The sequence below is a fragment of the Notamacropus eugenii genome, chromosome 1 (assembly GCF_028372415.1).
Source record: "Notamacropus eugenii isolate mMacEug1 chromosome 1, mMacEug1.pri_v2, whole genome shotgun sequence".
In the NCBI taxonomy this organism is placed as follows: Eukaryota; Metazoa; Chordata; class Mammalia; order Diprotodontia; family Macropodidae; genus Notamacropus; species Notamacropus eugenii.
Window position 1 is genome coordinate 505,711,077 of NC_092872.1, and position 1,084,122 is coordinate 506,795,198.

A 1,084,122-nucleotide genomic window follows, 5' to 3' on the forward strand; every position below is an offset into this window, starting at 1 on the left:
TAAGACACTAAGATTTAATTCATACCAAAATTCATAGTAAACCTCTCAAATTAAATGACTAATACTTAAAACAGCATCAAACTCCATTTATTTTTATATTCTTCATGATACTGGAGGATCTAAAAAGTCTTTTCTGCTGTATGAAGAGGGCACTGATTTAAGCTTTGGATACTGGCAAAAATATAACCCTCTAATTGAAATTGTTTGAACCATGATATGACAAAAACAGAATCATAAAGTCATATGATATTATTCCCCTACTCCCCCAAAATCTCATTGCATAAAATTGCCCTAATTAGCTTTTAAATGTCAGTGTTCTTAAAGAAGAACTGCAAAATCAAGGATTTGTAAAGCTCTCAACAGAAAAGGCACCAGCCACAGAAGCAGAGTATGGTAGTATTATCTGATCATAAGTGAGCATTGGTCATTTGTGCAACATTTTAAAATGGTCATTATTTCATAATGTCATATGTGTTTGGAGAATATTTACAACTCCCACTAAAATGGCTAGCTATCATAGACAAATTTGAGGGTTTTTGCATAAGTCTGAACTAAATTATCCAGAATTGGCTTATATTCCCTAATGAAGGAGTATGTTGTAGCAGAAACAGAGCTTGATTTGGAGTCAGACGACCTGGGTTTGAATCCCTGCTCTGTCACTTAGTATGTAACCCTAGACAAGTCATTTAATGTTTCTAGACCCCAGTTTCCTCATCTGTAAAATGAAGAGGCTCAAATAATCCCAGATGATCTCTAAGGTTCCTTTCCAGCTCTAAATTCATGATGACCATTTTATATGACTCAATTATCCAAAAACCCTATCTCTAAACACATTTACACTAAGTATAGTGTACCTTATATTCCTCACCTCTAAGGAGACCCTCACTGACTGAGGAAGGTGGTCCATCCACATTTTATAGACTTCTTTGATACTTATAAACAGTCACGGAGCCCCTTCTAGGGAACAAAGGATTCTGAGAAAACTCTAATGAGAAAGGAAAGAGGGGATATAAAGAAAGTCTTAATGTAGCAGGGAGTTAAGGTACAGAGAATATTTACAAGTTCTATTCAGAAACAATAACTTTTAGGACTACTTTTGCTGAAGCAAAGTTGCCTTTAGTTCACATTAATATCACCCAGAGTCATACAGTGGAAGGTAGCAAGCCTTTTGCCATAACTTGGACTCCAGCATCCAATGTCTAATCTTAAATTGCATCATGGGAGAAATTCAGTTTTTTGCCAACTCAGTGGCATTTGTTTCTAGGCATTTCTAGTCCTTGTGTGCTTTTATAATATAATCCTTCTGTTTTCTAGAGTCTTTACAATTCTATAACTAAGCGGTCTTCATCATCACTACTGGTGTCACTATATTCTATTCGAGTTTGCTTCCTCATTCCTTCTAGGCTCCTCTTCTTGACAGTTTTAGAAGATGCTCCAGAGATATTTGAGGACTCTCCAGGACTAGCAGCAATGATGCTTTCTTTAACTGTGACCATTCTAGTTACTTGGTTTTTCCCACTATCACTTTCACCTATACAAGTTCCATGCTTTTCCCCACAACCATAATAACTACTGGTAGAAAAGTATGTCCGAGGTCTCACTGTCACCTGATGTAAACTACTTGTGCTAAGTCCTGAAGGTGATGTCTCCAGTTGAGTCTTCCCAGTCATGCCTACTGAAGCTGAGCATGAAATTCTTGATCCAGATGAGGGTTTTTCTGGTAAAGGGGAACATGACTTACTTACTACTATAGGTTCTCTATTTGGGATGTTTTGTGACAGAGGGTCTGCTATTGCTGAACCTTGGGCCCGAGACTCATCACTGTGAATTCTCAGGGTTTTGTGATTTGATTTGGCCCCTAGAGAAATAGAAATGGCAGATCCAGATGTTACAGCATCAGGAAGATGAAACATTCCCTTGGCATCCAAACAAGAGGGCCCCAAAGGATCTAAGTAACTTTTTGAGGTTGAGGCTATTGAAATGTGTTTCAATGTTTCTTGGGGAGGAGTCAACAGCAATCCAGTATTGAGGCTATTGTCAAAAGCAAAGGGCTTATCCTTAGCTGTGGTCAAGCCACAATGTGTTTGCAGAGGTAATCCTGAAGTGGTGGTAGTGTTCTGAAGAGAAAGATCACCACACTCACTAGCAGATGGAGGCAGATCCTGAAATAAACGAAGGAAAATAGGAAACTTTTAAATGTCAATTGGTGTGGAGAGTTTTGGTCAAAGACAATTAGTTTTTTAAAAAAGTAACAATCTGTACACCACTGAGTGCAATTCAGTGCACCCAGAAAGCACTGGAAAATTAGTAATTAACTGAGACATTATTAATAAAATAGTAACATTTGCATGGTGTTTTAATGTTTGCAAAGAACAAAGTCAACTAATTGATGCAATAAAAGAAGTTGTTGACATCATTTTATATCTTCCATCTGTATCATAAATTAAAATACTCAAATATTCAATATACTCTCTCCTTCCAATTTTGAAGTTATTCTTTTTCATGGTACTAAGGCACTATCAATGACTCATTTTACTATAGACTTATTTTTATCTATATCAGTTGTTCTTAAAGGACTCGCTGGGACCATTGATGTCCTCCAGAGAAACTTATGAGGTGATATGTCAGTGATATCTCATAACATGTTTGTTATATGATCATCAATAGCTACCTATTTTCTGATATGAATGTAAAATGGGATAATCAAATGGGCCCATATATCAAATCATTTGCTCTTGTCAAAAGCAGTCCCATTCTTCTCGTTAATTTTTGTGAAATTTTATGACTGGAAGTAAAAGTAGGTGGAATAAGTGGTTTGTAGAGGTGCTCCTCCACAAAAATTATGCTGATGAGGTTTCAGAACCACTGATGGATGTGCAACCCTTGGGCAAGCTCACGCTGAACTACTTACTTCCACATGCAGCTTGTCTGTTTCCTGAAAGCTTCTTGAACTTATACTGTGAGAAAAGTTTCCTGAGTTATTTTTACTGTTATCTTCACTCTTCGATTCATCCTCGCAGCAAAGTAACAGTTGTGAGGTTGTGCCAGATGACGTCACTTGTAAACTTGGACCTGAAAAAGAACAGATTTGTAGAGACATCTGAAACTAGTGCAAAAGTCAAATACCAGTTTCTATTCTATTTATTAATTCATGAAGATAACTTATATTACTCACTATTTTGTACAACTACAACAATTCATACTAAGTCAATTCCAGATTATCTATCCCAAAAAGTTTGAAGTAATCACAAAATCGTTTTTATTTAGTTTTAGAATATAAGATTGTTAGGGTAGTTTTTTCTCCAACATGCTTACTTTTCTAACTGTGTTTTCTTAGGTTGATAAGAGGATACAGAGAATTCATGGAGAGAGTTGCCCTAGGACAATCTTTTGAGAATATTTTTCCCTACAGAAGATGGACATGGCCATTGACAGTTTTTTAAGAGAACAAATGCAGCTCCTCATTGGGTTCCAGTAACCAGGGCTTCCCCCAGGGTGACTGGTTGGGTGAGACTCTGGAGAAAAAGGATTCTCATCAGAAGAGCCATTCTACTTTGTTAGCCTATGAAACAGAATGGGCAGGTCATTCTTGGTTTTTTTCCCCTCTTTCTTTATTAAGAGAACAGAGCAGGGTGTACCACAGCAGAGCTTTGCTCTTGGGTAGGTGGGAGCAAGCCTGAGTATGTTCAAAGTCTCATCTCCCCAGGAAATATTAACTGGGATCATGGAGCAAAAGCAAATGGGAGCTACATGGGCTTGTCTGCAGCTTTCTCACTCACATTACCACAGAAGAGAGTGCATGATAGTAGACTTCCCCAGATGAAGAGATGGCCACAATTAGGACAAGAGTTTCTGTAGAAGCCCAAGGAAGATGCTTGCCTGAGTAGCCTAGAAGGGGAATTCATGGGCAGTGTTCCTGAACCCTGGGCTCCAATGTAGATAAGGGGAATTCCCTAGGCACCAAGATCTTAAAATCTAGCAAACAAAGGGAATCTCTTGGGCAGCATCAGCTTTGGTGATTGTCTCAAAGTAATCCCAAAATTGAGTCTGAGGACCAGAAATGATTATGATTTTGACATGTGAGTTCATGGATTAGACCTCCTAGAAAGAGAAAAAGGTTTCCAGATTAGTGAACCTCTTAGAAAATGAAGAGAATTGCCCCTGTAGCCCCATGGCAGAGGAGTAGTGATGGTTAAAGCCACAACAAAGAGAAACAAGGGATCTGCATCTCTCACAGTAAGTATGCAAATAGCAGTGGTTCAATGGTGCTGTTCATCTAATAGCTTTAAAGCATGATGATCTTCCATAGAGAACTCATATTATAAGAGTACTACAGATATTAGGTAAAAATTGTACAGATGCCCTTGGGAAAGCGGAGGTTTAACTGAAACATCTGGGTATTATCTTTTTGGTAACTCTTGAGTTCATTCACACCCTAGAGGAACTCCTATGAGGGCCTTTTGCTTTATGGATCTGTTTATGGCCTCCTGTGTGTTGTTTATGAATGCTGTATTGTGTGTGGAGTGAAAAAAAAATCTCCTCTAGTCATTTGTCATTTGTTACACGGAATGCTTATATGGAAACCTAGGATTCAATTACCCACATTTGTGAAAATCTAGACACAAGTACATTTGAAGATGTCCCTGTAGTAAACTCTTGGGTTGAGATATGAGAAAACAAATGAGAAAATTCTTCTCGAGTCAGCCCCCAAGAGCAAACCTTTAAGGGATCCTAGATTACATCTGTATCAGTGTCATTTCCTGACTCCTCACTCACTGGGGCAGAAGAAAAACTCAGAAGCTTGCAAGAGACAGCATGGGATTAAAATATCACTGTAAATTATTATGGGGGAGGCATAAACTAGGCAATTTTTCTGGAAAAGACTTGGGGGTTTTCGTGGACCACAAGCTCAGTACGTGTCAGCAGCATGATGTGGCAACTTAAAAAGTTAATGCAAGGCTGGAATACATTAGAAAGGCATAGTTTCCAGAAATAGAGGTGAGAGTCCTGACATTCTCTGTCCTTGTAAAACCTCATATGTACTGATATATTCAGTTCTGTGTACCACTATTTAGGAAGGACATTAATAAAGAATGTCTAGAGGAGAACAACTGGGATGATGGTGGGCCTTAAGTCAATGTCATATAAGGAGTAATCAAAGGAGCTTGGCATGCTCAGAAGAGAAGAGAGAAAATGAAGGAAAGAAGGAAGGAAGGAAAGAAGGAAGGAAGAAATGATGAGGGGGAGGGAGGGAAGGAATGAGGGAAGAAGAAGGGTGAGAGGGAGGAAGGGAAAGAGTGAGGGAGGCATGGAGGAGGGCTCTAAGGAGTTAGAGTTGTCTTGCGTGGCCACAGAGGGAAAAACCAGGAGCAAAGGGTGAAAGTTGCATAAAGGGCAAAATTTAGGTTTGATATTAGGGAAAAAAATTAATAATTAATTAGAACTGACCCCAAATGGAATGGGTTCCCTGGAAAGGAGGTAGTTTCTACCTCCTCTGAAGTCTTCAAATAGAGGCTGGATAATGACCACTTGTTAGCTATGTTACAGTGGACATTCCTTTCCTGACTAAATGGATGCTGAGGTCCCTTCCTCTAACTCTCAAATCCCATGATTTTCTGAATCCTTACATACATGGAGAGTACAGAATTCCCTATGTATTGAGTTATTTTAGCACTTAGCACAGTGCCTGGTACATAGGTACTTAATGTTTATTGACTGTTTCATTATACCTCAGATAGTATATACCGCATACAATCAAACATATGCCATTATAAATTTAAGAAGTCAAAATGAATTGAAATTTAGTATATTTGACAAAGCTAGGGAAATGGTATGCCAACAACGCTACCAATTCTCAATTCCTGTTAATTAAAGCAGGACAATCTTATTTTCCAAGATTTCTAGATAGTAGAACTACCTATTCTAATCTAGATATTAGAACTATCCCCTGCTAGTTTCAAGACTATTTTACCTTTTTCATTCAGAAACATTCCTGCTTGGAGTCACTTTGGAGAGGAAAGCTGAGGTAGGAAGACTGCTCTATAAAAGGGTTTACTACCCTGAATTTTTCACAGGAACATGGAATTAGAGCTGGGCTTGACTTTAGAGATTACCTAGCCCAACTCATTCATTTTAAAAACAAGGAAAAGTAAATCCCAATGGGGTCAGATGACATGCCCAAGGTTACATATTCATTAAATAAGAAAGCCAAATGAAAGGCAGAAAGAGTTTCCACAATTCTTTAGAATTTGAAACAGTTTAAACAGCAGGTTTGGGAACTGAAAATATTTGCTTTTTAACATTAAAAAACTTGCGATTCAACTGAGATTACTGAAAAAAGTTTCTCATCTTTCCTTAAACTTAAAGAAGAGGAAAAGAAGAAAATATGCTGTTTCTACGATCCATAGCAATATTATTTAACTGACAACTTTAGGGAAATAAGCTATATTTTTCTCTGAATTCTGACAGGGGAAAAATAGGGGTCCAGGGATAGATGACTATAAACTAAATTCAACCATGGATATGGGGGGCCTCAGACATTTACTATCTGTATGACCCTGGGCAAAGTCCCTTAGTCTCTCTGCCTCAGTTTCCTCATCTGTAAACTGGGGATAATAGAAGTCTTCCTCCCACAGTTTTTGTGAGGAGCAAATGAGTTAACCTGTGTAAAGCTCTTTGCAAATCTTTTAGTGCTATATGGATGCTAGTTATTACTGTTGTTATTACAAAGATCACCAAATGATTGGCCACATAATGATGACCAATGACCAATGACCAATACTCACAGACAGACTGTTATTCCTGACAGTGGAAGTAGTATTCACACTGACAAAATCATAAATTCTTAAAGTATTAAATAATCAAGGAATTTAATCACTTCTCAATCTTAAGATTTTTACTTACAAAAATAAATATCTCTGTATTGCAATCTTGGAGCAGTATTATTTAAGAAGCTTTAAAAAATAATTTATAATGTTTCTTTGAGAGAAAGTAATAAGATAGTGAGAGTCATCAATTTCAATTAGAGCAAAGAAGGGTGGGGTGAGAAATGCTTCCTATTTAGCCCAAGTTTAGTCTTTCACATCACCTCAGGACAACATCTAAAACTTCCTAAGGGAAATATGCTTTAAAATATGACAATAATGAGGCCAAATTAGATAAATAAAAAAGTGAAAACTGATCCCCCCCCATCAAAAAAGTATAGATATAGAATTACCCAGGAAAGTTTATCTTTTTGATTTATAAAAAAGACGAGTGATTTGACTTAAAATTAATATAAAAAGTCTATTCCTCAAAACTTGCTAAAGTATTTGACATCTTTCCTCCAGATTTCCAAATACAACCACAAAAGAGAGGATATTACTCTATTTTTGCAGTGCTTTAATAATATTTCTTAATTAACAGGTTTGAGGAAAGAATTATGTTTCCTGATGAATTCTGACATGGAAACAAAAAAGAAGGATGTGGGTGGAAAATAGAATACTGTGATAAATTTGCTTCCATTTTCTGCTCTGTATGACTTCAAGAAAATCATCAACAGGGGAGCGAGAGGAAGGACAGTATGGGAATGTGAGTACTAAGTATTAAGTACTAGCTCAGGAGACCACATATGACAACTGAGAAAAATTAAGACACTCAGAAAAGGGGGGAAGGGGGTGCAGAGTTGGAGGGAAGAGAAAGAAACAAACTAATCAAAAAAGATCAAAAGACTAAAAATCATAGAGAATTTATCTTTAAGAAATATTGAGAAAGACTACCCTTTATAAGTAATTCAATAAAGTTTTTACTTCAGATATCATCTTTTTGGGCAGTTCATTTTTCTTTTCTATGCTGTTAGCTGAAAAAGAGTCAGTTTAAGATACTTTTCCTCTGCAAAAAATATTTTCTAAACCATGTCCAGTGTTACTCTATTAATATTTTTTCAATAATTTACCAGGTTAGTTATGGATAAAAATGACAATATTAATATAGAACAGAGAGAAAAAAAGTGAGCAAATTATGAAATTAAAATATGAAAACTGTTCCCCCCAAATGCCCACATAAGCACAACACAATTATTTAGGAATATTTATTTTCTGGACTTCTTAAAATTAAAAGATAACTAACATTTAACTAAAACTGAGGGCAACTCTGTCAAATCCATCCCATGAAATATACTAACAAATGTAAGAAAACTCTCCATCCTTCTTCATTTATTTCTACCAAAAAAGAAGAGTAGAGAAATTATTTTAATTTTTCTATTTCTTTAAACCTATAATAACATGACTTTTAGGTTATAATGGGCTTTCAGAAAATAATACACATTGTGAGAGAAAAGAATGGGAGAGGACCACTTATTCCTATCAGAGTGAAAAGGATTGGGACGGTGATTTTCAGGAAGCTGGCATGAAAACATTTTGAAGAAGTCAAAGGGGAGGAAGAAAATGGGGAACCCTGAGGGAGATGCCAACTCTCCAGCACTAAAATCAGATAAATGAATACTAAGTGTGAAAGAAACAGAGAAAAAAATGAGTTAAGAATAATCTCAAGGCAAACTTCAGGAAAACCTAGAAAAACTTACATGAACTGATGCTAAGTGAGGTAAAGCAGAACCGGGAGAACACTGTAAACAGTAACAGCAACACTGTATAAAGACTAACTTTGAAAGACTTACCTCTTCTTAGCAACGCAATGATTGAAGACAATTCCAAAAGACTCATGATGGAAAATGTTATCCATATCCAGAGATAGAACTTTGGAATCTGAACGCAGATTAAAGTGTACTATTTGCTTTCTTTTTTTTTATTTGTTTCTTCTTTCTTGTGGTTCCTCTCATTGGTTTTAATTCTTCTTTACAACATAACTGATGTGAAAATATGTTTAATATGAATGTATATGAAGAGCCTATATCAGATGGCATGCTGTCTTGGGATGGGGGGAAGGGAGGAGGAGAAAATTTGGAACTCAAAATCTTGTGGAAGTAAGTGCTGAAAACTTAAATTATTTTTTTTAAAAAAAGAAAAATCTCACCAAATTCCAAAGAATACAGTCTCTACCTATTTTTAGCAATTAGTGTTAGTGAGGTTTTTTGTTTGATTTTTTTAATTCAGGAAACTGCCTTTTTTGCTTTTGTGCTTTCTTAGATGAAAGGCAATCAGTCTACAAAGTTCTAGTTGTGACACTTCATAAGGTATTTGCCAACTGATCTTGGGTAGGTTATTTCATGTCAATGGGCCCTTGGCTCTTGGCCTGTGAAATAAGGGAACTGAACTAGACAATCCCTAAAATGCCTAAACGCTAAATAAATAAATAAATTTTTAAATTTTATTTTAAATTTTTCCCTTGGAAATTTTCTCCAAGCCATATAGTAGCTACATTGCCTAAAATACTTTAGTAACAAGGGTTTTCTTTTTCAGATGTGACTGCTAAAAGGATAAAAGATATCAACAAAATGTATATTTCAATAGATTTCATTGATATCTTTTGTTTTTACACCACCTAGATTTCCCTCTGTATTTTTCCTTACAAGTCTTCCCTTATGACAAAGAATTTTTTAAAAAAGAGGAAAAGAGAAAAAATTCAGCAAAGTGAATCAGTACATTCTAAAAATCTGACTTTATATACAATATTCCATACCTGTGGACTACCCCCCTTTCAAAGAAGTGGGGAAGGTCTTTGGGGTCACTTTTTTCTTTAAAAGTTCATAACATAAATTTTCAGGTGGTTTAAAGTTGTTGTTCTTTCTATTTACACTGTTGGAATTGCCATGTTTTCCTGGCTCCACTTCTTCACTTTGCATCAGTTCATCTAAATCTTGTCATGCTTCTTTGTATCATGTTCAATATTTTTTACAGCACAGTGATATCCCATTACATCCATGTGCTGTATTTTGTTTAACCAGTCCTCAACCGATGGACTTTACTTTGATTCCAATTTTTCCCATAATTGCTACCACAAAAATGTGTTGCCATAAATATTTTGGGACTTTTGATTTTGTCAGTGACATTTTGGGGATATGTGACTAGCAATAGAATCACCAGGAAAAATGAAAGGATATCTTTAAATGCTTTGGCAATTTTAAAACTTGTTATGAACAGAAGGCAAAAATATATATTGAATCATTAAAATGTAAGTAAAAGAAGATGGGATAAAGGGGAAAAATAAATTAAAACTGATCATTTTCATGCCAAAATATATTCAGAAAATCAACTTCATAGATTTTGAAAGTATATTATTACTAAATTCTTCATAAAAAAAGCAAAGAAATAAAACTAGAACATGATACAGTAGATGGAAAGAACACTAAACTTGGAGTTACATGAGAACTTGGTTGAAATACCATCTTGAACACTGCCTGTGTGATGATAAGTTGCTCACAAACTCTCTGCACCTGTTTCCTCACCAGTAAATGGGATAATGATAATACTTGTGGTGCCTAGCTCACAGAGAGGCTATAAGAATCAAACGAAATAATGAATAAAATGCTCTTTGAAAATCTTAAAGCCTTTTAAATGTTAGCTATCATTATTATAATGATTAAGGAAAGCTACTTAAGAAATTGGAGGTGAAATTTATGTTTTTCTGTAAATTCCAAGATAATAAGGTAGAAGTGAGCTCACAGATCTAGGACTGGAAGGGACCTTAGAAATGACCTATTCCAACTCCTCATCTTGCAAATGAGAAAACTGATGCCTAGAGAAGACAAGAGACTTTCCCAAGGTCACAGAGATAGCCAATGGCAGGTCTGGGATTTGAACTATGGTCTGGAAATGTTCTACTGCACCACAATTTCCATCAAAGGCTGGAATCACTAAGAGATCGTCTTGACTGATTATCTTCCTCAGGAAGCTCATGAAAACATTATATAGTGCTTCTGTGTGAAAAGAATGTAAATGTACCTAGTGGAAAAATAAAAGTCCAATAAAAGCAAAAAAGAAAATTTAAGAAATTCACATCCTGCCACGAAAAAAAATTAGTCATATTCACTGGAAGGAATTTCATTAAAGCAAATAATCTGTCAGGGATAGAACATCATAGTCAACTTTTAAATAAATATGAGGGGAAAGAGGATAAAAATACATAAAATAGCATGAGATAGATAATAAAACAGTAGGTCTTAGTGAAGAAAGGTCCTCTATTATTCTTCATAGATGCCCTTCACTCCTAAACTTTCTTGGAGTATATTCTATGTGAACTCTTTCTATCTTTGACATCTTTTTCCACCTAATACTTTCAAGGAAAGAAAATAATATTAAAAATAACTTTTCTACATAATTTTCAGTTTTAAAAAAAATCCTGCAAAATGAGTCTTTTCTTGATGGTATGATTAGTGACTACAGAACAATGCTAGGAAAACCCAAGAGGTTTCTTTTCCTGAAACTTTCTTTCTCATCTACATTGAGTAATCTTAAAATGATGAAATGAATATCAGTTAAATGAAGAGGCATCAATACCAATAGCACAGTTATGTCAATTCCAGCTCCTCAAAGTGGAATTCCCCTGTGAGTTATGGCAGAAGCTGTCCTTGCTTAGACAGGCATATTTAAGGGTGGTGGTTGTTTTTTTTAAGTTAGAGAGTTTGATTATTATACCAATGGTTGGTTGAGGAAGGAACAAGAAACACATTTGACTCTTTTGGAAGGGCTTCAGTTCTTTGCTAGGATAAAAATAATCTGTTCCAACATAACTAGTCAAAAGAGTAAATTTGAATATGGGAATCTGAATAATTTAGGAATAGAAAATTATTAGGAAATAAACATTCTCATAGAGAAAATTGGCATAAAAGTTCAGAAAGTTGATTCTGCCATGTTATCTCAGGCAACCACCTCATGAAACATGGTTGTATAAGAAGCAGTGACAGTAGCAGGGCATAAAAATATAATGGATTCTGAAAAAACTCAGGAGATATTTCATGAAATATAGATAGAGGATAAAGATGACAGTCTACCAGAAAAGAATAGGCATAGTATGTTCAATCTATCATTTGAAGACAATTTAAGTGTCAGTCTGCTAAAGAAACCTTCAAAAATTATATCTTGAAAAACTATATTAGTGTATTTCAGCTGTCTACATATTATATTTCACTCACATTGTGGAAAATGACTACCAGTTTCCTTTAACTTATATTCTCCAGAAAAGACTATGCAGCACGCAAATATAGAGGGAACTGCTACAAATATATAATATCGGGAGCCATTCCTCAATAAATGAATCAATCAAAATTATTTTACTTAAAGTATCAATCAATCAACAAGCAACTATTAACTCCATTATCCATGAGGCACGATACTGGGCACTAAGAATACAAAGATAAAAATAAAACAGTCCTTGCCCTCAAGGAGTTTACATCCTATCATGGGAGACAGCATGTACAAATACAAGTATATGCAGAATAATTGCAAAATAAATACAGAGCTGTTTGGTAGAATCAGGAAAGGCTTCACAAAGAAGGTGATTCAAGAGGTGAGTCTAGAAAGAAGTGAGGGATTCTTTGCTTTGGAGCCAAGAAAAGAGTGCATTTTAGGCATTTGGGAATAATCTGTATAAAGGCAAAGAAATGGGAAAAGATGGTCTGTTTTATCTGAAGAAGAGAAAAAAGAGAATGGTTAAAAAAGGAGATTACAGGAATCTGAGTAGCAAAGCTATAAAAATATAGGTTTCATAAGGCTTTAAAAGCCGAACAGAAGAGTGTGTCTTTTGTCCAAGTAACAACAGGGAGACACTGCAGTTTATTGAATAAGGGAGTTACATGGTCAGACCTGAACTTTAGGAAAATCATTTTGGCAGGCATGTATAGCTGTGGTGTCAAACTCAAATAGAAACAAATAGGGTCACTAAACCATACATAAGGATCCCTACAGCCACATATTGACTCAGAAAGCCATACATCATCTGTGTATTTTTGTATTTTATTTATTTAAATATTTCCCAATTACTTTTTAATCTGGTTCCACAGCCCTTGGAGTGTTGCAGTCTGTAGGACATATATCTGACATTTCTGTTATAGAGGATGAATTAGTGGCAAGAGCTTTGAAGCAAGAAAACCAATTAGGAGTCCAGGCAAAAGATGATGGGATCCTCAACTAAGGTGATGGCTATGTGAGTAGTGGACAGATGCAAAAGATGTTACAGAGGTAGAAAGGGCAAGATACAACTGATTGGATATATTGGATAAAGGAAACTGAGGAATCAAGGCTAACAATGACATTATGAACCTGAGAGATGGGAAGAATTGTGGCGCCCTCAATAGAAGCACAGAAGTTTAGAAGAGGAGAGGTTTTAAGGGAAAGATAATAAGTTTTATTTTGGGAATATGCAATGTGAAATGTCTATAGGATCTGAAAAGTTTTCAAAAGAAGAGTTACAAACTATATACATAAAAAGAAGCTTCAAAAAGAAGCTTGCCAAATTAATGGCAAAAGAAATGCACATTAAAACAGCTATGAGCTATTACTTCATCCCATGTTAATTGACTGAGGTGCAGTGCAGTTAATTGCACTGAGGGCTCATGGAGACAAGATGCAATTAATACCAAAACCTTCTATTTATCCACTATGTATATATCTGGTTTGGATATAGTTATTTGCATATAGTCTCCCCCATTAGATTGTGAGTTCCTTGGGGCAAGGAGCTTTTATAGGGGGGAGGGAGGCTTTCTTTGTATTCCCAATGCTAATATGCATAGTACCTTGCATACAATATATGTTTAACAAATGTTTCTTCACTTGAGTAGCTACAATATTTAATCTGTAGAAGCAGAGGATAAAGTGCCATCTTTAGAGTCAGGAAGAACTGGGTTTGAATTCCACCATAGACTCATCACCTGGGGAAGTCATTAGCCATTTTCACCCTCAGTTTCTCCATCTGCTAAATGGAGGAAATAATAGCACCTACTTCACATGGGATGTTGTGAGAAACAAATTAAATAATGTGAATAAAAAGCTTTGAAAGCCTCAAGGAACTATGCAAATATGATCTGTGATGATGGTGCTGATCAGCAAAAGAAATTTAGTGAGTCTTGGTAATTCCCCTGGGCCATAATGTGACATAAACTGAAGCAGCTGGGCCATCTTCAGGTGTCCTGATCTATATCTGGCCACTGGACCCAATGGCTCTGAAGGAGAAAGTGAGCCTCACACATTCAATTCACTTACTAGTCATGGCAACATCTTCTGATATCATGGTCCTCTTTGACGATGAAGGACAAACCATATAACCTGTGACAGCTCCCAAGACCAAGGCAGTTTGAAGAATTTTTCCAAACTTCAAACATATGCAAAGATGCTGGGGAAAGCTTGGCCACAGGCTCTGTTAAGATCTTTAGGTTTGTGAGTAGCTTCGATAGTCTTGGAGGAAGAATCTGCTCACAAGGTAGCCTGATAATATCCTCAGGTCCCTATCATTTCTATAACCTAGAGTGACCAGGTAGTATGCCAGACTTAACTGTACTGAGGTATGCTTCTTGTGTGTGCAGGGAGACCATCCATGAATCAATGAATCATGGACTGAAGATGTTGACCTGCGGGTAAACTTTGGCAAAGAAGTTGGCAAAGCTCATGACATTTTCAAGAAAGAGGATGTGGTCACTGTAAAACTGAATTGGCATCAGGGTGTAGGCTTTACCAGCACTAAGCGTATGCTGTCAGTTCTATAGAAGGGCCCTTGGATCACTTCATAATAAGACGAAATGAAAGGGGAAGGGGAAAGGAGAAAAGGACAGGACAGGAGATTTATCTAAAATGTGTTGGCCATTGTGCTAAATTATATACATACGTACATATATATTCATATGTGTGTGTATGTGTGTATCATTTGATCCTCACAATAACCCTGGGAGACAGGCATTATTGACTCCATTTTATAGCTGAGGAAATTGAGGCAGGAAATGGTTTAAGTGACTTGCCCAGGATCACACAGCTACTAAGTGTCTCAGGCTAAATTTGAAAGGTCTTCTCTCAGCAGAAGGGCTTAAGTCAGAAAATTAGAACATAATATGGATATTAGTTGTTATTGTTTAGTTGTTTTTCAGTTGTGTCTGACTCTTAGTATTGGCAATCACACTAGCACACAGGGTGCGCTGCTAGCACAGATTCTTTGATCTGCTTTTCTAAAGGAAAGCTTCAAAGGGGTCAACAATCTTACTTTACAGACAAGCAGAAAGAAGTGAGTATAGAAAATTCAAGCAGAGAAATCAGCATAGAGTTTCAACAGACAAGGCTCTAAATATCTGAACAAAGTAATACAACCACCTACATATACCACCAGATAGGGAGAGAACCAACATCTGAGTAGTTAGGGGGCTCTTAAAAAACGGTTACCAGAGTCTGATCCAGGGAATCAAAAGGTCCTTCTCATGGCAAAATGTTAACTGCCCATAATATATAACAAATACTTGGCCCCTGATTGACTCAGAGCCAAAAGGCATGAAACTTACATGACTCAACACAGCTGTGAATTATCAGGGTTCAATGGAGATCAATCCTTTAGATGTTCACAATTTAGCCTGAGCCTGGGAAACAGAACTCTCAAAAGAAAACAACAAAAAACCCACCTTGCTTACACTCTTCTTGACCCCTTTTTGGGGGCTTTCTTGGCAAACATAATAGAGTGCTTTGTCATTTCTTTCTCTAGCTTGTTTTACAAAAGAGCGAACTGAGGCAAACATGCCCAGGATCACACAGCTATTAAGTGTCTGGGGTTGGATTTGAACTCAGAAAGAAGAGTCTTCCTGACTTCAGGCTCAGCACTCTATCCACTGCCCCACTTAGTAACTTAATAATTAGAGTTAAATGGGAAGAGTACTAGACTGGGGTAAGTGGATATGCTAGAGTTGAAGGGCACAGAATCATGAGTATAAAGTAGCATAGTGAGGTAAAAACACCATGGACCTGGATTCAAATCATGGCCCTGCCATTTGTTGCTCTATACCTTCCCTGTTGTGCATTTTACCTTCTTTGTCAATTTAAATCTTTATAAAATGAAGAGATTGGAGTAGATGTCTCCAGATCCTATGATTCTATGAGTTCATTCTTGTGTATGTACAGTTTGGCAGGACAGGTTATGATAGGCAATCTTCACTAAAATTATATTGTGAGGAAAAGATTAAGAAGCTGAAAATCCATCTTATTTATATGTCAGCATTTATCTGTTCAGGCTATAACTTAACTAGCAATCTCCAGTAGAGAAGGGAAGCCTTATTTCTTATCTTTACCTCCCCAGAACCTACCTAGCACATTGCCTTGCATCTAGTTGTTGTTGTTTATCCTTTCTTCTCTAAGAGGACAAATGACATCTGGAAAGTGATGTCATGACTTGCAAGTGAATTGGGTTTAAGTGAGAAAGGGCAGTGCAAAGTCACTAGCCTCACTCTCTCCTTCAGAGCCATTAGGGTCCAGTGGCATCTAGTAAAATGTTTCATAAATATCTACTGAATTGAAGGAATAACTTCAATATTAAATTCTACTCATTTAAAATAAATGCCATTCAATGTGAAATTATATTTGTAGAGGGAGTTTTAAATAAGAGAATCTTTATGCAAATTAAATAGGAATTTTTAAGTTGGTACATTCTAGACATGAAGGCAAGAAAAGAAAAAACACAGATCTACATTTTTTAGTTCTGTTCCAAAAATGAACTATAATTATATTGATAAATTTATTGAAAACCTTGCAATTTGACAACTAAATATAACATGGTATGAGATTGTTCAAGGTTATACCTTTTTAATGTTTCATCTTATATTTTCAATTCTTTATAACAACAGATTTTAAAGTTGTATCAATTTACACAAACTGCTAAAAAAAACAATTCAACCCTGTATCAATGTGAGGAAATCTGTACAAAATTTTTCCCAAGGTGCACTCCAGTCTCCCTATGTCCCCATGGTGGGGTCCCTTTATCTGCACCTCTTCCTCCATTCTTCTCTCTTTTTTCAACCTTTTATGTCTTATCTTCCCTTATTAGAATATAAGCCCCTTGAGGGTAAGGACTATCTTTCTTTCTGCTTGTATTTTGTATTCACAATGCTTAGCTTAGTGCCTAACCCTTGGTAAATGCTTAATAAATGCTTGTTTTTTTTAAAGTATACGTACTTCTAGCTTTTTGTTCTCTATATTTAATAATGAAGGATTTTTAGTAGCATTAGTAGTAGCAAAGACATTGTAGTTACTCATTTAATGAAAGACATGAGGCAATGAATGGTAGTTGAAAGGAAAACACTGAGAATGAAAAAGTGGATATAGCTACACTAAAGGGGATAATTTGGATACACTCAGAGAGTTTATTGTGAACAAAGGGGAATTGCTGTCGAAATAATTTAATGACATAATATATAAAGCACTTTGCAAACCTTAAAGTACCATAGAAATATCATTCTTGAGTAATGTAAGGGAAAGAATTTAGAGTAGAAATTAATATACTCAAGCTTGAAGCCAATATTTTACACCACTGTTAAAGGAAACATTTAATGATGTTTTGGTTTTTTGTGCAAATTAATTTTTTCATTTTAATGTTATTTTGAAATGATCGAGCAAAAGTGAATTTTTTCTGTCATGGCTGACCCTTAGAGACCCCATCGACTGCAGCACACCACTGCTGTCCAACACCACTGCTATCCATGGGTTTTCTTGGCAAGAGGTGTGGGAATGGTTCACCATTTCCTTCTCCAGTGAACTAGTGACTTACACACTATTGGTTAAAAAGTAGTCATTGCCATAAATGTTAATTGAGATTTTATGTTTTTAATTCTAACTATAAACACTTCACCTGAGTCTATGATCTTGAATTTGCACATTTAATTCAGCAAGCATTTATTAAGTGCCTTCTGCATACAAGGCACGGTGGTAGACGGTGGAATCATGAAGACAAAAATAAAGCAGTCCCTGACCTCTCTTTATATTCTATTGGAACTTACGGTGTGTTGTACATAACAGTAACAGTTTTTGTCGTTGTTCTTGGAGTGGGAAGAAGAAGAAGAGAGAAGCTAACTTCTAGTTTATGATTCTACATTATCATGAAAAGGTATTTTGGAATTTGAGTCATATAAGAATAGGAGATAGGATAACCATGTGAATAAATATAAATTTAAATAATTATCTCAGAGAAGCAAGGAACTAGCAAAAGTTTCCTGCAAACTTATTTAATATGCCTGACTATATTCCTAAAGGTTAGATCAGGCCTGCAAAACATACAGCCTGTGGGCTGCTTGTGACCCACCAAAGGATTTTGGGCAGCCTGCAAAAAAATGGAAAGGATATAAAAGAAATAAAGATGTAACAAGAGCTTAGTCCATGCCGCACTTAACGCACCTTCCGCTACGCACAGTTGTGCCCTACATGTAACTTGGCAAGTGGGTTGCCACTGTGCACGCTCTCCTGTTTATCACATGACCCACAGCAACCAACTATCCTGTCTTTCTCTTGTCTGAGAGAAGAAAATTATATCTTTTCCGCTGTGTTTTTGGTGTTTACTGGCATTGAACAGGGACAAAGGGAGGGCAGCCATGTGCCAAAGCAGCTGACGCCTGGTACGTGGTGAACAGCAATAAGGTGAGTGAGGGCTTCTTCCCCTCCCTCACTGTGCAGCTGCCCTCCACGTGACATGAGTGTCTAGCTGTCTCCACAATCAGACACTCAGCACGGTATTTTTATGTATGAAAGCAGTTGCTGTGGAGATTTTTTGGTTCTAACATTGAAGGTTTGGGGGTAACTTTATAAAGTAGATGATAAAAAAATAGAAGATCAAATCAGAACAGTGTTTAATCCATAGTGGACAAATAGATATTTGTTTACTTACACAGGAGACAAAATATCGTGCCTTGTTTGCTGAGAAGTAATAACCATTTCAAAGGAATATAATTTTCATCACCATTTTAAATCAAAACATCCTGATTTAAGCAAACTGGACACCAATGAAAAACAAATTAAGAGCGTTCAAATCGTTGAAAATCTCAGTGGGGACCAATGGTTTTTCAAGAAAGTAAACTAAGAAAATGAGGCAGCTACTAAGATTAATTTTCAGATTTCTAAAGAAATTGATTTCAAAGAGGATTCCAGAGTATGATAAACTGATTGCTGACAAGAACTGTAATACATCCCTTTAACTAAATGTAAACAGTAAGAAAACCTGAAAAATGTTATTAAAACTTCTACCGCTTAGCTAAGTAACTTTTTAAACATTAATGTGATTTTATGATAAATAAAAATCTTAAGTAATGAGTATAATTAATTGATATTAATTGAAATTTCCCTTTTTAAAATAAGATTTGTTTGCAAATAGTTTAATCATTAATTATACCTTTACATGGAAAGTAAGCCACTAAAATCTTTAAAGAAGTTTTGCCTATTTTATTGTAGGAACCTACCTACTGTCAAACTGTGCAGGTCTGGGCTGGATAAGAAACTGCGATTCCAGAGTTTACTTCTTCTTGGGTAGAGGGGAGATAAGAGATAAGGAAAGGCAAGAATAATCATGTGTCATCTCTTTGATAAAAATTAAAAACTTCAGGTCTTTAAGAGCTCTCCAGAAAATATATCTGAGATGGGAAAGGAGAAATTAGCTTTATGCAAAACTTCCCATAGGAGCTTCACTAAAAACTCCCAACCCCTAGTCTTCAGGGCCCGACCAGAGAGAGAACAGCTTCATGATAATCTCTAGAACAAAACTTCAGGATAAGGAAGAAAAGATAAAAAGAGGAAAAAAATTGGTGGCAAAGAAGTAAATAGCTTCATGCAAAACATATCGAGGACACAGCTTCAAGAAGAAAAAGGAAGAAGCAATGAAAAAGGCATCAATTTTGGTGGAAAAAGAATTTCACACAGAATTTCTTAAATTACCTTCATGCCACCTAAGACAACCAACCCTGGTCTTTAAGGTTAGACTATAAGAGAAGTGATTGTGTCTTCCTGCAGTAGCTATCAAAGAAAAAAGGTTTGTTGAACTAAGTTGAATGATTTAGTTATCTAAAAATGACTCAGAGTTATCTAAAAAAATGAATGACTTAAAGTTATCTAAAATGACTGACTGAATGACTTAGGAGTTATCTAAAAAAAATTAAAAATCCAGTCCTAGTATTTAAGGCTGGATAAGAAGATGAGAAACTAGTTTCACAACAAATCTTTTCAACCTTAGAAGGATAAAATAAAAGGAAAATATTTTTGGTATAAAAAGAGGGAGTAATGTTATTCAAAACTCTTCCATAATTCAACACTGAGATCTACTATGTGATGTAAGGCCCAGACTAGCAACAAAAAACAGCTTCACAAGAAATCTCAGAGACATAGCTACTAGTCTTCAAGACCAAGGAAGACAGGAAAAAGATATTTTGGTGGGAAATGAGACAGCAACTTCATGTAAACTGCCTCAAATGATCCTGAACTGCCTAAGAATTGGTACACGGTATAGATCAAATCCTATCTGCCATTTACTATGTGTGTGACTTTAGACAATCAGAAGGTCACAGCAACTCAAAGGTCATCTAATCCAACTCTCACCGTTTAACACATGAGGAAATTGAGATGAAGTGACTTGCCCAAAGTCACATGGGTAGTAAGCATCACAGGTAAGAATCACAACAAGGTCCATTAGTCTTTCCACTGTACCAGGTGCAACTTTTCCGGGCCACAGTTACCTGTAAATCAAGGGTGTTGACCAAGAACAGCTCTAAGGTCCCTTCAGCTTTTATAATACTATAAAAACTGGTGTGAGGCTATAGCAGAGGGGCAAGTAGCTTTAAATAAAATCTCATATAATATGGAGGCATCTAAGGTCAGCTCCTGGTCTTTAAAACTCCCACTATGGTAGAAGAGAATAAAACTTTATTTGCAGTCTCTTTTATGACTAAAACTAAGAATCATTCCTAGTCTACAAAATCAGAAGGATGTGCAAACTCCTGTGGGATCTGGAGGCAGCTGTTGGTCAGTGGAGAGTTATGGCTGGATTACAATCATGGGTGTGCAGGTGGGTAAAAAAAAAAAAAATGTATACACACACATTTTTAAGTTTAATCTGCATTACAAATTTATTCTTAGATCTAGACAACCAACAAAACAATAAACCAAGTCTGACTGTAGCATTTGCCAATTCCCAAAGCATAAAGTGCTGATACTGAAAACTTAAAAAATGGCTCCAGAATATCTCAGAGTTATGTGATGCACAAGCATTTCAGATCTGCTTCTGGTCTTTAGGGCTGAGCTGTAGTAAAGAAAAAAGTAGCTTTATGCTAAACTTCCTACATGATCAGAGCTAAGATCTACTTCTGGTCTGGGGTAGGATAAAATAAAAAAGCATGCCATGCAATCTCAAGAAAACAACTTCAAATCTTTAAGGCCAGGGGTTACAAGTAATAAATGTAGGAAAAATATGGTTAGTTAGAAAAGAGAGAATAGCTCCACACAATATCTCAGGAATGATCTAGAGCTACTCTGGAAGGCTAACAGATATTGTGCTTCATGGGAGATCTCCTGAATAATTCTGAGCCTTACAGAATATCCTCTCTTAAATTTAAAGCTAAGCACCTAAAGAGAGAAACAAGAAGATTATTTGGAAAAAGGTAAGTAACCTTAAGCCACTCATCCCCTTGGCTCACCAGTTGATTACTTTTCTCAGCACTTCAAGTAAAATATCAAGAGCACAAAAGGGGTGGAAGTATCTTTCACAATTATTGTTGGTGGAAGAATTATTAACCAAACAAGGAAAAGATCACAAAAAGATAAAATAGGTAATTTTGGATGCATGAAATAGTAAGGCTTTTGGCACAAACAAAACCAAGGCATGTGGAATTAGAAGAGAAACTGTTAATGGGAGGAAATAATCTTTGTACCAGAAATCTCTGCTAACATTCTCATATTGAAGGGGTGTATAGTAAATTAACACAATTATTTGTGCTAAATACCAAGAACTATTCCTCAACAGAAACAAGTAGTTCTCAAAAATGAATTGCAAAGAATTAACAAACACAAGAAAGAACATTTTAAAAAACTAAAAATAAGAAAAATGAGGTTTCCCCTCACACCCAAAATGGCAAAAGTAACAACATATAGAAGTAATTCATGTTGGACAGAGGAACTGCTGAAAAACAAGCACACTAATATACTATTGGTAAAGTTGGGAATTGATCTAACCACTCTGGAAAGCAATTTGGAAATAAGCTTTTTTAAAAAGTAACTAAAATGACCAGACCCTTTAAGAGAGTTTACTGTTAGGTATATATTTTCAAGGAGGTCAAAGATAGAAAAGGGCCCATATATGCCAAAATATTCATCAAAGCATTTTTTTTTTTGCGGTGGCAAAGAGCTCAAAAGAAAGCAGGTACCTATCTAATGGGGAATGGCTAAACAAATTATGATATGTTAATATAATGATTTATTACTATTTTATAAGAAAACAATAGGGAAAATTTAGAGGAAAGAAGTATATTAACTTATATTAACTGATACACAGCAAAAAAAAAAAACACAAACAAACATGTCTACAATGATGTAAATGCAGTAAGGCAAGAAAGAATGATGTATTTGGAAATAAATGTGACTTCTTAATACAGTATCTAACACCAAGAACCAACATTATATGTAAGGGAGAAAGGATGGCGACCTTTCTAACAAGAACAAAGGCAAAGATAGGGTATCCATTACTACCACTATTATTTGACATACCACTAGAAATACATGATAGCTATAATAACAAGACATGAAAAAGAAATAGAGGGAATAAGAATGTAACATTCTATCTAGAGAATCCAAAAGAGTCAAATAAAAATTAATTGAAATAACTAACAACTTCATCAAAGTTGCAATATAATGCACAGAAATCATCACCATTTCTGGATATTACTAACAAGATCCAGCAAGAAGAGATAGAAAGAAAAATTCCATTCAAAATAACTATGGAATGTATAAAATATTTTCAAATATATCTACTAAGACATATACAGGAACTCTATGACTACAACAATAAAATACTTTTCATAGAAATAAAGATAGACCTAAATAACTGGAGAAATATTAGTTATTTATGGGGAGGCCATGCCAATATAATATAAATAGCAATACTGTTTAAAGTAATGTACTTACTTAGTGTATCCAATCAAGCAACCAAAGGGTTAAAAGCTAGAAAAAATAGCAAAATTCATCAGAAGAACAAAAAAGCCAAAAATCTCATAGGAAGTAATGAAAACAAAAAGGGAAATGAAGGGGTCTAACAGATCTCAAACAAGGGTTATATAACCTAGCCCTAATCATCAAAACTATTTGGTATTAGTTAAAAAACAGAGAGATTGATCAGCACAACAACATATAGAAATGTAAAAACAGGCAATGATGAAACTAAATAAAGTACCTTAAAAATAAGATAGATCCAATTCTTTAAAAAAAAATTTCATTCAACAATTTGGGCTGGAGGTTGATCAGCTATCAAGACCTACAGTACAACACATATAAACAGAAACCATTTTTTTAAGTACTAGGAAAAGATCAAAATTGAAAAAGTTTCACAGGCTCAAAGATTTAATAGAGTCTCTCAAAATATTACATAGGGTGATAACAAAGGTCTAAGTTGAAGAGCTCAAAATGCAGGAAATTACATGTAAATTATGTAATTACACAAGACTTCAGGATGGTTCCTAGTACCTCTTCTGCTTTATCTATAGCTCCAGCTAGTTACAAAGCCCTGAGGCCTGGCATTGGTATTATAGTCCTAATAGCATAAGAAAAAAATAAATAGGATAATTTTATAGTGAACCTGTATATAAGAGACAAATCTTGACTTTTATGAAGGAAGTGGGGCTTTTTGCACTTCAACTCCAATAAAAATTGGTTAATAATTTTAACCTTTTTTCTTCTAACTAAAATAATACATACCTACAATTTTAGATCTGTAAAGTTATTTTTCATTCATTTCAGTCATAGCTGACTCTTTGTGATTCCTTTTTGGGTTTTCTTGGCAAAGATACTGGAATGGTTTGACATTTTCTTCTCCAGCTCATTTTACAGATGTGAAAACTGAGGAAAACAGGATTAGATTACTTGCCCAGGGTCATACAGTAAGTTTCTGAGGTTGGATTTAAACTCAAGAAGATAAGTATTCTTATACCCAAGCTGGGCACTCTCTCTACTGAGCCAACTAGCTGCTAACAAAAATAATTATGACCATATTTCAAACACCTAAAATCAATTTCCATTGTATATTCATCTAAAGACTTAGAAAAAAGTCAATACCAATTATATTTAATTATTGGGCATTTATTTTTGGTTTTTCAGTGGTTGTACAGTGCCTGAGGTTTTGGTATTGAGTCTCACATAATTTTGTTTTCTCTAATTACTATACTCCTTTTTTAAATTGTAAGGACTTGTTGAAGTTTTATAAGACAGGCAGTAAAATACCTCTATACTTAATCTGTCCTTTTAGGGACAAAAAGCAGAAACAGCTCCCCCAAAGGAAGCAGAGCACTACGGTGGAGCTGAGAACATTGCAGCAATAATGGAGAAGCAGGAAAGGAGCTAAGTGCTCTAAGAGTGCTGGTAGCCCACCACCATCCCCTACAAATCTAAATCCTATCATCCTACTGCCAACAGGAAGAGAAAAGCTCTTCAAATGCATTAGGAGATGGGTTGGATCAGAAAATGAAATTCAGTTGACTATCCATATGACTTCTCCACTTCTAACTGCTCTCCTTCATTCCACAAACTTCTTTTGAACATTGAAATGTTCATTTTAAAAATAAAAAAAACTAAGGTTTTTAATGATAATAATAGGGGTTTGGGGGAAATGGAAAGATAGATAGATGGATGGATGGATGGATAGATGGATGGATGGATGGATGGATGCACTGATGGTTCACAGAAATTTTAACTGTTTAGGGCATTAACTCAAGTCAGGGGAACTTGAATCAAATCTGCCCCTGATGCTTACTGTGGGCACAACCTTTAGCACTGGACTCAGTTTCCTCAACAGGAGGTTTGGACTAGATGGCTTCGTAGCTTCCTTCCAGCTTCACGTTCTATGATCACCTCATTTTGTTTGCAACCTAATGGAGTTATTGTACTCCCAATGAAAAGTACCTGACAGTTCTGAATTCTAACTTCTGCTTGTGCTAACCATGTGTCCCCTCAATTGTCCTTCAATGACATATTTGTCACTTAGCTTTCTTTTTGTCTTCTCTCCCTCTTTCATCTCCCTGTATATCCCTTTTTCTTTTATTTTTCCTCTTTTCTTTTCAATGTAGATTTTGCTTCCTCTTCTTAGGCAATTAATTTTAATCTTTGCTTCTGGAGTGCATTTATGTAATGATAATAAAACTTCATATACAATTAGTCTGTCCACTAAACATAGTGATGAGAGTCACTCCCTTTTTCAAAATGCCAATATTTTTTATAACAGAATGATAATTTGATATTTACTTCCACGAATCTGTGATCTAATCCAAATGAGATGAGTATGAAAGTGGTATTAAACCCATCGACTCCTTCTTGTCCTGTGCAATTTGTGTCCATGTTCTCCCATAAAAGGCCTTCCTCTAAGACTTTGGACATTTCACAGACACCAGTGGAGGATTCTGACTTTCCACAAGCTATCTCCCTGATGCTCACTACATCACTGGCCCATTTTCTATCCCAATCCCATCTTTTCTTGAAGATGCCTTTTACAATGTTTCATGTGCAAATCATGGTTGAAAATATGCCACAGATTACCATGAGTACTTTCAATGTCTATTGGGGTATCTACCAGTCTGATTCTACAGAGATGAGAGCGCTCCATGTTTTACAGATATATAGCATCACTGGAAGAATTTTCATGTTCAGAAATGATGGCTTTTTGTGTCAGGAAGCAGCTTGGGAGTACTGAAAGGGCAGCACAATTTTCCAAATGCAATCCAGCCCACTCTCCTCCCATTCAATTCTGGGTCCAGTTCATAGTCCATCTGGGGGCCCAGAACTAAACAGTTGGAAGAGAACATATTCTGGCTTATTTGGAATAAATATCTATAGAAAACGCTAAAACTTCAACATAGATCAGGGATGGGGAACCTGTGGCCTTGAGGTCACATGTGGTCTTCTAGGTCCTTGGGTACAGCCTTTTGACTGAGTCCAACTTTTACAGAATAAATTCTTTTATTAAGGGAATTTGTTCTGTGAAGTTTGGATTCAGTCAAAAGGTTCCACATGTGGCCTCAAGGCTGCAGGTTCCCTACCCCTAACGTAGATGGTAAGAAGAAAAGCAACCACTTATTTATTGGTGACTTTTTATAAGAATGCATTGATATATATGTAGCATGCCCATGTAGAGAAGCAATTGTCCCAAAAAACAGGCTCATTTAAAGGGGTTAACTTTAGAGAAAGAAAGACCAAAAGGGTGAGTCAGTTCAACATGAACATAGTTACCAAAACCTGCAACATTTGAAGGAGAGGAAGTCTTAAATATTTTTAAATGATATAACACATTTAAATAATAAGAATGCGTGTTTAGTTTAGGGCATGTACCAGGGATTGGCACATTATCACAGGAAGGCCAAATGATGTTTACATTAAAGCTGTCTTTAGCTGCTGGAAGCACAAAAACAGGAGGAGGGCCATACACAAACAGGGAGTGGTCTATCTGGGCCTCTGGCTGTAGTTTGCCAACCCTTGGCAAATACACGCTAGTGTTATTCCTCCTAACACAGCTGGTTGTTCCACAGGCACCAATTGTCTGTTACGTCTCTGGTACCTATCTTCAGAGGATAGAGTTGGAAGGGACCTGACCCCATATGCCATCCAGTCCACTACCTTTCCCTCCTTCCCCAATTCCCCATTTTGCAGAGGAGGAAATCCAGGCTGAGAGAAGTTAAGTGATTTGCCTATGATAAGGGCACTGGAACTCAACTCCTCTCTTGCATTTTTGGTTTTATTCAGACCACGTCCTGGCTAGTGGCATGTTAAACATTTCATGATTACATATTTCTTTAGGGAACACAGACTCTTCGAGTTAGAGGGGACCTCAAAAGTCACTTAATACCCACGCATAAAAGAACATATACTCCTCAGCAATGAAAGATAAAACTAAAAATTAGGAGTTAATGAGAATAAGAGCTTTGCCAGAAGAGGAGGGGGGAGGAGGGAGAAAGAAGGCAGAAAGAAAATAGAAGCAGTTAAAGAGGAAGAGGCGTGAAGCATTAATCATGATTCAGACTACCACACTGAGCTCATTTTGCAACTGCCTGTAGCTGGAAAAATAAAGGAAATTGGAAGAAATTGGGAAGTAAGATTATTGTGGAGTGATCTGAACACAGAGGAGACTTAATAAACATTTTATGACCATTTAAAACTTAAAAGATTGTAATGAAGAATCTTTTATAAGTTCCCAGCACTTAGACTCTACTGGGAGGGTAAGAGCTGACTTCCATGAAAACTTAAAATAATCATTAGAAGCAATGCTGGTAGGAATGTTAGAGTTATTCTTTAAGTCTAGGACCCAGGGAAATGAAAAAGATGAAATTCGGAGTTCCAGCAAAGTCCTGAGTTAGACTTGGAATTCTATGCTCCCCAAGTTTATGATCACGATGTGTGACCTTTGGAAGCCTCAATTTTTCCAGTTATTAAATAGGATTGGTTATAATTTATACCTCCCTACATTAGAGGAAAAAAAAATTTTAGGGATATTAAACAGAGACGGAAGAATTGATTTCCCTAGGCTCAAAAGATCGAGATTGTTTCTGGACCCATTTTCAACATCAGATTTGGGGTTGAAAGTTTAAAAAGATTACTTTTAATTTTTTTAATTATAAGACTGTTTCTCCCCTCCAATCTCACTAAACAAAGCCTTTTATTATCCCAAGCCATTTTGCATTTTGCCTTGTAAGAATTAAGAATACACTGCTAAATGTCAAATTGGACCTTATAAGTGATTACTATGGGAAAAGTCAAGCATTTAGAGAAGTATTTAGTGCTGGAAGCCTCAATATCCAGCAATTTTGTGTTGTGCAGCAAAAGTTCTTTAGGAATACAAGAGAAAAAAATAGAAGCTAAAGTCTGAAAATCAAGAGAACCAACACTAAGCTGATCTTATGTAAAGGGAAAAGAGAATAAAGGAGGGAGTACAGAAGGAAATTCCTTTATAAGACTCCAAGGAAACTTTCCCCTCTTTTCTTATATGTAAAATAAGGGAGTTAAAAGTAAATGACATCTAGTCTCTTCTCTGCAACTCTTAACTTTCTCTGGTCTGTTTTAAGGTCCTGTGATTCTTTTTTTCAAGCTCAGCCATTCTAAGATCCAATGTTCAACTCCTATCCCACATTCTGACCTCTGAATTACTACAACTTTCATTATCTCTAAATTGATCGTCCAGGGACAAAATTTATGGAACGCAGTGAGTGGCTAAAGAAAGTAGGCTTGGATCAAGGAAGACCCAAGTTTGAATCTTACTTTAAAATCTCATAACCTCTTTAAGCCTCAGTTTCCTCATCTATAAAATGAGCGTAATAACAGCATCCACTGAGCTCACAGCTTTGTTATGTTAGGAAGATCAAAAGAGATAACTTAAGCAAAGTGCTTTGCAAACATTAAAGTGCTAAATAAGTACCACTTGTTATCATTATTATTAAATCCCATACTGTATCCCCAGTGCCTAGCACAGTACCTGGCACACAGTAGCTGAATAAATATTTGTTGGCTTAACTTGTCTTGACTGATGGGTTATTTAGCTGTATGACAGTATGCCTGATTTACCCATTTCAGATGTAAGCTCCACAAAGGAAGCACCTGGGTTTTCTGCATGTATCTCCCATTATACCTTGAAAAGGGTTCACATGTGTCAGGTATTCAAGAAATATTTGTTGAATGAATGAACGTGTGCATGAATGAATGAGTGCTCAAAAATACTTATTGATTTAAATTCTAAAAAGGAAATGGAGCCCTGTCAGAACTATTTGCCGGAGGCACCGATTTATAGTACTATTTACCACAGGTGAAAATAAGGAGAGGCTTTTTTAGAAGCAATACATTTAAAAAAAAAAAAAAAAGCAAATCTTCTGGTTAGGTCAATCATTACCTTCAACCTGAACAAATACAATTACAATCACATTAATTGCCTTTAGCTATGAGCCTACTCATTTCATCTTTGATTCCCAGGAACATGGATATTGGCACTAGAAGTCAGATGAAATTGGGTAGAAATGAGAAATTTACTTCCCTGGCCTCTGCTTATAATAAGGGATAAATCCATCTTTCTGGACTCTGCTTACACCAAGGGATGAAAGATAAACAAGACCTCTGCTTAGAGACCCCCTAAGCTCCAGGCAAAGGCAATTTTTCTAACATGGAGGAGTACCAGTGTCACACTACAGGTCTGGCATACACAATAAGCAAACTGATGAGCTTCTTGTGCAAAATGTTAATTAAATCTAATGAACTGGTTAGCAAGAGAAAAAAAACCCACTATGTCCTTTATGATAACCAGTATTTTGCAAAGCCTCCTAAAATTCTGACACAAATAAGATACAAATCTACTAATAACTGAAGTGATGTAGCAAACACACCTCTGTTTTAGATAGTGGTCGAGCCAGAACATAGAAGCTAGGTTTTCTAATTCTTCATTCTTTCCAACATACTATCTGTAGACAAGACCTTACATAAGATGTTTAGTACCTAATGGTTCCAGAGTATGGAACTTGCAGCTTGAAGGCCACATGTGGCCCTCTAGGTCCTCAAGTGCAGCCCTTTGACAGAATCCAAACTTCACAGAACTAATGCCCTTAATAAAACAAAAAGAATTTGTTCTGTAAAAGTTAGATTCGGTCAAAAGGCCACCCCCAAGTTTCTATAAGGCCACATGTGGCCTCAAGGCTGCAAGTTCCCCACCCCTGGTAACATTTCCTAGCCTGGGCATATTCTTTCTGCACTTGTATACAGTAAGAGGTGGAAATACTATAGGTACTTAAAAAATAAACTTGCAGCATTTATTTCCAAAAAAAACTTCTGAGCTCTCTGTAAAGATGGGAAAGTACTATTGTGATCCCGTAGCTATGTCACACACAGCTTCTTTACATTTTCTATTATCTGCCAAATCACTCACCTTTGGTGCTATCTCTCTCCAAAAGCCAATGCTGTGAATGAAGTGTGAGAGTGAAGTCACCTACCATCACCCCTGAGAAAGGGGTGAGACATAGAGGGCAAGAGCAGCAATCAACTGAGTCAGTGTGGTTTATGCTATTTAAAGAGCACTAAAAGAAAAACTTGAATTCCAGTTCATTTCTATTAACATGCTGTATGACTTTGGACAAGTGACTTTTCCTCCCTGAGTTTCAACTACTTCATCTATAAAATGAGAAGGTTGTTGCAGATCCTAAGGTTCCCTTAGCTATAATAATCTGTGAACCTAATTATGTTGTTTGGCATATTAGTAGTCCAAACTAAGCACATATTTATAGTCTTTATTGCTGGTTGATACTAAAGATACCACCCAGAAACTGAACTCCAGGAAACTCTACTCCATTTATCCATGAAGAAGTTTGGTCCGCTAGTCCACAATCTCAGCGTCAGAGTCTGTTTGTCATCGTGGGCCTCATTAACAGAGATTTGAGGGCAAATTACAACATATTAAATATAGGGAAATAATCACCCTTAATGAAATAGCTGATTCTCTTATTCTTGGTCCACACCCCACAGCTCTAGAACAGTACACTACACACAGTAGGTATTTAATAAACGTTTGTTGGATTGAACTGGATTGTCTACTGAATATTCAAGGGAAACTAAAGATAGACAAGAGTTTTTCTGCTACTCTAATAAGGAAGGAAAGTGTGGACCCAGAGGGAATTACTTAAGTGACCCAAATACTAAGCCTATATCTTTGGCATATATGTACCTTCCGTCCTCTTCTAAGATCCTTTGAGTCTGGCCTGATTGAAATCCTATTCCCAAATGTGTCCAAAGAAAACTTCTAGCTTTCCATTTGCTCCAGCTAGTCTCTTGGACAGAACTGATGATAGGATTTAGATTTTAAGAAAAAGACTCTTCTTTCTCAGAACAGCCTCAAAGTCTTCTCTCAACCCAAAGTCTGAGTAAATATGGTCTTTATCCTCCATAACTCCTCTGTCCTTATGACTGCAGATGACTTCACTGTCAAACCATCTGTTAATTCAAATTATTATTACCAACCATCTGAGTGGTTTGGAGGACAGAGAAGGATATTTTCCCACAAATCTCTCTTTTTCCTGATAAATAAATAAGAAGATATTTCAAAGGTAGTGATGGGGCCATTTTGCCCATTGTTCAGGGTAGTTCCTGGATGTATATTTGCAGAAGACTTTCTAAGTCTAAGTTTATTACATGGATTTAAACAGAAGAGTTGGGGGAAGGCAACAAGGGGATGAGGTGGGGGGAGGCATGTTACTGTTTTTAAGGCTAACAGATCATGACAGAAAACCTTTCCCAATGTCTAGCCTAAATTTTCCTTGGCTAAACATCATCCTGTTCCTCCTATTTGTGGTCCCTCAGACCACCCAAAACACAGACTATCCCCCCCACCCCACCCCTTCCCATCAGCCTTCTGTCATAGTTATCGTGTCCTCTGTCAGTCACTGTTTAGGAAGGCTCAGTGGCTGGGTCAATAACTGTTCTCATCCACTGAGGACTACTGGGTCAAAGGCTTCTAAAGAAAGTTGTTTGTAAATGTTGGGGGGAACCAAAGCTCATCTTTAAAGCTACTTTGAAGTTATAGTACTTTGTCTTCAAACACACAACTCTCTCCCAGGGCCTGTCACACAGCTGTGAAATATTGATGTTGGCTACTACTATGTAAGAGAAATAAAAGTCCTCTTTCCCCTTTGATTTTCCTTCTGTATTTATCTTAATGTAATCTTTCACCTTCTGCCAGGGCTGTTTCCATTATGGCCTGTAACTTCTGACCTGCTGACTCTCCAGTGTGTCTCTCAGCACCGCCCTGCTCACCCCCACCCCACAAGAATCCTTTACCCCCAGCAATTTTCCCTGTCCCTGCCCTGACACATCAGGATGAAATAACCTATGATTAATACTTACTGGGCCAATGCTTAAAGCAGATCAAGCAGTTTTGCACCTGCCCTTCGGTAGAAACTCTGCAGGCTCTTCCTTATTGCTAAGGAGGGGAAGGGTAGAAACCAGGGAGCCATACCTCTGAGTCAACTTTGAAGAATCACTAGAATAACAAACATGAAAGCCCAAGGACTACCTAGGTGGGGGAACTTGTTTCTAACACTTAGCACAGGGCCTGATTCATTAATGTCTGTTGACTGACTGACTGTTCAATTGATATATTCCTGGGCGGCAGAGATACTGAAACACATCCCAAACTTACAATATGAACACAATCGAACTCGTTCCATATTCAATGCAAATAATTCTAGTTATACCCTATTCTTTTATGTGATAGGATTACATCCTATGGAAGTCTTAGTTTTCCTTTTGACTTTGACTTATACATCAGTTTAGCCACACTAAAGAAGAGAATGATAAGGTTGAAAACAAGAGGATATAGAATCCCATATTTCTCCTTCCCTCTGAATGGGGTGTAAGATATCCCTTACTAGCTCACACCAGTGGGTGGGAAACTTCTTGGAATGAAAAATGTCTATAACATTTATAGTTTCTGCTCCTCATTTAGCATTTTAGCATATATTGACTTCTTTCCTTTTTATCTTATCAGGTTTATTATGCCTTACTTCCTCAACAAGATATTAAGAAACACTCAATTCAACAAACATTAAATGCCTACTAACTGCAAGGCACTGTGCTAGATTCTGGGGTAAGGAAGATGAAAATAGTCCCTCCCCTCAATCAGCTTTCATTTTACTAGCATTATCTCTTGTTTATTTCATGCAATCATTTGCATAGAGTGGATAGGTGTTCAGTAATATCTACTCACAGTTTGATCATTCCTTCCTTAATTTGTCATTCGCAACAAAATCAATGGACTTCTACACTGATGATATAAAATTCTAGAATGCTAGAACTGAAAGTTACCTATAAAGGTCATATGACCAAACTCCTTCAATTTACAGAGAAACCGAGTTTCTCCTCCACCTCTACCACCTGCAAAAAAGGAAATTACTTGCTTAACATCACAGAACAAATTAATGTTGGAGCTTAAAGTGGAATATGTATTTCCTGGATTTCCAGTACAAAATGAGCATTTATATGGAAGGAGAAAGTAGTGGGAGAAGCATTAGAATTGGAATCCAAGAACCTAACTAAAAATCCTCATTCTGCTGCCATCTCTCTACCTCTGTGACCTTGGGCAAGTCACTTCCCTCCTTTAGACTTCATCCATAAAAGAGGGGTGTGAATTGGATTATTTCTAAAGTCCCTTATTCTTCTAAATCTTGGGACCTCTGCTGTGGGATACCCACAACATCAGGTATTTCCTAAGAGGGGAGAGGCACAAAAGAAAACCCACAAGGACCTGTTTGCTGAGGGTAGGAAAACTCCATCCGCCTATGGCTATTAAACCCTCAGGCTCCACTCCATCCCACAATAGTTCAGAAGAGGCCAGGAGGAAAGTACTGAGCCTTGATTTGATCTCAAGTTGGGACAAGAGGGAAAGTTCTTCCTTAAGATTCCATGGTTTAGAACTGGAGAGGGCCACAGAAACCATCTAATCTTCTAGCCCAATCCTCTATTTGAGATATAAAGAAATAGGTAGTAAGATCATGCAGGTAGTAAGTAGTAGGGCTAGATTTGAACCTGGGAATGAATCCACTGCTTTTTCCTCCCACTTGGGATTTGCATATGACAGGATTCTGTATTCCTTGGCACTTTCTGCTGACAGAGAGGAGAAAGCGTCTGGAAGAACACAGCTGTCTGGGAGAACATCAAAGCTCTCCCCCAAAGGCTGAGGAAAAGCCAAAGAAGGGAACATTTTGCTGCCCTCTGCCTGTCAGCAAGAGGGGGGACATGTGTTTTATCATGCTTGAGTCTCAGACTACATCTTTGGCCAAAGGATGAACTCTGTATCAATCAGACACATACTAATGGTCAGCTCAACTGGTAAGGTTTAATGAGGACACAGACTAAGGGGAAAGCCTGGTGGTCAGAGGGGTCCAGAAACGGAGGTCCTAAATTCTATATCATTTTGATGAGAAGTTGGAGGACCACTTCTTGAGGATGTTGAATAGGGAATTCCTGCTCAGGCATGGATTGTTTCCATTAGGATGTTTCCATTAGGATGTCTCAATTCTTAAATTCAATTATTCAAAGAAGAAGGAGATAACTTTGTTTACTAATCAAAGACATAGACATGAGAGGCAATATTATAGATAGATGGATAGATAGTATCTATCCATCTATCTATCTATCTAGATCTAGATCTAGATCTAGTTCTAGATATATGAGAGACACATGGGGTGGGATGTCTATAGTCATAAGAAGACACAGACACAGACACAGACACAGACACACACACACACACAGACACACACACACACACACACACACACACACACACACCTGTCTGGTTGCTGATATATGAAAATCCTCTCACCAGGACAAAGTCTTTCATACCAAAGTGGAAGAAGAGGTTTCCTATGCAAATTCTCCTAGGACTGCCATTCACATTCAGATGTGACTAATATGTTAGATATCAGAGCCTACACTAAGAGCAAGCATTGTTAGTGGGAGATGGATAGAGTACAGAGGTTACTAAGTACCCAAAAGGGGTGGGGAGGGAGAAAAGGAGAGAGGGAAAACTGAAGATCTGTTTATTCACAAAATAAATAGCTAAGACTGAATAGAGTTTCTACATCTCTCGAGTATAATTCAATCCAGTTCAATTCAGTAAAAAACAAAACAAAACTATCAAGTGGCTATTGTGTTCAAAACATATATTATTATCACTGGGATTTCTTTGGTCCTTGACTTACAAAATGTTTTAGCATCTGCTAACAAATCAATTCAACAAATATTTATTTAGCAGATACCATATGGAAGGCCCTATGTTAGTGTCTGGAACACCAAGACAAAATAAGACATACTATCTGATTTCAGCTTCCCCAAACCCACAAAAAGCACTATTATTCTGATTTTACATATTGGAAAACTGAGGACCATAGTAGCTTAAACCTACTGCCACTGGTGGATTGAAGGCAAGGACTCTGGTCTCAACTCCTACTCCAATACTGCTGCTACTGGATCATATTCCTTCAAGAAGCCTATTACCTGCTTGGTCTAGTAAGGGAGGGTGACATGTCTTGCCCTCTTCATGGCCATCCTGCGTAGGAGAAAACTGCTGCTTTCTCAGAGTCCAGCGTTGTTTCCGAAATCGACTTGCTTTCAGAAGAACACATCCCTGTAGATGACCTCGTCTATACCTGTGGGGAAGAGAAGGCATTCTCATTTAGAATCCATGTAATTTACCAGCTTTGGGAATGGGTATCCATGCCCTGCTTTAATCAAATAAAATACACAAATATGAGCTTACAAAACTCAAAAAATTAAGGGATGAAGATTACATTACATTATTCTAGAGTCCTTTGAAAGAGCAAGTCACTCTGGTACATTTAATTCTTTAGTTTGGTAACTACTTTGACATAGTGTAAGCAACAGGCTCTTAGAGAAATTAGAATCACGGAATATCAGAGATTGAAGGGATCCTCAGAGACCATCAAATCTAATCCCTTATTTTGCAAACAAGGAAACCAAGGTCCAGAGAAAAATTATTTGCCCACGATCACATATCAGGTTAGAGATGGATCCCAGACTAAAACCAGGTCTCTTCTCCCGGTCAAAACTTTTTTGTACTTTGCCAGACTATATTAAGGCCACAATCAAAAGAAAATCAATCCATTAAAATGATGAAGCATCTCTGAAATTATAGTACAAGTCAATGGGAAAAGAGAATTTAGTTTATTTAAAAAAACTCTTTATTTGTAACCTTTCAGGAACACAGTATCAATCTAGTAGTGAGGTCTTCCTTTTGACAAATTGAACTATTAAGCAAAAATCAAGTCATGTACTCAATCACTCAACATGTCTGTAGTACTTTAAATATAATTCTAATCGTCCATAATTTTCTCCAGTTCAAATTTTAGAAGCCTGAAAAGACAGGAAGTGAGGAATACCAAGTGGACTCAGTGATCTCCAAGTTCCCGCCAGACCTAAGCTCTATAACTTTTCGTCACTCTTTGCAGCATGCAAGTTTGCCAGTGGCTCCCATCACACTGCAGTCATTGATGCAATTAAGCTGCTTGACAACTGTGATTCTCCGTGGTGGGGCCTAGGCAGCCTTTTGAAGTGATAGCCCCTGCTCCCTAAGTCCACAGGTTTCTGAGAGAGCCTGCTAAGGTCTGGGTGTGGAGAAGCAAGGCCACTTCATGTGTGCCTGCTGGCTCACTAATCATAAACCACTGAGGAAGTCCAGGCTCCTGCTGGGACCCAGACAGCAAAGCAATTTCAAAGTACAGAGAGTGGCCTAATCAGGAAGGTGTGTCTACAAGGAAAGAATTCTCTTTGTGTGTGCTTTGGGTCACCTTTGCTCCCATTCCAAGAAGGTACAAAGACCTTGCAGAGGCTAAGACCCCCCTACAGCTGGAAGTAGTGGCATTGTTTTACTTGATTGCTTTAAAAGTTTCCTTTACCAATTATCCCTCATTTAATAAAGATAAGTGATCAAAAAAACCCTACTATGATTAAATCTATATTGATTCTAACCCCAGTGATTTGGAATCTGTGATCATTCATCCTAGGGCTGGACCACAGTTTGCCTTCGATTTATCTACAAAGGAAAGATTTAGTCATTTACAGTAACAATGTAAATAAGATGGCAAGGAAAACATGTCCATTACTTAAGAAATGAGTTGTCTGTAAGCACTAAGGACACAAATAATGAATGTGGTAATCACAAATAAATACTATTTATTCATTAAAATAGATTCCCAAAGGACCTCTACTAGGCAACTTGATTCTAAACTCCTCAAAAAAGTCCACATTTTTATAGCACTTTACATCAATACTGCAAAGTGAGAGATAATTATCTCTGTTTTGCAGATGAGGAAACTGAGGCTTGGAGAAGTTAAGAGATTTGCCCAAGGTTACACAGTTATTAAGTATGAAAGCCTGGATTCAAACCATGTCTTCCTAGAGCCAAATTCAGCACTCTTTTCCACCATACAACACTACCTATCCACCACCACAGCACCTAGCAGTACCACATAATGTGTTTAATAGATATTTACTGATTGATCATGTGAAATTAGAATGGCAGTAGATCCTTGGTTTAAATTTGGGGTCTATCTGCAAAAGAAAAACTAAATTCCAAAATTCTCCCCTTCCCTTTTGTTATTAATAAAATAGCCACTGTAGCAGAATGAGACCACCACATTAAATCTTTCTCCACTATATTGCAAGAGGTAGTTGATAAGTATATATCTATGGGCAGGACCATCAAATCTGATCTTTATGTATTATTAACTTGAGATAACAGTAAAATTCAGAGCCACTCTGACCACTTGTGGTCCTTCCTACCTCTCTCCTTCTCATTGTGAACCACAAAGCAAGAAGAATAAGAATAGAGAGTAGAAATCGCAGAACTCTAAGTGTCCAAAATCCTAGTCTTTTGGCTGGCCAGGGGTCCCAGAGAGCACCCAGTATAGCCCCGTCATCTTAAAGAAGAGGAGACTGAGGCACAGTGGTGTGGCATGGCTAATGTACACTACAGCACAGTGCTGCAGAATCATCACAATCATCCCACCCAAGCATCACGGTATGATGGTGATGTCTACTGGAACAATATTTACTGTGCCCCTTTTGCGGGTTTGTATCTGAATGCTGGTACTCATCCCCAAGGTTGTGCTGTTATTCCTGAAGGCATTTCCACTGCAGGAATAAAGGACATGAACAATTGGAGTGAACAGTCACACACTTCCAACACATAATTGAGTTTTACACAAATCCCACTGTCTATTAATAAAATCACATCTATTTTGCACAGGACCATAATAACGAAGAGCTAATATTTTCATGGCACTTAAAATTTGCAAATTACCTTAAATATGTCATTTTACTTGACTCGTAAAACAATCCTGTGAGGTAGGTGTCATTATTACCCCTATTTTACAGGTAAGGAAACTGTGGCTGAGAGGTTTAATGACTTAAATAGGGTCCCATGGCTAGTAAGTGTCTGAGGTAGGATTTGAACTCAGGTCTTTCTAACTCCAAGTCAAGTACTCTGTGCACCATGTCACCTAGCTACCAAAAGTTTCTTCTTTTATTTTCTCCCTCAGTGAGTAATGAAGGTTTTATTTATTTACAAAATGCTTTTCTAATTTCAGCTGAACTTGGGATTTCAAAAGTCATTATTCTAATTGTCAAAAGACCTCAGAATAAGTCTTGTGTTCCTTTCTTTAATTATGTGCACACTTAAAAATTTATTATTTACATGACTCAGTATTTCTTTTGAGATGAAAGACTTGTTTGGTAACCATTCAAAATAGAAGTGCTTTAATAATAAATCACATTTCCAGAGTGCTTTAAGGTTTACAAAGCACTTTCCTCACAACAATCCTGTGATGTAGATAGTGCAAGTATTATAATTTCCATTTTTCACTTGAAGAAAATACCTCAGAGAAGTAAAATCAATTTGCCAATCACATTAAAGCTAGTCAGTATTAGAGTCAGGACTTGAACCCAAGTCTCCTGAATTTGTCTAATGTTCTTTCCACTCCACCATGCTGCTGGAAAGAGATATATGCATTACTATATTTACTGGCCTTGGTGATTTAAAAAATCCTATAATTCTGTTCAAGTAGACACATACATTAGAGGAAGGACACCATGGCCATCTTCATGACAGCCAGTGACTAAACTTCTGAGGATAAGCCTTGCCAAATCTAACCACAGACATATGGGTCATCCCTAGGACCCTATTGAAAAGCCTTCCCAGCTTCATAAGACATTGCAAAGCTCATCTGGCATAGCCTTCAAGAACCCAGTAGCAGCTCTATACCAAGATGGCACTCTGGAGGAGGGCTTTAGTTAAGGTTTGTGTTTTTACTTTCTTTATTATGTCTTTCCCCACAAAGAGTTCTAACAAACAAGCCCTAAAATCTTAATTTCATTCACATGCAAGAGTTTACCAGATTATGTGGGCTTGAGTCAGTGCAAGGAAACCCTGAATTGAGATTACACTTCCTATAAAATACTAAAGTACCTGATAAACCAGAATTTTTAAAAAAAGGGTACATGAGTCAGAAAATAATGCTAACAAAAGTGTTCCAATATCCCTTGCATTAATATATATGTAATATGAGTGTATACCTATATGTGCAGTTATATCCAATATAGCTTACAAAATAAGCTTCTATAAAGTATATTTGATTTTCTTACTGGCTACAACAATGAAAATGAATTTATATTCCAGACTTTAATAACTGTCACTGAGAACTTTTGCAAAGAAAGGGATTAAAATAGGCCCATGGCATATTGGTACTATGAAGTTCTTTATAGCTAATTCTAGGACTCAGTTCTATTTTTTGTAGTTTTTACAGTGGCTTAAAGAATTAGGGTTAAAATCAAACTTCTCTAAGTAGTTTTAACACTTAACAAATGATAAATCCACTTTATTGCCTCAATACTCATGGTCTCACAGAGAGTGCCCAAGATTAATAAGAATAGCCTAGATTTCTCATTTTCCATAGACTCTACACCTTGATTTGTGCTTTAAAAATTCTGTCTCACATTTCCCAATAGACAAATGGCAAAAGTATATGAACAATTTTCAAATGAAGAAATACAAATTATCAACAGCATCAGAAAAATCAATCAAAATTGTTAATAGTAAGCAATTTTTAAATTAAGGCAACTCTAAGGCATTACTCTCATACTCATCAAATTGGCAAAGATGAGAAAAGCAAATTGTCAGTGGTAGTGGGGCTGTGAGAAGACAGGCATTGCAACTCAATCAGCATTTGTTAAGCACCTGCTGTTGGCCAAATATAGGGCTTAAGTGCTAAGAGACAAAATCGAAAAACAAAATAATTCTTGCACTCAAGAAGCTTATATTCTATTGGAGAGAAATATAAGGCACACAACAAAGAAAATACAAGATAATATACAAAATAATTTCAGAGGGGAGTGAACTAGTAATTAGGAAACCCTAAAAGGCTTCCTGTAGGAGGTGTCAGTTCAGCTGAGTCTTAAGGAGGCCTTGGTGTCCTTGCCTTCCAAGAGGCAGAGGTGAAAAGGGAGAGCAAATCAGGCACAGGAACTCACTGATGGATGCTCTGTGATTGAACCCCATCATTCTGGAAACCAACTTGCAATTATGTAAGAAATATTACTACCCTTTATCTAGTAAGCCTTCAGCTGGGTTTATACACCCAAGGAAATACATGACAGATAAGAAGGGATCTATATGTACTAAAATATTCATAGCAGCATTATTCTGAATAGAAAAAAGGTAGAAACAAACTGTGTGCTCACCAATTATAGAACTATGGTGTATAAATGCAACAGAATTAATGTGCCATGAGAAAAGGAGGTTAATTTTTCGGAGAAACAAGGGAAGACCTATATGAAGAGTGAAGAAAGCAGAACCCCAAGTACAATGTACACAATACTGCAACGTAAATGAAGAAAACACTAAAAAAGTAAAAGAACGTAAATAAAAAAAATGAATGTCTGATTCAATTTATTAAACTTAAGGTACAAATCTGTTATATAAACACAGAACACTATAAATATAAAAGCAATTTGTACTATCATTCAAATGGTAGTTTTGCTTACCTGTTGTGTTTTTTTAATAGAAAGTTATGGAGGGAGTGTTTTGCTAGAAAGTGACTGGTGGGGAAAAATAAAGTATATCAAAATCGAATAAAATGTTGTGAAGTACAATTTATAGGCAGCATGGTTGATAGCTAGACAGTTGGCCTCAAATCCAAGGAGACTACCATTTAAATACCACCACTGTCATGTAAGGGTTCCATGACACAAATAGTTTAATTAACCCCTCACTATCCTAGGAAACTATCTAAGACTTTAAGTTGCAGAGTGGATGACAATTTCATTGGCAGAGGAAATTACTTTATCAGGGAGTTCCCTATACTACTGAAATCCCAGGTCCAGTCCCTTATCCTTATCCCTACAAAGTATATAATTTAATAAAAGATGAAACTCAGGCTCAAGAACCCATACCCCACTAAAACCCCCTCTAAGGTTCCCTCTGTATGAATCTAATAGGTACCTATTTATTTATATGTTATCTCACCCCATTAGAATGTAAGCTCCTATTACCTTCTGAACTGTTTTTGCTTCTCTTTATATCTCTACCATTTAGTACACTACCTACTACATAGTAAGCACTTAAATTGTTGATTGGTTAAAAAAAAAAGTTCTAGCTCTTAATTTTCCTTTGCTAATCATTCATTCAACATATATATGAGCATCTACTTACTATATGTAAAGCCAGAGATGGGCTGGAGCCAGCGTCTACCAGCTCAGGAGAGCCTACTGTTAAACTTTTGGTGCGAGCATTTATATGCCAGATATCACAAGCTACAAACCAGGGCTTGATTTACTGTTTTGTTTGCTGATTGCCAAGATTTATGAAAATGATAGGGAAAAAAAATGTTCATAATGAAGATTAAACTTAAAATTGCTTCCTGAATTTTCAGAAAGCTGATTGTTAAATATTTGCCAGCACACGCTTGTGCTAAGTACTATGGAGAATTCGAAGAGTTAATTAAGTATGACTATGGTTGATTATTTACTCATACTTTTTGCTGTACCTGTAATTCTCAACCCTAACTCTCTGTTGAATTTTTATCCGATCTTGAAAGTCCAATTCAAGCACCTCCTCCTCTAGAAAGCCTTTACTAACTGCATCCCAATTTTCCAGGAATGATCTTTTCACCTCTGACCTCACTTAGAATTTTGAATTTTGCTTTCAGCAATCTAACAAACTTAGCCTGTATTACTTTGTGCAGCAGCTCTTTGTTTAGGCTTTATCTCCACTATTTAGACTCTGTTCTGAGCAGGGACTATCTTCTCTAAACCTCAAATCTAACCCTAGTTCATTGTTTTCCACACTGTAGGTGATTATTATATATTCATTGAATGGCATAAAGCAATGTCTCTGATTTCCAGAAATCTAAAATTACTTAGGGGAAAAATGTGAGACCCAAAACAGTCATATAGCCAAAATGTAGTGAATACAATAGAGGAGGCTGGGCTGATTAGAGAACATTTCATGGAAAAGATGGGATTTGAGCTAGGCTTTGAAGAATAGGTAGGAGAAAGGGGAAAAGAAGAACATTCCAATGTAAAAGGACAGCATGAGTAAAAGTAACCAAAAGCTGTTCTGACAAGGAAGGCAAGCAGATCATTTTGACTAGAGTGGAAGATTCATGCAGGGAAATAGTGGAAGACAGCACCCAAAAGGTATGCTGGAATCAGACTGTGGAAGGCTTTGAATAATAGGTTAAGGTGTCTGAACTTTATCCTCTGGGCAATTGAGAGCTATGAATGACTTTTCAGCAGGAATGTGATATAAATAGTATTAAACTGAGTCTGGTCTCTTCTGTGTGTTCATCCTTCATTGCCGAAGACCATGCCATCAAAGAAATGATGACATGACTTGCACTTGACTTTGTTTTGAGTGAGGGAGGGCTGTGCAGGTCACCAGCCTCACTTCTCCTCCAGAGCCGTCTGAATCTAGTGACCAGATATTCATCAGGATGACTGGAGATGACCCAGGATGAGGCAATTGGGGTTAAGTGACTTGCCCAAGGTCACACAGCTAGTGAGTGTCAAGTGTGTGAGGTGAGATTTGAACTCAGGTCCTCCTGACTCCTGCACTGGTGCTCTAAGCACTGCACCTCCTAGCTGCCCCTATGGTCTCTTCTGAACTTAAATGGAATGATATACACTCTCAATTTAATTACTATCTATTGACTATTAGCTGAGTTGGGGGCCTTCACACTATGTGGGAAAAAAAAAATCTAGGCCTAGGGTCCTACTAGGGAGGAAAAAAGAAGCTGGCTTTAGAGGCAAATTCGGAGTCTTTATTTAGCATGAAAAGATAAGGCTCTCAAGAAATAACTGCTTTCTTTGCAGTGTAAATAACTTTTTAAAATTGCAGCTGCTGCTAGTTGTGGGTGTCTGAAGAGCTCTAGAGCTCATCCAAGCTGCAGTTTGTTTTCTGGAAATGTGGACACAGGAGGTGATTAGGAAGGACTCAAAACCATATTTCTTACCTTTTGGGGTTGATCTTTCTCTTCTGTTTGTTGCTCACACCAGGAGGATTTGTAGGCGCCTTCCCCCTCCTACAGGGCACTCCTTTCTTCTTCTCTGGCTCTGAAACCTTTTCACCAGACACTCTCCCTGCACCTATTGCCCGGGACAGCTGAAAATACCAGTTGTATGGTCATCACAGGGCTCAAAGCCTTGGAGAACTCCTGAGCCAAGTGATAAAAGCTTAATCAGAAGCTTAAGTCAAGGTGCTCTCCACAGCCCCAATCCCATGTCTTTTCCCTTCAGTTGATAAATGGGCTGAAACTCATTTTACAACTAGATAAACTCTTTTACTCATTTTACAACTAGATAGACTCTAGTTGGTATATAATTCCTGTGGACCAGGAGTATCTAACTCTCACAGCCTATAAAATTCTGAATAAAGCCTGACCCAGATTCAAATGTAGTTGGGAAATGTTTATATACATACATACATATACATACATATATATATATATACATATATTTGTATCTAGATAAATAGATATAATACAATCTAGATGATGTTACTTTGTGGTTTTCGAAAGCAATATGCAGCCATCAGAGATCTGTTTCTATCTGAGTTTGAACCACTGACCTAGACCACTATTGTAAACTAGGTTCTTTGGAGTGGAAATTTAACCTCTGATAAAAGACCAGAGACATAACGAAACTAGGCCAGGCCCTTTCTCAAACTTTTGGCAACCTAGTCCTACTCCTCTCTCTCTAATCCTTCACTGACTACCTAGTCAAAATGCAAAAGAGTAAGTTATGTGTATAATAGTCAGGGGAGGAGGGACAGAGAAATTCTGGAGTCTCATATCCTAGAGCAGGGGTGGGAAACCTGTGCCCTCAAGGTTACATGTAGCCTTTTAGGTCCTCAAGTACAGCCCTTTGACTGAATCCAAACTTCAAAAAACAAATCCCCTTAATAAAAGAATTTGTTTTGTAAAACTTGGGGTCAGTCAAAAGGTCGCACCCAAGGACCTAAAAGGTCACATGTGGCCTTGGGGCCACAGCTTCCCTACCCCTGTCCTAGACCTAGCTTAACCTTTCCCAAACCACATGACGGCAGTTATAAGAAACAGTGCTAAACCTGGAGACTGAGGCCTGTGTAAAAAAAAAAGAAAAAGCTGACTTGTGGAGATTCTTTATACAAGGCCTACTGCCCATGTAAAAAAGTCCTTCTACAATGCTAATACAGAACCCAAACTGGCTTGAAACACCAAGAAAATATGAGCGTTCTGTGTCTCCTCTCTCCATTCTGCTACACCCTCCCAAAATGGAAATGTGACTCTCATTTTCATAATCTTTGAGCTGGAAGGACCTCTTCACTATTCCTGCCTCTAATTTGTAAATATAAAAGATCATGCTAAGTATGCCCTTGGTCTGAGAGGTGATGTGATTTTAAGGACAGCAAATGAAGCAGCATGGTTTAGTGAATGTGGAGTCCAATGATCTGGGTTTGAATCTTCTGCTAATTTTGTGTGATCCTGAGCAAGCTGACTGCTCTATGCCTCAGTTTCCTCATCTGTAAAATGAGGGGTTTAGATGGTTTAGAAGGTCCTTTTGAGATCTAAATCTAAAAACCTATAAATCTCTCCTAAGGACTCAGCACATTATAATTTGTATTGTGGTTATCTGTGTACTTATCCCTCCCCCTTTTAAACAACCAGCTCCTTAAGGGCAAGGAATGGGTATGGGGGAAAGGGTTGTCATCTTTTTTCTACCCAGCAACCAACACAGAACACCATACACATGTCAATTCTTCAGTAGATCCAGAATTTCATTGATGGGGGTACTCTCCCTACTAGGCAGCCAGGTGGTAACAGTGGATAAAATACTGGATTCTATTATAGCCTCAGATACTTACTAGCTGTGCGACCCTGGGCAAGTCACTTAGTCTCTGCTTCAATCTCCTCAACTGTAAAATAGAGGGGAATAATAATGGCATATCTCTGATAGGGTTGTTGCGAAGATCCAGTGACTTATGCTTGACATATGTTATATGCTTAATAAATGTGTGTTCCCTCCCTTCCCTTTTCTTCCCTTGATGGAGACTGCAACTCCTCTGCAGCTTAGTAAGAATTGCTTTGTGACCAAATTCTTCTTGTGAAGAAGTGCTGTGACCAAAAAACTTCATCCTTTGTTACCAGCCAGGCCTGTCTTTAGAGACAGACACAAAGACAGCTAGCCAGCTTGGCAAGGCCTTCCAGGACTCCCACTTGGCTGACATGGCCTTCAAGAACCCAAGGCCACCTCCAGCCCATGATGAGGCATTGGAGAAGAGCTTCTGGGGAGAATTCTGTACAAGGTGGGCCCTTCATAAATGTTTTCTCAATTTAATTATGCAACTAGGTGTCTAGAGACCTGGGTTTCTCATCTCTTCTTCACCACCAACACACTTTTTGCCTCTGAACAAATCACTTCCCCAATCTCAGGCCTGGTTTTCCTATTTATAAGATAAGAGGATTGGGCTAGATGCCGTCTGATATTCTATAACTGGGGCAAGGGCCAGATAGGTTACCTTTTGTTTCTGCTGCCCCCATGACAGCGAAGATACCAGTGTCTTCAGGCTTCCACTTGTCAATCCGTAGGTGACTGCCTGGGTCATATTTTTCACATCAAGAAAGGAAAAGTCCCTCCTGGAACTTGCACACTCTTCCCCAGAGTTATTGTCACAGATGTGCAAGGAAGAGTACACTGAATGAGCCTTCTCCTTCTGTTCTGCTGGCAGAGGAAGGCTCCTGCTGAGGCAACACCATGTAAGGCGTGGCTCGGCACTTAGGGAGGGGAAGGAGCCCCTGGCCCCTGAGCTCCAAGGGTACCCTGAGTGGGAAGTCAGGTTGATTTGGGGCCAGGCTTGGGAGTCTTGGTGTTGAGCAGGGAGAGCATGGCAGTAAAAGCTTTCAAATGAGTGGCATATGCTGGTATTCTCCAGTGATCTGGGAGAGTCCTCCAAGCCCTTTGGAGGATGCTCCTGGCCCTGTGAGGAAGCCTCACACAGCTCCCAGCCATGAAGGAGCTGTTCAGAAGATACTCTTCTTCCAGATGTGGATGTCACCAACAAAGTAGTACCCCCTGAATGCAGGTGTCGGAAGAGCTGACCCTCACTTTTAATGTCAGTCGCTATGAGAAAACTACTTGTGTACACAGAGGCAAAAGAAACCTTTTTCTCAGGGACCTGTCTGGAGCAGCACGTGGCTCTGCTGGGTGTCTCCTCAGCTGCCTGTGCTTGACCAACTTTTGTGTCTCCAGTCTCTGTTCCCACATCTTCTGACCTCATGTGTCTGGGACTCTCACTGCCACTGGCTAACTCAGTAAGGATGTTGATGGAGTGAGCGGGTCCAGGAGATAAGCAAGTTGTCAAAGCCATAGTGGATGTTACTCTGTTAAGCTGCAACCCCACCCCACCTGCTGGACATTCTGTCTGGGAGAGAGAGAAAGGCCCAACTAGAGATTCAACCTCATTTGCCTTTTTGCTGCCTCTGAGGGACACATTTTCCTGCTCCTTGCCCATGGTAACTGATATTTCTGCTCGAGTCTCTTCTTGAGGTAACTGAAGGATATACTTTGGAAAAAATGTCTTGTTTTTCTGAGGAATGGTCAGCCCAGAAGTTGCACTTACAGCTGTAATCAAAGAAGGGAAACTACTTCCTTCTGGAGGCTCAGGACCTCTTCTGGTTCCCACAGCTGCAGAGTCGCTAAAAGAAGAATGTTGGGAGTATTTTCTGTTTGTCAATCCAAGACCCAGAATAGCAGAAAATGATGTCAATGACACATTCTCTGCAACTGAGACAGAAGGCATGGCCTCTCCTGACCCACAGCCCTCACTGCTCTCCTCTCTCTCTGAGATACCTTCAATACTCCTGCTGCATTGGCTTGGTCTGGAGTCTAAGCCACTCTCTCCCTCCTGGGCTTTATCTTTCCTAGATTCTGAGGACGTAGCAGGGGAGGCAGAATCTAGCACTTTACTTTTCTCTCCGCCTGATTCCAAAAACACCCAATTCTTTTTACTACTCAGTTCCTCCACCTTCAGTTTTTTTCTCTCAGACGGGAGTTTTTCTGACTCTGGCAAGGTTTTTCCAGGGCTACAGCTGTGCAGCCTCAGAACCATTCGGGCCCACTGACACCTTTCCTTGTCTTCCCCATCACTGAGGGGAACAGTTTCTTGATCTAGGATAGAGGTGGAAGAGTCTTGTGAAATGGGACTGAAAGATTTCCTATCATCAGCCCTAAGGGTGAGAGTATGGGGGCATGGAGCACGGGCTTCCCTTAGCATCTGGTGCACCACTGCCTGCCTGTCATCTGGAGCTGGCAAAGGGTTCTGGCTGTCTATGTGATTCACCTTACTGGAGGGGATACTACAGCTAAGGGTAGGGGATAACTCAGCTCTATTCACTCTATGATGGGCACTGCCTCCTATCAGCCGAGATGTTTCCTTTTGTTTTGCTAAACTACTCAGATTCTCAGACAATGAAACTGCCTGGGCTTGCTGATGCCCCATAGGGTCAGGCCCTACTGGAGACATGACCCGGGGGCTCAAAATGACACCCCCACATGTAGAGGCCCTGGTACTCCCCGGGCCTGCCAGGCCCTTTCCCCCCTCAGCCTCTTTCGTGTCAGGGCCCAGGTTTTTCTTGTCACACAGCCTGGTCTCCCTTGGCTTCTTGATACTTTGACTGGTTTTCATCTTCTGGTATATTTTCTTAAAGGTTTCATCCCCATACATTTGCCATTTCTCTTGGGAGAACATCTTCAGTTTTTTTTGACTAAATTTCTTTCCTGCCACTTTGCATCTCACAGAGGTCCCTTCCCCACTCAGTTTTTTCCCCCCATTGTGATCTTCTATTGGTGTCTGGTTATCAGTGGGATGACTCAGGGGAAGATCCTCCACTGCAACTTGTCTGACCAGGGCCCGAGGGTGACTGCTGGGACAATCCATAGACCTAGGTACAGAACCAGAACTATCACCAGGCAGATGATGGGAGGTGCCAGGACTCGGGGGCTGCTTGGAGAGGCAAGATGCCCAAGGGTTCTCTGCCCTCTCCTGGAAGGTTCCGGTGCCTTCAACAAAGGGCAAGGAATTGCTCCTTGTGACAGGGACACAATCCACAGTGGTGGAAAATTGAGTAGGGACTGAGTGGAAGAAGAGAGGCTTGGATTTCTCAAGCGGAGTGTAGGTGGATTTGACGGAGCATAATGTAATATTCTTCTTCCGGGTGGTATTGAGGGATCTGATGTCAAAATGGAAGGAATCCTTGTAAGTATAAGGCATAGGGAGATCGATGCTTCCCTGTTTTGAGAGGATGGTCTTTCTGGGCCTGACATTGTCCAATTGGGTGTCATCTACCACAGCCTTGTTGTGCGAGATGAGTTTGGAAATGTGTTCCTCCAGCTTCTTTTTCTCCAGCATCAGGGCAGTTGCTCTTTCCCCAAGAGGGACTTTGGCACCAGCTGATGCCATTCCTTTTGGAAGCCCAGGAGGGTCATTCTCTGACTCCACACTGTGTTCAGACAGGCTGTGCAGAGGACTTGCAGATAGCACCTGCTGCTCTACGCTGTCAGACCGTGAGAGGTAGCCTGAGTCAGTGCTCTCACATTTCTTCAGCTTGCCTTCAGATCCCTTCAAGTCCCAGTGCTTCTCAGAGTAGGTTGCTTGCTGTCTTTGCAGCTGGTTGTGCTTACTGGCTGTTGGAGATCGCTGATCCTGCGTCTTCCATCTCTGCGGCATGCCTGATGGCAAAAGCCCTGGGGAAGCCCTGTGTGGAGGCTCCAACGGGGCCTCCTTGTCTGAGTCCCCAAGAGATCCATGACCTGGAGAAATCTCGAGTTTCATATCCAGACTCTTGAATGAAAAAGAATTCAAAGCCGAGGGCCCTGTCTGCCCAGTTCTCAGAGTATTGGGAGAGGTAGTGATTTCCAAAGTCCTATCTTCCTCTCCCACATCTTCTTTTTCCTCGCCACTCTGCTCTGTTTTGGAGGGCTGTGGGAGGGTTTCTCCCAGTCTATCACCATCCTCCAGGAGGCTGCTGCTGTCAGACTCTGATGACAGTCGAGTGTTGTTGATGTGTGTCTGAGTTCTTCTATGCTTGTACAGATTGCTCTGGGTCTTGAAGGCAATGCCACAAGTGGTACAAGGGAAAGGTCTCTCTCCTGTGTGGGAACGGATATGCTTCTCCAGCACACTGGGCTTTAGGCAGTCCCGCCCACAGTGCTGGCACAGATACTTCCCTGCATTCCGGGACTTCCCTGGGCTTCCCAAAGTTGTGCTTGAACAGGAGGCAGCAGGGGACAAGACAGGTAGAGCACCCACGATGTTCACAGTCAATGTTTGGTTCTGGGACTTCCTTGGCTGGGATGCTTCTGTCCTCTCTGAGTGTAGCAATGGGCTCAAAATGAAGGGAAGGTTGCTGCTCTCCAGGCTGAAGCTGCCACCACTGGCTACCAGTGAGTGACTTGGTTGGAAGCCTCCAGACTGAACTGGGTGATACAGAGGGATGGTAAGGGCCTTTAGATACACTGTTGGAGGCAGACTTTGTTCGGGTTGCAAGATGACAGGGCTGGTGAGATGTGGTGATGTCTGCTTGCTATGGGAAGCCTGGAGGCACAGGGTCTGTACTGGCTGATTTGTGGCTGGTGTGGTTGAACAGCTGGCTGGGGGCACCTCCATCTCACATCCTCTGGAGCATCCCAGGAATTGGAATGATCTGCAGGCAACAATTACAGACACCTGAGTTTACAGTGAAATATAAAATCATTGAATTTCAATGCTGAAATATACCTCAAAAATGAACCAATTCACAGAATCTGCTGCATGTCAGAGGGGAAAAGGACCTTAGAAATCAGCTAGTCCAACCCCCTCATTTTATAACTGAGCAAACTAAAGCCCCACTTAAGACAAATCTATAACTTGAACCCAAATTTCCAGACTGCCAACCCAGTGCTTTTTCCACTATGTTATTATCTTCCCAGCTCATATATAGCACAGCTAGAACAAGAATCCTGGGATCTAAATTCCTCATTCGGGGCTCCTACCCCAACAAACTAAGCCCGTTCTCATCTCTACACTTCTACTCATGCTGTTCCCTTTGCATAGTAGGTCCTTCCCATCTTGACTTCTCCAAATCCTACCCATCCTTCAAGGTCCACGTCAAGTCCAACTTCCAGCAAAAAAGCCTCAACACATTGATGAAAACTTTCCAATGAACTCGAAAACCAACTCACTGTCTTTCCATCCATTTAGAATTTGATAATCACCCCTTCTACATCATTCAATAAGTGTTTGTGGAGCACTGACTGTGTACCCAGTACTGTGCTATGGGTATACAAAGATGAGCCAGATAGTAGGACTCCTTCTCTTAGGGAACACAGTTTATTTGGGAAAACACACATACACACACACACACACACACACTCCTTAAGATTAACGTACAATATCTCAGTTTTTACAATGTCCACCTGTGTGACCCTGTAGGAGACATTTCCCAAGTTAGACCTTGCTCTAATAGTCTATGCTCTAATTTCTAAAAACCTTTACAATCCTAACACTCAGTGTTCTAATCTTCCCAGCTGTTAACATTTTAAGTTCAAAGAGTCCCTTTCAGCACTTACGTGCTGTGTTTTCTATGGTCCCTCTTCATTCTGACAGACCCACATACTCTTTTCATAAAGTCCACAACTGGAACTGCTTGATAAATGCTGAAACTGAAGGAAAAAATGCTTGACAAATGTTTGTTGAATGAATGGATGAACTTGGCTGTTCCTTCCAACAAATGGGAGTGTGAAACACTTAAAGCTTGGATCACATTGCACCCTCGGAATTTCCCTTCCTTGAAAACTGAGTTTGAGTAAGTTGTTTTATTTTAAAAGGTGGAGGGGTGGGGGGGAGAATAAATTTAGAGATAAAACAGGAGCAGTTCCAGAATTGACATGAATTGATAGGAAATAAAGATGAAGATTTTTCTAAAAACATCATCACTGGAAGCTTCAAGAACCAACTGGTGTACTCTGCCCCATCTACCCCACACCCATTTTAGGAACCTGGGATCCGGAGAAGCTAAGAAACTTGCCTAAACTAACACAAATTGCCAGAGGTGGGACTAAAGGCAGATCCTCTACTTTCAAGACCAATATTCTTTCTACTATACCATGCTGCCTCCTGTGGGGTTGGGGGGGAGGGGGGTATGAACCTGCATGGGGCTCATGGACTGATTTTCAAGGGTCTACACACTTGGACTGCGAATTTTTTTCTTTATTTTCACTAACTTCTAACTGAAACTTCGTATTTCCTTCAATTGTGAATTTTAAAATATATACATGTGTATATATACATATATGTATGTATTATATATACACATATACACACATATACATATGTATATATATATATATACATATATGTATTTTCCTAGGATGGGTCAATGATATACACAAAAAGGTTAAGAACTCCTAGCCCACAGAATTTTTCTGAAGAACACAAAATATTTTTAATCCAGTAGCCTATGACTGTGAACCAGGCTTACTCTTTATATTTTTCAGGCTGTCTGGGGAATTATAAAATGCTTAAGATCACATGGTTTACTGATAAAATATGTGAGATCAGATCCAAGCTGGCTGACCCCCACCCATCTCTCAAGTGATTTTATTCTTAATGCTGCTAGAGGTTCAGAGATCTTCTGTTGGGGTCCTTTGCAAATGATTTTTAATTTGCAATGAACTTGGTAAATCTTAAAGCACTATGGAAATTCTAGCTATTATCATCCTCATTGTCACTGTATTTTTGTAAGAGGCTCTGAATGCTCCATCTTGGTGCTTGAGTTCTGATAAAGGAAAAGAGGTTAAAGGTTAGCATAAATTGGGGCAGGGGACTAAATTGCCATATATTCTGGAAGAAATCATCACAGAAAGAAAGAGCTATTTTCTTGATCATCTTGGTTGGAAAGGAAAAAAAATCCCTGAATGGAGTAAGGATTCAGTTTGACAAGGACTTATATGTTTCAGGTAAGTGCTAGACCATAGGAATACCAGGACAAAAAAAAAAAAGGCAAAAAACCAAAGAGCCCCTATCCTAGGAACGTTACATTCTCTTTGGGGCAAAATGGGGGAGAGGAGAGGATAAAATGTACACAGAGCAATAAATTGAAAAGAAATACAAAGTAATTTCCAGAGAGAGAAGGCACTAGTGACTGGAGCAGGGGTGGGGAACCTGCAGCCTTGACACCACATGTGGTCCTCTCAGTCCTCCAGTGCAGCCCTTTGACTGAGTCCAAACTTCACAAAACAATTTCCCTGGACTGGAGGATTCAAGATGGAGAGATGGTGGTGAGTGGTAAGGGAGGAGATGGGTGATGTCATGAGACATCATGAAGGTGAACCAATAAAGATGATAGGACACTAAGGGGAATGAGCGTTACCAAATCTCCAGAGGTAGCATAAATTTCAGAAGTCATTTAGTCCAACTCATATTTGAGAAGGAACTGCTCTACTCCCTGACAAGGATCAACTGAGCCCAGACTGACCACCTCAAGTGATAAGAACACTCCACCACCTGAAATAATTCATTCCGAGCAAGAAATAGCTGTAACTCTTATGTCATTCAGTAGGAATCTGCCCCTCTGCACTTCCATCAGTTACTCCTAGTTCAGCCTTGAAGGCAGCTAGATGATGCAGAGGACAGAATGCTAGGCCTGGCGTCAGGAAGACACAAGTTCAAACCCAGCCTAAGACACTAACTGTGTGACCCTGAGCAAGTCACTTAACTTGTTCACCCCAATTTCCTCATCTGTAAAATGAGGATAATAATAGCACCTATCTCCTAAGGTTGTTGTAAGGACTAAATAAGATAATAATTGTAAGGTGCTAAGCACAGTGCTTGATACATAATAAGCACAATATAATTGTCAGCTATCATCACCATCACCATCATCATCATCATATTATATTACTCCTGGTTCTAGCACGGAAGGAGCTAGGTGGAACAGAAGATAGGATGCGGGGGGCGGAGCCAAGATGGCGGAGTAGAAAGACGCACATACACATAGCTCCGAACCCACAACCCACAGAAGGGTTACAGGGGAGTAACTCACGGAGAATTCTGCACCCAGAGGTCACGGAATATTGGAGCGAGGGAGATTTCTGTTCCTGAGGGACCTGCAAACCTCTCGCGGGGGGTCCTTTGCACTGCGGACTGGGCGCCAGGACTGGGAGCTGAGGGCAGCCCTGCTGCGCCCGCGGCACTGGGAGGAAAAGATCCAAGCGGGCTTCGGGGAAGGGATCTCCAGCGGCCACGCGGGTCCCTCCACCCACAGAGGGACCTGCAAACCTCTTGCAAAAGGTCCGTCGCGCTGCAGACGCGGAGCCCAGCCCAGCCCAGACCTGCTGCGGCCACGGCACCAAGAGAAACAGACCCGAGCAGGCTTCAGGGACGGGATCTCCAGCGGCCGCACAAGTCCCTCTGCCCACAGGTGATAGGGGTCGGTGAGAAAGTCTCTTTCGCGGGTCGAGAGCGGAGTGGGGTGCCCCCATGATTCGGGTCCCCCCGGGAGGTAGAAGCTGAGAGGCGGCTGCAGACAGGGGCTCCCCAAGGGGGCAGGAGCCTGGATCCATTGTGGAAGGTCTGTGCATAAACCCCCTGAGGGAACTGAGCCTGAGAGGCAGCCCTGCCCTGACCTGACCACCTGAACATAATCTCATACTGAATAGCAGCCCTGCCCCTGCTAAAAGCCCTAAGGCTGGAAGCAGCATTTGAATCTCAGTCCCCAAACGCTGGCTGGGAGGATCAGGAGGCGAGGTGGGTGTGAGGAGAATATTCAGAGGTCAAGTCACTGGCTGGGAAAATGCCCAGAAAAGGGAAAAGAAATAAGACTATTGAAGGCTACTTTCTTGGAGAACAGGCATTTCCTCCCTTCCTTTCTGATGAGGAAGAACAATGCTTACCATCAGGCAAAGACACAGAAATCAAGGCTTCTGTGTCCCAGCCCACCCAATGGGCTCAGGCCATGGAAGAGCTCAAAAAGAATTTTGAAAATCAAGTTAGAGAGGTGGAGGAAAAACTGGGAAGAGAAATGAGAGAGATGAAAGAAAAGCATGAAAAGCAGATCAGCTCCCTGCTAAAGGAGACCCAAAAAAATGTTGAAGAAATTAACACCTTGAAAACTAGCCTAACTCAATTGGCAAAAGAGGTTCAAAAAGCCAATGAGGAGAAGAATGCTTTCAAAAGCAGAATTAGCCAAATGGAAAAGGAGATTCAAAAGCTCACTGAAGAAAATAGTTCTTTCAAAACTAGAATGGCACAGATGGAGGCTAAGGACTTTGTGAGAAAGCATGATATCACAGAACAAAGAGAGAAGAATGGAAAAATGGAAGATAATGTGAAATATCTCATTGGAAAAACAACTGACCTGGAAAATAGATTCAGGAGAGATAATTTAAAAATTTTGGGACTACCTGAAAGCCATGATCAAAAAAAGAGCCTAGACATCATCTTCCATGAAATTATCAAGGAAAACTGCCCTGAGATTCTAGAACCAGAGGGCAAAATAAATATTCAAGGAATCCACAGAACACTGCATGAAAGAGATCCAAAAAGAGAAACTCCTAGGAACATTGTGGCCAAATTCCAGAGTTCCCAGGTCAAGGAGAAAATATTGCAAGCAGCTAGAAAGAAACAATTCAAGTACTGTGGAAACACAATCAGGATAACACAAGATCTAGCAGCCTCTACATTAAGGGATCGAAGGGCATGGAATAGGATATTTCAGAAGTCAAAGGAACTAGGACTAAAACCAAGAATCACCCACCCAGCAAAACTGAGTATAATACTTCAGGGGAAAAAATGGTCTTTCAATGAAATAGAGGATTTTCAAGCATTCTTGATGAAAAGACCAGAGCTGAAAAGAAAATTTGACTTTCAAACACAAGAATGAAGAGAAGCATGAAAAGGTGAACAGCAAAGAGAAGTCATAAGGGACTTACTAAAGTTGAACTGTTTACATTCCTACATGGAAAGACAATATTTGTAACTCTTGAAACATTTCAGTATCTGGGTACTGGGTGGGAGTACACACACACACATGCACACACGCACACATACATAAAGGCAGAGTGCACAGAGTGAACTGAAGAGGATGGGATCATATCTTAAAAAAAAAAATGAAATCAAGCAGTGAGAGAGAAATATATTGGGAGGAGAAAGGGAGAAATTGAATGGGGCAAATTATCTCTCATAAAAGAGGCAAGCAAAAGACTCATTAGTGGAGGGATAAAGAGGGGAGGTGAGAGAAAAACATGAAGTCTACTCTCATCACATTCCACTAAAGGAAAGAATAAAATGCACACTCATTTTGGTAGGAAAACCTATCTCACAATACAGGAAAGTGGGGGACAAGGGGACAAGCAGGGTGGGGGGGATGACAGAAGGGAGGGCATGGGGAGGAGAATGCAATTTGAGGTCGACACTCATGGGGAGGGATAGGATCAAAAGAGAATAGAAGTAATGGGGGACAGGATAGGATGGAGGGAAATATAGTTAGTCCTATACAACACAACTATTATGGAAGTCATTTGCAAAACTACACAGATTTGGCTTATATTGAATTGCTTGCCTTCCAAAGGGAAGGGGTGGGGAGGGAGGGAGATAAAGAAGTTGGAACTCAAAGTGTTAGGATCAACTGTAATGTTCTTACCACTAGGAAATAAGAAATACAGGTAAAGGGGTATAGAAAGCTATCTGGCCCTACAGGACAAAAGAGAAGACGGAGACAAGGGCAGAGAGGGATGATAGAAGAGAGAGTAGATTGGTCACAGGGGCAATTAGAATGTTTGGTGTTTGGGGGGGAGGGGATAAAAGGGGAGAAAATTTGTAACCCAAAATTTTGTGAAAATGAATGTTAAAAGTTAAATAAAAAATAAAAAATAAAAAAAAAAGAAGATAGGATGCTAGATCTGGAGTTAGGAAGACCTGAGTTCAAATCCAGCCTCAGACGCTTAAAAAGCTGAGTTTCCCTGGGGACATCACTCAATTTTTGTTTTACTCAGTTTCCTAGATTTTAAAATGGGGTTAATAACAGCCCTACTTCACAAGATTATTGTAAAGATCAAATGAGATAATAATTGCAAAGTGCTTAGCACAATGGTTGGCACATAGTAGGCATTTAATAAATGCTTTTTTCCTTCCTTCCTTTGGAGGCCAACCAGAACAATCTCTAAGTCCCGTGACAACTGGCCAGATACTTGAATTCTTCAGCCAGGCCCCTTCCCCAAGCCAAAACCAAAACTTTTTTTCCAAGCCCACACACATTCCCACACTTACACGTAAACAGTAAAAATAGAGGAATGTTTAGGTGGCCATTGGCAGTATGGTACACAACTGGTAAGTATCTGAGTCTGGATTTGAAATCAGATCTTCCTGACTTCAAGGCCCAGGTCTCTAGCTACTGCACCACCAAGCTGCTGCCTAGGCAAAATTAGCAATAATTGATGGAAGGTGCAGAGAGAAAAAGTACTAGACTTGAGATTCAGGGAGTCCTGGATTCAAATTCCATCAGAGATTATGGATGCTGTGACCAAGGACAGTCACTAAATCTCTCTAAGCTTCAGTTTTCTCATTTGTAAAGTGGGGACAAAAATTGTACCTACCTCACAAGGCTGCTGTGTAGCCCAAATGAAAAGCACACTGAAAACTCTGAAGTAGTATACACATGCCAATCATTGATTAGCTTCTGTAAGCCTGTTTCCTCTTCTGTGCAGTGAAGGACTTGGACTAGACCATTTCTAAAGCCTCTCCTGGCTCTAAATTCTATAATCCATTAACTAAGTCCTCTGTTTAAAAAAAAAAGTCATTATACACCACAGAAGAATTATAAACAAAAACTCTAAGCATCACAAAGAACAGGCTACCGCACGGTCCCCTAATTTTCATATCCAAACTACCTGGTTCTACTTGGGAAATAAACTTCCTCCCTTCAGCAGCCTGACATAGTCACTGAGGTCACCAGGCCTTTTACCCTTCTCGGACTAGCAATTTGAGGAACTTACCCAGACCTGTAAGATACAACTCAGGACCGGATGTAAGACTTCCCCTGAATAGAGAGGTACAACAGAAGATTCCTTCTCGAACATCTGTTCAAGTGCCACATAAGGCCAGAGCACCAAATGGTAAAAACAGCAGTAATCACTAACAGGAATAGAATGCTCACTGTGTGCCTGGCCCTGTGCTAAGCACTTTACAATTATCTCTTCTCATTTGATCTTCACAACAATCCTAGGAGGTCGGTGTTATCATTATTTACATATTTATATTATATTATTATTATATTTATTTATTATTATCTCATATATATTATATTTTGTATATGTAATATACAAAATATAAATAAATTATATTTATATATAAATCTCCCATTTAAGAGATGAGGAAACAGACAGAGATTAAGTGACTTGCCAGGGTCACAGAGCTAGGAAATATTTGGGGCTGGATTTGAACTCAGATTTTCCTCCCTCCAGGCCCAGTGTTCTATCCTTTCCTTCTTAACGTAAATTTTAGAGAGCTCAAGCTTTATTATTATTTTCATTCAACTTGTGATTTCAGCCTTGTAAAGCACTTTCCATGTGGAAACTTTCCCCATTAATGAAGATCAACAGCTCATCTATAATTTAATAGTCTTACAAAAGACCCTGGGGCATGGAGAAGAAATGGAACACAGTCAATCAAGCAAGCAAGCATCTATTAAATGCCTACTGTATACTATGCTCCCAAAGAGCTTCTGTTTCCTCAGCCTTAAACCCAGGTTTTCCTGACTCCAAAGCCAGCTTTCCATAAATGAAGCTCTGATGCATAGAGATACCAGCGGGATACAATGGAACTTAAAGCCAAACACTTGGATCAAGAACTCTGCCATTTACTGTCTCTGTCACCTTGGTCAAGTCACTTGTCTATTTTGTAAAATGAAGATAACAGTACCTGAACCAATTGCCTCACAAGATTATTGTGGGTATCAAATGAGACAATCTATGTTAAAGTGCTTTAGAACCACAAAAGCATCATGTGAATATTTGTGTATTTTATAGACTGGAGTTCTTTAAGAGCTATAACTGAAAATTCACTTGGTAGCCAAGCCCCTTTCCATGAAACTTTCCACCCTTAGCTAACTTGGCTCTTTGGTAAGATACAAATGCTCCACCTGTAAGCCCAAACTTAAAGCCTTGCCAGCTTCACAGGACCCAAATGAGCTCATGTTCTCCAGGAACTAGCAAAGACAACTAGGACTGTGCCCTAGGTGCTTACATCCCGGGGGGCATGCCTCTAGCACCCTGACTCCTTCCACTATCTGCTGTCACACCAGCTACTTTTTCACCGGGCCCCATAAGACCAGGCTCCAACAGATGCCACTCCCTTCTCCTCAGGCACCTTCCCACCTGAGCAATGTGAACTACACTCTACATCCTCGGTGAGTCACCAGGTCTGGGGACTATGGGGCAGGGAACTCTGCTACTGTGGCAACTGGAAGAAATCATCATGAAAAGGAGCTACATTTGGAATCTCTTTGGGGGATAAACCCTGGATAAGATAGAGATTGGATGGAACGAACATTTATGAAGTGCTTAGGCTCGAGGGATACAAAGATAAAAACAAGAGTCTCTGTGCTCAAGGATCTTATATTTGGGGGGGGAGGTATGGGGAAGTGAGGGAGAGGGGAGAACATGTACACAGACCAGTAAATACAAGGTAGATACAAAGTAATTTCCAGGATTAGTGTGGGATCAGCTGGGGATGGAGGAAGGGAAAAAGAGCAGAAAGGAAGGAGGCAGGAGGGAAGAGGAAGAAAAGAGGGAGGGAAGAAAGGAAACATTTATTAAGTATTTACTCTGTGTAAGACATAGCCCTAACAATAGTTAGTACTAACAATAAACACAAATAAAAACAAAAGCAGTTCCTACTGAGGGGACGTACAAGGAGCTTACATTCTAACGGAATACAACACACAGCAAGGAACTAAGAAGTACCCAGAGCTAGGGCATGGCTTTGAAACGTGCAGAGTGAAGATGGGAGCAGGGAGGGTGACCAAGGCTGGCTGGACTGGGCTCATGAACAAAGTGGAGACCCCAAGAGGGATCCACCAAAGGGAGAAGAATGCCAGGTGTATGTGTGTGTGTGTGTGTGTGTGCGTGTGTGTGTGTGTGTGTGTGTGTGTTGGGGGGTCGGGGGGTGAGGGGACATCCCAGAGTAAGAAGGCCATAAAGATAGTTGAATGTTCTAGGGCCAAGAGGCCCCAGATACTGAGGGAAGTTCAAGGATGAGACACAGATGCATGGACAGGACAAGAGCCAGGAGAGGAATGATGGGGAGAATCTGTAGTGAATTACACCTACCATGACTGCTATATGCCCCGCTTAGTAACCTCAGTGCTAGCCCTCCCCACCCCACCTTGCATACTGTCTTCTCCCTTTATATTCATCCTCTGATCCACTCTCTGTGAGGCTGATGAAAGGTTGCTAAGACTTTGAGTTCAAATCTTGGTTCTGCCACTTGTTGTGTCTAACTTTTTATAATTCACTTCACACTTTCCAGGCCTCAATTTCCTCATCTGTAAAATGAGAAGTTTGGACTAGATTATCACCAAGGTCCATCCTAGGTCTATGTCTATGATCTAGACTCCTTTTTCTCACATCCCTTTCATTTTTAGATCTCTCTGAAACTTAGCTTTTTCTTGAAGACAGCACTCATGTACCCTGTCCCAGACTGCTTGCTCCTTCTCTCACACTTCCTGTTAGAAGAGGACCGGCATTTTCCTTGCTCCTGTTAAGACTCCCCCCCCCCCCTCACCCCCTTTGCCACCACTCCTCAGCAACTACCCCTTTCACTTTTGAGTTCACTCATCCTATGTAGATCATTGCTGCAGCCTCCTTGGCACTGCTAGGTCTTCCACTCTCTTTCTTCCTCAGTGAGTTTGGTGTATTACGCCCCTATGGGGTCATGGCCACAACTGGACTTGACTATTCAAAGGCTGAAGTGCTCAGGCGCAGCTATCTACCACTCTTAGAATTCCAGGGTTTTAGTCCCAGCACTCAAGAACCTCCCCTTCCCCCTCTCCTCACAATGTGCTTCCTACTCACTATCAGTCATATTGATGAGCTTTTGGGTAGAGATATTATACTAAAATGGAATAGTAAGATCAGCAGTTACAAAAGAATTCCTCCCTGTTTCCTGCAGCTTCCATCATTTCCTCCTAGTTCTGCCTTTTGGGGTCAAGCAGAGCAAATCTAATCTTTAAATCCCATGAAAAGTCTGTGGCAGTCATGTTCCTTCCCCATGAATAAATAAAATCTCCTTTTCTCTGAGGGAAACATCTCTACACTTGGATATAAAAATGAAAATAGTGGAATATTTAGGTGGTCACTAGCTCTATCTGTCCCTTTTCTGGAGCCCTGCATATCTGGTCTTCCATGCCCCGAAAGTCTGGAACATGTTATCCCAGAGATAGGATAGGAAAGTCTGGAACACGTTATCCCCACAGTAGGTCCCACAGGACCTACACAAAGAGTGGGCACAAACTCAAAAGTACAAAGTTAGGGAGGCACATCATGGAAGCCTTTTCCTTTTTTGAGGAATCCTCATGAAGTTCCCTTCAGGTTGCAGCTCCCTGATGGGCTCTGAGGGTCCAGGACTCTGCTCTTATCCACAAGGAGTCATGCTCACTGACCCCTCTGGTGACTACTGATCCCAGCTGGATTTTTTTTGTTTCTAACTGATTCAGTCTCTCTGATCCCATCCGGATTCACTGTGTTATATTGACCCAATCTCTCCTCTGCCATGGTATAATATTAATGAGAGTTAAAGATCTTCCTCATGCATTAATGGGCCTGCCCATTAAGGGAAGTTTGATTAGGGGAGGCACATACATTTTGTTAATTTTCTAATGAGGTACTGACTCTCAAGGGTTGTGACGCCCTCTGGTTCTGAAAAAATGTATAAATACTCTGAGGTGAGATTTTACTTTGGGGCTTACTCATTAGAAGTATTTGTTTGGCCAGATAAGATTCTGGGCAGCCACTAAGGAGCACCCCGGCTTTGAAAACCCAGATGTGGGTGCTTCTCTCTCTGGTAACTATGTATGTATGTATGTATGTATGTATGTATGTATGTATGCATGTATGTAATGGTCAGACAGCTGGATCTGTTTGTTGATCTGCAATGTATGTATTGTTTACAGTCAGACAGCTGGAAGGCCTGTCTATTGATTATTATTTCTTTGTATTTTCTCTGAAGTTCAGGGTACTTTTTCCCCTGAACTAAGTGAATGATATATGTGCTTGATTAAAGTGATTATTGACCCCTCAAAAGTTTCTTTCCTTTTAGAAAAGCAGATCTAAGAATAGCAGGCCCTCCTGTGTATGCCAGGGTCCTTGATGTTACACATAGTCAATGGGGAGGGGAAGACAGGGAGAGAGAAAAACTCTATGCTCCCCCTTCCCCAAGAGTGATTCCCTATCAAGGGCTTAGATCCAACTCTGGAACAGGAATCATCTGAACAGGAATTCTAATACTAAACAAGTTCAGAGCCTCACTTAATTCACCACTGGACTGATGGCTACTTTTTAAAAAAATAATTTTTTACTTTAAAAAATATTATATTATATATATTTATTTATGCATATTGAGTGCCAAGTTGTCTGCCTCCCTCTCTTTCAACTCCACATTAGAGAAGGCCCACAATTGATATAAATACATATATGGAACCAGAGAATACATACTTCCGTATATCAGTTCTTTCGCTGAGGGTGGACAGCATTCTCTTTCAAAAGTCCTTTGTGGTTGATTTGTATATTCGTATTACTCAGGATAGCTTAGTCATTCAGAGTTACTCTTCAAATAATATTGCTGTTACTGTATACAACATTCTCTTCATTTCACTCTGCAGTATTTCATGTAAGTCTTTCCATTTATTTTCTGAAATTAACTTGCTCATCATTTCTCACAGCACAGAAGTATTCCAACACAATCTTATATGACTTATTCAGTCATTCTTCAGCTGATGAGCATTCCCTCAGCTTTTAGTTCCTTGCTGCCACAAGGAAGAGCTGCTATAAATATTTTAGAATATATGCTTTTTTTTCCTTTTTCCCTCATCACTTTGGGAAACAGATCTAATAGTGAGTGATACTGCTGAGTTATAAGGTATATAGAGTATTATAACTCTTTGGGAATAATTACAGACTGCTCTCCAAAATGATTGGATCAGTTCACAGTTCCACCAACAATGCATTAGTATCCCAATTTTTCCACATCACCTCAAACATTTGTCATTTTCCCCTTCTATCATTTTAGCCAATTTGATAGGTATAAGATGGTACCTCAAAATATTTTTTAATTTGCATTTCTCTAATTAATAGTGACAGGGAATTTTTCAAATGTCTATATATAGCACTGATTTCTTCTTCCAAAAACTGCCTGTTCATATTCTTTGACCATTTATCCTTTGGGGAATGACTCATATTTCTTCTAAATTTGATTCAATTCTCTATATATTTGTGGTATGAGGCCTTTATCTGAGAAACCATAAAATTTTCTTCCCATTTTCTGCTTTCTTTCTTGGGTTACTTTGGTTTTATTTGTACAAAACCTTTTTAATTTAATGTAATCAAAATTATCCATTTTATATCCTACAATGCCCATTATCTCATTTATTCATAAATTCTTCTCCAATATATAAATATGATAGGTAATATGTTCCATGCACTTCTAATTTACTTATATCTCCATTTATGTCTAGATCATGTATCCATTTTGACCTTATCTTGGTAAATGATATAAGATACTGTCTATATTTAGTTTCTGCCAGGCTGCTTTCCAGTTTTCCCAGCATTTTTTTTTTTTAACAAATAGTGAGTTCTTATCCCAGAAGCTTAGATTTTACGTTTATCAATACAAGGTTACTATAATAATTTACTACTATGTATGATATACCTACTCTATTCTACTGATCCACTCTTCTATTTCTTAGCCAGTACCAGACAGCTTTGATAATTACCACTGTACCAAACAGTTTAAGATCTATTACTGCTTGACCGCCTTCCTTCCTATTTTTTTCCACTGATTCCTCTGATATCCTTGACTTTTTGTCTTCCAAATGAATTTCGTTACTATTTTTTTCTAGGTCAATAATTTTTTGGTAGTTTAATTAAAATGGCACTGAATATTAGTTTAGGTATACCATTTTTATTATATTGGCTCAGCCCATTCATGAACAATTCATATTTCTTCAATTATTTAAATCTGACTTTATTTGTATAAAAAAGTGTTTTATAGTTATGTTCATAGAATTCCAGGATTCATCTTGGCACGTATATTTCCAGGTATTTTATATTGTGCATGTTAATTTTTGAGGAAATATCTCTTCTTGCAGGGCCTTGTTGGTGATATATAGACATGCTAATGATTTATGTGGGTTATTTTATGTCCTGCTAGTTTGCTAAAATTATTGTTTCAACTAATTTTTTATGGTAACATCTGCAAAAAGAGGTAGTTTTATTTTCTCATTGCCCATTCTGATTTCTTAAATTTCTTTTTCTTCTCCTGTTGCTAGGATTTCTAATACAATACTGAATGACATAAGTAATAATGGGCATCCTTGTTTCACTTCCAATCTTATTGGAAAGGTTTCTAGCTTATACTCATTACGGATAATGCTTGATGATGATTTTAGGTAAATGGTTCTTATCATTTTAAAGAAAAATCCAATTATACCCATGCTTTCAAGTGTTTTTAATAGGAATGAGAGCTATATTTTGTCAAAAAGCTTTTTCTGCATCTACTGATATAATTATATAATTTTTCTTGCTTTTATTATTGATATAATCAATTATGTTACTAGTTTTCCTCATATTAAACCAGCCCTACATTCTTGGAATAAATCCTACTTTGTCACAATGTCTAATCTTTGTGATATATTGCTTTAGTCTCCCAGCTAATATTTTATTTAGGATTTTTGCCTTAATATTCATGAGTGAAATTGTTCAATGCTTTTCTTTCTATTTTTTCTCTTCATGGTTTAGATATCAGCACCATGTTTGTTTCATGAAAGGAGTTTGGTACTACTCCTTCTTTGCAATTACTCCAAATTATTTAATATTGAAATTAGTGAATTTTGAGTGTTGTAACTCACTTGTAAATCCATTTGGTCCTGTAGTTTTTTTTTTTAGCAAGTTCATTTAGCCTATTTAATTTCTTTTTCTAAAATTGGTTTATTTAGATGTTCTGTTTCCTCTTCCATTAATCTAGGCAGTTTATTTTTTTGTAAATATTCTTCCATTTCACTTAACCTGTTATTGGCATATAACTGGACAAAATAACTCCTAATAATTGCTTTAATTTCATCTTTATTAGTGATATTTTCACCCTCTTCATTTTTGATAGTGGTGATTTGGTTTTCTTCTCTCTTTTTAAAAAATCATATTAACCAGTGGTTTATCTGCTATATTGATTTTTTCACAAAACCAACTCCAAGTTTTATTTATTACTTCAAAGGTTTTCTTATATTCAATTTTAATTATCTCACTTTTTAATTTCAGGATTTCTAATCTGGTGTTTAATTGGGGATTTTTAATTTGTTGTTTTTCATTTTTTAAAAAATTGCATACCCAATTCATTGATCTGCTCTTTTTATGTTTTATTAATGTAAGCATTTAGAGATACACATTTCCTCTGATTACTGTTTTTGCTGCATCCCATAAGTTTTGTTATATTGTCTCATTATCATTCTGTTTAATACAATTATTTATTGTTTCTATGACATGTTCTTTGACCCTCCCAGGTTATTTATTCTCCAGTTAGTTCTTAATCTGTGTTTCTATGATCTTTTATTAAATGTAGTCTTACTGCATTAGTATCTATAAGTGATGCATTTAATATTTCTGCTTATCTGCATTTGATTATAAGGTTTTTATGCCCTAATATATAGTCAACTTTTGTAAAGGTGCCACATATTTCTGAGAAAAAGGGACATTCTTTTCTGCTCTCATTCAGTTCTTTCCAGATGTCTGTCATATCTAGCTTCTATCCATCTCCTTGACTTCTTTCTTATTTTTTGGACAGAATTATCTCTTTCTGAGAGAGGAAGGTTGAAGTCCTCCATTATTACAGTTTTGCTATTTCTACCTATAACTTCTTTACCTTTTCATTTGTAAATTTGAATGCTATAGCATTTGGTACATATGTTTAGTGCTGATATTACTTCATTGTCTATAGTATCTTTTAACAAAAGGTAGTTTCCCTGTTTATGTCTTTAAATGAAATCTATTTTAGCGTTAACTTTGAGATCATGGTTGCTACTCCTGCTTTTTTTTGCATTAGCTAAAGCATAACAAATTCTACTAGATCCCTTTATTTTTGCTCTGTGTGTTTCTAATTTTTGAATGTGTTTTTGTAAACAATATATTGTCATGTTCTGTTCATTTCCATTTTATGGGTGAATTCATCCCATTACATTCAAAATTATAATTTTTACTTGCGTATTTCCCTCCATCCTATTTTCCCCCATCATTTATCCTTCTCTCTCCTTTTTTCCTATCCCTTCTTAAAAGTCTAATTTATTTCTGACTACTGCCTTCCGAATCTACACACCCTTCTAAGAATCCCTCCCTTCTCCTATCTCCTTGTCCTCCTACTTCTCTATAAGTTAAGACTTTTATACCCAACTAGATGTACTCTATCTTTAGACCAGTTCCAAGGAGAATAAGGTTCCTGGGCTGCCCATCCTCCACCCCATTCTCCCTTCCATTGTAAAAGTTCTTCTATCCACACCTCTTTTGTATGAGATAATTCACTCCATTTTACCTCTTCCTATCCAATTTTTTTAGGATCACCTCAACTCAACCCCAAGTCCTCTTATGCTCTAACATACTAACAACATTCTTAAGAGTTACAAATATCATTTCCCAATAAGTAGTGTGACAATTAAGTCCCTTATGATAAGTATTTTATGTTTACTTTCTTATATTTCTCCTGATTTTTGTAAGTCAAATTTTCTGTTTGGTTCTGGTCTTTTCCTCAAGAATGCCTTAGAGTCCTTTAACTCATTAAAAATTCATTTTTCCCTTGCAGGATTACACTCCACTTTGCTGAGTAGGGTATTCTTGGTTACAAACCTAGCTCCTCTGTTCTTAGGAATATTATACTCCATGCCCTTCGATCTTAATGCAGAAGCTGCTAAATTTTATGTTATCCTGAGTTGTAGCTCCACAATATTTGAACTGTTTCTTTCTAGTTCCTTATGTGTTTTGTTTGTTTATTTGTTTTGGGGAGGGGGTTAAGTGACTTGCAGAGGGTCACATGGCTAGTAAGTGTCTGAGGCTGGATTTGAACTCAGGGCCTTCTGACTCCAGGGATGGAGTCACTACTTAGCTTCCCCTTTTTAGTTGCCTGTAATATTTTCTCCTTGACCTGGGAGCTTTGAAACTTATATACAATGTCCCTGTGAGTTTTCATTTTTGGATCTCTTCCAGGTGATAACGGATCTTTATCAATTTTTATTTTACCCTCCAGTTCTAAAACTTCAAGACAATTAGCCTTCAAAATTTAAGTATAGCCTCTAGACTCTTTTTTTATCATAACTTCTAGGTAGTTCAATAATTCTTATATTATCTCTCCTCAATATGTTTTCCAGGTCAGTTGTTTTTCCAATCAGATATTTCATGTTCTTGTCTATTTTTTTCAATCTCTTGGTTTTGTTTTATTATTTCTTGATGTCTTATTAAGTCATTAGCATCCCCTTACTCAATTCTAATTTTTAAGGAGTTATTTTCTTCAGGAAGTTTTTGGATCTCTTTTTCCAATTGGTTGACTTTCTTTTTATAATTTTCTTGAATTACTCATTTCTTTTCCCAAATTTTTCCTCTACCTCTCTTTTTGATTTTTAAAGTCCTTTTTTAGCTCTTCTAAGCATTCTTTTAAGGCTTGTGAACATCTTTCACTTTTATTTGAAGCTTTACAAGTAGTTGTTTTGATTTTTCTTCTGAGTTTGAACCCTAACTTCTCTATTACCACAGTAACTATGGTCAGGTTCTTTTTCTATTGTTTACTAATTCTGAAAAATTCCTATGCCTTGGCTGTTAGGATCAGGCTCTGCTCCCAGGGTGTGGAGGATAATGTCTCAAGTTTCAGCTTTTTTGAACTGTTGTTTTCAGAGTTCTAATTTGAAGTCTTTGACTTTTTGCTTCTGCCAAGTGCTATGATCCAATGCCAAGTATGGTCACTGCTCTTCTGCTTTATGTCTTAGTTTATGAATGACTTTGTCTACTTATTCCACTCTGCCCCTTCACCTCCAAACCAGGGCCCCCAGTGCAGTGGCCAACAGGTCTTCCACAGCCACAAATGTCAGTTTGCCTCTGTGCCTTAGAACCAAAATCAGGGACTCCACTGACCTGTGAGTAACTACAACTAGGAGGGCCTGCTATTCTGTGATGGCACTCATTTACATGTGCTCAATCCTCCTCACCAGCAGCCTCATTCTGGGACCAATCTGGTCAATGAACCTGGACCCTATGTCTAGTGGCAGCAGACAGCCCTGCAATCTTCTAATCAACTGTCTGACCCCCATAACCTCTGTGGGACAAAAGTTCCTGAAGACTCAGTTGTCAATACAGCTGCCTCCAGGGTTTGCTGCTTATTGACCTGCTGATATCTCTACTTCTACTCTCTGCCAGATCACTATTCCATAGGTCAGACCTTTCCTAATGTCCTCCAAAGTTGTCTTAGGCTGGACAACTGCTTTACCCTGACTTTTAATTATTTCTGCAGCTCTAAAATTCACTTTGTGTAATTGTTTTAAGTTATTGCGGGGAGGGAAAAAAGAGGGAAGATTTGAGAAAGTCAGGTAATTTTCTGCCTTATTCTGACACCTTTCCACAACTTTCTCTGCCTGACAGCTAGAAACATACCCAAATCTTTCAGCAAATAACAACATGTTTCCTGTGTGGCATCATCTACCTCCATCTAAAATTCATTCAAAGAACTACAATCCTTTCAAACTGATTATGAACTTATTCAAATCAAGGTTACACTTGATTAATTGGTTGACAAATTCAATTTAGGTGGCTGAGCTTTCTATGATTTCATTAACTGAGGTGGGGATGGACTCTCCTGACCTTACATCAGTATCTGGTTCCCAGTCTTCTCAATCCCAATATCTGCCTCCTTTGAACTACCTGACCTCCCAGTTGCTCCAGCTCCTGAAATATATCTCTGTTACCTCAATCATAGAGAAGAATGGTCATATCTATTGTATGTTAAATGCTGCCCCCAACACATACATCAAATTAAAAATTAAAATTAAATGACTAAAATTATTAGGTACAGCTGCTTGCTCAGCTAGCATAGCCTTTGAGAACTAAGGGTCACTTTCACACCATGATGAAGCATCAGCAGAAGACTCTAGTGGAGGGACAGGAAAGCAACCTTTACCACAACAGACCACTTCTTTCAGGTCTTTCACTTTCCCTCCTTTAAGATAGGATAAATTCTGGAAGTTCAATGATACCTTAAACTGGACTGACAAAAAAAATGAATGAAATGGCTAAGTAGCTGTCTGAGAGAATAAAGACGGGTAAAGCAGAACTACTAGAGGGAAGTAACAATGGAGACATTTAAAGAAGAACTCTGACTTCTTGTACACAAAGGAAAGACAGACTGAGTAACCACCATTTGGCTGTGTTAGGTTATAATACTATAACTAAACCACTGTGATCGTCCAAAAAATCTTTGTGCAGGGGGACCTCTTTGAAATCCAGAAGGCCATATGAAACAGGCTGTGTATCTACATCTGCCCCCTCTTCTTTCTAGCTGTTACTCCTGCCTTACTTAACTGCTGGAACCGCTTTTTATCTGAATTTTTCCAGTCTGGAAACTTTCATGTGATGGAGACTGGACAATGAATGGGAGGAGTTTGTGCAGTGTTCTCACCTGTCACATATCAACATGAAATCTGCTTCTAAAAAAATTCTCCCACTAATAGAGAAGGCCTGCATTCAACTGAGAGAAAGTTCAGATGCTTCAGATGTTTGGAAGAATGAGCCCAGAGTTGTTTATGTGCTACATTTAGGTCCCTAATTCATGCATCTTGGTTTCCTATCTATAACATTAGAGGTGAGAAAACAACAGACGGACCTTCTAATGACCTCATCCCTCACTATAAAATACATAGTACTCATCTGCATTTCTAATCTGCCTTCATGTAGGCAATGATCTACCTGCCACGTGAATCAACCAGTCTCTTCCTCCTGCCATGGGCAGTAAAGTCAACTCAAGCAAGACATGGATCTCTCCAATGAGTCATGAATGTATCTTGCCACTCTGCAGAGTAAGCTGTATCTTTGTCTCTTTAATGACTGTAATCAGATGCATCTCTGTCTTCTCTTCTTTCTATTCCCCTCAATGTGACATTCGTCTTTATGTTTCCCTTCTGCGAATTAGAACTTGTGGAATAAAAGCCTACTGCTTTTAGCTGGGGCTGTTAGGAGACAGTGGAGAGAGTGCTGAGCTTGGAGTCAGGAGACTCATCTTCTTGCATTCAAATCTGACCTCCGACACTTATTACCCTGGGCAGGTCATTTTTAACCCTGTTTGCTTCAGTTTCCTCAGCTATAAAATGAGCTGGAGAAGGAAATGGCAAACTGCTCCACTATCTTTACCAAGAAAACCTCAAATAGGGTCATGAAATGTTGAACACAACTGAAAAACTACTGAACAACAGCCGTTTTTTAGCATTACTAGCTAGTTTGCCTCTTCTTTGGAAACCTCTATGTACCCAAAGCAACAGAAATGGACTAGGACAACCACTGTTAGAATCATTAGAATGAGATGTTCTATCCCATCTGTCCATTGTTGATACAAGATAACTGCAGAACTGAGCTGGAAGTCTAGAGACCTGTGACTAGTACCATCTCTGCCACTAGCAAGCCGCAGGATCTTGGTTGGGCAAGTCAATTACTGTCTCTCAACCTTAGTTTTCCCATCAGTAAAATAAGGAAAGTGGACTAGAATACTTTAGATCCCTTCCAGCTCAAATAATTTATGAATACATTCAATTCTGATTTAACCACAAAGAAATGGCACAAAATAACAAGGCACTCAGCAGTACTGAAGTGGAATACTAATACTGGAGAGATAGTGTGTAATTGAGGGGAGGGTTAGAGAGGGAAGAGAGAGGTTAGTGGAAATTACATATTTGGAATCAGAAGGTATGGGTTCAAATTCTGACTTTGCCACTTACTATTCTGCCACTATACTATGACCATAGGTAAGTCTCAGACTCAACTTTCTCATCTTTAAAATAAGTGTAGGTCAGATGCATCTATGGCCCCTTTTGGTTCTAAAATCCTCTAAGTTCTGATAGCCTTTATGGGTCTAAATCTAACAACACACAACTGTCCCAAAGAAAAGAGCTACTAAAGTTATGCCCATGCAATTTCCAAATGAAAGCACAGGGGAAATATTTATCCTCTTTGTTATCCTATTTAAGGAATAACCTAACACTTTAATAGTAACTCAAACTATCTTAAAGCACCTTTCATTCCTCACAATTTTCCAATGCTCTAGTGTTTCAAAACTAGTTGTGTGCAGCTGTCTAATTGGCAACTTCAAAGCCCTTCACATAAAGATAGAGTTTAGGCATTCTATCAATATTAGGTGAATATTCCCTTAAAAATTACTTGATATTCTTGGGCTTTAAATATCTCCATCTGTTTGTTGGATGGGGTGATTGAGTAAATCAATTAAGTCCCCCCATCCTACTTAAAATAAGTGATACAATGCCTGACCATTCATACCTTAATGAAATAAAAACAAGTCTCATTCAATGTCATAGATTTTATTTTCAATCAATTAATCATTCACTCTTTGGAACTGGAGTGATGTTACACAAGAATTAGTTTGAATTGGAAACTTGGTTGTATCCTAGGTCATTTTCAAGGTCATTGAAATGATTCCCAAACGCAACCTTCCAATAAAAAAGGAGAAAGATGTGTAAAATCAGTAACAAAAGAAAAATCATTCCGAAATGACTCCATGTTTTAACCTTGCTTGATTTTGGAGAGAGAGGTTCAGAAGAAGATAGCAGTCCTCAAATTCTAATGCAATCTCTTTAGCACTAATCCTATTTCCTCACAATTCAAACTGGAAGCTTTCAATTTTTTGCCATGGCACTGGAAGACTTTCCAACTTTCACAGACACACAACAATAAGATTAACATAAAGGTTCTGCAGACCTTTGGTTTAGTAGGCAGCCTAATACTTCTTTTCCATTCTTTCTTTTGGTGCCTCCTATACTGAGCTAGTTCTGGCAATCTGTGTGTCATCCTCATCCTCTATGTGTTGTTGTTCAGTCATTTCAATTATATCTGACTTTATAGGACCCCATTTGGGGTTTTCTTGGCAAAGATACTGGAGAGGTTTGCCACTTCCATCTCCAGGTCATTTTACAGATGAGGAAACTGAGGCAAACAGGGTTAAGTGACTTGCTCAGGTCACACAGCTAGTAGATGTCTGAGGCTGCATTTGAAGTCAGGTTTTCCTGACTCCAGGCCTGGAGCTCTATTCACTGCACCACCTAGCTATCTTTTCATTTCTGTGTACATCCCTGAAAAGTATACTCCCAAGGTAAGTGAACTTATCCACAGCATTCAAAATTTCTCCATTTGCTGTGACCAATGGCTCAACATACGGATGGTACAGGGCTGACTGGTGGAGATATTGTTTTCTTAATGTTATCAGGCCAAAATTAGCACAAGCAGCAGAACAATCAGTACCATATTGCATTTCAGCCTCAGAGGCTGCCTTGAGTACACAATTGTCTGGGAACAAAAAGTCATGCACCAGCTCTCCCTTCCACTTTACTCTTGGCTTGTAGCCTCTTCAAGTAAAATAATTTACCATCAGGGCAGGTAGCCTATCTTGAGGCCATTTTTGTTCTCCTTGATGGCATCTGACAATATCAAAGAAGCCATTAAAAGGCATGGGAGCAAGCACACAACCCTGCTCTATTTCATTGGCTATTGGGAATGTACAAGAGCATCATCCATTATCCAGAACCCATGCAAGCATGCTGTTAAGGAACTGGCATCTGATACTGATGAACTTCTCTAGGCAATCAGATTTCAACATCATTATATAGGCAGTAAGAGGCAGAAATGACATGTCCTTGGTTACACAGCCAGCTGATAGAGTGTTGGAGATAGAATTTAAGTCTAGGTCTTTCTACTCCAGGTCTTGAACATATCTATCTATTCTGTCATACTCCTTCTATATCATTGATATTATTATTATCATTCTAACAGGAAAAAATGGCCTTGGTTACACCAACAGTTGTTACCAAAGCTAAAAATAGTACAAATTATATTGTCTTCTAGATAATTTCACATTCTTACCACCATTTTTCCTACATAACATGAACCATTTGAAGGAGATCTGCACCAGCTTCATTCCATAAGACCAAACTAATCAATATATGACCCATATAGATCAAGTAACTTCATGCTTCCTTGGGGCTAAAAAATTTATAAAATAAAATAGTATGTTACATTGGTAGACTACATATTGACTTGTTTATGGCATGAAATTATGTAATTTTGAATACTGTATGTACAGTAGTTTACTGTTTTATATATGACAATAATTAGCCAAGAAAAAAAATGAACACATATGCACAATGCTGAGTTGGAAGAATGAGTTAGAATGAGAATTCCAAATGCTATATTCTATATATGATATAAAGCTTCCAAAAGTTGCCTCCCTACATTTCAAATAGCACATGCAAACATACACACATATACACACTGAATATACAAGTATAAAATTCAACAATTTTTTTATTTAACAAGTATCTATAAAGTTTGTATGTGAGGTCCTATGCAGAATTTCTTCACAAAAACTCTGTATGTTAGGTACTACAAGCAAAATTATTCCTCTTTTTCATATGTGGAAGCAAAAGCATAGAAAGCATGACTTTTTGTTCCCAGACGATTGTGTACTCAAGAAATTTTCTGGCTAGTAAATACTGAAACCTTGATTCAAACCCATCTAAGTACAGTGGGTATGACCAGGAAGAGTTAGCCAAATTAACAAGGTAAAAAAATGAGGCCTTTCATAGACCTTGAGTGATGATTGATCTGACCCTGAAGATATCTCCCTATATAAAGTATGGACAGATATCTATTAACATCACCTTTGGGATGACTGGGATATCTGGCAAGTTATGTAAAATATACCTGTCCTGGGTACTTGTTGGCCTATTGATACCACAGTAGGAATAACTGGTTTAGTCATGGCTGTTGAATATCTGAGCTTACCCTTGGATTTGGCCTTTAAAGGAAACCACTGAAACCTGACAGAGACCAGAAAATAGGAACTGGATGACTTGAGAAAATTGAGTGCAGACAAAGAAAAGAGCTGAGAAAGGGGCCATACATAAAATACAGACCAGAGTATCTGAGGAGAAAGGAGGGCAGTTTATCTACAGTAGCCCTCCCTAGGAAGCTGCTGTGCCTCAGAAGTGGAAGCCATAGACAAACAGCTATGTAATCTCTATGGCCCCAGAGATGGCAGCTATGGAGGGGCAATGACGAAGCAGTGAAACAGGTGTTAGAATAGAGGAACCAACCCCTCAGCAGAGGAGTTCCTGAACCTCACTTCCTGAAGAGAATAATCTATTCAGGTTCCTAAATCAAGACCCTACATGAGTATAGGAGCAACCAGGTGACCCTGAAATTGGGAGAACAGCAAAGGACATAGCTGAGAGAAATTATTTTTAATAACCAATAATTTTGGGAGATCTAGAGTTCTCCCCTTCTAAAGACCTGATTTTAAACATTCAGTCTCTTTGAAGGATGTTGCTGAGAATGAGAGTGGATGAAGACCCCACTCTGATAGGGTAGCTATTGTGTTCTACTCAGGGTTGGGTGGGGTGTACATTCCTTGAACAGACTGCCCAAGGCTGGGGGTGGTCTAGGTCTAGAGATAGTTTCTTGCAGGGTGACATGATGTCACTCTCAGTCCCTCATTTTACTATAGCCCACCTCCTACTGTGTTAACCAATCAGAGTTTACTGCCACTCTCTTCCAAAAGAACATATAAACTCTGAGCACACCGCCATGATTGTCTTAGGTCTAAGAGAGATGGCCAAATGATCATCCTTTCATTAATAACATGCTGGCCTTGTTAATAAAATTATTAAATTACCCAGAAATTATGTCTTTTGAACCTTTTCAATCTTCACATAGCCATAACGTGGAGAAACAAGTCTAGACCACGGCTTCTATCACTACTATGAGGTGTATGAACCGTGAAATTTAAGAAAAAAAGCCATTAACTCTCTAGCAAGCTTGTTTTCCTTCTAGGGGAACCTCAAACACAAGAGTTGCTATGCCTTGCTATAAAACTTGAGAGCTACATAGGTCCCTGGGGAAAGTGAAGCAGACTGAAGAGGGAGGTAAAATAGCACTGACAGTTTAGAGGATTAGATGCCTGTTGTGGAGGATGTCATAAAGGCTTTCCTATATTCATATGGGTATAATGATAATAACTGACATTTATACAGCACTTTAAGGTTTGTAAAGTGCTTTACAAATATCTCATTTTATCTTTATAACAACTCTGGGAGACAGTTGCTTTTATTATCTTCCTTTTACAGAAGAAGGAACTGAGGCAAACAGAAATTAAGCAATGTACTTAGAACCATACATTTAGTAAATTATGAGAATGGATTTGAATTAAGGTCTTCTTGATGTCAGGTCAAGAGTTCTGTTCACTGTACCACCTAGCTACCTATGTGTAATAAATAGAGAACTAGTTTCAAAGCCAAGAAGACTTGGATTCAAGTTCCTTCTCTGGGGTCTTTTACCTTTTATGTTGAAATCTAGAAATGAGCCAGATTCTTAAGTTCCCAGAAGTCCCTCCAAGATTGAACCTGGTCTATGTAAAATTGGAGCCTATGTTTTGGAATACAAGTTATGTGAGTCCCGTGAATTTTCAACTCTACCACCTATCTTTGTAAGATAAATAAGATATAATCCCTGCCCTTAAGAAACTTGTAATCCAAAATATACTATGTGTACCATTTCAGGATGAATCAAGTAAGATCCAAGAGGATTAACTTTCACTTGATGATAAATAGGAGACAAGAGACATCAATTTTAGTACTTTCTCTAATGCTACTGATCAATAATATCACAATTATTAATACTGTTATGGTTGATGATGTTATTATTGTCATTGTCAAAATGTTTTAGTACGGTGGTGGTCATCCAAAACCTGGTATATAACCTAAATTCTTTGATGATGAATGAGAAAATAATTTATGTATTACCTTAAGAAAAAATAAGATCCCCAAAAATCTAAGTATTTTAATGACCTTCTACTAAGTTCTATTTCAATGACATACTAAGCAGGTAACTGACCCCAGATTCTTAAAGGCTTGGTCAAGCAGAGTACTAGCTCTGGCATGTCCTACCAACTTGGAAAGGTCTGAGGAGCAGCTTAGCTAAGTGTAGAAAGGTTCATCACCAGAAGATTGGCAAAAAAGGATGCGGTTTTTGGCCACAGCAACTTATAGAGGCCGTTTACAGTCATATCTCATTTTATGATATTTTACAGATACCACATTTTTCTTTCACATATTGAAAGTTTGTGGCAACCCTGTCTATCAGTGTCATTTTTTCCTACTGCATGTGCTCATATCATGTCTCTGTCACATTTTGGTAATGCTTGCAGTATTTCAAACTTTATCATTATTACTGTATCTGTTGTGGTGACCTGTGATCAATGATCTTTGATACCACTATTATAATTGTTTTTGGGGTGCCACAAGCCATGCCCATGTAAGACAGAAAACTTAATCGATAAATGTGGTGTGTGTTCTGACTGTTCCACCCACCAGCCATTTCCTGTCTTTCTCCCTCTCCTCATGCCTACCTAGTCCATGAGACACAATAATACTGAAGAATATTACATTAACTTAGTTGATAAAGTAGTGACAGGATTTGAGAGGATTGACTCAAAAGTTCTACTGTGGGTAAAACAACATCACATGCTACAGAAAAATATTTTGTGAAAAGAAGAGTCAATGGATGCAGCAAACTTCATTGTCATCTTATTTTAAGAAATTAACCACCACCACCCTAACTTTTAGCAACCACTACCCTGATCAATCAGCAGCCATCAACACTGAGGCAAGACCCTCTGTCAGCAAAAAGATTACAACTGACTGAAAGTTCAACTGATGGTTAGCACTTTTTAGCAACAAAGTTTTTTAAATTAAGGTGTGTACATTATGGGTTATTTTAAACATGCTACTATTACACACTTAATAGACTACAGTATAGTATAAATATAACTTTTTATATGCCAAAAAATTCATGTGATTAGCTTTATTGCAATGGTCTGGGACTAAACCTATAATATCTCTGAGATATTCATGTAAGAAGGTATGAAAGATTGTAGTTCTTGTTAATGAGAAAAATACCTCCTCAGTTATATAAACAGAAACTAAAAGCACTGATCTGACATATGTACATGACGTGACTTACGGAGATGTGAGTGTGAATTTGGCTACTCTTCAGTGCCAGTGTATGGCTTTTGTGATGTGAATTTGGGTTGTCATTTAAATCCCTCTTTACTGCTCTCTCTTAGAATTATACAATCATACTTTATATTCATAACTAATATTAAATTGTTTGCCTTCCCAAGGAGAGGGGAGTGATGGAAGGAAGAGGATCTGTAACTCAAAATTTTTTTAAGTGATTGTTAAATTTTTTTTACTTGTTATTGGGAAATATTTAACAAAATAAACTTAATTTTTAAAAAGAATCATACAGTCATAGATTTAAAGCTGTAAAAGACCTGAAAGTCCATCTAGTCTAAATTCCTCATGCTACATATAAGAATACTAAGACTCTCAGAGAGGGTAGGTGACTTATTGCCCATGAAAAAAGCATCAGAGGTAGAATTTGAACCTAGGTTCTCTGACTACAATCAGGGCTCTGTTTTTCTTTAACATTTTTACTTAAAAGTTTTGAGTTCTAAATTCTATCCATCCTTCCTTCCCTCTTCTATCCCCGCTCCCTGAGATGGTAAGCAATCAAGATATAGGTTATACACGTACAATTACGTAAAGCATTTCCATATTAGTTATTTTGCACAAGAAGACTCAAATAAAAGAAAAAAGAAATAAGAGAAAGAAAGCAGAAAAATAGCCTGCTTCAGGGCTCTTTCTATGATACCACATTCCCTTTTAAAATCAGCTCAAGGGCCACCTTCTACATCAGATCTTTGCAGATTCTCCCTAGCAGTGTTTCCCTCTAACCCGCAAATAACCTTGTATTTATGTTGGATGCATTTATATTTGTACATGTTGTCTCTTATGATAGAATGTAAGTTTTTTGAGAACAGGAATTGTTTCAGTTTTTATCTTTATATCTGAGACCTGTAGTAGGTGTTGAAAAAATACTTTAAGTGATTGGATTGATTCATTTTAAACTCTCTGGTTCTGAATTACATGACAATACCTATGAGCTATAATCTTACTAGCTAAAAGGCAAAGGGTTAAACAAATGATCTCTTCAGAGTTCTTCTAGCTTTAAAATCAGTAATTCTATTCAATTATCATAGCATATACAGGATGTACTCTGCAATTTTATCACCTTGGTGTGGTTCTGAGAAAAAAAGTTTTAATTCTGATATCTCGAAGTATATTACTTTATAGTTCCTGAATGTTGACCTTCCAATATAATTGACAAAGATCATGTGAACCTAGTATTTTTTCCTCTCTTTTAGTTTTCCTTGAAAACGGGATTTGGAACATTCCTCCATGTGGTTAGCTCCATCTATGTCCACCTAAAATGATGCTGACATTGGGCCAAACTCCCCTTCCTTCTGTCATTTTCCCTTCATATCTTTACCCCAGAAATGCATCAGTGTCTGTATGCTGCTTTCTTGGTGCATGTAATCCCCAAGGACCATGTCTTACCCTCTAAGGTTTCTGCTTCTGATCTAATACCCTGACTGTCTAACCAATCCTTCATCTGAGTGCTAGGATGCTTCCTAAAAACTACATGGTGCCATCATAATTCAAACATTTGTTTAAATTAGTCTTTGATAATTTTTAATATTAATGACTTTTAGCTAAGGCAATAAAGTTATTGTTAAAAATGGATAGTTCTTCTAATTGGCTGTGACATTTATTTGGTTTACTTCATTAAGCTGATGTTATCACTTTTCTAAGTAGCATCCTGTCTTGCATTTTAATTTGGCGGATAAAAATCTCTCATTTCATTCTTGCATAAAGACTTCTTACAAAAAGAAAACCCCTATTATCTCTTTGAGCATGGACCTCTCACAACTGTCTTAAATCAACTCAAGATCCTAATGGATCTTAAATACTAAAGAAGCAAAATATGTGTGTAAATATATGTCCCATTAACCTTTAGGTGACAACCATAGGGTGGTTATGTGATACAGCTGATATCGTTGACCCTTTAATAAAATATTTTATTTAAAAATTTGATTTTAGGATCCCTGTGATAGAAATTGGGCTAGTGTAACTGATATCACTAACCCAAAGTATGCTTGTGCTTTAATGAGGTCAGTAAAAAAAACCAAACAAACAGATGTATAAAGCTATATTCTTCCTTTAGAGGTAACATAGTAGAATTGCTAGTGGGCTGTCTTTGGAGACAAGGAAACTCCAGTTCAAATTTTGCCTACCAAACCTTTTGCTGAGCCCAGGCAGCTCAATAAGACTATAACTTACAGAACAATTGCCAGGCAGAATTAGTAGAGGGAGTCACACACACACACACACACACACACACACACACACACACACACACACACACTTCTTAGGGATGAATGTATGAATCCTTTTTTTTGGAAAAATTTGTGCATTGTTTCTGATGGGCAAATTATACCAAAACATTTTGCTAAAAGTAGTAAGAATTAAAAGGGAAAGCTAGGCGGCACAGTGGATAGAGTGCCAGTGTTGGAGTCAGGGAGACCTGGGTTCAAATGTGACCTCAGATACTTACTAGCTGTGTGACTGTGGGCAAGTCCCTCAACCCTATCTGCCTCAGTTTCTTCATCTGTAAAATGAGCCAGAGAAGGAGATGGCAAACCACTCCAGTAGCTTTGCCAAAAATACCCCAAATGAAGTCACATAGAATCAGGCACAACTGAAATGACTCAACAGAAGCAAAAGTAATAATTCGCATGAATATCAACAACAGTAATAATGTGTTAATCACTTAAGAACTGCCCTTCTGAGTCAAATCTACAGCTTCTTAATATTTTATTTTTCCCAACTGCTAAGCAGATATAAAGTGAAGACAAGTCTCCTATCACTCATTAAAACAGATTTTAAAATAATATGCTCCAAAATATCTTGGAGTTTTTTACATACCTTTCTGATGAGCAGGGCAATCTTCAGCTATGGCTATTGGATTACAAACGTCAATAGCCTGACTTGAACCAAAGGTGCAATCCATCGGCATAGAAAGATCAGTTTCTCTTGCCAGATAAAAGGAGATAAAAAGCTTTGAGGATCTTCCTTAGATTCCGTGTGTTGTTAGCTGCCTATTGTCACACAGAGACTTCTACTGGTTCTTATTCTCCCATATTGCAGCGTGTGGGAAGAATTTCTACATCTACTGTAGCAAATAAAATACAGGAGTGACAGGAGCTTTTTGCCCATCATTTGAACTCAGTATTTCACTGAGAGAAGTACCATTTCTGGCCATACTGAGGAAGAGAGAAAGCCAAGCCAAGAGAAACTTAGGCCAGTTCAGAAATAGGAAGTAAATAGTTTCAATACAATAGTTAGAGTTACAGTGACAACCTTTAGAAAACAGGAAGAGGTAAAAACAGAAAAAATGAAGTAGCTTTTTGAGACCTTTTCTACCATTGTGATTATTCATCTAACAACCCATAAACAGAAGCAGCTGCTTGGAAATGTAGGTGTTTGACATATTGCAAGGGAGATAATCTTGTTCAGTAAAAACTCAATATCATGGTGAGAATTATCTAGCCCAGTTCCCAAAGGCCCTCCTGCAAAATTTGGAGTAAATGAGCAAGGAAGCAGAAATGCCTCGACTGTCATTATAATCCCTTATGGGTAGGGGACTGTCTAAATTTTCACCAAGAACCTCTCAGACTTTGGAAGGAAAGAGTAAAGAGGAGGCTGGAGTTACCCTCTAATGTTACTTAAAAAATAAAAAAATCAACTACTATATAAGGCTGGAGGTGGGTGAGGAAAAATCTCTAAATTATAATACTTGCTGGAGGCTCATCTACTGAACTGGATGGTCCTCACTCTGTGCTTATATAAGCAAGTTCCCAGGAAAGAACTGTTCTATCAAGTACTTTCCATTCATGAGAATCAGAGGTCCAAGGCTTGTAGTCCTGCTCTAAAACTTCCTTTTTCTGTTATCTACCATATGTGTGTCAAACTTCAGGCTAGTCCCTACCCTATAATGAGCTTCTTGCTTTTCCTTGTGTTGACCTCATCCTAGTGTTTACCCTCTATTGGGTATATCACTTAAAGCGCTAAGCTAGTCCTAACCCTATGCTAGCCTTACTCTTCACAAGGACTACTACCTATCCTGTGCTTAAACAAGCAAGTTCCCTTTAAAGAATTATTTTTCCATGAAAAAGACTATACACTCATGAAAACACGCGGTCCAAAGTTTATGGCCCTTCTTCTGACACCTCAGTCCAAATTGAGAGAAAGTAGTGAAAAGACTAGCCACAAGTGATGCTTTTCAAAAGGGAGAGAGGAAAAGTTTGGGGAGGCGTTCAAAAATAAATATTATCCTCTCTCATTTTTATAAATACAATGCAGATCACAAGTCTTGCAAAGCGTGTAATGTATAACTGATGAGCTAAGTATGTGGGTCTAGTCAGGGAAACTCTGTTGAAAAGAACAATGATTTGCAAAGAATTATCTCTTTGTGTAAGTTTGGGTCAAGGGAAGACAAATCCCACAGATGCTGATATCCTGCATCCAAAAAATGCAAATTTTAAAGGCAAAAATGATATTATCTTGGCAAACAAAGGTATCCATAAAATGAATTTTAAAATGAAGCTATCTCATGCAGTTAAAAAAAAAAAAAAGCGAGTGAAACCAGAACACCACCTCCATCTGCGCCAGGGATGAATCACCCTTCTGGCTCACAGAGTCTCTCTCCACAGATGGGTAATAATAACTCCCAGACAATGCTGCATCTTGTTTCAACACCATTAGGCACACATTCCTGACCAAGTCCAGGCCCAGCCTGGGCAGATGGACATAAACCCCAGGAAGGCAGGTCAAGGGAATGGGCAGTGGGAAGTTCCAAAGTTCCAACCCAGAAGAGCTTCAAGAAGAGAACAGTCAATCTGCCTGGAATGGCTTAGATGCCCACCTCAAATTCAGGCATACAAAGCTGGAAGAAGAAGGGCAAGTGGCACGGCTCTTGAGCCTCCTTTCTGCAACCCAGAGCCACAAAGGGACCTGCGGTGTCTAGATGAGTAGGCCCTCAGAGTCAAGGACAGATAGATATGCACAAGACTTGGCTCCCTGCCTCCTACAGATGCTCAAGAAATGCTCTTTGATGCTGATGATGAGTCAAACTATGATTAACAGAAAAACAACGTTCCCTGTCTCCTTTGTAGAGAATGCTGTGCCTCTCGCCACATCCTGCTGATTACATTTTATTCTCCCACTTTTAGCCCAGAAGCGTGACTCTCCCCCCACACCTTCCAAGGTAGAGGTCCCAGATAGAATCACTGGTGCTAGAGCCAACACAATCAGACTGCCCCCAAGAGACGGTGGAAAAAACTCTGGCCCTTACTTTTAGATCCACCAATCAGGAGCATGGGTTACTTCTGGAATCACAGAACCATGGAATTGGAAGAAGCTTCAGACCAGGTGGTTGTCTAAACCAGTGGTGACAAACTCAAATAGAAATTTTTTTTTTCTAAATTGCTCATAAGGATCCCTGCAGGCTGCAAATCGACCAATTTTTCTTGTAACTACAGTGCTAGAGAACCCTCTCCAGTTGTTGATTCTAATGTTTCACCTCTAAAAAGTACCCTTTATGACTTTGGGGTGGGAGGGAAATCCTGCGTAGGCCTCAGTTTCTTCATCTGTAAAATGAAGAGGTCATACTAGATCACCTGTAAGCTCTATTCCAGATCTAGATTATGATCCACTAACAAATATTCATGGGCAGAGCCCCTCCTGTGCTATGGTTCTAGCACTGTACTAGGCACTGAGAGAGATAAAGTCTTAGATCATTATCCTTTTGAGATAAGACTAACACAGAGATAAGATGCGTATCACTGAGGCATGATAAAATTCTTTAAGATGATCTACAGGAACCTCTCTTGCTGTAATTGAAATTAATTTCCTCTCAATTAACAAACCAATCAAAATGCATTTATTAAGACAAGGATTAAGGATGCAAAGACAAAAGCAAAAACAATCCTTACCTTCAAAGAAACTGATATTCTAATGACAGAAATATATATGTGGGGGTTATACTATGCGTGTTCTCCTTCCTTGCTGAAGAAGACCATGCCATCAGAGAAGTCGTGACATGACTAGCACTTGACTTTGTTTTGAGTGAGGGAGGGCTGTGCAGGTCACCAGCTTCACTTCTCTCCCAGAGCCATCTGAATCCAATAATCAGATATTCATCAGGATGACTGGAGATGACCCAGGATGGGACAGTTGGGGTTAAGTAACTTGTCCAAGGTCACACAGCTAGTAAGTGTCAAGTGTCTGTACATACATTCTATCTATACATGTATGTGCATATATGCAAGATACATACAAAGTAGATACAAGTAGAAGGTACTAACAGCTGGAGGAGTAAATAGGAAAGGCCTTCTTTAAAAGGTGACCTATGAGCTCAGTTTTGAAGGAACTCAGAGATCACTTCTCATGAACTTTCTCCCCTTTCCTGGTCCCTTCACCCTATGGTCAGAAGAACAGGCCTCATGTAAGCACACATAATTATACCTGTTAAATCACATCACAATAAATAAAGTATACCAACACATGGTATCATTGTGATTATTTTTATATTATCTCTTTACATAGAAGAAACTATATAAAACCCTATAATTTTATGGCCCAAGGATAATTGGGTGCTCTTCCTCAGCCTTTGACATAACTCACTTTTGTGACATTTTCAGTTCTTAGCTCAGTGTTTGACACATCAGTAGCATTTAATATATATGCTCCTTGTACAACAAAGCACAGATGGACTTGGTGAATACAGCAGTGAGACTGTTGATGGTAGTGGTCCCAACCAACGCGTTTCATTCATACCTAAGACTTCAGGACTATGGTCTGCTCTAAGACACAAAAAAACCTCACAGTTCTTTTTCCATTATAGCACAACTTTTCTTTTTATTTATTTATTTATTTATTTATTTATTTATTTTTTTTAATGTTTAACAATCATTGCCATACAATTGCGATTTTATCCCTCCCCACCCACCCCCCACTACCTCCCTCCCTCCCCACGACTGCATACAATTCTGTATAGATTCTACATATACTTTCCTATTGAGTATATTTTCACTATAGTCATGCTATGTAGTCAGACTAAGATAAATGAAAGAATCCATATAACAAATCAGAACATGATACACAAACAGATACACATACACAAACATGATCTGCTACATTATGTGAGTGACTTCCATATTTCTCTCTCTGAGTGTGGAAGGCATTTTGCCTTGAGGTCCACCATTGGGATTTTTTTTTTTTCAGAAGTTCTTGTGTTATTACAAAAATCTAAGTCTACCAGAAAAAACTCTCACACACTGTGGTTGTTGCTGTGCATAAAGTTCTCCTGGTTCTGCTCCTTTCACTCAGCATCAGGTCATATAAGTCCTTCCAGGCCTCTCTGAAGTCTTCTTGTTCATCATTTCTTATGGCACAATAGTACTCCATTACATTCATATACCATAATTTATTCAGCCATTCCCCAATTGATGGACATCCCCCTGACTTCCAGTTTTTGGCAACTACATAGAGTGCTGCTATAAATATTTTTGTACATGTGGGACCCTTTCCCATTTTTATGATCTCTTGGGGATACAGTCCTAGTAGCGATATTGCTGGGTCAAAGGGTATGCACATTTTTGTAGCCCTTTGGGCATAGTTCCAAATTGCTCTCCAGAATGGTTGGATGCGCTCACAGCTCCACCAACAATGAATTAGTGTTCCAACTCTCCCACATCCTCTCCAGCATTTATCATTTTCTTGTTCTGTCATGTTTGCCAATCTTATAGGTGTGATGTGGTACCTCAGAGTTGTTTTGATTTGCATCTCTCTAACCAATAGTGATTTAGAGCATTTTTTCATATGATTATAGATAGCTTTAATTTCTTCCTCTGAAAATTGCCTGTTCATATCCTTTGACCATTTATCAATTGGGGAATGACTTGTATGATTATACATTTGGGTCAGTTCTCTATATATTCTAGAAATGAGGCCTTTATCCCCGAGCTTAGCTGTAAAAATTTTTTCCCAATTTACTACATCCCTCCGGATTTTGGTTGCATTGGGTTTGGTTGTATAGCACAACTTTTCACAGGTGGTTGCCCTGATAAAAACATTTCACAGAATCCAAAAACATATGCATCAAAGAAGAGCAGAGCATTCTTTTCCTCAGGACTGCATCTTTACATGAAGAGTTGAAAGTAGTCACTGGGAATATGGCCACAGAATCATAAATTTACAACTTGAAGGGGCTTTTAGAGATCACTGAGTTTAGCCATTTAGTCATTTAGTCATTTTTTAGATGAGAAAACCTAGGCCCAAGAGATTAAATCAGCCAGTCAGTATGTGCCAGGTACTGTGCTAAGTACTGGGGATATAAAGAAGGCAAAAGACAGTCTCTGCCCTCAAGGAACTCACTATCTAATAGGCATGGAAAATTCTCAGAGTTGGGATACAGAATGTCCTGTTTCAAGAACAAGTGATCACTGAATCATTGAGTTCATGGTGGGGGTGGTGGAGAGGCTGACAGAGGGAGGTGACGGGGATAGAGGTTGGGGATTCCACATAGGTGGTAAGTAGTAAAGCTGGAAATGAAGTCCAGGTCCTCTCACTCCAAAGACAGAGCTCTTTCCACTGGGCTGCACATGATTTTTGTTCATGAGGAGGCAGGATTAGTGTAATAGGAAGAATACTGATTTTAGAGTTAGAAAATCTGAGTTCTATTCCTCCTTGGTACTTACTATCTATAATACTTTAGGCAAGTCATTTCATTCTTCTGGGCCTCAGTTTACTCATCTATAAAATTAGAAAATTGGACTAGATGATCTCAAAGGCTCCAGAATCCTAAATAAAACCATTTTGGGGGTGGAAAACTTTTCCCCAAAATACCACTGTTTTTGTAGAAAATGTTTTCTTTTAAGCACAAAAAGCCCTATGTCAACTGAATCAAGAAAGGATCCCTGTTCTCACCCTACCTCCCAGCTAGAGCAAAGTTCCTTATGTAAAAACTAGTTCTATTTTGCTCAAAGGAAGACTTCCTTTGTCCTATAAAGAGATCTCAATGGTAGGATCTATGTATCCATGCTAAAAAAAAACTGTACCACACCCAGACTACCATGTAAGAGATCTGCTAAATTTATTCTTCTGAGTTTTAAGAGAATGTAGCTTTATTTACAAAAACAAAATATTTAAATATTTCAATAAACAGATTATGAAACAGATTTCTATGATAGCCTCTGCCAGCTGCTTCTGCAAGCCAGGAACTCTTCTGTCCTTGTGAAATGAAAAGGATATATTCTCCTTTAAGTCCAAACCACTAAGTCAAGGGTAATCACCTTTCACAAGAGTCTTACCAAGGCCAACCCATTCCAATCCAGAAACCCATCTCACTTCACAAAAGGACCTTCCCTATGCATGGTAATAACTGTTTAGTCAGCTTTGCTCAGCTCAGCCACAAAGGAATGTTTCCCAAGTATCACCCATGCTGCATGATTCATTGGAAAGAATGTTGGAGTTGGGGTCAGAGGTAGCACTTCTGCCACTTACTATCTTTGTGACTTTGGGTAAGTCATTAAACTTCTCAGGACTTTAGGTCCTCATTGGTATGCAAAAGTGATGTCACCTGAGTCAACAAATGACCCCACCCCTATCTGAAGTAACTAAGAAGATTCTCAAGCCTTGATAACTTTATCAGATGAAGTCATCTATAATGAATCAAACAATTAAAGGCATTAAACTAATGTATGCCCAGTTCTATCATGTGGTTCTGCTATAAAGTCTCAAGTTAGTTGGCTACCCTACAGTATTTGAGTTTTCTGAAGTTTAGAGAAAAATTCTAGCCATGCTCCTGAGAATCACTTAGAGGGAGGAGGAATAGAACCTCTGTCTCTTCCCTTGTCCCTTTAACCAAAGGAAAAACTCATGAAATTTTAAGCATCAGAATTTGAATTTCTTACTAATGTCCTAGTGGTGTCCCCTGAACAGCAGTGACTAGTGGTAGTGTCTATCTTGGGAACTGAGGAGAAGTTAGATATGTTACTCAAAGAAAGCTTCAGGACTGGACAAGGAACCCAGAAGAACACTGTCCCATGCTTAAGGGAAACTTCATGAGTAGTTCACGAGGGGAGAAAAAGACTTCCAGCAGCCATGAACTTTGAGCTACCCCTTTGCCACATATGCTAAGTTTGTGTTCACTCTGTACTTATGGGAGAGGTCACAAACTTTTAGGGGGAATGTTTTATAAAAACTGTTCTTATCCTACTACTCTAGTAAATACCCCTAATTAACTCTGGATAACTAGTTGATATCAACTGATAATGGGGGGGCAGTAAATGGGTTGGAGGGCAAGTACACCAGCTGGGGCTTGTGATCTAGAACATTAGAAAGACATAACCAGCTGCTAAAGGTTCTAGAGGAGAAAAGTAGCAACCACTTTTTGGGAACCCAACATGCCAGGGCAAATGAGAATTTGGAAAAGTAGCCCACATTCTTTAATGAGAATATCAGCTAAAAATCATCAGCTTCTCTTGGTGAGAATGTAGCTTGATCATGAGACTCAGCAGCCTCAAGTCATCTGGTCAGGAGAAACCATTTCTATCCAGACCTCTCTGGCTAGTTTTCTCCTTCATGAGCTGAGTCACCCTAAAACTCTAATGGAGGGGATCAAGGACAAGGAGACATGTCCTTCATGAGGGGAGAAAAAGACTTCCAGCAGCCATGAACTTTGAGCTACCCCTTTGCCACATATGCTAAGTTTGTGCTCACTCTGTACTTATGGGAGAGGTCACAAACTTGTATGTTACATGTAAAATGAAGGGGTTGGACCAGATGGCCACTAAGGTCCCTTTCCAGCTCTAAGTCAATGACTCCATGAGCTATCATTAAATAATCTCTGTTACAGCTTGGAGCCTACCCACACCTATGCTTAGCACCATGTAGCACAATGTCTTTCACATATCCTTCATCATCATAGAGATTTGACTTATGGTTTCATTACTATAGAGAATTCCCAGGAGGAAACTCCCTCTACCAATGTAGGCTGTTACATCCTTTGCAATTTACAGCCTTAGATAACTCCAAAGAGCTATGAGAGGTTAAGGATTTCCAAGGATCACCCAACTGTTATGTGTCAGAAGACTTGAACCCAGGTCTTCCTGGTTTTGGGTCTATTTCTAGATACAATGCCATGCTATCTCTCAACAACAACAATAATAATATGTAGTTTATTAATAATAATACCCACTTGCATTCTGTAAGCTTTCTTCACAATAACCCTATGAGCTAGACTATACAATTATTATTACCTCCATTTTCCTGATGCAGAAACTGAAGCTTAGAGAGATTAAGTAATTTTACAATGGCTGCACAACTCTTAAATGTTAAATGTTAAAGCCGAGATTCAAACTGAATTTCCTACTTCCAGGCACAGTATTTGTACTACTGTGCTATGCAAGTGTCTTCTAACTTGCTCAGTGAATCCAAATTCACATATCATGCAGCAAATAAGCTCCATCTAGACCAGAAAACCACTGGTCTTAACTTAGGGTTCTAAATTACTTTGTACTAGAAAGTTTCCTTTTCTGTGACGTAAGACGGTTGGATAAGATGATCTCCAAAGTTTCTTTGAGCTCCAATGTTCCACAAGAAGTCAGACTCTCACTGGACTCAAGAGTTGAAAAGGAACTTAGAGATAATAAAATCTATCTCCCCCCCCTTTTTTTTAACACATATACAGATGTGCCATGGTTTTATAGATTATGCATAGAGCATGGCATAGTAGATAAAATGCTGAGCTTGGAGTCAGGATGATCTGTATTAAAATTCTACCTCTGACACTTAATTGTTAGGTGTCCCTGGACAAGTCTCAACCTCTAAATAACTCCTATATGCCACACCAGGAATTTCCTGTGCTAACAAAGTTGCAAATCTTTCACACTTTCACACATATACCATGTGTAGGCATATCCTTCTCCAGATCCTACATCTTTCCTCACAGTGGCATAACTGAGTTCTTGAAGACTATGCAGCAAGGTGGCACAGCAAATAGAGCACTGAACATGGAAGACTGAAGTACTAAGTTCAAATCCAGCCTCAGACACTCCCAACTCTGAGACTCTTGGCAAGTCAGTTAAACACTGTCTGCCTTAGTTTCAACTCTCACGTGGGGATAGTAATGGAACCTAACTCCCAGGAGCATTGTGAGAATCAAATGAACCAATATTTATAGAGTGTTTAGCACCATGCCTTACATAGAGCAGGTACTTAACAACTGTTCATTCCCTTCTCTTTCCATATTCCAGTAGATCATAAGTTCTGATAAGATATACCTTGTTGGAAAGACTTCAAGTACAGTCCTGATTGAAGACTGAGTCTTCACTTCAAGGACCAACCTAGAGAACTATAGGCTGGACACAAGGTAGTAAATTCTCTGGCCTTGGTATTTCATGAAACAAATACAAAATCATAATGGCCTTCAATTCTGAGTAGTCCCCTTTGACTTTTATAGTAATGATGGTATAATAATGGGAAAGGAGGTAAAGGGCATTAAAAATTGCAGGGCTTTTAGACCATTTAAAAACTTTAACTGCAAACAGCTTTGTTCAATAACCAATTAATTGACATTCTATTGGAAGATTTGAACTGCGTGATATGCTTATAATATGAGAGGCAGAGTGACCACATGACTAGAGAGCTAGCTTCTCAACCAGCGTGACCTTGATTCAAATCTCTCTCAGACACATGCTAGCTGTGAGATCCTGTACAAGTCATTTACCTTCTCACTACTCATAGGTAACCTTCTAAAGGACCATAAATTACAGAGAAAGTGCCAACCTACATTTAGGTAGAAGGAGTTTCCTCACTCAGGACTTCTCTAACCAATGAAGCCTCAGGTCCAGCCCCTATATTCCCAATCCTTCTGATAAATAAAACTGGAAGAAAAAAAGTTAAAAACTAAAAAGACGAGTGGATTACAGGTTCTCCTTGAAGAAGCATACGAAAGAACTGGCTGAGTTACTTTCATGGTTGCACCCAAAGACAAGAAGAAACATCATCTCATGAGATACCTGGTCATCCTGTCTTGAAGTGCTCCTGATAAGCACATAAAACAAAACCTCAAAGATAAATCATATCCAGTGTCCATTGGAAAGAACAAATGTGTAGAGAAATTCTGTGAAGAGTTTGGCAAGATCCTTTAAATTATTTGATCCTCAAAGACTTCAATACGAAAATTGCACAGATCTGAGTAGTGAAAGAAGCTTCAAAAGTTACTACTTACAACTTCAGATCAACCAAAACTGTTCTCTCCAAAGTTACCCATCATTTCTTAATCATCACCAATGGCCTTGTCTCAATCCTCATCCTTCTTGACTTCCCTGAAGTACTAGACATTGTGGATCAGCCCATCCTCCTAGAGATTCTCTCCTCTCTGGGTATTCATGAAACCTCTCTCTCCTGGTTTGCTCATCTGACCACTCCTCTCAGCTTCCTTTGAAGTTAATCATCATCCATGACCTACCCCCTAACAATGGACGTTCCTCAAGGCTCTATCTTAAGCGATATTCTTTTCTCTCAGTTGATCTCTTTAGCTTCCATGAGTTCAATTATCATCTCTATTCAGACACAACCAGCTCTAGTCTCTCTCAAGAGCTCCAGTTCCAAATTACCAACTGCCTACTTGACATTTCCAACTAGCCCATAGTGACCTTAAACTCAAAATGTCCAACACAGAAATTATCTTTCCCTACAAATCCCCTCCACAGATCTTAACTTTTATATTTGTTCTGGTCATCTTTCTAGTCATTCTGGATTATAATCAGAGTCATCATCAACTTTTCACTCTCTCTCCCCCCATATCTTTTCAATTAGCTGCCAAGTCTTGTTAATACCACCTCCATAACATCTCTGACATCCAATCCCTTCTCTCCACTCACATAACCACTATCCATTCTCTGTTTCCTCTTCCTTGAATAAATGCAATAGCCTTCTAATAGTTCTCTCTATCTCAGGTAGCTCCTCTCTCTTTTCTATCTTCCACACAAGTTTACAAAGCAATTTTCCTAAAACATAGGTCAGATCATGTCAATCCCCTATACAAAAACCTCCAGTTATTGCCCATAACTTCTTGCTCCTAAGGATAAAATACAAACTCTTCTGTTTGTCATTAAAAGCCCTTTGCAATCTAGGCATTGGCCTAACTTTTCAGCCTAAGTCAAATTATTCCCTTTTGTCAACTCTAGTAACCAGCCAAACCATTCTATCTCATATATACCATTCCAGATCATTTATCACATATCACATATCACATCGTGCGTTTGCACAGGCTGTTCCCCATTCCTGAAATGCAATTGTCTTTACCACTGCCTCGTGGAATCCCTAACTCCCTTCAAAGATCAACTTACATACTACCTATTGTAAGTCAATCAATCAACCAAGAAGCAGCCTATTACATGCCAACACAATGGATCCAAAGCAAGGCAAATATCATCTCTGATTACAAGGAACTCCCAATTTAATGGGAGAGACATTGAGAACAATTAATATTATACTATTATATTAACAACTAATTATTAATTTGTGATCCATCCTTTTCCTCCTATTTTTAAGACCTCACTCCACAAAAGGTCAGTTTCTGAAGGGTATAGCTGAGTAAGGTAATCTTCTCCCAGCCCCAAGGCATCTACCTGGGCAAGGACCCTTCTTTTTTATTTACTTTAAACAAAAGTCTCAGCTAGATATTTTCCCCAGGACATGTCTTCTTATCCTTGATCCCCTCCATTAGGGTTTTAGGGTGACCCAGCTCATGAAGGAGAAAACTAGCCAGAGAGGTCTGGATGGAAATGGTTTCTCCTGACCAGATGACTTGAGGCTGCTGAGTCTCATGATCAAGCTACATTCTCACCAAGAGAAACTGAAGATTTTTAGCTGATATTCTCATTAAATGTCTGCCAATCAAGAATGAGCTTCACTTGTCAGAGGAGTTCCCTATCAGAAAGTACACACCTGATTTAAGGTGTTTCAGAGTCTTCCTTGGGGTCTTTGGTTACTGAAACCACTAACCATCAACTTATTGATTATTGGCTAGCCTAATTCGTTATTAATTACCTGAAAACTATCTTTCAGAGGCTTTATTTGCAACAACACTATGAAATGACTATGTATAAACAAGGTGTATACAGGATAACTGGACATCATCTCAAGGGAAAGGCACCAGTATTAAAGCGAATCAGGAAAGGCTTTTTTGCAGAACATGGGATTTGCACTGAGATTTTAAGGAAGGCAGGGAAGCCAGGAGGCAGGAATGAGTAGTGGGAGAACTTCAGGCATTGAAGACAGTCAGTGAAAATGCATAGTAGGGAGATGGAGTGTCCTGTGTGAGAAACAGCAAAGAAACCAGTGTCAGTGTATCCAGAGCATGTGAAGGAGACTAACATGGGAGAAGATTAAAAGTTAGAAAGAGACCAGGCTATGAAGGGCTTTAAAAGCCAAATAGGACTTACATTTGATCCTAGAGGTAATAAAGAACTAGCAGAGTTTATTAAATAGGGGGGTGACATGGCAAGACCTATGCTAATTTAGGAAGATCATTTGATGGTCAAGTGGAGGACAGACTGGAATGGAGAGAGACTTGAGGCAGGGAGATCAAACAGAAGACTATTGCCATACTCCAGACAAGATGTGATAAGAGCTTGTGCTACTAGTGTGTCAGGGAACACATGTGAAGGAGAAATCAACACTGGAGAACGTAGGAAGGTATAAGGCCAGGCAAAGTAGAATCTTTTGCTGTTTTTGTTTTACTAAAAGTGCCTCTGAATAATGTGATTAAGGAGGATCTTTCCCACCCATTGTCTGGTTCTCAAGAGAAGTGATGCCCTCTGGCTCTAAAAAGTGTATAAAGACTCTGAGGTGCAGTTTTATTTTGGGGCTTACTGACTGGAAGTGTTTGTTTGGCCAGATGAGGACTCTGGGAAACTGCTAAGTAGCCCTTGATTTTGAAAACCCAGATGTTGGTGCTTCCCTCTCTGGTAACTATGGTCAGACAGTTGGACCTGTCTGTTGAATTATGATCTACATATTGATTATGGTCAGGCAGAGGAAACCATGTCTGTTGATCTTTGATTTCTCTGTATTTTCTTTGAAGTTCAGGGTGCTGACTCCCCTGAACTAGGTGAATGATATATGTACTTAGTTAAGATAATGATACATGTGGTTGATTGAAGTGATTGTTAATCCCTCAAAAGTTGCTTTCCCTTTTATGAATGTAGATCTAAGAACTTGTGACAGCAGCCCCCCCCCCCATGTATGTTGAGGTGCTTATTGATACAGAAGGAGTACAATGTCTTTGGGTAAGATTGAGGTTTCCATGAGCACAGGAAGGTGTAAAGAGTATAACTAGATTTGGAGAGGAAATAAAATTTATTAACAATTGAGCAGGAATTTCAGAGGGCACACAGAAAAGGAGGGCAGGAATGGGAATGGCAGGATTTAAGATGGATGAGAACAAGAGCATGTGACAAGACAGCAGTGGAAAGAAGCTTTGGATCCAGGACAAAAGATCCCTAAATCCCTGGGATTTGCTAACCAGTCTACTAATGATAAGGGTTACTCTAGCCATCTTCATGCCATTCAGATTCATGGCAGTTCACAATATGTAGGCACCCCAAGCCCACTATGACCTGAAGCAACCTTCATGGGATGTCTTTAGGCACATCAACTTTGTCTTCTACTTTATAACTCTTGCCCTGGGAACACTAATCAAATCAACACTATTCTATATCATGCTCATCACCCACTTTCTCTGCTTGTACTATTAAGTGGCTCAAAGCTGCTGAAGGAATCACATCATCTGGGTCTATTTCAAACTCATGTTGCGTGGAGAGAAAAACTGTCCTAGACTCCATCCCCGTGCCTTCACACCAAATCCTCACTACATAGCCACTACCTCTCTATAGGTGTTATCTTTCTCTATTGTAATGTAAATTTACTGTGCATGAGAACTGTCTTGTTTTTCTGTATTTGTATCTCCAATGCTTAGTATACTAACTGGAAATAAATGGGTGCTTAATAAATACTTTTTCATTCATTTATTCATTCATTCAGTGGTTGCAGATTCTATCTTCCCCAGTCCTCTGATGATGGGGAGCATGGCATTGGTGAGGTGTTCCCTCTCTCAACACCAAGAAACTAAAGGAGAAGGAATCAGAAATTTTAAACAAGAGGTCTAGGTCCTCAGGGATGGGACTAACCTCATGTACACCACTTATGTAGCTATATCAAAAAATGGAGAACAATGAGAAGCTATCCTACACAGAGTGAACACACTACTGGTCAGAGCAATAGGCACCATATTCTATAGTGTATAGTTCAACTATATACTATTGTCCACCTTTGACTCCCTTGTCCCTTTGTCATACCTTTCATACTATTCATGCCCTATCAATATGTCTCTTTTTAATCTCCATCATCTACCTTCTCTGTACATTAGAGCCACTAAATACTACTGAAGGAAGTTATACATATCATCCTGACAAATTAATGTTATCTAATCTCAACTGATCTGACACACCCACATTTTTATTCTTCTTTGATTGACTGCCTATCCTTTTCCCCCCATAGGCAGTTTTTTTTTTCTAAGAGAGGTTCCAAACTTCTAAGTTCATAGTTTCTGTCTCACCAAATAGTCTCACATCCTACTTTGCTAAGAAAATCAAGGCCATTTCATAAGGAAAGCCTTCTTCTCTTCCACTATATACCTCAAATCTACCAACTCATTTTGTTCTCTTATTCCTATCTCTTAGGAGGAGATAACCCTTCTCTGCTTGCCAAGGCCAAACCCTCTCTATGTGTCTGGAACCCCATCCTGTGTCTTCTGGAAATTTCTTATCAATTATTCCATCTTTATTTCTCGTTCTCTCTCTCTCTGTCTCTCTCTGTCTCTCTTTCTCTCTCTCTCTCTCTATCCCCCCCTGCTTCCTTGCTACCTATAAAAATGCTCAGATCCATCCCAACCTTTAAATACCTTCTTTTGACCCAATCATTCCCTGATGCTATTGTTTTCTCTCTCTCCTCCCTTCCATCACCAAACTTCTAAAATTAGACTAGGACCTCTATTTCATGTTCTGCTAATTTGAGCATTTTATAGTTTTGTAAAAAATTCTCAGTTGTTTTACTGGCATATAAATGTACATAGGAGGTACCAATAATTTTTTTTATTTTCTTTTTATTGTGATTGCACAGTGTTCATTTTTTTTCATTTTGGTAATCTGATTTTGTTTTCTTTAAACGAGTTAGCTAAAGTTTTATCAATTCTTTAATCTTTTCAAAGAACCACCTTTCCATCTTATTTATCAGTTCTATAGTCTTTTTTATTTCTAATTAATTTGTTTCTCCCCTAGTTTTCTTCTTCTTTTGTGCTTATTCTGGGTGCATTTGTCAATTTTCTACTTTTAATTGCATATTCAGTTCATTAATCCTCTCTTTTTCTATTTTGTGAATATAAACTTTGAGAAATATTATTTTTCCTCTGAAAATAGTTTTAACTTCATCCCAGAAAATCTGGTATGTAGTCAACCAAATAAGTTATTGTTTTTAGAATTTTTTCTTTGATGTCCATTCATAATATCATAACTATATGATTACTATACTTTCCATTTACATCTTATCTTTTGCTTATGTTCCTAATATTATTATTTTTGTAATATCATTACTATATATTACTATACTTTCCATTTACATCTTATTTTTTGCTTATGTTCCTTATATTATTATTTTTGTTGCATTATTATCTGAAAAAGATACTGTCAAACTTCTAGAAAGAATATCTACTTTGTTGCCTCACTTCCTCATCACCCATTCATTTCTCAGTGTCTTGCAATGAGTCTTCAGATGTCACTACTGGAATGAAAATGTTTGTTCCAAGGTTTGCCAAAGATATTTTAACTGCTTTCTCAGGCTTAATCCTCTTTGATATCTTTGTAGCTTTGGACACTATTAACTACTCTACTCTTCCTGATCACTCATGAAGTTCCTCTCTCCTACTTTTCCTCCTTTTGACTACTCTTTTTCAATCTCCTTTGCTAAATTATCTTTCATTTTTTGCCCCCTTAGCATGGTGTTCCCCAGGTCTCTTTCCTGTGACCTCTTATTTTCTTTCTCTACACATTTCCTCTTAGATCCCATACATTCAAATACCATCTCTATGAAAGTGTCTTCCAGATCTTTATGGCAACCCAAATCTCTGCTGAATCTATTTGCACATTGTCAACTGCTTACTAGAAACTAAAACAGTGCATCCAGCATAGAAATCATTATCTTCCCTTTCAAACTTTCTTATTTCTGTTAAGGGCACCATGATTTTCTAGGTCAAGCAGTTTTTTGACCTCAGAGGCATGTTTGCCACTTTTCTCTCTCTCTCACTCCCTGTAGCCAAACAGTTTCTACATTTTTCCAACATATCTTCTATCCATTCACCTCTCTTCACTTGGAGACCCACCTTCCTTGTTCAAGCCTCCTTATTTCTCTCCTACGGTAGTAAAAGAGCTTCCTAGCTAGTCTCTCTGTTTCCCACCTTCTGTAATCCATCATCCTCTACACAAGGGCCAAAATAATTGTCTTAAGGCAGACATCTCACAAAGTCAGTTTCCTACCCAAAAACCTTCAGTGGCTTCTCATGGTCTAAAGGATAAGATACAAACTGCTTCAGGGCCTCCACAATCTTACTTGTACCTACTTTCCCAGCCTTATTCCATACTAGTCGCTTTCACCTATGTGTCAGCCCATGTGAACAACTAGTTGTTCTCAAAGTCAAACCCTCTTATCTCCTGCCTATATACATCTTCACTAGCCATCTCTCATGGATTGAATGCACTCTGTTTCAATTCAAAAGCAACCCCCTCTGTAACATCTTCACTGATCTCCCAAGTTGTTAGTAGCTTCACTATCTTCAATTTTCCTCGTACTATATTTATTTGTTAATATGCTCTGTTCCTCGCCCCTTCCCCCAGAAGATTGTAAATTCCTTGGGAGCAAAAACTTTTGGGGTAGGGCTTGGTATTTCCAATGCCTAGCACAGAGCTTTCAAATAGTAGATATTTGACAAATTTTTGTTGAATGGCCCTCTAGTTTCCTCTAACCCAAATAGAAGTATGTCCTATATTAACAAAGCACAAAAGTGGGAGAGGGATGCTGGCCAAAGGTGCTAGCTACTCTTGGAGCAGCTCCTTTACTAGGTCTAAATGTAAGAAATTCCCTATAGATGAAGTGGTCCTTCAGATGTTGCTGTTTGAAAAGGATATGGTACTGATTGCATTTATTTATTTATTTATTTTTGCGTGTTACCTCATTTAACCTCACAATAGCCCCATATAGTTGCACTCCAGGCATTATTTTCTTCATTTTACAGATGAACACAATGAATCTCAGACAAGTTAAATGATTTGCTTAGGGTCACCCAACTAGTAATTACCAGGAACAAGATTCATACCCATAGTTAGCCTGACTCTGAGTGTATTCTGCTTCCCACTATATCACAAAGCCTTTCAATCAAACCTCAGAACATTGCAAAGCCTCCTTAATGTTATCTACTATTTCTCAAAAGAGATCAACTTAACAATCTATAAAAATAAAAATAATTGCCCCAAAATGCTTGTTGTCTACCCTGTCACATTCAGTTGGTTGGTCAGTCCACTGCGCTAGTACCTCAGTACAAATATCTGGGACATCCTCTGCAGTTGGACAACAAGCTGGGCCCAAGACTACAAGGAAGGGAATAAGCTGAATTGCATTTAGGAAATTAAGAATTACAGGTGATCCAAAAGGAAATGAAGAATGTATTATGCATACAAGTAGGCCACAGCACATTTATACTGATCAAGAAATGGCATAGGGACATCCATGAAAGAGTGACTGATTAGAAAAAGAGGTTGACCAGTAAGGAAGCAAGAGTGAGGAATAACAGGTGAAAACAGGTTCCCTGGCCTGTGGCAAGAGCAAGGAATAACATGGGTGTAGTTAAGGTCTGGCAATGGTTCATGAAATTTTAAAAGATCTAAAGGGAAGCTTCTATTGGATAAATCTTCTTGTAAAGGAGCTTTAGGAAAACACGGACAAAAATAGCACAAAATGTGAAGGCACTGATGGGGTGAGATCCACCCTGATTCAGGAAGTAGCCACATCAGTGAGATCACAGATTCGCTAAAGAAGCAGAGGCAGATATGCTCGTATAGATGATTTGTGTTCTGGTTACAACTTCCCCAGATGGGAAGAACAATCAGTCACACTTACCTGCAGGGATGCTGTGCAATAAATGGCATCCCCTGAAAGTGTTTTCAAGGCACTTTCCCAACTTCTTTGCAGAGGAGAGAGACCTAGGGATTTGGGACACTACATCAGACTTGTTCCATGTTTTGGTTACTTTTGTTAAACTTTTCTTCATGTTTAAAACCTTTATTATGAGGAATAGCAGGGGAGGATGACATACATTAGGAAGCGTAAATGATGGGAAAAGTAAAATACACAAATAAGCATTAATCAAGTCAGTAAAATAAATGTAATTGCATATTTTTAAAAAGAAAAGTGCTTTCAGCTTCATTGAGAAATGGGTTATAAAATCAGGTCAAATCTAATGGACATTATTACTTCCAAATTATAAAATTAAAGCACTTAGCCATCTTTTCTATTAACAAACCATAAATGGAAAGTAACAAAATATCAGTTCAAAATCACTTTTTTAGAACATTTTGCTTAATTGTTTTTGTGGGAAGAAGGTGTTATGGGGAAGAGTCTTATTTGGGAAGTTTAGTGATATGTCAAAAAAATTTAAGGAAAAAAGAGGTTATAGAAATACAAAATAGTGGCTTAAGCTATGTCTGGTTTGCTTTCAGGTTCTTTCCGGTCCTCATGGGCAGATTTCTCTCTCTCTCTCTCTCTCTCTCTCTCTCTCTCTCTCTCTCTCTCTCTCTCTCTCTCTCTCTCTCTCTGTCTCTCTCTCTCTCTGTCTCTCTGTCTCTCTCTGTCTCTCTCTGTCTCTCTGTCTCTCTCTCTCTCTCTCTCTCTCTCTCTCTCTCTCTCTCTCTCCCCTTTCCTCGCTCAGAGCAGACATTTAAGCAGCTCTGGGCTGAGGAAATGTAGGATACTGTGATTCTCTTGGCTGATGACTCACCTTCTGCAAATTCTGCTCTGGAGCTCACTGTTATAATTTATCACACTTGTTCAGCCTTCCCATCTAATCCTGACAGCCCTTTGGCAGCCTGGACAATATCCAGACCAATTAGTTACTTCACCACACAAACCTCTGACCATGCTCTACTCCATGAAACAATCCCATTCTCCCCTACCAAATTTTCCTCTCTCCCAGGAATGATCAACAATGAAACTGAGTACATCTCCCCTGGCCAGGATCGAACAGAAATTATGTGATATGTTTAAAGAAAATTAAGCCCTGGACTTTAAAGAAACTATATATCTTGTCTGCTCTTTTCAATTCCTTTCTTTCTTTCTTTATTTTGGTTGGGGGAAAGTTCTTGGAAGTCTGCACTGTTGAAAAGTGCTCAGAATGTATCAACTGGTAGCAAATGTTTATGTTACCTAAAGCCAGGAAGATAAGGAAGGCTGGCAGGTGGAGATGGTGTTCTCTGAGGTTAAGAAAATGGGCAAAATATCAATCATTCAATCAACTACTCTGTCAACAAGTACTGACTGTGTACCTACCTTGTGCCAGGTACTGTACTATGGGTATAAGACAAAAATGAAGCAGTTCTTGCTCTCTAGGCTAAAATATTCAATCACATATTTCTCATAGAGTTGCACATACCCCCATGAATATCTCTTACCCCACACTCACAAACATGCACATGACCTCCATGAACAGACAGAACCACATACTCTCATATATCCTCCCTTGTATTCTCTATACTCAAATGACCCCATTTTCCTCCCTGCCCCCATATACTTATAACCATACAGTTCTGCCAAGGGAAAATAAAGTTTATCTGATAAAAAAAAAAACAAATAACAGCCAAATGATTAATCACTGAGTGCACTGGAAGCCTGGTACTGGATATGCTATATAAAATTGCCAGGTACACTCTTATTTGAGATGTTCACCCAACAAATACAAGATTTATGAGCAGAACATTTTGTCACTGTTCTGAGCTAGCTTAGCCTTTACCCTCTAGGAGCTCACCAGTCAGGCAGGGCAACAGGACACATACACAAATTACTATAATGCAACACAACCCAAGTGTTAAGTTATGTCTGAAAGATTTTTATAGAGGGGTGGAGGAGGAAATGAAGGGAAACTTCCTAAAGAAGACCACTTTTGCACTGTTCTTTGAAGGATGAATAGGAATTCAACAGACAAAGAAGAGGAAGGATGGCATACTAGGCATCAGGAACACTGTGAGCAAAAGCCTGGGGTTAGAAAAATGTAGGGTGTTAGGGAAGAGGAGAACACAGAGAACAGTCCAATTTGTCTGAAGCTGGGAGAGTGTGAATGGGAGTCGGACATTTGGTCATGAATTTTTCTGGAGTGTTTGCCTTAATTTCTCTTGCATAGTTAAAGTCTCTAAAAGCATACCCAAGCCTGGTGAATGTAACACCTACCATGTTATTGGAGTATAGTCACCATTTACCATTTAATATTCATCAACTGCCTCCCCCTGAGAAGCAAGAATCACTATTCCCTGTGGTCTCTATGGCTCTAGAAGCAAAAAAAAATCAGATTGGGTCCTAGCTCCCACGGATTAATCATTCACTTTTACAAGGATTATCCTCACAAGTAACTGCAGCCCCTACTCTAATCCTACGTTAAATTGCCCTGTCCTAAATTTACCTCTAGACCTTAGGGCCCTATGGAATCCCCAAATGAATTGTGGCCTGAGGCTTTGGCTTGGCTGCAGTCTGTGTTTTCTAATCTGTTTAAAATCTGTTCCTCTTTTGTTCGAAGTAAGCCAAGCACTTATCACAGCAAACGTGAGGTTGCACTTCCTGTGGTAAGGAGCATGTGTGTTGATGTAAACACTGGTGGCGTTTCCAAGGCTTCTTTCAGGATGTAAAAGCTGAAAAGGGCAAGAAAAAACTGTAATTCCAGGCAGTCTGAGGCCAGATGAGAGGAGATAATGTCTGTCCTCAAACAGGACCTATGAGGGAAATGATTGAAGGTCAGAGAAGTGGAGTACTGGGGACAGGAGGGGAGTTTAACCAACAAATAATTGAACATAATCCTTCTTCAGCCTTTGTGACCTTGTGCCCAAGCATATAGACTGCTTTGGGTAATACTGGAGCCCTTCACAGAGTTTCCTCAATGACTAGCAGTTTACTACATAGCTACCTGGCAGCAGGAAAGCGGGCAGTTGCCAGAAGCTGGTCCTGAGGTGGTCTCTTTGTGGACACATCTGTGAAATCTGTGGGCTGTTATGGCATTACTGACTGCTTAATCATTTAAAGCAAGACATGTACAAAGCCACTTTGGCTCGTGTGTACAGCCCAGGAAGGAAGAGGCTACAGTTGGTTTTGAAAATAAAAAATGGTTTTTAATTCACTTACAAATAATACACGTTCCTCAGGCTTAAATGTAGCAGGCTTTGTAGGGAAAGGAACCACAGCTACTTGCTTTGGCCTGGGATGGACAAGTGTTCCTAGATGCACAGATGAATCTCAGAAGTAGAAGGAACTTCTTATATCATCTAATTCAGCCTTTACCTGGAAGAAGCCTTTAGAAAACCTGGATTCCAATTTCACTTCAGGCTCTTATCAGCTGTGTGACCCTGAGTGAATCACTTTACTTCCAGGGGCCTCCATTTTCTCATCTGTAAAATGAGGAAGTTGGACTAGACAGTATCTGAGGTTCCTTCCAGCTTTACTTCTATGTTCTTATGAACTAGAAGGTCCAGGGTGGACCAGAGGGTGGAATACTGGACTTGGAGTCAGGAGGAACTGAGTTTAACCTCTCTAGGACACTTACCTTTGTGATTGTCAGCAAATCACTTCACCTCAGTTTCTTCAACTGTAAAATGAAGGGCTTGGCTTCAGTAGACTCTCTGGACCTTTCTAGCCCTCATATATACACCTATATATGATCCCATGATCTCCTATGACAGTTTATCCAGCCTTCCCTTGAAGGTTGCTCTCCTTGATGGGGAAAATCCCCACCAGGAGAGAGCCTAAGGAAGCAGAACTCATTTCCCTCTGTATCCCCAGTGCCTACCACAGGGCAAAATATATATTAGGTACTGAATAAATACTTGCTGATTGATTGACTATCTGAGATAACCTATTCCATTGCTAGACAGCTCTAATTATGCAGTTTTGACTCACATTGAGCCAAATTCTGTCTTCCTATAACTTCCACTCATTATGCCTAGTTCTGCCCTCTGTGGCCCAGTAAAACCAATGTAATGGCTCTCCCAAAGAAAATTTCTTCAGTTCAATACATTCAAAGTTCAATTCATTTTAACAAACATTCTTTCAAATACTTGACAAGCAGTCATCTTTCTCCAAAGTTTGTTCTTTTCCAAGTGAAACATCCCTAGTTCCCTCCCAGTTGTCTAAAAGGGAATGTGGTGTAGTGAGTAACTGGCTGAATTTGCAGTCATTAGACCTAGATTAAATCCAGGATCTCAAACTGATTAGTTTTACAAGTGTGGGCAAGTCATTTAACCTATATGAGACTCAGTTTCCTGATCTGCAATAACTGTAGTATCTACCCCTACCCCTGGCAGCTGGCATACACCACTGGCTGGGGACTATAGAGATGGCAAAGGAGGTAGCTGGAAAACTGGAGACTTCCTATTATAATAAATTATTCTTGCTTAACTGCAGGCTAAATTTAAGGATCTTTATGCTGCCAAAGGAATATAAATTCTGTCAGTGCCTTTTAAATTTCAGTGCCCAGGAGCAAAGCCCAGCCACTCTGCCCTAATTACTTCTCTGATCCTACATGCCACAGCATACTGGCAAAATCTAACTAAAGTTATGTTCATATTTTGCAGAAATTCAAATCCCAGGAAAAAATTACAAACCAGAGGGAATCACTCACTCTTTCTACCGAGACCTGCTGAGTTCTACCATATTACAGGCACTGACTAGGCATAGGACCTGCCCTTAATATACTAGTTTAAGGACGATCCACATACCCACAGTCAAACAATAATGTTAAAGCTGACACAAGTCAAGTCCTAAATGAACAGCACAGGCAACAAATGCGGCGAGTCAGTGTGGCCCTCAGTGGTCAAGGGAAGCTTTCTGGAAGAAGACCAAGACTGGTGAGATACAACCACACCCACACCAAAGCATAATGGAATCAGAATAAAATGACTCTCTCGGACACAACAGAAGAGAAGCTATTGGGATTCTGTTGGAAAGGGAAGAGATTTTGTCCGTGGAAGGGGTTGGGGGAGGGGGAAGGATTACAGGCTTAGGTATAAACCTAGTCCTACCTTGGCTCCTGCAAGTCAGAGCTGCCTTCCCCCTACCCCATTTCCCACACCCTCAGGTGACCTCCTCCAGTCAGCAGAGTATGGTGACACAAAGGTCCCCAAAACACAGTGTCTGAGGTAATCACCTTATTTGACAAACTGGTTTATTTCCCTGAGCCTCGGCTTAGTTACATATAAAGCAAAGATAAAAGTACATGTACTACCTCGCTTAGTGTCTTGAGGAACGTGTTTGTAAACCCAAAAGTCCTAAAGTTTACCTCAGAGAGGGCTCTGACCTGGAGGTTCAAGCTCATCAGAAAACACTGATATTGGCATAATTTAGACCTGCACTTTGACTACTCAAGTGGGCAATTGGATCTTTCCCTAAGAACTTTGGAAAAAGCTATTTTCTTGCCATGGTTCTACTGATAACCATGGAACTTATTTTGCTCACTTGTGAAATGTGGGGATTGGACTAGATGGTCTCAAGTTCTTTTCCACCCTTGACACTCTGTGATTCTGTGGCCCTGGAAACTGCCTCCCAGCATGGCATCATGGAGAATGTTCCAGTCCACTATGGAAAATACCACTGGATTTAATTTAAGAAATTAAAGACTAGCTAAACAATGATCAGCATTGGGTAGTGAGCAGCACAATGACAATAGCCATACTAACAGCTGACATTTATAGTTCGCTTCATTAAAGTATTTACATCTTATCTCCTTTGAGCCTCAAAACGATCCTGTGATGTAGGCAGCACAGTGTGTAGAGTCCTGGACCTGGAGTAAGGAAGACCAGAGTTCAAATTCAGCCTCAGATAATTAGTAGCTACGTGGCCTTAGGTAAATCACTTAACCTCTGTTTGCCTCAGTTTCTCCATCTGAAAAAGGGGTATAATAATAGTAGCTCCTATAACAACCCAAGGTTGTTATGAAGATCAAAAAAGATAACATTTGTTAAGCACTTTGCAAATCTTCCAAGTTGAAGAAACAGGCAGGTAAACGTGAAGGGATTTTCCAGAGTCAAACAGCTAGTCAGAAGAGTCAGAAGTAAAACTGAACCCAGGTCTTCCTGATTCTTTGTCTAGCCCTTTATACACTACAGAATATGTGAAGCATTTTTCAAAGTATAAGAGGGCTAGGGATTTCTAGAGGCCTATTCTAATCTGTAAATATGGTGTTACTGTATTTTTCTATTGCCGTGGAACATGTAACAGATTTTCTACAAAACAACTATTCTAACATTTGAGCACTTTGTCCTACATTACTTATTATTGCCCTCCTACTTGAACTAGCTGTCATCTCCTATTATCACCTCTGAACAAAAGGCTCTACACATACAATAACTCCCCTTCTGAAATCGCTGCTGAGATTTACAGTGTCTGCAGCTCTGAAATATGGACAACAGCTTTCTGGACTAATTATGCACAGTTTCAGCCAGGACACCAGTTCAATCCCAGAAACAGAATCTGTTCCTTCTCAAAGATCACACTTTATCTAAACTCCCCTGGAACCTGTTCCATGATTATGAAATCAATTGTATAAAACATAAGTCCAGTCTGGAGGTCAGGAAGCCCTACTTCTCTTTCCTGCAATACAGTAGCTGGCCAAAAAGCCATGATTTCCCATTCCAATTATCTTTTATGATTTCAAAACTGGCAGTTTTTCCTTCTGAAGAAACAAACAAACCAACATAGTCAAGTACAAGTCTCTGGCTACGGGTCAAAGACCCCAGTTGGGTTTGGGGTAAAAGATCCATGGTGGACCCTGAAGAACAGAAAGCCAACACTAGCAAACCAGCTTGGGTCTGATCACATTCTGGACAAGTAGAGATTTCAGATACCTGAAGTTCTGATCGACACTTCCTACTGAACACGTGAATGCAAACAAGTCTGTGGCACCAATTAAGGCCCGACAAAATGTGGCAGCAGATCTTTCAAACTCTAAAAATAGAAGCATGCCAACTGATTCATCCTATGACAGCACAGAATTTAGAGATTTTTATCCGATTGTTTCCTCGTTAATCTCTTTCTTCCTCATTTAAAGGGCTGAATCTTCCCAGGGACCTGCCTATAACCTGGTATCCTAAAAGCTATAGACATATTTATGCAAAGGTAATGAAACTATTTGTTTCTCTAGTCGCAGAGGTTGCTAACCATATAGGTTGCTCATTAATTTTTCTCCTCATATGTCTCTGCCTGTTGAATCAGACACAGAATTCTATAGCTTGGTTTCCACTTCTGATATGTCTATTTTAAACTTTGTTGATTCCTGCTGCAGAAGAAACCTCCTTAATGTATAATGCAATGGGTGTCCATATCTGGCTGTTTATTGTTGCCAAACCCTAGGGTTACTAGGGAAAGATATTTTTCAGATGGAGAAAGTTCTCCTTTGGTCCCCAAAGAATGCAGCTTAGTATAAGAGAAAAGGGTTAACCTCTTAGCCAACAACCTGTAATCAACAGGTTGAGCTAAGAGCTGAATTATACCTTAATCCAACATTTAAAGTTAAGCAGACAATACTAAGAAGAAGAAAGCAGGAAAGTACACACACACACACACACACACACACACACACACACACACACACACACACACACACACACACACACACACACACCCCAAACAAACAAACAAACAAACAAACACCCCACTGGTTAAAAGGAACTCAAGCTACCTAAGTGGGGGATTGTGTTCTAGGTGCTGTGTGTTTGGGAGGAAACCTTCCATCATGCTTGTTTGATATAATCACTCTGTAGGAATCAGACATAATGATTAAGATCCCTTGCTTCAAGGATGGATGGCATTTCCTCAGCCCTGCACAGCCCAAAGAAATCACAAAGTCTTCTCTCACCTTTAAGTGGTCAGTCCCCAGGCAGGGTGGGGGATCCAGTGTTCTCCTGAAGCCGGGTAAATCTGTAGTAACAGCATCCTCATTGCTCTTCCTAGAGCTGGCTTGGCTGCTCCTGCTGCCTTCCCTTCTTTAGAGCAGTCTAATTACTGACATTTAAGGGAGGAATTTGGAAAGGGGGTGACTGGTCCTGGTGGAGGTGGGGAGGGGACTCAGGAGGGTGAGATATCCAGCCTGCACTAGTCTGGGAAGAGGTTTCATGGTCGGGGCTGGTAATATGGTTTGCTGTGAGATTGTCTGCACCACTGCAGCTCTGTGTGTGTGGGCGTAAGCAACGACACGGCTGGGTTTCAAACCATTCCACTGAACATTTGCAAACAGATAAAAAAACAAAACCATCAGGTACAAATGGAAACATCTTTTTTCCTTCTATTGTTTCCCTTTGTATCCTTTGAATTGTAATTAAGGGGGTATTATTCCCCGCCAAGGACCCAGCCAAACTCTAGCCCTTTCCCCTCTATAACTTCTCCAAAGGCCTGTATAATGGGTGACAGATCAAATGAACAATGTCTTCCCAAGGAAAGCTTTGCTAGTATTTTTTAGAGCACGTGATGAGATTTTGGGATGATTCTGTGGGTCAAGCAATGGCCTTCCTCTCCTGAAATACCTGGAGCACCTTCTGGGCAGACTAATAAATGGTCCAAAATCTTTCACTTGAGGACCACCAAACCAAGGAGCAGTTTGGCCTTGCTAGGGCCAGATACTTGCCTCCATTCCTAGTCCTAACATTAGGGCTGGACCTAGGACTTTGCTTGGCTATCAGAATAACTGGAGCTGGGGCATACCACTGTAACTTGGGAAAGGCCACAAGTCAGCTTTTATTACCCCATTTTTAGGCATGGCAGAAGCAATTCAAGAACATGATAACTTGCCTAAAACAACATATATAGAAGCCCAGCAAGTCTAAGAAGAAATTGAAACTAAGAATAAAACTCATGTGAACAAGAAGGAAGGAAAGAAGGAGAAGGAAGAAAAAAAAGGAAGGTCCCATATACACCAAAACATTCACATCAGGAATTGGAAACATCCAGTCATCATCCAGTGATTAAGTGATAAATAAATTGTGGTACATGAATATGATTGAAGCTATATGGAATAACGAATATGAAGAATTCAGAAAAGAATGGTAGGACATAGGGACTAATGAAAATGAAATAAACAACCAGGAAAACAATATAGTCAGTGACTACATCAAAGTAAATAGAAATCCTCTCACCCTCCAAAAAAAGAAATTGAACAGTGTGTGATGACAATGACCAAGCTTGGCCCTGAAGAAAACATGAGAAAATGCACCTCTCTCCTTTTTTTGCAGAGGTAGAGGACTATTTGGTTGGTTTAATGGAACTGCTTTTGTTCTCTTTCCTTTTTCATTTGTTTTACAAGAAATGGCTCAGGAGGCTGATGTATTTAGAAATGAAGGCAATGTAAAAAGAAGTTATCAACAAAAAAAATTTATATGCAAAAAAAAACCCAGCCTCTGAAATTCTGCACTCTCATCAGGAACATCAAAATCCTTAACTATGGCACTGGATTTAGAGTCAGAAGACTTGGCTTCAAATCTAGATCTGCTATTTCCTGTCTAGGAGACCTTGAAATAAGCATTTAACTTTCCTGGGTCTAAGTTTCCTCTCCAGAAGATGAAATGATTGTACTATAGGGAATCTAAGTTTCCTTCTAGCTCTAAATCTATGAGCCTCCTTCCTGAAGGTTATTTAATTTGTTACCTAGCAAACCCAATAACAAAATTACATCCAATAATTAATTTATCAGTTTTTTGGGGTGTTTTTTTTAGTGAAGGCGAAGTTCAGTTACATGCAAAGATTAAGTCATAAGATCTGGGTTCAAATCCTTACTTTGCAGTTTTTAACATAGAAAAAGCACTGACTTCAGAGTCAGAGGAACAGTATCCAAATCCTGCCCCTCTGGCATTTATTGTCTCTGTGACCAGGGCAAGTTACTCAAACTCAGTTTAAGTTTAAGAAAACTGACTTTCAGTTTTCTTATCTTATAAAATGAGAAGGCTGGAGTAGATAACAGGTGAGGCTCCTTCTTACTCTAGATTTTTGAGCCCACAAATACAATGCAGAGAAAAAATACAAAGTGCAGTAAAATATCACTGGTTCAGAAGAAAAATGAGGAGTAAACCATGTATGAATTAGGAAAAATCCCAAATTAAGAATTTTATTAAAAAGAGAAACACAGTTCTATTATTTAAGTACATGCTAAAACAAATTCTCAACAATCGACAGTAGAAGAGTTTTAGAAAATCTAATAGAAGCTTCAATGAGGAATTGTTTATAATTAGAACATTGTCTGCAAGCTGCGAAGATAGCTTTAAAAGTTCTTGTTAATGATTTCTTTGCACATATTTATAAGTAAGAGCTAGTCTGGATCATACCACTCATTTGCTTCTTTGGGTCCTATCCCAAAAACAGGATGAAGTGCTGAGGAGGTGGAGATGGGGAGAAGAATATTACAGATGAGGTCACAAGCAGCTACAGAACCTAGAGAATGGTATATGATGTAAAGGAAGGAAGGAAGGAATTTGGCTCTTTTCTCTTCATTGCTGGTGGCCCATCTGAGCCCTCTCTAGAAAGGATTGGTTCTTCAAGATTGAAGTCCTGGGACTTTCATATCTCTAGGAAAGCAGGGCTATTGATAAGGGAGAGGAAAGGTGAAGAAAAACATGTGGAGGCAATGCAAAAACAAAAGGCAGCAATACAAATTAAAGATTTCTTTCAGCTGCAGAAAATTAATCAAACCACCAAATTCTCATCAAGAGCTTGGACTGGCTGGTGTGGTCCCTAACATTTATGGAAAACTTGAGTCCTAAAAATAAGAAAAAATTCTGCAGAAGGAAGCAGAGAGGATCCACATGGACTACCACACATAGCCTTTCCAGGTGCTTGGGTGTGGCATTTTGTTTCAGCCCAAATTTTAGAGAACAAATCCTTTTATTAAGGGAATTTGTTCTGTGAAGTGTGGATTCAGTCAAAGGGCCACACTTGAGGACCTAGAGGGCCACAGTTGAGGACCTAGAAGGCCACATGTGGCCTCGAGGCCCACAGGTTCCCCACCTTTGAGCTAGGGTTTTGTAAGCCTAATCAACTTAATAACAGTCAGCTAGGGGAAAGAGGGGGAATGAGCAATTATTAAGCACTTACTACATGCCAGGTGCTTTACAGATATCTCATTTGATCTCACAACAAATCTGTGAAGTAGGTGCATTATGACTCCATTTTATAGTTGAGAAAACCTTGAGGTTAAGTGACTTGCCCAAGGTCATAAGGTTCAGAAGTGTCAGAGGTTGAACTTAAAGTCTAGTCTTCCTGAGCCCAGTATTTCATTGCCTGTATCACCCAGCTGCCTCCAACAGCAAACAAATGGGAAGAATTGAGAAACAATGGGCCAGTCTCTGAGCTACAGTAGCTTCTTTGAACCCTCCAAACAGCAAGGGCTTTGTGTTTGCTGTGTACTTGGTGAAATGAAATGGCCCATCCTGTTTGGCCCAAACTTATCTTAAGACTATTGGACCATAAAAATTTAGGGTTGGACTGGACCCTAGAAAGTTTATTGTCCAAGCCCTTCATTTTACAGCTTTTTCTCAGGTTTGTCCAATCTAAAGTAAATAATGTCATAGTTATTCAACATTCAACAAGTATCCACCAAGAGCACAGGCTATCATCCAAAGCATTGTTCCACGCACTAGAAGAGATATGGAGAAAACAACCCCACCTCTCAAGGGAACTTGTTATCAGCCTTTCTCTGCTTAGCACCTTCCAAGTTAAAAAGTATGGGATGTACTTGGCCTTATTTGATCCTCATGACAGCCATGGGGGATAGTTAGTGAAAGGATCTGAATTTTGTTTTGTTTATCCAGACCTTGGATATCACTGGTGTAGGCAACACCTGGTGGGGGAACTCCCTCTGAAGGCTTATTAACACCTACTCTGCAATTTTTAATCCTAGAGAATTGAGTCAGGATAGCAAAGGATACTATAATAATCATAAAAATCCACCTAACATAAGTTCTACAGAGGTACTTTACAAATAATATCTCAATCCTCACAACAACCCTGTAACATAGGTGCTATTATTATCCTCGTCTGTAATGTAATGCAATATATAATAATATATTACAATTAATATATTAGTATGTATACACTGCCATTCCCCAAAATATAAGTGGTCAAAGGATATGAACAAAAAGTTCTCAAGGAAAAAAAACAAACTATTTATTACATATGAAAGCGAAATAGAAATCAAAACAATCCTAAGGTTTTGCCTCACACCCAGCAAACTGGCAAAGATTACAAGAGATGAGAATAGTCAATCTTGGAAGGGCTGAGGGAAGATAAGCATACCAGTGAATTGTTGGTGGAGTTGTGAATCAGTACAATTTTGGAAAGCCATTTGGACTTATATAAATCAAGTGACTAAAACATCCATACCCTTTTGAACCAGAAATTTCATTACTATGTATATACCCAAGGAAATAACTGATAAAAAAGCTCCCATGTACACCAAAATATTTATAATTGCACTTCTTTTATGGTGTGACAGCAAAAGAAACAAAGTAGATATCCACTAATTTGGAAACAGCTAAACCAATTGTGGTATTTGAACGTAACAGAATACTACTATGCTGTAAGAAACAACAAATATGACTGATACAGAGAAGAATAGAAAGACTTGCATGATAATGCAGAGTGGAGTAAGCAGGGCCAAGAAAATGATGTTCACAATGCCTGCAACAATGTAAATGGAAAGGACAAAAACCACAAAACAAGTGAGAGGGAATGTTGTAGAATTACAGAATAAGCATGGCCCTAAAGAAGATATGTGAAAAGAGGGCCCTCTCCTACTCCTTTACAGAAGTGAGAGGTCCAGAGGTATAGAATAGAGCATATATTTTCAGACTTTTTTCAATGTAGTAACTGTTGATATTTTTCTTCCTCATTTTCTTTAATATATATAATATAATATATATGTATATATATATATATATATATTTTGTTATATGAGATGGCTGTCTGGGAGGGGTGAAAGGGAGGACTATTAGAAAAAAAATAAGTGATATAAAAAAAATTTTTTTAAATACCAACTTGAAAGTTCATAGGATATAATCACTTCAGCTGGGGTTGGGGAAATTTTCATAGAGAAAGTCGAATTTGAATACTATTAGCCAATTCCCTAAAGAGATGGAGGATTAAACTGGGATCGGAAGGGATGGGAGGGGTGGGAGAGGAGAGCTTAAGGATGTATTGAGATTGAAGATACAGCAGGTGCTTTTGGCATTAGGAACAACCTTAGACCTGTATGATCTGTAGACAAAGTCTGCACACCAAGTGTAATACAGACAACACTAGAGAGACTCTGGACACATAATAAATACCAAATGATCCAATAAAAATAGCCAAATCTCTAAATTGTAACTCCCAATTCTAGCAGGCAAAGTGAAGTCAATAATTATCTAATGAGGTAGCTGAATTGTACCTAATTTCCACAAATGCTTTTGTTGAACAAACATGGAAATTCTAGAAAGCAGTTTTCAATCATTTAATTAAGATCAGAAAATGGCCTCAAGTCAATGTTAATCACAGTTTTATAGTTTTAAAGCAATATATTTAACATCTCCTTAAGTACAACACTATGCACTGAAGTTAATCCTGTAATTAAGTGTTGAACAACTGATAAGAATTTAACATCGGGTTCTCAAGGAATAAGAGTAATGTATTTCTCAGAACAGTTAACTGTTGAGAACCCACACTTGAGAACCGACAACAGCTCTTAGCTGTTTTCTTTAAAAAGACAAAACAAAAGGGGGGGGGTGGTTACAGAAGGTGGAGAAAAGGTAGAACAAGTACCAGAAACTATGAAATGGTAGATAAGGAATGGCAAGAAGTAACCAGTTTCCAGGGATACAAATTTTCATTCTTTTATGTAACATAAGCTAATAATGTTACATTGACATAGTTTGAAGTTTACAAAAGGCTTTCTTACAACAGCACTGAGAGGTAGGTAGTACCTACATTATTTATAGATGAGAAAACTGAGGCACAGAAAAATAAATTCCCAGTGACTACAAATATATTAAGTATTGCCATGAGGTCACCTGAGTTCAAGTCCAGTACTATTTTCCCTGCAGGCCTCCAACTCTTGGATTTTTCAACTGTGTTCTCAAAAACAGCAGTCCTGCCTTTAAAGTATTCAGAAGGATGAACGTACTATTTGATAAGCCTCTTCCTCTTCTTTCTCATCCCACCTTACCCTAATACCTCCCCTCATCACTTCCTTCCTGGACACTGAACTGAGCATTGAGATTTCTTTTGAGGTCAACTGTTTCATAGACAACACACAGGAGGCACTGGAGTTTTTGGACTCCAGCCCCCAACAAGTTCATTCTTGATCTGGTGAGACAGGCAGACAGCTTTGGAGGGGTTAAATCTAAGTTTGTTCTAGTCTAGTCCTCTCAAAGGGAATTGCTGATAATGGGAGCACCAACTCCTACAGCATTTCCTAATAACTCTTCTTGCAGAGGCATTCGAGAAGATGGGGCAACCATCTCTTATGTCTCAATGGGGTCAATTGAGACAGGCAAAGCATTCCAGCTTGTGCTCTCTCCTAAATTCCCTCAAGCTTCAATGGGGGCCATTTAAGACAGGTACATGCATTCCTCTATGTATTACCCAAATCCCAAACGGGTTCCCCCGTGGGTTCCCTGTGGTTTCCCTACTCACTGACCAATATCCACTTGCTTTATAAGGAAAATGACAAAGAATGTGTTTTTCCAGTAATGGCCTCACAGGTTAATTTCAGCAATATCACCATTTGGCGCAAGCATAGTAAATATTACTTACATCATCCCTAGATCTCACTGTGCGGTCTCAGTAGGACTGTCTATCACTGTGATTCTAGGAATTATTATCCAGAATTCTTAGAACTATTCTGGGAGTTATTACCTCACGCCTGGAAACTAGACATTGCCACGGCCATGGATCCTGAGAAACTAAATTCTACAAAGAATAACAAAATCCTCCTTACTTACAGCAACAAAAGCATGTCCTGAATGCCGTGGGGGCACAATCTCCCCTGTGCTGCTTTGGTATCTAGGGAGAGTAAGTTCACTTCAGCTCAGTTTCTACAGAGCATCATTCTCTCCAAGTTTCTACATCATCAGAAAACCACACAGGGGTCTGCGGAATGTGCAGAAGGCACTTCTGTTGGTGTTCCCCCCGTGGAGACACTTAGGAACCTGCTTTTTGTGTCTGGAAGAAGCCTGATAATGTGAAATAGAAGTATTTTGGATAGACTGCATAGCATGTATGGACACTCTGGAACAGGTTCTAGTGAGCTAAACACTAAAGGGAGAAAAGGCTCTTTCACTGACTATGGAGGCCTGTCAACTTCCCAAGTCCTGACACCTTCAGCTCTTGCCTTTTTGCTTCTGTGCTCCAGGGAGCTTGGTGACTCCTTTGATCACATCTGCTACTGAAGGAATAATTGAATTTGAAAGGTTTGGAAGGTACTTCCACATCCTGGCACTCCAAAGTTTGGGTTTGCAGTCAGAGTAGCATTAATGCTACTAATTAAAGAGTGGCCTTCAGGAGTAACCTTTGAGACCTCAGCCTGGTGAGCTGAAACAAGAACTCATCCTGTCTTCTTTGGATATGAACTTGGTAAGAACAATGCTATGTAGAAACTGAGCTAAATTGAACTTACTCCTAGACACCAAAGTAGTATGGGGAGATTATGCCCCCAAGGCATTCAGGAAATGCTTGTACATTTGTTCTTGATATATTTTTCAAGTAAATATCCCTTTATAAAAGCTACCTGATGTTCAATGTTTCAACAGAATTAGCACACAGTGATTGGTCCTTAAAAAAGGGGAGAAATACTGTTCGAAGGAGTTCAAGCAAAGGCAGTAGAAAGAGCAGAGAATCCCTCAGGCTCTCAAGAGTACCCTAGAGCCCTGGCCAGCAGATGAGCAACCTTGGCTCTGAAAGAGAAGGCCAGACCTTAACTTGCTACACGACAGATTTCCTGCACCTTTGAAGCTCAGTTTCCAAAATCTCTACCACAGGCTTTTTCACATGCTAGAGAAAGTTGAGACAGGGCTGCCAAGGGTAAGAGAGCTATTCAATTCAATTCAATGAAACAAAAATTTATTAAGCACCTATTATTATTAAGCACCTACTATTTGCACCTATAGTGCAAAGGTGCTGGTCTGGGAATCATGATGTAAGGACAAAAACAAAAAACAATCCCTGCCCTCAAGCAGGGATTCCATTTTATTGTTTTACCATCAAACAGATTGACAATTTTTTCCTTGTATCGAATGTGCAACTTTTGGGTGTCAAGACAGCAGAGTGAAGAAGCACTCAGCTGAGCTCTCCCAACACTCCCCTTCAAACAACTTTAAAATATCCTTTATACAACTTCTGGAGTGAAAGAGCCAATAAAAATATGAAGGACATTCCTGCAGCCCAAGACAACTTTGAAGGTAGAGAAGAAAGATCTTTGACAGGTGGTTTGAAGGGGGCTGGGAGCTCATTTGGATAAGACACTAGTGGTGGTGACAGAGGCAGCAGCTTCAGGATTTCTCAAGCCAGAGATGGTAAGGCAACCTGACAAAGTGGTCAGAAAGAGACTACAGAGGAACCCTGTGCTAGCACTGGATGCAGGAATAGATGTTGTCTGGCAACTTCATTGTGTATACCCACTTCTAGGTCATAGTTCAAGGGTGAATGGAGCTCTCAGTCCAGAGGGAGTGGAAGCCCTGAGGGGCAGTATCACTTCTGGCCCCGAAGAATCAGGGACCCTGAGGAACAGTATTGTTTCAGGTTCCATGGGAGGAGGGGCCCTGAGGAGCAGTATCCATTGCAATCTCAAGAGATCAGGGGCCCTTCCTGGGTAAGGACTAGAGTACAGACCAATAGAACAGTGACTATACATCTCCCCAGATCACACCACCTTATAAGCACCCCAAACTTCCAAATCCCCAGAACTAGCTTTGAAAACAACAGTGTGGGAAAAAGCCTTAAGCTTGAGACAGTGCCCCTCCATGTCCCACACTGGGAATAGAGCCCAACTTTAACATAAAGTTCCAAATCAAGAAATAGGGTAGGAAATGAGAAAACAACAAAAAAGACCCCAATCATAAAAAGCTGCTATGGTGACAGGGAAGATCAAGACATATAAACTCAGAAGACAATGTCAAAATAGCTAAAAGCAAAGCCTCAAATTAAAAATGTGAATTGGACACATGCACAACAAGAATTTCTAGAAGAACTAAAAAATTATTTCCAAAATCAAATAAGAATGGTAAAGAAAAAACTAAGTAAAGAAATGAAGCAATGGAAGAAAATTAAGACAATTAATAGGTTGGTAAAAGAGGAACAAAAAATACTGAAGAAAATAACACATAAAAACCAGAATTAGCCAAATAAAAAAAATACAAAAGCTCACTGAAGAAAATAATTCCTTAAAAATCAGAATTGGGCAAGTGGGAGTTAATGATTCCATGAGACATCTAGAAACAATAAGACAAAGTCAGAAGAATGAAAAAGTAAAAGAAATTGTGAAATACCTTACTAGAAAAACAACTGACTGAAAAATAGATCAAAGTTATCAAAGATAACTTAAGGGGTTATTAGATTACCTTTGAAAGCCATGACCCAAGAGAGAGACTAGACATCACATTTCAAGAAATTATTGAGGAAAATTTCCCTGATATCCTAGAATCAGAGGATAGAATAGAAACTGAAAAAACCCATTGATCATATAAAAGAGATCTCAAAATGAAAATCCCCAGGAATTATGTTATAAGACAATCTCAAAGTTCCCAGATCAAAGAGAAACTACTTTAAACAGCCAAAAAAACCCCCACACATTTAAATACCAAGGAACCACAGTCAGGATGACACAAGAGTTAGCAGCTACCAAATTAAATAAGGTGAGACCTTGGAATAAAATATTCCAGAAGGCAAAAAAGCTGGAATTACAACCAAGATTAATCTACCCAGCAAAAGTGAATATCATGCTTTAAGGGGGAAAATGGATATTTAATGAAATAGAGAAATTTCAAGCATTCCTAGTGAAAAGACCAGAGATGAGTAGAAAATTTCACTTTCAAATACTAGCCTCAAGAGAAGCACAAAAAGGTAAAAACAAAATAGAAATCATAAAGGACTCAAAAAGGTTAAACAGTTACCTTTCTATATGGGAAGATAATGTACCTTCTAAGAATTTTACATAGAAAGAAGGTACAGGAGTAAGCTGATTATGTCAGGATTGTGAGAAAAAAATGGAAAAGGGAAAGATGATGCCCTGGGAAAAGGAGGAAGGGAGAGGAAGAATGGGGAAAATTATCACACAAATGAGGCATGCAAGGAAGTGTGGGAGAGGGGAACATAGTGGGCAACCCTTGAATCTCACATCTAAATTAGTTCAAAGAGAGAATGTATATATGTATGTATAAATATTACATATACATTTTACTACGTGTGTGTGTGTATGTAGAAATCTGTCTTACCCAATCAGGAAGTGGGAGAGGAAAGGGATAAAAGAATGAGGGAGATGTGAATATAAAAGGGAGGGCAGATAAAAAGAAGGCGGTGGTCAAAAACAAAACAGACTTTAGAGGAGGGTCAGGATGAAAAGAGAGAGGATAAACAAAAGAAAATAGGATGGAGGGAAATGCATAGTTAGTAATCATAACTATGAATGTGAATGGGATGAACTCATCCATAAAACAGAAGCAAATAGCAGAATGGATTAGAAACTAGAATCCAACAATATGTTGCTTACAAAAAACACCCTTGAAACAGAGAGGCATACACAAAGTTAAAATAAGTGGCTGGATCAAAATCTATTATGCTTCAGCTGACGTGAAAAAGGTAGGGGTAGTAATCATGATCTCAGACATAGCAAAAGAAAAACAAAAATATTTAAAAGGGAAAGCAGTGAAACTACATCTTGCAGAAAGAAACCGTAGACTATGAAGTAATGTCAATACTGAACATATATGCACCAAAGGGTATAGCATCCAAATTCTTAAAGAAAATGTTAAATGAATAATAAGAAGATGTAGACAATAAAACCCTACTTGTGAGGGACTTCAACTTTCTCCTCTCAGAGCTACATAAATCTAACCATATTAAGTAAGAGAGAAGTCAAGGAGATGAAAAGAATCTTTAAAAAGTTTAATATGATAGACCTCTGGAGAAAACTGAATTGGAATGGAAAAGAATACTCAGCTGTACATGGCACCTTCACCAAAAATGACCAGAAGTAGGGCATAAAAACCTCACAATCAAATGCAGAAAAGAAAAAATATTAAATGTTCCATTTTCAGGCCATAAAACAATAAAAATTATACTTAATAAAGAGCAGTAGAAGTATGTTTAAAAGTTAACTGGAAACTAAACAATATACCCCCAAAGAATGAGGGGGTCAATGAATAAATCATAAAAACAATATATAATTTCATAAGAGTATAACAATGAGACATTCCAAAATTTGTGGGATGTAACCAAAGCAGTACTTAGGGAAGATTTTTTTATCTCTAAAAGCACATATGAATAAAAGAGAGAAAGAGCAGATCAAGGATTTGGGCATGCAACTAAATATACTTTAAAAAGAACAATTTAAAATTCTCAATTAAACACCAAAATGGACATCCTGAAAAATTCAAAGGAGAGATTAATAAAACTGAAAGTAAAAAACCACTGAACTAACAAATATAACTAGGAGCTGGTTTTATGAGGGCAAAAAATAAAATAGATAAATCATTGGTTAACTTGATTTAAAAAAATAAGAAAACTAAATTACTAGTATCAAAAATGAAAAGGATGAATGTACCACCAGTGAAGATGAAATTAAACAAATTATTAGGAGTTATTTTGTCTAATCGTATGCAGTAAAACTGACAGTTTAAGTGAAATGGATGAATACTTACAAAAATATAAACTGCCCAACTTAACATAAGAGGAAATAAATTATTTAAATAACCCTATCTTAGGAAAAGAAATTGAATAAGCCATCAATGAACTTCCTAAGAAAAAATCCCCAGGATCAGACAGATTCACAAGTGAATTCTACCAAGCAAGTAAGGAACAATTAATCCCAACACTATAGAAGCTATCTGAAAAAACAGGTAAAGAAGGAGTCCTACCAAACTCATTTTATAACACAAATGTGGTTTTGATACCTAAACTAGGGAAAGCAAAAACAGAGAAAGAAAACTATAGACCAATTTCCTTCATAAATAGCAATGTAAAATTTTTTAAATAAAATACTGGCAAGGAGATTATAGCAAGATATTACAAATGTCATACATTATGACCAGATGAAATTCACACCAGGAATACAAGGCTGATTTAATATTAGGAAAGTTAGCAACACAATTGACCATATCAATAACAGTAACAACACAAATCATGTGATTATATCAAGATTCAGAAAAAGTCTTTGAGAAAATAGAGCACCCATTCCTAATAAAAACACTAGAAAGCATCAGACTCCATGGAACCTTTCTTAATATAACAAGTAGTATCTTTTTAGATACTTTTTAAGAAAAGGATTTGTTCTGTAAAATTTGGATTCAGTCAAAAGGCTTCACTTAAGGATCTAGAAGGCCACATGTGGCCTCAAGGTCTCAGGTTCTTCACTCTGATCTAAAACCAAGAGCAAGCCTTATTTGTAATGAGCATAAATTTGAAGCCTTCCCAATAAGAACAAGATTGAAGCAAGTATATCCATTTTTACCACTATTACTCACTATTATACTAGAAATGGAGAGAAGGAGAGAATCTGGAACTCAAAAAATTTTTAACTGATTATTAAAAATATTTTACATATAATTGGGAAATATTAATGAAAAATAAAAATTTTAAAATTAAAACAAAACAAGTAGAAAAATTGTACAACTTCCAACCATTGCTTCTAATTCTGCTCTCTGGTGACCAGCAAAACAAATCGTCCTTCTTCCATCCTTCAAATACTTGAAGACAACTATCGAGTCCCCTTAAAGTCTTCCCTTCTCCCACCTAAATATCACCAGTTCCTTCAACTGATACCCATATTCTTCAGTCCTGTTACTACTCTAGTCAGCCTCTTCTAAATATGTTCCAGCCTATATATGTGTTTCCTAAATTGTATGCCCAAAACTGATACTGTCTGATGAGGGCAGAGGATAACAGAGCTCCCTTTGTTGTGGGCTTTACACTTCTCTCGAAGCATCTCAGAATAGCAATTTCTTTGGAGAATTCCATGTTATATTAATGAATCATATTAATCCTCAAGGCTACAAAAACTCCCAGAGCATTTGTACACAGACTGTTATCTATCATATCTTCCCCATTCTAGATTTATAGGGTTTGTTATTTGTTTTTCAAACCCAGGGCAGAACTTTATTTTAGCTCTGGCAAATATCATTTTATTTGAGGCTGTTCACCATTCCAGCCTGCTAAAATCTTTTGGGTTCTAGTTCTGTTATCCAGCAGATTGTCTATCTCTCACATCTTTGTATCATCTCAAAATCAAATAAGCATGCCAGCAATGCCTTCTTCCATGCTACTGATTAAAAATGTTGAATTGCATAGGCCTGCTCTATTGGAGACTACCATCTAGGAAGATCTTAAGTCATTAGCAAGTCTTTGAGTCAGGTATTTTATCATTTTCAAGTCTATAATTACAATCTCTACCATTTTTTCTATAAGACTATTAAGACTGAGTTTATCAAATGCTTAGATTGCTTGGAAGACAGAGATGAAACAGACTCCATTATATACAGCAGACAAATAACAGTATATAAACACAAGATACTTTTATCTTTGATTAAATTATTCAGTCACTCTTTCAACAAGTGCTTTTTGAACATATACTATGTACTTGGCCCTGAAATAGAGGGTGAAATGGAGGTGAAAGGTCCTGAAACAGAAAATACCTGTTAGATCATAAAACAAGTAGAAATCACTTTAGTGTCTAGAAAAGGTAGGCTCAATTTAGCACTGCATAGGATAGGTCCTACCAAGTTCATATCCAAAAGCAGGATTGAATCTTTCTCTCAGTTCACTAGACTGGGGCCCCCAGGGTCACTTTTGAAGGTCACTACTTGCTCCTTGGAGTGCTGATGCTCCACTGACTGTGAATTCAAACTCTAGAATGCTAGGGTGCTGAGGTGCCCTTCATAGTAAGATCATTCAACCTTGGGAAGATAAAACAAGTACAAGAATAACTGTAGTAAAAAGAAGTACATTGAAAGAAATAATAGTTTGTACTTCAGAGTATCACAAATATGGAGCTTGAAGGGACTCAAAATCCATCAAGTCTAAAAATCTGCATTTTACAGTGAAGGAAACTGAAGCCAAGGTCATAAAAATCATAAATGGCAAAACAGAGATTTTATCCAAGTTTCTCTGAATCCAAATCTAGCATTCTTTTCATGGTCACACTACATATCACAAAGCATTTTTTTTCTCATTACCCTGTGAGGTAGGTAGTATAAATTCAGTGACTTGTCCAAGGTCATACAGTTACTAAGTGTTGGAGCAAATACTCAAACCCAGATCTTTTGACTCTGAGTCTAAGGTTCTTCTTATTATACCATATTACCTCAAAAAGGAAAATACAGGATGTTTTCAAGTTGTGCCAAGTAGGTCAGTTTGGAGGAATGATTATTTGTTTAATAATTGACAAAAATAATAATTAACAACATGTTTTCAAGGGATAATTTAGGATAGAATAAGTAGTTTTCTTATTTCTCCCTTTAACGCATACTATCCACTCAACAAGTCAGCTTTAGGGTGTGGGCCAAACTCTCATTTCTTTTTGGCTTCTATGGTGTGATCCTGAGGGCTACATACAATGTCCAAGAGAAAACATTGGTTGCCTAAAATCATGAGAAGTCACTTCTAACCATATGTAATAGCCACAGCTATTTCCAGCTGAATAATAATAATAATTAAGCCCCAAATTCAATTCTGTTATTCTCAGTTGCAATTTTTGTTATTATCCACTGACCATCAAATTCCAGTGGTCTTTGCTGCCTTAGCATCAATTACAAATTCCACTATTTGGCATTTAAAGCTCTCACAGCCTTGTTCTTTCCTGCCTCTCAAGTCTTCTTACACATTCCTTCCCTCCCTGCAATCTGTAACAGTCATACTTGCCTATTGTTTTTTTCATGCTTAACACTTCATCTCCCATCTTCATGCTTTTGCACTGCCTTTTTCCCACACTTGGAATATTTCCTCCTCACCTTCATCCCCTGGAATCCATGATTTCTTTCAAGATTCAAACTCAATTACAACCTTCTGTAGGAACATTTTCCTGATCCCCCAGCTGCTTTTACATTTCCTCCAAAAATTACCTTTTTAATTCATTTTGCATGTATTACATATATACTATTTATGTAGCAGACTGTAGGGTCTGGTGTCTGACCACTCTCTCGTAGGTCATCCAACCATAGCCTGACATCCCTATAGCAGTCTAGGTGTGTGTTAGATGATTTATCAGTGATAAATTTTTAATGCCTTCTTATTAATTTATTAGCTCAAAGTCCCACATTAATTCAACCAATATTAATTATTCAAATGAACTAGAGAAACATCCTTTCCTAGTAGTAATTACTCTTCTTTATCTATGTTAAAATATATATTATAATTATTGTGAATATATAATTTTAAAAATTGATAAAATATATATGGAACTATTTACAATATTTTTGCAATTAACAGTGTCACAAGCTGTCACCTCAAGCCTGCTACATATCAGTGTCATGGTCCTTTTCGAGAACAAAGGACAAACACAACAATACATCAGTAGTTTATAACAAAGCATTCAACTCATTCTAGATGAAATTTAAAACATTTTCAAATTTCTTTCCAGAATTAACCCTTTTCTCTTTGTTCCCGCTTCAATGACTGTAGGAAAAAATGTTTCCAAAATACACCCTACCACTGTCCGACTCTCCATGACCCCATTCAGGGTTTTCCTGGCATAGATACTGGAGTAGTTTGCCATTTCCTTCTCCAGGTCACTTTACATATGAGGAAACTGAGGCAAACAAGGGTTAAGTGACTTGTCCAGGGTTACACAATTAGTACATGTCTGAAGTCGAACTTGAACACAGGGAGGTAAGTCTCCCTGGCTCCAGGCCCAGAGCTCTATCCACTGTATCACCTAGCTCCCCACTGCCTACTAGCTCCTCACGAATTCTTTACAAAATGGCTTCATAATACCATAGTTAAAATAGTTACAATAGGAAGAAGTTTCTCCTCACCTTCATCCTGGCTTCTCCACAGACTCTATATAGATCCACACGGATCACAGATAAAAGACACGGCTTCTGTTTCAGTCCATGGAAGAGGTCAGTGAAGTCACTTCTCAGCAGCTACTTCCAATTGTCAACACTCTTTTATCAACAATCCATCTGAGCTCTTAAAGCTACAATAACAAGATCAGTAGTTTCTGTCACATAGATATTCACAAGGTTAACATATATATGCACATGTATATATATGTATGTATGTATATATGTGCATGTGTATATGTGTGTATGTGGGTGTTGGGGGGGGTATAAGTGTGGGTATGTATGCCTGTACCATCTCCCATTAAAAACCTAAGTTCTTTGAGTATAGGAACTCTTTCATTTTGTCTTTCTCTTCTCAGTATTTATCATAGTCCCTGACACAGAGTAACCACTTAAATGCTTGTTGACTGGCTGAATGACCAGAGTAATTAGGTGTTTTCATTATCTCTTGTAGAAACTGATCATGATATATGAAGTCTAAAAAAGAAGGTAAGTCTAAAAATATCAAGCAATTAAATGACCCAAAAGAATGTGCTATTAGTAGAAAAAAGGACTGGACTAGTGTGGGCTTAGCAAGCCCTTTCCCTTACTGACCCTCAGTTTCCTTCTATGTAAAATGAAGTAGTTAAATCCCCTAGACCCTTCTAGCTCTAAAATTCTATTATTCTAAGTCATATCTAAAGTTGACTTTGAGCTACAAGAGGATATGTGGTTCTTCTCTGCTGTAAACAGGCACAGCTGGGAGTTAGATACTTGAGTTCTATTCTCAGCTCTACCATTAACCAACTGGGGGCAGCTAGGCGGTGCAGTGGATAGAGCACCAGTGCAGGAGTGACCTGAGTTCAAATTTCACCTCAGACACTTGACACTCACTAGCTTTGTGACCTTGGGCAAGTCACTTAACCCCAACTGCCTCATCCTGGGTCATCTCCAGTCATCCTGAGGAATATCTGGTCACTGGATTCAGATGGCTCTGGAGAAGAAGTGACGCTGGTGATCTGCACAGCCCTCCCTCATTCAAAGTCAAGTGCAAGCCATGTCATCATTTCTCTGACGGCATGGTCTTCTTCAGCAGTGAAGGATGAACACACACACACACACACACACACACACACACACACCATTAACCAGCTATGTCACCTTGAAAAAGTTACTTAATCTCTTCAAAGGACTCAATTTCCCAATCTTTAAAATAAGATGGTTGGTTTACCCTCAATGATGTCTGAAAGATTTTCTGGGCTCTTTGGCAGAGGGAGAGAGTATAGGGGGAAATGCGGATGATATAGAAATAAAAGATATCAATAAAATATAATTAAAAAATTAAAAAATGTTCCTGTTCTTAATATCTAAAAATCTAATGTCCAGTTTGTAGCAAGACATTCATATCTAGAGACTGAAAAAACCTATAGAACAAGCAGGAATTAAATTTCAAATAGAACTCATTTCCTTTTCCCTAAAATCCACTCTTTTTCCTTACTTCCCTATTTCAGTGAGGTACATCACTATCTTTCTAGTAACACTAGACTTGGTTATCTTTGTCCTGTCAGAAGATTAATCTGGAAACTGTGTGGAGGATAGACTGGAGAGGGGAGATCAGTTAGGAGGATATTACCCTAGTTACTATGTGAGAGGTAGTTGCTATATGTATGAATAATGAAGAGAGGGGGATGGATGTGGGAGATGTTATAGAAATGGAATTCCCCAAACTAGGAGACTGAGTGATATGGAATGAGGGAATGTGAAAAACTGAGGATGATTCTAAGGTTACAAAATAGTGTTACTAAAAAGACAGTGATGTACCTCACTGAAATAGGGATGTAAGGAAAAAAGGGGTTATTCTGAGTGCTACTGTTATTCTCTTAAATATGTATTATCTTTCATGTATAGGAATAGAATACCTATCTAATGCCTGATTTATAATGCACATTAAGTATCTTTTATTGCCCCCCTTTTGAGGAAACCCCAGACTTGAACTATAAGTAAAATCTTTCCTGGGGTCCTGGTCTGCCAGGCCTAGAGGCCTGTGTGGGCTACCCGAGTCTTCTTACCTCACCTCCGAGGTCTTCGGTTGGCCAAAACCGGATGCTCATATGAGAGAAAGGACGTTCCAGAGTCGAACAAGGGTTGAGCTTTATTTCAGGGTCTAGTTACAAGTGCAGGGGGGTCTTCCTTAGGAGGAAGAGGGGGAGATTTCCTAAGGAGGCTAGGATCTTAAGGGATTAGAAGTAGAAGTACAAGCGGGGGGAGAGGGGGAGAGGAGAGAGGAAAGAAGAGAAGCGGAGCCTACTGTCCTCTTGGCTCTGGTCAGATACTTAACAAGGTGAAGAGTGTAAAAACAGGGAGCCTAATTCCTCTCATTAGAGGCCATCCACCCCAGGACTGAACCTATTCTGGACCACTTGTCAAGTGCTAGAAATGAGAGACTTTGCTTGAGGAAAGAGAGTAGGGGCAAGTGCTCCAGTGCCTTGGGCCCCGCAAAGGTTTCTTTTTTTAAAAAAAGTGGTTTCTTTTTAAGTTTCAACATTTACTTCCATAAGATTTTGAGTTTTGAATTTTCTTCCCTTTCCCTCTCCTCTCCCCCTCCAAGATGACATGCAACCTGATATATGTTCTACATATACATTCATATTAAACATATTTTCATATTAGTCATGTTGTAAAGAAGAATTAGAATCAATGGGAGAAACCACGGGAAAAAACAAAAAAAGAGAGTGAGAGTAAATAGTATGCTTCCATAGTTCTTCTTCTGGATGTGGACAGCATTTTCCATGAGTGTTCTGGAGTTGTCTTCAATCTCTGCATCACTCAGAAGTGCTAAGTACGTTAAAGTTAGTCATTGCACAATGTTGCTGTTACGTCGTACAATGTTCTCCTGGTTCTGCTCACTTCACTCAGCATAAGTTCATGGAAGTCTTTCCAGGTTTTTTTGAAGTCTGTCATCATTTCCTATGGAATAATAGTATTCCATTACATTCATATACCACAATTTGTTCATCCATTCCCCAACTGATGGGCATCCCCTCAATTTCCAATTCTTGGCCACCACAAAAAGACCAGCAAAGGTTTCTTAAGGTTAAACTTGGATGTTTTATGTTGTTTCCCACAACAGAATGTAAGCACCTTGAGAGTAGAACCTGCTTCAATTTTGTCTTTGCATGATCATCACCTAGCATAGTGCTTGTGAACACTAGACATTTAGTAATTCTTGCTGAATGAATGAATAAATTCTACATTTACTGAGCACATGCTATGTGAAAGAGGCCTTGTGGTAAGTGCCACCTGAGAGACCACAATGAAAAGTCAAAAACCAAAAAGTTCTATGTCACACGCTCTGTGACCCAGCCCAGCTGCCCTCTTTGCTGTTCATTTCACAAGGCACCCCATATCTACTCTTCATACCTTGACTGGGGGTTCCTTTGGTTTTTGCATTTATTCATTAAATTTAAAATAATAATAATAACTCACTCATGATATATTTTTAAAGTCCTATCTTTCAATTTCATATTTTAATTCAGTTTTATTTTATTTTCACTTTTGAATTATCTCTCTCCTTCTTTCCCTTCCTCCATATATCAGGAAGACAAGAAGAACAAAAACCATTGCAAATATGTATAATCATCAAAAATAAATTCCACTTTATACCTTTGTACTAAGCTGCCCTCCATGCCTGCAATGTATATTTTCCTAACTTCTGTCATACTAAATCTTTCCCTTCCTTCAAGATACAAGTCAAGAACTACCTTCTACATGAAACTTTTCTTGATTTCCCCCAACTGCTAGTGCCCTGCCTACCCTACTTCCTTGTATCTTGCCATTTTGTGTTTATTTGTATTTATTTATTTTCTTATATACCTACTGGTCTTATGGGACTCTAAACTCCTTGAGAGCAGGAATTATTGGAGGGGATGGAATAAAAGCTGGGACTTGCTTGAGTTCTTCCCCAAACCCCTTCAAAAACCTGTAAAAAATAACTCCAAACAAATTCTAGAATTGCAGGACTTACAAAATGAAGGAGAGTAACAAGTTTCTAGCCCAAGACAGCCTGGAAGGTCGACATAAAGGGCCTATCACACTGGGCTGGGAGCAGAGCAGAGCACAGTTCAATGTGGACTGCAATTGCATAGACAGGGCTGAACCAGACCTCAGGAGACTGAATCACCGGCAGCTGTGGCAGTTTCCAAACTTTTCAACCCACAAACCCCAAAGACAGCATGGAAAGTCAGTGGGAAAACTCTTGTCAGACCTGGTTGAGAGAAGATCATGGTCTGGCCCCAGGCCCAGGGAAGCGGAGGTAGTGGCAGCAGCAGCAACACCAACAGCAAGCAGCAGTTGCAGCAGCTGCTTCTGGAGCTTCCAGACAGTGTGGGGATTAAGGAGCTGATCAGAGGAAAATTGCAGGGATCTCTTTGCTGGTGCTGAAGCAGGATTCTCTTGCTTTGCCCTGCTTGGATCTGGGTCACAGTCCTAGAGTGAGAAAAAATGCTGATGTGGTAGACCTTATGGTACAGTAGAGAGAGAATCCTCCTCACAGTTCCAAGGCAGAAAAGACTGCTTGTGGTCACTCACAGACCAGAGCATAGGCCAGGAAAGGAGTAAACACCTCTCTTTTGATCATACCACCTTGAAAGAACTGAAAATTTACAAGTCCCTAGAAGTATCTCTGAAAATAGTTACACAAAACCCCTTTAGTTTGGGATAGTATACTGCCTCTCCCCCACTGGAAGCAGAGTCCTACATTGACAAAGAGTTAGAGAGTCAAGTATTTGGCTGGGAAAATGAGCAGACAATATAAAAAAAACCTCAGACTGCAGAATCTTACTTTGGTGACAAAGAAGATCAAAACATACAACCAGAAGAAGCCAATAAAGTCAAAGCTCCTACATCAAAAGCCTCCAAGAAAAATATGAATTGGTCACAGGCCATGGGAGAGCTCGAAAAGAATTTTGAAAATCAAGTAAGAGAAGTAAAGGAGAGTAGGAATTGTTTCGTTGTCCATGTATCTGTATTCTCAGAACCTAGCACTGTACCTGGCATATAGCTGGTTCTTAAATGTTTTTTGATTGATAATCCCTGGTTTCCAAGTAATAAGTCCTTTGAAAGAGGAAGGATATAAGCTAAGGGTGGAGTTGGGACTAGAGGAAGGTAAATTTAGGCAGCTATTGAGGGTATGCAAAACATAGAGTGTGCAAGGAGGGATTCTTTAATGTACTTTTATTAAATGCATATATGTTTAATGCCAGAAAATTCCTCTTTCCATGGCACATAGGGATTTTTCTGATGAGCTATATCACATGTGAAGCCTCTAGAAATACAATCTTCAAACTTTACCTTTTCTAATTCAGCTACCTTGTGCCTTTCATTTTCTCTATAACATTTCAATTTGAGTACACATGGTGCTGAAATGAGCATTTTTCCTTTTGTACAAAGAGCCCAAGGTTGAGTATAGATCAGGGGTGGGGAATCTATGTCCTTGAGGCCACATGTAGCTGCACATAAGGTTCTAGAAGACCACATGTGGCCTCAAAGCCACCAGTTCCCCACCCCTGGTATAGATACTTCAAACATGAAACTTCTAATACTATGAAATTGAAAAACAAAGAGGGAACAGAAGGTAAGAAACTACGAGGCAAATGAGAGAGTTAGAAGGGGGAATAGGATGAACAGATGTGAACCCCAGGTAGGAGGCAATCAGTTCAAATACTTAATCAATTTTGCAGTTCATATTTTATCAAATTCTGTTAGTTAGTTAGTTTTTGTTCAGTCATTTTTCAGTTATGTTTGACTCTTTGTGACTCCATTTTGGGTTTTCTTGACAAAGATGCTAAAATGGATTGCCATTTCCTTCTCCAGCTCATTTTACAAATGAAGAAACTGAGGCAAATAGGTTTAAGGAACTTTGCCCAGGGTCACACAGTTATTAAATGTTTGAGGCCAGATCTCAACTCATGAAGATGAGTCTTCCTGACTGCAGGTTTGGCACTCTGTGCACTACGGCACCACCTAGCTGTCCCTCATTTAGGTAGAAGGGACCATAAACTCCCTTCCATCCCTAATTAACCTTGGAAAATATTTAAAATAAGGAAATGTTTAAATAATTAAAGAGGAAGAGAAGCAAAGAGTTTAAGTCTACTTCCTTGAATAGAGTTACCTAGAAAATTAGACATGGGATGCCAGAAGCAAATCAGAAGTAACACTGTCGCCTAAATTCCCAACATTGCAGTGTCCTGATCAGTAATTAAAGGAAGTTGTGGTATAATTTCTTTAATCATAAGTCAGAGAGTAAAAAGGATCTTAGAGGTTGTCTAGTCGAGTGCTTTGTGACCCACAGTTCAAGAAGTGCTAAAGGGGTTGATTGTGGAAAAAGTTTATGGAACCCTGGAGTCCAAACCTCCCTATTTTAAAACTGGAGAAACTGAGGTCCAATCAAGGTAAATTAATTCAAGTTTACATAGTAAGCCAATGGCAGAGTTGAGTTTAAAACCTAGGTTCTCTAATTTCAAATACACATATCTTCCCATTTTGTTTGTTGTCTCCTGCCATGCCATGCTACCTCTTACTGGACTTAAAAGTCAGAAGACCTGGGTTCAAGTCCTGATTCTACTACTTTAGCTGTATGTCCTTGAACAGGTCATTTACCTTCTCTTGGTCTCAATTTCCTTCTCTGTAAAAAAAGGAAAATCACACTCAAGCTATGTTATAATGTGAAGAAAGCTCTTTATAAATTGTAAAAATGGTATAGAAATGAGCTGTCTAGGGAAAAAAACTCTAATGTTGTAGGTTCATCTATACTCACAGTTAACAAATGAATGGTATTATAAGAATTCAGCAAAGTATAGTATTACTCACATCTCCACTAAAATCCAGGTCAACTTGTTCCCTGTGGACTCTGATATCACCGTCAATCAAGTTCAGTAAGAACAGGCATCAGTGAGATCAGAAAAATTTTCCTTGAACACATATCAAATCAGGTGGGTCTTAATGGTCCAGAGGCAGAACAAGGGAAACACCCCAAACCTATTTTTCTGGCAAATCTCATAACAATGTCTTGAATTTTAAAGGCAGGTACCAAAAAACTATCTGATTGCTGAAGATGTAGATTCTAGGAAGTTCGGAATATCATGTCATCTTGGGGAGGAGGGAGGAGAGAGAGGAGAAGAAAATTCACAACTCAAAATCTTATGGAAGTGAATGCTGAAAACTAAAATAAATTAATTATTTTAAAAACCATTCAGAATGAAATGGAAACAAAAGTAAATATTCCATACCCAACAGGGCTGACACATCTTCCAAATTCTGAGATTATTTGAGCTGTAAGAGAGAAAGAGGAAGGGAGAGAATAGGAGGGATATTGACTTGAGACATGTGACTTCCTGGAAGTTTTCTTTGCCTTCCCTGTATTTTGAATGCCTTTCACACTGAGCAATGTTACCGTACCCACTTTGTTTTTGCTTTTATATGGTTAGAGAATACCTCTTTTGTCATCCCCCTCCTCTCAGTAATCTTCATATCTCTCCCTATTTACTGTTTCTTCCATGTGGTCTAAAACATGCTTGTGTCTCCTCATCCTTAAAAAAAAAAAACCAACCAAAAAAAAACCCCTTCACTTAATCCCAACATCCCTGAGAGCTATCATCCTGTATCTCTTTTCCTAGTCTTCTTTATAGTGTCTTCCTTCTGAGATCCCTATATATACTGTATTTACATAATTATTTGCTTTTAAGTGTGGAGAGGTTGATTATCAAAGGTTGACCTCTAAAGGATGAAGTGATTTGGTCACTGTAACTCATGAAGATGGTCCACTAAGGTGTGGAGAGATTTTAATTTGCATTAGTTGAAAGAATGCCCATATCAATGAAGTCAGTTTTGGAATATTCAGGCATATTCTAAATCCTGCATTTTCCCAATTTTCCTGTTTAAGGAGGAAATGTAGTACAGTGGATAAAGTGTTAGATTTGGAACCATGAAGATGCAGGTTCAAATATTGCCTGAAACTTACTAGCCATGTGACCTTAAGCAATTAAGCTTCTCTATTAGCCTCAGTTAAGGATAATAATAAATGGAATACATTCAAATAAACCCAAACTGACATAGTTAGGAAGGAGATCATTCTAAATTAACAATAAAATTAACTGATGTCAATATAGAACTTTAAAGTTTGGGAAGAGCTTTATATACTTTATCTCATTTTAACTTAATGGCTGTTTACAACTTGTTCCCTTACAATTCTTTCCCTAAGACAGGTAAGAAATGATGAACAGGTGGAGTTCAGAAAAACCTGTAAACCAACATGAACTGATGCTGAGTGAAATGGGCAGAACAAGGACAGCATTGTACATAGCAACAGTCACATTTTTCAATGACTGACTTGGTATCTCTTTTCAGAAATTCAAGGATCTAAGACAACTCCAAATGACTCATGATGGAAAATGCTATCCACATCCAGAGAATGAACTCTGGAGTCTGAATACAGATGGAAGCATACTATTTACTCTTTTTTTCTTATTGTTTTATTTCTTCTTTTTTTTTTTTGGTTCCTCCCATTAGTTCTAATTCTTTCTTACATCATGACTAATGTGAAAATATGTATTAATACGAATGTATCAGATTGCACACCATCTTAGGGAGCAGAGAGGAGACAAGGGGGAGAAAATTTAAAACTCAAAATTTTATGGAAGTGAATGCTGAAAATGAAAAATAAATAAATTTTTTAAAAATTGTTCTCTCCTTGTTTGTATTCTAGAAAACCTTGGCTTTATTCATAGTTCAGGGGTAAGTTTCAGCCTTACTTTAGAGAGGCAACACAGAGTAGTAGAAAACCCACTAGCTTTGGATTCAGAAGACCTAGTTTGACTCCTGTCTGTAACTTAATATTTGGGCAAGCCATCTTCTCTCTTTAGCTTCAGTTTCCTCCTCCTGAAAATGAGGAACTTTGACTAGACAACCTTTAAGATCCTTCCCAACCTTAAATCTCATGATCCCTGTCTGTTATCACAAGTTCCAAAACAGAGGAATCTTAAACTGAACTTGCCTGAACTTGCAGCTTTCCAGAAAATCAGTCTTTCACTACCCAATGCCATTTCCAAATGTGAATTAATAAGAAGTTGGTTGATAATATAGGAACTACCAGATAAATCTCTGACACTTTATGAGAGATTTTCTCAGATTTTTTCTTCTCCTAAGCTAGTCATTAACCAAGCAGTTCCTCAGTTACTAAGAAGGATACCTCAAACTGGAGCAGGATGAACTCTGAGAAATCATGTAGTTAATTCTAAGCTGGGTAGTTCAGTGGAGCAGGTAAGAATGGAGTACAAGTACAAAAACAGAGTCCTCCTCACTTGACTTCTGTATCATCAGTTCTTCTGAAATGTGTCAGGGAGGTGGCATAATGTAGAGTATTGGACTTGGATTTAGGAAGTCATGAGTTTGAATCTTGTTTCAGACACTAAGTGTGTGACCCTGGGCAAATCACTTGACCTTTCTCAGTCTCAGTTTCCTCATCTGTAATGAATATCATAATAGCAATAACTAATTGGGTTGTTGTGAGGATTAAATGACATAATAATATGTTTAAAATGCTTTGCAAACTTTAAAGGGATCTGTAAATGTTGGCTCTTATACTAGACTGCCCAAATACAAAGTGAATTGGGAGAAGATGAGGTTAATGGGACGTCTATTACTTCACTGTCACTTGTGTTAATCCAAAAGTTTCCTTAGGAGAGTGCATAAATCTGTATAGCCTTGTGCATAAGAAAGTAGGAGTTCCTCTTAAAAATGGTGCTGGAGGCTAAATTCTCTTGGAGCTGGGATGGAAGTTACTGAAACAGATGGTGAGGCAGGGACAGAGAAAGAGCCTTCTGTAGAATTTGCAGGGAGTGCCAAGGTACAAAATAAGCTATGATTTCATTCAAAAGTATAGTGTGCCCCCAAGTGCACTTTCTAGCCAGCTCTATACAATCTCTGAAGCCAATCAAGTATCCGTTTTTAGTGGCTAGAGTGATGGATAAAGAATCAAAAAGACCTGGATTCAAATTCCATCTCTCATCTTTATACTCTGTGTGATGCTGGACAGAGAAGAGGTAGCGGATAGGGAACTGGATTTAGTGTCTGCAAGATCTGAGTACAAATCTTCTATGTGACCCTATACATATCACTTAACCTCTCTGAGTTTCATTTTCCTCATCTGTAAAATGAGGAGGTGGGCCTCAAAGGTCCCTTCTGGCTCTAGATCTAAAATCCTTTGTTTTATAGATAGCCCTAGGAAACAAACAGCTCAAAGGACATCTGCATTGAACGTTTTAGTTTCCTTTAGTCAACCTTTCAGAGAAAAGCCTATCTTTCCCAACCAGTTCCTTGAGGTCGTCATTAAAATAGACTACTCAATTAATTGTTCTGCCTGGGGACACTATATTCTGAAGGCTACAGGTCTCCTCGTAAACTGGAACCAGTGTCACTGACCTACAGCACTGGCACCTCTCCTTGATAAAAAGCTAGATTTCTTTTGTTTCTGACTTTTATGTCCTAACTAAATCATTAGAAGTCAATGGTTCAGCACCCTTAAAACTGGTCCCACTTAAAATACTTCCCAAAGCCTCTTAATACATGCAAGGAACTCTCCAGATACAAAAATATGGCTTTCATATAAGTCTCTGTACCCTAACTCTCTCTACAGAATGGAGCCTCCATCTGTCCCTCTGCTACATATAAAAGCAGGTTTCATGCCCACAAGCTATTTGTTAGGGTAACTCCATCAACCTCCCAGTAATTAGTGGTAACTCATTGCTACTGACTATACTTATCTTGCTGGTGATTCATTCACCACTCCCTTTATTCTGCCTCATTTTTGGTGTTTTTTGAATTGGGAGTTGTTTATGGCAGAAAGCTCAGCCCTTCTTTAAACCTTTGCCAAGTACCAAGTCCACCCTTTCTGACCCATAGCAAGAGCATCACACAAGCCCTGCAGATTTTCAGTGAGGTATACACTACATGCCATTTAGTGGGATTCTCAGCCCCACAAAGATACATTGTTGGAATGAGATGGCTCATAAGCAGGCACAGAGTTTACAATGCCAAAGTGGTTTAAAAAAAGCCTTCTGTAAAAAGTTCCTAATTGATACCTCTGATAGAAGTCTGATGTCTAACATATACTATGTAGGAAAATAACATAAATTAACAAGACCAAGATCCATTCCTCTAATACATAAGTGGTCAAAAGATATGAACAGTTTTTATAAAAAGAATTATAAGCTATCAAAAACCATATTCATATTACTAATAAAATAAATGAAAATTAAAACAACTCTGAGGAGTTTTTTTTATTTGTTTCACTCAGAATACTGGCAAAAAATGGCAAAAGAGTCATAGATCTAGAGCTGGAAAAGACCTCACAAGCCATCTAGTCTGCTGACCATGTTTGACAATAAGGATATTAAGGCCCCAGGGAGGTTGAATAATTTGCCTAAGACTACACAAGAAGCACCAGAGGTGGATTCTGAACCCTGGTCAACCAGGTGATACAGTGTTCCTGGAGTCAGGAAAATCTGAGTTCAAGTCCAGCCTCAGACTCTTACTAGCTGTGTGATCCTGGGAAAGTCACCTAACCCCTATTTACCTCAGTTCTTCATCTGTAAAATGGGACACACTATAGAAGTACCTTTGCCAAGAAAACCCAACAGACAAAGGGTATGGGGTCGCACAGAGTCGGACATGACTGAATGACAGAACAACATTTACTCTTCTTAATATGTTAAATGAGCAGTTGGAAGACAATGCAGGAATGTAGTGTTGGTATGCTTCTAAGTAGGTAAAAGAGAAATAAAGGACCCAACTACACCAAAACATACGTAGTAACACTTTTTGTGGTAGCAAAAAGCCAAAGTGAATGTCTGTGAATTGCCCACAAAGGCCTCCACTTCACTTCTAGGCTACCATCTCCAAACCATGCTGCCATACCTCCTCTGGTCTTTCCTAGCTCCCTTTTTAAGGTAGTCTTCCTCTACTAGAATGTAAGTTCCTAAGTGCAGAGACATGTTAGCTTTTCTTATTGGTGCTTAGTCCAGTGTCTGGCACATAGTAAATGCTTAATAAATGGTAACTGAAGATATGGATGTAATAGAATACTGTTGCATTTTAAGTAACAATAAATATTAGGAATTAAGAAAAATGTAGGAAGACTTATAAGAACTGATACAAAATGAGGTAAGCCAGATCAGAATCACAACATACAGAATGACTAAAATAATGTAAACCAACAGAAGTTAAAAATTTAATCATTGTAATGACAAATCTTGGTCCTGAAGAAAAGATGAGGATGCCTCTTCTACTAGAAAGGTGGAGAAATACAAGCACAGACTACATAGCAAACACCGTCAGATGTGATTTTGTTGTTCAGAGGAGTCCAATTCTTTGTGACTCCATTTGGGGTTGTCTTGACAAAGATACTAGAGTGGGTTTGCCATTTTCTTCTCTAGTTCATTTTACAGATGAGGAAACTGAAGCAAACAGGGTTAAGTGACTTGCCCAGGGTCACCTAGTAAATATCTGAAGACTATTGGCAACTTAAATAAGTTAAATAACTTTTCTGTAAAATACCTCATGTGAAGATCAAATGACAATGAAAATGATAAGCTTATATTTTGTAGTGCATTAAGGGTACAAACAACTTGATAAACACCTTCAGTCAATCAACAAAAATTTGTTAAAATGCCTATGTGTTAGGACAAAAAAAGAAACAATTCTTGTCATCAAGAAGCTTATATTCCAGCAGGGGAGATGACATGTACACATATAAGTAAATACAAAACACATACAAAGGAGATACAAAATACTTTCATGGGAGTGGAAGTCCTAGTAGTTTGGGGCATGAGGAATGGTCTTCCATAGAAAGGAGTTAACAATCCTAAGAGGTGGATATGAGAAGGAAGCATATGCTAGGCATAAGAGAGACAGCCACTAGAAAGGATAGAATACTATGTGTAAGCAACAGCAAGTAAGCCATTTAGATGTACAATAGAGTACTTATAGGGGAAGGCTGTGTAACAATAAGCCTAGAAAGTTACATTAGGATCCTATCATAAAGGGTTTAAAATTATTAATAGGAGCATTAGTATTTTATCCTAGAGGCTTCTGAGTGGGACAGAGAATGGACAGACTTGTGTTTTAGGACTGTTGCTTTACGGTAGATGGATTGCAGAGAGGAGAGACTGGAGGCAAGGAGACTAAATAGAAGGCTATTGCAATAATTCTGGTGAGAAGTGATGAGGGTGCCCACTAGGATGGTAGCAGTGGGAACAGAGAGATGGGGATGGAATTTAGAGATGCAAAGAGAGGTAAAATCACCAAGACTTAGCAACTGATTAGATATGGGGGTGAGAGATAATGAAGAATTAAGGATGATTTTGAGATTGCAAACCTACGTGACTGAAATAATAATGGTACCCTGGACCGACATAAGGAAGTGGGGAACAGGTGTGGGCTTGCAGGAGTAACTCAGGATTCAAGCCTGGAGCATTTTGCAAAAGACTCTCCTAACTGGAGAGGAGAATGATGAAAATGGGGTGGGCAAGAATCCAGGGATAGCTATCCATTCCCCCTCATAAGCCACATTTATGAACATACGTAATGGGGAGCACACATTCTTATGTAGAGAAAAACAACTTATGTCACTTATAAATGTCCATTAGGCAGGTGGAGTTCCTAAGACTGGAGAGACAGAGATGATAGGGAGATAGAGATGATATATTTATAGATGATATATAGAGAAATATTCATATGCATATGTCCAAATGCCTATGAAGATAGTTATATACATATGTATATCTATGTCTGTGTGTGTATGATTCAACTACATAGAGATGACAATTGAATCTATGGGTCCTGATGAGATCACCAAAGGGGAGGACGCAAAGATAAAAAAGAAGAGATCCTAGGACAGAGCAATGAGGCATCCCTACAGTTAGGGGATGGGACATAGCTCATGATGCAGGAAAAGGAACTAAGAAGGAGAAGCTAGATGTGTGGAAGAGAAATAGCAAGGTCATTAAAAACCTGGTAGGCAAGGCTAACCAGGAGAGTGTGAACAAGTGTTTAATATTGCTGAGGGAGTCAAGAAGGATGAAGTTTGAGAAAGTCATTGGATTTGTCCATCCAAAGATCATTGGCTACTTGGGAGAGACAGTGATGAGGTTGTAGACCCAAGTTTAAGGGGATATGAAGTGGATGAGAGGAAAGCAGGAGGTATGGACATATATAGCTAGGAGTTTGGCTGGAAAAGAGATAGAGTATGATAACTTGAAGGAATGATAGAGCCAAATAGAGAGTTTTTTAAAGGATGGAGAAGAACCATATTCAATTCCATTTAATAAACATTTAGAAGAAACATGTGGTCAGCATCATCAGATAAGACATAAAATTAGTCATGATCTCATAGATGCAAAGTATAAGGTGTATAAAGTATAAACTCTAACAAAGGAAACTATTCTTCCCTTATGTGTATTCTAAGTTGATAAATGCAGTAAGGTTTCCCCAACTCTATGTCAGTCCTTCACAAATACTATTTATGATGATGAATAACAAAAACATTTTGGTACATAGGAAAGAGTCTTGGACTGAGAGTTCAGAAACCTGTGTTTTTATCCAAACTTTACCGCTAATCAGATGCAAGCTTGCAACTCACTTTCCTTATTCAGGCCTCAGTGTTCCCATCTGTAAAACAGAGACCAAGATTATCTCTAAGGATTCTTCCAGCTCTGACTTTCTGTAGTTCTACAGGTGAGACTTGGATGATATGATGATATGAAGTAGCTCTGAAAGTTCTTGAAAGAAAAACATAATAAGCATCTTCTAATGATTATTCTCAGTTGCATTATTATCACATTATATGGGAAGCTTTCCGTCATAAGAAGTAGCCTGTGTGGAGTGATAATAGCTCTCAGTCCACACAATAGCAGGCTCTGGTCTCCAGATGACTTCAGGGGCAAGTTGATTTTTGAGGGATTTAAAAAAAGCCCAACAATCTTTTCCCCCTCATTTTTTTCTTTTGCTTTAACAGATTTTTAGACTAGTTGTCAAGGCAACACTGGGTTTCTCCCCTTGCACTTTAATGTCTAGATGGGTGTATCCATAGCAACAAGATTACCTTACTATGTGAAAGTAACTGACCTACCAGAGCATCACAGGACTTGTGGGAGTAAATTATGTTTAAACAACTTTTTACCACACCCACCAATTCTGTACTTAACATGCCCAGCTCTAAGGAGAGCTCCCTAAGCCTCTCTTACAAGACCTAGGCATTCTCAGATTCAAGTTTAGTCTGATCTGAAGGGCTGATCTTCAGCATGATCAAAGTCAGTCAGTCAAAAAGCATTTATTAAGTACTTACTACATCAGGTACAATGCTTCAAAGACACACAAAAAAAGGCAAAAACCTGGTACCTGTCCTCAAGTAGCTCATATTACAACGGGGAAAGCAGCATATGAACAATTGTATACATACATACTGTGTACATACATATGCATACTGTGTACGTACACAGTGTATATACATAGCAAAAAAGAGGTAGTCTCAGAGTGAAGGCATTAGCCATGGATAGGACCAGAAAAGGCCTCCTGCAGAAAGTAGAATTTGAGCTGAATCATACAGGAAGCTAAGGAAACCAAGTGGTAAAGGTGAGAAAAAGAATATTCTAGGCAGAGAGAGTAGTCAGTGCAAACTCATGAAGTCAGAAGGTGGAATGCAATGTGCAAGGGACAACAAGAAAGCCAGTGACTGGACTGTAAAGTATACAGAGGGAGTAAAATGTAATTTTACTTGAAAAGTAGGAAAAGTGTCAGGTTGTGAATGACTTTAACAGTCAAACAGAAGATTTGATATTTGATCTTAAGAGGTAAGATGGCACTGGGCACTGGGCATGACATGATCAGACCTGCACTTTAGGAAAATTACTTTGGCAGGTGAGTGGAAGATGGACTAGAGGGAGGAGAAACTCCAGGTAGGGAAACCAACCAGAAGACTATATTAAAAAGTCTGCACCAGATTGATGACAGTGTCAGAGAAGAGGAGAGGGCACATATAGGAGTGGAAGCCTCCACCGAAAAGTACTGTTCCTCTACTGAAAGGTCCATAAGATCCATGTTACATGTAAAGTTTATATCTCCTCTCCTATCTAATGGAGTATTCTGCCCATGATTGATGCTTAATCAATGTGTATGGATCCAAATGTTTAAAATATTATTACAGGTTCATTTCAGTGGGTGAGATACAAGTGTTCCAGGGAAGACTATCATATATCATGCTATTATCAGTAACTCTCTAGCATAGTCTCATTTATTAGAAGCTGTTCTTTGAGAATGGATTTTGAAAGGAGATCTGAGAGAGATAAGGCCCTCCTCCCTAGGGCAGGCAGATGTGAGTTTAGAGCCCTGAGGCTTGGATTGTTGTTTCTGCTCTTTAGTTGTGTGTTTTTGTCTATTTGTGTCCAACTTTTCAAGACCCCTTTTGGGGTTTACTTGGGGTGGTTTGCAATTTCCTTCTCCAGCTTATTTTATAGATGAGGAAACTGAAGCAAACAGGGTTAAATGCCCAGGTAACAGCTAATAACTGTCCGAGTCTAGATTTGAACTCAGGAAGAAGAAGCTTCCTGACTCCAGATTGGACCCTCTATCTACTGCTCCACCTAGATGCTTCTAATGTCTCTGCTATTCTAAAATTCAATGACTATACCCACAAACATAAATATGAAATTCTGTCTTCTATTTTTTGAATATTGGATGAGAATCCAGAGACCACTGTGGTTTTTGAGGAGTGACAACTATCAATGACTGATTTATGCATGTTTATAAGCCCACTAATCTTGTGCCAGGAGTTATTATTTAAGGCCATTATGTCTATTTGGTGAGTGGGCTCTTTGAAGTAGGTAGGGACCCTGTGCAGATTATAACTTGCATTGCAGATGCTAGATAAATGGTTCTGATGACCATGATGATTTCCTTTGTACAGTAGAACCACAGAGTAAATGAAACATGTTGCACATCAACTCATATCCTCTGGAAATATAATAATGCCAAAGAATTCAGCTAGAGTGTAGTGGAAAGAGAAGGAAGGAAAGAGAGAGGAAAAGGGTGAGAGGGGAGAAAGGCGAAGGGTGGTGGAAGAGGGAGAAGGAAAGAGTGCTGGTTTGTTTGTTCTCAGGGCCCTCACAGGTTAAGTGACTTGCCCATGATAACATAATTATAATGTGTGTATCAGAAGCAAGACCTGAAATCACTTCTCCCCTTCTTGGGGGGGAGGGGGAATTAGAGAAGTACAAAGGAAGGAGCTGCAAAGAGACAAAGAACATTATGGATAGAAAAATGGCATTGAAAACTTAGCTTCAAGTCCTACTTTTGACAGATACTTGTGTTACTCTGGACAAGGCCTTTAACTTTTAAGACTATTAGTTGTGAAGAAAGGGGCTGTCCTGTATTGGTCTTTATCAGGGAATTTTTCAATACCAATAAAATTACCCTATCCTTATCTTTCATGAAATAGGTGGCATTTGAGTTCAATTTTAAAGAATGGATAGAAATTAAATAAGCAACAAAAGGGGGGAAGGCATTCCAGACACAGGAAAATGTTTGAGAAAAAGCATGAAAATAGGAAAGCTCAGGACAGGTTCAGATGATAGAAAGTAAATATAATTTGAGGGAAATGGCAGCTGTAACAAAGCCCTGTCAAAGTAGGAAGACAGGAGGTAGGACTAAAGGATTTATGAAGACCTTTTCAATTCTGAAGTCTATAATAACTCCATCTATTATATCAGTCTAGAAGGAAGCTAGCACTAGCCTCAATCAAATTATTCCCAGATCCCTTCTGAGAGACATGGAAAGTATGTACCAGGGCTGTATGAGCTCCATACTTATTGGCCTTATCCTACTCACCTATATTCTCTTTCAGTACATTCTGTGAATCTTGTTGGGGATGGAGGATGAGAGAGGGAGATGGGGAGTTATTCTCCACTCATCATTTAGCCTTGGAAAAGCTCTGAGTCTAAGAACTAGCTGTGATAGTCATTTCAAAGGCTGACATCTCTAACAGCCATTGCTACCTCTCACCTTCCCTCTGGTGATTCATATACTTTAAAACTCTGTCTTTGCTCCCGTGCTTTCAGAAGCCCTATGTCACCACGGAAATCAGTTCCCTAATCCCCATTTTGAAAATTACTTGCTCTTCTTAGCAATGCAAGAATCTAAGATAACTCCAAAAGAGACATGATGGAAAATGCTGTCCATATCCAGAAAAAGAACTGAGGAGTCTGAATGCAGATCAAAGAACATTATTTGCCTTTTCTTTTTTTGTTTCTTCTTTCCTGTAGTTTCTCCCATTGGTTCTAATTCTTCTTTGCATATTACATGCCATCTTGGACTGGGGGAGGGGAAAGATGGGAAGAAAATTTGAATCTCATAATTTTATGGAGGTGAACGTTGAAAACTAAAAATAAATTAATTTTTTAAAAAGAAAATTACTTGTTAAAAAATGGCCATTTCACATGAAAGAGATGCTATTCCTAAGAACATCAGTTACACATCATGAAAATATAGAGTAACAACTTCTCTTTCTTAGTTCAACTTACAAAAAAATGCTGCCGTCCTAAAAGAATAACTTGGGACATGGAATCTGTGGATCTTACATGTATATGAATCAGCTCTTGAAAATGGTCACCCAAGTTAACCCAGCAGGACTCCTTTCTCATCCAAAATTTAAAGAGAGTCTGTAGCCATTGCTGGGATAGTTGCTTCTTCTCTTTTATTTTCCATCTGAGTATCTTGAGAAAAGAAAGAGTGCTCACCATAAGATGAACATGTACAGTTATGAGTGAGTCTTGTAGATGGGAGGATTGGAAAAGGCAGAGAAATTGGGGACAGGATGAGGAAGAGAAAAGATAAGAATTCTGGAAATTTTTGTCCTCATCTTGAATTGGAATGATGATATTCATCAAAGATTGATTTACCCTGCCCTGAGAAAATGGTAGATTAGGTAGTTCAACTGTAGCACCACGAGAAGTGTGAGAGAAAAATAGACAGAGAGAGAAAGAGAGAAGATAACACCTAAGTTGTGAGCCCGAGGGTCTGGGGGGATAGTGTTGTTTTCCAATATGGAAGTTAGGAGGGGGGAAGGTTTTAGGGGGTTCAATTTTGGACAAGTTGAGTCTAAGATGTCAGTAGATAAAGTGCAGGTCATGGAGTCAGGAAGGCCATCTTCCTGAGTTCAAATAGAGCCTCAGACACTTAATAGCTGTGACCCTGGTCAAGTAATATAACCTGCTTGCCTTAGTTTCCTCATCTGTAAAATGAACTGGACAAGGAAATGGCAAACCACTCTAATATCTTTGCCAAGAAAATCCCAAATGGGATCATGAAGTATGGGACACAACTGAAATGAATGAACAACAACTAAACATCCAGTTTGAGAATGCTAATAGGCCTCTGGAAGTGTGAGTCTACAAGTAAGGAGAGAGGTTGGGCCCGGCTAACTAGATCTGAGAATCATTAGCATGAACACGATCAGTGAATCCATGGGAGCCAATGAGATTACCAAGTGAAAAACTATAGAGGGAGAAAAGAGTTAAAAAAGACAAAGTACTGCGAGACACCCACAAAAATTCAGTGAACAACCAAACAACAATCCTCATACTTGGGAGCAGAAAGTAGGTCTCAGTAAACTGGAAGAAGAAGTTATGTTCTTTCATAATTCCTTTTTAAAAACATTACACTTTGACTTACATGGTGCAAGTTTTACTGGACAGGTGAGGTGTGCCTTACTTTTTCTAATAGTGATGGCCCCAAGAAATTTTTTTATAAACTGAATTGTAACTTAAATGGATTTAAGGATCATACTACTTAATACTTCATGCTTCCTTTTCTAAAGTGAAAAATTATTTTGTAAATGTGAATAATCAAACACTATTTTTAAAATTTTTACTTTAGTAATTCATATTTCATTTAAAGGGTATGTCTTTTACTATATTTTGCCTCTCATCATTGTCACTTTTTTTGTCAACCGCTATCTTTCATCTTGTTCAGAGAGCAGACTACAGAATGGTCAAAATACCAAAAAAGGAAATGTAATAGTGTAAGAAAAGTATAGTGGCGAGAGTTCTGAGCCAGAGCCAAAAGACCTGGGTTCAAATCTTGGGTCTGCCACTTACTAGCTACATATATTTGATCACTTATCTTTCCAAGCCTCAATTTCCTCATCCTCAAAATGACAAACTGGGGTTGGGCTAAGCATGACCCATGCACAGAAACCCTGCTACTGGGAAGGCTGAGGTTAGTGGATTATTGAATTACAGGAGCTCTGAGCTATAAAAGGACCAAAGTAGATTGGATATTTGCACCAAGTCAAACACCAATATGATGACCCCCCCCAGAAGCAAAGAACCACCAGGTTACTTAAGGAGGGACAAACTAGCCCCCAAAAAAGAATAGGTCAAAGCTTCCTTGCTGATCAGTACTGGCACTGTCTATGAGGACCTCCAGCCTGGGCAAGAGAAGGAGACCCAGACTGAAAAATAAATAAATAAATTAGAGTTTGGACTAAATGATCTCTAAGATGCCATCCTTTAAAAAGAATAGTTATTCCTATTTTCTTTTTGTGTCATTATGCAGTTTCTCCCCGTAAATATAGTTTACCACAGAGTTTAAAATTTAACATCAAAAAGATACAACCTTACTGTGCTGCCAAACAGAACAGAAACTCCCTTACCAACCTCCTGAAGTTGTCTCAAGTACTCTATAAATACATATTTCATCTGGACATCAAATGAGAAAGTTTGATGCCATATTTAGTTATCATATCCTCTAAGGTAACCAAACCAACAAGAACAACCATCTTCTTGGTAGAATGTAATAATTAAACCACTACATGACTTCAAAAGTATTACTGCTGATGTTTTTATCTGCAGGCAAAATAATGTTTTTCTCACATGTAGAAGGATGAGTTTGGAACATATTATTTTTGTTGGAAGCAATGAATCTTGATTTTTTTTATACTTTTTTCATTCATACTGAGGGGAAGGAACAAGGAAAAAGTTCTTACTTATTCATCCCAACACAAGGAGTTGTAAATATCTTTCTCAGAGCAACTGTAAATCTCTTCAGATCTCATTCTTCTATTCCTCAGTCATTAGCAGAAGTAAAAGGTCCAGACATTACTTGATTTGAAGCTCTGTGGTAGAGAGCAGAGATCACCCTCTGAGCAGTGGTATTGGGGCCCTTTTGGCGACCGCTCTACCATGTTAAACAATTTATCTGGTAGAGGGGAAGCCTAGCAATTTCCTTTCTCAAGGCAAAGCTTTTGTGCTTCATCTGCTTCAGGTGAGTCACTCAAGTCCCCTTCAACTTCTTCCCAATAACTTAATTAGAGAGACTGAAGATACACCATTTCGCTGTCTCATAATGCTGTTGGTTTTTTTTCTGTTGCCAGGGAAACACCAGTGAGTTTTTTCCTGGCTCTTTAATGCCTAGATTTATGTTTCCATAGTGACAAGAAATCCCCAGTTCTTAGAGGGAACATAAACTGGCCTCCATTGTCTTTTGAGTTAAATGTTTGACACCATCCTCAGGCACTAAGGCCATAGCCACCAAAGACACATCTGTCTGCTGTTACATGTTTCTAAGACCTTTGGGTTTCTATTCACTCTCCAAGGCTGAACTTCCTCTGGGCCTAACATCAGCACCTTTGTTTACCACCTGCCTCAACCCCCACTACTTTTCCAGGAAGCTTCAGAGTAAGAAATGTAAAGAGTGGCACACTTAAAGGTGATAAAGAAAAGTTTTTACCCCTACACACAGGCTGGCAGGGCAGTGTAAGAGAGTAGTATATATGTGTGTCCACATGTAGGTTGAAGCCAAAGGCTGGCCACTCTGCTTTCCTAAGAAAAAGTTTCCCGGATTAGACCAGTGATTAATTTTTTAAAAAATTTAATTTGTATGATGTACGACACTTCTCATTTTTACATTATATTACATTCACTTCCAAATAGATCCCTCCCTCCTTCCCTACCTAGAAAGGCAGTCACTGCAACAAAAATTAAAAGGTGGTAGAATGGAAAACAATTCAGCAAAACTGACCAACAAATCCCTGATGACTAAAAGCAAAGCAATATTTCACACCCACAGTCTTCAACCTGGCAATGAAGGGGGAATGTTGGATTTTCCCAATTGTTCTCCAGGGAGGGCCAAGCTTCTTGGTCATTATGATTACCTAGCATTTAATATCATTTTATTGCTACACTGTTTCATTTATTGTTACACGATCATTGTACATATCACTTTCATGATTTTTTTATTTCATTTTTCATCTGTTCATACAAGCTTTTCATTCTTCTCTAAATTTTTCATATTCATAATTTCTCATGGTATAATAATACTCCATTACATCCATGCTCCATAATTTTTTTGGTCATTTTCAAATCATTGGACACCTACAGTTGTTTCTATTTCTTTGCTACCACAAAAATGTGATATTTTGAATATTTTGGTATATATGGGACTTTTCTATGTTTGATATCCTTGGAGCATATGTCCAGCAGTGGGAGTAAAAGGATATGAACTTTTTTAGTCACTTTTAAGTATAATTCTAAATATGCCTTCCAGAATGGCTTAATTCAGATTTCACCTATATTAGTGTGCTTATTTTCTTAGAGCCATTCCAATACTCTTTCCAATTACTGTCATCTTTGCCAGTTTGCTGGGTGAAAGGTAAAAACCTCAGAGTTGTTTTGATGTGCATTTCCCTTGTTATCAATGACTTGGGCAAGACTGCAGTTTTTTAAAGAATTATATGTAAAGGCTGCTGCTGCTCTATGTTGGGTTAATTCCCTGTATATCTTGCATAATAAACCTTTATATATCTGTTGCAAATATTTTTTTTCTGATCAAATTTCTCTTCTTATCTTAGCTGCACTCATTTTGCTTGGGTAAATGCTTTATATTTTTTTTATGGAATCAAATGTACTAGCCTCTATCTCTTCTTTAATAATTTTCTCCTTAAATATAGTCATAAAAGATTCCTAATCTTGTTCTCTTCTACTTTTTTTAATTGTGACCTATTTTCAGGTTATATTTTCACTCTGGACTTGAGATTTATGATGTAAGATGTTGATTTAAATCTAATTTCTGCCAAATTACATTCTAGTTTTTTTCAGGAATTCTTGTCAGAAAGAGTCTTTCTTCCAGTGATTATTTTCTAGGATCAATCAAACCCTGGACTACTGCTATTTATTGATTGCATCTGTTTGTGGCATATATGATCTGTTTCATTGATGCATTTTTTTCAATAAAGTCCCAAATAATTTTGATGCCTACTGTCTTATAATTTGAGGCTCAGAAGTGCTATCATCTTCTTCATTCAATACTTTTTCATTATTCCCCTTGGTATTCTAGTCTATTTGTGTTGAACAAACAGAAGTAGGGGCCACTAATCTATCCATAAAGATCCCAATACTCAGGCCACACAGTGACAGTTTTAAAATGTGATATCTATGCTTCATTTTTGTATTTTGTTAAATATTTCCCAATTACATTCTAATATAGGTCAGACTGCACTGGGAAGACTTATTGGCTGCCCACACATTTCACATATCTGTTCTAGTACTTTTTTCTGGATCTGGGGTTTCACTGATGTAGAGAATTGCAGTAACAACTCAATAACTTTATAGTGATGGAGAGTTAAGTGATTTGCCCATAAGCTAGAAGGTATCAGGAGCAGGATTTAAATCCAAGTCTACTGAGTCTGAGGCCAGTTCTCTATCTACTGTGCCTTGTCTCTCTTTTTGTTATTCAGTCATTTTTCAGCCACGTCCAACATTTCTTTGCAAAGTTACTAGAATGGTTTGCCATTTCCTTCTCCAGATCATTTTATAGATTACAAAACTGAGGCAAACAAGGTTAAGGGACCTGACCAGGGTCATCCAGCTAGTGAGTGTCAGAGGTTGGATTTGAACTCAGGAAAATGAGTCTTTCAAACTCTAGGCCCATCACTGTATCTACTGCACCATCTGGCTGACCTAAATACTTTTTCCCCCATATAAAGTCACCCAGCTGCCCTTACTTTTTGTTAGCAATGGACAAATTGCTTTTGGAAAATGTATTCTGTAGGAAGATTTGGTTAGCAGCATTTTTGTAAACAAAATGTTTCAAGTTTTTTTTTTTGTTTCTGTTTTTCTATTTTTTAATTTTAAAAAAAGTACAACATGGTACAATTAGAAGGGCCACAATATCCCTGGGTCTTAATCCTAGCTCAGCTGCTTACTAGTTGTTTGACCTTGGACAAATCATTTCCCCTTTCTAGGTCTCATTTTCCTCATCTGTGAAATGAAGGCTTCAGCTTAGAAGATCCACAAATTTCCAGGTCCATTCGTAAAACCATAAATTCCTTCCATGTGAGGTGAACAAGATTAGCTCAAGCATCCCTTCCAGCCCTAAAATTCAGTAGTTCAAAGTTTTAGTGATCGTTACCAATGGAAACATTGGCTATTCTGTAATTTTTCATTTTATTCCCAGTTCCTCCTTAGTACTGATTTGAAAAGGAGGATAGGAAATAGTATCTAACCAAGTTTAGTAGATACTACAGCTTGATTTTTTTTCTTTTCATACAGATAGATTTAAAGAATATTAGATCTAGATGGAATTTTAGTGATATAGTGAAGTCCAAACTGTCCTGTTTTAACAGATCAGGAAAGTGAGGCCCATAGAAGGGTATATGACTTGCCTAAGGGTCGTGGGATAGAAATCAGTTCTCTGGGACTTTCCGTCTTCTATTATGTATACAACAAAAAACCCCAAATGAACTACTTACATCAGTGTCCAATAATTACATGGAACAACACAACCAATTTCTATGCCTCATTCTGGAGTGTCTTTGTCCTACAAGTCCTGTAATGTAAATGAATTTGGATAGGAACACAGATTTAGAGCTAGAAGGGATCTTAGGGGTAGTCCAACCCTCCTCAATTTACAGATGAACAAACCAAGGCCCAAAGAAATTAAGAGACTTGCCCAGGAACACATGGGTAGAAAGTGGCAGAGCCAAGGTTCCAACCTATATCCTCTCACTATCCAGAATACTTTCTACTGTACCATGCTTTCATGTGTGACCCTGGGTAATGAACAACAAGCACGAGAAAGAAAGAGCAAAAACTAGATCTTTGGGCAGAGCACGAACTTGAAGGAAGGCCAAGCTTTGCCAAAGACACCAACCTAGGAGGCAGGGCTTGATTTCCTATCCTAGGGGTGGGGATTTGTTCCGTGAAGTTTGGATTCAGTCGAAGGGCTGAACTTGAGGACCTAGAGGGCCACATGTGGTCTCACCCCTGCCCTATATCTTTCCCACTACTGAGTCGTTCTTTCACCTTATCTTGGTCCATCCTGTTCCTATGCCCCCAATCCCCAAAAGGTCTTGTGATTATCAGGTCTTCTCCCAGGGTCTGACTTGCCAGGGCAAAGTGCTCCAGAGGCTGAAGCTAGATTAGCTAATAGAAGCAGTGATGAGAAAAATCACTTTATCAGCCTCATCATAAATTCATGCTTAGACCTCTCAAATCTCTGTCCTCTTCTGTCTGCCCTCTTTTCACTTTAAAAAAAATAAGTTCTTATTGATATGTTTTGTTTCACATCACTTACATTTCCCAGTGTATCACTCCCTTTTACTACTCCCAGAGAACCACCCCTTATAACAAACATAGCAAGGTCCCAAATAGGGCAAGTCCCATGAAGTTGTGAGGGCTGATTTCCCCCAACAACCCCCCCATTTAGCCTTGTTGGGGGAAAAGGTGTCATTGTATGCCTCAAAGGAAGACAGAAGAGACATCTCTAGCCTCTTCTCCCCTCACCCTCCCCCTTCTCCAAGGGAGATTTTAATTCTTACCAGGAAGGGAAGCAGAAAGTTGGGGCCAGCATTCACCACTCTGTTCTCTTATGTACTGTTGGTTTAGGAGAGGTGATAAGCTTTAATCTAACTTCTGATTATTGATAATTACTGGAGAGAAGGAGAAACTCAAGCTCTATATTCAAGGCTTGACCCCTTTCTCACCAAATATCAGTTCTACAGTGAACACATACATAGCAAAGAAACCTATATATCCAAATCAAAGCAAAACACATACACCAGACAATACAGAATGAAAGAACTTTCCCACTGGGAGTGAGGTAACTCAACTCAACCAAGAAAAAACACTTATATCTCACCCAAGGGAAACTCCAGAGTCTCAAGTGTAACAGGTTGGAGTCAGAGACATGGTACACAGACTTCTAGCTCCTCTCATGTCTTTCCAGAGTCTTTTTCCTTCAGTAACCTGAAGTTGGGTTGTCTTCTCCCACCTTCCCTCTTAAAGCTGGAAGCCAGAAGCAACCAAAGTGATTCAAAGCTTGAAGGGAAATCGAAGAAGGCTGGAGTTCTTCCACTCTGTTGACAACTCTGCTCTATACAGGATATTTATCTCTATGAAAGAGGAGAGAATTCCCTAACAATGGACTTTGGGACTGGGGTTACACAAAGAATATAGAAAAAAATACAGTAAAACTAACCAACACTTTGAAAATGTCTGATGTCATCAGTAGTGTTCCACACCTATAAACCCCTAGCTCTACAAAGAGTAGGGGGAACTGCCTTCTCACAGCTCTTTTTTGAGGTCAAGGGCGATCACTGTAATTTCATAGCATTTATTTTCAATTACTTTACTACTGTTAGTCACTGTTTTCCTGCTTTTGCTCACTTCACTTTGCAAGAGTTCACTTAAGACTGCCAATATAATTTTCCTAAAGAGTAGATCTGATCGTGTGGTAGCTTTACTTGAATTCCTGAATTCTCTTGAAGATACCATATCTCTTGGCATTCTCTCCCAAACTGGCTGCTACTTTTTTTCAAATCCTTAATATACAAGTCCAGGAGAAGAAGCGGGCATACTCCTTACTGATACTTTCAAACCCTTCCTCTACCACTGACACTCAGCCACCATTTCTCCTGCTTTACAGGTTAAAGCTCACTCTATAATGTGAAATCCTTCTTGCTTTCTGCTAGAACATGGACCTCCACATCACTCTTCCTCCCTAATAAGTTCAGTATCTGGCTCAGTCTTCTTCAAACCAACCCCTGCCCTATTTGAGTACCTTGTATAACCTTCCAAATTCTCAACCTCCAGTGGCTTGCCCCCAGTCTACCTCAAGCAAAGAAGTGATTACGTTTCTGATGCAGAATGCCCAACCTTTCACTAGACTTGCCTTGGGTATGGATATTCCAGCTCTGAGTTTGGGTCTTTGCTATTATAAAGTGAATTTATGACAGACATTTGTTGTTTGATCATTTCAGTCATGTACAACTCTTTGTGAGGCTTGGGGTTTTCTTAGCATAAATAGTGGAGTGGTTTGCTATTTCCTTCTCCAGCACATTACAGATGAGGAAACAGGGGCAATCAGGGTTAAGTGACTTGCCCAGGTAGTTAAATGGCAGAGGCTACATTTGAACTGAGCTCTTCCTGACTCCAGGCCTGGCAGTCTATCCACCAAGCCACCTAGCTATCCCTTATGGTGGACATAAGGTGAAGAATAAGATATATTTTGGATGTGGCCAATAATGGCATTTGTTTTCCTTGACTATACATATTTGCTACATGAGTTTTGTTTTTTGTTTTTTCCATTTCAGGAGGTAGAGGTTAGGAGGCTGAGAGGAGAAAAATAAATTGGTGTTCGTTGAAAATATTAAATTTATAAAAAGTGAACTTTCAAAGGCATTAGAGTGAAAGAAGCAGAAAAATTTATACAATGACATGGTATTATAAAGACAAAGCTCTTAAAGATTTTAAAATTCTGATCAATGCAATGAACAAGCATAATTACAAAGGGCCAATAATATAACCTGCTACAGAAAGGTAAGGGATACAAGATACAGAAAAACACATACATTTTCAGACATGGCCAAAGTAGGAATTTCCTTTGCTTCACTATATTTGTTTTTAAAAGGGTTTCCCTTTTTCTGTTGTTTGTATTTGTTTTCCCAACTAAGGAGGGATAAGAGGAAGAGGAAGCCTAGCAATCAAACTGCTAAAAGATAAAGGAAAACAGGGTCATTGAAGCATTTTTAAAACTGCACTGAAGGGAACAAGAGAAGGCAGGAAGGAAACAGACATGCAGAGCTGTTTTGAAAGTTGCATGCTGAATTTATTACATACTTAAAAGGAAAAATAAACTATATTAAAGATTCATAATTTCATGTGCAATTGTCACTGTTCTATTGTTATTTTGTATTTGTTAAATTCACAAAAAAAACAATTTAAAAAAATAAAAGCAAATAGTAATTGAATGACTGAAAGACATTTCACTGACACTAAATGTCAGTTCTGGTTTGTTTAAAACAATACATGGTGCTATTTGGCTGCTTATAGAGTCTGAAATAAAATAGAATTCTAGATAGTTTTCCCCCAAATGGTGGGGAGTATCTGATGGATTACTGACTTCAGACAACTTGAAACATTTGTAAGAGAGTTTGTCAGAGGCTCCCTTGAGAGCATTTCAAAACAATATCTAGTAACTCAAAAGCCTAGCTTCAGTTCTAAAAATGATTAGTTTAATTTGAGAATGTATCTTAGATTTAAAAAGTAATCTGCTACAATGTAAAAAGGGATTAGCAAATGCAACAAATTTCTTTGCTCTTTTTCATCATGACCTGCGCAGTGATAACAAGGCTGGGTTATCTTTGCAAACAGAGTTGTGGGGAAGCAGAAGGTTGGGATAGATAACATTTCATTCATTCAGCCAACGTGGACATGCAATTCTGGGAGAAGGTATCTTTAGGAAATTCAGACATCTATGTTTTTGCCACTTGTTATGTTTGTAAAAGGCCATAAATATTTCTCCTTTAAGAAACTGCCAGTCCTGTACCAGGAAAATCAGAGTAATAATCTAAATTATTATAGACTTAGAGCTGGAATATGAACATTCAGGGTGATCTAATTCAATTCCTTCACATTACAGGAAAGAAAACACAGAAAGATTAAATAAGCTTGTGTCTGACAATACATAAACAGAGATTTATTTTCCTATGCAAACCCCTGTTCTACTCTGAATATGGAAGTACAGCTCTGTAGTAAGGATGTTATTATAGAATAGGATTAAAACCTCCTATCTGACTTCAAATCCAGGGTTCTTTCATTATATTATACTATCTCTGAATCCACTTTCCAGGTAAAGTTCATCACACGGCTTCTAATGTGCCTTCAAAAAAAAATGCCATTTGGTTTATATGACAACTCATATTAATTGAATACTTTTTATCACAACAATCCATAGAGGTAAGTAGTGCAAACATTATTATGCTCATTTTATAAAGAAACTAAAGTTCAGATATGCAAAATAATGTTTAACAGCATATAGCTATTAAGTGGCAACACCAAGACTTGAACACATTTCTTCTGATTCCCAGGAGAACACTGAACTTTCCCTCTTCCATGTTTCCCAACTTTCCAGGCCTCTCCCTAGTAGCAATTTAATAACAACTCTGGGAGTAGGAACCCATTGATTATCAAGTGAACTGAGTTCTAGGGCAAGCACTGCCTCACCTCACTCTGTGACTCTGGTCATCGGTTCTCCATCTGTAAATTTAGGGGAGTAGGACTCAACATCCAACATTAATATTACTCTGTCGTTGAACCCTCTAAGCTTCATACCCAAAGAGGGTTCTGTGTAGGTATGTACCTGCCTATCAGAAAAATGAAACTTCTCCAAAGTTGGGAGAAAGTTTTTAAACTGTAAATATGTTTGACAGTGTCCAGATGTCCCCGCTTTTGTCATCAGGGAAACTTCCCCCTGCTGAACTAGACCAGAAGAGGAGAAAAAAATGACTAGAGAAACTCCAGAAAACAGCACCAAGTATTCAGATTGGTGGAAAGAAAAAACCCTATTATGTTGCAACTGCCCCAAGCTGGAGTAGGGAGAGAGGAGTAAGGGAAGAGCAATGAACCTCGCTAGATCTGTGGAAACCTCTCTAAAAGGCTGCTAAGATATATGTCCATGATTATAGCTGTTTAACACTATGCCAACGATCTCTGACCGAATGTCCAAAAAGTATTTTAACTCAACATATCCAAACTTGAACTCATTTTCTTTACCCTTAAACCCTCCTTCCCCAGCCCCTAACTTCCTTATCCCAATAGAGGGCAATACCATCCTTCCAGCCCCTCAGACTCTCAGCTCCTCACCCATGCCCAAACGGTGCAAAGGCCTGTTGATTTTGTCTCTGCAGCCTCTTTCCATCATGCCCCCTTCTCTCCTCTGACACTGCCACCACCCTAGGGAAGGCCCTCCTCCCCACAGGCCCGGACCACTGCAACAGCCTGGTGGTCTTCTGCCCACTCCAAGCCACCCTCCTCCACTGAGTTACCAAGGTGACTTTCTTAAAGGAAGGTCTGAGGACATCCCTGCCTGCCCCGCCCCCCGCCCAACCCCAGGGGTTCCCTGTCATTCGAAGCCCTTCAAGCCTCCCTCTGCCAGTCTGGTTTTCTTACACTTCACATTCCTCCCACAGTGACACTGGGCTCCTGGCTTTTCCAGAAACGTAACACTCCCATGTGTTTCTGGCTGTCCCTCGTGGACGGTCCATCCTCCCTCCTCATCTCTGCCTCCTGACCGCCCTGGCTCCCTTCACGTCTCGCCTTCCACAGGAAGCCCTCCACCCCGCTCTGAATTCCAGCGCCTCGCCTTCGTAGATTATTTCCTATTTATCTCGTACCTGTGTTTGCTCTCTGTCTTCCCCGCGGGATCGTAAGCTCCTTGAGGGGAAGGAATGTCTTTTTAACTCCTTTTGTATCCCCAGAGATTAGCATAACGTCTGGCACACAGTAGGTGCTTCATAAATGATCCTGACTGACTCACTTAACACCATCTGCGTGGAGTCAGGAAGTCAGCCTTCGGCAAGTTCTTGTGGGGCGTTTGCTCCCTACTATCCTCCCAGCTCCGCATACCCCGAGGAGTAGCACCTCGCGAACCTCGCGCCCGAGCTTCTTAGCAAGAGCACGGATGGCGACGCACGTGGCGCAGGATACAAAGCACGCGAAGGCGCCTGCGCGTCCACCCCGGGGGAGGGGGGGGGGGGGAAGCCCAAGGGGCGGGGCAGAGAGAGAGAGGCGCGAGGGGCGGGGCAGAGAGACAGGCGCGAGGGGCGGGGCAGAGAGACAGGCGCGAGGGGCGGGGCAGAGAGAGAGAGGCGCGAGGGGCGGGGCAGAGAGACAGGCACGAGGGGCGGGGCAGAGAGAAAGAGGAGCGAGGGGCGGGGCAGAGAGGCGCGAGGACCGCGCGGGAAAGCCAACGGTCGCCAGGGCGTCGTTGTCGTCGCACAGGACATGGAGCCGCTGTCCACCGGTCGAGCCCTGGTGGTGGTGCATTGTGTGTGTCTGTTCTGGTCGGTCTTCGCGGTCACCCAGAATGTGGGGCTGACCAGCGCCGCCTACCTGGAGATGAAAAAAACCTTCGGAAGCCCCTGGAAGTACCTGACTTTTCTCAACCAGGTTTGGGGCGTCCGAGGCCCGTCTTGACCCTTTCCGCCGCAGCCATTTTTCCCCTTTCCCAGCCGGAGTCGCCGAGACAGTGTTTAACGCAGCCCCCCTGCGTAACTGGGCAAGCGTCGATTGAGTGGCTCCCACTTGCGAGGCTCCAGGGCTTCAAACAAAAAAAAAAAAACAGGAAAAAACTCTTCCCTCCCCCCCCCCCTCCCCGAAGGATTGGAGTAGGGACCTTACATTGGGCCAGGAAAAAATACGGCACTTAAGGGAAAGCAGGGTGGTTTAGTGGGGAGCGCTATCTTGGAGTCGGGAGACTTAGTCTCGGGTTCCACCTCCGATCTTTACTACCTGTGTGACCTAGAGGAAGTTATTAACCCCCCACTGGACCTCAGCTTCTCCTCCTGTAAAATAAAGAGGGTTGGACTATCTCTGGGGTGGGGACCCTGAGGCCTCCAGGCCACATGGGGCCCTCTAGGCCCTCAAGTGTGGCCCTTTGACCAAAGCCAAACTTCACAAAACAAATCTCCTTAGGAAAAGCATTTGTTCTGTAACACTTGGACTCAGTCAAAAGGCTGCACCAGAGGACCTAGAAGAGGCCTCAGGTTCCCCACCCCTGGACTAGATTAAGTCTTTGAGATTCCAGCTGCTAGCTCTCTGATGCTATCATTCCGATAAGTAAATGCAGAGTAACTGGAGAAGGGAGAGGGTACCAGCCTCCGGAAGATGAGGAATGAATTCATAGGGAATGATACTTAGCCTTTAGAAACTTGTCATCCCGTCCTGTTTTCCCAGGATTGTCTTCTGGGTTTCCTCAGCTTGGAAACTTTGGAGTTATGGCTGGGTGAGCCTTCTCATTTGCACTCTCAGACGACCTGCTACTACTCATTCACAGGTTGTGTTTGTCCATTGTCTTCTGGAAGAGGACCATGACTTCAAGATGATGACAAGACTTGCAGTTGATTTTGTTCCCTCCCCTCTTCTCCCTCCCCCTCTCCTCCTGCTCGTTTGGTAGGGCGACAAAGTACAGGAAGGGGAATAACAAATAAAATGGTAGAAAAATGTAGAAAGAGACAAGGTTTTGAAATGCTTTACTTGCCAAGCAAAGGACTTTATATTTAAATGCTTTCAGTACTGGAGTTTGAGTAGAGAATACTATAGTTAGATTTGTGCTTTAAGAAAATCACATTAGCAATTGTGTGGAGGAAGGATTGGAGTAGGAAGAGACTTGCAACCTGGAGAACAATTGAGATTATTACAGTAGTCCAGATGAGTCAGGGAGGGTCTGAACTAGAATGGTAGCTTGTAAATAGAAAATAAAGAATGGATATAAATGTTGTAGAGATTGAGTTGATAAGATTTGACAACTGATTGTATATATGTGGTAAGGAACAATGAAAAATTAAGGGTGACCCTGAAGTTGTAGACTTGGGTCCCTAGAAGGATGGCGATGCCCTTTAAAGAAATAAGGAAGTTCAGAAAAGTGGTGGGTTTTAGGGAAAAGGGTTTTGTGTTTGGTTTTGGACATTTTGTATTTGAGATGCCTACTGTATATCCAGTTTAAAGTATCCAGTAGGTAATTGGGAGTGTGTGGCCAAGTTCAGGAGAGATAATAGGGTCACATATATAGAGGTCTGAGAGTGATCTGAAGAGAAATGAGAATTGATCTTTTTTAGAGCTGTTGAAGGAAGAGAAAATGAAAGGTTATCCTTGACTTTTCTAGGCTAGGACAGAACTTCAGTCAAGATATCAGAGAAGGGAGATCTGACTGGGAGGAGAACCAAGTAGAAGAAAAAAGACCAGAGTTGTGAAAACACAGAAAAGAATATCTAGGAGGAGTGAGTGGTCAACAGTGTCAAATACTATAGAGAGGTCAAGAAAGATGATGATTGAGAAAAGGCCATCAAATTTGGCAATTAAGGTATCACCCATAACTTTGGAAAGAAAAGTTTTACTTGAATGAAGGCAGAGGACAGATTGCAAAATGTTGAGAATGAAATGAGAGAGGAAATGGTTATACACTAGATAGATTGGGTTTGGAGGCTCACAACCTACAAATCATCCTGGATTCTTGACTCTCTCTCACCCCCCATAACCATTCTGTTGCCAACGCCTGTTGATTTCACCTTTGCAACATCTCTCCAGGTTTTGTGGAACTCTCATGTTTTCTATGGTCTTTCAGATATGTTCAACAGTGATTTAACAGCCACAACTCCCATTTCTTTCAGTATTCAGGGATGTAGTTCATATGAACCTAGTGAATTCATCAAAGGCAGATGAGTGCTCAGCCAGATGGTACAACAGATAGAACTCTAGATTTGGAGTCAGGAAGATCTGTGTGACCCCGAGCAAGTCATTTACCCCCATCTGTCTCAGTTTTCTCATCTGTGAAATATGGCTAATAATAGCAACTACCTCCCAGGGTTGTCGTAAGGATCAAATGAGATAGCATTTGTAAAGTGCTCAGCACAGTGCTTGGCACATTGTAGGTACTTAATTTCTTTCTTACCATCTCTTGTCTTTGTGCCTTTGTACAGGCTGTTGCTCGTGTTTTGAGGGTTCTGCCTTCTTACCTCCACTTCTTAGAACCTATAGTTCGTTTTAAGATTTAGCTCAAGGGCTGCCACCTTCAAGAGCCTCCTTCTTATTCCTCCAGTAGTTATTACACTCCCTCCAATTTCTTTGTATTTACTTTCTGTATAGGTAGTAACTTACTTCTGAAAACACCTCATTTACAGTGTATCTTATATGTTTATAGTTGTTTGCATGTTGTCTCCATCATTAGAATGGAAGCTCCTAGAATATCTTCTGGGCCATATAATTGGTAAGATGGAGGACTAACTAGATCTTTTCTCTAATACCACAACCTCTCAAACCTTTCCAAAACAGAAAATATGCACCAAAGATAAAGCAACTTGAGCTATTTTCATGGTCTAGGTCAATACCTGGAACCCAAAAGAATCTTAAAAAAAAAACCACATGAACTAATACCTACCTTGAGCTCACTCAGCAGCCCTTTGTCCACCGACTATTATGTTACTAGCAGGAAGGCTGTTCTAGCCAACCCAAGGATTTGACCAGTGGATTGGCAACAACATCCAATTCTGTAACCTGATTCACCCTCTCTCTCTCTGGTGCTGTAGAGATCCAGGTTCCAGGCTGAGGAAGTTTTCTAGGTTCACAGTAGCCAGCCAGCACTGCAGCAGCATTCTATACTGCAAAAGATCTCCGCAGGAGAGTAGAGGAACAGAAGGGGAAAAAGAACCCTATATGTCTAGATTTGATGTAATGCTCAACGTGGAACCCTTATATCCCTGCCATTGAAACCTCCTTCTCCTAGAGCCTCAGAGGCTCAAAATATAGAAATCAACCCTGCAGTACCAGTATGGCAGCTCTCTGAATTGCCATGTACATCCAAATAACTCAGGAACAGAGGGAGATGGCACCATGGGGGAGAGAGTGACTGTGTTGGCACTCTGCTAAGCCTGAATGGAAACCCACCATTCAGTTGGGGCCAGATCTATTCCTCCTAAAATCACTTGGAGCAAAACCACGAATTGCCCAAGGTGAGAAGAGGCTGAGACACTTTAAGATCCAGTCCCCAGGGAAACCATCAGAGGGGGAGAGAGTCAGAAAGTGAGCAGTAGTGGAAAATAAAGGGAAGAAAGACTAGAATTAACCAAGATCTCTGGAAAAAAGACTCAAAGATCTCAACCATAAGCAAATAAATCAGAAGGAAAAACCTTACTTCAAAAGAAGAAATGGCTTTCAGAACCTGCAAATGATTTTGGGCATCTATGAATAAAAACTCCAAAATGAAGGAAAATGATTATCTCTTGGTAGATAATCTTGCATATACCTAGTTATATGTTGTCTTCTATTAGAATGTGAAGTTCTTGAAAAGATTCATTTTACTTTCTCTATATCCCCAGTGCTTAAATACAGTGCCTAGCATGTAGTAAGCACTTTAAAAAATTCTTCTTGACTGATTAATCCAGAGCATATAAATTGAAGAATATAAGTAGTACTATAGGGCAAAAATAGGGTTGGAAGACACCAAGGTATTGAGGAAAGAGTATCATAAGGGATAGATATAGAAAAATTAGTTCCTCACTTTTTCATTAAGTAACAGCATTTATACTTAGTAAAATCATTGACTTTCATTTTTAGAAAAAAATTGAAGCCACTTTCTAAAGTATATGTGTGGTTTTTTTTTAGATTCTTCAAATTGTGTTATTTGTAATCTGTGTCATTCATGATATAATTTATATATGCAACCCTACTAGAAGGAAGGGACTACCTGTCCGCTTAGTGAATGTTCGAGATTGGATGTTCTCAGTGCTGGTATTTCCCATTGGCACTGTAAGTATATTCATCTGAAATATTTTTAATCCTTTCAGTTGCTTTCTGAAGGATTGCTCAGTTATGAAAATAAGATAGTGTAGAACTTTATAACTTATAAAACACTTTGACATATTAACTTGTTTTACGTTTATGTAGTACTTGAATGTATACAAAACAATTTCATCACAACCTTCTGAAATAGATTAGGTAATATTATCATCCCTGTTTTGAAACTAAAAAAAAAACTTCGGCCCAGAGGTTAAATGATTTGCCCAAAGTCACCTTGTAGAAATAATATGGTGTATTGGAAAGAATGTTAGGTTTGAAATCAGACAGTCTGGCCTCAAATCCTGACTCTGCCACTTATTACCTCTTTAATTTCAGATAAATCACTTAACCTCTCTGAGCCTCATTTTCCTCTTATATAAAATGTAATCTATAAAATGAGGGAGTTGAACTAAAATCAGAGGTGGAAACCTGCAGCCTCAAGGCCACGTGTGGCCCTCTAGATCTTCAGGTGCAATCCTTTGACTGAATCCAAATTTTGCAGAACCAATCCATGTTATAAAAGAATTTGTTCTGTAAAATCTGGACTCAGTCAGAAGGCACAACTGAGGACCTAGAAGGCCATATGTGGCCTAGAGGCTGCAGGTTCCCTACCCCTGAACTAGGGAGGGCCTCTTTCAGTTTTGCAGCTATATAATGTTATGATTTACATCCCAAAGGTAAGGGACATCAGTGGTGATTATATGCAAAATTACTTTTCATGTGTATTATGAGCATTCTTTTCCAGTATTTTGTTAGAAAATACACAAAAGAACAATCATAGTTCTATTTCCTTCCCCTTAGTGGATTTGGGTCCTTGGGAGGGATATATTGTAAATTTGCATGGAAGAATTATTACATTTTTATAAGCAAATTTTTGTTTCAGTTTGTAGTTTTTATCTTCTGGATTCTCTATGCCTTTGACCGAAAATTTATATTTAACCAAGAGTTAGATGGAATCTCTCCAAGTTGGGTCAGCCATTTCATAGTAAGTAGTATTTTCTTATCAGTTTGGGATGGTACTCTATTTTCATTTGATACTTTATCATCTAAAACAAAGGTTCTTAATCTGGTATTGCTGGGCTTTTTTTCAACCTTTTGATAACTCTGTTTCATCAAAATTGCTTTTCTTTGTATTTCTGTGTATTTCATGCATTTAAAAAATGTTTTCAAAAGGAGTCCATAGGCTTTAACAGACTATAAAACAGATCCACGAGACAAAAAAAAAAAAGATTGATTTCCCTCCATCTAAAGAATATGCAATTTGTTCTTAGCTTCATTCATTTTTATGAAAAAAATTACAGGCTAGTTTACATGACTGCTTTTGTTAATTTTTTTGTTTTGTTTTAAGTAATGTATTATATGTTGTAAGCACTAGAAAATGTCATACATGGTGAAATTAGAAAAAGTATTTCTCTTATATGTTTTGTCTATTAGTCAATAAATATTTATTAAGAGTCTACTACATTCCAGGCACTGTGCTAGAAATCTTTTTTTTTTTTTTGGTATCAAAATAAAAACAAATCCAATGTTGAAAAGTAATAAGGCAGTACTCTTAAAGAAGTTCTAACAGTAAATACAAGTGGATACTTGAAATAACCCTCTTTTGAAGCATTGAGGTATTTATATTAATGTATTACGTAGGCCTATTTTTCTGTCCATGTGTCTTAGCTAAAAATCAAACACAAACTAAGATCTGCTATATCCAGTCAAATCCTGGATGTAGAACTTGGGGTCTTCCTTCCTCCCCAAAATGACAAAGTGACTATAAGTTAGCTTGAACCTGACCATATACCCTTGACTGAAACACTATTTAAAGGATCAAATAGATAACCTTCTAGCCCAGTATCTCTTCTCTCTGAAGAGAGCAGAGTGGTGGACTGTGTTCCTAATCTCCTGCTTCCTCTTCTGGCAAAAATGAAAACCTAGCTTGGAAAAAGGTAGAGAGAGGAGGCAAGAGATAATTTCTCTTCCCTTAAGTCACACACAATAGCAGGCTTCTTTACCACAGCTAAAAGAAACTTACCACACATTTTTGGGTACCACTTACCTCCCCACCTCTTACTGATATTTGAAAAACTACTTAGTAATGACCAAAGAATCCATAAATTATTTTTTGTTTACTTATTTTATTTTGAATCAGCTACTTTACTGAGTCTTGAAATTTGGAATTATATTTGAGGTGAATATGGCAAATTATTTATATATCTTATCTGATGAGTCTGTAGCAAAACAAAAGAAATCATTCTTTTCTATTTATATATCATGAATTTTTGTTTTTCTAAGCAAATTGCCTCAATGCTGTTTCAGATATATGTATGTATATACATATATACATAAATGTATGTTTATTTTGTACCTGTTTTTCAGAGTTTGTCTTTTTTATAATCCTAAAGAATTTTTTAGGTCTGTAAGCATTTCTAGTTAATGAATGCATAACTAATTAATCTTTGTTTTATTTGTTATTTGGAAGGACAGTGTATGAAGTCAAGTAATGATTTTGTGGTTTGTATTTTATTTCTATTAATTCTTTAATATAAATAAGCAAGGGCATTATTTTTGAAAATGATTTGTTCTGCTATATTTTAATTTTTAAGAAATTTTGAAGAATGAGCCTACAATACAAAAATTATTTATAAAATTTTCCCAATGTTTATTTTTTACTTCATATTTTGTTACATAATGCTGGTTTTAAAAGAGGGTTTTTCTTTATAAAGAAATTTAAGAATATACATTCACACATATATCCTTTCCTCTCAGCACAAATACTTATAATTGGGAGAAATAACCTAATCAAAAATAATAGCATTTCCTTATCAGGTCAGTCTTCTCTTCCCTACCCACCAAACCTTTTTACAAAGTACCCAAAGAGACATGTAAGACAATACACAGCCACTGAACTTTTAGAACAAGATTTCTTAAGTTTTTGTGTGTCATAGACTCCTTTGGTAGTCTGGTGAAATTTATGGACCCCTTCTAAAAACAGTATTTTTCAACACATATGATATAATATATAGGTTTACAAAGAAAACTAATTATAATGAAACAAAGTATCAAAATGTTTTAAAAACAAGTTCATGAACTGCAATTAAGAGCCTAAGATTTAGAAACTATGATTCTTAGAGTTGCCTTTTTACTAACTAAATTTTTGCAGAGAAAAAATTTAGAAAGTAGTAAGATTTTAAAGCAGATATGATTAGTGTTTTTAGGTTCATCTTTCTGTACTTATGTACTTAATTTTTATTTTCAGCATGCAACTATATTGCCGTTACTTCTCATAGAGTTGATCATATGTCCTCATAAGTATCCTAGTAGAAAGAAAGGAGTGCTGGGACTTACCATCTTTGCATCCATATACGTTATATGGTAGGAATTACTTTGTTTTCAGAAATAATCTGGACTGATAACAGTATTCTGAGATAAACCTAATGTGGAAGTCAAATTATGTGCAATGTCAGTATTTGCCTTCGTACCATATTTAACTAGATTTGTTCCTAGGCCAGAAAGCTATTACATAAAAGAGAGAAGTGACTAAGAGCTAAACAGATGCTAGATATATTTCTTGAAAAGTATTTTAAGGCTAAACATTGATTATTAGGTTATTCCACTTGTTAAACCATTGTTAAAAACAAAAATTTTTCACTACTTTATTTTAAAAAATTTTAGAAGATGAATCTATTGAAGCAATGCTTCATGTTAAAGAATAACATGAATTCACAGTTTTATAAATTCTGAAACAAGGATTTGCTTTGTTTTATTATGTGAATGCTTTGAAAGATCCATGATTTTACATCACATGTAGCTCTTCCTACCTACAAATTGCAAAACTCTCCCCCTTATCTTAGCATACAATTTCATAAATTACTATGGCCAAAAAAATGCATCACAAAGAGAAATCAATATGGAAATATATATTGGAGCTATATTGTGAAGGGATTTAAATGCCAACTGAAGGAGTTTGTATTTTATCCAAGAGCAATAGGGAGCAACTGTAGTTTTTTTTTCCTTTTAATCAAGAAAGTGACATAGTCAAACCTATGATTTAGCAATATCGCCTTAAGCACCAATTGTGGTGGATGAATTGGAGAAGGGATAGACTGGGAGAAGGTGATTGGAAAGGGGCAAGGAAACCAGTTGTGAGGCTATTGCAACTGTTCTGGAAAGATGTGATGAGAGCATAAACTAGATTGGTTGTGATCTGTGTAGAGAGGAGCCAGATATGAGAGATGTTGTGAAAGCAAATTTGGCAAGACATGATACAATGAGAGAGAATGGACATTTGAGAATGACTCCAGGGATATAAATCTGCAGTGAAAAAAAATAGATAAGTTAGGAAGAAGTTTAGAAGGAACAGTAATAAGTTCCATTCATAATCTACTTGCTTAGAACCTGTGATGGTTTTATCTGAGATACCTATATTACCTGTCTAGTCACCTTCTTGGTAATTAAATTAGTGTTTTACTTGAGAAAAAAATAAGATAGCAAATTAATGTCTTATCCAGATTGATATCAGAGAAGTAATTGTTCATTTAAACAAATGCCAAACTCTAAAGCGATTATTATATATGTAATACCTCACTGTTTAGTCACATGTTGTAAAGATGGCTGTAAAGTGGCAAACTGAATTTTTTATATTACAGCTCATTATTTCAAATCTGCAATTTCTATACATAATAATTCAAATAATTACTATTAGATTTGTTCTATAGATCTGTCAGAGTATCTTTAAGTGTGATGTGTTTATATTTTGTATTTATATACCATACCTTTAATAGTAATTGTAAGTAGTAATAGAAAAAAAGAAAATCGTTACATTTTATTTCATAGTGATTACAATGATTACTTTTTTACAATATTAATAAGATTATTCATATTTTAAGCATCTTAAATGTATTTAGCTTAAAAGATTGGAATATTTATATATAATATATAGATTTATTATCTTATATTGCTATAATTTCCTTATTCCTCCAAGTAACTGTACTGAATGCATTAATAATAACTAGAATTTAGGATTTAGGATTGGCAAAGCACATTGCATTTATTATCTCAATAATACCCACAACAACCCTGTGAAGCAGGTGTTGTTATTATTCCTATTTTATAGATAAGGAAACTGACACACAGAGAGGTAAAATGACTTGCACAAAGTCACACAGCTAATAAATGAGGCAGGATTAGACAGGTCTTCCTGACTGCACTTCCAGCATTCTATCCAGTATACCACCCAACTGTCAAGATAATAATAGTTATATTTACAGTGTTTTAAGATTCACAAAGCACCTTACAAATATTATCTTTCTTTTATCTTCATAACAGCTCTTGGAGAGTGATGCTATTGATATCCCCATCTATATAGATAAATTGATTCAGAAGTGATATTCTATATAATTCTAATTGGACTAATATCTCAATATTATTTTAATATTTCAGAGATGTTGGGAACCACATTATAATGGTGCCATTGGAAAGACCAGGCCATACTTTACATAAATTCAGTATATCAATGCATGTTGTGCCTTATGGAACGTAATTTAGAGTCATATTTTAAAGCCATCAAAGTACCTTAGATGTCATGTAGTCCAGTTCCTCTCCTCCTTATTTTAGAGGAGAAAGCAGAGAATCAGTGAGGTTAGATAACTTGTCCAAGGTCACAAAACAAATTGATAATAGTGTCAGAACTGACATTAACAGTAGAAATCTTCTGTCTTCCTAGGCACATATCTAGGACAATGACTGAGACCTCTCAGGACTTCTCAACCCTGATGACTTCTGGTGATTCATCTGGGCACAAATAATGATATTTTGAGAAGGAGTCTAGAAGGCTAAGGATTATGAAATCCTGGGCAAAAAAGTGAAGACTTTAGGGACAGAGGTAGTGTTATAGGCAAGGAATCCTGAAGAGAAAGATGAATTTGGGAAAGGAACTGTTTGTTGACCTGATAACAGTATAAAAGCAGGAAAGAGATGCAAGTATATAAGACATACAAGAGAATTTCCCAAGACTACTACCTATTTGTGGGTGGATTTATGTAGGCATTGTTGGGACAATCAGAAGGAATCTAGAGCACCATCAAAGTTTATAAAGTCTTGAGCAAAAAAAACCTGAATACTTTAAGAGTATTTTGAAGGTAAAATACAAAAACAAGAAAAGCTGATTCAGGAAGTTAACAGCTAAATAAGAGATAGATCTGAGAATGAGCTTTGGATTTCTGCACAAGCTCTTGGCCAGGGAGAGAGAGAATCCAGCAAAGATAGTCAAGAATGTTTTTCATCGGGTATCTTGCAGATCTTTAAACTTAAAAGTATAGAAGAGGGAAAAAATTGCCTAGGAAATTCACTAGGCAAGATGTAGAAGTTAGGTGGTATAGTAGTAAATAACATAGTTCAAATCCTGCCTCAAACATTTACTAACTGTGTAACCCTGAGCAAGTCACTTTACTTCACCCAGTGTCAGTTTTCTTGTCTGTAAATGGGGTTAATAATAGCACTTACCTCCCAGGGTTGATGTGAAGTGCATAAGTTAATGTATATAAAGTGCCCTACAAATCTTTAAGTATCATATAAATGCTTTGTTGGTGTCTTTTGTAATCAAACAGGACCAAAATGACATCATTATGTCCGGTTTATTGTACATTATGTTTGACTGACTGATCAAATCAATATGAGCTCAAAACACTCTACCACAGGTCAGGCTCAAATAGCCCATAGGAACATTTGGAATGGAGATGTCTCCAAACTTGTGAATATCACATTTCTTTTGAGTTATTGTAGTTCTTCTTTTGCTCATAAAGCACATTGCCTTCTTTGATGCTGGCACACCATTCTGGGTAGTCCTGTGCCAGTGTCTTCCATATCTTACAATCGATTCCAAAGTTCTTCAGAAAGACCTTGAGAGTGTCCTTGTATCACTTCTTTTGACTTCTTTGTGAGCACTTGCCTTATGTGAATTCTCTGTAAAATTATCTTTTAGGCAAACGTGTTTGGCATTTGAACAATGTGACAAGCCCATCAGAGCTGCAGTCTCTGTAGTAGGGTTTGAATATTTGACAGTTCAGCTCCAGAAAGGACCTCAGTATCTGTTACCTTATCTTGCCAGGTGATCTTTAGACTATTCCTAAGACAATTCAAATGGAAGCAGTTCAATTTCATGGTACTGGTATACTGTCCAGGTTTCTAATGCATACAACAATGAGGTCAGCACAACAGCTCTGTAGACCTTCCATTTGGTAGGCAGCTTAATACCTCTTCTTTCCCACACTTTTGTTCAGAGCCTCTCAGATACTGAGTAGCTCTGGCAATGCATGTGTCAACCTCATCATCTATGTGTACATCCCTGGAAAAAGTATAATGCCAAGGTAAGTGAATTTATCCACAATGTTCAAAATTTCTCCATTTGCTGTACCTAATAGTTCCACATATGGATGATGCAGTGCTGGCTGGTGGAGAACCTCTGCTTTCTTAGTGTTAATTGTCAGGCCAAAATTAGTACAAGCAGCAGAGAATCAATCCACATTCTATTGCACTTAAGCCTCAGAGGTTTTATTGAGTGTACAGTAATCGACGAACAGAAAGTTGCACACCAACTCTCTCTCCACTTTAATCTTATTTTATAACCTTTTCAAGTTAAATATTTTATCATCAGTGCAGTAGCTGATCTTGATGCTACTTTCATCCTCATTGGAGGTACCTGACAACATCCCTGAAAGCATCATGCTAAAAAGCATGGAAGCAAGTACAAAGCCTTGCTTCACTTCACTGGTGACTGGGAAAGCATGGGAACATTTTCTTTTATCCAGAACATATGCAAACATGCCATCTTAGAACTTGCATATGATACTGATGATCTCTGGGCAACCAAATTTTGCCATGATCTTCGACAAGCCCTCACAACTGACAGTATCTAAAAGGCAGATAGTCAAATATTGTATAAAGATCTCTTCTGCTTCTGGCATTATTCCTGGAGTTGTTAGGCAGCAAACATGATATCAACCATTCCTTGACCCTTTTTGAAGTCACACTGGCTCTTGGGTAAGATGACCATCTTCCAGGCAAAATATCAGCTGATTAAGAAGGACTCTGGCAGGAATGCAGTGCCAGCAATGACTAAGAGAGAATCATACACCCTCCCCCGCCATCATGATTGTCACAGACCAATCTATTTCCTTTTCTTTTATAAAGACAATGGAGGCATCCTTGAACCCCTGGGAGATAACCTTGTCTTGCCATATAACCCAGAAAATTTCAGTTAGCTTTTGTATGAATGGTGAATCCCCTTCCTTGTAAATATCACCTGGAATAGAATCAGCACCAGATGCTTTACCACAGGAAAGGAACCTAATGGCATTCAGAACCCCTTCTTCAGTTGGAAGTTTGGTTGATGATGGTCTGTTGAGAATATTATGGATGTATTCAGCCTGTCTCTTCAGGATCATGTCCTTATCACTAATTAATGTGTTTCCATCAGCACTGAGTTCTTGAGATGTACTATATAGGATTTTAACCCATAAATAGCCTTTAGGGCATCATAAAAGTGCTTTGTTTTGCTACTATCAGTATAAAACTGTATTTTATCTGTCTTCTTACTGAACCAAGAAACCTGCATCTCTCTAAGCTTTGCTTGTACTTTACTTTTGATGAAGTTAAACACCGCCTTTTTCGAGATGAACAAACTACCCTGCTGGTAGACCCTGTAGAGTTCTTGTTTTTCATTTAGTAGCTTCTGAATTTCCATATCATTTTCATCAGTCCTGATATTTGTGAGTGTTCTGGCCCAAATGAGTTAAGTGCAGTGCTGTATACCAAATCTACCTGCTCCTTCTCTGCTCCACTGTTGCCAGCTATATGTTGGTTCAGCTTTCCCTCCAAGTTAGCAACAAACTGTTCACAGATGGAACAGCGCTCTAATCTGTTGACATCAAGTCTTCTGGGTAGTCATCTTGTCTTGGGGCCCCCGCTTTTGTTAATGCAGATGTTTAGCTCGAACAGAGTAAGTCTGATTTATCATGTAATCAGTGCTACACAGTCTTTGTCACTCACATTCTGTCTCTTCTCCTCACAAAGATGTAGTCTTTTAAATGCCTATGTTTGCTGCAAAGGTGAATCTAAGAAGTTTTATTGGGTTTAAATAAATGGAAGACAATCTTGATGATGAGGTCATGAGATTCACAAGTCTGCAGTAGTAAGTTACTATTGCTATTGCTGTTCCCAGCTCTGTTCCTCCCAAGGACTCCCAGCCATGTCTGATAGTTCAAGCCTGCTCTGGCATTAAAGTCACACAGGATTGCAAGCTTGTCCTTTTTTGACACATTGGTGATGAGGATCTCCAGGTCTTTCTCTTTAACCTCATTAGGATTCTACATGGTGGGAACATATGTGATGATAGTGGTGGCATGGCACTTTCCTGCAAGTAGCCTTGTCATGAGCCTGTCATTCATTTCTTTTGGGAGGCACACAAGGTTGTTAACTAGATTAGTTTTTATTGTAAAACCTATACCAGTTTCAGAGCACACCCCATCACTGCAGCCACTCCAGAAAAACATGTATCCAACTCTGACTTCAGTAAACTGGCCTTCATTTACTACCCTTGTTTTAGTCAGGACTGCAATTTGAATGTGAAACCTAATGAGTTCTCTCACAAAGAGCTGTTCATCTTTCAAGTCTACTGGATGTCATGTTATACATAAGTACGTACACATTCCTTGTACCAGTGGTGAATGAACTCATTTTTGCAAAACATAAATGCAAAAGATGGAAGCCAGAGCAGGTAGCCAAGGAGAAAGACAAGCATAGCATAATGTCAGCAATGTCAAACTTGAGAGTGAGGTGAGGCTGGTGAGAAAACCAAAGGACAAGAACAAGGAGTTTTTGTGCAATATTAGGGAGCTGGCATGGCACTGAAAAGTCAAAGAGGCCTTAGTTGACCACAGAAGACACAGTTGTTATATTCTTGTTTTTGCTTCTGTTGCCATTGCCAAGGCCAGTGACCTTTGAACTAGAAAGGACAGAACAAAAATAGCTAACAGGGAGCTGATAAACAAAATAAGGAAACAGTAGAAAAGCACCTTACTGCCCATTATGAATTCAAGTCTTTTTTTGATCATGACTTTCAGGTAGTCCATTGTTTTTTAAATTATCTCTCCTGGATCTATTTTCCAGATCAGTTGTCTTCCAATAAGATATTTCACATTTTCTCCTATTGTTTTCATTCTTTTGATTTTGTTTTATTGTTTCTTGATGTCTTGTGGGGTTTCACTTGCTTTCACTTTGCCCAGTTCTAATTTTAAAGAATTATTTTCTTCAGTGAGCTCTGTGCCTTCTTTTCCATTTGGCCAATTCTTTTTAAGAAGTTCTTTCCTTTAGTAAATTTTCGTACCTCTTTTCAGTGAATTTTTGTATATCTTTTTCCATTTGACCAGTTCTGCTTTTGAAAGCCTTCTTTTCTTTATTGGATTTTTGTGCTTCTTTTATCATTTGACCAGTCTGTTTTTTAAGGTCTTATTTTCTTCAGTATTTCTTTTCTTCTAACTTTACCAAGCTGTTGTTCTCTTCCTAGTTTTTCCTCTACCTCTTACTTGACTTTTAAAATTCTTTTTGAGCTATTCCATGGCTTGAGACCAATTAGTATTTTTCTTTGAGGCTTTGGATGTAGCAGTTTTGACTTTGTCTTCTTCTGAGTTTGTGTTTTAATCTTCCCTGTCACCATAGTAACTTTCTGTAGTCAGGATTTTTTTCTGCTCTTTGCTCATTTTCCCAGCCTATTTCTTGACCTTTAAGTCTGTGTGAAAGTAGGGCTCTGCTTCTGGAGCAGAGGGGGCATTGTCCCAAGTTTCAGGTTTTCTGTACAGCTGTTTTCAGAGATAATTCTGGGGACCCATAAGTTTTTAGTTCTTCCAAGATGATATGATCTAGGAACAGGTGTATTTAGCACAAATTATTATAGCACTTTTTTCTGCCAAGAAATTGTGACCAGGATTCCAGCTTCCCTGTAGCTATAAGCTGTGGTGCGCTAGTGCTCCTCCTCATTCCTGGGAATGAGGCCAAGGACTGTTACCCTGATCTAAGTGTTAGCAATGCAACAGAGTCCTGTCCCAGGTGGCTGTAAAGAGATCTCTGTAATCTTCTTCTGACAAGTTGTCTCATCCTCTTACCCTCTGTGAACTGAGAGGTCCAAAAACCACCACTGTCACCATTGATTCAGTTAATCTCCCCCTAACCTCCAAAGCTTACTGCTGGTTTGCTGGGGTACAAACTGCATTGGACTGTGTATGCCACTCTCACCCTAGTGCAACAGACCTTTCCTGCTGACCTTTTAAGTTGTCTTGGGCTGGAAAATTGGTTTACCCTGTCCTTTTTGTAGGTTCTGCAACTCTAGAATTTGTTTTGACACACTATTTAAAGTTTTTTGTTAGAGTTTTGAGGAGAGCTTAGATGAGGCCCTGCCTTTTCTTCACCATCTTAACTCTGCTCCTATCAGTGAAATTCTTAAGGTTGTAGAGAACAAGGGAAGTAGGGCAGACTTGAAGAAAAAATTGATATACAGATATTTTTTTCAAGAGAATAGAACCTGTAAACTACAGATCAGTGATTCCTGATAAAATGCTAAAAGCATTTTATTAAAGCTATATTGAACATTTAGAAAAAGAAGCAGTGATTACAAAAGACCAGGTTGGCATCATTAAATAGGTCTTAAGATAGAGCTTAAGGATCCTCTCTGTCTGTTGAATAGCCAAGCTGGAAGACACCACATAATTACTATTTTTCTCTTTTATTATGTTGGTTGATGATTGGGGCAGCAGTGTTGTGGGATAGCCTTAATAAACCCACTAACTTCCACTTTTCTCTTCATGTTAGTTTCTCTGAATAAATTCACATGTATGCCTAGATACTTCTGCCGCTATCTTACGGGTGAACAAAGTGGTGTCCATCTTGTTTTATGCGATACTTCTTGTTTATCTCCATGGCATCCAAGCTAACAATATGGACTTAAAGGAATGTGCTGGAAAACTCACTAAATTCTCTCATCATCAGGCTGAACCAGGCAGACAAAGAACAAATTCTCTAAGCAGATGGTGGATATTAAGGAAAACTACCTGAACACCCTGTCAAAAACCCATCCCCTCTTCAGAACCCAGACTAGGGAGAGCCCTTGAAATCAGACTTTCAGCCAATTGGTTGCAATTGAAATAGTGTTGTTACACCATCAAAGAAGCTATAAATCTCTCTGGGCCCTACTATCTGTACCTTATGGGTAATCCAGTGGTGACGAATAGAAATATCCTGTGAAAAAGGCAGACCGAGCAAAATAGTCACCATGGGGAGTTTCATGTAACAGAGTTTGTGAGTGAGATAAGTCATCTGCCATCAACATTCTGAGACACTAGGTAAATGTGCCAAGGAATATCAAAACTGGCAACTCTCCTGTCAAATAATATTTTTATGAAAACAAATGTAAATGAACCAGATCTGTTAAAAACAGCTGCAGACAAACACAAATTCTCAGTGCAAAGATCACAAGCCTATGACTTAAAATGACAAATGTAAATTGTAGATGGATAAGGATATATTTGTATTTGTCTTGACAAAAAAAGGCAACACTTGGCATCTTATGCAACAAATTATTACATCAAATTATATGATATGCATGTAATATATAAAATGTTTAGTAATCCTTATGTATATTTTATGTACTGTGAATTAATTTTATTAAACTTCAGTGAATCTACAGTATATTTTTTTCTCTTCAATAAAATTCTGCCTCCCTTCAGGACTCTTCCATCTTATCAAACTGTATTTTGAGTTCTTGCTTTCAGTAGCCACTCTGTAAAATCTGTGTACATCAGAATTCTACATTCAGTATTCTCAGTGTTATGGCTATCATTTTAGTAGATGTATTAAAATCAAATTATTGCAGAGCTGTGTATTGGCACACTTATGCCCTTCTTTGTCAATGCCATGGCTATCATTTTAGTAAATGTATTAAAATCAAACTATCTCAGAGTGCATATAGGGCACACTTATGCCCTTTCTTATGTAATCAGAACTGTTATGGTTTTACCACACTTTGCTCTGCCTACTTTCAACTCCAGGCAAAACAAGATGCCCCTCCCAGGATAAGCTCATCACTTCCAAAGTCACCACTATGCTACTAACTCATCAAACCTTGAATGACACTATCTCCCTCACCTTCCTCTCTTATTGGAGGGCAGAGCACCAGACTTCTCCCATTGCCTTAGCAACTGCCCTCAGACCACTCTGCTTTGCATCTGCTATAATTCCTGGTTTCAGCTTCACAGTACCAGTCAGTGTCTCTCTCCTTATCCTGCCCTTCATTTCCCTGCCTCCTTTCGTGTGTTTCTTCCCCATTTCATCTTTCTTTTCATTGTATCCCCACCACTTAGCTCAGTGCTTGGCACAAAGTAGGCACTTAATAAATATTTATTGGATTAGATTGGATTGGATTGAGTCTCCACTTACACTGTACATCTTCCAAAGAAAGACTTTTGTCCTCACCATTAACTTTGCTGTCAAGGTCACATTTTCATATGTGCGTGTATTATACCTCTTTTGTCTGATTGAATTATAGTCTTCTTCCATGTTATGGTCCTGGAACCACAATGACTGAACTTCAGAGTTTGGGAAGTTTCTTTCTAACACAGTTGTTGTTTGGGGTTCTTTGTTGTTGGTTGTTTTGTTTTGTAACCAGTCTCAATGCTTCTTGTTTCCATTTAGAGTGTGTGTGGGGGGAGACTAAATTTTTTAACAGAAAAAAAAGAACAAATCATGCCAAATTAACTGTATTTTCATTTTTAACAGTTACTAAACTAGTAGATTGGGAATTGATGTAGCTGTTATTTTCCTAGATTTTAACAAAATATTAAAGTATCACATACTGTTCTTATGAAAAAGATGAGTCAGTATAACCCACAGAGAGGAAACGAATATTTTAAAAATATTTTAATATCTAAATATTTACAGCAACACTTTTTTGTGGTAACAAAGAACTGGAAGCAAAGTGGATATCCATCAGTTGGTTAATAGGTGGGCAAATTATGGTATATATATTTAATGAAAAAGAGTATATAAGAAATGACTGGGAGAATTCAGTTACTTGGGAAGACTTGCATAAGCTGATGGCAGAGTGAAATATAAATATATATATATAATGACAGAAACAAGGTAAATGCAGAGAATAGCTATAACACAAGAAACTAAAAGATGTATAATTATAAGGAATGAGGTTGACTGAAGAAGAAATAAGAAAATTCCCTTTCCTCCTTTCATTGGAGAGGTAGAACTATCAGTGTGGAGAAAAAAACATTTAATGTACTGTCAGACTCAACTCCTGTATTGGTTACTTTTGCTGAACTGTTTTTCTCTCTTTGCAACAAGAGATGGACATCTGGGCAGGAAATAGGGAGAGCTATCTTTGGAAATGAAGGTGATATAAAGACAGCAATAACTTTAAAAGATCAAAAACATCTAGAAATAAATAAGTAGTAATCAAAAAGAAGCAAGCATGGCTACATCTAAAACAGGTCATGCCAAACCATATTTCCTTTTTTTAAAGGTTATTAAATGGATAGATTAGGAAATACAGATTTTGGTGATGATAGTCATGATAGTCTTGTGGGAAAAAATGGCTAAGCATATTCAGAGCAGCTTGGGAAGACTTGTATAAACTAACAAAGAGTGAAAGAAGTATAACTAGGAGAATAATTTATAAATTGACCACAGTGATGTGAAGGAAAACAACACTGAAAGACATTAGAACTTCAGACTTCTTGACTTCAGAGAACTGACAGTGAAACATACTTTCCACCTCTCAGTACAGACATGGTGGACAGTAGACAGTGGATGAAACATATGTTGTCAAATATGGCCAATTTGTAGAACTGTTTTGCTTACATGTACTTCCTTGTTACAAGGGCAGATTGTATTGGGGAAGAATCATTGGAAAGTAACAGTAGTTTTTTAAGTATTAGTTTTCAAAAAAGGAGGGAGAAAAAGATCAAGATATCTTTTGGACTTGTTTATAGTACAACAAGATGCATTTGGAACTGGTTGAGTGACCAGATCTAAAGGATGATGATGATTTGACATTACTGTGGAAGGCACCACCTCATTCCTATCAGAAATAACAAATGCTGGAGGGGATGTGGGAGAACTGGTACACTAATGAACTGTTGGTAGAATTGTGAACTGGTGCAACCATTCTCGAAAAAAATTTGGAACGTTGCTCAAAGAACTATAAAACTTTGCATACCCTGTGACCCAGGATTACTGTTACTAGGTCTGTATCCCAAAGAGAAGGGCAGCTATGTGGTGCAATGGATAGAGTGCCAGGCCTGAAATCAGGAAAACTCATCTTCCTGAGTTCAGATCTGACTTCAGACACTAGCAGTGTGACCCTGGACAAGTTACATAACCCTGTTTGCTTTAGTTTCCTCATCTGTAAAATGAGCTGGTTAAAGAAATGACTAGTATCTTTGCCCAAAAAACCCCAAATGGGAATCACAAAGAGTTGGATACAACTGAATGACTGACCAACAACAAATCCCTAAGAGATCAGAGAAAAAGGAAAAGAACTTATATGTACAAAAATGTTGACAGCAGCTCTTTGTGGTGGCAAAGAATTGAAAATCAAGAAAACAGTCATCAATTGGGGAATGGCTGAACAAATAGTGGTATATGATTGTGTTGGAATACTGGTGCTATAAGAAATAATGGGGAATAATTTCAGAAAAACCTGGGGACATCTATATAAACTGATGCAAAGTGAAGTGAGCAGAACCATCAGATTATTGTACAAAATAACAGCAATACTGTAATGATGATCAGTTGTGAAGAAATTAGCTATTCTGATCAATACAGTGATCCAAGTTGATTTCAAAGGACACGTGGTGAAAATTGCTATCCACTTCCAGAGACAGAACTGATGAACTCAGTGCAAATTAAAGAAAAATTTTCTCACTTTATTTTTCTTTCTTTTATTGTACCATGGCTAATATGGAAATGTTTTTCATGATTTCATATGTATAAAGGGTATTGTATTGCTTGCCTTCTCTAGGTGGAGGAGGGGCTGAAAGGAGGAAAAGAATTTGGAACTCAAAATATAAAAAATTAATAATACATTTAAAAAGGAAAGATCTAGTAGGTAGGGAGACATTGAAGAGTAGAGAAAAAGGAGAATGTTTGAAGGATCGGTCTGCCAGACAGTGCAGAGGAGCATGATGTCTAAGGTACATACAGTGAGTTTGGACTTAACAGAAAGAAAGACCACTGCATCATCAAAGAGTGGAGAAAAGGAGGAGAGAAGGGGAAAATATATCAAAGGATTTTGAAACAAGAATAGTGTCTGTTTTCTCAGCAAAGACAAGAAACCCTCTGAAAAAAGTAGGTGGAGAGGATAAGTTTAAGGAGAAAAGAGAAGATGTGAAATAACTTCTGCAGATAGTGATATAGGAATTAAACTTGGGAGGAAGAAAAGGGCATGCTTCAGTAAGGGCTTGATTGAAATTGGATAATATGAATTTGTAATGTACCTAGGCTAGTCATATTGGCAAATATAAATGATGGAATTCATCAGTACTGAAGGACAGGAAGAGAATAAATACTGAGCACCTGTAATGTGCTAAGCATTATGGTAAATGCTTTGTAAGTATTTTGCTTGATCCCTACAACAACCCTGAAAGATAGGAATTATTTAATCCCTATTTTTAAGGAAACTGAGGCGAACAGAAATTAAATGACATTCCAAGGGTCATCCAGCTAGTAAATGACAGAATGGGTTAGTTAGAACTGTCTTCCTCAGCTGTGCCACTTAGCTGCCTCTGGGAGACTGAAAAGATAAGCACACTAACATAGCATTGTTGGAACTATAAATTGGTCTAACTATTGTGGGAAAAGAATTTGAAATTTTGGGAGAAATGTAATGAAACTGTTGATAAGCTTTTACATAGTGGTGCGACTAATTGGCATATACAGCATATACCCCAAGGAGAACTATGACAATAAGCAATGTTCCTTATATATCTTAACATTTATAGCACTTTTGTGGTAGCTAAAAAATGGAAAACAGAAAGAGTGCCCAATGATCTCATAGTAACTGTACAAACTAGAGTATGTGAATATGATAGAATATTTTGTCATAAGAAATTATGAATAGGAAGAATTCATAGAAGTATGGAAGTACTTCTAAGAATTGACACTGAGTAGAATAAGGCACCTAGGTGGTGCAGTAGATAGAGCACCAGTGCAGGAGTCAGGAGGACCTGAGTTCAAATCTCACCTCAGACACTTGACACTCACTAGCTGTGTAACCTTGGGCAAGTCACTTAACCCTAATTGCCTCATCCTGGATCATCTCCAGTCATCCTGATGAATTCACTGGATTCAGATGACTCTGGAGAAGTGAGGCTGGTGACCTGCACAGCCCTCCCTCACTCAGAACAAAGTGCAAGTCATGTTATTATTTCTCTGATGGCGTGGTCTTCTTCTGCAATGAAGGACGAACACACTGAGTAGAATAATATAAGCGATGATCGCAATAACACGTAAATGAATGCAATGTTAAAAAGCAGCCAAAACTAGATAAATTGCACTATTCGGTCTTGACCCCAGAAAGTAAACAAACACATTTCCCTCTTCTTGCCAGAGGTGGGAGACTTAGTTAGGGCTGTTGTATACCCTATCAGGTATGATTACCTTTTAACCTTTTTATTTGTCATGAGGAAGCACTGGATGATTGTGTAGTATATCAGGAAGTGAACGTGGTGTAAAAGTGTAAATAATTTGTAAGGAAAATGGGAAATACATGGAAACTAAAGGAACATGAACTCAAAACAAAACTACAATAAATCACTGTTTACGTATTCTTCTGAATGGATTACACAGATAAATTTTCAGGGGAGGCTAACTACAAGACAGTCTTTTTAAAAACTACCATTTTTTGAAGCATATGAAGAAATGATACAACTGCTTCTTACACAAAAAGTCATATTTTGGTATCTGAAGGCTTTCTGAAGACCACCATACATCATATTAGCTTACCTGTTTGAGGGTTTTTTTTTTCCATTTTCAATATTGAGTACTTACTCTGTGTTCTTTATAGTAATAATAATAGCTAACATAATGCTTTCAGCAAACCAGAATATATGTGCTATCCCAAAACATCCCTGTGAGGTAGGTTTTATTATTGTCCACATTTTCCAGATGAGGAAACTGGGATTTAAAGAGGTTCAGATGCTGAAAGAAATCCAGTGATTTGCCCAGGGTCACATCATACAACTATTAAGTGTTTTGAGACAGATTTCAGACTCAGGTCTTCCTGATGGTCCACTGTACCAATTAGTTGTCTCTGTTTTTCAGAGGATTGAGGAAGTAAAATTTTTCTTCTGTAATCTTAAATCTTAAACAAAATTGTGTCTGAGAACAAGATTTTGATTTCTGAAACACAAGTTTAATAATAAAAGGCCCTTAGCCAAGATATGAATGCATTCAACAGGGGCTAGTACAAGTACATTTGGTCAGTCTAGCAAATCCAATTGACTTACATAAGAATTACTTATAAAAATTGATGAGTTCTGTTACTGCTAACCAAATAAATGAGGTTTCATGCAACTTGGTAGTCTTATGTGATAATTAAACACAAAATATAGGAAGGACAACATATAAGCATTTGGTAAAACTATGTATGTGTTTTTGTTATTTCTAGGATACTATGGATAAATTACACATCAGAAATTTGGGCATACCCACTTCTAGAAAACCTTAACAGAAGTGGATTGGTGCTGTTTTTTACATCTTGTTACTTTGGAATAGTAGGCTTCTATTTTTTAGGAGCATGGCTGACAAAGCTGGTATGGGGTAAGTAATATAGCAAGCTGTAAAAATTAGGTAAATTTAGCAGTAGGCAAAGTTGTACGTGGTGAATTTAGGACCATCTACAAAGCTAATCCATATAAATCCTGGAAAAGTAAAATAATATGACTCATTGCAGAGACAGGGAGATCTGGATTGTTGGTCTACATACAATGAATGTAAATGACCACGTATTATAGTACTTTAAAATACCAAAATAAAAAAAAATTATTCCAGACATAGCCCATCTGATGTGCAAAAAAGAAAGAATTATTCTTTATGTTTTTCACTACATTAAATGTATTGGTCTACAAAGGAGACTATGCAAGTTGCATAAAAGAGGTATAGAAAGTGCTATAGAAAGTCAGAAGAAAGAGAGATCACTTCTCAGGGGGTAGGGGTGATCAGGGGAAAGCATTATAGAATAGGTGGCATCTGAATTGGTCTTTGAAAGGGATTATATATATGGATCCTAAAACATAAAATGTACATGACTTTTTCATTTCAACTATGGTGATCTAAGCATTCCTTAATTCACAAATAATTGCAATGATGTTTTATATACTCAGAAACTTTCCTAAATTGTGTTATAGTAAATATTACTTTTAATTCACAAAGAAAATTTATTATTTCTACTGTAAAAACATTATCACTTCTAATATGTGCCTGGTTACTTAGAACATGTAATTTAGTACATAAAAACCATTTTAGAAAATTTAATTAAACTTTTAAAAAATATTTTTGAAGAGTTGATAAATACCTGAATTCATTCTGATGCTATGTAAGTAGTTGAGTCCAAATTTTTCCTTGAACCAGTTACTGTTAATATCAATAGCATGTTTTAAAAATTTGTGAGATTTTTAAAATATTCAGTTTAATTCAAAGAAAATTTTTGCCCCACTTTCCATATATAGTCTGCACTTTGGAAGCTGCTGAAGTAAATACAGGAAAAAGTAAAACATAGCCTCAAACTCCAGGGACTTATAATGAAGTAGGAGAGATCAAACATACACAGATAAATGTAATACAAACTGGATTGTGATAGTTACATAAGCGATTCAGTGTCACAGGAGATCACAAGAGGAAGACAGATCACTTCCAGTCGGGGATGAGCAGAGGAAGTTTTATTGAGGATATAGTTTTTGAACTGGTCTTTGAAAGGTACAGTTTCTATAGGTGAGCACTATATTCCAATTTTGGGGAGTGTAAGCAAAGCAAAGAGAGAGTAAGATTTTCAGAAAACACTGACAGTACTTTCTAAATGATTGGACGATTAATGAAGTGGGGGCCACAGATGAGAAAGAGAAGTCAAATTTCTGAGCCTGGGTGACTAGACTGGAAGAATGCTGTTGTCATTTTTAAAAAATAGCAAAGTTAAGAAGTAAAAAGGTTTGGGAATGAAGACAGTGAGTTTAGTTTTGTGCCTCTTGAGATATTGATGAGACATCCAGATTAAGTTATCTTACTGGAACAATTATAAATATGGGACTTGAGCTCAGGAGAAATATTGGAGCTGAACTTGGGAGTCATTTTTATCAGGGTGATATTTGAAGCCATGGGAATAGTTTAGATTATTAAGGAAAAGAATTTTGAGAGAGCAAGACCAAAGACCAAGGACAGAGCTGTGGTTTTGAGAAAAAAATCTCACTAATGCATAAAAAAAATGTACCAAGAATGCATGCATTGTGTAAAAAAAAAAAACAAAAAATGCTAATTTGACACTACTGAAGAATAGATTCAAACCTCTTTGGAAACCATTAGAGAAAATAACGGAATAATTCTCATTTCTGTTTGTTGTACTATATACTCTTCTCTCCTATCACTACTTCTTCCCGTAATGCCTCAAAACATAATCAATTTGGTGATAATGAGGCTTATTACAAAGTGCCAAGTTATATAGTGAGTTAATGAGCCTTTTATTTTTGGAAGGTTGAACTGAAGTTAAGAAAATTTCAAGACTTTCATGGAAATATGCACTTGACATAAATTTAGAAAGAGGTTATTATTGGGAAAGGTTTTGTATTTAGAAGTGAGTTATACTTTTAGTTTCTTTTAAAGGTAGCGTTGACATTTCTTCCAAAAATATCAAGAAAGAAAAGGCTTAAATATTATTTTCATGTTTTACAGATTCAGAAAATCAGAGTAAGACAACTGAAAGAAGTAGGAAAGTAGAAGAATACAAAAAGTTAAAGTGCAATTATGAGTGTGTTGTACTTATTAATTGACATAAACTCATTTCCCTTGATTGTTTATTTTTAGATAGGCTTGGTTCAGTAGTACCTCAACTTTCTCTTATTATGTACAATGGTTTGAATAGTTCATTAAATTTTAAATATTTAACTATCAAAAACATTTTAATTTTAGAACACTTTGGAATCAACACACAAAAATAAACATTTAATTTTGATTTTGAAGATATACATTAATCAGTGAGATTGTGTGTATAATAGATTGAGATGCAATGTTGAATATATAAGTAACAAGATGAGACTATAATGGTATGTGATTGCATAAACTACATATGAAAATCAACTTAATCATGTTATAAAAATAGAACCTAAAATCATAGCAGAATATAGTATCTTTAGCATGACTTAACAGTTTAAAATAATAGTTGTAAAATTCAAGGAATGGTCACAAATGATCTTTAAATTTTCAAAGCTTTCTAGGTTTCATAAATTTTAAATATTTGAGTGAGTAATTTATTTACTTTTGTGATTCTGTTACAAATTGGAAACACTGTATATATCTCTGGACAATTAGTTGAGTCCTGCGAATTTGACTCGAAAGATCTTTAGATGTTTCTTGATTTAGGGTTTTTTAAAAATCTCTCTTAAAATTCTCCTGGATTTTTTTCAGGACTTTTATTTATTTTACTCAATCCTGGCTGTCTGTCAAGCTATTGACCTATTTCTCTTCTTTCTTCATTGCCCAATTTTTTTTCAGGGGTCTTTACCTGCTCGGTTTGCTTACCATTTATTCACTCTTCCATAAGATTTGTTTTCTGCCCACCCTTCGATTAATTACATTCAGAGATTACCAATGCATCAAATCCACTATCTTTTGTCAGTCCTGAATCTCCTTTACCCTTCTGTAGCATAGACATCTTTGTATCATTTGATATTTATGGTGGATTGCCAACCTTTTCTTCCCTATTTTTTGAAATTTTCTTCTCCTTTGGATTTTGTAATACTACTACCATGTTTCACCAATTACTCTAACCACTAGTTATCTGTATTCTTGGTTCCTCTCTCTTTTCTCATCCCCAAATATAACTTAGTTCTTTGGCTTTGGGCTCTTTAACTTTTCTGAAATCCCTTCCTAAGAGATCTTAACTACTCTCATTATTCCAGGTATCCCTTTTATATAGGTGACCTTTAAGTCTTTATCTTCAGCCTGGATCTCTCATCTTTACTAAAATCTAGTTGCTGACACATGCACGTAATAATTCACAATAAAGTACTAATTTTATTTTGACAGATAAATGCTTTATTTAGGGAAATGAATCTTTTCTTAAATGTAATAGATATCTAGAGCTGTAGTTGAAAAAATGTAAATGCCTTTGCCTGGTAAGGAAATCACATATGAAATAATTGTATCTTTCTTTAATTGTAGACATGAGCATCTGTGTGTACCTAAAAATTCATGCATTACAATCACTTAACAAATATTTATTAATAACTGAAAAAGTGCTAGGACAAATAGTATGTTGCACCCCACAGGGTCATCTGTAGAGAGTATTATATGTCTATAACTTCTCTTGAAGTGAACTTTTCTGCCCAATCTCACGCAAAACTGGAAGAAATCATTAGATCTTTGTAACATTCTTTTGCCTGAAGAAATGCAAAACTTAAAATACAGAGGAAAATATTTCAGTCAAATGAACTTATCAACAAGGGTTAATGTGATAAAATACCTGTTGCCAAAGCAGTAGAAAAAAATCAAATATCTATTTAGACAAATAAAAGTGCTGTTTCAGTCAATTCCAGTAAATTTCTGTTCAGTTACTCACTTGGTTGTAAAGTGGCATATAATTATTTAGCCTTCTTTGTAGAGTAGCAAAAATACAATGTTTGCATCTGTGATGTAAATTGGTATTTGGTGATGATTATTAAAAAGTTATGATTTGATGTTTTGCTTTTCATAAATAGTTTTGTCAACAAGTGAAAGAAATGTAGAAAAATCTCCGGAAGGCATAGTCTGATTAGTAGTAATATTAGGAGAAAAGTAAACAAAGAACTTGTTGAACAGCTGTACCCAAACCATATTCATTCTAATGATGAGCACCTGGAGGATGTTTTCCTAGAAGTTTGTCATAGGGCCTGCTGGGGATTCACATTTCTGTAGCAGTTTACAAGTTGGCAGTGTTATTTCTTGTTCATCCTTTTTGTTAAGGACTTGGATAAAGATGCTGACTGCATGTTTACTAAGTTTAAAGTCTACACAAAGTTGCAAGCATTAGGTAACACATTTGGATGATAGAATAAAGGTCCAGAGATATCAACTGGCTGAAAATATGGGCGAATTTAATTATGAAATTTAATAGAGGCAAATGTAAAATTCTCCACTTGGGTTCAAAAACTACACCAAGACAGGATAGGGAAGAAAGTCATGACTTGACAGTTGATGTGAAAAAGGTTTAGGGAATGGAACTGACCACAAGATCAAGACAAGTCAACAGTGTAATATGACCATCAAAAAAGCAACAAATGAATGCAGTATTACACTGCATTAATAGACGTATGTATGAGCCAGCATAAGGGAACTGATTGTCCAACTGTATTCCTCTCTGAGTAGATCACATTGTACATGGTTCAAGGCACATTTTAAGAAAGATATTAACAAATTGCAATGACTAGGCTAGTGAGGAAGGCTAAAAACAGTGCCATGTGAGGAATAAAGGAACTGAAGGTATATATTCTAGGGAAAGAACAACTGAAGGAGAACATGTTTGTTGTTCAATTATTTTCAGTAGTGTTAGACTCTTCGTGCTCCCACTTGAGGTTTTCTTGGTAAAGATAGTGGAATGGCTTGCTGTTTTCTTCTTTAGCTCATTTTACAGATAAGGAAACTGAGGCCAAATGGGGTTGAGTAACTTGCCTAGGGTCACACAAGGTAGTATGTGTCTGAGGCCAGATTTGAACTCAGTAAGATGAGCATTTCCTGACTCCAGGTCTGCCACTCTATCCACTGTGCCACCTAATAGCACAAGGTAGAGTATGGTAGCTGTTTTTAAAAAAAAATATGTGAACGCTGTCATGTGAATGAGAGATAAGATTTATTCAGTGTAGCTTCAGAAAGTGAAAGTTGGAAAAAGTTGGAAAAGTTGTTAAAATTACAGGGAAGCAGAGTTTTGGCTTGGTATAAGGAAAACTTTGTGTAATTAGAGCTATCTGAAAATGGAATGGATTGCCTTCTGAGGTACTAAGTTCTGTCACTGGAAGTGTTAAAACAGAAGTATAAAGACCACTTGTCAAGGATATTATAGGTAGAGGGTTAGACTAACTTCCCCATAAGGTTTGATGACCAAGTGCTTTGGGGTGAAGAATTAATTAATTTTCTAAATTAGAGGCAAATAAAATTGTGAAATGTTTTTATCAGCACTTTATGGTGAGATGTGTATAAAAACAATAAAAATGTATATTCAAATTAATTTATTTAAAGATACATATGATTTACTTGCATGATACTGAACTGTATAACTGGCTTGTGTAAGTACATATATGAATAGGTCATATAAGTGATATTACATTATGATTTTATATTGATCATTTAAAAGATTCTCATATAGGATTGGTAGTTATTTGTTATAGCTATAATCAAAACTGCTGCGCCTGTTGGGAAAAATTTGTTTTTGTGGAAAATTGCTTTGAAACAGTGTTGCCAATATTATGAGTCATATAGCTTGTACACTTTATTTCAACAAGTGCTGTGAGTCATTTTAAAAGTGAAGTTATTATTCATAGGCAGAAAATCTTTTAAAAACAATTGCGCCTATCTATAACATTTCAGTTTTCTAAAGAAAAAATATGGATATATAATATATGTGTATTACATATGTATAATATTTGCGTAATATATACACATATATAATTTGTAGTTTAGTACCTGTTTTTCAAGGAATTCACTTAATATGTTGTAAATAAAGTATATCCTACAGGCTTTTTAAGAGAAAGCCAGAATTAAATACTAATATTTTGAACGTAGCATAAGTGTTCATTATAGAAACTGCTCTGCATTTCTTGTTAATTTTAAGGAGTTCTGACAAATTTTCTCATCTAAGAAAAAAAGGAGATAAGAAAAAGACTGGGTCTAATATGTGACTTCTCTGGCATACACTGACTGTGTGACCATGGCCAGGGTCCCCCGTTGCATTCTGGGCCATCTGCAGTCATCCTGATGAATATCAAGCCACTGGACCAAGATGGCTCAGGAGAAGAAAGTGAGGCTGGTGACCTTGCACAGCCCTCCCTCACTCGAATCAAAGTCAGCTGCAAGTCATGTCCTCATCCTGATGTCATGGTGCTCTGAGAACGAAGGACAAACACAACAACAACTTAACCTCTCATTGCTCTAGGCAATTCTCTAAGACTGTAAATTGAAGAGAAGATGCTGACTTGAACTGGTCCAGAAGGGAGTTTCTTCATCTAGCAGTTCCCTTAACAGTAGAACTACAGGCCTAATTGCTCTCTCTCTCCTAACATCATGGCACAAAGGAGTTGAGACTAAACTATACCAAAAAAAATGCATTTTTGGCATAAAGTTCAGGATGAATTCTCTTTGTTGTATCTTGAAGCAAAATTTATATTGAACTGTCTCAGAGACCTTCTGGTATAAGAGTATCCTGAAAGTAGCTTAATATACAAACCAGATTGCTTAAGAGTTCCCAGAGCTAAATATCTATCCTTTCCTGATGTGGTAAATGATAGCTGTGTCAGAAATGATCTCAATTATTTCTCATTTGTTGCTTACTTATACTAAGACCCAGTCCTTCAAATAGATAAAGCATAACTTTAATTTGATGTCAATATTATTTTGTATTCAGTAGCTAAGCATATGTCTTGAATGTATATTTTCAATTAAATCTGTTATATATATAAGTTGCTTGTATTTAATACTTAACATGTTTTATCACTTTTCTATACATTCTAGAATCTTCCATGCTTCCTTTTATTTCATAGTTTATGATATCATTAGGGTTATTGATTCCTTTTCATGTTAGTTCCCATGTCTATTCCAACTTAAACTGTTGTTTAGGTGATTTATTTCCTGTTTTTTTGCATTTACTAACTCAGCTTCCACCCCCAAACAAGAAAAATGTACTAGGAATGTTGAATACAATATTTTATAATATACTCTGATGCTTAGTAGTTGGTGGATATGCCAAATGCAATTTAAAGCCTATTTTTCTTTTATATGCTAATATAAAGAAATCATTTAAAGAACTAAAATTTAAAATGATCTAGTTATAAGAAAAATCTGAATATTTACCAAAAACCTATTTGGAAGAGGCTACTAAATAACATCAGAAAAATACAGAAACAAAACATACTCTTGAAAACTTTGTAAAATTAGAATCCAGTTTTTAATGATAAATTATATTTTGGAATGTCACTAGTGATTAATGTTTGATCTTGTGAATTTTATGATGATTCTCATCTGAAGAGAAGTACCTTATACACAGCAATTGTATGATAAATAATCCTTTGATGTATATTTATCAGTAATTAAATATGTATGTACATGCATGTATACATATATGTGCACATATATGTGCATATATACATATGTGTGTGGACACTTTTCATCTTTTTAGGGTTATCTTGGTCAATATGAAACTTGATGTGTCCAAAACAAAATTCATTTTCTTATTTTCTCCCTCTCCCCAGTTAGTTTCACCTTATCAATTCAGCAAATACTTATTGTTCAATTCACAGTTGATAAATCCTAAATGAAATGTAAAGATGTAATTATCTTTATACCAAGACACAATCCTTAATTTTCAGCAAATACTCCTTACTGCCTTCTATATGTCCTTTTCATTCCTGTGACTCAGCTTAATGTTAAAATATCTCCATATTGGGTGATTCTCTATCCACATTTCTCACCTTGAGCCCAGCTGAAATTCTACCTCATCTATATAAGCTTTCCAGACTTAACTGACCCCTAGTGATCTCTTTTTCCTCTTAATTTCCATTATTAATGGTATACAGTTTAAAGTTTCATTACAGTATTCTTTAATGATTTCATTTTTGTTATTCTTGTCTCTTCAATTGGATTATAAAGTCCTTAAAAGCAAGGACCACATTTCAGAGCATTTTGTATATTACACAGTATCAACTGCAAGGTTAGACATGTAGTTGGAACACAGGAAATATTTCCTGATGTTCTGATGACGTAGTTATGTCATTTTCTGCAACACAGTTTTGTAGTACTGAAGGAATGCATAATTAAAATTAGATTATATTTTAAATGTACAAGTGACATGTGCCATTGAATAGAATATTATAATCTTTTTTGTAAAGCAGATAATCACCCCCATTGATCTGTTTTACGAATCCAAATATTCATATTAGATTTGTTTAAAGCAGCATTTGAATTGTAGCATACTTTTGCAGCTTGTTTAGAATTGTTTTCAAGCTAGAAATTACTGATAAAAGGTCAGATGTGGAGAATTCATAAATTATCCTCAATTATTCATTTTCATAAAACTTTGTATTTAGTACTTTTCACTAGGTAAGTAATTTTTACCGGAAAAGAAGTCATGTGTTTATCTGCTTTATAAGTTCAGTATTCATTAATCCTTTGCATTGGATTTCTGTATGGGAAGATACATTAATTCAAGAAGCTACTTAGGGAACATAGGGGGAACAAGACTCTAATTCATTTCTGTTGTATGCCAGGGAAACAGTTTGTAGAGAGTCAGCATCCTAGACTTCCAGCAAGAATGACAACATTTACCTTGAAGGTGGAATCAGTAAACGCGTCTGAAAACTCAAAAACTTGAAAAGCTGAAGAAAATAATGTAGCCAATTGCAAACCAAATAAATAAACATACTTTTACAACTAAAAAGTTCACTATGTTTCCACATTAGATAGCAGAAAATGTTTGTGTGAATGTACATATTATTTTCTCATCAGATGATGCTTCAACAAAGCATGGCCTCTGAAATGGCCAAGTTACTGAAATTATTAAATGTTCATCAGAAATCGCTTAACGAAAATTGTTATTGTTATTCAAGTTTCTATGATTTGAATAACTAAAGAAAACAGTAAATGAAGAAATTGCTTCATTTCTGAGATGGTCATGGTGAGTGAAATATTTTCTTCCCAACTTTTTGAGGTTTGAATCCATCATAGCATTTTTTATTTGTCCCAGAGGTATCAAGTTGAACACTCTTCTTTCTCCTTCTAACTCCTTTCCTTACAAATCTGTGCTCGGAGTTGGTATCATAGTGGAAAGAATTTTTTTATAGTCAGTGAACCTGAGTTTGACTAGTGGATATGCTACTTATAATGTGTGTGGGCAGCTCAATTTCTCTAGGTCTCATTTTTCTCATCTGAAAAATGAGGGCATTCACCTAAATTATTTCTAAGATTCCTTTTAATGTTAAACTGCATGGTATCTATAATCCAACACTTCAAGAATCTGTAGTTTCTTTAGTGTGGTTACTCCCTTCGTTGACACTATAATTTGATAGATGGCCTTCATGAGTTTCTTTGACTAAAAAATTCACCCTGAAGTCTACCTCTCCAAGCTTAGCTAGGGTAGTAAGGCCTGCCAAAGCTTGTACTCCATTGGCACAGCATTCAGGAATCTGAATCACCTTCACATGGCAATGTCATGTTAGTATAAGACTTTGATGGAGGTGTGATAGCTTAATGAAAGTTTAGTTGAATCTAAAGGCCCTAGGATTAAGGTGGCAAAAAGAGGAATATGTCCTTTAGAAACCATTTTTGCTTCCTTTTCTCCTCTCTTCAAGATGTAAAATTTGGTTGGTTCCAAACGCCACATGGTGCTAAGCACGTAATAACTGGTCAGTAAAGATATACTAATTATTTTACTGAATGTCAGTTTTCGCCTGGGTATTTAAGATCTTAGAGTATTTATTTTAACAGTGGTACTTCAATAAAAATTATGTAAGCCAGAAATTTGAAAACAAATTCATATTTTGGGGACTGCAAGTATTTTTTTACTGTTTTATTTATAGCGGATGCTACTGATTAGTTAGGGAGGTCAAGAGGATTCCAAAATAATATTTTCAAGTAATTGAAAAAGAGACTAGATCAAACAGTATTATGTCATGTTGTTTTGTTTTGTTTAAATAAAAAAAATAATGGGTAGTCCTTCTGGAACAGTTTAAAACTCAAATAAAAATATTTCTTAAAGTACTTCTGATTCACGTTTTGTACTTTTGAAGTTAAGTAACATTTTTAATCTGTTGCTTTAGTGGGGATAGGACATTTAATTTGTTGTATATTATATTCTGAGCCCAAACTGATGTCTTTGACAGACTAAATTAGCCTTTAATTTTCCTTGTGTTGTCCAGACATACAGAATTAATTTCCTAATGAGGTGTTGGTTGACACAAAAGCAAAGCTGCATGTAAGATGGTTTCTTTCTTTTTTTTTTTAACTATTCTAAACATAATTCTTTGCCTTATCGAGATAATACAAATTTTCATGTTACTTTGGAGATTCTGTTTCCTTTATAATAGCCATCTGTTTATAATAACTTTGCTTCAGTATCCTTTTAGAAGAAAAGGGGATGATGTATTACACAACAATATTTATACACTAATGTATATTATTGGTTTATTCATAATATTTCTTCAGAATTCCTATGCCTGTTCCTATATTCCTAGACTCTCATAAAATAAATTTGATAGTTATTTTTGTTAAACTTGTAAGTTACTTGTAACTTATTGGTGCAGTTACATTCTTTGTTATTCCTTGATATACCCCTAATTATTTAAAAAAAAATTTTGGCTTGAAATCTTGTATCTCCACTTTATTTCCCTTTTATGGGTCACATCATCTGCATTCCTTTTATATATTATTACTGCCACTGTGTGCATTTGCACAATTCTTTTTCTCTTATGATTAACTTTATCCTCAGCTTTCTTGAAGTAATATATAAAGAAACAGACATAAATAGCTAATGAAGTTCTCTTATTGCTCATTATACAGTTAAATGAAGAGGCAGCATGGCATAATGGACCTAGTGCTAGATTTGGAGTCAGGAAGATGTGGGTTCAGATCTTGCCTCTGACACTTTCTAGCTGTATATCCCTAGGCAAGTCCCTTCCCTGAACCTCTTTTCTTATCTATGACTAAGGATTAAATACTAAGCTCCTTTTCACTTCTGAATTTATGATTTGTGATTCTATGAAACTATTCAGTTTGTAGTACATGGATGAAGTAAAATATGTATACTTTTAACTTTTAATCATCAGTGTTTCAGATTGATAAAATAGACATAAGCTAAAATGAATTAGGAAGATTGAGTGTGTTATATATATTCACCATAGGGACCACTAGACTTGATTCTTTATCTCAAGTTTTATGAAAACCACTAGAAAGACGTTCCCAAGAGGATTTGAAACAAATTATATATTTCATTCTTTTTACTATTTGTTTTATTAAGACCATATATCTTATTTTGAAAGAGCATGTTCAACTTTGGATAAAAATAATAAATTTGAAAAGTATTCCATTTAAGACTTACATTTTTAAACTATTGACTTTGGTGCTTCTATGTAGTATAAAAACTTCTTTTCATTTTTTACATTTTTCTTGATTGAAGAGTCTAGGGTCTGTTTTTAGACTTATCTAAACAATAGTGAATCATGAAAACAAAATAGTAATCTTTCCTTTCATCATTAGGGCTTGGACTAGATAGATGATTTTTAAGGTCCATTCCTGCTCTAACACTCTGGGATTCTAAATGAATCTGTTTTATTGTTGAAAGTTGAAAAAAAAAGGTTAAGAATTTAAAATTACAAATAAAATTACAAATAATTACAAATAAGCTATTTAACATTTATTAAATAATAGTGTATTAACTGGAAAAGTTTGAAATACAAAGTTCAGTCTTTGGTATTATTATTCAAATACTGCTGTGATTATATAGTTTATAGTCTCATTCATCATAATTATTAGTGCCTAATTTTCTATGCATTCATACACACAAACATGAAAGACTTATCCAAATGAAAACCATAGTGCAAAGTCCCAAGCTCTGGGTTTACATGAATTAGAGTAAATCTTGGAAAACTTCCATAAATCATTCTTTAATTCATGCCCCCACTAAGTTTCTTTGTACAAGAACAAGTCCAATGACACAGGAATTCAAATCAAAGACATTTAATCAAAATAGAATGGCACAGTAGTAACAAGGAACTTGATCAATTATTAAAGACTCCTGAAACCTTTTCATTCCCAACTACTACCTCAACTGTTTCCTGAGTTTTATCTGTTAACTTGTCTCCACAGCATATCAATTAATTCATGAAAGAGTGCTAAATTAGTGCCTGTGGCTTTGGAGGATGTTGGCATGGCACAGTGCTGGGCAGTGCTGAAGTCTGGGGAACCCAAGAGGAAGCCTCTTACTACATCTAGCCCTGCTGCCACCATGGCTGTTCTATTTACTTTTTAGTTGTTCCTACCCTTTTCAACCCACGTATCACCAACCTCTTGAGATTCCTATCTTTTTAAACTATCTGCTCAGGATTGCACCTGTCAACCTAAGGTATGATTGGAATTGCGTTGTCCCGTATACAGGGAAATTCACTCCAAAAGAAAAAGGATTGGAGTATCTGACTCTAAATACCTTTAGCTTTAATGATTATTTTTAAAACAAGTATTGATCTTTGGTAGTATTCAAATACTATTAGGAGTATATATTTTTATACAATCAGTAGTTTCCTTGGTTGGATTAAATCTAGGTAAGGTTGAACTAAGCATATATAACATAAAAGATTACCGATATTTTAGCACTCATCAATATAGGTTATTCTAGTCCAGATATGTTATATAATTATAAGCCACAGTTTTATTTTGGGGGGAGTTGGGAGGTTAAATCTGACAGCTTTAGGAATGAATGTTTTAAAAAATTGATGAGTAAAGCATGGCACCTAATAATATAGGAAGTTACACTGTTTTCACTGAAAACTCATCAGAATACATACATCTTTTGCCATACAGCCGCTGTGAGGAATGAATTAGTTCAATGGATAAAAGTAAGTATCTCCTTCACTCTTTTCTGGTAATTGAATTATTATTAAATATAAAATGGTAAGTATAATCAACTCTTTTAAAATGATTCTGGGTGTATCATAGTACTTTTTATTGTATTTTGGTTTTTAACATTATGCTACATTTTTGTTACAAAGTGCAACTCATTTTTATCATATTACATCATAGAATAGAACTTTCCCTTATAAATTTTTTTTCTCTACAGCATCATTTTGATGGAGTTTCAAGATGGGTTTTGTTGTTCAGTCATTTTTTTAAATCATATCCAAGTCTCTGTGATCCGTTTGGGATTTTCTTGGCAAAGATACCAGAGTGGTTTGTCATTTCCCTCTCCAGCTCATTTTACAGATGAGGAAATTGAGGCAAACTGTGTAAAGTGACTTGCCCAGGGTCACAGTAAATGTCTGAGGCCAAATTTGAACTTGAGAAGAGGAGTCTTCCTGACTCTAGGCCCAGCATGCCATTCACTTCGACACCTAGCAGTCCAACATAGGTAAGACTAGTAATTAATTCCCATCATTCCTAATCTTACAACTACAGTGCTTGATTCCTTTTCCTTTTTCTTTCTCTGCCATGTTTTCCCCTGGATCTCTTTTGTTTGAGTCACCAGCATCAAACTGCAAACATTAAACACCCAGACAAATATACAAAACAACCTAAACAGATTATCTCTGTGTTCAACAGCCTATATTCATAAAGTTGCCAAATACTCAAAAAAACTCTGTGGCTAACTACCAGCTCAGAAATATATGAATAATAAAATTATCTAAAAGTTTCCATATTTGTAATTTCTGTGTTATTGTACTGTTAAACGTATAACTAAGGGGGAAGATTACGACCTTGAATTCGATTGTATCATTTAAGTATATTAAATAGTTTTAAGGTCACATTTCCATTTATTCTTCCTGCCTTGCACTATTTCTGTCTATCCTCCAGGACAAAAAAAGTGCATAAATATAGAAGCTATGCTTATTATTATTACAGTTATATATCTTCTTATGTAAGGCCATATAATTCCCAAGTATGTTTTGCTCTCATTTGGACCATTCTAGGTTTCTTCTTTTTTAAATCATCATCATTATTAATAAAACAAATTATTATTAGTAGCAGTAATAATAACCATTATTACTACTGCTACTACTACTAATAATTACTGGCATTTAGATGATTAAAGTTTGTAAAACATTTTAGATACATTGTCTTATTTGATCCTTACAAAAACTCTGTGAGGTAGGTACTACAAGTATTCTTCCAGTTTTAAAGATAAGAAAGTTAAGACTTAAAGAAGTGAAGTGATACAAATGACTTGCTCACAGTCATACACCTTGTGTCAGAAGTAGAATTTGAACCCAGGTCTTCCTAACTCCAAGTCCAATCTTCTTTTCACCACACCAAATGTTCTTAACCTTTTTGTGTGTGTTCTGGGCCCGTTAGGCATTCTGGTAGTCCTATGAACCACTTCTCAAAATAATATTTTAAATGCATTAAATAAAATACATAGGATTATAAAGGAAACCAATTCCAGTGAAAATAAAGATGCCATTTTTTCCCCATCAAAGTTCAAGGACCCCAGGTTAAGAACTCCTTCCATGCTGTCTCTTCAAATACCTACCCCTCCCCCCAAAAAAAACCCTCAAGTAGTTTTTCTTTAATATTAAAGATTTACCCTAGCAAAGTTGCCCAGACAAGATGGTTTTATAGACCTTACTAACACACATAAGACTATTATCACTACTTGCCTCCTAAATAATATTCTTTTAATCCCAGTATTTTCCTTGTGATTTCCTTTCTCTATCATAAGACCCACCACAATTATTTTTCCTATATAGGGTCAGTTTTTCTCTCTCTTTGGCATTTTTAAATGAAATTTTGCTGTGTTCTCTTGTATTTTTTTTTTAAAGGAAATTGATAGAGTTTCATGGTATCCAAGGTAGGATTCAAACCAGTGTTCCTGACAAAAATGTAAAACTTTTTATAACCAATTTTGAAATCCATACCTATAAAAATAATGCTCAACTGAATAATAACAAAACAAATTAGGAGTGGCAAGACACAAAAATCCTATACAGAGAACATGAGTCGTATCTTTAGTATATGAGTAATATTTGCAGCATTAGTGCCCCCCCTACTGACCAAAGTTCAAAAGAGGCTGTTTTGAAAATCAATGCAACAAAACTGATTGAGCTCATTTTTGTGTATTTCTTATGCCTGTAAGGCCTTCCAAAAAATCTCACATGGAATATGTTTATTATTATTATGTAAATATCCTTGACTTTCATGTAACTACTGACTCCTTAATTAGACTGTGGGTTTGAGATCAAGTACCATTTTATATTCTTTTTCTATATGGTAGAGAAGCAGTATGAATAAAGAACTGGCCCCAGAACCAGGAAGTTCTGAGTCCAAGTCCTATCACTGATATGTCACTTGCATCATGTGACTGTGGGCAAGCCCCTTAACTTATCGGTTCTCTGGGTAACTCTCTACAACTCTTAATTGCAGAGAAAGTACCATCCCCACTGGTAGAAAGAGGGTCCTCATCTGCAAAATCCCATATGTCGATGAAATCACAGATGGTATCCTTTGTATACAGCACTATATTCATGAGTGCTATGCTTGCTTAGTACCAAAAAAAAAAAATAATCTTTGAAAGTATTTCTGACATAATAGCTCCACTTCTATTAGTCCAACGCTCCCAACAAGCAGACTACCTGAAGATCTCATTGGAGTTGAGTTTATTCTCCTAGGCTTATCTCAATAAAGACCATTGTTAGGACCCTAATATTTCTTTATTCCCTATGTACTAGTATTTTGCATAATTAACCTTTAATATTCTGTAACTCAAATCCTATTGGCTAGATAAAGTGAGAATCAGGTTACTCTTAGTTGTTTAGGAGTATTATAAAGTCCTTAACAGCACAATTAGTAAGTAACAAAACTATTTTAATAATCTGTCTAGTACAGAAATTTTTCAAATCAGCCATGAGACGTAACTACACTTATCAAATTACAGAATGACCCATCTTTGCTATTAGCATTAAATTTTAAGTGACTCACTATGTTCTCTAATCCTGGAGTGTCTTATGTACTCGGTAGGGGCTGGAATATCTGCAAGATATGATATTGGCTATAAAATATCCAACAATGAAACAGTGTAGTGGATAGAAAACTGGCCACAGAAAAGACCTAGCTTCATCTCTGGCCTGTGACATAGAAGGCTTTGTGAATCTGGGCAAGTCACTTAATTTCTCAGGCAATTATCTATGAGTACAAACTGCAGGTCAAATACAAGTCTACCTTGGTAGAGGAAATTTCATTACCAAGTGTACCCAATAACAATGAAATTACGTATTTAGTCCAAAAGAAAATATGGATATAGAATAGAAAATCCTTTTCCTATAGGGCTTAAGTTTATCACTGAAAAAATATTGTCATTCAGAAGTCCTGTCTTATATTGACATGATTTTACATTGCTGTGAAGATATCCTCCCTACAACTACCACTTTCTTATAAATAAAAATGGGGCAAAATTATCCATAATGTATTACAGTATAGTGGAATGGACTTGTTTGTCATTACATAGGAAGAGTTTACTATGTCTGAAACTTCTGTGAATCTAATTCACTAAGTGCTTCTATTATGTGCCCAGAATGTTACATCTGACCTGCCATTATCTGAAATGAATAACATTAACAAGCTGGATTATTGCAGACAAAAGTGTTGTACTGGTTTTGATATCCAAACTTTAAAGTGCAAAGGAAACATATTACGCATTTTTCTGATGTTTCGTATTCTAGTGGAAAGAATGTGAAAATCAAGATACTCAGTTCTGATTAAGTCACTGCCATCTCTGTGCCTCAAATTTATGATTATAAAATAAGAATGATGATTCCCATTGCCTGTCCTACAAGATGTCACCTGATTAAGAGAATATTGGGAAGGATACTCTTTGGTATTTAATTGAATAAGCCAGAATATTTTTGATGAGGACTGGAAATGATAGATAGAAGAACCCCAAGACTGGAACTTCCTGCATGGGCTATCTGGAAAAGAATTCGAGGACTCAAGCATTCTTGAGGTCAAGGTAGTAAGTGGGCAACTAGGGAACCTGAAATCTTAGAGGGCTACAAGTAAAGTTTATATAGGGTATTCTATAGTATAACATGTGCCAAGTGTGATTACTAGGTGATTCAGGGCAGAATTAGGAAGTAGTTATGGAGTGGTTAGTTCTTAAAGGAACATGCACTTTATCTATTGTGCTGGTATTTTACCCGGAGTTCATGGAGAAAAAAGCCCAAGGTGGGGCCACATGGAAGTATGGTTTTATCTAAATTATCTAATGGTCAGGACTAAAGAATACCAGGCTGCTCTCATCAATGTCTTGTTAGATATATCTATCTATATATAGGTACATATATATGTCTTGGTCTAAGATACAAATGAGTAGTCAGTGAGTAGTAAATGCTGTTATGACCCAGTACACAGCCAGTTCAGCCAGTACACAACTGGTTCAGACTAATAAATTCTATAAGTACAGCTGGCTACTGTATCAGGAAGGGAGATCTAGGGCAGGCTGTCCTTGGGCCAAGGAGAAACTGCCTGGGATAGTGTTTTGAGGTTAGGGAGAAATGTGATTTTAGGGAGAAACATGATTTTAGAGAGAAATGTGATTTCAGAATTGGGGTCCAAGCACAGGCACCCAAGCACCCATCATTTTGACTGAACAAGGTAACCCACAGTAGTAAGCCCAGAAAGTTTCTATTGCACTTTGTCCCTGATGAGCTGTACTTTAAAAGTTACATTCTATCTGTAAGTACCGGAGGGATTAACCAAAAAAGTTAACTCTATCCACAGCATAAAACTAAAAACATTTGCAATGTAGCAGATGAAACTACCTGAAATGTGGTATTTCACATACTGCCTCGCACATTGTGCTTAGTAAATGCTTATTGGATGTATTCCATATCATCACACTATATCCCTATGTAAACCTGACCAACAACTGTTTAATGCATGTTATGGATATCAAATTTGAGATTCACTAATACAAGCATCCTGGAACGGAAAAAAGGTTCACTCATTTCCTCTTTACCCATCACAGTCTGACTTATTCCTGTCAGGGCTCACTCGAATCAAATTGTGTAGAGTGATTGGGAAAAACCTCAGCTATTTTTTTCTACCCTGTTAAAGTATACATATCCCTAGAAATGATTTTTATCAATTGTTTACATGTTATATGAATATATTTTATCTAACCTCTCCTTAGCAGCATTTTTGTAAAATTGGGAAAGAGAATGAGGATACTAGCTAAGAATAAAAAGGGAGGAATGAAGAGGAAGCCTTAACACCAGATTTGTTTAGTGTTGGCCTTATTACTGTCATTCTGTGTCTCCTACTTCCCTGTAATCTCCAAACTTCCACCTAGGCTTTGTATTCCACCTCCTCTAAGGCCTTGTTCCTATAGTTAGGCCCTATTTACCTGAATCTTTGATGTTACTAACTCCAGTGGAGTTCTTCAACATTCAAACCTGCTCAATCTTCATGACTAATCACTACTTTCATTTCTAGCTATCATGTAGTTTCTCTCATTGCCACACTGTTGGCAAGGCAGTCCACATCTAGCATCTACCTATAGCATCAAGCACTCTGACATACACAGCAGGGTCTGCTGTACAGGTTCTTAGATGTGCTTTTGTAAAAGGAAAGCAACTTTTGAGAGGTCAACAATCTACTTTAATTACATTCACCAACGGAGAAAATACAAGTAGAGAAATAAAGACCAACAGACAGGGCTTCCAACTGACCATAAGCAATACATACATCACAGATCAACAGACAAATCCAACTGTCTGACCACTACATAAATACATAATTACCAGAGAGAGAAGCAAAAATATCTGGGTTTTCAAAGGGGGAGCGGGACGGCTACCCAGTGTCTCATATGGCACATGAACCTTATTCTAAGCCCCCAAAGCAAAACCTCACCTCAGAGTAAATATATGCTTTTCAAAGGGGGGAGGGGTGGCCCCAACCCTCATGACCCAGTGCCTTATTAACAAAAGGTGTGGGCATTCCAACAAAACCTCCCCTAATCAAGCTCCCCTTAATGGAGTCCAGGGGAAGCCTATTAATGGGCAAGGGAAATCTTTAATTCCCTCATACCTAAATTACAACTTTCTAAATGGTGTCCCAAATATTTTCTAATTCTCAACTTTCTTGATATTTCTGATATATTTGGTATTGTAGAGCCCCTCCTTTTTCTGGATACTCTTCTCCCTATGTTTTTGACATTGCTTTGCTATGACATTCTTATTACCTAGCTTTGCAAGTTCATCATCCATTTCCCACTGTGACTGGGCATACCCCAAGGCTCTGTCCTGGGTCCTCTCTTCTTTCTCTACACTCTGTCTCTTGGTAATTTCTTTGACTCCAGAGAATTCAAGTGTCTTATCTCAGTAGGTGACTCCCAAATCTGTATCTATATAGAATCTATCTATACATGTGTGTATATACATATACATATATACACACATATATCCAGCCCTCATCTCTTTCCTGAATTCCAGTCCTGAATCTCCAACTGCCTGTTTGACCTCTCAGACTCAACATGTCCAAAACATATCTCATTTACTTTACCCTAAAGCCACTGCTTCTCCTGTTTCTGTCAAGGGTCCCATGATACTTCCAATCACCAATCACTACAAATCAGATCTGTAACCTAGAAGTTGTAATATTTCTCCCGTCTATTCCTTTCTCTCTAGTCACAAAGTGACTACCTTAATTTTTACTCTTATTACCTTTATCCTGGACTATGGCAATGTCCTCCTGGTGAGTCTTCCTGCCTCAACATTATAACCATCCTCCACCACTAAGCTGCCAAAGTAATTTTCCTAAAGCACAGATCTGACCATATCACCATTCCCCTATTCAATAAACTCCAGTGACTCCCTATAATATAAATTTTATATATATCATATATATATATATGTATAAAATCCTCTGGCATTTGAAGCCCTTCACAACCTGGACTCTAATTACCTTTCTAGCCTTATTATAAATTGCTTCCTCTCACTAACTTTATGGATAGTCAGACTTCACTGTGCCTCACACATGGCATACTCCCATCTTCTGCTTTCTTTGCATAAGCTGTCCTCCATGCTTGGCATGGCCCTCACCACAAGAATCCCTTGTTCCTCCAAAATTCAGCTTAATACCTTTAAATGGAGCCCTCTTAGCCGTCTTCCCCCAAATTACTATATTGTGTATATTTGCATAGATACATGTCTCCCTCAGTAGATTGTGGCTTCATTTTTGTCATTGTATCTCCAGACCCAGCACAGTGTTAAATATCATGAATAACAGTGAATAATAATAATAACAGTGAATGCCTGCATTGTCTAGATTTTTCACTCTCCCTCAACCAACTCATCCAATTAGTTTCCATGTCTTATCCATTCTTTCTCCTGAACATCTCATATCTTTGTGTTTTACTCACCCCAAAATTACTCTAGTCCAGACCCTTATGACCTGTTTTCTGGTTTATTGCAGTTGCCTCCTAATCAGTCTTCCTAAACCCTGTCTGTCCCCATTACAATCCATCTTCCACTGCCCCCAAAAAAAGCTGATCTTCAACTTCAGTGACTGGCCAGAGCCTTTAGAATAAAGTACAAACCCTTCTTTTTGACATCTAAATCCTTCACAGACTGGCTCCAATTTATCTTTCTAGGACAGTTATACATTATGCTACATCACACACTATTCTTTAGCAAAACTAGCCCACTTGTAGTTCTCTGTGCATAACATTCCATCCTCTGCTTTGGCACCTCTGCTTTTTGGAATCCCTAGCTCTCTTGAAGGTTCAGTTCAAGCTAAATCCTTCTAGAGTCCTTTGGAGATTCCCTCAGGGTTACTAGCAACCATAAATCACTATTTTTTTACATATCTTGTATTTACCTGTGTGTGAATATGTTATATTATCCTAACAGAATCATAAGCTCCTTGATGGTAAGGGATGTCCCATTTATGTATCCATAATGCCTAGTACAAAGTAGATACTTAATAGTTTTTTTTGTTCTCATAATCTATACTATGAGATTAATCTTCCCCCATACTACACTGCTTTCATTATACCATTCTCCTTTTGAGGAACTCATATCGTCTTACCCCAGTAAGCCCAAAATGATAGGTTTCATGCCTCTCTCTATCCTTTCCCTTCCCCAGTTCCACCCAAAGAGTTTGGCTCCTTCCAGTTGATCCAAGCTTAATTTCTCATGACTTCTACAACACATATCTGAGACTCCAACCAGAAAGGTCTCTCCTCAGTGTTTTCAGTAATGGCCAACATTTATTTAAAATTTACATTTCACTTAACCCTCATAACCTTCCATGAGGTAGGCATGACAAGTAGTTATCCCCATTTCACAGATAAAAGATGTTCATGGTCACACACCTAAGAATAACCAAGATTCTTAGTTGGGGCTCTCCTGATTCCAGGGCTTTTTACTTTGTGTGTGTTCATCCTTCATTACTGAAGAAGACCATGCCATCAGAGAAATGATGACATGACTTGCACTTGACTTTGTTTTGAGTGAGGGAGGGCTGTGCAGGTCACCAGCCTCACTTCTCCTCCAGAGCCATCTGAATGCAGTGACCAGATATTCATCAGGATGACTGGAGATGACCCAGGATGAGGCAATTGGGGTTAAGTGACTTGCCCAAGATCACACAGCTAGTGAGTGTCAAGTGTCTGAGGTGAGATTTGAACTCAGGTCCTCCTGACTCCTGCACTGGTGCTCTATCCACTGTACCACCTAGCTGCCCCAGCAGCTTTTTACTTTAGAGACAGCTAGATGGCACAGTGAATAGATATTTGGACCCTGGAGTCAAGAAGACCTGAATTCAAATTCAGTTTCAGATACTTACATCATAGGATTTGCTGTAAAAATTCAAATGAGATGTTTATATAAAGTGCTTAGCACCGTTCCTGGCACACAGTAGTCAATACTTGTTCCCTTCTTTTACCACACTATAACACATATTGCTCTTCGTTGTCTATCCCATGTGTGGGGAACCTTTGAGCTCAGGGCCACATGTGGCCCTCCAATGTAGCTCCTTGATGGAATACAAACTTCACAAAAACAAATCCCCTTGATAAAAGGATTTGTTCTGTAAAACTCTATCCCCTCCTTGCCCTCAATACAAATCCTGTCCTTCAAACCTCAGTTCAAATTCCACCTTATCCATGTAACTTTCTCAGATTACTTCAACCCAAAAAATCTCACCCTTCTCTGAATCACCTGTTGCAATAATAGCCAGTGCCATGGAGGTAGGCAATTAATTCTTTTGTAATTGCTCTTGCACTAGTTTTATCACTCAAGAAGACTGTAAGCAATTTTTAATTTAAGGCATGGTGCCTAGCAGAATTACTCAGTATTTGTTGATTAGGTGGTGTTTGTTAGAAACAATCTGAACTGTGCACTCATTCAGTTTAGTCAGTATAATAACCAGCTAATGGTTTCATTTGTTTTTGTAAGTGGAGTCAGTGATCCACTGTGGAAGTATTTAAAATCTCTAGTTTGGGTGGGGGAGTGCCCATCTATTTACCTTATTTCCTGGAAACACAGATATGGTAAACAGGTTATCAACTTCCCACTCCAGTCTGTACCTTCTAATCTCCTAGACAGGAGGTAAAGGTCTTATTTTTAGAGACTGAAATGATTATACTGTTATTCAACAAACATTAAGTGGCCACTGTGTGTAGACTATCAGAAATATAGAGTTTAGCTAAAAAAATTCCAGTCCTTATTGAACTTAAGAACCTAATAATATGAATGTTTCCCCCTGGGCCTGATTGTTTTAATTCAGCTGTCTTCCCCTTCTATCTCATTTAGGATGGCAAGATGGCAGCTTCTTCTAGTTGAAAAAGGCTTTTAAAAAGTCTACAGTGGGTGCCTCCACTTTCTCTTCTTACTCTCTTAACTCCTTACAATTGGCTTCCAACCTTATCTTATACCAAAATTGCTGTATAGGTTTTTGGGACATCATTCTCACCTGATTGTCCTACCCATCTAATTACTCCTCAGTCTCCCTTGCTGTATCCTCATTCAGATGAAACTATAGGTGTCTCCGAAGGTCCTACCCTGTGATATGCTAATGATTCTCAGATCTACCTATCCTGCCCCAAATTCTGTTGACCTCCAATCTCGAATCTCCAACTGCCTTTTAGACATTCAAACTGGATGTCCAATAGATGACCTAATTTCAGTGTTAAAAACCAAACTCATTATTTTTTTCCCCAAAATTTCTCCCCCAACCACATTTCCTACCATCCTTTGGTTCATCAGTTTCATAATCTAAGAGTCATCCTGGATTTCTCACTATCACTACCTTCCACATCCAATCTGTTGACAAGGTCTGTCAACTTCACCTTTCCAACATTTTTCTAACATTCCTCCATTTTTCTGACACTGCTACCACTCTAGTACAGACCCTTATCATCTCACATCTGGACTACTCCAATAGCTTATTGGTGGGTGTGCCTGACTCAAGTCTCTCCATACTCCAATCCATTTTCCAGTCCCCAGAGTGATTTTCCTAAATTGCAGATCCATTCATGTCACACACCCTCCCCTGCTTTCCCCAATAATTGGTAGCCTATTGCCTCCAGATCAAACACAAAATCCTACGTTTGGCATTCAAAACCCTTCATAATATAACCCCTGCCTACCTTTCCACTATCATCCCCTCTCTCCCAGTTTAATGGTTCTTTCTCTAATGTTTACCAGCATGGCCATGTCTCCTTGCCCTTCCCCATCCTTAAAAAAACAAAAAACTACCCTTATATGTCTCTTTTCCCCCTCTTGACTTAAAACTCCCTGAGAAAGCCATCTACTCTTATTATCTCCAGTTTTCTTTGCACTCTTTTCTAAACCCTCTGCAACAGGCTTCCTACTTCAGTATTCAACTCAAACTTCTCTCCAAAGTCTCTTGCCAAAATTAATGGCCAATCTTCATCCTTCTTGATCTCTCTGAAGCATGTCACTGTTGATCATTTTCTCCTGCATCCTCTTTCCTCTTTAAAAAGGTTCCTGATACAACCCTCACTTGATCCTCCCAATCTTTTCCCTCTTCCCAATTACTGTTGAAGGTAGCACCATCCTCCTAGTCATCCAGGTTCTCAACTTTTATAGAAGCTCTCAACTCCTTACCCTAAATATCCTATCTATTACAATTTTTTTCCTACCTTCATATGTCATTCTCCACTAAAAAAAAGCTTTCTCTCCCCCTCTCCCCCAGTAGAGGCCCTAATCACCTCTTGCCTGGACTATTGCCACAACCTCCTCAGTGGTCTCCGTTTCACCTCTCTCTCCAATCCGTGTTCTACTTAGTTGCCAAAATGATTTTTCTAAAGTGTTGGTTCAACTATGTTACTTTTCTGTTCAGTGAGCTCCAGTGACTCCCTTTTACTTCCATGATCAAATATAAAGGCTTTGTTTAGATATTTAAAACTCTTCATAACTTGGTCCTTTTTTCTACCTTTCTGTTCTCCCTATACTTAATTCCCCTCCATACACTTTTTGATCCAGCAACACTGGCCTACTTGCTGTTCCTTGCATATGAGCCTCTATACTCCATCTCCATGCTTCTGTATTGGCTGTCTCTTATGCCTGGAATGCCCTCCCTACTCACCTTGTTCTCTTAGCTTTTCTGGCTTTCTTCAAGACTAAATGGCATTTGCCATGTTCTGCAGAAGGCCTTTCTTACCCCCTCCTCCCCATTAGCTAGTAATGCATTACCCATTCATGTGACATTCCATCTGTTCTGTATGTATGTAATTTATTTACATGTTGTCACTAGTTATTTACATGTTGTCCACCTCATTAGAAAGCTTCTTGAGGACAGGGATAGTTTTTGTCTTTCTTTGTATCCTCAGTGATTAACACAGTATCCTAGGACATAGTGAGGACTTAATAAATGGTTATTGATTGACTAAACCTAGGCATGCTGCCTTCTCCAATTCCCTATAAGAAAAAATAGAAATCTTGACCTGAGTGGTAGAATAACATTTTCTAAAATAAATAGGCTAGGACTGCAAGATCGAATGACTGGAGGCATTTCAACAATGTTCCAGGAATAGTAGGGACAACTGTTTTGAGCCCATGGTTCTTGAACAAGTGTTTTCTGTCTTGGTGGTTATAAACTGAACTTTTAAAAAAAGATATTAAGGATCTCTCAAAATTCCTCCAGGCACTGTCTTACTAAGAATTTATGATAAATTGTATAAATTAAGCAAGTAAACATATCAGAAATAAAAAAACAAGCCACAGAATACAGCACTTCGAAGGTTTGAAAAGTGCATTACATATTTGATCTCTTGATTCATATAGTATTTTAAAAACGACGTCAGCTATTATTAATAGAGATCACAAACTACTGTAATGATCTATATACCATCCAATCATTAGTTATTATAAATAGTACATTTTTTAAACTTTCTGTCTGATAGTTTTCATATTTCTATAGGAAATGCATTGTCTACTTTACAATTTTATCTTTCCTTTTGGAATAACTTGTTTTAAAACTTACATTTGATAAATTAAGTTACAAACAAAAATACAACAAAGATTAAGCCCCTGTTCTGTTTTAGGTCCTGGGGGGAAAGTTTAAATAAGACTTATTCCATGCCCTCTATGTTTTTACCATATTCTAGACAAACTTATACATTTCTAAGTATACAGAATTTTAAAGACACAAGTAGCAAGTAGTAAAATGTATAAACATGAGATTAAAATACCAACATATATATTTGTACATCTAAAAAAATAACCATAAAAATCTTTTTTTACATATACCATTCCTGCTATCACAAGTCATTTTTTTAATAGTACATTAGGAATAAAGTACATAAAGGGAAATTACCTGAAATGTCAACCCATAAAGTTTGTCCACACTGTACCATAAAGTGGAGTTTAAGTCATGCTATTTCCCCTACTTTGTTAACCTTTGACAGATTGCCTTTGTTCTTCCAATGGCTACCCAACACTTTGCAAATTGTAGGTGCTCAATAAATGAGTTTAATTGAGATGCTTTCTCCCCGCCTCTTCCTACTATCATGTGTTATCCTTTCGGCTCAAGGCCTAAAATTCCTTACGTTTCCAGTTATATTATCCCATTTGGCTCTCACTATGAAACCTTGTAGAGATGATCATTTCATATTAATCCTGAATTGTATTTTCTTACATTGTTATTTAACGTTTATTTATGTTTTGCCTTCTTGAATAGGGCGGTTTCTTTGGCTGGTAACAATTCTTGGATTTCTTTATCCACGATATCCAGCATGACACTCTCTGAAATGCTAAAAAGTGACGCTAATGGTTACAGTTTTTCAAACGCAAATACCATCACTCCGCGTCCTATTCAGCCGAGTAGTCCCGGGCCCCATAAAATTGGCTTCTTTAACAAAGACGGTGCTTTAAGTAAAATGCTTTGCTGCGTGGACAAGAGAAGTAAAAGACGCTTCATCCCACCTAACCAACCGGTAATCAATGCTCCAAAGCGTCAGAACAGGTTTTTCCTGTTCAGATACCAGCGGCGCTGGGCGGTTGGCTCGAAACCCCTTCCCTCCGGAACAGCGATCCCCGAGACCCCACGCAGCGGCTGCATTGCCATCACCCAGCAGGAAGCCCGCGGCCCTGGCCGGCCACTCACTCCGGTCATTTGGGCCCTACCTTACTGATCCGGGGGTAATTGCCTCCAGAGAGGAATCCCCGTCTGCCCTCCGCACCAGTTGGGTAAAAGCCAAATGCTAACATACGTCATAGGTTTCGTTTACGCAATGCCAGGAAGAGGACAGTGAGCCAACTGACGCCAGTTGCGCCAGCGCAGTACGCCTTCTCGAGCTGTGTGCGGCCCTCAACGCGCCTGCGCATTGGTGTCTAACCTGGCTCGGCACGAAGGGCAGAGGAACTACGTCAGGGGCGTCGCTCTACGTGTGCCCTTTCGGCGCCTGCGCGTTCTGTTGCCGGCAAGTGGAAGAGGGGTGGTGTAACCTCTTTTCCCCTAGTGTACCTTAGCGCCGCCCGGACATCGTGCTGGTCGCTGGCACCATGAAGATTTGGACGTCAGAGCACGTTTTCGAGTAAGTTTGGGGCTGTAGTATAGTGGTCAGAGAAGCGGGAAGTGGCGGACGCAGGGGGGAAATCTAGGGGGATGAGGGAGTGCCAAGAAGCGAACCGGCCTCCTCGGGAACCCTGCAGGGGTCGGAAGCTCGGGCGCGCCCCCGAGAGGGGACGGGAGCACGAGCCTAGGCCCACGCGCCGCGGAGGGGATGCGAGCCCGGAACGACCGGCGAGGGGCGAGCGGGGAGCTGTCAAGGTCATTGCCGGGGATGGGCTTTCGGCTTAGCCTTCTGCTCACGAAAAGCCCCCTCCATCCTCTCGCCTGGAGAGAGACCCTCTGCCCCAGGCGCCCTGGCTTGGGTTTCTGCCCTAGAGAGGGTTGGGAGTGGGGACAGCCCGGTCCTCTCGCCCTGGACATTGTGTTCCGGAAAGTTTCTGCTTGTCCCTGGGCTGCGCCGGCTTCTGCCTCCGTCAGTAAAGCATCTCTGCACCCTGCCCTTCGAGGCTTCCGCAGGGACGGTTGGCCTCGGCGCGGAGCGTGTGCGGCTGGAGCCGGGACGGAGCTCGTCGCTGCAGCGCGGGAGCTGGCAGAACTTGTGAGTGAGTTCCCTAGGCAGTTCCTCCACACCCACGAAAGCCGCCTCGTTGCTGAAAACAAGGCTTGGGTTTGGTGTGGCATTAGCAGAGGTGACGAGGAGGGAAAAAATTTAGCCTTCCTGTTGACTTAACTCCACCTAATGGAAAGCAAGAGCTTTCATCATTGACATTTTGGACGAGGCAGCGTAGTCTTACCACCTCTCATCACCCCGAAAACTACAGGTTGTCATTCATTTTTTTCTTTTCCACCACCTTCATCAGAAGTCTAGCGGAATATCCCTTCTTTTTTCTGCAAAAGTGGGAGAATATGTATTTAACTGTTAAACTTGATTGATGTGTTGTTTGATTTTGCTGAATAGCATTTTTTCCCTCTTTTTTAAGTTCTTTGTCACAAGAGGTTCCCTTTGTTTGGGAGAGACAAGGGATAGTTTTGGAAATGAAGATAATGTAAAAATAAAAGATTAAAAATGTAAATGTGATTTAAATATTTCATATGTGTCAACTGTTAAAAAATTCTATCTTGACCTGTTTGCATTTCTGAAGGTGAAAGTTAGCAAGAGTCCCTTTTTTGGAACTTTGTGTTTTCTGATGTTTTTTGGTAAGGCAGGCAGAAATGCCCTTACAGTTAAATTGATTAGTGCCACTTGGTTAATTGTATGGGATTCTTGGTGGAGAAAATAAGCTTCAGATCAAGTAGATCTTTAGTAAATATGCAATAACCACTACCAAAATTGTAAAAAGATGTCTTTTTTTTTTCTTAGAACTCTTGAGTGATAGTCTGTAAGTGCTTCTTTCTTCTCTAAACATGACAAGCATTGTAAGTGAGAATTTCAGAGAAGAAAACTTTTCATTTTGATGGCCTTGATCTTGAGGCAATAAATGAACCAATCTTGTCTTGTTTGTGGAGAATTTTAAGTATGGGCTATGTAGTAGGTAATCTTGAGAGGATTGCACCAGTTCCACTGGTAAAATCACAACTACTCTTCACCTCATTATCTTGTTCTATAGCTAATCTTACATCAGTTGTTAATTGGTAGATTTAAAAAAAAAACCTCAGAAGTTTTGAAGGGGTCCTAGAATACCTGTGTGTGAGACCTTCCTCTTTGTTTTTTTTCCAGTAATAAAAATAGCTATGCAAACATTATTTCACTTTACTCACAACAAGCCTGGGGAGTAGCTACTATTACCATCCCCATTTTACAGATGAGGAAACTGGGGCAGACAAGTTAAGTGACTTACCTAGAGTTACAAAGCTAATTAGTACCTGAGGCTGAATTTGAACTCAAGACTTCCTGACTCCAGGCAGGTCCATCATTCTATCACTGTGTCATGAGTGTCTCATCAGTATCCATAGTGTACTGCTCTGATTATCCATCTGATATCTTTTATACTACTACTTCTTGCTACACTTATTAGAGTTAGTAACATGCTTTAGCATTTTTATACCTCCTTAATCTTTTTCCATTGCTCATTGACTCATTTATAACTTTTATTCTTCTGAGATCATAGTGTAATAAATGTTGGAATATGAATAAGTGGTAATTTTTTTTTTCAAAGAAAAAAACTCAAAGTACAGTCAGATTTTTGGAACAGCATATCCAGAGAACACGAGACCTTTTCATTTAAGTTCCTTGAAGGCAGAGATCTTATTCCTCACACAATATATTCAGGAAAGAGGAAAGTATCCATATGTATAAAAATATTCATAGCAAAACTTTTTTGTTGTAGCAAAGAGCTGGTTGGTTGGTTGTTGACATTCTTTCTTAAGGGAGGATCAAAATGACATCACTATGTTAGAGTCAAGTTACAGTGTGTCCAACTGTGGCTGATCAGGCCAATAGAATCTCAAAATGCTCGACAGCAGGTCAGGTACAAGTAGTCCGACATGTGAACATCTCCAAATTTTCGAGTCTTGAGTTTCTTTTGAGCTACTTCAGTTCTACTTTGCTCATGGAGCACTGCACCTTCTTTGATAAGGGCATGCCATGCTGGGCAAGCCTGTGCCAGTGTCTCCCATGTCACATGATCAGTTCCAAAGTTCTTGAGAGTGTCCTTGTGTTGCTTCTACTGACCACCATATGAACGCTTGCCCTGTGTGAGTTCTCTGTGAAATAGTCTTTTAGGCAAGGGTACATTTGGCATTCGAACAGTGTGGCCAGCCCATGGAAGTTGTGCTCTGTGCAATAGAGTTTGAATGCTTGTCAGTTTAGAGAAAGAATCTTGGTGTCCAGTACCTTATGCTGCCAGGTGATCTTCAGAATCTTCCTAAGAAAACTATAATTCTTTCTGGCAAAAGAGACATAGCAGTCACATAGAAAGGTGACCCTGACAGCAAAGCTAATGGTGAAGACAGACATTTTTCTTTGATAGTTTACATTGTTCTTTGTTCTCACTGTTCTTTGAAAGACAGTGTAAGTGGAGATCAGTCCAGTCCAATAAACATTTATTAGTGCCTACTATGCACCAGGCACTGTGCTGAGTGCAGGGGATATAATTAGTAAAAAGAAAGATAGAACTTGCCCTCTAGGAGAGATGTGTTCTTCCTTCATTGCTGAAGAAGACCATGCCATCAGAGAAGTAATGACATGACTTGCACTTGACTTTGTTTTTGACTGAGAGAGGGCTGTGAAGGTCACCAGCCTCACTTCTCCTCCAGATCCATCTGAATCCAGTGACCAGATATTCATCAGGATGACTGGAATGACCCAGAATGAGGCAATTGGGGTTAAGTGATTTGCCCAAGGTCACACAGCTAGTGAGTGTCAAGTGTCTGAGGTGAGATTTGAACTCAGGTCCTCCTGACTCCTGCACTAGTGCTCTATCCACTGCACCACCTAGCTGCCCCTGTCCTCTAGGAGCTTTAAATATAAAAGGGGAGGCAACATACAAAAAGAGAGAGGAAATGGTGGGGGTGGCGGGGAGTGGCACAGAGACTAAGGCTGATCGGAAGAGGTAGAAATAGATTTGAGATCCAAACCTGAGCAAACGACCACCAGAAGGAAAGGAGGTAGAAAGTGAATGATGGGGGAATATGAGGAAAAAAGATTGAAATTCCTCAAGATCTCAGGTGAAAGAAAATTCAGTTATTGACCTTGAATACAAGATAAACTAACAGGGAAAATAAAAATAACAGAAAGGACTATATCTTTTAGATTATCTAAACATCTTAATAAATATTTCAACCCAAAGGAAAATGATTCAGATATGATATGAGGCAGAGAATCCTGTGGATTCCAAACAGAAGAACACATTCCCAAATGGCATAAAAGAGAAATAAGAATTATGAAAACATAATTTCTGAACTGCAGAATAGAAATAATATGAAAATTAGAAAAATTTAAATTGATGGTAGCCAGCCTCACCAAAAATAAAATGAAAGTTAACTGGTTGCAAAAGCAAGTTCACAGAAGTGAAAGACAATCTGATAGAAGTATTAACGTTAAAAGAAAACATAATCTTCATACAAATGAAACATATTCATCTTGAAGACAAGAAAACTGCCCAGGACTTCATTTGAAAGAATCCATAGATCATGTCTAAGAGAAAGAAAAATAAAATTATTCTGCAAACCCAAGACACATGGTTAAATTGAATGATTCTGATGACAACTAATGTTGCAAATGGCCAGGAGGAAAACTTTGAAATATAAATGAAAGGAAGTTCAAGTAACACAAACAAGTAACACCAAAACTTGAAAGGGGGATTGGCATAATTTGTTACAAAGGAGTTCAAGGTGCAACCCAAAATAACATCCCACAAACTGATGACCATACTCATAAGTGTAAAGCAGTGGAGTTCAATAAAAGTAAAGCTTTTAAACCATCCTACAAAGAAAATCAGATGTGAGCAGATTATTTTACTTTGCAAGTGCCCCAGACAACAGAAATACAAAAGAAGAAAGAAGTGGAAGGAGGCATTGATTATAGATGTCCTCAAGGAGTTTAACTATGAGAGGATATATAAGAGATAATAGGTAGTAGGAATGTATGGATCATCAAATGAGGATTTTTTGAGGATGCTGGAGATAGGACCATATTTGTAGCAATGGGGAAGCAGCCAAAAGTCATGAGAATAGGGGTGATGGAGAAGGCAGTCAGCTGGAGAGAACGCAAAGTCAATCTACTAACAGTTTTATAAAAAACATTTAGTATGTTTTACATAGGTCAAGATAGTAAAAATTAATTTTCATATTTTTAAAAACATTTTTACAGAAACATTTGTCCGTTATTATAGTAAAGTTCCAGAAAGAGAAATTCTTGCTTTTCTTGAACTCCTGCAGAACCTGGGGTTGAATATTTTCTGTTCCAATAATTTAATTAGGCTGTATGACCCATATTTACTTGTAGAGGTTCTAAAGGCAATATGATGTGATTATTGTATTCTTAAATCTAAGAGATTTTTAGTATTCAGTTATTTTGGGGTCCAGATTTGTAATTTTATTGATTCATAAAATTATTTAAATGCTTAGTGTATGTGTGAGGTTCTTGGGGGAGAGGGGAAGGATGAAGGTGTGTGAAATTGAACAAATTCACTAATAGGATCAAAATTGAAGTTGAAAAACATCTTGAAGCCATCTAGTCCAATCCCCCTGCCTCTCACATAGACACACACGGGGTACCTTACAAAGAGGAGTAAATAAAGCCCAGAGAGGTTTTGACTTGCACAGATAGTAACTAGCAGAGCTAAGATTCAGATCTCAGTTCTCTTACTTCAAATTCAGTGTACTTTCAAGTGTGCTATGCTGCCTCAATAATTAAATTGTATGTAATAGGTGAATCGGGCAAATGTGATCATTGATATTGTTATGCCTTAAAGAAAAAATTAAAGTTGGTATTGCATTATCAGACTCAGAAAATATCCCCTTTCCCCCAATAAATTCATGCATCTTGAACTCTAAATGATGATGTTTTTAAATTTTAAATATTCCAGAATGTTCATGCACACCTCATAAATGTTTTGATTTGGGGGGTTTTTTTTGACAGCCACCCATGGGAAACAGTTACAACAGCTGCTATGCAGAAATATCCAAATCCTATGAATCCAAGTGTGGTTGGAGTTGATGTGTTAGACAGACATATAGATCCTACTGGGAAATTACATAGCCATAGACTTCTCAGCACAGAGTGGGGAATGCCTTCTATTGTAAAATCAGTAAGTACATCTCCCGCCCCATACTGCCCCTGACTCCTGACCCTGTCCCATCCCCCCTGCTTTCACCTTGTCACTCAGAAAATCAAATGGCAGATCTAAAGGTACAAAATCCGAGTGAAAGGTGTTGAGTTTTTCCCACACAAACTTGGTATTACTATATTGATGATGAATCATCTTTTTTCCTCTTACCTGTTTGATAAACTAGAATTAGAATTTCTCCCTTACATCCAAGAGAAAGTACTGGTGCCACCTGACAAATTCTGAAAATCTGAGACAATTCTTTTTTCTCCAACAGTTTTCATTTATGAATTCTCGAAATAGAGCTCTGGAAAAAGCAGGCTTTGAAAAAGTCTCTTGTAATTCAGATGGAGCTTATGGACCATACCTTTTAACCCTGATCACTCTGACTTTCTTTGATTGGGCACTAATAGGTCCTGACCCAAACTTCTCTTGCTCATAGTTTGGGTTTTGATGGCTCTGAGTGTAAATAGCAATTGTTTTCTGTTCTGGCCAGAAATTCTGAAGATCTTCCCCTCCCACATTGATTCTTTTGTGATAATAAACTGGGGCATCTTTTGTCTCAGTTCTTACCTAGCCCTAATCACTGAATGGGCTTTGCCTCAGACTGACATACCTGGGAAAGATCATAGCTTAAAAGGCTAAGTCTCCCACTGCATTCTGGACCATCACCAGTCTTCTTGACTTAATGTCTTGCTACTAGACTGATGACTGGAGAAGAGAGTGAGGCTGATGTTTTCATAGCTCTGCCTCACTTAAATCCAGTTCACTCTCAAGACATCACCATCATGATGTCATTGGTCCTCTTTGAGAACAAGGACAAACAATAACAACAAACCTCCTTACATTTTGATTTCTATCATTCACCTGATTTTTAATTACTTCTGGGAAAATTTCCCGAATCTAAGGATGTCATGTATGGTGCTAATTCCTCTTAACCTCACAGAATCATTTCCCTTCCAACCTGTTTCACTTTGTTTTTAAGATCAAAGAGACGTTGAAGTTTTTGTTTTAAAATGAGCTGCATATTCATTTTCAAAATAATATACAGAAGATAATCTCAGAAGAGTGTGGCATAGTATCAGACTCTGGGTTCCAGTTCCAGCTCTGACACCAGCAAGTCACCCTGTCTCTTGAGTCTTAGCTTTCTTCTCTGTAAGATGGGGATAATTGCACTTGCACTGTCTACCTCAGAAAAATGTTGTGAGAAAAGCATTTTGTAAACCTTTAAGTGCTTTGTGAACGTGAACTTTTATTATTCTTATGTAATAATTGCTGGTTAACAATATAATAATCACTAATTCTTAACATTTCTCTTAGCTTATTGGTGCAGCAAGAACTAAAACATATGTGCAGGAACATTCTGTAGTTGATCCCATAGAAAAAACAATGGAGCTTAAATCCACTAATGTAAGTAATTTTTTTTCTTACTCTTTTATTTTCAATATTGTAATGGTATTTATTTCGGTTTCACTTATGCATGTGGGGATAGTCTTTGTGGGACAGGTAGACAACACAATGGATAGAGAACCAGGCCTGGAGTTGGGAAGACTTGAGTTGAAACCCAGCTTCAGACACTGTGGCTGTGTGGCCCTGGTCTGCCTAAGTTTTCTATAATAGCACTTCCCTCCCAGAGTTGTTGTGAGGATCAAATGAGATAATAATTATAAAGCACTTAGCACAGTATCTGGCATGTAGCAAACAGTACATAATGATAGCTATTATGGTGATCTAAAAAGTGAACGCACTTCTGTCATTGTTTCTGCATGTTTTCTTCTCTGTCCTGGCTAGTGCTATTTTAATAATCTTGAATATTTCTAAGTTGCAGGAGACTTAAGAAAAATATGCTTATTTTGTATTTCTAAGTTGGTGGCCTCAATAAAAGAGAACAAGAAATTTATGACAGACAGAAGATAAATTAACACTGTGGTACTTGGAAAATGACATTTGAATTTATTTCAATTTTAATAACTTACCAATTGATAATTTGGGAATTTTGTTTTATAGATTTCATTTACAAATATGGTTTCAGTAGACGAGAGACTTATATATAAACCACATCCTCAGGAACCAGGAAAGTAAGTAAAACCTTTTTTTAGGAAATCTAATGCTTTACTGGATTTTTAAATTATTCTAGACATTTCTAATAGTGAGGGAAATTGGCATACTTAAACTGTTTAAATGTATTTTTGCTTCAGGACCATTTTGACTCAAGAAGCCATAATCACTGTGAAAGGAGTGAGTCTTAGCAGTTATCTAGAAGGACTGATGGAAAGCACGATATCATCTAATGCTAATAAAGTAAGTTATACTGTTATTTCCATTCACTGACTTTTATATTCTTTGGAGTTTTTCTGGTTTTTTTCTAAAATACCTCTGTGCTTTTATTAATTTACGTTTTAAAACTATTCCTACAACAATGTAATAGGCAAAAGGTTGAGAAAGGGAAACATAATGTATTTTGTAACTCTTTACAGTTTATTCTATCTGGAGTAAATTTATTTATTTTTTTACTAATGTGTGTTAAATATAAAAATATATTTATTTACTAAGTGCAAACCACTGTGCCAATTTGGTGCTGGGGCCACAAATGTAAAAAATATGTTCCCTTGAGCTTTCCTTCCTCTACAGAGGCATCAACACAAGTAAATATAAATGAAAGTACCACAGGAACAAAGAAGAGCAGTCATACACTGCCATTCCACCTTGAGCATGTTATTAATAATAAAAGGTGCCACTGTGATGTCATTATTGATTTTTTTGTTGATTGTTTTAGGCATACAGAATGGAAATTGATTGATAACTAAATTATATCCAAGTTAATTGTTTATTATTAGAGGTAGTAATAGCTAATGGTTATATAGTACTTTACATATATTATTATACTTTTTGATTATCACAACAAATCTGTGAGATAGGTACTCTGTAATTATTCTCATGTTGCACAGGTGAGGAACCTGAGGCTGGGGGGTTAAATGACTTGCCTGGGGTCATACAACTAGTCTGTAATGAGATTGGAATTCAGGTCTTGCTGACACCAAACCCAACATGCTTTCCTCAAAAACCTTATAATCACTGAATCATTTTTAAGAGAAATTTAATCAGTCAACAAGCATTTCTTAATCACTTACTATATGCCAGGTATTGTGCTGAGTATTGGGGTTTCAGAGAAAGGAAGTGAAATTGAGAGGGTGAGTAGGCACTGACAGCTGAGAGGACATCTGCAGAAGTGGGAATTTGAACTTGCTCTTAAAGCCAGGGAAACCAGGAGGTGGATGGGAACCCAGCCTTCTGGGCATGAGGTACAGCCTTATGCAGAGGGAGCTGAAATGTCAAGTTTGAGAAAGTGCAGTTAGGCCTGTGAAGCTGGATCTTAGAGGGTATGGAGGGGGAAGTAAAGTGTAGGACAACTAGAAGAATAAGAAGGGGTCAGGTAATGAAGGGCTTTAAATGCCTATCAGAAGACTTTATTTTTGATCGTGGAGGTAATAAGCCGCTGGGGCTCGTTGAGCAGGGCAGTGATATGGTCAGACCTACATTTTAGAAAATTCATTTATCGCAGCTGCTGAGTGAAAAAATCAATTGGTGTAGGGAGAGGTTTGAGACCAGTTAGAAGGCATGTTGCAATAGTCTGATGAGATGGAATGATGGTTCCCTTTGTTATTACTCAGTGATGATGCATGTGTGTTGTGAATTTTTTTAAGGGTCGTGAAGCAATGGAATGGGTAATTAACAAATTAAATGCAGAGATTGAAGAGCTAACTGCTTCAGCAAGAGGAAGCATGAGGACACCCATGGCCGCAGCAGCGTTTGTAGAGAAATGATAATGACTTCTTACATGAAACATTAATAGGTCCACCAGGGTCTCTCCAGGCTGGTAACATATTTATTCATAATTTGGTATTTAAGAGGCATATCTGTATATTAGATAGGTATTCAGTTAGCTTGGAGAAAGACTGCAACTTTTGACGGAAAAAGAGGAGAAGATGCAAGGCTTCCCAGCATATGAGATCAACTGGAATTAACGTTATCTGAAAATACCGTGCAATATCAAGTTGCCAATATTTGAAGATTTAAGGATATTTCAGACAGATATTTTGACCAGAAATTGGCATGTTGAATCTCCATAAGGTTGAATTTTATAACATTTAATTCATGAGACTCTACCTGGTTTTGGACCAACTCCAAAATGAAGCAGAGCTACTTTTTCTAGCATGATTGCCCAAGCAGTTTTCATGTTGTAATAACTTTCTTTGAAAAACAGGAATCCAAATCCAAGCCTTTTATTTGTACAAAAGTAACTGGCTTTGAATAAGTATGGCATTCTGAATTGGTACTTAAGTGATAGTTTTGTAGTGGATATTATTAAAGTGATATAACTGCCAGTGTAAACCTGATTGCATTATATTACACAGTACTGTATTGATTTGCCAAAATTTTGTGATATAATACAAACATGATCTATCTTGATTTTGCATTTGCAGAAGTATGTATGATTTAGGATGCTGAATGGTGGGCATGTGATGTTCACTTTGAAATTTGAAGAGGACCCAAAATAAAAAAATAAAGTTATTAAGAGCATCATAAAATTTAAACTAACAACTTTTTGCATCTTTTAAGTATTTCCCATAATGCTTAATTAGCTTATGCAAAAATTGCCATGTGACTGAATCATGCGTCAATAATTGCTGTAGCATGATATGTCAAATTATTTAACTGTTAAATGGTTAATTGCATCTTTTTATTGTAGTAATAGACCACACAAGTCTTTTTTTTTTTTACAATGCATATCCATGGATCATTTGATTTAATTTCTAGTCTGATTTGAAATATAAATCCTAGGTATCTAGCTCTCTTTATAATCCTATGGTGCCACTGCCAAGAGAAGGTACGTAACCACAGCTAACCACTAAAGGAAATTGCACTGAAGCTTTTATTTGTGGGAAGTCCATACTTTTGGTACTGGAGGGCCAACTGGAATACCAAAGAGCTATTCCAGAAAATGTTATATTTTAATATTTCAAAGCAGATAATTGTTAACTGCTAAACAGTATTTTCTGATTCTTGTAATTATTTCTATGATACTAAAGTTGCATATGGAATATTTTAAAAGGCAGTTAGATCTTGCTTTTAACTATGCTTAACATAAGTTGGAACTTGTGTAAAGGTTTCCTACATTGTAAAGGTTTCCTATAGAAAAAAACTAGTGTGTATGTACATAAGCCACAGAAATATAAGTTTACCAAACTATTTAAAAATGAGTATTTTTTCTATTTAAAATATTGTTTAGCTTGACACTTTGTTGGTACATTTGTAAAAACAACTCTCAGATCCATTAAGGTTTGTGATTATTTTTTGTAACAGGAGATTGTTTTTACAACTGAGATGATTATTTCAGCTAAACAAAACATAGTAAATGTTAATACTTGATAAAAAGTTGGCTGTGTATAATTTCTGTAAGTTGTATTTGTTCAGAAAAAGGTGTAATGCTCTAAGGATAAAATATTTCTAAACAAGGTTTTCTGTGTTTTTTTCTGATCAATTATCAAATTGTCTTTTATCTGCTGTAGTTCAGTAGTTGCCAAAAATGTGTTCTTCCTCTAGGGAACTGAAGCAGAATTAATTAATTCAATTTAGAATCTAGGATTTAACTTTAAAGAATAGGATTTGCTGTCATCCAAAAAAGCCCTTTCATTATGATTTCCAATTTTCTATTGACTATCAGATTAATGTTTCTATTAAAATATCCCTAAAACAATGTTTTTGAATTATGCAAATAAAGATCAAAAATCAAAATTCATAAAAATCACCACCTGGTGGCTCTAGCCTCTTATAATGTGTTACTGAATATTTTGGAGGGGGGAGAGAAACATTCCTACCAACTGTATTTGGGGAGTAGAGAAAGTTTTCCAGCTTAGAAAATGAATTTTAACTATACAGTCTTATTAGTGTTTGCTACTTGAGCTTTATATTTTATCTCTGGTTTATTACTCATGACAGTTTGGCCTAATTTTAGCTCCCCAATAAGATTCTCCTTTGATGTAGTATGCTTGAAGTAGGTTTTTTCCCCTTATGTTCCCAGCACCTTGTATCTTGGTTACTTTATTTCTTTATTTTACTACATGGAATGGAGAATACAACCAGTTTACTGAGAATAAGGGTATTAGTTGTGGATTAACCATGGCAGTGCAGCAACAATCAAATGCTTGATTTAGTTTTGCAATAACTAGTTCTGTAAAGTTGATATTTCTCCCGACTGAATTTATCTTCTTTTTTGAGACTGAGTTCCTTATCTCACCCAGTCTTGAAGTGCAGCTGGCCTCCCATAGGCCTGCTCCTCCGTCTGATCACAGCATGAGAGCTGGCCGGATTCATTTCTGATTTGAGGGCCCCCCTTCAGGCACCCTAGCTGGGCCCCCAGGGGCACACCATAGCATCGCCATGTTTAGTGCAGACACTGGACTTTGGGCTTAGCCTGCTGAAACTCAGAACTCCAGAACTCAAGTCATCCACCAGCCTCAGCCTCCCCAGTAGAAGGGATAAGAACGTATCACTGTCTCCGAGTACCTTATATGAAAATAATTGCTGCTGACACCAGAGCAGATTTCTCATAAGAAACCTTAACAATGGACAAGTGAAATTTTATTGCCTAGTTAGGATTTTTTCTGTGCATATTTGTCTCTTCTTGGCAGCACCATGGATGTACTTAAAGGATCTTTGGTTTTTGCCACTGATACTTCCTTCACTAACAGACCACAATCTGTTGATGTCCAAAACTGAACTCATTTCCCAGCCTTCTTCAGAACTTAACATATTTCTGACCATTGCACGCCCAATTTTCCAAGCTCCTGGTTTGCAGCTTTAGTTTTGTCCTTGACATGCTCTCTTTGGCCTGTATGATCGGTCACCAAGTCTTGTCCCTTCTAACTTCCCAATATCTTTCTCCTTCGTCTTCAGTCCATCGGACACACCGCTACCAAAACGATTTCCCTTAAGTGCAGATGGATCCGTCCCTCCCTTACTCTGGAAACTCCAGTGGCTCCCTAGTGCCTCTGGAATTAAATGGAAGTTCCTTTATGTAACCTTAGAGCCGTTTCCGTCCTGCATTATAAATTTCTCCACGCTCGGTTGAAGTTGGCCTTGTCAAAGCCCGCTGACATTTTATCTTCGTGCTTTGCACAAGCACTATCCCTTGTCAAAGTCGCACTTCCTCCTCAGCGTCACAGCCCCACTGAAAGGCCTCTCCTGGTGACGCTGCAGTTAGTAACAACCACCTCACGTACACAACACATATACCGCATTTGTATGTATGTGTGTGTAAGTGTGTGCGCAGCCTCGGGACCCCCCATCCCAGCTGGCGCCTTCCGCTCCGTTATCCTCAGCTTCCTCCTCGGTGAGAGGAGCTGGAGAAGGCAATGGCAGTGTCTCCGCCGAGAAAACCCCCGGCGGGGTCACCAATGAAGCGCGCGCGCAAGGCCTTCCGTGGGAGGCGGCTCCCGAGCCGGGCTCCGGGGATCTAGCAGCCCCAAAGCGGCAGACGGGGCGGGGAGCAGGCGGCCCGTGCACCTGTAGTGTGAACAATCCCGTGCAGCGCTAGCGGTTAGAGTCTGCTTACACGAAGCGATGGGTTTGGTTTTAATCTACTTAATCCACACTACCCTACGTCCAGAGCGAGGAAAACACATTTAAGGTAGGAGGAAAGTAGCAGCGGTGACAAAAATGCCCAGCCCAACCATACGTGAGCGGGCGTCCCTGCGCGGGGCTTGCGGAACGGGAATCGGGAACTCTGATTGGACGCCGCCTAGCCAGCTTATCAGAGACTCTCTGCTATTGGTTACTAGGGAAGCTAGCGCGGGTGATGAGAGCGCCGGCAGGATTGGCAGGCTGGCGGAGGTCCCGCCTCTTCCCCTTCCGGTTCGTGACCTTCCTGAGCCGGTTGACTTCTTCCTCCCTCGTTCGCTCGGTCACCTGCCTTCGCCGCAGCCATGGTGGCGTATTGGAGACAGGCTGGACTCAGGTAGGCCCAGGGGTGGTTTGGGAGGCTGGCCTGAGGCTCTGGAGGACAGGTCGAAATCCGGGTCTCTTCAGATTTCCTCGGCTGGCTCGGGCGGCCGGGGTCTTGCCTGAGAGACCGCCGAGCCCTGCCTGGTGCCCGGTGCCCGGCGCCCGGGCCTGGGTCGTGGCCCGGCTCGCAGTTGCAGCTGCCCCCGCTCTCCCAGAGCCTTCCCTCCGTTTCCCGCCCCTGCTTTCCCCGATCCCCTGTTGTCCTCCTGAGCCCCCGCGGGAAGTAACACCCCCCGGGACAGCGTCCACCACGGCTTGGTGCTTTGTGATTCATTTCGATTCAGTATTTGTTAAATGCTTATGGAATTGAATTTGTGATCCCAGCAGGGGTCACTGTTAGTGCTGCCACCACATTACGCGATCGACTCAAAAAGCAACAGAAGGCGCAGGCAGGTGGCAAGGTGAATAGAGCAGCGGCCCTGGAAGCTGGAGGACCTGAGCTCAAGTGCAGTCCCAGATCCTTGGCACGAGCTGTGTGACCTTGGACAAGTCACTGAACCCTGACTGCCTTGCCTTCCCCCCTCCAAAAAAACAAACCTCAAACTGACTCCCACTCCTTTCTCTGACCTTTCAGTAAAGATAATAATAGCATTTTAGATCTATAAAGCACTTTGCAAATATTTCACCTTTTTCTCACCAGGACTGTTAGAGGTAGGTGCTGTTATCATCTCCATTTTACAGATAAAAAAACTGAGGTTGAAAGATTAAATGACCTGCCCAAGGTCACACGGCTGATGTCAGAGGTCTGGTTTGAACCCGGACCTTCTTGAATACAGGTCCACAGTGCAATCCATTGTAGCACTTAGCTGATTCACTTTGCCAATGGTCTCTTAAAATGACCCTTTCTCAGTCCTTGGCTTTCTGGACACTTGCTCCTATTGGTCATTATCTTCTCCAGGTTCTGTCTAATTTCTTCACAGCATCTCCTCTGACACTGCCACCACCCTCATGCCTGGACTATTGTGGTATCCTGCTGGTTAGTCTCCCTGCCTGAGTCCATTCCCCTCTGCAATCCATCCTGTATTCAGCCACCAAAGTGATTATCCTAAAACACAGGTCTGACTAACCCTCCACTCAGAAAATCTCCAGTGGCTCCCTATCACCTCCAGGATCAAATACACAGTCCTCTCTTTGGCATTCAAAGCCCCTCATGGCTCAGTCCTACCTTTCCAGTCTTCTTATACCTTACTGTGCTACTCCTCCATCTGCTTTCCAGTCACTTTGGCCTTTTTGCTGTTCCTTGCTCAGGACACCCCATCTCCAGATACCAGGTACTTTCACTGGCTGTCCACCACGCCTAAAATTCTCACCCTCTTCATCCCTACCTCCTGGCTTCCTTCATATCTCAGCTAATATCTTGCCTTCTGCAGGAAGCTTTTAATGTTCCCCTTTAATGCTAGTTCTTCCCTCTGTTGATTATTTCTTATTTATCGTGTGTATATCTTGTTTGTACAGTTTTTTGCGTCTCATATTCCCTGTTAGGTTGAGCTTTCTAGAACAGAGACTGTCCTTTGCGTTTCTTTGTATCCCCAGTTCTCAGTAGAGTTCCTGGCACATCGTGTTTGCTTACTTGACCTTACTCCCCTGGACCCTGGTCCAGCAGAACTAACCACTTTGCAATGCTTCGTACCTGACTTTCCATTGCCTTTGCCAAGACTGCCCCTTATGCCTGAGGTCAGTCAACAAGCTTTTGTTGTTGATGACCACAGTCTACAAAGCGTTGTGTTAGGTATTGAAGATGCCCAGACAAAAAGGGAAGAAGTCAAAGCCCTCAAGTTTACAACTCTGATCTTCACTTTGGCCTTGTAAAATGCCTAGTTTCCTTTAAAACTCAATTCCACACCACCTTCTCCTTGAACCTTTTCTTGGTTCCTTCCAAATAGTAGTTCCCCATCTTCACCCCCACCCAAATTATCTTGTATATATTTTATGTATGTTCATATTCAGATATATTGTGTGGATGGTGGAAATGGTGGCACCTTAGATGGAACCTGGGAATTTTGGAGAGCAGGTGATTGAGTTATGAAAAAATAAATGCTTCTTGTTTGACTGTGTTCAGTTTGAGAACCCTACAGGACACATAGGAGGAAATGCCCAACAAGCAGTTGATTTTGGAATTGAGTTTGAGAGATTTGGTCTAGATATTTAAATATAGAACTTATATGCATATTGATAATGGAATCTATAAGCATAGGTGAACTCATTGACTTTTATTTTGTATATGTGTATGTGTTGGCTGCCCTGACAGAATGTATTCTTTGAGAGCTTCTTTCATATCTGCCTTTGTATCTCCAAGGCCTAGCTTAGTGTGTCTGGTACATAGTAGAACCTTAATAAAAAACATTTGTTGTGGTTTTTTTCCAACTCCTCCCATCCCCAAAACGAGTTTTCCTAAACCTCTCTTCAACTCTCAACACTTCTCTGTCCCTCTCTTTTCAGCTCGATGACCCCTTCTTCCTTTCCTGAGAAAATTGAGGCGATCCTCCTAGGAGGTCCCTCCTTTCCCTACTCTACACTTCAAAAGATCTATGAAAAAGGATTCTTTTTTCACCAAGGACTTAGCTGTTGCTCTAGATTCAGTTCCCTTCCTTATCCTACTCATCATTCTCTCTTTCATCTTCACACTCACCCTATCTACTGGCTCTTTCTCTACTACCTGTGAGCATGCCCAGTTCTACCCTAACTTTAAAAAACCTTCACTTGACTGGGTGATGCCCCTAATCTATGCTTTCTTCCCCTGCTGCCTATAAACTTGTTCAGGTCTAGCCTATTTTTAAAAAAACTTAGACTGTACAATGGCCTTAGTCTATGTTCTCCTTCCCTTTACTGCCAGACTCCTAGAAAGAGTGGTCTGTGTTTGCAGCCTCACCTTCCCTTGCCATTTACTTCTCAGTACTTTTTGATAGGATTATTAATTGCATTATTCCACTCAAACTGCTCTCCAGAGTTTCTGACTTTTTTTTTAAGCAGCTGCCACTTAACTGTTAAATCCCACTCCTCTTCTAGGCCATCATTCTCCTTAGCTCTTGGCAGGTTTTGACACTGGTAACCATCTCCTACTCAACACTCCCTTGTCTCTCATGACATTGCCCTTTGCTGGTTCTCCAAACTGTCTTTTCATTCCATTTCTTTTGCTGCTTTATGTTCCATCTCTTGAACTTATACTGTGGGTGTTGTATAGGATTGTGTCTTTATCTTCCTTCTATTGTCCTTTGGTAATCTCATCTGCTCTCATGGATTCCATTATCTATATGTGTCTGTCTTCCTTATTTAAATATGTAGCCCCAATTTTTCTTGAACTCCAGTTTAACATTAACTACTTACTAAGCTTTTCCTCCTACATGTCCTAGAGGGGTTTCAAATTCAGCACATTCAAATAGGAGCTGATTTTTCTGTATCTAAATCAACCCTTTTCCAATCTTCCCAGTCTCTGAGTTATCACCTTCTCTACTAATCACCATGTCATTCACCAGTCACCCTTGATGTATGATAATCCATCTCCTTCTCTCCATCCAGACACCACTTAAGTGCTCGCCCTGCTTCTAGTCTGTCCCCACTGCAGTCTCAGTTGCTAGAATACTCTTTGTAACGTATAGGTCTGACTTTGCCAAAACCATGCGTTGAAAACTTGATGCCTCCTCCTTGCTTCTAGGATAAAATATGTTATCTACAATATAGCTCTTACCCTGCTTTTTCAGTCTTGTTTCATATCATTCCTCTTTGAACAAACTTTGTTACAGGAAAAGTAGACCACTGTTAGCTTTTCCATGAACTCTAAACTTAATGTATTTGCATACATAGCATGCACACGCTTCTCATCTCTTGCCTTTTAGAAGCCTGTTCTTCAAGACAAAGCTCAGATGACTCCTTTGAAGTCTTATCTGAGTCCTTCACTTCTCTTCAGTTTACCTTGAATTATATTTATTTGTGCATATACTCAAACTCCCAGAATTTTAACTTGAGATCAGAGACTTTTTGGTTTTGCTCACTAAAAACTTTTCATTTTAATGTAGGATTCAAAGCAAGTTTTAATATGACAGTTGGGTGGGGGTAGGGAAGCCCTGTTAGAAATGTCTAATGAAGTCATTGGGACAGCTTGTTAGAAGGGATATTTCCAGTTGGAAGCATTTAAAAAACATTCATATTCTGTATTCAAAAGGCAATTTGAAATAAACATAGCTTCTTTATCTTGCCAACTTGGCCCAGTCGGTAATTCATAACTTGGCGTTATTCCCACTTTCCTTTTTTTCCAGCTATATCCGATATTCCCAGATCTGTGCAAAAGCGGTAAGAGATGCCCTGAAGACTGAATTCAAAGCAAGTGCTGAAAAAGCCTCTGGCAGCAATGTAAAAGTAGTGAAAGTTAAAAAGGAGTAAAGTGTAAGTAACTGATTTTTAAGGAGGCGTTACAATTTTCATAGCATGCTTTGAAAATCTAAGTTTAATTTTTTCAGATTTTCAAATTTCTGTCATGTTGGATTGGGTTGAAGTACATTTAGAAACTTAATGCCATGATAGCTTCAAGTATGTGAAATAAAGCATAACGAAAGTACCCTTAACCAGAACTGAGAGATAATGGAATCCTGTGCAGGTTGAGCCTTAGGGAAGATGGGGGCACCCACTGTCCTCACAGATACCCAGCTTCCCAGCCTTGGCACTCTCCTCAGTTGTGCCTTCACTTTATGCACCCAGACAGTTGCCTAGTCCTACTAATTCTTCTTTCACTGTCACCACATTTCTCAGTTCCCTTCAGTCCACCCATATTGCTACAATTTTAATTCGGGCCCTCACCCCCTCTCTCCAGGAATATAACAATAACCTCCTAATTTGGCTTTTTTCTCCTTCCCCCTACCCTTAATCCAGATGCTACTCTCCTCAGTAATCTGCAATGGCTCCCTATTGCTCCTGTGAACTCTTCTGTTTGACATTTAAAGCCTATAGCCTAGTTCCAGTCCACCTTTCCAGGCATTGTATACATTACTCCCTTCATATACTTTCTGCTTCTGCCAAACTGATCTTCTTGTTGTTCCCTGTATATGATTCAACATCTCCTTTTCATTTCTAGAATACACTCTTTTCTCACCTCCATATGATTTGTTTCAAAGTTTAGCTTAAATCCTATCTCCTATGAGTCCCTTCTGTGTCTCTCAGTGACTTCTACTTCCCTCCCAAATTATCTTGAATTTATTTTATAAATACATATATTGGCAGCCGGGTGGCTCAATAGATAAAGCATTAGGCCTGAAGTCAGGAAGACCTACTTTTAATTCAGCTGCAAACACTAGCTGTGTGACCCTGGACAAGTCACATAACCTGTTTGCCTCAGTTACCTAATCTGTAAAATGGGGATAATAATAGCATCTACCCCTCCAGGATTGTGGTGAGGAACAAATGAGATAATAATTGGAAAGCACTTAACAAAGTATATAGTACATAGTAATTGCTACAAAAATGTCCTTTGTGTGTGTTGGGAGGAGGAGGGAGAATAAAGGGGGACATAGTGTCTGCTCCTGTCAAATGTTAAGTTCCCTGAGGCAGGGGCAGTTTCATTTTTGTTCATATCCCTGCTGCCCTGCATGGTCCCTGGCACACAGTAGACACTTGCTTGTTAATCAGCATCTTGACCTAACTTACCTCAAAATATGGGAAATCTAACAAAATGATCTTAAGCTTTAAAATTCCATAATGATTCTGGAATTTTTAAAATAAAGACAGGCTTTCCTAGAACACTTTAAATTTTGCAAAATCTTGCTCTGAAGTTTTCAAGATGTTTTACATTCACTTCTAAGATTTGTTGTCTACAGTAACTCTGTGACACAAGGGACCGCTACAGTTTTCCCCATTTTATAGTGAAGAAAATAGAGCTCAACGTTATGGAACTTGCCCATGGTCCCAGAAAGTCAAAGAAAAGTGTTAGAATATTGATTTAGCTATCTGTTTGGTACTGAATGACTATAGGACTTTGAAATCTTGTTTATAGGACTTTAATACTTTATTTTGCTTGTATGCAAACTTAAGTAATTCAGAGGCTAAAGTCTATATAGTTTCATTTTCAGCCTTTAAAGCTTCATATCAGCAGAAGCTAATCCAGTGTAACTGATGTTAATCCTTTAATGGCCTATGTTTATGAGTCCAGAGGTATAGTGCCTAAGTTTAGATAGATAATGTTACAAATTAGCCTGTCTTTAAAAATCACTAGCCCCGGGAAGCAGAGAGGCAATCAGTAGAGCCAAACATGGAACACAGCTCACTGCTCTGCCTACATCCTTTCCATTGGATGGTGGTGTTATTGTTTTCACTGTTTTTCATTTTAAAGCAGTAACTCATCTACATGAGAGGCAGTGGAGAGAGTTTGCCTTGGAATCAGGAGGGCCTGGGTTCAAATCCCATATCCAACTTTTAGGCTTATGATGTTAACACAGCGAAGGCATTGAACCTCTTGTTCCAGGCAACTTTCATACTGTTATGGAGCAGAGCTAGAGCTAACTGAAGGTTTCCTCATCAGGAATTCCCTATACTGATAAAATCAAAGGTCTAGTTTAAAAAAACAGCAGCAATCTCAAAGCTCTCATTTCTGTTCTAAGTTATGTGAGTCAAGACCGCAGTTTAAGATTTATGCCTTTTAAGAACAAAAAATGAACATTTAGCTCAACAGTGCCATCCTGTGGCCAAAGAAATGAATGACTAGTGCAATTTTTAAGGAAAAAATAATTTGCAACTCTTTCTTTCTTTTTCTTCTCTAGAACCCCACAAATTCTACATTGTCAAGGTGAAGCTTTTCAGTTATATGGCAGATTGGAAACTGTCTCACTTCTTGTTTTGCTTTTGAGAGGAAAACACCTGTCTGCGTAGATGGACATGCCAATAAACTAAAGCCTGATTCAGTGTGACTGGTCATTTTTGGTTTATAGTCTACTACTTGGTTTTTAGTATTTCTACAGCATTATGATTACAGGCATAGAATAAAAGTAGCATCTGTAAAAACTAGTGAAGTAGGCCAAAAAACAGCATAACTGGGAAATGTCTCAGAATGTGAAGTTGAGAAACTGTCTGTTGTCACTATAATTGGCACTTATCTTTTGGTTGCAGAGGGTATATCACAACTAGAAATTTTGCCATATCATTTCTCCTTCTCTTCCTTTTAGATAGGGAAGCAGTACGACTGAGCAGACTTTCTCAAATGAGTGACTGAAGCAGTCCAGTACATACGTTTTCAGTGCCCTTAATGTGCTGGGCAGTGAGCAGACAGATAGAAAGAATATAACAAGTCCTGTTCGCGGTGAACTCATGTTCTAATGGAGAGACAAACACATTAAAAATACACACAGCATAAACATAAAATATGTGCAATCACAGAATAGTTAAATAAAATGTAACTTTGAAGACCTGGCTTTAGCAGTTAGGGGCTACAGAAACGGCATCATGTCAAAGATGGTACCATCAAGGAAGAGAGGGGCTATGATACAGAGGTGAAAAGAACTTGTATTCAAGGTAGGGTGGGAACAGACATTCAAAGATATGGAGACAGGAGAGAGAATATGGGAGTGAAGTGCACTAGGCCAGTTTGGCTGGATTCTAGAGTGTAGAGGGGAGGCTAGTAGTACTTTTGAGGCTAGAAAGTTTGCTTGGGGCCAGGTTGTGTGTGACTCTTAAAGCTTAAACAATTTATATGTTATTCTAGATGAATAAAATAATTTTGGAAGCCTCCAGAATTGCCTGAATAGGACTCACATGATCAGATCTGTATTTAAAGAAAATTACTTGGGTGATACCTAGAATAGATTGGAGAGGTGACACATTTAAGGCCAACACCTGTTAGGGGATTGTTGCTATAATCTAGATGAGGTGATGAGGGCTTGAGTGGAAAGAAGGGATCAGATACGAGAGATTTGAGGGGAAAAATGGCAGGATTTGGCAGTTGATTAGATATGAGGAGACAAGAATAATGCCAAGATTATGAACCTGGGATGCTGAAAGGATAGTGGAGTTTTCAGTAGAGATAGGGAAATTTGAAAGAGGGAATGGTGTAAGTAGAAAGATAATGAGTTCAGGTTTAAATATGTTCCCTGGACATGTAGTTTTTAATGTCTTATAAATACTTGTGGGAGAGACAGGTTAAATGTGTAGATCAGGGAGTCAACTGCATAGAAGGTGATAGTTAAAACCCTGGATGCTAATGAAGTGACCAAGAAAAGGTATAAAGGAAGAGAGGCAGGGACCCAGAACAGAACTTTGGGTAATAACCGCAGGAAGGAAGAGTGATGTGGATGATGAGATAGCAGGGAAGATTCGAGGGTTCAGAAAGGAGAGAAAATCTAGTGGGGATGTGGTGATCATCAGGGCCAAATGTACCAGATAGTTGGAGAAGAGATTATGGAGATTGTGTGGTCAGGTGTAACAAAAAGGAAAGTTTGAGAAAAACCTGAGAAGACTTACTTGATCTGACGCAAATGCAGAAGTGAAATAAGCAGAACTAGCAGCATAGTTCACACTATATCAACATTGTAAAAACAACTGAAAAATACAAGAATTCTGATTAACACAATGACCAACCATGATTCCTAAGGACCAAGAATAAAGAATGCCACTCTTGGCCAAAGAGTCATGAATAGAAGAACCACAATCCTGCTAATGTAGGAATTTTATTTACCAAACTATGTTTACAAGAGTTTGTTATGCAGTGGAAGAGACGATAAATGCTTGTCAGTTCACAAAAATTTTTAAAAGAGGTCACTGATCACTGGAGAACGAGCAGTCTCAATGCAGTGAAACCAAAAGCTAGAATTCGAGAAGTTAAGGATTGAGGAGATGAAGGCAATAAATATAGATAATTTTTTCATGTTTGAGAGAGAAGAGATATGGCATGATGGCTTGAAGGGATGGTAGGATCTTGTTACGGTTTTTTAAGAATGGAGAAGGATGTGTTTGAAGTCAGAAGGAAACAGTTGATTTGAAAGGGGGACTGATTGGGTATTTAATCTCTTAGAATGGGATCAGTTGCAGAGGTAGAGAGATTGACCTTGACAAAGAGATGGGCTACCTCTGTCTGAGTCTGGGGAAGGGAAGAAATAGTGGAAATAAAGATAATTTTGTCTTAAATTTACATGGACATTTATGATATTTTTAGACTTTTTAAAACTGAAATCAATTCTTTCAACCTTATGATAACATAGATGGTATTTGATATAAACTGCAGCAAATATCTTTAGTGATGCATGAGGACTCAGCTAAGCTGAAACCAAACCTCAGGATTCCTGGCCACCGTTTCTAGGTTCTGACGGTTCAACAGTATTGTGGTGTTTTGATACTGATGAATAAATGGGGCACAAGTACTCATTTTCTTTGTAATAAGGAAACATGATGGAATAAAACACTTGACTTTTAAATGCTGTTTTGAGATGGATAAACAAATTTCCTGGTCAATAACCAGCATTTAGTGTATACTCCATGCTAGGCATATTGCTAAGCACTTGAGATAAGCAATAATCAATCCCTGTGCTCAAGGATTTTACAATCTAATGAAAAAACATGCTAACAACTATACAAAAAAAGGGGAGGATTGTGTGTATGTATGTATATATACACACACACACACACACACACACACACATATACATAGAATAAGTAACTTGGATAATCTCTGAGTGGCACTAAGGAGACTAGAAAAGGCTTCTTGAAGAAGCTGGAATTATAGCTGAGATTTGAAGGCAGTCAAGAGCAGAAATAAAGAACTACAGGTATTGGGGATAGTCAGTGAAAATGCAATCCAGATATGAAATATGCAAGGAACAGAGGAGGCCGATGGAACTGGATTATAGAGTGAACAGAAAGGGGAGTGTTGAAGACTGGAAATGTAGGAAGAATGCAGATTGTGGAAGGCTTTAAAAGTCAAACAGCATTCTCCATGTCATCCTGGAACTAAGCAGGAACCGCTAGTCTATTAAGTAGGAGGGTGACAGTCACATCTGCATTTTAGCACTACTTACTCCACTTAGTTGTTTTGAGGACCAAATGAGGCAATGATCACACGAGATCTAACTCATAGGCTTTGGAGGCCTGTTTACCTAGAGGGATTTTCTTACATCTTTGCTCATAGCCCCTATCCAGGAAACTTGGGGAAATCCAATCAGGAATCCCCAGCATATTGAGGTTTCCTTCCCCACTTAAAATCTGACAGTTCACAGTAATTTGAGTATTTAGCTTCTCCCACCAAACATCTGGAATGCTGCTCTCAGTTCTCCCCTGCTCTCCTCCCCACTCCGTGGCTCCTTTCCTTTTTCTTCTAGCGGATGTGGTTCTCAACAGAAAAAGACCGAGTCTATGCTTTCAGTACCAGAATTGTGACTCTGGAGGAACTTCAACCCCAAGCCCTACTTACAAGTAAGTAGAGCTTACTTGTGGGGTAAGGAGGGGGATGGCAAACACTGGAAATGGGAGGCTGCCTACAGCTTCCTGTTATTTAAAGCAAAGGGTCCTCTCAGTACCTCACATGTGAGTTTGGCAGGGCAAGGCCCAAATACTCTTCTTTGGTTATCTACGTACAGAGAACTTGCCTCAAAAATTGTGGCTTGTTTACTCTCTGCTCCATCTATTCATTTATTCTGATCTCCTTTTATAAATGAGGCCATTGAAGTTTGATTGACCGTCCCAAAGTCATACTGCACATTAGTGACAGAGCAGGTAGTAGAAGCCCATGTCTCTGGACTTCTTGCCTGTTGTTTTTTCTAATTTATTGTGCTACTTCCTAAAGAGGAGGATGGCATATCTTGAAACTTTTTTAGAAAAAGATGTAATCCATGTCAGCCTCATCCCATTAGACGTATTTCCTCCCCAAGAAATGACTGTATTTTCTGTTTATGTATATATGTTCATGTTTTTCCTAAAAAGAATAATAACACCAGGCACTGTTTTAAGTGCTTTACAAATATCTCCTTTGATCCTCACAATCCTAGGAGGTAGGTGCTATTATTGTCTACATTTTACAGATGGGGAAACTGGGACAAACAGAGGGCTATACAGCTATGAAGTATCTGAAACTGAATTTGAACTCAAATCTTGCAGACTCCAAGCCTAGGGGATCTATCCATAAATCAGCAAGCTGCAATAGGCTTCTCGAAGAAGGAACCATCTCACTTTGTCTTTTATATTCCCATTGTCTGGCATCTGTTAAGTGCTTAATAAATGTTTTTTGGGCTAAATCCTTAGGAGTGCTGTCAAAAGAGTCTTTTGGTTAAGATCCCAAGTGTGTTGTTGTATCAGTCCACAAGTGTTTATGAAGAGCCAAGGGATGCCAAGCAGCACCTGGAACTTCAAATACAAATAAAAACAACCCTGCCCTCAAGGAACTTAAATTCCATCTTGTTTTGGTTTTCTTTGGTGGGGGGGGGGGGGGGGGGGGGGGGGGGGAGTGGGAGTCTAGTGCTAAGATTTACATGTAAATAGACACAAAGAAAAAAGAGTATTGGGCCAGGGAAGCCCTAGTACTTGGGATTGGAAAAGGCCACATGTAGAAGTTGGCCTCTCACCTGAGCCAGAAGCTGGGGGCTCTAAGAGGTGGAGGTGAGCAGGAAGGAGGTGAATCCAAGGCTTGTGACCAACCAGTGCACAGGCACAAAATCAACAGATGGAATATTGTGTAAGTGGGATGGCAGTAAGCCAATGTGGCTGACCTGGAGAGTGCCAGAGGGGGAGTAATGTATAATTAGGCTGGAGCTATGTTGTGAAGGCCTTTCAGGTCAGAGTTGATATAGAGCAGCAGTTCTTAGTCAACGGCTGTGAACTTAAAAAAAACCCCAACAAATTTTGATTGACAGCCTTTATTTTTATATCAACTAAATTTCTCCCCATATCCCTCCCTTTGCCTGGTAACCATCATATAACAAATTATATTTTTAAAGGAAAAAAAAGAGAAAGAGAAGGACAAAATAAATCAGTGTACCAAAAAAATCTGAAAATATGTGCAACATTCCATACCCATGCACCTCCCACCTCTGTAAAGGGGAGTTATTTTCTCATATCTCTTTTTTGGGGTCATACTTTGTAATTCAGAATTTACTTGTTTTATGGTCATTGTTTTTTTAATTTGCATTTTTGGTATATATGCTATATTTGTTTCCATGGCTCTACTTGCTTCATGGTACATCAGTCCATGTAAATTTTTCTCTATTTCCCTGTATTCTTGATACTTCTCATTTCTTACAGTATGATAATATTCCATTACATTCATGTACTATAGTTTGTTCTTGTTAATAGTTTGTAATTCTTCCTTTGAGAGCTGTTTATTCATATCTTTTGACCACTTATCTATTGGGGAATTGCTTTTGGTATAGTCACATATATATGAGCAAGCTAGCTAGATGTTTCCCTCTATATCTTGGATGCCAACCTTTGTTTGAGAAATTTAATATAGATTTTTTTCTTGTTTGATAGCTTCCCTTACTTTAGCTGCATTAATTTTGTTCAAAGCACAAGCTTTGAATTTTAAAAATATTTTATAACTATTTCAGTGTAATTGGTTTCCATGGTAATCCTATGTATTTTGTTTTATGCATTTAAAAAAGGTATTCTGAGGTGTCCATAAGTTTCATCAGACTGCTACACAGATCCATGAAACAAAAAAGGTTGAGAACGCTTAGTCTAGGGCAACTAGGTGGGTAGAACACTAGCCCTGGAGTCAAAAGGGCCAGATTTCAAATCCAGCGTCAGGCACTAGCTGTGTGACCCTGGGCTTGTCACTTAACCCTGATTGCCCTAAAAAAAAAAAAATCAAGAGGAATAAAAAAGAACCCCTGATCTAGAAGCAAAAAACAAAACAAAACAAAAACTGCTGAAGTTTTTTTAGATTAACATGATGTTTATCTTTTGGGGTTGGTATTAGAAATTCCAGTACTGGTTTTGCCATGTACTAGCTGAGCGAACTAAGGCAGATTTCCAGTCTTTCTGAGTATATTTCTTCCTCTGTAAAATAAAGCATTGAATTAGATGATCTCCAAGTTTCTTTTTAGCTCAAATTCTGCAATCCTATGTCATGGACTGTTAGAGCATCTTAGAAATATTGTAGAAGGAACAATTTTCCAAACTAAGAAGAAAAATATTCAGTTCAAAATTTTTCTTTTTTAATCTGTTGCTATAGAATAAACTAGGAAAGTGATTTATTGTGGAGTATTTTCAAGTAAACCAAGAATCAGTTTGAACGAAAGGGTTTTAAAAAAAAATTAGTTGTATGTAATTCAAAGAAAAAATGAACTTAAATCATTTAAATTTTTTATCTCCTTTGACTTTTATTCTTGTTCACAGACATAAATGTAAGAACTGTAAGTCAACAGAAATATTTAATATATTCATATAGCTATATGTTGATAATAACTGACTTTGTATAGCATTTTAAAGTTTCAAATAATTATACATACTTCATTAGTTGATACAACAACTTACAGGTACCATAGGTATTTTCTTTACCGGTGAAGTCACATAGCTGTTAAAGTCTAGAAGGGCATTTGAAGCCAGATCTCTCCAGGCTTGAAATGCAACATTCTACTAACATGTACCTACTTGCTTCTTCATAAAAATTCTCAAGCATGTGTATAATTTTTCGATAAATGTAAGCTTATCTTTAGAGTCTGAAGAATTAGCCCATCCTAACAGCTACATGTTAACAGGTTCTCACTAAATTCAGCCATTGTTTTCTCTTGACATTCCTGTTGCTGTTAATAACACTATTTTCTCAGTCATCCATGCTTAGTCATCTTTAACCCCTTTCCCATCTAATCCATTGTAATTACTATTAATTCTACAGAATTCATGCTTTATATCTAATCCAGTCTTCCACACATGCCATCTTCTTGTATCCTGCCAACTGGAACACCCTCTGACCTTTTCAAGGGTACTTAATCCACTGAACTTTGTAACTCCTACCCTACAGCTCATACATCCTGATGGATGAACAAGAGCAAACTCACATAGTCTACCATGTGTATCCAATCCCACACCAACCTTACCATACTCACATCCCACCCAGATGTTCACTCCAATCATCTTGCCACCCATGGCAAGTTGTAGGAACCATAATTAAATAAATATCATTGCTTGTGGAAAGGGTATGTTAATGGACTCCCTTGTGGCTTCATTCAACATCTCTCTGAATTCCCAGGCCAAAGTACCCTTCCCTGAACAAATCTTGCCTGAAAATTTTGTCTTCCTTTATTGTAAATAAGCTCTGTGAAAGCAGGGACTGCCTCACTCCTGTACGGTAGTTGTATTCCCAGCATATTGCACAGTGCTTGGCACACAGTAAATGTTAAATCATTGCTTTTCATTCCAGTTTGCCCATTTTTATCCTTTCAGTCTGGAATAACAGCCTCATTTGTGCCCACTGCACCCCTTTTACCTCTTATTTGGACTATGATATAATTTCCTAACCTAGAGGCTTACTGCCTCTAGGCTCTTTCACCTAGCTCCATCTAGCTGTTGTTGCCATATTATTCCTTATTGAACACCCTCTGATCCCATCACTCTTCCAAGGCTAAAGAGCCTCAGCAGCTCCCATTATATACCACATCGATGAACTCCTTAACCTGCTATTCAGAGTGCCTTAAAATGTAGCTTCAACTGCTCTTTCCATCCTTATCTCAGTACTTTACTTCATCAGTTATGATCCAACCAAACTTAACAATTTGAACATATTCTGAGGGGTCTTTTGGGGTCTCTGTTTTTGTGGTTCCCTGTGCCTATGCCTTGCCTTTCCTCTCATCTTAGTATCTACCTGTTGAAATCCTACTTATTCTTCAATGTCCAGATCAAATTCTACTTTCTCCATAAAGCTTTTCCTGGCCCTTGACAAAACATGTCACCTTTTTCTTCCCTGAACTCCCTGAGGACTTTGCACATCTCTTAGACATTTTTAATAGTCTATTTTACACTAGTTACTTGTATACGCTTGATATTCACTCTGGGATAGTGAGATTTGGAGTGTAGGGGGTTTGTCCCTTAATGCCTAATTGTACTCTGTACAGTAAATCCTTTAATTTACATTGGGTCTATAATGTTTCCTCTCCAAGTAGAAAAGGTTTAAAGTCACTAGATTTGATATTTGTAAATATTGAAAGTATGAGTAATGCAGATGGTCAATCTTATTTGTTTGGCAAACTTTTTCATGACTTCCTTTGCCTTAGTGTTACTATGGTGCCTCATTAAAAAAAGGGATCTTCTCATCAGATTGCACCACTCCCTCACCCTTCCACTTTTTGCTGTTCCTATATTTCTTCTAGCCAATTATAAAAGTAAATAAGAGGAATGGAAACTCCATTGCTTAAAAATGCATTTTCAGTGTAAGGAAGATTAGAGAGTCTTTTTTTTTTTTAATCAGCTGTCCATGGATCAAATAACATAGGTGATAATGTTGAAAAACTTATATTCTTTATAGTATAGAAAAGGGGTGGCAGTTGTAGTTATCTTTAGTAGAGACAGGTAAAATGTAATTAAGAGGTTATAAATTATCTGATTTTGCTCTAGTGGATTTAGTCCTATTAAAATAGGAACAGTTTAAATTGTATTATAGTTTTAGGAGTATGTCAGAATACTGTCACTTGTGGCAACCTCTGCAACTAAATATAAATGTTCCCTAATGAGAGACTATGTTTTCAGTTCCTAAGAAGCATATTATAGTAGACAATTGCTTAATTCCTAAATATCAGTAGTTGCTACATCTGTGGGTATCTGTAGATTCATTTCCTTTTTCTAAAGTCAAACTGATTGCAAAACATTTTTTGAATATAACTAAAAGCAGATCAAGAATTTTAAAAAACACAAAATATTCTTATGGATCTAATCTATAATGACCAAAATAAATATTTAAAAATTAAAAAACTAGTAACCTAAGGCTATTTAAATGCCTTGTGGGGGGCTACCTGTGCTTTAGAGGTAATCTTGTTTTTTCAATTTTTTTCTAGCCAGCACACAATGATTTTTGAAAATTAGACTATTAATAGTGTCCATTTAAATGCATGTTGAATATATATTTACTTAATTATAATGAAACATAATAATTAGACTGTCTTATTTCCTTTGAGGTTTCAGGTAACCATCAGAAAGGTAAAAGATAAAGTTGGATTAGCTGGAGGTTCAAAGTAGACTATTTCAGAGGTGTTCAGCAAGAATCCCAAAACACCCCCTGTAGATCAGAATTTATATCTGATTATATATATATATAATTTTGGGGATTCAAATTTCCATGACTTCCTGTCAGACCAGAGAGGTAGCCTCCCCCCACCTTGCTGCCTAACACAGCTCTTTATATGTAGCAGGGATTTGGTAAATATTAAAAGAAGGATTATAATGTTTATCAACAAATTTACCATATTAAACAGATTGACATGCAGTTTACAGTTGAACTATAAGCTCCTAAGTGCTAGTGGTAGGAATTCAATATTTTAATCTGTTTGTTTCCTATCTTCATGCCCCACCCCACGCCAAACCTCCATCAAAGAAAAAAATAATTGATATCCATTCTTCACTGCATTTGGAACATAAAGTCAAAAGGGTTTAAAAAAAACACCAAAAACTATGCTAAGCAAAATTCTTGATTATATCTTTGATAAAGTGGTTACTTCACATTTAAGCATTATTTTTTTCCTCTTATTCCACTGTTTACTGTTCTTTTTCTTCTGGTTTTGCCTCAGCTTCCTCTGCCTCCTCATGCTTCTCCAAGATTTCTCTAGCATCTTGGTATTGCTGATACTCTGATACCAAGTCATGGATGTTACCCTCTGCTTCTCCAAATTCAGTTATGTCCATCCCTTCCCCAGTGTACCAGTGGACAAAGGCCTTCCTTTTGAACATAGCTGAGAACTGCTCGGAAACCCTGATAAACAGCTCTTGAATCGCAGTGTTATTCCCTATAAAGGTGGCAGCCATGTTCAGCCCCCGTGGTGGGATGTCACACACAGCGACTTTCACATTGTTGGGAATCCAGTCCACAAAATACCCACTATTTCTGGTCTGTATCATGAGCAGCTGCTCATCCACTTCTTTGGTGGACATCTTGCCTCGAAAAATACAGGCTACGGTTAAGTAACGGCCATGGCGAGGATCACAGGCAGCCATCATGTTGCGGGCATCAAACATCTGCTGGGTGAGCTCAGAGACTGAGAGAGCTCTGTACTGCTGACTGCCACGGGCTGTCAATGGGGCAAAGCCAGGCATAAAGAAGTGGAGCCGGGGGAAGGGAACCATGTTCACCGCCAGTTTTCTCAGGTCAGCATTGAGTTGACCAGGAAAACGGAGAGAGGTGGTGATCCCACTCATTGTCAAGGACACCAAGTGGTTGAGATCACCATAGGTGGGAGTGGTCAACTTTAAGGTTCTGAAGCATATATCATAGAGGGCTTCATTATCGATACAGAAGCATGCATCGGTGTTCTCAATGAGCTGGTGGATGGAAAGTACTGCATTGTATGGCTCTACAACTGTGTCAGACACTTTAGGGGAAGGCATGATGCTAAAGGAATTCATAATCCGGTCTGGATATTCTTCTCTGATCTTATTCATAAGGAGAGTACCCATACCGGATCCAGTCCCTCCCCCCAGTGAGTGGACTATCTGGAAACCCTGGAGGCAGTCACAGCTCTCACTCTCATTCCTGACCACGTCCATCACGTTTTCAATCAGTTCAGCTCCCTCCGTATAATGGCCCTTGGCCCAGTTGTTGCCAGCTCCCGAATTTCCTGTGGCAAGAGAAGTCTTCAGGGTTACTACACCCAGGATAGGAATAAGAAAAGTCAAGTGGAGAGAAAATAGCGGTATTATTATACATTTGTGGGACGTTTGCATTTTTTTGGCGACACCTACCGTGAACAAAACTGTCTGGTTGAAAGAGGGTTCCTAATCTGCTAGACCGGATGCTATCCATGGTACCAGGTTCCAGATCCACTAAGACAGCTCGAGGAACATACTTCTTAGCTGGTGTGGAATTAGAAAAACATTGCTAAAGGTTACTGTTGTTGCTAACATAGATCCATTGGATGTTTATGTAGATAATCAACAAACATTTATTAAGCCCCTACTTTGTGCCATGAATGATGCTAAACGCTGAGGATATGGGGGAAGAGGGGAGGGACAAAACAACAAAAAAAGCCCTCAAGGAGTTTATAGTCTACTGGGGCAGACTGCTGGGATCAAAGGACTCTGGAAGAAAATAGGAAGAGACTTCAGAGTCATCCTTCATAATCTTTCCTATTTTACAAAATTGCTTAACATCTCTAAAATTATGTCATTTCATCAGTGTGGGAACTCCCTCATTAAGGCAGGTCCCAACCAGACTATATAACTTAATAAGTCTCATCTTAGTTGCTTAAAAATCAGAGAAGACTGGCCCATGACCCTATAGCTAGTAAAGAAAGCTTCAGAAGTACCCTTTTAATTCAAGTAAAGACCTTTGGACTCCAAATCCAGTAGTCTATTTTACATACCACACTGCCTCTCTACCAAAAATTATCATCTTCTAATGATTTCTTCTTCTATTCTCTAGCATTTGCAGTTCAGGGGATATGATTCCCTCTCTATGGAAGACTTTTTAATTTAACCAATTCATAACAAAGTGACTATGCTCAAATACTCTAAGCATACTTTTGGACTTTGTACCCAATTCAATAGACACTTATTAAGTGCCTGCTGTATGTAAAGTAGCTTCAGATGCCTCTTTCTCAGTCTTTGGGTTTGGGGTTTGTTTTGTTGATTGTTTTGGAAATCTGCCTGCCTGCCTTGGTAAGTGCTTGTCAATTGATTGACTTGTCACTTAGGCATCTTCTGTGTTTTTACATCTACAGGGCATTTGCTTTTCCCTTTGACTGTCTTTGCCTGACTCTTGAATGGAATTTAGTGGAAATGCATGCTAGTAATATACCATAGGCTTCATTGTAGTAAACATTGATTCTCTCAAGCTGCAGAGCTGAGTCTCCATGGTAGCTCCCAGTGGCATCAATCCCATGCTCATCCCCAATCACTTCCCAGAACTGAAAGAAGAAAGAGGATAGATGGACTCATGACTCCAAACTATTTCACATCATACCCCGATCCTGACCCCATTCACTCCAGGTTCATCCAGTTGGCCTACTTGCATTTCCCAGCACACGACATTCCATCTCCATCCTCTGTACCTTTGCATAGGCTTTCCCCTGTCCTGAAATATCCTTCTTTCCTGATCTTTACATTTTGAAACACTTTCTCTCTTATCTTATAGAGTATTAAGGTTCAAAGGGACTTTAAAGATCATCTAGCCCAATGCCCCCCCCCCCTTTTCTTAGTAGGTGAAGAAACTAAAGCCCAAGGAGGTTGAATCATTTACTCAAGGTCACATAGGTACTAAGTGGTAGAACAAAATTCAGATTTTCTGATTCCAAATCTAGTGTTCCTTCCAAAATAGCAATAATTCTAATGATAAAGTTGTATTTGTTCTGAGACAAGTTGTAGTACTGATCCTTGGAGAGGGTTAAAAAGGAGTATGAATTGTATAAGTACCACAAAATAAACATGCATTTACCTTTTTTATAGACTCAAAATAATACCCATTCTTTAATGCACTGACCACTAGACCACATTGCTGCTCTAGAAAAAGAAACAAGGCCATATCTAGCACTTCCATTCATTTGTGGTCCTCTATCCTCTTATCTTTGAACCTCAGAACTGTGAGGTTAAGGCAGCCCCACCCTCTTGTGTCTATATTTTAGTTTTAAATGCCCTTTGACTCTGCCCTATAATTCTGACTTTTATTAGCAGGAATATTTTTTGTTCCATTTTTAAAGTGCACCTGCCTCAAAAAGTCACAGAAATAAAAGGCAAATGTTAAAACATGCCATGCTTAAATCACTTAAGTAAAAAAAATTAAATAAATCATCAGCTGGTACTCATTAGAATCAGTCATCTTAAAATTTTAACATTTGACACCTTGAGCCTGTTTTTTATCGCTGAATATTAGTAAACTAAATAGGAGAAATTTTGGTGAAATTTATTTGAAGAAAAATGAGTGAAAATTGCCTTCCAAAATCTACTATAATAAAACAATAATTTAGGTATTGTTCAGCAAAATTTGTATTTCCAATTGACATACTTTCCTACACCAACTTTCAAAAATTCGTTTTGAAATACGTTAGTTTTCTTCAAATGTGATGAAAAATGCCATGCTATATGTAATAGCCTGTGTGATTATATAAGAATTACATATAGATGACATAATATAATGTAACAATATAACAGTATATAATAAAGGTAATATATATTTATATATCATATAAGTATAATATAAAGTTTTATATAAATTGTATTGTCATGTATGTGCATATTATACAAATTTAGTCACAAATTATATTAACCTAATTGTCATTTTTACCTTTGTTTCAAATACTAGATATATTCCTAACTGGCCCAATCAATAAATATTATGCACTAGTGCTAGACTCATGATCTTTGGATACTATTCATCAATCATGGAAACACAGTATTAGTAATCAAATTCAGCTTACCTTGGATCCAATCTGATTCCCACACTGGCCAATCTGAATATGTACAATTTCACGCATGTTTGGGTTTTTTTGCCTTGTACCAAAGTTATGAGATTCTAATGAAATCCACAAATTCCAGGAGAACCACTCTTCCCAAACTCATCAGTTAAAAGCAACAACAGTCATTTCCAATGAGTGTTTCAGAATGACCAAACTGTCCTTCAAAAATGAGCACCAAGGGCGTGACCAGTTCCAAATCCCCCTCAACCCCCCTCCTTTTCTGCCTATCTTTCTTTGAGAAGGGGTTATTTTTTCCTTTTTGGCTACTTACTGTTACACTCAATATTGTCCAGTCATTTCCCAGTCTAAAGCAAAATGCTTAGATGTATACCATTGCTTGGGTAAATACTGGTGCAGTGGCAGTGGAGAGGCCATGGTTGTCTTGAAGCATTGGTGTTGGGTTTTATCTCCCAGACTATAATTTGAAGGATGGTATGATATTATCTTAGATGAACAAGATTTATCTTCAGATTTCATTTATCTTACCATTGAATCTGGATAGAAACCAGTTTTGAAAGGGTGGGGTGGGTTAGGACGAAGTATTTTTCCCTATTTTTTTTGGATAAGTGATTTTAATCAAAAAAAAAAAACTTCTGTCCAATCTAACCTCTGTCACTCTATCTGCTGTCTCTACTAAATAAATTGACAAAAGGTCAGATCGATTATAAATAAGTTTCAGTTCCTTGCTGAAGTGCAATTTTTATTGGAGTTTCTCATGTTTTGTTTTATTGCCATTAGTGAAGATGGAACCTGGGCTGCTTTCTGTAGTCAGAAAAGTAGATTAAGGAAATTGTGGAGGGAAGGCAAAAGAGGCTTAGGTTGGGGTAAGGAAATGTTTTTGAAAGTGGGATAACTCAAATTCTAGGGAAAACCATAATTCACGTGTGCTATGATGCTAAAGGATAAAAGATGAGTGAACAAGAAGATATTGCCTAAGATTTCCCAGTGTTCAGAGTCAGTGGAAAGAGTACAGGGTTTGAAGTCAAAGAACCTGAGTGCAAAGCCCAGCTGTGCTACTTAGGACTATGGGAAAGTGACCTTCCGGATTGCTTCTTCATATGTGACATGATGGGCAAATTCAGTGATGCAATAGAATCACTACCAGCATTTCCATTTCTTCATTAACTATAAACAAGTTGAATGTATTCATGAACAGACTTTACAGCTTTTGTAACAAACTGCAGATGTCTTTTGTTCCCTAGTCCTGGAATGATCCTTTCTCCCCATTCTCTATCTCAAAACCTTATCAAGCCTTCAAGGTCTAGCCCTCTATGAAGCTTTCTCTGATCCCCCCCAGCCAGAAGTAATGACTCCTTCCTATAAACTCATACTACACATTATTTACATGTTTCTTCTGATACTGACCACACTGTGTCTCTTTTTATAGCTATTTGTGCCCATATCTCATTTCTACTGCCACATTGTAAGCTTTTTTTAAAAAAAAAAGCTATCTTTTATTTTTATATTTGTAATATTTTATATATTACACTAATATTAATATTCATTTCTGTATCCTAGAGGTGGCACAGTGGATAGAGCACTGAGCCTAGAGTCAGCATGACCTGAGTTCAAGTTCAGCCTCAGTCACTTCACAGCTGTGTGACCCTGAGTAAGTTACAACCTCTGTTTGCCTCAGGTTCCTCAACTATAAAATGAGGGTAATAATAGCCCCTACCTCTCAGGATTGTTGTGATGATCAAATGAGAATATTTGTAAAGTACCTAGCAGAGAGCCTCCTGTTTAAGGGAAGGACCTTCTACATTCCATTAATGTCTCAATCTGTTCTTAATGGAGGCAGTGAATCCTAGTTCCAATCATTTCCAATGGGTGGGGAGGCACACGAGGCCAGAGTTAAAATTGATTCTCAGGTTGTCAAGAAACAGTTTTTACATTATTACTACTATATGTCTTAGTTACTTAGTCCAACTCTTCATGACCCCATTTAGGATTTTCTTAGCAGATACTAGGGTGGTTTGCCATTTCCTTCTCCAGGTCATTTTACAGATGAGGAAACTGAGGCAAACAGGGTTAAGGGACTTACTCAGGGTCACACAGTTAGTAAGTATCTGAGGCCGGATTTGAACTCAGGAAGACGAGCTTTTCTGACTCCAGGTCCAGCATTCTATCCACTGTACCACCTAGCTGCCTAAATCTATGGGTTAGGTTCTGTGCTAAGCCTTGGGAATACAATGAAAAAATACAGCCCCAGCCCCCAAGGAGCTCATTATGTAATGAGGGACACAGTAAGCAAACAACTATGTCCAAACAAACTGTATACAGCATGAAAGGGAAACAACAGAGGGAAGGTACTGGAATTAAGAGGAATTAAGAAAGCCTTCTTGGGGGAGGTGGGATCTGAGTTGAGACTAAAAGTCGGGGAAGCCAGAAGCCAGGAAACAGAGACGATTAGGGAGGGGATACTAGGCATGGGGGACAGGCAGTGAAAATGCCCAGAGTCTGGAGTATTCCAGAAAGTGTAAGGTATAACAAGACTGGAGGGATGAGGGGTAGGGTGGGTAGGTTGGCTACAATAGGTACCTCCACTTTCTCTCCTCATTCTCATGTTAACCCCTTACAATGTGGCTTATTGTTTCACCACAACTACTCTCTTCAAAGTTACTAATGATTAATAAGCTGCCAAATCCAATAACCTTTTCTCAGTCCTCACCCTCCTTGTCCTCTCTTCAGTCTTTGATTTCTATCATCACTCTCCTTGATACTTTCTTTTCTCTAGGTTTTTAGGACACCACTCTCTTGGTTTGCCTCCTGCCTGTCTGACCACTCCTCAGTCTCCTTTGCTGGATCCTCACCGAGATCATGCCCTCTAACCAGAGCTATCCTCGGGGTTCTGTCCTGGGCCCTCTTCTCTTCTCCCTCTATACCGCTTCACTTGGTGATCTCATCATCTCTGGGCTAATGATTCTCAAATCTTCTTTCAGCTGATCTCCAATCTCTCATCTCCAGTTGCCTTTCAGACATCTCCAACTGGATGTCCAATGAACATCTTAAACTCAATATGTCCAAAACAAGGCTCGTTTATTTTTCCCCCTAACACTTTCCCCCTTTCTACTTTCTCTATTAACCTTAGATGGCAATCCTCCCAGTCCCTCAGGCTCACAACCTGGGAGTCATCCTGAATTCCCCACTATCTCTCACCCCCAACCTCATGTCCAATTTGTTGCCAAGACCTATGAATTTCACTTTTGCTGCATCTCTCAAATATGGCCCCTTCTCTCCTCTGACACTACAGGCCTTCATCACTTCATGCGTGGACTATTGCAATAGTCTGGAGGGTCTGCCTGCCTCAAGTTTCTCCTCACTCCAATCCACCCTCTATTCAGCCACTAAAGTGATTCTCCTAAAGTGTAGGTCCAATCAACACAACCCCACCCCCAATAAACTCCAATAGCTTCCTATTGTGCTCAGAAGAAAATACCAAATGCTCTGTTAGGTATCCATAGCCCTTCAGTACCTAGCCCCCTTCTACCTTTCTGGTCTTATTTCTTGACTTTCACTCTTCACCTCAGTGGCACTAGCCTTCTGATTGTGCCATGAGTAATACACGCCGTTTCTCAGCTCTGAGCATTATTTCTGGCTTTCCCATATATATATATATATATATATATATATATATATATATATATATATATATATATATATATATGGAGCACTCTTCCTCCCCTGCTCCAACTATTGACCTCCCTGGTTTCCTTTAAGTCCCAAATAAAATTCAACTTCTACAGGCAGTCTTCCCCAGCTCCTCTTGATTCCAGTGCCTTCCCTCAGTTCATTATTTCTCAATTCTCCTATATCTAGCTTGCTTTGTACATATTTCTTTGCATGTTTGTTCTTCATTAGATTGTAGGACAGGCGCTGTCTTTTGTCTCTTTTTGTATCCCTAGCACTTAGTAGGCTCTTGATTAATGTTTATTGAATGACTGATTGATTAAATCTGATCATCCCCCTGTCCAGCAGCCCTGTCAAAAAAAAAAAAGATGACCTTTTTTGATGAAACTATCTTGGTTCTTTGATCTTTTTTTTTTTGAGAGGCAATTGGGGTTAAATGACTTGCCTAGGGTCACACAGCTAGTAAATATCTGAGGCCAAATTTGAATTCAAATCCTCTACCCTGAAACTATTCTGGATCTTCTTAGTGACTTGGTTTTCCGATTTTACTAACCATCCATTTTATAGTCCCTTCTACAATTTTGTTAGGAATTTAAAATTAAGCCACTTCTGTGGCCTATAGTTTGCAGACTAAGTAAGGTCTATTCTTTTCTTTATTTTGCAAATAAGGATATTTATCCTTCTCTGTTCCTTGGACAGCTAAGTGGCACAGTGGATAAAGTACTAGCCCTGGAATCAGGAAGACTCCTATTCCTGAGTTCAAATATGGCCTCAAAGACTTACTAGCTGTGTTACCCTGGACAAGTCATTTAACCCTGTTTGCCTCAGTTTCCTCACCTGTAAAGTGAACTGGAGAAGGAAATGGCAAACTACTCCGATATCTTTGCCAAAAAAAAAAAAATGGGGTCACAAAGAGTCAGACACAACTGAAAAATGACTGAACTGAAAGTCCTGTGCCACTTCTATTCTCCATAATCTTTCAAAGATCAGTGACAATAGCTCAGGAATCATATCCATCTATTTTGTGCTCTGGAATGTGGTTCATCTGAGCTTGATGACTTGAATATATCAACAGGTGCCCAGTTCTCTCTTTTGCTTACTTTTCTTTTTCTGTTTCACTTTTGATTCAATTTTGTTCTGTCAATTCCACTTCAAAGATCATTCGCTTTAGAGAGACATTTTGCTGGATCTACGAACTCATTAAAAAATGTGGATTTTAAACAACTCTATTTAAAAATAAGACATTTAAAAATGACTCTATCAGTGCTGATTACAAATCATCCATGCCTTTGGTGGGATTCTAAAACTTTATATTCCTCCATTCTCTGTAAAGGACCCACCAAATATCCTAGTTGTACCTCTAGATCACATTTTATAGGAATCAGGCCATGCATTCAGGCTACCCTTCTCTTACTCTTGTGTGTGTGTGTGTGTGTGTGTGTGTGTGTGTGTGTGTGTGTGTGTTCATCCTTCATTGCCAAAGAAGACCATGCCATCAGAAAAATGATGACATGACTTGCATTTGACTTTGCTTTGAGTGAGGGAGGGCTGTGCAGGTCACCAGCCTCACTTCTCCAGAGCCATCTGAATCCAGTGACCAGATATTCATCAAGATGACTGGAAATGACCCAGGATAAGGTAACTGGAGTTAAGTGATTTGCCCAAGGTCACACAGCTAGTGAGTGTCAAGTGTCTGAAGTGAGATTTGAACTCAGGTCTCCTGACTCCTGCTCTGGTGCTCTATCCATTGCACCACCTAGCTGCCCCTTTCTTACTCTTAACACATAAGTGTCCCATCTCTTTTTCTAATTCTGTGTTTGCTTTCTGATCTCCCCTGTGATACTCCTAGAATGGAGGTCATCATTGGAACTATGATACAGAGAAAACAAGCAAAATAAGAATGAAATTGTTTTGTCTTTTCTCCATTTTCCATGATCATTGTCCCATTATTCACCCTGAGTACCAGTCCTATCCCTCCTATGAACTTCCTTTTTTTCCCAATATAACTGAGAAGATCCCAGTATTCCTTGCCAGCTTCATCTTATTCTGAGTTGTAGCACTCCTGACATTATTCTTATAGGACCATGCCATTCATCCTCTATTTGTTTCATCCTCTGCACATGTCTTTTAAATACCAAAGTTAGTTGATAGGCTTCACATAAGTCCCTTTAGGAAACTCTCTCTTTCCCATTTCATCAGTAATATCTCTTTGTGACTTCAGAATTTCATTCTTGAAAACTTTCCATCCCTCCTAGAATGATTTCTTCCATAGGATTTTGGCTATGAAATCTCACCTATTATTTCTCTGAACCCTTTGAAATCAGCTGTCCCAAGATTTAGCGTACAATTAAAGGTTGTGCTGTTTTCCTCTCCTTTGTTACGCTTAGAGCCGTTTGTAATTCTTCCCTTCTCCCTTTACGCATGTCCAATTGCTGGCTAAGTCTTGTCAGTTCTATACCCACAATATCTCCCATACATCCCCTTCTCTCTAAATAGAAGCTGCCGCCCAATTGCAGTCTCTCATCCCTTCTCACTTCAACTTTAGCAACAGCCTCCTAATTAGATTTCCAGTTGCTCCCCTTGCCCAGCTAAGAAGGCTTAGCTGCCAAGATGATCATCCGAAAGCAGAAGTCTAACCATGTCACTCCCCTAGCACTTCTAGGATAAAATACTACCTCCTCAGGTCGGCATTGAAGACATTTCACAGTCTGGTCCAGCTTCCCTTTTCAGCTCTATTTCACGTTACTTTCTTTTCTTCATACACTCTGTATTCTGGCTCTAATAACCCACTTGCTCTTCCCTTTTTATGACTTTCCATCTTCCATGCACCTTAGCACACAGACTGTTCCCTGTAGCTGGCAATGCCCTTTCTCCTTTCTTCTGTCTCTTTAACTCTTTAGCTTCCTTCAAGGCCTGGCTCATGTACCATCTCCTCTGGGAAACCTTCTCTGGTTAGCATTCAGTGTCTTCCCCTACAGTCATCACATGTCTGCTCATCTGTTTACATGCTGTATACTCCCAAAAGAGAGTGACTCTCTGAGGACAGGGCTTGTTATTCATTTTGTCTTGTCTCCAGTGCCTACATTGGACGGTATCTTGTGCATAGTAAGTCTTTAGTAAGTGCTCAGTGGTTTGAATTCTAAAATAAAATAGTCACTTCCCCTCTAAGGTTCCTGTTTTTTCTACTTCAATAATCAGTTCTTTCTTGTTGGGCAGAGTCAAGTATGGTAATTCCTCTCATCACTTAATCCCTTTTCAAGTAGGAAATTATCATTAAGGCAAGCCAAGAATTTGTTAACAACTTTGCTCTTGTCAGGGAAAAGATTCCAGAAGATGCTTGTACCCCTGGAGTTTTCCTTCACCACTACTGGGTCAGGCTTACCATCTATTTCTTGAACTCTTTCTCTTCTCCTCTTGAGTTAGTATTATTAATAGTTATTAATAATAAAGTAAAACTAGCATTATATGACACTTTAAGATTTGCAAAATACTTTACAAATATGGTCTCTTTTTGTCCCCATAACAACTATGGAAGCAGATGCTATTATTAACCCCATTTTACAGATGAGAAAACAGAGGCAGGCAAAGGTTAAGCGATTTGCCCATGGTCATATAGCTAAGTAAGTGTCCTAAGAGTCAGGTCTTCCTGATTCCATGCCACCTGGCCTCATTTAAGACCCAGCTCATGGGCCCCCTCCTCCTTGAAACTTTCCTTCACTGTCCCCTCAACTGAAGGGGAATCCACCTTCTTCAAATTTCATCTGGGAACCCTTTGAACCTCTTCTTTCCCCTGATACTCATTTTTTGCAGGTGTCATATCCCCCACATTAGACTGTAATCTCACTGAGAACAGGAACTTTGGTTACTCATCCTCATCATCTAGTACCTTGTACAACATCTTGCCCATGATGGGCACTTATTAAATTTCTGTTGCATCTGAGATCCTGCTCTACACTTACTTACACTCTCTAAGATGGCTCTGAGCCTATATCCCCATCTGGAAAATGGGGATAATGATGCCACCATTCCTCCCTCTATCTCAGGGTTGAAATTTAGGATGAAATGAGATAAAGTAGCTGAGAACATTTTGTGAAGTCCAAAATGGTATACTGACAGGAGGGCAGCCCTAAGCTTTGCTACTGGAAGGTAAGTCTTTTCCCATAATTTGTTTCTTGTTGCCCCTCTTATAGCAAAGGGCATGTCTAGTGACTGGACATTGTCTTTGACACTCTAGGGGGTGCTGCTGCATCAGAGCTCTAGGATAGCACCATTCCCCAAGGTCATTTCTCCATTCCCTTAGAAATACAGCTAGGTCTCAACCCCTCACCCAATCCCCCACCTCCCAGTTCTTCCTGCCTAAAAACCTTTAAGATTTTATTAATACTGATGATAACCCATCTATCTACATCCCTTTGCTTTACAAATCATTTTTCCTTCCAATACCAATATGATAATTATTATGCCCATTTTACAAATAGGAAAACTGAGACTCAGAGAGGTGAGGTGACTTGCCCAGAGCCACACATGTGGTAACTGCTAGAACTGAGGATAAAAGCCAGTCCAACTTCAATGTGCTCTGTCTCCTTTCACTTCCTCAGTTTTGCTCAAACTGCTCAGCTGGTTAGCTACGGAGGAGTGTGGGAGAAGATAGTGCAAATGCTTTTAGTCTGCATCATTTATTTAGCTCTTCCTGCATAGAGAGCCCTAGCTGGTGTTTCCCACATGCCGAAAAGGAGTCTAGAGGTTCACAGAATCAAAGAAAAAGTATGAATACCGTACTCTGCATTTTAGTCTCAAGTCTGCTGAAACAATTTTTTAAAATTTTCTCGACATTATTCCAAATCTACACGTTTCTTATTTAGAGAGAAAAGTGTCCAAACTCACATAGTTCCCCCATGCCCTGGGATGTTTCTCTGACACAAGACTTTTATGGAAATCTTAAACAAGGAAAAAGTTACAATACTTTAAAATATAGTTTGGAATTAACATTCTGCTCCACCTTGAAGAGATCCAGTTACTAAATCTAAAACCATTTCCTATATGACCACTTCTCTCAGTTCAAAGGGGCTTCCTTCAGAAAGGAGGAGAAGGTTGTTTTATGATCCTCTTCATGTCAGGGAACGGGAAAGGCAATAATCTTAAGTACCCAAGAGGTATTTCTTGTTCTAAATTTGGTTAATTCTAAATTCTATTTCCCCAGTGCCTTAGCATTTCTCCTTCATTATTTATATGCTTTGCTAAAAGGAAAGTTCTGGAAAGAAAGTTAGACTATGGATTTATTTTTACATTAAAAAAGATTTTTTATGTTACATTTAAGTTCAAAGTTGTTTCCCTCTCTCCATCCCTCCAATCTCAAATATTTGACACAGATGTGTACATTTGTGAATATATATGTATGTGTGTGTGTGTGTGTATGTGTATGTGAAACTATATGATACATAGCTCCATAGATCAGTTCTTTTTCTGGAGGTAGATACCATCTTCCTTCATATATATCCTTGGTAGTTGATTTGAATATTCATATAACTCAGAATAGCTTAGTCATTTATATTTACTCTTCAAACAATTTTGCTGTTACTGTATATAGTGTTGCCTTGGTTCTTCTATTTCACTCTGCATTATTCCATGCAAGTCTTTCCTTATTTTCTTAAAATCAACCAGTTCATCATTTCTTATGGCCCAGTGGTATTCCATCACAACCATATACCACAGTTTATTCAGTCATTCCACAATCGATGGGCATCCCCTCAATTTTCAGTTCCTTGCCACCACAAGGAAAGCTGCTATCAATATTTTAGAATATATAGGTTCCTTTTTCCCTGATCACCTTGGAAAATGGACCTAATAGTGGTATTTTTGGGTCAGAGTGTATACACAGTTTTCTAACTCTTTGGGTGTAATCCCAGCTTGCTTTCCAAGATAGTTGGACCAGTTCAAAGTTCCACCAACAGTATATTAGTGTCCCAATTTTTCCACACCCTCTCCAACATTTGCCATTTCTACTCTTCTAACATTTTAACCAATCTTGTTGCCTCCAGTGCCTACATCGGACAGTATCTTGTGCATAGTAGGTCTTTAGTAAGTGCTCAGTGGTTTGAATTCTAAAATAAAATAGTCACTTCCCCTCTAAGGTTCTTGTTATTTCTACTTCAATAATCAGTTCTTTCTTGTTGGGCAGAGTCAAGTATGGTAATTCCTCTCATCACTTTACCCCTTTTCAAGTAGGAAATTGTTATTAACGCAAGCCAAGAGTTTATTAACAACTTTGCTCTTGTCAGGGAAAAGATTCCAGAAGATGTCTATATCACTGGAGTTTTCCTTCACCACTACTGGGCCAGGCTTACCATCTATTTCTGGAAGTCTTTTCTCTTCCTCTTGAGCTAGCATCATAAATAATTAAGAACAGTAAAGTAAAGCTAGCATTATATAGCTCTTTAAGATTTGCTACACATTTTACACATATGGTCTCTTTTTGTCCTCACAATAACTACGGAAGTAGATGCTATTATTAACCCCATTTTACAGTTGAGAAAACAGAGGCAGGCAAAGGTTAAGTGATTTGCTCATGGTCACATTGCTAAATAAGGGTCTGAGGCTAAATTTACACTTGGGTCTTCCTGATTCCAGGTCTAGCATTCTATCCACTATGCCACCTGGCTGCATTTAAGACCCAGCTCATGGGCCCCCTTCTCCTTGAAACTTTCCTTCACTGTCCCTTCAGCTGACAGGGAAGCCACCCTCCTCAAATATCATCTGGGAACCCTTTGTCTGCATCTCTCCTTTCTCCTCATACTCATTTTTTGCAGGTGTCATATCCCCCACCTTAGACTGTGATCTCACTGAGAACAGGAACTGGTTACTCATCCTCATCATCTAGGACCTTGTACAGGGTCTTGCCCTATAAGTGGGAAATGGTACCTCAAAGTTGTTTTAAATTTCATTTCCCTAATCAACAGTGATTTAGAGCAATTTTTTCATATGTCTACATATATCTTTGTTCTTCCTCAAAAAGACTGCCTGTTCATATCCTTTAGCCTTTGATGAATTAAGAAATGATTCATATTCTTATAAATCTTGACAACGTTGAGATATGAGGCCTTAATCTGAGAAATTGTTTATAAATTAGCCCCCCAAATTTTCTGTTTTTCTTCTAATCTTGGTTACATTGGCTTTACTTGTACAAAACAAATTTAATTTGATGTAATCAAAATTACCCATTTTATATCTCATAGTGTTTGCTCTCTCTTGTTTATTCATAAATTCTCCTATCCATAAATCTGATAGATAACATACCATATTCTTTTAATTTACTTATGATATCTCCCTTTATGTCTGTCATGTATCCATTTTGACCTTATCTTGGTAGATGGCATAAGATATTGGTCTATAGAAATATTTATTTCTTAATATTTTCAGTTGAACTAAAAAGGAAATATTTTAAATGCTTCTATGATAATATATTCAAGGACATGATATTTCATAATATCTGTTTAGAGCAAGGGTTCTTAACCTGGGGGCCTAGGAACTTGCTTTTCATAACTTTTTCAATAGAATTAGTTTCCTTTACTTTATTATATGTAATTACATACAATGTTATATTATTCTTATATTATCTTTTCATTTTATGCCTTTAAAAATATTATTCTAAGAAAGGATCCATAGAAAAAAAGTGAAAAGCCTCGGTGTAGAGAATAGTGTTAGGAATTAAGCAAATGTAAAAAACAAATTCCATCTTCTACTAGGAGGGACAGGGAGGAAAGGAAATAAGCTCACTTGCATCCAAAAAAGAACTGCATTCTTTTTCCCCCTTCCCCCTCTCCCCATATACATATGTGTGCCTCACACATGTTTAACAAATAAATTTAATAAGTATTTATTGAACAAAGAAAATAGAGGAAATATACAGTTTTTTTCTTAGACCAACAGAAAAACTTTTTCACAAGAAAATCTCTTCAGCCAGAGAAATCAGCAGTTACCCAAATCTCACCGCAATCACAGTGGTAAAGGTGACTCCATAGTACTGAGCTGTAGCAAATGATTAAAAAAAGGGCCCCATGGAATGAATGATGTCACCCAAGTATAAGCAGAAGGGCAGTTTAAGCACTAACCAGTCATGGGTGCAGAGCTTGGCCAAACATTGTGCAAGAGAGCACTTCAAAGAGCATTTCCTGTTCAGCTCCTCCATTTCAGGAAGGTTATTCATTATGTAACCCCTCTCGATTCACAAGCAGAATAATGCAGTCTTGTAGTCTAATGCAATTTTCAATCTCCTCCCGGCTGACATTTTTGAGAAAAGGGGATTTAAAAAAGAAAAAAACCCACAAAAACCCCCAACCAACTCATTATAGACACTCCCTTAACATCCTTCCATAGCTATTACACTTGAGTCCTTGTCCAACTGATAAAGAGATTGGAAGGGAACCCAGCTTGGGATGTTCATTGATTTTATTTGCTCCTGGTTTACTTTTGAGAGCATTAAAGTTCCTGGATTTGGGAAGATTGTTGCTTGTGGCTTAAAGGCTGAAGCCCCCAAATGTCTCAGCAGACTCTAGTGAAGGAGCTGTTGAGCCTGAGTCAGCTGAGCAGAGTCCCATTAACAGCTGGGTTGGTTTCTACCTTATTGCACTGTATCAGTTAGGTTATATAATCACAAAATCATAGAGCTGGAAGGGACCAACCCTTTCATTTTACAGATGAAGCAACTGCCCAATCCCTCTTAACTCGTGCCTTCCCTCTATTAATTTTTTTTCTATTTGTCCTGTACATAGCTTGTTTGTACAGATTTGTTTGTTGTCTCCCTTCTTAGATTGTGAGCTCATTCATGCCATTTGTCATTTTTTATATTCCCAGGACTTAGCACGATGCCTGCCACATGGTTGTTGTTTTTTAATCATTTATCCTGTCCAACTCTTCATGACCTCATTTGGGGTTTTCTTGGCAAAGATACTGGAGTGGTTTGCCATTTCCTTCTCCAGTTCATTTTACAGATAAGGAAACTGTGGCAAACAGGGTTAAGTGACTTGCCCAGGGTCACATAGCTAGTAAATATTTGAGGCCATATTCAAACTCAGGAAAATGAGTCTTCCTGACTCTAGGCCTGGTATTTTACCCACTGTGCCACCTAGCTGCCTAGAGAAATTAAGTAACTTGCCAAAGGTCTTATAACAATTTAGTGACAGAACCAGAATTAGGAGATCTGGAAGAAATCTTAGAGATCATCTAGGCTTCATTTTGTAGATTAGGAAATTGAGGTCCAGTGAAGTTGTGTGAGTAGCCCACAGTCACTCAGGTAATTAGTATCAAAGCCAGGATTCAAACCAAATTCTCTAGGTCAAATCTAGGGTTCTTTCCATTGTACTACCCTACGGTTTACTGTCACCCAGTCTAACAACCTTGGCTATAAGGAATTATCTTAAAGTATAGTCTTGCTTGTTTATTTTGGAAGGATAAATAAGTACAAGATGAAAGATATGCTCAATCAGAAAATATTTATTAATCATTTACTATGTGCCAGCTACAGTGCTAAGGCCTGGGGATACACAGAAAGGTAAAAACCAGTGCCTGCCTTCAAGAAGCTCACAATCTACTGGGGGAGACAATATAAAATGTATGCGAAGCAAGCTATGTACAGGATGATAGGAAATAATTAACAGAGTGAAGGCACCAGAGTCAAGAAGGGAAAGGCTTACCACAGAGGATGGAATTTTGATTGAAACAAAAGCAGTCAGGGAAACCAATTGGCAGAGATAAAGAGGCATGGGGGACAGCCAGAGAGAATGCCCAGAGCTCTTGTGGGTAAAACGGCCAGGAGGTCATTATCACTGGATTGAAGAGGACATGGTAGGGAGAGGGAGGTGTAGGTATAAGAAGACTGGAAAAGCAGGAGGAGGTTAAATTGTGAAGGGCTTTAAATGCCAAACAGAGGACTTTGTATTTGATTCTGGGATTTAAATAGGCAGCCACTGGAGTTTACGGAGCAGGGGAGTGACAAGATTGGATCTGTACTTTAGGAAAATCACTTTAGTGGAGCATGGACTGGAGTGAAGAGAGATGTGAGGAAGGCAGACTCACCAACAGGCTACTGAAATAATCAGGCTTGAGGTGATGAGAGTCTGCACTATAGTGGGAGCAGTGTCAGAGGAGAGAAGGGAATTATTCAAGAGATGGTGCATAGAAGAAATCAACTACAGATAACAGACTGGCAACAGATTGGATATAAGGATGAGAGAGAGTAAGGAGGCAAGGATGACCCCAAGGTTATGAACCTGAGGACTGGGAAGATGATGTTGCCCTCTACAATAATAGGGAAAGTAGGAGAGGGAGAAAGGGTTGTAGAGGAGTGAGAGTGAGTTTGTTTTTGGACTAGCTGCTGTCATCTTTTGAAGACTTCAATTAGGAAAAAAACAAGTACTAATGGAGAGAATGATCCAAAAGCTTTTTACATTTGGCTTGGGAATTGCATTGTATTGCTTTTGGCAAGATATTTACCATCCTAATTATATTTTGTTCAGGCTGCGTCTGGGAATACATACTGCCTGGATCGGGTGAAGAGAGGACTCTCTTTCCTAACTTACCTTGCCCTCCAGTTTCTATGATAAATGCAGAGCAAATGCTTTCCATTTGGATAATGGAGAGCTATCAGGGAACTTGTAGAGAAAGACTCCAGACAAGAGGCAGCTTTTGTTTTTACTTTTTGACAGCTGTGTGCCATCTTTCTCCCCACTGTTCTTCATGAAGGCTACATTGCTGCCCTGGAAAACCTTCGACTGGAGCCCTCCTCTTTCCTTTGGGAACTTCCTTCCTGGAAAAAACCATTTTTAATCCTCCAGTCATGCTTCATCTCCTTCTCTGGGGACTCTCTCCAGGCACCATCTTCTCTCTAATACCTCCCCCTTTCAGGAACCTCTTTAGACCTTGTCATCTTCCATTAGAATATAAGCACCTGGAGGGCAGACACTGTCTGGTTGACTTATCTTTATAAACTTAGCACTTAGCACTGGACTGTCACATAGTATCTATGCATTCAATAAATGCTTTATCTTTTTGTCTGTCTATCTATTCTACTTGATTGGGTATGGGCCCTGGAAGCCCTTCCCTCCACCCCCCCTCCACCCCAGTTTTCCAATGTGGCCAAGTCTTTGGCGTTATTCTGAAGCATTGACTCATCCCAGTAATCCTTTCAAATGGTCTTTCATTGTGGTCCCACGCCCAAGCCTCCAATTCTCTGTTACCTCTAGCCTAGTCCAGCCTTTCATGGTCTGTTACCTCTGGATCTGCCTCCCCACCCCACCCCCAAGCCACTTCCCACCTTTGATTCCATCTAGACCCACTCCTTGACACTTACGTAAGTGTTCATTTTGTGTTCATTAAATCACTCAGATTCAATGGGCCCACCTGTCAGATTTGACAAATGTCACAAATGCTCAGATTCTTAAAATCTGGTCAATAGTGAGAATTCTTAAAATCTTGCCTACCCCAACCTGTCTTTTAATAACCCTATCTCAGACAGAAAGAAGGCTTGCATTGAATTCTTTCAAGGCAGGATCCGCATCATTTGCCTTTGAATTTAGGAATTCCCGTACCTCTAGACCTCAACACATGCAATGAACATAAGGTAACAAATGACCCCTGGATATTGTTAGAAAGTTGCGTTTTCTTACACAATTAGGCACCCGTTCTCAGAAACTGCGTCAAATGTGCATGCTTAGATTCATAGAATTAGATCTAGCAGTGACCTTAGAAGTCCTTAAGTCCAGTGTTCTCATTTTATAAATGAGGAAACAGACTCAAGCACTTGAAGTCACATGTCACACTTCTGATGAGGGCGAAGCTGGATCTTGAACCACAGGTCTTCTGATTCACCCAGACAATTGAAATAGTCTTCTGCTTGGTCTCCCTGCCTGTGGTCTCTCCTAACCCACCTCCTACTCAACTGTCAAACTGACATTTCTTAATCTCACATCTCACCATTTAAAATATCCTACTGCAATAAACACTAGTGACTCCTTATTACATCCAAGATCAAATATAAAAATCTATCTAACTTTAGGAGCCTTTCACAACCAGGCTGCTTCCTATCTTTCCAGTCTTCTCACACCTCAATCCCCTCCACACTTTCTGTGGTAAAGGGACCCTAACCTCCTTGCTATTGCTTCCCCCTCCCCCAAAGACATCTCCCAATTCTTCAAATTTTAACTAGTTGTCTGCAGTGCCTGGAATTCTTTCTCTTCTCATCTCTTCCTCCTGGCTTAGTTTAAGAGCAAGGACTCTGGCATACACAAGATGGCCTGCTGTACAGGTTCTTAGATCTTCTTTTCTTTTTTTAAAAAAAAAATATTTAACTTGATTCTTTAAAAATTATTTTGTTTTCAGTGTTCTGCAATCACTTCCATATATCTTAGATATTTTCCCCTCTCTTACCCTCTTCCTCCCTCCTTCCCCACCCCCTCCCCAAAATGGCATGCAATTTTATATGGGTTGTACACATACATTCCTGTTACATATATTTTCACCTTAGTCATGTTGCATAGAAGAATTAAAATGAATGGGAGAAACCATAATACAAAACAAAACAAAATATGATACAGGAGAAAATAGTCTGCTTCTTTCTGTGATACAGTTCCACAGTTCTTTCTCTGGATGTGGAAAGCATTTTGCCTCAAGAATCCACTGGGTATTTTTTAGGTCCTTGCATTGCTATGAAGGATGAAGTCTTCTAGAAAAATTCCTTGCATACTGTGGTTATTGCTGTGTACAAAGTTCTCCTGGTTCTGCTCCTTTCACTCAGCATTAGTTCATATAAATCCTTCCAGCCCTCTCTGAAGTCTTCCTTTTCATCATTTCTTATGGCACAATAGTATTCCATTACATTCATATACCACAATTTGTTCAGTCATTCCCCAATTGATGGGCATCCCCTTGATTTCCAGTTTTTGACCATCACAAAGAGAGCTGCTATAAATATTTTTGTACATGTGGAACCCTTTCCCATTTTTATGATCTCTTGGGGATAAAGTCCTAGAAGTGGTATTGCTGGGTCAAAGGGTATGCACATTTTCATAGCTCTTTGGGCATAGTTCCAAATTGCTCTCCAGAATGATTGGATCAGCTCACAGCTCCACCACCAATGAATTAGTGTTCCACCTCTCCCACATCTTCTCCTACATTTATCATCTTCCTGTTTTGTCATGTTAGCCAATTTGATAGGTGTGATGTGGTACCTCAGAGTTGTTTTGATTTGCATCTCTCTAATCAATAGTGATTTAGAGCCTTTTTTCATGTGACTATAGATAACTTTAATTTGTTCCTCTGAAAACTGCCTGTTCATATCCTTTGACCATTTATCAATTGAGGAATGACATATTCTTGTAAATTTGAGTCAGTTCTCTATATATTTTAGAAATGAGGCCTTTATCACACACACTAGTTGCAAAAATTCTTTCCCAGTTTTCTGTTTCCCTCCTAATCTTGGTTGCATTGAGTTTGTTTGTTCAAAAACTTTTCAGTTTAAGGTAATCAAAATTATCCACTTTGCACTTCATAATGTTCTCTATATCTTGTTTGGTCTCCATAAATCTGACAAATACACTATTCTTTGCTCCCCTAATTTGTTCATAGTATTAATCTTTACACCTAGATCATGTGTGTATCCATTTGGTACATTTGTGTATGGTGTCAGGGATTGGTCTATGCCCAGTTTCTGCCACATTGTTACCTAGTTTTCCCAGAAATTTTTGTCAGACACTGAGTTCTTATCCCAGAAGCTGGGGTCCTTGGGTTTATCAAACAGTAAATTGCTATATTCATTGACTACTGTGTGTTGAGTACCTAACATATTCTACTGGTCTACCCCTCTGTTTCTTAGCCAGTACCAAGTGGTTTTGATGATTGCTGCTTTATAATACAATTTGAGATCTGCTAGGACTAGGCCACATTCCCTAGCATTTCTTTTCATTAGTTCCCTTGATATTCTGGACCTTTTGTTCTTCCAGATGAATTTTGATATTATTCTTTCTAGATCTAAAAGATAATTATCTGGTAGTATGATTGGTATGGCACTGAATAAGTAAATTAATTTAGGTAGGTAGAACTGCCATTTTTATTATATTGCCTCAGCCTACCCATGAGCAGTTGATGTTTGTCCATTTATTTAGATCTGACTTTATTTGTGAGAAAAGTGTTTGGTAATTGTGTTCATACATTCCCTGGGTTTGTTTTGGCAGGTAGACTCCCGGATATTTTATAGTGTCTACCCTAGCTTTAAATGGGATTTCTCTTTCTATCTCTTGTTGTTGGGCTTTGTTTGCAATATATAAAATTGCAGATGATTTATCTGGGTTTATTTTGTTACTTGCAACTTTGCCAAAGTTATTTATTATTTCAAGTAGTTTTTTTACTTGATTTGCTGGGATTCTCTAAGTATATCATCATATCATCTGCAAGGAGTGATAACTTAGTTTCTTCTTTGCCTAATTTTTTCCTTCAATTTCTTTTCCTTCTCTTATTGCTAAAGCTAACATTTTTAGTACCATATTGAATAACAGTGGTGATAATGGACATCCTTGTTTCACCCCTGATCTTATTGGAAGTACATCTAGCTTATCCCCACAGCATATAATGCTTGTTGATGGTTTTAGGTAGATACTGCTTATTATTTTATGGAAAGTTCCATTTATTCCTATGCTCTCCAATTTTTTCAGTAGGAATGAGTGTTGTATTTTGTCAAAAGCTTTTTCTGCATCTATTGAGATAATCTTGTCGTTTCTGTTAGTTTTGTTGTTGATGTGATCAATAATGCTAATAGTTTTCATAATATTGAATGAATATTGCATTCCTGGTATAAATCCTACCTGATCATTATGTATTATTCTCATGATAAGTTGCTGTATTCTTTTTGCTAATTTCTTATTTAAAATTTTGACATCTATATTCATTAAAGAAATTGGTCTATAATTTTCTTTCTCTGTTTTGGTGCTTCCTGGTTTAGGTATCAGAACCATATTTGTATCATAAAAAAATTTGGTAGGAGTCCTTCTTCACCAATTTTCCCAAATAGTCTATATAGTATTGGAATTAACTGCTCTTTAAATGTTTGATAGAATTCACTTGTAAATCCATCTGGCCCTGGAGATATTTTCCCAGGGAGCTCACTAATGGCTTGTTCAATTTCTTTTTCTGAGATGGGGTTATTTAAGTATTCAACTTCCTCTTCTGTTAATCTGGGCAATTTATATTTTTTAAAATATTCATCCATCTCATTTATTTATTTTTTATTTAACTTTTAATATTCATTTTCACAAAATTTTGGGTTCCAAATTTTCTCCCCTTTTGTCCCCTCCCCCACCCCAAAACACCAAGCATTCTACTTGCACCTATCACCAATCTGCTTTCTCTTCTATCATCCCTCTCTGCCCTTGTCTCCATCTTCTCTTTTGTCCTGTAGGGCCAAATAACTTTCTATACCCCTTTACCTGTATTTCTTATTTCCTAGTAGCAAGAACAGTACTCGAAAGTTGTTCCTAAAACTTTGAGTTCCAAGTTCTCTTCCTCCCTCCCACCCCACCCCTTCCCTTTGGAAGGCAAGCAATTCAATATAGGCCATATCTGTGTAGTTTTGCAAATGACTTCCATAACAGTCATGTTGTATAAGACTAATTATATTTCCCTCCATCCTATCCTGTCCCCCATTACTTCTATTCTCTCTTTTGATCCTGTCCCTCCCCATGAATGTTGACCTCAAATTCCTCCCTCCTCCCCATGCCCTCCCTTCCATCATCCCCCCCACCCTGCTTATCCCCTTCTCCCCCACTTTCCTGTATTGTAAGATAGGTTTTCATACCAAAATGAGCGTTCATTTTATTCCTTCCTTTAGTGGAATGTGATGAGAGTAAACTTCATGTTTTTCTCTCACCTCCCCTCTTTTTCCCTTCACTAATAAGTCTTTTGCTTGCCTCTTTTATGAGAGATAATTTGCCCCATTCCATTTCTCCCTTTTTCCTCCCAATATATTTCTCTCTCACTGCTTGATTTCATTTTTTTAAGATATGATCCCATCCTATTCCATTCACTCTGTGCACTCTGTCTCTATGTGTGTGTGCGTGTGCGTGTGCATGTGTATGTGTGTAATCCCACCCAGTATCCAGATACTAAATAGTTTCAAGAGTTACAAATATTGTCTTTCCATGTAGGAATGTAAACAGTTTAACTTTAGTAAGTCCCTTATGACTTCTCTTTGCTGTTCACCTTTTCATGCTTCTCTTCATTCTTGTGTTTGAAAGTCAAATTTTCTTTTCAGCTCTGGTCTTTTCATCAAGAATGCTTGAAAGTCCTCTATTTCATTGAAAGACCAATTTTTCCCCTGAAGTATTATACTCAGTTTGCTGGGTAGGTGATTCTTGGTTTTAGTCCTAGTTCCTTTGACTTCTGGAATATCCTATTCCACGCCCTTTGATCCCTTAATGTAGAAGCTGCTAGATCTTGTGTTATCCTGATTGTATTTCCACAATACTTGAATTGTTTCTTTCTAGCTGCTTGCAATATTTTCTCCTTGACCTGGAAACTCTGGAATTTGGCCACAATGTTCCTAGGAGTTTCTCTTTTTGGATCTCTTTCATGCGGTGTTCTGTGGATTCCTTGAATACTTATTTTGCCCTCTGGTTCTAGAATCTCAGGGCAGTTTTCCTTGATAATTTCATGAAAGATGATGTCTAGACTCTTTTTTTGATCATGGCTTTCAGGTAGTCCCATAATTTTTAAATTGTCTCTCCTGGATCTATTTTTCCAGGTCAGTTGTTTTTCCAATGAGATATTTCACATTATCTTCCATTTTTTCATTCTTTTGGTTTTGTTTTGTGATTTCTTGGTTTCTCATAAAGTCATTGGTCTCCATCTGTTCCATTCTAATTTTTAAAGAACTGTTTTCTTCAGTGAGCTTTTTAATGTCCTTTTCCATTTGGCTAATTCTGCTTTTGAAAGCATTCTTCTCCTCATTGGCTTTTTGAACCTCTTTTGCCAATTGAGTTAGCCTATTTTTCAAGGTGTTATTTTCCTCAGCATTTTTTTGGGTCTCCTTTAGCAAGGTGTTGACCTGCTTTTTATACTTTACTTGCATGTCTCTCATTTCTCTTCCCAGTTTTTCCTCCACCTTTCTAACTTGATTTTCAAAATCCTTTTTGAGCTCTTCCATGGCCTGAGCCCATTGGATATGGGCTGGGATACAGAAGCCCTTGACTTCTGTGTCTTTCCCTGATGGTAAGCATTGTTCTTCCTCATCAGAAAGGAAGGGAGGAAATACCTGTTCACCAAGAAAGTAACCTTCTATAGTCTTATTTTTTTTCCCTTTTCTGGGCATTTTCCCAGCCAGTGACTTGACTTCTGAATATTCTCTTCACACCCACTTCGCCTCCAGATCCACCCAGCCAGCGCTTGGGGTCTGAGATTCAAATGATGCTTCCCAGCCTCAGGGCTTTTGGTGGGGGCAGGGCTGCTATTCAGTGTGAGATTAAGTTCAGGTGCTCAGGTAGGGGCAGGGTCACCACACTCGGCTCAGTTCCCTCAGGGGGTTTATGCAGAGACCTTCAACAATGGATCCAGGCTCCTGCCTGCTTGGGGAGCCCTTGTCTGCTCCCACCTCTGCTGCTGCCTCCTGAGGGAGCCTGAGTTATGGGGGCACCCCACTCCCTTCTCGGCAAGCTGAGAAGACCCTCTCACCAACTTTTGGGGCCCGTGGGTGGAGGGACCCACGTGGCTGCTGGAGATTCTGTCCCTGAAGCCTGCTCGGATCAGCTCCTCTGGGTGCCACATGGCTAAGGCAGGGCTGGGCTCAGCTCCAGGTCCGCAGTGCGACGGACCTTTTGCGAGAGGTTTTCAGGGCTCTCTGAAACAGAAATCTCCTTCGCTCCACTGTTCTGTGGCCTCTGCTGCTCCAGAATTTGTTGGGAGTTCTTTTTTACAGATATTTTATGGGCTATGGGTTCGGAGCTAGCGTATGTGTGTCTTTCTACTCTGCCATCTTGGCTCCGCCTCCATCCATCTCATTTAGATTGTTGAATTTATGGGCATATAGTTGGGATAAGTAATTTCTAATTATTGTTTTAATTTCCTCCTTATTGGAGGTTAGTTCACCCTTTTCATTTTTGATATTGGTAATTTGGTTTTCTTCTTTTTAATCAAGTTGACCAAAAGTTTATCAATTTTATTGTGTTTTTCATAAAACCAGCTCTTATTTATTTTATTTATTAGTTTATTTAATTTTTTTATTTATTAGTTCAATAGTTTTGTTAATTTCAATTTTATTAATCTCTCCTTTGGTTTTCAGTATTTCTAATTTAGTATTTACTTGGGGATTTTCAATTTGTTCTTTTTCTAGCTTTTTCAGCTGCATGCCCAGTTCATTGATCTCCACTTTCTCTATTTTATTCATGTAGGCATTCAAGGATATAAAACTTCCCCTAAGAACTGCTTTTGCAGTATTCCATGATTATTGTCATTCTGTTGAATGAGGTTGTTGATTGTTTCTATGATTTACTGTTTAACCCACTCATTCTTTAGGATTAGATTGTTTAGTTTCTAATTAATTTTTGGTTTATCTTTACATTGCCTTTGATTACATATAATTTTTATTGAGTTATGATCTGAAAAGGATACATTGACTACCTCTGCCATTCTGTACTGGATGGTGAGGTTTTTATGCCCTAGTACACTATTTCTGTCTATGGGATCACCATTCAACCAGTCTCCCATGTTAATGTTACTTCTACCTCCCCTCTCCTCTCTCTCCTCTAATTTGTCCTTCATTAGGCATCCAGAAAAATATTCCATGCTGATAGATCTGACCATATTATTCCTATGCTCAGAAATTTTTCATAGGTTTCTTCTGTGTATGGACTAAAGGTCAAATTTTTCTGCCTAGCATTTAAGGCCTTCCACAGTTCACCAACTTTTCTGGCCTTTCATATTACTTCCCTCTATATATTTTATGCTCTAGTAGATTAGCCTACTTCTGCACACAGAACATAGACTGCCCTTTCCTGAGTCTCTCATGTTGTTTACTAAACCTACAAACACCCCCTCCTTCCTCCTTTTACCTATTAAATTCCTATATATTCTTTAAAGCCCAGTTCAAATGCCACTTTTCTCACCTTTCCTCTTACTCCCCACCCCACATAACACTTGATTTTGTTGTTTTTATAATATGTTATTGTGTGTTATAGTCATTTGTCAATACACCAAGGTGCCTTTTCTCTCAGTAGACTGACTGTAAAACTCCGAAGGACAGGAAGTGATATCTTCCAATCACCCCCTCTTGGATGCTTAGGATAGTGGCCCACACTGTAGGAGACGCTTAATGTATTTATTACATGAATGAACGATTGAATGAACCTTAGAGTCAGGAAGATCTGAATTGGAATTCTGCTCCATATACTTACTGGTTTCCTTATCCTGGGCCAGTCATTTGCCCTCTCCCAGCTTCAGTTTCTTCATCTATAAAATGGGGATGAGAATAACAAATAAGGTGGTGCTTTACAAACCTTCGGCTATTTAAATATTATCTATTAGCATTTTAGATGACCTATCTTCCCAACTGAGTAACACGTACATAAAACCAATTTAGTAACGTCATGATTCTAGATTGACAAACTTATACAGGCTTCATAAAGGTCAAAACACTAGCCATTTGCTTTTCTGAAGAAAAACAGCCCTAGGTTCAGATTACAGTTTCCTCTGGAGACTCATGCCAAAGTCCTAAAGGAAGCATTTTTCTTTATTACCCTCGATCAGTCACAAGGACAGCACAGTGAGTCACTCTGGGCTCCCTCTTCCTCGGTTTTCCTTAGACCTCAGCGTCTGGGTAATTTGATGCTTCCTTCAATGTAAATAGATACGATTCTAACCATTTTGCAGCCTTGGCTCTGTAAGGCCTTAGCACTCCTTCTAAAGGAGCCACTCCCAAGTATCCTCTCTCTGGTTAAGTTTATAAAATTAGTGACTCCAAGACCTAGAATTTTCCAGGTAAGGCAACCTTCCCCCAAAACAAAAGTGACCTCTTCCCTGGTTATTGTTTGGTTGTTGTTTGCTCTTCCTTGTCAAAGCAGAACCATGACATCAGGAAGGTGATGCCATGACTTGAAAGTGAATTGGATTTAAGTGAGGCAGGGCTGTGCAAAGTCACCAGCCTCGCCTTCTCCTCTGGAGCCATCTGGGTCCAGTGGCCAGACGTAGATCAGGACCACTGGAGATGGTCACCTGACCATCTTTAGCTTCTGGGAAATGGTTAAGATTTTCCCAAACTGCTCCTTTGATGTATAATCAGCAACTGATTTATACTATCTCTTCCACTTTTAACCTTCTACAACTCTATGACAAACTTAGAAGCCTGTTTCTTGAATGACATCTATTAAGTTATCTCAAGATCAAATCAGGGAAATTTTTTGTCTTACTTAACTCCTCCTTGTGGGGAGGTAACCCTGAGTTCTGTTAGGAGTCTTGTGCTGGCACACCAGAGTACACACCCTGACAAGTTGCAACCAGGTAGGAAGACTGATCAACTGTCTTTTATCTCACAATTAGCCCAAGGCTACAGGATGATGGATTGTTTTAACCTGAGCAACCTTTAGTTGGGTGAGTACCCACAACATCAAAGTTAAAGATCTTTGAAATATTGAAATAAAGGAAATAAGAAGGGTTGTGAATCTTACTGATCCCATGACTCTCCTCTGGGTATAAGACTTACTTGTAAAATCTGTTAACTAGACTAACCTTGGTGAGGGATGGGGTAGAGGAAGGAAGATGAGTAATTCAGCAGACAGATATTGAATTACCTTTCAATCCCATAGCTAACCAATTCAACTCTATACTGCCCTACCCTTAATGTCCTTGCTTCTAGTTTTGTCACTGTTTATACCTTGCGAAAACCCCAATCCTAGGTATGGTGTGGTGTGCTAGACTTATTTAAGTAAGAAGACATGGGTTCAAATGCTGATTGTGCCTAGGTGACCTACTGAATGTCTGAAGCCCTCTTTTCTCATCTGTGAAATGAGGCAGTTAGATTAGAAGTCCCCTAAGGTCCCTCGGGGCTCCAGTTCTATGGTCTTCTATTCCCACCCTTTGCTATTTTTCCTTCTTTGGGAGTGCCAGGAATGTATAGTTTGCTTTATCTGGCAAATAGATTCTTATCCTTTTTGGGGTCATAGGAGCCTCAGGCGGTCTGGTGAAGCCTACTTATAGAATACTTGGAATAATGTTTTTAAATGCATTAAAGACAACATGTAAGATTACAAAGGAAACCAATAATATTGAAACATACTTATCAAAATGCTTGTTAAACTATGACATATTCACAAATTTAGCAATGAATATAATATAGTAATTTCAAAGTAATTTAAGATAGCTGCAACAACTCTGATATGAAATTATCTGTAATTTCTATTAGTGAGAAGGTCACCGGGACTGGCAATACTACTGCGATTTGTTGTCTATATTCATAACTGAAGGAAAAGCTAATATTCAGTAAAAGTTTACTAAAAAGAGATGTAATTTTTTTCCCCATCCAAATTCATAAACCCTCTGAAATCCATCCCTGGAGTCCAGGGTAGGATACCTTGAGCTTTGTTATGTAAATCCAACTAGACCCTTCCTGCAGCAACCAATTCTTTTATTTTTTCCTGATTGGGTCTTTGTCATGAGTCCCTCTATTCCTTCCTGACTCTCTCACCCTGACTGTAGAGGCTGTCTGCCTGACTTCCCTCTTTTTCCTTCTTCATACCTCAGAGAACCCTTTTGCATCGCATTTTTTTTCTTTTCTTCTCCTTTACTGAAATCTCTGAAGAAGAGATGACTCTCCTCCTGGACAACACCAAGATCTCTACTTATGCCCTGGATCCAGCCTCTCCCTTCTCTTCAGGAAGCTTGCCTTTGACTCACTCCTTCCTATCTTGCCTTCCTCTCCGATACTTCCTTATCCATTGACTTCTTCTGTTCTTTTCTTGTTGCCTACAAGGATGCCCAGATCTCCCTCACGTTTAAAAAAACTTTACTTGCCCCTGGGCTATGCCCAAGATACCATCTCATACCTCTCTTTCACAAACTTCTAAAAAAAAGTCACCTGCACTTTTTACCACCAATTCCTCACCACCCACTCGCTTCTTAACCCCTTAACCTTCTGACCCCACCCTCTACTGGAATTGTTCTTTCCCAGGCTACCAAAGGTCTCATCTGATCATCTGATTTTTGTGGCCTCTCAATTCTCATCCCCTTTGATCTATTTGAAACTTTTGATGGTGTTGATTACCCCTCTTTTTGGATTGTCCCTTCTCCCTGATCTGGTTCTCTTCTGACCTATCTGACCTTTCCTTAATTTCCTTTGATAGATCATTATCCATTTCCAGTGCTCTGCATTTAGGTGTTCCCAAAGTCTCTGTTTGGGGCCTCTTCTTGGTGACTTCATATACACCCGTGGGTTTGAGTATCTTTTCTGTACAGGGAATATCCAAAGCTGACCATTTAACCCAATCCTTCTCCTTAACTTCAGGCTCTCATCACCCACTATTTCCAGGTGGATTCCCACTAGCTCCTCAAACTTAACTAGCTCAAGACAAAATTCATTATCTTCTTCCTCACCCCCTGAGAGGGATAAAAACAATCTACCCTTTAAACTTACCTATTTCTAGAAAGGGCACCATTTTCCTTCCAGTCACCCCAGTTTGAATCCTCCAACCATCCTTGACTCTTTTCTTTCCACCCCCAAATTCATTGAGTTGTTGATTCCTGTCCATTCAGCTTCCGTAATTCTCCACTTTCTCTTTTACCCTTCACATATCATTATTACCCTAGATCTGGTCCCTCACCTCTTTGGATTTTTCACAGAGCCCCTGTTGAGAAGTTCTCTTAAATTTCTTGGGAGGGACATGTCCATCAGGAAGTGTCCAGTGACTGTGGGTCAAAGATAGGAGACCATGCTGAAAGTAAAGATTTGTTGCCATACTAAGGAATCTGCTTTTACTAATAGCTAATTTTGATTTCTGGAGTACAAATTTGATTTTCATACGCTTTCATGTCTTCTGACAATATACTGTCAATCTCTGTATTTTGTGGCAACCTGGGATAAAAAAAATAAAGCATTTCATAGGAGAGAAAGGAGTAGAGAAAGAGAGTAATCAACCAGGGGAGAAATGAGGAGTATTTGGAATGCAAATGGTGGGATTTATCATCAGAATAAGAAAGCATTCTCTGTTCAAGGACAGGAGACAAGGGGAGGAGACTGAATGCTTAAAAGACAAAATTGTAGGGTCTCTTATCCAAGGATAGCTAGTAGTTGTTGCAATAGCAGATGAGACCATCTGCTTTCCTAGGTCCTTGTGTAGAGCTTATGAACTTTTTAGTATTAGCCTACCCAGTGGTTGGGGGATTTCTGCACTGAGTCCATCAATTTATCACAAAATATTTTGGTATCTATTTTTCCCCTAGACTTTCATGTTTTTAAAAATTCAATTTTATTTTATATTCAGGTTCCCATTCTCTCCCTCTCACCAGCTATTCCTCTAACCTCCCCCCAACCACACTGAGAAAACAAGAAAAACAAAATCTGTTACAAACATGTATAATCAAGCAAAACAAATTCTGACACCGCCCCCCCATAGATAGATGTATGTATAGATACATATGACATTTATCTATTTGTATCTATATATGTATGTGTGTACATGAGCATATTTTCATCTTGAGTTCTCTGAAGTTGTGGTTGTGATGAGGTTAATGGTGAGGGGAACCCCAAAATACCGACGGTCCGGGCCATGCTCGAATGAATTCGACTTCTTAAAGCCAAAGAAAACAAAGTTTATTAAGGATTCGCCTAATTGGGTTGCCTCTTAAGGAGCCTAAGCACTTGTGACGCTGGTATTCACAAGCGGGCCAGACACAATCCCAGCTAGACAGAGTCTGAGCTGGATTGGATCTGAGCGCCTTCATGGAGGCAAGGTGGGACTTAAATACAGAAAAGAGTATAGGAGGGATCTGGGGGGGGGGTGGTGGTGGACTGGTAGTCCAGGGTGATGGGAGGGGGGGTTTAGGAAGGGTCTTGAGGAGAAGTCCAAGGCTGGAAACACCTGGAGGCTATCAGGAGATAGCAGAATGGAGGGTTTTGGGTGGGAAGCAGGTAGGGCAATCAAGGGATAACGGACAATGATCACAGATTTGTGTATGAAAGGTCAGATTCTGTGAGGAGAAACAGAGAGCACAATTTGAGTATGAAAAGCCAGGTTAAGTGAGGAAATTCCAGGGGAGCTCAAGGAGGCTCCCAGAGTCTGAACCTCATCAGTTGGTTGTTACATTGATTAGAGTTCTGAATTTTTCAGTCTTTACAATATTGTTTTGTAAAAATTGTTCTCATTCTGCTTACCTCATGCCACATTAGTTCATACAAATCTTCCCGGGTTTCTCTAAAACTGTCCCCTAATTGATGAGCATGTTGTCAGTTTCCAATTCTTTACTATCACAAAAATTGCTTATAAATATTTTTGTACAAATGGTTCCTTTCCCTCTTTCTTTCATCTATTTGAGGTATAGAAAATAGGCATTTAATCACATGCCAGCACTTGATTAACTGCTTTACAAATATCTCATTTGTTTCTCATAACAACTTTGAAAAGTAGGTGCTGTAATTATTTTCATTTTACAGTCAAGGAAACTGAGGCAAACAGAAGTTTAGTGACTTGTCTGGAGTCACATAGTGTCTGAGGCAGATCCACCATTGGTTTAGCTCAGTCTTTGGTACATACTACCTGCTTAAAAGGTTCTTCCTTCCTCTTTCTCTTTCTCTCTCTCTTTCTTTCCCCTCTCCCCGCAAAAACACCCAGAGAGGTCACCTATTTCAACTTACATTATCTTAAGGCTGGACAGGGTTGGTCCTAAAGAATGCCTAGTCCAAATTCCTCATTTAACAGATGACATAGAGGGCAGTTTGCCTTAGGGCCCAGTCACCTGAGTGACCTTTCTGCTCTTTGGCGTAACAGATGGATTGCTCCAACAGTGGTCCATAAGACATTCTTTGTGGACCCCAGGAGAAATCCCCCTTATGGAAAAAGGCTTCCCCCCACTACTCAAAAAGGTGATGCAATACTTAGCCCCAAACCCACTTTAGTCACAAGGGACCCAACTCTCATATTGTCATCCCTGGACTCAGCATTAGGCTCATATATTTCTGGAGCCCCTAATGTGTGTCCACAATGTCCTGGCCTTCTTTGTCTCCTTGAAGGCCTGTCCTGTGCTACCTTTATTTTTCAAATTTAATTTCTGTTGAAACATTATTCTTTTATATTACCACCATTTCTGAATATATCTTTCCCATTCTCCTCTCCTCTTGTTTCCTCAGAGGGGGAGGAAAAGCAGCTTATTGAAACCAACCCAACCCCTTAAGATGTCTACACACATCTGAACTTCCCCTTCCACCCCTAGGGCTTTCCCTGTGTGTGCATTAGTGAAACTTGTTACTCCTCCAAACTGATAGAAGTTCTTATTACGTTCTGTTTTTTAGATTTTCAGATGCAAGAACTGGGGGGCTGATGGGGGGAGCAAACACAATGGAGAGGATCTGGGAAGATCCCTACAGAGACAAAGAGGGAGAGAGAGAGAGAGAGAGGAAAGAGAGAGAGAGAAAGAGAGACTGTATACAGTTGTAGGAAAGTCTTATCTCTAATTTGTACCCAAACTGAATTACGACAAACTCCAAGAACACCCCTGCTCTAACTTCCTTTCTCTAGATTTAATATCAGATGGTATTATCTCATTTCCTAATGCTTAACTTATTTTGATACTAAAACTAGCTGACTGCTAGAGAAGATTAAACAAAAGAAGAACTAACTTATAAAACATTCCCGACTTTTTTTTCCTGTATATAAGTTCATTGCGGGGCAGGGCAACTTCCAAGCTAAGGAAAGAGTGCAAGCACCCTGGCTCAATTTGACTGCCTTGAAACTGATTTTCTGTAGGATTTTCAAGTTACTTCTCTTGAATGAGTGGTTGGTCATTGTATTAATCAGAATTCCGAAGTTTGCTTTCCTTTGAAATTAACTTTTACATTCATATTCTGGGAAGTGTAGTATGTTAAACATAGACCATGGGGGTGGGGTGGGGATGGGGGTTATCAGGCAAATCAATCAAATCAACCCATTCCACCTAAAGTAACTCATAAGATGCTCATAGCATACTCATAAGATGCTACACCATGATATATTTATAAGGTAAAAAAATCTCAATTGTATGCTGGTTGTAAACAACACCCAGACAATTCTCTAGTGTCAAGTCTATTTTCTGAAAGATTTGATTTCCAAACCAGTTAGAATCAAAGGTTCAAGTGCCTGGCAGTATAGAGAATAACCAATGGCATTTATTAAGTACCTACTATGTGCCCAGCATTGTGCTAAGGCTTTTGCAAATACTATCTCAGTTGATCCTTAAAACAGCCCTCAGGGTCAGGTACTATTATTGTCCCCATTTTACAGCTCAGGAAACTGAGGCAAACAGAAATTATTTGCTCAAGGTCACACAGTCAGTGTCTGAGGCCAGATTTGAGTCTTTCTGATTCTAGGCCCAGAGCTCTATCCACTTTGCTACCTAGCTTCACCTACCAGTGTAGAGGAGAAAGTGTTCCAGCTAAACCCCTGTTTGGGCTGGGGGGTTGGGGGGAGAGGGGAGTGCCTTGGTCATCTCACTTCCACATGGCCCAAGATGGACCTGGAGAACTTTGGATGATTGGAAGATTTTGGTCTTCCCATATTCCTCTAGGCATCCTAACAGCGTCTCCAAAATAACTAGCTGATGGCAATGCCTGCGTTGGGACCTAAGAACAGACTGAATGAGACGAGGAAAACACATTGCAGGCTCTCCAAAAAGCTCAGAAGAAAAGCTACACAATATCTAAGGGGACTATCTTAAGGACTCCAATAAAAGGATTTCCAGGAGCTGCCAACTGCATTTTTGTCCCCGGTGCTCTCCAAGCTTGGGGCCACTTCCCCCTAGATTCTACATGGCTTTGAGGGATCAAAATGTAGCTCAGGTCCTGCATAACACTGGTCTTATAAAGGTCATGTTTAGATTTAATGCGACTGCTGGAGAAGTCAGCATGGTTACCCAGGGCCAGAACCCTAAGGTCACTCAAGAAGCTCCTCTGGGCACCAATGTTGTATGGGTTACAAAGCCCAGATTCTAGAATGCTTGGATACTGGAACACTCTCCCAACTTTTTTTAATTTTTGGAATAAAACAAGCATTTCCCTAACATAGTACAATAAAAGAGAGGATTGCACTTGAAATTGCAAATCTTCTATGCACATTTTGTATTCCTTTCATACATACAACAGGATTATCACATAAATTTCATTTTTTTCTTCCTTCCCATCCAAAGATGGCTACCATCAGATACAAATATATATATAATACATTATACATATATTATACATATAAAATTATTCTATACATATTTCTACTTATCCATTCTTTCTCTGGATGCAGATAGCATCTTTTTCATATGTCCATTATAGATAACTTGAGTATTTATAATAGCCAAAATGACTTACTCCCTCCAAGTCATTCTTAAAACAATATTGCTGCTACTGTATACAGTGTTTTCTTCGTTCTGCTCATTTCCTCTTCATTATTTCATGCAAATCTTTCCATGTTTTTCTAAGATCATTGAGCTCATCATTTCTTAGAACACACAACTTGTTCAGTCATTCCCAATTAATTCACAAGACCAGAGGCTTCATTCCCTTTACTTAAAATGGAAAAGGACAAAATCAGAGACCAAGGACCCAGATCCTTTCACAAAAAACTCAGAAGGGAGAAAGCCCCAAGTCTTCTCTCCTCTTCCAGTGTTGCCGTGAGCAGTGGGCAAGGAGATACTCAGGAGTGCCAAGGCAAAGAGAGCAGGCTAAACCTGAGTCAGGTCTTTTGAAAGGTACCCCCAGATCTGGCTACACAGTTAATCAAAAAGGTCTTCTTCTAACCAAGTGGTTAGAAGATTGGAACTAGTCACAGCACTTCCACACATTCCACGGTGTCTCCAGGAAGCAGGTTCTTCAGTTATTACCAATGTGTATGTCCCTTGAAAGAACACTAAGGTAAGTGAACTTATACACAGCATTCAAAACTTCTCCATTTGCTGTAAATGATGGTTCCACGTATGGATGGTGAGCACCTGTTTTTTTCTTGGTGTTAATTGTTAGGCCAAAATTAGCACAAGCAGCAGAGAATAGACCTATACTTTGTTGTATCTCGGCTTCAGAGGCTGCATTGAGTGCACAATCATCTGCAAACAGAAAATCATGCACCAACACTCCCTTCACTTTGGTCTTGGCTTGTAGCCTTTTCAAGCTGAAGAATTTACCATCAGTGCGGGAGCTGACCTGGAGTTTATGTTCATACTTAATACATTATATTATTAAAAATAAGTAAAATATTTGAGCCTGCCATTTTTTTCCCAGATGGGAATGGGTAGAAAATAAGATATGTCTTGAATGTGTCTGGCTAAAAGTATTATTGATATTCCCTATAAGTGAACTGAGAGCAGATGGGATGAAGATTGTTGCTCAAGAGAAGAGGAATGGAATCCACCACTCTCATTTTAACTTCTGTTTTCAGTTCCTCACTTCAGTTTAAGAATTGCTTTCTTTCTTTTTTAAAATATTCACATGTAAGACAAATAATTTTTTCTTACAGCATTATTTCAGAGCACTTGGGTTCAAATTTGGTTTTTACCTCTTATTTGCAGATCCTTGGAAAGGTGGCTCCCTTTTTGGGCCTCAGTTTCCTCATATGTAAAATGAGGGGGTTAGACTAGTTGACCTTTGAGTTCCATTCGAGTTCTACATCTATAATCTGATGAACTCCTTCACTTTTTGTAAAGCCACCTTTCCTTGGAGAGAAACATGAACTTCTAGGATTATGTTTCTTAAACTATTCCTTAGAACCATTTCATGAAGCAGTCCAAGAGAATCCTGGAAATAAGTAAGTCTTAATAAGCAGACCCTGCAAACCTATCTACTCTGTTGTCTTTGTTGTCCCTTGATCACTTATGACATAAGTTCATCCAAGGAGGGAAATGGGGGAGATTGCCTGAAGCCTAACATATGAATTTTGGGCCATCACTTATAAAAATTGTGAAAGTGCGTAGGGTGGTTTAAAGATATTGCTTCAACATATTAATATAAGTCAGCTATCAGGCATAAACCAGAATGTGTTGTTTTAATTCATAAGTAAAGGATAAATGAAATGTTAACTGTTAGGGAAACGTAAGTAAAGATATTCAAGTCCTAAGTGGTGGTTAGTGAATTTTGCTATTTGAGGTAAAAATTCTTGGGACCATAATTTATTATTGTTTTGAGTTTGATTACAGGGATGGTTGTTTGAATTGTCATGAAGCCAATAGTAGAAAATGGCATTTGCTGCAGTCTGGAACTGCTAAAGATAGATGTCTGGGCCTGGGAAAAGTTTTAGAGACCATTGAGCACGGCCTAAGGTCCGATCTTCTTGACTCTATTTCCCCATTGTGCTATTTCCTTTCTGAACAGGAGAATTCTTTGAGCGCTGCGCTTTGCTCACCTAAAAGGCAGTTGGAGGTGTAGGTTTAGCGATCAGAAGAGAGGCTGATATTAGAGAGAACGTTTGAGAATCGGGCTCAGAGGCGGGAAGGAAGCCAAGGGCATGGATGAAATGAGGCATCTGGGCATCCTTCTAGTTCTTGGGTTTAACCTAGTCAAGAGCGTTTTCTTCCTCGCGGGCTGCTTTCCGCCGAAAGGACTCTGTGAAGACGTGCAGAGGTTAGATTTACCTCCACGACAAGGTCAAAATCACGATCACGGTGAAGATCTGGATGAAATTCAGGAGGGTCCGACCCAGCGGCCGCCGGCCGGGGCTGCTCCAGGAGCCACTTGCGATGTTGGGGCTTCGCAGACCAGGGCCGAGGGTGGAGGGAGTGTAGCCGGCGGGGCTCGCTGGGGCTGACGCGCGGCCCCGGGCCCCGGGCTGGGCGGCGGGGTGTCTCCCTGGGGCGCTCAGCTTCAGACTTAGGGGCGGAGCGGGGCTAGGAGCTCCACAGGCACCGGCCTGGGGCGAGGGAGGAGGGGAAGGAGCGGAGGACCGCCCCGGGGGTGGGTCCGAGTGCACGCCGCTATAAAGAGGCCCCCCGAGCGTTGCGGAGCCCCATCGCTCCGTACCCAGGAAAGGCGGGGAGGCGAGGTTCGGACGCCCGGAGGAGACGCGGGATGGCTGCGCCCCGGGGACTGCTGCTGCTGCAGCTGCCGCTGCTTCTCCTGGTGCTCTGGGACAGCTGGAGCCCCACCTCCGCGGGCATCTACTACCGGGAGGGCCAGAGTTGCTACCGACCGCTGCGGGGGGACGCACCCCAGGGGCGCAGGTGGGCAGGGGCCTCTTCACCCTGGGAGCGCGGTGCCTGGGGCGCGCGCTTCCTCCTCTGCTCCATCCGCGAGTGGCACCGAGGGTAGAGGGAGGGCCAGAGCCCTAGCTGAGAGCAGGGGCCCGAGTGTCCTGGGAAGTTTTAGGGTGACCCCTCCCCCCTGCAAAGGACAACGGTCCGGCCCGGGCGAGGCTGCTGAGGCGGCTCCCCTGCGGGCTCAGCCTGGGACTTGGCACACGCCTGGCCCTGGGTGGGGGTGGGGAGAAGGTGCGTGTGCGTGTGCGTCTGTATGTGCACGCGCGCGAGCACACATATGTGAATTTGTGTACGGTACGGAAAGACGAGTGGGGGTTAAGGAAGGCAGGGGGCCTCCCGCCTGGCACGGGTCCCCTCAGCCTGGCACGGCTCCCCGAGGTGATTCCTGCTCCCTCCCCATTAGGACCTATCCCAGGCCCCACGAGTACTTGTCTCCCTCTGAGCTGCCCAAAGCCTGGGACTGGCGCAACGTGAACGGGGTCAACTATGCCAGCATCACCCGGAATCAGCACATCCCTCAGTACTGCGGCTCCTGCTGGGCCCACGGCAGCACCAGCGCCCTGGCAGGTGGGTCACAGGGCAGGGCAGGGCACGGATCGGATTTGCGCCAGATTGGAAGGAAAGACGCCTCTTCTGTTCGTGCCAGTGTTGTGGGGAGTTTGGGGTTCTCTGCACTTGATCCTAGAACTTTCCCAAGGCAGAGAAAAGCGGCTGATCCACTTCCCCCTTGATGACTGGGCATCTGCGCGTCCGCCCGTCCGAGATTCTTCGAGTTCACAACATTTCAAAACTGGCCTGTTGGGTGACTCAGACCCACCCGACCTCGCGTGTTCCCTTCTGCTCTCTCTTCCTGATTCGGCTAAGAGAAACCTAATTTTACTAACTTGGTTATTGAACATCCCTCCCCCCCCAACAAAACAAAAGGCTCGTGGCGCTGGTAAAAAGTTCCCTGGGAAAAAACCAAACACAAAACTCGTGTCACTTAGAAAGTCTTTGTTCTTGAGAAGTAAACCATTCACCTTTAACTAGAGGCTTGAAACTCTTCCCTGCATCAGATCAATGCCCTTTCCTGGGCTAAGACCTGTGGGTATTTTGGGGGGGGCGAGGGGAGCGGGAAGAGAAGAGGGCTGCAGCCAGGAATAGGCGAGCCATTGGCCCGATAATCGCGAAAATACTTTGGACCCGGAACCTCAGAAGCAAAAGGAGGAATTTTGACTAGTTGTTAAAATATAGAATTTCCTCAAAGTGTTTTCCCTCCCGGTCTTTACCCCTCAGCTCTTCTTTCTGGCTGTTACGTAACTTAGTGTATCGGTGGAGTACTTCTGAAGTAGGAGATGGGGGTGAAAAGGTCCAAAGGCTGGAAGGCTGACCTTGCTTAGATTTCTCTTCTGCCGATGAAATACATGCTCAGCCTTTAGGGGACAGGGGGAGGGCGAGCTCCTCGTGAAGTCAGCAGGACCCAAAAGTTTTGGTTTCAGTGGGAATCACTGTTCACCATGGCATGACTCCGTTTTCCTTCCTGTTTCTCTAGCTATACTGGGAAGGAACAGGATGAAAGTTCCATTAGTCTCTCTAAGAGAAGTGTTGGGGAGGAAGCTTTCTGGGTTTGTCTTGGAAGGAAAAGACAAGTCAGCAGGAATTTCATTCGTCAGGCTGAGGCCCCCTAGGAAAACAGGCTTAATCACATGAGGACTGCTTTTGCTTGACAAAGAGAGGCAATGTGGTAATTAATAGAAAGCAGAATTCTAAGGTAGGAAGACCAGGGGGTCAAGTCCTGTCCCTCACATGCTGTGTGTGCTGTAAGCGACTCTTAAAGATTATATTACTACAAGCAGGTGCCAGTCTGCATGGTTGAAGGGCTTTCCTCATCCCGGAGTTCTCAGTCATTATCCCTAGTAATTTCCAAATTTCTTCCACTATCCAGAGGACCACTTCCACAAAGATTTTAAAATATGAGGGGAAGATAGTTTATCAAAATAAAAAAAAAATCAAGGTTTTTCTGATAGTATATGTGATATTTATTTCATTTTTCCCATAATCCCCCTACCTCTGCAAAGGAGAAACGTGCATTATTTTTTTCCAAATTTCTCCAGGACCAAACTTGGTCATTCTAATTTCACAAGATTCAGATTCGTTGTACTTGTTCCTCCTCTTTACATTGTTCTAGTTTTATGTGTCAGATTTAATCGTAGTTTATTTAAGAGTTTCTGGGCCACTTTTCCCCACCATTAATGTTGTATTAAGTCAAACATGACATTTGCATTTTGAAGCCAAATAGAAATGATCCTTGAATTTTTTTTCACAATGGTTCCCCTTCAAAGTGGTATAGATGACTGAGCTTTGATTGTAATTTAAAAATCAGTGAGCAGCCCCATTCGGTTCCTGCTAGTTCCTAGCACTAGCACTGTCCCTCTTTTGTTAGAGGTGGGGAAGAGGGACAAAGTACCAGTACACAGTCATATACTGGAATCTTGTTGTAATGGGATCCTTGTTTGAAATCAGCTCCCCTAAGGAGGTCCATTTGTGTCTTAATTAAATCCTTTGGTGTAAGCCAAGGTGTCATTCGGATACTAGATGCTACTCTGTATTGAAGTTAGTCATATTTGTAACCATTGTTTCTACTTCGGGCTTCCTTTTATGTTCATTTTATTCTATCTGGGGAAAAGACAATTGAAAAAAACATTAAAAGCTACCATTGAACATCAGTGCAAAAAACCCGAAATTTGCCTGGTAATTAAAAAAGAAACTTTGTGGCACAGTTAATAGTGCCTGACTTAGGCTTGTATTCTGACACTTGCGAGCTGTGCGACCCTTGGCAAGTCAGCCTCTCCAAAAGCCTCAATAGGAATGTTAATAGTATCTCTACACAGGGATGTCTTCTAACTAGTTCTAAACTGCTTGAGTGGACTTAAATTTTCAGTGTGCATTTATACCTCAGAAACTGGCAATCAGCTAAAAATCCGGGCTTGATTTATTATAATAGCTAACATTTATATAGCATTTACTATGTACCTGGTATTATTCTAAGCAGTTTACAATTATTACCTCATTTGATCCTTACAACAACTCTGGGAGATAAGGGCTATTATTATCATCCCCCTTTTACAGGTAAGGAAACTGAGGCAAAAAGGGCACAGTGACTTGCCCAGGGTCATATAGCTAATGCATGTCTGAGGCTGGATTTGAACTGGGGTCTTCCTGACCCTAGGACTAGCATTCTACCCAGTGCATCACCTAGCTTCCTATTGTTGATTATACAGACTTGAGGAAAAATTAAACTGATAATATATATATATATATACATTATCTCCCTCTCCCTTACCCGTTATTAAGCCTTTATTAGCATACCTCTATGTTGGTTCATAAACACTGCTTTAGCTCCACAGGTGTGTGGAAATTGAAATCATAATCTAATTGATAATAACAATAGTAAATAACTGATATTTACATGGTGCTTTAAGGTTTGCAAAGTGTTTTACCTCCATTGTCTTATTTGAGCCTCAAAACCTGCCTAATCTCCCTTACAGGCTTGTTGAGGATCAAATGAGATAATGTATATAAAATATTTTACTGTACTATGTAAAGTTAGCTACTATGATATAAATTTTTGTTTAAAAAAGAAAACTTTTAATAAACTTAAATTTGGCAACCCCTCTTCCCCACCCCCTCATATTTGGAAATAACTCTGACTCAGAAGTAGTTGATTGTCTAACAATGTGGTTAGATTTTTAAACATGTATGAGGTACTTTCCTTGCTGTTTACAAAGACAGACCTCATACTGGTCAAAAAAAAATACAAGGGAACTTTTTTTTTTAAAAAAAGCTTTTAGTAGGAAAAGAATTGTTCTGAGAGAACTGTATCCATATTGCCCATTTCTCCATGAAACCAGTTTGGTCTGCAGCTGTAGAATGCAGCAAATCCAAGTGACCCAGATTGTTCATAATTATTTGTCAACTTCATTTGCTACTAACTTTGATTGGAAAACATCTTTTTTTCTGGTGTAGTATTGAGGGCTTTCTGAAAGTTCCTGAAAGGTAAAATGCTGGGACTTTTTGTTACAGATCGAATCAACATTAAGAGGAAGGGAGCCTGGCCATCTGCACTCCTGTCTGTGCAACATGTGATTGACTGTGGCAATGCTGGGTCCTGTGAAGGGGGGAATGACCTGCCTGTGTGGGAATATGCTAACAAGCATGGCATTCCTGATGAGACCTGCAACAACTACCAGGCCAAAGACCAGGGTAGGCAAGCAGTTTTCAAAGTCATCATAAATGTATAATTAGCCTAAGTAGGCTGCTTTGTAACAATCCACTTCAAAAAGCTAATGATTATTTATTGGCATTTTGATTTACTAAACATGAGGCAGTATTTCTATGTGAGGGACACAGGAAGTGCCCCTCACTTCCTATCCTCATCTCATTTTGTCTCATTCCTTTTCTTACCACCTTCCTCCTCCTTCACCTTTTTATTCTTTCTACGCCCTACTTGGGGCAAGATACTAGTCAGTCTAGGAAATGGGTTCTTTGATTACTTTTCTATCATGTGGAAGGTGGCTACTTTTCACTGACTGCCAGGAATAAGAAAAAGCCCAAAAAATTTTGTTATGTCATAGCACTCTAAGGAGCTTGCCCTTAGTGATCCCATTAAAAAAGTAGATGTTCTGACGAGCTTATTTCTCTCCTTTATCAACCTTTAAATGACTATTTTCTTTTGTAAGTGGGAAAAGCAAGTTCTTGCTTTAAAAGTTTTTGCCTTATTTAGAACTTCTTAGAATGTTGATTCTCATCTCAAGGTTTATCTAATTTTGCCTGCAGAATGTGACAAGTTTAACGAATGTGGCACATGCAATGAATTCCAACATTGCTATTTTATCAAGAACTATACCCTCTGGAAAGTTGGGGACTATGGTACCCTATCCGGGAGAGAAAAGATGATGGCAGAAATATATGCAAATGGTCCTATCAGGTAAAAAAAAAAAGGAGTCTGCCTTTCTTTCCTGTTTTTTTTTGTTTCTGGGGTTTGTGATAGGAGTTGGAAAAGCCCAGGATTTGGGGACATGAGCAACTGTTGTTAGAATGTCAAAAACATGTACAGTTTAGCAAGGGAGACCTTTGAACTGAATGACCTAGATGATGTGAAGTTTCGTTTAACTTGAATTTAGCTGATACTTTGGGGGAAAATCAGCCTAAGTATTATATGCTTTTTTCCTTTCCTTTTAGTTGTGGCATAATGGCAACAGAAAGCATGGATAACTATACTGGTGGAATCTATTTTGAATACAATCCTAGACCCATGATAAACCATATCATTTCTGTGGCTGGGTGGGGTGTTAGTGATGATGGAACAGAATACTGGATTGTCCGGAATTCATGGGGTGAACCCTGGGTAAGTTCATTTCCCAAGTGAAACATCATAAAGGGATTTGATGTTTTAGATCACTCAGCCTTTATTTTAGGGTAGTGTAAGATAACAGATCAGGCTACAAATGATGTTGAGTCTTGTAGAATGTGTCATGGAGTGAGACCTACTATAATCCCCTTCCTTGTAATTCTGCAAGTTAATATTTAAGTGTTATTTGCTTCCTTTTTAAGTTGAATCCATTTTTGTCCTTTTTCAAGAAATTAATATTGTAATGAGATGTAACCAGGAAATATAGGATAGAGTTTATAGTAAAGGTCAGATAAGGACAAATGAATAGGCCCAAGTTTCTCACGTCTATGAATCTTCCCAGTTTAAATATCAATCTTCCTTCTGGGAGTAGATACTTGTAATATAGAGGAACTGGCACATACATGGGGTAATAATACTCTTAATACCCTTTTTTTCCCTAACAGGGTGAAAAAGGTTGGATGAGGATAGTAACCAGCACATTTAAAGATGGGCAAGGCAGTAAATACAATCTTGCTGTTGAAGAGTCCTGTTCATTTGGGGATCCCATAGTTTAAGTTTTATTAAGTATGACTAGCTGTTTCTAATCATCTTACCTCACAATGCAGCCCCGTGGATCACATCTTTAAGTATTTAGTTAAACATACTTCCAAAGGTGGAAGTATACAAAATCACTGTTTTTGTCTTGTCCTCAGAAAACTGATCTATAATGTTTACCAAAATCTATACAGGGTTATTTGTTATAATAAATTACTTTAGAAAAAGTGGAAAGCTATTCTTTTAAAATTTATGCGTTTTGTCACCTTTATGTCAATATGGTATCCTGAATAAGAAAGAAACATGCTGGGAACACTATGAGGGCAGTTCAATTATTTATTGATATGTGAGGTACTGCCACATTTTGAGATGTTTTTAACAATGCAATGTAGTAGACTGCTAAGCTATCCAATACATTAGGCTGAACAATCAAATCCTTCCAAATTTTATTTGATAACTTTTTAGATGGATTTTCCACACATTTAAAATAACCCATAGGGTCAGTAAAAAGTCTTTTCACAGCACCATGGTCGTGGTCCTTTTGAAACTGTTCACAACTTCTTGAAGGGGTGATTCCATCTGGAAACCCAGCAGACTCTTGATTCAATTTACCATAATAAAGTTAGACTTGCAGTGGGCTTAAATAAAGAAAAATTATAGAATGGGTTAAAAATGACACCCTATTTTAAAAGACCATAAACCAGAAGAGTTGTTTTACGTCTTACCTATGAACTCTGTCACAGGGTCATGTTCTCCTTCTGTTTTAATGGTACCTGCAATGCTGTCATTCTCTAGAATGGGAAGAAAGAGCTGCACAAAGTCTGAAGTATAAGGAGGTGCGATCACATCCAAGACCTGGAAAGAGAGAAGCCTGAGCATTGCTCCTGACCCCTTAGCCTCCCTCTTCTCACTTCCACATCGAATTCCTAAACACTGCATTCAGAATTTAGCTACAAAGTGACCCAATACAAAGTAAGCAGACTACTGCTTCATTATTGTTACCAAAAGGGAACATTTCTGACCTCAGTAACAAAATAGCGAATGAGGGAGATGTCGGTGTCCAACTTTTCCAAACACTTTCGGATGTAACTGACAACAGGCAGTACATAACCCCGACTCAGCAGATGAACCATCCTATCTAGCAGTGTTTTCTTCAGTTCAAGCTTGGGGGGAAAAAGGTGGAGGTTAAAGAAAAACAAAGCTATTTTAAAACAGGACTACACTCAAAATTCCTATTTTAAATTTTTTGAAAGGCCCCCTTACCTGTTCCATTACATCTAGTTGGGAATGCTCTGTCTCGAACAGTTTAACCAATAATTGCAAGACTTGGGGATGGAGGAGCTGGTGACAGGTGCTAATCTATGGCCAAAAGAACTCATTTCACAATTGTGCTTATTTTAAAACATTTACTCTAAGTGTAAGAAAGTAACTATCACTTAATCAGACCAAGAATACTTGTTTTTTAGGTCTAAGCGCTGAATTTTGTCACACTAATAGCCGTAATGAACATTATTTGATGACTGATGTCCAGTGAATCCTTAGGATGTATGTATAAGGACAACCCAACACACACAAACATAACCCTGTTCAACACTCCTGCTTGTTCAACCTTACTTCATCTAGTAAGGCCAAATGTACTGGTGTATGATCAGTCTGGAGTTGGAAATAGCGTGGTTCTGACACTGTCCAATCCACCCACTTGAGTACACCCATTGCCACCACTGGAAACCTGCAAAATAAATAAACCACTTTCAAAGACCCATCCATATGCTAATCAAAATTCCTAAGGCTTATGAGGCTAATTTTATTCAGAAAATGAAAATGGCAAAAAACTATGACTCTTGCATGTCTGGCATAAGTTTTTAGAAGTAAAACTCTTAAGTTCTTCCTTTAGTCCACTTAGATGGCAACATCCTAGTTAGATGGCTTCCTACTAATGTGAATTTGTGGAAGTTATCTGCAGACAATGGGAAAACTTAGCTTTTGCTTACCTGATACACTGATAAAGTGTACTCAACTCAGCCACTAATTCAGAGGCACCTTTGTTCTCATTGCAACATAAATTGTGAACAGTTTCAACAGCTTTAGAAGTTGACTTCAGCTCATCTTTATTGATGCTCACTCTCTTGTTCTGAAAATGAAACAGTTTGAATGACTTATTTTTGAATATGGCATAATAGTTTTCAGAAATAAACTTTACACCAAGTGAATAAGCATTTATATGCCAGGCATTGAGTTATCAAAATAATCTTATCAAATAAGAGATAATCTTGGACGGAAGGCATCAGAGGGAGTGGGAAGAAGATGGTGTTCAGCAAAAGCCTCTTTTTGAAAATAGGATTTGAGTTGAGGCTTGAAGGAAGCCAAGAGGCAGAGAGAAGTAAGAACATTTCAAACATGGGGGATACCCAATAAAAAGACAGGGAGATGGCATGTCAAGTGGGAGGAACAGTAAGCAGACCAGTGTCTGGATGGTAGAGTATGCAAAGGGTAGTAAAGTATAAGAAATATGGAAGGGCCAGGTTTTAAAGAGGATTTTATTAAGTTGTTAACTACCTAAGCAATTTGTACAAAAGAGAGGCCTGGGCTCACCAGATCAGAAGATCACCAACGATTACGTTACAGTCTCAAAATCCCAAGGTTACCTTTTTCCAGGTCTCTACCACACTAGCTGCATAGGCCAGTATGTGGATGTACTTGTGTTTATGGTCTTGATTGATTTTGGCACCTGGTTTAAAAAGTGACTGCATAAATAGGTCCAGGAAAGCTGGTACTCGTATCTAAAAGGCAAACATCAAACAATGCTATTAATATCCAAGGCTTAGCACTGTGTCCTGCAGAGAAGAGGTTTGATAGTGATGACTAAATAAATCACATTTATATTCATTCTTACAACGAGTTATTAGTAAATACTTAGCCATAAAGCTGAAGAAATTGTTTTTACTTAATTCACTCTCCATATAAGCAAAAGGGGAAAGTTTATGTTATTATTCTTCATAATGCAAAAGTGGAACAGAAACTCACCAGTTCAACAGGAGGTGGGTCCATGCTTGTAAACATCTTAAACAGGACTGTGATATCAGCGGGATTCAGAGCTCCTTTTGATAACATGGCACCAAGGGCCTGACAAGCCCTGGGGTACGAAGCAGCTGTGCCTAATGCAAGTGTGATCTGACTTGCGTCATGGCCTCTTGATTTAGAAAAAGAAAGAAAGTCCCCCAAGCCCACTGTCAAGAATGATATCTGCAATTGAGGTGCACTAATGTTTGCATTTTTGATACTGGAAGGTTAGTTTGCTAACAGTATCTGATTTAGAGACAGAAGAGTGTAGCAAACAGAGGGGCAGTCATGGTAGCTAACTGCAACTGGGCCTTCATGACACTGAGGCAATCCTTTCACTACTCCCTTGTATTCCTTATCTACAGAAGCTACTCTAAACTTCTCAAGTCTCCTACACTTTCCTTTCCCCATATTCTCTCAGCTGAGTACATCACCATTTTAGGAGGAAATGAAAGTCATTAGCCACAAGCTTGCCTCACTACCTTCTCTTTTACTCCAGCATCTGATGAGATGGTCCTCCTTCTCAAGGCCAATGCTCCTGCATCTCCTTCAGCAGACTGCCCCTTCAATCATCCTAACCCTCTCAATTTCCAGTCTCTCCCTATCTACTAGTTCCTTTCCTACTGTGCCCTCAAACAAGGCAAAAGTGTCCTGCATCCTTAAAAAACCTTCATTAAACCCAATCATTCCCTCAAGCTATATCATTTTGCTCTTTCAAATCCAAATTCCTAGAAAAAGCAAACTCTTCCACATCCTCTTACTTGCTCCTTAATAGCACTTTGTAATAAGGTTTTCAAACTCCACTGAAAGTGCTCTCTACAAAACTGCCAAACCTGACCTGATAGTTTCTGTTCAGTCCTCACCCTCACTGCAGCATATGACATTGCTGCCCACTCTCTCCTTTTGGTTTTCATAATATCCTCCTGGTTTCCTACCTGATCACTGCTCAGGCTCTGTTGATGATTAATCATCCATATCCTGATCCCCAACAGTGGATGAATATTCCCCAAGGCCCATCTTCTCCCTCTACGTTCTCTCAATAACGTAATTATCTCCTATGAGTTTATTATCTTAATGCAAATGACCCTAACCCCAAACATCTTAAACTCATGTGTCCAAAACTGAACTCATCTTTCTCCTCAATCCTTCTCCCCTTTTCCAAACTTCTCTATTTGTGTTGAAGATGCAACTGTTTCACCAGGATTCTAGATTTGTAACCTGAGCACTATCTTTAAGTACTCATTCACTCTCACCTTACATATCCAATCAACCGCCAAATCTATCTGTTCCTACCTTCACAACATATCTTTCATCTAGAGGTGGATTGAGGATTGTTCTTTCTAGGAGAACTCTAAAGGAAGTTAAGGATTTAGTTATAGAAAAAAAGGTTTTGTGTGCTAATTCAAAATTATGAAAAGATCTTATGAGGGAGAATTTTGGTAATGGGACAGGATCAGTAAACATGAAAGATATAGTTGATCTTACTTCTCATGAGCAAATCGTTGAACTTCTTGAGCAATTCTACGCACAGCAGATCCTCCTTGTTCTTCTTGGGCCAATATAGACATCATTGACTGGGCAAAGAGATACGTATGCTCTCCATGGCACAGCATTTTCTGAAATATTCCAAGTGGAAAAGATAAAAAATAAAATAAAAAAAACAACAACTGAGTTCTCATTCTGAAAGGATGACTTAATAATAGTTGCTAGCTAGGTAAAATGACCATACCCTTTAACCCATATATTCCACTACTGTCACATATGCACCAAAATATTCATAGCAGCACTTTATGTAACAGCAAAGAGTTAGTAACAAAGTTTGTGTCCACTGATTGGGAAATGGCTAAATAAACTGTGGTACATAAATAAAGAGGAAAATCAAGATGCTACAAGTGACAAGAATTTATATGGGAAGATTTATATGAACTGATGCAGAATGAAGTAAGCTGTACTAGGAAAAAATATATACATAAATAAATAACACTACAGAATATACAGAAAATAACAAAACAGAAAAAAGACAGAAACTGAATGCCGTGTAATTATCATCATCAAGCTAAGCTTTAGGGATGACAGCAGTACATCTGCTCAGAGTGATTTTGCTGAACTTAAAAATCTCTGCTACAAGGGAAGACTTACTGTGGAGGGGAGACAGTCAGGGGAAGGATATATTGAGACATGAAGGTGATGTAAGAACAATGCACCAAAATGAGACAATTTAGTCCTAAGTCAGTCAGTCAATAAACACCTATTAAGCGCCAGGCACTGGGTTAAGCACTTGGGGATACAAAAAAGGGAAAAAGTCCCTGCTCTCAAGGAGCTCACATCTAATGGATAGTGTGTGAATTTGTTTTGCTTAACGATATCTATTTGTTACAAGGGAGGGCTTTTATTTTGGGGGGGGCGGGGTGAGGAAGCTGGGAGAGGAGATCTGGGAGGGAGGTAGTGATGATGATACAAAAAACTAAGAAAGAAGCATCAATTAAACTTTTTTTAAAATTACACTGGAAAGAACAGAAGAGGACACAGGCAAGCACGCCAGATTGGTACTATCAGGTAAAATTTAGTACATATGTTAAAACAACAAATTACTTATTATTTAAGAGTTCTTGTTTTTTTTTAATTCTTTGTATAAAGAAATGTTCATAATAAGAATATTTTTAAGATGCCAATAATACAAACAGAAAAGGTGAAATAGGGAAATAAAAGTATTGAGCATCTATTCTGGCTATGCTAATAGCAATATCTGCCACAATTTTTTTGACCTATAGTTATGTAATCGGTTATTTTGAAAGTTTTAAGATACATGAGCCGTAACATTTCAATTCTTTCCCCCATCTTGAGCCAGAACTTACAGCAAACTCAGGGAGATTTTTTTCAAGGTTTTCTTCTCCTCCATCTAAAATTGTGGCCAGTGAAGTACGGAGCACTCGAGAAAAGACTTCTAGTTGCTGGCAAGCTGTGGATACACTAGTTATCTCTCCTTGATATCCTGCATCAGAGATAAGCTACAATGCAAAAATGAATAAAGGTCAAAATTTTCACCACATTGCAGTTAATTCATAGAAAATTGGCTCTTGGGAAATGTGGTGCAACAGAAAAAGTACACCAGAGTGACAAAACCTGAGTTCTAATCCTGGTTCTTGGTACTGTGGCCCCAGTCAAGTGAGACTAACACTCTAGACCTCAGCTTCCTCTATAAAATGCCTGACTGACTAGATGACCTCTAAGGCTACATCTACTTCTACAATTCTGATTCATTATAGGACTGAATGAGTAATCATAAGATTAAAGAGGATGTTAAAAATCGCTGACAGTGTTCCTGTACTCAAGGAGCTCAGTCTAGCCTAGGTAGGACATAAACACACAAAAAATTAAATAGTTCAATAAAACAACAAAAGGAATGCTACAAGGTGAGAGACTTATAGAATTTTAGAACTAATATGGTTCTTAGAAATTAGGGGACCCTTGGTCAATATAATTAATTTCCTAATGTATTAAAAAAAAATGGATTAAAAAAAACCTAAGCGTATCCTTAACAAGATACTTATAGCATTTTATAATCTTCAAAGTCCTTTTACTCATCTCACTTTATAATTATGGAAACCCCAGAGGACTTGCAGGTGGGTGGTATTACTGCTATTTCTGCAGATGAGGTTTGAATATCCCTGAAAACATGGATTTAAAAAAATGCCCAAAGAACCAAAAAACGTCATGAATATAATAACTATACTTCATCCCTCCCATCTCAGAGTTTAGTCTGTGTAAAACATCAAATACGAACACTGGCTGGAAATTTAATATGAATAAAAACATTTCTAAGTAGGGAAAATATTCACATTCTCTCATGTTTTTATTCCCATGTTTCTTTAGAACACTAGAGGCAACTGGTAGAGTAGTAGATGAAGCAATGAATCTGGAGTTAGGAAGATCTGAATTTAGATCTGGCTTCAGACACTTACTGTCCATGTGACCCAGGCAGTTCACTTAAATTCTATTTGCCTCAGTTTCCTCAACTGTAAAATGGGGATAATAATACCACTTACCTTGAAATGCTGTTGTGAGGATCAAATGAGATAATAATTGTAAAGAATAGCTTAGCATAGTACCTCACACATAGTAGGTAGTATAAAAATGCTTATTCTCCCTGCCCTTCACCCACCCACCCATTTAATTCCCCCTCAACTTACCTTAACAGTAAAATTAAGCATAAGACAATCTGGATGTGCTTCAGCTAATTTGTAAAACAGATCCCTCCAGGTAGTATGTGCAATCATTTGTTCTAGCCATGCTGGGGTCTGCCAAAAAAAAAAAAAAGGTAAAATAAGGATGTCAATCACATATCACGTACTGAGTACTGTATGTACTTCCAAAGACCAGTACAAATCCCTCATTTTATAGATGAGAAAACTAATGCCCAGAAACTAATATTTAAGATGAGGGCTGGGACTAAAACCCAGTTTCTCACTCTTTTTATTTTACCACACTATGGAATCTACACTGTGGATTCAACAGAATCAGAACATGACAAGTTTTACAGGAAGGGACGTGGGAATTACATATGTGATCAGAGCTTGTGTGTGCATGCATTCAAAAAAAAAAGATCAGGCAAAGCAATATGAGAATTTCCAGGGCAGAAGAGATCTTTCTTACCTCCCCTTCTTCAGTAAAGATAGAATCTGCTTTTCGAGGGTCAAAGTGTTTGATCAATAAACTCTTCAAATGATTTTCCACAGTTTCCTGAACCTGAACTGGCTCAACACCTTAAAAAAATTAGAAGATTATTAAACAGAAAATAGTAACCTCATGCCTACCTACAGACTAATGCATAAAAAAATTTTCATTTCAACTAATGAAGCATTTAGGTACAGTATATATAGTGTTGGATCTGGGAGTCAAGATACTTGGTTTTAAGCAAGTCACAACTTCTCAAAGCCTGTTTTCTCATGTGTAAAAAGGGATGATAACACTTGCACTAACCTACCTCACTTTTTAAACACCCAAAGTACTTTCTTAGCCTTAAAGAGCAATACAAGTATTAGTATAATTATTAATATTTAGTTAAGAATGGAATTTGATTTGCACACAAAATAGGAAGCACAAAAGAATGTAGGGTCCCTGTTCTGTTCTGTAAGTTGAAAGGACAGTTTGAAGGCTAACTCTGAAGAGGTTTCACTGCCATCTCTGGCTTCGTTATCCAGGAGCCAGGATGTTAAGGTAGTATGGCAGAGTGTATTTCAAGGGTGACTTAAAGTCAGCATAAAAGAAAAGGCTCAGTGCATCCAAACAACTGAGGGAAGAGCATGTATGGAAAGAAGGCGTGGGACTTTGCTTCTGGACACACACACAGACACACAGACACAGACACACACACACACATGTATCAGGAGCTGATCGCCTACACCATATTTCTTTGGTTTATGCTTCACCCCTCTTGGAATACAGTTGCAAGATGGGCCTCAAGCATGAGTCCAACCCAGCCCTCAGATACCTTATTTTTTCTACTCTATGTACATCTCAGAATTTTAAGACACCCTGGGCTGACAGGAGTCAGAGGCAATGAGGTACACACTGACCCTGAACTCAGTCCTGACCCCTATCAATTAGTCATTTATCAGGTAGTATGATGGGCAAGTCCCCAGTTTCTGCTCATTTTATCCCTGTTATTAGAGGTAATAAAAAAACTGCTGAGGCAAAATTATTCTTCCCCTGTGAACTCTCATGACCCAGTCATCTCTAGCTATCTCAGCTCTGTCCCTCCAGAGTACATGTCCTCCTCTACTCTATGTGTTCCACTAAGGGGTGACAATCCCTACTCTGATTAACTAATTTATCTTAGGTTATTTCATATCCAAAGAAACCTGGCTCTCCCCAGAACTGACTATCATCTCTCATATTGGCTGCTCTTTACCTTATGCCTACCCCTACCAGCCAAGGAGCAAGTAAACACGCCTTGCTCCCCATTCCCACCTCCAAATTTGCCTTTTGCTTTCACTACTCAGCAACTTCTCCTTTGAAGATTCATTTCATCCATTTTTATCACTTGGTCCAAATCCTTATCACAGTCATTTACTAGTCATCCTCCTTTCTCAAGGGGTGACTCAGTCATTTCTCTGTCCCAAACAAGGTCCACACTGATCTTCAATGATGTACTGATGCTCCCTTCAAAGATCCTGGCCTTCTCAGTCCATTAGTCTCTTTATCTCCCATGACTTCCATCTTCACTTGATCTTAGCCACACACAAGGATAGCCTTGATCATAGTATAACTATTCTTTCTTCATGATCCAAAACTACGAATTTCTTCTTTCTGGCCACAAACTCCTATTTGTCAATGCTCTTCCTTTGCCTTACATCTCCCAAACCCATTCTCCATTCTCAATATGATCTACCCTCACCTACTTTTCCATGCTCATCACCCCTGCCCTGGTCTCACTTCCTCCTGTCTCAGTCTTGACCCTCTGGTTGGCTCCCTTTGAATCTCTTGCCCTTCTTTTTCCTGCTCAGTGCCTGTCACACCTTGCCAAACTCCAACCCTAGATAACTTCCAACGCTGCCCTTTTCAGTCCCTAATTAGGGGCTGCCGGACCTTGTGGAAGGTCATACAACCATGCTCTATGGGTTTAGTAGAAATTAATGTTATCACCCATTAACTGCGTCTGGCCAAACCTGTTTGTCTCCACAAAACAACTCTGCTGTTGCCCTCTCCTACCACTCTGTGGGGACCTTTCTTTTTACTTTACTGATAAAAGAGTCTGTCATGGGCTTCTGCTTCTTCCCTAATCCAACCCTTAAAACTCCTCTTCATCCGCCACATTCACAGGTCACTTGCTCTTGTCTCAGAAAAACACCCCACCTGCTCCCTAAGGCCACACCCATTTGTTCTCTTGAATCTCTCTTCACTCTCTCTTCCGAGAGCTTCACCCCAAGGTCATTCTCCCACTCTCACTCTCTTATTATCCACTGCTCAGAATGCTTAGGAAATGGCTGTTGAATTGAACTGCTAACTGGTAGTATCTGATCATATCCAAATTGAGGCAAAACTCTCAGTAAAGAAATTCCAAGTGCCAGACAGCACGACTGGGCCTGTGATTTCTGAGTGACTCTGTTCCCTCTTCAGTTATGTGAGAAAGTCAGAGAGATTAAAGAATAATTTGGCTATGAATCCACTGGAAGTGTAGGGGATTGTATCCTGTGGGTACATGGGTTTTGAGAATAGCTTTAATATTTTAGTATTTCTTGTTATTTATCCTGCCTTTTTTTTTTAAAATAAAACATGCACTATATAGTCTCCATAACTCTACTACATGGCAAAATTCAATGATAATCTGGTTTACAGGCTACCAGGAAACCTCAGCTATTAGATCAAAGATAAATATCAAGTTGAAAGAGATAAGAAATCCAGTTCTTACTTATACAAACCGAAAACCCCCCCAAATTAAAAGGGGGTATATTTCCTTCAGTAATTATCAGCAATATATCAACCCACAATTCTGTTTTCTAAAGAAAAATCAACAAACAAGCCTAGTCAGTTTAGACCCACCCTTCCGTTCCCCTAGGTACCTGTCTGAATAAGCCACTCAGCCAAAAGGTTTACAGTCTGGGCCACAGCAGTGTAGTTCTCTGATAAAAGCTGGATTACATTCTCTGGAGAACCTCCTGCCTGAAAATACCTGGAAAGGTTGAAAAACAGTCATTTACATTGCAAGTAATGCTGAAAAGCTAACCAGTTAGGAAGAAGATGAAGTAAGACAACCAGGCTATCTTAATGACCTAGAGCAACTCCTTCTACCTCTTTGGGCCTCAATATCTTCACCTATGGGCAGCTAAGTGGCGCCACAGCGCATAGAGTGCCAGATCTGGAGTCTGGAAGACCCCTCTTCCTGGGTTCAAATCTGGCCTCAGACATATACTAGTTGTGTGACCCTGGGCAAGTTACTTAACCCTGTTTGCCTCAGTTTCCTCATCTGTAAAGTGACAAACCATTACAGTATCTTTGTCAAGAAAAATGCCAAATGAGGGATACAACTGAAAAATGACAACAATTCCTCATCTATGCGATGAAGGGATTGGGGTAGATAGCCCTCTAAAGTCCTGTTTGCCTCCTAAATCCTGCGATCCCATGATTCAAAATGATTGTATTTCTAAGATACTCCCCTCTCTGATTCCCAACACAAATCATAATCTTTTCCTTTTACCTTTTGAGTGTGTTGAATATGGAAGGTTCCATTATATAATCCCGGGTGGAAAATTTGTGCAAACATTCTTGTTGGACTTCTGCATCATCTTCTCCTTCTCCATAATCATCATCCTGCTATTATTAAATCCATAGTCAGACAGCATGTAAACTTTTTAGATTGTAAATATCTCTTTTTCTACTACTGAAAACATTTAATAAATCAGACTTGTCATCTAGCTCTTTCCAAAAAGATGGGCATATAAAGACTTAAAAATTGAAAAAGAAACTCTACAAACTTTAAAGGCCAATCAAACACAAATTCTTCACTAATTGCTCGAAATGTACCCAGAATTCTGCTGGGTGTTGTGCTTGGTTTAAGAAAAGGATATTCCTTCCATAGGTTTATAATTTAGTTGAAGAGGCAAACTGTTCATGTTTGCAAATCTTATTATATGCTGTTTTCTATTGTTACCTTAGTGTGGCAAAAGTCATGTTCCTGACTGCAAAATTCTGAGAAGTGTGATTTTAATAAGAAAAGTAATAGTTAGGGGAGGCCTCAAGGATGGACCTTGAAATAACATGGGTTGAATAATTAATTACGCAGTAAATATTTATTGAGCATCCACTACATACACAAGGCACTGTGCTAGACTATAAAAATACAGATGTAATAAATAACAATCCCAGGTCTCCAGAAGCTTATAATCTAGGATAATAAGACAAATATAGAAATGACACAATTTTAAGCATGAAAATGATTAGTTGCATAGAAGAGGTGCAGGGTTAGGGTGAAGAAATTTACGAAGAAAGCAATCTCTTTGGGTAAGGAATAAGAAGTCTAAGCAGAAGTCATGAATGATATGGTCCTTTATACATATACATATATATATAAAAACTGGTATTTCAATAGATAAAAATCAAAAACAGAAACGATAGGGCTCTGGTAAGAGGCGCAAGCCTCACCTCATTCCAGGATTTCAGGGATAGTTTTTCTCTCCATCAAACTATCTGTCCTTATGTCTGAGGGACTTCAATACACATGCTGATATACACCCTTGGCCTAGTAATTCTTCACCCTCCTAAGCTCTATGAACTACATACCTTCTCTCCCCCCCTCAGCTACAAACAGGGATGGTTATACTCTTGATCTCATTATTATATGTAACTATTATTTGTAACATATAAAAAGTTCAAGAGATGTAGTTTCTGGGTCATTAATCATTTTACTAATTATGCTAGCATATAATTAATAAAAGGGGTGAATTGGCATTCTTAAATGAGAATCTTGCTTAGAGGTGGTATGCAAGCCAAGTGCATTGATGAGATGAGGCATCTGGGCAACCTACTCAATGCTTACAAGCCCTTAGAAGAATGAGTGCTCCTGAAAGTGGCAATCAGCTCTGACTGGTTACCAATTAATGAGAAGAATATTATAATGAGAGGCTGGGGAATGTAACTCTGATCATTCTTGGTCCCCAGCCTCAGACAATCTAGACAAAAGGTCTCACAAGACTGAGTAGAACACCATTTGGATGGGATCTGAACAAGACGGAGGAGACAGGAAGGGAGAAAATCCTGGATCTCCCCAATAACCGGCTATTTAATAATCATTTCTCTCATATCTATATTTCTGTGACCAAGAATTCTTAAATTATCTTATTTGATTAAAACCTCTTACCCCTTCTAACTCTGTGCTTCACTCCTTTAAAACTGATTGTTCATCTTGTGACCTCCAATCCCCCTATCCCTTGGAATTCTCCCAGGCCATCATACCTGTTCTGGCTTTACTCTCCACCTTTCCCAAGTATGACCCCATAGCTATTAATGGATTCAACAATACAATGTCCTCTTCCTGGAACCTCTTACTTTCATGGCCCTTTAGCACTCATACATAATTTGCCAAACCTCAGACCTGGATTATCCTTACTGTTCAATTTCTCTTTTCTAAAGAGTGTTGAAGGAAGTCATATGACTATGCTGATCACATTTGTTATTTAACTTAATTTGGGCCCTCACTGTATCCATTTACTCTTCCCTAAGTGAATCTTTATCTTTCCACAGTTGATGTCAAATATCTTTTCTCCTAAAACTTCTGCAAAAACTCTCCCTTGCTTGGTACTTTATTGAGAGAATGGAGCTCATCTGTCATGAGTTCTACATGTTGAAATCTTTTGATAGTCCCCAACCTTTCCTCCTTTTCTCTAGTATCTGATAAAGAGGTGGCAGGTGACAGTTCTCCTTGCCAAGGTCAATCCCTCTACTATCCTATTCCTCTGGCAGCCTACCACAGTAATCATGCTCCAATTAATTTCCAATCTCTCTATCTATTGGTTCCTTTTTTACTCCCTACAAGCATGCTTGCTCATGTCTCTGTCATCTTTTTTTTTTACTTTAAATTTTTTATTATTCTAAACTTTAACAAATAGCAGTAAGTATTTTTACATACTGAACAGAAAAAGAGGACTGCAAGGAAACAGTGAATCTCCATTATGTACAGCTTTTAAAAAAAAATCATATAACAAATCTGGCACATCAGTTCCAAAGCTGTTTCACTTGCCTGTTTTTTTCTGAACTGCCTTTTGTTTTATTCTGTGCATTAAAAAATACTTCATCAATGCCTTTTTCTTTCCTGTGCTACTCCTTTCACTATTGCCTATTCCCCCACACTGAACAAATAAGCATAGTCAAGCAATACAAACCCTATGTCAGCTATGTTCAAAAATGTGTCTCATTTTGTGACTGGAGACTATTATCTTTTTTGTCAAGAGGTGGGAAGCATGCCTGGGACCTCTTGTGTGGTAACTGCACTGATCAAAGTCAAGTCTAAGTTGTTTTTCTTTTCAGTGCTGCAGTCACTGAATAAAATATTCTTGTGCCCCTTTCCTCCCTCTGCACCCCTCTTTCTTGGGAGGACAGGACCACTCCATTTTTATCTCTGTATCTTTAAACAGTGCTTTCATTAATAAACGCTTGTTGAGTGAATTAAAACACTGAAAGAAGGCCTTAAGTGCAAACAATTTATAAATGTTCTCTATCTAATCTATTGTTAGTGACGTTGTGAAATGATTCAGCTACTCTGGAAAGCAATTTGGAACTATTACCAAAAAATTACTAACCTGTTTTAATATTCTTTGACACAGCCATACCCATGACTATACCTATACCCCAAAGCGATTAAAAAAGAAGAAAAGGATACATTTTTTGCAGCTTTATTCATCATAGTCAAAGACTGAAGGGGGGTGGTGGTACCCACCAGCAGTTGCGAATGGTTAAACAAATTATGGTTAATGATTATACTGGAATATTATTGTGTTATAAAAAAAGACAAAATGGATAACTTTGGGAATACCTCTAATAAAAGATACAGAATGAAGTAAGCAGAATTAGAAAAATTAATACAATGACAATACAATTGATTAAGAAAATGAACTTTGACAGACTTTAGAACTCTGATCGATGCAATGATAAATGAGGACTAAAGAAGAAACATGTCACCCACCTCCTTCTAGGGCATTGCTTCTTAAACTGTGAGTTGAGCGGACACACAATTTAATTTAAGAAGTGCTGAGCAGATTTTGAGTGGAAAAAAATTTAAGAAGCCCTGTCCTAGAGAAGTGATACACTTAAAATGAAGAATGAAAAATCCAGTTTTGGATGTGATCAATTTGGGAATTTGTTTTACTGAGCTATACAGATTTGTTATGAGGATTAAAACAAAAAATTCCAGAGATGGGAGATAAATCCTTGTAATATATATGTATACACAAAATAAATATATTACAAAATAAAGTTTTAAACTAAAAAAGACTTGAGGAGTAGACACTGTCTAAACTCATAGGAAATAAAATCCAACAAAAGAAGCTAAAGTTCAAACAACAAGCAAGATGAATTAGAGGGTCCTGATAGAAAAACACAATTTTAACTCCACAGATATCACTAAAACTTGGGAGGATGAGGCTCTGGAATGGAATACTTTTATTTTTAAAAGGAAAAAAATAGGATATGTAAAAGTAGGTTAAATGGGGAATATACTTGGGAGTCAGAAAGATTTGAGTTTGAATATTGCCTCAGACACTTGTTTTCTGTATGACTATGGGCAAGTCATTAACCTTAGTTCCTCATTTGTAAAATGGGAATAATTGCAACTACCTCACTGGGTTATTGTAAGGATTAATGGAGGATACATATCTATCTATCTATCTATCTATCTATCTATCTATCTATCTATCTATCTATCTATCTATCCCTTTGTAAATCTTAAAGCAATATTCTCCCTGTCCTTCTCCTCCTCCAATGAACCAAAAATCAAAGGATGGAGATGTGGTGGAGAGCAGTTAGGTTAAGGCAAAGGGAGAAGCAATTTTTTAATTGGAAGTATATGACACACCACCTAAATAGAAAGAAGAAAAAGTTTCAGGGTTAGGAAAATAGAACCAAAATGGTTAATAGGGAGCTGATAATCAAAATAATGAAAGGAAAAAGATAGTAAGAGAGTACTTGACTGCCTTTGCTGAATTCAAGTCATCTGGCCCAAATGAACTACACCTTTAGGTAATGAAAGGGATCACAGACAGGAGTGCTAAACTATGGTCAGTGATATATCAAAAATCATGGACAACAGGGAATGTACTATGAGACTGGAGAAGGGTGCCCAAAAAATGTCCCATTTTTTTCTAAAGCAAAGAGAACGTAATCTGCAAAACATTGATCAGCGACCCTTATTTCAATTCTTGTCCAAATTCTAGACTGAATTACTAACAATATGGTCATTGAATACCTACATAAGGGTTATGAACAGAAAACCAACATGGTTTCATCAAGAACAACCACATGAGACAAATCCTATTTCCTTTTTTTGAAAGGGTTACTGAGATAGGTCAGACAATGTCAGGCAAAGTTTGCTTAGATTTTAGCTAAGCACTAGAAAGTATCTCCAGCAGTTACAGAGTAATTGAATGGATTTGGAACTAGCTCAATAGACACATTCAAAGAATTAAATCCTAATGATTCCATGACAAAATAGAAGTGGCTCTCCAATAGAGTACCTCAGGGACTGTGCATGACCCTGTACCAGGACTTAAATAGAGACAAAGATGATGAATTTATTAGATCTGAGGATGATATAATACTAGGAGGATAGTTTTATATTGATGACAGTCAGGAAACAAAAGAATCGAAACAGGCTACAACACTGAGTCAATTCTAACATGATGAAATTTAATAGGAATATATGTAAAGTCTTACCCTGGAATTTAAGACATTGATCATTTAAATACAGGACAGGGGGAAAAGTTGGACTGTACTTCATCTCAAAAAGATCTATGGGTTTTAGAGAAGGCTCTGGAGGAGAAGTGAGGCTGACGACCTGCACAGCCCTCCTTCATTCAAAACAAAGTCAAGTGCAAGTCATGTCATCATTTAGCATGGTCTTCTTTGGCAATGAAGGATGAACACAATGGGTTTTGGAGAATTCCAAACTCAAAAGAAGAAAACATTATGATAAAGTAGGCAAAAATATATATATATATATATATATATATATATATATATAGCATTGGGATATGTTAAGAGAGGCAGTTTTTCATCATAGTCCTGCTGTTTACTGTCCTAGTCAGACAACACTGAAGTGTGTTTTTAGTTCTAGACCCACAATTTAAGAAGAACATTGATAAGTTGGAAATTATCAAAGACAATGAAGGGCTTTCAATATGCGACATATGGGGACCAATTAAAGAAATCCAGATGTTTAGCCTGGAGAATGAAAGACTATTGTAAATATTTGAAAGGCTGTCCTGTAGAAGAAGGATTGGACTCATTCTGCTTGTCTAAGAGGACAGAACTAGGAGCAATAGGTGAAGCTGCAAAGAAGTAAATTTAGGCTTCATATAAGGAAACAGAAGAATCAAATTGCTTTGACAAATAGTGGGATACCCTCAGTCTTCAATCAAAGGTGAGATGACTACTACATCGTAGTTAGCATCATCCCCCACCAGTCTGGGCTACAATGATGTTCCTTCAGACTCTAAAATGCCATACTTCCATCTACACATAAAGTATTAATGCATGCCTAGAAAAGCTGTGCAGAGAAGGCACGTCATTTTGCTGGAATCTATTTTTTTTGCCAGATAATCCATTTTACTGAAGTATTGCATGTGGAGAAAAATGTGAAATAAGGCAAAAATGATATGTTGAAAGCAGATTATAAAGGACCCTGAGTGCCAGACTAATGATGCTGCATTTTATTTGGTAGACCATCATAGTCTCTGGGTGGAGATGTAATGTAATCAGACCCATGCACTAGGAAAATTGTTCTGGAAGTAGTGTGAAGGATGAACAAAATTATGGAAGAAAGTGAAGACTAATAAATTACTTAGGAGGCTATAGAAACAGCCTAAGTCATAGATGATAAAGTCTTGAATTAGGGTGGTGGGCACTAGGAATGGGAAGGAGGGAGCAAATGTGAAAGATTTTCTGAAGGGGAATCTGTAGTAGTTGGCAACCACTGTTAACAGAAACTGAGAACTAAGGAGGAAGGGCATGTTTTAGAGAAATGCATGTTTAAATGTTTTAGAGAAAAGTGTGGTCTGGGGTTCCTTGGAAGTCTCCAATACCCTTTTCCAGGGGAATTCACAAGGTCAAAACTATTTTCATAATAACTTTAAGAAATTTTAATTTCTAATACAGTGAATTAAAAAAAAATATAACCCATATAAGCAAAAGCTATTTGGAGTTCCTCAATTGTTTTCAGGGTAAAGGGGTCCCTGAGAACAAAAATTTTGAGAACTGCTGTTTTAGAGCAGGGCTTCTTAAACCTTTTCTACTCTCAACCCCATTTTGCAGGAGAAATTTTTATGTGACCCTGGGTATATAGGTATATGAAATAGATACACAAATCAAACATTTACTGATAAAATATCATAAAGTAATTTATTTTTAAAATAATTCTTTGGTATACAGATAATTTTACCATTTATTAAACATGAAAGCAAATTTGCATACTAATGAGATGCATGTGCTTATTTTTGCATAAAGAATCAAATCTTGTCAGAATATTTGATACTGCAGGATGTAGAGAATCTTCAACATTTCTTCAGAGTTGAGCAAAATTTTGATTTTATAATCATCAATGCTGAGAACACCGCTTCGCATAAATACGTAGTACAACATGGCAGAAGTATATTTAGGGCCATTTCAGAAATAGTTGGAAATTCAGTCCTAATCTCAAATCGAAACTCATTTAATGATTTTGTACACAGAGAAAAAATGCTGCAATTTATTACATAAAATAGTCTCAAATCTGAGCTGATGTGTTTCTGGCTTTCCAAAGTGCTCATGTTATGTGTTCAGAACCAAGGCTACAATGAAGCTGTGCAATGCAACACAGGAGAGTGCTGCCAGAAACACCTGGGATTTATTATGCGTTTGATTCTGAATTACTTTTTGGTTGCTGCATGTTCAGAAACCTTCTACTGTTGCTATATTTTTCACCACCCCTCACATTCAGTTATGAAACCCCATGGGGGTGGAGACCCACAGTTTAAGATGCATTGTTTTAGAGGAAAGATGCTAGACATTGCTCCTGTGCTTTGGGTTGGCAGGTAGAAGTAAGAATGTACCTTCTGAATAAACAAAGAAAAAACAAAGTCTAAAGCAATCTAGAGTGAGTAGCAATCTAAAACAGCACATCAAAAATTACTTGAATACAAGATTTAATTACTGGTCTTAATCCTTAGTATAACTAAGTGATTAATTTCCTTTCTAAAATCTTCTCTGGAAGTTACTTTTTTTTTTTTAAAAGAAACATTCTCAGGATATGGAAAGGTTGCACACTAACATCCCTGACAAGAACATGTTTAGGTTTACCTTGGTACTGTGGAAAAAGGATTTACTGCCAAATGACTGGAAAAAATAACAACTTCCTGCCATACTTCCTATAAGTAAGTCTACTTCAAAAGATCTGTGATTTTTATCAGTGTAGGTACTTCCTCCTTAGCAGCATCTCTATGCTCTTCTGGAGCTGCTGTAGTCAAGAAATTCATCAACCCATGGCTAACCTTCCAGGGAGGAATCTCTTTAAATTGACGAATTACCCATCACCTGCCCATCATGCTAGGTCCAGCCAAGGTTTCACACATTCCTTGCACAGTCTTCAAGAACGACATCAGAAGAGGCACTGGAGTAGAACTTTAGTGAAAGACAGGATACAACTGGTGTGCAAATTATGAATCAGTCCAAGGTTTAATAAAGGTTGTTTGAATGAGTAAGTCAATGAAAGGCTAGACTATTAAATCTGAAAACACCTCTTCCCTCTCCCCTTTATTGTTTTCAAATCAAACACTGATTACTACATGTAAGACTCTATGTGAATACGCTACCGTCTTCCTTAAATATAACATCAAATCAAAATCGTCTTTAATCCACTCTTTTCACCTGGAAGTAGTGTGAGGAATGGATTGTACGGGGAAGAGACCTGTCCTAAACTCGAAGAGGTGTTTCAACAAACAGCAGAATGCAGGCTCCTTGTGTACAAGAGCTGCTTCATTTTTATGCCTGTAACCCCAGTCTAATACAATGCCCGACGATAGAGGTACTTAGTAAATATTGTTGAACTGAACTGAAATCTTCAGCACCCACTACGCAGAGTACGGAGGGGACCGCAAAGTTTCAGAAGAGACAGTTCCTGTCCTTATGGGGCTTAGTTTCGTGGGGAGGTCAATCACACACACGATTCTGCGTGAGGGAGTCCTTCGTTGTTCAGCCTCGTCCGACTCTTCACGCCCCCTGGATCCACGGGCTCTTCTGGGCAGGGATGCTGGAGTGGTCTGTCAGTTCCTTCTCCAGCAGATGAAGGCAAACAGAGGTTACGCGCCTCGCCCAGGGTCACCCAGCTCCCGGGTGGCTGAGGCTGGACCTGTCCTCGGCTCTCCCGCCTCCGCGCCCTGCACTGCACACACAGCGGTTCGGTCTCGCCGCCTCCTAAGCGCACCACAGAGGTAAACAAAGGCTCCTCGGGGAAGACAAAGGCCACTGCAGGGCTGAGGGGAGGATCCGCGGAGAAGCGGCACCTGGATCGGGCTGTAAAGGTGGGCCAGCACATCCCCCAGAGCCACAGAAGGACACTGCAAGCCCGCGACAGGCCGTCCGGCAAAGAGGCGGAAAAACGGCAGGCAACGTGCAGGGCGAACGCTGCTATCTGGCTGGGGAAGGCAGTGCTGGGGAGGAAGACGGGAGGGCCTAGCGGACGGCGGAGGGCTTTGCGGTTAAGGGGCTGCAATCACCCGGGGTCGGGAGGCGAAGCCAACAGAAGACGATTTTAAGTGGGGCAGTTTTCGCCATTACAAGATTGCAATCAAGGGTTGGTAAACAACATGTGAAGCGTGCACACCCACAGAGACTGGGGCCACTGGGCTCTCCGCGGGGGTCTCCAGGCCCCATCCCGAGCGGGGCCGCCCTCTGGGGCCTCGGCCGCGGCCCAGGGCTCGGTACCGGAGGAGAGTGGAGACCTGACCATGGCGAGCCATCAATGGCCGCGCCTCGGCGTCCTCTTACCTGGGCGCCGTCGGCGTCTTCTCCCCACTCAGCAGCGCTCCCGAAGTAGTCTTCATCCATAGCCGAGGAGACACCCGCTCGAGAGTGCGCCACCGCTCGCCCAAGCGCCACCGTCAGCGCCACGCCAGCCGAGCTAGCCGGGGGTAGCGGACGAGCGGGCTTCGCTATACTCACTCCCGTTTGCGCCTGCGCCGTCGACGGCGCCTGCGCGCTGGTTCCCAGCTTGAGTAGTTTCTCAGTTGAGGTTCGCCCCCTGCTGGACGGCAACCGCGCACTAAAGCGGCGTTGAATAGCGGAGCGCTCCCAGCAAATGTCTCCAGCAGGCTTCCGTACGCTTTCCTCTTCAGTACCCGTGTTCTAAATTTGAATAGTTCCCGAGGCGCCACCTGAATCTTTCGCGGTCGGTAACTCGAGGGTGTCGGCTCTGTTCGGGTCTGTTCTCTCCGGGTTTCTCGCGGTGAGAATCCTGCGGCGGGCCGCGGTACAGAGGCCATGGCCTCCGAGGCACCCCGGACACCTCCAGCCTCGCGCTCGCGCATTCGCCTCGTCCCCCCACCCTCCCACTGGGGAATGGGGCGTGTTTTTCACGTTTATTGGTAAAGAAGCGGGCATTTCCCCGACATATTACAATTAGCCTTTCCAACAGGTTTCTTTGCCTAGATAAACCGTCACGTCCTACTTAGGGGAAGCCCTCCGCGCAGCCCCCCTGCTGTGCAGCCCCCCTGCTGTGCAGCCCCCCTGCTGTGCAGCCCCCCTCCGCGCAGCCCCCCTCCGCGCAGCCCCCCTCCTGTGCAGCCCCTCTCCGCGCAGCCCCCCTGCTGTGCAGCCCCCCTGCTGTGCAGCCCCCCTCCTGTGCAGCCCCCCTCCGCGCAGCCCCCATCCTGTGCAGCCCCCCTCCTGTGCAGCGCGGCCACTCCCCACCCTCTCATTAAAACCACGGAACAGAACACGTGTAGCCCGCAGACTGGACCTGCGGCGGAGAAGCACTTTACAAATCTAACCCGGAAAGCTTGAAACCCGTACGATACCTGGTTCTGGTAGGCATGTTTACTGTCATTCCTTCGGAAACATTTCTGGCTTTTCCATTACTGAACGGTTCGGTTTCATCTGAATAAATCTGCTCCTTTGCGCCCCTGGGATCTTGCGTTCTTGGTTCTGCTTATTCTGTTCTACACCATGAAAATCGTATGTTTCTGGTACCTTTTTTGCGCTTTGATTCACAATAATAGTCCACATTTACCTGCCGTAGGTTCCACCCCTTCCAGTCAATGGTCACCTTCTCTTTTCAGGTTTTTTCTTCCACAAAGAATGGGGTTATGAACACTTTAATATGCCAGGTGTCCCAGAAGTCTGGAGTCATTCAGAATTTAACTACATTGCACGAAGACTTTGGGGACACGCTCCTCTGTTTCTGTCTTTTAACTCCTTTGCAGAATGTAAACCACAGCAGGATTGTTAGGTTGGAGCGTACGCCTGCTCTGTTTATGTGCCACAGGGCAATCTCCAGATTTTCCCTTGCTTTCTATACCCCTTGTAAACAAAGGTCCCCAGGGGGCCTTCCTTTCCCTTGTCCATCTCCTGTTTTCTTTTGGCTGTTGTGAACAGCGCTTAAGCCAAAATCCATGACTACCTAGGTATGCTAGGTAAATCTAGTTATAACTAATTTGCTAAAGAATGGTTTGACTTAGATATTTTGCCATGAATAACAGATCCCTAGTCTTTTAAAACTGAATTTCAGGGGTTCGGCAAGTTTAGGATTTCATCCTGTACAATTCAACCAATAAAAATGGATCTGTTTGTGCTAGGATACAATTACAAATGAAAACTAGTACCTGTCCTCAAAGGGCTTCTATTTTGCTGAGAGGATGCAATATGTAAACAGATAAGTAAACACAAGATAATTTGGAAGAGGATGAGAGCACGAACATTTAGAGATGAGGAAAGATGAGCTAAGCCTTGAATGAAGCTAAGACGCCCTGGTGGGTTGGAGAATGCCTGTAGAAAGGGGAACAACCTTTGCAAAGGAAAGCAGGTGGGGGATAATTCCAAGTTTGGGAAATTGCTAAAATGTAGATTAGGTGAAGAGTACTGTGAAAACAAGCCTGGAAAGATAAACTGGAGTCAGACTGTATAAACCTTTAAAAAAAATTTTTATTGCTTTTTTTTTTTTTTTTACAGAACTTGTTTCCTCCCTATGTCTTACACACAATGAAAACCTGTTAATGCCAAGGTAAGCATTTTGTATTTTATATGAGATGCAACAGGTAACCATTGAAAATTCTTGAGCAGGGGAGTGATGTCAGATATGTGCTTTAGGAATATTATTTTGGCAGCTATGTGGATGGTACATTGGATAGGGGAGAGATTGGAAGCTGTGGATTCATTTAGGTGGCTGCTGAATAGATGAAGGAAGAGATGAATGAGAGTCTGAAGTAGGGTGTTGACCACATGTGTGGAGAAGAGAATATATGAAGGATATGGGTTGGATATAGAAATGGCCAAACTTGACAAATGATTACATATGGAAGATGAGGGAAAAGGAAGAGTTAAGGATGATTGAATTTGTGAACTTTGTTGACTGGAAGAATACCTCCAATAGAAATATGAAATTTTTGAGGAGGGTAAAGGGAAGAACATAGTAAGTTCTAATGTGAACATTTTGATTTTGAGATGCATAAGGATATCCAGGTAGAGATTTTTGGCAGGCATTTGGTGATACAGGTCTGGAGCTCAGAGGACTGGGTAGGGTTAGGAGTCATGTTAATAAAGGTGATAATCTTGAACTCCTGGGACCTGATAAGAGCATTGAGAAGTTGTAGTGAGGGGAGGGCCCAGGACAAAACCTTGGAAATAGCCACGCCATGCATGGGGATGGATAGAAAACTGGTGATAAGCCTGCAAAGGAACCCGAAGTGTGGTCAGACAGGTCAGGAGAGAATCAAAAGAGATGAGTGTCAAGAGCTGAAGAGTATCCAGAGTGATCAATGTTAAGAAAGATGAGCACTAAGAAAGACCTTTAAATTTAGTAGCTAAGAGGATGTCTTTCTTAGCTGTTAATAGAAGGCAGTTTCAGTGGAGTAATAAGGAGGGAAGCCAAGTTTGCAAGAGGTTGGGAAGCAAGAGTGAGAAGCAAAAACAGTAGAGAGTTTTTTTCTAGCAGTTTTGGCCATGAAAGGAAGTCAAGATATAGGATGATAAGTTGAGTGCATAAAGTTAAAAGATTTTTAAGGGTGAGGGGAAGAAGACTTAAGTAGGTTTGTAGAAACTGGAGAAGGAACCAGTAGATAGAAGAGATTTAAGATCATAGAAAGGGGATGACTGAAGGGACAGTCTCCTGGAGAATGAGTGGGATGATATCAAAAGAAGACAGGGCAAGGCTGGACTTGACAAAGACCACCTCCTAATTAGAGACAAAAGTAAATGAGAAAATAGAGATGAAATTGAGGGGTATTGTACTTTAGAGGGGAATCCAGGGAAGTGATGAAGGATGGCCTTGATTTTCTCTAAAGAAGAAGGTGAGGTTCTTTGAGATAAAATATGAGGAGGTGTGATAGTAGGCTTAACGAGAGGGTTTGGGACAGTTGCTGTGGGTATTGTGATAGAAAATTATACATATCTTGAGATCTGTAAATTTTTGTATTGAGAATTACATAGTGTGCCTAAATAAACTTGTATAATTTATAATGTATAACAAATTTTTAAAAGTTTCTTCTATAAGAAAAATCTTAACTGATCCGGAATGTCCATCAAAATAACTTTTCAGTTATTACTCCAAAACTTCAAACACTGTGATCTTTTTATCTTACTCCTTCCAATGATGCAGATTACAAAAAAACCCTGAAACACAGAAGTCATATTTATGCCGATCATACTTGTATATCATCTCTCCAGAGCAATCACTGCTGACAGAATAAACAATTTTTAGACTTACCAGACACATAATTCAACCTTTCAACAGATACCAAGAGCTTTGTTGAAATTGTTGTCTATCTAAAAATGTGATGGCAGAACATCAGCAGTTCTACCTTCCAGTACCTCATCAAAGCTGAAATTCTACTAGTACTTTAAGGGATTCTGGGGTATACGTTGGTAGCCAAAATAAGACATACAATATTTTAAACTGAAACATGAAATTCAAATTCTTCTGGCTGGTTGCCTACAGACCATTTTCTTTAATTCTTTTCTTTTTTTAATAGGAGAAAAATTTAATAAAAGCAATTTAAGGTCACAAAATCTAACTAGATCTGCCTCATTGTGCAAATGATTTGTCTCCACATAATATTTTGTACACTGTAAATAATAAATGGTGAGTGGATGCTTTCTACGGAAAAACTTTAAAAAGGTATTTGGGCACAATTGCTTTGATGAATCTAGAAAGTGTTAAGAATCTTTTGAAGTGAAAGCTTTTCTAACTGGCACTTTGTGTGACAGAACTAATACTGGATGGAAGTTGCAGTCAAATTTAGGTTTGATGTAAAGAAGAACTTCCTTACAACTAAAACCAAGCAGAAGAGAAATAAGCTGCCCTACAAGGTAGTGCTTCTCCACTCTCCTCCCCAGTCTCCTTCCCCCAACTTGTTGTGTCTCTAAACAAACACTGAATGACCACCAGTCTTTGGATTTGTTATATCCAAATCTTTCCAAGAATAGGTTGAATTAGGTAGTATCTGAGGCTCCTTCTCCTAGATTTTTGTGACACTTTTAAGAATATTTGGTAACCTGTTTTCACACCAGATTTTGGGATGATACTCATGCTGATTTTTAGCTTTGTATCTGACTCAGACCTTTCATTTTAAGGATTATTTTTGGATATGATAGATATCTTTTAGGGGTCACGACAGCAAAGAATTTAATGTCTATAGTGAACTATAGTCATATTACTTATTTAGCATTGACCACACAGGTAAAGTAGCAGGCCTATTAGCATGAAGCAATAAAAGAGAAGGCAGTATCCCAAACAAAATTTCACAAAGATTCAGGTCAAGAAAAGAATCAAGATTTTAAAAGCCCCCCAGAGGATCCTATTCTTTGTGAATGATCCAGACTAATTCACAATAATGTCAACATCCTACTTAAACATACTGATTTTTTCAACTCTTTAATCTTGAAATTCATTCAAGTCAATCTAATGTATTTGGTAAATCCTTACATAATGATACATACAAATACAGAAAGCCTACTTAAATTATTTTTCCATTCTGCTGTTTTGTTTAACTTTAGTAGCTCAGGAATATATTAAAAATAATATAACTGTTCTAATTATGTGTTAATTTAATCCTGCTCAACATCTAAACCAAACTTTTAAGACATTAGAAGAGGTATGAGATCTGGCTCTGAAATACATAAAATATGATTATTTTCATATTTTTCTCTTTAACCAAGGATACTAACAGACATAAAATTAACCTACATGCAATGTTATTTTGAAATGTTTCTTATCTGTCAAAGTGAAAAAAACAATTCATTCATAGTTTTACAGGGTAAACTAAACATGTGAGAAAATCAAGTCCAGCATGATATATATACATTACCAAGATGCTGAATCAACCAAAACAAAACCCATCAATCAATGAAAGGTAAAAATAAACGCATTTAAATGTCTCAATTTGAGAAGTACACTTAAAAAAATCATGGTTCAGATAAATGAAAAATCATCTGAGTAATTTTTTTTCACCTCCTCTGCCCAAACTAATTGATCTGTGTATCAGGAAAACTCTTAAGTTTGATTTAGCCTTGTATATGAGAGTGAACAAAAGAACTCTAAACTTGAGACTATTTCAGATTCAAAAACTATTACCTTGTAATTTTGCACATATTAGTTTCTTTATTCCAATTGTTATGTCATCATAAAATACTTTTGCTTTCTTATAGATGAAATGAGCAACACTAAAAACCTTTATTTCATAAATGATTTCCTGGAAGAAAGCTGGGAAAAGGGGTTTCATGACATAGTCTAACCTCAGCTGAATGGATTTTCATCTTTACACCAAAAAGGCAATTCATAAGGTTTTCTAGACATCAGTGTTTTTTTAAAAATGTTTTAAGGCAAAGGTTAAAATAACAATGCAGCTTTATTGCTCAAACTGGTATAAAAGTATGTGAACCTATCATCAAAAGGTAATTTCTAATGAAAATGTTTACTATTTCAAACTGTAGAATACAGAACTATAAATAATTCCCCAATAAGATTCTATGACCCATCATTTGATGGTTTAAAAGTAAAATACTTTCCTGTTAGAATGTAGGTATTAATGGTGCTTGTCAGAATTTAAGCTATATTCTCTGATTTTTAAGCTTCTAACAACTATTCTTCTTTTTTGGGGAGGTTTCAATAGTTTTTCATATGAAATATGTTGCATATGACAAATAGGAATTTCTAAATATTCCTATTGAAAATAATTTTCTCATCTGAGAAGGAAAGGCTGTTCTATTATTTCCTCAAAATTTACTCTTCCTTTTGGTCCAATTTTCCATTTTCATTTCATTAGTTTGATTTAGATCAAAACTATTTCCTTGATCACTTAAAAGCAATCTGGCCCTGAAAAATTTAATCTGCAGTAACAAAAAAAATAGCCATAATGTAGTATAATGAGATCTCGTTGTAGATTCCCAAACCTCTAGAACATAACTTTTTGACCTTGATAACTGTGACAAAAACAGAATTTTGTGATTTTGGACTCTGTAGTGCAGATACTACTAATTGGGAAGTAAAGACAAAATAAAGGGAAAGGTTTGAATAGCTACTGATTACAAAACTTAATGTTATTTTAATGGCTCTTCAAAATGTTTGCTAAACACTATTAAATTATATTTGTAAACAGAAGGACACTAAAGAACATAACTTACAATGCTTTCACTGAGAGATTACTCTAATTTCCAGTAGCATCATTAGGGAAACTCCTTTTCCCTAATGATATGTAAAACATTATGGTATCAAATGATCAGAGAATAAGTGAAAGATGAAATAACACAAAAGGATACGCAACCTTTCCTGCAGTGTTTTCTAACTTCAACACAGTGTACAGTTTTTATAGTAACACTATAGAAATTCAACTTTTAATGCATTGTCCCCATTTTCTTTGGGTATTTTCCTTAGTGATACAAAATGGGGACAACTAACCTTGGGGAGAGTCTCCCCTTTTCCTCCTATCTTCATTAATTATTTCCTCTTATTCAGGAAAAGAGTACAATCATTTAATATGCAGCTTTCAGTTTTCCTTTGTTTTTCCACAGATCTTCTTGTCCTGAACACTTGGGTCTATTGTTTCTTTACTACAGATCACTGGACAAAAATAGGAAAGTAGGCAAGGAACATAAAATTACCTCCATCAATTCTCTAATAATATTGGAACATGTTGGCAAATGTAGCACTAATCAAGTTAGAAAAACTTGTTCCCACAATGAATCCCCAATTTCTCAAAGACTGTTACTAGGTTAGAACAGCTAAAGCTAAGAATTCTAGACTTGCATCCTGACCTTCCTGGAAGACTATGCATAGATTTATCAAGGATATCGTTAGAGCCTCCCCCTTTAAATTGATTCCTGTGGACCCCTAGAGTGAGAACAGTTTGTATTTTTATAACATTCTGAAAATCCCATACTAAAATGATAAATTTTCATTTATACCATTTTTCCCCCTTAAAGGAAAATCAAAAACACCTTTATCAGCATGTCTTCTATGAATGCTTAATAACTTTTAACCTTAAATCAGGGATTCTTAAACTAGTGTCTATAAATCTATTTAAAAAAAATATTTTCATACCTGTATTTCAATGGAATTGATTTTTTAAATCTATGTATTTTATTTTAGGCTTTAAAAACATTATTGTGAGGAGTCCACAGGCTTCACCAGACTGCCAAAGGGGTTCGTGATGCAAAAAAAGTTAAGAACCACTGCATTAGATTTGGTACAAAATCCATTATAGAAATCTAAACATTTCAAATAAAATAATTCAAGAAAAATGGAGGTGATAAAATGACCTTAAGAATTAGTTCAGACAAATTTGGCTCTTCAGTGTCTATAGCATAAACCCCACAGATCCCCAACATAGCATATTTATTATAACACTTATATTAATCAGCAAATATGGAGGCAGTTCTCAAGTGGAAAAAATTTTTAAAAATTGAGGTTAGAATTCCCACCGAAACTATGCAGGATATACCATATAAATGATCTTAAGGCTGTATCATAGATCCATAACATTAAAAAAAAATTAAAGCCCAAGTGTCCTGTAAAACCACTTACGTCTTTTTTTGCTTTTTCCTCCATTCCTCAAATAATTACAATATGTTACTTTCCAAATGAAGGAAAATGGAATGCAGTCTAGGATTCACTAAGTGGAATTCCAGTCTACTGCTTCTCTTAATAGTATACCAATTCTATAATTCACCCATAAAGATTAACAGTCATAAAAATATTTCCTTAATGTTGTCCAGAAAGTTTTTGAAAGTATTACATCTTACAGTATATTTTTCTGACCTTATCAGCACTGAGTTGTTTTATTAAGAATGTATTGAATCTGATGACACCATCAAGGTGGAAAGTCCAGTACCAAATCTTTTAAACCATTATTTAATGGGCTATATATCATACTTAGTTTTTATATGGAATATGTCGAAAGAGTCAATTTTTTCTCTGAAATATTGTCTCAGACCCTTACAGTTTAATAGTCCCACTCAAAATACTGACACTGGTCTATTAATCTGTGACTGTACAACTTGAGATTTGCTTTGTGATTTGAATAAAAACTGTTATATTTAATATCATAAACCTCAAATTATTATGAAATGATTTTTTGTGAACTGTAAAGTCCTACAGAAACATGAATTATTTTGATGATCAAATTAAGAGTACAGCAGAATGTTCATGATCTTAAATCTTCAAACTGCATACCCACATAAGCAATTTCACTTGTCAGCCAAACATCATGAAATTATAAAATGCAAATGCTATGTATGTAATCCAAACTCATTTTCTAGTGATTTTACTATATGAGTCTATATTTTCTAAATGTGAACATAAAAGGTGTTCAACCTCATCACTCAAAAAATTTTTTTTATCTTAATTATCATTCCACTATGATGAAAAGAAGGGCATATAGCTGAGTAATTCATTTTGTCTTAGTGAACAAACTTGAGGTTTCTAATTTTTATTCTGGGCAGAGCACATCAGCTATAAGTTTCTTACCAATATATTTCCAAAAATATATGCAATTTTAATTGTTTAAATAACATTAGCAGTAATTTCTGTTTTGTCAAGTTGAGAGAGCCAATGACTACATTTTGGCAAGTTGAGCTCCCTGGGTCAACAATAGAAGTGCTTCTTCTTAGGCCATGAATTTTTTCTTTTTCTTAATGAAAGTAAGAAGAGACAACCATTTGTCTGACATAGCACTATGATTTCTAACACACATCTAAAATCATATTGTAAAAGACCCTCAGAAATTTTGGCTGAAATAAGTTACTGCAAATGACAGTAGCTGATTTTGAAACCACAACATCTCTACCATTTATTATTATTTCACAAAAAATACCCAAAAGTGATCAGATCATATTTATAGGTAATTGTTTGCCAAGTGTCATTTTTTCCCCCTAAAAACAAAACCGTTTTTGAGTTATACAAGTGTCAAAAAGCAACTTGGAACCAGTAATTAATATTATTATTATTATTATGGTTATTATTTTTTTAAACCAACCCCTAAACAAAACAGTTGTATAACTTAAAACCGAACCAACAGTTTTGGTTGAAAATTGGTATTCATTCCCTATTCCAAAATACAAAACAAAAACAAATGACTCCTGAGCCAAGGTTTTGTACTAACTAAATTTTGGCTTGGGGAAAAATATTAAGTGCCAAGATATAGACAGACCACCTAAGGATTTATCATGGAAATGCTGACAACCTTGAACTATAGCAATGCAAATGTGTCCCTCTAAACACTGTATTTTTTATTATTATTAAAAGTGGTAGTGTTTACATTTGCAGGTATCTTACGCTTCAGCATCATGAACACTGAATAGAATGAGTAAACTCTTATGGAAGGTCAAAGATTCCCACATGGGTGACTGAGACAGAAAGGTAAAGGTCCTTGATTATGAAAATAAGAAATTAGAAATAAATAAATAGAAAAGAAAACAACAAGGCTAGAACTAAGAAAATATGGGGAAGTGTTAGATTGGAATGGTTCAAATGTGGTATTAGCAAATCAATGGTCACAAAATTTGTGACAGAAACCCCCCACCAACTTGCTAAAGGAAAAGCTTTAAAGATTCACCTCTTTTGGGGGGGAGGGGCAATAAAAAAGAAAGAAGAGTTACTTTTAAAAAGGCTTGTGTTACTAGGCCAACAAACTGCATGACTGATTTAAAAAAAAAACAAAACCTAACAGTATACAATCATACAATCCATACCTTTTGTTTGGAAAATATGTCTTTCTTCACACAAAAAAGAAGGGTGTGGGGAAAATATTTTATAAATAAACATCATTTAGCATTAAGATTTGCCTACAAAGGTTTCTTTTTTTAAAATCTCAAATGTTGTGGGCATTTCCCTATGACAGGTACTCTCAACCATTTGGAAAACGATGATTCATAAAGTCTTTCAATTTGTCTTTCCTCATATTTCATGATTAACCATAGACATGATTAACTTTGTTGCCTGTTCAGAAGTTTGAATAGACCCATAACACTTTGTATACCCTTAACACTTAAATAAAGTTTTAAAAAGTTTGGCACTATGATTCAAAGTTTTTGGCTGTGGTAACAAAAATTAAGGCTTATTTTTTTTATTTTCCTCTAAGGTCCCACTTCTGCCTATTAAGTTTCCCTAATTCTTAAAAACTACAGGCACTGGATACATTCTTTAGTGCACAGCAATACTGTACATCAAGATCTTCTATCACTTTAGAGGTTCATGCAGCAGCTTTTCCTTGAACTTATAAACTACACAAACAAAATTTTCAGAGCACATCAGCTATCACAACGCATAGAATGGGGGCAATTTTCCAAAGTATTTATCTTTGCCCTGAAGATTTCCAAGATTCATTTCTTGGGTAAAAGGAGTCAAGACAAACACTATCAAATCCAGAATCTCTACAATTATGGAACTGGACTGGGACAGAAGTTTAGAAACAAAAGCAAAGAAAGCCATACCACTTTAAATGGTAACAATTCTTAAGCAACAGGCTTCTGAAAACCAGTATTTGGCACCTGTTGCAAATCTATAAACATTGATTGCAGCCAAATTTTCATGTAACCTGAATTTCCTCCCCAAAGCAACTATTGGTGAAAAAGCTAATGTCACTAAAGAGGCAAGTTTTAAATTCACTTCATTAAAATCCGGATTGGTTTGGGTTTGTTGGGGCTTTTAAAGTAATATAGGCTAACACTGTTCTAAATCTGATATTTCAGCTGTAATTCTTGACTGTACAGATTGTACACGAAGGTTTAGACACATGAAAAAGTAACACTCACAGAGACATAAAACACCTAGGTATAAAATATAAAGCAGTGTAGTAGTTACTAAAATTACATGCTTTCTTATTGCTACAGTGATTTTTGCTCTTTTTTCTTTTTACTGTACCACATGTTGTTCTAAGCATATAATTTGCATAAATTATTCAAGTTTAAGAAAAATCCACACATCTTTTCACTTTTAAGCTACTTATATAGTTAATATAAAAACAAACATTTCTAAGGTATCTCTTTATTAAAAGAGAAATAAAAATGTCATTTGCAACTGGAATTCAGTGGCCAAATACAAGGGCTGTGTACACCTTGTCATTTTTTATAGTTTTTTGCCCACTCGGTCTAGTGGAGGTTGGTGGGGATTCTGCCCAGTCTACAGAGGGTCACCATACCTGCACAATGCCTATGTGTTTCTTTTTTTCTTTTTTTCTTATTTTTGCAAAAAGGACTATGAATGACCAAAGACTAACATTTATAATTTGTAGCAAAATTTGGTTTATGTAGAAACAAGCCATGTTTTGCATTTGGATAGAGATTTAAATGAGTTAAAGCTAAAATTAAAAAGCATGATGCTGCGACATCTGGTCACTTGTTGAAGACCTCACTTTTAAAGTGGTTAAGTTTGCACAATTTGTACTTTTTTTAAACTAAACAGTATTTTTCCTTCTTTTATAAACCAGAAAAACTAAACTACAGATAAATTTCCCTACCATGAGCTAATGCTGCAGATAGGGTTGACAAAGCTGTACAGCGCAATCAAACATACTTACATCTTAGCTCATTTTACAGGTACAGCCATAATCAAGGCACAAAGATCTTCTACAAGTTATTTTTTTTTCAGTAAAGTTGTACAAAATAATACATTTTACAGTCTGTACAAGAATAATAATCCAGCAGTAAAATTAAAAAAAAATGAGGGTAGGGGAGGAAAGGAGGAGAAAGAAGAAGGGGAGAAAAAAAACCTGTGAGGACAACTGTCCAGTTAATGATTTTTATATATAGCAGACAGGATCATCAGTGGACAAACCAAAAACAGTGTGTGGGGAGCTCTCCGCAATCACAGGCTGTATGCAGTTCAAATAATCATGTCCGAGGTTGTCCTAAGACCACCAAAGCTGGATTTAAAAATACCCTTTTGAAAGGTAGCAGTAAGTTTTTGCACTAGGTCTGCTGTAGAATTGTCAGGATTTCCGTTCAAAGCCACATTATAGTCAAAGAGAACCAAACTTGGGTGTCTTTCTTCAAACTTGGTCTGTAACTTGGCACCTTCTCTCATCTGATGCAGTGAATGGATAAAAAGTTGAAATCATGGGTAATATAAGTTTGCCCATAATGGTGTTACATTACCAAATATTTCTCTCTTCATATGTGTGTGCACATATGTATGTATGTATGTGTATGTGTTTTAACTTTTATTATTCCCCAATCCTTTATGGTGCTTCACACATTCAGGGCTTTATTTATTATTTGATTCTGTTGCCGGTAATAATGTTAGGGAACCCAGGTGGAAATAGCCTATTTGGCTGGCCATTTAAAAACTGTCCAAGGGAGACAGAAGCAAGCTAAAAGTCTGCTATTGTCCAGCAAGGAAAAAAAGGCAAGGGTGCAGATTGGAGGGTGACTGCATCAATTCTCTTCTACCCTATGTGGGCAAATATTTGTTTTGTGTTTTGTTTTGTTTTTAACATGAGCATTAAGGAGTCCAAAACACAGGGAAAAGTGCTCTCCATCACAATAACTCGTATTGACGAAGGTGCATCCGCTGAATAATGTCCCGACAGTCATTGAAAACCCTTCTGATGTTTTCTGTGTCCACTGCGCATGTGAAGTGGGGGTAGCAGTAGTGCCTTCCATCTCCACTTGCTGTGCTGATTCTCTGGAGGAGGAAACAAGATTATATTAGGGTAAGCAAATACAGTAAAATCCCGTGACTTTATGCAGTAATGAAAATGTCTGAGCAATAAAAACTTTGGTATTTCTGAAAGCTTCCATTGGGGAAGCACAAAAAACAGACAGTGAATTCGAATCTCTAAGAATAAATCAAGAAAAAAAATCAATGCATGATATTACATGATATTGTAGAATATATAGAGTCAACTTTCATATACAGCCAACTTTTGGTGTCTGTCTCTCTACACACACACACACGCACACACACACACACACACACACACACACATACACACAGACAATTTCTTAGCTAGCCTATCAGTTAACTGCCTTCGGGCTTGAACTCCTAAGTTCAGTCAATACACAAACAGGAAATACAAACTAACTCTCATAATAGCCTACAAGAAATTAAATGAAGTAGGCAAATCTGCTGGAGGTTGAAGGGAGTGGGAATCACACGATATATTTATGGAAGAGCACAGACAAGAATTGCACAGGATGAGAAGTCATGGAGGAAGAGTCCAAATAAATGAGATCACCCATACTTTGAAGTATAGAAATAAGTTTAGCATATTCTTAAAGCAGGCAGATGTAAGTTCCAGGGCAGTCCTTGTTTTCAAATATCTTTGACAATTTCTCCCCTTGGTGATTACTGATAATTGAGAATGGGTTTTACTTTTTATGTTCCCATTGCCCCTTTAGATGGTGACTTCCATCTAAGGACCTTAATAAAACTTTTTATGTCAGATGGTATTTCTAGAAATGTAAATCATGCCACTCAAAAAATTTGTTATGGTAACTGTAAAAACTGTAAAAACCATGAAGAAATTTCACTAGAAATTTGCATTGCATTCTTTGTGAACAGAACCCTCAACCCCAAATAAACCTATTCACAATCAATAGTAGTTTATTAGATACATAACTGCCCTAAGAAACAACAATCTAATTAAATAATCTATGCGGCTAATATTTTCTTTACTAGAAGTATTAATAATTATTAATTATCATGTCCATTTAGCCATATATAATTTATTCAGCTGCTAACTACTAAGACCATATTATATATTAATAAAATAAAGCTAAAGACTAGGGGTAGTGATTTCTCAAAGACAAAATTTTATTATGAAATTTAAATTACATAAGTAAAATAATACCATACTTACAAGAAATTCATCCCTAATAAAATACTTGGCCCTTGTAACTCTGGGATCCTCACCAGGCTCAGGTGTTGCTAAGAAAAGGGAGGAAAAAAAATCTTGTCAAATCATATCATAATAAGGCAAGAATTTCAATGGATTTATGGCATTAACGTCCATAAATCTATCACAGAGCACAAATTATATACATAATTTCTTCCAAAATGAAGAGAAAATTCATAGAAAAAATGTTTAGGCATGGCCACAAGGTAATTTTCCTAAAATGTAATATGGTCAAGTTACTATTACCTTTTTATTTATAATGGGAGCTACCTATTTATTTTCTTAACATTTTAATTATTTCATCTGCAATAAAAATGTGACAGATACCCCAGGTCTGTGACTGGTTAGAGAGACAGCACGGTACAGTAGATAGAGAGCCATCCTTGGAGATAGGAAGACCGGGGTTCAAGTTTTACATCTTATGCATGTGTGTGACCATGAATAAATCACTTAACGTACAGATAACCCAGCAAAATTTATGACTCTAAATTACAGTCTTAATATCTGTATTGGCAAAGGGAAATTACATACTGAGTTTTCTATACTGAAGAAATCACAAGTCTATACTCCCTCTCTCCCCTGCTAGCTGTGATCAGTTGATTGATGTTACCACTTCAAGAATTATAGGAGCCTTCAGAAGTCCAACAAAATGTGGCAGTGATCTGTACACTGCATCAGTCAGGCGGTAACACAATATATTCTTTTTATCTAACTGAATAGTGTTTTGTGACATTTCACAAATATAACAAATACTCTTGGTAAGAATTTAATTAAGATTTCCAATATGATTACTTAAAGATCAGACTCACAACAAAAACCACATAATTTTAGGATGCACATGACTGACCAAACTGAAAGCCTTCTAATAGCTATTATCAACTTCAGGAAGAAAACCTTACCATCATCTGGTGTAGTGTAGCGAGCAAATTCTGGAAAGTAGTCCTCAATTTTAGATTTCCCTGCCAAAACTTTCTCTGCTAATAAATCCTGTTTATTCAGGAAAAGAATTACTGAAATGGTCCGTAGCCACCTACCAAAAATTGAAGCCCAAAAAACTGTTAGATAGCTGGCAGGTATTAATAAAATAAAAAAAATATTTATTCAAATCATACACTCATTTGAACAGAGTTGAAATATTTTATAGTATGTTACATCTCCTCAAACTCTCATTGCAAAGGACATTTTCTTCATGTTTTTTTAAAGACATTTCAATTTTGTCAGATTTAAAATCCATTATCTTGCAGGTCAGGGTTTTAAAAATATTTCAATATTGTATTTCAATATGCAGTATTTAATATATAATTTCATTGTAATTGGTTTCCTTTGTAATACTTCACATTTTGTTTTATTTATTTAAAAATATTCTTCTGGAAAGGGATCCATAGGTATCACCAGATTGCAAAAGGGATCCATGACACATACACAAAAGATTGAACACTCCTGCTCTGGGATATTCGATATTTATATGAAATGACTACTACTACAAAGTGAGGGTTAAGCAAACTATTCCAAAACCAGAAATACCACACTTTACAAAATTTAGTTATCTAAATGTTGCAGTGAGACTTTGAGTAATATGAGTGTAGTTCAGTTCATGGACCTGTTGTTCCAGATACTCTTGAAGAGGTTTAGTGCTTCTTGAAGCCGATTGGTCTGATTGTCCTCTCGTATAACCATGTTGTAGCTACTGCTGGCCACCACAAATATTATAGCAGTCACATCTAGATAAGGAAAAACATAGGAATTGTTATTACTCCAATACTCAAACTCTCAGGAAAGTTTAAATATTGAATGCAAATCAAGAGGGAGATGGGCTGAGTTGGAAAACACTTCATGGTCACTTAAGGATAAGAATCAAAAGAGAATTTTTAAAAACCCATGAAAACAGAAATTGATGGAAGGAACAGAAAAGAAAAGAAAGCTGGAATAAGTAGCTGAAAGCTAGCAAGAAAAAAAGAATATAAAGAAAAAACAACAACAAAAAAAGAGTTTTCCAAAGGAGAAAAAGCAAATGGAACAAAATCACTATTTAAAATCACTACTCAGAACAAGAAACTTTGGGGAACAGAGCCATGTGGTGTTTTGTGTTGGATGCATTGAAGGGTAGTGAATGTGAAGGGCAATACCAGTGACTGTTCAGAGACACATTTATGACCACAAAGGCTGCATTCTACAGAATAATCCCTAGAATGCTTTTTTCAGTGATAATACATAGGTTTACACAAAGAATATCATAAAACAAGACAAATGGAGAAAAATAATGAGAGGGTAAATGCATTCATTATTAAACATGACTAATACAGGAGTAATCTTTAGCTACTCCTACTCATCAAATAATTCAAGTCTCCAGGCTCTAGATAAATAATATCCTGTAACAGTGGTGTCAAATTCAAATAGAAAACAGGGGTCACTAAAGTGTACATAAGGATCCTTGACCTGAATGTTGACTAAGAAAACCATATATTAATATCTATATTTTATCGTATTTTTATTTTATTAAATATTTTCTAATCACATTTTATTCTGGTTCAGGCTGCAATTGGGAGTGTTATGGGATACTTATGGCCTGTGGGCTGCATGTTTGTGACCTCTGTCCTAAAGTACTAAAATAATTTGCTGATAATTTGGCTGACCTGCTATTGGTAATCCTTAAAAAGTCGTGAAGAAGAGGAGATGTGCTATATGAGGGGAGATAGACAAACATGACCCTAATTTTTAAAAAGTAGAAGGTGGATTCTTCAAATTATAGACAAGTGACCATAGCTTCAATTCCTGGCAAAAGTCTAGAGTTCAGCATTATTAATGAGTTGGCTTATAGGTATTTAAAGGAAATGGTGATCATTGACAGCTCGCATGGATTCCTCAAGAACAGGATATGCTCAGACTGACTTAATTCCATGTTGTAACCAGGTTAAGTTGGGTAAATTAGGGAGATGCTGTAGACATGGTGTAAACCTAATTTTATCAAGGCATTTGACACAGGGTCTTGTGATATCCTTGGGTACCAGTCAGATAATATTATAGTTAGGTAGATTCAGAAATCTTTGAATGACAGGACACAGGGAGCAGTGATTTAGTTCAGTTATTAATGATGGGCCTGGAAGTGTACCAGGAATTTGTCTGTGGACCTGTACTGTTCAAGATTTTTGTCAGTGACTCAGTTTAAGGCACAAATGGCATGCTTATCAGATTTGTAGATGACAAGAAGAATGGTGGAACAGTTCACACACTGTATGACAGAGTGAATCAGATTTTTTTTTTTTTGGGTTAAGCTAGAAAGAATAATGATCTATATCTCATAAGGACAAATATAAATTTCTACATTTAGGTACAAAAAACAAAAACAACTCTATGGATACAGAGATAGGATACAGATATATAGCTTGACAACATTTAGCATGGAAACAGGTCTGGAAATTCTAGTGGAATGCAAACTCAATCTAAGTTTACAGTGTGATTTGTATGTTGTTGTTGAATTGTGTCCAACTCTTTGTAAAGCCATATATATATATATTTTTTTTTGGCAAAGATACTGGAGTGGTTTACCATTTTCTTCTCTGGCTCATTTTACAGATGATAAAACTGAGGCAAACAGTGTTGAGTGACTTGCCCAGGGTCACACAGTTAGTAATTTGTCTGAGGCTGGATTTGAACTCAGGTCTTCTTGACTCCAGTCCTGGCACTCTACTCAATGTGATAAGGGCAGCCAAAGATGTCAATGTGGTCTTAGGCTGCATTAATATATACATAGCATTCATAATGAGGGAGGATAGAATCCTACCCATCTACTGTGCCTTAGTCAGTAATATGGAATCCTAAATTTTCAGTTCCTAAAATTTTAGTAAGGACATTGATAAGCTATGACGAATTTCAAAGAAAGCAAATAGGATCGTAAAGACCTTGAAACTATGTTATATGAGAACTAACCGAAGGCTTTAAGGGAATAGGATAATGGTCTTTAAACATTCAAATGTCCATATAATGTGGAATTCAATTCATACATTCATTATGCATTTACCATGTGTAAGGCATGGTGCTAAATGCTGGAGGACGCATTTGTTTTGCTTGGAGCTGGGGGGCAGAACTAGGAAAAATGGGTAGAAATTACAGAAAAATTTGTCCTTGAACCAAAAGCCACTTAATTAAGATTGTTCCAAAGTGGAATGTGGTTCCCAGAGAAGTAATGAGTACCCAAGCACTGGAGGTCTTTATGAAGAGGCTGAATATTCTGTTGGGTATATATGAGTATGTATGGGTATGTATGTATATATGTACGTATGTATGTATGTATGTATGTGTATGTATGTATGAGAAGATTCTTGTTCAATTAAAGGTTGTACTAGATAACCTCTGAGGTTTCTTCCACTCTTCTCAGCATGCCTGAATGATTAAAAAAAAGTTATCTTTATTACCTCAACTGACCACTTTGCCATTAGTTTAAAAAACAAACTTCAGAGTCCTAGGAATAGTTGCCTTTCTGGAACATTAAATCAGTATAGTAATATCTCTGTAAATGACTCTTCTGGGAAAAAAAAAAAGTCAACTTCAACTCCACAATACCCAATGCTGTTGTCATTAGAACTCAGCTCCTTGAACGCTCACCTTTGTCACTAGGTATATGAGATCATTAAATACAGATGAATCTAACCCTTTTTTTCAAAGTGTACCTGGACAAATGCTGAAGTAATCTAACATGGCTAGAATATTGGGTAGGAGGGAATGTAATAATAGTAATGTTGCCATTTTGTCCCCTAAAACAGTGTTAAGTCAGATAAGCCTTCCAAATTGCATAAGAGCAACAGTCTATATTTAAAAAAATATAAAAACAATAAAATAAAACTATAAGAAAGCAATTTGCATTTTGTTTTGTTTGTTGCTTTTAGGGAGAGCCAAACTGCCCTCAGACAAATGACCTCAAGAGTTTTTACATTTAATATGTTTTTAAACTAAAGTAGCAACTGAATTGATAATATTTATTACACATGATTCTATATGTAAGATCTAATCAACTACCATATACATTTTCCCTTTACCAAAAATTAGATCTTCATCAATAAGACATTAAAAGAATAACAGACTGCATGACAAGGGAAAAATAAATAAAGAAGTTTATTATAAGGTTTAGTAAAGTAAAAGCTTATTTCTTTGGTCATTTGGAATTAAAATAAATCTTAATTATTCTTAAGAGAATCAATTTCAAACCATACCATTAAAACACTGGATCCATTTTCTACGTTCATCTCGCTGTCCTCCAACATCAAACATGCTGGTGAAGAGAAATATCTAGTCACTTACAAAGGCTAAAATATGAAGTCACTAAAGCAACAAGAGAGGTGAAGCTTATATACCTGATTCAAAGTGTTTAGAAAAACAATATTTTTAATCTTTTTTATTAAATTATTTTATTTTTTTCAGTGTTCTACAATCACTTCCATGTATCTTAGATTCCCCCCCTTCATTCTTCCCCCTCCCTCCTCCCTCCTTCCCTAAGACAGTATACAGTCTTATATAGATTCTACACATACATTCCTATTAAATACAAAAAATAATATTTTTTAAAGTAAGTACGAGCTTGTTACTCCCTTGTTTCTTGTTTCTCTCTTCTTTCTTTTCCTCCCCAAAGTTAAAGAAATTTTAGTTCTTGAATAAGCTAGTATAATTTGGAACAACCCTGATCATAAAGTTACAGAAACAAATAAATAATAGACTTCTTCATATTAAGCAATGGCTCATCTACTTGTTGTTGAAAAAAATTTCCAATCACATCATATTATATTCTTATTTGTCTTAAAACCAAGGAGACAATTCAAATAATTATTTCTAATATAGAAATTAGTGTGTGTATGTGAAAGTTTCTAATGTAATTATTTCCTATAAAAGCTCATCAATTACAATTTATGTAAATCAAGATGAATACTGTCAATAACTGATCAGCATTCTTCTCAGTGTAAGTTAGAAGTAAGATAAATGTACTAGTAGCAGAATTCCAAGAGAATATAAGTGCCCTAAGGACAAGGACTATTTCTTTTTTATCTTTGCATCACTAGCGTAGTGCCTGGTACATATTAAGTGCTTAATAGAAGCTTATTCACTGATTGATTGATTGACTAAAAGAAACTGAGTCAAATTTCATTTACCTAAGCAAAGATGGAGAGATTTTGAATATATTAATTATCAAAATAATTTTCATTTTTGCTGCAGTGGAAGCAATTTGAAGCAAAGTGGTTGAGTAGAAAGAGCCCTGATACTTATGTGATCTTGGGCAAGTCATATAACCTCCTTGGGCATCTGTTTCCCCATTTGTAAAATGAGTTTGGATGAGATGGCCTCTGAGGTTTCTTCCAACACTAGGTCTATGATCCTATGCATAGAATTTTCACAGCAGGATTGCTAAGGTTATGACAAACAGAGTCATTTTTACAAATGAAAAGGGAAACAATCAGATTTGGAGTTTTAGATATCTTCTGGGCAAAGGTAATATATAAGTATATCTTTTGACAGAGTTAAAAGTGAAAGGAGGTAATTAGTATAAAGCAATTTAATTCATAAGCAATTCTTAAAGGAATACCTACTATGTGCCAGCAATAGGACTGGGTTCTGGGAATGCAAAGGCAAATATGAAAATGGTCACTGCCCTCAAGTAGTTTTCATGCTCCTGACAATTTAGTGAAATTTTGGTTCTCACAAGAAAACTAAGATAAGTCAGGGTGACATGATTACTTTTTAAAGGGGTAGGATTATTTAATAAATATTTGTTGAATTAATGAATTTGTTGAACAAAGGCAATATTAAAAATTACTTTTGAAGTAGGACATCTCGAAGTATATGACTGATTAAATTTATGTTTTTATATAGTTTTGACCTTTTCACAAAAAAGTGAGAAAAAGAAACCTTAAATGCCATGATATTGCCAATGTGATCACAATGCCTTAATGAGCATATTTTTCTTTTCTGTTTGGTAGCACTGATCAAAGAAAAATCACACATTTTAGCTTAGGCAGAAACACATTTTTATATGCTATAAGCAGTCCTTTTTCAATTATGTGCCAAAAGGAAAAATTTTTGCTATTACTAATATTGATAAATCACATTTACATAGTTCTTCAAGGTATACAAAATATTTTCCTACAGGAACTCTGTGAAGCAGGTTGATGGCAAAAAAACAAAAAGGCAACTTCCATAACTTTCTTTTACCAGAAATCTTTTGGAAGCTTCATATTTCAGTCTTTGTAAGTAAAACATTGGAAAGGCAGGAAAGCATAAAGGGAGAAAACAAATTATGACTCCTTCACACTTACTGAAAATTTACTTTATCCACTTGAAATTTGGTTTCGAAAATTCCTGATGTCAATACTCTGCATCTGAGGAGATCCTAAAAACAAAAAGTAAAGTCAATAAGTCAGAACAATAAATACCAATGATTACTTCATATCTGATTACAAAGGAAAAATATTATTCATACTAAAGAATAAGCATCTTATTTTTACGTATGCAATAAAATGACTAAATCAGAAAAAAAGTATTAAATTGTGGCAGAGGAACCATAATGATCAACACTGATGAAACATAGCAAAACTAAGCCCCTACTATAATAATGTACTAGAAGAATAAGGGAGGAATTTGGGAAGACTGGTTAACAAATATACCCAATTAAGCTGCTTCAACTATCCCTTAATAGTTGGATCTAAATTACTAAATTACTACTTCTAATGAAGATAGAAATGCTGGAAATTACTTCATAGTTTGTGACATGAAAATGACTAATTTTAGGATAAAAACAATAATGTTCAATTTAAGATTATTAATAAAGATTTCCCTTCTGTTATGCCCAATAGATGGGTAAATAAACATTATTTTTGTCTTCTCTTCAAGGTCAAAAACATTGTTACTCTTTCATAAAAGAAAGAAAAAATAAATCATATAGTAACTTATTAAAAAGAAATAAAACTGTGCATATAATGTTAGCATCTTAGAAATTAGAAGTCATGTTTTCTATCTCTTTCAGGTAGCTATGTATGACATTTACATAGATACTTGCTACAAGTTTTATTTTCATGTGAATCATAATAATAAACTGACATTTTTGTGTTTGGTGACTTTATTGATGCAGCAGACTCCAAGGAAGGAAATTCTCTCAATCAGTGAAGATTGGCAAATGTTCTCGAGTTTAGTCTCAAAGAGTTGCATGGGGTACTAAGAAGTTAGATGACTTAGTGTCACACAGCCAAAATATGTTAGAAGCAGCCTTGAACTTAGGCCTTCCTGATTCCAGAACCAGCTCTCTATCCACTTCCAAACCTTTAATTAATGTTTAAAATAAATGTGTGGAGACTACTTTTAAAGCAAGATGTAATTTACATTTCATAATTTTTTAAAAAAGTGCTTTCTAAATAAGAACTTTCAACACATAATGATAACATTAAATGGGTTATATGAAAATGGAATTATCAAAATGAAGTTGTAAAATTAAATGTTTAAAATCTAAAATGCTGATATTGATATAAAGGAAAGGATTAGAAAGATAAAAATTATATCTATAGATCAAGATTTTCCTCTGTTATGTGAGGTTATGAAAAAAGTGATCTTCAACTTCTAATGAAGTTTTCATAATAACAATGTGGGAAAGAATGACTCCTCAAGGACACCTGATTATCAATAGCAAATGCATAAACCCAAAAAGGTTTCTTCTTATCACCTAGCAGATTTCACTTTCACAAATATTCAGGAAATAAACAAGTAATTTTAATACTGGACTAAGGAAAACAAGAAAAATCTAAACATCAGCATACATACATATACATGTTGCTAAAATAACTTAATATGCTTTAAAAGTAAACAAATAATTTTTGGATTATACATTATTTAGACTCAGTTATGCCACTGCTTTTGTCCACTGGCTTGGATAGTTGCTATTTGGATTTATTTAAAATGAACTTTCAAGTTGTTTTTTTTTTGAGATTTTTGTCCCAGTCCTGTTCAGACTATCTAATATTGTAATTAGCAAACAGTATAAAACTAATTATCTTAAGTGGATAAAATTGCTTCAAATTGACTGGAATAAACAAAAATAAAAATAGCTATCCTTAATAAAACTTTCTAACAGTGCTTTACAGGTTACATAAAGCTCTCATATACATTATCTCATTTGATCCTTATAGTAAAGCTTTTTAGGTTAGGAAGAAGGAAGTGAGAAAAGAAGAAAGGGAGAAATGGAGGAGGGAATGAAGGAAGAAGGTAGGGAAAGGAAGAAAGAAAGGAAGGAAGAAAAGAAGGAAGTAAGGAAGACTGATGGATGCAATGACTTGCTCAAGGTCTCACAATTTATAAACTCACAGAATGCTAGAGCTGGAATGGATTTCAGAGAACGCTTGCCAAACTCCCTCATTTTGCAGATGTAGAAAATGAGACCCTGAAAGTTATGTGGACCATGGCAAAACTAGAACTAGGACACTGCTCTTTCCATTACACCATGTTACATTTTATTGCTTGGTACTGAGCTGCTTGGGACCAAGATATTCTTGGGGAGATGACCAACTTGTATATGGTGTCTTCTATTTCCCCAAATGCTTAATCCATCAGGATTATACAATCAGTAAGTCAATCAAGTATTTGTTAGAAACCTATAGTGCATTTTAAATAAACATTGTCTTGATGCAGCCTAAAAAGACTAGGTTCAGAAAATAAACTTCAGAACTGAGTGGAAAATCTTTCAGAATAGAGTAATATAGATTTTCACATGCATAAAAAACAATAAAATACCTGCAAATTTTTTTTCAAATGCTTTATACTTGATGGATTTTTCACCTAATCAGTTAACTATACACTTAAATGCATACCAGAGATAGGCTATCAGGTCTTTCATCATCACCCTTCCAAATAAATAAGTTACTTGAATAAAGAATAACTGTATTGTATAATATCAGTTCATCAAAGGCAAACAGAATTGACCAAAAACAACCCCCATAAAGCCTATGATATTGCCCAATGTTTCTTATATGACAAGATCAAATAACAAAAAGATATTTGATACCTATTATATTTCATTAAATCAATATCAGTTCAACAAGTATTTTATATTTGCCTCCTACTAGATCCTGTGGATACAAAGGCAAAAGTGAAAACAATCCTTATTCTCATCAGATCACAATATTTCCACATAATGTTCACACTCTTTCCAAAATATTTTTATAACATTATTTTTACTTCAGAGGAAAGATATTTATAATAGTTAAGTCAACTTCAAATAGCTTTTTTCAAGTATTTTTTAAAGCACTCTGATTTTAAAAAGAGTTTCACTCACTTGGTCAGATGGTGTATATTCATTTTGTTTGACTACATCAATCTTGTCTAGAAAGCTGAAAGAAAAAAATCATTCAAATGATGTATGTCTGTAAACTGTATGCCATTACAAAATTATGCCTTTTATCAGAATGATTATCACATACATTTATATTATACTGTCAATAGAAGTTTTGTTTGATTAAATTTATAACTCAATTCATATACTTTTAAAATGATAAACAAATAGAATCCTTCAAAATTAAAAACCCTAGAAATTCATTTGGTAATCCATGGGTAGAGACTGAAATTAATATTCTGAAATGAAAAAAAGAAAGTGGAACTCTGAAATCTACATATGTTTCATAAACTAAAAAAACTGCTACAAAGTATTCCACGAAATTTTAGAGCATCACGGCTATAACTGCTGTATGGTACAGTGGTGGGTTTTTTTGTTTGTTTGTTTTTAGTGAGGGTTCTGTGTCTTGTAATCTAACTTTAAAAATACAAAATAGATTTTGCCATTATTGTCCAGCAGAGGGCCAAAAACACAACCTTCCAATGTTATTTTTGTTATAGGAACATTTTCAGGGGACAAAACGAAATATGAGTTTTAAATTATCTATCTGTGGAGGCATCCCTATGCCTTCCTGTCAACTATATATATACATATATATGTGTATATGTATATATATATATATATATATATCTGTCAACTATAATCAATAATTCTTATTTACTGAATTTGCCCTATATATCTAATATGAGTAAGTATGGAAGAAATATAAGACATGTTTTATATCCATAAAGGGACTTGTATCCTACTTTTGGACATAACACCATTAATCAATTAGTGAATAATATATCCTTGTGTAAGAAAATTATATACTGATATAATGTGCTAAATTACATAATAGATAATTTGAAAATAGAATAATGGTACATAGTAAGGGTGTAGTGAGGCTATGGATAACAATTGAAAGAGTTAGAGAAGATTAATATAGGTTGGAATTATCAGAAAACACTTTCCATAGGATCTAAAACTTTATTTTGACATTAGAAAGCAATATCTAAACTAAGGGTGGGAAACATGGCACTCCTGATCTAAACTTTAATTATTACTTTGCTTTTAGCCAAAATACTTGAAAAATTATTTTGTAAAAAGTCCCTTATATTGACCTAACATAGTAACATCAGTTTTTATTGATGAGATCACTACATCACCAAGAATGTAAATATGCTAGGAAAGCCTAGCTCTGTATTTCCTTATGCTCTACAAGTGACAACTTGAGATAATCTACATATTCTGAGAATATTGCATAGGTGTTGGGATTTCAGAAACTGCTTGAAGGACTAAAGAAGAAAATGGGGTAGATTGTGGTTAGGGATGGGTAGGAGAGAAATTTGGAAGGTCCAATGTAGGAGAATGTTTATATGTTTATTAGGATGATCAATTAGATGATTTTCCCCTGTATCACTTAAGAAGCAAAAGACTAGGGACTTTTCTGCTATAATACTGCTTCAAATAGAAAAGCAATCTTTCAAGTAGTCTGTACAGATTGATAAGTAAGTCATCTAAGTCCAACAAAATATCTGCAAATCTAATTTTCCAAGTTTTAACAACTGCTATCAAATGACAAGTAGAAAACTTCTTATGATAATCTTCTATTGGTTGTAATTCTATATCAATAGTCATTTCATACTCCAAAAGTCTTTCTGACAACTTTTATTTCTAATGAAAATGAAATCCAACATTTCTACAATTAGACATGCCTTTTGCCACTCAAAAGAAGTAACTATTAAGTTGAATTAATAAGACAACCTTAGTTGCTACTTAGTCTTAGATGCTACTGCCCTGACAGAGGGTAGTCACCTTTTAGACCAATAGTCTCCAAAGTGGGGGTGGTGGCTGCCCCCCTTCAGAGTGGTGATGTGACCTCAAGGAGGCAAAGGTATGACCCTAAATGGTGAGTGATCAACCAGCTGGAGGGTGATTAGATGGGTTACTACATTCAAAGAATTATGTTGGAGCCAGCTCAAACTGCCTCCCAAGAGTTGCTGTTAAATTTTCAATGTTAGCAATCATTTTTGGAAATTGGAAATTAGGGCTTGATTTATTCTTTTACTGTTATGTTGTTTTACGTGATTTTCCAGACTTAGGAAAATGAAGAAGAAAATGTTAGGAATGCTGATTAAACTTGAAAGTATCAAGTGTACATTTTTCCCCCTCTGGAGAGCTGGTTGTTAAACATTTACCAAGCATACTTCTGGTTGCATTTCACACTAGCCACAATAGACTATTTTGGGGCTTATGTCTAACCTAACCACACCTACCCACTCATTATTACCCAGTACTCAAACTCTCTTTACCTTCAGAAGATATGCAAGCTCCCAAGTTCCCTACTTTAGTAGTACATTAGTTTGTTCCCTAACCATGACTAGAGCACCCACCACAGTAGTTTGTACAGTTACCATTGGGATAATTCATATTCCTTCATATTCCTCAGTACACCCTAGACCATCTTGCAGAAGTGAGGTCCTCTGGAGCAGTGACACACACCCTCTCTCATTTTCTTCTTCAGTGGGACATAGTGCCACACAGGATAAGCAGGCATAGACAGCTAGGTTCTTATCTCACTATATTTTCTTTACCCTCCCTCCCCTCCTGAAACTTCCTCATCTTTATTAAGGCACCACTATCTTTCCAAGCTCTAAGGTTTGCAACTTTAGTGTCATCTTTCCTTACTTTCATTCATCCCACACATCCATGAAGTTGCCAAATCTTAGTCACTTCTACCCCCAAAACATCTCTGACAGACTCCTCTTATCTCTCTTCTCATAATCTCTAGGTCAGTCCATTTTATGACCTTTAACCTGGACTATTCCAATGGCTTCTGTATTAGTCTCTCCACTTCAAGTTTTTCTTGTCTCCTAATCCATCCTCCAAATAGTAGTCAACATTATTTTCTTAAAGCATAGTTCCAAATTGCTCTTCAGAATGGCTGGATCAGTTCACAACTTCAACATTGCATTAGTGTTCCAATTTTCCCAAATCCCCTCCAACATTTATTATTTTTCTTTTCTGTCATATCAAGCCAATCTGATAGGTATGAGGCAATACACCCAATTCTTAGCAGAGTGCCTTGAACACAGTAAGCACTTAATGGATGTGTATTGACTGAGGAAAAGATGATAGTTGAATCCCAGGAAATTGATCAGATCAATAATGTAAACAGTATAGATGGGAAAGAAAAGAGGGCCCAAGACAGAGTTTTGGGGGTCACTCAGAATTAGCAGGCATGACCTGGATGAAGCAAAAGAAACTCAGATTGAACAGTCAGGTAGGAGGAGAACCTAGATGGAGTAGTGTCACAAAAACCTAGAGAAAGACACTATAAAAATGAGAGGCTGACCAATAATGTTAAATGTTTCAGAGAGGTCAAGAAGGATGAGGATGGAGAAAAGGCCATTAGATTTGTCAATTAAAAGATCATTACTTTGGAAAGAGCAGTTTCAGTTGATTGATATTGTTGTAGCCAGACTACAGATAGTTAAAAAGAGCCTGAAAAAAAAAAGAAGTGGAGCCTTTTGTTGTAGACAGTTCTCTCAAGAATTTTAGCTACAAAAAGGAAAGAAATTAAAAAATGATAGCTGGTGGGAATTGATGGGTCAAGTGAAGATTTTTTTTTTTTGATGTGGAAACATGGGCATATTTGTAAGTAGGAGGGAAGCATCCACTTGACACAGAGAGATTGAAAATAAATGAGAATGGGGAAGATAGAGGGGGCCATATGTTGGAGAGAGACTGGATAGAACAGGATGACTTGTGCAAAGAAGGGCCACTTCTTCACATGAGACTGCAGTGGAAGAGATACTGGCATCTGAGTGATGTGAAATGAGGAGAGGAGGGAGCTCTTAGTAAATTGCCTAAACACTTTTAGTGAAATATGAGGTAAGGTTTTCAGTTAAAAGTGTGGGAAGAGAAGGAGTCATAGGAGATTTGAGGAAGAATGAATAATTTTGGAAAAATTGTTGTGAATGAAATAGTGAGTCAATTTGAGAAGTGTACATGTACTGCCTTGCTTCAGTGAGGGTCCATTTGAGATTATGTGACACCAATTTGTTTTGGATATAGTCAGCACAGTTTTATAATTTTCTCCAGCTTCATTCAAAAGCACATGAATATGAATGAGACAAACAGATGGCGGGACTAATCTCCCCAGGGGAAGATTGTAGATGATAAAGGAGCAAGGGACTGGAGAGAAGAGATAATGTGGAGTTAAACTGGCTCACCTTGATGATGAGTAAGAGAGGAGAATGTAGTCAATGCATGGGTGATGGCTTGAGTGGGGAGAGGGGAGAACTAATGAGTGAAAGGATTGGAGGTCATGGAGAGGGAAAAGAACAAAATTTAAAGTTGAAAAGCAGAGGGAGAGATGGAATGACAAGAGACTATAATCAAATAAGTGAATTTCCGAGTTCATGAACATAAAAGTGCTACCTTTGTATGTGATGACAAGATCGAGGGTATGACAGTCTCTCTTTATAGTGCGCGCGCTCTCTCTTTCTTTCTCCCCCCCTCCCCCTTTGCTCATATTCCCTCCCCTTGCTCCCACTGGCCATGCTATAGGAGAAACTGGACCAGCAGGAGCAAGGATTTCCATCCAGAACCAGAGAAAAAGATACAAGAACAAAAAGAAAGTAGCTGAGAAAAGGAGATGTTATCTTTTTATTCTTCTACTTCTTAACTGGTATGTGGTGATAGAAAACAGTATCATTATCAGTAGTAGTAATAACAACAGCAGCAGCAATAGCAGTTAGCATTTATATATTGCTTACACTTGGCAAAGTATTTTACAAATATTTCAATTTATCTTCACAATAATCTTGGTGATAGGTGTTATTTTTATTCCCATTTTACAGATGAGTAAATGAAGGCAGAGAGAGGTTAAATGACTTGCCTAGGGTCACACAACCAGTAAATGTCTGAGGCCAGTTTGGAACTCAGGTCTTCCTGATTCCAGATCCAGTACTCTAATCACAAGTCTCAGGACTGATGCCATGAAGAAGCTGAAGGGAAAGGGCAGCTTCCCTGCCTTCCACCTAGCCACCACACGTATAATTACATGGCAATTGCTGTTTCTCTTATGTTTATTCTTTCCTTATCTTAGGCAAATCAGTATTCCAAGATGGGAGTGTTCAGGTAATCTGGTGAGTTTGGGGAGCCCAAGGGTCTCATCAGAGATTTCACTGTCACCTAAGAGCAGTGACAGAGAATAAGACCTTCATCACAAAGAAGTACTGACCATGGATTTAACAGAGGTTCTGGTCTTTGGGGCCCAACAGAGAGCCAAACACCTAACTGGAAACTCAAGAAGACTTTAAGAAGGGAGAAAAGGACTTATAAGCAGGAGCAGCAGGGCACCCCTTTGTCACAAGTGATCTCTACACACGTCTCTCCATCACTGCACTTCAAATTGTAGCCCAAATTAGGGACCTTGTCTGCACAGGAGGAGAGCACATTCCTAGTTCTATTCCAACTGTTTTTACTATGCCCACTTAGTAAATAACTTTTCCACAAGCTAATTAATCCAGGTTGATTGATATGAAAGGAAACACACAGTGAGAGCTTGTGAGCAACAGTACTAGAAACCTATCTCTCTTAGGATTACCATTGAGTAGTAGTCAACCAACCCTACTTATGAGAACGACTGTAGCTTAGGGGAATGACCCCAAAGGTGACACAAGCATTCAAGTCACCTCAAGAGCAGTACCTACTGCATAATCTTTAAGTAATTTTCTTCATCATATTTAACTGTGGCTAAGTTAAGTATTTGGGCAAAGCACTTAGAAAATGCTTTAAGTTTTCATGAATTCCATTATATTTCACCTGAGATTTCAAGTGTTATGCAAACTCCACTATTTCTTAGAGAATAAATATGCAGTTTACTTCTAGAGTTAATAAGGTAAAAGAGGTTGTAGAGTAAACTAATCAACAAATGTTTGTTAAGTGCCTACTATTTGCCAGGCACTGTGCTAAGCATTGAGGATACAAAAAGAGACAAAAGACAGTCTCTGCTTTCAAGGAGCTCACAGTATAATGGGGGAAAAACATGCAAAGAAATATATACAAGGCAAGCGATATATATACAGGATAAGAGGAAATAATTAACGAGGGAAGGCACTAGAATTAAGACAGGTTCTGAAAGGTTTCCTGTAGAAGGTGAGATTTTTAGTTGGGACTTAAAAGAAGTCACGGAGGTCAATAGTCAGATAAGAGAAGGGAGAGTATTCCAGAAATAGAGAACCTCCTGAGAAAATGCTTAGAGTCAAGAGATGAAGTGTTTTTGTTCATGAACAGTCAAAAGATCAGGGTCATTTGAATGAAGAGTAAATGTTGGGGAGTAAAATGTAAGAAGAATGGAGGGGGCTAGGTTATGAAGTTATGCCAAATAGCATTTTGTATTTGCTCCTATTCCTATTGCTGGCAATAGGAAATCACTGGAGTTTACTGATTAGGGCTTTAGGAGAATCACTTTAGTGCATGAATAATAGATGGATTGAAGTGGGGAGAGATTTGAGGCAGGCAAACCCACCAGCAGACAGACAGACTATTGCAATAATCTAGATGTGAGGTGATGAGGACCTTCATTAGAGTGGTAAAAAAAAAAAAAAAGTTAGAATGCAGGGACCTAAAGATTTTTTCTGGGATATTTTTTTCTAAATATATATATATTTCATAGGCTGACAGATTCTTTAAGGGAGCTAAGTGGCATAGTAGATAGTATTAAACTTGCAGCTGGCCACCTGAATTCAAATCCTGTCTCAGATACTTTCCAGCTGGATGATTCTGGACAGAATCACTTCTATCAACCTGTTTCCTCAGCCATGAAACAGGGATAATAATAGCAACTACATCAGAGGGTTGTGGAACAAATCAATTGAGATAACATATGTAAAGTGCTTTGCAAACCTTAAAGGAAGCACTATAAAAATGCTACTTATTATATTATGAGGTATGTTAGTCATATATTAACTTGCTGATATTCCAGATATAGAACACTAAATTGATTCATTTATCTGTAATATTATATAGTATTATTTCCTCAAACGCTAATTGCATCTTAATAAACTCAGTGGGCTTTGGAAACTCTGAGAAGTACAAACTAACAAGAGATTTCTAAAACCGCGAACTGAAAGTACAGCCCTCTTAGTGTTTATACAGGCTATTTTTAGGTCCATGATTTCCTTAAAAAACAGCAACGATACACACCATAGGAGGAACAGTACTGTACCAAAATATTCCAATGGCAAAACCCTACTCAGATAAAACAAGTCTAAATGTATTAAATGTTTTCACTATCTTCCAAAAGATGGTCTCTGCATATCTAAAAGCTCACATTCTTAATACAATAACAATTACCAGAAAAACCAAGTGGTATCCCTTAGTTATTCTAAGAAAGGGAAGTAGCTGGATCTTAAAACACCGAGTTCTTATTCTCATAGCTCTCTTTAATACATCAGTTCTAGGAATATATAAAAAATAAATTTGCAAAAAATTTCCACTTATTAAAATTCAATTTTTGAGGTACATTTTTCATTTTAAAATGAGAATCTAACTCACTATGACGCTGTTATCTGCTTGACTACTTTTCAATGTGATTTTTCTAAAGTTAAAAGTAGTTGCTACAAAAGAAAGGGAGCCAAGTAGACCTGCAGGTATTTCTTAGGTCCTTGCCTCTTCTCTGGAAAAATGCTTTTCAGGAACACAGGGCTCCATAAAATAATTTACTTTATATTCTCTTTTAATCAATTTGCTATTTTTCATCTCAAATTCACTTGCTTTGGAAAATTAATAGCATGATATTCTTGAAAGGGTCTGATCAATACCAATGGTAGCTAGCATAAGATCGTATCAGGCTTCATGGATATTATACTGCCATTGACATATAAACATAATTTACTCTTTCAGAACAATATTGTATTGTTGATTTGCATTCAGACAATTCATTAGGACTGTTCTATCACTTTGTCATAGTTGTGCCTTTCCTATTTACCCTATTTGTCTTTTATATTGTGCCCTTTCTATTTAAGTATCAGTATGGCATATGCTCTGAGGTATTTTGGGTTTCTTTTTTCCCTTTTAGTAGTAGAGATAAATTCCTATTTATTAATTCATTCCCTTGCCTGGTAACCAAGGTGATACACTTGCAAAACAAAGTCTTTCACTAACAATAAAGTAAAGATCAATGTCCTATCTGGGTTTGAATGAACCCTAGATGACCTTTGTTTTAAAAGCATAATGCTTCAACTTCTTACTTATATACTTAAACCTAGAGAAATCAATTTTGATAGAGAACTATATCTTTGTATTCAAAATACTGTATTATTTATCTTTCTAAATTATTAGTATGCTGTCAAGTAATAGTATTTAGATAATTTTCACTTAAATACAAATGATACAAAGTAACTTTGTCTTCTTTTTTAGTACAGCAAGAAAAAAGTCTGCCTTAAGTTTATAAGTTGTTTAATTAGTAATTTTTATTTATATTTACGTATTCTCATCTGTAATATATTATCCCAGTATCACTGGCTCAAAATTAAAATAATTTACCATATTGTCTTTAAATACACACACACAGCGCATACAGAGGAGTTTTAGAATAATAACTACCAAGTTCTAGAAACTTTGGAAAATTTAGAATTTAAAAATAGTAACTGGTTTAGAGGGGATGTGTGTGTGTGTGTGTGTGCGTGTGTGTGCGTGTGTGTGAGTGAGTGATAGACCCCTTTGGCAGACCTCTCAATTCTTTTAATTAAGACAGCATCATATAGTAGAAAAAGTCTCTGGATTTGTTAACAGTTGTATGAATTTCAGCAAATCACTTCACTGAACTCTTAGTTTCCTCATCTGCAAGATGGAGATAAATAATTCTTTTTTTTTTTTCCAGAGGGGAGAAGGCAAGGCAATTGAGGTTAAATGACTTGCCCAAGGTCACACAGCTAGTAACTATCTGAACTCAGGTCCTCTTAACTCTAGGGCCGGTGCTCTATTCACTGCGCCATTTAGCTGCCCCGAGATAAATAATTCTTGTACTACTTATCTCACAGGGCCATTGAGAGGAAAGAAGGCTCTGGACCCCTTCTCAGAAAAAAAAAATTAAATGCATAAAATACACAGAATTACAAAGGAAATGAACCATATTAAAATATAATTATTAACATATTTTAAAAAGAAAAGCAAATTTTGAACTCAAATTAAGAGCCTAGGTCCATAGTTATGCAAAAAACAGAGATTAACATACAGCATTTTTGCTCATCTTAGTGACCAGTGCAAACAACCAACAGATCAATTCAAATATAATCATCACTTTTAATTAAGAAGCAACACTATACAGTAAAAAGCCCCTGGATCTGTTAATAATTGTATAAATTTGAACAAATCACTTCACCCAATTCTCAAGTCTCCTCATCTGAAATGGAGATAAATTATTCTCGCTCTATTTATTTCACAGATATATGGTGAAGAAAGTACTTTTTAATTTAAAAACAATATTATATAGGTGACTATAATTGTGAAATGATGTTTTGTGATGTGATACATTTCGTGACATACTCCAGTTCAGCAATCCTGGATTTAACTCCCAGTTCTACCACTTTCTGTGACTTTGGGCAAGTCACTTGACTTCTGAGTGCCTCATTTTCTTCCTCTGTACATCAAGAATAATCTCTAACATTCCTTGTATGATAGGCTTGGTTATATGAATAAATAGGGTTATGTGTATAACTGAAAAGAAAATTTTTAAACAGGTAACATATTCCAGATAAAAGCAATGTTTACACTGTTGCCCCCTATGGTTGCTTATTCTTTGGAACACATTATAAAAAATTAAATAATTTCATTGTTTTAACATCTGTACTGAAATTTAGCTCAACACTGTGAAGAATGGGCTTGTTAGGAAAGTTAACAAATTAACAATTAATGAGAAGGGGGGTTATGAGGGAAAACTGTGGTAAAGGTTGAGTATTAAATCTGTTTAGGAGAATATAGTTTTAAGAACATATACATGTATATGTGTACAAAAATAAGCAAATGCTTCCTGATAATAACAAACCAGATACCTATAGTAAAACAAGTACAGATAAATTTCTTATTTTTAAAAGCTAGCAATTAATTGTATGGCTGTATGTGCTCCAAAATAACAAATTAATTTTTTAAGAAAAGTTTCACAATTCACATTCACTATTTTAAGTGGGTGTTTAAAAAAATTGGTCTGTACTGATTTGAGGGATAAATGACACACAGAAAGATTTATTTTTCAAGGGAATGATGAAAACTTGAACCAGCAAAATGTGGGCTGTTTAATTAGCCACAAGGAGTCGTTGTCATTTACTTCTACTTTTTAAGAATTTCATTTAATAAACAAAAGATTTTGGCAGAAAGGGTCCTTCCTTGCAATGGTTATATTTAACAGGAAACAAACACAAATTTTCTATTCATTCAACATTAAGTACATGAAATAAAGCAGTCTAAATATTAAACTTTTAATAACAGGTATAAATTAATTTTCAAAGAGTAAATTAATGGCATTTTCATTCCCTCATCAATGGTACTGGTGTTTAACAGTTAAAGAACTGATTAATCTTTTCTAGAATGTTATCTTGCATAACATTTGGAAAGACAAACCTATATTCAATCAGTGATGCATTAAAGAAACATATTTTATCTTAAAGTAGATCAAGCCATGTCTTTTGGCAAAAAAAGAGAAAGAAAAAGAAAAAAAGAAAGGTAAGAAGAGAGAAGATTCATAAGGGAAGGAAAGAGAAGATCCTGAGGAAAAGAAAACATGACCAAAACCAAATAAACCACTTTCTGAAATTACAGCCTTCTGAAGGAAAGTAGAATAGAAGCTCTTTTTCTCAGATGCCTTCTTGACTCTAAGTATAACCTGATAATCTTTGGAGATTCTAGTTTTGTTATTAGATAAAATAATTTACAAATCAGGTGGGATAAGAATTTAAAAGGGTATTTTTATTCATCTAAGTAGACAATATACTTCTAGTGATAATTTAATTCTTTTAAACAACTATTTTCTATGAAGATACACATTGGAGTGTGATTTTAAAGCATAACAAATATATATCTATAAAAATCCCCAAGTCAACTACTTCAGTGATCTCATTGGTCAATGATGAAACAGAAATTACAAAATAATTAGCCCTCAAAATAACTTAGTATATATATTAATTTGAAACTTCGCTGTCAGTATGTGTGTATGTATGTACATATATGTTTCAATTAACTATAACCACTATACGAAGTAAAATATCTACAACAAAATTCATAGACAAAGGAAGTTCAATTTGGAGAGATATTACCTTTATAGGTTATAAAAAAAAAGGGAATTTTTAATCCAGTACTTACAAATAATCCTTGTTTTAATCAAGAACAGTGAAAAAATACTCAATAATTACTACTTAAAATATTAAACCTAAAATAGCTGAAAACAACTAAATTGAAGCAACAATTTTAACACTTCTTAATTGAAAAGCAGTGTCAATTTTTTTCTCCCGAGAGCATCAAATCCTCATAAAAGGTCCTGATTTTTCTTATTTTTGTAGATGAATATAAATATTACCACAATAAATTTAATATTCATAATTTTTGAGTAAATAATAATTTTTTACTTGAAGGAAAATATTTGTAATCATAATTTTCTAGCATTTTTTTCACTGAATGACCAAACTGAATATACTAAAGTTCTAAATTTTTAATTGTCCATACTAACAATGTACTATTTCAATTTATTATAATGCAATTTTGCCTATAAATGTTGACACACAAAATTATATGTATACTTTAACATTTATAAAAAGGGAAAGGAAATGGTGTTCCAGACCTGACCACTCTGATTATAACGGATAAAACATCAGCTTTTTAAGAGATTTAAATATTTGCCAATCTGGGGCATTGGATAAGTAGTACTACTATCTGAGTACATAGTACTATTTACTATCACAGATAACATTTAGGCCCCCTTTTTTCTCTCTCATTCTACTCAACTACTATTTTTAAAAGTAGGCAGGAATTCTTGACTTGCTTAAATAACTGTCAAATACGAAATACATTGATTAATAGGAAAAGAAAATGTGGTGCTAGAAAAATATAAATGTAAACAAAATCAGGTTGAAATTCATTGCCAGTCTCAGGATTTTTTGAGGAAAATGCCTTGTGTCCCTTAAGATGCTATACAAATACGAATTACTATTGTTACCTTCAGCCCAATAACAGAGGTATACCTCGTTTTAAAAGAAAACCATACTTTTCAAAATTACAAAAAAATCAGAATACTGATAACAAATTAGAGTTCATTTTCATATTATCAAAAATCTTTTCACTTTGCCTAAGAATTTTCCATCATGTCCTTTAAGAAGGAATCTCTTCTACTTTGTGTAATATGTGATATATACAATTTACATATAAATCAACTTAATTTGTAATGTAACATAACTGTTTCTTATCCCTAGGAGGATATATTATTGTATATGACATGGCAAAGATGCTATGAATATTTGCTTCAATTTACAAAAGCTGTTCAAAGAGAACACAATTTTTAATTTTGCTTTCATGCCATTTTCATTTTGTAGAATTTAATTTGACTAAAATAAAGTTTTTAAAGAAAAAAAGCAAAAGATCACATGCTAAATATACCAGAAATAAAAGTTACTTACTTTTTAAAAAATCCATAGAAGTATTTTATGTTGGAAACAAAAAAATAGAGAAATCTATCTAAAGGAAAAGAACAATACTATTTTGGGATAATAATTATTAAAAAATGCACCTGAAAATTCAACTTACTAGATTATCTTTAAGTGATCATTTTGAAATACAATTTAGGATTGGAAGTTGTACAATAAAGGAAATATGTATAACCAAGCATTACGCAGAAATTTATAATAGAAATCCTGGCAATGTTCTGATCATTATGGTTTAAATAACAATTCAAAAAGAAACCAAAGATTATTTTATCTTAATAAGGTAAAGGAGTCTCTTACTAAGAAGCATTTTTGCTTTCAACCTGCTTAATCATTATGCTAAAAATATACAAGTCATTCAGAACAAGAATGTAAAGGAATTTTTAAAAGTTACTGTATAAAATGGCCTTCATGAAGGGACTACATTTTATTTCAATTAGAAAATAACCTTAGAAAAAACAGTCTTACCACTTGGAGGCAGAGGGGCACCACTAGGCAATTTTTTAACCAAATAATGTGAAAGTTGAAAAATATGACTTTACAGATGTGGAATCAACTTGTTACCACAAGGTTACAATTCCTTTTATGGAAGGGCTAACAGGACACCTAGAAGCCTAAAATATTAAAATTACAGGTCATAAAGGACTTCTATTACTATATATAAAATGTTTTTCCCCTGTCAATCCATAATAAGAATCATATTTTTCTCAAATGAAAAACATCCTGCTTATAGCAGTTGCTTATCTAACCCCACATTTGGAAACATAATATTTAAGAGATTGGAATAACAATCCACTTACGCAGTATGGAAAACTTTAATGTGAAATAAATAACTTTTTAAAAAATGGAATGATCCAAAAAGAACAAATATCAAGAGGAAAGAAAAAAAGTCTTTTGAAAGAAATTCTATAAATCTTTTTTTCCCTTCCTTTTACTCCTCTAAAGTTAGTCGGCTTTAGAGGATATACAAACTTGCCCAATCAGTTTTACATTACAGCACCAGTCCAGAAATAGCTCCCAGCCGCCTTGGCCTCTAGCACGGTTGTCATGACAATGAAACCACAGTTCTATAAATAGACCATCAGCACCAAATCTTGTGAGAGAGACATCTGGAATCCGGCCAGTCAAACCTCAGCTTGACAAATAAAAATAGGCACAGGCAGATTTAGAAATGGGAAAGGTATAATGTATCTCTACTCTAATACAAAGAGTAACAAAATTATACAGAAACAAGCTGGTTGCATTTTAATGAAAGGTTGATTTAATGAAACAACTGAGGAAACATTTTAAAAGCTACATTATTAACAAAAAATGCCCCAAGGGTTTTGGAAAGGGGTTTGGGGTTACTTTTCACAAGCTATGCAAATGTTAACATCTTAAAATGAAATAAAAATGCTGCTGAAATAATACAAAGCTGCTGCTTTTCTATTTTTAAGTGGTAGAGAAACATAACTTCTAATACTCACAAAAGCATAGTTTGAAAGCAGAAATGGTTCAGGACACAAGACTAACATCCTGAAAGCTGGATTGCCAATGTGCTTTAAAAATGAGTTGCCTGCTTCAGCAAGAAATGATCTTATCTCAAAAGTAAACCAACTTATTTAATAAGCCCTATCAAAAGTCTTATGGAAAAGTCATCTGAGAAGACAAAAATTAACCTCACTCATGATTCAAGCCATATCTGAACCTATTTTCATAGGTAAAATGAAACTCTATTAAGTCATTACATAACCTTGCTTCCCTGCCTCCATCACTGGACTACTTTTAACAATACCTTTCTTTCACTTTAGTGGGTGAGAGAATGTTTTATTCTTAGACTATGCCTTTGATTGACTCATTCAATTACCACCACAATTATCTGTGTAGGCAAGGAAGTTATGTCAAAAATGTTATTCACTACATTTATCAATATTATTCAACAGCAGACATTTTCTTAATAAAACATGATTCTTTAATACTTTTATTGCCAATATGCAGTAACCACTTGAAACATTCAGATTACTAAAGTCAGCCTTATTGTAAGCTGCCTGATATCAGATAATAAAATTAAAAATTAAAAAATTCTGTCCATTACAAAGCTCTTAAGGAAACTTACAATTCCTTCATAATTTAAAACACATTTTAGACCAAAATCATACGATCCTTCCTTCTAAGTTTACAATTCTCCTTCAAATGAGATAAAGAGATCATTTGAAAGGATATGAAATTTGAAGTTCCTGTTACAGATTGCGTAATTGTGGGAAGTGAAAGTGTACAGAAATAAAGTGACTGGTAAAGGTCCAAGGAGGATTGTACATATAACCATGTACAGCTATAAAAATGATTTTAAAATAGTTAATTATTGCCTAAGGTGTATAGCCATTAAAATAAGACTTTAAAGGAAAACAGTACTCTATCAATCTACAGGATGCCTTTAGGCACTAACATACTGGCATTTAAATTCCTTAATTTATATATATATATATATGATTTTATTTAGTCTAAAAAGGGATTTTTATAAAACTAGGAAAATGCATTTAGTATTTTGAGCATTGCAAGTAATTAATATTTTCTTGCTTCTGAAACTAAAAAAAGACCTCAAATATTTGAAATTATGGTTAGTATCTAAAAAGTCTCAATCAATTACAGAACTCACTTGTGTAACTGGAGTATAATTTAGGTTATCTCCACTTAACTATATGCTTACTTTTGTTTTTTGGCACCAAGAATGTTGCATTTTGTGATATTTTCATTTTACACAGTTTAATAAGTTATCACCTTGAACCATGCAGGGCTGAAGTATTTTCCTTAATTATACTTTATATAATTATGTCTTTTAAATATTTATACATAATTATACATGAGTTATGTATATAATTTATATAAAAATATAGTGAGAGATTTTAAACATCTTTGAACTTAAGCATTGTATGACAGAAACTCATTCTTCAGGGTGAGTGTGTACATTTCAGTTAAATATTCAAATCCACATTTATAGACATTAGAACTTAACTCAGAGGTAAATAAAGGTAAATTTTTTAAAAACGCAGATTATCTGTCAAAATTTTATTCTAGAGCAAAATAAGACTAAGGGTTATATAAAGAACAGTGGGCATTATTCAACTGAATTCTCCTGAGAGTTAGTTGTAAGAGAAGAAAATCAGTAAGAAATATATAAAGAGAAGAAAAAGATATACCTTAAAAGGTAATATCTTTATTAAATGGACATATTTATTCAACAGTTTATTATCTCATTAGATTGATTAAAAGTTGAAAAATATAGTAAAAGTTTATCCTTTATTACTGTAGCCTTCTCTCTGCAGGGATTTTTTTCCCCCTAAAATTATCACATCTTCCCACCCCTTTCTATTGTAAATTTCTTGAGACCATCAGAAACTTTATTTCTGTCCTTGTAAACACTGAATACCTAGCATTATACAATACAAAGGTTTTGTAAATAATTGCTGAACTAAACTAAAATACTCCTTTTAAAAAATGGAAATCAGGGAATTTTCTTAGGTTTATTTTCAGTATCTCTAGTTATATGCCTCTAATCAAATGAATTAAGATATGATGAATAAAGTAATACTCTATTTAAAATCCTTACAGGTTGAGAATATTAAGGCAAATGAAGACGAAACAAGAAAGTTATAGAGTATTAAATCACATATGTAATATATACCTATCATATATGGAGAGAATACTATTACTTTCTTTGTAAAATTAATATTGTTGAACTTGAATATAAAGGGGTCATTAAGTATAATGAATTTAAACATATCTTCAAAAACTTTTGGTTCCGTCAGCCATTCAACAAGTATTTATTAAACAATTTGGTGCCAGGTGCTGTAGCTAAGTGCTTGGGATACAAAGAAAGGCAAATACAACATCTTCACATTCTAGTGGGGAACACAACATATAAACAAAAAACTACTTACATATAAGATATGAACAGAGTAAGTGGAAAGTAATCTCATATACTGAAACAGGAATAAAATACTGCACACTTCATAATGTGTACAAGTATTATATTTTAAGTATAAGAATAAGGGTATACAACACCTATTTAAATGGTAAATTGTGCTGAGAAAAAGAAAATTCACCTCAACTGATTCCCCCTCTAATATCTACATTTAAAGGTTGATGACATTTAGCTGTTTGATTAATATTCAAAAATACTTTTATGACATCTAAATTTAGTTAAAATTGACAATGAGCAACTGTCAAGTAATAGATACTTATTTCTCATGTTGTTTGAAGCTATAAAATAAAGGATAGAAGAGAAGATACTTAGTATCAAGGAGTTATAAAATTTCAAGAAGATTACAAATTTGAGGAAATTATAAAAGCAAACTGAAATCAGTGACATATTAAGAGGTATGAAATAAACTAAAAATGCATAAAATGTTTGTAATTTGATTGGCATGGGAGAATAGTAGACAGCAAATAAATCCTATTCTTAAAAAACCCCACAACTGTGACATAGTACTTAAGTAACTTGCCTATAGTCAAACTGCTAATAAGTAGTAAGTGAGATGCTAAACAATCTTCCTGGCTCCAAGCCCAGCACTCTATCTATGAGTTCATGGTGACTCCACAGTCTACTGCATAAATACCTTAAAAGAATATACAGATTAAAGGGGTGATCGCATTGGACAACATTAATTGGAGAAGACAATTCCTACCTTCATAATATATGTTACTACTCTGATAAATCTCTGATAGAGTACTAAAATACGAACGGACTAATGTTTCATTTATCATTTTTTAAAAAAGAATTACATATTCCAAGAATGACAACTGATATTCTTAGGTTTGGCAATTATAAATAGTAATTTGGACTAGAGATTTCTTCTTTATTCTTCTATATTCTCTGTTATTTAAAGATTGTGTATTACCAGTTCTTGTGATACTCCACAGAACAATACAAAATATCAGAAAAAACTACTGCTTTAGATAGAATTGGCTAAATGAGAAAATATATAATAAGTCAAATGAGAATTTATACTATGGTATACTTTTAATTTATTGAAATTTCCCTATCCATGTTCCATTTTTTTCATGAAAATTACAAGATGTAAATGTAATGAGAGATAATTTCATTATGTTCGTTAAAGTTTCTTTGCATCCAGTTCTTCTGGTATTCAAAAACAACCAGGGACTTTACAATTAATTCTAGTTACTTTCTGTGGGATAATTATTTATTTCTTTGCCCTCAAATTAGTTATTTTTTCATGGATCTAAGATTTCATCAGTGGAAGGAGCTTCCTGTGCCTTTTGCCAAAGAGTCTTAAGGAGATGACTGAGATACTAAAATGTTAAGTGACTTGCCAGGGTTACACAGCCAGTATGTGTCAGGGACAAGACTTAGGCCCAGCTCTTCCTAACTTCAGGGATACTTCTCTATCCACTAAGTCACTAATATGCTGTATAAAAATGCAAGCTTAGAACACAAGGTGTACTAACATCAACTTAACTTTTGTATCATTTTAAAGTTTACAAAGAGCTTAAACATGCATTGTTTAGTGCTCCCTGTGATGCAGTAGTAGTAGAGTTATTTTACCCATTTTATAGATTAGGAAACTGAAGATCAGATAGTTTAGGTGGCATGCACAACTAGTAAGTAGGAGAGCAGAGACTGAAATCTGTCTTTTGGTTACAATTTCAGGGATTCATTTCACCATACAATATTGGCTCATATAATCCAGGAAATAAACACTGCCTTTTTAGGGAAGAAAGGCAGACTGGGTCTCCTATTTTGCCTATGCTAGAAGTGGAGCTGCAGAGGGTCTGATTACACTGCTGAATGACATGGAACTTTCTGACCTGCTCAGTTTCTGACTGGGGCTGGTTCACCCCTCCACAGGGAGCCTAGTGGTCCCCTACTCCCAGGCATCGCCATATTACTACTGGATTTATTTTGGACACCTGATTGGTTTAGCCCTACTACAGTTCAGAACTCCAGAGCACAAACAATACACCAACCTCAGCTACTTCCATAGCAAGGATTACAGGTGTGTACCACCACGCCCAACATTTAATTTAGTATAATTTAAAATAATCAGGTTTTGCATATTTTAAAATGAAGATGTATAATAACTGCAAAATAAAATATGAATCCCACTTATTCTAAAATATATGTGGAATTTTTATGAAGTTGCATTTATACATGCTATGGTAGATAGTAAATCAAGGCACGTACTTAATTCAGGGCAAAGAAGGTTTAAATGTTCAAATAATTATAGAAAGTGGGCACCACTATAGGATGGTAAAAAACAAATACAGATCCAATCTAACTGATGGGAAGATGAGGGAAAGGAAAAAAGAATTTATTAAGTACCTACTGTGTGTAAGGTACTGTGCTAAATATTTATAAATATTTTCTCAGTTGATCTTATTTGATTGTCACAGCAACTCTGTGAGGTAGGTCCTGTTATGATCCCCATTTTTGAGGAAACCAAAGTAGACAAAAAGTTAAGTGATTTCCCAAGTCCATACAGGTAGTAAGTCTCTGAGGTCAGATTTGAACTTAGGTTTTCCTGCCTCCAAATCCAGTGCTCTACACAATATAAAGAATATGCCTGTGTTTAACGGCATTAAAGTTCTGTGTATTTTCATAACACAAGATCTAGCGATAGAGGATCCTTCCCCCTCATCCAAACAAAAATAACAACCAAATATGGAGTAAGCAAAGATAGGAAAAAGAGTGCTGGCTCTGGGCCCATATTCAAATTCTGGCTCCAACACTTATAACCTGTATGACCCTGGTCAAGTCATTTAACTTTTCTCAGCCTTAGTTTCTTTATCTACAATATGAGGGTTAGACTTCTAGCCAAGATGGCTTTTTGAAAACAGGCAGGCAAGGCAACCCCTATTCCAACACCCTTAACTCAGGCAAAAACCTAAGTTTTGCACTAGATTGAATAATATTAAAGAAATCTAATGAGTTAACTACACTAAGTTTCTTTCACCTAAAAACTTTACCCAAATCGGCCATAAGACTATGAGCAACAGGAAAGAGAGGACTAGAACAGTTTGTCCATGCTCCTTAGCAGAGCTCAGAACTGGACATCCCAGGCCCATGAGCCTGGTCCTTAGCATTTTATATCCTGTGACACAAAGAGAGGGCTCTGAAAATCCAGGTCTCTGAACCTCAAAGATCAGGGCTGGGAAGCGAGGAAGAGGCAGAAATCAGTACGGGAATTCAGGTAACATAGATGGAGATAAATCTAGGGCAATAGAATAGGGCATAAAAGCATAGCAGAGTGCTATAGGAGCACAGTTTGACTAGGGCACAAAGTTATAATCCAAGAACTAAGGCTAGAGAGAGATGTAAACCAAAGAAGTTATAGATCATTATAAAGAATTATGTAGTAGACCAAGAGATATCCAAAAGTCCAACCTAAAAAGTGAAAGCAGCTCCCTAATAATGCAACCAGAGACTCAAAAGAAAAATGTATTTTCAACAATGGCTATGTTAACTACCTAGAAGAAATGAAAACAATGAAATAAAAACTCTAGATTTGGGAGGAGAATAAATAGCTTAGATAGAAAGCAGTAAACCTTACTCAAGTCATGGACTTCCTAAAAATTAGACTACAACAAACACAAATCAATGATGTGATGAATTAGCAAGAAATATTTGGTCAAAATCAAAATATTGAAAAACAAAAAACAATTAATTCATCTCATAAAAATACTGATCTGAAAAACAGGTCAAAGAGAAATCATTTAAAAATTATAAGAATCTCTGAAAACCATGATTTAAAAATGCCTGAATACTGTACTCCAAGCATTTGCAAATAAAACCACCCAGAACTATTACAATCAGAGGACAATGAAAATATGAAGAATCATTTATTTATTTTCCTTTTTAAAAAAAATTATATAATTTATTTTTCAGTTCTTAACATTCACTTCCACAAGAATCTGAATTTAAAATTTTCTCCCCATCTCTCCCCACCCCCCACCCTGGGGACAGCATGCACCCTATTCACCTCTTCCTCCATTCTACCCTCCCTTCTACTACCCATTCTTCTTTCATTCCCCTTCCCCTCTATTTTTCTGTAGGGCAAAATAGATTTCTATACTCCATTGCCTGATCAGCTCAATTTCCACCTGCGTGCTAAAACAATTTTTAATATTCGTTCTTAAAGTTTTGAGTTCCATATTCTCTCCTTTCCTCCCTCCCTACCCTAATTGAGAAAACATTCAATATAGGTCATACAAGTGTAAGAATGCAAAGCACTTCCATAATATTTATGTTGTAATAGACTAACCACATTTCCCTCTGTCCTGTCCTGCCCTTCATTTATTCAGTTCTCTCCCTTGACCTATCCTCCCACAATAGTGTTTGCTTCTGATTATCCCTTTTCCCAATTGGCTGTCCCTTCTATTATCTTCCCTTTTCTATACCCTTCCCCCGTGCCTTTCTGCAGGGTAAAATGTATTTCCACATCCAATTGAGTGTGTGTTATTCCCTCCTTAAGTCAAATTCCGTGAGAGTAAGGGTCAATTATTTCCCTTCATCTCCCCCCTCTTCCCCTCCATTGTAGAAGCTCTTTCTTCCCTCTTGTATGTGAGATGATTTGCTACATTCTACCTCTCCCTTTCTCTTACTCCTAGTACATTCCACTCAATAGTAAATTTTATTTTTTTTAGGTATTCTTCCTTCATATTCAGCTCACCATGTGCCCTCTATGTGTGTGTGTATGTATGTATATGTATAGATATATATATACACATACACACATATATACATATATACATACACATATACATACCTACAGATATATAATATACACACACATACATACCCATATTCACCTAAATACATATATATTCCCTCTAACTATCCTAATACTGAAAAAGGTCTCATGAGTTACAAATAACATCTTTCCATGTAGGAATGTAAATAGTTCAACTTTATTGAGTTCCTTAAGGCTTCTCTTTCCAGTTTACCTTTTCATGTTTTTCTTGATTCTTGTATTTGAAGTCAAATTTTCTAGTCACCTCTGTCCTTTTCATCAAGAATTCTTGGAAGTCCTGTATTTCATTAAAATTCCATTTTTTCCCCCTGAACTATTATACTTAGTTTTGCTGGGTAGGTGATTATTGGTTTTAATCCTATTTCCTTTGACGTCTGGAATATCATATTCCAAGCCCTTCAATCCCTTAGTGTCAAAGCTGCTAAATCCTGTGTTATCCTGATTGTACTTCCACAACACTTGAATTGTTTCTTTCTGGCTGCTTGCAATATTTTCTCCTTGACCTGAGAACTCCGGAATTTGGCTACAATATTCCTGGGAGTTTTCCTTTTGGGGTATCTTTCAGGAGGTGATCAGTGAATTCTTTCCATTTCTATTTTACCCTCTGGTTCTAGAATATCAAGCCCATTTCCCTTGATAATTTCTTGGAAGATGAGGTCTAAGCTCTTTTTTTGATCATGGTTTTCAGGTAGACCAATAATTTTAAAATTGTCTCTCCTGGATCTGTTTTCCAGGTCAGTTGTTTTTCCAATGAGATATTTCACATTGTCTTCAATTTTTTCATTCTTTTGGTTTTGTTTTATTATTTCTTAGTTTCTCATAAAGTCATTAGCTTCCATCTGCTCCACTCTAATTTTTAAAGAACTATTTTCTTCAGTGAGCTTTTGAACCTCCTTTTCCATTTGGTTAATTCTGTTTTTAAAAGCATTCTTCTCCTCATTGGCTTTTTGGACCTCTTTTGCCATTTGGGTTAGTCTATTTTTAGAGGTGTTATTTTCTTCAGCTTTTTTTGGGGTCTCCTTTAGCAAGCTGTTGACTTGCTTTTCATGATTTTATGGCAATGCTCTCATTTCTCTTTCCAATTTTTCCTCTACCTCTTACTTGATTTTCAAAATCCTTTTTGAGCTCTTCCATGGTCTGAGACCATTTCATATTTTTTTGGAGGTTTTGGATGTAGAAGCCTTGACTTTTATATTTTCCTCTGTTGGTAAGCATTGTTCTTCCTCATCCAAAAGGATGGAAGAAAATACCTTTTCACCAAAAAAATAACCTTCTATAGTCTTATTTTTTTCCCTTTTTGGGCATTTTCCCAGCCAGTTACTTGGTTTTTGAGTCCTTTGTCAAGTGGAGGGTATATTCTAGGGACCTGTAAATTCTCAGTTCCTCTAAGGTGGCATATTCAAGGGAGAGGAGTTTACTTCTCTCTTGGCCTGTGCTCTGCTCTGGGAGGAACCACAAGCTTTTCTGCCCAGGATCTGTGAGTAGGATTCTCTCTCTATAGTCACCACCAGTTCCACTATGCCAGCACTCTTCCTCACCCCAGGACCACCACTCAGGACTGAGACTCAGATCAGTCACTCAATTCCCCCAGGGTCTTTAGACAGAGGGCTCCAAAAATGGACGCTGCTTCTACAGTGGCTGCTGCCACCCTGGGACCAGAGCTGGGGCCAGACCTGCTTCCTTCTCACCCAGATGAAAGAACTTTCTCACTGACCTTTGAAGCTGTCTTTGGCATTTGTGGGTTGAGAAATCTGGGAACTGCAGCCGCTATCTGTGATTCTGTGCCCTGAAGCCTGCTCCAGTCCTGTCTGTGCTGTGCCATGTGGCCAAGGCTGGGCTGCACTCTGCTTTGAGCCTGGTGTGATAGACCTTTCCTGTCTCCCTTTCAGGCTGTCTTGGGCTGGAAATCTCTTTCATTCTGTTATTTTGTGGCTTCTGCTGCTCTAGAATTTGTTTAGAGTTATTTTTTACAGGTATTTTATGGGCTATGGGGGGAGAGCTAGAGCACGTCAGTCTTTCTCCTCTGCCATCTTGGCTCTGCCCCACCTTGAAGAATCCTTTAGTAATCATCTGAAAGAAACCTCAAAAAGAAAATGAGCCCCAAAATGTAACAGCCCAAATCCAGGGCTTCTATGTCAAAAAAAATGTTGTAAGCATCTAGAAAGAAAGACTTCAAGCACCAAGAAAGAAGTCATGAACACACAAGACCTACCAGCATGTATTATAAATAAAAGGAGATCTTAGAAAACAGTATTTCAAAAGGCAAAAGAGCTAGTTTTACCACCCAAGAAGGATTTACCTTTGTTAAGATGAATATAGTCCTACAGAGCATGGGAAGTAGAAAGGACCCTTACTGTTATATAGAGAACTTTCACACAGTCCTGATGAAAGGACCAGAGTTGAGTAGAACTTTGAAAGAGAAACCTAAGAGTTTTAATAAATCTAGATATATATGATATATTAAATTAGGGCAGCTAGGTGGTGCAGTGGATAGAGCACCAGTGCAGGAGCCAGGAGGACCTGAGTTCAAATCTCACCTCAGACACTTGACACTCACTAGCTGTGTGACCTTGGGCAAGTCACTTAACCCCAGTTGCCTCATCCTGGGTCATCTCTAGTCATCCTGATGAATATCTGGTCACTGGATTCAGATGGCTCTGGAGAAGTGAAGCTGCTGACCTGCATAGTCCTCCCTCACTCAAAACAAAGTCAAGTGCAAGTCAAGTCTTTATTTCTCTGATGGCATGATCTTCTTTGGCAATGAAGGATAAACATACAATATTAAATTACACATAAAATTAAATGCAATTATATATTATATTAAATTAATAAATACTTAATATATTTTATTAATTAAAATTAATCAAATAATTTAATTAATAATTAATATTAATATATAAATTAAATAAAATTATATGTTTAATAAACCTAGAAAGGTTAATTTGTTTGAGCAATTGAAAAGGGTTATATGATTATAAAATGCTACTAAGGGGAGAAAATTCAAGAGTCTCCTCAGAATGTTAATGTCCTCAAAAGGCATGGAGAGACTTAAGAGGGGGTGAATTGGTTCTTTTTTAAGAGGGAAAAAAAGGAAGGTATAAGGAATATACAAATGTAGAAAGGAATAATGGAAAAGTGTAAAGGAACTTTAACTATTTTATTAGAAGGAAGCAGAACTTTTTAAGAACATTCTTAACAAAGTAAGGTTGAAAACAAACACATATAAACACAGAGTTAGGTGCAGAAATTGATTAAATTCAATAGGAAGACTGGTAGAGACTGAGATCAAAGTGGGATTAAGATGGAGGATAATACTAAGAAGGGAATAGTTACAAGCTAAACAAACTGCTTGATCCCAAAGGGCAGATTAAAAGGAAAAAAGAAAAGATCTGGAAACAAAGGAAATGCTCATCCATGGCAAATGGCTGAAAAGACTGTGAAATATGAGTGAAATGAAATACTGTGCTATAAGAAATTATGAAAGAGATACTTTCAGACACCCCTTAGAACTGCAAAATAAGCAGAATCAGGAGAACAACCCATATGATGACAATAACATTGTGAAGAAAAACAATTTTGAAAGAATTAAGAACTCTGATCAAAGCAATGATGAAATATGTCTCTAGAGGACCTACGATAAAGCATATTATTTACCTCCTGACTGCAAGGAGAGAAACATAACATTTTTTGAAATGGATAAAGCCTGGATTTTTTTTAACCTCAGTATGCTGTTACAAAAGTCCTCCCCCCACCTTCTGTTTTTAATTGGGGGAGACAGCGATTAAGAGGGTAATAATGATAATGCCAAATAAAAAAGGGAAAAAGGAGATCTATTGAACAGAGGAGAAAGGAAGGAATTTCAGAAGGAAGCACAGACAAACAGGACAGTTTGGGAAGCTACACAATTATTAAATAATAAGAAGAAAAGTGGTGTGGAAGAAATTGAAGTTTTCAAATACTATCCTCTTTTTGTGATCTCTTTTGTATATAGAAAAGCTCTTTTTGGAGAGTGGGCTGTTTAAGTTCAGAAGACAAAAATTAAAAAGAAAAAAGAAAAAACTCCCAACGTGTTGCAGGCTTATTTTAGACCCGAGTGCTGTTCATATGCACTCAAAAGGAGTGCACTATTCCAGTGAATAATACTGTAGGAATAACTTCCCCCTGGGATCTGTATGATTAAATGAATCTCTGGAGAAAAAATAAATAAAATGAAGGGTTTGGACTTGATGGACTCTAAAATCTCTTCCAACTCTAGGTTTATAATTCCATAATTAGTACTTAGAGTTGGCAGAGAAAAGAAGAACATCTTACAGTAGACTGAGAAAGAGTATTACATAGTAGATAGAAGATAGACCTTGGAATCAGGAAACTTGGGTTCAGGTTTGCCTCTGATACATACTGGCTGTGTGACCCTAGACAAGTGTCTTAATCCCTTAAATAAGACCCCCCCCCTTTCTAAACCCTTATAGCTCTAAATAAATGTTAGTACTTGTTCCTAGTCCTTGTACAAATCCTTTTTCTCCTCCTTATCACTATTATCTCTATTATTGTTATTATTATGCAACTCTCCAAAAATATAAATTGCAGAAAAGCTGCAAATCTCCATGTATAGAGGGAGTTTCCTTCCTTGGAGTTCCCGACATTAATGAAACAAGAGGTCTGGATGAAAAAAAAGTATGTATCATAATCAATAAAGGAGAATTTATACTACAAATAGGGTAAGCAAAATATAAATAAAAAACTTTTCATCAGAGACAGTTAGGACAAGATGGGCATAAGTAGAGACTCTCTTAGACATGGAAACAGAAATTTCCAATTGTATTTTTCTACAAAGATGCCAAATTAAAACACTTTTATTGTTATGATATTTATTGTTCCTTTAAAGAATGTTTTCTTTATATGAGTTTTGATGAATATCAGTCATAATACCCACTTCACTTTAATGAGATTGGTACCATAGATTGTCATCAAACAAGTGAAAGAGTAGTAGAGTGCAATGGAGAGGTGCATAGTGGACATAGGTAGATTGCAACATATAACCAATGTAGAATTTTTAAAAAAGAGTAAAAGATGTGATCGGGGAAATGTATGATAAGAAGAGACATATCAGTCACATGGTGAATGTAAGGATAACAGGTAGGCAATCTGAGTGCCTCACTGGTAGCCTCATGATGTTATAAGAAAGTGAAAAAGGCTTCTGATGTGTTGGATGGACCTTCTATGGACAACAGAAACACAGGAAAAATAGACAAGAGTTATGTGGAATTGATAGGGATGAATAGGCTGCAAACTGCATTATTAGAGGGAACATCCAAATGGATAAAATCAGAAATCCATTTGCTTATCTCTAAACCTAGTAGATAGCTCATATTAATACTGCTTTTCTGATGTATTCTACAATTTTAAGAGGTAATGAGGTATAGTTGAAAGAGTGCTGGACTTAAGAGTCAGAAAACTTAGATTCAAATGCCAGTCTGGCCATTAATTGGTATTATGACTTTATGTAGGTCACTTAACCTCTCTGAATCTATCTTTCTTACAGAAAAGTGGAGATGATAATAACCAATATTATTTACCTCACAAGATTAGTTATGGGAAAAGCTCTTTGTAAGCACCTTAAAATCCCTATATATAAATATAAACTATCGTTATAAAACAAACTGAATGAAAATTTTCCTATGACAGTCGCTTAGAAATACTTTAAATAATGTCAACATTTTGGTCAAGTATTTAATGAATAATGTTTCTATTTTAAGATGTTCTTTACAGTGTATTAGTGATTTCCTAAAGTATTTTACATCAGTGTGGATTTTAAAATATTTACTTGTTAGGATTTGGGGGGGAAGATGACCTCTCTTACTACATATGTGACATTGGTTAAGTCATTTGATTGTTTTACACCTCTTTTTTCATCCTTAAAACAGAGGTCACACGACCTCTGGGATCCCTTCTTCTACTCTAACTCTATGATTCTGTGATCAGTATTTTCAATAAGATAATTCCTAAAATCAAGAAAATAGACATCATCATTTATGCTGAAAGTTTATAGAAAAGGCAAATCACTTTACAAAGACAGGCTAGAGGAAGCTTTACTTCTCCAAAGAATTCATTTCATTTCTTCATGGACATGGCAACAGAGGTAAGGAAGTGAAATAAATTACCTATAATAAATGTAAAAATGCAAATAGAATACAAATTAACTGATTGTTATTACTATGTTTCAGTCATACCTTTTATAACTTCAGCCCTAAATTATTTTAACATAATTTCTGTATTTTATAGATTTTTTTTTAACCATGGAAGTAGATTTTTGTAGGTTAGCTACTAAAGCTCAAATTTAAGGGCACCAATTGAAATGAAAAATAATGTTCCTATTCCTATTATTATTGTTCCTATTCCTATTATTAAGTTAGATTTATAAAGGACCCTTTTTTAAAGAGTGATCCAAGGCTGGGAATCCCAAATTGTGATAATAAGCAAATTAGGATAGACAGAAACCAGCAGTCTCCAATTGCAATAAAAAGTATAGCAAAAAACTTAAATGCAAGCTGAAAAACGACAGAAGATAAACATTGAAATTTTCATAGTGAGTTGATCTCATAACAATCAGACCTGGGTTTAAGTGTCGCCACTCACACATACTTACCCAAGTCATTTACGCTTTCTTTGTTCTATACAATCTCTCAAGACTAAGTTGTAGAAAAGCTTCTGATCTGTATTGACAGTGGAAATTTCCTCATCTGGGAGTCCCCTGTACAAATGAAATCACAAGTCCCTATCCCAACCCTGATTCTGATACTCTGATTAAATCACAATTGGTTTAATTTACTAGTTGGTTGACATTATAACGGGAGGATCAAGTACTAAAAGCAAACTGAACTGCTTATTTATCTTAAGGAAACTTTAAAATCTAAAGCGAGATACAGTAATGAAAGAAAAGTACATCTATGTTAAAAACATAAATCTTGGTATGAATCACACACTTAGAATTTCTTGATCTAAAAATAAGTATGTTGTTAAAAATGATAATTACATCACAACTAGCATGAAAGTTCTGAGCCCCAAATCTTTCAAAGTGGAATACTTAAAGTTTGTTAATCTTGTACCTGTACTTCTGACTATGATCCAGAATACCAAATACAAACAATTCCAGGATTTCCATTTGTTTTGAAATACTATAATTAGTACTTCCAGCTTTTTGTAGGGACATTGGCAAAGTATTTGGGGGTTAGAAGAACTAGCTGAGGTGCACAGTTGTTCTATTGGTCTCTAAAAACAGGTAAAAATGACCTTTTTTTTGGGTTCAGGCACATGATTTCATTGGTGTAGAGAACTCCTAGTGAGGAAACTGTCCCTATCAATTTTAAAACATAAAATACGTGTATTCTATAATGAAATAATATTTAGAGAGGCAGCATGGCATAGTCAATAGAGAGCTTTAGGCTTTAGAGTCAAGAAGAATTAGATTCAAATTCCTTTTCTAAAATACTCTATGATCCCAGGTAAGTCATTTCAAATTTCAATTTCAATATCCTTCTCTTAAATCATAAGATGCTGAACTGCTTTGGTAAGAGGGAGTTTCCTCACTAGGAGTTCCCTAAACAAGTCCAGGGAAGGAGACGGGGAAGGATATGGGGCAACACCAAAGCAGAATTTATTTTATCTTGTATGTCTTTACATATCTACTACCTAAAACAGTCCTTATACATTCTGTAGTCTACACAAATTGTCTTTTGTTTGACTGTGTCTCTATTCTGTTTCTGCCTCCTTCAACTAATCTGAAAAGATAATTCCTTCTCCTACTCATGTAGTACCTTAAGGTTTTCAAAGCTTACTCCACATCAATCTTACATGAATAGTCAGAGGATTACTGATTTCATATTAACAGATAACCAAACAGATCTAAGAGACATAAAATGATTTTTGCCTAACGTCACAGAGCTAGAATTTAAAGCCAAGTCTCCAAATTCTATACTCCAAATTCAGTATTCTTCCCACTCCACCACGTTGTTCTTTAGACATACATGGGAAAGGAATTTTCTCACAGTTCACTTAATATTATCATCTAGGAAATTAACTGAAACCCAATGTATAACCTCACTTTCTCTCTAACACTTTTGGTTTAGGGTTGAAATTTGTACCATGCCACCAACTGTGTAGACTAAATTCTAAATTTTTAAAATTAAATTTGGTAAAATGGAACTAAATAAGGATGAATGGGAAAAGTAATAATAGAGGAAATAAAAAAAACTGTGAGGAGAAAAATCTACAAACATAGATGCTTTTGCCTACTTTCTAATATTTATAAAGTTTTCATAAGAATGAACCATACATGTATCAAGAATATACTTAATGGAAAAAAGAGGGGGAATAGGCAGGTTTTCAGAAAATATTCTCCTCAGTAGACTAAATCTATAAAATCAAAAGTATAGAGTGACATCAAAAGTATAGAGAATATGAGATTCTATTATTGCAAATAATTATTTAACACCTTAGAGCAAAACGTGACCTTTGTGGCTGTCCTTATACATGTACTCTCTCAAGCATATTAAGGACATAGAAAATTTCCTGCTGAATACAACAGCCATAGAGATAATAGTTTAGTGCCCTCTTTAGAGGTAAAGAAGGCATAAAATAGGAAGATATGCGGTCACCAAAGCTGCTCAGCACTATCATGGAATGCGTACTGTACAAGATCTAAATAGAAGAGATTTGAAAAAATAAGGTTCTCCAAATACATCTGTTTGAGGATGACAGTTGCTGACTGCATCAAAACCCAGAACACTACAAAGCTCCTTCAATGGAAATAATGATTACTCAAAAGAGATTCACCTAATAGTAAAACTCCATACAAATGTGAGATTTTATTATTTCCTCCTTCTAAACATCCCATCTGATTGACATATATTCTTTCTTTTAAAATGTGTCCTTGAATACCACATGAAGAAAAATACATTTCGGATGTTACCAGGAAAGTAACACATTGTAGTAGGGGAGTCAGAATCAAATGAAATATGAAAAATGTTAATAATATAAATACCCATAAATTTCTAACATGAGGCAGTTAGCAACATATCAAAAGTGACTAAGAATATCAAATGCTTTTAAAAGTACATCTCACACTAATAACTGACATTTATATGGTATTTTAACACTTAAAGTGTTTTTATGCTGCTCATTTCACATCATCCCATAAAAACCATTGTTTCATGACTCTGAACTTACAAAGATGACTCTGCCATAAGACTATTCCCATTATCTTATTTACATCAAAATTTACAAATAAATTACAAAAAATAGATAAAGTTTGGGGCATTACATATTTTCTTAACTATTCAAAAAATAGTACAGTAAATAAGGCAATTGTGCATGTCTAAGTGACTCTTCCCTCTTTATCAAGGACAATTTTAACACTGGGTAGCACCTATTTTTGTAAATAATTAGTATAGACACTTATATGAGATCTCAGAACAATTGCTTAGAGTCATAGAATCCTAAGATTTAGAGAAAGAAAGGACCCAAGTGGCTACCTAATCCAAAACCTTTAGTTTATATACTATCTAGATTATTTGACCCTCATTAGAGTTATTCATAATTTATATGGTAGAGTATATTTGCTTTTCTTTTGAGGCCTTTGCTTAGACAACTGGATGTTAAAGATTCAGAGTCCTTTATCCTATGGACCCAATACGTTATTTTCTCTCCAGTAAGTCTTGGAAATTATAATATATCATGCTTTTGTTTCAGGATACACTGAGTCCTTTCAGGAGTTTTTTTTAATCTAACATAAATGCTACAGAGAATGGACCAGCAAAGATTAATTCTCTAAGTCCTTAACAACTAGAAAAAAAATGGAATACGCAAGTAATGTTTTTTAACTGCATTAGGACAACATTCTGACCTATGCTGTGTCTGGTTAGCAAAAAGTAAGAAAAATACCTTTTCTTTGGACTTTATAAAGCAGCTATCAATGTCAGATTTTTCTCAGTTAACTTTGCAAAGTGATCAGGAAGATGACTCTGCTAAACATATAGATATGTAGTGCACATACATGTGTACCAGAGGTAACTTTGATACCTGTCAAGTCCATTTGAACTAGACAATTTCCATCCATTCTACACTATACACGCTCCAGCATTTAATGTCTCATATTTTCATTAGACTTTGAAGTTTACAAAGCATTTCCCCACAATAACTCTGTGAGGTAGGTAATGTTTGGCTTAGGACCACTGATGTTTACATAGTCCCTTTGCTATATTACTTAATTTCTTTGGGTTTAATTTCATCATCTGTGAAATGAAGAGTTTAGGATGATCTTTAAGGTTCATTCCAACTCTTCATCCAGGATCCTATGACTGGTAGGAGAAAAGAAGAGTGTTGTTGCTGAGTCTTTTCCAGTTGTGTTCAACTCTTTGTGATCCCCTTCAGGGTTTTGTTGGCAAAGACACTAGAGTGATTTGCCAGTTCCTTCTCCAGTTTATTTTACAGATGAGGAAACTGAGGCAAATAGGGTTAAGGGACTTGCCCAGGGTCACACAGCTAGTATGTGTCTGAGGTCAGATTTGAACTCAGGAAGATAAATCTTTCTGACTTCAGGCCCAGTACTCCGTACATTGTAACACACATCTGCCAAAAGAAGAGCAGCCGGAGTCAAGAAAACCATGAAAGTCAAGAAGGACAAAGTATCAAGGATGAAATGGTCAACCAAAGTTAAAAGGAAGTCAAGGAAAGATTCAGAGAAGATGCTAGATAAGGCAATTAGATCATCATTGGTTGACCTTTGAGAAAAGAGTGTTCAAGAGTGATGACTGCACAAGTTATAGCACAAGTGTTTGAGAAGTGAGTGAGGGGCAATAAAGAAGGGAAGCATCAAGCTGATATAATTTTCAACAATTTGGGTAGAAAAAGAGACAAAAATACAACCAATAACTTATGCAGAGAACAAGGTCAAAAGATGGTTTACTTCTTAAATCCTTCTACAAAGACCTGAACACCATCTAAAAGTTTCAGATAACTTTATTAAATTTATATTATAATAATATGATTCAGGGCAAAATGGAACAAATTGTACTTCTAGAGACTGCTTCTGAGAAGAAAATGTTTTCCCCAAATAACTATACTTCAGACTAAAAGTAATTCCTCTCAGTGAAACAGAAGCTGAATTGCACAGTTTTAGGAAGTGAGGTTTTATTAAGAAGCATATCACCTAAACATGTAGCTTTTAAAACAACATATGATTTACAACAATAACAAAAAAAAACCCTACTGGTGTTTACATCTTTAGTAGACTGATATTTTAAAAATATTTAGAAACAAAAATACTGCATGCTAATATTTACTTCACAAATTTATATATTACAATGGATCTGATTTTATCTCATATTCTTAGAACATTTTTGTATTAAATTAAATTTAAAAGGATTTATTTCTATCAACTTGCTCCATCACTCAGAACTGTAGACAGCTGAGTTATCTGCCCCCTCTATTAAATGGTCTACATTCAACACTGGTACTCAGTATTAATTACAGCTTTCCTTCATAATTAGCAAACACATCTCAGGTAGTAAACAATTTAAATTCAACATATTTATTAACCATCTATTACATGCAAAGAAATATACTAGGGAAGACGCACATTTTAGATAATTACAACAATAACTGCTTCAAGTCTGTCCCCTCTCCAAAAGCAAAGGAAATGGGAGAGATAGGATGGTAGTCACACAGCAGCAGAAGTATCAAGGGACTTTTTTTTCTTTCTTTTAGGTTTAGGAACAACTAATTGTGTATTTATTAAAACAGACAGAAGGGAAGAAGTCAATGGACAGATACTGAAAATGCATGATGTATATGGGATGACAGGTAGCAAGCGGAATTAGTTTTATGGCTGCCTCTTCCTTTGAGACAGGAGAGCAAGACACATGATACACCAGGTTAGCTTTCCATCAAAAATGATTATGTAAAAAGCTACTGCTTAAATAACATGCACTAAGGAAAGAAAACATCATCGTTGGTGTTAGATTTTGAAAACAGAATAACAGCTGACAAACTGAATATCCAAAACAAATGAGCAGCCTCAAGAACTAAACATGGTTTTTCTGTTTGTTTTTAAAGCTAACAGAAACCTTGGCAACCATACTTCTCTAGAAACTATAAAGAATATTTAAAAGCTTTTCACAGAATTTCTAGTGTCCCAGAACACCCATAATTATAGATTAATTTATTGTGAACTGGAGCAGCAGCAGCAGCAAGAAGAAGATGATAATATAATAGCCAGCATTTATGTAACACTTAACTCTGTTAAGCACAAACACTGCACTAAGCACTTTACAAATGATATCTCATTTGATCCTCACAACAATCCCAAGAGGCAGATACTATTATTATACCCATTTTACAGGAAACCAGGGTAAAGAGGTTAACTGACTTGTCCAGGGTCACATAGCTACTAAGTGTCTGTAAGTGTGTTAAATTTGAACTCAGATTTTGACTCCAGGTCCACTGTTCTATTCACTGCATCACCTAGCTACCTCTGAGTCTTAATATTTAAATTGAAAGTACACCATAATATCCTAATTCTAAAGTACATTTTGATGTTAAAGATAGGTAATACATTTTAAAAGTCTCTAATGTTCTGAAATACTTTCTCCTAACCTGTTTCCTACTTCATATTAGTTTTGCTAACTATTATTCCTCAAAAAAAATCTCCAAGTCATGCTAAATATAAACTCAAAATAATTGCAAATGTTATTTGTCCTGGGAAAATTTTCTTTCTTTCTTTTTTTTTTAGAATTCAGTTTAATTCAACCTAACAAACATTTTATTAAGTGCTGATTGGCTATGTGATAGGTACTGGAATGAAAAACACAAAACCAAAAAGGAAACAGTTCCTGTTCTCTCAAGGAACTAACATCCTGCTGGCATGTCATCAGTTTGATAATAATGTTCTACTATCTTAAAATATAATTGAGTCAAGTGAAATGTCAGTAAATTCATCTAATATTTTTATTCATTTCATACTATTTTCCCATCCTGACTTCTTACCATGACAGGCCTTAATTTAAGTTGTACCTAACAATTAATTAAAAAATATTAACCAATTAACCTTTTTTTCCTTCTTCAACTTGGTTTCTTTATACTTAAACATTAAATTTAAAGTACATCCCCAAAACAGACAAGCTCATAAATTATCATAAATTTGATACTGCCTTAACCATTAACCCAATTTATAAAAAAGTGAATCTCAACCAAAATATTCTCTTTGTGATTACAAATAAATTTGTCTTGTTTATTGATCAAAAATCCTGACTTCACAAGAAAATTGACTATAATTCTCTTAGGTTAATAAGATTTCTGGAATACAAAGCAAACTTCCGGTAAAAAGTGCTTCCCTTATCCTCTGCCCACGATTCCTTCACCAAAATGAAAAATTAAGTCTGAAATTTTTACTAACCTAAATGAACTTTAAAATTACTTGAAAACATGAAATACCAAATACAATCAGCACTTGTTAGTACAATCTGCAAGGCAAAAATTATCACATACTTGGTTTAACAAAGATGGAAATCTGTACTAGAAAGACATAATAAGGCAAAGTTTGAAAATAGTTTTATTTTGGTTTTCCTAATAAAAATCAAAGTTTTGGAGAGGCAATGTGGGGTGGTAGATAGACAGCCAGTCTAAAAGTCAGGAAGACCTGGGTTTAAAACACATACAAGTTGTGTGAACCTGAGTAAGTCACTTAACCTCTCAGTGCCAGAGGTGTCAAATTCATCTCTCATGTGGTCAGCAAAACTACAGAGTATAGCCTGAACCTGATTAAACTGCAATTAGAAAATATTTAACAAAATAAATCAAAATACAATCCCATGTAGATAATGTTAATTTGTGATTTTCTCAGTCAATATGTGCAGCAGGAATTCACTTCTATTTATTTGACACTACTGCTCTAGGCTACTTTCTACAACTAAAAGGTACAGAGAGGTAATAACCTACGTTGTTGTTGTTGTTGTTCAATCTTGTCAGACTCTTCATGACCCCCCATGCCATATCCTTCTCCAGTGGATTAAGGCAAATAGAGAGAAAGTAACTTGCTCAGGGTCAAACAACTAGTAAGTGTCTGAGGCTGGATTTGAACTCAGGTCTTCCTGACTCCAGGCTCAGTACTCTAGCCACTGAGCCCTCTAGCTGTCTCCAGTGACCTTCATTAGTCCCAGGGAATTTTCTCAGCAGTTTCCTATTCCATTGAAAATACAGGTTCAGTTATTCTTCTCTGTATTTGATTTTCCTAATCCCAGAGTACTTTTAATGGAAAAATATTTCTGGAATTAACATGTTACTTTTCTATTTAAAATGGAAATGCAGTTTCGTTTATACAATGCAATTCAATTTAGCCTTTCAAAAATTGCCTATGTCCTAGTTTTAATATTTCTATCAAGTGACAATGAAATCTACCATTTTGTAATAACTTATTCATTAACTATCATTTAATTCATAGCTCTTATTAGATCACAGTTCTAATAATTTACTTTCAAATAAAACTTTAAAAGAACGTAGTGGCACAGCGAGGAAGATTTTTCTAAGGTAATAACTTCATTTCATTATGTACAGTTTTAGACTTCTATTTGTAAAAATTTCTGATGCTACTTTTCTGTATATAAGTGCTGTCACTGAGTTCCTTCAAATTATATGAATGACGAAAGTTAGGTACTTTTTTAAAATAGCAAAGTGTCACCAGTGAAATTTAACAAAAGGGCAAACTGAGATAATGCTTTGAGCAAGATAACATCTATTAGCAGGGGCATGCTGCCTATCAATAAATGGGTTAATGACTTGCCTCCATTTATGCTAAAGACACTGAGTAAAAGGACAGTTCCCCTTTTATAGGTTTTGGGGAGTACAGAACAAAGAACACAATAGGGTAGATAGCATCATGACACTGAGGGGAACAGGGGCTATCAGTGACTCCCTTCTTAATAAGTGCTCATTATTGGAGTCCAGGTGCAAGGTCAAAAGATAACAGACCAGCCCCTTTTGGAGAGCAAACTAGACATCCTTGAAGGATGGCTAATTAGACCTGACTCCCTTGTGTTCATATGCAACCTGTCTACTCCCACCCCCACGCCTCAGCTAAATTCCTTGAGGCAAGAATAGATCCATGATTAGCAGGAGAGCTAGATTTCTAAAATCAACCTAATACAAGACAGCTGAATTCTAAACTAAGTGTCAAGAAATTAATTTTCACAAAATATTTAATCATTTCACTTTCCTTTTCATAAAACATACAGTTAACTTGTTTTCAGTATAGAGCCCAACTATTTTACTTTTTTTTTGTTTTCAACATTCACTTCCATAAGCTTTTGAGTCTTCAATTTTCTATGCCCCCCCTTACCTCCTCCATGCCCAAGACAGCACACAATCTGAAATAGGCTCTAGGTATACATATATGTTAAACATATTTTCACATTAGCCCAACTATTTTAGACTAGCTCATAGGATTACAGATTTAGAGCTCTCTATAATCTTGCCACATTCTACCCATCTTAATTTATTTTCAGTTAGGCTGGTTTAACTACATTGGTCATTTTCATTTCTGTTCCTTTGTTTATGGTGTCTTCCCTGTAGGAAATGCCAACCTTCTTTTTCCATCTACATAAATACTTCTTATCCTTCAAGAAAAGTCCTACTACCTCCAAATCATATTAAGTTGTCTCCCCTTCTGAGACCTCTTAATATATTATCTGTACTACTCTCTTTTTATGGTACATAATCATAAACTGCCTTGTACTGCTGCTTAACTTTCTCACTGTTTAGGCCTCATCTTTTTGTCTGGATTGTAAGTTGGAAGACTTTCTATAATGGTGAAACTATGTTTTGTACACCTCATAGTACTCTAAGTATATAGCAGATATTAAAAAAAAATATTCAAGTAGAACTGAATTGACCAGACTCTGTTTTTTCTTTATATCTTTATCAATAGTGCTTTATTACACAGAACACATTCTAAAAGATCAATGATTCATGGCTTAAGGTCCTCTGCTTAACTGCAGGAAAAAAATGAGAACTGGAATTAGCCTGTGCATATCAATAACACAAAAATGATAACAATAAAAATCTGTTTACTGGTGATTTTTGTAAATGTTGCATTTATGGTAATGTTCATTTTAAAAAAATACAACAAACTCACCAAACATGCTTTGTTAACACTGCCTTTTCTTCATTACTTGGCCAACAACACTATATGCTCAAATCAACAATAACAAAGCACCTGCAAAAACCTTCTGTAATATTCTTTTAAAAAATAGATATTTTGTTTTGACACAAGACACTTTTTGGCAAGAACCCAAAGAACCTTTCTTAAAAAGTACATTCCCTGAAAAAAGTTACTTTACTAATAGAAAGGTAGATTATGTCTAGTAATCTATACAAATAAATTTAAGACTACAAACAAGTTTACTTTGGTATACTACCCAACCTCATATGTGGTAGATAATCATGTATTCAAATCATTATCACATTCTCTAAAGAGCATTAATGAAATTAACTTTCCTGTTTATTACTCCATATTAGAATTAAATATCTGCTTTTGCACAGGTATGAGTTACTACTAAATAAAGACTCAACTAAAAAGTGACATTATTGTTCTAGAACTGCATTCAAAAGGAAATGTTTTATACAATTCAGGTTTTAAAATCCACTGACTAGTTCTAAGTAATGTTGGCAAAGCTCATCAAAATGTCAACCTTTCATTTTCCTTAAGTGATCACATGTTAGTGGACAAATAAAGGTTTGAAATATAGTTCTAAAACCAATTAAATACAAACATCAACTTCCTTTCTTATTTGTAGTTCCAAACAGACCAAGAATTAAAAATAAGATGCTATTCTAATAGACTATTCAACTCATTTAATGTAGAATGCTTAGGTATAAATATTTTCATGCTAAAAACAACCCGATATTCCACTACAGATAGCATGACCGTATAATCTTCTATTACAAAGATCAAGCAGGTCTTTCTACACAAAAATCAATATCAAAGAATCAGGTCTGACTACATAAAAATTACAGATTTGTTTTTAACACAGCTAGGTGATAGTTATCCGATGAGATCAGATAACCTGAAACATTGCCACACACCTGAAATACTATACTCATGGCACATAACAGATGGCAAAAAAGAAAGCAATTGAAATTATGAAGAGAAAATATGCTTTAAAAAAACTAATCTTGTTAGTGAATTTACTATAACAGAAACAAATGCATATTTTAAATGAGACTCAAAGGTCACTTTTCCCCTTAAATATGTCAAGGCATTCAATTAAATCTCTTAATTATTAATAATGCACTTTATTCCCAAGTGGTTGTAATTATAAAATTCAAAATTTCACTCTGCGCTCATATACAAATACTTTAACAAAAAAGGGGTTCTGGAGATCTCTCTTGGTAAAAACAAGTATCTATTTTAGCATTAGAAATCAGTTGGAAAACTAAGCATGGAAAAATTGATCACAATTAAAAAATTACTTACTACTGAGCACAATCAATCAACTGATATTCATTAGATCTCTCATAGCAGGCTTTCACACCTTCATCTTGCCAAAGTGTTTTAGTATGTTCATAAAATTCCTAAAAGTAAACAAAAGAAAAATATTAAATAAATAATAAAGACATTAGATAGGATAACAATGCTACCATTTCCACAAATCTGTCCCAAATATCAAACTATTACATTTTTCATTTAGAAAAACTTGCTTTCATTGATTAGCACTTTGATTCAGCACCTACCCTGTGTACCAAAGTGTATTAGGTATTGTGGGAAGAAAAAAGTAGTCTGCATAATGAGACTGTAATTTAGATATAACACATAAAAATAAAGTGATAAAATAAATTGCAATAATGTTAATAATAAATGTCAAATGAGTTGCATAGGTGCTTAATAAATGCTCATGAATAATTGCCAGTTTTTATTGCAGGGAGCCCATGATTTATTTCTTGTAAATCCTTTACAGACGAAAATTCAACCTAGGAATATCCTCCTTCTTACTGCTATGCTTAGGATTTCATTCTCATGAACTAATAAAATTTTAGAGAGCTGGAAGTGACCTTAGAGACTCTCTCCTCTAATCACCTCATTGTATAGATGAGGAAACTGAAGCTCAGAGAGATGAGGTCTCAAGCTCCAACATCCTCATCTCCTAGCTCAGTGTTCTTTCCATTACATCAAGTGAACTTCCTCTCTCTTTTTCCTCTGCTTTGATGCTATACTCATAGTCTGCCAAGGACAAGCTCCCTTCTCACTTCATTTCAGTCCTATGTTTAGTGGCAAGATAAGCAGTAAGTGGCCAGGGAAGAAGAAGAAATTGTAAAATATGAAGGAAACACTCCCCCAATACAACGATTTCTTGCTGATAGTGGCCTCCATCCCGTCTCATCTTCCCTTCTGCCCTACCCAGCCTTATCTTTACTCCAGAGTCTGAGCCTAATTCTACTGATAAAATGTCTAGAGGATAACACAAGAAAAGAATTTTCCTATGAAATGCTGAATAGTCTGACTAGTCCAAAAATCCAATATTAAAATTTTGAGAGTTGGTTTTTTACCATAGAGTCTAATAATTAGTGGGATCCAGCAGGAGAAAAAGGGGAAAAGGGACCTAGAATTACTTATTAAAGGGAAGGAAAATCAGGGGCATTAGCCTCAGGCTTAAATGTGGTAAAGAGAAGCTGGATAGATCTTTCAAGAACAAAGGTGAACTTCCATCCACTGTGACCTCCCTTCTTTTCCCAGCTCTACAATTTCAACCATCTATTCCAATATCCACTTTTTGAATAGACAGCACTTTTCCATTGCCCTCCCTCTAGTTACCTTTCCAACTGAGATTACCTTCCAATTATAGTTTCTCTTTCTCTCTCTGTCTCTGTCTCTCTGTCTCTGTCTCTCTCTCTCTCTCACACACACACACACACACACACACACACACACACACACACGATGCTTCCAAAACTAGGTTATTTTCAATCTCAAACTTCATTTCCTGCTTCTCTGCATTTGTTCAGTCTGCCAGTGTGCCTGGAATGTATTGTTTCTTCAACCATATCTGTTAAAATCATTCTCTTCTTCATGGCTTAGCTCAAATATGACCTCTTCCACAATTTCCCAAAGTTTACTGTCCTTTGCACATTCTACCTTGAATTAGGCTTATTTGTATGTGTGTAATATTTTCTAGCTCTGTCATTTTCCATCTTTGTATCTTCATGCATTCATTGAATGGAAGTTAGGAGTGGCGAGAGGAGTTCATACTTGAGTCTCACTCTCATATGAATTATAAGGAAGTATACACAGAATTGGGTAGAGAAATACATTTCACTCAAAGAGAAATAGGAGAGAAAGGGGAGAAGGGGATAGGGGAATTGGAGAGAGGATAGACTAAGGGAGGAATTAGTCCTAAGTAAAACAAATTCTAAGGATAAAAAATGCTTTGTCTGAGGTGGCAATGAATGGGAATCTGAGAGGGTACCCACAAACTGGGGCATGGATAAACAAGGCATAGTATATAAATATAATGGAATATTGTTATGCTGAATTCTTATCAGCATAATGATCAATCAGAATTTCAGTGAACTAATGATGAAACATGCTACTCTCCTAAGAGAAGTGAAGGACTCAGTGTAAAATGGGACAATATTTTTTTGGACATGGACAACGTAGGAATTTGTTTTGATCAAGTATACTTGCTTGTGATGTTTTTTTAATAAAATGTTCTCAATTGCAGGTAGGGATTTAGGTAGGACGGGAAGTAGGCAGATCTTGAATGATTAGAACAAAATATTTTTAAAAAATAATTGAGGGTTAAGGTTTAAAAAAAGAAGTGGTGCCTGAGCTGAACCTTGAAGGACGCTAGCAATTCTAAGCGGTGGAAGCAAGGAGGGGATACGTTCCAGGCATGGGTGACCATTTGTGGAAAAACTTAGAGCGGAGTTAGCATCAGTTCCTTGGCAATAGGAAAGCTCTAGTTGCTTTGAAGAGGTATGTGTGTGAGGGTGGGAGCAGAGGTGAAGTATCTGACATAGGGAGTCCTAGAGCTCTCTGCTGTGTCTGGCACTGAAAAATGGAACTTTGAATACATCCCCATGCTGTTCCCTATAGAAAAACTATTATAAATTATATTATAATTATATAACTACATTAGATGGCTATATTTAACCATTATAATTATATAGTCTTATCATTAATTCTACTGTTCAGATACACAAAAATTAAATAGGTTTCTATGCTCTGGCCTGGGAACCTAACTATTCCATATTGTTTCTAAGAGAAAAAGTATTCTGTGTCAGAAAACAGTTCTATCATAAGTTAGGAGCTGTTTGCAGTTTCACTTAGCAAAAACTTCACTTAACTTTACCATAGTGAGGATTATCTAAACAAATAACTTGATTTTCAATTCCTGAAAATAAAGAGTAGCAAAACTTCACTAGATTGTTAGCTTCATTCCATTTGCTTACCACATGGGTCCATTTTAGCAACAAGTAATGTATACCTCAGCTTCTCCAGCTTTAAAAGAGGGATAATAATATTCTGTCTTACAAAGGTTCCATTGGAATTAATGAATCAATATTAAAGCACTGTGAAATCTATGTATAAGACATGCTATAAATGCAAAGTATTATTATGTAAAAAGTTAACTTATAAGCAACTTACATTCTCTGAAAGTAGTGATTAAAGCATACCCACACTCTTTGGTTTCAGCTTTCCACACAAGATTATGAAGCTAGCATGCTAAAAATAATTCAGTACCCTCAGGAGAAGTTATAGGCCACATAAATCAAAGAGTGTAGAGCTGAGCATTAGAGCCTTTAATTTCTAGTTTCTTTTCAACTAAAGCAAAGTCAGACTATAGAAACTAAATCTCAATGTACACAGCAAGTACACAGCAAGCAGTCTAGAGTCTAGTAAGTTCAAAGATTCTTTAAAAAGAACAGTCTGACTTCATGCTAGAATAATGTAAATGTAATGATAGATAAGTACTGAAGGAAAGTATCTGTATGTAAATGTACTGGATGAAAGTCAGGAGATTTGATTTATAATTCTAGTTCTACCACTATGTTACTCTGGGCAAGTCATTTACTTCATCTGGCTTTCTTTGTTTCTGTTATGTGAGGTAGGAAAGTAAAGGCAAGAATATTTTACCTCTGCTGTATAAGACTCACTTCTGTGATTTAAAAAGTGCTCCAATTATACTACTTTCTTTACTTTTTCTATTTTGGGCATCACCATTACATTAAGAGTTGGATATGACCGAAAAACAACTGAACAACATTACTAGTTTTCCTTTCTCTTCAACCCTAATTAGTACAGTACCTCCAATGTTAAAAACAAAACAAAAACCCTTCCTCGTTACAAATGCACATAGTTAATCAAAATTAATCTACATACTAGTCATGTTCCCAAAAGGGGTGATTTGTTAATTTGCCTAATTATTCAGGAAAGACTTAAAAATTTCTATTTCCCAGTAGTTAAGTATAGTTCCTTCTAAATATCCACCACTCTTAACCCAGAAATGTCTGCATTTTTTGTCATGGAAAATTTAGTTTTTCTTACTTTTGAGAGAAAGCAATAATAATTACCCAAACTGACAAAAGGTTTGGGATATTTGGGGATTCAATAATCCAAATAATTTGTAATATAGACCTTATTGACTTTAAAATCAATGAACTAAACCACAAAAATAACCAATACACTATTTCAATACAGGAATTTTAAGTACAAGAAAAGACCAATAAAATAGATATTTACTAATACAAGACATAGATTATCATGAATAATAAAGATCTTCCACAGAAACAGACTTAGTGTTCTGCCAATTTTGCCCTGGGAGCAGATTTCTGAGAAAGTAGGTTTTTAGAAATAATAAAACTAAATTTTGGCCCAGTGAAAACTTTGGCACCATCTCAAGTTCTCGAATATTGCCAAGTAGAGTAGCACTTTATATCCAAAACTTTTTAGTATAGTTTCTGACTCAGCTTTAATGTATTACCAAAGCATACGTATAATCTTTGTACAACAGCTCATCTTCCTATGAATTTTGGAAATTTCCTTAAAACTTCATAAAATAACATGGCTCATTTGTGTGCCCATGTTTTAGAATTTCTAAAAAAGCAAATCAAAACAAACAAAAAAAATTTTCAGTGTGAGTGACTAATCCTTCCAAAAGAGTTTTCCTGAATAAACTACCATGAAAACATATTCCCTTTTGAAATCCACCTAACTGAAACATTAACTCAAATACTTTACTTGTAGACTTAGGGAAAATAAAAAGTTGAATACTAATAACCAGAAAGCCTCTAACATCTTAGAATAACAATTTTTTTCAACTCTGAAAGGAAGAATCAATGCCTCATATTAGAGAATGGGTACTTTTACTGAACTAATTCCAGTACCATTTCAACTGTGTTTTAAATTATTATGGCCATGAATAATTAATTCCTTTTAAAAAACCATAGTAAATTACGTTTTAATTGTTTTCATTATATCATTTTCAGGGATTTCCTATTACAACACAAAGACTAAAACTGTTTGCATGAAATTGAAAACCTTCAGCAATCTGCAATTTTATCTGCTTCCCCTTGTCAAAAATCATTTGCACCAGCCAAATTAGTCTACTCTCTGCTCCCAAAGAATCCATATATAATTGTCTCCAACCCTTTTATCATGCCTTCTATCTTCTTGACACATTAACTAAATTCTGCCAGTCACTGAATATCTACTTTCTGTTCATCCATTAATTTTTTAACATCTTGCAGTATGGCTTCTATCTTTTCCAGTAAGACTTCTCTGGGGTTACTGGTAACTCTTCTTGTTGAAAATAAATTTTTAAAAAGTTAAGTTACCTTTGCTTACAGTTTAAAGCAGAAAACTAGAGAATCGATTTTCTAGTTTCAATGTACTATGGAAATCTTGCACATAAGAAGTAGAAGTTAAATACATTAGATCTCATATTAAAGGAAAAGTTTTTTTCTAGGTGATTTAGACTTCTGACCAGAAGAATCAGTTCATTTATTCAATGTTTACTGAGTACTTACTACATGCAGTGTACTTTACTAGATGTAATGGGAATAACAAACAAATAAGATATGGTCCTTGCTTCCAAAGAGTTTATAATCCAAGAGAGAAGATAATGCCCTTATTACAAGATAGGGGCGAAAAGGAAAATATAGTTTCACATTTGTTGGAATTTGTTAGCCAGTGGTAATAATAGTAAATCAGGAATTATCTTAGTTGAACAATCATGACTGAGCTCATTACATCTGTTAATATTGAGAACTCTGATAGGTGATAATGGATAGCTGTGGCTCCAGAGATTTTATGGTTTTTAAACCATTTTAAATAGAATGATACAAGAATGAACCTTATAATAAGTTTTTAAATATTTCAAAAAATATCACACTCAAAAAAGTAAAATTGGCTGGTGATTACTTATATGATGGTACATCGTATGGGATAATATGTTTGTATGTGCTTTCACCACTGACTAGTTACAGCAGGCCCACACAACCTGCAGCCTGACAAAGAATTTCCTCTATATACAAAAGATGTATTATTCTATATTTTTTGTGGGTTGCCTTAATCTTTTGGTGTGTCCCTGAAGGTCACAGGTTGTGCAGGCCTGAATAATAGCAAAGGTTAAAATCAATACCAAACAAGTAAAAATGGGAAATTTATTCTGTGTGAAATTACAACAGATCCAAATTTACCTTTTAAAACACATTACTGATGCTCCAAATGGGCAAGACAATGAGGAAAAGATGCCTACCTACAGCCTTCTTATCGAAAGTTAATTGGTAAAGCAACTGTCACAACGGGAGTGTCAAAAAGTCCCAGAAACTGCCTCAACAGCAAAATATCCAATTAACATCCAAAAGGACACTTTTATTTTCTAAAACCAACCTATCTGCAAAATATTATGGAGAACGGTGGTGTATAATTCACCTCAAAAAAACCCAAAGATCAATGCATATGAAAAAATATGCAGAAAACTTGGCATTTTAGTCAACTAAGCCAGCATATCCTAAAACTATTTACACATAAAATTGAGAGAACAAATAGATGAAAATGGAACAAATCTATTGTTTCTATAACTATTTTCATTGTGACAACGAAGTCACCCATTTGGATGCTAACATTTGTCCCTAATGTGCTGTATAAAAGAAATGGAAATGGCACTTAGAAAAAAAGGTTAGGAAAAGTGGTGGAAACTAATAAAAATATACACAAAAAAAATGTTCAAGAGCCAATACAAATTTGAAAGCATTTAGGAATTGGTTGTCAATAAATTGAAAAGAAGAGATGATAAAAAGTGGGAAGAAAAACTAGTAGTATTATCAGTAACTACCAGTAAAAAGTACAGATAGTACTATTATCAGTCACTATTGACTACTTTTGCAAGTCTATAAAGACTTTGAGAAGTATAGAAGTTATTAACTGTCTATTATGTGTAAGGTCCTATTGTAGATGCTGGAGATACAAACACAAAATGAAAAAGTTACTACCTTTAAGAAGTTTACATATTACTGGAGAGAAGAAAAGAGGGAGATAAAATATACAGAGAGAAGTTGATACAAATTATTTAAGACACTGAAGCCACAAAGAGGGAATCATGAAAATTCTCTTGTAGGAGGTAATACTTCAATTAACAATTAAATGAAATTTAAGAATTTAGGAAGTTTGCTAAATATAGCAAACTTTTTAAGCTATGTATTTAACAAATTTCTTCAAAAATATGCTCAGAAAAAGCTACCTGCCCTTGTTTTCTTCCTAAATTTCACTCTATCCTAGTTTAATAGGCATAAAATCAATGAGAAATTTAAAAAGTGAAGAAATGGCAGAATCAACTTCTTTATAAAACAGGATGATAGATTTCTATTGGAAGGAAAAAATCAGCAGCTTATTAAGACTACAAAAGAACAATAGTCTACTGTTGGAGCTGGTATCTGAACTTTATGTTCCAACAGACTTTTATCCTCCTCCCCCTCCTTATTTTTTTCATTCTATTTCTCTTCATTTCTCCCACAAACTTTTCTGTCTCATGTTGATTCACTTCCTTGAAACAAGTAATAGAACCCAAATCAAGAAACCTGATCCTGACAAAGAATCATACAATACTATTAGCAGAGAAATATTGAGATGAGGAAGTAAAGAAGTTAATGTTTCTTTAAGGTTATTAGTTTCTATATGATATGTATACTTGAATAAGTGCATATATTTAACAGAACCAGAGCTGGAAAGAATCTTAGTAATCTAGTATCTACCCCATATTCAGATGAGAAAACTAGAGTCAAGGAAGTTTATGTGAATTGCACAAGGTCATGTGGTTATTTAGTGGTAGAGTCATCACTAGAACACTCCACTCATTTTATAGATGAGGAAACAAGAGTGGAAAAGTTAAATGACTTGTCCATAGTCACATGAATAGTAAGTGGCAGAGACAGAATTTGAACCCATTATGCTGCAATGCTTCATTCATCCCTTAAATAAATCTAATGGAACAGATTTTCAAAATTTAATTTCCCCTATTAAAGTTTCTCCAAAGTCTACCTGGAAAATTTCCTCTCCTCTGCTATACAACAATTCATCCTCCAGGTATGACAAAGTGATTTTCCTAAAGCACAGGTCTATCTCATTCCTCTCCTTAATAAAATCCAGTGGCTCTCAATTATCTCCAGGATTTAAAGCCCTTCACAAAGCTGGCTGCATGTCACTTTTCCAGTTTTACTACAAATGACTTCTCTTCATCAACATTACAATGTAGTCAAAGTGGCCTTCTTATTGTTTCAGAACAATCCATCTTGTATTACTGGGCCTTGATGCTGGCTGTCCCCTATACCTGGAATATATTTTCTATTCACTTCTATCTCTTGGCTTCTTTCGAGGCTCAGATGAAATACCAGCTTCAACATGAAGCCTTTTCCTGATATCCTTTAGTGCAGGGTTGGGGGACCTCTCTTAAAAAATTGTGGCCCTCTAGGTTCTCAAGTGCAGTCCTTTGACTGAATCCGAACTTGTATATGTAGACACATACAATTATTTTATATACCTAGTTATGTAACACGGTGTTTTTCCTCTCTTGAGCAGGGGTTGGAAATTTTTTTCTGTAAAGGACCAGATATTAAACATTGTAGATTTTTCAAGCCAAGAGGCAAATTTCAGGACATTATGTAGGTGCTTATATAATGAGAGAAAATAAATTTTGACAAATTTTTTTATTCATGAAATTGACATTATTTAGTACAATTTCTTATAATATAAATTTACTAATGAGAAGAATGGAATTCTTTTTCTGAGGGGGATAAGTTTTGTTTAGTTGAGGTTCAAAGTTTGTGTTATCTAGCAAAATCAGTTGCAAACGTTCATCTGCCAATGTTGATCTGTATGAGATTTTATGTATTTTATCCTTTCACAAAGACAGGTACTGTCAAATACTGACATCAAGCTATATAATCTCAATTGTTCTTTACACAAAAGTTCTTCACATAGGAGACATTTACAGAATTTTCAGATTTCTTCTATTGGTATCTGCCTTTTACCATGGCATTATATCACATCAGAGAAAGTGCTTGCTCTATGAGTAAAGCAGAATTGAAACAGCTCAAAGGAAACACAGGATGTGCAAATTTAGAGCATCCACCCCAAAAGTTCACATGGACTATTTGTAACCAATCTGTGGTAGAGCATTCTGAGCTTGTATTGATCTGATCAGCCACAGTCAGACACATTGAAACTTGACTTTATCATAATGATGTCATTTTGGTCCTCTTCGAGAATGAAGGACAACTAACATTACAATTGCTTCCAATGGAACATAAAGTAAGGTTTCTTAACTGCACAGCTCAATGGATTTTGGACTATGGAAATATCATTTTGCACTTTAATGCAGCCCCCAAAAAACTACTAAAACTGTACTTCAATCTCTGAAAATATATCCACTGCAAATTTATACAGGAATCAAGATCTTGCTACTGGTCTTAATTTTTTACAGCAAGGGAAATATATAAAGCAGATTGACATTATTTGTGATTTAAGCAACATTAGTTATTGTGGGACTGACTTTACCATAGTAAAGCTTTGCCTATAAATACTGCTTTGCCTTGTATTTTAGGTTTAATTCATTAAGAATGTTACCAAGTTGATAGGAAGAACTAATTTCCAAAGCCATTCAGTATTCTACAATAGTGTAGGAGGTTCTTCTTCAGAAACATCTCAGCCCTGAACTTAAAAAACACAATGAAACTTTTTCCCTCTTTTTTCTTTTTGTTTTGAAGTGATGGGTATGCCCAAGTAAAAAAAATCACAATATGCATGGGACTTGAAATGCTGTCTAGTTATAACTGTTACTGGAATTTGTAGTGTGTTGAGCAGTAGTGTGAAGTGATGAGAGCACCAAATATGGTCCCTGATGCAACCAATCAACTCTGCCATTGTAGCACAAAAGCAGCCATAGAAAGACAATCCATTAATGTACAAGTGTGTCTGTGTTCCAAAACAATTTTATTAATAGTTGCCAAAAGTTAAATTTTGTATAATTTTTACATCACAAAATATTATTCTTCTTTCAATTTTTCCAACCATTCAAAAATATAAAAAACTGTGCCTAGCTCATGAGCCACATAAAAATGGTCAGTGGGCTGGATTTGGTCCAGAGACCATAATTTGCAAACCTTTCCTATTTTCCCAGTGCCTAGCACAGTGCCTGGCACATAGGAGCTACTTAATAAATGTTTATTGATTGATGAAGTGTTTGCTGAACCCTCATCCGAGAACATAAATTTTCCAAATTATTTTTTAAACCTTAAATTTCTTTTTTTTCCCTGAGGTAAATATTTATTTTATTTTAATTAATTATTTTATTTGTTTTCAGTGTTCTATAATCACCTCCATATATCTTAGAATTTTTTTCCCTCCTTTCCCCTATTTACCCTCTCTCTCCCTACTCCCTCCCAGAAATGGTGTGCAATCTTATATAGGTTCTATACATACATTCCTATTAAATACAATTTCACCATAGTCATGTTGAATAGAAGAATTAAAATGAATGGGAGAAACCAAAACACAAAACTAAACATAATACAACACAAAAGAAAATGGTCTGCTTCAATCTGTGATCCAATTTCACAGCTCTTTCTCTGCATGTGGAAAGTGTTTTGCCTCAAAAGCCCATTGCGAATTTTTTAGGTCCTTGCATTGCTATGAAGGACTAAGTCTTCCAGAAAAATTCCTTGCACGCTGTGGTTGTTGCTGTGTACAACGTTCTCCTGGTTCTGCTTCATTCACTCAGTATCAGTTCATATAAGTCTTTCCAGGCCTCTCTGATGTCTTCCTGTTCATCATTTCTTATAGCACAACAGTATTCCATACATTCATATACCACAACTTGTTCAGTCATTCCCCAATTGATGGACATCCCTTTGATTTCCAGTTTTTGGTCACCACAAAGAGAGCTGCTATAAATATTTTTGTACATGTGGGACCCTTTCCCATTCTTATGATCTCTTGGGGATACAGTCCTAGAAGTGGTATTGCTGGGTCAAAGGGTATGCACATTTTTGTAGCCCTTTGGACATAGTTCTAAATTGCTCTCCAGAATGGTTGGATCAGCTCACGGCTCCACCATAAATGGATTAGTTTTCCAACTCTCCCACATCTTCTCCAACATTTATCATCTTGCTGTTTGGTCATGTTAGCCAATCTGATAGATGTGATGTGGTACCTCAGAGTTGTTTTGATTTGCATCTTTCTAATCAATAGTGATTTAGAGTATTTTTTCATATGACTATAGAAAGCTTTAATTTCTTCCTCTGAAAACCACCTATTCATATCCTTTGGCCATTTATCAACTGGGGAATGACTTGTATTCTTGTGCATTTGACTCAGTTCTCTAGACAGATATGTGGAGTGTGGAGTGTGTATGTGTGTGTGTGTGTATGTGTGTTTGTCCTTCATTGCTGAAGAAGACCATGCCATCAGAGAAATAATGACATGACTTGCACTTGACTTTGTTTTGAGTGAGGGAGGGCTGTGCAGGTCACCAGCCTCACTTCTCCTCCAGAGCCATCTGAATCCAATGACAAGATATGCATCAGAATGACTGGAGATGACCTAGGATGAGGCAGTTGGGGTTAAGTGACTTGACCAAGGTCACACAGCTAGTGAGTGTCAAGTATCTGAGGTGAGATTTGAACTCAGGTCCTCCTGACTCCTGCACTGGTGCTCTATCCTTTGCACCACCTAGCTGCCCTGACTCAGTTACTCAGTTCTCTATATATTTTAGAAATGAGGCCTTTATCACAGACACTTGTTGCAAAAATTCTTTCCCAGTTTTCTGCTTCCCTCCTCATCTTGACTGCATTGGGATTGTTTGTGCAAAAATTTTTCAATTTAATGCAATCAAAATTATGCATTTTGCACTTCATAATGTTTTCTATCTCTTGTTTAGTCAAGAATTTCTCCATTCTCCATACGTCTGACAAATACACTATTTTTTGCTCCCCTAATTTGTTCAGAGTATTAATCTTTATACCAAGATCACGTATCCATTTGGACTTTATTCTTGTGTATGGTATCATGCCCAATTTCTGCCACAGTGTTAAACAGTTTTCCCCAGCAATTTTTGTCAAACAGTGAGTTTTTATCCCAGAATCTGGGGTCCTTGGGTTTATCAAACAGTAGATTGCTACATTCATTTATTACTTTGCCTTGAGTACCTAACCTATTCCACTGCTCTATCCCTCTGTTTCTTAGCCAGTACCAAGTGGTTTTGATAATTGCTGCTTTATAATACAATTTGAGATCTGGTAGGGCTAGGCCATTTTCCCTAGCATTTCTTTTCATTAGTTCCCTTGATATTCTGGACCTTTTGTTCTCCAGAATAATTCTGATATTTTTTTCTAGCTCTAGAAAATAATTATCTGATAGTTTGATTGGTATGGCACTGAATAAGTAAATTTAGGTAAAATTATCATTTTTATTACATTAGCTCGGCATACCCACGAGCAACTGATGTTTTTCTACTTACTTAGATCTGGCTTTATTTGTGTGAAAAGTGTTTTGTAATTGTGTTCATACAGTCCCTGGGTTTGTTTTGGCAGGTATTTTATAGTGTCCACCTTAGCTTTAATAAACCTTTATTTTTTCAATTAATAAGCATTTATCTTTTTCCAGTCTCTGTTTTCCAACACCCACCCCAGCACAAGGTAAAACATAACCTTTCTAACAAATAATGCATAGCCAGCAAAACAAATGGGTAGTGTACTTTACCACCAGTCCTTTAGAATCATAGTTGGTCACTGCATTGTTAAGAATTAAGTCTTTCAGAGTTGTCTTTACAATATTTGTTAGTATATAATTGGGTAAAATTGCTTCTGATGATTTTCTTTATTTCCTCTTCAACTGATATAGAGTCTCCTCTTAAATTTTTTATAAAATTTTATTTTCTTCTCTTAAAAAGAAAAGCAGAATAACTGTTTAATTCATTAGGTCCTTCCAAAAAGTTTGTAGCTCTATTTACAACTCATTCATTTTCTTTTTCTGAGATCGAGCTTGTTTAAATTTTGCTCTCATTTTGTTAATATGAGTACTTTATGTTTTGTAATTATTCACTCATTTCATTGAAGTTGTCAGTTTTATTGATGTACATAGTGGGACAAAATGTTGTTTACTTGCTTTGTGATCCTATTTAGGGTTTTCTTTACAAAGATATTGGAATGGTTTGCCATTTCCTTCTCCAGCTCATTTTACAGATGAGGAAACTGAGGCAAACACAGGTAAGTGACTTTTCAGGTCATAGAACTAGTAACTGTCTAAGGACAGATTCAAACACAGGAAGATGAGTCTTCCTGATAGCAGGCCTGGAACTCTATCCACTGCAATATCTAGCTGCCCCTGTGGAACAAAATAGTTTCTAATAATTTCCTTTATTTTTCTTCATTTTTTGATGAATTCTTTTTTAAAAAAATGATATGAGTAATCTGGCTTTACTTTTTCCTTTTAACAACTTTAGCTAATGATTTATTCTATTTATTGGTTTCCCTCCCATCATAAAATCTCTAGTCTTATTTAAAACTCATTGTTTTGCTTTCAATTTTATTAATCTCTTCTTTGACCTTCTGTACTTTGATATTTAATTTTTAAACATTTGTTTTTTAAAGGATTTTTTTAGTTGGATGCTAAATTGTTTGATTTGCTATTTCTCTTTTTTGTTGATCAAAGCACTTAAAGATATATTATATCACTTAAAATCTACTTTGGTTATATCCCAGTAGTATGTTGCCTCCTTCACAGTCATTTTTTGGTGAAGTTATCTATTGTTTTTACGAATCATTATTCAACCCACCAATTCTTTAGAATTAAATTATTTAGTCTCCAATTACTTTTTAATCCTTTCTTGCTGTTTCTTGATTCAAAATGCATACCTCTCAATCTCCTTTCCCAATCCATGTCTTTTCTCTCTGTCAAAATTTATTTACTCTAGTGAGATTTTTCTAATGAAATTCCACAAGACTGTGATCACTGTTTTAACTGAACAGACGTAAGAGCTGACAGACTCATTTCCATGCATGTATTTACACATTCTAATCTTTAAGTATACACTCCCAAAGGTAGTGTTAATATTTTTAATTTTCTTTGTACCTGTCCATGGAATCAGTATTGCCAAATTAACAGAATGAAAAGCCTTATACAAAAATGTATATGCTGATAGTATTATCAGCATTCCCTGGTACAAAAAAATAAAAGTGTTTTCAGGATCCCTCATCATACATAAATATAACAGAAACCAGAGAAAGTTTATATTGTTACCAGGTAACCAAGGTTATACTCATTTCTCGTTGGCAGAAACCACACCTTTCACTTGCTGGACTTATATTAGAGAACATTTTCTCCACAGAAGCAACAATAACCCCCATACAATTGACTAAAAGGGTTTTAAGTTAAGAATTAATATTGTAAAATGATGTCTGTAGTAGTGTAATGAATTAGAAGTTATTTTCTGTTTATTTCTTCCAAAGAAAAAACCTACCCCCTCTACAAAAGCAGCAACATGGAAAAAAAAAACTGCCAGAAATAACCAGTCATACTATTTTTTAGTGGTATTCAAGTTTTCCTGGAAGGAACTAGACAGACACAGTCCTTGCATGTCTCACAAATGAAGTTTCATGTTTCCATTACACTGATTCATTTATTGGCACATACTAAAACACACTAATATAGATTTCTCCTATACAAATCTTTCCTGGGAGAATCAAAATTACCCATCAGTCTAACATCCATGCTTCAAAAAGTATTTCAATGATCAAAACATAAATTCTCAAAATGTACAGAGGAAAAAAAAGCATAAGAAACAAACTAGAAACATTAGGTTTTTTGATTAACTCAAAAATCAGTTTAAAAAATTATAAAATTTCTAACACATCCTACTAAGTCCATTAGTAATAGTAAAAGGCTTGTGTCTATGGGTTCTACTTGGCTGCAAAAGATTCCTGGTTGTTTCCATTTCCTTTCTTCATCAACCAAATACCAACTCCTTAACTTTCTTCCCAGAACCTATTTTAATTCACTTAAAAAAAACTATTTGAATTTTGTGTAGTTTTTTCATATCATTTTACTGTAATGACTAAAACTGTAATTGAAATGAATAAAGCTTAGTGTGACTGAAAGATTGTTCCCAAGTTCTTTCCTTTCACATTCTGGTTATGATATTTTAATATTAGGAAAATCACAACTAAGTAAACTTCACTTGTATCTAGCAGGCAAAAAAAAAAAGAGTACAATAAAATATTAGAAAGAATCTAGATGAGGAGAAAAGGGACACTGTGAAATTTGTTAAGGTATACACAAAGAAACATTTTGATAGACATCTTCATATAAATTGAATACTTAATAATTTGAACGCTATATGTAAGGATTTATGATTTTGTTAATGTGGATACCCTTTTCAATGTCAAAGATGACGACTACTCTATAACTTAGTAGGTAGACTTTGAGGGCTGTTGTGGTTAAAAAAATTACCCTGCTTCACTTTAAGGTTTTCATGATAATAGCTACTGATAACCACAGACTTGCAGTTCATCACCAGACCCATACTCAGAGCTTTTTCAATTTGGTGGTACCTAATTGAGCTTACGCTCCATGAGCATACATCCTTTGAGAACCTCAGGTCACTTCCATGTCATGATGAGGCATGAGAGGAGGATTTTTTGAAGGAAAAATACTGAACACATAATGAAATCTAAATTTATATTACAATGGATCAGTGATCTCACTGATGCCAATATCCTCTATTTTACTGCATTTTATGACCCATATATGCATTCTTATTCTGTGTAAATCTTGTCTGTATTCTTCCAAAGGCACAACACAAAGAATCTAACTAATGTGCTGGTAGCATTCCTCTAGAGCTCTTATATTTCATGTACATAATGGAATATAAAGATACTTGAGGTAGGGAGGCCAACCTGAAGTTTATTGCAGTGGTCATGGTGTGAGGTGACAAAGGCCTGTACAAGATAGTAGCAGAAATGTAGAGTATATGAAAAAGAAAAACATGAAATGAAATTGGGAAAGGTAGGCAGAAGTCAGATTGTAGAAGGATTTAAATGGTATGCTGAGAAATTTGTATTTTATCTAAGGAGCTACTATAGATTTATGAATAAAGGAATTACACTGTCATAGCCATGTCCTAGGGGGATTATTTTGTAAGAAAGACGGATTGGAGAGGGAAGTCAATGAAGTAGGCAGATAATTAAGAATTCATAGTCTAAGAGTGAGAGGTGATACCTTCCCTCAGAGACTTTTATCTACTCTGAATATATCTTGTACGGTTGCTTGCATGTTATCTCTCCTATTAGAATATAAACTCCTTCAGTGAATGCTTTTGAGTGTTTTTGCCTTTCTTTGTATCCGTGGTGCTTATCATAGTGCCTGGGACAAAAAAAGGTGCTTACTAAATGGTGACTGACTTGAATTATTCACCTGCAGATCCAAGATTACTAATTTTTAACTCTACAACTGATAGGCATCTAAAACTCTCAACATGTTCAGAACATTATCTTTTCCCCTAAACTTTCTCCTCTTCTAAATTTCCCTGTTACCATAAAGGGGATCACTATTCTTCCAACAATCCAGGTTCACAACTTTGTAGTCACACTCAACTGTTCATCCTCACTCACCTCACAGAGTGAAAAGGTTTTATATATGTGTGTGTGTGTGTGTGTGTGTGTGTGTGTGTGTGTGTGTGTGTGTGTATTTTCTGTTCACTCATTCAGTCACAACTCTAGCTCAGGCCATCACTTTTCACGTACTGAAAAAGTTTCCTATTTAGTCTTCTTTACTCAAGTTCCTCCCTACAACCCATTCTTGAAACAGTCACTAAACTGTACATCTGGGACTAATATAACATCCCCACTCCAGGACCTGTCTACTCAGCAAACTCTAGTGGCTTCCTATCATTTCTCTTATCAAATATAAAGCCCTTTACTTGGCATTTAAAGCTTTTTTTTTTTTAAAAAATAATCTTGCATTCCCTTTGTTCCCTTTAATGCAATCCACAATCCAGTCACACTAGTCTACTTGATGCTCCTTGTGCATAGTCTTCTTTACCTGTATCCATATCTTTGTGCTGGTTGAATCCATACCTGGAATGCTCTCCCTTCTCACTTCCACTTATTAGAAGCACTAGTTTCCTTCCAACTTCAGTTCAAGTGTAATTCTTTGGTTCTCTCTCTCTCCAAACTATTTTATATTCATTTCATGTATCATCTGAATATATTTACATATGCACATGTTGTTTCCCCCATTAGAATGTATGCCCCTTGAGATCAGGGAATAGTTCATTTTTGTCTGCATATTCCTAGGGCTTAGCAGAATGATTGGCACATAGTAGGCCTTTGATAAATGCTTATTGATCAATAATCTCCAAATATGTCCAAGGAACTCAAGACTTAAAATATAAATAAGTCTAGGAGAGTTAAATTCATTAACACTAAGACATAATTTTCCAATATCAGATTATTTCTTGTTTATATAGATAAAATGGGCTAGAGACTAGGACACTAGAACTGAAAATAAGAAATGGGAAAGAGGAGAAGTAATGACACTTAAAGGAAGAAGAAAGGGGTCCAGAAAAGGAAAACTAGAAGTTCCACAGACAAACTCTTTTCTAGCCTACATTTTCCCCTAAATTTTTCATTTACTATTTGTAAGTAAATAAGAAACAAGCAAGAAAATGACTATTTATAAGCTATGTAGGAATGTACTTTTATGTTCTTCATGGCTGTACATTAGTGTAGTTTAAAGGATCATTAGCTACAATAGTCATCTTTTTTCAGATAAAATTTTTTATCACACCATTCTTCAGTTCAAATGTGACCTCAGACACATACTAGCTGTGTGACCCTGGACAAGTCACTTAACAATATTTGCCACAGTTCCTCATCTGTAAAATGAAATGGCAAACTAGGCCAGTGTTTTTGCCAAAAAAAAAAAAAAAATCCCAAATAGGGTCATGAAGAGTTAGACACAACTGAAAAATGACTAAATAACAACACATACATACATAGGTGTGCATATATATATATGGGGAAGAGCTGAACAAACAAGATATAGTAATGTAACAGAATGATACTGAACAGTAATATAAAATATGAGCCTGGGGCAGGGAGTAGGATGCTCATCAAGTTGTCCTGATAAGTTTGATGAGTTTCCCAACCTATCTGATGAGATTCCAGGACATGAGACTTTTCTTAGAGCCATCTGAGGGTTACCTACCCAAGGAGATGGACATGCCAGCCCTTGCCCCACCAAGAGGAAAGAGAAAATGCTGAATCCAAAATGTTGGGTTGCTTGATACTCATTAGAACAGATTCTTGTTTGAAGGCCCATCCGAGCTTTAGTATCTTTGTGAGACCATATTAAAATCTTTTCTTTGCTTGGATGTCCTCTGTTCAGAAGTAGCCTATAGACTTCACACTCAGTGAATATTTACTTCCAAAGAGTTTTTTTTTAAAAGGGAAAAGTCTCATGTATAACAAAATGTTTATTGCAGTGTTCTTTATGGTAGCTAAAAAAAACTAGGGGGAAAGAAGGGATATCATCACTTAGGGATACAAATCATAGTATATTAACTTAATATAATTTTAATGTGTAATGAGAAATAATGAAAATGAGAAATTCAGAGAAACATGGGAAGTCACTGAATTAGAGATTTATACGGAGTGATTCACAGCAAAGAAACAATAATTAAGAGAATATACAAAATGACTTCAGTAATATATGTGAAAATAATAATAAAAGACTGTTGGACATAGATTAATTGTGATAAACAATCTTCCTTCCACACAAGAGAGGGTTCTCCCAGGGCCCTCCTGTTCCACCATCTCTCATGCCTATCTCCTTTTCTCCACTCATAGGGTTATCTCTGTAGTCTAGACTCTCATCACTTCTTGCTGCTTCCACTCCAACAATATATGTTATATCCAAAATGACCCATAATGCTGTTCTTCATTCTCTTTCCCATCCCCATCCCTTTGCATAGGCTATCCCTCATGTCTGGAATGTACTGCCTCTTCTTCTCAACATTTTAGAACACTGGATTTTCTTCAGGACTTAGCTCAAATATTTATTGTGTAGCTGTGTTGTTTTCCCCAGTAGAAATAAGTTTCTTGGACCAGAATTTAAGAACACTTTGAAGGAATAAGCTATATCAGGTGCCACAGTACATTCTTTTTTATCTATAAAGCAAAGAAAGATAAGAGAATGAAATTTTTTATTTCAATGTAAATGACAATATCTGCTTGTAATTATTTACATCTAAAGTACATATGTACAGATAGGAAAAATTATAGTAAAATTATAAAAAACGTTCGCATCTACTGACATGCCTGGTTTTTCTAGTGTTAGAAGTAGGGACTATCTCAATTTTGCCTTTATACTCCCAGCATGTAACACACTGCTTTGTACATAGGAGGCAGTGAAGAAGCGCTTTAGAAATAAATGAACATCTCTTTTTTCCAAAATAGCGTGGAAGACTACAGGTATAGAACATTATATAAACTATATATGATATAACTGCTTTGCCAAGTGACTTTCCTTAACCCCTTCCCCTTCTCCCCCTTTTCTAAAGAAAAGATTTAATGGGGGAGAGGGCAGGGATGTGCTGGAGTCAGCTTTTACTGCCTCCTGACAGTGCTTCTTAAATATTCAGTGTGATCATTTATGCCTCAAAAATCAGCTAACATTACAACTTAAAATTTAATCTATACTCTTGTTGATTGTTTAGATATGTAATGAGAAAATGATTAAACTTGAAAGTATGTCATGTTCATTTTGGGGGGAAAACCAGTTGCTAAACATATGCCATCATACTCTTGAAGAAGGATATAAGGAACTGGGAAGAAGATTAAGGAATGACTATGACATTTTTTTAAAAAGCATCAATGAAAAAAATTAAAATAAAAAATGAAAATACTTTTTAAAGTGAAGTACTATAAAATATATGGCCTAATACTATGAATAATTCATACCCTATAACATGTGGCTATTATTAAAAGGTTAATAATGGAGGTAAGATAAATCAGAATATTTAAAATTACAACTGAAAGGGAACTTAGCTAAACTCCCTAATTTTATAGATGAATAGTCAGTTGCTAATTCTGAAGAAATTAGATCTGTAAGATAAGATTTCTCAATGAAAATTAAAGATTTCTAGGAAAATAAAATGTGAGAAAAAAGGTCATTTTAGTAAGAAAAAAATTGTTACTTAGATCAGCGACTTACAATATACATGAAAAAGATAGCATGCAAGTTGACCACTTCTGCTATGCCTGTATGTCAGAGTCAATGCTAGTCAGAGTAGTTGGACCATCTTTCCTATGAGGAATTGGATATTAAGCCAATTCTGGCTTCACTGAAGGAAAGGGGTCTTAAAGTTAACAACCATACGATATTTAAAAGGTTCCAAGTGTTTAAAAAAAGATAAAAACCAGTTTTTAAGTGGAAGGAAGGAAACAAGTATTTATCAAGGGCTTACTTATATGCTAAGTATTTTGTCAAGTCCTGGGGATACAAATACAAGCAAAAAGACAGTCCCTGTGCATGAGGAACTCGTTTTATAATTAAGGAGGACACACATTAAAGGGATCTGCAAAGCTGGACACCTGGCCCCATGAGGGAGGACTTAGCTTTGAAATCTGGGACTCAGAGGCAGAGTTGAAAAGGGAATCAAGGCTGGTGGGCTTGAGCTCACTGGCCTGGGTGTAGTGGACCCATTCTATTTTGGAGGCACAGAATGGAGGCCCCAGGAGGAACCTGGAATGAGACAAGGGGGTAGGCTTTGACAAAACACATTCTGAGACAAGAAGGATGCAGAGTTGTTTGGAGATTCCTGGATGAGAAGGCCCCAGGGGCAGAATGAAGTTTCAGATAAGACAGCAAAGGAGACTTGGTTTTGGAAGGAAGGGGCAGGGATAGAAGACAAATAGAAAGGGAGGTACATTATTTGGTTTGAAAAGGCAGGTAAAATTCTTCCTATAGTGAAAGCAACTGTCCTAAATATATGAATGTTATAATATTAACTTTATCATCAGCTTAACCTTGCTTGCCTCAGTTTCCCCATCTATAAAATGAACTGAAGAAAGAAATGGCAAACCACTCCAGTATCTTTGCTAAGAAAAACTGAAATAGGGGTCACAAAGAATTAGACATGACTGAAATGACTGAAAAACGATAACTTATCCTTTATCTCACAAGTTACTGAAATAATGATAGAGTTGCAGAACTCAAATTTTGGTTACAAATGCTAGAATATAATAACAAAGAATGTATCTTATTAATTTCCATTGTGTTGTGCTGCTAATAGATCAAGTACAGTAGGAAGGTAAAGCTATTATTGAATTAGCACAGGTATTTTGGGCAAGGATAGCTGGATGGTGCAGTGGATAGAGTATGGAGCCTGAAATCAGGAAGACTCCTCTTTCCGAGTTCAAATCTGGCCCCAGATACTTACTAGCAGAGTGGCCATGGGCAAGTCTGTTTGCCTCAATTTCCTCATCTATAAAATGACTTGGAGAAGGAAATGACAAACCACTCTAGTATCTTCACCAAGAAAACCCCAAATGGGGTCATGAAGAGTTGGACACAACTGAAACTAAACAAACAAACAAAAAAAACTGGCAATGTGTTCATGAATGAAATGAACAGACATATCATATTTTCTAAATTACCATGTCTCAAAAAAGCTGTGTTTCAGGGAAGTTAATCATCTGGACAAAAATTGGGTGGGGGAAACATGGGAAGGAAGAAGCATGGGTTTGTCCTTTTCAAGATTTTATCAATCACTTCAACAGGCAATGGTTAAAATCAAACCATGCCACAAGAAACTAACCTATGGACCAAACTTTGAGAAATACAGGTTTATATGTTTTTGAAGGGGGAGTAAGGATTTGTAAGTTTCTTATTTGATGCAAACACTCAAAATCATCAGTCAAGGATGTGAGAAATGGATAATGTATATTGGGAAATTAACCTCCCCCTTCAACTGTACGATTCTACACCCTTAAGTTCACTTATACACACACATATACACACGGTGTTCACTGCTATGTAAAGCATTAGAAGGAATCTCAGATTAGAAAAAAAAAAACAACCCAGGATCCCTAGTGATAAAATGACATTATCTTGAAAAGACACTGTTGAGTAAGTACAAGACAAAAAGAAAAGAAAAAAATACAGAACACAATTGTGTATAAAATAGCATAAAATCAAAAAAGTATTCTACCATTTTCTATTTCAGTCATGTGAATTTAATTCAGTTTCTTACAGGAAGTCTTTCCTAATGTCTCTTCTTGTTAATTTTTTCTCCCTCTTCTAATTATTTTGTATTTATTTATCTGAGTACATGCTGTATTTTCCCAATAAAGCTGTAAGCTTCCTGAGAAGCAGGGCCTGCTTTTCATTTAGTCTTTGTGTCTCCAGCACCTAGCACAGCGCTTTGCACAAAGGAAGGGCACTCAATAAATGTGGGTTGAATTGAATTTTTATATAAGGCATAAAACAGAATTAACATCTTCTAGTTGGTGCGATGGTAGATGGATATTAGATGTACAAAGTCAGGATAAGAAACTAATCCCATCAAAGCAAACATAAATTGATAGAAATATGAGGTAGGTGTTATCATCAAGCTGCTTTTTCATCCATGTCATGTCTACTGACCATAGATATTCCCCAAGGTTCTGTTCTGGGTCCCCTTTTCTTTTCCTTCTATATTATCTCAGCTGGTGATCTCACAATTTCTTTGAGTTCAGTAATCATTTCTATGCAAATGATTCCCAGATTTAACTATGACAATAGTCTTTATGCAGAACTACAGTCACCATAAGAATTCTAATCACTTCTTGGACATCTCAATCATGATGTAGCAAAGCATCTCAAACTCCACATTTTCAGCAGAACTCCCCAACCCTCCTCACTTCTAAACTTCATTATTTATACTGAGGACAGTATCATTCTTCCAGTTGCTCTGACCTGCAATTTCATTGTCACTTTTGACTCTTCATTGACTCACCCCACACATCCAACCCACTGCAAAATTGTATTGCTTCTACCTTCATCATATCACTAGCATGTGTCCACAAGTCTTAATTTGGGCATCTCTTCCTGCACTTTATATTCCAACTATACTGGCAGTTTCTTGAACACAATATTCTGTCTCCTGTCTTTGTGCCTTTGCACAGACTGTGCCCCAGGCCAGGAATGCTCTGCCTCATCAACTCCAATTCATTTTTCCATAACTTCCTTCAAATCCACCTTTTCTAAGAAAACTTCTTCGGTCTCCCTCGCTGCTTGCCTTCTCCTCTGAGATTATTTTTTACCTCTATTGTATATATCTTGTATGTACTTACTTACATCTTGTCTCCTTCATTAGAATATACACTCCTTGAGAAAATGACTTGTTTTGCCTTTCTTTGTAACATCAGCTCTTAGAACAGTGTCTGGCACATTGTAAGCACTTATTAAGAGCTTGCTGACCACCCTACCTGATAGTGTTGTTGTGAGGATCAAATGAAATAATTTATACCAAGTGCTTTGTAAACCCTGAAGCATTATGTATTAGATATTAGTAATACTATGTTCTTCTTATCACACAGTTCATTGATGACATCCTTTACTTGTATTCTTTGAATTGCTTGTTATATTTTGCAGTACATTTAGGTTGACCCATAGTATCTCTTCACTGAACTCTGTGTGATACTCACCTTCAGTTCTTTGGAGGTAGTGGAATTTCAAGTTTCAATGTGTATAGCAACTCTGTAAAATGCTAATATTGAAAAAATGAGCCACTTGGTGTCATGGGAATTTGAGTCAGTCAAAAAGTTCTGGAATTTCCTGAAAGCAATGCAGTATACTTTTCCTTCATTTCAACTTTAGGCCTAACTCATGTTCCATCTGAACTATCACAGATATAAAATATATATATATATATATATATATATATATATATATATATATATATATATATATATATATATATATATATATATATATATATATATATATATATATATACACACATTCTGTTGCTTTACAGGGTCTTCATTTGGATGCAGGTTGAAATCTGAGCAATAGACATTCTTCATTCATTTTGTCTTCCTTGCGTGGAAGGACAGGTCAAACTCTTTGTATGCAAACAAAAGCATTTGAAGGTCCTCATCATCTACAGGGAAATCCTCCCAGATGTGCACCCGAAGTATCACAATGGGGAATACTTTTGGTGCACATCTTAGTTAGCCCTTTATCCAATTAGTTGCCCAGTCTTATTTATCTTATCTCTAAAATATTACTAACATCTTGTATATACCCTCCTCTCACATGTCTACCAACCAAGTTCAAGCTCTCACCTCTTCTCCCCTAGATTATTCCCACACTTTTCTAGTTGGTTTCTCTTCCTCTAGTCTCTCCCTTCCTAATCCATCTTTCATTAAGCCAATTAAGTGATATTATTAATGCAAGGTCTGACCATTTAATGCCTCCTGCTCAATAAACTTAAGTGGCTGCCTGATAACTCTAAGATAAAATACAAACTCCTGTTGGGCATTTAAGCCCATTACAATCTGACTGTTGCTAACGTTTCCAGGTTCATTTCACTTTCTGCACCTCATGCACTCTATGTTCCAGAGAAACAGGTCTACTTGCTGTCCCTTGTACATGATCTTCTCTATTTCCTACCTTACTTCCTATCCCCTTCATACCTTGGATTCTCTTCCATCTCCTTTGCCTCTTGGAATTGCTGGGTCCATTCAGATGCCACTTCCTAAACAGGAATTCACTAATCCTTCTAGTTTTTAGTATTTTGCTCTCTCCTGCAGAAAAATTGCTTTCCATGAGTACGTGTTGCATGTTCTCAAAAGAATATAAACTCCTTGGGGGCTAGAATTATTTCAATTTTTTCTTTCTAGACTCAGTGCCTAGCAAGTCCGACACATAACAGGTGCTTAATAATTCCCTGCTAATTTGAATTTTTATATTGCGGTCATTTCCCAGTATCCCTATTTTGTAACAAATATGGCAAAACAAATTGATTACATTGAATAATGTAGGTCACAATTTGCTTACCACCTTTCCATTAAGATGAGAGTTGCATATCTCATCATAGTCCTTTGTGGTCAAGAATATGCATTGTATTGATCTGAATCATGGTGGTTTTTAGTGTTGTTTTCTCCTTTCTAATACTGTAGTCATTATGAATACTGTTTTGATTATTTTACTGTGACAGTTCAAACAAATCTGGTCTTTCTGAGTTCTTTCTGTCAATTTTTTTGCATCTTAATATGTCATTATGAAGGGAATATAAATAAGACATGTTACAAAGAACTGACAGGTTTTGGCAAAAGTTTTGATGTGGGTGAGAGATAACAGAAAAGTAGAAAATTTCAAAGAAACAATGCTTAAGTAGTAAAGTAGGTCAGAAAGGATGGAAAAATGCAGACAAAAGAACAAAAAATTGTAATTTTTTCAATGGAAAAATTGGATGACAACTTCAGATCTCTGCAAACCAAAGCAACAAAGTAAGAAGTAGAGCCCACTAAAATAATCTGAGAATATTCTCCCTCTAAAAATACAAGGAAATTATATCCCAGGAAATCATATGGAAAAATATCTATGAATATTGGGAAAAGGGAATTGTATACAAATCAGTAAAATCTATGAGATGCAAAGAGAGAACACCTAAGTTTAATTCACCCAAAAATGAATTCAACAAATTTCAGAGTTCATTATAAAAATGGATTCTTGCAAGCAGACAAGAAAAAGCCATTCACAAATAATGAAGCACCAATGAAAAATACTGAAGACTACTTAATTACGACAAGAAATTAAAGAAGAGGCTGTGACACAATAAACTAAAAGCACCGAAAATTGGTCAGCACCCTCCTATTATACAAAATAGAAGGCCTGAGGAGGCAAGAAAATGGTGTTTAATATTAAGAAATCTAGTTCTGCAAAGCTACCAATAAGCAGAAAAGTAATAAGGTAACCAAATACAAGCAAGATGTGAAAGATGAGTAGTCTGTGAGGAAAAGGCTTGACCAATCAATGATCTGTGACCACACTTTGAACACAACCTGTCAGTTATATCTTGGGTTATCATATTTTAGGAAATGACCTACCTATACCCCTCCCTCAGGAAGTAGTATAGTGGAATAATAAAAAGAGCAGTGCTCTTATCATAAGAAAATCTGGATTTAAATCCCAACTCTGACATAAAATCTAAACATACTATCATTGAGATTATGGAAAAGTCACTTTCCCATTCCGGTTTCCAGATTAAGCCAGTAATATGGAGCACCAGGTAGGGAATAAGCTCTAGTGGTCATATCAAGAGACTGGGCTTCAGCGTCCTTTAGTGCAAGGATCATAGCATCACAGATTTAACATGGTAAGGGAATTCAGATAATCAACTAGCCCAATTTTATCATGTTTAAAATGAGGAAGCTGAAGCCCTGGTAATTGGCTCATCTGACTCCAAATTCAGCATTCTTTCCACTGTATCACAGTGCCGTCAGGCCATGCTATGGGCAAATGAAGAAAATTTTCAAGTCAATTCAAATAACAAACTTCAACTGTGTGTGACACACTTTGCTAGATACTGTGGATACAAAGATAACAAAAACTGTTCTAGCCCTTGAAGAGCTTAGTCACTTTAACAAAATGTGAACAAAAGATACAGATCTAAATGAAAACTTAAAAAAAAATTTAAAAAATAATGAAGAGGCCCAAAGACCAAATCATAGAAATGAAATAATAAAAATATATTATTATTTGAATAAGATAATATACCAACATATAGAGGATATAACTAAACCAGTCCTAATAGAAAATTTTATATCTCTGGATATAATTACTAATAAAAAATAAAACTAAAGAACTGAATACAAAGTTTAAAAAATGAAACTAAGAAACAACAATTCTAAAATAAAAAAGATATATTAAAAATTAGAGAGAAAACAGAATCAAAATTAAAAATATTAAATGACAAGTTTTTAAAAGACTAAAATAGTAACATTATCTAATTTGATTAAAAAAGAGACAACAAAAACCAAATATAAAAAAGCAGAAATTGAAAGGGGAATTTAAAACAAATGGAAAGAACATTAAAAAAATTCTAAGAGGCTGAAGAATATAGCAACAAAAATAAATGAAATAGATCTGTAAAAATGCAAAATACCAAAAATTAACAAAATAGAAGTTAGATTTTCTAAATAATCCAATCTCAGAAAATGAAGTTAGACAAATCATAAACTATAGAACTATAGTTCTATAGAACTCCCCTCACCCAGAGCTAAATTATGTTAAAGAGTCAAAGAATCAGTAATTCTATACAAATTGTTATTTTTTCTTAAAGAAAGGAATAAGCACTCTACACCAAATTCATTCTATAAGATCAACATAGTTCCAGTTCCTAAAACCAAAGGGAATAAAGCAGAGGACTATAGACTAACATTAGCAATAAGTATTGATGCAATCATATTAAATTACATACTGACAACAAGATTATGTTACTATAACCCCCAAAATATTCATCATTAGCAAGTTGAATTTATACTAGGAATTCAGGTTCAACATTAGGAAATTAATTATGATAAATAACAGGATCAAAAACAACAAAACCCACATGATTATATAAAGGGATGCAAAAGAATCTTAGAAAAAATGAGTACTCATTTATGATACAAACAACAAAAATTATAGGAATGATGTAACCTTTCAAAAATATGATCAAAAACACTCTAAAATCAACAGAAAACATTACTTCAAGGGACAAACATGTAAGTTTTCCCATTAAGATCATAAGCAAAGCCAAGATCACCATTATTATTTAACAAAAACCAGTAAGGTGATCAAATGAGAAATAACATTTCAAATAACAACAAAGTGAATTGAGAGATAACTAGTAAGACACAGAGTGAACTATAGCAGTACAATCATGAGCCAAATTTCATGGAAATACAAACTGAAATAAGTCAAACAATATGCAACATTCTTATTTAGGCTGAGTCAATGGAGTAAAAAATGACAATACCCCCCAAATTAATCTATAGGTTTAATGCTATGCCAATCAAATTTCCATAGTAATACTTCATAAAATTGGAAAATATACAGAAGAATAAAAGGTAAAATTGTCTAGGGAAATAGTGACAAAAAGTAGCAACTAAGGAGATTTGTCATTACAAGGGCTCAAATTATATTATCATGCAATAATTATCAAAAGTATACAGTACTGGATAAAATAAAATTGATCAGTCAATAGATTAGGTAGGCAAGACTTAGACAGTAGTCTAGGCTCAAGAACAAAATGTACTGGAGAAACATCTCCAAAGAGATTAATGAAAGTAAGAAAAGGTCTGTGAGAAAATATTCACAGAATATTTGAAATAGCAGTTTGAAATAGCAAACTATTTGAATATAGCAAAAAACTGGAAATGGATTCTGAAATATTGGAGAATGACTGATCAAACTGTGGCAAAATAATGTGATTAAATATTACTGCGATATCACAAGACAAATATGCAGAATTTTAAAAATGGAAAGGCTATCAAGTGATAGAGAGTGAACAGAGCATAACCATGACTATATATGTGTGTACACATTATACAACTATGTAAGTGAGACATTAAATGATAATAGAATTTAGGTAAAAAGCATGTGGTAATATTGATACTAATTAAGAAAGTACATTCCTCAGATATTCTTTTACATCACCTTTAGATATGAAAGTGGTAAGAAAAAGCAGCTATGCACAAATGAAAACTACTTAAATGAAAGGGTGCATATATTATTGGCTGCAATCACTTCTTCATGATGTTGTTGTTTTTACTAAACTATTTTAGGGACTGTCCATGGTTGTGAACAAAAATACTTTGGAAACCATAAAGAGCTATATAAGTGTGTGTCATTATTAATCTCACATACTCCTAGGTTACTGTTGTTTTAGCAAAAGGGAAAATTTTTTTCCTCTATTATGACTGCCTCAATTCAAATAGATCTTGCCATTCCTAGACAGTTAATTTTGAGAAAAGGGGGAAAAAAGGAAACAAACCAGAAAGAGATGAATGCTGAGAGGAAGAAGGAAGGTATGCACAGAAAACGCAGAAGATATATGAAAATAGTTCCTTATTCTAATAAGCTACTAAAATGAACCTTTCACAGAATGAAAAAATATTAGTTTTGGAAGGAACCTCAGAGTGCATCTAGTCCCATACATACATGAAAAGGTACCCATATTATAATATTTTCTATATTAAATATCCAGCCTCTGCTTGAAAACCTTCAGTGAGGGAAGAACTCAGCACCTTATGAGGCTGTCTGTTCCACTTTGGGAAGATTCTAAATGTTAGGAAGCTTTTCCTGACATCAAATCTAAGTTTGCATTTACATCTTCCACCCAATTGTGCCTGCTTCCAGGAGCCGAGGAAATAGAATCCAACATCCCTCTCCCCCCTCCACATGCCAACCCTTCAAATACCTGAAGATAGCTATCATGTCCCCTCCTAGTCTTCTCTTCCCCAGACTAAAAATATATTCAGTTTTTTCATCATAAGGCATGAATTCAAAGCCCTTTCACCTCTCTGGCTGCTTTCCTCTGGAACTTGACTAGCTTATGGCTGTTCTTCTTAAACCATGATGTCTCAGACTGAATACAAAACTTCAGATGTAGCCTAACCAGAGAAGAGCTTAAGAGCTTAAGTGGGTTTCTGGGAATAATGTTCAACATAATTTTCACAGTCATTTCAGTCAGATATTTCTTCAGTTAATAATGTCAAAGCAGGTGGACATTCAGGTGAAAATATGAAAAAGACAGATGGAAACAAACTGAGAACTCTACAGAGAAGTTGTTAGAGGGTTAAGGGATAAATTAGTTAAAGGTTAGAGGGTTAAAGGGTACATTTAGAAATTCTCTGCTTTGAAGTGATCATTAAAGTCAGTGACTGAATGGGCTCATTAAGGAAGAGTATAAGGAGCGAAGAGTAGGCTGAAGGCAGAATTTTGAGGTATATTTATGAAGAGCCAGAAAAGAAAAAGAATCTCAGAGATACACTGTCACAGAAACTAAGGAAAGACAAAATAGCAAAGAAAGATATTTCAGGCCTTCTAACAGAAATTCCCAGATACCCTACTATAATTCCTTAAAACTTATAAGCATTGTAACCTACTTTCCCTTCCGATCACAGAGAGAAAACTGCTTCCATTCCTTGTTAATATGGCAATTCACTTTAATCTATCTGGGCCTCAGTTTCCTCAATTGCAAAATGATTAAGTATATCAGATGATCTTTACAATTCCTTTCAGATCAATGTCCTTTAATGCTTGTTAAAGATAATCCCTTCACTTGTCACCCTTGAATATATACCTTTATTGTCTCCTTGAGGACCCTGTTCCAACAAGCGTTCCCTCTCTTCCATGAAATTGTAATTTTTCCTTCTCTACTGGTGCCTTACTCTATACCAATGGTTCTCAAAATGTGGTCTGGGGACCGCTGGAGGTGCCTGAGAAAATGTTAGAGGGTCTACAAGTTCAAAATTATTTCCATAATAAGAAGATGTTTTAATTTCTAATACAGTAAATATCAATAACTACAACTCACATAAACAAAACTTCTTTGAGGAGCCCTCAATAATTTTTGAGAGTGTATGGGATCTTGACACCAAAGCAAATTGATAACTGCTAATCTACAGAAACATGCTCATCTGTCCAATTGTATATAAAAAAAGCCTCTTCCTGGCTCCCCCATTCCCCTTCTAGCTACTCTCTCAACATTCTTCTTTGCATAATTGTCAGATTTTTGGAAAATAACTTTATTCTTGTTCCTTTACTTTCTCACCATCCATTCCCTTCAACCTGTTTTAATCTAATTTCTGTCCCCACTAATCTATCAAAACTTCTCTTTCAAAAGTCACCAGATAACCTCCAGAAACAAATCAATTAACTCTTTTTTTTTAGTTTTCTTTCTCCATGATTTTTATGCTCCATTTGACATTATTTCCATCACCTCTTAGATAGTAACTCCTGCTTTGGATTCTGAGACATCATGTTTCCTGGTTCTTCTCTTACTTCTCTAACTCTTCCTTTCTTGGATTCTCATCCCTTTCCTCACACCCTAAATTGGTTATTCCCCTAGGATCTATACTGCATCATTTCTTCTCTCTATATTCTCAGCTGATTCCAGTGATTCCCACAATCTCAATTGATTCCACAGCTTCGGTTATCATCATGTACAAATAACTTCCAAATTCACATTTCCAGTCCTTAAACTCCAGATCCACATCTGGAAAAAAGATGATTTAGGGGGAAAAAATGTGATAGCAATCTTCAAGCATTTAAAGAGCTATTACCAAGAAGAGGGATTAGAGACTGTAGTCCTTGGTCCCTTAGGGCAGAATTAGGAAGAATGAAAAGAAGTTGCAAAGAAGAAAATTTACTTAACCAGTTGATAGGTATTTATTAAGCACTTTGGTTCCTTCTTACTTTAGGTCTTTAAACAAAAGCTGGAAGACTCCTAGTTGTACGTGCTGTGTGTATAAAAAAAGTATGTGTGTATGTATGTGTGTGGGGGGGTGAGGTTGTTCAAGTATAGTTTGTACTTGATTTTTCTGAGATCCCTTAGATCTCTGAGCTTCTGGGATTTCAAAAAAGAGGATATTTCCATCTGACTATAGCAATAAAAAGTTCTGGTTACTAGTGTGCTAATTTAATCATACCAGATTAAGTTAAAATCCAGGTTTCCTAAACATACAAATTCTTATTTTTCTTTACAAAATAATTTATAACACAATTTCTTTAAAAATCAAGCTCTGTTCAGAGAATTTAAATCAGTTTCAAGAACAGATTTACTGTGGTGCATCTATACATGGAAACTGAAGGGTATAATCTAAACCTAGTAAGATTATTTGGAAGAAATATAACCAAAGAATAACAAAAGAAGCAAGAAACAATACAAACTAACATGAACTGAGCAAGACAGCTATTTGCTGATTTCTTTTCTTTTGCAAAAGTCACAAACCAACAATTCTCTGCCACAGCTACAAAGTCATGTCAGTCATGTACGTTTATACCAGATTAGGAGCATACAGTTTACTTTTTAAGAGGTTCATGAAACCCAAATTTCTCCACACATTTACTTTATCTTATTACTGACCTATAATTTTGTTTTCAAAAGTAAAATGCTGGTTTTAGAATAACTTAGAGATTTTTAGCTGTGTTAAAATCTAAATAAATTTCTTTTGTATTCCATTAAATATCTAATTGGTATTTATTAATATTCTAAAATAGTGGAATCTTAACATGTTTTGCTAACTGGAAAACTAATATTTCTATGTCATATTTAAAATGTAAAGATTAACATAAAAGGTGATCTTCAAAATATAATTAGAAACATGACTTTCAAATCTTTTACTCTTGGTGGAAGAGTAAGATTCCCATATGTTGAAATGACTGATTTTATATAAAGCTTGAGTTTACTGGAAATACAATGTTTAATATACCATGAAAAGATTAATTTATTGATGAGGAAGCCTTGGCTGTTATGAAAATATGTCCCTTTTGAGAAAATTAAAATACAATAACTACTTACATAAAAAATTTCCTAGATATTCTCATTTTTCCACTTTAGATATAGAAATCAATATCTTTTATACTAATTTACTAGGAAGATTATTTAATAAGAAAAATAATAAACACTATTTATAAAAAGGTCCCTGAATAAAACACAAAACCATAAATATCAAAATAGAAAAGAATAAAAACACATTGTTGATTGTTCACATAAATGAGCTTACAAATTGTACATATTTGTATGATAAAGGAGGAAAAAGACTTTTTCCCCTTCACATAGATAAAACATCTGTTCATTTGTTCTGCTACCTAGATAAAGGAATAAGGGGGAATAGTAAACATGGACCATGGAAAACATTAAACCTTTTTTTTCTAGATTCTATTCTGTGACTATCTACACTCCAAATGAAGGGGTTTATTTATTAAAGCAAAGGGAGTGTATGCATAGGGTAGAGTTTACTGTCAGATAGTACCACAGCTTCATGGGTGGTCACACATGTATTTTCTTTTGCTAGAAGTCATGATGAAAGAGATCATCTTTTCATACATATATGGGGAATTCTAAATCGGAGTTACATGGTAGCCACTGTGGGGGGGGGGGGAGAAGAAATATTTTTCTCCTTACGATGACTTTTAGTCTAGATCACTAGATTTAAGAAACTATTTAATAAGTAATAAATCCAGTATCTAAATGCAGAGCAAGCTTCCCTTAACTCATTGTAAGCATTTCCTATTTGGGTAATAGTTAAACAGTTTAAAAAAGAATGACTACAATTCAGCAAAAAAAAGTATTTTACTTTTTTTGCTAAAGAAATCTTAGTTCTATGAAAATGATTCCTAATTTTTATCAAATATGTTTGATTTAGATTTAGAAGTTAAAGCACTTTGGGAATCTGCAAGTATTTTAGCTTCAAAATTCACACTTAAGCACTGAGTTATCTTTTAAAGTATCAAATTCATGTTAATGTATACAGATGAACAGTGATCTGGAATGCAATTAAACAGTATTTATTAAGGAGTCACATGTATAGGTATCATAACACTAAGGAAGCCAGGGAAGATGAAATATGAAGGTGGCAAGCAGCACTTGGGAGCAATATTCCTCAGTACTGCATCTGACTGTTCTACTCTATGAGCTGCCTGTCCAGAGCACTTTAAGCAGCAGCTACAAGCAGAGAAAGGTAGAATTTCTTGGATAGCATTTATAGACTGTCTCATTTTAGTCCTGGAAAGGGTAGGAATAGGAATGGAAAGAGACAAAAAATCACAGATCTCATAGAAATAGTAGAAATTTGAGAATATTTAGATTATCCAAAGCAGAGAGAAGAAAATAACCTGGCTTTATGTAATGATTCAGAGAAATTACAATTAGGTCTAAGTAAATTTCCTTTATTCTTTATAGAATTTTCTAAGATTCCATGGTTTCAGTTACTCAGAGAGAAACGGTTTAAAAAAAGCTACAATGAAAAAATGAGATACTGAGGCTTTAACCAAGTAAGTAGTATCCACATCACAGCAAACAGCACATATTCCTGAATGGAAACCTGGGCTTCCAAAAGAATATGTACCAAATCAAGTTGTACCTAGAAACTCTGCCACTTGGGTAATGAATCTGGGGGATGGGGGAACCCTTGATGAAGGTTCAAAGCACAACAGGTCTAGAGATAGAAGGGACCCCAGAACCTATCCAGTCTAACCCTCATTTTTACAAATGAAGCAAATAGGATGCTCAATGACTTCATTGAGTCATATAGGCAATAAGTTTCAGGGAGACAATTTGAAACCAGATCCACTGGCACTGCTCTTACCCAGTATACTATTTAGGGGATGTGAAGGTATGGCCAGCCTAAAGAGGATGTCAAGAATGTGAAAGCTTCAAGAGAAAGCTTAGGCTTCTATAAGAAGAAATATAGGTGAAGGAACATTAAATAATGGTGGTGGGTTCCAGAGAACACTGTGGAGGAAGGGTAGAGGAGGGTAAGGATTAGGGATTATTAGCTACAGGTTTGTACAGGTTTGTACAGGTGGGTACAGCTTGTACACTACTTTTGCTATTGATCCATCCCACCCAGTCCTCCTCCACCCAGGTCCGTAGGCCAGGTAGCAGCATAAGGAAAGCCACACCAGTGAGTAGACATGATGCAGGACTGGCGGTGCTTTGGTCATGGGATCCCGGAGGTGGCAGCAACTGCTAGGCAAGTAAAAGGGGAAGAGGAAGGAATGGTGCTTTCCCAGGTGTTAGTGCTAGGTTACAGGTGCTGCTACTTCTGGCAACTGTACTTTGGTCTAAGAAAATAAATGAAGTCCCCTTAAGATTGGAGGCTACAATTCACAAAAAGATTAAGGTCCCATACTGAGAAAACTGAGTTCTCTTGATAAACTAAAATTCCAATTTACTAAAATGAAAGTAGCTTCATACTTTATCTGAAAAATAGTGACTGACTCATGCTAAGTTCTGAAACCACTTTGGGATACAAATTAGAATGAAACTAAATTACTGTGACTTACTTCCCTTCTTTAGAATTCATTCAAAATTTGCATCCCAAAATAGAAATGTTAAAGGTTCTCAAAGGCCTAAATTACAAGTGTTAGTAATTATCTGAGTATTTGGGTATATATTGCTAAAATCAAGTTCCTATTTAAAAGCAAGGCTTACAAAATGAAATTTACTGGAAGGGAATGTATTTTAAGAAAGGTAACTTGATTGTGTAAAAGAACTTAAGAACAGCTTTCTTTAAAGACATCAGAGAAAGGAGAAGTAGTCTCAACACTGTACTATTAACCAAATGGGCAAAAATTAGTATCTGAGTACACAATATCATTTTAGTGTCATGACTTTTTAATTTTATCTTCACTCAGCACTTTTTACCTTCCAGGAATTTCACAACTAGGCTGCAAGCAGTCAGTTAATAATACTATGTTTAGGTAGAGAAATTTTTTCAATTTATTTATTAATTTATAATTAAGGTTAAAATGTAATGACAGAAATGATCAACCATGATTCCAGAGAATTGATGAAGAAGTTATCCACACCTCGTGACAAAAAATGGATTAATATGCAGAATGAGACACATTGTTGGACATAACCAATGTGGGCATTCATTTTGCTTTTTATCAAGGTCCTAATTTTTGTTTTTGTTTTCAGTATGGGGCAAAGTAGAAGGGAAGAAAAATAAATGCTTGATAGTAGAAAAAATAAAATTTAATAAAAATTACAATTCCTACTCAAAATATCAATGATCCTAATTTTTATTCAGCCATGAAATTATAAACATTTCTATATTTAAATTGAGATTTAAATCATACCATAACCTAAATAATCAAAAGATCTTTGAGTGATTTTTAATGAGATTACAATTTACAAAAATACAAATATGTGTACTCAACATATTTCAATGAACACATATGCAGCACAATTCCTTTATCACTGAGTCACTATATTTTAAATGAAACTATAAATGGTTCCAAAATGGTTAGGGAAAAGAAGTCCTGTTTAGACTACATTCTAAAAGGAAATAAGGGAAAATACATAAAAATGGTGAAAATAGTTCAGAATATACTTCAGCTCAACTAGAAACTGAAATAGTTTTGTCAATTGAGACATCTAGGCCCCATTTCTCAACGAGAAAGATTTAGAGGGGTAGAAACTAAGCAACTAAATAAGGGAAAACCCTCCAAAAATACATTTTTCAGACATAGACTATTTCTCAAGACAAAGTACAAAAAAAGTACCAAAAATAACTGTAAATACATTTTAGAATTCTAAATGTACAGAATATATCAAGATTCTTTTGATGTTCCCATATTTACCTCTAACTGGGTATCTTTAATAATAGCTTTTTACCTTTTTTTCTGTGTGGGCCCAGTGACAAATATGTTTATCAATGGAGGATCAGACTAGCTAAGTTTGAAGAGGTTCATCACCAATTTGGCTGTGTAGTAGTGAATTTTTTTTTGACATAGAAATCCTCAAAAACCTATTAAGGCCTAGATAAATTATGATCTCCATCAGTATCCACTGACAATACCAATTGCCAATTGACACCGATGGCAGATGAGTCAGTCTAGCTAAAAGCACAAGATGTCTGTTCCAAGGGACAAATAAGATATAGTACATGCCAGGTGAACCAAAACACTACCATGATTTTGACTATCACCTTCCCTTTAATGCTTCTATTAAGGCAGCCTATGACTTTGTGCTCAAAAGCCCAAGGAATAGCAGTGTCCCCAAGTCCTACTTTCAGTGAGCCCCTGAGAACTGATCTGGCAACTCTTTCTGCAGGTGCTGCAGCCTATGATTTTACTACTTAAGACTCAGAAACTTTTTGCCACTAAAGTCCTTGGCACTATCAATTTTTTTAAACCATCTATCAATGAAAATAATAAGATGAATTATCTGCCCTACCACCATCCTAAGGACCACTGAGTCTTTCCAGTTGTCTTTTAGTTCAACTCCGTGTTATCTCTCCCATTAGAATGTGAGCTCTTAGAGAACAAGGACTGACTTTTCTATCTATAACCCCAATATCACAGTGATTGACTTAATAATTTTTTTCATTCAATCATTCAAGTTATGAACTGTCTACATTATTGACATCACAGGTAATTAAAGTTAAGTTCATATTTCATAAACGTCTAATAAGGATTCGTTAGCTGTCAATAAATTGTTTTATATTCTCCAGACATACTTGCTATAGGTATGATAGTGGATACCGAACTAAGGAAAAATGACTTTGAAAAATCAACTCATCCTAAAAACTACATCATATATAGCATTTATAATAAGAATTGTATTTAGTAAGTGGTCACACCTGACTACTTATAATACAAACTATATATGAAAAGGAGTGCTAATAATTAATTTAAACAGATCTTTTCATCACTTAATAGTTTAAACTATAAAATGTACTTCTTATTCTTTTGCTAAAAACAAAATACATAGATATGTATATAAATGATTTTGTGGGAAAATATTTTAATAAAGCTCATTTTTTTGTTCCTCCTGATTTGTGGAATATTGTAGAATTTGTGAAATCTAAAAATCTTTTCATATTCAAAGTCAGCCTGCATGCCCCACCCTAATAAAAGTCTTGCCCTAGAATCTCACAGGAACAAGGAGGACCTAAAGGCAAATTAACCAGTGAATTAAATTGGTCTCCTAACATTTAGATCAGAGAAGAATCTGTTGCCACCTTTTTCTTGAGAAATTAATCTGAAATTTTTCTTATGAGCCTTTCTCAATTAGAAGAATTTTCCAATGATGATAATCTTGATGCCTCCATTAAAGTTCTATTCTGTCTTATTGTGATATGAGGTGATCCTGGGATTCTGATAGCAATGGCAGTAGCGAACAAGCACTGAATATTGTTATTTTGTCTCTGATCTAAGGACAAGTCTAGCAATCTCCTAAGAGACAATGGTCACAGGGTGAGTAATTTCTTGATGACAACCAGTGGTATGCTGATAAATGCTCAGCAAATACCTCTCAAAAATCAATGCATAACATACTTTAAAGTTTAATCTGAATTATTAAGATTTTTTTCTATCACTTTTTTAAGTCTAGACAAACAACAAAACAATAAATCAAGGTCTGGTTTGTAGCATTTTCTGATATCTAAGGTATAAACGATCACACTAAAATTTAACAATTGGCTCTGGAAAACGGGCACAAGTTGGCTCCAGCACACCCCTGACAACTCTCTAAGACTATCATGGTATTAAGGAGTTACAATTTATGTCAGTGGAGGAAATGTTGACTATTGAAATCATAGGTTCCTGTGATAGCTTTGATGAGTAGTCTCAATGTAAAGGCTGACACTACTTCAATAGATTTATGATTTTAGATGTGGACATTCTTTCCAATGGAGCAGAATATAATCCAGTATCCATTTCATTTCTTGCAACTCTTATTCATATCATTCCATAAATCTTTAGGGGGGGGGGAGATGGGAGGAAGGGCTCCCAATATTCAGCTTTTAGCTGAAGCTGGTATTTTCAATTTTTATTAAAATTCTTATATTCTGGCCTCTTAATGTGTAGTATAAATTTTGAGTTGATCAAAAATATTAATTTGTTTTGCTTGTTTATAAAACCAGAAGTGGTAATGGAGCCCTATAAATAGTTATGTGGTACATAAAGATGCCAGCTCTGCCTTGCTACCAATGTCACTGGTTGGCTGAGATATCAATTAACATCAAAGGTGGGGAACTAAAGGAAAATGAGTAGGTTGTTCTCCTCTCTACTCAGCTGATTCAATATAAAAAGAGGGTCCTGGATATTGTTTCAGGAATATGAAAGGTACATAGCTATCCCAGAAACACTAGAACAATAATCAACGTTAGCAATCTTCAAATGGGTGCTTAGCATTACCCTTCAGACATTGTGATAGAGTAAACTGTTCTCTAGATGAGTCCTGGGCATCCCCAAATGAGACAGTGCCTCCAGTGTGATTACGAGCAGTGAATTTTACCTATATGAAAACTCTTTTAAAAATTACTATCCCAAGTGCTTTCTACACAGTAGGACCTTAATGTCTGCTGAATTGAAGTCAAAATACTACCATTTTGAAGCTAGGATTTGGTACAACTAAAGAGTTACACCAGATGACAAAAAGGTGGAAAGAGATCAAGGGCCTCTGTGTTTAATATGAGGCTAATTAAGAGAGTAAAACTAACCACTACTAATGATAAAGCTATGGATCAGCAGAATTATGATTACACCATATAAACTATACCTATGACTCAGTAATTTACACATATGATTATGAGAGCATGGGAGCTGAAAATGACTCAGACCACATACAAGCAATATCGTACAGTATAGCATGGCTAGCTTTAGAGTTGGAAGACCTTGGAGATCATCTAATCTGACTCCCTCATTTTACAAATGAGGTCAATGAGACCTAAGGAGGGTAAATGTCTTGCTCAAGGTAGTAGTAAATAAGAGAGTTGGGATTCAATCTCATTATTCCAAATTCAAAGCTTTTTTTTTTTTTTTACTGCCTAGTCATTAAAATGAACCCCTTCTTAGTTAAATCATTACACACATTCTAAAAAATTAGAAAAAATTCTCCTAAGGGTTATTTGACATTCATTTGAAGAGTTTAGATCTCATTAATTTGAGAGTATACAAAAAGAAACAAGGAGGCAAAGTGACTAGAAAGCTGGCCTCAGAACCAGGAAGATCTACGTTCAAGCTGAGCCTAGGAGACATACTGGCTATGTCATACTGGGCAAATTACCTAGGAGATGGTACGTTTCAGGGAAGGTGCCAATTTGTATTGGTAGAGGGAATTTCCTTTATTGGGAGTTCCCTGTATCAATAAAATCATAGGTCCAGTACCTAACACAATGTGTTATATAACCACACAATTAAAAAATCTTCAAGTATTGTAACCAGTGGAAGTTCTGGCATAGATTAAATAAAAGCTTTACTTACTGGTGGGAAGTCAAAGTCTATCTGGTTAGCTAAGTTTAAAATGTAGTCAATTCGAAACTGATTCTCTGGATTGGCTAGTTCAACTGGAGGTGCCAAATTTCCCATTGCTGTCACTATTGTCTGAAAACAGGTAAAACAAAGATTTCAGTAAACAATCAATTAAATAGCATTCTTTAAATAAAAAAGAAAAGATTGTGTACTTACCTCTATAGCTTCTTTAATATTATTTTTAATATCTTGAATTTTCATCTTTTTCTCCCTATAATAAAAATAATTGCAATACTTTGGTTTAGTAGGTTTCTTTGTGGAACAGGAAAAAGTACCACAATTAAAATTATCTCATTTTGTCTTTACCAATAAATATCTGCATGTTTGACTGAGATCTTAAAATAAAATTATCTTGACCTGTAGCACCAAACCATTCCAGTTTTGATGGTGTTCTTTAACAATGTATGAACTAAAATGATCATCTAAAAATTACTCGTCTTGAATGAGAAATTTATGGTATGGTAACATCAAATATTATTATTTAAAGAGATGTTGTTTTCTTTGTGTGCAAAAGACTAACACCTGATGGTTATATTTATAAAGTGCAAATAAGTAGAGAGGAAAAGTACACAAATTTTCATGATGGAAAATACTAAAGGGAGGGACAATTTTGAGGAAAAAAAATCAAAGATTAATGATGAAATAAAATGTTAATAAAAATGAACTGAAAAGAAAAAAGAGTAGAGAGGATAAGTCTAATGTACAACAATGTGACTCCCCATATACTGATTTATACAAAAATGGCTACTATAAATGAGATTTTGATGTAACTTTACTAATTTTTCCTAAGAACAGGAAGAACCAGGACAAATTACTAAAGAGACAATAAGATAAAAAATCAAGGCTATAACACCACACGTTGGACTTTGTTCACCTTTTCTTATAAGTACGGCTTTGTTTATTAAACATTATACTTTATATCATAAAAATTCCTATTAACATTTCTGAATTAATACTGAGACCTAGGGTGAAGATTTTTTTGGTATTTAAAAAGTCTATTGAATTTGGCTTCTCAAAACTTCAGAAAAAACTAGTGTGCTTAAGTTAAGAGCCAACTATTTTATAAGTTAGAAGACAGAAATAATATCATGTGGGAAATTATTCATATAATATTACAAACTAATAAGGAATATGGCACAAAATTAAATCTTCATTTTAGCTTATTTAAACCTTACATGTTTACATAAAGTAGTTTTCAAATGCTCTAAGATGAGGGACTTGGACTTTAATTAATAATTAATAAGTCTGACAGGTAACTTTCTTTTCTTGGGGGCAGCTAGGCGGTATGGTGAGTAGAGTCCTGGCTCTGGAGTCAGGAGGACATGAGTTCAAATTTGACTTCAGCACTTGACACACTTAGTAGCTGTGTGACTTTGGGCAAATCACCCAACCCCAACTGCCTTGCCTTCTCCTCTCCATAAAAAATTTTTTTAAAAAAAGTTTTCTTTTATTCAGTCTTAATTACTTTCAGAAAACATTTAGAGAATCATAAAAACACAGGTAAAACTTTAAGTGAAATAGAATAGAAATAGAATAGAAAACAAAATATATGAACTTAACTTAATATTAATAACAATGATCTTTAAAGTGAAATTCTGTGGCTATATAGGATAAAGAAATGTGTGTTCGTCCTTCATTGCCAAAGAACAACATGCCGTCAGAGAAATGATGACATGACTTGCACTTGACTTTGTTTTGAGTGAGGGAGGGCTGTGCAGGTCACCAGCCTCACTTCTCCTCCAGAGCCATCTGAATCCAGTGACCAGATATTCATCAGAATGGCTGGAGATGACCCTGGATGAGGCAATTGGGGTTAAGTGACTTGCCCAAGGTCACACAGCTAGTGAGTGTCAAGTGTCTGAGGTGAGATTTGAACTCAGGTCCTCCTGACTCCTCCACTGGTGCTCTATCCACTGCACCACCCAGTTGCCCCCAGGATAAAGAAATAAGTCATTCTTTGAAGCTACATATGAATCTCATTAAAAATGCATTCATTTTTCTACTTGAAATCTTTTTTCTTGGGCTATGAAAGTATCTCAAAGGTAAATGATACTATTTGAATAACCACTAAATATAATGTAATATACTTATAATATAAATTAATTGTTTAATAATTTAATTGTTTCACATTATTCACACAAATGTAAGCAGATGATAAAACCAGAGGTTTGGGCTTTGTACTCCCATTCTATGACTAAGAAAGAGAGATAAGGTATCCCTTTAAGAATAAGAAATTGATTTTTCCCTAGTCATTCTCAAATTTTTACTTTCATTCATGCCTTCTTTTAACAAATATTTATGGCGCACCTGTCATATGCATAATGCTGTAGGGAATGAATTCTTTCAACAAACAGTTATCTCCCTTTTCCTGGGTCTTTCATTAGCCTATATGAAAGGTACTATCTCAGGACTATAAAACAAAGATTAGTAAGATATGGTGGTTGTTCTTCATGAACAGAAGGTTTTAGCTATTAAGGTTACAAGGCCTGACCGTATATAGAATTTTGCAGTGCTAAAAATTCCCAGAGTATACCTAACTCTACTTAAACACTAACAACATTCAAGAACAGTTATGTAAGCTCCCATTTATCTTAACTTGCTGAACCTCATGGGCACTAAAAATTAATGTAAAGGAACATACATTTTAGAAAACCATATAGTTTAATGAAAATATAGTTCATTCAGTAGCCAATATGACTCTTGATGTTTTAACTTTAAAGTTCAAGAGAAAAAAATAACTAATTTAATTAATGTAATAAGAACTAAGAGAAAAAAGGAAAAAACTATTATATTAATTCATCATATCTCTTCTATTTTTGATATTTTCACTCTACACAGGAAAAGAAAAGAATTCAAGTAATCACCTAGACTCTGGTCTACCCTGACCTTTCCCCTCTTTCATTAATCTTTGCCATTTTCTCTCTTCTTCACTGAATAACTGTGACACAATGTTGTAGAGAAATAAAAGACTACAGAATGATCCTGCTTCAGACACATGCTTTGCTATGTGGTCCCATGTAAGTCACTTAACCTGTTGGTCTTGATTTCCCCATCTGTAAAATGGGGATAATATTAGCACTTACTTTACAAATCACTGTGAGGATCAAATAAGATGATATCTATGAAATACATTAAAGAACTTCAAGAAATATTTTATTATTAAAGTCATTTAATCCAATTCCCCCTTTTAAAAGATGAGGAATCTGAGGTCCAGGAAATTTAAGTATACAAGTCATTGTCCTAACAGACATAACTAGAAACAAGAATCTAGTTCTCCTGACACCCAATTCAGTGCTCTTTCCACTGGTTGTTGCGTTCGTCCTTTGTTGCCAAAGAAGACCATGCCATCAGAGAAATGATGACGTGACTTGCACTTGACTTTGTTTTGAGGGAGGGAGGACTGTGCAGGTCACCAGCCTCACTTCTCCTCCAGAGCCATCTGAATAGTGACCAGATATTCCTCAGGATGACTGGAGATGACTCAATTTTTGTACTAGGAGACCTAGGCCTCTCCACTACACTAAAAGTTAAATGTAATTTAGAATATTAATGAAGGTATCAGTACCAGGGTGCTGGTAAGAAACAAAGAGAGGAAAGAAGATGGAACCACCAGTAAAAGTGTTGTTTACATTTAGGATTCCCTATCTCTCCAAATACAGGTTTGAATCTCTGGTAATCCCATTTCATTGCCTTGAAGGTTTCTTCACCAGTGCACACAGTGCACAAAACCTGCCAAGCTTGCTCACTAATACTCAACAGTTTACTGTACCAAATGCCCTATATCATCATTGAAGGAAGATGAAAGAAAGGCAGAAAAAAGAGAAAAAGGATAAAAGCTCAAACTTAAAAACTTAAATATTCCACCTATCACAGGCCCAAAGTGCACAACTAAGAATTATGAACAAACAAGAATATATTTACAATCTATTCTGATTCATGGATGATGGCTCCAAAATATATATATAAGTCAATGTGTTTTTCTTTTAAACTCTGAAGATGTATTACCACAAAAACAGCAATTAGATTTTTTAGACTAGCACACAAAAGCATGTTAAACACAAATATGTCATCTATATTATATATGAAATGAAAAATAGTAATAGTAATTCTGCGAGGGAGAAAAGTTAGTAATAAATAAGAGAAAAATAATCTTAGCACTGCAATTGGAGGAGGACAGAAAAAGCAAGACAAGTAAGGAGTGTTTGGCTAGGGTATTTAATTAAGGAGAAGGAAAGATCATATGAATCTACCCTGAGAGATTATCTGAGGTAGATGAACGAAGCTGTAAGTAGGTGCAGAAATGAAAAAGAATTTAGTGTCTTATATAGACTGACAGGCAAGACTAAGTCAGATAGTTCCCCATGATGACCACCAGGTGGTACCACTAGCCCAGGGCAGCTTGGCTGCTGTATTTCCAGCAGGAAAATAACTTTTCATTCATTCATTCATTCATTCATTCATTCATTCATTCATTCGTTCATTCACTCATTCATTTATTTGTTCACTGGGCAGCTAGGTGGTGCACTGGATAGAGCACCAAGTACAGGAATCAGGAGGATGTGAGTTCAAATCTCACTTCAGACACGTGACACTCACTAGCTGTGTGACCTTGGGCAAGTCACTTAACCCCAAATGCCTCATCCTGGGTCATCTCTAGTAATCTCCAGTCATCACTGGATTCAGATGGCTCTGGAGGAGCAGTGAGGCTGGTGACCTGCACAGCCCTCCCTCACTCAAAAAACAAAATGAAGTGCAAGTCACATCATTTCTCTGATGCCATGGTCTTCTTTGGCAATGAAGGACAAACACCCACACACACACACATTCATTTATTTATTCCATCATTTTTTCCCAGTATGTCCATCCATCCATCCATCTATCTCTCTGTTTGTCTATCTATGAGAAAGGGGATGGGGATGAAGAACTATAAAGTAGCTTTGGAATAAATGAATGGAAGTAGGAAAGAGAAGCACTATGTAAGCCACCAAACCTTTTAAAATTACACCAATTTGTATCTATCAGGCAGCAAGGTGGCACAGTGAATAGAATGTAAGCCTTGGAATCAGAGAAAACTTGTTCCCGAGTTCACATCTGGCCTCAGACACTTAGTAGCTATGTTACCCTAGGCAAGTCATTGAATGGGGTTTCTTCATCTATAAAATGAGCTGGAGAAGGAAATGGCAAACCACTCCAGTATCTTTGCCAAGAAAACGCCAAAGGGGTTCATAAAGAATTGGGAAAAACTAAAAATGAACACAACAACACAACACAATTTGTATCTCTCTTAAAACTAAAACCAAATAGTAAAGTCATGCTATTCTAAATTGCCTTGTGCTACCAAATCAGTTCAGCTGTAATTGGTAATTCTTTTAACAATGTTCAAACGTTAATACTCCAGCTTTAATTTTAACACTGTATAGTAAAACTACTTACAGAGTTTTAGGTGACAAATTGATGTTATATACTAACATCATATAGAACCCCATGTTATGACAAATTCCTCAATTATGTGAGAAACCTTTAATTAACAAATCACTTAGTAATTATCACCATTTTTATGATAAAAATAAACCTTGTCCCTAATCCTAGTCTCACTGCCACTTTGTTCTCACATGACATGATGTTGTGAATATATCAATAAATTTTGTAGTCTTGCACAAGACAAAACTTTACAGTAATACTAAAGTATCTAATGGTTTGTTTGCTATCTTGATATTCACTTCAGTTTTAAAAATAAGAAAAAATATCATAAATATCTTCTTAGCATAAACACCTTCTTTCTAGTCTCCTCTTCCTCCTTTTATTAGTTTCATTTTTCCATACTTCACACAGAATCATAAAATTTTAGAATTTAAAGGAACCTCAATGACCATCCAGAGCAACTCGTGGAAAAAATCACCACTACAACACACTCAGTAAGATATCGTTCAACATCAGCCTGAATAATACTTCAATGAGAACAAACCTAATAACTCCCAAATTTTAAGTTTTTCTTTTCTTTTCCTCAAATTTGCCTTTGTGCATCTTTTTATTCAGAGCTGAACACAATACTCCATATGTGATTTAATCAAAGTAGAGTAAAGCAAAACTATCACCTTCTTATTCCCTGAAGTTATGCTTTCCTTCATTCAGCCCACAAATACATCAGATTTTTTAGGCCGATATTATCACTCCTGTGAGGAAGCACTGTAGCACACTAGACAAGAGTTCGAGACTTGGAGCGAGGAAGACTTGAGCTTGAATCCTGCCTAAGGCACTGATTAACTGTGTGACCCTAGGAAATTCATTCAACTTCTCCACACCTTGGTTTCTTGATCTACAAAATGAAATGAATACTAGTAAGCAAAATATTAGTGTTTATGTGATTTAATAGAATTTCATTTTTAAAAAAAGATCTAATAGAATGCAAGCTCAAAAGGTGTCAGTAATGTTACATGATATTCAAAAAGGCTAATGCAGACTTAGGGTGTATCAATAAACAAGTACTTATTAGTGCCTACTATGTGCCAAGCAGTGTGCTAGAAGTCTAAGACATAATAGAGGGAAAAAGAAATGGTCTCTGTTCTCAAGGACCTTACATTCTAACAGAGGAGACATGAACATGCATGGATACATAAAAAGCACATACAAAACAGTTAAAAGATAAACTTAAAAGGAAGGGAAATAAGGCACGAGCAGTTGAGAGATTAAAAAAAAGTCTCATGAATAAGATGACTTGAGCTGAGTCTTGAAAGAAACTAGGTATTCCAAGAGATTGCAAGTAAGTAAAGATAGCATTCAAGATATGAGGATAAGGCAAAGGCATGGAAGATGAGAGATGTAGTGTCATGTATGTAAAATAACAAGAAGGATAGTATAGATGGACCTTAGGGTGTGGAGTGGGGAGTGATATGTAAGAAGACTGGAAAAGCAGGATGTGGTCAGGTTGGGTAGAACTTTAAATGTCAAAATGGAGGAGAGGATATTTGATTTTGAAAGTAAGGAATAGTAACTGCAGTTTATCGACGAAGAGGCAACATAATCAATCCTGTGCCACAGAAAAATCACTCTGGTAGTAATGCAGCAGATGGATTGGAATGGGGAGATACTTGAGGCAGGGAGACCAATTAGGAAGTTATTGCAATAGTCTAGCCCAGAGGTGATGTGGGCTTGAAGTTGGGTGTGGGCTGTGCTAGTGTAGAGGAGATAAATATTATGGAGGTATTAATGATTTGACAATTGACAGAGTATGGGTGGATCTAGGATGAGACTAGAATGGTGAACCTCTTTTGATCATATTTAGTTTGAGATTCCTATGTGATACCCAGTTCGAAATATACACTTAAGAAGTGCAAAGTATCCAGAACTCAGGAACTGATAATTCTGTCTTCTACCCTGGTCACACCAGAACTATGTTCAGTTCTAGGGACCACATTATAGGAAAGGCAGTGATATGCTGGACAGCAATCACAAAAGGACCATTAGTAAGATGAAGAGCCTAGAGATCATGCCATGAGGTTCAGATAAAGGAAATGAGAATGGTTTAGCCTGGATAAGAGAGTTGGGAGGGATAAAACAAATATTTGAAAGGCTGTCTGTCAAATGAAAAAATGAATTAAACTTGTTTTGTTTTATTTAGTAGAACTAGGAGCAATGGGTAGAAGCTGAAGAGAGAGATATATTTTGCATTGTTAGAGTGGAAAAATACTTCCTAACAATCAGAGCTATCAATAAGACTGTGCCAAGTGCTGGAAATACAAAGAAAAGTAAAACATCCCTGCTCTCAAGGAGTTCATATTCAATCAGGGATATAACACATGAAACTATGTACAGACAATATAAATAGGAAATAATCCATGGAGAGAAGAAAAAGGTTTCCTGTAGACAGTGAGATTTTAACTATTACTTGAATGAAGACAGGAAAGCCAAGAAGCCGAGATGAAGAAAGAGTTCATGCAAGGCATGAGGGGCATCTGGTGAAAATGCTTGGAGGAAAAAGATGCAGTGTCTTTTCTGAAGGAATATCAAGTAGTTTCATATCCCTTCTTGTCAATCATTGGAATCATCAGCTTAACTACTTCATATTTCTCCTCATTCTCTTCTTCCTAGAGCTCTGACAGCAGTACCATCTCTGTCTCCCTCCCCCCCCCTTTCCTTCATCATCCTCCTACCCTTCCAGCTCTCCTAACATAGCAAAGACAAGATTAATATTCACTGCTTCCTGCTGACAGTAAGTTCTGCAATAGTGATCTTCAAGTAAAGTTTGGGTACATTAAAGAGCTGATCTTTATTCATGTACAGGTTGATTCTATGAATTCATTTAGATTCACAAAGAAAAAGAAATTTGATGTGTGGCTGTTGTAAATTCAAAAAGAACAACGTATCTTATTCAGTGGAGAACAATAAAATTAAAGTATATAAAAGACTCCTATCATCAGAGGAATTTTATTAAGACATCAATAGTGTATTCAGTTAAAAACAAATTTGATTTTCTTTTTATTATCCTTAATTTTTGGTCTGACAAAGTCCCTCCTCTAAGTGGTTTATATTCTGAGTCAAAACAACCAGTAAATACTGTAACGCATCCTTTGAATCTCAGGACTTCCTTACCTACATGGAATATAAAAGGGAGATCAGTTAGGAAACCTTTTCAGTAAAGTGATGAAATAAATCCCTGAACTAAGGTTTCAGTGGCAACAGAAAGGAAGGGAGAGATATAAGAGATAACTTAAAGAAAGAATCACAAGGACTAATGATGGTCATATTGATGTGGGGGATAAGCGTGAGAAATGATCAAAGCTGACTAAGCTTTCAAGGCTAGGTTATATCACTGTTGAAACGAAGGATAGTACCATTACTAGAAATAGAAATGTCAGTAAGGAGGCACTGTAGGAAAGTGAGCTATTCAATTTTAAATATATTGAGTTTGAAGCAATGGAAGAACATTCAACTGAAAATGTTAAGTTCAGGAAAGTCCTTAGGATTTGGCAATCCATCTCCAAAGAAATTCCCAAAATATAAGTTAAGGGAGGAAGCCTAAATCTGATTTCATTTAGATCGCAGGAGAATTAAGGAGAATCAATAAGAAACAGTTATTAGTAGTAAGAGAAATGGAAGAACAAATATAGTATAATTATCACAGTCAAAACAGTTAAAAATGTTTTTATTCTTATCACCAAGTAAAATGAGCATTTTCTGATATGCGGAAAAAGAGAATGGTATCCCAAATTGCAAACCTCTATTACAACTTCCTTTTCTTTTCTTTTTATTTATTTATTTATTTGACATTCATTTTAACAAAATTTTGGGTTCCAAATTTTCTCCCCTTTTCTCCCCTCCCCCCCAAACACCAAGCATTCTAATTGCCCCTATGACCAATCTGCTCTCTCTTCTATCATCCCTCTCTGCCCTTGTCTCCATCTTCTCTTTTGTCCTGTAAGGCCAGATAACTTGCTATACCCCTTTACCTGTATTTCTTATTTCCTAGTGGCAAGAACATTACTCGACAGTTGTTCCTAACACTTTGAGTTCCAACTTCTTTACCTCCCTCCCTCCCCACCCCTTCCCTTTGGAAGGCAAGCAATTCAATATAGGTCAAATCTGTGTAGTTTTGCAAATGACTTCCATAATAGTTGTGTTGTATAAGACTAACTATATTTCCCTCCATCCTATCCTGTCCCCCATTACTTCTATCCTCTTTTGATCCTGTCCCTCCCCATGAGTGTCGACCTCAGATTGCTCCCTCCTCCCCATGCCCTCCCTTCCATCATCCCCCCCACCCTGCTTATCCCCTTATCCCCCACTTTCCTGTATTGTAAGATAGGTTTTCATACCAAAATGAGTGTGCATTTTATTCTTTCCTTTAGTGGAATGTGATGAGAGTAAACTTCATGTTTTTCTCTCACCTCCCCTCTTTATCCCTCCACTAATAAGTCTTTTGCTTGCCTCTTTTATGAGAGATAATTTGCCCCATTCCATTTCTCCCTTTCTTCTCCCAATATATTTCTCTCTCACTGCTTGATTTCATTTTTTTAAGATATGATCCCATCCTCTTCAATTCACTCTGTGCACTCTGTCTCTATGTATGTGTGCGTGTGTGTGTGTGTGTGTGTGTGTGTGTGTGTGTGTATAATCCCACCCAGTACCCAGATACTGAAAAGTTTCAAGAGTTACAAATATTGTCTTTCCATGTAGGAATGTAAACAGTTCAACTTTAGTAAGTCCCTTATGACTTCTCTTTGCTGTTCACCTTTTCGTGCTTCTCTTCATTCTTGTGTTTGAAAGTCAAATTTTCTTTTCAGCTCTGGTCTTTTCATCAAGAATGCTTGAAAGTCCTCTATTTCATTGAAAGACCAATTTTTCCCCTGAAGTATTATACTCAGTTTTGCTGGGTAGGTGTTTCTTGGTTTTAGTCCTAGTTCCTTTGACTTCTGGAATATCCTATTCCACGCCCTTCGATCCCTTAATGTAGAAGCTGCTAGATCTTGTGTTATCCTGATTGTATTTCCACAATACTTGAATTGTTTCTTTCTAGCTGCTTGCAATATTTTCTCCTTGACCTGGGAACTCTGGAATTTGGCCACAATGTTCCTAGGAGTTTCTCTTTTTGGATCTCTTTCAGGAAGTGGGTGGTGGATTCTTTCAGTGTTTATTTTACCCCCTGGTTCTAGAATATTAGGACAGTTTTCCTTGATAATTTCATGAAAGATGATGTCTAGGCTCTTTTTTTGGTCATGGCTTTCAGGTAGTCCCATAATTTTTTAATTGTCTCTCCTGGATCTATTTTCCAGGTCAGTTGTTTTTCCAATGGGATATTTCACATTATCTTCCATTTTTTCATTCTTTTGGTTTTGTTTTGTGATTTCTTGGTTTCTCATAAAGTCATTAGCCTCCATCTGTTCCATTCTAATTTTGAAAGAACTATTTTCTTCAGTGAGCTTTTGAATCTCCTTTTCCATTTGGCTAATTCTGCTCTTGAAAGCATTCTTCTCCTCATTGGCTTTTTGCACCTCTTTTGCCAATTGAGTTAGCCTATTTTTCAAGGTGTTATTTTCTTCAGCATTTTTTTGGGTCTCCTTTAGCAGGGTGCTGACCTGCTGTTCATACTTTGACTGCATGTCTTTCATTTCTCTTCCCAGCTTTTCCTCCACCTCTCTAACTTGATTTTCAAAATTCTTTTTGAGCTCTTCCATGGCCTGATCCCATTGAGTGGGCTGGGATACAGAAGCCTTGACTTCTGTGTCTTTCCCTGATGGTAAGCATTGTTCTTCCTCATCAGAAATGAAGGGAGGAAATGCCTGTTCACCAAGAAAGTAACCTTCTATAGTCTTATTTCTTTTCCCTTTTCTGGGCATTTTCCTACCCAGTGACTTGACTTCTGAATATTCTCTTCACACCCACTTCGCCTCCTGATCCTCCCAGCCAGCACTTGGGGGTCTGAGATTCAAATGCTGCTTCCCAACCTCAGGGCTTTTTGCGGGGGCGGGGCTGCTATTCAGTGTGAGATTAAGTTCAGGTGCTCAGGTGGGGGCAGGGCCGCCTCTCAGGCTCAGTTCCCTCAGGGGGTTTATGCACAGACCTTCAACAATGGATCCAGGCTCCTGCCTGCTTGGGGAGCCCTCGTCTTCCGCTGCCTCAGCTGCTGCCTCCCGAGGGGGCCTGAGTTATGGGGGCACCCCACTCCCCTCTCGACCCGCCAAAGAGACCCTCTCACCGACCCCTATCACCTGTGGGTGGAGGGACCCGTGCGGCTGCTGGAGATCCCGTCCCTGAAGCCTGCTCGGATCTTCTCCTCTTGGTGCTGCAGGCACGGCAGGGCTGTGCTTGGCTTCCAGTCCCGGCGCCCAGTCTGCAGCGCAAAGGACCTTTTGTGAGAAGTTTGCAGGTCCCTCTGGAACCGAAATCTCCTTCGCTCCACTGTTCTGTGGCCTCTCGTGCTCCAGAATTCGCCGTGAGTTCCTTTTTACAGATGTTCTACGGGTTGTGGGTTTGGAGCTATGTGTATGTGTGTCTTTCTACTCCGCCATCTTGGCTCCGCCCCCAACTTCTTTTTCTTTTAAAAAAAAATATATTATAAATTTTGTTCTACTTGACTGTGTTCCCCTCTGAACTTTCTTCTGTTCTTTTCTGTGCATTTAAAAAAATGTTCCAGTTTCCCTCTTTCCCACCCATCTTTCCATTTTTTGGCTACTATGGCTCTACTTCCCACCTACAACCTTAAAAAAAGGGACAAAATCCTTGTAATAACTACGTCCACACTTCTTATATTATTAATATAATAAAGCAAAGTCCACACTGGCCATATTAAAAAAAGTCTTATTTTGCATCTAAGCCAAAAATGTTAAAGAAAAAGGGTCAAATGTGGCAATAGTTATCAAAAGAAGGCAACTCAAGGAAAGTTGACAAAAATTGGCAATTATTTCTCATTCTATTAGCTAGCTCACAACTGATCTTTCCCCTTAGCATTTTTCATGTATAAATCATATGATGTTCATGGAAAAATTACCACACTAATTCTGACTCTCTTCATGCTGTTTCCTGGTTATTTCAAATTCACAGATATTTGCAAAAGAAAAAAGATTTGACATGCATCATAGAACTTAAGAGTCAAAGCTGGAAAGGATCTTAGAGGTCACCTACTCCAAATTCTTCATTTTACAAATGAGGAAACTGAGTCCAAAGAGATTAAGTGACTTGTCCAAAGACACACAGAAAGTAACAGAGCTGGGCCTCAAACTCAGGTCCTATGATTCCAGTTTCAGAAATCTTTCCACAGCACCACAAAAATGTTAAAGTAGGGTGCACACCAACATATCTACAAAGAACCTAACCATAAAAACATAATCATAAGGGGAAAAAATTCTATCAAAACTTAATCAATAAAGTCTTATTATTTCTTTATATGTCTTTTTGCTAGTCTCATCCAAAAAAACTACATGTCCTTCAGGTCTACAAATGAATTTTAGAATTAGCTTTCCAGTGAACTATATACTAAAAGTAAAAGGCCTCAAGGCATAGTGTATACAGTGCTACTAGCTATGAGACTCCAGGCAAGTCATGTAACCTGCCAGCTCTAAATAACTTTCTAATAATACTGCAAGTTGCACAGAAAGTGCTGCATTCAGAGAGGCAGTTTTCTCATCTGTGGATTCCCTATATCAACAATATCACAGAGGTTCCTACCTCTATCTTACACTAAAAGCAACACCCCATTAAATTTCCCAGCCATATTAAACCAATGAAAAAATATTATATCCAAAAAAGGTTGTTTTGTAAAGATTAGTAACAACCAAAAAACCTAAAATCTTTTGCTTTCAAAATTCAATTTCTTTTTTAAAAGTAACACTGAGAGAGTACAAAAGTAAAAACCACATCAAACAGCAACACATTAATAATAAATTCAACTTTAAACTATTTTTTGATATTCCTTGGACTAGGCCCTATTTCATCGGGATTACAGAATGCTAAATGAACAAATGTCTTGAGAGCAGTACTTTCTTTGGCATCAAACAAAGGACAGAGCAAACTGCAAGAAGACAGTGGAAAAAAACTTTAATATATAATACCTCTGATCTGAAACCAAATTCTCCCCATTTTTTCTTTATTTTCCCAGGATTCCAGGTCTCAGTTCTATTATTAAATGTGATATACTCAAGGTATCTAATGATTGGCAAGGTAAGGGGCAATCTATTGGCAAAACCATATTTACTCATCTTGTAAAAGGAAAATTTTAAGGTAACATGCTATTTTGATAATTCTTTTGTTACAATAGACTATTTCATAATATCAAAACTGAGAGAAGTATAATATTTGAATTGATACAATTTTAATTAACACAAACCCTCCCAAATAAGCCTTTATAACAAAATACAAGTCAAGTACACTAATAATATACTAAGAATTTTTATGGATTAAAGTTTTTTAAGGATTAAATTTAAAAATCAGTAAGAAGTTTTAGATTTATATAGATTTATAATTTAAGAATAAAACTTTATAAGAATTAATTATGATGACCTAGGATCTAAGAATGAATAGTACATAAAGATTCTCCTTACATAACATAAATATACTTAAATTTAATATGGTAGATAGGAAATAATGAAAATAGATATTTGTCCTCAGAGCATAGTTGGAGAAGAATTTCCCATTTAATAATACTAGAAAAACTGCAGAGCAAATGAGCAGAAAATAAGGTGTAACTAGCATGTGATACCAGAGAGCACAAAACTTTGCAAGTGGATAGCTGATCTACCCAATCCTACTGCTGACTGGCACAGAAGTTTTAACATTTTTCTACTTTTGCCCTTGGCCAGTTAGCCTCTCCTTAGGCAGCTTGGTGGTTCCCTGCTCTCAGGAGCTCACCAAACTGGTACTGGATTTAGTTTGGACCCTTAACTGTCTTAAGCACACTGTAGCTTAGAATTCCACAATTCAAGTAAACTACTAGCTTCACTCTCTCCTAGTACCATGTCCAGTGAAGGGAGAGAATTCTTTTTTTTTTTTTGACTTTTTAAAAAAATTTGTTTTAATTTTTTCTTATTCTGAACTTGATAAACATATAGATATAAACATTTCAATCTGACAAACAGAAAAAGAGGGCTGTGTATGAAGTTGTAGGTTTGTTTTTCCTTTCCTTTTTTTTTTAAATTTTACTTTTCATTTTTAACAGTTTATAACAGATAAAACAATTCAAACTTTTGGTCAGGTGATACTTCTTTTTAAAGCATTTACCATATGGACCACAAAAGAATTTTTTTTTTGAATATTACCCAACTGAGACACAAATAACATTTATGTTGCTAACTTCACAAGCTCTTGACCTAATTGTCTTCACAGTATTACTAAGAATTAAAGGACCCTAACTTATTGTTATTGGTCTAAAGTCCTATGCTTAATTTTAGACTTAACCTCGGATGTTCCCCTACCAATAATCTATAATTTAATCAATCTGGTATTAGGCTTTTGACTATAGGAAATTGCCATCAAGAGTAGGGACATTGCAGGGATATGATATCTTGAGGGGGAGAATTCTTAACTAAAGGCTGACATTATAAAAGAGAAATAATCTATTTTAACTACATAAAATTTAAAAGGTTTCTACAAACAAAATCAATGCAGCTAAATAGGGAAAACTGTCAATTGAGAGACTAATAATCTTTTCATAAAATATGTGATAAAATTTGGAAGTCCATGATATTTAGATGACTAGAGACTATGTTAAAGTAAAAATTATTTCCAAAGTATAGTGAAAGCACAGGAACAGTTTTCAAAAGAACTGCAAACTATTAGAGATCATATGAAAACATGATCCAAATCACTAACAATTTGGAGAAATATGAACTAAAATAACTCTAAGGCTTACTTTCATATCTAGCAAATTGACAAAGATGACAAAAACATAAATAACCAAACTTGGGATATAGTGAGAGGACAAACGTAACAATCTAGTATTAGGACACCTATAAATTGGTCTAAGCATTCTGAAAAACAATTTGGAATTACTCAAGAAAAGTCATTTGCATATTCATATCTAATGAATTTAAGGAGATAAAATGCAAACATCTCAAAATATAGCAAACTATGCATAGAAGCACTTTCTGTGGTAGCAAAAAACTAGAAACAAAATGGATACACACTGGGGAATGGCTTGAACAAATTGAGGCATATAAATGTAACGGAATATTATTGCACCATAAGCATTCAGAGATACACAGGAGTTCTATGAACTGATACAAAGTGAAGTAAATAGAATCAGAAAAATAATATAACACAATGACTACTATAATGGAAATGAAAATAGCTCTAAAACAAAGCTGAAGGCTATGTAACTGTAAAGAATAACTTTGGTTTAAGAGATGAGAAAATTCACCTCTCTCCTTCTGCAGAGAGGATAGATGACTGTGAATATTGAATATGTTATCAGAACAGTTGCTGTTGGATTGCTTTAACTTATTTTTTTTTAGCTTGGGGAGATAGGGAGAACTGGGGATGAAGTTTACTCAGAAATTACTGATGTAAAAACAAAAGATAATTTGATTAAAAATAATTTGATTTAAAAAACTTTTTAAAAAATGATGTTTGTGTTTCAGCAGCACTGAAGTTGAGGTTGATATTAATCTCCTCAGTTCCTGGTTAAACCTCTCAATGCATTTAGCCACCTCTTTCCTTCCCTTCAAAGAGGAAAAGATGGTCCTTCTTTCTTGCCCAGCCTAACCTTTCCACCTGAACCCTTGATACAATTCCCCTGCATGTTCTACTGAAGCTTTACCATGACTCTCTTATGCATCTTCAGTCTCTCCCTTAATTCTGGTTCTTTTCTCCACAAGCAAACTTAGTTGCTCTCCTCTATCCTTTAAAAAAATACTTCCCTTGATTCTGCCATCTCATCATATTTTGGTTCTATCATCTTCCCATGACTAATCAAATCTCTAACAAAAAGTATGCTACATTTGTTGAATCTATTTTCTTACCATTGAAACATCCTCAACCCCTTCTATTCTAGTTTCTGTGATCACTACTGCTCTGAAACAACTATTTCCAAGGTTATGCTGTATTGCTAAATTCAGTGGCTCAATTTCTATTCTAATCTTTCATGACTTACCACCATATTTGACACTAGTAATCACTCTCTCTTCTTGATAGCATCATCCCTCTTACCTTCAGGATACTACAATCTCATATACCTCCTATATCTCTGATATCTCTTTGGGTAGTTATTCATCTTCCTTTCTACCCTTTAAATATAGGTCCAAATTATTTACAACTACAAGAGAGCTTAATACCATCTAATCCAAATTGCTCATTTTAGGAGAAGCTAAGGCCCAGAAAGGTCAAACGACCTGGTCAAGGTTACTGACCCCAAATCCAATCCTCTTTTCACTATGTCACACTGCCTTTCATAGTGACTGCAAGGTTTTTCCTTGACACATCTTTCTCTACACTCTTCTTGGTGATCTATCTACTTCCAAGGCTTAAATTATCAACTCTACATAAATAAATTCCAAATCTTTTTATCTCCTACTCAAACTTTTCCCCAGAGCACCAGGATCACAGCATCAGTTACCTACTGGATAAGTAATCTTGGATGTCTTAGGCACTTTGAACTCAATATGTCCCAAACTGAAATCTTCCCCTACTACACACACCTTCAACTTCTCTACTTCTGATGATATTCCCACTATCTTCCCAGTCATCTCCTCTCTCTATTAGCTGCCACCTACATTCAATTATTGGCCATGAGTTAATTCTCTCGCTACCATTATTTAAATCTATGCCCTCCTTTTCACTGCTGCTGCTGCTGTTCCCCAATTTACCCCTTCACATCAAAGCCCAAGTAACCATCCTATATATAATTGTGATCTCCTCATTCTTCTACTAAAAAATTTTCACTGCCCTCCACCATTGCTTACCAAATAGAGTTCATATGCTAATATAACTGTTACAATAATAAAGCTAATTGAGTTGTGGAAGAAGAAAAACAACAGCTGTTGACAGAATGGTACAGTGGCAAAAGAGTTAAGTTTGGATTTGGCTTCAAATCCTGACTACCACAAAAATTTTGGCAAATCACAGTCTCTCCAAGAGAAGAAGAACATTGGACTAAGTGACCCATAAAGTCTCTTTTGCTCTAAATACTGCTTTATGGTGAAGAATCTAAGGCTTAGAGAGGTTAAGTAATTTGGTCACAGTTACACAACTAATAAATGACTCCCTTCAAAGTCACAGTTGAATAAAGTCGGACTCAGTCTTCTGACTCTAAAACCAGTACAGTTTTAAACAATGTGGTAAAGTGGGAATAGCACTGGGTGTGAAGTCAGAAGAAACTTAGCTTTCAAATCCCAATTCTAACCCTAGATATATGACCATGGACAAGTCATTTAATTTTTCTCAATTTCTTTATCTGTACAATGCAGATAGTATTTTTGCCTTGGCAGGTATTGCCCTCATCATCATGACTGTTGGGAAGTCTTCAAGGAAAGGTACCATGACCATTTTCCAGGTATATTGTAGAGGAAATTCCTGTTCATGTACAGGTTGGACTAGATAACCTCTGAGGACTTAACTTCAAAATTCTATGATTCTGTGATCAGAGCACTAACAAAAGTATGAGCTCTTCCTTTCAAATGCTACATGTAGGCAGAATATAAAAAACTAGAGCTTAGGTCTCTAGACTGATGTGCTTAAATTGAAGCTTATACTGGGATTAAAGAGTTGACTGTGCTGGAAAGATGGAGAGTAAAGCACAAAAGATTTCAAAATGTCAGAGCAATAGATGGATTTCTAGGGAATCTGCTTATCTGGGTAGTTTTCCCTATATATTTGTGTTTGTACTTCCCTGTGCTTTGTGTGTTTCTAGGGAAAGTCTTATGCACTGGGCTAGGTGGTACAGTATTTGGATCTTAGGCAAAGAGCACATAAAGTGGGAAGGGAATGTCAACTATATTACAATTACATATTATAACTGTATTTTCAGTTTAATTTAATGAGCATTTATTGGGGCAGCTAGGTGGTACAGTGGGTAGAGGGCTGGCCCTGGAGTCACGAAGATCTGAGATAAAATTCAGTCTCAGACACTTACTAGCTCTTTGACCCTGGGCAATCACTTAACCTCTGGTTGCCTCGGAGGTAGTTAGGTGGCTCAGTGTGGTGTAATGGAAACAGTGTTTTACTTGGAATCAGGAGAATCCATGTCCAAACTTCAGCTCTGACCCATATTACTAAGTATCCACAGGTCAGTGATATTGCCATTATCCTAACAAAAAGAACTGATATCATGTAGTGCTTTAAAGTTTGCAAAAAGTTTGCAAAGCACTTAAGATATATTCTCTTATTTGACCCTCACAATAACCTATAAGTTGTCCAAGTATTATTTCCATTTATAGATAAAGATCCTGATGCTCATAAAGGAGAAAATTCTCGTTCATGGTCACTCAGTGAGAGAGTCAGAGTTTTTCTGGTTCCATGTCCAGCGCTCCATCCATTATGTAACATGAACACTCTATAACTTTGTTTCCTCCTCTGTAAATTGGGGCCAATAATACCCTCACTACCTACCTTACATCATGATTGTGAGTGTTAACCTTAAGACTTAATACAGATGAGTTATTTTTATAAAGAAATGCAATCTTGCACCTTTAAAAGTTTTATATTTTTTGCAATAATTCTTCAAGAAAAGAAAGTTGAATAAATTAAAAACTGTTGTAACAAAGATGTGGTCCAATCATAGGCATAGCATTTGGGCACTTTAAGAAGTAAGTCAGAAGGGGGTAGAGCCAAGATGGTGGAGTAGAAAGACGGACCTGCTCTGGCTCTCCCCCCATAACCCACAAAATACCTGTAAAAAATGACTCTAAACAAATTCTAGAGCAGCAGAAGCCACAAAATGACAGAGTGAAAGAGATTTCCAGCCCAAGACATCCTGGAAGTCTGACAGGAAAGGTCTATCACACTGGGCTAGGAGTGGAGTGCAGTCCAGCCTGGGCCATGAGGCAAGGACAGGACTAGAGCAGGCTTCAGGGCACAGAATCACAGGTAGCAGCTATGGCTCCCAGATTTCTCAACCCACAAATAGCAAAGAGAGCTTCAAAGGTCAGAGAGAAACCTATTTCACCTGGGTGAGAGGGGGAGAGTTGTCTGGCCCCAGCAGCCACTTTTGGATCCCTCTGCCTAAAGACTCTGGGATAATCAAGAGGCTGATCTGGGTCTCAGTCTTGAATGGCGGTCTTGGGCTGAGGAGGAGCACTGGCATGGTGGAACTGGTAGAGGCTCTGGAGAGGGAATCCTAGTCACTGATTCTGGGCAGAAAAGTTTGTGGTTGCTCCCAGACCAGAGCATAGGCCAGGAGAGGAGTTTCCTCTCCCTTGATTGTGCCACTTAGAGGAACTGAGAACTTACAGGTCCCTAGAGTATACCCTCCACTTGATAAAGGACTCAAAAGTCAAATAACTGTCTGGGAAAATGCCCAAAAAAGGGAAAAAATAAATATAGGTTACTTTCTTGGTGAAAAGGTATTTTCTTCCATCCTTTTGGATGAGGAAGAACAAGATATACCATCAGAGGAAGACATAAAATTCAGGGCTTCTACATCCCAAATATCCAAACTAAATATTCAATGGTATCAGGCCATGGAAGAGCTCAAAAAGGATTTTGAAAATCAAATAAGAGAGGCAGAGGAAGAATTGGGAAGAGAAATGAGAGCAATACAAGAAAATCATAAAAAGCAAGTCAACAGTTTACTAAAGGAGACTCTAAAAAATACTGAAGAAAATAACACCTTTAAAAACAGACTAACCCAAATAGCAAAAGAGGTCCAAAAAGTCAATGAGAAGAATGCTTTAAAAAGCATTATTCGCCAAATGGAAAAGGAGGTTCAAAAAGTCACTAAAGAAAATAGTTCTTTAAAAATTAGAATGGAGGGAGGAACCAAGATGGCGGAGTAGAAAGATACACATATGCTAGCTCCTAACCCACAGACCATAAAATACCTGTAAAGAAGAACTCCCAACAAATTCTGGAGCAGCAGAAGCCACAGAATAAAAGAGTGGAGATTTCTGTTCCAGAGAGACCTGAAAAACTGACACAAAAGGTCCATCGAGCACCAGACCCGGAGCAGAGCCCAGCCCTGCCTTGGCCACATGGCACTGAGGGAAGCAGAGCTGAGCAGGCTTCAGGGACAGAATCTCCAGTGGCAGCGCAGGTCCCTCCACCCACAGGTGCCAAAGGTCAGTGAGAGGGTCCTTTCAGCTTGCCAAGAGGGGAGCGGGGTGCCCCCATAACTCAGGCCCCCTCGGGAAGCAGCAGTGGATGTAGCAGTGGATGCAGCAGTGGACAGGGGCTTCCAAAGCAGGCAGGAGCTTGGATCCATGGTTGAAGGTCTCTGCATAAACCCCCTGAGGGAACCAAGTCCCACATGGTGGCCCTGCCCCCACCCATGCACCTGAACTTAATCTCACACTGAATAGCAGCCCCACCCCTGCCGAAAGCCCTGAGGCTGGGAAGCAGCATTTGAATCTCAGCCCCTAAGCCCTAGCTGGGCGGATCTGGAGGGGAGGTGAGTGTGGAGAGGAAACTCAGAAGTCAAGTAACTGGCTCGGAAAATGCCCAGAAAAGGGAAAAAAAATAAGATCATAGAAGGTTACTTTCTTGGTGAACAGATATCTCCTCCCATCCTTTCAGATGAGGAAGAACAATGCTTACCATCAGGGAAAGACACAGAAGTCAAGGCTTCTGTATCCCAAACATCCAAAATAAATATTCAATGGGCTCAGGCCATGGAAGAGCTCAAAAAGGATTTTGAAAATCAAGTTAGAGAGGTGGAGGAAAAACTGGGAAGAGAAATGGGAGAGATGCAAGAAAAGCATGAAAAGCAGGTCAACACCTTGCTAAAGGAGACCCAAAAAAATGCTGAAGAAAATAACACCTTGAAAAATAGGCTAACTCAATTGGCAAAAGAGGTGCAAAAAGCCAATGAGGAGAAGAATGCTTTCAAAAGCAGAATTAGCCAAATGGAAAAGGAGGTTCAAAAGCTCACTGAAGAAAATAGTTCTTTCAAAATTAGAATGGCACAGATGGAGGCTAATGACTTTATGAGAAACCAAGAAATCACAAAACAAAACCAAAAGAATGAAAAAATGGAAGATAATGTGAAATATCCCATTGGAAAAACAACTGACCTGGAAAATAGATCCAGGAGAGACAATTTAAAAATTATGGGACTACCTGAAAGCCATGATCAAAAAAAGAGCCTAGACATCATCTTTCATGAAATTATCAAGGAAAACTGCCCTGAGATTCTAGAACCAGAGGGCAAAATAAGTATTCAAGGAATCCACTGATCACCACCTGAAAGAGATCCAAAAAGAGAAACTCCTAGGAACACTGTAGCCAAATTCCAGAGTTCCCAGGTCAAGGAGAAAATATTGCAAGCAGCTAGAAAGAAACAATTCAAGTATTGTGGAAATACAATCAGGGTAACACAAGATCTAGCAGCTTCTACATTAAGGGATTGAAGGGAGTGGAATATGATATTCCAGAAGTCAAAGGAACTAGGACTAAAACCAAGAATCACCTACCCAGCAAAACTAAGTATAATACTTCAGGGGGAAAAATGGTCTTTCAATGAAATAAGAGGATTTTCAAGCATTCTTGATGAAAAGACCAGAGCTGAAAAGAAAATTTGACTTTCAAACACAAGAATGAAGAGAAGCATGAAAAGGTAAACAGCAAAGAGAAGTCATAAGGGACTTACTAAAGTTGAACTGCTTACATTCCTACATGGAAAGACAATATTTGTAACTCTTGAAACTTTTCAGTATCTGGGTACTGGGTGGGATTACACACACACACACACACACACACACACACACACAGAGCACAGAGTGAATTGAAGAGGATGGGATCATATCTTAAAAAAATGAATTTAAGTGGTGAGAGAGAAATATATTAGGAAGAGAAAGGGAGAAATGGAATGGGGCACATTTTCTCTCATAAGAGGCAGGCAAAAGACTTTTTAGTGGAGGGAAAAAGAGGGGAGATGAGAGAAAAACATGAAGTTTACTCTCATCACATTTGACTAAAGGAAGGAATAAAATGCACACTCATTTTGGTATGAAAACCTATCTTACAATACAGGAAAGTGGGGGAGAAGGGGATAAGCAGGGTGGGGGGGGATGATGGTAGGGAGGGCAATGGGAGGAGGGAGCAATTTGAAGTCAACACTCTTGGGGAGGGACAGGATCAAAAGAGAGAATAGAAGCAATGGGGGGCAGGATAGGATGGAGGGAAATATAGTTAGTCTTACACAACGTGACTATTAGGGAAGTCATTTGCAAAAGTACAGAGATATGGCCTATACTAAATTGCTTGCCTTCCCAAAGGGAATGGGTGGGGAGGGAGGGATGAAGAGAAGTTGGAACTCAAAGTTTTAGGAACAACTGTCGAGTACTATTCTTGCTACTAGGAAATAAGAAATACAGATAATGGGATACAGAAAGTTACCTGGCCCTACAGGACAAAAGAGAAGATGGGGACAAGGGAAGGGAGGGATGATAGAAGAGAGGGCAGATTGGCGATAGGGGCAACTAGAATGCTCGGTGTTTTGGGGTTGGAGAGGGGACAAATGGTGAGAAAATTTGGAACCCAAAATTTTGTGAAAATGAATGTTAAAAGTTAAATAAATAAATTTAAAAAATTAGAATGGAGCAGATAGAAGCTAATGACTTTATGAGAAACCAAAAAATTATAAAACAAAACCAAAAGAATGAAAAAATAGAAGATAATAATAATAGAAGAAAATAGATCCAGGAGAGATAATTTTAAAATTATTGGTCTACCTGAAAACCATGATCAAAAAAAGAGCCTAGACATCATCTTCCAAGAAATTTTCAAGGAAAACTGCACTGATATTCTAGAACCAGAGGGTAAAATAGAAATGGAAGGAATTCACTGATCACCTCCTGAAAGAGATCCCCAAAGGAAAACTCTCAGGAATATTGTAGACAAACTCCAGAGTTCCCAGGTAAAGGAGAAAATATTACAAGCAGTCAGAAGGAAACAATTCAAGTACTGTGGAAATGCAATTAGGATAACACAGGATCTAGCAGCTTCTACACTAAGGGATTGAAGGGCCTGGAATATGATATTCCAGAGGTCAAAGGAGATAGGGAATCACCTACCCGGCAAAACTGAGTATAATACTTCAGGGGGAAAAATGGAATTTCAATGAAAAAGAGGACTTCCAAGCATTCTTTTTGAAAAGATCAGAGCTGAATAGAAAATCTGACTTTCAAATACAAGAATCAAAAGAAACATGAAAAGGTAAACAGGAAAGAGAAGCATTAAGGAACTTATTAAAGTTGAACTGTTTACATTCCTACATGGAAAGATGTTATTTGTAACTCGTGAGACCTTTCTCAGTATTAGGGTAGAGAACTGAAAATGAAGGGAGAATACCTATAAAAATAAAATTTACTGTTGAATGGAATGTACTAGGAGTAAGAGAAAGGGAAAGGGAGAATGTAGCAAATCATCTCACATGCAAGAGGGAAGAAAGAGCTTCTGCAATGGAGGGGAAGGGGGGGAGATGAAAGGAAATAACTGACCCTTACTCTCTTTCTCATGGGATTTGGGTTAAGGAAGGAATAACACATACTCAAATGGATATGGAAATATATTTTACCCTGCAAGAAGGCAAGGGGGAAGGGGATAGGAGAGGAAAGATAATAGGAGGGACAGCAAATTGGGGAAAGGGATAATCAGAAGCAAACACTATTGTGGGAGGACAAGGCAAGAGAGAGAATGGAATAAATGAAGGGCAGGATAGGACAGAGGGAAATGTGGTTAGTGTTTTATAACATAAATATGGAAGTGGTTTGCATTGTTACACATGTATGACCTATATTGAATTGCTTGTTTTCTCAACGGGGGTGGGGGAGGGAGGGAGAGAACATGGAACTCAAAGCTTTAAGATTGAATGTTAAAAATTGTTTAGCATGCAATTGGAAATTAAGCTACACAGATAATGGAGTATAGAAATCTATTTTGCCCTACAGGAAAATAGAGAGGAAGGGGGGTAGAAGAAGGGTGGGTAGTAAAAGGGAGGACAGACTGGAGGAAGTGGAAGATGGGGTGCATGCTCTCCTGGAGTGGGGAGAGTTGGGGAGAAAATTTTAAATTCAAATTCTTGTGGAAGTGAATGTTGAGAACTGAAAAATAAATTATATATATATGTGTAACAATGCAAAACACTTCCATATTTATGTTATAAAAGACTAACCACATTTCCCTCTGTCCTATCCTGCCCTTCATTTATTCCATTCTCTCCCTTGCCCTGTCCTCCCACAATAGTGTTTGCTTCTGATTATCCCTTTCCCCAATTTTCTGTCCCTCCTATTATCTTCCCTCTCATACATATATATATAAATATCTATATCTATATAAGAAGTATGTTAGCAAAAGCCAAGCAATCTTATAAAATTTCTCTAACTTTTGTTATTTCTTTAAGAGATAACATTAATAAATTAATATATTATACCTTATTATAAAAGTTATATGAACAACTTCCACTGTAACATATGTTCAGCAGAAAAAGAAACTATATCACATTTAACAGGACCACATAAAATAGTACCCACTACTTTATTATCTTTTTGTTAGAATAAAATTTTTATTTGTGGCAGGATAAAGTTCATATTATTCATTTAATTGAAAACTCTTCTATGAATAAATATTAACTTTAATACAATAGTTTAAAATATTTATTTACATGGTTACTTCCCATTTTTCTCCTTTTAGCTTATGCCTCTCTTTTCCCAAGAAATGTGGTATTTTTTTCTCCCTTTGCTTATTGTTCATGGAGAAAGTACATGCAATACAACCAGATAATACTAAGAATAGAAGGTAGGATTAGTGCATGAGTGACCAAAATATAAATGTGAAAATTATGCGTTATTCTACTATTAGTAGCATCCCAATTATATGCAAATATAGTAAAGAACAACCTAAATGCACACAGAAATACCTCTAAGAAGAAGGAAAATTTGGCAAAGAATGAAACTGCATCACTATATTCAAAATATTCCAACAAATCATTGAGAAAAGAAAATCCATTTGCCTATTTAAAAATCTATCTACTGACAATAAAAATACATTTGAGTTGGGAAATATTAACAAAAATGTCAAAGTAAACAATGTTATCTAGAATTTTACCGAAAGGAATATTAACCAGAATTTCTATACTTTTAAGTCCCATTGTTAATCTTCACCTCTTTCAAATCCATCTATTTTCTCTCCACTCACACAGGTATAGCTACTTCAAGCCCCTCATCACCTCTTATTTGGATTATATCAGACTTCAAATTGGAATCCTAGCTTGCAATTTCAACCACTTCCAATCTATGCTCCACAGATCTATTACACAGAAAGAGCACAAATCTGACCACTCCATTTACCTACTCAAGAAACTTATTCTACCATCTCTTGATTCCCTAAAGTGTTAGCTCTCTTTCCCCTTGCCAATAACCATATATTTACTTGCCCACCTAAAAAAAAAGATGTCCCTCCATTAGAATGTAAGCTCATTGAAAGGTGGTGTTCATTTTTTCCCTTATATTTGTATTACAAGTACTTTGCACCATGCTTTACAATCGAAGGCACTTAATGTATGCTTACTGAATTGCTATATCAGTACAAAAACAATTAAAGCTCAAAAAAGTGACCCTGACATTCTATAAAATCATGAAGTACCTTCTGAGACAAAAGTACAGCTTTATTTATACTTATTTTATATTTTAATTTAGCATCAGATTTAGGGTCACACGAATTTTATTGTATTATCTTACAAGTTGGGGGATTATATGATCCTTGTACAGGAAATTTTATTTCCTGTCTTGGCACCTTTGCACAAGCTGTACCACATAGTACAGAGGAAGAATGGTCTCCCTCTACCTCTCCTTCTTGGAATCCTTTATTCTCTTTCTGTCAACTCACATGCCACTTTCTTTGCATTTCCTCATCTCCTCACCTCCAATTACTACTTCTGCCTCAAATCACTATACTTATTTCGTATGTATCTGTATCCATGAACATCTTGACACCAGAGTCTATGGTACTTTTGTATCCCTAGTGCCTAATACAGTGTGTGCATGGCAGAGTAGGTGCTTAATAAATGCTCAATTAATTTATTAAAATACAGACTAGCATATTTGTCAGTCTAGTATGTTAATATCCTTCCTAAAATATAGTGCCCAGAATTGATCACAATGCTGTAAATATGGGCTGATCACAGAAGAATACTAATAGTACTCTTCTTCTGGTTACTCTGTTCTTATCAATGAAGCTTAAGATTGCATTTTATTGCACTCATTATGATATGTAGATGAGAAGCAGCATGACACATTACACAATCTTGGAATTTTATAATGGGAAGAGAATTCAGCAACTATTTATTTCAACCCACTTTCAAAAAAGAATTTCCACTAAAATATAGCTGACACTTAAGTAGTCACTCAATAAATGTCCGAAGACTGCTAGAAAGTGGGAACCTACTATCTTTGGATAAAGTTCACTTCACTTGTGCATGGCTCTTATTATTGGAAAGTCCTTCCTTACAACAAGCCTGAATTCACTTCTTTGTAGCTGCTGCCCTTTGCTCCTAGTTTTGTCCTCTGGGGCCAGAGAACAAATCTAATCCATGTCCATATACCAGCCTTTCAAATGCTTGACTATAGTATCACATAGAGGACTGATGGGTCAAACCTTGAACTTAGTAATACTGGGGTTCAAGTTCGGCCCTGGCACATTCTGGCTTATGACACTATGACACTAATCTCAGTGGACAGAATGCTGATTTTGAAGTTAGAAGAGCTAAGTTAAAACCCCAACTTTACAAGTACTTGTATGATGTTGGGAAAAGTCACTGAACTTCCCTGGGTCTGTCTCCTCATCAGTAAAATTATGAGTTTGGGCTAGATCAATAGAAAGGTATTGATCAAAAAGAAAGGTATCCCCAAATGCTGCATACTGAATAGAAAACTATTAATTAGCATTAGCTATGTTGTGCTGTATTTTTATTTATTTTGTCAAACATTTCCCAATTATATTTTAATCTGAGTCTGGCCAATTATGAATTTAACACCTCTGGACCGTTTTCCTTTTTGGGGGGGAGTCAATTGGGGTTGCATGATTTGCTCAGGGTCACACCGTTAGTAAGTGTCTGAGACCAGATTTGAACTTAGGTCCTCCTGATTCCAGGGCCCATGCTCTATCCACTGTGCCACTTAACTGCCCCCATACCTCTTAACTTCAAGGAAGTTTTTTTTAAAACCACCACAAATATTCTCTTCAATTAATACAAATGTTTTAATGTGATAACTTTATATGTAGTCAAATTTACATTCTTTTCATTCTTAAGTCAAAAAGAGGGAGTTCAATGTAAAAATTATGTTGTGTGCCAGCATATCAAATTCAAGTCCATAAGTGGCATGAAAAATTTTTTTTAGAAACTACATTTTTTTTCCAATTCAGTTTACTATTTTTAGTCTAAGTAGTACTAGAACATTTGGAAAAGTTTCAGATTAAGTATGAATATTTTGAGCACATGTTCTTCATTTATCTTCACATGTGAATAGGTGTGGGAGTGTATCAAGTGTAGAATAGCTAAAACAAAAATCCAAAATCTAATTCGAGTGTAGTACCAAAAATATAAAATTCTTCTTCCGAAGCAATTATCATGTAAATGTAGGTAATCTAGAAGCTTAGCAGGTTGTCAGATTTCTTCCATCATTTTTACTGTGGTTTGAACAATAAAAAAATTAAGTTGTGAAACTAAGAGGAAAATTGTTTAATTCTATTTGAGTTATTTTATAAAACCTCAAAGGACAAAGAGCTTTGATTTTGATTTGCACACTGTTAAATCAATAATTACACAGTATTAGTGATTTATAACTTTCTACTAATCCAAATGTTTCCCCTATTAGAATGTAAGCTCCTGTAGGGTCAGGATTTTTTCACTTTTTCTGCATTTCCAACACTTAGTAGGTATTTTGGTTAAAAGAAAAGCAATTAAAAATATTTTCTATTGAAAAAGTTAACGTTTATTATACCCTGAATTGGATGTTTAAGAAAGAGTTACTGTTTCAAATATTTTTATAGCATCGTTAAATATAATCACACACACACACACACACACACACACACACACACACACACACACACACACACACACACACCTGGAAACTGCCTAAATACCTAATGGCTAAACAAATTCTGGTACTTTCATGTGATAAAATACTATATTGCACTTAAAACTAAAAATTACTGGGAAAAAAAACAATCTGGAGAGAACTTTATGAAATAATGGAAAGAAAAGAGAACTGGAAGAATGTAATATATGCTAACCAGGGCAATATAAGAAGGAAAGTGAATAAAAATGACCAAAGAATAGTATTGAGGACTTATCAGTATTGACTTAAAAAACCGTCCTGATACTTCATGTGTTAACATTAAATTAAATAAATACTATGCAAATTTAGTTTGATCGTTCTGTTTTATGTCAAGCTTCTAATAAAACATTTAAATTATATTTTCCTTATGAATAAATTCTAATCTTATAATCTATTCATAACAATTATATACTTTTCAAATTATGTTGTATGTCTATTAAAATGTTTTGTAGAGCAGAGCAACTTATTATGCAGCTGTTAATATCAGAGGTCAAATAAATGTCCCTTGAAATACACAATTAAAATGAAATCTGGGGTATTTGAGAACCTCTATCTCTACCATCCTACAGAAATCTCAAAGTCTCTATGTCTACCTCTGTCATAACTAGGGGTTCACTAGCCTCCTAATTACAATTAGTGTCTGTGAACCTAGGGCTACCCTTACTCAAAAGGCAATATAAAAATAACCATTGTCTTAGCATTGGAACTCACCTTAGTTTTCCAGTTTGCTAGTGGAACAGACTCTGTAGACCCTTTCCTACATAGATTCTACTTCACTCTTCTTCCTGCTTTAGCTGATTTCTCTTTAAATATCCTTTGTCTGATTAAATCTCTCCAGATAGGTTCCAATCCGTCTTGTTCTGTAATTATTTAATGTTATAAAATGCTAAAAGCCTAATATTATACAATATTATACTTAACAGGGATCCCAGGTGGAGTCAAGGTGGCAAAGTAAAAGCAGGGACTTACTTGAGCTCTCTCCAAACCCCTCCAATTACCTGTAAAAAATTACTCTAAACAACTCTAAACTCTAAACAAATTCCACTCTAAACAAGCAGTAGAACCCACAAAAAAGACAGTGAAACAACTTTCCAGCCCAAGACAGCCTGAATGGTGGATGAGAAAGGTCTGTTGCACTGGGCTGAGAGAGGAGTACAATTTACAATGTACAAGCATAGGCCACACTGGCACAGACTGGGCCACAGCAAACCTGAAGCAGGCCTCAGTAGATTGAATCACTGGCAGCTGAGGCAGTATCCAGACTTTTCAACACACAAATACCAAAGACAACTTAGGAGGTCAGTGGGAAAGATCTGTCAGACTTGAGCCCCTGGCCCTCGTGCAACTGCTCCCAGAACTCTCAGTCCACAGATGGTAAGGGGAATCAAACAACTGATCAGAATGAGATTACAGAGGTCTCTTTGCTGGCACTGAGGCAGGACTCTTGCTTTGCCTGTACTTGGATCTGGGTTACAGTCCTGAGTGGCAGTCTTGAGGCAAGGGGAACACTGGCATAGCAGAGCTTGTGGCAGCAATAGAGAGGAAACCCTCCTCACAGTTCCAGGGCAGAAAAGAGTGCTTGTGGTCACTCAAAGACCAGAGCACAGGCCAGGAGAGGAGTAAAAACCTCTCCTTTGATCATAATACCTTGGAAGAACTGAAAACTTACAGGTCCCTAGAAGTATCTCTGAAAATAGCTGCACAAACCCCCTGAAGCTTGGGAGAGTATGTCTTCTACACCGGAAGCAGAGTCCCACCTTAACAAAGAGTTAAAAAGTCAAGTGAATGACTGAGAAAATAAGCAAAATGTGGGGAAAAAAAACTAAGACTATAGAATCTTACTTTGGTGACAAGGAAGATCAAAACATACACTCAGAAGAAGACAACAAAGTGAAAACTCCCACATCTAAAGCCTCCAAGAAAAATATGAATTGGCCTCAGACCATGGAAGAACTCAAAAAGGATTTTGAAAATCAAATAAGAGAAGTAGAGGAAAAATTGAGAAGAGAAATGAGTGATGCAAGAAAAATCACAAAAAAATGAGTCAACAGCTTGGTAAAGGAAACCCCCAAAATACTGAAGAAAATAATACCTTAAAAATAGACTAGACTGGGGGCGGAGCCAAGATGGTGGAGTAGAAAGACGCACATACACATAGCTCCGAACCCACAACACATAGAACGGCTACAGGGAAGTAACTCACGGCGAATTCTGCACCCAGAGGCCACGGAACATTGGAGCGAGGGAGATTTCTGTTCTGGAGAGACCTGCAAACCTCGCGCGGGGGGTCCTTCGCGCTGCGGACTGGGCGCCGGGACGGGGAGCTGAGTGCAGCCCTGCCTCGGCCACAGCACTGAGAGAAAAAGTTCCGAGCGGGCTTCAGGGACAGGATCTCCAGCGGCCACGCAGGTCCCTCCACCCACAGAGGGACCTGCAAACCTCTCGCAAAAGGTCCGTAGCGCTGCAGACGCGGAGCCCAGTCCAGATCGGCCGCGGCCGCGGCACCGAGAGATACAGATCCGAGCAGGCTTCAGGGACGGGATCTCCAGCGGCCGCACAAGTCCCTCCACCCACAGGTGACGGGGGTCGGTGAGAGAGTCTCTTTGGCGGCTTGAGAGGGGAGTGGGGTGCCCCCATAACTCAGGCCCCCCCCCCACCCTGGAGAGGTAGAAGCTGAGAGGCGGCTGCAGACCAGGGTTCCCCAAGGGGGCAGGAGCCTGGATCCATTGTGGAAGGTCTGTGCATAAACCCCCTGAGGGAACTGAGCCTGAGAGGCGGCCCTGCCCCCACCTGAGCACCTGAACTTAATCTCACACTGAATAGCAGCCCTGCCCCCGCAAAAAGCCCTAAGGCTGGAAGCAGCATTTGAATCTCAGACCCCCAAGTGCTGGCTGGGAGGATCAGGAGGCGAGGTGGGTGTGAGGAGAATATTCAGAGGTCAAGTCACTGGCTGGGAAAATGCCCAGAAAAGGGAAAAGAAATAAGACTATAGAAGGTTACTTTCTTGGTGAACAGGCATTTCCTCCCTTCGTTTCTGATGAGGAAGAACAATGCTTACCATCAGGCAAAGACACAGAAATCAAGGCTTCTGTGTCCCAGCCCACCCAATGGGCTCAGGCCATGGAAGAGCTCAAAAAGAATTTTGAAAATCAAGTTAGAGAGGTAGAGGAAAAGCTGGGAAGAGAAATGAGAGACATGAAGTGAAAGCATGAACAGCAGATCAGCTGCCTGCTAAAGGAGACCCAAAAAAATGTTGAAGAAATTAACACCTTGAAAACTAGCCTAACTCAATTGGCAAAAGAGGTTCAAAAAGCCAATGAGGAGAAGAATGCTTTCAAAAGCAGAATTAGCCAAATGGAAAAGGAGATTCAAAAGATCACTGAAGAAAATAGTTCTTTCAAAATTAGAATGGCACAGATGGAGGCTAATGACTTTATGCAAAACCAAGAAATCACAGAACAAAGAGAGAAGAATAGAAAAATGGAAGATAATGTGAAATATCTCATTGGAAAAACAACAGACCTGGAAAATAGATCCAGGAGAGACAATTTAAAAATTATGGAACTACCTGAAAGCCATGATCAAAAGAAGAGCCTAGACATCATCTTTCATGAAATTATCAAGGAAAACTGCCCTGAGATTCTAGAACTAGAGGGCAAAATAAATATTCAAGGAATCCACAGAACACCGCCTGAAAGAGATCCAAAAAGAGAAACTCCTAGGAACATTGTGGCCAAATTCCAGAGTTCCCAGGTCAAGGAGAAAATATTGCAAGCAGCTAGAAAGAAACAATTCAAGTATTGTGGAAACACAATCAGGATAACACAAGATCTAGCAGCCTCTAAATTAAGGGATCGAAGGGCATGGAATAGGATATTCCAGAAGTCAAAGGAACTAGGACTAAAACCAAGAATCACCTACCCAGCAAAACTGAGTATAATACTTCAGGGGAAAAATTGGTCTTTCAATGAAATAGAGGATTTTCAAGTATTCTTGATGAAAAGACCAGAGCTGAAAAGAAAATCTGACTTTCAAACACAAGAATGAAGAGAACCAAGAAAAGGTGAACAGCAAAGAGAAGTCATAAGGGACTTACCAAAGCTGAACTGTTTACATTCCTACATGGAAAGACAATATTTGTAACTCTTGAAACATTTCAGTATCTGGGTACTGGGTGGGATTACACACACACACATGCACACACGCACACATACATAGAGACAGAGTGCAGAGAGTGAATCGAAGAGGATGGGATCATATCTTAAAAAAAAATGAAATCAAGCAGTGAGAGAGAAATATATTGGGAGGAGAAAGGGAGAAATTGAATGGGGCAAATTATCTCTCATAAAAGAGGCAAGCAAAAGACTCATTAGTGGAGGGATAAAGAGGGGAGGTGAGAGAAAAACATGAAGTCTACTCTCATCACACTCCACTAAAGGAAAGAATAAAATGCACACTCATTTTGGTAGGAAAACCTATCTCACAATACAGGAAAGTGGGGGACAAGGGGACAAGCAGGGTGGGGGGGATAACAGAAGGGAGGGCATGGGGAGGAGAATGCAATTTGAGGTCGACACTCATGGGGAGGGATAGGATCAAAAGAGAATAGAAGTAATGGGGGAGAGGATAGGATGGAGGGAAATATAGTTAGTCCTATACAACACAACTATTATGGAAGTCATTTGCAAAAGTACACAGATTTGGCCTATATTGAATTGCTTGCCTTCCAAAGGGAAGGGGTGGAGAGGGAGGGAGGTAAAGAAGTTGGAACTCAAAGTGTTAGGATCAACTGTCGAGTAATGTTCTTGCCACTAGGAAATAAGAAATACAGGTAACGGGGTATAGAAAGCTATCTTGCCCTACAGGACAAAAGAGAAGACAGAGACAAGGGCAGAGAGGGATGATAGAAGAGAGAGCAGATTGGTCATAGGGGCAATTAGAATGCTTGGTGTTTGGGGGGGGAGGGGATAAAAGGGGAGAAAATTTGTAACCCAAAATTTTGTGAAAATGAATGTTAAAAGTTAAATAAAAAAACAAATAGACTAGACCAAATGGCAAATGAGGTCCAAAAGGTCAATGAGGAAAAGAATGCCTTAAAAAAGCAGGATCAGCCACATGGAAAAGAAGGTCCAAAGTTTTACTGAAGAAAATAACTCCTTAAAAATTAGAAATGAAATGGAAGCAAATTAAAAATCAAGAAATTAAAAAAACAAAACCAAAAGAATGAAAAAATAGAAGATAATGTAAAATATCTCATTGGAAAAGCAACTGACCTGGAAAATAGATCCAGGAGAGAGAATTTAAAAAAATTATTGGACTACCTGAAAATCATGATTAAAAAAAAGAGCCTAGACATCATCTTTCAAGAAATTATCAAGGAAAACTGCCTTGATATTCTAGAACCAGAGGGCAAAATAGAAACTGAAAGAATTCACCAATCACTTCCTGAAAGGGATCCTAAAAGGAAAGCTACCAGGAATATTATAGTCAAATTCTAGAGTGCCTATTGCAAGCAACCAAAAAGAAAACAATTCAAGTATTGTAGAAACACAATCAGGATAACACGAGATTTAGCAGCTTCTAGATTAAGGGGTCTTGGAGAACTTGGAATATTATATTCTGGAAGTCAAAGGAACTAGGATTAAAACCAAGAATCACCTACCCAGAAAAACTGAATGTAATTGATGAGAGGGAAATTTGACATTCAGTGATGTAGAGGAATTTAATGCATTTTTGAGAAGCCAAAACTAAACAGAAAAATTGACTGTCAAATACAAGACTCAAGAGAAGTATGAAAAGGTAAACAGGAAAGAGAAATCAGAAGAAACTTATTGGAGTTAAACTGTTTACATTCCTATATGGAAAGATGATATTTGTAATTCATGAGACCTTTCTAATTATTAGTGTAGTTGAAGAAAATATACAAATAGACAGAGGACACAGGGTGAGTACAATATAAAGGGATGATATCTAAAAATAAAATTAGAGGGTGAGACAGAGGAATGTACTGGGTGAAGGAGAAAGTAAGAAGTAGAAAGGATTAAATTATCTCTCATAAAAGAGGCAAGAGAAAGCTTTTACAGTGAAGGGAAGGGGGGGAGTTGAGAGGGAATGAATGAAACTTACTCTCATTGGATCTAGTTTAAGGAGAGAATAATGTACACACCCAATTGGTATGGAAATTTATCTTACCCTACAGGAAAGTGGTGGGGAAAGGGGATAAGGGGAGAGGTGGGGGGTCGGGGGGGAGAAGAAGGAATAGTAGGGAGGCCAGATTGAGGTAGGGGATAATCAAAAGTAAACTCTTTTGAGGAAGGACAAGGGTCAAAGGAGAGAACAGAATAAAGGGGGGGCGGAATAGGATGAAGGGAAATATAGTTAAGTCTTTCACAATAGGACTGTTATGGAGGTGTTTTGCATGACTACACACAACCCACATCAAATTACTTGCCCTCTCAATGGAGATGGATGGGTGGGGAGGGAGGAAGGGAGAGAATGTGGAACTCAAAGTTTTAAAAAATGAAAGTTAAAAATTGCTTTTATGTGCAACTGGGAAATAAGATACACAGGCAATGGGGTATAGAAATCTAGCTTACCTTAAAGGAAAATAGAAAGGCAAAGGGATAAGAGAAGGGGGAGAGGGGTGATAAAAGGGAGGGCAGATTGGGGAAAGGGTAATCAGAATGCATGCCTTCATGGGGTGGGGGGAGGGGAATGATGGGGAGAAAGTTTGGAACCCAAATCTTGTGGAAGTAAATACTGAAAACTAAATAAATATTTTTTGGGGGGAGGGAAGATCCTATGAAATTTCTCTAAGCATATGTTTTCCTAAATATATACTTTATAGCATAGTTGAAGCATATGTTGTATAGTTCCATGCAATATGTAAACTATCCATCAACAAAATTTATCTATGCATTGATTTATGTCTATACTAGACAAAGTGAACTCATTTAACTTAAAGAAACAATTAGTTGCTAACAGATTGACAAAATTAAATACAACAAAGCATCAATGTGTGGATTTCAATGAAACCTAACTTAGAAATGATAAAAATATGTGAAAATTTAATCCAAGTATTTTTGAAGTACTATCTCTACTCCAGCTTTTCACCATGTTGAATTATTTCATATTTGATTCAAATCAAAATTTTGCTTTAGATATTTAAATTTCAATTTTAGACTACTTGACAATTAAGAACATTATGCTTATAAAATTATTACTTGAAGAAATTATTTTTAAATATATATTGTAGTTAAGTATCTTCAACCTCTAACTACTACTATTTTCCTGATTTTCATGCTCTCTTAAAAGATTTATGAACAGTTATTGCTCTAGGAGAATATTCTAGAACAACAATTCTCAAAGGCACTTTGTAGAAAACAAAGTATTTTTACTAGAAGGAATTATGACACAGCGAACACTGAAGTTGGCAACACTATGGGAGAAGAGAGTCATGGCTGTAGTTTCCCTTCAATAAGAGGAGCCACTGTTCAATTCTTTGTAAGTTCAAGGTTTGATTTGTTTTGAAGTTAGTCTTTAGGGTAACAGACAAATTTTGTTTAATTTTCAAATACCCTAATTGCCATAACATACTAGGTAAGTAAGTTTCATATTTCACACACACATACATACACAAATCTATAATAGCACAACTTAAAATTTCAAAGCATACGGAGCAGAACTACTACTTGCAGTCACAGAAGGTAAAGTCTCGGGAAATAATGGTGCTATGGTCCTAATATACATATATAGCATTAATTACAGCCAAATCCATAAGAAAAGACAATACTCTGAAGAAAGAAAAAAATTCATGAAATATTAGAGATTTTAAATATTTAACCAACCAATAAGCATTTATTAAACATCTACTCAGTGCCAGGCACTGGTACTAAGCACAGGGCATACAAAAAAGAGGCAAAAGACAGTCTCTGTCCTTTAGGAATTTATAATCTAATGGGAGAGACAATACGCAAACAAATACAAAATAAGCTTTATTCAGGATAAATAGGAAATACTTAACAGAGGGAAAGCAGTACAGTTAAGAGGCCTTAGGAAAGATTTCCAGAAGATCTGATTTTAGCAGGGACTTAAAGGAAGGTAGGGGGGTCAGTGGTAGGAATGGAGGAGGGAGTGTGTTACAGTAATTGTGTTTGTCCTTCATTGTTGCAGAGGACCATGACATTAGGGAATGATGACATGACTTGCAGTTGACTTGGAGTTAAGGGAGGGAGGGCTGGGTAAGGTTACCAGTCTCACTTTCTCCTCCAGAGTCATCTGGGTCCAGTGGTCTGATATTCATCAAGATGACTGGAGATGGCCCAGGATGTGATGGGAGACTCTGGCTGTTTTTGATCTTTGAGACAGAAATCTAGCCAGTAAACCCCAAGTTAATGAGGTAGCATTCAGTCAACAAAATGTACCTTCTTTTGGGCAGAGCACCCTCGGGTGAAGAGAGGGAGAGAGAAAGGGAATTTGGAGCACTGAAATACTGATATGTAAGAAAATTAGGCACAAGAGAAGCATAAAGTAACAATGTTAAAAGAACACATCAATTTTATACTATCCAAAGTGACTGACCTTGAGAATAGGATGTGTAGAGATAATTTAGTGACCAAAAGTCTCTCAAAAAAGCATAACAAATGAAAAACATGAATGTTATTGCAGGAGGAAAAATACAAGAAAATTCTACAGACTATTGCATGTAGACAATAAAGCACTGCTTGAATGAATCTATGGGATTATTGCTAGAAAAAAATCTCAAATCTCATACTCCAAGGCATTCAGTAAGTAAATAGAGCAGTTTCAATGGAAAAACTAAAAATTTTGCAAGCAGTCAGTAGAAAGACCTTAAAATATGAAAGGAAATATAATTTAAATAACACAGGATTACTCTATACTCACTAAGAATTATAAGAAATGGAATAGCACATTCCAAAAAAGTAAAAGAACTCAAGCTACTTCGCAAAATAATATGTCCTATAAACCTGACCCTAATCATCAAATTTTAAAAAGATGGATATTTAACAAAATAGAGGCATTTAAGGCATTCCTATAAAAGATAGGGAAGGGAGAGGGAGAAGGAGAGGTTGTGTAAAATATCTGACTTGCAAACACTCCAAACAACAGAAACACAAACATTGAAAATAAGGACAATGATCAAGGAAAAATTAAGGAATGAAAGCAATTCTCATGTTTATAGGTTTTGCTTTGTTTTTTAAGATTTGGTTGGGGGAGGTGCAGCGGGAAAAGGGAATGGAGCAACAAAGACATCAATCATGCAACAAAATGGTATTAAGGGGGAGCCAAGATGGAGGAGTAGAAGGACGAACCTATAGAAACTCTCTTCCCATAGCCCATAAAATATCTGTAGAAAATGAATCTAAACAAATTCTAGAGCAGCAGAAGCCACAAAATGACAGAGTGAAAGAGATTTCCAGTCCAAGGCAGCTTGGAAGGCCAACAGGAGACAGGAAAGGTCTATTACACTGGACTCAAAGTGGAGCACAACCCAGCCTTGGCTGTGTAGCAGGCACAGACAGGACTGGAGCAGACTTCAGGGCATGGAATCACATGTAGCAGCTGTAGTTTCCAGATTTCTCAATGCGCAAACACCAAAGACAGCTTCAAAGATAAGTAAGAAAGCTCTTTCACCTGGGTGAGAAGGTAGCAGGGTCCAACTCTAGCACTGGCTCCAGGGCAGTGGAAGTCACTGCAGCAGCTTTCCCTTTTGGAGTCTTCTGCCTGAAGACCCTGGGGGAATCCAACAGCAGATCTGGGTCTCAGCCCTGAGTGGCAGTCCTGTGGTGAGGAGGAGCACTGGCATGGTGGAGTTGGTTGGAGGCTCTGGAGAGGGAATTCTAGTCACAGATTCTGGGCAGAAAAGCTTATAGTTGCTCCCAGACCAGGTAGGCCACGAGAGGAGTTTACTCCTCTCCCTTGATTGTGCCACTGTGGAGGAACTGAGAACTTACAGGTCTCTAGAGTATACCCTCCACTTGACAAAGGACTCAAAAGTCAAGTAACTGGCTGGGAAAATGCCCAAAAAAGGGAAAAAATAAGACTATAGAAGGTTACTTTCTTGGTGAACAGGTATATATATTCCTTCATCCTTTCGGATGAAGAATAAAGAGGAACATTAGAAGAAGCCATAAAAATCAAGGCTTTTACATCCAAAACCTCCAAAATAAATATGCAATGGTCTCAGGTCATGAAAGAGCTCAAAAAAGATCTTGAAAGTCAAGTAAGAAATGTGGAGGAAAAACTGGGAAGAGAAATGGGAGAGATGGAAGAAAAGCATGAAAAGAAAGTCAACAGTTTGCTAAAGGGAACCCCCCAAGAAAGCTGAAGAAAATAACACCTCTAAAAATAGACTAACCCAAATGGCAAAAGAGCCAATGAAGAGAAGAATGCTTTAAAAAGCAGAATTAGCCAAATGGAAAAAGAGGTTCAAAAGCTCACTGAAGAAAATAGTTCTTTAAAAATTAGAATGGAGCAGATGGAAGCTAATGAATTTATGAGAAACCAAGAAATTACAAAACAAAACCAAAAGAATGAAAAATAGAAGACAATGTGGAAATATCTCATTGAAAAAACAACTGACCTGGAAAACAGATCCAGGAAAGACAATTTAAAAATTATGGGACTACCTGAAAGCCATGATGAAAAAAAAGAGCCTAGATATCATCTTTCATGAAACTATCAAGGAAAACTGCCCTGATATTCTAGAACCAGAGGGTAAAATAAATATTGAAAGAATCCACCAATCACTTCCTGAAAGAGATCCCCAAAGAAAAACTCCTAGAAATATTGTAGCCAAATTCCAGAGTTCTCAGATCAAGAAGAAAATATTGCAAGCATCCAGAGAAAAACAATTTGAGTATTGTGAAAATACAATCAGGATAACACAAGATCTAGCAGCTTCTACATTAAGAAATAGAAGAGCTTAGAATATAATATTCCAGAAGTCAAAGGAACTAGGATTAAAACCAAGAATCACCTACGCAGCAAAACTGGGTATAATACTTCAGGGGAAAAAAATGGTCATTCAATGAAATACAGGACTTTCAAGCATTTTTGATGAAAAGACCAGAGTTGATTAGAAAATTTGACTTTCAAACACAATAATCAAGAGAAGCATGAAAAGGTAAACAGGAAAGAGAAGTCATAAGGGACTTACTAAAGTTGAACTGTTTACATTCCTACTTGGAAATATAATATTTGTAACTCTTGAGACTTTTCTCAGTATTTGGGTAGTTAGAGGGATTATATACATACAGACAGAGGGCACAAGGTGAGTTGAATAGGAAGGGATGATATCTAAAAAAATAAAATTAAGGGGTGAGAGAGGAATATCTTGGGAGGAGAAAGGGAGAAATGGAATGGGGCAAATTATCTCTCATAAAAGGGGCCAGAAAAAGCTTTTTCAATGGAGGGGAAAAGGGAGGGGGTGAGAGGCAAAAAGTGAAGCTTACTCACATCACATTTGGCTTAAGGAGGGAATAACATGCACACTCAATTTGGTATGAAAATCTATCTTACACTATAGGAAAGTAGGGGAGAAGGGGATAAGTGAGGTGTGGGGGGATGACAGAAGGGAGGGCAAATGGGAAGAGGGAGTAATTACAGGTAAACACTTTTGGGGAGGGACAAGGTCAAAAGAGAGAATAGAATAAATGGGGGGCAAGATAGGATGGAGGGAAATATAGTTAGTCTTTCACAACATGACTTTTATGGAAGTCTTTTGCACAACTACACATGTATAACCTATATTGAATTGCTTGCCTTCTCAGTTGGAATGGGTGGGGAGGGAGGAAGGGAGAGAAGTTGGAACTCAAAGTATTAGGAATGAATGTTGAGAATTGTTTGAAAAGTTGAGAAAGAAGAATTAAACTTGTACTGTTCAACTCTAGATGGGGAAACTAAGAGAAGTAGGAGGAAATTACAAGTAAGTCTTATCAAGGCTTAATATAAGGAAAACACTTTCTAACATTTGGAGCTGTACAGAAGGTTTAAAAGTAGTGTTTCCCTTCATTGGTAATATTCAAGCAAAGACTAGATGTTCACTTATTTATAGGCAGCATTTTTGCTTAGTGATTGGATTACATTGCCACTGGGCTCCTTTTGAGATTCTATGTGACTCTGTAGGAATCCAAGAGCTGCTCCTCATTAAAGCAAGCAATTTTTCCTATTTGGAAATGATTTTGGGCTGTTAAATCAATTTTATAAAGGTTAAATATAATTCCATTTTTCTTTTGGCCAAATGATTATCCTTACAATTTTGATCAACACTGATAAAAACCAAGTATTTTCAAAATATATCATCTCTTTAAAAATTTTAAATCATTGCTGTGTCTCAAACTATAAATTCTATCAATCCTTTATCTCAGTATTATTCTCCTAGAAACCAATCTTTAATAATTAAACTGCTCTCAACTCTGGAATAATCTGTTAATTACTTCTGTTGTCAAACCCTAATTTCAGGTAGTTTAAAAAATATATCTGCAAGAGGAAAGTCCAACACAAAGAGGATATAAGTAAAAAATAATATGCCTCTTATTCCTTAGGGCTTAAATAAAATGGGGGAAAAAAGAAGGAAGGAAGGAAAAATTGAGAAGATTAAAAGAAGAGAAAGAAAAGGTAAAATCTGAACAATCTAAGATTGGCCTGCATGAAGGGAAGTCAGATATAGATATCTCCAATTACAGATTCATCCCTTTCCCTTTCTGTTCCTTTATCTTTGTAGAGATTACGCTAAGTGGAAATTTGAGGAAATATCATAAAAGGATATTATGAAGGGAAAAACACAGCTAAAAACCATAATCATGAATGTGGCTAAACTCCTTGAGAAGGCCATCTACAACAGGTGCCCCCACTTCCTCTCCTCTCATTCTCTTCTTAATTCTCTCAGGCTAGTTTCTGACCTAATCATTCAACCAATGCTACTGTCTCTAAAATTACTAATGATCTCTTAATTGCCAAATGTAATGGCATTTTCTAAATCTTCATCCTTTTTTCTTAACCCTCTTTGCATCCTTTGACACTGCTGATCACCCTCATTTCCTTGAAATTCTCTTCTCTTTTGATTTTCTGAGCACTACTCTTTCCTGGTTCTCTTTGTATCTATCTAACCATTTCTTCTCAACCTCCTTTGCTGGATCGTTATTTAAGTCATGCCCACTAACCCTGGGTATCTCACAGGTTTCTGTCTTGAACGCTGTTCTCTTCTTCCTCAATACTACTTCACTTGGTAGCAATATCAGCTCCCATAGATTTATTATATCTAAGCTGATGGTCCTCTACTTATCAAGTCCTAACCTTTCTGCTGACTTCCAACCTCTTATCTCCAACTACTTATTAAACATCTTGAAAAGGATATCCTGTAGACATCATCAACTCAACATGCTCAAAACTGACTTATCTTCCTCCTTAAATTCCCCTTTCTTTCAAACTTCTCTATTACTGTCAAGATTACCATAGTTCTCCCAGTCTCCTAGGCTCACAACCTAGGTGTCATTCTCAGCTCCCATCTCTCATCCCATGCATATCCAATCTTCAATTCAACTTACTTCAATAAACATTTGTTAAATACCTACTATTTATCAGGCACTACGCTAAGCACTGGGGATACAAAAAAAGAAAAAGAAAGTCTCTTCTCTAAAGAAGCTTATGATTTAATGGCAGAAAAAAAAAATACACACAAAAGGAAGCTGGAAAGCTGGGTGGGGAGACAGAGAGACAACAGTGATATCCAGTGCAGTGGCATCATGTTCCATGGAGTTCAAACCAAGCAGAGTTACAGATGAAAAGTGGAGGGCATCTTTTGCCAAGGTCTGTCAATTTCACCTTTTCAACACTTCTCAAATATTCCCCCTTCTCTCCTCTGATGCTGCCACCACCCCAGTACAGGTCCTTATTTCCTTACATATAAATTATTGCAACAGCCTGCTGGTTAGTCTCCCTATTACAAATCTCTCCCCATTTGAATACATCCTCCATTCAGCCACTAAAGTGATTTTCCTAAAGCCTATATCCAATCATGTTACTCTCTTTTTCAATAAACTTCAGTGGCTCCCTATCCCTCCAAGATCAAATACAAAGTCTTCTGGCATTTAAAGCCCTTCATAGCCTTTTGCCTTGCCCCACCCCACACTTTTCCAGTAGTCTTATACCTTATTCCCTGTCACTTTCTCTTAGATCTAGTGATACAGGCCTCTCTGCTATTCCTGAGAAAGACACTCCACCTCAGTTCCAGGCATTTTCAGTGTCTCTTCCCCCTACCTGGAATGCTCTTCCTCCTGGCTTCCTTGACTTCTTTTCAGTATCAACTAAAATTATGCTTTCTATAGCTTTTCCCAATCCCCCTTAATTCTGATGCCTTCCCTTTGTTATTTCCTAATTACAGAGATGTTTGTACATAGTTTGTACATACACTGTCTCCCCCATTAGAGTGTGAGCTTCTCAAGGCCAAGAACTGTCTTTTGCCCTTGTACCCCTAGCACTTGGCACAGTGTCAGGCAAAATAAGAAGTACTTAATAAATGCTTATTGACTATGAACAGGATGAACTCACCCATAAAAATGGAATAGGGTAGCAACATGGATTAGAAAGCAGAATCCAACTATATGTTGTTTATAAGAAACACATTTGAAAACTAAAATCATACAGAGTTAAAATGTGGGATTGGAATAGAATCTCTGGTTCTTTTGGTGAATAAAAAAAGCAAGAGTGGTAATCATGATTTCAAACAGAGTAAAAATAGAAATGAAACTACATTATAATTAAAGGCCCAAAAGATAATGAAGTAATATCAATATAAAAAAGAGTACTTAATAGCATAACATTTCAAAATTTATAGCAAAGCTAAATGAAATAGAGGGAGAAATAAACAGCAAAATAATCACTGCTAGGGATTTCAGTGTGGTCTTTCCAGATCTAGAAAAATCTAATAAAATGAGAAACAAGAAAGAAATTAAAGATCTGAAATAGTTTTCTAAAGTTAAATATAACAGGCCCCTACCAATTACTGAATGGTAATAGGAAGCAAACCATATATTTCTCAGCTTGACACAGCATATTTACAAAAATCAACAATAAACTTAGAAGATAAATACGTCAGAAAAATGCAAACAAATCAAATATATCTGTATTGGCCACCTTGCAAAAAAAAAACCTAATCAGTAGCATTTGAAAGATTAAATTAAATTTTGAAAGAGATTAAATGATAGAATAATAAAAAGTTGAATGGCTCAAAGAACAAGACTTAAAAATAATACACAAATATTTCTTAAAATGTCAATAAGATACTTTCATTAATTAATAGGAGAAAAAAGAGATGAAAGAAATGGACATACAATTAAAAAAATCAGAAAAACATCAAACTCAAACTCCTTGAATATAAAAATAGACATTCTGAAAATAGAAACAAAACTGATTTTTAAAAATCCTGAAATGTTAAATAAATAAAACATAGGAACTGTTTTTTAAAAAATAAACAACCATTATTTGATTCCCCCAAAACAGAGAAAAAAATCCATAATCAAAAATAAAAAAGGAAAATTAAAAACAGATGAAGAAAAAAAGGAAGCACAAAATTGACAACTTAGATGAAATGAATATTCAAAAATACACAATACACAATTTAACAGAATGAGAAATTAGGTGATTAAACAATCTGATGTCAAAAAAAGAAATTGAATGAACTGTAAAAACCAAACAGAACTCCCAAAGAAACCCTTCCCATAATTAGACAGATTTATAAATGAATGCTAGCAAATATTTGGCAAAGATTCAATATTACATAAACTCCTTGCACAAATACAGAAAGTATCCTACCAAACTCTAATGAGACAAATATGGTTCTCAAGAATAAACTGGGGATAGTAAGGGTGGAAGGAGAGATAAAGCAGAAAAAAAACAACAGACCAATATTTTAAAATGAATATTGACATAAAAGTATTGAATAAAATATTTGCAAAGAGGCCATAACATAACGGAAAGATTATTCACTGTGAACAGGATAAAGTCATACCAGTAACTCAGGATTGGTTCAACATTAGAAAAAACAAAAGCATAATAAAACACATCAAGGAGAAACAGTCCCTATCTGTACATCATATAATGATTTTTCTTAGAGAACTCGAGATTCTCCTAAAAAAAGTAATTGAAAATAAATAATTTCACCAAAATAGGACATAAAACAATCCCATAAAAAAGTCTTTCTACATATAGCTAATAAAAAAAAAATATAAAAACGAAAAAAGTAAATTCCATTCAAAACAACAAGCTACATAAAAGAGCTGAGCATTGTTACCAGGACACACTCAGGACTTTTATAATTATAATAACAACAACAAAAAAACCCCACACCACTCTACAGAGAAATAAAAGAAAGCTTAAATCATCGGAGAGAAATTAATTTTTTAAGGTTGGGTCATGCCAACATAGTTAAAATGGCCACCCTATCTAAATTAATTTACGTATCAAAGAAAATACAAAGAGGGGTTACTTTTAAAGTAAAGAAGAATGAGACAAAATAAGAATATAATTCAAGTAGAAGAAACAAAAGGTTAAGAATTTCAAAGGAAATAATTTTTTTTTTTTAAAAAAAGGATAAGGGTAGTGCAATGGATAGTGGTAGATTTGGAATAAGGGAGACTTGAATTCAAATTCTGCCTTAGATATAAATTAGCTGCATGACCCTGACTGGGTAAGACACCTAACCTCTCTCAGGCTCAATTTCCTCATCTGTAAAATGGGAACAATAATAATAATAGCATTCACCTCCCAGCACTGTTATGATGATAAAACGAAATATTTATAAATTGCTTCTCAAACTTCACAGTGCTCCATAAATACTATTATTTGATGACAACTAACATAATAATATCATTATCATTTCAAGCTATACTATAAGCAGTAATAATCAAAACAATTTGGAACTAGTTAAAAAATAAATATTTGATCAATGGAATACACTAAGAATATAAGATCCACAAGCACAGTAACATCATGTTCAAGAAATCTAAGGACATCAACTACCATGATAAGAACTTCTTAGTGAAGAAACAACTGCTGAGAAAAACAGAAAGCAGTTCAGCAGAAATTAGGTTTAAACCAACATTTTATATATTAAAAAAATGACAATAAGTTATAAATGGATACATGAGCTAAATATAAGTGGTCATATCAAAATCAAATAAGAGGCAACGAAGGAAAGGAAGATGTTTGTTACAACTATTGCTAGAGGGAGAATTTTTAATTTAAAAATGGATAGACAATGATCAAAGAAGATAAATAGGCAATTTCAAATAAAAAAATGAAAAGCTTTTTGTACAAGCAAAATCAATGCAGTTAAAATTAAAAAGGGAAAAATTTTGCATAAAATTCCTTTGACAAAACGTATGAAATCTATGATACATAGAAAATTGATACACACACACACACACACACACACACATATACACATAAGACTATAAGCCATTCTCCAAAAGGCTCCAATTAACTAATAAAGGAAAGAATGCAAATTAAAACAATTTGGAAATTTTACCTCATTCCCATCAGACTTGCAAAGATAACAAAAAAAGAAAACAATAATTGCAGGAATCCCTTAGGAGGACAGGTACATTGATGTACCACTAGGTAGTATTATGAATTAAACTAAGCATTCTGGAAAGTAATTTACAGCTATATCCCCAAACTCACTAAGCTGTGTATATCCTTTGACCCAGTGACAGTGCTTAGATTAGACATATACTGCCCAAAACTCAAAGGTAAATGACCCAAAGAAAAATATTTATAGTAGTATGTTTTGTTGAAGCAAAGAACTGGAAACAAAGTGGATGCCCATCACGGAGTACAACTGAACAAATTATGTTATGTAACAGTAATGCACTAATATCAGAAGAAATCAGGAATATAACAAATTCAGAGAAACCCTGGAAAACTTATATAAATTGGTTCAAAGTTAGTTGAGTGGTAGAAGGTGAAGAATTTACACAATGACCACAATAATGTAAAGAAAAATAGCTTTGGAATACTACAGAACTATAATCAACAGTTACCAATAGTGACTTTGGAAAGCTGAGGATTAAGCATGGCACCCACTTGTTGCCAGAGAGATTATGGACTAGAAGTGCAAAATGAGAAATACATTTTTATATGGCCAATATGTTGAATTATTTTGTCTGATGATACTTATTTGTCACAAGGAATAGAATCTAGTTGTGGAGCTTGGGAAAAAGGAGTACATTACAGAAGTTCATAGTTTTATATACATCCTTTTTTCATGTTTACTGATAGTTAAATTCACATTGAAAAATGAAAATTTAAAAATTAAAGGTGGAAAACAAGATATCACAGGTCAGTGACCTTAGGTTCCTCTGAACACAAAAAGGCTTAACCAGGATATTAAGCAATTTTGCATAATTGGAAAAGAAATATAAAAATTATAGGAGAGTATCCAATCATGCAACATCAAAGTTTATCCAAGTTATAGAATTTAAAACAAAATTCCCTATGAAATATTTTAGGAGTTGGTTTCTTTTTTTAGAAAGAGATGAACCATTATATTTGTACTTTCTATTTTTAATTTAAGAACCAATAATGTACTAAATACTTTTTATCTGAAATTTTGCCAGCAGAGAAATTGACTAGATAGTATGACAAGAAATTTTAGGTCCTTTATTTAAAAACAATTGTCAGTAAAAATAAGCAACAACTCTTTCAATAAAAAAAATCTGAGGAGTTTAATAACTGATAAAAATGTTTATATTTGATTTAATCTACTTACATGTTAAAAGCTAGAGCACACAGTTACAAAACTATCTGCAAATCCTGACATAAAAATTTGAATAAACTAGAGTTCAGAATAATTACTATTTATATCAACTGAGAACACAAAAGAATGTAAAGAAAAGATAGTATCAAGGGACAAAGTACGAAAAGTAGGGAAGCCTACTTTTCAAATTTGTTATTGATATCTTTTGGCTTTACATCATCTTTATTTCCAAAGGTGTTTCTCTCTGCTACTGTACCTGACAAGCCATCTCTCATAATAAAGCATCACACACACAAAAAAAGGGAAATCAAGAAAATTAACTAATACATCAACTGAGTTGACATTAGAGGTAATTTTCTACAACTATAATCCCACATCTCTGTACAAAATGAAAGCAGAGGCATTTTTCATATCTTCTTGGGACCAACTTCATTATAATTATATAAATAGGTCAACTATTGACAAATAACAAAGACTACATCAGAGACCAAAGAGATAACTGGAGTCATAGAATTACAGATCTTTTATTTTGGCTTAGTTGCAATTATACACATTTATATTTTTCAGTTTTTGCTCTAGTGCTTTCATTCAGTAAATTATTTTGGAAAGTATTCTCTTGTGAGGAATAATATATAAACATAAAATAATTGTAGAAACAAGCTAAATATAAGTTGTTAGGTTTTTAAGGACAAATATTGTTAGAAATGTGAAACAACAGTGTTCTGATTAGGTGTGCACTACCTAGATTCCCTGAAGACCCAGGTTTAAGTCCTTGCAAAAATGATTCATAGTTCTTTATCTGATGTAGAATTCCAGGACAGTTAATAGCTGAAGGTCTTTTAAAGAGAGACTTTGTAGGGAAAAGGAGGAGGAGAAACACTAATAATATATGAGCAACAAAGATGTATATTTTAAAGGCTCCTCAACAATTTTTATTTCCTTGTACTTTAAGATTTCATTTTTGTCACTTTCCAAATATCTATTCTTTCTGACAGTGAAGAATTTTCAAAATATAATTCACATGACAATTGTCCTACTGAGTAAGCAGACAAATGCAGTTAAACACTGTAAGCAACAACTTTCTTCCCTCACCTACACACTACTATTGGTTTAAGGTGAGAACACAGCATAGTGGAGCAGTAGAGCCAGCGGGATGGGGTAGAGGATTGAGGGAAGAGAATAAGAATTTATAAAGCACTACAATGTGCCATAAACTGTGCTAAGTGCTTTATAAATAATATCTCCTTCAAAACAAAACATTGCCCAGAATGTATTTATGTTTATTGAATATACTGGGAAATTATTTTGATCTGTTGTTTGACATAACCCTCAAGCAAATCAACCCCTTTCATTAAACTGAGAGTCTCACAGAATGCAATAACTGAAATAGACCCTAGAAATCATCTAGTCATCACCAGGAGAGGAAAACTGAGACCCCAACAGAAAGTGAATTATGGAAGGTCACACTTCTTTCTTTTTTTCTCTTCCTACCTTCCTTCCTTCCTTCCTTCCGTCTGTCCTTCCTTCCTTCCTCTCTCTTTCCTATATGCTTGCCAAGATGACATACTAAGTTGTCTCTGTGACAAAATGGGGTAAGATACCCCAATCTCGTTTCTGGAAAATTAGGATAAGGAGAAACGGTATCATTTTTCACTGTCAAACACAGAGCAAGGAGATTTTTTCCTTCAAAGACTGTGACTCTGGGTCCTAGTCTTTCCCTGAATTCTCTTTTTTTCCAACAGCCTTCCTGTCTCTTCACATAGTGCAGTGCATTTCAATACATACAATGAGTTCAAGTACACAATTAAACTTTGCCACAGGACAGGAGGACAAAGCTAGAGGTCATGGGAGGAGGCTAGATATAAGCCAGGGCACTATATTATCATTCTTGGACAGTTCCATAGCCACTAGATTTTATTCCAAAGGCCCACAGTCTAGGTTTTGACACTTCTTCACAGGTGGGCTTTTAGGCTAATAATGCTACTATCCAATTCTTAATTTACCTATTGCCTTTAGTTTGTCTTTGGCTGCTGGTGGATTGTGGTACTTTTTATTATCTAGGCCCCAAGTACATACCCATTTTGTCTTCAGGTTGACTGCTATCTAAGGAACAATCTCCTCCACTGATTTGGCAGATATTCCACAGGCACTTCCCTCTAGTATTATTTTCTGCTCATCTTCTCTTTTAACTGGTATACTTAAAGAGTTTGCTCTAAGGCTATTCCTACGCCTTCTATCATCTCAAATAATACATCCTTTCCATTATGTATCTAGATCTCTCTGGATCCTCTTGGCCTATGCCTAGCCACTAATAATCCTGTTTCACTCTTTAAAATTTCTCTCAATAACCTCATTATCCCTACATAAGCAAAGAATTCTCAGGTTGTCATCATACCTTCATTGTTATTTATGTTCCCTTTTACAATAATACCATTCTGAGATTCCACAAAGCACTAATTCAGATGTCTTTTTGTGATAAAGAGTGTAAGCTTTGGCAGGTTTCACTATGCTACAAGTGTTTTGCACGAAGCCCCTGCATTCTGAGGACCACCCAAGCTAAGCAAAGAAAGACTCATTACCAGTAGGATGGCAACTTTATGAATTCTATGGCTATGGCATCCCATGAAACAAAGAAAAATTCAAAATTCCCCCAATCCTCTAAGACCCCTTTTTACTTTAGTGATAGTGACAGAGTTCTAGAAACAAGGATAGAGAACAGAAAGAATGACAAAATACTTCATCTGTAAGTTTTAAAATGGCTATTGATACTGTAAATATGAGATTTTTTGTCCAAAGATCAGCAAGTAAACATATTACTGGAGGAAATGATTTATATCCATTTTGACATTCTCACTATAAATGAAATCAGAATAAAGAAGCAAGTTGTAGCCAAGCCAAAGACTGGCTTACATGTACTCTTTAGAGAGGCAAATAAAGAAATTGTTGGAGTTGATTTTATCCTCCACCTAAATGCAACAAGAAACATCATTTCAAGAAATATTTATTCAAGAAATATTCCTATTGCAGGGCTTCTGATAAGTAATTACAAAAAGACCACCACAATATAATTATAGTTTTTACACCAACAATGGAGAGGATAAGGATGTAAAGAATTCTAGGAAATATTTCATAAGACCTTTTAGAAGAAATTAACATAAATTTTGATACGCAGGGACTTCAATTCAAAGGTGAAAGCAAAGATGATGAAAACTATTTTGGATAACATGGGTCAGAAACAAGGAATGAGAGAGGCTAAAGATGATTAGACTATTAAGAAGCCTCATATTTCTAAATCAATAATTTTTTTAAAGAAAAGAATTTGTATACACTGGATATGCCGAGCATATTCCCCCTTCAAAAAACATCCAAAGAAATTAAATTGATTTTGCTATCAGGAAACAAGTTGTTACTGGTGTGGGAGTCATTTCTGAATCAACTGCCTTGGTAAAGTCACACACTGACTTACTTAGTAAAGCAAAATTCAAAATTAGTACAAAGAATAAAATGGAAAATCATATGGCACATAACTGAAACAACTCAATCCTGACCTGGTCAAACAAGTTATTGACAAATAAAAAATGATAATGGAAGGAACAAAGAACACTTTATATTGATAATTTCATAAAACGTTTAAGTGATGTAAATAAGTATAAATATGTAAATAATTAAGTGACACTATAACTAAAAGACAAAAAGATCCTAAAAACTTCTTTAGTCGACAAATACTTGGCTTAATTGCCAAGCAGAGAAAAGATTGTAGCCAAAAGCAACATCTAGTTAAATTTTATACTTTTTTTTTTAAAAAAGGATGATGGCAGAGTAAGAGTAAGATCACCTCATAAAGCAGAGAGAAGCGGTGGAAGGTACAACCAAATAAGTCAAACTTATCAAGAAATTGTACTAAGTAAAGTCCTCAAGTTATTTGATAACAAGAATTGGAAGACGATATGAATAAGAAAAATTTTAAAAGCCTGCTGAGATTTTCGTAATTTTTTACCATGAAGGACAGTGGAAAGACCACACTTGAACTTTTAATATCACAGTTTTAGGTGCACATTCGAAGGAAATCAATGGGGCATTAAAGAGAGAAAAGATAGGAATTGTCAGATTAGATCAAGTGGAAGAACTCTGTGCTGGAGGCACCCAAACTCTAAAAGTATTGATTTACAAAGTATTAGAAGGAGGTGTCAAATATTATTCCTGTCAAGACCACAATCATGTTTCCAGTCATCCAAGGTCCAAACCATTGTTATCCTTGATTCCTCACACTCAAAGTCTCATCCTTTTCAAATGAAAGGATGAGGAAGAATCTTAGACCTTATTAACACACAAAAAATCAACCAAGAGATCAAAAAGTAGAGACTTTATATCAATATAAATTTAAATGAGAATCACCTACACATTCATCGAGGGTATCCTAGATGAGAATATTAGAAGGAAATAGTAAAGCTTCTGCAAGCAACATTTCCTAGTAGAATTTACCTTTACTACCACAATTGAACGAAGGATTTAGGGAATATAACATCCAAATGTATTTGTTACATATGGATTATAAAAAAGCATCTAATTTGGCAGAGCAAAATGCCATCTTTTTCACAAGATATTTCCCATCACCATCTCAAGATCATCCAAGATTCATTAAGAAGTATAATAACAGAGATAATCTAGTTCAAAGAACCACTAATCACAAAATTTAAGCCAGGAATAAAACAGGGAGAGGTATGCTGGCCAAAGACATCTACTGGTGTGATGAAAGAGTTCCAGTAAGAAACCTAAATTGAAAAGAATTCTCCTTATTATTCCCTTCCTCTCCTCCCCCCCCCCATAGTGAGGTCCTCCATATGGTATTATTTTCAGATGATATCATGTTGGTTGCATCAAGTCTTGGAATAGATTTGGAACTAATCAAATGGGTTTGGCCTAAACATCTAGTCAGCGCATTAGTCAACATTTATTACACAAGTGCTATGTTCCAGGCACTGTGCTGTGTACTGGGGATACAAAGAAAAGCAAAAACAGTCTCTGCTCTTAAAGGAGATTTGGGACCGGGGGTGGGGTGGGGTGGACGGGTGGTGAGTTTGAGTTGTCGATGGAACCCACAGTTGGATATGTCCAAAAGGCAGTGATGTGAGACTATAAATTCAGAGAGACTAGTGTTAGTTATATACAGACTGGAATCATCTTTCTAGATAAGTAAACCTACTGCAAAATAATGTGAGTACCATGTGAGATTGTGTAGAGGGAAACGAGAATAAATGAATGACAAATGCCTATCAATCAGACTAGGGGTTGTAGTTGCATGGATACCCTAGAGAGTTTGTCCATCAGCTTTAGACAGTACAAATGGACAAAAAGTTGGACCCCAAATTAGGGGCCCAAAAGAACAGGCAGGATTATCTTCAGAAAACTGCAAACCTCCTTTAATGATCTCAAACTTCTCCCAGAAATAAAGGTCTAACTTTTTAATACCAATATTCTATTAGTTATTATATGGCCATGAGACATGCAGCCCATCACCACAAGCAACAGTTTCATTTCCTGGGGACAAGGCTGTGCAGTAGAATACAGTTTCATATTCAGTCCCACTCCTCCCCTACTTTCACATACTTTTTTAGAAATAGAATCCTTGGAAATACGACTATATGTCTTGGTCATAATATTCAAAGGAGGTCACTGATCCCTTTCTTTTCTTAAAAGGCAGTGAATGAGGGGCCTACCCATTGACAAATTGCTTTACCCTATATTCATGACACCATGCTGATTTGTACAAGTATAGCTGAAGGGTTTTTCTTAAGGTATGACCAGCATTTGTCCACAATCCCAGGTATGCTGTAAGAATAATTCGGGGAGAAGGGAATAAGTGGGGAATTATTCGTCCTGGACAAGTAGAGTAGCAGTGCTCTCCTACTCAACTCCAATCATGCCCAGGATTTTTAGAGATAACAAGTAGGCAACAATGCTCCAATTGTATCACTGCAATGTCAGGAGAAAGTGTGGAATGGCCCCAGCATTCTATTAGCAAACTTGTGGGAGGACATGGTGAAGAGCTGTTTAGGATGGGCAGACACAGAGGGGTTTGCCGTCTACATCATTGGAAGCAGCATGCAAATCTATGCAATCACAGATCCACTTAAGTATGCTAAAACACAAGTTATTCAAAGAAGAGAAGTAGTCAGTTGGGAAAAAATTATCTTGCACCAATTATTTCTAAGAGTGTGACATCCATTTTCCCTGAACCCTTCCTTCTTCCCAACTTCCTAACTACTGTCAAGATCATAACCATCTTCCTAGATACCCAGGACCCAGAACATTGTTATCCTCAATTCTTCATCCTTATTTACCCCATATATCTGATGGCATGGTCTTCTGTGGCAACGAAGGACAAACACGATATATCCAACCTGTTAAGTCTCATCTTTTCTACTTCCACAACATCTCATCCATATTCCTTTCTCTCCATGAATACAACTCTAATTCAGATCCTCATCATCTCTCACCTGAACTACTGAAAAAGTGTTTTTGTTGATCTCTCAGCCTCAAATTTCTTCTTACTCAAATCCATCCTCCACTCAGCTGTCAATGTGACTTTTATAAAGCATATCTGATCACATCATCCTCCCTTATCAGTGAGCTCTAATGGCTCCTTACTACATGAAGGATCAAATATAAACTTCTCTTTTTGGCATTTAAAGTTCTTCATAATGTGGCCTTGTCTTTTCCAGTCTTCTTATACTTTATCCCCTGCACATATCCTATAGTCCAACTACATCAGTCTACTTGTAGTTTCTCACACACAGCATTCCATTTCTTTTCTCTTTCTCTTTTCACTGGCTATACCCCACACCTGGAATGCTCTGCTTCTTCACCTTCACCTCTTTCAAAACTTAGTTCAAGTCCCACCTTCTGCAAGAGGAAGTCTTGGTCTCTCCAAGCTGTTAGTTCCTAATGGAAGTGATGAATCAAGATGAATTAAGTTTCCAAAAGAAGAAAGGCAGACTGTTAACAATTGATTCTCATGCTCAAAATCTCCAGAATGCTCCAAATCACTAATAATAAAGGAAATGTAAATCAGAACAATTCTGAGACTTCACTTAACTAATGCAGTCCCTCTTATGACTACCTTCAGGTAAGTAATATGGAGAGGTCTACAGATCACGTTAGGAAGTTGTTACAAATAAGGAAATTCTAATATCCAGCTCAGGGCAGGCAGAAGTCTCTAGCTTGCTTACATCTAGCAAATTGACAAAGATGCCAAATAATGTAGTCAGTATTGGAAGGGCTGTGGAAAGAAAGGTACAACAAAATAGTATTGTTGAAGTAATGAATTAAGTGACCAAAATGTCTGTATCCTTTAACTGACATCTGCTATTAGGTATCTAATTCAAAAAGAGAAAATCCCATACGTACAAAAATATTTATATCGGCTTTTTTTTTTTGGTAATCACAAAGTGCTAGAAACAGATACTCATAGACTGGAGAATGGTAAAAACAAATTTGGCACATGAATATAATTCAATATTACTGCATTATAAGAAGTAATGAATCTAAAGAACGCAAAGATGCATAAACTGATGCAAAGTGAAGTAACAGAATCAGGAAAACAACATAGTCAATGACTAGATCAATGTAAATGAAAAGAACAATAACAAAATAAAAACTAAATGTTATGAAATAAAAATGATCAAGCTTAGCTCCAAAGGAAGAAATATGAGAATTCACCTTCCTCTTTTTTGGGATTAAGGAAAACTATGGATATGAAATCATATAATGTTGGAACTGATTGATGTAATGGTCAGTTTTGCTGAATTGTTTCTTCTTTTTTCATTTTCATTGTAAGACTTAGTCCCTGAATGAGATATATTAGAAAATGAAGGTGATGTGAAAACAAAGAGAACAGTGTGGCATAAAAAATGGAGAGTCTGTCTTGGAACCTGGAGTAACCTGGAACCATGTGCTTTAAGGCTTGCAAAGCACTTTACATATGTTATCATATTTGATCTTCATAATAACCCTTTGAGATAGGTGGTATCATTATCTCCATCTTAAAGATAAGGAAACTGAGACTGAGAAAGGTTAAGTAACTTGCCCAGGGTTGTACAGTTAGTTAGTGTATGAGAAAAGATTCAAACTCAGATCTTCTTGACTCCAAGTCTGGGGATCTATTAAGAAGATACTACTTTAAGTCTCACTCATACGCATATTCTGGCTGTGCTACCCTTGAACTCTAGGTGCTCTAGACAACCCTCTAAAGACTAGTTTTCTCATTCAGTAGCTCCCAATACTAATGAAAGCACAGGTCTGGTCCCTATCCCTCACTCTACAAAAACAAAATAAAAATTAATTTAAATTATTAAATATAAAATTCTAAAAATTAATAAAAATAAAATGACCAACTTATGTGGAATGTCAAAAGCTGCCTTAAACTTTTTGGGGGGAGGGGAAAGGGAAGACGCATTTATTAAGCCCTGACTATGTGCCAGTCACAGTGTTAAGCACTTTACAAATACTATCTCATTTTGGGGACACTGTAGGGCCTAGTGGATCACTGAAATAAAATCTGTCCTTCTATTTTTCAATCATTCAGCTCTGGACCCAGTTCACTTTCCATGTGTAGTACTTTTCCAAAGTATAAATGCCGATAGATTAACTCACTGAGCTATCCTTTTAAATCTAGATAAACAAGAGGAAAACATGGAAGAATTAATTTGGACAAGGTTAGGTGCTCCCCTGTTATCCTTGCAATGTCAAGAGATCTAAAGGAAGGTCCCCCTTTATGCAGAATGTAGGATGAATGCCCTATAGTGAATTTAAAGAAGGACAGGTATGAGAGAAGCAGGGTGAAAGTACTAAGAATCTGCATCACTGAAAGAAGTTATCAATGAGAAAAGGAGAATAATGTAGAAGAGGTTTGAGGTGGGGCTAAAAGAGAAGAGGGACGTTCACAGTGAATAACCTTTATTTTTTTCAGGAATCCTTCATTCTTCCTTCTTTTTTTGAAAAAACTTCATTGCTTAACACAGAGTTTGGAACACTATATGTACTTAATAAGTGCTCATTGATTAACACAGGAGGGGCTGGAACTCTATTACCATTTGCAGATGATATGATGGTATACTTAGAGAACGCTAGAGAATCAACTAAAAAACTAGTCAAAACAATTAACAACTTCAGCAAAGTTTCAGGATATAAAATAAACCCATAAAAATCATCAACAAAACCCAGTTTGGGAAAATAGAAAGAGAAATTCCATTTAAAATAACTGCAGACAATATAAAATGCTTGGGAGTATACCTGTCAAGACAAACCCAGGGATTATATGAACACAATTACAAAACATTTTTCACACAAATAAAGTCAGATCTAAACAACTGGAGAAATATTAATTGTTTGTGGGTAGGCTGAACCAATAACATAAAAATGGCAATTCTACCCAAGTTAATTTACTTATCCAAGTGCCATATCAATCAAAATTCCAAAGAATTATTCTACAGAGCTAGAAAAAAATAATAATGAAATTCATCTGGAAGAACAAAAGGTCAAGGATATCAAGGGTTTGAATGAAAAAAAATGTTAAGGAAGGTGGCCGAGCAATTCCAGATTTCAAACTATATTACAAAGTAGCAATCATCTAAACAATCTGGTACTGACTAAGAAATAGATATGTAGATAGGTGGAATAGATTAGGTACACAATACACAGTTGTAAATTTCCACAGTAATCTAGTGTTTTAATCTAGAGATCTAAGCTTTTGGGGTAAAATTCAACATTCAACAAAAATTGCTGGGAAAATGGAAAGCAGTTTGGCAGAAAATAGACATAAATCAACATCTTCCACCTTATATGAAGGTAAGGTCAAAATGGATAAATGATTTAGACATAAAGGATGCTATCATAAGTAAATTAGGGGAAGCATGGAAAAAACGTACCTGTCAGATTTATGGGCAAGGGAATAGGTGAGGACCAAACAAAAGATGGAGGAGATTACAGGAGTCAAAATAGATCATTTTGATTACATGAAACTAAAAAGCTTTTGCACAAATAAAAATAATGCAGCCAAAATGAGAAGGAAAGCAGGAAATGGGGTGGGGGTTGTAAGAAGTTTTTCTGACAAAGGTCTCATTTTTAAAATATGTAGGGAACTGAGCCAAATTTATAAAAATAAGAACCATACCCCAGTTGATAAATGGTCATAGGATATGACCCAGGCAGTTTTCAGAAGAAGAAACCAAAACTATTAAGAGTTACATGAAAAACTTCCACAAATTACTACTAATTAGAGAAATGCAAATTAAAACAACTCTGAGATACCAACTCACACCTGTCAGATTGGCTAACATGACAGAAAACAAAAATAACTAATATTGGAGGGGATATTGAAAAACTGAGATACTAATGCACTATTGGTGGAGGTGTAAACTGAGCCAGCCATTTTGGAGAACAATTTGGAACTATACCCCAAACTGTGCATATCTTTTGACCCAGCAATACCACTACTAGGTTTGTATCCCAAAGAGATCAAAGGAAAAGGACTTATATGTACAAAAACATTTACTGCAGTTCTTTTTTGTGGTGGCAAAGAATTGGAAATTGAAGGGATGCATATCTGGGGAATGGCTAAACAAGCTGAGGTATATGATTGTGAGGGAATACTATTGTGCTATAAGAAATGATGAGCAACATGGTGTTAGGAAAACCTGGGAAGATGTACATGAACTGATGCAAACAGAAATGAGCAGAACCAGGAGAACACTGTACACAGTAATAGTAATACTGTAAGAATGATGAACCGTGAAAAATTTAGCTTCTCTGATCAAGACAGTTACAAAGGAACCCATAATAAAAATGCTATCCACCTCCAGAGAAGGAACTGATGAACTCTGAATACAGATTGAAACATACTTTTAAAACTTTCCTTATTTTTCTTCTTTTATTTTGTTTGTGTTTTCTTTTCTAACATGGCTAACATGGAAATATGTTTGGCATGATGTCACATGTATAATCTAAATTAAAGTGCTTGCCTTCTCAAAAAGGGGGGTAGTGGTAGGAGGGAAGGAGAGAATTTGTAATTCAAAATAAAAAAAATAACTAATGAATATACATACTCGATCATCCAGCAATAACACTACTAGATCTATAACTGCCATTATACACATATGTATACACACATATATACAGTCATATGTACACATGTATATACATATATGTATACACATATGAGTATATATATGTATATATACATACACACACACTATTGCTAGGCTGCCTTCCTTAACATTTTTTCCTAGCTCTGTAGAATAATTCTTTGATAATTTGATTGATATGGCACTGAATTAATATATATGTGTGTGCATATATGCATGTGTGTATGTATATATACATATATATATACTATAACTAACTACTAGGTCTATAAGAAGTAAAAAAAAAGGAGGGGAAGAACCTATTTGTATAAAAATATTTATAAACAACTCTTTTTGTAGTGGCTAATAATTAGAAACTGAGGAGATGCCCATCAATTGGGGGATGGCTGAACACATTTTGATATATGATTGTGATGGAATATTATTGTGTTGTAAGAAACGACAAGCAGGATCATAAAAAAAAAACCTGGAAAGATTTACATGAACTGATGGACAGTGAAGTAAGCAGAACCAGGAGAACATTATAGACAGTCATAGCAATATTGTATGATGAACAATGTGAATGACTTAGCTATTCTCAGGAATACAATGATGTAAGACAATTCCAAAGGATTCATGATGAAAAATGCTATCTCCCTCCAGGGAAAGAACTGATGGCATCTGAGTACAGACCAGAGCTTGCTTGCTTGCTTCCTTCCTTCCTCCCTTCCGAGGTTTCCCCCCACAAAATGACTAATATGGAAATGTTTTACAGCAATATCAGATTGCTTACTGTCTCAGGGAAGGGTAGGGAAGGGAGGCAAGAATAGAATTTGGAATGTAAAACTTAATGAATGTTAAAAATTGCTTTTAAATGTAATTGGAAAAAATGAAATATTAAAAATTTTAAGATAAAAAATAAACATCCATTGGGGTGAAGACTGTTAAAATAATTTTCTATGTCACTGGAAAATATTTAATGAAATAAAAAAATTATAAAAATAAATAAAAACCTGTGAACCTATGAAATAAAGAAGGCAAAGAATTTTAGGCTTCTCAGAAGCCTCATGACTATATATGAATAGTTGAAGAAAAAAATCATTACAAGCCTGACATGGAAAGCATTAAGCATCACAAAAAATGAAAATTACTCTTTTTTAATAAGCAGGAAACTGGTTTGAGATGTTAGAGGGATTTTAGAATTAGCTATGTGCAATCAGAACAATGATTAGTTAGAACAAAGGTCAAAACCCAATGCCAAAGTAGAAGGATAAGGGATAAAAAGATGCATGCAATTAGAACAGCAATTACTGCTCCCCCCATGTGATGGTATGACAAGTTGACCTGCTACAAAACAAAACAAAAACTATCCATGGTGGAAAATAGGAAATGGATAAAAGAAAAAGGCACTGGTTATATTATACCTCCCACAGAACTTTTAACAGATATTAAGTAATCACCACAACAAGGAATCTAAAAAGCCCAGAAATCACTGTAAGACAGCAGACCAAAGAAACACGGCAATTAAGGATAACACAAATTTGTACGTAAAGTGACATAGACTATGATAAATGATCATGAGCAATATTAACTCACACAACAGCAAAAAGTGACAGATGAAAATGAATCTACAGAAAGTGAAGTATGATACACAGTTAATTCCAAAGAACACAGAAAGTTGAAAGCAGAAGGGCAACAAAACAGTAGAATATTGAATAATTCTAATACAAAAGGAGAATATGCTCACTAATATTTTAAGTATTTTTAACGACTGATGATACTAGAGGTATTAACATCTCAAGACTTGATAAAAACAGGTAGATAAGTGGCACAGAGGATAGAGCACTGGGCCTGGAGTCAGGAAGACCCAAGTACAGTCTGATCTCGGACTCTTACTAGTTGTATGATCCTGGGAAAGTCACTCAACTTTATTTTCTCAGTTTCCCCATCTGTAAAATGAGCTAGAAAAGGAAATGGCAAACCACTCCAGTATCCTTCCAAGAAAATTCCAAATGGAGTCAGGAAGAGTCTGAAAGTACTGAACAACACCACACTGGAGTTCTCACCAGACTATCAGAGACTATACATAGGGGGTGTTAATCCACTCAGTTTACTTCCTGCCCTGAGGCTGAAGTGTCCTGATTGGTGAGTAAGTAAAAACAAAACAAAACATATATAGTCCAAATATATCTAGCTGGTACCCAGACTAGGCCACAACTCCACATTCCATCCAGTCATCCTTCCTGAAGCAATGTGATTACTCCATCCATTTCCCTTTTGATTTCTTGTTTAGGGAATAATAATCAAATCAATATTGCCATTGCTTCTGGAAAGGACATGCCAATCAATTGCCCTCTGGCTCCACTCTGCATCCTAGTGACTCCCCAAGGGAAAACAACCTTGCTAGACCACAACAATATAAGGGAATCCCTACCTCTAGGGTAGGAATTGTTTCACTTTTGTATTTATAACACCAGCACTCAGCACAGTGCCTAATCAGTGATTTTCACTGATTCATTATAAAGTCTTTATGATAATTTTCTTAATCCATCAGTAATACTCTTAACCTCACTTTCATGGCCAGGTCATTTGTGATTACAAAATTTTCCATAAAATGGTTCCAGAACCACAAAGCCAGATGGTGCAGTCGGTAGCACAAGGAAGGTATGCATACTGAGTCCAAATCCAGGTTCAGACACTTTGTGTGACCCTAGAAAGGTCCCACAGCTTCAGTTTCATCAACTGTAAAGTTAGGATAATATTATTATCTCCCTTCCAGAGTTGTTGTAAGGATCAAATGATTTAATATTTGTAAAGCATTTAGCATAGAGCCTAGCACATAATAGGTGCTTCATAAATTCTTGTTCTCTCTCCATTCCCGCTTATGAATGGGCCATCCATTTTTCTCTGTTTGCCACTGGTCTTTACTCCCCTCAAAATCACCTATTTGGAAAGCACATGCTACTAAATGGAGGAGAAAATGAGCAGAGTTTTATTCTGCCTCCAAATAGTTCCTAGAATTCTAAAACTAAGGCAGACTCCAAAGGACAATTAAACGGCACAATAGGCATAAGTGGGTTGCAGCATATTATTACCAACAATTCACATGAGAAATTACATTAAGTATATCATCTTGGAACTATAGGATAAGAAAAAAAGGCAGGCTAGTCATGTAACAAGGGGCAAAGGCGGAGTCACAAAAAAATGATCTAGAGGAAGGCCTCTAGAGAGATCCTTTATAAAAATTATGAGAAAACATGAACCATAATCATAGAAGATGAAAAGGTATGAATGAATTGCAAACTTCACTATCTGAGGAAGTAACAATGTCAATGAGATCACAGATCCACTGTGTTATTTAAGTATAAGTAGTTGGGAATGATCCTTGAAAGCCCAGAAACTGATTGCAGAAACAGTGCCAACAATAAGGAGTCCAATTAAGTATAACAGACACAGACAAGCCAAGTGATCGCTCCCTGAGGGCTGAATTAGTTCCAATGAGACAAATCTGACAGGGTGATAGGCCACAGCTCAGTATGATCCTTTAAAAGTCAATTCACTAAGTGCAAGAGACAAACTCCAAGAGGAATCCAGCTCCTAATAGGGTGAATAGAAGACTCAGGGAGCAGAAAAAAAGTAAAGCTATGATAATCCAAATGGAGTTGAAGAGCATTTGAGCAAGTAGACGTTAACTGGTGCAAAGAGGTCAGGTCATCAGAAGGGAAGTTGGTTGGGACAATTAACTGGGCATAAGGAAATTGGGCAGGTACTCCACTGATAAAATCCTCAAAACCCAAACCATAGACTTCAAGGAAATAACTCTATATCTCTCCTACTCAAGGACCCTCTCACAGAAGACTGAACCTTTTTCTTTTAAATAACGGAAAAGTCTATTCACCTCTACTTGTTTTATACATTTATTTTGTCTTTATAAACAGTATTAACCTCATGTCTTTGCTAATCTAAGTGAACTTACTGGAAATGAAGTTGAGAGGAGGTAACTCCGGGAACTATCCTTAGAGAAAAGACAGATATAGAGATTAAAATAAGGTATTTTTGCCAAAAGTGCTTTCTTTGTCTTGAGGTTTGAGGAGTGGGGGAAAAAAAGACAAAGAATTACAGAACTCTTGATACCCATCTTGGTGATAAGTAGGTAGTATGAAGAGCAAATAGGAGTGGTTGAAAAACACTGATCTCCACATACTCTACCACTGCTACACAAGTATAAAAAAATTAAGCCAATTACTTAGTATAGTCACACCAGAAAGTATAGGGAATCTGATTAACAAGTGATTAATGTTAGCACCAATTCACAATGTCCTAAATTAAAATAAAATTATATAGCAGATATAATTATTTTTAAAGCAACAGAAAAACATATTTTTCCATGAAAGTTACAAAAACGTTTTTGTTTTTCAAGATGACAGAAGAATCATTTTTACTTTTTAAGACAATAGTTATTCCTTTCACACCTTGACTTTTCCCATATATTGTGGGTTGGCATAAGAAATTAAATGGGAATTTTGGGAATTTTTTTGTGTGTGTGTTCGTCCTTCATTGCCAAAGAAGACCATGCCATCAGAGAAATGATGACATGATTTGCACTGGACTTTGTTTTTTGAGTGAGGAAGCACTGTGCAGGTCACCAGCTTCACTTCTTCTCCAGAGCCATCTGAATCCAGTGACCAGATATTCATCAGGATGACTGGAGATGACCCAAGATGAGGCAATTGGGGTTAAGTGACTTGCCCAAAGTTACACAGCTAGTGAGTGTCAAGTATCTGAGGTGAGATCTGAACTCAGGTCCTCCTGACTCCTGCACTGATGCTCTATCCACTGCACTACTTAGTTACCCCTTTGGGAGTTTTACAGAAGCCACAGATGACACAAAAATGCCAGTAGATGACACAGAAAAAGTTTAGAAACTCAGAAATGCATAAACTATATGTATGGTATTATATAATATCAACATATTTTATCTTTGAATGCCATAATAATTCAGACCTTCTCTGGCATTAAGAGAAGGCCAAAAAATTTTACACAGATTTTCCAGACCATGGGAGTGCCATGCCTACAACCCCCATGATGTGGAAGGGATAACTACTTTTTTATTTCATTCTCCAGAGTCCTAGAATTTCTTAAAAGGAAGAACTAAGTGGTATGTTTACATGAAGAAACGTATTTTCAAAAAGGCCTACAAATTTAAAGCTAGAGCTATGTATAAGTGACTACAATCAACTAACTTTTAACAGATAGATTTTAATACAAATAACCAATTCAAAATCAGAACTAATACAAAAAAAAAAGAAACCACATGTAAACTGTGACTATTCTCATAATCCTAAACTGATATTTCTAGTCCTGGAATCTAAAACTCACTTTTCTTCCTGCAGCTGTAACTAATTACAGATCAAGTATAACCAAAAAAAATCACACTTTGGACACTTAATTTGCTCTGGAAATTTTCCTAAAAAATTGTTTACATTTTGCATTGTTAAAAAAGCACACAATACTTCCAATCTTCTTTACTGTTCCTATTGTTGGGCTGCTTCAATGACTTGTCCTTTTTAAAGGATTGGCCTCCAAAAAATTTATTGACCCAACATTTAAGGGAGACAAAAGTTATTCAAAACATCATGATTAAGCATTTTCTACCAAATATTTTAAGTATGCATTTTGATCTTGTAACCAATGTAGTCAAATTCAGTACTACATAATAAAATTTATTTATTAATATACAATTAACATTTACTAAACACTTACTTGCACATGAAATTATAGAGACACTAAGGTAGAAAAATGAAGATTAGAAAACCTAATCTTTATACACAAGGAGCTTACACTATCATTAGGCATAATAAACACAAGTAAGTTTTGTTCATGGCATGATGAGATACAGAAGAGCCATCTAAAGTCTTCTAGAAAAATCTGAGGAAGAGAACACTGCCCTGTGGGGGGACCCAGAAGTACCACCTGAGCTGAGCTTTGACAGAAAAGAATTTCAGTAAGTTAGAGTTGAATCAATAAGCATTAATTAATTACTTACTTACTATGTGCCAGGAACTATGCTAAGCACAGTAAGTGACAGATATAGCGATAAGGAGGAAAGAATGTTCCAGTCATAATGAAAGGGGCTATACATATATGCAAAGAGTGGGAGAAGTCAGATGATGTAGGGAAATGATAAAAGGTACAGTTTGGCTGAAACAGGGCACACATAGAAGTGATGTAAAATAAAGTAGGCTGGAGAAAGAAGGCACTTCTATTCCATCCTATTCTAGGGAGCAACTCAATGTTTTTGAGGAGGGGAATGACACAATCAGATCTGCACATTAGTAAGATTATTTTGGCAGCTATATAGAAGATGGACGGTTGAGAAGAGTCATGGAGAAGACTAGTTCTAAGGCTGTTCCAATCATCAAAGAAGGATATGAGGAGGGCTAGAAATAGGGTGATGGCAGTGTGTAAAGACGACAGATGGGAAAGATAGAATGGAAGAATTATATACAGGATTCTACAACCACCTAGATACAAGAGAAGAAAAAGAAAGAGTCAAAGATGACTGAGATTTTGACTTTGGCTAACTGGGGGAAATGATATTTTCACCAATAGTAACAGAGAGGTTGTGAAAAGAGGAAGGTTGGAAAAATGAGAACAGTTTTGGATATACTCAGTTTGAAGCACTGACAAGACATTAAAAGTACCAATATTGGAAGTGCTGTTGGAATATGCCAGGCCAGAATTCAATTAATAATAATTGCTAACTTTTATATAGAGGCTAATATGTGAAAGGCACTGGGTTAAGCATTTTGCATATATTATCTCATTTGATCTTCACAATTACTCTGGCAGGTAAGTGCTGTTATTATTCTCATTAAACAGATGAAGAAATTGAGACAAAAGGAAGTTAAGAGACTTGCCCAGAGTCACATGGTTCTAATAAAGTATTTGACTCCACATTTGAACTCAGGTGTTCCTGAATCCAGGCCCATAATTCCATTCACTGACCTACTTAGCTATCTTGACATGGTCAGGCTTAATATTTAGATTTGGTAGCTATCTGAGTACACACACACACACACACACACACACACACACACAGACGCACACACATACACACACCCACAGATACACATACACAGACACACACAAAGACACAGACACACATAGACACAGACACAGACACAGACACAGACAGACAGACAGACAGACCCAGATACACACACACAGAGACACACACACAGACACACACATCTTGGCACTAAATCTTGGCACTAAATCTTGGGGAACATTCAAGCCTCTCACTCAGATTTAGAAAAAATAAGGAGAAAGACGAATAAGCACAGAAGAGAAGAAGGACTATTTAGACAGTAAAAGAGCCAGGAGAAAACAGCATTCTAGAACCTAAGAAGGATTCTTCAAGCCTCAATTCAAGGGCTGTTTACTCCATGAAGCCTTTCTAGCCACTAATACTCTCTCTCTTCTCAAATTTCATAGAGTACTATAGTGATAGTTATTTCTGTATATATTGGTTTGTCTAACTCCCTCACAACCAAGTATAATAAGATCTTCTTTGAACAGGGAGTATTTTTTATCTTTGTATCCAGAGTGCCTGACACAATGCTCTGCACATAGTAAGCTCTTTAGCAAATGTTTGTTGAATTGATGTTACTCCTCTAATAAAAAACTTTCAATGACTCCCTGTTGCCTAACAAATAAAAGTCAAATTATTCAGGCTTATCATTCAAGGCTTTCCACAATCTTGCACCACTGTACCTTTCCAACTTAATCTCACACTGCTACGTTCCACATCCACTACTGTTCTGTTTAAAGAGGCTTACCTGATGCCCCCTGTACTTATCCCATGTTATCTTGCCTTTCTGTCTTATGTCATGCTACTCCCTATGGCTGGAATACACTTTTCTGAACTGAAATTCCATCAAAATTCTACCTATCCATTAAGCCCCAGGTAATATGCCATTACCATGAAGCCCTTCTGAATCTGTAACATTTCCTTTGCCCCTCAGGTATTCCAAAGCAGGCATACATTATAGGATCAGAGATTTAGCAATGAAAGGGACATTGAAGATGATCTTGCTCCACTCTCTTAACTTACAGTAACAGAAAGTGAGGCCCAGAGATATTAAGTGACATGCCAGAGATCACAAAGATATTAAGTGACAGCACTAGAATTTGAACCCAGCAGTCTTTTCACTGTACCATGCTTACTCTAAATTTATCTTAGTTGAGTATGTCATATTCTCTTCCCCACTAGACTGTAAATTCTATAAAGATTTACTTAATTTTTGTATTTTATCTCACACAGACCTCTACAAATAGTAAACTCCCAAGAAATGTTTGTTGATGAACTACCCAAGATCATGAATCATAGTGTAAGAGGATTTGAATCTAAAGAATTTCTCATTTGAAATTCTATATTCAAATAAAATCATCAGTTTAGTGATAGATTTAATAAATTCCCCTTTTAAAAATATCATATAAATGAATTTCAATAATTAACAGATTGGCTCTTGCAGTTAGGGAAGTTACTAAGTTCAAGTTTTTTCCACAATAACTACTTAGCAAACATTAACCAAAATAAATACCCACAGAATAATTAAACTTCCTCTTGCAAATACAAGGATTGCATTATAACAAATAAATCACCAACCTCTCCATATGAATATGAAAACACATAGCTTTGTTGCATGAAATAATGAAAAGTGAAATGAGTAGAACCAAGAGAGTGTTGTATACAGTAACAGCAAAATTTTTCAAAGAGTGACTATGTTATTTTTATATTATAAATATTCAAATCAACTACAAGGGACCTATGAAGAAAGATGCCATCCACCTCCAGAGAAATAATTTATAAATAGAATTATGTTTAGTATGGTTTTACATGCACAGATACACATATCTGTATCTAATGTAGGACTTTTCTAGGGCAGGGTGGGGAGGGAGGGAGAAAAAATATATAAAAATGCACAGCAGAGAACAAAAGAAAACTCAGAAGGAAGCAAAGCAGCGTGGCTTTGAAAATGATGTGTAGTATTTATTACATACTTTTTTTTTAAAAAAAGTAAAAAGCATGAAATGGAGATTTATGGTTTCATACTGAATCTTTTTTTGTGCTGTGCTGTAAACATGGAATTTTTTTGTCATTTTGTATTTAAGCTTAAAAAGAAAATGCATAGCTGTATTGATTTAACATAAAATGCTTTTTAAAGGGTATTTTAGAAATTATTTAAGTATAAAGGTATTCATTTCTTCAATAGAAGTTATATCTTTAAGAGAAATTCTCATTTTTTGGTTAAAGAAACTACTGCGAATCTCAAATGAATTGGTCTATAATGAATTAGTTCCTCTGAACTCAATATAAAAATAAGGAATGAATAGAAATATGTTAGGAAGAGGGGTTTTGGAGTTTAGGATACAATCCTAGAATTGAGCTAACTGTTTACTGTCACACAATTCAATCCAAATACCATAAAACTAAATAACAGTTTAAGTTTTCAGATCAAGCTGAGGGAAAAATCAAATTTATTTGTCCTATTAGACGAATTTTCAGAATTTAAATATTTATATTCATAATGCATTGAACAGTTAATATATTCTTTGATTACTTTACTTTCTCAAGAGAAATATACCATAGCAAATAGTCATAATAAAACTGACAGAAGACTATCTTAAAGGGTAGAAATTCTTACATACAAATTGTATGTAACCATATATACAAGAGTGCTACTTTTAGAACCAAAAATAGCTTACTATTTTTAAGTACTTTGTCACTATTTCTTCCCAAAATAACTACCCTCATTTACATTCACAAAATTTGTATCATTTAGTCCTTTGCATTTTCCTGGTCCTACCCAATTACATCTTCTTTCAGATTGATCAATCTTTTATTGTCTTTTAAATACTATTGAAGATGTGCTGATTCTGAAAACTACAATTTAATAAACTTCTCAACTAATCTTTGCCTAGAAACATGCTCTAAATATGTCACGAGCTTCTTAAGTATGAATTTCTATGTTACATTCCATATCAGGGGTGGGTAACCTGCAGCCTCAAGGCCACATGTGGCTGCAGGTTCCCCACCCCTGTAATATTCATAAAATATATAAAACTTAGTTACATGTGAATATAAATGCATATGTATACATATCTGTAACACAGAAACAAAGGACCCGTAATTTCATCAGCATGAGGAGCTCTATGATATAGCAAAGAGGTTATTAATCAGGTTATTAATTAAATAAAAAAAAGATTTTGATAATTGTATTTCAATACAACTGCTTTCCTCTGAAAGTTTATGCATTTACATATGTTATTTTAAGAAAGTACCTATAGGCTTCAACAAATTACCAAAGATGTCTATTGTAAAAACAAAAAAAGTTAAGAGTTCTTAATTTAGGAACCCCTCCTACAAATATAGCTAGACTAGACTATGACTTAGTAGATAAATACTAGGGAGTTGCCTGAGGTACAAAAGTTTAGTATTTTGCCCAGAGTCACACAACTAAAGTCAAAGGCTGAAGTTGAGGTGAGGTCTTCCTAGTTCCTATCTCTTCCCATTACACCATGCTTTTTCCAACATAAAACATATAAGAGTAATGAAATAGGTCAGTTATACACCCATACATGTATAACTTAACTTCTACATTTCCCAAATGGTTAAAAGAAAAAAAAAACAGTAATTCATGTACCTAAAGGGACAATCACACAGCTAGTTCTGAGGTCAAATTAGAATGGCTATGGCTAAATTGGAATATCTATTGAGATCTGTAGTTGGAGGGAAGAATTCCAGATCGCTGCTTAAACAATTAGCTCACTGCTCTCTGGAGTCAAGAGAGGTACAGCAGGGACAGATAATTGTTTTCTGGTGCCTAAACTAAATGAACATCAGTAGGTATATTCTATGGTGATTTATTTCACAATCCCATTGAGAATATGGTAAAGAAACAGGTGGCTAATCCCACCAGATAACTATCTTTGTAACACACAAAAGGGAAAAACCAAGATGAGTTCTGCCCACAATTTCCTGGTACAATTATGTTTTCTCCCTTTATGACTATCAGAAAAGTACTTGTAACAACATTTTTTAATAAACAAGTTCAGCATAAGTAGTCTTCAATTTAAAAGTACCTGGAGAGAAAGTCAAAAGGTCACAAATAACTAATAGAAACATTTATGTGCCTTTTTCATTTGCAGAGCAAAACTGTAATTAAAACATTTTTAAACTCTAGTTCTTCAACAAACTTATCATTAAATATAAACTTCTGCCATTTTAGATCTGGTTTGAGAAAAATGGAATTATAAAGTAAAAATACAAGGTTAATATTTATCTTAATATAGATTTCAACAAGAAAATAGCAAATAGCATGTAAGACAAAATAATATATCATTCCTATTTAGATATCATTCTCCAAATGAGGAAAATGATGACAAATACTGGTTGAAGTTTATAGCAAAATTAGTACCAAAAATTGCTCCTGACTCCTAGATTAGAAACTTTTCAAGTTCAGAGTACTATATCTTCTACTTCCTTTTAAACTGTGTAATTTAAGATACTACATCTATCTATTAGAACACAATCTGAGAAGTTTTGCAAAGGACCACAATTTAATCAATAGATATTCGAAAGTCTCAAAAAACCTAAAACCAAGCTAACAGAATTATCATGAAAAATCAATACATATGACATCTCAGTGGAACTCAAACTTACTAAATGTACTAAAGAAGATAAATAGGCTAATTTTTAGGGATGTACTGGCCAACTGGTAACATAATAGTATTTGAGAGTCACTTTCAGCTGCTCCCTCCCTCATGAGAATAATCACCAAATACTCCTCAGAATGAGTATACTCTCATCTGACCTCTTACAAAATTAGCACACAAATTCTATGTTACAAGTATATACCAGGAAGTAAGGGGTTGGTGTTAGCACTGCAAAGGTGATGGCAAAATTGAGCCACCAAAGTACGAAAACAGTGCAACTATTCCAAGATTACAGCATACAACAGGCAGTTAGTGTATTTAAAGGGAAAAGACATTGTTGATGTATGTAAGACTGCCCTCGTAATTCTATGGATAAGATGCATAGCACCACAATATGTGTACCCTTTCAGTGTCTTATGCCTGTGGTCAATTCTGACCCTTTGCCAGTACTGTTTAGGGGCAACATGTGACGACTCTGTGCCTTCAGATTCAACAGAAGTTGTATACTTGTTAGAATTCTCTAACACTACTCCTACAGTTAGGTTATGCCCAGTAGGGAATAAGAGTCTGACGACTAGAACCTGGCACACCACACTTTTTATAGGTTGTCAATGCCTGCCAAAGATGATATCTGAAGCAGTTTAGAACAGTACTAAGGAAAAATGACAATGAAGAAAAGTATCACTTTGAGGGGAGAGAGGCAAGGAGGGAGAGAGAGAGGAAACAAGAAAGAAAGGTAGGGGAAAATGTATAGTAAGAATTTTAAGTAGCCTAGTATTGTAACACAATTCTAGGACCTTAAAAGTTAACTACTTTGTTTTAATGTCTAAAAGAGTGTAGCATTGAAATAATTTTTATCAAAGAGTGTGACATCACTGGTTCTTGCTGAGGGAAAACCAAGAGAAGTAAAATTCAATCAAAAGTGTTTAGGATGAACATTGATATATCCTACTCTCCTCAACAAAAGAAGTAAGTCAATCTTTTCCTGCTTAGGTCTGAATAAATTATATGTGTATGATAAAACAAGGGATGGAAGTTAGACTTGTAATTTCATCGGTCTAAGGAACTCCCAGATGAGGAAACTCCCTCTATGAATACAGATCAACACCTTTTCCAATGTGTGGTGTTAGATTGTTGCTTAGAGCAGTGGTTTCAAAATCAAATAGAAATGGAGGAAACTAAACCATAGATAAGGATTATTGCAGGCCATATACTGAAATTTTTTAGTGGAATATTTTCTGTTTTAGTGTATGTTGATTTATTTTTGTTAAATATTTTGATAAAATATTTTTGCTAAATACTTCCCAATTGCCTTATAATCTGGTTCTGCAATCAGAAGAGCTATGGACTACATAAGGCTCCCAGACGGCATTTTGATACTTCTGGCTTAGTGCACTGAGAAGTTAAGTAACTTGTCAAAATTCACATTGTGCAGTATGTATCAGAAGCAGAATCTGAACTCAGGTTATTCTGGCTTTAAGTTGAATCCACTATGCCATGATGTCTTCTGCATGCCAAAGGTATAAAATGAAAAAGTTTCCATAGTATCACATACATACTGCAAAGATGAGGAAGAAATAATAATAAATGACACCTGACAATTAGAAGATGCTTTAAAATTTTCAAGGCATTTTATGTACATTACATCATTTAAATTTTACAATTGCTCTGTGAGCTAGGAACATTATCCACATTTTACAGATAAGGAAATTGAAATTTAGAGGGATGAATGATTGTCTGTGGCCACACAGCTATTAAAAACAGTTTATTTACCCAGGTCTTCCTGATGTCAGGTTTAATACTCAGTTAAAAAAAAAAGTGTCCCTAAAGAAAACTTAGGATATTAACAATTTAAATTATGTCTGTCTTTAAGTTAAATATGTAACAATCTTCCTTAGCTCCAAATATTATATCAACAATCAGAAATTTTAAGTTCCCAAGAAAAAGAATATATGCTGAGGTGCCAGAAACAATCTTTAAAATATGTTAAAGTTGACCAGGTGTTAATTTTTCAGACGGGATGAAAACAGCCTTCTTATAACTAACACAAGATCTTTATTCGAAAAAAACACAGGTATTATTTCAGACTAGTGACAAATTATGAAAGACAAATAAGAGTAAAATCATAGGATCATATGATTCAGAACAGGAAGAGAAATTTTCTAGTTAAATCCTTTCATTTTACTGATGAGGAAAGTGAGAGGCAGAGGTGTTATTACTTATCCAAAGTCACAAAGATAGAAGGTAGTAGAGCTGGAACACAAATCTAGAACCTTTGACTCTAAATCCAGGCCTTTCTCCACTGTACCACACTACTTTGGCCATATTTACAATATAATAATCATGTTAACAAAACATTATTTAGGAAAAGAAATCATTCCTGTGGTTTTTTCTAAATTATGATTTTCTTTAGTAATTTAATCAAAGTTAATATATTTTCCTGCAACCAAAACATAAGAAATAAATCTTCATGTTTAGCTTTCAGGTAAAAAACAAACTTCCTCTTTGATGAAAGTTAAATTATTTCACAGTACTTCAAAAATATGTTAGGTAACTTGTTTATCAGTTTGTTTAATGTAAACTAATAGTTCCACTCAGCTCCAGACAAAATCCAAATTTACCAAGTAAATGAATTATCGTATTTGCCTATAAACATTCCCAAGAAGGTTATCATTTGGAGAACTGAAATGGAGTTTACCAGCTTTGTCCCTTACTACATCGGTGACCCTGGGCAAGTCATTCAACCTTTCAAAGTCACAGTTTCTTCATCTGTGAAATGAATGACTTGATCTAGACACTCTCTAAGGTCCCTTCTAGATCTAAGACTATGAATATTTCCTTTTGAGTTCAAGAACCATTATTTCTGATATCACTGTAGTAAGAAAAAAGAAAAGACAGAGTTGGAAGAGATAAAAATAAGAAACACTCTGAACAACATGTAGAATTCCCCTGTATGTCATTCAAAGGCTAAATATAACAATCTCTGAGATTACCTATGGCTTCTTCCACAAAGGAACCAGTCTGGGGATTTCATTTCCTCTTTTTAAAAATAGAAGAAAAGAGAAGTTGTGGTTTAAATGTCTTATCTGTACCACAGAAGAGCTCATCTATATAGACTTTCTAAAAATTAAAAATTAATACATTTTTATTTTAAAAACTCCAAACAAATTTTTTTAAATTGCATGTGTAAAATAAATGTATAATTAGTAAATAAAATAAATGTGTAGTTACCTACCAAACTAAGATTTAAAAACACTTTAGTAAGCAATGGCTGCATCCTTTAAAAATGGCAGGCAGTGCTGTTTTAATCAAAATATTTACCCAATGGGTACACTGCAGATTATTATTGCTTAACTAACCTTGTGAAAAGACATTGCCCTGTCAAGTGTTGGGGCAAAAGTTAAAACAGAAATGAACTTTCCTTAATGGCTAAAGCATCCAAAGTCCATTTCAGTACTTTTCTCTTTTTATTGCATATTACTATAACAGATACTATAAATTAGGAAACTGAAGTGAAACTTGCAGAATCTTATGAAATGCAAAATCTCTGAGTTTTCAAAAAATATTAGTAGTGGTGGTGGTATTTCTGGGGAATATTTGGTTTGTCTCATAAAGTTTATAATCATTGACCTACATTTAAAATTGTCTCAAAAAAGAAAAAACACAGACCCAACTACTTTATGCAGTGACCAAAACCAACTATTTTCAGTTCTCTGAAGATAGATTCTGCTACTTAGTTCTATTTCTGGCAAAATAACAACAACAAATTGACAAAATATTCTGACAGGCACTTGTTAAGATAGTACTTTAGTTCCTGCATTCTGTACAATTCTCCCTATTCTGTCTTCATTCTTTTATGTCTTAATAATAAGCAAGGAGCAAGAATTGAACAGTCTACAAAAATAAAATAATTTTGAAAGTTCACAAATATATAATTTGGTAAAGGTTATATTTTTGTCAATAATATTCTGGTTAATGTACTTCAGAACTCAAACAAGTGAGTCTTTTTTAGTTGTCATGTTCACATGATAACTATCCTCTTTTATACTCTAAAGGCTAAAGTCCAAAGTATATATTTTTTGCAACTTCTAGAAATTGTAATGAAAATGAGCCAACTTCAAAGGTTAATCCCTCCCATATAGTGGCCCTTCAAATATATGTATAGACTATAAAAACCAAATTGAAACCATAAAGTATTTTAAAATAAATAACACTATAGGATGTTTTACTTGTTGACCAATAATAACATCTGTAAAATTTTCATAAATGTGTCAGGAATTAAGTATTTTAGTATCAATTTGTGACAAGTGTAGGTAACTTATTAACAACATATGTGCACAGTCAACTCATAAATGTATGTATTTATGACTCATTCCAAGTCATTCATAAAATAGAAAAAGACCAACCAACTCATGTAGACTAATATCCCTGATTTTAAGACTAAAGATCTAAACAGTTGGAAGTTATCTAACATATATTATTTAAAGAATGGGGAGAAAACTCATGGCTTTTAATTTGCTTTGATTTATATGTGAATTTATTTAATAAGTTCTAGAATTTCAATAAATGATTCTGTCATGAGAATGTAGTATTATTTTTAAACTTTGAAATTTAATAAAATTTACTGACTTTACAATGAATTGTTATATTCACTCTAAGTAAGGACCTTAAAATAACTACAATGCTGAATCACGTTTGAAATCATCCGAAAGCAATACACATGATACTTTTAAATGCAATATGCTCTTTACAAGCAATATTAGAAGTTTCAAGTCCATGACTTAGGATCATAGGATTCAGAGCTAGAGAAGAACTAATATAAAACTTAAATTAGTCTGCAGTTGCTGTGTAGTTAACAAAGCTTCAATCTGAGTTTTCATTACTAACTTATACTACCTACTTATAACACCTACTTTCTCACCTTTATGAGTCAAATAATCAGTCACATCAAAAATGCAAAGACAAATCTACTATTTTAAACTCAAAAGGGTATTTTCTATTGTGAAGAATTTAGCAAGTTTAATGACAGTTTTGAAAGCACCTTAAACAGACTATTAGATATATTATGATTTTTGACATGCATTGTAACTTCAAATATAAAATTAGATGTATTTAGGAGAGTATTGGATGGTCAATTTAATTACCTGATACATTGGGTTGTTAAAAATATATACATGATTTACAGAATCTTGAGTCTTAAATACATTAAAGTGACTGAGTAAAATATTAAAAATTGTATAGAGATATACGCAAATAACTCATATGTACATAGCACTTGTAAATCTACACTTTACTATCCTCATAGTAACTCTAGAAGTAGTCAATGGAAGTATTATAATCCTCATTTTACATATGAAGAAATTGAGGTTCATTTGCATATCTATTCTCCAAGTGAGATGTCAGAATCAGGACACAAACCCAAGTCTCCTGACTCCAAGTGCAGAACTTCTTTCATTACACAACACTGCCTTCCTATGAAAAGACATTTAAGAAAGAATCACAGGATCATAGATTTAAAAGTTGGAAGGGACCTTGGAGATCACCTAATCCAAAAAAACTCCTTCATTTTACAGACGAGAAAGCTGAGGCCCATGGATTCTTTAAGGTTATTTTAAAACAAAATAGCATACAACATATGTACTTAAAAATTCTAATATGAAACTATCATAGGGGTAACCCATCAATAAAGGACATCAAAGTGTTTATAAAAGACACAAAAATAATTGTGATTTAAGCCACAAAAATAATATCTGGCAAATAGAATACTTTTGCTGGATTTCTTCTATTTCATCAGTAGAAACACCATGATTTGTGTATAGAAGTTCAATATAGTCATATTTGGTGGGCTACGGAGTGATTCCAGAAACTGCCAAAACTACTCTGCTCACCACATACTACACACATGCTCACCCCGCAAAGTCACCCAACCACTGCTAAAATGTGTCCTTTTTGTTTTTTTAACCAACATTTTTGCATGCATTTATAAAACTATTTTGTTAATCTCCAATATTTATAAAATCATCAAAACAAACTACTAATGTGTAAAAACAAAACACTAATGTAATCATAAGGTCTAAACTATGTCTAGTTAAAAATGTCACTTTGTTTTTCTTAGACATTTTAAAATTCTATGCTTTAGTCTAATTGTTTTTTAAGGACAGATAAATTATGCCTTGGTTTAAAGAACGAACAAGGTAGTCTAATGAGTCAGCAGATTACTCCTTATCTTGACAATGACACTGATTTTCTGTATGACTTGGGTAAGTTATTTAACCTTCAACTGTAAATAACTCTCTCCTACATTTAAAAATGGTGGAAAGTCATCCTCTGTTTCTAATATATTTTGTGATAATAGAATGATATATATGAAAATGTTTTGAATTTTTGGGAGGAAGGTAATGTATAGATTACATTACTATAATCCCACCCTTTTATTTGTCTTGGCAAGATGAATAACAAAATCAGATAATACCTTACACATTTTCCTTGATACCACATATTATGCTCAGTTTGTATTTCCATTATAGCCAAAGAAAACTAAATAAACTCCTACAGGTATGTAAGGACTATCTCATTTTAATCATTACAAATGTTTTGAATGCTTTTGGTACTAGTTTTATAAAGGAAATGCTATCTCTCAAGTAAAAGCATCAACTCTCCTTATAAATACAAATTAAAATGTATTATGATAGATTTCTGAGAAAATCATGAATTCGTCTTCCTCAAGATCAGAATAGCTTGAGATAAATTCATATTTTGAAAAAAAGCTACTTAATTACAAAGTTCATCAAACCTCCCAGCATAACCATTCTATACTAAGAACATAGTAGTAGCTTCTCACATATGTTCCAAACAGTAAGATCTAAAAAAACAGACATCCTAAACATTTTTCTAACAAAGTATTATCACACAATTAAATGAGATCCATCGACCATCAAAGGATTGAGAAAGAAGTAACATGAGCAAAAGTTTTTGAAAAATGACAATTATTTAAAATCACATTAGCATTTTAATGTTTATCTCAATACTTTAAAATATTTTCAGAGTATTAAGATACTGCATAATAGACACTGAGTGCAAATAGTAAAGACTTTCCCTAGTGTTTTGAAAGATGAAGCTTTTATGCAAAGAGTTTTTTTTCTGACCCAAGTTAAATATTCCAGTCCTTTACTAAACTAATATCAATGGAGGACAAGTAAAGGGCAAGACTCATAATGCAACCATGATAATATAGGATCTAAAGATTCTATAAATAGATTAACTGACAATAAGAACTGATTTTCAGGCTTAATGTTTTCAAATTTATCAACACAAGTACGAAAATATTCAATCAAATAGCTTTAGCCACAAAATGAAAAATATTTAACAAGGCCGCCCATAACATATAAACAGAAAGGTTTTATATATAAAACTGATATTGAAACAAAGTTTCCTTATTAACATTTTAAAAACTACTGTTTTATACATTGAAATCTGCCAGAAAACAATGTTGGCAACTTGAGGAATCAATGTGACATAGAAAAGGTAAATTATTGTCAGTTATGTTGTGAAAGAAACTGCAACAAAAACTTTTGCTCAAGTTTGTTACACAGAACCTTGATGTGACCAAGGTTATCATGAGGCCAAATGTTTTTAGAGTCAACTATCCTCCAACTAAATTCTATTTAACCTGAAAAGATTTCTACAAAGTCACTGGTGGTTTTGCTTTTGTTTTCGGAAGAAAGGAGGGAGAGAAGGAAGGAAGGAAGGAAGAAAGGAAGGAAGGAAGGAAGGAAGGAAGGAAGGAAGGAAGGAAGGAAGGAAGGAAGGAAGGAAGGAAGGAAGGAAGGAAGGAAGAAAGGAAGGAAGGAAGGAAGAAACAAAGAAACAAAGAGAAGCAGGAAAAAAGATGACTAATTCTTTAATGTAGGCTGGTAAATTTAATTCTATCTGGCTACTCAATCTCATAAACATTTTTGTACATCCTGTAAAAGTACAAAATATCTAACTGTTACTAAATATATTATAGGACTAAGGAATAAAGGCACTTACTCAGCATTAAATCCATTGACGTGCAAGATCCTCATCTGTTTTACAATTGTGCTTTTACCAGATTCACCAGCACCTAGAAAATGAAAGTAAATCAGTTTATGCAGGAAGCTCGAAAAGACACTCAGGACACATTGGGCTGTTTTTTCCATACACATGATTAAAAAATAATAATGGAGACAGTGACAGTAATCCTCCCTGAAACTCCAGTTGCGATGTAAATTAAAACAAGTGCATAGTTGAAGTAATTATTAGCTCTGGGTCCTCTTCAAGTATTTCACCATCAATTTGTCATAGGGTAAAAAAACAACAACAAAAAAACCCCCAAGGTTTTGTTTTGTTTTTTTTTAATTGAGATAAAGAAGTGGCATAGAAAAAGAATAGGATGATTTTGTCATTTAAGGAAAACTCAAAGTTAATTTCTGAAACTACTTCCTAGTACATCACCATTAAACAGAAATATATGTGTGTATATAAGTATGAATTTATATAAAAACTCATACACATGCATATATGGGAAAAGATATATAACAGTTAAAATATCCAGTTGTTCTTCCAATAACTTCAGTTCTCTCAACACACAGTTCAAATGATCCATTTTAACCATTAATATCTCAGAAAACAGTCTCTCACTGTACTTCTTTCTCTACCTCTGGGCTACAATAGGAATTTACCTCTAACAGGTCAACATCCACCCACTTACCCACTGTTTTAACAGTCTCCCAAAAAACAAAACAACTATGGCTTCAGGTCTTTCTGGACAAGAAAGACATCAATGTTTCAGTTAGAAGTGAAAGATTTGCTTTCTTATTTCCTTCATTTATTGTCATCCTGCCCAAAGTTCCCTTCCTAGTACCAAATGAAAAACGTCACAAGAATGACATTAATGTTAGGTTGGAGTATCCATGCTGGGGAAGGGGAGAATATATTCTGAACTTTCATAAGAAGGAAAATACTCCTGGAAACCATTGCATTTCAAGGACTCTAGACCCTGAAGATGCCTCCATTTTGAAAATCTCTCAATTTATAACGTGCAATTTTGTTGAAGAAATACTCTCTACTAATCTAGATGAGCTTTTTCAAATTTTACTTTTTGTAGTATACACATGCCAACCAAAAAGTTCCTGCATTGACAGTTCTTTGCCCTTCCACACAAACCTGTTCAAACTTCAACTACCCTGACCCCAAGGCCTCTTGCTCTTCTACCCTTTTTACCAACCCACTGATCAATATTTGTAAGAGTTAAAAATAGTCTCTATGAATAAGTTTTCCAAGCAGACAATGTACCTTAAGGACTTCTTGTCAACATGTCAAAATATAAAAAAAAAATTGATGAAACAGCACTAGAAAGGAGGAATTACTAGGAATGTGTATGGTCATAAGTTAGAACAGTAACATAAATACATCATATGGATTATTTAAGATCAAACTAGAGAATGCTATTTCTTAAAATTTCTAAGCTGTTATTCTAAGACTGAATAAAGAGAATGAGGGGCATTTTAATTTGCTATTTTTTTAACTATTTGGTAAAACCAAATAAAAATATACGGTACTAGCTAGAATGAATGAAATTTTGAACCATATACTATGTCAAATCACAATATAGCCATGGAATAGAATACCTTCAAAATGTTTACTTAAGGGACAACTTACTGCCCATAGTGATAGAAGATGTATTTGGATTCCAAAACAAATTAAGTGGGCATACAAAGTATCTCTACAATTAAAACAAATTACTCTTCACATTAACTTTCCTAAGTCAATGATAGATCCTAGTAATTTTAAGGTTTATTCTTTGAATATATGCTGCTAATATACATATTAACACATATGGTAAAGTCCTACCATTATGGAAAATGTGGAAAATTTTAAAAACTGCACATAAATAACAACAAAAACTTTTTTCACGTAAGTTACGAATTTTTGGTTTTCACAAACATCTGGACTTGAATAGCAAAAAAGATAGGCCATGAAAATGAGCAGATTTTTTTTTTAAGTGTTACTACACCAATCTGATTTTTTAAAATATTAATTACCTTGGGAAGCAGGGAAGGAAAAGGCATTTCAGTTCTTAACTGAGTAGATATTTAAATGTATTTTTTAAAAAACTGTTATCAAATAGGAAACTTCCATCCTAATAAACACTTGTGTAACGCTCCTTGTCATGTCTACAATTTGTTTTAGGCCTCTTACTCTCTTCAAAAAAAGAAATTAAAATAGTAACAGTAATAATATTCTCCTAAGAGTTAACAAGAACTAACCCCTTTCACCAAAGGGAAATAATCACCAAGATAAATCAAGTATTTGAAATATACAATTTTTTCTTCTGAGTTACAAATAATACTGGGGGTGGGGAACCCACCAACGTTTTTAAACACAAATTTTCAGCCTCCAATTTTACTCAATTTTGTTTTTTGCTAAGTCCGTTATAAATGACTCAAAATACAGAAAAACTGCGTTTTAAAGAACCGACTTGTGGGACGGGGGGAGGCCTTCACCTGTTCCTAAAATTAATGCTGGCATTTGGTTTTATATTACTGCATATTTTGAGGCGGGAAATATGGTTGTAAAGAAAATTGTGATTTTGTCATCATTAACCCTACACCTTCCTAGAAATCACAATTATACGTGTACACGTACATATTTTAGTTAGTTTCCCATATATACATGCACGTACATACATGAACCTATCACCCTCAGGACACATAAGGCGCTCTACAGTAAAATGCACCAAGTTGCTATAAACACCTTTTTCCAGCCCAGAGCACCCTGTTCACCCCTCGACCAGGAAAACCCCAAACCTTATCATCCCAAATCTCTCTCTGGGCCCTTGTGTCACAGTCTTTCCGCCTTTACTCTCCTCCCCCCCCACTCCCATTCACAAACAGCCATTTCCCTTGTCAAATCCTCTTCTTCCTAGCCCCCCTCATTTCCACGGCGCCCCCAAGTGACTCCCCTTTCCCTAGCCAATCACCTCTCTCCGATGGCGGGTTCCCCCTCACACCCTCACGCCTTGACACCCCGTTTCCTGTTCCCCAAGCCCCGTCGCACTCTTACACACCTCTCCTCTCTACTTCCCACCCCCCACAACAAAAAAAAAACTGCGGTTTTTTTAAGTCACAACGCCAGCTTCCCCCCCCCCCCCCCCCGCTCCCCATCTAGGCCGCTAAAACAGTCCAGAAGGTGGGGGCCCGGAGGGCGTCCCTTTCCTTCCATCCTTCCACCTTCCTTTCGTCTTCCCCCCTTCCCCAATTTTGCTTTCCTAGGCCCCTCCTTCAGCGTCCAGCCCCTCCCCAAGGTCTTTGCCTCCCCTTACCCCGAATCGAACATCACCCAACTCCCCCCCACCCCGGAAGATAACCGCGCCCCCCCCCCGCCCCCCCAGCAGCCGGCGGCCCGGGCCCTTCCCTCGGAGATAGGGGAGGGGAGGTCGGGAGAAGAGTCTTCGCCCCGCGCTGGCCCCGGCCCGGCCGGGCCGGACGGGCGAGGTGCCCCCTTGCCTCCGCCCTCCTTACCCAGCAGCAGGAGGCGGTGGGTGGCCCGGTAGACCTGCTTGTCCTTCTGCAGCTGCTTCTCGATCTTCTTGTTGGCCTCTCGCTGCGCCTTCTCCTCGTTCCGCTGATCTTCCGTCTTGCTGTTCCCCAGGCACCCCATGGCGGCGGCGGCAGCGGCGGCCCCCCCACCCCCACCCCACCCCCACCCCGCGGCCTCGGTCCGTCAGACCCGCCCGGCCCGGCCTGGCCGCCCCCACCCCGAAGAAAGTAAAAAAAAAAATGTAACACGGGGTGGGGGGTGGGGGTGAACTAGGAGCAGGGGGGCAAGGAGACGGGGGGGGGGGGAGGTAAAAATAAAAATTACCTCACAAAATCAACCTCCCCTACCCAAAAATATCAGTGTGTGAATGTGAGTGTGTGTGCGAGTGTGAGTGCGCGCGTCTGCGTGTGGGTGAGGGTGCGTGTGTGTATCGTCTCCCAGGCGCGGGGGAGCGGGGGCCGCCGCCTCCCCGCCCCCCGTCTCTGTGGAAGCCCTGTCGAGCCGAGGGGGCTGATGGCGCCGCGGCGGCGGCTGCTGCCGCTGCTGCTTCTGCCGCTGCCGCTGCCGCTGGGGCCGCCGCCGCCGCCGCCGCCGCCGCTCCCTCCGCTTCCCGGCTCCGCGGAGGGCCCCGCCGCCGCCCTGAGCGCTCTCGCTAAACCCTCCTTCCCTCCGCGCCGCGGCGAGGGCGAGGGCGAGAGCGATCCCCGGGGCCGCCCGAGGGGGAGTCGCTCTCCCTCCCGTGGCCGCGGCGGCGGCGGCGAGAGCGGAAAAAAAACCTACCCCCCCCCGGAAAAAAAATCCACAACTGGGGGAGGGTGTCTGTCTTTCCACTCGCGACGACCCCTTTCCTGGGTAAGACGCGGCCCACAGACCACCCCCCCACTCGCCCCTGGTCCGCAGACCTTCCCCCCCACCCTCCGCGGGTCTTCGCGGGGGTCTGGGTGGGGGTTGGGTGGGCGGAAAAAAAATTTTTTAAAATCAATCTCTTTTTGCCCCCAGAGTCATCCACACATCCAACTCCGGGCCGCCGCTTCCTCTTCGGTGGCAATTTCTCTTCCTTTCCTTTTTGCTCGGGGCGGGGAGAGGAACAGATTCCCAACCCCCCGGAAAAAAATGTATATGTATATGTGTCTATATATATGTATATACACACGCATATATATTATCTATATATTACATATACACACACACACACATATATAGATGACACCAATCTTTCAGAAGCAAAATGCAGCTATCCTCCAAATAACTCTCAAGCAAATCCACCCTGGGTATGGAGCAAACACGGCCACCAGAGGTGGGGGTAGGGGTAAATAGGGGGAAAAAACCCTTCGCAGGCCAGGTTTCTAGCTGCCCAGTTCTCTCGGGTCAGCCCCCCCACCCCCCTCCCGCTCCCGTTCTGGGCTCAGTGGGGTCTCCTCCTTCTCCGTGTGTGTGTGTGTGTGTGTGTGTGTGTGTGTGTGTGTGTGTATGAATTTTTCCTTCCCTGTCTCTGGTTTCTTCTTCCTCCTTCTAATGGTGGTTTTTCCAATCCAAGGCCTCTCTCCGTCCGCCCCCCCCACCTTCCTCTTTTTTTTTTCCACATTACATTTCTAGGCTCTTGATCCTTCCTAGGGCTTCTGCACACACTTCACAGTGATCCACATCCAGTCCCTGGGAGGGTCTCCCGAAGCAGACCTCTCCCCCTCGCCCCGCCCACCCCACCCCACCCCCCAACCTCCAGCCCCCAGCCCCAGTGCCGGTTTCCCTAGGATTTTTTTGTAGGGGCTTTAGGTCAGTTTCCCTAATTACTTTATTATCCTCATGCTCAGTTCAATTATCTTGCGGACATATTGTCTGTATATGGTTATGTATATATATGTGTGTGTGTATATACATGTATATGTACACACACATATATTAATGCACTGAGGTCTACAGAGTAGGAGAGACACAGAGAAATGGGTGGGGCAAGAGCACACACTGAACCATGGGAACTGAGTATTCACATGATAGCCAAACGTCAGGACTGCTAGGCGCCCTCTTCAAACCAACCCGGGGGCCGACATAGGGCGACGCATACTTACACACACGCGCACGTTCACACACACATGCAGATGGTGCAAAGGGAGTGAGGCACGGTCCTAAAGGCCTGAATCAAAGCTAGGACATTCCACCTGCCAGCTTGTAAGACTGTTGGTGACTGTTGGTGTCCCACTCCTAACTAACCATGGCCGCTGACCTACCAGCCTCTTCTGAAGGAATGGGGCATTGCAACCCCTTAGGACGGAAAGGGAAGGGAGAAAAATAGAACTAAAGAGGAAGCTTGCAAAGGAAGTGAGGTTCACCCAGGACGCATATATATAGTATATTTATTTTGCTAGGGTTTTGTGATTCAGCAATTTACAGCCTAGGTAATTTAGCGGCGAGACAAGTTGTTGGGGACTAAGAAGTCAGTACTGTGAGACTCTTCTGACTCTGAAATGTTGACTTGAACGTTAGCCTAAGGCAAGAAAGTGGCTCAATCTCTCCTCCAAGTCCGTCTTCCCCATGTCCCCCTTAATAAAATGGTTATAATTACACTCACTGAAAGACTGTGAACTTTAATTAATTACTTTACTTGTAAAATGTTTCTGATCTCTGTTAAAAGGTGCTACATGAGTACAAACTAAAAGAACGACGGTAGTAAATTAGGTGGCAAATGGAAGAATTATTGCAAACACAGAAAGTCCTGAGACAATTGGCAGAATTCAGCTAATAGTGTGTTTATGCTATAAAAACCCCATCTTGCTACCACATCATAAAAAAGACTCATTAAAAATGAATTTTACACAACTGTAAACAGTAACTTTCTAAAATTGTGTCTACAGATTAAACCAGGTTGAAATAATTCATATTTATATTAAACCTAATTTTAGGTATACCTTCCATTCCAACCTGTGACTGAGTATTGTTTGAACTTTACCAAGCACGTAGTAGCTATGATAAGCACATTAATATTCTGCTATCCATGAAAATATCAAACAGTTAGTCATCTATCTCCCACTATGTAAAAACTGAAGTCTGCCTTAATTCACAATTCACTCAATATAAGTAACTTCATTTAAAATACTTCAGAAAGTCTGTGGAATCAACTTTATGGATATATCCTTTCTTTACCTTAGAAGGCAATTTCAGGAGTTGCTATAACAACAACATCAAAATCAGCACCTGCTGCTCAAACTTCTAGTTGATCAGACTGAATTCGGCTGGATCAGCCCCAGAATATAGTACTTTGGTGGGTAGTTCTGGAAACCTTTACAACTTGAGGGAAGCTGCCAGAGCTTGGACTCTATTGACAGGCTTGAGAACCCAGGGTTTCCACCCCCAAATCCAGGCATTAAAGAAGAACTTTATAGTTCTCTGTTCAAATTAGTTCCTCAAAATGAGTTCATGTTATTTTACTCAATCCTTTAATAGTACCTTTAATTCCCTGGCTTTCTTCAAGTCTCAACTAAAGCTTACCTTTTGCAAGAAACCTTTTCCAGGACTCCTTATCCATATTGCCTTTCTTTTGTGACTACTTACAATATATCCTGTCTATATTATATTTATACATAGTTATTTGCATACTGTCTCCCCCATTAGACTATGAGCTCCTTGAAAGTAGGAACTGGTTTTATTTTTATTTATTTTTTATTTTTTGGCCTTAGTATCTTCATTTCCTGGCACATAGTAGTACATCATCACCATCCGCAGCAACAGCATAGCTAATATTTATATAATTCTTTAAGGCTTGCAAAATGTTTCACAAATATTATCTCATTTGATACTCACAACAAATAGCTGAGATAAGTGCTTTCATCCCCATTTTACAGATAAGCAAACTGAGGCACAGAGAAGTTAAAGGTCTTGCCTAAGGTCAGTGCTACTAAGTGCTTGAACAGGAAGCAAATTCAGATCTTCCTGACTTCAAGTTCATCACTTTCTGCTGTGTGCCGCCAAACAGCTTGAATGCTAATTGAACGGCACTTAAAGCTAGTTGACTGACAAAAGTTTCACAGCATCAGTACATCTTTTATTCCTTACATGAGAAACTACAACATACAGGTAGTTCAGAATCACTAATAATAACTCATTTGTATAGTACTTTAGGGACTGCAAAGTGATTTGCTCACAAAAGTAGGGACTTGAAGTACTATTATCCCCATTTTACAAATGAGAAAACTGAAATTCTGAGACAGTAAATGACTTGCCCATAATCACTAGCAAATATCTGAGACACAATTCAAACCTATTTCTCCTTATTCCAAGTTTACCACTCTGTCCTTTATGCCATGCTGCCTCTCACCAAGAAAGTTAGTGCTAAAACTTCAAAATAAAAAATAGAAGATGGGACAGGAAGGGAATAAGTATTTATATAGTTCCATTATATTCCAGGCACTGTGCCCAGCACTTTTTACAAATATTATCTCATTTGATCCTCACAATAACCTTTGAAGTCAATGATGTTATTATCCCCATTTCCCAGTTGAGAAAACTGAGGTTAAGTGACTTGCCTAGAGTCAGACAACTAGTAAGTGTCTGAGGTTGTCTTTGAATGCTGGTATTCCTGACTCCGAGCCAAGGGCTCGATTCACTGTACCACCAGTTGCCAATAGGATACCTCTGTCCTTTTATTGAGCAAATTCAGATCAACAGATATTAATCATAAGGCAAAAATATCAACCCCTACCTACATCTATTAAAGTAGCTGAATATAAAGAAACTCTTTTGCTTTACATAAAATGTAATCATTTCTGTATTATCTTTACTCTCACCCCTGGCAGAGAAAAATATAGTAAGTAAAGGATTGAACTTTCTGTCTAAAGGTAGTTGACTACTAAATCTATAAAAGGCTAGAAATAGCATATATATCCTACTTAAGCAGTTCACCTCCACAAGCATATCACACACACATACACACACACACATACACACACACACACACACACACACACACACACACACACACCACTTCCACTACCATGGGCTCCCTTCCCAAACTGGATCTAGTGTCTCAGAATTCTTACAAGATAGTAAATTGATCTATAGTTAATCAATCAACCAAGTATTTGTTTGTGTCTACTAACTTCCAAGCAAACTGTCTCAGTTCTTTTGGAGCTTGCATTCTGTTGGGGAAAATGTGTGCACACAAGTACAAAATAAGTACAATACTTTGAGAAATGCAAAGTGAAGTAAACTGGGGAACAATATAGACAGTAAAGGCCAACAATTTTAAAAGACTTAAGAGCTCTGATCAAAGAAATGAGCAACCAGGAATCTCTAGAAGCCATGATGAAGCATGCAACCTGTCTCCTGAAAGAGAAGGGATATATCTAAGAAGCAAAATGAGACCTACATTCTTGCTAACATGGAATTAGTTTTAATTGACTAGGAATATTTATGAGAAAGGTTTTCCTTTTTTTTTCTTCAATTGGAAGATGAGGAAGAAGGAAAGAAAATAATTGTTTGTTAATTGAAAAAAATTAAAACAAAGTACTATGGGAAAGCACTGACAGCTGTAATGATCAGTAACTTCTTCATGTAGAAGATGGTACATGAGTTGTTTTAAAGGAAACTAGGAATTCTTATAGGTAATGGTGAAAAGGGAGTGTATTCCAGGCATGGGAGACAGTCTGCACAAAGATATAGTAGCAGAAGACAGCATGTCCTATACAGGAGAGTTTGCATAGTGAGAGGAATGGTGGTACCCTTAGCAGAAACAGGCAAAGATAATGAGTTGTATTTTGAAAATATTGAATTTGAGATATTTAGAGGATATCCTGGGGGAAATTTTTAAAAGTTAATTGACAATATGAGATTGGAGCTCACAAGAAAGACTAGAGCTGGATATATGGACCTGTTATAAATTATAACAGAAGCTGTTCAGATTATTAAGATAATGATTGTAGAGCAAAAAGAAGTTTCAGGACAGATACACCCACAGTTAGAGACGAGATCTGGATGATTATTTTATATACAAAAAGATGGGGAAAAATGCAGCTAGCTAAGTAGAATTAGGAGAAAGTAATATATTATACAAACCCAGAGAGGAAAGTGGTCAATAATGTCTTGAAAGAAATCAAGAAGGATGAGAGTTGAGAAAAGGCTATTAAGTTTAGCAGTTAAGACATCATTGGTATCTTTAAAGGGAATAGTTTCAAATGAGTTATAGAGTCAAAAGGGAGGATACAAGGGACTGAGAAGTGGGTAAGAGGAAAAGAAGTAGAGGCAGCCAATGAAAATAGCCTTTTTCCTACTAGGAATTTGAGAAATAGAGGAGAGGCATAAGAAGATAGATTGAAAGTATGGCAGGATCAAGTGAAAAAAATTTTTTTTAAATGGAGACCTGGGCAAATTTGTAGGCTGCAGAGGAATAGCCAGTAGTCATAAAGAGATTGAAAATACTTTCTACTAGTTGAAAATAGGTATTACACTCCCTGTTCTTCTCTTATCTAGTTATTTCCATTGATCCTTCAATAGAATGTTCTGAAGGTTTCACCTAGTTACCTCCTTCTCCAATTTGATGTTCCTTGAGTGAGTCACTCTATTTCCTTATCTTGTCTTCCTATTGCCTAATTCCAGATGTCTCTCAGAGCTTCTGCCTTAGCCCTCTTGCTCTTCTCTCAATAGATTCCTTTAGTGAATTCATTTGTTGACTCTCATGATGTCAACTGTTACTTTTATGCAGCTGACTTAGATCTACATCTCTAGTACTGACCTCTCACATACATTTAACTGGTTACTACTCCACTAAAGCACACTCCCATTATTTTAAAAAACACACAATTTAAAATCTCTTCTTCTTTCCTCTTCTCCCTCTCTGTCTCCTCTTGGTCACTACCTCATTCTGTTAATAGTACTACTAATTTGCCTTTTGCTTATCACCCAAACTAGAAATGTTAAAATGTTAAAATTTCTTTCAATTCAATCTACCAATCAATGAATCACTTATTATCTATTATGTACCTGGCACTATGCTAGGCTGAGAATATAAAAAGCAAAAATATAGCTCCTTAAGGAATTTTATATTGTATTTAGAAAATAGCAAGCACATATATGTTCCTAAATTTAAATATTTATGAAATGTGTGTAAAGTAATTTGGAGGAAGCCTAATAGCTGGGGTATGGTTGTGGAATTTGTCAGTCAATAAACATTTATTAATTACCTACTATGTGCCAGGCACTGTGCTAAGTATTGGGAATACAAATAGGAAAAGAAAGTTCCTACCCTGCAGGAGCTTATAATCTAAGGAGAGAAGACAACATATAGAAGAAAGCAAAAAAGGGGGTGGGGAGAAATAACCAATGAATCGGCATGGTGAAATCAAAGAAGTCCAAAGTGAATGCAAAAGCCAAGTGGGATATGAGGAAATGTCTGAGGAGATGACAGTCCTGTCCTTTCTCCTTAAATGGAGGAATTTGTGACTCTACCCTCCAATCAGAGGGGCAGAAGGTACTGAAGAGGTGTGAGTAAAAAGACTGATTGTACCCTGCAAGATGATGATATTTCCCAAAGACGAAATTATTGGGGACATGATGGAGAAGTCAAAGTCCAAAATTAATACTGTCAGAGAAGTCAAAAAAGTTCAAAATGAGTGCTGCTAGGTAGGAAATAAGGAGATGCCTGAGGAATCAGGAAACAACCTCATATAACAGAAGTAAAGCTTCAAAAGAATCTAGGAATTTCAAGATGTGGATCTGAGAAAGAAGCACATTCCTGGCATGGGAGAAGGCCTGTGCAAAGGGAGAGTTAGAAGATGGAATGCCATGTATGAGGAACAGCAGCAAGGCCAGTTTGACTGGAACATAAAAGGACACAAAGAGGAGTAATATACGTATGTTGAAACCCTGAAAAGTTAAGTTAGAGCCAGGTAGTGAAAACCTTAAAATGTCAAAGAGGAGTTTGTATTTATGGTTGATCCTAGAAGTAATAAGGAGACTTCAGAGTTTACAGAACACAGAGTGACATGGTTGAACCTGCCCATTAAGAATGCTATTTTGGCAGTTGGGTAGAAGGTATATTGGAAATGCGTGAGACTTGAGTCAGGAAGATTCATTAGGAGGTTATTTCAATAGTCCAGGCAAGAGAAAATAAAGGCCTGAATGTGATGATCATTTGAGTGAAGAAAGCAAATATTTAATGAACATCTATTATGGAAAAGTTACTATGTTTCATGCTGAGAATATAAAGATAATATAACACAGATCCTGATCTCAAAGGATTTATATTCTCAAAATTTCTTGCAATCCCTATATACAAACTGACACAAAGTCTAGTCATTTCATTTACCCAAATTTCTCTTGGATTTTTCCCATCTCCTTCATTCCCATAGCCACAATGCTAGTTTAGGCCCTCATGACACAATGCCTCAGTTACTCCTGGAAGAGGATCTGAGGTAGGAATCTCCCTTTCTTGATATTACTTTGTATACTGCAGCCAGACTAATGGTCCTAAAAAACATTAGTTTAATCAGAGCCATAATTAGGATCTTTTCTGCCTAGGGATTTTTTTTTTAAACCACGCCACAGAAACAAGCATAAAGCTCAGTTGAGAGAGATATTAGAAGATTCTCTTCAGCTTGTCATTGGTAGTTTCCTATTTTACCTAATTATTCTTCATTACCAAATACTAAACTCTATTATTTCAGTGCTGCTGGAAGACTGCAAGCACTACCTAATGGTCTCTAAATTTAGCACTTGGGGGCAAAGACATGGTCACCCCTGCTCAAGAAGCTATAATAGCTCCCTATTACCTAAATAATTAAGTATAAACTCCTCAGGGGAACTTTGAAGGCCCTCTATAGTCTAATCCCTTTCTATATAGCTAGCCTTATTTCCCACTACTCTGTAATACACACTTCATTTAAGTCAGTCCAATTTCCAAACCATCCTAATTTACATGCAAATCCAAGAGTTTTCATGATGCTTTCCCATCATCAATATGTATTTTCTCCACCTATTTAAAGTCTTCCTTCAAGATTCAATTTCTTTATGAAGTCTTCCTGAGCTACCCCAGTTCTGATGGCTCTCTTCTTTCTCTGAACCCTTACTGCCTTTAGTCAGTAGCACAATTTAACATCTCATAGTCTTATCAAACTGGAAGATCATCCAGGCCAACCTCCTCATTTAATAAGTGGGGAAACTGAGGCCCAGAAAGGTTAAGTGACTTGCCTAGTCAATCTCCCATATGTAATAACAGAACAGGATGAGAACAGGTATCCTCTAAATCCAAATCCATTATCCAAGATCCAATTTATTGCTGTTTTCACACTGCTTTTGGACAAATTTGGGTTGTAGACGGAAGAGAGCCCTCAAGAGCAAGTCTCAATCATCTTAATTAAAACAGATGAGATCATTTACTTTGAATTTGAAGATGAAAAAGAGAATGAGAATTGGGAAGAGTGAAAAGATTTGGATTGTTATTATTGTTACTACTGAAAACAAAACAGAATCACTTAGAGTAACCTCAAAGGAATGAAAATTAGCATTTGAGATCCCATCTTACATAATGTAGCATGATTTTATAGTGACTGATATAAGATCAATTTTGAGACTTCCTGATAACTCTCAGCAGCCTTGGAAATAATGGTACATAAGTCAAATAGATAGAAGTACCCAGAGTTGGGGACTAGCTGGGTAAGTGCAATGGGTCAAGGGGCAACAAAATTTAAGGAACTGGCTAGAGAATTATTAAAGTAGATGACCATGAAATTTAATTATTCTTTAAATGAATTTTGTTTGCCTAACTAAACTAAGTTTTTTGAGCATAGGCACCATATCTTGCATTTCTGAATCCCCCAAAGTGTCTAAAATAATGGTAAGCACAGTCTAAGCTCAATAATGATATGGTGGTTGACTGGCATTTGAAAAGACTGATACAAAGAATTCAAAGTTATCATTACAGAGGAGTGTATCAGATACTTTGTTTCTATACTTTTAAGCTTATCCTCAAACAACCTCTTCTCTGTCTTTGCAGAAGTTACAAGATACAAATACAATGCATTTAGATCCAAATGACAAATAGTAACTAAAAAAATTATATGTTACATCAGGCCAAAACCCAAGTCAGAATACACATACTAATTGTACACTTACGTATAATTCAGTATAAGGGTCATAGATCATCTGGATGGGATCTCTAGGACCATTTAGTCCAACCCTATAATTTTACATATGAAGCAACTGAGATCCTGAGAAATCAATTTACTTGCCCCAAGACAATCAGAATTTGAACTCAAGTTCTGTGACTTCAGATTCAGCACTCTAACTACCAAGCTAGATTTTCACAGAATTAGGAAATTTCAGTGTCTGACAGTATCTCAAAAGCTATCCAGTTCAACCTGTACCAAAAGAGGAATCCTTGTAATATTCCCAATAAATGGTCATTTAGCCTTTATCTGAAACCTCTAGTGAAGGGGAATCCATGACTCCCACAAGGCAGTTTATTCCTATTCTCGAAAACTCTTGATCATCAGGGAAAGTTCCTCCCTCCATTCTCCCTCCCCCACATACACTTCACCTTATTCTCTGCAAACAGTGTTGGAGGATATGCTGCAATTATTTTCACAGTGATCTTTTTGCGAACATTTATTATAAACACTGAAATATGAAATGACCAAACGTTCACTAAAATGATGTATGTTAATGCCCTTGGACAATAAAAGCAATTCTGCTAACTCTTTTATTCATCTCTCCAAGGAGAACTTGTGTGCCAGCCTTGCAACTTTGTTTTGTCTTCTGGTTTCATTTATAGCAAGAATGTCAAAATTGATACAACAGTGTTTCTCTGTACCAAGAGTCTAGGAACCACCTTTGCTAGTAAATGCTTGATCTTCTTTTCAAGCAGAAAGGTATATGTTAACTCCTGTTTAGATGTCTAATCATTGGTCATTGAAGGATTTCACATTTAGAATGCACTAGTTAAATTAATGTTTGTAGATGGTCTAAAAACTGTATTACCATTAACACTCTCTGCCCCTAATCTACCACTCTGCCATTCTCACTGAAAAAGTGAATTAGAATGAGAGAACAGAAATTCATCTTGTATTTTTCTTTGTTGCATGGGTTTCTATGGCTAAATAATCCCTCACCAAGCCCACCTATTAGTGACAATCTGCAACTCAGATCTTCCTCAGAAAGTCAACATCTGTCTGTTACTGGAATAATTTTTGAAACTTTCTCATATGATAGAAACTATCAGCTCTTGTGCTCTACCAATTATCCTTTCCAAGTAGCTCAGGTTTTTTATGGAAGAAAATAATCCAGAGATGAGAACCAAATAAAGTAAACATGGTGAGCACCAACTAACATCATAAAAAAGAAATTGATTTTATTTTCTTAAGTAGGAAATTACTCATTACCAAGTTAGCTGACTATGAACAAATAGACTACCACCTTGTTAGAGTAAATATTGAAATTAATATAAAACTAGGAGAAAAAAGAAAAATGTGAAAAAGGATAGGGCATACAATTAAGACAAGTCCAACTTGTTTAATTTATTTTAACAATTTAAATTATTTAAACATGTAGTTGATGCTGAAAATGGGAAACAGATGAAGGAAAAGACATTGACAGTGATTTCATACAGAACTAAATAACCAGTGTAAAACAAGGGCCAATAACTGAATAACCAATGTAAAACAAAGAGGAAATCGAAAAAGCCTAGTAACACCTCTACTAGCTAATACTTGATCTTCTTACCAAGTGGAAAGATATGCCTACCAAGAGCAATGCTAACTTAGGATACAAATTCATTGGTAAAGTCTTATTGAGAAGGATAGTTGAAGAATATGAACTACATTTCCTCATAAATCAGTGAGTAGCACTAGAGTGGAAAAGAAATTTAAAGAAAACTTAAAAGCCAACTAAGCAAAGTTAAATGAAACTAGAAGGGGTTAGTACAAAAGTTTTTATAACAAACTCTTTTCAACATCAGGGACACAGGAGCCACCATGTATTAAAACCAATATTACAGCCTAGTACGTGCTGTTATGGAAATGGAAATAATACAGAAGAAAACAATGGTGGAAAGAGTAGCTGAACCAAACCGAGTATAGACAGAGGAGAGCTGTGCTAGAAGTGACACGATTTTGAGGGCATGGAGAGGTCAATTTCAAGATAGAAGAAAGAGGGTTGCAAACAAGCAAGGACGTTTTGTTATTATGATGTTATGATGTTAATTAATACTTTAAAAACACTTTATGTAACAAGTTCATCGTTTCACATGTAATCTTTTTTTCTGTTGTTTTTATATTGAAGTTTTTTTGTTTGTTGGTGGTAGAGAAAATTTTTTCAGACTTCACTTGAAAGTAATAAAGATCCATCAAATAAAGTTAATTTAAAGTTATAATCTTTGGAGGTATTGTGCATGCTTTTGACACATTCATGTGAGATACCTTGTTTTATAAATCTTCTGATTGCTAATATCAAGTGACAAATAATACAGACAGGCGTAAGCTCACAAAAGTTGTTCATCATTGTCATGGTGGAAGTCCAGAAAACAGATTTCAAGTCAAAGATAGATCTTTCATCTATACATTGCAGATATTCAAATGAGATGTATGCTTATTCTAAAGAGCAGGACTTAAATATCTACATAGGAAAGGCAAAGTGAAAGATCATCTATCTTTCTTAAAAATGTATATGAACATCATGTAGTGTTAATGCATTTTTTCTTAATTTGAAGATCTTTCCCATCCATTAATAGTGACCATGTGACCTGCTTAAATCACATGGAAACCTAAGTCACATGTGGTAGGAGGAGCTTGCTGAACAGGTAGAACAGGAAGGGTGGAGAAGAACTGGGAGGAAGTGAGTGAAAGCAGTTAGAGATTTGTGAGAACTTGGTTGTTTGAAGGAGTGGGGAAAGGTCTGGGAATGGCAGTGTCCCCTGCTGTGATAATGTGTATTTACTTCTTTGTTGCTATAATGGATTCATTTTTCTGGTGTTGGGATTTGGCTTTCTACTGTCTGAATGTTTTTCTTCTGCCTTCTGTATGGAGAGTTTGTTATATTTTGTGACTCAGAACTATGCCAGCATATTCATAAGTCACTATCGTGCTGCAAATATTGCCTTGGTGATACATACCATAGTAACAAAACTTTCTTGCTTGTCTGAATCCCTTCCGAACTTTCTTCTGCTCACTTCTGTGTATTTTTAAATGTTTTATTGATTCACTTGTCTTCCTTTTCTTGCATCATTATAATTTTCTACCAGCTCCCCATTCTCTTATTCCCAAAGTCTCAGAATTATAGTCAAGAGAATAGTTTAACACATTGGCCATGTAAGAAAATATACATCTCATTTTGCACTTCTAGTCCATCACTTCTCAGCCAAGAGGTGTGAAGTATATTTTACTATCAGTTTTCCAAAGTTATGATTAGTCACTGCATTATCAAGAGTTAAAAAGTCTTTCAAAATTGTTTTCCTCTGCATAATTGCCATAATCGAATAAATTGTTCTAGTTCTGATCACTTCAGTGGTTCATACAAGTCTTCACCAGTTTTGCTGAATCTATCATATTCATCATTTGTGGTAGAATAATATTCCATTAATTCATATGCCACAATTTGTCCAGTCACTTTACAATTTTTGGTCACTTACTTGGTCTCTAGTTCTTCATAAACTGCTGCTAATCGTAGAGTATTAACAGTTTAATGACTTTTGAGGGGTATAGTTCCAAAATGCTTTCTGAAATGGCTAGAACAATTTATAGTTTCCCAATATTATTAGTGCATTAGTATGCTTACTCTTATACAGCCCCTCTAATAACTGTCATTTTCCCCTTTTACCATATTTGCCAATCTGACAGGTATGAGGTTGAAAGTCAGAGTTGTTTCAATGTTTATTTCTCTATGTTGTTAGTGATTTTGAGCATTTTATATGGTGGTTGAGAGCCTAAATGTCTTCATTTGAAAAAATGTGCATTCATAGCCTACTCAGGGGTGGCTTTTGTTTTTATACATTTGAAGCAATTCCCTATGTATTTTGGATATTAGACCTTTATCAGAGAAATTTGTGGCAAATGTTTTTCCCAATTAACTGATTTTCCTTCTGATTCTAGCTGCATTGATTTTACTTTTGTAAAGGCTTTCCAATTTTCCATAATCAAAACTGCCTATTTGATCTCCTATGATCATTTATCCCTTATGTAAGAATTCTCTACTAGTCATACTTATGAAAAGTATCTCCTTTCTCTTCTTGAATTTCTATATGACATAATCTTTTATAATTAGATCACATATTCATTTGTTGCTTACTGTGGTGTATGTATGTGAGATGTTGTTCTATAACTAACTTCTGCAAAACTACTTTCCAATTTTCCTAGCAATTATTGTTCAATAGGGAGATCTCATTCCAGTAGTAGGTGTCCTAAAATTACATAGCTCTCTTAATGACCTCCAAGCTTCAACCTGAAGCAAAGGCCCATTTTTTTTAACATCAGTGTCCTTCCAGTAATATTGCATATCTTTGATTTATGGAATCTTACACTTTTCAAAGGATTAATTACCACCCAAATGAGAGTGGAGAGGGGCATGATACATAAGAACAGGTTGTAAAAATTGTAACAAGTGAGGAGATGTATGGTAGAAATAGTATGAAAAAATCTCATTGGAAAAATGTATGCCTGGAAATGATAACAGGTGAGAGCAATAATAGACAAAAATAATAGAGAGAGCAAAGGAAAAAACTGATGGACAGGTCATATGCTCCACTAGATTTTGAACAATGTTATAAGGACATAAAGAATGTTCTCAGAATTTAGGGTGTATTTTTGCCACCATCAACACCGCTTGCCAATCAACTTGCTACCAATAAGTAGCTAAACTCATGAGCCCTGGAAACAGTAGCACCCCACTAGATTTGCTTCCGGTCTACCCCCAAAGCCATCATCATCATTTATGTGGCTTTAAGATTTTGACACGTATTCTTTAATTCTTCATCAAGTTAATAAGCATTTATTAAGTGCCTATTTTATACTAACTTCTGGAAATACAAAGAAGAGCAAAAAGAGTCCCTGTTCTCATGGAGTTTACAATCTAATGGGGAAGTTGCAAACTACTATATAAAATGCATTCAGAATAAAATGAAGAGAATCTCTCTGAGGGTAGGCACTAGCATTAAGTGGAGCCACTTCTTGCAAAAAGTGGGATTTTAACAGAGGCAAGAGAGAAATAAGGTAGGCTGGAAGGTGGTGACAGGAAATGAAAGAAGTCAAGTTATGGGGGATGGCCAGTGAAAATGTACAGAATTGGGGAGATGCAGTATCTTATCTTGTGAACACCTGCTAGGAAGCCACTGACCCTGGATCACAGAGTAAGTGAAGGGGAATAAGGTGTAAAAACACTGGAAAGGTAATTTAGAGGGTGGTGGTAGAGAGGACTTTAAAAGCCAAACAGAGGATTTTATATTTGATCCTGGAGATAATAAGGAACTACTGATACACTATAATGATGGTGATTGAAGAGGGGAGGGTGACATGGTCAAACCTGTGATCAGTTTGACAACTGAAATAGAGGATGAATTGGAGTGGAGAGAGACTTGAGGCAGGTAGACCAATAGTGCTATCAGAATGGTCCAGGTTTGAAGTGATAAGTACAGTGGTGGCAGTGTCAGACAAGAGAGGGAGACATGTAAGAGAGAGGTTAAAGAGGTATTATTGCCAAAACTCAAAAACATAGTGGACATGAGGAGTAAGAGAGAGTGAGGTGTCAAGTGTGACACCCAGGTTGCAAGTTTCACCATGAAGCCATACTTTTATCACACTGAGTATTAAGTATATTTTTGATAAATATTCCACTTTCCTAAATTTAGCTTTGATTACAGACCTTACACTTGCAATTAGGTTTAAATAAAGTGAGTTTCCAGGTCATTGAAGCATTTTTATCTTCATCTCTTGGGTAAATTTCTTAATCTTTGGTGACATGAGACATGCTCCAATGTTGTATTATAACTTTCCATCTCTATTTGGGAATTTTGATAATTCTGGAAAAGTTCTGCTTCTCAATATGGCAATATATTTATAAATATATTATTCCCTCCATGAGGACAAAAATCTAGACCCAGAAGAAAAGGAATCCCCCAAACATTTTTTGAGTAGATGTTTTACAGTCATGAAGATGTCCATTTCTTATAGGCCACACCTGAACTTCTGACAATGGTCTTGGTATACCTTTGAATGAAAAAGACAGTTTCCTCAGTAAAAGCTACCTTTTCCCAATCTTTAGTACTCCAGTTTTCGTGCCAAGACACATATTCTCCTCCTCCTCCCTTTAATAGCAATGGTTAGCAAATGTTTTAACTAGCTTTTTGCACTCTTCCAACTTTTAGTTCCTTCTCAAAGTCTTTGCTTATTTTCTGAAAATTAATCAGGCTGTTTTGAAGGAATAATTTATAATTTTCTGGTATTTTGTTGTTGTTTTCATTTTCAACCCTACTTTCCTTTTCACTGCAATGTGACTATTCTGATCTCATCATGGGCTTAGATTATCCTTGAAATGTTTGACTTGCCTACAGCAACAGTCGCTCTGATCCTGCCAACAGTTACTGAGGTGCAGATCTTGAGGAGTCAGTCAGTCAGTCAACAAGCATTTATTAAACTCTTACTATGTGCCAAATACTTTTCTAAATGTCAGAGACATGCAAAACATGGTCTTTGCCCTTAAAAATCTCACAATTCTAATGGAAGAGGCAATACGCAAAACATTGTACACACAATTTATATACAGTGTAAACAACTTTTGCATGCTTCTTTGGAATAATATCCATTCTTAAAAGTCACAGAATCAAAAACACAACAAAAGAGATCAATTAAATACTGTGTATGGCACAAAATTCCAGCACTCAGCTGATAGAGAACTGACCAACGATGGGGAAATCAAGTCAATCTGGTTTCATTTAGTCAGGGTCAGGTCAGACATTCTTAGCCTAGTGTCAGTAGAAGAACACATGTATGAGTATTACCATTACAAAATGAAACCATATCAAAATTTCGTCTTAAATAATTCTCATACCACTATAAGGTATAAAGAAGATGCTGTGTTGAGAATGTGAACAGCAAGGTCAATGTGTTCATTATTTCTGCTCCTAAATAAGCAGACTACTTTGATATAATATTTTAAAGTGTTGGTTTCACCAAAATTTTATTATGACTAACCACTGATTAACAAATAAAGTATTTACTTTGTAAATATATGACAACAGGTGGAACTGAGAGTTTACTGGTAAGCAAATGATGCCAACACTTCAGAAACACAAGCTGGTTTGTGGTCTGTTTAACTTTCTGTTTTCACCTGACACAAAATGAAAGAAGAGATTTACTTGATTGTTGTAGTAAATGGACACTGGCTAAAGTTTTAGGCCTAGCATTTGGCCTGCCTACTTTCTGAAAGTTAAAACTTTAAGAGGGCTTTTTTTTTTGGTGGGGGGAGTTAGCTGCTACATGTTTTGCATTAAAAATTAATCAATTTACTTATTTTGATGTAACTATTTTTGTGGGACCTGAGAGAATGTAGACATATGCTTTTGCATAGGATAGAACAGCAAACTAACATAATTATCCTAATAGTATGTGTGAAACAGTATATAAGCCCAGGAAGAAATAAGCCTTCTTTCTGTTGGAGGTCATAAGCCAAACTGAGCAGAATTGTAGCTCCAATTGCAAAATGGTGGAAAATGAAAATTAATCATGTTAATAGATTCATAAAATTCCACAGTTGGAAGGAACTTCAGAGATCATCTAGTTTAACTCTTAACCAAAGCATAAACTCATCTATGACATCCCTAACAGTCACCCAATTTTAGCTTGAAGATCTATGCCAGAGAGTTAAAAAAATTTATTTGAAAGATTTAGAATAGGGCTTCTTAGTGTGGGGACTATGAATTCATTTTTGAAAAATGGTTTTATAATTCTATTTCAATACAACTGGCTTCCTTGGTAATCATATGTATTTTATTTTATATCATTCATCTAAAAACATCATTCAGATCCATGAGTTTTACCAGATGGACATAGGGGTCTACAACACACACAAAACTTAAGAACTCCTTTTTAGAGTGAAAATTGTACATAACAAATAGTAGATGAAAGTACACAAATAAAAATTACCCGTTTTCAGTATCAATCCCATGTTTTCAGCACAACTAACAATCTTTTTATCATCACACTTTTCTACTATAATTCATGAAAGTGATGCTTGGGAACAAATTAATATTCTTTATTCAAGGAAAAGTTTTCATTTTGAATTAGAAAATGAAATTCAACTGTCAACAAAATTCTCTGTACACATCTTTTTTTAAAAAAGAAAACCCAATTAAAATATGCGTTTTGATCAACATCTTACACCATATACCAAAATTAAGTCAAAATGGATACATGATTTACATGTAAAGATTGGTACGATAAGCAAACTAGAAGAGCAAGGAATAGTCTACCTGTCAGATTTATGAAGAATGGAAAAATTTATGACAAACAAGAAATAGAGAACATTATGAAATGCAAAATGGATAATTTTGATTATATTAAATTGAAAAGTTTTTGCACAAACAAAGCCAATATAACCAAAATTAGGAGGGAAGGAGAAAACTGGGAAAGAATTTTTACAACCAGTGTCCCTGATAAAGTCCTCATTTCCAAAATAGAGAACTGAGTCAAATTTATAAGAATACAAGTCATTCCTCAATTTATAAATGGTCAAAGGATATGAAGAGGCAGTTTTCAGAGGAAGAATTAAAACTATCTATAGTCATATGAAAAAATGCTCTTCATCACTATTGATTAGAGAAATGCAAATCAAAATGACTCTGAGGAACCAGATAGACTAATATGACAAAACAGGAAAATTAAAAATACTAATGAAGATGTGGGAAAATTGGAACCACAAATAGATTACTGGTGAAGTTGTGAAGTGATCTAACCATTCTGGAGAGAAATTTGGAACTATGCCCAAAGGGCAACCAAAAGGGTTCATACTTTTGGCAAATCCAGCAATATTGCTACTAGGTCTATATACCAAAGAGATTACAAAAAAGGGGAAAGGACTTACATGTGCAAATATATTACCACCATTTCATAGTGAAAAATATTGGAAGTTGAGGGGATGCCCAACAATTGGGGGAATGACTGAACAAGCTGTGGTATATGAATGTAATAGAATACTACGGTGCTATAAGAAATGATGAGCAGGCAGACTTCAGAAAAATCTGGAAAAACTTGAACGAACTGATGCTGAGTGAAGTGAGCAGAACCAGGAGAACACTGTACACAGTAACAGCCATGATGTACGATGGCTAAATTTGATAGACTTATCTCTTCTTGGCAATGCAAGGACCCAGGACAACTCCAAAGGACTCATGATGGAAAATGCTGTTCACATCCAGAAAAAGAACTATGGATTCTAAACGTAGATTGAAGAATATTATTTGCTCTCTCTCTTTTTTCCTTTTCTGTTTAATTCTTCTTTCTCATGGTTTCTCCCATTGTTTCTAATTCTTCTTTACAATATGATTAATGTGAAAATAGGTTCAATATGAATGTATATGTAGACCTCATATCAAGTTGCACATTATCCTGGAGTGGGGAGAGGGGAGAGATAGGGAGAAAATTTGGAACTCAAAATCTTATGGAAGTTAATGTTGAAAACTAAAAGTAAATAAATAAAATTAAAAAATGAGAAACAAACAAATAGAACTGATGCACCCTGAATGCAGATCTCCCCCCTAAAAGAAATATATGCTTTGCTAGTAACCAATTATAATAATTCAACAAAATTGATTTTCTGAAAATGCTGGTTCTAGCTATGACCTTAAATGCTCCTTCTTTTATTAACCTTACTGAAGCAAAGCCTACAAATCACAAAATGGAGCATGATATACAGAATAATGCGCTATCTCAAATATACAAAAGATGATACCAATAGCTCATCAACCACTGCTTTGTTTTGTCTTTTTTTTCCAGTAGAACTTAGCATTTTCAATAATATATTTAGACATTTGCACTATTTTCCAGTATTTTCATGATTACTGGTTCTGATCACAAGTCCATCATGAAACACAGCAAAGCTAATAGGTATGCCTATCTTTGTATATTGGTTTGCACATAAGGACTGTCAAAGATTTTTTTTCTTAACAAATGATCTACTTAAAACATTATTCTTTTAGAAGATGTCAGAATTTTCTTAAGGTCAGACTATTTCCACCTTTTGAGAGAAGAACCTTATAGTCCATCCTTTGAATAAATACATTTCAAAAAATAAGTAGAGCAGAATGTTCATTCCTTCCCCCCACCCCCACCATTCTTTCATTTTTATCAGTTTTGCTACAATTAACTCACTTTCTGACAGTAAGAAAGAAAATCTTGGATCCTCAATTAATTTAGAAAGGTAGCAAAACAGTATTTATTGTTTCAAATTTTAAAATGTCCCTAAAAAACATGATATAGTAAAGCTAAAAAGTCAAAAAACAGCTAAGATAGCACAGAAAAAAAGAAATTCATATTTCAACAATATAACTTGAATTAAAGAACATTTTACAAGTAGAAGAGATACATATTTTTCTTTTTTCCTGCAGATAATGAGTGTGTGTGTGTGTGTGTGTGTGTGTGTGTGTGTGTGTGTGTGTGTGTGTAACTTCTGGGCATTAAGAGGTATGCAAAACTCCACATTTTGGGAGTAAAACTATCTATTTATCCATGCATATTTGTCAAAATTTCCTAAGAATTCTGAACCAAGGGCAGAGATTAGGATTCTTATCCTAGCAAAATAACTGAGAAAGATTGATGGAGAGAGATATGCCACAGTCAAGGTAGGCAGTTCTCTTCATCTGAACTCCTCTTGGACATAATGACCAAAGGAAATTATTCTGAAATACCTGTATGACATGTTAGGGCAACTGCCACTTACACTGACTTCCAATACTTAACTTATAAGTAGTTAGTACTTTTCATTTCACATTTGATGTGGGAAAGAATACAGTAGGAAGAAAGGATATTGTCAGTATTTAAATTAAAGTCTGTCAATCCAATGAAAATTTTTAAAAAAGACTTCAGAAACTACCCACATAATGTTGTTGAAACAATCAATGAACATATGAATAATTGAATTTGGAAAGTTCAATTCTGAAAGGGCTTTTGAAACTGGAGTGTAATGAGCCTGTGATCCCAATGAGATGGAAAGACATTAATTTAGGAAACTGTACTCTGAAACAAACAAACAAAAAACCCTAAGGCCATTCAAGTTTGGGCTTTTTGTGTGCTTTTGGAGATCTTACTGTTGAATACTATTTCTTAGTGCCCTTGGGGTGCTTCTACATTTGATTAAAAAAAACCTTCATCAGTGACATTGAGCAATAATGACTCCAACTACAATAGCTAGACATAATGCTTTAAACAGGATGTATGACTTTCACTGTGCTCCATCTTTGAGTCATAGGATCATGGATTTAGAGTTGATGGGGTCCTTACAGGTCACTGAGTTTTACTCTCTCAATTTAAAAATGAGAAAACTTAAGCACAGAGAGTTTAGGTGAGTTTCCTATGGTTAACAGTGACAGTTGGAGCCTCTTCTGCCCCGAATTCCAGTGCTCTTTTCACAACATTTAGATTAAAGAATAGCTTCCCAAAACTTAAAATGCATGTATTTGTGTAAAAAAAAAAGTTCACAAATTTACTAGAAATTCTATTTGCCAAAAAGTCCCACAGAATTCAAGCTAGTTTCCCTGGAATTCTAGTGTTTAAAAGAAAAGTTATCCATCATTATAACAACATAAGAAACCACCATTATTCTTTTTAGTCAAACTGAACAAAAGACCCTTATATCTTAGAGAGATACAAACATGATGAAGGCTAAATTCTCTATTTCGTTATTGAACAGCCTTAGGAAACACTTAAGAGTAGGGTGGGCATTTTCCAAGTGTCATAGAAATGGGGCTGAAGGAGAGAGGCTGAGTATGAAACAATTTCAGAGGAAAGCAAATAGTTTCTTTTCCTAGCCCTAAAAGTAAAAGAACTCACTTCCCTTGACTTTACTCATCTTCTCATTATTTTTCTATTCTTAGTCTATATTCTCCTAAAAGAAGTAGCCCACATTTGGCCAACTCTATTTCCTCACTACTTACTAATTCCACCGTCTCCACCAAATTACTGAAAGTTTCTCTTTCTCCAAAGTCACCAAATGACCCCCTAATTACTAAATCCAATGGCATTTCTTTAGTCTGAATACTCCTTGAACTTTCTGAAGCAGTCGATGCTACTGATTACTTTTTTCTCCAGCCACTCTCCTCTTTTGGCTTCTGTGGTGGCATGCGCACTACCCACCTCACAAGGGTGTGGGTATGATACTTGCACTTCTACTTCTCAGGGTTGTGATGTGTTTTGCAAATCTTTAAAAGCACTATATAAATATAAGTTATTATTATTAATAGTTTTCTTCTTTGAATCTTTTTCAATGGAGTTCAGATAGAAATAGCTCTTAAATACATCATTATCAGGCTATTATTCTTTTATTTTATAGAATGGTGGGGATCATACTACCATCATTAATTCTTCTTATCATTTAGATAAGAAACCCTAACCCTAACCCAAAATGCACACATTGGAGCTTCAACATTTTAATCATTTTCTCCCAGGAGGTGGAAAACCCCAGAATCATTTTTTCCACTTTCCCCTCATTCCTCAATTCTCACCAAATTATCAATTGCAAAGAACAGTTGATCCTATCTTGACAATATTTCCCATCTATCTTTTCTTTTCTGTTCCAATGCCACCACCCTTGTTTGGTTTACTGTAATCACTTCCTAGTTAGATTCCATTTCTCTACTTTGTTCTATATTGCTTCACACCACTGCCCAAGTAATCTTTGGAATGCACAAGTCTGGCCATATCATTCACTCTCCTCTCAAAAACTCTGATAGGCCACTCATGAACTACAAAATAACATGAGAATTTTTTAAGCAGGCCAATGAGGTCCTCTACAATCTAGCCATAACTTTTTTTTTTTCAGTATTAAATTTTTTATTGATGCTTCTACCTTCTTTCACATCACTGTGATTTTCCAATGACTCCCTCTTTAAGGAACTCTCCATTGTTGACAAATAAATTCAGTGAAGCAAAACAAAATAGAACATTGTCTAAGACTGAACTTTTCTACCACACAGTACACCACGTAATATACCATGTCTCTATTGAGAGGTGGAAGGCATACTTCATAATCAGTCCTTTCAAGTCATAGATGGCCAGTATTGATCAGAATCCTGAAACCTTTCAATCTAACCTACCTCTCCTACCTTATTTCATTATACTTCCTTCAACATGCTCCATCCACAATCCAAACTGGAATTCTAATTTTATCCTACCTTTTCTCACCTCTTTCTGTGCCTATGCATTCACTGTTTCTTATGCCTGGAATGGTCTGTTCTCCTAATTCTAGTTATTGCTATACTTCTCCTCTTTTAAAGTCAATCTCATACACTACCTCCTTCAAGAAATTTTTCCTGTTTTCTACAGAAAAAATAAATTCTTCCCTTGTTGATTTTCTAAAGAGATTCTATTTAGCCTCTCCAAATCATTTAATCACATTTTTGTTTTTATACTTAGAACTGTGTGATTTTAAAAATATTTGTATCATGATGCCTAGCAAGTTGCACTGCATCTAGGAGGCACTTTTTATAAGTTTGTTAAATTGAACTGAATGCTACAAAACCTCTTGTAGCTTCACATATAGCACTTTGTCCCTTACCTAGACATATAATATTGTGTAGTACAGTCATCAGTATTTGACCTTATCTTACTTCTAAATTGCAAGCACCATGAGATGAGACTATGTCTTATCTAATCTTCTTATCTCCCCTAGAAGCTAACACAGTGGGTACATTTAGCTCATATACAAAGTGGTGAGAAGAACATAAGACGTAGAATCAGCAGACACAGGTCTGAATGGCTGTGGAGGCCATGGACAAGTTAACTTCTCTGAATCTCAGTTTCCTCATCTATAAAGTAGGGATAAGACCTATAGTGACTCCTCATAGGGTTGTTGTAAGGGTCAAATAAGACAATGTGCACAAAACATTTTACGAATTTCAAATGCAGTTATTATTAACAAATATTCATTGGATAAAATGAATACTTTGCCTCTTATCCTAGAAACAACTTGGCATAATATTTCTTGAGTATGGATAGAGTTTTGGGAACTGCACAGAATTTTGGTATTGTGAAAGGAAAGCACTGGATTTGGAGTCAGAAGACCTTGACTTGAATGTCAGCTCTGCCAATTACATGACCTTCAGCAAGTCACTTCCCATCTTGAGGTCACAGTGTCCCCATCATTTGTAAAAGGAAGGAATAGAACTAGGTCATCACTAAGATTCCTTCAAAGTCTAGCAAGGTTTTACTTTTGGCTTCATTATAGTTTACAACATTCACCCTTTCCTCTTTTTACAGGGAGATATTCTAAAATTCCTTTCAACTTTAAAATCTTATCATCCTAACTTTACTCTACCAGATGTTGAATTACTAAAGAAATAACACAGAAAGCCATTGAAATTGTTCATTTCTATTTAACAGGCTCTACGTGGTTCTGCAGTTTGACAACAGAAGTTTCACCAGAGCATAAGGAAGGACTGCGAAGGCATAGGCCAATTTTTTTTCAGGTGGTGAGGATTACTATGATATCCCTTTAATCAGTCCAGGGCAAGGATATCAACTGAGAAAACTGTCAATTATATATTTTTGGAAAAAAAAAACTTTCAAAACACTTAGGATGACATCATGTCTTTGCTCATTCATGTCAGTGATTATATATACATACAGTGAATAGAGTGCTACCCTGGGAGTCAGGAAAACTTGACTTTGAATCTGGCCTCAGGCATTTGCTAGCTAGGTAGTGCTGGTCAAGTCACTTAACCTGTGTCTTCCTGTTTCCTCATCGATAAAATGGAGATACAACAGCACCTACCTCCCAGGATGGTCATGAGGATGAAATGAGATAAAGTTTGTTAAGTGCTTTGCAACTATATAAATGCTGGCTACACACACACACACACACACACACACACACACACACACACACACACACATATACATAGCCTGGAAACTTCAGTGCACTCCTAAAAAGGAAAATCCTAACTAGTGGGCTCCCTTTTTAAGAATTTTTTTTCTTAAAAAGCTTCAGCAACATTTAAAATGTCTCAGGTTGCTTAGCTCAGTGTAACATCTCATTTGGAAGCTGGAAATTCAAATTAGAACACCTCTAACGTAAAATGAAATCTTAGGAATTGTTTATTAAGAGATTGAGAATTTCAGTAGTAAAGAAACAGAGCCTAGACTGGGAGTTATTAACTTTTTTGTGTCATGATGTCCTTTGCAGTTTGGTGAAACCTATGAACCCCTTTTCAGAATTAAAAAAAATTCATAATTGAAAAAAATGCTACATTCTAGTTAGAGGTTAATGAAAATAAAGATGTAATTTTGCCATGTAAAATTCATAGAACCTCTAAAATTTGGCATAGACCCTGGATCAGGAGGGACAGAAAGGGGGATGATCTTTTGTCCCACATTGATAATTCCTGATATTGGCAGTGGAGTCATAACAGGAAAGAAATCTATACCATTTGAAAACTGAAGAGAAAAAAAAAACCACCCTAAAAAGTACTCTAGGATTTTGTTGTTGTTGTTGGAAAGGACCTTGGATATCCTCTAACCTTATTCTATCATTTCAGAGATGAGGAAAGATTTTCAGTGATTTACCTTAGAGTCACTGAGGAGGTGAGTAGCAGAGTCAATCCTCAAACCTAGTTCTGCTGACAGCAAATCAGGTTCGCTTACCATTATACCAAGCTGTGTTTCATAGACAAAGATTATTTAATTCACTCTTAATTGTTAATTCACCCTCCTTCAAGTAATCATTCCTATATCACAGACTAACCTTTTGCTAGGTATCTACCTTGTTCAGCATTCCAAACAATTTAAAAGAGCTTACATCAAATCTAGATAATAAGCCTGTAAACACTGGACCTAAGGAGAAGTAATAACCAAGACTAATAATGCCTTTTTCAGAGGGCAGGTCTAAAGTACACAATACAAAGGGTAACATTAAAAAAAAGAAGTAAACTTACTTTAGTCCCATGTAAGTACACAGAGACTAACAGGAGCTAATCTTTGCAAAGTATTTTCTCCAAAACAGTACTATGAGGTGAATAGTGCACACAACCCAATCCCCATTTTACAGATAAAAAACAGTTGAGTGTCTTGACTAAGGGGAGAGTTAATAGGTTTTAAAGCTATGACTCAAAAGTATACATTCTGACTCCAAGTCTAATGAATTAGACAACCAACTTGTCTCTTACTTCCAACAAAAATTTCCACTGCAAAGCTTTTGTTTTTGTTGTTGTTTAGTCAGTTTTCAGTTGTGTTAGACTGTGACCCTCATTTGTGATTTCCTTGGCAAAGATGCTGGAGTGGTTTCCCATTTCCTTCTCTAGTTCATTTTATAGATGAGCAAACTGAGGCAAACAGGGTTAAGTGACTTGCACAGGATCACACAGTTAGTAAATATCTGAGGTCAGATTTAAACTCAGGAAGATGAACTCTTCCTGACTCCAGACTGGGCACTGTGACTACTGAGTCACCTAGCTGTCCCTAATGTAAAGCTTACAAAGGTAAATATTTTGCATTTAAAGATTCTGTTTAGTTTTTTATCTAGATTTTAAGAAATTCAGAATTAAGATATTTTTAAATGATAATTTTTCTATTTATGCCTTTATCTAATTATTATTTTTCCTTCATTTTTGAAGAGGACCAGTGACATCAGGATGGATGATGTCTTGACTTGAGTGTGAATTAAATTTAAGTGAGGCAGAGTTGTACAAAGTTGTCAGGCTCATTCTGTCTTTCAGAGTCACTGAAGTTCAGTGACAGAACAGTCTAGATTGCTGACTATGGCCTGGGATGCAGTGGATAGCCTTGGCATCTTAGATATCTGACCAAAATGTAAGTGCTCCACAGTGCCTGCTTCAGCCACATTCAAAGCCACTGGAGCAAGTTGTTCTACAGATTTTGTGAAAGCCAGTCATTACACTATGAATGTATTGAAGATCTCAGTGGAAGAAAAACTAACTGACCTTATGTAATAGTCACATTAAAGTCCAATAAAAACGATATAGCTCCATCAGACTAACAGACTGTTACCTCTTCAAGTTGAGAAGAGAAATAGGCAGCCATATTTCTTTTCAAAGGTTCATGTTTTAAAATATGAAAGACATTACGATGTAGTGGAGGGAAAACTGACTGTGAAGCCATGAGGAGCTTGGTTTGATTCTAGTGCATACTGACTAAGGGAGTATGGGGAAACCATAGAACCTCTCAGTGGTCCAGGCCATTATAAAATAGCATCTCTTAATTTTTTGTGCCATAGACCCCTTTGACAATCCACTAAAGCCCTTCTCAGAATGTTTTTAAATGACTAAAATAAAATACATAGAACTACAAAGGAAGCTAATTACATTGGAACATAGTTATAAGTTTTCTTTTAGTTTCACAGACTTCAGGTTAAGAACCTCTGTTCTAAGACTAGGCTAAAGTCTTGCAGAGAAGACTAAAGTTGCAGAGATGGTCTTGACTTACATTGGTAGAGGTAGTTTCTTCACCTCAGAGTTGCCTTTTCAGCTTTTTTCCCCTTTTAAATATTAAAATGGTACAGATTTCTTTCCCATTATGGTTCCAATGCCAAGACTATGGGTATTTAATCTGAGACAACAATCCCCCACCCTGCCATTGTGTGTAACTAGATTTCAGGGATTCTGCGAATTTGGATAGGAAAAATTATATCTTTAATGTCATAGTCAAGCATTTCTTTCAGTTATGAATTTTTTAAAATTCTGAGAAGGGGTTCATGGGTTTCACCAGACTCCAAAGGAGATACCAATAAAATCACAGGTCCATTCCCTATCCTTATATTTTATAATGAAGTTGCATGTATACTTAAGTTTACATGTCTTTTTAAATAGTAGAAAGAGGGAAAGATTAAACTTTTTTCAAATTTTATATTTCAATAGTATATTTTGTTTCTATATTATACTCATTTCCTGGCAGAACCCCCTTCTTATTGAACCTTCCTATGTAATATAAAAGGAAAAAGACAATTAAAGAAAACAAAGCAATGTAAGTGATTGCTTGTTACTTTTTGCACCCATAATCTCCCACCTCTTTACCAAGAGGACTAATGCATATTCTATCAAACATTCTTCAGGGTCAAGATTGGTTATTACAAAGATTCAGAATGTGGCTGTCTTCTAGTCTTATTTTAATTTATAATATTCTAATCATTGTGTATGTTATTCTTAACTTCTGCTTATCTCACTGAGTCAGAACATATAGTTCTTCTCATACTTCTCTAAAGTCTTTATATACATTCTTTCTCACGGTACAATAATATTCTATTACATTCTTATCCCACAATTGGTCTGGTCACTCTACTTAAGCTTTATTTCAAAGAGCCACTGATATGTTAGGCTCCTTATTCGCTGAATCTTAATTACCAACAGTGGCAAGTGATCAGAATTTGGATTCAGGAAGCCTGGATCCCAAAATTTACTCTTCCCTATTAGCTGTGTGCCTTTCAGCAAGGCATTTTATTGCTCTGGTCCTCAGTTTTTAAGATCTACAGGTTGATCTATATGTTTTCTAAAGTTCTTTCCAGCTTCAACATTCTGTGATTTTCTGATATTTATTTCAGGATAAGAAAGTCCTGCTTGCTTTGAAGTGGGAAAACTTAGACTATTAGGAAACCTAATTCTGTAATATAGTTTGTGAACAAGAACTTTATCCTTTCCCTTTCATTAGATGAGATAACTGCAAATTATTTTTCTGAAGATCTCAGAGAAAATGTCATTTTAATAACATTTTAACAGTCTAGCAAACAATGAATACTTTTCCACTAAAACAAACTCTAGCTGTTGAGGCTGTAAGAATAGCACATGGCACTTCTAAAGTGCTGCCTTTGAAGCACTTCCTATAATTTAACAGGAGAATGACATTAGTACTGTGGAGAAAAGTTAGTTCAACTTAAAGCTAATTCCACAAAGATGATCATTCAGATCATTTCAGAATTGGACGAGACCATCTTGTCCAACCCATAGCTGAGAAAGAATTCCCTACAACATATCCAACAAGTGGTCCTCCAACCTTTGTGTGAAGACCTTCAATGAGAAGGAACCTATTATCTTTGGAGACAGTGGATGCCAATTTAAGGGAGCCAATTTAATTGTTAGGCAATTAGCAAACCAAGTTTGCCTCTTTGTAACTTCCACCCCTTGCTCCTATTTCTGATTTCTGAGGCTAATCAGAACAAGTTTAATGGCCTTTCTTCCTTTCATTTTTTCAGATATTTGAAAAAGAGTTATTACATAATCCTGAGTCTTCCTTTATCAAGGCTAAACATCCCCAGTTCCTTCTATAGATGATGAAAGTTGTCTTCACAGGAGATATATGTATATATTTAAATAATAGTGAATCCTTGGGGAAAAAATGTGAAGGAAGGTAGCCTAGAAGTACCAGATCTCAAGCTATTACAAAGCAGTAATCATCAAAACAATCTAGTACTGGTTAAGAAGTAGAGTGGTGGATATGGGGAAGAGATTAGGTATATAATACACAGAAGTAAATGATCACAGTAATGTAGTGTTTGCTAAATCCAAAGATCCATGCTTTCGGGACAAGAGTTCACTATCTGACAAAAATTGCTGAGAAAACTGAAAAGTAGTTTGGCAGAAACTAGGTATAGACCAACATCTCACACTATATCCCAAGATAGGGTCAAAATGGGTAAACAATTTAGTGTTTTAAGTAAATTAGGGGAGAATGAAAAAATTTAACTGTCAGATTTATGGAGAAGGAAAGAACTTATGACTAAACAATATATAGAGAATATCACAGTATATAAATTGTAAAATTTTGATTACATCCAATATAAAAGTTTTTGTTCAAACTAAATCAATGAAGCCAACATTAGAAGGAAAGCAGAAAACAAGGGAAATTTTATAACAAGTTTCTCTGATAAAGGACTCATTTCTCAAATATATATGGAGTCAAATTTATAAGAATACAAGTCATTCCTTAATTGGAAAATGATTATGGGACATGAACAGGCAGTTTTCAGAAGAAGTAATCAAAACTCTCTATGGTCAGCTTAAAAAATGCTCTAAATCACTATTGACTAGAGGGGTGCATATTAAACTATAAAACAATTCTGAGGTACCACTTCACACCTCACGCTCAGATTGGCTAACATGACAGAAAAGGAAAATGACAAATGCCGGAGAGGATATGGAAAAATTGGGACATTAATACACTGTTGCTGGAGTTGTGAACTGACAATTCTAAGGACTTACAATGGAAAAAGCTATCTACCTCTAGAGAAAGACCTGATGGAGTCTAAACCCAGATCAAAGCATAGTGTTTTTCTTTCTTTATTTTTCTTGTTTTTTTCTTTTGCAACATGGCTAATATGGAAATATGTTTGACATGACCTCACATGTATAAGTGAAAGTAAAGTGCTTGCCTTCTCAAAGAAGGGGGAGTAGTAGGAGAGATCAAGAAAATTTGAAGCTCAAAAATTTTTAACAATGAGCATTAAAATTTTTTACTTGTAATTGAGAAACAGTTAATGAAATAGATAAAAATATGTTGGGGAAAATAATCCCTATTGAATTTGTGTTTTGTATCTATATGAGATTTATGAAATAAAAAAACAATTTTTTCTCTTTAAAAAGAATCTTTGACAAAGATTATTTTACATACTGCCTTACTAACTATATCAGGTTATAGTCTTTTTTTTTTTCCCTGTTCAATTTGTCATGATTTCCTGAATCATTCAGAAATACTCTGATTCCTCTAGGAGGTTTGAAGTAATGCCAAATACTTGGGCTATGTCTACACTATTTAGGCTGTCTAGACAGATGTGGTCATCTAATAATTATCCTATTAGTCTTATCCACATTGACAACTAAAAATTAAAATTTAGGCCCAAATAAATCAGCACACAATCAGAATGCATTGTAGGTACTGAAAGAAGTCCAAATCAAGAGCTCATGATTATCAATCAATTGATTTTAAAAAATTAATTCAGATGTAATGTGCTATAGAGGTTAGACTCCTGGACTTTGAATCAGAAAATGAGTTCAAATTCAGCCTTTGATATTTACTAGCTGTGTGACCCTAGACAAGTCACTGAACTTCTCTGAGTCATCAGGCTAAGATCTGGATGTGAGGGAATTCCCACACTGACAAATTCACAAATCCTTGACTAAGTAATAATTCACTCAGTATTTATTGAATTTACCACAAATATCTGAGAAATTACTTTTAAAAATCATTCAGGACATACATCACCAGGAAAGGAGCTGGTCATGTAGTAAGAGAGATAATAAAAATAACAACAAAAATAATAAATGTACAATCTAAGTGTTACACTGCTACCCACAAAATATTAAAGGATTCAGCATCTGATCTCCAGTGCATTTGGTGAATCCTTTATGGAGTGTAAGGATTTGGGTTAATTTAATCAATCAATTTTCTGACCTTTCCCCCCTTAGAATAACTAACACAATGCTCTACACCAGAGAGGTCAAATTTGCTATACCAAGCAGCCTGCAAAACTCTCCTGGGCCCTAAACAAATTAAAATGTAATTGGGAAATGTTTAGCAAAATAAATAAAAACACAATACAGCACAGATACCGTTAATTTGCAGTTTTCTAAGTTAATATGCAGCCCCAGGGGTTTGTTTCCATATAAGTTTGACAATGCTTCTCCATCCCGATACCTTTATCAGGTGAAAATATAATGAGTCAGTCATTCAAAGGTATCAAAACTAGATGCAAAAAAGTCATTAATTAATTTGAAAGGAGCAAAATACTGCAAGTCATTGAATGAAATGAAATTATGACATATAGGAAGTGCGCTAAGATTGGTTAAAGAGTTAGTCATTTAATGGGCTTGGATAAAAACAGCAAGATAGTTCAGAATCAGGCATGGGGGGAGGAGAGGGAAGGGTTGGAGTGAGGAGTGCAGGACAGCCTAGAGAGAGCAGCTTCAGTTAAACCCTTGCCCCTGAGAAGAAATTGCTTGGAAAGGTAGGCAGGGAAGAAAAAGTATCTGTCTCCTCCCTATTTCTTTAGCCTGAGGAGAACCCTGAAAACTATGAAAGGTCAGAAGATTTTGGGTTTCTTGTGCGTTCCAACAGCAGTACTTGTGTTGAGAGCTGAGGACAAACTAGACAGAATGAAGAAAGGCAACCTTAGGACTTTATAAGAAACTCAGCAGAAAGTTAAACTAATAACATACTAAGGAGAGCTTCATGAGGGCTGTATGAATTAACAAAAGGAATTCCAGCATTGAGAAGCTGTGGATTACTGCTTTGCCACATGTGGTTTAAGCTAGACCTCACTCTGCCCTAGAAATATGCTTGTGGGAGAGTCTGCTGCTTCATTGTGTGGGATGTTTTATACTACCTGTTCTAACTATACCACCTTAGTATTTACTAAGATGTTTTTAGAAGCTAATTAAGTCTAGATGTCTATTTATTATCAACAGATACTATTGATATGGTAGTGCACATCTGTGAACCATGGTACTAGAAATCTAAACCTCATTTGCTCCTCAGGGTTACTCTTAGGACCCTAAGGAGAGAAGTAGTCAGTTGGCCTCTGGGGACCATTTTGTGCAAGTGGGATTTCAAGAGTGGGCCCAGAGTCTGCACTACTGGAGGATTTATGGAAAGAGATAAAAAGGAACTGCACAGAATGAGAAGGCATGGGAAGGTTGAGATTTCTACTAATGGGGAGTATGCTCCCCAAAATGAAATCACTGATCCATCAACTTTTGAAGGAAATATATACTTAGTAAAGCAGCAGACATGTAAAGCACACATTGCAAAGCATGATACCTGCTTCAAGGAATTTACAATTCATTGGAAGGTCCAACATAAACATTCGTGAAATAATTAGAGAATAATGCAAGGGGGGGGGGTATATCTTTTCTGTAATACTTTTGGAGTTAGTACTCCATCTCTTCCCCTTTGTGGTTATCAACTTTCAAAACTCCAGAAATACCTTCTCATTAACCACACATGGTAGAGATCTCAAGTGATTTATAGAAGAAACAAGCCTTTCCCACTAAGTCTTATGGATGCTGATAAATGTTTGCCACAGTCCTAGAATAGTACTCAGACAACAGCCTATAAATATTGCTAGATAATTCTAGATCTTTTCTCTAACTGAAAATGATCCTCAAAAGGCTGATATGAACTGATGCAAAGTGAAGTAAGCAGAATGAGAATATTTTACACAGCAACAGCAATATTGTACAAAGACAACTGTGAATGACAACTCTTCTCAGCAATAGAATGATCTAAGACAATTCCGAAGGACTCATGATGAAAAATTCTATGCATATCCAGAGAAAAAACTTATGGAATCGACACACAGATCAAAGCATACCGTTTTTCACTTTTTTCCCTTTGCATCTGTGTCATCTTTCACAAAATGACTAACATGGAAATGTTTTGCATGATTGTGCATGTATAACATGTCAAATTGCATACCATCTCAAGGGAGACAAGAGGAGGAAGAAAATTTGGAACTCAAAATCTTTTTAAATGAATGTTAAAAATTGTCTTTATATGGAATTGGGGAAAATAAAATATTTTAAATTTTTAAAAAATTATCCTTTCATAAAAATGGGGAAGGGTCCCACATGTACAAAAATATTTATAGCAGCACTCTTTGTAGTTGCCAAAAACTGGAAGTCAAGGGGATGCCCATCCATTGGGGAATGGCTGAATAAATTATGTTATATGAATGTAATGGAGTACTATTGTGCCATAAGAAATGATGAACAAGAAGACTTCAGAGAGGCCTGGAAGGACTTATATGACCTGATGCTGAGCGAAAGGAGCAGAACCAGGAGAACTTTGTGCACAGCAATGACCACAGTGTGCGAGAGTTTTTTCTGGTAGACTTGGAATTTCGTAATAACGCAAGAACTTATTTAAAAAAAAATCCCAATGGTGGTTTTCTAAGGCAAGATGCCTTCCACACTCAGAGAAAGAACATGGAATTCATTTGCAGAAGGTAGCAGATCATGTTTGTGTGTGTGTGTGTATTTGTGTATTATGTTCTGATTTGTTATACTATTTCTTCCATTTATTTTAGTCCGACTACATAGCATGACTATAGTGAAAACGTACTCAAAAGGAAAGTATATGTAGAACCTATGCAGAATTGTATGCTGTCATGGGGAGGGAGAGGGGCAATGGGGGGTAGGTGTGAGGGAGATAAAATCTTAATTTTATGGCAGTGTTTGTAAAACATTAAAAATAATAATAATAAAATTAAATTTAAAAAAATTATCCTCAATTTGAAATTATGTCATGGAAAATATCATTTTTGGTAATATACTTGCATACTCATGAGGGAAGTGTAAAGTTATTAAGGTAACTTTAAATAAAATTCTCTGATTGCCTATTTTCAATCTTTTTTGTTCTGTCATTTTCAGATGTGTCTCACTCATTGTGACCATATTTGGGATTTTCTTAGCAAAGATACTGGAGTGTTTTGCCATTTCCTTCTCCAACTCATTTTACAGCTGTGGAAACTAAGGCAAATAGGGTTAAATGACTTGCCCAGAGTCATCCAACTAGTAATCTTCTCAGGCCAGATTTGAACTGAGAAAATAAGTCTTTATGACTCCAGGCCTAGCACTTTATCCACTGTACCACCTAGCTGCCCCAACCTTAGTGTCTATTAACACTTTGGTTGCAATACACTGTCTAAATTCGTTTAAAATACAATACGAATGATATCATGGGAGTAGGTTTAATCCTTTTGCATTATTAGCATAATTGAGAGGTAGGCCAACTGATCTGAAGGGCATAAAGGCAGCAACTGTTCCTCATAACCTTGAGAAGACCAGCCATTTGCTACTCTGAGGCTGCCTGGACCCAGCTTCTAAAAGCAGAGTTAACTCCACTACATTTAGACTAATATTTCCTAAAACAGTCCTTATACTGCAGAGTTGAGGGTTCTGATAGCAAGGAAGGCAACAGCCGGGTGGGTGAGATCTTTTTCTGATGTCTCCTTGCATTGCGTATGTTTCTAGGGAGAGTCTAATGGGCTGTATTGGAGGTATTAAGATGGCATAATCTAAAGACTTGAATTGTGAGGATGTTGTGTCTGTATATTTAGGTGTGGCTGTATCTGAGGTTGTTGGAACCCTGCAATCAGAGATCACAGGACTCTGACATGTAGGGTTCTTTGCTTAGTTCCACAGCCATAGACTATCCAGGAGTGGGCAACCTGTGGTCTCAAGGCCACATGTGACCCTCTAAGTCCTCAAGTGCCATCCTTTTACTGAATCAGGACCTAGAGGTCAGATGTGTCCTTGAGGCTGCCCACCTCTGGATACTTTCTCTAATACATCCCTTGAACATCAGCTACTCTTTAAATAAATGACCTCCCAAGAAGAAGAGGATGAATGATTGTGCCAACCTTCTTCATTACTTTAAAAAAAATCTCCTAAACTCACAAAATGCATATTGATCAGTAATGTTATCTTCATAATTTCTCTGGGCCTTTGTTTTTTTACGTGAAATGGTGGGAGGCAGCTGGACTAATTTCTAAGGTTCCTTTCCAGGATTAAATCTCTGATACTACATGTGGAAAATCACCCTTATTCTGTAGTCCTCATTAATGCACTCTCCCTTTTTTATGCCTGTGTTCATGCCATTGTCTGAGGCTGTAGCCTATTCTTCTGACATTCAGAAGTAGCAAATCTTCATCTTTTGTATATGTGTATTGTTAATGTATTTTTGCATAATGGGAAGATCTTTCCCATCCATTAAGAGGACCTGCCTGAGTCACATGATCCTGTGGTGGGGAGGAGCTTGCCAAATGGTTGGAGCAGGAAAGGGTGGAACAAGAAGGGTGGGGCAGAGCTGAGAGGAAGTTGGACATGGCAATTAGAACTGAGGGAGAGAGAGAAACCAGGCAGTGAGCTGTGAGTGTTCATTTGTGGTAAGGCCCTAGAAGGGTGAAGGCTTGGGGATGGCAGTGCCCCCCCCCCCCTGCACTGTTATTGTGTATAGATTTCTTTTTTGCTATGATGGATTTGGCTTTCTGGTGTTGGGATTTGGCATTTTGGTGTTTAAATAAATGTTTTGGTTCTGTCTTCCAGATAGGGAGTCTGATATATTTTGTGATTCAGTATTATGCTGGCATACTCATAGCTGCTGTAGACACTGTGAACATCACATTGGCACTACAGTGTGATACAGTGGATACATCACTGGGTCTGGAGTTAGGAAGACCTAAGTTAAAATCCAGTCTTAGACATTTATTAAGTGTGCATGCTATGCAAAATAACTAATTTTCCTCCTCCAGGGACAGAAATGCCCATATCTTTTTAAATTTCATTTAAAAAGGATTGCATGAAAACTGGATTATTTTATATCTGTGGTTCACGGTGACCTTAGAGAAGGAATCAACTATTTTTACGAGGAGTCTAAGTTTCTGTGATGTTCAAATATGTTAAAAAGACTATTCCAAAGACTTCTCCCCTTATACGCAGTTTTGCCAGGAAATGCACAGATTAAAGGTACTTCTAATTATAACTCTTTCTCCTCATTCCAATTCTTCCAATCAGGAATCACACCAAAATGGGAACACATAGATGCATACTCTACACCAATATGTAATTAAATACTTCTCATGCTGTTGCTATTGCTGTTGTTTTAAACAGAACAACAAATCCTTTATTTATCTCCTGGACATTTCTCATTAACCATACATGTGCCTGAGTCAGTGGTCACCCCGATCCCTCCCAAAACTAAATTTTCCAAATGATTTATCTCTTTCTTGATGCACTGGGATAATTCAAGCAAAGGGTCTTTTTTGCATTTGTGGAATGTTATTTAAAGTCATTACAAGTTCTCTAGCCATAACCCTATGAGAATTATTAGAAAGAATCTGGGTGAGGCCTGGGATTTTCCCCCACCTTGTCATGTCCTTTTTTTTTTTTTTTTTTTTTTTTTTTTAGTAATTATATTGATTCTAAATTGATCCTTCATTCTCAGAGTCCCCAAGTCCATGTAAGAAACTAAATGCCAGCAAACTTCATTTTTATTCATTTCAAAAGAGATGTTCTCCTGTTTTGAAATAAACTCATTCTTTCCTGCATACCAAGTAATCCACTTTGGGAAATGACCCTCAGAGTCCCCCATCACATTCTTCCGACTCTCAGTCGTGGCAAATCCTTTGTGGGTGGATTTGATTTTTGGAAACAGTCAAATGTAATTTGCAGCCAAACCTGCTGATTAAGGTGAATGAAGTTGGAGGATGTAGTTCATAGTAAAAACCAAGGAAGCAGCATGGCATAAGGAAAAGAGTTCTGAATTGGTATCAGGAAGATCTTTGTTCAAATCCCATCTCTAACAGTTAACTGATTGTATCACCCTGGGCAAGTCACTTAATCTCTCTAGGTCTAACTTTCCTCATCTGTACTATCATACCATACCTCACTGGGTTGTTGTGGGACTCAAATGGGATGATGTACATCAAGTACTTTCTAAATCTGAAAAATCCTGTACAATGGCTAATGGAACCCCACCCTCAAAACTTATTCTTGGAATATCTATATACTCTGATTTGACGGGACCTGCCAGAGTTTAAGCACTTCTGGCGTTGCCTTCGTAAACCTAAGGCCATCTCTATGCTCCAAGGAAGCCTAAGTTAAAAAAAGTGAAATGCCTTACCCTGTAAGATTTATTAGAAAAAATCAGTGTGGTATCTGGGGCTTTCTTTATGTTATCTGTTTATTAGTTATCTGAGATATAATGTTTTTAGTTTGTTATTTACCTGTTTATTAGTTATACTACTTATTCACATTTCTGCATACTAAAAATGATTCCCTTTCTACTTGTATAGATTGTCTTTTCACTGTATCAACAGGTACTATTTAGGCACCAGACTATTTTTTCCTGCCAATAAGCTGACCATATACCTATACATCATATATATAAGATACAAAAAAAATGTAAAATACTTTGCTTGTTTTATTTTCAGGAAAAAAACACAGATATCTCTTATGAGGATAAGTATATAGTTATACCTTCCACATTGTTACTTTCCCCATCATTATTTTGATATATCACATGCCAATATAAGAAATTAAATGGAAATTTTGGAGGAGTTTTGCAGAAGCTGTAGATGACATGTGAAGACCGGTGGATGACATATAAAAAGTTTAGAAACTCAGAAATGCACAAAATATATGTGTAGTACTGTGCACAACCCATAAAAGCAAAAGAAAAAAAAATCAGGCTTCTTCGCTGGTATGAACAGAGAAGAAAACATTGTATGTGGCTAAACATGCCATTCCCTCTTCCCTCCCCCCATGACAGAGTAGGGACAACTGTATACTCAAAGACCAAAATCTGAAAAAAAATGAGACCAATAACTGAAAAAAATGAAAAATTCATTTAGTCCAAGATGACTAATAAACAGATAAGCAGAAAACAGATAAAGTATTGAGTTTCAAGGCCATGGCGGGGAGGGCTGGTGAAAAAAATGGATTTAATCTCCTTTTAGATAGCATAGATTGAAGTGGTGATATGGACAATGAATTTGGATAATTCAAGCCAAATGATCCATTTGAAGCCTGAATTACTCAAACTAGCTATTTATATTGTAAAACCTCCAATCCAATTTATATTCTGTAGACATAGTAATACTGTGTGTTTGTGTTTTATTTTTAGAGTGAGAAAAAGTGGTATTTTTTTTTAGGAGATTGGTTAGTTCTTAAAACTGGAAATGCATGTCATCACAGAGTGGTACATAACTCTTTAAAAAGGATCATTTTAAATAGAATTTTTTAGAATAAAGAAGCATACAGTTCTGTAATGGAGTATTCAATACTGTAGCAAGTCCAAATTTTGACCTAGAAAAAAAATAATTTTACATCACTGGACCTAACTCTGGATCCCATTGCATTTCTGGTCTAACTTCATGTGAAATATGCCAGCTATATACTGCGGTAGTTTTCTGAAGATGAAACCTCCTTTGTCATCTGAGAAAGTTCCCAACTTCTCTTATCTCTAGGCAAGGGAAGGTAACAAGCACTTAAAAAGCATTTACTACGTGCCAAGCTCTGTCCTAGGCCCTGGGGATGTAGATAGAAGCAATTCCCTGTATATCTTTATGTGGTAAAACAGTTTGAAAAGACAGAAAAAATGGTGGCTGAACAATACAGTAAATTCTAGAAAAGCAGACAACCAAGGATTGCAAAGTATTTGTAATAGGCTTTTTCACGTCCCCAGAAATAAATCTTTATTCTGTTGTTTACATTGATCCCCAAACATCATCCCAAAGCCAACATTATGAAGGACTCCCTTCCTTACTATAATAATCACCCAAGACCACATAGGAACCAATTGAATGAAGACTGAAAGGGCAACTTCCAAGCAAAAACTCCCTTAAAGATCTTCTAGATGACAGTTCAAACTTAAGGCATTACATTTTACAAACCCTGTTACTGTTAAACTCCAGGCATGTTCAATGACAATCTAGATTCATTCTTCTAAGTGTCAACATTAGGTACAGGAAAATCTTTATTAATTGGAACCGAACTCAAAAAATTCATAATTTATTGATTTGTTTTAAAAATATTTTTTCACACATAAAAACAAATTTTAGCATTTTAAAATAATGTTCAGTTCCAAATTCTCTCCCTTCCAAACCTCTCTATGGCAGCAAGCAATTTGATTTAAGTTCTACATGTGCTTATTGATTTCTATCCCACACCGTCATTGGGAGAAATAAAACATAAATAAAATTAACATTTTATTTAAAAACAACAATTTCCAATTATGTGCCAAATATGCATATTTGCTCCATTCACTTAACATCAACAACAAAGGGAACTGATGTTCAGAATGGAGATTCAGAATACTTAGAAGATCCAGTTCAAACTTTTATAAATTGGTTAGCAACAGAAATGAGAATACTAGCAATGTCTACTGAATGACTCTCAGGACTCTTTGTGCTACATCACCCAAACTGTCATTAAAGAAAGAATCCATTATATTCACTGTGCTCATAGAAAGGACCTCCAAGATCATCTAGTCCAATATGCAACAGCACTTCCGGCAAACAATCATCCAGACTGCTTGAAAACCAGACTATCTCCTTAGCTCAGTTCCATTTTTGGACAGTGTATTGGGAATTTTGTCTTTATATTAAGTCTGATTTTGTTCATGGGAGCCCCAAACTGGAAAAGAAGGAGATGTCCTATTGGGAAATAATTTAACAAATTGTGGTATATGAATGCAATGGAATATCATTATTCCATAAGAAACTGTTAATCAGAACATTTCAGAGAAAATTAGGAAGACTTCTAAACCGATGTGAAGCATACAAAACTAGGAGAACAATTCATACAATTACATCAACATTATAGAGAAAAAGCAACTTCAGAATTCTGTTCAATGTAATGACAAACTGGGAGCCCAAAAGAAAGATGATGAAACATGTCACTCACCTCCTGACAGAGAGACAGGATAGAAAGAGGAATTGTCAAGACATTGCTAATGTGATAATTTATTTTTGCCATTAGACTAGTAGTTCAGGGTGGTTTAATTTGTTCAATTGGGGAAGGAGAATTGGGAGGAAGAGATGAATACTACTTCTACTACTAATAATAGCTAACATTTATATAACACTTCGAGGTTTGCAAAGCACTTTATAAATATGGTTTCATTTTATCTCTACAACAACCCTGGGAGGTAGGTACTATTTTTATCCTTCTTTTAAAGATAAGGAAACTAAGACTGAGAGAGGTTAAGTCACTTGCCCAAGATCATAGAGCTATCAAATGTTTGACGTCAAATTTGAACTCAAGCCTTCCTGACTCCAACTCCAGTTGTCTATACTCTGTACCACTGAACAGTTTTTTTAAGCCTAATTCTACTTCTCTGCAGTTTCCACCCACTGATTCTAATTCTTGAAACTGAGCTGCAAGCAAGCAAAACAAATTTAATTGCTCTTCCAGATCATACTCTATATTAAATACTTAAAAGCTGCTATTGAGTTCCTTTCCCCTTAAACCCACCACTCCTCTTAATTTTTCTATTTAGGTTGAGAGCATTCCCATTGTTCCAATCACCCAAGTTCACAATCTTGAAGTTATCATCAACTCTTTACTCTCTCTTTATTCTATTTAAAACTGATCTTCTCCAGGATAAACATCCACAGGCCTTTTCAACTAATCCTTCAGCCTCTAACCATTTCGACAGTCCTTTTCTAGACTTTCTAACTCATCTATTCCTTCTCAAAACTCTGTTTCCAGAAATGAACACAGTACTAGATACAGTCTGACAAAGTCACAGTACCAAAAAACTGTTGAGTTGGTAACACACTAAATCTCTAGATCTTTTTTGTAAGAACTGTTGTCTAGTCACACCATTTTCTTCCCTTTCTTTCCCCTCCCCTCATTTACTAAGGTAAGGAGGATCAAAGTAAAAACTTTTTTTGTTAGCGTTTAGTTACCCTTTATTACCCGATCATTCCGGGTAATTGTATTTTATTAGATTTTTTAAATATTCAATTATTATTTAGCTATTTAATATTGAATTAATTCAGTTCAACAAACATTTATTAAGTGCTTTCTATGTACAAAACCTTGCACTAGGGATACAAAATCAAAATGAAGAGCAATCCCTTTCCTCAAGAAGTCTACATTCCACGCTATGAAAAATCCCCTTTTTCTTCCCTATTTGTTTTAACTTGTGAATGAATTTAAGTAAATTCTGCAGTCATTTTTAAAATGTCTACTGTCCACCAAACACACACACAGGCACAGACATGTGTGCGCACACACGTTTCTCAAGGAGCTTAGGTTAGAGGAAGGAAATAGCATGTTCACAGATAAGTAAATACAAAATAATTTCAAGAATTGGGAGGAGAGAATTAACAACTGGAGGATCAGGAAAAACTAGGACCTAAACTCTTTTGAAGGAAGCTAAGCATTCTGAGGCAGAAGAAAGCTTCTAGGAATTGTGTATAGTCTGTACAAAAGCATGGGCTTTATAGATGGTATGTCTAATATATAAAGATGGAACAGAAAGTCAATCAATTTTGGTGAAAGATAAAATTTAGGAAAGAATAAGCCTGGAAAGGGAGAGTGGAGCCAGATGAGAAAGGGTCTTATATATTTAGGAGGACTTTATATTTTATCTCAACAGGCAACCACTGAAACTTCTTAGATATTGATACAGTCAGATTTGTGTTTTATGACTATCAACTTTGCACTTGCATAGAGAATGGACTAGGGAAGGGAGAGACCAATTAGGAAGCTATTGTAATAGTCCACGTTGAAAGCCTGAAATGAACCCAGTAAGAGGGCATTATCTAAGAAAGCATAGACAACAAATCAGAATGCAAAAGCAACTACTTTTCACTGTGATCTGATGCCCTTTTTAAATTTAAGTATTTCTGGAGATAATGGCTTATTTGTGAACAAGTCCATGAGTACCCTTCATGTTTCAGGATGGCTATTTTTACAAAACAATGGAGAGAAAGAAATAAGTTCAAGGGATTCTGTGCAGAGAGAATCGACAGGACTTGGAAATTGACTAGACGTAGGGTGGGAGAGGGTGAAGGAGAGTGAGAGTTGATGAGTAGAAGACTGTTGACTTGGGTAACTGGAAATATGGGAGTGCCCTCAACATAAATACCAAAGTTAGGAGGAGTGACAGGTTTAGGGGAAATGATGATTTCTATTTTGGACATGTTGAGCTAGAGGTGCTTATGGGACATCAAGGTGGGGATATGTTCTGCTCTGGCAACTGGTGATGTTGAGAGTGAGGAAGCCTAGATATATGAATTTGCAAATAATATGTTTTAAGATTATAATTTAATCCATGGGAGTTGATGAGATTGCTAAGAGAGAAGAAAATGGGAACTCAAAACTGTGTTTTGGGATACACCCATAAGAAGGGGGAGGGCACGATCCAGAAAACAAAATCGAAAAGGAATTGTGTGGGAAGAAGAGGAACCAGGAGAGAATAAACCCATGAAAACCCAAGGAGGATCCAGGATTCAGGAGAAGACAGCAGTCAAGTGTCAACAGTTGTAGAAGGTCAAGAAAGAGGATGGCGAAAAGGTCATTGGATTTAGTAACTAACAGATAGTTAAATAAAAAATTACAGAGAAGTATGTTTTTTTTGTAAATTACTTTTTAGTATTTTGGTAAGTTATTTTCCAGGAAACTAGTAACAGAATTTTCAAAATGAACTTAGATGACCTGGATTGTAAAGATGATATTTGAAGTTCACTTAACTAGACCCCTAACAAACAACAAAAAATGGGAACAAATTTATTAGATAAAAAAAAATCCTAATGTGTGAATCTGTGGACATTTCAAAGATTTATGCCCCCTGGAAAACACAATAAATTACTTCCCTAGATGCAAGGAGGATTATGCAAGGAAGTAGTTTCTTGGTGCCAGTTATTTCCATTTATTTACCTATTACCTATCTGAACAAAGTAATGTACCTGAGCAACAAACTGTAACAGAGAAGCACATCTGGTTCTATTGGCCAATATATTCATGCAAGCATTCTTGAGCCAGTAACTCCCCAAACTGCTTGAGTGCATTTTTAAGACTATGGCACACAACATTAATCTCTGACATTTTCATCTCGGTGGAAGATTTTAGATTACGTAGCCTGTACTCTAAAAGACTTGCTGTTCTTGGATACCAGTTGAAAAAGTTAAATGCAAAAAAGGAAAGCTCATCTCCAGAGAGCAGGCAGAGGCATGAATAGTTAATTACAATAGATTCCAGACAACTAAAAATAAAGTTCAGGGAGAGGTCTGGGTAAGCCCCGTTACTCAGGAGGAGGCTGGCAGTTGGGAGAGATAGGCAAATGGAATCACAAATAGGAGATCTAACTTTAGATTAAAAAGAGAAAAGAGTTTGAACACTCTGTGACAGGAGTGTGTGTGAGTGTGTGTGTGTGTGTGTGTGTGTGTGTGTGCGTGCACATGCGCGCGTGTGCTTTTTATTACCTCCAAGATCATATGAAAAATCCCCTCTTTGTCATTTAAAGCCCTTTGTAGCCTTGCCCCTTCATACCTTTCCAGGTTTCTTATACTTTACTGCCTTCTATGCACTCTATGTCCCAGCATCCTATTTGTTCCTTAATTCCTGACTCTCTGTCTTTTAATTAACTGTCCTTTATGCCTGGGATACTCTCCTTATTTCTACCTCCTGGCTTCTCAGGGTTCTTTTGAGATTCAGTTCAATCCTACCCTCTGCAGATCTTTACTGGCTTCCATCCCACCTCTTCTCACCCAACTCCACTACCAGTGACTTCCCTCTGAGATTACTTTTCATTCACACTGTATATACCTTAAAAGTACAAATTTTTACATACTGTTTCCTCAATTAGAATGTAAGCTTCTGTGTGTGTGTTGCTTTTGTTTATACTCTCAGTGTTTAGCATAGTGCCTGATACATATTGGTCACTTAATAAATGTTTTTGACTGATTATGCAAAGAACCAAGTAGGAGGTCATCATCTAAGAAAGCATAGGTGGTAAATCAGAATGCAAAAGCAATTACTTTCCACTTTGATCTGATGTCCTTTTTTGATTTAAGTATTTCTGGAGATTATGGCTTATTTATGAACAAGTCCATGAGTACCCCTCATGTTTTGGGATGGCTATTTTTATAAAACAATGAAGTTTTCCAAATAAGGGCCAAGAGATGCAGTTTGTCTGTGTTTATATAAAAAAGAGACTAAGGGGAGGTCATTCTTATCATAGAAACATATGGGTAGCCCTGAGGGCAGAAAGGGAAATTATATTACAACTCATCTCTGAAGTAACCCATCAGGTACATCTACACACACAAAGAACTGAGATGATATAGGTAATTGAAACAAAAAGCTGACCCACTTACTTCAATTACTTAACTAAAGCATAGTTTTAAATTGAGGTTTAAATTATCCAGATCATTTCTTTAGCTCTCAAATTCCCATTAGTAGATATAAGAGCATAAATCATGCTTAAATAGACTTTTGGGAAATTTTTTCAAAAAGGAAAACTGCATATATTAGATGCTTGGTAAGTATTTCCTAAGTGAAAAAGAAAGAAAAAGGGAGGAGAAAGAAAAGGGACAATATAGGATAAAATACTGTAAAAATTCAACATCAAGGGATTTAATAATACTCTCAGACAATAACTCATCCATGTTGAGGAATAATTTGAGCTGGGCAAATACTAAAAAAATGCTGATATCTCATTTTACTTCCTCTTGACACTCTTGTTGGGAGGGCTGGTTAGAAAAAGCAGAAGGAGCTGTTAAATTTTTGCTCTCATTATAAGGGTTTTTAATTCTCATCTTTATTATAATTTTACTTAAAGGACTAGATCCTTTCCCAGTCCACTCCAATTCTATCCAAGGCCACATATTCTATTCATTCTTTCTGCGACCACCCAAAATGGAAAACGCCCAATCTTAGAACAAAACAACAGCAGCAAACTGCAACCCAACCAGTTCTGAGATTCTGGAAGATCCAGCCTCACTTAAGTCCCGCCGATTTACATTGTGGGAAAATGGCATTTTGATCAAATGCTTTATTAAACAAACAAACAGAAAAGAGTGAGTTGGCACAACTGTGGGTTATGTGCTGACAGAATCAAGGATTACCAAAGTCTTAATAAAATTTCTCTAGCCAGAAGGCCCTTTAGTTTCTTATTTTCAAAAATGGTTTCTCTTTGTTAGTCAACATTTCAAATTTAACATCTAAAATCAGATTTTCAAGAGTAATACTCTTAAATTAATCATACCATGAGTTTCCTTTAACTAAACAGTTCTCTGTACATTTTGATACACAAACACACACATAGACACACACCACAGTGACCACCTACCACTACCAACAACAGCAGCTGTTTTTTGTTTGGGAGTTTGAGATTACTGTTCGGGAGTACAGTGGTGCATTAGAACAAGCTGTGGACTTAAAAATCAGCAGCCCTGAATTCAAATTCCAAATCTGCCTCTTAATACTTATGTCCTCTTAGTCAATCACTTGCCCTCTCTGGGCCTCAGTAGTCTTAGCTATAAAATGAGGGGATTGGATTAAGAAAGTGCTACGGTCCATTTAAGCTTTAAACCTATGCTCCTATAATCAATTTAAAACAACCTTGAAAATGCCATGCCTCCTACTTTGGGACAACTGGGAATTTATGCCAGGCACATAGAAAACAATGCTGACTTCACTTGCTTTCCTGGATGTACAAGGGCACTGTTGACTCTCCTGTCTCATTACTGTATAAGCTGCTGGTAAACCCTGAATTAAGCAATTAATGTGATATAATTAGTCACACGTTTAATTCATCTAGAAACTCAGGTACATTTTTGAATCTGCCCACACATGTTTAACCTGAAAAAGAGAAATGTGTAATTACATTGTAGCTCCATCCATTTCCTTGGGTTGTTTTTTATTTTTTTATTTTTGGGTGAGTGGGGGTTGTTGTTGGGAGCTAACAAACATAGACTTAAATGTACAACCCCCAGGTGAGAAATGTTGTGCCTTCCTCCAGGGGTCATTCTGCATCATATCTCCCCCAGGCCCACAGGCACCTCTGAAATCATGTTTTGTTTTGTTTTGCCGTCAACTATGCACATCCTTTTCAAAGTTCTGAGCAAGGTGATCTCTGCTTGTTCAGTCTTGCTTTGGTCAGAATCCAGTATCCACTGGAGAACTCCTAGGTCTGAGCAGTGAGTGCTCTATCTGGCCTTCTGCAAATCTAGGAGACTCAGTTAAGTAATGTAATAGTTGTGAAGTACTTAGCACAGTGCCTAGCACACAGTAGGTGCTATATAAATGCTTATTCCCTTCCTTTTCTCTTCCTTTCCTTTCCACTAACTAAGTAGGCTTCCAACTCAACCCAGTAAAAGTCCAAAAGGCAGTATACTTTCCCAAATATTTGGAGATCTTGAAAAGGGCCCAAAATGTAGCACTTGCAGTATTTAAAACCATGAAGCACACCAGATAGTCAAGAATTTTCTTTTAACCAGGAAAAGCACTATCTAACCAAAACCACATTCCAGATGCTTCTGACAGTGACTTGCTGCATGAGAAGCTGTCTTCTCCTACTTTCTTGTAAATTCCTTCAGTTATTCTAGGCTCTACTACCTTCTCAGATTACAATTTCTTTTTTGCTAATTACACAGAAAAAAAAAATTGAAAGAATGTCGCTGACTATTCAAAGAACCCAAAGCCAACTTACTTAAAAAAAAAAAAAGCAACTAAAAATAGCTTGTTTTGTTCAAAAGGCAGACTATTCTGCTTTGATACTTTTTCCTACAACAGGGATTAATTGTAGAGGGTCATTTCATTTATTAAGACTTAGGTGGCAGAAATGGCTGGACTAAGAGTTAAAATAGTCTATACTTTCAGAGGCCATTTACATAAAATGTGAAGATCTGCATTTTCAGCCTCAGCTCATACTGTAAACATGACTTGTCAATGATCAGTTACTTTGGCTACCTTGGAGAAAATTGAAAATTGCTGGATATGTGGCCTCTGAGTACCAACAACTTCTTCTGGGGAATCTGGAAGCTGCATTACAAGGGTGCATATTGTGTGCTTGGGGGTTGGTGAGGGCTGGGGAGTCTATGAAAGTGTGTTTGAACTAATCACTAACATTACAGACCTTCTCGAAGCCCCTTGGGTTAATAGTTGAAACAGTGGAAGCTAGGGAGGATTTCTTTGCATATAAAAGTGAAGGAACAGTAAATACTGATTGGCTCATGCTAAAATAATGCTGCATCTGTGATACATACACAGCTTACACCCACCCAAGGCCAAATCTTAGACAACTGCTCCTATAACAGGTGCACCCTGGAGGATGCCTGGGAGCCTGCTGGGCTGTGCCTAACTTGAATCTCTGTCAGATGAACTGGCTGAAGGGTGATGGCTGAAGTGAAAAGTGCCTTCCTCTTGGGCCGAAAGTACTCTCCCAGGGCTTGAAAGAACAAGTCTAAGTTCTGGCTATGATACACATTTCCTGTTCCCACACCTAGGGGAAAAGGGGGGAGGAGGGACAATTTCATAAAAACTAGATGGGACTTTAAAACACCAAACATTAGAGCTGGAAGAGACTTTAGAACATAGAAAGTTAGATCTGGGAGAGATCTTAACATATAGAAGAGAACGTCAGAACTGGAAGGGACCTTGAGCTAAGACCACAGTTAAGTTTGTATATGCACGCTGATTCCTCCATGGCCTAGGGAGGTAAGTAGGTTTTTTTGTTTTGTTTTGTTTTGTTTTTTTTTAATTTACACAGTTAGTGGTAGAATAGGGACCAGAATCCAGGCTTTTTGGCTTCCTGGGCAGTGTTCTTTTCCCTATATCTTCCCAATGTAGCATTGCCTCCTCTTGTTGCCAAAAGAATTCTTTAGCCTCTGGCAAGGAATGTCAAAATGGAATCACCCTTAAGAAGGAAGAAATGTCACATTGCTCCAGGTCATCTGACAGGATCAAGTGGTCTTGTATTTTTCTAAATATGTGTTTCTTTCTATATTACAAGTCTTCGTTCAAATCTCTGATGGGGAGAAGTTCTCCCAGGGAAGCTTTTTCTGAAAAGAAATACAAGGGTTTCTGTGAGAACAAACAACAGCAAAAGGCATGTGAAGTACTGGTTTTGATAAGAAGAGAGGGGAAATGAATGATTGTTAAAGGTAAGAAAAGCTGTAGCTAGAATAAATCCTTTTGTGTCAGTACAAGAAAATGAAAATGATTTTGTTTGGAATCCTCAACTCAGCCAAGAAAAAGAAACCAAATCGCCCAGGGTTCTCCCCCTCTTGCTTTCATGACTTCATTATTTCACATTCTCCAAATCACTCAGAGAGCCTTTTAAAAATGATCATTTTTAGGAGAAAGGCTGCAATAAAACCAGGTGTTCTACACAGGATCTCCTACTCACTATGAAGATGTACTCATAAAACCAAAACGAAAAGAAAAGAAAAGATATAGAACATAAACCATCAAATTTTGGAGCAGGAAGGGAGCTTAAAACATACTTCATAAATGGGTCATTTGGAATCTCAGAATGCTGGCACAAGAAGGGATGTTAGAAGGTCAGGGCTAGAAGCAGTATTAGGGAACATATAAATCTAATCTTCATCCATCCTTTTACTATAAATATTTCTGCACATGTAGGTCCTTTTCCCTTTTTTTTTTTTTATCTCTTTGGAATACAGAACCTACTAGTGGTATTGCTGGATCAAAGGGTATGCATAATGTGATTGCCCTTTGGGCATAGTTTTAAATTGCTCTCAAGAATAGTTGGATCAGTTCACAACTCCACCAACAACCCAAGTCTGTCTTTTTGAAAATGAGGAAAAACTGAGGCCCATAGGAGGAAATGTCTTGCTCAAGGTCATAGTTAGTGTAATTTATAATATAGCTAATAAACACCTACTAAAATGTGCCAGGTTCTCTGGGGATACGAAATATAAGCTTTATTTTATAAGGGTGCTTTACTGTACTGAGGTAGGAAAGAAGAGGAATAAGAAGCCACAGTATTATTACACTCATAAATCATCATAGATCTAAAGCTAGAAAGGAGCTTGGAGAATCTTTAACATTATAATCATTTTACAGATGTGGAAACCTTAATCTCACACAAGTCACAGAAGGAAGCATATTCCATCAAGAACAGTTTTCCCAGCTATCCTAATTTGCTTCCACTTGCTTTTGCCTTCTCAGGGTTTCTTATCCTTTGAACATTCCTTTTTCTTTAACTTTTTTCAAAAAGAAAGAAAGCAGAAGGGAAGGGAACAAGCCCTAATATATGCCTACTATGTGCCAGGCACCGTGCTAAGTACTTTACAAATATCTCATCTGAAAATAGTCCTTCTCCCACCTTTTCTATCTAGAGGCTATCAAAGTACCTTAATGTGCATGGGCTAGAGTATTTGTTATTATTCTATGTGGTGGGGAAAACATTCAAAATTATTTGAAAACTCATAAAAATGGAGGAACCAAGCCTTGAAATGATCCCCAGTGGCACCATTTGTAAGTAATGTTGAACCCATTTGGCAAATTAGGGAAACAGATGCAGTGAGAATAGAGGAGCTACTTCCGGTTCCCTTAGAACTCAGAAGGACTATGTCTAAGCCTTGGCCTTAATCTAGATAATAACCTTGTATGCCCAAAAAACCAAAACCAAAACCAAAAAAAACCCCCCCAAAATCTTGATTTACACTCTCAATGTATTCCCAAGGACTAGGTGCATAGTAGGTGCATACTTGTTGACAATGAGTCTCAGTCCCATACAGAAAGAGAAAGGAGGGGCTGGACTCCACATGGCATTTGCTGACTGTGCATTCCCCCAAGTCATCCCATATCTATAGTTCACTCTCCGCTCACTGTCACTTTTCAGTTTCTTTTCTTCTTTCAAGTCTCTGCTACTTTCTCTGTGTAGCCTTCCCTGATCCCCCTGTCACTGTTCTCTCTTTCCTCAAGTATACTTAGAGCACTTTGTGTGATCTATTCTCTGTCCTCCTCTCAAGGGTCAGAAGTGGGGGAGGGTAGACACTGAGTCCAGTTTTAACACCCTGAAATAGAAAGGACCAAGATCACTGCCAGATGAAGTTAGACCTAACACACAAAGGGAAAGATGGAAGATTTGGCTGGGGAAGAAATCAGATCCCAAATTTTTCTGGTTTAACCCCTTACCCCTTAGAGAGGGAATTACAAAGCATGAGAATGTGAAGGGCATGAATGAGTCATTAAGTCCCTGAGGTCCAGGCTTAGGGGGTGAAAGGCCCAATGAATTACCCAAGGAAGTAACTGCCTGCCCTCTGAAGGAGAACTGGATAGAAGCCATAAAGTGGGGGTGGAAAGATCCAATGATGTTGGGAACTGGGTAGTCTCTGGGGTTTTATTGCCATTCAAACTTTTTGGAGTTCATCTCAGCTCCCAAGGTCAAAGTTTGCCTATCAATAACCATAAACACATCATTGTCGACAGGACTCTGTTGGTAGTATTCTTGTCTCAGGGCCAGGTGGTTAGAGATTCAAATCTCAATCTAGACTGTGGGCTCAGGCCCAATGCTGAGGCAGCAGAGTGAGACTGGGGAGCCAGGCTGGCCAAAGGGGGAGGGGGTGCTGATCTGCTACACTAATCACTTCTGGCCTTCCTCCTAACTGCTTTTTTAAAATATTCTGGCACCAGGCAGCAGGTTACTTTCACTTTTCAGCTGCAGGAGGAGAAGCAGACTGGCCCCATAAAGCACTTTACTTCTTCAAGGTTACATACCCTGGACCCTTTTCCTACAAGTCTTCTCAAAACATTCACATTATTGAACTAAGGGTTTCAGCTGAATTGCAGTTTTGAATTTTGATTCTACTTGAGAGGGAGAGACTTGATTTTTTTAAAACTGGAATTAGAGGCCTTTTTTTAAAACCTAACAACTGCAAAATTATATAACAGTTTGATACACCTGGAGGGAGATTATATCAGCACCAAAGGTTCATAATATTATAAGCTCACATTTCTATAGCACTTTACAATTTTCAAAGCACTTTCCTCACAACAACACTGTGAGGTAAATGGTATCCTCATTTCATAGAGTATTTAAAAGAGAACTGAAATGACTTACCCAGAGTCACCTAGCTTAGTGAGTGACACCTAGGGTTAGAGCTGAAGTCTTCTGACTACAAGCCATAAAGTCACATTATTTCAAAAAGAACCCAGGAGGCCATCAAATTTAACTCATATCTGAAAATGAGTCCCCTTTATTAAATAAATATTCAGCTTTTTTTTTTAAAATTTCCATTAAGAATTACCTCCAGAGAAAATGCATTTAGTAGAAATGTATGTGTAGAGCCCATACAGGATTGCATGCCATCTTGGGGAGGGAGGGGGAGAAAATCTGGAACTTAAGGAAATGATTGTTGAAAAAAGGAAAAGAAATTAATTTGGGGAAAAAATTAAAAAGAATTACCTCCAGAATCCCATCCTCCTTCAATAGAGTCTTCATTCTTAGGGGGTCTTTTTGGTTTTTTTTGTTTTTGTTTTTTATATCAAGGATACATTTGCCTCATTGTAAATTTCAGCTATAGCTCCCAGTTTTGCTTTCTGGGGCCAAGCAGAAGAAGTCTAATTTTTCTTCCATGTAACAACTCTTCAAATGCTTCAAGACAGCTATAATGTTTCCCCATTAGTCTTCTCCAGACTAAAATGCTCCAATCCTTTCAACCATTGTTTCCATGGAACAAAATCAATGACTTGTACCTTTCTGGTTGCTTTCCTCTGGGCATACACCAGTTCAGTGCTCTTCTTACTACACAGAGCTCTGGAAGTTCAATTTTGTGAGTGGTACCCTGTGGAGATTCACTGTTCTTATAGACAAAAATCTTTTTGTCTCCTGCTGTGTATATGAAAATGCTCAATTTTTTGTGTTTAAGTTCAAAATAAAAGAACTAAATTAAAATAAGAAGGATTGGTGAGAACCCAAACTTTTTTAATTAGATGAAAGTATCACATTTACATGGTAACAAGAATAAATGCCCAAGCTACTTAAAATTGGCAATTTGATAGTTGATATAAACCTAATAAATAATACAAATCAAACTTTGTCCATAGAGCTTGATTTTCTTGTGAAAAGATCAACAGTATATAATTGATTCTTTTTTCATAACTTTGTGATAGACACAAAATGATTTAAACTGAAGTTCTCAGAATAGCCATCATTCTTTTCATCATTCTTTTGTTAATCATCGATTCCTTTCATCTACTAGATCTCAAAAGCCTAGACAAACAGTCATCACTCTCAGGTAGCCCTATTCCAAATACAAATTATAAAATACTCTGAGCCTAAAGGAAATCAGGCAGGGTCTAAAAAAGTTACATATACAGCCTAGAAAAAAGAAGAAATTCTACCTCTCATTTCTGTTACTTATAACTTTTTGATAAGTAACTCTTTGCTTTCAAAATACCTTGGAAAGTCAACATCTTCTTAAAATGCTAAAATTTCCTTTAAGTAATTACAGTATTGCACTACAAGAGGTTGAAGTGGGTGAAACATGGCATTCTAGAATGTGACAACATGGTGCTGGGCTCTGGAAGTACCTGAAACATTTCCAGATATGGAGTTAGGAAAGATGAGACTCACCAGTGTGTGCAACATGAGGAAAATGCATGGGAAGGCAATTTTCCTTGGAATGGTTCTTACTCAAGGAAAGACCAAGATGACCCAAACGATGACCCAAACAAAATCCTATTCATGTCTCTGGCAATACTCAAGGTAAGGGGTTTCTAAACTTCACACATGAGAGAAAAGTTTGGGGGCTCTTGCTCAGGATTTCTCTAATGAGAAACTCTAGGCACCTTTTGAAATACAGGAGCTGTACACAAAGCCAAGCATTCAGGACCAGAAAACTGGATTGTTTAGTTATGCTGAGACAGTACCTTTAGCAATCCATTCTCTAGCCTCATTGAGAAGCGGAAACTACAATAAATCTAGTTTTCTTCAGTGACAGTAAAGAATTCAACCCACTCTCTCAATCCTATTTTCAGACCACTTAACAAGTAGAGATAGAGAATTGGCTGAATTTTATAGCATTCTGATATTAAGCTAAAGGGCAAGGGGAGAGCATTGAAAGCAATGGTGCTGTCCAACCTTTTACATGGATACAAGTCTAGCTACAATTCTGCAATTTAGCACATGGACCCACTTCCTCATACATACAGAGAGTTCTAGGTGGAAAAATGAAGGAACTGGGATGGTTGGGAAAAACTGTCTCTTCATTATTCCCCATCACAACCATTCACTTTCTCTCTAACACACTCATCAAGAAAAGAAAGGAGAGAAAAGAGGAAAAAGGAGCAAGAGAATTCTTGCTTGGGAAGGAGAGATACAGAAAATGGGTAAAAACACCATTCTAATTTTATGGTTAATAGAAACAAAATTTGGCTGAATAGGCTCAGGTTCTCAAAATAAGATGACAGGAAGTCATCCTAACTACCTCTCGTTTCTAACTCAAGTGGCAATTCAGGATATCCCATGAAGGCTCTAGGATATAGTACTATCAAATCAATTCAACAGATATTCATTAAGTACCTCCCAGGACCTGAAGTACCCTTTGCTAGTTACCGGGAGTACAAATGTGAAAAATGACATATGCGATGTTCTCTCTGACTGTATAAAATATCAAGAGGATAAGACACTTAGCCTTATACAAGTTATAAAATGAAAAAGTACAAAGAAGAGGTCAAACAAATGTTCAACATATAGGATAAGTGATCAAGAATATGGCATCTAAGATGAGCCTTGATGGAAGGAAAGGTACAGGGAAACCATCCCACTATCTCCAAAACAATAATATCTGCAATTCAAATTCTATGGGTACCACAGTAGTGAATATCAAACCTACTAAAATGAACAACATGGACATCATCTGGAAGAAGCAGAGCAGGAGAAGAAAAGAAATTTGCATATTCCTGTTGCTATATTCTTACTATATTTGCAATAAGTTAGTTCCTAGCAACTTTATTCCTACAAAATGTTGGACTGAGAAAACTGAGGCTATCTGAATGGTGATAACTGCTATTCTCACTAACTGCCTACTATACAAAGTGGGTAGCATTGTTGGCCAGATTTGATAACCTTGTTGTTGTTGTTCACCAAAAGAATCAGAGAATCCTGATTTAGCCTGGACCTCTTTTGCCAGGAAGGACTAAATGAAGCCTCTAACAGTAACTCACTCCTTCTCTAGTTCTTTAAGGCTTATCAAGAAATTCACAGATATTTACTGTACATCAGTTTTGCAGGATCCTTGGGCTAGACCAAAGTGGGCGGGAGAAGGGAAAATAAAGAAATTAATAGAACATGATCCCCATCCTACAATGTAGTTGGGAAGATGAGTTTAAACACATGAAATGATGATGGAGGCAGCATATGACCAAGTATTAAATAGTGTTGTATGTGGAGAGCACTGTAGAAGACATGGAAAAGAGAAGGAGGTGGAATCAGAGAAGAGACCCACTCTAGCACAGGGCAAAGAGCCTTGGTCTTAGAATGGGAAGACCTAGGTTCAAGTCTTGCTTGTAATACTTCCTAGTGTTTGTTACCATGGGCAAGTCCTTTAAAGTCTCTAGGCCTGGGTATCCTCATCTGCAAAATGAGGTTAAACTATTTGCATAGGAATCATAGAGACACTTATGATCACCTAGTCCAACACTCTCATTCCATAGATGAGATAACTGAGACCTAGAGAAGTTAAGGAACTTGTTCAAAATCACATACTACCAAAAACACAGGGTTGGTCTTGTAAACTTTTCAAAATCCCTGTGAAATAAATTGTTATAGCCAGTAGATGCTGCAGTTAGTGGGAGGGACAGATCAACATGAACTGAAGAGAAAACTGTCAAATTCAAGGTCGTATGGATTTGATGAGTGTCAAAATTCTCTCTGGTACACATTTATTATTTTTTAAAGGTCCATGAGCTTAAAGAAGTGGTCTTTCTAATGAACTGTGAAATAAATTGAGGAAATCTTACTAGTAACATCTTACTAATAAATCCCTGCAAGAGATGCTTTCCTTTATGTTGGCTAAATAACATGGCACAGATCAGAATGCTGTGCTCTGTTGGAGCCATTCTCCCAGTGCATTGAAGTCCAAGTGCACCACCAGGAACATCAGCATTTTTTCTAGTTAAGGATTTTGAGAATTAATTCCTCTTAACGTTTTCTCCATAGCATTTTTTTTAAGTTTAGAAAAGAATGCCCAAACACTGAATGGAGTAATGTAGAGGTCAGTAAAAGTTAAAGTCACATCTTAGCACCTAAACAAGCACCTCACTTGGATTCCCTCCACATCTGAAGCCCAGTTGGTTTTGTAAAGAGGGATGTCAAGGTCTCCATTCAACAAAGGGCAGAAAGTGATTTATTAGTGATTTGCATTAAACAAAGTATTCTAAATCTCTGATACTCAGCTCTTTAAGGTAGCACACACACGTGTATGCACACACACACGTACACACACACACACACTCACACACAGTGGGGGGGAAGGAGGGAAGGAAGGGGAGATAGGAAGAGAGAGAGGGAGGGAGGAAGGGAGGAAGGGAAGAAGAGAGAAAAAGATAGAGAGATAGAATACTCTTGATTACCACATAAAAAGAAGAGAATAAAACATGAGGCTCAAATATTATAAACACTCAATCTAAGAAGCACTTACTAAAAGCTACTATGAGTGAGGTGAGATATAGGAGCTGGAAATACAAAGACCAGAACAAAATAGTCCCTACAGTTATAAAGCTTATATTCTACCATGGAAATATGACCTACATGCACTTAAGTAAATACAACAAAATTTGAGGAGGCAGAGTGCACTAACAGCTGGGGAGTTTAGGAAAGGCTTTAGGAGGTGGCATCTGAGGAAGTTTTGGGGGAGGGAATATATTTCAGGCATGGGTATGGCACAAGGGTGGGAAATAGAATTATATATTCAGGGAATAGATGGTAGATTAATTTGGCAGAAACATTTGTTTAAGGCTGTTTGGATTAAATAGGAGTAACATAAAATGTTTGAAAAGATATATTAAAGCCAGATTGTGGAGGGATTTAAATGGCAGGCTAGGAGTTTCTATTCTATCGAAGAGGTAATAATAGGGAGTCAATACAGATTTTTGAGCAATGGAGTGACATGGTCAGAAGTGACTTAGGAAGGCTATATTTGGCAGGTTTATGCATATTGGTTTGGAGTAAAGAGACCCTAGAATTAAGGAAACCATTTTTAGAGGTTGTTGCCCACGTGAGGGGAGATGAATGCTGTAGAGCATAGAATAGGGCCTGAATTAGGGTAGTGAGTGTGTGAGTACATTGATACAGGCACATGTGAGAATTATTTTGGAGGTAGAATTGACAAGACTTGGCAATTGCATAGCTATGGCAGGATGAGAAAGAAGAGAATGGGAAGGGAAAGAGAAAAAACAATTATGTAGTATTTACTTCACACCTTCCCTTCCCTCCTGAAATTTAGGAAAGGAATTTTGGCTGAATATGTGCACACACGCGTGCACACACACACACACACACACACACACACAATCATTGGCATGGAGATGTCAATTAAACTCATAGGAACAGACGAGGTCATCAAGAGAACTAGGGTAGAAAGAAAAGGAAGATGGTCCAGGACAAAGCCTATTGTGAGTAACCATGCTAATATAACACTGATGATTAATAATTAAGGAGCTCACAAGTAATTAGCATTACAAAAAGTACCTTCTTCATTAACAAGTACAAGTATTATTATGTCCATTTTAAAGATGAGGGAGGTGAATCTTTGACTGGCGGTTAAACCAAGGTCACACAGCTGTTGACCTTGAACTCAGTTCTTCTGATTTCAAGTTCAAGCTTGAACATGAAACATGAAACAAAAGGCAATTTTCTACTATGTCACATTTTCCTATTCATTAATTTAAATGAGTTCTTTTCTTCCTGGTCAATTCCACAGCCCACCTCTTACATCCCAACCCTCTTCACTGCTCAGCTTAAGTTCCATTTTCAGCGTAAAGCTCTTCCTAAATATTCTAGACCACAATGATTTCTCTTCTCTCAATGCCTAAGACACCCAAAGTCTATTCAATAATTCTAGCATCTGAACATACTTGCTTTCATGATGTTCTCTAATTATTTTGGGGGGCTTATATTTTGTCTCCCTAACAAAGTTATGTTTTTCTAGGATATGGAAACTAGTTTCTAATTCTCTTACATTCCTGGGAGCTTTAGCACAGACTTGGGCCCACAGTTAGCACTCCCTCAGTCTTTGGAATGAACTGAATTTGCACACTTTCCCTTATGTACATCATAGTGATGTCTTCCAGGGTGGTAGAGGAAAACTGGTATGCATGTTAGGAAGCTTTTCCATTAGAATCAAGACTGGCAAAATCTATTCTCTGTCTCAGTAACTCAGTCAACCAACAACAGAACTTTCTACTCTAGGTGGACTTGAGTCTCTGCTTTTTGTTTCTTGTCTCTTCCTCTCCTGCCATCATTCTGGGACTGAGAATTTGTCACTAGAACTTTGTCTTGGCTAGGGAAATAACAACAGTAGGAGAAATTATGACAAACTAGTTAAGGAGAAAGATCAGTCCTTTTGAGTTTCATAAAGGAAACAAGGCTGTGTACAGTTAACTGTTGAAGAATTTTAGTGAGAAGTAAGACCAGAATTCTAGGAAATGTGTCACCAAAATTGGTATTATTAAAAGGAGAGTGTCACCAAGCTAAAAGATTCACTGACTCTGATCTCTAACATACTAATTATCACTATTTTTATCTCAGGGTTACAATGACCTAACACCAAAAGATAAAAAGTCTAGGGGGGAAAAAAAGCTCAAACCTTGGAGCTATGAAATATCCTTCAGAAAGATTTACCAGAGTCCCTCTGATAGATCTAAGGTATCAGCTATCAGCCCCAGTCACATCTGAAACATGTGAGGTGGTACTGCAGGCACTAGTTTTCAATATGATTTGGTAGACTGGAGAAAGAGCAACTGGGTTTACAAAGTAAAGGTTAAAAGAATGAAATACTTTGGGTCTCCAAAGCCCCCCCAGCTCAAGGTTTTCTAAATGCTTCAAGACTTTTGAGATGTTGCAATGTAACATGGTAGAAAGAACACTGGACAGAGCTGGCTTACAATACTGTCTCTACAGCAATAAAAGATACAACACAATTTCAATTACATATGAAATTGAAAGGCTTTTACATGAACAAAATTAATGTAATTTGGATAAGAAGTGAAGCAGTTGATAAAAAAATGTTTGTATCAAAATATCTCTGAAAAAAGTCTTATGTCCAAGATATAAAAGCAAGGGATGGAATTGTTGTTCAGGCATTTCAGACTCTTTGTGATCCCATTTGGGGTTTTCTTGGCAAAGACATTGGAGCAATTTGTCATTTCCTCCTTCAGCTCATTTTATAGATGAGAAAAATGAGGTAAACAGGAGTAAGTGACTTGCCTGGGGTACCATCACTAGTAAGTGTCTGAGGGTCAGATTTGAACTCAAGAAAATGAATCTTCCTGCCTTCAGGCCTGGCATTCTAACCACTCCACTTCCTAACTGCCCCTAGTGATGGATTTATATGACCAAAAGTAATTCCCCAATAGGTAAGTGGTCAGAATAAATGAACAAAAACTTCTCAAAAGAATTGTAAACTACAAATACTCATATGAAACAATGTTCCATATCACTATTAACAAAAGAAATGAAAATCAAAACAACTCTGAGGTTTCACTTTACATGCAACAAATTGGAAAAAAATGATGAATGATGAAAATAGGTAATATTGGGGAGAGTTGTGGAAAGACAGGAACACTGATGTATTCTTGATGCAGCAGGAATTGGTCCAATTCTTCCAGAAAATAATTAGGAATTATATCAAGGAAATGATTGAGATGTATACAAACTTTGACCCAGAGACCATTTATTCCATGTAGATCAGTGATAAAAAGCAAAGTTCCACATACATAAAAACATTTGTACCAACAATTTTTATGATAACAATTAGAAACAAAGTATATGTCACTTATAAAGGAATGACTAAAAAATGTGGCATATGAATGTAATGGATTATTATTGTGTAAAGATGTAAGAAACAATGAATATGATATGGAGTAGAATGAGAATATTTGAGTTTATATAAAGTGAAGTTAGCAGAATCAGAAAAAAACAATTAACAGAATAACTACACCAAAGTAAAAAAGGAGAATAATAATAAAATTAAAAATTGAAAGTTGAGAAATAATAATGACCAAGCTTACCCAGAAAGAAGCAGCATGAGAAAAGACTTCCCATTACTGCTTACAAAGGTGAGGGAGTATAGGTGTGGAACACTGTCAGATTTTTTTCAGCTCTTTTTTTTAGTTTTTGATAAACTGATTTTTTTCTTTTCTTTTTTTTAACACTTTAAAAAATTGATGGGGAGGCAGAGCCAAGATGGCAGAGTAGAAAGACATAGATATGGAGGCTCTCCCCACACAGCCCATAAAATACCTGTAGAGAGGGACTCTCAACAAATTGTGAAGCAGCAGAAGTGGAGAACAACAGAGTGGAGGAGATTTCCAGCCCAGGGTGACCTGAGAGGCCCGCTGAAACGTCTGTTGCACTGGTCGCAGAGCAGAGCCCAGACCAGCCTTGGCCATGTGGCCTGGCTCGTGAACAACCCTTGGGGGAGGAATCTCCAGTTGCGGAATCCCCAGTCCCAGTAGCAGCATTTTCCAGATCCCTCAACCCACAGGCGCCAAAGGTCAGTGACGGGGGTTTTTTCAGCTGGCCAGGAAGGGAGAAGGGCCTTCCCATAGCTCCAGCAGCAGGCAGCGGCCACAGAGGCTGCGCAGCAGCCCATATATACAGCTCCATTGTTGGAGCGTAAAAACCCCTGGGGGCACTGAAGAGCTGAGTCTTACCTCAGCCCTGAGTAGAGGCCCTGAGGCAGCTGGTCTTTGTCTTACACTGAATGGTGGCCCTGCCCATCCAGCTTATCAGAAAATTAGGCCCCAGTGTTGACTTGGCGGAACTGGAGGCCAGATGGTCTTGGAGAGGAAACTCTGCTAAGATTCTGGGCACAAAAATTCCTCTCTGCACCCAGACCAGTACACGCTTGATTGTGCCACCTTGGAGGAACTGAGATCTTACAGATTCCCAGAGTATACCCTACTCTTGACAAAGGACCCAAAAGTCAAGTAACTGGTTGGGAAAATGCCCAAAAAAGGGAAAAAAAGAAGACTATAGAAGGTTACTTTCTTGGTGAACAGATATCTTCTCCCATCCTTTCAGATGAGGAAGAACAATGCTTACCATCAGGGAAAGACACAAAAGTCAAGGCTTCTGTATCCCAAACACCCAAAATAAATATTCCATGGGCTCAGGCCATGGAAGAGCTCAAAAAGGATTTTGAAAATCAAGTAAGAGAGATGGAGGAAAAATTGGGAAGAGAAATGAGAGAGATGCAAGAAAAGCATGAAAAGTGGGTCAACACCTTGCTAAAGGAGACCAAAAGAATGCTGAAGAAAATAACACCTTTAAAAATAGACTAACTCAATTGGCAAAAGAGGTTCAAAAAGCCAATGAGGGGAAGAAGGCTTTAAAAAGCAGAATTAGCCAAATGGAAAAGGAGGTTCAAAAGCTCACTGAAGAAAATAGTTCTTTAAAAATTAGAGTGGAACAGATGGAGGCTAATGACTTTATGAGAAACCAAAAAAATCACAAAACAAAACCAAAAGAATGAAAAAAATGGAAGATAATGTGAAATATCTCATTGGAAAAACAACTGACCTAGAAAATAGATCCAGGAGAGACAATTTTAAAATTATGGGACTGCCTGAAAGCCATGATCAAAAAAAGAGCCTAGACATCATTTTTCATGAAATTATCAAGGATAACTGCCCTAATATTCTAGAACCAGGGGGTAAAATAAATATTGAAAGAATCCACCACCCACCTCCTGAAAGAGATCCAAAAAGAGAAACTCCTAGCAACATTGTGGCCAAATTCCAGAGTTCCCCGGTCAAGGAGAAAATATTGCAAGCAGCTAGAAAGAAACAATTCAAGTATTGTGGAAATAAAATCAGGATGACACAAGATCTAGCAGCTTCTACATTAAGGGATCAAAGGGCATGGAATAGGATATTCCAGAAGTCAAAGGAACTAGGACTAAAACCAAGAATCACCTACCCAGCAAACTGAGTATAATACTTCAGGGGAAAAATTGGTCTTTCAATGAAATAGAGGACTTTCAAGCATTCTTGATGAAAAGATCAGAGCTGAAAAGAAAATTTGATTTTCAAACACAAGAATGAAGAGAAGCATGAAAAGGTAAACAGCAAAGAGAAGTCATAAGGGACTTGCTAAAGTTGAACTATTTACATTCCTATAGGGAAAGACAATATTTCTAACTCTTGAAACTTTTTTCAGTATCTGGGTAGTTGGTGGGATCACACACACACACACACACACACACACACAGAGCACAAAGTGAATTAAATAGGATGGGATCATATCTTTAAATAATGAAATTAAGCAGTGGCAGAGAAATATATTGGGAGGAGAAAGGGAGAAATGGAATGGGGCAAATTATCTCTCATAAAACAGGCAAGTAAAAGACTTTTCAGTGGAGCGAAAAAGAGGGGAGGTGAGAGAGAAAAAAACATGAAGTTTATTCTCATCACATTCAACTAAAGGAAGGAATGAAATGCACACTCATTTTGGAATGAAAATCTATCTTACTGTACAGGATAGTGGGGGAGAAAGGGATAAGCAGGGTGGGAGGGAACAATGAAAGGGAGGGCAGTGTGGGAGGAGGGAGCACTCTTGGGGAGGGATAGGATCAAAAGAGAGAATAGAAGCAATGGGGGGCAGGAAAGGGTGGAGGGAAATATAATTAGTCTTATACAACATGACTATTATGGAAGTCATTTGCAAAATTACACAGATATGGCCTATATTGAATTGCTTGCCTTCCCAAAGGGAATGGGTGAGGAGGGAGGGATGAAGAGAAGTTGGAACTCAAAAGTTTTAGGAACAACTGTTGAGTATTGTTCTTGTAACTAGGAAATAAAAAATACAGGTAATGGGGTATAGAAATTTATCTTGCCCTACAAGACAAAAGAGAAGATAGGGATAAGGGAAGGGAGGGATGTTAGAAGGGAGGACAGATTGGTGATAGGGGTAATTAGAATGCTCGGCATTTCAGGGTGGGGGAGGGGAGATATGGGGAGAAAATTTGGAATCCAAAATTTTGTGGAAATGAATGTTGAAAACTTAAATAAATAAACTTAAATAAAAAAAACTGATGGCCCTTTGAGGGGAGAAGGGGGAAAGGAGACAGGAAAAGGATATATTAGGAAAGATAGGTAATATTAAAACAAAAACAATTAGCAGCAATTTATCTTGAAAAGGAATATTAATTACATCCAACAAATACTCACTGAGAAACCATGGACAAGTTAAAAAAAACTCTCTGAGTCTCAGTTTCTTCATGTGTAAAATGAGAATAAGACCACTAATACATTTTTGAACAATTTTTTAAAACAGTTGTTTTTATATTAGATAGGGTGATATGTGTAAAGCAATTTGTAAATCTTAAAACACTATTGAAAAAATCTAAGTGTTATATATAAACATTAGCTATTATTGCTCTTATTTGGAGCCCAGAGATTTGGGTTCAAATTCCAACTCTGGCCCTTATTACAAGTCACTTAACTTCTTACTCATCTGTGAAATTAGGAAGTTAGACAAGATTGATCTCCAAACTCCCTTCTAGCTCTAAACCTATGATTTAATTTATGAAAAGTAGATACAAAGTCTCAGATAATGGGGTTCCATGAGGACCCACACAATCAATTATGTTGGGAGAGTTTCAACTCCCCTAAGCAATTATAACTTCTGACACGACTCTTGCAATTTGGAGAAAGATTTTATAATCCAAGTCCCTGATTCTACAAATCAGACAATCGAGGTTCATTGAAGTTAAATGACTTGCCCAGGGTCATATAAGCTAGTGAGTAGCAAAGCTGGGCCTAAACTCCAAGGTTCCTGGTTCCTAGTTCAGGATTCTTTATGTTAAATCACTCAAGGAGTCAGGATTCTGGAGAGAGAGGCCTGAAGTATCTACCTATATCACTTTATAAATTCTTCTGACCAGTAACCAGTGGTTGTGGCCTTTATTTTTTGTCTGAGAATTGTGATTTTATAGATGTGGGGAACTCCCAGTATCAAAACTCCCATCACCAATACAGATTAGCAACAAGTCTATAAATTATAGTTTAGACTAGATTTGCCTGGGGGCATGGTAAGATTAATAAACTTGTGCACTATCATAAAGTATGTGTCACAGCCAAGACTTGAAAATGAGGGGGTTAAGACTATGTAGCCTCTAAATATCCTTCCTGTTCCAGACTATGATTTTTCCCAGATTAAATCTTGCCTGGACTTAATATTATGCCATTTATAAAATAACTACCTATAGGAATGGATTTGTCCCCTTCAACCCTATTTTAAAAATATGAATATTTTCTGTTAACATTTTTATTAAAATTCAGCGTTTTCTATTTTTAAAAAGTTCTCTATACAGCAACTTTTATTTTGCCGGGTCATATGTATATAGTTTTTTAGTCAGCTCAAAAGGTCCTATAGATGTGCATTGTTATATAAAGAATGGGACCCTGTGGGATAAATGGAAGTGTTGGAAGTGTAAGATGAGGAAGTCAAGATGAAGGAGCTTAAAGTTGCTGCTGGCACCAAAAAATCCCAAAAAGTCTGGTCTTCTTGGAGAGCCACATAATGCCTGCTTTTCAACAAGCTCATTACAAAAATAGGTTCCCGTTCTGCTCATGCTAGCGCTTCTACAGCTTGGCAACTTCACCAACTTTGCATCAAAGGGCTGTTTTCACTGCAGCCCCAAATCAATGGATAAACATGGGGATAGCCACTAACAGCACCACAAGGTACTTGGGAACACTTGTTGGCTTAGAAGTAGCAGAGATGGTTTGCAGGCCAATGACAGCAAACCAAGTGTTTGAAAAGTTTAAGAAAAGCAACTACTGTAGGACTTAATTAACTTTATTTTATGGGTTTAGATAGCCAGATCAGACAAATCTTTTGTGTTTTCAAAGGGCTATTATTTTCTTTCCCATGGGGGAGGGGGAGAGACTTTAAAAGGCTATGAGCTGGCACTATGCTGGTTTCCTCCACTCACCTCTCCCAATACACCTTGGGTCAGTCCTGTGACGACCTAGGTTGGGTTCACAGACAAAGTGGATCATTTCCCAGTTTATCAGGTCTGTCTTTTCTACTTTCTTTGAGGCCTAAATAAGAATGAAAGTGATAATAATGATGATGATGTAATTACTATTATAGCTGATATTTACATAGCATTTTTATGACTTGCAAAGTACTTCACATACACTATCTCATTTGATCCTCACAATGATCCGGAATGGTAAATTGTGATTCTTTAGTTTTCTCAGTCATGTCTGACTCTCCATGACCCCATTTGGGTTTTCTGGGCAAAGACACTGGAGTGGATTCCTATCTCCTTCTGCAGCTCATTTTACAGATGAGGAGACTGAGGTAAACAGGGTTAAGTGATGCACCCAGGGTTGCACAGCTAGTAAGTATCCGAGGTAGAATTTGAACACAAGTTTTTCTGACACCAGGACTGATACTCTGTGCCACCCAGCTACCCTGAGAAATAAATATTACACCTATAATTAGCTTCACAGATGAAGAAACTAAGGCTCATCTACCATCTCACGGCTCAATATCAGATATAGGATTTGAATTAGGTCTCTTCTGATTCTAAGTCTCATTCCAACCACTGCACCATGCTGCTCTGGATATCTATATGGGTCAAATGATTTTCCTCTTCTCTTCTCCAATTTTGAATTATGTAGATATGAATGAGCATACATCATATTATGACACAATATAACATGCCTTCATGGGCAGTGGCAATCATAATAGTTAAATTATTTATGACATATTCCTCTTAGTTGTTAAGATAGTGGAAACAACTGACTCAGCCATTCCCAATTTGTGTAGAGATGCTATGTTCATAAGACCGATCAGGATTTAGAGTTAAAATATATACAAATTACCTAGTCAACTATCTTAATTTTACAGATGAAGAAACTGAGGCCTAGGGAGCTTAAATGACTTGCCCAAGTAACACAGATGCTAAGCAGCAGAGCTAGAAGGTAAACTCAGGTCTTCCACCTCCAAATCAAAGTGTGCCTCTCCCTACATGTGGATATCAGATAGATGAAAAGTGGTCAAGGAGGACTTTCCTTCTTAAGCTCAATGCATAAGGGTCACCTTTCAAGCTGGAATTAAAGACTTCTGGTGAAGCAGCTTCCCGTAGAAGAGGATGATTGATAAGAGGGCTCTTTGCCATCCTGACAATGAACCACTTACAGAATAATTGTCAGCATTCATCATTCCCATTGGTTTTGCTGCCTGTCATTGACTAACCAGCTGCCATTCTTGGAAGGTTGGAGTGAGTTAGACAAAGCTTAGGAACCATTCACAGGCAGTGCTGGATTAGAGATGAAGTGAAGAATCCCTTCCTTTAAGCTACACAATGCTTAATGGATTCAGATTTGGTAAACATTGATTGGATTTTTATCTTCAATATTTCTAAGGATCTATGGTTCCATTCCTGTAAGTTCTCTCCCCATTGCCATAGTCCATCATCTTCTGATGTCCAATTTCATGAGTGGACATGGCTGAAAAAAATCATTACCTACCGGCTGATCTTTCCGGTGATCTACCTCTCCAAACTCAGGCTCACAAGTGAAATCTACCAACCCATTAAAACCTGCCAGAGCTTGCATTTTATTGGCACATCTTTGGGAAACTGAGGCTGCAATGACTGTGGAAGGAGAATGACCAGTAGAGCAGGCACTGACCTGCCATTTGTTCTTAACAGGTGACAAGTAGCTCTGAGTAGAATTTTGCTTTTGTGGTTGCAACTAATACCAATTTTAAATAAGATCTTTTTTTTCATGCTCAGACTGCTTCATAAACAATTAATAATTCATTTTCATAAACCACTCTGCCCTAAGAGCTACATAGGACTTTTAGTCCTTCTTTGCAAATAACAGCAGAAAAGTGAACTGGACACAACCCATCACAACCAAGCTTCACCTTAACTTTCCAGTCTTTCTACACTCTATTTCCTTTTATGAGTTCTGCAATCCAGCTTCACCGGTATATATTGCTTTTCCTCACACATGTTACCTTATTTCCCAACTCTGGGCCCTTTCACTGGATGTCCCCTGTGCCTGGGATGTTTTTCCTTATCTCCACCTCCTTGTTCCCTTGGCCTCCTTCAAGACTCAACTCAAATTCCACCTGCAAGAGACCCTCAAGTCATTGCTAGTGCTTACCCTCTGACATTACCTCTCATTTGCCCAACCCCCATATCCACACATATGTAGACAGTTGTTTGTCTCCTTCATTAGAATGTGAGCTTCCTGTATGGCAAAAATGTGTTTTTTGCCTTTCTTTATATCCTCAAAACTTAGCACGGTGCCTAACGCATAGTAAGAGCTTAAATGATTGTTGACTGGCTTGTGAGCAAAAACTCTCAGAGCCAGGATTTAGGCCAAACATCTTTTAGGGACTTCTAGGCCTGTGTATCCTACACAGTAAACTGGACACTGGGTAAAAGTCAGAAATGTCTTGACTGTGTAGGTTTGGGCAGCGTCTATTGGGCAATAGGAAGATTACAATTGTCTTTAAGCAATAGGGGTTTATCTGTGATGTAGAATATATGACAAAAAATTTCTAGAACTTTATCCACCTTGGACAGGTCCTTCAGCTCAGATCTCCGTGTCCTTTGGATTCTCTGTGCTCCAGTAACGATCAAGTTCTTAGAGGCCTCACTTAACACAATCATACTAAGGAGGCAAGAGCCAGTTGTATGAGTCTTTGTCTGCTGATTTCAAGGGGCATTTATGGTGCACAAAGCATTCTTCTTTCCATATCCAGGACCATGTGACAAGGCATTAGGGTGATTAAATGGATACATAGCAGAAATAATGCTGATTGAGTTTAGCCAGAGATGCTGGGAAAGAACTCAGGCTTGCCATGGCTGGTCTGAGCTTAAGTGAAGCTAAGCATTGGCTGGTGTTCAGGATAGCAGGTGGGATAGGAGAGATGCTGGGGTCCAAAAATATAGTACTGCTAAAGGGCTCCAGAAAATTCTGCATCCTCTCTGCTACTGATCCTAAGAACACTCATTCTAAGGTTGTCTTGAACAGCATGATGGTTAGAGGTATTACTGCAGTGATGGACTATAGTGTTCCAGGTTTTTCTTTTTTTCTTCTAACTTGGACAGGATAATGTCTACCTTGGAGACACTAGGATTTATTGTAACTGATTTCCCCTGGAGTTGCTTGAAGAGCACAGCTGTTAAAAATAACCCAGAGGAAATCAGCATAAATCCTAACTGGGACCCAAAGGAGCCCAATTCCCAAGTTAAGAGTGGCATAGAGCTGGTAACTATCTCCCAGGGCCAAAACACTAGTAAAACCTTCTTGATCCCAGGTTTATATCATGCTGTTATCTAACATGTGCTTTAAATAGAGCCTCACAGCAGGGTAATTTAAGGACATTCTTTCAGGCTTAAAGCCAGCAAGGGAAGGCAGTATAGTATAAGTGTAAAGAACTCCAAACATGGAGCTAAGGGACCTGGGTTTGAATCCTGGAACCATTATTTACTAATGCTGTGACTTTGGGCAAGTTATTTCCCCTCTCCAGGTGTTGGTTTATTATCTCTAAAATCATGGAGATGATCTCCAAGGTATCTTACAGCTCTTAATTTTATAGTCTGTGTCTCATTGCCATGATGTTTCTTGTGTGGCTATTTAATCGGTGATGGGTTTGCAATGAGCCACCCAAAAGTATTCTTCACCCTCCCTTTTTGAAGGATGAAAGCATTACTTGAGGAAAACCCTTATATTTTCCTCTGTGTTCTGTTTCCCTGCTCTCTAATCCCATGTTCTTGAAAATTTCCACACATCTTTTTCCATATAATTGATTTTATTTGTCTCCCTATGTACTTCATCTTATATGTCTAAAACCATTTTTTTCAGAAGTGGTCCATAGATGACACCAGACTGCTAAAGGATCTATGACAGAAAATTGATTAAGAACCCTTAATTAAATTATCTGCAATAACAATAGAATGTTGTTTTTTCTTTTAAAAAGAATTGGATATGACCTTTTACTGATGAGAGGTCGATGATTTTCCTGTAGAAACCATCCCTACATATAGTTTCCTTCTCAAAGAAATAATCTCCCATTATGGGAGGTTTAACAAAACATAATAAATTTTCCATTATCTGAACAAAACATTTTCGAATTTGAAAAAATTATAGATGCTTCACTAACTTGCAGTTACTATCATGCTATTTATCAGTAAAAATACAAAAATATAAAACTCCAAACTATTTCAAAAATATAGCTAGTCCTAATTAAATAAAATTTAGTGATTTTCATACTTTAAATTTTGGTAGGGGAGGAGATTTCCACCATAAAGTAAAAACAGATTATTTCATTTAATCTTTTAAATTCTTGAATCTGTTCAAACTTATTCATGTGCAAATGTTTTTAATCAGGATGATGAGATTTCAATTTGGATAATCAATTAGATTTTTATTTGGAGAGGAGGAGAGATTTTTTGTAAAAATACACTTTAACAAAGTTTCAAGAACCAAATCTTAAATTTTTTTTCTAGACTGTGTGTTTATGATAAGGGTTTTATTTTTCATTTTATTTATTCTTTTGGACAATGGGGAAAGTAGGAGGGACTAATTATAAATACATATAAAGATAAGTAAATTGGTTTTTCAAAGGTACAATGTCTGAATTAAAATGGAAACTATTTCATTACCATGTAAGAAGTCATTAAAAAATAGACACACAAGGTAGTGGTATCTTTTGAATGAGAAAATTTATACAAGTTTTGGTGGTTTTTTTTTTTTTTAAAGAAATATAACAGGGAAGAAAACTCTTTCAAAAACCATTGAATTCATGTTGGATTGATCTTCTGGTGAATTTTCTCAACTAACTCACCCTTGATTTTACTCTGAAGTGGTAGGTAGGAATGTTTGTGTGACCTTTGGAATATGGGGTGAGAGTACTGCCAGGATAAGAGAATAAGCTTTAAGAAAATGATTGGTTAAAAAATAAAAAAAAGATTTGCATAATATTTACCTTGTTGACATGTTACCAAAACATTTGACCAGTTCAGCCAATTTTATCACACTGATTGTATGTAGATCTTGATGATTGTGACCCTGGACAATTCTTTTGCCTCTCTGGATTTAGGTTTTTTCTACTTCAAGATGAGAGGATTGTGCTAGCTAACACTTTTCAGTATGATACTCCTTTTTGAGGTAAAAAACAACAACAATGTTAAGGACCCCTCTGCTACACACACACGCACACACACACACACACACACACACACACACACACCCCTAATTCAATTTAAAAATGCTAAGTGCCAGGGATAGAAATACAAAAATGAAACAGAAATATTACAACTATTAAGTTGTACTATTAATATCTGTTGATTTGAAAAAAAAACACGATAAAGAAAACCAAATTACTGACATCAAAAATGAAACGGCCAAATTCACTACCAACGAAGAGGAAATTAGGACATTTGTTAGGAGCTATTTTGCCCAATTATATGCCAATAAATTTCAAACTCTAAATGAAATGGATGAATATCTACAAAAAAATATAAATTCTCCAGATTAACAAAAAAAGAGGTAAAGTACTTAACCGAATCTTAGAAAAAGAAACTTAACAAGCCATCAATAAACTTCCTAAGAAAAAATCCCCAGGACCAGATGGATTCTCGAATGAATTCTACCAAACATTTAAAGAACAATTAATCTCAACTATTTGAAAAAAAAAAAAAAAGGTGAAGAAGGAGTCCTACCAGATTCATTTTATGACACAAATATGGTGTTGATACCCAAACCAGGAAGAACCAAAACAGAGAAAGAAAATTATAGATCAATTTTTCTAATGAATATTGAGGCAAAAATCTTAAATAAAACATTATCAAAGAGATTACAGCAAAATATCACAAGGATCATACACTATGGCTAGGTGGGATTTACACCAGGAATGCAGGGCTGGTTCAATATTAGGAAAACCATCAGCCTACCTGATCATATCAATATCAAAACCAACAAAAATCATATGACTATGTCAATAGATGCAGGAAAAGCCTTTCAAAAAATATAGCACCCATTATTATAAAAATACTAAAGAGGATAGGAATAACTAGAGCTTACCTTAAAATGATAAGTAATATTTATCTAAAACCATCAGCAAGCATTATATATAATAGGGATAAGCTAGAAGCCCTCCCAACAATCAGGGGTGAAACAAGGATGCCCATCATCACCTCTACTATTTAATAATGTACTAGAAATGTTAGTTATAGCAATAAGAGAAGAAAAAGAAATAAAAGGAATTAGACTAGGCAGTGAGGAAACAAAACTACCACTCTGCAGATGATATGATGTTATGTTTTGAAAATCCTACAGAATCAACTAAAAAACTACTTGAAATTATTAACAACTTTAGCAAAGTTGCAGGATACAAGTTAAACCCATATAAATCACCAGCATTTCTATATATTGCAACAAAATCCAGCCCCAAGAGATAGAAAGAAAAATTTCATTTAAAATAACTGTAGAAAATAAAAAATACTTGGGAGCCTACTTGTCAAGATAACCTAGGAACAATATGAACATAACTATAACACTTATCACATAAATAAAGTCAGACCTAACAATTGGAAAAATATTAATTGCTCATGGGCAGGCCAAGCCAATATAATAAAAATGACAATTCTACCTAAATGAATGTGTTTATTCAGTGCCATACCAATTATTTTATAGAGCTAGAAAAAATAATAAGAAACTCACCCCATATACCAAGATAAGGTCAAAATGGGTACGTGATTTACACATACAGGGTGATACCATAAGCAAACTATCAGGGAAGAATTTCAGACCAAAGAAGACATAGAGATGCTTACAAAATATAAAATAGACAATTTTGATTATGTAAAACTGAAAAGTTTTTGCACTAACAAAACTAATGCAACCAAAATTATAAGAAAGTAGAAAATGGGGGAAATGTTGCAACAAATATTTCTGATAAAGCCCTCATTTCTCAAATATATAGAGAACTGAGTTAAATTTATAAAAATACAAGTCATTTCCCAATTGATAAATTGATTTTTAAAAAGGATAGGAACAGGTAGTTTTCAGACAAAGAAATCAAAATTATCTACAGTCATATGAAAAAATACTCCAAATCACTACTGATCAGAGAAATGCAAATTAAAACAACTCTGAAGTACTGCCTCACACCAATCAGAGTGGCTAATATGGTCCAAAAAGAAAATGTTGGATGTTGGAGGGGATATGGGAAAACTAGGACACTAATGCACTGTTGGTGGCGTTGTGAATTGATCCAACCACTGTGAAGAACAATTTGGAACTATGCCCAAAATGGTCATAAAATTGTGCATACCATTTGATCCAGCAATACCACTGCTAAGTATAGATCCCAAAGACATCCAAAAAAGGGAAAAGGACCTATTTGCATAAAAATATTTATAGCTGCTCTTTTTGTGATGACTAAGAATTCGATTGAGGAATAACTAAACAAGCTGTGGTATATGATTGTAATGGACAATATTGTGTTTTATGAAGTCTTTTCCAGAAAAACCTGGACTCACATGAACTCATGCATAGTGAAGAGAACAGGACCAGTATCAGTAATACTATTTGATGAAGAACTGTGAATGACTTGGCTATTCTCAGTAATACAAAGATCCAAGACAATTCCAAAGGACTAATGATGAAGCGTACTATCCGTCTCCAGAGAAAGAACTGATATTGATTGAATACGGACTGAAGCATGGTATTTTCCACTTTCTTTTTTTTCATTTTTTTCTTTTGAGTCTTCTTGTACAAAATGACTAATATGGAAATGTTACATAATTGCGCAAGTATAACCTATATCTGATTGCTTATTGTCTGAGGGAGGGAGGAGGGGAAGAAGGGATAGAATTGGGAACTCAGAACTTTAAATAAAAATGTTTAAAAATGGAAAAAAGAAGAAAAAAGCTGATGAGAAAAGGCTACTTTTAATTCAATACTCATTTTAAAATTAATTTACATTCGGTTAATCATGTCAGTACTTTTATGCTTTTGAAAAATAATAATAGCTAGCATTTCCATAGTGTTTCAAGGTTTTGGAATGTTTTTACATATTTTATACAGTACTCACAGCAACCTTGAAAAGTAGATGTTTTTATTACACTGAGGCTAGAGAAGATTAAGTGATTTACCCAGGATCACATGACATAGTAAATGTCAGAGGTATGGTTTCAGCATAGGTCTTCCTGAATCTAAGTCCAGCCCTCTATCTACAATGTTTCCTAGCCACTTCTAGTCATGTATATGTGTGCTGGGCATGTTATTTTAAGTTTGTCTACAGAAAACATGTTTGCTTAATTTTAATATTGATTCACACAGAGCAACTTGATGAAGCTAAAATGATAACTTCGTTGTTGTCCGGTTGTGTCCAACTCTTCATGACCCCATTTGAGGTTTTCTTGGCAGAGATACTGGAGTGGTTTGCCATTTCCTTCTCTAACTCATTTTACAGGTAAGGAAATGGCAGCAAACAGGGTTAAGAGACTTGCCCAGGGTCACACAGCTAATAAGGGTCTGAAGTCAGATTTCAGCTGAGGAAGACTCATCTTCCTTACTCCAGACCTGGCAGTCTATCCACTGTATCATCCGGCTGCCTCCAAAATGATGATGCTCAGTGACTATATAGACCCATGGCCCTAAAAAGAAATAATTCCCTGCATAGCCTAAGAGCCACTGGACTAGATGATATCAGAGGCTCCTTTCAAGCTTGGATATTCTATGATCTATTCAATGAGATTAATGTCAAGGGAACAAAGCATAAATCAAAAAGTTAAAGAAGAAGGGGAAATTTAGGAGAGAGAAAAATATTTCAATGTTACTTGGCATAGCTGATCTTCACAGAAGCAGTGTGGCATAGTGGGTAAAGTGTTCAACTTGGAGTCAATGGAAAGTAGGCTCAAATACCACTTCTGATACCCACCAGCTCTCTGAACCTCAGTTTCCTCATCTGTAAAATTGGCATAATGCCATTTATTGTACCTGTCTCACAGGACTGTAATGAGGCTCAAATTAGAAGAGAAATAAAATTGACTTTTCAAACTTCAAGGCAGTATGTATATAAATGATAATTTATATAGATAAAATATTTTATATAGATATACAAATATTTATTTATACAAATAATGTGATCCGGGATAAGTCCATTAACCTCCTTGGGCCTCAGTTTCCTCATCTGAAAAATGAGGGGATTGAACAAGATGGCCTCTGAGGTCCTTCCAGTACTAGGTTTATGAGTTTAAGTTCCTGCATAGCACTTGACCATTTACAAAGGGTTTCCCTCCTAACAACTGTCTGGATTCCTCCACCTCTGACGTGAACGAGCCCTAAAAAAGAGAGTGAAGGGCTGCCAGAGTGGTAAAAGGCTGCCAGAAAAGAAACTTCTGATGACCTTGTGGCATGGATTTATGACAAGTAAGTCCCTTTGGTTTTCTCTATTACCAAGATATTGGGCAACAGCAGCATATCCTGGCACACAAAAGCCATCAGGGACACACAGCACGGGGGGAAATGCAAGGGAAGGCCACGGCAGGACACCTGACCTCTCTCCAGAGGCACCTATCTCCTCTTCCCTCCCTCGTCTGTGCACTATCACTTCCTGTACAGGAAGTTAAGATTACTGCTAGCCTTCAGGCACCAACTGTGAAAACCCCCTTTCTCCCTACGTTTTTGATTGCTGTCGACGGTCTTGTAAGAGCAACCCGTCCTCCCCAGAACTGCCTAATGAAGCGACTACCTTTGTGCCCTGACAGCTCAGCTCTGCTCCCATTCTGGATGTTCTAACAACCCTGGGACATAGGTCATGTGAGTTTTTCCATCCTCATTTTACAGATGAGCAAACTGACTCTCGGAAAAGTCAAGGGGGAATGTTTTTTTTTTTCTTGCCAAACCCCAATAGGAGACAAATTCAAGATAATAATTGCTTCATTTTTGCATTTGAATCTTCAGTATTTATAAGTCACAGAGAAGCTGTCAGTCTATATCAGCAAAGAGAGTTACCACACCAAGAGTTCCCTATACCAGTGAAATCACAAATCCAAGTCAAAAAATAAAAATAAATTGTTAAAAAAAAACCCAGTTCAACAACAGTAAATAAAATAAATATCAATTTATTGATTATAAATATGAAATACTATATAATACATATATAATTATTTATTATATAATATTTAAATTATTAATTTATATCAATAAATCTTTATTGATCTGAATTAAAATCATACAGCTAATTAACATGGAATCCAGACTCATGTCCCCTAACCTGGCCTAGGTAGTTTCTTCCCTTATCTTCTCCTGACTCTTTTACCACTGATAGAAAACATTACAATATCTCTGGTAATGAATGAAAATTTCAGGTTATGCTAAATGGCTCCAAACTTAACTGAGTAATGCAGCAAGAGATATGACCTTTTTTTAGTTTATGTTTTTTTTCCTATTTATTTGGTTTCATTACTGCCCATGAAAGGCTCTGAGCACTCATTTTTAGCACACTTTAAAATGAAAATGGTCTAAATTAAGAAGCAATACAATCTTGTCCAACATTGTTTCTGGCATGAAAGATGAGAACAGATTTTCAGAAAAGAATATGATCATTACTGGATGACACTGGACGTTCACTTCACTGCTGGTAAGTCTCTCAAAGAACTTAAAATTTTCCACTTCCAAAGTGCTGTTTCCCAAGGAAAAAAAATACTCACTTTCATTATTCTGACATAAGAAAAATGCACGATATTCTAAGTCACTCTCAATTTGGACAAAGCTACTCTGTAATCAGATTTAAATTGTGTGGTGGGCTACCCTCCCTCCCCACAACTGAAATTTGAAAATATTCAAACGATTAGTGTCATAGGTCGTGATTCAGCCTCCATATTGCTCTCCTGAAAGACTGAACTGCATAGTTCTTACAAGCTTTTCTAATTAGAAAAGAAGTGAGGGGAGGGAGAAAGGGAAAATGTTTAAAATATGTTTCCAGCATTCTTTTTAATCTTTCTACTACTGTTCTTCATCCATGTAACAGGCAGAATTATTATTTATAGGGATAAAAATGAAATTGCATCCAAACTTGGCCCTGAGAAGAGCATTTAATTTGTTTTCTATTCTGATGTCTTAGAGAGAAAAGATATTTCAACTCCTATTTCCCTTCTCTAATTTTGTTTCCAAATGTACACAAATTTAAAATAACTTCCTTCAAAAAAGTTGTTTTGACCAAAGTATAAATGCAAAAAAACTTTGTAGATTATGTTATATTTTGCTTGCCATTCATTCAAAAAGGTGAAACAGCAGCTCTAACTTTCTTTGGAGATCAAGTGGTTTTGTTTATCAAATTAGCTGGGGTTACCTAACACATAGTCTCATGGCCTAGCCCTCACGTATCACAACCTGTTAATGGTAGCAAAAATAAAATGAACCTATTTGACTGATATCATTATATAGGGGAAAGGAGAAAACCTGGAAGAGATGTTAGGTTTTCTAGGGTGTAGTTTGATAGCAATTCTGACTAGAGTATATATTTGAACTCTTAAAAATTGGACGGCACAGAGCATCTAATATGAGGAGATCCCATTGTCAAGCTATACAAAAGCACTACAAGTGAAGAGATTTAAATAATTTGTATTTAATCTGGCCAAAGAGGGAATCTGATCAAATTCATTCCATTTTGGATACACTCTGAGTTTGCATTTATGGCATGGGGTCTGACCAGCCCTCTAATGGAAGAGATCAGAAAAAGGGTGAGAGGGTTAACTGAAACAGCAATGTTGTTTCAGTGTTTTCTGACAGTGAAAATGCACTTTGTTCACTTAGTCAAGGCAGTCTAGGTCATAAGTACCAAGAGACCATCCTGACCGCACACTTTCTCATTCGATCTGATAAAAACTTGGGCTGATATGTAAGGTATAATTTGGTGGCATTTCTAAGATGCCTCTAGCATGTGTGCATGTTAGCATGAATGTGGCACACACACACGCACCTGTCCCTTAGCTCACTGTGCTCCAGTACAGAGAAACCTGTCCCATAGTCCATGGTGTACATTTACAAATCACTGAAGCATGTCTCCCAGGTCACAGGACACGAATAGGTACACACCCAGAAATAGCGATGAAACCTTCCTGCTGCCTCTCTTCCCCTCCCTGCCAAAGCACACACAAACCTTTTGTGAGTTGCCCTGAAAAAAATAAATGAGGACTATGGCTCTGCAAAGGCATCTTCCATGAAACTATACATGTAGTTGGGGATGGAGGGCGCAGGGAAGAGAACTCTGCTGGTGATTATGGAGGAAGCTTTCTAGTTATTTATCCATTCTTTTAAATGGGTGCTAATGATGGAATCATTCCCATTCAATTATTGAATATGCAAAAATGCATTTATCTTACTTATAAATCATATCCATTTCTTAGGCCTGCAGTTGATTAACACATCCAAAGGCTCACTACTTTTCTTTTATTTATTCTACCATGGAAAAGTCTGAAATACCAAAGCTTGTAACTGCATTGTTGGGGAAAAGGAAGCAAAAATGGGTCAAGGGTATATGTGTGTATGTGGGGGGGAACTGTAGGTGTGTAGATGCTCTATCCTTGCACACATGTAGGCATATGGACATGTGGACTTGTTTATGTATAGAAAGCACAAGGAGACATAATGAGAATCAGGCACTAGGGCTTTTCTCATGATAGACTTGGGACTCTTTATCATCAAAGGGAGGTTTCTTAGGTATACTTGTGGGCTGGCAATGGGGCAAGAGGGGGCGGGGCGGGAGATAGTGGTACAGATGACCTGGTAAAAACAGTTCCTACAAAACTTTCACTTTTGGGAGGATGGGAAACATTGGTCCTACTTCCTAAGGAATAATGCAAGACTCAAAGAATCTTCAGAGTTTAGAAAGGTTAGAATAGAACTTGTCAATTGTCCCCTTTATTGTGGCCCATCAATTCTTCCTCTTTGCCCTTGCCCTCAAGCTTGGCCCAGTACTTTGCGAGCTTTAAAGTGTTATATCCATGTCAGTTCTTATTATCTTGTGACCTTTTTTGATGGAGTTCAAACAGGAATGGTCCTGAGACAATCGCTATCCTGATACCATTTTATATTTAATGTTCTTCATGCAATTGCATGGGAAGATAAATGTCTTCTTTTTGGTAATTTAAGTATTGGGGTGTAAGCTTATCTGTAAGCTCACCGAACACTTCTTCACAACTTCTCTAGGACAATAAGGGTGTTGTTCTTTCTTTGACCCCTCCCCAGTGTAGTTCTGACTCTTTAGACCTGGAGAGGAAAGGAAATTAGGTATGGTAACCTAAAGGCATATAACCCAAACAAGGGGTGAGGAGATAAAGGAGAGCCCTTTCCCTTTCCCTGGCAACCCCCTACTATTCGTGTTCCTCCCAATACACACAGACACACAGACACACAGACACACACATACACACCCAGAGGTTTGAGAAAAGAGTAAGGACAGGCAACTTGTAATGAAATGGGGGAGAGGGAGGAGGGAGTCCTAATGGCCTCTTCTCTGGCTATTTTTAAATCGGTTGCTGCTATTTTTAAAAATGTCACTGCTTTTCATTTGCTGAACTTTATTCTCCAGGCTACCCCCTCCCACCTGTTTGTACATTTCTTTCTTTCTCATAAGCGCACACAATCTCCTTGCATGAAAATGTACAGGCTGTTTCATATTCAAGCAATATTCACTGTCTCTTCCACTTTGGTCCTGCTTCCTGTCCACATTTTCTTTTTCTCCTCCATCTTTCTCTTCCTATATTCCCTCCCATTAGCCTATCTTTTTCTCTCCCACCAGTAATGTCCACCACCACCACTCATTTATATAGACCCCAGCACCACTGAAAACACAAGCCTTCTGTTCCAAACTCGCATTTCCTCCTTTATCTCCTCTCAGGATGCCTTTGCAAAGCTTTTCTCTGGTTGTCTTAAACACATTTCCTCCTCATACTTTAAGGAGAAAGTTTCTTTTTCTCTGGCCTGTCCATAACCATAATCACACAGGTTACCCTCCCTATTCCTTCCCAAAGGCTGGTCCCAAATTTTCTTTGCCCATCCCCAAGACTAGCTTAGGATGGAAACCTTCCAGTAAAGAGGCAATCTGATTCTCTCTCTCTTTCCTTCTTCTATTTCCCTCTGCTCTCCAACTGTTCTAAGCATCCCAAGAAGTAAAACAGGTCTTCAAACATTTAAGTCATTTAAAACAATGGTCTGCAGCTATGCTCTCCTTACTCTCTCCTCCCTTCCTTTACTTTCCCCTCCCTTCTCCGAAACTCCACAGTGCAGAGTGCAAAGTGCAAACCAGTTAGTCCCCTCCTGGGTGAAATCCATCCCGCTCTGTGCACATTCCTGCAGAGGGAAAGCTAGAAGGCAAACAAACGCCCCTGTTGCTAAGTTTTGCACTTTATACCCTTTTATATTTACAATCCACCCCGGGCTAAAAATAGCAACACCAGAGCCATTTATAACTGGCCGGAGGTGCCCTGGAGCTGCAACGGGGCCCTGGTTGCTGGGAGCCTTTGCATACTTTCTACCTGAGCTCATCCTTCACTAAAAGAAACCCCTTCTTCCTCCCCTCCCCTCTCTGCAGTCCCATCTTCCCGTGCATTTCACTTTAAAGGTGGCCACCCAACACCAGGAGAGGAGACAAAACACACACCCCAGCAAAAGGAGCTCCCCGGAAAGAATCTACTCTGTTAAAAAAATATTCTAAACTTAACCAACACCAAGTAAAATGAACATTTCCACAAGCAAAGTAGAACAGAGAAACATAATTGTACGTGAAACTGTGAAGTTCATTTATGTTATGTAGTGTTTGAAAAGATCCATTCTGGATGAGAGGTAGGGAGAGTTCCAGGAAACCAGTAACACTATTATTAGCCTTGGATCAAGAATCACAGGACCCCAGAATGTTGAAGCTGGAAGGGGAGGTCCTTAGAAATAATCTGCTTCGATACCTTCATATTATTGTGGAGGAAAGTGAGGCAGTGACATCACAGTATAGTGGAAAAAAATACTCAATTTGGTGCTTAAATTATGACTTCACCACTTCCTACTGGTATGACCTTGTCACAATCTTTCTGTGCCTCAGTTTCCTTATCTGAAAAATGAAGGGATCAGATTAGATGATCTTTAAGGGACTTTCAGGTCCTGATTTGTGACCTTCTGAGCTCAAAAATGGAGTAAGATGCCCAAGGTCACAGAGCTAATCCACTCAAGCATAAACTTTAATCTGTGCATTAGTGTCCTACATCGACATGTGCTCATTCATATGTGAACACACAGATACCCATATAAGCACATATACACATGTGTGTACATGTAAATATGTTCTATTACTTAGATATTTGAGTATAAAATTTCTAGGGCAAAATGCAAATGGTACTTTGAGTAGGGCTAATCAGAAGTTATTTTTGAACCCATGGAAAGAGTGTGTCCTTGTCTCACTTGCCTACAATGTCCACTTAAGTCAATATAACCCCTCTGACTGGCATTCAGGCTCTCTACAATCAAGCAACCTACTTTTTTGGCCTTGTTTTATATTAGTCCGTTCTACGTACAAGCCAACCTGGACTATGCACCATCCCTGTGCATGCTTGGAACTTGTTTACTCCTAAGTCTGCTCAGGCTGTAACTCAAATGCTGCCTTCTCAGGAATCCTTCCCTGATCATGCTAGTCAGCAGACCATTCCCCATTCATACTTCACATAGCAATTGATTTGTACAGCTCCAAAGCCCTTAGCTTGTAATATTTTGCATTATAGTTATTTGGGCTTGGTGTCGTAATGCTCTCCTCCACCATGACTTCAGGCACTATATTTAAATGATCCTAGATGTCATAGATAAGAGCGTTCCTTGTATTTTTTATCTTTGTATCCTCTGCTGCCTACAACAGTTCCTGGCACATTGTAGGAGCTTAATAAATTCTCCTTGATTGATTGGTACAAATCACAACTCACTTGTGTCTTATCTGAGCCATATATTTTCTCCCAAGTCTAGCACAGTGCTCTGCACTTCAAAAGTACTTAACAAATGTTTCTGGAATTGAATTAACACCAATCTCAAGAGAAATCAACCCCATGAAAAGCCAAACCCCATTCCCTCAAACCTGTGTCCCAACAAAAGCACTAATCATATGATGAACGCTGAACTAGGAATCAACAGACTTGGGTTCTAGTCCTGGTTTGGTCTCAAACATGCTATGTAAGTCCATAGAAACTTGGAAATTTTATGATCAATAATAATAAAAATATGTCAATAAGTACCAACTGTATCAGGCACTGTGATGGGGGCAGAGGAGACAAATGTACGTAAAAGTAATAATCCTTCATATTTTATAAAGTGTTTCGTAGTTTTCCAAGTCTTTTAACAAACATTCTCACAGCCGAATTTCAGGAATAATTATTTCCAGTTTAGAAATTAAGGAAAATGAGCTCAGAGAGAGTACCACAACATGATTTACCCCAGATCACGTGACAAGTAAGAGTTGGGAGCAGGAGAGTGAAAGGCAGAAAAACTTTGTAGGTGAGGGTACAAATATGGTGCTTTACTCATATAGGGCTCTTTCTTCTTTATCACATTATCTTTGCATTTCATTGTGAATATATATCTTATTTCTCTTCAACATGACAGATTTCTCATCCACCAGAGTGGCCTCTAGGTGCAAGCATTCTGTCACCTGGAGCAAACTTATTTGGGGTGTGGGATAGGAAAGGGAAGAAAAAGACAGGGGAGACCCAAGAACATTCAAAAGCCAGCATTTGTCAAAACTGCCACTGATTCTGGGTACCCAGTGTGGAAAAGGTCCCTAGACCATGTGGCATGCAATCTGCCCTAACTGGGCACAATAATGTCTGTACTGTCATGGGATAGGGTGGGGGTGGGGGCCTTCTTGGCCCAACAAGCGATAGAACCTTAGAAGAAGGACAGCCCAAGGCTTGAGTTCCTCTACAGAGTGTACCTGCATCCTTTCCTACTGCCATCCACTTCCCCTCTTCTTGTAGTGCTCCATATGCCACAGGTAGTGACTGCCTCAGCGAGGAAGCATACCTTCTATGTCAGCACCTGGGGCAAATTCCTGGTGGCCCTGTGCTCCTTACAGTTTCTGTCTGGGACACTACAGGTTCTAGTCACATATTTAGCAAAGATCATTCCACCACCATGGAAGTAGCCATGATTGAAGTAGAAAATGGCTCCCCAGTTTAAAAAGAACAACTTTAAGGTCAATACTCAAAGAGTTAGCTTATAAACTTTCCCCTCTGCCCAAGCTTGGGAAAGTCCCTCTTGCCTCTCATCCTCCTCTCTGTTACCAAGTTAACAACTGTCCTTCGGGGACTTTGCCTCCCCCACTCCCCCAAAAAGCTGTCTTGGATGTTCACTGTGGCCTGATCTAGCCCTGGCAGGGGTGGGGCCCACAGAGAAATTTGCCCCTGGCTGCCCTGCTTTAGAGACAACCCAGCCCTGCCATCTCTCTCTTTTCCAACACAGCTGCAGCTCTTGGCTCTGAAGTTCCCCGGATTATTTCTCTTAAGTTGAAATGGAGTTAGTTTCCAGGAAGACACCCATTATCATCAGGCTGTACCCAGTATGCCTTACCATAGCATCGCACAATCTTAGAGCTGAAGGGGCTTATTCCAGCCAAATCCATACCTGCAAAGGGATTGCTTCTATGAAATTCTCAACAAATGGTCATCTAACCTCTGCTTGAAGAACTCCAATGATGAGAAACTTGTTCTCTTCTAAGACTGCTTCTTTCATTTTTAGACATTTCTAGGAAATTTTAATTTACATAATGTGTAAATAAAAACATATTGTGCCCTTCTGCAAGTGTTACACATTGTTCCTAGTCTGGTATTCTGGGGCCAAGAAGAATATGTAATTCCTTTTCTACATGACAGTCCTTCAAATACTTAAGAGATAGTGATAATTTTCAAGCTGCTAGATATTCCCTCCTCCCCGCAAACCCTACCAAGTCTCCTTTTCTTCAGGATATGCATTTCCACCTTCTTTGACCAGTACTCAAAAAATATTACTTCAGTCCTTTTACTATCCTTACTATTTTCCTCTGGTCATGCTACAGCTTATTTATAATCTTTATTATAACTAATATCATTATTATATATCTTATTATTTATTATTACTCAGTAGTATATCTTTTATTATTAAGATATGGATATCTTTATTAAATTGTGGCACCCAATTGGACATGATACTCCAAATGTGGTCTGACTAGTTAAGAGAACAACAGATCTATCACCTCCTCTGTTTTCATCAGCATTTGTTGTTACTTAGTTTGCATACAAATTTTTAGTTATAACATATGACCCAGAACCAAAGCTCTGGATTTACATGGGCTGGATTCAATCTTGAAAGCTTTTTACAAATTACCCCTCTTGGATCTTACTCTGAGAACATAAGAATACAGCTTATATCTATCTCTCTAGAAAAGGTAAAAGGGCCCTTGGCAACTTGCAAGAAATTAGGCTGTGAAAATACATGAAATATAAGACTGATTGTGTTTACTATCCTACACACACACACACACACACACACACACACACACACACACACACACACACGCTAAAACAAAACAAAAACAAACAGACTCATACTGGAGTTCATAAATATCAAGACAACTTTCCTTCCCTCCCAGGTGGCTGTTCACTTATCACAGAGTGCCTGTAGAATTAAGGTCTTCCTATTCTTCTTCCCTACGGGAAGAAAACATTTGAGTTCATTAAATGGGTTCTGTCATTGGTGAGTCCCACCTTCCCCAGGAATGATAATAATATATAATATGTAATATTATCTATAACAATATAATATTATATAATAATCCTCAGACTTGCAGTACTAGCCAGGTAAGCCCTCTTTCTCCCATAGGAAACTATTTAGAACCATCACCTACTTCCGCTGAACCCAACCCTCCCAGGGGCCTAGACCAGATGTGGGGAACATGTGGCCCTCTGGGCCCTCAAATGCAGCCCTTTGATTGAATCCAAACTTCACAGAACAAATCCCAATAAAAGGATTTTTAAAAAAGGAAAATGATCCCTTTCCCCTTAGACCAATACATAGTAACAAAGAAGGCAACATCCAAATTTGTCCCTCCACACATTTTTCTTTTTCCAGTGTCCCTCACTTGGTCCAGGAACTCGGCATTGTTCAGAAATTCCTGCTTAGTGTTCAGGATACCTTGAACAGAAACTCCCCCATGTTCCACTGGTGCCTCTGGTTGATACCAAGCCTGGGAGCTCATGGTTCACTGAAAGAGTCTCCCAGATGCTTTGTCTTCCCCTCCAGGGAACCAAGTGTGGGTCCTTGTATAATTCCCCTTTTTCTTCTGCCCTTTGCGCTCTTGTACACTCCATTTCCCTCTCTAATTCTGTTCTCTCTTTTAAAGTCTACGGGTGTGGCTCAGATATATAGCTAGCTATAGCTCAATCAATCATTCTCAAATGTGGTGTTAATGACAGTTCATACATTATATAAAGAGATACCTTCAAAGCCAGAGCAAAGGCCTAACTCTTGGATGACCATGAGGACTTTTATATTGTGTATATATATATATATATATATATATATATATATATATATATATATATATATATATATATATGTGTGTATATATATATATATATATATATATATATATATATATATATATATATATATATATATATATAAGGAGGTATCGAAAATGCTCAAATAAAATTCTCATCAGTGGGTGGCAATGAGTACTCAAGATACCTTAGTCCCTACCCTATGCAAAACATTACATTGTTATTATCTTAGCGTCCTACACATAGTTATTAGCTTAGCTTCCTAACTAGAATGTAAATGCCATAAGATAAAGGACCATGTGTCATTTCTCTGTGTACCTCCAAGATCCTAATACAGAGCTAGCCACATAATTAGTATTCAATGGATATTTGATGATTGATTAGGCATCCTGTGATGGCCAGGCTGGGAAAGGCAGCTCAAAATGTTAATGTCCAATGCCTGGATATAGAGAATATGATCAGGGATATGAGATAGCTAGATTTTCTAGGATGGGTTTTGTAGAGTAGGCAAGATAAAGAGGAGGGACTCTCGGAACAAAACCAACTCCCCATCTCTATTCCCCAAGGCTCTGTCCTGGGTTCTCTTTTCTCTCTGTGCTCTCCCTTACTCTGTGATCTCATCAGCTCCCATGGGTTCAATTATCTCTATGCAGATAATTCCCAGATCTATATAAACAGCCCTAGTTTCCTCCTGCAACAGGAATAGCTGACATTTATATAGTGCTTCATTGCCATTACAATTTATTGCCAACTGTTTCCACATCCATTATCTTGATTTGATCCTCACAACTATCCTGTGAGGTAAGTAATATGGGTATTATTATCCCCAGTTTCCATATAAGGAAATTGAGGTTTAGAACAGCAAAATGAATTACTCAAGGTTACATGATCACTCATGACCAATTCTCCCTTCATAGCTCCTAACTCTGCCTGCTCATGATTACCACTACCATTGTTCTAATCCAATTGTCTCTGCATTTCATTGTCTTATTTTCTCCTCCAAATCTTGGGAATTATTTCTCACCCTCTTTGAGGAAGAATATAAGATCATTAGAACATCCTCATATAAGCAGAAAAACTTCATTCAGAGGGTAAACCTTACAATTTGGTGCCTTCGTAGTCTCCTTTCTTCACCTACATCATGACGCTGATCTATGAGTATCCCCAAAGGCTCTACCATGGGGTTTCTTCTATTTTCACCATAATCTACTTCTCTTAGTAAACTCATTAGCTCTCATGGGTTTAATTTTTTTGTATGCAGATAATTCCCAGATATAATTTAACCAACTCACACCTTTTGGATGTACCACTGACACCTCAAACTCAATATATCCAAAACTGAACTCACTAAAGACCCTCTCTCTTTCACTTTTCTTCATTACTGTTGAAGATACTACCATCCTCTCAGTCACTCTGGCTTGAAAGCTTTGTATCGTTCTCAATGCCTCACTCACATCCTCTCCCCTCCCCGTCTTCCTCATTGCTAATTCTTGTGTCTTCCATCTTCACAGCTTTTATATATGTGCTCTTTTCTCAATTCATTCAATCAACACCATATTTCAAGGTTTTATCACTTCTCATCTGGACTCTTTTACTGCCATTCTTGCCTCAAGTATTTCCCCACTTCACTCAACTGTTAAGGTGATTTTCCTAAAGTATGGGTCTGATTATGTCATGTCCCTCCACATCTCCTCTGCTCAGTGAGTTACAGTAACTGACTCTCAAGGATCAAATAGAATCTCCTCAGTTTGTCATTTAAAACAACCTGTGCCCTTACTATCTTTCTGAACTTCTTTGCTGCCCTCCATGCCCAGGTTCATAAAGCAATTATTACTGATGTATTTGAAAGAGCAGAGGACTAAAGTCACAGGCCTTGGCTATACCATTTACTAGCTCTGTAATCTTTTGCAAGCCAATTCAACACTGTGGGGTTCTATTTCCTCATCTGTAATATAGAGATAACTCCTGTACTACTTGACTCACATAGTTATTCAGAAGATCGTATGGATAATACACATAAAAGTGATTTGGAAACTGCATAATGTTATATAAGTACAAGGTACCATTATTATTATTTTAAGAGTCCAGAAAAATCTTTCTAATTTTCAACAAAATGTGAGCTCTCATCCTTGTCATTGTTATCAACAATAAAAGATTATTATCTTGCTACCAAATCCTCCTTGGAAGCCTCTTTGTGACTGAAGGTGATCCCAAGTTCCGAATGATTATGCCAGCAAAGCACAAGATCTGGCAGGTCCCACCAAGGTGGAAAGGCTTCAGTAATGGCCTTGGCAATGAGATGTATATTTTCTGTCCAAGGACCAACTTGGCCAAGTTGGGAAAGAATCCTCCTCAAATGGTTAGCTGCTAGGTAATGAATTGTTTCAGCCACAGAAACTTATGAAGACTCTATTAAGGCATTTATATGTGGGAGGAGTAGTATAATAATTCTTACTACCACTAAATATAAACCATTGAGAAATATCTGCTATGTGCCCATAGAATCATGATATATGCTATAAAAATAGAAGTCAGTTCTTACCCAAAAGGACCTTGTAGCTTAGTAGGGGAGACAAGAGTAATAGAACAATACAACCGTTTTTATATAGTCAAGTTCAAAACTATATTGTACAAACTAATTTTGCTATACAAATTCTGAGGACAGAAAAATCATTAGAACATAAGGTTAATTCATGGAGGAGGTATATGGAAATGGGTCATGAAGAAAGTGTGGCAATTTTGCAGGAGGAGAGGAGAGACTGTAGGTCATCTCTTTCAACCATTCTGGATAAAAGCTTAGAACACCAACTCCTAAATGATCACATTGGAGTTGACTGAAACTTCCTCAAGTATTAAGGCTCAAATTGAATCTAAGCACTTGAATTGATTAGCCTATGCAATTATTATTTTTGTGAGGAGGCAAAGTAAGTGGGCAAACTTTGTTGGGAGAAAAATTTTCCATTCTCAGTTCCACAGATTGATTTTCCAATAACAGATTTAGGGAGCAGGGTAGTTCATTGAAACATCTAGGACAAGGAAATGGGGTGGGGAGGACATTGGCTGTTCTCAGATTAGGAGAAGCTAGGAATGGAATAGTTGGTATACCTGTTGTGTTTCCCTTCCCCCTATTCCATACACATCTTCCTATCCCTCAGAAGGTCTGAGAATTGAAACAGCTGTTTCAAACTTCCTCCTATATGGAAAAAGTGGGAACATCAGTTTGCCTGAAAGTGAAGCTATAACTGATGAAGAATGAGAAATGGGGGACATTTAAGACAAAGAGAAGAGAAAAAAAAACACAAAGTACTCCATGGAGATGATGCTTTTGTAATTGGGAAGAGTTCTTATTTATGAAGGTTAATTGCAAGGAAGGGAGCAATAATTATTTTCTTTTGCTTTGCCTAAGCCCAAGGTTCTCTACACACTAAAGAACTCCAAATATCTTGTATTTTCATCATATGTTGCCAGTATAAAAATGATTCCAAACTCATTCTAGTGGCAAAAAAACTGGAAGCAAAGCAGGTGCTCATCAATTAAGAGAGGGCTGAAGCTGGTGCTTAATTCATACAACTATGTTGCCTGGGTCCACTACACAATCCATTTTCATCCTTCCTTTTCTACCTCTTAAATTCATTGGCATCATTCCCTCACTGCCTGGTTTCTCCTCTTGTACTCTAGTTTCTGACAAGGAAGTTGCTTTTCTTCTCACTAACGCTTGATCTCACTTGGTCCTATCTCCTACATATTGCTCCTTCAGTCATCCTTTCTCAGCCTAATCTTTAAACTTTTCCTTTCTGTTGGCTCCTTCCCTTAGGCCTACAAAAATGTCAGGTACACTCTAGCCTTAAAAAAAACCTTGACCCTACCTTCTCTTCCCACAGTCAAACTCTTAAAAAAAGTTATTTACTCTTCTTGCTTTTCCCTCAACTTTAAACACTTTATAATCTGGGTTTTCACCTTACAATTCAACTGAAAATGCTCTCTTTAACATACTAATGATCTCATAATTGCCTCTTTTCAGTCTTTTTCCTTCTTGACCTCTCTGTATCATTTGACCCTGTTGACCATCCTGTCCCCTTGGATGCTTTCTTCTTTCTGGGTTTTTGTGATATTGTTCAGTCTCTCAAGGTTCTCCCACTCCTCAGTCTTTTTAGCCTGATCATCATCCATATCCTGTCCCCTAACTGAGCGGTTAAGCTCTATCCTGGACTCTCTTCTCTTCTTTCTTTTAGTTTCCATGAGTTCAATGATCATTTCTACACTGATCACTCACAGATCTATATTTCCAGTCATGGTTTCTCTTGAGTTCCAGTATTACATCATCAACTGCCTTCTGTTGATTTCAAGCTGAATGTCCCATAGGCATCTCAAATAAACATATACAAAATAGAACTTACTCTATTTTTTCCTCCAAAATCCATTCCTCTTCCAAACTTCCCTATTTCTGTTGAAGGAATCACTGTCCTTCCTATTTCCCAGGTTCACACACTTGGTATCATCCTTCATGTCTCACTCTTCTTCACTCTATATATCTAACCAGTTGCTTAGTCTTGCTTATTTTCACATCTGTCCTTTATATGCATAAAGCCACAACTTTAATTCAAATCCTCACCACCTCTTGTTGCAAATATTGCAATAGACTCCTAATTGGTCTGCAGTGTCTGCTCTAATCCATCCTCCAAATTGATACTACTGAAGCACTGACAATTTAATTCCCCAACTTGGTACATTCCAGTGGCTTCCTATTTCCGATAGAATTAAGCTCAAATTTTGTTTGAAATTTGAAGGCCTACCTAACCTGATTCCAATTTACCTTTCTAGACATATTCTACACTATTTTCCTTCACCCAATCTTTAGTCCAACTAAACTGACCTTGCTGTTTATTCCTCACACACAGCATTTCATTTCCAGTCCCTGTGTCCTTTATAAACTGTCCCTGTAGCTTAAAAACATTCCCTTCGTACCTCTGCCTAGTTTCCTTCAAAGCAACTTCTACAGGATGCCTTTCCTAATACCCCCACATGTTAGTGCCTTTCCCCCAATATACAGTATTTATTTTGTACATCTGGTATTTTTCAATATTTATGGATGTGTTGTCTCCCTGCTCTTGTAGAATGTAAACTCCCTGAAGACAGGACTCTCATTTTTATCTTTCTATTTCCTTCATAAACTATAGTGCCTGACACATAGTAATAGCTTAATAAATCTTTGTTAACTAATTGATCAGTATAAAAACATAATAGATTATTATTGTGCCATTAGAAATTACAAATATGAGTTCACTGAAATGATATGCAGCAAAGAAAGCAGAACTAGGAACATAATTACTACTATAATACAATAACTTTAACAATGTAAAAGAAAACAACACCAAAAGGAAATGACTCCATTAATTGCAATGGCCAATTTTGAGCCCAGACCACAGAGGACGAAACAAAGTTTCCTCCTCTCAGCAGAGTGATGAGGGACTATGGATATGAAATATTGCATGTGGTGTTGAAGCCACTGCCTTATTGGTTTGTTTTGGTTTTCTGTTTTCCTTTGTTAAAAGGGAAGGGTTGAGAGCAAAAAGGGCATATAGGCATATTGACCAAAAAAAAAAGTATCAGTGAGACTTTAAGAAAAATGAAGATTAAGAATTTTTTAAAAAGCATCAAGTCATGCCAACCATCTAATGCTGGCTCTTCCTTTTTTCCTCTTCATCTCACATCAGTCTATTCCTGAAACATGTCTGGTGTATGAAAGTTTTATCCTTTAGTGAGAGTTTATATTAGAATCCTAACTTTGGGAAAATCATGTTTTCTACATTCCAAATAAATCCACTGACTGACTCTATGGTGCTGCTTCATTTGATTTCTTTTTTCTTTTTCTTTTTCTTATTAAGTCCCAACAATAATGTCTTCATCATTTCCATTATGTTTGGGTTGAATCGATAGATTAGTTGCTATTTAACAACATAACTCTTTATTCCTTGGTTCCAGTTACTGGGTTAAGCCTTCAACCACAGTTTCCTGATATTAAACAGTCATATTTGACACCAACCACCATTTACAAGAATGAGTGATGTACTCAGGAGGGGAGGAGTCTGGGAAAGTACAGAAAACAATTTAGTCCTTTTTGGAGATGCAGTTTCTAAAGATGTATCTATGGGAGAATGGAGTAAATTTAGAGATGACTTAAAGGTTTTTGTTCAGCAGTGGATTTATGAAGACAAAATTCAATAGGCTTTTCTACTCAAAGGGGAAGCATAACTTTTAATTTAATGTTTTCAATGAACAGATTTTGTTTGTTACAAATAGAGCTATAACTCGTGCACATAATAAAATAGCCTATTCAAAGCCCGTGTCCTTACAGAGCAGTGTCTGAGAACATTTGTGTCTGGTCACAGGGCCTGCCCAGTGCAGGGCTGTTTCTGTGTTATCAGTTACTGAGGCACAAGTCTTATTTGCTAAAAATATCACTATAGTCCTTCAAATTAACTGTGATATATCTTTTTTTAAAAAAAAAATCAACCTATAACATTGCTGTAACACAACAAAACAAATCAAAAGGAGCCTGGAATTTCCTTTTCCTAAATTCCACGTATTTTGTGATAGTCCCTTTAATTCAATTCAGTTCTTAAATGATTTATTAATCTGCTTACTGTGTGCAAGACACTGGGAGCTTAAAGTTTCAGGCTACCATTAATGAGTAGGATTGATAGGTTATACGAGGGTACAACACCCTCTACATTTCAAGATGGTGTCCAGCTTTCCTCATTTGATTAATTAGCTATTAATTTGCCATAGGTTGGCTCAGAGATAAAGTATGAAACTTGTCCAAATATAAACATATTCCTAAGACTGTAACCTTAAGACAATTAGGAGCATGTTTATGTAACATGCCAACAATCGGTAGCTTTCGCAGGCCTCTACCACTTCCATTTGAATTGTCTTAGGGAGACTCTGAACATTACCTGGCAAGAGAAGGTATCAGACGTTAAGGTCCTCTCTCAAGCTGAACTGCCAAGCATTCAAACTCTACTGCAGAGAATGCAGCTCCCCTGGGCTGGCCACATAGTCTGAATGCCAAATATATATTTACCTAAAAGACTATTTCACAGAGAACTCACACAAGACATGTGCTCAATATGGTGGTCAGAAGAAGCAATACGGGACATGCTCAAGATCTTTCTGAAGAACTTCAGTCCTGATTGGGAGACATAGGAGACACTGGTACAGGACCACTAAAATGTTGTACCCTTACCAAAGAAGGTGCTATGATCTATGAGAAAAGCAGAACCACAGTAGCACAAAGGAAATATGAGATGCACAAATCTAGAGACATCTCCATTCCCTATATTCAAATGGACTATTTGTGCCTGTCCTGTGGTAGAGCCTTCTGAGCTCATATTGGACTGATAAGCCACAGTTGAACACACTGTACCTTGACTCCAATACTGTGATATCATTTGGTCCTCTTAGAGCATGAAGGATGAACAACAACCCCTCTTTTCTTTTTTTTCTTTTAAAGCAAGCAAGGCAATCTTTACAGGTCCTAAACCTTTTACACTTCCTGACTATTCTGTGTGCTATGGTGATAGGCATCACAGAAACATACAGAGAGAGAGGTTATAATTATTGATCTGAGTGAGGGTGAGTCATGTTCCCCAGTATGGTTGTGGTCTGACTCTGCCACTCACGTGAAAGTGGCCAGATGCCAAGGACTGAGCCCCAGTAAGGCTCCCAGGTGGAGAGCACACTGAATAAAAACAACCTGAGAATTCAGTGTCCTCAAGCTGGATTGCTGAACAAAAGCAAAACCCAGCCCATTGGTTTTGAATAACTGAGAACCAACCACTGACTGGCTTTAGGAGTAGCTTCCTATTCTGTGTCATCTGAGATTGAAAAATGCCCCAAATTATCTCTCCCCAACACTATTCCACAGCTACAACTGGATATATTCATTTTTATACTAAAGGTTTTTAAGTCTTCCATAACTCTTCTATCAACATGAAAATAACCCCTGGAAGGGGGAGAGGGGATGTACGTAACATCTTAAATTCTTACCAACTAATGGGACACCTATTCATAGAAGAAGCACTGGATTTGGAGAAAGTCTTACTTCAAGTCACATATCTGCCACTTGATATGTCTAAAACTATACAACTCAATTACACATAGTTTGTTTTCTCTTCTTTAAAAGAGCTTGGGTTCATATGTCATAATTTGTTCAGAATTTTAAAAAACAAAAATTTAAAAATAGAAACAATGAAAGGATCAACTACATCAGGAATTCTCAAAGTTTATCAGGACCCCTTTACACTCTTAAAAATTACTGAGGACTCCCCACAGAGCTTGTGTTTATATGTTTTATATCCATTGATATTTGCCATGTTAGAAATTAAACCATCTTAGTATTATTAAGAAAATAGTTTTGATCTTGTGGATCCCCTGAATTGTCCTGGAGAACCCTCTTGGACCACATATTAAGAATCACCAAATTAGATGATCTTTAATGACCCTTACAACTTTTAAGTTTCTGATCTTGTGGTCTAGTCCAACACTAATTTTTATATAGCACCCCTTCTGGACTTACTCTCCCAACTTGCACATCCACTGGCAGTCCACCAAGAGCAAGGACTACTACTCTTTCTCAGAATCATAGGGACAAACCTGAGGGTCACTGGGATTTCCAGTACTGATGCCCATGAACCCCACCAGTGTGCTTCCTTCCGCTTAATTACTAGTCCAACTTCATTAGCTTTTAGAAAGGGTATTTACTAAGCAGCGAGGTGACATAGAGCCCCAGTCCTGGAGTGAGGAAGAGTCATCTTAATGAGTTCAAATCTGGGTTTAGACACCTACTAGTGGTGTGACTCTGGGCAAGTCCACTTAACCCTGTTTGCCTCAGTTTCCTCATCTGTAAAATGAACTGAAGAAGGAAATGGCAAACCACTCTAGTATCTTTCCCAAGAAAACCCCAAATGGGGCCATAAAGAGTGGGACAAGATTGAATAAGAACAGCAAATTTACTAAGCAGGTATACAATAAAAATCCATGCATACCCCCTAGCCCAAAAAACCTTGCATATACAAGGTTCCTAGAAAAGTGAGCTCAAATTTATAGTAAAATTATACTAAGGTATACATGTAGAGAACACATGTTTAAGAGTTTGTAATTCAGCCTTGGAAGAGGCCTCTTGGAGTTTCCCTTAGGTATAGCTATCTTCTGGGCTCTACGAATCAATGTGAAGTAAATACTCAGCATTTCTCTCTGCCACAAAGGTCATACTTCCTGAAGTTTTCCTTGATGTGTCTGTTAGTGCATCTCTTAGCTCCCAGTGCAGACCCTGTCATCCATCACTGCTGCTTCAGGGAAACTGCTACCCTATAGGAAGTTAAGATCTTCTGACTTTTCAAAGTTCACAATGTCATCACTTCTTCCCATACCCTTCCCTACAAGGGTAGCTTCCTCTCAGGAGTCCTTCACCTCTGGATTCAACCACCATTCAACCAACTGGCTCCAAACTAACTTGTTTTTATACATAGTCCAAAGGTGTGTCAGATTTGTTTGACCAGTCAGAAGATATTTCCTACATGGTGTCATTTGTTTTGATTCAGTGATCAAGACATTACATTTCTCTCAAATTGATTACAGACTGTTTGAATCTAGTTTACACTTTTGATTGATTCGGTTGAGCTGTCTAGGCCTCCTCTGATGAACTGGGATTGAATGGAATTCCTCCCTTACATATAAATAAGGGAACTGAAGGTCAGTGAAGGGAAGTGACCCATTCAAAGTTACATATCATGAGTTAATGAGGGAGGCAAGACTAGAACTATTATTATTTTATTATCATCAGTCAAAGGCTCTTTCTTCTAGAGGTAAAGTAAGTGAGAATATGTCAAAGTAAAACTTTACCAACTTAATAACTCTGCCTAGGGCTAGCCCCTGCCAAAGTGTGGTATAGTAAAAAAGAAAATAGGACTTAGATTCAAATACCCTGAGTTTGAATTCCAGCTCTGTCACTTACTTACACGCTATGTGAATTTGGGCAAGTCACTTTCCCTCTGTGGGCCTCAGTATTTCTCTTCTGTAAAACAAAGGGGTTGTATTAAATGATCTCTAAGATTCCATCCAGTTCTAACAACTCTAATTCAGGTTTCCTTCTTTTCACTTTCTTTATTTTTCAGTGGTTGTACTCTGCAATTCTCTTAAACTGAGGGGATGAGGGAGGGAACTTCCAGGGCGTCAAGATTTCCGACAGGAGAAATGAAATGTGTTGTGATGAAGCAATCAGTAATACATCTGCACTGTGACAAAGAAGCCAGGAAAGCAGGCTGAAGTAATTTACAAAGACAGAGGCTACGATTACCTTTTCAAAGCCAATTGGACAACATCCCACTTTTCCAGGTATTCAAATAAGACATAAAGTTTTGATGGACTAGGGCTAGTGAATGAGCAAGGGCTGATGCTAAGAGAGGTCCTTGACAATGACTGTACATGCCAATGCCCTAGGCTAGCCCATTCCCCATCTGACCCATTCAAGTTGGTACTATACAGATAAAAGAACTTTGACAGAAAAAGGGAGTGGGTACATAATATGATTTTTTTTTAAAAAAAGCAATGCTACAGGGGGAAGAACATGGAATTTGTAACCAAAGAACCTGAGGCAGAATCCTGGCTCTCCCACTTACTAGTGGCGACCTTGGACAATCATATCCCCTCAGCTGGATGTCCTTTTGCAATGAGGGGTTTAAATGACGATTTCTAAAGTCTCTTCCAACTGGAAACTTTTTTCCCCTGGGATTCCCAACACTATTCTCTACGGTCATCTCTATTAAAATAAATAAATAAATAAAAGCATAAGCAATCCTTATTTCAGTTCAATAGGCCCCTTGGGGGCTAACCTAGTCTGATCTCACCATATACCAAAGATACTGGAAACCTTATAAGGAGCCTGTGAAACCTTGGAAAAAGAACCATTATTTTGCTAAGAAAGGTTCACATCGCTCAGAGAAATAAAATTTGTCTTTACTAGAAAGGGGGAGGGTTGTGAAATTCAGTTTCAGAAATTATGTTAAATCTTAAATATAATCAGAGTTCATGAAATAAGGAAGGATGTGATAACAAAGATGAAGGAATTCACAATAGATAAGAACCTTAACTTTGTTGTATCATTCCTATTCCCATCTGTTTTTACCAAAAGGTATGGAGCTTTGGTTTTCATATTTATATACATTTCTGAGTTCTGTGCATGTCAGAACCCAGAGAAACTTGAACTCATTCCATTAACTATCCAAGCAACCCCGGAATCATAAGTCCATGTCTCTAGACAAACATGGGTAACAGTTAGCTGGATGGCTTTCAGTCATCCAATTTGCAAAAAAACAATCTGACTTTATGTCTGACCTCAAAATTTATTCATTCATGCATTCATTAAACATTCACTCTTCCTTAGTCTCTCAGAAAATGTTGTTTGTACTCATAATATTCTAATTCTTCTATTATAGTTATACAATTCAATATTCAATTCAATTTAATAAACAAGCCTTTATGAACTGCCTACTGTGTGTCAGGAACTGTGATAGGTGCTACAAAGGAAGATGACAAATGACACACAGTCTTTCTAGTTCCTAATACTTCCTTGAGGGTAGGCACTATGCTTCATTCATTTTTATACACCCAGTCTCTTGCACATAATTAAGTGCTTCATAAATATCTGATGAGTGAACATATGAATGAATGAATGATGAGGTACCATATCAGGTGCTAAGTACTTTTATGGAGATACAAAGGTGAACAAAATATGCTCCTTGTCCTCAAGGAGTTTATAAACTAGTAGATCTCAGAATAATGAGCAGATGATATACTAATACAATGAAAGGCCCATTCCTCATCCATTAAGGACCTGTAAGTTCTGACTTTAAAATACAGATTGTGGCCTTGTGCACAATAAGGGATGGAGAGAAAGAGAGTGGTAGGGTCAGAAGCTATAATGGCTGACTCAAGGCAAAGTTCCAGGCATCTGGACATCTCACATTCAAATGTTCACACCTTCCCAATCCCTAGATATCCAACCTTAATTTTCAGTTACTTGAGAGATGAAAGTTTTATGGCTTTCATAGTCACCAATGGAGAATTACCTTTCCTAAGACATTTACATTTCATTACAATTATTTCATTTACAATTCATTACAATTACATTTCCTAAGACACTCAAGGGGCATTTTGGAAAGCACAGAAAGAAAATAAGAGAATCCAGTTGGCAAGTAGTAATTATCACCTCCTCAAGCACGAAGTAAAGGCTTACAATGATCTTGCCGGACAGAGCTGCCTGCTTAGTTTTCGCTAGAAGCAACTGAAGCCCACAACTCATGTCAAAAAGCCTTGTTTGATACTGAAACTGGCAAGTTTTCAAGAATGAGGCCTATCCTGTGACTGAAGGAAACTCAATCATTACTTTTCACCATATACATTTTCAGCCTCAGGCTGGCACTGAAAATCTGCAAGCAGCCAAACTGTTTCGCCAGTCGAATGTCTAGACAATGCTGTTTGTTTTGTCCCAGGTAGATACTTCTCGTTTCTCTGCAGTTTAATTATCAGTCCTCACAATAATTTTATGCAAGCACTGATTTATTTTGCTTCTTTTTCAGCTGGTGTAGCAAACCTTAGAGTGCTGATGAAATTTTCTCCTGCAGGGAAAAAAAAAGTGCCCTTCCATTCTTTGGATAACTAGCATTTACATAACACCTTAACGTTTACAAAGCACTTTGCAAAGTTATGGATATTATCTCATTTTATCTTCAGGACAACCCTGGGAGGTAGGTACTGCTACTATTCCCATTTTACAGATGATGAAACAAAAGTCACGAGAAATTAAATGACTTGCCCACATTCACACAGCTAGCAAGTATCTGAGGCTGGATTTAAACTTGGGTTTTTCCCGCTGCTGGCCAAACTCTCTATCTATTGAGTCATTTAACTACTCACTATCATGATACTCTCTCTTTCTACTAAATACCACCACCCCATCTGACATTATTAGTTATGATTAGCTATAGTATATGGTTATCATATGTTGACTCAGAAAAATTAGTGGAGGTTTTTTTCAAAAATTAGCTCTGTGACCCTAACCAAGTCATTTCCTGTCAACTGTCATACTTTACAAAAAATGCTTCCTATGGAACAATGCTGAGCAAAAGTCGGTGAGCCAGAGTAAATAATTTAACCTCTGTGAAAAGTAGCTTCCTCATGTGCAAAATAGCAGCTACCTCCCAAGGCCTTTGTGAAGATATAACCCTAAAATGAATATTAGCTATGATTACTGATCAGAATCAGGATTTGAACCCAGGTTTCTCTGACTCGAAGTCAAATAGTCTTTCTATGACATCATATTGACTTTCTGAAAAAGGAAGAACTTCCATCTCTGCCATTCTATGATTCCGTTACTCTAGGAGTCTAGTGGACCTCCTTTTGCCTTCTGTACTGTAAGCCCCTTAGTGGGGTCTCTGCCACTGTCAGACTAGAGCTATTTAGCTTTGGCTCAACTATCTATCAGCATAGTCCCTGGCTACAGATAGAAAATTTAATATCCTTTTATTCTGCAAATGGGCATGACATGACAGGAGTAAATTATTCACATTTTTGCCACACTTGCAAGTGTTAAATCTTTGACAGGTTGTGAATGATGAAATTTCTGGAAGTCAAAAGGTGATGATGAGGGGGGAAAATCTGTTCTTACTCATAAGGCTATACTTCGCCTTCAGGTAAACTCAAAGTAGAGAGCTATTACATAAAAGCTGGAAGATTAAGGAAAGAACTTGTCGTTGGGAGAGGGAGGGAGGAAAGAGGTATTGTGTCTTCTCTATTTGATTTAGTTTCTTATGCCTAGGTAATATAGAGCACAAAGTAGTAGACTTGCAGTTAGGGAGAGCAGTTCAAATCCTGCCTCAGTGGGGCAAGCCGCTTAATCTCTCTCAGCCTCAGTTTCCTCATTTGTAAAAATGAGGACAATAAAACAGCAGCTGCCTTACAGGATTTTTGTGAAGATCAAATGAGATAATGTATGTAAAGTTCTTCCCAAACCTCAAAGTGCTTTATCAATGTTAGCCATTATTATTATCCCTGGTAACTGTTCAGTTCTCCATTTCATTTTGTTCATATGGGCATAGTCTACCGAGATAAATCAAAAGTTAAGACAATAAGATTTTAGAATATTATAGGATGTAGAGACAGAGATCTTAAAGATCATAGAATCTAATCCTGCTCATATCACAGATGAAGAAACAGACTGAGAAAGACTGAAAAAGATTGGCAACATGTTTTTCTCTGAATTTTGTGGTCAGGATGGACTGGTTACTTTCCTGAATTTGTCACGAAGTCTTACAAGGAAAATCATTTCACCCTCCACACACTAGAATGATTTCTCAGCAACACAAAACATTTTTTCTCCCAAACAAACAAACAAAAGTCCCTTAAATATCACAAAAGGCCCTTCTTACAAACCTATTTATGGCAAACGCCTTCTCCTGGCTGTTAGAACAGCAATTATGTTATCACACTCCCCTAATTTGTCATTTCACTGAAGCTCAAAGCAATACAAATTTACCTCAAGTCAATTAGCCACATATTTCTAACTCACAGCCCTTTGCAGAAGCAGGAACTTTTGGATAAGAGGCCAAGCGTGAGGAATGAATTAAACCCAGTCACCTTATGAAGATATCTCCTTATCATCAGTATAAATGGATGTTGCTAAGAATAAAACCATAGTCTACAGACAAGATATACTGGGAAAAGACTTATTTTTCACTTGGGTGGATGAATAAAGTACAGCAAGGCATTGGGGTGTAATAGAAAGAAAGCTGGAATTAGAATCAAGGAGACCTGCTTTTGAGTCATTTAGGGGCTAAATGATTCTGCCTCTCTGAGCCGTAGTTTCCAGATCTGCCAAACAATGCTAATACTAGTTGCCTTTCATGAGATTGTCATAATGAAGGGGCTTTGTTAACCTGTCATAATGAAGGGGCTTTGTTAGCCTGAAAGCCCTTCAGAAATGTGACTAGTCATTGTTTCTGTTAATTGAAAGAAAACTAGAGGAATGTCAGACCCACAAATGCCAGCCATGTGCAAAAGGCTTTGTGTCATTATGATCTGTAGCAAACTGAAATAGCAAGGAAGTTAGTGTCACATTCAGATCAAATCTTTCATGTGGCAAAAACTCCTTATTCTCTCTACAGACTCGTGCTCACTTATAATCTCCCTGGACACTTTCCTCCAGGGCTGAGACTTTGAACACCTACTACCACTATAATCGTCTGAACACTCCCAAAAGCTTGACATAAATATATTCTTGGGAAGGAAAGTTTGTTTTGAAAAATTTGCATAACAGCATGACAAACTCTCAAGGAATCAATTCACAGAGTTCCAAGGAATCCTTAAGCTACTTAGACTCAGATTGATTGTGTATGTCTTATCTCACAAAAGGACACAGTGTCATTGAGGACAGAACATTGGGCTTGAAATATGAAGACCTACAATCAGAAACCTAAACCAGATATGGGATAATAATCCTACTATCTACTTCACAGGACTGTTATGGTGCTCAAATGACATAATGTACGCAAAGCACTTGGCAAACCTGATAATTCCCCTTCTTCCTTAGACTTTAAGCACCTCAAGGGCAAGTATTAGATACGTCATTTTCAATTTTGTATACACAACATCCAGCATAGCATCTGGCATATAGTAAGTGCATAATAAATGTTTATTGAACTTAATTAAAATTTAGTTTATTTTTTGGTACTCTGAGACCCAAAATGAGGTTACTTATTTTTTTTTACTTTTTTTTTTTAATTTTAGTATAAGTCTGCAAATGTAAAGTTTAGGTTATTTTATTTAAAAAAGAAAGAAATCCAATGACATTCTGTTCTATTCAACAATCACTAGTTACCTACTGCAGAGAAAACATTGTGCTGGGTATCAGAAAAGACTTGTTCTATGTCTCTTCATGATCCCATTTGGGGTTCTCTTGGCAGACTGAAATGATTTGCTATTTCCTTCTCCAGCTCATTTTAGAGATGAAGAAACTGAGGCAAACAGGTTTAAGTTACTTTGTCCAGAGTCACACAGCTTTGAGGCCGAATTTGAACCCAGATGAATCTTCCTGCCTCCAGGTATGGCACTCTATTCATTGTGACCCCTAGCAGCCCCATCAGAAGAGATAAAAAGTTTCTCTAAGACACAATTTCTGCTCCCTCTAAGCTTTCAGTCTAGAGAAGAGAAATGGCATCTTTTATATTACAGTCTTTTAAATATTTTATAACATTTTATATTTTATGTGTATTTTGTATTACAGCTATAATACAAAATAATATATAAGGTCATAAAATGGGTGTCAGTGAAGTGTGAGGTGACATCACTTCACTTGGACACATGAAGGGTATCAAGGAAAGTTTCCTGGGAGAGGTGAAACATAAAGCAGACTTTGAAACTTGAGTAGGAATTCAACAGGCAGAGAGGGTCAGATGAGGGGGCACTCATAGCGAGATCATGGGATTTAGAGCTCCAAGAGAGTTTAATCCTTGCAAAGGGTAGCTTTTTAAAAAGACATGAAGATTAAAAAAAAGTTTGGGGCATGTAGGGAGACACTGAGTAATCCAGTTTTGCTGAAGTGCAGAGCAGATGGAAAAGAGTATTGTAAGATCAGTCTAGAAAGGTAAGGTAGTATCATATTATGGAGAGCCTTGAATACCTTTTACCCTATTACCCATGATATAGTGACAATATATTCAATAATATATTCACAAGATCTTTGAAAATTACAAAGTGCCTCAAAACGTACAAGATTATTATACTTTGATGAAATAAAAATCTACCAGACTGAATACCTACTAGCTAAATCACCTCAGAAGAGAATCCTTCAGAGCAATTTTGAGGTACATAGTCTAGGGGAAAGAATAATGCTGAGTTCCTTGTCTATTGAAGACTTCAATTCCTTCTGTAAAATGAGAGAATTAGGTTTGATCTGCTAGCTCTGACATGATTTGATTATATTATTCTAAGAGAAATAAATACATAGAGAATTTGAGGTTACAAGGTTGGTGCATGGTTCACATTATGGAGATCTCTGTCTTTGGTGACTAACAGAGGCTTTCTCTCTTGGGTTGCTACTCATAGATCCTCTGGGAGCTAAGCAGTAGCCCGGGGTAGAAAGAATTATCTAACAGGCAGAAGGCTGGTACAATAACTAATTGATGCTTAGAAAGCACTTTGGAAATGCAAAGTGCCACATAAATGAACACAACAATTAGACTGATAACAGGGTTGAGCAATTAAAATGAGGAGGAAATGGTTAAGGGAGCTGGTTTTATCCTCTAGTGGGTCTATATGGGCCCTTGAAAACCACTTAATAAGCTTTTAAGATGAAAAAGAATACAGACCTCCATTTCCTCCCCCTTCAATAGCCTGGATTCAAGTTAAAGGGTTAAAAAAGAGTGAGGCAGGTTCTAAAGAGGAATGAAAGGAATAGGTCCGAGAAGAGCCCAGATAAGAGCTCTGTGTTCAAAGAGTGATAAGCATCTCTAGTCCAAGTTTTATGGGCAGCTACAGAAGCAACCAGTTTCCCAGCAAGAAGAGTTCAATGTTTTTTAACTCCATATGTAGGGTGAAAGAATGGATAGCATGCTTATCAAACCTGCAGAAGAGAAAAATAGGAGGGATAGCTAAGACATTAGCCAACAGAGTCAGGATCTAAAAATATGTGAACAAATTAAAATGATCGTGATGAAATTTAACTGGGATAAGTATAAAGTCCTACAATGGGGTTCAAAAAAATCAACTTCACAAGTACAGGATGAAGCAAGTGGGGCTAGACAACATCTCATGTGAAAAAGATCTGTGGGTTTTGGGAGATTACACACTCCATATGAGCCAGCAGTATAACATGGCAGCTCTATAAGCCAATGGGATCGAGAGTTGCATTAATAGCAAAATAATATATGAAAGAAGGGATGTGATGGTACTGATAAAATCTACTGCTTTCAGATCACATTTGGAGGACAGTATTCAGCTTTGGAGTACTGTTTTTAGTTCTGGTGGCAAAGTGGATAGATGCCAGGCCCAGAGTCAGGAAGATCCATCTTCCTGGGTTCAAACTGGGTCACAGATACTTACTGTGTGACCCTGGACAAGTGCCTTAACCCTGTTTGCCTCAGTTTCTACACCTATAAAATGAACTGGAGAAGGAAATGGCAAATCATACCAGTATCTCTGCCAATAAAACCCCAAATGGGGTCATGATGAATTGGACTAGACTGAAAAACAATTTTAAAAATTTAACTCTAGGCATCATGTTTTTAGTAAAGATATTAACAATAAACTGTCATGACCAGAATGATGAGAAGATTAGAGGCTATGTCATATGTGGGTCAGCTAAAAGTACTAAGGATATTTACCTAGAGAAGAAATTTAAGGGGGACATGACTGTTTTCAAGTACTTGAAGAATTTCCCAATGGTTCAGGGATTAGAGCTATTCTGCTTAATGCCAAAGGGAATAACCAGAATAAGCAGGTGGAAGGAGAGAGAGATTTAGTCACGATGTAAGGGGGGAAAAAGCTTCCTAACAATAAGAATTAACTAAATATGGCATGAGGTTTTTTTTTAGAAGGCAATTAATTCAATATTATTGTTGGGCCTCAAGTAGAAGTGGAATGACTATTTGTTGAGCGTATTGGATGGGGCACTCATGCTCAGAAAGAGGCAGAACCGGATGATCTCTGAGAGTTTTTCCAACTCAGATTCAATGATTCCGGCTGGGTCTAAATCTCTAAAACAAAAAAGGTTCAGAGAGACAGACAACTCAAAGGGAACATTCTAAAACAGATCCGAAAGGGGTCAGGTCCAGAATGAAACCTAACTTTTAATTGCCTTTGGAGTGGGAGTAAGGGGAGGAACTCCAAAACTTGCTTTACATTCAGCTTTCCAGCATTTCAAGGAGAGAATTCGAAGGCATCTATTTCCTGTATGGGACTTGGCTTTGGTGAGCTACATGCTGCCCTCTTGTGGAGAAAGAGCACCACTAACCTTTGAAAAGTGCTGACAACTCAGGCCAATGCTGTATTTCATGCCTTTAACATATATCCTGGAAGCAGCAGAGTAAGACAAATTCTGGATTGTTGTGCTGTGTTAACATAGTTTCTGCCAACATTTAGAGCTATAAATAGGGAGATGTGGAGAGAAAAATAGTCAGAGCCTCTGTAAAATCCCCTGAAGTTTACTGGCTGGCAGATTTCTGGCAGAGCAAAGAAAATGGTCAATGTCTAAAAAAAATACAAAGAGTAGAGATTGTTTCTTCTCAAAGCAAGCACTTTTATGTGCAGTTTACATGGTTTCACATTCAATCCCTCAGTGTTTCTGAAAAGAAAAGGCCAGGGGGAGGAGGGAAGTGTGTAGGGTGAATGTATTTATTTAAATAGAATTAATCATAAGACTTTGTTCACAGATCTCCTAGCCTTTCCTCAAAAACAATCTCTCAAATACTGCAGTGGATTTATGGGAGGAAAATGAGGCACAAGAGGCGAGAGCCGCACCAGGGATGACCTATTTTGTCTGAAGGCAACCTTCAATGATTCCTTTCCCTCTCTCCTCCTCTGCCCCCAACTAGATTACAGGATTTTAGTCAATCATCACTCATGATATGTTTAGCAAGTACCAGTCACTGGGGATACAAAAAAAAAAAAGCAAAAACAATTTCCTTCCCTCAAGAAGCATACATTCTTTTTTTTTTTTTTTTAAATTATTTATTTATTTTCAGTTTCCTACAAGCACTTCCATATATCTTAGATGTTTTCCCCCCTCTCTTCCCCCCTTTTCCTCTCTCCCCCCTCCCTCCCTGAGACAGCATGTAATCTTATATAGGTTCTACACATACATTCTTTTTAAATATATTTTTACCTCAGTCATGTTGCATAGAAGAATTAAAATGAATGGAAGAAACCATGAAAACAAAACAAAACACAAGAGAAAATGCTTTGCTTCATTCTGCGATCCAATTCCATAGTTCTTTCTCTGGATGTGGAAGGCATTTTGCCTCAAGATTCCATTGGGAATTTTTTAGGTCCTTGCATTGCTGTGAAAGGCTAAGTCTACCAGAAAAATTTCTCGTGTACTGTGGTTGTTGCTGGGCACAAAGCTCTCCGGGTTCTGCAAGGAGCATACATTCTTATAGAGGATACAACCTGAGAACTTTATACACAGAAGATATATAAATGGAAGGAAATCTCTGAGGGAATGCATTGGCAGTGGGGAGAGGGGAAGGGGACAAGGAAAGGCCTCTTACAGAAGGTGGATTTGAACTGAGTCTTGAAGGAGTCTAGGGAAGCGGAAGGCTACAGTGAGAAGGGAGAATATTTCAGGTGTGGAACGCAATCATTGGAAAAGCAGAGAACAGAGATGGAGTACTGTGGGAGTACTGTGGCAGTAATTAGAACAGGCAGCTGGATCACAGAGTGTGTGAAGGGAAGGAAAGTGCCAGAACACCAGAAAAGTAAGAAGAGACCAGTTTGTAAAGGGCTTTAAATGCTAAAAGAGTATTTTATATTTGATCCTCTAGGTAATAAGGAACTCCTGGATTTTTTGAGTAAGGGATTGATTTAGAGTTGTAAGAGATCTCAGACGTGTGATGCAGTCCAACCACTTCATTTTACAGATGAGGAAATTGAGGACCAGAGAGGGAAGGGGACTTGTACAAATAGTAAACAGAGGATTCAGACATGATCCAAGAGCAGTGTGCTTTCTACTATGTAACACTTCCTCCTTAAAATCAGAGATCTCCAAAAGGGAAATGAAATGTTCCATAAGGTAATGAGCTCCCCATCACCAAGAGAGCTTCAAGTGGAAGTTGAATGATTACTTGAAGATATTATAAAGGAGAGTTCTAGTCAAATACAAGTAATATTAGCTGACTTCTGAGGTCCCTTCCAACTCTTAATTTTGCCTCTGTATTAGCTTTAATAAGGGCCCTTATTCACAGAGCATCAAAGTGATGAGTTAAGAAGGAAGGAAAGCTACTGGGAAAATTCTTTTTTCAATTTTTTAACATTTTTATTTAAGGTTCTGAGTTTCAAATTCTATCTTTCCCTTCCTCCCTCCCTCTTCTCTCCCCTCCCTGAGATGGTAAGGAATCAGATAGAGGTTGTACAAGTGTAATTATGTAAAACATTTCCATATTAGTCATTTTGTACAAGAAGACTCAAATAAAAGAAAAAAATGAAAGAGTGAAAAATAGCATGCTTCAGTCTGTATTCAAACAATATCAGTTCTTTCTCTGGAGGCACACAGTATGCTTCATCATTAATCCTTTGGGATTGTCTTGGGAATTCATTGAATAATATTGCTGTTACTGTGTAACTGGTTCTGCTCATTTCACCTTGTATCAGTTCATGTAAGTCTTTCCATGTTTTTCTGAAATCATTGTGCTTGTCATTTCTTACATCACAATAACATTCCATTACAATCATATACCACGAGTTGTTTAGCCAGTCCCCAAATGATGGGCATCCCTTTGATTTCCAATTCTTAGCCACCAGAAAAAGAGCTGCTCTAAATATTTTTGTACAAGGTCTTGTAAGGCAGCTAGGTGTTGCAATGGATAGAATGCTGAGCCTGGAGTCAGAAAGGCTCATCTTCCTGGATTCAAATCTGGCATTAGCTTTGTGACCCTGGGTAAGTCACTTAACCTCTGCCTGCCTCAGTTTCTTATCTGTAAAATGAGCTGGAGAAGGAAATAACAGATCACTCCAGTATCTTTGATAAGAAAACCACAATAGGGTCTTGAACAGTTGGACACAACTGAAATGATGGAACAGCAATAAAAGGTCTTGTGAGTCCTAATTCTTTTTTAAAAACAATGCTGACTGATTTGCCCAAATAAACTAAGCACTTTTCCACCATACCTAGGCATAGTGAAGACATAGAATGTCCAAACTTGAGTCATTTTTCTTTCTCAGCTCTGAGCAGTAATTCTAGTGGAAGAAGCTCTGGAATCAGGAATCCTGGGCTCCAGTCTCAATTTAGTCAATCAGACTTCAGGTCATTTTGCTTTCCCCATGCCTCATTTTTCCCATCTGTAGAACAGAAAGTCATACTTGCTGTCCCTTAATACTCAGAGTTGCTGTCAGGATAAATAAGATGCTGTCAAAGAATCATTGAACCATTTGTAGAAAAAACATATATCTAGACATACACAAGGCCTCATTATTACTCTGGGTAAGGAACATTAATTTTTCTTTCTAGGTTGCTGACTTCCCTAAAGGATCAGCTGTACTTCACCCATCTTTCCACACTTTCTACCTATATAACCCTATAAAATCCTATGCTATTGTCATTTCAGTCATGTCCGACATTTTGTGATTTCATTTGGGGTTTCTTGGCAAAGTACTGGAAGGTCTTGCCATTTCCTTCTCCAACTCGTTTAACATATGAGAAAGCTGAGGCAAGCAGGGTTAAGTGACTTATCCAGGATCACTCAGCTAGTAAGTATCTGAGGTTAAATTTGAACTCAGGTCTTTCTGACTGCATGCCTGGTGCTCTATCCACTCACTGTGCTACCTACAACCCAACTTCCTCTTTAGGCATTCTACAATCCAGCTAAATTAGATTACCGAATTTATCCTGTCCTTTCCTATATCTGTGCATTTGTGTCCATTGTGCCCCATGCCTATCTCATCTTTGACCATCTAAAGATTTCTTTTCCTTCAAGGCCCTGTTCAACTGTTACTTTGTCCATGAAGCCTTCCCTGATTCTTCCAGCTAGAAGTGCTTTTTCCTCCAGTCTCACATTTTTCTCTGTTAAATCTCTTTTATGTGCTTGCTGTATTCTGACTTGTGTTATAATCTATACACATAATTTGTCTACTTGTACTTTTCATTTTTGTATCCCCAATGACTAGCAAAGTGTCTTCAAAAATGGTTCTTCTTATTATGAATCTGACAAAAAATAATAAACATGAATGTTTCCATACAAAAAGAACAGAAAAAAACTTTGAATGTGAAAACATGAATCTATTATGTTGAGCTTTTTTTTTATAGTAGATAAATCCAACATGCTGTTTTCCAAGCTGTCCTAGTTATCTGTGTTGCTCTCTGAACTTCTGTTCTCTTCTGTACATTAAAAAAAATTCAATGATGTTCCTTTCTCCTCTTTTTTGTCATCACTATTACTAACCTCTTCTACCTCCCCTCAAAATGGCCCTTTAATAAAAACGCATAGTCAAGAAAAAAATTTCTTGTATTGATCATATCTGAAAATATATGCCTCATTTGGTATGTCTACTCCTTCACTTCTCTGTCAAAAGGCTGGAAGCATGCTTCATTATTGGTCTGCTAGAGCTGTGGTTGGTCTTTGCAATGTTTTTCCAAAGTTGTGAGTGGGTTTTCCCCCACGATGTTATGGTCACTGTATAAGGTGTTCTCCTGGCTCTGTACACTTCACTCTTCAACATTTCATATAAGTCTTCCCAGGTTTCTCTGAATCCATCCCTTTTATCATTTCTTATGGTGCAATAATATTCCATTTCATTCATACGCCATAATTTATTCAGTCATTTCCCAACTGATGAGTACCTCCTGAGTTTCCTTTTTTTAAAACTACAACAAAAAGGGCTGCTTTGAATATTTTTGTATATATGAGTCCTTTATCTCTTTCTCTGCCCTCTTTGGGGTTATTTAGTATAGTATTTTGGAAACAGAAGATGCTTAATAAGCGTTGAATTGAACTGAGGAGGTAGAAAGCTGAATTGAAATCTCTACCTCTGAAAGTCTCTATATACATAAAAATATTTATAGCAGCAATTTCTATGATAGGAAAGAACTAGAAACAAAACAGATGCCCATCAATTGGGGAATGGCTAACAGGTTGTACATGAATGTAACGGAATATTTTGGTGTTTTGTTCAGTTATTCAGTTGCATCCAACTCTTGGTGACCATGTGGACCAGAGCATACATGGCCCTTTGATCCTCCACTATCTCTAAAAGTCTGTCCAAGTTCATGTCCATTGTTTCCATGATGATCTCTAACCATCTTATCCTCTGCCATCCTCTTTTCTTTTTGCCTTCAATCTTTCCCAACATCAGGATCTTTTCCAGTGAGTCCTGTCTTCTCTTTATGTGGCCAACATATTTAAGCTTCACTGTTAGTATTTGATCTTCTAGAGAACAAATAGCCTCAATTAATTTTTTTTAAGTCAGGCTTGCATGGCCTGTGGGCCATTTATGGCTTATGGATGTTTTCCTCTACATTTTTAATGGGCCACCTGAAATCCTTTGGTGGGCCACAGGTTGTGCAGGCCTGTGTTGACTGATTTGATCTCCTTACTGTTCAAGGGACTCTCAAAAGTCTTCTCTAGCATCACAATTTGAAGGCGTCAATTTTGTAGAGCTCAGCTTTCTTTATAGTCCAACTCTCTTAGCCATATATTGCTAGTGGAAAAACCATAGCTTTGACTAGATACAGATGTTTGCTGGCAAGGTGATGGTTCCACCGTTTAGAATGCTGTCCAGATTTGCCATAGCATTCCTTCCAAAGAGCAAATGTCTTTTAATTTCATGGCTGCAGTCACTGTTTGCAATGAACTTTGAGCCCAAAAATATAAAATCTAACACTGCTTCCATTTCTTCTCCCTCTATTTGCCAGGAAGTGATGGAACTAGTCAGTCAGGATCTTAGATTTTTTATGTTAAGCTTCAAATCATTTTCCTCTTTCACCCTCATCAAGAGGCTTCTTAAATCCTCTTCACTTTCTGCCATCAGTGGCATCATCTGCATATCTGAGATTGTTGATGTTTCTCCCAGCAACCTTAATTCCAGCTTTTGAGTCATCCAGATTGGCACTTTACATGATGTACTCTGCATATAAGTTAAATAAATAAGGTGACAATATACACCCTTATCATATTCCTTTTCCAATCTTAAATCAATCAGATGTTCCATCTTGTTCCATAAATATTACTGTGCTGCAATAAATGATGTATGTGATGAATACAGAGAAGCATGGAAAGATCTGCATGATCTGATGCAGAATGATTTAAGCAGAGCCAAGAAAACAATACACATGATAATTAAAGCAATGCAAATGGAAAGAACAATATACAAAATCTCTAAAACTGAATTAACAGAATTACAAAGATCAAGCATGATTCAAATGAAGAAATAGGAGAAGACATCTCCAACCTACCGCTTCATGAAGGTGGAAGGTCTGTGTCATATTCCACATGTGTTTTTCGACTTTTTCAATGTACTGATTGGCATAGTCATTCCCCCTCCTTATTTTTTTATTTTTTCCTTTTTATTTTTCCTTTATTTTAAGGAATGGAAATAATTTTTTAAATTTATTTTTGTGTCTGAAAAGACCTAAGTTCCACAGAAGACATCTTGGTTACTATAAAGTTCACCTTCTCTTGAGTATGCTATTTCACCCAGGATGTCTGTGTCCAGATGGGAAATCTAGTATTCTTCATCCAATTTAAGACCAATTTTTTCACTCCCCTGGCTAGAAAAATCCACAGTAGAAGGTTTAAGATACTCACCATATTGGGGGTTTTATATCTAATCAAAATCAGATTTCCATTAGTTATTTTGCCTTTAAAAATTCTGTTTGTTATATAAGATGGCTAGCTGGGTGGGGAAGGGGGAGGGATACTAGGGATAACCATAATGACATAAAAAGAGAAGACAGAAAAAATTTTTTTTAAAAAAAATTCTATCTCCTTTGTAGATTATAAACGCACAGAGGGCAAGGGCTATGTGGTTTGTCTTAGGTATGTAAGGCATGCAGGCTAGAGGCTAGAACAGTAGACACTTAACAATACTTGGCTGAATTAACTGACTTGAACACATATGGTTCTCCTTCCTCTCTCATATTCCACAACTGTCCCTTTTTTGCTCACCAAGCATTGTGATTTGGTTCTCTCTGGAACATTTGAAAAAAAAACATTGAATCAAACTTGCTCGACTTTTCAGAGGGCAAATTCTGATGTTCTTGAAAGTCAAGGCCCTGAGGCCAGAGAGAGGACAAGCAAAATCTAGAAAGAAAAAGCCTTCAGCTCATTGGTGTAAAAGACTTTGGAGTCACTGGAGGGACCTTTTTGGTGGGATAAAATGGAGTAAAAGTCCTATGTTCACCATTAGTCCTTCCTACTTTCTACTTAGTTTTTCTCTGAAGAGATGGTGACTAATTTTCATAACGGAAAAGAAAGTAAGCCCTCATATTTATATAGCACATCACAGAGCACAAAGCCCTGTCTTCCTCTCAACGGTTCAAGGACACAGTGTGTTAAAGAACAAATAGATTTGGCTTTGGAGTCAGAAATGGTGAATTCAGGTTCTAGTTCTGCCATTTTCTAGCCATGCCATTCTGAACAAGTCATTAACCTCCTTTGAGCCTCAGTTTACTCTATAAAAACACTAACTACAGTTCTCCCTTTCACATCAAGGGGGATTAGGGATGTGGTACCCTACAATCTAGAAAATCTACATAAAATATTTTGGCCCTCCCTTTGTATCAGAGAAGTCTGAATTATTATGGTATTAAAAGATAAAATATGTTATTTTGATATTATATTGTTATTATATATAATATATAATATTATACAATACTATGCATATGTTTTATGCATTTCTGAGTTTCTAAACCTTTTCTGGGTTGTCTGCTGACCTTTGTGTGTCATCTGCAGCTTCCATAAAACTCCCCCCAAATTCCCATTTAATTTCTTATGCCAACTCACGATATATTGAAACCCCAATGGGGAAAGTCACGATGTTGGAAGGAGTAACTGTAGATGATTTATATAAAAAGACTAGATGATTTCTAAGGTCCCTTTATACACTAACAGCCTCTGTCTCTATGCCTTTACATAGGCTCTCCCTCATACTTGGAATGTTCTTTTGCCTCACCACCCTGTCTTTGGAATCCCTTTGTTTCTGTTCAGTTGTGTCCAACTATTCATGACCACATTTAGTGTTTTCTCAGCAAAGCTACTGGAGTGGTTTGTCATCTCCTTCTCCAGTTCATTTTATAGATGAGGAAAACGAGGCAAACAGGGTTAAGTGGCTTGCCTAGGGTCACACAGCTAGGAAGTGTCTGAAGCCAGATTTGAACTCAGGAAAATGAATCTCTCTGACTCCCGATCTGGAGCTCAATCCACTGCACCACCTAGCTGCCCTTGGAATCCCTAGTTATCTTTGTGTTCATCCTTTGTTGACAAAGAAGACCATGCCATCAGAGAAATGATGACATGACTTGCACTGGACTTTGTTTTAGGTGAGGGAGGGCTGTGCAGGTCACCAGCCTCACTTCTCCTCCAGAGCCATCTGAATCCAGTGACCAGATATTCATCAGGTTGACTGGAGATGACCCAGGATGCACTGGGAGACCTTGAGGCCTTTAGGCCAAGGTCTTTGCAGGCACTCACTTAGGGTGAGGTAACGCACTTTCATTGAATAGGCCTGTTTAAGAAGTAGCCAGGACATGGCCCCTTTTAATGAGGTCAAGAAAAAGAAAGACATCAGGCTGGGTGGGAACCAGCAACAGTTACTACTGATAATCACTCCAAAGCTAGGAGGGTCCAGAGGCGCCCTTAGGAGGGGTCCCAACTGGAGTCCCAGTTTCAGTTACCTTTGCTAGCTGCTAAAGCCTCCTCCACCCCCCCAAATTATCTTACAGTTATTCTTTATTTACTTATATGACTACATCTCCCTCTTTAGAAGATAAGCTCCTAGAATTCAAGGAGTGGTTTTTTATATCTCCACAGCCTGATATAATTCTTATCACACAGCAGGCACTTAATACATGTTAAAATTGATTATTATCTATTTTAATTAAAGATCTTCTATTGATATTACCTTTTTTACAGAGGAAGAAACTGAGGCTCGAAGAGGTTGAATGCCTTTTCCATAACCACATACAACTAGGAAAAGTCAGAGCCAGGAATAAAGGCATGTCTTCTGACTCCACACCCAGGGCCCTCTCTTTCCAATTTTCCTGGTTACCTCTGCTCTTCCCTCTCTCAGACAGCACTTTTAACTAAAAGCCCCCTTCCTGGCTTCAGAACAACCCTAGACCTTTCCCAACGCCACTGAAGTCCAGCCTAACAGGGTCACTGGAGGTCACCTGTGTTTCTGGGACATTTTTTTTGCACCAACACACTAAGTAAGTGCCCTGCATTACTTCGTATTATTATTGGCTCAGCCCTAACGATAAAAACCATTTTCACAGATGTTTCTGGCTAAGCTTTCAGCAGGGTGGAGTGACCTCAATGCAAGTCCAGAAAATTCATACAACTACAGAATTTTAGAGCTTGAAGGGACCTTGGAGACCATGTATTCCAAAGTTTCTTAACTCTTTTTTTCTTTGTTTGTTTCACGGACCCTATTTGGAATCTGGTGAAACCTCTGGACCCCTGCTAGGAATCAAGTTTTTAAATAGTTGAAGAAAGTATTCAATTTCAGAAGATGGTGAAAATAAAGAAGTAAATTTTTCCATCCAAGTTAATGCCTTTATGCCCTGAAATATATCTGTAGATCTCCACAATTGCCTATCACTTTTATTTTCTTATATTTTCTGTACATTCAATAGAGTGAAGTTAAAATGTGGTTAAAATAGACATAATCTTATTGTTAAAGACTAATTGAACCTGTACTCCCACTTCACAAATGAGGAAACAGACACAGAAAGAATAAGTGATTTGTCCAAGCTCATACAGAGCTGACTAGGGGCAGACTCAAGCCTCCTGATCTCTAGGTCCAGCACCTTACCCACTATCCTATAATTTTAGTGCAGTAGGCAAATATCAAGGAGACACAGCTACTGCTTTCTTCCCACTAAAAATATTTTTTAAAATGGGAAAAAAATCCCACAGATTCCTCTTTTTAGAATTCTGGGCAAACACTCCATTTACCTCTTCCATTTCCATAGTATTTTAAGGTTTTCTCATTGCTTTTTTCACAGCAATCCTTTTAGCTAGATTTTATAAATATTTACGATCCCCATTTTACAGGTGGAGAATCTGAGAGTTAGAAGTAAAGTGACTGACTTGTCTTAGCTCACCTAGCCAATACATAGCAGGAGCTGGGACTCTGTACATAGGTCCTCTTACTTTAATCATGGTTTTCTTCCACCAATCCAAGCTGCTGCCCATAGCAATGAAGACAACAGAGTTACTGTAATTTTAGGACACAAAGTGACCCAAGATAATCCTTCAGAAAGAGATGTCTGGATATTTAATTGTGACTGGATGGTGCAGTGGATAGAGTCATGAAGTCATGCAAATCTGAGTTCAAATTCTGCCTAGCTGTGTGACCCTAAGCAAGTTACTTCACCTTGATCTGTCTCAGTTTCCTCCAGTGTAAAATAAGGATAATAACAGCACCTACCTCTTGGGGTTGTTGTAAGGATCCCATGGAATAATGTTTATAAAATGCTTAGCATAGTACCTAGCACATAGTAGACATCTAATAAATACTTATTTCCTCCTTTCACTTCTTCCCTGGTAGTGTATATTCCTGAGGTCCCTGTTTTTTAAAATGGGGTCACTTTCATGTCTGTCCATCTTTAAACTGACCCTGCCCATTTGGTTTGCAAGATGAAAATCGCCGACATATTCACTTTTTAGCAGCAGAAAATAAAGACATAAAACCACATAAATATCATGTAAAGTGATCTTTTTTCCTAAGTGTATGTTTATTGTGCATAAAAAAAGTGGATTTAATTACAAATGGCTGGAAGTTTCCGAACAGTCCAGTATTTTTATTTTTTTTTTCTTTTCAAAACTAAGGTCTGGCCTCAGCTTTTGGGTTGCACTGTGAGTCTTCTAAGCATTTCCTTGGAAAGATGTTGCACTTGGTCCCAGGCAAAAAGTCAAAATCAACATTCCAAAAACATGGCCTGTATCATTTCCAGGACTCTGCAGCATCGAGGTATACTTAGGGGGAGCTCAGTAAAACTGACTCCTGTGCTATTTGACTTACTACATGAAACTGGTCTTCAGAGGAGGAAGTTTATATTTCAAATGGTGTTTTTAACTACGTGTGGTCAAAAGCATAACTTATTAGACTACCATACTATTCCTTACCCCACCCCCAACTCCTCTCCATGAGTAATTCTAATGCTTTTACACTTAGATACATGTGAGTGCCTCTTTCAGGAAAAATACTTGAAAATGGAATTTTTAAAGAATTAAATCCCAGATGTAGCTATAAACTGAAAGAATGAAGAATAGGGGAAAGAAAATAAGCTATAATTAATTTTGAAAAAATAAATTCTTCTTCTTGACTTAAGCTTCTAGAAGTTTCTCTAGCATTTACTAAAAGCAAACACTTCGTAGAGTCTGGCTCATTTACTATCTTTAGCTATCTGGGGTCACAAAGTGGTTGATAATATGCATCTTTGCAAGCTATAGGAGCTGGTCTCTCTGTTATCCAAGGAAAACCAGCTAAAGCCAGGGATAAAGGTCTGAACCAGATGCCAGGAAAGCACAGTGTTAAGAATGTACTTGGCCAAAGAGACATGCAACTGTCCTAAGCAGGGACATCCACCCACCATCTTTGTGGTATGAGAAAGTGTGGATATGAAAAAAAAATCTTGGCCATGTTTTCTGGTGCAACTGCTTTTGTTGCAGCTGTCCTGTTTTCCAAATGCTTCATTTACTTTTCTGAGGAGCTGTGCAGGGGCATTCAGAGATCTGCCTCAAGTGTGTCTCCTTGCATTGAAATGTGAATTTCTAAAGGGCATATGGGTTTGTTTTAAGCAGCTGCAGGCACACCAAGGGCACAGAATCAATGCAAAATAACAACCAGTTCCAAAGCCCGAATAGAATATGGTTGCTTGTGTGTGGACATGTCTTATTTTGTGCAGACATGCACAATTAGCAATGTTACTGAAGAATGATTCTGCGCTACTGGAAGTATTGTACAGAACATATGAAAAATAGGGCAGGGTATGTAAGCAGGGTCCACAAATGGGTTGTTTGCAGAATTTTGTTCTTCACAGTTTTTCAGGTTTCCAGGGAGATGAGTTAATTTAGCATAGAAGACAGAAGGAAAGAATATGATTCTACACAAAGCAGCTTAAGTAGTAGTGATTTTAGGAGTAAAACCTAGATGTAATGGAAAGATCACTGGACTAGGAACCAGGGTTTTTGAACTGAGATCCAATCCCAATTCTGCCAGTAACTGGACAAGCCACTCCCCTCCCTGGAAATCATTTTCCTCATCCACAAAATGTAGGGAGTTTGGCATAAAGCAAAAGGACCCAGGAGTCAGAGGGTCTGGTTTCAAATCAGCTTTTGGCTTTTACTACTTCTATGACCCTGGGAAAGTCAATTCACTGATCTATGCCATCATCCTCATGCTCTTTATTTCCCTCCCACCAGAACCTTGGACTCTGCCCCTGGAAACACCCTGGGCTCCAATGGGCAATTGCTTTCACCCTATATTGCCCTGATCTGTGGTTCCACAGTCACTTCTCAGTCATGCTCCAAAATGAGCATACCAATCACCTCTCTTCTTAACTCTCTTTATTACATTATCTTTCCTTCTCAGAGTAGAAGCTCCTAAATGGTAAGAATTTCTTTGTTCTCTTGTATTTGTATCCTCTGTGCTTAGCACAGTGCTGCTGGCACATACTAAGTGCTCCATAAATACTTTTTCATTCTGCTTCCTCATTGTAAAATAAAGGGGGTTGATCTGGACAGGATCTGAGATTCTTTTTAGCTCTATATCTATGATTTAGGGGGGGTACAGGGAACAAGACCTCTAAAATCTCTTCTAACCCTGGCAAACCAGGAATTTAAACACATTTGAACTCTGATTTCACTTAATTCATTGATGAGCTATGAGACTGACTTGGTTAATTTCAATCCAAGATTAGCTCATTATTTTTCTACTCTGAAATAAGAATTACTCTTCAGAGTCACTTTGGGATACTTCATGTTTTCTTATCTCAATAGAGATTTCTCCAACAAGTCTTTGGGACAGAGATATAATACAATTTAAGTGAATGGGAGCACTTTCATTTGGATGCTGCCAATAAAACGCTATACAGATAGTCTTTCTTCTAGAGAAAAAAATTTTTTTAAATAAAAAGCAAATAAAAAATAATAAGTGACCTTCATCCAACCTAATCAGGATTCGATATCTATACCTTCTAACTACAATCCTATAGACATAAATGCTGATTAGTTTTGTTCTTATTAATTCAAAATTTGTGATAATAGGCACTGTGGAGAAGGGGCAGATGTTTACCTCACTTAACTCATTACCTAGGAAGAAAGGCCTCGCTAAATAAATCAATAGTAAGTAAAATCATATGGAAGTAATTTAACTTATATGACCAAATTACTTTCAAAGATTTACTTGGCTAACAGTAATGGGTTGGTTACAAATGAGACTTGTCTATTCACTAATGCAGTGCTCTAATAACAATTTGTTGGCAGCCAGTTGGAGGACATACATTACTATATGTCCTTGAAGAATTTCAAAAACACATTTTTTAAAAGAGACATTCTACAATTCAGGCAAGCCTACCCCTTAATTGGTCTGAATGGGTGCATTTTGTTCCACCATATTTTCAAAATGTGGATCGACCTACCAATCTGAGTAAAATTAACTCTTCACCTGCTTGCTTTTCCTTTGTTGAATTGTTTAGAGTTTAAATCAGCTTCTTTTGAATGTTGATGGATCTCAATGTGGAAGCACTGTAGCATTTCAGGGCTTGCTGTAATCAGCATGGTATCATCTGCAAACAGGTTCACCTGGAGAACCTCACCATCTACCTGGAATCCCTTTTTCATTGGGATCTTACATAAAACATCCAACAGGGCATTGACAAGCACTTAGGTGGAACACAACTCCCCATTGGGTAAGAGGAAGGACTAGAACTGTGATTTTACTGGCATAAAGAACTCTTGGGTAAAGAAACTCCCTCTGCCAATTCAGTTCTCTGCAACTGAAGTCTTACAGCATTGCCTAGGGCACTGAGAAGTTAAGTGACTTGCTCAGGATCACACTGCCAGCATGTGCCAGAGGTGAGATTTCAACTCAAGTTTCCCCGGCTAGGTTCTGAGTCCATTCAAATGCTTTATTTAATTTTGGTACTCAGAAGACTGTTAAAATATAGTTATCCCTTCCACATCATGACTTTCCCCATTGTACTTTCAATATATCACAGGTCAACATAAAAAATTAAATAGGAATTTTGGGGGAGTTTTACGGAAGCTGTAGATGACACTTGAAGGTCAAGAGATGACCCAGAAAAATTCTTAACTCAGATTTTACAATAAGGTACTGTAAACATCCCATAAAAGAAAAAGAACAAATTCAGACTTCTTCTCTGGTAAAGGCAGGGCCAAAAATTTTATGTAGATTTTCCAGATCTCAAGGGCACTGCACTCCCACAATGTGGAAGGGATAACTGGAGTGAAAGAATCAGAAAAAGGCCCCTAAAGTGACAGATTTTAGACCAGCTAAAGGGACAGGTGGATCTTCCATGTAAGATTTATGAAAGAACATGGATAGGCTGTGATCTTTGCTGGTGGAGAGAGCACTCAGATTGATGTGATCCAAAGTATAAATGTTGAGCAGCATGTCAGATCTAAGGCAGTAATCCTCTGAGATATACTAGATGTATAACCCTGAAGGGGGGTGGGGAGGCTCCTAAATTCCAAACTTTCATCTTGGAGGGTAACAGGCATTGAGTGAGAACTAGGCTCCAGGTTTGGCTGTTGTAGTTTTCTTCTAAGCATCTGCATCTAAGGAAAGACAGACTACTTTAAGAATGAGAACTGACTCAAAAATTTTGAGTGGGTACTATATGCACTCAGAAACATAGAAAAGTCAGCTCACTTGAGGACAAGTCAAGGGGAGTCTAAAGGACAGGAAGACAGATGAAACATCCCTCTTTCCATCTCTCTTGATGGAACCCCAGGTCAAGTCTATATTCCTGTGGTTCCTTATGTTGCAATAACTTATTGGATTTTTTTTTATTAAAAATCAAAAGTATCAATTAAAAAACTTGAATTTAACCCACTCCCCTTCTAAGTTCAACCCACATATCATCTTATTTTCGAGAATCAGAGGCGTGTTATTTTGCTTCAACTGTGTTCTAAGTCTGATGACAATTTACTAGCTAAAGAAGAAATGAAACTGAAAATAAAGATGCTGAAAAATGAGGCATCCTTGACTGAATGGAACCAGAAAGAACAATGCAGACCTGAAGCTGGTAAAACTGAGATTTTAGTCGGGCTAGAAATGTGTGACTTTAGATTATAAATTCATTCAAGGATTTAATTTGTCATATAAACAAAGCACACATTAGTCTGACATGATGTGACTAATGGCTGAGAATAAAGCACGAATCAGACAATCTCCTCCAATCTCCTCAAATATCACTACAATCATAATAGGATTTAGAGCTAAAAAAGGATCTTAGGCAGTCATTTATGAATTATTAGAACTGCAGGGAAATTAAAATCATTTCTAGCACAGTCCTCCTATCTTGCAGATGAAGAAACTGAAGTCTAGAGAGGGAAAGTCACTTGCCTTCCATAGGATCACTCTGTGTGTGCGTGCATGCGTGCATGCATGCATGCATGCATGTGTGCATGTGTGTGTGCATGTGTGTGTGCATGTGTAGGTGAGAGAGAAAGAGAGAATGAGAGAGAGGAGAACTGAAGGAAGGAGTGAGGGAGAAGGAAGAGAGAGAATTCTAAACTATGATCACAATAGCATGCATTTTTATAGCATAAATTTTTTGTGGTGTAGGCAACATGAGCAGCATTAAACCCATTTTATAGTTGAGGAACTGAGGCTAAGAGAAATGAAATGAATTAACCAAGGTCATACATCTAGTAAGTATCAGAGTTAGGATTCCAACTCAAGTCTCTCAACTGCAAGAGCAGTGCTGTACTTTCATGAAACATAGTTGGAACACTTAGTAATCAGATATGTTGATATTGGAGTGTTTTGTTTTTTTCTGTTGATAGATGACAGAACTACTGTATACAGAATATAATAAAAAAAAGGAAAGATATGGGTCAATAAAGATCTTAGAGTTTCTGAAAAATAAAAATTTCTTGAATGTATAACAAGTACGATGTACTTGAGTTATTAAGGACAACTTTCAATTGCAGGGACACACACTTATTTTAAGCACCTACTATATTTCAGGTACTATGGTAAGTGCTAGATATTCAAATACAAAAAAATGAAATGATTTCTGCTCTCAAGGTGCATCCTAGTATATTGGTGACCTTGGATTTTCTCAGACTAAGGCAGAAAAGTATACGCTCTAGTAGTTCCTACCAGGCCAGAAGAGCTTCAGGTGCGAACCTGGTAATGGAGAGAAATAATGTCTACTAAAGTTTGGAAGGTCTATGATCTTCCCTGAGGGAGGGTTTATCCACATGGCTGAAACCACAGATCTTTAAAGCAATGCCTCGGTGATGCTAGGGCAGAAAACACTGTTCCATCATTAGGTTAAGACATAGTGTATATTAAGTACAGGGGCTATTATTTTTATCATACCCTGGGTGATATTCTGTGGTTCAAATATCCTGCAACTCAATAGACCACAGGAAACATTTATATCAGATTTTATGATGAAAAATAATTAATGCATGGATCAGCTGGCTACTTTGCCATGCTGTCAGGCTCTCTTAGTATATGCTCCCTTCTTTCCTGGTAGGCTTACACCATCTACATTCGGATATTTCAGTGGTTGTTGATTTCTTGGAACTCCCTGGGACAACGTGGCCTTTTACTGGACATCTTCATCCCTTCCCTTCTCCATCCCTTCTCAATGCTCTGGGAGGTATTAAGCTGCTGAGCTCTGAACTCCTCGTGCTTCTTCACACCAGCCATATTGCTTTGGGAAATATCATTAAATCAACACTTTTACTGTCCCTGTAAAGGTTATATCAATTGACTATTCCATTCAACGTTCCAGTGACTTCTTAGAACAAAACACATTTCCTTGGGCACCGTTCTCCTATGTCTTATCTCCCCCATTGGAATGTGAGCTCCTTGAATTCAGGGACTATCTCAGTTTTGTATTTGTATCCCCAATGCTTAGCATGGTATCTGAAACAGAAAAGACACTTAGGAAATGGATTTTTATTCATTCATTCATCTATTCCTTGTACATATGTAAAACCCATAGAAAAATTCCCAGCCTGGTCATATAGCTTAGTCAAGGTTGTGTGGTACTGACTTAAAAAATCTAGGAAATGAAAGGGATGAATGAGGATTAAAGGAATGGAACCCAGAGGCAGCACACAATATGTGGCACCTCTAAGACAAAGAAAGAAAGTTTGTATAAATCTCATCATTTCTCTCTAGCATGCTATATATACACCATGAATGCAACTTCATTAATAGAATCCCTTGCTAACAAGAAATTGCTAACAATATTCTTTTTTCCCATGAAGATGTCTCTTCTCTACTGCTCTGACTCATCTAAGTTAACCAGATATGAAAAGAAAATTATTTTTACAAATGGAATATTATCACATTGTAAAAATTGGTAAACATGAACAATACAAAGAAATGTGGTAAGACACAGGAAGTGATGCAGGGTAAAGAAAGCAAAAAGTGCACATGATACACTGTATAAAAAGGAATTAACAGCAAAATTAAATGAAGCTACAGGTGAAGAAAAAGATTGGATAAGGGATACAGATACAAAATAATAGTCATACTTTATTTTTATCCAACTGCAAATAATTTAGAGCTGCTAGTTTTATTTATGATTTCATTTCTTGGGGGAGTGCTTATTTTTCTTCTGGCTGGGGATGGATCTTAACGTTGTAATAAAAATTACTTTAAAAAACTGCACCTATAGGTCATAAAATAAAAGTTGGAAAGGACCTCAGAAGCAATACAGTCCAACCCTTTCATTTTGCTAATGAAGAAACTGAGGTCCAAGTGACAAAGGTAGTAAACTTACGAGGTGAGATTTGAATCCTGGTTCTTTGACCCCTTAGCCTATGCTTTTCCCACTGTGAGCTTTCTTGTTTATCTGTAATTTTGCATCTGCTATCTCAGATTAGAGGGGCTATTCATTAGAAACTCTTCAAAGGTGGCATGCATGTTTTAACTTGACAAAACAAAATGAAATCAAATTTACATCAACAAGTAAGAAAGGTAACTGCAAGACAGATTTTCCTTGTGAGGAGGACTGTGTAGATGAGAACGTATCCTTTACAGATCACTGTGCTAAATATATTTCATAAAGCCTTCTATCCTTCTATAATGTGTCTTTTCAATTCCTCTATCATGTCAATTTGAGAGACATGGCCAGTGCCTCATAATAGAAATGAACCAATCCAAGACTGGCTTAGTGATGAAGGACAGGCTACAGGTGGCTGAAAATGATCAGTCAGAATCCCATTAACACTCTGCATCTAGTGCTTCCTAGAAATGGCCAAGCCCAGAGAGGAAAGATAAAATGAAATTCTGTTTGTTTCATGCACTGCTGGGAACATGTAAATTTCCAGGCCCAGTAAGAGCTCATCTCCATTTCCTAAGTGTGAACTTGTCATAAGAAATGTGCTTTTGAAACTACTTAAGAAAATTATTGAAAAATTACCCCCAGAAGACTTATGTGTAATGACAAAGAAAGAAGTAATCAAAACCAGACAAACTACATACCCAATGACTCCACCAATGGGAAAGGAAAAACAATAACAAAATTGAAAGTGAATGCTTTGTGATTATAATGCCTGAGCTTAGCCCCAGAGAAGAGATGAACCTGCCTCCCTCTTAGATAGAAAGAGAGGTAGGGAGCTATGGCTGTGAAACTCTGCGACTGCTGTCAGAGTAGGCTGGTGTATTCATTAGCTTGCTAAAGAGCGCTTTGTACCCCTCTTTTATTCCTAGTCTCCCTGGCTTCTGCAAGACTCAGCTCAAATCCAACCTTCTGGAAAATATTTTTTCCCAGTCCTCTTAGCAGCTGGTGCCTTTTCTTCTGAGATTAAGTTCCATCTACTCTGTATATTTACATGTTGCTCCCTCCATTAGAATATGAGCTGCTGGGGGGTAGAGTATCTTGTTCTTTCTTTCTACCCCCAGTTCTTGAAACAGGACCTGGTAGTGTGGCTGTTGTTGTTAAGTCATTTTTCAGTCTTGTGACAGTCTCTTTGTGACCCCATTTGGGGTTTTCTTGGCTAAGATATTGGAGTGGTATGCCATTTCCTTCTTTAGCTCATTTTACAGACAAGGAAATTGAGGCAAACAGGGTTACACAGCTAATAGGTGTCTGAGCCCAGACTGGAACTCAGGAAAATGAGTTTTCCTGACTCCAGGTCCAGTACTCTTTACTATGCCACCTAGCTGCCCTGGTACATAGCAAGCATTTAATAAATGATTGTTGACTGACTGACTATAAGAAATGGCTCACTGGATAAGGGCAGGGAGATATATTCAGAAATGAAAGTGCTATACAAAATAAATAAATAGATTTAAAAAAAAATAAAAGTAAAATTAACCCCCCAAAGAAAAGCAACCAATTTTCTAGAGCCTTGAGGGGAAAACAAAGTTGAGGACAGAATGATGCTCCTTTTAGTTGATCCTTCTAAAATCCCTCACCAACTTTACACTTTACTCTTGAGAAAGGACTAGCCTCCACGCAATTGGCATTTTCAGATATATGGCCTCATGCCATTCTTCTTAGATATCCTTCCAGTCTGACTTCCCATTTTCCTGAAGGTTCCATTTCAGTTATTGACTTCTCATATGGAGCCACAAAATAATGAATTCTCTAGGACTGTTAAGTGCTCTTTTCAATTTTCCTTGGAAAGAAACATGATCATCTATCTAAGTAAGGCCTGAGATAGAAGACAATATGACATGGGGTTGGATCTGAACACAATGATTATGTTTGTTTAACTCCAAGAAACATAGCAATATATCAACTGACATTTGTGCAGTGCTTTTAAATTCTCAAAACACTTGATACACCTTATCTTATTTGAATCTCACAACAATCATATGGTTGATAGGGCAGAAATTATTATCCCCATATTATCAATGAGAAAAAAAGTTTGGAGATGTGATGAGGCTTATTAATGGCTACATAGAGTTCTTCCTAAATCCAAAGTGAGCATCTGATAGTTGGAATGCTTAAAATTGCTGTTTTCTCATTCAGGCCATATGGACAGGATGTGGTGAAGAAGACCAACCAAATCTTTCAGTCAGGTCTGATTCAACCAATTAAACAACAAACATTTACTAAATACCTACTTTGTTAGACACTGTATTTATTAGGCAGTCCCTGCCCTCAAGGATTTTACATTTTATTAGGAGGAAACAACCTAAGAATAGATAGGCATTTAAAGGGAAAATATTTGCCAATTAACTTCCAATAGATAGGCATTTAAAGGGAAAATATTTGCCAATTAACTTCCAAAGAAGAGAGAGAGAGACTTGCAAGTATGGGGGTCAGGACAACTATCCCACATCTTGAAGAAAGCCAAAGATTCTCTCAGGCACAGGTGACAGTATAGTACATTCCAGTGATTTAAGAATGTCAAATTATTATTGTGTAAAGGATGAATCCATGGAGGCAGGGAGTCCAATAAAGAGGCTATTATAACAGTCCAGATAAGAGATAATGAGACTTCATCTAGGTTGGTAGCCATGTAAATAGAGAAGCGAATGGACACAAGATGTAATGTGGAGGTAGAATCAATAAAAAGTATGAAAATTCATGAGACTATGGAAGTAGCCTCAACAAAATGGAGAAGTTAAGAAGACAGGAGGCCTAGGGGAGAAAATACTAAGTACTGTTCTGGACATGTTCTGTTTGAGATGCTTTCATGATACCTAGTTGCAGCTGTCTTACAGGTATTTGACCATATGATCCTAGAGTATGGGTAGAAGACTAAAGCTGGACTGGAGAGTCATATGCATAGAGGTAATAACAGCTAAACCCATGGAAGCCTGTGAGATCACCAACATTGAGAGTTGTGTTGATCTGATCTGATCTGTGATGTTGGAATTCAAACAAGGAAATAAACAAATGGTATGTTAATTTCACGATTCATTAGGAACGTAGGAAGAGAGGAAGCTGAAAAAGGATGGATGTAGTGAGGAGAATACACATGTTTACCAAAGGTAAAAGAGAGAAAGAGTGTGGAAGTAAATTTCCCTTACCACTTTTATACTTAGGACCATGTTAGAGTTCAAAGGTAACTTAAAGGTGATCTAGGTGACTTCTCAATTTTTAAAGGCAAGGAAATTGAGGTCCAAAAAGGGGAAATCATTTGCTTGCCAAGTTCACACATCAAGTTTATGTCATGGTTATGACTTGAAAACTGGATTCCTGACTCAAATCTAGTGCTCTTGTCATTAGAAATAATGAAATAGAATACAAAATAGTATAATTTGAAGAATACAAATTTGATGAGATCTTAATAACCTGCTTAAGGGAAGGAAATCAGGTCTTTTTCATCTCTGTGGCCCCTTCATAGTCTTTATTCGAAAAGCATAGACTTAGAGCTAGAAGAGGTTACAGACACATAGTACAACATCCTCATTTTATAGATAAGGATACAGTTTGCACAACTTAAATGCCTTGTCCAGGTTCACACAGATAGTACATAGTAGAACCAGTATGCAACTGTCATCCTGTGATCCCAAAGCTAGTTCAGTTTCTTCTTCACTGCTTCCTTATGACTGGCACTTAATGTTTGTAGAACTGAACTGAGGGCAATGCTTTGAAAAGCCCCAAATTAACCATTTATCATCTGGCCAGTTTCTCTTCTCCTCTTTAGAACTTTGCTTATCTTAATGTCACCCCAAATGATTAAGATGTATTTGTGCTTTTTTCAACATCAGGAGGCAGCAGAGTACTGAGGTAATAGACTAGTTCTTATAAAGTCTCTGACTCTTATTAACTGTGTAATCTTGGGTAAATTATCTCATCTCTCTGGGAAAAAAAAAACAAAACCCGTGAATCTGCAAAGTCAGTACAAACTGACTAGATGAAGAAGGACTGACATTTATACAGCATTGTATACTGTACAAAGAATTTTCCTCACAACATCCCTGTGAAGTAGCCAGGATCCATATGATTTTCCCCTTACTACAGAAAATGAAACCAAGGCTCAAAAAATTGTGACATGTCCAGGGTCAGTCAGTGAGTCATTCAGCAAGCATTTATTAAGTACTCATTATGTGCTAGGCTCTGTGCTAAGTGGAGGGGATAAAAAAAAAAGAAAAAAAAAGTCCTTGCTCCCAAGGAGCTCACTGTCTAATGGGGAAGATGACATGCAGACAATTACAGATAAACAAGAAATATACAAGATAAATTGGAGATAATCACCACCAAGCAAGAAATGCTCCCAGGATTTAATCACAAGTCTTCTGATGCCAATCAGATCTTCCTTTCATTGCATTTGCCTATATCCCAAGTGAAGACTCTTCACTGTCTTGGCAGCAGGAATCTATGAATGACTTTTTGTTGTTGTTGATGAAAATTGAGCCTTGAAGGTAAAACATTAAAATTTAAATGCAGCAATTTAGTTCTTTCTCTTTTCTCTCTGACCAATTAAGCAGTCACTAATGATCCAGGTCTAGTGCTTACTTAAGTTGTAAGTGTACTGGGAATTTAAAAATGTCCTCTGATGATGTATTAGCACAAAAGGTATTACCATTTTGAATGGCATACTCTATAACTTGATGCTGGCAGTGGCACTGTTGGCTAATTGGATATGCAAAATGTTCATCAGCTAAATGCAAGTGTTTTGAAGCCTCCTCAGTGTGATGAGAGGTAAGTAGGTGGTGCAGTGGATAGAGTGCTAGGTCTGGGGTTAGGAAGACCTGAATTCAAATCTAGCCTCAGACACATAGTACCCAAGCAAGTTGTTGGGGGGGAATCTAATGAAATAATATTTGTACAGAACCAGAAGAACTTTGTACACAGCAACCACAGTGTGCGAGGAGTTTTTCTGGTAGACTTAGCCCTTCACAGCAATGTAAGGACCTAAAAAATTCCCAATGGACTCTGGAGGCAAAATGCCATCCATATCCAGAGAAAGAACTATGGAATTGGATTGCAGAATGAAGCAGACTATTTTCTCTTGTATTTTGTTTTTTCTAATGTTTTCTCCCATTTATTTTAATTCTTACATGCAACATGACTAAGGTGAAAATGTATTTAGGAAGAATGTATGTGTAGAGGAGGGAAGAGGGAGGGAGGGAGGGAGAAGGGTAAGGGAGAGAGGAGGGAGGAGGAGAAAATCTAAGATTTATGGAAGTACTTGTGGAAAACTGAAACAAATTAATTAATAAAAAATAAAATTTAAAAAATATTTGTAACTCACTTAGCATAGTACTTAGTACATAGTATTTGTTTAAATACACACATGTTGGTCTATCTTAATATAATGTATTTTAACTGAAAGGGTAACAATTTATGATGTTCTTAGGAGCATTTTTTAAACAGCAAATTTTTTAATACTTATTTGTACTATTTTTTTTAATGTCAAGCAAAATCAGTATATAGCATGGTAAAGGAGAAAGAATCCTTGGAGGACCTAAGTCTGAATCCTAGTTCCATCACTTAACAGTTTTGTGAATTTGGACAAATTCTTTAGCCTCTCTGGGCCACAGTTTCCTCATTTGTAAAGTGAGGTTCTAATTACATGACATCTAAGTTTCCTTCTAAATCTGTGGTGCTATCTCTGGATTTCAACACATTCAGCTTCTCACAATAACCTTGTGAACTGGATGATAATACAGGTAGATTCAGAGCCATTTGAATGGCTTGACCCAGAGAATAATATTTAATGGACTGAAGAGAACTTGAAGGACAGTTTCTTTTTTTTAACTTTGAAATCAGATAAATTTATGCACTTTTAAAAAATGTGATTGAGTTATTGAGCTTTCCCTAGTATCCCTCCCCATCTCTTCAGAGAGACATCCCATCTAACAAATAGCAATTTTAAGACAAAAAAAAGAAGGAAAAAATCAGCACAATCAATCAACACATTGAAAAAATTGGAAAGTATGTGCAATGTGTAACATCAATAGACCTCCCTTATCCTAGAAGAGGCTGGATTGAAGGACAGTTTCTCGAGGGAAGAGTCATAGGTATCTCTCTTTGGCCTCATTCCATTCTATCAGTGACTTAAATGAAGACAGATGAGAACTGTCTTCCAGTATCTGAAGGAGTGATACATGTAAGAGAGATTCAATGGTATGCTTAGCTGGGGGAGATAGCTAATATTTTGGCAACAGAAATGGGATCCATAAATATTAACAGGCTACAAAAAAGTAGATGAGATCCAATAAGATGAAATTTTCTAGGAATAAATAAAAAGTCTGATGCTTGGATTAAAATAACAATTACAATTATACAATTAGAGGATGAAGAGATGTGGCCAGACACCAAACAAATGAAAAAAACCTGGAGATTCTAGGGAACTGAGAGCTCAATATGAGATGATAATATACCATGATATATTATGATCTCATATCGCATTAATAGAAGCATAGTATCCACAATCAGACAAGTGACAGCTGTACTTTTATGTGATTCCAATTTCGTTCTGTCAAAAGGGAATGGAAGAAGTATGGGGGAGGGGGATAACACATTATTCCATATATTAACTTTTTTTTAAAATGGCTGGTCAAGGCCTAGTCACCCCAATCAGCAATTTGGGAAGGAAATGCAACCAGTATAGCAAAGCCTTATCCAAAGAATGTGATAAGCAAGAGAAATAATTTCAAGCTGAAAATCTCAGGTTCAATCTAAAGATGGGAGAATGTTGTTACAGAACTATAGCGCTGTGAGGCTTTCTCTGGTATCTTCAATAGCATGGGCTCTATGGTAGAGGACATCAGATATGTGGATATCAGGCAGTTGGTTGTGGTATGATCACCCATAGAGTACTGTGTTCAATTCTATGAAACAATTAACAAGCTCAAGAATATTCAAAAGAGGGTGACAGGGAAGGAAACAGTAAATCATTTCATCAGAATATCAGCTGAAAGAACTGGGGTATTTAGTTTGGAAATGAGGACTGAAGGGAGAGACTGATAATTGTCTTCATGTATTGAAGGGCTGTCATGTGAAAGAGGGATCTGAATTGTTTTGCTCAACTAGAGAGAGAAGATCTGAGAGCACCGGGTGCAAGTTGAAGAAAGGTGGACTTTGGCTCAATAATAAAGATAAATTTACTGAAAATTAGAATCACTAAAATGGAGAATGAGTTGACATTGGGGTGGGGGAGAATGCTGAATTCCCTATTGCTGGAGGTTTTCAACAGGCTGACTAGTAGTTACTTGGTAGCAATGTTAGAAATGATTCTTTCTATGGTTTGTATTGAGGTAAATGAGTTCTAAATGCTCTTCCAATCTCAGATTTGTGGACTTCATGGACAAATAAGTAAACTGAGAAAATCTGAAGACACAAGAAAGTCAAAAGTTGATCACAAAGGCTTCTTAATAACCAAGACTGTGGTAATGAAATAAATATTCACATAGTTATAACTATCAAAACCCCCAAATGGAAAAAAATACAGATGTGAAAAAAGCTATTTCCAACTTACATTGACTTCTGGTATACAACGTATATCAGTATTACCAAATTTAAATACTTAATTTCATGTCTTGCAAAGATATTTCCAAATAAAACAGTAATTTTTAAAACATTCCCTAATCTTTATGAGAAAAACTTGATCAATTTAAAGAACTCCCCAAAAAATTTCTTATAAAGGGGGAAAGTGAAAATTGTTCTGTCTTACATTAGTATATCCAGTATTTAGCATAGTGCCTGGCACATAATATGTGCTTAACGAATGTTTATTAATTGACTATTGATTGATTGATATCCAGTACTGCTCCTAATTTTAAGTTATAGCAAATAATCACATCCTTTTTACTAAGTTATCTGTAATTCTGTTAGATTAAAAATAAAATGTATCTAAAATACAAAAGCATTTTGTATTTTATGGTCCCACTAATGGTTTTCTTGTCCTTCACAATACACAAGATTGTACCACCTTTCTCAGTGTCTTTGCAAGGCTAGAATGGACTTCTTCCTCATCTCAGTCTCCTAGAATTCCTAGCTTCTTTCAAAGCTCAATTCATCGGGCCTTTCCTGATCCTTCTAGCTCAGGGTTCTCAGAACCCCAAGGGTCAATGAACTTGGATAGGGAAAAACTACATCTTTATTTTCACTATCTTTTAACTGAAATTTAGCATTTCCTTCTATTATGAATTTTTAAAAAATTATTCTGAGAAGAGGACCAGGTGTTTCACTAGACTACCAAAAAAGGTTAACAATCCTTGCTCTAGCTGCTAGTGTCTCTCCTGTTCTTTGAAATTACCTGGAATTTACTTTGTATATATATATTTGTAAATGTGTGTGTGTGTGTGTGTGTGTGTGTGTGTGTGTGTGTGTGTGTGTAGTTTCTACACACAGAATGTAAGATCCTCAAGGAGAAGGACTGTTTCATTTTTGTCTTTCTAGCTCCTGGATCTAGCATAGAGCCCGGCATATAAGAGATGCTTTAAAAAAATCTGTGTATTGACTTGGTACCACTTTTACTTTTTTTCTTCTGTCTGTACCAGTAATTCCATAGAAAACAACCAGTGTGGGAAGTCCTTTCACTGATGCCAATTAGCAACTGTAAATTATAGTTTTAGAGAGCTTCCATTTTCACTAAGAAGTTAAGAATAGCTAGCATTTATGCAGCATTTAAGGTTGGCAAGGCATTTTCCAAATGTCATTTGATCCTCACAACAGCCTTAGGAGGTAGGTGCTATTATTATCCTCATTTAACCAGTGAAGAAACTGAGTAAACCAAAGTTAAGTGACTTGCCCAGGATCACCCAGCTAGTAAGTATCTGAGGCCAGATTTGAACTCAGGTCTCCTGAAGCCAGGTCCAGTGCTTTGTCTACTCTGCCCCTTAAGCTGTGTCAATAATTTAAGTAACTTGCCAATGGTCATGCAGGTAGTATGCAGCAGAGATAGGTCTTGAATTCAGATTTATCCAAGGCTAGCACTCTATCTACTCCATTATGTTGTCAACTACTGTTATTACTGACTATTTAATAAGATGATTTACAAAGACTTAACTACAAAGATTTTCCTGAAGGTTTGTCTAAAAGGAAAGAATTTCACTGCACGTATTGTCAGGCTCAGCTGATGTATTGGTTAGTTTTGCTGAACTGCTGCTCTTCTGTCCTCATCTTGCTTTTTTATTCTTTGTTACATAGAATAGCTCTTTTGGTAGGGAAGAAGGGAGAGATATATTTAGAAGTAAAGATGATATAAAAATGAAACATCAATAAAAATTTTGAAAATGAAGCAAAAGTTTCCACAGGGACACCCCAGACTATAATGACCCAATATTTTCATTAGCCCATATTAATAACAGAACTAGCACCCATACTCTAATGAAAATTTACACAAAATTTTCAACATTAGGTTAATTTCTTTTTACAAGGGAAGGGGGGGAGGTCAGTTTCAGAGGGCTTTATCTTAGCCTCATTTTGTATGTCAAAAAGTGATGTCAAACTCAAAGAGAAATGGATCCCTGAGGGATGTATATTGACTTGGAAAGCCACAAATTAGCATTATCTGTTTCATATTGTCATTTTATGTATTTTGCTAAATATTTCTCAATTACATTTTAATCAGGTTCAGACTGCATTTCTGAGTGTGGTAGGCCACATGCCCTCAGAGCCATGTCTGACACCTCTGGTGTAAAACTCTGGTTTGGGTGACATGACTTTTCTTTCCCTAGGTTACAGAATTGTCATAGAACCACAGAGTTGGAAAGGACTTGAAAAGATAGAATAAAAGCACTGGAAAAATACTTTAAACCACAGAGACAGAATATCCCAATTAGAAAGAAGCTTAGAGAGCCAATCTAACCCTGTCACTCTCTAGATGAAGAAAATAAGGCCCAGACAAGTTACATAGCTAGTTAGTAGAAGAATCAGGATTAGAGACTCAGTTTCCTCCCTCAGTTCAGAGTGTTCACATTACACCCTTCTGCTGCCTCCTTGAACTCTGCTCTGAATATTGAAATTCCATGCACATGAAAACAGCTGCTGTTTGAAAAATGGTGATTAGGATGGTATCATTTTTCAGGGTCTGTTAGTTCAGTACAGTTTCAGATCTACTTCATTCCCATATGAAAGTATATTTCCTAACATACCACGATATATTAGTATTGCCCTTTATAATAAATAATGCTTTCACAACTTGATATGTTGTGATCCACAGCATAGCCAAAATATCATTACAGTATGTAGCATATTGTTGATAATGTTATCAAGAAGAGCCATAATATAATAGAAAGTTAATGTAGGTGATGCCATGGATAAAAAGTACTAAGCTTGAAGTCAGGAAGACCAGAATTCAAATGTAGCCTCAGACACTTACTGGTTGTATGACCCTGGGCAAGTCACTTAATCCTGTTTTGACTCAGTTTCCTCATCTGTAAAATGAGCTGGAGAAGAAAATGGCAAACCACTCTAGGATCTTTGCCAAGAAAACCCCTAATGCGGTTATAACACCAACAATTAACAACAACAATCACAACAAAGTGTGGTGTAGTGGAGAGAATGATGGTTGGAATTAGGAAAGCAAACCCTTGGGAGTTCTTACAGAATAAGGAATATATCACCAGGAACTGAGATGGCATTGCTTCACTTCAGAAATTTTCATTTCAGAATTCCTTATTGCTGAAGTAAAAGCTGTTATAACGGAGCCATAAATCTAGATGGTTAGATTAAAAAAAGAACCAGAATTAAGGGAGATAGGGAAGAAAGGTAGCCCTTCTAGCCTGAGACCTCACTTAAAGGGAAAATGTCATTCATTATGTCCGATTCTGAGGGCCTCCAATTCATAATGACTAGGAGGCTCCTTTTCATTGAAGGTTTTACCTTAGCTATCCTTTGTCTTTTCCCCAAACCACTTGGAAAATACACCTCGTGCTGTAATTCATATGTTTTACATGTTCCCCACGTCACATACATTATCACACTACTGAGATTGGTCCAGGGACAAGATCCAATTTCACTTGATTTCATTTAATTACTCCCTCAATCCCCCTATCATTACATTTTACTCTAAAAATGAAAACCACCACCACCACCCCAGGGGAAAAAAAGCAAACAGAATGGCTGAGAACATGTACAATAATTTTTATCAAATGTATGTGGAAAAATACAGTCTATCCACTCTCATTCCTGGTCACCAGACCACCTATCCTTTAGCTGTATATACATAGCAGACTTAGGCTATCCAGTATTTTAAAAGCATTAACAGATGTAGGGCCACTCCCACCTATTTAGAATCACAGAATCACAAGGAATCTAGTTCTGTGGCTTCTACTGAAATACCATAAGTAGTGGTGGAGCTATTTAGCGCCTGATATAACAGCCTGGCACAGCAACCTCCTCCTACACCCCCCTTCCCAACCCACCCACTTAAATTAGGCTGCAGAGTTGGGAGTCTAGAGAATTTGCTGCCGTCTGGTCTTTCATCTGACTCAGAACCATGGTAAACATTTAAACCAAGGAACCAAGCTACCTGAGCATTTGCAAGATGGGAATGATGGTGAGGCAAAGGAACAAAGAAGAAACGGAAGACAGAGGAAAAGGAGTATGTTGCTAGGAAAACTGTCTTAATTTTCTATCCACTAAGCAGGCTCTTTATGCAAGCCTTGGCATCCCGGATGAGAAGTCCTGACACTTTATACCCCTTGATTTTAAAGATCTCAGCCGCGGTGCGCGTGGGATTCAGTGCAAAGAATATAAAGTGGAGACTGAAAGTTTTGCAGGGGATAGAAAAATGATTGAAAGTCTGCTTCTAGTAAGCAAACACTCAACCTGAACAACCCGAGGCCCCGTTTCCTTAGCTGGGTGATTTAGTTGGTATGTGGGTGGTTCTCCCTGTACCCTCAGCTCCGGGCCCACATCAGTCTGGGGCTCCATGGGTGCAAGAAAGGACTCTGAAGGTTTTCCACCACCACTGGACTTCAAGTAGGCGGCCGGTTTTCATTCACAGATGCTACCTCAAACCTCCACCCTTCCAACACCGCTCCTCAGGGGCTAGCCCAGCAGCTGCCCTTAACATCCCCCCTCCCAGCCCCCAAACATCCACACATCCTTCTCCAAACCTCCCCCTCCCCCCTTTCCGGGCTCAGCCCATCTCGACTGGCTATTTCCAACACTGGGGCTCATTGTAGCGCTCTGCCCCAGCTGGGGCCGAAAGATCTCCGCCCTATCCCCCGCCCCCACCCATCTCTTTCTACCACCGCTACCACCACCACTACTACCACCACCACTACCATCACCAACCATCCCTCGCCCCACCCCCTCCTTGGATACAGCTCGGAGCGCGGGCTGCCTCAACCCAGTCTCCATCAGGATCCCTCCCCACGACGGCACTTGGGGTAAGGGTTCCCTCTCACTCTTACCCCAATAACCAGACAAGCCAGCCTTCCTCTTTCCCCCGCCACCTCACCCCACAGGCCACATTATTCCCTCCTCCTCACTCTTCTTGGGGCTGGGCTTGGGGACCCAGAAACACCTCGTCTCCGAGCTGTCAGGGGCCTGGACTGGCACTTGCGGCCCCCAGCACTGGGCATGCTCTCCCCTCCACCCCATCCCCAGCTCGACCGGCGAGCGCCAGGCAGTCCAAACCGCTCCCCCTTAAACAAGCGCCCCTGGCAGTCCCCCGCACCCCCGGCCCCCGGGACAAAGCCAGTCGCCTCACCCAGCAGCAGCAGCCGGTGGGTCTGCCTGTACTCGCGCTTCTCCGCCTTCAGGCTCTTGTCGATGCCTTTGCTTCGCTTCCTCTCCGCCTTCAGCCGGGCCAGCTCCAGCTCCCGCAGCCGGCTCCGCGACTGAGGGTCGCCAGAGTCCGGCTGCTGTCCCCCGGGGAGGTCGCCAGTTTCCAGAGCGACCGCGGGGCCCCGGCCGCTGTAGGAGATGGAGGGGTGATGGGCGCCCAGGATCCGGGCTCGGAGGCTGTAGCACATCCCCATGGCTCTGGGAGAGGGACGCGCGGCTCTCCCGCGAGCGAGCGAGTGAGCGCACACTCCCCGGGAGGACACACACACCGCGCGCGCACACACACACCACACACACACTCTCTCCCTGGCCCTGTCGTTCCCTGGCTCGCTAGCACACGCCCGGGCAAGGAGAGCAGGCTGCGGGCTTAGCTCCCCGCCCCTCCCCTTCCCCTCTCGCCCGGCCCCCCGGCCCCCCTCCCGCCCCCTCCGGTCACTCTGGCCAGACGAGTCCATGCGCTCAGCTCCGGGTGCTGCCTGCTCCGCCTGGGTTACTCCGTCTGGCCCGGCTTCGTGGTCGGCGGGGAGCCGGCGGGACCCGAGGACGTTCCGCCCCTTCCCTGGCGGAGAGTGCAGACTGCAGAGGAGAGGGGGGACTAGGGCGGGGGTGGCCGTCGTAGGGGGTTCTGACGCCTCTCTTTCCGGATTGATCGCCTCTCTCTCCACCAGCCCGCGAGCCAGAAAGCGACCGCCACTTCACACCCCACGTGATCAGGACATGTTTACCGTATTTCTTCCGAGCGGGTGGGGAAGTGGCGGCGGCTGCAGCTCTGGCCGGGCCTGCAGCCTCCCAAACCTCCTCCTCTTGGTCCAGCCCAGCCCTGCTCCCCCCGCCCCCCAGGCTTCGGCTCCGAGGATCCAAGCCACTGCCTGAGGCGGCCACCGGAGGAGCGGGCTGCATCCTCCAGCCCGAGACCCACAGGTGGCCTCGCCCTCCCCTCGGGTCCGTTAGCTCTCCTGAGAAAAGACATTTGACTGGAATTTTTAAGCATCTCATGTTATTCACACTCATGAGTGGCCAGTGGCCGTCCCTGCTCCTCCGCTGTGACTAGAGAAAAGACAGAGGCATCAGTGCCCTCAGACTAGGCCACTGCCTGGCCGTAACGAAATCTCTGCATTTAACTGAGGAGCGAAGGGCCACTATGCCTGTCAGGGCGGGGGTTTGGGGTAACTGTCATTTATGGGGCCACATCCAAAGCAGTCCGGTCAGGTCAGGGGACGATGTCTCCCTGGGGAAGAACCCCGAGTCTTGGAGAGCTCCTTTCTTGTGCCTCCCCACTCCGTGGGGATTTTTAACCAATCAATGCGGTCCTTTTCTCCACATCTCCCCCTCCCCCAAAGGACAGGGAGGGTCGGGTGGGTTCCTTCTGATTTCTCTCTTAAAGAAATTGAGTCATACAGAAGTTGAGTAGGTGAAGTCTACCCTCATGAAAGAAAGGCAACATGGTGTAGAGGCTGGAGAGCCACTTTGAGTTAGCAAGCCCTGGATTCCAGTCCTACATACTGGCTTTGTGACTCTGAGCAAGTCATTTAACCTCTCGTCGCAACTTTCTCAGACAGAAGTCATAGAGTACGTGCCAGTCTGCATAGAAAGAGAGAATTTCCTGTTCCTATGCCAATAAAATCACGGACACAGTTCCTCTTTCTCACCAAAATATTGATGGCACTACACTAGGTGCTGGGGATACAACGAAAAACTAAACAGCCCTTGCCTTCATATTCTAATTGAGTGGTACAACATGTATACAGAGAAGGAGGGACAGGAAATTTGAGGAAGGAGAGGAAGTAGTACTCATGCTAACCCTTGAATAAAAACAGAAGTGGAGGGAGGAAGCAATGCATTCTAGACTTGGGAGATAGCCCATGTGGAGGCATGAAGAAAGGAGATGATATATTGATCTAACCTTGAGAAAATACTACTGGACTCCCAGGGACTTGAATACAGCACTCTGCCAGTTCTCTGCCCACGCACATGTTTTGGAGTAGTTTCAGTGCTGGAGAACCGGGCTTCCAATGAAAGTAGGGTTAGACTCCCTGTTCTCACACTTTGATTACTTAAACTCTCATCCAAGCACCCTGGGAATGATTTTATTTATTGCTATGGCTCATGTCTAAGATTTCCCCAAAAAGAGAAAGGAAAAAGATGGTCAATGTGAATCAACAGAGAAGCAGGTAATTTTTCTTCCCATTCACATAAGAAATGCTAAACATAAAAATGGATGCATTAACAGAATGACTAACTAGGATTTAGCAACAACTTTTAACTACTGTTAAATTTTGCTGGGTGATTAATATTTAGACCTTCTTCAAAACATGAGTCACGTTACAGGACTGCTCATTAGACATTTTACATTTCACCTTGGCTCTTTACTTTCCAAATAACTGGCGGTACACATCTTCTGGAAAACAGCCAGGCCATCCTCTCATTGGTTGCTGTCTTCTTCAAGAGTGCTAAGTAGTTAATAGGGATTCCTCTTCTGCTTCCATTCAGCTCAGACCTGATGGAACCTCTGGATGTCTTGAATTCACTTATCTCAGTAGAAGTACTCATTCACTTAAGATCAGGAAAATACAAATACAAAAAGGCAGCCCAATCTCAGGCTCAAGCTTTCTTAGGCAGTACCTATCCTTCAGATGCTATGTGTTCGTGGCCAAATGGAGTCCAGGGAGGGGAGAAAGGGACAATTTGTCCCTATTTACACTCTCTTGTCAGGAAGCAGCTGGAAATAATACTGATGGGATCCAAAGACAAAAAGGAAGAGAGAGGTTGAGGGGGTAGGTTGCCCCTTTGTATACATCCACTGAGTCATCAGCTCCTCTGTATCTAGAGCCAAGAAGGGGACTCTTTGTCATGTTGAAGTGCAAGCCCTTCAGTCGTAAGTCACACATAGTTGGAAGTAGGTCCTAAAGTTCCCACATGATAGACCAGAACCATGAATTGCAACTCTGAACATGCTGCATGGGACAGCCCCTATAGGCCAATTCAATCTTGCTACACTGAGTGGGAGGGGATCCAGATTTCCTAATTCTTTGTTCAATTTGCTTTCTCCTATACACTATATAAAAGTATTGCACTTTTATTTATTATATTATGTATATATAATTATATGTATATATTATACAAGTGTATACTATACATTACATAAAAGTTATTAAAATAGTATAATATAGTACAGCATATAGTATAATATAGTACAGTATAATATACATAGTATAGTGTTTTATACAATAATATAGGATATAAAGAAAAAATAAACAAGTAGAGATAAATATCCTAATTGGGAAATATCCTCATCTGTAAAATGAGCTGGAGAAGGAAATGGCAAACCATACCAGTATCTTAGCCAAGAAAACTCCAGATAGGGTCATAAAAAGTTGGACGTGACTGGAAATAACTGACCAACAGCAACAAACTACTATAGTATAGGGTTTAGTTTGTTAGTATAGACTCCTACATAGAGATTATAAACTCTCTCAGCAGTTATATGGCCTATGGCTCAAAGGTGGCTGAGTCAGAAGGAGCTATGCTGAACTGGAAAATGGCCACTCAGACACTTTATAGTAAGCTACTGTAATAAGGATGGACTTTATACTCAGAACTGGGGAATCAAGTTGAGTAGGAAGAGGAAAGCAGAAGAGCCAGAAAGAATGACAAGATTATTCCTTTACTAATCCATACTTTTAAAAAAATTGGATTATTATTCCCACTTTATTGATGAAGAAATTGATCACCATGAGGCAACTTGTCCATTAATAATAATATAATAATTTACCCATTAATAATAATAATAAGCTAGTAAGTGTCCAAGGTCAGATTTGAACATAGGTCTTCCCACTTTCAAGTCCCATGTTATCCACTCTCCACCCTTGAACTGTAGCATGTTGACTAAGCTGCAAAGGAGAGAACCATGAGTAAAACTTCCTATTAGGAGTCTTGATACTAAATGGGCAGAAGTCTTAGAGTCATACAAAATTCTGAAAAAATTTTTCTTTTGAAGTTAAGAGAAGCAGGGTAAAATACAAGCAGAATTGTCTGAGGCATGCAACATTAGAGATTGATATAATAATAGTTAACTTTTATATAGCACTTACCATGTGTTAGGCATGTGCTAAACACTTTATAATTAATATTATCTCATTTGATGTCACAACAACCCTGGGAAATAGGTGCTGTTATTATCATCCCCATTTTACAGATGAGCAAACTGAGGCAAACAGAAGTTAAGTGCCTTGCCCAGGGTCATATAGCTAGTAAGTATCATAAGCCAAATTTGAACTAAAATCTTCCTGACTCTAGGCGTGGCTGTAGCCACTGTGTCACCTAGCTACCCTGTAATTGCTATATGTATCAATTACTGAATCATAAAATTCTTCAGTTGGGAAGGATCTTAATGGCCATTTAATGCAGCCTGTATCCCAAAAGAAATTCCCATTATAAGATTTACCGGTGGTTATGAGACAGATTGCACTTAGAGCTTAGTGAGAAAGGTACCAAACTGTACTTAGGCTACTTTATGTGTAGGTTTTTTTTTAATCAAGCAAGCAAACAACACATATTTATTATGTTCATGTTATGTATCAGGAACAATAGTGTTGGCTTAATTCATAGGTATAAGTGATAGGCAAGCAAAGGAATATGACCGCATGTCATATTTGGAATTACTTTTTCATATGCTATAGGTCATAGAGCTGGCCCACCAGTACATACTTTGTGAGCAGATGCTGCACATACTTACTGAGTTGGGACCTAGTCTCAAATAGGTAGATTAACTTTGGAGAATTAAATAGTAACCTTTGAAATAATGTCCCTTTAAATTTATTTTTTCTAATTACGTGTAAAAACAATTTTAATATTCATTTTCCTTCAATTTTGAGTTCCAAATGCTCCCCTTCCCTTCCTCATTGAGAAGGCAGGCAATTTGATATTGGTTATACATGTGCAGTCATGCATACATATTTCCATATTAGCCTTGTTGCAAAAGAAAACAAAAAACACCACCACCGCCAAGAAAAATAAAATTAAAAAAAAAATTCTACTCCTGGAAGAAGCCTTTCCTGATTCACCTTAATGCTAATACCTTTTAACAAGGTTGATCTCCAAGTTATTCTGTATCTCTCATGTTTGTACATAGTGTTTACATGTTGTCTATTTTTTTCCCCTTTCCTTTGCATTCTCAGCACTTGCTGGCACATAATAGATGCTATTTAAAGGTACTTGTTGACCTGCCTTGAAATCATGTTAATCTTTCCCTGTCTCAATAAACCACAACTACTAGGAGTCAAATTGATTGTCATGACGTCATAACCAAAGCCCTGTGGCCCATACAGTGTCAACATACCATAAAAACAGATAAAGGAAAATAGGCTGTGGAAACAATCATCCTCTTGAGTGCTGAACTTGTAAGTTTAACCCATAAAGAGATAGTAACATCACAAAAATGGGTTGGATCAGCTCCTAGGTACAAAGGAGGAGGGGCTAAGGGGTAGCTCTCCAAACCAAGTGTATTCAAATAAGATCTGACCATAATAAATTTCCAATGAGACCTACCTTCCCTACATGGAAGAACTAACTGTAATCAGTAATTTCTCATTTTAGTACTTGGTTATTTTTCATTCTTTGCGATAGAATTTTAGGTCCTAATTCTAAGTTTTTCAAAAGCATAGAATTCTTGAAATGCCTCTGCTGTTAAGAAAGAAACATTAGGCAAGGATGAGTTACAAGGCCTAGAGAATTATAAAGGAGCAGGAGTAGTGCAGTAGAAAGCAACCAGGTGAATTGGGGAGAACCTTTTTGGCTGTAAATCTCCCTATGACCTGAGGCTTCAGGAGGGATTACTAGAACAAGAAGGAAGCTATATTTAGAATAGGGCCTTTCCTGGAGTTCACAGTGTACTGTTGGCTGTCACTCTGTTGCCTCCAAGGGGGTAAAAGGGACCTTTTACTACTCATGAGAAAAAGGAAAAGGCAGGAAGAAAACAACAGAGGCTAACATTCAGCTCTTTCTCTTCTTGACCTCGAAGTGACACGTTTTCTGGTTGGAGCAGCAAGGAGACTTTGAAGCTGTCCTAATTATCCTTCATTAAGACATCTTAGCCCTACCCTCTTAACTTCAGTTCTCCCTCAGCATTGTTAGAAAGCAGCAGCTGAAGTCTTTAGGCAAAGGCTCTAATACCTTGTAGTTTAAACTCAAAAGTTATCCAAATGCAAAAATGCAATCCAATGGTTTTCTGATTGTAGGGATACAAAGTCCTGCTTAAGAAAAATGCAGAACTGTTCACTGGTGCTTTTCTCACCACCACCACCATCACCATCACCACCACCACCACTACTACTACCACTACCACCACTACTGCTACTACTACCACTACCACCACCACCACTACTACAACCACTACTACTATCACTACTACTACTACTACTACAAATAGCCAAATAGCCAACATTTATATAGTGGTTTCATGTTTGTTATCTGATTTATGTTATGGATTTCACAACGGCTCTGAAGTAAATGCTCTCTATGTATTTTACATATGAGAAAACAAGTGGTTCAGTTTCAGTATGGTGAAATTTGAGGTGGAAGAGGGTCACATTAGAAGAATAGCTTGATTGTCTTGTGGAATTACTTGGTTAGAGATTGAGACTGGCAGGACCTAAGTTCTGACCCAAACTAGGGCTGGGGAAGCAACCCTAGAAAGCTATACTCCTCAATGTCAATGGCAGCGTCTCAAGGGCTACCTTAAAACATTTACCTGGGGAGAGGGGTGAGAATCCCTTCCTGAACTCATGATCAGCTTTCAGAAATTGGGACCTGAAGTAAGCTGGAACCATCTAAGCTTGTCTACTCAGATTTTAGATTTTAAAAAAATATTTTAAAAATGTTTAATTTATAGGAAAAGAAGCATATCCATAACATAGTATAATAAAAAAAATCTATTGTCCATGAAACAGCAATGTATTATGTACAATTTGCGATTCCTTTTAAATACGTAATAAAGTTATCATGTGAATTTCCTTTTTCCCCCCTTTTTTTCTTTCCTTCCCCCTATCCTAGAGATGGTTACCAATGTACACACATACATACATACACACGAAATTATTCTATACATGCTTCTATTTATCTTTTATTTATCTTTCTCTGGATAGAGATAGCATCTTTCTTCACATATGTCCTTTATAGTTAATTTAGATATTTATAATAGTCAAAATGACCAGGGCATCTAGGTGGTGCAGTGGTTAGAGCACTAGTCCTGGAGTCAGGATGACCTGAGTTCAAAACCACCCTCTGATGCTTGATGCTTACTAGTTGTGTGACCCTGGGCAAGTCACTTAACCCCAAGTGCCTTGCAAAAACAAAATGACTTATTTGCTAAAATTCATTCTTAAAATAAAATTGCTATTGCTGTATACAATGTTTTGCTTTTCATTATTTTGGGCAAATATTTCCATATTTTTCTAAGATCATTAAGCTCATCATTTCTTATAGCACAATAGTATTCATCACAATCATATACCACAACTTGTTCTGCTGTACCCCAGTTGATGGAAACCTCTGCAGTTTCCAGTTCTTTGCTACCACAGAAAGCTGCTATAAGCATTCCATTCACATTCAAGGTTATAATTACTATTTGTCAATTTCCTTCCATCTTATTTTTACTCACTATTTTCATTTTCAGCCTCTCTTTTTACCCTATCCCTGTTACTTCCTCTCCCACAACTTTCTCAAGGTCTGGTAATGTTGGAAACTTACTCTCATTTAGGTTTGAGATTAGAATGAAATGAAATGCTTAGATTCCATTCTAAGTTAATAAAAGAAGATTTACTTAGCCATTTCAGGGGAAGGATATTGAAGAAGGATGTTGCATTGATTCAGTTAAGCATAGCTTCTCTGTACTGTTAGTCATCCTGCTGGTCAGTGGGTTAAAAGCTTTGAGGAAGTGCTGGACCTTCACATGCCCTAGTCTTTTATACTTATGGGACAAGGAAGCCATGGAAATGGTCTGTGGCTTTAGTCCCTTGAGACAATTAAGGGGAAAAAAACTCAGCCTAGCCTACATGATGGGGCTATCCTATGGTAGGTTGTAGTGGTTAACACTCCAATCTCCCACCAACTCCCAGGAACCAAATTTCTTGGATATCAAAAGTCAGGACAACTGATCTTAGTACCTAGTTAGCAATAATAATTAGTTTAAAAAGGAAGCTACTAAATGGCTAATTTCTTCTGGAAAGTCTCCCCAACAGTGTTATGGTACTCAGAAGTGAACAAAATGCTTTGGAATGATCTGACAGGGGCAGATTACAGTGGAACTATCACCTTTCTATTCCTGGAAGCTATGCCCCTTTTAATTCAGCCCAAGATCTCATTCATTTTTTTTTTTTTGGCTCCTATAACACATTGCTGACTTACATTGAGTTGGTAGTCCACTAAATCCCCCAAATCTTTTTTTGGAACAACTGCTATCTAACCATGGCTCACCCATCTTTTATCTATGAAGTTAATTTGCACATCTATGTAACTTTCCATTAATCGGTATTGAATTTCATGTTATTTGATTTAGCTTATTGTAATCTAGTTGATAAAAATGTTAAACTGTACAGGGCCAAGCATAGATTCTTGGGATACTACAATGGAAACCTCCTGCCATGTTGAAATTGAAGCATTAACAACTGTTCTTTCAGTCTGTCCAATGATAAATCTGTCTGATTGCATTGTTGTGTAATCCATCTTTCCATTTTCTTCATGAGAATAGAGATTTATGAGAATGAGAGATTTCTCTTCAAAAGTCCTTTTATATTCTAGGTAAATTATATCCATAGCATTCCCTTCATCAATGAGTAATCCTGTCCCAAAAGGAAATGAGGTTAGCCTGGCATGACCTCATTTTGATGAAACCATGCTGGCTTTTTGGAATCACTGCTTCCTTATGTAGGTGTCTTTAATGATCTATATCTTTAATGATCTGTTCTAGAACTTTCCCAGGAATAAAAAGACAAGCTCACTGGCCTATAGTGTGCAGACTCTGTTCTCTTCCCTTTTTTGAAAATCAGGCATCTCCTCTTCTTTCATCTTTTGGTACCTCTCCCGTTTTCCATGATCTTTCAGACATCACTGATGTGGTTCAGCAATAACATTTGTGAGTTCTTTCGGTATCCAAGGATGTGGTTCATCTGGCTCAGGTGACTTGAATTCATCAAGGGCAGATAGGTACTCTCTTGCTATCACCTTAATTATCTTGGATATTAACTCTCTGTTAGTCATTTCCATCAAAAAGTTGTTATTTGCAGAGAAAATAGAAACGAAATAGTAATTGAGTAGTTCTGCCTTCTCTCTGTTTTCAGTTATTATCATCCATCCACCTCAAGCAAAAGTCTTATTCCTTCTTTGAGCCTCCTTTTTCTCTATTGTAGTTTACAAAACCAAACCTTTTTGTTATCCCTTAGTTCTCTTGCCAGCCTTAGCATATCTGAGCTTTAGCATTTCTGCCACTGTTTGTTGGAGTGTGCCACACTCATATTTATCTTATGTTATGTGACTGCTATGATATACGGTGCATTAAAAAAAAATAAATTGGCTGATGAGTTTCCTGTACTTCCACATCATTCTCCTCATACAAATATCATTTTTCCTGTTTACTATAGTTGTTTCCATTTGTGCCTTTCTTAAGCATCTGCATTCTTAAGCATCTCCTATTCTTCCTAGTATGACTTACTCTATAGCATTTTACTTCATGGGATCCAACTATCTCCAAATCTTTGAAATGTTTTCCCCAGATCTTGGGTGCATTCCACATTGTGTCCAAATTGCTCCTCACCTGTCACAAAGTTAGACTGGAATGTTCATTTCACCCAAGAATTTTCCAACTTCCATTGCAACAACCATCTCTCCATTAGTGAGAATCAGATTGAAAATAGAATTTCCCCCTTGTTGGCTCCTCCACTTTTTGGAGGCTGAAATTATCACTGCAGCAAGTCAAGAAGATAATAGTTGCTATGCTTTTGGTAGAAAGAGAGATTTCCAGCAGATGTCTGGATAACTGAAATCCCTTATTACAACTACATCTTAACAGAGTGCCAGGCTTTTGATCTGTTACCCAGATTCCTCATCTATCGCTTCTTTCTGTCCAATAACAAAATCATTTTTATTTCACTCCTTTGGCTTTCATAGAAATCCTCCTCATGCTCTCTTTCCCTGGTTTCTGGATTTCCTTGCATAAATATTCTTTTTTAATAAAGAATGCTACCCCACCCCTGGGCAAATTATTTAACCTTGTTTGCCTTAGCTTCTTCATTTGTCAAATGAGCTGAAGAAGGAAATACCAAACCACTCCAGGATTTATGCCAACAAAACCCTCCAAAAAGGGGTCATGAAGAGAAAAACCACCACCACCACCACCACCACTACCTTTGAACTACCTTGTTTCTTTTGAAAGAGGTATAGTCATTCAGAGTCATGATCAAGTCATGGGTTTCATTCCACCAAGTCTCAGTGATATCCATAAGGTCAAATTTGCTCCCTTGTTTGGGACTGCTAGTTCCCCTTCTTTGTTGCCTAAACTTTAGGCATTTGTGTATAGGCATTTGAAACCATGGGTCTTATTACTGTCCTTTTTTTTTTTTTTTTTTTTGGCTTTCATTTCATGTGAATTTCCAGGTGTCTCAGCTGCTGTTCTTCTATCCTTTTTAGTGGCTACTTTATTATAGTAACTTGAAGGATATACATAGGCAATTTTCTTCCTCTTCCATTATTTTTAGTTTAAAGTCTTTTGATTCAAATTACAAAACAGTTGGACAGCCTCTGTTAGGTATACTCCATCTCTAGCCAAAAACTTGTCATCCCTATATTGTAAGTTCTGGTCCAGAAATCCAAATCAAATTCCTAAGCAGCTGTTCACTTCCCAAGTTAATTTTCACTTCGGCATCCCTTGCCTTCAATGGGCAACATCAAGGAAAACACAACCTGTGCTTTTATGATCTTCAGTTTTTTTGCCCTAGACTTCATAATCATTGGCAATAGTTTATTTAATGTTCCTTTTGAAAGTGTTATTTGTGCCCAGTGAATCACCAGAAGTGGGTAGTTATCATCTGTTCCGATAAGCTTTGAGAAGTTCTCTATTGTGTCTTGGATATGTGCCCCTGGAACACAGCAGATCTCATCACAGACTGTTAACAGATAGCTACCTCAGTATCCTTGAACAGAGAATCATCAACCACACCTTCCCTGCCCCCGCTGCATGGTCCCTTCATCTGAAAGCTTCTGTGGCACTGCTATATCATTCTTTGGAGCACAAGTAGCTTCTCCCTTCTTAAATTACCCAGCTCCCTCCTATTTAGGAAGAACCTCACATCTGTTTTGAAACTCTAATTGTACAGGCTGTTCTTTTCCTTCCCTTTCCCCACTATTCTGTACCCTCCATCCATCATCCTAACAGTCTTGCCTTCATCTTAGATCCATCCCTTGCTTCTGTTTCCTTTAGGAACAATTAATTCTCCTTTAGAATCTGGGGGGATGGAGAGGTGCTCTTTGAGTCCCTTCAACCTTCTCCTCCAGGAGGTAGGTGAGCCTCCCCTTGGAGGACAGATAGCAGCCACTCAGCTGAGGGGCATCGAATACTCAGTCCAAGTCCCTACTAAGCTTCCTCTGCTTTCCATTGTGGTTGAAATTTTCAGCCTTGTTTCTGTGAATTACTTATGAATATAAAATCCTAAGCAGTTGCTTAAAACTTTTATAGCCAATTATCACCTCCTAATGCCTTGATATCCCCAGAGCCACCCAGATAAGTCAATATAAGATAATTTCAGGAAGGAGAGAACACCAGCCAGGACAGAGGAAAGGCTTCCTACAGGAAGTAACGTCTGTGCTGACCCTACCTTCTCAAATTACCTCTTATTTATGTTGTCTTTTCATGTATGTGAAGAGTTGTTTGCATGTTTTCTTTACTCAGATTGAGTTTCTTTAGAGTAGGAACTGTTTTCACCTTTATCTTCTGAGTTCAGAAGATGACAGTAGTTTAGAAAGGCAAAAATTTAGAATGCTCCCACATTATGGGGGATAATATAAAATAAAGTAGCTTGGAGTCAAGTTGTTAGGTTTTCAATGATAAGCTGAGTAACTGGTATTTTATCCTAGAAGCACTAGGGAGTCATTGAAAATTCTTGAACTGGTGAGTGACTTAGTTAGGCTTGTGTTTTTTTTAATGTATTTGAATATATTTGGAAGATTATTTCTGCAGAGGATGAATTAGAGCAAGGGTACTTATCTTTTCTTATGTGTCATAGGTCTATTTGGCAATCTGATGAAAGCCTATGGATCACTTCTCAAAATTACACTTTTAAATGAATAAATCCTAATAAATAATTAAATAATAAAAATAATAAATCCTAAGGTTAATGAAAGTAATCCAAGTAGACAGACCCTTTGAAATCCATCCATAGATGCCTGAATATAGACTCCAAGTTAAGAAACTTTGGGTTCAAGAGAGGGAGCTATTAGAGGCAGAGAGACTAGGAAGCTTTTGTAGTAGTTCAGATGAAAAGTGATGAAGGGAGATGGAAGGAGAGAAGGGAAGGAATAAGCACTTATTAAATGTAGGTGTTTATATGTGCCTGTTTCTGTGCAAAGTACTTTACAAATATTATTTCATTGGTTATTTTCAACAACTCTTTTAGGTAGGTGCTATATTATAACCATTTTACAGTTGAGCAAACGAAGATTAAGTGACTTGCTCAAAGTTACACAGATAGTAAATATCTGAAGCAGGATTTGAACTCAGGTCTTCTTTACTCCAGGTCAGCACTCTATCTACTGCTTCACCTAGTCAGGGGTGGGGAACCTGCAGCCTTGAGGCCACATGTGGCCCTCCAGGTCCTCAAGTAAGACCCTTTGACTGAATCTAGTTGGTTTGGATTCAAAGAGCCACACTTGAGGACCGAGAGGGTCATGTGTGGTCTCAAGACTACTAGTTCCTGGACTAGAGTGGGGTGGGAAGACCAGCCAGAAAGATATTGCAATAATTCAGACTAGAGGGATTGAGAGTCTGCACCAAAATGGTAGCTGTGTGAGTGGAGAGAATGGGATATATACCAAAGATGGTAGAAATGAAAAATCTTGGCAACAATTTAAATATGTTAACTGAGTGTGAGTAAGTAGTTGAGGATAATAGCAAGATTAGGAACCAGGGAGATGGAGGATGGTGGTACCCTCAAAAGAAATAGGGAAATTTGGAAGAGAGGAGGGCTTGGGGTTGGGAAGTAAAATTCTTTCTCTTTTGAATGGGTTGAATTTTAAAAATCTACAGTACTTCCTTGGAATGCCTAAATAGTCTAGGTGCATAATAAATGCTCAAAAAATATGTATTGAATGGAGAAAAAGCTTGAAATAAGAAAAACTCCAGAGAACTGCAAAAATTGCTGAAGAAACAGAGTTTCACTTTGTCCTTTCAATTCCATGACTCTGGAGTCCCACTTGCAATCACCATTTGCCCAAAAAAGCCCTATGATCATTTCTGTATTTATAAGTACAGAGTGTAGCACATTTACCATGAAATTCTTCTGTCTATACAAAGATGCTTCAAGGAGCATTCAAGGATTCAAGAAAAAAGAAGGAAAATGGTGATATGATACATATCACCACATACACACACATATTTATATTGTGTGTTTATGTTCATTATATATATTACATATTATATATATATCTATTTTATCTATAATTATATACAAAACAATATATTCAATTACATATACACATATATACTTGTGTATATAATAAAAATCCTGTTCTGTTCTGTTTGGGAATATTTCTCACCTTGGAGAACAATCAGTCAGGAGGCAGAATCATCAAGTAAACAAAACTTGTGAGAGGTTTGATTTTTTTTTTGTTTGTCATTGTTTTACAAACAAAGAACATTTCTCTTCTTGATTGTTCAGGAAAATTGTAACATTTAAAGACTGATGGAATATCTATAATGTTAGTTCAAGTTCCAGGAAGTCTAGAGGCTCCAGGACAACATGTGACCTGAAAAGAAAAAGAATATATACGGAGACAGAAAGTACTTCCTTTTTCAAAATAAAGTTCTTTATGTCAGGATAGCCACAGGCCTAGAACAGGTTGACAAGTAAGTGAAGACCTAGGTGGTGTGGTGTGGTGTGGTGTGGTGTGGTGTGGTGTGGTGTGGTGTGGTGTGGTAGATGGATTGCTGAGCCTCAAGTCAGAAAGACTCAACCTCCTGAGTTCAAATTTGGCCTCAGACACTTAGTAGCTGTGAAAACCTGGGCAAGTCATTTAGCACCTTTTGCCTCAGTTTTCTCATCTGTAAAATTTGCTGGAGAAAGAAATGACACACTATTCCAGTATCTTTGCCAAGAAAACCCCAAATGGGAAAATGAGCAGTCAGATATGACTAAAAGTAACAGACCCACAACACCAAAGATTGCCTGTATTATTAAAAGCTTGCATTGTATAATCTGTGGGCTATATTTTTCACTGGAGAGAACTTGGAGTCAAGAAAGACCTGGGGCCAAGTACCACCTTTGCCACTTATTGGGACTGTGACCATGAGCAGGCCACTTAACCTCTCAAAGCCTCACTATTTTCATCTATAAAATGGAGATATTAATACCCATAGTGCTTCCCTCAGGGTCACTGTGAGGATCAATGAGATAATATGTGTAGAATACCCTAAGTATGAGATATATAAATACCAGCTTTACTCTTTACTTGCTCTGTGACTTTGATAAGTCACAACTTTGCTGAACCTTGGTTTTCTCATCAGTAAAATAGGGATTAAGATCTATGTCCTGTTTGCGTTACAAAGCAATATGGTAAGGATAGAATTCAATTTGAAAAATATTTCTGTTTCTGACACTTATTACCTATGTGGCCTCAGGCAAGTCATAATTTCTCTGGTGCTTAGAGAGGTCCAGTTAATTAACTGTAAAATGAAGGGGTTGCATTATGGGTAACTGTGGAAAAAGCCAGAAGACTTGACATAGGTTCTCAAACTCCATCATCAGTTTGAAATCTAGCATCCTAGGTGCTGGAAGAGATGCAAAGTTTAGATAAGACACAGTTCTTTCTCTTGAGAGCTTATACTCCAGTAAATCATGACTGTATTAGCAACGCCTGAGTCTAGATTAACTGCCAAGAGATTGTCATCACTAAGAACAAGACCTTAGAGCAGTGACAAGATCATAGATTTGAAGCTAGAAAAGACCTTTGAGATCTCATCCAAACTTTTCATTTGATAGATGAAGAAACTGAGGACCAAAATGAGGTAATGTCATTTGTTAATAGTTACACAGGTAGTGAGTAGGACAGATGTGAAATCATCTTGCTATAAAAAAAAGGTGGGCTAGTACTGTTAGGGATGATACATAATTTTCAACAAACATTTTAAATAAAAAACACCATGGTTTTGAATCCTAGTTACTATACAATTGTAACTGTATCCATGCACATTCTCTATAAACTGTTGGTGTATTAGTAGTATTAAAATACTATTCATCCTTATATCCGTACAAAGGGAGTTTTATCAGAAAATGTTCTTTAAAACACATTATACAAAGAACTGGACATTGCAGATATGACTGTCAATTGGGGAATGGTTGAATAAGTTGTGGTATTATGATCGTGATGGAATACTACTGTGCTATAATAAATGATGAGCTCAATGATCTTAGAAAAACGTGGGTAGATTTGCATCAAATAATGAAGAGTGAAATAAGCAGAACCAAGAGAACATGGTATACAATAAATATTGTTTTAAGAATGACATTGAGCAAATAAGTTATTTTGACTACTGTAAATATCCAAATTAACTATAAAGGACATATAAAGAAAGATGCTATCTGCATCTAGTGAAAGAACTGATAAGTAAAAGTTTGTATAGAATAATTTTACATCTATACATATATATATATATATATATATATATATATATATATATATATATTTGTGTCTAATGGTAGCCATTTCTAGGATGGGGGTGGGGGAGGGAAGGAAAAAAAGGAAAAAAAAGTAATTTACATGATAACTTTATCATATATTTAAGAGGAATAGCAAGTTGTACATAATAGATTTGCAATTTCATGTATAATCATATTTTTATTATACCATGTTATAAAAAGGCTTGTTTTATTCCATAAATTAAAAATAAAATAAAGAAATGTGAAAAAACACATTATATACATTGACTATAGACGTTATAAAAACTGTAAAAGTATTTGTTTTAATGTGGTGACTTTTTTTTTTAACAGATTGTTATTTCTTGAAAATACAAAGAGGTCTTTGGGTCATGTGGTAGGGATTATATATACCTTATGGGACATTGCCAAAGGGAAGTTCTAATCTAGTTGAGCAGGAAAGGATAGTTCCACTTACATTACTATACCACCCATTAAGTTTCAATTTGGATAAATGGGAAAGTAAGCAGGTTGATGTGAGGCAAAGAGCTGGGTGGTCAAGTAAGTATACACAGAATCTCAGTGTTGGAAGGGATTTCAGAAGATACCTAGCCAGAAGATATCTAAGACCCTCTAAAATAATCTCTTGACTTTGGGTAACTAGCACTTCTATTTTGAAGAAGCTGGAAAGAGATGACAACAGTTTGCTGACAAGGAGGAATGTTGGTGTAGCAGTTTGAAGATATGGATAAACAGGTGTGATTTGACTGGACTGGCAGTTTCAGTTACAAGACATGGATAAACAGGTGGGGTTTGGTCAGCCTGGCAAACTCTCTTTTTTACAAATCTTCAATGGAGACTGTGAGTTGGGAATTGAGTCTGTGGGCTTCTGTTAATAATAATATATCACAGGTCTTCAAAGTGCTTTCTTCACAGGAGCCCTGTGAGTTGGGTAGTACAAATATGTCAATTTTATAGATAAGGAAAGGTACAGAGAGTTTTAGGGACTTACTAGGCTTACAGAGCTAGTAAATGTCAGCGTTTATATTACACTGAGGTCTTTTGACTTCAAGACCCCTATGCTTTCCATTACACCATAATGAGCCTCTCCTATGACTCATTCAATGGGTGAAAGGCATTAGTGTAGTTCGTCTATGGAATCTTAACTACATAGTCATGGGGTTTAGAGTTGAGAGACCAGCTAGATCCCACAAGCAGTAAATGATAAATCCTGGAATTGAACCCAGGCATACTGACTCCACATTCTGTGCACCTTCTACCACGATACATTGCTTGTCATTGCATTTTTTTTTGTCTTTTTCCTCTCCTACAGCCATCTCAGAATCTGAAAATTGAGTTATTTGGTGATCTTTGAGCAAATATTCGACTGTATCTAGGGTACTGTACTAAGACCTAGAGGGAGAAAAAAAGGTATGAAGGGCATATGAAAGAAAAGGAAAGAGTCACTGCTTTCAAGAATGCACTCAAATACAAAATGCATGGAAAGTCATTACCATGCAATATATGAAAAAGTGAGAAATAGTTTTATTCAAATGTATACAGAAAGTCATAGTGGAAAGAAAGGATCAGAATCACACATGGAGTTAATCTGCAAAGACTTCAAGGATAAGCTGAGTCTGGAGCAGAGAATGAACATGGTAGAGTGAAAAGATCCCTGGGTTTATGCAACCAGAAAATCTCAGCTCCCAGGGACAGGGAACACAGCAAATTGTTTTGTAGAGACTCGAAAGCACTTGCAGCAATGCTTTTCATATAATGGGTGCTTATTAAATACTATGCAACTAAAGCTGAAAATTGTACTAAGGTTTTTGCAACACCCTGTATGTGTGGCCTTCATTTGATTGGAAAGAGTTAACGCACTTTCTTAGGCATGACTTTGGACATGGCTTCACCTTTTACAAACAAAACTGTTTGCAACAAAGAACAATTAAATTATTGTTCCTGTATGAGGATAGTATCAAGTTATAAGGCTTCTTCAATCTGAAAGGATGAGGGAGGAAAGGAACAAACATTTATTTACAATTATTATCTAATTTGATCTTCCAAACAACTGTGTGAAACAAGTGCTATTATGATTTCCATTTTACCGATGAGAAAACTGACGCAGACGTTAAAATGTGACTTGTACAAGATTACATATTAGTGTCTGAGGGAGAATTTGAGCTCAGGTCTTCCTGACTCCAGGCCTAGTACCCTATCCACTGTACCACCAAGCTGCCCAGATGAAAAATGAGGATGGATATAATCAACCTTTATAAACTCATGAAGCCTACAAGCAAGTGTGTATAGCTAGAAGACTTAAGCTGGAGTCCCAGCTCCACCACTTGTTCACTGCATCCCCCTGCAGGTCAGTTTTACTTCTCTGAACATCAGTTTCCTCATCTGTAGAATGGGAATAATAATACTTAATACTGCCTGCCTCAAAGGGTTGTTGTGAGGCTCAGAAGAGATAATGAATCATAGAGCACTCTGCCATCTGTAAAGTACGTTAATGAAATGTTAAGTTATGGAGCACAATCTTTATTTCTGATCACATTTTATTTGTTAAACCCACTGAAGTGTTCTGCTTGAGATTTGTGACCTGCATTTTCATGAGGACTACGAACATACTCAGATTTCACAAAGTGAAAGATACTTGAGGCAAAGGATGTGCTCTGTTCTTTCCCGTTGAGTGTAGCTCCAGTTGGAAACATGCTCTTAAGTAAGATCTGGGGTCATTCATTGGTAAAGGCTATTTTTAGAGAGGGAACATGTTTGTCTATTCAACTTTCCTTCTGATAGAGATGGATTCAGTGAGGTAGATAGGACATTCCATGTCTTTCATTATCCCCCACCCAAGTCCCTCCCTCCCTCCCAATGACATTGGTAGGATTTCAGAATAAGGAGTGCTGTGAGCTCTGGAGGATGCAGTGTAATGGACCCAACTTTCTTCTTTATATGTATATATATATATGTATGTATGTGTGTGTGTATATGTATTTGTATATACACACACATATGTATGTGTGTATATATGTATATATGTGTATGTTTATGTATATGTGTGTCTATATGTATGTATATATTTGTGTATGTGTACGTATATGTGTATATGTATGTGTGCATGTGTGTGTACATATGCATATATGTGAGTATGCACACATATATGCTTGTTATCCAGACTGTACTGACATCTGTTGGTCCTTTCCAAAAAAAAGTGGTGAAAATTAGAGCTGTGGCTTTTGTATTTTGAGGAAGTGTCACAGACAGTGAAAAGCAAACAGATAAAGAAGTCATCTTTTCACATGACTGCACTTTATCCAGGAAATTGTCAGGCTTGCAAGACTGGATTTCTGTAGGAGTTTGGAGGGTGGGGTAGGATCATAAATGATCAGGGTTTCCTGCATAATGATGGTACCAGGATTTGTTCACATTGGAAGCTGTCTTTCTACCAAAAGCTGTCCCCTCACTCCCCACCCCAGCGAGGTGATCTCCTGCTTGAGGGCTGCTTCCTGACTGATCCGAAAGAGTATAAAAGTTCCCTGATTGAGATAAAGAAATGGTTTAGACTCAGTAGAATTGGTGATGATCAAGAGACCACAGATTTAGAACTGAAAGAGCTTTAGAAGTCATCTGGTCAAAAGTCCTTATTTCACAGATAAGGAAACCAAGCCAAGAAGGATCAGCCCAAGATCACACAGAGCCAGAATTGACCGTCTTTATTGATGATGGTACCACCCGACATTTCTGAAAGCACTGTAAGGTTTGCAAAATGAATGGTAATATATGTATATATAACACATATACACACATGTGTATACATATATATACCCACAGACATTTATTTATATGTGCATTTACTTATATTCACTATACATATACAAGTATATGCAATGCATATAAATACACGTGTGTATATACATATGTACGTGTATAATGCATGTATGTGTATAATACATGTATGTGTATGCACACACACAGCTTGATTGCTTATGTTCTCTTGTTTGATCTGCCTTTCTCCTGTAGCTCCTGGTTCCTGATTCTTTTCCTTGACTTTTGATGATTTCCATTGCTCCACCCTCCTATATTCATGTTCTCTTGGTTTCTGTCCACCTGCTTGGCCTCTTACCTACTGCTTACCCTGATCCTTACTTTTTTGTATATGGCCCAATATTCACTTACTTACCTTGTTCTGAATCATAGCCTAGCCTTGAGAATTTATCTAGACTAGACATACCCTCAGTCTTGACTGCTTACCTTATTCCAGAATCTCAACTATGTCTTGAATAGTAAAAGAAGACAATGTAAGTTAGATCCTGGATATAACTGCAATATGGGATTAGCTAAATGTGCAATATTAGTGCCATGGCTATTGTCAATTGTCAGGAATTCCTTGCACAGTTTTAAATGTGTAATATAATCCTTTACTAGTGATGATTGAGTTGATACAGTGGTAGAAACGAACTCTTACCATAAAGTGAGTGTGATAATCGTAGTGTCAATGAGAAGAGAGAAAATGTAGTATGGTTGTAAATCAGTGTAGGGTGTGTGAGAAAGAATGATTCTGTGTATGGGAGAGAAAGAGGAGGGCAGATATACTTAATAGGTATATGACCCAGGCAAATCACTTAATCTCTTCCATCCTCAGTTTTCTCATCTATAAAATGAGGGGATTATATTTGATGGCCCTTAAATTTCCTTCTCTAGCTCTAAACCTATGATTTCCATGAAAAAGAATCTAAAAGTTGAGGACTTAGTGACTTGAGCATGAGCTTTGATTTGAGAGAGGACAGGAAAAATGTATAGTAGGTTGAGTCTGTAGACTGGCAGAGCTTGCCTATACTTTGAGACTGAAGAGACAATGTGTGGATGCTTGGCCCTCATACCCTTCCACACTCTCTGGGATGTGGTGAATCTGAATGGTATATTTCTGACTATCCTGTCTTCATACGGGAAAAGAACTGAAGTGTGAGGGTGTGAATGAAATCAGGAGTAATTGTGTGAGTGGGTGGGTCTGTGATGACACTATTTTCTGGACACGGTCACTACTCTGATCTTTTTTGATGCTTATTCTGGGTCCTAAACTATTTGATTCTAATTATTTGCTTTACAACCTTAACTTCGTGCTCTTCTGGCCCCGGTATCAGTAGAGACTGGTTGTTTTCATTTTGTCAAGTCTGAGTTTGAGTTTCTTCCTCAGAACAGGGACAAAGCCAGCCAGCAATGGGCATGAGTTAAAATACCCTAAACCTTGTGGATTCTTAATTGTAAGAGAGCTGACAAATACTTTGTACGTATGATCAGAAGTCCTTTACTGTTTGCCTTACTTTTTTTCTGTTTTATTCTTTTTTTTAATTCATGAGAAAAAACAAGCATTTCCATGACATAGCATAATAAAAAAGATGATTGCCTGTGAAACTGAAAATCAATTATATACCACTTGCTCTTTCTTTTAAATATATAATCAAATTGTCAGGTAAATTTCTTTCCCCACCCTTTTTTTTCTTCCCTCCCCCCTTGCTCACCTAGTTACTTTCACTCTCCATTTCTTTAGAATAGTCTTGTTTTTCATATGGAGTGACAGAAATCAAGAGAACATATCCATGACTATTGATATGTGTCACGAGAGAAGGGAAACACTTAGCATTTAGAGTGAATTAAGCAATTTGGGCTGTGTAATCAGTTTATCCAGATAGCAAAAATCAAAAATAAGTCCATCGTATCCTGTGTATACCTATCTTTAGTCAGCAATGTTTCAAAAATAATTTTCTTTTGTCATTTTAAGGTGATTTCAGGTATAAATGAGATATGATAGAATCTCATTATTGGAGGGGATGGGTTTCTGTACAAGTACTCTATACATCAACTATTTACATGGAGGAACTGACCAGACTTTCAGCATAAATCTGTGGAATATCTGGGAGGACTGAGGAACTGGATTTGTGACCTGGGTTTAAATTCTACTTTAGACTCTAGCTTTGGGACCCTGAATCAGTTACTTAACCTCTATTACCTCATTTTACTCATTTACTCCATACCCTTCTAACTCCCAGCACTAAATCTATGATCCTATGTCTACTTTAGAACAGGATTTGGCTATGATTTGGCTCCTCATTAGTGCCTACAGTACCTCCCACCTGAGGCTTCTCTGATCAAGGTTTTGATATAATATTGTTAATAAATCACACATAAATTCTAAAGTCACTAGCCTCAACTATAATGTCATTTAACTGACTGTGTTATTCATAACATTTTTCCCATGGGGAAAACAGCTTAAGCTTATGGAAGGAGCACTAGAACAAGAATTCATAGCCCTGAATTCAAGTGTCAACTCTAATACAGTCACTCTGCAACCTTGAAAATTGCCCTTCCTCCTTTGAAAGGTTGGGACTGGATCATTTCTAAGGTCTCTTGAAGCTGTAACAATCTAATAATTAACTTCCCTTCTAAGAATCGTTTTGTTTTTAAGGACCCTATCCACAATATTATGGGTTACATATGCATCTTATAAGATAATGCTGGGTGGTGTACTGTATTTGGAATCAGAGTATCTGGGCTTAATTCCTGACTCAACTATCTCTGTGGCCTCTGGCATCCAAAATCCAAACAGAATTATATGGTTGGAATAGACAATCTTTAAGATTCTTCTGGAGAAGCAGAAGGCCAAGTCTCATCACAATTTAAAAGGGAAAGAAACAGAGACAAAAACAGGGATAGCAAGATGGAGGCAGAGAGAGCTAGAGGTTAGAGATAAGGACAGACAGAAATTGATAAGGACAAACAGAAAGAGACAAAGGAAAAAAAGAAACAGAGAAAGCGATAGAGATAAAGAAACAAGCAAAGAAAGAAGGAAAAAGGAATAAAGAAAGAGACAGAGAGAGGTAGAGATAGCGAGAGAAAAGAGAGACAGAGAAAGAGGTAAAGGGAGACAGAGACAGAACGGAGGGAGGGAGCAATCCAAAGCTGAAACACCCCTGTCTTGTTCTGGGTAAAGGCAACCTGAGGTTTGGATGGTTTTCTTTGGAGGAAAATACTGGGGCTGAGATTCTACGAAAGGACTAGTCATACCTAACATGCCTTTTTGTCACTGGACAAGAAAATGCTCCCAAGGACAGCTTATCTGGCAACATTTACACTGCTGGTGTTCAGAGAATACAAAAAGAGAAGAAAAAGGAGTAGAAGGAAGTTAGTTAAAATTCTGAGGCATGTGGGGAAATTCCAACCCCTTGTACAGAAATAGCCTTTTTGTATGTTTTTTAAAATATCAATTAGTCAACAAGAATTTTTGGAGTGTCTAGAATGTTTTGTGCTAAGTACTCTGTGGCTTATATAAGAATAAGACATAATCTCTGCCTTTTAGAGTTTTCAGAGTAGTTAGAAGACAAGACAAATATGCATGAAACAGGGATCAATCCAGAAGAACACATGATTGAATACTGGTTTATGTGGTTCAATGAGTGCCACAGAAGGTCAGAGGAGGGAGATCAATGAGCATTGGAGGGAGGAAAGTCTTCAAGGCCAAGGTGGGCTTTAGGCTGGGCCTTGAGAATAAGTATGATTTAGCAGTGGGAGTAGTCCTTGTGCAGTTGGGGCATCCAGAAATAAGAGAATTCCAGGCTGTTAGCACGGTGTCTGACACGTTTGTCTGACATTTCATAAATGCTTGCTGATTAATTGGTTGACAGGACCATGGGTTAGACAGGAATAGATATTAAGGCATAAGCCAGGTTAAAGCAAAACAAGTGAGGGGTCAGAACTGCTAACATGATGAAGTGAAAGACCAGAATCAGTCAGGAATACACAAAGCTCGTAAGAATTCAGGGTCATCAGGCCACTCTGTACTTTCCTTCTCTTGGGCAAGTGGGTCTTGCAAGTTATATGCTTGGTAAAACTCAGAACACTAGGTTTGGAATAAGGAGGAGCCTGCATTTGAAGCCTGCCTCTGAAACTCACCAGCTATATGACCAGGGGTAAATCACTTATCCTTTTTGAATTAATTCATTTTTAAAATGGGGATAATAATACCTATGGTACCTTCCTCATAGGATCATTGTGACGATTCAGTAAGATGAGGCATTTAAAGCACCTTGTAAACCTTAATAGATAAAAGTTAACTGTTATGATCACATCTTGAAAGGGCTAACTTATTGAAATTGTTAAAGAACTGGATACCGTACTTTTAATGTAGATGTTTAGTATCCAGGATGAGAGGTCATGGTATCTAAAGATTTTTATTAGGATATCTCCTTGGGGGGAGGAAGGAATTGCTTAAAAATACTATCCTTCTCCATTGCATCCAGAGGCACAGAACCTCTCCTGCAACCAGCTTGCCATATGACCAAGATAGAGAAATATATTGTGCTAAATATACAGTGAAAACATCATTGGTCCACCATCATGAACACATGAGAAACTGGTCCAGTACCGAGAATAGTTTTGTGCTTCAATGCCACATCTTCTCCCTATGGTGGGAAAATGGGGTAAAGTCTTTGGACATTTGGATATCTACCATGTACAAAGTTCTGTACCTAATGCTGGAGGAAAATACAAAGCTTAGAGAAAACATAGTCCCTACAGTCATGGAATTTATAGTGTAGTTGTAAGGTAAGATACATACACAGATAACTATAATATAGAATATTACAAATGCATCAGGGGTCCCTTGAAAATTCTAAGACCTTTAATCAGGTTGGGTTCATGAGGTATTTTGCATAATTATGATTATCTAAGTTATGGCTCATGACCCCATCAGTACATTTTCTAGTCACAAACCAGGCAGAAGCCATGAATGAAGCAGCAAAATATTTAGTTAATATAAAACAACAAGGTAACATACACAGAAAAGAAAATGGACAGTAGAATCATTTCACATACTGCCACCACACTTCCTTACTCAAGTGAGTATTAATCTCTATACTTCCAAGGTGATAGGTAAATAACTTCCTGTTGGTGACAAATCAAGTGGCCAAGAGTCAGTCAGAATTTCATAATCTTTATGGAGATCTCTGTAGCCTCACTGGAGCTGAATTTGCCTCACTTCCATTTCTGGACTTCTAGTTACCCCCATATCAAGTCAGTTTCCTGATTTCTTCTTCCTTCTTCCTCTCCAGTCTCTGGAGATCTAAGACACTGAGTGTAGTTTCCATACTAGCAAATCCTATTCCTCATACTGAATCTCCCAGCTTTCTCTTTCTTCCTCTCCCTTTTTCAGTATGTTCTCAGGGACCCATGAATGGATCCTGATTTTAGATATGCTCTGGCAATCGACATTGCCATGATGAAGGGGGTATACTCCTTTCACATAGGTCCTTAATTCCTCTCCTTCCTTCTATTGCCTGAATTTCTCCCCATTGACACAATACTTGCACCCTAGAAGAAGTGTCCCAGGCATCTGACATCCTATTGATCAATAGGTTTCTTCTAAAGCTAGCTCCCTTGCTTTTCCATTGGCACTGAAACTGTATAGGAGTCCTCCATTATAGGCAACATTTCATGCCAAAATTACATATATACACATCAGAGAAGGATGGAAAGAAGTATTGTGTAAAGTATAAGGAAAAATCAAAGCAATTTTCAAACAGAAGGTGGCCTTTGAATTAGGCTTCATGAATGGATAAAAATAGATCAAACCAGGAGAGAGAGGGCATTCTAGGCAAAGGAACATAGACAGGTATATTTCTGAGTAGCAGAGAATATTCTGGTTTGACTGGAAAAGAAATTGTAGGGGGGAGAATAAGATAAAATGAGCTTGGTAAGGTAAGTGGCACCAGATTGTGGAGGTGCTTGGTTACCACTCAGTCAATCAATAAACACTTATTAAATGCCTATTATTTGCGAGGTGGCATGTCAATCACCATGGATATAAAGAGAATTGAGACAGTCCCAGTCCTCCAGGAGTTTACAATCTAAGGGGAGGAAATGCAAACAAATGTATGCAAAGAAAGCTTTATACAGGATAAATAGGAAATAATTTAACAGAGGGAAGACACTAGAATTAAGAGGGGCTGGGAAAGCCTTCTGGTAAAAGGTAGGATTTTAGTTGGGATTTAAAGGAAGCCCTCTAGAGAAATAGTTGGAGTGGAGGAGAGAAAACATTCCAGGTCTAGGAGACAGCCAGAGAAAATGCCTGGAGACAAGGTATTGAGAGTCTTGTTCATGGAAGGCCAGTCTCACAGGATCAAAGAATACATAGTGAGGAGTCAGGTGTAAGAAGACTGAAAAGGTAGGAGGAGGCTACATTATGAAGGACTTTGAATGCCAAACAGAGCATTTTGCATTTGATCCTGAAGACAATAGGGAGCCACTGAAGTTTATTGAGTATAGGAGTGACATGATTAGACCTGAACTTTAGGAAAATCACTTCAGAAGCTAACGAATTGGAAGATGAATTGGAGTGGGGAGAGAATTGAACCTGGCAGATATATCAACAGGCCATTGTAATAGACTAGTCATGAGGTGATGAGAGCCTACACCAGAGGGGAGAGAATGCCAGGTCTGAGAGTTTGAATGGAAAGGAAATTTGAATTTTACTGTCGGGCAGAGGAATAGCATGACTAAAATTTCATATAAAGAGGATTAGTCTGGCAGTGGCGTTTAGAAGATGGGTTCAAACAGAAGAAACTGGAAAAAGGTTCCATCATGAAAACAGCAAAGCTAATTGGCCCATATTTCTAGTTTGACCAGTCTGAAATAAGCAAAATGATCCAAGTGGTGACTAAGATGGAACTGATCAGGACTTTACCTCAGGACATTTAGAAGTACAAAAATTGAATATATTCACTCTTTAAGCACTGAGCCACTAGAATAACTAGATCCCAGACTTCTCAACTGAATTCATCTTAATTACTTCTTGTATTACTTGCACATCATGAAACACAAAGTTGATTTGAGGGGTGGATTGCACTGTTGGCCCAGGGCACCAAAATTTCTAGTTATGGCTCTACTATAAGCCAATGAGTTGCCTGCCTTTGGTTATCTAGAGTCCCAGAGCAACTGCTGATTGCAATCACAAACATATCTGAGTTCACCTCAGAAGGAGTGCTGAGGAAAGCACAACAAAAAGATATTAGGAAGGGTAGGTAAAGTTCATTTGTTTTTTAAAAGTCTGCTACTTGTTGTCTCTCTCCCCACACAGGGAGGGAGGATTAACAGAGGCACTGGGATAGGGTGTTGTAAGAGCACAACACAGGATATAAAACCTGCTCTCAGACAGACCACAGAGACTAGCATGCAAATTCAGCCAACCTGCCTGATGGTTTCTGCATCATGTTTCCTACAGTTGCTCATTCCTGCTCTGATTTCTTGGCTTCTGTTTCCCAGTCTTCTTTTCTGAATCTTCCTTGCTGGAAAATTTTGAACCTGACCCCCTGTGTTCCTATTTGAGAAAGTTCTTTTTAATATAATGTAGCCAGCTTGGCATCTTCCAGCCCACCACTGAACTGTCTGTACCCAAAGAAGACCCTACCTGCCCCGGTCAGCAACAAGCTGACTGGATTTCCTTCTCCATTCGTCCTAATCATAAACTCAATAATTTAAGAAATACCAACAATCAAACACAATGATGAATAAAATCCTGAACAAAACCTTTAATGATTAACCTTTGCATAAAAATACAATCTAACAAGAAATAGTATTCACAAAATATTAGCAATAATAAAATAAGAACACGGATAATTTTCTTGTGCTCTCTGTGCTTTTCTGTGATCTTTTTTCTGCTTCTAAATTATAATATATCTGCTGTTAGGAGTGACGTATGTCAGAGGAATGACTCAATGAACAATGCTTTATTAATGCAAGGGAATGTTGCTGCACTTTAAAAATAGTTAACAAGAATACAAAGAAATACCTAAAGATGTATAAGCAATAATACAGAGGGAAAAAAGCGCAGTTAGAACAACGTATATGTTGTTTTTGACTATATAAAAACAACAGTCCCAGAATTGTGCCAGTACACAATGAATTTTTTCTGAAGCAGATAGGACCTTAACTCTCATTTTCTCAGCAACAGATATCTGAGTCCATTTTGTAACTCTTATATTTTGTCAGTCTAGGCTTAACTCCAAATTGAGTCCATTCTGGTGAAAATGATGACTTCTTCTTCTTCCTCTTCTTCTTCTTCTCTTCCTCTTCTTCCTCCCTCTCCTCCTTCTTCTTGTTCTTTTCCTTCTCCTTGTTCTTTTTATCCTCCTCCCCTTTTTCTCTTCCTCCCCCTCCTTTTTCTTTTCTTTCTCCTCTCCCTCTCTATCTTCTTCTTCCTCTCCTCCTCCTCCTTTTTCTGCTTCTTCTTCTCCTCCTTATTCTTTCTCCTCCTCCTTTTTCTCCTCCTCCTCCTTATTCTTTTCCTCCTCCTCCTCCTCCTCTTCCTGCTTCTCCTTCAAAACAATAGTTTAAAATGCCACTGTTTTAAAAATGGAGGTCATTTTAGAATCCTTAATAATTGTTCTCTTACAGACCAAGTGTTTCCCATCTGCCTAATTCAATCACTTTAAAACTGAACTTGGCTGTTACACCCCTGGCTAGGACAGCTGCATTTCTGTGTTGCTGAGACACTTACCCTCATGCTAATCCCAAACCCCAGCAGGGGAAAATGAGAACAGCCCATTGGCATGCATGCCTTTCAGTCTTTCAAACCAATTTTGCAGTCCCATCTTATCCCCTATTCTCAGCACACAGGGAGTACATTCTATAAGCCCAGCATCTGGCCACCTTTTATAGAGAATTGCCTCGCCATCTCCAAATACTTTAAAAATAGAAGCCTGATTACTTGGACTGCGATTAGGTTGTTAAAGTTTTACTAATCAAGATTATATCACTGCCTTGTGAGTGTGGAAGGTTAAACTTTGTGCATGAAAGGTGGAGTCCCCTCACCTTCTCTTAAGTCTCAGGGAAGGAAGGAGTTGAGAACAGAGAAGACCCAGGAACCACAGGGTCAGGGAATTATTTCCTTTACAATTTGGCTGCTTTTCTGGCAGCCTGGATGGGTTTGTCCATGATGGGATTTATATCTGGCAACTGCCTCTGGAGAGCAGTCAAATCCTTTCACTTTATAGATGAAGATACTGAGGTCTAGTGAGGTAAAGTGACTTTCCCGAGGTCACACACTAAGAAGTATAGTTAGGGTTTGGATCCACTAAATCTAGTGTTCTTATCATATTACATCGGTGGACTTGACTCAGTCATGCTTTTTCCCCACCATCCCAACTGAGGACAATGGCATATTTTTGGGAGACAGTAGTAACAATAGCGCTTTCTCTCTCTCTCTCTCTCTCTCTCTCTCTCTCTCTCTCTCTCTCTCTCTCTCTCTCTCTCTCTCACACACACACACACACACACACACACACACACACACACACAAGGTTCACAAAATATTTTACATATATTATCTAAAAACAACACTGTGAGTTAAGGACTACCAAGTATCCTTATCCCTGTTTTACAGATGAGGAAACTGAGGTCACACGAGGTTAAAATATATGAACTTTATCATCTAGTAAGCACTGGGGTCTAGATTTGAACCCAGTTGTCTACTTTATGGGCAGCTAAGTGTTGCAATGGATAGAAGACTGGACCTAGAGTCAGGAAGACAGACCTGAGTTCAAATATGCCCTTTTATACTTGCTAGCTGTGTGACCCTGGACAAGTCACTTAACCTCTCTTTGCCTCAGTTTTCTCTTTTGTAAAATGAGGACAATAATAGCACCCTCATCCCAGGGTTGTTGTGAGGATAGACATGGAAATATTTGGTTATTGACTGGATGTCTGGGATTAGTGAGAGTAAGAGCTATTTGTAAAAGGTTCTTTACAAACCTTATAGTGCTATATATTATGCTAGCTATTATAAGGTGCCATCATATTGACTGGCATTGGGGGTACAGAATGGGGAGAAATGCTTTTCTTCTTTCAAATTGATTTAGAAGTGGAAGAGACTTTCAAAATCACTGAGTCCAGCCCCTTTTATATAATAGATTTATCACTGGAAGAGGCCTTAGGGGTCTTTTATATAATAACCATTGGGAAACAGATTCCAGAGAAGTAAAGGAACTTGGCCAAGGTCTCTCAGGTGGAAAGCAGCAGAAATCAAATCTGAAGCTAGGACTTCTGAGTCCAATTGCCATCCTATTTCCATTGTACCACACCGCCTTGAGTCCTAACCTGTACCACAGGCCTCAGTACTGCTGAGCTAGGTGCCTTTTACCTCTCTACGTGGCTCCCAGGTCTCTGCTTCCTCCAGAAGAAATCATCTGCAAGAGAGAAACCCAGGGCCAGGCCTATCAGGTTTCACTGCAGAGCCAAGGCGAGATTCTTCACTCCCCCCTTTGCCACGCCCCCTCCTTCTCCCTCACCCCTCATCCCCTTGGTGATTTATGCTCTGGACTAGCTTTTACTCTAGTTTCACTCTGCCCCGCCCCATCCCTTCACGTCCCGTCCCCCCACCATAATAGTAGGATAAATATGAAAAGTGCTTAAGGAAGCAACACCTTCAGGCAGTTTCACTATAATCTAGTGGAAGGGGATGGTTGAGGAAGTCTTTGTTCCATACTGGCCTACTTTCAAGAATCCAATTCATCGTGTAGGAACTCTCTGCATGCACTGACAGACTGCACCCCTTCCAGCTTTCCTTCCCGGTGTGGCAGCAGCCAACTTTCTCGTGACAGGGCCTCTCTGCCCTTGGCCAGGCTGACCTCCGGGTGACACCCGAAACAAGAAACAATCCTCCAGGTGACTGCCTCAAAGCCTTTGCTTTGTAGTTTTTGCTTCACTAGCTGAGACTTTTAGAACCCAAGGTCAAAATGGAATCCATGACCCAGGGAGGCCTCCGATGAGGATTTTTTTCCTGTCACTTAGAGAATTCAAGAAATGGCCTTGCATCCCAGGAGGAATAAAACAGGACAAAATGAGGGTTTTCTTGTCTCTGTTGTGGAAAGAGAGTCTTGAACTTAGAGTCAGCACACCTTGAGCAAAACATAGAAGCCCTCACTGGCTCCATCTGTACAATGAGGGTGCTGATCTAGCTGACCCCCAAGGCTTCTTCCAGTGATAAGTCTGGCTTTATGACCTGGAAAATGTGGACTGATTATCTATCTGTGTCAAATTCACCAGATAATGTCACAATTCTTCACGATATTTGTATATAAGAGACAGATGATTTTGAGAGAAGAAAAGACCTCTGAGAAGTGCAGTGATAGAGTGGAAAGTGTTGGACATGAAATCAGATGTCTAGGATTGGCCTCCCATCTATTACTTTTGAGTTCTGTGACTGTGCCCAAGGCGCTTCACTAAGCATTAAATAGACTTCATCTATAAAATATAGAACATGAGTGCTTAACTTGTCTTATGAAGCCTTTTCAGAATAATGTTTTTAAATAAAGGAAATGCTACATTTCAATTACAGTTCAATGAAAATTAAAGAGGAAATTTTTTTCCTATCCAATTTCCAGAACCCCCTGAATCTATTCACAGACCTTTCTGCCCTCCATTGAGAACACCTGTTAGCGTCTACCTCCTTACTTAAAATGGGACAATTACTTATAAAATTTTCCTTTCTGGATTGTTGTGAGGCTTAAGGGAGATAACACAGGTAAAGTGCTATCTAAACATCAACTTCTTCTTCTCCTGGATTTGTGACTGTTCAATATGATCTGTTCATCAACCACGTTGGGTTTTTTTATGTTAAGCTCATTTTCATATGCATATTTATGTTCCTCTCCCAGAAAAACACTAGACTTTCCATGAATGTCAGATGCTATGATATTGATAGAGTTCAAGGGGTAGGAGACTGAGCTCCTTTTACGACCTTTACCCAAACCATCTGTGTCTCCCCATTTTGTCTCCTGTAAAGCATATTTATTGGATTTTAAAAATCAGCTCCCAGGGGACTTATCTGAACTCAGAAAGCAACCAGAAGCCCCCTTTCTTGGCCCCTGGGTCTGAGGCTCAATGCTGACATGTTATTCATGCTAAAGACAAATGCCAACACTGTGGTGGCCGTGTATCAGTATCACTTGAACATACCAAGAGGCCAGACAAGCCACTACATTCCCCCACATGGGCTGTTCCAAATGCAGGGTATGCTTTTGGTAGGACAGTATGATGTTACAACATTTCTCTTCCTTAACCCTGGAAGAACCAGTGACTTTCTAGATTGGCTAAGGGCTAGGGGCTGCCTTCTTAAATAGAAAACCTCATTTTCTCAGGTGAGCTGCTTTTTCCCTTCATATCATCCATGTAACCCAATGCTCTTTTGGTTGGGAATTGTGCTGTGGGGTGGTCCCCCATAAGTCAGTCTGCACCAGTTTTTTAGAAGGAATAGAGGCATTGATGACAGTAAATTACTGAAATAATAATAGTAAGATTTTTTTTTTTTGCCCCTTTCACATCAGTAGGCATAACAGCTTGAGCTAGGTAACCTATAGGAGATCTACTTTAACTAGGTAAGAACTCTTCATAATTAGCATGTCATATATGTATAATAGGCAAACAGATGCTGCTAAATATGACAGAAAAATTGGTTCTGTTAAGTAGTCTATCTGTCTCCCCTGCAACCTTGATTACCCTACTATGTTGCTAAGCAAGCCCTTTTCTCAAGGATAGTTAGTACAAAGTCCTTCCCTCATGCTTCATCATGGTGTGAAGGTGACCCTGGGATCTTAGAGACTATGCCAGCAGATCACAAGCTCTGGCAGAACCAACCAAGCTGGAAAGGCTTCTAGAGGGCTAGGTGATGGAAAAAAATGCATTTGTCCACTCTCTCAACAAACATTTATTGCTTGCCTACTGCATGGCAAATGTTATAGTCCTAATAATAGTTAACATCTACATAAAAGTTTTAGGTTTGAGATACACACACATCCACAACATACATGTATGTTGTATATACATACATACATATACATACACATATACCTATATATATATCTATGTGTATACATACATATGCATATGTGTATATCTATATCTCTAGCTAGCTCTAGCTAGCTATCCTGTCATTCTAGTTCTAGTCTGTTCTTAATTATGAGAAGTTCAAAACCAAAAAGTTGACCACTGAATGATAGATTTTTCTTCAGCCACAAAATATCATGTAAATTGTCTACTTGTCTACAAGGTAGAGCGGGCAGAGAGTTGAGATCTACACTGATGGGAGAGCATATGTTCTGATGAAATCATTGATTCTGGAAGTGTATAAGGGCAACTTTCAGACAAACCCTAGTCCAGATGGTTGCATGTTCTGAATTAATAGTGTCTGAATTTGAGGCTTGAGTCCTTGTATTGTAATACAGTGGAAGGTTAACAGAGTGAGTAAAGACATGTCTCAGAGTCTGGTCTCCTGAATTATTGCATGACTAGAGGGAGAATATGGGAAGCTGGTATCTTATGAGAAAGAAAGGCAGAAACAAGTCAGCTAGGGGAAAAAGCATCTTTACAACATTCACAGGGGCGAAAGCAAGTGCCTATAATTAACATTTAACTAATTTGCTATCTCTTGTCATTGAAACACAGATGGTATTCACATTATATAGGGCATTAACAAAACAATAAAGATTACCCCAAAATGTGTCTTCTAGAGATTAATTAAGAATACAATTAATTGATGGAACATAAAAATAGGGACCATGTATGATGGGGACAGAGGTCCAGATTACATGGGTTCTATATGTCCAAGGGAAAACTGATACCTTAGCTCCAGTTAGGTGTGCAAGGAAGAAGACACTTTGCAATAATTGACATTACTATCGAAATTTAAGACTAAATAATCATATTTCTTCTCCCATTCTTTGGTATACTTGCATTTATTCAATGTTCTAAATTAATTTTTTAATGTAACTATTTTGCTAAGGTATTTTGAGTCATCTCTGATTTTACCAGCATGATTATTAGTTCCACCAATGTAGAATATAACACTTCTATGTTTCATGATTTTCTATTGGCCAAAGATATCCTCACCTTGCTGATAACTTTCTACAGATGGGTCACTCTAAATTTAGCTAAGCTTACAGCAGACACCCAGTCAATTGCAAGGCCTATACTAACAATCACAGTGTCTTCAGATAGCTTGGCAGGACAAATTAGAGTTTATTCTTTATTAACACAGACCAATTTACTTTGAATTTACTTATTTGTGTACATGTGGTATCCACTCTGACTCTGCTACTTACTACCTTTGTGAACCTGGGAAAATCAGTCACCTTCCTGGGTCTCGGTTTCCTCATCTGTAAAATAAGGGGTTAGACTAGTTGGCCTCCAAAGTCCATTCCAGCTCTAAATCTTTGATCTCTCAGAATTATCTAAGGCCCTTGAGGGCAAGAATGGATTAATTTCTGTCATTGTACCCTTAGTGCTAGAGAAGAAATGTGGAGTACTGGATAGAGGATCGACCCTGAAGCCAGGATTATCTGGGTACATAGTCATACCTTTATCATGTACTGGTGTTGTAACTCTAGGGAAAACATTTAACTTCTTAGTACTCTAGGAAACTCTCTAAGAGAATGATGTCAATTTCAAATAGTTTTGAGCCCTATATTGACTCAGAAAATCACAAATTAACAATTATCTGCTGTATTTTCATCAAACATTTCCCAATTACATTTTAATCTAGTTCTGCCTATACTATAGAGTTTTGTGGGCCACAAACAGCTAAGTTGTAAGTTTGACACCTCTGCTTAAGAGATTATAAATGGAAAGGAAGGTGCTAATCAGGGGTTTCCTTATTTGAAAATTTCCTATCCAGGGATAGGAAACCTGTGACTTTGAGGCCATACATGGCTCTTCAGGTCCTCAAGTGTGCCCCTTTGACTAAATTCAGACTTCACAGAAAAATCCCCTTAATAAAAGGATTTGTTCTGTAAAACTTGGATTCAGTCAAAGGGCCACACTTGAGGATCTAGAGGGCCACATGTAGTCTCAGGATGGTGGGTTCCCCATCTCCAGAACTACACCCAGGATATCAGGTCCATCCAGCCTCTATTCCCAGCATTAGCTTGTACTTTAGGGAGGTGGAATGATGGAGAAAAGGAGAGACCTTTGAATTTATAAGTATGGAAAATTCTGTTTTCTAACATAGAATTGTAACTGTTTCGCAATGTATAATCTTAGTTTCCTGGGCCGTTGAGAAGTTCAATGTCTCTCCTTGAGTGACAGACAGCATGTTTCAGAGACTATATTTCAACCCAGATCTGTCTAACTCCAAGAATGGTCTTCTTTCTAGTTACTATTTCATATTGCTTCTCAGTAAAGGCCTACATTAAATTGAATAAATTTCCTTTAAAACAGCAGGGTCAGCCCCTCCAAACTTGAATAGGGTTTTAGTGGAGACTGCAATTATTAAATCATTTTTATTTTTATAATGGTCTTAGGGAGTAGGTGCATACTATTTTGCAGGTGAATGGAGACCCTGAGAAATTAAATGAGCTCAGGGTCACACAGGGAATTAATGAATGATCTAGGTTTGGAAACACTGACCGAAATCACAAAACTTTAAGCATCTGTTGAATTTTGCCATATCAATGGACAGAGAACTGTAGTTATCACATGTTGCTATAGCCACTAGGTGGTGGAGTTGCCACAGAATTGCAAATAGAGACTTGGAATTAGGAGGCTGTTTAATGCTGGACTCTTGTGTGATGAGACATTTACTCCCCTGCCATCAGGCATTTCTCTGCAAATGAGGGCCATGGGCTAAACTGCAACTTCCACTCCCTCTCTCTTCCTTCTTCCAGGTTATTTGTCCCTTCATGCCAACATTCCTTCTTCTGTAGGGAGTGAATGGAAGATGGCTAACAAGAAATAACAAAGGAGAAAGCCTAGAGCTTTTGAACTCATGTCCAGTGTTTTCCCTAAACGCTAAGGTGAAATTCTCAATAATTATTTTTAAACTATCACAACCTTATGAAGGATGTGGGATAGTCAGTATCATTATCATCATCACCACCACCATCATCACCATCATCATCATCATTCTCATTTATGAACAAGATGACTATCCCCCTCTCCAGAAAACAAAACAATTCCAACCCACCTCCTCACAAAAACCTGATGGAGAAACCCACCAAGTACTACCAACCCATATACATACTTTGCTATGTCTACAGAATCTTTATGAGAATAATCAGCACATGTAACACAGCTATTTCTCAATTGATGGACATCTCCTCATTTTCCAATTCTTTGTCATCACACACAAAAAAGAGCTGCTATAAAATTTTTATGCCAATAGGTCCTTTCCTCTTTGCTTTGATCTCTTTGGAATGCAAGAGTGTGCACAGTTTTATAGCACTTTGAGCATAGCTCCAAATTACTCTCCAGAATGGTTTGGACCAATTCACAACCCCACCAACAGAGCATTAGTGCCCCAGTTTTAACACATCTTCTCTAACATTTGTCATTTTTCTTTTCTGTCATATTAGCCAGTTTGATAGGTTTGAAGTGGTGCCTCAGAATTGTTTTAATTTGCATTTCTCTAATCGATAGTCATTTGGAGCATTTTTTGTATGATTATACCGATTATTTCTTCTTTTGAAAACTACCTGTTCACATCCTTTGACCATTTATCAATTGGGGAATGAATTTGATTCAGTTCTCTATATATTTTAGAGGTGAGCCCTTTATTAGAGAAATTTTCTGCAAAAAAATTCCACCTAGTCTTCTTTCTAATTTTGGCTGCATTGGTTTTATTTGTGCAAATCCTTTTTAATTTAATGTCATCAAAATTGTCCATTTTAAATCCTGTGATGCTCTCTATCTCTTCTTTGGTCATGATTTTTTTCCTTATCCATACATCTGACAGGTAAAAACTGCCATCCTCCCCTAATTTGCTTATGATATCACACTTTATGGTGAAATCACATACCCATTTTTACTTCACCTTGTTATATGGTGTGGGATACTGGTCTTCACCTAGTTTCTGCTAAACTTCTTTCCAGTAATTTTTTTACCTAGTTTCTGCAAAACTTTTTTTCCAGTTTTCCCATCAATTTTTATGAAGTAGTGAGATCTTGTCCCCAAATCTTGGAGCTTTGGGTTTATCAAACACTAGATTAGTATGGTCGTTTACTACTGTGTATTGTGTACCTAACCTATTCTACTGATCCACCACTCTATTTCTTAGGTACCAGATTGTTTTGATTATTACTACTTTGTAATACAGTTTAAGATCTAATACTACTAGGCCAATTTCCTTCACATCTCACCCCACCCCCCCATTTTATTGTCTTGATATTCTTGAAATTTTGTTCTTCAGATGAATTTTGTTATTATTTTTTCTAGCTCTATAAAATAAAATTTTGGTAGTTTGGTATGGCACTGAGTAAGTAAATTAATTTAGGTATGATTGCCAGTTCTATTATATTGGCTCAGCCTACGCATGAACAATTAATATTTCTCCAATTGTTTACATCTGACTTTATTTGTGTGAAAAGTGTTTTGCAATTGTGTTCATATAGTTCCTGGGTCTGTCTTGACAGGTAGACTCCCAAGTATTTTATATCATCTGTAGTTATTTTAAATGGAATTTCTTTTTCTATAGCTTCCTGCTAGACTTTGTTGGTAATATATAGAAATGCTGATGATTTATATGGGTTTAGTTTATATCTTGCACCTTTGATGAAGTTGTTGTTTTGACTGATTTTTCAGTCGGTTCTGTAAAATTTTCTAAGTATACCATCATATCATCTTCAAAAAAGGATGGTTTTGTTTCCTCATTATCCATTCTAATCCCTTCAATTTATTTTTATTCTCTTATTTCTCTAGCTAGCCTTTCTACTACAATGTTAAATAATAGATAATGAACATCCTTGCTTCAACCTTGCTTTTATTTAAAAGGCTTCTAGTTTATCCTCATCATAGTTAACATGTGCTCATGCTTTTAGATACTACTTATCATTTTAAGGCAAGTTGCATTTATTCCTATGCCTTCTAGTGTTTTTAATAGGAGTGAGTATTGCATTTTGTCAAAAGCTTTTTCTGTATCTATGAGGATGATCATATGATTTTTGTTGTTTTTGTTATTGATAAGTTCAATTATGCTGATAGTTTTTCTAATGTAGAACCAGTCCTGCATTCCTGGCATAAATCCCACCTGGTCATAATGTATGATCTTTGTGAAATATTGCTATAACCTCCTTGCTAGTATTTTATTTAAATTTTTTGCATCAATATTTATTAAATAAATTTGTCTATAATTTCCTTTCTCTGTTTTTACTCTTCCTGGTTTAGGTATCAGCACAATATTTGTGTCATAAAAGGAATTATAGTAGGACTCTTTCCCCATTTTTTCCAAACAGTTTATGTAATATTAGAATTAATTGTTCTTTAAATGTTTGGTAGAATCCATTTGTGAATCCATCTGGTTTTGGGGATAGTTTCTTAGGTAACTCATCGATGACTTGTTCAATTTCTTTTTCTTTTTTTAATTTATTTATTTAACTTTTAACTTTCATTTTCACAAAATTTTGGGTTCCAAATTTTCTCCCCTGTTGTCCCCTCCCCCCCACCCCAAAACACCGAGCATTCTAATTACCCTCATCACCAATCTGCTCTCTCTTCTATCATCCCTCTCTGCCCTTGTCTCCATCTTCTCTTTTGTCCTATAAGGCCAAATAACTTTCTATACCCCTTTACCTGTATTTCTTATTTCCTAGTGGCAAGAGCAGTACTCGACAGTTATTCCTAAAACTTTGAGTTCCAACTTCTCTTCCTCCCTCCCTCCCCAACCATTCCCTTTGGAAGGCAAGCAATTCAATACAGGCCAAATCTGTGTAGTTTTGCAAATGACTTCCATAATAGTTGTGTTGTATAAGACTAACTATATTTCCCTCCTCCTATCCTGTCCCCCATTACTTCTATTCTCTCTTTTGATCCTGTCCCTCCCCATGAGTGTTGACCTCAAATTGCTCTCTCCTCCCCATGCCCTCCCTTCAATCCTCCCCCCCACCCTGCTTATCCCCTTAACCCCCACTTTCCTGTATTGTAAGATAGGTTTTCATACCAAAATGAGTGTGCATTTTATTCCTTCCTTTAGTGGAATGTGATGAGAGTAAAATTCATGCTTTTCTCTCACCTCCCCTCTTTTTCCCTTCACTAATAAGTCTTTTGCTTGCCTCTTTTATGAGAGATAGTTTGCCCCATTCCATTTCTCCCTACTCCTCCCAATATATTTCTCTCTCACTGCTTGATTTCATTTTTTTAAGATATGATCCCATCCTCTTCAATTCACTCTGTGCACTCTGTCTCTATGTGTGTGTGTGTAATCCCATCCAGTACCCAGATACTGAAAAGTTTCAAGAGTTACAAATATTGTCTTTCCATGCAGGAATGTAAACAGTTCAACTTTAGTAAGTCCCTCATGACTTCTCTTTGCTGTTTGCCTTTTCATGCTTCTCTTCATTCCTGTGTTTGAAAGTCAAATTTTCTTTTCAGCTCTGGTCTTTTCATCAAGAATGCTTGAAAGTCCTCTATTTCATTGAAAGACCAATTTTTCCCCTAAAGTATTATACTCAGTTTTGCTGGGTAGGTGATTCTTGGTTTTAGTCCTAATTCCTTTGACTTCTGGAATATCCTATTCCACGCCCTTCGATCCCTTAATGTAGAAGCTGCTAGATCTTGTGCTATCCTGATTGTATTTCCACAATACTTGAATTGTTTCTTTCTAGCTGCTTGAAATATTTTCTCCTTGACCAGGGAACTCTGGAATCTGGCCACAGTGTTCCTAGGAGTTTCTCTTTTTGGATCTCTTTCAGGAGGTGATCTGTGGATTCCTTGAATACTTATTTTGCCCTCTGGTTCTAGAATCTCAGGGCAGTTTTCCTTGATAATTTCATGAAAGATGATGTCTAGGCTCTTTTTTTGGTCATGGCTTTCAGGTAGTCCCATAATTTTTTAATTGTCTCTCCTGGATCTATTTTCCAGGTCAGTTGTTTTTCCCATGAGACATTTCACATTATCTTCCATTTTTTTCATTCTTTTGGTTTTGTTTTGTGATTTCTTGGTTTCTCATAAAGTCATTAGCCTCCATCTGTTCCATTCTAATTTTGAAAGAACTATTTTCTTCAGTGAGCTTTTGAATTTCCTTTTCCATTTGGCTAATTCTGCTTTTGAAAGCATTCTTCTCCTCATTGGCTTTTTGAACCTCTTTTGACAATTGAGTTAGTCTATTTTTCAAGGTGTTATTTTCTTCAGCATTTTTTTGGGTCTCCTTTAGCAGGGTGCTGACCTGCTATTCATGCTTTACCTGCATGTCTCTCATTTGTCTTCCCAGTTTTTCCTCCACCTCTCTAACTTGATTTTCAAAATCCTTTTTGAGCTCTTCTATGGCCTGAGCCCATTGAGTGGGCTGGGATACAGAAGTCTTGACTTCTGTGTCTTTCCCTGATGGTAAGCATTGTTCTTCCTCATCAGAAAGGAAGGGAAGAAATGCCTGTTCACCAAGAAAGTAACCTTCTATAGTCTTATTTCTTTTCCCTTTTCTGGGTATTTTCCCAGCCAGTGACTTGACTTCTCAATATTCTCTCCACACCCACTTTGCCTCCAGATCCTCCCAGCCAGCGTTTGGGGTCTGAGATTCAAATGCTGCTTCCCAGCCTCAGGGCTTTGGGTGGGGGTGGGGCTGCTATTCAGTGTGAGATTAAGTTCAGGTGCTCAGGTGGGGGCAGCGCCACCACTGGGGACTCAGTTCCCTCAGGGGGTTTATGCAGAGACCTTCAACAATGGATCCAGGCTCCTGCCTGCTTGGGGAGCCCCAGTCTGCTCCCACTTCCACTGCTGCCTCCCAAGGGGGCCCGAGCCACAGGGACACCCCACTCCCCTGTTGGCCACCCAAAAAGACTCTCTCACTGACCCTTGTCACCTGTGGGTGGAGGGACCCGCACGGCTGCTGGTGATTCCGTCCCTGAAGCCTGCTTGGATCTGCTCCTCTCGGTGCCATGGCCAAGATAGGGCTGGGCTGGGCTCACGGTCTGGGGCGCAATGGACCTTTCATGTCAGGTCTGTCTGGAACAGAAATCTCTTACGCTCCTTTGTTCTGTGGCTTCTGCTGTTCAGAATTTGTTGCTCCAGAATTTTTTTTACAGATATTTTATGGGCAGTGGATTCGGAGCTAGCGTATCCTGCGTCTTTCTATTCTGCCATCTTGGCTCCACCCCCTCAATTTCTTTTTCTAAGACAGGGTTACTTAAGTATTCCATTTCCTCTTCTAGGTAATTTATAGTTTTTAAAATATTTATCAATTTGACATAGATTGTCAGATTTATTGGTATATAATTGAGGAAAATGGCTCCTAATAATTGCCATAATTTCATCTTCATCAGTGATAAATTCACCTTTTTCATTTTTGATACTGGTAATTTGGTGTTCTCTCTTCTTTTAAATCAAGTTAACTAATAGTTTGTCTATTTTGTTTTTGTTTTCTTTTCATAAAACTAGATCCTGGTTTTATTTATTAGTTCAATGATTTTCTTCCTTTTTAAATAAAATTTCTCCTTCAGTTTTCAAGATTTTTTAATTTAGTGTTTAATTGGGGATTTTTTATTTGTTTTTTTCTCTAGTTTTTTTAATTGCATGCCCAATTCATTCTTCTACTCATTCACTATTTTATTAATGCAAGTATTTAGAGAGATACACTTTCCCCAAGTACTGCTTTGACTGCATCTCATAAATTTTGGTATGTTGTCTCATTGTCATTTTCTTTAATGAAATAATTTATTCTTTCTAAAATTTGTTCTTTGACCCACCCATTTTTTAGGATTTGATCACTTAACTTATAATTAATTTTTAATCTATGCTTCTATGGTCCTTTATTGAATGTAATTTTATTGCATTATCATCTGAAAATGATGAATTTAATATGTCAACTTTTCTGCATTTTTAAAATTTAACTTTTAACATTTTAAAGTTTGCTTATTTTTGGCTCTCAACATTCACTTCCACAAAATTTTGAGTTCAAAATTTTCTCGCCATCTCTCCCTTCCCATCACCCAAAGACAGTGTGACTACCCTTTCCTCCAATCTGCCCTTCCTTCTATCACACCCCCCTCTCTTATCCCCTTCCTCTTTATTTTCTTGTAGGGCATGACAGATTTCTGTACCCCATTACATATATATATATATATATATATATATATACATATATATGTATATATATACATATATATGTATATATATACACACATATATATTTCCCATTTGCATGTAAAAACAGTTTTTAAGATTTGTTTTTAAAATTTTGAGTTCCCAATTCTCTCTCTACCCACCCCCATTGAGAAGACAAACAATTTAATATAGGGAGGGGTGTGTGTGTGTGTGTGTGTGTGTGTGTGTGTGTGTGTGTGTGTAGTCATGCAAAACACCTTCATAACAGTCATATTGTAAAAGACTTCCATCCTATCCCACCCCTCCACTTATTGTATTCTCTCCTTTGACCCTATCCCTTCTCAAAAGTGTTAACTTCTAATTACCCCCTCCTTCCATTTGCCCTCCCTTCTATCCTCCACCCCCATCATCCCCTTCCCCACTACTTCCCTGTAGGATAAGATAGGTTTCCATACTCAATTGAGTATGTATGCTATTCCCTCCTTAAGCCAAATCTAATGAGAGTAAGGTTCTTTCATTCCCTCTCATCTCCCCCTCTTGCTTCTTCTTTTTTTTTTTTAAATATTTTAAAATTTATTTTAAGTTTTCAACATTGATTTCCACAAAATTTGGAGTTCCAAATTTTCTCCCCATCTCTCCCCTCCCCCCCAAACCCTATGCATCCTGATTGCCCCTTTCACCAATGTACCCTCCATTCTAACACCTCTTCCTTCCCTTGTCCCCATCTTCTCTCTTGTCCTATAGGGCAAGATAAATTTCTATACCCCATTACCTCTATTTCTTATTTCCTAGTTGTATGCAAAAACAATTCTCAACATTTATTCCTAAAACTTTGAGTTCCAACTTCTCTTCCTTTCTTCTCCCCACCCATCACCACTAAGAAGGCAGGCAATTCAATATAGGCTACATGTGTGTAGTTTTGCAAATGACTTCCAAAATAGTCATGTTGTGTAAGACTAACTATATTTCCCTCCATCCTATCCTGTATCCCATTTCTTCTTTTCTCTCTTTTGATCTTGTCCCTCCCCAAGAGTGTTTACTTCTAATTGCTCCCTCCTCCCATTTGCCCTCCCTTCCATCATCCCTCCCACTCTGCTTATCCTCTTCTCCCCTACTTTCCTGTAATGTAAGATAGATTTTCATACCAAATTGAGTGTGTATGTTATTCCTTCCTTGAGCCAAATGTAATGAGAGTAAGCTTCACTTTTCCCCTCTTACCTCTCCCCCTTTCCCCTCCATTGGAAAAGCTTTTTCTTGTCTCTTCCATGAGAGATAATTTGCCCCATGTCATTTCTCCTTTTCTCCTTCCAATACATTCCTGTCTCACCCCTTAATTTTACTTTTTTAGATTTTATCCCTTCCTATTCAACTCACCCTGTGCTCTCTCTCTCTCTGTCTCTGTCTGTGTGTGTGTGTGTGTGTGTGTGTGTGTGTGTGTGTGTATAATCCCTCCAACTACTCAGATACTGAGAAAAGTTTCGAGAGTTACAAATATTATCCTTCCATGTAGGAATGTAAACAGTTCAACTGTAGTAAGTCCCTTGTGATTTCTCTTTCCTGTTTACCTTTTCATGCTTCTCTTCATTCCTGTGTTTGAAAGTCAAATTTTCTTTTCAGCTCTGATCTTTTCATCAAGAATGCTTGAAATTCCTCTATTTCATTGAATGACCATTTTTTCCCCTGAAGTATTATACTCAGTTTTGCTGGGTAGGTGATTCTTGGTTTTAATTCTAGTTCCTTTGACCTCTGAAATATCATATTCCAAGTCTTTTGATCCCTTAATGTAGAAGCTGCTAGATCTTGTATTTCCACAATATTTGAATTGTTTTTTTCTGGCTGCTTGCAATACTTTCTCCTTGACCTGGGAACTCTGGGATCTGGCTACAATATTCCTAGGAGTTTCTCTTTTTGGTGATTGGTGTATTCTTTCAATATTTATTTTGCCCTCTGGTTCTAGAATGTCAGTGCAGTTTTCCTTGATAATTTCTTGGAAGATGATGTCTAGGCTCTTTTTTTGATCATGGCTTTCAGGTAGTCCAATAATTTTTAAATTGTCTCTCCTGGATCTATTTTCCAGGTCAGTTGTTTTTTCAATGAGATATTTCACATTATCTTCCATTTTTTTATTCTTTTGGTTTTGTTTTGTAGTTTCTTGGTTTCTCATAAAGTCATTAGCTTCTATCTGTTCCATTTTAATTTTTAAAGAACTATTTTCTCCAGTTAGCTTTTGAACCTCCTTTTTCATCTGACCAATTGTGCTTTTTAAAGCATTCTTCTCCTCATTGACTTTTTGGACCTTTTTTGCCATTTGGATTTGTCTATTTTTTAAGGTGTTATTTTCTTCAGCATTTTTTTGAGTCTCCTTAAGCAAGCTAGATTCAGCTAGGCAAGGCTCAGATAGGCTTGGCTCAGCTAGGCTCATCTAGGCTCATCTTGGCTAGGTTAGGCTAGGCTAGGCTCAATTCATCTAGGCTAGGCTCAGATCAGCTCAGGCTCAGCTGGAGGCTCAGTTCACCTAAGTTTGACTAGGCTCAGCAAGGCTTGGCTTGGCTAGGCTCAGGTCAGCGAGGCTTGAACATCTAGGATTATCTAGGCCAGGGTAGGCTTGGCTCAGCTTGGCTAGGCTAGACTTAGCTTAGCTATAGGCTAGCCACAGCGATGCTCCACTCAACAAGGCTTGGATCAGCTCAACTAGGCCAGGCTTAGCTCAGTAAGGTTCAGGTAGGCTAGGCTAGACTAGCTCAGCTTGTCTAGGTTCGGCTAGGCTGGGCTCAGCTCAGCTAAGTTTGGCGAGGCCAGGCTCATCTAGGTTCCGCTCGCCGTGGCTAGGTGAGGCTATTCTCACTTAGGTTAGGCTAGGCTCAGCTAAGCTCTGTTCAGCTAGGCTCAGCTCAGCTTGGCTAAGCTAATCTCAGCTAGGTTATGGCTAAGGTCTACTTGGCTCTGTTCAGCTCAGCTAGGTTTGGTTCCCCTTGGCTCAATTGTGCTTGGCTCCCCTAGACTCTGCCAGGCTAAGTTTGGCTTGGTTCAGCTCCCACTGGCTCACCTACATTCTGCTCAGCTTGACTTGGCTTGGCTAGGCTGGGCTTAATTAGGATCACTTAGTCTAGGCCAGGTTCAGCTCAACTACTAGGTTCAGCCACATGTTCCACCTGTGTCACATGTGCTACACATGGCACATGTGCCACCTGAGCCTCATTTGATACCTTTATCAGATGTGCCACCTGTGTTACATTTGTCATATTTTTCATGTATGTATTATATGCCACATATACCACATATGTCACAAGGCTTGTCTATTCTAGGCTAGGTTCAGCTAAGGTCAGTTTGGTTAGGCTAGGCTCTGCTAGGCTCTGCTTGGCTTGGCTCTCCTCAGTTAGGTTTGGCCCAGATTGGCTAGGCTACACTAGGTTTGGCAACACTAGGCTCAGTTAGGCTAAGGCTAGGATAGGCTCAGATATGCTTGGCTCCTGTTGGATCATTTAGGCTAGGCAAGGCTCAACTCAGGCTCGACTTGGTTAGGTTAGGTTAAGCTTGGCTTGGTTAGGCTAGGCTTGGCTAGACTAGATTCAGCTTGGCTAGTTTTAGCTCCTCTTGACTCAGCTCAGGTATGCTTGGCTCTGATGGGCTCTGCTAGGCTCAGATTAGCTATATTTGGTTCCCCTTGGTTTGGCTAGGTTCAGCTCCACTGGGCTTGGCTTGGCTTAAATTCAGTTAGGCCAGGCTGTGCTCAGCTAGGTTAGACTCGACCACAGTGTCACCTGTGTCATATTTGTCATATATATCATATGCCACATATACACATATACTACACATGTACATATACATACATATACTACTTGACATATGTCAAGAGGCTTGGCTCAGCTCGGCTTGGCTAGGCTAGGCTAGGTTCAACTAACCTCAACTTGGTTAGGCTCAGATCTGCTAGGCTCTGTTTGACTTGGCTCTCCTTAGCTAGGTTTCGCCTGGGTTGGCTGGTCTCACCTTAGCTGGACAACACTAGCTTCTGCTTGACTAGGGCTAGGATAGGCTCAGTTGGGTTCAGCTCCCGTTGGATCATCTAAGCTAGGGCTAGGCTCAGCCAAGCTGGGCTGGGCTGGGCTAGTCTCAGAGTTCAGCTTGGCTAGGTTAGCGTCAGCTCTGTTAGTCTCGTTTGACTAGGCTAAGCTCAGCTAGGCTAGGGCTAGGGTCTACTTGCCTCTGCTCAGCTTGGTTCAGTTTCGGTTACCCTTGGCTTGGAGAGGGTAGTCTCAACTTGGCTCAGCTCAGCTAGGTTCAGTTACCCTTGGCTTGGCTTGGCTATGCTTACCTCTGCTAGGTTCTGCTCAGCTCGGCTTGGCTAGGTTAGGCTCGATTACTCTCTGCTAGGATAGGCCAGGTTCACCTCAGCTAGGCTAGGCTAGGCCACCTGTCACATTTGTCACATGTGTCATGTGTGTCACATGTACTACCCTTGTCGCATGTACCACCTATGTCATATTTGTCATACATGTCTCATAGGCCACATATACTGCATTTGTTATGAGGTTTGGCTTAGCTAGGCTAGGTTCAGCTAAGCTCAGTTTGGTTAGGCATGGATCTGCTAGGCTCTGCTCAGCTTGGCTCTCCTCAGCTAGCTTTGGCCTGGGTTGGCTAGGCTCAACTTGGCTAGACAATGCTAGACTCAGATAGGCTCAGCTCCTGTTGGATTACGGCTAGGCTCAGTTAAGCTCAGCTAGGCTAAGCTCAGCTAGGCTTGGCTCAGTTAGGGTTGGCCCAGTTTGGGTCAGGCTTGGTTCAGCTTGGTTCAGCTTGGCTCGGCTCAGTTAGGCTCAGCTTGATTAGGCTAAGATAGGCTTGTCTAGGCTTGGATATGCAAGTGTAGGCTGCACTTGGTTAGTCTAGGCTAGGCTCAGCTCAGCTTGTCTAGGTTAGAATAACCTCAGCAGGGCTAGGCTTGGTTGGGCTAGGCGAGGCAAGGCAAGGCTAAGCTTGACTTAGCTAGGCTTGGCCCAGATAGGCTTGGCTCAGCTCGGTAGGCTAGGTTTGGCTAGGCTAGCTCTAAGGGAGGAAAATTGAGTAGTACTATTTCCTCCTACGACTCATTTAACTTCTCTTTTCTTAATTTGGATGCCATGCCATTTGGTGCATGTTTAGTATTGGTATTACATCATTGTCTATGGTACCTTTTAATTAGGTCTACGTTTGCTTTGTTTTTGTCTGAGATTATGATCACTACCCCCTCCTTTTTTTTTTTTTTACCTTAGCTGAAGCATAATAGATTCTGCTCCAGGTCCCTTTTTTACTTTCTCTCTCTTTCAAGTCTGTTGGTTGAAGAAAAAAATTAGATTCTGGTTTCTAATCCATTCTTCTATCTACTTCTGTTTTGTAGGTGAGTTCATCTCATTCACTTTCAGAGTTATGCTTCCTAACTATGTATCTATGTATTTTCCTTCATCCTATGTCTCTCTCCCCCCCACCCCCAGACATACTCTGTCTCCCTTGTTCTTCCTCAAAAGATTTGATTTGCTTCTGACCAGTGCCTCCCTTAATCTGCTTTTTCTTCTATCAGTTGCACCCTTGTCTCTTACCCCTTCTCCTATTTCCCTGTAGGGTAAGATAGATTTATATACCCAAATTATTTTTGTGCCTCTTTTACCATTTAGCCAATTCTATTTTTAAGGTTATTTTCCTCAGTACTCTTTGTGCCTCTTTTTCCAAGCTGTTAATTCTCTTTTTATAGTTTTTTTGCATTGCTTTCATTTCTTTTTTTTTTCAATTTTTCCACTACCACTCTTATCTGTTCCAGAGAATTGGTAAAAAAGAGTTTCCTCATCTGGGAGTTCTCTATATCAATGAAACCACAGGTCCAGCTTGTTGACTCTTGTATTTTTAATTCAAAGTATCTAGTTGCTTCTTGTCTTTTCATAAGGAATACTTGGAAATATTCTGTTTCAGTAAGGGTCCATTTTCCCCTTTAAGATTATACTCAACTTTTCTTGAAAAGTTGGGTTGTAAGGTGTATATCTTTTTTGTTTTAGAATATTGCATTACAAGATCTCCTCTCCTTGCTTGCAATATTTTTTCTTTGAACTGGAAGTTCTGCATTTTGGGAATTTTCCTGGGAATTTTCATTTGGGAATTTTGTTCAGGAAGTGACTGGTAGATTCTAGTTTCATTTTAACCTCTTGTTCTTATAAAGCTGGGTACTTTTTATTCACGATTTCCTGAAATGTGGAGTCTGAACTTTTTAATGGTTGACCTTTTCAGCTGGTTTTGTAACTATTTCTCCTAGATTTGTTTTCTAGCTCATATGCTTATGATAGGAGGTACCCTATATTTTCTTATTTTTTTCAATCTTTTGTTTATATTCTAATATTTTTTTGTTAATCTCATTCTGATCCAGTCTAATTTTCAAGGAGTTCATTACTTGAGTAAAATTTTTTACCTTCTTTGCTGACCTATTTTCCTTGTAGTTCTTCCCTCTAGAACATTCATTCTCTTTCCCACTCCTTCCTCAAGCTTTTATTTTGTCTAAGTGATCATATTTAAATTCCCATTTCACTTCTGAGAATTTAAGCACAGTTTTTTTATTTAGCAAATCTGTGAAGTTTTACTTATAGATGGTGTGATGTTCTCTTCTGGTCTTGAGTTCCTTTGGCTTTATATTATTTCTTTATTATTGATATTTTCTTAATTTTACTCATTTTTTTCAGCCTTACTTCCTGCATTAGAACTTTGTTAGGGGAAGGCTCTGTGTACTTCTGCAAAGAATGGTTGAGTTTTCCTTGGTACTGAGCTGTATTTTGGGGTCTCTGAGTAATGGGGACTGTGTTCTTCAAGGATCTCAGGAATGCCTCCTGCCAATGCACTGCAAAGGGGTGGTCTGCTCTAGGTGGTACAGAGGCAGGTGGCATAGGGATGTTCTATGCTGGAGTGGTCCTCCTTTCTCGGGTTTTGGATCCCAATTTGGAATCAGGAAAACATAGCTGTAGCTTCCAGATACCTTTCCTTGACACCACTGTGGGCTCCTATGTGTTTGTCCCTGGAGCACAGCTACAGGTTGCAGTCTTATCTGACTGACTTTTAGTCTGTAGGTAAGGTCATTTGCTTTGGGAGCCTGGATTAGGTTTTTCTGGTGGCATCCCTTTCTTGGTACCTGAAGGCTACTTGTGTCCACCTAGACCAGTAAAATTCCCTTACTAGAGTTTCTCTTTGGATTTCTTGATCACTTTTTTTTGAAATGTCATTTTTTCTGATATTCTTTTTTTTTATGTTTGCTGGCGGAATTATGAGCAAATTGGCTATTCAACTTCCCATTACTCTGACATTTTGTGGACAGTCCACAAAAATCTTTGTTTGCAATAACTTCCAAATTTCCTTATTTCTGTGAATGTGCCACCATTCTTCCACTGTCTTAGGTTCATAACCTCAGTGTCATCCTGAACTCCTTACTCTCACTAACCCCACATATCCAGTCAATAACTAGAATTTTCTATTTCTATCTTTGTAATATCTTCTGCATTTGATGCCTTCTTTATAGTCACAACCAGCCACCACTGTCATTCAGGTCCTTATCTCCTTGCATCTAGATGATTGTGTCAGCCTCCACATTGACCTCCTTGACTCAAGTCTCTCCATAATCAAGTCTGGCTCCTATACAACCACCAAAGTGATTTTTCTTAAGCACAGATCTGCCCATACCACATCCCTACATGAACAACTCTGTTGGTTCCTATAGCCTCTAGAATAAATCCAGACTCCTCTGTATAACTCTTTTTTAAAAATTTATTTATTTAAGTTTTCAACATTCATTTCCACAAAATTTTGAGTTCCAAATTTTCTCCCCATTTCTCCTCTCCCCCGACCCCAAAATGCTGAGTAATCTAATTACTCCTATCACCAATTTGCCTTCCCTTCTAACATCCCTCCCTTCTCTTGTCCCCATCTTCTCTTTTGTCCTGTAGGGCAAGATAAATTTCTATACCCCTTTACCTGTATTTCTTATTTCCTAGTTGTATGCAAGAACAAAACTCAACAGTTGTTCCTAAAACTTTGAGTTCCAACTTCTCTTCCTCCCTCCCTCCCCACCCATCCCCACTGGGAAGGCAAACAATTCAATATAGGCCATATCTGTGTAGTCTTGCAAATGACTTCCATAATAGTCATGTTGTATAAGACTAACTATATATCCCTCCATCCTGCCCCCCATTTCTTCTATTCTCTCTTTTGACCCTGTACCTCCCCAAGAGTGCTGACTTCTACTTGCTCCCTTCTCCCATTACCCTCCCTTCCATCACCCCCCCACCCTGCTTATCCCCTTCTCCTCCACTTTTCTGTATTGTAAGATAGGTTTTCATATGAAAATGAGTGTACATTTTATTCCTTCCTTTAGTTGAAAGTGATGAGAGTAAGCTTCATGTTTTTTCTCTCACCCCCCCTCCTTTTTCCCTCCACTGAAAAGTCTTTTACTTGCCTGTTTTATGAGATAATTTGCCCCATTCCATTTCCCCTTTTCTTCCCAATATATTTCTCTCTTATCTTTAATTTCATTTTTTAAGATATTCATCCTATTCAACTCACCCTGTGCTCTCTCTCTCTCTCTCTCTCTCTGTGTGTGTGTGTGTGTGTGTGTGTGTGTGTGTAATCCCACCAACTACTCAGATACTGAAAAAAGTTTCAAGAGTTACAAATACTGTTTTTCCATGTAGGAATGTAAATAGTTCAACTTTAGTAAATCCCTTAAGATTTCTTTTTGCTGTTTACCCTTTCATGCTTCTCTTCATTCTTGTGTTTGAAAGTCAAATTTTCTTTTCAGCTCTGGTCTTTTCATCAAGAATGCTTGAAAGTCCTCTATTTCATTGAAAGACCATTTTCCCCCTGAAGTATTATATTCAGTTTTGCTGGGTAGGTGAGTCTTGGTTTTAGTCCTAGTTTCTTTGACTTCTGGAATATTGTATTCCATACCTTTTGATCCCTTAATGTAGAAGCTGCTAGATCTTGTGCTACCCTGATTTCATTTCCACAATACTTGAATTGTTTCTTTCTAGCTGCTTGCAATATTTTCTCCTTGACTTGGGAACTTTGGAATTTGGCCACAATGTTCCTAGGAGTTTCTTTTTTCGGATGTCTTTCAGGAGGTGATTGGTGGATTCTTTCAATATTTATTTTGCCCGCTGGTTCTAGAATATTAGGGCAGTTTTCCTTGATAATTTCATGAAAGACAATGTCTAAGCTTTTTTTTGATCATGACTTTCAGGTAGTCCCATAATTTTTAAATTGTCTCTCCTGGATCTATTTTCCAGGTCAGTTGCTTTTCCAATTTCACATTATCTTCCATTTTCTCATTCTTTTGGTTTTGTTTTGTGATTTCTTGGTTTCTCATAAAGTCATTAGCCTCCATCTGTTCCACTCTAATTTTTAAAGAACTATTTTCTTCAGTGAGCTTTCTAACGTCCTTTTCCATTTGGCTAATTCTGCTTTTGAAAGCATTCTTCTCCTCATTGGCTTTTTGAACCTCTTTTGCCAGTTGAGTTAGTCTATTTTTAAAGGTGTTATTTTCTTCAGCATTTTTTTGGGTCTCCTTTAGCAAGGTATTGACCCACTTTTCATGCTTTTCTTGCATCTCTCTCATTTCTCTTCCCAATTTTTCCTCCATCTCTCTTACTTGATTTTCAAAATCCTTTTTGAGCTCTTCCATGGCCTGAGCCCATTGAATATTTATTTTGGACGTTTGGGATACAGAAGCCTTGACTTTTATGTCTTTCCCTGATGGTAAGCATTGTTATTCCTCATCTGAAAGGATGGGAGAAGATATCTGTTCACCAAAAAAGTAACCTTCTATAGTCTTATTTTTTTTCTCTTTTTGGGGCATTTTTCCAACCAGTTACTTGGCTTTTGGGTCCTTTGTCAAAAGTAAGGTATACTCTGGGAATCTGTAAGATCTCAGTTCCTCCAAGGTGGCACAATCAAGCATGTACACTGGTCTGGGAGCAGCAAGAGATTTTTGTGCCCAGAATCTTAGCAGAGTTTCCTCTCCACAACCATCTGGCCTCCAGTTCTGCCAAGCCAGCACTGAGGGCTGAGATTCAGATAAGCTGTGGGAGCAGGGCTGCCATTCAGTGTGAGATAAAGATCAGCTGCTGCAGGGCCTCTATACAGGGCTGAGGTAAGAATCAGCTGCTCAGTGCCCCCAGGGGTTTTACAGTCCAATAATGGATGCAGGCTGCTGTAAGGGCTGCTGTGGGAACTGCTGCTGCCTGCCCCATGTGACCTCTGTGGCCTCTGCCTGAGGCCAGAGCTATGGGAAGGCCCTTCTCCCTTCTTGGCCAGCTGAAAAAACCCTGTCACTGACCTTTGGCGCCTGTGGGTTGAGGGATTTTCGAACTGCTGCTAATGTGACTAGAGATTCCACCCCTGAGGCCTGCTTGTGTCCTCCTCCCAGAGCCCCGCCAAGGCTGGGCTGGATTCTGCTCCATGTCTGGTGCAATAGATGTTTTCCATTGGCTTTCAGGTCACCCTGGGCTGGAAATCTCCTCCATTCTGTTGTCCTGTGGCTTCTTCTGCTCTAGAATTTGTTGAGAGTCTTCCTTAAAGGTATTTTATGGGCTGTGGGGGGAGAGCTAGCATATGTGCATCTTTCTACTCTGCCATCTTGGCTCTGCCCCCCTCCTCTGTATAACTCTTAAAGCCCTTCACAACCTGACTCCAACATATCTTTTCAGCCTGATTGGATGTTATCCTCTCCCCTACGCTGTGATCTAGCCAAACAGGCATCCTGTCTGTCTTTGTTTTGACTTTCCCCAGTGTCTGAAATATATTCCCTACTCACTTTCACCCAGAAGAATCTTCCTCTTTGTTCAAGTCACATTCAAGCCCCATCTACTTGAAGTCTTTCCTGATCCCTCCAAATACTAGTGCCCTGCCCTCCAATTACCTTATACTTAACTATGTTGTATTTACTTACATTTATTCTCTTACATGGAATTTTATAAATCTATAATTATATGTATTTGATATATTTAAGTATCTATAATATATTTAAGTACATAATTTATATTTATTTAATAATTAAATAATATATTTAATATAATATATTTAAGTATACATACTATATGTATATATTTGTTTCTCCTTAGGAATATAAGTTCCTTGTGATTTTTGTTGCATTTGTGTTTGCACCCTGAGTATAGTGGCTGGCCCATTGCAAGTGAGTAATAAATACTTTAATGAATTTGGTGTTAATATTGTATAATACTTGACTAAAGATATAGCAGGGCAGCTAGGAGTGCCAGACCTGAAGTCAGAAAGACTCATCTTCCTGAGTTAAAATCTAGCCTCAGACTTACTATGTGACCTGGGCAAGTCACTTAATGGTGTTTGCCTCAGTTTCCTCATCTGCAAAATGAGCTGGAGAGGGAAATGGCAAATCACTCGAAGAAAACTTCAAATGGGGTCACAAAGACTTGGACACAACTGAAACACTGAACAACAAAGAGATAGCACCTTGCAAAGAGACTATCCCATAAGAGTCCAAGTCACAGATTTGCTTGAAAAGAAATTTCTTTAGAATAGACTAATTCAGACCATCTCCATTTCCCCTAACTTAAGAATTAGTAAAAATTTAAACGACTCTTTTAGAGAGGTAACTTTTAACATTGCTTCTCTTTCCCCTTTCGAAGAATATTGGTCACAAAAAAAAAGAAGACAGAGGCTGTGTTTGAGTATAATAAAATTTCCATCACAACTGTTTTATTTTAAAATTAAATTTTATTTTTAATGAACAAAAATCCATTTTCCTTCTGTCATATCCCCAGAAAAGAAAAAAGAAAAACAAAATCTGATAACAAATATGAACAGTCAAGAGAGGTGCTCTCTTACATTGCCCAGATCTAAAAAATATATTTCTCATTTTGCACCCTGAGTCATCACCTCTCTGTGGGTAGCATGCTTCATTATTACTCCACTGGAATCAGTGTTTATCATTGCACTGATCAGAGTTCTTATCCATCACAGTTTTTAAAATAAGAAATCCTGTTGTACTCTCATCATACATTCACTCCTTGCTCCTCTCTTACATACCTCCTCCTCTCAGTGTCAGTGTGCAATAACTGAGACTTTGTCTTAGAGCATCAAATTCAGAGGGAGCTAACAGCACAGTTCAGTCCATCCACAGAGTAGAAGCAAAGTGTTTCCTACCCATTTGACAAAGATAATCAGTTAAGTTACCAGATGGCAGACTGAGAGGAGTTCATCACCCAGATCACCCTATTCCCTCCCATCCCCATGCACAGTGGGCTCCTCAGCTGAAACCTCCCACCAGTAGTGTCCCAGGGTGTTGGTTCCTTCTCCGCTGACCCTCACCCATCGAAACTCCCACAAGTGAGGGTGTGCTGCATGCTGATTGCCCCAGAACACTGAGTGGTTGATACTTGTCCCAAGCATGTTATGGCTCTGCTTTTCTTCTTAATAGCACAATCCCAAAATATCACAGCAATCTTAATGAATTTCACTTCCAATACTTCCTGTCCTTGACATGACAGAATTTATGGCAGGTTTTGGATGCTACAGCTAATGTTTCCAAGCTAAACATTGTGGATTTTGTTGAAAGTCCCCACTAGTAAAGCCCATTCTGATAATAAGCCTCAAATCTCCCAAACAATTTACGTAAATCTTACTTAACATAGATGTTGATGGAGAGGAAACCTGGGGACCAAGAAATCAAAGAGAGGAAAGATAACTGGACTTGAAGTCAGAGGATGTGGGCTCTTAGAGTCCCACTTTTGCCATCTGTTAGCTATATGTCTTTGGGCAAGTCACTTAACTCCTACCTGTACCTCAGTTTCCTCACCTCTACGAAGTGTTAGATGTTCTCTCAAGTCCCTTCCAAGACTAAGTCCTAAGATCCTAAGAATCTTCCTAAGTATGATTACTTGACTAAGAAGAATATGGCCCTTCATACAGTGCTTTTCTAGATGAAGGAATGTTCTTTGAATTAAAACTTTTAGCCGAAACAACAGGTTTATTGTCATTGCTGCTATGATTAAATTGTTTTCTTGGCCCATTGTTCTTCAGGAGAAAACAGGCTTAAGCTAAATAAAGTTGGAGAGATAGTAGTCAGACATAAGGAAGAACTTGACCCCTTGGCATGTTAAGTACTAGACATGCTAATGTGGGAATCTGGGAGGCTTCCACATTGGGAGAACATTCTGAAAAGAATAGAAGCATGGTTTTCCTGGATGATTTAGGCATTTATCTGCCTGAAAACAGAAGGCTGAACTAAATGATCTATGAAACTGTCTCCCAGTTCTAGAATTTAACAATTCTGCTTAAGGTCATGATTCTATTACCACTAGTTAACAGGGTTCTATGATACTGATATAAAGATAGAGATTATGTGTGTACATGCTGTGGATTTCATGACTGTTATTCCTCTCTAAACTATCGCGTACTCTGGGTCTAAGACTTCAGGGTGTTTCCTGCACTGTCCAATGAAGAAGACTATGCCCAGGGATATATACAACACAGGGAAATACAGTCACTGACACAGAATAAAAAGCATACTCAGGCAATGAGACTGTCTAGAGCTTCATGGGTTTGCTACAGCAAGGTCTCATCTAGCTCTACTGCTGTCCTTCCAACACACTAAACTCTATAGACAAAGTGCTGTTGTTGTTGTGTTCGTCCTTTGTCAATGAAGAAGATCATGCCATCAGAGAAATGATGACATGACTTGCACTTTGTTTTGAGTGAGGGAGGGCTGTGCAGGTCACCAGCTTCACTTCTCCTCCAGAGCCATCTGCATCCAGTGACCAGATATTCATCAGGATGACTGGAGATGGCCCAGAATGCACTGGGAGACCTTGGGCCCTTTAGTCCAAGGTCTTTGCAGGCACTCACTTAGGGTGAGGTAACGCCTATTCAGTGAAAAAGCCTATTTAAGAAGTAATCAGGGGATGGCCCCTTTAATGAGGCAAAGAAAAATAAGTATATCAGGCTGGGAGGGAAACAGCAAGTGTTACTATTGATAATCACTCTTAGGCAAAGAGGGTGCAAAACACAGACCTTAGGCAAGGGCCTAGTGTTGTACAATCTGTGGGCTTCAGAGTGCAGTAGGTTTAAGGTGGAAAAGGGAAGGAAAAGGGAAGGGAAGGGAAGGATGACATGACTTGCACTTGACTTAGTTTTGAGTGAGGGAGGGAAACCAACCTCACTTGGTCACCAACCTCACTTCTCCTCCAGAGCCATCTCAGACAAAATATAAAAGTCAAATTAGAGACACTATTCCAGAGACTTGCCTTTGGGTAGCTTCAAAGTAATAAAACCAATAATAATTCAAAGTGTAAAATTTTAATATTAATGAAAATTCAATATGGAAAACTTTAATATTTAACATTAATATTAATTCAAAGTATAAAACTTTGATATTTTCAAAGCTTTCCTTCCAGCAGTCCTTCAAGGAAATAGGAGCACAAAGAAATTTAGTTACTTACAGAGGCTCACATAGGCAAGAAATGTCAGATTTAAACTTGATTCTCCTGGCCCCAGAAATAGCTGTTGTTTTACTGTATCATGTGGTCTCTTTGAGGAGGAGAGGCATTGTATCCCAAGTTAGAACTATAGATGGCAGCTGCTGCCTTCCTGTTCCCACAACTCAACTGTCCTGCCTTCCTAATTGTAGTAACATTCAGAGAGTTAACTGGTAGAGGAAATGTGATTTCCATAATTTGGAGTGTTGAGGATCAGGCTCAAGACAACATAGACAAATGCAGGGATTTTCCCCTAGTCTTTGGAGGAGCATTTCTATAATTGGTGTTACCTTCAATTTAGCAAGTCTGTTTTGAGTATCTATTAAATGCCCAATGCTGTGCTAGGTGTTGTGATGGATGCAAGAGAAATATTCATTCATTTATCCTATATATTGAGCTACTACCATGGAGAAGGCACTGGGCTGGCCGTTGTGGGAAATTAAAAAATGCATATGATATGACTTCCTATTACCATCCAGAAGGAGAGATAAGTTATTTACAAATAAATAAAGTACAAAAGGAAATGACAAACCATTCCAGCATCTTTGCTAAGAAAATTCCATGAACAATATGATCCATGGGGTCAAGAGTCAGATATGATCGAATAATAAACAACAAAGAAAAATATAATGAGAGCCATAAGAGAAATATGAACAAAATGCTACGGGTACAGAGAGAGAGAGAGAGAGAGAGAGAGAGAGAGAGAGAGTATTTCCAATTGGAAATTATTGGGGAAGGCTTCAAAGGTGGTGTTTGACCCATATTATGAGAGAACACTGTTATGTCTGGAGTTTTCAAACTCACTAATGTGTTGATAAAGGAGGCTCAGACAGTTGCCATCAGATATGCAGCCTAAGCTAAAAAAGGTCTTGTAATCATGGATTTACCTATACTTAAAGATTAATCCTCAGCTACCAGGAAAATACCTAGAGTAACTAACCATAGCACATATAAGATGCTAAGAGTGAGGGCAAGCATATATACAACATACAGTTCCTTGATTGCATGTTCACAGATTAACACCCCAGGAAACACACAGAGATGGGTTCATGTTAGAAAAGTCTCCCTGGAATGCTGAACAATGAAGCTGTGCCCTTCCCAAGCCTCTGAGGCATAGCTGGATTGGAATTCTTCTCTAAAACAACCTAATCTGCCAAAGAACCCTACAATTGAGGCTGGCCTCATTAACTACTGGCAGCAGGCACACGACTTCGTTCTCAACCCCATCTGTTATAAACTCTGCCTACTTGCCAAATATAGTGGTACAGTACAACCCAGTTGTGTCCAGCTTCAATGTTTCAATGATCATAGCCCAAAGGGAGCTAGTGGCATCTTCCTCTGCCATTAGCATTGGCCATGCTGAGGACACTCAGGAAGACTGTGATGGGGGATAGAGGAGGATGTTCCAGGTAAGGGAAATAGTATGGACATAGGCAAAGCTTGTAAAGCACAGTAGTCCAGTTTAGCTTCAGCATAGGGCATGTATGTTGACAAGTGGTGGACAGAGGCAGAATGAGGCACTTCTGTGCTCCAGGTAGGGTTTGAAAGGTGAGCTCCTTCATGTCATGTGTTATTGTTCAGGAGAGACTATGTACTTTCCCTGGAATACCCACAGCTTATCAGAAGATACATACCTACATCCCATGGAGGGTAGAATTTCCTTACAGGAAGGGAAAGGAAAAGAGGTAAGCATTTATTAAGCACCTATTATATGCTAGGCACTATGTTAAACACTATGAATATCCCTTCATATGATTCTCATAACACTGAGAGGAAGGTGCTATTACTATCATCCCCATTTTACAGGTGAGGGAACTGAGGCAGACAGAGGTTAAGTAACTTGCCCAGGGTCACACAGCTAGTATTTGAGGCCAGGTTTGAACTGAGGTGCTCCTGACTTCAGGCCCAGTGCTACATGCATTGTGAATACATGAATACATATATTTATAAATACATATTAAAGTATCCCTCATTGTGTCCTCCCATGAACTGCACTCTAAATGTTTATGCACCCTGCTCCCCCCCAGTTCTGGGGGGACTTTCCAGAGGCTGGAAAAATAGGCTAAGGACAGTGTATGTGGATTCCTGAACTCCATGGTGTCAGCCCTGGAAGAGTTTTCCACCTATCATGATAATGTATGTATAGCAACCTTTAGTGAATCTGACCTTGAGGAAGAGAGGCCTGGATAAAAGGAGATTTTAAATGATTTTGTCTGTAGAAATAGAGCATGCTGACACCAAAAGTTTCCTGCGACCTGTGATTTGACTGTGTTACATAATGCCGGTTAACATACAGCCCTGGGCAGGGCCTTTCTCTTGGTTGAGTGTGGATTAGGGAAGGCTCTCTGTTCCAAAAATCCATCTCCTTCATATCCAATCCTTTTGAAAATTTCCACTTCACCTCTCCATGAAGGAATTTCCACCAGGTAGAGAGACAGAACCCCTCTTAAAATACACATACCTCTGGTTAGCTTAATTCTATTAGTCATTGACAGGGAGGCACTATGTTGGATAGTGCACTGACCCTGAAGTCAAGAAGCTGTGGGTTCAAATGCTGACTTAGATACTTATTAGCTGTGTGAGTGAGTCACTTAATCTCTCTGTGCCTTATTTTTCTCATTTGAAAAACGATGGGGTGAGACTCAATCATTTCTAAGCTCCTTTCCAGCTCTAATTCTATGACCTTATAAATGCCTAGTGAGTATTAGCTAATAAGACTGCTTTTCTCCTAACACCCAGCTGACATATTAATATTTTAGCTATGGGATGAAAGTGGGTATTTGGGATTCTAGAACAATGGAAAGTGGCACAGATATGGATGAGACATGGGAAAACTCAAGGACCAGGATGGAGCAGAAAAAGTGAGGGAGTCCTTCCTTTCATCAGTTCTATTTCTGGGTCTGCTTGAAGAGTCATCAAACATTTATGAATGTCCCATGAGAGACAATGTGATAAAATGGAAAGCCCACTGACTTGGACTAAAAGTGAAGGGACTGGGTTCTAGTCATAGAAGCGTAGAGTTTCAGAACTAGAAGAGGAGCTTTAAATGTCCTCTAGTGCTCATTTCACAAATAAGAAACTGAGATTCAGAGGGGTATTTGCCCAAAGTTGTACAGGTTTTAAATAATTGAACCAGAATTTGAACCAGGGTCTTTTGATCCAAATCCATGCTCTTTCCAGGGTATAACATTGATATTCTGGCTCTTAGACTAACTTGCTATTTGATCTTTAATAAGGCATTTCTTCTAAGCCTCAGTTTCCTCAACTGAAGAATGAGGGAGATTTTCTAATCCCAACTCTCTGCCTAGGGGATAGAGCACATGACTAATAGGGGACAATTAATAGAAGAAAAAACATGTCAAGGGAAAAGGGTCTGATCCAAACTGTGATCCAAAGCAGTTCATGGCATGTTCTACCTTGTCAAACCATAGTTCATTGGGTGCCCAAACCTGAGGGGTAGGCAGGAGGTAGGAAAAGAAATCCATAGCAACAGTCCAAAGTATGATAATCCAGAAAAATCTGAGAAAAATACAATTTCAGTGGGGAGTGGTAGGCATTAGCAAGATGATGATTTGTTTCATTAAAAATATCTCTGACCAGTTAGGGTCTTTTCATGGTGTCTAAGAACCAGCCACTGCTCCTTCCTTGTTTGGATATGCTGTAGTCCTGGACAGGACTGCACTTAATCTCTGAAGTTCTTTCCAGCTCCAAAATGCTGTGAAATGTAATAAATGCTTGTTTTATAGTTACAAAGAAGAAATTGGGCTCGGGGACTGCCAATTCATCCTTTCTGACTGGCACCAGGTTTATTAACAAAGATATTTAAAATATAATATTTTTACACTCTGATTAAACATTTAGCAATTTTTCAATCAAGGCCCACGTTCAAAGCAGTAGAAAATCCTTTCTGCATAGATGACTCACCAGGATGAATGTTCCTTTTGATTTTCCTGTAAGTGATGCCTCCCATAATTGTTCCATTAGGCTCTGGAGCCTGGATCCCGGAGAGATGCTGGAGCATTACCTACCTGTCATTCATCTCTGCTAAAAGTACTTAGTCTCAGATTCTTCCATATTCTGTCAGCAGGAGCTAAATTGCCCTGAGTAAAGTTTATTTTAATGAACACATTCTTTCTCATGATTCACAAATTTATAATATTTAGCTGAAGTTTAATGGGGAGAGGAAGTACAATGCTTGATAAAAAGGGTGAGGAAGTAAAAGAAAGTCAAGCTATCAAAGTGTGGGGTACTGTGCAAAGTTCTCGGGATAAAAATACAGAAAAGAAAGACAGACCGTCCCTGCCCCCAGGAGTTTCCATTCTCATAAGAGGAGACAATACATAAAAGGATGTTGATGAAGCACGGTGAAGAGGGGAAAGATAAAGGCAGGGGTGTTATAGAGTCAGACCTGGAGAGTCTGGAGTATAGCCTAAAGAGGAATGAAGGCATCATGGGTCTGACCTTCCTCTTTAAAATGGGGGTCCTGGGAGGAACCAGTCAATCAGATATAGCCAATCAGATGCAGAGATAGAAGGTACTTCCAATGTGTGAAGTACGGAGGAAAGGGTGAGCTTCTAGGGTGAAAGGGTTTGGGGGCATTGTAGAGAAAGACCAAAAGAGCCACAAGTGCAGCCTTTCCTTATTGCTAGAAGTTTTTTTCTCCCATTTGTAAGTACTCAAGAAGTTTTCCTTAGCCATAGGATAATTTCTTTTTGCTGGGCTTTTTGAAGCACCATGGATCTATGTTCAGTCTGTTCTGGGTTCCCAAAATAGGCATTGACCTGAATACAATAGGAAGATGAGAAATCCCAAACTGGGTGGAACCTTTGAAATTCACCAAATTTTGTTTTGTATTTGTTTTATTTTATTTTTTTCTCACATCACATCATTTTCCTTTGCTGGTGAGAATTCATGGCACGCTACCAGAGAGCTGAGAGACTCATGCATGTGTGTTTGACTGCAAATGTAAATTCCATACAATTGGATTGAGACACGCATAATTGCAAGTATAAATTCCAAACAATTCAAAGCACAATTAGCAAAACTTGGGACAAACTAATGTGCTGTGACACACTCATAACATCTTTATTTTATAGATGCCCCTGGCTGTATCATCCTGGATGTTCTGTAATCCTTCCTCTGGACTGGTCCATTTCTCCCAAAACTTTCCACTCATGTCTTCATTCTTTTATGGAGTCTCTGGACCTCCTCTGTCATCTTCATACCCCAAACCTACATGTAGCTTCTTCTTCCCCTCTCTTTGCTTTTTGCTAGCTTTCTTTTATGTTGAGTGTAAATTCCCTGATGTCAGGAACTATCTCTTTTTGTTGCATTTTCAATTCTAGCACTGAGTACAGTCCCTGGCACATAATAAGTGCTTCATAAATCCTTACTGATTTGTCTTAACAATTAGACAACCTTTGTGATACAGTCAACTAACTCCTTAGGTGAAAATGTATGTCTCTGGATACTTTCCTCAACAAAAGATAGAAGAGGGGACTAATGAATTTGGCATGCAACTAAAAGAAATTAAATACAAAAATAAAAATCCTGAAAATTGAAGAAGATATTAACTAAACTGAAAGCAAAAAAATCAGCATATAAAACTAGGAATTTTTAAAAAGCTAATACAATAGGTAACCAATCTGATTTAAAAGCAAGAATGGGACAGCTAGGTGGTACAGTGGATAGAGCATCCACCGTGGAGCCAGGATGACTTATTTCAAATTCAGACACTTGACACTTGTTAGCTGTGTGACCCTGGGCAAGTCACTTAACCCCAATTGCCTCGCAAAAAAAAAAAAAGGCAAGAGGAAAATCAAATTACTAATGTCAGAGATAAAAAGGTGAATTCTCTGCAAATCAAGAGAATATGAAAGAAATTATTAGACACTATTTTGTCTAATTCTGTGCCAACAAACATAGCTGAAATAAAATGGATGATTATTTACAAAACGTTACCCAGATTAACAGAACCAGAAATGAAGAATTTAATTAACGCAGTCTTAGAAAAAAGAAATCAAACAAATAGTAAATGAGTTTTCAATTAGAAAAAACCCTCAGCACAAGTGAATCGTACATCAGACCTTTAAAGAATAATGAATTTCAACATTACGTAAACTATTTGCAAAAATAGAAAAATAAGGGTTCCTACAAAATTCCTTCTAGGAGATAAAAATGATCTTTGTATGAAAACCAGGGAAAGACAAAACAGAAAAAAACCCCAAGATCCTTAATGAAACATTGTTGCAAAAATATTAAATAAAACTTAGCAAAAATGCTACAACATTTTAAAAAATTATACATTATAAAGAAATAGGGGGTTGGTTTAATATTAGGATAATAGTAAAAATAATGTTACTAATGAAAACAATCAGAATCATGTGATTATATTAATAGATGCAGAAGAAAAACTTTTGACAAAACACAGCACCTATTCCTGATAAAAAACAAATTAAATAAAATATGAAAACCATAAGAATAAAAGGACCTTTCCTTAATTTGATAAATAGTATCTTCCTAAAAATGAAGGACTGGTGTTACCTATAATAGTGAAGTTCTAGGGGCCCTGAGATCAAGAGGTAAATCAAGAATATTTATTATTAATATTAATTATTCTTTAATTTCATCTATAAATGTTAGCTATAATAAGATAAGAAAAATGAAATAATAGTAAAGAGAAAATAAAATTGTTATCTTTTGTAGATAATATGATCATCTACTTAGAAAATAATAGAGATTCATGTAAAATTAATTGAGACAACTGCAGTAAAGTATTAAAATATAAAGTAAACCCATGCAAATGATCATATTTGTATATTATGAACAAAATCCAACAGTGATCCAAAGAGATTGCTTTCAAAATAACAAATTTTATACATAAAGTGTATTTATAAAAATGCTATGCACAAAGTTTACTCATGTAAATCATAAATTTTATATATAATGTATATAAAATTTGTAGATGTCTACCTACCAAATCACAGAATTATATGAATACAACTAAAACCCATCTTTTACAGAAACAAAACAGGTCTAAATAATTGGACAAATATGGGAATATGATTTGCTCATGAGTAGGCCATGACAATATAATAAAAATCGTAACACTAAGTTGATTTATTTATTCAGTGCCATGCTATTTGAACTACTAAATGGTTACTATAGAGCTATAAAAATAATAGCAAAATTAGTCTGGAAGAACAAAAGATCAAGAATCTCAAGGGATGTAATTCTCAAAAAGTGAAGAGGGGACTAAATTCTACTATATTACTTATAATACATTAATCATCAAAACTATTCCATACCAATTAAAAAGTTGAAAATTTGATCAGTGGGACAGATTAGGTTCATAACATACAGAAGCAAAAAACCCTCCAAACTCCAAAACATAGCACAATGCAGCTTAGTGTTCAATAAACCAAAAGACCTTAGTTACTGGATTAAGGACTCACTGTATGATAAAAATTGTTTGGAAAAATAGAAAACAGTATGGCAAAAATTAGGTATAGCATAACATCTCATACTATGTACCTCCAAACTGATGTCATTAGATATAAAAGGTCACTTCATAAATCAATTGGAAAAGCAAGGAAGAAATTTTGCATTTTGCATCTATGGATAGGAGAAAAGTTTGTGACAAAGTAAGGGATAGAGATGATCACGAAAGATAAAATGGGCATTTATGATTATATAAAATTAAAGATTTTACACCTAAAAAAACCAATACATTTAAAATTAGAAGAGAAATAGTTCATAATTGGGGAAAACACCTTTGCCGCAAGTTTCTATGATAAAGGTCTCCTATCCAAAATATATAAAGAAATGATTCAAATTTATAAGAATAAAAATCAACTCTCAATAGATAAATGTTCCAAAAATATGAGCAGGTAGTTCTCAAAGGAAGAAATCCATACCATCAATAACAATATGAAATATTGCTCCAAGTCACTAGTCATTAGAGAAATAAAAATTAAAGTAACTCTGATGTTAATCTCACACTCAGACTGGCAAAGTTGACAAAAAAGGAAACAGAGAAATCAGACCTATTGATATATCGTGAATGTACTCTTGGTACAGCTGTGAACTGGTCCAGCTAATCTGGAAAGCAATTTAGAACTATGCCCCAAAAGTTACTAACTTGTGCGGACATAATTTGACCCAGGGATACCACTATTAGGCTTGGACTCCAGAGATCAAAGAGGAAAAGGTCTTACATAGATGAAAATATTTATAGAAGCTTTTTTTGTAGTGATAAAAAATGGGAAACTGAGGGGGTCCCCATGCCTGAACACATCATAGTATATGAATGTAATAAAATACTATTGTGCTATAAGAAATGATGAAAAGGATGATTTCAGAAAAACGTGAGACTATTTTTATCAACTGTTACAGAGTGAAGTAGACAGAACCAGAAGAATAATATATACTATAAAGACAATATTATAAAAATAAACAAGTTTGAAAGACCTGAGAATTCTGATCAATGAAATAATCAACCATGATCCCAGAGAACCGATGATGAAGGCTGTTTCTCAGCCCCTAACAGAGAAGTGATGAACTAAATATACAGGATGAGATGCTTTTGGACATGACCAATATGGGAATTTGTTTTGTTTGACTATTTAACAAATTACAAGAGTTTTCTTTTTCTTTTTTTTTTTCCATTGGGAAGGTGGAGATAGGAGGGGAAAAATAGATGCTTGATAATTGAAAAAAAAACTTAATTTAATAAATAAATAAAAGTTGTTTTGTTTTTTAAACACATAGAAAAGAACATCTGGAAGACCAGAAAAGTAAGTTTTATGTAATATATAATGTATATAATAGAGATGTACTCTATGTTCTATTATGTATAAGGAAATGCTCATTTTATTTGGTATTTGTTAAATTTGTTAAATAAATTTTAAAAAGAAAGCTGTAGTATCCAGAACATTCAAGGTGATCATCCACTATATTCCACCCTGTTCAGATCTCAGAGGAAGTATTGTGTTCTGTTAAGGCTTCCACATCTTGGGAAATACTTTTAAATAGTTTAATACTTAAACACAGATGACTATGATAATCAATATTACATGATGAATTCATCATGAAGTTACAAAAGAAAATTCTACGTGAGAGCTAAAAGGGAAGGTCACTACTGATTGAGTGATTATGGTTCATCAAAAACATAGCATTTGAGTTAGACTTTAAGAGATTGGTGGGTATTCCATAGGTGAGGGACAACACATTCCATACATAAGGAATAGTATAATCAAAGGCAGACTATAAAGAAGACATGTATGGGTGAAGCATGGATGAGATAAGGCTAGAGAGGTAGGGTAGCATCAGATTATGGTGTACTATAAATGTTAAATTAAGGATTTTGAATTTTACTCATAAGTAGGAGCCACTAAAGAATCTTGAGCGGAGCAGTGAATGACCAATTCTGTGCAAAAGAAGGTTATTCTGTCCTTTCCCCCAAGATGGCACCAAAGATGAAGAAGGAGCCCATTTTCCCCTGACAAGACAGAAGCTAAGTCCAAGACCTTGAAGGTCAAGAAGATGAAATTAAAGGGTGTCCATAACCACTAAAAGAAGATCCAAACATTCTCCACCTTCCAATGACCGAAGACAATAAGTCTTTGGAGGTAACCCAAATATCCTCAGAAAAGTGCCCCTTGGAGAAACAAGCTTGATCACTATGTCATCATTAAATTTCCCTTAACATTGAGTCTGCTATGAAGAAGACTGAGAACACTGAGAACAACAAGACTGAGGATGTTCATTATGAACGTCCAGGACAACAAACATCACATCAAGCTGTATGATGACATTGATCTAGCCTGATGGAGAGAAGAAGGCCTATGTCTGACTTGCTCCAGACTATGATGTCTTAGATGTTGCCAACAAAATTGGAATCATCTAAACTGTTTCCAGCTATCCCACTCTACCTATAATAAAACATTTTCCAGGAAAAAAAAATATTATTCTGGTAGTGCTATGAAAGATGGATTAGAGAAGGAAGAGAAGAGAAATGAAAAGACTTGTTAGACCATATTGCTGGTAATGAGAAGCCATTACTAAGGCGGTGACAATGGGAATAGAGAAGAGGACACAGGTGTGGGAAATATTACAGAAATGAAGTCAATAGGACCTGATTTTAAAAGTTTTTAAAGACTCCTAAACTTATAGACTATTGCCTTCTGTATGCTTACTTCTCAGCCAACTTGGGATTACTAGAGGACATTTTATACATTCTAGAAGAATATATTACAGCCTTGAGCTTGGATCTCAACTTTTTTCCCAGCATTAACATGAACACATGTTTCAAAGCTACGTTTCCTGTCTCAACAGATCAAAGCCTTCCATAAGACATTACACTAGTAAGATGAGGAAGTTTATTCCTGACACTTTCACAAGTGATCATCCTAATCAGAACCAGGAATTTTGCTTTAAAATGGAGCAAGTAAAACTAACTAGAGGAATACAATACTTTTTGGTTTTTTTTTTTTAAAAAAAATCTCCAAGTTGATGGTTTCCTAATCAGGCTCAATACTTGCTTTGGGTCAGCATCTTCACCAAACCAAACTAGTGGACATATTAATATCAAATAGAGACATTTAATGAAACAGAACAACAAGGTTATCAACAAAGAAAATCATTCCTCCAACACACACCCTCACAGGGACACAGGTCCCCACAGATTCCCATGCCACTGGTATGGAGAGGAACACATGTAATTTGGAAAACGCAAACTCCTGGGACTGGAGCCCAACCAAACTACTACTCTGCTTTTGAAGCGATAGCATCTTCTGAGCTATTGGTACAATGAATTGAAAACTTCTGATGCCATCAGCTGGCTTGCTTTTTCCATTGAGCTACCATTTTCTGGTGTTCTACTGAGCTGCTATTGCTATCTTCTGGTTATTCAATTATTTGCAACTTCCATATGACCTGCAGGCAAGCATTGAATCTAAGGAAAATATTAAGGTTTTTGGTTTGGGGTTTTTTAAAGTATTTTTTTGTGTGAGTGTAAGAGGTGAGTATGAGCATGTGTATGTGTGTATAAGAGACAGAGAGAGTGAGTGAGAGAGAGAGAAGAGAGAGAGAGAGAGAGAGAGAGAGAGAGAGAGAGAGAGAGAGAGAGAGAGAGAGAGAGAGAGAGAGAGAGAATATCTAGCTATTGTTTCAGGACTGTTTTAGCTCTTTTGTGAGTCAGACACAGAATCCATCCAGTCAATTCAGGAAAAGTCCTTTAGATTATATCCGTCTTTTGCTTCTTTTGTGGTGTCACTTACCCTGATATTTGGATTGGGTGCATACATTCTTTTAAACTCTTGACAGGCCCTTGAGAGATAACATTAGGGCCATGCAGATTATTCATGATTTTTACTCAGCAAGATGGAACTTCTCACTTTTATTCAGCATTTCAGCAACAACACACAAATCAATATTTTCCTTACATGGATAAAGTTTACAGCTCTCCTTAACTCAAGTTATATTTTTAAATTAAGACTGAGTTTGAGAGGGTTTTTAAAAAAATTTTATGGACAGAAAAAATAAATCCCTTTGAGCTTATGTTTTAGTATCTTTAGTTCAATAACCATTTATTGAGCACCCACTACATGCATGGCCCCGTAATAAATGCTGGAGAACAGAATTGTAATTGTCCAATACAAACTTTTGCTTCTATAGTCTATCCATATATAAAGACATTTGTCATATTTTATATTTTATATTAATATTAATTATTATATTACACATTATATATCAATGAATATATATTAATATACGTCATATGTCATATATTAGTCATGATTGCTTTGTTGGTTGGATTTTACTTAATATTTTTTTGTTATATGGAAGGCATTGATGGTTGGGTGGGGGGTGACAAGGTAAGTTGGGAGGTGATTCTGATGTATATAAAATCCACAAGCAATTTCTAGGTCTGCCTGTCTCATTATAGCATGAAGACCCTTATTTTCTCTGTCATTTTAAAGTATATTTTCCATTTTCCAAAGTCAATTATGCCTTAAATGCCGCATATCCTCTGCTAGCCTAGGAGGCTTAAATAAGCTTTCCTATTTTGCTGAATGACTGCCATCTGTAAGCCATCATCCAGATGTTTCAGATAACTGGTTCCAGATAAGATATCCCAGAATCATGGTATTTTCCTCAGAGGAGTTAAAGTTTATAGACTATTTAATAAGGCTATAGTATTATTTTATGTAATCTGATGTAAGCTAAAGTCATTCCAGTATAAACTGGAAGAATTTAGTCAGATGATGGCATACTGGTCTCTCATCATTAAAGCACAGAGCATTTCAAAAAAGTAAGGCTGACTGAACAAAATTGGTCAGGCTAAGTAATTTCCAGAGTCAAGTGTGATTCTTGACTCCTCACTTTCATTCATCCCACATATTCAAACCTTATGGCTTTGCAGGGAACATCATTGTGTGGCATTTCTCACAAGGATTCTGTTCACCCCATCCTTTTCTTCTAATTTATTGTACTACAAGACCTACCTAACCTTGGCATCTACAATATAGTGGATGATCATCTTGAATGTTCTGGATACTACAGCTTTCTTTTTAAAATTTATTTAACAAATTTAACAAATACCAAATAAAATGAGCATTTCCTTATACATAATGGAACACAGAGTACATCTCTATTATATACATTATATATTATATAAAACTTACTTTTCTGGTCTTCCAGATGTTCTTTTCTATGTGTTTAAAAAAACAAAACAACTTTTATTTACTATTAAATTAAGTTTTTTTCAATTATCAAGCATTTATTTTTCCCCTCCTACCTCCACCTTCCTAATGGAAAAAAAAAGAAAAAGAAAACTCTTGTAATTTGTTAAATAGTCAAACAAAACAAATTCCCATATTGGTCATGTCCAAAAGCATCTCATCCAGGTCAGAAACTGGCTTTAAACTTCAAGCAAAGCCAATTTAACATTTTTGGGAACTAGCAGGTTCTTTATTTTGATGGGAGAAAATTCCCTATCTTTCCTCAAATGACATCATCAAGGCCACAACCTTGCTAAGATAGCCATAAATAAGGTCAGCCCTGGTAGAATAGGGAATCACTTACTTTGAGAATTGGGGCCAGGCTTGCCTATTACCCAATCAGTACTGAGCACTGCAAATACAGATGACTGATCCTATTTTAATTTTAGTGAAACCACAAGTTAAGGTGTAGAAATCAAGTTGGGTAGTTGCCAAGACACTTTTTTGAGAGGTCATTTTTCATATAGTCTTTGTATCCTCAGGACTTAGCACTTAGTAGGCACTTAAAATGCTTGTTGTTGGACTAGAAAGGCAACTATGGTTTCTTTACTAGCTTTGATAATCCAATTAGCAAACATTTACGAAGCATACACTGTGTGTAACTAGGCACTATGCTAGGGACCTGGAAGATAAATTCAGAGAATAATATAATCCCTATTCTTAACAATCTTATTTTATTGGGGTATTGGAAAAAGCGCTGGATTTAAGGTCAGAAAACCTAAGCTAGCTTGCATTGCTTTCCAGTTGTGTGACGTTAGGAAAATCATTTAACCTCTGTATTCCTATTTTCCCATCAGTAAAATGGGAATAAGTATACCAGGGGTGGGGAACCTGCAGCCTTGAGGCCACATGTGGCCCAATAGGTCCTCAAGTGAGGTCCTTTGACTCAGTCTAAATTTCACAGAACAAATCCCTTTAATAAAAGGATTGGTTCTGTAAAACTTGGACTCAGTCAAAAGGACCTAGTCCCATTTTGTTGTAAGACATAGTTCACAGGGTTCTTATGAGAATTATTATTAATAGTAAGTAAATTAGCAGTGATAATTTAATTTGTATAGACCATTAAGATTTTCCTCACAACAACCCTAAGAGATAGGTTGTGTAAGTATTATTATCTCCATTTTACAGATGAGGAAATTAACGAATTTCACCAAGATCACACAACTAATAAGTATCTGAAGTGGGATTTGAACTGTTACACTAATTCTACTATTCCAATATCCCAAGGAGATAATTTCCATAAAACATCTGAGACCACTAAATGCTTTATGAATGTCTCCTCCTAGTGAAAACATCGAATCGTTATGATTACTGGCAGGGTGCATGAAGTTTCCAAATTAGCTTCTAATTGGAAGCTATGGCTCCTTCCAGCCTAAAAAAAGGGAATTGAGACTTTGGAAAAGAAGAGTGTTGAGAGATCAATAATTTCTAAGAGCAAAGTTGAAGAATACTTATTCAGCAAGAAAGGAGTAGGCTAGATTAAGGGGAAAAGGCCAAGGAAGGGATCAATTTTTTCCACTGGCTAAGCACATGAGAATTAGTGTAGAGCCCCTGCTTCTTAGTCCCTCAGTTGCCTTCCCAGAATTCCCTTCTTAAAGTTGACTGATATACCTTCTGGCCATGAACAAAGGTTGGTGATGAAAAGCAAAGTATGCAGCCTGAAGAAGAGGTGGCAAAGCCTTTCCATATTCCACCACAGTCTAGTCTGCAGGGCTGAGCCAACATACAGTGCTCCTGGCCTTTTTTGTGAACAGATTGAAGATCATGGCCAGTGATGTCCCTTCTGGGCTCACTTTTAGAGTTCTTCTACCATTCTCCCTCATTGCAGGTAAGATTGCTTTCTTCCTTTTGAGAAGAAAATCACAATATGTGGGTAAGCTTCATCCCCAAAGTAGTTGAGGTAGAAAACTTTCCGTAGAGCATCTTTCATAGATCTGTAGAATGTGACAATTTCACTTTATTTCCAGATGGAGATAAGCTACTACCTTGATACACTGGAGACCTTCAGTCTGGAAATATCAACTAGAAAATTCTTCCTTTTCTAGAATCTAGGACAAATATAGGACATTAGGAGCACATTCTGTTGCTCTTCTAGTGTATTTAGGAGATGGAGCAATAAAAGTAGACTCTGGATTCAAAGTTAGCCAGGTCTCTGTTTAGGATGTTTTCTGAACTTTCCTAACTTACTATCATGGTAGATGCTTTATGAATGTTGGGGGAGGGAAAGGTGTGTCTATAGGATATCAACGTAGCCAATAAAGTCAGTCAAATATTTAGTCCCATTTTGTTATGTGGACAGTTCATAACTGATTTTTTGGCTACATTGCCAATTGTTATGTAGATATGACCTCAAAAATAGAACCTTGACTCTGGAGTCAGAGGACATAAGTTCAAATACTGCCTCTGCTGCTTATCTAAGTGACTTTGAGCAAGTTACCTAAACTTTCTGGGTCTCAGTTTCCTCATTTGTAAAATAAAGGGATTAGAACAGATGACCTCTGAGGTGCTCCATGTAAGATATTATGAGTCTATGAATAAACTGACAACTTCAGACTGTATCTTCTCATAAAAGGGAAAGATATAAGATGATTATCCAGAGAATTCATTTGAAATACCACAGTAGTTATAACCAAAGTTTGTTGACTTGGATAATTTTTTCATTACTTCACCATGTCCCCAATTAGGAATGTAGTTCAACCGAGGATGATAGTAGTAAACATGGGACATCACAAAGGTACAAATTTATTTGTGTACCAACTTCCCCAAATTGTTGTCCCTTGTTCATCAGTGATGCTGTATTCCATCCAGCCTGACTTTGCAAGATTAGTCATTGTTAGTGAAGTGAGATTTTTGTAATTGGGCGAATTATTTTCAGCTTGGTAGAAATTCTGACTTTTCACAACCACACTTGGAAGTGATTTTTTGTGTGGCTAAGTGGATGACAGGTGTGGTCATATTGTCAAAGAAAGACCAAAAACGTGAGAGCCTGGTCAGTCCAAAATTACTGGAACAGTTCATTACAAGTGGGGAAAGAACTAGAAAAAAAATCTATGTGATTTCTTAACTGAAAGTTCAGTGGTTTTTATAATGAACCTCACAAGTAAGGAAACTCCCTCTACCAATTCAATTTGTCCTTCATAAATTATACTCTTAGAAAATTGGGTAGACTAGCACTGAGTCATTTACATATATATACATACATACATATACACACATATCAAAGGTAGGACTCAAACCCAATTCTTCCACTCACTCTCCAATAGCCTTTCCTTTAACCTCTGCTATAGGTAAAGATCCTCAAAATGGAGTCGGGTGAACTTTTTTTTAATGTCTTGATAACTGCATTTTAATATATTTTATTTCCGTTGTATTCCTATGTATTTTGTTTTATGCATTTCAAAACATTCTTCTGAGAAGTAGTCCATAGTCTTCCCCAGAAGGGGCCCATGACCCCAAAAACATGAAGAAACCCTGCCTCAAGAATGAATGTGAATGAAATTCCATCATACCTGTTGCAGTTCAACAAATATTGGTCAGCTGCCTATCCTTTATAAAACCCTATGCTGGGGGCTGGAAAAACAAAAATATGGATATACACCCTGGTCTAAAGACACTTAAAATGTAATTGGTGTGGTATGACATTTTAACTATGATTCTAAAAAGAATGGGATAAATACAAAGTTACACAAAATGCTACAGGAGACAAGAAGAGAAAGAAATCCTTTTCACCTTAAAGGGAAGGGGAAAGTGAATCATAGAAGTTTTTGGAGAAGGCAGCATCTATAGGGCTTTGAAGGAAGGAAGAGGCTTCAACAGTTGGAATCTATTGGGGTACTGAACTGGGGTTTCAGTGTGGGCAGGGGATGGGAGATGGTGTTTATTCTATTGTCCGCTAAGGATCTGACATCTTGATTTTTTTCTCTATTACAGCTATCTCATTCAGGTACAATGGAATGTCAGTTGTCTACCTCATATTTTTACTCCTCCTTCCACTCTTTCCTAAACCCTCAGCTATCTCAATGAAAGGTAGGTAAACACTCTCTTGAAAATCTTTCAATTAAGGTAAAGAAAGTAGAATATTATGTTCTCAACTTGTAGGTATTATACAGTACCTCCCTGGGGCAAAACAAAACCAAAACAATGGAAACTGGTATGTTAATAGATAACTTCAGCTCTGAATTTAGCTTGTAAATACTTTAATGGAGGCTGAGGGCTCCTAAGAGAAGAGAAATCCAGTCTTAAAGTCAGCCTAAGAGAGTTGGGCTTGGACTTGCTGGTGACTGACTCAAATCCTGCTTACTTGCTAGCTGTGGGACCACCTCTCTAGCCCTCAGTTTCTTCATCTGTAAAATGAAGATAGTAATAGTACCTACCTCATATGAGAGACAGTGGATTGAATGTCATTTGTTATAAGGAAGACCTGGGATTAGATCTCTCCTCTGATATTAGTCACGTTACCGTATGCAAATCACTTAACCTCCCAGACTCAACCAACTCTCCAAGATATCTAATAATACCTACTCATAGGACTGATATGGCAAACAAAACAGATTATATGTGTAAAGTGTGTTGTGAACCATGAATGTCAGACAACTTTATCTTGGATATAGTACCCCAGTGAGAGACAATTTGGCCTAAGAGATAGAGGATTGGTCTTAGAACTAAGAGGATCTGAATTCAAGTCTTTCCCTGACACAAAAATGATTCAATGAATGTAATTTGGTTAACCTATTGCCTGATGACAACTTCCTAAAACGAAATGGTTTCCAAAGTACAGTGGATCAACCAATCTGAAGGGGGTGGGGGGAATAGATCACATCCCACTCTCCCTGTGACAATCAATCGTGGGGGGCTGGTCTCCAACACAGCCATACCTGACCTCATCCTCCAGCACTTCTGTCTTTCAGCAGTAGAAGCTACCAACCACCCCCATTCTGAACCAGGCATGTCCTTGTAGAGGAGTTATAACTCAATAGTTCTCTTTAGCAGCATCTATACAGGGAAATTTCTTCCTTCCTAAGCTTTCCAGCCCCTGTCCTCCAGGTCACTTTCTGGCTTCAGCAAGGCACCTTGGAGGGAGAGCTCTGGGCTCAAGAGCAGGGAATAAGAGCCCCCACTCCCATTTCCCTTTCGTTTTAAATGAGTTTTGCAGGATGGAAAGGTATGATTGAGTTGTGGTCTGCAATGCAGATTGCATTACGGTACCTTTTGTCTCAAACCCACCCTTTGTCCAAACTTCCCTGTTTGTGTTGAGAACACCACCATCCTTTCAGCCTTTTACATTCATCTTCAACTCTTTCCTCTCCCTCCGCGCACACATCTAAGTGGTTGCTACATATTGCTGTTTCTATCTCTGCAACATCTTTCCCATCTGTCCCCTTTGTTCTATTCCTGAAGTCGTGCCTCTAGTTCAGGTCCTCATCACCTCTCACTTGGATTTTTGCAATATCCCTATAACAGTTCTCCTTGCTTTCCATTTCCCCCTTCTCCCTTCTCCCATTCACACAGTTGCCGAACTGATTTTTCTAAAGCACAAGCTTATTCATGTCATTCCCACTCCTCACTCAGTAAGCTTCAAGGGTTTCCTATTGACTCTTGGATACAATATTATATTGTCTTTAGCTCATCTGCTTAAATTTCCATTTTCCTAATATACATAATTAGCACAGTAATACATGTACATAACTTACAAATAAGCAAATACGCACATATTTGGATTGCATGCTCATTTTTTTAAAAAACCGATATGAATATGAGATAAAAAAAGCTTAGAGACTACTGCTCTAAAACTGTTAGAGAAGGACGAGCTGTCAGTCGGCATTAGGGAGAGGGAGTCTCTGCACTGAAAGTTCCCCTCATGGATGAAATCACAGTTCCACCCTATGTCCTCCCACTGCAAAATAGTATGACTGAAGAAGGGTCATGCAGACACTGACTTGAACAAAAGATTGATTTCAAAGAGTTCCCTGGTTATGACAGCAAGAAACTTGGAAGTCTGGAAGATCTGTTTTAGGTGCTGGCTCCCACTTATTTACTGCTGTTTCATCTTATACAAGGTGCTTACTATCTCTAAGTCACTAATGTTTGTAACAGAGGATTAATAACGGTCATACTGTCTACTGGTCAATAGGAAAAGTGCTTTGTAAACTTTAAAAAATGCTCTAGAAATGTGAGCTATTATCGTTAATAATCTGTGATCAATGGTGAATATTTTATAAATAATAAAACCCACAACTACTTAGAACTTTGAGAACTCTCCTCCCAACTCCCCTATGAGGTAAGTAGGGCAAAAACTATAAACCCTACTTTATGCAGGAGGAAACAAAGGGCCAGAGTGAGGTTAATTGACCCTTTTAGGCTCACAAAGTAAGAATCAGAGTGGGGCCTTCAGCCAAGATCTTCATGGCACTACCACACTTTAATTAATGACAGAGATTACAAGAGGAGCTATCTACATAGAAAAATCCAATACAAAAAGCACTAGAAGAGTTACGTGCAGAGAAAGTATTTTCTAAATGTAGTGTAACTGAATTTGTTTGAATCTCATTCATTTGGTAAAGGGTTAGATGAAAATTTGACTTTGGCACTGTCTGTGATAAAGTGATCAAAGAAACAGAGAAAAAGGGCTGTAAAAAGAGAACATATTCAGCAAATTAATAGCATGACAAAAAATTCAACTTTAGGAGGAAAGCTTAATCCCCTAAGAAAAAATCTATTGCAAGCTTATATTGTCATTTGATACATAAACCAACTCCACATTATTCTTACATATTCATTACAGGAAGATACATGACTATCATCTCTCTGTTGATCTAAATCTGGTACATTGGAAAAATAGGAATTTTCTGTAGTTTCAGTATGAGACTAATTCAAAATGACCTTTCTTAAGTCTGAATTGGTGAGGTGATTCAATGAATGTAATTTGGTCTCCCTTCTCACAAAGGAGGAAAAGAATTACCAAGGAATAGGAGAAAGCATTTTGGAATTAGATTTAGGAGATCAAGGTTCAAATATTTGTTTTGACACTGAGTAGCTCTATGCTAGTGTTTGATTTTCCTGAGCCTCAGTTTCCTCAAATGCACGATGGGGATGATGACAGTACCTACACTGCTTACCTCACAAAGTAGCTGTGAGGAAAGCAGTTTGTAATTCTTAAAGTCTATTGATGTTGGAGATATTATTATAAAGAAAACATGACTAGTTCCCTCTGATGCCTTCCCCCCCCCTACCCCATCCATTCCACCTCTAGAAGATCCTACTATTCATCTATTATGACTTAGACTTCCCTGGTGAGAGTATGAGATGTATATTGTAGTGTGTGTGCACAGTCTGGGGCATGCACTTTATATAGAAAAGAGATTAAATTGACAAGCACAGGTACTGGGGTCTTCCTGAGGGTAGTGTGACCCTTAATTTTCCCTGATTCCTTTTCTAGGAAGTACAAAGTATCTGCTGAGAATAATCTGTTCCACCAGTGCCCTCTTCCTCCTGCTGCAAGTGGTTTCTCAGATGGCTTTTCATTTCATGCCTCCTGATGGTAAGGAACTGCATACTTTGATTTCTTGTTGCACAATAGAATCCAGGAGTCAGAACTTAAAGTGGACCCTGATTTCAGCAGAGGAAGAGTAAAGTCTTATCATTCTTTTCTCTTTCTATGGGCCACTTTCTTTTATCCAAACCTTTCTAAGGTGGACACATCTCCTTTTCTTTGACCCGTCTTGGCAACACTTTAGCAAAACAGTAACCAAAATCACAGAATGAATTGCAAGAGAGAAAGGGGAATGGAGTGATGAGGAGGGCAAGGGATAAAAGTCCCTGTTAGGAAGGCTCCAAATGCTAACTCCAGCAAGAAGCTGCACAGTATACTCAAGAATGCACTGGACTTGGAGGCAGAAAGTTCTGGGTTCAAGTCCTATATCCTGCACTTATTATCTCTGTGATCCTGATCAATTATGTTACCACTCTTATACCTCATTTTCCCTATCTATAAAATGAAGGAGGTTGGACTCAATGTCCTCTAAGGTCCATTTCAGCTCTAAATCTATGATCTAAGATCTCTACCTCTTCCAACTACTGAACTCTGGGAATGGGAGAATATCTATATGGAGTCTCACATCTATGTTGAATATGAACTAATTGAAGGTGGGGACTATGTCACTTTTCTATTGTTACTCCAAGTTTTTGGCACATAGTAAGCACGCAATAAATACATTTAATTAATTCATTTATGGATTCCCAAGACAGGAAGGGAAAGGAATGGTTTCATGCTCCATTGAAAATTCAGTTCTCTTCAATAAAGATTAATTAAGCATATGCTATATGCAGAATATCAACACACCAGTAGAACCAAGCAACCCATCCTGCTTCTTTCTGCCTCACTCCAAAAAGTAACAGGCCGACTAGCAAGAAGAGAGAACCAGAATCATTAGAAAGGAGTGAAGTGGTTGGTCTGGAAACAGCAAGTCCCAATATATGTGAACAAGACTCCTTGGTCTCTTCTCACAGGTGCAGTTTGGGAAGTAATACTTGGGGATTTGGGGATTCTAAGGTAAGAATGGATTTGATAAGTAAAGGTGGGCAACAGGCAGTTATTGGCTCTAAATGACTATACAATTAAAATAGTATTTCTTGAGAAGTAGCTCTGTGCTAGGTGATGTTGGAAGGTACAGAAGAAGGAGATGGTAGCTCTTCCCTGGAGGAGATGACAATCTAGTGGGGAAGGCAAGTCACATACATATTTGAAGCAATTAGAAAATAATATTGCCTAAGGCTACATGACACAGAGTAGTCAGAGAATGCTACAGGAGAAATGAGATGGGCTAGAGTACTTGGGGAAAGGGGAGGGGGGACTTGAAGTGGGTCTTGAGGGATGAGTGGCATTTGGGAAGATGGTAAGAAGGATGACAGTGGGGAAGGAGACTTAAGTCTGTCAAATTGAGAATTATGGCCAAAAGGCAGATAGCCAAAGGAAAGATAAAGCAAGAAATCTATGTATTCCACAAACTAGCAAATTATTTCTTCTGATAACTGTTATCATGGTGTAGTGACAAAAGCCCTAGATTGGGAATCAGAGGAGCTAGGTATGAATTTTGGCTCTGCCGTTTAATACCTGTATAATGCTGGGTAGGTCACTCCCCTCAGTATCTATGTTTGTAAAAATTAATAAGGTAGGCTCTACCTCCAATGTTCTAAGGAACAGCTCTAAATTCTCCCATGAAATCCAGGAGTTGGGAAAATAACACCATAATTTCCCACCTCCTCCCCCAAAAAAAGTTCATGGAAAGTTCTTTACTTGACTTATATTTTCCCCTCCACAGATTCAGCCAGGTGGATTCTAGCAATATTGTGCGTCTGTTGGGTCCAGACATTGGGATGCTGGTTGTATCTCTTATCGTCATAAAACTGAGCCAAAAGCTGGTGACATCCCTTGTTCCTGAGTCACCTTTACCTTCCCATCGAAAAGAGATGGAGGAGGAGATAGAGGAGGAGAGAGAAACAGTGAGTGAAACTCCATGCTATCTTAGGCCTGACGATAAAATTGGACTTTGATTGGTGAAGGTAATGGGGTATAATGGGGTTCTTAGTCTTGGACCAGGAAATCAAGGGACAGGTCCAGCTTTATCACAAAGAGAAGGGGAATGAAGGCAGTTACAGCTTTTATGCCTTATTAGATATGTAAGTCACAGAATCCTATGGAACTTAAATAGATTCCACTCCTACTCTATTCACTACCTAAGAAAGTAAAGGGATTGTGGCATGCTATTGTCTAGTTTCCATCAGTCAATAGATTGTCAAGCATTTATTTCTGTTCCTTGAACAAAGACACTCTCTCTCCTGAGTCCAGACATTTTCACAGGATGTTTCTTCCATACCTCTTCTAAATGATTCTGTACAATTCAAATAGTATTTTATATACAATTGTATAGAATACTCTGTCTTCTCATCTCTACCTGCTGGCTTTCTTAGTACTCTTCAAGTCCTAGGTAAAATCTTACCTTCTATAGGAAACCTTTTCCAATCCCATGTAATTCTAGTACCCTCCAACTCCATTGAGTACTCCCCATTTATCCTGTCTATAGCTTGTTCATATGTAGTAATTTGCTTGTTGTCTATCCTATTAGAATGTGAGCTACTTGAGGGCAGGGACTATCCTTTACCTTTGTATCAAAAGCACCTGGCATAGCCCCTAGTACATAGTAGGTGCTTAATAAATACTTATTGACTGACTGATTTATGAATTGCCTTTGTGCCAGGCACCATGCTAGGTACTAGGAATACAAAAATAAAACTCTTGAGGTTCTTGCTGTCAGAATTTACATTTCATTTTAGAAGACAAGTACTTACAACTTATGCAAACAAAGTAGTTTATGGTGAAAGAACACTAACAGGGAGATCTGGAAAGATTTTGTGTAGAAAATGATACTTGAGCTGAGTCTTTTCCCCCTGTAACAAACATCTATAGACCTTAAAAAAAAATTCCCACTTTGGCCATAACTGCTTTCCCCACCCTCAATGTGGCTCAGTCTGCACTCTGTGTCCATTATCTCTCTATTTGGAACTAGATATCATGTTTCATCATGAGTCCTTTGGAGTTGTGCGTAGCCATTGTGTTGATCAAAATTCCTTAGTCTTTCATAATTGTTTGTCTTTACAGCATTGTTATTATTGTATAAATTGATCTCCTGATTTTTCTCACTTCCCTCTGCATCAGTTCATATAATTCTTCCCAAGTTTCTTTGAAACCATCCACTTCATCATTTCTTAGTATTTCATCATATACATATATCACAAATCATTTAGCTATCTCCCAATTGATGAGCACTCAGTTTCCAATTCTTTGCCACCCAAAAAAAGCTATTATAAATATGTTTGTACATGTGAGTACTTTCCTTCTTTATCTCTTTGGGAAACAGACTTAGTAATGGTATCCAAGGGTCAAAAGGTATATATACAGCTTAATAATTTGGAGGTGATAGTTCCAAATTGTTTCCAGAAGAGTTGGACCAATTCACAGCTTCCCCAACAGTACATTAAATTACCAGTTTTCCTTCAGTCCCTCTAGCATTCATCTTTCCCCTTTTTGTCACCTTTGTCAATCTAATTGGTATGAAGCAGAAGTGGTTTAATTTATATTTCTCTAATTATTAGTGATTTAGATCATTTCCTTTATAGGATTATTGATATTTTGGATTTTGAGCTAAGTCTTGAAGGAACTAAGGGATTCTATGAAACTGATGGAAAGAAAAAATACCTTCTAAGTATAGGGAACCTCCAGTACAAAGGTTCAAAAAAAATAGCAATGAAGTATCCTGTATAAGGAACATCAACCACGTCAGTTTGGCTGGACTGCATACTATGGGGAAGGGTAGTAATGTATAATGAGACTGAAAAGTAGGCTGAACTTTTTTCACAGGCAGGTGAAATCAATCTGGATATTGATGACAGTAAGTCTGACAGTAGCACATCTTCTGAGGAAAGTGTCTCTGAAGCAAGGACCAAGGGGAAGATGACAGAATTCTTAGGCAAAATCACTGCCGTCACTGCCCGCTTGAAAACAATACTGGACACCCTCGTAACAATAGCTGGGAAGGTCCTGGTTACCCTACTCCTGGGCTTGTCAGGTAACATGGGAGTCTACAGGCAAGAGGAAGGACTTGGGTGGCTCAAAGTATTGTCTATAAAGTCCAACTTAGAGCTTTCTCAGGAAGCCTCCTTGGTGAAGTGATGTCCCATAGAAGCATCAGAGGCTCTCTTGGGTCTGACTTTTACTCTGAGAACAATTCAAGCTAACTAAAGACCCCAAGGCTGGATACTCTGGTCAATTTACCTACAAATAGCAGACTTTTTAAGGTAGCTAAGTGACTCTGGGCTTAGAATCAAGAAGGGCTGAGCTAAAATCCTTCATCAGATATTTAGTAACTGTGTGACTCTGGGCAAGTCACTTTACTTCTCTAGGTCTCCATTTCCTTATGTGTAAAATGAGGAAGTTGAACTTGATGACCTCTAAAGTTTCTTCTAGCTCTAAATCTATCATTCTATGATTCCTTCCTCTCACAAAATCATTGACTCTCAGGGCTTAAAGTTTTAGAGATTATATAGTCAAACCATTGGCTATTATAGGTGAGGAAATGAGGCAGTATGGTACAGTGGAAAGAGACCTGAATTTAGAATCAGAGAAACTGAATTCAAATTCCAACTCTCTGGCCCTGAATAGGGGTAAAGGAAGGGAATAAACATTTATGAAGCATTGCCAGGCACTGTTCTAAACAATTGACAAATATATCATTTTGTCCTCACCAGAACCCTGTAAGGTAGGTGCTATCATTATCCCTATTTTATAGTTGAAACTGAGACAGGAAGAGGTTACATGACTTGATCAGGGTCACATATCTAAGAAGTATCTGAAGTTGGATTTGAACTCAAGTCTTCCTGACTCTAGGTCCAGTGTTAGTAATTGTCAGAGCTAAGATTTCAACCCAGGTCTTCTGACTCCAAATATGATGTTCTTTCCATTATATTGTATAGCCTCTTTTAAATATTTTGGGTAATGTCACTCCAACAAAGTTCCTATATTGTGCCACTCAGCTTCTGCTGATTGTACCAATGACCACTCAGATACATTGTTGTTGGTTGTTTTTCTAAGAAGAGTGTGAATAGGATTAGTTCGTCCAAGCACAATTTTGTTTCTCTCTGTAGGGATCATCTACCCTTCACTGACATCTGCTGTATACTTTGTCACCTTCCTGGGCATATGCTCCTGGTGGTCCTGTCATCGTAACGTGGGCACCCTGGCCTTCAGCACCATGTGTGTCTCCCTGGCCATCTTCAGTGCAGGTCACATTGGGAGCCTCTATCTCTATCAACTGCCTTACTTTCAAGACTTAGTCCCACCGGAAGACATTTATGCCAGGTAGAAGCCAAGGCTGCAGCCTAAGCTTTAAATTGTCTCTCTTGATTAAGGGGAAGGGTTCAAAGCAAAGGCTTGCTGCCTTGGGCCCAGTCAGAATTATAATCCAATTCAACAAATGTGTCTATGAAAAAAATCCATTACATTCAAGATCCTATGATTAGTACTGAGGAAACAAAAGTAAAAAACAAAACTGACTGTCTCCAAGAAGTTTGAATTGTAATGGGAAGGGCAGGGGGATTTCAGGGTGTGTACTGGAAATTTTTGCTGTTTGGAACCTGGTCTAATGAGGCCAAAATCTGGAGTTCATTCTCCATGTAGGCCAATTAGTTTTTCTCTTTACCTGACTGAGTATGACATAGCCAGGGTCATCACACTGATTGGTTCTGGCAATCATAGCTGAGAACCGGGGGAGGAAGTGTGAATGATTCATTCAATACAAGACTCTCTCCATTGCTGGAAAAACACAGTAAGTATTATACATATGATGCACTAGTGGTATTACCTTTTTATATGAAAGGTAACCCTTCTGACTCTGAGATCTGTCTGTGGTCTAGAACTAGAGCTAGAAAGCACTTCAGAGATCACTCTGCACTTTCCAGATGAGGAAACTGAGGTCCAGGGAATTTAAAGGATTTGCTCAAGATCATACAGATAGGGAACATTAGAAGTTGAATTTGAACTCAGATCCTCCTTTAGAACTTATTCTAAGTATTTACTTTGTACTAGGCACTGTCCTAGGTACTAGGGCTACAAAGATAAAAAGAAAAGATTCTCTTTCCTCAAGGGACATTCTATGTTACAGTCTGAAACAGAGTTAGGAATTTTGCTGGGTTACCAGTTTAATCTCCCCATCCTTTGAAAAATGTGGTTAAAAATCTGGCAAAATTGTTTCACAGAGAAAACTTTCACAGGGTAGACATATCCCCACAGGAAGCACGGACCGACAGGAAACACTATTGCTTAATGCCCTTCACTGTGTCTTGTCTCTACTTTCTTCAGGTTACTGGGCATGACTGCTATTATTAAGACCAATAGGACAGAATCCTGGAAACTCCATCTCCACTCAGAACTCACCTGGCCTGAGTTTGCAAATCCTCTCATTCTGCTTCTATCCTATTATGTGCTAATCATGCTATTACATCAATGGAATCCAAATCCAAGGATAAGTGAATATGTAAGTGAATGGTTTAATCTATATGTTCAAAGTAAGGGATAGATACATCTAGAGACCACCTTCTTAATCCCTGGTCAGTTTTGACAGAGGAAAACAATCTGATTAATTTATACTAACAGGTGAATGGCTGCATATCATGGATTACTCCCTTCAGGGAGTATGATGAAAACATTTGTTCATCATTTACTATGTGTAAAGCACCATTTAAGACTGGAATGTAGAATGGAATCCACTTGAGGGCAAAGACCATTTCACTTTTGTCTCTATATCCTCAGTACCTAGTACAGTGCCTGACCTGTAAGAGGTACTTATCATTGACTCTAAAGTCAGAGGACCTTTGTTCAAATACTGCCTCTGATGCTTCTTCCTACTTGTCCAGCTTCAAGCAAAGGTCTCTGTTTCCTCATCCATTAAAAAAAGGGTTTGAATTAGATGATCTCTGAGGTTCCCTCTAATTTTAGATCTATGATCCCATGGCCATAGACAGATCTCAAAATTGGAAACATTATTTTCATTGAAAATAAGAGCATTTGGAGCTGAAAGAAGTAGGTGTGCTTAGACTGAAGAATATGCAATATAAAACCGATTTTCAATATTCCCAGGATATTTTATATTAGCTCCAGAAGGGAGAATCACAATTAATAGGTGGAAATTACAGGTAAATAAATTTCATTGCATTATAAACAAGAGTTGTTCTACTTTTAAAGTTATTCAATAATAGGAAATGCTATAGGAAGTAGTGAGGTACCCACCACTGGATATGCTCAAACAGAGGTTGAGTAGAGAAGAGATTTCTACAAATCTTGGGGGTGGAGGTGGGGAGCGGTGAACTGAACTAGTGGTCTCTAATGTTTCCTCCAGTTATAAAATTCTGTGACTCTTTGATTGATTGTGACTGAATTTTCCACTCCCACCCATTTAGGTGGTTATCTGTCCTATTTCTAAAGCTGACCAGGAAAGGAATCAGAAACCTACATGGCTCCGTGTGCCACTATAGGGAGGAGTGCCCAGGGTACCAGTGGGAGCCCCTGGAAACATTGAGACACAAGCACGAATGACGGGAACAAAGCCAAAGATCACAGAACTTAGAGCCAGAAGGGACCTTAGAGATCACCCCATCCAGGGGTGGGGAGACGGCAGCCTTGAGGCCACCTGTCGCCCTCTAGGTCCTCAAGTGCAACCCTTTGACTGAATCCAAACTTCACAGAATAAATTCTTTTAATAAAAAGAGTTGTTCTGTAAAACTTGAACTCAGTCTAAAGGCTGCACCCGAGGACCTAGAAGGTCACAGTTTCTCCACCCCTGATTACCCTCTCATTTTACAGAAGGAGAAATTAAGGCCCAAAGGGCATATGTGACTTATTTAAGCTTGTACAAGCAGAGTCTGGGTTCCAACTCCAGTCTTCTGACTCCAAAACCAATGTTTGTTTTACATTAATACACTCCTCCTAGGAAACAGTAACTGTTTGATAAATACTCACAATAAAATAGACTCCATAATCATAACCCCTCATTTGGCCACACCCCTACTCCATTGCTTCCTTCCAGAAGCTCTCTCTGGAGCTAGGTTTTCCTTTTCTACCAAAGTGACAATTAACTACTTTCCCAGGCTCATTATACTAAAGCAGGGCTTCTAAGCTCCTCAGCGTTCCCTCTCTGGTCCTCTAGTCATGGAAATATACTAAAACAAAGACTCTTTACCCCTGGACTAGGTGATGGCTAAGTTCCCTTTAAACCTTGTAATTCTATTGCTCTATAAAAATTCACTACATTATAGATCAAGAATGAGAGAGGTTAAAAGATTTTTCCCAAAGTCACGTAGCAAGTCAATCAATCAATCCGTAAGCATTTATTAAGGACCTACTTTGTGCCACTGAGAAGATAAAGAAATGTAAAAGACAGTCCCTTCCCTCAAGGAGTGCCCAATCTAATGAATGCAGATTGAAAATTCAGTCGTAGTTTCCATATTACTGAACTCATTGGAGTTATTATTTTAAAATTTTGTTTTTCACAGAAACAAGAGTGGATAGAAGAGTTTATTCCAGATTCTTCAACAGACTGTAATGAACTGGAGCTAAACTGTATCCTGTGGTCCATGGCCAGCGAGAAGGACAGGGTGAGGGTATTCATATGGATGCTTATGTGTAACAACTCTTCTTGAAGACGTTGGGGGCTCCACCAGAGTGCTGAACACAAGGACATTTCTGGAGACAGTGGTGCCTGTATGGCAGGATATTTTTGCTAAATTTTGCACTGAGAGTCTGGAATTTTAAATGTATTTATTACTCCTATTCTACCTTCTTGACTTAATGAAAAGAAAGAGGGGATTTGAAAATCAGATGGCACCTCATAAAAATGGACAAGGAAATTCCTTCTCCATGGCTGATGAGAGGCCCTGAGTATGGCATTAATTAAACAACAATAAACATTTATTAATTGCCTTCCTAGTTCAAGACACTTTGTTGAGGGAAGAGTAAGGTATGCAAAAATAAAAGAGACCCAGTTCTTTACCTCAATGAACTCATAATCTATTAGGGGAGGATCTTATATACCTAAGGACAATAATACAAAGTGGAGTATGAAGGGGACAAAGGAAAAATCTAAAATTTTCTGAAGAGTTATTTCGTCTGGGAGGATCAGGGAAAGTTGGTTTCATAGGTGAGGGGGCAAGTGAGTTTAGTTTTGAAGGTTGGAGGTAAGGAAAACATATTACTGCCATAGGAAATGACCTGTGTGAAAGCATGGAGCTAAGATCTGGAGTGGCAGTAATCTAGTATGGCTGCAACATAGAATGAATGCAGAGGCACAATGGAAAATAAGTCTGAAAAGGTAGGCAGAACAAAAAGTACAGAAAACCTTAAATGCATGACTGAGAACTTCACATTTTATTCTATAAACAAGAGGAATATATTGAAGGTTTGGAGACATGGTCAGACCTAGGTTTTAGAAAGATGATGCATAGTTCATTCAGTCAATTAACAAGAATTTAATAAATATCTACAATGTGCCAGGCACTTTGCATAATAAATATTTCCTTAGTATTTTCCTATATGCCTAACACACACACACACACAGACACAGACACAGCACATACACACACACGATTTGTTATCTGCCCTTTTTGCCTTATAATACCCTGTCCCTCTGTCCTTTCATTTCTATCTCTTGCTCTGTTAACACTAGACTATTACCTATGGCTCCATTCACAACCCCTTTGAATTCCAGACAAAAATTCCATTCCCTGGCCTCCACTCCCCTATACATGGTATAATCTCCTATTTAAGGGTTAGCACTTTCACCTTTAGGTATTTGTATCTACAGTGCCTTACATGTAGTAGATGATTAATAAGCATTTTAATATTTATCTTATTGTGGTTCCCTGGCCTTGCTTCCATTTTCTTTTCATTGCTCTTTTAAATTCAAGTTAGTTGATGAGTTCCTTATGCATCCACATTTGTTTCTTTCTTCACTTCTTATGGTACAATAATATTTCATTACACTCATAAATTATAATTAATTCAGTCAGTCAATCCATTAATAAACATTTGTTAAGTATCTACTATGTGCCAGGGATTGTACTAAGTGTTGTACCCAATTTATGTATCCCCCTTTAGTTTCTAGATCTTTGCCACTAAAAAAAAAATTGCTGCTATGAAAGCTTTTATACATATTGGTCCTTCTCTTTCTTTGATCTCATCTTCCATCTTTTTTGCCTCAAGTTTTTAAAATTACATTTGTGAGGCACTGGACGAATGCATTCTTGCCAAATATATTAGGTAAACTTTATCTCTAGCCAGGAATCTGTCATCCCTACATTGTAATCCCGGAAATCTCAAATATATTATCAGATACTATCATCTTAGTCAGATATTTATTTCCCAAATTAATTTTCTCTTTTGCATTTCTTGTCTTCAATGGGCAAAACAATCTTTGCCCTTATGGGTTTTTTTTTTGCCTTTTTTAGTTTCTTGCCAAAGACTTCATAATCATTGATAGCACTTTTTAGGTTCTTTCTGGAAGTTTAATTTGTCCCCAAGTAAATTACTGAAAGTGGGTAGTTGTCATTTGTTTTGATTTATCTTGGGAATCTCTGTTCCATCTTGGAAAAATGCCCCAAGAAGATAATAAAACCTCTCTATTGTTGTCAAATAGCTGTCTTAGTATAGGGAATGTACAGTTTCTACTACTCCTTTACTCTTCATCTGCCTTTTACTGAATGAATCTGATGAACTCTCTCTTGAGCTCTATATTTCATCACCAAATAGACACCTCCAACTCCATGGTCAACAGGCATCTCAAACTCAATAGTTCAAACTAGAGCTCATTGTCTTTCCTACTAAGCCCACCTATCCTCCAAATTTCTCAATTTTTGTTAAGGCAACCACCATCATTCCAGCCATCCAGATTGGCAGCTTTGGATCAATCTGTATTCTTTCCTCTCAAATTCATCCTCCCTAGCTAATCGGTTGCTAAGTTCTGATGATTCTGCTTTTTCAACACCTCTTGTTGAATTCATCCTATTCCCTCTACCCATCACCATTGCTGTCCCTCCCCAGCTCACACCCTCACATCTCTCAACTGTCATAATAGTCTCTTAATTGTTTTCCATGTTTCAAGTCTCACCTCTTTCCAATCCATCCTTTACTCATCTGTCAAAAATAATTTTCCTAAAACACAATCCTGAACATGTCTTTCCTTTCCTTTACCCCATCAAGAAGTTGGTCGAAATTCACCAACAAATCCCCATTATCAACTACAAAAGGAGAGACCTCTGTGCTGTGCAGTGCAAAGAGCCCTGAGGGGCCAGTGTTGCTTGAGGATAAAAGGAGAAGGAGGAAGAGAAGAAGGAAGAGAATAAGAAGGAAGAGAATAAGAAGGAAGAGGAAGATGGGCTTCTGGATCTGGATCTTTGAATTATCTGAATCTCCTTACATTTTTTAAAAATTGCAACCTTTTCTGGCAGTGAAGGGTAATGAAACTAATGAGATGACAGACCAACACACTGAGTTTCTATAGAACATTTTTATTCTGTAGGTAGAATTAGCCATTGGCTTGTGATGAAAGGAAAACCAATACTGACCTACAGTAGTAAATGAGAATAGAATGAGAAGAGAAATGATCTTGCCATGCAAATAGACTGACCAGTCAGACTAGTTTGCAGAATGAAGTGTTAGATCCTGGTTAGGTGCAAAGTGCACATAAAACCAGAGTGTCTGTGGATACTAAATGACTGCTCCATTTTATAAAGTCCATTTCTGTGGTCAGAAAACTGTTTTCTCATATTGCTTTTCCCCAGAAGTGCCTAACATTTCAAACCTGGCCAATACATTGAATTGTTTTGCTTGATTATATTTCTATGTTAAAGGGGAGGGATCCCATTTATCCCTCTGGCATTGGGGGCTCAGCGCTGAGTTAGTGCCTAGTGATAGAGATGGAAAAAATAAAAAGAGGGAAGAGCATTAATAGTAAATACATTAAAGTGAGGGGAAAGTTCAGGAGGAGATTCAGGGGTAGTTTTGTGGTGGGTTAAATTTAATATTTTTTGGAAGAAATTTCATAAATTTTTGGTTTCCACTTTGTATTTTAAATGTTTGCATTTGTTAAGTACTTAACAAAGAAAAATCTGCAATCCTGGGCCAGTACCAGTTGTTTGGACTTTTGTTTTGCCACTGGACTTCAATGAGTCTGGAAGGGAGAGTGAGGCGGACAACTTTGCTCAACTCTGCCTCACTTAAATCCAATTCGTGTTCAAGTCAAGACATCACTCCATGATGTCATTGGTCCTTTTCCAAAAGGAAAGATGAACAACAAGAACCTTCAATGACTTCCAATTAACTTTAGAATAAAATACAAATTCCTCATAGCTTTTAAAGTCTTTAATAATTAGATTCCAGCTTCCCTTTCCAGGTCTATTGCAAATTATTCCGCTTTACACCCTTTGTGTTCCAACTAAATTACAGAGTTTCTTAGCTGACTAAAATCTTTTTTTCTCTTCCTCAAATTTAACATCATAACCATCAGCGTATAGTTGCTAAGCACTTGTAATGAACAAGCCATTGTGTTAGTTGTTGGATTTAAATAAAATGTCTAGAGCCTGGGTGCCAGAGTACTTCAGTTCTCATCTTGTTCCAATCAGCCTGGAACAATTTTATATTGCTCAATAAGTCAGAAATCTGTGGTTTTGCCAGGGTGCATACTTTCTTTGCCTGCACAGATTACAAATGCATTGTGTCTTAGCCAACAATCTTTGAGAACAGTTGAAAAATTCATTCCCAGCAGCCATTCTGGTGATTGGCTTCCCTGAATTCAGCTAGGCTGGTCCTCCCATGTCAAATGTACAATGTATCATCATGTCCATACTCAACATCTTCCCAGCTTGCCAGTATGTTTCAGAATTCAAGCACAGTGACATGGTTTGCAAGAACCCAGGGCTATGTTTACAGCACAATGAAATATCAGGGTAGGGAGGATTTTAATGGAAGGACCAGGAATGTGCAGAATGACAACTGTAACTGACCCAAAGAAAATGGAAAAAGGTATTGGTGAGCACAGTCAGCTTGCAGCCTATTAGGATATTATCAAAGACATACATAACCTAAATTCATAGGGTGGCTGGGTATCATATAGTATTTAAAATTTGTCTTTGGTGACTGTTGATCCAATACCCTCATCTGACTTCTACCTTTTTTTCTACCAGTTGACTGTTCTCCCAAGTGGGAGCTGGCAGGATGTGCCACTTTTGAAGTGTGAAACATACAAGCTCCCAAGCTGTGGTGTGGAGTCTCCTGCATTTTGTGATTCAGAACATGGTAAGACTGTCTTCTTGTGTAGGTGAATTCAGTGGTCATCTAGGGGAATGGTGTTGAGTCCCTACCTGGACTTAACAGGCAGCTATGTATTAGTGGACAGAGCGAGGGATTTAGAATCAGAAGACCTTGCTCTGCCACTTACTAGGTGCGTGCCCTAGAATACAGGTCACAGATCACAGGTTGAATGCTGCAAGGGATTGTAGAAGACATTTATTATTTATTTAATCCTCTCTTTTTATAGCTGAGGAAACTTAGTTGTAGAGATTTTAAGTGACTAAATAAATTGTGTCAAACTTAAATTTTTTTAAAATTCCAAGTCCAGAGCTCTATTCACTATACCACACTGCCTTGACCTTTAGAAAGTTCTTTAATTTCTCTGTGTCCCTCTTTCCAGTTTTCTCCTCTGTAAAGTAGAGATAGCAATACCTATACTAGTTACCTTAACTGCATTGTTGATTTTTTTCTTAAATAACACATGTTCCCTGCTTCTTTTGTATATTCCTGTCGTTTCCCAGTGGATTGTCTCTCTCCCCCAGTAGAAACCTTTCTTGTCACAAAGAAGTATAAGCAAAGAAAAATAAACCAACACATTGACCAAGACATGGTATTTCTCTTGGAGCTATTGGTGTGTTGTTGTTTGTCTTTTGTTTTTGAAAAGGACCAATGACATTGGAGTGATGTCTTGGCTTGTGCATGAATTGGATTTAATAAGGCAGAGATGTGCAAAGTCATCAGCCTCACTCTTTTATTTAGAGTCATTGAAGTCCAGTGGCAAGACAAAGGTCAAGATGTTGTTGATGTGGGTTAGGTGGGAAGAAATTTGTGAAGACTTCTTTGGAGGTAGAATCCTTCAGGAGATGGAAAGGGGGTTGTCTTTATACTATAATACGACATGCCCAGAAAAGACAGCCAAATGTTTTCTGTAACAGTTGGGATTGCTAGATGTATTTTGACCCTTCAGTCTTCTTCCCTGGTGTCTGTAAATCTATCTGCACTACTTGTAGGAAGCAGCACTTTCCCTGAGGAGACAGAACCTAAGGACAAAGTGCCTAGCAGTTTCTCTGTCCTTGGCCATCTCATTACGAGTCAAAGTTATGTCACAGCACTGATCTTTATGATGGTAAGATCCAAGACTGATCAAATTTCTGGTTATTTATTTATTTGGGTTTATTGTTGTTATATTTATCCTTCTATTCTTTAGGACAAATAAAAGAAAATCTTGTCTTACATAGGAATAGAGACTTTACTTGTCATTTCATTGGTATAGGAATTTCTGAGGTGAAGAAACTTCTGTCAACTCAGATCATGACCTTCTCTGTAACCGATGATCTTACAAAGTTGCTAAGAGCATTGAAAGGCCCTTAGATGTGCCCAGAATCCATTGCAGTTCTATGAAATCTTCCCTACTTCAACAAATTTAAAAAAAATTGATTCAGCAATTCAATTTAATTCAATTAAGATGTTATTAAGCACTTTTACTGTCTGTGTTCAAGGCCTTGTGCTGGGGTTATAAAAATGGATGCCATACAAAGTCTTCTTTCTAGGAGCTTAGAGCCCAGTAGAAAAAAGGACAGGTAAATAAGTAACTGTGACACAAGGAAGAGTAAGACAGTTGAGATGGAGAGATGAAAGCAAATTGCTATCAGAAATTTGAGGAGGGAAAGGTAACTTTCACTTGAGGAATGAGGGTAATGGTGAGCAGAGAAGTCCTAGTGGAGGATTTGGAATCTGAATTGGGCATTAAAGGAAAGGATAGACCTCAAAAAATAAAGATGGGGGTGTAAGGGGAGATGGCATGAGATTAGGCATAGAGGTAGGAATAACATGAGAAGGTAGTGTAGAGAGTAGTCCAGTTTGGTTAGAAATAGAGTATAGGAAGGGGAGTATTATAAGGTAAAGTAGGAGCTATTTTGTAGAAAGCCTTGAATGTCAGGGTCAGGAGCTTATATCTTCTATTTGGTAAGCAATAAGGAGTCTCTGAAGGTTTAGTAGTAGAAGAGTGACATGATCATAGAGATGCATCAAGAGGATTATGTTCAAGAGGAAAATGTGTCTACTCTTCCCGAGATATTTTTGTTTAGATTCCAGCCAATTGGATTCTTGTGCTGCCATTTTGCTGCAGATCTGGAGCATCACTCACAACAGCTGGCTGACTTTTGTCTTGCTAATCTGGTCATGCATCATTTGGACGGCTCGTAACAGGCGACGTTTGGCCTTGCTCAGCTCACCCTTTCTAGTCATCTATGCAAATATCCTCATTCTTCTTAACTTCTTTGTTGCTCTCAAAGTCTCTCAGGAAGAATTATTTCCAGGAGTTTCCACTTCAATCCTCAGGGACTTTGATCTAAAGCCTTATTCCCAGCCCTGCTTCCATATTGGTGTCAAGGTAAGAACTTGTCTCTTCAGTGATTCTACATTTGGCATTAAATACCATGACACCTTCATGGTGGGAAGGAAAGATTGGAATGCAGTTTGCAGCCAGTGAAGTCAGAAGGGAAACAGGAAATAAATGATTATAGTGATGATGAGAAAAGGACTCAATAGCCTATGAATAGCTCACTATTCTTAAGGAGGCATGTAGTGTAATGGATCCTAGATTGGAATTTCAAAGACTGAGGTTTTAGCCATGGTTCTTCCCCTAACTCGTTTTGTATGTTACTTTCCCTTTTGGGACCCCAACTTCATCATCTGTACAAAGGGGAGTAGATGATCCCTAAGTTTCCCTTCAATTTTGTGCGTTTGTAAATTCTTTGAAGGCATAGAAATGGCTGGGATCACTTGACTGATCCTTAACTTGAACCTGCCTGATCCCTTGTTATTAGTGGGCTCTAGATACACATAAGAGACTAAGTGGTCATTTCAAAGATATATTTCTGAAAGTCACTGCCATGATAGAAATCAACAATCTCTACTCTCAAGAGGTCCTTGAATAAGCAAAGAAATGTTTTCATTTGTTTTCATTTGCAGACTTTCTATGCATTTTCATTTTGGCTTCTCCTGAGGCAGTATGTGACAGAGAGACAGTCATTGGCAAAGGCAAAGGAGGAGGCTCGACAGGAAGTGACTGGTGATGAATATGGTGAGGACACAGTATGGCAAATGCAAATGCTATCCAAGCAGTCCCTGCATTTGGGGAAAACTTTGAGAGAAAGCATGCTCCTCTTCCTTGGAGTGATTGTTTTTTAAATTAACAGAGGGCGAGGGAGTCATTTCTAGTGTTTTTATGTGGGAGCCCTGGGATCTCAATAGAAGCTACTGACATATAGTTTAATATCGTATCTGAGGTGGTCAGGAAAGGAACTCAGGGTCACCTTCAGTGTCATGCCTGCTTAAAGTACAGTTCCATGTTAAGTTACTCTAGATCCCAGGAAGCTTGGCTGAAGAAACTGGCGATGATTAGTCTGGATGAGAGAAGATTCAGGGGATATGATGGCTGCATTCAAGTATTTGAAAGATTACCATGTGGAAAAGAGATTAGACTGGTCATCTTGAGCCCTGGAGAACAACATTAGGAACAATGAATGGAAATGACAAAGAATGACATTGTGGCTTGATATTGGGAAGTCTTTCTAACAATTCCAAAGTGAAATTGTCCCTCTCAAGAGGTGGGAGGTTCCCCCTTCTTTGGAGGTCATTACTCAAAGACAGATAAGTTTTGTAAGGTATAGTGTAGTGGGGTTCCCTTTATGGGATAAATTGGAGTAGATGACCTCCAAGGACCCTTCTAGCTCTCAAATTTGGTGATTCTATGGGGATACAAAGATGAATAAGACATGAACTCTACCTTCAAGAGCCTCATAGTCTACTATGAAATAAGAGGCATCACGGTAGAGTGGATATCAACCAACAAGCACTTACTAAGTATCTAATAGATAGAGAGACAGAGAAATAGATACATATATACATACATAAATTGTTACATAGATGATAGCTACTTACATACATAGATGATCAATATATTCAGACCGATAATAGATACATAGATACTTACATAGAGAGATAAATACATACATAGATACATAGATGATAGACACATAGAAACATAGATACATATCTAGATGATTGATATATACATAGATCGATAGATACACAGATATCTACATAGATAAATACATACATAGATACACAAATGATAAGTAGATGATAGATACATAGATCAATACATAGTTAGATGATGGATACACAGACACATAGATATGCCAATACATAGATTATATATATAATACATAGATTGATTATAGATGTCTACATAGATGCACAGAGAGATACATAGATCAATAGATAGAATGATAGATGAGTAGATAGGTTTATTTAGGCACTATGCTAAGCATTTAGGATACAAATTGAGATACAAAAGTGAGATAGTCTCTTTGCTCAAGAAGTTTACATTCTACTTGAAAGAACAGAATATTAAATGACATGTAAAGCACTTTACAAATCTTAACGACATAAATGCTGGCTATTATTATTATTAATCATTATCGTCATCATTAATACTAACAATGGATTTGGAATCTGAGGACCTAGTTTTTAATTCCTGCTCTAAAACATATGCTAATAAATTTTAGTAGGTCACTTCATTTCTTCTCAGGCTCTGCTTCTTCTGTAAAATGTAATGGTTCTACTAGATAAACTCTAAGGTCCATTCTAGATCTAAAGTTCTATGTGCAAATGACTCCAAAACAAAATAGAATTTAACGTATAGAAAGGATAAAAAAAGTTATAGGAATTCAGAGGATGGAGAAATTATTACTGGCTAAGGTAATCTGGAAATTCTTCCCAGACAATATGGCATTTAAATGAGGTCTTGAAGAATGTGATGGATTTCAACAGGCAGAGATAAAGAAGAACACTCTGGGCACAAAATCCTTTCATAAAAGTGAGTGGGTGAAAGTAACAGCAATATTGTTTTAAAAACAACTTTGAGTGGTGAAGTCATTTTAACTATTATAAATACCCAAATTAATTAAAAAGCACCTGTGAAGGAAGATACTATCTGCATCCAAAGAAATAATTGATAAATAGAAGCGTGTATAGAATGATTACACACACACACACTCTCACACACACTCACACTTATATTTGTGTCTAATGGCAGCCATCTCTGGGGGGAGGTGAAAACTTACTTTAAAAAGTTATATGAATATTATATATTTAAAAGGAATAGTACATTGTATATAATAGATTTGCAGTTCCATGTTCAATCATCTTTTTTTATTCTACTATGGTATGAAAATGTTTGTGTCATTTCATAAACTGAATATGTATACATATATTTTTAAAAGTGAGTAGGATAAAAATCCTAAGTGAATTAAGGTGTGAACCATTTTATGTGGCCCAGCTTGCTAAATTAATAGGAGGTAAGAACAGAAGGGGGCAGAGGGAGACAAACCAAGCCTTACTATGAAATAAGAGGCATTTTGGTAGAGTGGAAATCAATCAACAAGCGCTTACTAAGCATCTAATAGATAGATACAACAATTTTTATGGCACTTCTTATTATCTCAGAAACTTAATAACATGGAGGCCAGAAATTTGCAAAGTGCAGTTGGTGTTTTGGTAATTACAAAGTGGATGGTTGTTAAATCTGGCTGAGGAATGTCGATTTAGGAATCAGGAAAGATTGTTAATTCTGCCTCAGACAGTTAGTAATTCTATGACCCTGGGCAAGTTATCTTAATTTTCTGGACCTCAGTTTCCTCATCTGTAAAATGAGACTGTTAGACTGAATAGCCCCTAATATCCCTTCTAGTTCTAAATCCATGGTCTTATATTTGACTTCTCTTGCTGTCTTTATAGGTCAAGAGAAACAGACAAATGCTGTCATGGATCTTTTGGGCTCTCTCATTACCGGAATCCTGGTTAAATATTGGATCTTCATTTGTGGTAGCATGTTCTTTATTGTCAGCTTTGATGGCACGGTGGTTGTCTACAAGATCTTCTACATCATGCTTTTTCTCACCTGTGTGGCCCTGTATCAGGTAAATTCCCTTGCCATGGGAAGCATAGATACTCCTTTTCTGCTTTCTCCACATACTGGTTCCCAAGAATCAATAGCTGTTGGGCCTTCTTTTGCCTCATTGTAATGCGAAGGTGGCCCAGGGTTCTCAAAAGCTATGGAAGCCAAGGAGAAACTCCTTTTAACTATTAATCTCACATTGTTCCCTGTGTCTGAAATATCCCCTCCCTTCTCCTCTTCAGCTGTAGAGATTTGTTCCATTCTTGAAGTCTTCTTTGATCCCCCTGATTAGTTGTGACTTTGTTTACCCCCTCTACAAGCATTTGTTATGCGTTATTGTATAGTTCTTCCTGTTTATCTGATCCTTATATTAAGCCTGGACAATGCAAAGGCTACTTCTTAATTAAACTTTATATCTCCCCTAGTCCAGTGCTACCACTTTATCCTTAGCAGGTCAAAAGTTCAGGCACACATACCATAGCCATACCATAGCTGATAGGAGAAAACAGGCATAGAGAATGTGAAATATGCCAATTGGTTGAGGACTAGAGATCCTAAGACATAGGCTGCAGTCAACATTCAAGAAGGCAGGAGGAAGCAATGTTTCTCAGTTGGTGACTTGTTCACTTCCATGTATAGTTCTGGGCTCAGCACCATAACCTGAGGGCAAGATCTGGCCCTCTGTCTGTCTTTTGTATAGCCAGGGAATTAAATTGGTTTCTACGTTTTAAAATTCAATCAAACTTCATTTCAAAATGTAAAAACCATTTTTAGGTGATGGACCATGCAAAAACATCAAGCCCATGGCTGTGAGGTTCAAAAGATGCTAGATTATTTGCTGAGCATTGAATATTTTGCTTTTTTAGTCTGTGAGCTCAAAGAAACACTAAGATTCCTCTCTATGCCTTGTGACAGCTTGTCATCCTTTGACAATTCAGGATTCTGTTGCCAACTTGGAAAATGGGCTCTCTCAGAGAAAGCTGCTTAGCTCTGCTCCAGCTGTCTGTAGGCTTCCCAGTGCTTGTTGGCACCTCCAGTGAGAGCTGCCTCTGGCTCTCCTCAGTGTCTCTGCAGTCCCCACTAACTCATGCAACATGTCTGATTGCAGATTCACTATGGCTGCTGGAGGCGAAGCTTGAAGTATTTCTGGATGGCTGTGGTCTCTTACTCCATGGTGGTTCTTATTGCTGTCTATGGCTACCAGTTTAAAACAATTTCTGGCTTTTTAATCCACACACTGGGACTGTCAGAAGAGGGGTAAGAGCTTTAATCTTCACAACTTGCTGGCAGATCTGGGATGAAGTAAGCCTTGAGAATTGAGCCTCTCCTTCTACCCTCTATTCCATGTTCCCAACCATGACTGAGATCTGTGAGTCATCCCTGGAACATGTGTGACTTGACTCCTCACATGACAATGGAGAGTGACATTTGTGGCATTAAAATATGTTCAATAATAAAAAATAAAATTAAAAATCATCCCATTTGTGAGACCCATGACCACTACCACCATGTTGCCCCTCAGGGAAAACCTTGCTCGCTCCTAGTCCCAGGTGTATTTGTAGTCAATATACCCTGTCAGACTAAGAATCCCAGAATTTATATCTTCCATGAACTGTGGGGGTTTGGGAGATAGATGGTGGTTGAAGTTATGTCAGAATTAAGCTAACATGCTCCCTACTCTCCTTATTTTGAAATATTTACCTGAAAGCTGGAACCCAGTAATTTTCATTGATATAGAAAGTATTGTGCATGTCATGTCCAAGTGATTGCTGAGGACTACTCAGCCCTTTGGTAAGCTCCAAAGGCTGTTGGTCTGACCTGGAGAAAGATGTTCCCAGTTACCTCCACTCTACCCTGTGTTGCTAGGCCTCTTCTGTAAGGACTCAGTAGCAAAACACAGAGAAACTCTACTTAGCTTCCATTCAGGAAAATGGTTCATTTTGCCTCTCTTTATCTGAAGACAAAAATCCTCTGACCCAGAATCAGTGTCAATCAATCAATCAATCAGTTGGTATTTATTGAGCTTCTTTTATGGCCTATGTACTGTGTTAGGTGGTAGGGGTACAAAGACAAAAACAAAGCAGGATTTACCCTCAATATGCTTCCATTCTTTAGGGGGAAACAATGTGTGTACATTTAAATATATATGCATATTAAAAATAAATTATATAAATACATAGAATATGTTATGTAAAAGTAGAATTGTATTTATAAATATATAAAATATGTTATATAAGTGTATAAATATATTTATTTAATATACACACATACATTTCATATATAAAATATTTATATACAGGTATATACATATACACATATATACATATATACATATACATGCAATACATACACACACATATAAACATAAGCACAAGGTAATTTGGAGGAGGAGGAACTAGTATCTGGAAGATCAGAAAAAGCCCAATGAGTTTTAGGGAAATCTGGGACTCTAAGATGTAGAGGTGAAAAAGGTAGGCATCCCAGTTGTGAGGGACAGGGTAAGCAAAGGCACAGAGATGAAATGCTATGTGTGAGGTACAGCTAGAAGCCCACTTTGGGCTACCAGCCCTTGCCTATCAGCCTCCAATTACCCCTCATACTGGGATAATTCACATTAGAGGGAAGAGTGACTAATTTTGCATCACAACCCTCCCCCAAAGTAGGAACACAAGTCCTCCAGGATATTAACATCAGGCACACAGACATCCAGTCAAAACCTTAGAAATACAAGCATTATTACTAACTGATAACATTCCCAAAAAGAAGGCACAGTAAGTTAGCTCTGCTTCCCTTTTCAAAAAAATTATTTTATTTAATTTTTAATTTGTGGAATAAAAGAAACATTTCCACGCAATACAATAAAAATAATTCAACTATACAATAAAAAGATGATTGCATATGAAACTGAACCTGCTATGTACAACATGCTTTTTCTTTCAAATAGCCAACAAAATTATCATGTACATTTCTTTTTTTTTTCTTCCCTCCTTCCTCCCCCACCTTAGGGATGGCTACCATTAGATACCAATAGGTATACATATATATATGTATATATACACACAAATATATAACACACACATAAAAATATTCTATACATACTTCTATTTATCAATTCTTTTTCTGGATTCAAATAGTATCTTTTTTATATGTCCTTTGTAGTCAATTTGAGTATTTTTAGCAGTCAAAGTAACTTATTCTCTCAAAGCTGCTCTTAAAACGATACTGCTGCTACTGTATACAATGTTCTGTTCATTTTGGTCTTCATTATTTCATGCAAGTTTTTCCATGTTTTTCTAAAATCACCGAGCTCATCATTTCTTAGAGCACAGCAGTATTCCATCCATCACAATCATATATCACAACTTCTTCCCTTAAACATCCCAGCTATGGCAGCTCAGAGTGGAAGCATCCAAGCCATAGCTGAACTTGTCCCAGTTGCTCCTCATAGCTAAGGCACAGGAGAGCCCTCCTGTAGCAGCCACCTGTTAGAACAGAGAGTGCCTAGTCTTTCTCCCTGTGTCCTCTTCCACTTTTACACGTTCTTATTTCAGTCCCCAACATTCCTGATGCAGCTAAGCAGTGAACAGCTGGGGCTATCACATTATAAAGGCACTCTAAAGGCAAACAAAAGAGACCTGAGACTTTGCATGAGACAAATTGTCATTTACTAATTCTTTGGTATACTGCTCTCTCAGTAGGGTTTCCTGACTGCTCCATGCTGATTTTCCAGATTATTTACCTTGGCCTCAGTTTCCCATTTCTAGTCTTCGGATTGGTTTACTCTGGTGAACTGTTCTATTTGATCCAGGCATGGCATTCTGTTAATCATATGGGATCACAGCTCACACTACATCCTTTCCTTTTTTTCTGACTCATAAATGTGTCTGCTCTATTCTGGAAAGAGGCTGGGATTTGATAATGCCATGCTTCTTTATTCTCACTGAAGGCAGTGAGAGGCAAAGAAAAAACAAGTCATGGCCTTACCTTGCCTCCGCCATAGATTCTGGAGTACAAACATGCCACATATCATGTCACTAATTTGTTCTGAGAAAACACAATGTTGGGTGAAAAAACATTACAAGAGAACTTGGGTTCTATAAGAATAATGTTATACACTGTGAAATTTTAATGATCAAGATTAGCCCTCTTCTCACTCTCACCCTTAAACAGTTAATTTTGAGAGAATAGAGAAAAGAAAATTCATCTTCCTTCCCTCTCCCCCTTTATTTTTGCAGAGGTGGATGGTCTATGGGATAGAATATTATATATATTGTCAGATTAAGTTGAAATATTGGTTTATTTACCTGAACTACTTTTTTTCTTTCTGTTTATAATTATTTGTAACAGGGGTGATTATCTGAATGGAGGAAAATATAATATATGACATAATGTAATATCTATTTTAAAGGAAAATACATATTGAAAAGAATAATGTTATAAGCTCCTAGGGATGTTATAGTGTGGTTTTGAGACTTGGGAAGGGGAAGAGTATTGTCCATAATGGTTTAATTACATTATCTTGAAGTTATGTTGGGCAGGGTTGTGTTATAAAAGCTAAGTTACTAATCACCTCCATTCCTATAGCACCTCTTACATGGCACCATTATAGTTCTTTGGTCTAATCCTGCCTTAGATGCATATATGTGAATATATGAGCAAACATAAAATGTAGCCAAATCTTCAGATATGTAGCAGACCAACCTTTTTTTGAAAAGCCTTTTTTTAAGTTATTAGAGATCAGTTCTCCCCCTTGGTTGACGGTTAAATAAACTCAGATCTGTAAAGTTGTGTGGTATAAAGTCATTTTATATGAAGATATTATAGTGTGAGTGGGAATATGTTAATAGGAAAGCTAAATTGATTCACCATTCATAAGACGAGAGCAGTCATCAATGAGAGGTGATAACAATAGATACTCAGGTCTGATGTCCTTATTTCATGGGGTGAATAAACAAGCATGAGCCTCCAGATCTGCCCAAATGATTCCTCCTCCTTCTTTCTCTTGCCCTGCCAGGTTAAGAGATATAGGGTTGGAGCAGTTTGACACAGTGGAGTTGTTTGCAAAAATTATGCTTCCTGCGGCTTTTCTCCTGGCCTGCATCCTTCAGCTGCATTACTTTAATGAAGGCTTTCTCAAGATCACCAGCCTGAATAATACTGCAATCAGTTTGGAAGGCATACCCGACAGGTACTCTCATCACCAAGACAGCACTGGACAGCTCAACGTACATGCAAAGTGTCTACACTCAAAAAATTTGATTAAGAATTTCCCTCCCCCCACATACATTCCATTCCCTTCAATTCATTTTGACAATAATGAAGAACCTGCCCTGTACCTGGCACTAAGCCAGATGTTGAGAATCCAAAGGGAAAAATGAAATAGCTCCTTATGCTAATGAAAGAGAGGAGAGAATATAACAAATAGACAGATAAACAAGTAGGAGAAAATTTAAGGAGAGAGAACTCAGTAATAACGAATTGCTACTTATCTTCTGGCTTGGGGGTAAGTTTTAAAATTTTTAAAAATTTGTTGTAGAAATTATGGCTTTTCTGTCTGTGGAATTGTCTATTATCTTTTCTATGCCCCTATTTTTCCCCCTTTTGACCTGCTTAGTTGACTTTATTAAAGATCAAACCAGCTTGATGGAAAAGAAAAACAATATGAGCTAAAGGTAATAATAACTAGCATTTATACAGTTCTTTAAGGTTGTCAAAGTGTTTTATGACTATTGCCTCATTAAGTCCTCAAAACAATCTTTGGAAGTAAATGCTATTACTATCTCTACTTTAGGCAACAGAAACTTGCCCATGATCACACAGCTAGTAAATGTCTGAGGCAGGATTTGAACTCAGTTCCTCTGATTCTAGGTCCAGTGATCTATTCACTGCCCTCTAATTGCACAATGTAAGAGAACATTGGTTTCCTCCCTTCAAACCTCAGTGCTCTTCATTACACTTGATTTTTCCCAACTTGAGTTCATTAGATAGTAAGCCTGGGGATCCCAGTAGGGGAGATCCCCAGAAGCTGAACCCCTATACAGAGTAAAGGAAGTGCATTACATAACAAGCACAGAGCTCACTTTGAGTGAACACTTGATCTTCATGGAGAATCCATTCAGAACCTACTCATGAATACAGACTCGATTTAGGTGTAGCTCGGTTTAGGTCACGTGGTTCCCAGCCTGTAGATCTGTCTACCTGGCCTGAAAGAGTGAATATTTCCTCAGGCTGGTGCTTGCATTTTGTTCCAAAGAAAAGGCAGGGGGGAATATTTCTGAAATATGTTGCCATGGTATGATAGTACTATTTGTTACGGTATCAGTTTCCAACATAACTGTTCTATATTTCCAGCAATAAGACAATTGAAGATGATGTACATCTCCTGGCAAATGCGTAAGTCTCTTCTTTTCTTTTAACCTTTGGAGAAACTTTCTAACAAGCACTTGCTAAGTGCCAGGCATTATGCCAGGGAATAGGAAGATAAGTAATAGGAAAATAGCCATACCTCTCAAGGAGCTGACATTCTAATGAGGGAAGATAAGACATTAAAAAGAGGCTGAAAGGGGAAGTGGAAAAGGAAAAAAACTAATCATACAAATTTTCAAGAATGAATTCCATTCCCTAATAAACAAATGGTCAAAGGGGAGAAGGGGAGGCTGATATAATTAACCAATTTCTTAGGGATTCTTATTCGACTCTTAGCTGCACATCACTGTTTCTACATATAAAACTTTAACAGGAGCAAAATCAGGAGAAGGGATCCATGGCAATGGCTACTGAGAAGTTCCAGTTTAGGTTACACAATCAGAAGTCACATCCTTCTATGATCCACGCAGGCAGACAATGCCATAGGTGCATATGATGAATGTAATTTCCTTTCTATCGTCTTTTCTTATGTGGAGTGAGATTGGGAAATTGGTACCTTGGAGGGGAAGAGGGGAAAATTGGTAATATTTGGAAGCAGGACTCAGAGAGATGGTTATGGGGGAGAAACAACAGAATTAACTAGCCAATAAATTATACATGTTTGATAAAATATTCCTTCTTCCTATTTTAGGCTCAAAGAAACAATTTGGAAACTTCAGAATAGGTGAGGATTAAATAGCCTCTCCTCTGGTTTATGCTTGCTTTTGATATCTTGCATGCTACATGCCCCAATATGTGAGTTTGCAAAAGTTCTCACATATATTATTTATTTGGTTCCCACAACGTCACAGTGAAACTAGCATGCAGGGCTTCTTAAGCTGATCTCTGTAAATTTCTCTTGTTAGCATTTTGATAATGATGTTTCAGTATCATTGGTTTTCTTTGTCATCCTATGCATTTTATTTTATGCATTTAAAAACATTACTCTGAGGAGTCAGTAGGTTTTAACAGACTGCCAAAGAGGTCCATGGCATATACAAAAAAAGATTAAGAATCTCTGGTATAAATATTGTTCCCCCTATCGTACAGATGCAGAAATTGAGACTCTAAAAGGTTAAGTGGTTTGTCTAAGGCCAAAAAGCTAATGATTTTTATTTCAGAATTGAGCATCTTGAATTATAGTTCAGTCCTTCTACCCCGTCAGGTCACTTTCTTGCTTTGGAGTCAGTTTTTTTTCCCAGCATGCATGAGAAAAATGTTGATGTAACTCAGAGTACTGCTAATGGAAGCAGGTCATAGAGGCTTAAAATTCTTTAGAATAAATAAATCAGCTCATTTTTTCCATTACCAGTGGTGAGGACCCATTTAATTTGTGACCTTTAAAAACCCAACCCCCAAAATGAGCAAGTTGGCACATGAATCAATGTTTTAAAAAATAATCCAAGCCCACTTTTTTTGTCTTCTGCAGTCTGATGCCTGGAAAGAAAATTGACAAAACTCAGAACTCCATGAACGATGTAGACACTGTCACGGTGGATGAAAAACAGAAACAGGAGGAAAGTGAGCAGCCAGAGCAGAAAGGACCAGCAGGTTAGAGAGCTGATCTTCTTTAGTGATAGGTCATACATGACACTCTCCACTCTTTCAGTTCTCAGCTGTGCCAAGTTGACACTCTAGCATACCAGGAAGTTGATTTCTGTCATTAGAACTTTGGGATGTATATTCAGATCACAGATTTACAGCTGAAGGAGACCTTAGATGTCTGAGGTCCATAGAGGTTAAGTGATTTGTCTGAGGTTACATAGTAATTGACAGATGTGAGATTTACACTCAAGTTTTCCAACTCCAAATTCAGAGTTCATTCCTTTGTGCCACATTGACCCCGAGACAGGATATGGTCTTAACTGATCATTTAGGCAAATGACTAATTGGTTATAAGAAACAAACACTAAAACCTGTTCCCTCCCTCCCCTCGAAGTCCTCATCAGATCTGACCAATTTAAGGATGTTAGACTAATTCAACACAACATCTTTTCTTTCTTTCAATAAATTCAGTTTCCTTCAGCAAATGATTATTGAGTGCTCCTTTTGTGCAAGTCCCAGAGTTAGAGGAGAGGAGGCATGAGGAATATAAAGATGGGTAAGATATAGTGTAATATCTACTCTTAAGGAATTTACAATCAATTAGCACAATAACAACTAAGGTTTATACAACACTTTATTGAGATAGGCAGAGTGCCTTTCCAATATTAATCCATTTGATCTCTACAACCCTGGGAGGTAGATGTTACAGTTTTACGCATTTTATAAACGAGAAAACAGAAAACAGTCAGAAATGACTTGCCCAGAGTCACACAGTCAGTAAGACTCTAAGCCCAGAGCCCTGACCTCTGTAGCACATAATAGGATTTGGTAAATTGTTAAAGAAATACAAAGTGCTGTGGCTTGGAGAAGAATGGGATCACTCATGGCAGAGAGATAGGAAAGTTTCATGGAGGAGGAAGCATTGGAATTAGACCTTGAAGAATAGTGTAGAGGATAAGGCACTGACTTGGAGTTTGTAAGACCTGAGTTCAAATATTGCCTTTTGATATTTATTAGCTGTGGAGCCTTGGGCAAGTCACTTACCTTCTCTGGATGAGTGGGTAACTAACCCTCAGTTTCCATATCTGTAAAATGAGAGAATTGTATTAGATGGCCTTTGAGGTTGCTTCCAGCTATAGATCTATAATCCTATGAATGAGTAATATGAATGGATGGAGTTGAAGTGTATTAATACAATTTTAGAGCCAGAATTTTAGAGTTCACCCAGTCCAACCTCATTATTTTACAGAAGAGGAAAGTGAGACCAGATTTAATTCAGAAAGCTAGTTAGGAGGAGAAAATTAGAACTCTTTCCTACACTGCCTTAGAAATTGAATGAATTTAATGTCTAGCACCTCCTGTACTCTTTTCCCCCTCTAATGCTAACTATTAAGTCATTTTGGTCACATATGTAGGCAAACCTCATTAGATTAGACCCTGCTAATTAGGAAATGTATGCTAATTCTGACAGGGAAAAGGCTGAAATCTATTTTTGCACTATGTGTAGAGAAAGCAAATGAGTGCTACTTTGAATAGAATAGTATGAGGCTGGGGGAAGAAGATTATAGACATAAATAAGGTAGCTCCTTGTTGTCAGTTTCTGTAAAATACTTACCAAATAGGGAAAATTGAGTTTCATCAAGATTGGAGTAAAATACTTAGTCTATTAAAAAGCAAAAAGTATTTTAAGCATTTCAAATACCCTTATGTACAAACACTATGCTATTTATAACCATCTGATCTATTCATTAAAGCAGGTGCCAAAAGACTTCTATTTGGAAATTAATGAGTCCTATTCTGGTTTTTATAAATGCATTTCAAACTATTCAATGATATGTCAATCCACAATTCAGACTTTTCACCAATGGCTTCAATTAGTCTTAATAAGGTTTTACTGTAGTACTTCTAAGTCATGGCTTTTTTCTCCCTTCTCAGAGAAAGAAACAAGAGATTGCGACTGGATGATTGACAAGCTAACTATCGGTTTTCTGAACCTTCTAGAAATAGTTAATGGAACTCAAGTGTTACTATGGAGATTCCTGGAAATACACATCATTAAGGTTGTTTCCACTGTGATCATCTGTATTACTCTTCAGGAGGTTAGTGATCCAGAGGAAACTGTCTTTCAGGGGGAATTGTAGAGAGGCATTTTTTTTCTCTAATGGCAGATTTTCTTAGAACTTTGAGAGCCAGGTGGACTTCAAGATGAAAACCAGTTGAGCATATCTAAATGCATGTCCTTCCTAATACATCACTATTTAACTCTGGACCTATAAAGTCAGTAGGATTCACGTGCGCAGGAAAAGAGAAAACAGGATCCAATCAACACCTACCAAAATCTTTATTCCAGGTTTCCTTCATGAATTGTCTTTTCTACATCGTCTGGGTGTTTGCATTGCCGTATTCCAAATTGCGCTTGTATGCATCACACATCTGCACAGTTTGGGCTTGTGTGATGGTCATCTGCAAAATGATGTATCAGCTGAAGTTTGTCAAACCTCTGACCTACTCTTCAAATTGCACTGAGGTGAGAAACCTGGCAAAGAATAGGGCAACCTATCCTAAGACCTTAGAAATGACCTTATCACCTGGAGCATTAGATCAGAAGGAGATTGCAGAGATCACCAAGCAACTCTAACCTCCTCATTCTATGGAAATCTATAAGCAAGGCATCTTCCAAACTAGGTGCTCTTGGATTCTTGCTCTTCTACTTGCAAGGCAAGGTGGTAGAGTAGTTAGGGAGCTGGCCTCCAAGGCCGGAAGAACTGACTGAGTCTGAGTAATTCATAGCCTCTTGATGCCTCAGGAAACTCAGTCTCAGTTGATGAACAAGTGCTGATCTGCATTGGTGGAGCTCATCACAAGTCTAAAAACCAATAAAAAAAATTATTTGAATACTCATAACTGCCTACTTGTATATGATAGGACCCTTGAATAATAACTAATCACATTTATCTAGCATGTTAAAGTTTATGAAGTACTTTCTTCATGGCAGTCTTGTGAGTTTGGTAGTGCAAGCCTATATCTATTTTACAAATGAGACAACTGAGGGTAAAGGCACTTGATCAGGGTCAAATAGATAGTAAGGGGGCCATCTCCAGTTCTGATCTATATTTTACCACTGAACCCAGATGGCTCCAGAGGAGAAAGTGAGACTGGTGACTGCACAGCCCTCCCTCCCTTAAATTCAATTCACTTGCAAATAATGGCCTCATTGTCCTGATGTCATGGTCCTCTTTGAGACCTCTCTCTCTCTCTCTCTCTATCAGTCAATGTTAAGTGACTTGCCCAGGGCAACACAACTAGCTTCTGAGTTCAATTGAGCTCAGGTCCTCTTGACTCCAGGTCTGGTGCTCTATTCACTTCACCACCTAGCTGCCCCTCAGTGCCTTGTCTCTTGAGAATGAGTTCTCGTACCAGGAGTGAGGAAGTTTTTGTATACTTAAAGCAAGTTATCTAAACATGTAATGATGCTACTGTTACCTGACTCTTGGGGAAGGAAGTCAGAAAATAAAGGAAAGGGCTACTTTCTAAATATTTCTGGGAAGAAATCCTAAGGATTTAGATGGTGGACAACCTGAGTGACAGCAAAGAAAAAGTCTATTGGAGGAGCCCATAGACTTATAAAATCTTAGAACTTTGAAATCATCTATTCGAATTCCGCCTTTGGTCCCCACTATTTTCCCAATGAGGAAACAAAGATCTACATTTTTATTCAATGAACATTTATTAAATGTCTGATAAACAGTGCATTTTAGGCACTGGGAAGGCTACCAAAATAAGTTAGACACAGTTCCCTGGTGTCAGGATATTTAGTTGACATAGACACAGGAGAATATAATACTATTATACATATATGTATATATGTATACACATATGTGTATATATATATATACATACATACACACAAATATTAGAACAATGAAAGTATGGAGAAATCACTTCCATCTGGAGAAATGAGGGAAAGCTTCACCAAAGCCTAAAAAGGTAATGAGAGCTTACATGGGAAGTTGGAAGCAAAGTTAAACTAGAACCCAAGTGTCCTGAATCTCACTTCAGTGTTCTCTCCACATATCCTTTAGCAATCACCTCCTCCTCCATCTCTGCTTTGAAAGACTAAGATGAGCAAGAGGAAGAAGTGTGGCACAGGGAAAAGAGCACCATCTTTGGAGTCAGAGGACATGGGTTCAAATCCATCTCCTGATGCTTAATACCCATGTGACTGAGCAAATCACTTAACAATCCTGCGACTCTGTTCCCTTTCCTGTAAAATGAAGGGGTTGGACTAAGTGACCTCAGAGGTGCCTTACAGTGCTGGAGCTACGACCTCAAATATGAGCTGTATTGTGTAAAGATGTGAACATGTCATTATCTTCCCTGTTTCCTACCAGGGGTTATATCAGAATGGAACCCTTCTACCTGACAACCTGGAGGAACTTCAGAAGTCTTCTCTCTTGTACATTTCCCCTATTGATCCAGCATATTGGTTCGGAGGACTAAGAAAATGTGACACCAAAGTGTTACCTTGCCTGAAGGTAAGGGAAAACTGTCCTGTGGATATGCCTAAACAAATAACATTCTGTCATTCTTCTTCTTCCTCTCCTCCTTTCTCTTCTTTTTCTTCTCTTTCTTCTTCCTCTTCTTCTCCTTCCTCTTCTTCTTCTCCTCCTCTTCTCTTCCTCTTTTTCCTTCTCCTCTCATCCCCCTCTTCCTCTTCCTTATCCCCCTCTTCTTCCTCTCCTCTCTCTCCTCAGTTCATTTATCTTGCTAGATTGGAAATTCAGCAGCCACTCAGTCGGGCTTGCTCCCACCAATGATCAGACCTGGACAGATTTATTCCTTCTTAAGCAGCCTAGTGGTTTCTCCCAACTTAGGGCTCACCACATTGATGTGGGACTTAGTGAAGACAGGCAAACAGCTTTAGCCCACTTTAGCTCAGAGTTCCCAAGCTCAAACAATCTACCAGTCTCAGGTTTGCAGGTATGTGCCACTATTCCTGGTAGCTCTATGGGACATGCTATAAAGTCAGGGTAAAAAACCTGGGGAGAGCCTCAAGCTGACCTTAGAAGTCAGTCTGTCGGTGAGCAATTCATTAAGTTCTCTCTCTATACCAGGCACTGTGTTGAACACTGGGGATAAAAAGAAATGCAAAAGGAATCCCTGTTCCCTGGGAGCTCATGTTATAACCAGGAAGACAACATATAAATAACTAGAAATACACAACATATATTAAACAAAAGGTAATCTCATCTGTTGTCTTTCAGTCATGTCTTTGTGACTTCACTTGGGGGTTTCTAGCAAAGATACTGGAATGTTTTGCCATTTCCTTCTCCAACTCATTTTACAGATGAGGAAACTGAGGCAAACAGTATTAAGTGACTTCTCCAGGGTCACACAACTCTGAGAATGGATTTGAACTCAGGAAGATGAGTCTTCCTAACTCTCTATCCATTTCACCACCTACCTGCCCTACAATCTCATCTACCCCTCTTATCACCAATAGGAAACTGAGGTCTAGAGAAGAAAAGTGATGTGCCCATGTTACACCTGTAGTAAGGAGCCACGTCAATATTTGACCCCTGGGGTTCTGAATGCAAATCCAGGTCTCCTTTCATTGCAACAAATTTTCTCTTATTCCCTGTCTCTGTTTTCCCCTCAGCGGTTTCAACAGCAGACCAGAAAACTAAAAATAGATTAGGAGCTGCAGACATTAAAGTGAATTTATTAGCTAAAGCCAGAAAAAAAATAACTTGGCCAGGGTTCTAAGTAAAAAATTTCAGGTCCCAACAGAGCACTGTTTAATTTCAGAATCCCAGACTAGAAACTTAGAAAATGGGCATTCTGAAGATCCCCAAGCACCTAGGAACAGAGAGGGGTCTTGTTAATTCCCATCTCCTTGTCTGCAGATGAGATTTCAAAGATTTTTCAGGGCAATTGAAGGTTAATCTAAGCAAGGTATATCTGTAAGATTTATGGCTGGCAAGGAAGTAGATCTGGGCTGCAGCTCTACTTTCACTCTGTGTCAGATGATGGGTAACACTCCTGGATGCGTTGAGCCTCTCAGAAAGCATCATTCTTTATCTTAAAGAACTAGCTCCTATTTTAAAAGTACTCTGGAATGAATGACTCGTGGGTAGCATAGTTAAGGGGAAATAATCCAATAAGGGAAACCCTTTCAAGTCCTATATCTGTAGGGAAAAGTGAAAGATATTTATAATTCACAATTAAACTTGGAGAGCATTTGTTTTTTATCATTCACCAGTTAATATCTGGAGAGGGGCGGAATTCGGTGTTTTTATGCTACACAGCCTCCTCTTGTATAGGAAAGAAAAGAGATACTTAAGGTTGATTCAAAGTGGTGGCATCTTGCTGAATACTATTTTTAAATGCACCAGTCTATTTTTATAACAAAATTCATTATAGCAATAACCAGCAGTATTATTAAGAGCCCAAATAAATGGAAAGAGGAATTCTTAGGCCAGGGGCAAGTTCAGTAAGGGGGGAGGTAAAGGATGAAGATGGTAGCACAAGAGAATAGTGAGTGTTTCCCTAGATGGGCCCAGGACCCAAAGAGAGTTGGTGAGGGGAAGGCAGACTCTGAGAAATCAGGAGCAGAGTGGTAGGTCTCTGGAATGATGACTATTGTAGGGGAAAAAGCACGCTTCTCAGATGGTGGAATGCACTCCACCCAAACTGGAACCCTAAGGCAAAGCCTTCATTACACCGAGCTAGTTAGGACTCTGAAAACCATGCTTAGTGTTGCGTGGAACATAAAATTGGAAATAGGCTCTGAAATGAGATGCTGACTTAAGAACTATAAAATATAATCAAGCAAAGTGAGGAAATCAATTACCATTAGTTTAAAATTTTTTTGGCTTGTCAGTAGTCATAATTTTACTAAGCATTTTTCCCTAGATCAATTATAAGATGGATAGATTAGTCATTGGAGAATGTTTCCATCGTTGAAACCATTCAGAACTTCTTTGGCTTCCTGACAGCCCAGTGTCTGAAATATTCACTTTCCCTTGCAAGTACTGGTAACAAAAAATGAATATTTTAATACTATTTTTTTCCAATTACATATAAAGACAAATTTTAACGTTCCTTTATATAAAAAAATAATTTTTCACTTTTCAACAATCATGTCCATAAATTTTAAATGTTTTCTCCCTCCTTCCCCAAGACAGCATGCAGTCTTATGTGGGTTCTACACGTAAATTCTTATTAAACGCATTTTCACATTAGTCATGTTGCATAGAAGAATTAAACCGAATGGGAGAAACCATGAGAAAAACCAAAATAAAACAAAACATGACAAAAGAGAAAATAGTCTGCTCCATTCTGCATTCTTATTCTGTAGTTCTTTCTTTGGATGTGGATAGCATTTTGCATCAAGAAAAATATTTTAGATCCTTGCATTACTGCTAAGGTCTAAGTCTATTAGAAACAATCCTTGCACATTGTGGCTGTTACTGTGTATAATGTTCTCCTGGCTCTTCTCATTTCACTCAGTATCAGTTCATATAAAACATTCCTTCTTAAAAAATTTTTTGAGTTCCAAATTTTCTCTCTCCCTCTCTCACCTCCCCATCCCTAACATGGTAAACAATTTGATAAAGGTTAAAAGTGCTCTATCATGTAAAACATAAAAGAAGAATATTTTCATTTGAAAATATGTTCTTGAGCTAAAGTGATGTCAGATCCTGTAACTGGTGTGGACACTGAGGGTGACTTTCAGATTTGAGGTTTAGTTAGCTAAGTGATGGAGAACAAAGTTGAAGGGTTCTTGCTAACACCCAGCTCCCATCACTCTTACTTTACAGAATCATCTCACCATCTTGGCACTAATGGCAACTGAGGCTACTGTGTACAGGCACCAGAAATTCTACAGGCACCACAATCAGCTGAAACAGCCCCTGCTGAGCAGCATTTTTGATGGTGTCACTAGAAAGCACCTGGATGATGGGTTACTGAGTTCCATCAAATATTTCATCAACTACGGTTTCTATAAGTTCGGGCTAGAGGTGAGACACCCTCTCTTTATTCCCATTCTTGCCTGGAGAATTAATGTAAAGCTTAAGAACCAGAGGAAACCTTCAGAATCATCTAATACAGACATTCAGAAGGTTTTTTTGTATCTTGGACCTCTTTGTCAGTCTGGTGAAGTCTATGGACTCCTCAGAGTAATGTCTTTAAATGCATAAAATTAAATACAAAGGATTACAAAGGAATCCAATTATGTAGAAATGTAATTATTGAAATTTTTTTAAAAAGCAAATTCCCAGAAGCCACATTAAAAGCCCTTAATCTAGCCTCATCCTCTAATTTTATTGATGGAGAAACTGAGACCTAGAAAGTTAAATGATATGCCCAGGGCCACATAGGTATTATTAAATAGTGGAGCCAGGGTTACATTCCAGCTGCATAAGGTCATCTCACCTTGTGGATCTCTAGCATGAATGGCTAGGACTGCGGCAGAACTAGATGCCAATTTGCCTCCTAAGCATATAAATTATACTTAGAGAAATTTGCTATTTTAGGCAGCACCTAACCCGCTAACTCTTGTTGTCTCTTCATTAACCCCCCAAAATTAAATTCAGTTCTGTTGGTATAGTGGATAGGGATAGTGGAAGTGGCGTCAGGAAGACATAGGTCTAAATTCTTCCCCAGACAACTTACAAGCTGTGCAAACCTGAGGAAGTCTCTCCTAACCTTCAGATTCACATCTCCAGCTGCCTATTTAGTGATCTCAAACTGAATGTTTCTTAGACATCTTAAATTCCCTACGTCCAAAAGTGAACTTGTCATCTTTCCAAATCACTTAGCTTCTCTCTGCCTCAGTTTCCTCATCTGTAAAAAGGTGATAATAACACTTACCTCCCAGAATTTATAAAGTGCTTTGCAGTCCTTAAAGTGCCTTAGAAATGTTAAGTGTCCTTTACTAGATTGTAAACTCCCCAGGGAGCTCTTGAAACTCTAGCTCTTTAAGATTCACAAAGCACTTTCCTTACAAGAATTCTATGAGACGGAAACACAGAGAAGCACAACAGCTTTAAAAGTCATATGTTTAATTTGTTACTACTTTTTTAAGCCAAGCTATATTAATAGAAATTTGTAGTTTCCTATACAATCCTCTTTTTCTGTTCTACTTTACATATGGAAATAGTCTTAGTATTCATTAAATTCAGAATAAAAATAAAATTTAAGAATCCTGTGAAATCTGCAATTAGAGTCTTATTTTATACACGAGAAAACTGAGGTTCAGAGAAGTTAAGGGATTTGTCTAGGATCACACAGCTGATGATGGTGGGAGCTAAGATTTGAACTTAAGCCACCTGACCCTAGGCCCAACAGTCTTTTCAGTACATTAAACTGCTTCTCAGTTATGGTTCCCCCCAACAATGCTTAGCATGTTGCTGTTCAGTCTCATTAAATTCTGTCCAATTCTTCATGGCTCCATGGACCACATCATCCATGAGGTTTTTTTTGGCAAAGATACTGGAGTGGTTTGCCCTTTTCTTCTCCAGTGGAATAAGACAGAGTTTAAGTGACTTGCCCAGGGTCACACAACTAATAAGCGTCTGAGGCCAGATTTGAAATCAAGTCTTCCTGACTCCAGATCCAGAGCTCTATCCCACTTGTTCCTAGCACATTAGATCCTTAATAAATGTTTATTATGTGGATTTGATGGGGCAGCTAGGTGGTGCAGTGGATAGAGCACCAGCGCAGGAGTCAGGAGGACCTGAGTTCAATTCTCACCTCACACACTTGACACTCACTAACTGTGTGACCTTGGGCAAGTCACTTAACCCCAATTGCCTCATCCTGGGTCATCTCCAGTCATCCTGATGAATATCTGGTCACTGGATTCAGATGGCTCTGGAGGAGAAGTGAGGCTGGTGACCTGCACAGCCCTCCCTCACTTAAAACAAAGTCAAGTGCAAGTCATGTCATCATTTCTCTGATGGCATGGTCTTCTTTGGTAACAAAGCACAAACACACACACATGGATTTGACACAAATTACATACCCAACAACTTCTCAGCTCTGACACTGAAATAGTCCTACTCCTATGCGTTCACATGTTTTTTTATTCAGTTTTTAAATTAAATTTATATTTGCCTTCCAGATGTGCTTTGTTGCCGTTCTCAATGTCACAGGACAGCGCATGGATTTTTATTCCCTGGTCCACATCTGCTCGTTAATTTATTTGCTGCATCTTCGGAGGAGGAAAGCAATTGCTGAGGCCTGGCCAAGATACTGTGGGTTTCTTGCCAGTCTTATGACCTTTCAGTACTTCCTATGCATTGGAATCCCTCCAGCTTTTTGCAAAGGTGAGCTCGTCAGATGCTTCAGCTCACATCTCAGAGAAGGGACCTTGCATTCTCCTTGTGTCTGGGAAGGCCCCTCCTCCATGGGCTCAGCTTCCCAGGAAGCAGCCCTTTGATCCTCTCAGCTGAAAGGGCTCTCCCTCTCGTAAAATTTCTCATAGCACTTTGTCTGGATCTTCCTTGTAAATAAATAATTTCCATTTAATTTATATAATGATAATAACAAAATAAGACATTTTATAGGATTTTAAGGTTTCCAAACCACTTTACATAGGTTATTTCATTTAATCTTCATGATAACTCCGTAAGGTAAATGCTACTATTCATTATTCCCATTTTACTGATGAACAAACTGAGGCAAAGAGAAACTAAGTGATTTTTTTATTTTTTTTTATTTTTTTAATTTTTTAAAATTTTTTTAATTTTTTAATGTTTAACAATCACTGCCATACAATTGAGATTTTTATCCCCCCCACACCTACCCCCCACTACCCCCCTCCCTCCCCACGACTGCATATAATTCTGTATAGGTTCTACATATACTTTCCTATTGAGTATATTTTCACTATAGTCATGCTATGTAGTCAGACTAAAATAAATGAAAGAAATCGTATAACAAATCAGAACATGATACACAAACACATACACATACACAAACATGATCTGCTACATTTTGCGAATGACTTCCATATTTCTTTCTCTGAGTGTGGAAGGCATTTTGCCTTGAGAACCACCATTGGGATTTTTTTTTTTTTTGAAGAAGTTCTTGCGTTATTACGAAATTCCAAGTCTACCAGAAAAAACTCTCGCACACTGTGGTCGTTGCTGTGCACAAAGTTCTCCTGGTTCTGCTCCTTTCACTCAGCATCAGGTCATATAAGTCCTTCCAGGCCTCTCTGAAGTCTTCTTGTTCATCATTTCTTATGGCACAATAGTACTCCATTACATTCATATACCATAATTTATTCAGCCATTCCCCAATTGATGGACATCCCCTTGACTTCCAGTTTTTGGCAACTACAGAGTGCTGCTATAAATATTTTTGTACATGTGGGACCCTTTCCCATTTTTATGATCTCTTGGGGATACAGTCCTAGTAGCGATATTGCTGGGTCAAAGGGTATGCACATTTTTGTAGCCCTTTGGGCATAGTTCCAAATTGCTCTCCAGAATGGTTGGATGCACTCGCAGCTCCACCAACAATGAATTAGTGTTCCAACTCTCCCACATCCTCTCCAGCATTTATCATTTTCTTGTTCTGTCATATTTGCCAATCTTATAGGTGTGATGTGGTACCTCAGAGTTGTTTTGATTTGCATCTCTCTAATCAATAGTGATTTAGAGCATTTTTTCATATGATTATAGATATCTTTAATTTCTTCTTCCGAAAATTGCCTGTTCATATCCTTTGACCATTTATCAATTGGGGAGAAACTAAGTGATTTGCTCAGGATCTTTCATCTAGTAAGTGTCTGAGGCCATATTTGAACTCAGGTCTTCATTACTCCAAGCTCTGCATTCTATCTGCTATACCACCTAGCACATGGTATGTGAGTATGGAATATATCCAAGTAAGCAAAGTAGCATGCTATGTTAAGAATCAGAGACCCTGACTCCAATCCTAGCTCTGCCATGTTTCACGTGTGTAGCCCTGGAGTCATCTAACTGCTCTGGGCCTCAGTTTCCTCATGTGTAAAATGAGGGTGCTGGACCAAATGACCTTAAAAGTTCTCTCAGTTTCTAGGTCTATGATCCTGTGATCTTAAGTTATTACTATGCAAGTTTAGTTGTTTTTATATTCAGTATTATTTTATTTTAAATTTTTAATTATTATTTATTTTCAGCATTTTTTAAAATTTGAGTTCCAAATTCTCTTCCTCCCTCCCATCCCACCCCCTTCTATTGTCAAAGCAAGAAACGTGATATCAATTATGCATATGAAATTATGCAAAACATATTTCCATGTTAGCCATGTTACCTAAAAAAGCAAGAAAAATTAAGAAAGTGAAAAAAAAGTATGCTTCAATTTGCATTCAGGCTCCATGAGTTCAGTATTATTTTAAGTAAATCATTTAATAAAAATAAAACTCCCTAGCATTTGTTTAGTGCTTTCAACTTTTCCGGTTTTTAAATCTTGTGCCTCAGCCAATACAATGACTGCAGGGTACAACCCTCAAGAGGGTGAAATCAGGTCCTTGTTGGCAAGGGAGAAAATTACGGCTGCGAGGTAGAAGGTTGGATACAGGTCAGGTAGCTGGCTCCTCTGGTTTTCCAGTGTTTTCTCTACTACATTATGTGGCATCAGATGGACAAAACCAGTGCAGAAATTAAGTGAGAACACTTCTATCAGTATTAAATTCTAAATATTACTTTTAGTCACCACCAGCTAGCTGGCCTAGGACAGAGGTATCCAATACACAGTCTGAAACATTCCTGCGACTGAGACACTCTTGAATGCACCCTGAATCAGATTAAACTATAATTGGGAAATAGCTAACAAAGTGAATAAAAATACGACAAAACACAAGTAATGTTAATATGCCCCCGTAGGGATCCTCCTGCACCGTTTAGCCCCCATTTCTCTCCGAGTATCACACCAGTGGAAGCTCAGTGGATAGGCCTGAGTTCAAATTCCAACTCAAACATAACCATTTACTGTCTGTATGACTCAAAGTGGAAACTCTCTGGGGCTCAGCCACTTCATCTATAAAATAAGGGGCTGGATTTGATGGCTTCCAAATTTCCTTCTGGCTCTAAATCTATTTGTGAAAACTCTACAGTGTGTCAGACCTTCATAGACAGCCTTTGAGTTGCTGTGGAGAAAACAACCACCACCCAGGGGTCACCCTCTGGAGCCTCTCTCACCCCAGTGAGCCTGGGAATCCAACAAGAGACAAGCACAGTCATAGACTGTGTCATAGACATGACATAGACACTGAGTCTTTCCCCTCTGGTGGGGCCTGTCAGAGCCTGAACTCTGCAGGCACGTGTTTTGAGAACCCACATCCTCCTCTTTCAAATAAGAGGTTTTCTTAATCTGGGGTCCACAAAACCGGTGTTTGAGAACTTGGATGGGGAAAAAAAAATTCATCTTTATTTTCTTCAGTTTCTTTGTGTAATTCTTTATATTTTATTTTATGCATTTAAAAACATTATTCTGAGAAAGAGCTCTAAAGGCTTTAACAGACTGCCAAAGAGGTTCATGACACAATAAAAGATTAAGAAATCCTAGCCTGCATAATTTGGCTCTGATCTTAGTGGACCTGGGTTCTAATCTTGCCTCTGTCACTAACTAACTGCCTGTGTAACCCTCGACAAGGCACTTTAATCTTTTTGGACCTCCTCTCTAAAATAAGTGGTTTGGCTCAGATGGCCTTTAAGGTCCCTTCTAATTTTAAATCTAGGATACTACTATGATCCTTTAATCTCTGTGGTGTCTTACAGCTCTAAATAAATCCTGTGATCCTATATCCAACCCCCCTGCCCCTCCCCATACACTCATACACCATAATGAGATATCAGAGCTGGGCTTTTATCTCAAAAAAATTGCATTAACAGAATGTTAGCTCAATGTGATTTAAAAATACAATGTTAATAATATGAAAATTACTCCTTGTTGTACAGATTACCCTTGGAGATCCATGAGACCAGCAATCCATTCAAATCTCATTAAGTGGTTGTATCTCCCAGATTTTGCCAAGAAACCAGATGCTCTTTTTTTGCTGTGTGAGTAGCTAATGTTTCTGTGTGCTGCTGTCCTCAAAGATACTTCAGACCAACTGGGCTTTGCAGGATTTAGTAAAGTAGCATTCTCATTTCACGGGGCTCCATCTTGTGGTAGACATGAGCTTTCCATACTCCTTTTCCAGCATCTTCACAGCTAGAAGGAAGGAAAGAAGCATTTATTAAGCATGTACCAGATACTGTACTAAGCCAGATACAGACACAAATATTATCTCATTTCATTCTCACAACAACCTTGCGAAGGAGGTGCTATTATTATCCCTATTTTACATTTGATGAAACTGAGGCAGACAGAGGTTAAGTGACTTGCCCAGGGTCACATAGGTATCTGAGGCTGGATTTGAACTCAAGTCTTCCTGATTCCAGGGGCAACACTCTCTCCATTGTACCTTTTAGCTGTTTCTAGGTATAAAATGTAAAAAGTAAGCAGGATTAAAAAATAATTAAAATCTCTAATTCCTAGCACAGTGTAGCACCTCTTAGGTATTCAATAAATAGATTGATTAGCTATTTATTAAGGTCCCATTCTAAGGACAGCTAGGTAGCCCAGTGGATAGAGTGCCTGGCCTGGAGGGAGTTGAAATCTGACTCCAGACACTTACTAGCTATGTGACCTTGGGCAAGTTACTTAATTAATCCTGTTTTCCTCAGTTTCCTCATCTGTAAAATGAACTGGAGAAAGCAAGGCAAACCACGCCAGTGTCTGCTAAGAAAACCCCAGATGGGGTCACAAAGATCCAGACAAGATGAACAACATCCCATTCACTTTTAATGCTCTATGATACTATGATTCTATGTTTCCCCAATCATCACTGAGAAGATGCTGACGCTAGAATACAGTGTTCCAGTTTCCTTGTATTGTGAGATAGTTCACATGGTTAAAATCATGAATCTGAAATAGTTTTTCACTGTCAGTGTTGTGCTGGTGCTTTGCATTCAGATTTTTCAAATGCTGCTTTGCTATGAGCAAAGTGAGTAACTTGGGGGAAAATGAATGCATATTTCATATTTAAAATGCTCCAAAGTTGTATTTTCAAAGTGAGAACTTTCCTGTCTCCAAAAGAGTTCATTCTTGTTCTTTTTGCTATATGGCCTCAATTCTTCTAAAAATTATTAGCCCATTTGTCAAAGTTCACTTATTTGTGAAAGAGAAGAAACAGAGAAGAATTTCTTATTCTGTTCCTTCATCCGCTAACCATCCCTGGCAGTGTGATTTAAGGGGAAGAGCACTGGTCTGAGAAGTGGGCTCTTACCTTGATCGTTACTCACTAACTCTGCCTCCTTGAGCCAAACACCTCTTTCTCGGAGCCTCAGTTTTCTTATTAGAAAACTAGGGAATTGGACTAGATGAGCTCTTAAGTTATCTTCCATTTCTAAAACTCTGTGATTCTTTGAATTCCCTCCTAGCAAACTTTCTAACCATATACATAATCCATTATTGGCGATGGTGCTGAGGATGTAAGACTGTCAACTCAAAACCCAGTTCAAGTTAAGCTTAGAATCATGTACCATGTATCACAGGCTTTCTGTGATTCTGTGTTAAACATTTTAAGCAGGAAATCTACTCTACTCCATAGACCCAGAGCCATAACCAACCATTCTGTACCTGGGAGGAAATGTCACAGAACACATGAGGGGAAGGGTGGGGAGATCAGTTATGTATACCAGTAAACCACATGACTCCTTCTAGGGAAACTCAGTGGCAGGGTTGGTGGGGAAAGCAAGTGAGTTCAGGATTGGGAGGAACTAACACGGGTTGCTACAGACAGCAGTGATGAGGAGAGGAGACTAAATCTTATCTAGTAAATTTGTATTTTTAACTTATTTTGCTTGGTACTAGCTACTAAATTGTTTCTGAACCGCTTACTGGATCAGACTAGAGTGCTATTAGCACCCTCTAAATTTCTATACCCTGGGCAACGTCTTTGCTTGCCCTGCCCTGGTTGTGATTCCACAAAGACCTTTTGGTAATATTGCTTCTGTCCTGTTTAGTGGCTAGTTGAAAATCACAACTGCCTCTTTGCATTTTTCCCCCTTTCCCAAAAGGGAGGTGATAAGGGAATTAGTTTGCAGAGTGATTTGGGAGAATGAATGATTCTATTTAAGTATTAAGTTTTACTGCCTTAAAGGACTTGACTCATGAGTAGAGATTTCAGTAGAACTGACTTTGAATACTTGTTTAAATGTGGAGCAAACCACCTTGCAAAGGGTCTAATTTCATTCCTACATATCTCCCCAGATGATTTTTTGCTTCTGCTCTTTGCCTCTCTCCAGTGGCAAGTATTTGAAGATGAGAATAAGGCTTCTGTGAGAATGCAGGTAGGAGATAATGTGGAGATAAGCCAGGATTTGATCCCAGAAGACCTCAGTCAATTCACTACAATACCAAACTTTATTTACTGCAGGTAAGACTTGGAGTCCAGTGAGGCCACAGAAGAGTGACTCACCCTTGATTCCCTCTCTGGTTCATCCTCTTCCTAATGTTTTTGTAAAATTTCATCTAAACAGTCAAAGTTACTTTGTGAACTCCTCCCACCCCCCAATCTAGTCCTACAAAGGCAGCCAGGTGGTGTGCAGTGGATAAAGTGCCAAACCTGGAGTCGTAAAGATTTGAGTTTTAATCCCGTCTCAGACACTTACTAGCTGTGTGACCCTGGGAAAGTTGCTTAACCTCTGCCTCAATTTCCCCAAACATAAATTTGGGATAGTAATAGTGTATATGTCACAGAATTGCTCTGAGGATCAAGTGAAATAGCATATAAAGAATTTTGTAAACCTTAAAGCTCTATGTTAATGCTACCTATTATTATTAGCTTTTATTACAGTCTCACCTTTAAAGTAAATTGCTTTCTAATGCTCCCAGGTTATTTTATTTAAATCCTGAGAATATTTTTGAGTTCCTTCCTTTTGTTGGGCCATGGAATCATAGGATTTAGATTTGGAAAAAACCTTAGAAATCTTTCCATTCAATTCTTCATTTTACGGATGAGGAAATTAAGGCATAGACTGGAGAATATTGGAGAGTGATATATTAGTAAGTTTTGGAGCCAGGATTTGAATCTTGGTCCTCCATCTCCAGATGCAATTCTATTCCCTCCACATCATACCACCTCTCATTTTGTAGTGAGTGACTTCTCCCTGCACACGGTCAACAAGAGGCTGAATATCTACTGTAGGGGAACTCGTAGAGGAGATTTCTCCATTAGGCAGGAGGACCCCTTCTAACTCTCAGATTCCAAGACCTATGGAACAGTACTGGAAGGGACCTTAGAGGTCAGTTAGTCTCACTCTATGAAAGCCCAAATATCTACTTAGATTGTGACTCACCTGTTCTGTCCTCTAGGTCCTACCTGGATATGGCTAAAGTCATTGTGTTCAGCTACCACCTCTGGTTTGTACTCTGCCTGGTTTTCCTCACGGGGACAACTCGAATCAACATCCTCTGTGCTGGCTACCTGGTAGCCTTTTTCTACTTCATGCTCCATGGAAGGGACCTCCTATTGAGACCCATTAAAGTTATTCTCCGTCAGTGGGACTACCTGATTACATATACTGCTCTAGTGATTGCCATGAAGAACCTTCTTAGTGTATGTTTGTACCCTCACATAATCTCCTAGGGATTGTTTGTTTTTTGGGGTTGGGTTTTGTTTTTTTTTTTACCTCAGCACTCTTAAGACTTAAAAAAAATGAATAATTTTTACCAAGACCAACAATGATCTTAAAAGATCATGTTTTTCATCTATTTAACCAAGGCAGAAGGCAAAGTGGCAACAGTGGCATAGTCAATAAATGCTGGCCTTGGAACCAGGAAGAACGGTATTTGAATCCTGCCTCTAACTCGTACTGGCTGTGTGATCCTAGGCAAATCACTTAACTTCTCAATGTACTAATAGCCAACTCTATTAGATTATACATTTCAGAGAAGGTGCTGACCTGCATGGGTGGAGTTTTGCTATCTGGGAGTTCCCAAATCAATGAAATCACAAGTACAGGCCCCAATTTTTTAATCTACAAAACACTAAAGAATACCTAAAATATCACCATACAACTTTTATGAATTAGCAAATAAGGACTAGAATCTATTATTAGGGATAATTATTAGGGACTGGGCTTGTGGTTTCATTGATGTAGAAAACTCCCAGATAAGAAAATGCCTCCCTTCCAGTACCTGCTCTGCAACACGTAGTTTCAGAGAGTTCTCTAGAGAACTGAGAAGTTAAGTGATTTGCTGAAGGTCACACATAGTCAGTATATATCAGAGGTAATACTTGAACCAAGTTTCCATGGCTCTGAGTCCAAATCTTTATACACTGTGACCACATTGCCTCTCAGAGTCCATTGTTAAAATTTTGTAAATCTATATGACATTTAAAGTACTCCTCCAAAGGCTCATCTTGACTTGGGGGTGACCCTGGATTCTGGAAGGCTACAAGAATGGGACACAAGCTCTAGCAAGTTCTACACCAAGCAGAAATAGCTCTGAAGATGTCCCAGTGATGGACAGTGTATCTGTGGTCCAGAACCAGCCAAGTAAATAGCAGAAATTCATGAACGTCTCTACAATCTACAAAAGATTGACCACAAGTTGGCAATTGTTTTTCTGTAGATGAAAGCATCAACTAAGGCATGGAGAGGCTCCAGTCTTCACTAAAGCACCTACATCAATGAGATGACAGGTCTAAGTATTGCTGAAGAATAAGCCCGTTGCACACAGATGGTGCTTAATTGTTATAACCTCCTATTTCTTCTTTTACTTGATAAGAAGGTTATTGTGAGCAAGTATTGTTGTCTCCATTTTACAGAAGAGGAAAGTGAGGCTCAAATTACTTGCTGGGGTCATGTAGCCAATGATAAAATAGAGTCTTGAACCCAGGGTTTCTAATTCCTGGCCAGTCCTTTTCTTGTACTATCTCTCTGTGGGATGTTAAGACAAATGCAGGAATCACACAGAGATTCCTATCTGGTTTAGCTTTGGAATAGCTTTGGATCACCTTCCAGCTCTGAGATCTTGTGGTTCTGTACTGAGCATTTCCTCTGTTTCTTGTCTGACTATAGATTGGAGCTTGCGCCTACCTGGAGAGATTACTGAGGTCCCATTGCTGGTTTGTTCACAGTTTCAGCATATACTGCACAATACGAGGCTATAGCTTGTGTAAGTACCCGGCCTGCTATTCTCATTGGTGTAAATACCTGGCTAACTGTTCTCATCTCTGTATTGAGTGCCCATCCCATTGCACTCATCTCTTCTTTCCAAAGGAAAAAGACTAAGAAAGTTGAGCAAAAGCTTCTTGCAAGTTTGATTTACTATGCCCAACTCACGTTCTAAACAAGAATGTGGAGAGAAACCAAGCTAGAAATTGGTCCCAAATTGTAGATACATGCATTTCTTCAGAAGAAAAGTTATGAGCTCATTTAGTAAATGAATATTCACTGGATCCCTGTGTTAATAGGCTAAAGGAAGGAAGGAAGGGAGAGAGTAAGGGAGGGAGGGAGGGAGGAAGATGGGAGGAAAGGGAAAGGAAAGATAGAAAAGGAAAAGGAAGGGAAAGGAAGAAAAGGGAAAGGAAGGAAGAAATAAAGAAAAAAACTTTACTTTAGGAATATCTTCCTAAAGACAAAAGCATAAATAGATTTGACACCTTCACTTAATTTTTTTAAAACTTGATATGTGTATTTATGGGAGTATCCAGGAAGTACGTGGAATGTACAAATCTTTCATCACAGTTCTACATGAACTGGATTTTTCATAGCAGTAGGGCTCATCATGATTCTTATTTAATTTCTCCCTAAATTACTTTCATGTAATTCATATCATATACTTTTTAAAATGTCATACACAATTAAACAAAACAAAAGAGAAAACGATGTATACTTTTCTGACCTGTTCTGGAGGAATGTTCCAGTCAGATTGGCTCTTTCAGGTCCAGGGGTCATGTCAATGTGACATTGGACCTATCCGATGACTGACCAGTGTTCTGACCACTCCCCAGTCCTTCAAGAGACTGTGTTAGTTGCAAGCAGCACTAGAAGTTACACAGGACCCTACCCACCTTAGAAAAAAAAGGATCAGATTCTGCTGGACAACAGATGAAATTGACTTGATCTTGGGAATGAGGGAGAAAGAAAAGACAATTTTATTCCTGGTTTTGTAGAACATCTTGAATTTCTATATCTGCCTTCTAAAGAGCTCCGTCTTCGCTCATCTGTCCTTGTACCATTTCTTCTATCAGTTGAGTGTTGTCATTCTTGTTTTACAGGAGAGATTGAAACCTACAGAGGCTCACATGTCAATAGCTATAGAAAGTCTAATATCAACTAATTAGGGGTGAAGGCGGGGAAAGACCGGACTATCTTTTTCCAATTCTGATCACTTCCCATAGGCCCTGATTATGTCTCCAAATTCTGTTCTCACTTCTCTTTCCCCTCCCCACCCTCTGTGTTCCACCCTTCTCTTCACTTATCTAACACTTTGGGCTTTAGCAAAAGGAAAAAAAGATGAGTGATGGAGGAATGATGACAGGGAGTGCTTAAGCTCTGTAATTATTACCCCTGCTCATAGCCACGGGGAGGAAAAGGGGTGGAAATAGCAGACAAGAGTCATACACTTTTTATACCTACTATTCACACTATGTCCCTGCAGAAAAGCTTACAAACATTCATGTTCTTTCTTGTGTAGCCATTCCTGATGATGAGGAGTGTGAACCTCCAGAAAAGGATGCTGGGATCCTATGGGATGCTATTTGTTTCACCTTCCTGCTAATCCAGAGGAGGATCTTTACAAGTTACTATCATCTTTATGTTGTGGCTGATCTAAAAGCCACTGAGATCTTAGCATCCAGGTACATGGGCAACATGCCACTGAGTACAGGTGGGAAATGTCATATTTCAGAGTGTATCTCAGAATATTGAGTGTTGTCATTTCTCAGAGCTGGAATTCAATTGAATTCAATAAACATTTATTAAGTGTTCCCTATGGGTCAGACACTGTGCTAAGTGCCAGGAATACAAAAAGAAGCAAAAGACAGTCTCTGCCCTCCAGGAGCTCACAGTCTAATGAGGGGAGACAAGAAGCAAATAAATATATACAAAGCAAGCTACATACAGGATAAATAGGAGATCATTAACAGAAGGAAGACCATGGCATTAAGAAGGCTTGGGGAAGACTTCCTGTTGGAAGTGAGATTTTAGTTGGGACTTCAAGGAAGCCAGGGATGTCAGCAATCAGAGCAGAGGAAGGAGAGCATTCCACAGCCAGAGAAAATGCCTAGAGCCAAGAGATAGAGTATCTAGTTGGTGGAACAGCCTAGAGGCCGCTGGATCAATGAGCATATATTTGAGTGGAAAGGGATCAACTTTGGATGATTTTATTTTATAGAAAAGGAAACTGAATCTTTGAAAAGTGAAGTGATTGCCTAAGGTCAAATAGAATTAGTGATAGCACTGGGATTAGAACCTGGGTCTCTTGATTCTTGGTAGAGTGCATCAAGCTTTGCTTGTCTTACTCAGTGGATGTCTTCTTTGACGAATGCGTTCCTCCAACACAAGGTAAAATAGTGTCATATGTCTCAGTGAATGCCAGGCAAACTGACTAGATTTCGTATACTGGGATAACATCATGTTTCTTTTGCATACTTAGAGGAGCTGAGATGTTCAGTCTGGAGTTAAAAAAGTTTTTGGTGCTTCAAGAAGAAGAAGAGGAAAAGTCTAAACTATTCATGAGGAAACAGTACGTTGATCAAATGATGCTTTACATCCTGCTCCTACATAGGAAAGATTAACCAACCACATGAGGTCGGCCTTCTTCACTGTTCCTTCTCTATTTCAATCAGGCAGTACATTTTCCTATTTTATGATTATGTATTTAGAGCTGGCAAGAAACTTAGAGGTCACTGAGACCAATTCCCTTATATTGTATTGAAGAAAACTGAGGCAAAGAGAGGAAGAATAGTTTGCCTGAGGTCCCTCAGGTGGTAATGGGCAGAGTCAAGATTTGAACCCAAGTCCAGCATTCTATCCATTGTGCCATACTATTGTTGTTTAGACTCTTCATGACCCCTTTTGGGATTTTCTTGGCAAAGATACTGGAGTGTTTTGTTATTTCCTTCTCTAGCTCATTTTACAGATGAGGAAACTGAGGCAAACAAGAGTAAGTGACTTGCCCAGGGTCACACCACTAGGGAATCTTCCTGACCCCAGTCCCTGAACTCCATCCACTGCATCACCTAGCTGCTCCATTGCACCATACTGCTCCTTTAAGTTACCCTTTCTTCATAATGTTGAATGTGCCTAACAGAAAGAGTAAGCAATGAAGTTGAATAAAATGACCATGTTCTGAATGTAGATTGTTAAATGTGAGATTTGAATATGAGTTGCCCAGTACATAAGGATGCCAAGAAATGCTCTTCCAACCTAGTAATCTGTATAATTCATATAATCCATATAATACCATAGTTTGGCTCCTCTTACTTTCCAACCCGCTCTCTCCTTCCAGTTCTTCTCTCCCTTCCCCTCCCCATCTCACCCCCAACACCATGATTGCTATTTCACATTCCCACCCCAACCTCTTTTGATATGATGAATCTCCCTGGAATAATCTACTGTCTTCTTTCTACTGATCTAAGGCATACTCCTCCCTTAAAGGCTCTATGGACTTTCTTTCCTCCTTCTTTAGCTAGTTAGTAGAGAGAATAAGTTCTGATATGAACATAGGATACCAAGAAGTTTGGGCAGGAGATAGGATGCATTTGGCAGAAAGGAGGTGGTGGGGGTGGGAAAGGATGAGTTCTCAGAACTTGTCTTAAATTGCCAGAATGGAGAAGATCAAATGGAAACAGAAGACAATTGACAGTATGCAGCAGACTAATACGACCCTTGGTGCCTCAGTGGTTAAGGACAGTCATTCTCCCAAGCCAGAAGCAAGACAAACACAAGGTAAGGATAAAATCATTGGCACACTCTGCTGTACCAGGTGACCATCAAAGAACCTCTAGGATCTGAGAGAGTGAAATGAAATCATCTGCCATATAAAGCTACTTTTCTCCAAGAGTAAGAAAGGGAGTACACTTGAGCCTACTAGAACAGCTTCTCCACTAATCTCATGTACTTAGAAATTTGTCTCTGAAACAGTACTGGAAGTATAAATTCTGACCCAAGCAAAAACAAAAGCCACCTTTATTAGTGCAAAATCATAGAATAATAGGTTTAGAGCTGGGAAGGGTCCAGATTGGTCATCTGGTCCAACCCTCTCATCTTGCAGAGGAGACTGAGACCAGAGGGGTTAAATAATTTTACTCAAGGTCCCATAGATAGTAAGTGGCAGAGCTGAGATGCAAACCTAGGTCTTTCAAGCATAAATGCAGAGTAATTTCTACTGTACCTGTGGACCTCCAGCAGAGGGAGGCCCTTCCTTTCGCTGGTTGGGGTAGGACTTGCTAAAAATTCAAAGGCTGCTTTGACAATTACAGTCCTGAGATTTCCTGAAACATTTCCTCGAAGGATCAGGAATCCAAGGGAGGTGGGAGATTTTTGTTTAATCAAAGAATAGAACATGTTTCCAAAGTTAATTTTTCACCTTGTGGATTCTTCTTGAATTGAACCAATTTGGGGGATAAAAAAAAAAAAAGAAGAATTCATGTCTTTATTTGATCATGAGCAGTCCCATTTCTTTTTAGTAAGCAAAAACTACATTGAGTATATAATTTGACCCCACAAATTAAGACTAATTAGATTGAACAGTTTATATTAGTGACAAGTCTGAATTTAGAAAGTATCTTTTTTTTAGTTATTTAACATAATGTAGTTTCACTGCTTAAAAGTATATAAAATAATCCAAAGTAGTTTTTACAAAGTATGCCCAATAGAGGTATTTGCTTTTTAGAATAGGCAAGAATGAGTTTTAATTGTCATATGGGATGAATGTTACTAAAACAATCCTATCAAGTTACTTTTTAAACCTTGTAAATCCATTCATTTGATTAAGCCAATCTTTTCTTAATGGGTAATAGAAAGGCAGCTACAGTTCTTTGGGGAGGAATTATCCCAAGTTCTAAATGACTGGCATCTCATCTAATGAGACTTTACTCTATTTGCAGATGATGGGAGCATAATGAAAAATAAAGACGAGAACTGGTGGCAGCCTTGGGTAAAGCATCCTTCCAGTAAGTTGACTGAGATTCTAATGAGTATAATGAGTTATTACACAGGGCTAATGAGGCAGAAACCTTGGTAACTACAGAGTGCAAAGGATAGAGTACTTGGCCAGGAGTCAGGAAGACCTGAGTTTAAGTTCCACCTCAGACACTTCCTAGCTGTGTGACTCTGGGCAAGTCACTTAACCTCTGTCTGCCTCAGTTTCCTCAGCTGTAAAATAGGAATAATAATGATAGCACTTACCTTTAAGGATTATTGTGGGAATAAAATGAGAGAATATTTGTAAAGTCCTTTGCAAACCTTAAAATGTTCTATAAATATTAATTATCATCAACATTACCATTATCTATTTCCTTGTGGGCCAGCTTCGTGGGTTAGCCTTTTTCTCTGTTCCATGATCCCAGGCTGAATCCTTACTCCTATCCAGTTGTCTTGAAAATACATGCTATGCTATAATATACAAAGGGGCCTGGGCTAGAAAGTGTAGATGGCAGTGCAAATCACTCCCATTTATTATAGAAGAAACCAAAAGCTCCTGCCTTGGGTTGATGGTTTGGAAGCCTTCAGTTTATATACAAATGGATAGCATTTCATTTTTTTATAGCTATAGAATATCTACAATCTGACTGTCCCAAGAAAGGGGAAATGAATGGAGGCTTTCTATGCTATAGATAACAAGCTGTTTGTGATGACAGATGACAAAGAAAAGCATCCCATACCCCACAGCCCACATATGCCTAGGGACTAATTCAATGCACCAATACCAATGCAGCTCAGTGTAGATGAGGAGAGCTGAGACTTCAGGCTGTATCAGGAGGGGTTAGTCTTATAAAAATGAAATGTCTTGTAGCATCACTAGAATAAGACAGATTTTGGATAGTACTTGACTTTTGTTATAAACCTTCCTGGAATGCTACAAAGAGACAGAGCTCTACATTCTTCTGTTCTGTGGAATTGTTTTAAGTGATTCAAGATGGGAGCTATAGCCTCTTTGAGTCTGACAGTGAAGAAGAAGGAGAAGAAATAAATGAAGAAAGAAAGGAAGAAGCATTTCCAAAGCCTAAAACTGCCTTCCAGGTATCTGTTGGGTGATGTTCCGTAATTATCCAATTGCAATAGTTCCGTTACAATGCTGGTTTATGATTTTTGTTAATAATAACTCACTTCCTGATGGTGCTTTAAGGTTCATAAAACACTTTTTTTTGGTAACAATTCTGAAAGATAGGTAGTGTTAATATTATTATTTCCATTGCTAAAAGGGCCTATCAATTAACTATCCTAATTCTTCTACTTACTATCCCTGTGACTTACCAAACAAAAACACCTTTTCATTGCCCCTGCTCCTATACAAGTATAGTCTCCCAATTAAAGAATAAGTTCCTGGAGGGTAGGAACTATCTCCCTTCTACATTTGTATTCCCTGAGATTAGCAGTATAAGTTCTTAATAAATACCTTTTTCTTCCTTCCTTCTTTCTTTCCCTCCTTCCTCCCTTCCCTTCTTTCTCTTTTTCCTTCCTCCCCATCTCCCTTCCTTTCTCCCTCCCTTCCTCCCTTCTTTCCTTCCTTCCTCCCTCCTTTCCTTACATTTAATAGATGAGAAAACTGAGATTCAGAGATATTAAATGATTCATCCAAGGACATATCTATCAGAATCAGGATTTGAACCCAGGTTCCCTGACACTAAATGCATTGCTCTTTCCAACAACATTTGTGTTATAAGTACAATGTTATGGTGAGAACAGAACATCATAGATGTTCAGTGAAACGAGCATTGGATTTGGAGTCAGAGGATTTGGGCTCTGCTATTTGCCACCTCCTGTCACCTTGGTCAAGTCACTTACCTTTGTTCCTTATCTGTAAAATGAAGATGTCCTCTAGGGTTCCTTATACTGGCTTTAAATCTCAGAGCAAGGTCAACCATCTCATTTTCTCAGATGAGAAAATTTAGACCTGGTGAAGTTGAGTGACTTGCCCAAGGTAGAAAGTAGCAGAACTAGAACTAGGATTTGAATCCAGGTCCCAGCAATCTAAATCCAGTAGTCTTTGTACCATACCAGGCTGCCACAGTGTATATACATACAGTATGACATACTCAGTGTGTCAAAGGACTTCATTGCAGGCTTTCATTATGTGTTTATTGTGTTAATTTGTGGAAATTTCTAAATAAGAAGAGAATTGTTATTTAAAAGACCCACAATTCCGGATCTTTGTGTGTGTTTGTAATCAGGGCATGAAATTGGAATATGCCCTTTTAGCTTGAGGCAGCCTTCTAGATATTTGGAAAACATGGTACAATTGGGAATAAATCCTAGTTTTTCATCGAATGAAATCACTAGTCCTTCTCTCTTAGCATAAACCATTTGCCCTACAACACAGGAATCATGGATTACATTGATCTATACAAAATAAAGGAGAGACTAAGGCACAAAGCTGCTCTGGACTTTCCTTTATGAAGAGGCAGAGAAAGGCAGCATGGCATCATCCACTGAACTCCAGATCTAGTATGAAAAAGTCTTGGCCGTGATGTTTGCCAGTCATGGGACCTTGAGTTTCTAGGTCTCAAGGTTTTGTCTATAATATGTATATAATAACACTTGTACTACTTACATCTCATGGATGTGGAGAGAAATGTGCTTCATAAACTTTAAAGTACCATAAAAATGTGAATTTTTATTCATAAAAAAGTTTTACTTCAACCCTATACTCTCATCAAACCCTTGTTCCATCTCTCAAACTTTTCAAGAGCAGTTCAACCTTAAATGCTTCCTCCACCATCTTCTTGTTCCTTGACCCCATGTGATTTGGCTTCTATTCTGACTGTTTCTAAGACTCTCTCTACAGTCACTACTGACTTCTCACTTCTCATATCCACTGACCATTTCTTTGACTTTGTCCTCTTCACATTTCATTGAGCAATTGGCATTTTTTATTATGAACTATTCCTAGATATTCTCTCCTCCCTCATCTTCAGCGATATCAAAAAGTCTTAGACTGTTTGAAAGAGCCCATAGTTCATTTAATTTACTCTCTCCTTTAAGCTCCAGGGATAATTATTTCTGTACCTCCTTTCAAATTCATAGGGCCATAAAGAAGACTTAGAGTCCTTAGTTCAACCCCATCATTTTTTGAAGGAGGGAATTCTGCCCTTGAGAAAAATCTTTAAATGTCTTTTCCAAGACAACAATAAGCTGGGATTTGAACCCAGGTCTGACCTCAGTTCTATAATTCTTTCTACTGTACCATACTGCCCTTTGTTCATTTTACAGTCAGTACAGGGGACACATCCATTTTTTCTTAGCTTTTATAGTTAATATTTTTGGATTTTCTTTGTAACATGTCACGGGTTTGCTCAGAGAATTTTGTCTTTAGTTTACTATGGTGTGCAAATATCTGAGAGAAACTTGAAACATTTTAAAATTCAAGACCTGTTCCTTAAAATCACTTCTTTTCTAAGAGGAAATTACTTGGAACAAATATGACATTGATTTTCCATCTCACTTTATTATTTTCAATTTGTCTGTTTCAAATTACTTAAGACTTGACAACCAGACCATATAGTTAAACAGTTTTCTGCTTAGATTTTGTGGCTTATAAAAAAGAGGGAGTATAGATGAGAATGATGTTGGCTAAAACTGCCAAAGAGATGAGTAAAGATCTCTCTCTCTCTCTCTCTCTCTCTCTCTCTCTCTCTCTCTCTCTCTCTCTCTCTCTCTCTCTCTCTCTCTTCTCTAGCTTGCTTACGATGCCTGGGCTAATAATTCCACATCAGCTCTCAGGCTGTGGAAGCAAAATGAAATGACATTCAGGAGAAAAGAAAAGAGAGAGGAACAGGACCCACAGTGTCGAAGAGGTATTCATCCATTCCAGAGCAAAGAGCTGTGTGATAGCTTTGATGGATCACTGGTCTAAAAAGAACAATTGAAATTAAACAGTTGGTATTTTTAATTTGTATATTAGCAATAAATTATTGGCTCTAAGAATGATTACATCATGACCATGTAGGAATGCTAACTTTTTTAAAATAAGGGCTAAGGAAGAGAGATTATGATTATGTCGGTACCTATGATAAAGACTGGAATTTTTCTAAAGGATAGTTCATCTGAGGCATTTGCGGGACATCTGAATTTTACAAATCTGTCTTAACACCACAATTATAGCTTTGGGTTATGAAAGGTTTTGGGACCTTAGAAATATTTTTAATGTTACTGATATAATTTATTTTTCTATCACCTTCATTTTAAAATACATCCTTCCTCATTCCTACCTGGACAGTCACCCTTTATAAAAGAAAATGAAGAAAGAATAGGAAAACAAAGCAACCCAGTAAAGCTAATCAACACCTCAACCACATCTGACAGTATATACAATGTTCCATACTCTTAGCTCCCCACTTCCACAAAGAAGAGAAGGAGTTACATTTTCTCATGTCTTAAGGACTTTGGAAATTATAAAGTATGTAGTCTTTGATGAATCAGATCTTTGCCTAGAAAAGTATCCATCAGAGATAAGCACTTTAGAACAAGTGTTAAATTAATGTAAGAATTTGAAAGATTTTACTCTTTACATGGTCTGGAAATGGAATCAGATGACTGGGTACCATGTCCTTAATGTAATTCCAAAAATGTTATGTTCGTCTAGGGTTGAAAATCATTCCCTAGCCACTAGCAACACTCCATGCTCCAACTCTCCAACATACACATACCCCCTATAATATAATATAACCAAGTTTTTGTTAATAAAGAATAAAACAGATGATTCTGAGTGATGGCTGTCTTTCTGTAGGATCAAAAGACAGAAGTTTGGAGAAATGTGAAGGTACTGATGCTGATGTCTCTGAGAAAGAAGACAGAAGTTTGCATGAACCAGGTGGGTACACTGGATACCTATATAAGGCATTAAGGTTGACCATGGAAAGAGACAAAATGTGCTTTTTAAGAGGAGACAAATATCCTTGCTTTCCCATTTACCAAGGGTCCACCCTGGGTCAGCCAGGTTGGCTCTGGGGAAATTTTGATGATTTTGTCTAAGTGATGAGAATTTAGTCAATTCAATAATCACTTATTAAGCACATACTCTGTACAGAACTCTGTGCTCAGTACTGCAGAAACATCAAGTTTAGAAAAGACCCGGTGTTCCTGTCTCATGAAGCTCATACTGGAAATATAAAGTCCTGGTGCCCTAGGAGGTTTTCCTCCCTAATAAACTGGGATATGTTCAATTTTGTTTTGACACACAGTACTAACAGTCTATGAAATACATATAATGGGGCTTTTTTCCACATAAATATTTGGAGGTTTGATTTGTTCTTCCCTCCTGGTTTTCTCCTCTCCTTCACAGAAATTCTAATATGGAGAATAATCAATATGGTCAAATTTTCATGGGTCTTTGGGAAGGTGCTGCTGGAGAACACCATAGCAGCAGTACACTCCCTATACAAAGAAAGCTGGGAAATAGCCACTGTGTTGAGGATGGAGCGGTGCATGCTGATGAGAAGGTTCAGTAAGGTAAGATTCTGGGACTTCAAAGAGACTGCCCTTGAATGATATCAAATTCTCTGAATCGTTCAGCTCAGAGCCATCATTCCATAATCTGGCTAATGATTTGTGTCTTTTGTGAGCTCTTCATCAGGGTCATTGTCACTCCTTCCCATGTATGGATTTCTGCATGTTCAGATCAAAGGCTTAACAAACCCCATTCCTCCACCAAGTGTAACCAGCAACCTTGGATAAGTCTTGGAGAGAAAAATGAGGTGTTCCCTTGGTGCTCTTAACTTGAAGTATCCTTTTCTTCAAGGAGTGGAATGCCCCCCCTCCAAAGCAAATTGTTTAGACACCTTTGATGTACTGTGAGTGTTCAGAGAGTTCAATTAAAAAAAAAATCAAGTAGTAAAAGCCACTACACTTGGTACTAAAAACAAAACCAAAAATGAAGCACAAAATCATCAATTTAGAGCTCAAGGGAACCTAATATAGGTCATCTAATTCAACCCCCTCATTTTACAGATGAGGATAATGAGGTCCAGAAGTTTCAGTTACTTGCCGGTGGTCACATAAGGAGTAAGTAGCAGAGCTAAGATTAGAGCTCAGATCCTTTGATCCCAAATCCAGCACCCTTTCAACCATATCATCCTACTCTAGTTAAATGAGAGTCCCTTTCCTCAAAGAACTTATAGTCTACTGGGGCAGGGGGATTCAGATAAGTATAATAATGCAAGGTAGAGAGTGATAGGGTTAAAAGAGAAATTCAGACAAAGTACCCTAAGACATTAGAGAAAGGGGAGATCATTTTTGGTTGGGAAAATCAGAGAAGGTTACATGTGATGATCTCGGTACTGTAATAAACAAATAGGGCACTACACTTGGAGTCAGGGAAAGCTGAATGCAAATCCTAACTCAGATACTAGCTGTGTGACCCTGGACAAGTCTCTTAACTTCCCTCTGCCTCAGTTCCCTCATTCGTAAAACATGGGTAATATAACACCTACCTCACAGGTTTGTTGTGAGGATCAAAGGAGATAATATATGTAAAGCGCTTTTCAAACCTTGAAGTATCACATAAATTGTAGCTATTACTCTTGTGGTTGTTGTACTGTAGTTGGCAACTAGCCTCAGCCCTAAAGGTAAAGAAAGATTCTGAAGGATGGAGATGAGGAGTTGGTATATTCATGGCATAGAGGATGTCTTTTGGGAAGCATGGATGTGGGAAATGGTATGTCTAGTTCCTGTTAATGGAACCCAAGCAGCATCTTTTATTTGTAAAATGAGAATGTAAAATGTCATTGTAGGGGGAAAAGGCCGCCAAAGAGAACATTTTGAAATACTACTATTTGAAGCTTCAGAAAAAACAGAAAACCGCACCTGTCAAAATAAAGGAAAGACAGCCTCGAGCAGCAGATCAGGGGTTACCTGATGCTGGGTTACCTGGGCACTTTATGGACAATGCACAGTTACCAGATGAGTCAGAAGAGCAGATGAGTCCTTCAGGGGATCGATGTAGAGTTAAGGACACCTTAAGTCGGCAATCACCCAGGGAAGAGATTCAGTTACAGGCTGGATTGGGGAAATACCTTGCGCAGAATGACTTTGAGGATCTGCCATCATCAGTAGTGCATCCCCCAACTGGAGAAGACTCACAATCTCTTAAGGAGACCGCAGTACCCAGGTGAAAAGGTCTTGATGAAAGCTTAGAGTCTATTAAGGTCAAAATTTTGCTATGCAAACAGTGGAAGTCAGAATAATGTTTTCAAAGCACACTTTTGCTGAAGTCATCACATTGACCCTGAGCCAAAAAGTATTGGCTCAGATAAGCACAGAAATAATTTACCCTAATTTACCCTGTAACCTAGTTTTTTTAAAAAATTATCCATAGCTTGCTTTTATATTGCTTTCATTTCTGAATATATCCTTTACCCTCTTCTTCCCAGGAAGCCATTCCATATAATGATGAATAAAAAGGAGTGTGTGTGTGTGGGGGGAATCAGCTCAACACAACTAACCAATACCTTAATCAAACTTAATAGCAATGCTATCCATTACATACAGTTACATACATTGCTATCCAATACAACAAAGGTTGTATTCTACAACCATAGTCCCCCATCTCTGTAAAGAAGGGAGGGGAAGTATATTTTCTTACTTCTTCTCTGAGGTTGTTTGTTCATTATAATTACATTTTCTTGTTTTTATTTCCATTTACACTGTAATCTGCCACTAATTTAAAAACAAATAATCTAAATTGATTTTGATCTGGTAATTTTTCCAACAAGATTTAAATGAACCAAATGATCAGAAGGTAATTTTGTCAGTAAGAAAATTCCAGAAAATGCTTCATAGTTTATCATAGAATACCAGAACTAGAAGGACTCTTAGAGAGTTACCTCCAAACCCATCTTTTTACAGATGAAGGAACTAAAGTGCCAAGGAAATATATGACTTGACCAAGGTCACACAATGTTCTGACTCCTAGCCCATCAATTTTCCTCCTACATTAATCAATCTACAATCATTCAGTAAATGCTTACCACATGCCAATTACTTTGAGCTCATCAGACTAACAAAGGCTTATCTACTGAGGCTTCTTGGAAGACTTGCTTTAAAGAATAGAAAAGAATGGTTTATAAGTAAATTGTTTAAATAAAAATTAATTACCAGAGAGTACGTACCTTTTTGAATATGTCAAACCATCCCCTGAATGTTCATGCTAACAATTTGTTCAACAAACTATCTCTTCATAGATAGAACAAATATAAATCTCAGTTCGTTCAGCCCCACCCAAATGACTGTACATCCCTGATGGGGTTTTCCGATGTTTGAAATTTGTTTAATGTGAATTTAATATACCTATTTCCTAAAGTTTTGGTGTCTTATGTTTTGTGTGTGTATGTGATATTTGGGGGGCCTAGGGAATTTTCAGAGATGTGTGACAACTATGCAAGTGATGATGAAGAAAGCCTGGGTGAGGAAGATGAGGGTGAGCCAGTCTCAAGACTTGTCTGTCCAGTAGCCAGACCACCCTACAGCAACTCGATGCAAGCTCAACAAAGAAACTCCTTATCAGAAGCCAAAGAGTCAGTTACAGCCTCAGTGGGACAGAGAAAGAAAAGAGCCACTAGATCAATAAAAAAAACTCCGTTCCCATTGTTGAGAGCTGGAGATCTACTCCTTAAAAGGCAAGAATGATTTCTTTCTTTCCTTACCTCTTCTCTTCCCCTCTCCTTCCCTTTGCTTTTCCTTTTCTTCTCTTCCTTTCTCTTCTCCTTCCCTTCCCTTCTTTCCTATGCTTCCTTCCTTTCTTTCTTGTTGCCCCTTCCTTCCCATTGTTTTCTCTTCTTTCCGTCTGCTGCCCCCAAAATCAAAAAAACAAAACCCTTGTTAACAATATGCATCATCAAGCAAAATAGAATCTTACATTGGTCATGTCTGAAAATGGATGTCTCATTCTCCATCTTGAATCCATCACTGCAGTCTTGGGAAGTAGGGAACATACTTTGTTCTCAGGACACTGCAGTTGTGGTTGGTTGTTATACTGATCAGGAAGGTTTTAAGGAAAATGCAACAACTATCTATAATCCATTATGAATGAGGTTATCTGCTCTTATTCAGTGAGAGCAGTTCAAACCACTCTATTTGGGTTAAAGAGGTAAGATATATGCCTCCAGGAAGCTAGAGGCAAGTGGTCTTAGGAACAAATTAGAGTTAGGGACTGTAGCTTTGATTTCATTGGTTCAGAGAACTCCTAGATAAAGAAACTTCCCCTACCATCAGAGCTATGAGAAGTTAAGTGATTGGCCCAAGGTCACTTGTGTGAATGTGTCAGAGACAGGATTGGAATTCAGGGTCCTGGCTTTAAGGTCAGTCAGCTATCTGCTATACTCCTTCTCAAAAATCATTGTAAGAAAATTTTCAAACAAAAAATCATTTGTTTGAAAATATGTGCCATACAAATTTTGAGCAAATAGAGCTTTTATAAATTATATGTTTTAAATGCCTTAAGAAGGCTTACTATTTAAAGGAATACTTTTATGAAATGGATCATCACCTCCTGGTTATTGCTTTCTTTTTAAAAAAAATATTTTTAGATCTAAGATCTTCTTAAAGCAGGACACATCTGCATCTGCAGTTACTATAATAGATTTAAAATTAGAACTGAAAGGGATCTTCAAGATCTAGTTGAACATCCTCATTTTACAGATGAGGGGAAATGCTTTATCCAAGGTCATATAAGTAGTAAGTAGAAGAGCTAGGATTCGACCCCAGGACCTTTTGTTCCAAATACAGCCCTCTTTCTCCTGCTGCCTCTCCATGAAAGGAGTTTATATAGTGCTTCAAGTTTTACAGTGTTCCTTACAACATCTCCAGGAAGGAGGTGATGGCAGCATTACGCCTATTTCACAGATGAGGCTTGGAAAAGTTAGAACCATTTGGCTCGGGTCATGCAGTAAGAGTTGGAGACACAAATTCAAACTCAGGTCTTATGATTCCAAGTCTAGTGCTATTTCTACTACCCTGTGTCCCCTCTCAAGCAGTTACCTAGACATATTCTTGTTTTGTTACAACTGGACCAGTTCTTCTTTTCAGGGTGTTTTATGACGATGAGCTGGAAGAGTCAGAGAAGTTCTACAGGAGTCTCCCCCAGATGATAAAGCTCATTTTGGAGCTGTACAAGCTGATTGAGTCCAAGTCCGAAATGCTCTGTTACTTCGTGATCATTCTAAACCACACGATGTCAGCTTCCATTCTGACACTGGTGCTCCCCATTCTGTGCTTCTTGTGGGCTATGCTTTCTGTTCCCAGACCTCCTAAGTGCTTCTGGATGACTGCTATCTTTTACACAGAGGTAGGACCAACAGAAAATAACACTCATATGTTGTTGTTCAGTTGTTTTTGTAGTGTCCGACTTCGTGACCCCATCTAGGGTTTCCTTAGCAGAGATACTGGAGTGGTTTGCCATTTCTTTCTCCAGCTCATTTTACAGATGAGGAAACTGAGACAAATAAGGTGAAGTGATTTGCCCAGGGTCACATAGCTAATAAGTATCTGAGATTGGATTTGAACTCAGGTCTTCTTGACTCCAGAGCTGGCACTCTATCCACTGTGCCACCTAGCTGCCCAGCACTCACATACTACTGTGCTATCACTTGCCATACTTTTCTCTTCTCTAACCTCCCCTTCAGACCTTGCAAACAATGCACTAGCTTTCAAGAGCCAAAATGAAATCACAAATGGATTTTTCTAAAGGGTAGTTACAGTAAAGAGGCATTATGGCAAAATGGATAGGACTTTCCCCTTTCCAATTACCTTCAGATACTCTGTATATGTCTTGTATGTGCCTCAATGTTAACACGTTGTCACCCCCACTAGAATGTTTGTTCCTCAAGAGCAGTGAGGATCTCTGTGTTTATGTGTGTGTGTGTGCATGTGTGTGTATGTGTATGTATCTGTGGGTGTTTGTCATTCTCTGTATCCCTAGCTCTTAATACAATCCTGGCATTTACTAAGCACTTAAATGTTTGTACTTTGTTTTCAAAGAGGATCAATGACATCATGAGGGTGATGTCTTAAGAGTTTATTAGATTTAGGTGAGGCAGAGTTACACAAAGTCATCAGCCTTACTCTCTCTTCCCGAGTCATCAAAGTCCAGTGGCAAGGCAAAAATCAAGATGACTGACAATAGCCCTGGATGCAGTGGGTGACCTCGGTGTCTTTGATGTTTGACTGAGATCTAAGTGCTCCACAGCACCTGCTCCAGCTGCATTCATGGTCATTAGAACATACTGTTCTCATCATTCCACCAGAGAAATCCTTCACATGCTTGGGACAGACATGCCCCTAATTCACCAACAGGTTTGAGGCCTGTCAGTTACCGTAACCTGGTTTAGCCCATCTGAGGAGATGGCTTACTGGGGTGTGGCCACTGGAAAGAAGCATCTTTGTGACTACCAAAGCAGGAAGACAGAAGATGAATGATTCAGTCTCTGAAAGAGCACACAGTCTAGTAGGAATGACAAAGTATAGAAGTAAATAGAAAACAAGATTGAATAGAATAAGTACCATAGAAGTTTAGAAGCCAGAGGGGTCACTTCTATCTTAGAGAGAATCAGGAAAGACTTTGAGGAGAAGGTGACATTTGAGGTGGATGGTGAAGGTTGGGTCAGATTTCAAATTTCACAGGCAGAGAAGAGAGGTATAATTCCAGGTAGAGGAAGAGGACTAGTCCAGTCAGCCTGTTCGAAAAAGTACGGCAATGACCAGAGGTAGAGCTTTAGGTGACAAAGCTCCTTTAAAAGCATTTTCAGCATGAAAAGAGGACAGTTCCTTAGCATAGCTACCATGAGGACTGGTTTGGCTTTGGGGTAGTGGGATGAGAGAATTTTGGAATTTGGCTATACTATTTGGGAACTATGCCAAATCAATTAACAGGCAATAAATACTAAAAGGAATTTGAAAGTATAGACTTTTAGAGTCCAAGCCACACACACAAATAGGAAAAGGATAAATATCTCCAAGAAATTTTAGAAAGTTGAACAAAAGCATAGGATTATAAGTTTGGAGATGGAAGGGTCATTAGAGGTTATGTAGTCCAACTGGAATATTTTACAGATCATGACATTGAGGCCCAGAGAGAGGAAGAAACACGTCCATGGTCACTTCCCTTTTCTTTTATGGACTTCAGCAGTGTCAGACAATGACATCCGAAGAGTTCAACATGATGTGGGTTATTTTTTTCTCTCTTATTTCTGCAGACAGTACCCTTTAGAGAAAGCTCTGGTCTAAGAAAAACTAATTTTAGAGTATATAAGTACTTTCAGCTGGTTTTGTGTATTCTTTCCTTTCCCTTCTCTCTCTTTAGGCAACAGTAGTGGTCAAATATTTTTCACAGTTTGGATTCTTTCCCTGGACCACAAAGCTCTATGCAGGCATACATGGAGACAAGCCATTTTCTCTGCCAAATATAGCTGGGATTGAAAAGAAGAGTGGCTATGTCCACTATGACCTTGTGCAACTGTTGGCTTTGTTCTATCATAGGTCAGTCTTGAAGGTAAATGGCCCCAGAAGAGGATGTGACCTTTGGAAATGGTTTCATTCTTTTTATCAATTTTCTGGCAACTCTTGCTTTTTAGATCTAATTTAATGAAAAAAAACTAAATTAGTTGAACTTCACAGCTCCCACATTGGACAGGCTCAAATCAACACCCATATTCCAGAAGAGAAAGCTGAGACACAAAATTGGCTGTTTGCCCTGCACAAAGGCCTTCAAGATTGAGACAAATACATTTGAATTTCTGACTCCTGGTCAGAATGCCTGACCTGAAGGCATTGGTTTTTTTTTTAATTGGTGCATAGGTCTTTTTCACATAGGTGCATAGTTTTAAATCAGGTCTGTTTCTGGACTTTTTAATTTTTATTTTTAACTACATTATATAATCCCATTGGGCTTGGTGCCAGGAATCCTTAGGAAACTAAATTTTCCCAAAAGCTCACTTCATTGAGATATCTTCACAATGATGAATACGCAGAATTCTAAGTTTAAGACAGGAAGTAAATACAAAGAAATTCCTCTCTCTCTTCTTTCCCTAAACTATTTCTTCAAACACACCTTAGAGCACACACTCTCTTTCTTTTCCTTCCATTAGCATAAACTAGGCATTTTTGTACCTGAAGCATGAATTGCAAACCTTGTCAGGGCAAGCAAGCCTAATGAAGAGTGTTCCCAGTTGGGGGAAGAGGCAGACACTACAAAAGAGGGGGTATCCCATGAGGCCACTTATGGGAGGCTTCCCATCCTTCTATAACCCCAGAGGAAGCAAGTCATATGGTAGTTTCCTATTTAAACTAATTAATCCTGTAATAGAGGCCTTGGGATTTTGAGAGCTGGTTTCTAAGACATGAAGATTTGGGTTCAAGTCCTGAGCCATGTAACCCTGGACAGACTCAATATTCTAAGTAATGAAGACTTCTAGTTATAGACGAAGTTCTGACCTATATCTGCAAAGGGGATTTTCTAACCTGTAATTCCCCTATATCAATGAAATCACAGGTCTGTTCTCTATCCTCTTTTACCCTCATACAGTTTGCATGAGGTAGGCATTGCTCTCATTTTACAGATGCCCTAACCCAAAGTTAGTTAATCCCAAGGAGAGGGAAGGGGATGGGAATGGGATGGAGATCAAGGGTAGGCACCAGACTTGTAATTTCAATGGTTTAGATGATGATCCAGAGTTAGTGTCAGGGCAGGGACAGGAACCCACTTCTTCTGACTCCTGGTCCGATGGTTTTTGCCAGGCTGATGAAATTTAGCCGGCTTTGAGGGTTTCAGAAGAAAAGTTTTCAAGGGAAAAACCAGTTCTGGCAATGGGGGAGGAAGAGGCATTCCCAGGAAGGCATGACCTTCCAGCAGACTCTCAGGGGCCAGATCCTGCTCCTGTCTCGCCCTCCCCAAAGTACTGGTGCCCTTTCCAGGGACATTCATTCACTCATTCAATAAACATTTATTAAGTACCTACTATGTGGCAGGCACTGTGCTGCTAGGGATACAAAAAAGGGCAAAAAAAAAAGGACAGTCCTATTCCTCAAGGAAGCTGACAATCCAGCAAGGAAACTACATGCAAATGACTATATACAAAGCCAGTTATAAATTAGATAAACAGGAAATAATTAAAAGAGGGAAAGCACTGGGATTAACAGGGGTTGAGGAGGCTTCATGTAGAAGGTGGGATTTTAGTTGGGACTTAAAGGAAGCCAAGGGTAGACCATTCTGAGAGGCTCTATCAGACTCAGGCTGGGGAAGCCCTTCTCATCCTCTGAGCAACCTGGCCCCGAGTCCCCAGAAAGTTCAGAGCTCTCATGTACCACTGCTCCCTTCCCTCACAGGTAGGTGGCATCCCATCATATTTTCAATCTGGTCCTCCGGTCCAACCCCAGGATTTCAGATATTCTCTATAACCCTACACATCCACCTTTAGTTGAGCAGGAATATGTGGCAGGTCTGGGGCTGGGAAGGGTGTTGTGAGATGGGTACCACAGCTCCCATTCTGGGATTCCTGGGATGTTTTCTCTGGGGATCCTTCAGCCTCTGTGTCCCCAAATCTTACAGTGTCATCTTGGGCTCTTCATCATTCCTGCATAACTCGTCCCTTTGCCCTTAGGCCCATGGGTGTGTCCATTTTGAACTTGGGCAGGACGAGGGAGGGAGATCAACAAAATATATGCTCAGATACTTTCCTTTTTCTCTCCATCCAGAGTCTAGGACTATGGGATGAGCCATCCTCTGGCCAGGCTAACTGCAAAGAAAAGAAAAAGATTAGAAAGTCCAAGAATGGAGGACTCTGCAGCAGAAAGCCAGGGGACTTCCCCCAGGGTCGGCAGGCAGAGACCCATCCTCTTCCTCAGCCCACCCCCTCCCTGGGGGCTTTCTGGAGAAAAACACCTTTGGATACAGGTGGGCTTTGGAAAAATAAAAGTTACAAAAACTCAAGATTTATTTCTTCATTCATAATTCCCCAAATCTCATTCCTTGTAGGGAATCTTGATCTGGCTTCCTCACTACCAACTGCTTAATTCCCTCCCTTCTTTCTTCCTCCTCCTCTTCTTTCTCCTACTTCTTCCCCTTTAGCCTCTTTGAGAAATATGTAACGGAAGGATAGGTAGTAAAAAGACTTAGATTTCATAAGTAGAGATGGAAGGGATCTTAGAGGCTATAGACTCTAATCCTCCAATTATACAGATGAGAAAACTGAGGCCCAAAGGTTATACCTTCCCCAAGGTTATACCACTGGTAAGTGCAGGAATCAAGATATGAACTCTGGTGTTCCTGACTGCAAGTTCAGTGTCCTATTCACCACACCAGGGATGGCTCAGAATATTTCATTTCCTCATTTTATAGTTTGGAAACTAGCTCTGCAGGGATAACTTCTCAGTGCCTCAGTTTCACCTTCTGATAAGTCAAGAGGTTGGATTAGATCTGAGGTTCTTAACCTGATTTTGAATGTGATGGTCCCTTCCAACAGTCAGATAAAGCCTATAGACCCCTTCTCAGAATAATGTTTTTAAATGCAAAAAACGTATGGAATTACCAAGGAAACCAATTATATTGAAATATAGTTATCAAAATAGGTTAAGAACCTGCAGATTAGATGATTCTGTTTCCTAGATATACATCCCATGATCCTCCCTCCTCACTCCAACCCCCACCCCCATCATTTCCTTCCCATCCCCAGTCTCTAGTTGCATCACACAATGGGGATACCCCTCAGAAAAGTTCCTTTGCACTAGAATTTGACTGAGATATTGTGTCTGGCCAGACTCTCAGTCCTTTAGCCTCCTCCTGTCCTTACTCTCCCCCCCACCCCTCTTCTCTTCTTTTATTCTGAAAGGAGTCTAAAGGCCAATAAAAAGCAAGGCTGGGGCTGCAAATGTGGCTTTCATGCTAAAGAATATGGTGCTGTCCCTTAAATCAGGCATGTGCATTTCCTTCCAGTGGAAAAGAAGTCATATTGTTACACTCAAGTAGATTAAGATTTGGAGAGAGAGGGAGGTTCCAAAAACCATCCTAGCAGAAAGATGGCTGCTCTCTTGTATTTTTCTCAGGGGAATCCCAGGACAGAAGAGCCAAGAAGATAAGGAGTTGGTTCAGGAAGTGTCCAATCAGTGGAAAGTCGCTCACTGCAAGGGTGCTGAAGAAACAGCTGGTGAAATTCAGAAAGCTGGCAACTCAAACGTAATTGAAAGGATTTTTTTTGTTAGAGGAGGGGCTGGAAAGAAGAGCCTTAGACCCAGAATCAGGGAACCTGGGTTCAAGTTCTGATGTTTTCACCATCTAATCAAGTGATCCTTGAGCAGTGACCCTGAGAAATAGGGGAAGTAGAGTAGACTTGGTGATTGCTAAGATTTATATCAGTTCTAACATTTTATGATCTAAGGGTCCTTGCAGCTCTGGCATTGAATGAATGAATGAATGAATGGGCATTTATTAAGCACTGACTTTGGATAAAAGATACAAATAGAAAAGCAGAATAGTCTATGCCCTCTAAGAACGCATATTCTAATAGGAGAAATAAGACATATAAATGATTTCAGCTATAAGATGGAAAAATCCCATGGTCCTTAGGGTACAGCAGCATTGCCATTGTTAATATATCTTCCTTAATGTCATTTCAATTGATAAAACCATATTTGTTTCTGATGCTGAACCATTTGATGGTGCCACAGACTTTGGTGACAAAAACTTTTAGGGGTCTTTCCTATGTCTTCAGGAGCTGTAGCTGCTAAAGATGGGTCTATAGCATCCTTGAAGTTGGATAAGGCCTGAATTTGAATCCTGCCTCAGAGACTTTGTAGTTGTATGACCCTGGGCAAGTCACTTAACCTTGTTTGCCTGAGTTTGGGGATAATGGGAATAATGATAGCACTTACCTGATAGGGCTACTGTGAGGATAAGTAAGTTAACACATATAAAGCACTCAGCATACCTGAAAATCCCTGCATAAGTGCTAGTGACTATTATTATTGCCATTATTATTATAAGAAGAAGACATTGACTGTATCTTGAGGTCCTTTCCTACTTTGAAAGTCTATGATGAGTTGTATGACTCAGGTATAGGTCATCATTGCATTTGTCTTTGGTTCCCTAGTGCCCTCCAGATCTACTGGTCCATCAGACAGTTCTTCTACAACATCATCCACCCAGAATTCAGCCCTGTGTGTGATGTCTATGCCTTCATGTTCCTGGTTGAGGGGATCAACTTTCTCATCATCATCTTTGGATACTGGGCCTTCGGAGTAAGCACAGTCTAACTTTCTAGCCTGTATGGCTCAGCACTATGGCTTCCCTCATGCTTCTCAGAGTCTTGGAGCTCCCCTCTACTGCCACACTTTTAAGGACTGTGAGCTGGGCACATCGCAAATAGAGTCTGGCACTTGGCTTGCTGAATGGCAGCAGAGAAATCTTTTTGCTTTTTGCTTTAAATACCAATTTTGCAGATTTCATTACTAAAATGGCTGTTGTTTTCTGGGCTATGTCCAAGGTTTACATTAAGTTGTTTTGCTGTTATTGTTAATTAAAGTGAAAGCTGGGAAGCAGGACAAGTGGTGGCCACTGACCTTCTAGGCATTGATGATCACTCTCTGCTATCCTGGCAGATGGGCTTGCTTAGGAATTCTTCCCTTCCTATTCATGTCCTTCTCCCTCAGCTCTATATAGGCTCTGTGCTTCCTACTACTGGCATAATGGGGGTAAATAGAACAACCTCTGGAGGCATCAAGACAAGCATCTGTGGTAATAGAAGGAGAGGAAAGGAAGGAATAGAACCTTTCTGAGTTCAGGCAATCCCTTCCTTCTAGACCCTGATCCTCTGTATTCTCTCCCTTAGGTCTTCTCTGGGCTCTCTAGTCCTAGGCAGGCTGCAAGCACACTCTGTGCTGATTGCTCAAGGCACCAGAATTTTAGTTATAGCTCTGCCCATCATCATCAAGGATTTACTAAATATCTGTGAACACAGTGTTAGGCAATGTGGGAAGAACAAAGAGAAAAACATAGTCTGTGATGCTAAAGAGTTATAGACTTTAGTTGGAGACAATTCAATTCAACAAATATTTATCAATCACTTACTTTGGTTGAGACACTTTGGCATTAACTCCTGACTGTTCTTCATCTTGCCTGGAATAAATGAAAAATGTTACTAAGCAGTGGGAATGCCAAGATGAAAAAGTCTCTGTCCTTGAGGAATGTGTGGAAGGAATAAACAAGAGGAAAAAGGAGGAAAGGAAGAAAGGAAAGGGAAAGAAGGGAAGGGAAAGAGGAAAGAAGTGAGGGAAGAAGGAGGAAAGGAAAGAAGGAAGGAAGGAAGGAGACAAGGCAGTATAGTATGTGGTTAAGTGAGTAGTATAGACAATTCAACTCAATTTAATCTACTGACTATTATTAAGCACTGTGTGCAAAGCACTCTGCTAGGTACTGGGGATGCATAGTAAAAAAAAAAAAGTGATAATTCCTCCCATCAAGAGGCTTACATTCTATTGTACAGAAAGTACTGTGGGAATTGAAAGAGGCAGAAACCGAAACAGAGAGACAGAGATAAAGAGAGTGCACCTCAGACTGGGAGGATTTAATGTATATGGTAATGCTTAAGATGGGTCTTTGAGGATGGAAAAAAATTCAATAGGGAGAAAAGGATAAAGGGCATTAGAATGCCCTTTGAAGGAATTGTTGAAGGAAGGTTGAAGAAATGGTATGGACACAGATATGAGAGTGAAAAGTGTAAGGTATGGCCCAGGGACTGTGAGGAGACCAATTTGGTAGGAGTAGAGGGTTATGTTAGGTAGTAGTGAACATAGATCTGAAGAGAAAGGTTGAGGAATGATTGTGGAAGGGTTTGGGAGTATGGAGTAATAGAAGGACCACTGGATTCAAAACACAAAATTTGGGTTCAAATCCTAACTCTGACATTTACAGCCTGGGTGATCTTTGCTAAGTCACTCAATTTCTCTGGCCTCAGTTTCCTGTTCTGTAAAATGAGTTGGTTAAGCTGAATGACCTCTAAAACCCTGCTTACACTAAAAAAAATCATTCAATCCTGTTGTCTTGGAAGTGAGACTGATGAGTTTGGTGTTTATTACATAGGAACTAGAGAGCCATTAAAACTTTCTGAGCAAGATTATAACCTGATCACAGTGGTATCTAAGGAAGACTAACTCAGTTGGGTGGGTTGTTTTTGCCAGTCATTCCATATACCATGAAGATTGTGTTTTCCTAACAAGTATTTCTCATCTTGTTAGAAATACTCAGCTGCTGACTTGTCTGAGACACTTTCTGAGGACCAGGTGCCAGAAGCTTTCTTGGCAATGATCCTTATTCAGTTTGGCAGCATGATTGTGGACCGTGCCATCTACCTGAGAAAAAACATGTATGGCAAGTGTGTATTTCAGGTTGTCCTTGTCATCGGAGTCCACTTCTGGCTGTTTTTCATTCTTCCTGAAGTAACCAAGAGGTATTTCTGATGGGGCACAAAAAAAATCAATGTGGGGGAAGTCTTTCATTTTATTTCCAAGGATATTAAAAACCCAAAGTACTCAATGCTCCCATGTGGTTAAGTATGAGTAGTAGAGATAGTTCAACTCAATTTAATCTAATGACTACTATTAAGCACTACATGCAAAGCACTCTGCTGGGTACGTAGACAAGGAGGAGGAATGTTCATTGAGCCATACAAACTTTTCACTGAAATGAGAGAGGTACAACCCTCTTGACTTGCTCAAAGGAACCTGTCATGAGCTCAGTGTTATAAAGCTGGCAGATCTCTCCTAGACAGTGGCAGGACAGGGGAGATGCCTTTATTTTTTAGCTTCAAATCTTATTCAATTGGCCAATGAGCTTATTAAGGGTTTACTTTATGCCAAGTACTATGCTGAGCTCTAGGGATACAAAGAAAAGGGGGGGAGGTCCCTGCCCTCAAAAAGCTCACATCCTAACGGGAGAGACAACACATAAAGTTATATACATACAAGATATAGAGAGAGTAAATGGGAGGCCATCTCAGAGGGAAGGCACTAGCCATGAGGGGATGGGGACAGACTTTTTGCAAAAGTGGTATTTGAGCTGAGTCAAGGAAGCCTGAAAGTGGAGAGCTTTCCAGGCATGGTTGGAAAACTGCCTTGAGTGGATACTTGAAGACTTTAGGCATTTAATAATGGTGGAGGAATATGGCTTTGTGGCAGTCAGGATTGGTGCTAATGCCTCGTGGCCCACAATGCCCCACAATGCCTCTCCCAGGAAAGCCACTGGCAGGGACTATGGCTGGAGTGGAATATATTTTTTATCGTGTTTCTGCTGGAGAGTTGGTAAAGGACTAATTAGGTGGCTGTTAACAATTCAGTTAAGTAAGTCAGGGGAATAATAAACAGCCTAGAAAGTGCTTGCCCGGGGAAACTATGATGTTAACACCTACCTATTACAGTGCCTTCCCTATACTGAGAAGCCTTTGTCAGAAATGGAAAAGAGGAGAATTAAGAGGTTATAATGCTATACTATAATAGATTAAAAGTTTATTATAATAATTTAAAGAAAGAATTAAAAGTAGAAGAGGACCCCAGGTTTTCTGACCAAAACTCTGACCGAAGACCCATTCAAATGGTGTAGTTTAGTATAAGGATCTCCACACCTTCCTCTTCATCACACAAAGAACAACTATTATCACAATATTGTTCATGCTGTTATTTACGTGTCAATATCTATCTATCTAGTAGAAAAAGCACTAGGCTGACCAAATTCAGACACCTGTGTGTTCAAGACCCAGCACTCCTATTCAATATGTGCATGATGTTGGGGTAAGTTGCTTCAACTCATGTGACTGCTTCCATTTCATCCTCTGTAAAATGGATGATCTTGAAGGTCTCTTCCAAATCTAAAATTCCTATGCTGTTGCTTCTAGAGGGTTTGTTGCTGGGACTAAGAAGAACTTGATGGAAGAGTTTGGATGGGGCACTGAACCTAATACTAAAAGCAGTAGACTCCTTTCTTTGACACATTTAAGGAAAGGTTCAAAAGGGAAGGCCATGTGACTTGGCCATCCAAGGAAGCACAGAAAAGAAGGAATGACTAGGAAAGGGTATTAGGGCAATCTTTATAAAGCTGGACTGGGCCAAGGCAGGGCAGGAATGCAACCAGAGATGATGTCAAAGAGCCTTGGCCTCATGGTTTTCAGGCCATAGCAGAAGGAGGAATCCACAAATGGTCTTGGACTCCTCAGTTCAACGTTGTTCTAAGCTTCAGGACAACTTCAAAATTAGAGAGGCTCTGAGGTGAGAGTTACTCTGGTATTTTATGGCGAAGTATAGGAAGACTTATGCCATAAGTCTAATTGGTTCCCCACCCCTCAGGTAGAGAAATGTTAATTGGCTAGGCTTCCCACAAAAGGGGCAGAATTAAAGAGAGAAGTTATCAGATTGGAGAAGGGGGCATGGTTTGGGCACAGAGAGCTTATTGGATGGAGAAAGACTAAGTCAGAGAAAAAAGAAAAGTTTTTGCAGATTACAACAGGACAGGAGTTATCCTCTCCATGACACAGAGGGAAAACTGAGGCTTCAGGAACTTAACAGTAACAGATTTTTCTGTTTACTTTCAGGAGGTTCAGTGCAAACTATGTGGCGCAGATTTGGTACCTGGTCAAATGTCTTTACTTTGGCTTGTCAGCCTATCAGATCAAATGTGGCTACCCAAATCGTATCCTGGGCAACTTTCTGACCAAAAACTTCAATTTTCTTAACCTCTTCCTATTTCAAGGGTAAATAAGGAGACTTCACACCTTCCACAAAATCTTGTGTTATCATGGTTATTTACAGGAAAATCTCAGGGATATTTATGCCAGAACTGAATCTTCAGTCATCCCATGATTTTTCCAAAGGGACATAGGTACTAGACTGAAATTTCTGGTGTCCAAATGTACAGTTGAGCAACTTCTGTTGTCTTCTATGACTCACAACTTGCTCATGTGAGGACACTTTAGGGCAGCTCCTTCCAAGGGAATGGTAGCAAGTCAGGCAGCAGTTCAGATATAAACAAAGCCTGGGGGATTCTATGAAGTGCACACTCACTATGAGTCAACATTATGATGTGAAAGCCCAAAATATGAATGTGTGTTTTGGCTGCAAAACCAAAAACATACTGAACAGAAGTTGAGAATGTGGGAGATGATAACTCTTCTATCCTCTATCCTAGTCCAATAGCATCTAGGATTTGGGATTCAGTTCTGGATGCCATATTTTTTAAGGACTTTGACAGGCAAAGAGTAGCCTGTCAAAGGACAGTTGAGACAGTGATAAGACTTGTCACACACATATGAATTTCAGTTGAAGGAACTGGGGTTATTTTGTCTGGAGGAGGGTGGGTAAAGTGAGAAACATGACAGCTTTATTTTCGATATCTGATGGACTGTTATGAGATAGGACAATTAGATGTGCTCTTCTTGATCTCAGAGGAAGGAAATAAGAGCAGTAGGTGGATGCTGCAGAAGAACAGAATTTGGCTAGATATAAAAGGAATGCTTCCTAGCACCTGGAGCTGTCCAAAAGTGGAATGAATATCTGCTTTGGGAGGTAGAGAGCTCCTCATAACTGATAGAAGGGGTGTTTATTCCAGTAGAAGTTGGACAAAGTGACAACTCTGAGAATCTTTGAAATGATTTTAAGAATAATTGTATGCCATATGTCTTCTCCTTGTTGCCTCCTTCATCCCTTTGCATTTTATATTTCATAAACATTCCTTTGGGGTGTGCCACCTGTATTTCATCCTCCAAATATTCTTCCAACTTCACATCTGGCTGGTTTGCCTGCAAATACACTTTCCCTGTTGAGGTTCATCCATATATAGGGAATGATTTCAGAAGACTATAGGAAGAATAACAATGTAAACATGACAAGATGTTTTAGAAACATCTGGAATGGGGACCAGTATCTTCTCTAGGAATGACAACCCTCCTCCCTTCAAGCCCTAGATGAGAGTTCACCTTGGGACTTTGAGGGCTGAGATGGCAAATTTGGGGTAAATATCCCTGGATTTTGTCTTTTCTTCCAGTTTTCGAATTGTGCCTTTCCTTTTGGAGCTGAGAGCAGTTATGGACTGGATATGGACTGATACTGCCCTCAGCCTGTCTAGTTGGATCTGCCTGGAGGACCTGTATGCCAATGTTTTCATCATGAAATGCTGGAGGGAATCTGAGAAGGTGTGTGACCATGTTGTTGTTGTTCAGTTGTGTCTGACTCTTTGTGGTCATATATGGGGTTTTCTTGGCAAAGACATTTGAGAAAGTGGTTTGCCATTTCCTTTTCCAGTGGATGAAAACTGACTTGCCCAGGGTCACACAGCTAGTAAGTTTCTGAGACTGGATATGAACTAAGGTCTTCCTGAATCCAGGCCCAGTGCTGTATCCACTGAGCTACCAAGCTGCCTCCTAACTTGGTTTTGTTTTTTTGTTGTTTGTTTATTAGTCATGTCTGACTCTTTGTGACCCTATTTGAGTTTTCCTTGGCAAAGATACTGGAGTAGTTTGCCATTTCCTTCTCTTTTCTTCTCATTTGACAGATGAGGAAACTGAGGCAAACAGGGTTAAGTGACTTGTCCAGGGTCACACAGCTAGTAAGTGTCTGAGTCTGGATTTGAGTTCAGGTCCTCCTGACTCAAGGACCAACATTTTTCCCACTGTGCCACCTAACTGCACCATAGTAATTGTCTTATGTGAGACTGGTTGGCTACTTCTCTGGCTTATCACAGAGCTTGATATTGGTCTGGTTACCTACTAGGCCATTTGTCATTCTGTAAATTCCATCCACTCCCATCAGCTGCTGTCCATCAAAGAGGTGTGGAGAGGTAGTGTAGGAGAATAGTAAGAGTGATGGATTGGGAGTCAGATTACTTGTTTGAAAAATACCTCCTGTGTGATGTTGTATAAAACATATCTTCCCTCTTGCCTCAGTTTCTTTATTTATAAAATAAAGGGGTTAGATTTGATGATCTCCAAGCCAGCTATAAGTTCTGTGATCCTAAAATGATACCCTTTCCTTTCCCTCATCCTTTATTCCTCAACCCTGGCATTGAGCCCCTCCCAACCCTGTCACTGAGACCTCTGTTTAAGGAATGATAGCTCAGCCTAAATCCTTCCACACAAGCAATAGCCATTACTGTGCTATTTTTGCTCTTGGTTTAGATCTAACTAGGCTTCAACCCTGGGCATGATTATTATTCCTGGGCCATGGAGTTCAGGGTTATGGGCTCCCTGTCTTTCCTCATTATACACCCTTCCTCTCCCCACCATTTTAAACTATCATTAGCTATTCCTTCCTTTTCCAATCGCTTTTGTCCAGTCCAAGGAGAACAGGCCTTTGTGTCCCTAGTTGGTGTAACTGTGTTCTTCCTTTTTCTCTCTATTCCCCCTTGGCTACCCTCATTCTCCTCTGTAGAAATACCCCCATCTACCAGGGCAGCAGAAGAAGAAGGTTGTGAAATATGGACAAGGTGGTGTCATTACTTTGGCCTTAGTTTTCCTCATGTGGTTCCCACTGGTTTTCATGTCTCTGCTGAAGTCCGTGGCGGGAGTGACCAACCAGCCTCTGGATGTCTCCATCAAAATTTCCATCAGTGGTTATGAGGTAAGGAAATGGGGAGAGGAGTAAGGAAAATGGTGGCAGGTGGGGAGTGAGATTTAGATTGACTTTTATGGATCTGCATTATTTGTCCCCAGCCAATCTTTCCTAACTCTCCCACTCATTCTTCTGTAAATCAAACCCTCTACTCCAACCAAGTGTGTCTTCTCACTGTGCTCCTGCATGCAGTAGGTCCAATATAGCCTTGCAGTCTTTGCTTATGCCATCCATCTTCTATACTAGAATTCTGCACCCTTCTTACTGCCTCTCCTAATGCTACCCATAGCCATCTCTGACTACTCCATTACACACTGACAACCCACTTCTCTCACCACTTATGGTTTGAACCGCACAATTTAGCACCTCTTCACCTCCAAAGACGTTGAAAAAAGACAGCACAGAGTAGTCCAGATTGCAGCATGTCATAGCTCTAAGGATTCTGAGAAAACCACACAACTGCTCCAGTCTCGAGTTTGCTCATTCAAAAATGAGGATAGTCATGCTGCCATTACCTACCTCATCAGGTTATTGTGAAGGAAGTATGCTGTAAACTTTCAAGCATGATAGGAATGTGAGTTAATATTGGTACATCTTTTTCTGTTACTTAGCATTTGTGTGTGTGTGTGTGTGTGTGTGTGTGTGTGGGTGGGTGGGTGTGTCTTGTCTCCCCTGTGACTCTTGATTCTCCTTGAGGCTAGTAGATTTCTTGTGTCTCCACAGTGTGAGTAGCTCAAAGCTAGATACACAGTAAGTAGATGCTTAGTTAAATACAGTGTCCCCAAAGTCTTAGTGTGGTTTTAAACTTTAAACTTTAATATCTGTTAAAAATATGCTCATTGGAACTAAAGCTTTTCAAAACTATTCAACCTCAATATTATATATAAACTTATTATTTATGTTAATGTATTTAATTAATTTTAATTAAATTAATATTTAATATTAAATTAATATAAATATTTAATCGTTATTACAACTCAAAAGTGCACTAAAACTTTTGAGACATCATGTATACTTAATGACTGAGTGTTGCCAAACAGGCACACTTCAATATCGTTTTCTTTTCCCTAGACCCTTTTTACCATGAGTTCTCAGCAGCAAAACCTTATCCCGTTCTCTCAGAGAGCTTTTGACAACCTGACAGCTCAGTATGCTTTCCATCCGGTAAGTACCTCTCAAAGTATCAAGAAATCATCTGCTCAGGGAGGTTTGCTTCTCCTTCCAGTATTCTTTTCTCCTTTGCCTTAGCTCGCTCAGCTGCAGGAGCGTACCTGCCTAGCCGACCACTAAGAAGGTACCTCAGGATTTTGCATATTCTTTTGAGGGCCCTTAAGGATGGTTAAGGAGACACCTTGTCTTTTCAGATTAGAAGAGAGCACTTTTGCATTTTGACTTGTTTCTTTCGTTCTTCATGTGGCATGATGGAAAGATCCCAGCGCTAGAAGCCAAGGGATTCGGGTTCTATGATCATCCTTGCCATTAACTTACTAGGTGACCTTAGGCAAAGTTTCTTCTGCTCTTTGGGGCTCAGTGATATCACCATCATCATTAATATTTATATATGCCCTGAAGGTTTACCAGGTAATTTGCATATGTTCCCTCATTCCCTCATTTGATCTTCACAATAGCCTTGTTAAGGAGGAGCTATTATTATCTCTCATTTTGCAGATGAAGAAATTTAAACATGAGAGAGGTTAAATGACTTACCCAGGGTCACACGGTTAGTTAAGTGTCTGAGGCAGCATTCAAATTCAGGTCTTGCTGACTCCAAGTCCAGCAGTCCCTACCATGCCACCTATCTGCCTCTGTATAACAGGCTTGATTTAGAGCAGGGGATTCTTAACTAGTTATTTGTGTCTTGCATCATGGGACTCTCTGGCAGTCTGGTGAAGCCTTTGGAGCCTTTTTCAGAAGAATGTCTTTAAACGCATAAGGTAAAATAGATAGAACTTCAAAGTAAATGAAGTTGATTGAAAAAAAGAAAAATTCACAAAGCCCTGTTGAAGAACATCTCGCCTGGATGGTCTTTATGGTCTAGGGTTCATGTCCTGGGATTAAACAGTTACCTCTTCCTGCTCTCCTTTCCCTTCCCTCCCCACCCCCAAGGCTGCCATGCAGTTCATATCAAACTATCACGCAGAGGACATCATCGTGGCAAAGATCAAAAGTCATGCCAGCCTGCTCTGGAACATCAGCCCTGCCAACCGTGCAGCTATGATCTCCGAGCTCGCCACTGCCCCGGCTCTCTATGTCACCTTAATGTGGACCATTCAGAGGTAACTAGGCATTCATCCCAGCCAGGACACTTCCTGCATGTCTGAACCCCCGAAGACAGATAGTTCAGGATCTTCAGGGGGAACTTGGGTCTCTTGTACGGTTCTACACAGAGGAATATACTTAATAAATATGGTTTTGATTCATTTTTAGTCACTCACTGACCTAGAAGTAAGTGTCAGGAAGGGTTCAGGCTGCTTTTCTCAGAGGTGGGTAGTCACACAATTGTGGCAGAGGTGGGATTTGAACCCAGGTTTTGTGATGATAAATCCATTGGGGTTTTTTCCCCCTTATACCACTCTGCCTGATTTCTAAAAGTTACTTGAAAGCAGCACCTTTAACCAATGTGCCTATTTAATTTGTTTAGAAGCAGTTACTTCTATCCTGTGTAGGATTTTAGGGTTGATGTCAAAAGATCTCAGTTCAAATTCAAGCTCTATTACTTCTTGTTTATGAGATCTTTGGCAGGTCCTTCCCCACTTCCCTCACCCCACCCCACCTCAGTTTCTCCATGTGTAAAGTAAGGGGGGGTACATTTAAACAAGATGATCCATAAAGCCCCTTTCCAGCACTAATCCTATCTGTGATCCAAGTGGGACTGAGGCAAGAGAAGTACAGAATGGAGAAGAAAATAAGCTTCCTCCAGCACAGAACCTTCTCTGCAGCCACTCCCCATCTCCTCTGGCTCATGTGTGCTGGGGCAGCCTGGATGGGGTGTCCCCAAGGATGTGTCTAGGTTACAGCAGTTCATGCTTTGAGGCTAGAAGCAATTAAGATTTCATTTCCCTTCAGTTTCCTCGTTGTGGCAGCTGGGGCCATGAGACTGGAAGCAAAATTTGAGTCAGAGCTTGGGAGGGGGACAGGAAGCAGTCCTTTCTACCCTGTGGACTTTAGCTGAGCCTAGCTCAGCATTCCTCACTGAACTTCATCCTCCCATTTCAGGAACGTGTCTATAGTCAAGAATGTTGAAGCATCCGGCAAGTACACAGTGTGTTACAAAGATAAGAAAATGAGAGATCAAATTGTCCAAATGCTTACCCACGTTAGGAATGAGCCCATGTAGGTATTTCCGAATTCTTTTTGGAGTTCCTTTAAGCTGTGGTCTGTTTTCTGCTGAACGTAACAGAATATGTGTATGTACTACAGAAAGCAAAAGTGATTTCTTGAACTTCTCTCATCTTTCCCCTTAATGACACTAATCCCACGTCTCCTGATGTAGACAGAATATGGTCAAAGGCAGATTTTTCCTTTAGTATTTCTTGTTTGTTGTTTGCCCTTTATTCTCAAAGAGGACATCAGGAAGGAGGTGTCCTTCAGTTCAGGTCTCAGTTTGTCTGAGGCAATGCCCATTCAGTGATTAAGACTAGGAAAAATAAGGCAAAGAATAGCCTCTTTTACCCAGTCAAAAAATAAAATAAAGTCAATCTGGGAGGGAAAGATCCTCAGGGTTTCTGGCCAAAACAGAAACAATTACTATTTACACTCACTTTGAGCCATCAAAATCCTAAAATGACCAAGTGAGGCTTTGACTGGGACCCACTGTTAGTCAATCAATGAGAGTCAAAGTGATTTGGGTTTAAGGCATAGTCCATAAAAAAGGAATCTAGCCCATAAATCCCAAGATGTCTTATTAGGTTTCAATGATCAAAATATATATTCCTTTGGCCAGAGCACCTGCAGATAAGGGTATGATTCCCTATGTGGAAGAATGGAAAAGGAAAGGAAGGAAGGAAGGAAAAAGGAGAGAAGGAAAGAAGGAAGGAAGGATAGTACAGGAGGGAAGGGAAGGAAGGAGTTGCATTGCTCAACTGGAACTGACCAATTGGGTCCCCAGTGGGGCAGCTACTATTACTAGGACTTAAGGCTACAAGCAATGGGGCACAGTAGCAGATGTAGGTTTGGGCCATATTAGTAATCAGAGCTGACCCAAAGTGAGCTGTGGGTTCCCCATGACTAGAATCATCCAGGTTTAAGAGGCTGGATGACTGCTTGTTAGTAATGTTGCTGAGGGCTTTCATTTAGGTATGGTTTGATCAAGCTGACCTCTGTAGGCCTTTATAATCACAGGACTTGGCGCTTCTAGTAGATGCACCAACTTCTCTTTAAACTATTGTTGCTTCTTTTCATTCCCTTTAAAACACACAACAAGTTCCTCTTCCAGTACATTCTGGGGACTGGAAGGCATGGGCCTTCCTGATCCTATGGTCTCTTCCTCTACCCTCTGAAGACTCCCACCTCTGGTATATTCTATTGTACTACCATTTTTAAAGAGTTTTCTTCTGTTCTTCCATTTTCTTCCCTCTCATTTCCAAAGCACAACAATCATCCTTCGTAAAATAATTATAATAATACTAGCACCACTAATCTCACAGAGTTGTTGCAAGCAAAGTGCAAATTTTCACAAGGGTCCTATGGGAAGGTGAGGATGGTTTATGGCAAACTCATCCCCATTGTTCAAGAATTCCCCTCCTCACCCTCTAATAGTTTCCAGGAATCTTGCCTGTGAGGAGACCTTCAAGAACACATTACCTGCTACAAGGCTGGACCTTGAGGAAGACCTCAAATGATCTAATCATGAACCTCTCTTAATATCTTTCTCTCTAACCACTGATACTCTGCTTAGACTCATCCCTCAAAGATTAGCATACCCCATCCTCTTATATTTGCCCTATTCCAGTGATACTTAACCCCTACATGCTGAGGTTCCTCTGTCCCAACAGGTTGCTCTCTTACAAACTCAGCCCTACCCCATAGTGTCCCACTGGATCTGCCTACATCTTCCACTGTGTCCTCTGGGATACCTGCTCTGTAATTAACAAACTTTTTTCATCTTAAATCTTTCTTTTTTCTTCCATTTTCTGAAACTCACTAAAAACGGACTCCCTCCTAATAATACTTTCACCCTAATTCCAGTACTGGCTAGACTTTTTCTCATATGTCAGGTCATGGGGAGAATCAGAGTACTCTTTTCCTCCAGTTGCCATTTTTAGATTCTCCTTTTCACATTATCCAAATTTATCATCCATTCTGTAACCTAGTGATTGTTATTCTTTGACTCCTAAGACATTCCCCTTCCTTTCTTAATGAGTTCAGTGCCTGGCTCAAAGTCTCTGTATCTTCTCTATATCCTGCTCTCATCTTACAAATGTCCTAACTTCCTAGTTCCTCAGTCTACTCAATTCTCATGACCTACTTCTTGATTTCACTTCAGTTACACGAAGAGATGGCCATTCCCTTGATCTTGCCATCACCCATGGGTATGTATTTTCTTTCACATTCCCTTACCCCAGAATTCCTTTATCTGATCACAATCTTTTATCATTCTATCTTTGCCTATACCCAAACTTTGTTCTTCATACTCACTGGGACCTTCATTCCCTCCACTCCTCAATTCTCTCCCAGGCCATTACATTTACACTGGTTTATACTCTCCTTTCTTCCCAATCTCAATCCCTAGGTTAATCAACCCAATTCCTATAATATCATCACTCTTAAATCTCTTACCATCCTGTTCTATTGCCAATCACACCTTGCCAAATCCCTACCCAGAATTAATCCCACCATCCACCTATTTTGCACCTATTCCCATTCTGGAATAGGAAAGAGCTGGAAGAAATCATGAAACCATGCTGAATGGGTCCAACTACACATTTATATTATCTAATCTCAACTGATTCCCCACTAAGATAATCATTCTATTCATCCCTACTTAATTTGCTATCTCACTCTCCACAGCAGTTGCTCTGAATCTCATCTCTTCTCAAGCCTCTTACAGCAGCCCCTCCCCCACACTCTTTGCTGAGGACCTTGCCCCATATTTCCCTGAAAAAGAAAAATGGAAGTCATTCCCTAAGAGCCTTTCCCTCTCTCCTTTCTCCCCTCTTCCTATCACCTGCACTCCCTACATCTCTCCTCACTCAGAATTCCTTCTCCACAATTCTCCTCCTTCAATCCAGTCTTGGATCAAGAAGTAGCCCTTTTCCTTGTCAAAGCCAACTGTTCCATATGATCCTTTGATCTTATCTCTGTCTTCTCCAGTAGGTTGACCCCACTCATGCTCTTACCTTCAGTCTCTGTCTGTTGGCATTTCCCTACAGCCTACAAACATGCCCCTATCTTGCTCATCCTTAAATAAACCTTCATTTGATCTGACCATCCCTGCTAGTTATCATCCTATATCTCTCCTCCCCTACTCAATTAAACTCCTTGAGAAAGTTATCTATGCTAGATAGCTCTACTTTCTCTACTCTCTTCTAAACCCTTGGAAATCTAGCTTCACCTCCTGAAACTGTCCTTTCTAAAGTTACTAATGATTTATTTATTGCCAAGTCAAATGACCTTTTCTCAGTCTTTATCCTTCTTGACCTCTCTGCAGCCTTTGACACCATTGATCATTTCCTGAATACTCTGTCTTCTCTAGGGTTTCATGACAACTCTTTCTCCTAGTTCCTGTATCTGTTCAAATGTTCCTCTTTAATTTCCTTGACTGCTTGTTCATCATTGTCACACCCACTATGACCTGTGGCTCTTCCCTAAGACTTTGCCCTATCTTCTCTTTTGGCTTTACACTTGGAGATCTCATGAGCCTCATGGATTCAGTTCAGATGATTTGCATATCCACATATTCAACCCCACTCTCTCTCTCTCCCCTGAGTTAGTTTAACATTACCACCTGCCTTTTGGACATTTCAAACTGGATGTCACACAGGCATTCTGTGAATTCAAAGAGAATTCATTCTCTTTCCCCCATATGCTTCCCTCTTCCAAACCTCCCTGTCCTTGTAAACATGACTGGCCCCCAGTCACCCTAGTCTATAATCTTGGTACTATCCTTAGCTCCCCACTCTCACTCATCCCATGAATGCAGTCCATTACCAAATTTTTTTATTCCTACCTCCACAGTATCTCATCAGCATTCCTTCTCTCCACTCACACAAACACCACCTTATTTCTGAACCTTATCGCCTCACATCTAGACTGTTGCCATCACCTTCTAGCTGGTCTCCTGACCTCAACTCTCCCCATTCCAGACTATCTTCTACCCAGCTTCCAAAATGAGTTTCCTAGAGAGAAAATCTGAAGATTTCATTCTCCCCTACTCAACAAACTCCAGTGTTTCCATTTTACCTGTTGGGCTTTTAAAGCTTCCTGCATAAGACAAGTACCTCAGTCAGCTTTCAGGATTGACCCAAGTGGCTTCTGGTCTTCCTAGTACATCAAAATCCAGGCAACTGAATTCCAGAAGCTTTCCATCTCATTCCATGGAAAAGAATGAATCCAGTCACCAAACTCTTGGCTTCTCAATTAAAGCTTCCCTGTTTATTCTTAAATTGATGTTTAAAAGTATGTGGGGGAGGGGAAGCAGGGATTGAGATGTAAGAAGATAATGTAAGAAATAATTTCATTTCTTTAAGGAGCCAATAGCGTTTCCATCAGCTTACCAGAATATGTTATGTTGTGCTCATTATAAGAAGTAAAACAAAATAATGAGTTAAGAATTTTTTCCCCGTCTCTCCCATTGAAGAACTCTTCCTAGTTTTATTCCTAAAGCTCTGAGGACAACAGCTGGAACAGAAGCCAAGATTGCTCACCGGTTGGAAGTTGGTAAGACATTCAGCCTCATGTATGACTCCAAACTTGTTCTTATGAACACTACGGGGAGGCCTCTTTTCCTATGGACCTTTTAGTCTCCTTTTGAACCCATCGAGCCCCTGAGGGAACCTGGCCACATTTGGGATTCCTCCCAGCTAAGGAAGACACTTTGTTTAAAGTGATGGCAAATAAGACAACTGCATTCTTGAAGGCAGAGAATAGAATAGATGGAAGAAGTGTGGGGAGGTCAGAGAACTGGACTGCTAATTCTAAGAGGACTTCATGAGGGGTAGCAAAAGGAACATGGGATTTGGATTTAAAGGGCCTGGGATGAATCCTGGCTCTTTCACTTTTCGTGTGATCTTAGTTAAGTCCCATTAGCACCATAGGCCTCTATTTATTCCTTCATAAAATGAGTGTCTTGAACTAGATGGCTTCTAGGATCTTTTCCAAATCTAAATCAATGTGGCTTCCTCACATTGCTGAGTCTGATGCCCTGGGAGATAGCAGAGAAGACTAACAATAGTTATAAACCAAAACCAAAACAATGTCCTCCCTCTGCATGCTGCCTTGAACTTTTTAATTTGTTTTCATTTCCTTGAAAAAAATTTTGAACCAAACAATTGAGTATTTCCATTCAGAATCCAGAATAGAATTATACAAGAAATTATGCAAGAATCTCTGTTCTGCATAGTTTGATTTTCAAGTATATTTACACACAATATAGAATTTTCAAAACTTTCCTTATCTGTGATTTCTTCTCTCCACTTCTCATTTTTTGTTTCTTGGGAAACACTGCCACTCCCATCTCAAAACTTTTCTTTTTTTGTGGGTGGGAGGAAGAGGGAGGCGATTGGGGTTAAGTGAATCACCCAGGGTCACACAGCAAGGAAGCATCTGAGGTCAGATTTTAACTCGGATCTTCCTGACTCAAGGGCCAGTGCTCTATCCACTGTGCCACCTAGCTGCCCCACTTGATGTCTTTAAAAATGATTTTTAATTGATATATTTTGTTTTTGTATCTCTCCTCCCTTTCATGGCTAAAGTTGAAAAAGTTGTCTACAACAGGTGCCTCCACTTTAATTTCCTCTCTCTTACTCTCTGCAGTCTGGCTTCATTCACTGAAACTGCTCTCTCCAAAGTTACCAACAATCTCTTAACTGCAGATCTCATGGCTTGTTCTTTCTTCCTTCTCTGCAGCCTTTGATGCTGTTGGTAACTCTTCTCTCTAGGTTTCTGTGACACTGATATCACATTCGTCCTCCTTTCCAGGCTTCTCTGCTATATCTGACAATGAGGTTACACCCTATAGCCATGAGTGTCCCTCAAGCTTCTGCTCTGGGCCCTCTTCTCTTCTCCCTCTATATTATTTCACTTAGTGAACTCCCCCCCACCATGAATTAAATTATCCCTATGCAGATGATTCCCAGATCTACTTGTCTAGTGCTGACCTCTCTCCCAACTCCTAGCCTCAAATCTCCAGCTGCCAACTAGACATCTCAAAATGTATGTCAGGCATCCTAAATGCCACATATCCAAAACTGAACTCATTATCTTTCCTCTCAAATCCCTCTTCCTAAATTCCTTATCATTGGTAAGTATACCATCATCCTCCCAGTCACCCAGGCTCTCAACAACATCCTCAACTCTTCACTCTTTTCCCTGTCCTGCCTACCACACTCCATCCAATTGGTTACTTAAGTCCTGTGTTCTGCCTTCTAACATCTCTCTCTTATCTGTGCCCTCCTCCTCTGACAACTGCTACCACCCTGCTGGAAGTCTTTATCATTTCACACCCAGACTAGTGAAACACCTGTTGATTGATCTCTGCTTCAAGCCTCACCCCACTCTAGCCCATTCTCCGCTTGACTGTCAAATTATCTTCCTAAAGTGCAGGTCTGAACATGTTACCTCTGTTGGATAAATTCCAGTGACTCCCAGATATCTACAGGATCAAATATAAAAACCTACGTTAGGCTCTTAAAGCCTTTCATAACTTGGTCCCTCTTCTTAGATCTTCCTCCCTCCTGAGATCCAGTGACACCTGCTTCCTTTTTGTTCCTGGCATGACTCTCTACCTCTTGACCGAGCATTTTTGCTGGCTGAGCCCCATTCCTGGCATTCTCTTCTCATCTTTGCCTTCTGGCTTTCCTGGCTTCCTTTGTGGCAGCTAAAGTTCTACCTTCTGCAAAAAGCCTTTCTCTGCCCTCCTTAATCTTAGTGCCTTTAAGATTATCTACAATTTATCCTCTATTTATCTTATTTGTACTTAGTTGTCTGTGTGTGTGTGCACGTGCGCTCTCTCTTCCATTATACAGTGAGCTTTTTTTAAAAAATGGAACTATTTTATTTGCTTTCAGTGTTTGACAATCACTTCCAGACCCCTTTTACTCTCCTCTCCCTCCCCACTCTCTCCCTGAGACAATGTACCATCCTATAGGTTCTACACATACATTCCTATTAAATGCATGTTGCATAGAAGAATTAAAATGAATGGGAGAAACCATAAAACAAAACAAAACGAGACTTAATACAAAAGAAAATGGTCTGTTTCTGTCTGCAATCCAATTCCATAGTTCTTTCTCTGGATGTGGAAGGTGTTTTGCGTCGAGTCCATTGGAAATTTTTTAAGTCCATGCATTTCAAAGAAGTACTAAGTCTACCAGGAAAATTCCTTGCACACTGTGGTTGTTGTTGTGTACAAAGTTCTCCTGGTTCTGCTCCTTTCACTCAGCATCAGTTCAGATAAGTCTTTCCAGGCTTCTCTGAAGTCTTCCTGTTCATCATTTCTTATAGCACAATAGTATTCCATTACATTCATATACCACAACTTGTTCAGCCATTCCCCAATTGATGGGCATCCCCTTGATTTCCAGTTTTTGGCCACCACAAAGAGAGCTGCTATAAATATTTTTGTACATGTGGGACCCTTTCCCATTTCTATGATCTCTTTGAGATAGAGTCCCAGAAGCAATATTGCTGGGTCAAAGGGGATGAACATTTTTGTAGCCCTTTGGGCATAGTTCCAAATTGCTCTCCAGAATGGTTGTTGGATCAGCTCACAGCTCTACCAACAATGAATTAGTGTTCCAACTCTCCCACATCTTCTCCAACATTTATCATCTTTCTGTTTTGCCATGTTAGCCAATCTGATAGGTGTGATGTTGTACCTCAGAGTTGTTTTGATTTGCACTTCTCTAATCAATAGTGACTTAGAGCAATTTTTCATATGATTATAGATAGCTTTAATTTCTTCCTCTGAAAATTCCCTGTTCATATCCTTTGACCATTTATCAATTAGGGAATGACTTGTTTTCTTGTACATTTGACTCAGTTCTCTATATATTTTAGAAATGAGGCCTTTATCACAGACACTAGTGGCAAAAATTCTTTCCCACTTTTCTGTTTGTCTCCTAATCTTAGTTGCATTGGGTTTGTTTGTGCAAAAACTTTTCGATTTAATGTAATCAAAATTATGCATTTTGCACTTTATAATGTTCTTTATCTCTTTTGGGTCATAAATTTCTCCATTCTCCATAATTCTGACAAATACACTATTCCTTGCTCCTCTAATTTGTTTATAGTATCAATCTTTATACCTAGATCATGTATCCATTTGAACTTTATTCTTGTGTACAGTGTCAGGCATTGGTCTATGCCCAGTTTCTGCCACACTGTTATCCAGTTTTCCCAGAAATTTTTGTCAAATAGTGAGTTCTTACCCTAGAAGCTGGGGTCCTTGGGTTTATCAAACAGTAGATTGCTATATTCATTAACTACTGTGTCTTGAGTACCTAACCTATTCCACTGGTCTACCCCTCTGTTTCTTAGCTAGTACCAAGTGGTTTTGATGATCAGGTAGGGCCAGGGACAGTGAGCTTTTTAAAAGCAGGAACTGTTGGGGTTTTTTTGGGGGGTGGTGGTGGAAGGTGAAGTACCTTTGTTTGTATCCCCAGTGCTTAGCACAGCTCTTGGCACATTAGACGCTTAATACTTGTCCACCGACCTACATTTAACAATGATTTGCATTTTTCATTAATGATTTTGAGCATTATTTAATATTGTCAATAATTTGCAATTCTTCTAAGAACTTTGTTTATATCTTTTAGCTATTTATCTACTGGGGAATGCCTTTGGTGTCGTATTTCTATTAGCTGTTTATGTCTCTTGGATATCCCATCTTTATTGGAGATATACGATATGAAGATTTTTTTCCAGATCACTGCCTCCCTTATCATAGGATCAGAAACTCAAAGCTGGAAAAGACCTTAGAGATCAGGTTCAGCCTAATGCATTATACAGATGATGAAACTGAGGCTCAATTAAGTGACTTGCTCAGGGTCAAACAACTACTAAGAGCCTGAGCCAAGTTTCGAACCCCAGGTTTTCCTGCCTCCAAGTCCAGCACACTGTCCACCATGTTACACTGTTTCTCATCTAGCAACATTTTGTTTGCTGTGCACCTTTTCAAAGCACTTTGTAAGCCCTAACATGCTTCTTAGAGAAATGTGACATATTCCAGGTGCCTTCCCATTTGGTCTCTCAGTTCTCACTACAGCCCCGAGAGACAAGGATCAGATTCAGCCTGAATTATGAACCCAAACCATGCAGGACAAGACTCATCCTGGATAACAACCTTGGAAAGTGATAGGAAAGATGGTTCACATTTCTCTACCTCTCTATCACCTTATAATTTACAAAGTGCCTTCCTTACAGAAAGCTCTCTGAAGGCAGGGACTGTCTCCTTTTTTGTCTTTGTACCTGTAACACCTAGGACAGTGTCCAGCACATAGTAGGTTTTTTAATAAATGCTTTATTGTTTGAGGTGGGTAGTATAAATTTCTGATTCATGTTTTACAGAATAACACCTACTAAACTGGCAAAGGCTTAAACAGGTGGACTACCTTCCCCCGGGTCACATAGTCAGAGTGGAGCCTCAAGTCCCCTTTCCACCTCTCCATGGCTGCCCACATATTGAATTTGTTTTAGTGAATCATAAAGTAAAACAAAGTAGTTCCCATCCAACCAAAACCACTTACTGATCCAGTTTTAACTAGAATAATTTTAAATTACAAGGCTTACACAGTGTATAAGTAGGTATATAATAAACCTTTGTTCAATATGTCAAGTGGCAATATTTTTCTTGAATGGCTGATGCCATCAAAAATATACTTTAAACCAAATCAACATTTCATACAAATTGAGTCCCTGCTGTGGTGTAAGATCACTGGACTATTTTACAGATGAGAAAACTGAGACTCAAAGAGAAGTAATTTATCTGGAACAGGAGGAATACTAGTTTGGAATTTCAAAGACCTCAGTCCTAGTCTTCATCATCGCTGGTGGCTTTTGGGTACAATCCAAATAGTGTAGAAATTCTGGTCAGGAAACCTGTGTTTGCATTAGTTCTGACACTAGCTGCCATGGGCAACTTACTTCACCTGTGTACCTCCGTTTCCTTGAGTACCTGCCTTATGAGGCTGTTATAAGGAAAATTGTATAGTTCAAAGTATTAAAGAAATATGAATTAATAACAATCTCTCCATGCCCATTTCTTCATTTGTAAATTGTATGAGATTAAGATAGGACACAAGGGCTGGACTGATGATTTCACTGATATAGAGAACTCCCAGATGAGGAAATTCCTCTGCCAACGCATGTTGGCACCTTCTCTGAAATCTATAGGCTTAGAGAGCTGTCTAGAACACAGCACTTGTACTAAGTGACTTGCCCAGGGTCACACAGCCAGTGAGTAAGATTTTAACCTGGGTTTTCCCAGTTCAATGACCAACTCTCAACTCCTTCATCATGGCTGCCTCTAAAGTTAAAATACTGGAAGGAAAATGAAAAGGAAATATCATCAAAATCCGTTCATGATACATAGGTATAGTCTCAGGATTTTCTTCAGGCTTGGATAAGGAGACATTGTCCTTGAAGGATTGACTTCTACTCAGTGAGGAGAGGTTAGTCTACCTTGGAGTAAATCTCTAGTGGATCCCTCTTTCCTTTCAGTCCATTCTGAAAAACCCCAGGACATTGACAGGCTGGCTTTCTACCGAAATATCACCATCCGGCTGCAGCAGGCCAATGCCTCATCCTCAGGCTCCGGGACCACTGAGTGGTGGGTTATCCAAGAGTGGAGACCCAGCTGTGCAAAGAACCAGGGTTGCAGTCAGGACCTCGAGATCATTATCTATAACGACAAAGTCAGCCCCCAGAGCCTGGGCTTCCTTGCAGGATATGGGTAAGAAATCAAGTAATCCCTGGGGGAGCTTCCCTGTTTGAAAAGGGCCTGGGTTGTCCTTATGATGCCAAAGAAGGGCTCAGCAGTGTTAATAAGGCAGGTAGTAGTTCTGAAGCTAGAACAACAACAACAAAAAACCCCTCAGTGTCAGAGATGGAAGGGCCCTTAGGGAATGAGTCCAGTTTCACCCATTTTATAGATGGGGGAAAAGGTCCAGAGAACGGTACTGACTTTTCTAGTCACACAAAGGAAAAGCCAAGAGAACTCATCTCTGATCCTTAGAATTTTAAGTTATCAAAGTTTAAAAGTGTATGGAGCTTTATGAAGAGCCTCTATATTACATGTATGAGTACGCTCCCTAAGAGCACTGTCAAAAACGTTTACTGATGGGAAGACCTTGATTCAAATCCTTACTCTAACATACTGGCTAAGTGACCCTGGGCAGGTCACTTTAGCACTCTTCTATATAACTTCCTAAAGCTCGAAATTTCAGAAGGTCCTAACCTAAAGTAAGAGATTCCTCACTACAGAATTTTCCTATTGCACAGAAATCACAGGTCTGAACAGGGGTAAAACAGTATCCCCCAAATTGGATCTACAAACATTGAATGCCTAGTGAGCACTGGGCAACGAACGCAAACATAAATGAGAAGACTCATATCCAAGTGTTCATTGTCATCTATGGAAAGAACGCTGGACTCCAGACTTGGCTAATCTACTCACCTCCTGGATGACTTTGGGCAAATAACCAAACTTCTTAGGGGCCTCAGTATATCCACTTATAAAATAAAGAGGTCCTTTCCTACCTTCCCAGAACTTGATTAGCAAAAATGAGACGAGAAATGGGCTTTTTCAGAAGGTTGTGATAAATATACAAATTGATGTTGATCACTAAATTTGAACTATTTAGCTTCAGTGGCAAGCATAAAAGGTTTTGTTAGGGATTTTTGTTTCTCTTTAGAAATAATTAAATTGCTTGCATTTTGGTTCTTCAGAAATTGAGGTGTTCCTAGATTCACAACCATCCAGCTTCATCAAAACATCTGTGGGATTTGTTGTTAACTTAGGTTGTTGTATGAGGGAAGCTTGGGACCATGGGAAATACTGTGCAGCTTCCCATAAGTAATCAATATATTCCCTTTTCTACCCAATTTTGGACCCAATTCATTTTTTTTAGCAGCCCCCCCTCCCCCCATACACACACACAAAACTTCCAGAAGTATCTTTGTGTAGTAGTGTTAGACCTGGAGTCAGGAGAGACCTGTTTATATCCTGCTTCTGAAATGTATGGAAAAGTCCTTTAAAACTGTTGTTAAGTTCTAGATGAACTGGGGTCCCTGTTAACAGAGGGAGTTCTCATAAACCTGAAATAAAATAGTTGTAGCAAGAGCTAGATTGTTCCCAGTCACAAAGTAAAGGCCTTCTGTTGCTTTCTCTCTCCCTCCCAGTATTGTTGGGCTGTACGTGTCTGTTGTCATGGTTATTGCCAAGTTTATCCGGGAACACTTCAATGGCATCTCACGATCCATCATGTATGAGGAACTCCCCAATGTGGACCGCATTCTCAAGCTTTGCACAGACATCTTCCTGGTGAGGGAAATGGGCGATCTGGAACTGGAGGAGCAGCTCTTCTCCAAGCTCATCTTTTTGTATCGCTCCCCAGAGACCATGATCAAGTGGACTCGAGAGGCCCAGCCCCCTCCCCAGCAGCTAGTGGGTCAGTGATCAGGTTCTGGCAATCATATAAGACCCCATGTGGATACCCTCCCCTGAGCCCACCTACATTCCTTGCTAAAACCTCACTCTCAGTGCACAAGGAACCCCTCTCAGCTGGTCACCCTGCAGTCGGCCTGGCCCTGCTGTCCTGCTGGCAGGTAGTCTTTGTGTCAAAGCACAAAGGAAAGCACTTCTCTGCTGTTACTAACACGTGCGGCAGGTGGTGACACGTGGGAATATTTGTCTTTCAATGATCTTTGCTAATAGAGCAGCCTGGCTATTGCTGCACATGCCAGTAGATGGCCTTGGACAGTCTGATAGATCACACAGCCTAGGTGGCTGGAAGCAACCACTCCTCTCTTGGAACACAGGCTTACGGGTCCCCACTCTTTGGCATGGCAGCTGATCAGGCACTCTGGAAATCTCTTGTACTGTAACTTAGCTTTTCATGGGGATGCTAGCTCAATCAGACTGTAAGCTCTGAGGGGCAGGAACTAATTTACATGATGATATAACTGAATAACTAGATGTTCAATAAATTGTGCTGATGTACAAAGGAAGAGTTAATTTTCTCTCAGAAAAGGGAAACATCAAGAGTTTCAGAAGGGACACACAATTACAGACTGTGTGCTGTGACCGTATTCCTTGTCTACAAGGCACACGTAAGAAATCTCAGACTGTAAAGGAAAGTCCAGCCTCTCCTCCTCCCTCCCTCACTGAGCCAGCTCAGACTCAGGCTTTGTCAACATCCAGCAGAAGAGCTATTGATACGATACCGTGTGTTTCTCAGCTCCCTCAAGAGAAAGGCTATTCCTATGAGATACTTACAACACGCTCAGCCTCCCCATGTCCAAACTGAGCTCTCCTTCACTGACCACCCTCAGGAGGCTGCATGATAAGCTGCAAATCTCATTGTAGGATTCTGGCTTCCAGAAGCAGAGGAAACTCCATATTAAACTACAGACTGTGTCATCTAAGCCCACATCAGGCTAAGGTGGCTTCCCCTACCTGGGGCAAGATAATTAATAACTCACACTAGGACTTGAAGATGTGCAAAGTGCTATAGATAGACAAAGTCTCTGTATTTTTTTAGCTTTCACTTGACCCTCACAAGAAATCTGTGTAGTAGATAACTATTATCCCCTTCTTACAGATGAGGAAACAGGGTCACGGAATCAGAGCTGGAAGAGCTCTCAGAAGCCATCTAGTCCTTTATCTTACAGATGACGAAATCAAGGCCTGGAGAAGTTAAATGACTTGAATAGAGTCACAAATAATAAGTGGCAGAAATGGGACTGAAACTCAAGGCTTCTGACTAAATCCAAAAGCTCCTTCTACTGCACCACAACCTCTCTTGATTTCCAGGTTCACACAGCTAGTGTCTAGGCATGATTTAAAACCGGGTCTTCCTGGCTTCAAGTTCAGGAAACTCTCTTATTTTAAGTTGTCTTTCAAAGATCAGGCAGATTTGGGGCATGATAAGAAGTCTCAAATAGTACATATGAACTGATTTCATACTGGCAGTTAACCCTGAAATGGTTAACTAAGCTGGGCCTTCTGGGCCCACTGGTTTTCTTTTATACCTGTAATTATAACTATCTAGTCTCCAAAGGAGGAAAGCTGTAAGAACTCAAAATGAGCAAATTATGTCCTCTAATACACTTTACCATGAACATACACCTTGTAATATGCTCTACAGATTCTCTTTGAACCAGTAACTGGAGTTCATGCTGAGAAACAAAGCTAAACCGACTAGACCTGAACCTTCACGTTTGTGTTTTCCAAACTCAAACCAACAATGAAAAATCAAAGAAAGCACCATCTCAGGAATGGAGACTTGGGTTTCAGGACTGGCTTTGCTACAAAGTCACATAGAGAATGTTGTAAGCCACTCCTTTGTGCAACTCAGGTCTGTGTCCTGAGCTATAAAAAACAGGTGAAGCACTACTCAATCTCTATAAGACCACATTCCATAATTCTCAGAAAGGAAAGCAGGGGCTGGCAGAAGATAAAATCAGTTTTGAGTACTTATTCTATGTAGTCAATGGTATTTTCAGTCTCATTTTCCAAGAGGACCTAATTTTTCTAGGATTCTTAACTCTTCTATCATACGTAACTTCATCCACATGAGTTATCCAACTCATGCAGAGGTTAAAACCCATCCATATTTAGCTAATGATCTGGCTAGTAGAGTTACTTTGCACAAAAAATACATTGTTGGTGGAGACCCTTAGTAAGACTGGACTGCAGCTGCTCCATTCACCATGCCCATATACTAAGCTTTTCCATTTTGGCAGGATCTGCCAGAGCTTGTTCTCTGATGATAAAATACTCCTGGAGAGCCCAGGGTCACCTCTACATCAATACGATAAAAAGACAAACATAAAAATTAAACAAAATCAATCAGAGAGGGATGATGCATTTGGATTTAATAAAATCTTAATTATAAGTAGCCAGAGCAAAAGAATCCTTTCACTCTGTTGATGAAATTGATTCTCAAGTCTGGATCCATCATAGTTAATATTTTCTGTCCTTCCAAAGAGAAGCACTAGCTGAAGACGTGGCCTGACCCAGGCTCTGTGCGCCTTTTCTCTGGGCAGCAGGATAAAAGGACAGGTAGAGAGCACTTCACAGAAGGTGAGAGACCTGCAGCCAGCAGTGGAGGCTATGATGTGCTGGGCATTGGGACTGCTGATGCTAGAGAGATGCAACGAGGATAGCTCCTTCTTCCTGCCTGTATTTTGAGAAGCAGAAGCTTCCTCAAGAACCTGAGTCAGATGACCTCATGGCAGCACAGTGAAAAATCCTTTGCTTGGCAGCTGCTGGGCAGGACCACAGACTCAGAGCACAGACAGGCTGAAGTGACGCTGTGAGGTCACAGTGAAGGTCATGCTCTCCTTCTGTTCTTGGGAGTTAGTGAAGTTTGCAGAAGCCAAGGGGGCCGAATTGTTAGGTAACTGTGCGAATCAGTATCTCACACAAAAACATGCCCAAACAACCCCTGACCCTCCCTTCCCTCCCTCCTAACCCCCAAACCTCTTAAAAAGTAGGAAGGAGCAATTTTATCATCATGACAGTAAAAAATCCCAATCTCTAATGCAGAATCTTGCAATTGCTTAAAATGAATCAGTGCAAAGTGAGGTAAGAGACCCTACAGGTGTCTGGGCCCTGGGGGTGGGCTAAGGGAGAAGAGGATCACACTAGGCGCCGCCTTTTGCAGTCTCTTTCCATGTCTCCCTGAGGGTCTGCATCTTCACCCAAAGGAGACACCATGTTCAGGAGTGGATCTTCAGAGGCTCCACCAAAGAGAGATAGCAAGAGGGCCACGCCATAGCCTGTAGCTCGCTCCCCCTAGAAGCAAACCAGTAACAGGGCTGAGCAGACCACAAAGGTGCATCTTCCTGTAAGTATCAGGAGGAAGGCAGTGATTCTGCTGCTGCTCTTGAGAACCAAGTCACAGCACAGGCATACACCAATTTTAAGTTTGGTTTGGATTACCTACAACTACTTTTATTTGGGCATGAAAATCCAAAATTGGTTTATGGCAAAAGGCTTCCTTCAAGCATTACCATCTTCTACTGGGCAAAGAAACTGAACTCACCTGTGTCCACATCACTTTCCATCCCTAGCTTTCTGCTGGACTGGGAATACTGGAGGAGTGCGTGGATGGGAGGGGAGAGGAAGAATGTTGGGGGCCCACGGTAGGGACACAGATCATATGCCAATTGTTGTCTTCTAGGGAGACTCAATTCTGGTGTAAACCACCCACAGCGACAGTTTGAGCCACTCTGAGTCTAAGGACACAACATGCTTCTGGTTAACCTGAACCCCAGTCAAAGGGCAAGAAAACATGCCAAGGGTATGGAAGAAAAAAGCCTTGGCTGAAAGGAATAGGGGTTTTGCATGAAATGTAAATGTAGGATAGTTGAAGAGAAACATCTTTAAAAAATCAATCAAGAGGCAGGAAGAGAGAGCAATGCCAAATAATTATATAACAAAGAGGTGTAATTTAGGGAAAAAAGGTCTAAGACAGCAGTGGGGAACCTGCGGCCTTGAGGCCACATGTGACCCTCCAGGTCCTCAAGTGCAGCCCTCTGACTGAATCCAAACTTCACAGAATAAATCCTATTATTAAGGGGATTTGTTCTGTGAATTTTGGATTGCGGCCTCGAGGCTGCAGGTTCCCCACCCCTGGACTCTAGAAGAACAGAATAGGAAGAGAAATTCCAGATACTCACTGCATGCACTGGGGAAGCAATATCCAGGTGGACCCATACACCAGGCCAGTCAAAGCCAATGTGGGAGGCAATGAAGAGGCCAGCACAGGAGCTGGGGCTGTTGTCCCGGTCCTGGGAAGAGTTTAAGATGTTACACTTTGCAGAGAGGTCTTACTGGTCTGCAGAAGGGAGGTGAGAATTTATAAAAGGCCTCATTATTCTTAAACCTGATCAGCTGCGTCAAGTGACAGTGACAGCTTCCTGGTGCTGCTCTAAAGTTCCAGAGCTTAAACCTACTTTGCTTACTTCCTAGTGGCATGGGTACTACTGTCTTGGTAAATTCATGGTATAGTAACCAGAAAATTAAAGGGCTGGGTCTCTAGGAATACAAAGCTCTTATGCATTAAAAATAGTTTTACTGATCACTTATAATGTGCAGAGCACCAGGTGGGGGAGTGAGGAGAGGTGAGAATACAAACACTCTTAAGAGAGTCCCTACCATTTAGTACATGTTCTAGCTAAAGAGACAAGACACATGTGCAAAGACGTACAAATCTTCAGTCCAAGATAAACCACATGGTAATGTGTGAAAATTCCAGCTTTGCTATTCACCTAGGTCACATCAGAATCCCTAGTCCAACGCTCCCATCTCTCTTTGCTCCCCCACTTCTTACTTCCCCCACAAGTGATCCTTCAGAACAAGGTGCCTTAAGCCAGTCACTATGCTTTCTGCCTACTCTCTGGTCATCTCTACTGCCAAGTAACACCACCACGGCCTGTTCCCCTACCAGTTCTTAGAACCATGATCAAATCTCCTCTGCTGATTCCAGACAGGATAGGTCAATTTACTTCCCTACAGCCCTAATTCCCATTCTTGTAACCTTCCTGACCAGGGTGTCTCCTCTGATGACTACTCTCCTTCCTGTGATGTCTCCCCCATTAGAGTGTTAACTACTTGAGAGCAGGAACTGTGTTTACTTTTGTATTTGTATCTACACAATTAGTGGGGTGCTCAGCACATAGGAAGCACTTAAAAATGTTTGTTCTTTCATTTATTTACACATAGCACCATTTTTTTCCTCAGTGCGCCATCCCTTACATACTCAATCTACCCTATTGCTTTCCATGTCTTCTAAGTGTTCCCATGTCTTTTTCAGGCACACATGTATGTATGTTTGTGTACTTACCTTCCTCAAGACTGGAGGCACTATCCTCCCTTTTCTGTGCCTCTATCCCCTTACCTTACTTAGCTCAGGCACTATGACAGCCTTGCAGAAGTCTCAGTCAATGCTGCTAATCTGAGTAAGATTTTGAAAATGAACCTACCGCCACTGAGTTCTTCATATCTGCAACAGCCGAGGTAAATTCACTGAAGTGAAGTTCTGGGCAATAGACCAGGGGGTGCACCAAGTCCCCACAGTTCCTTCCGGCTTTCACACATGCTGCTTCCCACTCTTCACTATTGGTGAGGACAGCGGCGTGGTACTTCCCTGTGGCAATTCCCTAGAACAGGGAGGGGAAAAATAGGAAGACAGCAAGAAAAAGGCAGAGACCAAAAACAAAGAAACACAGAGAGGGACAGAAAGAAAGCAGATGGCTTCACCTGCCTGTGACAAACCACACACTTCTTACCCACCTCAGCTTCAGGCTGGTAAGAGGTGAGATACAGAAGGGACAGCAGCTTCCCTCCCCACCAGACCTCTAGAAACTCTACTTTCCAACAAAGGGATGCCCTTTGGGACATGGGGACGAAGAGAGTCACACAGTCAGCAATCCAAGGAGCAGGAACGTGGGGCCAGAGCCCTCTGCAGTAACCTGCCCTGCCTCCCATACCTGAGCTCCAGTAAGTGTAGCCATATCTAGAATGATGTCAGCCCCTAGGTCCTTGCAGGCATAGGACACTCCATCAGCAAGCACCAGTCTGCCTTCGGCATCTGTATTGTTGATTTCCACAGTCCTGGGGAGACAGAGCTCATTCTAATTCTGGAATAGAATTCACATCATTTATGGGTTCCCCAGAATGGAGGTGCCCAATTATAATACCCTCTAGTTGCATGGAACTTTACAGTAGGTCTTAATAATAGGATTTTATATGATCTACACAACCATCCTAGGAGTAGATATTGCAATGCCCATTGTATAAATGGGGAAACTAAGTCTCTGAAAAGCTAGGGGGCTTATCTAAGATGAACAGAAGCCAGTGTCTTCTGAATCCTAGCCCAGCACTGTGTCCATAGTACTACACTGCTTCTATTTAGCTTAACAGAAGACTCAAAGTACTACCTGAGAAGGGTGCTCATGCCTCAAAAAGATATCAAGCCAAAATGTCCTCAGCTAGCCTCACTGCAGCCTGCCCCAGGACAAGTTTGTCACAGCTGCTCATAGTCAAAGTTCTGTTTGATGGTAAGCCCATAAATAGAGACAGTGTAGTTGTATGATCTTAAAAAAAACTCCTGAATCCAGAGACCTGGTTTTTTCTAAGCTTGGCTCTGCCAATAACTTGTTCTGGGACCCTGGGGCAAGCTGCTTGCTGCATTAGGCACCTGTTTCCCACTAGAGTAAGAGTATACCACATGTCCTTTCTGGCATCCTATGGGAAAAGTAAGCTGACAAGGAAACACTGACAATAAAAATGCCAGAACAGTACTTCCCATGTGATGTGATGAGGGGTACTGTCAAGAAAATGTCAGTCCTAATTGTTATTCCCTTCCAAACTATTAACTGTCCAATTATGAACTGATAAAAGAAATGCTTACTATGTGCTTCAATATTTCCACAGGGAGGCTTAGTTTCCATCATTTCATATCACAATTTCTTTGACCACACTTTATCACTAGAACATTTCATAACCCCAGCTTTGTTATCACTGGACAGCCGCTGAAACTCTCTATGCTTCAATTTCCTCTTCTGAAAAATGTTGGGCCTTCAGGATCTAGAAGGTCCCTACCAGCCCTGGGATGCTAGCAGTCCCACAGATTCAGCCAACAGACATGATCCAAAGTATCTCATTGCCCAATAAGGTTGCAGACATTGTGCCATGGAAATACAGAGGATTATAATGCTTATGGTTATGGTGCCCCTGACAGAAAGTGGTGGTGAAAATATGCACTGGATGAAATGGGGAGGAAAAAAAACGCTGAACGATGAATACAAAGTTGTATGGGAAAGGGCATTCAAGTAAAGTATGGAGACAACCTTACTTTCCTGAGTACAGCAGGTGAATGTCATCAGGTCTTGTTGCATTCGGCCCCACAGAGTTCTCCGCCAAGCAAAACACAGCGTGGAGATTGTCTTTGAAGCCCTGAAAGAAGGTAAATGTGATGGCTGAGAGTAACCAGAGTGGGATCGGTTACATCCTGCCAAGACTTGGTTAGAACACCCCACATCATACTCATGTCCTACTTTCCTGCTGGTCTCCTCAGTCTTGCTGAGCAAGACTGCCAACAGGGCAAGGCAGTGGGTGTGAAAATAAAATGGGATTTTTAAAGTTCAAACATCGAAATTTGGAGAGAGAACTTCCAAAGAAAGCTGACTACATGGAAGATGAATCATCTAAAGCCAAAGAGTTTTCTCAAGCTGAAAACGAGGGCTGGGAGTGAAGAGACCTGAATTTTACCTTGGCTTTGCCTCTCATTCCCTGTGTGACCCTGGGCAAATTACTTTCCCTCACTAGACTTTGCCTTCCTCATCAGTAAGGCAAAGAAATCAGACTAAGAGCAGAGGAAGTTAGAGCTAGATTGGTTGACAACGTTACTAAGAATGTTCTCTTAAGACACCGTCTTGAAGGAACCATTTCCCATCTACCTGGACTTCGAAATTTGGCCCACGGCCCTGACAAAGGCAAAATACTAAAAAAAAGATCTGTGCTAGTACATCTGGGAAAAGGCCCACTCTTCACTTCCTTCCCTCATATTGATCTTCCATGCCTTTCCCAAACTCCAGGAAACCTTTTCCTAACCAAGATTCCTTTCTTCTGCCAGTTGCAAAAGGTTCTATGATAAATGCTAGTATTTGATCCAAAATTCCTCCCTGTACCCTGAGATAACTGATTGCTCAACTGCAGGTGTGAAATGTAGCTGCTGATCTCATGCGAATCCTTTGCTGCCCCAAACCATTGTGAGATGCAGGCAGAATATATCCATTTTATAGATGGGGAAATTGAGGCTCAGAAGTTAAAGTGACTGGCTTAACAAATGCCACACATTTAACAAACTGCACAGCTGAAACTAGAATTAAAGTTTTCTACATTAAAGTCCAGGGCTCTGGGAAGGCAGCCCATGGAACCAGAAAAGACAAAGTGCTTTTTAATATACGTCCCAGACCCCAATGGATAAGTGACCAACGAAAATGAACAAACAGTTCTCCAAAAAAGAACTACAAACTATTAAGAATCATATATTGCTCCAAATCACTTATAATAGAAATGCAAATCTGAACAACTGAGGTTTCACCTTATACCCAACAACTGCAAATGAGCAAAGATGAAAAAAGATGAGAAGTCTTTTGGTTGTGGAAAGAGAGGTGTACAAATCAGTGCTGGTGGAATTGCAAATCAGTACAGCCATTCTGGAAAGCAATATGGAAAAACTGACTAAGATATCCATGCCTTTTGATCCCACTCTTAGATGTACATAGACCAAGGAGGTCAGAGATACAACGAAAAGTTCCATAAAAAATACTTAAAGTAGCACTTTTCATAGTACCAAAGAACTGAAGAGAAAAATGGGTATCTCTTGTTTAGAAAGTTCCTAAACAAATTAGGGCACACTGACATGATGCAATACTATTGTACCACAAGCAACGACTATGAAGATTACATGGGAAAATTTATGAACTGATACAAAGTGAAGAAAGAAGAATCAGGAAAACAATACATACAATGTACATGAAAACAGGAACAACAAATGTCAAAACTGAATGTTGAAAAATTATAATGACCAAGCTGGGTTCCTGAAGAAGAGAGGTAAAAATATACCCTCCTCCTTTCTTTGCAGTAGCGGGGAACCATGGGGATGGGACACAGCATACACTGTCAGATCTGACTGACGTGTTGATTATTTTCTTAAAATCGCATTCTCCCCCTTTGTTTCCAGGGATACCTCTCTGGGTGGGAGAGTTGGGAGCAATACAATGGGAAATGAAAAACAATGTAAAAACAAAAGACACGAACATAAGTTTAAAATAAAATGAAAACTGACTCTAATGCACCCTGTAAGAAGACCTAGATGTCTCCCTTCCCTTTAGAAGGGGCCAACAATTCTGTACACTGTTCTGGGATATGTGGCTACCCCAGCATGTGCTGAGAAGCATCACTTCATTGGGTGAAAAACAAGTAGAATAATTTCCTTTTAAAGATACAATAAATGCCACTTTGGGAGGTTTTGTTCCATGCCCAGGCCTGCAAAATGTCATGAGGCATCTTTGTTATTCACTACAGGGAAGCTTGATACAAGGCTTTCAACAGACAAATTTAATAAACACTCATTGAGTGACAACTGTATGCAGAACATTCTGCTAGGCACAGAAACAAAGCTTTTGTAAAAGACATCATCTCTGCCCTTATGAAGTGTACAGTGTGCGTGTGTGTGTGCGTGCATGTGTGTGTGTGTGTATGTGTGTGAGAACAGAGGGGAGGAGTGCAAAGATAAAACACATACAATAAAACACAAGTACATGGAAGAAGTCCAAAATGAAGTGTGTGTAAAATATGCCAGGAAAGGTCATCAATGAAGGAAACAAAGCACTAACTGCCTCTTGGAGCAGGCAGCTTTTGAGTTGGGTTTTAAAGGATGAAAAGTACTTCAACATGCAAATTCAATCAAAAAGACACTTACTAAGTGCCTCCTATGTGGCATTGGCACAAAGATAAAACAAATCAATCTCTGATCCTGAGGACAAGAGGTAAACAGAAAAGCATATACGTGACAACTTCAAGGAGAGGTAAAGGGTACTAACAAGTAAGGAAATAGGAAAAGGCTTTGCAGAGGCAGTACCATAGGAACTGGGTCTTAAAGGAAGACAAGTATTTTCCTTTTGTTTGTCTGGAAGTTTTGGGGGAAGTTTTGGAATTGTTTTGGGAGTAGGTGAGGCAATTGGGGTTAAATGACTTGCCTAAGGTCACACATCTAATGTCAGGTGTCTGAGGCCAAATTTGAATTCAGGTCCTCCTGACTACAGGGCTGGTGCTTTGTTCACTGCGCCACCTAGCTGCCCCAGGAGCCAAGTATTTTAAGAGGGAAAGATGAGGAAGGAGTACAGTTGAGGCAGAGGTAGGGAATGGAATGCAGAGTTCTGGGCAAAGCAAGAAGGCTAATTTGGCTACAATGTAGAAAGTGGCCAGATTGGGCTGGAATCCTTGGAATATAGACTAAAGTCACCCTGGGGGAGTCAAGATGGTAGATTAAAGGCAGATACCCAGCTGATCTCTTCTCAACATTCCTCTCCAAACAACTTTAAAATAACATCTCAAATCAAATTTTGGAGTGGCAGGGTCCACAAAAGGTCCAGTGAGACATTTTTCTGGCCTACTAAAACTTAAGAGGTCAGCAAAAGTCTAGGTACCAGGGTGGAGGCATTTCTGGAGCCCCCACACAAGGTGGCAGCAACAGTAGATGCAACAGAGCAGCAGCTTCAGCAACTCTCAGCCCAGAAATGGTAAGGGTGTGAGCCAACTGCTCAGAAAGAGATTACAAGAGACCCTTTGCTGGCAATGGGTACATCTGGCACTGACTGGCAACTCTATTGTCCGTACACAGTTCTGGGTGGCAGTTTCAGGTTGGAGAGAAGCAATGGGGGTCAGTCATAAGGGAGCAGAGGCCCTGGTTAGAGTTCCGAAGCAAAGAGGAGTGCTAGTGCTTGTGACTCCAAGGGACCAGGGTCCCTTCCTGAGTAAAGACCAGAGCACAGACCAGGAAAGCAGTGACCACACTTCTCTCAGGAACACACCACTTTGGAAGCACCAAAAACTTGCAGACCCCAGAACTAACTCTGAAGTCTGACAATAAAGAAAACCCAAACTACTATGGTGGGAGTTGGGAGACCAAGAGATATTCTCAGAAGACAACAATGTGAAAATATCTGCAAGCAAAGCCTCAAAGAAAAATGCTAATTAAATCCAAACCCAACAAGAATTCCTGGAAGTGTTAAAGAAAGAGATGAGTGTGGTAGAGGAAACATTGGGAAAAGAAATGAGACTGATTTAGGAAAAGAGAATTAACAGCTTGGTTAAAAAAAAAAGGCACAAAGAATACTAAAGAAAATAACATCTTAAAAAAATAAAACTAGCCAAATGGTAAAAGGGGCATAAAAATGCACAGAAGATAACTCCTTAAAAGGAAAACTGGCCAAATGGAAAAAAGGGCACAAAAATTCACTGAAGAAAAGAACTCCTTAAAAAATAAGAATTAGCCAAGCAGAAAAAGTGATACAAAATCTCACTGAAGAAAATAATTCCTTAAAAATTAGAAGTGGACGAATGGAAGCTATTGACTTCATGGGACATCAAGAAACAATGAAACAAAGTCAAAAGAATAAAAAAATAAAAGAAAATGTGAGATATCTTATTGGAAAAACAATTCCCCTGAAAAACAGATCAAGGAGAAATTACTTAAGAACTAGTAGACTACCTGAAAGTCATGATCAAAAAAAGAGCCTAGGCAACATATTTCAAGAAATGATTAAGAAAAACTGCCTTGATATTCTAGAACCAGAGGGTATAACAGAAACTGAAAGACTCTACCTATCACCTCCTGAAAGAGTTCTCAAAATAAAAACTTCCAGTAAAATTCCGGAGCTCCAGGTCAAAGAGAAAACACTTCAAGAAGCCAGAAAGAAACAGTTCAAATATTGTGGAGCCACAGTCAGCATGACATAAAATTTGGCAACTTCCACATTAAAGAAGAGTGTAGGGCTTGGAATGTGATATATTCCAGGAGGCAAAGGAGCTAGAATTACAACCAAAAGGAACCTACCCAGCAAAACTGAGTGTAATTTTTCAGTGGAAAAAAATAGATACTTAATGAAATAAAGGACTTTGAAGTATTTCTGATGAAAAGACCAAAGCTGGATAGAAAATCTGACATTCAAACAGAAGACTCAAGGGGGCCATGAAAAGGTAAACATGAAAGAATAATCATAAGAGACGCAATGAAGTTAGACTGCTTACATTTCTATATGGGAAGATGACACATGTAACTCCTAAGAACTTTATCATTATTAGGGCAGTTAAAAGGAAATCACATAGAGGGGAAGGGTGTGAGATGATTATGTCGGCATAATCTCCAAAAAATATGAAGGGGTGAGAAAGAATGATGCACTGGGAGAAGAGGGAAAAGAGAGGTAGAATGGGAAATTTTTCTCATTTTTCTCAGATACATGAAGAAGAGCTTTTACAATGGAAGGGAAAATGGGAGGTGGCGTAGGCAATGCTTGAACCTCACTCTCATTGGAATTGGTTCAAAAAGGGAAGAATACACAAATACATACACACACACATATATAAAAGTTACTACCCAATAGGGAAATAGGAGGGGAAAGAGATAAGATGAGGGAAAGGGGAAAGGATGATAAAAGGGAAGAGGGATTAAGGTAGGCAGTGATCCAAAGCAAAATAGACTTTTGAGGATGGATGGGATAAAAGGAGAGAAAAAGGAAGAAACAGAAGAAAATGAAATGGAGGGAAATATACAGCTAATTATCATAACTATGAATATGAATGGGACGAATTCATCTATAAAACAAAAGCTGATAGCAGTATGGATTAGAAACCAGAATCCAACAATATGTTGTTTACAAGAGACACAGTTGAAAAAGATACACTCGGTTGTAGCAGCAGGGCTGGAGCAGAATCTAATATGCTTCAACTGAAGTAAAACAAAGGCAGGGGTAAACAATCATGATCTCAGACAAAGCAAGAGCAAAAATAGATCTAATTAAAAGAGATAATCAGAAAAACTACATTTTGCTAAAAAGATACCACAGACAATGAATATCTAAATTCTCATAGCAAGTTTCTTTGATAAAAGTCTTCTTTCTCAAATATATACTGAATATAAAACTGAGTCAAATTCAGAAAAATAAGAGCTATTTTCCAGCTGATAAATGGTTAAAGGACATAAACAAGCAATTTTTGAAGGAAAAAACTGAATCTATCCACTGCCATATAAAAAATGCTCCAAATCGCTGTTGATTAGACAGGTAAATTGAAACAACTTTGACGTACCACCTCACACCTATCAGAAATGGCAAACTCAGGAGAAGATGAGGGACAAAAAGGTACATTAACGAGCTATTGGTGGAGTAGTGAATAGGTCCAACTATTCTGGAGAACAATTTGGAACTATACCCAAAGGGCTATAAAACTATGCATACTCAACAATACCACTACTAGGTCTATACCCCAAAGAGGTCAAAGAAAAAGGAAAAGGACTTATATGTATAAAGATATTTGCAGCAGCTCTTTTTGTGGGGGCAAAGAATTAGAAATCAAGTGGATGCTCATCAGTTAGGGAATAACTGAACAAGTTATGGCATATGACTGTGACAAGGGGGCTGGTTTCAGAAAAACATGGGAAGACCTAGAGATGTGGTGGAAATACAATAAACAAATCCTGGAAACCAACTAATTGGCCAGACAGAATAGGGAGAAGGAAGAGTCAAAGAAGACGATAACAGTGCTAACTAGTTATTGCAAGGGTGGTAGCAATATTGTCATTCATTTCATAATCTTGTTTATGATTTCTAAGCTTTTTAGATTTTATTTCTGTAAAATAACTTTTGGGGAATATAATTTGAGTTACTTTCAAAATCTTTAAACTTTGAAGTAATCATCTAATTTGATTTGATTTTATAGTTAACTTAAGAGAGGGAGAACTGGGAGTCATCTGCATCAACTGAATACTGATGAGATCACTAAGCAAGGAGAACATGGCCCAGGACAGATACTTGAGAGGACACTTCAAGTTAGGGGGCAGAACACAGATGATAATGCAGCAAAGGACACTGAGGAGTGGTCAGACAGGCAGGAGAAAGCAGTTTCATGAAAAACCAGGGAGGAAGACTTAAAAGAGGGAGTTATCAATAGTATCAAGTACTGCAGAAAGGTCAAGGAGGATGAGGGCCTAGAAAAGGCTACATGGTTTCAAAGTCAAGAGATCACTGGTAACTGGAGAGAGCAGTCAGATGTCAAATTGGAAAGGGACTGAGATGTGAGAGGAAAGCATGTAAAAGTAACTGGTGTAGTTTTGTTTTGTTTTTTCCCTTTAACAGGGAGGAGTGAGGACAAATAGCTTGAGGTAATACAGGGTCAAGTTAATTTTTTTTTTCTTAAGGATGGAGGTGGCCCTGGCATGTTTGTGGGTATCAGCAGGGAAGGAGCCAACAGATTGGGAGAAATTCAAAGTTAAGGTAGAGGCAGAGGAGACATTCCAGAGGGCAGACAAATGAAGTATTGTGACACAAGGAAAATATAGGAAAGAGCAGGGATGTTCAGGGGCACAGAGCAATCCATCTTAGCTAAAGTACAGAAACCCTGGTGGGGAAGATAAGTGAGATAAAGTTGAAAAAAAAAGGCAGGCTGGCCAAAGATTGTGGAAGGCTTTGAATGAAGAGTAATTTGAATTTTCCTTGGTAGGTAATAAGAATGTCACTGAAAATTTTTCAATGGAGGAGTGACATGACCAGATCCACATATAAGGAAAATTATCTTATTTTGGTAAATAGAATGGATTGGAAAAGAGAAGAGAATAGAGGAGGCCTGTGGAGAAGTGGTTTCAAGAGTTCAGAGAAGGTGGTAGCAATAAAAACATAGAGGAGGGGATAGGTGTGTGAGATACTGTAGAAGAAAAGGATTTGGCAACTCACTGGATATGAGAAGTGAGGCAGAGAAATCACAAAAAGGCCCTGACACTCATACACTTGGTTCTCATCCTGATTCTGGCCCTCAATGACCAGTCAAGGAACAAAATGAACAGGTAAATTCATTCATATTCTAAATAATGTCTTAATGTGTTACCTGTCTTAGAGATTACTATATATGTAAAAAAGACCACAGGGATAGAATGTAAGCTCTTTGAGAGAAGGAACTTTTTTTATTTTTGTCTTTGTATCTCCAGGGCTTAGCATATTAAGCTCTAAATAGATGCCTCTTGATTGTGTGCAATGGTTTAGACCAAAGTCACTAATAGTAGACTTTTAGGAACCAACATGAGAGAACTTTTTTAGACTTGCACATTTTTTTGATGCCAAACTCTGAGAGTACTGATTTCTATTAGCAAGAAAAATCCAAGCTAAGTGGCTACTGGTTATTGTGACCTCCCACATGGGTCACTCTCAAAGAACTTCCACAGAACTGATATAGATGAATCATGTCTCCCTCTAAGTTCCTCAACCTTTATCAGAAAACCAAAGCTACTACATTCTGAAAAAGAATCTCAGTAAACAGAGTCTATTCTAATATTAGGCCTTACTTTACTGAGAAACTTTTTTGATAAAGCTCACTAACCCAAACAACCCCCCCAAAACCCAAATTCACTAAAATGTGAGAGAAGAGAGAAAGGAAGGAAAAAACTCTGAGGCCCAATCCTTCACAGGTTTCTCTCAGGTACCTCCTTAGATACCTGAAATTAGTTTCTCTCAGGAACATAAAGCATCACACTTGCCACAATTTTGTTTCTATTATCCATTTGTTTAGGAAATTCACGTTTCAGATGGCACAAAGGTAGAAGAATGCATTAACTAGATGAGACCTTTGAGACCAGTCAGTTCAATCCCTGATTTAATGGATGGGAAAGCTGAATTCCAAAGAGGGGAAGTCACTTGTCCAAAATTACTACATACATCAGGCCCCATTTCTAAATTATCACAAACTCTAAATTGCTAAACCAGAGAATTAATGATGTCTTACTGTATGTCCCATCACTCGCCTCATTTATTACCTCTCACCCTGCAGTAGCCTCTACAACTCAAACTTTCTGGCTCTTACTCAATATTAGAACTGGAGACCCTACGATTATAGATTTAGAGCTGAAAGAGACCACAGAGGCTGACTAACCTAATCCCTTCATTTTACAGATGTGGACACTGAGGCCAAGAGAGGTTAAGTGACTTGCTCTGATTTTCAGTGGCAATAAATAGCAAAGCCAGGATTCAAACGCAGGTCCTTCGACTCCAGCATACTTTCCACTTCATCATACTGTTTCTCATCACATCAACCCTCTTCCCTGACCCCTGGCTGGGAATTCACTCTTATCCAATGACTTGGTTGGCCTAGTTAACAGAATTTTTCTGGCGTTTTAAAAAATGTTTTTATAAGTTTCCCTTGGAAGGGGCATTTCCAAGCCCACGAAAGTGTCAGGGGAAGCACAACTATTCATGTTCACATTCATTTAGAATGCAGCAGCCTCTCAGTGCTTGGAACTCTACATGTGATTTACAGCCTCTGGAGAAGGGAAATTCTATCACACTAGCAACTGAACTAAGATGCTCTCCAGTCCTCTCCAATCTGGTTCCAATTGTAGGTCTCCAATGATTAATCCACAAGGTTTACATTTCTCTAACTTCAAATGGGTCTGTTATGGCTTCAATACAAAGTGAACAGCATAATTCAGGGTTGAGGAACTGGATTTGGAACCTGTCCACATCCTGTGCAGATCTTCCACATTAATCCAGAAAGATGAAGGGTCTTTTGAGCCTCCAATACTTTTTGGAGGGAAATCACTGCTCAGTAAGTCTAAGTTATCTCTGATTTATAAGGGAGATAAGGGCCCCTTTGGCTGCACTTGAATGTTTTTCTTCAGAGTGGGTCACAATTGCTATTTCTAGCACCAGCTTTAATGCTGATCTCCTTCCATCTGGCCAGGGGAAGAAACTGATAGTCAACCCACTGCTGAACCATGAAGTGCTAGCATAGAAATTTCTAGCCTGCAGGCCAATCCAGTTTCTCAGACAAGATCTACTTCTAAAAGCCCCCTTCCCATTTGAATCCAATAGTCTACATATGGCTATTAATTTTGGAGAAGAATGAAATAAATGCCAGGATTGAAGGCAGCAGTCTATTTCGGCCCAAAAGAAGGACAGGTTCAACCTAAAATCCTCCAAACAACAGAAGAATCACTCTGAAGAATGAAGTTTTAAGTAACTTTTCTCCACTTGGAATCAAGCATCCTGATGTCCTTTTGATCCTGGGAGAAAACCACTGTAAAAGCGGATGATAAACACTACAGGTTTCCAAGGTTCTTGCAACTTCAGTCCAGCCATGTCCCTACTGGAGCCTCAGGAAATGAGGCCGGGCAGTGCTGGCTTCTCAACAAGACAGTGTCTAAGCCTTTTCCATGCTGTACTTTAATAAAGGATTGTGACTGATGAGAAGGGCCGGTGGGTGATATGAGAGGACAGTGGAAAGCTATGCTGAGTGACAGCTGAAGAATTTAGTAAGTGATGCTACAAAAATTCTCCATTACCAATTAGCCCTCAAACCCAGGCACTACAACCGTGAATGAGCTAGCCTGTTCTTTACTGAATTATTGTCAAGTTACAAGTTCAAATGTTCCCTAGGTTTTCAGTATTAGAATTCTAACCAGAATAACCTCCTCAGGCCTGCAATTCTCCTCATCTGCAGGAGTAAACTATTGAGCCAAATACTCCCCTTTCAGGAGATCCACAACCCAATCTCCTACTACTGATGCAGACATCAAATATAAGTTACTATTGCTATTCACCACCTTGGTCCAATCTAAGGCCTGCTCCTAAGGCTAAGGGCTATAAATATCCCAGCTCTGACACTTAATAGTTATGTGACACTTCACTTCTATAAAACTGAACTAATCCTTACACCATTTCCCTCATAATGTTTATTAAAAGGGAAGCATTTTACAACCCTGAAGAGTTTAATTTGATTCTGACAAAGCCAAGAAAAGGAGAAAGTGATGTACAGGTGTCTGGAACAGAGATAGTTTCTAGGCTTAAGAGATAAATGAAAACTGGAAATCATCTGGTCCAAAAATGCTTCATTCTAAGGTCAATAGGGACTGTACTCCAAAAAAGGGAAGTGACTTGCCCAATAAGTCATGGACCTGGGGATCTGAGGCCAGGGCTGCTTCTTTTCAAATTGAGGGACTGTAATTTGGTTAAATGAAAAAACATGGAATAAAAATGTGATGAGCAGCACCCTGGGGTGTAACTGCAAGGACACTGACTATGGAGTGGTCACGTGGGACCAGCACCAAGGCGGCTAGCCAAAGGCCATGGGGGAGTGTTGCACCTGCCTGGCCTCACTTCCCTCATCTGTAAGAGGAGGAATGAATGAGATGCCTTTCCAAGTCTCTTCCAGCTTTAAAGGCCCAAATCTGGGCCTTTGTCATCACTTCCTATCACTATCACCAGGTGTCAGGGCTTAGAAGCTTGGATAGGCATCAGCAGAGGAAACTATGAAGCTTCCTCTCTTCATGATGAAGATGTCTAAACCTCACTTACTTGTCTGACGGCAGCTCTGAAGGCTCCCAGGACAGCTGCTGCTCCCCCACAGTCACGCTTCATGCCAGGCATGGTGGTCTGTCAGTACAGAGGCAAGGAGAGTAAGTGAAAAGCCAGACATAGTCCTACAGCCCACCCAGTACCTCAACACAGAGTCGTAGGTGGGATCCCATCATCATAGGGTTCTTCCCACTTCCCTCAGCTTCCATGGAATATTCTGTGATCCCAAAACCACCCTCTCCTCTAATGAGAACTTAAGGTATGAATGGCAGCCATAACCTGTCTGAGATCCCAAGCAAAAGTGGGAACAGAACTAGTAAAAGGAAAGGGGAAAACATTGTTCTAAAATGAATGCTTCATTATCTTGTCACACTTCTGCTTGTGCTATGAGGCATTTGGCATGCTTAGAGTATGGAGTTATGAACAGGTTTTGCACTCAAAGAAGACCCTCCCCGCAGGCTATAAGACTGCTGGGCCAGAGACATAAAACATTACTAAAACCATCAACTCCCCAGCGTGGTCACTTACTCAACCGCTGATGCCCCTTCTATTGCCTTCCCAATCTAGCTTCTCAGAAGCATATCTCAGACTCCTTAGGCTCTAGAAACAGGGGCACCTCAGAGAAACCTGGGCTAGAGACTCTGGCCCCAGTCACCCCTCAGTATAGCCCTCAGGGTCAGCCATGGGATCTCACCTTCCCTTTAATGCTGAGCCCCCCGGTGTCATAGACAATGCCTTTACCAACCCATGCGATGGTCTGGGTGGCACCTTCAGGCATGTGACTGAGAACTGCCAGTGCAGGGGGATGCACAGCAGCTTTGCCAACTCCATAAATACCTATTGGGTAGAAGAGAGATCTGTTTGTGAGGATACCACCAATCTCAGCACATACCTGACCATGGTCACTGGCTCATATCTGTATATAGATTGTATGCTCCCTAAGGGCAGCACAGTGCCTGGCTATCAAACTATTAGTGTTTAATAAATGCTTATTGACTGTTTGATCCAAAGAGGGATTAAAAAATTCTCTAAGGCCATCTGAGGGAAGGAGTCACCTAGGGATGCAAACTAATCCAAAGAATCACAGAGGGAAACTGAGGCCACCTCTACCTGGTCCATCCTAGAAATTGTACAACATACCCCAAAATAGCATTCTACACCAGAGATATCAAACTCCCAACATGCTCAGAACCAGGTTAAAATAAAATTAGGAAATGTTTAACAAAATAAAAATACAATACAACATAATGTTCAAGATTTTCTAAGTCAGCAAGTGCCCGAAAAGATCCATTTCTATTTGAGTTTGACCTCACTTGGCTAGATTCTACTTAAACCTAGGGACACCCCTAACATTGAGTCACTTAAGCCTTGTCCAATTCTAACATCATCCTAACAAAGTACTTCCTTGGGCCAAATCTGCTGCAAACAAAAGGCAATCATATTCTCTTCCAAAGTGAAATGACTTCAGTGTAATGCCCAAATCTTGCTCCCATCAGAAAGTCAATCCCTCTACACAGATCGATCCTAGCTTTTCTAGTCAGTACCACTGAGTTATACTCTATGTCCCCTAAAGAGACAGAGTTCTTGAGAGAATAAGCCATATAGCACATTTTTTATTTCTCCCATGCTGCAGGGAGAGACAAAAAATAGCTGGAGCGAATAAATTCTCTTCACCTTTGTTCTTCCCTCTCCCAAAATGACATGGAAAGTGGAAATCTGAACAGGATTTTAATGCTTAATGGAACAAACAACCCTTCAGAAAGTGACTGTCTGTCTTCTTTTACAGGATCTTCTCTGGCTCACAGGTTCAGACACCAGAGACAGGCATATATTTCCTCCTGATCTGATGCAAAAGGTTGAATGACATTGCTTTTGTGACCACCTGACTGTGTGGTCAACATGCCCAACTGAGCAGGGAGCTGCAGCTAGATGTACTGAGGTAGTCTTTGGGAAAAATTCACCATGGGACCTACCTCCAAATCCTCTCTGCTTTAGTTCCTCATCTCGGATGATGGTTGGAACTATCCCCAGGTCTTTTCCAACTTTTTTAATTTCCTAGAAGGTTTTGTGAGGGAAAAAAATGAGAACAAAAACAAGTTGAAGATGGATTCAAATCTACTTCTCTGAACAGTCATAATGAATCCTTAGGTGCTTTTTGAATGGCTGAGAGTGCCTGCTCCTTCTTGCCTAGCCAACAGCCACTGACAGTCACATCAAATCCATAGGTAGAGAGAGTAAGGTGGCCTCAAAAATGAGGCTCCTCATTTCTTTGGGTTGGGCCAGGATTAAACATCAAAGGAAGAGCATAACGCTTCTAACTCTACTATGGGATCATCAGGGCTTATGAGAATGACTACCACCTCTATATGTCCCATGGAACCCACAAACCTCTAGTAAAAGCTTTGGAATAAACCATTTCCTCTGCAGGTTCAGCTAGATGAGAATGCTGGTTCTCCCTGCCTTCCTGCTCCTCCTTTTCATACACACACCCCTGAAGAGTCTTATCTGTGCCATCTTAACTTCAGTTATGTTCCTATGTATTATATATCCTAACATCCCAACCAGACAGTTCTTTCAAGAGCAGGGATGGTGTCTTCTAAGTCACCACCTCCTTTTACAGATGAGGAAATCAAGGCCCAGAGATGGAAAATGACTTGCCCAAGGACACAGAAATTATCTTCATAGGCTCATGGATTTAAGTGCTGGAAGAGACCTTAAAGGTCATCTCATCTGAACTCCTTCACTTTATAGGTGAGGAAACTAAGGTTCAGAGAGGTTATATTACTTATCCAAGGTCATAAGGCTAGTAAATGCTAAACTGGGATTTGATCCCAGATTCCCTGACTTCCAATCTAGCTCTCTTCCCACTGCACCATGTCAGCTGGGCCAAAACTAACACCACAGTCCCCAAGCACACACACTAGGACATCCTATGTCTTCCCAGTAACTAAAAACGATTGCTTGTGCACAGGAGTTGCTTAATAACAATTTGCTGATGATTATGATGATGACTTTGAGGATGAAAAATCTTTAGTCAACCAAGAAACTTTTGGCAAAATTACGAAGACATCATTCTGTTACTCTCACTCCATTCAAATGCCTTTCTTCCCTCACTGAAGAGCAATTTGCCAGTGGGTATCCCATACCTCAAGAAAGTTATCTGTGTTCATCTCATTACAGGGTGTGTCAACAATTCGGGCTGCCAGCCTCACACCTTCAGTTGCACTGGTCAAACACTGGAAACACAGAAGAGTCAAAGGAATGGTCACCAAGAGACTGTGGTGCTGCAGATGTGAATCAAGTATCTATTAATTAAGTGCACACAACAGCTAAGGAGCAAACCTCCAACAGAGTGAAGAGTTTTGTGAATTTACTGACTATGTAAACTCCTTAAGGATGGAGATAGACACTCTAAGTGATTCCCACCCACAAGAGATTCCCATTTCCTTATGACCCCTGATATTAAGCTGGCTATAGCATACCGAGTTGTTAACAACAGGGCAAAGATAAGTGTTCTGCAAAAGATGGAATTTAGTGGAATAGTATGGCAAAGAGGAACAATCACCTTTTCTTAAAGAAAGAGGGAAAGGAAACAAATTCTCTCTCCCTCTCACTTATACCCCAATTTTTCCATTACGGATGGCAATTTAACTGGATAGTTGAATTTTAGGCAAAGAGGGAGATTGATATGGGATTTAAAAACTGCCAATCAGGAAATCTATAGCAAGAGGTAAATAAATACACACACACACATTCATTTTCATTGTCTCTCTCTCTCTCTCTCTCATTCTTGTAAAAGGCTGTTTCAGCTAGTGCCTAAACTCCAGAACTTCTCCAGAGAGAACTCTACAAATTAAACTCACCTCATCAAAAACAATCTAAGTCTTTACGCTGGTTTCTGCTCATTCTTATCTCATCATCCTCAGTTTGTTTAGTGCCTTGCCCTGAATTTATTTATACAGCTTTCTCTATGCTTCACTCCATTACCACGTTCATAGTTTAAGGTACTGAAAATCTAACCTGTTGGTTTAGCTTAATTTCCTATCTTTAAAGGCCTAGATACAAAAAGGGGAAAAGAATCTGATTTGGAAGAAGTCAACGTTAAAAGAAAAAATGAAAATGGAATGACTGTGTGACTCCTGGTGAAAGACAGGAGGAAAATGTGGAAATTGGCAAGTCTCCCATCCTCTTCTCTGGCTTCATCATGGCAAGCATGGAAGACCATGGATTGAAGGCACAAGCCCATGCTTGTTCTCTAATTTACTATCAAATTTGATGAGATAGTCTCAGGCTATACTGAGTAATATTTTTTAAAAGAGACTTATTTGCATTTGACAATTTATATATGAAATATGTCTATGCAACCTTTTCAGCCCTGCCAAAATGTCACACTGTCTTTCAATTCAAATACCTGTCAGGGAAAATGAGTGAGTTCCCTTACTGTATGGTAGATACTGGAAACTACCTACATGCTGAAATCATAGATATTATTATTAGAATTATCCTAGTTCATTACTTATCTGATTCTGCTACATCAAGCCCACCGTGCACTAATACCACAGAAGTCATCTTAAAGGTAACAAGAGAATTTTCTCTCTGAAGGCCACTGGTCGTAACACCCCACCTAGCAAAGAACACATGTGAGGATTCTTTTTGTATTAGAAAATCAAGGGACAGAGAAAGTCCAGGAAGCTGAGTTCTGAAAGGGCCTTTTTTACTTTCTTAGCATTCCCTAGAGAAAATGAGGAAAGCATCATTCCCAAGCCATGAATAGTCCTAACAAGAGCTCCAGGATAATTAGAGTGAAATAGTTTGAATCCAACACCCACTTTTAGAGTAGTCACTTCCACAGGTCCATTGTTCTGTCCCACCAGGAAGAACTCCACAGTGACAGTCTTCTCTGTGCGTCTTGAGGCACTAGATCGGTGTGTGAAAAGGGGGAAAGCTCGGGCCAGAGCACAAGCAGAAGCAAATACTTCTGATCGTTCACAGACCATCTGCAACACAAAAATGCAGAAGTGAGAGAGGAGGGAAGAAGCCAGAATGTCATTGACCAGAACCAGGGTTGACGAATCTAAGGTTTTTTTTGATTATGGTTTTTATATGTGTATTATATTCCCACCCTACCAGTCAACGCCCCTTGAGGCCAAGGACTGTGGGTTTTTTTTAAAGTGAATAAAGGATTTATTAAGTATATACCATGTGCATAGCAGTGTAGGGATACAAACAGCAAAGTAAGACAGACCATATCTCCTTTACCTTTTTATTTTGCTCAGTGTTTAGAACAATGAATTGGAACAAAGCAAGGACTTAACAGATGTTTGCAGAATTGAAAGGGGGAAATCTTCATTTAAAGTGTGAGACTGTAGCCCTGACAAGAATTTCTAATACAAGAATATAAGTGAATTTTGTTAATTGGGGTGAAGAACAGCAAAGCCAGCTACTCCAATCCATGCCTGAGGTCCTGAAACAGATGAAAAAAGAAAATCCAAAACACAAGAAAATGCAATATTCCTTACTAAAAGTGAACCCTCTTGCCAGTACTCCCTTATCAGAGAATGAATGGAAAAGTTTCATTTATTTTTTTTCTTTTTGAAGAAAAAGTGACATGAAGAATAAATCACAGAATTACAAATGTTTGGATGATGGTAGCCATCTAGTTCAACTCACTGACTAGTAACAAGAAATAAGCTGAACCAGTGTCTCAGGCACATAAATGTTAAGCACTATCTAATAAATATTAAGCATATTAAGTATAATCAGGATGACCATGATAATGTAAAGGAAAACATCTTGGTAAGACTACAGAAATTCTGATCAGTGCTCTGATCAACTGATTTCAGAGGACTGATGATGAAGTATGGTTCTTCCCTCTCAGCTGAGAGTTGAAGGATGAAATGCAGAATGAGAAATACATTTTCAGAAATGGCCAATCTGCTGATTTATTTTGCTTGTCTATTTTGTTACAAGGGAGGGCTGAAGGGGGTGGCAGGGGAAGGGGATTAACTACAAGTGTCATAAAAATAGAAAGAACATCAATAAAACATTAAAAAGATATCAAAGAAAAAATTTTTTAAACTTCAGAGGGTGACAAACAGGGCAATTTTGTTACTCTCTTGTCAAATTTAATATATACTGTAAAAAAAACAAACTGTAACAGAAGTTCAGTTTTGTATGTAATCCTTTTTTTATTCTTTGTACACTGGAGATGTTTGTGCTTGATATTGACTGAACATATTAATAAAAAGAAAAAAACATGTAAAACTTCAAAAGGAAAAAAAACAAAAATCATCCCCCACCTACTTATCCCAGACAATTTCCCAGAACCCACTTACCAAAATGCATCTGTTGGTTCCCCCTGGAAGGCAATTTCTTACAAGGCGGGTGATAAACTGGGCTGCTGAGGGACTATTGTGCCGACTCACTCGGGAAGGAAGTGCTGCCACTGTAGCATAGTTCAAGTAGAGAGGACAGCTGTCTGTAGGGTTGGGATTGAGTGTGCTTAATGCAGTCTGCCAAATCTGATAGGAGGGTGGGACAGAGAGAGGAGCACAGACGTGAAAAATCAGAATGCCAGCACTAAGAAACATTCCTGTATGTGAGCCTGTGCTCTTCTAAAAGGCCATGCATTTTCACAGTTTCCTCATGGCAGCCAATACTTGGCAATTAGAGAGATGTGTCACCTCTTGCGGGAGTTAAGTTTCTTTCCCCTAACTTCTTTCCTAGCACGGAATTTAAGCAGATGCCTCTGGTCAAAATTAAAAGGCCAAACTGGGGTCTGGTTTCTAAATTTTTCTAAATTACAAATGGTTTGAGTCACTTTAACTTGGAAAGAAGCAGCCCCATTCCAAAATTACAAGTAGAAGGCCAGACCCTGAGGATTCCAAAATGCAAATTCAGATAGCAGAAAACTTCAAAGTTGGGCCTCGGTAGCAGGAACAGGAAAATCCAAACCCCTTTGAAATGAGTTTCCTAGAGAGACTCAAATCTCTGGCTTTTTTCTCCCTCCTTTTTTTCCAAGTGGCCTTAAGAGGAAGGAGAGGAGGAGTCAGGTCTGGGTGACATCACTCACATCCTCAAAGAACCTCTGGACTCCAGATACCCTGGAGAGCAGCTTTTCCAGGCAGAAGGCAAAACCAGAAAAGGAAGGGGGAGGGGAGGCCATGTTTCGAGTTCAATGTTATCCTGTTCCGAGCACCCAACTCTGCATTCCACCCAGATGTAACAGTGGGTGGGGGCTGAACTAAAAAAAAAAAGGAAAGGGAAATGGCCCCTTAGGTAAAAGGTCTGGGTGGTGAGTGGAAAGAACACTGGGCAGAGGAACAGAAAATATGGGTTACGGGCCCGGATCTCTCCGGCCTCAGTTTCTTCCTCTGCAAAAGGAGGATAAGACTTCGTGCCCTCCCTATCCCTGCGTCTCCAAAGCCGTACACAAAGATAAGGGGCTCCTGCGTCTATGGGACTGAATATTTTTCCAAACCACTTCATCCCCACTAGCCCTACACCCCCTGTGGAGCCACAGCGGGGGGCACTGCCCGGCTCGGACCCCCGCCTGGAGGGAGGGTTGCAGATAAATCCTAATGGTCAGAGAAGGCTGGGCTTAGGAGGGGCCACTTCCACCGGCCACCTCACAGCCCTCCTTCCTCATCGGGTCTGGGCCTTCTTGCACCCCCGGCAGTCCAGCCCCCTGACCTGGGCGGGGGAAGGAGGGAGTGCTGGAGGGGGTGGCTCTGGCCCCAGGGTCGGTGGTTCCGTAAGACGTGGGGACGGGGGACAGGGTGGCCCCTTGGCTATGGTGACAGCCTCGCTCCGGGGACTCCAGATGGAAAGCGCGGAGTCCCTGGGCCGGGAGGAGACGCGGGGAGAGGCGGTGGTGGGAGGGGGAACTTCGCGCACCGTCCGAGGGAGGCGGCCCGCAGCCCCGCCCGGCCCGGCCTGGCCCCGGGCCCCAGCTCACCTCCTCGGTGACCCGGGGCTGCAGCTTCCCGCGGAGGTGACTCCAGGGCACGCGGTGCAGGTTCTGCAGCTGGCCCAGCAGCAGGACCGGCCGGCTCTGAGGGTCGCCGTCCCCGGCGCTCGCCACGAACTGCAGCCCCACGTTCGCCATCTTCGGAGCCCCGGCCCGCCCGGGCCCCGCCGCGGCTCCAGCGCCGCCCCGTCCCTAGGTGCCCGCGGGCCGTGCTCCGCCTCCCCCTGGCTCCCCCACCGGCCGGGGTTCTCACGCTCGCGAGAACTCGGGCCCCGGCCGGTGAGGAAGGGGACCGGGTGGGGTGGGCTCTGCCTGGGAGGCGGGGCGAAGGAGCAGGGAGGACTCCGCCTGGAGAGGGGGCGTGGCGAAGGAACGGGGCGGGCTCCGCCTGGAGAAGGGGCGGGGCACAGGAACTGCGGGCTTTCCCTGGAGAAAGGGGCGTGGCGAAGAAACGGGGCGGGCTTCTGGGAGGCGGGGCGGGGCGAAGGAACAGGGTGAGTTTCGTCTTCTGAGAACGGGAAGCGCCTGCTGTGGGAGGGCAGGGTGTGAAGCGACCACGGACTGCGTGGAGGAGGGGTCCGCGGGGAGGGGTCGGGATGAGGCAAGGCCGAGACTTTCCTTCGCTTGTTCTGTTCCGGTGGCTTTTGCAGCTACCTCCGGGGCTGCAGTTTGCAAGCGGGGCGGGGGGAGATACCGGGACTTGCGGGATCGGGCCGCGGCGGGCAGAGGAAGCGTACGAACTGCAGCCGGCTGACTTGCTGTTAAGCAGTTTTAGCTGGAGCTGAGGGAAGGGCAGCGTCTGAAGTGCAGCCTCAGCGGCTGGGCTCTCGGGACCCGCTTCCCGGCACCGCCAGGGCACTCACTGGGGAGTCAGGAAAGGACAGAGACTTTAGTCTTCAGACCCAGATGTGAACTCCCCCCTCGGGATATTGGGGGACGCGGTAGCCTCATTTTTCCCGGGCAGCCCCACTTCCTGGTCTCCCAAGCTCTGTCTCCCATAGCTCACTCTGGAGGTGCGGAGGCGGACAGATTAAACGGATTGACCTGGAGTGACCGAAGAGAAGGGGGAGAAGATGCCCCCCCCCCACTGCCTTGCCCCGCATCCCTAGCGGCTCCGCTTTTTCTTTGCCTCCACCTGTCACATTCTACAGCCTCACATTCCCAACCTGCAGAGCCCCTGGACTTTTCCCCAGGTAAAAGTAAACTCCATTATCATGAGCAGGGTTCTGTGGAAGCTGGATGTTTTTACAAGCCAGTGGAAGCCACAGAATGCTGATGTTGGAAAAAGGCAATCTGGTGGAGTGGATGGGGTTCTGCCCTTGGAGGCGGAAGAAAAGACACTGTGGGTACCAACTTATGTGGGCATGTTGTTTCCTCCCCTTAACTTTGTATCCCTAGCACTCGGCATGTAGTAGGAGTTTAATGATTACTCCTCGGTGCTTCAGATTATATGTATAGGTTTCCCCTTCACTGTTAACATTATAGGTCTGGGAGAGAAAACCCCAGGCACAATCTTTTTCACAATGTATTCTTCCCTCTTTAGATTTGTTAATTAGCTATTTTGCAAGAAGGATTAAAGTTTCCTTTCTATGCCCTTAAAACCATACTGACTGTGGCATTGAATAAACCTTACAAAATTAAAATTATAAACTGTTTCATTGTACTTGTGAATCAATATTTACTCAAAATTTATAAAGTAAAGCCTTGTCCTGCTATTTATTGTCTGCTTGATTTCCTGCAAGTTAGTTATTTAACCTCTTTGGACCATAAAATGAAAGGGTTAAATTAGATATTCTCTAAGATCCCTTCCAACTCTGAGTTCCATGACCTTAAGGCAGTTGGATACAGGGAAAAAAGTGTTCTAAATATGATTCTAGGTTGTTGGACCTCAGTGTCCAGGACATTGCACTAGATGGCCTCTAAGGTCCCTTTCAGGTCTAAGTCTATTGATCATATGACCTCAAGGAGTTTATAAATATCACTTTAGTGGTGGTACTTTTTATACACAGTGGACAAGAAATGAACTCTGAAAAGATGGTAGAGTGGTAGGACCTCTCCTTGAAAGAATTCTTAAAAAGCTTAAAAATGCACCAGTTAGAAAGAAATAAGGAGAATCATCTGTGGGTTCTTCTACCCAGCCCTTGAATGCATAGGACTGGTAGAATTCTGCAGAAATCCTGAAGGAAGCAAGAAGGTCCAATGCAACCAAAGGCAAGAAGTTCTTTCCAGTCCAACCTGGCCCTGAACCAAGCAGCCCAAGCCCAGTGGTAAGGGAAAGGATTTAGGTAAAGACTATCCCAAGGCAAGCCCCAACATGGTCCTTGAACTCCACAGCAAGGAGGAAAGGTCTCAGAGAGAGCCTCAGGGGTGAGGGTGGATGAGAGAGGGGAAGGGGATAGGCCCAGGAGCCCTATGGCAAGAGAGAGAGCAGAGTCTAGCACTAGTCCAGAATCCCTTGGGAGGAGGTCTAGTCTTGGCCACCACACTCAGGACCAGGCAGGGCTTGCCCAGCTTGACCCAAGCTCTAAGGCTGCTGAGATAAATGGCAACCAAAGCCTTTGTTCCCTACTGTCCAGTGAAACTTGGGACACATTTCTTTTACACCATCAGAATGGTCATTTGACATATTTATGAGACTTCTCACCAGGCCTTTACCTGAACTTGTGTAACTTATATAATAGCTTAATGGTGGTGAATATTACAGAACTTTTATAGTCCATGACTGACACCTGCACATTCACTTCAGATGTACTGAAAAAATAAATCAAGGGCAGGAAACTTGTGGCCTTAAGACCACATGTGATACTCTAGGTCCTTAACTGTGGCCCTCTGACTGAATCCAAACTTCACACAACAAATCCTCTTATTAAAAGCGTTTGTTCTGTAAAACTTGGACTTAGTCAAAAGGCTGCACCCAAGGACCTAGAAGGCCACGTGTGGCCTCGAGGCTAAAGGTTCCCCACCCTTGAAAGTACTCAAAATATAACAGAAATAATAACTTATTTGCATTAAACACTCAAGTATTCTCTTCTAAAGTGGAGTAACATTCACCTGCCTTTGCCACATTTCTTAGTTTCATTTCCCTGCCTTTGTCACAGTGAGCCTTATTTCTTCTAAATATTTTCTACACTGACTGCCAACTAATTGTAGGTAAGAGTAACCACAAGAAAAATACATTGGCACAGGTAGGTGACTGCTCTCTCAGCATTAGTAGCAAAGAAAAACACTGCCCTAAGATTGTTTCCAGATAGCTCCAGAGGATTACCGCTTCCATTTACTCTCCTTGAAATACCTATTTCTGTCTTGGGTAGCTGAGCTCTGGAATGCACTCTCCCCACTCACATCCAGGTCAGCAGGCTGGGTCCTCAGAGGACAGCTGCAACATCTTCCCACAGAGTTCCAGGGGCTGGAGTCTAATGCTATGACTCTCCAGCCTCCACAGGTATGCTTCCCCCAATAATTATTAGTTTATTTCAGTCAGCCAGACTTAACTTTTGGAAAATTCGTATTTACTAAAGTGGTATATTATGGAAAGTCCAGAAGAAGTGGGGAAGAGATAACTCCCAGCTCCTTAAAGTCCTTTTGCTGGAGTCCTCAAGAATTCCCTTCAGATATGGGGTAGCTTTCTACTTGACTCCTTGTGGACTAAGTCAGCTAGGCTGCACAGGGTATAGACTGCTCGACCTGGGGATCAAGAAGACCCAACTTCAAATCAAGCCTCAGATACTAACTGTGCAAACCTGGGCAACTGCATTCCTTAGTTTTCTCCGCTGTAAAAAAGAGATAACATCTACCTTCTAGGGTTGTTGTGAGGACCAAATGAGATATTGATAAAGTGATTAGCTCAGTGCCTGGTACACAGTAATCACTTAAATAAGTGATTTGCTGAAACTCTTTGTTGAAAACTACCTTTCAACCTTTGTTGAAACTACCTTTCCCCCATGTTTAGTTTGTCTTCAGCTCCTAATGGAAATAGGGATATTGCCTCTGTTCATTGCTGTTCTGAAGAGTTTGGCTTGAACACCACGAGAAGTCCAAATCCTCTGATCTTCTGGAATTCACAAGGTCCTCCTCTGGCTGGAGGCAAGAAAGGAGAGAGAAAGTTTTGAGAAGGGAGTTTTTGACTCCCAAGTACTTTCCTCACAAGGTTTTAGCTGTATTGCTGTCTCCTCTATGTTGTTAGGTGCTTGAATCCTTGAGTCCCAAACTGGACTGCTATGGAAGACTCTCAGGGCTTATTTCAACCAAAACCAACACGCCTCAATCATTCCATTTCATCCAATGCTCTTTGAGGATTCTTGAATGCTCTTTAATAGCCTTATGTGATTGAAGAGAGATGTTCTCACCTAGTAGAGGTAGTCACTAGAGATGACTGATTCAGTTAGGATGGCTAGGCCTTGTTCATACTAGTTTCATATTTCTGATTGACTCAGCTGAGAAGCCTAGGTGACCTCCACCCTTATCATTTAGCTTGCAGTCTCTTCTCAGGTCTTTATCTCCTTAAACACAGGAACTGTCTCATTTATATTTGATCGATCCCTCCCAGTACCTCACACATTGTTGACTTTATTTTGTAAAAGAGCTAACTTTTATTTATATTCTGTAATTTTATCTAGATTACTTCACCTTTACTTTCTAATGTCCAATAATCAATCAAAAAGCATTTGTTCAGCTTCTACTGCGTGAAGGCTTGGGGAGACAATGACAAAAATAAAACCATCTTTGTTGTCTTCAAGAAGTTTACATTCTATCAGGGAAGACATTTGGTATATACTAGCAGCTGTGAGCCATCATGCAAGGCTTCATGTAGTGCTTGAAGGTAGTGTTTGAGCTAAGTCTTGAAGAAAGATTATGTAAGTCAGAAAGGAAAAGGGAGCAAATTGCAGGAATGGGGTTGAGCTGGCACAAAATCATATAGATATCAAGTACCATGTGTGAGGAATAAAAAGAAGGGTAATCTGGCTTCAGGGATGGGGAACCTGCAGCCTCAAGGCCACATGTGGCCTTCTAGGTCCTCAAGTGTGGCCCTTTGACTGAATCCAATCTCCTTAATAAAGGGATTTTTTCTGTAAAACTTGGACTCAGTCAAAAGGCTGCACCCAAGGACCTACAAGGCCACAGGTTCTCCAACCCTGGTAGCTTATGGGAGGACAGGGAACAAGGTGGGAAAAGTAGATTGTAGTCAGATTATTAAGCGCTCTAAAAGCAAAACAATTTATATCTTTTGTTAAAATCAATAGAGGACCCTTGGAGTTTATTTAGTGGGGTAGTGACATGGTCCTACCTCTGCTTTAGATCCCAAGATATAGGGAAAAAAAAGAGTACCTACCAGAGAGTCAGATGACTTGAGTTTCACTCATGACTCAACCATTTACTAGCCATATGGTCTTGGGTAAATCATCTAATCTTTTAGAGCCTCAATTTATTAATCTATAAAGTAGGGATAATACCAGTACTACCTCAGAGGATTGTCGTAAAGAGCTTTTAAAAACACAAAGCGCTAAAAAATGTGAATTATTTTATCTAAAGAACTATGTTCCTATTTAAGTTTGCATGCAAGTAAGATTACTTTTGGTATTTTTTAATTAATTAATAAGCACTTGCTTCTCATTCTCATCTCCCCCCATTTAAAAACAAAAAGTTGCAATAAATACACAAAACTACGTTGGCCAAGGCCAAAATTGTATGTTTCATTTTGCATCTTGGTCCATTACCTCTGTCAAGTGGGATAGCATACTCCATTACTGGCTCTCTGGAATCATTGAAAGACATTGCGTTGATCGGTGTTCTTAAGTCTTTCAAAGTTGTATAGCTTTATAATGTTATTGTATAAACTGTCCTGCTCATTTCACTCTTCAGCAGTTCATATGAATCTTTCTAGGTTTCTTTGAAATCATTCCTTTTGTCGTCTTGTAGCAACTTCTGCCATAACTGATCCAGTCATTCCCTAATTAATGGACAACCCCTTAATTTTCAATTCTTAGCCACTACAAAATTTGCTATAAATACTTTTGTACATACAGGTTATTTTTCTCTTTCTTTGACCTCCTTGAGTGTAGTCCTGGTAGTGACACTAATGAGTCAAACATTAGGTAGAGTGACTTTTGGGGCATAATTCCAAATTACCTTCCAAAGGGCTGGACCAATTTACAGCGATCACCACTATCATCACCATCATTTATATAGCACTTTAATGTTTGCAAAGCACTGTACAAATAAACTCTTTTCTCCTTACATCTCTGAAATGTAGGTGTTTTTATGCCCATTTTACATTTGAGGAAACTGAGGCAGACAGGGGTTGTTACTTGCTCAAGGTTACACAGCAAGTAAGTGTCTGGGGCTAGATTTTAACTTGGGTTTTCCTGACTCCAGTTTAGCCTAGAATCCTGCAGGAATAGTCCATAAATTGTTTTCCTGCAGCCTCTTCAACATTTGTCATTTTCCTTGTTTATCATATTTACTGATATGAAATTGCATTTTTCTAATTGGTGATTTGGAGGGTTTTTTAATTTGGAAATTACATGTTTATATCCTTTGAACCTGTATCAATTGTACAATGGACCTCGGTATTCTCAAAAGTATTCACGTTCACTTAGTCACTGGGTTAGTGACTAAGGGGACAGGACAACAAAGATGTTATATGTGCATGCACATGTCACCACACACACACACACATACACTCTATTGTCATTTATATTAAGAAAACCATATATATGAAAATTTGGAACCACACAAAAGATGTATCAGAAAGGAGCACAGGTCTATCACTCTCCAATCAAAATGCTCCCAAAATGCCCACCACAATCTGGCTGCAACCTACGTTTCCAGACTTATTTCTCATTACTTTCCTTCATGGATTCATGTTCAAGTAAAAGTGGCTAACTGTTCCCAGACCTTGGCATCCTGTTCCTGTGTCTCTGTGCTTTCACACAGGCTGTGTCTGCCTTGTCTGAAATGCACTCTCTTCCTCCCTATCTGACCCTCACAAAATGTTCATCTTGGGGGCCTCTTCCTATGGGAAGCAGTTCCTGATCTGTTTTCTTTGTCCTTAAATTACCTTGAATTTACTTACCTATGAACATATCCTCCAACAGAATGGATGGTCCTTGGAGCCAGGTACGTGTTTTCCTTTGTCTCTGAATTCCCAATAGCTAATATACTGTTAAGTAACCTTAAAGGGAGAGGAGATTCCTCTCATTTCATCAATGTGGGCAATTCCTGATGTGGAAATTTTCTGCATTATCTCTGCTCACATGCAAAATAACTTGTCCCAAATGAATAGTTGCATGAAATAAACATAACCATGATATTAGGATATTTTAATATTTTATTTTTTACATCACTATCACTTGCCAATGATTCCCTCCATCCTCACAGAATCCTCTTTTGTAACTAGTTAGGCAAAACAAATCAATACTGGCTACATCTAAAAAAATCTATGTACCTATAGCTCCCCTTCAGTAGAAAAAATACTGACAGGAGTCAGGAAGCCTGAGTTCAAATCCTGCCTCTGACACAAGCTATGTGATTTTGGCCCAATTACTTAGCTTCCTTTGGCTGCAGCCTTCCCATTTCTAGGATGGGTTTGGCCCAGATAACTTGGAAAGTCCTTTCCTCTTCTAGATCTGATTTCTACCCTCTGCAGAAGTGCCAAGATTTCACTATCTATGTCATGACCAGTCACCACACTGAACAGAATTCTTAAGCCATTCAATGCTATTTTTTGACATTATCATCGTCATTTAAATTGTTCTCGTGTCTGTTCGTTTCTCTCCACAGAAGCTGACACAGGTCTTTCCAAGGTTCTCGAAGTTCTTCATTTTAAAAAAAATTTCTCACATTGCAATATTCCACTGCTTTCACAAACCACTATTTGCTTGACCATTCCCCAATTATTGTGCACTCTCTTTCCTTCCAGGCCTTTGCTGACTACAAGTGCTGCTGTATGTGTATGAAATACATGTGTACAACATATGGAGCCTTTCTCCATTTCTGACCATCTCACGGTGGTACTGCTGAGACAGAGTATGTACAATTTGGGGATATTTTAGCACACGATCATAGGATTTAGAGCTAGAAAGGACCTTTCATGAGGTCTTACCTCCTTCATTTTACAGATGAGAACCTGAAGCCCAGAGAAGAGCTCTGACCAATGCCACACAGTAGGAGTCAATGCTAAGATTCAAAATTGAGTCATCTGATTCTAAATCTATGCTTCACATTGGCCCTCTGCCCACCCCTACCCAGTTTCAGCAGAAGGAGAAAACAATTCCATACTTTGTGATCAAGGAATCTGGAAAGCTGTACCTTTGAACTGTATAAGACTTTAGGTCAAATTCAACATCTATACTCCAAAGATGCCAGGTTCTGACCTGAGTCCAATACTGAACTTAATTTGGCCTTCAAAGGAGGAGGCTTGGTACATACCAGGTTGGAAAACCTGCGATCACATCTCAGATTGGCAGCTTACTAGCTGTGGTGCCTTGGGTAAGTCCCTTAACTCTGACAAAATAGGAATCATAGGATCATAGAATCAGAGATGGAAGGACCTTTAAAAGTCATTGCATTCAATTCTGTCACTTTACAGATGAAGAAACTAAGGTCCAGAAATTTATTTGACCAGGGTCACATAACTATTAAGTTTCTGAAGAACAATTAGAATCTTTAAATTCTAATCTAAACAATTAGGTCTTCACAACTCCAAGTCCAGAACTCAATTCACCATGCTACAAGTGTGCTGGGATAACATTTCTTGTTTGACTTGATGGCTCAGGAGAAGTGAGGCTGGTGACCTGCACAACCCTCCCTCATTCAAAACAAAGTCCAGTACAAGTCATGTCATCATTTCTCTAACGTCATGGTCTTCTTCGAAAACGAAGGACGAACACAACACAACAACTTGTTGGACTTACCTTATAGGATGGTTGTAAGGATCATAAATGTTAATAAATGTGCTCTGCTTACTGCTGTTAATTAAACACAAAGTTAATTAAATAAAACACCAGAAAATACATTAGGAAAAATAACAGTACAGGGGATGGTTCCATAACAATGTACAAATGAAAGATAGGTCAGATGATATTATAGTAAACTTTACAACTTTATGTTGTAAATGGCAAGATTTTGTTATAATTTATTAATTGTTCTTCTCTAATGCCTCTTTTTGGTGTGGAGGTGATTCTGAATTCTGAAAGGCCTACCAAACTAGAAGGGCTTGTTAACTTGTATGGGACCAGTAAACAATAGACCATTGTAGTTAACTTAGAGACCTATTCACAAAACTAAGGTTTGGAGAGACTGTGAGCTACACTGGTGAAGGGAATGACTGGCTCGATGACATTATGGATACCTGAAGTTCTGAAACATGAACATTAATAATATAACTGTGAAGACCTTGATGGGACTAATCCTACGAAGGGTGTCCCTGTAAAATGTTATGCAATTGGCAACCATTATGTCTCCACTAAATAATTTACAAAAACCACTTGAACTAATTTTAGTGTGATAGTAAAATAAAAAAATTTAAAGTTTTTGCCAATACTGTGTAACAGTTTTACTTAATACATCCATAATTTTAGCAATATACTAATACTTCCAAAGAACCATAAGCAAAGACATTCTAAAGCATCTCTTTTTACAAGTTATAAACAGAATAAACTATAACAATCCACAGAATAAATGACTTAATCTATATTTTTTGTTGTTATATACATATATCTATCTTAGAACATCTTGTTATAACACAATGTGCAGGTAATTAAAGGCATAAATTGTACACCAGGGACCTCCAATTTAAAAAAATGAGGTGCTATCTCTCTTTTCTCAAAGGCCTAAGATTATACATCTCTTCTGCTACCATATGGGCATGCAAAAAGCCTTGACCTGTAAAAAGTTGTGATCCAGATATAGCTGGATTTCCCTACTCTGATGAGAATCCAGACAAAATTCTGGGGACTAGAAGTGAAGGGATTAAAAAAAACCAACTCACTGTGGTGAGTTTGAGACTGATCAGGAAAGGCTTCAAGATTCTCAGTGACTGGTTAGAGACCTCCACTGTACATAGCTCCATAAAACCATGATTTTAACATTTATTTTCCACTGATTTAGTTCTCAGTATTAAAAAATATTTATTAAGTACCAAGTATAAAGCATTACACTAAGTACTGGGAAAAAACAGAAGGGTAAAAACAAAATATCATAATTTATTGATCTTAAAGTAATGAATTGAACGCTGTATTAGACAAAACTAAAACTGGTTACGTAGAACAAGTTTTTATTGCTTACAGTCTTAAATCCATAACATTAGCAATTCAGGTAAGATTTTATGTATAAACATACATATAAGCTTTTTAGACACATGAACACACACACATTCACATTGCAAGAGGACCATTTTTTGATGTCTGTAAAGACATCAGCAGCAACAATTCACCATAATTACATGAAAAATACAAGTAGGAATAACAGTCACTTTGTTACTTTTGCTCTATTAGTTTCATCTAATAATCTCATCTTTAAAAACCCATAAAGAGTAACAGGTCTTAATGATGGCATTACAAATTCACTTGTAGTAAGAAAAATGTCTTCAAAGTTTTCGAACAATAATCTTTGTTTGTTTGGGGGGGAGGCCCACATGGAAGGGAAGAGGGATCAATTTTTAGTAAATTTCAACAATTAAAATAGTATGCCAGAAACAAATGAGGTTTATTCTGAAGTAACATATTTTGGGGGCAAAAGGCATACAGTTAAAGGAAGCCTTTATTTCTTAAACTCTGCATCTTGAGACAAAGAATGGCAAATAAATGAACAGTTATTAACTTGTAGTAATATTTAGATAAATTACTAAAAACCAAATTTGAAATACCCAGCGAAAAAGAAAGTGCTATATGGAGTGACATTTTAAATTAGCCCAATTCAAACACACATCACTTTAAACAAGGCTTTATTGAAATAATTCACTCTGGCCCAACTATGTAGCTGAAGTGGGTTACACTATCTCACTATATTATCCAAGGAGTTCAAGGCAGCTTAGAAAGCCAATTTGGTGAACTGGGCAAATTATTTTCTTTGGCTTACATTATCCAGATAATTACACCACCTCCAGTTATCTGACCCTTTAGAATTTCCATTTGTATTCTAAGGAAATCTAGTCAAAGACCAGTTGAATGACTTCCTTGAATTTGCAACTTGAGTTAGAAGATTAGGCCTACTAGTAATTCCTACATTCCAGTTTTTTGGGGGCCTTAAATAACTTTATTATTAATTGAACTGAAAAAAAAAGTCTCAGCATTCAATGCTATTCTGAAATGAGTCCCCATATTGATTATTTCAAAGCTTTCAATATTTCAAAAAAGTTTGCAAAGGTTATTTTGTTTTTCCTAATTTAAAAAAGGGTCACATTAATTGCTTTTGAACCAGATTCTCAAGTTTGATAAGGATGAGTGTTCTTAGGTGATAAGTTTTGGTTTTTAAAAACATGAGTGGAAAAACACCACAGGAGGCTGTAGCAGGACAATTATTTAAAATGTTATTTCCCACATATGACTAACAGAAAAGATATAATACACATGGATATAATGCTGATATTACATATGGTGCTGAACAAACAGGAATACACTGATGGTCAGATAAAAATGCAAACTAGCCATCAACGTAGGCATTAAGCAAAAATCTGGACGTTAAAATCTTAGAAAGGCATATAGAAATCTGTAATATTTGCAATAATTAAATTAGCAATAAGTCAGGAATATGAATATGGTTAAATATATAGGTGACCTGTTTAGACATTCAGTTTAATGAGCAACTCCTCTCAAATTTCATGTTAGGCCTTTCTCTGTATGGCTCCCACATGGGCCTTTTGACCAACTGGGCAATGATGATCAAAAATCAAAACAATTTTGATGTGAAACGACACAACTATACTAAATGTTGATAAAAATTTACACTAAATTAATACTAAACTAGGTAAGGCATTTTACTTTTTGTTAGCCAGACTATGACAGACTGAAATGTGACAGAAGCAGTAAAAGTAACATGTCAAATACACAGTTAATATTTTTGACATGCAACATACACTATATATTTAGAATTAATTTAGAATCAGAAAGTTTTTACAAACCTATCCATGAAGCCTAGAGATGAGACATAAGACCCTTGGTCAATCTCATGTTCTACTCCTGTTTCTGCTAGTAGTTCACTATGGCTTGTGTCACTTGTGGTTTCACTGAACCTCATTTGACTAACCAGTGAAATGAGCTACTTCCCCTAACAATTTCATGGAGTTCTGAGAAAAAGATGAAAAGGATAAAAAAAATTATCTACTTAGAGATGCAAATAGTATATGGAGAAGAAAGATTACTATGTTGAAAGTCAGGCAAATTAGGTTCAATTGAGATTCTAATGTTGATCTATTAGCTAAGCCAGATGATCTGGACAAATCATCTGATCGTCCTGTGCCTCGGCTTCCTCATTTATAAGATAAGGGCAAGGATCAGATTATCTTTAAGGTCCCACCCACCTCTAACATTCTGTTTGTAAGTTAAATTCTGTTGCTTTCTAGTTCGAAGATCTGAACAACTTGACCCTTAGTCTGGGCACACAATAGTTTGAAAAGGGAAATGCATATCACTTGAAACTTGTATGTACCAGTTGTTCCATTCACAATAAAGAGCATGACATCACCTTCTCTGAATTTTGCAATTTGTGGATGTTTTTGGCCTCCAAAGATTAATGCAATACTGGTTTATACTGACCAAGTGGATTTTTTAAAAATTATACAGACTAGTAGTAAAAGAAACAACTTCACAGTAGTATATGAAATAATAGATGTCATTGCCATTGTAGGCTTATTTTAATTTCTCACTCATAGGCTGTGATACTGTAGAATGGATTTCTGCAAAGAGCAAGGTTATACTAGATGACCTCTTAGATTTCTTCCAATTTTTAAGTCTATTAAATCAAAGGGAATTTTAACAAGTGAATATAAAATTGGAACTTCGATATTTTATGCTGAACTAATTAAAGCTTCTGAAAAATTTTCCTGCATACACCGCTGAGCAAACTAAGTTTACTGTCATACTAGGGGGACAAAGCATATGATTAGTGCCTACATATTAAGTAAGGAATAGTTCTCTTTAAAGTTGTTTCCAGGGAAAACTAAACGTTTATTCTAATAATACTATCACTGCTCAAAACATTTCATGAACTCTGCTTTGTAATTGTTTTCAACCCTTCTGAATACTGCTCTCAATGGCAGAATTTTACATCCAGCTTTACAATTATTTCTTAGTCTGATAAAATTCTTTTACATAAAACAACTTTCTGGTATAAAAGTAATTTTCTCTTTTTTTGTATTGTCTATAAAATAGAGAATTACATTTCAGTGCCATCTTTAATCAAATGAATTTATTTTGTAACTTTTGTTCCAATGCATCAGGAGTCAGATCCTTTGTAGATTACTTGATGACAAGCAGGACTAGTCAGAACGTAACCTGGGTATTCTTGAGGATTACAAAATCCACATTACCCTTTCCCTCCCACCCCCATTAAAATTAATACTAGGATTTCAAAACAATGGTCCATAATCTCTGTCATTGTTTTATTATACAAAATCTCTCTCAAGAATGGTAAACTCATAAAAATAGACAAAAATTTAATCTTGGAAATAGTAAGTGCTCCATTAATTATTTTATTTTAGCACAAAGGAAAAAAGTCATCTGTGACCAATCAAGTTGTAAGGGTTTTATTACCTTTAAGAAATCATTAGCTAGGATAAAAACATCAAAAGCACTTATATCAAGACAAATAAATAAAGACTCGCAATTAGTAGAGAAAGATGTAAATATGCCAAATCAGGGCAACATACTGCTTTATACTGCCTGGTGTAAACACCACAGAAAGGAGACAGTAGTTTCATTTACAATCATGGAAAGCATCATTATCAACACTGGATGAGAGTCCAACAAAACATTATTTGGGGACCCCCTCCCCAATTTTTCCTTAACTTTCAAAGTGCCAGTCAATTAAACCGATGAATTGCTCTAAGCAATGAATCTGGCTTTCACCTGAAGGCTAGGTACAGGACAGAATAAGCATAACTTTTATGTCATCAATCCCAACCAAAAGAAAACAATTTTAGGCAAAAAAATGTCTAATTCTTTGTGGCAGTCAATTGTGCCCAACTTCAACACGTAAGCTAGAAACTTGACAGACTAATTTTAATACAGAAAATGGTTGTCAGGAGGTAATGAAGATGACTAATGCCATGTCATTTCACAGGGAAAAACATGCTGATTTACTAATACAAGATAGTTTTATTTTACTGCCCAAATTGTAACTAATCTTTCCTCAGGTACAGGTAGTATGTAAAGTATTCTGATGTCCACGGTATACTGGAAAAACTCTTTTCATTTGCCTAGAGTGAAACCCTATAACTCTGGAGACCCAATTCTAATTTATTCCCTGCTATGTGCCTATTTTACCTCTTTCTGAAGCCAGACACAGTCAATGCAGTTGATGTGTTGGTTTTTATCCTAATTTTCATAAAGTCTAAAGGAAATGGCTTTTCCTCCCTCTCACATACGGTTTATTTTTTGAAAAAGGAGATCCTGATTACTTAGTGAATCCATATTGGGGGGAAAAAATCCTACTCCCTGAAAAAAAAATGGATTTTATTTCTTAAATGAGCTATTTTCTTTAAAGATTACTGAGATTTGACTTTACAGAAATAGATGTATACACAGAAACAGGTTCTACAAAGTATTCCCAGAACTGTTCTCAAGTACTATACCTTTTACAAGAACTTTCCATCAAACTGGTTTCATGTTCAAAAGCAGAATATTCAACTAGGGTCACCTTAAACATCATGTCTAATAATTTGATATAAAGAATGAATAGTTATTTTAGAAACTGAAGGAAGCCCCAAGTTTTGGGGTAATGGGATCCTTCTTCCCTAAAGTTCTTCCATAACAAAAGAGCTATCTCCCAAGGAAGAAATATGGAAGAATCATGGTGACATTTCAAAAGATGCGATTTCCTGAAATGTCACATACAACATGTGTTTTATTGTCACCTCAGTCAAAAGGCAATCTAGTGAGTGGTTGTCTATATGAGCCATAAACAATTCAGGAGTGAAATAGAAGTAGATGGGGCAAAGGTTTATAATATTAAATATAAGACCTGATTTTATGATTTAGTGGCACATATAATATTACTACACTCTGAACCTGAGTTTAAATTTCTGGGAACAACTTCAAAGTCAATTCTATGGAGAACATTTCATGTTACTAATCAAAAAAACCCCCCAAAACTACTGAAATTACACTGTTTTTAAACTTTTAAGAAAATGAGTACAGAATAAATAAGTCATATAAATATTACATTAGGTGAAAACCTTTAAAATTGTAGTCATTTCAGGACCAATTAGAACATGAAGAATTTAATTCTCCAAAGTCATCATCGTCACATCGTTCAATGATTCCAGTAGTATTTGACAGCACCATATAAACAAAAGTAAGTACAACTATGAAGTCCTTCTTTAGAAATCTGTCTCACATAGATAAGAAAATGTCTTGGTCAAGATTTTTATAGTACTTCAAAATGGACCTAGATCTCAGGCAATAAATCAAACCACTGACAGTATATATTCTGTTAATGATCTGTGGTTGAATTGTACTTTGGTAACTCAATAGGACTAAACTGCTAACTGATTAAAGAGATCCTGATTTGAAAGTCATCCTATAGCTGGTATAAAAATAATGGAATGAATAAGAATAACTAAGGAGCTTCCTTTTAACTATGATTTTAATTCATAGCATCAACTTTTCAGCTTGGGCAACTATAAATAGTAACACCACATGGTTTATAGTAAAAAATATAGTGCAGAAATTCTAAAATGAAGGACACACATAGACTAGTTCATTTAAATACACGAAGCTATTTTAACTAGCAACTAAATGTATTTGTATCCATGATTGTTTCTTAGTATCCAAACTTTATTAATCTGATCATTAGCAATGATGGAAAATTAAATTAGATTAAAGGGGAATAAATTCTAAATTTTTAAAGGCCTTAATTTATTTTAACATGGACAATCTGTGGAGGAAAATGAAGGTGTTAAATACTAAGAATTCACTGTTTAAGGCATATGACCTTCACTAATACTTTTGGGTTCCAAATCACTTTAAAATCATAGGGTTAAAAAAAAAATCAACTCCCCCCAACCTCAATTGCAAAATGTATTTTCAACATGCAACTCAGACATGACTGCTAAAAACAGCATATACACATATTTTAACAGTTTTTGCATGTGCTTGTAAACTTTCAATCCCTCATATTTTCTATTAAAAAAAATACTGCAAATGTCTGGATACAGAACTCAATTTCTATTTGGTAGCATCATCATTTGACTTGAAACTTGGAAAAAACTAAACCATTCCTATCCATCAAACATGATTTATGAAAAAGAATCTACGGAAACATTGCACAGACTTGTACCGAGGGGTTATACATTCAAAGGCAGCTTTCAGAAATAAAGGTCCACTCATTCACACCAGGAATATTCACACACACATATACACACACACACACACACACACACACACTCACACACAGTTACCTAGTGTGACTTTACACCAACTAGTACAACAATAAGGACAATAACTATTACAAATAAAATTAAAATAACAAGCATCTTCCGATTCTTCTTTTGATATTGCTCTGCCTATAGAATAAGAAAAAACATCCAGTAAGTGACTTCTCAAAAGAACCAAAATAAAAGCTGACTTACCTATCCTCTTCTGTGTTTAAATTCCAGGGTTTTTTAAATAGAGATCTTGATTTCAGGCTATATAGTTAACCCAAGTAATGTTATAAAAGGAACACTTCACTAATTCTACAATCTACTTTATTTAACCTAAATTTCCAAAAAGCTGAGTCTAAAATGAAAGTTACACAGATGCCCTTGGTTTCTATTTTCATTGTACTTATCAATTCACTACTTTAACAAAACCTTTTTGCTTTTTGCATAATAGTGTAAACTGTATAATTCTTTAGATTAATGTTTGAATATTAAAAGTTTCATCTACTTCACAAAAACACGAAATTCTCTCCTATTCTACATATAGGAGAGGTCAGAAAATGTTTTTCTCTGACATGGGAGCTAAAGCCAAAAAGAATTAAATTGAGAACAGCCACCAGCAGAAATTTAAGACACCCGGAGAAATGCTTTCTAAACTATCTTGCTGATGAGACTAGGACCTCTCTTAAAGCTCATCAAAGAGATTTCCTAAATCTCAGAAGGAGAACACAATCTAAAATTTAACAGATGTAAGATAAACTATTATCTAATTAGCTATAAACTGCCTTTCAGGGGTTGATACAGTAATAAGACTTGGTAAGGAACATGGTGGGGGAAAAAAAGAGAAAAATGGAGAATAATGCACTCTGACCCAAGGGATGACACTAGAATGCCCCAATTCTAGGAGACTGGTCCCGCTCTACCTTAGAAAAGGAGGGTTCACAAAGCATAAAAGCTTGATGTAAACATCTCTGAATATCCAACTGCCTCTTCTTTAATTATATGTCCACTGAGAAATCATCAGAACTGTTACTTGACCTCCTGATAGATCTACCAAGCAGAAGAGGGTACCCTCCAGAGTAGAATTGGTTAGATACTATAAACTAAATGGCATTCTGACTTACAAATCAGTCCTGTGATTCCTTATAAATGAGTTTAGTTAGGATGCAATCACTCATACATATAACAGTACTATATTATCAAATGCATATAGTTTCCATAAAAGGAAAAAATGCAATGCTAGAGAAGTCAACATTAAACGGATTCAAAACCAGTTCAATTCAGAAGACCTAGTGTTTTATTCTACTTGTATTGTACAATCTATTTTGCTAGTCTCATTCAAGATGCCTCTAAAGCCTTGCAAAATTCAGAAGAATCTCTAAATTTAGGTATTACATAATAAGGAAACAAAGCCAATTTTTACTGTTTTATTATATAATGGCTGGTGGCCAAGTTAACCTAAATGTTCAGTAGATCTTTGCATTATCCAAGGAAGATGCTCCCTTCTAGATAAGCAACAAAAGCAGATTTTTACTGGCTCCATTCTCACCAAGCATATGGTAACAAGAGCTTTAAGTGGGTTGCAAACTTTTAATAAACAGAACAAGCTTAGACTATTATGCGTAAAACTCCTTTCTGGTCTAAAAAATGACTGGCTTCAGAAATACAACAAAATGGTACTGAAAATAAAAAAATGTTTATTTTATGGCTGGAAATATTACTAGATAGTGAATAAGGAAATGGAAGGAATAAATTTTACTTGTGAATAGTCACATACTTTATTTTTAAAATACATTCAACTAAATATGAAGTTTATTCAGCAGTTTATACACATTTGTTTCCCATAACTGATTAGATTTAGAAGTAGAGCTATCCCTATCCCATCCGTAAGAAAAATAAACAAATACAAAAAAAAAAGTCTATGCTATTGCTCTCTTATGTGAAAAAAAATTAGAGAACAAACAGTATTTCACTTTAACCATTTTTCTCAGGCTAATATAGAGATCTGCTGTGGCAATTAAAAGGGAAAAACTAGATTCTGATCTTTTGCAGAAGAATTTCTCTGCCAGGAATTCATCAGAAATGTTCCATGACAAGAAAAATCTGAGTCAGCAATAATGAAGATAGATTTTCAAGACACTTCAACAAATGCTGAAACAACTTGCTTAAAAAAATAATTAGGCTTAAAAAGGAATGCATTTTTAAGGGGAAAAAATTGCAACCCTTTTGGGTTTTTATAGTCATGCTCCCAAATGCAGTCATTTCAGATCTATGCATGAGGTTCACCAGAGATTATTAAGGGCTGAAAAAGAGTACGGTGACCCAGGGGTGCTTTGGATAAAATACTTCCTGGATTACAGACTTGTCAGAATTCTCTAGATTTATTTTGTGATGCTTCTATAACAGACACTGGCACCAAACATTTCAAGAGTATGAGTGCTGAAAAAAGTCACTGACATAATTCTCCATTTGGTGACAGTTCTCAAAACTGTTTCAACCACTAAAATAACATCATTTTAAAAGTCTCCCCTCCTTTACCTTTTGAAGCTGTTTCAAACCATCTTCAGTTTTCATACAGGATTGTTCAACATTATAGTCAATTCTATCAAGAACTGTCCCCTGAGTAATAAAACAACAGTTAATGATTAAAAACTGAACTTCAAAATAAAATTTGTAAAACACATGTATTATTAACAAGGTTAGCTGTACCAATTCCTTATGTTTAAAAAAATATAACTGAAAGTTTCATTATGATTTGGGGGAAATATGGATAAATTACCATAATCAAGTAGCATAAATAAGCATACTTACTCTGGTAAGTAAAATAAAATCATGTAGCACATAAGGAACCACAAACAAAATTTTTTTAAAAAATTTAAACCCTAAAAGATAGTGGAGTCATAGACTTACTGAAGCTTTGTCAAAATATACTTCAGTAGGAATTGGCTCAGAAAAGGAGCATTAGCGCCCACAAGTTCTTAAACAGATAATACCAGCGAAACCAGACATGGCTATTACAATGCCACCAAATTTTTACCACTGCAATAAATGTAAACCTCAGTTTTCATATATAAGAACTAAAGATTTCAAGCCACAACCCAAAATCATAAAAATGAATAATTTTGCTTTATAAGGCCTAATTTTCACTGAAGAATTGCCTTAATTGTTAGATAAAGTAGGGAAAAGGAGCTGATGTACTGTGAGGATAAGGCCTTTAACTGAAACATTTTCTACTGGAAATTAGATCAGTTAATTTGAAATTGTTAAAATAATTATTGAACCCAGATCTCCTGTATCTCTAAATCTCTATTTTGAGCAGTTGGCTTCATGTTGTATCAGGGCCTAAACACTATTTCCTAAGGAACTTTGTCAATGATGAATCATCACTTTAATTACATTTGAATGGTAGAAGCTCCCACAGTCATTATGTAATAAACTGCCAGAACTAGAAAGCTCATACATTGGCAAAAATAATAGCTGAAAGAAGTCAGAACCAGTCAGTTCTTTAGAGAGGATTAGGTGTTATAGAAAGAAAATAAGACATTGAGAAGATAAACTCACATACTTGTTCTACAATCATTGCTCCTAAGTCCCTAAATATTTCATTTAGGTCAGAAATAGACTGCACAATCTGGCGAATTTCTCGCTCTCGCTCTTCAACCATTAACGTGTTTTGCTCTACCAACACTAACTGGTCATCTGTAAAACCCTGTTGAAGGAAAAAAAAGGCAGAGACTTCTAGGTTAGGATTTTCTCTTCAATAAAGGAAAGATACTACATTATGCCCAAACTATGTAAGTGGTGTATATACTTAAAACATTCATTATCTTGAGGTAGGTATGTGGATTTCACTGTAAAAGTCTTTAACACTCCTTTACTAGAAAAAGATTCAAATTTATCAAGTATACTAGCTCCAAATGTGTACTAAATTGTAACCTGGGTTATCAGAGTAAACCCAAGTCACTTATATGTTTGTATTACCCACATGCAAAGTCAACTTTAAAAAAAAAAAACCCACTAAGAGTGACCTTGTGGGTCTTTGTTTTATTCACAAGTAAGAAATTAGCATAGACTATTTTCCGGAATGCTTTCAGGTAAGCAAAAGTACAATATCACATCAGCTTTTAAAAATAAAGACCTAGTTTTTGTCTGACCCCCCACTCCTCCCATTTATCTTACAACACATTGTAAAAAACTACCCAATAAGTGCATCATAACATTACTGATGTGTTTTTGCTGCATAGAAATCAGATATTATAAAATTTTTTGCAGTGTAATATTTTTATTGTCATCAACAAAAAGCTATCTAGCTTCTGTTTATAGACCTCAAGCTGCTTCTTTTTAGTAGTATTGTTCCCCAATTACATGTAAAGATAATTTTCAATATCCATTTTTGTAAGACAGTGAGTTTCAAATTTTTCTCCCTTCCTCCCCCTTCCTCCTCCCCAAGACAGCAAGCAATCTGATATTGGTTATACGTGTACAATTATGTTAAACATATTAGAAATCAGATATTTTCTAGAGAGAAAGGAAAAAGTGCTAGTGAATTGCTATTAACTTTGTGGTCCTTAACATACTCGATCATAAAGAGTGTTATCTTCTCCATCATCCATGAGTGGTACTGATGTGTCAAAAAAATGCTGGGATCTTTCCTCTCGATTCTTCATGCCTAATGGAGATACAAAGCTACCTTACTAAAATATTTAACATCATTTTGAAAATATTATTTTAAAATTAAGAAATAGAATAAAGTTATAATGTCAATATGAACTTTTGGGGGGCAGTTTAAAAAATTATCTCCAAACAAGAAATTAAGAGACAAACAGAAATATTTACTAATTTTTAGATTATCAAAATAAAGTCCAAAAGTTAAATAGCACTGTTCAGTTTAAGTTTCTAACAATAAGATCAATAACCATATAATTATTATCCTACTAAGCAGGAATGTGCAATAATTTAGAGAAACTGAGCTGAGGTTTACTTTTTGCTGGGCAAATGGGAAGAGTAACAAGATCATAAGGGAGGTATTTAAACTACTGAAAGAGTGATACATTAATCTTATTTATCCATGAACAGACTGTCCCAGGTGACTACTGTGCTTTAAAGTCAGTACCAGCTCCCCTTCACTCATCCCTTTAACTAAAAGTGCTCCCTTGTTCCCTGAATCTCAAGCCTATTTAACTTCTCCTTCGCAGTTATTACATCCTAGCTTGTTTTATGCTTTATTATGTTTTATTCATTTGTTATTATTATTTATTCACTTATCATGTTTTATTCATCCATTCTTGAGTAGAAGTTGCATGAAACCAAAGTGGTAACGTTTTTTAGAATCTATGCATGCATAAGTGCTCCTGAAATGGCTATTACTGAACTGTTGTGAAAAACTCGGATTTTTAAAAGAAATACACTATTACTTTTCAGTACAGCAACTGAAAAGTGGGCTAACAACTTCAGATAATTCTTCCTAGTTTTTCTCCACTCTATTCCCAACCCTTTCCCCACCTCCATTTTGGATTTAACTTAAATTACATTAATGAAATTTTATTACCACAACGCCAATATAGCTATGTAATCTTTCTTGCTGTCATAAGTAATACCATTTTGTTTGATTTTTTCTAAGTAAAGAATGGTCAACACTTCTTTTGGCATAGCTTTCCTATGTGCTCAAAACTAATAAATTTAAACAGGGAAGACAGAAATAACAAGTACAAAAGCTATTAACGTATATTCTTATAGTTTTAAAGCCAAGATCATTTTACTGCTGAAAAATAAGCAGAGACCAAGTCCTTGCATCTGAAATGATACTTACGTTTGAGATAGCCAGACTGTGCATGTCTAAAATTAGTGGATAATTCCTGAAGAGACTGAGCTAAAGAGGATACTACATTTCGGAGAACCCGTTCTTCCTGTTCAGTACAGTTTCGTGCTCTGCTTTGCAAGGCTTGTACTGCTCTCTGACATCTATGAAAGAGCTGGAAGCAGAATCTTCATTGATCAAGTGGGACAATTTAAATAGGGTTTTCAAAAACTCACAATTCCAAATTGCAATTACTGATGTGAAATAATGATATGATATAATTTCATACCTGAAAAATATCCAAGATGTTTTATTTATAATTCTTGGTATTAATCCGTGAATTTGAGAAAAATAATCTAAGCCTTAACATAGAGATTAAATTACCAATTAAATGGATCAAATATGCTTTAATAAATGAAAAAACAATCATCTTATATACTGTGTTAAAATAGTAGCCTGATGAAATTTACTTGAGATATCATGCTAGGACACTAGAGATTCCTGGAGAGTGATCCCCAAACCTTCTAGATCTGTGATACTCTGTCACAGCATGATTTTCCAAACATGTTTCAAGTGCTATAATTTTTTAAAATGAAAGTGAAATGAAGTCAATTTATTTGATACATTACATATAAAATTTGATAGCATCCTTTGACAAATCTAGGACGTATTCTGAGGAATACTCTTAGGACGAATGTCCAACTTTAGGTCACTCCAAAGTGTACCTTTTTTCTTAAGTCTTAAAACACAAACATTTCTTCTGTAATCTTTTGAACCCTCACCTGTGTGATTTCTTGTGTGGTTATTTCAATAGCATGTTCTTCTTCACTGCTATCATCCAATGTAGGTCTGTTTAAATGCTTGTCATGAAGACTGGCTAATTCTTTCATCTTCTGTTTAATTCTGCCAACATCGTATTGTATCTAAATGGAATGAGTCAATTAACCCCACTGAAATAAATCAGAAAGTTTCTCAACTGTATATAACAAATCTTTAGATGATTAGTTACATAAAAAGTGAAAAGTTCAGGCATTCTTGCCTAAATCACCTGACAACAGAGGCTATGTATGATATACAAAGATCATCTATACCAAGCCTCCTAATTTTAGGTATTCTCTTAGGCTCTCTCCTGGATCCTATTCTGTTCTTCTCTACACCCTCTTTCTCAGTGACTTCATCAACTCCTGTGGATTTAATTATCATCTCTATATAGATAACTCACTGGCTCAGATATTATCTTCTCCATGAAGCCTTCCCTGATATGAACTGCTAATGCTTGCCCTCCCTAACAACCCTGTAGCTAATCAATCTGAATTTATTCTCTTTATATTTATTCTGTGTATACTTTTACACATGTACTTGTTTACCCAGTTAGAATGTAAGGTCCTTAGAGAGAATGTTTCATCCCTGGTATCTGTAGCATCTAGCACAGTGTCTGAAGTACAGAAATGTTTGATTGATAGGTGTGAAAAACAAAGAATGTTTTATCAAGTAAATGGACAATCCAAAGGTAACTCTTTGGGAAGACAGCGTTTCTTTCCATGGTTAACACACTGTAGGCTAGTTTTATACACCATCAATAAAAGAAGGGAACGTCAACTTAGGTAACATAATAAGCACTCATGCATGTATACTGAAGTTGTAGGTCACACTAACAATTTCTGGGGATAAGTTACACTGAATACTACTTTTTCCACATTACATACAAAGCTTTCTTCACTATGATTCAGGAACTGACCATTAGTTTTACGAAGAAAGTCCAAATTACCACAAATAAGAAATATTATTCTTGAAGCCTGAAAGCAGGTTTAAACATTATTAGACAAGAAGCATATTCAAATTTATTCAGATATATCTTTGCAGCTGAAATCTAGAAATGTAATTTGATACTAGTTATAAATATGTTAAATGTAACAGTTAAAAATTCAACTTACTTCATCTACTCCATCAACCCATTTGGGAGGTAACCGTTTTGTTACACCAATTGCTGCTTCTGGATCTAGGCTGATGCCTGACACCAGTGCCATACGATCATCAGCAAGCTATGGAGAGAAAAGGAATATTTTAAAACCAAACTCATGAAAATCTGTCTCTAAGTACACACTTATTCTTTTTAAAATATGGCCCCTAAAATGTCACAGGAGGCTAGGAAAAAATGAACATACCATTCAAAAAAATGTGTACTTGAATGAACATTGCTACAATTTGGAATGATTTCTTTCCCTCTGCTATAGTTACATATGTTGTAGCCCTCCTTAGACACGAGTGAATGTGAATTTTATTTCATCTGGATAAGAAAGGATTCTAGTTTCCTTATGGAAACACGACAAAATTGATAAAGAACTTTTCAAAAGAACAAGCTATTAGAATTCTTTCATAGCAGAATGTCTTTCCATTGAGAAATGGGATGTAATAATTTATATGATAGCTACAAAAACAAGTTGGGAAAAAATTTTGATACAGAAAGGGGAATTTTTTTAAAAATAGGGCTAATTTAGTTATCTCCATCATGAATCATATGATTATAGCCTGTTAACTTTTGATACTGCAGACGTTTATAGAGATTTTAAGGATTACCTCTGCTACATTTTAAGCAATTTCCCCCCTCTACCTTATGTCCAGATGTAATATTTTCACCTTTGATTTGATTTTTAAGCATTTAGAAATGCTATCAATAGTCCTCTAAAGGCATTAAAAAAAAAAAGATGCTTCTGAGGAGAACTTTAATGAAATCATCTCTTCTTTTTAAATAAGAGGACTCATACTGAATATGTTTGTTGTTCTATGATTCTACTGTCCAAGTAAAACTCAAAAAGCCTGAATGATAGTCAAAAGGAGGAAAAAATATCCCTTGTAGACAGCAGTCTGTACATTTTTAAAGTTACAATGGAAAACTGATCAAATAAGCATGTGGACTGTTTTTCTGGCAATCAAGAAAAGAAGCAAAGAGAACACAAATGACACAAAATCCCTTTATATGTGCTATGATAATGAAAAACCTCTTAATGACAATTCCTAAGTCTTAAAGAATTCACCAAAATTTTTATTAAAAAAATATATAGGGCTTTATACCTTTGTGCCTATTTGCCTTCTGGCAAAATGCATCTTTCAGTTGCCATTGTATTCATTTAAAAATTTTCATTAAATTTTATTGTCACACTGACGGTAAACACATAAGGGAGAGGATTGAAAAGATTTCTCTGGGCAATCCATGTTTTCATATCCTCTCAGTCAACAAGTATTTATTGAATTGCTTAGTATGTGCCAGGCACTGTGTTGGGGATACAAAAAAATGGAAAAAAATCTCTCTATACCATCAATAAACTCACATTCTAATGGGGGAGATAGCATGATAAAAGCTACTTACCTACAAGATAACATCCATGGGAAATAATCTCAGAGGGAAGAGACTAGCAATGGGGAGGGGGCCAGAAAAGACCTCTAATAGAAAGGGAGATTTGAGGTGATTCTTGAAGGAAGCCTGGGAAGCCAGGAAGTGGAGGTGAGGAGGGACAGAATTCCAGGCAAGGAGGGACAGCTGGTGAAAAGGCAAGGAGTCTAGAAACAGAGTATTATATGTAAGGAGAATCAAAATGGCTAGAAATCACTGGATTGTAGAGTACATACTGGGGAGAACAGCTGAACTGTGGTTAAGTCAAACAAGATAAATTCTATTTATGGTGAAGCATTAAGAATTTCTGATTTAATATCAGATATAATTTCAAGTCTCTACTGTCATAATAACTTGCTGTTCAACCAGGAGCATTAAATTCCTCAAATGAAGAAAGACATAATGCCAACTATTTTAGGGTATTATCATGAAGATAAATTTTAAATGTGTTAGGTAAATGTAAGCTATCATTACTTTAACAATTAATAAACAGTAAATGAGTTGAGCAGTCCTTGTTTAAAAAAAAAGCCTTTAAATTTGGTTTACCAAAACTACAAATATAATTTAATTTATACAGTAACCTCTGAAAAGTTGTTCACATTAGATCTGTGTAAAATGTCTATTTTTGAATCCACTAAGAAAACTTAGTAATTAATGGCAAATTCCTCTATCAGCTTCATAAATACTTCTTAATGTATGTTTTGAAAATCCAAATTTTCTACCTGCTCAATCAAGATTTCTTAAATTGAGGTATACTTGTAAATCTTTCCAAATTATCAAATTTGAAGCACAGTAATTAGTCCCATTTATAATAGAGAACCTAAGCTCCTTGGGGCCAACAACTGTTTCACTTCAGTCTTAATATCCCCAGCGTTGGCCCCATGGCACTTAATAAATGCTTGTCGATTGACTGAGTAATACAATTTAATTATAACAAAGAAATGCTTCCCAAATGAAATCAAGTATACCATTTCTTTTGACTGTTAAGGGGGAATCTACCACGTGTACTACAGTATGGAATACAACAAAAAGACAACATATTTGAGAATAAAGATGGTATAACTAAAGATAAATGTCAGCTCCATTGGCACTGTACATACAGCAATAGGGACATTTTTTACAAACTGAAACTAATCACCTTTCAAAAACATTCAAAACACAATACCTCATCCAGCTCCTGAAGTGATTTGTTGTTCCCATCAGTCCCATCCAGTTAGAGAAAGCAAAAAGTAGAAGAAAGAGGATGGAGACAGACAGACAGAGTATGGTCAGTTTTGAAAAAAAAAACTCTTTAGACTTAAGTTACTCATTTCACCAAAAAGAGTTCCACAAATTAAGGCATTTTGTTTAAAAAATAAGTACAAAAAAACCCCCTATATTATTGAACTATAGTCAAGCTATATAAAACTGTATTTTCATTTACATAGATTATAATGGATGTTTTGGTCACTGGAAAAATAGTAACAGCAACAAGCAGTTCTAAGATGAAATATAAAAAGGTAAAAAACCCCACAAACTTATTTTATTAAAATTTATTTGCCATATTCATTGATATTCAAATCAGCCAGATAAGTTACACTGTAAAATTCCCTACAATGAAGTAATGACAAAATGTGACCTCATGAAAAATAAAACAATTTAACATTTTAACATGGAAATAATCCCTGTAAATATTTATTTTTTAAAGGTAAAAGCTCATAAAAATATTCCAAAGTCTGGAAAACAAATATTGATTAAGTATCTATATATGCAAGACTCTATAAAAATCAAATGATACAGTCTTATCTATGGAATGAGGATGCTAAGAGTCAACTCTTGCTCGACACAAATAGGATGGTAAAAACAGTGAAAATGAATTCTATGAGGGTTGGGAGCCCTCAGCCACTAAGCACAAATTTAGAAGCAAAGAGAAAAAAACTCAACCCTAATAGAATATTAATCTAGAACTGCTCATCTTTTTTTTAAAGATGAGCAGAGGGCTGTTTCTTGTACTGAATGCATCTCAGCAAATTTAAAGAGCTTTGTCAGGACTGTTCACAGAAACTATAACTGGCATATTGAAATAATTAACCTTTGCTGAATTTTTCGTACTTAGCTGTTCATTTTGGGAAAGGAGCCTTTACCATTCGGTAATTCAGTTTCCTGGAAATTATTCTATAAGTGGTCAGGAGAAGTCATTAGAAAGGGCATTCAATTGAACTCTGAAGACACACACTTCTATAAAAAGCTAAATAAGATGAAATTATAGAGAGCTAAATTTCTCCTTTTCATCTTCAACTTACTCTAAGAAACAAAAGAAATCCAATTAAAATTTAATGTACATTTTTCTCCCCCAAAGTCCTACTTCAGCATCTCATTTCTGTAAGAACATTAATCTGAGATTTTGGAGAGCAAACTCTGGCAACTCTTAGCAAATAGGAAAAAAAAAACTGTGTAGAGTTTGGTGATGTACTATCTATCTGTTTTCCTTTTAAGGACCAGCCTAGTTAGACACGCTCACTACTAAAAGTTGGCTTTCATGTAATATTTTCACCCAAAGCAACTCAGAGATTGCATGGGGATTGGGGATGGGGAGGGAAGGAAGGATAGAAGGAAGGTGATACTTTTATCTGTGGTGCTGGAGGGAATATTAACAAAGGTTAATATATATTCTAACCATATTATTAATTCTACAATATTAGATAGAACATATAGTGCCACACTATAATCAGATTTAATTACTTTTTATGTAAAAAAGTAATGTTTAAGATTTTCTGCTGGTCAGGAAAATTCTTCTTTCTATTTGTAACCAAACCAATAATCATAACTTCATTTTTCAATCAACACGTCTCCTTGTTCTGGAGTAGCCACTTACTGTGTTTGATCTTGAAACAAAGGAATGTAACAAACCAAGGTGCAAATCTTAACCCAGCAGATGGTAATGCTTTTTGATTATCATAAATCCTGAGTTAAAGAGATATTAGTATCAAAGAACTTTAGACTTCTAAAGGCTTTAGAGATAATTTAATCTAATCCCTTACTTCACAGACAAGGAAAGTGAAACTCAGAGAGATGATTTCCCCAGGATCACACTGTTAAATTAGTAGCAGAGGAAAGGGCTTAGGCTTCCTGACTCCTAAACAATTGTGCTCCTTCTATTCTACCATATCCTACCATGCCTCCTCTCTAGTTTGATTTCGAACTTTTGAAAAAAAATTGAGAGAAAATTGAGAATTTTGTACATACTACTATTTTCAAAGCTATTTTATTTTTCAGGGCTTTGTGCCTTGATCAGCAGTACTACTATCACATACTTTTTGAAAAGTCTGGTTTCCTGCTGGGAAATGGCTGTACTTGCAAAGTATAAACAGCCTTATTTCACTACTACTCCATTATGAAAGGCACAATAACTTTTAAACAATTTGTTCTGTAAGGTATAAACAGAAATTGGTAATTGATATATTGTTCTTCTGTTTCCTAAGTTGCACCAGTCTAACTTTCCCCATTTAGGGCTTGAATAATTCCATGTCTATATTATCAAACATCTTTAGCCTTTTTCAAGATTGTATTTTAAAAATAATTTATAAGATTTGTTTTCTGAGAACCTCTATACAGTAGTTTTATTCCCCAGCATACATAACCCATTATGTGGAAGATTCCTCCACAGAAGCAGATTGCAAATAAATTTATGATCTATTAATTCCTAAAGTTTGAAGTAATTAAAGGTTAAGTAACTTGCCTAGGGTCATAAAGCTAATAATCGCCAGAACCCAGTAGACTAATAAGCTCAACAGGATATTAAGTATAGCATGCTTCTAAGATCTGGGCTTGGAATCAGGAAGACTCATTTTCAAAAGTTCAAGTCCAGCCCCCCACACTAGCTGTGGACCTGGTCAAGTCACTTAACTGTTTGCCTCAGTTTCTTCATCTGTAAAATGAGCCAGAGAAGGGAATGGCAAACTACTCCAGAATCTTTGACAGGAAAACTTCAAACGGGGTCACTACAAGTTAGATCCAACCTAACTCAACAATACCTCTAAGGATCATAGCTTTTCAGATTCCTAACCAAGTGTGTATATGCAAATATAGCAGGTCACGCATGTTTTGGTACTTGGGCCTATTTCATCTCAAATCTAACATCTCATAAAACAAAACCATACTTTTTCAGCTCAAAAAATACAGACTATACGTATGAATCGATAAAGAAGGGACCGAGTATATCCTTAGAGAGTCACTTTGTGAATATCCCACATATGAAATAAATTTTCAGAAGAAATTGGTGGTAATCATAGCAAAATTCAAGGGGTCTCTGAAGGAGAGCAAGTTTCTAGTAAGTCTCTAAAGTGGCATTTCTAAGTCTATGGGTTTAAATGACAGTTCCTAAGTATTTGTCTCTGTAAGAGCTGAGTCATGTCTTCTAATAATATAACCACCAATACCATTTTTAATTTAATGTAATTTTAAATTTTAATTTAAACACCATTTCTACTAATAAATCTAAACTCAAGCTAGGATTCATTTTTGAAAAGTGTGGTGCCACAGGCAATTTACTGGACTGCTGGGCTAATAGGCCTAAAAAAAAAAAGTGCCAGTATTAATTTAATTCCCACACAGACACCGTGTGAAAGGCAGTCATAATGAAAGGACTCATTTCCTGAATGGAAAATGAAAACAGGGAAGTCCACCCCTTCCCAACCTTACAGTTTCACAAAACTGTCTTCTTCAGGAAATAGGGAAACAAATTATTAAAAGCATAAAGCAAGAAGAGACTCGACTGCCACACAGGAATGGAAAATCCTCACTGGATAAAATGAGGCTAAAACGACTCCATTCCACAGAGTCATTTTGAAGAGAATATCTGTTGGACAAAAAGGGGAGGCATCGGAATGAAAAGACAGGGGAGGAGGGGGTGAGGGTAAACATGAAGCCACGAAAGCCTGAGACAGCGCTTCATGAAGCATCCAACACAGGGCTTCAGAACCGAGCAGGACCCGGCGGGAGGAACTCGTCCGAGTCCGCAGCGAGGGCGGCTCTGTGAAAGTTGGAAGGGAAAGCCCAAGGAATGGGGGGACAGGGGGACAGGAGGGAGAGACGGCAGGGGGGGGAGAATTCAAAACAAAACCTAGCACTACAGTCTGATGCCTCCTAACAACCACAAGACAACGACATTTCAAGAGAGACACAGAGAGAAAGGCATTGACAGAGACGCGTAGACACACAGAAAGGCAGAGAGACAGACAGAGGGACAGAGAGACAGAGAGAGTGAGAGAGAGAGAGACAGAGAGACAGAGGGACAGAGAGAGAGAGACAGAGAGAGAGAGAGAGAGAGAGAGAGAGAGAGAGAGAGAGAGAGAGAGAGAGAGAGAGAGAGAGAGAGACAGAGACAGAGAGACAGAGAGAGAGACAGAGAGAGACAGAGAGAGAGAGACAGAGAGAGGGACGGCGCGCACGCCGGAGCGCGGGGCACCGCGAGGAGCAGGTGGAGGAGGCCGGCAGGAGACTCACCGCAGCAACGCTACGTGAATGCAGAGGGCTGGAGGTGGAGGAGGTGTAACTACTCACTTGCTCGGCTAACAGCTGCCGGTTTTGGATGGAATTGTTCCGCAACAACAAGAAAGCGTCGGTTAAACGCCGGGTGGCCATGCTTAACCCTGCACGCCTCCCCGTGGGGGACCCCCACTCAGAGCCTCGGCCTGAACCTCAGAATTCCTCGGACCCTGCGGGGGCCGCCTCCCCTCAAGCTTCCCCACTTTGCCCTCAAGGGGCAGGGGCAGAGTGGGAAGGGGGGAGTAAAGGGGGAGGTCCCCCGCCCACTCCTTCCCCAAATCCTAGCTTGGATTTCTAACGGTCTAATTCCCACCCGACCCCGGGTGTCTTGCCGAGCCCCCGCCCTTCTTGGGGTTGTCCTGGGTCCCCCTCAGGGAGCCCCGGCCGGGCCTGGCCCCTCCAGATCGTTCGGAGCCCGTCCACGGGCCTGTCAGAGCCCAGCCGGGCTCCCGGCCCCGACGTCCCGGGTCTTCGTCCTCCTCCCTCCAGGGGCTCGAGGCAGGAGAGCCTCACGCCCGGCGCCTCGTCCCCCCTCCGGCTACAGGGCCTCCCGGGGGGGAAGCAGCGCAATCCTCAGCCTCATCATTCCTGTACTCCGCCGCTGCCGCCGCCGCCGCCTCCGGCTCCATCCATCCCCGGATCTGACTACAGCAGCCCGGCCACTTCCGCGTCGGCGTTCCATCGGCTCAAGAGTCCCCCTTCCCGCTTCCGGTCCGTCCTCCTTAAGTGGCCCCTGCCGCTGCTGCCCGGGCTCCTCACGTTCCGGGCGCTCTTCCCTCAGCTCCGCCCTGCTCCCTTGGCCCGGCCCCCAGCCCGGCTTGGTAGCTGCGCTCAGAGCTTTCTCGGTGAGGCCGTATCCTCAAATGCTGCTCTAGTTCCGCTTTGTCCTACCTTTCTCTTCCTGAAAGGAGAATAGGGTTCAGAGCTGGACTCTTCCTTAGAGACCAGCCCCTTCATTTGATGAGTGAGGAAATGAAGCCCATGAACGTGAAGCGGATTTCCCAAATCTCAGAGGTTTGGGAAAGGGCAGACTGGTGACTCCATCCCAGCCCCCACGGGCCGGTGCTCTTTATTAGCCTCTCATTCTGGGGTTAACGACCACCAAAGGGGTGGGAAGATCAGGTGGGCAGATTTCTCCTTAACTCAAGGCGACTTCCCGATGTGTATGGAAGAGCCTACTAGTACAAAACTCTTCTAAGCGCTGGGGACCCAAAACGAAGCGAACACCAGTCCGTGGCCCAAAGGGTGGACTAGACACCGGACCTGTCATTTCATTGGAATGGGAAGTACACCGGTTAAGGGAAGTTCTACCGATGCAAATTAGTCCCTTCTCAACCACTTATGGTTGATCCCTGAGTGGTTAAGTGACTTTCCCAGGTCACACAGACAATGTACTTTGGAGGTGGAATTCGAACCCAGGTCTTCCCGAGCAGATCTCTTCTCCATTGCCTGGCAAGCTCACTAGGTCACAGAATAATCGAATTCTTCAGTCACAAAATACCAGAGTTGGAAAGTAGCTCGGACCCGAAGTGACTGAAGAATTCGATTATTCTGCGACCTAGTCCAACAGGACCCAAAGGGAGTCTTCACTACAGCTAAAGCTGACCCCCGTTGAAACTGGCTGCTTCTGAAAGTGGAAAGCTTCCCAGAACTGAATAGAGGTGTTCGAACAATGGTTACATGGCACTTGTCGGGAATTATCAAGAGTTTTTATTCCACGGGATTGGACTAAGGGATTTCTAAGGTTCCTAAGATTCTGTGAAACACTTGATATATGGTAGCTTAGAGAGCTGTCTTGGCTTGTGTTTTTGGTGTCGGTCCAAACACACATGGCATGGAGGGAGCCATGAGAAATGGAAATCCTGGGGGGGTCCAAGACATCATCTAGTCCTGCAGATTGGCCATTTCTGGATGTGGCCAGGGACACACACACTTCCATTTCCAAAATTCCCTATCCTCCAGGATAATAAATATAGTTCTTAGCCTTTCTGTATCATGAACCCATTTGGTTTTCTGGGGAAGCTTATGGACTCTTCAAAATAATGTTGTTAAATGCATAAATAAATACATAAACTCATAAAGGAATTCAATATATTGAAATATGGCATCTATCTATCTATGTATCTATCATCTATCTATGTATCTTTTAAATTAATGGATCCCTGATTAAAGATCTATGCCCTAGGGGAAACAAATAAGGGACAGTACCCCTGCCCTCAAGGACTTTTAGAACTGATAGAACGGATGGGAATCTTAGAGCTCACCTATTCCAACCCCCTGACTTTACAGAGAAAGAATCTTAAGTTTCATAAAGGTGAGAAAATCTGCCTACCTATAGGCATTACCTCCTGTAGAGATAACATGTTTCTACCATAGACATTATGTCTATGGTATTAGCCCAGACTAACATTGGATTCAGTATAGTTTCTTTTAGGATTGAAGTAAGGGTCATAGTACCCTAAGGTATCATGTGCTTGGAAAAGGAGGGCAGTAAGGGGTAGGAAAGAGAATTTCAATTCCGTGTGGTTACATAATGCTGCCTCTCCCCCTCTTCGCCTCCGCCTCCTTCTCCTTCTCCTTCCTCTCCTCTTCCTCTTTCTCTATTTCTTACCTTCTCTCCTTCCCTGCAAAGATGGTTCTTTGAAAGGACTGACATCAATTGAGCAGTGTGAACCAGTCCTTAAACTGGTTTCATCAAATGACTTACAGAAATTCCCCAGCCCCAAACCCAGTAAAGCACAGGCAGATTAGCATTCTCCATGTTTTCACACCTCTGCTTTCCTCCCACTTTATCTGATCCCTGACTCCCATCCGCTAAGGTGCTAGCTCAAGATTGGAATCCTCCTCCTCCTCCTCCTCCTCCTCCTCCTCCTCCTCCTCCTCCTCCTCCTCCTCCTCCTCCTCCTCCTCCTCCTCCTCCTCCTCCTTAGTCCCACCTCTCTGTGTCTCATACTATCTGTAGGTGGCACTGCAGGGTTATACAATGAGAGACTTCCCCAATACTTTTTCCTTCTTTTATCTAGAATGAAGCTCTTTTGGTCTCCACCCGATATTAGAGACTCCAGTTTTCACACACAAACTAGAAGCATAAAGCTCCTTGCCACCAACTGTGGTCTCTATTAATCTCAAATAAAGTTTCCACCTGAGGGAGTTGGATATAATAGTGACAAGCCATGGTCTGTGTACTTTTTAAATTTGGGGTTGGGAGGGCAAGGAGAAGACAAATGGACTGGTTTGTGGGAGGTTTTCCAAGAGTCCCCCTTTCTAATAGGTTAGGATAGTGCCATCAGAGAAAAACAGAATTTGGAAATCAAATCCATAGAATGAGTTAGGAAATGAAACGCACACAGATAAATTCACAGATGAATCCATCAAAAGTATTTCAGGTGATTAACTGTCCAAATGCAGACAGCTGGGCAGGAAAAATGAAAAATTAGCTGCTAACAGGTTTGTTTCTGAAGCCATACCAATGATTTTTGCCTCAGTGCCCCCAGGCATCACCAACAGAGAATAGGTATTTATTTGAAACAACCTTCAACCCCTTTCTCTCCTTTTCCTTTTCCACCCTTTTCCATAAGCCCTACTGTATACCTGAATGCTTCATGCCCAACTGGACAAGCTATTTGTAGCTAGACTGTTGGAATTCTAGCTGCTCTATGATGTTTTCTTATACTAATCAGAAAGGATATAACTTTCCCTATTTCTACCCTAAAATTAAAAACAAAAAAAATCAGAGTTCACAAGGTCCACAGAGGTGATCCTGCATAAAAGACACTTGAACTGGAAGACCTTCTGACTATTTTCATTGGCTATTCCAGAATTGGAATTCTTTACCTCCTCTTCTCTGTCTCCTGGCTTCCCTGGTTTCCTTTGAATCTCAGCTAAAGTCTCACGTTCTAGAGGAAGCTTTTCCCAATTCCTGGTAATGCTAGTGCTCTGTTGATTATAGCTAATCAGATGGCTATGGTAGCTCAAGAATTGTTTTGATTTGCATTTCCACTATTATTAGTGATTTCAAAGCATTGTTTTTATGTAGTTGATAGCTTGAGTTGCTTTTGAAAACTGCTTTATCATATCTGACCATCTAGGAAAGAATGGCTCTTGTTTTACATATATATGTATATATATATATATCTCCTGCATCTTTTCGCAAATTAACTGTTTCCCTTCTAATTCCAAATGCTTGATTTTGTTTAAGTAAAACCTTTTCTATTTTATTAATCAATATTGTCCATTTTTATCTGTTCTCTTTGTACCTTGTTTGATAAATCCCCATCATCCTATTTCTTTTATCTTTTCTTCAGATTTCTTTATGATATATTTTTATATTTACACTAACTGTTTATTGTGGTATATGCTGTGAGATGTTTGTGTAGCTGGCTTTTTCAAAGAATTTGAGAGAGAAAGAAAGGAGGAATAAGAGCAGTAGCTTTGGGGATAGCAGTCAGGGTTCAAAGGATACGTTTGTAGGCAGCGGGGAAGGAACCAGTACACTGGGGTTGGGTTTGAAGTTTGTGATGAGAGAGGGAATGATAATGGGGGCACTTTGCTGGAGATGACAGGAGGGAATGAGATCAGGGGTATTCATAGAGGGCCTTTGTGAGAAGGGCTGTCTCTTTATCAGAGACTGGCATAAAGGAGTAAATAGTAGAAGAGGATATCTAAGGAGGAGAGAGCAGGAGCCCTTATTGAACAGACTTACTTTCCTCAAAAAAATATGAGGTGAGGTTCTCACCTAAGAGGATGAGAGGAGAGGTTGTCATGTTGCCCTCACTTATTTGTTTGTTTTCTGCACGTTGCAATGTTTACATGTTCCTGATTAAGTGGATTTATGTATGATATTATCAAGTTTTAACTATATTAACCCTCGCAAAATGGGCTTGTGACTTAAAAACGTTTCTGCAAAGAAACCATTGTTTAAAATAATACTTTTTCTTTTATTTTAAAATATTCTTTGTTATATGGGGTTGCTCTCTGGGAGGGAAGGGGGGATAGAAGGGAAATTTTACAAACAAAATATAGCAATAAAATTACTTTTAAAAGAAAGTAATGCTAATAATTCAAATAAAAGAGGACAAAAAGAAAATGCAGCACTGATGCTTAATCCTACTATGAGTTCTTTGTCACCCATATCATGTATAAAAACCATTATGATCTGATGAGAAGTTAGCCCAAAGAAATCAAATTATCAAGTAATTTGAAATATGAGTTTACATTAAGTGTGGTTAATGATTAACTTTACCCTAAGATTTTATGGTGCTACAGGATGTTGCTAGTGTTACTACGTGGCGGAGAAACATGGGAACACCATAACCTTTGCTGAAAATTCATATGACAAGAACAAGGATTGGATGACAGGTTGACAGTTGAAGTGTTCCACTGGTAGCTACTCTCATGGTCTTAGGAGAAAGTGAGGAAGGTCCTATCCCCTGCTAAATTTATCAGAACTTTCATATCTGCACACTTTAAACACTTGAAGACAGATTTTTTTTAACTTGTTTCAAAATCTTCCAGAAGAAAAGTTTCAGTGGATTTTAAGCCCATTTGTTAAACACTGTACATAAAAATGTATTTATAAATATAAAAATGCAGTACCTTTTGTCACTTATGGGTTTTATCTTGTATATAAAAATGCAGTACCTTCTCATTAGTACGTAAGAGCAACTGACTGACGTTGTGGAAGGTGAAAGGTGCTAACCAAAAATCAACAGAAATCTTTCGTAACTGGTGGATGGGATTGAAAAAAGATTGATATGATCTAGTAAGCACAGCCAACCATGTCCTTCTTCCATTTAGATCTTCATAAGGTATCTTTTGTTTTTAGCTATAAAGACCATTAAGACCAAGTATTGATAATAATTGCTAGCACTTATAGAATAGCTAGTATTTATATAGCCCTTTAAAGTTTGCAAATCACTTTACAAATATATAATTTGATTCTCACAATAATCCTGGGCAGAAGGTGCTCTGATTATCCTCATTTTACAGAGAAACAAACAGAAATAGAGATTAAGTGACTCGCCCAAGGTCAGATAACTGATATGTATCTGAGACAGGATCTCAACTCAAGTCTTCCTGACCAAATGAAGCCCCCAGTGTAATGTACCACTTGTCTTCCTCCCCTCCCTCCATCACCTCATGGCAAAGGAAGGAAGGGAAGAAGGAAAGGAGGAAGGAAGGAAGGAAGGAAGGAAGGAAGGAAGGAAGGAAGGAAGGAAGGAAGGAAGGGAGGAAGAAAGCATTTATTAAATGGCTACAATGTGCTAGTAAGCTCTTTACAAATATTATCTCATTTAATTGTTACAACCACCCTGAGAGGTAGGTGCTGTTATTAGTGCCATTTTACATTGGGGCAAACTGAGGCAGACTAAGGTTAAGTGCCGACTCAAGGGCCAGTGCTCCCTTGACTGTACCATGTCACTGTCTAGAGCATGATAGGCTCTGGTTTCTGCAAGAGTGACTGGTGAATAAGACCCTCACATCCCCCCATTTCATTTCATTTTATTTTGTTTCATTTCATGAAATTATCATCCTTTATAATCTGACCCCAGCCCATCTTTCCAGTCTCATTGGACTATACACCTCTCCCCCACTTTCTAATTGTGCCAAACTTCTCTCTTTTCCTCACACAGGACATGCTTATTTCCATCTCTGCACCTTTCCATTGGCTGCCCCACCCCCTCATTCCCTCCCCCCCTCCCCCCTCCCCCCATACCTGGAATGCACTCCCTCCTCCCTCTCATGGAATTTCTCTCTTACTTCAAGGTACAGTTTAAGAATCACCTTCTTAAAGCCCCAGCTGCTAGGGCCTTCCCCTTCTGCACTACATTATATTTATGCTATATATGTGTTTATACACACTTGTTGCCTTCTCCTTTAGAATGTAGTCTCATTTCAAGTAGGGATTGTTGAATAGCTAACGTAGCTATAGGCCCATGGGGAAGCCTTGATCCGTCCCAGAGACTGGATAGGCCTCAGCCTAGGAGATAGAAGAGTGGGTATGGACAGGAGTAGGTTAGAACTCCCTAACTGTAAGGAATGGACTCACTTGGGAAATAGGGATTTAGTTGTTTTTCTTACAATGATTTTCATTGTAGATGAAAATCTTTCATTTGAAGATCAAAATAAATAGAAATTCCAGGGCAATCTCTTTCCCACATTTAGGGAATTAATCAGATCATCATTTCTTTGTGACAAATAAATAATTAATGGTACTCATGCCCTTACTTAATGATGGGGAAACCCTCAGCATTCTCTCATAACCTAAAGATTTAAAATCAATCCCACATGACCACATATATATTTCCATCAGACTGAAATAGCAGCTGCATATGTTTTATATTTAAGCCATTTCATTGTGACTCATTTTGGGGCTGGGAGAGTATAACGTCATAGTCTTCAAGTCTAGAGTATTTCAGTGATCCCCTTTCTAACATTTTGCCTATTGATACCTGAAATTATCTGGGGATGATCTATTTTTTCCATCATCATTGTAATTGTTATCTTCGTCACCAATGATACCATCAAGAAACTTTTATGGTTCAGTGGAAAAAATAATAGATTTGGAATCAGAAGACCTGGGTTTGTATCCCAGCTCTGACATTTAATACCTGTGTGACCTTAGGTAATGATGATGATGATGATAACTAACATTGATATAGAGCTTACTATGTGTCAGGTGCGTGCTAAGTGCTTTATAAATATTATCTCATTTTATCCTCACAATTATCCTGCAAGGCAGGTGCTATTATTATCTCTTTTACAGATGAGGAAACTGAGGCGGACAGAGGTTGGGTAAATTGTCCAGGTAGTAAATATCTGAGGCTGGATTTGAATTTAGGTCTTTGTGACTCTGGGCCTGGTGCCTTGTTCTCTGTACCATTTAGTTGCCCTATGGGTCTCAGTTCCTAATTTATAGAATAAGGAGTTTGGGCTATATAGTCCCTGAGGTCCCTTTCAGCTCTAAGATCTACAACATTATGATCCTAGGACTGAAAATTTGAAGAATTGGGTTGAAAACTCATATCTACTACTAATTTGCTGTGTGGCAGAAGGTAAATACTTTCCCTTCTCTGAGTTTTAGCTTCCTTATCTGGAAACTGGAGGCAGTTAGATTCAGAGCTGTATAACAGGATCATAGATAAAAAGCTGGAAAAGTACCTAAGAGGTCATGGAGCCCAATCCCTTCATTACAGATGAGGAAACTGTGGCTGAGAAAGGGTAAGTGACTTGCACAGGGTCACATTGCTAGTAAGTTTCTGAGGAAAGATTTGAACCCAGGTCTTCCTAACTCCGAGTCCAGTGCCATATCCTATATCACCCTGCCCCATAACTAAGAATTCTGGCATTTTGGCAAAATTCTGTTAAGGAGGGAGATATCCTTGGTATTGCCACTCCTGTGCAAGGTTGACGTAGAATAGAGTCAGCTCTTACAGTAACTGAGGAAGCCAAGAAACAGGGAGGCTGCACAGCCAGGTGGTACAGAGAAGAGAGAAGTGGATGTGAATTCAGGAAAGACCTGAACTCAAATCCCATCTCAGACATTTACTAGCTGTGTGACTGTGTGCAAGTCACAATCTCTCTTAACCTCAGTTTCCATATCTGTAAAATAATAATAATGATAGAGTCTAACAGTATTGTGGTGAAGATAAAATGAGATAACATTTAAAAAGTACTTTGTAACCATAAAGTGTCATTTAAAATACTAATTATTATTGTTATTATTATAAAAGTCAATATAGAGTAGTTGGAATATAAAATATTAATCCACATACTGAACTTACTGGGCAAGAGAAAGCCCATAGATGACAAAGAAAACCCAAGGATCTAGAGCAGGGTTAAGGAACCTATGGTTTCAAGGTCACATGTGGCTTTCTAGGTCCTTGGGGGTCAGTTTTTAAAAAAAACTCTCAGTCCAAGTTTTACAGAACAAATCCTTTTATTAAGGGGATTTGTTTTGTGAAATTTAGATTCAGTCAGAGGGTTGCACTTGAGGACCTAGAGGGCCACATGTGGCCTTAAGGCCACAGGTTCCCCACCCCTGATCTAGAGAATCTGGAAGATCTAAGTGCTGAGTGAGGGAAGGTATGAAAATGAAAGTGGAGAGGAAGAAATGTGCCAGCACTTCCTTGACCTGGATATATGGCAACAGGGCAGATAAGAATGGGGAAATAAGGTGGGGATAGTAGCACTTCCTCTGAGGAACAGGCTCTAGATGGAGTGGGAAAGAGGAGCAACATCTGCAGGTGTGGCTAGCACTCATTGGATCCTGTCAGTCCCCAAGCTAGGTGGCGTCTATGTGGGGTGGTCTGTTCCACCATGGTGGGAAGGTAGTCCAGGAATAGTTAATAGAACTTGGTGAGACATAGCACCCAAACCCACCAGTCTTCCAAACTTCCCTATTTTCTTGGAGAGTACCACCATCCTACTAGTTTCCTAGGTTCCTCCTTATCCTTGACTCTTCATTCAATTGAACTGCCTTCTTTTTTCAAAATTGTATTTATTTATTTATTTTTAGATTTCAACATTCATTTCCATAAAATTTTGAGTTCCAATTTTTCTCCCCATCTCTCCCCTTCCCCCACCCCATAATACCTTACATTCTGATTACCCCTTCCCTCAATGTACCCTCCCTTTTATCATACACCACCCTTCCCTTATCCCTATCTTCTCTCTTTTCTTGTAGGGCAAGATAAATTTCTATACCCCATTACCTGTGTTTCTTATTTCCCAGTTATATGCAATAATAATTCTCAACATTTGTTTCTAATACTTTGAATTCCAGCTTCTGTCCCTCCCTCCCTCCTTCCCCATTCCCACTGAGGAGGCAAGCAATTCAATACAGGCTATATATGTGTTGTTTTGCAAAAGCCTTCCATAATAATCATGTTGTGTAATACTAACTATATTGTCCTCCATTCTACCCTGTCCCCCCCCTTTTTTCTATTCTCTCATTTGACTTTGTCCTTTCCCAAAAGTGTTTACTTCTAGTTACTCCCTTCTCCCATTTGCCCTCCCTTCTATAATCCCCCCACCCCACTTGTCCCCTCCTCCCCTACTTTCCTGTAGTGTAAGATAGATTTTTATACCAAATTTAGTGAGCATGTTATTCCCTCCTTAAGCCATATGTGAAGAGAGTAAGCTTCATTTTTTCCCTCTCACTTTCTCCCTTTTCTCCTCCATTGAACAAGAGTTTTCTTATCTCTTTTATAAGCTATAGCCTGCCCCATTCCGTTTCTCCCTTTCTCCTCCCAGTATTTCCTCCCTCACCCCTTAATTTTTATTTTATTTTTTTTATGGATATCATCTCTTCTGATTCAACTCAACCTGTATTCTCTATCTGTGTGTGTGTGTGTGTGAGTGTGTGTGTGTGTATAATGCTTCCACCTACTCAAATACTGAGAAAAGTCTCAAGAGTTACAAATATTATCTTTCCATGTAGAAATGTAAACAGTTCAGCTTTAGAAAGTCTTTTATGATTTTCCTTTCTTGTTTACCTTTTCATGCTTCTCTTGATTTTTGTGTTTGAAAGTCAAATTTTCTATTCACTTCTGGTCTTTTCATCATGAACGCTTGAAAGTCCTCTATATCATTGGATAAACATTTATTCCCTTGAAGTATTATACTCAGTTTTGTTGGGTAGGTGATTCTTGGTTTTAATTCCAGTTCCTTTCTGGAATATGCCCTTTGATCCCTTAACGTAGAAGCTGCCAGATCCTGTGTTATCCTGATTGTATTTCCACAATACTAGAATTGTTTCTTTCTAGCTGCTTGAAATATTTTCTCCTTGACCTGGGAACTCTGAAATTTGGCCATAATATTCCTAGGAGTTTCTCTTTTCAGGTCTCTTTCAGGAGGTGATCAGTGGATTCTTTCAATATTTATTTTGCCCTCTGGTTCTAGAATCAGGGCAGTTTTCCTTGATAATTTCATGGAATATAATGTCTACGCTCATTTTTTGATCATGGCTTTCAGGTAGTCCCATAATTTTTAAATTGTCTCTCCTGGATCTATTTTCCAGGTCAGTTGTTTTTCCAATGAGATATTTCACATTATCTTCTATTTTTTCAAACTTTTGGTTTTGTTTTCTAACTTCTTGGTTTATTTCATAGTCATTAGCTTCCCTGAACTCGATTCTTTCTTTTAAAGAACTATTTCATTCAGTGAGCCTTTGAACCTTGTTTTTCATTTGGCTAATTCTGCTTTTTAAAGCATTCTTCTCCTCATTGGCTTTTTGGAGCTCTTTTTCCAGTTGAGTTAGCCTCTTTTTAAAGATGTTATTTTCCTCAGCATTTTTTTGGTTCTCCTTTAGCAGGCTGCTTACATGATTTTCAAGCTCTTCTATGGCCTGAGCCCATTTCACATTCATTTTGAAGGTAGTGGAGGTAGAGACCTTGACTTCCTCTAACAGTATGCTTTGTTCTTCCTCACCTGAAAGGATGAAAGGAGACACCTGTTCACCAAGAAAGTAACCTTCTATGGTCTTATTTTTTTCCCTTTTTTCATTATTTTCCCAGCCAGTTACTTGACTTCTGCATCCTTTGTCAAGAGGAGGGTCCTAGTGCTTCTTCTATCCCCAGTACCATGCTCAAGGCTGAGATTTAGATCAGCTACTCAACTCCCCCAGGGGCTTTGGGTGGGTGCGGGGCTGCCACTGAGGGCTGAGGTTCAGATCAGCTGCTCAGTTCCACCAGAGGCTTTAAGCTGAGCTGCCTACAATGGACTCAGGCTGCTTCAGCAGCCACTGTAGCCACCCCCTACTGCAGCTGCCTGGGGCCAGTGCTGGGGGAACTCTGTTTCCCTCTCTCCCAGCTGGGAAAGCCCTCCCACACTGACTTTGCCACATGTGGGTTGAGAGATCTGGGACCCTCCCAGCTGGAAATTCTGCCCTGGAAGTCTGTTCAGGTCCTGTTCCTCCCAGGGCCATGTGGGAAGGGCTGGGCTTCACTCTGCTCAGTGTCCCATGAGATAGACCTTTCCTGTTGGCTTTGTTACCTTTGGTTACCTTTGGCTGGAAACCTCTTTCACTCTGTTGTTCTGTGGCTTCTGCTGCTCTAGAATTTGTTGAGAGTCATTTTTTACAGGTATTTTGTGGGCTGTGGGGGAAGTGCTAGAGTATATGCATCTTTCTACTTTGCCATCTTGGCTCCATCTCCAAAACTGCCTTCTTTAAAGTTACTAATTATTACTTTATAATCTGAGTTCCAAAGCCCATTGGTAAGGGGTTTTCTCTTCGTTGGTGGCAGCCAATGTCCTGCCCTGTAGGAGTGGGGCAGAGTTATTGAGAACAAGAGAAAGAAGAGCTTCAGTCTCTTTGGGCTTTTTTGGTTTCCAGCTTGGAAAAAGAAGATGGACAATGCTAACTCCATTTCAGGTTGCTGAAGGGAGAATAAGATTCTGAGAAGAAGCTTACATGGAAGGAGTTAACAGTCTCTCTCATGTCCCTGTCCCCAGCTTACTACACTAGGGACTTCAGGGAATTTCCTGTTGAGTGAGAACTGGGACTCTTCCTCTTGGTTGAGTTGAGTTACCTTGTTCCCAATGGGAGAGTTCCATCACACTGTGTTGTCTGCTATATATTCACCTATATATACTTTCTTTGATTTATTTTTTGTAATCAAATTGGATAAATGGATTTCTTTGTTATTTGCTATGTGTATGTACATTGTAGAACTGATATTTGGTGGGAAGGAAGTCAAGCCTTGGATATAGAACTTAGGGTCTCTCTTTTCCCATTAATGAATAGTAATCAGAAATTTAGCTTGAACCTGAAAACTATATCCCTTATACTAATAGCATTTAAAGGAGTAGATAAATATCATTCTAGCCTGGTACCCCTTTCTCTGAGAAGAGCAGAGTTGGAGTTTGGCCCCAACTTCCTGCTTTTTCTTCTGGAAGGAATTAAAGTGTCTCTTGGAGAAGGGTGGCTAAAGGTGTCCTGGAGAAGAGGCTAAAGAGGTCTATTTTGCCACCCTTTGAGCCATACAACACCCCCATGGTACATAGAAGTGATAGATTTACTACATCTTAATTACTGAAGATGATAATGTTTCCTTAATCATTCTTCACCTCTCTGTGGCATTTAACATTGCTGACTACCATCTCAGATATTCTCTCATGTTTTTGTTCTTGTGACACTGTTCACTCTTGGTTTCATATCTGTTTAACCACACTTTCTCAATGTCCTTTGTGGGATCAAGGACCATATCCCTACTGTCCTAAATCTTCTCTCTTCTCTCTTTATACTCTCTCACTTGGTGATTTCATTGCCCTTCATAGATTTAATTATCATCTCCATGCATATATCATGGTCTATATATCCAGCTCCAATCTCTTCCCCAAACTATAATTCCACATCATGAACTGCCAATTAGATATTTAGAATGGGATGTCTTGTAGACAGCTCAAACACAGCAGAACTCATTATCTTCTGTAGTCTATCACCCAGTCCATCCATATCCCAAACCTCCTATTTCAGTTGAGTTACTAACATCCTTCTAGTCACCCAGTTTTCAACCATGGCATTATCCTTGACTTGTCACTCTTCTTTACCTCACATATCTAATTAATTGTCATATCTTATTATTTCTACCTTTACAACATCTCTCTAATCTGTCCCCTAATATTTGCATCCACAGCCTTCTTCTCTCACTTTCCAATAGCATTCTAATGGGTCTCCCTGCCCAAGTTTCTCCACCCTCCAATTTATCTTCCATAAAGTTCCCAAATGATTTTCCTAAAGTACAGGTCTGACTGTCTCACTGTCCTACTCAATAAACTACAATGGATCTCTGTTGACTCTAGAATCAAATATTATTTCACTTCTATATCCTATTTCCCAATGTCTATTTTGAGTGCATTTTATGATGTATGTAGTTATTAGTAGGTTATATAATGTATATAATTTAAAAATAAGTAAATGTATGTATATGTAGATATATTTGTATATATCTACATATAAATATAGATATGGGCATATACACACGCAGGGGGTGTGAAAAATTTTTTTACTTGAAAGTGATGTTGTGTCAAAAAAGTTTGTAGACCTACTGAAAAGAGCTGGAGGATACCATACATTTGTGCTGACTTGGTACTTTATAAATTTATGTTATCCAACTTCAGCTAGGCCCTCACTATAGTAAGTTATTGTTTTTATTCTTTTTTAATTGATTTCCTGTCTCACTCCCCACAAAAGTTTTCTGAATCTTCTCTCCTCAGGCTTCTTTCCTGGTTTCTCTCTCCCTGTCTCCCCAGCCTCAGCACTTTAACTCCTACTAAATGGCCTCTGACAAAATTGAGGCCATTCAGTACAATGCTGGACATTTCAAACTGAATGTCCTAAAGACATATCAAACTCAACATGTCCAAAACAGAATTCGTTATTGTTCCTCCAAAATCTACCTTCCCTATTTCTGTTAAATCAAACTTCTCTAATTCTATAAATTTTTAAAAAAAGTATTTTTTCAGTTTCTGAAGTTCTTAATTTTGGCATTAACCTCAGTTTTTTACTCTTTCTCACCCTACATATCAAAACAGTTGCCACTTCTATCTCCATAACTTGTTTCTCTTCCAATTCCTCTCTTCTCATACATCTACCACCTTAGTTCAGGCTCTTATCATGTCTTGTCTTCTCCTCATCTTATCTCAAAAACCCTAGATAAAATAATCTTCAACTCTCTCCTCCTTTTTCCCCAGTGAAGTGGCCCTTCTTGCCAAGGCCAGCCCGTCATCATGGGCCCTTGGTCTCATCCTCTTCTGACTTTTCTAGCAGCTTGCAACCTCAGTCGTTGCTATTTTTTCCCTCTCTAATCTCCAACCTTTTCTTATCTATTAGTTCCTTCCATACTGCTTTCAAACAAGCCTAAGTCTCTCCCATTCTTAAACAAAACTTCACTAAACCCTCCTATCCCATTAAGCTATCACCATATATCTCTCCTTTTTCTCAGCAAAACTCCTAAAAAAGCTATCTAGACCCATTTCCTCCACTTCCATCTCACTCCCCAACCCTTTAAAATATGACTTCTGACCTCTGTGCTCAACTAAAATTCCTCTCTGCAAAGTTACCAATGATCCTTTAATTGATAAATCTAACTGTTGCATTTGACCCTGTTCACTATTTTCTCTAGGATAGTTCTCTTTTCTGGTATTTTGTGATATTATTCTCTCAAGGAGAAATCAGATTTTCTTAAATGAAAAATGAAAATAAATAGGAAAAAAAGGGAGTAGAATAAGAAAACAAGAGCTCTCTTAAAAATTAGGGATATCAAGGGAAAGTTTCATGCAAGAAATGGACAGGATAAAAAACAAAAATGGAGAAATTAAGAAGAGATGGCAAGAATACACAAAAGAACTACACAGGAAAGATCTTAACAAACCACAGTGGTGTGGTTATTGATCTAGAGCCAGACATCCTGGAGAATGAAGTCAAATGGGCCTTAGGAAGCATTGCTTACAATAAGTGTACTGGAAGTAATGGAATTCCAGCTGAGCTATTTAAAATTCTAGAAGATGATACTGTCAAAGTGTGTGCACTCAATATGCTAGCGAATTTGGAAAATACAACAGTCATTGCTGGATTGAAAAAAATTAGTTTACATCCTAATTCTAAAGAAGAACAATACCAAGGAATGTTCAGATTATTGAATAATAATACTCATTTCACATGCCAACAAGGTTATACTTAAGATTTTACAAGTTTGACTTCAGCAATATATGAATTGAGAATTACCAGAAGAGCAAACTGGTTTTCAAAGAGGCAGAGGAACTAGAGACCAAATTGCCAACATTTGCTGGGTTATGGAGAAAACAAGGAAGTTCCAGAGAAACATCTAGTCCTATTTCATTGACTACACTAAAGCCTTTGACTCTATAGATCACAACAAAATGTGGCAAGTCCTCAAAGAGATGGGAGTACCATATCATCTTACTTGGCCCCAGAGGAACCTGTATGTGGAACAAGAAGCTACAGAACTAAACATGGAACAACTGACAGGTTTAAGATTGGAAAAGGAGTACAACAAGAATGCATATTGTCACCTTATTTATTTAACTTATACAAAGTACATCATGTGAAATGCCAGCCTGGATGAATCAAAAGCTGGAATTAAGGTGACTGAGGGAAATATCTACAAGCTCAGATATGAAGATGATACCACTCTGATGACAGAAAGTGAAGAGGAATTAAGAACCCTCTTGAAGAGAGTGAAAGAGAAAAATGTAAAAGCTGGCTTGGAGTTTAACATCAAAAAAACTAAGCTGTTGGCAACTGGTTCCATCATTTCCTAGCAAATAGAAGGAGAAGAAATGGAAACAGAGTCAGATTTTATACTTTTGGGCTCAAAGATCACTGCAGATGGTGACTATAGCCATGAGATTAGAGATACTTGCTCTTTGGAAAGGAAATCTATGGCAAATCTGGACAGCATACTAAAAAGCAGCACCATCACTTTGCAACAAAGGTCCATATAGTTACAGCTATGGTTTTTCCAATAGAATATATGACTGTAAAAGTTGTACTATAAGGAAAATTGAGTACCATAGGAGTGATGCTTTTGCATCATGGTGCTGGAGAAGACTTTTGAGAGTCCTTTGAACAGCAAGGAGATAAAATCAGATCAATCTTTAAAGAAATTAATTCAGACTATTCAGCGAAAGGTCTGATACTGAAGCTGAAATTTAAAAACTTTGGCTACATAATGAGAAGTTGGAACTCATTGGGAAAGACCCTGATGTTGGGAAAGATTGAAGACGAAAGGAAAAGAGGATGGCAGAGGATGAGATAGATAGTGTCATGGAAACACAAACATGAACCTGAGCAGACTTTGAGAGACAGTGGAGGACAGAAGAGCCTGGTATGCTATGGTTCATGGGATCATTAAGAGTTAGACATAACTAAACAGAAACAACATTCTCTCATCATTCTCCTGTTGGCTAATCATATCTTCTCAATCACCTTTGCTGATTTATCATGCAGAAAGCAACTCAATTATGGGTATTCCCCAGGTTTCTATCCTAGCCCTCCTATTCTTTTCTCTCTAATTTGTCTTGGTAATCTCATCAGCTCTCATTAGTTTAATTTTTATCTCTATGCAGATTACTCTCAGATCTATCTATGAAGCTTCAGTCTCTCCCCCAAATTTCAATCACACATCACCAATTGACTAGTGAATATTTTAAACTGGATGACCCAGAGACATCTCAAACACAACATGTCCAAAACAGAACCCATTATATTTTTCCCAGATCCACCCCTCTTCCAAACTTTCCTGTTTCTTTCTCTTGAAGGTACCACTATTCTGCTAAACTCTCAGGTTCATGACCTTGTCATTATCCTTCACTTTTCACTTTCCCCAGACCCACATATCCAGTCAGTTACCAAATCTTGCTATTTTTACCTCCACAACACCAGTTATGTTTGATCCCTTTTCTGCATTTATGTAGGTACAACTTTAGTTTAGGTCCTCATCACATTTTGCCTATATTATTGAAGGAGCAACCTCCTATTTGGTCTCAGTCTCAAATTTCTTCACATTTCAACACAATCTTCACACAGATGCTGAAGTAACTTTCCTTAAGTATAGATCTAACCATGGCACTCAACTCCAGTCAATCAACTCCAGTGACTGCCTATTGCCTATAGGATTAAATATAAACTCTTCTGTTTAGTCTTCAAAACCTGGCCCTAATATATCTTTCTAGCCTCAATGGACATTGCTCCTTCTCCTGAACTCTGTGATTCAGCCCAACTGGCCTTCTGTCATTTCTCTACACAAGACACTTCATTTCCCTTCTTCCTACCTTTATACTGTCTGTCTCTCATACCTGTAATGCATTCCTTCCTTACCTTCACCTCAGAGAATCTCTCTTCCTTTATGATTAAGCTCAGACTCCACTTTTTCTGTGAAGTCTTTCTTGAACCTCAACTACTAGTGCCCTCCCTCTCAACCTATTTTATTTGTATTATCTTTATATTTATTCTATGTGTGTATGTGTGTGTGTATGTATATATATCTCCTCATTGCTTTCCTGTTAGAATATGAAATTGTCATGAACTGATTATTTCATTCTTTGTATCCACAGCATTTAGCCCAGTAACTAGCATGTAGTAGGTGCTTAATAAACACTTGTTGACTGATAGAAACTACTGACCTATGGGGTAAAATACTCTATTCTGGTATTTATGACCCTCTGCAATCTGTCTTGAACTGTATTTCATGACTCAAGTTTCAAGTGCTTATTCCTTCCTCAAATTTTTCTAGAGAACTTTGTTTGGATTTATCCCTTGACCTTATCACATTCTATCATATCTCATGCTTATCCATGTACATAGTTTGTTCTCACATATTAAGTTATGAACTCCTATCTCCCTAGTACTTTATACAGTGTCTGGCACATAGAAGGATATATATACATACATATTAGAGGTTTTTTTTTTAATGAATTGAATTTTTTTTTTTTTTTGCTGATAATGAAATCCTAAACCTAGCAGTTTCTTTCTCTCTTGGAGGGAGAATTTATACTTGATTCTAGAAATAATAGGGAGCCACTGGAGTTGATTCATTGATTGTGTGTATGTGTGCGTGTGTTGGAGGTGTGTGACATGATCAGATGACTTTGACAGTTACATGGAGGAAGAATTGAAATAAGAAAAATGTGCCTGAACACAGGGGAGAGAAGGTATAGTGAAAACAACTAATTTAGAGGTCTCTCTACCATCTAACTCTTTCAAATCAATGTATAGGTCCTGACTGCCCAAGTTTGTGCAATGAATAAGACTCTTTGAAAGTCACACAAAGGAGAGATGTGAGTTTCCAAGGGCTCTTTGACCTTGTAAGGTGAGCTATCTCATGGTCTATAGGGATTTCCTGGCAATGAAAGGTGGGTTGAGTCATTGGTCTCAGGCTCCAGGGACATAGAGGGCCTCTCCCAGAAGTTTGAGCACATGTTCCCGCCTGCATCCTTGGCTCTTTGCCCCTGTGTAATTAAACATTTTGCTTTATAAACACCAAGCACCTGTCAGTCTCCCAGCACTCTTTGATCTCAATAATGGTGATTCTTATGGCCACCTGGGCCCAGGTTTGTGTAACAAGTTAATAATGTTGTCTTATTAGACAAATAAGTGCTCTGATGAGCTGGACCTGGAAGGTACATGTGGTCTTTTCTATAATGACTATTTCCAGAAATCAAGAGTAACACATTTATAAACTGAAATTCATCTGGAGATATTTGGGCAAAGGAAAAGTCTAGTTAGGATTATAAGATTTCGATATGGAAGAAACCTTTGAGACCACTTAGCCTAGAGCTTCTTAACCTGGAGTTTATACATATATTTCATGGGTCTATGAACTTGTATGAGGGAAAAAAATTTACATTTTCACTAAACTCTAACTGAAATTTAGCATTTCTTTCAATGATGAACGTAGGCAACAAACCACAGTAGCATTGGCAATTCCTATGACTTTGTCATCAATAAAAATTACAAATATATTCACATCATATTGGAGTTGAAAACTGATTGTATGTGTTTCATCACATGAATGCTTTGTTAAACACCACTCCAAAGTTTAAATATCTTATTTAAACTAAGCAACAACAGCTTTTACCCTTAGATCTTTAAAATTTTAACTTATTTATATTTTAAATGTATTGTCTTACTTAATGCATTAATAAAGAAGTATATATGTTACTATATCATAAAATGAAAAAATTTATTTGTATTTCAGTATAATTGATTTCCTGTGTAATCCTATGTATTTTATTTTATGCATTTGACAACATTATTTTGAGAAAGGGGTTCATAGATTTCATCAGCTTGCTGGGGGTCCATGATACAAAAATTGTTAAGAAACCCTCATCTAGCCAAACCTTCTTAATTTATAGAAGGGAAAACTGAGGCCCAGAGAGAGGAAGTGATATACCCAAGGTCACTTAGGCAAACATGGCAAAACTGGGATTTGAATCTAGGTCTTCTGACTTTAAATCCAGGACTCTTTTAATTACACCACTGTTATTCAAGCCAAATAAAACAGATGGACCAGGACAGTTTATCATGCCTGAACTTTCTTTACCTCTAATTGGAGCATCTTTGCCTCTTGTCAAAAAGCCAGCTGATTCCTGGCTGACATTCTAAATAAGTTTGGGTGTTAAAGTTGGATTGTCTTTGACAAACATATTATTTTCTTCCAAAGTTCAGTTCCAAACCCAGTTAAATATTTCCACTGACTATATTAACTCTGTGAGCCCAGTGAGAACTGCAGTATGTTTCTTGTCTTGTTTGATTGAGGCAAAAATTGATTGAGTAAGACTTGTGTCCAATTATATTTCTGGAGATAATTTGACAGTTAGACTGTGTGAAACTTATTCCATACTAGCCTGATGCTCAACTTTTTCCTAAGCAATGCAGCAGCTACAAAGGCAGTGTGTAAGAATATAACACGTGTTTTCTGTTATTTCCTAAATGAAGAAAAGTTTCAATTCAACTGACACTTCACTGTTATGAAATTTGAGGATATTCATTGGTACAGTACTACTGCCTAGCAAGAGATCTATAAATTAAAGGGCAGGATGTTAGCTGCTACAGTATTTTATATCTGGGAGCATTTAACTTGGCTCATCTCATCCCAATAGACCTTAGCAGGGTGACGATTTTACTTAGTCCATTGTGTTTGCTCAGGGTCTCAGATTTATTTGAGAAATACCCAACAAACTTTTATTAATTTTTATTACTTCCTGTCATGTACTCTTCAGTCAGCAACACTGGCCTACTGGCTGTTCCAAGAACAAGATACAATATGCCCCATCTCTTAACTCCAGGCATTTTCTCTGGCTGTCCCCAATGCCTGGAATGCTTTCCTTCCTCAATTACACCTATTGACTTTCTTGGCTTCCTTTAGGTCCCAGCTAAAATCCCATCTTCTACTGGAAACCTTTTCCAACATCTCTTAATTTTATTGCCTTCCCGCTGTTAATTATTTCCTATGTATCCTGCATATCGCTTGCTTTGTATGTATTTGCATACATGTTATCTCTCCCATTAGATTGTATGCTTCTTGAGGGTAGGCCTGTCTTTTGCTTTTTTGGTGTCTCCACCACATAGCCTAGTGCTTAATAAATGTTTATTTGAGGGTCACTAGGCTCCTTTCACGTGGCAAAGCACCTGGTGTTGATTCTATTGCAGCTGAGATTTACAAGATAGGGGGACCATTGTTCATACAGAAGCTGACTGAAATATTTCAAGTTATATGGTAAGAGGAGGCGAGCTCCCAGGAATTCAAGGTTGCTTCCATTGTCCATCTCTATAAAGGTAAAGGGAATAGATTGTTCTGTGATAATCGGGGAGGGGGAGGGGAGGGTCTCTCTTTTAGTCATTGCTCGAAAGATCCTTGCTAGAGTCCTCCTTAATAGGCTGATCCTTCACCTGGAAGATGGTCATACACCTGAGAGCCAGTGTGCCTTCAGAAAGGGCCAAGGAACAGTCTATATGGTGTTTGCTGCCCAACAACTCCAGGAGAAATGCCAGGAGCAGAATAGAGGTCTGCATACAGTGTTTGTAGATCTGACCAAGGCCTTTGACACTGTTAGTCATGAGGGCTTATGGAAAATTATGTCAAAATTTGGTTGCCCAGAGAAGTTCATCAATATTACAATAATGGCATGTTTGCCTAAGTTATGGATAGTGGACAAAGCTCATGCCTTCCCAGTCACCCATGGAGTGAAACAGGGCTATGTGCTTGCTCCTATGCTTTTTAGCATGATGTTATCATCCATATTGTCAAATACTTTCAGTGAGGATGAACACAGCATCAAGGTCAACTATCATACTGATGGTAAGTTCTTCAATTTGAAAAGGCTACAAGGCAAGACCAAAGTGGAGGGAGTGCTGGTGCATGATTTTTTGTTTGCAGATGATTGTGCACTCAATGGAACAAAGTATGGATCAATTCTGTGCTACCTATGCTAATTTTGGTCTAATAATTAACATCAAGAAAACACAGGTGCTCCATCAGCCACCACCACACCATCCATACCTGGAACCATCAGTTACAACAAATGAAGAAGTTTTGAATGCTGTGGATAAGCTCACTTACCTTGGTAGTATACTTTCCAGGGATGTACACATTGATAATGAGGTTGATGCACGCACTGCCAGAGCTAACTCAGTGTTTGAGAGGCTCCAAAGAAAAGTTTGAGAGAAAAGAGGTATCAGATTGACTACCAAACTGAAGGTCTACAGAGCTGTTGTTCTGACCTCATTGTTGTGTGCCTGTGAAACCTGAACAGTCTACTAGTGCCATGCCAGGAAACTGAATTGCTTTCATTTGAACTGTCTTAGGAAGATTCTGAGGATCACCTGGCAGGATAAGGTACCAGACACTGAAGTCCTTGCTTGAGCTAAACTGCCAAGCATTCAAACTATGCTTCAGAGAACGCAACTTCAATGAGCTGGCCACGTTGTTTGAATACAAAATGTATGCTTGCCAAAAAGACTATTTTATGGAGAACTCACATGGGGCAGGCAATCACATTATGGTCAGAAGAAGTGATACAAGGACACTCTCAAGGTCTCTCTCAAGAACTTAGGATTTGACTGTGCAATGGGAGACACTGGCAAAGGCCTGCTCAGCATGGCGTGCCCACATCAGAAAGGGTGCTGTGCTCTTTGAGCAAAGCAGAATTGAGACAGCACAAAGTAAGCATAGGATGCACAAATTTGGAGTATCCACCCCAAATATTCATGTGGACTATCTGTGCCCAACCTGTGGTAGAGCATTCTGAGTTCATATTGGTCTGATCAGCCACAGCCAGACCAAATGAAATTTCATTTTATCTTGGTGATATTATTTTGGTACTCTTCGAGGGACAACAACCATTTGTTGATTAAGCACTTAGAACTAGAAAGGGTGCTAGAGATTCAAAGACAAAACAAACAAAAAATTCTTGCCTTCAGAGGGCTTACATTCTTTCCACAGTACTTGAATTGTTTCTTTCTAGCTGCTTGCAATATTTTCCCCTTGACCTGGGAACTCTGGAATTTGGCCACAATGTTCCTAGAAGTTTCTTTTTTTGGCTCTCTTTCAGGAGGTGATTGGTGGATTCTTTCAATATTTATTTTGCCCCCTGGTTCTAGAATATCAGGGCAGTTTTCCTTGATAATTTCATGAAAGGTGATGTCTAGGCTCTTTTTTGGATCATGGCTTTCAGGTAGTCCCATAATTTTTAAATTGTCTCTCTTGGATCTATTTTCCAGGTCAGTTATTTTTCCAATGAGATATTTCACATTATCTTCCATTTTTTCATTCTTTTGGTTTTGTTTTGCGATTTCTTGGTTTCTCATGAAGTCATTAGCCTCCATCTGTTCCATTCTAATTTTGAAAGAACTATTTTCTTCAGTGAGCTTTTGAACCTCCTTTTCCATTTGGCTAATTCTGCTTTTGAAAGCATTCTTCTCCTCATTGGCTTTTTGGACCTCTTTTGCCAATTGAGTTAGCCTATTTTTCAAGGTGTTATTTTCTTCAGCATTTTTTTTGGATCTCCTTTAGCAAGGTGTTGATCTGCTTTTCATGCTTTTCTTCTATCTCTCTCATTTCTCTTCCCAGTTTTTCCTCCACCTCTCTTACTTGATTTTCAAAATCCTTTTTGAGCTCTTCCATGACCTGAGACCACTGAATATTTATTTTGGATGTTTGGGATACAGAAGCCTTGACTTTTATGTCTTTTCCTGATGATAACTATTGTTCTTCTTCATGGGAAGAGATATCTGTTCACCAAGAAAGTAAACTTCTATAGTCATTTTTTTCCCCTTTTTTGGGCATTTTCCCAACCAGTTACTTGACTTTTGGGTCCTTTGTCAAGAGTAGGGTATACTCTGGGAATCTGTAAGATCTCAGTTCCTCCTAGGTGGCACAATCAAGTGTGTACACTGGTCTGGGAGCAGGAAGAGATTTTTGTGCCCAGAATCTTAGCAGAGTTTCCTCTCCACAGCTACCTGGCCTCCAGTTCCACCAAGTCAGCACTGGGGGGGCTGAGATTCAGTTAAGCTGCGGGAGCAAGACTGCTATTCAGTGTGAGATAAAGATCACCTCCCTCAGGGCCTCTACACAGGGCTGAGGTAAGAATGGGTTGTTCAGTGCCTCCAGGGGTTTTACGATCCCACAATGGATGCAGGCTGCTGTGGGAACTGCTGCCTGGCTGATGTGGCCTCTGTGGCCGCTGCCTAAGGCTGGAGCTATGGGAAGGCCCTTCTCCCTTCCCAGCCAGTTGAAAAAACCCTGTCACTGACCTTTGGCACCTGTGGGTTGAGGGATCTGTGAACCCGCTGCTGCTGAGACTGGGGATTCCACGACTGGAGCTTCTACCTCTGAGGTGTCCTCCTCGAAGAGGTACACCACACTGCATGGCCAAGGCTGGGCTGGGCTGGGCTCTACTCTGCATCTGGTGCAACAGACATTTCCCATGGGCCTTTCAGGTCACCCTGAGCTGTAAATCTCCTCCACTCTGTTGTTCTCCACTTCTGCTGCTCCAGAATTTGTTGAGAGTCCCTCTCTACAGGTATTTTATGGGCTGTGTGGGGAGAGCCTGCCTTTGTGTGTCTTTCTACTCTGCCATCTTGGCTCCCACAGGGCTTACATTCTAATGATGGTACAACTTGACTTGTGAGCTGAATCACCTACTGTGAGTCCAGTTCTGTGCTAAGCATGGGAGAGAATACAAAACAAAAAGTTTAAGATATGATCTCTGCCCTTAAGAAACTTACAATACAATTGAGGAGACCAAACTGATAGACACAAATCTAGAAAACAATGAAGTGAAAAGATTTGTAGTACTAAAAACAAATATAGAAGTTCTTAGAAAGGAGAGAACTAGATGGGCTAGAGTAGTCAGGGAAGAAAGAGTTGGTGGAGGAGAAGGGACTTGTTTTGTACCTTTGACGCCTGAATGGGATTTGGAGAAAGAATGCTTTTTCAGAGGTAACAGGATAGACAAACCCCTCAAATTTGGGCTGAGAATAGGAGATAGGCCTGATAAGAAGGTACATTCTGGGGAAGAGTAAAAATTAAATTATATAGATCCAAGGGTTTTAATCTAGCATCTGTGAACCTGTTTTTTTGTGTTTAAAAAAATTTAATAACTATGTTTCAATTCAATTGGTTTCCTTTATAATGTTATGTATTTTACTTATGCATTTAAAGATGTTATTCTGAGAAGGGGTCCGCAGACCTCACCAGACCAATAAAGGGGCGAATGACACAAAAGAGGTTAAAAACTCCTGATCTTTTCCTGGGACTAGATTTTGGAGGGCCTTGAAAGCCAGGTAGGGGAATTTGAACCTGATATGGTAGGCAATAAAGAATCATTATAGGTTTTTGAGGAATTGCTATGAAGGGAAGTAACATAATGAAGATGGTGTTTAGGAAGATGTGTTTGTCAGCAACATACAGAATGGATGGGAGACAAAGCAGAGACAGAGTTAGGCTGCCATGACAATCTAGGCATGAAGTAATGAAGGCTTGGATTAGGGTGGTGGCAGTGGAAATGGAGAGAAAGGAGAGAATTTAGAAGATGTCTGGAAAGAAGAAACGATACTATTTGCTGAAAGATTTGATAAAAGTGATGGAGAGGGTACAAGTCAAAGAAAACTCCAAGGTTTCTAGTGAGGAAACCTGGAAAATTGTTGGGACCAATTAGTAGATGTCCAGTAAGTGAGATGCTCTGAAGTTCTAGGTAATAAGGCTGAGTGGTATTCACGTACCTAGGATCACACATTTTGAGCTAGAAGAAATCATAGAAGTCAGCATCCAACCCCCTCCTTTTGCAGATGAAGAATTTGTGCTTGTCCTTCTTTCTTGAAGAGGACCATGATGTCAAGATGATGACATGACTTGCCCATCAGGCATGATATTCATCAGGACTACTGGAGATGGTTCAGGATCAAATGTGAGACCCAAGATGGCTCTCCTCTCCTCCCCTCCCCTCCTTTTTGCCTCTGGGTTTACTGGCTACATTTCTTGCTCAAATATGAAGCCTTAAACTCAATTCACTCTGGAGCTCATAGACTGGACAACATGTCCCCACCCACCTAGCACAGGGTGAATGTAATAACTAAATAGTAATTGTTTCTCTTTTACCTGGGAACTCTGGGGGTCTTCCCCTCCTACTTTGATTTTTTTTTATTAAAGGGGCCATCCCTTGAGTAACTTAAAGAAGACTATTCATTGAATGGGTGTATCTCACTCAAAGTAAGATTGTAATAAGACCTCAGCCTGAAAGGGCCAGGGTCTCACATTGCATCCTGGGCCATCTCCAGTCATCCTGATGAATATCAGGCCACTGGACCCAGATGGTTCAGGAGAAGAAGGTGAGGTTGGTGACCTTGCACGGACCTCCCTCACTCAATCAAAGTCAACTGCAAGTCATGTCATCATCTTGAAGTCATGGTTCTCGATGAAGAACTATGTCCTAGGGAGATGTGATTTGCCCAAAGTTACACTGGTAATAAGAGCAGAGCCAGGACTCATCTGATTCCCAGTTCAGTGTCCTTTCCTATTCTCCATGGCCTCTCCAAAATATTCATTGTTTCCTATACAGATATTATGAGGAACTTCATGAATATATTTTTCTCATTCTTTCTGTCTTCAGCATCAGGAATGAGCTGGTTGTTGTGGTTGCTTCTCCTTCATTTTGAAGAAGACCAATGATATCATGTGGGTGATATCTTGACTCATGCAGGAATTGGATTTAAATGAGGCAGAGTTTCACAAAGTTGTCAGCCTCATTCTTCCAGTCATCAAAGTCTAAAGACAAGACAAAAATCCGGATCACTAGCAATGGTCCTGGATGCAGTAGATGACCTTGGCATCTTCATTGTCTGACCAAGCTCTAAGTGTTCCATAGGGCCTGCTTCAGTGGCCTTCATGGACATTGGAACAAATTGTTCTTATCCACCCATTACACCAGGCGAAGTCTTCACATGCTTAGGGTAGACACCCCTAACTCACTGACAGGTTTGAGGCCTGTTGGTTACCCTCAATCTAGTGTAGCCTATCTGCTGGAGTGTGACCACTGTGCATGCCACAGCTTCTTGGAGCTATGGTTGAGGGTTGAGTACTAGGTAGTCTCCAAAGGTGAGAAGGGCTTGGCAAACCCTCAGGTGCTAGTCCTCCCTTAACACCATATACACCCCAAATGTGTAACAACTTGCTCTCTTCTTGAAAATGTACACACACTACTTTTAAGTTTAATTATTTATTAACATTTTCTCTGTCACTTTTAAAGTCTAGAAATCAATAAAGCAACAAATCAAATCCTGATTTGCAGTGTTTGCCAATTTCTGAAATATAAATACTAATACTGAAAATTTAACAATTAGCTATCATGAGATCGTAGGAGCTGGCTCCAGCATTCCACTAAATATGACTAATGTGCCAGTACTGTAATATATTACACATCACACTTGAATGTGAATGGATTTGTGATTTTTCAGCCTAGGGAGTAGAAAGTGTAGGGAACAGAAAGTATAGGGAGCAGAAAGTCAGTGTAGAAAGTATCTCAATAAACACATTTATGATTTAATGACTAAATCCTAGGGAGTTGCACTTACACTTTTGTTAGGATCAAAGGGCTGGTGACTGCCAGAGGCAGGATTTGAAATCAGGTCTTCCCAAGTCCAGGCTCAGCACTCAATCCCTCATTCCAGACTGTCTCTGTATTCTAGCTGAATACCATGTCATTGTAAGGCAAGAAATGAAGAATTTATTGAGGTGAATAATTTTACATAATTTCCAAGCTGCTGATACTGATCATGACGTATTCCAAGTGCATTGCTCTGAGACTTTCAAAGTTAACCAAGAAGGAGCTATACACAGACCATTCTTATTTTGGACATGGGAATGAGATTCTCTGTTGGTCTCTGTGTTGGTGCATGTTGGGAAGTGTGTGTGTGTGCATATCTATGTATATATATACGTGAGTCAGATAAAGAGGTAGACAGATACACACACACGCACGCACGCACACTCAGAGGAGGGGAAAGACAGAAGAAAGAGAAATAGATTTAGCATGTTTGTTTTTATCCTAGGTTCACTTGCTGTCCCTTTCAACTCCGGCTTCCATCCTGGGCTGGCCCAGCCTCCTGCTGCTGCCACCCCCGCCAGGCTCCAATCATACCAAGGAAATCGGACTTCCTTTTGAAGAGGAGTTCTTTTCAAGGCCCCTGATAAAACCATTATGTGGGACTGAATAACGTGTGTGGTTTTATGCTTCATTTCCCGGCAATGCCATTAGCAGCACCAAGCCCTTTTGTGTTTATTTGACAGAATTCCCTGCTGGGTTCTCTGCCTGAAGAAATGTAGGAAAGGACAGGGGAAGGGAATTTCTGAAGTTAGCTTTGAGATGGGTGAATGCCAACAGATGATGAGTCCAGCTGTCTTTTCTTTACTTCATTGTTGTTTTTTTCACCATTTAAAATCATTTCAAAATGGGACCTTTAGTGCCGAGCATAGGAAGAGCCTCTCAAAGTCTTACACACACCTTGCAGTTGATATTCACCAGACGTATCTCCCTACAAATTAAGGTTGTCTCAATATTCTCTGACTCCTCTTCTGAGCCTGCTCTTTAGCTTGTCCTTAGCCTTTCATTCTCTTCATGTGGAGTCCCGGAATTTAAACGAATACCTTCAAAGAGAAGAGAAAGGCAGAAGTGAGGCAGTTGCTTATTCAAAGGGGGTGGAGCATTGAAAGAAACTGCCCTGTATGCCAGGACCTCTCTTATTGACATGAATGGGATTAGCATTAGCTTCAGAGGAAATGCCAGGGAATGAATGGATCCCAGGGAGAGCTGTGTGCTCCACACTGTTGATATTGTGTCAACACCATAACACTGGAGACAAAGAAGTTAGCCCAACCTCAGGCTGTGTCAGTGGAGGCATGTCTCTAGAAAGAGGGAGGTAAAATCCTGCTGTGCTTTGACCTGATCAGACCATGTATTAGAGATTATGTTCATTTCTGGGTATCCTATTTTAAATGTGTCCAGAAGAGTGGTACCAGGATGATAAGAAAACTAGATGCCACGTAATATATAAGGCAGCCAGGTGATATAGTAGACAGAGTGCTTGACCTTATAGTAAGGAAGGAATACTTGAGTTTGAATCCTGCTTGATTCTTACTAGCTGTATGGCTGTAGGCAAGCTACTTACAACTTCAGTTTTCTCATCTGTAAAATGAGGGAGTTAGACTTTATGGCCCACTAAGATCCCTTCCAACTCTGAACCTGTGATCCTATGATTGGTTGAAGGGGGACATTTAGCCTGAAAAAGAGATCTTAGGGCAAATATGAAAACTGTTTTCAAGTATTCAGTGTGCTGTTATGTAGAAGAAAATATTCTATTTGTCCCCAGAGGATAGAACAAGGAACAAATGGGTGGATATCACAGAGAGGCAGATTTTAGCTTCATATAAGAAAAAAACTTCATGCCAACCTGAACTGCCCCAGAATGGAATGGGCCACTTCAGGAAGTAGCAAGCTTCTCATCATTGGAGATCTTCAAGTAATGAAAATGATTCCATGTAAAGAATGTTATAGAGGTTTTTTTTTGCTTTTTTTCTGGATTGATGATCTCTGAGGTTCTGTTTGATTCATTGCAGGGGATGGAGGTGGGACAGGGAAGGAATCAGAACCACAGTTTCTGAGTTAAAAGGGACCTGAAACTAAATCCCCCCTACATGATAACTATAGCATGTGCTTACCCATCCTTTGTTTGGAGACCTCCAGCGAAGAAACTGTCTTGCAAGGAAGCTCTCATTGTTACACTTTCTCTTATGCCTCACCCAAGTTTGAAAGTCTCCAATGGAGGAGAGCCCTTTGCACCTCCTCACCTCCACTCCTTCTCCCCCACCATTGGTCTGTACTGCCACATAGAACAAGTCTATCCCCTCTTCCACAGGACTGTCTTTTTAATATGAAAATCTAGTGTGTCTTGACCCTCCAACTAGCATTTATTAAGTGCCTATTATGTTGTGGGCACATGATAGACTTTTCTTTCTCCATGCCAAACTCCTCCAGTTTCTTCAACTGGTCCTCATAGAACATGAATTCCAGGCCCTTCCCCATCCGAGTTGCCCCCATCCTTATTCCAGGGCAGAATTGACGCTGTCTGAAAAGCCACCATTTGAAATTAATGAAAGGAGGATGCACTCTTCAGAAGATTGCCTTTAATTGCTCTGCTTTTTCTAAGGATACTGATGAGCATACCACATACACTTGAATTGAATACCTTGAGGGTTGTTTTTTTTTTTTTTTTTAAATACACCAGCCTCTACTCCTGGAGTAGCTGTTATAACCAGCAGATGGAATAAGGAATGAGTGAAGAGAAAGAGATGGTCGAGACAATTTCCAATTCTTCCCTGGAAAACAAACAGTTTAAAGACAGGGCTCCCTTTACTAAATGGAAGAGGGGTGGTGTTAAGAAAGGGGAAGACCAATCGCCTGCAGCTGAGGCTTTGCTGTTTGTGTAATGGAAATTTCCAGGTCAGACCCAGGAATGAAAAAGATTTACAAGAATTTTCCTTAAATTGGGGGATGGGTGCCTGGGCCTGAAAAAAGTGTTATAAATAGGGGGGATTGTTTGGGACAGTGTTGCTTCCCTGTGAAGGGACAGATTGGTCAGGAATATGGTCTCCTGACAGCCCCTCCTCTCTTTTACCCAAGGGAAGCTGTATTGCATGCCAGCAGCCTTAGGCATGGGGTTATTTCAACAGAGCCCATAATTATTTCATTTGCAGTTCAGGAAGCTCAAACATGCAATTTTAGAAATATTGAAGAGGGTGGGGGAGGGGGGAGAAAAGAGCCAATAAATGTTTGCAGGCCAAACAAAGCTTTTTATATGGTTTTGATGTAAATCCCATGATTAAGCTCCCCATGTGCAAAAAGTGGCTTTTTAGCAGCTCCTGATCCCTATGAAATGAGAAGCACATGTAGCCTATCATAAGTCTGAGGCTCCTAGAGGACCAGAGTTAAAAGAGAATCGGAACTGCGGGACTGCGTGGAGCTCAGGCTCATCCGAAAAAGGAGGCCAGTTTATCAAATAATCAAATACCTAATAATGTCACCAGGTTTGGATTTTTTCAGGAACACGCTGTAGCTATGCTATAATGCTTAGCACAGTTCCAAGTACATACTACTGCTAAATTATTATTTGTTAAAAGAATGAATGAATGAATATATTCAATATTGAAGGGAACTGCTTTATTTATGAGATCACCCTATAATAAAGTCCTCTAGCACATTACAACTAATGGAACCCCCTTGAATGGAGTTTAAGACAGAGCTTCCTTAAATCAAGTTCTATTTATAATTACTGACAGGTTTTAGTGTTTTGACATTCAGGTCACCCTAATGACTCCTCCTTCTAATTTTTCTAATACATAACAATCTATAAGTATTCAAGTCTTACAAATTTTGTTTTGCATTGAGTTAGTTATAGATACCTGGAATATGAAGTGTCTTCTGGGACTGGCACCTCGTTCTCTTTTTAATCAGGGTCATGTGAAACCCTACAAGTTGGGTGGTCTCATTCTCATATCCCATTGTTCTCTTTCCATTGCCATCCTTTCATTTGGAGTTACAGTAAAACCCTCCCCAGAAGGTCCCATAAAACTTCCCCATACGATACAGTCATATTGTTAGAGCCTATCTTTTTTCGTTTCCTTTTGGGAAATTTTTGTAACTGAGGAGTTTGTTTGTTTGTTTGTTTTTAAGAAGAGTTGACTGGTTCCCTGAAAAACAAAACATCTTAAGTTGATTTTGACTTTATTTTCTTTGGTGGTATATTTGCAAAAAAAGTGCCCTTCACTTTCTATGAAGTTGACTTATCAAAGGTTAGAAAAGGAAGACAGGGAAGAAAAGAAGGGAAGGAAAGAAAGAAGGAAGGAAGGGGAAGAAGGGAGAGAGGAAGGAAGGAAGGAAAGGAGAGAAGGAGGAAGAAGATAAAGAAGATGAGAAGGAAAGAAGAGAAAGAGGGAAGAAAGTGAAGTAAAGAAAGGAAATAAGAAAGAAGGGAGGGAGAGAATGAGAGAGAGATAAGGATGGAGGGTAGGAAGGGGCAGGGAAGAAAGGAGGAAGGAAGGAGGAAGGGAAAAAAGAAAATAGGGAGGGAAGGATGGAGGGAATGAAGGAAGGGCACATAGTACTTAGAGGTGGAAGGAACCTGAAGGTCATTCAACTCCCTGATTATACAGGTGAGAAAAATGAGGCCCAGAGAGGTTAAGTGCCTAAAGTCACAAAGGTTAGATTTGGTCCTAAGTCTTCGGTTTCGTTATTTTTTTCATTTCACCATCCTGCCTCCTCCATGAACTGGAAAAACAACATGATATAGTGGAAAGAGTCCTGAGTTTGCAATGAGGACCCAAATTCAAGTCCCAGTCCTGCCATTTCCTGCCTCTATGAGCTTGGACAACTCAGTTCTCTTCTTTGAGCTTCAATTACTCATTGATAAAGTGAGGCTATCAGCCTGAACGACCTATAAAATCCTTTCCATCTCTTAAACTATGAGTCCATGTGTTTGGATACTGGGCATCCAGAGACAGATACAACAAAGATCTCACTCTCAAGGAGCTTCTAACCTGAGAGGAGGCAAACATATGTTTAAGAGGGGAAAAATCCAACTGTGACGCCAGGGAAAATGTGATAAGGGGAAAGGAAGGATCCAGTAAAGTGAAATCATATATTGGGAGAAGCAGAGATCTTTTTCATCTGGAAGAATTAAGGAAGCCTTCATAGAAAGGGAGGCAACTAGTTTGAATTTTAAGGAGTCCCAGAGCTTATGAGGAGGAATTCACCAATAATAGAAACTTAACGTTTCTTAACATGACATTTCATATGCTGGAGGTAGTGTGTTCTAGTGGAGATAGAGCTGGAATTGGAGTCATAAGACTCATAGGTTCAATCTTGCTTCAGATATTCACTAGTTGTTTGACCTTGGTCAAATCATCTCTCTGAGACTAACATTGAGGAACCACTGCTGGGATCAAAGGGTTGGGATACTTGTCCCTGTTCCTTTTCCATGAAGGGACCCTTCTACCTTTTCTGCTCAGGAAGTAAGACTAAGTTTAGGCCTGGCAGAGCCAGTTCCCTAAAGAGAGGGGTTAGATTCCCTTTTCTCATACTCCTTGACTTATTGCATCTCCCACTCCAACACACTGGAGGAAAATTGTTTATAGGTTTAGGAATATAGAATTTCTCAAAAAAATAAAAAAAAATAAAAGGAGGTAGCGGGGGAATAAGGAGGCACTAAATATGCAATATGTATCAAGTATGGGGGAAGTATTTCTTTTATTGCCCAAAAGAAATACCAAGCATAAAAATACAAGCGTGTATTAAAAGGTTTTAATAACTTAATTTATTTTAACTATTGTTATACTCTTTTGAGAAGGCAATACGTAAACTTCACTGGAACACAAAATTGTAAGTTTACCAAATGTTCATTTCACATGTCACCTTGACTCTGCACTGTCCAAATAATTGGTCCATGTTTTCTACTAGTGGTCATTTCTCTAATGAATAAACTTTCCTTGTCGTCAGTCAACTGAAGATCTCTCAAACTCAAAAGGACATTACCCGTATTTACCATATCTATCTCAAGAATGCTATTCAGTTACTTATTAAGGAAACACAAAATGGAAAAACAGCCAGAGAGTCCCAGGCACAATCTTACCTAGTTAAGTCTACACTTTATGTGTAAGTGAGCATGGTTTTAGGAGAGGGAAGAAAAGCACACTTATTCTCCACTTCTTATGGGAAGTCTAGTCACCAAGAGGCACTATTTACCAGAGGGGAGCTTTGAAGGAAGTGAATGGACAGGAAGCTTTCTTTTTCAGCTGACTCAGCGCCTAGTCCCATGACAATAGCAGGGAGTAAACCAAGGGGCCTTCATATTTTGCTGATTATTATTAAAAAATCGTCAAGTCCTTTCAGTGCTGTGCCACCATAGGGATCCCTTTCCAAATTGCTCATTTCAGACAAGGATTCTAGTTCTTCTTCCAGTCTACCAGGTTCATAATATTGGTGCAATTGTCCACATTTCCCTTCTCTTCTCCACTCTGCCTCCCCCTGCATCTAATCCAGTACAGTGTCCTGTCAATTGTCCATGCCTTCTCTTGCATTTCAAGAGCTATGACCCCTTTACAAGCAGTCATCATTTAACAGCCCAATTACTGAAAGAGCCTTCCAGCTTGTCCCTCAGTTTCCACTCTCTTTTTTTTTTTAAATGTTTTATGGACACTTTTTTGGTTACTTCATACAACAGTTGTTTTCTAATAACTCCTTCAAGGTACTGTTCCTTATTAAAAAGAAGCAGTTAATAATAATAGCTAATATTTGTACATTGCACTTAAAGGTCTGTATAGTACTTTACATATAATATCATCTTGTTTGATCCTCATAATAATCCTGTAAGTGCTATTAGTGTTCCCATTTTGCAGATGAAGAAATTGAGGCTGAGAAGTTAAGTGATTTATTTGTGGTCATGTAGCTAATATGTGACTGAGACAGGATTCAAACTCAGGTCTTTCTCTAAGAGCCATTACCCAGTAGATAAATGGTCAAAGGATGTGAACAGTTTTCAAAGGAAGGAATCCAAACCATTAATAGCTATATAAAAATTTTAAAATATAATTAATAACTAGAGTAATGCAAATTATAGCAATTATAAATTGCCTGGCAAAAATGACAAAAGAAGTAAATGACAAATTTTGGAGATGATATGGGAAAACACATTAATGAACTATAGGTAGAATTGTGAACTGGTTCAGCCCTTCTGGAAAGCAATTTGGAACTATGGCCCAGCTATACCACTACTAGGCCTATATTCCTTAAGAAATCAAAGAAAGAGAAAGGATGTATATGTACAAAAATATATCTTGCAGTCTTTGTAGTAATTTAAAATTATGAATTAAGATGGTGTTATATTGAGAAACAGATAAGCAAATTGTGATATGTACATGTAATGAAATATTATTGACATAAATGATGAAATGGACAATTTTCAGAAGAAATTGGAAAGACCTTAATGAACTAATACTAGGGGGACAGTTTGTATGATGTAACACTGTAGAGCAAAAATATTTTAAAATACTTTAGAATTCTAATAAATGAAATTATAAACCATAAGCTCAAAAGAATGAAAGTGAAACATGCCACTCATTTCCTGGCAGAAAGTAGTGGACTTAAAATGCAGAAAGAAAAACACATTTTAAGATATAGCCAATATTGGAATTTGTTTTGCTGGACTATGTAGCTAAGTATCCATCCATCCATCCATCCATCCATCCATCCATCCATCCATCCATCTATCTATCTATCTATCTATCTATCTATCTATCTATCTATCTATCTATCTATCTATCTATATTTTAAAATTTCTCAATCGTGGGAAGTGATAGAGGGAAGGAAAGAGCAGTTTTTTTAAATGCTTGTTAGTTAAAAAAAAAAGCTAAACTACTAAAAATACTGAGGTCTTTCTTGCTCCAAGTCCAGTGCTCTATTTATTCAGTGTTTGGGAATGGCTAAACAGGTTGTGTCACATGGATGCAATGGAATATTATTACTGTGCCATAAGAAATAATAAATATGATGAATATAGAGAAGCATAAGAAGACATATAAACTTATGCATAAGCCCAACCAGGAAAACAAAATACACAATGACTACAGTAATGAAAATGGAAATAATAATAAAATGCCATTGAAACTAAATTCTATAAAATTATGATGAATATGTTTGACTTCAAAGAAGAAATATAAGAAAGCCTCTCCCTTTTTTTCTTCTTAGAGGTAAAATGATGGGTATGGAAATGTGTGTGTATGTGTGTGTGTGCAGACTTTTTCAGTGGATTTGCTAAACTTTTTTTTCCCCTTTTAAAAAATTCTTTGTTATAAGAAATGGCTATTGCGGTAGGGGTAGTTGGGGAGGGCAGCAAACGGAAAAGATGTAAGTGATATGAAAACAAGAGATATCAGTAAAATTTTATTTTTTAAAAAGGAAACAGTTAAACAAAACTGAATAACAGCATCATGTCTGGAAGTGTGTGTAACATTTCACACCTATTAGTCTATCTATCACCTTACAACATGCATTATTTTTCTTCTGGAACTAAGATTCTTCTAGGCTTTCTCCCACTTTGCTACATATCATTGCTAGAATCTTTGGTTTTTTTTTTTAATAAAAGATTTTTGCTACAATGATGATCAACTGAGAATTGTATAAAATAAAAATTCCTCAAGTTAGCAGTTAAGACCCTGTGTCACTTGAGTCCCCTTTCTCTCACTAATATAATTTCTTACTGTCCTCAGCTTAGATTTTTGCCTCTAGCCAAGCTAATGAGTTTGGTACTATTTGCCCAGGTTTTTTTCATTTCTTTCTCCATGTCTCTATCTAAAATACTTTCTCTTTCTCTTCACCTTTCTTTAAAGCCAGATAAAATGCTTCTTCCTGGAAATCCCTCCATGACTATCTCCATCTGACTCTGTTGCCCCTCTGCTTAGTCAGTACTCTTTCAATACTTATAGACTAAGTCTGTTCTGGTAGAGAATCCTATCATGAAGAATATTATAACTAATTTTTCCTATGGCCATGAAAAGAATAAGCCTCTTTCAGGAAGGTCGTGCTGGGTATGTGGCTATTTAAAGTATTTAGGACACATTAATTCTTGCTCAGGCATCATGAAGTCCTTGGGAGGGGGGATGAAACACTGTTCCTTGCCCCGCAGGTCTTGAAGAAAGGTCTCCCAGAAACTTCAGCTACAGTCCAGCCTAGCGCACAGTGGCTGTACTGTTAATGTACACGTCCCGGGCAGATGGAAAGATTTCACAGTTTATTAATAGAAAACACTTGGGTTCACATTAGGGATTGTAAATCATATCCATATATATAGAGATATATTTTCCTTTTTCTCAAAAACTGAATTCAGGCCCCAAACTTCCCAATAGTACCCTCATTAAATGGGTTTCCTTTTCATTGAGCGCTACCTTCCTGAGCCTGTTTGTGAAACCTGCCATAAATGACATTTTCCCTCAGTCACTGGTTAGGGATGGCCAACGACTTGGCCTATAGACTTAAGCCTTCTCAGGCATGATAGTCTTTGGTTTGTCAGTCAGGAGATGGTATCTCCACTGCTCAGAGAGCTACAGTAAAGGCCCACTGGAGCAAGACCAGCCTGTTATAAAACAATGAAATTGGCAGTTTTCTCTTGTGCCCTTGCTACCTTAGAGGAATGCTGCTTTGCAGCTGCTCTGATACCAGGCCCCCCACCAACATTCCTCTATTCAATGATCATTTGCCAAATAGAAACAACCTAGGATTAACAGGTTGTTGAGTTGGAAAACAACTAATAGCTAATTGATTAATTAGTATTTTACTGTGGAAATTACTAGCAGACCAATAGTCAGTATTATTTTAAATCAATAAATGTATACAGAGCATCTACTATGTATTAGATACTTTCTAGATCCTGTTGGAATAGAAAAGTGAATAAGACAGAGTTTGCCTCCTCAGTCGAATTGAAAAGAAAAGGCGAATGCACATAAAATCTACCTGACAAAACAAGGTAGTACTAGGTGCTAAGTAAATAGTACAGATGGTTGTAGGAGGTCAGAGAAATGAGATCATTTGCAGTTTATGTGGTCAGGAAGTAGGATCAGAACTGGCTTAATGTGTTATTCCTCCCAGGGGTACTTCCCATTCAATCATGGAGATGCATGGAAATTTAATTCAACAAAATAATTAATGTACAAGGCAATTGCTTGAGGACAATTCATGTCCTCCGAGCTTACCTTCTACTGGGGGCTATGACGTGTTAGAGATAGGTAGATACAGGGGAATTGGAGGAGAGAGAAAGAAGCACTTAGCAAATAGATGGGTGAGGGAAGGCTTGATGGAAGAGATGGCAATTGCACTGAGTTCTGAAGAAGACTGAAGATTCGTTAAAAGATGAAGAGGAGTCGCATTACAGGCATGGGGGAATACTAATGTTAATACACATTGGCAGCAAATATATCGTATTTGGGAGCAGATGATAGTCCAATTTGGCTGGAAAAGGGGGTATATGAGAGGGAAGTACGGCTGCAGAGAAAAGTTGGAGCCTACTGATAGAGAGCTTAAATGCCAACCTCTACTTTATCTGGAGGCAGTTAGGAACCACTGAAGACTTTTGAGAATAGGAGTGACATTGTCTTAAGAAAGGGCACTGCTTTTACTGGGTCTCTGAGGGGGGAAGGGAGCTGGAAGACAGCCTTTCAGCTCTTTAAGGTGTTAGAGCATGTCCACATGGTGGTAAGGAGATGAATTACTGTGGAAGGTGATGTGGAAATGCATTCACCTGAATGGAGGGACTGAAGAAGGAATCTGGGGGTGGCCCCAGATGGTCTGGGGAGTTCCAGGGATAGTCTTGATGGAAGTGGCCAGTAACCTGGAGAATTGGATTGATAGGGCCTAGTGATAAGGAAAAGCTTATGGGCCTCAGGAGATCCAGATCAAGTAGAGAAATCCAAGGAGCTTTCAAGGTCAGTACTGTAGGAGAGTGGATATTTGGATTTCTACAAGAAGGTAAAGGGAAGAAGATGCTGAGATGCTGTGCTGAAGATGACTTGAATGAGCATCCAGATGGGAAAACTGCATCAGATGATGTTCCTCCCAACACTGCTGTATGAGATGGAACCTCTAAATGGACAATTCCTTGATTAACTTTTTATTTTGAATCTCTGTATCTGTACTTATGAAAGGGGACTGCCCCCTTGTAATTTGTCAATGCTTCGGTCAACTTTGCTCCCTTTCCATATTCACATAAAGGGGAAATAGATGAAGTGAAGAATTCATAGGGGAAAGAATGTGAGGAGGTGTTGATTGGATTTAGGTGAGGAAACTACAAAGACATGATAAAAGAACGGGAGGATTGTGGGAGATGACCTATAGTGTAGTTGAAGACTAGAAGTTACTTTCCCCTTTTGTTAAGTTTCTACACATTATCTGAAGTCTCAGTAGCCCCTGGTAAGTTTCCATTTCCCAAAATCCGTCAGCCTGTGTGTTGACCTTCCCTTCTTCCTGATACACTATGCTTTCCACCATTAAATATGGGCAAAATTATTTCTATTGAAAAGTAGCTGTCGTGGTGAGATTGTATGTCCAGAGTACTCAGCCAATGAGGAAAGGAATAAGGGAGAGGGAGGGGACTTGCTTTAGGGCTATAAAAGCTGCTTCTTGCAGCCACAAGCACACTCCCTGGCTGCCACCATTTGAGTGATAAAGGCCGCGTCCTTTCTCATGTGAAAGAATTAAAAAAATCTTTTCTGCCCTCTGAAAAAAAAAAAAAAGAAAGGGCACTGCTCTTGGTGCCACAAGATCTTAATTCAGTTCTTAGTTTTAACACTTAGACTTTTCCTTCCTTCCTTCCTTCCTTCCTTCCTTCCTTCCTTCCTTCCTTCCTTCCTTCCTTCCTTCCTTCCTTTCTTTTTGTATGTGACCATCCCTGAACTGAATGATGATGAAACTTTGATCAGGGAAGATGATGGGAGGAGGCAGAAATTATATAGTTTGATGGAAAGAATAGGAAGGAATTGAGTGGAATTGAAAGAAAGAGAGAGATGACTGGGCTCAAGAGCTCATGGATTTTGTGGGGTGAAAGTAGAGACTAAAAAAATGAAAAGAGCAGATAGCTTGATACAGTGAAAAGAACACTAAATATAGACTCAGAACCTGAGTTCAAATCCTGATTATTTTACCTATAGACAGAATAACTTTGGGTTTTGATTTATCCATTCATAAATGGAGAGAGAGAGAATAATATGTATAATAATTGTAATATGATCTGACACTTTATACATACTGTCTTGTAGAATATTGTAAATCTTCTTTTTATATTTTTGTATGGCACAACTACACTATAGGCACCTTAAGGAGAGAGAGAGAGAGAGAGAGAGAGAGAGAGAGAGACAGAGACAGAGACAGAGACAGAGAGACAGAGAGAGACAGAGAGAGAGACAGAGACAGAGAGACAGAGAGAGACAGAGAGAGATCCTTTCAGCTCCAAATCTGATGAACCTACAAGCTACTTCCTCTTTTCATCCTCATTTTTCTCATTTGTAAAGAGAAGATAATAATACTAGCAGAGTGCTACACTACAGGGCTGTTTTGTTGAAAGTGCTTTGTAAACTGTACTATATAAAAGTAGGGCACTGTTGTCAGTATATTATCAGTGACTTCCACTGATGCCTTATTTATTCATTCAGCAAGTACTGATGAACCGCCTTTTATGTGCAGGAGCTAGAGATATAGAAACAAAAGTAATATAGTCCATGTCCTTAAGGATCTTACATTCTCTTGTAGGTATGTAACATATGCGCACACATATGTAATTTTTATTATAATGTAGAGGTGAATCTGAATTCTCAAAGGCTATGCCAATAGAGCCCATTCTCTGACAAATCTTACCAACTCCTTAAAATATTATCTCAATTTTGTATTTGCATTTCCCACACTTAATTTGGCACATATTGTCACGTAATAAATGTGTTTGATTCATTTATTCATAGAAAAGGCTTCAAGTGCTTTGACTGACCATATGCCTGTCTGTGATCTGGAGACCAGCATAGCTAAATTTAGAGAGGATCATTTCAAGTGTGGCTTCAGGGTGATGAATTTTTCAACCACAACTCTTAAAGGCCATCTACTAAGTCATAAAAGGGTTGTGATATATATTATTGAATAGAGTGCCTATAATGATGAAATCTTTGAAATATTATTAATGGCAAACAAGTAGGGAATATAACTCTGGGCAAGGGTTTTTCCTGGCATGGCTCATATCATGAGAAAACATCTATTAAATCTCCAGATGGGTCAGTCCAGCTAGACAAGCAAGCTGTCTTGGTGCTGGACAGGGCTCAAAAGTGTTACTGAGCCATTCCACCTGTTTCCACATCTGGGTGATGGGCAGTGGCTGGTATGTATAATCTATCAACTTCATTTTTGTCATTAATCTACTATGACTTGAGACAAATTGCTTACCTGCTCTAGACTGGTTTCCCTATTAGTAGAATGAGGTAGTGGGAAGGGTTGAACTGAATGAATTCTAAGGGATCGTTCCATTCTGAAATTCCCTGATTCTATTTATTCATCCAAGTCCTCTACAATCTGATTACAACCTGCTTTTCAAGCTCCTCTTTACAAACCTTCTCCCAGGAAAAGTGGGGTCTAGTAACAGTTCTTGAATATACCTTTTGTTTTTCCACCTCTGTGACTTTTGTCTGTGTCATTCTGCCTGCTTGGTATGCCTTCCCTTTATTTTTTTCTGGACGACTCATACTCCAAATCCTAACTCGATTTCTCTCTCCCTTGGGAACCCTTCTCTGTCTCTAGTTCAAGGATCTCACCTGTCTCTGATCTCCTATAGCATTGGTTGCTTGTAATATGATCTGACACTTTATACATACTGTCTTGAAGAATATTGTAAATCATCTTTTTATATTTTTTGTATGTCACAACTACACTATAGGCACCTTAAGGAGAGAGACTGTGACTTAGTCATCTTTGTATCTTCCATAGCTCATCACTGTGCCATATATTTAAAAAGAGCCTAATGAGTATCTGTTGATTGCTTCACCTCTATGATTTGGGCTGGTCTCACGTTTGTAACTACCTTAAGAAGAAAGAAGTGTTGATGGTCACATCCTTCCTACCCAGGTCTCCTCCTTCACTCTAGTCCTGCTTTAGTCTCCTTAGTGAAAGGGAATTCTAGGATCATAGGATTAAAAATGGAAATGGGCTTCATTGACCACCTAATCTAGCTCCATCATTTTATAGATGAAGAAACTCAGACCCAGAAGTTAAGGGACTTCTCCTAGATCACACAAGTATACTCGTAGGACAGAACTGGTTCTAAACCCAATCTTCTCAAATCAAAATCCAGTTCCATTCCCAGTATACAACAGTGGCACTCTCTCAAATTGTGTATTACTTGGAGATGAATGTCTGTGATCCTTAAGAAAACAGTTCCCTCCAGCCTCAGAAAAAATAGCTCTATTTTTCAAGAAAGCTTTAGAAAAAAACTGCATTTTCTTCTCTTTTGGGGGAGGGGAATTTTTTTCCCTTATATTGTTTTTTATTCTAGATGCTTCTGTTTATTTGCTTTGTTTCTTAAGTGAAAAGAACCTCAGGCCAGCAAGAATTCTTTTGGTGGGCCACAGTATATAAATAACAGCACAAAGGAGCGGTTGTCCCCTTGGCAAGTGTAGCCAACTTAGGAAGACACTTAGTCCCTCTCCCGCTGGGAACAGGAGGTTAGCCTTTCATTCTGGTGGCAGCTGGCAGCCCTCAGCTGTACCTGAAATGTGGTCAAGCAGGACACTCTAGGCTCCTGCACTGAACCAGCAAAAGCAATAAACCAAGACAAGGAATGAGACTGTGGCTTAAAATACCAGAAACTGGAAGAAAGGATATGCAGCCAGGAAGATAAATCTCATTCTCTCTCTCATTCCAGGGCCAGCTGCTGAAGTATTGTAACAAGACCAGCTAACAGAGTCAGCCTAGAGAGCATAAGCCCAAGGTAAGGGAAGAGCCACCGAATTAGAGAATATCAGAGCGTAGTTCATAAAATATCCGAGCTGGTAGGGTGAGACACTTGGGAATGGAGGTGCCAAGCAGCAGGAAGAAGAAACTTGTTGGCAAATATTTCCCTTCTGTTTTGTTTGGCATCACTATTGTCAACCTCACCTCCTTCCTCTCACCCATTAAAAATGGGGAGGAAAAAAGAGAAAAACAAAACTTTTGGAACAAATAATCATAGTCAAGCAAAACAAATCTATACCATGACAATGTCCAAAAGAGGTACCTTTTTCTACCTTTTATGGCCATCACTTCTCTGTCTGTGCTTCATCATAGATCCTTTGTAGATATGCCAACCCTCTCATTTAATATGGACGAAACTGAGAGCTAAAGATGTAAAGTGACTTGACCAAGGTCATACAGGTAGTAAGGGACAGTCCTAGGATATGAACTGAGATCTTCCTGACTCTCAGTCCAGGGCATGTCCCACTATACCATGCTGCCTCCAGAACTGAAAAAGAATTGTGTGTTAACACTCAAGGGTCTGTGATTCCATCATGGTAGGCACTCGTTCCACCACCATAACTATAATTCCTTTATATCTCATGAGGTGCTACAGCTCAAAAAAATCCATCTCTTGATGGCTTCTGGTCATGAGTCTCTCTGCATATAGTCAGTCCTAAGATGACAAGCACATAGTTAGTCACTGGGCATATATATTCATGGTCTTTCCAGTTTGGTGGGACCTGTCAGAGCTTGACCTTTATGGACATGCACTTAAAAAAAATTTTTTTTTTAATTAACAAGCATTTACTTTATCTTCTTCCTACTTTCTCTCCTGCACCCCTCCCCCATCAGAAAAAAAACCCAAAATCTTTGCAACAAATAGGCATAGTCAAAATAAGTTCCCAGCATGCCCTTGTCTAAAAGAAGTGTATCCCATTCTACATCTTGAGTCCATCACCTCTCTGGCAGGAAATACAGAGCATGCTTTGTCATAAGTCCTCTGGAATTGTAGTTCATTGCTTTGGTCAGAGTTCTTAAATCTTTTCAAATTTCATGTCTTTAAGACATTGTCATATAAATTATTCTTCTGTTATGCTCACTTCACTCTGCATCAGTTCCTATGAGTCTTCCCAGTTTTCTCTGAAATGGTCTTTTTCATAATTTCTTATGACATAATAATATTCCATTATTTTCATATGCCATATTTTGTTCAGTCACTCCCCAGTTGATGGGTACCACTTCAGTTTCTAGTTCTTTGTCACTACAAAAGAAAAGTTAAATATGTGTTGTACATTTGGATTCTTTCCCTCTTTTTTTGATCTCTTTGGGATATACAGAGTTGCAAGTGGTATTACTGGGTCAAAGGGTATGCACAATTTAGTAATTTTGAGGATATAGTTCTAAATTGCTTTGCAGAACAGCTGGATCAATTCATAGCTCTACAAACAGGACATTTGTCATTTTCGTTATTTGGTCTTCTTTGCCAATTTGAAGTATGTGAAGTAGAAGGCCCAAATTGTTTAATTTTGGATTTATCCGATTACCAGTAATTTCTAGTAATTTGGAACACGGTTTTATATTGTTTTATATTGATATCTTAGATTTCTTCCTCTGAAAACTGTTTGTTTATATCCTTCATATGGATTTATAGCCTTTTATCAAATGGAGAATGACATTCTCATAAATTTGAATCAGTTCCTTATCTGGGCAGAGTCCTCAAAAACCCACGATCACTCTGAAACCATATAACAATGTATCAGGGGACTATATCTCTTTAAAAAAAATGTGACAAGTAACTAATGTTAGAAAAGTCACAGTCTAACAAATTGAAACATAGCCAAGATAAAAAGAGAAGTCAAAGGTAAGAATTTGTGCTTCTAGCACTATCCAGAGGAGTCATTGCTCTAATTCTAATTATTAAAACCAGTAACCAGACAGAATGATCCCTAACATGAAAATTAGTTCACTAAGTTAACATAGTTTGGCAAGTTCCAGCTCCTGTTGGTCTAATTCTATCATAATCAAACCATGTTCTGATTTGTCATTTCTTTAATCAATCAACCAACATTTATTAAAAAGCTTACTATTTGGCAGAAACCTGAGATACAAAGACAAAAATGAAACATTCTCTAATCCCAAGAAATTTACTTTCTATGGGGGGGGGAGGGGAAATTCAGCATTTTTGAGGATAAGTATCTACAAAATAATCTAGAAAAAAAATACAACTTAATTTTTGGGAGAAAGTAGCAGCTAGAGGAAGCAGGAGAGGCCTCAGGTGGGAGGCAGTGTTTGAGGTGAGCTTTTAGGGATAGCTAAGAAGAATTTTAAGAGGTGGAGGCAATTTATTCCAGGCATAGAAGTCAATGTTTCCAAAGACAATGAGATGGGAGATAGGATGCCTTGTAACAGGAAAAGCAAGTAAACTTATTTTGCTCTACTGAAGGAGAATATTTATGGAAGAGAAGTGTATGAAGGAGAATAATATATGATGAAGATGGAAAGGTAAATTGGGGACAGATTGTGAAGGACTTTAAATGTCAAACAGAGGAGTCTGCATTTAATGCTACAGGTAATGGTGACTCAGTTGTTATTCAAAAACATTTATTATGTACCTGCTTGTGTGTCCAGTATTGTGCTAAGCCCCTAAGATACAAAGTAAGGTAAAACTAACTCCTTCTCTTGAGGAGTTTTCGTGGAGAAAACATGCACATAACTGTGTATATACAAGATTTATAGGATAGATTGGAGACAGTCAACAAAGGGAAGGTACTAGAATTCAGGAGGATTGGGAGAGGCTTGTTTTAGAAAAGGGAATTTTAGCTGAGACTGGAATGAAACCAGGAAAGCCAGGAGGTGGAGATAAAAAGAAAGAGCATTCCTGACATGGAGGACGTCTAGTGAAAATGCCTGGAGCTGGGAAATGGAGTGTCCTATTCAAGGAACAGCAAAGAGGCCAGTGTCACTAGACTGCAGAGTGTACTGAAGCTGTTAGGTGTACAAGAAGACTGGGAAAGCAGGAAAGGGAGCAGAATGTCAAACAGTGGATTTTATATTTAATCCTGGTGGTGATTGGGAGCCACTGGAGTTTACTGAATGGGGAGGTAGCATGGGCAGACCTGTGTTTTTGGAAGACCAATTTGACATCTGAGTGAAAGGTGAATTGTAGTGAGGAGACACTGGATGCAGGGAGAGCAAACAGCAGGCTATTGCAATTGTCTAGGAATGAGGTAAGGAGGCCTACACCAGGATGGGGACAGTGTCAGAGGAGAGAGTGGGGACATATTAGAGAGATGTTACAAAAATAAAATCAACAGGACTTGGTAACAGATTGAATATGGGGGGGAGGGTGAAAGAGAGTGAGGAGTCAAAGATAACATCTAAATTGTGAGCCTGGGTGACTGGTGCCCTCAACAGTGGTAAGAAAGAAAGGAAGAGGGAAGAGTTTGAAGGAAAGAATAATGAGTTCAGTTTTGGTCATATTGAGTCTGAGATATTTACAAGACATCTAGTTAGAGATATCTAATAGGCAGTTGAAATTTAGGAGAGATGTTGGGGTTGAATAAGGAGATGTGAGAGTCATCAGATGATAATTGAGATGATAACTGAATCCTTGGGCGATGGTAAGATTACCAAGAGAAATACTATAAAGGGAGAAGAGAAGAAGACTCAGGACAGACCCCTGGAGGACACCCGTGGTTAGATGACATGACCTGGAGGAAGATAGAGCAAAGTAGATGGAGAATGAGTGGTCAGATAGGTAGGAGAAGAACCAGAAGAGGGAGAACAGTATCATGATAATCTAGAGACAATGGAGTATCAAGGAGAAGGGGGTGGTGGTGATCAACAAAGAGGTCAAGATGAATGTGAAAAGACCATTGGATTAGACAATTAAGAGATAACAGGTGACTTTGGAGAGAAGTTTTATCTGAATGATGAAATCAGAAGCCAAACTGCAGAGAATTAAGAAGAGAGGGAGAGAAAAGTGTAGTCATTGATTACAGGGGGGCTTTCTGGAGGAGTTTAGCCAGAAAGGGAGGAGATAGTAGAGATGGTCAAATCAAGTAAAGGTGTTTTGAGGATGAGGGAGGCATGAGCATATTTGTAGGCAATAGGGAAACAGCTAGTCAACTGGTGAAGACAGGATAGAGTGGAATCAATTGTTCATGGGTTTGCCTTAGCAAGGAGAAGGGCTGCCTCTTCCTATGAGCCACGAGTTAAAGAGGAAGATAGTGGCAGAAGACATCTGAATGATATGAGATGCGAAGGAAGTAAAGGGAGCTCTCAGTGAATAGACTCCATTTTTTCAGTACTGAGAAGTTAGGGTGTTTGGGGGAGTATGAATTTCTATGTTGAAGTGCCCTTCTATGAGGGTAGGAATTGCGAAGAAAAGAAAGATTGTGAATGAGACACTGAACTCATGCAGAACAGAGAGAAAGTGTTCTGGAAGGCAATAGATAAAAGCTATTACAATTTTGATTGAGTGGTAAACATGGATTGAGTGAATCTCAAAGGAACTGAAGTTGGAGAAATTTCACTGAAGAGGGCTTGGAAATGCAAATGACGAGGAAGGAGGAATGAGTAAAAATGCCACTAGAGCTGGAAAGAGTGGCCAACGAGGCTCCATCATCCGGAAGGAGCCAGGTTGCAGTGAAAACTAGAAGATGGAAAACATGGAAAAAGAAAGTATTCAAGATGAAAGCAACTTTGTTGCCCATGGAGCAGGCACTGCATGAGCAGGCAGTGACATAATCAGGCTGCTGCTTTAGGAATCTCAGTTTGGCATCTGGGCAGAGGATGGTTTGGAGAATGCATAGACTTGAGATCAATTAGGAGGCTACTGTAATAATCCAGGCAAGAGTTGCTGAGGGCTTGAAGTGGGATAATGGCCATGTGAGTGGAGAAGGACATGGATATGAGAGATGTTTAGTATTGAAAAGGCTTGGAAACTAATTGTATATGGAGGCAGGGGTGAGGGAAAGGGAAGATCTGAGGTTGACTCTGAAGATATGTGCCTGGGTGACTGGAAAGATGATGGGCTACCCTCCAAAGAAATAAGAAAATAGAAAAGAGGGGTGTGTTATTGTTGTTTTAAGATAGTGACATATTTTGGATATGTTGAATTTGAGGTATTTATAGGACATCCAATTCAAAACGTCCAACAGGTAATTAGAAACAAGGAACCAGAGCTCAGGAGAGAAACGAGGTCTAGTTAGATTGAGGATTTTATAGAGAGAGGGGGGATAATTGTAGGGGCAATCTTCTAATTGAAATAGATAGGAGGAAATGGGGTCAAAGGTACAATGAAAGATTCTGGCCTTGGTGAAGAAAAGGTCTACCTCTTTATTAGAGACAAATGGAAAAGACATTGGAATGTGGGACAAATGACATCATGAAGTTTTGTGGGGGAAAGAGGTAGCTTCTATAAATGGTCTTAATTTTTTTTTTTTAGTAAATTATGAAGCAAAGTCTTCTGAGAGGGTGGGGGAGGGGTGTTGTGGAAGGTTTAAGGAAAAAAGTATGGAACAACCTGTGGGGAATGCAGTAATCAACTAGAATTAAAAAGATTGCTTAGTTGCAGTGAGGGCCCATTTGAGATCAGATAACACATTTCTAGTGGACCATTCAGCAAGGCTGCATGAGTTTCCTTTAGCACAATTTAGTAGCATATATCCAAAGCCAGAGGAGGTAGATGATCAGAGTAGTCCAGGGTTGGGGAGTTACTAAGCAAGGCATGAGCATGGATGGGACAGGATGGTAAGAGATTTGAGAACAGTGGACAGTTTAAAGTTGAACTGATTAAATATAAAGCCAAGACTGGAGATAGAAGAAAGTGAAACTGGAGCAGCAGCAATACCCTGTAGAATATTCTAGATGGAGGAATTAAAGATCCTGAGGAGAGTAAAGAACGAATTTAACAGGTGTAAAGCATGAGGAGAGATAGAATGATAGCAAGTTAGAGAGGACCACTCCAGCCTAGTGTTCCATGTAAATGTCTAGTACTAGTTATCTTGCCAAAAACCTTCCCCATTAAAAATGAGTAAGTTGACATTTTGCTTTATACGCAAACCTCTTGTGAGTTTGGCTAGTGTGCATTAGAAACTGATCACCACTGGGTGAATTGATCAAGGTAAGCTTCTGAATCTGCAAAGTTGAAAATATACAAGCACCCATCACAATCCTGCCAAGGCACACATACCTTCTATATGCCTAGACTCTGCAGCTGTTTTTTTATCTTTAGTATCCAATAACTACAACATTGTTCCTCATTCTCCCTTGTCCCAAGCAAGAGAGGTAGAATATTATAAATAGGTTCAAGATCATTTTGGATAAATTTGTGTATGGCAGATCCAAAATAGGTTAGTGAGAGAGCTTAGGCTACTTGAGAAGTCATGATTCCTACCTTCAAAGAGTTTACAGTCTAGTTGTAGAGGTAGAATATATACATGTGGAAAGTTGAACATCAGTTTAACTAAAAGTTCAGTATAATAGAAGATATATCACCATGCAAGTGCATAATAAGTGCCTTTTTCTCATTCATTTGTTAATTTATTCAACACAATACTGGACTGTTTGGACCGGGCGATGCCTACATGAGGGATAGGACTGAGTAAGGGAGACATTTCTTATATCAACTTGTTAGAATCTTCTTATGTTGGGATCGCTAGGAAATGATTACTAGCCTAAAAATTATGAGATCATAAATCCTTGAGTCAATTACCTACCTTTTTCTGGATCTCAGTTTTCTTATTCACAAAATTAGAGGTTTGGAATAATTGAATTTGGATGTTCCTTCCAGGTTTAACTCCTATTGTAGAGAGTACTCAATCTCATTCTTCCATGAGAAGGCTAGCTATAGATTCCACTCAGGCATTTTCCTTTAGGGACAGTGGAATGACTTTTTCTAATGCTATATCAGTGTAAGCTCTCATTCTGGTGAGCTCCTCACACTGTTAGCTGACAGGGATTAAAGTTCCGGTTCCATTTATATTTCCTTTGAAGATAAAGCAAGAATAAAAATAGCAACATTTCCCCTATGCTATGTTCTCACTGCTACTTCAGTCTCTGGGGAGAGTGGGCTCAGACCTAACCAAGTTTTTCCATATTATTCCTCCACCAAATTCATGTCCAAATGAATCAGTCCTAGACTCTGCTAGGACTGGGTCCAGAATGTTTTTCCTTGACACTGGACTATTGGATTGTAAAAGCCGACATAGACTCTGCTCCTGGACCTCTACAACTCTCTCCTGACCTTTCAAAGTTAGCAAGATCATAGTCTTATCTATCCTTCTTCACCCAAAAGCAGGAAGAATAAATGCAAAGAGAAAAAGAGCAGAGGCTTATCTTCTTGGGCTACTTGTCAGCCTCAGATGTGGAGGTTCTTCCCAGGCAGGAAAGAATCAGTCTGAGTGGTGGGGGGAGAAACCCAGAATGACTGAAGTACCTTTTGAATGCACCTCCAGTTCTAGCACAAGAGCCATTCAAAGAGGCATCTCTTCACATGGTAAGTGGACTAGAACTGGTATCAGAATGTCTACACATTTTCCAAAGTTCATGTGGGGATTGCATCAGCTGAGTACATCATATATCCTCATAGGAGCTGGGGTCATGAGCCAGTCACCTATTACAATATGATCCTTTGATTTTCAAGTTGGAAGGGATCTTAGAGATTATCTAGCAAACTCCTATATTTTACAGATTGGGAAACCCCTAGAAAAAAGTGACTTACTCTAGGTCCTGTGATCCTTTCTAACATACTCAGACTAGCAATCTTTTCCCAGAGATTCCAATATGGGAGTCTATTACTATGTCTATATAATAGTAGAAGTTAAGTCTAATTATGGTAGGGAGATGATTTAGGGAAAAAGTGGCGGAACTGGGATTTGAATTCAGGTCTTCTGATTCTTAAAATACCACCATGCTCTCAAAACGGGGAACCAAGTAAAGTTTAATGTGAGCCCAATAATCCCTAAGATTTTTTAAAATTTTGCTGTGTTTTGTTTTTGGATTTTTTTTACCTTTTCAGAAACTTAACTACCTTTATAATAATAATCCTCTGGTCTAAGATGTCTCTGCTGGACAAGGATTTTGGAACCAGGGAATCTGTGCTAAAGTCCTATGAGAAATGTTGATGATGCTCACTCTGAGTTCTGGGTACATATTGGGTTTCTGTCCCTTGGCAAATGTGCCTCTTGCAATATTGTAAAAACATGTCATTTTAATGAAGGTGATAAGACTGATGATTGTTTAGATTTTGCCAGAATTTTCAAGAAACTACAGTCAAGAAGTCTCTTTGAAGCTCTGGCAGCTCTGGACTATGTTCATTTTTTGGTATCTATTAAGAAAACAGTCATTTCATCACTGCTAGTGCCATAAATCTGGGCATGGAGGCAAAGGGTTTTTATCTTGTGAAATCACATTGATATCTATTAATGGTGTGCAGGCTGTTTCTTCAGGAGGAAGGTTATCTGACTGTTTAGAAACGCCAACCTCAAATGGTTAGACATCACTATCTTCAGACTTGGGTGAGATAAATTGCATTTAAAAAATGCAAACAATCCGAAGCCGCTGGCTTCCATTCAAGCCGACTGCACCATTTCAGGACTCCAGCTGCCTCTGCACACCAGCCCACAGCAGAGATCATGGGGCCGACTGGTGGAGAAAGAGCAGCAGATGGTGAATGATTGATAACATGCCCACTCCCCAGTGGAGCCTTGCTGGTGACATCACAAACAGGAATGGGAGTAACCTCAGGCTGCTTAGGAACCACCAAAGGAAATTTTTGTTGCACGATGAATTAGCCACCATCAACCCACTCTTAAAAAAAAAGTAAAGAAGAAAGAAAGAAAGAAGAAAAAGAGTCTAACAAGCCCCTAATCCTCATGGGAAACCAACATCTGTAAAGGCACAATTGTAATTGTTGTGTTGAGCCACTTTGGTTTACATTTCTGGGGCGGGTGTGTCAGAAATATGTCAAGTGGTCAGAACAAGCCAACAATCACTCCCCTACCAAACACCAAATGCTCCAGAGAGGATTATTGAGAAGTAAACATGGTTGAAGAATAGGAGGTGCCTTACTGATCTGTAGATAGCCCTTTCTCATCTCAAGAATACTTGGGACTTGACATCTCACTTTTTTGCATTGACTTGTATAAGCACCCACCAAACCTATGGGGTTTATAAATATAGTTCTGAAGTGACAAGACCCTGCTTCCAGAGTTTCACTGGCACCCTCCTAGCTTTAGAGTTATTATCAATAGTAACTGTTGCTGGTTCCCACCCAGCCTGATGTCTTTCTTTTTCTTCACCTCATTAAAGGGGCCATGCCCTGGCTACTTCTTAAACAGGCCTATTCAATGAATGGTCACCTAAGTGAGTACCTGCAAAGTGCAAGTCATGTCATCATTTCTCTGATGGCGTGGTCATCTTCGGCAATGAAGGACGAACATAACCAACCCACAAAACCAGCCTGTCTCCCTTTTTCTTTTTTTTAAATTGAAAAGAGGAATCAACAAATATACATTATCTCTTGGGTGCCCAGTTCTGTATGAGGCACTGATGGGGATAATAATTGCTAACAATTATTTGCTATATCTGCTAAAATGATTTGCTAGCAATGGCAAACTTCAAGGTTTGCAATATGCTTCACATATATTATCTCATTTAAGCCCCACAACAACCATGGAAGATAGATACTGTTTTTAATCTCAGTTTTACAGATGAGGAAACTGAGGTTTAGAGAAGCTAAGTGACTTTCCCAGGGTCATACAGTAAATGTCTGAGGAAGAATTTGAACTCATTTCTTCCTTATTCTAAGTCTACCACTCTCTCCAAAATGTCAGACTGCCTTGATAAAAGAAAAAGTGATGTTGTTCCTTATCACAGAGAGCTTGTAGCTTAATTAAGATAAGAAATTAATAGAATAGAACGTAATCAAGAATGATATATATATATGTATGTATTTAGGGGCAGCTAGGTGATGTAGTAGATAGAATGCTGGGCCTAAAATCAAGAAGATTTATCTTCATGAATTCCAGTCTTGTCTCAAACCTTTTAGCTAGCTGTATGACCTTGGGTAAGTCACTTAATTCTGTTTGCCTCAGTTTTTCATCTAGGTTGGTAGATTGGTTGCTGTCCTTCATTCTTGAAGATGACCAAATTGACATCATTATGCTAGAGTTAAGTTACAGTGTTTCTGACCTGCTGATCAGAACTCAAGCTCAGAATGTTGTACCACAGGTTGGGCACAAATAGTCCACATGAACATTTGGTTTGCATTCTCCAAATTTGGGCATCTCAGGTTTCTTTTGAGCTACTTCAATTTTTCTTTGCTTATGGAGCACAGCACCATCTCTGATAAGGGCACACTATACTGAGTGGTCCTGTGCCAGTGTCTCCTATGTTATACAATCAGTTCCAAAGTTCTTAAGAGAGATCTTGAAAGTGTCCTTGTAGTGCTTCTGACCACCATGTGAATGCTTATCCTGTGTGAGTTTTCCATAAAATAGTCTTTCTGCCAAGCCTGTGTTTTGCATTCAAACAACAGTGGCCAGGTAATTGGAGTTGCACTCTGAAGTAGACTTTGAATGCTTGGCAGTTTAGTTGGAGAAAGGACCTTAGTGTCTGGTATCTTATCCTGCCAGGGGATCTTCAGACTCTTCCTAAGGAGATTCAAAAGGAAGCAATTCAGTTTGCTGGCATGGAGCTGGTAGACTGTCCAGGTTTCACAGACATGCACTTCAGCACTATAATGAGGCATTGGAGGAGGACCTTAGTGGAAGAATGTGTGTATATGTGTGCATGTGACCATGTGAGTGTAATCATAAAAGAGAAACAGAAGCAGAGACACAGAGAGATTCAAGTCAAAAAAGTATCTATTGAGTGCCTGCTGTGTGCCAGGCACTGGACATGAGTCCAAAGAAAGAAAAGCAAAAACTAAACTAAACTAAATGAAAAAAACTGCTCTCAAGGAGCTCACAGTCTAATGAGTGAGACAACATACAAACGACCATGTAAAAAAAAAATAAGCTATACACACACACAGAATAAGTTGGAGAAAATCTCAAAGGGGAGGCACTGAGATTAACGAGAACTAGGAAAGGCTTCTTGCAGAAGTGGGACTTTTATGTGAGACCTAAAGGAAGTCAGAAAAGTTAGGCTTTGGAGATGAGGAACATTCCAAGCATGGAGGTTAGCCAGTGAAAATACAGAGTTAAGAGATGGTGTGTGTGTCTGAGGAAGAGCAAGGAGGTCAGTGTCACTGGAATACCTAGCATATGGAGATTAGGGAGATGTGAGAAGACTGGAAAGGTAGGAGATAAGTCTGTTGTGAAGGGCTTTGAATGCCAATAGGATTTTACATTTGATCCTGGAGATCATAGGGAGCCACTAGATTTTATTGAATGTATGTATGTGTGCATGGTGGTAGTGGTGGTGTTGGGGGTTAATATGATCAGACTTTTGCCTTATAGGAAGAGAAATTTGACAGTTTATTGGAGGATAGCCTGGAGTGAGAGACTTGAGTCAAGGAGACCAATCAGACAGAGACTGATGAACCAAAAGAGACAGACAGATAAAGGGATAAAGGAGGAGTGAGGAGGGGGCAGGAGAGAGAGAGAGGAAGAAGAAGAAGAAAAAGAGATATCTCATGTACTCCCAGGCAAGTTATTTTCATATAATTGTTACAGAAAAGAATATGATCTAAAGTAGGCCCATCTTGTACCCCAGCCAAGGAGGTTAGAGTTACCAAGAAGTCAAAGGAGCTAGTTATAAAACATTTTTTTCTCTCTAAGGCACAGATATAAAGCACTGAATGATGCCTGTGCATATATCTAGATCTATGGTGTAATTTAAAGAGCGCTGGTTGGGGAGTGGACAAACAGACTGAATTCCAGTCAATCAATCAATCAATAAACAAGCATTTATTGAGTGCCTACTGTGTGCCTGGCTCAGTGCCAGGTAATGGGGTTATAAGTACAAAGACTGAAACAATCCTTACCTTCAAGGAGCTTCCATTTTAAGTACATATAAAATATATACAGGACAGTACAGTAAAGTTAACAAATAAATGTATGTATGCATATACAGTGTATATGTATGTATGTTATATATGTATATACAAGGGGGCTTGGGAAGGCACTAGTAGATGGATAATCAGCCAATGGAGCCTGAGCTACATCTGAAAAAGAGAGGAGGGTTCTACAAGGGGGAAGTAGAAGGAAAACGTTTTAGTCATGGGAGGTGGATGGGCAGAGCCGTTGTACAGAGAAGAAAATAGAGTAGTGTGTGAGAAACAGAGAAAAAGCCAATACAGGAAGGAAAGGAATGTCCAGTGAGGCTTGAAAGATAAGTTGGAGCTAGATTGTGAAGGTTTTAAAAGTTAAACAGAGGAGTTTATGTTTCATCCTAGAGGCAAGCAGGAAGTCACTGACGGTTATGTAGGAGAGTTGTATGGTTAGGTTGATGTTTAAGGAAAATTGTGTACATACATCATTGATGGAGAAGATATGTCATTATAGTAATAGTGACAGATAATTTCCATTTTCAACCTTGTTAATGTCTTCCCTTCATTTTCACCTAATACTCTGGGATCAGCTAGCTTACTTGGTACTCTTGCTAAGTCTATCACTTTTTATTGTTTTATGAGAAAATGCTGCTTATAATCTTGTACTGTCCTCTTCTATATATTGAGTTTTCCAAACCAGTTTTTTCTTTGGCTGCTATAACTCTCCACTAGATCAGACATTTTCTGGATAAGTAATTTAAAAAAAAAGATGCCAATTATTTGTTTATTTTTTAACATTCTTTTCTTTTTAAAATTTTGAGTTTCAAATTTTCTCCCTTCTCTCCACCCCCTCCCATACCCACTGAGAAGGCAAGCAATATGATATCAATTATATATGTGAAATCATGCATAACATATTTCCAATTTAACCATATATAAGAAAGAAGAAGAAAGAAAGTGAGAGAGTGATACTTCAGTTAGCATTCAGAATGCACCAGTTCTTTCTCTGGAGGTGAACAGCATTTTTTCATCATGAGTCCTTTGGAATTATCTTGGATCATTGTATTGCTCAGAGGAGCCAGATCTTTCATAGTTGATCATTATTACATTGCTGCTACTGTGCACAGTGATCTCCTGGGTCTTCTCACTTCACTCTGCATCAGTTCATATAGGTCTTGCCATGTTTTCTGAAATCACCCCTTCATCATTTCTTATAGCACAATAGTACTCCATCACAAACATAGGCCACAACTTGTTCAGCCGTTCCCCAGTTGATAAGTGTCCCCTCACTTTCCAATTATTTACCATCACCAAAAGAGCTACTATAATTTTTTTTTACATATAGTTCTTTTTCCTTTTTCTTTGATCTCTTTGGGCTACAGACCTAGTAGTTGTATGGATGGGTCAAAGGACATGCACTGACATGCATCATTAACCCCCCCCCCCCCCATGTCATGGTCTTCTTTGAGAATGGACAAACAACAACAAGTAATTAAAAAATGTAGAAGGAAGTGGGGAGGGAACCAAAATGACAGAGAAAAAGCAGAGACTTCCCTGAGCTCTCTACAAAACCCCTCTGAACAACTTTAAATAATACATCAAAATAAATTCTGGAGCAGCAGAACCCACAAAAGGATGGGGTGAAACAAATCATTTAAAAATCACTGGACTACCTGAAAGCCATGATCAAAAAAATAGTCTCAATATCATCTTTCAAGAAATTATCAAGGAAAACTGCCCTGTTATTCTAGAACCAGAAAGTAAAATTGAAATGGAAAGAACCCACCAATCACTTCCTGAAAGACATCCCCAAATAGAAAACTCCTAGGAATATTTTGGCCAAATTGCATAGTTTCCAGGTCAAGGAGAAAATATTGCAAAAAATCAGAGTTATATCATGGAGTATCATTAAGTATCATGGAGCCACAGTCAAGCCAACATAAGATTTAGCAACTTCTACAATAAAGTGTCAGAGTGCTTGGAATATGATATTCTAGAGGACAATAGAGCTAGGATTGTAACCAAGAATCACCTACTCAACAAAATTGAGTATAATCCTTCAGGAGGAAAAATGAACATTCAACGAAATAGAGGACTTTCAAGCATTCCTGATGAAAAGACGAGAGCTGAACGAAAATCTGACTTTCAAATACAAGACTCAAGAGAAGCATAAAAAGGCAAATGAGAAAGGAAACTAATAAGGGAAATAATAACAATAAATTGTTTATATTCCTACATGGGAAAATGATGCTTGTAACTCATAACAACTTTCTCATTATTAGGGCAGTTAGAGGAGTATATATTATGTAGATAGAGAACATAGATATCTATATATTATATAGATTAAGGACACAGATATCAGTTGAATATGATGGGATACCTAAAAAATAAAACTTAGGGGTGAGAAAGAGAAATGCACTAGGAGAAAGGGAAAGGTAGAGATAGAATGGGGTAAATTATCTCACATAAAAGAGGCAAGAAAGAGCTTTTACAATGCAGGGGAAGATGGGGTAGGTGTCAGGGAGCACGTGAAGCTTTTTCTCCTTAGAATTAGCTCGAAGAGGAAATAACATACATTCTCAGTTGGGTAAAGGAATCTATCTCACCCTATAGGAAAGTAGGAGGAAAAGGGGATAAGAGAGAGGTGATGACAGAAGGGAGGGTGGATTGGGGGAGGTAGTAATCAGAAGCAAAATAATTTTGAGGAGGAACAGGGTGAAAGGGAAGAGAAAACAGAATAAACAGGGGAAATAGGATGATGGGAAATCCAGTAAGCAATCAGAACTGTGAAAAAATTTAGAAACAATAAGAGAAAATCCTCATTTGTTAAATATAGAGAGAACTGAGTCAAATTTATAAATAAATAAGAGATATTCCCCAGTTGATAAATAATCAAAAGATAGAAAGTTTTCAGATGAAGTAGTCAAAAAAATGTTCTGAATCACTATTGAATGGAGAAAAGTAAATTTAAACAATTTTGAGTTACTAACTCATACCAGTTAGTTTGACTAATAGGAGAGAAAAAGAAAATGACAAATGTTGGAGAGGGTATGGGAAAATTGATATACTAATGCACTGTTGGAGGAGTTGTGAAATGATTTAACCATCATGGAGAACAACTTGGAACTATGCCCAAAGGATTATAAAACCATGCATATTCTTTGATCCAGTAATACCCCTACTAGGTCTGTATCCCAAAAGAGATAACAAAAAAAAAAAAAAAGGAAAAGGACTTATTTGTACAAAGGTATTTATAGCAGCTCTTTTCTGGTGGCAAAGAAGTGAAGATTGAGGGAATGCCCATTAATTAGGGAATGGCTGCACAAATTGTGGTACATGATTGTGAAGGAATACTGTTGTGCTATAAGAAATGATGAGCAGGGTGCTCTCAGAAAAACCTGAAAAACTTACATGAACTGATGCAAAATGAAGTGAGTAGAACTAGGAGAACATTGTACACAGTAACAGCAATATTGTAAGATAATCAACTGTGAATGACTTAGCTATGATCCAAGACAACTCTGAAGGACTTATGATGAAAAATGCTATTCATCCCCAGAGAAAAAGTTGATGGAGTCTGCATACAGATCAAAGCATACTTTTAAAACCTTTCTTTATTTTTCTTGGGGGGTTTTTGAGTCTGTGTTTTCTTTTACAATATGACTAATATGGAAATATGTTTTGCATGACTACACCCATATAACATATCAAATTGCTTGCCTTCTCAACGAGTGGGGTGGAGAGAAAGGAAAAGAATTTTAAAAAATATATTAATTGTTTTTACATGTAATTTTGGAAAAATAAAATACTAAATAAATAATTTTTAAAAAGAAATGGCATGCACATCAATGTTTTTGTTCTGTTAAGATATAATTAATTTTTTGTGATGTTGTTTGGCCATGTTTAATAATTCTTTAAACTCTTCTTAAAAAGTGATTTTGTATACTATATAGGCATGGGGTTGCTGAATAGCTGATAATCATTTGAATTCTTTCATTTCTTACTCCTGAGTCATATTTTGCAACATATTTTTCATCATCTTCTTGACCTTTATATTGAAGTCATGGAGCACAAAGGTATGTTTATTTACTTCGGAGTTTCCTATTAAGTTCTCTCTACCTCTTCATCCTCTACAATAAATGTGGTATCACAAGCTTTAATTATCTTCATGGTGGTCTTTTTATACTCATTATAAGCACTGCAATATGTGGTCACCAAATGTCCCCGTGAAATGATGCTTCTTTCCTTAGCAAATTGTAAAGCCTCGTCAGACAGATATTTTGCTTTCTTGCTCTTCTTTCTCTTTGGGATGTTTTTTGTTGCTGCCTTCTGTACCATATTGTGAACTTCTCTTTGTAGTTCTTTAGGCACTCTATCTACTAGATCTAATCCCTTAAATGTGTTCATCACTTCCACTTCATATTTACAAGGCATGCCATCTTCCTGAGTTCAAATCTGTCTGTAGACACTTCCTTGCTGTGTGACCCTGAGCAAGTCATCTAACCCTGTTTGCCTCAGTCCCTCCTCTGTAAAATGAGTTGGAGAAGGAAACAACTAACCACTTCAGTATCTTTGCCAAATAAACCCCAAATAGGATCACAGAGAGTCAGGTATGACTGAAAAATGACTGAATAAGTGACACCGAAGATGTTGATGTTTAATCTTTCCATCTCCTGTTTGACCACATCCAACTTACCTTGGTTCATAAAGCTCACATTCTAAGTTCCTATGCAATGCTGATCTTTATAGCATTGGACTTTTCTTTATCATCACCAGACACATCTACAGCTGAGCTGCCTTTTGGCTTTGGCCCAGCTGCTTATTTCTTTCTGGAGCTACTTACAGTTGTCCTCTGCTCTTCCCTAGTGTTGGACACCTTCCAACCTGAGAGGTTCATCTTCCAGTGTCAAATCTTTAGTCATTTTAATACTGTCCATGAGGTTTTCTTGGTAAAGATACTAGAATAGTTTTCCATTTCCTTCCCTAGTGGATCATCTTTATGTCAGAACTCTCCACTGGAACCTTTCTGTCTTGGGTAACCCTGTAGGTCTTGGGTAAGCCTGCATGGCATAGCTCATAGTTTCAATGAGCTACACAAACCCTCCATTGACAAGGCAATGATCTAGTACTACTGCTACTACCACTACTACTACTACTACTACTACTACTACTACTACTTCTACTACTACTACTACTGCTACTACTACCTACCTACCTACCTACCTATCTAACATTTTTATAGTGCTTTAAAGCTTACAAAGGTGCTATTATTATTCCCATTTTATAGATGGGGAAACTAAGACTGAAAAAAGGCTAAGTGACTTGCCCAGAGTCACACAGCTAATAAATGTTGAAAGCAGTATATGACTCCAGGTCCAGTACTCTACCCTCTCTACCACCTGAGACTCCTTTTTAGCTGCAACTTTCTATTGTCTTCTGGTCTCATTTATATCAAAAAAGTCAATACTGATATAATTCAGTTCCTTTAGTAGCATGTCTACATGTTGGCTTTTGGACAAGAATCTCATATCTAGGGAGTCACTGTGTTTCTTATTCCTTCTACCTATTCCTTCACCTATTTTCACTGGTTCTTGGTCCCAGCCCCCACTATGGGGTTGACATGGCTACTTAAACTGCTTGGAGTAAACTTACTTAAACTTGCTTCCAGTAAATGGAAGACCACAGAGCCTTTTCATATGCCTTGCCTTTGGATCTTCCAGATCTCCAGATATTGCCATTTTTCCTTCTGTTACACTGTCCTGACCACCTGGATTTATCATCTCTTCTTCAGATAAAGGCTAGGGATCCCTGGGCCTTGTCATCCACCCGGATTCATCCACCCAAATTCTTTCCATTAACCCTGTAGCTGAACCCTCCCATATGTCTTATCTCCCCTAATGAAAATGTGAACTCCTCCAGAGCAGGGAGTGTCTCACTTTTCTATTTGTATCCCCAGTACTTATCACAGTAAGAACATAATACTTTTTCATTCATTCATTCATTCATTCATTCATTCATTCATTCATTCATTCATTCATTGCTTTTCTGCCTTTTTCACTGTCTCTGCAGAAATGGAAAGGGATTATATGCTGAGGGCTATTTTAAATATATATATATATGTATAGTGTTTCCAAGGTTTTCATGAACGAAGAATTCATCACCTAGTGGTAGTGTATTGGTGATGTGCCTTTCCATACTTCACTGGGCTGATCCTTGGAAGGTAGACACAATCTGTTTCCAGAACTATATTCAGTCTTCTGTTTGGGGTACAGCAGAAACTTTAATAGGTTATAAGACAATTCCAAAGGCACCTTATTTCTGTGGACCTTAATGGAGAATGCTTATAAGGGTTCATTTCCACTGATGACACCAAATTAATAAATCTTGATAAATATTATTAAAATCAGTGCCAAAGATAATAATGAGTTAAGTCCATTGTCACTTTTTTCTCCTTTCCTTTGTTTTGTTTAGTTTTGCTTGTGAGAAACAAGGAAGAAATAGAGAGATGGACAAACAAAGAGACAGACAAAGAGAAGGAGAGAGGAAGAGGGAATAAGAGAAGGTAAAGAAGGCAAGAGTTAAAGTAATGGAAGAGAAAATGTGATTTGTAAGGTATGTACATTTGCCCCATTTGCCCCATGTTCTTTTTAGGAACTATATCTCTTAGGAGTCTCTGTGGGAGATTGGACTGTGAGTTTCTTGATAGCAGGAACTGTCTTTTGCTCCTTTTTGCATCTCCAGCACTTAGCAAAATGCCAGGCACATTGGTAGGCACTTGATAAATGTTTATCAATGACTTGATTGATTGAGAGGTCAGTAATTTGGGCCTAATTTGAAAAGAACACAGTCATCTTGCCCAAATGGGGTGAGATGGTGGCTCTAGTCTGAGTGTCAAATCCAGAGAGGGAAGAAATAGTGGTTGGGACATGACCTTCCCTTCACGTCCTGTTCGTCTGTACCCTGTCATGAGTGTCCTTAGACAATAAGGCTATGCTGAGAAACCCAGCTTATCCAGTGCTGCTGCTGGGAGAAATAATCTGAATTCTTGCTGTGAATGATGATGTTTATGGCCCCTGCAGTGTTACTGAGCTGACACAAATCCAGAGATCAGAGCTTCATATGAAGATATGTGTGGTGTTGTGTAGCTGTGGGAAATGGAGAGTTAGAGTAACTGCCAGTCGATTTAACTCCTTGGTGTTTACTTCCCATTCTACTTCCAGTAAACATCCTTTGTTTTACAGTATCATTTAATTTTCTTGGTGATAGTGTTGGTGATAGTCTTGAGCTGTGGGAAAATAGATATAAGGAACGGATCAGGGAGTAACCAAAGGTGGGATATATGAATGTTGCAGATGTGGCTATAACCATTACCACCTTCTTAGCTCAGGTTTGATGTTGGGATCAAATGAGACACTCAAAAGTCATTGGGAATTTACAAAAGGAAGTTTACTTTGCCCTAACATGGTGAAGACACGCAACAATGATACAGTTGCCCTTCGCTTTTCCCTAAGACTCCATCAGGAAATTTGTCTGGTCAGTAGGTCACCAGCGTATGGTGACCCCCATAGTTTTAAGTACCCTCAAAGTCTAAGAGGCACAGACTCCATGTGGCAGGAATTTTTATGTCCCCTAGATGACTAGGAAGTTTCACCAAGGAAGTCAGAGCCATTTAGTTCCAGGGACAGTTTTGTACTAGGCTGACCCTATCTTGGCTGGAGTGGGGTTGGGAAAAGAAGCTATATCAGAGAAAACTGAGGTCAATAAGGTCCAGGGGAAGCTTTGTCTTCTTTTAGGTAAAACCTATGCATGTTGTGGGTGGGAAAAAAGAAATGGACTCTGAAAACACACAATTAGGCATCCTGGGTACCACATGAGACACTTCATAGAATTTCCTAAGACTTTAGGCATTCACATTCAGCAAAATTTGGACTGAATGGGAAGTATATATTCTTAGACTAGCCTTTCTAATAAAAAATATCAAATATCAAAACCTTTGAAAGCTTCTGACTGCTAATAATGTGATTTATTTCTCATTCATTAGTGGTAATAAACCAATCTATAAAAGGTCTAATAAATGCTCTAAGTAGTTACTCTATCCTCCCCAAAGTTTAACTCATTGGGAAAATGACTGTTTTATGGCTGTCTGCATATTTGAGTGTTTGGATGCTTTTGACAGAGTTCACTTCTCTTTAGTGCTGCCAAGGTAATTGTTGCTGGCTTACCACTGGAAGGAGGCCCTTTGCTTGGCAGGCTTTACCAGATCTTGGTTAGTGGAAGAGCAGAGATGAGTTGCTCATAATTAGAATGAAGACATGCTGATGACTCTTCCAAACTGTCCAGCGAGATAGAGTGCAGTCCAAGGGGCCTCAAGAACTTTCCAATATACTCTGGGTAAGTAGCATGGCATAAAAGAAAGAACATTGGATTGAATTGAACCCTAACACCTGGTCTTGAGAAGTGTCACAACAAACCATGTGGCTTATTTACAAACTCTTCTTTTTCATATGTACTTTCAACAACAATTGGATAAAATGGCTGATTACTCAACGTATCTCTAAAAACTGCATCCCCATATCCATGTCCTGTGTGTCTATAGAAACCAAGCTTTGATTACATAGTATCTGGTGCAGTGGATAGAGCACCAGTACAGGAGTCAGGAGGACCTGAGTTCAAATCTCACCTCAGATACTTGACACTTACTAGCTGTATGACCTTGGGCAAGTCACTTAACCCCAATTGCCTCATCCTGGGTCATCTCCAGTCATCCTGATGACCATCTGGCTACTGGATTCAGATGACTCTGGAGGAGAAGTGAGTCTGGTAACCTGCACAGCCCTCCCTCACTCAAAACAAAGTCAAGTGCAAGTCATGTCATTATTTCTCTGGTGGCATGGTGTTCTTCAGCAATGAAGGACAAACATACACACACACACACACACACACACACACACACACACACACACGCACACACACATATCTTCTCCCAGGAAGTTCATAGGGATTTGTACATAATCGAATTTTTCCATAATGGTAATCATAATAATAATCTTTTACAGTTATATAGAACTTTGAGTTATTAAAACTTAGATTTATTATACTTGCTGTTCAGTGATACTGCCTTTTGTCACAGGTTCTACAGGCATTTCTTAGCTTTGCTTTTGATAACTGTTACAGGGGTGGGAAACCTGCAACCTTGAGGCCATATGTGGCTGTCTAGGTCCTCAAGTGCAGCCCTTTGAGTCCAAACTACACAGAACAAATCCCCATAATAAAAGGATTTGTTCTGTAAAACTTGAACTCAGTCAAAAGGGCACACCCAAGAACCTACAAGGCCTTGAGGCCACAGGTTTCCTACCCCTGAGAGAGCCTCCATCCCTATTAGACCAATAACATCTATTTGGGGACTTGCAAACGTTGGTGGCCCTAATGATTCAACTACAGTTGGATTCTCCCCCAGGTTACCAATAATCTCTTAATTGTCAAATCTGATGGCCTTTTCTCATTCTTATCCTTAGCTTCTGAAATGCCAGTGTTTGCCCACACAGTATCTGGGCCAACCAAATGAAACCCTATGCCTGTGTGGGCTCAGAATGGGGGTCTGACTTTCTTTTTCTTGGGTTTAGATCTGATCAGTTTGGCATTTGAGTGTCAGACATTCATTCCTTCCAACTGCTGTCTTCTCTGAGTTTTTCTTGACTCTACCCTTTTGTTCTCCTCCTGTGCTGTCAAACTGCTTCTCATTCTTTCTTTCTTCCTAAATCCTCATTACACTACTTAAGCACAGGTGCAATCCAAGGCTCTGTTTTGGGCCTTTCCTTCTCTCTCTCTCCACATCCTCTCTCTTCACACCGCTCAGTTGCCATAGGTTCATTTATCATCTCAATACAGATAACTTCTGGATTTGTATATCCAGCCCTGACCTTTAGTCACACATCACCAACTATCTATTGAATATTCTTAGATGGATGTCCTGTGGGCATCTCAAACTCAACATGTCCAAAACAGAACTCACTATCATTCTTTAGAAACCTTTCCTCCTTCATAAATTCTCTGTTTCTATTGAGAACACTACAATATATCTAGCCACCAAGGCTTACAGCCTCAGAGTCATACTCACTTCCTTCTTCTCCCCTCCCTCTCCCCCTTACCACGTATCTAATCAGTTGTCAACTCTTGTCAATTATCCATCCCTTTCTCTCCATTTACATGGCCACCATCCTACTTCAGGATCTTATTGCCTCTTACTAGGACTATTGAAATAGCTTCCTAATTGTTGTGACTCATGTCTTCCCCTCTCTAATCCATTCTTCACACATCTGCCAAACTGATATTCCTAAAGCTCAGTTCTGAGATCCTGTCACTCCCCTGGTCAAGAAATTCTCTGTTTCTAGGATAAAATGCATGTGATTCTGTTTGGTATTTAAAGCTCTCCACAATCTGGCTCCAGTCTACCTTTTACAAGTTTTCACACACTACTTTCTCATATTCTATGTTCCAGACAAATTGGCCTACTTACTGTTCGCCATCAATGAAATTCCATTTTCCATCCCTGTGCTCAGACTTGGGCTGCCCCCATACTCCCTCCTCACACCTGCCTGCAGAGTTCCTAAGTTTTTCTTCTAGGCTCAGTGTAAGTGCCACATGGATCTCCTCTGATCTTCACAGTTGCTGGTGCCATTCCTAACCAAATAATTTTGTATTTATCTTGTGTATAACTTTGTAGTTACTAAGTTAAATACACATTCTTTTTTACTCCAGTTAGAATATCAGCTCCTTGAGGGTAGGGACTGTTTAATTTTTGTCTTTGTATCCCCAGTGATCGCACAATATATATATAACATAGTAGGGACTTAATAAACTTTTCTTTAATTGAACTCTATGAGTTTAAGGTATCATGCCATATATTCCTATCCTTAAATCCTGTACCTACCATCTTCTACCACTACACATCTCTCTCCTTCCCCAGTCTTTGACTAGAATGCAAAATGACATTCTTTTTATCATAGAGGACCAAGGAGGAACAGGATCATGTACATGGGGGTAGTAGGGGGACTAAATTTCAAAAAGAGAGATGGATATGAAGGTCTTGGATGAACAGATTACATTCTGTTGTTTTGGAGTCAGAGGAGGAAGCTGGGTTCCATGAATATTGGGGCTGAGTTGTGTGGACTGAGTTCCATTGCTGGCCAATGCTACATTTAGTTCAAGTCAATGGCAACAGCCCCTGGATCTCTGAAATGCCAGTGTTTGCCCACACAGTATCTGGGCCAACAAAATGAAACCATATGCCTGTGTGGGCTCAGGATGGGGGTCTGGCCTTCTTTTTCTTGGGTTTAGATCTGATCAGTCTGGTCAGCAGCCCCAGGCCATGTTCTGAAAAGCAGGAAACTTGTCTATGAGTCATTCCCAGGAGTCTGAGCCTGTTGGCCTTGTGTGCCAGCCGTTCTGTTTCCTTGGACTAGGAAATGGGGTGAATGAGGGATGATGGGCAGGAGACAATAAAATGAAAAGAAAGAGTGGTAGGGCTTTTAAAAAAATATCCTGTTCCTTGAAAAATATAGTCTTTAGGTGTCATTGAATCAAAGAATTTTAGAGTTGGAACTGACCTTAGAAATCATCAAGTCCAACCACCTCATGTCTTGTCAAAGCAGTCCTGATGTTTATTGTGACTGTCCTCACCCTGGCCTCTGAATGGTTTTCAGGAATTTTACTGGGACCACCCAGAAGTGGCCCTGGTTTGGTTACTGGATTTACAAAATAGAACGGGAAACACAGCTCACAGACACTCCTGGGTTGTGTGGGTGCATTGGAGAGGAGGAGGAGAAAAGAGACACAGACACCAAGAAACACAGAGAAGGAAGGAGAGAGAGAGAGAGAGAGAGAGAGAGAGAGAGAGAGAGAGAGAGAGAGAGAGAGAGAGAGAGACTGAAAGAATTAGAATGGAAGAAAGAAACAAATACAGAGAGAAAGGGGAAAGAGGAAGGAGAAAGCAAGAGAGATGAAAAAAAGACAGAACAAGGGAGAGGAAGAGAAAAGAGGGAGGAGAGATATGTACAAAGAAAAAGGAGAGAAGAGACAAAGAGAAGGTGGCAAATTAAAAAAAAAGAAAGAGGAAGAGAGCTGCAAAGGAAGCAAAGCTCAGAGACTAGCAGGATCCCGTACCTTTTCCCCACATACTCTAGGAACAAGTCTCCCTCACCCTCAAAATGGAGTCTCCATATGTTGGGCACAGTTCCCATCTTACTCCATCTTTGCCCACTTCTGCAGCTAGGCTTTCATCCTAGTCTTCAAATAAGAGAATGAATATTACCCCCATGAGACTACCTAAGAAAGCAGCCCTTGAGACATGTACATTCATGATAGAATGGAGTTGCCATATGGCACAAGAAAACCAGGCACTCTTTTCGACCCCACTTTCTATCCTCTGTCCCTAGAGGCCAGCTTCTCCCAGAACCAGCCCTTTGTTCTTGGCTATAGGAGACTAAAAACAAAATAATTTTCAGTTAACACCAAATCACAGTTAAACTTGACTGTAACACAAGCTACTATGACTGTGAGTTCAGCATTTCATGGACTGGACTCGGCCTTGTACAATGAGTTTAATTATGGAAAATCTCAGAAGAATAGCAAGGGTCTCATTTATAACACATATCACAGGACCCCAGGGCATGATACCTCAGCAAGGTTCTAGGAAAGCTTGACTTTTTTCCCTGCTTCAAGACGTACTGGTTCAAGTCCTACTTCCTTTATGGTCTGCCCAGAATACCAAGCTCCACGGTGACATTTCCCTCCTCCAAACTCTTAAGAGAATTTATTGTTTGAATTGCTCATAAGAACTTAAAACTATTAGTTATCTTTTCAGGTATAAATAAATTTTAACTAGATTGTATATGTCAAAGCTTTTTCTCCCAAAGGATAATGCTTACCTCTACTGGTGATTAGGGACAATTAACTATACTTGAGGTGGAGAAAACCTTCCTGTGGAGATCCACATCACTGTTGTGGAAACTCTTGGCTTAAGCCAGAGGTGATTGGAAATCAAGCCCAAGGGATAGGCTTTACTAGACCAAACCAATTCAGAGGTAATCAAATTCAAGGGTTAGACAGAAAGTGGGAATGAAATTTAGTAGTAATGGTTCAAAGTTGGGGACATCAAATTTGGGAAGAAATACTATGATAGGGAGTAAATTCATATTGGTAACTGAGAGTCTGGGAAAATATTTTCTTGGATGACATTGCTTTTTTTTATGGTTGTTGTCGTGTTCATCCTCCATTGCCAAAGAAGACCATGCCATCAGAGAAATGATGACATGACATGCACTTAACTTTGTTTGGAGTGAGGGAGGGCAAAGACTTGCTAGTGCACCTTACCACCTTCTATTTTGCTGTAGCCTAGTTGAACAATTTTTTTAAAAGAAAAAAAAACATTTTAGCAAAACCAACCAACCTTTGATTGAGTCTAGAAAGATATGTAATATTCCACACTAATATCTCCATCTTTGCAATAAAAGAGAGCATTTTCAATTCTCTGAAGCCACAGGTCATCATTCTAATTATCTAATTTTTTTTCTAGTCAATCTAGACAATCTAGACAACAACTGTAGTCATTGTTTATATTGTGTGGCGCTTAACCTCAGAAAGGAAAGCTATAGCAGTTGAGCTTTAAAGGAAGCCAAAGATTCTATGAGGTGGAGGGGAGGAGAGACAGCATTTCTGGAAAAAGAGATGACCACTATCGTGTTCCAGTCTTTCCACTGCCCCTTTGATTATTTCCATTTTTTAATATCTTTGTTGATTTTCTTTGTGTGAAGTGATACCTTAGCATTGTTTAAATGTGTATTTCTTTTAATCTAAGTGATCTGGAGCAGTCTTTCCTAAGGTTGTTAAAAAATTGGAAATTAGGGGCGGAGCCAAGATGGTGGAGTAGAAAGACACACATATGCTAGTTCGGAACCCACAGCCCATAAAATATCTGTAAAGAAGAACTCCCAACAAATTCTGGAGCAGCAGAAGCCACAGAACAACGGAGCGGACGAGATTTCTGTTCCAGAGAGCCCTGAAGACCTGACGCAAGGGGTCCATTGTGCACTAGACCTGGAGCAGAGCCCAGTCCTGCATTGGCCACACTGCACCTAGCGGATCCGAGCAGGCTTCAGGGACAGAATCTCCAGTGGCCACGCAGATCCCTCCACCCAGATCCCTCCACCCACAGGTGACAAGGGTCAGTGAGAGAGTCTTTTTGGGTGGCCGACAGGGGAGTGGGGTGTCCCTGTGGCTCGGGCCCCCTCGGGAGGCAGCGGCGGGGGTGGCAGCGGACAGGGGCTCCCCAAGCAGGCAGGAGCCTGGATCCATTGTTGAAGGTCTCTGCATAAACCCCCTGAGGGAACTGAGTCCCCAGTGGTGGCCCTGCCCCCACCTGAGCACCTGAACTTAATCTCACACTGAATAGCAGCCCTGCCCCCGCCCAAAGCCCTGAGGCAGGGAAGCAGCATTTGAATCTCAGACCCCAAGCACTGGCTGGGCAGATCTGGAGGCGAGGTGGGGGTGGAAAGAAAACTCAGAAGTCAAGTCACTGGCTGGGAAAATGCCCAGAAAAGGGAAAAAAAATAAGACTATAGAAGGTTACTTTCTTGGTGAACAGATATCTCCTCCCTTCCTTTCTGATGAGGAAGAACAATGCTTACCATCAGGGAAAGACACAGAAGTCAAGGCTTCTGTATCCCACACATCCAAAATAAATATACCATGGGCTCAGGCCATGGAAGAGCTCAAAAAGGATTTTGAAAATCAAGTCAGAGAGGTGGAGGAAAAACTGGGAAGACAAATGAGAGACATGCAGGTAAAGCATGAATAGCAGGTCAACACCTTGCTAAAGGAGACCCAAAAAAATGCTGAAGAAAATAACACCTTGAAAAATAGGCTAACTCAATTGGCAAAAGAGGTTCAAAAAGCCTATGAGGAGAAGAATGCTTTCAAAAGCAGAATTAGCCAAATGGAAAAGGAGGTTCAAAAGCTCACTGAAGAAAATAGTTCTTTCAAAATTAGAATGGAACAGATGGAGGCTAATGACTTTATGAGAAACCAAGAAATCACAAAACAAAATCAAAAGAATGAAAAAATGGAAGATAATGTGAAATATCTCATGGGAAAAACAACTGACCTGGAAAATAGATCCAGGAGAGACAATTTAAAAATTATGGGACTACCTGAAAGCCATGATCAAAAAAAGAGCCTAGACATCATCTTTCATGAAATTATCAAGGAAAACTGCCCTGAGATTCTAGAACCAGAGGGCAAAATAAATATTCAAGGAATCCACCAATCCCCTCCTGAAAGAGATCCAAAAAGAGAAACTCCTAGGAACATTGTGGCCAAATTCCAGAGTTCCCAGGTCAAGGAGAAAATATTGCAAGCAGCTAGAAAGAAACAATTCAAGTATTGTGGAAATACAATCAGGATAACACAAGATCTAGCAGCTTCTACATTAAGGGATTGAAGGGCATGGAATAGGATATTCCAGAAGTCAAAGGAACTAGGACTAAAACCAAGAATCATCTACCCAGCAAAACTGAGTATAATACTTCAGGGGAAAAAAATGGTCTTTCAATGAAATCGAAGACTTTCAAGCATTCTTGATGAAAAGACCAGAGCTGAAAAGAAAATTTGACTTTCAAACACAAGAATGAAGGGAAACATGAAAAGGTAAACAGCAAAGAGAAGTCATAAGGGACTTACTAAAGTTGAACTGTTTGCATTCCTACATGGAAAGAAAATATTTGTAACTCTTGAAACTTTTCAGTATCTGGGTAGTGGGTGGAATTACACACACACACACACACACACACACACAGAGCACAGAGTGAATTAAATAGGATGGGATCATATCTTAAAAAAACGAAATTAAGGGGTGAGAGAGAAATATATTGGGAGGAGAAAGGGAGAAATGGAATGGGGCAAATTATCTCTCATAAAAGAGGCAAGCAAAAGACTTATTAGTGGAGGGAAAATGAGGGGAGATGAGAGAAAAACATGAAGTTTACTCTCATCACATTCCACTAAAGGAAGGAATAAAATGCACACTCATTTTGGTATGAAAACCTATCTTACAATACAGGAAAGTGGGGGAGAAGGGGATAAGCAGGGTGGGGGGGATGATGGAAGGGAGGGCAGTGGGAGGACGGAGCAATTTGAAGTGAACACTCTTGGGGAGGGACAGGATCAAAAGAGAGAATAGAAGCAATGGGGGGCAGGATAGGATGGAGGGAAATATAGTTAGTCTTATACAACACGACTATAATGGAAGTCATTTGCAAAACTACACAGATATGGCCTATATTGAATTGCTTGCCTTCCAAAGGGAATGGGTGGGGAGGGAGGGATGAAGAGAAGTTGGAACTCAAAGTGTTTGGATCAACTGTCGAGTAATGTTCTTGCCACTAGGAAATAAGAAATACAGGTATAGGGGTATAGAAAGTTATCTGGCCCTATAGAACAAAAGAGAAGATGGCGACAAGGGAAGGGAGGGATGATAGAAGAGAGGGCAGATTGGTGATAGGGGCAATTAGAATGCTTGGTGTTTTGGGGTGGGGGGAGGGGACAAATGGGGAGAAAATTTGGAACCCAAAATTTTGTGAAAATGAATGTTAAAAGTTAAATAAATTAATAAAAAAATTGGAAATTATCTTTTGAGAACTTTATTAATATCCTTTAACAATGTATTCATTGGGGGCTAGCCCTCCCTTCCACTTCCACCTTTGAATCTTTACCCATCTTAAAGACCCTCTCAGATGTCAATTTCTCCATAAAGTCTTTTTTGATATTTGCCTATCAGCAGTGACTTTTTCCTTCAGACCTCAAGTAAAGTCAATTCAGCAAGTATTTATTAAGCTTATTACATGCTGGATCCTGTGCTAAGTAATAGGAATACAAATACAGGTAGAAAGGAAGTCAATCTCTGTCCTCTAATAGGGAGGGAAGAGGACACAACATACACAAGGAAGCTGAAAGGGTGGTTGTGGATGGAGGAAGATGCCCACAGAGGAACATGGTAGAGAAAGTCCAAAGTCCAGAGAGTCAGGAGTGAAGCCTGGAGAGGAATGAAGATGTGGGTAGCCTGGACAATTTTCTTAAAATGTAAGTTTTAGGGGTGGACATCACTTGCTACAATACATGAAGAATTTGTGGTTTAGTCAGTGTGAAGAATGCTTTATGTGGGAACTCCCTCTACCAATGCAATAGTAACATGAATATGACTTAGAAGAAAAATCCTAAAGTGCCAACTAATTATTCCATAATATTGTCTGTTAATTTGTATATACATATGACATATGTCTATTATACATGTTATGTACAATGCACATATATAGACGCATATATATAAATATATGTTTATGACTTATCCCCACATTAGTTCCATAAGAAGGGACTGTGTTTCACCTCAGTATTGTCTCATTTACCACTGAATGGCCTTTCATACTGACCTCTTTAAATAGAAATGGACTTCAAACCTCAGCTCTATCTATTCCTTAACCTTTCTACTTAAATAAGCTATTTGAGGCAGCAGTCATAAAAGTATATTCCATGATGCTGGGATCCAGATCTTCTAGACCCTAGGATCTGGACCAGGAATGCGGAACCTGCAGCTTCGAGGCCACATGTGGCCAGCCCTCTAGGTCCTCAAGTACTGCCCTTTGATTGAATCCAAATGGTCTAGGGCCCCGACTAGACCTAGTCCATAATCTCTCAAAGACTACTAGGCCTAAAGGCTAATTCCCAGTTTCTTGCACAGTATTCTGCACACAGTAAGTACTTAATAAATGAATAAGTGAACCTTGCTTTTGAATAGAAACTTTCCACCATCTGTCTAAGAAGGCTATTTTTGCTTGTTAGTACAGAAGAGGTTAATGGAAAGAAGAAATGAAATGCTAATGTTCCTTCATCCGGCCTTTCACCTCTCTAAAGTGTTTCTTGAATTTTTCCTCCTTGGTGCAATTTTGGTTTGGGCTCAGCCTTCTTACTCATGTATTTCTTACCCAGACATCATGGTTAGGTACATCATTAATCAATGGCAATATTACTCTGGATAAAAGCTCCACATTCAGAATGACAGCTGAGTTAGTACTTGTGGAATGTGGCAGCCTCTTGCCAAGTTCCTACAGCTAAAAGGTTTAAACCAAATTTATTCGTTGGTCTCCTCCCTAGCCTCTCCTCTTCCTTCCCCACCTCTGTCCAAATCTGCACTTCACCAAATCTACAATGCTATAAGACTCCAGCCATTGGTCTGCTGGTATTGGGTCTGGCTGAGTTACCAAAAGCATGGAAAAACCAGTGGGATTAGCAGCCCTTGGGGCCTTGTCAAGTCCCACCAGTATCTCTTGAACTATAAGTCACTGACCAACCCAGCAGTGATCTGAATCTGTTGCTGGTCTTTATGAATTTATGGCCCAGATTTAAGGCCTAGAGGCTATAACCCCCAAGACCACAGAAATCACTGTTATGATTGGATTGACATCCAAACAGGCTAAACAGAAAGGCTGGAGAATAGTTTGATTGGAACATTGAATTCCATTCCCCCCCTCAGAAGTGACTGAAGCCCAATTAGTATTGGAGTTTCAAACACATCTTGTCATCATTACTCCTCAGAATAAGTTAAACATAATAATCCATCCAAAGAAGTTAGCCCATTTGATATAGTATAGATCAAGAATATTTGTGGCCCTTCCTTTCCTTTCATAACTGATAAATATAGCTTTATGTGGTTTTAACTCTGTAAGGCCCAATTACTTCAGCAATATGCCAAGTGTTGGTGTCAAGTTGGGGGAAACAGGAAATTAGCTTCTTGTGTCCTTTTAGGTCAGAGCATAGAAAAGGTAGTATAGCATTTGTTCTTGCTCTGAACTTTGGGCTGTGATGTAGGCATCCCCAGAATTAAAGTGGAGTTCTTTCCCAAGGAAGGAGAATCATAGGACTTTATCTGCCATTATTAGCCTCCCATATTGACCTCAGTAGATGAGAATGGACTTTATTCCTTCAGTCAATCTATGCTCTAGCCTTTAGGCCTAAATAACCTAATGGGGGCACCAAATCTAGACATGGAAGGGACATCATAAACTAACTGGTCCAACTCCTTCCTCCCCCTTCCCTCCCTTTTTCTTAAGACTGGGTATGCCTATATCATGCAGGCTGGAAATGCAATAAATATTCATGATTCCACTACTGACCTGCTCTGTTTCCAAACTTAATCAGTTTCCTTCTCTTTAGGTAGCCTGGTTTTCCTCTTTCCCCCTGCCCCTTTCCTCATCCCTTCTGACCCTGTGCCACTCTCAAGCTCCTGGAGGCTCACCATATTGGTGCCAGATTTAATGGATACTCAAATGGGTTTTAGCCCACTGAAACTCAGAACCTCCGGCTTAAGTCATTCCTGGCATAAACCATCTCATTTTTTAGATGTGGAAAATGAGATGCTTATTCTGCCACCACTTTAAATCTAGTTCCATGCAACACAATTTCATCTATAGTCCTACTGCCATTGAGGACATAAACAAGTAGAATGGAGTTTTTTGACAGACCTAAAATCAGTAGTATCAAGAATCACCAGGATGATGGTAAGATGCTTATTACAGGGCTAAGTTGGGATACAAATAAAAAAGAACCAATTAATTACATAGAATTTTTTAAAAGAAGTTGTATGCTGCACAATTGAAACAGATATAGTCATTGGAAGACGAAGGGGATTTGGATTTATGCTTTCTTAAGATTGTGTTAAGGTCCTGGAACTTAAAGACTACAGACTAGATGGCAAGTTGATAGACTCCCCCAAGTCTAAAATTTTAAAGGAAAAGATCCTCCCTAAAGTATTTTTTGGGTAAACTGAGTCCAGATACATCTGAAGAACCAATCAGAGAATACTTGGGGACATTTGGAGGGATTCAGCCTATTTAACTTCCTATAGACACAAAAACAAATGAAAGAAGAGGATTCTGTATCATCACATATACAAATGAAGAACTAGTAAGGAAATTATTAGAAAACATATACCATAAAAGTGATTTTGAGATATGTAGAATCAAAGTTGCACATGCCAAAGCAGTATGCAGGCAACCGATAAGAGGAAGAGCACAGCTGTTGGATGAGGGGGTACTTTTAGGGGTTGTGGTCAAAGTCAGGGACAAAAGTGGAACCAAGGATTTAATAACTATTATGATGGAGGATATGGAAATTACAGTAGTTTCTCTGCTGGTTATCAAAACTATAGACTATATGGTAGATATGACTGTATTGAGTGTAGCTATGGGAACTATGGATATGAACAGGGATATACAGATTACAGTGGTCAAGAAAGCACATATGCCTAAGCATCCCAAGGAGGTAGTAATCCCCCAAACAATCAGCTATATCAAGGGGAAACTTGAAGAAAAAAGGTGCAGATACTATAGGCACCAATTTTGCAGGATGATGCCTGGAGATGGAGAGCAGTTTTCTGTTGACCTGAGATTTCTATATTGTAAGAGACTTTTAGAATCCAAGACACAACCATATGCTATGGCATATAGCAGCCAATTAACTTTTCTTGATTTTACTTTGTCCTTTGCCATCTGTGTTATAACAAATGTGGATTGGTGTTTATACAAATCTTATTTGTATAATTTCATGTTAGATGATTCCTAAAAAGTAAATCACTTAGTATTGCTTGAAAAAGAGAGAGACAGAAAGGTTAAGTGATTTGACCCAGGTCAAACAGGTAGGGAGTAGCAGAGCTGGGATTGTGAGCCTACATTCTCCATCTCCAAATCCGGCTGTCTTTCCCCTGCACCATGCTGAGGAAAAGTACAGGACAGAGTTTAAGAGAATCTAAGTTTCAAAGACATCTGTGCTAAACTCAATGCAGATTAAAATGTCTCCCGGGAATATAAGAGCAGTTCACTTAATTTAGGTCAACCCAGCCTGGAGTTGATTGTTTTAGAGAGAGTTAAATGGGATTGTTCATGGATCCCATCTCCCCACCTTCTTTCTCATCCCATATTTTGGCATTTCAGTGGTGACTTTTTTTAAATTAAATTTTATTTCAACCAATGAAAATTTGCCTTCTCTCCCTCCCACCATGAAAAAGAAAGACCATCCCCAATCCCCACCCCAACCCCTGTAACAAACAATATACTTAATTTTAAAAAAATCCAGATTGTTCTAATGAATTCCTTGTACATTTACACAGTTCTCTTCAGACAACTCCTGTTTTTCTTTCTCATTGGTATTATCTTCACAGTTTTGTTCTTGAGTTTTCTACCTCTCCTAGGCTGATAATAGCTAGCATTTATATAGTGCTTCAAGGCTTGCGAAGCATTTTGCAAATATTATAGGATTTGATTGTCACAGCAAGCCTGGGAGGTGGATGCTATTTTTAACCCCATTTTACCATTGAAGAAACTGTGGCAGACAGAGGTTAAATGAGTGTACTGTTTAAGTTCTTGGGGCTAGATTAGTGATGATTTCTTAATAAGGATTAATAAGCACCTTGAAATGAGTCACTGAACTTCACTGTTCCTCCTGGCCCTACCCAGAGGTAGCATCTGGGATTCTGCCAGTCATAGGTTAGAACTGGGGTTCTATCAGGGCATGGGTTGAGATTTCTCTACCCAAGGAGAAAGGGAAAGGCTGCAATAGAGGAGAATTTACTTGGAGAGGAACCAGAAGTACCAAGATGGTCCCTCAGAAATAGAGTTAAATTAAAACGATGGAAGGACAGGTGAGTCACAGGCAAGAAGTTGAATCCAAAGCACTATTGCTACCAGAGGATCCACAGAACTTGAGGCACAAGCAAAGACACAGTTCTCCCCTTCCCTCCCTTCTCCATCCTTAGCATTATCTTCTGGGCAAATGGCCAGAGGAGTGGTGTACCACCATGTAAACACTGCTAGGCCCATTTTACAGACAGGCAAATTGAAACATAGAAGAGTGTGTTTCCCATTATCTACAGTAAGGAGAAATTTGGAATCACACTTCACCATTAATCAATCTCCCTCAATGATCTGTCTTCTTGGAAGGCCTTCTGGAGTGTTCCCAAGAACAGAGATTCTAAGAGAGTCTGGTGGTTAGACGGAAATGTTCTTAGGACATAGGAACATAGATTTAGAGCTGGAAGAGACTTTAAAGGCCATCTAGTCTAAGCCTCTCATTTTGTAGATGAGTAAACCAAGGCCCAGAATGGTTAAGTGATTTACCTGAGGTCGCAGAATGACAGGATTTGAATCCACATCCTCTGACCCTCATGCCAATGTTCCTCCACCATACCAAACTGCCTCTCAAAAAGACATCTTGGTCTTCTTCTTTATATAAAGCTCACCCAGACCCTTTGGAAGCCCCACATTCAACTGGCTTCAGGGCAGAGAGAGTGTTGGTTTAGGCACTCGAGGATGATTTCACTTTTCTTCAAGCCCTCAGTCATGTATGGAAAGTGGAAAGCAAGGCCTAATGAAAGCTCAGTGGAGGAACCCGGAGAGGGGGGTTTGGAATGAGAGAAGACCACAGAAGTCTTTCCAGAAGGGAGAAAATTGGGCTGTCACTAAAGTGCTATTATCCTGCCTCCTCCAATATTCTTAATCCTCTGAGCTGGGGGAAAAAGAGCATCCAGGGAAGTGTTGAGCCTGGCCAGGCACTGGGCTGAGTGAGGCAGGCTGTTTGTCAGAGGAATATGCAAAAGCTGTCTTTTGAATACTCATCACTTTTCAGACACTTCTGCCTCTCCTTATCTAATCTTGGGACAGCTGAGCAACTGGTACCAGCTCTTCCTGAGCATCCCTGCCATGCCCAGCTCAGATGCACTTTCTATTTTCTTTATAACCCACTGAAGGAGCATGAAACCACTCTCTGAAATGTTAGCATGTGTTGGGGAAAGAAATCTGGCAGTGGAATGAATCGGCTCCCTGAAGCTTCCCCCCACCAACAGCTTGTGCTAGGGTTTCTGGAATGGGCTCCAGGCTTCACACAGCCCCGACTTGAGCAGGACAAGGGGCCCTGATTGATTTAGTTTGTTTGAAACCTAAACAGATCCGTATACATTGATTGCTCTGGTCCAACTCCTCTCCAAAGCTGTTTGGGAGTGAAATACAATAGTTTCTTTGTGCACTTTTGAAGTATTTTGGTTGCTAGATGGAAGTGTTAATGATCCTGAAATTTGCCAGCCCTGCCGGCATCCCCCCAGCCACCCCTTTGGAAAGGGAGTCTGCTGAAAGGTATTGTGCAGGGTTCTCAGTTGGACTTGGAAGTGCCTAGTTACAAGGCCTCATTCCGAAAGCTCCCTTTATCTCATTAGGAAGCTGCAGAAATATAAACAGAAACAGGTTTGTCAATTTATAAAACTGTTTCAGAAAGCAGTGTTGTAAGATGACATCATGGTCCCTCCCAGGCTGGAGTCTCCTTCCAAATTCAGGCAGAGTTCTTCCTTGGAGGAGCTGGTATTCAGGGCTAAGACTTGGAAGTCAGAGACATCAGCCTTCCTGCTGCATAAGGCCTTGTATAAGGCATGCCTCAGTTTCTTCAGTGTCTCTCTAGATGTTGTCAGGAAGTGGAGAATAATTGTGGAGTGGCATTGGAGGAGTATTAAGGGGTCCAGCTTCCTTCAGCATATCTCTTCTACTGAACTATCATGACTTGAAACATCCACCATTAGAGATAATGATAACCTGTAGTCTAGAAGCCACATTGCCCTCTAGGTCCTGAGGTGTGGCCCTTTCAAAGGACATGTCACCTCAAGACCATAGGTTCCCCACCCCTGTGCTAGACCATCTAAGCAAGTGGTACAGATACTAAATGCTAGGAACTTAAATGTGGGAGAGCTCACAGTGGGTTGGGGTGAGTACACAGGGGCTTAGTTACCCACAGCCCACAGTGTGAAACATTAACTGGGAGAAGACACTCATTGAGCACTTGAGCACACCTACCCAGTGGAAGATTCTGTGCCAGGCACTGCAGAGGAAATGGTGAAGAAGAAAGCATGGTCTCTGCCCTCACAGAGCTCATAGTTTGACAGGGAGATAAGACTTATGTACACAGAATGACAATGAAGTATATAAGAGAGGTTCAGAGGGCTCTGAGAATTTAGGGAATGTGGCAAGGAAACTGAATTTGGAGTTAAAGGACTTGGGTTCATAAACCTGACTCTGTGCTACCAGTATGCAAGTCCCTTGACCTCCTTATGTCCAATGTCCTCACTTGTAAACTGAGGGGTCAGACTAGATGGTTTCTAAGGTCTTCTCTGCCTCTAAATCTTCAATATTTGGAGATTACTTCAAGATCAGGAGCTCTTAACCTTTGATTGGTGAACTTCAAAACTTTTTTATGTATAACTATTTCAACATAGCTAGTTTCCTTTGTAATCCTATGTATTTTATTTTATGCATTTAAAAACATCATTCTGAGAAGGGATTCATAGGCTTCACCAGATTTCCAGAAGAATCTATGGCACAAAAAGGGTTAAGAACCCTTGGGCTAGATAGATGGAGGGAATCAAGGAAGGAGGCAACATTTGGGCTGGAGCTTGAAGGGCCAATAGGATTTCAGCAGGAATAGATGGAGAAGGGGTGTTATTATTGTAAGGATAAGGACATGACCACTCTACAGCTTTCCTCTGTCCATGCAACAGCCTTTAGCAGGTCTGGGTTTGACCAGAAGGCTTGGTGTCTTGTGATTAAGATGCCATAGAAGCACCACTTGGGTTATTTACAGGTGCAGTTTGATGGGTATTTCAGGAGCTTCCTAAGAAAACCTTAAAGCAATACAGACCATAGAAAGCCAGAGCTTGGAAAGACCTTAGGACATAGCACACAGAATGTACAGAAAGGATGGAATTTTACAACAAAGAACATAGAACAGGAGATGTCATAGGGAAAAGGACATTAGAACATAGCACATAGAACACAGAATATTAGAACTGGGTGGAGACCTTAGAAATCATTTGGTACAACATGGGAGGAAATAAAAAAAACCAAGGAAGAACAATAATTCATTCAACATTATAGAATGAGCATCAGAGTTGGAATTAAAACATAGACTTATGAACTCCAGTCATGGAATATTCCTACTCAACCACCTTGCCTCATTCTCTCTCATTTGTTGCCTAGAACTATAAGCCACTGGTGGCTGAGAGTGTGGCTGTCCCACAAAGACCTTCATTCTTTAATCCTGCTCTATCTTTAGGCCACAGTAAGCAAAAGGAATAAGGAAAACAAAACCTTCCTGTCCCTCAATCTCCCTCAGGAATAAATCATTAACTTTTCCAGATAATTAACTCCCACGTTAAATGTGGAAAGGCAGAGGATTTCCCTGGGAGGTTTCCAGATGAATGAAATCAGACAGAGTTGTTTTTCCAACCTCACTTAGGGCCACTGATTCTTATCTGTCTTCCCTTCTATAAAAGGCAGGAGCTATCAAAGCTACCTCCCTAACATCACGTGGACCCAGGGCAAACTCATTTGGAAAGAAGGGGGATGGATCCTGATCTGCCCTATACCTAGGGGAGAGGTTGAACCCTGGGCAACCCCACAGTTAGAGGAGAGACCAATAATAAGCAAAGCTATTTGCCAAGGAGTTCAACAAGAGAGGACTTCTTCAGCCGTTGGCCTTCCCCTTGAGGCAGCTGGACTTCAGCCATCAGAAGGACTTGAGGGTGGAGTCTTCAGTAGAGGGCCATGAAATTCCATTCCTCCTGGGATTGTGGAGAGAGCATTATTCCCAAAGCAATAGCAAACACTAAGGATTCGATTCCAAAAACATTTTTTAAGCATCTATGAATTCATGGGCTTTGTACTGAGATGGAGATACAGAGACTCACACAATACAAGCCCTACTCTCATTAAGAGGAGGGACAAATATACAAATAATGATTACACAAGTGAAAATGAGAAAAGTGCAAAGGAAATATCCAGGCACAGCGTTAGGAGAAGTTTAGGGGTCTGAGAGATCATTTTCATTTGAGGAGGTTAGGAATGGCTTTATGGAGGAGCAGGCACCTGAGTTGGACCTTAAAGAAAGGGAGGGACTTCAGTAGGCAGAAAGGTTCTGTTTATTTTTTACTTATTTTTGAAGTAGAGGAATGACATCAGAGCACTGATTTAGGAAAATCATACAGACTCCTTGGGAATGTGGGGTTCAGAGGGAGGAATAGACTTGGAAACAATGAGACCGATTAATGACATTAGAATTGAGGTGAGAAAAGATTAATATAATCTAGAGTACTAGCAATGGAAGTGGAAAGTGGAAAGTCAGGGTGACAGATATATGAAATGGAGCCGAGGTAGAATCCAGAGGACTTGGTGACTAACAGGGTGGGGTGCCGATGTGTGAGCAGTGAGTGAGAAGAAGTGGTCCAATGTGTCTGAGATTATTCACCTATCTCAGAACTGTTCCCAACTGGGAGGATTATGACACTTTGAACAGAAGTAGGCAAGTTTGGGTGTAGGAATAAGTTCTTGTGGAGAAAGGAGGTTGATAACAATAACAGCTCAGATTTCTATGCCATTTTATGGTTATAAAGCATGTATATGACAACCTCGTAAGAAGATAGGCTGAGCAAGTTTTAGTACAGGGGAAGGAGCATCTCCACAGTGAGAGGAACCTGGGTTTAGATCTTCCTCTGACACTGTCTGTGTGATCTTGGGAAATCCCTTAGTCTCCTTGAGCCTTACTTCCCTCATCTATAAAATGAGTTGGTTGGATTAGATGGTTTCTGAGGTCTGGTCTGGATATTTGATCCTATGATCTCACCTTTCATCTACTCCCATCTTATAGAAAAGGAATGAATAATGCTAATAGTTGACATTTACATACATGCCTCAAAGTTTGCGAAGTACTTTTTATATATTATCTCACTCAGTCCTCACAACAACCCTGTGAAATGCTTATTAACCCCATTTTACGGATGAGGAACCTGTGGCTAAGACTGGCTCAGGGTCACAGAGCTGCTAAAATGTCTGAGGTAAAATTAAAATTCAGATTTTGCTGATGTGAGGTCCAGCATTCTCTCTACTGTGCCACCTAATAGAGAAAATTATCAAAGGTCAAGTGACTCACCCAATGTCAACACAGCTACTTTGTGGCAGGACCGAGACTCAAACCCTGCTCTTTAGATTCTAGGACTAATCAGTACTCTTTTTACAGAATCAGTCAATTGATTAATCAGTAAGCATTTATTAAGCACCTTGTATGTTGCAGACATTGTGCTAGGCACTGGTGATACAAATGCAAATAACAATAACTAGCATTTTTAGAGTGCTTTAATGTTTGCAAAGTACTTTACCCATCTTATTTCATCCTCATCACTTTGGGAGGCTGTGCTATTATTACCATCCCCATTTTACAGATGAGGAAACTAAGGCAGTCAAAAGCTAAATGACTCAGTGTCATATAATTAGTAAGTGTCTGAGGCTGGATCTAATTGACTTCCAGTCTATTGTGCCTTATCTATTGTGTCACCCGGTTGCAAAGATGAAACAATTCCTGCTCTCAAGATGTTCCCAGTTGGCTCAGATTGAATCCGGCTCAGACTCTGTCTAGCTGAGATTCTATCTGGCCCACTTGTCAATACAAGCATCACAAATGGCAAGGCTCCTTAAGAGTCAACCCAATATGGCAAACCCTTAATAAACTTTGTTTTACTTTGGCTGGAAGAAGTTTTGAGACAAATTCATTTGGCAGGACCCAGCATATTGGTATTTTGGGGTCCTGAGCACCCTAAACCTCAGTATGGTTCCCAGACCTCAACATATGGTTCCCTGACTGGGGGAAGTTCAAGTTCTTCTCCAGCCAAGACTGGAAGGTATGTAAGTCTTCTCTTCTCCCTCTCCAAGTACCTTGGAAGTATTTTTTTTGGGCCTAACCTCTTAGGTCTGGGTAGGTCAGACAGCTAAGAGGCTGTCTGTGGTACAGGTTCTCGGTCCAGTGGTTATGTTGGAAGCCATGGACCTGGATGCACTTCCTGAAGAATGGAGGACAGGGACAGAGGCCCTGTTTGGAAGTGTACGCCAGATTCTTTCAATTCCCTCAGCGCCAGGGAATTGGGAAAGCTTCAGGTATCTTTTTGTGGTTCTTCTGCCTTGGTTTGTTCTGTTTGTTTTTCAAGGCTTACTCCCAGATCTTCCTTTATGGAGGAAGGTACTTCCAGCCCCCATGCCTATAATGGGTCACTCCTTTGCAATTCCCAAAAGTTCACCTTTGTGTTGTCTTTTACAAAATTGGGAAAAATTCAGTTTCTCTAAAGAACCAAAAAAGAAAAAGCTCGTGTTCTTTTGCAACACTGTTTGGCCTCCATATTGCCTATAGGATCATGAAGCATGGCCCATCTTTGGGACTTTAAAAACTATTACTCTTTCGCAGTTTTGCTGCCAAAAAGGAAAATGGATAGAAGTTTCCTACATAATGGCCTTTGTCGAGCTTTCTCAGAACCCTGTTCTCAGAAAAGGTTGTAAGATGCTTGTAGCTAGAACTGCTCCTAAAAGTGGCAATGGGGGTCAATCGGACATTTTTGACAACCCCCTTCTTATGGCCCCCAGGGGTTTGGCTCCTTCTACTCCCCAGGCCCTAGCCACGCATCTTGCTGAGGTGCCTCCCTCTTCAGCGCCCCCTCCCCCATGAAGCGACACCCACTCAAGCTTCAGTCCCCATTCCCACAGCAGTATCTGGGGAATCTCCCCTTCTAACTCCTCCCTCTCCTCAGGTTCGAGCTGATGTATCCCATTGCCAGTTAGGTCCCCTAGCCTTGCAGTCTCATCCAGTTCAGGCAGCATTCCCCAGCCTCTTCCCAAGCCCTTTCAAGGCTTTTCCTCTGAGGGAAGTGTCTGCCTCTAGTGGGACAATTAGAGTGCGTGTTCCCTTCTCTATCTCAGACCTCATTCAGGTTAAGGAGAAACTGGGGAGATAGTTGGAAGACTCAGCTAGCTTTAATGAGGGTTTTAGGAACATATCCTTACAATTGCAGCTTTCTTGAGGCGATCTGCATGTCCTCTTGCATGCAGAGGACCACTGAGAAGAAGAGTGGAATCTGGGAACAAGCCCCAAAATTTGGGGATCGTTTAGCTAGCGATGACCCCATAAAATGCCCCCCAGGAACAGTTGCTGTTCCCTCTAGTGACCCCAGATGGGATTATCAGAAGAGTGAATATAGGGGAAAGCTAGACCACATGGTAATTCGCCCATTACAAGGCCTGAGATCTGTATTTGAAAAGCAAGTAAATTTTCAGAAAATTAGGGAAATTGCTCAGGGAGAAAAGGAAAACCCTGCCCTTTTTCAAGACTGGCTAGTAGAAGCTATTAAAAAGTATACAAATTTGGATGCTGACTCTGTAGACTGCAATTCTTAAAATGTATTTTATTAATCAGTCTGCTCCAGTCATTAGGAGGAAACTGAAAAAATTGGCAATGGGACCTCAAACACCTCAGGCCCAATTACTGGAGATGGCGTTTGGAGTCTTTAACAACAGAGACCTAGTTGCAGCAGAGGAAAGAGAACATGCTCAATTATTGGCTATTGCCATGGCCAGGAAAAGACCCAGGGAATACCCCTCCAGGGCACCCCGTTGGAGGAAACCTGGCTACTTGGGCAGTGGGGAAATTTGTTTTCAATGCCACAAAGAGGGTCACTGGTCCAAGGAGTACTGCTCAAAGGTGCCCGCCCTCCCCCAGGAGCCACAGGAACCGATGCCTGTAGAGTTGGGCCCATGTAACCAAGAGGGACATTGGAGGAAGTGATGAGGTTCAGACTCTGGGAGCCTCCTTGAGCTCCCCTTGAATCTTCTCACTTAATCTGGCCTTTCTTACTCAAATCTAATCTTCCAGGAGGAGCCAAGATGGCGGAGTGAAAGCAACGACTCACCTAAGCTCCTGGAAAAACTCCTCTGGATATCTCCGGGGGGAGAGTCTGACCAGACTTTGGAGGTGTAGAATCCAGTGGGTGACGGACTTTGACGGATTCGGAGCCCAGGCTGGACCAGAGGGTTCACGGGAGGGATCTGTTCCGCGGGGGTAAGACCCCGGCGCACAGCGCAGCGCGGTCGGCGCGGCAGGGCGGAGGGGACCAGAGGAGCCCGAGAGTGGTGGGTGAGACCAGCGGAGCAGGAGATTAGCCAGGCCGAGCCGGTGAGAGCTGCTGAGTGCCAGACATCAGCGCAGCAGCCCTTGAAATCTTCAGCCTGAAGACGGACTTCGGTGGGTCACTACTTGAACTTCCAGGAACTGGGATGGCAGAGTGATCAGTAAGTGCTCTCTCCTCCCCGCTGATGACCGTGAGGGAACCATAAAATTCTTCCCCAGATTAATCCTGGATCAGCGGGAACAGCAGAAGGGGGCGGGTGGTCTCATAACACCAGAGGCTGGAAAAGTGGCAAAGGGGGATTCTTCCTACGGTAGCAGAGACGGCTGGAGGGACAGACGACCCAGGGCAGAGAAAATTCGCACTGAGACCCAGGCAAGCCTCAGAGCCGGGAGACGAGCCCAAGGAGGGGCGGGAACACGCGTTAGCTTCTAGGCGTGCCCCAGCCCTCCAGGGGAAAAGGGAAGACAATAGGGAAGCTGGGATCACCATCCCCTGACCTTGCCTTTGCCTCAAGTCAGCTGAGGAGATATCCTGAGGACAGACCACCCCTCCCACATACCTAACAAGCTAACCCCAGGGTTGATCGGGGAAACAAAAAACCAAAAAAATCAAATCTAATCTTCCCATTTGTTCCGGCAGTCTCAGGAAGCCCATGGGCTTTTCATTATCATTTCAGGTCTCTTGCACCCCCCCACCCTTGATCCCATCAAAACCCCATGCCCCAGGCTGCTGACCACTCCCATCAAGATCTGTATCCATTTCCATACTGCCCCTATCAAGATCTCTAGATTGCCCCACCTGCTACCCACATAGGCCACCCCTAGTCTGCCTCCTAGTCTGTCTCCTGATAGCCTCTAGGTGTTTCCAGTCTTTGACCCTCTTTGGACTTCTCCTCAAGACCCTTCCTAAACCCCTCCTCCCATCACCCTGGACTACCAGACCCCCCCAGATCCCTCCTATACTCTTTTCTGTATTTAAGTTCCATCTTGCCTCCATGAAGGCACTCAGATGCAATCCAGCTCAGACTCCATCTAGCTAAGATTCTGTCTGGCCTACTTGTGAATACAAGCATTACAAATGCTTAGGGTCCTTAAGAGGTAACCCAGTTTGACGAATCTTTAATAAACTTTGTTTTCTTTGGCTTTAAGAAGGCTTGAGTTGAATTCATTCGAGCACGACCCAGACTGTCGGTATTTTGGGGTCTCCCGATCACCCTAAACCTCGTCATTTATGGTTCCCTGACCGGGAAAGCTGCTAATCTCAAGTTCTTCTGCTCAAACTGGAAGGTATGTAAACCTCCCTCTCTCTCCATCCCCTACTTGCCCTCCAAGCACCTTGGAAGCGGATTTTCAGACCTGGCTTCAGGTCCCAGTATCAGGCAAAGTCTCTGAACTTTCTGGGCGCTAGAGAGTTAGAGACTCAGGTTGTCAGTCCAGAGGCCATGTTTGAGGCCATGGACATAGGCGTACCCTCCAAAGCACAATTCTCTGAACTTTCTGGGCGCTAGAAGGTTAGAGAAATGTCAGTTAAGTGGGTGCCCAATTCTCTGGATTTCCTGGACTCAAGGAAATCAGGGAGAACTCGGTTACTTTTGTCTTTTTTTTCTCTCAAGGCTTACTTCACCTCCTTTAAGGGAGGGGGGGGGGGACTTCCAGCCCCAAAGGTAAAAAAAAAAAATGGGTCAAAATTCATCAATTCCAAGGAATTCGCCTTTGGGCTGTCTTTTACAAAATTGGAAAAAATTTAACTTCTCTAAAGACCTTAAAAAGAAAAAGTTGGTATTCTTTTGCAACACACTCTGGCCTCAGTATCACCTGGAGGACAATGAAGTGTGGCCCATATTTGGGACCTTACAATGTAATATCCTTTTACAGTTACAATTATATTGCCTCCAAAAGGGAAAATGGATAGAAATACCTTACATAAGGGCGTTTGTCGAACTCTCTCAGGACCCCATTCTCAGAACAGATTGTAAGATGCTTGTAGCTAGAGCCATCCCACAAAAGGGAAATGGGGGTGAATTGGATGTTTTGGATGACCCCCTGTTTATGGCTCCTAGGGTCTCGGCCTCACTTCCTCCCCTATCTCCGTTCCCAACCCCCGCTCAGTTCCCTACCACAGGGCTTGCTGAGGTGCCTCCCTCTGCAACCCCTCTCACCTGGGCAACATTCACTCAGATCTCAGGCCCCACCCCCACCGCAGTCTCTATAGTATCACTGTCTGTAACCCACCCCTCCTTGGGGACTCTACCTCAGTCCCCAACTATGGGTCTTTCTGGGGTACCTCCCTCTGCAGCCCTTCTCGCTGGGGCAATATTCACTCAGGCCTTAGGCCCCGGTCCTATGACATCTCCCCCTTTGATCCCTACTCTTCCTCAGGTACCAGCGGATCTTTCCCCTTGCCAGCCAAATCCCCTGGCCCTGCAGCCTAATCCAGTTTAGCAGGCATTCTCCAGCCCCTCCCTCACAAGAAGTGGGACTTCCTATCTTCCTCCACAAGCCCCTGTCCCCACTGGGCCGTTAGGACTGTTTCCCTTGAGAGAAGTGCCTACCCCACCCAGTGGGACAACCAGGGTGTGTGTTCTGCTCTCTCTTTCGGATCTCACCCAGATTAAAGAGAAACTGGGGAGATACTCGGAAGACCCCACTACCTTTACTGAGGGTTTTAGGGACATATCCCTACAATTTGAACTTTCTTGGAAGGATCTGCATATTCTTTTCTCTGTCTGTTGTACCGTTGAGGAGAAGGGGAGAATTTGGGAACATGCCCAAAAGTTTGGGGATCATATGGCTAACAATAATCCCATAAAATACCCCCCGGGAACAGCTGCTGTTCCCACAAGTGACCCCAGATGGGACTATCAAAAGAGTGAGGATAGGGGAAAGAGAGACTTTATGGTAATTTGTCTGTTAGAAGGCAAAAAAACAAGTAAATTTTCAAAAAATTAGGGAAATTACTCAGGGAGAAAAGGAAAACCCTGGATTTAAATGAGACAGAGTTGCATAAAGTCATCAACCTTCCTCTCTCTTCTAGAGTCATCAAAGTGCAGTGACAGGACAAAAGTCAAGATCTCTGGCAATGGCCCAGGATGTAGTGGATGACCTTGGCATCTTCAAGTATGAGCAAGCTCTATGTGCCCCAGAGTGTCTGCTTTAGCTGTCTTCATGGCTGTGGACTGAGCCCTTTACATAGATGCTCATCCACCTTTGGTGTCCACCTTCACCCAACTCATACCTGTAGCAAGCTGTAACATGTACAATGATTGACACAGGTAAAACCATCTCAGTGGTCAGGCCAAATTAGGATGAGGGTAACCAACAGGTCTCAGATCTGTCAGTGAGTTAGGGGGATATCTATCCCAAACATGTGAAGACTTCCCCTAGCAGAATGGGTATATGAGAACACTTTGTTCCCTGGGAGGAAGTCTTCATATACTTGGAGTAGACATCCCTCTAACTCACTGACAGGTTTGAGTCCTGTTGATTACCCTCAACTTGGTTCCCACCTACCAAGATGGCTTTATGAGGATATGAGAGGCATGTAGACTGCAGCTTCTTGAAGCCACAATGAGAGTTGAATGCCAGATTGACACCAAAGGTAGATGAACATCCATGTAAAGGGCTCAGAAGCCCTCACACCAGAGATGTTACTCTTAGGAAGACAGTGAAAGTTTTTGAACAGGAGAATAACATGATCAAACATGAGCCTTAAGAAGATTGTATTTCTAGTTATGTAGAAAATGTAGGGGGCAGAGCCAAGATGGCAGAGTAGAAAGACGCACATACACATAGCTCCGAACCCACAACCCATAGAACATCTGTATAAAGTAACTCACGGCAAATTCTGGAGCAGTGAGGCCACAGAACAGTGGAGCGAAGGAGATTTCTGTTCCAGAGGGACCTGCAAACCTCTCACAAAAGGTCCATCACTCTGCGGACGTGGAACCCAGCCCAGCCCTGCCGCGGCCACGGCACCGAGAGGAACAGATCCAAGCAGACTTCAGGGACGGGATCTCCAGCAGCCACACAAGTCCCTCCACCCACAGGTGACGGGGGTCGGTGAGAGGGTCTCTTTGGCGGGTCGAGAGGGGAGTGGGGTGTCCCCATAACTCAGGCCCCCTCGGGAGGCAGAAGCTGAGGCAGCAGCAGACCAGGGCTCCCCAAGCAGGCAGGAGCCTGGATCCATTGTTGAAGGTCTCTGCATAAACCCCCTGAGGGAACTGAGCCTGAGAGGCGGCCCTGCCTCGACCTCAGCACCTGAACTTAATCTCACACTGAATAGCAGCCCTGCCCCTGCCGAAGCCCCGAGGCTGGAGAGCAGCATTTGAATCTCAGACCCCAAGCGCTGGCTGGGAGGATCAGGAGGCAAGGTGGGTGTGAGGAGAATATTCAGAGGTCAAGTCACTGGCTGGGAAAATGCCCAGAAAAGGGAAAAGAAATAAGACTATAGCAGGTTACTTTCTTGGTGAACAGGCATTTCCTCCCTTCCTTTCTGATGAGGAAGAACAATGCTTACCATCAGGCAAAGACACAGAAGTCCAGGCTTCTGTGTCAGAGCCCACCCAATGGGCTCAGGCCATGGAAGAGCTCAAACAGAATTTTGAAAATGAAGTTAGAGAGGTGGAGGAAAAGCTGGGAAGAGAAATGAGAGACATGAAGTCAAAGCATGAACAGCAGGTCAGCACCCTGCTAAAGGAGACCCAAAAAAATGCTGAAGAAAATAATACCTTGAAAAATAGGCTAACTCAATTGGCAAAAGAGGTTCAAAAAGTCAATGAGGAGAAGAATGCTTTCAAAAGCAGAATTAGCCAAATGGAAAAGGAGATTCAAAAGCTCACTGAAGAAAATAGTTCTTTCAAAATTAGAATGGAACAGATGGAGGCTAATGACTTTATGAGAAACCAAGAAATCACAAAACAAAATCAAAAGAATGAAAAAATGGAAGATAATGTGAAATATCTCATGGGAAAAACAACTGACCTGGAAAATAGATCCAGGAGAGACAATTTAAAAATTATGGGACTACCTGAAAGCCATGATCAAAAAAAGAGCCTAGACATCATCTTTCATGAAATTATCAAGGAAAACTGCCCTGAGATTCTAGAACCAGAGGGCAAAATAAATATTCAAGGAATCCACCAATCCCCTCCTGAAAGAGATCCAAAAAGAGAAACTCCTAGGAACATTGTGGCCAAATTCCAGAGTTCCCAGGTCAAGGAGAAAATATTGCAAGCAGCTAGAAAGAAACAATTCAAGTATTGTGGAAATACAATCAGGATAACACAAGATCTAGCAGCTTCTACATTAAGGGATTGAAGGGCATGGAATAGGATATTCCAGAAGTCAAAGGAACTAGGACTAAAACCAAGAATCACCTACCCAGCAAAACTGAGTATAATACTTCAGGGGAAAAATTGGTCTTTCAGTGAAATAGAGGATTTTCAAGCATTCTTGATGAAAAGACCAGAGCTGAAAAGAAAATTTGACTTTCTAACACAAGAATGAAGAGAAGCATGAAAAGGTGAACAGCAAAGAGAAGTCATAAGGGACTTACTAAAGTTGAACTGTTTGCATTCCTACATGGAAAGACAATATTTATAACTCTTGAAACTTTTCAGTATCTGGGTACTGGGTGGGATTACACACACACACATGCACACACGCACACACACATAGAGACAGAGTGCACAGAGTAAATTGAAGAGGATGGGATCATATCTTAAAAAAATGAAATCAAGCAGTGAGAGAGAAATATATTGGGAGGAGAAAGGGAGAAATGGAATGGGGCAAATTATCTCTCACAAAAGAGGCAAGCAAAAGACTTATTAGTGGAGGGATAAAAAGGGGAGATGAGAGAAAAACATGAAGTTTACTCTCATCACATTCCACTAAAGGAAGGAATAAAATGCACACTCATTTTGGTATGAAAACCTATCTTACAATACAGGAAAGTGGGGGATAAGGGGATAAGCAGAGTGAGGGGGAGGATGGAAGGGAGGGCATGGGGAGGAGAATGAAATTCAAGGTCGACACTCATGGGGAGGGATAGGATCAAAAGAGAATAGAAGTAATGGGGGACAGGATAGGATGGAGGGAAATATAGTTAGTCTTACACAACACAACTATTATGGAAGTCATTTGCAAAACTACACAGATTTGGCCTATATTGAATTGCTTGCCTTCCAAAGGGAAGGGGTGGGGAGGGAGAGAGGTAAAGAATTTGGAACTCAAAGTGTTTGGATCAACTGTTGAGTAATGTTCTTGCCACTAGGAAATAAGAAATACAGGTAAAGGGGTATAGAAAGTTATCTGGCCCTACAGGACAAAAGAGAAGATGGAGACAAGGGCAGAGAGGGATGATAGAAGAGAGAGCAGATTGGTCATAGGGGCAATTAGAATGCTTGGTGTTTGGGGGGGAGGGGATAAAAGGGGAGAAAATTTGTAACCCAAAATTTTGTTAAAATGAATGTTAAAAGTTAAATAAATAAATAAATTAAATCCCCCCTCCCCCCCCAAAAAAAGAAAATGTGTTGGAGAAGCAAGAAACTGAAAGAAGTAACATCCATTAAGAGGTGATTATGTTGTCTGGGCAAGACTGATGAGGGCATGGATAAGGTGGAGACCAATTAGGGTGGGAGGGCAATTACAATAGTGTAAGTTGGGGATCATGTAGACCTGAATTAGAGTGTAGGTATGAATGAAAGGAGAGGACAAATATAAGACAGGTAGTAGAAAGTAGAATCAACAAGGTTTAACAGCTATTTGGAAATGGGAGTTGAGGAAGAGGGAAGAGATCACAAACCCAGGTGACTCAGAGTACTCTCAAGAAAAATGGGGAAATTTGTAGGAGGTACAGATTTAAGGGGGATGGTAATGAGTTCTGTTTTGGATATGTTGAGTTTGAAATATCTATGCAACATTCAGAAGGAGATAACCAGCTTGAAAGGTTTAATATAGGACTGGCATTAGAGAGAGATTAGGGCTGGATGTGTAGATTTGGGAGTGATCACATCTGGATAGGGAGATCAAGCAGTTATTATTAATTTACTATGTGCTGACTCTGTGCTAAATAGTGGGGTTATAAATGCTAGCAAAGAAGACAGTCCTTGCTCTGAAGAAACATACATTCTAATAAGAAAACAGCAAATTAAGGGGAGATGGAAAGAGGAGTAGAGGAATGGTATCATGGTGAGGAGATAGCCAGGAGATGCCCATGGAGTGGTATGAAGGCCTGGTTTCTGGCAAGATTAAGCTAATATATTAAAGCAGTGAACCCAAGGCAGAATTCAGGGTTGCAGTAGGTCTTCCTTATTCCAGGACCAATTCTTTACTGTGCCCCCTAGGTCCAATAAAATATTCTAATCCAGTAAACATTTATTAAGTGCCTGCTGTGTGCCACACATTGTACCATGCACTGGGGATACAAGAAACAGGAAAAAGACAGTTCCTTCCCTCAAGGAGTTTATTATCTAATAGGGGGTGGGTGGGAGGAGAGAGACTACATACAAAAGGAGGCAGGAAAGCAGGGAGTAGTGGGGAAGAGACCAGGGGATACCCAGGGCTGGGGAATCTTTTTCCATGGAGTTGAGACCAGGCAGAGCAGCAAATGCATAGTGAGTGAGTATCCTATGTGCCCCTATGATCCATGGAATTGGAACAGGAAAGGAGAAGTTAAGGAAGGAAAGGAGAGTTAAAGGGGACCATGAGAGTTGCCTTCAAGCATTTGAAGGACTAACATGGGGAAGAAGAATGAGATTTCTTTTTGATCCCAGAAGTCAAAACTAGGAATTATGAGTGGATATTTCAAAGAGGCAGCATAAGAAAAACTTTCTACTAGTTAGAATTGCCCAAAATTGGAATGGGCTGCTCAGGAATATCTTCCTGATATCTTCAGACAGTGGCTAGATCAGTATTTGTTGGGTAGATATGCTGTCAATAGGAGTTTTGTTCCTGTAAGAGTTTATGAAGTCCCAACTCAGATTCTGTCTTATGGAGGTCCTAGCCAACCCTTTGGTTCAGAACTCTTGGCTGACTCGTAAGTCTCTTGATCTAATGGTTTGTCAGTTTCACACATTCCCTAGCTATAACTTCTTTGGTTCTAATGCCTTCTCCACTTTCAGCTTCTCCCTCTAAGTTCCCCAAGTGCTAGGTCAAACTCAGCTCTTAAATTGTGGACTTAGCTCCCATGGAGTTGCATGGAGGACTGAGAAAAATGGTTGGATCTTGGAAAGATTTGATACAGACTCCCCAGGAAGTTTCTCAGTGTCTTGGCTCAGGGAAGGAATTGTAGAGGTGAAATGTATTAGAAACCAAACACTGGACAATAAAGAAATTGGGGGGAAAGTGGGTGTTGGTGTACTTGCATTGTCTCCAATTACACATGATGCTTTTAAATCACCACTAATGCATCTTGAAATATAATTAGTTATGTAAGCCTATGTCTTTATCTGCTTTCAGTGCTCAATGAAGTCATTTTAAAAAAACTAAAAAAAACAAAAACAGCTATACCTTCTTTTTATCTTAAAGTAGAAGGTTGGAAGTTTGTCTTCAATGACTTGTTTGTGTGGCTTTTTTCCTTCGAAAGACCCTTTGGTCAGAGTTTGAGAGAAAACCCCGCAGGTCCCCGACATGAATTAAGCAGGCTGCATTTTTACTGCGAAGGCCTGCGGAATTTCCAAAGGAGGCATAAATCATTAGCCAAAGCATGAAAGACAGTAAGCAGATTATTGTGAAAAAGATATTTGTACAGTTATTTCAGTAACACGTTACTGAAAGCTTCAGACGCCTGGCAGGAGCCCAAGTGGTGACCTCGCTGAGGGAATGTGTTTTGCCAAAAAATAATCACTGGGTTAAAAACTCCTGAGTCTCTGGGGGTGTGGAATTGTCCCAAAGCCTCTAAATTCTAGACTTAAATTTGAGTTCAGAATTAATTGAGATTATGAGCAAAATACTGCCTTAGATCCAAGGGTTTGTCTTTGGGGGTCTTGAAGAGCCGTTGAACATAAATAAAACTCCAGGAAAAAGCCCCTCTCTCGATGGAGCCAGTTTAATAGCTAAAAAGCTTATATTGCAAAGGTGGAAAACATTAAGAGCTTTAAATGTTACAGAGCAGTGGGCTGACCTGACAGATCTGGCTAATCTTGAAAGCCTGACTTTCTATGAATGAGAAGCAGCAGTAATTTAAAGCAACATGGACCCTTTTAAAATGGATGTGTCATGAAGACATTGGTTTGAGGCTATATCCATTAGGTTGGCTGTAGAAGGCACTGCCTTCCCATCCCTGGTAAGCTGAGTTAGTCAATGTAAGTGTGATATGTTCTACAGATTGTTGTTTTGTGTTTTTTGTTTTGGCTTGGTTTTTTGACAGAATGATTGCTCCTTAAGAGCAAGACTGTTTTTTGTCCTTGTACCTCCAGTGCCCACCACAGGGTCTCACACATAATGGGTGCTTCCTAAATGATTGCTAATTGATTGAGGGAATTGACTCAATGGGAAAAGTATAACCAAGTTTTTGATGTCACATTAAAGGCAGTATGGTACAGTGAGTAGGTAGAGTGCTGGCCCTGGATTCTGGAAAACCTGGGTTTGAATTCCTGTCTCTAGTGTTCACTGGCTTTGTGACAATGGCCAAGTGATTTAATGTCTCCAAGGCTACCCATTCTGCAAATGAGGAAACTGAAGCAGTTTCATTAAATAACTCATTCAGGGTCACACAGGTAGTAAGTATCTGTGGCTGGATTTGAATTTAGGTCTTTCTGACTCCAGGTCCAGTGCTCTATCCAATACCACCTAGCTGCCATGATGAAGCAAAAAGTACAGTGGGATTGTAAGACAGGCTCAAAGCTCAGTCCTTTTCCAAAGCCTAGCTCAGTAACCTTGGGTAAACTACTTCCTCTCTCTACATTAGTTTTTTCCTCTATAAAATGAGGGATTTGAACTAGATGAGGTTTAAGGTTCCTTCCAATTCTAAATCATACAATAATACAATCAATTGAAGAAAAGTACAGGAGTCCCTATATCTTTCCTCTGTCACCTCCCCTATAATGCCTTTTTCTTCTCCTGTCCTCTCGCTTCATCCTTCATGTTCATGAAGGACTGGCAACTCTAGAATGAGGGCTTGTTGAACACTTTTCGTGGATGTCCACCACTTTGGTGTCCACTTTCACCCAACTTTTACCTGTAGCAAATTGTAGCATGCACAGTGACCCAAGCAGGTAAAACCATCTCAGCAGTCAGGCCAAGCTAGTTTGAAGGTAACCAGCAGGTCTCAAATCTATCAGTTAGGGGGATGTCTACCCCAAACATGAGAAGACTTCTCCTAGTGGAATGGGTCCATGAGAACGTTGAAGGAGGCACCGAGGAGCACTTAGAGCTTGGTCAGAAATTGAAGATGCCTAGGGCTGTTGCCAGCTGTTCTGACTATTATCTTGCCTCTGGACTTCAATGACTGTGAAAGAGAGAGTGAGGTTGATGACTACGCAGCTCTGCTTCACTTGAATCCAATTCATGAGCATGTCAAGATATCACCTGAAATGTTACTGGTCCTCATCAGAGATGAAGGATGCAGAACACCAGCTCTGTTCTAGTCATCTTGCAAGGATTAGCTTGAGTCTCACCTCTTCCAGGAAACTTTTTCTAATTACTCTAGTCCAAGTCCTCCCCCACCTACCCTTTGTCTTTTGAAAAAGCCGGAAGGCTAAATTATATTGTCTTGTTTTGTTCATTTTGTTTTCTAATGGTTTCTAGGGGTTTTCCTTCCTTTCTCATTCCCAGAGAAAGGTTTAAAAATGAAAGAATCCTCCTTCCTCTGTCTCTCCCCTTCCCCTTGCTCCAACAGCAACCACAATGGGACAAAAGAATGAACAGTTTATGTCTCTGAATATGCCCTCATTTCATTGGTTATGGCATGGCAAAAGGAAAGAGAGCCAAAGCAGTAGAGTGGAAAGAATCCTGAGTTTAGAGTTAGAGGCCTCGGATTTGAGATGTAGCTCTGCTTCTTGCTCCCTATGTGACCTTAGGGAAGCCTTTAAACATCTTTTCTAAAAATTCTGAACTTAATTCACACCTAATGAAGTGAGCATTTTTATACACAAAGTAGAACAGAATCTAGGCGACCAAACAAAAAGTCACAAATCTGCACCTGTTACAGCACACTCCTCTTTCCAAATATGTGACACCTTTAGCAGCTTATGTTTAAAACTGACTGGCTTGTCTCTGTTTCCTACTACAAGTCACTTTAGGTCCTTCAACCTCAGTTTCCTTCTCCGTTAAATGGTAAGGGTGTGTTGGATTAAATGCTCTCTAAGGCCCCTTCCAGCTTAAATCCTATGATCCTGCTTCTGGAGGGCTGAATACCATTTACTTCAAAAGCTGCTCTAACCATTCCAACAAGGAGCAGGCTGGAACTTTCTGCGCTAGCAGTCTACTCTTTGTGGAAGAAAGCATATTAAATAAAGAAAGAGGGAACAGCCAGTGAGCCTGTTGGCTATTTCCTTTAATTCCATCAAAATGACTTCTTTCAGATCCGTTCTCAGACCCTGATGATCTCTTCAGCCTGTGGGTTGGAAGAACTAACTGCCTTCATCTTTGGGGAAGCCCTGGGGACATTAATGTTTTGCACATTTCCTTAGGACTCCTGGATTTTGCTGATAAAAAGTTCAAGGCAAAAAGAAAGCACATGCTTCTTACAGGGACTTCCAAACATGCCGCCAAGCCCCTTCCATGTTTTCTCCCTCCTGATGTTCATACCCTTGTGTATATTTGTACATCTGTCTGTGCCATGTGAACCTCTGTGGAACGTAACTCAGTGTTCAGAAGTCTATGTATGTGTACATCTATGTGCACAACTATATGTTCATGTCTCCTTGTGTGTGGATCTGTCTCTGTGGGCCTCTTCATTAGCATGGATCCATATGCAATTCTGTATGTGTACCTGAACTTATATAAGTAGCATGCTTCCTGACAAGAGGAACTTCTTGGTGATAGATTAAGAACCCATTGCAATTAGAGGGGATGCAAGGTTGTTGTTGTTCAACCTACATTCTTGAAGAGGACCAGTAACATCATGAAGGTGATGACTTGACTTGCATGTGAGTTGGGTTTAAATGAGGCAGAGCTGCACAGAGTCATCAACTTCACTCTCTCCTCCAGAGTCATCAAAGTCCAGAGCCAAGACAAAAGTCAAGGCAATTGGTAATGACCTAGGATGCAGTGGATGACCTTGTCCTTTCCAAATTAAGATCTTTCTCAGGCCTCAGTTTGTCTGAGTCAACACCTGTTCAATGCAGGGTTAGCTAGAGTATGCTAGATGACTCACAGTCCAACTGTGAATTCTTGGGTTGAAGGGGAAAGGTGTATACAGAGACATATATTCACTTCTAAGGCAAAAAAAATCATCGTGTTGTTGCTAGAAGATTTCTACAAAATGAACCAGTATAAGTCTATCATATGACAGATGGGGACTTTGAGGCCCAAAGATTAAGTGACTTTTCCTGGTTATACAGGTAGGAAAGTAGTAAACCCAAGATGTGAACCCAGATTTTTTAAGAACAAAACTCCTTCTACTATATCATCTTCCTCCTTTCTAACCTTGACTGGGGCATACCTGGTTGAGTTCTAACAACTAGAAAATTGGTCAGTGCCATGGATTGGGGATATATATACTCAAATAGAAGATAATGATAATAAAGGGCACAGGCCCTTCCTCTGGGCAACTGAGAATCTCCAAAGGGGAGGTATATATGAAAACAACACAAAATCAATGTCTAAACTCTTCTTACCTCTTCATACACACACATCACAGGACTTCGCTTTGCTCTAGGCTGAATAGATGAACTTCTTAGAAGTATACATTAGCCAATCTGTGAATACTAATAATATGTAATCTTGATGCTGCTGCTGAAGATAATAAATCATACTGATAGAGTGCTTCACAGTTTTAAAAAAGGACTTGACTTTACAAAAATCCTGTGAGATATGCTGCATAAATATTACTATTCTCATTTTACAGACAAGAAAATTGACTCAGAGTTGATGTGATACAATAATTTCATGGCAAAGCCAGGATTAAAATCCAGGTCTCTGGGACAAAGGTAAAAAAGCAACAACAGTGACTAATCTTTGACGTAAAGGGGGCAGGTAAGTGGTATAGTGAATAGAGCACTGAACCTAGAGTCAAAGAGACTCATCCTCCTGAGTTCAAATCTGGTCTCAGAAACTTATTAGCTGTGTGACCCTAGGCAAGTCACTTAACTCTATTTGCCTTAGTTTCCTCATCTGTAAAATGAACTGGAGAAGGAAACACCAAATCACTCCAGTATCTTTGACAAGAAAACCCCAAATGAGGTCATGGAGAGTCAGACATGATTGAAAAATGACTGAATAAGATAGCAAACCCTAAGTCTGGCAGTTATCATCTATATGACCTTGGGCAAGTCACTTAACTTCTGTCAGTTTCCTCATTTTTAAAATGAGGATTGGATTAGATGGCCTCTGAAGCAACTTTTGACTCTAGATTTGTAATCCTATGACCCAGGTCTCAGTTTCCTCATCTGTAAAATGAGGGAGTTAGACTGCCGTGTCTCTTAAGTCCATTCTGGCTCTCGGTGATCCATTATTGTTAGCTAGAGTTAGTTAGCGAGAGCTTCCTGGAAGTCTTGTTCCTTTTTTATTTATTTTTTAATTTATAAAACAAGACAAGCATTTCCATAACATAGTAGTATATTTAAAAAAGATTGCACATGAAACTGCAAATCTATTTTGTATAACTTGTTATGCCTATATAATAAAGTTATCATGTAACTTTTTTTCTTTTTTTTCTTCCTCCCACCTCCTGCCCTAGAAAAAGCCTTCTTTACCCTTCATTTCTTTAGGGTGGGGAGGGAAGCCATTCTAGATATAGAAAGTGTACAGTGGCATTGACTTAGGAATGAGGGGATCTCAGCTAAACAAAGCACTGGCCTGCTTTCCCTACTCCTGTGCCTCACCTCACCCCAGAAGGCATCCATGTGATCTGCTCCCAAAAGAAGCTCATTTGTGTTTTGAGTTTTGTAGACATGGTCTGAGTTGTCTCCTTGACCTTTCATGATTGGCATTTTCTCTCTGTGGTCATTGGGCAGGAAGAGAACAACTTTGACTCAAAATCTCCTCTCCCCGCTTCTCCAGGCAGGGGATTGAAAAAGCCCCAATGTATGTGTGTCTTAGGGCACTTGAACATTTTCAGCTGTCCAACTTTATTTTCCTTAGTCTGCAGTGGGCCTCCCCAACCAAACTTCTAACCTTCAGGATTTTTATTTCGAATGTCACGCACGTGTAATTGGCATGAGCCACTGTGGCTGCTGCGCTCAGTGACGGAGACAAATGGGCTCTGTGTGCACCTGAAGCTGAGTCTTATTTAATTTTGTCATTTTCAATTAAAATCTGCCTGGTCCTCTCCGGTTCAGCGCAAACACTTAGGGAAATTCGCATGAAAGTGACTTCAAGTTGCAAACATTCCTCCAGAGATGATTAGGATCTCCACCCCTAAGGCTCCTCCTTGTCTTTATCCTTCCTCCTTTTCTTTCTTTCTTTCCCTTTTTCTTTCCCTTTTTCCTTCTTTCTTTCTTTCCTGTCTTTCCTTTCTTTTCCTCTCTCTCTCCCTCCCTCCATCCTTTCATCCTTCTTTCTCCCTTCTTTCCTTCTTCCTTCCTTTCTTTCATTCCTTCCTTCCTTCCTTTCTCTTCTTTCTTTCTTTTCATCCAGGAAAAGATAGGTGGATGGAATAACCCATTCAGAGTGGAAGGATGGGAAATTCAAACATTGAAATTGAATTAGCAAAGTTTTACATGTTTGGAGCTATAAGAAGCACACAAACTTTTTGAATGGCACGAAAGGCAAAATGAATAGAAAAAACAAGTAAAATAACCTTCAGCATTATCATGGTATTTTTTTTCCAAAAATGCTTTCTGAAGTAATCTGTAAATTTTAAGTTTCCCACAGTGATATACTATAAGTTTTTAAAACAACACAAACATTTACGTTGGCCAGTGGCCTCATGGAAAGAATAAAAATTATCAACACAACAAAATGGCTTAAAAAGACAAGGTACCCTCCCCAAGGAAGCCCGGAGAATGTAAAAGTCATCTTTGCAGGCCTGAGCCTATTCATACAGTGCCAGCAAAAACAACCCAGTGGGGCCAGCTCCCTCTCTCTAGCAAGGGGTGACTGCTTTCTCCTGGCAGTGTACTTCAGTAAAAAGACTCCTGGTCTGGGTGGTAGGAGACCTGAGACCTGTGTTATAGGTCATTTAGCTATGCCATTAACCACCTATATGACCTTAGGCAAGTCAGTTCCCTTCTGGTCTACAATTAATCTGTGATTTAGATGAAGAAATAGAGATTATATTTATCCAGAGTCAAGCTAGCATGATGGATAGCTAGGATGGCAGAATATGAATCCAAAAAGATTTTAATAAGACAGAATGATGATCTGAATCTAGTAAGATATATTTTAATAAGGATAAATGTAACTAAGTCTTATGCTTGAATTTAAAAATCAACTATACAAATAGAGTAAGGGAGTACAGCTAGTTAATGGTTCACATGGAAAAAGATCTGGTAGTCTTAGAGCATGAGAACCTTGATATATGGCAACTGTGTGACATAAAAAAGCTATGATCTTCAGCTACATTCACTGAGGTATAATATCATAGGTTGAGGGAAGTAATGATTTTGCTGCATTGTGTTCAATTTAGCCTGCCATATTTTAGGAAGAAGATTGACAATCTGGAGTATGTCCAAAGGCAAGACATATTCCAGATGATGAGAGCACTGAAGGGCATAACATACAAGGATCATTTAAAGAAAATGAGGCTTAGAAAGGGGAGATTTGAAAAGAACGTGATAACTTTTCTCAGGCATCTGAAGGGCTATCAGATGGATTAGTCTCATTCTGGTTGGCCCCAGAGAACAGAACTAGGAACAATGGGAAGTTACAGAGAGGCAGATTTTAGCTTCAATGGGAGGGAAAACCCCACAGAGTTGAAAGATATTTCAGAAGCCATTGAGCCCAACTTTGATCAATAGCCCTTTTTATAACTTCCCTGACAAGTGGCCACCTAGTCTTTGCTTGAAAACCTCTTCACTGAAGGAGAACTCAATACCACCAGAGGCAGCTCATGCTGTTTTGGGATTCATTATTGGGGCAGTCTTTATAAACCAAAAATTTTCTACATAAGGACATCAGGAATGTGGTAGAGGTTATTTCTGTTCAAATATGGGTTGGACTAAATGAACTTTAAGGTCCTTCTTGAATATTAAAAATTGTGTGAAAAGCTTCCTGGATCTTAGTTTCTTGATCTGAAATTGGACTAGGTAATCTTGTTTTATTCCAGCTATAATATTCTCTGCCAATAACACCTGACATTTTGCATAGATTATCTCATTTTATAATTTTTTTTTTCCTAGTCCCCATCCCCACCCCTACTCTCTTGGTGGGGAAGCAACATTTGGGTTGGTTCTGATGAGAGGCAACATAGTATAATTAATAGAGGGGGGAAGGAATCATGCAGGAAGACTCAGGTTCAAATTCCACCTTTAATAGTGGTGTGTAAGTATAGCAGCAAGTCTCCTGATTCATCCAGGATGACCTGCTATCACAGGTTCTTAGATCTGCTTTTCTAAAAGGAAAACAACTTTCCAGCGGTCAGCAATCTTCTTAAATCACCTATATGCACAGAGAAAATACAAGCAGAGAAATAAAGACCAACAGATAGGGCTTCTAAGTGTCTGACCATAAGCAATACATTCTTCACAGATCAACAGACAGATACAGCTGTGATCATTACATACATACATAGTTACCAGAGAAAGAAGCATCAGCACCTGGATCTTCTTAATGACTAGGGGGTTCCTTAACAACTACCCAGAGTCTCATCTGGTGCACAATCTTTTTCCAAAGAGTAAGCCCAGAAGCAAAATGATAACCTCAGAATATATAGAGAGCCAGAAGGTATCACAATCCATTTGCTTCAGTGCCTAATTACCAAAAAGTGTGAAAGCCTTCAAGCAAGCAAACCTCCCTTAAGTAAGCTTTCCCTCTAAACAAGTCCCTCCCCCAATGGGCTCCCTGTCAGATCTATTAATGGGTGGGGAAGATCTTTAACTACATTAACATAGATTCCATTAACATTACAGTAGGTGAGTGACTGGTTAAGCCACTTAACCTCAAAGTGTTCTAGTCAGTCTCTATGAATCACAGGGCAGCTACAGATCTTCACTTGTAGAGGACATTTCCTCAGGGGAAGTTCTCTATACCAATGAAATTACACTAAGTACCCATCTAGTTTGATCCTCACCGTAGCTTTCTCTCATTTAGATATCATGTAGGACTTTACATAGATTGTCTGAAGCAGTTACATGGCACAGCTGAATCTGGAATGAGGAAGACCTGAGTTCAAATCACCTACTCTGCAGGATTGTTGTAAAGGTCAAATGAAATAATGTTTGTTGTTTTTTTTTTTTTAATAATATTTTATTTTTCCCCAATTACTTGTTAAAACAATTTTTTACATTTGTGTTTTTTTAAACTTTTATTTCCAAATTCTATTTCTCCCTCCCTCTCCTTCCTACTCCCTGAGACAACAAACAATCCAATACAGATTATACGTGTGTGATCATGTAAAACATTTCCATATTAGTCATCTTGTACAAGTAGACTCAAATAAAGAATGAAAGAGAAAAATCACATACTTTAGTCTGTATTCAGACAATATGAGATGATATTTGGAAAGCACTTAGCACAACGCCCAGTAAATAGCAGGTGCCATAGAAATGCTTATTTCCTTTCCCATATCTCCTTTGATTTAGTTTTCCTTGTGGCTTTGCTGATTAGGCCTGAGTCAAGAACCTGAGAAGAATGGGGTACCTAGTAGCCATAGGAAATGATGAAAAAAAACTGATTACTTTTAGAGAAGAGATGAATCTAAGCAGAGGGACTCAGTCTTTGTTGTTGGGGGTGGGAGAAAGGGAAATCTGAAGGAGAAAATAATGGAAAGAGAGGACTGAGGATCAAGTATTCACAACACTTATGTGCAGAGGTTATTGAAAGTACCCAGTTTCTCTTCTCAGGCTTCTGTTCTTACTGTAAAAATCATTTTTAAGCCCAACAGTGTGGCTGGATAGGTAGCTTGGCAAGTTGTTTGTCAAGATTCAGAAACCTTAAGGAAAACCCCCTATTCAGAAAGCCTTGACGTATAGGGTGTTGGTAGAAGGGGTCCTTGGAAAACAGATCACAGGTTTGCCACAAATGAGATTAATGGACATTAAATAACATTTACATTGCAGAAAGTCCCTAATCCTGCTTTCCTACTGCTGGGAAGTCTAGACCAGTGCTGAACCCAAAGCTGAGACAGCAGGTACAAGAGCCATGCCTGTCCTTTCCCCCCAAACTCCTGTTACAGCTACTCTGCTTATAGGTGAATGAATATCAGAGAAACTCACATAAATCTAGAGCTAGAATGCATGTCAGAGATCATCTGGATTAACCCTCTGATTTTACAGAGAAAAAAACTTGAGCCCAGAGGAGGAAATCTAGGCCCAGAGAAGGACACTGAATTGTCTGAAGACACAGCTCATTGGAGGCAGAACTGGGTCTAGGATCCAGGTTTCCAGATTCCTAATCCAGAGAGCAATTATTTTGGCTGTTCCCAATCCTGGGAGATGAAGGAATTTATAATTAAGGACTTTCTCCCCTTATTCATACATACACACACACACACACACACACACACACACATTATATATATATATGTATGTATAAGCATATACATACATACATATATAATGTATGTGTGCATATACATATATATATTTTAATGCATTTTATTGAAGTATTTTATCATTATGTCACAGTCATTTCTGAGATTCCTTAGTATCTACCAAGTAACCCTCTTTTGTGAAAAAAGTGGCAATTAAGCAAAAACATCTGTACAGTACACTGATTGCATCTTACAATGTTCTGTCTTTGTAGTCTGCCACTTCTCTTCCATAGTGATGGAGATACATTTCACTACCACTTCCCCTTCCTTTTAAGGAAACTTCCTTTTAGAGATCTTTTCATTAATATCTCTGTGGTCATTGAGTATATTGTTCTTTTGGTTCTCCTTTGCATCTGTTCATAAAAATTTTCTCTTGTGTCACTGAATTCTTTGCATAGCATATTACTACATAATAATATTTCATTACATTTGTATCCTATAGTTTTTTCAACTATTTCTCAATTGATGGTTTTATTTGTAGCACTTTACTACCACAAAGAGCACTGTAATGATTATCTTGACATATATAAGATTTTTGTTTCTGTCTTTGATTTCCTTGGTGTGTCAGCCCAGTCATGGGATTGCTGGATCAAAGGTTATGGACAACTTAGTCACTGTTCTTGCAAAAGAAATATCAATTCCTCATTGATATCTAGAAGAGTGGGACCGATTCGTAGCTCCACCAATAGTCTATTAGTGTGCTTGTCATTTTACAATCCCTTCAGCATTGAGTGTCTCCATTTTTTATCATCTTTGCTAATTTGGATGAGATTTGAGGTGACTGTAGGCATCATACAATGAAGAAGGGCTGGGAATTCAAGTATATATTCATTCATTCAGCAAACATTTGGTAAGTGCCTACCATGGACAGTCCCATTTGAATAGGTCTGGATCAAAGGAGTATAAGATGTCATTATTGTCCTCAAGGACCTTACTAGTTATCTGGGGAAATGGAGACTAATACATGAAATAATGAGAGAACAATTCCTTGTGAAGATGTGTCTGACTGAATGGTGAAGGGATTGTTTCAAAGAAACCTGGAAAGACTAAAATGAACTGATGCAGAGTAAAGCAAGTAGAACTAAAGAATGATTTATACAATAGAAATGTTGTAAAGACAATCACCTCATCATGAAACATACTATACCTCTTGATGAGAGGACTTAGGGGGCAAATTGAGGCTTATGGACTTTGGGGGGTTGGGAGGTGCTGGAAGGACACAGCCAATGTCTGGCTTTACTAGACATATTTGTAATGGGTTTTATTTTCTTGCTTTCTTAGCAGGGAAGTTGGGAGGGAGAGAATTTAGCCACCAAAATAAAATAAAATAGAATTTAAAAAAAAAAAAGATGTGCCCAAACATCAGTACAGTTGGAGCTCCTTGGTTAGGAAAAGTTTCATTGAAGAAACTGGACTTGAGCTTCATCCAGAAAGATAGGGAGGATTTGCACTACAGAAGAGGAGGGAAAGCATTCTAGGCAGCCAGGGTGTTGTATCATGCATGCATGATTGGGTGGGTGAGTATTTAGTCCTGTCAGAGAATTAAGAACTAGAAGGGATCTTAGAGGCCATCTGGCCCAAGCCCCTCATAGGGAAGAAAATTAGGGTAGTGACTTGCCCAAAGCCAAACAAGAAGTAAATAGAAGGGCAAGGATTCAAACACAGATACCCTACAAAGCTGAGTATAATCCTGCATGGGAAAATACATATTTAACTAATTAAAGGACTTTCAGATATTCATGAGGAGAATACCAGAACTGAATGGGAAATTTGACCTAAACATGAAAGACCAATTATAAGGGATTTAATATGGCTAAACTGTTTACTTTCTATAAGGGAAAATGTTACTATAACTCTTAAAAATGTTATCATTACTTGTGTATATTAAAAGAGCATTTATAGACAGAAGGCTTGGGGTTTAGTTGAATATGATGGGATGATCCAAAAAAATAAAATTGGACAGGGAGGAGTAAAATAGAGCAGTTATTTCATACAAATGAGCCATGAATGGAAGAACCATTACAGTGGAGGGCAGAAGGGTATGAAGGGCAGGCAATGCTAGAACCTTATCCTCATCAGAACTGGGTTAAAGAGGAAATAAAATATACTTTTAGAAGCATATAAAAGTCTTCTTAACTTACAGAGAAATAGGAAGAGTGAGGGGATAGAATGAGGGAGGGACTCTTAGAAGGGCATACAGATTAAGAAACAAGAAGGCAAGGGGATAACATAGGGGAGGAACTCTTAGAATGGTGTGCAGATAATTTGAAGGATAAGGCGACAGGATGAGGGAGAGATTCTTAGAAGGGGTGCAGATTGGGAAAGCAGTGGTCAGAATTAAATTGGGTCTGAGGAGTGATACAGTAGAAAGAGAGGGAGAGAATGAAAAAATGAGGAAGAATAGTATGGAGGGAAATATATAAGTACCAATTATGACTTAGATGTGAATGGGATAAACTCACTCATAAAATAGAAACAGTAAAATGGATTAAAAACCAGAATCTGACAATATGCTTACAAGAAATGCATTTTAAAATGAGAGATGCACATAGAGCAAAAATAAAGGGCTGGAGCAGAATTTATTATGCTTCAGGTGATGCAAAAAAAAACCCCAAACACCCCAAAAAACAGGGGTTACAGTCATGATCTCAGACAAAGTTAAAGCTAAAATAGATTTAACTAAAAGAGATAAACATGGAAACTACATTATAATAAAAAGTACCATAGATAATGAAGTAATAGCAGTTTTAAACCTCTACTATTAAACCTCTGTTCTAAAGAAAAAGCTGAATGAATTACAGGTAGAAATAGCAAAACTATAATGGGGGGGGGGACTTCAACCTTCCCCTCTCAGAGCTAGATAAATACAACCAAAAAATAAACAAGAAAGAAGTCAAGAAGATTAATAGAATCTTGGATAAGCAAGATATGATAGATATTTAGAGAGAATTGAAAGGGAATAGAAGAGAATATATCTTTTTCTTAGTGGTACATTGTACCTTTACAAAAATTGAGCATAAAAACTTTATAATTGAATGCCAAAAGGTAGAAATGTTAAATGCATCCTTTTCAGATCATATTGCAATGAGAATCATATTTAATAAAGGACCATGGAAACAGGTTTAAATTAATTGGAGACTAAATAAGTTAGTCTTAAAAAATGAGTGGGTTAAAGAATAAGTTGTAGAAACAATAAATAACTTTATTAAAGAGAATGATAGTAATGAGGCAACATATCAAGTATAGGATGTAGCAAAAGCAGTTATCAGAGGAAAACATATCTCTAGATGCTTGCATCAATAAAATAGAGAAAAAGCAGTTCATTGAATTGAGTGGGCAATTTTAAAAACTAGAAAGAGAACAAATTAAAAATCTTAAATTAAATATAAAATTGGAAATCCTAAAAATTAAAGGTGAGATTAATAAAATTGAATGTAAGAAAACCATTGAATTAATAAATGAAATTAGAAGTTGGCTTTATGAAAAAAACATTAAAATAGATAAATCATAGGTTAATATGATTTTTTTTAAAGAAGAAGATAACCAAATCACTAGTATCAAACAATGGAAATGAAATCAAAGCAATCAATAATGAAGATGAAATCAAAGCAATTATTAGAAGTCATTTTGCCCAATTATATGCCAATAAATTTAACAATTTAAATGAAATGGAAGAACACTTACAAAAAATACAAGCTGCCTCGATTAACAGAAGAGGAAGTAGAATATCAAAATAAATTTATTTTAGAAAAAACAAATTGAACAGGTCCTAAATGATCTTCCTAAGAAAAAGGCATCAGGACCACATGGATTTACAAGTGAATTCTATCAAATATTTAAAGATCAACTAATTCCAATATTAAACCAATTATTTGGAATAATAGACAAAGAAGGAATTTTACTATGCTCCTTTTATGAAACAAATATAGTGCTCCTACCTAAACCAGCAAGAGCAAAAATAGAGAAAGAAAATGATAGAGCAATTTCATAAAGAATATGAATGCAAAAACCCTAAATAAAATACTAGCTAGGAGACTACAATAACACATTACAAAGATTATACATTGTGGCCAAGTGGAATTTATGCCAGGAGCGCAGGGATGGTTTAATGTAAGGAAAACTACTAATGTAATTGATTATATCAATAACAAAAGTAACCAAAAATGTATGGTTGTATCAAAGGATGCAGAAAAAGCTTTTGACAAAATAAAACACTCTTTCCTATTAAAAAACAGTTGAAAGCATAGGTACAAATGAGTTTTTCCTTAAAATGATAAGAAGTATCTACCTAAAACCATCAGCAAGCATTATTTGTAATGGGGCTAAGCTGAAAGCCTTCTCAATGAGATCAAGAGTGAAACAAGGATGGCCATTATCACTAATATTACTTAATATTACATTGGAAAATGAAAGAAATGGCAATAAGAGAAGAAAAAGAAATTGATGGAATCAGAATGGACAGTGATATAATCAAAGTCTTTGTAGATATGATTATGTACTTGGAAAATTCTAGAGATTCAACTAAAAAGCTACTAGAAACAACTGATAATTTTAGCAAAGTAGTGGGATATAAAATAAACTTACATAAATCATTAGCATTTCTATATCTTACCAAAAAAAAAGTCTTGCAAGAAGTAAGAACTATCCCATTAAAAATAACCACAGATAGCATGAAATACCTGGGTGTATATCTTCTAGGACAAACCAAAGAACTATATGAACATAATTATGAAAAACACTTTTTAAACAAATAAAATCAGGTTTAAATAATTGGAGAAATATCCATTGTTCATGGGTGGACAGAGTCAATTTAATAAAAGTGATAATTCTACCTAAACTAGTCTATTTATTCAATGCCATCACAATCAAATTACCAAAAAATTATTTTATTGAGCTAGAATAAACAACAAAATTCATTTGGAAGAACAAAAGATCAAAAATGTAAAATTAATTAAAGAAAAGAATGTAAAGGAAGAAGGTGTAGCAGTATCAGATCTTAAACTATTTTATAAGGCAGTAATTTTCAAAACTATCTTGTACTGGCTAAGAGATAGAAAGGTAGATCACTGAAACAGAGTAGACACAGAACACATAATAGTAAATTATTATAGTAAACTTGTGTTTGACAAGTGTAAAGAAAGTTAAGCTTTTGGGATAAAAATTCACTATTTGGTCAAAGTTGTTGGAAAATTGGAAAGCAATTTGTCAGATCAATATCTTAGGCAGACCATTTAGCAACATTAGGTCAAAATGTGACCTAGATATAAAGGGAGATATCATAAGTAAGTAAATTAGAAGAACATGGAACATATTACCTGTCAGATTTATGGATTGGAGAATTTATGAATACACAAGACAGAGAGAGCATTATGAGTTGTAAAATGAATAATTTTGATTACATTAAATTAAAGAGGTTTTCAAATAAAAAATAAAATAAAATCAGTGATTCAAAGGAAAGCAGAAAATTGTAGGGAAATGTTATAGACAGTTTCTTGGAAAAAGATCTTATATCTTAAAAACGTAGAGAACTTTGTCAAATTTATTAGAATATGAGTCCTTCCCTAATTGATAAATGGCCAAAGGAGTTTTTGAAGGAAGGAATCAATGCTCTCCATAACCATATGGAAGAAATGCTCTGAATCATTATTGATTAATGAAATACACATTAAAACAACTTTAAAATAATATCTCATACATATTAGATCAGGTAAAATGATAGAAGGGGAAAATGACAAATGTTGGAGAGGATGTGAAAAAATCACAACACTCATACTCTGTTGATGGAACTCTGAACTGATCCAACCACTTTGGAGAGCAATTTTAAATTATTCCCAAAGAGTTATGAAACTGTATGCCCTTTGAACCAGCAATACTACTATTAGATCTGCTTCCCAAGGTGATCATGAAAAAAGGTAAAGAACATATACATTCTTTAAAAAATTATAGCAACTCTCTTTGGGTGGTAAAGAACTGGAAATTAAGAAATTAAAAAAATTCCCCATTAAATGGGGAACGGTTAAACAAGTTGTGGTATACGCTTGTGATGGAATGGTCCTATACTATAAGAAAAGATGAGCTCAACGATCTTAGAAAAACATGAAAAGACTTGCATGAAATAATGAAGAGTGAAATGAGCACAACCAAGAGAACTTTGTATACAGTAACAACATTATTAGTTGACAAATAATTGTGAATGACTAAGTTATTTTGAGTATTATGGATACTCAAATCAACTACCAAGGGCTTATGAAAGAAGATGCTATCCACCTCCAGAGGAAGAACTGATAAACAGAAGTATGCATAGTATGGTTTTACATACACACACACACCCATATACATATATATGGATACATGAGTGTATGTGTTTATCTATATACTATATATCTGTGTCAAATAGAGGTCTTTTCTGTGTGGGGCGGGGAGGGAGGGAGAGAGAGAATTCACTACTTAAAATACAACAATGAATAAATAAATTAATTAATTAAATATTGAAAACTCCAGTGCTCTTTTGTCTTAAAACAAGCTGTTACTAAGACAGAAGGCAATGGAGGGGAAGGGAGGAGGGAGAGGTAGAAGACCCTTCCTCTCCAGAGGACCTGTATATCAATCTTAAGGGATGCTCTGGGGAGATACAGAACCCAATGCCCTGATAGTCCAGAGCAGAAAGGTACCCCTTTTTCATCGTCAGAGCTAACTGGACTTGTTTATCTGGGTCTGCCAATATGATCCTCTAATTCTGGCATCATTCTAATGCTGGTTCTGAATTTAATAGTCCTTACAATTTCTGTGGCTTCTAGGGGAGAGTGGAGACTTAGCTCAGGTCTCTTCATCACTTTTAGGGAAAATCCTTTTAAAAAGAAGCAAATTAGGACTGAGGTTAAGAGTTAGCTGCTTCTTCAGCTATAGGGCATCTCCATTCCAGCTACATCCTTGGGCTGAGTTTTATGGGGAGGAAGTTTAACTTGAAGTCTCAAACTATAGGAGTTAGATTCAGAATCTTGCAGCTAAAAGGGGCCTTTGAAATCTTCCTGTTTTACAGGAAACCCCCTTGTTTTACAGAGGAGGAAACTGAAGAGAAGTAACTTGTCCAGGGTCACAGAGCTAACAAGTGGCAAGGCTTAGAATCAAATCTGGATCTTCCAGACTCCAAATCCAGTGTCTGATCTCTCTCTCTCTCTCCCCTTTCTGCTTCCTCTGCCTCCCATTTTTATATGCTATTCTTGTCCTTGGGAACCTAGATCACTTAAAGGAGAAGCTAGACAGACCCTACTCTGTGCTACTGAGATAGGAATCAGTGAAGCTGTGCTCTTAGGATCCCAGATCTGTTCAGTGTGAAAAAGACTTATCCTTTCTGTCTGGGGGAAGGGGAGGAACCTTCTGGGGATCATCATTTTACAGCTGGAAGAAACCTTTAATGTCATCTAGTGTATAAGTTCTTAACCCGGGGTCTGTGAGCTTGTGGGGGTTTTTTTAAAATTTTTGAAAACTGTATTTCATTAAAATTGGTTTCCTTCACAATCCAATTATTTTGTTTTGTACATTAGAAACACTATTCTGAAAAAGCTTCATCAGGCTGCCAAAAGTGACTATGGCACACAAAAAAAGATTAAAAGTCCCTTGCTTTAGGATAACCCCTTCATTTTACAAATGAGGAAACTGAGATCCTGAGAGGTAAATGACCTGCCGTCGTGCCAGGATTCAGCATCTCAGAGTTGGAAGTGACCTCAGAGGCCAATGAGTCCAAATATGTACCTGAAAATGGATCCCTTCTCAACAGAGCCAACAAGGGATCCTTCAGCCTTGGTTCAAAGGCCTTCAGTGAACAGGCAGCCTGCCATTGGTTGGGGCTGCTCAGTCCACTTTGAGACAGCTCTAAAGCTTAGGAAGGTGTTCCTTAGATGGAGCCTAAATTTGCCTCTTTGCAGCTTCCAAGCTACAAAGGCCAAAGCAGAATAAGCCTAATCCCTTTTCATAATACAGCCCTTCAAATACTTAAACACAGCTTCATTTCCATTTCCACCCCCTCCGAGTTTTCTCTTTCTAGGCTAATAATGATGGCTAACATACATGTAGTACCTACTTTGCACGAGGCACTGAGCTAAGCACTCTACAATTGTTATCTCATTTGCTCTTCGTAACAGTAGTGAAGTACCTACCTGGAAGGTGGCTATTATTATTATCACCATTTTATCAATGAGGAACCTGAGGCAAACAGGCTAGATACCTTGCCCAGGGTCACCCAGCTAGTGAGCGTCTAAAGGCAGATTTGAACTTAAGTCTTCCAGACGCCAGGCCTGGAGTTCTATCCATTGCACCACCTATCTGCTAAGAATCCCCAGTTCCTTAAACCAGTTCTTCTATAGGCTGAACTTGTGGTCACTGTCCTCTGGATGCCCTCCAGCTCATTACTGCCCTTCCTAAAATGCAGCGTCGGGAGATGAACACAGCAGTCCAGAGGCAGCAGGCTCAGGGTGGGGCTCAGCGATACTATCCCCTCTCTAAGTTCCAAACTTTTGCCCCTCCTAAGCCTATAAAATAATAATGATGATGATAGTTAGTGGTTATATAGCACTTACTAAGTGCTAAGGACTGAACTAAGTGCTTTATAATCATTATCTCATTTGATCCTCATAACAACCTTGATAGACAGGTGCAATTATTACCCCCATTTTTTAGATGGGGGAACTAAGGCAAACTGAGGTGAAATGACTTGCCCAGGCTCACCCAGCTAGTGAGTATCTGAGACCAGATTTTAACTCAGATCCTCCTGACTTCAAGCTCAGCACTGTCTCTGCTGAGCCACTTACCTGCCTCGGTTGGGCAGCCATGCAACCTCTACTGAATCACTTCTAGTGACAGAAAGATCACGATTCCATAAGGGATTCGAACCAGGCTGTCTGTCTCGGATCCAACACTCTTGTACCACTCTGCCCTTATTCACCTAACTCTCCTATCCTTCGGCACTTCCCACCCAGCTGGGCTCACAGTCCCTAATAACAACACCAGCAATAGCCAACCCTTTCATAGTGCTTTAAGATTTGCCAAGTGCTTAAGCTAATACTTTGCAAAGTAGTGGAATCAGGAGAGCCCCGATTCAAATTAAGGAATTTTCTAAACAACCCGATAACATAATAGATTGCAGGCACTATTAGTTCATAGGTTAGTTGCTCATCCCTCTCTGCCCACAGCTCTATAGTGGGAGTTCAGATCCACCTCCCACACACTCTATTATCAAGTTGTTGAGGAAACTCCACTGATGTGATCAGAGACTCCCTTCATCCACCACTTGAAGACTCTCATTTGCTAGTGAAGTGGATGCAACTGTCACTAAAGGCTAGCATCCAGAGGGGCAAGCCTGAGAAGCTTTGTGGCACATCACCCAAACCACTTTGTGGGTCTCTGCAGCAGCTCCTGCAAATTGCCTATGCCTCTGGGGTGATTCCTGGAAGATATGGAACAGGTGCACAGCACTGTGGTTTCTGAGAGGAAGTCAAAGAGACAGCCGTATCCAATTGGAAATGCAACAGGAATTTCAGCCAAGTGCAATGGATTTACCTCAAAACCATGCGGGACCCAATGGCTTTTTGCCTGAGAAAGATACAAGGAATTTATTTTATAACTAAAAGAGATGCCATCTATGGCACCCAGCACTCAGATCCCTCCAGAGGCAGCATTTTAAGGTCACTTGGCAGGGACAGTGATGCTTGTCTTTCTTCAGTTCCAAGACTAGAAATAGGCTGGGAACAGCCCCCTTCTATGGCTATGGCCCTTAAATCCTGACCTGAATACAGTTGTCCTTGATGATTCAAAGATGTCACCCTGTGCTTAGAGATGGGACTGACTTCCTTTAGTTGTAAATGGGGGTGAAATATAAACATGGCTTTCTCATACCATCCCTGGTACCTTGTACTAAACACTGCTTCCCTTCACATAGTTGATATTTTGGCCAAACTAATCTACTTCACAGTCCCCTACCCTGGCATTTAATCTTCCATCTTAGTACCCTTCCACAGACTGTTCCTAACACCAATGTCTGCCTCCTACAATGATGTCCAATATATCTTCTAGAGGCTAGTAGGTGGCACAGCAGATGGAGAACACTGGGCCTGAGAAGCCTTGAGTTCATTCAGCTTCAGACACTGACTAGTAGTGTGTGGAGTGAAACAGGGCTGTGTGCTTGCTCCCATGCTTTTTAGCATGATGTTTTCAGCCATGAAAATGCTTTCAATGAGGATGAACATGGCATCAAGGTCAACTACCATACTGATGGTAAGTTCTCCAATTTGAAAAGGCTATAAGCCAAGACCAAAGTGGAGGGAGTGTTGGTGCATGATTTTCTGTTTACAGATAATTGTGCACTCAATGCAGCCTCTGAAGCTGAGATAGAACAAAGCATGGATCAATTCTCTGCTGCCTGTGCTAATTTTGGCCTAATAATTAACACCAAGAAAACACAGGTGCTCCATCAGCCACCACCATACCATCCATACATGGAACCATCAATTAAAATAAATGGAGATGTTTTGAATGCGGTGGATAAATTCTCTTACCTTGGTAGTGTATTTTGCAGGGATGTACACATTGACAATGAGGTTGATGCACACATTGCCAGAGCTAGCTCAGTGTTTGGGAGACTCCGAAGAAAAGTTTGGGAGAGAAGAGATATTAGAATGATTACCAAACCGAAGGTCTATAGAGCCATTGTGTTGACCTCCTTGTTGTATGCTTGTGAAACATGGACAGTCTGAATTGTCAGGAAACTGAATTGCTTCTATTTGAACTGTCTTAGGAAGATTCTGAGGATCACCTGGCAGGACAATGTACGAGACACTGAAGTCCTTGCTCGAGCTGAACTGCCAAGCATTCAAACTATGCTTCAGAGAATGCAACTGATGGCATGGCCACATTGTTTGAATGCAAAATGTATGCTTGCCAAAAAGACTATTTTATGGAGAACTCACATGGAGCAGGAGATCACATTGTGGTCAGAAGAAGTGATACAAGGACACTCTCAAGGTCTCTCTCAAGAACTTTGGATTTGACTGTACAACATGGCAGACACTGGCACAGTACTGCCTCAGCATGGCATGCCCACATCAGAAAGGGTGCTGTGCTCTATGAGTAAAGCAGAATTGAGACAACACAAAGTAAACACAGAATGTGTAAATTTGGGATAACAACCCCAAATATTCACATGAGCTATCTATGCCCAACCTGTGGTAGAGCATTCCAAGCTCGTATTTGGTCTGATCAGTCACAGTCACATGCACTGAAATTTCACTTTATCATGGTGATGTCATTTTGTTCCTCTTTGAAAACGAAGGACAACAACCAAGCAGCTGTGCGACCTTGGGCAAGTCACTTAACCTCTCTCTGCCTTAATTTGCTCCACTGTAAAATAGGAATAATAACAGTACCTACCTCCCAGGATAGTTGGGAAGATCATAAAAGTGCTTAACACATAGTAGGCATTTAATAAGTGATTATTTCCTTGTTTACATGTTATCTCTCCCCCCTACCCCTACCATTAGATTGTTAGTTCCCTGAGGACAGGGACTGTTTTTTGCCCTTTTTTTGGTGTGTGTATCTTAGAATTTTATACAGTGCTTTGGCACATATTAGGTGCTTAATAAATGCTTGTTGACGACTAAAGCTTGGACTATGTTCCATCTTCACAGCTCTCTTTTAGAATTCTTGGTTTACTCAGATGCCATTTTCTAATCCCTCTAATTTTAATGTTCTTTTCCTACTTATGCCTTGTATTTATTTACCTGAGTATCCAAAGTATACCCCTGATCAAATATAAGGTTTGAATATTTTTTTTTTCTGTTTTTGTGATTCTACCCTTAGTTCCTCACATAGTACCGTAGAGCTGGAACAGACTCTTAGGCACCATCAAGTCCAACTCCCTTATTTTACAGACAAGGAAACTGAGGCTCAGAGAAATGAAGTGATGTGCCCATGAGGCAGAATTTGACTCCATGGTCAGTTGCATATCCCTTATGCCATGAGTGCTATGTTCTCAAAACAGGAGGCACATAATAAATACTTAGCAAATTTAATTATTAGATCAACCTTCCTGTCATATTGGTCTGGTCATTTCACTTTGCTACAGAACATTTCTGCAGCTTTCTTATCTATTAAATAAAAGTCTAAGTTTCTTTTCCTGGTATCCAAGACCCTTTCTTATTGTTTCTCCATCTCACCCAGATCGCTGGACTATTTGAGTGGGCAAGAACTGTGATCCAAAATTATTCTGCCTTTCTGGCTTTCTCTCATGCTATTCTCCTCCACGTATTCTATTCTTTTGTTCAGATAGGCTTCTTTCCACCTTGTTGACTTACTCCCAAACATGCTCTGATTTTCCCACCTCTGTGCTTTGCTCCCAACTATCCTCCTATCCTCCCCCTTTTGTATCTAGGTAGGAAAAGAGAAGTTGGGATATCAGTCCATGCTGGCTGAACAATTACTTCATTCACAGCTTTCTATTACTCTCACTTTTAGAGTGAGGTAAGGATGGATATGGAAAAAGGAGGACACACCTTCCTTTCTTTCACTGAGGGACTTCATGTTATGGCTGTGTTCTTATGATCTCTGTGGTCACTTTGCCACTCTGAAGCTATACCAGAAGCCCTGCTGAAGGGTGCCCTGGGCACACTGCATCTGAAGCATTGTGTTTAGCTCTGGGGATTGAATTTTAGGAAGGATATTGATAAACCAGAAAGTATTCAGAGGACGGTGACTAGGATGATGAAGGGCCTGGAACAGGACACATATACTTGAAATCAACCTATGTCCACACATCAATTTTTAAAAATTGTTATTAATATCTTTTATTTTTAGATAGTCAAAATTATCTATCACTATCTATCCCCTTCTCCCTTTCCAGAAAGCCATCCCATATAACAAGTAATATATTTTTATTAAAAAATGAAGAATAGAAAAAAACCCTCAGCAACCTTCATCAAAAAAGTCTGACAATACATGCAGCGTTCCATATCCATGGACCTTCTACCTCTATGAAGGAGTGAGGAGAGGGTGTCCTCACATCTCTTCTATGTATCCAAGCTGGTTCATTTTCTGTTGTTTGGTAGCTGTCCGTTGCTGTAGTCATTGTGTATACTGATTTCTTGGCTCTGCTTACTCTGCTCTGCATCAGGAATATGCATCAAATGAAGACTAGAGAATGTCAAAGCTGGGAGGTACTTCAGGTATCACACCATATGTCATGTGGCAGGGAGATTATACTTATTTCATTTTTTTTTTTTTTGCCTTTGAGAGAACTAGTAGAAATTAGTGGAAATTGCATTTGGGTTCGATGTAATAATTAAAGCCATCCACAAGTGGAATGGGCTTCCTTGAGAGGTGGTGGTGGGTTCCCCCATATTGGAGGTCTTACAATAGAAGATAGCTCTGTTAAAGAAAGATGTCCAGCTCTCCCACCCACCCCTACCCTTACTTCCCACCCCCCAGAATCCTTTATGCTACAGATATCCTGTAAAAGGGGTTCTCTTTCAGATATGCATTCAATTAGATGGCAGGGCAACTAGGTGGTACAGTAGATAAAGCATCAGTGCAGGAGTCAAGAGGACCTGAGTTCAAATCTCACCTCAGACACTTGACACTCACTAGCTACGTGACCTTGGGCAAGTCACTTAACCCCAATTGCCTCATCCTGGGTCATCTTCAGTCATCCTGATGAATATCTGGTCACTGGATTCAGATGGCTGTGGAGGAGAAGTGAGGCTGGTGACCTGCACAGCCCTCCCTCACTCAAAACAAAGTCAAGTGCAAGTCATGTCATTATTTCTCTGATGGCATGGTTTTCTTCGGCAACGAAAGACAAACACACACAATTAGAGGGTATCTAAGGTCCTTTCCAACTCTGAGATTCTGTGATTCTGGTAGAACAACTCCATTTTACAAATGAGAAAATTGAGGCCAAGAGGAAATTTGTCAGAGGTCCTACAGGAGCAGAACCAGACCTAAAATCTGAGTTTCCTAACTACCAATCCAGTGTTATGTCTACTATGCTATAATATCTCTTAGAAAAGCTACAACCACAAGGGACAAGAGATAGTAAACTGCTGCATATTGAATAAAGAGAAAAGTAGATTGGGTGGGGATGTGAAGTGGAGAGGGTTGAGATGAGAGCTGTTGTTGCTAACCAAGCTAGAAAGCTTCTAGCAAAATATGGAAAACTTTCCTATCACTTGGCTCTCTTTTTTTGTTTCTTGTCTCTTCTGACTTCTGGGGAGGAAGCCTCCTTGGGTTCTGGGTACTGCGGTAGGACCTCCTCTTCAGAGGGCAGACTATTTATTAGAGGGAGAAAAAATTCCCTTTTGCAGCCAACTAAGCAGATTCCTTTCACAAACACAGAAAGCAAATTGCTGAAAGAAAAACATAAATCACTTTTGTCACATGTGGTTAGGTCAGCCGCTTAAAACTGATATCCTTATTTCGATTGGAACCAGCTGATTGCTGTCTGCTACTTCCCCACCCGTGAGCTGATGGAGCCCCAAGGCCCCTCCAGGCAAGGGGGTGGGGCAGGAAGAATCCCTCCAGGATTTTTGTCCCAAAGCCCCTAGCTGTCGCTAGAAAGGCTATGCAGTGGAGATGAACAGTGTGTCTATTTTGGCACAAAAGGCTTGCAGGAAAACCATGAAGCATATTTCATCAGGAACATTTATGGCAGAGATAACAAAGTGCTTCCCTCTTCTTTGCCCTTGTCATGGGATCCTGTGGCTTTCTGTAGAACACATTAGGAAAAGAGAAGCCTTGGAGGCAGAAGTGAGAATGGGGCCATGGATTCTTAGACATGGAAGGGGAACTGGGAGGTTATCTAATCCAACCCTTTAGTCTCAACCTGGAGCTAGGTGGTAAAACAACATAAAGTATTGGACTTAGAATCAGGAAGACCTGAGTTCAGATCTGCCTTCAGACACCTACTAGCTTTGTGACCTGAGCAATACACTTCAGCTTCCTCATCTAAAAGCACCTACCTTACACTATCTAAACACAAAATATAATTATTAAAAAACTCCAGGAATAAGACCACATGCAGCATTCTTCAGTAGGTCCTAGAAGAACTGGGAAAATGGCAATTTGATAAACCTTTATTAAGTACCTTTTATATGCATGATCATATGCTAAGTGTTGTAGCAAGATGTTTGTTTTTAAAAAATAGCAGCCTCTGCTCTCAGTGGGCTTACAGTGACGGGGAAAAAGTTAAAGCAGTTTCTGCCTTCAAAGAGCTGACTTTCAGAGAAGACCATATATATGTCACAATATAGTCGTTGAATGCAGTATAGACAGAAGGAAAATACGTATAAGATAGCATGTAATGAAGCCAAAGTTCAGGTCTAAACCAAACTATAAGAAACATAAAGAAGGATTCCCCAATTGATAAATGGTCAAAGGATATGAACAGGCAATTTTCAGAGGAAGAAATTAAAGCTATCTATAATCATATGAAAAAATGCTCTAAATCACTATTGGTTAGAGAGATGCAAATCAAAACAACTCTGAGGTACCACATCACACCTATAAGATTGGCAAACATGACAGAACAAGAAAATGATAAATGCTGGAGAGGATGTGGGAAAGTTGGAACACTAATTCATTGTTGGTGGAGCTGCGAGCGCATCCAACCATTCTGGAGAGCAATTTGGAACTATGCCCAAAGGGCTACAAAAATGTGCATACCCTTTGACCCAGCAATATCGCTACTAGGACTATATCCCCAAGAGATCATAAAAATGGGAAAGGGTCCCACATGTACAAAAATATTTATAGCAGCACTCTATGTAGTTGCCAAAAACTGGAAGTCAAGGGGATGTCCATCAATTGGGGAATGGCTGAATAAATTATGGTATATGAATGTAATGGAGTACTATTGTGCCATAAGAAATGATGAACAAGAAGACTTCAGAGAGGCCTGGAAGGACTTATATGACCTGATGCTGAGTGAAAGGAGCAGAACCAGGAGAACTTTATGCACAGCAACAACCACAGTGTGTGAGAGTTTTTTCTGGTAGACTTAGATTTTTGTAATAACACAAGAACTTCTTACCAAAAAAAAAAAAAAAGTCCCAATGGAGGATCTCAAGGCAAAATGCCTGCCACACTCAGAGAGAGAAATATGGAAGTCACTCACATATTGTAGCAGATCATGTTTGTGTATGTGTATGTGTTTGTGTATCATGTTCTGATTTGTTATACGATTTCTTTCATTTATCTTAGTCTGACTACATAGCATGACTATAGTGAAAATATACTCAATAGGAAAGTATATGTAGAATCTATACAGAATTGTATGCAGTCGTGGGGAGGGAGGGGGGTGGTGGGGAGTAGGTGGGGAGGGATAAAATCGCAATTGTATGGCAGTGATTGTTAAACATTACAAAATAAAAAAAAAAAAAAGAAACATAAAGAAGGAGAGCTCACTTAGCTACATGCTGCCTTGTAGGAGAGTTCTGAGTAAAGCATTTTGGAAACCTTTAAGTGTTACACACATGAGCTACTATTAAAAATCTCTCTTACTTTTAGTTTCTGAATATCCTAAATCCCTTGGGCTGCAGCTCAAAATTCTATTTCCTCTAGTCCTTACTGGAGGTCATCAGGTGCCAATCCCACACCCCAAGGGCCCTGCCTGGCAGTGATGAAGCAGTGATGGCAGCAGAACCCATGAGCTTGGTTCTCAGAGGTTTTTCCTTGGACTCTTACTGCTCCTGAGTTAGTGGCACAAAGCCCCTGCTGTGAGACTTTGGCACGATTTTACTGGTTTTATTTGGTGTCCCCTTGGCTGGTGGTCATGCCAGCATTGCCACAGGTTTATAGAGTTAGAGCTGGAAGCAGCCTTTGAAGTCATCTTGACTGGCTCCTTCATTTTATAGTGGAGGAAACTGAGCCCCAAATAAGGTAAGTCACTTATCCTATGTCTCACAGGAAACAAATAGAAAGACAAAAAGTGAATCTACATCTGTCTTCTGACATCCAGTGGTGCAATGGATAGAGAGCTGGGCCAGAAGTCAGGAAAACCAGAACCGTCAACCAGATTTTATCCAAATAGATACTTACTACATATGTGATCCTGGGCAAGTCAGTTTGTTCCTGTTCCTTTCTACCTCAATTTGTTCCATTGTAAAATGGGGATAGTAATAGTGCCTACCTCCCAAGGTTGCTATGAGGATCTAGTGAAAAATGTTTGTAATGTACTAGGCACATGGGGCAGCTAGGTGGCACAGTGGTTAGAATGCCAGCCTTGGAGTCAGGAAGATTCACCTTCCTGAATTCAAATTTGGCCTTAGACACTTAGAAGCATGTGACCATTTAGCCCTGTTACCTCTGTTTCCTCCTCTGTCAAATGATATGGCGAAGGAAATGGCAAACCACTCCAGTAGAAACTCCAAGAAACCCCAAATGAGGTTGCAAAGAGTTGGACATGAATGAAAAATGACTAAATGACAACACCACACAGGGCATGCTTGTTTTTTCCTTCCTAGAATCTTAGAGTTGAACAAGATCTCAAAGGGCATCTAATTCAACTCATATCTGAAACATGAATATTCTCTACATTACCCTTTAGTAATGGGAACCCAGTACCTTACATGGGAGACCCTTCTATTTTTGGGTAGCTCTAATTAATAATAACATTTGCATAGTACTCGTCATGTTCCAGGCACTATGCTGAGTACTTCACAATTACAATTGCATTTGATTTTCACAACCACCCTGGGAGGGAGGTACTATTATCTTTATTATTATTGTTTATTATTACTATCCCCATTTTACAGATGAGGAAACTGAGGCAAACAGAGGCTTAGTGATCTGCCCAGGGCCACACAGCTAGTATGTAGCTGAGACAGGATCTGAAGACAGAACTTCCTGACTTCAGATCCAGTATTCTATTCAAAAAGCCACCTAGCTACCCCATGAAAAAGTAATTTCTCCATTTTTCACTAGATCCTCATAACAATCCTGGGAGGTAGGCCCTCTGAAACTCTCACCTATTGCTCTGAATTTTCCCCCTGGGGCCAAGCAGAACAAATCTAATCCTTTTTCCACATGACATTCCTTCAAATACTTGAAGACAGCTGTCTCTTCTTCACTGACACACACACCCCTCCAGTTTCTCCAACTAATTCCCTCATAGGACATGGTTTCCAGGTCCCTTGCCATCCTAGCCACCCTCCTTTTCAAATACATTAATGCCCCAGATGTGGAAACTGATCTTATTTCATGACTAACCCAGATGTACTTAGTAAAACCCTGTTATCTCTTTTCCGCTCTCATTGGTTTTTGAAAGAGGTTTGGGGTTTCCTGGATTCAACCTTTCCGGGGAGCATAGGAGTGGTTGTTCACATACACATACACACACACACATACACATACACACACACACACACACACACATACACACACACACCCTCATACAGCTGTAGTCCTTCTCTTCCTTTACCTGGGGCTGACAAATGTTTTCACCGCTGGTGATACCTTAGTGCATGAAGCACATACTCAGATGGGAAACTATATTAATGGCAAATCTCTTATCCTGCTTGGTGCTGGTGGATGAGGCATTGATTATACTGTCTATTTTGGGTAAAAGTTGCTCTGCTAACAAATGAGGAAGAACCGAGAAAGTTATTCAGCATTTTGCATTTAATGCTACAGAAACCTATTATCTGGGAGCAGAGAACCACATAAGGTAATACTTAATCCAATTCTATTCATTTTGCAAAAGAAACTGGAGCCCCCCACAAAAAGAAGTGACTGTAGCTGTCTAAGTGTGGGCATGCCACATTAAGCTTCATGCAGGCTCAGTTCCCATATCTATAAAATGGGGATAATTATCTCTTTACAAGCTGCCTTATAGACTAGCTGTGAAGATCAAATGAGTTCATACATGTGGAGTGCCTTGTAAACCATAAAACCACTTAGGCAAGCCAACTATTATTACCATTGCCCAAGATTAAAAAAAAAAAAGTGGCGTAGCCCAAGTCTACTGACTCAGTCCAGTGTTGTCTTTCTGCCATATCATACTTTCATGAGAGTAGTGGTTCAAAGTCAGACATGTAAATTTGACATTCCTATGAATGGGGTAGAGAGAGAAAATGGAGCAATATGGACCATCTCTAACAGTGCTTATCTAATGATACCTCTCAGATTTTTAAGTTCCTTGGTTAAGGAGAGGTATGGAAGATTATAATTGACCCAGCAGACAAATGAACAGATAGCCAAATGACATATGTGCATGCATAGTTGCTTTTTTAAACCTGAGTTTTAGAAAAAAGACAGTTTAGTTTCTCCTTAATAACTCAAATGGAATTCTCAAGAAATCTGGTGACACTCTCATGCTCTCAAGTTTCCTCCCATACAAAATGAAGAGGGCTGAGCTAGATAAGCTCTGAGGTCCCCTTTTTTCTTTTTTATTGCTAAATTATTACTATTTTATTACTAAAATATTACTATTTTATTACTAAATACACAACAAGAAAGGAAAAAACATATTATATTTAAACATTGAAACTTAAATATAAAATAAGAGAAGGAAGAAAAAGCATGTGTGCACAGTAGAATGTGATAGGATTCAAAATATGTAGCAAAAAATTTCCATTTCAAGAAAGTCTATGTTATATGTGTTGTGTTGAGAGCTGTCCATCTTTTCTTTGCTTCCTTGTAAGTTTTCTTTTGTACTCTGCTATGCTCTATGATGTCTTTTTTTACTTAAAATTCTATGATCATCTTCTAAGGAGGATCAATGGGCTTTTTTCAGCCCAACATGATATGGAAGTAACTGGCCTACAAGCATTTCCCCCTCTTAATAAATTCATGATTCCTTGGTATTTACTTCTCGCCCATCTACCAAGACACTCTACCTCAGTTAGTTTAGACTTCCTAAGAGATGTGGGATGGTTCCTCCAGCCATGTCCATTGCCAGGAGAAATGGAAATCACAGGTATCACATGACTGTAGAATATTACAGCAAGTAGGAAGGACCTCATAGCCCATCTTATCTAACCCTCCTTTTTAGAGGAAGAAATTGAGACTCTGAGAAGGCAATTGACTTGTCTAGGATTACTCAGGTCATAAGTAGCAGAGGTACCACTACTGCAGGTCCACTACCTCCAAAGCCAAAGCTCTTTCCATTCTACTTCACGTATGTGTATTTCCTTCCTGCCAAAGAAGTCCTTCAGACCTGCTGGGTTCCAGTGGGACCCTGAACAGTACTGACAGATAATACAATTTCACTGGCAAACTTGTCAGCTCTAAACTGAGTTAGGACAAATGGATTAAGAGCTGGGTGGAAACTTTGAGGTCACTGAGTGAAGATGTTTGAACATTTGCTTTCTATCTGCAACGCTATTTTTCAACTGTGTGGTACACTTAATCCAACATGAAGTATCCCATATTACATTTTCTCTTGATTATAGGTTTTCTCATTCTCAAATGATCTTTGGCTACCAGTAGGGAATTTCCTTTTTCTTTTTTAAATTGTGTGTTTGTGTTTTTAATTCAACCTTTTGTATTTTGTCTGAGTTTCCTCTTAGGAGCCATAATAGGATATTGACTGGAATTAGAATTATAGAGAAATATGTATTTGTAATTATCATAGGTTAAAAAACAAGGTGTGCAGAAAAATGAAGGTGGGTCCTGCCCAGGGAGGAGACCCAAAAATAATTGGTATAATCAGAGCAGAACAGATGATTTTCCAGATTAGCTGTGCTACTGGTGATGGATACAGAGATTCAAAATCAGTCCTATATTTGGGACTATTAAGTTATTATGGTTCCTTAGAACCTTCAGAGGGCCCCAGCCCACAGTCATCCAGTTGGCTAAGCTCCCATACATTTTATGGGAATGGGGCTGGGATGTGGAACTCTTAGCTCACCAGGATAAAACCAGTTCTTCTAGGCAGGGACTGGACTAAACAAGGAACATGAGTTATTTTTCTGATGCTTTTTTTGTTGATGTTGCATACTCTTAATCCAAAGAATCTCCTCACCATAGTCTCAGTCAGTATCCTCAACAATTGGCCTCCTTTTATAGATGAGAAAACCAGGACCTAGGACAATTTTAGAGCAGAGATCAGAATTTTCAGTGTCTTGGTTTATTGAGCTTCCTTTCCTTGATTAACATCAACCATCACATACTTATTGAGCTCCTATTGCATGTTGTGTACTCTTTGCTAGGTGTTATACAAGCTATAGGCACAAAGTGCAAAAAGAAAATCAATCAACAAGCTTTTATTGAGCACCTAGTATGTGTTGGGATCTGGAGATACAAAGATGAAAGCAAAACTGTAACTGCCCTCAGTGAGCTTGTATTCTATCAGGGGGCATATCATTCACATATGTAGATTTATATAAAATAAGAAATGCACCTAAACTATATCAGAAATGCAATTTACTTTTGGGTCATGGGAGGCAGAGAAGGAAAAAAATTTTAAATAAAATTTTATTTTAATTGATATCTTTTGATTTCACATCACCTTCATTTTCAAACATATCCTTTCCCTCCCTCCCCTGTGAACCATTCTTTGTAACAAAGAATAAAAAAGAAAGGGGGGAAGCAGTTTAGCAAAACTAATTAATATATCAACTAAGTCTTATTGGATATGCACTATTCTACACCATAGCCTTCCATCTCAGCAAAAGGGAAAGAGGCCCTTTCCCCAGGAGATAAGCATCTTAATGGGAAAATGAGACACAAGCTATATTTGGAGATTTCCCCAAGGTTCCAAGGGCGAGGTGAATTACAAGTTGAATTTATGATGGCTTAACAAAATGCTATGTGCAAATGATTCTTTCTCCCTTTTAAAATCCTAGAACAGTGGTCCTCAAAATGTGGTCTAGGGTGCCCCAACTCATCTTTCTCTGTTAACCCCCCTGCCATATTCTCTAGATCACAAGCATACTTTCCTTGGAGCATTTATAAAAGAAAATACATTTAAAGAACTATTAATAATAAGGTTCATATGATGAAAAGGATAACTAAAAAAATTCCACCCAACCCAGACTCGACTCTCAAACTTCCTAGACTACCTTATCTAGTTAACATTTCTCCCTTGCCCCAGTATCCCTAAGACACAAGAGTCACTTAAAAGAATATAACTTTCTGCTGTTGTGAGAATAGAGATGGCTGGGGTTCATCTCCAAAGGAGGATATTGAAGTAAAGAAACTCCCAAAGAATAATATCAAATGGTCACTTGCCCAAAAAGAATTCTTAGAAGATCTTAAAAAGAGAGTTTAAAAACCAAGTGACAGAGATGGAGGAAGAACTAAAGAAAAAAATAAGAATGATACAACCAAAACAAGAAAGTTATGAAAGGAAAGTCAACCAATTAGAAAAGGAAATCCAGAATCTTAAGGAAGAAAATGACACCTTGAAAAATTAGACTTGGGCAAAGTGAAGCCAGTGAAATTATAAGAGAAATAATTAAACAAAATGTGAATAATGAAAAAATAGAAGAGAAAGTAAAACATCTTATAAAGAAAAATAACATTTGGAGAATAGATCAAGAAGAGAAAATATAAAAATAATCAGACTAACTGAAAGTCATGATCAAAAAAAGAATCTTGATACAATAATACAAGAAATAATTAAAAGAAAATTGTCTTGAAGCATTAGAACAAGGGGAGAAAGTTGAAATAGAAAAAAAATCCATCAATCACCACTAGAGACCCTATGAGGGAAACTCATAGGAATATGATAGTCAAATTCCAAAACCTCCAGCTCAAGCATAAAATACAAAGAGCATCAAGATAAAAACAATTTCAATATGGTGGTGCCACAATTACACTCACGTAAGACCCAGCACCAGAGACATTAAAGGACTGCAGGTCTTGGAACGTAATATATCGAAGAGCAAAAGAACTGGGGCTCTGGCCAAAAATATCATACCCTGCAAGGTTAAGTATTATCCTGAATGAAAAAAAAGGATATTTTATAAACTCTCAGATTTTCAAGACTTTGTTAAAAAAAAACGTCCTGAACTTAATAGATTTGACATACAACCATATATTAAGGTACATACAAAAGACTGATTATAAAGGATTCATAAGGACAGACTGTTTACTTTTTACTTTTCGTGTGTGTGTGTGTGTGTGTGTGTGTGTGTGTAATGTAAAATGTATGTGTCAGATTCTTATTAATAATTGGGTAGCTCTTACATAAGATTGAGGAAAATCTGAGTAAGATATGAATTTTAAAAGTAAAACCATTTAGGAACAGCTAAAAAGAATATTATTTTATACAAATGAGGTGCAAGAGGAAGAATTGATACAGAGGAATTAGATGGGGGAGGAGGGCTGGTAGTTCTGATAACCTACTTTCATCAGCAATGGATTTAAGAGGGAACAATACATACATATTTAGAAGAATGTAAAAGTCTTCTAAATTCAGAAGAAATAAAATGGTAGGAGCATAGGGAAGGAGCAGAGGACAAGGGAGGGATCTTTAGAGGGGAAAGTGAAGGAATAGGTAAAAGTGGGGTATAGAAGAGTGTTTAGATTTACAGAAATGGGAGGATAGGGGAGGGAGCCCCTTTGAGGGGGCTAGGCAAGTAATAGGAGGACAAGGATAGAAATAAAGTAGAGGAGGCAAGAGGGATAGGAAATGAGATATGTACAAACATAAAAAACAAAGATCAGGAGTAGAATATGTTTGGAAAAGTATATGTCTATATATGTATGTATATATGTATATATCTATAGGTATAAAGAAATGTATCTAAACTTTACTGTAGCTTTCTGGGGGGGGGGGGGTTGAGAGAGGGAAAAAAAGAACAAAGTGAAAAAGTACACACCAGAGAACAAAAGAACTCACGAGGAAGCAAAGATGGACAATTTTCAAAACAAGTATTATTTATTATACAGACTTTCTTGAAATGAAAATTTATTGTTACATAATTTGAATCCTCTCTTATGTTCTGCTATGCACATGGCATGCTTTTCCTCCCTTTTAACTGTGTATTTAAGTTCTAATATTTGAGTTTGTGATACGTTTTTGGTTCTTTTCTCTATTCTGCATTTGTGTTCTGGCATTTGAGTGTAAAATAAAAATTTTGAAAAAAGAATATCACTTTCTTCTAGGCTCCCATCTTCCCTGTTTCCCCTTGCCCACAAGCTTTTGGTTTAGCAGGGAGCCTAAATTCATTCCTTGGGGTTACAATCCCAAGCTCACTCTCAGTTGATCAGGAAGTCTTTTGATCCATAGCCAGGCTTTTGGTGTTCCAACCAATCCTCCCAGTTTAACCACTATCATTTCCCCACTTTAACTCTTATGTGAGCAGGAGCTAATTGGTTAACTGTCATGTCCCACTAGACGCTAGGTGGCGCTGTAGTGCATAGGCCTGGAGTCAAGGAAGACTCCTTCCTCAGTGCAGATCTGGCCTCAGACAATTACGTGCTGTGTGACCCTGAGCAAGTCACTTTACCCTGTTTACCTCAGTTTCCTCATCTATAAAAAGAGCAGGAGAAGGAAATGGCAAACCACTCCAATATCTTTGCCAGGACAACTCCAAATGGCGTCACAAAGAGTCGGACACAACTGAAAAATGACTGAACAACATGTCCCACTGCCGAAGAGAGTTTAATGTGATCAGTATAACCAGAGACAGATATAATCATGCTAGCACATAATGCTACTGCCATTACTGATAATAATAATTCAAAAGATCTGTGATAGCTTTAGTGTGACTACTCATTGGGGTGTACAAGCCGAGACCAAAGTGGAGGGAGTGTTGGTACATGATTTTCTGTTTGCATATGGTTGTGCACTCAATGCAGCCTCTGAAGCTGAGATGGAACAAAGTATGGATCAATTCTCTGCTGCCTGTGCTCATTTTGGCCTAATAATTAACACCAACAAAACACAGGTGTTCCATCAGCCACCACCACACCATCCATATATAGAATCATCGGTTGCAACATATGGAGAAGTTTTGAAAGCTGTGGATAAGTTCACTTAGCTTGGTAGTGTACTTTGCAGGGATGTACACATTGACAATGTGGTTGATGCACACATTGCCAGAGCTAGCTCAATGTTTGGGAGGCTTTGAAAAAAGTTTGGGAGGGAAGAGGTATTAGACTGACTACCAAACTGAAGGTCAACAGAGCCGTTGTGCTGACCTTATTGTTGCATGCCTGTGAAACACAGACAGTCTACCAGTGCCATGCCAGGAAACTGAATCACTTCCATTTGAACTGTCTTAGGAAGATTCTGAGGATCACCTAGCAGGATAAAGTACCAGATACTGAAGTCCTTGCCTGAGCTGAACTGCCAAGCATTCAAACTATGGTTCAGAGAGCACAACTCTGATGGACTGGCCACATAGTTCCAATGCAAAATGTATGCTTGCCTAAAAGACTATTTTATGGAAAACTCACATGGAGCAGGTAATCAACATGGTGGTCAGAAGAAGTGATACAAGGACACTCTCAAGGTCTCTCTCAAGAACTTTGGATTTGACTATGCAACATGGGAGACACTGGTACAGGACCACTCAGCATGGTGTGTCCACATCCGAAAGGGTGCTATACTCTATGAACAAAGCAGAATTGAGACAGCACAAAGTAAATGTAGGATGCGCAAATTTGGAGTAACCACCCCAAAAATTCATATGGACTCTCTGTGCCCAACCTGTGGTAGAGCATTCTGAGCTCATATTGGTCTGATCAGCCACACCCGGACACATTGAAACTTCACTTTATCATGGTGATGTCATTTTGGTCCTTTTTGAAAACAAAGGACAACCAAGTGACTACTCCTTCAACTACTCCTTAACCAGCAGGAATCCCAATCCCTTCACACCTAGCTGCTATGGCCAAAATCTTCCATTATGGGTGGCCAACCTTCCAAATGGTAGTTGTCATTATGAATATTTGCTCCTGGAGTAAGGGTGAGAGAACAAGAACAATTTTCTTTGGGTGGAGTCTGAAAGGGAAGGAGCACAATAAAACACCTTGACGCATCTGCCCTACCACTCCACCCACCCCTGCACCACCTCAAACGACTGGAGGGAGTAGACTGCCTCTTTGACAAAGCTGTATTGATAAGGGTGAAGTAAACTATGCAGGAGCTCACCTGGGATGTCAGGTGGGGAGATTGTGGAGAAAATGTGCCCCAGGATAGTGCTGTTAGAACCCTCTAAATTTCAATGCTGTAAGGTAAAGCCCAAGTGAGTGACTCCATCCTGTGTCACTGGGTCTGTGGTTGAAGCCTTTCCATTGTGGTAGGACTTAATAGATTTATATTCTACTGGCATAGCTTTCAAGAACTGAGTCACTCCTACCTCAGGATGAGTCATGGGGAAGAAGACTTCAGTGGATGAAAATTTAAGCTTTTTTAAAAAATACCTTTTATTTTACATCAGATTAATTGCTAAATATGTATTTTCTCCTTCCCTTCCCTCCCTTGTAACAGAGATATGAAAAGAAGAAAAAGCAATCTAGCAAACTCAGCAACATATTAACTGTATATACACTATACAATACAATTAACTATATACAATCTTTTTTTACCAACAGTATTCCACCTTTTTTTAAGAATAAAGGAGGAGCATTTTCTCAACTCTTCTTTGGGTCTATCCTTGGTCATTTTAATTATGTAATATTCAATTTTTTTCCATTTACATTGTTATGGTCATTACATATTGTTTTCCTGATTCTGCTTATATCACTCCACAAAAGTTCATATAAATCTTCTCATTTTTAAAAGTTTCTTCACATTCATTATTTCTTATAGTGTAGTAATATTCCATTATATTCATGTAACACAATTTTTTTAAATCATTTTCCAAACTTTGGGCATCTACTTTGTTTCCAGTTCTTTGCTATCACAAAAAGTTTGGCCATGAATATTTTTGTGCATATAGGATCTTTGTATCTTTAACTTCCTTAGAGTATATGCTTATCAGTGGAATCCCTGGGTCAGAAGGTGGACAGTTTAGTCATTTTTTAAAAAGCATAATTCCAAGGTGCTTTCTATAATGGCTATATCAATTCACAACTTCATCACGTATTAGTATATCTGCTTTCTTACAGCCCAGCCCCCCCTGCCCCCCACTGATTTTTTCCATCTTCTGTCATCTTGCTGATTTTTCTGGGTAGGAAGTGAAACCTCGAAGTTGTTTTGATTTGCATTTCTCTTTTTGTGATTTGGAGCAATTTTCCTATGATTGTTAATAGTTTGTATTTCTTTTTGTTTGTATCTTTTGACTACTTATTGGATGAATAATATTACTAATTCCTGCTTCTATGGTGTTTTAAGATTTGCAATGTGGTTTCCTCACAACCACATGAGTTAGGTTAGGCAAGGATTATAACCACCATTTTACATAATCTCAAATAAGGAGATATCACTCAAAAGGTTATAAAGATTCTTCTCTCATTTCATCTCAGAATCCCAGAATTCAATCCAGTGTATACCTGACTGAGAAATGCCCCTATTACAAGTGGTCATTTAACTTATGCTTAAAAATTTCCAGTGAGAGAGAACCTACTTGCTCCTGAAGTGGTATATGGTATTACACTTTTAAAGAGCTCTGGTTGGAAGACATTTTTTCCTTTACCTGAAGCCTAAATTTGTCTTTTTGAAACTTCAACCCGTTGTTCCTAGTTCAGGAGATCATTAGAAGAGTCTATTCCCTCTTGCACCCTAAAGCCCTTCAAATACTTAAAGATCATGTTCCCCCTAAGGTTTCTCCTGCCTAAACACCCCCAATTTCTTCAGCTGATTCTCATATGTCATGATATGACATATGAGACCCATGAGAGGGATTTAGGCTTTTTTATCCTTGACCTTATGTTAAATTATTGACTACAGAGGACTTAGGAACAGCCTCCTTCTGCTGCCCTCAGTGTTTGGGACCATTTCTTCTCTCTCAAGGTCACACTTCCTATAAACCCAGGTTTTACTAAAGGCCAAACGAAAGGTAAGTAGACTTCGGAAGAAGTACAGGAGGGATCATAGGATCATAGATGAGAACTAGAAATGACCGTAGAGTGTGTGTGTGTGTGTACATATATATACATATATGTGTATATATACATATATATGTACATATAGAGAGAGGTGTGTATGTATATATGTGTATATATCTATGTGTATGTGTATGTATATATGCATTCACACATGTATGTACTTATATACACATACACATATACATGCACACATGTATATATGTATACACACACATATATTAATATATCTCCTAATTTTGTAGATGAGGAAACTAAGACTTGACAACTGATGTGATTTGCTCAGGGTCATGCACTGAATAAGTAGTAGTGTTGAGTTTTTAATCTAGGTTTTCTCAATCCAAATCCAGCACTATTTCCACTATAGGTGGGGGTCAGGGGATGGCAAGGCAGCTGGTCTGCTCTCCTCTTGTAGGGATGGGAGGCATCCTCAGGGAGGTTCCCCAATTCACTTGCTTCCCCAAGTCCCAGAGCTTGGCTTCTTGCTTCTCTGCCTTTTACTATTCATTTTTTCTCAGTGGCATAGGCTGTCCCTAAGCTAAAGGAAGTGTGTGAATGTGTATAACTTCTGTTCATCCTTTTCTTTGCTACTTTAAGAAGATCATCAACCCCATCCCTTATACATTTTCATCCCATGCAATTCATATTCATGTTTTCCCACATAAGCGTATATAATACAACCCACATGTATAGTGCAGCTTTTGTCTTTCATGCTTCTGCTCAAACACTTTTGTTGGGGGGAAGGAAGCTGGGGAAATGTCTCACCTTTCAAGAATCTTTGTATCTTACCATTTGAAAAATAATTTCTAAGTTGAGTGAGTGGCGTATGGCAGAGACTTTGTTTCTAAAAAATCTATAATTAAAGCAAGACAGACGTGTTCTAGTTTGCATAATTTTGACTGTTTCTAATTATTATCAATTATAATGATAAATAAAATTAATCATCTTACTATTTAATGTGATTGTATTATTATAATAACATATATATAATTGTATGTTGCAACAATTTACTATACTATACTACTAATGAGTAATAATATATGACATATAATAATTGTTATAATAAGTAATAGAATTTTTTTCCCCTTTCTTTTCTCTTTCCCAGTGAAAGACTGGGGGAAATGAATGACATCTACTCAGAAGGTGTGCTTCATAGGGTTGGCAAATGGTAGAGATTACAAAAAAGAAAAGTTTGGAGAGAGGGAGAGGTATTGGTGAGAAATAGGATGAGACCTCTATAGGTTTAACCCTTATTTTTCTTAGGGGAGTGGTTACTGAGAGATATGAGAGCCACAGATGTTTGACTTCACCTTGACTAAAATCCATCCTATACCTATAGACCTGGTGAAAGACTTGAAGGATAAGAGGAAGGACAGAGAGAAAGAAGAAAAATAAACCACCATTTCCACTTTGATCATCAGACATCAGTAAGACATATGTGTGTGTGTGTGTGAGTGTGTGTGTGTGTGTGTGTGTGTGTGTGTGTGTGTGTGTGTGTGTGCTCCACAGAGGTGAAGTAACTTTTCCAGAGTCACCAGGTAAATGACAGAAATCTGAACCACAGTCTTCAGACCCAACATCCATTGGGTTTTATATTATATCACAGAATCTGTCACAGCATGCTAGGGGAGATGATGCATACATTTTTTTCAGGTTTCCTAGTCAAAAGAAATAGGGAACTCCCTTAAGGTAGGGGTTCTTAACCTGAGGTCCAGGCACTTATTTTTTAAAAAAATATCATAACTAAATTTCAATATAATTGGCTTCCTTTGTAATCCTATGTATTTTATCTCATGAATTTAAAAGCAGTATTATGAGGAGTCCATAGGCTTTGTCAAATTACCCAAGGGGTCCATGACATGAAAAAGGTTCAGAACTGCTATCCTAAAGTATACTAAGGTCCTTCATGTCCTAGGAGTCTCTGACGAGGTTACACAGCAATAATGATGATGATGATGACCTCTTACACAGATACAGTACTGAGTAGTTTTCAAAATGTTTCATAGACTTTATTTCATTTGAAACTCTTGATTGATTAAATTGTATTCATATGCTTATTTTGTACACATTTTTAGTATATTAATACCTACATACATTGTCTCTCAGTATAATGTAAACTGTTAAAGGCAGAAACTATTTTTTAAAAATTAAATTGCATTTAAAAAATGAAAAGACAATTATTTGTTCCTCCCATTGAAACAGCAGCAACAAAACTCCTGTAACAAAATATATATAACCAAGCAATGCAAATTCCCACATTGGTTGTGTTTTGTAAAAAGTGCCTGTCTCATTCTATATGTTAAATCTTTTAACTCTCTGTCAGTAGATAAGTAGTATTTTTCATCACTGGTCCCCTGGCATCATGACTGATCATTGAACTGATTAGAGTTCTAAGGTATTTCAAAACTGCTCACTTACAAAATGTTGTTTTAGTGTAAATTATTCTGGTTTGACCCAAGTTTCTCTAAAACCATTAATTTTACATATTATTATAGTATTACATTACACTAATATATTACACTTTGTTCATCAGTTTCCCAATTAGTAGATATTACCTTGTTTTTCAATTTTTTACCACGACCAAAAAGAACTGCTACAAATATTTTGTAGATATAATAATTTATATAATGATGACTATGTGCTAGGCACTGTACTCAGCACTTTACAATTATTATCTCATTCAATCCTCACAAAAACCCTGGAAAATAGGAAGGTGCTATTATTATCCCCATTTACAGAAACTGAGGCAAGCAGGAGTTAAATGACTTGTCCGTCATTACATAGGTAGGAAAGATAAGAGACTGTATTTGAACTCTATACACTGTATCATCTAGATGACTTACAGATACATATATATATATATATATATATGGGTCCTTTCACTTTTTCTTTGATCTCTTTGGTACAGAGTTAGTAGTAATATCACTAGGTTAAAGGGTAGGCACAGTCTAGCAACATTTTGGGCATAGTTCCGAATTACTTTTCATTATGGCTGAACCCATTCGCACATCCACCAACAGTGCACTAATGCCCCTGCTTTCCTAAAACCCCTCCAACATTTGCCACTTTTTTTTGTTAACCTCGCCAATCTGTTGGTTGTGAAGTAGAACCTCAGTTGCTCTAATCTGGTTTCTCTAATTGCTAGTGATTTGGAGCATTTTTTGATATGACGTTGATAGCTTGGATGTCCTCTGTAAACAACTGCCTTTTCGTATCCCTTGATCATTTACCAATTGGAGAATGGATCTTATTCTTGCACATTTTAATCCGTTGCTTATATATTTCAGAAATGAGAACCTTATCAAAGAAACTGACTGCAAAGATTTTTTCCCTAGTTATGTTTCCCTTCTAATTTTAGCTGCATAGGTTTTGCCTGCCCAAAATCTTTCTAATTATCTGTAATCAAAATTGCCCATCTCGTCTTTTGTCATTGTCTCTATTCCGTGACTCTTGAACTCTTCCCTTATCCATAGATTTGAAACGCTTCTCTAATTTGTTAATATGACCTTCCTATTTTTTCTTAAGTCACGAATCCATTCATAGTTCCTCTTTTGTATAAGTGTGAGATGTTGGTCTACATCTCTTTTCTGCCAAACTCCTTTCCAGTTTTTCTAGCTGTTTATATCACGTGGTCAATTTTTGCCCCAGTGTTTGGGGCATTTGAGGTTGAACAAGCACTCTGATATTGTGTTTGCTTCTCTATGCTGTGTACCCAGACTCTTCATCTTTCGTTTTGTATCCTCAGTGTCTGGCATAGTGCCTGGCACAGAGTAGGCACTTAATGCATGTCCATTGATTCTTATAAAAACTCTATGAGCCAGGGCAGGGATTATTGTCCCCATTTTACAGATAAAGGAATTAAGACCTAGAAAGGTGTAGTGACTTAATCAAGGGTATATATGCAAATGAGTGCTGAGTAACATTTTTGGCCTGGGCTTGCTCATTGGAGCAAGAAAACTCCCTGCTAATCAGCAACTCTTCTGCAACATCTAGTTTTAGAGAATTGCCTGGAGCACTGACTTTTAGTTACATATCCAGGGCCCATTGGGTTCTAGGTTCTGAGAGAACCCATGTTATAAACCTAGAACCTAGATGTGACTCTTATTCAGTGCTCTTTCCAGCTTTAGGGACAGTTTTTGTTTGTATTTCATGGTTACAGATTCTAAGATTGAAGTCTATTTAAGCTTTAGTTCATGACGCTTTTGCCTAATGGCTCAAGTAAGCTATACTCTCTATCAAGCTTAGCTTACTCTCCTGGCTTCCAAAGAAGGACCATGGTACCAAAGAATGCATTGGTAACAATAACTATCCTTGCTTTACTAATCTGATCCTCTTGGAAAGGTCTCTGGTATTTCTCCATTTTAAGTCAGGCTAGTTCTTAGTTTTTGACTGTTTGATTCATTTGTGTGCATTGAGGATTGTTAAACTAACAATGAAAAAGAAAATTTAATTTTTTTTAAAAAAAGATACATCAGACTTTGAACTAGATGATCAATTCAGGTTCTTGGCAAAGAGGAACTTGTCCTACCAGATTCTAAAATTCATTAAAGAGCAACAGTGATAGCCCTCTGTGGCACATGTCACCTTCATCATGCTCACATTCTGTCTGTCTCTTCTTACAGTGACATAAAATATTAAGTGCTAGTGCTTGCTGTGAGGGTATATGCATGAAGTTTTATTGAGTTTAGGCCAACAGAAGACAGTACTGGTAATGAAGTTCAGGAGACATACAAGTTTTCAGTAGTAAGTGACCATTACTGTTGCTGTTTTGTCTCCTTTCTTTCCAAGGACTCCCTGCCATGTCTGGTTGTCTGAGCCTACTCTGGTGTTAAAGTCACCCAGAATTACAAACTTGTCCTCTTTTGGCTCATTAATGATGGGAGTCTCCAAATCTTCATAAAATTTTTCTTTGACCTCATCAGGGTCATAGGAGCATATGCACAGGTGATGCTTAGCGTGGCACTTTCCTGCATGTGGCAATCACACTGTAATGAGCCTGCCATTTATTCCTTTGGCAGGCACACCAGTTTGTAGATTAGATTAGATTTTATTGCAAACCTACACCCCTTCATGGTGCTCCCTATCACTGAGGCCACTTCAGAAAAATATTTATCCAGCTCTAACTTCAGTCAACTGGCTTTCATTTGCCAATCTTGTTTCACTCAGGGCTGATATTTGGATGTAATACGTACTGAGTTCTCTCATTACAAGAAATGTTTGTCTTTCAAGCCTTTTGGATTTCTTGATGTCTGTAAACATGTATACATTCCACATACCAATGTTGAATGGGATCATGAAAAAGATTTTGTACATTTTGGGGGGTTTTGACCTCAGGGTAGAATTCCCACCCAGCACGGTAAGCAGGCCAGGGTTAGGTTAGGTAAAGTAGACAGTTTTTAGCCCCTTCCTCATACCAGGAGGTAGGCAGTGTGGTCCTTTAAAAAGTCTGCACAGATATACAGGGGGCTGCTGAATCTTACTGCTGCCACAGTACAGTGAGAAGATGATCCTATGGCTTATGTGTATCCACAACTGCTACTTCATCACTTGTTTGTCACCACAGGACTTTGAGGTAGGTAAAAATGGTAAAATGGTCTAGGTGATATCTTTCGACTCACACATAATTGGATTTAAGTGATCTAGAGTTGTTAGCCTCACTCCTTCCTCCAGAGTCAAGCAAGTCCAGTGGCAAGACAAAAGTCCAGATGACTGGGGAGTGGCTCAGAATGCAATGGATGACCTTGGTATCTTTGATGCCTAACCAAGTTCTAAACATTCCACAGCCCTTCTTCAGCCACCTTCATAGCCCTTTGGAATTACTTTGTTCACATCCAGCTACACTGCTGGGGGAAAGTCTTCACATGCTAGAGTGGATACCCCCTGCTAACTCTCTGATGTATTTGAAGCCCCTCAGTTACCCTCAACCTGGTTTAGCTTATCTGCTGAAATAGTTTACCAGGTATGTGACCACTGCACATGCTATAGCTTCTTAGCCACAGGTGAGAGTTGGGTGACAGGTGGACACCAAAAGTGGAAAGCAGCCCTGAAAAAAAGGCTCAGCAGCCCTCACCCCAGAGGTCTTCCCTTAAAACCCATACACCCCACAAACACATACATACAACCAAACCCTGTAACGCACATCTAAATCCAAATAATACGTAACAATCATCTCTAATTAGATGAATGATCCACATTTTTTTAAATCATAAAAAATTGGAAGAAAAAGGTGTAATGTCTTTGTGTCAGCTGTATAAGAACAGTCAGTTTTAATGAAATAAATAAAGAGAAGAAATCACTGGAGACAAAAATCAAAGAATATGACGATTCAATGATTTTTAAATGTACAATGAAAAAGCATTACTTCTAAAAATAAAGGAAAGAAACATGGGAGAAAAATTTGCAAGACATTTATAATATGAAGGGCTGACATCTAGAATTGCAAAAAAACTAATGTGTATGTAGAAGGGTAATGTTTTCTTTTTTAAAAAAAATTAATTTATGTGTTTTCAGCTTTCAACAATCACTTCCATGTCTTAAATTTTCTCCCCTTCCTTTCTTGAGACAGCATGCAATCTTATATGAGTTCTACACATACCTTCTCATTAAACACATTTTCATATTAGTCATGTTGCATAGAAGAATTCAAATGAATAGGAGAAACCATGAGAAACACCAGACCAAAACAAAACATAACACAGGACAAAATAGTCTGCTTTATTCTGCGTTCTGATTCCATAGTTGTTTCTCTGGATGTGGAAGGCATTTTGCCTCAAGAGTCCTTTGGGAATGCTTTAGGTCCTTGTATTGCTGTGAAGGGCAAAGTCTATCAAAAACAGTCCTTGCACACTGTGGCTGTTACTGTGTAAAATGTTCTGGTTCTGCTCCTTTCACTCAGCATCAGTTCATAGATGTCTGTCCAAGCCTCTCTGAAGTCCTCTGTTCATCTTTTCTTATAGCACAATAGTATTCCATTACATTCATATATCACAACTTGTTCAGCCATTCCCCAATTGATGGGTATCCCCTCTATCTTCCCAACCAAACAACATGTAGTCAAAGAACATGAACAAACCATTTCCTAAAAAGAAAGTACAGGAAAAAATTGATCAGAATTCTTAATAGTCAAAGAAATGCTAATCAATAGAAATTTAACACACATCCTACCAGATATAAACACAGCAAAAAATAGGGGAAAAAATGGTTTACAAATATAGTTGGCATGGCTTCAGAGGAATGGACACTCAGTTACACCAATTACATTATAGACTGATAAAGACTTTTAGGAAGGAAGCATGACAGATCTACTAAGGGACAAACCACAGATCATATCCCCAAAATACCCTAAGATTAAAAGGACCTATATATAAAAAAATTTCTATTTTACTTATAATATCAAAAACCAAGGGACAACCTATCTATTCAATGACTGGAAAACAGATAAATAAATGATGATATGCTTTTGTAATGGAAAATTATGGACACTGTAAAAATGGTAACTATCAATAATATAAGAAAACATGCAAAGACTTATACGTGGGGATGCAAAACAAGGTCAGAAGGATATATTAATAAGAAGGGGCAAGGAGGTTGAGCTAGAGGTAGCAGGATTCCAAGCATACTTGGAAGGGGACGTAGAGAAAACAATTTTCTTCTGTTTGCTATCTGTTGATTTGACTGGTTTATTTTATTGAATCCTAAGGGTTTGATTTAAGATTATATTCATTTTTATATTTATTGATTATTTGTTTTTATTGATTCATTTACACATATGTGGAAACATGGAAATAAAGCTGAATATAATTTTGACTCTGATACTAACTTGCTTTGTTACTTTGGGTAAATAAATGTCTAAACTTTTGATGACCTTCTAACTCAGAGATTTATATTGCTCTGATTTTAAATCACCACTCTTTTCTTGGCATCAGTTCCTTAATCTGTAAAAATGAATAGGTTGGACTGGAGAATCTCTGAGGATTTTCCAACTCTTAACCTATCTCTGGGCTCTTTTCTTCTCTATATTATATAAAGCCAATCTCTATCACTCTCTCTGTTTCTGTCTCAGTCTTTATCACTTTTTTTTCTCTCTTTCTTCTTTTCTCAAAACCATTCTCCTTTTGTCTCAGGTCCCAAAACTAGACTATTCATTCTTTAGTTTGCCAAACCCAGATCTATCCAGTCATTATTAAAGGAAATAGAAAAGTTTCCCCTTATAGACACTATTATCTTTCTGCTGCAGCCAGGACCACTTCACAAGGGAATAAGCATACAGTTGAATTCATAGAGATTCCAGTCATTGGCTCTTTAGAAACAGAGTTTCCTTTACTGCATCTGTGTCTTTCATAGGAGAGACTTTATAGGAGAGACTTTCCAAAACCCAATCTGTAGCTATCAGCTCATCCCTCATAAGCAAGTTTTCCAGAGAGGTCATTCACCTTGGCATTGATGCTTTCTTGTATAAGAGACCGAAAAAACCTGCAGAGTCCCTCTCCCAAACCCATCTCTTTTGGGGGTAGTAACATTAGGATGTCTTATTAAAGAATTATCATTTAAATGAATAGGAAGACAGCCAAACCTCAACCGCTTAGACAACACCAAGAACTACCAGAGATCTGGCCAAGCCTCCACCCTGGGTGGGAAACTTGTAGCAGGAGTATATGCTGTTTTTGGTTCATAGGGCTGCCAGGGCTTTTTGTGAGGACCTGGAGTAATGTAAGGAACATGTTAACGGGATTTAACAGCCCTGCCTTCTGGGTCACTGGAAACTAATGAACAGAAGCTAACAAGCAGGGTCTCCTAAGAAAGTTTTGGCTGTTCATTAGCCCCTCCATGCAGATCTTGTTTTCTGGTTGGAAACATTTCTGTAGAACTATCTGCTCCTGGAAGAGTCATAAATCTAAGAAGCTACAAGCACGGTGTAGTGGAAAGATTAATAAATGTTTGCTGACCATGGACAGATGCAAAGAAGAGCTGAGTCTGAATCTTAGCTTTGGTGCTTACAGTTTAGTTGGATTTAGGCAAGCCATTTCATCTCTGGAATCTCAGTTTCTTTAGCTATTAAAATGAGGGGGTTAAATGAAAGTTCCTTCCAGATCCAAAGTTTTAAGATATGTCCTATGCTATTCAAACTAGTGTCAATGCCTGATGCTTGATATTAAAACCTTGCCAGGGAGCAAATTTTAAGTCATTCAGTTAATAAACATTTATTAAGCATCTGCTGTGTGCCCAGCATTATTCTAAGTACTCAGATGACAAAGAAAACCAAAAGACAGATCCTGTTCTTCAAGTTCATAGTTTAACAGGGGAGACAACATAAAAATAACTATGGATAAACAAAACATATTCAGGGAAGATTGGAGATAATCAACAGATTCAAGGAACTAGCACTGAGGGATCAGGAAAAGTTTCTTTCAGGAGGGATTTCATCTGGGATTTGAAGGAAGCAAGGAAGCTGGGATATGGAGATAAAAAGGAAGAGAATTCCAGGCATGGGGGATAACCAGTGAAAATGCCAAGAGCTGAAAGATGGAATGTCATAGTAAGGAAGACAGTGTCCTTGTATCACAGAGTATGTGGGGGTGAGTAAGGTGTTAGACGACTAGAACAGTAAGAAGAAGCCAGGTTACAAAGAACTTGGAATGCCAAACAGCAGATTTTATATTTGTTGGTGGTGGTTATAGGGAACTCCTGAAATTGATTGAGTAGGGAAGTAGTGGTCAGACTCATGTTTTAGTGGAGGATACACTGGAGTGGGGAGAAATTTGGAGCAGGAAAACCAACAGCAAGCTATTGCAATAGTCCAGGGGCAAGGTCATGAAGGCTTGCACTAGGGTGGCGGCAATATCACAGGAGAAAAGGGACCATATAGAAGAAATGCTACAAAGGTTAAATCAACAGACCTTGGCAAAAGATTGTACATTGGAGGTAAGCGAGGGTGAGGAGTCCAGGAAGACACCAATGTAGTGAACCTGTGAGAACGGTAGTGACTTTTACAAGTATAAGGAAGTTGGGAAGAGGGGAAGGTTTGGGGGGGAAGGCCATGTTGGGTGTAAGATATCTATGGGAGAACAGGGTTCAAATGTCTGTTAGGCAGTTGGAGATAAGAGATTAGAAGTCAAAAGAATTGAACAAATAGATCTGATTACCTATTTGCATAGAAATGATAGCTGAATCCATGGGAGCTGATTATTATCTTTAAGTGACATAGCATAGAGGAAAAAGAGAAGAGAGTCCAGGACAAAGTCCTGGAGGACACCCATGGGTGACTGGCATGACCTGGACGAAATTCAGCAAAGGGGACTAAGAAAGAGACAGGTGGTCAGACAGGTGGGAGGAGAAGGAAGAGAAAACAGTCATAAAAACCTAGAGAGAAGAGAGTATCAAGAAGAGGCTGACCAACTGCGTCAATGGCTGCAGAGTGGCCAAAAAGGATAAAAACTGAGAAAGAGCCATTACATTTGTTAACTAAGAGATCATTGGTAACTTTGGAGAGAATAATTTTTGTTGAATAATGAATTTGGAAGCCAGAATATAGGGAGTGAAAAAGAATGAGAGGAAAGGAAGTGTAATCATCTTTTGCAGAGGGCTCCCTCAAGGAGGAGAGGGGATAAAAGCCTTATCCTGAAAGGGGAAATGCAGATGGAGGCAAAACTAGGAAGAAAAAGAAGAAAGTCCACATGCATTGAACATAGTTTTGATCTGACAGTTTTCCTGAGGGCTGGTCATACTCCTAGGGCAACCACTCTCATTTCCTGATTAACCCTGACCTTGAGCAAAAAGTCTTTTTCTTCTTTTGCATTTTCTTTCTTCCATTTCTTCTCCCCATTCTTTGTCCCTCTTGTGTTCCTATTAACTTTATCCCTTTCACCCTCTAAACCTTTGGGATGATTCCTTCTTCTTTAGTCCTTCACCTTCAGTGCCTAATATATATTGGACATATAATGAGTATTCAGTAAGGCTATTGAGGCATCAGTTGCCTGGAGTCCCTTGGCCCCCTTGCTAACCTGACAAGCATTGCTGTAAGGGAGATGGAACACAAACAAAAGCTAACATGAAAAGGACAGTCCTGCACTGTAAAATTCCACTCTCTTCTGTAGAAAGTGTAAGGAACTCATTGGATAAAGTATACCAAGTGTTGAAGAAAGGGAACACGAATAAGATAAATAAATCTGTTGTCTAATTGTCTTAATTGTAAGAATCCAGGACAACATAGTCTTGTTCAACAACCCAGGTCAAGAAAGCCATGGTTATCTTTTACTTGGGGCTGGGCATTGAAGCAATGAAAAGGCCTAAGTGGCAAGGATATGGGAAGACGTATATGAATTGATACAAAGTGAAGGGAGCAGAACCAGGAGAACACTGTATATAGTTAGCAGCAATATTATAATGATGAGTAACTGTGAAATACTTAGTTGCTCAATACAATGATCCAAGACAGTTCTGAAGGACTCATAATGAGAAATGCTACCCACCTTCAGAGAGAGAACTGATGAACTGAGTGCAAATTGAAGCATAATTTTTTCATTTTCTTTATTTTTCCTACTTTTTTGGCAACATGGCTAATATGGAAATAATGTTTTACATGATTCACATGTATAACTGATAGTATATTACTTCCCTTAATGGGTGGAAGAGGGGCTGGAGGGAGGGAGAGAATTTGGAATTAAAAATTTTTTTAATTAAAAATTAATTCTTTATTATTTACTATTATTACTATTTTGCAATTATAATTATGTATCTACTATATACTAATTAACTATGTTATAATTATTAATTACTCAATTATTTAATTAATAAGTAGGATAGAAATTAAAAATCAAATAATAAACATTTAGAAACATAAACGACAAGGAGAAAAACTGAGGTCCAGAGGACCCAAATGGAGGGAAAGTGACCAGATTGGCAATGGAACTGGAGATTCTATACCCCTTGAGCATCTCCTGCAGGAATTAAGGACTCTATATCTTGATGAAGCACAGGCATCTCACTCCCAATGGGAGGGCTCATTCTGTGTGTGTTCTCTGATATATTCTCATTTGCATAACTTCTCTGATTTCTGTTTACTATCAGCTTGGATAAATGGGTTTCTATTTCTCTATGTGTGGTCTTTGTGTAACTGGTATTGGATGGAAAGTGTGTGTTCATCCTTCACTGACGAAGAAGACCATGCCATCAGAGAAATGATGACATGACTTGCCCTTGACTTTGTTTTGAGTGAGGGAGGGCTGTGCGGGTCACCAGCCTCACTTCTCTTCCAGAGCCATCTGAATCCAGTGACCAGAGATTCATCAGGATGACTGGAGATGACCCAGAATGAGGTAATTGAGGTTAAGTGACTTGCCCAAGGTCACACAGATGGAAAGTAGTCAAGCCTTAGATATATAGCTCAGAGTACTTCTTCTCTGTTAAAGAATAGTGATCAGGAATACCACTTGAACCTAAAATTTATTTCCCCTAGGCTAACTCTATTTAGGGGGGCAGATAAACATAATTCTAGCTCAATATCCCATCTCTCTAAGGAGAGCAGAGTGGTCAGTCTTGTGGTCCCAATATCTTGTACCCCTCTTGGTGGGAAACAAAGTCTCCATTTGAGAAGGATGAGTAGAGGAGACTCTAGATGTATTCATTCATGCTTCCCTCCATGTTACATCTAGATAGACTATGTAGACATGTGTAGCCTCTTTGTGCAGCTCATGCCCTACCTTACCTAATAGTGATAGTTCACATATGTATAGAATTATCCTCACAATAAACCTACGACATAGAATCAAAGGATCATAGAATTCTAGCTGGAGGGGACCTTGAGACCACCTAACACAATTTCTTCTTTTTACAAATGGGGCAGCTGAAGCCTGGAGAGGTTGAGTAATTTGCCCCAAATCATATAGGTAAATGGCAGAGCCAGGAGTCAAATCCAGATCTCTGCTTCCGCATCCAGTATTGTTTCCATTACACCAACCTGCCTCCCACATGGCAGGATCAGTATCCAAGCAAAGCCTCAAGCCTAGGCTTCCTTACTACAAGTCGTAGTGATCTTCTTAATCTTCTACAAGAGAAATTATTCTGCTTGGACCCAGAGGAAAGAACTAGGCGCAATGGTTAGACTGGGAGTAACAAAGACAGATTTTGCCCCTGAGGATAAACTTTTTAACAATCTGAGCTCTGCAGAAGTGGAGCTGATAAGCTAATGAGATCCTTATGTCTAGATGTCTTCCAGGAGAGACTGGGTATTGTAGGGAGAATTTCTAATCAGGTATATTAGATTCTGTGATGCTAAGGTTCTGGGAGAGAAGTGGTGGGAGATGCTAAGGAAGGACACCCAGAGCCCTCACTCCTTGTTCCCTGAACTCGCTATAGCCCCTGTCAACATAGCATGACAAAATGACCTTTAACCTTCTGAGCAGTGACTGGGATGGGGGGCAGGGAGAGAGAGGGGATGGAAATCATAACGCAAAAGAAGGAACATGAATTCTATGGGTTGTACAGGTAGAGAAACTGTCCAATTTCAGTCAGTGATGAAGGAATGATATATGGTAGAACTAAGAGCAAAGGGTAGAAGTCACAAAAAGGCAAAGTTAGGCTTGATTCAAAGAAAGATATTTTTTTAGCAGTTAGAACTATCTACAAGTGGAATGAACAGATTCAGGAGGTAGTGGGCTTCTTACCCTGGAGAGGTTTTCATGCAAAGACTGAAGGAAGGAGGGAAGGAAGGAAGAGAAGGAGGAAAGAAGGAAGGAAGGAAAGGAGAAAGCAAAGGAAAAGGGAGGGAGGAAAGAAGGAAAGGAAGGAAAGAGGAAATGAGGAAGAAAGGGAAGGAGGAAGGAAGGGAGGAGGGAGGAAGGGAGGGAGGAAGGAGAAAAGGAAGGGAAGGAAGGAGGAAAGGAAAGAGAAAGAGAGGGAGAAAGGGAGGAAGAAATTAAGGAAGGAAGGAAAAAAGAAGGAAGGGGAAAAAAGCATTTATTAAGTGATTCCTATGTGCCAAGCACTATGCTAAGCACTGGGAATAAAAATCCCAAAGTGAAGCAGTCTCTGCCCTCTTGGAACTTACATTCTAATAAAGGGAGACAGCACATACTGAAAGGTACAGTTGCAGAGAACTGTACACGTATGATCAGGTGTTGGTTGGGTCTGATTTAGAAGGGATTCTTGTTCAGAGATCCTTTCCAATTTCTGTGATTCTGATTCTGATTTGGATGCTCTATCACAGATGGATCCCAGTGGGTCATACATAGAGTTAGATCTGGGAGGAATCTTAGAGGTCATTTCATTCAGTCCCCTCATTTCACACATGAGGACACGAGGGCCCATGATGCAGGAGACTCAAATCTCTTCAAAGATGCTTTAATAATTCTCTGGAAAAAGGCAGTGTCCTCAGCTTTCGCTGTCTATGGCATCTGGAGCCTGCATGGCATGAGGCCTCCGTTTATAGCTCAGTTACTAGGAGTGAAATATTTTACGTGGCTTCGGGGAAATGTGGAAGGAGAGCAGGCTCCCGGAGCACCACTAGAAGCTGTGCCAGCAGTTCAAACATAATTTTTCCAAGATTTTATGATCTGACGCTTGGATTACATTTGTTTTGCTGTAGAGGTGTGAGGTCTGAATGATTTGTAAAAAGGAAAGACTCTCTTGAGCAGCCTACATGTATGGGTTTGCAATTGGGTTTGAACCGTGACACTGTGGAAATCTGGAGTAAATGAGAGTCCAGGTTGGAGTATCGTATTAGTCATCTAGTCTTTCCCTGCTGCAAAGGAAGATGTGGATTATTACTCTGAACCTGATGGATAGGCCTTCTTAGTAACTGAGTTTCCAATTTTCTTTGACTCAGTCAACATTTATTAAGTGTCTGCCATGCTCAAGGCATCATGCTAGCTCTGGATACAAAAAAAATTAAAAAATGAAACACTTCCTGCCCTCAAGGAGTTTATATTCTCTCGGAGCAATAACAAGGGCAGCGTGCCCAGGCTTTGCCTAGGGTGCCAAATTTAGAGGGTACCATTAGGTCTTGCAGGCTTTTAGCTGTGTAGAATTAGCAGCTTAGCACCCAGTTAGCAAGAAGAATGCATTAAAACAGGAAATTACCAGATGGGCTATTTCTTTACCCCTTTATGCCACACCCTAGTTGAATTCCTCCTCCCTTTCTTACTCCTTTCCCTACCCTTTGCATCTCAACTAGACTTTAGAATAGGACTCTCTAGCAGCAACCCAGGACACAGCATTAAGATTATTTAAAAAGTGGAACTTAGCATATAATTCATTTCTTCTTGCTCTTTAAAGTGAGCACAATTCATGCTGGTCTAGGTATAAATATTGCTGGTTACAGCACTGTATTCTTTCCAGACACTGCCCATACAGGTCACTTAACTACATGATCAAGCTTCTTTAAACCTGGCACATAAGCCTTTAGCCTCCTATCCTATTTGGGATCGCTTAGAAACCTACACAGATACAAACACACAGGATTGCTGAGTAACAGCAGCATGAGTCATTGAATTTAAAGATGAGCTTTAAAGATTATCTAGCCCAGGGACTCTTCACCATTGTTAAGTGAAAAAGCTCTTGGGCAGTCTGATGAAGCCTATGGATCCCTTCTCAGGATAATGTTTTTAAATACACAAAACAAAATATACAGGATTATAAAAGAAACCAATTTTATTAAACTACAATTATTTTTTTAAAAAGTTTACAAACCCCTGATTTAGCCCAACACTTCTTATTTTTCAGACTAGGAAACTGAGACCCACAGTGCGAAAGAGACTGGCCTGAGGTTACACAGGTAGGAAGTTAAAAAATCAATGGCTTCTGATTCTAAATCCAATGTTCTTTCCCACTGTCCCACAGTAGAGTAAGATTGATCGTGGGGACCCCTGCAGAGATACAGCTAGTACTACTGAGGTAATCTGTTACATGGACTGTTCAATTCAATTCTTTACTTGAGAGGTGTTGCAGTGTAGTGGAAAGAACTATCCAAACCTTGAGTTTGAAGATTTGGGTTCAAATAATGAGTCTATCTATGGGACTGCCAGCAAATTGCTGAACTTGTTGACAAGCAAGTAGGCTTGAGTTTCCTTAACTAAAAAATGAGAGGATTGTCCCAGAAATCCAAGCTTGGCTCTCTGCTCTTTAGTCCTTTGTTAAAAAAAAACAAAAAACAACAACAAACCCAGTGACTTGGATAAAGACCTAGTTGGTGACCTTATCAGATGTGAACATGACACAAAACTAGGAGTGATAACTAGCTCATTGGGTGCTAGAATTGGGATCCCAAAAGATCTTTACAGGACTGAGTAAGAGGAAATTTATTAGGGAGTAGTCAATCAACCAACTAGCTTTTATTAAGTGCCTACTATGTGCCAGGCACTGTGCTAAGCAATAGAGATACAAAGACAGGCAACACACACACACATACACACACACACACACACACACAGACAACTACTATCATAGTCTAATGGATAAATAAATTCAAAGTCTTACACTTACATTTTAAAGGTGGAAAAAGCATGGTTAGACAGCAGACTGTCTGAAAAGACACCTGAGGCTTTTAGTAACCTCAATATGAATCTGCAATGTAATACCCTGCACTATAATACAGCAGTCAAAAATGCTAATGGGATCTTGGGGCATATATTGTAAAAGAAGCATCAATACCAGGAAAAAATACGTGATAGCTCTAAACTCTGCCTGCTCACACCAGGAGCATTGATTGTGTGCTATGACCATCAATCAATCAAGCACTTCACTAGTGGCTGGAAATGTGCTAATTGCTGGAGGATACAAAGAAAGATAGAAACAGTTCCTTCTAGCCAAGAAGACAATATGTAAATAACTAAGTGCATAGAAGACGTACATAGAGTACATGAAAGGCAACCTTAGAAGGGAAAACTGTAGCAGTTGGGGAGTAGAGGGTGGGGAGGGTGCAGCAAAGGCCTCCTGAAAAAGATGGAATTTGATTCGTGCCTTCGAAGAAGTCGAGAAGGCCAAGGAAATTGAGAGGCAGAAATAAGAGTGGCAGAGTTTTCTGGGAGTGGCATAGAGACAGCCAGAAGAGTGGGTTCAAGGAATGACAAGTAGCCTGGGTAGTTGGATTGCAGAGTATTTAGAGGGGAGTGAAGAAGGGTAAGAAGACTGGAAAGGCAGGAAAGGGGTCAAGTTAAGAAAATTTTATATTCCCAAAAGAGGATTTCATATTTGATCCTTGAGCCACTGGACTTTTTTGAGTGGGACAGTGACATAGGCAGAGCTATACTGTAAGAAAATTACTTTGGCAGCTACATAGAGTTTGAACTGGAATGAAGAGAGAATTGAGGCAGGAAGATCAATTAGAAGAGCATTTTAATATTCCAGGCAAGAGGGGATGAAGGCCTAAAGTGATCTGTTGGTGTATATAAAAGATGCTGTGTAGGTAGAAACAAGACTTAGCAACAGACTGGATATGTGGGGTACATGACTGAAGAGCTGAGGATGACACCAAGGTTATGGACTTGAGTGACTGGGAAGATAGTAGGGATACCCTTGACAGAAATAGGGAAATTTAGAAATTGAGAAGTTTGCTTTTTTAATGTAAAAATGTAGAGGAACAGAGAAGAAGATCTGGGGCAAAGCCCTGGAATACACCCACAGTTATGAATGGTCAGAGGTAAGAGAAAAATTAGGAGACAGCAATGTCACTAAAAAAAAACAAAACAGAAAGAAGAAAGTATCCAGGAGGAGGTGACCAAAGTATGTTAATTATGAAGAAATCAAGGATGAGTATTGAGAAAAGGCTATTAAACTTGGCAATTCCAAGGTCCATAGTAACTTTGGAGAGAGTAGTTTCAGTTGAATGATGAATATTATTAATATTGAATGATGAATATTATTGGGAGTTGAGAACTGAGAGACAGGAGAGGAAGTAGAGGCTCCAAGTATAGAGAGTTTTTGCAGAGTTTAGCTGAAAAGGAAAGGAAAGATGGTGTTAACAAAGATGATGGTAACAGAGATGGTAGGATCAACTGAGGATTTATTTTTAAGGATGGGAAAACATGTGCATGTTTGTAGAGATCAGGGAAATAGTGTAGTAGATAGGGAGAAATTGAAGATTAGAGAAAGGGTGTAGATGATAGTTGGGGTGATCAGGAGGGGATAGGATAAAGGGTACATTTGAAGAGGCTCTACTTCATCAAAGATTGGAGTGAAAGGGGGGGTGATTGAGGGGTGATATTAGAAAGAAATGAGATGAGGAGAAGGGGAGAAGAGGGAGCTCTCAACAAATAGTCTCAATGTTTTTCAGTATGAGTCAAAGTCCGCAGCTGAGAGAGTGGAGGTAGGAGGTATTGTGGGAGACTGGAAGAGAAACAAGATTTGCAGCAGCCATGAGGAGTGGGATAGAGAATCAGTTAGGGGAGGAAGCAGAAGTATTGAATGATTTGCTTTGATGAGGGTACAGTTAAGATTAGATAGCATACATTTGTAGTGGATTCAATCAGCACCATTGTGTGACTTTTTCCAGCTCTGTTCAGCAGCAAATGATTAAAAACAGAGGAGGCGCATTGGGAGTAAACCAGAGTTGTGATCTGATAAAGCATTAGTGATAGGACAAATGGACAAAGGATTCTAGAACAGAGTGATGTAGAACTGATCTGGTTCATTAGGAAGTCAAGACTGGGAAGAGAGCAGAGTACAGTCATTACAGAGATTTAGGTGGGCCTGGGAAAGTGTTGAGTAATGGAAAGATTAGGCAGTAAGCATGAAGAAGTAGTTTAAGAGTCATAAATCACTATGAGAGATGGATTGATGAAATATTTTGATCAGATATAGGAATTCTGAAGTTCATGAACATTGTATTTTATGAAGGATAACAGTGATCTGGAGAGTATCTAAAGAAGGGAAACCAGGAGAAAGACTTCAATTTAGTGTCACATGAAGATCAGTGGAAGGAACTAAGCTATTGGTCCAGGATGGAAAAGAGAAGACCCGAGTAGGGTGAGATAGCAGTGTTCAAGTATTGGAAGGGATATCCTGTGTAAGATGTGTTACCTATGGTCTGCTTGGCTCCAAAGGGCAGGTTAGGATAATAGTAATTGCAGAGAAGCAGATTTAGGCTTGATGTGAGGAAAAACTTCCTAACAAATAGAGTCATTCATGAATGGAATGGTTACCATTTGAGGCAACAGGTTACCCCTTGGTGGAGGTCTTCTAGCAAAACCTGGATTAGTCCTTGCCACTGGTGTTGTAGAGGGGAGTCTTTCTTAAGAATGGGTTGGATTACATGACTGCTAACGTCCCTTCCAACCCATGAAATTCTGTGATGCAGTGACTAAGTTCAATAACACAAGCCACTATTAAGCACCTACCATATATAAAGCATGATGTAAGGCTGGTTGGTTGTTGTCCACTTTTGAAAAGGACCAAAATGACATCACCATGACAAAGGGAAATTTCAGTGTGTCCAACTGTGGCTGATCAGACCAATATGATCTTGGAATGCTCTACGACAGGTTGGGTACAGATAGTCCATATGAATTTTTGGGGTGGATACCCCAAATTTGCACACCCTACATTTACTTTGTGCTGTCTCAATTTTGCTTTGTTCATAGAGTACAGCAGCCTTTCTGATGTGGGCACACCAAGCTGAGCGGTCCTGTGCCAGTGTCTCCCATCTTGCACAGACAAATCCAAAGTTCTTGAGAGAGATCTTGAGAGTGTCCTTGTATCGCTTCTTCTGACCACCGTGTGATCGTCTGCCCTATGTGAGTTCTCCATAAAATAGTGTTTTTGGCAAGAATACATTTTGCATTCAAACAACATGGCCAGCCCATAGGAGTTGCGCTCTCTGAAGCATAGTTGGAATGCTTGGGCAAGGAGATGACATGCTGCAGGGAGGAAACAACATGTACAAGGATAAGTAAATGTGCATGATATATACAAAGGGAATACAGAATGGTTCCTGGGGGAGTGCTATCCATGGAGTGGCTCAAGAAATGACTTGCATGGGAGGTTGCACTTGAACTAACCCTTAAAAAAAGGGATCTGGGGGAATCTAAGAGAAAAAAAGAAGGTTGAAGATTCCTGGAATGGAAGTAGAAGACTGGATGCTTCACAAAGAAGCAAGAGATGGAATGTTGTTTGTAGGGAATAATATGTAGAATAGTGGTGTTACTAAATGGTTTTCCTGTAGAGAGGTTTTACTAAATAGATTGTTTTTCAAAACTTTTTAGTTAGAGCACTGTTTCAGAACTGAGTCAGTACAGTTCTTGCATTAATTTGTGCAACTTTACTCCCACCAGCAATATCTGACAGCTATAATTGAGCCAATCAATTAAGTACTCCACTCCTCTTAAAGCAAGTGACAAAGTGTTATGCCCGATACCTTAATTAAGTGAGAAAAAGTGTCAGTTAGTAGTAGAAGTCTTCAATCAAGCCCCTGAGGAAGATGGGAGAGTGCCTTGGCCTCAGCATTGACTTCCTTCCCCTACTGCCTTGGCTGGAAGAGGACTTTCTGAACTAGAAGATTTTAGATTTTTTTCATCAGATTCTGAGCAGCATCCTAGGACAGAAGCAGCTGGCAGAAGTTCATGCACTGGGAGCCTAGAACACATTGGACACATTGAAGAAAGATAGCTCTAAGACTCTACAAAAAGCTTAACAGAGAGATTAAGGGAAACTTCATGAGCACCACACAAAAGGAAGAAAAGGACTTCCAGCACCCCAGAGCAGAGAATTAGCCCTTTACCAAATGTGCACCCTATGTTTGAGCCTACTTTCCCTGGACTCTGTGCCTTTTGGTGGAAGATTATATCATAGACTTTTGGGGAACTTTTTGTGCCAATTAATAAATACTTGTTTAAATTAATTAAGTTTGACTAACTAATTGCTATCAATTGATAATCACAGAGGGGAAGCAAACTGGTAGAGCCTTGTGAGCTTAGAATTAAAAAACAATCCCCAATCTCCCAGAGTTACACCTAGAGCCCTTAGAGAACATAGAAACCTTGCTTTGGGGACTTGGCTTTCCAGTTCCAGTGTGGATTGGGAGAATAGGTTCATGTATATGTGTGCTGCACTGTAAAGAGGAACTAAAAATACCTGGTTATTTCTGCAAACCTATGGTCTCATTGATGAGGGTATCCCCTCCAGTGATGTAGGTCACAATGTTCATATAAGTAGGCAACCTAAGATATGCCTGCCCATCCTTATGGGCTCCCGATCTGTCTTTTCCTAGGTTGCTACAGCGTGAACTCATGACCTCTAAGACCACTTCCAACTCTAAAAACACTCTAATCCAAAAGATGCCTTATATATTCAAAGCCTTATGCTAATCATAGCGGACAAGAGGAATCCTAGTTCAAACATTAGGACCACAGTCATTTGAACATTGCCCAGATTTGCACACATGCCCTCCTATAGATATCTGAATAGATCTCCATCAAATGCAAATTTGTTACACAACTGGGCCCTCACTGCTGCTAGGCATTATTAACTGACTATTGCACTCTCCACAATGATTCTTAGAAACCTTTTCATCCATCAAAATTCTTATGGCTCCCTCTGCCCCCACTCTCTAACCTGAGAACCTTGCCACATATTTGCAGAAAAAAAGGAGGTCATTTGCCATGAACTCCCTTTTGTCCCCTCTTATTCATCTCCTATCACTGTTTTCCTTCTGCCACTTGCTCCTCCTGCATCCCATTGTGGATGATGAATTGACCTTACTCTGTATTAAAACTAACTCTTCTACTTGTTCAAGTGATCCCATTCAATCCCATGATTTTTCCCTTTGTTATTCTTACCCTTTCACTTACTTTTAATCTCTTCTAGCTCATTTCCTACTGCCTAAAACATGCCCATGTCTCCATCCTCAAAAAACCCTCACTTGATTCTTCCATCCCTGCTATCATCTTATATCTTTTCTACTCTTTGTAGCTAAATTCCTTGAAAAGGCTGACTATAATATGTGCCTTCAATTTTTTCCTCTTGCTCTCTTCTTCACTCCCTTACAGTCTGGTTGCCAAATTTATCTGAAACTGAAACCATTGTCTCCTAAATTACTAATGATCTCTTGTCAAATCCAATGACCTTTTCTCAGTCTTCATTCTCCTTAACCTCTCCATAAACTTTGACACCATCTATTACTCTCTCCTGTTTTATACTCTCTTTTCTCTAGGTTTTCAGGACACCACTGTCTTGGTTCTTCTCCTGTGTATATAACCACTCCTTCTCTGTTTCCTTTGCTTGATCCCCTTCCAGATCATGCCTTCTAATCATAGGTGTCCTTAAGGATTCTGTCCTGGGTTTTCTTCTCTTTTCTTCTATACTACTTCACTTAGTGATCTTTTCAGTTCCTACAGATTTAATTACTGTCTTCATACTGATGATTCTCAGATCTAAGCTGCCTCAAACTCTCTTGACCTCCATTTTCACATCTCCAACTGACTTTCAGACATCTCAAACTGGATGTACATTAGATGTCTTAGCCTCAAAATTGAACTCATTATCTTCTCCCCTGAACCCTCCCCACCTCCTACTATTACTGAAGTAATTATAATAATAATAATTATAGTAATATTAGTGGTAATTACTACTCCTTCTGTTACTGCAGTGGACAACATTATCCTCCCAGTCTCTCAGGCTCACAATGTGGGAGTCATTCAGGGCTCCTCACTTTCTCTCCCTCTCCCCTCCCCTCGACATCCAAGCTGTTGCCAAGGCCTGTTTGTTGATTTCTCCCTTCTACTATATATACCCCCCTTTTCTCCTCTGACACTGCCACCTCTGTAGTATAATCCCTCCTCTCCTCAGGCCTACATTATTGCAGAGCCTGCTGATGATGACTGTAATGCCTCCAGGCTCTCCCCACCCCAGGCTAGCCTCTATTCTGTCACTAAAGTGATTTTCCTAATGGGATTGTGTCACACACCTATTCAATAAAATTCAGTGACTTCCTCAATAAATTTCCAGTGCTTCTAAGATCAAAATTTCATAACTTAGTCCCCTCCTTCCTTTTCAGGCTTTTTACCCCTTATTCCCCATGTGTTCTTTGATCCTGTAACACTGGAGAACTGTCTGTTCCACAAACAAGACACTCCATCTCTTGGCTCTGGGAATTTTCTCTGGCCTGGAACACTCCCTCCTCCACTCCAACCACTGATCTCTCTGGCTTCCATTAAGTCTCAACTAAAATCTCACCTTCTGCAGGAAGCGTTCCCTAATCCCTCTCAATTCCAGTGCCTTCCTCTATTAATTACCTCCTATTTATCCTATGTATATCTAGATAGACAGACAGACAGACAGACAGATAGATAGAGATATATAGATATGGTTTGCTTTGTATGTATTTGTTTTCATGTTGTCTCCTGCATTAGATTGTAAGATTAGATTTTAAATTCCTTGAGGACAGGGACTGTTTTTTACCTCTTTGTATCCCCAACCCTTAGCACAGAGCCTGGCACATAGTAGCTAAATGTTTATTGATTTATTGATTAAAAGGCCTTGTTCTTTGTGCTTTAGAAAAAGGTCTGAATTATAAAGTATTTGCCAAAAAAAAAGTTGAAATACTAGTCCTCGTCTAAACTATCATTTCTAACACTGAAGGTGAAATAAATGAATTGAATTCAGTTCAACAAATATTTATTAAACTATATGCCAAGGCACTGTTTTAGAAAGGAAAAAAAGAAAGGAAAATGAAATAGTTCCTGACCTGAAGGAGCTTACCTTCTAATGGATGTATTTAATATAAATTGAATATAAAACAAGAAAACAGTTATATCCACAAAGTGGTCTTGGTTACCAGGTAATGTATCATAGACACTGAGTCCTGAGACATGTCAATGATTTTGAGTTTTGAGCTTGTACCAAAACTAAACTATGGGCAGTTCTGAATTGCTGAGATCTGAGTGCATAAGGTTTTACTCTTTTCTAGGAGGCCTTACAGGGCAACTAGTTGGCACAGTGGATAAAGTTCTGGACCTGGAGTCAGGAAGACCTGAGTTCAAGTCTAGCCTCAGACACTTATTATCTATGGGACATTGGGCAAGTCATCTAATACTATTTGCCTCAGTGTCCTCATCTATTAAAGAGCTGGAGAAGAAAATGACAAACCACTCTAGCATCTCTGCCAAGAGAACCCCAAATGGGGTCATAAAGAGTTGGAGACAATTGAAATGACTGAACAAAACAAAACAAAAAAGTTTAGGGAAAGGAAAATGACTACTTAGAACTCCTGCCTGAACTTTCCCTTCAGGTTCTCATTAGCCCAAACTCCCTTATCCTGTTTCTGCTGCTCAGCTGGCATTTGATTACCTGTTGCTCTGCTATTCCAGTAGCTTCGACTTCAGTATATAATATAAACTACTCTGTTAGGTTTTTAAAGCCCTTTCAGTCTGGCACCCACCTATCTTAGCAGCCTCATTATATATCACTTCCCTTCCTAGAGTCCAGCCAAATTTGCCTTCTCTTGGTTCCTCAGACATGGCATTCCACATCCTATCTCTGCATCTTTTCGTCGACCATCCCCCATGTCTGGAATGTACTCCTTCTTTATCTCTGCCTCACAGAATCCCTTCCTTCAGGGTTGCGTTTAAACATCATCATGTACAACAAGCCTTTCCCGATTTTCCCAGCTGCTAGTGCCTAGCTTCCCTAATCACCTTGTACTTAAGTATATTGCATATAGGTTGTATTTTTTCTGGATACAGATAACACATATATATATAACATATCTGTTATGTTAACATATATATATATATGTACACTCCCCAATAAAAATATTCAGAGACCACAGAAAATATGATCAATTAGCCCCTGAATGAGGGTGAAGCCTAAAAAAAGGGATTAGCGCTGGGGTTGATTACTTGGAATTTGTAGACCAGAAAACAAACCTTACTTTGTGCACTTGAAGTACCTATGTATTCACAGTGAGGCAAGCAGGGTGTCTCTGTTTAAATATAATAAGAAATATATGAACATTTATCAGTTAGGCTCCAGCATTTTAGTGATGCAAAGTCTACAGCTCTGCAATAGAAGGGGCAGTGTTGGTGTGCATGAGCGATGTGTTTGGCTAATGTAATCCCCATATGCAAAAGGCTGGGGAGTCTGCTTCTGGAAAGACATGATGATATATAATGGAAATGCTCTACTCCCCAATTTGGAGCATGTGCAGACATTCTGTAATTGGTTCTGGTCTACTAACCACATGATGAAGAGACAGGCTGTTGATTGGCTGTGTAGACAGAACTGAGGTACATTCCAAATGTCCAAAATAAGATTAGTCTTTAGTTCCAGCTGGCTGTGTTCCAGTAAAGAAGGAAGAACTACTGAAAGCCTCCCTCTTAATGCAAGAGAGGCCTCAGGCCTCTATTTTCCCACTGGCATGGCTTCTAAGAGTACATGACCTCACTGTCTCTATTGGGTCTCTTTCTTGATTTCAAGTGAAAGAGATTGAAGGTAGTTGCAATCTTGTGAACAGAGAAAGGTCAGGAGAGAAAGCCACCAGAAATTTGGGAAGTGGAATCCATGCTGGGATTTATCAGAAGCCAGGTAATGAGAAAGGAAATTTCAAGCAACCTGCTTGACCCGGAGACACAGATGTAGCTATTCATCAGCCATGCCATAGTTAGAAGTGAACTTGATGGGGCAAGTGCTAGGTAGAAAATGCAGTAAGATTGAACTCCCTAGGGATTAAGGTAGTATAGGAGACAATGTGACTCCAGGTAAGATTGATTTCCATTTCCTTCTCCAACTCATTTTACAGATGAGGAAACTGAGGAAAACAGGGTTAAGTGACTTGCTGAGGGTCACACAGCTAGTGTCTGAGGCCAGATGAGTCTTCCTGACTGCAGGCCCAGAACTCTATCCACTGTACCACCCAGCTGCCCCATGTAGATGTACATATAGATATAGAGAGATATAACACATATTAATTCATGTTATACACATGAAATTTACATGTTGTCTACCGCTGTGGAATGTAAGAATGCAAGTTCCTTTACAGAAAAAAGTATTTCATTTTTGTCTTTGTGTTCCCAAACTAGCACATGGTACACGTTTAATGTACGCTTATTGACTGATCGATTGTTCTCTGCTTTATGGGATGAAAGTCTTGCCTCCCTGGCTAAGTTCCTTGATTGAAGGGACCATGTTTTTACATCTCTGCCCACCCTGAAATGCCTAATATGGGATTAACACATAATAGATACCAGTGAGTGTTTGTTGGTATTTAATTAAAATTGTGTTCAGCAAGCAATTCAGTAAATGGTTATTAAGCAATTACTGTGTTCAAGGCACCATGCTAGGTGCCTGGGATTTGTAAATAAAATAAAAATAATTTCTCCTTTAAAGCAGCCTATTAGTCCTCTGGGGAGAGAAGGATACAATGTAAAACAGATAAATAAATTAAGAATTTTGAAAGGAGAGAGAGCACTAATAACTGAGGGGGATCAGAAAAGGCTTCTCCTGGGATGTGGCACCCAAGCTAAACCTTTAAGGAAGCTGGCAGTTCTCTGAAGAGGGAATGCATTCTTGGCCTGTAGGAGAACTTGTCAGAGACAGGAGGTAGAGTGATGAGTTTAGGAAACTACATGGAGGACAGTTTGGCTGAAACATAGTACATGAAGTGGAATCATATGGAATAAATCTGAAAAAAATAAGTGGATTCAGATTCTGTAAAAATTTAAATGTCAGAGAATTTAGCATTTTTCCTAGAGGCAGAAGGAAGCTACTGAAAAGTTTTGAGCAAGGGAGTGACATGGTCAAGTCTATGCTTTAGGAATATTAATTTGATAGCTTTGTGTTTGATGCATTGGAGAAGGCATTGATTAGAAACACAAAGACCAGTGGGTGGCTACCCATTATAGTCCAGCTGAGAGATGATGAGAGCCTGAACTTGGGCAGGGACTAGATGACTGAATAGAGAGGGACTGATATTAATGGGTACTTAGGACATAGAATTGACAAGACTTGGCACCTAATTAGATATGAGATGTGGGGCGAGGGAGAGAGAATAATTAAAGATGACTCTAAGGTTGTGAAGCTGAGCAACTGGGTTTATGGTGATGACAACAGAAATAGGGAAATTTGGATATGTGGATTTTAAGGGAAAGAAAATGAGCTCTGTTTCAAACATATTGAGTTTGAGGTAACAATGAAACATGCAAGTGGAGATGTCTCATAGGCATTTGTACATGGGCGACTGGAGTTTAGGGGAGAAATTAGGCAGTCCTTTGCATAGAAATTATGTTGAAAAGATCTTCATGGCAGAATATAGAAAAGTGATGAGATCACCAAGACAGAGGAAAAAGTGAACAAAGTCTTGGGGAATACCCAACTTAGTAAGTGGAAGATGGTTGAAGATCCAGTAAAGGAAATTGGGAAAGAGTGGTGGACCAAGTAGAGAGAAAACAGGAGAAAGAGCAGACTCGCAGAAGTTAAAGGAGAAAAGAGTACTTAGGAGAAGGGAGTGGTTGACAGCGTCCAAAGCTACATAAAGGAGAGTAGAATGGAGACTGAAAAAAGGCCATTGGATTTAGTAGTTAAGAGATCATTGTAACCTTGGAGAGATAAAATTAAGTAAAAGGGTGGGATCAGAAGCTAGATTGCAAAGGGTAAAGAAATGAGTGAGAGAAAAGAAAATTGAAGTAACCAGTGCAGGACAGGAACTTTTCTAGGTGTTTGGTTGATACTGGGAAAAGAAATTCAGGATAACTTGAAGGGATGGCAGAGTCAAGTCTGGTAAGACTTTGAATCAAACCTATTTCGAATACCTACTAGTTGTGTGACTTAGAACAACTTCTCTAAAGTTTTAAGAATACACAAAAAATGAAGATATATACATCTGCTTTACAAAGATAATGTAAATAAAGTACCTTCTAAAGCTTAAAAAAATCTTTGTGTCAGCTATTATTATTTTAAGTACATTAGTGAGGTTCAAAATAAAAAGCTAGATGATTGCTGTGACAGGGAAAGGTCCTTAGGGACAAGGACAATCATAGAAGGGTTTGATGAGGAAAAGGCATGTACTTTGGGCTTCAAAGGGTCATTAGTAAGTCAACAAGTAAAAAAAGAGGCAGGTTATGAAGGACTTTGAACTCCAACCAGAGGATTTTATATTTGATCCTGGAGATAATAGATGTCACTGGAGTGTATTGATTAGGGGCCAGATATGATCAGACTGTTTTAGGAAGATCACTTTGACAGCTGAGTGAAGAATGGATTAGAGTGTGGAAAGACTGAAAGTAGGGAGAACAACCAGTAGGCTATTTTAGTAGTATGGGTGTGAGATGATGAGGACTTGCATCAAGTATTGTATTACAGGGAAGAAAAGGGAACATATGTGAAAGATATTATAAAGGTAGAAATGATGGGATTTGACAACTGATTGGATATAGGGAGCAAGAAAAAGCAAGAAGTTGAGGATGACATGTAGGCTGTGAGCCTAGATGACTAGGAAGATGTTGTACCCTTGGCAGTAATAAGGAAGTTAGAAGAAGGGAAAGTTTTGAAGGCAAGACAGTGAGTTCAGTTTTGCACATGTGAGTTTAACATGTCTATGGGAGATCCAGTTTGAGATGTCCAATAGGTAGTGGTTGATGTGAAACTAGAAGCCAAGAGAGAGAATGGACAAGTAGATCTGATAAACATCTTCACAGAGGTGGTAAATGAAATGATGAGATCTTATGAGATCACCAAATGACATAATCTAGAGAACAAAGGACAGAACCCTAGAGGACATAATCTTTGGCATGCTCTGGATGAAGATCCAGAAAAAGAGACTTAAAAGGAATGGCTAGACAGATAGGAAGATTACCAGGAGAGAGTCGTCATGAAAATCTATAGAGAAAAAACTATCAAGGAGAAGGAGCTAACAGACAGTGTTAATGACTGTAGAGAAGTTGAGAAGGATGAGGGTTGAAAAATGACCATCAGATTTGTCAATTAAGAGATCATTGGTAATTTAGAGAGAGCAGTTTTGGTTGCGTGATAAGGTCACGAGCTAGATTTAAAGAAGCGAGTGAGAGGAAAGGAGGCAGAAGTGCCTGCTGTAGAAAGATTTCTCAAAGTTTTTAGCCACAACAAGCAGGAGATAGAGTGTGATAACTAACAAGGATGGATATGTTAAGTGATGGTTTTTTGAGGATGGGAGAGACATGGGCATGTTTTAGGCAACAGAGAAGAAAAGAGATTGAAGATAACTGAGGAAGTAGGGATGACAGAGGAAGCAATCTGCTGAAGAAGGTAGAACAGAATGAGATTACTTGTACATATAGAGGGTTTGGCACTAGCCTGAGTAAGGAGAAAGAAAACTGTTTCATGTGAAACAGAATTGAGGGAGGAGTTAGTGGCAGAAGTTATCTGAGTGATACATAGTATATTATATTCTTTGTGTTTCACCTTTTCAGCTAATTTTTAAATTGTGAAGATGTTAACGTTTGCAAATGTCTGATTCCTTTTCTTACTTTCATTAAGAATACCCTCAGTGAAGGTCATTCTCATAAAAACTTTGCAGAAATGAGAAAACAGTCTTTATTGTGGCTTTTGATGTCATCTCAATGGCTCCTTCATCCTTTTCTTCCCCCTGCTAATGTCATCTATGATTTTTTCCAATCATTTGATGGCTTTCAGATATCCTAAAAACTGTTCTCTCAACATCCTAAAAATTATATTTCCTCCAGCATGGAACTTTTCTGTAAGTATTTTGGTCTACTCCAGCTGTTTTTCCAGTTTTGTTTTTCTTGGCATCGCTTCTGTTTCCTCATGTACCATATCTTGGACTGAGATGCTAGAGTCCAAATGTGGTGGCTCCACTATCATTGGTGGAAAAAGCAATATATTAAAGGAATGATGACAGGTTTTTTCCATTTTGTGTGTGTGTGTGTGTGTGTGTGCTCATTGTCTTTTTGGTTTCAACTTTAAGTCCTCATGGGGTAATCTGGCTTAATTTGGTTTCATGCCAAGTTTTCCACAAACTAGTTTTTCCCTGTACTATTTCTCACTGTTTTACGAGGCAATATTGCTCATAATCTTCCATAACCCCACTCCATAAAGTTTTGCAGATTAATTTATGTCCTAAACTGGTGTTACTCTTTTCTGCATGTCTCTCTGCTTAGCAAACATACCAACTATTTGGCTTAATGTGGTTTCTGGGCTATTTTGGCTTTTTTTATTGTTGTGATTGCTTTATATCCAATTCAGTTTAACAAGTACACATTAATTCTTGTTATGGACAAAGCATAATGCTAGGTGCAAAGATATAAAGACAAAAATGAAATGTCTTTGCCCTCAAGGAGATTATATTCTTTTAGAAATATCTTTTTGGCAGTAGCTCTACTCTACTCTCCCTTCTTCCCTTATCCTTTTGAGGATCATGCCCTGCCAAACCCCTGGATTACTCCCATTATCTGCCTCTTTTACTCCTACTCATGTGCTTCTGAATAGAGTTGACAGAAGTCATACAATTGTGCTAAAATTATAAATTTATATTATGTAATCCCAATGGGAACCTCACTACAAAGCAATCCTTTTCTCTTTTCTAATTGATCTTTTATCCTACTCTCCACAATGGCTATTCCAAACTCTCTTTCTTCAAATTGAAACTACCACATTATCCACTCCCCTACCTTTTCAGATAAAGTCTTCACCTCATACTTTGGTGATAAACATTGAGGTCATTCTCTAAGAGTTCGCTCATCTCATCGCCTGGTCTGACAACCTCCTTTCCGCTTTTCGCAATCCTTGATGTATTTCTTCAATATTTCTTTCTTTATTGCAGGCTCTGATGAAGAGGTAGCTGTCCTCCTTACTAAAGCTAGCCCCTCTACGTGAACTCTTGTTCACATCCCTTTCCATCTTCTCAAGGAGATCTCCTGTCCTGTTATCCCCTTTCTCTCTCTCTAATCTTTAGTTTTTCCCCCATCTGCTAGTTCCTTTCCGGTTCCTTACAAAAATATCCAAGTTTTCCTTATCCTTAAAAAATCCACTCTAGATTCCACCGTCCCTGCCAACTATTGTCCTGTATCTCCCCTCCCTTTCTCAGATAAATTCTATGGGGGAAAAGAAAACAACCAACACATCTATATTCAGGGCATTTGCTTCCCCTCCTCCCATAGTGTTCTTAGTGTCCCACATTCTGGCTTCCATTCTCACCTTAAGTTCCTTACTCCAAAGTTATCAATGATCTCCAGAATACCAAGCCTAATGATCTCTTCTCAGTTGTACTTCTAGACCTCTCTGCAGTATTTTACATTGGTGATTATCCTCTCCCCCTTGATACTCTCTTCTCTTTAGGTTTTCATGACATTGTTCTTTCCTGGTCCTCCTCCCTATCTGACTCTTCCTTCTCAGTTGTCCTTTCTGTATCCATATGATATCCCCTAACTTTGAGTGTACATCAAGTTTCTGTTCTAACCTCTCATTACTCTTAACACTGTCTCACTTGGTGTCCTTATTAGCTCTGATGGTTCAACTGCCAATTCTATCAAAATGATATGGGTAGCTAGATGGCACAGTGGATAGAGCACTAGTCCTAGAGTCAGGAGGACCTGAGTTCAAATCTGACCTCAGACACTTACTAGCTCTGTGACCCTGGGCAAGTCACGTTACCCTGATTGCCTCAGTTTCCTCATTTGTAAAATGCACTGGAGAAGGAAATGTCAGGCCATTCCAATATCTTTGCCAAGAAAATCCCAAATGGGGCCATGGAGAGTCTGAATTACCACAACAACAATCAAAACTACTCATATCTATGTATCAAATCCTAATCAACCTCCTGAGTTCCTAGTCTGCATCATGAAGTAACTACCGGATTTTTTAAAATGACTGGATATTTTGAATTAGATATCCTATAAGCATCTCACATTCAACATTTCTAAAGCAGAATTCATCTTTCCCACAGAACCTGTACCTCCCCCAAAATCCATTGTTTCTCTCAAAGATACCATGGTCCTTCCAGTTGTATAGGTTCACAACCTGTGCCATCGATTCACCAGACATATCTAATCACTTGCCAGATCCTGCTTCTATCTTCATGACTGTAACAGCAAGCACCCTGGCATACCCAGGATGGCTACTAGCACAGGTGCTTAGATCTGCTTTACTAGGTAAGATAGATGTTTAAGGGGTCAACAATCTTTTTTAATTACATTCACTAGTTCAGGGGAAAAGTCAGCACTCTGAACTTCAGAGGAAATACAAACAGAGAAAATACAAGCCGATAAGTAAAAACAAAACCAACAGACAGGGCTCTACCACCTGAATCAAAGCAATATTGCTATGCACTTTACATATATCCCTGGATGGATAGAGCCTTTACATCTGAGCAGTGGAGGAGCTCTGAACATATGGCCACTCAGAATCACAAGAGCCTTCTCACAAGCGAGCTCCCAAGCAAAATGCCAACTCAGAGTATGCATACACTTCTCAGAGATAGTAAACGTCACAACCCTCCTGACCCAGTGCCTAATTAGAAATTATCAAAAGGTGTGAAAGCCTTTCTACAAGTAAGCTTCCCCTAAGCAAGCTTCCTTTAATGGGCTCCCCATGAGGCCTGTTAATGGAGCGGAAGATTTTAAATACCATTAACATTACAAGAATATCTACTGCATAGATCTCAGTACGTAGTCCTACCGTAATTCAGGACCTGAGTCAGGAAGACTTCCTCAGTTTAAGTCCTGAGTCTACTTATATATATGTATAAGTATACACAAATAGCAAACATAAGGTAATATTTTAGAGGGAATGGGGCATTAGCAGCTGTGAGATCTCCAGAGAGGCTTCAAGTAGGAGGTAGCACTTAAACAGATTCAGCAAGGACTTGTTGGTATCTACTATTACTAATCCAGTGCTAGGCATTATTGGGGAGACAGAGAAATAAAACATGATCCCTGTCCTCCAGGTTAGCTGGGGAGACAGTTCTCAAACTGAATGAGACAGAGAACAGTCAATGAACATTTATTAAGTATATACTACGTGTCAGACACTGTGCTATGCTGGGGATACAATAACAAAAAAGGAAGTCCCTGCCCTCACAGAGTTTACACTTGATGGGGAGAGAAAACATTTGTGTATGGGTATGTATGTGTATATACACATGTATATATACACACATGTGCATACTCTGTATATGTATATACATAACATTTCCTTAATTTACTTGTCCCCCATGACCTACTCCTCCACACCACCTCAAACCCACACAAAGATGGTCATACTCTTGATCTTACCATGATCCACAAATACAAGATTTACATATTTGTTGTCAAAAAATCCTTTATCTGATTCCTTATTGTCGTCTCAGTTCTCCTTCTGCCTTGCAACGTGAACATGATTTTACATCCACATCATGACTTCCAATTCTCCAACTCCTCAGTTCCCTCCCAGGTCATCACCCTTGAACTAGCTACACTCTCCTCCCTTCCTCACTTTGACCCTGTAGCTACTCACTTCAACTCCACACTGTCCTTTTCTCTGGAGTCTCTTGGTCACTTATTGTATCACCAAATGTGCCCTGCAAAGCTACAACACTGGACTACTCCTATCATCTGCTGCCTTTGCTTCTAAACACATGCTGTTGAATTAAGAAGCTGGAGAAAATCACACAACCGTTCTGATTGGGTCCACTATGGATTTATGGTACATAGCCTCAACTGCTGCAAGGCAATCCTTTTATACCTCCATTCACCATAACAGCTCTTCTAAACCTTTTAACCCCTCCTCAAACCTCCTTTGGTTACCTCTTCCTCCACCCTCTGAACTGAGAACATTGCCTCATATTATACTGAAAAAAGGGAAGCCTTTAATGGAAAGTTCCCTTATTTCCCCTCCTATTCATCTCACATCCCCCCACATGACTTCTACCACTATCTCCTCCTTCAATAATGTCTCGCATACAGATGTGGCCTTTCTCCTTGCCAACACGAACCCTTCTACATGAATAAGTGATCCCATTCCATTCCATCTTCTCTAGGAGATTACCTCTCTTATAGCCTCACTTTCTCACTTGTTTGTATAATTAGTTTTTATTGATGCCTTCATATTTTTACAGCATCAGTTGTCTCCAGTATCCCTCCTCTACCTTAAAATTTTACCATCTTGTCACTTTTTCTCAATTTGCAAAGTTATGAGGTGAAATCTCAGTGGTATTTTGATTTACATTTCTCTTATTAGTGATTTAGAGCATTTTTTGGTGTTGTTTTGAATGCTTTGCTTTTTTGTTTTTTGAGAACTGTTCATATCCTTCAACCATTTACCTGTTGAGGAATGGCTACTACTCATACATTTTTATTGTTTGTGTATCTTGGATACCAAACCCTTAACAGAGAAATTTGATACACAGATTTTTTTTTTTAATCATTTGACCACTTCTCTTCTTATCCTGGGTGCATTAATTTTGTCTCTGTGGAAGCTTTTAAGTTTCACATAATCAAACTTATCTATTTTTGTCATATAAAACAGAGGATATTGAAAAATGATCCATCCTAGATGCCAAATATACTAGGTATGACACTGAAGGCAGCACAGTCCAAAGTAGTTAAGGAGGAAGGGAGGGCACTAATAGATGGCATCAGAAAAGGCTTAGTGCAGCTGGTAGTGCTTGAGCTGCATCTTGAAGGAAGTAAGGGATTCTATGAGGCAACAATAAGGAAAGGGTGTATTTCAAATATGGGGGGTAGCCAGTGCAAAGGCTTGGAAATGGGAGCTAGAGGAACCTCCACCTAGAGGAAATGGGACTGTGTGGGGAACAGAGAGAATGCCAGCTTGACTATACTAGGGAGTGTATTAACAGGAATACTATATAATAAACCTGGAAAGGTAGACTGGAGACAGTATGAAGGGATTTAAATGCCAAAGAAAGTAATTAATGTTTTATCCTACAAGCAAAGGGTGACTACTGAAGCCTTTTGAACTGGGGGATAGCAGGTCAGACCTATTGATGTCATATCAAAGTCTTTACATGCTTTCTCTTTCTCTTCATGCTCTTTAATAAGTGGTATGTGAGCTGCAATTGTCTTTTTGATGGTTTTTCTGTTTATATTCATCATGAGCATCATAAGATGAGATGATCGAGTGACCTGTGAAATGATATTTCTTGTGTCTTTTGGGAGAAATTCTACCAACTCCTCTATTTGCCTCCAAGGAAAACTTGAGAGCCATCTTTCTATTTAGCAGAAATTTCCTTATAACTTCTGCCTTCCCTTAGAGTAAGAGTGTCAATATTGATAGACTTCAGTACCTCAAGCAGTTATGTTGATTTGTCGGTCACTAGATAAAGGTCTTATAGTAAGAATACTATTATTTAAATAAATGTTTATTGAAGTCTAAAAGCTTTGTGATTCTTAATATTCTCTTCCCCTTTTTCTGATACCCTACCACTTTTAACTGCAGAAGAAGGGGATAGGACTGAAGGCCATTTTGTATTTTATTTTGTTTCATGAGTGGCTATGGCCAATTGAGGAGATTACACTCTTTGTACTTAGCTACTCTGCTCCTTAGACAGCAGGCACAGGCTGTCACTAGTACTGTAGCCTTCCCAAAATAGTATAACATGTCAAGGTTTTCATTCCCAAAGCTACTTCCACACCACAATGAGACATTGGAACAGGGCTTCTATGGGCATCCATGAATAAGGAAGATTATTCTGGCAGTGATATGAAGGTTAAATTAGATGAGGGAGAGAATTAGGAAAACTACTCTAGTGGAAAGGTAGCAATGGGAGCCTGTGCTAGAGTGGTAGTGTTGGGAACAGAACAGAGAGGACTGATGAAGTAGAATCAATAGGGCTTGGTAAATGACTGGGTGTAAGAGATGAGAGAGAAGAACAAAAAGATAAAATTAATGTTATTTTTTATTGATTCCTTAGCTTAAAGTTACATCCTAGGCTCCATTCATTCTCTTCTTAGACTCTCCTAGTTAAATACAAGAGACAGAATATCAGAGATGGAAGGAATCTTAGAAATAATTTAGTACAGAAATTCTTAACATTTTGTGTGTTGTGGACCCTTTTGTCAGTCTGGACCTTTTCTCAGAATAATGTTTTAAGTACCTAAAAATAAAACACTTAGAATTATGAAGGAAACCAATTATATTAAAAATAGCTTTAATTTATCTAGAAAAAAATTCTCAGATCCCAAATTAAGAATCTCTGATCTAGTCTAACCCCATCATGAAGCAGGAACACTCCTCTACAATATATCTAAGAATTGGTCATCCAACTTCTGTTTGGAGACTTCCTGAAATGGAAAGCTTTCTTCCTCTCAAGGTGGTTCATTCTCATTTTTAGATAGTTTTCATTGCTAGTAAGTTTTGTCTTATATTGAGCTGAAATCTGCCTGTCTGCAACTTTTGACCATTCTTGTTTTGTCTTCTGGTTTTCTTTAGTAATTTTCCACCCTCCTCTCAAACTCCCATTCCTCCAATCATAATTTCTTGTTTTTGAGTGGATGCATTTTAGTCTCCAGCAGTGCCTGGAACAAAGATATACTTACTTCATCTTCTTTTAGTTTTCATTCATGCAACAAATTCATTCAAAATTCATCAAATTATCATGGCAGCCATGAAGACACTTGGTGGGAAAGAACTTTGACTGTGTCTCTTTGAATAATGAGTTGTATCCATATCTAAACAGTATCAGTGACATTTTATATAGCTTTGAGCTTTAAGTTCTGGATGTTGTAAACCAACTTCAGTGCTTTGATATTTGCATTATATCCTTTTCTTAGTTAGTACAAAGCAACAATTAGCATAGAGCAACAAGGGCTTTGTCTCAGACACCAGCATCCAGATGAAGAATGCTTCTTTCAGGGACTTGCTTCCTGACCATTCTCTTAGGCTTTTTTATTTCCCCTCACCTGGAATAATATTGTTGGTAGATCAGTCTGCTTCCTTTCATGACCAGGGTTGATTATCTCTGACATACAAACTGGCCTAGGGATCCATGACATGCCCATGGGGCACCTGGTATCACTGAAGGACTAGACAGTGTGGGAGGTCAGCAAAGAAGAAAGAGGATGCTAGCAGCCACCACATCAACCCTTATAGTAAATGCAGCCTAAACCCTACCCAGTTAATACCTTCTGCCTTCCCATTCCATGGTACCCTCTGAAACCCTCCTATCTTCTCAAATTCCCCTTATCCTGTATCTTTTCATTACATTCCTTCCATCTTCTGATGGTCACTGAAACTCAAATTTCTCCTGAAGACACCATAACTCTTGGTACCTTCTCTGAGGTTGGCTATTCATTCTCTTAAATTTCCAGATGCCAAAAGGGGCATTGCCATATTTCCTATTCCCTAATGCCAATCTCAAACCCTCTCTACCATCATCACTCAACAGCTGTTGGGGGTGTAAGCTCAGTCTTCACATGGACAGTCTCGAGCAGGTAAAAGTGAGGACTTCTAAACCTCAATCCCCAACTGTTCCCTGGGGGGCCTCGTGAGAACTCTGAGGTTTAGAAGTCCTCACTTTTACCTGCCCGAGACTGTCCACATGAAACTGAGCTTACACCCCCAACAAACAACCACATATCTTCCTTTAAAATTCACTCCAGTCTGGCCAGATCCCTGTCCCTGTTATCTTTGTATCTACAGGTCTTCATCTTTCCTTCTAAACAAGTTCAGTATCCGGTTCATAGTTTTTTCTGTCCTGTCCTCCCAGGTTCAACTTTTCAAGTTCCATGACCTCTGGACCTCTCATCTCAACCCCACACATGAGTGGTTAGAGGCTATTTAATAATAATAGCTCTACTTACCCAGGGTTGTTGTGAGGATAAAATGAAATATCTATAAAAAGTGCTCTGCAAACCTGACACTGCTATATAAATATTTATGATTGTTGTTATTTTCTCACTTCAAAGATGAGGAAACAGACACTAGAAGGTAACTTCTTGCCCAGCATCACTCAGCTAGTAAGAAACAGATCTCAGTTTCAAACCTAAATCCAGTATTACTTTTTTGGCAACGCAATGCCTCTTAGGCATTCTCCACTTTTCCCTCTCCTTTCCTTCCTTCCTTCCTTCCTTCCTTCCTTCCTTCCTTCCTTCCTTCCTTCCTTCCTTCCTTCCTTCCTTCCTTCCTTCCTTCCTTCTTTCCTTCCTTCCTTCCTTCCTTCCACATGTTTTAAGCATTAATATCTGCCAAGAATTTGATAGGTACTGGGGCTACAAAGAAAAAAGTGAGAACAGTTTCTGCCTTTATGGAACTTCCAGTCTAACTGGGGTAGACAATATGTATACACACATGTGTATATACATGCATACATATGTAACTATATATACATGTGTACATAATACATGAAGTGTTCCAAAAGTTTTGCTTTGTTTTGTTAATTTAGTAAAGCTAAAAACTTCACCAAGAAAAAGGAAGTTTTTATTATTTGTACAAAGGACTTATTTGTATAAAAAAAATTTATAGCAGCTCTATATTTGTGTTGGCTAAGAACTAGAAATTGAGGGGACATCCTGCCCATCAATTAGGGAATGGCTAAACAAACTGTGGTATATGATTGTGAAGGAATATTACTATGCCATAAGAAATGACAGGCAGGATGACTTCAGAAAAACTTGAAAAGACTTAAAATGAACTGATGCATAGTAAAGTGAACAGAACCAGGAGAACACTGTACGCAATATTGTTTGATGAAAAATTGTGAATAACTTAGCTATTCTCAGCAATACAATAATCCGAAACAATCCCAAAGGATTCAGGATGTAATCCTCCTCCAGAGAAAGAATTGATATTGTCTGAATACAGATTGGATCATATTTTCTTTCTTTCTTCCTTCCTTCCTTCCTTCCTTCCTTCCTTCCTTCCTTCCTTCCTTCCTTCCTTCCTTCCTTCCTTCCTTTCTTTCTTTCTTTCTCTCTTTCTTTCTTTCTTTCTTTCTTTCTTTCTTTCTTTCTTTCTTTCTTTCTTTCTTTCTTTCTTTCTATCTTCCTTCTTTCCTTCCTTTCTTTTTTTCTTATGTATTATACTAATTATTGTATTATATGTATTATACTAATATATACTGATATACTGATATATCTGGATATATTATGTATGATAATATACACTATGCTATATATATGTGTATATATAGTATAGTATGATATACAGCATGTGTTATACTATATATATGTGTACTATATATAGTATAGTATGATATACAGCATGTGTTATACTATAGTATATACTGTATAATAAGTTACCACATATATTATATTACACTATCACTGCAGAGAGCAATTACAGCCATGAAATTTAAAGATGCTTGTTCCTTGGCAGGAAAACGATGGCAAATCTGGACAGCATACTAAAATCAGAGAAATCACCTTCCTGACAAAGGTCTACATAGTCAAAGCCATGGTTTTCCACTAGCAATGTATGGCTATGAGAGTTGGATTGTAAAGAAAATTGAGAGCTGCAGAATCTATGCTTTCAAATTATGGTGTGAAAGAAGACTTTTGAGTGTCCCTTGGATGGCAATACTTAAAGAAATTAATTGACTATTCACTATAACGTGAAATACTGAAGTTGAAACTTAAATACTTTGGCCACATCAATGAAGAGATGAAACACATTGGAAAAGACCCTGATGTTAGGAAAGATTGAGGACTAAAGGAAAAGGGGATGACAGAGGATGAGATGGACATAGTATCATGGAAACAATGAATATGAACTTGGACAGACTTTGAGAGATAGTGGAGGATAAAAGAACCTGGTGTGCTATAGTCCATGGGATCATGAAGAGTTGGACATAACTGAATAATGAAAACAAATATAAAATTGCTTTTCAGTTATGTTCAACTCTTCATGACCCTATTTGGGGTTTTCTTGGCAGAGATCCTGGAGTAGTTTGCATTTCCTTCTCCAGCTCATTTTACAGATGAGGAAACTGAGGTAAACAAGGTTAAGTGACTTGGCCAAGGTTCACACATCTGGTAAGTGTGTGAGGAAGATGTCTTCCTGACTCCAAGCCCAGTGCTCTATCCACTGCACCACTTAGCTGCTTCCTGTATACAGTATAGCACAGTATATAACATAGTATAGCAGAGTATATGTATATATATGTGTGTGTGTTTGTGTGTGTATGTGTGTGTGCGTGTGTGTGTGTATAATGGCATAATAAATATAAGTATATATTACTATACTTAAAATGTTAGTACTTATAATAATATGTAACAGTGTGTATAAAATATATAATTAATTATTATGTAGACTAACATATTAGGACATATTATTAAATGATTATAAATGCTAATTATTGTAATCTGCTAAAGTATAGTATAAAACATCATACTATTATATTAGTACGTAATATAGTACTTATAATTATATTTTAGGATACAATATAATATATAACACATATATGTGATGTCTAAATACCAATATTATATATTAATATATACTATACCATGGTGTACCCTATGCTCTGCTATGCTATGTTATACTATATACTATAACATAGTATACAATAATAATATTTGCTATTATATAATATACTGTGATATATTATATAAAACACATGTATGCATGGTGTCTCCAAAGTCTTAGTGTGTTTTTAAGCTTTAATAACTTAAATATATGATTTTGCATAATGTTATCCCAAAAGTCATATATATGTAAGTATGTATGTATGTGTGTACATAATTACAGCGTGTGCATGTATGCACATGTATATATAGAAACACTCTGGATATTTTGCATATACACACAATAGATCCAAGATGATTTGGGGAAAGGTTCTAACTGCTCATTGTCCTGGGAATCTGATCTCCCAGTCACTATTCTGAGCTTAGGTCTTCAGTTCTGTAATGAAGTAGCATAATCTCTCACTGGCATTAGCAGGTAAACACCAGGTGATTCTCCCCCAACCCTTCACATAGCCCTGGTGTTACAGTAACCCCTGTAACTAGGCTGATTACTGAGATGAAGGATGTTTTCCTGTAACTAACATCAGCAGTACCCTTCTTTCTATTCACATTTGCAGTTTTAAGCCACCACATCTTTATGAGGCTAAGGTATTCGTATACCCACTTCTCTCTCCTTTCTTCCTGTAATCTAAATCTAATTTATTGGACAAGGGACCTGAGGGAACCATCTAGGTGCATGGCTTATGTGCAGTGAAGAATGTAATATACAGAGTTTCCATGTAATAAGGCTCTTTATAAAAGCCATTAACCAATGTTCTGACTTTCAGCTCCAACGAAGTCCATGAATAATTCCTGCCTGGAAATAACTAAGTTTATAGAACTCAGAAGTCTCTGTAGGAATGTGCTGGGATTGGAAGCTCAATTCCATGTGGACAATCTCGGGCAGGTAAAGGTGGGAACTTCTAAATCTTAGAGTTCTCACGAGGCCCCCCATAATGTCACCAGGAATCGAGGAGGAGACCGAGCTATCTCGTGTATTTCCGCCTCTTCCCGTGAGATACGTGATGGGAGGAGCATCCCCGCTCTGGAGGCTGTCCCGGATCTGGGCACACCTATTGTTACCTAACAGGCTCGGTATTGACGTGTAAACTACGCGACGGGAGAGCTTAAGTAGGGTCAGGAAAGCCTGAAAGCTCACTTGGGCGGAGGGGCCACGTGTGAGGACACAAGGCTCCGCATTTCCTCTCTCCTCTCTCCCCTCCCCCTCTCTCCCCACTTACACTTCTACTTCCAATCTCTTATTGTAAGATCTTTGCCTCCTTGGGAGATCTTTCTCTCTCCCTCCTAAGGAAGAATTTTCCCCTGCACTTGTAACCAGAACCTTGAATAAAGCTCAACCCTTGTTTGACTCTGGAACGTCTCTTCTCTCATACGAGCATCTGGCTTGGCCAGCCGAAGACCTCGAGAGGTGAGGTAAGAAGACTCGGGTAGCCCACAGGCCTCTAGGCCTGGCAGGAATGGAATAGCAAAGGAAACGAACTGAACTCAGAGAAGTTTCTAGCAGAAGATCTATGTGTCATTCTAGCACTGCTATCTTCAAGAATAGGGCAAAGATATGTTTTTCCTTCCCCTCCCCCTTTCACCCTCTTTTTGCATGCTTTTCTTCCCTTTCAGGTACCTACCTTCTGCTCCCAAATTCTGGATATCAAAATCTGCCCATCTTCCAAGTGCTTCTGAACAACCACAAAGACCTTAGATCCAGGTAGTGAGTGTAGTGGCATCTGGATATGGGAAGAAATGCGTTGGGGGAGGGGGCTGCTAAGAAGATGAAGTAAGGGGTGCTCTCTGTTAACCCTGAGATTCCACCAAGGATGCAACCATCTTCTTAACCTACAAGTAAAACTGGACCAGCTTAATTACCCACACGTGCTGCCCACCAAGCCCCAAATCCAGAACAAACTAGATCTTTAATACACAATTCAAATACAGGAATACTGTACTTGGATTCATATTTGGACTCAGATACTGCCTACATTTCCTACTATGTGATCTTGAGAAAGTTACTTCTCACCTCTCTAGGACTTATCTTCTTTATCTATAAAATAAGAGGTTTAGACCAGATGTTCCTTCTAGCACTAAATCCTGTGGTCCTATGACCCATTCTTTCAGGAAGAAAATGCTGTTGCTGATAGAGGACTCCAATAGCTTGGCTGTCTTACTGATTCACACATCCATAAACTCCTGTGGAAAGGAAGATTTCCTTCCTTCCCTCAGAAGGAGAGGTCTGTGTGTGTTTGAGTTAGAATGGGGTAGCTTTTTTTGACAAGTCAAAAGAATCATCTCTTCCATTCTTCAAGGACAAACTCTAATTTGGCTTCTTCCATTAAGAGTTCACAGAATCCTAGAGTTGCAAATAATCTCAAGGGCCTTCTAGGTAAATTCACTTATGAACAGAAATGTCTATAATATACTCAACAGTGATTTTCTAGCCACCATTTGAAGATCACTAGTGACAGGGAACACACTACCCCAAACTCAACTCATTCCTATTTTTAGACAATTGATATTGTTGGGGGGAGAGGACGTTCTCCTTATGAGAAGCTGAAATTTGCTTCCTTAAGATTTCTATCATCTCTTCTGGTTCTACCCTATAGGCCAAATAGAACAAACCTCATATTTCTTCTACTATACAAGTACTTAAAAATACTCAAAGCCAAATATCCATTTACCCCTAAGTCTTCTCTCATCTAAGCAAAACCTCCCCAGGTCCTATAACTGATCCTTGCATGGGGTTTTCTCCAGCCTTCTGACTATTTTTGTAACCTCCCATTCACTGTGTTTTAGTTTCTCCATGTTCTTCCTAAAAACTGATGCGGGTGCCAGGGCAAAGCCACAATGGTGGAGTGGCAGTATGGACTTGCTAGCGCTCTCCCACCAAAGCCAACCAAATACCTGTCAAAATGATTAAATAAGTTCTGGGGCTACAGAACCCACAGAATGATGAAGTGAAGCAAATCTCCAGCTCAAGAGAGCCTGGAAGGTCACCAGGAAGTGTCTATCATGTCTCACTGGGAGCAGAGTGCGGTCCAGTGTAGGCCACACCAGCACAGACTGGACATGAGCATGCCTTGGGTGGACTGAATCTTGGGCACCTGTGGTGCTTTCCAGACTTCACGACCCCAAAACGCCGAAGACAAATTGGAAAGTCAGTGGAAAAAACCTGCGGGACCTGTGTGAGAGAGTAGAGTGGTTGGGTCCCTGGGCCCCAACCTCAGGGTGGCAGAGGGGGTGGAAGAGCCTGGGGAGGAGCTTGGGGAGGAGTCTGCAGAGGAGCCCATGGCAGCAGCAGGAAGGGCTGGGGCAGCAGCTACTCTTTCTGGAGCTCTAGGCCCACAAATTGTGGGAGGATCAAGCAACTGACAATACACCCCCCACACTCCCACTGGAAACAGAGAACTACCTTGTCAAAGAGCTCAAAAGTCAAGTAATTAGCTGGAAAAATGGGCAAAACCAGGAAAAGAATCAGACTGTAGAATTCTACTTTGGTAATAAGGAAGATCAAAATGTACAGCCAGAAGGAGACAACAATGTCAAAGCTCCTACATCCAAAGTCTCCCAGAAAAATATTAATTGATCTTAGGCCATGGAAGAGCTCAAAAAGGATCTTGAAAATCAAGTAAGAGAAATGGAGCAAAAATTGGGAAGAGAAATGAGGATGATGCAAGAAAACCATGAAAAACGAGTCAACATCTCACTGAAGGAGACCCAAAAAATGCAAGAAAATAACACTTTAAAAAAATAGACTAACCCAAATGCCAAAAGAGATCCAAAAAGCCAATGAGGAGAAGAATTCCCTAAAACGCAGAATTGGTCAGATGGAAAAGAAGATCCAAAAGCTCACTGAAGAAAATAATTCTTAAAAATTAAAATGGAGCAGATGGAAGCTAATAACATTATGAAAAATCCAGAAATTATAAAACAAAGCCAAAGGAATAAAAAAAATAGTGGACAATGTGAAATATTTCATTGCAAAAATAACTGACCTGGAAATTAGATCCAGGAGAGACAATTTAAAAATTATTGGACTACCTGAAAGCCATGATCAGAAAAAGCCTAGACATCATCTTTCAATAAATAATCAAGGAAAACTGCCCCAGTATTCTAGAACCAGAGGGTAAAATAGATATTGAAATAATCCACCAATCACCTCCTGAAAGAGGACCCAAAAGGAAAAGTCCTAGGAATATTGTAGCCAATTTCCAGAGTTCCCAAGTCAAGGAGAAAATATTGCAAACCAAAAGAAACAATTTGAATATTGTGGAAACACAGTCAGGATAACACAAGACTCTAACAGCTTTTACATTAAGATACTCGAGGCCTTGGAATATGACATTCCAGAGGTCAAAGGAGCTAGAATTGAAATCAAGAATCACCTACCCAGCAAAACTGAGTATAATACTTCAGGGGAGGAAATGGTCATTCAATGAAATAGAGGACTTTTAAGCATTCTTGATAAAAAAGACCAAAGTTGGATAGAAAATTTGACTTTCAAACACAAGAATCAAGAGAAGTATGAAAAGGTAAACAGGAAGGAGAAATCATAAGGGACTTACTAAAGTTGAACTGTTTACATTTCTACATGGAAAGATAATATTTGTAACTCTTGAGACTTTTCTCAGTAGTAGGGTTGTTGGAAGAATTATATACACAAAGAAACAGGGTACAGAGTGAGTTGAATAAGAAGGGATGATATCTAAAAAAATAAAATTAAGGGGTGAGAGAGGAATATATTGGGAGAAGAACAGGGAAATAGAATGGGGTAAATTACCTCACATAAAAGAGGCAAGGAAAAGCTTTTTCAATGGAGGGAAAGAAGGGAGAGGTGAGAGAGAAAAAGTGAAGCTTACTCTCATCACATTTGGCTTGAGGAGGGAATAACATGCACACTCAATTTGGTATGAAAATCTATCTTACACTACAGGAAAGTGGGGGGAAGGGGATAAGTGGGGGGGAGATGATAGAAGGGTGGGCAAATAGGAGGAGGGAGTAATTAGAAGGAAACACTTTTGAAGAGGTATAGAGTCAAAAGGGAGAATGGAATAAATGGGGGGCTGGATAGAATGGAGGAAAATAGTCTTTCACAAAATGACTGTTATGGAAATGTTTTGCATAACTACACATGTATAACCTCTGTTGAATTGCCTGCCTTCTCAGTGGGGATGGGTGGGGAAGTAGGAAGGGAGAGAAGTTGGAACTCAAAGTTTTAAAAACAAATATGCAACTGAGAAATAAGATATACAGACAATGGGGTGTAGAAATCTATCTTGCCCTACAAGAAAATAGAGGGGATGGGGATAAAAGAAGGGAGGGATGTGGTAGAAGGAAGGGCAGATTGCTGTCTTGGGCTGAGCAGAGGAGAGAGGTGAGGAGAAAATTTGTTTGTTTTTTTTTTTAATGTTCATTTATTTATTTTTAATTTTCAACATTCATTTCCACAAAATTTTGAGTTCTAAATTTTCTCCCCATATCTCCCCTCCCCCCATAACACCTTGCATTTTGATTACTCCTTCCCTCAATATGCCCTCCCTTCTATCACTTCCCTCCCTTCCGTTATCCCCATCTTCTCTTTTCTTATAGGGCAAGATAGATTTCTATACCTTATTACCTGTATTTCTTATTTTCCAGTTGTATGCAAAAGCAATTCTCAATATTCGTTCCTAAAACTTTGAGTTTCAACTTTCTGCATTCCTCCCTTCCCACCCATCCCCACTAAGAAGGCAAGCAATTCAATATAGGCTATGTATTTGCAGTTTTGCAAAAGACTTCCATAGTACTCATGTTATGTTTCCCTCCTTCCTATCCTGCCCCCTATTTATTCTATTCTCTCTTTTGACCTTGTTCATGGTGAGAAATTTGGACCTCAAAATCTTGTGGAAGTGTATGTTGAAAACTAAAAAAAAAAATAAAATTTAAAAAATAAATTAAAAAAAACCAAAACAACACAGAACTCCAAATGTGATCCAAGGTAGAGGACAGCCTGCTAGGGCTATTCCAGTTCACTCTTTTTTCTTCCTTCTCCGACCTCCCATTCTATGAATTTTTAACCTGTGGGTTAATTCTTTCCCCCTAAATACATAAATACATGGAGTGTTGGGGCAACATCTTGAATGCTTCTATGTCCACCACAGTGTGGATGTGGAGCAGAGATATAGCTGTTCCTTCAACTATAAAATGAGGATGTAGGTATAGACTAGTGGTTTCCAACTTTTCCCAAGGAGAAGAACCCCTCAACATCAAAATATTTCACCAACATGATGGTAGTTATAAAATTAATATCTGTTGAATGGGAAAATGCAAAGTGACAAAATGCCAGTGGGTGTAGTACATATGGATTAAGGCAACTCTTGCAGTGACCTTTGAACCATTAGGTGATCTCTAAGATCCCTTCTAGCTCTAAATCTTGTGAAAAGATTTCAAATTCTTGTCACCGATCTATTTTTCTTTTCATGAAGTGTCTGGGAAACCCATGGCTGAGATGTCCAGCTTTCAAATCTTCCCTTGATCTCAGTTCATAGAGAGAACAAAGCCCATGCTTAAACCCTCATCTGAGATGCAGGGGCCCCTGCAGCATTATCAGGGCTCTTGGGGAGAGTTATAGCTCATCATAAAACATTTTAATATTATAACAAGGAAAACCAGGCTAAACAAGCATTCTCTGTTGTGACAAGCTTCAAAAAATAAAAAAGGAAAAAACTATCAGACTGAGGGTTGAAGTGGGAGGATGTTTTTTTAAAAAAGGAATAAAAACTTGATCATCTAGAACTCTAAAAGATTTCTTGCACTTATCTAAAAATGATAAAAAGGCACTTTATTGGCTGTGCTGCTCCTTTGGCACTCAATCATTCACCGCCCCTTAGATGCCCCGCAACAGCTTCCTCCCTTAGGCTGAGAGCATTCCTTAATTCCCATTTCTGCCATCTCCCAGGGCACTTTGTTGAGATCTCTCTTTTGCCCTTATCCCATTCCGATTTACAATATTGTGATTTATGCCCCTGTTTCAGAGTTTTGTAGGAGTTAGGGCTGGAAGGGACCAAATAGTTCCACTCCCTTTATTTTAACAGATTGAGGAAACTGAGGCACAGAGAAATGCAGTTACTTTACCAGTATCTCAAAGGTAACACATAATAAGAAGGAGTTGATCCTAACCCTCTAACATCAAAAGTGGTGTTGTTTCCACTGATTGGTGCTATTACATCCTCTCCTTTACTTGGCTATGGAGGAGACGCTACGTATATGTGGCACAGTGCAAAGGTGCTAAATCCTGAGGTGGCTGAATGGTATAGTGAGTAGTTGAAGTCAGGAAATATGAGTTCAAATCCAGCTTTAAACACACACTTAGTTGTGTGACCCTAGGCAAGTCACTTAACCTCTGTCTGCCTCAGTTTCTTCAAGTGTAAAATGAGGATGACAATAGTACCTGCCTCACAGGGTTGCCGTGATCCAATTGGCATAACACCTGGCATACAGTAGGCACTTAACAAGTACTTGTTCTTTTCCTCCTCCACCCCTGCTCCTGAGAGGGCCTAGGTTCAAAACTCAGCTCTTCTAATTATCTAATTATTCTAATTATTATCAGCGGGTGGCACATCAGATTTGGTGCTGGGCCTGGAATGAGGAAAACTTGAGTTCAAATCACATACTTACTAGGTGTATGATTCTGAGCAAGTCACTTAACTGCTATCTGCTTCAGTTTCCTCAGTTGTAAAATGGGGATAATAATAGCACCGACTTCCCACAGTTGTTGTAAGGATCAAATAATACAGATATTCGTAAAGCACTTGGCACAATGCCTGGCACATAGTACATGCTACATAAATACTAGTTATTGTTATCATTGTTAACAACTTCCTTAAACCTTACTGTCCCCACTGGTAAATAATAGGTGCTTATTAAAATTCAGTCTTCAACTTAGCACATATATGATCCGATCACCTCTTTTTCTGGTCATGCATATCACTGATGACTATTTAAAATACCAGAAGAGAAGCCTCTCTGTGCCACCCATTGTGTGACAGGTTAGATGCGACTCCCGAAAGAGTTTTCTATGAAGCAGATGAAATTATCAGGCACATTTCGAGTTGTCATCTCTCACAGAAACGTCACCCACAATTTGATGGTGATACTGTCATTTTCTTGGACTAAAGTTACGTTGAATTGGGGGAGGGTAGGCAGAATGGTAGTCACATGCACAATGCATATTTCCCATGGAATCTAAGCAAAAATAAAAAAATCCTTTATTCTTAAAGCTACTTTGGGGCTTATAGTGACATGTATGTACATATAAATAATCATTCAAAATAAAAACAATGTGTTTTTCTTTAAAAAAAAAAACAACCATGTACATCTGTTTACATTTTGTATCTATCACACACACACCCCCATCCCTAGTAGAATACAAACTGTCTGAGGTCAAGGGACATTTTTGCATTATCTTTGAATCCCCAGCTCCTGATTGGGAGCCCTGGCCAGAGCAGGCACTTATTTATGCTTAATGTATTTTTAGTTACCTTTTAACGCACTTTTGTTTCTTTCCATTAGGATGTAAGCTCCACGAGATCAGAGATGGTGCCATATATTTGTTTCTGTCCTTTGAGTTCCTGGGATAGGCCTTTGCAAATAGCTGGCCTCCGGGGAATGTTTATTAATTAAATGATGGATCCCTTCAGTCACTGGAAGAAAAAAAGATAATGTGGAGGCTAAGCAAGCACTAATCATGGACACTGATGGGTCTATTTAGAGACCCCAAAGCATATTCATTGACCTGAACTGATCAGTAGATTGAAGGGTGCAAGGCACTGAGGTCAAACAGAGGTGTTGATATGAAATACTGTCCCTTAGACACTTCTTATCTGTCTCCATCCATTTGCTTTCACAAGATCACTTGAGCTGACTTGGAACATCAACTGTATATCAGAGATAAGACAAAAAACATGAGCAAAGATGGCTCAACAAGAATCACTTTAATAGAGTCCAAGAAGTAGGTGAGAGTCTTCCAAGATGAACAATAAGCTGAACCAGATAGAAGGGAAACAGTCCTTTAAGACTTTTCAGAATGGAGTAAAAGAAGAGGAAACCATATTAAAACCATTTCCCAGGCAGCATAGCTTTCCTAGGATGTTATTTAGGGCCAGGAATTTGAAATGTAAAAATAACTAACATTTACATGGCACTTTTAAGATTATATAATGCTTTATAAATGTTATCTCATTTGGTTTCCACAAAAAATGCTGTGAGGTGGGTGACAGAGTTAACAGTTATCCCTTCTACATCATAGGGGTTAGGAGGATGGTGTTCCCCATGATCTGGAAAATCTGCGTAAAAGTTTTTGGCTTTCCCTTCATACCAGAAAAGTGTGTATATTTATGGTACTAAAAGATAAGTATGTTGATATTATGCAATTCTAAACATATATTTTATACATTTGCGAGTTTCTAAACTTTCTCTGTGTCATCTGCCGGCCTTTGAGTGTTGTCTGCAGTTTCTGCAACTCCAAAAAAAATTTCCATTTAATTTCTTATGCTGATCCACAATATATCAAAACTGTGTTGGGGAAAGTTGAAATATGGAAGGGATAACTATTACAATTCCCATTTCATAGATGAGAAAACTAAGGTTAAAAGAGATTAAATTATTTCCCCAGAGTCATACAACTCATGTTGTATGGGATTTGAACCTATGTCTTCTTGACTCTAATTACTCCATCCACGATGTCATGCTGCCCAGAATAAAGTCCTTTGTAGCAAAATCATGGCTGATAACAGGACCTATCACAATAGAATGAAAAAAAATGATCATTGGGGAATACAGCATGAAACTAAGAAAACATTAAATTTGGAATTAGAGTTAAAAGGCTTGGGTTCAAATCTTTCTTCTAATTATTACCTGTCTGACCTGAGCCAATCACTTGGCCTTGCTGGGCCTCAGTTTCCTTATGAAGTGGTTGAACTAGGTGATGTCTAATCTATGATTCTATGACCTGAGGAAATAATTTGTATTATTTAGAATCACTTGGCAAAATAGGGGGAAAGATTCAAGGAAATATGCTGCAAAGAACAGGAAGCCTGGGGAGGAGGAAAAGGAATCTGTGATGATTTTATTTCAGAAAGTCAAAGTTGGAAGGGATCTGAGAAGCTCTCTAATCCAATCCATATCCAAACAAAACAGCTTTATTCTAGACCTCAGATGCGGAGAGGAAAATTGGCATAATGGCCATCATGTTTGTCAGTCAGTCAACAAGTAATTATTAAGCTCTTATACTATATGGCAGGCATTGTGCAAAGTGCTAGAGATACAAAGAAAGGGAAAAAACAGTCCAAATTTGTGCTTTATATAAATGGCAGCAGCTCATTCATATGTCCTGGTAGTAATACACATCTTGTGATGGAAAGTGAGTGAGGTGTTCTCAGCATGAATGTGTGTCTGAGACATCTCTCCCTTCCTTGATGTTTCTCTGTGTGAAACTTTTGAGAGCTCCAGCTGGGGAACAGGGTAGTACAATATTGAACTCGTACAATCGCTATGCACGTGGGGACTTTTCCTCCACCACTGCAGAGTGTTTGAGGAAAAATAAATCATCCTCTCATTGGTGGAAAGTGACTGGTCCCAGTGTGTGGAGAGAAACCAGGTTCTAGAAAGAATGACCTAATCAGCATTGGTCTCAGGATGGCTAAAGGTTATTTACTCTTCACTCCATTATTCAATGAATAAACTAATTATACAGCCAACCAAATGTGATTTTCAGAAGAAAGGAAACCAACATGAATGTTTTAGACAGGAGGTTTATTCTGGGTCTCTTCAGCAGACTCTTTTTAAGACTCCTCTAGTGGGAAGGAACTCTTATGGCTAGGACTCCGTGTGCTGTACCCCCTTTCCATGAAGTCTATTCCCGTCACCATCATCACCTCCTCCTTAGCAGGGAGGACTAGAGAAGTTGGAGGAATGGGGACTGAATTTTGAAACTGATGGCACATTTACAACAGAATTGTAACTGTATAATGTTATTGTATCATTTAACTTACATGTGTACCTTGGAATGTTTATAACTACTGTAAATCAAGTGCAGGCCAAGCCAAGATAGTACTACGACATTCCAAGGAAAACGTATAAAATAAATAAAGCAATCGCACAGTATCAACATTCCATTCCTCGTTAGAGAACGGAAAATTTAACTCTAATGCAAATGCAAGAGCGGGAAATGAGTTTACAGCAAAGCCCTGATGAAGTTTGAGGAAACATGAGATCGGTTCTCCCCAGGCCTCCAGTGCACTAGCAGATACACTGTGTTTTCTTAATAAAGACATCAGATGAGAAAAGGGTTATCAAACCACCGGAAAAGTAATGTCCATTCCTTTGAGCAAAGACCTGCCCGGGGCCCTGTCATGCCTATAGGGCTTTGTGGGAGAAGGGGAGGGACAGCATTACCTCCTTTATACTCAAGTCTCTGCCAACATATTTCTATGCTTCTATTATGTAGCTACTGAAAAGATTGTGCTGCATGACATTTGTGACTTCCGTTCAAAGTCATTATCTAAAAGAACATAAAAATTTGCTCATTCTCAAGTCATAAAATTCAGTGGATTTGCAAAATGCTTGATTTCTGACCATAGTAATTTCTTTTAGAGTTTATGTTACTTTTATGATTTGACCAGTGGCTTGTAAAATACACATTTAAATGCATTCGAGCCAGATAAGCATCTGATCATTAAAAATATCTCCGGTCCTTTGTTTGAAGTTAGAAACCATAAAACTTCTCTGGATTCATCAGTGCTTTAATGATACGTGGTTTTTATTTTTTCTATTTTTTTATTTTTTACTCCATGAATCAGGCCACGTAACAGGATACCCAGAATGACTTTATTCTTAAACCTATAGTTAAAAAAACAAAAAAAGTGGTTGCAAAGTTCTTTGTAACCTCTCTTCTTCTCTTGAGGGCCTCTGCAACAGAGTGGGCAAGCACTGTAAAGCCAAATGCCTGCTCCAGAGATGCTATCAAAAGTTAAAAATTAACAATGGCCAGAGATCAGAATCATGCTGAAAGAGAGTGGATGAACAATGGTACCTTCTTTCTCTCTTTCCAGCTTAATGTGCTTACTGTTTGATAACATTGTAAAGGATGAAATAACTGTTGGTGCAGAGATTTCTGGGACGTGCTCAATGAGAGGGTTTCAGAGGCATCTCAGGCATTCTCTACTTAAAATCTTCCAAGTATTTGCCTTTCCCTTGTTTTATCAAACCAGACCAAGAGAGAAGTGGCTCCCTCAGATTTTTCTACCAATAAAAATCAGAGGTCAATGATCTAAAAAGTTTTGGAATTCCTTAGCCATCATATCTGAAGTTTTATTACTATTATGAAAAATTATTATTATTAAAGAAAACACATTGTAACTGTAAGGTAAGTTGTGGTAGATATGAACTTAATAATAATTAGCAAAAAATTATTATTTTAATAGCTTATATATGTACATATGTATATGTAACTTTACAGTTATTAGGTATTTTCCCAAACATCATCATTTAATCTTTAAGAACACATATGGGTTAGGCAGCTTCAATATTACTATCATTTTACAAGTGAGGAAGTAGACTTAAAGAAATGGATTGACTTATCCAAGATCACACATATTTGAAGTGGAGTCAGGACTTGAACCCGGTTCCTACAAATCCATGACTTTCTACTTCACTGAGCAATTTAGATTAATTTTACCCCCTTGGTGGTCTGAAGTTTGATTCTTGAACAGGAATTTCAAAGAGATGCCTTCAAACTCTTGACGTAGCTCTTGGAGGGATGACATGAAGGATTGAACCTCATCTTTGACATTAGCTGTAAGACCCTGGGCATGTCACTTATCTCAGCCCCACTTTCCCTTTTCTGTGAAATGGGCATAATAAGAGCACCTCTCAGGGTATTGTGAGAGTCATGTGTGAAAATGTAGAAATGTAAGCTATTGCCATTATTACTGTTTTGTTTTAACTCAGGACAGCTCAGTTTCAAATCAGAACTTGCTTGTTCTGTAGCACTTGGTTTCAGTTAAACTTTTCTTATCCTCTTCTCATTTTTAGGCTATCAGTTAATAGAGAGCAGAGATCTGATCCCCTGGGAACCAGGCCAACCCAATTCACCTCAAGGGTGCCCATTAAACATCAATTCAACCAAGGGAGTTGCCTTCAAACTTAGTCCTTAGCTTTCTGTGAAAGGTCTTTTAGAATTCCCCATGAGAAGTGCTATAGAAATGAAATGAATTAATATATATCTCGATGTAATATATTAAATGATAGGATGCAAGTTTCAGTGTTCCAGATGTTGATATGATTATGACTTGATAGTTACTGAGTTTCAAGAATAATTGCTCCCTAGACCTTCTATGTATTTTTTCTTATAGGATTCCTGCCTTCTTTTGCCACAGGATCTCTTAGCCCAGCCAAAAAGATTTATCATTCCTAGACTCCAGTGGGGATACATTGATGCCTCACTAAAGAGGTCCTATGGTTAGAGATGCCTTTGTATGGGTCAAATGCTACACCTAGACAGTTAAAATATATTCTCATTCAACTTAGCATTCTACCCAAGGTTGACTACTGATTTCAGGAGAATTGGCCATAGTAAGGGAATTTAAAGTCCTCTCCTCAGAACATCCCCGCCACACACACACACACACACACACACACACACATCCTGGCAGTTCAGAACAGTTTCTCCCCTTTTAAAGATGAGGAAATTAATGTTTACTTTGCATTCAGAGTTCTGACCCCCCTTCTCCTCACCCCATACACATACCAGTGAAATCCAGGAAATATGCTCTCCAAGGACCAGGGCCTGATACTTTATCATCAAACGTAGGCCTTTGTTTGCCTTCCAGTGACAAGCACTGAGGACAGAAAGTCTCAGCTTTATCTCTCTGGTTGCAGAATGGGGCCTCAAACATAAGTAGGTGGTAGGTTTTCTAGGGGTCAACAGGTGCCTTGATACTATACTAAAAGAACATAAAAAGTAAAAGAAGAAACCAATCGGCAAACATAAAACAATTCTACACCCATTTCTTGGCTTTCCTTCTATCCTTCAAGTCCCAGCTAAAATCCCACTTTCTACAATAAGCTTTTTCTGACCCCATTTCCTGATCAGCCTTAATGCTAGTGCCTTCTCTCTGTTGTTTATCTCCAGTTTATCTTGTATATGCATAATTGTTTGCATGTCATCTCTCCCATAAGATTGTGAGGTCCTTAAGAGCCACAAACTGTTCTTTCTTCCCCCTCCCCTTGTCTGCATCCCCAGTTTTTAGAATAGTGCTTAGCACATAGTAGGTGTTTATTCAATGCTTATTAACTGAATGTCAGACTGATCCAGGGCTTTTGATGATGCCAAGATCCATAGAGTCCTTTAAAGAATCCATTGATAAAGTCCAGAGGTGATGCTGAGTGCGTCAGTTTCCTAGTTGACTGTATCCAAGTAAAAGGAAAAGTAAAGTGCCCTGTCAAAAGATGGAGGTGCCATCCTTGAACAATTAACTATAGGTATCTAAAGAGGAAAGGAAATAGATTTCAGTAGGAAAAACTTGGATTTAGCAAGCTTGGGTCCATGCCTTCTTCCCAGACAATCATCCTTCAGTTCAAGGGTCACTATGAGGATGAAGGTTTGTATAACAGAAAAGTCACTAGGATAGGAATCAGTAGACCTGACTTCTAATCCTGTCCCTGTTACTACAAGTCTGTGTGACCTGGGGGAAATCTTGTGATCTCTCTGTATCTCTATGTCCTCACCTGTCGAATAAAGGTATAAGAGATTAGATGATCTCTAAAGGTCCCTTCCAGCTCTGATATTCTAGGATGTTAGAAGGATCTGCTTGGAGACAGATCAAGCATGGATAGCAGAACGAGATATGGCAGCCAACACAAGCAGTTTTTTTAGAAGCCAAGAACTGAAAGCTATATCCATCCCTCCCACCTTCGTAAGGAAGACAAGGGAAGAATGACCACCGCCTAAATCCTTCATGGTTCTATATTTTGGTTCCTGAGGCTTTTCTGAAGCCATTTTATGGACTCCTTAATAGAAGTCCCCCAATCCATAGTCATTCCTCCTTGTTTCATTTGCCCCCAGCACAACCTTACAGACTTAACACAGCTACTGAGATTTGTGTGGGGCTTAGACAGGACAGGCAGATGTTTTAAAGACCAGGATAAATACAATTAAGGTGACTGTCTCCAGTCGCATATTAACATTCAAAAAATCTTTGCTCTGGAGCAAGGGTATTAGGTAGCTTAGCCAACTTCTTAAAAATGTTACTCTTTCTTTACAAAATGTCAAGTAAGATTTCAAGAGGGAATACTTCATAACTGAAGTATGTTTTCCTTAGGGCAATAAACCACTACTAAATTTACTTTTTTTCCCTCCAGACTTGAAGCCAAAGCCTTCATCTGTTTTTCGGAGAAATAAAAATCCTAGGTGTTTTCCTCGAGCAGAGTGAAGCTCCCTCCTGGGTGGCAGAATGAAAGTTGGGCAAACTTTATAAATCTAGAGAGGGGGAGATGTTTTTGGCAACAGCCAGGGTTCGAGTCTAGTTTTTCTGTGCATGGTCTTTAAAGCCAACCAGGAGAACCTTGTCCATACACTGCTTCCACTGTACCAGTCAGACCTCTCCAGATCATGGAAGCCTGCCACATATGTAAGGGAAGCTTTTCACTGAAACAGCAACAGAAATAAAAAGTCAAACTTTCAATTATTTCTGTATCTGACAAATGTTTGGCTCATATACAGAGGTTTATGATTACTGTATCCCCTGCCCTCTCCACATATATGAAAAGTGGTTGAAATTAATTGGAAATAAAGAATTGTATGATCAACATAGTACTAGGGTCTAGGCCAATATAGACTCAGATACAGTTTTCATAAACTAAGCAATAACAATTGCCCCTAGCATAACATTAATTTTTTGGGTGGGAATGTGCTATGTGTGTATGTGTGTAATACATACATATATGAGGAAGGAAATGAAGTATAAGGGATAGAAAGTTGGCCTTGGTGGTCAGGAAGGTTTCAAGTCCTACACCTAACACATACTACTTGTGTTGCTATGAACAAATCTATCCAAGGGAGCAGATGTGGGAAGCTCTGCAGACCTCAGGTTTAAGGCTGCTATTAGCCACAAGAGCTTAACACTGCTTCATTGGGCTGAGAGTAGAAGAGAAATGTCTTTGTCCAGCAGGAGAGTAGAGAGACAAAGAAATGCAAGTGATGTGTGCTGAATATTGTTCACTAAGAGACCCAAGACATCCAAGACTGCACTGCTGAGTCATGAGTTGCCCTGGACAAAGGGGACTCATATTGCTCATTGCTAAGTTTCTGTGGGTTTCCACTTTTCTCCTCATGGATACTACATACATTAGTGCAAGAGTGTGACATAGATTTACGTCTGTACTGTGATTATTCTCACTTTTGCTTCTAGTCAGTAAATGTTATATTTACTTCCTTTTGTTTATGTTCATGTTCTTGCTTTTGTCTTGTTTCAGTTTCATGTTTAAGAGATAGTAGTGTCATTGTGATTTATTTGTATAGTTTTGTCTTGTTGCAGTTTCATGTTTAAGAGATGGTGGTGTCATTGTGATTTATTTGTATAAATGTAAAGCACACCGATAGGGGCTCAAGAGCTACAGTAATGAGCATAGACATTTATTTTCCCTGAACGAGATATCTTTAGGACTCTGAGAGTATATGATGTCTGTGGCCAGCCCTTCACCCTCTTGCTTCCACCAAAGAATTCTCAAACCTGATAGTATTAGTGCAGTTTGAGGTGAGTCTGTCAAAAGGGAAAGAAGTAGGGTTCAGGTGCCATGTCAAGTAGCCATGCCCTTTATATTTGCTACTTATACACATAGAGTTATTGTTGTGGGATTGGGAAGGGTGGAGGGCGAAGGAATGTAAAGAACCCTGTCTAAGGATGTGGATACTTCATGATACTAATACTCTGATACTAATGGTGTAATCCTGGACAAGTTATTTGAGCTCTCTGGGCCTTCGATTCCTGCTCTGAAAAATGGAAATGGGGTGGACTCTATGATACCTAAGGTCCTTTTCAACTCTAAATTAATGATCCTAAGATAATAATCCTGTCTGATTTTTGTCCATGTTATTCCGTAATTCCTTCATAGAGGATTTATTCCAAGTGGTAAGCGTCCATCTCTGGGCAGTATGTACTCTACAAAGCAAGTTTTCTAGTAGTTTAGACCCTAAAACAAATTGTAATAAACCAGAAACAAGATATGACAGTAAATCAAGAAGAACCATATCCTGAATTTTTATATTTGTAAGGATGCTTAGAGAGCCTGAAGGATAAGTCTGGCTACTCTTACCAAGTAAGAGGCTCAGTGATAGACTATGTCTTTTGAGAACCAGCCAAATTCTGAGAGGCTTATCACCAGGAGTTTTAACAATCTGCATTTTTGAAGGGAGCAACCACACTTGTATAGAGTATATTTTGGCTCACACTCCCAGAATCATGTAGGCTATATCTGTACCCTTGAGGGAATTGGGGGGCAGGGTCTGTTCTCTACAACCACTGGTTCAAGTCCCCACTGACTGTTTCTTGCAGTTAGATGCCAATGGTTACTGCTCCAGTTTCATTTAGTTACTTAACATTCATTAGATTTTACAAAGGGATATTTACTTCAAAGATATAGTAAGAACAGAAGTATAAACATTTGTCCTCGGTGCCTTGGGGGCACATTCTCTCCTATTCCATCTTGTTTTTAGGGAGAGTGGGCTTCCTCTTAGTAGTTTCTACATAAGAGTGATCTCACCAAGTTCATGTTCAGATGCGGCCTGACTGTGAATGAGTAATCAGGTCCGCTTCCACTGAGATACATCTTGAAGATTAGTCTTGGAGATCCTTCCTTTGCTGCTCAAGGCACTGATGCTGAGTTGGCTGCAAAAGCTTGATCCTAGAATATTGGGCTACCACTTCCTTTTCACCTAAAATTAAGGAATAAATACCAAGGCAGGCAAAAAGTCAGACCCATATTCACAGGATAATATGGCTTCTTGGGGAGAAGACCCAGGGCCTTTCCTCTAACAGCGTTGTCTCTCACCACAAGCCATAAGCAATATAATTAATGAGATCCATCAAGACTGAGCAGCCAAACAGCATGACCTTGGCTCTTCCCTATTCTGGCTGCACAATCAGTAAAAAAGGCTTCCCCTAATCACATGGGTAACAGGCCCTGGAACTAGTTACAGAAAGTCTGTACATGCTCTGAGGTCTCTGCAAAGCACTTTTTAAGATCAAGAGAGAAGATGGAACCATCTCACTTGTAAGTTTCCTCCTACTGAGTCCTACCAATTCCTGCCACATCTCTCTGCTGCTTCTGTACCTTTCCAGCCAGATCTCCAACTCTGTCCCTAAGGTCTTACTCATTTGTGAGAGTTCAACATCTCTAATCAGTCCTAGCTATCTGATATTGTTCCCCGCCATCTTTGCACCATTCCATTGAAAGTGGATCATTATACCACCACACCACCGCCCTCCCATACTGTCCAGGTCTTCTTTTGAGAACAGTGATCAGGTCTACACCATCATTGCCCCCGGCTCCACTCGCCTTCCCTGTGACTTAACTTTTCCCAGGTAACCATTTCCCAATTTCTGTTGTCAATTCCTTTTTGAGAAGGAAATGGCAAAGCACTCCAGTATCTTTGCCAAGAAAACCCCAAACCATCACAAAGAGTCAGACATGACAAAAATGACTGAACAACAACAAAATCCCTTTCTGAATGCAATCTCCTTGATGTCAGCGACTGTTTCTCTTTTGTATTTGTATCCTTAGTACTTATCACAGTTCCTGGTTCATAGTAAGTGCTTAATAAATACTCATTCATGGCTCGTCCCTAAAGGGAGCATGGTGTATGTGAAAGAGTATCAGAGATCTTAGTTTGGATCTTGTCTCTGACACTGTCTGACAGTGGGGTCATGAGGAAGTTATACAACTTCTGTGAGCCTTAGCTTCCTTCTCTGTAAAATAGGAATAATAACAGTTGTACTTATAGGACTATCGCAATGAATGTGTGTGTATTAGATATCTCAAAATTTTAAAGAAATGAGAGTTTTTATTAGTATCTCAAGTCCCACATTCTCCATAAAGTTTGCCTTGATGACTCCACCCTCAAATGATCTGTCTTCTTCCTGTATCATACTTTGGGAATACGACCCTAGCACACCAAACTATTCATCCATCTCCTGGAGAAAACATTATCTTTCTTATGCTCTTAAAAAATGATATCCTGACAAGAAGATAAAGTTATAGACATATGTAAAGGGGCTGCATTGACATGCTTAGGGATGGGCCTGAGGGAGCCATTACCCAGAGCACAATCAGGGGCCACTTGCAAATATACACATGCTCAGCCCTGAAGGACTTTAAGCTTTGAGATGCTGAAGCAATTCTATGTACCCTGGAGCTGGAAGAATTGTCTGCTTAGTAGACTTTAAAGTGGACAACTTCCACGCTCAATCTCTGACATGGAGAAGGAATTTTTCTCCCCTACCTCACCTTGGTGGCAATGGTAATCACGTGCAGCTAGTCTACATCTCAAGTCACTCTTTTGCTTTGTGTTTCTTTCTCTGATCGTGGAGAAGGGAAAGATTGCTAAATACTTGAAAAGGATATTTCCAGGCTCAGGAACAACCTCATGAGTGCTACAGGTGCCCCTGGACCCTTGGTCTACTCTGACTGTACTGTGGTAGGTGTCCTGCAGCTACTACAGCGCTTGCTGGAGGAGATGAACACCAACAAGAAAATTACCCTAAGCCCTAGCCTAGCTTGCTAAATGACATGGAACTTGGGGGAGTTGTTTATAAGGCAGAGTCAAGATGAAGGTGAAATTCCACAATCCCACTAAGTGCTCCATGTTTTAAGTATCACTCTCCCAGGAGGGGATAATAGGAATTAAAAGTTATAATAATGTGGTTTAAGTCTTTGTCAATAGGTACTTGTGGGTCTTTTGTATTTTGTTTTTCTTTTGTGTGAAAGAAATAAATAACTATTCTATACTTATATCAAATGAGATAATATTGTAAAGCACTTAACATAGTGCCTGTGTTAAGATACAGTAGGCACTTAATACATGCTTATTCACGTGCCCCTTTCCCCTGTACTTGTTCTGCTTTTTACATTGAATAACCTTCTACTCCCTTTTGATGAGACCCTAGACATGAGTCAGGTCTTAGTTTTATGTGACTTTCTCCAGGTTTCTGGGGTTGGAATGTAGAGATCAGAGGCTATGAGAAAGACTCACATCCCTCTCTTTAGAGGCCAGCTTTTCCCAGGACCAAACACCATCCAAGCACAAACTGAGAGCTGGGTCCTTTAGTGAAAGAGGTTGAGCACCCTGGCCCCCTGGGTCCAGCGAATCTGCTGTTACACTTACATACATACATACATACATACATATATGCATATACACGTTTCACACACACCCGCACACACATACTGCCTCGCAGTCCCAAGCATGAGCAGACCTGAGGAATGTCAAAAGCTCACTGGAAATAGTGATGCTGACACTGAGCCTAGATAAACCAAGGTGCTATCCAGGTGGTAGGGGGGTGGAGGGATTGGGAGGCAGGAAGGGGGAGAGAGCTCTGAGGGAGTAGATTAGGAAGGGATTACTTTTTCTAGTAAGGAAAATAATATAAAATGGAATATAATAACTCAGGGAATTTGAACCAAAGAGCATGACTATAAAACATTGAGGAGAAACCACAAAAAAAGCAGGAAGAAATGGTCACTTGCATTACTCTGAGTGTTAGTTACATGTGAGTTACTCAGAAATTGTGGTGCTTCCAGTTCCCAAAAATCAGAGGCAAGAACAGTGATAGAAGCTGGGTCTCCAAACTCAAGAGAGAAAAACAGAATCATAAAATGGGGAGAAAGCTTAAAGGAAGCCCTGAGAATGTGAGCTCACAGCAAGTTCTGATTCATCAATCTCTTATGTTCATTTCTCCAGCACCTCATATGGTGCCTGGCCCACCACAGGTGCTTATTAAATACTTGTTGATTGATTGTTTGGGGGGGAAGGATACAATTCCACTGCCTGGACCTCACTAAAGGGGAGTTCCATGGCTGGAACAACTTCTGAGGTTTGGGCAAGATTAGGAGGAATGGTCAGGGGAAGGAAAAGATCTTCTCAGGCTCATTTGGTGTTAAAAGGAAACTTTAAGGTCTTTCTTATGATGCTTTAGAGGTCATGTTATATCTTGAGAAAGCAATAAGATCTTGTGAGTGCCAAAGCTATGATCTTATGAGGATAGTTGAAAAAGAGGGAAAATCAATGCTATTCCACTCAGCAAACATGTATTGAACATTTACATGCAAGAATCTGTGCTAGGTCCTGGGAACACAAAGCCTCCCCCTGCAAAAATGATACTGATCCCCAAGGAGCCCACATTCTACTAGAGCAGGGGAAGGGGGTACAACAGAATAATATAACTTAAGGAGTAAAGGGTACAAAGGTACCAGCAGGCAAAGTGTCCCAAGAGTATTTAAAGATTCAGGAGTCCACTAAAAAGGGGCTCTTGATGGTGCTCTGTTGCTTACAGGATGAATTCTAGTAGCCTAATATTTAAGGTCCTCTATAATCTAGCTTTGGTCTGCCTCTTAGTACCACCTCCCATTGCATTCTGGAAAGAACACTAAGAGTCTCAGCTTTCTTGAGCCTAATTCCCTAATGGTGGCACAATATTTCTCATTCCTGGGCCACTTCTCTCTACTCACATGACCATCACTCCAGCTCCCACCCTCATTACCCTCTCACACAGTCTACTATAGTAGCCTCCTAATTTGTCTGACTAAAGAATTTTACTTTCTAACTGTTGATTGCCATGCTTACATGAGAATTAAGATTGCTATTGGAATTTTAAAGTATAAAATCATTCCTATATCTGAACAGTTACTATAAGTGGTTTTGTAATGGAGATCCAATCTTGGAAGTGAGGATTGGCAGTTAGGATTGGTATTTCATAGGGCTGTAGATTAAGATCTAGGGGGGACCATAGTGTCCATCTGGTCGTGGATGAAAGATATCTTGGTAACTTGCTTTTTGAGGGACCTGGTAGAGTACTTTGTATGGTTCAGCTCTTTAGGAAGATTTTTTTTTTTGTTGACACAACACAGACTCATTTCTAAAGTCGATGAAAGTACTGTCCTTAATTTTTCAAGGTTATCCACTGTCATACAACACATACTGAACTTTTTTCCCATCAGAGGATGGTTACTTTTTTCCCCAAGTCATAAAACATATCTGACTCTTTGTGACCCCCTTTGGGGTTTTCTTGGCAAAAATACTGGAGTGATTTACCATTTCCTTCTCCAACTCACTTGACAAATGAGAAAACTGAGGCAAATGGATTGAAGTGACTTGCCTAAGGTCACACAGCTAGTAAGTGTCTGAGGGTGGGTTTGAACTCACAAAGATGAGTCTTCCTAATTTCGGGCCCAGCACTCTATCCACTGTACCACTTAGCCACTCATCTACTCAGAAACACATCTGTAAAATAGATGATTGGTTCTAGGAGCAGGGGGAGGGAATATGTGATTGTAAATATTATCAGATAACTTGAGTTTAAATCCTGACATTTCCATGTATCATCTGTATGACTTCAGACGAATTACTTCACCTCTCTGGGTATCAGTTTCCCTTCTAATCCATACTTCACAGAGCTGCAAAAATTATTCCTCTAAAGTATAGATCTGACCATGTCACTCTCCTGCTCAGTAAACTCCAGTGACTTCCTATCACCCCAAATATAAAACTTCTCTGACATTCAAAACCTTTCACGATCTGTTTCAACCTATCTCTATAACCTAATTATACTTTGACAAATTGACCTTCCTCCTGCTGCTCACATCTCTATCTATTCTCCACATTCTATCCATCTCTGTGCCTTGGCATAAGCTGCCTGTCATGTTTGGAATACACTTCCTTCTCACCTCTGCCACTTAGAATCTCTAGTTTCCTTCAAACTTCAGCTCATGTGCCAACTTTCACATGAAGCCTTTTCTGATCACCCCAAATGCTAATATCCCCCAATTTTCTTGCATTTGTTTGGTATATACTTATAGGTCTACACATTGTTACCCCCACTAGAATGTACTTTTAAAGGAGGGAACTGTTTCATTTCTGTCTTTGTATCTCCAAAGCCTAGCATAATACCTAGCATATCAGAGGCACTCAATAAACTTCTGGTGGTTGATTGAATGAAAGTTGACCTGACTCAGTAAAGGAATCTATCACCTTCCAAACTGGTTGGCACCAATAGACATATAGAAACAAGTTCAAGAGACTGGAGAGAAGACAGCAATATTTGGGTTTCTTTGACTTTTAGGTCTTTCCATCATGTGGACTATTTGGAACCTCTGCACTTCATTTCTGGTAAAAGTACCTGGCTTGCCTCAGTGCTAAAATTTGGAATATTAATGACTGGGATGAATGATGTCTTAAGGTACAGCAATTTATGGGAAGCCCCTACTGCAACCCTAAAAACAATCTCTCAGCAGCTTAAGGACATTGGGTTGACTTAACTCCCTCAAGTTTTCCCATAGGAAAGCTAGAAACAAGATCCACGTGGGGGTATAAAGTCAGTAAGGGAGTTGTGAAACCAGAGACATGCAGAAGCATTGGCTATTAAAATTTACCCATTACCAACTACTTGACAGCAGGTGAGAGTTTGTCCTGGTATTTAGGGGAGCGTTGGAAAATTAGTCTATATTGCCATGCTGGCTGCTCTACTGACTGATCTCATTTGGAAAAATTCATCCAATAAAATAAATATGACCCAGTTGTGTGAGCTAAACTTTAAAGAACTGTAAGTTGTTCATGGACATGGGGTATATTTGGCTGAGTCTGAACTGTTCTTGCTACCTCCTTGTCCTGGGTAAGGGCAAATTTGTCTCTTTTTCAGATAGGAAGTGGACCCTTTTGTACTGGAGTCATATGCCATTATGATTCCTTCAAGAAATGAGATGTTGTGGCCATGGAAAAAGCAATCCCAGCCATTAAGTGGACCTGGTTGTGGCTGAAATACTATTTCCTTGGAAGAAAACATGTACCTTAGTCAGTTTTATTGCTGGGAGATATGTAGACACCGTGAAAGTTATGGCGATGAGGGGTTAAATCATAATGGTGCAGGGAACTCTGGGGATTTTCCCTTGGAGCAAATAATTTAATGAGCCGAAAAACTTGCAATTTTTAGATTCAAGTTCAACAATTTCGGTCCTGTGACTGAGCCAATGGCACAGCTACAGAGTTTGTATGGGCCATTGCTGAAGTTATTAATGCTTAATACAGATTGCTGCCATGATCTCCAAAGCTAGGGAGAGCCATAGCAATAGTTAAAAACCAGCCCAGGTGATGGGGGAAAGGAGTAGATGAGCTGTTGAACTAGAAACAGAGTCCATTTCATGGGTCATACAGTCATGACTCTGGATCTATCTTTCTAGATTAAACTCTATACAGGTCAAACTGAACATTTCACAAACATTATTGTTTTGGATGCACCAAGATATTGATATATGTAGTAGTCATTTCTTTCAATTTTATTCTTTTTCTCATCAATCAATTCAGTATTCACTCATAAATGTATTCCAAACACAACAGATCCACAGGCATGCATGAGTGCACATCCACATAAACACACAGAGACACATACCATCCTCTGTCCTTTGGGCATCATGGTCACCACTAACTCCTAACCCTCCTGGTCAGAAACTGGCAATGAGGAGAGAGTAAACACAGGACATCAAAAGATGCCAGGATATTTTTTTCAGTATATAAAGGCATCTTGTTGAGAACATTGTACACAGTAACAGCAATATTGTAAGAATGATCAACTGTGAAAGACCTGGTTACACTGATCAAGACAATGATGCATGACAGTTCCAAAGGAACCATGACGAAAAGTCTAACCACCTCCAGAGAGAACTGATGAACCCTGAATCAAGACTGAAGCATACTTTTTTCATTTTCTTTATTTTGAGGGAGTTCTTTTTATTTTTGTTTCTTTTATAACTTGAATTATATGAAATCTGTTTTGCATGACTTTGTACGTATAATCAATAGCAAATTGTTTGCCTTTTCAAGGAGGGTAGAAGGTGTGAGAGGGAGGGAGAGAATTTGGAACTCAAATTTTTAAAAAAAATGAATGTTAAATTTTTTTACATGTAATTGGGAAATATTTAATGAAATAAAATATATGAAAGAGAAAGGAAGAAAGAAAAAAAGAAAGGAAGGAAGCACCTTGTTACCCTGGCTAGAAGCTAAAATATCATCCAACTTAATTTGACTATAAGGAACCACTGAACATGGACTCTTTTGAAGGAGCCATTGAGTGAAAGAAGATAGCTCTGGGGGGAGTAAGACATGACTTACTGTTGACATTTTCATGTGTATCAGGAGTCAGAGGGCATTTCGTAGTGGAAAGATCACTGGACTGAAAACCAGAAGATCTGGGTTCAAGTTTTGGCTCTTCCTTTAATGTGCTATAGGAATTCTAGCATGTCACATCCCTTTTGGACTTCAATTTTCAAATGCAAAAAGAGGCACCTGGGCTACAGAACCTCTTTGAGCTCTAAAATTCTATGATTCCAGCCAATTCAACAAGCGCTCACCTATTAAGCTCCTACTATGTGCCAAGCACTTTTCTAGGCTCTGGATATACAAAGACAAAAAATGAAGATAGTTGTTATCCTTAAAGAATTTGGGCTATCAAAGCGCTAGATGATTCATGGGAAATGAAAATGGCTCCTAAGTCCTAATCCTCTGAGTATCTTACAGTTCTATCAGCATAGTAAGACTAATTTGCATCCATTTTGCCTTCTGTTGCCACCTCTGCTGGAGTCAGAAAACCAGTTCTTGTTTGGGGTAATTCTAGCCACTGGACTGGCTGGCTAAGTGAGGCCCCAGGCATTCAGTGCTGAAGTTTCTGTTTGTCCCATGTTGGGGGCCTCTGAGGGTCTGTTCCTGGTTAAACCTGAGCTGGGCTTTTCCAGTGAATTTCAGAGAAACCACCCAGTATGATCTGCTCTTTGCATTTTGGCCTGGAAATGTTGGAAAACGTTTTTCCCCCTTTCACATGATAACTGGCCCCAGCCTCGACAGCTGGTTAAACACAAGAGTACTAGGTACCCTCATCCCTTCATGTGCAGTTCTAAAATACTAACTAGGAGGAGTAAATAGTCTTCTTCTAACCTGAGCTTGTTCAATGCCAAGATATTTAAAATAAACAAGTTAGCTCAGAGGAGAACTTCTTACGAGCCAAAGAGTAGGGAGCTTTGGGAACTTAGAACTTCCTAGGGCATCCAAAATTCATCAGTTCATATTACATTTCATTCTAATTTTGCCAGTTAAGGAGCTAAGTAGCAGGAGCCTTATTTCCTACTCCTCCCCTGTAAGAACTCTATCCTTTAATCAGCCAGATTGGTCTACTCAGTTTTTCTGAGTACAGTTCCCTCTGACTAGCAAAACCCTTCTTCTCTTTACCAGTTGAAATCCTGCCCAGACTTAAATGTCCAGTTCAAATTCCGTTTTTTCCTTGTAACCTTAGAATAGAATAGTATTTTCAAGTTGGAAGGAACCTGAAAGATCAGCTAGTCCAGTCTCCTTCATTTTAGAAAAGAAACTGAGACCTACAGAGAAGTGATTTGATCAAGGTCACATCATGTGTGAAGGGCAGAGCTAGAACATGGATTGGGTCTCCTATTGTACAATATAGAACTGACCCCTCAGCACATCCTGCCATTCAGAGTGAGCTTTCTCTCCTCTGAATTCCTGAAGGCCTTTGGTTGTCCTAGGGCAGGGGTGGGGAACCTGTGGTCTCCACCTTGAGGCTACAAGTGGCCTTCTAGGTCCTCAAGTGCAGTCCTTTGACTGAATCCAAACTTCACAAAACAAATGCCCTTTATAAAAGGACTTGTTCTATAGAACTTGGACTCAGTCAAAAGACTGCCCCCAAGGACCCAAACATGTGGCCTCCAGGATGCTGGTTCCCCACCCCTGTCCTAGGGCAAAGTAATAAGCTCCTGGAGCCTCACTGTGCTCAGGTGAGTTCAACTTTTGAAATCCCAACCTCACAAGGTTATTATGAGAAGTAAACTATATAAAACTTAAAATATTGTATAAATATATTATTAGTAGGCAGTTAGCATGGCACAGTGAGTAGTGCACTAGGTCTAGAGTCAGGAAAACCTGATTTCAAATCCAGCCTCCAAAACTAAGTAACTGTGTGACCCTGGGCAAGTCATTTGTCCTTGTTTGGTTCAGTTTCCTCATCTGTAAAATGAGCTAGAGAAGGAAATGGCAAACCACTCCAGTATCTTTGCCAAAAAAATCCCAAATGAGGTCACAAAGAGTCAGATAGAACTGAAACATGAAAATATATATTGTCATTGTTGTTTATCATAGCAGTTTATCCTTTATAAATATTTTGCACAATGTTGTGAGGCAGGTAGGCAGAAGTCTTATCTTCCTTTTGCATAAAAAGAAACTGAAACTCAGGAGATGAAGTATCTTGCATAAGGACACACAGCTAGTAAATGGCAAAGTCAGGATGGCAAGAGGTCCGTCACCCCAGATTGTCGACCCTCAGGCCAATGATCAGTAACAATCATAAAGATCACTGACATTTAAAGTTTATCCATATTTGAAAGAGAAACAGTATCTTGTTGATGTGGGTGGTACAATGACTAGAGAGCAGCACCTAGAGTCAGGAAGACCTGGGTTTGAATCCTGCTCCAGAAACTTACTAGCTGTTTTTGTTCAGTTGTTTTCAGTTGCCTCTGACTCTTTATGAGTTGGGTTTTCTTTTTTTTAACTTCTTTATTTTAAGTTTTCAACATTCATTTCCACAAAATTTTGAGTTCCAAATTTTCTCCCCATCTCTCCCCTCCTCCACCCCAAAATGCCAAGCATTCTAATTACCCCTACCACCAATCTGCCCTTCCTTCTAACATCCCCCCTTCCCTTATCCCCATTTTCTCTTTTGTCCTGTAGGGCAAGATAAATTTCTATACCCCATTACCTGTATTTCTTATTTCCCAGTTGTATGCAAGAACAATACTCAATAGTTGTTCCTAAAACTTTGAGTTCCAACTTCTCTTCCTTCCTCCCTCCCCACCCATCCCCACTGGAAAGGCAAGCAATTCAATATAGGCTATATATGTGCAGCTTTGCAAATGACTTCCATAATAGTCATGTTGTGTAAGACTAACTATATTTCCCTCCATCATATCCCACCCTCCATTTTTTCTATTCTCTCTTTTGACCTTGTCCTTCCCCAAGAGTGTTGACTTCTAATTGCTCCCTCCTCCCATTGCCCTCCCTTCCATCATCACCCCCACCCTGCTTATCCCCTTCTCCCCCACTTTCCTGTATTGTAAGATAGGTTTTCATACTAAAATGAGTGTGTATTTTATTCCTTCCTTGAGTCAAATGTGATGAGAGCAAGCTTCACGTTTTCTTTCTCACCTCCACCCCTTTTTCCCTCTATTGAAAAGTGTTTTTTATTGCCTCTTTTGTGAGAAATAACTTGCCCCATTCCATTTCTCCCTTTCTCCTCCCAATATGTTCCTCTCTCACCCCTTAATTTTGTTTTTTTAGATATGATCCCTTCCTATTCAACTCACCCTGTGCTCTGTCTCTCTCTCTCCTCTCTATGTGTGTGTGTGTGTGTGTGTGTGTGTGTGTGTGTGTGCATATAATCCCACCAACTACCCAGAAACTGAAAAAAGTTTTCATGAAGAAGTGTAAACAGTTCAACTTTAGTAAGTCCCTTATGATTTCTCTTTCTTGTTTACCTTTTCCTGCTTCTCTTCATTCTTGTGTTTGAAAGTCAAATTTTCTTTTCAGCTCTGGTCTTTTCATCAAGAATGCTTGAAAATCCTCTATTTCATTGAAAGACCATTTTTTCCCCTGAAGTATTATACTCAGTTTTGCTGGGTAGGTGATTCTTGGTTTTAGTCCTCGTTCCTTTGACTTCTGGAATATCATATTCCATGTCCTTTGATCCCTTAATGTAGAAGCTGCTAAATCCTGTGTTATCCTGATTGTATTTCCACAATTCTTGAATTGTTTCTTTCTAGCTGCTTGCAATATTTTCTCCTTGACCTGGGAACTCTGGAATTTGGCCACAATGTTTCTAGGAGTTTCTCTTTTTGGATCTCTTTCAGGAGGTGATCAGTGGATTTTTTCAATATTTATTTTGCCCCCTGGTTCTAGAATATCAGGGCAGTTTTCCTTGATAATTTCATGAAAGATGATGTCTAGGCTCTTTTTCTCATCATGGCTTTCAGGCAGTCCCATAATTTTAAAATTGTCTCTCTTGGATCTGTTTTCCAGGTCAGTTGTTTTTTCAGTGAGATATTTCACATTATCTTCCATTTTTTCATTCTTTTGGTTTTGTTTTGTGATTTCTTGATTTCTTATAAAGTCATTAGCCTCCATCTGTTCCATTCTAATTTTGAAAGAACTATTTTCTTCAGTGAGCTTTTGAACCTCCCTTTCCACTTGGCTAATTCTGCTTTTAAAAGCATTCTTCTCCTCATTGGCTTTTTGGGCCTCTTTTGCCAATTGTTTGCCTATTTTTAAAGGTGTTATTTTCTTCAGCATTTTTCTGGGTCTCCTTTAGCAAGTTGTTGACTTGCTTTTCATGATTTTCTTGCATCTCTCTCATTTCTCTTCCCAATTTTTCCTCCACCTCTCTTACTTGATTTTCAAAATCCTTTTTGAGTTCTTCCATGGCCTTAGACCATTGAATATTTACTTTGGATGTTTGGAATACAGAAACCTTGACTTTTATGTTTTTCCCTGATGGTAAGTATTATTCTTTCTCATCCAAAAGGATGGAAGAAGATATCTATTCACCAAGAAAGTAACCTTCTATAGCCTTATTTTTTTCCCCTTTTTTGGGCATTTCCCCAACCAGTTACTTGACTTTTGGGTCCTTTGTCAAGAGCAGGGTATACTCTGGGGGTCTGTAAGATCTCAGTTCCTCCAAGGTGGCACAATCAAGTGTGTACAGTGGTCTGGGAGCAACCAGAAACTCTTGTACCCAGAATCTGTGAGTAGTAGGGTTTCCTCTCCACAACCACCTGACCTCCAGTTCTACCACACTAGCACTGGGGGCTGAGATTCAGATGAACTGCTCAATTCCCCCAGGGGCTTTGAGGGGGAGACAGGGCCACATTCAGTGTGAGGTAAAGATCAGCTGCTCAGTTTCCCCAGGAACATTACCCACCACACAGGGCGGAGGTATGGATTAGTTGCTCAGTTCCCCCAGGGGCTTTACAATCGAACAATGGATGCAGGCTGTTGTGGGAGCTGCTGCTGCCTGAGGCCAGAACTATGGGAAGACCCTGCTCTCTTCTAGGCCAGCTGAAAAAATCCTCTCACCCTCCTTTGGTGCCTGTGGATTGAGAGATCTGCTAACTGCTGCTATTGTGGCTGGGGATTCCACCCCTAAGGCCTGCTCGGGTCCTCTTCCTGGTGCTGCATGTCCAAGACTGGGCTGGGCTCCACATCTGGTGCAACAGACCTTTCCCCTCTCAGGTCACCCTGAGCTGGAAATATCCTCCACTCCATTGTTCTGTGGCTTCTACTGCTCTAGAATTTGTTGAGAGTCTTTCTTTATGGTATTTTATGGGCTATGGGGGAAGAACTAGTGTATGTGCATCTTTCTACTCCCCCATCTTGGCTCCACCCCAAGTTGGGTTTTCTTGACAAAGATACTGGAGTGGTTTGCCATTTCCTTCTCCAACTCATTTTACAGATGAGGAAACTGAGGCAAACAGGATTAAGTGACTTGCCCAGGGTCACACAACTAATAAGTATCTGAGGCCAAATTTGAACTCAGGTCTTCCTAACTCCAGGGCCAGTGCTTGATTCACTGCACCACCTGGCTGTTAACTCTGGACAAATCACTCCATCTTTTCTGGGCTTCGGTTTCCTCATCTACACAATGAGGAGATTGGATTTGCTAACCTTCCAGCTCTTTATCCATGGCCATGAATTAGATTCACTTTTGCTACCTATTGTTGATCCTGATGATGATAGTCAGACTGTCATTGTCTTATTCCATTTTGAAGAACTTGTTTGGTCCAAGAATAATATTGCCTGTCTAGGGATTAGTTAGAATTATGTCACTTGTCCCAGTTTACCTTACTCTGTAATTAGTTGTAACTGTATCTTTGGCAAGAGTAGGAGAAAGTGAACAGAAAGATAATATCCAACTTTCTCTTTACAGTAGTAATACTCTTGCTAATATAATGTATGAGAAGGAGGCCATGACAACAATTCAGATGAGAAATAGATTCATTCCCCCATTGATGATGAAAGCACACAAAGATTAACACAAAGAGAAATATATCCACTTATTGGGAAGAGACTGAAAATCTCCTGAAGGTCCTTTCCTACTAGTTTCTTTTCATCCTTGATACTAAAGTATTGAGATATTGGATAGTATTAATTGATAGTAATAATTGGATAGTATTAATAGTATTAGATAGTTTTTGTCAAATTACACCCAGGAGTCATCCTATTTTCATGAGAGATGCCCACATAAAGGGCAAATGAGCAGGAACTTATTTTTCCTCAGATTTCCTCTAGGAAAGATGTTTTCATTGGAGTGTTCCAAGGATTCATGGTTGATCCTTGCTGTCTAATTTTACTATAAATTATTTCAACAAATGCATAGAATGCATTGCATATAAAATTTGAAGATGATGAACTGTTGGTAGAGATAACTGAAACACTGGATCTCAGAGTCAGGAATTAAAAAGATCTTAGGAGGCTAGAGTCAATCAAATAAGATGAAAAGCAATAGGGATAAATATAATGTCTTACATTTGGGTTAAAAAAACAGCTTCACATACATAAGAAGTAGAAACATGGTTAGTTAACCATCTGAAAAGGATTTAGATTTTTTTGTAGAGTGCAAAGTTAGTATTTGTAATGGTATGATATGGCAGGTAAGAAAGCTACTTTGTCTTTAGGCTGAATTAAGAGAGACATGGCATCCAAGAATAAGAGTCAGACTACAATTAGAATACCATGTTCTGTTCTGTTTGGAGTGCCACTGTTTAGAAATGTCATTAATAAGCTGGAGAATATTCAGAAGAGAACCAGGATGGTGGAGGACCTTAGGTTCACACTATATAAAGATCAATAGAAGATAATGGGGACATTTTAGCTTGACAGAGAGGAAGAAAAGGAGGAAGAGGGAAGTGGGGACCTAATGACATGAGAGCCACCTTCACGTACTTGAAGACCTCTCACTGGAAGAGGGAATAGACTTGCTCTGCTTTGCACCAAAGGGAAGAGTTAGACACATAAGTTGTCAAGGGACATGTTTAGGTTTGATGGAAGGAAAAAAACCTTTTTAACATTAGAACTGTCCAAAAAGGGAATAGGTAGCCCTAGAAGATGGTGGTTCCTTTTACTCTAAGTCTTCAGGTCCAGGCTGGATGATCACTTGCTGGGCATATTGTAGAGAGGATTCTTATTCTGGTATGACTTGCGCTGGATGACCACTGAAGCCTCTTCCAACTCTGAGATTATTTGATCCCCAAAATAAGGATGTGGTTGGCCAATGAATTTGGATTGGCTTATGGTGTCTTCAGCTTAGAGGGGAGCTAGGCACTAACTCTAGTATCATGAAATCAGGACTGTAAGAAAGGAACAGAGACTGAGTCATGACTATGTGACCTACTAAATGGACTCCAGTCCAGTTAAAACAGTTTCTATGGTTCCCTCCCCTCATGACCCCTCCTTCCAGTTAATGGAAGCCAGATGCTATAAGACTTCTTTTCACACACACGCTCCCCCTTAGTACAGTTAGAGGTGATTTTCTGAATCTTTGCCTGGCACGCTCCATGATGATAAACACATTTTAGTCTTTGATACTAAATGGATCTGAATGTTCCTTTAAACTTTCAGCAGATGGAAAGAGAGCAGGTTGAAAAATTAGGCCTTATTAGAATAATTCTTCCTTGTAATGAAGCACCCAGGCAATGACTTTCAGTTGTTTTAGCTGGTTTTTATTTCCTGGGCATCTGGACTTTGGTTTCACAAAGATGCCTTTATCTATCTGCTACAGAGTGTTCAAATATAATAATAGCAATAGTCAAATTAATCAGCATGGCTTATTTTTACATGAAAGGCAGTATTAGGTGGAGGAAAATACTGCTAGATGTAGAGTCAGGAAACCTGGGTTCAAATTCCTGCAGTCTCCAAATGCATGTATGAAATTGATTAGCTTGAGGATCATGGGCAAAATAACAATATTTTATTCTCACATTCTTCATCTGTAAAATGGGGAAAAAGTTGTTTTCTACCACCCATCTCCGAAGGTTTCTGTAAAGAAAGCACCTTATTAACCTTAAAATATGATATAAATGCAAGTTATTATCATTGTCATTTCAAGGTAATTTATGGTTCATGAAGCACTTCCTTACTACAATGCTGTGAGGTAAGGAGGGCAGCAACATTTTATATATGTCTTCATTTGACATATGAGCAAACTGAAGCTTAGAGAGATCTAGTAACTTGCTCAGGATCGCACGGCTTGAGCAAGTAGTGGAATCAGGATGACAGAGGGTCTAAGATGAAGGTCTTCTGATTCCAAGTCCAGTGTTCAATGATACTAATGATAACTGATTACAAATCACCTTACATGCATCCAAAAGAGGATTCAAATGAATTTGGCTTATTCATGCTTTCTGTTGTCGATGACAATGATGATGATGAAGACAGTGACATGGATGACAATGGCCTAGATCTGGGCTTCTTAACTATTGTTGAGTCATGGACCCCTTTGGCAATCTTATTGAGCCTGTGGAACCTTCCTCACAATAATGTTTTTAAATGCATAAAATGAAACCCAATAGATTACAAAGGCAATGAATTATATTGAAATGTTGTCATCAAAATATATTTTAAAAAACAAGTTCATGGACCTCAGGCAAAGACTCTTTGACTTAGAGTAATCTTACTAAATTTCACTTACAGATTGTCTTTGATCCCACATTCATTCAGCATTGTCAAGGAATGATTTTCTTAGACTCTCTTTTTAGCAAGTGAGTGCTACATACCTTGATTTGGAAGGTAACTTAAGAAGAAAAGATGTTGCCATGGGAGAAAGACCCCAGCTTATGTGCCTGCTGGCCAAGAAAAGCTTGAGTCCTGTCATTGTAAAACTCATAGGTTCTAGAACTGTAAGTAAGCTGAGAGATAATTTAGTACAAGCCTTCATTTTATATAAGGTAAACTGAGACCCAGGAAGGGAAATGAATGGTCTTGGGTCATATAGTTAGTAATTTAGAGAACTGGAACTCCAGCTCATGACTCCTGAATCCTAATCCCAGAACTCTTTCTAAAGAGCTAAAACTGAGCTAAACCCTCCATCCTATTTTTTATTTATTTGGGTTTCCAATCCACTCTCTCTTGCCTTCCCTGACCTCAGTAGCATTATCCCTGAGAAATATATACACTTTGCCTTCACTCAGTTACATTTGAATCATGAAGTCATCATCAGTTGAGACTGAAAATGACCTTATTTCTGGATAAGAAAAAAACACAAAGGTATTTATAGTGAAATTTGTAGTGAAATTACACACATGAGGAAAGAATCACATGTCCAGTAAGTGTTTCCAAAACTGTACTCCACTGGGTGTGATGTTCCATTTGGTGTGAATCAGAAATTCCATGAAAAAAATGATAATCATCATGAGGTGTCCTTCCAAAATATTAAATATGAAGTTGGGTATATAAAATACTATGTGCAATAAGTTATTGGTATAAAATAGATTTAATTGTCCCTATTTTGCTCCAAAATTCCTTTAACTCCCTCCATATCCTATAAGTATCTCACATCCCCAGACCAGCATTTATAGGTTCTGTTAACACTTTTCTAATCCAAAAGTGTTCAGTGGTGAAATTTCCTTGGAAATATGGTTTAGTATATCTCCTTTTCACATAGAACTAAACTAAACAAGGAAATATCTTGTTTAAGGTCATACAATTCATTGGTGGAAAAACTAAGATTAGAAAGATTTCCTGATTGTCAAGGCAGCTCTTCTCTCTCCTAAGCTGTAGCCTAAATCCCAAAGGTTTTAACTGGAGCAATGATACATAATAGATGGTCAATTAATTTTTGCTCACTTTAATTGAATTGGGATTTGGGATCTCAGGCAACACTTTTCCCCAACCTCTGCCCACAAGGTTGGTCTATTTCCAAATCGGTCATTTAAGGGGCAGGGCATTGTCTGTTGGGGTTAAGTCTGGTCCCTCTCTCTCGTTAGCATGACAGCAAGATATCTTTATTAGGTTGGCTGGAGTCAACATGATTCAGTGGGATGTGGAGTTGGAGGATGTGAGCTGGAGGTCAGGCTCTCTGACTACTTCTGTCACCTTGGGCAAATCACTGTTCTCTGGGTCTCAGTTTCCTCTTCTATAAAATAAGTGGCTTGGGCCAGATGGTCTCTAGTCTCCTCTGCTCCTAAATTTATGATTCTGTGATCCCAGTGAATACCTTGGGTCTGAAGGGCGATGAGATTCAGGACAGGCCCTAAAGGATAGGGGTCAGAGAAGGGTCCCAAGTTAAAGAAGACTTGTTTAGGGAAATGGGGGAGGTGAGGTGAGCACTTGGAGTAGGAGGAAGAAACAGAGCACTGAAAAGAAAGACAATCTCACAACTTCTTTGGGCACTAGCTCTCATCTCTTGCTCCTCCATGGAAAATTTGTGTGTATGTCTGTTTGTGTGTGTATGGCAGGGGGAGGGGTAAGGGGGAGTTATCACATGAAGTGACCATGTCTAACTCCATTTTTTCTTTTGATTTTCTGAGCTTGGATATTCCTGGTAAAAACTGTAAGAAAAACTTTCTCTTAAGTAGATATGAAATGGTTTTAATGGGGAAAAACAATAGTATTATGTGATAATGGAGGAGATTTAGACTAAATTGACTCATTTCACAAACACTATTTATGTCCCTCTTGTGTGCAATGTGCTATACTGGACTCTGGGGGAGGAACAAAATTTAGAAAAGATTCAGATCTCTGCCCTTGTGACGTTTACAAGTTAGGAGGGGATGAGACACATAAAGATAATATTATTTAATATTGAATTAATATTGAATTGATATTGAATCTGTATTAGAAATCACTCTATCTCTTTGTTATTTTTGTATTTTCCTTCCTTTCTTAGGTGTTCACTGCCTCCTTAATACAATCTTCTAGAATTTTCATAGGAAGCAGTCAGTTGTGAATTGGAACATTTGTGCTTCAGTACTATGGTATATTCTCCTTGATCTTTCAAAAATCACTGAGGAAGGCAACCCCATCTGTAGGTCTTTCAGGGCCCCAGATGCATTTGGGTCACGTAACTTGACTTCTTAAAGGATAAGCTAGGTGCTTTCTTATTCTCTACTTCTCTCATATCATCTCCCTATCAACTATTTTTGTTCATTTTTTTTCCAGTTCAAAAATTGTTCTTCTTAACAAACAAGTAAAATAAGATTTGAGCCTCTCCCTAATTAGTCATCATTATTACCCACCCTAATCAGTGATTTCATTCCTCCCTCCTCCTTTCCCCAAAACAACTAAGCATGATGATGGTGACAGTGTTGGTGATGATGATGATGGTAGTGGTGGTGGTGGTGGTGATAGCTAGTATTTATTTAGTATTTCATGGTTGTCAAAGCACTTTACATATATTACATCATTTGATCCCCACAACAACCCTATGAGGTAGGTGCTATTATTTTCCTTATGTTATAGATGAGGAACCTGAGATTGAGGGAGGTTAAGTGAATTGCTTAGGGTCATCTAGCCAATCAGTGTCTGAGGAAGGATTTGAACTCAGATCTTCTTGACTCAAAGGCCAGTGATCTATCCATTCTATCTCCTACCTGTTAACCATTCAACCTTTTTGTTTCCTTCCTCTCTTCAGGTTTTTTTGGAGGCAATAGCTCATTTTGAGGTTTCATATTCCTGACGATATTCTTACATTATCATTCCACACTTTAAAAAAAATTGTCCAATACTTTGCTTTTGTTTCCATCTTGGGTACATAAAATGGCATAAGATTAGGAAAGAATATATAGTACAGTAGAAAGGGCACTAACTTTGGAGTCAGAGGACCTGATTTCAAAATGTGCCTTGGCAACTTGTTACCTCTTTGAGTAAGTCACTGAACATCCTTGAAACTCAGTTGACTCATCTATAAAGTTAGGATGTTGGACTCTCTGGTCTCTGAGGTCATCCCCTTCTGGTTTAAGAGCTATGATATGTCTTTTTAAAATCTAAGTTGGTTGGTGAATTTCCTATGTATCCACATTGGTCTCTTTAGAAAACTCCTCTTTTCCTCCTTATTGGAATTATTTATTTTGTGTCCAGAAGGCATTTATTAATCACTTACTATATGTTCTAAGCACTGGGGATACAAATAGAAGAAGAAGAAAAACAGTCTCTGCCTCAAGGATGTTAAATTCTCATGGAGGAAGACAATGTAAAAGACAACATTCTAATGGAGCTGAAGATGGAAGGGAGGAGAAGGTACCTACCTACATGTTGGGGATGTGGTGGCAGAGTCCAGGGAGTCATAGCACAGCTGGGTGAGGAATGAAGAATGTCTGACCAAAGATCGTCCAAGGAACTCATCAATGGAAGAAGAGGGGTGGCATGGCAAAGGAATATTCCAGAATGAGAAATGAGAGAAGTTCTAGCATGAGAAGGTTGCTGATTCATGGTGGCAAAATCTAGAGACTTCTACAGAATTTTATTCCTGTGAGCTTCTCATCCCTCCAGGCCTGGCTTCCCTTGTAGACTTTTAATCCATAGGATCTTAACTTTACTTTTTCTGAACCCTTTCAAAACTATGCTTCTAAAACCAAGGGTATGTCTGACTATGTCCAAATTTTCTTTTCTTTTCTTTCCTAGCACAAGTTCTCAGAAGGAATAATCGCTTCCCTTCCTAGGTTCCCATCATGTTCCCCAACCAACCAATTCTTCCTTGTAGATGAGAATCAGATTAAGAAGAGTTGTTCCCCTCCCTGGGCCCTTTACCTTTTGAAGGATACAATTATCGTTTAGGCAAACTGAAAAATTGTTAGCTTCCCTTCTTTGGTAGAGACAGAATTCCAGTTGATGTTTAAATAATTAAAGTCCTCTATCATTACTATTTCATGCATCAGTCAAACTTATGATCTCTTAGCTGAATTCCTCATCCATTTCCTCTTTCTGTCCTGGTGATCTGTAGTGTACTCTACCAACAATATTTAGTTCTGTCTCCATTGGTCTTCACCAAAATGTTCTCCATAGTTCCTAGCTTTACTCACATAAGTGCATCCTTTTTCTCTCTGTATCTCTGTCTCTATCTTTCTATGTGGCCGTCCTTCTCTGTGTCTGTCTATCTTGGTCTCTGTCTCTCTGCCTCTCTGTCTATCTTTCTCTGTCTCTCTGTCATACACACACACACACACACACACACACACACACACACACACACAGAGTCTCACTAGGTCTCTCTATCTTGCCCAGACTAGACATTTAGTGTCTACCCATGGTCCCACTTCTACTCTGATTAGCCCAGGAACTTTGACTCACTTCATCTTTGACCTGGGCTGCTTTGACCCTGCTTAGACAACCTGATGGGGCTGCGCTCTCCTCCTTATGCCATATTAATGCCCATCTTAGAAGAGACACTTACCTAAGCCATTTAGCCCATTACAACTCAGAACTCGAGATCCACCAACCTCAGCCATATACTATACTAATGCCACTTCATCATTTTAGCAGTCTTTTTCATTTTGAATAAAAGTATGCCCTTACAGAGTTAAAATCCAATAATAGCTTTCATTCTATCAAATCTTAGTGATACCTAGAAAGTCAAATCCATTTCTTTGGGGTAGCCTCTAGTTCATCTTGCTTGTTGCCCACACTTTGTGCATTTGTGCAGAGATTTCTAAGGCAACGGGCTTTATAGTTGGTTGTTTTTGTGTATTTTGTACTTTTCGGATTTCTGGGAGTAAGCACTATTTTTCTTATCTGTATGTGTTTGTCACTCTCTGTGATATCTGGCTTGGAGAACATGTGCACACAATTTTCTCCTTCTCCCTTTCTTTTCAGTCTAAGGACTTTTTGATGAGAGTTGCCAGACTCTAGGCAAATATACTCTTACCAACCTTTATTATGTACACTCAGTCCATTATCAGGAGGTTGTCATTTCTAGTTGCCCAGAAAAGGGCAACTAGGTGGCACAGTAGCTACAGCACCAGGCCTGGAGTCAGGAAGACTCATCTTCCTGAGTTCAAATCTGGTTTCAGACCCTTAGTAGGTGTGTAACCCTGGTTAAGTCACTTCACCTTATTTATCTCAGTTTCCTTACCTTGACAATGAGCTGGAGAAGGAAATGGCAAACCACTCCACTATCTGTACCAAGAAAACCCCAAAATGGGGTCATGAAGAATCAGACATATCTGAAAATGACTGAACAAAATTCAGAAATCAAGGTCCCATTCTCAGATACCATTTTTAAAACCAGCTGTTCCCAATCCAAATCATCAGGCAGGTAGTAATGAAAATAATACCTATGCATTTAATTTCTTCTCCAAGAAGAAATTCTTCCTAATATTCACATTCCTCATAACATTCACAATATGCTTCATAAGTTCTGACAGTATCAGTTTTATAGGATTATAGATTTAGAGCTAGAAAGGACCTTAGAAACCATCTAGCCAAGGAGTTCTTAACCTGAGATCCCCTAGGATTCTGTGAATAGATGGAGTAGGAAGCAGGTCTATGAACTTAGCTGAGAAAAAAATTAATTTTCACTAATCTCTAACTGAAATATAGCATTTTCTTCAATTATTTAGACTTCTCCAGGATGTCAAAGGAGTCCATGACACAAAAATGTTAAGAACCTTTGAATCTAGTCCAACTCCCTAATTTTTCAGATGAGGCAGCTGAAACCTAGAGAGGTTATGACTTCCCCATGTTTGCGTAGGAAAAGCAGGAGAGCTGGGATTAGATCCCAGATCCTTTGACTTCCAATTCAGCATTTGTTTTACTTCCTTGCACTCTGCTCACATGAATGACCAAAAGTGAGTAAGATTTTTAAGTTGACCAAGACTTTGGAGATTCTCTCTCCTATTTAATTTTCCCATCCAGGGAAGACAGCAGACCATTCTATTGCCATTACGTCAACAGATAGTTGCCCCAGTACACCTCTATAGCAGTCACCTCGTAACACTATTTGTTTCTTTTTCCTTTGACCCTTACTGGATACCTTTTCCTCTCTGGATTTCCGTAATCATCCCTGGGAAGACAAACTTCTTCTTCAGAGGGTCCAGTTCCCTTCCTCTTCTGGAAGAGTCTTTCATCTGTCACTTAGCTTCAAGTATTCACTCATCGTCATTTTTCCCTGCGTATTCAATTGTTCCAGACTCCAATCTCCTGATCACAGATCAGGAAACTCCTCTGACTTTTCAAATTCTTTTTCTTTGTTTTCATATGGAAGCCCTTCCTCTGATCACTTTCTTTTCTAGGTAGGAAACTAGCTCATACTTTGAGCACAGATAATGGTCATATGACCAAAACAGAAAGACAAGCAAGGAGGACCCTGTAAAATTCTCCTTTTCTGGATCTCCATCTTTTCTGGAAGCAAGTTGATTTAGCTTGACCCTCATTTTGGCAGAGGTGGTAAATGAGGCCTGAAGAGGTCACATGGTACCCAAGGACACAGAGGCAATTAGTGACAAATCTGTATCTGGAACATAAGTGTCCTGACTCCTGGTTCTGTGGACTTTCTACTATATTACCCTGCTTTCCATTTAACCTCCAGGATTCGTTCTCTCATCTGTGAAATGAGGAGATTTAATCAGGTGAGCTCTAAGGTTGCTTTTTGCTCTGACCTTCTATGAATCTAAATATTTCTCCTTCATTTCCTCCCCATTCAATTCTTTTTAGTCAATTAATCTGCTCCTATGAAGCTATAGTACTATATTGTTCACTATATAGTGCACCATAATTTTTTATTGATATTTAACTTTTTGCCTGATTATACTCAGTTTCCCCTATTAGAATGTAAACTCTCTGTAGTTTAGATCTCTTTGTAGCCTCCATAATACCCAGAATGGGGCTGAGCACATGATAATTGTTCCACTATATCTGTTCCTTTTTGTCCAAATCACTTGAATTCTAAGACCTTGATGTAGAACCCGATCCTTTTGCATATTAACCTCTTGACCTCTTGCTCTCTTGGGTGAGAATGGATCATAGAGAGGTTATTTCTGGGTAGAAAAACATAAACAAAGATAATACCAAGTTATTTGGACTGAAATTTCATCAAAACACACATGGGGACATGTGCACAAATGGATACCAACACATCCTTTGGGGAAAATGAATGTTCGGAAAGAGGAAAAAAAAGAATAATTTTCTTTTAAAATAATGTGTTAGTAAAGAAATAAATGAAAATAGTCAATTGGTGTTCTTGTCTATCACAGGGCTTTCTACTTAGCATATGTTTAAAAATATTTGTTATCGATTGACTGAATGAATAAATGAAGAGGAAAATTTTAAGGTGTCAGTTCCAATGCTTTTAGACAATCTATGAAAAAACTCCACTAGGTCACCAACCCTTCTCACAGTCCGCATTAAGAAAGTGTGAAACACAAGGCCAGTGCTTAGACAAATAAACACTTGTGGGGTTGGGGCTTTCTAAGGATGATCTCCTTGAGATGACCCCACCTCCAAAGAGTTTACTGTATCTGATCTGAATCAGACAACTACAAATAAACACTTATAGGAAGTCCTTTCTGAATAGACTTCTCCTAAGACCCTATGAATTTGTTTTCATATTAGCAGTAGGAGATTGGGCGAATTTGCTTTTAAATACCTTTAACTGATCAAATGCTAGGAGATATTTTTGTCCAAAAATTTCTCATTAAAATTTCTCATAAATTCAGAAAATTCTCATTAAGTACTTACAATGTATACTACATGGGTAGGTTATGGTGTAGTTTCAGTAATGATGTATGTTAGAAAAGCACCCCTCTCCCAAAAAAACACATCATAAAAGACATGTAACTAGACAAAGAGAGATTGTAGAGAGTATGAGATGTATCAAGAGTGAGGGATACCAGAAAACAGGTCAAATGAAGTACAGATATCCATGAAACATTAAAAGAATCAAATGAAGGACTCCAGCATGTTGAGCAGACCCTGTACAGAGGATTTGAAGGAAACATGTATAGGAACTTCACAGGATGAGAATGCATTGGGAGTAGGAGAACTATAACACGGATGGATGGAGGGAGGGTCTACACCATTGAGAGCAGTGAGAACACAATTTCATTCAAAATATTATGGCGAAGTACAACTTCAACAGATGTGAATAGAGAGAGGAAAAATGTTGTAGTCTTTGTCTAAAAGAAGCTTATAGTCTGATACAACAATGAAGCAAAACAAAAACCTCCCATGTACTGTAGAGATAAAAATCTAAACTGGCTCAAGTCAACAAACATTTATTAACTAAATATTTAATATGTGCCAAACACTGTTCTAAGCACTGAGAATTCAAATATATGTTATAAAAAAAAAAAAAAAAGACAGTCCCTGCTCTCACAGAACTCATATTCTAATTGGGGAAGACAGTATTTAAAAAGAATTTAAAGAGGGGAGGGTCAGGGCTCAGGAACATGACAGAGAAAGTCTGGAGAGTCAGGAGTATATCTGGGAGAGGAATAACTGGCCTGGGCATTTTCCTTAAAATGGAGATTTTGGCAAGAACTAGTCAATTAGAGGGAGAGGCTACAGGGTAGAGGATACTTCCTGTGGGTGAAGTCCAGGGGATGGATTGAACTTCCAGGATGAAAATGTTTCTATGGCCTGGTTGAGAAAGTCTGGAGAATTAGGAGTACAGTCAGGAGAGGAAAATGATTAAATCCAACTTTGCTCATCAACTGCTTTTGAAACATAAAGCTCAAAGCATCCAGAGACATGCTCAACTGACTCCAAACTGCTCACAACAGCTGAATGTTAAATGTTCAGTATCAGCACTTTCACCTTGGAAACTGGTAAACACTACAAATTAGGACTCAATTAACTGTTTTGTTTATAGTTAAGACAAGAAATTGATGGAGAAAATGTTAGCAATGCAGGTCAAACTTAAAATATAGCACGAGTACATTTTGTTTTTGAGAACTAGTTGTTAAACATTTACCAATATGCCCCTGAGAACATTTGTTTGGTTTTTCTGGAGAAGAATGAATTCAAAATAATAACTGTTGCCTTTATTAATACATAAACTAAACGAAGAATGTTATAGCTACTGTTTTCCGTGGTGTAATGGTGATAACGTGAAAGTCTATTAGCTTGAGATTAAATGTCCATACCTTATTACTGCCCATTATTACTTAGTTTTTAGCTTAATGAGTTAGTGTCTAGTACCCTCAAGGCCAAAGTCAGAAATTTGAGTCCAAATATGGGACAATTAGGGTCATTGATTCAGAACTGGAAGGGACTTTGTTGATCATCTAGTCCAATATCCTCCTTTTATAAAGGAGAAACTGAGGCCTAAAGAAGTTTAATAACTTGTACAAGGTCACACAGAGGATCTGTAACTAACCCACTAACAGAAATGGCATAGCAGGCTTGCTCACTTCAAATCTAGTCCACTTTCCATGGAACATACTGCTTTCTTCAGGGTACAAATTGTTGTTTGGTAGCCACAGATTATAGTCATCCCTTCAATCATTCCATCTTGCCAAATGGAAGACTGAGACTATGAATGGCTCTACTCATTCCATCTCAATTACTGAAAAAACAATTTAAAGAACAAGACCTACCGACAATAGATCAGTAACATCATCTTTATGTAAACAGAAGTTGTAATTTCTAATATGTTTTCTAGGTTATTTGTCATTTTCAAAAAATATAACCTTTTCAGGCTCAAGTTTGACTAATAAACTGCTGTCAACACAAAATATTTCTGACATATTTGATCTATTCTAAGGAAACTCATTACCATTAGACCTACTTTACTCTTCTTTTCTTTCTTCTATATTTTGTATAGATGATACTAAATATAATAGTTCTTAAGAGGTCACAGAATATAGAAGAAGTCCTTGCACTCAAGGAGATTTTATTTTGTATTATTGCCCTTATTTCACATCCCCCTACCTCACTAGCCTGGGGTCTTAAAAATAAGAGTTGCATGGTAAATATTTGTTGATTTCAATTTGGATTTGGAATGATTTGTACTTCAGTGATCTTATCCCAAGCTAGAATTTTACCAATGCATGACATCTGGATTTTAGTACTTGGGAAATCATATATTCTAGGGGAAAAAGTGTTTACCTATTAAAAAAATAACCAGAAATCACTACCAAACTATGTGAAATGAAATTCCCCTGCCAAAAATCTAGAATTAGAGAGTAAGGCCAGGTCTCAAGATTTAAAGGCATCATGCTGATGGCTTTGAGAGGATGTATGTTTGGGAGGAATTAATAGTTATAACAAACCCTGCAATGTGAGCAACTGAAAGAGCCCCCCAGAAGTGATGCAACATGAACCAAGGTCTCTAGATGATAAAGAGATTCAAAACACCACATTTCCTTTGCTAAATCCCAAGCAGATAGCAGTCAGACCAACACATCCATAACCATGCTCCCTGCCTAATAATCTCTACTTGCCCAGGAATTAATCAACAGACCTTACGACTAAGAGATAATTCATTTTCCAGAGAAGAAGACTGTTTGGAAATCTTGACTTCCAATGCTGTCTGACATTCAATCATCATATTCACATTTCTTGATGGAAGGAAGGGCCAGATGTAAAAAGTCTTCCATTTACAGAGATGACAGGAAGGTTCATGGGTTTCAGACTGAAAAATGGAAGGTGCTCATCAGAGTTACTTTATCCTATAGACGGAGAAACAAGCTACTCAGGAGTACTGAATTATTGTTCATTCGTTTAGAAATTTACAAGGTGCGTGCTTTTAGGCTAGCAAAGAGGTCAGCTTCCCTTTTTAAGTTTCTCACACAGTTGTATTCTTTTATTGCCTATTTATTTATTCTACAGTATATTCTCAGATTATATGTTGATAGAAGAAAGGAATTGTTGTTGTTGTTCTATGTGCCATCAATTTAATGAGGGTAACATTTTTAATATGATCCAATTTGGGCTTTTTGTTTTGATGTCTTGGCTACAGTTGGTGCAGCTAGGTGGCACAGTGAATAAAGTGCTGGACCTGGAGTCAGAAGGACCTGAGTTCAAATGTGACCTCAGGCTCTTACTAGCTGGGCAAGTCATTTGATCCTGTTTATCTGTTTCCTCAACTGTAAAAATGAGTTGGAGAAGGAAATGGCAAACCACCCCAGTATCTGTGCCAAGAAAATCCCAAATAGAGTCTCAAAGAGTCAGATACAACTGAAACTACCAAATAACAAAAATTGGCTACTACCTAGTGACAAGGACTGTATGCTAGAAAAATAAACTCATCATAGTTTTGAAAAAGCTTGTGAAGGTTTTGCAGGGAGAGAGGAGAGGGTACATAACATTTCCCTGATGATTAAGATGGACAATAAGAGAATGATGCTTATATGGAGCTGAGAAAACTCAAAATTAGCAGAGCAATGGAGAACATAAAATTGATTGAATTTTCTTTTCTTATCTTGGGCATTCTTTCTTTAACATCCTTTCTTATGGAAGGAAGGGATTAATTAGACCAGGAACAACTTTATTGCTGACTATTTTACATTATATTTGACTACTTAATAGACATTTGATCTAAAGCAAGACAGTGTTAAGAGTGGACCTCTAGGATGAAGTAGGGAGGTCATTTCTAAGAGCAAGCAGCAGCTTTCACGGATTCTGTCAAAAACTAGAAGCTGGGAGAGAACAAGTATTGTAAGGACATTGCCCATCTCTTAGTTTGAGAAAATGCATAAGTTGTCCAAAATACATCAGTGAATCTATTATCTCAGTGGCAAAGGTATTCCTTTCACTAATGCAGATAACTACCTATCTACATGTGTGATTCTCATCCACTACTTTCTGTAATTTTCCATAATGGATCTACCCAAAGTGCTAGATTCCCTCTGGATCTTTTAATTTAAAGTCTGGGAGTACAGCACAACATTTAGGCTACCCATAAGTCAGTCCTCATTCTTGTCCACCTCCTTTACCAGTCATCACTGCTAATAAATGGGTAGCCCAAAGAGGAATGGAAAGACGCATGACTTAAAGAGAGATTGACATAGAACTGAGCTCAAATTCAGTTTAATTCAACTGTGTATCTAATCTATTCAGACCCTTTCATTTTCTTCCTAAACCCTTAAAAAAATGATAAGACCTTTGTGTAAATTGCTCCTGTCAGAGAATCTCACTACTAAAGAGGGAGAATAAATATGCACATGTGTGTTGTGTGTGTGTGTTTGTCCTTCATTGCCGAAGAAGACCATGCCATCAGAGAAATGATGACATGACTTGCACTTGACTTTGTTTTGAGGGAAAGAGGGCTGTATAGGTTGCCAGCCTCACTTCTCCTCCAGAGCCATCTGATCCAATGACCAGATATTCATCAGGATGACTGGAGATGACCCAGGATGAGGCAATTGGGGTTAAGTGACTTGCCCAAGGTCACGCAGCTAGTGAGTGTCAAGTGTCTGAGGTGAAACTTGAACTCAGGTGCTTCTGACTCCTGCACTGGTGCTCTATCCACTGCACAACCTAGCTGCCCCATGCACATATGTATAAAACAAATAAAGGCAATATGTGGTAATTCACAATTCATTGCCCTTTCATGATTTCCAGCCCTGGAGGGTGGTAGCATGAGCATTGTTATTCCCATTTTATAGACTAAGAAAATGAGGTTTGGAGAGGTTACATGTTTTTGACAGTTAGCAAGTATCTAGCCAGGTCTTCTGACTTGAAGACCATTCTTTGTTCCACCAGATATGCTAAATGAAGTATGAACTCTAAGTTTTTAAAAGTGAGAGGGCCCATAAAAATTCACATCTAGAAAGGACATTGGAGATAAGATCTAATCCCTTTATTTTACACTCTAGGAAACCCATAGCCCAGTTACATAACACTGTTCTACTTTCCCTTTAATTCAATCTGCTTCTATTCTAGAAGGCAATAAAATCCAGATCAGATACAAAAGACAGTGTTTGTTGCAAATGATTAAAATGAAAATTCTTTCACTTATTATTATTAAATAATAAATTATAAAATAGAAAATAAGTTACTATCAGTGGCAATAGCCATATCAGGCAGATAAGGAGAGTAGGAGACAGATTCGTTTGAGGGCAACGACTGTTGTGTGCAAACAAAACGTATCAATAAAAATTAAGCTCTTTGGAAGTTAGTGGAGAAAAATCAGTCGGCCAATTAAGCCTAAATAGAATCATTCTAATGTAGGGTGGGGTTTTTCAGTCAACTTTTAGGTAATCCAATGATCCTCTCTCAATTTAGTTAGACTGGTCCTCAGATGACAGATGTCAGGCAAATACTTGGGAGTGTTTCTTGCTTGGTAGAACCTGGCATTTTAGAGAACTCAGCACCACCTTTTTATCATGATGCGCCATCACAAAAGGACTTCAGTGGAGTTACAATAAGATTCTCAATAGATCACAACGCTGATTGTAAACACCAACAACACTAAAGCAGCTCACATAGCTTTCAGTTGCTGCCTCTTTTTAAGAAAGGAAAGAGAGAAGGAGATGGAAATGAGGGTGAGAGACGGAGAGAAAGGGAAGCAAGGAGAGAAAGTAAAAGAGGAAGAGAGAGAGAAACAGAGTGAGGGAGGAAGAAGGAATGAAGGAGAAAGAGAGAGGAATCTCAGATCTTTGAGGATCATTTCTAGCAGAGAGTGGAGATCATTGTTCAAATGTTCATTGCTGCACATCTGAAAGCAATAGCTAGCTTACAGTTGGCATTATTAATCATTGTGGAGACCTTTTTCATTAAAAAAAAAGATGTTAATCCCATTTTGTGTTCACTTTCATAATTCATCAGGAAATGCCACACAATTATCCTTCTCTCATTGTTTTTCAACTGGTTCACATCACAGTAATTACATTAACTGTCCCATAATAGGGAGAAGTCAAATGCCCAGCTGTTAGGCAATTTCGCTGTGATTAAAGCAGAGGGGCTGATCAGAAAGTTAATGTTCAATAAATTAATCAAGAAATAAGAAATTAAAGCCAGTGTTTGATGTTCCTTCAATGCACGTGTGGTTTTCCAGATGTTTTGACTTAATTTCTACTCTAATAAAAGTAAAATAAAACTGGGAGCAACTCAAGAGCCAATGAGCAGTTCCCACTTTGGGAATGGCTAGCTCCAATCAGAAGTAACTGCCTGCACAGAAGAATCAGAAGCTCTCCATTGCCTAGGATATGATGGACTTTGACTAAGTGACTGAAAGGCCAGTTCGAACACTGAACATCCTAGTTAGGTCTAAATCCTACAGAGGATATGAACTTGACATCCGTCTCCCACCACCCCCATGCCAAGTGGTGGTTGTTAGTCACCAAACTAAATATGTACAGCTTCCTTGTCTGCCTGTTTTTCTAAGCATAGGAGGTTCAAGGAGAGCCAAGAGTTAATACAACTACGGTCCTTGTGCCTCTATTCACAGATTCAAACATTCAATAAAGCTTGGCAACATATGTTTGAGTTCCAAAGGAGTAGTAATACTAGTAATCTTTGGCATTCATTTTAAGGTTTAGCAGCCAATCTGTGCTACTCCACACCGCCCCCCCCCCCCCTTCAAACTGAGCTACCAATTTTTGTGACCTTTATATTTCCCTCCACCCAGTTATGGGGGCAAGGAAGTAATTGCAAGTCGGTGGCAGTGGCTACCCTTTTAATCAGCAGTAGTTAGCTGATTAACCATCTGGTTTGAAGAAAGTGTTGGATGTTTGCACCTGTGGAACTCATCACACTTAATGCTAAAATGGAATAGAATTCACCCACTAAGAAGGAAAGTCTTATGGAGACCTGCTTTTACTTTGTAACCTCACGCTCACTGGTCCATCCTTACTCCACACATAGGGAAACTGAGGCTGAAAGAAACAAATACTGATAGGATCATGACCAGCAGGGGTCTTGGCATTTCATGCAGACCACCACAGCCTGAATCCTAAATGGGCTCGCTTATGCGATTTATAACTCGAGAGGGCGAGAAAGCCTGGGAAGAAGGACCTCACAAATTCAATAAAAACAATATACCAGGTCTCAGGACTGCGGGAGACTGTGTGAGGTCTCTGAAGCTGTGGAAAACCCAATTTTTGGCAGCTCCTACAGCTGGATGTATTTTTGATTGAATCAGACCCTAAATAAGGTCATGAATCACCAACTTTCAAGAAAGAACCCTCCATTTAGAGCCTATAAATTCAGGGCTAGACCACTTATATCAGCCCTTTGTAGACCCAAAATTTCAGGTTGTGCTATCCATACCTTTATGTTATTCCTACTGTTCAGGAGCCATGGTTTTCTTTCCCTTAGGTTATCTTTCCTCCCCATGTAGAGCTGAACCAGTTTATGGTAAGTTTTATATTATTATTTTAAATTAAAAATATTAGAAGTGATTATTCAAAAATCAGAAATGGAAAGAAAGAGATCCCACCTAGGACTATGTGATTTTGGAATTGAAAAGTTCTTAAGAGATTGGCTACTAACCTCATTTTACAGAGAAGCAAAAAGAGACCCAAAGGATCTTAAGGGGTGAGTAGGTTAGGCTAGCTATGTGGAGGGAGACAAGGGGAGCATATGCCAGGTATGTGATTGAGTTAGAGCGTCTTTTAAGGGAATAGTGGGAAGTATGATTGAATAAGTACTATAGAATCAGATCATGCAAAGACCTTGAATTCCATTCCCTGGAGTGGTTTCCTGGAGTTGTCATCCATTAGTTACAACCACTTTTGACGCTGATGACAATATTATTACTAGCTAGTGCCAAAATAAAGGCATTGGACTTGAAGTCAGAAAGGTCTGGGTTCAAATCTTTCACAGATGCTTAATATCCATATGACCCCTGGCTATAGCTCAATTTCCTCATCTGTAAAATGAAAAATTTAGACTTGAGGATATCTAAGTTCTTCCAGTTATGATTCTATAACACTTTCAGATGTCCAAATGATCAGGCACCTTCAAATAACCTCCTAATGATAAGGATAATCACTTTGAAAATGCTGATCACCTCTGGTACAGCAGTGAATTCAACAGACGAATTCAATTTTTTAGGTGGAAAAGCTGAAATTAAAAAGTCAAATAACTTGTCTAAACATGCCTCAAGGGTACATAGGAAGCCAGCTTCATGAATACAAACATTCCAGGCCTCAGATACCAAGTCCAGTACTCTTTTCCCAATACCATCCTCTTCCACTCTTGGACTCTCCCATTATGATCCTATCTCGTAAGCAGCATTTTCTGCTCTTTTTTTTTTTTCTTTTCTTCTTTTTTTTTAACCACTGCCCCATATGTTGAATTCAGTCACTGCAGGTCTGACAACCTCTCCGATTTATGAATTAAGCTGAAGCCACACAAGCATTAGTTTTGAGCCATCACCATACTAACAGAGGAAATGGTGATAATAAATACTTTTCATGTGTGACATTATTATTGGTAACATTTTCAGTCCTGTCACTGGTTTTGATTTGTTGCTGGGTTCGTTCCGAATAAGCACTTTGAAAACACTGACCAACTCTTTTGCTACTATGAGTTTGCTGGATTTTAGCTCCATTTTTTTTTTTTTTGAGGTGGAAAAACTGAAACAGAAAGGTTAAGGAATTTGTCCTAGGACCCTAGGGAGTCACAGCTAGGACCCAAACCAGATCTCAGATGTTGCAAAGTGCACAAGAGATAAAACCTTAATCTTCTTGATAAATTATGCCAAAACACTTATCCATTCTCCCGGCTTCCATGCTGGGACACAGCACAGTACAATACAGTCACTGATTCAAATGAAAGGAAGGAAGGAAGAGTGTGGGAGGGGGAGGGGAAGAGGATAAAGAGAGGGCATGGAGATAGATATGAAGAAGGGATTATCCCTAGAAGACAGAAGAATGTAGAAACAAACAATTAACCTTAAGTTTAGAATTTCTTCATGTTATTCTCCAGCTTTCTTTTTTTGGGGGGAAGAGGGTGTTGCTGTTGCAAATTGGGAACCCTTTCTGTGCAAACAGCAGAATTTGGACACGGGTGAGTAATAGTTTGCAAACACAGAGTCTCACAGCTGCCTGTGAAATATATGAAAAAATACTTCAGAAGATAGATGATTACTACTTGTGAAAAACTGAGGGCTTTTTTAAAGTTTGCTCCATTCCATACCTTTCCAGGAAATACCAAATGATTCTCTTTGCTTTCTTCTTGTTTAAAACTTTAAGTAAAAATTTTTGAACTAACTTTTTACATTGCCTCCTGTAAGAAAGTCAAGTACAATGCCCAGATACTGCACAATTCTTTTTTGATTCAGGTATGATGCTGTTTGCAACATAGATACTTGCTAAGTTTGATTCAGAATGGAGTCCTGCCAAAGTCTGATACTTCCTCCAAGACTACCCAGTATCACCATATCTTTCCCAGGTAAAGAATTGTAGCTTTGGATGTGAGGGTTTAGGTAGAAAAGAGGAAAAATCCAAATAAGGATGAGGGAAGGAGGGTGGGAGTGGGAGATTGAGAATAGAATGTAAAATAGCTTCAGGGGAAAGAAAATTGATTGTGGACACCTGGACCAACCATGATGAAAAGAAACCAAACACCTAACCCTCTCTGGAGGGAAAGAATTCACCGAGGGTGTTTGGTAGACCAAAAGTGAGCCCTTTAGATAGAAGCCCATGTCCAGTGGTGGCAACACAATGAAGAAATCAAAGGATCTTAAGAATGTACCACTTTCTTTTGAGGGGGCCAGGAAAAAACATCCACTTGTATGGGTAGCTACAGAACAACAGCTCCTGTAGTGCTAAGAGTCTCAGGAATTTTGGGATCCCACGGGGCTTTGATGAAGGCTCGAGAGGGACCTAAGTAAGGCCTTTGAGGGAAAGGACTATATCTAGTTCTTTAAATATGGTAAGTTCTCAGTAAATATGTGTCCACTGATTTCTGTCATCATCAAACAGAAACCATTAAGTGTCTGCTTATGTCTGGAGCTGGGATTTGTACTTTGTTAAGCAGTGTGATCAAGAAACTATCCAAGTGTCTGTCCATTTTTAATCCTACTACAAACTGGACTCTGGTCTCTGGGCACAAAAATACCTCACTCTTGGTACTAATTTTTCTCCTTAACCTGGAGATGTCACTTAGACATCATTAGTGAAATGGTAGAAGAGAAGAGATGGCCGTGTTAAGTTATGCCATTATATGAATAGTAATGGGTCAAAGGCAGCCATAAATAGGATCAATTACATCTTCCTTTAATTTCTGTTCTCACTTTCGTGATAGAATTGATCTTTGAAGCAACAAGCCAACACCACAAATTGGATAACCATGAAAGATTTGTGATTATATTCATAGGGAGGATACCTTTCCAGCTCCCATGACTGTTGAGTTGAGTTGCTCCAAACCAGGATCAAAGAGCAGTCACACACCAACTGGGATATACTGTTTCATCATTTTCATAAATCAGATGGACAAACCGTGACTTAGACAAGATACTCCAGGGGCAACTTGTCAGAAGTTGCAGGGTCTGTTCAGCAGGATAAAGTCAGTTGCTCAGTGGAAGATGAAAAACACTGGTGGAATAATTGTCCCTGGACTCTTTGACTGTAAGTTGACATGGGACCAGATGTAGAGGAAACTGAAAGCTAGTCTTAAAATTTTTTTCTAGACAATGGTGCCATTGATAGGTCTTGATAGGTTTTGAGTGATAATTTTTGATAACGGTAATGATAAACTTATATGGCAGTTTATGTCTTTTATATCCATTATGTCATTTGAAACTCACCCCTGAATCTGCTGTCCTAGTGCTATACCATTCTGTGACAACACTGATTGCCAAAATGTTACCTGAAAGCATCTAATCATCTCAACATCAGGCAGTGACTTTATGATGGCACTGGGTCCAATACTAGATCATCAGTTTCAAGAGTGGTTGTTTTTAATAAATGACCACCATAGAAAACACTTCATGAGATTAAGTTGGAAAGCCTTTGTAATTTGGCTCTATCTTACCCACTCAACCATACCTTCCTTCAATGCATACATGAGTGTACCTCCATCCTCTTTAACTATCCTATACATAGCCATCTTACCAACCCAATTTATGTTCTAACTCCTCTGTGAAGTCTTCCCCAGTTTCTTAGGGCTATAGTGATTTTTTCCCTTTGTTGATAACCACCCCCTAAGCATTGTACCATATGTTTAATTTTTTTCTTCTTTCTTTCTAACATTCATTTTAAAAAAAATTTGAGTTCCAAACTCTCTTCCTCCCTTTTGTCCCTTCCATTGATAAGGCAAGCAATATGATGTCAATTATACATATGAAGTTATGTAAGATAAATTTCCATATTAGTCATATTGCAAAAAAATAAACAAAAAGCAAGAAACAAAAAAAGTGAAAAAGGTATGCTTTAATTTGTACTCAGAATTCATCAGATCTCTCTCTCTCTCTCTCTCTCTCTCTCTCTCTCTCTCTCTCTCTCTCTCTGGAGGTAGGTAGAATTTTTCATCAAAGGTCCTTTGGAATTGTCTTGGATCATTATATTGATCAGAAGAGCTAGGTCCTTCGTAGTTGATCAAGATGATAATATTGCTGTTAGTGTTGTACTATAGTTGTTTTGTAAAAAAAATAATTAATTTATCTTTAGTTTTCAACATTCACTTCTATAAAATTTTGAGTTTTAAATCTCCTCCCTTTCCTCCCCCTTCCCTCAAACTGTGTGCAATCTGATATAGGCTCTACTTATACATTCATATTAAACATATTTTCACACATGATGTAAGGAAGAATTAGAACTGATGGGAGGAACCATGAGAAAGAAGAAACAAAACAAAACAACAAAAGAAAAGGAGAGCAAACCGTATGCTTCCATCTGCATTCAGACTCCAAAGTTCTTTCTCTAGATGTGGATAGCATTTTCCATTGTGAATCTTTTGGAGTTGTCTTAAATCCTTGCATTGCTGAGAAGAGCGAAGTCTATCAAAGTCAGTCATCTCACAATGTAGCTGTTACTGCATGCAATATTCTTCTGGTTCTGTTTATTTCATTCAGCATCAGATCATATAAATCTTTCCAGGTTTTTCTGAAGTCTACCTGCTCATCATTTCTTATAGCACAGTAGTATTCCATTACATTCACATAACACAACTTGTTCGGTCATTCCCCAATTAATCAGCATCCCATTGATTTCCAATTCTTTGCCACCAGAAAAATATCTGTTATAAATATTTTTATACATGTGAATTCTTTTCCCATTTTTATGATCTCTTTGGGATACAGATCTAGAAGTTGTACCATAGTTTTTAACCAACTGTATTCTTTTATGTTGTTTTCCTCTTCATTACCCAAATATAATTGTTATTAGCCTGGTCTGGAGTTTTATACGAATTTGGTGAGAAATGGTCCTTGTCCTCTGGGAGTTTGGAACATTGCAAGCTCCAAAAAGTCTATAAACTTTTCAAGGGTCATTAGCTTATAGAATGTTGGAGCTAGAAGGCAACTTAGAACATGGAACATAGAATGTAAGACAGTAGTATCAAACTCAAATAGAAATGGATCCCTGAGGCAACATATTGACTTAGAAAGTCACAAATTAATATTATATATGTTGAATTATAGTTTCATTTGTTTTGTTAAACATTTCCAAATTAGTCTTTTTAATTTTAATCTGGTTTGGTAGGCACTGGGGAGTTTTGAGAGCTATGAGTTTGACATTTATGCCTTAGAACATAAAAATCAGAGCTAGGAGGATTAGAACATAGAACACAGAATGGGTAGAGTTGGGGGGAACTTTAGAACACAGAATATAGGATTATAGAACTGGAAGGAGTCTTGGAACATAGTGTATTAAAGCTCAAAAAGACCTTAGAGAACATCTAGTCCAGTCTCGAGGTTGCAGGTTCCCCACTCCTGATTGAATCTAACTCCTTCATTTTACAGATAAGGAAACTAAGGGCAAGGACAGTGGATCATGTTTTGTTTTTTTTTAATTTATCATGTCCTTTCCCACAGTACTTAGCACAGGGCCAGGCACATTGTATTGACTTAGTAAATTCTTGTCTATTTAATGGGAGCTGCTGCTTAATACTGTATTCAGTAATGAGGAATATAAGACAATCTTGGCTCTTCTTCCCATGGTGGGAATCACTCAAGGAATGGAAATGTGTTTAGGAACTCATAGGTAATGAAGTGAGGGAGTGGGTTCATTTAAGCTCCTGCCACTGTAATGAATTTCATGTTGGCAGGTAATCTCTGCTCACATACTAGGGTCTGGTTTCCAAGAAAGCTCTCTGATTTTCACCTAGGTTTGCAGGTGAGTCAGACAAGGCGCAAAGAAGCCAACTGACTTCCCTCTGGGCTACAGCCTGAGAAGCTTGGGCCAAACCTGAACCAACATCCGTTCTGTTTCATACTTCTGTGTTATAGAGCTGGCAGACCACAAATGTCTTTCCCACCCATTGATGTTAAGAAGGCAGCCTCAGTTTTCAAGATTTGAGAAATGTGGTGAACTTAGGGCAGGAAGAATCTGTCACGCAGGAGAAAAATGTATTCTGTAGCTTCAACATATACGTTTTAATTTAACATTTCTTTCTTTAGTACAGGCAAAGTCTGAGAGTTAGGCAAAGAACTTTCAGTCTGAGAACATTGCTGCTGTTTCCAGCTTTCAGTAGCATATTTGATTTTGGTTTGTTTAAATCGTATGTAAAAAACAAATGGCATGCTTCTTCATTTCCTTAATTAATAGTATCCTTCAATAATTAATTTGCTTACACTTTGAGAAATGGGCATATGAGGACAAGCTGGCTCTGGTTCCTTTTCCCCCCCAGCAAACAGGACTTCCAGATCGGTATTTGTGACAGATAAACATGAGTGGTCTAAATCAAACCCATTTTCTTTCATGTTGAGATATGGCTGATTTTTCCCCAGAGTCCTGCAACAAGCGTTGTTTCAACAGGTTTAAAAATAGGAAGAGTCAGGCTCTCATATCTTTTTTTACCATCTCCTGTTGTTCTCTGCCCACCAAGATGCAAGCAAGTTTTGCCAGCATCTGATTGTAACTATTTGCCACCATAAAGTCAAGTCCAAAGGAGGGCTCCAAGAGGAAAAAATAACTTGTTAACCTTTTCTTTGGGTGGTTTTCTTTCCCCTCGTTGCATTTACATTGGCCTTAAAGAATTGGGACATTTTGCAGATGGCTTAAGGTCTATAAACTCTTATTTAAGCCATCCTGAGCCAAGTATAACAGGTAGCAGTCCAGACTTGTCTAAAAAGGATAAACCCCAGCTAAGCATGTAAATAATACCCTAGTCCTTTTTATCATATAAACACATATACAGAGCCAGGTACATTAAAAGACCTCTCCACATTTCCCTATTGTTATCTTATAAAGTATTAGGTATGGAAACCAGGCCATGACAGATTATTATTTTTTTTAATCATCAGCAAATAGATTAAATGAAAATAATGGCATGGCCTCTAGAAGGCCCCAAAATGAAACACCCTATTGGATTCATCATCAATACTTTCCGAAATGTTATTTCGGAAAATCAAAGTCATCGTTGAGTTTCCTCACTGAAACTTGTGTCTGCCCAAATCATATTTCCAAAGCAAAACCACCATGTTCTTTCCCACTAAATAGTGGGAAGACAAGGACGAGGATCTCTGCCATGAGGAACACTGGAAGGGTCACATGCTGGCTATCAGGAAATTACTGGGGTGATCCAGGTCATCAAAGGCAGGGCTGTGAAGTTGCTTCTGGCAAGTTGGAAAGAGCCTATCAATTATTCATGCAACTGAATAAGCAGGGATTTTATCTCCTAGTATGAATCAAGAGATAAAAATTCCATGTCATGGGGGGAAAAGACTAAACATTGAATATTAGTCATAGCCAAAAAAAAAAAAAAAGCCTGGGGTTGAGGGGAGCGGGGAGAGACTAGGGAGGGAGAAAGGAATAAATAGTGTTTTCTGTTTGTTTTTCCCCTGAGCAGTTCCAGGATTTGCCAGCTCCTTTTACTCTCCCCACTGTTAAGACCCCACATCTTGGCCACCAGCCCACAGTGCTATGGATGGAGTTCTCAGTTCTCTTCTAGTGAGAGGGCCTGAATTTTGCCTAAATGACACCTTGAAAGACAGCATGCCAATCACTACTTCCCAATGACTACTCTCAGAAGGATGCTTGATTAACTACAAGGGCTCTGTTCAGATGACTTTGCAAGCTTCCCAAAGTATCAGCTAGGTATTTTTACCTAAGATCAATTGGCTAGTTTCAGTGGCAAATCTGTGATGTAAGGTAGAGTAAAGTTCATAGGCAAGCACATAATAACCCAATGTCTTCCAACCTAAAAAGAGGAAAGAAGGCAAGTCAAATGTGATATTTCATCTGTTTTCATAAAATACCAACAATCAACTAGTTTCATCCTCCAGCCTTAACTGTCTGCCTCGACAGCCCCCAAATGACTGGAAAATAGGGGGAGGCAAAGGAAATTAGTGATTCAGGACTTGGCAAGATAATAAATGTTATTTTTCAGCATCTACTAAATACAGTCTCCACTCATTTTTATTTTTTATTAACTAAAACCAAAGAAATCAGCTGCAGAGACAACTAACCTGGGTTATTGCCATTAATACCACTTCTATCCCCCTCACTCTCATCCACCTTGCTGGAATGATTAGGGATGATTGAAAGATATGGGGAAAAAATGCTAAGCAAACCCCAGGTCAATTCATTATGAACAAAACTGACATTTTGTCAATAAAATTACTTCTGCTCAATGCCTAAGCAGAAGTATCAAAGATTATTAGGAGGCAGGACCAATGATCTACATTTTTCAGTATACAGAAAAGTTTAAAAGGATCCATCTAGGAAACAAATTTTTTTCATCCTGGAAAGAACTGATCAAAGCATTTGATTTAATAGTTCTTGTGATAGATAAGCCTTGATTAGACATTTAAAAAAAATGAATTCACAAGTCCAATTCTATTCAAAATTTTATTAAGTATGTACATTGTACAAGGCACATTGTACTTTAGCCTTCCATCTGCAGAGAGGTTACATAAATCCTAGGGACCAGTTTGCCCTGGCACCTAGCAATTTGATATTGGCATCAGGCACAATCTTGCCTGAAAAATTATATCACTTTGCTCTTCCCATGTATTCTTGTTTGGAATTTACTGCCATGATAACTTAAGAAAGGAAAGGAGGGAGGGATGGAAGAAGAAAGGAAGGAATTAATCAACCTATCAATTAATAAGCATTTAAGGAAGGAAAAAGAAAGAGAACTAAAAGAAAGAGAAAGAAGAAAAAGAATTTTAAAAGAAAGAAAAGAACTGAAAGAAAGAGAATAGAAAGAGGAAAGAAGGAAGGAAGGAAGGAAAGAGAGAGAAGAAAAGTAATCTACAGCATTGGACAAAATCTCTCGGTGTGGGTAGAAGTAAGTGTCTTTCCTGGGAGCTACATGGTTTTCTCATATAGCCATCATATCTGTGACAGAGACCTGAGTTTTACTCCCTTTGGAGATTCAAAGGAGGAGGATGTGGTTTACTGCTTTTAATTTTTTTAAAAGGCAGTATGTGCAATGAGCCCTGACCACTGGGTCTACAACCTATTTCATACATGATCAGGAATTCCCCTGGCTCTGGCTGTGTCTATATAGCTAACTCAAGGATAAATATCCATCAAACTTGTTGTTTGAAGGAATAAATGAAAAAAAAGAAAAAGAAAGGAAGAGGAACTGGTGCAGAAACACTTTTCAAATGCTACTGTGGCTGACTATAGACATAGCCACAGAGCAAGTTGGTGTTATGTATCTGAGACTTGTAGATATATTCTCATATGATTTCAGAGTCAGATGGTAATTTGGAGAATGTTAATCCAACTCCCTCATTTTGCAGATAAAGAAATTGAGACCCAACAAAGGAAAGTGATCGGCCCCCTGAAGGACATTCCCTGCACTTCCTTTTCAGTACATTTGCAGCTAACATCTGGAATTAGGGTGGAAGTTTCTATGATTCCAAGAATATTTTAAGTAAATCTGAATTTCCACAAAAAATAAATTAGGGGAGGACTCTATAAAAATGGCCACAAATAGTATGGTCAAAATGACTGAATAATTTTTAAAGATCCCTTTACAGACTGCTTTTTAGGGACATAGGTGGAATCATATTGACCTCTGTTAAAAAGAAAATGTGGAGAGTGTATTTATCTTTTCAGAAGCAGTCTAATGTAGTGGTTAGAGAGAATTGGGTAAACCTGGATTAAGGTCCTCCTGCTAACGCATAGTGGCTAGGGGATGAAGTCCCTTAACCTTTCATGGCCCCAGGCATCTTTCCAAGACTCAGTTGCAGAGAAAGTGCCAGTCTTCATTGGCTAAGGGAATTGCTTCCTGGGAGCTCCGTATGCCCATGAAATTCCAGTTCTTACTTAATAACAATACAAAGCAAAAAAAAGAGATCCTGTACTGCCTACCTCACAGGTTGTTGCAAAGAAAGTGCTTTGTAAACTTTAAGGCGCTAGAAAAAATGTGAGTTACTTTTATTATTATCTACTGCAGGATAATAAGCAGGTGTTCCAAAGTTTAGAAAAAAACACTCATTAAAGACCAAACCTGATTCTCCCTGCTGGCATTTGGAAGGCTGTGAACAAAACAGCCTCCTGGTGCTGGAAGGAGAAATAAAACAAAACAAAAAAACCAAAACCTTCCCTGTATCCTGCCTTCTTTTAAACAGATGTTATAGAATCCCTTGGCTACTGCAACATCTCAGCCTCTGACTTCAGGGAAAGTTTGCTTTTCAGACCCAAATTTTCAGTGCATGGAATTGTGGGCTTGAGAGTGCAAGATCCTGTAGAGGATCTAATGGTGGTTGCATTGTATGACGCTGTCCTTGATTTTGCACAAACATCTTTACAATTTGAGGAATCACATTTACTGGTTTATTAGATAACAAGAGGTCAACCCTTTGATTCCATCATAGAACCACAGCATCACAGAGGTAGAAATGATCTTAGAGACCATCTGGTCCAGCCCCTTTCTTTTTTTAAGTAAAAAAAAAAAAGAGGTTCATTAATTAAGTAGCTTCCCTGAGGTCATACACCCAATTTATGGGCAAAGCTCTTGCCACTAGGTTACTCTTCTTCATCCATAATATTATGAAACTCCCTTATTCACAGAACTCATATCATTTAAAACAGGAGATACTTTTATAGTTCAATGTTACCCTTTTGTGGAATTTTAACATTGATAAACAGAGAGATGGTAGAGAAGGGAGATGTTACAACCAAGTATTACTGTTACACAACCCTCCCACCTGGATTTTTGTTTGCCTGTAAACATAGTACATGAAATAGCATAATCTTTTTTTCATCTCCCAACATATGGAAAGTCTCTTTCTGACATGCCTCATTTATACCTACCAAGCCATTTTTCAGAAAGGCAGTGGCCCCTAGGAACAGCTCCAGCTTAACTGCTGTGAGTGGAAGAATACACTTTCCAGAAAGGGAATCTTGAATCAGAATTTAGAAATCTAAATGACCTTACTCTGGGGGAGGGGAAGCATCAAACTTATCTATGAGCTCTCCTAAAGCTTTCATTTATTAACAGTTCTGTTCGTCATAGTTTTCTAAAAGAAAACAAAATCAGAATTTGGGGCCACAATTCAAGATCTGGGTCAAGAACCAGCTTTATAAGCAACTCAGTTGGTCTTCTCCAGTTTTATCCTATAAGACTTTTCCTAGTTCATATAGCCTTATTTAGTCATTTAATTTTGCTTACAAAACATCTCTTCCAAAGGGGGAGGAAGGGGGGAAAAATCTGAGATACATGGAAGTGATTGTAGAACACTGAAAACAAATAAAATGATTTAATTAAAAAAGGGAGAAAGGGGAACTCAGAGGCTATCTAGTCCAACCAATGCCCAAATTAAAATATTTTCTATAGTATTTCTGATACTTTGACCAAACTGAATTTCTTACTTTCCCCCTCCTATCTCCTTCCCCTACAACATATACACAAATAAAACATATTCCCATAAAAAAATAATCTCTTCCACCAACTTCCTATGTGACCTTAGGCAAATCATTTAACCTCTTCATATCCTAGGTTCATCATCTCTGATGTGCGAAATACTCTAAAATTCTACCTCTAAGATCTAACAAGAAAACAGTGCATATTGACAGTCACATCCTGATAAGTGGGGTTGTGTCTTTCAAGAGGTAGAAGAACCAATAATGGGGAACTCTAGACCTTATTCTTTTCAGCAAGGAAGAACTAATGACTAATATGGGAAAATAATGGGAACCTGAAAGGAGTGGGGAAAATGACTAGAATTTATGATAGAGAAGATGATAGTCTGACAGACACTCTAGATTTAAGGTGAACAGATTTCAAAGGGTTCAGAGAAAGGATAAGTAGGCCCCTATGGACTAAAATTCTCTAGGGAAAATCATCGTAGTCAAAATGAGTTCTCAAGAATGAAATTCTCAAGATACAAAGAAAAATCAAACCTGATGAAGAATGGTTAAGTGTAGCTGTACAAAGAGGTAGGGGAGGGGGGAAGAGAATCCACAGGGAACTCACTAACCAAACTGGATTTTTAAAAAGCAAGTACATAAATGAAGCAAGGAGAATGAATACATAAGCATGACATTTCATGGAATAATAGTGTCTAGAGTGCTAACGCTTAAAAGGAACTGAGGCTTCTGAGAAAAGCTAAAGACAGCCTTTTGTTTTGTTGTTTAAGCTATATTGGGGAAAAGAGGCAGCATGCTAAGTGGATAGAGTTCAGAGCCAGGAAGAACTAGGTTCAAGTCCATGTGTCTTTGACACAAATTGACTATGTGACCCTGGATAAAACCCTTAATCTCTCAATGCCTCAGGCAGCTAAGACTTTAACCTGGAAAAAGGTACCATCCACACTGCTTACCACCATACTGGTAACTCAAGCCTTGATTAACTGCACCTCCCCCAGCCTCCTTTCCCTTCTGATTGGAGGACTGGAGGACCAATCTCCTCCCAATGCCTTCCTTTATAGAGGACCTTCTTTTGAATCCTAGCTTGGTCACTTATTAATTGCATCATGTTAGGCAAGTCCTTTCCCCTTTATGGCCTTCAGTTTCTTCATCTTTAAAATGAGAAAGCTGACCTAAATGAATTCCAAGGTCCCTTCTCACTCTAAATTATGATCTTTTGACCTTAACAGTGGAAATAATTTCATGCTATCCATACGGCATTCCATGCACCATTCTTTTTCTTATTGATCATGTTCATTAATTCATTTAACAAGCATTCTTAGGTATATCCAACTCAGCAGACATTTGATCATCCATGTTAATTAAACTAATCGGGATATAAAGATGGAAAAACTACCCATATCATAAGGCTGTAAGTAAGGTATTTTGTAAAACCTAAAGTGATATAAAATTTTGAATTAAGTGTTAGTAATAGTACAAATATTAATAACAAGACAATCCTTGTTTCCAAAAAGGTTAAAACTAGGAATGTGATACGTATGAAAGTAAACATATAATGGAATAGATAGGAGCAAAGGAGAGATCCAGACAAAGTACTCAAAGAAAATTGTGCAGTATCCTTTGTTGATTCTGGGTTGTCAGATGACAAAGTCCCTTATGTCATTGACCCTGCAATTGAGTTTCTTTTCAAATTCTAAGTACAATGGCCAGGTGAAGAATAGGATAGCAGAAGTTCATGAAGGCATTTAAAAAATAACTAGGCAAAATATCTTCTGGGTCAGTTTCTCCTTTTGATTTATGTATATGACAATGACAAAATTAGAACAGACAGCAGAGAATTGATCCATACTTTGTTCCATCTCAGCTTCAGAGGCTGCATTGAGTGCACAATCATCTGTAAACAGAAAATCATGCACCAATACTCCCTCCATTTTGGTCTTGGCTTGTAACTTTTTCAAATTGAAGAACTTACCATCAGTATGGTAGTTGACCTTGATGCCATGTTCATCCTCATTGAAAGCATTTGTCAACACGGCTGAAAACATTACGCTAAAAAGCATGGGAGCAAGCACACAGCCCTGTTTCACTTCATTAGTGACTGGGAAGGCATGAGAGCTTTGTTCATTATCCAGAACCTAGACAAACATGCCATCATGAAATTGATGTACAATATTGATGAACTTTTCTGGGCAACCAAATTTTGACATGATTTTCTATAAGCCCTCACGAGTAACAGTGTCAAAGTCCTTGGTCAGATCCACAAACGTTGTGTACAGACCTCTGTTCTGCTCCTGGCATTTCTCCTGGAGTTGTCAGGCAGCAAACACCATATCAACTGTTCCTTGACTCTTTCTGAAGCCACACAGGCTCTCAGGTATATGCTCATTTTCCAGGTGAAGGATCAGCCTATTAAGGAGGACTCTAGCAAGAATTTTGCCAGCAATGACTAAGAGAGATCCCCCTGTGATTGTTGCAGGACAATCTATTCCCTTTACCTTTATACATCGCTTCCATTTGAACTCTTAGGAAGATTCTGAGGATCACCTGGTAAGGTACCAGACACTGAAGACCTTGCTCAAGCTGAATTGCCAAGTATTCAAACCATGCTTCAGAGACTGCAACTCCGATGGGCTGGCCACGTTGTTCGAATGCCAAATGTAGGCCTGTCAAAAAGACTATTTTATGGAGAACTTGCATGGGGCAGGCAATCACATGGTGGCCAGAAGAAGCAATGCAATGACACTCTCAAGAACTTTGGATTTGACTGTGCAACATGGGAGACACTGGCACAGGACTGATCAAGCATGGCATGCCCACATAAGAAAAGGTGCTGTGCTCTTTGAGCAAAGCAGAATTGAGATAGCACAAAGTAAGTGCAGGATGCACAAATTTGGGATATCCACCCCAAATATTCATACGGACTATCTGTGCCCAACCTGTGGTACAGCATTCCAAGCTCGTATTGGTCTGATCAGCCACAGTCAGACACACTGAAATTTCACTTTACAACGGTGATGTCATTTTGGTCCTCTTTGAAGACGAAGGACAACAACCAACCATGACAAAGACAATGTTTTGATTTATGTATATGAAAATGTTTGAAAGAACCTAGATGTGACTAAACAGTCACATTTAACATGTTTCCTTCCCTTTCAAGACTTTAGTTGCTGGTAATCTTGGTCAGCAACTTTAAACTACAGACTGGACGCTAGGACTCTTCTTGGAGCAGATAATGGCTGAAGAACAGCACTCAGGTCTAGACCATTAAGTATACATGAATAGATTTTTTTTTTTTAAATGCTTAGTTCTAGCCCCCGGATTTGTGTCCATGGGGCAGCCTTGCTAACCTCTATTCTCTGCTAAGAAAAGGGATCCTCTTCATCTGAATAGGCTTAAAATACATAGTTTTGCTAGTCTAAAAGGGAGAGCTCACACCAATTCCACTTTCAGCAAATCCCTGCTTTGTCTCACCCTGTTGCTAATAATCCACATGGGAAGGGAATGGGGCAGGGTCATTTTCGGGAAGGAAATTGATCGTTTTCCTTACATAGATATACATTTCCATTTGGGCTTAAATTTCTACTTTGGTCAAGCTCTGCTCTTTTGCCCCAGTAGAAAAATAAAGCCAAGGAAAATCCACATTCTCACGTTTTGACAGGTCTACTTTGCATTTTTTTTTAAACCGGGAACTTCATTTAGGTTTCTGGAGAGGAACTCAAAGATGAGGCAGCATCTTTCAGCACCCGATTTCCTGAACCTGTCAACCAACAAAGGCGAACTTTAAGAATAAACTTCTGAGAGCTGCAAAGGCTCTTAGTATTTCCCTCCCTCTCTGTGGCCAGGTTACTTTGAACACTGAGCTAATTATCCAAAGAATTCAAACAAAAGTCACACTTTTACTTCAGTTATTTTGTGGATCTTCTATTTTTAAAAAGCTTTATTTGTCTCTGTAGCCTTTCTATGGAAAACTCACTCAGATTCTCTGAGGTGATAAGTGGGAGTAGGAGATGGGGACTCTTACAGATAAAAGGCAGACACTTATTTTATTGTCCTTTCTCCTACCTTAAGTCTGTCTGTAGGTCTACTGAGAACCAGAAAATAGAAGGTGATGAGTGAGGAGTGGAGGTGTTGTTTCATAGTGTGGTGGAAAGAAATTTAAATTTGGAATAAGGAGAAATGGGTTTGAATCTGGACTCCACCAACTTGATCTACAGCAAGTCACTTCGTAGCTGTGCCTCAGTTTCCTCATGTAAAATGAGGGGGCTGGACTAGATCATCATTAAGATCCCTTCCAACTCCAGACTCTATGATTTCGATAATCATCTCCCACTTCCTGAGGTTTTCTTTTGCTGAGGTCTGCTCCCAGTCTAAACAGATTCTTTCAGTTTAAAAAATATATATAGGTAAAGCTGAAGTATGGGAAAGAAACAAGAGATGGGGGCTGGTTAACACACATTTGAGTCCTGTTTACCATGGTTTCCCAGATGGGAGGAGACTGGGAAAATTCACCCAAAGAGAAAGACCTCTGATCAGTCTACCTCCTACCAGGAGCCCTACCAGGGCTCTATTCCTGGCACTACTTACAAACACTGTTGGTCCGTAATCAGGAAAAGCATCTCCCTCCCTAGTTGCTTGTGCAAGGCTGGGCTGTACTGGGACTAGGCGATGGCCAAGGGACGACAGCGAGTGGGGAAGGTG

General features: G+C 38.3%; 14 protein-coding genes, 2 long non-coding RNA genes and 1 pseudogene across 26 annotated transcripts; 9 read left to right on the forward strand and 8 right to left on the reverse strand.

The window, feature by feature from the left end:
* Positions 1 to 1,100: 1,100 nt before the first annotated feature.
* Positions 1,101 to 79,992, reverse strand: ZNF831 (zinc finger protein 831). Its single transcript, XM_072633413.1, has 6 exons — positions 79,622 to 79,992; positions 45,709 to 49,891; positions 43,166 to 43,314; positions 35,136 to 35,287; positions 2,912 to 3,072; positions 1,101 to 2,162 (listed from the first exon to the last, which is right to left on the reverse strand). Exons 2-6 carry the CDS (start codon positions 49,852 to 49,854, stop codon positions 1,320 to 1,322), a joined length of 5,451 nt encoding a protein of 1,816 aa, XP_072489514.1. The 5' UTR covers positions 49,855 to 49,891; positions 79,622 to 79,992; the 3' UTR covers positions 1,101 to 1,319.
* Positions 79,993 to 124,462: 44,470 nt separating this feature from the next.
* Positions 124,463 to 153,443, reverse strand: LOC140519901 (uncharacterized). The gene is made up of 3 exons (XR_011972320.1): positions 153,104 to 153,443; positions 126,593 to 126,813; positions 124,463 to 125,295 (listed from the first exon to the last, which is right to left on the reverse strand). It is a non-coding gene; the product is annotated as an uncharacterized lncRNA (long non-coding RNA).
* Positions 153,444 to 153,626: 183 nt separating this feature from the next.
* Positions 153,627 to 190,705, forward strand: LOC140519903 (androgen-induced gene 1 protein-like). The gene is made up of 6 exons (XM_072633416.1): positions 153,627 to 153,878; positions 158,088 to 158,231; positions 159,145 to 159,246; positions 161,509 to 161,624; positions 176,974 to 177,125; positions 186,023 to 190,705. Exons 1-6 carry the CDS (start codon positions 153,714 to 153,716, stop codon positions 186,124 to 186,126), a joined length of 783 nt encoding a protein of 260 aa, XP_072489517.1. The 5' UTR covers positions 153,627 to 153,713; the 3' UTR covers positions 186,127 to 190,705.
* Positions 180,586 to 205,216, reverse strand: LOC140519904 (uncharacterized). 2 transcript variants are annotated; one of them, XM_072633418.1, is made up of 2 exons: positions 204,104 to 205,216; positions 180,586 to 183,646 (listed from the first exon to the last, which is right to left on the reverse strand). In XM_072633418.1, exon 1 carries the CDS (start codon positions 205,170 to 205,172, stop codon positions 204,540 to 204,542), a length of 633 nt encoding a protein of 210 aa, XP_072489519.1. In that variant the 5' UTR covers positions 205,173 to 205,216; the 3' UTR covers positions 180,586 to 183,646; positions 204,104 to 204,539. The 2 variants fall into 2 exon arrangements, with proteins under 2 accessions (XP_072489519.1, XP_072489518.1); XM_072633417.1 differs by having other exon boundaries at positions 203,295 to 205,216.
* PRELID3B (PRELI domain containing 3B) lies at positions 204,385 to 225,208 on the forward strand. Of its 3 annotated transcripts, none has more exons than XM_072633420.1 (8): positions 204,385 to 204,513; positions 210,073 to 210,241; positions 211,580 to 211,669; positions 212,267 to 212,337; positions 212,458 to 212,560; positions 213,964 to 217,949; positions 218,101 to 218,276; positions 225,067 to 225,208. In XM_072633420.1, the coding sequence occupies exons 1-6, from the start codon at positions 204,482 to 204,484 to the stop codon at positions 214,081 to 214,083; spliced, it is 585 nt and encodes a 194-aa protein (XP_072489521.1). In that variant the 5' UTR covers positions 204,385 to 204,481; the 3' UTR covers positions 214,084 to 217,949; positions 218,101 to 218,276; positions 225,067 to 225,208. The 3 variants fall into 3 exon arrangements, with proteins under 3 accessions (XP_072489521.1, XP_072489522.1, XP_072489520.1); XM_072633421.1 differs by lacking the exon at positions 204,385 to 204,513 and adding an exon at positions 205,006 to 205,089; XM_072633419.1 differs by lacking the exon at positions 204,385 to 204,513 and adding an exon at positions 205,204 to 207,865.
* On the forward strand, positions 218,173 to 225,208 carry ATP5F1E (ATP synthase F1 subunit epsilon). The gene is made up of 3 exons (XM_072633422.1): positions 218,173 to 218,276; positions 222,577 to 222,703; positions 225,067 to 225,208. The coding sequence occupies exons 1-2, from the start codon at positions 218,245 to 218,247 to the stop codon at positions 222,698 to 222,700; spliced, it is 156 nt and encodes a 51-aa protein (XP_072489523.1). The 5' UTR covers positions 218,173 to 218,244; the 3' UTR covers positions 222,701 to 222,703; positions 225,067 to 225,208.
* A 6,375-nt stretch (positions 225,209 to 231,583) lies between these two features.
* TUBB1 (tubulin beta 1 class VI) lies at positions 231,584 to 264,400 on the reverse strand. Of its 2 annotated transcripts, XM_072633415.1 has the most exons (5): positions 264,266 to 264,400; positions 261,930 to 261,984; positions 237,222 to 237,330; positions 236,168 to 236,278; positions 231,584 to 236,043 (listed from the first exon to the last, which is right to left on the reverse strand). In XM_072633415.1, exons 4-5 carry the CDS (start codon positions 236,226 to 236,228, stop codon positions 234,968 to 234,970), a joined length of 1,137 nt encoding a protein of 378 aa, XP_072489516.1. In that variant the 5' UTR covers positions 236,229 to 236,278; positions 237,222 to 237,330; positions 261,930 to 261,984; positions 264,266 to 264,400; the 3' UTR covers positions 231,584 to 234,967. The 2 variants fall into 2 exon arrangements, with proteins under 2 accessions (XP_072489516.1, XP_072489515.1); XM_072633414.1 differs by lacking the exons at positions 261,930 to 261,984; positions 264,266 to 264,400 and adding an exon at positions 238,837 to 239,173.
* An 8,232-nt stretch (positions 264,401 to 272,632) lies between these two features.
* Positions 272,633 to 279,103, forward strand: CTSZ (cathepsin Z). Its single transcript, XM_072633430.1, has 6 exons — positions 272,633 to 272,907; positions 273,347 to 273,510; positions 277,006 to 277,185; positions 277,759 to 277,909; positions 278,164 to 278,329; positions 278,779 to 279,103. The coding sequence occupies exons 1-6, from the start codon at positions 272,756 to 272,758 to the stop codon at positions 278,887 to 278,889; spliced, it is 924 nt and encodes a 307-aa protein (XP_072489531.1). The 5' UTR covers positions 272,633 to 272,755; the 3' UTR covers positions 278,890 to 279,103.
* Positions 279,104 to 279,191: 88 nt separating this feature from the next.
* On the reverse strand, positions 279,192 to 299,961 carry NELFCD (negative elongation factor complex member C/D). 2 transcript variants are annotated; one of them, XM_072633423.1, is made up of 15 exons: positions 299,657 to 299,961; positions 290,127 to 290,242; positions 289,492 to 289,601; positions 286,583 to 286,692; positions 286,120 to 286,227; positions 284,785 to 284,937; positions 283,415 to 283,545; positions 281,894 to 282,059; positions 281,515 to 281,649; positions 280,861 to 281,000; positions 280,484 to 280,598; positions 280,133 to 280,228; positions 279,892 to 280,032; positions 279,595 to 279,724; positions 279,192 to 279,507 (listed from the first exon to the last, which is right to left on the reverse strand). In XM_072633423.1, exons 1-15 carry the CDS (start codon positions 299,714 to 299,716, stop codon positions 279,473 to 279,475), a joined length of 1,746 nt encoding a protein of 581 aa, XP_072489524.1. In that variant the 5' UTR covers positions 299,717 to 299,961; the 3' UTR covers positions 279,192 to 279,472. The 2 variants fall into 2 exon arrangements, with proteins under 2 accessions (XP_072489524.1, XP_072489525.1); XM_072633424.1 differs by having other exon boundaries at positions 290,127 to 290,239; positions 299,657 to 299,849.
* An 11,632-nt stretch (positions 299,962 to 311,593) lies between these two features.
* On the reverse strand, positions 311,594 to 620,581 carry GNAS (GNAS complex locus). 4 transcript variants are annotated; one of them, XM_072633425.1, is made up of 12 exons: positions 619,706 to 620,581; positions 481,965 to 482,037; positions 403,774 to 403,828; positions 403,570 to 403,689; positions 363,517 to 363,614; positions 324,512 to 324,566; positions 321,510 to 321,583; positions 319,419 to 319,477; positions 315,812 to 315,932; positions 315,111 to 315,241; positions 314,176 to 314,243; positions 311,594 to 312,998 (listed from the first exon to the last, which is right to left on the reverse strand). In XM_072633425.1, exons 1-12 carry the CDS (start codon positions 620,235 to 620,237, stop codon positions 312,852 to 312,854), a joined length of 1,533 nt encoding a protein of 510 aa, XP_072489526.1. In that variant the 5' UTR covers positions 620,238 to 620,581; the 3' UTR covers positions 311,594 to 312,851. The 4 variants fall into 4 exon arrangements, with proteins under 4 accessions (XP_072489526.1, XP_072489528.1, XP_072489527.1 ...); XM_072633427.1 differs by lacking the exon at positions 619,706 to 620,581 and adding an exon at positions 487,084 to 487,173; XM_072633426.1 differs by lacking the exon at positions 619,706 to 620,581 and adding an exon at positions 485,477 to 485,898.
* Positions 620,582 to 690,810: 70,229 nt separating this feature from the next.
* LOC140518618 (piezo-type mechanosensitive ion channel component 1-like) lies at positions 690,811 to 698,595 on the forward strand. Its single transcript, XM_072630931.1, has 4 exons — positions 690,811 to 690,874; positions 696,482 to 696,583; positions 697,552 to 697,594; positions 698,364 to 698,595. The coding sequence occupies exons 1-4, from the start codon at positions 690,811 to 690,813 to the stop codon at positions 698,593 to 698,595; spliced, it is 441 nt and encodes a 146-aa protein (XP_072487032.1).
* Positions 698,596 to 709,834: 11,239 nt separating this feature from the next.
* Positions 709,835 to 712,319, forward strand: LOC140519919 (uncharacterized). Its single transcript, XR_011972321.1, has 3 exons — positions 709,835 to 709,939; positions 710,944 to 711,059; positions 712,062 to 712,319. It is a non-coding gene; the product is annotated as an uncharacterized lncRNA (long non-coding RNA).
* Positions 712,320 to 716,701: 4,382 nt separating this feature from the next.
* On the forward strand, positions 716,702 to 725,989 carry LOC140518625 (piezo-type mechanosensitive ion channel component 2-like). The gene is made up of 7 exons (XM_072630943.1): positions 716,702 to 716,707; positions 717,007 to 717,155; positions 720,913 to 721,086; positions 722,250 to 722,291; positions 722,956 to 722,988; positions 723,733 to 723,854; positions 725,784 to 725,989. Exons 1-7 carry the CDS (start codon positions 716,702 to 716,704, stop codon positions 725,987 to 725,989), a joined length of 732 nt encoding a protein of 243 aa, XP_072487044.1.
* A 213-nt stretch (positions 725,990 to 726,202) lies between these two features.
* Positions 726,203 to 789,046, forward strand: LOC140518632 (piezo-type mechanosensitive ion channel component 2-like). The gene is made up of 30 exons (XM_072630956.1): positions 726,203 to 726,375; positions 728,240 to 728,383; positions 731,672 to 731,872; positions 733,978 to 734,182; positions 737,804 to 737,905; positions 740,163 to 740,328; positions 741,267 to 741,510; positions 742,979 to 743,075; positions 744,600 to 744,762; positions 745,560 to 745,649; positions 746,733 to 746,854; positions 748,015 to 748,080; positions 749,037 to 749,149; positions 751,806 to 751,923; positions 752,856 to 752,939; positions 753,411 to 753,577; positions 754,858 to 755,234; positions 756,475 to 756,741; positions 758,150 to 758,408; positions 760,422 to 760,610; positions 767,345 to 767,556; positions 769,690 to 769,848; positions 771,138 to 771,285; positions 772,520 to 772,708; positions 773,771 to 773,863; positions 774,806 to 774,975; positions 775,916 to 776,032; positions 780,498 to 780,577; positions 786,578 to 786,809; positions 788,258 to 789,046. Exons 1-30 carry the CDS (start codon positions 726,208 to 726,210, stop codon positions 788,532 to 788,534), a joined length of 5,019 nt encoding a protein of 1,672 aa, XP_072487057.1. The 5' UTR covers positions 726,203 to 726,207; the 3' UTR covers positions 788,535 to 789,046.
* A 1,891-nt stretch (positions 789,047 to 790,937) lies between these two features.
* On the reverse strand, positions 790,938 to 815,454 carry NPEPL1 (aminopeptidase like 1). Its single transcript, XM_072633439.1, has 12 exons — positions 815,169 to 815,454; positions 813,547 to 813,732; positions 812,041 to 812,208; positions 810,358 to 810,447; positions 809,185 to 809,266; positions 807,906 to 808,048; positions 807,212 to 807,289; positions 795,943 to 796,043; positions 794,576 to 794,699; positions 794,069 to 794,245; positions 792,764 to 792,874; positions 790,938 to 791,876 (listed from the first exon to the last, which is right to left on the reverse strand). Exons 1-12 carry the CDS (start codon positions 815,316 to 815,318, stop codon positions 791,721 to 791,723), a joined length of 1,566 nt encoding a protein of 521 aa, XP_072489540.1. The 5' UTR covers positions 815,319 to 815,454; the 3' UTR covers positions 790,938 to 791,720.
* A 14,393-nt stretch (positions 815,455 to 829,847) lies between these two features.
* On the reverse strand, positions 829,848 to 846,883 carry STX16 (syntaxin 16). 3 transcript variants are annotated; one of them, XM_072633432.1, is made up of 8 exons: positions 846,486 to 846,883; positions 839,488 to 839,595; positions 838,336 to 838,476; positions 837,566 to 837,728; positions 836,334 to 836,425; positions 835,322 to 835,465; positions 834,295 to 834,375; positions 829,848 to 831,900 (listed from the first exon to the last, which is right to left on the reverse strand). In XM_072633432.1, exons 1-8 carry the CDS (start codon positions 846,564 to 846,566, stop codon positions 831,796 to 831,798), a joined length of 915 nt encoding a protein of 304 aa, XP_072489533.1. In that variant the 5' UTR covers positions 846,567 to 846,883; the 3' UTR covers positions 829,848 to 831,795. The 3 variants fall into 3 exon arrangements, with proteins under 3 accessions (XP_072489533.1, XP_072489532.1, XP_072489534.1); XM_072633431.1 differs by having other exon boundaries at positions 846,429 to 846,699; XM_072633433.1 differs by lacking the exon at positions 846,486 to 846,883 and adding an exon at positions 842,110 to 842,231.
* Positions 846,884 to 920,589: 73,706 nt separating this feature from the next.
* Positions 920,590 to 921,467, forward strand: LOC140518639 (heterogeneous nuclear ribonucleoprotein D-like pseudogene; annotated as a pseudogene).
* Positions 921,468 to 1,084,122: the final 162,655 nt, after the last annotated feature.

What these genes read in the sequence shown, in the direction of transcription:
- ZNF831 (XM_072633413.1), bottom strand. Translation starts at nt 49,854, where the DNA reads ATGGAGGTGCCCCCAGCCAGCTGTTCAACCACACCAGCCACAAATCAG. An exon ending in GGGGGCAGCAGAAACAAAAG is followed by an intron (nt 43,315 to 45,708) that starts GTAACCTATCTG and finishes TGGTATTTTCAG; the next exon opens with CTGTCCCGGGCAATAGGTGC. An exon ending in AGAAAGATCAACCCCAAAAG is followed by an intron (nt 35,288 to 43,165) that starts GTAAGAAATATG and finishes TCTTCCCCACAG; the next exon opens with GTATAGACGAGGTCATCTAC.
- LOC140519903 (XM_072633416.1), top strand. Translation starts at nt 153,714, where the DNA reads ATGGAGCCGCTGTCCACCGGTCGAGCCCTGGTGGTGGTGCATTGTGTG. An exon ending in TGGTATTTCCCATTGGCACT is followed by an intron (nt 158,232 to 159,144) that starts GTAAGTATATTC and finishes TTTTTGTTTCAG; the next exon opens with TTTGTAGTTTTTATCTTCTG. An exon ending in GCATCCATATACGTTATATG is followed by an intron (nt 161,625 to 176,973) that starts GTAGGAATTACT and finishes TGTTATTTCTAG; the next exon opens with GATACTATGGATAAATTACA.
- LOC140519904 (XM_072633418.1), bottom strand. Translation starts at nt 205,172, where the DNA reads ATGCCACACCAAACCCAAGCCTTGTTTTCAGCAACGAGGCGGCTTTCG.
- PRELID3B (XM_072633419.1), top strand. Translation starts at nt 207,801, where the DNA reads ATGAGGCAATTGGGGTTAAGTGATTTGCCCAAGGTCACACAGCTAGTG. An exon ending in TGGAGCTTAAATCCACTAAT is followed by an intron (nt 211,670 to 212,266) that starts GTAAGTAATTTT and finishes TTTGTTTTATAG; the next exon opens with ATTTCATTTACAAATATGGT. An exon ending in TATCATCTAATGCTAATAAA is followed by an intron (nt 212,561 to 213,963) that starts GTAAGTTATACT and finishes AATTTTTTTAAG; the next exon opens with GGTCGTGAAGCAATGGAATG.
- ATP5F1E (XM_072633422.1), top strand. Translation starts at nt 218,245, where the DNA reads ATGGTGGCGTATTGGAGACAGGCTGGACTCAG. An exon ending in TGGAGACAGGCTGGACTCAG is followed by an intron (nt 218,277 to 222,576) that starts GTAGGCCCAGGG and finishes CTTTTTTTCCAG; the next exon opens with CTATATCCGATATTCCCAGA.
- TUBB1 (XM_072633414.1), bottom strand. Translation starts at nt 238,893, where the DNA reads ATGCGTGAAATTGTACATATTCAGATTGGCCAGTGTGGGAATCAGATT. An exon ending in GGAATCAGATTGGATCCAAG is followed by an intron (nt 237,331 to 238,836) that starts GTAAGCTGAATT and finishes TTCTTCTTTCAG; the next exon opens with TTCTGGGAAGTGATTGGGGA. An exon ending in TTACTACAATGAAGCCTATG is followed by an intron (nt 236,279 to 237,221) that starts GTATATTACTAG and finishes ATTCCACACCAG; the next exon opens with CTAAGAAGTATGTTCCTCGA.
- CTSZ (XM_072633430.1), top strand. Translation starts at nt 272,756, where the DNA reads ATGGCTGCGCCCCGGGGACTGCTGCTGCTGCAGCTGCCGCTGCTTCTC. An exon ending in CAGCACCAGCGCCCTGGCAG is followed by an intron (nt 273,511 to 277,005) that starts GTGGGTCACAGG and finishes TTTTTGTTACAG; the next exon opens with ATCGAATCAACATTAAGAGG. An exon ending in ATTCATGGGGTGAACCCTGG is followed by an intron (nt 278,330 to 278,778) that starts GTAAGTTCATTT and finishes TTTCCCTAACAG; the next exon opens with GGTGAAAAAGGTTGGATGAG.
- NELFCD (XM_072633423.1), bottom strand. Translation starts at nt 299,716, where the DNA reads ATGGATGAAGACTACTTCGGGAGCGCTGCTGAGTGGGGAGAAGACGCC. An exon ending in ATATTCAACACACTCAAAAG is followed by an intron (nt 289,602 to 290,126) that starts GTAAAAGGAAAA and finishes CAACCTTTCCAG; the next exon opens with GTATTTTCAGGCAGGAGGTT. An exon ending in ACACTTTATCAGTGTATCAG is followed by an intron (nt 280,599 to 280,860) that starts GTAAGCAAAAGC and finishes TTTATTTTGCAG; the next exon opens with GTTTCCAGTGGTGGCAATGG.
- GNAS (XM_072633425.1), bottom strand. Translation starts at nt 620,237, where the DNA reads ATGGACTCGTCTGGCCAGAGTGACCGGAGGGGGCGGGAGGGGGGCCGG. An exon ending in GTCAATGGATTTAATGCTGA is followed by an intron (nt 403,829 to 481,964) that starts GTAAGTGCCTTT and finishes TTTTTATTATAG; the next exon opens with GGAGAAAAAGATGAAAATTC. An exon ending in AATATACACCATCTGACCAA is followed by an intron (nt 321,584 to 324,511) that starts GTGAGTGAAACT and finishes TTTTGTTTTTAG; the next exon opens with GATCTCCTCAGATGCAGAGT.
- LOC140518618 (XM_072630931.1), top strand. Translation starts at nt 690,811, where the DNA reads ATGGCCAGTGATGTCCCTTCTGGGCTCACTTTTAGAGTTCTTCTACCA. An exon ending in TCATTTCATGCCTCCTGATG is followed by an intron (nt 696,584 to 697,551) that starts GTAAGGAACTGC and finishes CTCTTCTCACAG; the next exon opens with GTGCAGTTTGGGAAGTAATA. An exon ending in GGGGATTTGGGGATTCTAAG is followed by an intron (nt 697,595 to 698,363) that starts GTAAGAATGGAT and finishes TCCCCTCCACAG; the next exon opens with ATTCAGCCAGGTGGATTCTA.
- LOC140518625 (XM_072630943.1), top strand. An exon ending in TTGGAAGGCATACCCGACAG is followed by an intron (nt 721,087 to 722,249) that starts GTACTCTCATCA and finishes CTATATTTCCAG; the next exon opens with CAATAAGACAATTGAAGATG. An exon ending in AGAGCAGAAAGGACCAGCAG is followed by an intron (nt 723,855 to 725,783) that starts GTTAGAGAGCTG and finishes CTCCCTTCTCAG; the next exon opens with AGAAAGAAACAAGAGATTGC.
- LOC140518632 (XM_072630956.1), top strand. Translation starts at nt 726,208, where the DNA reads ATGAATTGTCTTTTCTACATCGTCTGGGTGTTTGCATTGCCGTATTCC. An exon ending in ACTGAGATCTTAGCATCCAG is followed by an intron (nt 744,763 to 745,559) that starts GTACATGGGCAA and finishes TTGCATACTTAG; the next exon opens with AGGAGCTGAGATGTTCAGTC. An exon ending in AACCTCTTCCTATTTCAAGG is followed by an intron (nt 769,849 to 771,137) that starts GTAAATAAGGAG and finishes CTTTTCTTCCAG; the next exon opens with TTTTCGAATTGTGCCTTTCC.
- NPEPL1 (XM_072633439.1), bottom strand. Translation starts at nt 815,318, where the DNA reads ATGGCGAACGTGGGGCTGCAGTTCGTGGCGAGCGCCGGGGACGGCGAC. An exon ending in GGCTCAGCATTAAAGGGAAG is followed by an intron (nt 807,290 to 807,905) that starts GTGAGATCCCAT and finishes CTGTACTGACAG; the next exon opens with ACCACCATGCCTGGCATGAA. An exon ending in TTGCTTCCCCAGTGCATGCA is followed by an intron (nt 791,877 to 792,763) that starts GTGAGTATCTGG and finishes GTTTGCTTCTAG; the next exon opens with GGGGAGCGAGCTACAGGCTA.
- STX16 (XM_072633431.1), bottom strand. Translation starts at nt 846,566, where the DNA reads ATGGCCACCCGGCGTTTAACCGACGCTTTCTTGTTGTTGCGGAACAAT. An exon ending in ACAGTCTGGCTATCTCAAAC is followed by an intron (nt 836,426 to 837,565) that starts GTAAGTATCATT and finishes TATCTCCATTAG; the next exon opens with GCATGAAGAATCGAGAGGAA. An exon ending in GTTTGAAACAGCTTCAAAAG is followed by an intron (nt 831,901 to 834,294) that starts GTAAAGGAGGGG and finishes CTTATTCTATAG; the next exon opens with GCAGAGCAATATCAAAAGAA.